Genomic DNA, 1153433 nt, shown 5'->3' on the forward strand with positions numbered 1-1153433 from the left:
CGATCGAAGATACTCGCTCATCTCTAATCCACATTCATATGAGACATAGATCATCAGCCATTCCTGTTGAAATCATTGGGGTTGTCCGGCATTAATCAAGGTCTTATATTTTAACATTCCTGACTAGGGTTGAGTGATTGGGATCTTAAAAGATCGGATCCCGATTGGCGATCGAGTAAATTTCAAGATCGTGATCAGGTTCCGATCCCGCCTAAAAAAAGATTGGGAACAGAACTCCAATCCCGATTGCTCAACCCTTACCTGCAACTTAATTTAACTGTAACTTACCTGCACAGAACTGCTGCCGCTCCCCGGAGCTCCAGGCCGTTGTTCTCTGTCCTCTCCTCTCTCATTCACATGCCTGCCTAGGCTAGTGTTGCTGATGCTGGGAGTCGGCGGGTCTTGTTGTAGCTTAGGAGAGTGTGGGCGGTGAGACGTGAGTGATTCACTAGAGGCGGGAGCGCATACGGCGCTCTGCCAGCATCTGAATGAGAGAGGAGAGCAACAGGCCAGAGTTCTGTGGAGGGGTGTACAAACCGGAGGGGAGGCAGCAGTGGTTCTGTGCAGGTAACTGGACAGCAGGGGGGAATAAGTAGCTAGCAGATTTTTTAATCACTACACAGCGTGGAGTCCAAAAATTGAAGCTTTCAATTTTTGGACTCCACGCTGTGTAGTGAATAGGATCGTTTTTAAGGTCCAATTTTTAATCACTAAAAAATCCCATTGACTTACATTAGGATTGGAATTGGGATCAGGATCGGGTTTGGATGGAAAATGATCAGAAATTGGATTTTAAAAATGATCCTGAAATCTCAAGATCAGCTCAACCTCATTCCTGACCCTTTTCTTAGGAGAAATGATGAAGGTGTCTAGCAGTGCTACAACCTTCTGACCATTCAGAACACAGGCATGTTTCGCTAAACTGAGTATGCTTATATATGGGTGGGTTGGAAGGAATAGCTGTTGGCTTAATTCTCACAGCCCACAGGTCATTGCTTGAGATCTCCATAATATGACACAGCATGTCCACTTTGCCAGCATGATTTAGTGATCAATGGAACAGAAAGGAGAAATCCTTTCATACATATAAAGCTCAGAACTACTGTGTAACGTAATGAGGCACACAACAAAGAAATAATGGCTTCTTATCTAAAATGTGTTTACTTGCGTGTTAGTGAAGATATACATTTAGTGCTGCTGCAGGTGTAGGGTTTTATAGCACAAGGAGCCTGCTGCTTGTTATACATAAATACATCGGAGAGGTCTAACAAGTGAACTCATTGACTGTACCTCATTTATATGTGAGAAATCCAATTAACAAGTGTTTGTCTTCTTATTTTTCTGACAGGGGTGGAAGGAAATGAGTAAGAAGAGTTTGATGTACAAATCAGAATGTGACAGTTTATGAATTGGGGCTCACACAGCGCACGGCAGCAGTAAACAAAATTAAAGGAAAAATTCACTTTTGTAAAACTGAAATTCAATATTTTAAAGCAACTTCTCTTTTTTCATGTATATATATGTATATATATATATATATATATATATATATATATATATATATATATATAGTGAGAGAGTGAAGGGTGTGGTCTGGGAGGACAAGTATATTCCAGCCAGGCACCTAAAGGGTATTTGGTAAAGACCCACACCAGGGAGGTCAGCTGGGTATTCAAGGCCTGATAATAGTCTGTGTGTGAGCACTGGGAAGTGTGGCAACACACTGACAGAGCTGACCTGTCCAAACTGACTCTACAGAGCAGGTACTGTGCCACCGTTGTTGTTGCCAAGGTGGGAGTCTGGTAGCCAGGCTCCTGTATAGTCAGGGAACAGTTTGCTTGTGTTTAGTTTAGTTCTCAGCCGAGAAGGGTTTTGTTTTGATTATTTGTGCCTTTGCAAAGGCAATTAATGCACTGCAAGTGAATAAAGCCTGAACTTGTGTGCAACCCACTGTCTGTGTCCCTGTTTCCTGCACTGCTACCGAGCATCTACCTGAGCAGTTCTCCACTATATATATATATATATATATATATGTAATTCAGTGAGTACTACCCTAATTCGTTCTGAAAATTCAATATACTCTTTAGACTAGGTTCACACCTGCGCTCTGGTTTTAGTTCTTTGGGTCTGCTTGGGGACCCAAAAACGCAAACCTAATCTGCCTGAAGAGCTGTTACCTGCGGAAACCCACAGAACCCATAGACTATAATGGAGTCTGTTCAGTTTCCACCCAGTTTCCACCTGAATATTTTTCAAGCGGAATGGAGATGAGATCCATCAATGGAAACCGAGTGCAGGTGTGAATAAAGCCTTAGTTGAGTCATGTGATCTCATTCTACCCTGCTCAGAAGTACATGCCTCTAAAAGTCACAATCTCAGTTCCTGTATGCTTGGGCTCATCCACATAGGATTTCCAATCAGGTGGGGGGTGCAGAGATGAAAAATGTGTTTTTACTGGACTGATTCTTTTAGAATTTCAGTTTCACTAGCAGTCAGCTTACCACAGCAGGGAACCGTCCACATGCTCGATGGACTAGAGACAGTAGCAAAACTGAGCTTGTGTATCTGCCTTGACATGGTAAAGGATATTCATGAAAACAGCAGGTAGTTCTTTTCTAACATTGTTCCTAGAATATCTGGGGATAGAAAATTTTTTAAAAAATAGGTGTAAATGCAAAATTGTTCAGAATTATGGGCTGGATTTAAGTGCAAACAATATTGTTCATGGGGCAAACCCTTTAAACGGTACTTATCACTTTACAATATATTCACCATCTTTGATGTTTTATGTAGTGGGAATCTGATTGATAAAACTCTCACTGACCAGTAAAATAAAGAGGCAGAAATACTCAGCCTAGTACTGTGCCCCATTGTTTTCAATCACATCTGATCAGCTGCCTTTGAGGAATCAAGCAAGCCGTTTGCTGACCCAGTTATATGTCCTACAAGGTACCACTTTTCATGAGCTAGAACAGAGAGCCACATTGTAGGAGTAGTTCCCATTTTGTAAGACTCATCTAAATGGCCAGTGTGAGATACAGTTTAAAATGCCCGAATGACTGAGGCCTCAGGCTATCAGCTGCAAATCTACCAATGTGTCGTATTTTACCTTTCCTGTTGGCAGGACGTGACCAGATGTGTGTGTCACAGGATGACCAGTTGTTCAAAGCAACATGATCTTGCTAGATTCTGTGTATGTACATCTTTGTGGCTACCCAGTGGCTGTATTGTGAGTTGCAGCCTGTCAAAGGTTTTGCTACTCTGTTACAATATTGTATTGAATTGGTTTCATGTGAAACTGGTGTCTTTAACCAAATTCAATCCAAGGAAAAAGTGGACACATGTTTATGAAGATTTGAAGTCTGTTTTAGGAGTCCAGAGTTAAAGGGATTGTCCCATCACAAGGATCCTATCTATACTGCTTGTTAATGTGGATGTAAGACTTTTCCTAAATACACTGCTTCAGCAAAACTGCTTTGTTTGTCCACTATCTTACTTTATTCAATTCATTGTTGACAAAGCCCTGACTTATCTGCTCAAAAGTCAAGTGATGTATCTGCTGCTCTCAGGGGGAGGGAGGAGGGGCTAAGTGCAGGGGAGTGAGCCTGTGTTTCTAGCTATTCCTGTGTCTCCACCATGTGACCTAGCTTCCTGCCCTCAGATAGGGGAGAGGAGCTGCTTTCATTTCTTCTGTTCTCCCAGTTATCAGGCTAGCTAATTCAGTTGTGTTCATTATGGCAGAGACAGGCAGTCTCTGTATGTAACACAGAATGGAGTTGCTCCTGCATGTACTTCATAGTCCAATATTGTGCATATAGTGTTTAAGGACCTTTGATGACATCGCAGGCCCTTCAGCTGCCCCATAGGATCACACTATGCGGTGGGCGGAGCTAAATGGCAGGTTGCATGTGAAACCCTGCCCACCAAATGATGCAAGAAACCAGGAAGAAAGAAGATTTTACAGCAGTGAAGACTGGTGAGTATGCGACGTGGGAATTCCCCTTTAAGACCTCTATAAAAGACATTAAGAAATCTATTGATGGAGAATGTTCGGCCTCACAACAACAAAATGTTAAAAAGTGAACATTTACTTTAAGGAAGCACCCTTGAAGCTATTCTACCCCACTGTGCCAGTCAGTCATTGTTAGTATTATATCTACCTGTATATTCTGTGTACTGTATGTAACCCCCAAATGTAAAGCACCATGGAATTAATGGTGCTATATAAATAAATAATAATAATAATAATACTTATTATATAACATGTTGCTTAGTAGCTGCTTGGCTTCCATCTGACTGCCATCTTGTATTCTTCTTCTTCTGTTCTGTGCAGTATACAACACATGACTCATGACTCAGATTCCAATGGATGGAGTTTCATGGTGCTACGTCTACTGTACTGGTGACGTCAGACCTTGTAATCCAGTAGATGCGAGGTAGTTGGATAAGGCATGTACTACCAGGTGGTCGCTTAAGACCTGGCTGTCTTTATGTCTAGGCTAGGACTATTTCTAACCTTACTATTATAGGATTATTTACTATTACTGCTAATAAAAATATATGCAGATTTACAAATGTGTACATATATCTATACACAAGATCTTGTCGGACATGCTATGGGTGGAAGTGCACCTTTACATTTTACTGTCCTTGACTTGCTGGTTTTTTACAATGCTGTTTTTTAGAAACCTTTCCAGGTTCCATAATGTACTGTACACGGCACATTTATTCTAAAGAAAGGGGATAGCTTTAGCTGACATTTTGCGCTCTGATCACAAAGGATGGATGTAATCAATAAATACATAGAATGTTGTAAATTGAAATTGTGTATTGCCTATTGTAAGTCTAAAGGAAAAGGAAAAAATAGAAGCTTATCGTAATAATTTATGATGTTCAGGAGTGTTGCAATCTCAGTAAACGGCCCATAATGCCATGATAGATGGCTCCTGCAGGGCTAAAATATGACTGCGAGAGCTTTGCATTCAGGGGGAAGAAGTGACAGTATCCTTTGAAAACAGATGGTTTCGGTCAGTCATTGAGGTGACACTCTGACACTGTCATCCTTCGTGACAATGAATTTTATATACTAGACAGTCTGTTCAGTGCTGCAAAATTAGCTTTTGACTTAGCCAAGTACTTTTTGTCCTAAGTTTAGATTCTTAGCAATATATTTGGACAGACACAGAAAAATAATTGGTAATTGAGCAATAAATTATTTTCTTTCTAATTAAGGTTTGGAAGACAAAACAGAAAACAGTTAAAAAATTGGCTGGGAAACAAAAATCTATGATGTAAGTCCACTAGAGCCGAGCAGTGTAAGGTATTGTAACCCCTCATAATTAGCTGCTGTTAGGGAGAAGATCACAAATTGTAATGTTTCTATTTATTATATTTTATGCATTTATTTATAGCATTGCTATAGAAAAGGGGAAGTATTACAGCATATCCATTAAAATCAATGAATATCCAAATTTTCCTGTGAATTCTTGTAGTCTTGCACATAGCGCTAACATTCAGGTAAAAGATAAAAGGGGTTGTACATCCGGTCCTTGTCTTGTAAAAAGAGTTAGAATGGCATAAAACCACAGAACCATTCATACTCACCTTTACTTAACATTACTATTCCCTAGGTCTGGGCTAGTCTTTGCTGCCTATACCCTTTCAACCAGCTCATAAATGACCCTCTTCAGCCAACAGGGAATAGATGGAGGGAAGTTTGACTCCTTTTTTTGTTGCAGATTGTGAGCCCCATATAAGGATCACAATGTACATTTTTTTTCTTATCAGTATGTCTTTGTAGAATGGGAGGAAATCTACGCAAACATGGGGAGAATGTACAAACTGTTTTCAGATGTTGTTCCTGGCGGGATTCAAACCCAGGACTTCCAGGTTTGTTGCCCTCAAGTTTGACTTCTTTTGGGTTATTCTGCCCCTTACATCTTCAGCCAGACAACTGAAGGCAACAAACTTGTACACATTTATTACTACAAATGTATAGAAACGTGTAGGCCTCCAGGAGAGCAGGAATCCATTGTGCAAGAACCTCTGAAACTATTTGGTTATAAAAAGTAAAAATATATCTGGCTGCTTTTATTTTTGGCTTTGCTGCCCTACTCTTACTGTACAGACTCTGCTGATGGGAATTATTGTAAATCTATGAATTACCGTAGCACTAATTTTTGGCAACAAATCTATTTTGGACTTCCACAAAAACAAATGATACACAGCTCACCGTTTCCCGATATAAGGTGCACGATCTAAATCTTCGGACTCAAAGAAGACAGTCTGTATCCATATGCAAGAAAAAAGAATTTAACTTTTAATTCCTCATATTAAAAAATGGTAAAAATGGTCTTCTGTATCATTTTTTTAATATGAGGAATTAAAAGTTAAATCTATTTTGGAACCTAAAATTTTGCAGTTTGTTTGCCATTAGAGATGAGCGAGTAGTACTCGATTGAGTAGGTATTCGATCGAATATTACGGTATTCGAAATACTCGTACTCAATCGAGTACCACTCACTATTCGAATGTAAAAGTTCGATGCAGAACCAGCATTGATTGGTCGAATACTATACAGTCAGCCAATCAACGCTGGTTCTTCTCCTACCTTTAGAAGTCTTCTCCGTGCAGCTTCCCGCGGCGTCTGAATTCACTCTGCCAGGCATCGTAGTGCGGGCATGCGCAGTCGGCTCTGCCCAGGCCCGATGCCTGGCAGAGTGAATTCAGAGCCGGAAGATGCCGCAGGGACGCTGCACGGAGAAGACTTCTCGGAGGATCCAGCCCGACCCTCACTCGTGGACTTGGTAAGTATAATTTGATTGAACGTTGCCTACCCCTGAAACGAGCATTTTCCCCCCATAGACTATAATAGGGTTCGATATTCGATTTGAGTAGTCGAATATTTTGGGGCTACTCAAAACGAATATCGAACCTCAAACATTTTACTGTTCGCTCATCTCTATTTGCCATTCTATTCTGTGTAAGACAAGACATTGATATAAAGAAGATCTGTATATTTACCTTTTGTTAGTATGTCTCTAGGATATGACTTCAGTGTATGAATAATGGGAGTCTGGCTGCTGTGACCCCCACTGATCATAAGAAGAGCATCAAAAATGTTTTACTTATACTGTTAGTAAACAGAGTTTGTATAGGATTTTGTTTTGCTACAAGGGTCTCCGGCACATAAGATGGCCACTGGATGATATACCGCTGGTTAATCACCAATGACTTCTGAGTATATCTTGGGCCATGCAACAGTTTCAACTTTCCACATGCTCAGGATTTGGCTAAAGTTAAGATGTGTTGTGGAGCTCAGGAATGTTCTTCTTCTCCGTTCTGGCAGTGTAATTCCATCATGCTGGCAACCTCGAAAGACACAACCAACAAGACATCACAGGGAAGGTGAGTGGCACTCCGCTTTACCATGTTTGCCTCCTGCTCCATTCTCTGTGTTTCAGATGATTTGATATTGATGACCTCTGCTTAGGATAAGTCATCGTTATTTTTAGCCCAGAAAACTCCTTTATCTGAGAAATAATATGCTAATATGCTGTTGAACCCCAACGGGTGGTTTATTTTGTGGGGAAACATTAGGAACATTAATCTATCTATGTGTTTGGGGTAACACTACAAATGTTTGCTTGAGTTCTTCTGAGATCGGAGAAAATTCAGATAAGTGACCCAAGCTCTCTACTCTGGTTCGTCCTTTATACCAATAAGGACCACTTTATAACCACTTTATAAACTATTAATGCCATTTTACTTTACCAACTCTTAACTTAAACTCCTGTCTTAAAAGCTGTTGATGTGTATTGAGAAAAGTAATTATCTTGAATTATGACACATGCATTACACAAATAGTTCCAGCACAAACAAGGTTAATTTTTATAAGTGTGAGTCTGAAGAGTGCGCCTACAGAATCTCACTGTATAAAAAGTCAATGATGCAGAGACAGAGGATGAATTAGCTCCAGATTAAAAACCATCACTGCTCTATTGAACCGTCAATTATTAAACACAATGAATCTCTGGCCTTCTGAGCTCGCCTGAAGCGCCGAATCAGCACAGCTGAGAGATTAATCTTTTAAAAGATGTATAAATATGGCCAGGCAATCGCATTTCTCCATCTTTTTATTCCATTTTTTTGGTCACTGATTGACCCCTCAATGCTGATTTTGCTTCTGCTCAGTATTCTCACTGCTGTCCCACTGACACCATTCCTCAAGGCTGTCTCTTTCATGTTTTAGTGTATGTTCTATCTCCTTGCTCTGCAGAATCTTGTACAAAGTGTCAATAGATATTTCTGCAGTTTAAAATCTTATCAATTTTAAAATATACTGATATATATCTCGATATACCTTAAAGGGATTTTCATCCCACTGTATAAATGTACTTTTTATTTGTTCTCGCAGATGTGAACGAGGCCTTATATAGCAGACCTGCTTCTTAGAGCAACATGCATCATAAAGCACACTTTGGCAAGAAACTACAGTCACCCCGGAATTGACACATGAGCCGCTGTGTATCACTTCTGTTCCTCCATACTGCAATACTGCACTCACAAACTGGGTTCTTCTGGTTGGAGTAAATCCTTTCTGGGATGGTATGGAACGACTAACCAAACAAACAAGCCCATTGATGTCTCCTGAGAAGTTGCAAAAGATCTATTTATAATGAATCATTGTCCGAGTATGATGAAACATTGTGCTGCAACTTGATCATGGTCATAGCACAGGCCATGCCCAAATAACTCCTCATGTGGTGTAACACCTCTAAGGGTTGCATACTGCTACCCAGGGATTGCTAAACTGTCTTGGGCAGGGACACCGTAATGAGCTATCCACAGTCAACCACTTTTGCCTCCTTCTAAGCTTCCTTGGTAGCTTTAACTTGATAGACTCTATAAAAGACAAAGAAAAAAGAAGTAAGTTGAGGTTGGGGTGTAGAATTTTTTTTAATAATAAATTGATCACAATTGGCTGTAATCTGTGAAGAAAACTGGAAGTAATTATTCAATTTTAATTCAAATGAAATGGAGCATTACAGGCTGCCCATTCCAAACAATAAGTTGTCAGGACAGAAAAGATCCTCCAGATTGAGAGACTAAATCCACTCACCTGGTCATGACAAAAAGATCCTAAACAGAAAACCAGACCTCTTTTAACTCAATTACCTAGTATCTTTTATGATATGACTTCATCAGAACCATTTCCCATAGCAAACTCAGTGTGAAAGCTTGTGTTGCTATGGCTTACACTTAAGGTCCATTTACATGGAGGAAAATGGTGAGGAATTTGGTGTGGGTTCCTTTTTCTACTAAGGAACCCATTGAAGTTAAAGGGGTATTCCCACCTCACATACTCAGCAGTCTTCACTCTTGTAAAATCTTCTTTCTTCCTGGTTGCTTGCATCATTTGGTGGGCGGGGTTTCACAGGCAACCTGCCGTTTAGCTCCGCCCACCCACATTGGACTATGAAGTACAGGCAGCAGCAACTCCATTCTGTGTTACATACAGAGACTGCCTGTCTCTGCCATAATGAACACAATTGAATTAGCTAGCCTGATAACTGGGAGAACAGAAGAAATGAAAGCAGCTCCTCTCCTCTATCTGAGTGCAGGACCTAGGTCATGTGGTGTAGACACAGGAATAGCTAGATACACAGGCTCGCTCCCTGCACTTAGCCCCTACTCCCTCCCCCCTGAGAGCAGCAGATACATCATTTGACTCAGGAGCAGATAAGTCAGGGCTGTGGTCACAAAGAATTGAATAAAGTAAGATAGTGGACAAACAAAGCAGTTTTGCTGAAGCAATGTATTTAGGAAAAGTCTTACATCCACATTAACCAGCAGTATAGATAGGATCCTTGTGATGGGACAACCCCTTTAATGGGAGGCTTTTTTTTCAGTGATGAAATTCCAGACCAAATTCATCACCATTTTCCTCCGTGTGAATGGACCCTTACTGTACCTAATTCTGTGTCTGTGGTTTGCTCTTGTGGAAATATGACCCTATTGCTGGCCATACACATAACATTATTGTCGACTGAATACTTAATGTGTACAGAGGGCCTCCTGTCTGTCCTTCAACACCAGATGTCAGGAGAGTTAGGGTCCATTGACTTGAAGTCAATTCATTCCGTTTTCCGCATGGAACCCATTGAAATCAATGGGAGTCTTTTTTTTCAGCGCTGATTCTGACCGCGGATTCCGCAACCAATTTCCTCCGTGTGAATGGACCGTCAAGGATCAAACCGTTGGATTTTAAGTACCCAATCCTTTAGTTCTAGGGAAGATAACACACTGTCTTGCAATGTCTTCCTCTTATTGCCAAGCCAAGCACACATATTGATGGAGAGAACAGGTGAGATAGCTATCTTATGGGTATTGCTATTACAGACTATCAACCCAATTACAACTAATTTCTCACCCAGATTTATTACTGAATTTCCCGGACATTACCAAAAGAAGTAATGAAATGTAATCCATATCCAGGACTGCACTGCATGTTACATCAGAGATTGATTTAGATGCAGCAGAGCTATACTTGGCATGGTAGAACGTGAAAAATCTGAAATATTAATATCAAAACCTCATATTTCTTTGTTACATTTGTCATGGCTATGACTTTGTAATCTGTCCAGGGGAAAACATCAATTCCCAACAGCCTTCCATTTAACAATAGGTGTAAAGAAATTAAAAGGTCAGCTCAAGTAATTCTCATTTAATAGAAAAGGATAACAATCATGTCGCGAAAAGCTCAGAACCTCATGTGCCAGGCTTTGTGAATGAATGGAAGATAATAAACAGAAGCTTTTCATGTTCCAGGGTTAGAGGTGTTCATTTAGCCTGTAAATGACGGGTGTATTCTCAGGGGGACAAGTCAAATTGTTCTCTCCTACCGAGAGGAGGTAGCTACATGTGAAAAGACCCAACACTCAAAATGCACATATCATGTTGTACAAAGCCAAATGACACTACAATCAATAAAAGCCTATAAATGAGAATGGGATTGGAATCAAGGTAATGTTTGCAGTTCCTCTGTCCATTCGCTCTCAAGCAGCATTTCCAAGAATGCCCCATCAGCAAGTTATAGATCACTAGCAACTTGAGAATCACATATTACTTGCCCTGGAGCTTAAAAAATGACTGTGCAGCTATGGAAACTTTTTCTTTTTTTTTCCTCAAAAACCTGTATTGTTCAGAAATCTCCTACTGAGAGAACAACAGTTTTTGGCATCCTGAACAACTTGATATTAAAAACCGTAATAAGTTTCTGTTCTGTTTATTCTGTAAGTTACCAAACTGCTTCTACGCCTCAGGATCCTGTTCTATAAACAACAATGAAAAACAGCACATTCCCCCTACGCCCAAACAGCAGCACAAGATGGGGTATTCCTGCCCCTGTGTACTGTTAGGACAGGTGGAACTTTTATTAAACTAACAAGTTGCTCTCCCATAAAGGCCCAGGAGACCTCCCCCTCCCTGTGTTTTTTTCTGTCCTGTTACCAGGACAGGTGGAGGGAGAGGTCTCCTCTCCCATCTGAATTGGGTGGGCCTCCGCTCCCCTTTGGACTTACCTGGGGGTAGTGGGGGTCAACTTCTTAAGCAGCCTCTGGTCCCGCGTCGTCGGCGCCATTCTGCTCTCCGGCGCCGCTCCCAGCCGCCTAGGAACATAGTTTCCTTTGGGAGGAGGGGGGAACCTGCCGGCGCCTCTGTTGTTCCGGCCGCGGACACTGTGTGTGCGCCGCGGCCTTCCGGCTCTACCGCGCATCCGCGGGAGCCGCTTTGCGCATGCGCGTGGGTCCCGTTTCGTGGCCCGTACCGCGCATGGGCGCCCCTCCGTCCGGCGTACCAGTGAGCCGAGGCGCCGGACGGAGATTTCTTTAATTACAGGTAGGGGCTTGTGAGGGGAAAGGTTTTCCCCACCTAGGGAAGCCAGAAAGGCTTTCCTTTTTGGTTAGGGTTGCCCAGTGTGCCCCCTGAGTTATATAATTAGGCTGAGGTGGTTGGGGGCGTGGTCAAGATTAGCCCCACCCCCTCCGCCCTATTTAAAGCTGCTGGCCCAATTTAGTTTGCCTGTCAACTCTTGCTAACAGGTTGCTACTGCTTGGGCAACCAGAAGGCAGCTAAGCAAAACCTTTGTGAAAGGATTTCTGAAAGATTAAGGTGATGTATTCCCCCTAGTGGGGCCTCAGGGTAAAGCTCAAGGTAAGAGATTAATTGATTATATATCTCTCCTTAGATGTCGTCTTCCTCCTCTGTACCTGAAAACCCTAAGAGGAAGGCTCCCGCCAAACGACGCCACCTAGCCTGCATCAAGTGCGAGGTGCCTCTTCCGGACGGCTATGCATACCAGTGCTGCCGTGGGTGCCGTGGGCCCCCGTCAGAGGACACGTCCGTCCGAGATGTTGTTGGCTGGGTGAGGGAGTTTGTGGAGGAGTCAATGAGGGAGATGAAAGTTTCTATCTCCCAATTATCAAAAAGACCTCGTTTGGAGTCATCCCCTCCTTCTCTCCCCCCTATGGAAACTCTACAGATCCTAGATGAGATCTCCTCTGAAGAGGACATCTTGGAACCAGTTAAACCGGTCTTTGCTGTAGATAGGATGCCCAAATTGCTAAAAATTGTACGGGCCAAGGAAGTGGGAGAGCCTACTGAGGAGACTCCATCTACCTCCCTTAAGTCTTTCCAGGCCAACTCGGAAATGGTTAAGAGGATGGAAGCAGAATGGAGGTTTCCGGAACGTCCATTTAACGCTTCCAGGCGTTTCAGGGCGCTGTTTCCCCTAGCAGAAGCCCAGTCCAGCTCTTGGGGCCCTCCGCCTAAGGTAGATATAGCGGTCTCTAAGCTATCTAAGCGCACCGTGGTACCAGCGGAGGATGGTTCGAACCTCCAGGATGTGATGGACCGCAGGGCGGAGGGGTCCCTTAGGCGCATCTATGCCTCCTCTGCAGCGCAGGCCTCAGTAGGCATTGTGGCCAGTGAGGTAGTCACCAGGCTACGGGCTGAGGTCTCAAACCTTGAGAGAGACATCGACTCAGGTGTCCACAGAGACGATCTGCTGACAGCCATGACAAGTATTACTCTAATGTCTGACTACCTCTCTGAGGCGGCTTTCTACCAGGTCAAGCTGGCAGCTAGGGCTATGGCTTTGTCAACTGCCGCGAGGCGTCCCCTCTGGCTCAAACCCTGGAGGGCAGACAATGCCTCAAAGTTTAATTTGTGCGCCTTACCATTTGAGCCGGGCAGATTATTCGGTAGTGAGCTTGACCGCATAATGGAGGGGCTGGCCGACTCGAAGGGCAAAAGCCTCCCCCAGTCTGCAGGGTCTAGGCAACGGTCCTTTCGGGGCTATGCGGCCTCCAGAGGCATGTCAAGAGGCCAATTTCGGAGGCGCCCAGGCGGCCAATCAAGAGGCGGTCGAGGTTCCGCCCGTGGTGGTGAAAAAAGGATCCACCTTCTGACTATCACCATCCCCTCGCCTGCAGAGCCGCAGTGGGGGGTCGCCTCTCTTTACATCTAGCCGCCTGGCATCAATACATCCAAGACCCATGGGTTCTCCAGCTTATACAGGATGGCTACAGAATAAGCTTTCTTTCCCCCCCTCCAGACAAATACAGGAGGACCCGCCCTCTTCAGGGCACCAAGCAGCTTCATCTTCAGAGATCCGTGTGGGAGTATGTGGACAAGGCTGCATTGGAACCAGTCCCTCTAGACGAGCAGGGTCAAGGCGTCTACTCGCCCGTATTTCTGGTGCCAAAGTCGACCGGAGGGTGGCGCATGATTATCGACCTAAGGTATGTAAATCAATTAATCCGCAAGGTCCGGTTCCGGATGGAGACCATAAGGTCGGTTCTCCCGTTTTTGCAGCCAGGAGACCTATTCGTCACCTTGGATCTGAGGGACGCATACCTCCACATTCCCATTTATGCTCCACACAGGAAGTATTTAAGAATTTCTATACATCTAGATGGAAGATTACATCACTTCCAGTTTACGGCTCTCCCGTTCGGTATATCTTCGGCCCCCCACACCTTCACAAAGGTAGTGGCTCCGGTCGTAGCCGCCCTGCGCCTCCAGGGGATATTTATTGTCCCGTATTTAGACGACTGGCTATTAAAAGCCCAGTCAAGGGAGGCTCTCGCCACACAGTTGGGTACCACAGTGGCATTCATAAGCAAGCTGGGCTGGCTAGTAAACTGGCAGAAGTCAGTAGTGGTTCCATCAACCCGGATTCAGTTCCTGGGCTTCAATTTGAATTCTCTCAGTATGACGATCTCCCTGCCCTCTCCTCGAAAGGAGAAGATTGGTCGAGCGGTCCACCACCTATCCCGAACCAGGAAGGTTACAATCACGACAGCTATGAAGGTCCTAGGACTTATGTCCGCGGCCATCGAGGCAGTTCCCTGGGCACTGTGGCATATGTGCCCTTTACAGCTCGAGATCCTGAGAGAATGGAACCACAGTCCTTCTGGACTTCAGAAGCCTATCCAGTTATCCATCAGTACCCGTCGATCACTGGAATGGTGGTCCCAACTCAGAGACGGGAGGTCCACGGTCCAGACTTCCTGGACCCTGTTGACCACAGATGCCTCCCTCACAGGTTGGGGAGCGCATCTGGGGGAGACCCTGATACGAGGAACCTGGAGCCAAGAGGAGAGGACTCGCTCCTCCAACTGGCGAGAGCTTACCGCAATATATCTGGCACTTCGGAAGCTGACTCCCCATGTGCAGGGGAAGGCGGTCAGAGTGAGAACAGACAATATAACGGCCGTGCAGTATGTCAACAAACAGGGAGGCACCAGGTCTGCCTCCCTGATGCGGGTGACCAACCAGATCTTTTCCTGGGCAGAAAGGAACTTATCCAGGTTGTCAGCGGTGCATATCAAGGGCCATCTCAATGTCCTGGCGGATCAGCTAAGCAGGGGCCTAGTAACAACAGCCGAGTGGTTTCTGAGCCAGAAAATCTTCCAACAACTCACCAAGATGTGGGGTCTCCCCGAGGTGGATCTGATGGCCACCCAACACAACGCCAAGGTGGGAGTCTTTTGCTCCCTGTAGCGGGACGGCAATCCCTTGGCGATCGATGCCCTGTCAATACCCTGGAGCTTCAAACTAGCATACGTTTTTCCTCCGATTCCGATGATTCCCAGGGTATTGGCAAAACTCAGGCAGGACCAGACGTCGGCCATTGTCATCATGCCGTTCTGGCCGAAAAGGGCATGGTTTACCCACCTCATGTTAATGAGTCGAGGGACCTACTGGAGGCTTCCACGTGTCCAAAACCTGGTAACTCTAAACAGTCAGCTCTGCCAGGATCTGGACAGGTTCAACCTCACTGCCTGGAGGTTGACCGCACCGTACGTGGAGACAGAGGATTGTCCCAGGCCGTCTTAAGGACATTGGCCCACTCTAGAGCGGATTCAACCAATCGCAGTTACCAGAGGATTGCTCAGGTATTTAAGGACTGGGGGGCCAGAAGGCAATGCGATACATCATCCATTGAGGCAGTCCTGGAATTCTTACAGGAAGGATTGGACAAGGGTTTGTCCCCAGCCACTCTAAGGGTGCATGTCTCGGCACTATCCGCTCTATTAGGGACCAGATTGTCGCAGAATCCTCTCATAAGGCAATTCCAAAGAGGGGCCTCCAGGCTCCGACCCCCGGTATGGCCCCCGGCTCCCCAATGGGACCTAGCTGCGGTCCTACAAGGGCTATGTGCCCCGCCATTTGAACCCTTGACAGAGGTAGAGTTCAAATACCTCTCATGGAAGGTAACCTTTCTGCTGGCAATCACATCGGCCAAGCGAGTAGGGGAGCTTCAGGCCCTGGCGGCCTCGGAACCATATACAACCTTCTTTCCGGACAGAGTCCAGCTCAGATTTATCCAAGGATTTCTGCCGAAGGTTCCCACGATGGAAAATATTAACCAAACAATAACCTTACCAGCATTTTTCCCCTCTCCCTCCTCCGAATGGGAGGAGAGAATGCACAGCCTGGACCTTGTGCGAACACTGCGGATTTATCTAGATCGGACACGCCCATTCTGCAGAGCAGATAACTTGCTCATTAATTTTTTGGGTCACAATAGGGGAAGTAAGGCATCTAAGACCACACTATCGAGGTGGATTAAAGAAGCTATTTCAGGGGCCCTGCAGGCACAAGGTCTGCCGGTCCCGGAATTTTTGCGGGCCCATGCTACTAGGGCAGTAGCCGCGTCTTGGGCAGAGAGACAATCTCTCTCGGTGGACCAAATCTGTGCGGCTGCATCTTGGTCCTCACATTTAACCTTTGCAAGGCACTACAGACTGGACTTGCACACCACCAAAGCAAAGTCCTTTGGTTACTCTATCCTGTCTTCAGCTTGCCAGGATCGCCCTACCTAGAAGGGGTATTACTTGTTAGATCCCCATCTTGTGCTGCTGTTTGGGCGTAGGGGGAATGGAAGATTATGTAGATAATCTGTTTTCCCTTAGCCCAAACAGCAGCACAAAGCTCCCTCCCTTTTGACTTATGTTGGTTATACACGGCTATATTCTGTATGATGCTTGGAGTCTAACACAGGGAAGGGGAGGTCTCCTGGGCCTTTATGGGAGGGCAACTTGTTAGTTTAATAAAAGTTCCACCTGTCCTAACAGTACACAGGGGCAGGAATACCCCATCTTGTGCTGCTGTTTGGGCTAAGGGAAAACAGATTATCTACATAATCTTCCATTACTCATGTGTTAGCATTTTGGCACTGACTGCAGAGGTGTTCAGTAACTTGACGTTTATGGGTCCCCATGCAAAATCTGTATTAGGGACCTGAATTTTAAAATACTGGTATCCTCTTATGTTGCAGAGAAACCAGTTTCCAAAAATATTTGCAACCTCTTCACTTATATATACTTATGTCAAATGAAGATGCAGAACATGATGTCACTGCACAGGATACTGTTATCTCATAAGAGATGGGCAATGTACACTATGATGTCCCACCACTGGACTAATAGAGTGATGTCACAGTCCAAGAATAATAAAAACAATTACGTCATAGTACAGGGGTAATAAAAACAGCGGCGCGTTACTCCGTGGAAACAGAGCCTTAGGCTGAGGCGCCACGTTACAGAAAATCAGCTTTTTTTGTTGCAGAATTTGTTGTGTTTTTTGAGCCAAAGACAAGAATGGATTGGGCAGAAAGGAGAGGTATGACAGACTCCTATATATTTCCCATTGCTTTTGAAGCCATTCTTGGCTGTGGCTCAAAAAAAAAAAAAAAAAAAGCAACGCAAATCTGCAACAAAAAAAAAAGCTGTGTTTCCGCTATGTGGAGCCTTAGGGCTCATTCACACAGGAGGGCGGTGGGGCGGATTTTGACCATATTTTGACTCGGGGAGCCAAGTCAAAATATGGTCAAAACCCGCCTGCCACAATGTTCTTCCCTCACCCCGGAGTCGGCTCAAATCAATGGGCCAACGCCGGAGATTGTGACTAGCAGGTGGAAGCCGCGGCTCAGCAAGCCATGGAATCCGCCTGAAGAAAGGGCAGCTCGCATCTTTTTTTTCCGCTATCGGCAAAAAAGAACACAAGTGGTCTCCATAGACCACCATTGTAAAGGGGCGGATTATGACATGGATTCCGCTGTCAAAATCTGCCCCTTTGGCCCCCTGTGAACTAGCCCTTAAGAAGTTTTATTCATTAACTAATAACCAATGGATGTGACTTATCTGGTGAAATTCTAAAACCATTCGAAAAGGAAGTAGAAGTGGGCAGCATGATGGCTCAGTGGTTAGCACCGTGGCCTTACAATGCTGAACTCATAGGTTTAATCCTATCAAGGACAACATTTGTATGGGGTTTGTATGTTCTCCATGGGTTTACATACTGACAGGGAATGTAGATTGTGATCCCTATATGGGACAGTGAATGACAATGGCTGTGGAATGCATTTACTGGTGAAAGAACAGGGCACTTCACATCTGCATTTTTTTTTAACTATTCTTCAGGTTTATCAATAAAGACAAACACATCTAATGGCTGCTACCAAAAAGGATCTTGAGGGACCCCATTGAGTATAATCAGGTCTATCAGGTATCTGTTGCTTTCAGTCACCTTATTAATCCACAATTTTAGATGGATGGATTTTTCTCTAGGTCTAGGACATAAAAACTGCATACCTGACATGGTTTAGCAAGAATCCCACTCAGTGGTGTAACTACGGCCATAGCAGCAGAGGCAGTTGCCACAGAGCACGGGACATTGGGGGCCCAGCGACAGCCACTACCACTGCTATAATGTATATTTAAGTATATTTTAAGTATAATGATCGGCGGCCCGAGAGAGGTAAGAAACATAAAAAACACTGTTACTTACCTCTCCACGATCCGGGCAGGCTTCGGCCTAGTCGTCTGACGTCTCATGACCCTGGCCTGTGACCTGGGTCATGTGACGTCTGACGTCATTGAAGATGGATTACTTCGGAGGCCGACATTGTAGGAGCGGGCAATAGGTGAGTAAAAGAGTTTTTTTGAATGTTTTTCTCCCCCTAGGTCTCCGATTATTATACTCAGGGGTCTAAAAAGACCCCAGAGTATAATAATTGTTTATGGGTGTCCACAGTGGGACATAATACTGTGTGGAGGGGCCACTATGGGGGATAATACTGTGTGCAGGGGCCACTATGGGGCATAATACTGTGTGGAGGGGCCACTATGGGGGATAATACTGTGTGGAGTGGCCACTATGGGGGATAATACTGTGTGGAGGGGCCACTGAGGGACATAATAGTGTGTGCAGGGGACACTAAGGGACATAATACTGTGCGCAGGGGCCACTATGGGGTACAATACTGTGTGCAGGGGCCACTATGGGGGATAATACTGTGTGGAGGGGCCACTATGGGGGATAATACTGTGTGCAGGGGCCACTACAGGACATAATAGTGTGTGCAGGGGCCACTATGGGGTACAATACTGTGTGGAGGGGCCACTATGGGGGATAATACTGTGTGGAGGGGCCACTGAGGGACATAATAGTGTGTGCAGGGGCCACTAAGGAACATAATACTGTGTGTAGGGGCCACTATGAGGTATAATACTGTGTGCAGGGACCACTATGGGGCATAATAGAGCGTGCAGGAATGCATAGGAGGGGGTTGGTTGAGGTCTTCGGCGTCGGTGTCGGTCAGGGAGGGGGGCATGTAAAAGTTCGCCATGGGGCCCCGCCATTCCTAGTTACGCCACTGATCCCACTGTATATAACAATATTTTTTCCCAAGTCTTTCTTCCTAACCTGATATATGGTCTCTGGTTATTTTGGTGCCCTATATCTTAATTTATTGTAGTTATCCAATAGAGCGTAAACTACAGCCATTCTATTGAGGTGGACCTGAATCAGCCCCCACCTTGTGAGAATAGATGTAGTGTACACTCAGTTTGACTATAACAAAATAGCTTATAGAACTGCAAAGCAAGCAGCAATGGGTAAGGGTGGATTTCAAGAGCAAAACCACAACATTATACACATTGGGATTTTTGTCAGGTATGTTGGGTTCATGTCTTGACCTATTGACTGGTTACTAGGTTATAAAAAGAAAAAATAGCTTGGTATTCAATAACCAGATGCAAATATGCCACACTTTGTATTACTACTTCATTACTACTGTGGCTGAGCTTAACCCTAGGATCTCTTGTTGGTATAGTCTACTTTAGTCCTGTTTGCCCCAAGGTGGCAATTTAACCATTTATGCCTCTGATTACTATTAAGGTTTGGACCATCAGTCTGTGATCCTGGGTCTGAGCTTCCATTACTCTGAAGGATAAACTGATTGGATTATTTTCGCAAAACTAACTATAATTTCAGATAAAATGTTAACTGAGGCAGGGAAGAAGTTGCTAGAGATTTGCTATTAGACATAGTAAAAAATAAGCTGCAATGAAAGAGTTATCTTCATTACTACCACTGAGCATTGCAATGCATTGTCAGTGTTTCCACTTGTCTACACAATGCCTCCCTCTGTTGGCAATCTGTCATGCATTCGGTATGACGTCTCAACCATCATGGAAGCACTGAAGGAGCTGAACACTTTTAACGCTTGTCCGACTCCAATGACAAGTGTGCCTAAGCTCTGAAAACTCACATGGCACTTGTAATGTTTATCATCATCTTTTCTGGGTCTATTTAAAATAGACGCATTGGGTGATTGGCATTTCCATCAAAATCTTTCTTTTACCCTTTTCTCAAAAACTGTCCCATAAGTGACAGTGCTATTTTCATGTAGTGGTTAGAGTGCCATGATTATAGACTAATGGAAGGTACCAAGAATACTTATGGACTATGTGCGACAGAGATGGCAGCAACGAATGTATAAAGTTGACAAAGGATATTCATTTCTCTATATCATTCATTTTAATTGGTCATGTGTCACTTGTGTCATGATGTGATGGATACATGGAGAAGGGTAGGAGAAACAAAAACTAAAAGTTTTAACTTGGATAGATAAAGTACGTGGACTGTCAAGGCCATGCATTTTTACCCAAAAACTTCTCATACAAGATACATGGTTTATCCTCAATCTCTGTACGTATTAACAGATTAAATTAAACTGGCCATATACATAAGGTAATTCTCAGCAACTACCAACAATCCCATGTGTATCAGGGTAGTGTGACCTGTCTCCTAATATCTGTTGTCATACGAGACAAAGACCAAACATGGTAGATTTTCACACACATGATCCATTGTTCCCCTCTGTCTAGGGTAATAGATCTTGAGAATAATGGCACACATATCGGCCACTTGCACAGATGTAACCCTACCCACCTGCAGTTGCCAATGACTGCACCATGTTGAGAATTGTATATTGTATGACCCTTAGCTGCTGTGGGAGGTTGGGGCTTTGGCCACATGTAGGTAGCTGCACTGCAGCTACTATATGTGCTATTTCTCTAAAAGGACCGTTCATAAACAAATGTACTCTAATAAACCCACATTTCTACAAAATGATGTGACAGGCTGTTTAAACACTGAAAATTTTTACTTGATGTTGTTGCTTAAAATGTTTTTGGACCTAACTAAATTGTAGAGTATACTTAAAAGAGCATCTAATGAGGACAACCCTGTCTCATACACCCCAGGGGACACAGAGGGTTCAGTAGCTTTGCCTAGCCAGCCATTTAAATTACTGTAATTTCCATGTACATTTCTGCAGCCACAGCTCCCACGTAATATACTGTATTCGACATTCACTGAGCTACCTTTAAATGACTATGGACACCCTTAGATCACATTTATATCCAATTGTAGATAGTATGGGTTAAAATAATGTTTTAATAGGTTATTAGTCATTTTTAGGCTTCTCGGTTGCATGCTTCACAGTGACTTACATACAGTATTATATGCCCAGTGGCCCCCCACACAGTATTATATGCTCCACAGTGGGCCCCACAGTGTTAAATGCTCCACAGTGGCCCCCACACAGTATTATATGCTCCACAGTGGCCCCCACACAGTAGTATACGCTCCACAGTATGCCCCCACACAGTATTTTATACTCCACAGTAAGCCCCATACACATTATTATATGCTCCAAAGTAGGACTGAACACAGTAATATAAGCTACTTACCATGTATGCAGTCCTACGAAGAGCATCATCCTTCTTTTTCTTTTTACTGCATGCGCCGATGACTTACGTCATCATGCCTGCATCGGTGCAGAGTTCATACTCTACAATCAGTGTAGTCCATGGTCACGTGGACCTACGGCCTAGCTTACAGCTATGTGTGCATTTGCACATACAGCTGAAAGCAGCGATCACTCACTTACAGGGAATTCTGTACCGGATTAGTTAGTTAGCGATCAGGCACATGTGCCTTAGGTTCATCATCATAATCCTAGCTGCGAGAGTCACTGGTGGAAAGGACCTGGGTGTACTTGTAATTGTAGATCATAGGTTAAATTACAGCCTGCAATGTCAATCGGCTGATTCTAAGGCAAGCAGAATATTTCACAGATGCGAAAGAAAAGAAGAAAGTCTCGATCTCACCATATAAGTATGCTCCAAGATAACCCTCCGGGTGCACGGCCTTTAACCTCCGGACTGAATAAGGCAACTTCACAGCTGAATCTTTAACCAAAAATAGTAGGTCCGCACTCCTCGGGTTCCATAAAATATAACTTTTAATAAGCCATTAAAAACTCACACAACATAGAACACTTTGTGAAAAAAGTAGGAAAAAGACACATAGTGCTTAAAACCGCCGACGCGTTTCGAAGCTTTACAGCTCCTTAGCCATGACTATAAGTCATTTGTGCGGCCTCATCTGGGATATTCAGTTCCATTCTGGGCACCAGAACATAGAAAGGATGTGCTAGAGTTGGAAAAGGTTCAACGGAGGACCACAAAACTTATAAGGGGCATAGAGTACCTCAGTTATGAGGAGAGACTAAAAGAGCTAATTTTATTTAGTCTGGAGAAGAGGCACGCAAGGGGAGATATGATAAACTAGTATAAAAATTAAAAAATCTCATACATGAAATATGGGGAAAAGCTGTTCCATGTAAAATCCTTTCCAAAGACAAGAAAGCACTCCCTATTGGGAATTAAAAAGGTTTAGCCTTGAGAGCTGACAAGGTTTCTTCACTGTAAGGACTGTGAATCTGTGGAATAGCCTACCCAGCAGCTGGTCACAACAGTCACAGATGACACCTTCAAAAAAGATTAGATGCCTTTTTAGGGCAAAATAGCATTGATGGTTATGTAAATGTATAGCATGTCATGACATTTCCGATCCCCGGGGTGAACTCGTCTAATTTTTTCAATCATACTAATTATGTAACTATAACAAGGAACAAAACTAGCTAGTTTTAAGTCTGACTGGGAACTTCAGCATAAGAAAACGAATGATCCCACATAAGATGTGGCTCCAAAGAATCTGATAACTCATCTTATTTATGGCCTCCCTGACCTTCAAGCTGCTTACTGCAACCTCCCACCTGTGATGTCATTTTTTCTTTGATTAACATATACACTTTATGATCAGCCAGGTTCGCTACCACAATGTCTGCAATGGTCAATACCCCTGGCCTGCTAATTACATTGAATTAGGGCTCATTCACACTACGTATACGGCAGCTTATTCTGAACGTAAAACACGTTCAGAATAAGCGGTGTATAAAGCAGTTCCATTCATTTCTATGGGAGCCGGCATACAAGCGCTCCCCATAGAAATGAATGGGCTGCTTTTTTTCACTACGAGCAGTCCCATTGAAATGAATGGGAAGTGCTCGCGTTTACGGCTAGCTCTGCTCATGTACACGTATGCCGGCTCCCATAGAAATGAATGGAACTGCTTTATACACCGCTTATTCTGAACGTGTTTTATGTTCAGAATAAGCTGCCATATACGTAGTGTGAATGAGGCCTTAGGGTATGTTCACACAGTTTTTTGGAGTGTATTTTGACGTGGAATCCAGCTCAAAATCCGACTCCAAAATGGGAGCCTCTCGCTTCTTTTTTCCCGCTGTCTAGCAGTGGAAAAAAGAAGTGAGCTGCCTTATTTGCTGCGGATTCTGCAGCTGAATCAGCCGTGACGTCCACGGTTGCGAGGCTTCCTCCTAATTAGGCCCATTCTTCGGGCCTAATCCGGAGTGGAATGCTGCGACTGGATGCTGGTGCAGTGCACCGGCATCCTGTCACGGCTAACCGAGTGGAAGTGTTCACACGTGGAATGAAAATTCCGCCATGTGAACATACCCTTACGATGCCAATTACATGGACAACCTTGATGGTGCATTTTAATTACATAGAACTCTAGCACAGCAATACATAAAGGCCATCTCTAAGTACGCCCAGGAATGGAAAAAAAACCCCTATAAATATAAGAAAATTCCTTCATAGATACATAACTTATGACACAGTATAATACAGGTATATCCATATTTCAAAGTATATCTCCTATTCTGCGGATGGGGGATTATTGTTTGTGGGACAACCTCTTTAAGCTTTATTAACCGAAGAGTAAAAAGGCCCTTTAAGGCCATACCATTGTACAATATGACATATCTCAATAAAATTCATTCCTCGTTGGGATACTCAGACTACAGTATATCAGATTAGTACTGACAGTGCATTTTTTTTAGGTGAACACCATTGTAGAGTTTCCTTCTAGACATTTCTTCATGGGTCATTTCATCCAGAGTTAGGAATCTCAGCATCTGATCCAGATTTGCCCAACAGTGATTCTCATCTTTAATGTGAGAATCTGGATAATTACTCATTGGAGAGTTTTTAACACTCCCTGATGAATATTCTTTTACAAACATGTGCTTGCTTGGCAGTACTTGAAAAACTGAGGGCTGTAGTTTAGTAGCAGATTATATCACCAGATGTATATTGATAAGTGCCACCAGGGGGAGAAGGCTGCCAACCTCCATCGATGGACCATGAATTATTAGGAATTTTTATGCAACATATTATAGAGATGGGAGTGCTGACCACCAGGAGAAACAGCGCCTAGTTGTCATTTTTTTTAAAATTATAAGTATCTGCCAGTTATACAAATGTATCAGTTCAGGATTATCAGAAGCCATTAAATATAAAACCTGTGAACTATCCTTACTTTCAGTAATACTACTTGTATAAGACTCACTTAAAGAAGTTGTCCAAGCTAAACATAATTTTCTAATTTGGCCAGGGGAGGTGAAAAACAAACAAACAAAACAACTCCCCCCCCCCACATTGACCTATCCCCAATGCTCCAGTGTCCTCCTAGGGCAGTTCGGTCCTGCAACTCAGTTGCCTTCTTACTGTTGACGTCCCGATTCCCTTCTGCTGAGGACAGTCATTGGTCACGTGATGACTCAGTTTCCCTTCTTGAGTCTGCTGATTGGCCTCAGTGGTCACATGATGAAAGGATTGAGGGAACGGGAAATCACAGCCCACTTACTTTGCCTGTTGTAATGGTATGATGAATCTTCACCTGTGCAGTGTTAGAAAAAATCACGGATGCTCGGTTTCAAAACTCCATCGGTGTAGGTTAGCAGCCAATATATGAACAGTATCCAGCACCAAAACGTGACGTTTTCTTTAAAACTTAGCTTTTATTTCAAGCATTTAAAAAGCCATACATCATCGCATCTTTACGTTAGTACAAATCATATCAGGAACTATTCACTGACGCGTTTCGAGGATGTATGATCCTCTTAGTCGTTTTGGTGCTGGATACTGTTCATATATCAGTGGTGACATGACTGTTGAGACCAATCAGTGGCCTCAGGAAGAGAACCAGGAACATCACAGGTAGTGACGCCCCCAGTTCCCTTCTTGAGGTCACTCCTTGGCCTCAGCGGTCATGTGCAGCAGGTACTTCCATCGGAAGATGACAAGGGAGCTGCAGGACCAGACCGTGTGGTTAGGTGCCAGAGCACTGTGGACAGGTGAGTATGTTCTCTATTTTTTTTATTTCGACCCTGCTTAATTAATAAGTAAATTTTAAGCCTTGTCAGCCGCATTTAAGATACATTTAATCTATATTTAAATCTGGGGATACCTGGGAAAATCTTGCAGTGGATCTTCTAGTGGATTAGCCACCATACACTTGCCAGCAAACCACCCTAAAGCATGTGCTAATGGTAAAGACATTCATGGGCCACTTGGAGCACAGGAGTCAGGATGCTAAGCAGGGCCATTGGTGTCCTTAAAGTGGACGGGTTGCTGTATGTCAGGCAGCTGAGGGATCTATAAATTCCGAATGTGATTGTTGTATTCATGTGGTTTTAAATAAAGCTGTAGCAATTTAACACCCAAAATAGTGTCTTGTGTATTTATTTGGATCATATATTTTCTGTAGTTTGGGACACTTGAGAGAGTCTATCCTATATCCATAAATAAGTGTGCGTGCTATCTCCATAAATTATATAGTAATGTTTTTGTAAGCACAACCTTCAGCCATGAAATAACATTAGCTTCTATTCTGCAGCTGAAGATAAAATGCAGTTCAATAAGTTGTCAGCTCAGAAACTGCCTCTGTGAACAAGAAATGCTTCGGCAGATGCTGGGAGTTTCCATACGGTACTGTATATGAATTGCAAAGGGTGGTGTCCACCAGATAACCCTTTCACTAGATCATGACTTGTGTTTTTGTTCTCCTTGTCCATGAACAGTACAGTAGGGACAGATTGCTGTATATCTGCAGTAAATTGTGTAGTATGAAAGACCAGTAAACAATTGTAGTGCTTTTGGTAAAAAGATCAACTTTACTGTCAATTTTCTGTTTTCTAAGAAAATAACTCTACCAATTACAATATATTTTGGATCATTTTGCCCAGGATTAATTATTAACCACTAAAGAAAATTTGCCCCAATGTACCCTGCTGGATGTCAGCGATATTAACTTGTAGGATACAACCAATACGTCCAATATTTTTCTGAGGAATAATAGGTTTGAGTAATGCAGCATAATAAATCGCAAGGTTTCGTAAAAACATTGGTATCAATCAGCCCAGGTCAACTAATGTTCATTAACATCCACATACATACTTCATAGTGAGAAATTGCTCAGAATTGCTGTTTGTGAGACACATAAGGATACAATTCACTCCAGATTGCAGAACAGTCTCATGAAATTAGGTATACTGTATACTGTAATCCTGCCAGGATTTCTATATATTGGTCTTTACTCATCTATCCTTGTGCACCACAAATACTGTACAGAGTATACGAAACTATAATATTCTGAGCTATCTCATGAACGTTGGAATTTGTGGGAAAATTGGCCCATTTTTGAAGCACAGTGAAGCATCTTATGCTCAGCCCTTTTCAATAAACTAAACACTTTACCATTATACACCACTAGAGATGAGCGAGTAGTATTCGATCGAGTAGGTATTGGAACGAATACTACGGTATTCGAAATACTCGTTCGAATAATATCGCTATGTGCAGTAAAGATTCGATTCAGAACCAGCGTTGATTTGCCGAATGCTATAGCATTTGGCAAATCAACGCTGGTTCTGCAGCAGGCTTGTCCTTGCTAGTCGGGAGAGCTGGCAGCTTGCATTTATGCGGGAGCTGAATTTTTCTCATAGGAATGCATTGACCAGCGTTGATTGGCCCGTGTACAGCATTCGGCCAATCAATGTTGGTTCTGCCGGAGTCTCATCTGTGAGGAGGCGGAGTCTAAAATTGGACCACAATGGAGACTGCTGTGGTTTGATCTTAGACTCCGCCTCCTCACAGACAAGCCTCTGGCAGAACCAGTGTTGACTGGCCGAATGCTGTACACGGGCCAATCAACGCTGGTCAATGCATTCCTATGAGAAAAATTCAGCTCCCGCAAAAACGCAAGCTGCCAGCTCTGCCAACTAGCAAGATCGAACCTGTGTATAGCATTCGGCTAATCAATGCTGGTCCTGCAGGACGAATAAGGTCCGGTTCACATTAGCGCTTGCTTCCCATCCAGAAGGAGTCCGCAGGAGGACCCCCCCTGAATGGAATATCAGCGCAACTGCAAGCGCTGTGCAGTTAAATTGCACAGACCTCATAGACTATAATGGGGTTCGTGCGCTTTAACTGCACAGCGCTGCTCTTAAACACTCTCCTCCTGCTACTCGTGGACTTGGTGACTCTCCTTTAGTTGAACAGTGGTTTCCCCTGAAACGAGCATTTTTTCCCATAGACTATAATGGGATTCGATATTCGATCGAGTAGTCGAATATTGAGGCTCTACTCGAAACGAATATCGAATCTCAAATATTTCACTACTCGCTCATCTCTATACACCACCCTTTGCCAGACATGGTTCAGAAAATATCAAAAAGTGTCTAAATGTCATGTATGCCAGTTGCTTTAGTACATGTTGTACCAGAATTCTGGTGTATTTTTAACAGTTAAATTTCAAGAATATCTTGGATATAATAAAAGAACTGCCAAAATACATTCATGTTTAAAGGGTATGTAAAACTTTTTTAAAAAAGTTTCTTATAGCCAGATATGTTTACATTTTTGATTTCTGACTGCAATAATTTATTCAATATTCCGTACATAATTATGGAGGATGCATTTTTGCCAAAGATTTTTCTTAGTTCTGTTGATAGAATTTAGTGATGTGCTTTATAGCAATCCTATGGTCATAGCCAATGATATACTGGAACTGACTCTTGCAGTTCAAATCTCGTGCATGCGCATTACTGCTCCGTTCAGAGCAGTACTGCGCATTTCCAAACACCATTTTGGTGTAGTTTTTTTGAGAACTCTCCAGCGAACTACACCAAAATGGCCATCGGACATGTACAGTACCACTCTGACCGGAGTGGCACTGTGCATGCCCGAGATTTGAACTGCAAGAGTGCGATCTGGGAGGCGGAATATCCAGGGAGGAGGAGGGCAGACAGCACAAGCAGTGGAGGGGCGGGATGAAAGGTATGACGTGGAGAGGGTGGGGAAGATACTCCGAGCCCCTGGGGAATACTCAGGGTGTTATGTGGGGTTCATTTGCATAAACTATTACTGCAAATTCTAAAGAAACAAAGGGATCATTTGAAAGTGTAAAGGCAGCGGAAGAATAGTCTTTTTAAAGGCTATTCAGACATCCGTTTGTCTAAAAACCACTTTCACCAATGATAGACTCCCTTTAAGTGTTATCTTCCATTATAATCCAGTCTGTGATGTAAATGAGGTCACTGTTGCAAAGAAAACCCCTAGAGAATTATGAAGTGTCTATTTTTAGGTTTAGTGACCAAGTGTAAATTGCTGGAATTAGGAATTATTAATATTATAATAGATAGTGACATAATTTTATTTTTAATCATCAAAAATTCCAAAAATGTGTTTAACACAAAAACTTGGTTAAAAAAAAATAGGTCAGTTTTCTGTAGACACATTCCTATTAAAGAGGTTGTTGACTTTCAGTAATCACATTTTTGTTAATATGGTCTCTTGAAACCTTGCTTGGGATCCCCAGAGATCAGACAAAATTTGCAGGGGACCCTGGCAACTGGCGTTCAGTTTCCTTGCAGCACCACCACAGGGGAAAAAATGCATTACAAGGCTCCTAATAAAATCGACAGAATAATATGCAGTGCATGTCAGAGCTGGGTCCTCGTGCGAGAGAGTCCTTTGAACACCGGTTAATGGATACATGATTCATTTAGTCTTCATTCTTCCATACCAATATAGTAAATGAATAGTTTTGGGGGCTAAAAGTTTCTACTACAATGTTTTCTACTTGACAAGCGCACCGTTATGTATTTTATCATAGAATATCTCGGAGCCCACTTTGCCTTGGGTGTCACCCGTGATTTTTCTATTTTCTCGCTTGTCAGAATTTGCTTGAAGCCTAGGAAGATTGACCTTGCTCGGGAGAAAAGAATCCATTTCTATTTTCATATAACATGAGCAAACATTTGATTTCCAGACATCCATATGATTAGAATTTAGCGCAGGGCATGGGAAATATACATTTCCTAATTAGTAGAAATATAGAGCTCATAAGCATTAATAGTATTGATTCGTGTTGTGTCCCTTCTATTATGCCTAGACTGAAATTGTATTGATTGGCAGTAATTTTATTGCACAAATTATAAAAAGTAATTCCAATAATTAGCCATAATTTCATTGACTGCCACAAATGTCTTCTCATTGTTTAATCAGTAATTTTATTCCATGATAATAATTTCCAGCGTCTTAGAGCATAATGGAAATACCAGAGACACAATGTTAATATTGTTTAATCACCAAGTCTGGAATATATATATATATATATATATATATATATATAATCATATATTTTTTACTTGTAAATTGCAATTAGGTCACTTGTGTGTTCCAATGTGAACACTAGAGGGAGCTTCTCCCTTATTTCAATGCTTATCCACTTTACCCTAACAAAACCAAACAAGATGGGTTCAGTATGTTACATTAGCAAGTCTAATTTCCATCTGTCTCCATAGTCTCGTGGCTTCTAATGGATACAAATGCTTCTTTATCTCTAGTGTTTTATAGATTTATGTTAATTTGCTGATCAAGAACTGTATTTCTTTTACGCATTGGTTTCCAATTGAGCAATAAAAACAAGTAAATGACCTAGAATATGTAAACAAAGCAGTAACTTCTAAGTAAAATACTAAAAGTGCCATTCACTTTTAATTGGGAAGAAGATCATTATTTAAACAAGGACATTTAAACCGTATAAACTTTAAATTGGGAGGTAGAAAAATTGGGAACCATTGGTCAACATCTTTTATGTACGATGAATAAGGATGACACAAATAAACAAGTAAAATAAAGCTTCCATCAGTATTCTAGTTTCAGCAAATAAATTGCTAAGGTTTGTATAATGAAAAGTTATGTAATGTCCAAATAAACTTTCTATACCGATAACAAATTGTAACTCAAACTAAAAACGGGAAAAGGAATATAAAAGTGGGACACAGAAATTTCGATCTACATAGTTATGGACAGATGTACACTTGTTCTTTTATTTAGGGAAGGAGCACATGAACACTATCAAATGGTCACATACTTTTCAGACAAGTTTTATAGAGCATGTTATACTGAACCAAAATGTAATACACTGTATTCAAACATGTTGCTGTTTTCTGCATGAAAAACCTTCCTTAAGTTCATGCCTCTAGGTGACGCCTTCCTTCCTAGTTTGCTGTTCAGTTCTTGTTACTAGGAAATCTCCATGTATAGAAACCAACACACTCAAGACCGAATACAAGAAATGGAGTGGGAGGATTAGGTCTCTCTTTACAGCCTCTCAATATAAACACACACAGCTCCTCTATGCCTTGCCTGCACAATGCTCAGAGAGGACTAAGCTGCTTCTCACAGATTACAGCATAAGGAGAGTCTACTGACTAGCTGTTAGTGTTTTTGTTAATGAGATGTTAGCCATAAAGCAGTTAGTTAGTCACAGAGCTTTTGTAATTGTGCTCAGATTTCTCTTTCTGTGTCAGGGTACTTTTTAGCTACATCATAACCTGGATTTGGAGTCCAGTGTCCCTGGATATTACGTTCACTTGAGCTTTTTTTCACCAATTTGATTGTTATTTTATAGTTATTTCTGGAAGAATTATGTGTAAAGAAACCAGTAATATTAATAATGGATAGGGGCAGATTGCTCTGTATTGTACATGTCCCCTGCCTCAGAGAGAAATGCGAAATGTGAAGCCATAATGGGTAGAGATGAGCGAGTAGTGTTCGATCGAGTAGGTGTTCGATCAAATACTACGGTATTTGAAATACTCGTACTCAATTGAACACTACTAGCTGTTCGAAGTTTAAGGTTTGATGCAGAACCAGCAATGATTGGCAGAATGCTGTACATTCTGCCAATCAACGCTGGTTCTTCTCTTACCTTTAGAAGTCTTCTCCGTGCAGCATCCCCGCGGCGTCTTCACTCTGCCTAGGCATCTGGCCTAGGGAGAGCCGACCGCGCATGCGCGGGCATGCCCTCGCATGCACAGTCCGCTCTGCTCAGGCGTCGGGCCGGGCAGAGCTGACTGCGCATGTCCGCGCATGACCATGCATGCACAGTCGGCTCTGCCTAGGCCCCAATGCCTAGGCAGAGTGAATTCCAGTCGGAAGAAGACGCGGGGACGCTACGCCGGGAGAAGACTTCAAGGAGAATCCAGCCCGACCGTCACTCGTGGACTTGGTAAGTATAATTTTATAGAATTTTGCATACCCCTGAAACAAGCATTTTCCCCCCATAGACTATAATGGGGTTCGAAATCCGTTCGTACAGTCGAACAGTGTGCGGCTGTTCGAATCGGATTTTGAACCTCGGACATTTTAGTGTTCGCTCATCTCTAATAATGGGGCTATTAGCAGAAGAAAACCTGATAGGATACCAAATATGAAGACTGATACAGACAGAGGGGTTTTCCGATAATAAGATATGCTTAGGACACCTATCACCCCACCAATCCGCTATTTTAAGGGATGGCAAAATTCAGATGAATACTGAATCCTCTTCAATACTTACACAGCACCATATTCTGTGTAGTGGATGTGCTTGGTATTGCAGCTCGGTCCCATTCACTAGCAACCTCGTTCATGCAAACATGCCATGTGACCGTTCAATGTAACATGACATAGCGTGTGTAACCTTGATGTGTGTGGCACTTCAATCAACTGATTTGTAGGGGTCAAAGGTATCGGATCTTATCAATCTAATATTGATAACCTATCCACACATATTTTAGCCCTATAATAGATTTATCGTGCCTAATATAATGCTGTAGTTTGCCTCACATTTTTCAGGTCTGGATCAGCATTATCACCATATGGATCTGGGCACTAGTTCATCTATTGACAGAACTACCCATACTTGTGCAACCTCATTATTCAGGCTAATCTTGATCAAAACCATAAATCTTAGGTAAAGATAAGGTGAACGTTATTGATTGTCTTTTGGCAGTAGACCTGATATTCACAGTTTAAATTTTAATGTTAGTTAAGAAAATGCGGAGTCTATTCACACTGGAGTTAATGGCTTCTACAGAGGCTCTTTATTATGGCAAAAATATCACATTATTCTTGCCTGTTGTGGGATGGGTTCCGCATGGCCAATTCATGAGAACTGTCCTGTTTCTATGACGGCCCCCAGGCCTGTCATAGGAATATAGCTAATCAATAACTATGGGGTGAAACTCCTCTAGACTGCAATACAGTTGTCAATCAAAAGTTTATATATAAAAAAAAATAAAATATATATATATATACACACACAAAACAAACCTCAAAATTCAAATCTCGCCCCTTTCCCTAGAATTGAAATAAAAATGAATACACAAAAACAAACAAATTGTACATCCCTGTGTCCAAAAATTCCCAATCTACAAACATATAAAATATTTTTTCCCATATGGAAAACGCTATAGTGAAAAAAAAAAAACAATAAATCACCTCCAATAAAAAGTGATCAAAACATCAGAAATTCTCCTAAATGGTATAACTAAAAAGTACATCTACAAATAAAGATGCCTTATACGTTCACATGCATGTAATCATAAACTTATATCAACTTAGTTGCCTTAACTTTAATATTAGCATAAACCATGACATTAATGTGAACAGAGCCTATCACACCTATCGCAGGCACATAGGTCAATATAAGAGGGAAATTAATTAATTAAAGGGGATGTCCAGTTTGAGAGACTAATGTCAATGTTTGTAGAATGAAAAGCTATACAATTTTCCAATATACTTTCTGTATAAATTCCACTTAGTTTTCTAGATCTGTGCTTGCTGTCATTCATTCTGCTTTATTCTGTGGATAAAATTCAGACCATTGGAATGTGATATACAGTCCATGGTCATGTGATATACAATCCATGGTTATGTGATATACAGTCCATTGTCATGAGATATACAGTCCATTGTCATGTGATATACAGTCCATTGTCATGTGATATACAGTCCATTGTCATGTGATATACTGTACAGTCCATTGTCATGTGATATACAGTCCATTGTCATGTGATATACTGTACAGTCCATTGTCATGTGATATACAGTCCATTGTCATGTGATATACTGTACAGTCCATTGTCATGTGATATACAATCCATGGTTATGTGATATACAGTCCATTGTCATGAGATATACAGTCCATTGTCATGTGATACACAGTCCATTGTCATGTGATATACAGTCCATGGTCATGTGATATACAGTCCATGGGCATGTGTTGAATACACAGATGCATGACTCATTACAGTCAATATCCACTGGTAAGTAAACAATGAATGACAGCAGAGATCTAGAGAAGCGGGAGGAATTGTGTATTCGAAAATTGTGCAACTTTTCATTTTACAACAATATTTATTTGCTGATACTGGATAATCCCTTTAAGGTCAAACATGCACTTTAGATCTCTGATGACCATCATACATAATACTCATCATACTAAATTAGCAACTTAACAGCTAAACTACCCAATTAGGAAAACAGTTTAGTTGTTAAAAATTGCAGTGAGTCTGTGCAGATTGACTGATGACAGATCATGTCGAACGCTGATATTTTAGTCTGACAGCTAGCCAAAAATATCCACCATGACCAATCTGTTTTTGGAAGATTGCCAACCACTCATTGGTCAAAATTGCCAAAATCGGCAATTTCAGCCAATGAAAATGTAAAGTGTAAGCTTTAGTGAGCCATATGCCTGTGTCACCTGAACATATTCACGATATTCTTCTGGGAGTAAAGGTGTATCCACTCACTGACAGCAAGGGGAGGTCTTATAGAAACTCTGCCCCAGAATGCAGCATAATGGCCCAGACTGCATAGTTAGGGTCACCTGAACCAAATCGTGTTTTACCCTGTGAATTTTTTGACAATATGCAAATGGAATCTTTGGAGCAATGCGGGGTGACAGACTTCCTTTAAATTGATGTGAATTTTACATTATAAAACAGATATTTGCACTGAAAATCCGTCAAAAAGTATAATACAATAGTTTGATTTTTTTTTTTTTTTTCATAACTGCGGCATGCTTTATCTGTAATGGCTTTCTTCCATGTTTGCCATGTGCTATTGTAATGTAAAATAGCAAGGCTGAAAAAGATGATAGGAATAAGAAGAATAATATAAAAGTATACATTTGTTTGCAGGATGTTACTAGTCTAGACTAAAACCGAACACTCCAGGTTTACAGCAGGTTAGCCATCACGGAATCACTTGGGTTAACCTGCCGCAAAGTATAGTATATATGTGTAGCGGATGGGATTGAAGCAATGTGCCAAGTGTCATGCACTGAAGGTTTTTTATTAACCTTTGCAATACGATGAATTTGGCTAAAGCAGTTTCTTTGAAAATTTCCCTAGACCTGTGCTGTTCAACCAATGAAGGACATTACCCTGAAATCCTGACAGTGTTATCTGCTAATAGTATAACTTTTTATTATTGAGATGACAGCCCATATAGATGATTTATGCCACCTTTGTTATCTAATGGCAGAGTATAAAATCTGTGAATCATCTTGTCATTTTTCCTACTGCTTAATGAATTCATTATTAATTCCCCAGGTGTAACATAGCACAGAATTTCATCAATGTCTGCGGCTTGTACTCTTACATAAGTAACAAGAACTATAGCTTTCAGTATGTGACAATTTCATGTAAATTATATTGCCCTAATCGGTGACATTGTAGTGACATTATCCTACTGTAATAGTTAATGTTTGTTAAAAATAATGAAAATTGACTCGATAATAGCAATATCTCGATACCTCTACAAAATCTAGGCTCCTTATACTCCAATGTTTGATATCCACATATCATAATATGTCCATATTATATACCATTACTACAGACCATATTACAGCCGCAAATCCTATCCTGACCATGGATCTAACAATGACCAAACTTATAACATCATAGATACTTAGTTTTAATATGTTCCATATAATGTTGATATGTAAATCCATTATTAGGGGGAATTCACACTACCATTGGTGATGTCTGCTGCTGTCTTTCGTCATAGTAGAGACAAAGCGCAGCATTGGTTGCTCTTGCTACTCATTGCCAAGAACCTGATATTAATTCCCCTCCAGAGGAAATGAGTTTGGAGAATTTGCCCAGGGGTTATGTAAAGGGAGATAGAGAGGTATCAAACACTACTAGACACTTTTTTGTACATTACAAAGTCTGGAGCTGTATTGAGGGGGTTATTCTGATTCATGTCACAGGATCCTCTCCCCCTCTACATACACTATTGTTTGGGAACATTATAAAAGGGAACCCATCACTCAGGACCTTCTTATCTACCATAGAAAAGCTACTGTAAAGAGCAACATCCATGCTTTGAGTGTGCCAACACAATGGTGGATCGACAACCATTCCTTAAAATTCTATCCAAAATTGTCAGATACAGAAATTACCATTAAAACAATCTTAGCTTCTTTTGGTTCAGTTTACAATACGATAGGGTTTGAGAATTTCACATGAACCTGTAGAGCCGCACAATATATTTAATTGAGTTTAAAGTTTATGCAACCTTATAGATTTCCAATCAATACTGATGTAACAACTCCTCTCGTACAAGACTTTTTACAAAACATTTTGGGGTATGCATACATTAATGTTTAACTACTTCCCAGCTGGCAAGCGACTTTAGATATCCAAAGTGTTCACGTAAAATGTTTAGGGAATCCTTGCAAAGTTTGCAGCTGAACAATTTTCGTGCAAGAGGGGAGCCAAATGTCGATTCTGTACTGGCTTTCCTTATTGCTGTATATATATATGTATACAATGCAGGAAGTAGCCATAATACTGAGTGCCAAATAGCTACAGGAGCATATAAGCTCTGCTGTATAGTTCTTGAGGATAAATTTTCCCTTTAAGGCTAGGGCCCACGGGACGATACGCAGCACTAAAGCGAGAATGCACCACGGTTCTTCCTATTCTTACTGTGAGGAAGGACGTTCATGACTGTCAGAAACGCCCTTCTGACAGTGAAGAGCTACGGTACCGGCACCGATAGCTCTTCACCAGGGCACAGATCGTGAAAGTTGATTCAGTGCACTGTCAGCTTTCTAGCGGTGTATTAAATCACATGTGCCCCAGGAGGTGAAAAGTCCTCTGTAAATAAATATAGCTACAATTGCATTGTAAAACCTTAGTGTGCTGTCTTGTACCTACCATGTATCTTGAATATCTGACACCTATTTGGACAGGGAAGGTATATTGAAGACATACACCCCTGAATAAACCCATAGAAGCTAGTACTGTTGTCACTGGGAAGCTTACATTGCTGTCTGTAGCACGTCCCCTTTTTCACACAAGCTCAACAAATAAGCATTTTTAGAATCGGTCGCAAGTATTTTTTGGCTGATCAGTGTCACGTTTACACAAGGTAACCTTCAAAAATTATTCATACAAACTTTCATACAAACTTTCTTTCAGATAGTCCCTGGACCATCAAGTTCCTTATGATACAAATAGTATCTATCCTATGGATAGAGAAGAAATAGCTGATCTGTGGGAGACTAACTAATGAAATCCTCACTGGTGCCCGATCTTGAGAACTATCTCTGTTTATTCCATGGGATGGAATGGTAACACACAGTCAGGCTTAAATTCAGCCCAGCTGCAGACACAAAAGAGGGAAATCACTCCCTGTTCTCAAGAATGGTGGGGGTCCCAGTGGTCAGACCCCCACAATCAGCTAATTATCCTCTATTCTATGGATAGAGAATAAATACTCTTTGTGTCTTTGCCCTTAACACAAAGGAAGAAAGTAAAAAGCTAAAACAAAACTAATGATGGATAAGAATAAAAAATACTTTTGGTCGGATGTCCGTTGCATCATTGGCATCGCTGTAGATGACCCTGCCCCCATTCTCCTTTCTATTTTCCCACATTTAAGAAGCACACCCATAAACTACTAGGCTTTCTATTGATAGCCACAGGGTCCGTTATCCCTAGATTGTGGAAATCCCCAACATGCTCCCCCCTGGATTCAAAAGGTCTAACATATATGTAGCATCATGAATCTGCTGGCAGAATTGAAACAAGGCAATAGAGCCCATCAACAAACATGGCTCCTGTGGAACCACTTTTACTATTCTGCAGAGTTCCAGTCTGCCTTCCCCCTCAATGTCTTCTTGATCTTTCACTATACCTCTACCTACTTTTAGATTTTTCTTCTTATTTACCTGATGTGTATTTGCCTTTGTTTTTGTTTTTAGAATTTGACTGTGCTGCAACAGAACTGTTGTTACCCTCCCCCACCCTTGTTTCTGATACCCATTGCCGCCTTCTTGATGTTTTTTCTCTCCCCAACCCTCCCCATTGCTCCCCCCTTATTTGCCGCCTCTGTAGGTACCTTGTTCAATTTGTTTTCTGCTTTTAAAAACGATCTTAACACAATTACTAATTCTAAAAGAATATAAAATACAGAACACAAGAGTCTCATTTAGCACTTGCACTTCCATCAATGCATCATCTTGTAGGATTACAAGGATCCTTTATTAATTGCTATAATCTGTCGCCATTCGTCATTATCTCGCAGGGTTAGTGTCTGTGAAATGAAGGCAGTCTGGAGCTTCCAGGTACTGATAGGTGATGATTGAATGTATTATGTTGTCATTGTCAGACAACTGCCTTATGATGATGTTGATGAAAACAATTGTATTCCGTAATTCATTTTTCACTGGATGAAAAAGGATTCTCTTGTAGTGATTGAAAACAACTAGGCAAAAGGAAATTTAATATATAAATTCTGTAAACAATTTCTTACCAGGGAGTGGCTGCTTGCAATCGTCTTCTGGGTACATGCTGCCTACTCATGTTCCCCATAAGTATGTCTTTGGTGTGTGGGAGGAAACTAATGCAAACATGGGTAGAGCATACAAACACCTTACAGATGTGGTCATTGGTTGGATTTGAACCCAGGACTCCAACATTGAAATACTAACCACTTAGACACTGTGCTGCCCAAATATTAGTCATAGGGTATGTTCACATGTTCTGAATCTGCCTCCTGTTGCATAGTCGCCTCAGTGAAAGTGGAGATCTCATATGATTTCTATGGGAATTCCGAAAATAGCTGAGCAGACAGCTTAAAAAGCATATGTGAGCCGAGCAAAATATGGTGCTATGTGAATGAGAGAGATAGCTCCAATATACTGAGTCCTGTATCTCTGCCAGTTGGACACAATTAGGATACATTATTATTATTATTATTATTATTATTAACAATAATAATAATGATTGGTGTTATTATTATTTATAATAATAATAATAATAATAGTAATAATTAATAATAATAATAATAATAATAATAATAATAATTTAATACGAATTCTATTTATATAGTGCAGACATATTTACATAGTTACATACAGGGTTAGGAGGGGAGGTATGGCTGATTTGAACGCGGCACCACGCATGGTGGGGATAACCTTGGTGGATAAAGAGGGGGGGGGGGTAATCTGCTAGTCAGGAGCCGCCATTTCACTAGCAATCGAGATGTGGTCGATAGAGCATCGGGTGTTCGTGTAAACACCTTTATTGAAAGGGGCCATTCTGTCATTCAAACACAGACGTTTCCAGAATCATTTCAACGTTGGCCGTCATTGTCGTGTTCTGAAGTTTGACACGATAATGAAGTGGGTGAATCACTTTCAACGAACAGGTTCTTTGAGACCCGAAACGGCACGAGGAGGTGACCGAACGGTATGGACCCCGAAAAACATTAGAAGGGTGCGTCAAGCAGTTGAAGCCAGCCCTCGACGTTCGGCTGTAATCAATGTTTTAATTTCTTTTTTCTTTTGTTTTTCTTTGATTTTTGTAATGGCAACATCCAAGTTACATAGAAAAAATAAAATTTGAGTTTTGTTGAAAAATTTGTCCGTAACTGTTATTTCAAATCATCCATACCTCCCTGCCTAACCCTGTAGTTACATAGTAGTCCAACCTATAACCCTACAATCCTCTACAGTGTTGATCCAGGGGAAGGCAAAAAACCCCATGAGGCTCATGCAAATTGCCCCATTTCAGGGGGAAAAATTCCTTCCCGACTCCATTCTTGCAGTCCGTATAAAAACCCAGGATATTCCGCAGCACTTTACAAGTCAGAGACTACGTGAACAGACAATCCAATGTTTCCATTCACTGATAGCAAACAGATGTTTTGAAAATATGAAGTTACATCTCTCTGGGGATCATTGGTCACTGAATATCCATTCCACATCTAATGTCCTTTCAGTATTAAGAGTGAAGCAGTCTGCAAAGTGCCGAATTCTATATAAATACATCAGTATCTCGTGTTATGCTTGGAAAAGGAACATTTCTCCTCTTAGCTAACCTCCTTGTTATATTTCTTCATCTCCGTTCTTTGTATTCTGAAATCTTCTCTTCTCACTAACCCAGAAATCTGAAATTCTGTTAGAAGCCGATATTATGAATCTATCATTCATTCTGTGCTAAGGCATTTTCTGATATTGCCATTGCTTTCCTCAGTCTAGAACCCGCTTGTAAGACTCCTGGCTATTCTCTCTTATGCGTGGCATTATACAGTATAGTGCCGTCAATTATATTCTGTGACACAGAAGATTTTGTCAGACTATTTCACTAGTGCATAAAATATTAGCTAGACCATAAGCAAGAATGAAGAATATTTTACTCTATATTCATCATGTATGAAGAAAGGATGAAAACGGCCATATATTCTGTCCAGAAAAATAGGGATATCACTATAGTAATATGAGTTGACTGTACATTAGTTTTACCCAATAGCTAGAAGCAAGAGTAGACTATCCATGAGAATGTGAGATCTTCTTCTAAGGTGTCACTCCTCCTTGACTCTGATGTATTGCTAGATCCATCCCCACACTTTCATAAGCTCTGGTGGGAAGAAGGGCTCGGGGCTCTATTGTAGAACAAACAGAGTGCAGTAGATTTAGATTTATCCATTTTATTTCGAGAGTAGAATAATAGAGCGTTATACGCAAATCAGCCATAACATTAAAAACACTGACAGTGAATAACATTGATATTTCTATGGTATCTATATGTCAAGAACAGATGTAGCACCCTGTAACTTGAATCTCCTTGATACCTTGCTACAATGGGATTTGTCATCAAAATTGATTGAAAAAGTCAAGTTAAAGATTGATGCAACAATAAAAAATGTTTTAGGCTAAGGCCCCATGTTTTAGCGGGTGACATAAAAAAAAGCACCGCGGGAAAAACCGTGGCGACAATGCATCATGGTTTTTCCAAAGCGCTTTTTACAGAAAATCCACAGAGGTTTCCTTTCTGCTTTCATTATAACTGCTTAGTTGGAATGTGCCGATTTCCAAAATCACGATGGTTTTGGAAATCTCAGTGTGTCCACTGTGCATATTTTTCCGCAATGTGTGGATGGGATTCGCTAGAATCCATCTTGTGGAGTCTGTAAAATGCCACTGTTTCATGTCACGTGGGGCCCTGGCCTAAAAGATTGGATTGTAAAAGTTTTAAAACATAACATGAACTAGGTAAATTTGGTATCGTAGCATACTGTAGAATATAAGTAGCATGTAACTTTTCCACATAGTCACAATATAAAAACAAAGACCAAATGAAAATTTGGTAGGTTTTTTGTAATTCCACTCCATTCTGAGATTTTTTCCAGGGATCATTAAAGGGGATCTGTCATTGACAAAATGTTTTGAGCTAATCATATGCCTGAAAGCCTTTAAAAATGTCCCAGTTTTTCCAAAGACCCCTCCATCTTTCATAAAAATCAGTAAAACCAATATGCTAATGATGCTCACCGAGCACCCTGGGTATTCCCCAGGGCCAGCGAGCACCCCCCTGCGTTCATCATACTTCTTTCACACCTCTCCGTGGCTTGTGCTGTGTTATGCCCTCCTCCTTTACACTTGTTGTAACCGCCTCCATCCTCTGTAGTCTCACTTAGTATGCTCAGTTCCCCTGAGAACTACACGAGCATGCTGCCCATGCGCAGTACAGCCGGGCAGTTCTCCATAAGAAAATGGCACTAGGGTATGCACAGAAGCGCTCAGAACGGAGTGTTATTGCACATGCATGGTATTTGAAGCACAGGAACGAGAATACAGAGGATGGAGGCTTAGCAGAGGCTTCCCTTTACTATATGAGCTTTAATATCAATATATACCCCGTCTCCTGGAGCAATACAGTTACTTGTGTGGTAGGGAACTGAAGAGGCCAGAACTCTCATTCCTCTGTCTCCCAAGTGATGTCAGTGCCCATTGACTTCAGTGGAGATGGTCACATGACCAAGAGTCATAGCGTCAGCAGGGGAGGCTGAGGATTGCACAGGTAACTTCAGGGCTTCTGGGGACCATTGTGTGTATTTGTAATAATGGTTAGCCAGTGCAGGAAATACTCTTGTAAGCTTTATTACTCCTCAGATAACTTCTCTAAATGTTCACAAAAAAAGTTCTGAATCTAAATTTTTCATACCATTTTTACATGTTTTTATTGGCCTTTTTTATTTGTTAATTTTGTAAAAATGTGTAAAAATATGTTGCCATATTTCAAGGAAAAAAACAACATAAAATGCCACAAATCAAAAGACTTTATACGTAGATTTTTCAGTAATTTGCTGTAGGCTTTATAGTAACATCTGGCCAGTGTCTTTAACGTAGAAAAACGCTGTGAAAATCAACAGGAAAAACAGATCTCCTAACTGAAATGGCACCTCTGAAGCTTCAGTATTCCCACTTCCTATGTAAACATAATGGAGCAAATTTACAGCAAAATGTGCAAGAATTCAGGCACAAATTGCCCTATAAAAGCTAATGTCTTTGTATGCTGCAAATAGGTTCACTAAGCATTAGACCCTAGACAAAGGGCGCACAACAATCGTAGCACAACCAAGAATTGCTGCAAGGAAGGAAAAGTGTGTAACATGTCTAGCGAGATTTACCAAATCCATCACACAGCAAGAGCCAATGTGATAAATTTGGCACAAGCTCTCTCTGCCTGTTCTAGTTTTCAGATAGTATCTATATATAAGTATATATTATTAATATAGAATAAATCCTGTGTTTTGACCATTGCATAAATATGTTTTAAAGAGGACTTTTCATGTCCTCATTGATGTGCAGTATTATATAACACTAGAAAGCCAACAGTCCATTGAATTCAGAGTTATTGGTAGTATAGTTTTGGCACCGATATCTCCCCACTGTCAGAAGGGAGGACATTACAGCTAAGAGTCATCTAAGTCTATAACAGAGTACCACCAAAATGGAGGGGGGGTATTCCTCACATCCCAGCGATGATAGTAGGTTGTAGGGCTCACTCTTCTGACAGTGGGGAGATATCAGTGCTGATTCTTACTGTGAAGAATCCCCTTCTATGTTTCTTGTGAAACGTTCTCTCCTCCAGAAGTAGAGGATGTCCAATTGTCACTGTCACTGGCTTAGGAGTAAAAGGATCCTTAGAAAGTTCTTTGTATTGTCCCTTCATGTATTTGTATATTGCTATAAGATCTCCCTGCAAGACGTCTGTTCTCTAAACTGAATAACCCCAAGTTTGTTAATTATAGCGGTATGTAATACTGCACATCAATGAGGACATGAAAGGACCTCTTTAAAATAACATCATTTCTGGGTCTTTAAAACAAAAGTTTTTCCATTTGCTATGTCACTTCACATTCTGCAAAATGAGAGGAAAGGAGAGTTTTATCAAGGTCATCATGACTTCTTAGAAATAGGAATAAAAGACATAGAAAAATAAGTTAGTTGGAGTGGCCCATTGCACCGTCTATTCATACATGTATAGGTTTACATCATATCTGTACCAGTAATATTAGGCTCTATTCACATCACCTTTCAGTTTTCTGTTTAGCCCATTAAACTCAAGAGACCAGGTATTTGCATCTCCTTATATCTTGGCTATTTTACAGACATACAGCATTAGCCTACATTTACCAGGCAGCTTGTACTGGGATAACAATTGCTAATCTTAGTATATGTGTGCCAATATGTGTGTGTATTTTTATTATTATTATTATTATTATTATTATTATTATTATTTTACAGTTAGTGGTGTCACATATGTTTGGTGAATTTACTAGTGGAACTAATTCTACAATAGTTTTGGTCTGCTATATAATAATCCCTAGTTGTGTTTCTTTGCTCTACACCCCCTGGTTTTATCAAGTAATTTGTCTTTGAGATTGTTATTGATTTCAGTGACTGTAGTGACATTTTAAGGATTGTCATTGTTGTGTTATGTTGCTACTAGAAAAGGATGTATTATGCCTCAACTGTATTATGAGCAAGTGCCAGATCTCTATTGGCTTAGGATGTTATTGTGATCAAGATAGTGAAGTCATCTTGAAGATAACAAACTCCTCTGCAATAACCTCCAAAAGTGATGCATTCAGAACGTGGAATTGTCCATATATTCCCAATGTTCATTGGCTATAGGATGTCCAACCAATAGAATTATCCATTCATTTATTTATATATTGAAACATTTTGTTGTTTATATAGTTTCTTTTATTTTGCTGTGTTACAGCAGAATCTATCATCAGCGTCTGACATCCTCAATGTGCTAACACCACCAGATAGGTGATGAGAAATAAGTGTAAAGAAACTCGTGTCGCCTATTACACTCCTTGAATAACTGAGAGGGTATCACTTCAATATTTTTACCTATTTTATAGACAAACGTATAGTTGTTATTATTTCTAAGTTTTGCTCATACCACTGGATAAGTGACAAGAATACAGATGTAAAAATTCTACTCCTCACATAGCTGAGAAGGTATCCATTAAATATTGTATTTAAATGTTTTCTTGAGTCTGTGTTAAAACAAAATCTATCATCAACGATGTGTTAACGCCACTTGATAGGTGACGAGAATACAAGAGTAAAGATACCTGTGTTACTGATTACTACAGATGAGCGAGTAGTATTCGATCGCGTAGATATTCGATAGAATACTACGGTATTCGAAATACTCGTATTCATTCAAATACTACTCACTATTCGCAGTAAAGATTCAATTCAGAACCCGCGATGATTGGCCGAATGCTATACAGTGTATAGCATTTGGCAAATCAGCGCTGGTTCTGCAGCAGGCTCATCTTTACTAGTCGGGAGAGCTGGCAGCTTGCAGTTATGCTGGAGCTGACTTTTTCTCATAGGAATGCATTGACCAGCGTTGATTGGCCGAATGCTATATAGTGTACAGCAATCGGCCGATCAACGCTGGTTCTGCTGGAGGCTCGTCTGTGTGGAGGAGGAGTCTAAGATCGGACCACAGCAGTCTCCATTGTGGTCCGATCTTATACTCTGCCTCGTCACAGACGAGCCTCCGGTAGAACCAGCGTTGATTGGCCATATGCTGTACACTGTCTTGCATTCGGCCAATCAATGTTGGTCAATGATAGCAGCGGTGGCGGCTGTCACTGGGCCCCTAATGTCCCGGGCACTGTGGCAGCTGTCTCTAGTGCTATGGTGGTAGTTACGCCACTGGTCCCATCTACTGATATATGTTTTTTTGCAATGTCAGGAAATGTTGAGCACCTCAAATAGATAAATCTGCAAGCATCTTTTTAGGTGGTGCTGTAAAGACTGACATGTTTCTGTATTGATCATATCATAAATGGTCAAACATATGAAAAAGCATCATTGCAGATTATTCCTACTAACACTATAAAGCATGTAGTAAGAATACAGCTCCCTATATACAGAGTGCTCTGCAGAGAGTTTACTGTCTGCCATGTCTTTTCCTATTTTACTGCTGTAAAGAAGGATAACGTTAAATGCAATTGCCAAAAGCACCTGCAAATCCATTGATTCACATTTATCTCCACAGCGTGATCGAAGATGCAGATGAACTAGATTCATAGTACACTATTATTGCTTTCATTTACATTCACTCCAGGGCTGAGCTGCAATAGTAAAATATATTGATCCGAGGAATGTCCAAATCTCACAACAGGGCCTAGATCAAATATATTTATTAACTGGTGAAACACAGTCAATCTTGTCACGAAGACAAATTGCATGGGTTAGAACTAAGTGGCGTAAAGTCAGAGCAGGTCATTTGTTACTTACACGGATGTTCGTGTGTGTGGCAGTGGCTGGGAACGCCAATATCATGTTACCTTGTACTTGCATTTTGTATTGATCTTACTATAGCTGATCAGTTTACCTGATAGGGCGTCACTAACCTGATACATACTTATGAGCCAAGGCTTATATTGGCCACCACCACCATTACAGTTGGCACAAATAACGTTGTATTCTGAGCTGTTGTGTCTTGGCATGTGAGCAGTGATAGCGGATGGCGACGTGTTTTTAGAGTTCAAGCATAATTATAACAAATGAACTATAAGGGAAATGCAGGGGTGGAAGTTCCTCCCTATCATTTTTCAAAATGTTACCAAATCCTGTATACAGTCAATACGCCATTAAAGCTTTCAGTGATCTGGACAAAAACCAACCTGTCAAACAGCGTATGATAGATTTACTATAGCCAAAAAGACCATTGTCTTTATAATGCTCTAGGCTGCCTATAAGCTACACTGCACCGACTTTTATAATAGACCTGTGTAAAGTTCTCTTATATTGATGTCAAAATTATACCATATTGCCCAGCATGTCTAGCTACCGGCTAAAATTTTACGTAAAGGCTAATTCAGAGGTAGCAAAGTTTAACTTTAAACTTGTTGTAAAGTCAAGTTAAAGTTTGCTGCAATAATATATTCAACGTTTTAACCCCAAAGGCATTTTTCGATTTTTGTCTTCGACTCCCCCCCCTTTCCAAACGCTATAACTTTTATATTTTTCCGTTCACAGAGCCATATGAGTGTTTAATGTTTGTGAGACAAATTGTTCTTCATAATGGCTCCATTTATTATTTTGTACAATGGAAGCTGGAAAAAATTCAGAATGGGGTGGAATAGGAGAAAAAGTGCATTTGTGTAACGTTCTTACGGGCTTCGTTTTTATGATATTCACTGTGCAGCAAAAATGACCTGTCACCTGTATTCTATGTTTCAGTATTATTTATTTTGGGGATACCAAATTTATCTTGTTTTATTTACATTTCAACCCCTTAACAAAAATCCAAAACTTTGCAAATTTTTTTTTTATTAAGGTTGCCATGTTCTGATATACATAGGTCAACTTTTTTTTGCGGGGCCAGGCTCATCGGACTGTGCCTTAGGTAAGGATAAAGGTTTTTTGGTTTTAATGTGACTGCAGATTGTTTTAATACAGGGTGATTTGGGACACTAAACCACAGGTCTATCAGGAACTGGGTGGTTTAGTGTCCCAAATAGACCTGCCAGGTTCCCTTTAACATATGGTACATCTTGGTTTTAGTATACAGCTAGTACAGATACTAAGACTATAAAAAACCCTGATAATGATAGGTACTAGCAGGGGCGTAACTACCGTAGAGGCAGCGGAGGGCCCGGGCCATTAGGGAGCCTGGTGACAGCCGCTACTGCTGCGTTTTTGTTTTTTTTTTAAATAGGCCGTTACGGCCCCTATTCACTTGCCGATCCTGGCGGGGACAGGTAAGAAACAGTAATTTTTTATGTTTTTATTCCCCCGGGTCTCCGATTATTATACTCTGGGGTCTGAAAAGACCCCAGAGTATAATAACTGTTTATGGGTGTCCACTATGGGATTTAATACTGTGTGCAGGGGACACTATTGGGGATGATACTGTGTGCAGGGGCCAGTAAGGGAAAAAATACTGTGTGCAGGGGCCACTAAGGGACATAATACTGTGTGCAGGGGCCACTATGGGGGATAATACTGTGTGCAGGGGCCACTATTGGGGATAATACTGTGTGCAGGGGCCACTATGGGACATAATACTGTGTGCAGGGGCCATTATGGGACATAATACTGTGTGCAGGGGCCACTATGTGGGGATAATACTGTGTGCAAGGGCCACTATGGGGGATAATACTGTGTGCAGGGGCCACTATGGGGCGTAATACTGTGTGCGGGGCTTACTAAGGGACATAATAGAGTGCGGAGGAGGGGGTCGGTCGAGGTCTTCGACGTCAGTTGGGGGGGGGGGGGGGCATGTCAAAAGTTCTCCACGGGGCCCCCGCCATTCCTAGTTACGCCACTGGGTACTAGAGTCATTTAGTATATGGGAAGTAAATATAGCATATCAGCCATTTGCAAGCAATCTTAGTGCAGAACTCCCCTCCATTTGGTAACCCATTACGGCAGTACATGAGAAGTACTAATGACCCTCACAGAGAATCATCACAATTTGGCACCTTAATTGAACTTCTCAGTTTTATATATTTCTGCCAGATTTTGCACAAAAGTTTGCAATAATTAATGAGAGGAAAAGAGAGAAAAACATGAGTTGGCATTTTTTTTGTCATCTTGCTTTTTGATTAGGAAAAAAATGACCACACAGATTGTCATAGGAATTGGCAGCGTTTTACAATATTATTCCTCATTATGTCAGTGTTGAAAAGAGTTGCAGCTCTGTGTTACCAAAAAAATAAAATATTCAGAGTATCATAATTCATAATAACGTTTCATGTCAACTCATTTGTAGTTTGTTAGAATTTTAATCCAATCGGTTTTGTAAAACTAGTTGCTGACTTGAATGGGTTTTTGGTGGCAACTAAGTCAAATTCACAAATTTTTTTTTCTAATATTTAGACTAGAGATGAGCGAGTAGTATTCGATCGAATACTACGGTATTCGAAATACTCGTACTCGATCGAATACCACTCGCTGTTCGCAGTAAAGATTCGATTCAGAACCAGTGTTGATTGGCCAAATGCTATACAGATGTACCGTACAGGGTTAATGGTGTCAGCAGGTGTGGGGTCCTGCTTACGTTCGCCGCTGACAGGCGCTGAGTGATTTTCTTGTATTGTGAGAGGTACAGCTGGGCGCACTGCTGGGAAACAATCTGTCTATAGTATTTTACCTTTGAGTAGCAATCCCCAGCATCCCTCCTGCAGAACCATCATTCTGAATGCTATACAGTATACAGCATTCGGCCAATCAACACTGGTTCTGCAGTAGGGTCGTCTTTTAGTCTAAGATCGGACTACAATGGAGACTGCATATTTAACATTAGAACATTCTTCATTTTGGTCCGATATTAGACTCCGCCTCGTCAAAGACGAGCCTCCTGCAGAGCCAGCGTTGATTGGCCGAATGCTATACACTGTATGGGATTAAGCCAATCAACGCTGGTTCTGCAGGAGGGATACTGCAATACTATCCCGCGGGTCTATCATTCTCCCCGCGCCGTGTCTATCATTCTCCCCGCGCCGTGTCTATCATTCTCCCCGCGCCGTGTCCTGCTCTGTACGGTTCTTTCTCTGTATGTGGGCCCGGACTCCTTCCCCTTTGCTTTTACTCGCCCTAGATAGTTCCCGGTGCTGACTGCTCAAGTACCGCACTCTCCTTCGCTCCTCCTCAACACTCTCCTCCTGCTGCTCGTGGACTTGGTGACTCTCCTCAGTCAAATAGAGGTTTCCCCTGAAACGAGCATTTAATTCCCATCGACTATAATGGGATTCGATATTCGATTGAGTAGTTGAATATTGAGGGGCTACTTGAAACGAATATCGAATCTTGCTCATCTCTAATTTAGACAGCTCAAAATTAGACCGGGCAGTCTAGAGAAGCAGCCAAGTTGTCCTAGTGGCTCATGCTGGATGATAAATTTTTCATCTATAAGCACTTTTGTTTGTACCAACTTTTACTTTTTAGCAAAAGTTTGCTGTACATTTGGCATGTCAGTGCATCTGAAAACCAGACCACATTTTCAAAAATAAAAGACTGTTTCCTCCACGTAAACCACAGTCCATGAGCAATAAGGTGCAAAATAACATAAATGTGGTGTAAAGCAAGTAGCCATGTGCAAATTAAGGTTAAGGCTCCACGCAGCATCCCACAGCAAAAAGACACTGAGGCTTCAATGCATCGTGGACTTTTCCACTTTCAGGCCGGGACTTAACAGATCAGAAATGCCACCATTTTCCAGCGGCAGAAATGCTGTGGGAACAATTGAAGCGGTTTACAGTAGCTGCAAAGTCATTGGGATTCTTGCACCAGCAGTTTCCCCATAGATATAATTTTATCACAAAGTCCGCAGAGGAAAACTCCACAAACTTTCTGTTTAAAGCGCTGCGGGAAGAACCGTGCTGCGTTGCCGCTGCAGTGTTTCCTGCAGTTCTTTATTGCTGTGGGTCATCCTATAGGGCCTTAGCCTCAGGCTAGGGCCCCACAGTGTGGAAACACAGCTTTTTTTGTTGCAGATTTTGCTGTGTTTTTTTGAGCCATGCCATAAGTGGCTACAAAATGAATAGGAGGCATAGTAGGAAGTTCTTATACTTCTCCCTTCTGCTTAATCCACTCCTGGATTTGGCTCAAAAATCGCAGCAAAATCTGACACAATAACAGCTGCGTTTCTGCAACATGGGCATAGAAACACTGCGGTTTACCCGCTGGAAACACCGCAGGAAAAATCGTAGCGTTATACAGTATGGACAAAGTAGATTGGATTTTAGAAAATCCCATGCCCACTTTGTGGTAAACACTGTGCAGACACGCCGCGTTTTCCAAAATTCAATACCAAAGTCAATTATACCTACAGAAACGCCGGTGGTTTTCCCATAGGTACAATATAATTGTAACAGAAAGTCTGCAGAGAAAAGCTCTATAAACTTTCTGTTTAAAGCACTTCAGGAAGAACCACGATGCATTGCCACTTTTTTGCTGAGGGACATTGTGTGGGGCCTTAGTCTGATTCAGTTATACCTATAGGGAACCGCCAGCGTTTCCATAGGTATAATTGACATGCTGTGATTTCCAAAACCACAAAGGTTTTGGAAATTGCAGCGTGTCCGCTGAACATACTTTCACTCAATGTGGTGATGGGATTCGCTATAACAAGAAATGTAAAACGCTTAGGTATAGGCCATGTGGGTCCCAGGGCTCAAGTGGTTATAAAGGCTAAACATATTGATTTCTATCCTGAAAATATCAGGTTGGTGGGGGTCTGACACCCAGCACCCCTATCAAACAGCAATTATTATCAACTAATACACAAAGAATGCAGCAGAAGGCAGCTGTCTGCATTTATTGTAGTTTATTAAAGAAGACCTTTCACCACTTGGGGCACATGCAGTTTTATATACCGCTAGAAAGCCGACAGTCGGTTTCACGTTCTGTGCTCCCGGTGAAGAGCTGTCGGTGTCGGTACCGTAACTCTTCACCATCAGAAGGGAGTTTCTGACAGTCAGTCAGGAACGCCCTTCCTCACAGTAGCGTCTATTGCGCTGTACTGTAAGAGGGGGCAGAACATGCATTCAGCACACTCACTGTTGGCTTTCTAGCAGTTTATTACACCGCATGTCCCCAGAGGACGTGAAAGGTCCTCTTTAAATTTTCCCTAATGTTTTCCATCCACTGTCGCATTTTGAGTAGTCTATACAATAACTAGACAGAAAATAAATGTACCAATAAAAATCGACTAACATTAAGCTAAGTTTTTTGAAAGGACAACATCACATAAACACGCATTACATAAATTCTGGTAACCACACCAATAGTAGTTCCACTGAAATTGCTCTGAAACCTTGAGACATTTTTGTCGTATCGTCTTATCTTCCTCTACATTTGCCAGATTTTTTGATATTCAGTGCTTTCTTTTAAATAGAACATTTTCTGTTAGTTATGCCAAAAAAAGCTATAATAGTAGCTGTTTCCCTTAGTAGAAGATTGCAGTCACTATTTTAAGCATCCTCTGGAGTTCAAGAGTAGCTATTGAGCTTCAGGATATGTAAAGTAATAGATTTTTAGGATGAGGTGTGCCAGACGTCTCATATACAGTAACAATCTATGGCATGTTTTAATATACTATAGTAATATAGCATGCTGAAAGCAATAAGAAGAATCTTTTGGCCTTAGTCATGTGGTTAATCCATACTTAGATAGTAATATTATAAGTGTTAGCTACATATTTGGGATCCTCTGAGAATAGATGTCAAAATTCATAAACAATAACCAATATAAACAGAAATGGATGTTGTAAAATGTAATATAATTTATAGGAAAAATAATTCAATATACACTGAAGTTAAAAGCTCTTCTGCAGAGGTTAAATCTGGCCATATATGCTGGATCTTCTTAGCCAAACGTAGTAATTTTAGCATCCAATCACCTAATGTGTATCGGGGGAGATAAGTACTGGGTATTGGATTTTAATGCTTGATTCCTTTCCTCTTGGGGATAAAAGCTGATGCTTGATATGTCTTGCAGCGATTCTATATATAAAGGAGTTGGGTGAGCTGTGTTTTATGTATAGGCAGTGTTGGGAGCATTAGTCCACATCTAAGGCTGGAGATTTTTTAAAGCCATGTATGTAATAGAAGAAGCTGGAGTGACTTGTGACAAATGCATCCATTGAAAATTGACATTTGTCGGATAGGAAATGAAATATGTATGTTTTATGAATCGGTGTAAATGGGCACCAAATTGATTACATTTTCACATACTCTGCCTAATAAGTCTCTTTAAACTTCTAAGTCATCTTGGAGACCATGCCCACTAACTGTAACATCCTTGCCTGATCAGGCTTTAGCACCATCCTCAAGCCACATGCTATGATTCCTTGTGTTAGGTTCTTCTTGTACTGTCTGAGTACTGTCCTATTCCTTTAACTCTGTAATTGATTTTCCACCATACCCATCTCCTTCACCTTGGTTTCCCTCTGCTCCTCTAATTTTAGCCTTCCCTGAGTGATTGACAGCCTGTCTTCCAATCATGTCTGGGGCGAGTTCTTCCTTCCTATTTTTTGTTTGCTCACATTCACCTTGGCGCTTGCTATTGCCTTTTGTGCATGCTGGCTTTCTCTGTTTGTGATCTCTATACATATTTCTGATCTCTAGCTATTCGTGTGACTACTCTCTTGGATTTTGATTCTGTACTGTGCTGCTAAACTGGTATCGACCCATTGGCTAGTTGACTTGTCTGCGTTCTGTGTCATCACTTATATCTAAGAAGGGATTGTCATCCAGTTGTCCTCTGTCGCCTAGGGCAGTGAGGCAAGTAGGCAGGGACAGAGTAAGGTTCATATTAGGGCTCACTGTCTCATCGTACTCCTCCTCCCAGGTTTCACCAGCAGCTACTGGAGAATCACTCTTCTAGCAATTCTCTTACATTAGCCTTTGGCATGCAAATAAAAGAAGTGGCAAAATATCACTTCAACATGTTGGAGCTGCAGCTGCAGTTATATATGTGGCCCATTGCTTGCAGCACCAATGTTAATACAAGGTAATTTGGGTCAAAGTCTTGATATTGTAGCAATACCTCCATTAGGCAAATCATAGTCACTGACCAATAATTTGGATTCTCAAAGACAAAATTTGTAGGGTGCTGGCAAGATGTGTGCAATCTAATGAATCCCCTGGTTTTTGCAACCTAAACCCCCCAAAGAGATATACTTTTCTCTTTTTGAGTGATTGTCTATAAATGGAATAGGCATACATGTACAGCTTATGATTCCCAACATCTTCTCAGTGAATTTTCCTACTGCAGATGGTTATTGTGGTTTTATACTTGTATATATTTATATGAATGAAACACAAATGTTAATCTCCACTCCAACCCGGAATACTTGGTAATTTATGCAAAATTTAGCAGCCCCCGATGTAACTGAATTGTATTTCTGAAGTATCTATACTCAAAAAATATATCTGCAGAGAACCAGCAACAAGTCATAGAAATAAACCTGCCGTCAGTAACCAGTAGAAATGCATGTAGAACTATAGGTTTAGATTGTTTCATTTGAGGCATTAATCCAACTTGACAACATGGCGCTCTGAATCCATCTGGCTCTTTGTTCAGTCGATTACAGACAGAAGCCAACAACGGAGCTGAATGAAGTCATTTTTACACCTCAACCCCATATGCTCTAGGTCATAAAGCCAACTAGACACAAAATACACAGTGAGTTTTTATACAGTAAATTTTACCACTTGTTCTATACTGTACAGCTACGGTACTATGTGTATACTATACTGTGTGTCTTATGTCCACAAATAGCCATCTCTGCTGAAGACAGACACGAATAAGCAAATATCCTATACTCTTTGGTAAAATTTACTAAAATTTTACTAACTTTCATTGATTTTTCTATTCTTAGCATAATAGAAGTTTGGAATCTAGATTAACAGATTCTTATATATATATATGTAAGCATGGTGTCCAAGAATATAAAGCATCAATGTATTTCAGAAAGTTATTGATTTCATGGGGTACAAAAAAATCAGACATTACAGAGGAAGAAACAAATTAACAAGTGAAACAGTAGGAGTGAGCACCCTATAATCTGAAAGGAAAATGCATAGTGCACAGAAACCTACATGAGCCAGTCACCCAGGGGTGAACCATTGGTTTCTGCCGCCTGAGGCAGACGTCAGAAATCCACCCCCCCCCCACCGGATCTTTATGATAGAATGCAGAGAGCATATGGAAGTAACAAAGGTATGTTTGAAAGACTACACAACCTTACTATTGCTTTTGACTTTGGGAGCTGATAGGCCCTCTTTACAACTGTACATGCTGGGAATTATTCTTAATGTCCAAAGTAGAACATTCTAGATAATTGGTGCAGCATGAGAAAAGCCTAGGAGATAGTAGGGGAGTGTATGGATTATGACGGAGGCTAATGATAAATTAGTTTGTTAGTATATTAGTTATGGTAGAATTACACATTAGTAACGGTAGGTTCACATCTGTGCTGGGGTTTCCATTCTTCGGATCTGCTTGGGGACCCAAAAACGGAAACCCAATCCACTTAAAAAGTGGTTACCCACAGAAACCTGTGGACCCTGTTGACTATAACGGGGTCTGCTGGGGTTCTGCCCTGAAAGATGCAAAGAGAAAAGTCCTGCTTGCAAATTTTCAAGTGAAATAGGGGACAGAATCCCCAAACGGAAACAGTGAGTGGTGTGAACCCAACTTAAATCAGGTTTAGGCTAAGGCCCCATGGGCCGTATCCGCAGCACTAAAGCACTGTGTGAACGCATTGCGGTTCTTTCTGCAGCGCTTTGAAGAGAAAGTTCACAGAGTTTTCCTTCGCAGACTTTCTCTTCTCATTATATCTACGGGAAAACCGCCAGCATTTCCATAGATATAATTGACATGCTGCGATTTGCAAAGCGCAACGGCTTTGCAAATCGCAGCATGTCTGCACTGCATTTTTTTCTGCAAAGTGGGCATGGGATTCGCATGAATCCCATACCCTTTGCTTGCACTGTAAAACGCCACAATTTATCCCGCAGCGTCTCCGCTGCGGGCAAATCACGGCGTTTACGTCCCGTTGGGCCCCGGTCTTAAGTAGTTTTGTGGAAGATATTTATGTTTACGATGTTTAAAATACTGTTTTGATATTTCCTGTTTGTATTGGTATGTGATTTATTAAGCATGCACAATACAGTGACTGATCATGCTACCTTTTGAATACAATGCTAAATTTTTTAGAAGAGCTGTGCTCATAATTTACATACTTACCTGTTCCTACTTCCTGTGGGGTTCAACGTTTACGTTATCTAAAGCCAGTATACACGCTAGCTTAAATAAAGAGCAAAAGGACAATTAACCTAGTTATGTTTTTGGATTAAGATGTTGTTGGTTTTAACCCCATAGCCCCAGTGTTGACTCCAGAGCCACAGTGCCATTTGGGAAGATCCCGGCACTAATTCTGTTAGACTTATCATACAGGATTTAATGTCTTTCACTCAGGAAAGGGGGGCAATTCTACTTCTGTACAAATCACAGGACAAAGAAGCCGGGCAACATTTTCTCTGGTGTCACGGAACGCCTGGCATATTTAGAAGAATCTCTCATCCAAAAACATTCAAATGGCTCTGTAACAGTAAATCAGAAGGTAAAATAAGAACCAAACTTTGGTAACTATGTTGGTTTTACTTACAGATATTAGAATTTCACTTTGGTTGCCGTCAACATTTTTGACATTTTTGAAAAAAGGAACAACAGCAAGTGGTGCGAGTTTTTCTAGAATTTATTAGTGAGGATGCCATGTCATGTATATTAGTATGTGCGCTCATGGTTTCATCGGGCATACAGTGCATCTGATTTAAGGTCCATGGCTGGCATTCTGTCCAATTGTAAACACATAATAACTATTTCACCCATCCACCGGCTCTAATCAGAGGAAGATTTATGGCCTCCGGAACGAGAAAATGGAACTCTGAGTTCTGGACCTTTTAGCTGACAAGCAGATGTGGGGAAAATAACTCAAAGTGCATGAAATTCTGAAACAAATCTCCAAAGTCCTATTGCATATATTGAATATATGATGGAGGGCCATGGTGCAGACAATTTAATCTTCTCTTGTCTCAGCTGACCTCTGGTAAACCACTCATGGCTCTGCCGCACATCACCACACATGATTCATCTGAGGTCAGTGAGTGCTCGCAAAGACAAATTGTTTCTGCAATAGTCCAATTGTATGTTCTCTCTTAATGCAATTGGAGCAGTGATAAATTCTTTCTGATATAATCTGTGCTTCTATAAGAAGAGATTAGATTTATGCACAGTCTAGATATGTAACAATACTTTACATTTACATTACCTATTACCAAGCTTCAATCGATACTCCTAAGAAATGCATTTACTTCAGAGCGGGACCGCTAGCAGGCTGAACTATTGGTTAAACAATGTCATTTCCAGTTAATTTGGATTTTGCCCTTTCTGACCAGTGAGAGCTGTAGATTCGTGTGACATGTATAACATATCCTGGTTGCTCTTCTTGTAATAGCTGCAGTGGAGTAGATACAGTTACAGCAAATCATACAATGCTAGCTAGCAGCAGAAGTGTTCTCAAGAGGAAGCTGGAGGAACACGTTCTCTTCTTAGATCACACTTTAAGGTCGGGTTTACACGTTCAGGTTTTTTGATGCAAAGTCAGGAGTGGGTTGAATAAAAGAGGAGATGTATTAAGGACACATCTGTCCTTTATACTTTCTTACCCTTTATGATCCACACCTTGTTTTGGATTTAAAAACTGCATAAAAAACACGAACCTGAAATGTGGGTTTATCTAAATAATTTTGGTTTACAAATGATCGCTTGATGATCTCACTGGTAGTAATGTAACTGGAGCAGATCTTGTGATATGGTGTTACATACATGTTGTTTGTTTGCAACATATACTGTACATCATGAATGCGTTATTTGTAGAAAGAGCTCAATTTATTAACCTCTTCATATCGCAGGTATCTTTCGATTTCCGATTTTCATTTTTGACTCCCCCCTTTCCAAACCCCATAACCATTTTATATTTCTGCTCTCAGAGCTATATGACGTTTTGATGTTTGCAGGACAACTTTTTCTTCATGATGCTGCCATTAATTATTCTGTACAATGTACTGGGAGGCTGGAAAAAAGTTCCTAATGGGGTGGATTGGAAGAAAAAGTGCATTTGTGGGACTTTCTTACGGGCATCGTTTTTACGGCATTTACTCTCCAGCCAAAATGACATATCATCTGTATTCTATGTTTTGGTACAACTCCGAGGATACCAAATGAAGGCCGGGGCCCCAAGGGCCGGAAATGCCACATTTTGGCCGGCGCAGTTTTGGAAATTGCAGCATGTCAATTATATTGGAAACCGGAAACGTTGGTGTCTTTGCCCTAGATATAATGGTAACAGAAAGTCTGTGGAGGAAAACTCTGAAGTTTCTGTTCAAAGCACTGCCGGAAGAACTGTGATGCATTCCCGATGCAGTTTTTCCTGCAGCGCTTTAGCGTTACATATTCTCCCGTCACATTGCAGAAACACAGCAGCTTTTTTTGTTGAGATTTTGATGTGGTTTTTTGAGTCAAAGTCTGGAGTGGATTGAAAAGGAATGGGAGATATAGAGGAAGCTCTTAGATTTTTCCCTTCTTTTAAATCCACTCCTGTCTTTGGCTCAAAAAACTGCAGCAAAATCTGCAACAAAAAGAGCTGCATTACCGCAAAGTGGGTTTTATTTACATTTTAACCCCTTAACAAAAATCCAAAACTGTGCAAATTTTTTTTTTTTTTTTTTTTTTTTAAGTATTCTGACACCCATAACTTTTTTTTATACTTCCATGTACAGAGATGCACAGGGCGTCTTTTTCTGCAGGACCAGGTGTACTTTTTAGTTATATCTAGAGATGAGCGAGTACTGTTCGGATCAGCCAATCCGAACAGCACGCTCCATAGAAATGAATGGATGCACCTGGTACTTCCGCTTTGATGGCGGCCGGCCGCTTAACCCCCCGTGTGCCAGCTACGTCCATTCATTTCTATGCGAGCGTGCTGTTCGGATCGGTTGATCCGAACAGTACTCGCTCATCTCTAGTTATATTCTTTTGGGGAATTGCTATTGCTTTGATCCCTTTTGATTCAAATTTTTATCATTTACATTTCCAGAAATGGGAAACGGAATGTCACCAAAAAATTGGAAAATGTGATTGGGATGGTCACATGACTGCCCCAGCGATCTAGGTAAATATAGATTTTTGGAAAACAGTAATTTAGAAGGTAGGTGAGAAGGGGGGTGTTTATCTTAGGTTAGAGAGATCAAATTACCCTGGACAACCCCTTTTAGTTAGGGCACTTCATGGGTCATAATCTATTTGTATGCTTGTATGAGATATGCCAGAATTATTAAGTGGCTCTGGCTTGTTAATAAATCCTGCAAATGACCCATGTAACAGAACAGAAATCTATGCCAACCAGGATTTGTGTTACAGTAAATAGGTTGGTCCAAGGCGTTCTCATCCTGGTCCTCTATCCCTGCCCTGCAGGGCCTGTAATACTAAAAGTCACAATTTTTTGTCCAAAAGCAATACTCAGTGCCAAAAATTGTGAAAAGTCTTGTATACCTAAAAGCTGTCAAGCATGCATGAGAAATGAACCTTGTTCTGTGTATATACTCTCTCTCCTTAGATACTTTGAACATAACCAGACAGGACTATCCCTATTCCAAGTGCAAATAGCTGCAACACATGTATTGCAAACTTAGAGCTTCATGTGTTCATTTCAGCTGTTTTTATAATACTTGAGACGCCCCTTTAACCATAGACATTTCTTGTATGCTTTACGTAAATGCAGACAATAAGCTATTGCCCGGATCTGTACATGGTTGCAGTTCTGTCTGTCTTTTTACAAGGGAACTAGGGAGGCATTCTAAACGTTGGTTTCTCGTGAGGAATGAGCCTGAGGAAGTCTCCAGAGGACGCTGTTCTATCCTGAATAGACCTTGAATATGAACCTGCCTCCCTGTAGACACACTGAAGAAAAGGACGTGTAAAGATGAGCCTTGTAACAGTTGATCTGATTCTCACAGTGTGTTCCTTCCAGAGTTGCCTCCCAGGATAACAGGAATTCAAGGCAGTTTTTGTTTGTTTTTCATTTATCTAGGCAGATTCTGCTGAGCCGACACTTTAAGTTTTAGTCTTAAATGAGACACTGTGGAATTATTTCACATTGCACTACGGAGAGACAAAAAATGACTCTTACAAGATCAAAAAAGGAACAGGAGCTCACAGAATGTTGGTCACAATAGCCTAATGGAAATATCTGGATGGTACTAATGACTTAATGGAAACTAAAAGGCATAGAGGTGACTGATGTATCAGTGGGAATAGATATGTGTGTTGTTTGCAAGAGGTGAGATTCCCAGTAGAATACCTTGAGAGTTCTGACAGATTGCTTGTCTGCAGGGAGCCGCTGGTGAATCAGCACTGGTCACAGAAATATCTGAAGAAACCGCAGCTTCACCTTCTCCAGGCAAATTCCTAATACATATTGAGAGATAGTTGGCCTTGAAGGTGTTGTCTAAGATTTTTTTAAAAAAATGATCCTTGTATATAAACAGAAATAGACTATACTCACCTTTTATATGGCCTCAGTGGTCACACTCAGCGCACATATTTCAGTATTTGCACGTATTAAACCTCAAAATATAAAATAACTTTTTAGAAATGAATAGTACATGTTAATATAACAAAGTTTAATATATATTCGTAATATAGCTTATGAAGAAAATCAGTTTCCTTCTCCACTTATTAAGCTGCTTTCCTTCTCCTTCACTTAAATTAACCTATCTAACTTTGTTTTATTAGAAAAAATTCTGTAAAGTTCCCACTAGCAATGCCCTAAGGGTCCATTCACATGGAGGGAAATGGTGAGGAAATTGGTGTGGAATTTCAGCGCTGAAAAAAAAAGCCTCCCATTGGCTTCAATGGGTTCCTTTTTCTGCTAAGAACCCATTGAAGTCAATAGGAGGCTTTTTTTTTTCAGCGCTGAAATTCCACACCAAATTCCTCAGCATTTTCCTCCGGGTGAATGGCCCCTAAGCATTGCCAAGGTGCGTCTGTTCTGTACACCTGTACTCAATGCAGTATGCAGAACTGTACAGGGATGGTCAATTCAAATAGCTGCATCTCTGGGGTTATACAACTGGTTCTGTTATCGCATGAAAGTTGAGACTGAAGGTCTAGCTAGAAGAAAAATGGAGATATTACTAGTTAACTGCTGCATTAACAGATCAAGTTCCCGACTATGTTTTTTAACCAATACCTTCGGTCCATTTCACCTCTAGAGACTTCTCATACTGTTTTCTCCACCAGAGTTAATGGGTTGGTGGGTGACTTCATGGGGTATTCATTTATTGTTAGAAACTATACACTGTAAATAGCCTTTAATATGACTCTTAATCCCCTAGCAAGTAATAATCGACAGAATGTCCAAACTTTTATTTTTTTCTAAAATGTTTTGGTTTTTATGAGAGGACTATAGCATATGCTGTAATGCAGTGGAGGAAGTGTATTTTATTTAAGTCTCTTCCATACAGAGGCTGTAAACATCTTGTCATACACATCTATCTTGTTATTTGGGAAGAGGTGCACACTCTTTATGTATCAAGAACATATGCCAAAAAGTGAACTTCACTGTAAAAAGTATGTTGTAAAGTATATACTGCAGGTAAACTCGACTAGATTTGGAAGTTGTGAGGTAGACTATAAACCAGGGAAATAAGTAGCAAAGACTGGGCCCCATAGCAAACTTTTGACTTGGGCCCCATGCAGCATTGTGCCTATATAGCAAAACGCTCCCTTTACTGGCCTCTACGTTGTAAAATGCTCACTTTGCTGGCCCCCACATTGTAAAATGCACCTTTTACATACAGAACAATATCCAACAGAATAATGTCCCATAGTGGCCTCTCAACACAGAATAATGTCCCATAGTAGCATACATTATGCCTCACATAATTTCATTGAAGAGTCCCAAGGACCCGAAACAGACCCCAGGAGAGGTGAGTAACACTGTTTTCTATGTTTACTCAACTACTCTGGGCCTCTGCTTATTATGCTCTGGGGTATGAAGAGACCCCAGTATATAATAATAGCATTTTTGTTTTGGTCGTGTTTGGTCCAAATGAAACCCCTGGGCAAACCATGTTAGGGAGGGTTCACACGGTGTAACGTGCCGCGTGATGTGGCACGTCTACGCCGCGGGACCCTTTGCGGGCCGTACACGCTCCCATTGATTTCAATGGGAGCGGGGATCGTATGCGCCGTGCTAGTTTGCGGCCGTGATTTTGTGGCCGCAACATCACGGCCGCAAACTAGCGCGGCGCATACGATCCCTGCTCCCACTGAAATCAATGGGAGCGTGTGCGGCCCGCAAAGGGTCCCGCGGCGTAGACGTGCCACATCACGCGGCATGTTACACCGTGTGAACCCTCCCTTAGGTGAAATTTGTGAACAAATACTCTAAGTGCTGTGGGCCTACTTATCGATCCCTGCACCTGTCCAGAGCCATCTACATTTCTCCCTTCAGCCTCCAAGTTTTGAGCACTGTGCTGAATAGTGCCAGCAACATGATGTGGGAAACATGTGGAGGGTTGAAGGGGTAGAAAAGGTGACCGTGTGCAGGACTAGGGATCAGTAGCTAAACAGCATATGTTACTGGCTGCTATAGCTGCTATGGTGGTAGTTCTACCACTGCTATTAATATTATGGGGCTGTTCAAGTACAGTAAATCATGATTGCTTTCTTCTAAAACAATGCCACACCAGCCCACAGGTTATGTATGGATATACACCTCAGCCCTATTCAATTTAATTGGGCAAAAGGTGCAATATCAGACATAAACCTTGGATAGGTGTGGCACCATTATTGGAAGAAAGCTGACACGTATTACTGATCCTGTACAACTCTTTTAAAGGGGTTTCCAAGATTTGTAGCAACCTCGGGGGCAGATGGGGATAAGTGTAAAAAATAAAAAAAATTACATATTTACCTGTGTTGGGTACTCTATTGTCTGATCTGTGAGCTCTGAGGCTCAGACGACTGCTCAGCGGCCTCAGTGGTCACTGGAGAGACTGGTGATGTCACTCACATATGCCATTGAATGGTCTCAGCAGTCTGATGGCTTTCGGTGCTGCATGCCCTGGCCCATGAGGAAAAGAGAACCAAAGAACAGAGTACTGGGAACATGTATGTCTTTTTTTCTTTGACTTCCCAAGGTCACCCCTGAGGTTGCTCTAATTCCTGGATAATTCCTTTAAGGCGAGGTCGCATCTTGTGGAATAGAACCTGAATTCTGCTACAAAAACACTGCTTTTCTGCAAGGTGTGACCTCAGCCTAAATGTTTATTTTCTAATGACATTTTACCAGGTGGCGGTTATATTTTAATCTTATTTTACTCACCAACAGAAACATTTAACTCAGCCTCAAACCAACATTACTTCGAGGACTCAAGCTAAGAGCTACAAAGACTAAAGCATTTCTGTGCATGTAGAAAATGCTCGCTACGTTGTCGTCTTGGTTAGCCTGACATTTCTGCTATATGTGTCACAGCTGGCTTTTTCCATTAGCACGAAAGCCTTATTAGAAGAATGTCGCCATTTATACTAAGTAATTTCACTCATCTCTAACACAAATCATTGTTATACCCCTCGTGCGCCATACATTACAAGAATAAGCCATCAATACTAATAACTTAAACCTCTTGTTTTTCGGAGTCACGCGGTGATGAATTTAATCCGTTGCTTCTCTCTTCCAGTAAAATGTAACACAGCAAGTTATTGATTGATAAAGGAAAAGATATAGCAACAGGATTTCATTGGGAAGACATCCTTCATTTATCTGCTTCCTCTAAAATAATACTTTGACATACTGTGTACACCTTCACCAGAAATGGAAAAATGTAGCTGAGTCAGACATTCAGATTTCAGGGCCCGGTAAGTGCAAATTAATTGTGATATAGACTTAGAATTCTTCAGCATATATTTTAGCATTTAATGCATTTGGGAAGTATTTATCAACCTCTCAAAATCAGTTTTGTTCATCCAGAATTCTCAGTAGAGCATTAAACTAGGTCAGCATTGTATGTGTTTTTCTGCATGCAAAAATAGCACAATAATGCATAAAAGTTGCTTGTAGGAACTATATTATTTTAACTTTTTTTGCTTTACATAGTGCAATTTAACCCCTTAAGGACCACCCACTATGTTTTGACTGCCGACAGTGCAAGTACTAAAACTTACCCCAGCGTATTTCAACTAGGAGGACAGTGAGCGCTCCTGCACTAAGCAACTATATCACCAGTTCCTACTGCAATCTCCTGCTCTTTAGTTGTAGTCGGAATAAGCTCCAATCCTGTATGCTAACCCTTTGTGGCATAATCAAAACGGATCTGTCAATGGGGTTCTAGGTAACCCGACTGGGCACCATGCAACCCATCTGCAGTCAGTCCTGTAGACCTACAAAGGAGAACATAATGTAGTAGCATGCAGGAGAATGCTAATACATTAGAAATCTAATCCATTATTGGGATTTTTTATGTAAAAAGTAATATAAAAAAAAGTATAAAAAAAGAACATTCACAAAAATGAACAGATAAATTCATAATATTTTTATGCATTTATTACATATAGACAACATATACATGTTAGATATGACTGTAATAACCTGAAGAATTCTGGATATTCCTTGTAAAATGTGAACACTATTAAAACAAGGGCGTAACTACCGTGGTAGCCATGTTAGTGGCTGCCACAGGGCCCGGGCCACTACTACTGCTACTGCTGCTAACCCTTGTAGCTAATGGACCCTATTTACCTACCAATCCTGACTCCTGCTCACAGACACTGGCACTTTCCCTTCTGCAGAGGCGGCTGTGAGCAGGAGATGCATTCAGTAAGTAAGGCTGCGGATGCACGAACCCCACAAGCACCTCTATCATTATACTCAGGGGTCTTTTCAGACCCCCGAATGTAATGAATGGTGGGCTAGGAGAGGTGAGGGAACATAAAAAACACTGTTACTTACCTTTCCTGGCTCCGGAAGGCTTCAGGCCTACTTGGTGATGCCCCAGATGTCATGTGGGCCAGGGCTTGTGTCCTTATGCGTCGCAACACAAGCCCCTGCTCACGTGACGTCCCGTACATCATTTAAGATGGCCGACATCTGCGGGGAGTGTGCCGTAGCCCAGGAGAGGTAAGTAACAATGTTTTTTATGTTTGTATCTTCCCCTGGGTCTCTCACTGTTATACTCTGGTGTCTGAAAATCATTTCACTTTTTTTGCAGATTCATTAGTTAAATCTTACACTTTGACCTCTAGAACATTTGCAGAAGACAAAACTCCTGTTTTAGGACGAGGGACACACAGAGCAGAAAAAACATAGCACTTTACTTTCTCAGGAAAGAGGATGAGAATTTATAAAACCTCACCCACAGGAGCCTCTTAATATTTCTGACGCATTTTCCACCAGCATGGGAATTGGATAAGACTGGTGTAGGAAGTCTTAATAAATCCCACCAATATGTCTTTTCTGTGATGCACCATTTACATTGATTCTCTCCCTGTATCATGAATAGTTGACTCTCGATTCCATGTGTTGTTGCTATTCATTATTAACCCATTCCTGTGCATTTTATATTTTTAAAACTTATAGTGTGCATTGTAGTACGTGACCAGAATGGAAAAATAAGTTGATTATATGCATTAGCATTCTGATTTTTTTTCCATTGTAGGAGGAAAGGTAATGTTAAATGACTTGTAGAGAAGTATATCCCTGGGCATAGAATTATAACCTTTCTGCAAAATCCCACAGAGACATAGCTATTAACTTCCAAAGCTCATCCCTTAGTCCTCCGTAGCACCTACATACACTTCAGCGTTACAATACAAATCCCCGCTGCACAAGGATTCTCAGCTCTCTTGCTAGCAATGGTGTCAATGTCTCTCTGATGGACTATAAAGCACTATACCTGTTGTCAGGCTATACTAAACCTCTATAGCATTACATCATTGAACACTAAAGGAAACTAGGATAGAATTTAACTCTCTCTACTACCAGAGCAGATGGAATAGAGAAATTCAGTATTTGTCTTGGATGTATTGCTTCTACGGGAGAAAATGGCTGCTTAGGGAGGCCCCAAACGACATGGCTGTGTGTCTATAGGACTGTAAAATAGATTGTCTGTACTATACCTAAGTGCCAATCTGTATGAGGGCCCCCACTTACCATACAATCTCTATAATACTGGTGCGTTCTCATTCTATAGTGAAGCCTATGGGCCCCTCAAGACTTCAGGGTCCAGTAGCAACAGCTACCATTGTACCCCCTATAGCTACCCCTGCTAACCGCATCTTGTATACAACTCAGCTCCCATTCAAGTGTGCTAATACCAGATGATTGAGGGGTCACGGGGTCAGATCTTTGCTGATCTGATATATATGACCCATCCTAAGCAAAGGCCAACAATAAGTGTTCTTGGAAAACCCCATTTGGTACTTCAGAACATAAAACCTGACCCTATTCTTTTATATTAGGTTAAGTTATATTAGGATTTTGTCTGAAAAAAACAAAGAATTTTTGTTGCTATTCCATTTAAAAAATATATGACCCCAATATATGATCCCTTAATAACCAGGCTTGAATTGCCTGCATGGCCAATTTTTAGTGGTTTTGGAGCATGTGGTGTCTTAAAGGTGATATATTGTTCCCTTATGATATATTCCATGTATAGGCCATCAGAATATGACTAGTGAGGGTCCAACACCCATATCTCACAGGTGTCCCAACTGCTTCGAGGCGTTGAATGCTATACCGGTATATTGACCATGCTGGGATACTGCAGGTCTTATTCTTTTCATTGTAATTGGAGTAGATTTGCAGTATCTTGGTGCGCTTGCTATACCGCCTCTGGCATATCCCCGTATAGCTTCTGGTGCCTATGGCAGCCGTAATAGCTGACTGCTATGGGGTACGGGATCAGATAATGAAGATAGGTCATTAGTATGAAATTATCCAGGGGTTGAGACAATCCCTTTAATAGCCCAAACTTTTTCTTTTCTAAGGCTACCAAAAAACATTTTGCTCCCAATAATGACATCAGTCACTGATACAGATGACCTGGGTCTGTGAGGGCTCAGCTGCTCTGCCAATAGAAGAAGCTTCTATACCAGCACGGTACTTGGTCACTAATGGGTTAAATGAAAGATTGAATAATGAACTGGATTAATATGTATTATTGTTTGCCTTTACTTGGAACTGGTTTGCTTTTACAAGCACAAAGGTATTAAACATACTATATGTAGTGGATATTAAAATGGATGGTGTTAAATAATAACACTTTTATTTTACATATTTCTTTTATTTCAATATTTTATGTAACATATGTATTTACAACTTTAACTTCGATTTCCCCTTTAAAGGCCATAAACTAATTTATGGCAAATTGGACTTAATTGTTTGTAAATGTATTAACATGGATCTGTAATGTACAGCATGTCACATAGAATTATTATGGAGCTCTGCTGGATACTTAACATGTACTGCATCCAACCTTTTGGATAGCTTTACAAGATAATCTGCCGTGTGTGTACATGAGGAACTACACCTGGCTATCATATTCCTTGAGCTTGTGGGAGGAGCTAACTGCTTTGTTGTCACCCATAGCACAAGGAAAAAAACAGGAAATTCTGCTCCTTATAGGGAGTCTATCCTCAGAGCCCAGCATATCAATCCAGCCAACAGATAGACAGGTTAGGGTAACTTGAATCAAACTGTGTTCTTTGCTCCGTTGCCAAGATATTAATATTTTTTTTTTTGTTCATATTACTTAAAAAGTGAATATTTAAAGGGGTTGTCCAGGTCCAAATCGATACACCTGGATCCCAAACAGATCAGTTGTATCGGAGGCCTCTGGGGGCCAGAAGTGGATTGGGAGCACATCTATCACTGTCCCTATTCAAGTAATAGGAGTGGTGCAACAAACCCGACACCTGTATAGTTCTAGTTTCAGGGAATTGCAGAGCTTGAATAGAGGTGGTGTGGGATTTGTATGGGGTTTGAGTGTCAGATCTCAATACATCACATATCGATGACCTATCCTGTGGATAGGTCATTAACATGAAGAATCACTTTAAGTAGGGTTGAGTCGATCTTGAGATTTCAGGATCGTTTTTAAAATCCGATTTCCGATCATTTTGCATCCAAACCCGATCCGATCCCAATTCCGATCCTAATGCAAGTCAATGGAATTTTTTAATGATCGAAAATCAGATTTTAAAAACGATCCTATTCACTACACAGCGTGGAGTTCAAAAATTGAAGGCTTCAATTTTTGGACTCCACGATGTGTAGTGTTTAAAAAATCCACTGGCTACTTAGTCCCCCCTGCTGTCCGGTTACCTGCACAGAACCGCTTCCGCTCCCCGGAGCTCTGGGCCTTTGTTCTCTGTCCTCTCCTCTCTCATTCAGATGCCGGCAGAGCGCCGTGCACGCCCCCGCCTCCCTAGGTTAGTGTAACTGATGCTGGGAGTAGGTGGGGCTTGTTGTGGCTTAGGAGAGTATGGGTGGGTACAGGGTGGGGACACGTGAGTGCCCCCGCGTTCCCTAGGCTAGTGTTACTAATGCTGGGAGTAGCGTACTCCCAGGATCTGTAACACTAGCCTAGGGAGGCGGGGGTGAGCACGCCACTCTGCCAGCATCTGAATGAGAGAGGAGAGGACAGAGATCAACGGGCTGGAACTCCGAGGAGTGGCAGCGGTTCTGTGCAGGTAACTAGGGTTGAGCAATTGGGATCAGAATTCCGTTCCCGATCTTTTTCTGGTGGGATTGGAACCCGATCGATAGTGACCGATAGTGAGATTTACTTGATTGATGATCCCGATTCCTCAACCCTAACTTTAAGTCCTGACAACCACTTTAAGGCAACAAAAGCTCCTTCCTAACCTGTTATTTAGATGATGCCTTCTCTGACTTTGAGTATCATCTAGCTTTCCAGGCAAAAAATATAGGGGCAATTTATGGATCTTGTAGATTGTCTGTCACTAGTAAACGCAATATCAAACTAGTGACACAGCATTGCAAGGAACATTATAATGGGCGCCATCATACTTTTATACGCACCATTTCCTTGAAAAAGCAGTTTTTAAAAATATGTAAATCTCCAGGTATGAAATAAAAAGATTCTGATACCCCCCCATTGCACATAATCCTCACTTGTATAGTTCTAATGTTGCATTTGTTGGACCACCTGAAGGTATGATGGTGCCAGCATAATGTTCCCTATAATGCACTATGGCTGGTTTGACATTGAGTAACATTAGAGAGATGTCTTAGATGAGATTTTTTTTAAGTGTTTCCATCTTTCACAGTTTTCCTATGCATCCCAGCCACATATGACCCATGGCCAAGCTGTATAGAAGTATATACAGAAGTATAGGAGCCCAACGCCATCAAGTTAATACTTCTTATGACCTTACCGCTATATTTGTTAAAATTAGAATTCAAGTCTAGTCATTTGTCATTGATACTGTACATTAGAGAGCTGTAAGCTTACATGGGTAGTTCAGCATTTTTCTTCATTGCTTTTGCTTTTGGAAGGTGTTAGTGGGATTATCACAGCATATATAAGGATTATTGAGGTTGGGTGTTATGTAATGAAGATGTAATCTTTTAAGAGTATGCATCTAGCAAACAATGTCCTCTCTCACGTCAAAATTTACAAGTCAGACTTCCCTCCTATGGTGATTCATAACATTTCTAGTGTGTAAGTATACTGTAGTGATTTATAGCAGCTTGTCTAGTGTGTGAGTATACTGTATATAGAAAACACTGTAAATTGCTCTGCATAGGGGATGGAATTGTAATTCTGAGAACCCAAAAACATACATAGAACTGAACTTTTAAATATAATATTAATTATCAAATACAGAGATATCCTCTTTAAAGCTAAAGCCCCACATTGTGGAAACACAGTTTTTTGTTTTTTTTTGCAGGTTTTGTTGTGGTTTTTTGAGCCAAAGCCAGGAGTGGATTGGGCAGAAGGTAGAAGTATAAGAGCTTCCTATATATTTCTCGTATACAAATTTAGTCAAATTTGCAATGACTTTTATTGCATTAAGTAAACAGTTGCTAATTCCTTTAACTCAACTTTTTCCATTGCTCTCAATGCCTTTTGTTGTGGATTATTTCACTGCTGTGAGTTGTCGGATTCAAATTGAAGATGGCCACATTTATAGACCTATATGGTAGACTTTGTGTTCTATCATTTTGTCATAGCGTATGGCAAAAGGCTGCTCATTCCATGACACACATATCCGAACATGTTCAGCCAAGGTATGTAAGGACACTTCTGTAAATACAGGAGCCATCTGCCCCTCTTTTTAATTAAACGGAGTCTTGAATATTTCAGGGCTAGAAAGAGACTTTGTCATGAAACAAAATCACTTTTAACAAGACATTTATTGCTTGTTCTTAGATGAGTGTAACATGAAAATCGTTTGGAAATCTCTTGTAAACTTACCAATGTCACAGCTATTTACTTCTACCAACTGAATCACTCCAGCACAGTCTAAGCCACTCACCTGACTGCAGAGATTTTAAAGAGATCTTATAGGAGGTATAGGAGTAAGGGAGGCTTCACACGGAGTTTATGTTCCGCTCATTCTGAACGTAAACTCGTTCAGAGTGAACGGCGTAAAAAACAGACCCCATTGACTTCAATGGGTGCCAGCATACGCATGCTACCCGTTGAAATCAATGGGAGGCTTTTGGGATCAATGGGATCTGTTTTTTATGCCGCTCACTCTGAACGAGTTTACATTCAGAATGAGCGGAGAGTAAACTCCGTGTGAAGGCTCCCTAAGGGTTGGTTCATATCTGTGTTTGTATTCCGTCTGGACACTGTGCAGTAAAAGCACACAGATCCCCATAGACTATAATAGTAGAAAGTAGTTCACAATATGGTATGGCGGAATCCACCTCAAAATCCTCATCCAAAAAACGCCTCACCATACAGTCATATGTAATCCACTTGTAATTGTTTTCTGCTAGTGCTAAAACAAATCGACATGTCCATTCTTCAGGTGGATTTCGCCTGAAAAAAAATCAATGCAAGTCAACGGGAAACTGAAAATCCGCCTTGCAGTTTTTGGATGTGGAGTTTGATGCATTTTTTGATGCAGAATTGACAAAAACTGCCTCAAAAACCGTGAGGCGTTTTTAAGAAGACAATGCATCGCCACATTAAAAAAAAGCCTCTAAAAAACACCTCAAAAAACGTGCCAAAAAATGCCACATGAATTTTACTAAGCTGAATTTTGCTGACCAAAAGCCTGACCAAAAACTCTGTGTGAACTCAGCTTTACTATAGCCTTAAAGGGAGTCTGTCAACAGAACCAAGTATATCAGCCCAGCCCTGCCGATAGATTGGTTACGTAAAACAAAAGAATTTGCCGGTTGTGAATCAGTGCCTTCATTGCTGAGATATTGCCTTTTTTGTAATATGCAAATTAGCATATTACTCTTAATAACTGATACATTCTTCATGAATAACCCTCTATGTGAAAATATTATTGTTTGTACTGGTAAATGTAGTGGAAAATGTATATCCAGTATGGAATGTGACACTTCACGCTGTTTGTATATATTATCAACTTATATTTCAAGCAGCTTTTATCATAAATCTACCTGAAATATATGCTCTGGAGCTGGAAAAAAAACCTGCTACTTGTCCACAAACGTCTGAGGTGCAATACCAGATATAGCCTTATGGGCAAGGGTGGCACTCTTCTTCAAAAACAAAAATCTGGTACAATTATTTAAACCTATTTGACATCAAATAAAGCACAGATGAGGTTAAAAGTAATAGTGGATTTTGTGTTTTTTTTTTTTTTTTTTTTTGGTGCATTAAGTATGACTTCAAGAAAATCAGAATTTGTTGTATTACATTGGTTACATCAGATTAGATATGATGAACTCTAAAGTGAAGACATTGGGCTCATTGTTGTGAATCTAATGCCATGACATCCTACTTGTAGGTAGCCTACAGCATATTTTTATATAGCTTTCTCTTAATGGCTGTGTGGCTCACTGCGTGCTATCCAATTTCACATAATGGCGCATTGAACTTGCATTGTACAGACCTACGACCAGGAATTGAAGTTATCATAGAAGTAATGTAACAATGGTTAAAAGATTACACAATATTTCACCTCTATTGTTACTGTCGGTGTCGTGCTCGCTGATTTTTGTGAACTTTCTGCCGGTGTCATATATTGTATAACTTAATATTAGTAATAAGAGTCCTCTATCTTGCCTAGCAGTTGTCTGGAAATAGCTGTAGTCTTAGAGAAAACTTGTATTTACCTACATGTGTATATGTATCTAGTACCCTGGCTGAGGACGCTGATAAGATCCATGCCACTTAAGACATCTGACGTGTCATTTCCGAAGGTCATGTGACTATATCATCTATATATACCTTTCCTTTGTCCATTGTCACATTCAGTTCCAGGTCGGTGTAGTTGATCTTTCACCATCTTCTGGTAATTGGGATGGCTACATATTTACATTGACTCTATGGATTGGGCAGTAGCTGTTGCTCTTATAGCTACTTTATGTAGTAGCTGTATTATGTATATATTGGACTGCACTTTATTATGCCTTTAAGTGTTAATTGTGGTTTTTTGCAATATATTATGTGGGAAATGTGCTGTGTAATGGAAAGCTCTACTCCTTTAAGGCTAGGTTAACATTTTGTTTTTGCCTTTCGTTGAAGGTATGCATTGGCATGAATCCCAAGATATACCCTCGATGGAAGGCATTGCACATTTAGTGGGATGCACCCCCAAATACAACCCCCTCCTTCCCTAGTCCTCCCTAACCTCGGTGGCATGTTCATTGATTTTTGGAAGTATTTCTACATCAAACACAGGGCTGAAAGGGAGTCTATCATTTGAAAAACTAATTTTCAACTAAAGGCACATTGGAATAGTCTTTAAAAAGGCTATTCTACTCCTACCTTCACCTTTGATCCCCTGCTGTTTCTTCAAAATTTGGTTTCTTCTGGTATGCTAATGAGGATCACGGAGCAACGGGGGCATTCACCCAGTGCTCCGAGCACCCCCCACGTCATACATGTCCACCGCCCCTTTCATGCTTGTGCCCCATTCCCTCCTCCTCTTCTCTGGAACAGGCCTCTGATGCTGTGCTGTACCTATCTAAAATCTTGCGCATGCACAATCGGCTCTGCCACTGCAGGTTTGGGCAGAGCCAACTGTGCATGCCCGAGCGGCCATTTTGTTGTGGTCTGCTAGACGGCCGCACATATATTTGGCCATGCAACTACTCTCAGTAAAGCCAGTATGGCTTCACTTCGAGCTTTAGCGAGGTACTGAGCTACTGAGCATGCTCAGTATGCTTAATTCTCCAGAGAACTACACAAGTGTACTGCGTAGGCTTAGCATACTTGTATAGCAGACCACCACAAAATGGCCTGTCGAGCATGTGTAGTTGGCTCTGCCCATACCTGGAGTAGTAGAGCCGATTGCGCATGCAGGAGAATTTAGATAGGTACAGCGCGGCATCAGAGCCCTGTGCAAAGTCCAAGTTCCAGAGAAGAGAAGGAGGGAATGGAGTGCAAGCATGAAAGGGTCAGTGGTCGTGTATGACATGTATGACGTGGGTGCTCTGAATGCTAGGGGAATGCCTCCAGTGCTTCGTGATCCTCATTAGCATACCAGAAGAAATCGAATTTTAAAGAAATAGCGGGAAGAATCAAAGAAGTAAAGGTAGGAGTAGAATAGTCTTTTTAAAGGCTATTCCAATGTTCCTTTAGTTGAAAATGAATTTTTCAAATAATAGACTGCCTTTAAACTGTTGTCGGTGGCCACACAGGTTAGCTCCAATAGAGATATACAATACAGAATATAGGCTGCTGTAAATAAGGCTCGCATTCTATTGTATCTGTATTGTATAGAATTCAGCCCCCTCATGCCTATAATACTTTATGGGGCTCCAAACAGGCGTCTCATAATAAATCTTGAGAAAGAAAGGATAACTGAACCATATGAGCAATGAACAAACATTTTCCTTCTTCTCCACATTCTCTCATCTTGTCACATAGATGTAGAAGTTTCTGTACCAAACATATAAGTAATTAAATGTCTCTGGGAAATGAGACTAAGGGCTCGTTCACATCTGTGCCTGGGGTCTCCGCTTTCAGGTTTCCGTTTCCTGCACGAAACTGGGCAGGAGACGGAAACCTGCAGGCATTTTTCAAACCCATTCAAATTAATGGGTTTGAAAACTGTCCGGCCGTGAGCACCTGTGAGCGTTTTGGCTCTTCGAGGCGAAACAGTTTTTTTTTTTAACCAGACACAGAGTTGGACATACAGGACTTTGTGTCCAGTTTAAAAAAAACTGGTTTCGCCGCGGAGAGCCAAAAACGCTCACCGGTGCTCACAGCTGGACTCGGTCTGGCAGGTTTCCGTCTTCTGCATGCAGAAGACGGAAACCGAACGCTGCTGTGAACCCAGCGTTACAGTGATGGATGGGATGATGAGATTGTACTGCTCCACACTTACATATGGAAGTCAGCTCTCAATCAATGTGTGATTTTTACCTAAGGCCACACGTAGCGAAACAAAGCAAAAAAAAAAACAAAAAAAAAACCGATGTGGAAGAAACCCAGCAGAAAAAAAAACTGAGCAAAAAACTTGCATTTTATCTGTTTTCTGCTGTCTTTCACTTAAAACTTGTCCAATATACAGTATGTATATGGGGAAAAACTCAGCGTTTCCACTGGTAAAATGTATGTGCTATGTTTTTCAAAATTGTGCATATTTTGGAAAAAACAGCAAAGTGTGGCCTCAGTTATTGCAGTCTGGAATCTAGCTTTTGACGTTTTGCTTAGGACACATCAGACACCACCAATACATCGGCTGCCTTGAACACTTCCTTCACAGAGTGCATGAGCTTGGTTCTCTTATGCTTAGGACAGGCCATCATTGTGTGACTAGTGGAAGTCAGACCCCTAAAATAGAAGTGTTAATAGTTTATTTTTGTCAATTAACAAACTGAAGTTAATAAGCAAAAGAGAAATCTAAATCCCATTGATATTTGGAGTGGCCGCTCTTTGCCTTCACAGCATCAGGTCACCTCCTCTAAAGGGCGGTCACATGAAATATTGATGTGATTTAGATTCCTCTTTTGTTCATTTACTTCATTGTGATAATTGACAAAAAAAACCTATCAACACTTCTATTTCTGAAAACATTCTTAGGCAGGGGCCCCATGGGCCGGAAACGCCGTGGTTTGGCAGTAAAAATCGCAGCGTTTTACAGTACTTGTAAAGTGGATGGGATTCATGCGAATCCCATGCTCACTTTGCGGAAAAAATCGCACTGCGATTTCCAAAACAGGTTCGGTTTTGGAAATCACAGCATGTTAATTATATCTACAGAAACACCAGTGGCTTTCCCGTAGGTATAATTGTAACAGAAAATCCACGGAGAAAAACTCTGCAAACTTTCTGTTCAAAGTGCTGCGGGAAGAGGCGCAATGTTTTCACTCCATGGTTGTTTCCGCAGTGCTTTAGCGTGGCATTTCTGGCCCGTGAGGCCTTAGCATTACTTTGCAGCATTTTTTCACACCTGCTTACAACTTTTGCACAGCACAATACTTAGAAACGTATGGCACAGATCACTCGATAATGATATCCATACTGTGTATGGGTGTATTAGGTATTCCAGCTCAGCCCCATTACAATGAATAGGGTTACGGCTCGTTCACATCTGCGCCCGGTCTCCATCTGTTGGGTTTCCGTCTTCTGCAGACAGAAGACGGAAACCCGACAGACAGTGTCTGGCATGAGCGCCGGTGAGCGTTTTGTGCTCTCTGCGGCAAAAAAGTAAAGGACACCTTTGTACCCCCACAGGTCACATATTCACACTTGGTATAAGCTCTGCTTGTGTCTATCATGATGTATTACGGTTTGTTAATGAATATTTCATGCTACCACTACCTCTTTATTATTCACCGCCATAAGATGTTCCACATGAAACTTCTATTTGATGCCTTTTAATAAATTGATCTTTATGTACAATAACTATAACATCTACCTGTATATCAATAAAGTGACTGCAGCAATATGTAAATCTAACAACTCAGTCCATTTCAATTTCAATTTTCATCACCATCATCATAAAAAAAAAAGTTCAAGACAAGTCCAGGAAAATGGTGTTGAAAGTGGCGATGAGGAGAAGATACACAATATAAGATTTCACAGGCTGTTTATATCCCCAGGATCTCTCTAAAGGCTATCATAAAGCAAACGGGATAATACAGTAAATGTTTTGCTTCTCACTTTTATACCACTATATATATATGACACAAAACATTACTGTCCTTCCTCCAATAGTATAAGTCTCACCGCACAACATAAATCTGTCAGGAAATTTCTCAGACATTAAACAGCTTGTCAAATGGATGGACGAGATAAAGGGAACCTGAGAAATTTCAGAAAAATAGATCTAGGGAAAAGCCTTATCTATAAGGAGATAGTGAATATATAAAAGTCACAATTACGCGGCTTAAATTAAACCTTTGCAATTTGTAGAGATGTTTTTTATTTTTTCATCCAAACCACCCCTATCAGAAGAGAGTGAATCGAGTTCCCCGCTTGCTGGTGCTAATATTACAAAGGATCTGTCATGTCTCCTGACGTGTTTGCTTTAACACAATGTGTTTCTGCTGAGTTTTTTTCTGTGACGTTTTTTAGCCGTGTTCCGCAACTTGAGGCTTTAGTCTTATATTGTCAATGATGCCAGTGTGACACTGGGTAGGAACACACCCAGTTGTCATTTTCTTAAAAAATAGAAATACAGGAGACATGGCATAGAATTTTAAGAAATGATACCTTAGTATTGTTATGTCATGGTAATTGCAGGTATATACTACAGATGGTCAAGCCTTGCAAGATTTGTTTTGTGAATATTCATTAGGTTCACCCACAAGTTTTGTTTTGATCTGTCCCAAAAGTGCTTTTATTATATTCCTGGTTCTCTTCACACGCCAGAGTATAAGCACAGGGCCAGGGGAGGTGCAGTAAAATAATAATTACTGATGCTTCTCTTCCTTTACTCCTTTGCTCTGTTGCGGCATCCGGACTCTTCTGGATTTTTGCTTTCTCCTGAGTGACAACATGGACCCCAGGGAATGCTGAGGTGCACCACTTTGATGTAAGCATCATGAAGTTGGCAGGCCTATGATGTCACCCAGAGGCTAGAAGAAGCTGGAAGACAACAGCAGAGAACTGCGATGGATACCCTAGAGTAAGGGTTGGTTCACATCTGTGATGTTATTTCGTCCGGGGGAGTCCGCATGGGGACCCCCCCAAACGAAATACCAAATGCAATTGCAAGCGCTGGGCAGTAAAAGCACATGGACCCCATAGACTATAATGGTGTCCATGTGCTTGCCACGCGCTGCCCGCATGAATCATGTGGACAGGAAAGTAGATTGTGAACTACTTTCCTGTCCGCATGTCCTGTGCGGAGATCTGGCGGCAAGTACACGGACCCCATTATAGTCTATGGGGTCCCTGTGCTTTCACTGGCACACCGCTTGCAGTTGCGTTCGGTATTCTGTTTGGGGGGGATCCTCATGCGGACTCCCCCGGACGAAATACCAACGCAGATGTGAACTGGGGTAAAATAGTGGTTCATGGGTAGCTGAACCTCAAAAATTTTGTACCTGAGATTTTTGGAAAATAAGTAATGAAGCTGGCTCATTACAAATTGGTTTTCTTGTCTCTTTTATTTACTAAAACAGTATTGGTGTCAGGATCTCTTAAAGAAGGAAGAGAACGAAACATAATTGTGATAACTTTGAGCTTATCTATTCTTGATGTCAAGCTTCCACCTCAACTAAAGCTTTCTACACATATCAAATACCTGTTGGCTGAATGCTCGTTCTCTCTTGATCCTCTATATACAGTACTTGCATGATCAGCTCACCCAAGTGAGCATATCTTCTACAGAGGATGACTAGAGAACGTCTCTGTCGGCTTCTCTCCCCATGAATCTAACCATCTAACATGCCCCACAAATCTGACATCGACCATTCGGAGAGAGTGAGGAGACTCCATACACATTTAATGTTCAGCCAATGTACATCTAATGAATACAGCTATCCTAACTCTATTGATTTAAAATCTTAGATAGAAATTTGGAAATCTACAGTAACACTATAGAATTTATAGTAACTGGAGCCCAATAGTAATAGTTCAATGCTGTAGACAAAACTGTCAGTATTATACTAAGGACTAGCATGTGAACTGCTGAGCCTCCAACCGCTATGTAGGGTATTCTTTCAGGAATTCTAGCAACCATCTGATTTCACATCTGGGTGGCCATTGTCGTAGTTAGAGATTGGCCAACGTCTCAGAATTCATTTCTTTGGATGACTCATGTCCCAGATTGTTGAAGTTGAACAGTAGTAGCCACATAGTGTAGGACACTCTCAGGACTACTAGACTACTAGAACTTATCAATTCAATTTCTAGCCCTCTAAGGCAAGCACAGCTAAAGTTATGTCAAAGTGAAAATGTCATTATTATGCTATGGGGTCTTTGCAGATCCATACTATAGTAGTTGGAGGCCTAGGGAAGTGTGGAAAAAAAAACCCGTAACTCACCTCCTCCTCGCTATCTCTCTCTCTCTCTGCACCCTTTTGGTGATGTCATGTGCCCAGGATCACGCTTGAGGCTCAATGCTAATTTCACTCAGCAGTGTTAATAGGATGTGTGCAATACTATGTATGGTTATTTTAAATATACACTGTTATTTCATATGATGCAAATGAGGCAGTTGGTGCACTGGGGGCGGTCCTTTAGCCCCTGGGGAGCACTTCCCTTACCACTCAGACCCCTACATAAAACTTCAAAGTTGTTTTTCTCCAAATCTACAAAAGTGACAAACATAAAAGGTATGTTACTTCTCACTGTAATGTGCTCTTTCATGCGGTGGTAGCAGCTGAATATGCTTTGGTTGAGGTGGGTGACTGTGTTTTACCTTTGTTTTCATCATTTATATTTTCTTATTTTCTGCTGTGTTCTGGGGTTACTGAGTGTAAAATCATTTATATTGGAATGGTGGATTAGCTAATGTTCATAACCACAATTTCATGCAAGTTACATTTGAGTTTTCTAAATAACTGTGTACTGCATTCAGTCTGGTGGTTCCTCTAATCATTCCCATTGTGCGATGCTTGGTGCAGCCTGTACTAGTTTTCATACAAAAAGTAATCATTTTCATTTTCTTTTTGACACTTTATCATTCAGTTCCATTTGCTCAGGGAAACCGTATTCATTGGACAGCTTTTCTCAACTAAGAGGATGTCAATACAGTCACAGGTTCTATGGGTTTCCTTATACTTGTGCAACAGAAATACAGTTTTTACAAAAAATATTCTGTTATTTAACCCCTTGAAGATGCAGTCTAGTTTGAGCCTAAAGGACGTAGCTTTTTTTTTGTTTTTCGTGAGACTATAACTTTAATAATTTACCATGTATTATAAATAGCATTATAACTTTATTTAGTATATCATTACAATTACAGCATTGCTAAAAAAAATTTATGCTATACATAATATATATTTGGACAATAAAAACATTTCTTTTTACAAAAATGATTAGAGATGAGCGAACAGTGAAATATTCGAGATTCGATATTAGTTTTGAGTAGAGCCTCCATATTTGACCACTCGATCGAATATAAAATCCCATTATAGTCTATGGGAAAAAATGCTTGTTTCAGGGGAAACCACTATTCAACTAAAGGAGAGTCACCAAGTCTACGAGTAGAAAGAGGAGAGTGTTTAGGAGGATCGCTGTGCAGTTAAAGCGCACAGACCCCATTATAGTCTTTGGGGTCCGTGCACTTTAACTGCACAGCGCTTGCAGTTGCGCTGATAAAAAGTCAGCTCCCTCGTAACCGCAAGCTGTCAGCTCTCCCGACTAACAAAGACGAGCCTGAGGCAAATCAACGCTGGTTCTGCAGCAGGCTCGTCCTTGCTAGTCAGGAGAGCTGTCAGCTTGCTGTTATGAGGGAGCTGACTTTTTTGTCATAGGAATGAATTGACCAGCGTTGATTGGCCAGTGTACAGCAATCTTGTAAAAGATAGATAAACACCGAGCACACTTTATAGTGTAGATAGTCTATTCACCTTTTTAGATAATTGTAATGAATGTATCAGACCTGGTGGCCTCTCACCTGGTTTGGTTGTGACAGCGTTCACAACTCCGTACTAAGGTGTATATGATATCAGGTATGGGGAGCAGCACGTCTCAAAGGCACCGGTTGTGTCAACCGGGGAAAAAGCAGAGGAATAGGGCAGGACAGCGCTCACAGGTCCAATAGATTTTATTAATAAGAAGAAGTGCAATTCTTCTTATTAATAAAATCTATTGGACCTGTGAGCGCCGTCCTGCCCTATTCCTCTAGTGTGCAGCATTTGGCCAATCAACGCTGGTTCTGCCGGAGGCTCGTCTGTGAGGAGGCGAGGTCTAAGATCGGACAATAGTGGAGACTGCTGTGGTCCGATCTTAGACTCCGCCTCCTCACAGACGAGCCTCCGGCAGAACCAGCTTTGTTTGGCTGAATGCTGTACACTGGCCAATCAACGCTGGTCAATTCATTCCTATGAGAAAAAGTCAGCTCCCTCGTAACAGCAAGCTGCCAGCTCTCCTGACTAGCAAGGACGAGCCTGCTGCAGAACCAGCGTTGATTTGCTTACGCTGGTTCTGAATTGAATCTTTACTGCGAATAGCTAGTAGTATTCGATCGAGTACGAATATTTCGAATACCGTAGTATTCGATCAAATACCTACTCGATCGAATACTACTCGCTCGTCTCTAAAAATTATTTATTTTGCGTTGTCACATTCCAAGGCCTTTAATATTTTTATATTTCCTTCTGTGTATTTTATTTTGGCTCTCTTTTTTTAATTTGGTACATTTTTTGATACTACTTTGCAGTATATTGCTTGCATTTTTTTTAAATTACTTTGACATTATTTACCTTTTTTAGGACATGAAATGAACAAAAAAAAAAACAAACAGAAATTCTATATTTTTTTCTACAATAACTAACATGCAGTGATAGTGATAATTGCAGTAATTATAGTGGTGACATCAAGTTTTTTTGGGAGTGATTTATTTTATTTTTTTACAATATGTTATTGAATTTACTTTAGGATAGATTTAAGTTTTGTTGTAAAGTTTTATGCAAACAGAAAAACATGTAAAGGACATCTTACATCACAGTAAGAGTACATCCATTGAAACACAATGTTCACAGTGTTAAACAATGACATTCGCAAAGTTCAGATGAAGTGTAAGGTATTACCAAGATAATGATACCACGATTAAGCTCCTTCATTACAGTAACTCATCAAAAAGATCCAGAGAGCCATGTCGCAATTACACCTACATTAGGTAACATAATGTCTGAGACAAGGCAGTAGAGTGATTAAAGCAAGAAAGTAAGAGGGAAAAAGAAGAGCAAGAGATAAAAGAGAAATAAAGAATAAAAATAATAATAATGATAGTTATTTACCGTCAACTTCACTCCACAACAGGAGAAGGGGATGGATAAATAGGTTAGTGGAGGTTCACATCTGTGCTCGGTGTCCGGTGTGTGCTTTCCACTGGATTTTCGTCTGCAGCCCCAGCGAAAACTGGACAGGGGACGGAAACCCAGCGGCCAGCTTTATAACCCGTGCACTTGAATGGGTTTGTAAAGGTGACCGTTGATGTCCACTTGCTGCTTGTCCATGGGGAAACTGATTTTTTTTGGCCGGACACAAAGTCGGACATGTAGGACTTTGCGTCCGGCTAAAAAAAAGGTTTCCCTGTGGACAGGCAGCAGGTTTACACCAATGGTCACCTTTACAAACCCATTGAAGTGAATGGATTTTAAAGGGGCGCTATGATTGGGAAAAGTCATTTTTAACTAATCACATCCTTGCATAGCCTTTTGTATGTAAATTGCCTCAGTGGTTTTTGAATAAGCCTGTTTTTATCCATATGCTAATGAGCTTCCAGCCTGCACAGGAAGTTCCCAGCAGCACTTCTCTCTTCTATTCTTTCCTATCTGTATGTGCAAGCAGGAAGTCATCATAATCATCAGCCTGTGCTGTACACATACATAGGAAAGAATAGCACAGAGGGTGCATGATGAGACTTCCGGGGTGCACCAAGAGGCTAAATAGCGTATGAATAAATGTGGGCTCATTCAAAAACCATTGAATCGGTTCACATACAAAAGGTACATGTGGAATAGCCTTTCTAAAGGCTATGCAAGGATGTGCTTAGGTAAAAATGACTTTTCCCAATGATAGAACCCCTTTAAAGCTGACCGCTGGGTTTCCGTCTCCTGTCCAGTTTTGCCGAGATGAAGACAGAAACCGGGCGGAATGCACACACCGTACACCGAGCGCAAATGTGAATGCCCCTAATAAGTGTAAAAGAAGAGTAAACATTACAAAAAATGACTTAAGGTCTCAGAAAATCCAATAGTGAGAAGGGGGCAGACTTAAATCTAACTATATTTAAATTTGTACACAATTAAAAGGTAAGCATGGTTACAAAAATAAGTTATTAGTAGAGATGAGTGAGTAGTATTCGATTGAGTATGTATTCAATAGAATACTACGATATTCGAAATACTCGTATTCGCTCGAATACTACTCGCTATTCGCAGTAAAGATTCAATTCAGAACCAGCGTTGATTGGCCGAATGCTATACAGTGTATAGCATTCGGCCAATCAATGCTGGTTCTGCAGGACGAGTAAGTGCTGGTTCACATTAGCACTTGCCTTCCGTCCAGAAGGAGTCCGCAGGAGGACCCTCCCCGAATGGAATTATTATTATTATTATTATTAATTTATATAGCACTATTAATTCCATGGTGCTTTACATTTGGGGGTTACATACGATACACAAAATATACAGGTAGATATAATGCTAACAATGACCGACTGGCACAGTGGGGTAGAGGGCCCTGCCCAGGAGGGCTTACAAACTATGAGGGGAGGGGGGTAAAGACAGAAGGAGAGGGGAGAGACTGTTTAGATGGCAGTGCGGTGATATCAGCGCAACTGCAAGTGTTGTGCAGTTAAAGCATTTGTGCAGGCAGTGCGCTGCAAGCACACGGACCCGTTGTAGTCTATGAGGTCTGTGTGCTTTAACTGCACTTTGCTCCTCCTAAACACTCTCCTCCTGCTACTCGTGGACTCGTTGACTCTCCTTTAGTCGAATAGTGGTTTCCCCTGAAATGAGCATTTTTCCCATAGACTATAATGGGATTCAATATTCGATCGAGTAGTCAAATATTGAGGCTCTACTTGAAACGAATATCGGATCTCGAATATTTCACTGTTCGCTCATCTCTAGTAATTATAACTTGCAGAGTTTTAAAAGATTTTATCTAACCATCTTTTGCCGTGATAGCTTGCCAATGGATACAGCTATAAATGAAGAAACTTTCTATGGTCTAGCACTTGTCAGAAACCTAGTCGTGATTTCCTTAGGGAGCTAGGAGGCTCCTGAAATGCATTTCGCAATCTGCCAATATTGCACAACAAACATTGCAGATGCCAGTGCAGAGTACAACACAGTAGAGGAGACCGGGAAGTGAGAGTAAAGATGACACTGGCTGTGACACCTGCTAGGCCGGAGATGCTCCACTCTCTCCCCCACTCTCTCCCTTCCTGCAGCACCCCCGGATGCTGTAGATAGTGTCTTGTTTCCCCCGGGGCACCTCTAGTTGGGCTGGTGTGGTGTTCAGAAGGGCCCTTGGTGTTGATGCAGGTAACCACTCAGGAGACCAGTGTTGCAGGGTAAACCAAAGAACCCTTCCCGACCCATGTGGTACTATTACCACATGGATGTCTAGTGCTTCACGACCGATGTGGTAATAGTACCACATGGATGTAAACAATCCCCGCAGCGCAGTGCGGGCGTTCTTGGAGCAGGTGTTAGTTGTATCTGACAACTAACTGCCTCCTCCATCCCCCTCCATCAGACATGAGTGCTGATTTTGGGGTTTAACCCGTTGATTGCCGTGATCAAACATGATCACGGCAAACAACGGGTTGCCCGATCTTGTAGGGATCCCCGGCACCCCCCGCTGCGAGATCGGGGGGTGCTGGTATCCCTACCATGTAGCCAGGGGTCTGATTAGTCACCCCTGGCAGTCCTGAGTCCCACTTACCTTTCTTATCCTAGCCGGGATCTCCTGAAGCTGTGCTGTCCCGTCCGCACGAGCCGAGAGCTTCACTTCCTGGTTACAGAGTGAGACGTGCAGGCTCTTACTGCAGCCTGTGACTCACTCTGTAACAGAGGAGTAGATGATGCAATCATCACTCATCTAAGTGTCCCATAGGGACACATGAAAAAGTTAAAAAAAAAAAGTGGAAAAAAAAAAAAAGTGTTTTGAAACAATTAATAAAGTTATCAAACCCCAAAAACCCTTTTTTTCTATAGAAAATGAATTATATAAAAAAAACCCTAAAAATTAATAAAAACAATACATATTTGGTATCGCCGTGTCCGTAACAATCTGTACAATAAAACTGAAACAATATTTAATGTACACGGTGAATGACGGAAAAAAAAAACGGAAAAAACCCGCCGGAAGTAGTGATTTTTCGCCATCTCACCTGACAGAATGTGCTATAAAAAGTGATCAAAAAGTCAAATGCACCTCACAACAGTACCAATAAAAAGCACACATTGTCCCGCAAAAAATAAGCCCCCAACCAACACTGTCAACCAAAAAATAAAAATGTTACGCCTCTCAGAAGATGGCGATGCAAAAAACATTGATTTATGTCTCCAAATGTGTTTTTGTTCTGCAGAATTAGTTACGCATAAAAAAATAATATAAATGAGGTATCGCCGTAACCGTACCGACCCACAGAATACAGATAATATGTTACTTATACTGTACGCTGCATGGCGAAAAATTTACAAGGTAAAACGCAATACCGGAATTGATTTTTTTTATTTAAATCCAGCAAAAAAAGAGTTAATGAAATGTATTCAGTAAGTTGTAGGCACCCAAAAATGGTGTCATTACAAAATACATCTCATCCCGCAAACAACAAGCCCTTATATGGCTGCGTCACCAGAAAAATAAAGAAAATATAGCATCTAGTAATGCAAGAACAAAAACCCGCAAAAATCGCCAAATCATTAGAATACAACTGGCGGCGTCAGGAAGGGAATATATAAGCTGTGCGAGCGAATATCAGGGGACACCCCAGATTTAGAGCTTACGAGGGAAAATATACCAGAAGTGACCCCAAAGTGACCCCCAGAGTGACTCCCCCAATTATAGGAGCTACTGGGACATAGTAGGAAATTCGGTGTTTGCAATGTCCTCCGCACCGCTTATATATTCACTCTTCGCCATCCGCTGTGCAGTCACGTCTGGGATACTAATACTCACTACACCCCCTGATAAATTCTTTGAGGGGTGCAGTTTTCAAACTGGGGTCACACCTTTGGGGAATCCACTTTTCCGGTACCTTACAGGCTCTACAAACATGACATGGCGTCCAGATACCAAACATCTGACTCTGTGCTCCAAAAGCCACATAGCGCTCCTTTCCTTCTGCGCCCTGCTGTGTGCCCAAACTGCATTTTATGCCACATATATGACACATGTATGATACTGGTGTACCCCGGATAATGCACGTAATGTCATATGTGGGTATAAATTGATATTAGGGCACAGCCAGACACAGAAGGGAAGAAGGGTTATTGGGTTTTTGTAGCACAGACTTAGACGGTTTGGGTTTTTTTTTTTTTTGGATGCCATGACACTTTTGCAGAGACCCTAAAATTGCCCTTACAGAATGGGGTCACTTCTTGGGGAATTCCAGTTCACTGGCACCTCCAGGGCTCTGCAAAAACATCATGGCACCCAGAAAGTCCCTCTAAATCTGTACCCCAAAAGCTAAAAAGCTCAGTGCTCCTTCCCTTCTGAGCCCTGCTGTGTGCCCAAGCAGCAGTTTATAGCCACATATATACTTTTTTGCCCCTCAGGATGGCCCACTTAATAGTTTTAGGAGTGCAGGTCTCTGACAACACGAAGTGGGTGCAACGTATTGGGCACCGAAATGGCAGATTTCTTTAAAAATTAAAATTTTCATTTTGTACATTAATTTTTGGGAAGCATTTTTAGGCTCAAAATGATAATACCCCTTTATTCATTCCTTGACAGGTGTAGTTTCTAAAATGGGGTCACTGTTGAGGGGTTTCCATTGTATTGGTACTTTAGGGGCTCTGCAAACGCGACATGGCACCAGAAAACTGCCCTCAAAAGCCAAATAGCCCTCTTTCCATTCTGAGCCCCGCCATGTTCCCATACAGCAGATTATGGCCACATATGGGGTATTGCCGTGTTCAGGAGACATTGTGTGACAAACTGGGGGGCTTTTAATTCTCTAACTACTTGTAAAAATTAAAAATATGGCGCTAAATGGACGATTTATTGGAAAAAAAGTAATTTTTCATTTTCACATCTCAATGGTAAAAAAAAATCTGTGAAACACCTGTAGGGTCCAAGTGCTCACTAAACCCCTTGATAAATTCCTTGAGGGGTCTAGTTTTCAAAATGGGGTCATTTGGGGAGGGGGGGGGTTCCACTGTTCTAGCACTTCAGGGGCTCTCCAAATGCAACATGGTGCCTGAAACAGATTTCAGCTAAATTTGCCCTCTAAAATCCCAATAGCGATCCTTCAGCTCTGGACCTTACAGTGTGCCCATATATCACTTTACATCCACATAAGGGGCATTTCTGTAGTTGGGAGAAAATGCTTGACAATTTTTGGGGTGCATTTTCTCTTTTAACCCCTTGTGGAAATGCAAAATTTGGGGTTAAAGCAACATTTTATAGCAAAAAATGTCACTTTTCCTTTTGTTGGGCCAATTCTGTTACACTCCTGTAGGGTCAAAGTGCTCACTATACCCCTTAGTAAATTCTTTGAGGGGTATAGTTTCCAAAATGGGGTCACATTTGGGGGTTTCCACTGTTTTGGCACCTTGGGAGCTCTGCAAACGGGACATGGTGCCTGAAAAGTATTGTAGCAAAATCTGGCCTACGAAATCCAATTAGCGCTCCATCCGCTCTGAGAGCGACCGTGTGCCCGTACATTAGGGTACCAGCACATACGGGGTATTGTCGTGTTCGGGAGAAATTTTGTAACAAAATGTGGGGTGCAATTTTTCCTTTAACCCCTTGTGAAGATGAAAAATTTGGGGCTACAGTGACATTTTATTATAAAAAAAAGTAATTTTTCATTTTCACATCTCAATGGTAAAAAAATCTGTGAAACACCTGTAGGGTCCAAGGGCTCATTATACCCCTTGATAAATTCCTTGAGGGGTCTAGTTTCCAAAATGGGGTGACATTTTGGGGGTTTCCACTGTTTTGGCACCTTGGGGGCTTTGCAAACGGGACATGGCGCCTGAAAAGTATTGTAGCAAAATCTGGCCTACAAAATCCAATTAGCGCTCCATCCGTTCTGAGAGCGATCGTGTGCCCGTACATTAGGGTACCAGCACATATGGGGTATTGTCGTGTTCGGGAGAAATTGTGTAACAAAATGTGGGGTGCAGTTTCTCCTTTAACCCTTAGTAAATGTGTAAATTCTAGGGCTAAATGAATATATTAGTGACAGAAATTGAAAAATGTAAATTTGACCTCCATTTTGTTGTAATTGTTGTGAAATGCTGAAAGGGTTAAGAAACTTTCTAACTGCTGTTTTGGATTCTTTCAAGAGTGCAGTTTTTAGAATGGAGTGATTTTCGGGGGGTTTTATTAGAGAGGCCTTTCAAGTACCCTTCAGAACTGAACTGGTCCCTTGAAAAATGTGTTTTGGAAATTTTCTTGAAAATTTGGAAAATTACTGCTTGACTTGTAAGCCTTATAATATCTGAAAAAAAATGAAAGGGTGATTAAAATTTGATTGCTACATAAATCAGAGACATGGTTAATTACATTTATGAAAAAATTTGGGTAGTATGGATTTCTATTTGAAAGGCTTGCAATTTCAAAGTTTGAAAACTGCATTTTTTTTCAAAATTTTCACCAAATTTCCTATTTTTTCATAATGAAAGACAAAACATATTGACTAAAATTTACTACTGACATGAAGTACAATGTGTTACGAAAAAACAATCTCAGAATCACTTGTGTAAGTTAAAGCGTCTCAAAGTTATTGCCATTTAAAGTGACACATGTCAGTTTTGAAAAAAGAGGCCTGGTCCTCAAGTCACTTTTGAGCTGTGTCTCTAATCTCTTAAACAGATTCACAGATTCACCATCAGCTTGCAGATGGGTACAGATACAGTTTGCATTCCCCAAAGCCTTGATCTTAGGTGGTTTTGCCAGGGATGACACAGTTATAATGTTATAAGACACAGACTCTGTGGTAATACACTTCGCCTACTTCTCCACTTGTACCACTTACTATATCAACAGATAGGGGATGAACAGGGCAAAGGGTCCTGATAGAGGCCTGAGTACCTGAAAAACTAGGCTCGGCTGAAGTACTTCTGTCACGTACCTCTGTTGCTCCTACTGACATGGAAGCAGATGTCACACCAAACAATCTCCCTATCTCAGGGGCTGTCTTCGGATGAAAGTGGAAAAACTCAGAGAAGCACCAAACTTTCTCACTATCTCAGGGGCTGTTTCTGGAATGAACCTGGAATAAGAATACTCTCTCCTTGAGGCTGGACTGGTGAATGGATTCCTAACTGAGTTCTTCCTCTGCTCCGCACGGCAGGGATCTTGTATAGAAAGGCTGCAACAGCTACTCTGAACTAGACTGGACTAAGGGCCCCTTCACACGGAGTTTACGCTCCGTGTATTCTGTATACGCTGTGCTCATTTTGTTCATTTTACACGTTTAAAAATACACGTGTAAAAAGTAGTTAGCGATTGAGTTCAATGGCATGTTCATATAACGTGCGTCTTTTTGCGCGCGCGTAGACACGCGTTATACGAACATGCCACTGAACTCAATGGCTAACTACATTTTACATGTGTATTTTTACACGTGTAAAATGGACAGAATACACCGAGCGTAGTCAGAATACACAGAGCATAAACTCTGTGTGAAGGGGCCCTTAATCTGTGACTCCCAACAGGGGACTATAAACCCTCTTTTCAAACCCCGCCCAGTGGTCTGTGATTGGCCATGACGTAGTATGCGTTATTCAAACAGTAGAAAATGCAAATATTCAGAAAATGGCAGATTTTTCACATTTCACATAGAACACAGAAGACAGGCCAAACAAGACAACCCCCGGGTACAAGTGACAAACACAAAACACATACAGCAGCTCGCTCTGGGATGCTGCACCAGAAACAAATCTACTTTGAAATTGTTGATTCGACCACCCATTTACCCAGGCCTTATTCTTCCTTGTGGACTGAATACTACATGTGTGCCGGATGCAGAACAACCTAAAACAGCTCCACTGGAGAGACCATCACGTAAATTGATTTCTGACTGCCTGCTGGATTAATGAATAGTGAGAATGGGACCTGTTGTGTAAGCAGATCTTGTCACCCACTTTGCTGGAGGAATAAATAAGTGAGGCCGAAGTTCCTACTATAACAGCTTAGATTACAATATTGAAGTGTTGTCATCTTTTTTGGATATATCTGGTGAAGATTTGGAATTATCATGAATTGATTAATTGTTTGTCAGCGTCTTATCAATTTATTGATCAACATATTTATCACCTGGTGACTTTCTATTAACATTCGAGGCTTTTGTTGCAAAATCGGAATACTTTTTGGCAATTTAAAGCTGGTCTCTGTGACATATTACAATCATATTATTTACCCCCATGGACCTGTATGGGTTATTACTCACAGTTGTTACCAGACCACATTTCAATATGAATCAAGATGGACCACTTAACCCTATTTACAATTATTCCCAAAAGTACACTGATGTGTCTAAAGACACCAAAAATGTAGGAACATCCATTTAGGCCCCATGGGACTACAGTTCTCAACCTAGAGATCCTTCTGGTTTCTTTCTCTGGAATTCTTTTACCCCAGGAGTCTTGATTATGGGGATAACGTCTATCCTTAGGGAGAGACCACCTTCTCAGGTGTGTGGAGACTTATACAGCCATAGTTGCTCCACTGCAAGGAAACATGGGAAGAATATGCAAATCTGTCTCCCTGGTCTAGAGGGTGTTATTGCTCTTCATCCATTATGTCTCAGTGGAGCTGGGCTGAGCTGGATGGTAGATAAAGTTCCCACATGAGAAGTCAAATAAAGTGCAGATAATATTGTGTGTCTGTGCTTCTTAAAAATATATCCTACAGCTCCAACCCCTTTTGTGTGCATTTTTTTTTAGCTGTAGAGGGCCTCCACATAAAGACTCACATGGACAGGACCCCTGCATTCCTACCCCTTGGACAATGATTTAAAGGGATAACATATTCGGGACTAGGAATATAAGAAGGACCATGATAAGGACCACTAGTCTGACACTACAGAATCCATAGATCAGTTTGTTTGAGAGGCCATAGTATTCAGGTGAACGCAGCAGTCAGTTCACTGATTACCAAGGACAGCTCTGTACTTATTGTAGGGGCCATGTTTAGAATTAGAACAGAAAATGTATAAAACATGTGAGAACTGTTTCATGTGTCAAAGACCCCCCTCTATACACACCCTGCATCAATAGTAATGGAAGGATGAAAGTGTCACATACTCCTAGAGCAAGAATTCTAACCTGAAGTATAAAAACTCCTCCTCCTAGCATGTCCTGACAGATTGAACTTCACATTGGTATCAAGTTCTTTCATGAAAGTCTCACTGGCAACAGCACCTAAAACACAATAAGTATTAGTGAGCCCGTGCTGCCAGGTATCCACTGTATTACACAACATAGACCTGCTGATACTATTCTATTCTAAAGAACCTTGAAGCTTCATGGGGACCTCCTATTTGAGTTCCAGCTGCCCCCGATGCAGATCTCGCTGTGTGTGAGCCGAACTGTTACTATGACGAGAGCCTTATGAAGATTTCTAGAACTGTCATATAATTATATCTCTCAGGCCTCAATAGCTATGTAGCAAATCTCTATAGATCACTGGTTCAAGCCCCCTAGTAATAAAACCGTTAAAAATATTTAAAAAACTTTAAGAATATATAAAATAAAAAAACAAAAAATAAACGTTCAAATCACTGTGCTTTCCCTAGATCTCAAATAAAAATAAATAAGTTAAACCTAACATAATCAAAGTATACATCCTTGCATGCATCCCTATACATGGAAATGCAAAAAAGTTACAGGTGTCAGAATATAACAACTTTTTTTTCAAAGTTTTGGAATTTTTTAAGGCAATAAAACATAATAAAAACGATGTAAATTTGGTATTGCTGTAATCATTCTTACCCGCGGAATATAGGAAACATATCATTTTGGCTACATGGTTGAACGCCGTAAAAATAAAGTTCTTAAGAAAATCACACAAATGCAGTTTTTCTCTAATTCCACTTCATTCTCATTTTTTCCCCCCAGTATGTTGTATGGAATATTACATGGTACCATTATGAAATACAATTTTTCCCACAAAAATTAAACTATCAAGTGGCTCTGTGAATGGAAAATGTAAAAAGTTGGGGCTTATAGAAGGTGGGGGGAGGGGGGGGTTTAAAAAACAGAAATTGCTGTGGTGGGAAGAGGGCTAAAGGAGTAATCCAGTATCTACCTTGGGATAGACTATCAATATAAGATAAGCTTTGCCTAGGCATTGTTTACGTACCATGAACCATGCTTACTAGAGATGAGCAAACACTATTCGGATCAGCCGATCCGAACAGCACGTTCCCATAGAAATGAATGGAAGCACCTGGCATGCAGACTTTGCCGGCGGCCGGCCGCTTAACCCCCCGCGTGCCGGCCGCTTCCATTCATTTCTATGGGAGCGTGCTGTGAGCGTGCTGTTCGGAACGGCTGTTCCGAACAGTGTTCGCTCATCTCTAATGCTTACCCATTGTATTTTGGTATTACAGCACTGCCCCCATTAAAGTCTACAACCCCTTTAAGGACACAACCAGTTTTAGCCTTCTGGATACATCTATTTTTTCTTCCATTTCACATTATAGCATTCTGAAAACGCTAATATATATATTTTTTTTAACAGTGTAGTTGTTTAAAGGCTTGTTTTTGTGTAATAAATCATATTTTCCAATGTCACCATTCTAGATTGCCTTTTTTTAAATTTAATAACATGTTTTGGTGAAATCCACCTTTTTTTAATATTTTAAATTCTGCAATGTTCACCATACGGCATAAATAACATGTTAACTTTAGTCAACCAATGTTACCTTGGTAACTGTTGTGAGATATCTTTTAGACTGCTACTGACTGAGATTCTAAGGGATTAGAGTTAACGCAGATCTGACAGCTGACGGCGCTGTCTTCACTTGCGTGATGCATTAAGGACCTTTAGACTATGACACAAATTAAAGAGATTTTCTGAGACTTGCTTATTGATGACCTGTCCTTATGATAGGGTATCCTTACAGTGAAACCTCTATAAAAGACCACTCCTTTGAGAAGACCCACCATCTTAACTCCTTGCAGTCAGGGACATTTTTCGATTTTTGTTTTTGACTCCCCTCCTCCCAACTATACAGTAACTATACTATTAGTCCCAGTCTAAAATTAATTATGTGTAATATACTGATGTGATCCCTGGTTCTGTATAATATACTGATGTGATACCCGGTTCTGTGTAATATACTGATGTGATACCTGTTTCTGTGTAATATACTGATGTGATACTTGGTTCTGTGTAATATACTGATGTGATACCTGGTTCTGTGTAATATACTGATGTGATACTTGGTTCTGTGTAATATACTGATGTGATACTTGGGTCTGTGTAATATACTGATGTGATCCTTGGTTCTGTGTAATATACTGATGTGATCCTTGGTTCTGTGTAATATACTGATGTGATCCTTGGTTCTGTGTAATATACTGATGTGATCCCTGGTTCTGTGTAATATACTGATGTGATACCTGGTTCAGTGTAATATACTGATGTGATACCTGGTACTGTATAATATACTGATGTGATCCCTGGTTCTGTGTAATATACTGATGTGATACCTGGTTCTGTGTAATATACTGATGTGATCCCTGGTTCTGTGTAATATACTGATGTGATACCTGGTTCTGTGTAATATACTGATGTGATACCTGGTTCTGTGTAATATACTGATGTGATACCTGGTTCTGTGTAATATACTGATGTGATACCTGGTTCTGTGTAATATACTGATGTGATACCTGGTTCTGTGTAATATACTGATGTGATACCTGGTTCTGTGTAATATACTGATGTGATCCTTGGTTCTGTGTAATATACTGATGTGATCCTTGGTTCTGTGTAATATACTGATGTGATCCCTGGTTCTGTGTAATATACTGATGTGATACTTGGTTCTGTGTAATATACTGATGTGATCCTTGGTTCTTTGTAATATACTGATGTGATACCTGGTTCTGTGTAATATACTGATGTGATACCTGGTTCTGTGTAATATACTGATGTGATACCTGGTTCTGTGTAATATACTGATGTGATACCTGGTTCTGTGTAATATACTGATGTGATACCTGGTTCTGTGTAATATACTGATGTGATCCTTGGTTCTGTGTAATATACTGATGTGATACCTGGTTCTGTGTAATATACTGATGTGATACCTGGTTCTGTGTAATATACTGATGTGATATCTGGTTCTGTGTAATATACTGAGGTGATACCTGGTTCTGTGTAATATACTGATGTGATACCTGGTTCTGTGTAATATACTGATGTGATACCTGGTTCTGTGTAATATACTGATGTGATACCTGGTTCTGTGTAATATACTGATGTGTTCCTTGGTTCTGTGTAATATACTGATGTGATCCCTGGTTCTGTGTAATATACTGATGTGATCCCTGGTTCTGTGTAATATACTGATGTGATCCCTGGTTCTGTGTAATATACTGATGTGATACCTGGTTCTGTGTAATATACTGATGTGATACCTGGTTCTGTGTAATATACTGATGTGATACCTGGTTCTGTGTAATATACTGATGTGATACCTGGTTCTGTGTAATATACTGATGTGATCCCTGGTTCTGTGTAATATACTGATGTGATCCCTGGTTCTGTGTAATATACTGATGTGATCCCTGGTTCTGTGTAATATACTGATGTGATCCCTGGTTCTGTGTAATATACTGATGTGATACCTGGTTCTGTGTAATATACTGATGTGATACCTGGTTCTGTGTAATATACTGATGTGATACCTGGTTCTGTGTAATATACTGATGTGATACCTGGTTCTGTGTAATATACTGATGTGATACCTGGTTCTGTGTAATATACTGATGTGATACCTGGTTCTGTGTAATATACTGATGTGATACCTGGTTCTGTGTAATATACTGATGTGATACCTGGTTCTGTGTAATATACTGATGTGATACCTGGTTCTGTGTAATATACTGATGTGATCCCTGGTTCTGAGTAATATACTGATGTGATACCTGTTTTTGAGTAATATGCTGATATCTAGTGCTGATCATGCTCATTGCAGCAGGGTGTCAGCTATATGAACTAATGCCATCAATTTATGTAACTGTCCAGGAATTACCACCTGCTGGGATGCTTAGACAAATTCACAGTTATTTGTAGCTAGGGGTATAGCTAGTATCTGTAGGGTTCCATAGCACAAACTGATATGGGGCTTTACTTTGGATTACCAAAACCAGTACTAGTGATTAAATGGCTGTTACTATCACAGTCTTAGTTCAGCCCAATGTGTCCTTTACCCCAATAAATTTTGCAATTTGAGGTGTATGATTTAGTATTTACTAAAACCATCATAAATAATAAGAGAAATCTAAAAAAGCTATGAGCACAGACACATAACCATGCAGAGGTTGCACCTACATTGAAAACTCTGGTCTTCATAAATCTCCCAAGTAAAATTTATTAACTACTAGAGATGAGCGAACAGTAAAATGTTCGAGGTTCGATATTCGTTTCGAGTAGCCCCTCAATATTCGACTACTCAAATCGAATATCGAACGCTATTATAGTCTATGGGGGGAAAATGCTCGTCCAGGGGTAGGCAATGTTCGATCAAATTATACTTACCAAGTCCACGAGTGAGGGTCGGGCTGGATTCTCCGAGAAGTCTTCTCCGTGCAGTGTCCCCGCGGCATCTTCCGGCTCTGAATTCACTCTGCCAGGCATCGGGCCTGGGCAGAGCCGACTGCGCATGTCCGCACTACAAGCGGGCATGCGCAGTCGGCTCTGCCCAGGCCCGATGCCTGGCAGAGTGAATTCAGAGCCGGAAGATGCCGCGGGGAAGCTGCACGGAGAAGACTTCTAAAGGTAGGAGAAGAACCAGCGTTGATTGGCCGACTGTATAGTATTCGGCCAATCAATGCTGGTTCTGCATCAAACTTTTCCATTCGAATAGCGAGTGGTACTCGTAGTATTCGAATACCTACTCGATCGAATACTGCTCGCTCATCTCTATTAACTACCAATCAGATGTATTGGGTTTTTTTTATCTACCATATACAGATCCTTTTCTATTTTTACCACGTCCAGCTTTGACATCAGGTCCTGCTTCCTTTGTGAAACTGCTCATTGAGTTTATCAAATATATGGACGTTGAAGTGCTGCTTACTCTTTCTTTAGGTATAGATTGCAGTAGGGGTGGAGAGAAGAAAAGAAGCCGAATGAGAACTGTCAGTTAAAAGAAACATGCTTCTATGTTTCCAATCAGGGAGCTGTCACATGTAATATAGACGTCAATTACATCCATAATGGCTGTTGTTGTAGCTACATCTATCTCCAGGAGAATGTTACTGAACACACTTAAGGAGATTACCACTGTGTTACCCACTGTGTAAAAAGCCTTAATGATGGAATATTTTGACGCTATTGAATCCGTATGACAGTAATCTCTGAAATATATGCTAGCAAATATGTTTATTTTTGATGTGTTGCTTTCTTTATAAATTTATACAATTTTAAAATTATAAAGAAAATTAACACAGTTGTTTTATGACAAAGTAAAACTTCTAAAACAGTTATTTTCCTACAGACAAAGCATTGTGTATTCAGAGACTTCCGCAAATAATTTGAAAAGTGAATAGTTTGTAGCAATTCCCTAAATGATTGTGTTTCCTCCGTTGCCTGTTTTGAAAGCTCAGCCTCATTCAAAACAACTCTTAGATCATGGAGGTCCACAGCGGGAAACCAAATTATTAGTTTTCCATCAGTCACAAGAGGCAGTGTTAGACACAGCAGTGTATTGTTTATCCAAGAATGGATTCTGGCTTCAGATGTCTGAATTTCAATGTAATGGTAACTGGCTTGTACGCATACACTATATATTGTGGTTCGGTCTTATGTAAAGGTTTATGTCTCATCCCTAAATTCAATCTATAGATTGTTACTTAATGAGTCACCTGTTGCAAAATAATATTTATTCTCAAATGTAGCAATTCATTTAAAGATTCTATAATATCACCAAGTAACAAGCTTTCTTTGATATTGTTTCTTGTTATGGCAATGATACAAAGATACTGGCTTGCTCTACTACCTCGGGGAATTGGTGGTAAAATAATAATACACATAGACAAAATACTGAGCAGAAGAAAAATAACATTTTCCACTAATAATAATTTTTCCAATGTACATATAATTGCAGTGGTGTTGCCATATGCAGAGCAGCTTTAACATTAGAGCACAGGGGTGTAGTGGTGGCACAGAAAGGAGGGCATGTGCTGATTGTTGGGGTACAAGATAAGATAAGAAAAGATACTCCTATAATAATCCCACCATGGAGAAATCCAGTGTGTGACAGTAGCATGGATAATACAGTAATATATTACAAGAAAATGAAAACATACAAGCTGATAGCAGATAGAAAAGATACTAGGAGTCATAACAACTAAAGGAAAAATAAAGACTTTAGGACAATTTGGTTCTCTGTATGGAGTGATCTTTGCTTAGCCTGATGTTGATTATACAGACTGACTGCGGGTGAGAGGAAGAATCTCCGATAGTGCTACTTCTAATACTTGGGATGAAGTAGTTCATCACTGACAGTACTGCCCAGTGCTGTCACAGTCTCATAGATGGGATGTGAGTTGTATTCTTCTGTCACTCACTACCTGCACTGGGTCCAGAGGGCTTCCCAGGACAGAGCTGGCCCTTCTAACCAGCCTGTCAAGTCTATTTCTTTCTTTTTTTTTTAATGTAGATTGTGAGCCCCATATAGGAATCACAGTGTACATTTTTTTTTCCCCTATCAGTATGTCTTTGCAGATTGGGAAGAAATCCACGCAAACATGGGGAGAACATACAAACTCCTTTCAGATGATGTTCCTGGCGGGATTTGAATGCAGAACTCAAGTGCTGAAATGCTGCAGTGCTAACTACTGAGCCACCGTGTTGCCCCTGTCATGTCTATTTCTGTCCCTAGCTAGTATAGTATGCTACTCCCCCAGCAGGCCACTCTGAAGAAGGTGGCTGATGCTACCAAAGAGTTGAAAAAGGCCCTAAGAAGTGCCCGCTGGACTCCAAAGGCCCTCAGCCTCCTGAACAAGTACAGTCTGTTGTGACCCTTATTGTCCAGCACGTCCAGGTAATCAGCAAAGTTCAGTTTATTATTGAGGAGCACACCCAGATACTTATAGGTCTTGACCTTCTCAATGTCTGTCCCCTGGATGTCTACTGCATTTGGAGCACCTCTCCGCTTACTTAAGTCCACCACCATCTCCTTGGTCTTCATAGCATTAATCCTGAGTTGGTTCTGGTGTCACCATTTCACAAAGTCCCAGTTTAAGTCTCTTTACTCCCTGTTGTCTGTCTGTGTTGTGGCCTACTATTGCGGAGTCATTGGAGTACTTTTACAAGTAACAGATAGATAAGTTGCGTCAGAGAAAGTGTAAAAGATATAATGAGCTATAATAGCTACAGCGCCATGGAGAAAGTAATAACAATGCTATTGCACATGACTATACATGTCAGAAGTCACACTTCACCAGGGCAAACACAAAGCTAGACCAACATAATAAATGATGACATTTTGAATACCTGCAGTCATATTGCTTAAGGGTAAAGGATAGTCAGCCGAACGTCCACAGAAAGGATTACTGACAAGTAGAAGGACCACCCCTGGTCCTTCTGGGGTGGTCCTTCTACTTGTCAGTAATCCTTTCTGTGGACGTTCGGCTGACTATCCTTTACCCTTAAGCAATATGACTGCAGGTATTTAAAATGTCATCATTTATTATGTTGGTCTAGCTTTGTGTTTGCCCTGGTGAAGTGTGACTTCTGACATGTATAGTCATGTGCAATAGCATTGTTATTACTTTCTCCATGGCGCTGTAGCTATTATAGCTCATCATATCTTTCACACTTTCTCTGAGACATCTCTTGTACTGTTCCCTGTAAGTTATAGGGTTAATTAACATTAGTATATACTGCTGTGATTGTGTGAAAAGATTTATTTGGGGTGGATGTTTACATTCTTATACATGCCACTCAGTGGGTATTTTCCACTATTGATATAACAAAGCTTTGACATCATTATTATTGATATTTTGATTATAGTCTATCTGAACGTCTTTATCTTGTATTCTTTTGTGTCTTTTTTCGTATGTGTTTGGCAATATCCATCTGCCCTGCTGTACCTTTTGTGTTTATGGTATTTACCTACCAAATATTTCAATAAAAATTTTTTTGATATTTTTATATATATATCTGATTCGATTGGTTGTCTGATTTAGTTGACTTGTGCTTTTTCCGTATTATGTGCTGAATCATTCTATCAAGTCAAAATTCATTATGTGAGGCAATTGCTTATGGTACAGCTAGATAAGTTGCACCTAAGGTCAGCAGTGTACAGTGTGAAGAGGAAAGGTGCAAGAACTGTACGTTGTGGTGCCCCTGTACTACAGATCACAGTATCAGACACACAGCCCCGGGATCTCACATATTGAGGTCGGTTTGTGAGACAGTCTAGCATCCAGTTGGACAGGTGGTGGTTCACTTCAACAAGGTCCAGCTTATCTCTCAGTAGCCCTGGCTGGATGGTGTTGAACACACTGGAGAAATCAAAGAAAAATATTCTGACAGTGTTCGCTGGTTTCTCCAGGTGACAAAGAGTTCCGTGAAGAAGGTGTATGATGGCATCATCCACCCCAATGCCCAGCTGATACACAAACTGGGAAGGGTCCATAGCAAAACTCATATGAGGGCGGAGATATGTCAAGACCAGTATTTCTAGGACCTTCATCAAGTGGAATGTCAGTGCTACAGGTCTGTAGCCATTGAGGTCCGTTGGATGAAGTGTCTTTGAAACTGGTGCCACACAAGATGTTTTCCACGGTTGTAGTACCACTCCCAGCTTCAGGCTCATATTGTACATGTGTGTAATAACACCACAACAGCTGGTTTCTGCACATTTTAAGAACGTGCTTATTTTTTATCTCGCGCTTATCCCATTGGGTCCTCTGGCCTTGTCTGCTTTTATCTTCCTGATTTCCCTACACACATGGGACTCTGTGAAGATAAGATTGTAACCAGATGGCAGTTTACAGTTCAGTGCAAGAGGAACTGGATTAGTTTGAGCAAGCAGGTGGGGGTGGGGCCCTGGTGTAGGGGGAAGGGTTGAATGACATGCTGGGGTGGAGGAGCTGGTGTGTGATCAAATCTGTTAAAGAATAGGGGACAAATGCAGATGTTGATTTGGATACAGAGTAAGGTCAGTGAATTAACTACTGCCCCAGTTAAGCAAAGACTATTGACAGCTCTGATATGGTAATGGTGCACCAGCATCCAAGCAACTGGGCCTCTTCTCCAAGCACTTTCAACTGTATCTGTGTCCTTGGGCTGCAGACATAATGAAAACTGCCCTTCCATTCCCAGTAGTAGGAGGGCACAGATAGATTTATCACCAAAAGTAGTTCAGGGAACATAGGGGGCATGGTGGCAGGACTTCAGCAGAGAGAATGAATGAACGAGCAGCAGCCTCAGCTTTTTTGCCAATGGTGTGTAATTCTGCTGCCAAAGGACCTGAGCTCCCAGAACTACTACTGGTAATAAGTCTATTTATGATGAAGATTTTTTTCTAAACAGGTGGATGAGATTTCTGTAGATTTATCCCACTGCACTAGTACTGTAAATACTACAGAACTGCCTCACTATTGTGGCAAGAACCCAATATTAATGTCCCATTCAAACATGACCTTAATATGTAGAGCATAATCTTAAGTACTTTTATTATGTGGGGCCTGGTTACAATATGGGTCAGTATTACTGTAATTTTCAGGAGGGGGCCCATTCATGAAACATTTAGGTTGAACCCACATAAGTGTGAAAACAGCCATATAAATTAGTCTTACTGTCATATTGTAACATTCTAGTTGGCTAGTAAAAATTAAAGGGGTTTTCCCAAGTTGCCCGGTCACCAACTTGCAGGCTGTAAACTCTGTTCTCTTCCTGGTTTTCTCTGTAAATTGGTGGGCGGGGTTTCACTTGCTGCCTCACATGTAAAGCGAGCGGCGAGTCGCTTCTATGCCACTGTCCTTGCATGCCTGGTGCTCCCTTATCAGCAAAATTCAATTAGCAGAGCTGATAACTGGAAGAGCAGAGAGATAAACAGCTCAGAAATACAAGCTGCCTCTGAGAACTCAGTTCCCCCTCCCTCCTTTCCTGTGGAGCAGGGAGCTATGTCACTTGTCCTGGGCAGAAATATAAGACCATCCCCAGGACTGTGGTTATGGAAACCGAGTGTAAAAAATGAAGTAAATAAATTAAGATAACAGCCAAACAAAGCAGTTTTGCTGAAGCAATGTATTTAGGAAAAGTCTTGAATCCACATAAGCTAGCAGTATAGATAGGATCCTTGAGATGGAACAACCCCTTTCATATACTGATGACTAAGTAGATACATTATGTAAAATATATTGACCAATTCTAATAAGATTTCATCAAGAATGCATAAAAAGAACATTGTAGTGAAGCACGTGTATTTCTTTATTTTTATTTATTTTTTTAATTTTGGGGTGATTGCCCCTTTAAACCTTTTTTGTTATGTGGAAAGAAGTCTCGGAGTTCTCAAAGAAAACTAACACTAATAAATAGAGAACCTTCATACACCTTGCCAGAACTTTTTTGGTTGAATCCAGGACCCCATTGTGCCACCATATTGCCCTGTATTTCTTTTCAACATATAAATACAAGTACTTTACTTGACTATAACAGATACCCCATTGTTAGAGATGAGTGAATACCGTTCGATCGAGTAGATATTCGATCGAATATTAAGGTATTCGACATATTCGATTCCAATCGAATACCACACGGTAAACGCAGTAAAAATTCGTATGCCCTCCCACCTTCTCTGGGGCTTTTTTTGCACCAATAACTGTGCAGGGAAAGTGGCACAGGAAGCAGGAAAACAGACATAAAAAAAAAAAAATAGGAAAAAGTCATTGGCTGGCTAAATCAGGTGACCTTGGATTTATAAGAATAGTGTAAGCCATATTTGTGTCAGATGCGTTTTGGTGAGATAGGGAGAGACACTATATTGAGGGTGAGATAGAGTTTAGACACTGCTAGGCAGGAAAACATTACAACAATTTCAACAGGTCTTTTCAGAGCTACACTGCAGGAACAGTGTACACATACACTGAACCTCCCAAAGATGTGTCAGGGTAGCATCAAGGGATGGGGGCGGGCACGTGGACGTGGAAATCCAGTCCACAATCCAGCTACTGGAGAGGGACTGCCAGCAGTGTCCCTTGTCAGTAGCACAAGCGGACAAGGACGAGGACGTGGAAATCCAGTCCACAATCCAGCTACTGGAGAGGGACTGCCAGCAGTGTCCCTTGTCAGTAGCACAAGCGGACAAGGACGAGGACGTGGAAATCCAGTCCACAGTCCAGCTACTGGAGAGGGACTGCCAGCAGTGTCCCTTGTCAGTAGCACAAGCGGACAAGGACGAGGACGTGGAAATCCAGTCCACAGTCCAGCTACTGGAGAGGGCAGCCATCAGTGCCACAACATCAAGCGGGGTGCAGGGTGTAGTGCTCTACTCACCCCAAGGGCCAAAAAGTAAAACATTGCTGCTGCAAGGCTCTACTCACCCCAAGGGCCAAAAAGTAAAACACTGCTGGTGCAAGGCTCTAGTCACCCCAAGGGTCAAAAAAATAAAACACTGCTTGTTAAAAGCTCTACTCACCCCAAGGTCCAAAAAATAAAACACTGCTGGTGCAAGGCTGAACTAAATTAAAGGGCTAAATTAAACTATGCTGGTTAGAGGCTCAGTTCAGCCAAAGGGCCAGAAACTCTGCTGGTTAGAGGCTCAGTTCACTCCAAGGGCCAACAACACTGCTAGTTGGTGGCTCAACTCATCCCAAGGGCAAAAAACTCTGCTGGTGCAAGGCTGAACTAACTTAAAGGGCCTAAAACTCTGCTGGTAAAAGTCTGAAGTCATCTCAAAGGCCTCAATCTCTGCTGGTAGCTCAGCTTAAGGGCCTGTAACTTAATTTGGAAGGGCTCACGTGAAGGGCCAGAAAAGTAATTTTTGAAGGTCTTACCACATCACACACACATAAACAATGACAGTTAAGGGTGGGGGCTTTTGGATTTCCCATTGCCTATGCCATCTGTGGTTGTCATGGGCAATGTGATTTAAAGGGGTGCATGCTAATGTTTCTTTAGCTTAAAATTTGGCTTTCTGTCCATACTATTGTGGAGGAAAGAAGGTTTCCAAGTATTTTTCATTTTTCCACTTTCTATATTGAGTTTGGAGTGTTTAGTTGATAGGCTGTGATATTGAGGTAATACTGGGACTTGGGCGTGTTAGATGCGGCAGGATAGGTTAGGTAAGGCAGGATAACAACACTATACAAGCATATAAGGCAGGGGTCGGCAACCCCTGGCACGCGTGCCAAGACTGGCACGCGAGGCATACTTTGCTGGCACGGCAGACAGCCTTAGACTTCACACTAAAATTGAAAGAGAGAGAGAGCGTCCTTTCAGTGCTCTGGTAGATCTGCGGTGTAGGACACGCCCCCTTCTCTCACTGCCCACCAATCAGAGATGAGCCTCTCACTGCACAGGATAAGGGCTCCCTGGACCTGCTGCTACACGTGAGGAGCTCCTGCCGTCTGCAGCCCTGAGGAGGAGAGGAAGCTGAACAAAGTGAAAGCAAACACAACACCAGGTACATGTGTGTTACTAACTATTCTCATTACTGTCAGGCATTTGGTTTTATTAATTTAGTTTTAGTAACTCCATGTGCCTCACATTAATAGCAGTTAACCCCATCATGTCCCTCACATTAACCCTGTGTGGCTCACATAAGGGTTACTGAGGTGTGAGACATATGGGGGTACTAATGAAGGACCTTTATAATGAAGATGTTCACTTATTACCTCCATATGTCTCACATATCAGTGTCAATTATGTAAAGCACACAGGGGGTTAATGTGAGGGACATGATGGGGTTAACTGCTATTAATATGAGGCACATTGAGTTGTTAACCTGCAATGCACATGACCAACTGTGGATAAAAATACAGACTTATATATTTCAATTGACCCATATATACAGCCATTCTTTTTGTGGCTGTGTATCTGGGCCAAATTGAAGAACTGAAAACTATTGAGCAGGTCCTATATGTGTCCTATACATCCCCTATACCTGTCCTATACATCCCCTATATCTGTCCTATACATCCCCTATATCTGTCTGTATTTGCAGCCTTGTCAATTCATTTCTAATGTATAGGTCAGTGAAAACCACATCCGTGCCATTTGTATGCAGGAGGCCTAAGGCTGAGGCCCCACGTTGCAGAAATGCAGCATTTTTGTTGCAGATTTTGATGCGGTTTATTTCAACCAAAGCTAAAAATGGCTACAGAAGGAATGGGAAATATATAGGGAGCTTCTTATACGTTTCCCTTCTGCTCAATCCACTCCTGGCTTAGGCTTAGAAAAACACAGCAAAATATGTAACAAAAAAAGCTGTGTTCCAACAACGTGGGGGCCTTAGGCTAAAGCCCCACGTTGCAGAAACAGCTTTTTTTCGTTGCAGATTTTGCTGTTTTTTTTTTGAGCCGAAGCCAGGAGTAGATTGAGCAGGAGAGAGACATATAAGAAGCTTCCTATATATTTCCCATTCGTTTTCTAGCCATTCTTGGCTTTGACGGAAAGAAAAACGCAGCTAAATCTGCAATAAAAAAGCTGCATTTTTGTAATGTGGGGCCTCAGCCTTAGTGTGATTCTATTGGGTGGTGACACTGTAACTAGATGCAATTATAGCCAAATCCAGTTCCTGGGCACCAGTGCATTCTCTTTGTTGAAAGTGTGACACCCATTAATTCCTGGCTGGGGTTTTGCTGTTACTGCACCGCCAGGAACTAAACGTGACAAATTAATCTGCATTTCACTTAGGGAGCGTTCACACTACCATTGGTGTCCGACAGCTACTGTCCACTGCTAATGTCTGTTCAAAATCTTGTGTGGCCATTAGCAGCGGACACTAGCTGTGTCTGTGACATTTTGCATTGATTTAAATGGACATCGGGTGCGTTCGTTTACTGTTTGTGGGTGTCCTTAAGTGTCCGTTCCCAAAAATGTCCGACTTTTCAAGCGGACAGAAAAACCTACATGTCGGGTTTTGCTGTCCGCTTGAAAAGTCGGACATCTTTGTGAACGGACAGGTAAGGACAGGCACGGACAGTAAAGGACACCGGGTGCCTTCTGTTTAAATCAATGCAAAATGTCACGGACACAGCTAGTGTCTGATACTAATATCCGCACAAGATTTTGAACGGACACTAGCTGTCGGACACCGACGGTAGTGTGAACGCTCCCTCACAGAATACTGAAGTTACTAACAGCCGAGCACTGGATGGAGTATACAGGTACTTTGTGTGTCAGCTCTTTACTGGTATGACCTCACTCTGCTCCCAGTCACATACATTACCACTAATTGTGGGTTACGCATGTACTTACATTGCTTCTAAAGGAAAAGAACATGTGTATCCAGGCAAATAGTGGTAAGCGCATGTGGCTTGGATCACAGTATGACAGCAGCCCTGTGCTATATGACTTTAGTGTAGGTGTCGTCAGCTTTACAATTATTGCCCGGCACTCCGAGGACCTCATCTTTGATTTTTTAATTTAAATCGGCACGCCGAACAAAAAAGGTTGCCTACCCCTGATATAAGGGTAAGTTCACACAAAGTTTTTTAGTCAGGGTTTTGAGGCCGTAATCGCCTCAAAACCCTGATCATAAAGACGGCTCCTATTAAAATCAATGGGAGCCGCTCAGGAGCTTTTTCCGGGAGCTGTTTCTTCCGGTTCCTGGAAAAAAGAAGCGAGGAATTCATTCCTCAGGCCGAGTCGCCTCGCAATTCAGCCTGAAGAAACTCCCTCCTCCAGACTAGGCCCATTTATTGGGCCTAATCCAGAGCGGAGCGCTCAGCTGGATGCCGGTGGAGTGCACTGGCTTTCAGTCGCGGCGACCTGGCTTTTAGATCGGAACCTGAGGTGGATGCCGCCTCAGGTTCCAATCCAAAAAACTACGTGTGAACTTGCCCTAAGGCTCATGTTGGCCTCCTTTGGAGGGGGAGCGTACATATCCTGTTTCTTTCAGCTCACTTGTCAACGTTCTTGTGTAGACTGGAAAAATATAAGCAGAGTCATCTCATCATAAGCGGAGGGGGGGGGGGAGTTTAATGACTAAGCCCTTGATATTGCAGGATAACAAGACTATACAAGCATATAAGGTTCATGTCACTTGCTGGCCTCTTTAGGAAGGGGGGGGGGGTGTACATCATGGAGATTCTTTAAGATCTATTACATTTCTACTATTATAGGCATTTCAGGAGGGACGTATGTGTCACCAATATGGCCACCCCCATTTAAAATGAATATTACATAGCTACAAAATTAGAAAAATAAACTACATATGTATTACATCAAACTGAATAAGTAACTTTAATAAGAGAAGAGCAATAGCAGAAATGGTAAAATGAAAAGAAAATGCTGCGAACATGAAAACACAAGCCACAAGTACTTACATATAACATACAGCCGAGTCTGCTCCATAAATAATCCCCATTGTCTCATAACCATTAACCATCCTCACCACAGTAAATCTTGTACTGCATAATGCACAGCAGATCATTTCCAAAATACTCGGTGCATTTCCTCATGTCTCTAATGAGGCAGAATGATGGCAAATAAAAATTGTGAAGAAGAAAATAAATATATTAATAATATTGTGTTAAAGAAAAGCTGCTGGTAATTATTTATGCGTCAAATTTAAACACCCAGTGCATAAAAAGCATTAAAAATCAATTAAAATTTCATTAGAAGCAATTAGGAAATAAAATATGCTATGAAGAATCGGGAGAGATATTGCAATGCCAAAAGGTGTTTGCACATAGAAGCGTTTAAGATTGTGCAATTAAATAGAACGGAGTTGTGGGCGTGTAGTGAAAATCCATTTAGCTTTGAAAGCGCACCGAGGTACGCAAAGAGCTCCATGTGTGCCAGCTGTTGGATCCAAGACGTGATGCTCTTGCTTCTGATAAAGGGGTTAACTGTGTCTTCATTTTTGGAAAATTCATCCGTTCCCCTAGGTTTCCCAGTTTGGGCTGTACAGTTGGAGACTACAATAATGCAATGATTCTGCATTATATGTGTTAAGTTAATTTAGTGGTAGCAGATGGCTTGGAGACACCAGGGATTGGCTGAGGAAGTCCTGGTTACCTGAGCTCATCTTACAAACGAAATCAGGACTTCAAGCCCCTGAATCCATACCTTGTGCTTCTCCTTAATGACCAGCGACCATCTGTTAAGACAGCTATAATTATTACAGGTGTCAAAAGAGTATTGGAGCAAGGTGGAAAAAATATGGTCCTTGGCTTCTCATTCAAGAAATAACCCGCAGCTACCTGCAAAGTATTTACACCAGACTATTTTTATTTATACTGTACTAAAACACATATACGGCACTTCACAGAACACCTATTAAATTGCACAAGACTGAAATACTACATTGGAATAAGTTTAGCAGCCCTGAAAGAAAACAAGTGATAAATTTGGCCCTGAATGACGTACTGCCCGACATCGCCTATACTGTTTTGTAATTTCATTTTAGATGGCTAAGGGGTGGCGATGGCGTCTCAGACATTCATTCACACTTATTGATGTTTAAGTGAAAGTCAGATTCATTTTAGTAGTATCTTCAATACATATAATAGAGTTTATGGAATATTTGTAATTGAAAATTTATAGATTTATGAAAAGAGAACTTGTACCTGAAGGAATCGGAACAGTGCGGGATTCTTAAATGGTATAACAGAGTATCTGTAAGCCACCTAGAGTAGATGTCTGTTTTTGTACATTGGATATATATCAGCAGGAAAATCGAATAATATAAGGTAGTTTTTTCATTCCATAAATGTTTATATAATATTTTATTATTTTTATCGAGTGATGAAAGGGCTAGAGAAAGCGTTATCAAAAATGTACCCTGGGCCTACATTCTCTATCAAAAAATGGCTGTGCTGACAGATCTATCAAAAACAAATTTATACTGACTGCCAGATTGGAGTTGGGAAGGAATTTTTCCCCCCCGTAATGGGGCAATTGGCATGAGCCTCATGTTTTTTTTTGCCTTCCTCTGGATCAACACTGTAGGGGATTGTAGGGTTATAGGTTAGACTTGATGAACTGATGTCTTCATCCAACATCATCTACTATGTAACTATGTAAAATAGATCTGTGTTTGACATAAGCCTTCTATTGGCATGCACCAAACCCAGAGACCTATGCTTGATTTTCCAAGGCAAGGGCTGAGGGGTACCCTGGGTGCAAGTGATGAGTATTCTTCTTAATGATCACTACTCTTCAAACTTCCCTTCCTTCCTTGCTTTGGCGGCACACTACGTCAGAGCAATACCAGCACAAGGAGCAGGGAAAAAATATTAACACTACTCAGCCTTTAAGCCCCATGGTAAGCAATAAGCACTTCCATCTGCAATGATGAAGGTGCTCATGGGGCCTGGTAACCACTGAGCCAACCCCCCGATGATCACCATCATTATTCAGCACTGCCGGCCAGATACAGCACAGAAACAGTTTTCCTTGTGAAACAACACCCTTGTGTATGCCCCTGGCACCATTAAAGTCAATAGTGGAGTAAAAGAATAGAAAGCTGCTTTCTATCTGATATTCATGTTTGGCAGGAAATAAAAGTTCTACATCAGGCACAAAAGTTCTGTTTTGATGCTCTTTGAAAATAAAAAAAGCTGCCCAAAAATGTGAAAGCTGTCAGCTAAATGTGTGCTTGACTGACAGCGTCTTCCTTCCATATACATGCTTGTTTGGCTCAGCGACATATCTTCGTGCAGGAGAGAATGGTAAATCGCTGCCAGAAACCTCTGGAGGCTTCTTATCTTCAATGAGAGCAAAGGATTAGGCATATTTAAATTCAGCAGGACCAATCCTTCTTTCCTTTATAGTATCTGTCAGGGGAATGTCAGGAAGTCGCCATTGTGAGAAGGTGACATGCAGAGTGCTGGAGTCCAGATATATCTCCCCCAAGTTTCTGACATGTGTGGTCCAGGACGGATCTGGAGTAGGCCTCAGCCCAGGTGTAGATCCTTGGCTCATTACTGGGTGAGAAAAAGGCTGCAGAGCCTGCATTGTTCTATGAGGTGAAAGAAGGTGCATGGTTCTGTCCTGTAATCCTGAGTCCGGTGAGACTATATTGCTCGTGTTTTGTTGGTGTGGCTGAAAGTAAGCCACACGTATAGTTAGGTTATCTGTTCTGTTTATCTACTGGCTCAAACGAGCAGTAATTTATTTTGTTTTTGCCTGAAGTTAAGGCCATATTTTGTTTTGCTCATTTTGTGCCTGAAGCCAAGGTTTATTTATTTTCATGGTTTTTTTTTTAAACAAACCATTTGGCTGCATATTTTCTGTCCCTGTCATGTCTGTGTCCGCACCACTGCTTCTACCAAGCTACCTTCCTCACACCATACATGAATTGCCCAGTCCTGTCTATCACCGGGTTTAGATGACTTTGCTATAATGTATATGGGCACATATGGTGGGACTATTGGCTGAGAAGCTGCGAGCTGATGTCCGGTGGTGCCTGTGCAATACATATGGTTAAAACCAAACAATTTAGGATGTTCAGGTTGAACCCGGTTTGGTTCTCTATTTCTAAAGCAGCAATGATATTGATAATTGTGCATTGTATATAGAATAGTCTAGACTATAGAATAGATTATTGAATTTGCCAATACCTGGTTTTGGAAATATAGCCAGTAAGCAGAAGAATATTAAAATATTACATGAGTAATGGCTTTTATAAACTTTGCAGATGATCACTTTTTAGTATCTTTAAAGCATTGCACTGCAATCCACTATAACAGTACATGGATATTAAGTCTATATTTGAGAATATTAGTATATAATCTCGGATTATGATTTCAAAGATGACTTTTTAAATCAACCTGGAATCAATAAAGACATCAACTCTGAGATACTGAGATCCCCGGTCTTATGAGCATAATCTCCATGCATGAGGGATAAGGTATTACCTTCACTGTACACCTTACCTAGTGGATTTGTAGTTAAGCCAAAATGCTTTACATTGTAAAGAAATTCATGTTCAAAGAAAAACTGTAATCTGGAAAAACATGGAGTAAGTATGAGTAGTAACCTTTCTATGGAAATCTTATTTCACAGCTCTGTGGAGCTGAATTTGTCAGGCCCAGTATGCGTACTGAACTCCGGAAAGCAAAGTGTTTGACCGTTTTTTCAACATTACTTAAGATATGTCATCAGCAGCCTCACAGGCAATGGTTTTTTAGCCAGCGCTACACAATCCTTCAATGTGACAGCATCATTTTGCCAGGCTACAAAAATGAAACTTACCAGGGAGGGGAAATAGAAGGCAAAAGAAACAAGTGATGAAAAACACATGGCAAAGGCTTAGTAAGAAAGTATATATGTCTTTGTTAGCTCATAATAGGAAACATCTTTAAAAGAGGATTGTACAGAAAAAGAAATATATGTCTTTTCCTTAAAGTAAAATAGTGCCACCACTGTTAACTGGTTGTGTGTGGTATTGCAGCTAAGCCCCTTCACACAACCCATGGACAGGGGTTTGCACTGTGGTCTTGCAGCAAAATGGTCAAGGATTTAAATGGGGTTACATCCCTTGGGTTGGCCTGTGAGGAAGTAAAAGAACAAAATCATATTCACTTGTCCTGGCACTGCATGCTGCTGTTACCCTTTCCGATGTGTGCTGGGGCCATGGCGCACAAAGTTCTGAGCCACATGTGACTGCTGAGACTAGTCAGTGACCTCGACAGTTTCTGTATAAGGACTGGTCACATGACTTACATAAATGACTGTTGATAAAAACTGATTGATCTCAACAATCACATGGGGCACAGGACCTTTGGTGTAATGCCTGGACAAAGGGGCACTGCGTACAGTTGAGTATGCTTTTTTTGTGTCAATGTCCAGCAGGTAATGGCCTATTAAACAAACAAATAAAAAAAAAATCAGGGGCCCACCAGGCCCCCTATTATCCCAGGCCCCTTGACAGCCGCTACTGCAGTAGTTACACCCCGGATTCCTGATATTTTAACACAAAAGGCTATGCTAACTACCCTATATGTGTTTATGAGTAGCCACGAGTGGCTAGGAGTGGATGGTTGGGGGAGAGGAGCTGTTTGTTACAGCCTTTCAATACTTTTATTAGCAAATTGTGAAATTGTGTTAAATTGGCTTCACAAGAAATTGCATTAGGCAACTGAACTGGAGATTCGGTAAGTCTGAAGTTTCATAGTTCAGTGAACTAACACTACAAGATGAAATTGGAAAGTATTTCATTGTTATTGAAGAGTTTAAAAGGGATGGGTAGGAGAAAAGTTACCTGACGTGGAAAAATAAGCATTTTTTTCTGATAAGATATATTGCAAAGTTTTTTTTTTATATTTTCTTGCAATATTTATTCATGCAAAGCTTGACCATATCAGTAATACAAGTCTCACCATATATTGGTTAGATAATGCCAACAAATAGCACTATGGACATCTAATAACTACAGTGCTTAGATAAATGGCATAAATGAACCAAAGCATAGTACAGAAGTTGTGACAATAGTATGCTGCGTAAAAAACCCAAAAATATTGTTTAGATAAATAAATCCCAATAGGGGCAATATATTAAGACTGGCATTTGTTACTTAAAGGGGTATTCCCAACTGGCTTGTTCACCAACCTGCATGCTGTGTGCTCTGTTGACTTCCTGGTTTTCTCGGTACACTGGTGGGAGGGGTTTCACTTGCTGTCTCCCAGGCAAAGCCAGCTCTGCTATCTCTCTTCATAGCAGTATGTTTGCAGTCAGTAATGAAGGATGGTTGTACATAAATTAGCACAGTATCACTGGAAGATGCAAAATATGAAGCTGATGTAGCAGAGCTGGATTTGATAGTTGATTGATTAGAATCTCAAATTTACATGCTACAGGAACAAGAGTCAGCTTGCAGTACACTCTGTTTAAGGTCTGTGCATACATACAGAGGAAACAGACTCCCTGTCTCAGCCCTTATCAGCAAAATTCAATTAGCCGACCTGATAAATGGGAGATATACAATCAGAAATACAAGCTGTTGCTGAGTCCCGAGCACTCAGCTCCTCCTCCCTCCTGAGAGCAGGGAGCTATGTCACATGTCCTGGGTGGAGAGGTAAGACCATCCGCAGGTCCGTGGTTATGGAAACGAGTGTAAACAATGAAGTGAATAATTTCATATAATAGTCAAACAAAGCAGTTTTGCTTAAGCAATGTATTTAGGAAAAATCTTAAATCCACATAAGCTATCAGTATAGATAGGATCATTGAGATGGGACAACCCCTTTAATTGATTCTCTGACAGTCGCCGGATTTAATAAGAGGCTCCTACCTAAACTCAGGGACTGTCATAAATTTCTGATGTAATTCCCACCTCTTATACCAAAGTAAGCCTCAAGCACACTTTCACAGTGTGCTAGCTGTGGTTTTAACAGCTAGCACTTCATACACAGGAACGTGTATTATCATGAGTCTGTGTTAAGGGGTCATGAGCCTTGGGGCAAAACTCAGTACAGGTCCCATTTCTGTCTGTTTGTATCCCTGGCTCATTAATTAAATGTATGGGTCTGTGGTGGCCATGGAGAGTTCATGGATATCATGCATGTGCAATCCATTAAATATTCTGATGGATCCCTGTAGGCTATATCTGATGGACTGGACTGCCCCTGTCGTGGCCCATCTTACTCTGTCCACTGTCTATAAAAGTGGCAAGTGGTGTGCAGGAACTTAGATGAACCATTGTGCACCAAAAACGTGCCAAGTTGAAGCACATGTTTGGCCACTTTCTAGGCACAGCACAGTCCGTGAATCTGGGTGATAGTGTTTAGATAAAAGGATTAATTAGAACCTAACAGTGACCAGATATACAAACATATTGTACAAAATCTAATACAAATCCTGAGTTAGTAATAATCTGCTGAACAAACATTATTAGACAAACTTTTTCCCATACCAAATGTTCATGCATACGTTAGAGGTCTGGGATAAATATGCATGTGACCTCTTTTTGGAATGAAACCCCTTTATCAGTTTCACGCTCATCAGGTTTGTTTATGTCAATTACAAAGTAATAAATTCCACGCTGTAATTTTGATCAGAATATTCATGGCAAATGATAACAGGTTTATTCACAGCAAACTGAGATACTAAGATCTGAGATCCATCCAGAAAGAGATATTTCAGAAGTCTTTGCAGTGTATTCATTTTGTCACTTATTATTTAAATGGGGCAAAGCACTTGTAATATATGGGGGATTATTTATTATTACATTATAGTCATTTCTGATTTATTGCAGGGTTTCTAGTGATATCATCTCGTCTGTCAGAAGAATACAATCACAAACATTTTAATAAAAGGATAACTGTTTGTTCCACTCAGTGAATTTAATATTCCAGCAATGAGCAGATGAAGAATTACAAAGTAGAAAATAATTTAAATAGAGACAATCACAGTGGGAAGAGATTTCGCCAGCTGTGTGTATTTGAGATAATAACATACAAAAGATTAACAAATTAAGTTGGAGGGTTTTTAGTTTGTGGAACTGAAGATTCTCACTAGTTGTATTTGATATCCAAAAACCACAATTAAAACCAACTGTTCAGGGTATTATAAAATATGAAGTGGAGGATAACTTGTGTTGTAGTTATGTTGGGGTTGTCATGATTTAGGCAAAAATACGAAAATACGCCACAAGACAAAAACCATAAGACAAGATGTGAAAGCAGCCTTAGAATCCCACAGTATGGGCTCGTTTCTGGATGTAAAATTGTTGGGGAATGCACAGAAGAGTCATTCTTTACCTCTTGGCTTGACATGGTCAGATATGGGTATCACAACAAGTTAACCAAGTTTTTAAATAGAACATGATTCTGAGACAAGTTATCAAAAGTGATATTCTTTTCTATTTATCTATAGGTATGATCATCCAGTTGGAAGGAATGGAAATTGCAGTCTTTAAAGGATTTTATAATCCTGTACATAATTAATTAAGCTTACTTATATAGCGCCATCATATTCCACAGCGCTTTACATATTTTGTCAGTCACTGTCCCATATAGGGCTCACAATCTACATTCCCTATCAGTCTTTGGTGTGTGGGAGGAAACCGAAACCGGAGTACACGGAGGAAACCCACATAAACACAGGGAGAACATACAAACTCCTTGCAGATGTTTCCCTTGGTAGGATTTGAACCTAGGACTCCAGCGCTACAAGGTTGCAGTGCTAACCACTGAGCCACCGTGCTGCCCTGTTTTGATATTGTATTGAATTACACAACAACTTTAATCACGGTGCCTGTTGTGCTACCAATGATCGCTGGTTAGCGTTATAACTCCTTGCTACCTCTAGTGTGCCTTGACCGCACTTCAGTTGCATGACTGAAGTTCTTACGAATAACCCCTGGGTGATCTCACATAGACACATATAATCTATTACTTTGTTACACCATATCGAAAAAGATTATTGTCTTGAAAAGTTGGTAATCTCATGGCACACATATCTAGATATGTCAAATCAAGAGAAAAGGTAAAGAAGAGTACATCTGTATATCATTTGCAGTAGATTGGTGTGTACAGACACTGCTACATGACAAGTGTTTACATTCCTTTTTTTTAATTTTTTTATTTTTTAAAGAAATAAGATTGAATCCTGGTGGTCCTCACTTACTTAAATAGGGCCCATTGAGGTTCTATCGGAATCTAGTACATTTGTAGGCAATAACGCTGCAGGCTACAATTTTTTTTGAAAGTACAGTACTGGCAAGGCCAGCAAAAAGCAAGATTGATTAATGGAGATGTGAACAGAATTTGGTATTGATTATCTCAGGAAAAATATTAATACTTACCCTATAGACATTGAAATGTTATAGGATGAAAATATATGATGAGGAATGATGGATTTAGAAGGAGCTAAAGTTTTTTTTTTTTTTTAAACAGCTACAGTTATAACATTGGTTGGCACAGTGAAGTATATCCACCACTTCTCTACAAAAAGGCATCAGACCATGTAAACATTCTAGATATCACATTAGAAAGAACAAATATAGAGTTTTCAAGGATGACTTATTGTATGATAAGCTTGCTCCTATTAACACTTTCAAGGCCACACTGATAGTACTCCATAGAGTACCAAACAGTCCGTAGGCAAGCTACAGACCTCCAGTTTATTTAGACAAGTTCAGGGAAGTTTGTGTACTAGCACAATGTGGACCTTTCCACAATTGTATCAAGAAACAGAAAAACTAGAAGCATCCCGAAAGATCCATAAAGCCATAAGAGGTTGCTCCCTTCTTCCAGAGTGATATATAGGACCTATTTCTGGTACCTTCACCTATTCCTAAAACAAAGGGGTCACAGTGCTAATTTAGAGCTGCTACCCCTTAACTTACTTCATGTGCAATTCACAGTAGTTTGGCAAAAGAACTACACCACAACTCCATCCAAGTAAATAGGAATAGCTGCAGTCCTGTATGGCCTCAAGTTGGCCTCAAGATGGCCTCAAGTTGCATGCCGCAGGGAGAACAATGAACGGAGAAAGGTAGCACTGTATCAACACTGCATGCACTGCATTTTAAGTTTTCCATATTAACCATCTTTTTTGAGAAGACCACCCACCTAGAAGATCACTTTTTAATGCAATTGTGAGTGGTCGTCTTAAAGAAGTTTCACTGTATATTATTACTTTATGACACGGAAATACGCTTTAAATATCTAAAAGATAACAACGAATGAGAATATTTACACACAACTCAGAAATTTGTATTGAAATCTGAAGATGTTACATTTCTGAAATATACTTAACAATTCCTGAAACAAATTATGAATCCAGAATAGACAAAAAAGACTATATAGCGGTTTTATGCACTGGAGGCTTTATCTACATTCACAGGGCTATTGATATGGACGACAAGCATGGCTGAATTAAAGAATATTGGTTTTTACTTTGCAAATAGAATATGGCTGACTTAGCAGTTTTGACAAATTGATATTCTGTACTTAATTTGAAACTTATTATTTTTTTGCTTACGCAATACTTCAAAATCATTCAAGGGGAAATTTACTTTACAACTTCATTACCGGGTGTGAGTGGAATATTAGCTAGAGTATACACTTTCCTTTAACCCACAAATTAAACATGTATAGTATATACATACAGTATCACCTGGAATATTTAGAATATCCATAGGTAATGAAATGTATTCTAGATTGTATCCTGTGCCAGTTTATATCCTTGGACCTGACTTATATTATATTTATATATATATTATATATCCATCTCATCCTCCTCGGTCAGATTTGACATATATGCACGCATCTCACAAACATAAAGAAATTGCAAACATATACATGCACAGAAAGTATTTACTAAGCTATGCTGGATAAATATAACAGTGTACTACAAAATCTAAAAAAAAATTAAAAAAAATAAAATGTTTCCATGAAATGTAGATTGAATGTTTACACAGAGATTTGCAATGTGCATTAAAAAAGTTTATCAGGTCCAAAATGCCTCCTAGACAAATAATATTGCCATGTATGGGTCTTTAATAGGAGAAGAAACTTTTTTGTAGCGACAATCCGATGAAGTAATGCAGAGATAATATGTTTTTAAAATGGAATCGAAATCTATGTCATGGCCTCTTCATAAATCTCTTGGTCCCTGAACCACTTGGGCCATTTATTAAGACTGGTGTGCAATGCATAGTCTTAATAACTATGCCCCAGTATCTTCTAAGAAGAGGTGACATGGTTGTATATAGGTGAGGTAACAAAATTATAAGCTTGCTACAGCCATACACATCTCTCATCACTTGATTGCGGAGATATTACTGCTAGATATGAGCGAGTAGTTAAATGTTCGATATTTGATATTCGTTTCGAGTAGCCCCTCAATATTCGACTACTCGAATCAAATATTGAATCCTATTATACTCTATGGGGGAAAAATGCTAGTTTCAGGGGTAGGCAACATTCAATCAAATTGAACTTACCAAGTCCACGAGTGAGGGTCGGGCTGGATTCTCCGAGAAGTCTTCTCCGTGCAGCATCCCCGCGGCGTCTTCCAGCTCTGAATTCACTCTGCCAGGCATCGGGCCTGGGCAGAGCCGACTGCGCATGCCCACACTACAAGAAAATGGCCGCTTACAGTCAAAGCGGCCATTTTCTTGTAGCGCGGGCATGCGCAGTCGGCTCTGCCCAGGTCCGATGCCTGGCAGAGTGAATTCAGAGCCAGAAGATGTCGCGGGGACGCTGCGCAGAGAAGACTTCTAAAGGTAGGAGAAGAACCAGCGTTGATTGGCCGACTGTATCGCATTCGGCCAATCAACGCTGGTTCTGCATCAAATTTTTCCATTCGAATAGTCAGTGGTATGCGATCGAGTACAAGTATTTCGAATACCGTAGTATTCGATTGAATACCTACTCGATCGAATACTACTCGCTCATCTCTAATTACTGCTAATCATAAGCATGGAGGTCCCATGCCCCCCATTTGAATGGAATAGAGAAAGTCACAACTGTACTATTTAAAGGGATGTTATCATTAGAATCCCTTTTTAAACTAAATACATGTAGGAATAGCCTTAAGAACGGCTATTCTTCTCTTACCTTTAGTATTCTCATCCGCACCACCGTTCCTTTGAAATATCTCCTTTCTTCCTTATGTAAATGAGTTTTCTCGCAGCACTGGGGAGCATTTCCCTGCACTCAAAGAGCACTGGGGTCGTCCTCATTGCTGCTTGAAAACTCTCCAGCGAAAGCCTCTGACTTCTTCTCCATCTCCAGCCTCTTCTCTCGCACTTCTCTTCAGTTCTTCAAAAAGTACCGACTGCGCATGTCCTTCGGCCATTTTCCTTTGGCCTCTCCCATTCGGCCACAGGAAAAATGGCAGATGGACATGCACAGTTGGCCCTTTTTGAAGACGAGAGGAGGAGCGTGAGAGAAGAGGCTGGAGGCAGAGAAGAAGATAGAGGCCATTGCTGGAGAGTTTTCAAGTAGCATTGGGGACTCCCCCTGTGCTGTTTGAGAGTAAGGGAATGCTCTCGATGCTGCGAGAAAACTCATTTTCATATGGAAGAAAGGAGATATTTCTAAGGAACGGCGTGTTATGGTGGGCAGGGTTTATTAAAAAAAAAAACTAAACCCTACGGAGCCCTCTGGGCTACTGACTGCTAACACCTAAGTATGAATATGTCTGACAGTTGAAGTCACTGCCAGCTAAATTAAATCAGCAGGTGTACTCTGTTACCATTCATAGAGTCCTGTGCAGTCAGAGCAGCTGCACAAATAAACACTGGCTAGCCAGCACTCCTGGACTAGCCAGAGACCAACAAACCCTGTGTGCTTCTAGTTCCACCCAACCCCCCAAAGCAACTACAGCCAGCAACCTGTCAGTGTGAATACTGACTGACACAGCAAAGGCCTAATGAGCTTTCACACAACTCACACACACAACGCAGCATGCTGCCCAACTACCAATGGCATTGCTGTCTCTGGGGAATTTACTAACTAGGGCCACTAAATATTTTACAGGCTGGAACCCAAGCACCACACACATCAATTCAGGTTATCAGATTTGGTTTGAGATTTGATCTTAGAGCGCCGGGCGTCCAGACCAGCCCCCTTATATAGGCAAGGGGCGGTCACCAGCAAATAGCCCAGCTGCCCAATCCGAGCGTCCATTGATCGACACCTATGTCGGTAAAACAGTCGACCACGCCCGGCTGTTGCAAGGCAGGTTAACCCTTGCAACCCTGGACTGTGCAGAGAAACAGGCAGCGACACCCATCTCATGGCTGCAGCTTCTGCACAATCCTAACACGGCGGCACGGATAAAAATACTAAAGGTAAGAGAAGAATAGCCGTTCTTAAGGCTATTCCTACGTGTATTTAGTTTAAAAAGGGATTCTAATGATAGAATCCCTAAAGACTATATGACTGATGGAAAGAACAGAGTACATTACTTGGCTATCGTCATTAATGTCGTAGACTAATGGGAGTGGTAACATCAATGGGAACCCACTGTTCTATTCACATAGAGGACACAGGACCCTTGTACTGATTACATAGATGATACGTGTCTATCTTGGGTCATTCCTTTCAATACTTTCTATACCCTTATTTACATATTACATATTTACATAGCAGAGACATATTTTTGGTACTTTAGCTGCAGTCAGATATAGTACAGTATAGTATTTCATCATTATGGTATTTTACAATGCAGATGCTCTAGTTTGGGGAATGTGTTCAGATCAACTCTGTTACATGATTTATGCTACCTCGACCCCTGCTGAGATTTCTGATGTTAAAAGACCTGTGATATGTTGACAGCGAGTGAAACAAGATAAAAATAAGTCTCCAAAAATAATTATGGTGCTAAAACTGTTTTCATACTTCAGTGTTAATGTAGAAGGATCCAAGATGATCTATCAAATGACAGATTTCAAATTCAAGCTATCGTGGAAAACAGTATGTGGTTTATATATGTGTAGATTAGATTTGAGCGCCATACATACCTATCTAGGAGAACATGGAAAACATAGCAATGTGATTTGGAAACATTTTTAAAAACTGCTGTTGTGAGTAGATACTGCTGCTACAAACTCGATATTTCACCCCCTGGTCTTCTACTGATTCCCTTTCAGGATGTCCATTTAATGCGTCCAGTGCCAGAGGTCACACATACACAATATGGTAGACCCATTATTTAGATCCTCTCCAATATGGAAGATGAAGTCATTCCCACTAGTGTGCAGACCAGTGAATAGGAATCAGCAAAACTGAAGTAGCTTTTTTTTTTCACTCTTGGGTTGAGCTGATCTTGAGATTTCAGGATCGATTTTAAAATCTGATTTTCAATAATTTTCCAGCCAATCCTGATCCTGATTGCGATCGTGAAATTTGCTCGATCGACGATCAGGATCCGATCTTTCCCAATCGCTCAACCCTAGTCAATGCTTCTCTATGGGAAAAGTCACTTTTAGGGTTGAGCCAATCTTGAGATTTCAAAATCCGATTTCTAATCATTTTCCAGCCGATCCCGATCGTGAAATTTGCTTGATCGCCGATAGAAATCCGATCTTTTCTGATCCTGATCGCTCAACCCTATTCACTCTCATTAGACACAGTTGAGGGAATTTATTAATCTGATCATGTCAGTTTTGCGTTGCAAAAGTATTGGACTGAAAATATTCTGCTATTTTTAGGACTCCTGCACCACTTTTGAGACAAGATGGTGGTGTGGATCAAGGCAAACAGGGGACACATCAACCCATCGGATTCACCATAATTCACAACAAAATACTTTGGTGAATTATACTTGAAATCTATGCTAGTCCCTGACTGGCCTAAACTTCACTTCTGGCATATGGGACCGGCACTCAGACTCCCAGCAATGAGGCCACAGACTCTTAATAATTCAGATGCATTTGCACAATTCATTGGTCTTAGTAAATTCTCCTGAGTAAGTGGACTCTCTGAGAGGGAATGGAGAGAACCCAAGGGGTGACATAAGAAGTATGTAACAAGGTTTATTGCAGAAATGTAAGCTGTTAATGTGTTAAGTATTAGACTGGGAGCTTTAACTATTCTCCTCGGTTCTTTTGTTGAATATTTTACTGGAAAATAGTAGAACAGAGGTCTCTGTGAATGAGCAGACTAGGATTATGGGTACACATTTGTTATTGCAATTGCTTATAAAAGGCAAAGCAGATCTTGGCTGTAGAAAGATTGCTTTTTTGTATTTTCTAACCTGCACTGGGTAAAATGATAGCTAAATCTGTACATGCCTCAATTTTCTAATGGCTGTGGTGACACAGAACAACGGATTGGGGTCTGACTGGGTCAATACTCACTGGAGTGTCTTACAAGAAAGCTTTCCAGTAGCAGTCATTACCAATGTGCACTCTGATAACCATGATGGCTATACTATACTTCCTATACAGCAGATCTTGTAGCATTTTTACAATGAATATATTGTACAGATACTTGTGCAGATCACAGTTGTGACATCATGTCAAGAACGGGAGGAAATACTAACAACTTTGTATGATGTCATAACTAGAGATGAGCGAGTAGTACTCGATCGAGTAGGTATTCGATCAAATACTACGGTATTCAAAATACTCGTACTCGATTGAGTACCACTCGCTATTCGAATGTAAAAGTTCGATGCAGAACCAGCATTGATTGGCCGAATGCTATACAGTCGGTCAATCAACGCTGGTTCTTCTCCTACCTTTAGAAGTCTTCTCCGTGCAGCTTCCCCGCAGCATCTTCCGGCTCTTCATTCACTCTGCCAGGCATCGGGCCTGGGCAGAGCCGATTGCGCATGTCCGCTTGTAGTGCGGGCATGCGCAGTCGGCTCTGCTCAGGCCCGATGCCTGGCAGAGTGAATTCAGAGCCAGAAGACGCCGCGGGGACGCTGCAAGGAGAAGACTGCTCGGAGGATCCAGCCCGACACTCACTCATGGACTTGGTAAGTATAATTTGATCGAATGTTGCCTACCCCTGAAACAAGCATTTTCCCCCCATAGACTACAATAGGGTTCAATATTTGATTCGAGTAGTCGAATATTGAGGGGCTACTCGAAACGAATATCAAACCTCAAACATTTTACTGTTCGCTCATCTCTAGTCATATCCTCTGTGGCCTTAGGTGACTTAGGGTTCAAGAGACAACAGCTCACAACTGGTGAAGGTCTAAAGAGTGTAGAAGTTACTAGAAAGGTAAGGATGGAAAACTTTTATTGTAACTAATTCTTTTAGCACAGTATATAAAGGTTTATTAGCATTTTTGACATCCATTGCATATGCACAGAACATGCCACAAATGTATGACCATAAATGGAGCTCTTCACTGTTAGAAGGGCATTCCTGATAGTCTAACTGGGAAAGCCCCTCTTGACAGTACTGTGTGTAGCGCTATACAGTCAGAGGGGGCGTTCCTTACCGCCCTGCCATGACGCTGAGCGGTGAGGAAAGTCCCCTTCTTCCTCACAGTTTAGCATCTTGGCTGGGCGGTAAGGAATACCCCCTCACAGTATAGCGCTACAGACAGTACTGTCAGGAGGGGTGTTCTCAGCTAGACAGTCAGGATCGCCCTTCTGACACTGAAGAGGTATCAGTAATTGCACCGATATCTCTTCCTCCGGGGCACATAACGGGAAAGCCGATAGTGCTCTGAATTCACCGCACTGTCGACTTTCTAGTGGTATATATAACCGCATGTGCCCCAGGACATGAAAGGTCCTCTTTAATACAGAAACTTTGGGAGCTTTGAGACTATGTCTGTACAGAGCGGCAGATAGGGGCTCTCCTTTCTTTTATATACAAAATATACCCAATATATATTGCTCCAGTACATTCTGATGGTTGCACAAATTCATATCGCCTTCAACTGGACACGATCATGTTTCTCTCTGTCCGATGTTGTTCGGCAAGTTGACATGATAATGCTCCATGAAGTGTTTAAGCTACTTTCTTTGACACTCGCTCCCTCTTTCACAAGGTTTGGATGCCTTGGATTAATTCAACATCCCAAGCCTGCCATAGTGTCTTCAGCTATAGTTTGGTGATGGGATTAAGTGCTGTGCTCATACCCCCTTCCCTAGGTGAATTTCCCTCCCACCTTACCCTCTGATATATGCACGATGGCACAATAACTTTAGATTCGTAATTATTTTCATGTATTGTATTTACTTCACTCTGTTTTTCCAACTGATCTCATAAATGTTCTTAGATTTGTTATGTTCTGTTTTTGACTTCATTCAATAAATACCTTTAAAATTAAAGAGTTAATCTCATAATATATAGAAGCTTGAAATAAGTGCTGAGAACAGGACAAGTCAACCTGAGACATTGAGGACATGGCTGTTTCCTCCTCATTTGCAAAGGGTCATATCTTTTTCATAGTTCACTTAACATAGCTGTAATACGTTTTTTTTTGCTTTGTGGTCCACATCCATTACTTTTTTATTTTGTCGTTGATGGAGTTATGTGAGTGTATATTTTATATAGCTGAACTGTAGTTTTTATTGGTAACATTTTGGAGTACATATGACTTTTGGAGTACATAGGTCCTTTGGGGTACCGACGACTTTATCATAATGTTTCCTTCCGTTTATATGAAAGTTCATGTGACCCAATACAATAAATCTGGTATTATGATTTTTTTTACATTATTACCTTGGAAAAAAAAATGTTTCTGAATTGTAACACTTTAATATATATATATATATATACAGTCCTATGAAAAAGTTTGGGCACCCCTATTAATCTTAATCATTTTTAGTTCTAAATATTTTGGTGTTTATAACAGCCATTTCAGTTTGATATATCTAATAACTGATGGACACAGTAATATTTCAGGATTGAAATGAGGTTTATTGTACTAACAGAAAATGTGCAATATGCATTAAACCAAGATTTGACCGGTGCAAAAGTATGGGCACCTCAACAGAAAAGTGACATTAATATTTAGTAGATCCTCCTTTTGCAAAGATAACAGCCTCTAGTCGCTTCCTGTAGCTTTTAATCAGTTCCTGGATCCTGGATAAAGGTATTTTGGACAAACAATTCAAGTTCAGTTAAGTTAGATGGTCGCCGAGCATGGACAGCCCGCTTCAAATCATCCCACAGATGTTCAATGATATTCAGGTCTGGAGACTGGGATGGCCATTCCAGAACATTGTAATTGTTCCTCTGCATGAATTCCTGAGGATTTGGAGCGGTGTTTTGGATCATTGTCTTGCTGAAATATCCATCCCCGGCGTAACTTCAACTTCGTCACTGATTCTTGAACATTATTCTCAAGAATCTGCTGATACTGAGTGGAATCCATGCGACTCTCAACTTTAACAAGATTCCCGATGCCGGCATTGGCCACACAGCCCCAAAGCATGATGGAACCTCCACCAAATTTTACAATGGGTAGCATGTGTTTTTCTTGGAATGCTGTTTCTTTTTGGACGCCATGCATAACGCCTTTTTTTATAACCAAACAACTCAATTTTTGTTTCCAAAATGAAGCTGCCTTGTCCAAATGTGCTTTTTCATACCTCAGGCAACTCTATTTGTGGCGTACGTGCAGAAACGGCTTCTTTCTCATCACTCTCCCATACAGCTTCTATTTGTGCAAAGTGCGCTGTATAGTTGACCGATGCACAGTGACACCATCTGCAGCAAGATGATGCTGCAGCTCTTTGGAGGTGGTCTGTGGATTGTCCTTGACTGTTCTCACCATTCTTCTTCTCTGCCTTTCTGATATTTTTCTTGGCCTGCCACTTCTGGGCTTAACAAGAACTGTCCCTGTGGTCTTCCATTTCCTTACTATGTTCCTCACAGTGGAAACTGATAGATTAAATCTCTGAGACAACTTTTTGTATCCTTCCCCTGAACAACTATGTTGAACAATCTTTGTTTTCAGATCATTTGAGAGTTGTTTTGAGTAGCCCATGATGCCACTCTTCAGAGGAGATTCAAATAGGAGATCAACTTGCAATTGGCCACCTTAAATACCTTTTCTTATGATTGGATACATCTGGCTATGAAGTTCAAAGCTCACTGAGGTTACAAAACCAATTTTGTGCTTCAGTAAGTCAGTAAAAAGTAGTTAGGGGAATTCAAATCAATAAAATGATAAGGGTGTTTTGTGAAGAGGAATGGTCCAAAATACCTTCATCCAGGATCCAGGAACTGATTAAAAGCTCCAGGAAGCGACTAGAGGCTGTTATCTTTGCAAAAGGAGGATCTACTAAATATTAATGTCACGTTTCTGTTGAGGTGCCCATACTTTTGCACCGGTCAAATTTTGGTTTAATGCATATTGCACATTTTCTGTTAGTACAATAAACCTCATTTCAATCCTGAAATATTACTGTGTCCATCAGTTATTAGATATTTCAAACTGAAATGGCTGTTGCAAACACCAAAATATTTAGAACAAAAAATGATTAAGATTAATAGGGGTGCCCAAACTTTTTCATAGGACTGTATATATATATACAATACAATATATATAATGTTTTCCCTATCAGTATGTCTTTGGAAACGAAACCCACGCAAACACGGGGACAACATAGAATCTCCTTGCAGATGTTGTCCTTGGTTGGATTCTAACCCAGGACTCCAGCGCTGCAAGGCTAACCACTGAGCCACCGTACCATATATATATATATATATATATATATATATATATATATATATATATATATATATATATATATACAGTCCTATGAAAAAGTTTGGGCACCCCTATTAATCTTAATCATTTTTAGTTCTAAATATTTTGGTGTTTGCAACAGCCATTTCAGTTTGATATATCTAATAACTGATGGACACAGTAATATTTCAGGATTGAAATGAGGTTTATTGTACTAACAGAAAATGCGCAATATACATTAAACCAAAATTTGACCGGTGCAAAAGTATGGGCACCCTTATCATTTTATTGATTTGAATACTCCTAACTACTTTTTACTGACTTACTGAAGCACAAAATTGGTTTTGTAACCTCAGTGAGCTTTGACCTTCATAACCAGATGTATCCAATCATGAGAAAAGGTATTTAAGGTGGCCAATTGCAAGTTGTTCTACTATTTGAATCTCCTCTGAAGAGTGGCATCATGGGCTACTCAAAACAACTCTCAAATGATCTGAAAACAAAGATTGTTCAACATAGTTGTTCAGCGGAAGGATACAAAAAGCTGTCTCAGAGATTTAACCTGTCAGTTTTCACTGTGAGGAACATAGTAAGGAAATGGAAGACCACAGGGACAGTTCTTGTTAAGCCCAGAAGTGGCAGGCCAAGAAAAATATCAGAAAGGCAGAGAAGAAGAATGGTGAGAACAGTCAAGGACAATCCACAGACCACCTCCAAAGAGCTGCAGCATCATCTTGCTGCAGATGGTGTCACTGTGCATCGGTCAACTATACAGCGCACTTTGCACAAATAGAAGCTGTATGGGAGAGTGATGAGAAAGAAGCCGTTTCTGCACGTACGCCACAAATGGAGTTGCCTGAGGTATGAAAAAGCACATTTGGACAAGGCAGCTTCATTTTGGAAACAAAAATTGAGTTGTTTGGTTATAAAAAAAGGCATTATGCATGGCGTCCAAAAAGAAACAGCATTCCAAGAAAAACACATGCTACCCACTGTAAAATTTGGTGGAGGTTCCATCATGCTTTGGGGCTGTGTGGCCAATGCCGGCATCGGGAATCTTGTTAAAGTTGAGGGTCGCATGGATTCCACTCAATATCAGCAGATTCTTGAGAATAATGTTCAAGAATCAGTGACGAAGTTGAAGTTACGCTGGGGATGGATATTTCAGCAAGACAATGATCCAAAACACCGCTCCAAATCCTCAGGCATTCATGCAGAGGAACAATTACAATGTTCTGGAATGGCCATCCCAGTCCCCAGACCTGAATATCATTGAACATCTGTGGGATGATTTGAAGCGGGCTGTCCATGCTCGGCGACCATCTAACTTAACTGAACTTGAATTGTTTGTCCAAAATACCTTTATCCAGGATCCAGGAACTGATTAAAAGCTACAGGAAGCGACTAGAGGCTGTTATCTTTGCAAAAGGAGGATCTACTAAATATTAATGTCACTTTTCTGTTGAGGTGCCCATACTTTTGCACCGGTCAAATTTTGGTTTAATGCATATTGCGCATTTTCTGTTAGTACAATAAACCTCATTTCAATCCTGAAATATTACTGTGTCCATCAGTTATTAGATATATCAAACTGAAATGGCTGTTGCAAATACCAAAATATTTAGAACTAAAAATGATTAAGATTAATAGGGGTGCCCAAACTTTTTCATAGGACTGTATATATATATATAATTATTATTTTTTTTTAATAAAAAAAATTAGAAACTAACCTCCCTGGAAATAACCAGTGTCTGTACAATATGTTGTACTGAAGCATATTGCTCCAGTGACTTTTTTTCTCTTAAGCCCCACTAAGGGATTGATGTATCCTCCTTTTCTTCTCCCTTATCTCCTCAGTGTGGACTGGTTGAATGCCCAGGGCACCATCCCTAGAATAGTTTCCAATAGTCAGGTTACATGTAGCTAGCTGGGATATGGGCAAAGATTTCGCTCATTAAAGGGCCTCTATACTGAAAACCAAGAGAGACAAAGCTGAAGTCTGACTGGCTGAAATGAGTAATGTGTCCACTTTTTGCGATACTGAGGTCTTGATAAACTGGGGCTATGGTGCTGATGGGATCGTCATTGAAAGATCAGCATTCAGAAATACCCTAAAAGAACCCTATAGGAAGAAGTTCGTTATTTTTAAAGGGATTTTACCATTAAAACCTCTTTTTTTGTGTGGATAAGATGTCGGAATAGCCTCTCTGCCGCGCCGTTCCTTAGAAATACAGTTTTTTACTGGTATTTAAATTAGTTCTCTGGCAGCGATGGGTGCGGGCCCAAGCGCTGACAATGCGATGGGGGCATCCTCACTGCTGCTCAAGAACACGATCCTGCGACACCTGTATCTTTGGCTGGAACCTCCCCTTCTCTGTCGCCTTCCTCCTGCGTCACCTCCGACGCCTGCGCAGTTGGCTCTGCCAGTGAGAAACTAGCAGAGCCAACTGCACAAGCCGGCCGGCGGCCATTTTTGGGAGACCGCTCTTGCTCTTGTAGTTCAATGCAGGAGCGGCCTCCCAAAAATGACCGCCGTCTTCCTCCTGGAGGTGACGCAGGAGAAGGGGTGGATCCAGCCGAAGATAGAGGTGTCGCATGATCGTGTTCTCGAGCTGCAGTGGGGACGCCGCCATCGCATTTTCAGCGCTGGGGCGTGCCCCCATCGCTGAGAGAAATAATTTGCATACCGGTAAAAAACGGTATTTCTAAGGAACGGCGCGGTGGAGATCACATCTAAAGGTAAGAGATAAATAGCCTTTCTAAAGGCTATTCTGACGTCTTATCCACAAAAAAAGAGGTTTTAATGGTAGAATCCCTTTAACCACTTCCGGACCGCCCATAGACTATATACGTCCGGATAGTGGTTGTCTAGTTCTGCCAGGACGTACCTGTACGTCCAAGCCAGAACACAGCAGCTGCACAAGATCGTTCAGCTGCTTTCACTAGGAGTCGGCTGTAACTTCAGCCGGAGCTCCCAGAGAGATAACAGGGAAGGTTTATTACCTGCTCTGCTATCTCGATCGCTGTGTATACAGCGCTCAATGAGCGCTGTATGCACAGCTATAGACGCAGCCATAAATCAGCTGCCCTCTGACCCGGCAGACATGTGATCTGCCGGGAGCAGTGTCTTGCCAGAGCTTCTGGGTCCTACAGGACTCAGATCAGCTCTGTATACCATGTAGCAGTGTGCAAGAGGTTGGATTTCTCCTGTAACTGAGATTAAATGTAGCAGCCTCAGTTATAGGAGAAATCAGCCTCCGATACAAAAAAAAAGTGATCAGATGTCCCCAAAGGTCTCTTATCACCTTATGGCGACACAATCTGGGAAAAAAATAAAATAAAAATATAATAAAAAAGTTTTAAAAAAATGTAAATAAAATAATAATAATAATAAAAAAAAAATAATACGCTAATAAAACGCCGTTATTAAAGGTTATAGCCCCACCCCCGACGACACCATACAAAATAAAAATTACTGTAACGGAGAGGAAAAAATATATTATAAAGTTTTTCAGTGACACTTTGTGTTATTAAATTAAAAAAAAATTATAAATTGAAAACCAGACACAATTTCCCTCCTATTTTGTTTATATTTTCCTGGATATAAAAAAAATTAAAACACATTTGAAAATAAAAATAACATAAAAATAAAGCCCTATGTGTCCCCGAAAAAAGACGCAAAAATTAGTTGACTAAGACATACGAGAAAAATTTTACAGACCTCAAAACCGCACATACAAAATAAACCTAAAATGTGTCTGGTCCTGGACCACAAATTGGCCCGGTACTGAAGTGGTTAAGTTGCCTATACCAGTTTCAGTTGTGTTCTCTACTAACTCTTTTATATGCCATACAAATCTCTTTTATATAGCCTACAGATAATAGACTCTTGCTAATTATACAAAGTTTGGCTTCATGTTTGAGAAATACATTGATGCAGCATATTATATTTAGCACAATAGAAACTGGTATCTAACATTGCTTATGAATAAGATACCGAGACGTCTTGGCAGCTATATGAGCAGAAGTAGAACTGTTCAAGGGTCTGGGTCAACTGCAGCAACATGTAATTACTATCATATACAATGGCAGAGTTATTCTTTCAAGCCTCTTAGATGAATATTAAACAGATCTTCATTGTGTTGGATACTTTTTGGGCATCCCATCACAGACTTTATTGTTTCCCTACATTCATTCCTTAGAAACAGGTTAAGTAATGAGCACTTTGACGATTCTGTACTTGGATTATTACTCTGTCATTCAGTATAAGCACCGGAAATTTAAAACTTAAGAAAACCTATCAAAAAAGCTACTTTTGTCCCTTATGTAACCCCTTCACACTTTGCACCTTCTTTAAGGATGGCACCTGTTCAGGAGATAAGTGGACACCATAGCTGTGGATCTCCGCTGTGTTTTTTTAGCACAGAGACCCAGCAGGAATGATCATGATCAGAGACATCTATTATACAGGGCGCAGATGATGTGGGCAAATTTGACCTTGGCACCTTAGGGGTTCCGAACACTTTTGCTTTTACTTTGAAGTACCGAAAATCTCCCTTGTGATAAGATTGTGGGAGCCTTCAGATGCTATGGCATTGAAGAGCCTTCTAAAGACCCTGCCATAGCATAGCATTGCAATGTAGTAATTTTACCATAGGCTGCAGTACATTAGTGAACTGATCGGAGGTTCAAACCCTCTAGAGGCACTAAGAATTTATTGATTTTTAAAAAATGTTTAAAAAAGTTTAAAAAGTAAAAATAAAAAAAGTATAAACATTAGAGATGAGCGAGTAGTGAAATATTCGAAAATTAGAAATTTGATTTGAGTAGACCTCAATATTCGACTATTTGTTCAAATATCAAATCCCATTATAGTCCATAGGAAAAACATGCTCATTTCAGGGATACCAAAATTCGACCAATTGGAGTCACCAAGTCCACAATAACACCTCAGGAAATGATGCCAACACCTCTGGAATGCAACTGGGACAGCAGGGGAAGCATGCCTGGGGGTATCTAACACACCAAAGACCCATTATTATTATTATTATTATTATTACTGCTACTGATTTAGCCAGCCAATGACTGTATACGTTTTTTTCCAATGCCTACATTGTCCTAGTTCCTGTCCCATCTCCCCTGCATAGTTATTGGTGTAAAAAAAAAAGCACCAGGGAAGGTGGGAGGGGAATTGAATATTTACTGCATTTACCGCGTGGTATTCGATCGAGTATGAGTATCTTGAATATCGTAGTATTATTGAATATCGAATACCTACTCGATCGAATACTACTCGCTCATCTCTAATAAAGATACATTAAGAATCTCTGGACTATAAAATTGTAAGTAGTAGGAAAATAAATTAAAGTGGCTAAATTGCCATTTTTATTTTTTTATTTTTTTGCTATTTTGTCTTTCCAAAAATTATACAAAGTGATCAAAACATCACACATTCTTTAAAATGGTATAAATGGAAAATAAACTTAGTCCCACAAAAAAGAGCCCTCACACAGATCGCTACATGGATATGAAAAGTTATGGGTGTCAAGTTATGGCAATGTAATTTTTTGTTTTATTCAACGTTTGTTTTTTTTAAAAAGGAATTAAAGGTATTATTTTTACTACATGATCAAAAAAAAAACAAAAAAAAAAACATAAAAAATGGTGGAATTGCACTCCACTTAATCCCCCCCCCCCCATTATTTAATGTTGCTTTTATGATACTACAAAATGTCAAGCAAGAAACAGCAGTTATGTGAATATAAAAATAAAAAGGGATGGCTTTTAGAAGCTGGGGAGTAGTAAATGCAAAAGAAATAAGTATATTCTTAAGAGGGTCAGGAATGTAAATGGTAGCAGCAGAACACAGAAGAAAGAACATAAATGAAAAAGATCATTGGTTACAACATACTTGATATGATCAGACACATATATAGCGTATATAGCGAGCAGTGCTAAGAGCACGTGGTAGGGAATGACAGCTACAGTCCTATGAAAAAGTTTGGGCACCCCTATTAATCTTAATCATTACAGTCAAGAACAGTCAAGGACAATCCACAGACCACCTCCAAAGAGCTGCAGCATCATCTTGCTGCAGATGGTGTCACTGTGCATCGGTCAACAATACAGCGCACTTTGCACAAGGAGAAGCTGTATGGGAGAGTGATGAGAAAAGTTGGGTGCCCAAACTTTTTCATAGGACTGTATATGTAAGAGTAGATGTACAAATCATCTAACAAACATGTATTCACAGCAGGGGATGCAGAAGTGGGTTATAGAGCCCACCAATGATTTTAATACTAGCCATACTCTGCCTATGTAGTACATACATACTGTAGAGGCCGAGTATGTTCTTTCCATAGCAAAAATCATAGTTATTTATATATAGTTATTTAATAAATTTTGAGAGAAATTGGAGATTTTTAAAGGGTTGTCCAAAATTTCACATTAATTGCCTGTTCTTAGGATAAGTTATCAGTGGGTACATTGTATAGTGGTATGCGTCACTATTGTAGCTGAAAATCTAGATATCTAGCACAAATGCTACAGTCATGGCCACAAGTTTTGAGAATGACACAAATATTATATTTTCACATGATCTGCTGCCCTCTGGTTTTTATGTGTTTGTCAGATGTTTTTATCACATACAGAAATATAATTGCAATCATATTATGAGTAACAAAAACTTATATTGACAGAATGAGTTAATGCAGCAAGTCAATATTTGCAGTGTTGGCCCTTCTTCTTCAGGACCTCTGCAATTCTCCCTGGCATGCTCTCACTCAACTTCTGGACCAAATCCTGACTGATAGCAGTCCATTCTTGCACAATCAATGCTTGCATTTTGTCAGAATTTGTAGGTTTTTGTTTGTCCACCCGTCTCTTGATGATTGACCACAAGTTCTCAATGGGATTAAGATCGGGGAGTTTCCAGGCCATGGACCCAAAATCTCTATGTTTTGTTCCCTGAGCCACTTAGTTATCACCTTTGCTTTATGGCAAGGTGCTCCATCCTGCTGGAAAAGGCATTGTTGATCGCCAAACTGCTCTTGGATGGTTGGGAGAAGTTGATCTTGGAGGACATTCTAGGTACTATTCTTTATTCATAGCTGTGTTTTTAGGCAAGACTGTGAGAGAGCCGATTCCCTTGGCTGAGAAGCAACCCCACACATGAATGGTTTCAGGATGCTTTACAGTTGGCATGAAACAAGACTAGTGGTAGCGCTCACCTCGTCTTCTCCGAATAAGCTGTTTTCCAGATGTCCCAAACAATCAAAAAGGGGATTCATCAGAGAAAATGACTTTACCCCAGTCCTCAGCAGTCCACTCCCTGTACCTTTTGCAGAATATCAGTCTGTCTCTGATGTTTTTTCTGGAGAGAAGTGGCTTCTTTGCTGCCCTCCTTGAGACCAGGCCTTGCTCCAAGAGTCTCCGCCTCACAGTGCATGCAGATGCACTCACACCTGCCTGCTGCCATTCCTCAGTAAGCTCTGCACTGCTAGTAGCCCAATCCCGCAGTTGAAACACTTTTAAGAGACGCTCCTGGTGCTTCTGGTCTTTCTTGGGCGCCCTGGAGCTTTTTTGGCAACAATGGAACCTCTCTCCTTGAAGTTCTGATGCGATAGATTGTTGACTGAGGTGCAATCTTTCTAGCTGTGATACTCTTGGACAGTAGTATGCTTCTTGCCCTGACATTGCTCTGTCCTGGCTGGAATATAATAAACTCCTGGATTTTCTCTGGAAATTCTCCCTTCCCCCATTGCTTTCCTGCAGCCCTACTGAACTGGAAGGTTCCCTTTTGCAGTTGGAGACACCTATATGCTCTCTCTGTGCTTTACAGCATTCTCCTTCCTAGAGCAACAATGGGTATTCTACCTTATATCTATTTTTGCGAGAGTGGCTTCCGCCTGTACTCCTCCTCCTGCTGAATGGGATAATTTTTTTCTATTCTCTCACGTTTTCCATGCCATTAACCTCTTAGGAGAAGAACTTTAAGATACTGACTCAGTAGTACCACTGCCCAGACCTCCTCCACAAGTTCTATCCTGGAGTTTCTGCCTACTGTGGTGCTGTATTTCTGAAAAGGGGATTCTCTGGCATGTTGGGTGGGCAATGTTAAGCGATAAGACCCTTTTTGGACTCTGTGTTTGACCTTTACACTAAGGTCAATGGTCACTCGCTTTCACCATCTCTCCAACTTATCCTTCTCTCTGTTGTTCCTAGCAAGATATCCACGGTTAACAGGGATCTCCTGTGACACTTATGGACTTATGGTTGCCACATCAGTCATCCCTAGGCACTGGCGTAGCATAGTCACTCCCACTATATTGAGTTGATTCAGGAGCTTCTTAGCATATGGAGAATGGAGTCCTTGGTGGTGGAGGACCTCCCTGATTCCTCTAAATTTGAGGCTCTCTAGTGTCTGTGGTTGCTGAGTTCTCTAACCTCTCATCATTATGGGGCCTCATTCATGATTTTCCTCTAGAGTGTTTGCCCTCACTTGTTGCTCTGTCTTTCCTCCCCTTTTCCCTTCCATTTCCTCCCTGCCTTCTGTTGGTGATATTCTTATGTCTGTATGTCTTATGTCCTAATTTCCTTGTTTTCTGATTTACTATTTTCATGTTTCTCCATGAGCATTGCCGATAGCTGTTTTCGTCTGTCACAATATACATAAGTTTGTTGGTATTCTCCACAATTGTTTAGTTATGGACAATTAACTCAACAATGTGCCATGATGTTTTTTACATTTTTACTTGCATTGATGTGCCATAATCTTTGACAGCTATACGTCTTGTCTTACCTCTGTGCTTACTGCCTCACTTGTGCTATCTGTGGGGCTTGTTCACCTATATGTACTTTACATACTGTTCGTAATTCTTTGTTATATTTGAAAATGTCCTCAAATAATATTGATCACACATAAAAAAACACTAGTTATTCAACCAATCAGCATCCAAGTTTACTCTTCTAATGTATTATCTAATGAGATTTCCTCCACATGTTAGCCAATGGTCAAAAATAGTATAAGAAGGGAAGGAATGACTGTTGTGGGATCTAAGATATGAAATTACTCTAGGTATTCACAGACATTCATCCATGTTTACTTTACGCAAGATCTATCATAGTTGTTGGGCTTGAGAATCTATATTAAGGCTTCATCTCTTAAAAACAACCAAGGAAGTGTGTCCTGTATATTTACAGAGCCCTGATCTCAACATCATCCAGTCTGGGATTACATGAAGAGACAGACAGATTTGAGATCTATTCTTAGTTCTTCGAGTTTTTGGAAACAGTATCATTGCAAAGTTCTTTTAAAATCTGTCTACAAGTGTACCTAGAAGAATTGATGCTGTTTTAAAGGGAAAGGATGGTCGCACCAAACATTTATGTGATTTAGATTTTTCTTTTGTTCATTCACTTTGTTCTGTTTAACTTTTATTGTCTTATGTGACAACTTGTCATGGTTAAATTTTGCAACCTGTGTATATATTCCAACATGAACCTGTACCTTAGAAGAGAATCGTGGCAGACACTACAGTACAATTCCACTTTACTTAAACACATTAATATTAGTTAATGTTAGTGCTGGATGCAAATTACAGGTGTTCACAGGAAATCATGTGTCAACAGTGTTACTTATAGATCAACTGCTACATCATTAGGCATCACGCTGTGCCTGTAACACTTATTATAACGCATCTAAGGTTACTGATGCTGTGGCTGAAAACCATAGAATAAATGGCTACACCAAAACACTGAGAAATAAAAGAACAAGAACAAATAGTATTATGGTGGCAGGGAAAAGGGCTCCTCATTAAAATCATTCAGACAATTGTCCATTCAACATGGCTACACCTGCACTGTATCTTCCATCAAGCCTAAAATATAACACATAGGAATAGCCTTAAAAAAGACTATTCTTCTCCTACCTTTAGATGTCTTCTCCACGCCACCGTGGAGAAGACATTCAGTGCACTGTCTTCCTTCTACTGGTGTATTACCCGCATGTGCCCCAGAGGGTGAAACGTCCTCTTTATAAAGAGGATCTTTCACCCTCTGGGGCACATGCGGTTTGCACCCCTACCAATACATTAATAAAAAAAGACACTGAAATAAAAAATGAAAAATGAATGAATAGAAATGAAAAATTAACATTTTGAAAACACTTTATTTATTTTTTTAAAAAAGGGAAAAAAAAGGAAAAAAAAAAGGAACACCACGATGAGGAAGGTCTTCAGTCCTGGTCAAGCTGCTCATTAATGAGGTGAGAAAACTGCCAAGGCACGGCACCTTCAGGACTCATGAAATAGTCCGTGACGGAATCTCTCACCCCTACAGCTGAGTTGGCTGCCCGACTGTGGCCACTAGTGGTCAAAATTGGGTCACTCAAAGCTGCCTGTGGTTCCACTCCAATGTTGGGGCTTTCGTAGTCCAAAGTTGTGAAGCACACAGACAGCTTTGACGACCTCATCCACGGTGTCGGGAGACAACTGCAGTACGAAGGTGAGGACCCTCCACTTGCTAGTCATGATCCCGAAGGTGCACTCCACGAAGCATTGTGCCCGGCTCAGCCTCATGTTCAAGACCCTCTTCCGGGCATCCAGTCTCCTTCGTGGGTATGGGCTCAGCAGGTTTTCTTTTAGAGGAAATGCCTTATCCCCTACCATGACGAAGGGGACTGGATGGATGGTACCTGGAAGCGGTATTGGTGGAGGTAGAGTCACCTGATCTCCCAGTACTCTGCGACCCAAAAGTGATGTCAGTAGCACCCAGAATTCCCCAATACTACCATAGGCACCAACTTCGATGGCAATAAAACGGTGCATGGCATCAGCGACCGCCATCAGGACCACTGAAAAGTACTTCTTCTAGTTGAAGTACAGTGATCCTGAGTGCGGTGGCTTCTGCACACGTATATGTTTCCCGTTGATGGTGCCTATGCAGTTGGGGAAATTGGCCACAGACTGAAAGCCTGCTGCTGCCTGCAACCAAATCTCCTCGGTTGGACTGGGCATCACTATGGGTTGCAAGTGCTGCCACATCAGATGGCATGTGCTCCTCACAATTCCAGATATGGTGCATTTTCTCCCCATGAACTGGAGGTGCAGGGATGTGAAACTCTCCCCTGTTGCAAGAAACCTAGAAAAAAAGAGAAAAAAAAGGAAATTAGCACACAATAAAAACTGTACTCTACACTCTACTGCTATTCGCTAGCACACCCTAGTGTGACGTTCCTTTCTGCATGATTGCTATGGGTTGGGACCCTAGGTCTACACATAAGAATCCCTCTATACTACTCTATACATATTCCCTCTATACTACAATAAAAACTATAGTAACACATTTTATTTTATTTGGCCATACAAAATTAAAACAAAAAGAGAATTTAAATAAAAGTACACATTTGAGAACTTACTGCAACGTGATGAGCAGCCTTTCAGTGGGACATGATGTCGTAGGTGCCTGGCCTAAATGCGGAGCATCCTATCGAATGCATGGGTGGGCATTCTCACAAATGCAAATAATTTTTCCGGGCATCTATAATAATAATAATAATAATTTTAAAAAAATTAACCATAGTGTACACAGTATATTATTGTATAGGTGCCCCTCAAGACAATTGCTGCTCAACACAATATAATGTCCCATAGTGACCCCATCACACAGTCTAATCTCCCATATAAAGGCCTCTTCACAGTTTTATGTACAACAGTGGCACTTCATGTACACTGGTGCCCCCTATATAAAGTTCAATTACATTACAAGGTTAAATAAGACTACGACTACACGCTATGTTATGTACAATCTTGTCTACTATTTAATACGTATATAATATACTAGCCTATATTAATGGAGGGGGCTGTTAGGAACATATAATACTATGTGGAGGTTACGGTGGACCATATAACTTGATGGGGGACACTGTGAGGAGCATATAATACTGGGTTGGGGCCACTGTGATGCATATTATACTGTGTGGGGAGAGACACTGTGGAGCATGTAATGCTGTATGGGGGCTACTGTGGGGCCCCTTACCCCCCTCCTACAGCAAATTCTTTATAGTGATGGATTCCAGGGCCCCACACAGTATAATATGCTCACAGTGCCCCCTAGATAGTATTATATGCTTGACAGTATGGGGCCACTGTCAAACATATAATACTATCTAGGGGCAACTGTGAGCATATTATACTGTGTGGGGTCCTGTATCCATCACTATCAAGAATTTGCTGTAGGAAGGGTGTAAGGGGCCCCTGACAAAAGTTTGTATCGGGGCCCACAGGACTTTAGTTATGCCACTGATATGCCCATCTCCAAGACATGAAAGTTACTCTTTAAGTTAACCAACTTGTGACATATACAATATCTGTGTAAATATACCTTTCTCAATAGTATATAGTAATTAGCAGAAGTCCTCTTATAGCCAACTCCAAATTTATACAACAACCTTTAAAAGCAGCATTTGGAGACAGAGATAAAAAGGTCATAATAGAAAGTTGTATGAAAAAAATAATCATATAGGAACGGTCAAGTGTTTTGAGGTATAAAATTATAATGCATTATCCTTACATTTCCAGGTGAGTTCTAGGATAGAAATTGCTACCCTGGCAGAAGAGCATACGTAATGCTATTCTGCAGATGTCTACCGCTTGACCACAAGGTCACTCTCCTCGGCAAAAATCTTATTGGCACAAGCTGGATAGTTATGCAAGAGCTGATTCATATCTATTACAAAGTGGAGCAAATGTAGAATAAATGTCAAATTTTACATTTAGTGCAGAGATTTTACAAGTTATTCTAAGAACTGAATAATCTGTGTGGTAATTTAAATAAATGGCACATGCTCAGCAAAAACCTCGGCGTAAAATCTCATGTAGAGCCTGAACTTCTGCTTATAGCATTTAATCAGATGTAATGTAATATTGGAAAACAAAACTTCTAGCCTGCCTTCACTATGAGCAACATATTCCAGCATCTGGAAGTCTCAGACAGTGGGACCTTAATATTAATACAATTGGGGATGACTTTGTAAGTTGTAATTCTAGATGGGAAAGTTGTGATTGGTTCTGAAAGACTATAATGTCAACTCAGAAAATGAAAAATGAAAGAAAAATATAAGTAATACAGATAAATCAAGTCCTTACATATAAAAATCATAAATAGCTGCTGGAAGATCACTTGCTACAGATATGCCCACACTTCAGCCATCTTAAATTTGGTACAGTTTTCCAATAAACCAATACAATAATTAATTGCAATATGCTAAGAGAACTATTGAAATGCTGCAATTCCCGATAATACCACTGGGTGGCCACATAGATCCATATAAGATAAGATAAGATAATATATTCCTTTAATAGTCCCACAAATTTCAGTGATACAGTTTCATAGATGGTACAGTAGTATATAACAAGAGAGAAAAACACATACAAGCTCATGGCAGATAGAGAAATCCTAGGAATCATAGCAACTAAAAAGGAAAGAAACACAGACACACTGCAGGATCATTTAGTTCTCTGTGCGGATTGATGTTAATAATAATAATAATAATAATACAGCCGACTGTGGTTGTAGGACACGAGGAGGGGTCACAGCATGTGGATATAACAAGCAGAAATTTTGCAGAGGTGGGAGACATAGTCAGCTATCATGATACATGTGGTAGTTCTTGGTAGGTGGTGAGATCTCCTGCTCACAGCTGATAGTTCGGTATCTTGCATCAGCACTATTGTCCTTTTAACCACAAAAAATGCCCCAAATGTCCTTCATCACAAGCCCTCCTCCTTCCTTCTTACCAATGTGTTCTACTGCCCCAAAGAAGTCAGAAACCATCCAGGTGTACATGGTGCTGCTTTCTTGCCAACCTTCCATAACTCCTGGGGTAGGTGGGTGATGGTAGGTTCCCAGGCTGTAGCAGAGTTCAACGTGTCCACAGTAGAAGAAAGAAATACCAGTCAGCTGTAGCATCTTCACACATCAGTAATAGATGCCAAAAAATCATCTCCTTGAAGAAGAAGTCCACACTTCCATGTAGGTTTTCCTCCATGCCGCATGGTGTCCTGGGGGGATGGTAACAGGCACATGTGCAAACAGGAAACCAACTGAACCAGGTCTTGTCATTGTCCATGCTTTACAATAGAAACAAAAGGAACAAAATACTCCACAGGGTCTTCCATTCAATTTATAGTTGCTAATTCATAGTGCTAGTTTTCTTGGTTACAGGATTCTTGAAGATACAGAGAAAAAGAGTGAGAAAGGAAAGATAAAATTTGCTCCCAGCTTGGAGCACTGCATCAAGGCAGCCAGCCACTCAGGGGGCGGCGCCTAAAAAAAAAATATATATTATGTCTCTTTGAGTCTTTGCAAAGCAACATTGTTTTGAAAAGCTAGTCATCTTGTGACACACATCCTGGAAGAGGATCATATGGGGAATTGGGGAAAGGGAAATTCTTTTGGGGGAATGTGTCTGAGAAGATCATATGGGGCCTGGAGTAAGGGGCTTTTGGGAGTCAAGGTGTGCAAAGGAATGTGTGGAACCTGTGTTCGCGTGTGTGTAGCCCTATGATCTGTATGTTAATATTTTTATCTGGACACCCATGAAAGAAGTGGAATATACCTTTTATCTGATGTCTATAAGTTTGTTCATTGTTACTTCTTTTAAATTACATATGGAGAATCAAGTAGTGAATTTAGGGGTTAACATGAAATTGAGGCGTCTATGTCACCATAGTACTGACACAAGTTTTCAGGTGTGCCGGTTTGTCTTGCCAAAATGACATCACAAAAGGGTTGTAGCTGTTGACATCTTTATTTTTGATGGAAGAGAATGATACTTGGACAAGTGATATTCTAACAACGCTGTATGGCAGATGTGCAGGTGCCCTCTCCTTTACTACCAATAATAGCTGCCCTAAGAATGGTACAGTTAGTATTGTATGATTATGCCATGTAATAAGTTATGTGATGAAAGATCTGTACTAGATATACTGTACACTATACAACATCCTAAAATTTCAATCCACAGGAAGCAACTTTTTAGAGTATACCCTACTCAAGTTTTCGACTTCCAAAACCTTGAGAGTCTTGTATAAGTAGGAAGAGGCAATGGTGGAGATACAATGTATGAGAGCATGTACTGGTCTCCATCTCTCATCCATTAAGTTGTGTGTTTATTATATATGCTTACATGTATACAGCAGTCCCATTACATGACTCACAAATCTTAGGTATTTTGGTGCCAATTGATGCATCATAATGCTCTTGAGGTCAAACTATGGTGTCAATTGTTCTTAGATAATGTAATGTACACCACTAAGACAATAAATTAATACAGTGTTATCTTTCACAACCTTTCAACCTATTTACGGTAGCAGGTATAGATTTACCTGTAAAATAATAAGACTGATATAAACATATTCACATTATGGTAAAACATTCCATATCTCACATATATTTCTCTACAATGAGACAGTACAAGGAGGAGAAGAGACCAGTTGCAAAACTTAGGCTAGTCAGCTTTATCCTGGAGCTGGTTCAATGTTTCACACCATCAATTGCCAAACGTCAGAGTAGGAGGGCCAGAATTTGCTTTCATTCTGTTTCTATTTACCACTTGTGAGAGAGTGAAGGGTGTAGTCTGGGAAGACAGGTATGTCCCAGCCAGGCAGCTAAAGGGTGTTTGGTAAAGACCCACACCAGGGAGGTCAGCTGACTAATCAAGGCCTGATAATAGTCTGTGTGTGAGGACTAGGAGTGTGGCACCACACAGACAGAGCTGACCTGTCCAGACCAAATCTACAGAGCAGGTACTGTGACACCCGTTGTTGTTGCCAAGGTGGGAGTCTGGTAGTCAGTCTCCTGTATAGTCAGGGAAAAGTTTCCTTATGTTTAAGTTAGTTCTCAGCTGAGAAGGGTTTTGTTTTGGTTATTAGTGCCTTTGCATAGGCAGTGTACGTGCTACAAGTGTATAAAGCCTGAACTTTTGTGCAACCCAGTGTCTGTGTTCCTGTTTCCTGCACTGCTACAAGCATCTACCTGAGCAATTCCCCACACTTGCTTGTTAAAGAGTTGGGGTCACAGAGACACTTAATTACCCCCTATCATGTTCTCTCAGATTGTTGTTGGTCCACCAACAATCAGGAGAATTGGGAACGGAATTTTCTCTTGTATGATCCATGTGAACAAAGTGCCAGTATTGTTGTGTGACTAGCACGCAGAACTCTCTTATATTTTATATAGAATGGAAAATTGAATGTATACACACAGTATTTGTTACTATTGAAATAATTTATAAGGGGAAGAACATCTTGACCATAACAGATATCTAGCAATATATGCACCTTTAATGGTAAGCTTTAATGATAAGTCTTTATTATCTATGTGTCCATCTTTGTTATATGTTATTTAATATACTGTAAATAAAGCACAACCAATATTTGTTTCAGTTCTCATTTTATTTCAGTATTCTATCTATCTATCTATCTATCTATCTATCTAATGTTAAACATAGTTTAAACATAACCCTCTATATGTATCTTATGACCACACTACTGTAAATGTAATTTTTTTGCAGATGAAGTCTATTTTACTAATAGAATTACAATAATATGGACACATTTAAGAAATTCCGTTTATTTAAACAGAAGTAGGATGACTTTTTCATTAAGAATCATATTTAACTTGGATAAATCATTTTTCTTGCAATTTTAGATGGCTTCTCCTGGGAGATACACTATCTTTCCTCCAGGATTTTAATAGAACTCATAATTTTATCCCCTGTTGCTGACACATGTGATATTACATCCAACTCCATGACAACTTGGGCAGTTTCCCAAATAAATATTAGTGAAATATTGGGTCTCTGTTTTTTTGTGTTGCTGCTGCCGGTTCTCTAACACTTAACACTTAAGTCCCTGGAACATTTGAAGTTTGTTTCTTGAAGCTGGGAAATAAAAAATGTGGTTTAGAAAGAAAGTTCTTTATATTGTAACAGATGGTGTTTGTGGATTAGATATATACACTCAGGGGTGACTTTATTAGGTGCACCTGCTCCTTAAAGAGCCTACTCATTTTTATATAATACGATCACAACATCTTATATCAACTTTTCTGACTGAAGGTGGTGGTGGACAAACTTTCTTACTTTTCTTAGCCATACATTACTCTCCTGGGAACCAACTGGGTATTTGTACCTATTGAGTATTAATCACGTGAATTACAACATAGCACAGCCTACCCATAACCCATTGGCTAATGATAGCGTAATAACATGGGATCATTATTTCAATGTTACCATAATAAACCCCCAATTATAAATTATAGCTAATATTCAATGAGACCAGACATCTCTCAAGGTGCTATGACTGAAGGGGATCTGTGACAGGACTAAATCATAAATCTGAAAGGGTTTGGACACGTTTGGAACAGTTTTAAGTGCACAGGCTATATTATGACATAAAATAAAGTATTGCAGTTTACTTTTCAATTTAAAATTTGCAATGTTGGTCTTTGACAACCTCTATGTATTATCACACATTGCTAGCGGCTTAGTCCCCTTCATTGTAAAATTTGTAAAGTTGGCACCTTGGATTATGTATACACACAAGCTGTAGATGACAAATGTAGCAAATTGTGAATATGTTTTCTATCCCATATCACAACCCTTTAGTTCACTGGACAGCAATGGTAACATAGACTCCATGCATGTTATATGTTTAAGTCATATTATCTGAGTTATTAATAAAGTTATTTACAGTATCTAGCAATATTCTGGCCAGCTCCTGAAAAATGAATGGGGTCCTTGTGCTTTTCGCGTGGTGTCCGCACAGAACATGCGGACAGAAAAGTACTTCACAATGTACTTTCCTGTGCCAATGACTCATGCGGAGACCACGTGGAAAGCACATGGACCCGATTATAGTCTATAGGGTCCATGTGCTTTCACTGCTCACCACTTGCGAACATGGTCGGTAGTCCATTCGGAGGGTCCTTATGCGGACAGAGTACTGAATGCAGATGTGAGCCAGTGTCAGCCAGACATGTCCTCCATCCTGGTCCATTGCATTCCACTATACAATACTTTTGGTTCCCCACTGTTGACATAAAAAAACTAAAACCATTTTGATTTCACATCTGCTTCCAGGATGGATAATTTTTGACTGCTTTTGTTTTGGAAAGCCAATTCATCATTTTACAATTATGTTCATGGCCACCAATTTGCCTTCCGAATAACAAGTCTGTAGCACTTACAAGTCATCAAAATGGGCAATTTTTTTCTAGAAAGCCATTGCTTTTTGGAATTGTATTCCATATTTGTTTAAAAAAAAACCATGGGCAAGCAATGTGTAAAAGTGAGTGTCATCACAGTGTATAGTTAAGCTCAGATCCACTGTTGACCATCTGCTTTTCCACTTTTACTTTGACTTAACTTCGTCTTTCTTTAGAAAGCTAGACAATGGATAGATCGATCTCTAGGGAACTTGACTATGTTTTAAACCAATTTAATCTGTAATTTGTACCAAATTTGTTTGACCCAAAACTAATCTTATTTCCCAACTTGAAATGCAAAAATCATGAGAGGTTCTCCCATCTCTACTTTTATAGTTTTATATTTATTATTTTTTTTAGATTGAAATGAAGAGTTAAGGTGTAGTGTAAAATGTGCCCTTTACTGCTGGCCAAAATTTGATAATAACCCTATTTTTAATAGAAAATTAAAAGCCTTTCAGAGCAGGAGAAGTAATTCCTGCCTCCTCTGAGAGAGTCAGTATGTACAGGCTAATAAGACACACTTCATATACAAGACACGGCTTCAGCCATTTTTCTCAGTGCACCACTTAAGGAGCAACATATGGCAACTCCTTGAATTAAACACCAAATGAATAACATTACTGCTGAAATACACAAAATCTGGATCGGAGCAGGCCATAACCATTAGTTTACAAAATGAAGTCTGCCAGCTCATGATATGCCTGGATTATGCCTGCTGTTCTGTAACAACATAAAACCCTACATTGTGTTCCTCACTTCTAAATGCATATCATTTTCCGAAACTAGTTCTTTCTTTGACTTGGGTCATTTTATAGAAATGTATCTAATGCGATACGTTCTTGGGTTTGTAAAACACATTAAGCTGTCCTTGGTTTAGAAAATATAATTATAAATGGCCCCATAGAATTATATGGCTGGCACTATAGTAACAATAATCATAAAAATATATAACATGAATAACAGAGATTTATTCTATTCTATATTTCACTGTTATTGTAAATAGCAGAATTTCTATTCAAGAAGTTATTCCATATATTGCATCATTTCTATAACAATCTATCGAGAAGTCAGTTAATTTACGTTTACTTTTATAATAAAACTTGTTCAGTAGTCTCCAAGGCTAGCTTATATTGGCTCATACTTACAGTACAATGGCACAATTTACATCATTACTAAATAATAGTGGTACAACGGCCTTAAGGACACTCTTATTGGCCAACATGGCCACTTCACTATTAGACTTTTGCCAAGTTAACATATTTAATAACTAGATTAGATTCCATACGAACACTGTGTTGAAAATGCACTTACAGTTCGATTCCCCTCCCACCTTCCCTGGCGCTTTTTCTGCACCAATAACAGCGCAGGGGAGGTGGGTCAGGAACTATGACAATAGAGGCATTGAATAAACTAGGAAAAAGCCATTGGCTGCCGAGGACATGTGACCTCTGATTCAAACGAACAGGCGGCATCATCTCCGATTCATTTGCGGCTCGCTCTTAGTTAGAGAGAGACATCTGCTGAGGGCTAGTTAGGTTTTAGATTCTGCTAGGCAGGAATAGCAAAGAAGAAGAACCACAACAGCTCTTTTAAGAGCTACACTAAAGGGAGAAGCTGAAACAAGCTTGGCACAGTGTCTACCCACAAACGCTAAAGTGGGATTCACAGCAATTAAGCCAGGCTGTATCTGCGCAACCCAGCTTTCCTTAGTGGGGATTAAGTGGGATACACTGAAATTGTATGCCCATATACCCCATATACGCTTCTTAATCCAGGGTTCAACAGTGTGTCCCCCCCCCCCCCCGAATCTAAGGGATATACACTGAAATTCTCAGCCCATATACACTATATACGCTTCATCCAGCTTGTCACGGTGTGTACCCCCCAAAAAAGCAGTGGGATATACATTCTAATTCTCAGGCTATATACGCTTCATCCGGGTTGTCACGGTGTGTACCCACAAAAAAGCAGTGGGATATACATTCTAATTCTCAAAGACAAAAAGTGGGTCAACCAGCATCTTCAGTTAAAACATCTCTTTAATGAAAAAATTAATTAAAAAGTTCCAAAGCACTAGAAACCAGTAAAATTTTTTAAACAAACATAGCACTTACAGCATGACGAAAATGTGTACAGTGGACACTTTTCGTCATGCTGTAAGTGCTATGTTTGTTTCAAATTTTTTACTGGTTTCTAGTGCTTTGGAACTTTTTAATTAATTTTTTTTATTAAAGAGATGTTTTCACTGAAAACTACTAGTACTGTGGATGCTGATTGATCCACTTTTTGTCTTTGAATTGTATTTGACCTATAGCGGGAGGTTTGGGAGTCTTTTCGAAAATGCACTGGGTTGGTGGTACCAAAATTCAACTATTATCACAAAGGGTACCCCTTACTTGAGTCAGACTCACTACCAGCACTGCAGCCCACCACCAGGGCTGCAGGAATTGTGGTTTTTACCGCAGCTCTTTATTATTTTATGTACTACTCCACTCTGCTATTAAGTATTGCTCTCCTGATGAACCTTTTTGAGGCGAAACGTGTCGAGAGATAGGGAGATAAATGAGAAATATGATGTATTGATAGACAACTGTAGCACTGTTAGACTGGCCAGGAATTAGCTGGGCTGCATGAATATGGTTTTTTTTTTGTCTAGTCCTGCATATAAACAGGCCACTTGTGTTACTGACCCACAAGAGACACTATGGGTGTTGCCCCCATTGCAGTTAACCCTTAGCAATTAACCCTTTGTTGGCCATACAGTGCTGTTTGTCTGGTTTTACATGGTGTGGTATTAGGAAGGGGTCACATGGAAAGGGGTTTCTTGACAGTTAAAATAATTAGCCTGCGCCTGCCTAGTGTGTGGCTGCATGTGTTTACAGCTGCTGAAACTAAACTGATCTTTCTCTATCCCGTCCTTTTTTCTTCACTTTTTTCTATTACTATAAGGAGTATTAGTATAAGAACTTACCATGGGCTGGAATTTGATGCAGAAACTCTTATAAAGAAATCCTTTTTGAGCCTTTTTGTCTGAAGCATGCCTCCACACAGACAAGGAAGACTGGTTTACACTAAGGAGACACCATTACACCTTAGAAGCATGCTGCAGGACAAGCTGGACAAGCTACAGGACAAGCATGCTCTTACCATCCCCCACGAACTAATAAGGAGACTTAGAAAACGCAGAAAACGCGGAAAACGAGCCGGCATACTGAGACGCGAAGGAAGAAAACGCAAAAAGCATGTGATCCCGTCCATCATTATGGGGAATGTGAGATCAATTGTGAATAAGATGGATGAACTGACAGCACTGACCAGACATCAACAGGAGTTTCGTGAGTGCAGTATGATGCTGTTTACAGAGACTTGGCTTACTGAAATCACTCCGGACATACTTGCCTCCGTGGAGGGCTTCAAACTTCTTCGGGTGGACAGAACACTGGAGAGCGGTAAGCGAATAGGCGGAGGAATTGCAATATTTGTCAATGAGAGATGGTGTAATCCAGGACATATTGTGGTTAAGAAACAATTGTGTGGAAAGGATATTGAACTGCTAGCCGTGGGCATGAGACCTTTTTACCTGCCAAGGGAACTATCACATGTTATCGTACTAGCTGCATATGTCCCCCCCTCTGCTAAAGCTAACGCTGCCTGTGAAGTCCTCCATGCTGTTGTGAGTGAGCTGCAATCATCTCACCCCCATGCTCTGCTCCTAGTGTCTGGAGACTTCAACCATGTCTCAGCATCCACTCTACCAGGCTTCACACAGTATGTAACCTGCCATACAAGAGACAACAAGACGCTGGACTTGCTCTTTGCCAATGTAAGGGATGCATATAACTCATCTGCCCTACCACCCCTAGGCAGATCAGATCACAACCTGGTACATCTGCGACCCACATACATTCCACTGGTGCGCAGAGAACCGGCGGTTACCCGTACCGTGAAGATTTGGTCAGAGGGAAGTGTCGAGTCTCTAAGGGACTGCTTTGATATAACTTTATGGGAAGTGTTTCAAGACTCATTTCCAGAGGACATTGAGGGACTCACACATTGCATAACGGACTACATTAATTTCTGTGTGGACAGCACGGTACCAACTAGGAAGATGAGGTGTTTCTCCAATAACAAACCATGGATTAACTCTGAGATTAAAACTCTCCTCAAGCAAAAAAAGAGAATTTTTAGGTCTGGGGACAAAGATGGCCTGGGGGCGGTTCAGAAACAGCTGAGACAATTGATCAGGGAAGGGAAAGCCAACTACAGACGGAAGATGGAGCTACAGATGGGGGAGGGTAGAATCTCTGAGGTGTGGGACAGCCTTAAGGCAATTTCAGGACACAAGGAAAAGACAGGGCACCGAACAGTAGGGGACAGGAAGTGGCTTAACGAGCTTAATCTATTCTTCAATAGATTCGACTCCAAGCAAATGCTCCCTCCACCAGCATGTCAGCCAACCGCCCTCCCCTCACACACCAAGACCCAACCCCCACCGACCTGCGGTCAACTGCAATCTGACTATCTGATCCTGCAGGAGTCTCAGGTGTGTAAGGAAATGAAGAACATTAGAGCGAACAAAGCGGGGGGACCAGATGGTATAAGCGCAAGAGTTCTTAAAATGTGCAGTGACCAGCTGTGTGGTATTATAACGCACATGTACAATATGAGCCTGAAGCTGGGGGTGGTACCTCAACTGTGGAAAACATCTTGCGTGGTACCAGTCCCAAAGAAACCCAACCCGATGGGCTACAATGACTACCGACCTGTAGCACTGACATCCCACCTGATGAAGGTCCTAGAGAGACTGGTCCTGACACACCTACGCCCCCTAGTGAGCTTCGCTCTGGACCCCCTCCAGTTTGCCTACCGGCCAGGCATTGGGGTAGATGATGCCATCATCCACCTTCTTCATAGAGCTCTCTCTCACCTGGAGAAACCCGGGAACACTGTGAGAATAATGTTCTTTGATTTCTCCAGTGCGTTCAACACCATTCAGCCAGGGCTACTGAGGGAGAAGCTGAACCTTGGTGGTGTGGACCATCACCTGTCCAACTGGATCCTAGACTACCTGACAAACCGCCCTCAGTATGTGAGAGCCCAGGACTGTGTGTCTGACACTGTGATCTGTAGTACGGGGGCACCTCAAGGTACAGTTCTTGCCCCATTCCTCTTCACACTGTACACTGCTGACTTCAGGCACAACTCATCCAGCTGTTACTTACAGAAGTACTCCGATGACTCTGCTATAGTCGGTCTTATCACTGATGGCGATGATAGGGAATACAGAGACTTAAACCGGGATTTTGTTGAATGGTGCCAGCAGTACCAGCTCAGGATTAATGCTGGGAAGACCAAGGAGATGGTGGTGGACTTTAGTAAACGGAGAGGTGCTCCGACCCCGGTGGAGATCCAAGGAACATGTATTGAGATAGTCAGGACCTATAAGTACCTGGGCGTGCTCCTCAATAATAAACTAGACTGGGCTGATCACCTGGAGGCGCTGCACAGAAAGGGCCACAGCAGACTCTACCTGCTCAGGAGGCTGAGGGCCTTCGGAGTCCGGGGGACACTTCTTAGGGCCTTCTTCAACTCTGTGGTTGCCTCAGCCATCTTTTTCGGTGTGGCCTGCTGGGGAAGCAGTATATCAACCAGGGACAGAAATAGACTTGACAGGCTGATCAGGAGGGCCAGCTCTGTCCTGGGGAGCCCCCTGGACCCAGTACAGGTGGTGGGTGACAGAAGGATACTGTCTGTGGTGACCTCCATGCGGGAGAACAAATCCCACCCCATGTATGGGACCCTGATGGGACTTGGCAGCACTGTAAGCGACCGTCTGCTTCACCCCAAGTGTGAGAAGGAGCGCTATCGCAGGTCCTTCCTTCCAACCGCGACCAGGCTGTATAATCTACATCAGACCAAACGAAGAGCTCTCCGCACAGAGAACTAATGATTATGAGGATGACCATGAGGTCTTCCTCTTTCTCTTCTGTTTTTCCTTAGCTGCAGCTGCCATGGACTCCTAGTATATCTTCTCTTCTCAGCTTATCTGTGTCTACGTCTGTAACATATTACTCTGTATTATCCTGTATCTGTATTACTATGCTGCTGTAACACGCTGAAATTTCCCCAAGGTGGGACTATTAAAGGATTATCTTATCTTATCTTAATCCAATGAAACCACCAACTGGATTCTAAACCCTTGAACTGACAGGAACCAACCCCCTCCTAAGTTATTTTCACTTATAGGGACCAGGTGGAATATAGGGTCCTGGGTGTGTATGTGTTTGTGTAGTGGGAATATTAAGAATGAATTTTAGCAAATTATTTAATAAAAGTTAGGTTTCAGCAATCAAGTAAGGGGTACCCTTTGTGATAAGAGTCTTTTCGAAAACCAGTACCAAATTAAGGTTTTCCACACTATATCCACAAATATCATTGCAGGCTGTGGAACAAGTTTGCCTCTAATCTGAATTCTAATTCTCAGGCTATACACGCTTCATTCAGGTTGTCACGGTGTGTACCCACAAAAAAGCAGTGGGATATACATTCTAATTCTCAGGCTATATACGCTTCATCCAGGTTGTCACGGTGTGTACCCACAAAAAATCAGTGGGATATACATTGTAATTCTCAGGCTATATACGCTTCATCCAGGTTGTCACGGTGTGTACCCACAAAAAAGCAGTGGAACATACATTCTAATGCTCAGGCTGTATACGATTCATCCAGGTTGTCACGGTGTGTACCCACAAAAAAGCAGTCGGATATACATTCTAATTCTCAGGCTATATAAGCTTCAACCAGGTTGTCACGGTGTGTACCCACAAAAAAGCAGTGGGATATACATTCTATTGCTCAGGCTATAAACGCTTCATCCAGGTTGTCATGGTGTGTACCCACCAGACCATCAAAACCATCTAAAAACCATCGCGAACTGACATTTGCTAAAAAAAAATGGCCTGGGCGCCTGCGCAGTAGCCGTAGTAGAAGCTGCATGCTACTGCGCAGGCGCCCAGGCCATTTTTTTTATATCAGTGTCAGTTCACGAGCGCCGGAGGAGGATGGGACCGGAGGACATCGGAGGAAGAGGAGGCGTGGAAGAAGAGGACGGCGCACCCTGAATGCCCACCCAGCATGCACCTTCGGTAAGTTTATCACATTCTCTTTTAGGGTTTTATTTTAAAACGGGGGAGGGGGGGGTAGTTTAATATAACATTTACGGTGCCTGAATAGCCCCCTTAAGGTTTCATTAGGGTAAAATTTGGGTTTCTGTCCATCGAAAAGGTTTCCAGGTATTTTTCCACTTTCATAGTGGTTTTTTTGAGTGTGGAAAGTGTGTAGTTGATTGGCTGTGATGTTAATATTGGTTTCCCCCTAAACGAGTATTTTTTCCCCAAATACTATAATGGGGTTCGATGTTCGATCAAACAGTCAAGTATTGAGCAGCTACTCGAATCGTACTTCGAACATTTCACTGTTCACTCATCTCTATTAATAACGCTCATTAGAATTTTTTTTCTTATTGATACATGACTGCATGTCTATTTTTTCACTTCATCCCAGCTTGATCCAGAAAGGGCCTCCATGCAAAATTCAGTCTCTTATTTTCTTATGCTTGTACAATACATGCATTAAAACAGTCCTTCAGAGACTATGAGGGTTGTCACTTCAGAGGCCACCCCCAGGTCATGTACAGCCGAGAAAGACACAATACCGTACAGTTCAAACAATACATTTCACTACTATACATATTTTATTGTTATACTAGATTTTACATGAAGGATACATGAGGTTCAGGTTTCACTGTGTTCTGGTAAGTAAATCTCCAGCAGAAAATAAAACTATTCCTACTTTAGAAATAATCTTCATTATAATAAATATTATTGAAGTATTTATTATAATAAATTTTATGTCTACCTTATACTTTTTATACCTTCCTCCATTCTGCTGAGACTGTTACACTATTGGAAAACATGACAATTGACTTTGGGCAATACTCACAGTAGCTATGCTCACTATGAAATATCTTTATAAAACTTGATCTTTTTATTATTATCCAGAAGTTTATGATAATGCCAATCCTGCTTCCATATAGAAAAGAACAAACACTTTGTTATCATCTTTTTTTTCCTATTGTTAACACAATTATTGTTTTTCTTTTTTTTTGTTTTTAATGTAGATTGTGAGCCCCACATAGAGCTCACAATGTACATTTTTCCCTATCAGTGTGTCTTTTTTTGGAATATGGGATGGAAATCCATGCAAACACGGGGAGAACATACAAACTCCTTGCAGATGTTTTTTTTTTTGCCCTTGGCGGGATTTCAACACCAGGACCCAGCGCTGCAAGGCTGCAGTGCTAACCACTGAGCCACCGTGTGGCCCCTACACAATTGTTGTTTTTCATCAACATTGAGTTCTTCTAAGATTCTTCTTCTCATATTCTGGTGTTTATTCTATGATATTCTATTCTGAATAAATTGTAGTCTGAACTGTGGAAGGTTTAAAAGGGAGGAGCAATACAATTTCTTACTAGAGATGAGCGAACACTAAAATGTTCGAGGTTCGAAATTCGATTCGAACAGCCGCTCAATGTTCGTGTGTTCGAACGGGTTTCGAACCCCATTATAGTCTATGGGGAACAGATACTCGTTAAGGGGGAAACCCAAATCCGTGTCTGGAGGGTCACCAAGTCCACTAAGACAACCCAGGAAATGATACCAACACCTCTGGAATGACACTGGGACAGCAGGGGAAGCATGTCTGGGGGCATCTAACACACCAAAGACCCTCTATTACCCCAACATCACAGCCTAACAACTACACACTTTACACACTCAATACCACCTCTCTGACAGTAGGAAAACACCTTGAAACATGTGTATTTGGCACTTGCAGTGAGGAGAGCTTGTCATCAGCAGTGAATTTGGCCCTTGTAGTAAGTTGAGGTTGGCACCAACATTTGTTTTGAAAATCAGGGTGGATTGAGCCTCTAACCAGCAGAGTTTGGGCAAATTCATGGTGGAGGGAGCCTCTAACCAGCAGAGTTTGGGCAAATTCATGGTGGAGGGAGCCTCTAAAAACCCCAGTTTGGACCAATTCATGGTGGAGGGAGCCTCTAAAAACCCCAGTTTGGACCAATTCATGGTGGAGGGAGCCTCTAAAAAACCCAGTTTGGACCAATTCATGGTGGAGGGAGCCTCTAAACAGCCCAGTTTGGACCAATTCATGGTGGAGGGAGCCTCTAAACAGCCCAGTTTGGGCAAATTCATGGTGGAGGGAGCCTCTAACCAGCCCAGTTTGGGCAAATTCATGGTGGAGGGAGCCTCTAAAAACCCCCGTTTGGACCAATTCATGGTGGAGGGAGCCTCTAAACAGCCCAGTTTGGGCAAATTCATGGTGGAGGGAGCCTCTAACCAGCCCAGTTTGGACCAATTCATGGTGGAGGGAGCCTCTAAAAACCCCAGTTTGGACCAATTCATGGTGGAGGGAGCCTCTAAAAACCCCAGTTTGGACCAATTCATGATGGAGGGAGCCTCTAAACAGCCCAGTTTGGGCAAATTCATGGTGGAGGGAGCCTCTAAACAGCCCAGTTTGGACCAATTCATGGTGGAGGGAGCCTCTAAAAACCCCAGTTTGGACCAATTCATGGTGGAGGGAGCCTCTAAACAGCCCAGTTTGGACCAATTCATGGTGGAGGGAGCCTCTAAAAACCCCAGTTTGGACCAATTCATGGTGGAGGGAGCCTCTAAACAGCCCAGTTTGGACCAATTCATGGTGGAGGGAGCCTCTAAAAACCCCAGTTTGGACCAATTCATGGTGGAGGGAGCCTCTAAACAGCCCAGTTTGGACCAATTCATGGTGGAGGGAGCCTCTAAAAACCCCAGTTTGGACCAATTAATGGTGGAGGGAGCCTCTAAAAAACCCAGTTTGGACCAATTCATGGTGGAGGGAGCCTCTAAACAGCCCAGTTTGGACCAATTCATGGTGGAGGGAGCCTCTAAAAACCCCAGTTTGGACCAATTCATGGTGGAGGGAGCCTCTAAACAGCCCAGTTTGGGCAAATTCATGGTGGAGGGAGCCTCTAACCAGCCCAGTTTGGACCAATTCATGGTGGAGGGAGCCTCTAAAAACCCCAGTTTGGACCAATTCATGGTGGAGGGAGCCTCTAAACAGCCCAGTTTGGGCAAATTCATGGTGGAGGGAGCCTCTAAAAACCCCAGTTTGGACCAATTCATGGTGGAGGGAGCCTCTAAAAACCCCAGTTTGGACCAATTCATGGTGGAGGGAGCCTCTAAACAGCTCAGTTTGGGCAAATTCATGGTGGAGGGAGCCTCTAAAAACCCCAGTTTGGACCAATTCATGGTGGAGGGAGCCTCTAAAAACCCCAGTTTGGACCAATTCATGGTGGAGGGAGCCTCTAAAAACCCCAGTTTGGACCAATTCATGGTGGAGGGAGCCTCTAAACAGCCCAGTTTGGGTAAATTCATGGTGGAGGGAGCCTCTAAACAGCCCAGTTTGGGCAAATTCATGGTGGAGGGAGCCTCTAAAAACCCCAGTTTGGACCAATTCATGGTGGAGGGAGCCTCTAAAAACCCCAGTTTGGACCAATTCATGGTGGAGGGAGCCTCTAAAAACTCCAGTTTGGACCAATTCATGATGGAGGGAGCCTCTAAACAGCCCAGTTTGGACCAATTCATGGTGGAGGGAGCCTCTAAAAACCCCAGTTTGGACCAATTCATGGTGGAGGGAGCCTCTAAACAGCCCAGTTTGGACCAATTCATGGTGGAGGGAGCCTCTAAAAACCCCAGTTTGGACCAATTCATGGTGGAGGGAGCCTCTAAAAAACCCAGTTTGGACCAATTCATGGTGGAGGGAGCCTCTAAACAGCCCAGTTTGGGCAAATTCATGTTGGAGGGAGCCTCTAACCAGCCCAGTTTGGACCAATTCATGGTGGAGGGAGCCTCTAAAAACCCCAGTTTGGACCAATTCATGGTGGAGGGAGCCTCTAAACAGCCCAGTTTGGGCAAATTCATGGTGGATGGAGCCTCTAAAAAACCCCAGTTTGGACCAATTCATGGTGGAGGGAGCCTCTAAAACCCCCAGTTTGGACCAATTCATGGTGGAGGGAGCCTCTAAACAGCTCAGTTTGGGCAAATTCATGGTGGAGGGAGCCTCTAAAAACCCCAGTTTGGACCAATTCATGGTGGAGGGAGCCTCTAAAAACCCCAGTTTGGACCAATTCATGGTGAAGGGAGCCTCTAAAAACCCCAGTTTGGACCAATTCATGGTGGAGGGAGCCTCTAAACAGCCCAGTTTGGGCAAATTCATGGTGGAGGGAGCCTCTAAAAACCCCCAGTTTGGGCAAATTCATGGTGGAGGGAGCCTCTAAACAGCCCAGTTTGGGCAAATTCATGGTGGAGGGAGCCTCTAAAAACCCCAGTTTGGACCAATTCATGGTGGAGGGAGCCTCTAAAAACCCCAGTTTGGACCAATTCATGGTGGAGGGAGCCTCTAAAAACCCCAGTTTGGACCAATTCATGGTGGAGGGAGCCTCTAAAAACCCCAGTTTGGACCAATTCATGATGGAGGGAGCCTCTAAACAGCCCAGTTTGGGCAAATTCATGGTGGAGGGAGCCTCTAAACAGCCCAGTTTGGACCAATTCATGGTGGAGGGAGCCTCTAAAAACCCCAGTTTGGACCAATTCATGGTGGAGGGAGCCTCTAAACAGCCCAGTTTGGACCAATTCATGGTGGAGGGAGCCTCTAAAAACCCCAGTTTGGACCAATTCATGTTGGAGGGAGCCTCTAAACAGCCCAGTTTGGACCAATTCATGGTGGAGGGAGCCTCTAAAAACCCCAGTTTGGACCAATTCATGGTGGAGGGAGCCTCTAAACAGCCCAGTTTGGACCAATTCATGGTGGAGGGAGCCTCTAAACAGCCCAGTTTGGACCAATTCATGGTGGAGAGAGCCTCTAAAAACGCCAGTTTGGACCAATTCATGGTGGAGGGAGCCTCTAAACAGCCCAGTTTGGACCAATTCATGGTGGAGGGAGCCTCTAAAAACCCCAGTTTGGACCAATTCATGGTGGAGGGAGCCGCTAAACAGCCCAGTTTGGACCAATTCATGGTGGAGGGAGCCTCTAACCAGCAGAGTTGGTGGAAATCAGGGTGGAGGGAGCCTCTAACCAGCAGAGTTGTGGGAAAGCAGGGTGGAGGGAGCCTCTAACCAGCAGAGTTGGGGGAAATCAGGGTGGAGGGAGCCTAGTATTAGCAGAATTGTGCAACGCTTATGGTGGATGAGTATGAGGATGCGGAGGAATTGGAGAGGTTGAGTACAGACATGGAGTTTCATGTTGGGGTGCTTTACACAGGTGGGCCCAAAAATGAAGGCTCTATCCAGTGGTGGTTCATTTTTATCAAAGTGAGCCGGTCGGCACTCTCAGCTGACAGACGGGTGCGCTTGTCAGTGATGATGCCACCGGCTGCACTGAACACCCTCTCAGATAGGACGCTGGCGGCAGGACAGGACAGCACCTCCAAGGCATATAGGGCAAGTTCAAGACACAGGTCCAACTTCGACACCCAATACGTGTAGGGCGCAGAGGGGTCGGAGAGGACAGGGCTGTGGTCGGAAAGGTATTCCCGCAACATGCGCCTATACTTCTCACGCCTGGTGACACTAGGACCCTCCGTGGCGGCACTTTGGCGAGGGGGTGCCATCAAGGTGTCCCAGACCTTAGACAGTGTGCCCCTCGTTTGTGTGGACCCGTGAGAACTTGGTTGCCTACTGGAGGAACTGCCCTCCCTGCCGCCAACGTCACATGCTGGAAACATCTCCATCATATTCTGCACCAATTGCCTGTGGCAAGCATTGATGCGATTGGCCCTCCCCTCTACCGGAATAAAAGACGAGATGTTGTTTTTATACCGGGGGTCAAGGATAGCAAAGATCCAGTACTGGTTGTCCTCCATGATTTTGACAATACGCTTGTCGGTTGTAAAGCACCCCAACATGAACTCAGCCATGTCTGCCACAGTGTTAGTTGGCATGACTCCTCTGGCCCCACCGGAAAGTTCAATCTCCATTTCCTCCTCATCCTCCATGTCTACCCATCCGCGCTGCAACAATGGGACGATTCGAAGTTGCCCGGAAGCCTCCTGTATCACCATCACATCATCGGACAACTCTTCTTCCTCCTCCTCCTCCTCCTCCTCCTCCATTAAACGCAGTGAAGCGGACAGATGTGTGGACCTACTCTCCAGCTGTGACGGATCGGATGCTATCCCTAACTCCTCTGTGTGATCTGAGTTATCCCTGATGTCAATCAGGGATTCTCTCAGAACACACAAGAGCGGGATTGTAAGGCTCACCATCGCATCCTCAGAGCTCACCCTCCTTGTGGACTCCTCAAACACCCGTAGGATGTCACAAAGGTCTCTCATCCATGGCCACTCATGGATGTGAAACTGAGGCAGCTGACTTAGTGGCACCCTAGGGTTTTGTAGCTGGTATTCCATCAAAGGTCTCTGCTGCTCAACCACTCTATTCAACATCTGAAACGTTGAGTTCCAGCGTGTGGGGACGTCGCACAAAAGCCGGTGTTGTGGCACATGCAGGCGTTGCTGGAGAGATTTTAAGCTAGCAGCGGCTACTGTCGACTTGCGAAAGTGGGCGCACATGCGCCGCACTTTCACCAGTAGCTCTGGAACATTGGGGTAACTCTTTAGGAAACGTTGCACCACTAGGTTGAAGACGTGGGCCAGGCATGGAACATGTTGGAGTCCGGCAAGCTCCAGAGCTGCTACCAGGTTCCGGCCGTTATCACAAACGACCATGCCTGGGCCCAGGTGCAGCGGCTCAAACCATATTGCCGTCTCATCGAGGAGGGCATCCCTCACCTCGGAGGCAGTGTGCTGTCTGTCCCCCAAGCTGATCAGCTTCAGCACAGCCTGCTGACGTCTACCAACGCCAGTGCTGCAACGTTTCCAACTCGTAGCTGGGGTCAATCTAACAGCGGAGGAGGAGGCGGTGGCGGAGGAGGAGGCGGTGGCGGAGGAGGAGGCGGTAGAGGAGGAGGAGGAGGGGGGTGTTCTTCTCGTGTCCCTGCCAGGAATGTTAGGCGGGGAGACGAGGTACACCGGGCCAGTTTGGGAAGCAGTCCCAGCCTCAACTACATTCACCCAGTGTGCCGTCAGTGAAATGTAGCGTCCCTGTCCACATGCACTTGTCCACGCGTCGGTGGTCAAGTGGACCTTTGTGCAAAGCGCGGAACTAAGGGCCCGCCTGATGTTGAGTGACACGTGCTGGTGCAAGGCGGGGACGGCACACCGGGAGAAGTAGTGACGGCTAGGGACGGCATAGCGAGGTGCCGCAGTTGCCATCAGGTCCAGGAAGGTGGGAGTTTCAACAAGCCGGAACGCCAACATCTCCTGGGCCAGCAGTTTAGCGATGTTGGCGTTCAAGGCTTGCGCGTGTGGGTGGTTAGCAGTGTATTTCTGCCGCCGCTCCAATGTCTGAGAGATGGTGGGTTGTTGTAAAGAAGCGCCTGATGGTGCCTTTGATGGTGCAGGAGAAGGAGATAAGACAGGGGAGGATGAGGGAGAAGTCAACAAAGTGGCGGAGGCAGATGAAGTGGTGTCCTGGCTCGTCCTCTGGAGTGCATCGCCAGCACAGTCAGCAGTGGCAGAGGCAGTGGCAGAGGCAGTGGCAGTGGCGTGAACGGCAGGCGGCCTTTGTCCTGCCGTTGCTGCCTGCCACTGATTCCAGTGCTTGGATTCCAAATGACGGCACATTGAAGTGGTGGACAGGTTGCTCTTCTCAGAGCCCCTAATCAATTTCGAGAGGCAAATTGTGCAGACAACACTATATCTGTCCTCGGCGCATTCCTTGAAAAAACTCCACACCTTCGAGAAACGTGCCCTCGAGGTGGGAGTTTTTCGGGGCTGGGTACGAACTGGAACATCTTGGGAGATTCCGGGTGTGGCCTGGCTTCGCCTAAGCTGCTGACCTCTGCCTCTGCCTCTAGCTACCCTTTTTGGTGCTGCACTTGCCTCAACATCCACACTACTTTCCCCGCTTGACATCCCCCCTGTCCAGGTCGGGTCAGTGTCCTCATCATCCACCACTTCCTCTTCCAACTCCTGTCTCATCTCCTCCTCCCGCACAATGCGCCGGTCAACTGGATGCCCTGACGGCAACTGCGTCACATCATCGTCGATGAGGGTGGGTTGCTGGTCATCCACCACCAAATCGAACGGAGATGGAGGAGACTCTAGTGTTTGAGCATCTGGACACAGATGCTCCTCTGTTAGGTTCGTGGAATCGTGACGTGGAGAGGCAGGTTGAGGGACAATGAAAGGAGCGGAGAACAGCTCTGGGGAGCAGGGACAGTTGGGGTTATTGTTCTGTGAAGCTTGGGAATTTTGGGAGGAAGGAGGACAAGACTGTTGGGTAATAGGAGGAGAGGAGGCAGAGTCTGACTGGCTGCTGGACAATGTGCTGTAAGCGTTCTCTGACAGCCATTGCAAGACCTGTTCCTGGTTCTCGGGCCTACTAAGGTTTGTACCCTGCAGTTTAGTTAATGTGGCAAGCAACCCTGGCACTGTGGAGTGGCGCAATGCTTGCTGCCCCACAGGAGTAGGCACGGGACGCCCTGTGGCTTCACTGCTACCTTGCTCCCCAGAACCATTCCCCCGACCTCGCCCACGGCCTCGTCCACGTCCCTTTCCGGGAGCCTTGCGCATTTTGAATTCCCAGTTAGAAATTGGCACTATATACCAGTAGCAAAAATTGTGGGTGCACGTAACCCCAATATATTCTTTGAATTCCCAGTCAGACAATGGCACTATATACCAGTAGTAAAAATTGTGGGTGCACGTAACCCCAATATATTCTTTGAATTACCAGTCAGAAACTGGCACTATATGGCAGTAGCAAGAAATGAGGGTATTTGTAACCCCAATATATTCTTTGAATTCCCAGTCAGAAACTGGCACTGTATACCAGTAGTAAAAATTGTGGGTGCACGTAACCCCAATATATTCTTTGAATTCCCAGTCAGACAATGGCACTATATACCAGTAGCAAGAAATGAGGGTATTTATAACCCCAATATATTCTTTGAATTCCCAGTCAGACAATGGCACTGTATACCAGTAGTAAAAATTGTGGGTGCACGTAACCCCAATATATTCTTTGAATTACCAGTCAGAAACTGGCACTATATGGCAGTAGCAAGAAATGAGGGTATTTGTAACCCCAATATATTCTTTGAATTCCCAGTCAGAAACTGGCACTGTATACCAGTAGTAAAAATTGTGGGTGCACGTAACCCCAATATATTCTTTGAATTCCCAGTCAGACAATGGCACTATATACCAGTAGTAAAAATTGTGGGTGCACGTAACCCCAATATATTCTTTGAATTCCCAGTCAGAAACTGGCACTGTATACCAGTAGTAAAAATTGTGGGTGCACGTAACCCCAATATATTCTTTGAATTCCCAGTCAGACAATGGCACTATATACCAGTAGCAAGAAATGAGGGTATTTATAACCCCAATATATTCTTTGAATTCCCAGTCAGACAATGGCACTGTATACCAGTAGTAAAAATTGTGGGTGCACGTAACCCCAATATATTCTTTGAATTCCCAATCAGACAATGGCACTGTATACCAGTAGTAAAAATTGTGGGTGCACGTAACCCCAATATATTCTTTGAATTCCCAATCAGACAATGGCACTGTATACCAGTAGTAAAAATTGTGGGTGCACGTAACCCCAATATATTCTTTGAATTCCCAGTCAGACAATGGCACTATATATCAGTAGCAAAAATTGTGGGTGTATATAGCCCCAATTCTATTGCTAGGGGACTTGCAGGGTATTTCTGAGGTGAAGGTGGGGGGGCACACCGTTGGAACGGTGATTTGGGGTGTATATATGGGGTATACGGGAATACACTGTCAGTGTGTTCCATTCAGGATCCTGGGAAAGCTGGGTTGCGGCGATTGAGCCCGTCAGTGCCACGTTACACTGACAAGCTTCTCCCTGGAATTGAAGTTATATGTAAGCCCAATATATTCTTTGAATTCCCAGTGAGACAATGGCACTATATGGCAGTAGCAAAAATAGTGGGTGTATATAGCCCCAATTCTATTGCTAGGGGACTTGCAGGGTATTTCTGGGGTGAAGGTGGGGGGGCACACCGTTGGAACGGGTATCGGGGGTATATATCGGGTATACGGGAATACACTGACAGTGTATTCCATTCAGGATCCTGGGAAAGCTGGGTTGCGGCGATTGAGCCCGTCAGTGCCACGTTACACTGACAAGCTTCTCCCTGGAATTTAGCTCTTATAAGAGCTGTTGGTTGTCTTCTCCTTCCTATCCTAGCCTGTCCCTGCCTACCCAGAATCTAAGCCCTAGCTAGCTGGACGGAAACCTCCGTCCTCGGTGAATTGCAAGCTCAGAATGACGCGAACCTGGGCGGCGCTGTTCTTTTAAATTAGAGGTCACATGTTTTCGGCAGCCAATGGGTTTTGCCTACTTTTCTCAACGTCACCGGTGTCGTAGTTCCTGTCCCACCTACCCTGCGCTGTTATTGGAGCAAAAAAGGCGCCAGGGAAGGTGGGAGGGGAATCGAGTAATGGCGCACTTTACCACGCGGTGTTCGATTCGATTCGAACATGCCGAACAGCCTAATATCCGATCGAACATGAGTTCGATAGAACACTGTTCGCTCATCTCTATTTCTTACATGTGTAGGTAATGATTTACCCAATTGATCTTCCTATTGAGATGTCCTCATTCATTTTCCACAGTGTAATGGAATGGAATGGAAAACCATTTGGAGATTAAAATATGTTATGTAGTATTAGATGTTAGTTAGACAACTCCATAGTACTTTTAATATTAAGATATACAACATACAAGGTGCAAATGTATTGCAATTATGTATTATATTATCATTGATATTATATTGTATATAATATATTGCTTTCTCTGTCTCTATCTCTTAATTTTCCAATCACTTGAGATTTAGTTTGCAACTGCTCCTAGATTCTGACTTCCATTCTGTGGTTGTATACCTCCCACTAATGCATACTCAATGCCTAGAGGTCTGTGTACTCAGGATGTACACAGACCTCCAGATTTACTCAGGATGTTGCTGCCTATACTAGCTCCCTAACTTACTAACTGTCCACATAATATTACCCCTTGCAATACTAAAATTGCTGCCCATGACACCTGGGACCCTGTACATAAAACAAAAGAAATATAAAAGGTCAACCATTTATTTATGACATATTTATAATAGCAAAATAACTAAGGCCTGGTTCACATCGGCATTCGGTATTCCGTTCAGGGAGTCTGCTAAAAAGCGGTGAGCTATGAAAGCACACAGGTCCAAAAAAAAAAAAAGAAAAAGACATGGCCCACACATCTCAATCTTATACATTGATCTAGTGCTTCTCAACAAATTCTACAATACTGAACATGAGGTTCTTAGTATACATTTTGATCAAGGTGTATAAGCCCACTAGCCACTTCACAGAAACCTCTGTATAGTGGGTCTGTAAGCTATTGGGTGCGGCGCCGCACAGCAACCACCACAACCACAACACGGCACCCGCAGGGGGAGAGGCCCAGTGGTTCCGGCAACACCCTGCCACCAGACCAAGCCCCCATGCTCTGGGTCACACCACCCCACGGGCACAGCACCAGAGGAGCAGCAGACACCATGCAGCATTGCACCATGTGAACAGATCTCAAAAATTCTCCTTACCATATTGCCCCAGTCAGAGGACTGAGTGCTAGTAGGTGGATCCCTTTTTGCAGTCTCCTGCTAATTAAAAAACACCTGGGCCAAATGGGCGGAGTGCTGGTACCAAGGCAAAACAAAAAAAAATTTGAGGGGACAGATTTACCATATGTATCCAAATAAAAGAAAAAGACATTGCCCGCACATCCCATACATTGATCTACAGCAAATTCTACAATACTGAACATGAGGTTCTTAGTATACATATTGATCAAGGTGTAAAATCCCATCAGCCACTTCATGGCGACCTCTTTATAGTGGGTACCTAGTCTACTGGGTGCGGCGCTGCACAGCGACCGCCAAAACCGCAACACGGCGCTCATAGACTATAATGGGGTCCGTGTGTTTTCTGCGCGGTGCTCACACGAATCATGCAGAGAGGAAGGTAGTTCATGAAGCAGTTTTCTCCTGAACAGAATACCGAATGCAGATGTGAATCAGGCCTAACTTTTATTTTTCAAATATCTTGAACTTCAAATATAATGATACATATTATACTAAAACATTTTAAATACCCATAACACTATTCTAACAACACTTCACTCACTAGACTGCTACCTGGCACTCAGTTAGTGACAGGTGTATGGTCTGATTAATCGAAAGCCGCCCCTTAAAGACAAATTATACCAACATTTAAGAAAGTTGGAAAGTTGCTAACTGGCCTTGACCCTTTGTAGATTTAGATAGTGACCCCCTACTACCCAATCCTTGCAAGTATGGGAGAAAACAAATCAGCCCCTTATAGTTTTATCTTCTGCCACTTGTCAATCTGAAGCATTTTAACGTGGCCCACATAATGCTAGCCATCATGGCCCCTTACATTAGGTACATTATTTTTTAAATAATCAGAGATTGGATTTTTTCAAACTATTCTATTCACTACACAGCATGTAGTCCAAAAATTGTTTCAATTTTTGGACCCCACACTGTGTAGTGATTAAGCCCCTCCCCCCACCGGTGTCCGCTTACCTGCACATCTGCAGCTCCCAGTTCTTCTTGGTCTGGTCCAGTCCTCTGTCCTTCATGTCTTCAGAGCGCCCTGCGCCCCCCCGCCTCCCTAGACTAGTATTGTAGAGATGCAGGGGAGTACGCGGGGCTTGGTGCAACTGGAGAGTGTGAGCGGGGAGACGTGAGTGCATCACTCACGTCTCCCCTCCCAGTACCTGCCCACACTCTCCTAAGCCACGCCTTCTCTATAATACTAGTCTAGGGAGGCGGAGGCGGGGGCGGGGCGCTCTGAAGCCACAAAAAGGACAGAGGACCGGACCAGCAGAGGGCAGCGGCAGCAGCAGCACTTCTGAGTAAGGTAAGTTGAGCGAAGTTCACGATAGTAGATAGATATTACTGTACATTGACTTGTCTAGTAGATAGACAAGTCAGCCTGCCACTCTTCTGCTTCGTCCCTGTTTTACTGTATATTCAGCTGACTATATGGTAAAACAGGTAAATCCATAGGAATGAATGGACGCAGCTAGGGGGGTTAAGCGGCTGGCCGCTTCCATTCATTTCTATTGGTGCTAAGCTTTTCCTACAATGATTGGCCAGTAGCCAAGCATTGTGGCAAATAAGTCCCCATCTTGATCTCGCCTGAAAAGATGTGGATCGGAATTCCGATTGCGATCTTTTCCTAGACAGGACTAATGATACAGCTACTTCTCTTTAGTAAAGTATATTGCAGAGTTTGTTCCCGTCACCTGCACTATTGATTTATGAAAAAAATCAAAGTATACTTTACTGTAAGGCAGGCACTGAGGTCATAGAGCCTTTTTAGATTTCATTTTACCATAAATGTTCTTTTTCTTGATGCAAAACTGAGAACCATTGAATAGCACAAAGACATTCTAAATCTAAAACCTCTTGAATTAAAAAGCAGCGCTTCAAGTGGTTGGAAATGATTTTGTAATAATTGTAACTAAAGTTGACAAAACATTTATTATTGCCATCAATGCTTCATTGCCTCTTGTTAAATTTTTTTACGGTTTCTAATCTCAGTTCATTTTCACCAATTCCTACACCGGTCTCATTGCCTAGAGAGTCTTACATTTTACATTTCCTACTTAGTGTAAATTATCGAGCTTTATCTCAGTGGTGACTATCGAACTCTTTTATTATATACCCCATACAACATATAAGAGACTTTGTGTATCAAATGAAAAGTGACCCATGTCTAAAATTAAAATCAGAATAAATGTGAAGATTGTTGGGTATGCCACATGCACTACTGAATCTCTCCACAACTGTGTCCAACTTATTACATCACTTCTATTACAAAATGACATCATTGTGAAAGTTACAGTATCATGATATTCCTCCATGATGGTCATCTTCTGCAAAAACTAATGATTAGAGATGAGCAAACACCATTCGATCAAATAGGTATTCGATCGAATATCAGGCCGTTCGATGTATTCGTTCCCAATCGAATACCACGTGGCATATGCAGTAAAAATTCATATCCCCTCCCACCTTCCCTGGAGCGTTTTTTTGCACCAATAACTGTGCAAGGGAGGTGGGACAGGAACTACGACAACAGAGGCAGTGAAAAAAATTTAAAAAACCCATTGACTGCCGAAAACATGTGACCTCCCATTTATAAGAACAGCCGCCACCATATTCGCCAGATTTGTGGTCAGAGATAGGGAGAGAAACATATCTGCTGAGGGCTAGATAGGCATTAGCTTCAGATAGACAGGGAAAAACCAAAGAACAACAACAGCTCTTCTCAGAGCTATATACTGCAGGGACAGGAGCCCAGCTTTCCACGGATGGTGGAAAACAGGGATACAGAACAGTTACTTGTTGCTATATACGTGCACACCAGCTTTTCTTTGGGGTGTCCCACCACACAAATTTGCAGGAATACAGAGCAGTTACCTCCCGCTATATACCTGCAATCCAGCTTTTATTAGGGCTGTCCTCCACAAAATAGCAGGAATCCACAGCAGTTACTTCTTGCTATATACGTGCAAACCAGCTTTTCTTTGGGGTGTCCCCCCACAAATTTGCAGGAATACAGAGCAGTTACCTCCTGCTATATACGTGCAAACCAGCTTTTATTAGGGGTGTCCCCCATAAAATAGCAAGAATCCACAGCAGTTACTTCTTGCTATATATGTGCAAACCAGCTTTTAGTAGGGGTGTCCCCCATAAAATAGCAAGAATCCACAGCAGTTACTTCTTGCTATATACGTGCAAACCAGCTTTTATTAGGGATGTCCCCCACAAAATAGCAGGAATCCACAGCAGTTACTTCTTGCTATATACGTGCAAACCAGCTTTTCAGGCAGTGTATAACCCCAAAACAGGGATACAGAGCAATTAGGCCCGGCTATGTACGCTCAATCCAAATATCCAGGGTGTGTACCCTCAAAACCTAGGTGGGAGACACCGAAATTCAGTCCGGCTATGTACGCTCAATCCATTTTTTCACAGTGTGTACCCCCAAAACCTAGGTGGAAGAGACAGAAATTCAGTCAGGCTATGTACGCTCAATCCAGTTTTTCACAGTGTGTAACCCCAAAACCTAGGTGGAAGAGACAGAAACTCAGTCAGGCTATGTATGCTGAATCCAATTTTTAAGGGTCTACCCCCCAAAGCTAAGTGGGAGACACAGCAATTCAATCAGGCTATATCAGCTCAATCCAATTTTTAAGGGTCTACCCCCCGAAGCTAAGTGGTAGACAGCCGTTCATTCAGTCAGGCCATGTATGGTCAATCCAATTTTTAAGGGTCTACCCCCCAAAGCTAAGTGGGAGGCAGCCATTCATTCAGTCAGGCCATGTATGGTCAATCCAATTTTTAAGGGTCTACCCCCCAAAGCTAAGTGGGAGGCAGCCGTTCATTCAGTCAGGCCAAGTATGGTCAATCCAATTTTTAAAGGTCTACCCCCCAAAAGCTAAGTGTGATACAAAGCAATTCAGTCACGCTATATCAGCTCAATCCAATTTTTTGTTCAATCCAGTATTGTTTGCTCTCCATGATGTGAACTATGCCTTTGTCTCTTGAAAAGCAACCCAACATGAAGTCAGCCATGTGTGCCAGTGTGTTACTTGGCATGACTTTGCTGCCCCCAACTGTAAAGGTCACTCTCCATTTCCTCCATTTTCCACTCGCCTTCACACCATCCGTGCTGAAGCAATGGGATGCACTGAACTTCACCCTCAAGCCTCATGTGGGACAATGACATGAAATGCCACTTCATCCCCCTCGTCTTCCTCCACCAGCCAACGGTGCGAAGATGACAGGAGTGTGCTCTGAATGTTTTCAGCCTAGCAGAGGCTACTTCTCACTTACAAAAATGGCCGCACTTTGGTGTAGGTTTCAAAGAATCTTTGCACCAACAAATTGAAAACGTGGGCCATGTGTGGATCGTGTTTGAGTCTGGCAAGCTCCAGATCTGCTACCAGGTTCCAGCCATTATCACATACACAAACATGCCTGGGCCCAGGTCCAGCGTGGAAAACCATATTGTTATATCATCCTAGATGGCATCCCTCACCTTGGAGGCAGTGTACTGTCTGTCGCCCAAGCTGATGAGCTTCAGCATGGCCTTCTGACATCTCCCCACGCCAGTGGTACAGTGTTTCCAGCTCATAGTTGGGGTCGAGGTTGCAGCGCAGGAGTAGGCTTTCATAGAAACCCTGCCATGAATTTTGGGCTGAGAGAGGAGATAGGCCACCCCAGTTTGCACCCCGGGCTCAGACTCCACTACATTCACCTGGCCTATCATTAAATATAAGCAGTATCCTTGACGCAGGCGCTTGTCGATGAATCAGTGGTCAAGTGGACCTTGCAGCAAAGCGCAGAACTCTAGCCCCGACTGATGTTATGGGACACATACAGGCACAAGGCAGGGACCAACAGAAGTAGTAACGGCTAGGCCCAGCATAGGGAGATGACCCAGCTGCGATCTGGTGACGGAAGGCCTGGGTATCCAGAAGCATAAACGCTAACATCTCCAGGGCCAGCAGTTTTTAGATGAGGCCATTAAAGGCTTGGGCATGTGGGTGGCTTGCGCTGTACTTCTGCCTGCAATGAAACGCCTGGAAGATGTGGAGTAGCTGGGAAGAGGCGCATGATGGTGCAGGCCAAAAGGGCAGATGAGGGTGAACTCCCCAGTGTGTCAGAGACAGATATGTAGATGTCCAGGCTGGTGTAAACAATGGAAGAGGCAGTGTCGGCCACGCCGGACGACGATTGTCCTGCATTTGCTCTCTCCCACTGAGCCCAGGGCTTGCCTTCCAAATGACAGCGCATGCAAGAGGTGGTAAGGTTGCTCTTTTCAGAGCCCCTACTCAGTTTAGACTTGCAAAGTGTGCAAAACGCACTAAATTTGTCATGTAACTGGTGACACTAGGCACCTCAGTGGTGGTAGTTTGGCCAGGGGATGCAGCTAGCCTCCTCCTCCAGTGTGCACTGACTACCCTTCTGGAATGGTTCTGCTCCTATGCCCGACTCCTCAGCGTACAATGCGTTATCCCTGATGGTGATGAGGGATTCTTGCATCAAACACAGGAGCGGGATTGTTAAAATCAGTAATGCATCGTCAAAGCTGACCCTCTTGGTGGACTCCTCAAAGATACTGAGAGATTTCGCATAAGTCTGGCAACATGGGCGAGTTTTGCATGAATGGCTAGTACATGGAAAATCTTTGGCCTTGCTGCCTCTGGACATGACTCTGCCTCTAGCCACCTTTTTTCCTGCTTAGCTCGCCTCCACATCTGCACTGCTTTTCCCGCTATACATCACCCCTGTCCATGCCTCTGCCTGTAGCCACCTTTTTTGCTGCTTAGCCTGCCTCCATACATATCATTTGTGCAATTTTTTTTGCTCTCCTGTACCAGAACAAAGGATGAGATTTTTAACTTATACTGGGGGTCGAGGATTGAAAAAAATCCATTATTGTTTTTTCTCCATGATGTGAACTATGCCTTTGTCTCTTGAAAAGCAACCTAACATGAAGTCAGCCATGTGTGCCAGTGTGTTACTTGGCATGTCTTATAATGAGCTTCTAACCAGCACAGTTGGGGGAATCAGGGTGGATTGAGCATCTAACCAGAAGAGTTTGGGGGCATTAGTATGAATTGAACCTAGTAGGAGCAGAATTGTGCAACGCTGATGGAGGAGTATGAGGAGGAGGAAGAATTGTAGAGGGTGAGCACACACATCAAACTTCATGTCAGGGTGCTTGACACTGCTGGAAATGAAAATGATGGGTCTATCCAGTGGCTGTTCATTTTGATCAGCACCAGAAGGTCAGCACTGACAGCTGGCTGTGCTTATCCGAGATGATGCCAGCGGCTGCACTGAAGACATTTTCCAATAGCACGCTGGCGTCAAGGCAGGAAAGGACCTCCAATGCATAGAGCGCAAGTTCCAGCCACAAATCCAACTTGGAGACCCACTAAATATAGGGCGCAGAGGACAGGGCTGGTGTCGGCCAGGTACTCCCGCAACATGAGCCTATACTTGTCCCTCACTCCTTGGCTCAGTCGCAACTCCAGAACATGCCTTTGAAGGCAAGGTTTCCTTTAGTGACTCCATCTCAGCAGGATGATGATGGTGAAGTTTGGTTAAATCTGGTGTCGGAAGGGAAAGTGGTTTCTGATCTACATCTAAAGTCCTGGAGCATGTTGTTTGGACTATTAACACCTGATCAGAACCCTGTAGAGGTAATGTAGAGTTCGATATTAGAGGACCATTACCGGTAGTAGTAGTTGCAGCCAATTCTCCACCTTTAAAGTTAAAGGGCCTAAAACTCTGCTGTTAAGAGGCTGAAGTCACCTAAAGGGCCTCAATCTCTGCTGGTAGCTCAGCTTAAGGGCCTGTAACTTTATTTTGAAGGGCTCACGTTAAGGTCCATAAAAGTGAATTTGGAAGGTCTTACCACATCACACACACATCCACAATGACAGTTCAGGGTGGGTACTGTTGGATTTCCCATTGCCTATTCCATCTGTGGTTGTCATGGGCAACGTGATTTAAAGGGGTGCTTGTTAATGTTTCTTTAGCTTAAATTTGGGTTTCTGTCCATCCATTTGGGGAAAAAAGAAGGTTTCCAGGTATTTTCCCACTTTGATAAAGGTTTTTTTGATTGTGGAAAGTTTGTAGTTGATAGGCTGTGATGGTGGGGTAAAACTGTGACTTGGGCTTGTTACATGCCCCCAGGCATGCTTCCCTTGCTGGCGCAGTTGCATTACAGAGGTGATGGCATCATTTTCTGAGGTGTCATAGTGGACTTCGTGACCCTCCTGAGTCAAATGGTGGGTTCCCCTGAAATGTAGCATTTTTCCCCATAGACTATAATGGGGTTCGATATTCGATCAAATAGTCAAATATTGAGCGGCTATTCGAAACGAATAACGAATATCGAATATTTTACTGTTCGCTCATCTCTACTAATGATGAAAAGTTGGTACCCATTTCTTCTTTATCTTTTTGACCAATTCCTTTATTTCACCGCTACCTACTTTTCCCATCAACAACATTTATCACCGATTCACAGGATAGATGAAGCAATGTAGCAATGCTGTTAACATTGGGGGGAGGGGTCACTCTTACTATCATAGTAGCCTAATAGTGCCCCCCACAGCTAATAGTGTTCTCCCCCACATAAGTAATGCTATTATGTGTGTTTGTGTGTTGGGGGGGTTACTATTACTGTAATAGTGTGCTAATAGTGCCCCCCACAGGTAATAGTTCCTCCCCCACATAAGTAATGTTATTATGTGTGTGTGGGTTACTATTACTGTATTAGTGTGCTAATAGTGCCCCCCCCCCCCACAGGTAACAGCTCCCCCCACACATAAGTAATGCTTACCTGTTGGAGGGCACTATTACAGTAATAATGCCCACCACTGGTAATAGTCCCCCTCCCCCACATACCGTTCAATGCTCTACAGCACTGTATAATTATATTGTGCCCATAGTATAGAGATGTGGCGGATGGGACCTCCTCTGGCACATCACTGCTCTGTATGTATAATAATGGTACAGTTGAGCGCACCGTGGAAAGGGCAACCAAAGGCGTCCCTAACACTGTGGAGCAGTGGGATGCAGGGGTAAAATTTACAGGCTCCATCTCAGGGGCAGACAGTAGGACAGCTTTGTGCTTACTGTCTGTACCCAAATAGCGGATCTTGTGCTTGACACCTGGCATTGCGCTTTTTCCTAATGAAAAGCTATTATGGCACAAATAGCATTAATACATTATAATATCTGAAGGAACCTTCAGCTCACAAATGATGCCATGTTCAATCCAATAGGCAGACAGCGAGTACTGTTGGCTAGAAACCACATAACCCTATTCTCTTCCTATAAATATTCATATTATAATCTAAAAGAAATAATATTAATCAACAAATGAAAATACAAAATCAACCAAATCACTTTAGGAAACCTCCTCGGCTGTAGATTCATACAGATAATATAGTATTATTTCACCGGCATCTTGTTCTGCATTCAGCCCGCAAAAACCACTCTGTAGCGGAAATTACCAACTGCAATCACAATCTGCGCTGCCCCTCCATTTGCCTTCAGTATCTGATGTCCGTAATACTAGTGGAAATGATTACAGATATAAGAGGCAAGGCATCCGAGGTTAATAAAAGTGATCCATTCACATGGGCATAGAGTGGAATGAAATGGATAATATCGGTATGTATGATAGTGTGTGCATTCCCAAGTGCATACAGTGTAACCTTGTCCGCAGAGACCCCAGCTGCTCATGACATGCATTGTGGAAGTTAATATTACATATCCATTCCACTTTAGGTCAATGGCAGCAATTGTATTATCACAAAGGATATATGCAGAAGTTAACTCCTGAATGCCATACTTGTCAAAAAAGTATATTGTTCCCTGTCTACACAGAGAACTAAATGGCAACTGCCCACGTTTGAACAATACGGAATGTGATCATTGTGTTATGTGAAAGTGAAAAGTTACGAAAAATCTTAAGATTGTTTCTTTTCTTTAACAGCCTATATGTTGCCCCAGCTTGAGTTGAGAACTTGGCCTTTTTTCTAGGCCACTAACACAAAATATGCAGCCATAAAACGCAGACCAGACACATCACAAGAACAAATAATCCTTTCACTGTTCTCTCGGCAGGAGAGTTAAGCTTTAGCTGCCATTACAATTTAACAGGAGGGAGAAAAGTAGCAAATTGCAAAGTGTGAAGAGGAAAGAATACAAATTATACTCATATTCCTATTACACAATGTGAGCTAGGAGCTGAAAGGCACAGTATTGGGTGGATCGCCCCGGCGTCCTTATAGGTGAAATGACCCGATTTAATTTAGAAAAGCTTAATAACACCTATAGCTGTGCTCTATATTCTTCATCATACTAAGGCTAATACATTTCTGTGAATGCAAACTGCATATGAAAGTTATAACCCTGAGTTCCTTAATGGCTAACATATTGGTTTTAATATGATTCACGTGGAGATAAGTCTGTTTCTATAGAAGTGTTGTTAGCGCTCTGTCCACTTTAAATAGAATTTTGAGTAAGAATGTATAACATTTTATGTAACCTTAAAGGGGTTGTCCCATTATAGACACTTATCCCCTACCTATGAGATAGGGAATAAGTGTCATATTGCTGGGGTGACGGTCACTGGTTCTCCCAACAATCAGGAGAATAGGGGGTTAAAAGTCCCCCCTGCCTTCTGTCTGTGAATGAAGACCCTGGTTTCATTCCTATGAGGATGTCACCCATTGCCTTGATCACTGTGGATAGAGGATACGTATCTGTAATAGGATAACCCCTTTAACAGATGCTGTCATGGTAATGCTATAGCACAGGGGGAACTGAGCAGACTGATATATAGTTTTGTTATAAACTATTCAGTGTAACTTTTCACTTAACTCTTTGTTCCTTATGGGGTTCCAATGGGTGGTCCTATCAGTGATTGACAGCTTACAGATCATGCAGTTGTCAATTATTATGAAGATCCATCTACTGGACTCCTAAGACTAATAATAATAATAATAATAATAATAATAATAATAAATATCTTCTTAGCTTCCTCTATCTCATGACATTGGACAATTGACATAATTCTTGGCTTTATCTATTACATTGGTAGGTGTTGATTTTTGAAATCCCTTCCATAATGTTATGGGTGGAACCAGACCCTCACTTCGCTGCGCTCCCAAGTCCCCGTTTCAGGTTTTAAGAGGCAGACCGGAACCTGTGCAGTGATGTGCCGGGGTTGCCAGACTCCTCCTGAGTCAGACGGGGGACTTCCGGTTTTGGCCTAGTGGCAGGCCGGAGCCTATTTAAGGAGGGCTTTGGCTCTGACTGCCGCTAGCTATTCAGCTGTACTTGTGTCCTGGTAGTAAGTGCTTCTCTTTTATCTGTGCGCCTGTGTTTCTGACCCCTTGCCTTCACCTCTGACCTTGCCTTTGCTTCCTGATCTTGTACTGTACCTGCTCCTGTTTATGACCCTGGATTGCTTCTAGACCTCTGCTTCCTGAACACCATTTTGTACTGCACTACCGCTCCTGTTACTTATTCGGCCTGCCTAATGTTCCCTTTAGATTTCCCACTGAACTGCGTTTCCCTCTTGTTGACGACCCGAACTGTATGACTACGCTTTACTCTCTGCCGCCACCTGCTGACCACCTGCCTCAGCCTTCTGAATCCTTTGACCTGCACCGCTACCAGAGACACCTGCTGGTAAGAGATCTCAATGTCTGGTTTACTTTGATTTGTGGTGCGCTGAGTGTTTGGTGTTCCCCGACCCGTACCGCTGTGCCCAGCAGTGCTGCTAAGTCCATCCCCACCATCTGGGGTTCTGGTGAACACCATTGTGGGGTTGGAGTGGGTGCGGCCCCGGGGGGTGTTGGACACATGACACTGTGCTAACCATTTTGATCAGTGTATCTAGTGCTGGTTCTCACTATTTGCTCAGATCTGGATCTGCTATCCTAACACATAATCTCAGCTTGTATTAAGGGCATATAAGCATTTAGATTGTGAGCCCTACTTGGGGCAGTGAGCGCTGTGGAATATGTTGGCGCAGTATATAAGAAAGTATAAGAAATAAAAATAACCAGGGCTGTTATATCAGGTAAATGATTCCATTTTCTAGATCTTATTCCATCTTGTATGATTATATATAAACTTGTAAAAAAATTTACAGTAGCTGCTTGGTATGAAATATAATCGATAAATAGAAATAGATATGACACAAGCCCCATTTTTCTGAAATATCTCGCAAACAGCGTTTGGATTATGTGTATATATCAAGCGGCTTCTCTTAATAGTTTGACCCTTAGTGGCAGTCTGTACTTTGGTACTATTCAGATATGCACTGGGTGGTTTGCTTTATTCACATGCAGTAGCAGTGAATACTCAGGGTTTGATGTATACCAGATCCCATTATGATACTGTCCTGGAGATGAAGAAATAGCTGTCTGCAATGAAGTGGGGGAAATAGTACTGTAATACAACAGCAAGGAAAGCGCAGATAAACAGTAAACAATGAATTTTATTTTACGCAGTTTTATCAGTCGTGTCAGTCACATATCAGGTTCACCAAGAGGGTGTTTAGTGGATGTAGCAGAAACGTTGTAAACCCTCCTGGTTCCTTTATTATCTGCTTCTATATTAATTGCCAAAATTATTAGTAAATATTGCACCCAAAGTCTCATGGGACTAAATAATCATCAAAGAACAGAAAGGTCAATAAAAAAAATGTTGAAAACAGCAATAATGCATATTCTAAATCTGGGAAAACTGGAATATCTAAGGACCGGCGGCGCGGAGAAGACATCTAAAGTTAGGGGAAGAATAGCCTTTCATAAGGCTATTCCTAAGTGGGTTTAGCTAAAAACTGATGCCTACTTTACACTATTATATTCTGTAAAATATGCACTGTAAATAGTTCAGTCTAGTCCCGTCTTAGCCACAGAGTGACCTCTTCAGCCAAAATATGTTTCTTTCTCTCTTTTCTTTTCGTCTTTTTCTTCTTCACAGTTAAAGGGTTTCCCAGGATCATGAAAGGCTGCAGGAGAGGCTAGAAATACATTCATACTTACCTGCATCCCCTTCTCTGTGGCTTCGCTGATCTTTACCGCCACCACCGCTCTGTCTTTTTATAGAGTGGCTGCAGCAGTGCTTTTTTATAACTAGTCAGATGGGAGGATTTTCTTTGTCTGTCTTTTTGGATGTTTTCTTTTGCAGTACACAGTGTATGTTTTTAGTGCTTTTGAAGAAAATTGATTTTCAGCTACTACTTTTCTGGACACTGCCACATTCACAATATTTTGCTATATTTCACCTGGGGACAGCCTGGGTATTGTTCCATGCATGGGCCTTTGAAAACATACTACTACCATAGGTAGAGACTTGGTAAGTTGATTATTTTTTTCTTTTTTTGTACCTGAGGTACTTGGTAGAGATGAGGGAACAGTAAAATGTCTGAGGTTCGATATTCGTTTTGAGTAGCCCCTCAATATTCGACTACTCGAATCGAATATCCAACCCTATTATAGTCTATGGGGGGAAAATGCTCGTTTCAGGGGTAGGCAACGTTCAATCAAATTATACTTACCAAGTCCACGAGTGAGGGTCGGACTGGATCCTCCGTGCAGTCTTCTCCTTGCAGCGTCCCCACGACATCTTCCGGCTCCTCATTCACTCTGCCAGGCATCGGGCCTGGGCAGAGCCGACTGCGCATGCCCGCACTACAAGCGGACATGCGCAGTCGGCTCTGCCCAGACCCGATGCCTGGCAGAGTGAATGAAGAGCCGGAAGACACCACGGGGAAGCTGCACGGAGAAGACTTCTAAAGGTAGGAGAAGAACCAGCGTTGATTGGCCGACTGTATAGCATTCGGCCAATCAATGCTGGTTCTGCATCGAACTTTTCCATTCGAACAGCGAGTGGTACTCGATCGAGAACGAGTATTTCGAATACTGTAGTATTCGATCAAATACCTACTCGATCGAGTACTACTCGCTCATCTCTAGTACTTGGGGTTTGCCACCATGAATCATTAGTATACTCCGGATGCCAGGATATAATAAGTGGAGGCCCAGGGGAGGTGTGTAAAAGCAATAAACACTCACATGACTACTGAGGCTCAATCTCCGGAGACCACTGATGTCACCCAGGAGGTTGTATAGAGCATGAATTACTCTTTGCGTTATAATATTAGCGTAATATACATGCGTATTAGAAAAGTCATAAAGCATAAATAGTCTACCCATAAAAAAGAATAGTGATCCTGTATTTATTGTTTTTAGGTTACAAACATCTTACCAATATATAATCTGGAAATGATAAACCTCTTATATGTTAACAGATGTTGGGTATTAGATTAATCCTCAGCTATGTTGAATATTCAAAGTGAAAATAATTTCCGTCCCTGAGCTGCGTCCACTTATAGTCTTTGACTTATGGTTGTAAAATATTAGTAATGCCGCACATGACAATTGTCCCTTCTTGTATTTGTGCAGGTCTCTATTCAAGTAATAGACTGCAGCCACAATTATGTTTTCTTCCATGCAATGCCTGATTCTTGTTAGTGGAAAACATACTTTTACTTTTATCAAATAGGCATTAAGGAGGAAATGTACATTAAAGGGATCTTGTCACATTCATGTAGTATACTATGTAATGTTATTGTTTTATTTCCTGCTAATTCTGGGCTTAGTAGTCCAATTGGCCATGTTACTCATGACTTGACAACTACACAGTCCAGTCATATTAATGTGATCATGTGACCTACTTTTGACATCAACGTTAAATAACCAATTGCAGAAGGCGCGTGTCATCAGCCATTTGGGTGCACTCATCATTGTAGAAGGCACGATGGATCAACACAAGTATGCATCTATCCTTGCAGACCATCTTCACCCCTACATGCAAAATGTTTTTTCTTCAGATGATGGCATCTACCAGCAGGACAATGCGACATGTCATAAAGCTCGCAGTGTACGTGTACGGTTCAAGGAGCACCAGGATGAATTTACCATACTCCCTTGGCCAGAAAATTCCCCGGACTTAAATCTGTGGAACCACCTCGATCGGGTTTTTTGGGCTATGGATGCCCAACCACGGCACTGGAGTTGGCATGGCTCAACATCCCAGGGAACCTCATCACAACATCCTCTCTCTTCCTGCACGTCTCACAGCGGTCCGCTCTGCCAAAGGTGGTTATTCTGGATTTTGACAGGTGGTCACATTAATGTGACTGGACTGTGTATCTCTGTATATACACTTTATAAGGAAGGCTGTCAATCACTAATAAAACTGCGGCAAGCCAGGTATAGTGCAGGACTCGAGTTACTTCGGCCCACTAGAAAAAATGTTTGAAGGACCAACATCTATATATAGAGTATGTGCTATCACATATACGACATCAACAATAAGGTTTAGTAAGTTATTAGCATATTAACCCATAAGAAATAGACCGAAAGGCAAATAATGGGCTCCAAATTCACCTGCAAATATTGTCTTCCTCTGGACTCAACTCTGTACAAACCAGTCTTCTATACTTGGGGAATACTATTTTACCTTATTTCTATTTTCATTGCCTGTACACAAGTTATCTATCTGTACCATTTTTCTTGAGATGTAATGCGTAGAACGGCAATGTAAGGGATGTGTAATGGGCTTAGCTGCTTCTGCTTTATGTCCTGCCCTTTATGATTGTGATTCTACGTATGAGTGTCCTAATAAAGTTATTCTTATTATGTAATTGCTTTTGATCTGTCTGCCAATTTTTGTGGCTTATGTAATACAGTACGGCCATTTGGCTGAACAGTATATTCCCCGGCTTAGAGGTAGATCCCAATGGCTATAGGTTTATAGAATAAGACGGCTGAATTACTACTGGGATTGTAAGTCTGTTACAGTCTATTTTGTTATGTCAGTCCAGGTAGCTGCAACGGGGCTAAGGGATAGCAGTAGGGAATCTCGCCCTGCACTACTCCCACTAGCTAACCCGGTCCCTGCCTCACGGGTGTGGGTCGGCTGTACTCAGGCTAAGCCTGACCCCGACAGCTCCTCTCTCACTGATACCGTAGGCCTAGAGGGAAGTGGGAGAAGGAATGCCCTATAAGATCTCTAGGGACTGGAGACTAAAGGGGGTCACCCCTAACGAACAAGTGAAGCTGCTACTGACAGGGACTGACAAGGGTGTGCGCTGACTAACAACACAAGCAGCACACAGGAAACATGTAGGAAAGGAATTCCCCAAACCAATATGGGAAGGAACCGTACACTAGGAAACAAACACAGGGAAACTGAGTAGAAATCAAAGGATAAGGCAATTCACTCACACAGTCAATTATACACGGAGGGAGGATTGGTGAACACAGAAGGGAAAACACACAAACCAACTTGTTCACCCAAAACCTCCCAAAAACCAACCACGGAACTTCCTCTATCCAAGATAACCACCTACTCCTCCTGCTAAGGCCTAGCTCTGTAAAAGCGACACTCAGCACAGAACCATGGGAGGCATGGGTTTAAATACAGAGTAGACCACTCCTCCCAGGTGCAAATGGGAGGACAGACTAATGAACCAGGAAATCAAGCTGCCTACCAACAGTGCGTGCGAGCAAGTCAGAAGGTGTGCACCAATACCCACGACACAAAATACTCCTAACAGGATCCTCCCCTCAAGGAGAAGACTCCGGATTCTCTAGGAGCATCCTTCTTCGGGAACTCCTTGTGGAATTTCTCCACGAGTCTGGGGGCTGACATATCCGACTCCAGAACCCAAGAATTATCTTCAGGACCGTATCCCTTCCATGCCACCAGATACCGTAGCTTCCCCCGAACATATTTGCTATCCAGAACTCGGGATATCTCATACTCCCCGGACTCAGAAACTGGTGGAACTTTAACTGGAGACGTTCCCTTCTTGGCCTTCTTTAACAAGGAGACATGAAACACCCGGTTTATCTTCCACCTTTTAGGTAGTTGCAGCTGCGCCGCCACTTCATTTACCATCTTGATGATCTTAAAAGGACCCACAAACCTGGGACTCAGCTTCTTGCTAGGAACCTTCAACCTGATATTCTTGGTGGACAACCAAACCATCTCACCAGGGAAGAACTGCAACTCCCCTCTCTTCCTATCCGCCTGGACCTTAGCCTGGTGCGACGCCCGCACCAGATTCTCTCGGATACGGGACCATACCCCTTGCAGCTTTTTAGAAAATAGCTCCTCCTCCGGAACTGGGGACGAAATGGAAGAAAATACTCCGAAAACAGGATGTCTACCACCAGAGCAAAAAAAAGGTGTGGTACCTGTGGCGTTGGAATCATGGTTGTTTAAGGAAAATTCTGCCAGGGGAAGAAAGTCAGCCCAATTATTCTGATTCTCTCGAACAAAACACCTCAAAAACTGTTCCACATCCTGATTCTTCCTCTCTGTTTGCCCGTTAGACTCCGGGTGAAACCCGGAGGAAAACGACAGTGTAACTCCCAACCTGCTGCAAAAAGCCCGCCAGAATTTAGCCACAAATTGCGGACCCCTGTCCGAAACGATCTCCTCAGGAAGACCATGCAACCTTACAATTTCTTTAATAAATGACCCTGATAGTGTCTTGGCACATGGCAGCCTGGAAAACGGGATCAAATGGCACATTTTCGTGAAGCGGTCAACGACTACCCAAATGACCGTGAAACCCTTAGACACTGGAAGGCCCGTGATGAAATCCATAGACAGATGAGTCCAAGGTGCCTTAGGAGGTTCTAACGGATGTAGAAGACCGTGGGGACGGGTATGCGACGCCTTGGCTCTTGCACAGACCGAACAATTTTGAACAAACTGCAAGACATCCTTACTCCACCCTGGCCACCAAAAATTCCTAGACACCAATCTCATGGTCTCTGAAACCCCCGGGTGACCAGCAAGAACCGACTCGTGACACTCCCTCAGTAGACTTTGTCGGAGAGTAGTTGGGACAAACAGCTTGTTTCTAGGTATCTTGGAAGGTGCAGCGTGTTGCGCTTCGATCAAGGCTTTCTCCAATTTCGTGCCCAATACTGCTACCACCACTCCATCCCCAAGAATAGTGGCCGGCGCCTCTCGTTCCTCCTCAGTCGACATATACCGGGATAAAGCATCAGCCTTAACATTCTTTGAACCCGGCACATAAGTCACGGTAAAATGGAACCGCGCAAAAAATAGAGCCCATCTGGCCTGCCGTGCATTTAATCTCTTCGCCGACCCAAGATAAACCAAATTCTTGTGATCGGTAAATACCTGGACTGGCCTTCTGGCCCCCTCCAGGAAATGACGCCAATGTTCGAACGCTAGTTTTATTGCCAGTAGTTCTCTATCTCCGATGTCATAATTCCGTTCAGAGGCAGAGAATTTCTTAGAAAAGAAGGCACAGGGATGTGTACCCTCCTCGAACTCCTGAGAAAGTACTGCACCCACCCCCACCGAGGAGGCATCCACCTCCACTCGGAAGGACAACCTCTCATCCGGCTGTCTCAAAATGGGAGCGGAGGAGAATCGCTTCTTCAACTCTTCAAACGCGGCTAGCGCCTCTGGCGACCACTTAGCACAGTCAGCCCCCTTCTTAGTCAAGTCCGAGATGGGTTTCACAACCTCAGAAAATCCCTTAATAAACTGGCGATAATAGTTGGAGAAACCCAAGAACCGTTGGACCGCCTTTAGGTTCTCAGGTCGCGGCCACTCCAAGACTACCCTGACCTTCTCAGGATCCATCTCGAACCCCTTGTCCGATAGGATATAGCCAAGGAAACATAATTTATTGACCGCGAACACACATTTCTCCAGCTTAGCACTTAATTGGTTAACCCTCAGGAGATTTAAAACCTCTCTCACTCTCTCCCAATGAGTCTCCAAATCCGGGGTGTAAATGAGTATATCGTCCAGATAGACCACAACCCCCCTCCCTATGACGGCACTTAGTACATCATTAATAAAATTCTGAAAAAACGCGGGCGCATTGGTTAGACCGAAAGGCATCACCAGATTCTCAAAGTGTCCTAGGGGTGTGTTAAACGCTGTTTTCCACTCATCCCCCTTCTTGATTCTCAGCAAGTTATACGCCCCACGTAAATCTATTTTACTAAACCAGCGAGCTCCCGTAATCTGGCTGAAAAGATCCGAGATCAACGGGATGGGATAGGGATTCCGCACCGTGATTTTATTAATCTCCCTAAAATCCAAACAAGGGCGCAACCCTCCATCTTTCTTCTTTACAAAGAAAAACCCCACTGCTACTGGGGACTTAGATGGGCGAATATGCCCCACCTCTAGACTCCCCTCAATATACTCTTTGAGCGCCTCCCTCTCCGGAATAGTGAGATTGTACAACCTTGTCTTGGGTAACACTGCATTAGGTATAAATTTAATCGAGCAATCATAGGTGCGATGTGGTGGTAATGTCTTGGCTGCCCTTTCCTCAAAGACCTCCCTGAACTCACATATTTCTTGAGGCAAATTGTCTATAGACAAAGACATCACGGATATGGGCAGACATCGACCATTACACCCATGCCCCCAAGAAACTACTGTCTCGGTCTCCCAGTTGATAATAGGGTTATGCTGCTTCAGCCAGGGCCACCCCAACACTACTTGTGCTGGTAATTTAGACAACAAGAACAAGTCAATCTCTTCCCTGTGGCCACCCACAATAAACTCCAGACCCTCCACCTGTTTGGAGATGACAGATTGCTGTAGAGGGGTCTTATCAATAGCCCACACCGGTATCTGAGACTTCAAGACCAAAGGACTCACCCTTAGTTGCTCGCAAAACTCTGAGTCAATAAGGTTGACTGCCGAACCACAATCAACCAAAATCCGGCACTTCTGCCCATTTACCCATCCATCAAGGGTCAACCCGGCAGTCTGAGTACAGGAAATATGCACACCTCCCTCCTTAGTAGGTTTTCTCCCCTTACTCTCAATAGACCTGGGGTTATTACCCTCCTTGGCGAACCATTCTCTGGAGGGGCACACCCTTGCTAAATGTCCCATTCCTCCACACACAAAACAGCGTACTGTGCGGGACCCTTCACTCTTGGGTCTAGCACTTCGCACAGTGGCCCCAATCTGCATGGGTTGGTCCCCCGGGTCCTCTCCAAAAACAGAGAATTGAGGAGGGCTAACCCCCCCAGGACTCTTGTCTCCACGCTCCCGGAGGCGCCGTCCAACTCTAATTGCCAGCTGCATGGCCTCATCTAGATCTCCAGGAACAGGGTGAGAAACTAGATGATCTTTAACCTGATCCGAGAGCCCTGTCTCAAACTGACTAAGTAGAGCGGGGTCATTCCAGTGTACTTCTGCTGCCCACCTACGAAACTCTGTGCAATATTTCTCTATAGCGTGATCCCCTTGCACCACACGTCGTAGGTTATACTCAGCCGTGCGTACCCTGTCTGGGTCGTCATACAGTAACCCCATTGTGGAGAAAAACGCCTCTACAGTTAGTAAGCAAACTGAGTCGGCTGGTAACGAATGTGCCCAGATGAGGGGATCATCTCTCAATAAAGTAATAATAATCCCAACTCTCTGTACCTCAGAACCGGAGGAAAACGGCCGTAGCCGGAAATACAAAAGACAGTCCTTTTGAAATCGGAAAAAATCTGACCTCTTACCTCGGAAGGGTTCAGGTAAGCTGACTTTTGGCTCCAGAGGCCGACCCACAGGGGCGCTACTCACCTGCCTCTGTATGCCCTCCACCTGAGAGGCTGTGTGTTGAGCCAACTGCTGTACTTGAGATACGCCAGAAGCTTGGATGGCATCCATTCGTAGCTTGATCCCCTCCATCTCAGTGGAGATCTGCTGCACCGCCTGGTACAACTGTTTCAGGTCCGTCATAATGCAAACGAACCTTTCCCTTTTTTTTTTTTTTTTTTTTTTTTTACCGGCTGAGTGTACTGTTATGTCAGTCCAGGTAGCTGCAACGGGGCTAAGGGATAGCAGTAGGGAATCTCGCCCTGCACTACTCCCACTAGCTAACCCGGTCCCTGCCTCACGGGTGTGGGTCGGCTGTACTCAGGCTAAGCCTGACCCCGACAGCTCCTCTCTCACTGATACCGTAGGCCTAGAGGGAAGTGGGAGAAGGAATGCCCTATAAGATCTCTAGGGACTGGAGACTAAAGGGGGTCACCCCTAACGAACAAGTGAAGCTGCTACTGACAGGGACTGACAAGGGTGTGCGCTGACTAACAACACAAGCAGCACACAGGAAACATGTAGGAAAGGAATTCCCCAAACCAATATGGGAAGGAACCGTACACTAGGAAACAAACACAGGGAAACTGAGCAGAAATCAAAGGATAAGGCAATTCACTCACACAGTCAATTATACACGGAGGGAGGATTGGTGAACACAGAAGGGAAAACACACAAACCAACTTGTTCACCCAAAACCTCCCAAAAACCAACCACGGAACTTCCTCTATCCAAGATAACCACCTACTCCTCCTGCTAAGGCCTAGCTCTGTAAAAGCGACACTCAGCACAGAACCATGGGAGGCATGGGTTTAAATACAGAGTAGACCACTCCTCCCAGGTGCAAATGGGAGGACAGACTAATGAACCAGGAAATCAAGCTGCCTACCAACAGTGCGTGCGAGCAAGTCAGAAGGTGTGCACCAATACCCACGACACAAAATACTCCTAACATATTTATTATAAGTGAATTCTATTTTTATATTAATATTCTTATTTTTAATAAGCTAAGAGGACACTTACTTTTCCATATGAATAGCTTTGTTTCTTAAATAAAATGATTTCTTCTCTGTACAATGTACTGGGAAATTTAAAAAAAATTCTGAAAGAATGAAAAACTGCAATTGTGGCATTTTCATATGGATTTAGTTTTAACACGTTCACAGCGATACCAAATTTACATAATTTTTGATATGTTTAATATTAGAGATGAGCAATTAGTATTTGAATGAATACTACAGTATTCAAAATACCCGTAATCGTTCGAATACTATCGCTATTCGCAGAAAAGATTCGATGCATGTAAAGTATTTGGCAAATCAACGCTGATTTTGCAGCAGGCTCATCCTTACTAGTCGGGAGAGCTGGCAGCTTGTGTTTATGCAGGAGCTGACTTTTTCTCATAGGAATGCATTGACCAGCGTTGATTGGCCGAATGCTATACAGTGTACAGAATTCGGCCAATCAACACTGGTTCTGCTGGAGGCTCGTCTGTAAAGAGGCAGAGTCTAAGATCGGACCACAGCAGTCTCCATTGTGGTCCGATCTTAGACTCCACATCGTCACAGACGAGCTTCCGGCAGAACCAGCGTTGATTGGCCGAATGCTGTACGCTGTATAGCATTCCGCCAATCAACGATGGTCAATATAACGATCAAGTAGTCGAATACTGAGGCTCTACTCGAAACGAATCTCGAATCTTGAATATTTCACTACTCGCTCATCTCTATTTACTATCCTACAAAAAACCTAAACTTTGTAAGTGCAAAAAAGACACCTGTATTCTTTTAATATTTCTGTGTATGGAGTTGGATAAGTTTTTTTTTTCTAGCAATTTTGGTGAATATCCAACATCGTGATCACTTTTTATTTTGCCTTTTAGGCAAAACTCATTCATCTATGTTTTTTGCCACTATGTTGTTCACCATATGGGGTAAATATTTTATGTTTTTATAGTTTGTGCATTTTCAGACTTAGGGATACCTAATATGCTTATGTTAAAGAGAAGGGAAACCGTGTCTGTTTTTCACATTTCATTTTTTTTTTTATATATATTGAATAGCACAAAGTGCTACTAAAAAACTTTATAAAATAGTTTCTCCTCTGCGTTACAGTAACTTTTATTTTGCATTGTGTCATGGAGGGTGGGGATAGAACCTGTAATGAGGGCATGTGATTGGCATATTATTTTATTTATTTTTGAAATTATTTTTCTTCCTTTCTTTTTTTTTATGTAGATTGTGAGCCCCACATAGAGCTCACAACATACATTTTTTCCCTATCAGTATGTCTTTTTTTGAAGTATGGGATGGAAATCCACGCAAACATGGGGAGAACATACAAACTCCTTGCAGATGGTTTTTTGCCCTTGGCGGGATTCGGACTAAGGACTCCAGCACTGCAAGGCTGCAGTGCTAACCACTGAGCCACCGTATGGTCTTTCTTTCTTTCTTTCTTTCTTTCTTTCTTTCTTTCTTTCTTTCTTTCTTTCTTTCTTTCTTTCTTTCTTTCTTTCTCTCTCTCTCTCTCTTTCTTTCTTTCTTTCTTTCTTTCTTTCTTTCTTTCTTTCTTTCTTTCGGAATACAGCCTCCTGACCATAACTACAGAGCTGATCTGGCTCCTGTAGGTCCCAGCAGCTCAAACAGCCTCTGATCCCTGCAGATCATGTGATTGCCGGGTCAGTTGTGAGCCGCATCATGGCGGCTCTTATAGCTGTATATACAACGATCAGGAAGGCAGGGATGGTAATAAATCTTCCCTAAGGGGTAGTCCACACAAAGTTTTTTGCAGACAGACTTTGATGTGGAATCCACCTGCAAAAATGGCTCCTATTGACTTCAATGGGAGATGCTTGCTTTTTTTTCCCCACTAGCTAGTAGTGGAAAAGAGAAGCAAAATGCCCTATCTTGCCGTGGATCCCTCAACTGATTCAGACGCGGTGTCTCCGGCTCGAGGCATGCTCCTGTTTAGGCCCAATCATATGTTACCATTTGATCTCCGATATGTAAAACATTGAAGACCCAATAGTTATTGCGCCTTCTCAGCAGCATCCAGCTGATTTTTAGAGAGGGTTACTGTTAATTAGAGATGAGCGAACAGTAAAATGTTCGAGGTTCGATATTCGTTTCGAGTAGCCCCTCAATATTTGACTACTCGAATCGAGTATCGAACCCTATTATAGTCTATGGGGGGAAAATGCTAGTTTCCGGGGTAGGCAACATTCGATCAAATTATACTTACCAAGTCCACGAGTGAGGGTCGGGCTGGATCCTCCGAGCAGTCTTCTCCTTGCAGTGTCCCCGCGGCGTCTTCCGGCTCTTCATTCACTCTGCCAGGCATCGGGCCTGGGCAGAGCCGACTGCGCATGCCCACACTACAAGCGTACATGCGCAGTCGGCTCTGCCCAGACCCGATGCCTGGCAGAGTGAATGAAGAGCCAGAAGACGCCGTGGGGAAGCTGCGCGGAGAAGACTTCTAAAGGTAGGAGAAGAACCAGCGTTGATTGGCCGACTGTATAGCATTCGGCCAATCAATGCTGGTTCTGCATCGAACTTTTCCATTCGAACAGCGAGTGGTACTCGATCGAGTACGAGTATTTTGAATACCGTAGTATTCGATCGAATACCTACTCGATCGAGTACTACTCGCTCATCTCCACTGTTAATGTTTGTATTAGTTTGTTTCAAAATTTGCTACTTATTCTTATATATCGTCTAACTGACATCACTTCTGGCTGTTAAGTCATATAGCTAAATTCTCTTCTAATGTTAGTATCTCCTATAGAGTATAAATTCTTTTCGTTCTATGAAATGATCTTTTATTTATTATACTATGTATTATTTTTATTATTATACATTCAGCAGAAAACATTGCGCTTGGAAATGAAAAATGGCAAACAATGTAATGAAAACTTGACAAATACTGCGGTAAACAATGAAGTTAATGGACATTGGATCCTACTCATTAGAGCTTACAGTCTAAAGTGAATGAGGGAAATGAATCAAAAGGCAGAACCGGGCATCTTGTACACTGGAACTGCCACATATGAGATTAAAGCAGATTTTTCTACATTCTGCTGCATGACCAAGTCATCCAATATGTACATGTAAGGACAGGGATAAAAAGGGCAATGAGCAGCAGATACTGAGCAAGATGAATAGGGCTAAGGTGATGTACTGCTACTAATACTAAGCTGTGCAAGGAGCAAGATTGAGGTCATTGCCTGATAAATCATAGCATATGCATCCAATGTACTCCATGATGGACATTTGATAAAGAACATGATGGGGTTTGTAGTCAAGCATTGCACTATAGCACCAATGATGTTAAAAATAAAGAATTCAGGGACTGCCGTTCACATTAATAAGTCATCAATACTTAATCCTTTAATAGTTCTTAAATTCAATATTTAACAGAATATGTAGACAGTGCCCTGTGGGATAAAAAACACGGATGCGAGACTGATACATTGTAGCAAAGTAATAGTAGAGAGATCTGTTCAGCTACTCATATGCATTTCTTTCACAAAGCATTGCTTGGAGATTTGCATATACATCTTATCTACAAGCAGGACTAGTTATGATCCAGATTTTTCACCTCATCTCCAGAGCTTTATTTATCTAAATTCAGAAAACCCCTTTTTATTTTTATTTTTTATTTTTTTAGGTTTTACTAGATTCAATCCAGGTTAAGTCCAGGGCTGATAGTAAATCTCTTGGTTATGATTTCAGGTTTCTTCAGCACCAGTTTTCATATTACAAATGAAATTAATTTACAATGGGAAGATTAGCCTTTAGCAACTTTGGTTTTAGGGTATTTTACCCAACTGTACCTATGTCTCTTTGTGATGATTCAGTCAATGTATAACTGGGGTACTTTGCAGCAAGCAAAGGGAATGACCCCGGGTAGAATCCTCTATTTAAACAAGTCATATGCTCGTACATGTGTGTTTTTTATTTGCATGGTAAACATGGTCTTGTATAAAAAAAAATCAAAGGCTATTTGTGACTCAACATATGAAACATAGATCTGCTGGACTTATTCTAAATTGTTTGTCCAGAGAAGAAAATGTGAGCTCAGGTATGAGTCCTGTGTCAGGCAAACATTAAAGAATCCTGGGACCATTCATTTGTGGAATTGCTTTTCATCCAAGGCAGTGGGCTCAGTCTCAATTTAGCCAAAGATAAGACAAATTCATCCTTTATTAGTCCCACCATGGGGAAATTCAGTATGTTACAGCAGCATGGATAATGCAGTAATATATTACAAGAAAGAACACATACAAGCTCATAGCAGATAGAAAAGATACGAGGAGTCATAGCAACTAAAAAGCAAAAGACTCAGGATTAGAGATGAGCATCTCTGATTCAGCAGAGCTGAGTGTGCAGCAGGGTTCACATCTCCGCTGTAGCAGTGCTGGCCGTGCGCTCAGCTCGGCAGCATCTTCGGTGTAGCCAAGCTGAGCGCACAGCCAGCACTGCTGCATCTCGGCACAGGAATGCATTGACCAGCATTGATTGGCCGAATGCCATACAGAGTACAGCATTCGGCCAATCAATGCTGGTTCTGCTAAAGGAGGCGGAGTCTAAGATCGGTCCACAGCAGTCTCCATTCTGGTGCAATATTAGACTCCGCCTCCTCCCAGACGAGCCTCCGGCAGAACCAGCGTGATTGGCCAAATGCTGTTCTCTGTATGGAATTCGGTCAATCAACGCTAGTCAATGCATTCCTGTGGGAAAAAGTCAGTTCCCGCATATCGTAAGCTGATAGGGATCCCGACATAATACAGTGACTTGGGCATGTTACATGCTCCCAGACATGCTTCCCATGCTGTCCCAGTTGCATTCCAGGGTGTTGGCATCATTTGCTGAGGTGTCATAGTGGACTTGGAGACTCTCCTGAGTCGAATAGTGGTTTCCCCCTAAACAAGTATTTATTCCCCTTAGACTATAATGGGGTTCGATTGAACAGTCGAGTATTGAGCGGCTACTTGAATCGAACTTCGAATATTTCACTGTTCGCTCATCTCTACTCAGGATCATTTAGTTCTCTGTGCGGAGTGATCTTCGCCTAGCCTGATGTTGATTATACAGCCTGACCATGGTTGTGAGGAAGGATCTCCGAAAGCGCTCCTTCTCACACTTGGGGTGAAGAACCCTGCTTTGAATATAGAATGGTATCTAAACATCTTTCAAGATTAACTTCTTTCAACCAAGAATCCTGGAGCAGTTTGGTGAAGAACAATAGTTTTTCCAGCATGATGTTGCACTATGTCACAAGGCAAAAGTGATAACTAAGTGGCTCAGTAAACTAAACATTGAAATTTTGTGTCCATGGCCAGGAAACTCCCCAGATCTCTATCCTATGGAGAACCTGTGCTCAATCTTCAACAATGGGCGGCCGTCAGTCAGGATTTGGCACAGAAGCTGAAATCCAGCATGCCAAGGTAAATTGCAGAAGTCTTGAAAAATAAGGGTGAACCCTATAAATAGTGAATATTTGCATAAATTTGATGTATTTGTCCATAAAAGTGTAAAAACGTATGAAATACTTAGAAGCATACTCCAGTATACCATAGGCACAACTGACTAAAAGAGCTAAAAAAAACCTAAAACTTTGTGAATACCAATATTTTTGTTCATCTCAAAACATTTGGCCATGATTCTTATATGTAAAAGTATACAAAACAGAAATACAGACTACATCCTAAATTTCTAGAACCCAACGAGGTTGCTATTCTTATCAATTCATCCAAAAACGAGTTTTGCTACTTGTTCTAAGCACAGTTGTTCCAGTAGAGAAGACATTTTAATGTTATGTACTTTAATATTGTTATTATGTCTTCTTGTATTGTTTGCCTTTAAAAGTATATTGCACTATTTAATCTAATATTCATACAACAGATGGCATATGAATAGAAAGAAACTTAAAATTTGTGTAAACAATTAGGAACTCAAAACATGGTAGACCATGAATCTATAATAGGGGAAAATGGTATCTGCAAGTTTTCTTATTTCTCCAGTACTTATTTGCTCTTCGCTTCCAACAGCGCTGGCCATTATGGTCAATACATCATTGCATTAGGAATGCATTTTCGCTTCCTTTCATCTATATGCTAATATTTCTTTGAGTTAATGTACTTTTCGGTTCTTTGCAGTACTTCCAAGTTTAGTAATTGAAACTCTCCTTAATCCTTAATTTAGACACAATGAAAAGAATCAATGTTTGCATCCAATAAAGATATATCTTGTAATTTTGAAATGTGAGTATTATTGGAAATGTAATTAACATGTGCTGATTGGACTCATAGTAAATATGATTGTAGATGTATTTCTTACAAGTTGATTATTAGGTTCCCGAGTCTTCCAATAATGTCATACGGATATCTGAAAGAAGAACTGGCTAGAAAATATCTGTCATTACTTTATTGAAACCCCCAACTGATAACACTATTGTCAGGGTTTGCAGATTGAAGATGAATATATTAACAGGACTGGCCTTAGGAATGTGGGACTATGGTGGGCATGCATGGCTTATTCTGCTTTCCTACTCAATGGGGTGGCACAGTCCCTAGAGTCCGCCACATGGACTTCTTCAAAGAAAGACAGTTTTATTACTATCTTCTGTGGCTGCTTTGCACAGCACCCCTATACTGGATTGTGGACCTTGTGATGGAGTGGAGTGAAAGAAGTTCAAGAGATGGTAGTGTTGTGTTGATACAATGGAAGCAGAAGGTGGGCATATTATATTCAATTCCTGCCTTTCCCCAGCACCAAGTACCAAACCTTGCTGTGTGAGTCCTGTGCCTATTCATTATTCAGAAGTAAGGGTGAATTGTTACATGCTGCTGGGGAGTAGGTATGTATTAATATCGGACTATAGAGAAAGTGTATAGGATCTTTATAGGACATGAATGATGTCATGGTCACACGGACTGTGATTCCTGTGTACCACCTAACAGATACTGGAAGGAGCCACTGCAAGATCAAGCTAAATATGAATGTATATATGAGTATATATTTTCATATTGTATTGTGCGTGTATGTATAAAATACTGTAGGGTTAGATTGGAGTGCCAAAGGTCAACCAGTAAGATTCTTGTTGGCTGCCCACCATAGAGCTACATGTAAATATTAGCTAACATTCATTTGCAATTTCCTAAAATGTCACCAAAATGATTTCTCTGAGTTTGCATCTGATTGTGTCTGTCCTTGGGCCCTATCCTGCCACCCGGGTCTTGCCTTGAACTCTTAGCTCTGTAAGCCAGGAGTAACTTTGGCTGTGTTTTCCTTTCAGATCTAGAAATGATCTAGATAGAGTCCTATGAGCCCTGGCAGTGTCATACACTAGGTTTTAAACCAAGCTTTGGTTCTTATCAAACTTTATTGGACCCAAAACAAATCTTTGGATTGAACCACCTGAGACTGAACAAATCTTCAGGAGTTCGCCAGCTCTAGTATGTATGTATGTATGTATGTACTGTATGTATACATGTGTGTATAAGTGTTTTGCATGTACATTATGTTGGCATTACTATATAATATATGTGTATCAAGGGAAAGTGCGATATAGTACATATACTAAATATTGTATTTTGCAGTTGATGTTATCATGGGACATCATGCCTCTGTTGTTTGCTGTCATTATGTTGTCAATTTCAAAATTCACTTTGTTAAAAATTGATCTTTAAGGGATATAACCATTTAACCATCCACAGGATATGCCATAATATGTTATAGGTGTTATAGGTATGTCTTATGGGACCAGCACCTGCTTTGAGAATGCTATGAATATATAAGTGGCTGTGCTTAAGTGTCTCTCTCTATTCACTACTATGGGAGTTCCCAAAAAAGCCAAACATACTTAACTAGCCATTATGAGAACTCCCAGAATACATGTTATCTCTCATGGTACACAAATCCTCAACCCCTGGGACCACCATCTATAAGATATTTGTAGTACATCCTGTGGTTGTCATCGATGTCGGAGATGGTAAATCCTTTTACTCTTATTATTATAACCATACTACTGATATAAAAATGGATGCTACACCATTCTGTGATCAGAGAATATTTTTCTTTTAATGACAGTACATTATAGGAACAGGTTTACACTACTACTAGACCCCACAACACTGGAATGATTGTCTCATTTGGTTAATGGCAGCTAAGTAACGATATAGAGATCTCAAGAATAAGTCTGCTGTCTTCAAGTGTCTGTCTCTCTCTCACCCCATCCTGCCCTCTCACTATTGACAGCTACAATACACACAGGCAGATATATATAGTCAGTCATTGGTGAGGTGGGCAGGAAGATACTGGGGAGTGCCATGCTCATGAATACAACAGACTCATAAACTATACATCCTCTTTATTGTTCTCAGACTCTTTTCAGGCTGTGTAGCTCCCACCCCATGTTTAATACCTTTGCCGGGAATGTATTGTATAAGTGTATATGTTAAATGGATTCCCATAGAGATCCATGTTAAAAACATATTATTTTGTTGTACTGAATGCCTTTGTATGAAACAGCACAGTCTGTTGAATTATTTCATACAGTTAAGAAAGCAGAACCCCCGGTAAACACTGCTGTACAGAGGCCAAAAAATACTCTTGACCTCTGTGGATATAATGAGGGCCTTTGGGTCCATTTAATGTTGAAAAACAGGCATGCTCGCCTCCCCTTTTTTTAACATTTTTTTTATATTTAAAATAAATAAATAAATGACATAAATAAAGCTCTATGTATTGTCAAAAAAAGCAAAAAATATTTGAATAACCCAAATACGCAAAAAGATACTGCTTTCAGCAGTGTCCAGAGTTTTTGTGTCCTTGCACATTGTGTGAATTTTTAATTGGATTTTTTGTATTTGCATGTGTACATTATGTTGAATGTTATACTTACCTATTTTGTGGTTTTCAGCTTTCAATAGTGCATGGACTAACATATTCTAAAATGTCTTCAATCATGAACCACGGAAAATTGCCCAGTCATGATGTGGTTAACTTGTGATTCACTAAGTGTATTTGGCCAGCCAAGGGGATAGGTAAGAAATGACACATCTGCATAATAAAAGATTATTTTATGAAAAATTAAAGGATTTACTAAAACAGGCATATTAAGGAAGCCGATAGGTGCCTTCCAATGGTGTATGAGGAGTGAGGGCTAAGTACCAGGAACGATTACACCAGTTATGGTCTACAGCGCCATTTTGTAGTATAGATTTGGTGAATGATCAGGTAATAACCCCAGTGCATAGACTGACCATGTCTTTAGAACCCACTAGACTTAGTGACAACCACAAAACTGGTATACACCAATTTATATGTTTTCTTGTTTTATGGAGGAGTGTGGCTTGCAGTCGGCACCACTGTATACCTTATTTCAATGTTGGCCTTTGGTTAACTAATGACATTGTATAGTAAATAGTTGCATATGCCAGAGTCATCCATTGGCATAATACATTCAGATCATACAGATGACTTAGACATAGAGAGGATAACCATGACCTAACAAGAGTAAAAAAAAATAATCACCATCAAATTAATTGATAGAATGATGTGTTCTAGAAGCCACCACTAGGGGCAGTATTGAACACCTAGCAATTATCACACAGCTAGCAATTACTTTAGCTACCAATAAGTTAGAGGCCCCACTGTCCCACTGATCTATGAACTGTACACCACACATTTTGTTTGTTTAGCAGAGACATTGCTGTTGTCTATGTTTGTGCTGAGACATTGACTCTGCGTAGAATCTGTCCATGGTGCTGAAATGCATCTTCATTTGCTATTCAAGGTTAATGGGACAAGCATGCAAATTAAACCCATATATTTTCCCCCTGGGAAGTTGGCTGTTGTGAACTATTATACATGCATATGTACATTTACTAAACTATTGTTTATAAGAAAAAAAAAAAAAAACAGCGCACAATTTAATGTTGTGGTCCAATGTCTCTAAAACAAATAGAATATCATTAGCAATGAGCTAACTCCTTCATGTCTGGTGTGTTTATAGTTCTTTGCATGCAAAGCTAAACTTGATCATTGAAAATGTAAGCATTAAAGGTCACATTAAAGGTGGTGATTATAGAGGCACAAATACAGTTAGGGCCAGAAATATTTGGACAGTGACACAAGTTTTGTTATTTTAGCTGTTTACTAAAACATGTTCAGAAATACAATTATATATATAATATGGGCTGAAAGTGCACACTCCCAGCTGCAATATGAGAGTTTCCACATCCAAATCGGAGAAAGTGTTTAGGAATCATAGCTCTGTAATTCATAGCCTCCTCTTTTTCAAGGGACCAAAAGTAATTGGACAATGGACTCTAAGGGCTGCAATTAACTCTGAAGGCGTCTCCCTCGTAAACCTGTAATCAATGAAGTAGTTAAAACGTCTGGGGTTGATTCCAGGTGTGTGGTTTTGCATTTGGAAGCTGTTGCTGTGACCAGACAACATGCGGTCAAAGGAACCCTCAATTGAGGTGAAGCAGAACATCCTGAGGCTGAAAAAAAAAGAAAAAATCCATCAGAGAGATAGCAGACATGCTTGGAGTAGCAAAATCAACAGTCGGGTACATTCTAAGAAAAAAGGAATTGACTGGTGAGCTTGGGAACTCAAAAAGGCCTGGGCGTCCACGGATAACAACAGTGGTGGATGATCGCCGCATACTTTCTTTGGTCAAGAAGAACCCGTTCACAACATCAACTGAAGTCCAGAACACTCTCAGTGAAGTAGGTGTATCTGTCTCTAAGTCAACGGTAAAGGGAAGACTCCATGAAAGTAAATACAAAGGGTTCACATCTAGATGCAAACCATTCATCAATTCCAAAAATAGACAGGCCAGAGTTAAATTTGCTGAAAAACACCTCAAGAAGCCAGCTCAGTTCTGGAAAAGTATTCTATGGACAGATGAGACAAAGATCAACCTGTACCAGAATGATGGGAAGAAAAAAGTTTGGAGAAGAAAGGGAACGGCACATGATCCAAGGCACCCCACATCCTCTGTAAAACATGGTGGAGGCAACGTGATGGCATGGGCATGCATGGCTTTCAATGGCACTGGGTCACTTGTGTTTATTGATGACATAACAGCAGACAAGAGTAGCCGGATGAATTCTGAAGTGTACCGGGATATACTTTCAGCCCAGATTCAGCCAAATGCTGCCAAGTTGATCGGACAGCGCTTCATAGTACAGATAGACAATGACCCCAAGCATACAGCCAAAGCTACCCAGGAGTTCATGAGTGCAAAAAAGTGGAACATTCTGCAATGGCCAAGTCAATCACCAGATCTTAACCCAATTGAGCATGCATTTCACTTGCTCAAATCCAGACTCACAAAGACCCACAAACAAGCAAGACCTGAAGGCTGCGGCTGTAAAGGCCTGGCAAAGCATTAAGAAGGAGGAAACCCAGCGTTTGGTGATGTCCATGGGTTCCAGACTTAAGGCAGTGATTGCCTCCAAAGGATTCGCAACAAAATATTGAAAATAAAAATATTTTGTTTGGGTTATGTTTATTTGTCCAATTACTTTTGAGCTCCTAAAATGTGGAGTGCTTGTAAAGAAATGTGTACAATTCCAACATTTTCTATCAGATATTTTTGTTCAACCCTTCAAATTAAACGTTACAATCTGCACTTGAATTCTGTTGTAGAAGTTTCATTTCAAATCCAATGTGGTGGCATGCAGAGCCCAACTCGCGAAAATTGTGTCACTGTCCAAATATTTCTGGCCCTAACTGTATATGAACAATGCAGTCTTCTGCATTTGTTATATAATGAACAAGGTTACTCAAAAAACTTTAATGTAACAATTATTTAGACTCAATATACTAAAAAAGATACTGGAGAAATAAAGAAATAAAGAGGTTTGAAGGAGGTCAAGTAGAATCTTAAATGGGATGCAAGGTCTCTTATGATGAGAGGCTTGAAAAATTGGGCTTGTTCAGTTAGGATAAAAGATGTCTTAGAGGTGATCTGTACATGTAAAAATATATACACAGTCAGTATAAAGACGTAGCACAAAGGTTAGGACAGGTTACAGTGTCTGATCAGTAGGGATATGACCATGGGACATGGGCACTGCTGATACTTTATCTTGGGATAGATTGTCTGCCTTAGCAGGATGTACCAGCAGTTTACAAGTGCAATGATCACCTTCAAGAGCAGTCATAGAGGTGCTAATTTGTGTTATGGACACCCAGGGAAACAAGCAATGAGCTGGATTCATTATTCACTGCTCTGTTACTCCCTCTCTGCCTCAAGTGCTATGCCTCAAGCGGAGAGCAGAGGGGTGAGTAACAAATCCAGCTCACCCCTCGCTCCCTGGACATTAGTGTGTGTGATGGCACTAGGGAGGCCAGTTTACTGTATGTGGAACCATTAAGAGGGACATTGTATAGTGTATGGGGGACATTTTACTGTGTGTGGGATATTACACTGTGTGGGGCACTAAGGAGGCTGTGTTAGGACATTTTTGGGGGCAGTATAAGGGCGTTAATAATCAGACATGGTCAACAGCAAGATAAAATTCACTCTCTTTTTGTCTTATTTTGTCTCATATTGCAATACAATGTGTATGCAACATATAAAGACATTTTCTGTATGTGTCTCATGAATTTAGTCATCCCCCCTCCTCCTTCTCACAATTGTATGCCTATAAGGTACAGTTAAGGAATGGTTAAGGTACTGTTCTCTCTGCAATTGGAAGTACCATAGCACTCCACATCAATATACAGTGAAGAATTCTTTATAAATCTGTTATATGAGAGGCAACACCAGCCAATGTTTCGTCTCCCCTTGGACCTTGATCTTGACAGTTCCCACCACAGAGCATCATCCTCAGTGCTAGATGCAGTGTTTAACATACTGTCCACAGAGCCCAACCCCTCCAACATCTACTTCTTGAAATCAGTATGGATCTGGAGGAGAGAAATCACTTTTACCACTGTTAACCGCTATTTTGTATTTTTTGCAGGATTTCTACAAGGCTGTTAGTTTTAGAAACATGCAGAATATCATTCAGACTGAGTAGCAATGGGGTCAGTGTATCTACTGTTTACTCGTGTAAGTCATCTCCTACAGGGTTCACGCTCCATTCACTAACATGTACAATTCTATGTGATTGTCTCCTGGTGTTTCCTGCTGGCATTGTTCTATGTTTGGTAAGCCATAGCAAAGATGTTATTACACTTCCCCTGCAGTGAACTTGCTATATCTCATCATTATAGTATTCCATATAAATTGATGGAGAACCTTTCAGATATTTTTAAAATCATAAAGGAACATTACGGATGTGTGGAGGCTTCCTATCTATATTATATATTAAATTGTATATAAGGGCATCTGCACATAAGGACAATAACATTACGTCTATTGCTGTTGCTCAAGGCCAAGTGATTTTGCTGCAGTGGTTGAAGTAAATGACCCCTGCAATATGGAAGATTAAAATTCTAAAGATAAATGGACAATTGTTGACATGAAAAGTATTGATACTATAGATCTGGAACCTAATGTGACTGTTCATGTTGAGATCCTTACTGAAAGTGGTGGCAGGCATAGCTAAAGTAGAGGAGTACCATACATGCACCAACAAATAACATGGAGTAAAAGCAGCAGAAAATATGCACACCCAAAATAAATGGGTCATTAAAATTTTCGACTTTATTACACCTACCACAAAACATCACATCAAAAAGATGGAAAACTGAAACCAATTAAAGCAGAATCATAGGAATACCATAACCTTACTGCAGTGTAGACTGGAAATAAGGTGTGGTATGACCAGGTAAATAGAAATATAAGCGAGAAGAAGCAAAGAATGGGCTAAAAACTATGTTAAATGGAAAATAAATTTTAAACAAACTTAGCAGAAATCAAAAGTACAAGAGAACATTGCAAAACTTTGTAATATGTCTAGCCTTCTCCCTCACCTTCTCCTCCCTCACCTCCTACCTCGTGACCAATGACTCACTCACTTTCTTAAAGGACCAGGGCATGGATAAGTAATTGTGTACTTAGTCTATCCCTGCTGGTCTTAACCTTTAGGTGTCTGCATGCTACGCCAGCTGTGTTCCTGTATCTGTTCCCAAATGACCTGTGTTCTTATCTTTGTCTTGTTAGTAATTTTGCACCTGTCTGCTGTTCTTGTCCTGCCTGTTACATGTGCTCAAGCTTTGGCTAGTAACTACACCTCTGAACCTTGCCACCTGCCCTGACTACCTGCTTGTACCTAACTGCTCTACTGCCTGATCCTTCGTGCTTTGTATCTGAACATCTGAATATCTTGGCACCCAGAGTTTACAAAATATACTTTAATGCCAAATAACTTGTAGACATGTAGAATATAGCCAAAACAAATATCATTGCTGGGGTAACAAAATGGATTTTCTCTTAATGGTTCTAGTTCCCCAGACGTGTTTATGGACTGTGTGTTCTGGCATCTGGCCATGGGTTTATAACTTAATAGCCTGAGGATGTCAAAAGAATTGTCCATGATTACTTTAAAGACTTTTTATAGGATGGACCTAGCAAACAACCATGACTGATGTACAAATTTTCTTGGGCTTAGTCAAGATGCTTTGCCTTTTGGAGCATTAGCTATTTGGAATACAGGAGGAAGTTCACAGCTGACTCTCATAATGCCCCAAATGGCAGTGATACATAAGCCCAATTCTTTTAATTACATTTTCAAAGATAACACTGCAATGGAGAGCTACATGGGGTCTAGGACAGTCCTACTGATAAAACAAATAAGGTCCAGATTTGCCAAACTTCCTACTGTCCCATTTACCACAATTATAAAATATTATGCAAAATACTAACCATTCCCAGAATGACTTTACACAGGGAAGGAGTCCTTAAAAAAGTCAGGTCTGTGGTGACAGCTATGGTGATGTTCCTCAAAGACTTGGTCATGATCATGCTGATGAATTTAGAAGCAGCAAAGGCTGAAAGTTCTGGCCAACATGGTCAGGTTATCTGATTTCTCTTGCATATAATATTTATTCTGTATGTTACCTCTTTATTTAACCTCAAGAGATGGAAAGCATACAAAATTTGCAAAGACTACAATATATTACAGAAACGTAGAAGAAAATGGAGGCATTAACTTTCCTAATATTAGTTTCTATATCTTGGCCTCACTACAATGTATAATTAATGGTGGACTGCACAGCACTTCATGTTACACCACCACAGTGTGAGAACAGAGGTTTTGTCCCTGTCCACATCACTCTACCATGTGATACCTTCTCCAATAACCAGCAGTCAACCTATTGTTGATTTTTACCTGGAAGGCATATGTCGCGGGATGTTTAGAGTCTATACTATAGGCCATGTGTAATATATATTTTATGTGGAATGTATTCTCTAACCTGTTGTATACATCAATGTGTACTTGGCTGATTAGGGTCTAGTGTGTTAGCACATTGTATGCAAATGCCTCTAACTAGTGAGGACAAAGGGTGGAGATAATCTGCTCGGTGTCTCCAAGAAGATGTTGGATGGTGCATTGTCCACAGGAGACAGGGAGTCTGCTCTCTTTGGCATAGGTGAGGGAGGAAGGATCTGTGACTCAGCCCTCCCCACCCACAGATATAGGATGTAACAGTCTTAGTATATAGTATGTAGCTAGCAGTTAGTATGGGTTAGCCGGCCTGTGCACAGCTCTGCAGAGAGCCAGGATTTAGTTACAGGACCAAGGAACCAAAGCTATCATTGGATTGTGACTTCCATGGACTTGTTATTACGGTTGATGTGACCGCCGCCAGAAACTAACTTTGTGGATTACAATAAATTGCTGTTGTCTCCCGACCTCTTGCGTCCCTGTTGATTCAAGATATCCTCCGGAGGAAGGACGTATACCTTTGCTCCGTGACAACTGGTTGGCAGCGGTGGGATCAACAGAGGACAGCGAGATGGACTACAACAGCCCAGCGATTAATGGAGCCACAACCTCAGAATACAGGAACTGGACTATGGCAAGTCTACAAGTAAGGGCCCAGGAACTAAACCTGAGTTACCAGGGAAGAACGAAAGATCAACTGATCGAGGCACTGGAGGAGATGAACCTGCAAAGCGACCATGATGAGGGCTGCCCCCAGGAGACAGTAGAGATACGGGAGTGGCAGGTACAGACCCAAAAGAGCAGATGGGTTGTTTTTTATGAGGAGGAGTTGGCAGTGCTGGGGCTAGAAGCAACTGCAGAGCAAAGGAGTAGAGCATTACAGAGGGCTCAGGAAACGGAGAAGGAGGAACAGAGAATGGCGCATGAAAAGGAAAGAATGGCGCATGAAATGCGAATGGCTGAGATAACTACGAGGAATTATAATCAAACGTCGACCCCCAGCCCAACAGTGAGAGAACCACCATATGTGTCCCATAAACACTTCAAGACCTTTGATGAAGCGGCTGGGGATGTTGATGGATATTTTCAGGACTTCGAACACCAGTGCTGCCTGATGGAAGTCCCAGAGAAGGATTGGGTCCGGTATCTGGTGGGGCACCTACGAGATGGGGCTGCGGAAGCTCTCAGAGCCATGGACCCTAGTGGTCAGCGGGACTATGAGGCCATTAAAAGAGCAGTGCAGAAGTATTATGCAGTCACTCCAGAGACCTACCGAGTTCAGTTCCGCTCTTTGTCTTACAATGGGGGAAGCTCCTTCCACATGTTCGCCCACAAGTTGAAGCAAGCATGCAAGCGCTGGCTAGAAGGAGAGGGGGCTGTCACAGTCGATAAGGTCTTCCAAGTCATACTTAAGAAACAGTTCTTTTCCCAGTGCCCCGCTGAGATCCGTGAGTGGGTGCTGGAACGGAACCCAGCCACAGTTGAGCAAGCTGCTTCTCTTGCAGATGAGGGCCTGACCATCAAGCCGCAGTGGAAGAGGTTGTTTGCAGAGGAGCGGAAAACTACCACAGTCCCCCAGACACCCTTCAGCCAGCCACCCACCTTTCATGTCCGGCCTCAGGATTACACTTCACAATCTACCCCTGCCCCAGCCCATTGGCCTCCAGCTATGAACAACCCTGTTCCTAGACAACGACCTACTGGAAGAACGCTAGAGCGCAGGTGTTTTGGGTGCGGGCGGCCTGGACATTTGCAAGCTAGCTGCCCTGCTAACATGGGGGCACGGGCCACCGTGGCATCCCGGCCTATTCACTACCTGGGAACCACCCCTAGGACAGAAAGTTTGGCCCCATTTCCAGATGACTCCTTGAATGACCCATCTGTTCCACCTCCAGGGGTCTATGGGATTCAGCCCTCTGCCACACATCCCGCAAACCTTCAGCGGAAGCACTTGCAGGAGATCCTACTGGATGGCCGAACAGTTGTTGGATTCCGGGACTCGGGAGCTTTCCTAACGGTAGCGGACCCCCGAGTTGTGCGACCCGAGGCCCTAGAGGAGAGCCCTGGCATTTCTATTGAGTTGGCAGGGGGTACTCGGAGACGTATTCCTAAAGCTACCGTGGAACTCGACTATGGTTATGGACCAAAACGATGCACAATTGGTGTGATGAGCGGGCTGCCGGCCGATGTTCTGTTAGGCAACGATGTTGGAAATCTACAGTGCCACTTTGTATGCAAATGCCTCTAACTAGTGAGGACAATGGGTGGAGATAATCTGCTCGGTGTCCCCAAGAAGATGTTGGATGGTGCATTGTCCACAGGAGACAGGGAGTCTGCTCTCTTTGGCATAGGTGAGGGGGGAAGGATCTGTGACTCAGCCCTCCCCACCCACAGATATAGGATGTAACAGTCTTAGTATATAGTATGTAGCTAGCAGTTACTATGGGTTAGCCAGCCTGTGCACAGCTCTGCAGAGAGACAGGATTTAGTTACAGGACCAAGGAACCAAAGCTATCATTGGATTGTGACTTCCGTGGACTTGTTATTACGGTTGATGTGACCGCCGCCGGCTACTAACTTTGTGGATTACAATAAATTGCTGTTGTCTCCCGACCTCTTGCATCCCTGTTGATTCAAGATATCCTCCGGAGGAAGGACGTATACCTTTGCTCCGTGACAGCATAGAACAAAATAAAATTCTTCTCTGAGGTCTAACCTCATGTTTTTCCATCCTGGAAAGTCTAGGGCAGACCTGGGCAATGTATGACCCGCGGGCCATATCCGACCCTCTGACTGATTCAGTCTGGCCCGCATAGCTTGACTAGGGAGGCGTTTCTAGGGAGGCGTGTCTTAGTGCTGGCAGGACAGTGCAAGAATATGGAGATGTGTGGTGTGTGTCCTAAGGTACTGAGAGAGGAGGGAGCGGGGATGTGAGATGCAGGGTGGAGACTGTGTGTGTGTGTGTGTGTGTGTCTGTCTGTGTCTTAGTAACCTAGGGGCAGAGATAGAAGGGGAGTGTTATACTGGGGGCAGAGATAGAAGGGGAGTGTTATACTGGGGCAGAGATGGAGGGGGAATGTTATACTGGGGCAGAGATGGAGGGAGAATGTTATACTGGGGCAGAGATGGAGGGAGAACATGAAACTGGGGGAGAAATGGAGGGGGCCATGAAAATGGGGGTAGATGAAGGCACTTAAACTGGGGGGACATTAAACTGGGGGCAACTGGAGGGAGCATTAAACCGTGGAGGTAGCTTGATGGGACCTGTCTGCCTCTAGTTGCCCCCAGTTTATTGTCACCCTCCAGCTACCCCTACGGTTTAATGTCTGCTTCCAGCTGCCCAGTTTAAACTGGGGCACCAGGAGAGGGACTTAATACTGTGGGGCAGTTGGAAGGGAACATTATAATGCGGGGGCATATAATTTACGGGTGACTGTAAGAGGATTATACTTTGTGGGGGTACATGAAAATATGATTGAGAATGGGTGGTGTCAACATAGAAGTGGGTGGAGCTAAATTTGCTGCAGCGCACATGGCCCTCTAGAATAGTTTAAATTTCTTACGTTGCCCCATGGGAAAATTAATTGCCCACCCCTGCTCTAGGGGGTTACATATAGGGTAAAATAAAAAAAAGTTACACACCTACCCCCACTTCACCATTCTCATAGCATGTGTCTCAGTTGACCCCTGGCCTCATCGGTCACATGTTTGGTACTGGTGGTGACGTATCTGCTTTGATGTTAGTGGTACCCAATGTGTGACTGATGAGGACAGTGATTGGCTGCGCCAGTCACCTCAGCCTTTGTACTTCCAGCCTGACTATTACCGAGACCAGAACAAATAGGAGATGCCATACAAATGGAGGACTGGAGGTAGATAAGCATCAATTTTTCTTAATTTTAATCCACCCCTGCCCCCCACGGTTTTCCAGATATCTAGTTATCGTTTGAATAAAAATCCCCCTTTTCATGGAGGACATGCTATTGTTTATCAATAGTATACAGGAGGGATCAACAATGTGGATAAATTAGTTTTAAAACCTGCTTTGCCTTTTCATACTTTGGGGGAATTAACCCTTACGTAACACACATATTTTTCATTTCTGTGTTAGTGATTTTTTACTCCCTGCTCATTTATCCATAGTCATATGAGGGCTTGATTTTTGCAAGACAAGTTGTACTTCAAAATGGCACCATTTATTATTATATACAATGTACTGGGAGGCAGGAAAAAAATTTAGATTGAGTTAGAATTAAAAAAAATGCAGGACCATCATATTCATACAGGTTTTTACTGTTCCCACTGTGGTAAAAAACAAACAAACTATATTTAGTTAATTATATTCTTTGGGTTTGTGTGATCACATTGATATATTTATGTAGTTTTTTCTCAAGTTTTAAAAAGAAGAATTCATAGTTTTGAAGAAAAAAAAATATTTGAATCACCATGTTCTGACATCTGAAACTTTTTTATATTTCAGTATACGGAGCTCTATAAGGTGTTTTTGTGTGTGGGACAATACGTAGTTTTTATTGACACCATGTTGGGGAATGTATGATGTTTTGATCACTTTTTATTCCAATTTGTTAGGAAGGTATTAGGGCGAACCACCACCACCACCACCACCAATTTAGATTTTTATTTTTTTTTGCTATGGCATTTACCATATGGGATAATTGTTTTTATATTTTAATATTTTAATCATTTGGGCGTTTTTAGGCTTAGGGAAGCCTAATGTGTTTATGTTTACATTTTTTTTTCATGTGATCTATTTCCTTTTTGTTTTTTTAGTTCATATTTTTAAAAACTTTTTAGCCTAACCCCACACTTTTTGAGAGGCTTTGTAAGGCAGGTATCAGCATGCAGGGGTTGATCTTGGATATTTATTGTCTCCTTTCAGACCCCGCTCCTGATGTCTTCCCTAAATACCCTTACATGCTATGTTAGGACACGTACTTAGGGCAGTCTATTTCAATCTCTGACTGGTCCCTTATATGGAATAGGGTGTCTAAAACCTCAGGTTGTGTGGTCCATAAGGAGAATTTCTTTAAGATTCTAATGCACTGGTACGACACACCAGCCCTTCTCCACTCTTTTGACATTTCTGTCCCGGATTGTTGCTGGTGCTGTGGTGACCGTCCTGCACGTATTTTCCATCTCTTTTGGTCCTGTCCTTCCCTTCAGCCTTATTGGAATAAGGTTCAGTGCCTTCTGGAAAGGGTCCTAGGGGTTAGTGTGTAACAAACTAGAATACATTAATGACTTATTCCTTAGTAAATCCCTCGGCCTGCTCGCCTTTACTGAAACTTGGATCCAGCAGGCAGACACGGCCTCCCCTGCTGCTCTGTGTCATGGTGGCCTACAATTCGCACACACCTCTAGGCCTGATAATAGGCAGGGTGGTGGGGTAGGATTACTGCTGTCACCGCAGTGCATTTTTCAGTCCATTCCCCCGGTCCCCTCACTCACATTCTCCTCATTTGAAGTCCATGCTATCAGACTTTTCCGGCCACTCTCCTTACGTGTAGCTGTGATCTACCGCCCACCTGGCTCACCCTACCAATTTTTGGACCACTTTGCTTCTTGGCTTCCCCACTTTTTATCCAGTGACATTCCTACCCTCATCATGGGTGACTTTAACATCCCTATTGCCCCCCCTCACTCCCCGGCTGCCTCACAGTTTCTCTCATTAACCACTTCTCTTGGTCTCTCACAATGTTCTTCCTCCGTCACACATATAGACGGTAACACGATTGATCTAGTCTTCCATTGACTCCTCACAGTCTCTAAATTTTCTAACTCTTCTCTGCCGCTTTCTGACCACAATCTTCTATCTCTCACCATCAGTGCTCTCTCCCCATCACAAGACGCCCCTACCCATCACACATATAGGAACTTGCGTGCTATTGACACCCAGCACCTCTCAGATACTCTACAGTCCTCCCTGTCCCCCATCTCTTCAATCTCCTGTCCCAATCTGGCCACCAGTCACTATAATGAAACCCTCAAAAATGCATTGGATGAGGTTGCTCCCCCCTCCACTCGTAAAGTCCCACATAGGAGGCAGCAGCCCTGGCACACGCCACAGACACGATTTCTTCAGCGCTGCTCTAGGTGTGCCGAACGTCTCTGGAGAAAATCACGCTCACCTGCAGATTTCCTCCACTTCAAGTTTATGCTTAAAACATATAGCTCTGCCCTTTACCTCGCCAAACAAGACTATTTCACCGCCCTCATCTCTTCTCTCTCCAGCAACCCTAAAAGGCTTTTTGAAACCTTTCACTCCTTACTCACACCCAAGGTGCAGACGCCATTCACAGACCTTAGTGCTGATGACCTGGCCATGTATTTCCATGATAAAATTGATAAGATCCGTCAGGAAATTACTGCCCAAGCCCCAGGTGGCATTGACTCCCACACCTACGATAGTACTGATCCCCTCACCAGCCGCACTTTAGACTGTCCATTCTCATCTTTTGAACCTGTCACAGAAGAGGAAGTCTCCCAGCTACTTTCTTCATCTCGCCCCACAACCTGCAGTAGTGACCCCTTCCCCTCACACCTTCTCCAATCTCTGTCCCCTGCTGTCACTACTTACCTTACTAAAATATTTAACCTCTCTCTCTCTTCTGGAATCTTCCCATCCTCCTTCAAGCATGCTGTTATAATCCCGCTACTGAAAAAACCCTCCCTGGACCCATCCTGTGCTGCTAACTATCGACCCGTCTCTAACCTCCCCTTCATCTCTAAACTTTTGGAACGCCTGGTTTATTCTCGGTTAATCCGTTATCTCTCTGCTAACTCTCTGCTTGACCCCTTACAATCTGGTTTCCGCGCTCTGCACTCTACTGAAACAGCTCTCACAAAAGTCTCTAATGATCTACTAAAGGCTAAATCCAATGGTGACTTCTCTCTTCTTATTCTTCTGGACCTCTCTGCAGCTTTTGACACTGTTGACCATCAACTTCTCCTCACTATGCTCCGCTCAGTCGGCCTCAATGACACTGCGCTCTCCTGGTTCTCCTCTTATCTCTCAGACCGCACTTTCAGTGTATCATTTGCGGGCTCTGTTTCCTCCCCTCTTTCCCTTGCTGTTGGGGTTCCTCAGGGCTCGGTCCTCGGCCCCCTGCTCTTTTCTCTCTACACAGCCCCCATTGGACAAACCATCGCCAGATTTGGCTTCAGGTACCATCTTTATGCTGATGACACCCAATTATACACATCTTCCCGTGACATCACTCCTGCACTCATACAGAACACCAGTGACTGTCTCTCTGCTGTCTCTAATATCATGTCCTCGCTCTATCTGAAACTAAATCTCTCTAAGGGTGCATTCAGACTACGTAACGCCGGGCGTGTATGAGAGCCGTACACGCCGGCATTACGGCAGACTGCCGAACACTTCCCATTCACTTCAATGGGAGCGCTCGTAAACGCCGCTGTTACGAGCGCTCCCATTGAAGTGAATGGGAAGTGTTCGGCAGTCTGCCGTAATGCCGGCGTGTACGGCTCTCATACACGCCCGGCGTTACGTAGTCTGAATGCACCCTAAGACTGAACTACTACTGTTTCCACCATCTAACAGATCTGTCCCTGATATATCCATTGCAGTCTCAGGCCTTACTATAACTCCTAGGCAGCATGCCCGCTGCCTTGGGGTCATATTTGACGCAGACCTTTCCTTCACCCCTCATATTGAATCACTCGCACGTTCATGTCACCTCCACCTCAAAAACATCTCCAGAATACGCCCTTTCCTTACCAGAGATACACTAAAGACACTTATTGTCTCTCTGATTCATTCTCGCCTTGACTACTGTAACTCCTTACTAATCGGTCTTCCCCTCACTAAACTCTCTCCTCTACAATCTATTCTGAATGCAGCAGCCAGGCTCATCTATCATGCTAGACGCTACAGCGATGCCTCCGGTCTGTGCCAGTCACTACATTGGCTGCCTATTCATTATAGAATAAAATATAAAGTTATCACTCTCATCCACAAGGCTCTCCATAATGCCGCACCTCCCTACATTTCTTCCCTCATCTCTGTCTACCGCCCAACCCGTGCTCTCCGCTCACTCAATGACCTAACACTTACATCCTCTATTATCAGAACCTCCCACGCTCGTATACAAGACTTTTCCCGAGCTGCACCACTTCTCTGGAATGCTCTACCCCGGACAATAAGATTAACTCCCAACTTCTACAGTTTCAAACGCAATCTAAAGACGCATCTTTTCAGACTAGCCTATCACAATTCCTAATGCACAAAATTGTCTGAACACTGTATAAGCAATGCCGCCCCTGCTACCTCTTGTGTCACCCCCTCTACCTCATAGATTGTAAGCTCTTTTGAGCAGGGCCCTCAGTCCCATTGTGTGAAATGACGTTCTTTGTTATGTATGTCTGTATCTGAACCCTATAAATTGTACAGCGCTGCGGAATATGTTGGCGCTATATAAATAAAATTTATTATTATTATTATTATTATTATTAGTTTGCCCTTGTCTGCTAGGACCTATCTTCTTCACCCCCCCCCCCCCCCATCATTCAATTGCGTAAGCATTCCATGCGTCTGTTCTTATTGCTCTTTACTGCTGCTAGATGCTTGATTGGCAAACACTGGCGACAGGTGGCTCTTCCGGTCCTTGAGGAATTGTATGCCAGGATCAGGAGTGCGTGGTAACTGGAGTACCTGACGGCTGTGCTAAACAATGTGGAGGAGAAATTCCATGCTAATTAAAACTTGTGGGATGTGTTTTGGGCTAGCTGTCCTCTTTGACTTGGTGATAAATGGAACCTCCCTTTTCCCGTTGATGTTTCTCCCTTGTCTTCTTTGTCCTTATGTTCTCTTGTCTAGTCTTGTTCCCCCCTGTTATTTACTGTTTGGATAGTTTCCCTATGACTTTTGGTGTCTGCATTGATTTATCGGGACAGTGTACTTTTGTTTCTCTTTTTGCTTATTTTTTTTTTCTTCTGGAATGATAGTGATTTGTCATTTTTGTTCTCTTCTCCTTATTGATAAAATCATTTAAATAAACAGTTTTTTAAATAAACTTTTTAAAAATATCTTTTCCCCCCTCTAGGGAACGTGGATATTTGATATTCAGATTGTTTGTGCTATAGACTGCAAAACTATGGCTATATGCTGTGGTCTCATTTGACCACAGTATCTGAGTGGTTACATGCTCAAGATCAGAGTCATCTCTGATCATGGGCAATGCTATCGTGTTTCTGCTGTGTCTAGTACAGATCCAGCGGCTAGTGTGACCACTCTGCTTCAGGGCGTTTGCCATCTTTAGTCACATGCACCAGGATGAACATGTATGTCCTGGTGCACGCAGGAGTTAAGGTACTTAAATATAACAGGGACGTTCTTTGCATATTTACAAGCTCAAAGCTGAGTCCAACAGGTAATTTCTCAGGACAATGAGTGGAAATAAACAGTTTTTGCATAGACTAAAGTCCTGGACAGATATCAAAAAAGTACTTATTTCTCTCTGTTCCCAATGTGTAAACCATTACTGCTATATCCTTGACCAAGTGGGCTCAGCGTAACCCCACTATGACTGCCCCAGTCTGTTCACTAATGGTGGAAGAGGCACTCATTTGTCTGCAAATGAGAATGAAAATCTTCCACTGTATCTCCTCTATGACAATATTCATGTCATCCAAGTGCTTTAACTGTGGTGTATTGGATGTAAACCTAGTTTACTGTCTGTAGACCTGTCTGTGGACTCCAAATATTTTGTGATAGAATTCTGAAATATAATATTTGGAAATATGGATCCTGATGGCGATCACTGCTTATTTGGAACATGGGGAGTACTGTATATTGTTGCAGCAGCTATGGTGAAATAAATTCTTCATGTTGCATGGCTGGGACTCAATAGCCTACCTTTTAGATGTTTTTTTTTTTTTTTTTTATCTTTTAGGATGAATTGGGAGCAATTTCCCTCCAATGAAGAAAAAGTGGAGAAATTCTTTGATGCTTGGAAAGATTTCCCACAACACTCCCACAAAAGAAACACTCCAACTCCAAGAAATGTTTGCAACCATCTGTATGGTTCCAGAAGTAACGGCTTTTGGGGAACCCTCCAGTTTGAGCTTGTTTGGACTTTTTGTCTTATATGAATGGGAGGGATCTCTTTACTCTTTTCTACTAGTGGCGAGCGGACAGACCCTTTATATAGAAGAGAGAGGAATCCTATGATACAGGTGATCTGTAGCCCATGCAATGATATTTTTTTGTTAATTCTCTTTTTATTAAGTTTTACAACATGTACAGGAAATGCGGTAAATCCAAAGAAAAGGCATATACATAGGTTCACCGGTTAAAGCAAATAAAAGGAAACTTGAGTATATATGATTAATAAAACATTGCTGAGTTACAAAGCTGTAAAACAGTACAAGCGTCATATAACAGTAAGTGAGTATGAGGACGTGTAGGATTGTTGTGTCAATGGGAAGGAACAATATAGAGCAGATCTACACAATAAGAGAGACATGTCAAATACAAAGAAGTTATACTATATGCTGTGGCTCAGTATTAAGCATAAAAGTGAGGGAGAGAGGAAAGTTTGCAGGGAGGGGGGAGATCAGGAATAACGACTTCCACCGTCTGGACCAGTTTTTTACATATTTATCATGCGTCTTCTCCTTCCAACTAACCAGTTCTTCAAAGCGTGCAATTTGATGAACTTTCTCTATCCATAGAGCAAGTGATGGGGAGGTGGGATTTAGCCAATATAGGGAAATTAACGACTTTGCTGCACCAATCAGATGGAACCATAGTTCTTGCTTATGTGCACTGAGAGCGCCGTACGGATCTGAGAGCAGAACACTATCAAAGAATAGCGGTTGTGTACTTTTGAGAACTTTCCCTCCAGAACTATCCCTCCAGAAAGGCTGAATCAAGTCGCAGCACCAAATATGTAACATCGAGCCACTGTCCTTGTTGCATCGCCAGCACTTATCGGAGTCATTAAGGCCGTGTCTAAAGAGCCAGTCGGGCGTATGGTACCATCTGGTAAGTACCGTATAGTGAAGTTCTTGCAATCTAACACATCTGGAGTGACCCAGACAGTGTTTCAAGCTATAATCTGTATCCTCCTCAGAAAAAGTTAAGGACAGTTCCATGCAATGATATTTGAGATTGCACACATGGTTGTTTACACCAATTCTTATCTCGGTGTACCCTTGTTACTTCCTCTATTGACCCTCGCCCCTGTCCCTTGTCTGTTCCAACATCACAGACTATATTGTTGAATCACTTTTAATGTGTCCATAGGGCATAGCTTCCCTCTAGGACCAGGGCAAGACTCTCATGGACTATGAAGTTTGAGGAAAACTATAGTTAAATATTTGCCGTTAATGTTTTATGTTGTAAATTTTCAGTGAAAACAGTAATACAAAATAAAAAAAAAAGTTATCAGAAGGTTTTGGTATGCAGTAAGAACGATACTAAAAAAACCTCATTTTAAGGTGATAACTGAAAATGAATAAATAAGTGAAACTATATAGCCTGTGTATAGATCATAGCAATAAAATAAAGAGCATTTAATAAATCATGCCATTTATAATTCATACCAAAAATATAGATACAGATTGGTGAGAAATGTATCCAAAAAGCAGTGCATAAATAACGTGACACTGAATAAATGGGGAGTGAAAATCAGACCATCATGTGAAAAAAAAAAAAATCAATACTACAATTCATACTAAGAAATGAATGGAGAAGAAGGTAATGCCCAATTGCATTTCTTAGTATGAATTGTGGTATTGATTTTTTCATCCTATGTGAGGGGCTGATTTTTGCCTTCCATATATTCATTGGAGGTCTTCTAATTTATGCATTATTTTTTGGTTACATTTCTTACCATTTGTATTTAAATAAGTAAAATATGTACTAAAATAAAATGTAAAAAAAAGTGAAAGTGTTTCAATGTGGATATTTATTAGAATTAGCAAAACAGTCATTAGTGGAACAAATAAGGTTATACATTCCCCCTAATTTTGTGAATGAAATATTGTAATTTATTGCATGTTTTTTTATCATGTAGAAATTATTTCTATATATACAATTTATAAAATATCAGTATATGCATTAATACATATATTTATACAGTCATGGCCGTATTTTCTCAGAAAATTGTTGCAATTACGTATGTTTTGCTATAAACATGTTTATATTCTTTGTGTGTATTGGAACAACACTGAAAAAACACAGAGAAAAAAGCCCAAATAATATAATTTCATACAAATCTGCCAAAAATGGGACAAAATTACTGGTGTCCTCAACCTAATATTTGGTTGCATACCCTTTGAATTATAACTGAAATCAATTGCTTCCCATTACCATCAATTCTTACACTTCTCAACTGGAAATTTGGGCCACTGTTCTCTTCTAAACTGCTCCAGATCTCTCATATTTGAAGGGTGCCTTCTCTTCTCCTAACAGCAATTTTAGGATCTCTTCACCGGTGTTCAATGGGATTAGATTCAGACTCATTGCTGGCCACTTAAGAACTCAGCTTTCTGACACTGGGCCCTACATTGCAACCCCAAATCCATTGGCAATCTTCAAATTTCGTGATGCCATGCATTCAAGGCGCCCAGTACCAGAGGCAGCAAAATAACCCCAAAATATCTTTGACCCCCCACCACCACTATATTTGACGGTTTGTACTGTGTTCTTTTCTTTGTAGGCACATCACTACTGTTTCGGTAAATGGTAGTGATGTGCTTTACCAAAAAGCTCTATCTTGGGCTTATCTGTCAAGGCGTTTTCTCAGAAGGATTTTTGCATTGACACAAACATTTTGGCAAACTACAATCTGTCTTTTTTATGTTTCTGTGTCAGCAGTGGGTTCCTCCTGGGTCTCCTGCCATATAGTTTCACATCATTCAAATGGCGACAGATAGTTGGAAAGTTGATGTACCCTGAGCCTGAAGGAAAGCTCACATTTCTTTGGAGCATGATTGGGGGTTCTTATCCACCATCTGGGCTATCCTGTGTTGCCACCTTTCATCAGTTTTCCTCTTCTATCTATGTCCATGGAGATTAGTTATTGTGCCATGGTTTGTAAACTTCTTCAATATGTTACACATCATGGATAAATAAACATCAGGATCTCTGGGGATGGACTTGTTTTCCACAACTTTGTTTCTCAAGTCCTCAGAGCGCTCTCTTCTCCTCTCTCTATTCACCATACTTAGTGTGGCACATACAGACACACAATGCAAAGACTGGGTCAACTTCTCTCCTTTTTATCTGGTTTCTGGTGTGATTTTTAATTTGCCCACACCTGTTACTTGCCAAAGGAAATGAACATGTATATAACAAAACATCTGAAATTATAATAGATTTCTGGGAGACACACTTCATTTTATGGAAAAATTTCAAGGGTGCCAACACTTAAGGCCATGTCTGTATATTTAAAGGTTACTCAGAAAAAAGATCCCCTTTCTCTCTGCTCCTTTCTAATGCTGCTTAAGCCCCTGATGTCATTTGCTTCCTTGCCCTGTTTGACATTAGGGAAATGCCTGTAAAGGGCTAGGAAGCAAAGAGCAGTGGCGGTGGCTAGCATTGTTTTGTCATGGTATTATGCCATCCAGATAACTGTTGTGAAAAGAAACCTTTTTGTTGGATATTATTCTATTTAAAGTATACATACAGTATTGTGCAAAAGTATTAGACATATATGGAAAAATACTGCAAAGTAAGAATGCTTACAAAAATAAATGTGTTATTTTTGTCAATCAACGAAATGAAGTGAATAAACAAAAGAAAAATGTGAATAAATGAAATATTTTGTGCAACCGCCCTTTGGAGGAGGAGACCTTGAGGTGATGATATGGCCCCATCCGAGTCCTGATCTAAACATCATCCAGTCTGTCTAAGATTACATGAAAAGACAGAAGGATTGGAGCAAGCCTATTTTGGCTTCGAGACGTACCAATACTCTGCCAAGTTCTTTCAAAAACTGTCTACAAGTGTACTTAGAAAAATCGATGTTTTGAAGGCAAGGGGCGGTCACACCAAATATTAACGCAAATTAGATTTTTCTTTTGTTCATTTACTTCATTTTGTTAATTGACGAAGGTAAATGAATATTCTTATGTTACAGATTTTTTTCACACCCGTCTAAAACTTTTGAATAGCACTGTATATTATCCTACTCTTATATACTGTACTTTGTATGTTAGATTTTTACTTTACATACAAAACTTTTCAACTTATTTTTTTCTATTGAACATTTCCAGTCTAAAATTAACATAACAATTGGTCTATAAAGTAGTTATTTTGTAGCAAAAGAAACACCAACTTAAGTAAGTCATTAAGGTGATACACTTCTATTTATCTATGGTAACCTTAATACCAAGACTTCATTTTCTTTCATTCTATTTTGTATTTAATGCATCAATTGGCCATAATTAACCTCAAATCTGAACATTACTCAGCCTACCCATTCACAGTCACTGTCTGTAATTAACATTTCAACAAAACTCTTCTAATTCTACCGCAAGTTAACACCCACATAATATATTCTGTCTTTTCCTTGTGAATAGTCTTAAAAATACCAAAACTCATCTTCACTTTCTCCGAGGCTTCTGTTATAATTTCAGCTTGAACCTCTTTTATTCTTCCTGGTTGACATTTGAAAAGTTCTTTTCACTGAACGCAGTTATTCCTCGCTGTGTTATTTTCACCAGGCGACAATATATGTAAGAGTAATAAAACAAGATCTGAACAAAGACAGAAAAATCCATGCTAAGCTCGTCATTCATCTCCACATTGTACTGCAAATGGTTAGTAATCAAAAAAAAAAAAAAAAAATCAAATGTGGAAATTTACATTGATCAAATTACTGCTGCGACAAAGTGTCGAGTATCTTCCCCCTCCTTCCTGGCAATGTGATGCTGATGGATGTTTCATTTTTTGGATGGCATGGTGATAATTGGCTGCTCAGAGAAACGCCATTGTCTGTGCAATGTTTCCTGCTGCACCACCATCGACCTCATAATGAATTACATCTCTATTTATAAGTGAGTGTTGGCTGGTACTCTGACACTTCCTCATGTAACACTTACTATATAAAGGACGGATTCAAGTTTAAGTTGAACATTCTGAAATATCACATTGAAATGAGCATTTGTAGGCAGCAAGATGCCACATTGCGTTACAGTGCTGCATCTAAACTTTCCGTGTCTTGAGTCTGATTCCCAACTTTTTACTGTCTGTATTTTGGGGTTTAATCTTTTATTAAAGGTGTTTTCCAAGTAAACTTGTCAAGAAGATATGCGCAGAAGAAAGTAAACAAGTGGGAAGACATTGATCTAGAAGCTACTATCTACTATCCTTTAATGAAGAGCCCATAAACTGGGCTCATTAACCCCTTCCTGTCGTTGGCATTTTTCAATTTTTGAATTTATTTAAAATTCCTTTCAAGCCCCATAATTTTTTTATTTTTTATGTTCACAGAGCTATATGTGGGTTTAATGTTTCTGGGACGAATTGTTCTTCACAATGGTGCCATTTATTATTCTGTACAATGTACTGGGAAGCTGGAAAAAAATATTGAATAGGGAAGAATTGGAGAAAAAGTGAATTTGTGTGACTCTCTTACAGGCGTTCACTCTGCAGCCAAAATGACATGTCACCTGTTTTCTATGTTTCTTTTTTTTTTTTTAAATTCTCATTTTTATTGAATTTTTGTAAGTTTTTTACAGAGATTTACAAAGGTTCACCATTGAAATACAATATAAAGAAATTGTATCTTGTCGATGACTATGTTTCAAAACAGTAATGAAAAACAAGGTTTGTTTCCAAGATAATAACCAATAAACAAACACCGCATTAGGTGAGAAACATCGTAACAACCATGCAATTTACGGGTGTTCCGATTTTGAAACGTGTCTCAACTGTCTGAGGGTAGAGAGAGTAAAGTTGAGATAACTATGATAAATTGGGTGGGGGGGGGAATGGGGGGTATGGTGAGTGTAGGGGGGAGGAGGGTTGGAAAGGGGAGGAATAGGTGGGAAATAGGGGAAGTAAGGATTGAAAGGGCTAAGTATGAAAACTATGTGACTAGTTTCAGGAGTGCAATAAAGAATTCAATTTATCGGTATAAGAGTCTTATGTTTTCTATGTTTCAGTACAATTCCTGGGGTACCAAATGTATATATTATTATTTACATTTTAACCCTTTAACAAAAATCTAAAACTTTGCAAAAAATTTTCTCCAAGTCGACACTTGTAACTTTTTTTTTTACTTTTCTGTGTAAGGGGATGCATAGGGCGTCTTTATTCTGGGGCCAGATGTACATTTTAGTTGTACCATTTTGGTGAATGTCTATTGCTTTGATCACTTTTTTTCAAATTTTGATCAGTGGTGAAACAGCAAAAAAACGCAGTTCGTACTTTTGATTTTTTTTTTTTCCCGCTCCGGTGTTCACTCTATAAAAAAAAAAAATGTTTTTGGGGCCACACGGTGGCTCAGTGGTTAGCACTGCAGCCTTGCAGCGCTGGAGTCCTGGTGTTCAAATCCTGCCAAGGGCAAAAAACCATCTGCAAGGAGTTTGTATGTTCTGCCCATGTTTGCATGGATTTCCATCCCGTATTCCAAAAAAAGACATACTGATAGGGAAAAACGTACATTGTGAGCTCTATGTGGGGCTCACAATCTACATTTAAAAAAAAAAAAAAAATTCATACGTTTTTGGACACAGGGATACCTAATGTGTAGGTGTTTCATGGTAATTTTTTTTAGTATCAAATGTATTTTAGCGAAATGGGGGTGATTGAACTGTTTTGTGTTTTTTTTTTTTTTGTTTTTTTTTTAAATATTTTTAAACTTTTTTTTATTACTGTTTTGTTAGCACCCCTAGAGGTCTTGAACCTGCAATTGCTTGATTGCACATTTCATAGACTGTAATACAATTGTATTGTGGTCTATGGAACTTTTGGAATGTTACTATTGCAGGCCTGGAAGCCTTCAGAAGGCTTCTTGCTGCCATGGGAACAGATGGTATCTTACAATCTTGCTGCTTGGGAGCCAGCCTACAATGGGAAAGGTACGGGGCCAGTGTGGACTGGCTCTGGGGAAGATTTTTTTTTACGTTGGTGGGTGTGGGGGGTACTGGACTGCAATGCCTGCGATCAGAGTGGACTCTGATCATGGGCATTAACTCTGGGTCTCTGCTGTACATTACAGTGGAGACCCAGTATTTATGACAGCCACGCTGCAGCAGAACAGCCGTCACCTTTAAAGACCCGGCATCTATTGTGGTATCATGGTAGATGTCGGGAAGGGGTTAAACTTATTGAATACAATATTGTGACATGCTAATAAAACCCCTGACAGGTAAACAAATAAAACACTTAATATATTTGATGTTTAGGTAAGCAATGATTCAATGCAAGATGCAGACAGGCCAAAATGGTGAAAGCCACACATGGAAAAAACATTGATGTAGCATCCGCTCACAAACGTACTATCCTTGAGTGGGTTGGCTATTTAGTATTTCAAATGCTCATAGGTCTTTTATAACATGCCTTGACAGGCTGCAACTCATAACACAATCACTCCATGGCCATACATACCCACATAGGATAGACATCTTGTGACAAAATACTTTGAAATCATTTAGATTTGAAAATCAGTCTCATCATGCGCATATCTGGACAATGCCAGCCAAGATGAAAGGTAAGCATAAACACATATGTGGGAAAGATCAAACCTGCCTCTGACATAGAAGTACTGTGCCACAGATGACTTGCCATTCTTGACATTATTTTGATGCCATTGTGTTCAGTTATCAGATATTCAAAATGCACAGACCGAGCCATTAAATGACTTTAAACTGAATGAGTAATGCAATAAAGGTCAAGTTGAGATTTGCAGAGATTGCAAAGAGAAATTAATATTTGCTATATCTCTATGTAAGTTCAAAGCTGTTTTCCATCCCCTTAAATTACTTAAATGGTGGTTCTCTCCCTATGGATTGACGATATCCCCCCAACCCTGTCTAAGCCTCTCACCTCTGCCAGGTCAGTCCTCTCTGCGGCAAGCTGATGAGATGTAACACACATCGAAACAGCTGTCCTTGGCTGAGAGACTGTACCTGGTATAATCCCAACATCATTGCAAACAAAGGCCTTTGAGAAGGTCGGCATGATGTTAAAGGGAGCGCCCTCTATTGGTTTGCTTGACTGAGACTCTGTCTTCCTAATTACATCATGGAAGATAGACTTGCAAATTCTCAGTGAGCGCCCTCTATTGGTGTGCATGCATGAGGCACTGGCTTCCTAATTACATCATGGAAGTCAGATTTGCATATTCTTCCCATGTTCTTTTAAATGCATGAAAACAATGTCATACACATCCATTAGATTCCCATACTATAACGTGTTTAAGTCCTCAGTGTGACAATGTGTTAGCATCTAGATATGAACATCGACAATTGCTTGATGTATCTATATAAGGTCCAATATACTGATCTCCAGCAAAAGGCTAGCAGTGGCATGTGATGAGGACTACATGTCAGTCTACTAAAAAATTAGAATAAATACCTCTGGGGACACACAACTTATTTGATGCCTTTATGGGGATACTTTTAGATGGTGGAAAATGTCTTTGATATTCAATAAGTAATAAGTTCAGGTTGTACAAAAGCTACAAATGGAAAAAAGGGAAAAGCGAGTTTATATATTTAATGAGATTAAAAAAATATATTTCGAGATATTATAAGACATAGACAGGGGTGTAACTTGAAGGGGTGCAGAGGGTGCAGTCGCACAGGGGCCCAGGAGCCTTAGGGGGCCCATAAGCACTGGCATCAGTATTGAGATTGCAGCTTCCATCTGGCCCATAAGTCAAGGAGACCCACAGATTACCTGAACCACACTAAGGGTGATTAAACTCCTTAGCACCCATAACCATCACTGTTAAGAATTCGCTGTAGGGATGAGGTAAGGGGCCCTGGACAAAAGATTGCACTGGGGCCCACAAGACTTTAGTTATGCCACTAAACCTTACAGAATAAAAGCAAGTTTCAAAATTTACTGAAGAAAGTGGTGGAAACAGAAGAAGACATAATTCCAGCTTTCCCTGGGTCTGTATATGGAGCCAGACACAGCTATTTTATTTATCAGAATATGGTAATTTGATTGGAAATGACCATTCTTTTCCCAAAGGAACCAATGAGTCATAAATCATTCCCCACACTGCAGATCAATCTGGCATATGGTAAATGAAGTCGGTCTAATTATAGACCAATGTGAGTCTATATGAGGATTTACATATATCCAGTACTTGCTCTTTAGTACCATTATATATGGTCAAGGTTTTTCCTTTTCTATGGTTAATGCAGATATATCAAAGTTAAACTGTTCCTACTCCACAGCACAAAGCTACAGTAAATGCCCTAAATACAACAATGGATTCTTTGTATACCATTCACATAACCATTGTAACAGCTCACTAAAGGTGTCACTGTTATTGATGAGTCCTGCCAAAAAGCCAAGGTTATGAAGTGGCTGAGAAAAAAAATGGCATCTTTCTTCCAAGCCTGCATGTTCCTGGGTTACAAATTATTTGAATAGTATTGGCAGATACTGGAAACTAAGATTTCTGCTACTTCTGATGAATGAATTGAAAGGAGGAATTAACATGTCTATCATCAGAGCGCTAGCATTCCCCGGCCAAGTGCTGAACTTCATCAGATATAAATTAAAACTGTCTCTCTCGCCGTCTTCTTTTCTTTTCCTATTGTGCACTGCTGAATTCTTCTCGGGCTTGGCTCCCCATTGAAAGCACTGTATAGTGTTTCTGATCATGAATGCAACTTCTATCAGTCTGATCCAAACAGTAAACTGATTGAATTGGTCGTGTCAGGTGATTTACTGTGCTATGCCTGGAGATCTCGATCAGAATAGGAGAAACTAAATGGGATATAGTGGACATGTACAGCATTGGAAATACTATTCTAAATACAACACTATACAGCTGCATCAATAAACACTGAATGGCAAAGGACTTAGATTCCAGTACTTCACTCATGTCCGATTCTGCACAGCATGAAGTTTATTGAACATGTCTGCAATGATTTTTTGTGTGTAGTCCTCAGAGTGCAAACATGATGTCAAAATGATAAGCTATTTATATGCAATGCCCATAACTGAGCTGTAGATGCGCCCACCCTTGAATTTGGATATAGTATACATGTGGTTTCAATTGATTTTTGAGGACAAGTTGTCACCTGTGTGCACATGAGGAGTAACATTATTTCTGGTCATATGTTTTTGCAATTTATAACACTTTTAAAGTCTTTGCACTTTATCTGTAATTTGCATTTGTTTTGTTGAGTACATACTAGATGCTGCACACTGTAAGTAAAGGAAAATCTGCTGCAGATTAGAAGCAGAATAGAAGACGCACGTCATGTGTAGCAGGACAGATCCCAGGTGTACTGTAAGTACCATATATTTATAGGTCAGAGTATGCAGAACGGTATGAAGGGGAGGGGGAACTAATACCTTCAGGGTATTAGGTCACTATAAAAGTAATAGTGCCCCCCAGGTATCAGCATTACTGTTGTTGTAACAGTGCCCCCTCCTTCTAGTTAATAACATTACTTATGTGGGAGGGAGGAAACTATTACAGTAATAGTGCCTCCATGGATACTAGAATTACTTATGTTGGGGAGCACAATTATTGTAATTGTGCCACCCCCACAAGTAATAACATTATATATGTGGATAGAGAGTATTGGCTGTGGGTAGGTCATATTAGGACACTAGTACAGTAATAGTGTCTCAACACAAGTAATAGCATTACCTATAGTGGGGGGTACTATTACAGCAATAGTGCCCCCCACATGATATAGCATTAGTTATGTGGGAGGGCACTATTAGGACACTCTTATTGTAATAGTGCCCTCCACCCCACAGTTAATAGGGAAAAGGGAACTATTACTATAATAGTAGTAAGAGGGGGCTATTACATATGGGGGGTGACATTAGGGCTATTATCATACTATTACTGTAATAATACCCCTTCACAAGTAATAGTCCCCACAGGTAAGTTATCGTGACCCTATTACCTGTAGGGGAACTAGTATCCAATGTGAGCAGGGACCATAATATTAGGGACCATACACACAGCGAACAATAATGAGGAGATAAGGCAGACTTTCTACTCAAATTCCTCTCCATTTTTTGCCTCCCCTTCTGCCATTAGGTTTGGCAGAGTGTCTCATGCTGTGGTTTCTGTGGCTGATCAGTGGCAGAATCATCAGGAAGATGTTGTTCTTGTTTTTCTTCGTGGAGGGAAAGTTCCAATTGGGGGAGAGCCATTTTAGTTTTTGCCACAGGCAGCAGATATGCTAGAATCTGTCGACAGACTGTCATGAACAAACTCTCTACACATTAACACATATAGGATAAACATCTCATTGTAGAGTATTATAAAGTCTAGTTAAGGTAAGGTGAGAGCGCACATCTGTAGGTCTGTAGAGAGGGACATCATTTAAAATAAAAAGGAACATCAAACAGACAATGACTTCCATAAGATTCCATGGGCAATTGTATTTGTTTTCGATGTAGAAACGTTTAACTTGATACTTGCTGTGTTACCTGCAATGTCAAGTTTAAATCTGCTATATCCATACAGAAATGGGATTCTCCACTAATGCCATTAGTTTCCTATCCACAGGATAGGGGATACATATCTATTCAATTGGGGTTCAACCATTGTCACCCCCTTAATCACAGATCCCAGAGACTTAGAAGTGCCCTTGAGAGCCCCATATGATTGGGGTACATATGATTGGAGAATATATGATGACTACACATACTGGGCCCCAGCTCCATTAACTTTTACATAACTCCCAGCTATAACTGTCCTAGGAAGTTCCATACAAGTGAATGAAGTGCTGGATGGACATGCACATCAGGACTACAGTTTATTGGAGAACTTGGGGGAACTTGCACTCTTGTGGATAGAGAATAAATTCCCATTTAAGTCCCATGTTATTTGTTAATTACCTTCTGAGTTTTTAAGTATTTCAACTGCACCCATGTACTTGAACAAGCCAGCTACTCTATCCTGTATAGTGCTTAAACATCAATTCTCCACAAGCAAAACATGTAAAACTCAATAACTGGAATATAACTGTGCAAAATTTTTAGCCATTTGCTGTGGTACACTACTTCTAGAAGGCAGCAATAAAGCTAAATTGACCATATATTCTCCATTGCAACATTGAATGGCCCAGTTCTCAGTAACTCACGTTTCTTATTGTTCTAAAAAGCTGAAAGTTCAAGAAAGCATTTCTTAAAGCATTCTTCTCAGACTTGATTGAACAGAAATAGCATAGTTTTCTGCTTAGCTATTCTTACAGTAACTGGAATCAAAAGAAAGAAGTAGCATCAGCATAGTGCCAGTCTTACAATGCAGAACAAAATTACTGTAAGAGATAAGAAAGCATTATGCATTGTGTGATATTATCCTTCTTTCCGTAAGGGCTTAAACAGCAAAATCTCATTCTTCTGTTAATCAGTATAGTGTGGTGGTCTGTGTACCAATGTAGAAATGCCAAAATGCAACATATCTGCAATTGTTCATACAGATGTACCGTAACAAGAACCACCTTTACAGATGGTGTGATACTCTATGTAAGTATCGTGCTATAGCCATCTACACTATTTCTATAGTGCACCATTCCAATAGCATGTATATTAGAATGACACACTATGTAAATAGAATTCCATGCCATAATAAAGTAGAGCACCATCTGTACAGATGCACTTGTCACATCTTTATACTGCCATCACATTATTTAGTGTTGTACAGAGATTATCACCATGCAACTTAGTTCCATTCAAGTCAACAATGGTCTCTACATGTTCTGTGTCCAAACCCTAAAGACTCTTCAAACAGCTGATCCCTGGGGGTCATGGGTGCCAGACCCCATTGGTCTTCCATTGATGACCTATCCAAAAGTTAAGTCAGCAATATCATAGGGCCAGACAACCACCGCTACATTTTATATATCTGCAAAGTGGATGGGATAATGGCTATTACCATGAACACATCGCAGAAAAAATCTGCATCGATAATGCTGCGATTTCCAAAATGTGAGCAAATTGCAGCATATAAATTATACCCACGTTACATTAATGTTACAAAATAACAAATGTTTGCCGTCCATGATAAGTTCCGGAGAAGATGTGACGGGTTTGGTTTAAAGAGACTAACAAACACTAATGACGACAGATAAAATCCCATTGAAATCGATGAGATTCTTAATGTATGATGGTTCTGTTAGTGTCCGTTGTAACATTTTGTAGCGGATGTGAGCAACGGACACTACTTAGTAAGGCTCATTACTTACTTGAACATGACTATAGCCTTGCAGTGACAACTTACATAATCCATTTGGAGTGTCCACTGTAACATGTGGAGCTGATTTCAGATAAAATTATTTCCCCTACTAAAGGTCTAAAGCTTTATGCCATCTGAATACAGCCACAGCAAAGAACACTCCAAATCAGTGTGTATGCTGCAACTCTGAAACCTTACATTACACTGCAGCAGGATAATGTAGTGGTTACCATGCTATGAATATATTCCGTGTGGACTGAGCCTTATATAGAAAGAAATATTCAGAATTCATCCAACAGTCTTTATTTCATATAGATTTTTGGCGCCGAAAACAGTTCTTTTTCATTGCAAAGTTATTGAACCAGGTGAAGCTCTCGAGGTTTTGACTACACACACATCCATAGTCTGTATGCAGTTAGGGAAGGTGCTAAATTACTCTGTTCATCTGTTCAGTAGATTCTGGTGAGAAATGTGAAGTGGTGCTTATGAGCAAGACTTTGCCTATGACTCTGAAATAACGGATGAAGAATCTTGCCTTTTACCCGCAGATTTCTGCACCAGAGGTTGTTGGCCCATGTACATTATGGTCTGCAATTAGAAATATAAAGTTTGCTGATATTAAAGCTGTAATATCTACAAACCTCTAGTCATATTCAGAAAAATACATATATCTGTAGGCAGCAGAGGTTACCTAGAGAAAATGTGCGCACAGTGCCGCACCTCCCATGAGGCAACCTGAAGCGACCGCTTCAGGCGGCGCTATGCCAGGGCCTCGGGAGGGCAGCATTTTTGCTGACCTAAGCCAGTCCAGGACAAGCTGTCTTGGACTGGCTTAGTGTCACCGTGTCTGCAGCCCGACACGGGAAGCGAGCGGTGTATTGGGGCGGCCCTGCTGGACGCAGCGCTGCTCCAGCGGCTGCCCCACACACTCAGGCAGAGAGCAGGTCCTCTCCCTGCCTGCTCTCTGCTTGCAAACGCCTCTCTCTCCGCTCGGCCCCGCCCCCCGCCCCTCAGCCCTGCCCCCTCCTCCGGGGTGGGGGGGGGGGCGGCTTTCTGACGCTGCTTCAGGCGGCAGAAAGCCCAGGTTCACCCCTGCGTGCGCAGATTCAGGAAATATGATTAGAGTGTACTGGATTACACCAGGTAAAGGCTAATAGTATATGGTGTACACAATGGGGCAGATTTATGTATAAACTTAGATCAGGCAGTCTGAAAATGTGCTGAATTTATCATCGTGGGTGATACTAATGATAAATTTGGTGCCTCTTTAGACACTTTTGTCTACCTTTACATCACCTGTTGATTTTGGTACATGGTGATGCATTTAAAGCCACACCCTCCCCATTTAACCGTACCCATTCCATTAAGCTACACCATTGCTGATGAGGCACAAAAAGAACCTAAGGCTGAGGCCTCACGTTGCGGAAATGCAGCTTTTTTGTTACAGATTTTGCTGAATTATTTGGGCCAAACCAGATGAAGATTGAACATAATAAGGAAGTATAAGTATAAGTGTAAGTATAAGTGATTTCTATATATTTCTCATTTCTTTTCTATTTCTTAATTTAGCTTCAAAAACTGCAGCAAAAACTGCAATGGGGCCTAAAATGCATAATCATTTGAGTGTAACATCTCTACCCGTTCGGGTCTCTGCTACAACTGTCAGACAGTTCATGCAAAAAGCTAGTTGTTGAATTCATATGAAAGCAAATTTGCAACAAATTATGAATCTAGTTAATTATACAATATTAATAATTTTATAAAATAATGTATCATTTTATTTGAATTTATATTTTATTGTAGGTGAAGTTGGAGTTGGTGCCTTTTTTTGACTCTGACTCCATAAGTCCAAATGCTTAGTGTTGGTTGAGATTAGATACAATTGTAACAAACCCTGTATTTGATATAGCAATATAAATAAGTATATTGAACAGTTACAAGGGCTGTAGTGCTCCTCAATAGAATACTAAAATGTTATCTTAACCTAAAGAGCATTATTACATTAATCTATTTCCAGCTGCTTATATAGCACCAACATATTCCATAGCAGTGTATAGAAATTGACATCACAATCTATCTTAAATATATACAACACTGAACACTAAAGCCTGTTTCATAGAAAGCCATTTAAGGTGAGGTTCTCATGAGTTCTGGCCTCTCCATCATTCGGGTCTGCCAGGGGACCCAAGCGGTGGAGAGCTAAACCATTGTAACAGTCATTACCTGTGGACATCAATAGACCCCACTGACTATTATTGACACTGTTCATAATGGGTTTTACCAGGGGTCTGCTGTTTTCACCCTGAAAGTAATAGAGATAAGAGTACTCTGTTCAGTCCTATCTGCCGAATTCTGCTGAGTCTCCAACGGCAATGTGAACATAGCCTTAGCTGACAATACTATATAGTATGTCTATATATAACCTGAGTGCTAACAACCTCCACAAAGATATATACACATACTGTATGGGTGAGAGATAATAACTGGTCTTTTTATAATCTGCACTTTTGGGAAAGGAACATTTGAACAAGTTTTCATTGACAGTGAGAGAAAAACTCATTCTAGAACAACCTTTTCTCCCTATATATCAATGACTGGTTTTCTAAGAAGCTGGGAGACTTCATAGGGAGACTGTCTTTGCAGGTCAGTTTACGTGTGTAGCGTCTAATAGACGATGTACGCTCTACTAGGAATTCTGAAAGTGGAATATTTAAAAAAGTTTCCTTGACAGTAAAAAGAAAACTCACTCTAGTACCGTCTTTGGACTAGTAATTCCATAATATGAGGAGCAATAACCTTGAAACAACTATCTGAGGATGGGGCTCTCTTTCTTTTGAAAAAGTGGTTCTGGTTTGGCTTTAATCCCAAACAGTATAGGGAAAAGATAACCCTTACATATATGTCAATCTAGACACAGAGGCCAGCTTGGCCATAATGCACCCCATGCAGTAAACGGTTGTGTTAAAGCCTTTTATTATTATTATTATTATTATTATTATTATTATTATTATTATTATTATTTTTCAATTGGTTACTACCTATTGGATTATTCCAACAGATGGGGCCGACACTTTACTCACCCATCCAATCTTCTGTCCAGGATGGCTCAACTTCGGCTTCTATGGGGCCATACATCCAGAAATACTGCACAAGTCCAATGCAGAAGTAGCCCAGAACAGGGGTGGGAAAGGGTGAATGAATATCAACAAGTAAAAGCCTAGTGTGGGGATGTTATACTGTATCAGGACCATAAAAGGGGCGATGTACATTGTGGAGGCCATTAAAGTATGGGCCAGTATAGGTGGTAACTTAAAGTGTGGGGGCCATTAAAGGGGACAATGTCTCAAGTGGGGACCTGTACACTTCATTGTGGGGGCCTTGTACAGGAGGCAATGTAGTGTTTGTTTTTTATGTAGATTGTGAGCCCCACATAGAGCTCACAATGTACATTTTTCCCTACCATTATGTCTTTTTTGGAATGTGGGATGGAAATCCATGCAAACACAGGGAGAACATACAAACTCCTTGCAGATGGTTTTATGCCCTTGGTGGGATTTGAACACCAGGCCTCCAGCGCTGCAGGGCTGCAGTGCTAACCACTGAGCCACCGTGTGGCCCCGGCAATGTAGTGTTTGATGGTGAGAAAATGGATTAATGTAGTGTGGGGTCCAGTAAAGGGGTTGTTATACTGTGTAAGGCCAATAAAGGGACAATTTTTGACCTGCAAATGGGTGGGCAGCTTTAGTAGATAGGGCATGGCCTAACCTAATTTTGATTAGGTTAGGGGCCCCTCAAATCACACATCTGTCCATGTCTATGCAGATCAACAAACATACACACATCTATTTTGGCAGCAGATTTGTTGCAGAGATCTCTACAACAGGAGACCAATTTCATAGATCCACATCCATGCATTACTGCAAGCTGCTTTAAAATCTATAGAACAAAATTTACCAAAATCTACAATGTTGTACTGAAAGCTCTGTGTCTTCCTGGTGTGGTGTTCCCAACCATTCAGTGTGCAGGAAGCTGTTACATATCCAGATTATTTGCATCAAGTTGTGATGCAGTTTCCTGCACTGCTTGTGGCAAGGGAAGCCAGGTTCACCCGGGTTTTGGTGGGCCGGATTTTGATGCAGAATCCGCGTCAGAATCCAGATAAAAAAAACACCTCCTATTGAATTCAATGGGTTTCTTGTTGCGTGTTTCTTGCCAGACATGCCCTTTCATGCCACGGATTCCACGGTGGAATCTGCCGCAGAGTCCTTGGTGCGACACTCCCTCCTGACTAGGCTCATTCATTTGGGCCTAATCCAGAGCAGAATGCCGCGACTAGATGCCGGTGCACAGTATGCACTGCATCGGCATCTAGTCACGGCTAGCCGTTTTTTGGTCCAGATTCTGAGGCAGCCTCCACTTCAGAATCTGGTCCAAAAAACCCTGTGTGAACCCGGCCGGACATCACTGTACAGCAAAAGTAGTGACAAGTCCCTTTGTGAATGGTAGGTGTCACCATGATCATACTTTTATGGTATATCCTAATAATATAAGTAACATTATCAAATAAGCCTCCTTAATGTATCTCAAATGTTAGAAAAAATACCCAGCAAGATGTATCAATGTGTAACATGGTAATAGCCACTTTAATAACTTTATAGTATGGATTTACATTTTTATAGTGTGGAGTACAAATACAATTATTTGTTAGAGAATTACATTAGTTAAAATTTTTTATAAAAACTTTTTCAATAATTAATCTTTTCTTTCATAGACACAAATATTATACAACATGATGCCTGATAAGGTAGCTAAAAGAGCTTATAGGGTTAAAATTAGAGATGAGCGAACACTGTTCGGATCAGCCATTCCGAACAGCACGCTCCCATAGAAATGAATGGAAGCACCTGGCACGTACACGTTGCCGGCGGCCGGTCGCCGTGCCAGGTGCTATCATTCATTTCTATGGGAGCGTGCTGTTCGGAACGGCTGATCCGAACAGTGTTCGCTCATCTCTAGTTAAAATATAATATCACTGTACTAATCAATGTCTAATTGATTCCAGATCCCCTTGTGCACGTGTGTCCCTCTTTTCTCTCCTCCCTATGCATATTGTCGACTTCTGCGGTCTGCAGTAGGTGTAATATGATTTGAACCAAAGTGAAGTAGGTGTGAGGGAGTTCCAGAGTAATCTCAGTAGGAGAAGGGTCCCACTCTTTAACCGTTAAGTTGACAAGATGATCCTACTGAGTCATAGATGTTTGGTCAAAGTGAATTTTATTCAACATGTGGTAACAGTAAACGCTTTGGGCTCTATCCTGTCTTTCTTTATGTACTATCAGAATATATTACTAGAATACACTATCTTAATATCTAAAGCCTTCCTTATCTAGTCACTCAGAGACCTTGTCATGGATCAACCGACTAAGACTCAACCCTAGTAAACATAGAAGGACTTTGGTTTCATGTGTAATGACTCGTATAACGAGTGTATAAAAATATGACATCTGGTGTTCATTATGATCTTGTTTATTGTTTACCTGGCTAACAACCCATATCTAAGAACCCCTGCATTGAGATTTTGTGACATATGTGTATATATGTATATAATTTGTATTTTGTGGCACTTTTACAATGTGGTAGTGGGAACTCACAAATTTTGTATATTTCTGTATACCATTGTAGAGTCTGATGAAGGCTTAAGAAGAGCTGAAAACGTTTACTGTTACCACATGTTGAATAAAATTCACTTTGACCAAGCATCTATGACTCAGTAGGATCATCTTGTCAACTTAATGATTTGAACCAAAGTTCTTTGTCTGGTTTAAGTATTCTACATGAAGCACTGTATATTTAATGTATGAATGGCTGATATTGCAATTCTGGTTAGAAGTGACACACTAAAGATATCATTTCCATTGGCTGAAACCTATTTTTAAATTGGAAAGCATTTTACTATGTGATGAATGGATTGGACAAAATTTGAACAAAATGGACAAAAATGACAATATTTTTTCAAAGTGCTTGGAAAGGGGATGATAATAATAATGATGATGATGATGATGATGATAAAAATAATAATATTAATTGGATGTAGGCATCTTTACAATAGTGTGTACTAAGTGACCCTCCTGTACAAGTAAATATTATCTGCTAAATTATTTCTTTTATGATTGTAGCAGCATTTAATAGCAAAGGAAATTATTTCTAAATTATTTGTTTTATTGTTTTATTATTTGTGTTTTATTCTTTTTGGAAGAAGCCATCTTCACGGTTACTGAACTGTTTTGTTACACATAGTACGTATACCCATAATGACTTGATAAGTTGATCCTGTTCCTTCTTATTCCTTAATACCTAGCTCTAAGGATTTACACAAATCTCATTTTCGGATCATGCTGACCAATTAAGCCTTTTATTGTGAAGCAGATGCCAAAAATAATGAACTGTGATGAAGGTTCTGGAAAGTAATTGTCTAAAATACAATATATTTTCCCTTTTGTTTAAGATCCCTATAACTCATTGCATAAGTGATCACAATGAGGCATGACAAACTTTGCGCTGCTGTACGTGTGTGTGTAGATATATATATATATATATATATATATATATATATATATTTATATATATCTGCAGAAGGAAACATATTAAAGAGCTCTTCTACATTTTAATTGCAATTCTTTTTGGATGCCGTATAACCAGGATATCACTGGAAGACCCCAAGATGCATACTGGATTGTTAGATCATGACACAAGATAAAGAGCTGTAGTTATCTGAATATATTTAGTGAATTTACAAACTTGGCTCACCTTTTGATATTGAATTAAAGAGAAAGTGACGGTGACTGCTGGCCTAAACAGTCAATACTAAATAAATGCTTCTCCAGGATTTAAAGGGGCTCTATCATTGGGAAAAGTCATTTTAACTAATCACATCCTTGCATAGCCTTTAGAAAGGCTATTCCACATATACCTTTCGTATGCTAATCACCTCAGTGGTTTTTGAATGAGCCCATTTTTATTCACATGCTAATCAGCTTCCAGCGACACCCAGAAGTCTCAGGGAGAATCCTCTGTTATTCTCTCCTATGTGTGTGTGCGAGCAGGGAGCTGAGTTATCATCAGCAGCAGCCTGTGTTGTAAAGACACATGGGAGAGAATTGCAGAGGGTGCACAATGAGTCTTCCGGGGTGCACGGTGGAGGCTAATTAGCATATGAGTAAAAATGGGCTCTTTCAAAAACTACTGAGGCAATTTACATACAAAATGTATGTGTGGAATAACCTTTCTAAATGCTATGCAAGGATGTGCTTAGTTAAAAATGACTTTTCCCAATGATAGAGCCCTTTTAACACCATCTGTTCAGAATAAAATATACATATAAGTTCACTGTTGGCCTTATGGTCAGCTTGGAAAGACCTCCTCAGTATACAGCTGGTTTACAGCAATATGATGCTCTCAATGTACAATAACACAATATAGTCTCATTTATAAAGACCACCACAGACGAATATTACACATTACTTATTGCAGCCAATAAGGTCACTCCTTTTATTTTCATACCTCTCTACAAAAACAAAAGCAGTGATCTGATTGGTCACCAGTGGAATATGTCTCCTGATCTCCACTATGGTAGTTCTCATACAAGGCCCTATACCAGTATTGATGAATCCCGCACAGTGTGTCTTAGTGGAGGAGGCTGAATGACATATTCAGTCACATGTCCCTCCATCCACAGCCATCTTATGGATGGCAGAACAGAGGAAGGGTAAATTGGCTTCAGTACTGAATATGATAGGAAACCGCTGAAATAAAAGATATATTACTAAGTGAAATAAATACCGTACACTATTTGCTCATTCCTATAAATAAACTAGTTGCCAGCCTTTTTCATTTCTTTTTTTGAGGACTGTTTTTACTTTAAAATCGAAGTTCACTTACATTATAAACACTTTTGCGCACGCAGTTACAGTACATTGCACAAATAAAAGATTCTGAAATCCGAAGATCAACAAGTGGGAAAATAAGGGGCGTCCACACTTGCGCCCATGTCTGCCCGCTGGGTCTCCGTCCTATTCCCCAGAGAAACTGGACAGGAGACTGCTTCCCAGTGGTCAGTTTTAAAACCCATTCATTTGAATGGGTTTTAAAAGCAAGCCACCAGTGTCCTTATGCAGCCTCTCTGCGGGGAAACCGTTTTTTTTTTTTTTGTGCCTAACACCAAGTCGGATATGCAGGACTTTGTGTCTGGCTAAAAAAAGGGTTTCCTTGCGTGGAGGCCACATAAGGACACCGGCGGTTTGCTTTTAAAACCCATTAAAATGAACGGTTCTTAAAACTGACCACTGGGAAGACATCCCCTATCCTATTTCTCTGGGGAACAAGATGGAGACCCGGCGGGTGGACATGTGCCCAAGTGTGAACGCTCCCTAATGGGGCACAACTTGGTAGGTGTTTTGGTCCACAAAGACTTAGCCTGTTACCAATGAGATCCCGTAACATGCCAGAGGAGGTGCAGCCATAAGAAATGTTGAGGTTGATGTCACATCCAGGTCCTGGTGCCCATTTGTCAAATAAGAAGGCACCGGAATTATAAATGCCATATGTATGCGGCTTATTGCTCTGGGGCTTTAGGATATGTCTCTGAACTCCACTTAGTTTATAAAGATCTGTACCGCTGTAGTTTAGTTAAATATGTTCCAGCATCACAAAGTTGTTAGAGTGCCAACATTGGTCTGAACTATAGTAAGACACAAACACTGATGCATTACTGAATCTTCATAGTGTAAGTACAGTGAATGGCTATTGATTTGTCCACTTATATATCACATTAGATGACAACAGAAAGGCTGAAATGACAATACATTTAACAATGATGTATCTTAGTAGCACCAAACACCTTACCCATTTTACTTTATAGATCACCTCTTCTGCTCTTTTGTTTATAGAAGCTGAATTATTAACTATTCCTGTAATCTCACCTCCACCATATACACAGACATTGGTGCCAGCTGCACATCCCACTGCCAAGCAAATGCCTTGGAACTCATTTTTTCATTAAGCTAGCACTAGGTGTTGCAGACGTTACTACGACAGTCATGCTTGGGGACCAAAATACCCCTCTACAACATAAGATACGTGTCAAGTAACAACCAGTAAAGCAGTGATACTGGTTACATAGGTATGACATCAGGATAGACAAAGACTTCAGTGATTGGGGTAACACGGTGGCTCAGTTGACAGCCTTGCAGCGCTCAAGTCCTGGGTTCAAATCCTGTCAGAGACAACACCTACAAGGAGTATTATGTTCTCACTGTGTTGGCGTGGATTTCCTCCCATACTCCAAAGACATACTGATAGTAAAAATTGTACATGGGGCTCACAATCTACATAAAAAAATGTCAATGATCCGCCCTTAGCTTATCTAACATTTAGTTAAGACTACAATTTCTTATTAAAACAATTCAATCCAAAATTATGATATGCAAAAACTCATATAAAGTTACAATTCATAACAAAACAACTTGGGGATGGGAGGGGTGGAAGTATGCAATGACACAAAGGAAAAACATGCATCACTAAATAATGCACGATTTATAGGAAAAATTCCAGGACTCTCATTGATCCCCATTGAAGCATTTTCTCCATGGATGTATGCTACTTTTATGACCCAGATAGTGCAAGGTGCCTATAATCCTCCCATGGCACTCCTGTTTGCCATTTTATATATCCTGTGTATATTTTACACTGTACACAACTTCTACAATGAATATATCTAATATACTATATCTGTCTTCTCTGTATCCCCATTGCTTAAAGGAGCTCCATCAGCAAAATCATGCTGATAGAGCCCCACATATGCGTGAATAGCCTTTAAAAAGGCTATTCATGCACCGTAAATGTTATATTAAACTACCCCAGAGTTTTAAAATAAAACTCTAAAAAAGAATGTTATCTACTTACGCATCGTGCACGCTAGGCGGGCATTCAGGGTGTGTCTTCTTCTTCATCCACGCCTCTTCTTCCTCCGATGTCCTCGGGTCCCATCCTCCTCCGGCGCTCGCGAGCGGACACTGATATAAAAAAATGGCCTGGGCGCATGCGCAGTAGCATGCGGCTTCTACTATGGCTACTGCGCAGGCGCCCAGGCCATTTTTTTATATCAGTGTCCACTCGCGAGCGCCGGAGGAGGACGTTGGAGGAAGAAGAGGCGTGGATGAAGAAGACGGTGCACCCTGAATGCCCGCCCACAGTGCATGATGCGTAAGTAGATCATATTCTTTTTTAGGGTTTTATTTTAAAACGGGGGGCTGGGGTAGTTTAATATAACTTTTACTGTGCCTGAATAGCCTTTTTAAAGGCTATGCACGCATATGTGGGGCTCTATCAGCATGATTTTGCTGATAGAGCCCCTTTAAATATTTGAACAGAAACACACAAAGTTGGGGAAACATGATGGCTCAGTGGTTAGCCTTGCAGCGCTGGAGTCCTGGGTTCATATCCTGCCAGGGACAACATCTGCAAGGAGTTTGTATGTTCTCCCCGTGTTTGCATGGATTTCGTCCCATTCCACAAAGACATATTGATAGGAAAAATAAAGTACATTGTGATCCCTATATAGGGCTCACAATATACATTTAAAGAAAACAAAAAGAAACAAACAAAGTTAGGACAGTCTTTCCCATTAATTCACCCTGTTATCAAGCTATTAACCAGTTAGATGAAGCATCCACTAAATCTTAAATCTTAATATAGATCATTAAAATATTGTCCAATTTAAAACACATTGACCAAATGATAAAGCCGCAACCAAGAAGGCCTAGTTCAGAGTGTCAGTGTGAGCTCTAAGAGCCAGAAAATTCACACCACCATCTTATAGGCAAGCAAAATGCATTCCTGTAACTATAGCACTTCCATTTCCTCAAATATTTACTGAAAATTCTATATTCATGTGAGGTTTGTAGCAAAATAAAAGGGATGAACCAGAAGGGATGAAATTATTCAGAAATGTGGGAGATAGAATGGTCCTGGTCTCTAGTCATCCACAAGGACCTGATTTTAGACTGCTTTTCACTACATCCAACAAGTCGCATTCTTTACATCAATTAATATCTGCTGCTGCATTGATTCTGGAAGAGTGCACCATTCCCGAGCAATCAATGCTGTTAGTTTGGGTGCCTGATATCCTATTTAGTCTCTGTACTGTCAGGAGGGCAGTGTCAGGCAGGAGCAGACAAGGGGTGTGATTCTGAGCCCTGACACTGGCTGCCTCTGATTGGAGCTCTGAATCACACCCCCTGCCTGACACTGCCCTTCTGATATTACAGAGCTTAACTAGCACATCAGGCACCAAAACTAACTGTGCTTGTTGCTCAGGAAGGGTGGAGGATAGAGAAATAATTCCAACCGCGCTGTAATCAGAGGAGCAGAGGCTATTAACAAATACTAAGAACTGGAATTGGTGGAGATGGCTCTCTTTAAGCAACTAGTTCATATAAAAAATGTCACAATAAACAATCCATATTAAAATACCCATTTTATAACTGCTGTAAAGCCGTTCTGACATGGTTTCTCCAATTCCCAATTGTCCCATCATTTCTGTAACATGGCCATCACCTTCCCAGACTACACTCTATACACTGAGGGAGATATACTAATACTGTCTAAGCTTTGCAAGCTGTGCAAACTTAGACTAGATAGTTTTATAAGTGATGAATTTTCTTCAATTTATCTGCTCACTTTTGTACTGTAGTCTTACCATTGCTTGTGGATATCTCAGCTAAGGGCAGGGAGGAGTGTCTCAGACTCATGTATCCAAAACATAATGGTACAACTTAGAAACACTTGTACTACAGAACACTGGTGTACAAGATGCACATCTTTGGCACATGGTTGCAATTTGCGTCAATTTAGTCTTTCTGTGCCCCATTTGACTTTTTTTTTTTTTTTTAAAAAGTAGTCAATGTGAGGTGGGAAGGTAAAAAACTGTAGTGAGTTATAGCTGAAATGTACACTGACCCCTGACTAGTGTAGATTTCAATTATGAAATATGGGAAATCCAGAGATGTACCAAAATTATTAAGTTCCTCTTCTTCTCCTGACAGCAGTGTAATTGAATAAGACTAATGTACAGGGATGTAGCTGTAGATGGTGCAGAAGTAGCAGTCACTACAGGACCCTCAGGGGACCCCAAAGACCCTCTGCCACATCATATACCTCTATTCTAAATGGCATAAGGTAGGTAGGGGCCCTATCACAGATTTTACTTTGGGGTCCAGAAGCTTCAAGTTGCACCTTTTATATGAAACACCAATCTTATTCAGGGCCGCCGATAGGGCAGTACTACCGCTACTGGCGTCAGGGGCCCGGCCAAATTGAAAAATTGGGGGGGGCCCGGCCCCTGGCGCCAGCCAGGGCCGCCGATAGGGCAGTACTACCGCTACTGGCGTCAGGGGCCCGGCCAAATTGAAAAATTGGGGGGGCCCGGCCCCTGGCGCCAGCAGTCCAAGGGCTGGATTGGGGGACGGGGACCGATCGGGGCCCTGACATTTCGATCGGGCCCCCTGCAGTGCCCACTGCCCAGGCCCCAGGTCAGAGGAGGTTGTTTAAGCCAGTGTGCCGCGGGGAAAGTTCCCCAAACGCGTGCCAAGATTGGCACGGGAGACCTACTGTACATTGCTGGCACAGCAGCCAGTCCCCGTGTAAATGTAGACGGAGCGTCCTTACACTGCTCTGCTAGAGCTCAGGTGTAGGACACGCCCCCTTCTCTCCCTGCCCACCAATCAGAGATGAGCCTCTCACTGCACAGGATAAGGGCTCCCTGGACCTGCTGCTACATGTGAGGAGCTCCTGCCGTCTGCAGCCCTGAATAGGAGAGGAGGAGAGGAAGCTGAACAAAGTGAAAGTAAAAGAAAACACCAGGTTAGTAACTATTCTTATTAATGTCAGGCATTTGGGGTTATTAATTTAGTTTTAGTAACTCCATGTGCCTCACATTAATAGTAATTAACCCCATCATGTCCCTCATATTAACCCCTGTGGCTCACATAAGAGTTAATAACATGTGTGACATATGGGGGTACTATATAATGAAGATATTTACTTAATTATTACCTCCATATGTCTCACATATCAGTGTCCCTTATGTAAATCACACAGGGGGTTAATGTGAGGGACATGATGGGGTTCACTGCTATTAATATGAGGCACATTGAGTTGTAACCTGTAATATACATGACCAAACTTTTTATACACAACTGTGGATAAAAGTACAGACCTATACATTTCTAAGGACCCGTATATACAGCCATTCTTTTTGTGGCTGTGTATCTGGGCCAAATTGAAGAGCTGAAAATTATAGAGCAGGTCCTATATCTGTCCTATACATTCCCTATATCTGTCCTATACCTACCCTATATCTGTCCTATACATACCCTATATCTGTCTGCATTTGTGGCCCTGTCAATTAATTTTTAATGTTTATATCAGTGAAAACCACATGCGTGCCACTTGTATGCAGGAGGCGTAAGGCTGAGGCCCCACGTTGCATAAACACGTTGCAGCGTTTTTGTTGCAGATTTTGCTGCAGTTTATTTCAACCAAAGATTCAACCATTTAGAATCTATATTATTAACTATATGTATAATATGTACTGTTTTAGTGTCATTTTGTGCCATTTTGGTTGGTGGTGTGCCCCGGGATTTTTGAAGTGTAAAAAGTGTGCCGCGGCTCAAAAAAGGTTGAAAATCACTGGTTTAATTGTCGCAAAATGAAGTAGTCTTAAAATGGTGTGTGTGTGTGTGTGGGGGGGGGGGGGGGGGGGGGGGGCAGACACTTAGGCTGTATGGGGCCCCAAAATTCCTGATGGCGGCCCTGATCTTATTAACCTGGCTTGTGTCCATTTCACAGACATGAAGAGGGTACTGGAAATATGAGGAACCATGCCTGAAAGATGGAAACGGACAGTGCAGGGTGTTTTAACAAAACATTCTTTAATTCTTGTGAAATTGTATATTCCATATTCACATGATTTTTCCATCAGTTATTTGTATGTAGCTTTATTGTCTAGTATTTCTAATAAAATAAGAGAAACTTATTAGATAACAGAGGCGCCATAAATAGTAACATCTACATACATGAGACTGGAGAGCTGTAAGCAGCTCCTATATGAAATATTAGGGTGATGCATCATAAGGGAACACAGCATATCTGATAATACACTATTCAATAAGACATCATTAGTGTATACACATCCTAGTTCAGTGCATATTGGCCAGCAGAGGATTCAGCACATGCTAAACACATGCTAAACTGACTGAAAGCCAATCTATTTGGGCCAGTTTACAGCATTCTTTGAGTATATAGAGAGTATATATGTACTCCTCTGTTACCTAGCCATCTATGCTATCCTATCATAGCACTATTTATTGTGCCATTACCCTGCAGCCTTAATCAGCAGACGTCTCTGTTAATTTCCAGGCTGACAGCAATCTACTGTATAGCACAATGTGTTCCACAACTGTGCAGTCACCTTGTGCTCCGGTAGGTGGCAGTAAAGAGCCTTTCCAGGGGATTTAAATTGCCATCAGACAGATCTGAACAAGAAATAGCAGCAGAGAGCTGAGAATTACTGGGCATCACTAGCAAGGGGGACTGGGAGAGACACTGATCCTCTGTCACTCCCTGCACAAGCATATAATATAGCAGCAGCTGAAGGAGGAGCACTATCCTACATTGTGATTTAAGGAGCTCAGCTACATCCACATCCCCAGCCTGCCTGCCTTTGTGATCTTGCATGACCAGGAGCAGATTTCCAGAAAGGGATTGTGTCTACACTTTCAGCCTTTCGTGTCGGAAGGATGTCAGTTCAGTGGGTGACAGCAGTGTTCTTCCTGGGTGTTGGCTGCAGTGTCCTCACCACAAAAGGTAAGAAGGCTCAGCACTGAGCAGGAGCTCTGGGAGTTTCTTGTTGACCAGTTCTCCTGTATAAAATGCTTGTAAGATCATATGAACCATGTCCAATATCCTATTCATTCAGTTACTCTGCATGCTGTGCTACTTTTGGAGGATTGCAATGTGTTATCTGGCAGCTTATGGGATCCAGGTTGTTCTAGAAATCTCATTTATTGTGGCTCTCAAGGTTATTATAGGGAGCAGCAGAGAAGTCAGCTATAGTAGCCTTTTCTAGTTTTATTGGAATAAAGTCCTGACTGTTTGTAAACTGGACTCCTGTCTGTTGTGTAATCGAGAATGATGGATGAGTATAGCAATGTGGCTTCACCTGGATTCCGCACAACACCTGGAATAGTGGAGTGGCCACTTCAGCACCAAGCTCGCAGCCTCCAGCAGGCGCTGCAAATACTCCACAAGACTCAAATCTGGAATCAGGGGCTGTCAAATTTAAGAAAGTCAACCCTTACCCTTGAAGAAGTGCAGAGATCACCCTGTTATTATTACATTAAGGTGTGGGCTGGTAAAAGTGTGATGTTTGGAGGCAAAGTTAGAAAAAGTGGCACCTTATTGATGGCACTAGCTATTGGATGTATGGATAATGTTTATTGTCAATGTTTAACCAGTTAATCACCATTCTAAGCTCAATATTTCTATGCCACAGGGATGTATAAGGCTTTATATTGTCTTTTTGCACATTGATTTATTAAAAACCTATAGTGGATGTATGTTGTTTTTTTATCATTAGATAGGGAGTTAAAGGGGTTTGATTGACTTTTAATGGTTTACTAGGGCTGAATCCTCTAAAGTAACACAAGATAATGTCTGTGCTTTATGTACTGGTATCTAGAAAGGTTTCAGATTGAAAGGTGGCAGATTAGCAAATATTCTGGATTATCAGATGGTCACAGAAAAGTATATAAGACTTACTTTTTAACTGATGATAAAATAGAATGGTTTTTTTTTACAGTTTTTATAAATCTATTTTAATTCTTAAAATGTAATATATTGGTTCATCACTCTAATGACTGGCAAGAATGACTTAGTGTATAGACAGATTATATTCTTGGCTTTTCATAGTCCATAGGGTACAATTACTCTATAAGCGTCAGTCATGATAAAGTGCCGCTCATAGTAAGGCTTCTTACATAAGTAACTCATACAGTAATGCATAGTAGTGATGATGGGACATACAGTCTAATCTATTATACTCAGCCTTAGATAGCAACTTCTAGGGAACAGATTACATGCAGACGCACAACAAGTGGAGATTTGTTAGACTGTAGTGTCAGGGTCCCATTGAAATGGGCTGATGTCGTACACAGACGTACGGTGAACATGGAACTTTGTCTCTATTATATGCTTGGTTTGCTTATATTGTATGGTTTGAGTTTGCAGACTGAAGTACAGTGCACTGAGTCATAATAAAATCCCAAGAATAATGAAATTATTAATAGCAAGATAAATTCCACCCTTTACAACTTGTGTCTTGACCTTTAAGAATGTTGGTTTATGCTTTCCCACTTGCCGGACCATTTTAATGCTCTTACGTATATGATATGTTCATGAATCTACTTTATTGCCTAGTCAGTCCTGCCTAGCATTACTTACCGCTATAAGGATATGACAGCCCACATGAGTTTTAATAAGAGAGAGATTAGACATCTGAGTGCTCGGTGCCAAGTGTTGCTCTCTGTTAATATGATGGGATTAAATATTATTAGAGAATATTCTAAATACCACAGGTACAGGGAATATTATATAGTTGATTGATGGTGACGGGCTATAACATCAAATACCTGGACACAGTCTAGTTTTCACTAGTCTGTATCCTTCCAGAATCTATTATGCAAAATAATACAATGATGTGTCATCCGATTAACCTTTATAACGTACCAAAATGAAGTATTTGTACATGGAATTATGGATATATGTGATATATTACATGCATAGACATGATTTTTCACACGATGCATAGGTCAAACCCCTTGTAACAATGGCTACAAAGTCAACAAATTCCAAGTTTTCATATGTAACACACATACCTTTTTACTCACATTTACTATGTACAACTTAGAAACCATCAGCAAGTTGCTGTCGACGGATCTTAATGAAATTCTATTTGATTATTAATTGTTAAACTGATACTCCAGTCATGAGAAGTGTATCACCTATCCACTGTGCAGGTAAACTGTAAGATCGGTGGGATCACCAGAATGGGGGCCTCAATATAACTGGAACACCAATCCAGCCTGACAGTAGTAGTTCTGCTCAAAGGCTATGGAGCTGATGGAGGCAGCCAAGGAAAATGCTAGGGGTGCAGTTGATCCACCAGTTAATATCGGTACAGTGGGTATATGATACTTGCTCTTACCTGGAATATCCCTTTAAGTGTCAGATAAGTCACAGCATCACTTTGTTGCCAAATGTGACATTCGCCCATTCCTACAGGGCTGTTGAGTGTGATCACAAAACTACAACTCTTAGTATGTCCTGACTACTGCTAGGAGTTGTAGTTTTGCAACAGTTATCGTGTCATACTGAACCTTTGTCTGGAAAACGACTCTTATTGTCCTGTCAAAATGATAGACACCTGGTCAGAACCCTGTGGATCCCATGCTAAGTCAGAAGGGTCCATTGGGCACCATTGGTGTTTATCATGCAGTAGGGCTGTAGTTTACATTCACAATAGTTTCCGGATGTGAGCAGAGCCTTAATATGTTCCCATTTGACTGTAGCCTGATACACATTATGCTGTTGGGAATATTATGTTATAAGAGAAATTATCTCCCACCCCATTTACCTGAGACCACCGAATATGGTAAATGTAATATCTCTGGCTTTTAATGTATAAGTGGATATTCTGCCTCATATGCATATATTGATGACAGCTCGGAGAGTCGATCCTGGAAAGTCGCTCTGCTTCAGTTTTAATTTGATGTGCCGGCTGTGTCGGTGATGGAGATTTATCCTATAATGCTTGATTAAAGTCTTATAAGCCTCCAATATTTGCTTTGTGCTTATTTTATTTGCTTGTATCAATGGCTGGTAGTAACATGATAATGTATTTTGTTTGTGAATGTCTATAAAGAGACAATTTAGGTTCTACATAGTAAAGAACGCTAAATGTGACAGGCTGTGTCTATCTACTGTACAATACTGTATGGATTTTTAGGCACTTATACAGGAATTTTACCTTGGGGACCCCTTAATAAACTGCTAAAGTAGTAGTTTCATTGCCTTTAAATCTGAATATGATGCCAAAAAGGATATGGATCAGTGCAGCTATTTTTTTGTGGTGTGGACTGCGCCTGTCCCCGTCGTGAGAGTGTTAACTTAGCATTGTTCATTTTGTTACATTTTATCATGTGTTATGATGTACTTGCACCATGTTATATGCTTTACACTTTAGTTGGTACAGGTCTTTCTGTGGCCGGTGTTCTAGACCTTTCTGGAGCTGGCTATGGGAATGGCTACCTATTTAAAGGGCCCTTCTTGTGCTCTCAGTGAGTGGGCCAACATGGAGGTCAGCTAGGATGGAGGACTGCCTGTTGACACTGTTTATAGGGTGTACTCTGGCTGATATTGGTTATAGGAGGGCAGCCTTGGGGCGTAACAAGCTTGAGAGTACATTGGACAGCTTGGATAGCCTAAGAGATAAAGTCTCCTCCTTGCCATAACATTGGCATCTGGTTCAGAGAACTTGACAACCTAAGACACTGACGGGTAAGAGGACGAGTCCTCCATTTACAAACGTGCGTTTGTGCGTTCTGTTGTGACATACAGTCTTTCATACTTGACCTAAGTATTGTCCCAATGTCCTGTACAGATGTAACCAGGCACTGGCTACTACTTGCTAGTGTCAGGATGGTAGAAATATGACTGCTCCACTGTAGCTTGCAGCACACTCCTCTATGCGCCGCCTGCTGCTGTCCCTGACCTTTCTTTGGCCAAGCTACTACCAAGACACCCACACCTACAGGTCGTTTGAAACCCCTGAAGGATGCAGACACTCTCTTCTTCATTGAAATCCTCATAATTTTCACTCTGACCTATAAGCCTAATAATAACCTAACACTCACCAATTCTGTAGGGGCTTTCTTTACAGTACTCACCTGATATAATAGAAGGTATCACATCTTTAGATAACCACTGACCCATCATTGCATACACTACTGAATGTAGATGATACCACAGCTTATCTGCTGCTCCACCCTGCACGGAGCAGACCTCAGTGAGCCGGATCTAGTATATTGCTGCCCATGGTCATGACTGTGTGGGCTGTCTTGGCCCTGGAAGCTTAGACACACACTCACAGTCCCATCATGTCACTGGTATGCTAAACTGACTGAAAATATTGAAACCCACAGTGTCGGACAATTTTCTCTTCTTTCATGTCACTATACTTGGATATACCTTATTGTCTGGCTTCTTTTGATGATATTGAAACAAACAGAAGAATTAGTCCAAGAAGGAGAGTGCGTTAAAGTGTAATTTTATAGTATGCTATAAAGCATATCACTAAATGCTGTTAACATAGCAGACAAGAAGCTCGGGCAAGATGGCCGCCCCTATAATCATGTACAAAGTATAGAATACAAAATCAACCATAAAAAAACAAACAAAAAAAAAAAAACAGATTAGAAAAAAGTGATATTCAGTGCGTCTTTCACGATCTGTGCCCCAGGTGAAGAGCTATCGGTGCCAGTACCGTAGCGTTTCACCTTCCTCACAGCAGCACCTATAGCACTGTACTGTGAGAACAGGGAGGAACTGTGAGGAGAGGGAGGGGGCGTTCCTCCCCGCTCTCACAGTACAGCGCTATAGGCGCTGCTGCGAGGAAGGGCGTTCCTGACTGACTGTCAGGAAAGCCTTTCTGATGGTGAAGAGCTACGGTACTGGCACCAATGGCTCTTCACCTGGGGCACAGATCATGAAAGCTGACAGTGAGCTGAATTCAGCGCACTGTCTGCATTCTAGCGGTGTATTAAACCGCATGTGCCCCAAGTGATGAAAGGTCCTCTTTAAGGGTATGTTCACATGGTGGAAAGTGGTTTCCGACATGCAAACTTCCGTGTGGCTAGCAGTGCATCGGCATTCTGTTATGGCATTCCATTCTGCTTCTGTTTAGGCCTGAATAAATGGGCCTAAACAGGACTATGTTTTGAGCCGTGGATGCCGGAATCCGTGGCAAGATAGTTAATGTCGCTTAGTTTTTCCACTACTAGCTAGCGGAATAAAAAGTGAACGGCTCCCATTGAGGTCAATGGGAACCGTTTTTGTAGGCGGATTTTGAGGCAGATTCCGCGTCAAAATCCACTGCCAAAAACACTCCATGTGAACATACCCTAAGGGTCCATTCACACAGAGGAAAATGGTGAAGAATTTGGTGTGGAATTTCAGTGCTGAAAAAAAAGCCTCCCATTGACTTCAATGGGTTCCTTTTTCTGCTAGCGGAATAAAGAGCTAGCAGAACCCATTGAAGTCAATGGAAGGCTTTTTTTTCAGCGATGAAATTCCACACCAAATTCATTACCATTTTCCTCCGTGTGAATGGACCCTAAGGGTTGTCCACAGGTGGTGTCTGACATTGCCATTACAGACACAGCACACGGTGGTTGGATCTCCAGTAAAGCAGAACTTATCCCCTATCCTGCGAATAGAGGATACATATCTGTGATGGGACAACCCCTGTAAGTGAACAATGTTGCGGCTGAGCAATCACTATCAGCCTGTAGACAGATATGGTGTTGTTTATGGAGGGAAGCTGATGTGTTTTTCCGAACCTGATTTGAGATTATCATTGCATATGGACTCAAAACCCTTGATATTATTATACAAGGGCAGCCAAAATACAGTACAGCAATGTCTTATTGGTATTGTACTTTTTCTTGCTATTTGTTTCTGGTTCTGTGCACTAGTAATTCATGTATGAGTCCTAAACAGACGTTTGGTGTGTGTCAGTTTTATGTATCCTCAGGCTATTGACATTGTGGCTGGGTATATTTCCTGAGGCCTCGGAATATCAGTATATTCCAATATCCAGCACCCCAAAGAGAATCTTAAAGCTTACAGTATTTGTAGTTGTTCTGCTTCTATTAATGAACTGCCCACAGGCTACCACTAAATAAGTGCCAGCAAAAGCCACTTCTATTCCAAACAGGGTGCTTTAAATATAGGGGGTGAAGAGGTACCACGGTATGAGGCACCAGTAGGCACTGCGGTATAATATACTCTATAGCTTTGCAATCATTTATCCAAAATCTGTACAGATAGACTATTGAGGTATATGGAGGTAAAGAATCTTTCTATATATATCCCCAGATTTCTATGTGAATAGTGTAGGTGCTGCTATGGATAGTGTAGAAATCCTTGCAGAGCTTTGTGCATATCAATCTATTGATCTATTGCAAGCCATTAGACATTTGCCAGTCAAGTAAGGTATCGTGGGATCTACATGCAGTAATAAGTCAATACAGAGCAGAGGAGAAGGATTTGATGCATGACACCATTTTTCACTCTCACTTGTTTCAGAAGAAGAAATAGTAACTCATATCTGGGACAGATTATTAAAATCCAGAGGGTTATGTCAGCATAAACTATTAAATAGAAAGTGACAGACAGGCAAAGTTTCTGTGTCTGGTTAGGATGGAAACTACCATAGAAGATGATACATATCTTACATGAAGAACGTATAGTATTTACTAAACCTTTAATCAGATGTTTGCATGGGTCAGATGTACAATGGTAGCAGCGAGTTTGTTATTCGGTGCAACGTATTATGGGTTTTTAGAACCCTACTATAGTACGGTATATTATGTGAACCGCCTACATTATTCTCTTCCTATCACCAGAATAATCTGCAAACTTTGGCTATTGATGATACCGTTTTGCCTTCACCCGCACAGCATGGAGTTGCATGTGCTTTTGTAGTCATTGAAAGTTCCTTGCCTGAAATGCTCATTTTAGCGGTTTTGAAGTACCTTCCATTGTTTCTAGCACATAAAATAGGCTTTTCATCATTTTTGCTTCCATGTGTCAGTTTTGGTGCAGCCATTAATCTGTGCTGCCAGGGTGGGCTCTGCACAATATCACGTTTCTTCCCTCTCTGACAGGTAACACTATAGTCCCTTCTTATTCCTCTGTAGAAGGCGTCTCAGCTTTACTGCCTTGCTACTGGAAAGTCTCCAGACAAGCACAGTAAAAAAAAAAACTATTAATATTACTATGCAAAGACCTGGCAGTGAGGGAGTGACTGGGCATGTGCGACCACCAGCACTCAGCTCTTTAGGCAGACTCTAAACACTAGGTGGTGCCATGTTCTGTAAATATATATCACAACTTTTTTTGCTGGATTTTTTTCTTTTTAATAATATTCATTTTTTATGATCTCTACAATGCATGTTATCATACATAGGGGTATAAAGTCTGGATATATAGTTTTTTTTCCTGGAGGCTGGGGAAGGCGAAAAATAAAAAAAGTTTCTCAGGTCGCTGCCTGGTCCTGCAACGCCCCAGGGCTGTTCTGCTGCAAATCCTCACTGCATGTGACATGAGGAAATAACAGGGCCTAAGGAATGGACCAGGGACAACACAGGTGACATCCCAAGTCAGTTCTTTAAACCGCAGTGGCGAGGACTTATATCAGAACAAGCCTTGGGGTGCCACTGGACTGAACGGTGGTCAGGGACGCTGGAGCACCAGGGACACGTAAAAAAATAATAATAAATAAATATATATATATATATATATATATATATATATATATATACACATTATATAATTATCCTTTTACATCTTCCCTGGCCTTCAGAAATTTTTTTTATTTCCTGGACAACCCATTTAAGTGTCAAGTTCAGCCAGTTATATCAGTAATCTTAAAGAGGTTTACCATGAATATGACCATATTTACATTTGAAGACAAACGTTTATCATAAATAATTACAAATATTTCTTATTTTTAAAGATTTTCTTTAGTTATCTTATTGCTACAACTAAGATAGATAAAGAAAATCTTTAAAAAAAATTACTTATAGTTGCAAAGATATTTTGCTTTTAATTGTCAAGAAATTTAAATATGGTTATAAACCCTATATACCATTAAAATGAGAGCATAAGTGACTTTATTTAACAAGGTTCATTTCATAGGTTGTAATAAAGCTCTTCTTCGCTCTCCATCGCTCTCCACCTCAGTTCTGCTATGGTTAATATTATAGGAATTCTCCATTGCTGTATTCCCTAGCCAATCAGAGTGTCCGCTGTCACTGGCAGGCGGCAGCTAATTAGTGACAGGGTCACGGCCTCCTGTACATAACATACGTTACAAGGCTCTGCTGGGTTTTATTCACCTTATGCAAGTATATAGTCAGTCTGAGATGTCATCTTTTCATCTGAGTCTATAACATGTGTGATCAGCAATGCAGAATTACAGTCTGTTACTAATTCTCCAGGCAGAAATGTTTCTAAAGATCTTTAATGTCTGCAAATCATTTTTAGAATATTTCAAAATATTTTGAACAGAAAAAATATAACACATAAGCAGATGTGAAAGAACTAATTCCCTGCACTATTTATCATACATCATAGATGTTTGCTCTATATAGTATGGATCATAGTCATAATCAAATTGCAACTAAGTGAGCTATGAATAATTGATAGAAAGCTGGCCATAGACATAATATCTGTCAGCAAGGCTGCCAAGTAAATAGAGCCCGCTGCAGTTCCCTGCACAGCCAGGTGTTGAGGAGCATCACTGTGCATGACACCCTTTATTCTTCGGATTGTAGGGGTCCAAAGGGTCACATTTGGTCAGGTATCCTACCCTAGTGATATGTCATCACTTTATAAGATGGGTTATATCAGCCTAATGGAGAGATAGGCTCAAACTATTCCAAGTCTGGATGGTTTAAATCATAGATTGTAAGCTCTTGCGAGCAGGGCCCTCAGTCCCATTGTATGAAATGACTTTCTTTGTAATGCATCTTTCTGTCTGTATTTGAAGCCTACAAATTGTACAGCGCTGCGGAATATGTTGGCGCTATATAAATAAAATTTATTATTATTTATTATTAAATGATTGGAAATTTAAAAATGCTAAGATATGATATGGGCTAAGATAAATAGCAATAGTCTATAAAAACTTAGCACATTATAATAATAAATTAAATTTTGATTTTTAATGTAAAAATATTCCTAACCATCCACAACAGTGAGATCACATTCATTGTGTAGGTTCTCACCAACCATAAAAAATAAAAAAATGAGAATAAGAGTTACCTGGAATGGAGCCCCCTCTTTCCCTGGCTCCATAGCAAGTGCATGAGCAAGCTTGGGGAATGTAATAGGGATTTAGTAACCTGACTGCATAAGATTGGGGAACCATAACAGCATGTGGGTGAGGGGCTATAGGGAGCAGATTATGTAAGAGCCAGAAGAGGTAGTTTAACAGAAGAAGTAGACCAGAAGAATGGGGATGGAGTTTTAACAAATCTTTGACATTGTAGTTTTCAATAATATCTACAGGCAGTAGAGAGACCCTTGTTTGCTAAACCACTCCTGTTTGCACAGGTAAAAACAGGTCACACTGTGATCACATGACTTGTTGAAGATAGGGAGAAGCAGGACAAGGAAAAAAATATTGAGGGGTGGTCTTTTAGACAATATAATGAGTCAAAAAAGTCACTGGTGTAACACCTCTGCCTGTTCGTAAAAAGGTTGTAAAAACTAAAGATACATAAGAATTACCATTCAGTATTTGCTTCTCTGGCAAATATTTATAGTCTAGTGTAAGTTTCCATTGTCTTACTGTTATTAGTAAGGGTTGGTTCACATCTGCATCCGGGGAGAGTTTGCATGGAAACCCCCCGAACAGAACACAAATGCAATTGCAAGCGCTGTGCTGTAAAAGCGCATGGACCTTATAGACTATAATGTGGTCCGTGTGCTTGCCGTGCGCTGCCTGCACGAATCATGCGGACCGGAAAGTAGATTGGGAAGTACTTTCCTGTCCGCAAGATCCCTGCAGACATCTGCCAATAAGCACACGGACCCCATTATAGTCTATGGGGTCTGTGTGCTTTTACAGCAAAGCGCTTTGCACTTGCATTTGGTATTCCGTACGGGACGCGGGGGGGGGGGGGGGGCATGTGGACTCCCCCGGACATAATCCAAACACTGATGTGAACAGGGCATGAATCACTATCTCATTACAAGTGGAAATTCAGAATGAGACGTAAGTTCTGAAATCTGTGGATCCTTTTATTCTTCACGAAACATAAGTAGTCCATTAAATGGATAATACAGTACATTATACTGTAAGTATTCATATAGGGTGGATTTATGCTGATAAATGATATTTCATGAATAATTGCAGTGCATTACTGGTTAAACCACTGACACCAATAATAACAACTATAGTAAACATAATATATTGAATATAACAACATAGTAAAAAAATTATAATAATATTTTAGGATGTCCTATTGGGTTAAAATGTTATGGATGATGCCTACGCAAAGCAGTCGTAGATCAGTACATATGTATTTCTGTTCTTGCTTTAAAAATGTTCACGCTGACTGCAAACAAATTGTTAGTTCTAAACTCCAGTTCCTCCTACACTGTTTAAGTACATAGTGCTATATACATGTAATATACTGTGCGTGATTTCTATGTATTATGTAAAATGTATATAATAAAGTCATTCTTTTCAGCGCCCGTGTCTGTAGAACAGAATATAATACGCAATAGCTGTATATGCCAGTTGGCTCATTTCAGCAATGGGTTTGCCGTGTCACATGTCGTTTAATATTGTCCAAGGGTGACAATCATAAACCCCATCTTCACAGCTTTGAAGGAGACTATCCCTTCAAACATATGTTGATTTCTTCTCTTTTGTAAGTAAACAAATTATTAGAGCAGCAAGGAAGGAGAAGACGTGAAGACTGTGATAATAATTAGGTCCCATGGGAAGCTGTGATGTATCAGGGCTCATATGGTAAATTGGTTGTGCCTTCCTCCTGTTTTCTTCTCGCTCCTAGGTTGGCATAGAGCTGTGTAGACATATCATGAACTGCATAGTCAGTAGCATAGTTACAGCAAGAGCTGTCCAAGGTTTCTAATCATGCAGCCTGTGATGGGAAACACATTGTGAGAAAAACACAGGACATATGAGGGGTTGTCGAAAAATTGAACAGAAAGATATGACACATGCAGAGAAAATGGTAACAGTCACATGTCATCTCATATCACAAACACATCTATTAGACATAAACTGCTTCATTCTGCCTAGTGACACTCTATATACCATGGTAGTTGCTGGAGAGGGGACTAAAATACCTGCAAAATATATAAAATTATAGACAGACAGACAGATAGATAGATAGAGTGGCCGTACATACAGTAGATACATGTAGCATATCCTTTGTGACACAATATCACAAAGTATTTATTAGGAAAGCTAATAAATGTGTGACACACATAACTGGACATATCAAGAGGAAAGTTAAGGATGAACACCTTTGTATGTGAAACAGATGTCCCCAAAGTATGGCATAGTACAGTGGCATCTGCCACCTAAAAGCACATACATATCGTTACTGGCTACTATTGTACAGAATACCTACTATGCAAATTCCATCTTCTGTTTTGTGTTATACTAATGTATACAGATCAGATGGGGTAAAAGGGACAGTTTTTTGCCCTCCGGCAGATTTATTGATCTATTTACTATGTACTACTTTGTGGGTATGTTGATTATACAGCCTGACCTCCAATAGCGGTAATAGGTAATTGAATGCATATCAGTGAGAGACCAGGTTAGGACATTATCCCTGTCTTGTGGCATCAGTACTGTACAATATATACATTACTATGGTGCTGTGACCTTACTCTGTGCACATTGTCTGTAATGTATCATCCCTGTGGGTATTATCTTTGTACTGTGACATCAGTTTCTACCTAAATCCATTTCCATGACAGCATTTTGTACCTTGTAATATGTGAATTATTTGAGTAGTGTGACATGCGTGTAATTTTTTTTTTATAATATAACACGACTATGTGCATTATCCTACTCTGTGACTTCACTGTTTGCATTGTCCCTAAGCTGTATCTTTGCTGAATGAAATATCCATGTATTGTGAAATAACTGTATACATTATCCCTGGACTATATCACTTTTTGCACAAATTGAAGACTGTCTTTTAATTTTTATTTTATTTTTTTTTATTTTTTCATTTCTGGCCTTGTTCCTGAAGTTAATCAAATTGGAGTGGGGTCACTTTCCATAATATGCAGTGGGACATTGTTATGCCTTACTATGATCACCAACTGGAATATCCGTATCTATATAGTATGAGTCATTGGTCGGAAGCCTATATTTCCTTCGCTCCTGTGTCTCCATGATAACACATCCTCACCTTGTGTCATCTTCACCCTTTGGCCATCCACATCGCTGCCTGCATATATGCAACAATTATAGCTAGTTAGAATGGAAAAACTGCTATAACTATATATCGGGGGCATAAAGTGAGAAAGCTTAACCAATACTGTCTAATAGGTCGTGTACACTTAGACTAGGTCGTCTAAGACTACATAAGAGTGGCTCATAGTAGAAGATAAATATGGCTCAACTTTAGAACTTAACGTGCCTAATAAAATGTGGTATAAAACATGTACACCAGGCTTTTGGCACAAATTTAGGCACACGTTTGCATTTTTATTAGTAAATCTGCCCCATTTTATCTAATCATATAGCTGAAGTCTTTGCAGCCTGTCACTGTCCTCGTTCAAGCCGGTGCATTACCAATGCCAATTGTGCTCCACCATAAAGCCTATATCTAGTCCAGCTACAATTTGGCACCTACTAACTAACATTATCTATTGTAATAGATGATCATTTCCTTTAGAATTCCCTGTAAGAAATGCATTGTTTTGCTAAGGAGCAACTGACAGAATGTTGGATGTAGCAATGCTCGGCAAGGCTGAATCTCCATTGTTTCTAGCAGTAGATGCGATCATATCCATTTCACTTATCCTATTGTCTCGAATACTATCCACACAATGGCTGTCCTCGCTTTAAGCCTATGACAGCTATGCTATAATTTGTTATATCTGACACGTTTGTTTTACACTAGACAGAATTGTAGGATCTGATGCTATCGCCTGCTACAGTGTTTGTTGAATTTAAGCCTTAAACTGTTAAGAATATGGATGATAGTTCATTATTTTGTGTAGCCGTCCTCCGAATGTTATTCTTCGTTCAGCATGGAGATATATCTCAGGTGGAATCTAGCAATGTTTCTTTTTAACGGCTGGCAGTAAAGATTTGTCTATGTTCCAGCCCTGGAAAATGACACAGTAAACTTGTGTGGAGGACTCGGTTACTGTAAATATTAGGTGCATTGATGCCAAAGTGATATATTTAATGCACAGCACAAGAAATAATTGAAGTCGTTTTTAATAACTATAAATGTGGATTGTGGAACAGGTTGCTCCTTTGTATTAGACTTGTTATATCTGGTTATTTTGTATCCATTACAAGGAACATTCTTACCTAGAACATTGGTACACTGATGCCATAGCGATCCATTTAATGCGTAGCAACACATACGGCTGTAGTTAGGTTCAATAACTGCAAGTGTGTATGATGAATTACGTTATCGCGTGCACGACTTTTTCTAAACCCACAATACTTTGCTTCCACTATAATGACTCTACATTGTTTCTTATCTATTTGTTTGTATGCTTCTTTCTTTACTTTTTATTTGATGCATAAAATTGTAAACTTCTGGTAAAAGTTGCTGTTCACATATGGGAAATGGCCTAAGAGCAGTGTCAGTTTATGTGTCGATAACTTGTACATCCGCCTTTGTTGGCATTCTTCAGAATATATTGGAGAACTGCTGAAGCAGCAAGTTCATAACATAGTAATATTGCAGGAAAATATCTAAGAGGAGGAATCCAATAAGAGAGCATAGACGCTACAGGGATTTCAAGAACTCTGAGGAGTTACACCAAATCTGGAAGATATATTTAGGCCTATATAGCAAAACTTGGAAATTGTAGTAAATTTCACAAATACTGTATCAGCAGCTTTCCTGCCGTTGTTTTGGGATTTGCTACTGACGACTGGGGAAGAAAATGCATATTAGTTTGCCTCGTAGGAAAGGTAAGGTTGTGCCGCGGTTATATCTGTGACGGATTGTTGCTAGAGTAGCTCAAGGCCAAGTCAAGGTCAGACTGGCCTTACCATAGTACCAGAGAATTTTTCGATGGGCTTAGGATCTGACAAAGTAATAGTCCCCTAAGGTTACTGGAGGTGAAACTGAATTTAATCATTTGTCACTCATGTCTATGAGATGATTCAAAAATAATCTGCTGTACGTGACCTTGGATGATGTGTCCTGTGTGCTCAATAATGAGAAAAAAGTAAAATTAAAGGGAACATGTCACTAGGATTTTCACCACTAAATCTACAACACTGTTAGGTAGGGTATGAAATAGCATTTTAACTTTCCCTCTGCTATGTGTAAGAGAATTGCAATAGTAACAATTCCCCAGTAGCTGCTGGTGAATCCTGGGGAGGGGCACAATAGACAGTGAGCCCTAAGGTGAATTCCCATGACTGTCCCTTGCTGCTTACCAGTCCTATCCTAAGCAATAGGCGGCAACTGGTTGATGGGCCCTTCTTATATAAGTGACAACACAGAACGGAGACAAGACAAACAATAACAAAGGGAAGTCAGCTAGCCAAGGGTCCAGGACCAGTCGAGCAACACAGTACAGAATCGAAACCCAAGAGAGTGGTCAAAGGGTAAACCAGAGGTTAGAGGTCAGTAATACAATAGTATCAAAAGAGGAGCTTAGCAGGGACAAAGTCAATAGCCAGCAAGTCTGTGTGGGCTGATGACCTGTATATAGGAAGCCAAAGACCAGCCCTAGGCTTGATTGGAAGACAGTCTGTCAATCACACAGGCAAGACTAGAATTAACCATTTCATGAACAGAGGGAAACAAGGTGCAGGAGATGGGTGTGGTAGAAATTCAATTACAGAGATAGAGCAGTGTTCACACAGTACAACGAAAAACACTAAGCAAAGAATCAAACTGAACTCACCTCCTGCGCCGGATGCCCAGACCCCACACCGATCAGCTGTTTTGGGCCCTGAAGTTGCATACAAGATATAGAGAAAGAAGTCACTCTTCCCCTATTCAAATAAATGGGAACAGGGCTGTGGTTCCCCAGAATCGCCATTACAGTGTACGTCTCTGTACACTGCTTACAGTCTGTATACTGTAGCTGTGGCGCTGGGGAATTGCAACTCTGCTCCCATTCACTTGAATGGGAGAAGAACTGCTTCCAGCCATATATGGTTTCTGGTGGCCTAAATAGCTGATTGGTACAGGATCCAGGATTAGGATCCCAAGTAATCTATTAATGATGACTTACTTATCCTGTAGTGGGTCATCAATATCCAATTGAGAATGGGAGGTACAGATACAACTCCCAGTATCCCAACTTCTGTAGGATATAGATGTAGCCCTAGTGAATTTGTAAAGCTGAGATTCTCATTTTCAAAATAACACCAGAACAAAGGTTCTAGGTAGTGCAGAATACAACATATTGACACCAAAAGTGTACCCCCCCTTCCCCCAGCCTCTCAGTGTGACTCTTCTCATCACAGTACAGGCCGGTCTGACACATCGCAACTAACTTACATATACACCTCTGAGGTGATATTTATAGGTAAACGGGGGTTTTAACTTGCTAGAGGGAGACTAAAAAAGAATATTTTTACCCTCCTGACAGTGCTGTGGGTGTATTGGTTTAGATGTTCTTGAAAGCACAACATACACAGCTTATGTATATCGATGGATTGAATTGATATGTTGTCGCCATGTTTTTGTGGTACTCTGGTTTCTACTCTCATTCCAGTTGACACTAATATGTTATCTAGCTTCCTATGAAGTTGACTCTAGTGTTTGCCTGAGATATGGACTAATGTTAGTGGGGAGATTAAGCAATTCTGGTGTAATTTCTAACAAAAAATGTTAACCATGACTTGCACAACATTTATCAAGTATTTTAGACACTTTTTGGACACAATTATGACTTAAACAAAAAGGGTGTGGCTTATCACAACGTGGGTGTGGCCTAAGTTGGTTCACTGTGCACCAAATATGCACCACAATTCTAGCGTATATTTTGCCCTAATGTAAGGTAACTAATAAGTGGTGTAAAGTAAGATTAAACATTGACTTATCAAACAACCTTAGACTCTTTGATAAATCTAGTGGAGTTCAAAACTGTCTAGAATTGTCTAAAGTTTAAGAAGTATTAGTAAACCTGCCCCAATCTGTGTAAATGCTGTAGCCCTGAATATGTTGTTGTATCCATCACTACCTCAGCTTGAATTTGGGTAAGGACTTCAATTTGTCATTAAACCAACTGACCCTTTGTTCACATCTGCGTTTGGTAATCTGTTTAGGGAGTCCGCATGGGGACCCCCCAAACGGAATACAAAACGCATCTGCAAGCGCTGTGCTGTAAAAGCACACAGACCCCATAGACTATAATGGGGTCCGTCTGCTTGCTACACACTGTCTGCACGAATCATGCAGAGAGGAAAGTAGATTGTGAATTATTTTCCTGTCCGCATGTTCTGTGCGGACACAGTGCGGACACAGCGTGGAGAGCACACAGACCCAATTATAGCCTATGGGGATCCGTGTGCTTTTACTGCACAGCGCTTGCAAATGCATTTGGTATTCCATTCAGGGAGATCCCCATGCAGACTCCCCTGAAAGGAATACCAATGCAGATGTGAACCAACCCTTACAATATCACGTTTCATGTTAGCAAAACCCTTGACAGGATTAAATGCACAACAAAATAACTGTGTCACTACACATAGACACATAGGGTATAGTCATCTTGTGATAAAGTGTCAGGAAATCATGTTGTTTCCAAAAGCAGGTTATCTTGTATCACTCATCTCAGAAGATGAGGAAGAGCATATAGTATGTTGCCTAGTCACCCAAAATGATGTTCTGGCATACAATTCCCATAAACCAAAAAACTGGTTTGAGTTATAAATTCCAGTCTAAGTCCTCCCCGCTCTCCAGCTTGTCCGCAGTCAAAGAAAACGGTACAAAAGCTACAGAATGTGGCATTGTGGCACATTTTTGGCCATACAAAGGGCCTTACACCAAAGCTACACCACATTATCATACATCTAGACCAGAAAACTGGCATAGATACATTACTAAATTCCCCCCATACATGAATACATATTTTATATACACATGTGATATTATACAGTCTTGTTTTGATCCCATCTTATAGCTTTGCTTTGTTCATTGTATGATTCTCAGCTCAGTATATAGCTATATCCATAAATAATCTATCCATGTGCCAGAATGTTTCACCTATAGGGTCACAGAGTGCTAAGAGCTCCCTTGTTTGGGGATTTGTTCATTCATTTACAGTAATATGGCAGGGGTATAAAATCAGATTGTCTACCCAGTTACGACTGGGTATATTTTTATCTCATAGGAAAATATGGGTCACATATGTGAGAGCATGTTCTCCATCATATACTGTACAATCTCTACATTCCCCTATATCTACAGCTGCTCTTTATGATTTTCATGTTAGTTGTTCCTTTAGCTTCGCCAAGTAGTTTTCTCATGGGCTGATTTGCCACATTTGCTTTTGTAGGTTATCTTCATTGAAATGATAATAAAATAATGTTTAACTTTCAGTTCCTTGCCCTAAATATACTGTATTAGCAAGCTCTTGGGTCTGGCACTGTGTATTCTCATTGACCACTAGAGGGCAGTTGAGAACAGTCAACAGCTCCTTCTTTTGCTTCAGCGTTTTCAGTTCACAGACCCAGTTTATGTTGCTTTTAAAAACTTATTAAAATTGGGCTGTGAACAAATTCGGTTGAAAAAAAAAACACATTTAAAAGATTGCAATCATGGAGCGGTTCACTAGTATTTTACTCATTACATTAAATCAATGTGTATAGTGACAAGTACTTAATGCTTGCTGAAGTCAGACCTTACTCAGGGATATTATTATAGGAAACATCAAAATGGCTTTATTTCTGTATTGAACATCTCCACAGTGATAGATGAGGATACATGGACCGTAGGTGCCTGTCACTAAACATACAGATCAATACGCATTTCAATTACTTTGCTTTGTGCTGTATACATTACACAATTCAGTCTAGTTAGTGTAAAATGAAATTGTATCCTGCACATGGTAGAATAAGACATGTTTCCGATCAACTGCAGATAGGGACACCATTAATACATTTTATACTTAGAAATAGCAATGGTTTTTGGGTTACTCTATTAAAGGGGGTAGAAAGTGATTCTATTGTACACTAGTGGGAATCCAAATCTGTAACATCCTGTATATATGATATCTTATAAGAGAAATATTGACCAACACAGACACATCAGGAGGTAGCATTGATAGTGCTCCAAAATTAGAGAGTTTCAACTTCACAAATTCCCATACATTCTGATGCCACTTTATATACAAAGCCCTTTACAAGTCACTGAGACATTATTTGGAATGATGTTGTTGTAAGGGAATTGCTAAAGGAGCAATTCCTCAGTAGCTACTGGTGAACCCTTGGATGAGGGGCAGGACAAGACAGTGAGTTTTAAGCTGAAGTCCCCCTGCCCCTTCCTACTTGTCTGTCCTATCGTAAGCGCTAGGTGACAACTGGTCAACAAGCTCTTCCTAGATATATGTGATGACATAGAATGCAGAAAAAAACAAACAACAACAAAATGAGGTCAGCTAACCAAAGGGACGGTAATAATTGAGTACAAATCGGAATCCAAGAGTAGTCAAATATAAAGCCAGAGGTCAGGAATAAGAGTACAGGTAAGAAACAGCAAGAGTAAAAGCCAGCAAGCACAAGGCAATAGCAAGCACCAATGTGAATGTGAACAAACAATAAATAGGAAAGAAGAACCCGCACCACACCTGATAGGACAGAGGGAAACCAAGCTGAAGGAGATGGGTGTGGTGGAAAATCAATTACCAAAGTGAGAGAATAGGACAGTGTTCAGACAACACAAGATTTATTGATTTCCCCAATAAATACACGGTAATTACTTTTGAGATTGCGTATAGTTTTTCTGGATTCTAGCTCAATAATCCATGTCATGTTTGGGTCTGTAGTCTATTATTAGATGATAAGATTAACCAGATCAGGGCTCGTTCACATCTGCGCCCAGTTTCCGTTCTGCAAGGTTTCCGTTTCCTGCACAAAACAGAGCAGAAGACGGAAAGCTGCAGGACTCTTTCAAACCCACTCATTTGAATGGGTTTGAAAGGTGTCTGGCCGTGAGCGCCGATAAGCGTTTTATGCTCTCCGGCGTGAAACCGTTTTTTTTTAAACAGACACAGAGTCGGACATGCAGTATTTTGTGTCCGGTTTTAAAAAAAACTGTTTCGTGGCGGAGAGCATAAAACGCCAATGGCCGGACCCGGTCTGACAGCTTTCCGTCTTCTGCATGTAGAAGACGGAAAGCTCAGAATGGAGTCCAGGCGCTAGTGTGAACCCAGCGTCAGACATTATGTCCTATTATTGGTCACTGTGCCTGTTGTTAGGCAGTCTTTTTATTACACCCTCATAAGACATGTTTAGTCCATGAAATACAGTTCAGATGTTGAGTATATGTCCCAACCCAAACCCTGTGCAGGGACCTAGATTCCCACATCATAATGATCTGATGCTAGAGTTTCTGCCTCCCCATGGGATTGCTGTGCTGTTCATGTTTTCAGTATGGGATAGGAGAACCTGGGTAGGCAGGAACTCCTAGTATCCTAGTGTTCAGTCCAGGATACATGGCCTACGTACAGTCTGTAGTTCACAACCCAAGCAAGGCCACCTAAAATGACCTATAGAAGGTTCTTTCAAAATCTCTTGCTTAGCTTCTTGCAACTTAGTCTACTCTTAGGGTAAGTTCACACTGGGATTTTTTGGTCCGGAACCTGAGGCGGAGGCATCCGCTCTAGATTAGACCCAATGAATGATCCCAGTCCGGAGGAGGGAGTGTCTTCAGGTCAGATCACGCTTCTTTTTCCGTTGTCAAGCAGTAACTGGCAAGCACCCAGTCTGTCCAGCATGCTTCTTGTGACTAGCCCAACACATTCACACAAGTAACTTGGCAGTAGTGGGTGCCTTTCTTCATCCCAGTCTTTGTTAGCCATCATATTATTTTTGTATTTAGTTCTGTATTTTTACATGCTATAGTTTATTACAGTTATAATAATGTATACTTATGCTGTATCCTCCATGTAATATATTGAAATGCTATTTCATTGTAGTGTCTATAGGAAACCAGTAACAGTATTGTATACGTAACCTTGACAGGAAGCGACTTGATGGAATAGTTTGATTCTCAGGTGTCAGATGAAGTAGAAATTGATTTTTTATTCTTTCTGTATTTTTGCTAAAGGATGAGGTCTTTCACCCAGGGACCTACCACTTAGCACAAATAACATAGCACCTTTAAGATGGCAATAGATCAGTGTGAAAGCAGACGTACCCCTTGCCACAGCGGCATGCAGTCTTCAGAAAGCTTTTCCATGTTTTAGCTTAGCAGTTACGGTATATCCGCAGGCAGGGTTTGTGAATTAAATGGCTGGACCTGCGCTAACACAAGGGAACCAAGTGAAGTGGAAAATAATTAAAGTGACAAGTTGTGTTATTCTGATCAAAAGTGCTGAAGGCAAATAACCCTGACAGCTCCTCTGTTTATTCAAGGCCTTCTTAATGAAGGACAAGGGCATCGGGAGGAACTGTATTTTCTGCATGATGGTTCTCTTTTTGGGCTTCCTAGGGCTTTTTTGACCTAATTCTGCTAAAATATCAAAGGTTAAAACTACAGATAGTGTAGTCAGAAAGGCAGAGGAATTGATTTATCTGCTCTCCGCTCTGTATAGTGCTTGCATTTCACTGACCTCTACCCTTTAATAAACAGAATATATTTGCCATGAAATCTGCATGATGGAACGCCAGGAGATTTATATGGTAGGCATTTACTACAGATTAGCAAACTATAAAGTAACTCTACAGTGTCAGTGGAGATGAAAATATGTTCATGATAATTTTTTCATAAATGATCAGTCCTTTTGTAAGGATTAGAGATGAGCGAACACTAAAATGTCCGAGGTTCGAAATCCGATTCGAACAGCTGCACACTGTTCGACTGTTCGAACAGATTTCTAACCCCATTATAGTCTATGGGGGGAAATGCTCGTTTCAGGGGTACGCAAAATTCGATAAAATTATACTTACCAAGTCCACGAGTGACGGTCGGGCTGGATTCTCCTTGAAGTCTTCTCCCGCCGCAGCGCCCCCACGGCGTCTCCCGGCTGGAATTCACTCTGCCTAGGCATCGGGGACTAGGCAGAGCCGACTGCGCAGGTGCGGTCGGCTCTGCCCGGCCCGACGCCTGAGCAGAGCCGACGGCGCATGCGCCGTCGGCTTTGCCTAGGCAGAGTGAATTCCAGCCGGAAGACGCCGCGGGGACGCTGCACGGAGAAGACTTCTAAACGTAAGAGAAGAACCAGCGTTGATTGGCAGAATGTATAGCATTCTGCCAATCAACGCTGGTTCTGCATCGAACCTTAAACTTCGAACAGATAGTAGTGTTCGATCGAGTACGAGTATTTCGAATACCGATATTTCACCTTAAAGGGGTTGACCAGATTCTGCAAATAAATGGTATTGCTTTAAGGATGAAATGTTGTGCAGTATTCTAGTATATTTTTCTCCTAGATCTCTTTTTGCCTTCATCCATTGTTTACATCCAGTGGATAAAAATCAGTCCTTGATCATGTGATACACAGTCCATGGTCATGTGATATACAGTCCATGGTCATGTGATATACAGTCCATGGTCGTGTGATAAACAGTCAATGGTCATGTGATATACAGTTCATGGTCATCTGATATACACTCCTTTTTCATGTGATATATGGTCCATGGTCATGTGATATACAGTCCACGGTCATATGCTATACAGTCCATGGTCATATGCTATACAGTCCATGGTCATGTGATATATTGTCCACGGTCATGTGATAGTCACATAGGTGCATAGCTTGTTACAAGGTTGATGTCTGATTATTGTGTTGTGCTTGTTCGACCATCGCATAACCATGGAATGATTATTATCCATAGGAAAAAACAATGGATGAAAGCAAGCAGAGATCTAGGAAACTGTAAGAACTTAATAAATGAAGAAGCAAGCACTTAAGCCATTAATATTAATGGATAAATGATACATGTTACATCTGACTATGGGGACTTCTATGGAACACCCCCACCCCCCACTCCCTCCTCAGCAAAGAAGAGCTATATGGTTTACTCTATGCAAGATATGGAAATGTGTTAAAGAATGGAATGCCCCTTTAAAATTTGCAAATTAACAGTCTATGTTTGCATGTTGTAGATTTTCCATGCCTGAGTCCTCAGAGAATACATAGTCTTTCCATTAGCAAAGGTTGTGAACATATATTTGTAGACAAGAATTTATAGAGAAATGCAGAGCGTGCTCATTATTGACACAAATTCCACGATGAAAAGCCAGATATTAGCTGTACTGAACTTATAGTTAATTCAAGGATCCATAAGCTATTTTGCAGCAGAATTTCAGGTTGCTGGCATAGATGTGGATTAGCTTTACAATTTACTGTGGATTTGTCCTTTGCCAACCTTAACTGTATGCACATATGGTATCCTAAGCCCTTTTTATATACAGGGTTTACACACAGGGCCGGCGTCAGCGCACGGCATAGTCGGGCAAGTGCCGGGGCCCACAGAGCCTCTGGGGACCCCCCGGCACTTGCCTGTCACAATTTCAGCTCATCGGCGTCCGTCCGCCGATGAGCTGGAATACATACGCGATGCAGGAGCTGTGAGATCAGCTCCTGCTTTAAAGCTCCGGCCCCGGCTTGCGTGTGTAGGCGCGATGACGTCATCGCATCACGCCTACACACGAAAGCCGGTCCGGAGCTAAGCAGGAGCTGATCTCACAGCTCCTGCATCGCGTATGTGATTGGAGGGAGAGAGAGAGGAGCGTCGGGGGAACGATGGAAGGTGAGTGATAAAAGGTGAGTGTAAGTGTTTATTTTGTATTACATATTAAGGTGAAACATAATGAAGGGGGCCCATGAAACTGGGGGGCAAATGAAGGGGAGGGGGGGGGAACGGCATGACACTGGAGAAGATGAAGGGGGTGGGGAGAGAACGGCATGAAACTGGGGACAGAGATGGAGGGGGCCCAAAGAAACTGGGGGGCAAATGAAGGGGAGGGGGGAACAGCATGACACTGGGGCAGATGGAGGGGGGGAGAACAGCATGACACTGAGGCAGATGGAGGGGGGGAGAAGAGCATGACACTGGGGCAGATGGAGGGGGGGAGAACAGCATGGAACTGGGGACAGAGATGGAGGGGGCCCAATGAAACTGAAGGGGCAAATGAAGGGGAGGGGGGGAACGGCATGACACTGGGGCAGAGACGGGGGACATTAAACTGTGGGCAGATGAAGGGGGAGAACGTGATGAAACTGGGGACAGAGATGGAGGGGGGACATGAAACTGGGGGCAGAGGAAGGGTGTATATGAAACTGGGGGGAGAGATGGAGGGGGGGCATATAATTTACAGGTGACTGTAGGAGGATTATACTGTGTGGGAGCACATAATAAATGAATGAGAATGGGTGGAATCAACATAAAAGTGGGTGGAGTTAAATTTGCCGCGGCGCGCGGAGCGCGCCGCACATTTTGCCCCTCTTTCTACTCTTTAAAAGATTGGGAGGTATGACGTTGGTGACGCCACACTCCTGCATGACGTCACTCGCTTCATCTGCAACGCACAGTGTCTCGACTCCCCCACCTCCTTTACAAGGGGGCCCACTGAGGCTCTGTCGCCCAAGGGCCCATAAAAACCTGGAGCCGGCCCTGTTTACACACCATGTAAAACCGCTTAAAATACTAGAAAATGTGTTTGGTAGGGTTTTTAGGTTAAAAATTGAGCATCTTACATTTTGAAAAAGTGACATAAAAAGCCACAAAGTATTCTGTTATTTACAAGCAGCAAATAACTAGGAATAAAAGAAAGAAATGTAACTGCTGTAGTCATAACTTCCTATAGAATACATACTGTACTCAGCATGGCCGATCTATTCCCTGCATAGAAATTAGACACAGAGTGCATCATAAAATCAATAGAGAAAATTTTCTGTCGATCAGTTTTAGTCTTGATCCATATTAGGCTAAGACCCCACGCAGCGAGTCGCAGGCAAAAAGCACTGCTGGAAAAAGCATGGTGAAATGCATCATTCCCACAGAGCTTTTCACAGAAAGTCCACAAAGTTTTTCTTTGCAGACTTCCTGCTTCAATTATACCTGTAAGGAAAATGCCAGCGTTTCCGTAGCTAGAATTGACATGCTGCGATTTACAAAAATGTGAAGATTTCTGAAATCACAACATGTTCGCTGCTGATATTTTTCTGCAATGTGTGCATCCATTCACTTTGCAGATACTGTAAAACGCTGTGGCAAAATCACATAAATAGACAAAGAGAAATATTAAAAAAAAATAAAAAAAATACTAGACTGCATATAAATTACCAGTGAAATCCTTTAATAGTCAACAAATGTTGACTTGGCAATGCAAATAAATAAATAAGTGAACCCACTTGAGTGTATGGTCATGCATGATTAATCCACGAGACAATAACCAAATATTTATGCTACCAATAAAATGTTTGACTTGAATCTCATTATGGCTCCGACCACAGCCAAACTGCACCATCTGCAAATAATATCAAATTAAATCTCCCAGAAACAACCGAGTGCGATTTGCTGGAGAAAAGAGCAGATTTGTAGAACGCACAAAAGGCTTGAAATAATTGATTTTCCCGTACAGAATCATATCCCAGCAAATAATTTTCCTGACAAAATGGCTGTATTTGCATGACAAAACCTTCATAAATATTGCTCCGAGCGAGAGGTGGAATATTTAGTAAAACCATTAGCGATTGTTTGAAAGGCGAAGGGTTAAGAGCTTAACTATTTCATTAACCAGAGCTATTATGACAGGAAGAGCTGAAGACATGGCAGTTCAAGGATTGCTTTTTTTTATACATAAACATACATAGCTATTATATTGTGCTTTTGTACAGTAACATAAAAGAGCATTGTTTTGTCTCTGTGAGATGGTTTTCAAAGAAATTGGCTTTCTTGAAGCTGATACATAAAAAGTGATGCAGTGAGGTTGGATTTATTCCGTAAGTGCTACATTTCGGTCCACTATCAAATAGACATCCTTTCCCAAAGCTTTCTCGAACCCAAGTTATTTGGACTTTTTTCACTTTCATCCTTGGCCAGGTCTCAGCAGTGGTGACCTCTACACAAACATGTCACTGCTGTCACGTAGTGTTGTGGTCACCGCTTACGCCTGTGATTGTTACAGTGGTGATCAGCCCTCAAACACGTCAGGACAACAGATTCACCAGAGATACACAAACAATTATTGGAGTACCTGTACGGGAATGGACGGGTGAGTAAATCTTTTTTTTTACTTAAAGGGAGTCTATCACCTCCGACAAGTATATTCAATTATCTCCACCATGTTATAGAGCACATTACAGTGATAAACAACATACTTGTGTCATGTATGTCACTTTTGTAGAGTTGGAGAAAAACAACTTTGACATCTTATACAAATGAGGCAGTTGGTGAACTGGGGGAGGACCTTTAGCTCCTGGTGCACTGCTACTCAGATCCCTACCACCTCCTGCAGCGTGAACTATATCTCCCTGTACATCAGCTATCCTACTTAAAGGGATTCTACCATTAAAATCTAATTTTTTTTCTCGCTAACACGTCGGAATATTCTTAAGAAAGGCTATTTGTCTCCTACCTTTAGATGTCTTCACCGCACCGCCGTTCCATAGAAATCCTGGTTTTCGCCAGTATGCAAACGAGTTCTCTCGCGGCACTGGGGGCGGTCCCCAGCACTCAAACATCACTGGAGGCATCCCCAATGCTGTAAGAGAACTCTCCATCGCCGGCTCCATCTTCTTCAGGAATGGGCTCTTCATACATCTTCTTCCGGCACAATATTGTAAGCGACCATTTTCTTGTAGCCAGCAGGCATGCACAGTCTGCTCTGCCCTAGGCCCGAGACCTAGAAGTTCGATCCCCAGCTCCAGAAGAAGATGTGTGAAGAGCCCGTTCCTGAAGAAGATGGAAGTGGCACTGGAGATTTCTCTCGGAGTATTGGGGATGCCCCCAGTGCTGTTTGAGCGCTGGGGACCGCCCCCAGTGCTGCAAGAGAGTTCATTTCCATTCCGGCAAAAAACGGGATTTCTACGGAACAGCGGGGTGAAGAAGACATCTAAAGGTAGGGGACTTAAGGCTATTCCTACGTGTTAGTGATTTTAATAGTAGAATCCCTTTAAGCAGTGGAGTGGTCCCAGGGCTGAAGGCCCGTCGCCAGTGCACCGTCTCATTTGCATAATACTTTAAAATAGTTTCTCTCCAAATCTACAAATATGACATTCATGACAGAGGTCTGTTGTTTATGATAGTAGTGTCCACTGTAATGTGGTGGTGGCAGTAGAATATTTGGGGGAGGTGATAGACTCCCTTTAAACACATTATTGCACTTAAACCACACATTATTTACGGTTGGTAACCCTCTAAGATAAAGATGAATAAATCTTACAAATCTTCTTCACTGAATCTACAGAAGGAAAATAACTAAAATTCTCTAACCCTCGAAGCAGTGATTTTAGCAGCTCTTGTTATGTCTGCTCGGTATGATCACTTCAATCACTAATACATATACGCAGAATAAATATCGCACCTGATTTGTGTTAGACAGTCCTTGTCAGACTGTGCTGTAGCAGATGCAGCCATCTTTCTGGAGTGCAGGAAATTGACCCACTAGTTAAGTGCTCTTCTACACATACGAGAGGTCTTGGATCACATCATTACTCTGTAATTTCTCCATGGAGAAGAGCTCTTCAACAGCAGACAATCAAGTCAAGGAACCTTGTGTGGTTGTGTATTTGCCAGTGGATGTATAGACCCTTAATATATTTACTATTGTGACAACTAATAATTACAGGTCAATTCCTTTCAGGTAAACATATTGGAATCTCTTGTACTAGCTTCTATAAAAGCACATGAAGAACAAGAAAAATATAACACCTGTATATCAGTTTGAAAAACTAAAAAGTTCTGCATGCGGGACTTTATTATCCTTCAGAGCCTCGGACATATGAACATATACGTATATACAGAATATCTGCATTGCTACAGTGCAGTATCCATATATACAGGATAAAGAATTGGTGCCATGTACAGTGTCCATATATACAGAATTAGAGAAGTGGCACCATGTATAGTGTCTGTATATACAGAATAGGGGAAAGGGTACTATGCAGTGTCCATATAATGTATACAGAATAAAGGAAGTGATACTGTGTGCAGTGTTAATATATGCAGAAGATTAGCAGTGCTACTGTGCAGTGTCCATATATACAGTATGGGAGAGGAGCTACTGTGCAGTATCCATATGTACACTATGGGAGAGGTGCTACTGTGCAGTACCCATATGTACAGTATAGGAGAAGTGCTACTGTGCAGTGTCCATATATACAGTATGGGAGAGGCGCGACTGTGCAGTATCCATATGTACAGTATAGGAGAAGTGCTACTGTGCAGTGTCCATATGTACACTATGGGAGAGGCGCAACTGTGCAGTATCCATATGTACCGTGTAGGACAAGTGCTATTGAGTATAGAGTATGGGAGAGGCACTACTATGCAGTATCCATATGTACAAAATAGTGGAAGTGCTACTGTACAGTGTCTATATAAAAAGGATAAGAGAAAAGTGACATATAGTGTCTATATTTTCAGAATAGTGGAAGTGGTACTGTGCAGTTTCTTTATACCTTATATACAGGATAACATAAGTATTCTGTATACCATACATACAGAATAGGAGCAGTGCTATTGTCCATATGTAGAGAACAGGAGACATGCTACTGCTCAATGTCTATATAAATACTGTACATGAGAAGTGTTACAGTGCACTCTTTACATATACAGTGTCTTCTTTCTGTGGGGACCTTTTGGATATGTCATGTGCTCATGTTATATGGCCTTGACCTATGTTAAGGTACTTAAATGGTTTGTCCAGGTAAAAATGGACATCTCGTTTAAGTTTTCAGTAGGCCAGGGGAAGTGAAAAAAAAAACAAACCTCAATTTTCTAATAATAATAATAATACTACTACGGTGCTTTGACACCTTCCTTCAAAGTCTGGTATTCGTGGTCTCTTGCTGACATATGGTGGAAGTCCCAGCCACATGTGACTGCTGAGGCCAATCAGCGGCCTCAGCAAAGGGCATGCAATGTCATTACCCGTGACATCACCGGTCTCTTCCTGAGACCTGCTGAGGTTGTCAATTGGCCTCAGCGGTAGGGCTTCAACAGAAGGAATCTGTGATGTCGCAGCCATTGAACAGTTTCACTATGAGAAGATGCCGGAGCAGAAGGACTAGAATGCACAGTAGAACCTCATTAACTTACATGAAGATAAAGACTCCAAATAGAAGGTTCCTGTTTACTTTGGTGTCTGTAGAGATCAATGCATTCCACACAGACACCAATGAACGCAATGCAGTCCTGGAGGCTTTTCTGCAGACTCGGATAGTATACTCCTGCTTGCAATTGATGGAGCAAAGTTCATTCAGTTCTGACCTCACAGACATTGGAAGTTACCTCCTGCAGAAACAAAGGACTGGACATGTTGAAATCCAACCTGCCTGATCTTTCTATGGCATATGTAAAAAGAATCACCCACTATCATAAAACTTTAACCTGAATATGTGTCAGAACAGTAATGTATAGATCATATAATATGACACTGGAGTGTTGGAGTGTTTCTATAGGTGGAATAAGAAAAAATGTCTTTGTACCGTGTTAGCCAGTGGATATGAAATGAAAGACATTTTTTGAGAGAAGTTTTTTAATGGCTAACTTAAATATTTTTTTTGATGACATATCGAGCTTTCGAGACTCTATAGTGGTCTCTTCATCAGGATGGTATAACACAATTTCTGAAGGTAGGCATATATATATATATATATATATATATATATATATATATATATATATATATAGTCCTATGAAAAAGTTTGGGCACCCCTATTAATTTTAATAATTTTTAGTTCTAGATATTTTGGTGTTTGCAGCAGCCATTTCAGTTTGATATATCTAATAACTGATGGACACAGTAATATTTCTGGATTGAAATGAGGTTTATTGTACTAACATAAAATGTGCAATATGCATTAAACCAAAATTTGACCGGTGAAAAAGTATGGGCACCTCAACAGAAAAGTGACATTAATATTTAGTAGATCCTCCTTTTGCAGAGATAACAGCCTCTAGTCGCTTCCTGTAGCTTTTAATCAGTTCCTGGATCCTGGATGAAGGTATTTTGGACCATTCCTCTTTACAAAACAATTCAAGTTCAGTTAAGTTTGATGGTCACCGAGCATGGGCAGCCCGCTCTCAAATGATCTGAAAACAAAGATTGTTCAACATAGTTGTTCATGGGCAGAATACAAAAAGTTGTCTCAGAGATTTAACCTGTCAGTTTCAACTGTGAGGAACATAGAAAGGAAATGGAAGACCACAGGGACAGTTCTTGTTAAGCCCAGAAGTGGCAGGCCAAGAAAAATATCAGAAAGGCAGAGAAGAAGAATGGTGAGAACAGTCAAGGACAATCCACAGACCACCTCCAAAGAGCTGCAGCATCATCTTGCTGCAGATGGTGTCACTGTGCATCGGTCAACAATACAGCACACTTTGCACAAGGAGAAGCTGTATGGGAGATTGATGAGAAAGAAGCTGTTTCTGCAACCACGCCACAAACAGAGCCCCCTTAGGTATGTAAAAGCACATTTGGACAAGCCTGTGGACTGTTGAAACAAAGTCTGAGTTGTTTGGTCATACAAAAAGGCGTTATGCATGGCGTCCAAAAAAAAACAGCATTCCAAGAAAAACACTTGCTACCCACTGTAAAATTTGGTGGAAGCTCCATCATGCTTTGGGGCTGTGTGGCCAATGCCGGCACCGGGAATCTTGTTAAAGTTGAGGGCCGCATGGATTCCACTCAGTATCAGCAGATTCTTGAGAATAATGTTCAAGAATCAGTGACGAAGTTGAAGTTACGCCGGGGATGGATATTTCAGCAAGACAATGATCCAAAACACCGCTCCAAATCCTCAGGCATTCATGCAGAGGAACAATTACAATGTTCTGGAATGGCCATCCCAGTCCCCAGACCTGAATATCATTGAACATCTGTGGGATGATTTGAAGCGGGCTGTCCATGCTCAGCGACCATCAAACTTAACTGAACTTGAATTGTTTTGTAAAGAGGAATGGTCCAAAATCCCTTCATCCAGGATCCAGGAACTGATTAAAAGCTACAGGAAGCGACTAGAGGCTGTTATCTTTGCAAAAGGAGGATCTACTAAATATTAATGTCACTTTTCTGTTGAGGTGCCCATACTTTTGCACTGGTCAAATTTTGGTTTAATGCATATTGCACATTTTCTGTTAGTACAATAAACCTCATTTCAATCCTGAAATATTACTGTGTCCATCAGTTATTAGATATATCAAACTGAAATGGCTGCTGCAAACACCAAAATATTTAGAACTAAAAATGATTAAGATTAATAGGGGTGCCCAAACTTTTTCATAGGACTATATATATATATATATATATATATATATATATATATATATATATATATATACACACACACAAGAATGGAGTGTTAGATGCAAAATAGATGGAAAACAGAACATGTAAATAAACAGTTTTAAAAAAACATATATATCAGTTCACAGGAAAGCTTTCTGGGTATATTGCTTCAGTGAAGTGGTGTATAGTGGTTATAAAACGTCATAATACCCTGAGCCTGATTTAACCCCTTTTGGAGAGTGTTGAAGGTCATCATGAGTTTAATCTCCCATATGCGGCGATCCTTTCTGTTTCTGAAGTTTTCTCTTAGTACCAGGATCTTCATATCCTGGGTCATAGTATGATTTTCATTGCAGAAGTGTTTTGGCAACGGGAGGTCCATTCTCTGTTCTCTAGTCGTATGTCTTTGTGAGTTCATCCTCATCCTAAGTGACTGTCCTGAGTCACTGACGGGTAATTTACTCAAGGTACTTAACTAGATCACTGTAGGAGTAAATACTAAAACATAACTTTTACTAATATTTGTTTAAAATTGGCCTAAATAAAATGATAACACAATTGCAGTATGACTTCACTATTATCAGGCAACAATTAGTATTTGTATTGCCTTCCCTATACAGTCATCTACAAAATAACTTTTTCCCATATGTAGCTCTCAGATAGTTTGTTGAGAACCACACAGTTTACCCCTTGATATCTGGGTACTAACAAATGCAGAGACCAGAGACCCAGTTGATCAGGTAGCAATCAACATCTCCCACCAGGTGAATGAAAGCTCTGTGGTCTATATACTACATATGCAAGGCTGGCTGTGGCACAACAGGTCCCAGCCAGACCTTAAATAGCTCCATTCATCACAACGTTTTGCAGTGATGTTCACATATGCTGCTAGGTATTTCTATATTGTGAAGCCTGGATTTAGCATTGCATCCACAGTATAGCAATAATAAGGTCTGGAGCACTTCCTAGCACTGCAGCCTAGCCACAAGCCGTAGTTTCATCTCTCCCTGTGTAGTGTTAGTCAAACTGTCTACCTTACAGCCTCATAGGAGCCCAGATTCAGCACGGCCCCAGAGTTATTTAGTCTCCAATTTCTCTGCTATACTAAGTTACCAGGTCCTCCCCATTTGCTGTAGAGGTCCCTGGTTTCCCCTCTACGCAGCGTTTCGCTAGGGTAACTAGCTCATCAGGAGGATATTGATATGGGAAACGATGTCTCTGCAGTTAAAACTGCAATTCCCGTGCCCCTGATGGTGGGACACGGTACCTCTGATTCATGTGCTTTACTTATTTCAGATCAATAAGAGAAAACAAACTTCAGATTCATCTAAAAATACTGCATATACAGTAGTATAAAGTCAATACATCTATCTGGCATTCATGTGAATATGTCATCCATGCAATTTCAGCTTCTATAATCTACCATAGTCCATTCTTTCTATATAAGTGACATCGAGGTGCATTCATTAAAGCAGCACATGTGATCGGGACCATGTGAGATGAAGCAGGTATTCACGCACGATGTAAGAATGAATGTTTACCACCAAATAACATGTCAGAGTTCAGGCGAGAAAGCAGTGTCATGAAGATGCTTTTATTGCTAATGCTCAGTGTTGTCAGAAAATGCTTCTCATGTTAAATAAGGGATAATACAGAATTTCCCGGTAAACACTAACATTGTGGGTGACTTCAACTCGCTACGGAAGTGCCCTATGAGAATAGCATTGCCATTGTGTGGCTTTAGTTAGTTGCCATGGAAGCAGCCTGGGCAACAAATCATGGATGTTGCAGTCAGGCTCGTTCCAAGTGTCTGGCAATTGAATCCCTTGGCCTTCCTCCTACATCAGTTACAATAATTGAATTACAAGGAGCAAAAAATATGTGGGAAGAAGCCATGAGTGGGCAGTGGTGGACGAGCTGTCAGAAGTAGCACGGTTACTTTATTTCAGATGAGAGGAGAATAAAATCACATAAATTAGGAGCATATCTGCACATATTGTACACTTCATTTTGTAGCATTTTACTTCATGCTTTACTTGAAATAACAATTTATATACTAGGAAATAACTATTACCTAAAAGATCTTGTTTTACGAAGACATATCTGTCTAACCATATGTCTACACTAGTGTCATGGACTCCATATATATTGATCCAAATTCCAGTGATAAAACCAAGTAGATCAAATGATTTCAGTATAAAACTCTGGATCCACGTGTCCTTAAAACCTAGAATCCATAACCGTTAATATTTTTCTGTTCGAGTAAGGCATCCAGTCCCTTGCACAATGAATCCACCATCACCACTTCCTGGGGCAGAGAGTTGCAGAGCCTCGCTGTTCTTACTGTGAAGAATCCCCTTCTATGTTTCTGGTGAAACCTTCTCTCCTCCAGACGTAGGGGATGTCCTCTTGTTACTGTCACTGGCCTAGGAGTAAAAAGATCCTTAGAAAGTTCTTTGTATTGTCTCTTCATGTATTTGTACATTGTTATTAGATCTCCCCATAGACGATTTTTTTTCTAAACTGAATAATCCCAACTTTATCAACCTATCGTTATACTCCAGTTCACGCATTTTCCTAATATTTTTGGTCACCCTACTTTGCACTCTTTCTAGTTCAGTTTCGTCCTACTTGTAAACTGGCTAGTAGTGCATGTGTACACTTTTAATAGAAATAATTGAAATGGTTATCCAAGGAGTCTATCATCAGTTCCACTGGGGTTTTAGAGGGAAGTAATCATCACTTACCCCCTTTGGTGTATTGTATTCAATTAATTTAGGGGTTCTGGGCTGGTTCTAACCCTAGGTCATGTGATCAGAGCAGGTGCTTCTCCCCTAAAGTGATGATTAGTTCCATAGAGAACCTCTGTCTACTGAGTTCTGACACTGCCATTTGGACGTATATGAAGAAAAGGATTGGAATCCAGCTGCCTGATCCTTAGGTCCCGAAATATCTGCTGTTAGGGGACATATGGAAGACCCTATACACATTAGATGTATTTTTTAAAAACATTATGAGACTATATAATATAAATTGACACCTCCATATAGTCTAGAAAAATGTGCCATCATTCAGTGCAGTTTTAACATACGGTGTCACAATTTAGGCCACACCCACTTTCTAAAAAGCCTGCCGCTTTCTGCAAAGTCAGAAATGTTTTTTGAACAGTTATAAAAATGGCTTATAAAACACTTGATAAACGTGTTGCATGTTAAGCAGTTTTTGGGTGCACATTACTCCAGGATTTTGCCTGATTTTGCTTAGTATTTCTCCCTCGAAGTCATGAAATGAGATAAACCTTGCATGTAAGATATTCAAGAACAGTAGAATAATAAAAAACAAGAACAATTGCTCATCTACATGGTACAGTAGATATCAGTCATTGAAATTTCTAATAGGATTATCAGATGAACAGTAAATAGTTAATCATGGTTGAGCATTTTAGTTGATTGGTTAAGGGGCCGGATCGGGAAGTGGGGGGAGGAAAGAATTGTGTGTGGAGTTCCAGAGTCTTTGAAACTCGCTAAACATTACCTCTGTCAAGGCTGTCAGCTTCTTATTGACCATATAATGTTCCATCTTTCTCTTTAGTTCAGAAATTAAGAGCGGACCGATTCTTTTGTTTAGTCACTAGAAAAAAAGGATATTGTTTCATGTAAGGTTGTAAACAGAATTGTCACTGGTATGTTTAGAATTTGCTGATGAAATGGAAATGAGTGGGAAGGACCATCAATACAAAGGTCAGAACATTGTCCTGGCCATCACTATTTCTGACCAACCTTTGTCTTTCAAGGCCAGAGATATATGCAACATTCCTTATAGGTGAAACACAGCCATGTGGGTGGTATGTTAAGGTCCAGTTACTTCCGTCTACTACAGAATCAGTTTTTATCAACTCACGTTTCCCACTGTACTGTAAGTCCATTGATACTTCACCAGGCAACATGGTGGCTCAGTGGTTAGCCTTGCAGTGCTGGAGTCCTGGGTTCAAATCCTGCCAAAGACAATATCTGCAAGAAGTTTGTATGTTCTGCCCATATTTGCTTGTGTTTCCTCCCACACTTCATAGACATACCATAGGGATTGTTTTATTTTGTCTTACTGTTTTTTTGCTTCTAGCATACAGTACCATTGAGCATAAATCCAAAATGGAGGAAATGTACAGATTTTCAGACAAATGGTGTGCAATCTAAATAAAAAATCATTTACTTTTTCTGTGCTGTGACCTCCTCAAAACCATCACTATCTCCTTAATAATTGTCGTTTGCATGGCCCAATCTTCCCTGATTTTGAGATGGATTCGACCCCAAAAATCAGCTGAAGATTCCGCTGTGATTGTGTCTTCAATAGGAGGCAGAGATTGGACCAGGATGCTGAAAAAATAAGTACCCTGCTAGTTTTTGCTTCACAGTGTCTATAGCTTAAAGGGACTCAAAATCATGCTGATAGAGCCCCACATATGCGTGAATAGCCTTTAAAAAGGCTATTTAGGTACCGTAAATGTTATATTAAACTACCCCCCCCCCCCCGTTTTAAAATAATATCCTAAAAAAGAATGTGATCTACTTACGCATCGTGCACGATGGGCGGGCATTCAGGGTGCGCCGTCTTCTTCATCCACGCCTCCTCTTCCTCCGATGTCCTCGGGTCCCGTCCTCCTCCGGCACTCACGAACTGACATTGATAAAAAGAAAAAATGGCCTGGGATGCATGTGCAGTAGCATGCGGCTTCTACTATGGCTACTGCGCATGCGCCCAGGCCATGTTTTTTTTTATCAATGTCAGTTCACGAGCACCGGAGGAGGACGGGACCGGAGGACATCGGAGGAAGAGGAGGCGTGGATGAAGAAGACGGCGCACCCTGAATGCCCGCCCATCTTGCACGATGCGTAAGTAGATCAAATTCTTTTTTAGAGTATTATTTTAAAACAGGGGGGGGGGGGGTTTGTTTAATATAACATTTACGGTGCCTGAATAGCTTTTTTATAGGCTATTCACGCATATGTGAGGCTCTATCAGCATGATTTTGCTGATAGAGCCCCTTTAAGACTGCTGCTGATAAGGCCCATTCATCCGGTTAAAGTCAGTGGCAGAAAGCTGTGGCGGGATACTAATGCTCTGCTTCAGCATTCTGCCAAGGGGAGCTGGAGCAGAAACAGGTGTGGATGTTCCCTCATCTTTAAGTATATAACATTATCATGTCTGACCAATTTCTTTTCTTCACCCTTTCCGAATGTCTTTGGAGTGTGGGAGGAAACCCACACAAACATGGAGAGAACATACAAACGCCTTGCTGATGCCATCCCAGCACTTCAAGGCTGCAGTGCTAACCACTGAGCCACCATGCTGCCTGTCCAAACAACTTTGAGCACTGTAACATTCCATCAGTACTTCTCACATCCTATATACTATATAACTAATATTATTAACTTATGCTTTATAAATAGTATTGCTAACATTATTTCCTATTGGAATGCTTGATTTCAGCATACCAGACTCATGCTCATCTGTTCATTACTGTTCATGAATGATCTGTATCAGGGAAAACTTCGGAATTACATTTTTTTATATTTTCAAAAACGTTTGTCTGAAGTACATGGACAATCTATGATGATTGGATCTCTGAATTTGACTCAATTGACCTTTCTCAGGAAAGACAGATAAGCGAATGTCAAGTTATCCTTGAGCATAATAATTTGTTTGCTTTCCACAAATCCCATTACTGTTTTTCTATACATGGTAGAGAGCCGGAGGTCATAACAAGAGCCTTCTTCCACCCATTGTTTTACTAACCAATTTGTGCACAACCGATAGAACTTTGATATATACGGTAATTATAAGCCTGGGTTAAGTTAACATTTGATACAATAATAAATACATCAGTTTAAGTTTAGAGATGAGCGAACAGTAAAATGTTTGAGATTCGATATTCGTTTTGAGTAGCCTCTCAATATTTGACTACTCGAATCGAATATCGAACCCTATTATAGTCTATGGGGGGGAAATGCTCATTTCAGGGGTAGGCAGCGTTCGATTAAATTATACTTACCAAGTCCACGAGTGAGGGTCGGGCTGGATCCTCCGAGAAGTCTTCTCTGTGCAGCGTCCCCGCGGCATCTTCCGGCTCTGAATTCACTCTGCCAGGCATCGGGCTTGGGCAGAGCCGACTGCGCATGCCCGCACTACAAGCCAATCAATGCTGGTTCTGCATCGAACTTTTCCATTCGAATAGCGAGTGGTACTCGATCGAGCACGAGTATTTCAAATACCTTAGTATTCGATCGAATACCTACTCGATCGAATACTTCTCACTCATCTCTATTTAAGTTGTTTTTTTGTAAAGTAGTTGTGTAATTTAGTTGCAGCCGGGTTGGCGTATTGCAAGGATATGAGGGGATTGTGGGCAACAGTTAAAGTGCCAGGGACAATTTATTAACAAAAAGTAATGTTAAAGGGGTGTTTCACCCCTTTAATCCTATCCTAGGATAGGATAGGGATAGTTAATCCTATCCTAGGGAGATTCGAAATAACAAAGAATATATATTGAGCACAGTTTGGTCAGGAATCCAGCAGAGAGTTTCCATTCGGGTCCATAGTCTTGCTGACCTTTGACCCATACAGTAGTGCGTCAGCCAATCAGTAGCTGAATTTAGACTTCTCACTGGATTCCTGGCCATATGGACAGGTGAGTATATACTGTTTCTCTATAGGAGCGTTAAAAAAGAAGTGGAATGCCCCTTTAAGCATTCTCGATACTGTACGAGTATCAGTTATTTGAAAGTAATGTTAAAGATTAAAAATTTAAAAGGGATTGTCCGACTCTAAAAAAAATTAAATAATGCTAGGAAATTGTCTGAATAAAAAATAAGATAACTTGCATTTTACAAGTTTTTCCTTTTTGCACTAACAGCCCAATCCTTGATGTATTCAGTTCTTGCCACACCAAAAAAGATGACATTTTGTTTTCTATTCTGATCAGTTACTGGGCTCAGTGGTGATCTATGTGGACATGGCCGGTGAGTGACTAGCCTCAGCAGTCACATGCTGTTCATGTGCAGGTCACTGATGAGGCCAGTGACTGGCATGAACAGAATACAAATGAAACATCACCACTTTTTGCAAGAACCCAACACATCAGGGACTATTGTGGTATTGGGGACCAGACGATTAGTGCTGGAAGGCCAGACCTCTAAAAGGTGAGTTAGCTTTATTATTTTGCTCTGACAATTTCTGAGCATTATGTCATTTCTGGCAAGTATTGGAAAACCTTCAGAGAAATAAAGATATCATCTACATTTATCATGATACCCTTATCTTCAGTTTTTAATCCTATTTCTCAGTAGTATTTTAGATTTCAGTCCAATAGATGAAACACATACTGCTGTCTTCTGTATTATACAGGAGGTATTCATTGTATCCTCCCTTCTTCTCCTGCTGCTGATACTGTACTATTTTGTTATCATGTTAAACTTTTGAAATGTCATAGTGATGTCAGAATTTTTCTTTGGTGTGTGATTTATGCAATATTTATTTATTTATCATCAGGCCAGACAAAGCAGGAACTCCAAGCTGAAATCCCATTTTTTTAAAAAAAATTTCATCCCGCTAATAGCATTGTCTTCACTCCTCAGCCAGGGCCAAGGTTGGGAGTTTGTAGGTTCAGTAACTTTTATTTTTAACTCCTACTTCATTTAGCCCCACTAGCATGTGTCCCCAATGAACCTTGATGTTCTTCAAGTGAAATACGTATAGAGACAGCGTTACATTAGGGTATTGCTACAGGGTGAGATTAGAAAGGGGGAAGAGCTAAACATGGGAGCAAAGCAAATGGTTTAGGGTACAGTAGGGAGAGTACTTTCCTGACAAGCCTCTGCTGGCGTCACCTCTTTATCTGAGTGTCCTGTCCTTTTGCATTCCACAGGCTGCAGTTAATCACCTGATAAGATCTATCTATCTATCTATCTATCTATCTATCTATCTATGGTTGATCAGCTGAATTACATCCATTTTGGGATTTCAGCTCGAAGCTCCTACTTTGCCTGGCCTGGTGATGCTTGTGTTGACCACTGGGGAGCTATTCTTATGTTTGTAATTGAACGTTAAGTTTTACTTGTTCTCTACAAAGTGCATCATTTGTGCTGTTATACATGTATACTACACACCAAAAACTAGTGAGTGTTGAAGATGGGGACTTCGGTACTACGGTATTCAAAATACTTGTACTCGATCGAGTACCACTCGCTATTCGAATGGAAAAGTTCGAATGCTATACAGTCGGCCAATCAACGCTGGTTCTTCTCCTACCTTTAGAAGTCTTCTCCGTGCAGCTTCCCCACAGCGTCTTCCGGCTCTGAATTCACTCTGCCAGGCATCGGGCCTGGGCAGAGCCGACTACGCATGTCCGCTTGTAGTGTGGGCATGCGCAGTCGGCTCTGCCCAGGCCCGATGCCTGGCAGAGTGAATTCAGAGCCGGAAGATGCCGCGGGGACGCTGCAAGGAGAAGACTGCTCGGAGGATCCAGCCCGACCCTCACTCATGGACTTGGTAAGTGTAATTTGATTGAATGTTGCCTACCCCTGAAACGAGCATTTTCCCCCCATAGACTATAATAGGGTTCAATATTCGATTCGAGTAGTCGAATATTGAGGGGCTACTCAAAACGAATATCGAACCTCGAACATTTTACTCATCTCTAATAGGTAAGCCACTGGCTCCCGTGCTCCACAACTCTGTGCTTTGAGTCCTTTGTATATGGGAAGCACATTATAAATGTTTGTCATGCTTGGATGTCATACAGATCAGATCCCCGAAGAAGCCACAGAGCATGGCAATACACAAGGGAATCTAGTGGACCATGCCTTCACCTAGTTTGCATTGCCTTATTTCTATATTTCTCTTGTATGTTATGGTATTATAGTTGTTTGCTATATTGCATTGGTCATTATAGTTGTATTATTCTAAATGAAGTAGTGATATTTATCTTGATACATTATAAAGTGACTATTTCCAGGAGGGGCATCTTATCCGGCTGAGTTGCGCTGTTATACACTTGAAATGGTTTTAGATTTCTGTTCTGATCTATATGATCTTATGTGTTTAAATCAAACATTTCTATTTTTGTGATACTCACATGCCATCTTTGTGTCTATCAGTTCTCATGTCGTGCTTGGGTATGTAGCATGTACTACCCAGTCTGTATGATGGTGGTGCCAGCCCTTTGTATATTTCCAGCGAACTCTGCGGGTACGGATATACAGTCCTATGAAAAAGTTTGGGCACCCCTATTAATCTTAATCATTTTTAGTTCTAAATATTTTGGTGTTTGCAACAGCCATTTCAGTTTGATATATCTAATAACTGATGGACACAGTAATATTTCAGGATTGAAATGAGGTTTATTGTACTAACAGAAAATGTGCAATATGCATTAAACCAAAATTTGACCGGTGCAAAAGTATGGGCACCTCAACAGAAAAGTGACATTAATATTTAGTAGATCCTCCTTTTGCAAAGATAACAGCCTCTAGTCGCTTCCTGTAGCTTTTAGTCAGTTCCTGGATCCTGGATAAAGGTATTTTGGACAAACAATTCAAGTTCAGTTAAGTTAGATGGTCGCCGAGCATGGACAGCCCGCTTCAAATCATCCCACAGATGTTCAATGATATTCAGGTCTGGGGACTGGGATGGCCATTCCAGAACATTGTAATTGTTCCTCTGCATGAATGCCTGAGGATTTGGAGCGGTGTTTTGGATCATTGTCTTGCTGAAATATCCATCCCCGGCGTAACTTCAACTTCGTCACTGATTCTTGAACATTATTCTCAAGAATCTGCTGATACTGAGTGGAATCCATGCGACTCTCAACTTTAACAAGATTCCCGATGCCGGCATTGGCCACACAGCCCCAAAGCATGATGGAACCTCCACCAAATTTTACAGTGGGTAGCATGTGTTTTTCTTGGAATGCTGTTTCTTTTTGGACGCCATGCATAACGCCTTTTTTTATAACCAAACAACTCAATTTTTGTTTCCAAAATGAAGCTGCCTTGTCCAAATGTGCTTTTTCATACCTCAGGCAACTCTATTTGTGGCGTACGTGCAGAAACGGCTTCTTTCTCATCACTCTCCCATACAGCTTCTATTTGTGCAAAGTGCTCTGTATAGTTGACCGATGCACAGTGACACCATCTGCAGCAAGATGATGCTGCAGCTCTTTGGAGGTGGTCTGTGGATTGTCCTTGACTGTTCTCACCATTCTTCTTCTCTGCCTTTCTGATATTTTTCTTGGCCTGCCACTTCTGGGCTTAACAAGAACTGTCCCTGTGGTCTTCCATTTCCTTACTATGTTCCTCACAGTGGAAACTGACAGGTTAAATCTCTGAGACAACTTTTTGTATCCTTCCCCTGAACAACTATGTTGAACAATCTTTGTTTTCAGATCATTTGAGAGTTGTTTTGAGTAGCCCATGATGCCACTCTTCAGAGGAGATTCAAATAGGAGATCAACTTGCAATTGGCCACCTTAAATACCTTTTCTTATGATTGGATACATCTGGCTATGAAGTTCAAAGCTCACTGAGGTTACAAAACCAATTTTGTGCTTCAGTAAGTCAGTAAAAAGTAGTTAGGGGAATTCAAATCAATAAAATGATAAGGGTGCCCATACTTTTGCACCGGTCAAATTTTGGTTTAATGCATATTGCACATTTTCTGTTAGTACAATAAACCTCATTTCAATCCTGAAATATTACTGTGTCCATCTGTTATTAGATATATCAAACTGAAATGGCTGTTGCAAACACCAAAATATTTAGAACAAAAAATGATTAAGATTAATAGGGGTGCCCAAACTTTTTCATAGGACTGTATAGAAACTTTACAGATACATCAACTAAAAGGAAGAAAACATAAGTATCTACTTTCAGGTTATATTTTAGTTTATAGCTCTTTTACAGGTATTGCAGGACTGGTAAGCCAGAATAGATGAAATTACAGTTTTGCCATCTTGAAACAGAAAAATATTCTTATTTTTAGTATCACATTATAAGCAAAGGAACTCCTACACATGCAGAAACAATAGTACATACAAGTACGAGCTTCACTGTGCAGGTACTGAAAGGTGACCTTGGTAAAAGCATTACTAATCCTTTAATCCTTTTTTGTACTAAACGTCAAGTTTTCATGGGCTCTGCTTCTTTGTATACAGTATATTTTTCCCCTGAGACTCTTAAATGTATATTGAATATACAGTATACGGTGTATATAACCCTCAATGTGTACATAACCATGGCATATAATAAAAAGCATTATATAAAAAGTGAAGCACATGAACATTTCCCAAATCTGCTATTATATACATTATGCACCTTAAGACAAACCTAGATGAATGTCATCTTAGACGAATGGATTTAATATTTTAATTTTGTTCATAGGTTTTATTAGGGTTTTATTAGGGTTTCTCATACTTGGAATTGAATTGTCTTTATTATAGGACTTGAAATCCTTTCACTTGTTTGCTTTTTATGCCCATTCTTTGTGTAAAAGAAGGGTAATGTGACCCTTAGGCCCAGTAAGTAAAGTCTTGTGGGCCCCGGTTCAATTTTTTTTATCCGGGACCCCCTACATTATTCCTACAGTGAATTCTTGATAATAATGGTTACAGGTGCTAAGGAGTTTAATCCACTTTAGTGTGGTTAGGGTAATCTGTGGGTCTCCTTGGCTTATGAGCCAGTTGGAAGCTGCAATCTCAATACTGATGCAAGTGAAAATGGGCCCCCTAAGGCTACTGGACCCCGGTGAGACTGCACCCTCTGCACCCCCTCAAGTTACGCCCCTGCTTAGGCCACTGAACAAGTACATGTCTTTGCTACCCATTGGGTTGTATGTGCAGTTCCAATTCCCCAGAACCACCACCATGCAGTGGACAGAGCTCCTTCTATTACTTGAATAGGAATAGCCTGCATGTGCTTCACATCCACTATAGGAACTTCCAACTCCTAGAGGCTGCAGGAACAGCTGGTCTGTGCAGGGTCCATGTGTTATTCCCCCACAGATCACATACTGATGATCTATTCTGTGGACAAGTCATCAGTATTAAAAATCCATTTGGGGTCAGACTCTCCAAGACTGCGATATTGATGACTAAGAATAGGTCATCAATATCATAGTGCTGAAAAATATCTTTAAAGTCTGTCCCCAAATGGATTTTTAATGACTTATCCACAGAATACATCAGCAATAGGTGATCCATGGGTCTGGGGCCATTTGGGCGACTCACCTAATCCCCTGTGAGCCAGTCCAATCCTGTTGCTGTACTTGGTATGTAAAGAAGGCACAACCTTGTCTGAATGTCATTAACATCATGGTCCTGGAAAAACTTTATTGCTTGGGTATAGAAAGCTATTTGTTGGCTCCTCCTGATGCAATTTAGAAGATATTTACTGTAAGTTTACATTTGATATCTACCATTACAGAACATTGTAATGTTCTGTGTATTGTATATGAAGAATATAGTTTGCAATAACTGGTGATATGTACAATATATGCCACCTGCAGAGGTCAAACAGGTAGCGTATATAGAGTATATTACAGTTATTGTATGTCTGTGTAAAGGATTTAGACAATGATGAGCCTTCAGCCTCAGTTCAATAGCAAATGAAGGGCCTATATCAAGTGCTATTGTATAAACACATAGGGAGAGATTTTTCAAACCGGCATCAAAAAACTGGTGTACAAGGCATGATAAACTTCTCCATTATGTTCATTCACAGACAAGTTACAACTTGGCTTAATTGGCATGAAAGGTTGCAGAGTACATCCCAATTAGGGCTTAGTATATGCATATTATCTGCCGCCTAGGAATTGTCAGGTGAAATGAGATCATTTACAACTGGAGGTGGAAAAATCCTTTATCTGCCCAGGTAATATATGGCACAGTAGCTTTAGGAAAGAGTTTGTTACTTAAAGGTCTTTGGAAGGATCAAAAACTTAAGGCAAAACTGTGAGGGTGCGATAAAATAACAAACAAAAAAACATTACTCGTGATAAATCCCAAGTAGTCCCATCCAGTTTTTTGTTGATTTTCCTAAAGCGATGATGCACCATGCACCCGTGTATCTGCTGCAGCCAGTCACTGGCTTTAGTGCTGGCATGTACTATAAAGCATGTGGTCTACCATTGGAAAATCAACAAGGACCATCAGGGACCACCAGATTGGCAGCAATTTAGCAGCAGGGGGTTTATCAGATGGATATTTTGCTCTTTTATGGCAGTTCCTCCTTTTGGTTTAATTTTTCTTCTTTCTCAAAAAAAACCTCTTCACCTAAAATGTCATTAGGAAAGGATTCTCGGTGCAGGCGGAGCTCATTTATTTATAATCCAAAAAAAGAACAGTATTTCAGGAGATGGCCATATTGGGTGCCCAGTCTTGGTCACAGAATGAGATTTCTTGTTTAGGTGTCACATTTGAGCAGGGTAACTTTGTGTGTTTTGTAACTCGGAGCTCCTCTCACATCCCTCAAAATCAATTCTTCAGGTTTCTTCAGATTAGTCACATCCTTCTATCTCAGTTTCCATATGATGGACCCCAGATCTCATTACTCTCTCATAGGAGTGCTTCAATACTAGGGTCCTAAAGACCTGATCTCCAGTATGTATTCTCACATGATCCAAGACATAGTGCACAATTGGATCCTCCAGCCTTGGTGAAGTGGTTTACCCTTGTCCTCAGTTAGGCTGTATTCACACTGAGTAACGCTGGCGTTTTTTGTGCTTATTTTTGCACATAGCGCCGCGTTAACGCCGCGTTAACGCCGCGCTATTTTGCGGTGGCGTTGCCCAGCGTTAACGCGGCGTATACGCGGCGTATACGCGGCGCTATGTGCAAAAATAAGCACAAAAAACGCCAGCGTTACTCAGTGTGAATACAGCCTAACAGAAGAATCCTTCCAAGATGCACTCAGATCAGCCATATATGTTTCTCCCCCTTTCAACATAATCTAATCCAGATATATATATACAGATATATATATATATATACAGTTAGGGCCAGAAATATTTGGACAGTGACACAATTTTCGCGAGTTGGGCTCTGCATGCCACCACATTGGATTTGAAATGAAACCTCTACAACAGAATTCAAGTGAAGATTGTAACGTTTAATTTGAAGGGTTGAACAAAAATATCTGTTAGAAAATGTAGGAATTGTACACATTTCTTTACAAACACTCCACATTTTAGGAGCTCAAAAGTAATTGGACAAATAAACATAACCCAAACAAAATATTTTTATTTTCAATATTTTGTTGCGAATCCTTTGGAGGCAATCACTGCCTTAAGTCTGGAACCCATTGACATCACCAAACGCTGGGTTTCCTCCTTCTTAATGCTTTGCCAGGCCTTTACAGCCGCAGTCTTCAGGTTTTGCTTGTTTGTGGGTCTTTCCGCCTTAAGTCTGGATTTGTGCAAGTGAAATGCATGCTCAATTGGGTTAAGATCTGGTGATTGACTTGGCCATTGCAGAATGTTCCACTTTTTTGCACCCATGAACTCCTGGGTAGCTTTGGCTGTATGCTTGGGGTCATTGTCCATCTGTACTATGAAGCGCCGTCCGATCAACTTGGCAGCATTTGGCTGAATCTGGGCTGAAAGTATATCCCGGTACACTTCAGAATTCATCCGGCTACTCTTGTCTGCTGTTATGTCATCAATAAACACAAGTGACCCAGTGCCGCCATTGAAAGCCATGCATGCCCATGCCATCACGTTGCCTCCACCATGTTTTACAGAGGATGTGGTGTGCCTTGGATCATGTGCCGTTCCCTTTCTTCTCCAAACTTTTTTCTTCCCATCATTCTGGTACAGGTTGATCTTTGTCTCATCTGTCCATAGAATACTTTTCCAGAACTGAGCTGGCTTCTTGAGGTGTTTTTCAGCAAATGTAACTCTGGCCTGTCTATTTTTGGAATTGATGAATGGTTTGCATCTAGATGTGAACCCTTTGTATTTACTTTCATGGAGTCTTCTCTTTACTGTTGACTTAGAGACAGATACACCTACTTCACTGAGAGTGTTCTGGACTTCAGTTGATGTTGTGAATGGGTTCTTCTTGACCAAAGAAAGTATGCGGCGATCATCCACCGCTGTTGTCATCCGTGGACGCCCAGACCTTTTTGAGTTCCCAAGCTCACCAGTCAATTCCTTTTTTCTTAGAATGTACCCGACTGTTGATTTTGCTACTCCAAGCATGTCTGCTATCTCTCTGATGGATTTTTTCTTTTTTTTCAGCCTCAGGATGTTCTGCTTCACCTCAATTGAGAGTTCCTTTGACCGCATGTTGTCTGGTCACAGCAACAGCTTCCAAATGCAAAACCACACACCTGGAATCAACCCCAGACCTTATAACTACTTCATTGATTACAGGTTTACAAGGGAGACGCCTTCAGAGTTAATTGCAGCCCTTAGAGTCCATTGTCCAATTACTTTTGGTCCCTTGAAAAAGAGGAGGCTATGCATTACAGAGCTATGATTCCTAAACCCTTTCTCCGATCTGGATGTGGAAACTCTCATATTGCAGCTGGGAGTGTGCACTTTCAGCCCATATTATATATATAATTGTATTTCTGAACATGTTTTTGTAAACAGCTAAAATAACAAAACTTGTGTCACTGTCCAAATATTTCTGGCCCTAACTGTATATATATATATATATATATATATATATATATATATATATATATATATATATATATCAATGTTAATTGATCCACCTGCCTATATAAAATGAGAAAGGGTATCCTGCTTAGGGTGTCTCTGATGTTCATGTAGCAACTCAGATTTGTGGCATATCAGATTGCTTGGTTATGCAGAACAATTGGAATGAGTTTGTGGATCTCTTATAGGAAGACCTGAAGATTTGTATATTTGGAATATTAGATGAGGAAGTCTGGCAACATCACATTAAAATCTTTCTCCAAGAATCTCTATTCTTGGCCAGAAAAGCAATATCTTTGAGATGAATGGCTCGATGTCCCTTTCCGTTTCCATGTGTAAAAAAGTCTGGGGACAATGTTGTAACTCTGTAGTCACACTGTACACTGCCTTCTCTTATATCAACCTTACTAACATTGGTTGGCTAAGTTGGATGAGACAGAAAGGAGCATCCATGACCACTATTAATATCTCTGTTATTGTTAGGGTGTTTCTAAAATGTCACCCATGCTATGCTTCTTACTTAGGTTTTTACTGATGTTGTTTGTCAAAACCCTGTTCCTTTTGCCACCATGATACCTAGATGCTTTTATATAGATTTCATTGATGGAGTGGAACTGTAGCTGTCATTCTTGTTAACTGTCTTTGATGTGTTTTGCATGTTTTTCAGTAAACTGAATTTAAAACATATTCCAGGAAATGGCCTCAATACAGCTCTGAGACTAGGTGGTCATCAAACTAATCTCCTAACAGATCCCCATGTTCAGTTATCTTCACCATGGCCTGAAGATCGATCTATCTATCTATCTATCTATCTATCTATCTATCTATCTATCTATCTATCTATTGCACCGTTTTAGGTAGGTGTGGATAAAGTAAGAATTCTTTCAAAAGTTTAAGTGTTCATGTTTTATATTGATCAATTAACAAAATGCAAAGTGAGTGAACAAAAGAGAAATCTAAATCAAAACACTATTTGGTGTGACCACTAGAGATGAGCGAGTAGTATTCGATCGAGTAGGTGTTCGATCGAATACTACGGCATTCGAAATACTCGTACTCGATCGAACACTACTAGCTGTTCGAAGTTAGGATTCGATGCAGAACCAGCGTTGATTGGCAAAATGCTATACATAGCCAATCAACGCTGGTTCTTCTCTTACCTTTAGAAGTCTTCTCCCTGCGCAGCGTTCCCGCGTCCTCTTCCGGCTCTGAATTCACTCTGCTTAGGCATCGGGCCTAGGCAGAGCCGACTGCGCATGCCTGCGCATGTGCAGTCGGCTCTGCCTAGGCCCGATGCCTAGCAGAGTGAATTCAAGGCCGGAAGAGGACGCGGGGACGCTGCGCAGGGAGAAGAATCCAGCCCGACCCTCACTCATGGACTTGGTAAGTAGAATTTGATCGAATGTTGCGTACCCCTGAAACGAGCATTTCCCCCCATACACTATAATGGGGTTCGAAACCCGTTCGAACAGTCGAACAGTGTGCGGCTGTTCAAATCAGATTTCGAACCTCGAACATTTTAGTGTTCGCTCATCTCTAGTGACCACCTTTTGGAGGAGACATCCTGGAAGTGATGATATGGACCTCACAGAGCCCTGATCTCAACATCATCAAATCTGTCTGGGATTACACAAAGAGACAGAAGGATTTGAGCAAGCCTACATCCACAGAAGATCTGTGCTTAGTTTTCTGAGATGTTTGGAACAACCTCCCTGCTGACTTCCTTCAAAAACTGTCTACAATTGTACCTAGAAGACCTGATGCTGTTTTGCAGGCAAGTGGAGTTTATGCCAGATTGATGGGATTTAGATTTATCTTTTGTTCTTTCGCTTCATTGTGTTAATTGACAAAAATAAATTAAATCTTTTATTTTTAAAAGCATTCATTTTTTTCAATACCTGACCAAAGCTTTTACAATTTTTTTTTTATACTATAAAAGCTTAATATATATTAGGCTTTTCTCACTACAATATACCTTCATCCCACCAAGTAACCTATAAAATTGAAGCTAGGTTTTTTTAACATTTAGCCATAAAGGTTCCTGCACGAAGTCAAACTATAAAGCGGCGTTTTGAATGTTCAATGTAGTGCAATGTTATCCCATGAGCCTGGTGCCCATCAAGTCAGTCCTAATGGTAGTGATGAGTGGAGAAGCTGTCAATAGTAGCTTCAAGCTACTTCAAGCTATTCAGTCTTGCTATCTCTAAATCACAAATTTCATACACAAATTACCCAGCACCAGAGCAAGTGACATGAGACATTGATGCTAAGTGACACATTTGTGTACTACTGCTATCTGAGCTGTTTCAGGGATGTGACATGGTTGATTTATTTTTCACCTGTGCTACTGAAGCCTTTACGCTTGCAATGTATACACAAGGCGGTTTATATTTTCTGCTTATGAGCAGATATGAACATTATAGGGGATGACAATCTGTGATTGTACTTTTTATTGCAGCATGTACTATTATGATGACACAATATAGTTTATCTCAAGTGCTTGTTTCTGGTTTAGAATTATAAGAGAGTTCAGTGTCCTTTAGAAGGGTACAATGTAGAAGGCAGAAGTGAGGGCCAAGCTGTCAGGAGCAGCTTTCTCTGCAGTTGTCAGGTTCAGCATGCCCACATAGCATCTGCTTGTCTTCAGGAAATCCTGCCTTGCCAAAGCTCTTGGATGCAGAGTGTAAAGGTTCTTAATGATACAAATCCTTGGAGTACAGTCTAAGTCATATTTGATATTAAGTATCATCTCACTCTATGAGCATTGCAAAGAACAGGAAACACAGTTTGACATGTTCTCTTGTACATATGGGAAGACGTTTCATGACCTTTTTTAAAGTCTTCCCACCTACTGAAGTTGGCAGGCCAAGCATCTTGTAAAATATCATGCCTGATGAGTTAGCATTTGTTTCATTACAAAACTATCTGTGCTCTGTGGAAAGCAGAGTGACAACCCATATGGCCTCTATACTGGCTGCTATCATTGGTGGTTGTCTTTCATCCACTATCTACTAGGCTAAAAGCTCTGTTACACTGGACTATTATCTTTCCACTTTCTATCTTTGACTATGGCTTGAACTTTGACACATCTCTGGTTACCTTATAGCAATTTCACACTCTCCTAATTTGACCTCAATGGTTTACCAGTTTGGTTCTCTTTATTTGTAGGTGCACTTATATCCCAACACCAAGTTTTTAGTTTGCAACATGAGCCTTGATTTGGCAGAGCCCAACCTGCTTTGCCACGTCCTGGTGAATGCATCAGGGGTGCCTTAGACTTTGCAAACCAAAACCGTATCGGATTATAGGTAGATGCTTACTTGCCGATAGTAGACCTTATCGGTTTCTTTCAGCAGAGTCTGCCATATAAAATTCTTTCTCTTCTTCCTCTAGTAAATAACAGAATTTTCTACTTGGTGATATTAAGCTTATACGTTAAAGCTACTAGTAACGTCTGTAAAGCTGTCAATAGATAACTTGTGAGAAGCGCACCACAGAATGTTGCTCTTACAATATTACGGAGAAAACGTGATTGGATATGTTGGAAATATTTTTAGTTCTCGATGATTGTTATTATAGAATCGACTTGTGTTAATGGATACTGCAGCATCAATACTCGTTTATGGGCACTTCTATGATTGTTTTCTACATGACCAACTTTACACAATATCGATCCTACTGAAACATAGCTGCAAGCACAGAGCACTTTTGCTTTTCAGTGATCAACACAACTTATCTTTTGGTTTGTGGAAATTGCTGAAACAAATTCAAGTGCAGTACAAATAAACTGCACTCATTCTGTACGGTATGCTATAGAGAATATTTCCCTTTGCATTTAGCAAGAAAATAAGGTAAGGTAAGGTAGAAAGTATGATTTAAGATAGTGGCAGCCGCATAGGAATGCCGGTCACGCACGACCACTGGCGCTTCTTTCACATGGAGGAGGCATGGGGACTGTCATTCCCCCCTTCTACACATCACTGGGGAACCTGTCAATTGGAGACCCAGCAATATGACACAGACTGTGGGATAAGGGATAAGGGTCTTTAATGGGATAACCAGTTTAATTATAGTTGTCTCTAAAAGGAAAAAATGACTTTTTAATACTCAAACTATTGAGGTTTAAGTTTCGTACCTTATCTAGTTACATAGTTACATAGTAGATGAGGTTGGATAAAGACATCAGTCCATCAAGGCCTACCTATAACCCTACAATCCCTACAGTGTTGATCCAGGGGAAGGCAAAAAACCCCATGAGGCTCATGCCGATTGCCCCATTTCAGGGGAAAATTCCTTCCCGACTCCAATCTGGCAGTCAGTATATAAACCCTGGATCAATGTTTCCTTAAAATCTAGAATCCATAACCTGTTATTTTTCTCTTCAAGAAAGGCATCCAGGCCCTCTTTGAACTTGCTCAATGAATCCACCATCACCACTTCCTGGGGCAGAGAGTTCCAGAGCCTCGCTGTTTTTACTGTGAAGAATCCCCTTCTATGTTTCTAGTTCTCCAGCAGTACAATAGAGCTGTCATTAACTTGTCCATTCTCATAATAATGAGATGACTCTGCTCATTCTGTACATGTCTACACAGCTAAGCTAACAAGTGAGCTACAGAAAACAGGAATGATCGGGATATTGTGACTACTTTATTGGACAATAAACAATAATATGTTAAAGTCACATAAAAACATCTAAAACACAAAAAAAGTTTAATAACTACTAGATTTTTGATTATTATGGTTTCAAAGCTTTCTGTTTATGGTTTTACCCAGACATTTGATGGTGTCCAAATTTTGTTATGTTCTAGCAATGTGTACTTGCATTACGACTTTTAAGATCTTATATGAAAGGTCCCTTAAACAAAGAGACTAATGGAGTATGAGTAGCTGTAGAGTCCCCGAGGTGGAGAGAACTGTAATTTGCTGCGGTTCTTGATGTGGCCTGGCCTACATGGCTACTGGCACTACTGTGGTATCAGTGTATTGTTGCTGCTCAGAAGCCACACTGGAATGGTGACACATAGAGCCAGCCACAAATCAGAGTAGCAACCCAGGAAAATAGTCATCCTTATACCGAAACAATAACCAAATTAGTAACAAGAGACCAGGTGAACCGTAAGACTGTTCCAGCAACAAGGGCACAAAAGTTGTATTGAACTGTTAATGAGAAGTACAGAGACTGTTGGAAAAGTGCCATATAATTCAGTTGTATATGTGGTCAATGGTCAAATTATTAGGGCGGCCTGCATATATATAGAGAGACAGAGAGTACAGGTGAGAGAGAAACAGAGAGGAAGAGGGAATTCTCTGCATACACTTATATGCCAAGATTTGCTGTTTGTTGGTCTGTTGTTTCCTGAGTGTTCCATACATTGTGAATCTATAGCTACATCTAAAGCTTGGATCACATTTGTGTTTTTATAATTTGTTCTTCTGTTCAGAACAGAAGAATGGACTACACATTAAGATAGATCCATATGATGGTGGACAGCAACAGGTCATGGGGGATCCCACTGACTATAATGTAGTCTGTCAGGTTGTTGTGATCTCAACAGTCATGAATTTTAGATGAACTCTGCAACGGAGACTCCCAACAGAGCCTCTCGCGCAGATGTGAATATAGCCGTACAGGTTTTCTATACCCATGAGTCTCATCACTCCCAGTGGTAACAGGTTGAGTAGTGAGTAGATATTGGTACACAGTAGCCTGTCAATCACCACTGAGCAGGGCATGTGAAGCCCTATCACATATACAGTGGCATTATGTCTACAATATGTGTCTGCTGTATTTGAGTATTACTGCTTGTACCATTTGGGCTAATAGAAGAGGGAATCTGCCCTACAGAGGGCAATATATTAATATGACCAGTCTGTTTAAGCATTGCTATGTTGAGTTAGTATTTGAAGAATCATATGCATATGCAACAACCATCAATAGAAATAAATAATACAATACAATGTATCATTACTGTATTTCACATTGGTCAGATTGTTATATTGTGATATTAGTCTATAGGTCTTTAGTCTACAGGTCCAGGACATCTATAATGCCATACTTTTGAAGATACTTAAACGTCCTGTCTGGCTGGGTCCTAAGTCCTACATCATCTAGTTTACGACTTGCTTGGGGACAGGGATTTCTAAACATCGTATTTGCCGATATTGGTGTTATTTATGGAGTTCTATGTCTTTCAAGCATCCTCCAATGTGTAAAAATATATGGTAATGTCTTCCCAGCTGACATTTATTGATCTTGTATTGTTTTACATTCAGTGGAAGGGGTTATGTGCTTGTTCTGTGCAGAAATAAATTATAGTTTGGGATTTTCCTTTAGTAATTGAGCTGGCTGGAGATTCAAGCCTAGTAGGACATAGTATACATGCTTAGAGTTGTCTGTCCTCAACACGATGTGATTTGCACTTTACTGCATGTTGTAGGTTTACTAGTGCTTGCTGTCACTTGGAATGATATCTATAGATAATCTTTGTAATGTGTAATATGTAGTTGGGGTGTTATAGAGAAAACACATCAGTGGCTGCAGAAAGTCCTCAGAGTTGTCACCTATTGATAAAGTAATGGTCACTATAGATCAATGTATTAGAGTCATAACACACCATTGATGCATATCAAGGTCAGCCATAATAAAACACACAAATTAACATGAGGATTGTTCATTTTAAGCACCATTGTGATGTAAAACAGAAGCTCCGCTCAGTGTGAACCTATTCACCCACATGAGTTATAGAAATATATCCCATTCTTTCCTATACATAGTCATTTCACAAGCATTGCATTAGCATTGGTTCCTAAAGAAACCATGGAAGGCAATTATATAAAAGATTGTATTCAATTCTTTTGCATTTTCTGTTTCATCCTGTTTACCGCTGCACAGTCCTATTAAAAGATTCTTCTAATAACCCATTAACTGAACTTATTGGAAAAAAATCCAATGTATGGTAACCCTTCCTTGAACTAGTGAACCGGCATCTATCTCTCTAGTTCCTCTCTATAAAGAAAAAATACACTTCATGCCCTAATAAAAACATACCATTGGGTGCCATTGCATCAATTAAATGCACCCAAAGTAGTGATTGGGGAAGACTTGATGTATACATGAATGATCATACATGCTGTTTTTCCTCCTCTCTCCGAGCCCTGAATAAAACCAATCTGACAAAGTAATCTTTACAGAGAATCTATCCCCAGGACTGACCTCATTTAAACTGGGCCATCCCTAGCAAAACTAACAATATCTGGAAGCTCTAATGTAAGTAGGTCTGCCAGGTAGAAGAGTTCCTATAATGCTATGTAGTTTTTCCTTTTAAACTTTACAATTTATTAAAAGGACACTATATTTGGAAAATGATATATTTATTTTTTTGTGATATTTCTTTTACCATTTATGAATTCTGTCTGTGAACAGAAACTGCATCTAGTGGCCAAACTGGTTACTCTAATTCTAGAAATGAATGCAAGCAGGACTTTTCTCTCTGCAGAAACCGAGCCGAAACTCAGCAGACCCCATTATAGTTTATGGGATCTGTGGGTTTCCGCAGGTAACCGCTTATTAAGTGGGTAGGGTTTTCGTGTTTTAGGTCCTCAAATGCAGCTGATGGACAGAAACCCGAATGCTAGTATGAACCTAGCATAACAGCCAAACACAGGATAAATTGTAGAGAACACAGCAGAACAATAAAAAAATGGAGGATAGTGAGAACACTGTAGTGAAAATAGTAGGGATATTTTCATTTCCTTATCACTAGCAGGCAGAAGATTAGTATCAAATCTAAGACAGGGAAGAATGTAGACACATATAGAGGCCAATAATTCATAGCTAATATAGATGAGCGAACAGTAAATTGTTCGAGATTCAATATTCATTTCGAGTAGCCCCTCAATATTCGACTCCTTTAATCGAATATCGAACCCTATTATAGTCTATGGGGGGAAAATGCTCGTTTCAGGGGTAGGCAACGTTCGATCAAATTACACTTACCAAGTCCACGAGTGAGGGTCGGGCTGGATCCTCCAAGAAGTCTTCTCCGTGCAGCATCCCCACGGCGTCTTCCGGCTCTGAATTCACTCTGCCAGGCATCGGGCCTGGGCAAAGCCGACTGCGCATGTCCACACTACAAGCGGATATGCGCAGTCGGCTCTGCCCAGGCCTGATGCCTGACAGAGTGAATGAAGAGCCGGAAGACGCCGCGGGGAAGCTGCACGGAGAAGACTTCTAAAGGTAGGAGAAGAACCAGCGTTGATTGGCCGACTGTATAGCATTCGGCCAATCAATGCTGGTTCTGCATCAAACTTTTCCATTTGAATAGCGAGTGGTACTCGATCGAGTATGAGTATTCGATCGAATACTACTCGCTCATCTCTAATAGCTAAGTGTGGGACCAAAATGAAAGTTACCAAAAACAACAACCCCACCCAAATTATATTAAAGGTACCAACATTTTATTAGTATCCAAGAATAATGAATGAATGAAATGAAGGACATGCAAATACAATAAATAGTACATGAAAATAAATAGGAGAAACTGTGAGGTTCTAATGCCAGCAAGGTCCCATAGATGAGTGGTGATATAACAATAGTAAAACCCAATGTTACCTATGGACTAGAAGTTCACTAATGGTTTGTCAATTAAAGGGCTAGGCAGTTAATCTAGTAAGACATGGTAGAAATTTCCATGAGTATAATAGAATAGGACCCAAACCCCTACATAGGTATAAGCTTCAGTCCAATGGTAATAACAGTATTAAAAGTGGATCATATGCACATCAATATCTTACCACATCATCAAAGACAAAATTCTGTATGAAAGGTCCATCAATATGTAAGAAGAATCCCAATGGCAAATAGTTAGAATCTCTAAAGCAGGGGTAGGGAACCTTCGGCTCTCCAGCTGCTGTGAAACTACAACTCCCATCATGCTCCATTCACTTCCATGGGAGATCCAAGAACAGCAGAGCAAGTATGCATGCTGGGAGTTGTAGTTTTGTAACAGCTGGATAGCCATACATTCCCTACCCTTGCTCTAAAGACTTCTCTTCGTCTCTTAAAGGAAGTCTGCAGGGTTTGTATTTCTAACATTATTCCTTTTACTTCACCTTTATCTAATTCCTCTTTTACACTGTAACCTTTTATGTCAGATAAACCTTTAGCTGCTTTGATATACTCTGATATCAGTCCTTGATCTGTATGTTACAGTTAGTGGAGGATGCAGTTATTGATCCCAATACCTATAATATGTTGGTGATGCTGGCAATGACACCGCCTTAAGTTTCGGGGCTACTGTTGCATACCCCTTAATGTTTGCACAATTACTGTCTCATAGGCTAATGGTAAAGCACTTACATTATCCAAGACTATTGAAATAAAGAAAAGTAATCCACTGCAGTAGTTTTTTTGTTTCCTTTTAATGTCTTGTACTTTACTTAGAAGACTGAGAGATTTGCCTGGTATTGTCAGATAACTGCTTTAGTAATATTATAGAGATACAGAGAAACATGTAATTGACTTTTAGTTTGTCCACAATTTCCTATAAGTTTATGGCATGTTTATATGACCAGAACAAGAAGCCATATGACATATATATGTATTTTTCCCTTTGGCTGGCAACCAGGGCATTGCATTTACAATTTTCCTCTTAGCAGATGAATAAAATAGTGTGGTTTTTATAGCCATAGTCCAAAGTTAGATGCTAAGAACTGTCAGTATTTGCAGCAAGCATCATAGAGAAATCTCCTGTGCAGTGAAGCATGGGTGCAGCAGATGGATTTTCTAAGTCAGCAGGCTAAATGTACCCGCTGTGCAGTTTACATCTAAAATGTCTTACTTTACAGCACAGAACACTTATTATATGGACCTTGTCCCTTAATGGTTCTGAGTCAGTGATTAACCTAACAGAACTGTGCAAGGACACGGGACATCTCCTTGTAACAGAGCAGATAGGACAGTCCATGCTAATGCTAAAACTAACAGTGTATGGGCTTTTCAAAACCACTTCAATTGTGTGTTTACTGTCCTATAGTGATGGCTTGCCATACATGTACATATGACCATTGCTAACCAGTGATTGGCTGTAGCTGTCATATGTACATGTATAACAAGTCAATACTGTAGGCCAGAAAACAACACCTTTAAATTGCATTATTGGTAATGCAACATAGTGTATACAGTCATCTGAAAACAAGGTGCTCTCTGTTTTAATTCTATGAGTTTACATATCAGGACTTGATTTGAAAAAAAAAATGGTCCTTAGAAGGTCTTAAAATTTAGGTAAATGCAACCTTCATCATTTATTTAGTAGTTGTAGCTTAAGCTAACTGAATTGTTACATTTGTTTGTCAGATATTTCTGAATGTCTCCTCACCATTTACAGCTCATTGCCTAAGATTCAGATCTCCTCTCCACTGCTATCCATTAGCAGTCCCTGTTCACATCCAGCTCTATTCACTTTTGTTTACTGCAATTGATGACTAATAGTGCCCTCTGGAAAGTGCACCTAGTTGCTGAGCCCTGACAAGGGCTAGGACAGTACTTGATTAGTGTCTCTGTTATCGCTATATGTAAGTCCACAGACTGGGTACCATTTAGAACAAGCACATTGTTTACAGCCAGTTGACTATGTTTCATACCACCTCTTCCATCTATTACCAGTGGTCAGGATGGCAACCTCAGCCCCTGTTCCGTCTATTTACTTGTCTTCACTGTAATTGATGACTTATGGAACAGTCTAGCAGACAGAACAGTGCTTGGTCAGTGCTACTGTTATCTCTATATTTAGACACACAGATAATAGTGTGCAATTATTTAGAATAAGCAAGACTCAGTGCATGCCTCTGGCCCGGCCTGTACGTCACATTGGCCAAGTGCTCCCACCAACTGGTCAGTGAAACCAGGAAGTGAAGGGGAGAGGAGACAGAAGTGTAAGTGAAACTCCACTGAATAATGGCATACTCCTCTTCACAATATTCAGTACATTGAGGTGTGTTGGAATTCATTTATTTAAAAATTTTGTTAATGTCCTTCTACAGCATCTCAAATGGAATAAGGTGTAGAATTTAACTGGGTTATTGTAACACCTCAATTCTTTTGTTTTTTTTCTAGAAATTCTGTTATAGATTTGCTGTTGTGTTTGGGATCTGTCAGGACACGGAGTCGCCGCGGTCTCCTTGCTGCGCGGTGCCTCCCCTGGAGACGTGTTAAGAGTTCTGTTGGTTGCGCTTAGGTGATTAAGGGTTAATCTTTCCTTACTCTCAGTGCCCTATGCCTTTAGCCATCACAGGTGTTTTGGGTGTGTTTTTCTCTGCTGCTATTTAAACCCCACCCAGGCATGGATCCTTGCCAGCCATTCACTTTGTGTTTCCTGGTCTTCAGCTCTGTCAGATATCCTGTCTGTTCTGTGCCTTAGTTATAGTATACCCGGCTTGTAATTGACTTTTCTTTGTCTCCTGATTTTGTACTTTGTTTTGATATCCTGGTTTCACCCATTGCTTGTCCGGCCTCGCCTCCTCTGTTGTGTTTTCGCTGGGACTTGTTGTCCTCCCTGGTTCCATGCTATTTGGTCTTTTGTTTTGCATTGCATTTTGCACTGTGCTTTCTGCTTAGGTGTGACCCCCGTACTCCAGCCCCTAGCACTTTCAGGGCTTCCTCTTCCTTCAACTTAGCCGCCTGGACAGAGGTGTAGGAGTCGTGGCAGGTGCGCTTCGGTTGGGAAGTGCATTGGTCTGCCTCATCTCAGATATTACAGCATAGTTATAGCCGCAGGGCCTACAACCCCTTTTGTCATTAGTTGCACAGTGTTGCATCCCAGCTGTGTCATCTCGCACCGCCTGACCCTGACTCCAATCCTTACAGGATCACTGTGTTATTGTATGCCCTAGTTTTTGCCAAGCTTTATCTATGGAAAGATGGCCTAATATTTGTCTGTAGAATACTTTGGTATATGGAGAAGTTCCTGATTGGCTCATTGACTGTAAGGTGCTCAGGTACTAACTCCGCCACCACCACTGTATTCCTCCGATTTCATAAGTCTTTCATATGGGATTCAAAAGATCAAAACCTGTGCCATGTTACATTGGACAATATATTATAGTGGTGCTCTCCTCTAGAAGATGTCTCTAATCTTCAGTATAGAATGTAAAAATATAGTAGGGTGGAGGTATAAGGTTTTTGCCTAAACCGTAAGCTGCAAAGATTACCTCATTCTTTCAGAATGGTAATCCAAAAAAATAATCCTAATAAAAAGGATGCATTTTTATACAGAGAGGCCCTAGGCTAAATTCTGTGTCTATTAGCCTCCAGTAGTAGATACTGAAAATTACTTGACAAATATAAATGATCCCCTTCTCGGTTGTGAAATATGTGCTTTTACTTACATCTAGTCTAAGACATCTATGTGTCTTACTCAGCTCAAACTGCCAGTTTGGGAACAGACGACGGACAGACTAGTCGAAGTGATAAGTTTAAATAAAGTTGCCGGAGGTCCACTTCTTTTGAGGTCATTCTTTCTGTTCCCAAAGATAGTCTGTCACCAGATTGTCAATATTTTTTGTGTTAGTTCCCCTGGGCACTTTGCTTTCTTTTGAGCTGTGTCCTCTTATATGGTCTGGATACATACAGAGCTGGTTGTCCAGGATTATGAGTCTATAATGAGACAACATCTTCAGTGTTACTTAGTTTCAAGGTCTTGAGGTCTTTATAACCGTGCTCAAGAAGGTGCTACTTATACGGGGAACTTGCCTGGGAGAGAAAAATTGATGAAACTGCTCAGTCTTTCGTTAATAAGGTTCTTATCAGTTGTACACGCTGACATATAACAAGGCAGGAGAGGTAAGTGAGGCTAGTCTGTATTAATGTATATATAGGAGCCGTAAACATGCTTTTGTGTTTCTAGGACCCATCCTTTGGCCATTATATAGCAAAAAATATTGAATCTTCTATGTATACCTTCTAGAAACGTTACATAGTACCACCCCATTTGGAGGTGAAATGGAATTTATCAGATATGCATGGTACATTGTTGTCAATTTTTGCATTACTTTTTTTTAAAAATGTAGACAGTGAGCACCATATAGGGCTCACAATCTACACTTTTCCCTAGCAGTATGTTTTTAGAGTATGGGAGGAAATCCACGCAAACATGGGAAAGAACATACAAAGTCCTTACAGATGTTGTCCTTGGCAGGATTCAAACCCTGGACTCCAGCGCTGCAAGTAGTGCTAAGCACTGAGATACCATATTGACCCCCCACTTGCTTGTTTTTCTTGTACCCAATGTCTAACAATAAGTGGCCCATTTTCTGTCTCTGTTTCTGCGTCTCTTTATTGTCTTTGCCTCAAGTGCCCACTTTAGTGTCAGCCCCAGGTATTATTCAATGTCTTTTTCCAACATGCAAATGCTTATAGAAAGTCACCCTGGGCTCACATACTTGAAAATAGGAACAATAAAGTGTCAAAGTCATCTGAACCCACAAAGTCTGCCATTACAGAGTCATTACTCAATGTCTTGTTCTGCTTATAAAACAAAGCTGTAATGTGCTGGAGTTTTGTGCTGACCTCTGCTCATCCACAGAAATAAAGCTACAGCAATAGATCTCTGCTCTATATATATCTTAAATCATGCCTCCACTTTTACAAAAAAAAAGTTAGCATAAATGAATAGTGCAGGTGAATATAAGAAACTTTGCAATTTATCTTATTAAAGAATAATGTTTCTTTCTCCACCTATTGGGCTGTTTTCTCCTCCTTTCCTTCAATCAGACTGTTATCTCTAGTATCCTTCATATCTGTATCCAGCCTCACACACAGAAGTTGATGGAAAGGGGGGAGGGAGGAGGAGGCTGCTGCTGCTGGAGAGTCATGACTTATTTCCATTGACTTCTATGTAAGAAAAAGCTCGATAAATGGGAAATGAACTATTTTTACTCAATCATGTAAATTACAAAGTTTCTTATATTTGCACTATTCATTTCTAAGTAAAAAAAAAAAATCTTTAAAAAAGTTATCTGTCAATATTAAGGGTCCTGTAGCTACAGGATACTATATTTTTAATTAAATTAACTTAAAAAGTTCCACCAAATAAAATTATAAAACTATTAAAATATCTCACAAAGTGGCAAGTTCTCTTTGATCAAACAATTGTCATTTTCTCAGTGGGAAAGCCAAGACAGCACTAACACACAATCTTACAGAATGACTTTTTCCTCTCCATATACACATATTAAAATATACCACTTCTGTAATGAATGTAATAAACACACTTGGGATGAAAATTATTCTTGAAGCTATGATTGGAAGATGACTGATTATAGCTGATGAAGAATGCTGTCATATAATGAGAGCACGGCAGGATAGCACTTTCTGTGCACAGACTGGCTTTAAGAGGCACAAATAGGTACTTAAAACAAGAATAGCATAGAAGCATTATATTCTATCTCTATAGTAACCCTAGAAGCAGTCTAGTTTAATTCATGGAGGGACACAGAAATCCAATATAATCCTATTGGATTTGCACAGTGGGAAAAGCATAAAATTTAATTTTCAATGTGGCAATGAATACCCTCTCAAAAAGTGCTGCTCCACATCGTACGTGACGCAGTCCTAGACAAGTTCACATTCACATTCGCAACAATACTAAGTTGTTTTTAAGTTATATAACACTTCATAACTTTCTATGAATTAATAATACAATTGACTTTAAAGGGGTTTTCTAATCTGGATTTCACCTGCTCTCCTGTCTCCTCTCCCCTCCACTTCCTGCTTTTCAGCTCTGTCCAGAATTATACTCCATATTTGTTTCAAAATTACAGTTATCTCTGGGTTTACATATAGAGATGATAGAAGCACATATCAAGTACTGTCCTATCCCTTATCAAGGCCCAACAATTTAAAGCACTTTGCAGAGAGAGAGAAAGAGAATTTAGGTGGTCAGAAACAGTTGCCGCTATCAGGCAAAGGGCAGAGGTGGGTCAGTGGCAATATGGCTGCTCCCCATTGGGCTCCACTGCAGCCGACACAGCCAGAATAAGCTGCATTGTTGGTTTGGAAATATAATGTGATTTTTTTTTATAGTAATGACTGAATTAGACTTGAGGAAATCTTTAAGAAAAATGACTGAATGTATATACAATACTAAAAAGACTCAGTGTTAACACTGCCACACAAAAATTTTGAGAGGGATGGCAATGACACACACACATAGGATTGCTCCAAGCTATTTCTCTTTTCTAATTTTGGAAAGACGCTTACTAATGTACAAGTAATTGGGGGCTTTAATTAAAGCAGAAAAATAGGCTCAGATAGATAGATTTTGCTTCATATTCAGTAGTGTATTGTGTTAGGAGCACATCGGTGGCTCATTTACTTGACAATATATTTTTCACTTGTAAGTGTTATATGTACCGTAGATTGCAGGGTAGTTGTACAGTTTGATCTCAACGAGGGTTGTATAATATAGTCCAGCTGATTCTATTGGTGAAGCTATCACCATAGACCACTATCTATGATGGCTATTAATGGTTATTGTCCTGATTATATCCAATTACTGTATGCATACCGTAGGATATATACAAAGCTCTGCACCACCTTACATGTGCACATGGGATTGTTAATGCCAGTGATTGATTGCAGTAGTCACGATAAGATGAACAAATCGTCAAAGGTTGGTGGAGACCCCAACCAGAAAATTTGGTGAACAATGTATATTGAACACTAACATTATCTAATTATTAGCAGATTTATGGCTACCGGATCTGAAAGCTATTTGATGTGTATGAGAGCTTGTGGCGGCCTAACTGCCCCATAGTATCTGATGTAGGGGAGAACAAACATACACATCAGATCAGGAAATTTGAGCTACAGCATATCATCACATAACATCATTTCTGCCACATATTAATATGTTGGATGTTCAAATTTTTCCAACATACATATCTGTCTATTGGGAGTATCTGTAAGACTGGGGGGCACTATGTGTTAGAGGTCCCTGGCCAATTGTAGCCATTTGCCCTCTGTATAATCTGCCCTGCATATAAACTCTAGCAATGAGGACTGCTGGTATATAGGTAATTCAACCGGCGAGTACATGATATGGATACCTTGGTGTCTGGGGTAATACAATAAACATGTAGACAGAAAAAAATCACCAGTTATATTATAATTAGGGATATTTTGCTTAGCTACTGCCCAGGGGTTGACTGAGCCCTAGGGCAAATATAAAGTGTCTATAGAATAGGAAGACGAGACTACCCTCATGCCTTATTCTACTCCATTCATGTATTACGAGACGAGGGAGACGGTCAAAATCAGTTTATCAGATGATCACTTTCTCCTCTCCTGACAATTTTCCAGTTGATCATGTTCTGACCTTGCAATACATCACTACTTTTTCACTAATTCTCTCTCAGGGGTTAGAAACTCATCATCAGAATGCCTCTGATGCTGTCTGACCTTTGTCTTATTAAATTTTCATTGGCTTAATTGTTATATCTAATTCATAAGCGCTCATATACATGGCAGAAACGTGTGCATGGAAACTGTACTGCAGCGTATGGAGGTCATATGGAAGGATTATTCTAGGAGAGCATATCCCCATACAAGTGGCATGTGATGGAGTAAACCATGATGCCATGATTTATTATTGTCATATGTGTATGTTGATGGTATATGGAGCATCTCTTTGGGGACCTATGTATATAATCTACATGGCACGATTGTGTATAGTAGTTCTTGCATAAGATATTTTTTATTTTATTTTCATGTTTTTCTTCATGTATAGGAGACCCCGTGTGTGAGATCAAAATCCAGTTTCTGGTGACTTCTATGTGAAAGAGAGAGCGATTTGTTGTTTTATGCCGACACATTAATCTAGTTCATAGAGGAGTATAATGTATAATTAAAAGGTCAATACTGTCTGTGTTTGTACGAGCATTGCGCCTCTTCCGTCTTGTAAAGTTCTCGCTTACTTCATTGCTTTCATTTCACCCTCCCTTTTATGTGAAATCATTTACTGCTCATTCCATTTTATTTGTATTGGAGGACATTACCGGGTCCAATAGCTTAAATCCCTTTAACGAAAAATGAGAGCCTAGAGATATCAATTGTGTTGGTTTGGAAATGTAATGTGATTTTTTTATAGCTCCTAAGTAATGACTGAATTAGACTTGAGGGTATCTTTAAGAAAAAATAACTGAATGTATGTACAGTGCTAGGAAATCCAACAAGACTCTGTTTTAACATTGCCACGCAGAAATGTTGAGAGGGGTGGCAATGACACACTCATATAGATGGTATATTACATTGGGATGGCTCCAAGCTATTTTTCTCTTTAATTTTGGAAAGACGCTTACTAATGTACAAGTAATTGGGGGCTTTAATTAAAGCAGAAAATTGGTTAAATAGGCTGATTTTGCTATGCTTCATATACAGTAGTGTATTATGTTAGGAGCAATGGGATCATTGGTGGCTCAATTACTTGGCAATATATTTTTCACTTGTAAGTGTTATATGTACAGTAGATTGTAGGATGGTTGAACAATTTAGTCTCAACTTGGGTTTATATAATATAGTCCAGCTTATTCTATTGGTGTTGATACCACCATAGACTACTATCTACTATGACTATTAATGGTTATATCCAATGTTATATTCCTGATTATATCCAATTACTGTATGCATGCCATAGGATATATACAAAGGACTACCTACTGTATTTCAGTTTGGATAAAGTAATATTTTATGAAAATTGAATATTCTTTACTTACTGTAAATGTAGTAAAACTTTGTCTACTTCTAGTATTAGTCTAAACTGTAAAGGTTTGCAACGTGATAACCCAATATTTGGTAATGTATAATAGTGTCTACAGTATGATGAAAGGATTAGATATTCCTCTTGTAGTACTTATTATGCTGAGTTACCAGTATTAATATAGATTGTAGTTCTAGGGATCTCGCTGATCTAGGAATATATCGCAGCGAGGGTTTAGTAGGATTTTTTCCACTTTGTGTGCCTTTTAAAAAGTGTTTTTTTTACTTTATCTGAATCAGTTGAGGTTTGTAAGTATAAGAAGCTTGAAATCAATGACTTAGATCTTCATAAGCACACTCACTATGTAGCTATATCAGGATTTATAGTTAACAGGTACCTAAACTTTCAAACAACTTTTGATTTTATGGCAAAATTTTTGAAATTAACAAAATTATGTAATATACTGTATATACTTGAGTATAAGCCTAATTTTTCAGCACAGTCTTTGTGCTGAAAAAGCCCCCCTCGGCTTATACTCGAGTCAAGCAAAAAAAAAAAAAAAATCTTTTTTTTTTTTTTTTTTTTTTTGGGGGGGGGGGGTCTATGACCAGCTGCAATAGTAATGTATAGAATCTCCCATAAAATAGTGAAAAAACAGCTTTTTTAAAAAAATACTAAAAAAATAAAGTAAATAAAGTTCTAAATCCCTCCTTTCCCTAGAATACATATAAATGTAGAAAATGACTGTGAAACACATACACATTAGGTATCCCTGTGTCTGAAAGTGCCTGGTCTACTGAATATCGGCTATCTGAAGTGCTCCTGTTCCGTCGAGAAGGGGTTAATAGGAGCACCGCAGACACCCTATATTCAGCCAGGCTGAATTCCAAGTGGGGGAAAAAAACTGAGTCCTCAATCTTAGGGAAGGGGCAGACAGACAACCAAAACACCCCCTCCCCTTCCCCAGCACCCAGCATCTACTGCACCTAAAAACTCCGACCATTTTAATTTTTGAAATTTTCCAGTAGCTGCTGCATTTCCCCACTAGGCTTATACTCGAGTCAATAAGTTTTCCCAATTTTTGTGGTAAAATTAGGGGGGTCGGCTTATATTCGGTTTGGCTTATACTCGAGTATATACGGTACTCAATTAATGGATTTTCTCTCCTTTCTGTGAAATTCTATGCTGAAATCTAACTTTATCCTTTATTCATTCTTTCCGTGTTGCTCTGTTGCCAGAAAATAGTTGGGTGAGCTGTCGTACAATAGTAATATCTCAACTTGTGTTATATGAAAGAGCAGATACTCCACTTTCAAAGACATATGGGATCTATCACCAAGTAAAAACACACTTGTGATATGGAAGCTGGATGTATGTATATATATATATATATATATATATATATATATATATATATCCTTTTCAAATTCTCAAAAAATAACTGTGTGAAGTTACTCCCCCCCACCTTATCTTCTTTGTATTATACAGGACCCCACCAACCCTTACAGTGACAAGTTATTAGAGGATTTCTGTTGATAATATAGAAACAGGATAGAATAAAGAGGAGACAGAAAGTGGAATTTGGCACAGGGTTTCATGAAGAGGAGCCAAAATATGTTAATAAAGTATATTACAATATTTATTCATGGCACAAATTCTGCTACAAAAATTGGAACAGAAGTTGTTTGAAAGTTTACATACAATTAAACTGAAATAATGACATAGTTACACAGTGGGTTGTTTGGCTGAAGACTGAAGTTCATCTAGTTCAATCTTTTTATATTTGCACACCCCAGTTGATTCAGATCAAGACAAAAACCACAGTTTAAATAACCCACCATAAAGTTGGAGTGCTGTATGTTGAGTTATTTTGTCCAGTGAAATGCTGGGCCCTAAGGTTGAAATCCGACAACCCTACTGTAGTCATTGGACGCTGTTGATACTTGTTACGTATGGGATCTGGCTGTATTATTGTTCTCACTATTCTGCTGCCATGAAAGAGCAGAACAATACAAATAGTCAAAAGAGATGTGAGCATATTATGTAATAATTCGTATTATATTACTATGTGTTATATATAGAAATACGAAATGTTCTGCATTATACGTCCTGCATGCTAATTCTTCCAAATAACATTTGTGTTTGTTATAATAGCATAAAGTACAAGGTGCTTAAGACAACTAAGGATGCAAAAAATGAAAATAAAATGTTATCCTTACTAGTCTCATATTGTGTGCCCTTGACAGCTTTATCCGAGGAATATAATCCCTCTACCGCAGAGTTTTATTCAGGATTTACCTGTACAAGTACCTTTTTGTAGTTTCTCTTTTGTGTTAATTTATTTCATGCAACACAAATCACATTCCATTCTGTTATTATAGTACGGCTCTGTACAAGCTTTGATGCTTCCATTGCCTCTATTTCATACAGAAAGTACATAGATTTTTTTGTTAGACCATGTGCATTTAGCCAGGCTATGATTAAACAGCGCGAACGGCACATCCGTATAGCGCCCAATGCCTTCAGTTATCCCGGGCTATAAAACGGACAGGTATAGGTCTGTGATAATACACAATTGTGAGTATGCAACCATAGAAATGAATGGGTCAGCAAAACACCCAATCAAGTCCATGAGGTCTTATATTGAATCCAACATAAAAGAAATTGAAACTGAAAATTTGCTTCCCTAGAATAATTGAAATGCAGTGCTATATGTAAACCACATGGAGTGCCTACAACGTCGTAGAACAGCCACAAGAACTTTGTGTGCCTCTAGATTCTGACATGTGCTTGAAGTCTAAGGGGGTGTTCACACTGCCGTCGGTGTTTGACAGCTAGTGTCCGCTGCTAATGTCCGTGAAAAATCTTGTGCGGACATTAGCATTGGACACTAGCTGTGTCCGTGACATTTTGCATTTATTTAAATGGACATCGGGTGCGTTCTTTTACTGTCCGTGGGTGTCCTTAACTGTCCGTTCCCAAAGATGCCCGACTTTTCAAGCGGACAGCAAAACCCGACATGTAGGTTTTTGCTGTCGGCTTGAAAAGTCGGACATCTTTGGGAACGGACAGGTAAGGATAGACATGGACAGTAAAAGAACGCACCCGATCTCCATTTAAATCAATGCAAAATGTCACAGACACAGCTAGTGTCCGATGCTAATGTTCGCACAAGATTTTTCACGGACATTAGCAGCGGACACTAGCTGTCAGACACCGACGGTAGTGTGAACGCTCCCTTAGTCTTTACATAAATTTTATTATTATGATTATTATTAATATTCTATAAACTTGCTATAAAGTATTAGGTTTTTCCACTGAAAAAAACAAAAGCGATTAAAACCTCACGAGATATTGGATGTCTGCAAAAGATACTAAGAAAATTACAACAAACATAAAAAGGTTCAACAGAACCGCTTGCAGCTATTTCAATAAGGTGCATACTTCATAATGATGTATTTGCATTTATCTCTGTGTTGTAGACTCATGAATCAGAGAAGAGCAATGCAGAGCGTCTCTTCGTTTCGCTCAGCAGTAGTATATATAACTGTAGCTATAAAGTCATACACTTTGATTTGTTCCTGTAGGAAAGGTTATTACTGTTCATAGATCCATCCTTCTCTAATGTGAACACACTCCCTTGAGGTGAATTGATACAATGTGAGCATTTGGTACAGCCTGGTTGTTTAAGAGAAATGTCATTGATTTGTAAGGTCTAACTTGCGAGCGCAGGACAAAGCTCTTGTGTTATAAAAGGACATATTTCAAGACCATGCTGCTGATAGCAGGGGGTGACAAGCTATGTCATTGCTTTACAAAAAAGGAAATGGAGAAAAAAGAAGGAAAAATGGATTGTAGCCCCTGGGCAATCCGGTGAGAATCTCAAGCTTTTGATCTATTGAAGTCTATCGTACTTTAATAAATGACATCATACATCTCTACCATTGTCTCCTCTCTGTTATTTATCAAAACGTTTATTGTATATGTCAGGGAACATTTTGCCAGGCCACCAAGGCTTTTTGCCATTGATGGTGTCACAAGTCAGAATTACTTTAAAGGGGTTTTCCCAGGAACATAACAACTCGATTTACAATTGTAGACAATTAAAAAAAAAAAGAATTTTTGCAAATATAAATAATTTTGTAGGTTTTTAAAGATTTTCTCGAACCATCTTAAGACTGTCAGTCTGTTGTCTCGTTCAGTTGCCAATAGATATAAACCTGAATGTGCTGAACTTTCTATACTCTGAAACCCAGCTATGTTTTGCTTGTTGTTGCGGCGTTATCTTGCCATGAATGCACTGACCCTGCCTGATAACCTGTCCATAATAAGGAAATCATACCTGGGTCAAAGTACTATTAAATTTAATAATTTAATACCTAGAGGGTTCAGTGCTAGATATAGAAAAAAGACAAACAAGAGGACAGACAAATATAACAGTTTTAAAAATAAACGGAGAAAAAGCAAAACCTTATATTTAGAGCCCTTATGTTTCCAGGAAGATTGGAGGAGAAGTGTGGCTTGTTCGCTGGCTTCCACAGTGTGAACAAGTGCCCAACGTATTCACAGTCTCTTGTAAAGTGAAGCTCCTGGGACGATGAGCTAATTCAGCCTCATATGAAAAAGTTGGGATATGAATTGTTCTATTTTTGCCTTGGTAGTGTTAAATCCCACTTGAATTGCACTACATTTTGGAACGCTCCACAACACCTACAATTTTGAAGATGTACTGACTTAGTGGTCTGGCCATCACAATGTGGCCCTTGTAGCTCAGACCTTTACGCTTGCCAGTTGTTCTTCATCTTCAAGAACGTTATGGATGAGCAGTGTGGTATACATACTGTACAGTAAAAGATCTCTTTGAGACAATTACCAACACATTTTTCGGTGACAGATTTTTCTATTCCCTTATATCATACCTGTTGCTTTCTGTTTTAAGAAAATCTTTTAAGACCATTGCTACTGTAATATGGAGAGGTTGGTCATCTCCAAAATGATTCACTATACTTTACCTGTCAATGATATCTGTATTTCTTTTTCACTTGGTTCAGTGTCATGGCTTACTTTAGTTTTTCTGCTTGATGGTAACTCCATAATGTGCTCCAATAATGTAAGTGTGCCAGGTGTAGCTATATATATCATCTCTATATTTTACTTGTATTATAATAAATCCCGCTTAATAAGGTACAGTACATCAAAACACATCTGCTGCTCCATTATGGCATGTTTTACTACATGTAATTAGAAGCACCGCCATATGTCAGTTTTATAAATCATTTGTAACTTGCTTGTTTCTTTGTGGATAAGATATGACTTTATACCTTATTCAGTGGTTGAATTGGGTGTAAAGCTGTATTTGTAACCGATTCACTTATTAAATTGGTATTGATCTCCGATTCCTTTTCTCAGGACGGTGACATCACTTCTGTGATGGCTGTGCATTCCAAAGAATCAGGCTGAGCTGCAATTCCAGGAGCAGCCACTATACAGTGTATGGCACTGTACTGACTATTGAAGAGTATTGAAGCCTTGAAGAGGCCACAGCAATCAGTATCATAGTCTCAGATAACTCCTTTCAGATGGAATTAAAACCCTGAAGCAATGTAAATGAATCAAACAGTCCAAAGTATCTACATTATTAAGACTAGGTTCACATTTATGGCACAGATCTTCTACATGACAGACACTGATGGAGCCCAATAGATCAATGAGTATAATTGGGTTCATTAGGTTTCCTTTATGGTGTCCATCCTTTTCCCAAACTAAAAAGTAGAGCATACACAACTTTTGCATCTTTGAGGGCATTTGTGCCTAAGGTTATACACAAATGTTAATGTGAATTCTACTATTCTTTTCAGAGCCTCTGGGTCCCAAAATAAAATATGTACCAGATGTCCCCATATATCATGTGTCATTTATATTTTAAAGCAATCTTGCCATTTTAGGTGACTTTTTGGGATAAAACAGCCTTCTGTGCGTACATGTGGAGTAACGCTATTTCTGCTATGGTAACTATTATTATGTGGCCTATATTCTGCAGTTTCAGTTGGCGCCATCAGAAGCTTGTATTTCTCCTAAACCGGATGGTAGAGACTATGTGTCGTGTATTGCACGTAAGGGTGAACAAGAAAGTTTACTCTATAACTATCTTTGTCTCGCTCAGAATCAGTCCCAGGACAATGCAGGATATATAGAGAGAAGTACTGACTAGTACTTATGTGCAGAAGGTGCTTTGGTTTTGATCGATAGCTCATCTTCAAGTTTTTGTTCTATTATTTCCTGAATTTCCGCTAACTCCTTCACTTTCCCCTCTTTATAGTCTTCTACAGACATGTGTCCAACAGTCCATTTCGAGATGTATATAGCAGAGATTTTCTGATTGAAATGTAGTTTAGCAGAAGGGAGCGAGTGCTGGAAAACATCCTGATAAGATCAGAAAGAGGAACGTGCCTTTGGTAAGATATATTGCAAAGACTCTTATAATCGCGTGTGTTATTTATTTATGCAGGGTTTGTTGAAACAACATCAAACCCAAAGCAATCTCAATACTAGATAAAAAAAACAAAGATACCCGCAAAAACTCAAAGCACCAACTAAGCATCAATGTATAGATAACACAAAGAATTCTTTTGATTTTAAATCTAAATTTACTACTACAAAAATGTTTTTATTGTAAAAAATATTGGTATCAGAAAAACAAACACATAAAAACATTTAAAAACACACAACAAGAGTGGAGGTCGCACTGGACTGAGCAGCTCCAGCAGGTGTATAATCTGCTAGTGATGTAGGGGATGAGAACAGCCGCAATAAATGTGTGTATAGAGAGGCCCAGTATTTAGTATATATAAATGGAAATAGGCTCCTATTGCCCACAGTATCACAAGATCAGGGCACTTAATTGAAAAAATATATCTGTAGCATTGCAAAAATCATACCCCTATCACCACTATATAGTAAGAGCATATAAGGTAACAGAACCAATGTAAAGTTACACACACATGCCAGTATTACATAAGCCAACATACATAGGACAAAATGTGGAGCATATACATGAATCACTGCTCACCAGCTGCGACCTCCACTCTGAGCCCCGACGGACCGTTTCGCCCCTGCTTCTTCAGGGGGCTACAGAGTGGAGGCAGGAGGGGAAGCTTTTATAGGGTACACAATAGTAATTAATGGCGCCATTAATTCATTCAGGTGCGGCTCCCACATCACAATGGTGCGAGAGCATCACATGACAATGCTTGAGCTAATCAAAACAGTAGGAGTGTCCAAAGGGGGGACACATACAGAGTGTATAGAAGGGAAAACCACAGTCACCGCACATATAAACCAAGAGCAATATCTTATATACGCCTGTGTATAGCCACCAGAGGGGGGGGAAAAAAAAAAAAAAAAAAAAAAAAAAAAAAGTGAACTGTGAGTGATGTTAATATACACAAAAGGTTTTCAAAAAGATATGAACTATTGTTACAATACTACATATAAGATAAAGAGGTAACCCAGCAAGGTTTTTTTTCAAGATAAATGTGATAAAGGTGCAAGAAAAAAAAAATTTTTGTGAAAAGTCAAGTGAAATATGCACTCGAATAAAACAAATGTGAAAACGTGAATTGAAGATGCCAATGAAATTCAATAAGACGATGGCAATAAAGTGAAAAATAAGTGACAATATAATAGTGAAAGTGTGCAAAAAATAAAAGTATGTCTGTATAAGTTAACAAAATATTTTTAAAAAAATAAAAAATAAATTTGGAAATTTTTAAAAAAAAAAAAAAAAATAAAATAAATAAAAATTTCTTTTTATTGCAAATCTACAAATATGGAGTCCATATGTAGAAGGCTCCAATGGTAGAGAACGATGGCTGCAACTCTCCACATATGTGATCCCTTCCGTCTCATGGCAAAAACACTGAAAAGAATGTTTTATTTATTTACATGAGAAAAAAAACATAATATTTACACTTTACTGCGTCAAAATAAGCTCCAAACAGACCCCAATAAAAGGCCCCCCTCCCCAAAAGGTACGATACAAAACATCACATAAATCATTCAAAAACAACAGTGTTGAAACAACAGTGTCTATTTTAGTATCTTCTCATGTGGCAGAGGTGCCATTGAGTTGACTCATGTATTAGACCCCGCTTGTGACTGCCACGGCTGCACCCTCTATGGCAGCTCTGCTAAGGCATTTTAATTAGCACAGAAACTGCTTTAATTGCCTTTAAATGCATTTTATTAACTGTAATTTTAGGACCAAGCTGCTTTGTAAGAGAGGACCTTTTATAACTTGCAATCTTCAGCCGATATAGCCTACCAGAGCGGATGCTAGCATTATCTGGACGGCCACTTCATGGTTTTTAGTCGCATTATGTTTTTTATTTATACCAATAAAGGTTAAGTTTTAGGAGTTAAGTTCACTTAGTTTTGACCTTTTATAACCACAGCAAAATGGTGCTCAGAATGGCTACCATATTTCATTTACACTATAGTCATCTGTATCATTCATTGCAAAACTATACATCAGCCTGCTTTCATATTAGACAAACCCTTCCAAAAATTTTACTTTTTCCTATAACTCAGGGGCATTCAAGGGGTTGTGCCGTTATAAACAGTTATCCTCTATCCACAGGACAGGGGATGATCGGTATGGGCCTGATTGCTGGGTCCCCTAGTGATCATGAAGATGGGAGACTGATGGGAGACCTTGGGAATGAAACACCAGTGATCTGTGCTCCATTCTCCATGGGGCTGCCGGTGCTGTAGTTTTCGGCAGTGCTCACAGTCCCATAGAGGTGATTGGAGCACCCATCATGCAAGCACACTGGCACTTAATTCACAAGGAGGTCCTAGGGGGACTTTCAGTCCCGGGTCCTGCCGATCACTGGGGGTCCTGTGATCGGATACTTATCCCCTGTCCTGATCAACCCTACTCTGATGATTCTTATTATTTTCTAGCCTCGTAGTACAAAGCAAGGCATACTAATGTGAACGATACAGTGAATACAGCGAGTGAGCACATCACTCACTTTATGCAGTTTCAGAACAGATCCCCTGGCAGGTCCTGTGAGACCGCACTGACCTACAATTCACACACCAGTTGGAAGAGCCTGTTTCTATAAAAGTCTATGGCAGTATTAGAGCCAGACTCTCATAAACTTTTATAGAAACTATGACTTCCAGCTGGTGTGTGACTTGCAGGTCAGTCTACTGATCACATGACCAGTCAGAGGACCCATTTTGGAGGTGAATAAAGTAAACAATACACCTAGTGAGTATCTTAATCAGTGACTACACATTAGTATGCTCTGTACTACAAGGCTAAAAGGACCACCAGAGCGATACTTTAACCCCTTCCCGACATTCGCCGTAATAGTACGGCGCTGCCGGGAAGGGCTTCCCGCAAACCGCAGTACTATTACGGCGGATGCATGGTGCGCACACAGAAACTGTGTGCGCACCATGCGCTGCGGGTGACAGCCGTATGTTACGGCTGACATTGCCCTGTAACACCCGCGGTCAGAACCGGGTCCGATCGCGGGTGTTAACCCCTGATATACCGGCGGTCAACATGACCACCGGCATCTCCGGGATTTCAGTGTAACATGGCGGCGATCGGCACCCCCCGCTCCGGTTTCGGGGGGTGCCGGTGTTCGTAGGGGGCAGCCCGGGGTCTGATCAGTGACCCCGGGTCTGCCCCATCACTTACTCCGTCCTCGCGCCTGGCCGATCCTGCCGTAAATGAAGCTGTCAGCCTGTGCGTCTACACAGGCTGACAGCTTCCTATACAATGCAATACACGTGTAACACGTGTATTGCAGCGTATCTCTATTGAAGCAGTGATCAGCCGATCACTGCTTCAATCCCCCATGGGGACAGAAAAAAAAAGTTTGAAAAAAGTAAAAATAAAAAAGTTTAAATAAGTTTAAAATAAAATAGAAATAAATAAAGACCCAAAAATCCCTTTTTCCCCATATAAAATGTTTTATTATGTAAAATAAAGAAAAATAGAAAAAAACATTACATACTTGGTATCACCGCGTCCGTAATAACCTGAACAATAAAATTAAAACATTATTTAACCCGAACGGCGAACGGCGTAAAAAAAAAACTTAGAAAACCGCACAAAATAATGATTATTCACCACCTTTCCCTTACAAAATGTTCAATAAAAAGTAATCAAATGGTCAGATGAAAACCAAAATGGTGCCAATAAAAAGAAGAGGTCTTCCCGCAAAAAATAAGCCCTCAACCAGCTCTGTCTAGCGAAAAATAAAAACATTATGCCTTTCAGAAGATGGCGATGCAAAAATAATTGATTTTTTTTCCCTAAATTTAATTTTATTCTGCACAAATAGCAACGCATTAAAAAATAATATAAATGAGGTATCGCTGTAACCGTACCGACCCTCAGAATAAAGGTCACACGTTACTTATGCTGTACGCTGCACGGGAAAAAAAAATGCTAAAAAGCAATGTCAGAATTGATGTTTTCTTTTACATCCCACCCAGAAAGAGTTAATAAAATGTAGTGAATAAGTTACAGGCCCCAAAATGGTGGCATTGAAAAGCTCATCTAATACCGCAAACACCAAGCCCTCATATGGCCACATTGCCAGAAGATAAAAATAAAAATCTAGCTTGTACAATGTGAAGACAAAAACCCCCAAAGTCGCCAAATCATTAGGACATAAGTGGCTGCGACTAGAAGGAAATGTGTAAGCTGTGCGAGCGTTTTCAGAGGACACCCCATATTTAGAGCTTATAAGAGATAATACACCAGCGCTGACCCCCCAGAATGACCCTCTTCCCCATCCGTGTCCTAGGAGCTAGTGGGAAAATAGAATGGGATTTGGTGTACCCAATTTACTCCGCACAGCTTACATATTCACTTCGGGGTTACTAATGCTCACTACATCACTTGATAAATTCTTTGAGGGGTGCAGGGTTTTCAAAATGGGGTCACTTTCTAGAGGTTTCCACTGTTTTGACACCTCAAGGGCTTTGTAAATGCGACATGGTTCCTGAAACTGATCACAGCCAGATCTGCCCTCTAAAAGCTCCTTGGCGCGCCTTCCCTTCTGCGTCTCGCTGTGCGTCTATATATTAGTTTACACCCACAAGTGGGGTACTGTGGTAGTCGGGAGAACTTGCCTAACAAATTGTGGGATGCGTTTTCTCCTTTAACCCCTTGTGAATGTGCAAATTCTAGGGCTAAATGAAAATATTAGTAAAATAAAATCAAATTTGAAAATTTCACCTCCATTTTGTATTAATTCCTGTTAAGCACTTATAGGGTTAAATTACTAGGTATATGTTGTTTTGGCTTATTTAAGGGGTGCACTTTTGAAAATGGGGTGATTTATGGGGGGCTTTAATACAAGGGTCTTTCAAAACCCCTTCATAACTGGATTAGTCCCTTTAAAAAATGGGTTTTGGAAATTTCTTGAAAATTTTGAATATTGATGTTTCACTTGTAAATCTTATAATGTCCGTAAAAATTAAAAGGGTGACTAAAGTTTGATGCGGACATAAAGCAGAGATCTGGGACATGAGATTTAGGATATAATTTTGGCGGTCCGACTATCTGTATGTAATGCACATCATTTCAAACTTTATAAAATGCATATTTTTCAAAATTTCCACCAAATTTCCTATTTTTTCAGAATTAAACACAAAACATATCAACCAAAATTTACCACTAACATGAAGTATAATGTGTTATGAAAAAACAATCTCAAAATCACTTTGGTAAGTTAAAGCGTTCCAAAGTTATTGCCACATAAAGTGACACATGTCCGTTTTGAAAAATCGAGCTTGGTCAGGAAGTCAAAAAGTACCATCGGCGGGAAGGGGTTAAGGACCAGTAAAAATGTTTCCATCTCTGTGTTCCAGCAGTATAAAGATGGCTGTATGAGACCTATTTCAATCCATCTTGCATTAGGTAACTTTGGTAACTTTTTGAGTAATGGAAAAAACAGCAATTCTGCTACAGTTGTTTGGGTTTTGTTTTTATGACGTTCACTTAGTATGACTCAGTATAATTACCAAAGTAATATAAAATCAATTGTTTTTTCTCACCATATGCCAAGATCCATAATATTCTTATTTTTCCGCTTGATGGAACTATGTGAGTGCCTGTTTTTTGTAGAATAAATGTATTTTTAACCTTAGAAATATCACTTATTTTTCACATTTTTCTAAACACTTTATTTGACCTTTAACTGTAAAACCAATTAGATGCTGCAGTCAACATTGACCACAGCATGAGAGATTAGAAAGGTTATTTTAACCTTGTAAACTGGTTAGAATTGTGAGAAAGAGGTGAACGACAGACCAGAGGACAGTAATAATATGCACTGCAGTTAAATTTTACCTGTTTTTTCATTGGACTTTTCAGGATAAGCTAATATGTGTGTACATGCGGAGTATACTATTTCTGGTCATTATGTGACTTATGATTTGCAGGTTTCAGCACTTTCCCCCTGTATATGCTGTACCTGCAGTTTTCCTTCCTCTATGAACAAGTGAGTGGGGAATAGCTGCCATATACCGAATGACGTGGGAAGATTAGGAATATACTCCATAACTCACTCACTCATACAGAAACATACTGACCTGCACTGATGTACAGAAAGTACTTTGGTTGTGATAGACAGTCTCTATATAGCTCATACCCTAAGCTTGTCTTTTTTCTTATATTCTGTATTGACTTCACACTCCTCTCCCTCCCCCTCTTCATAGACTTCTACAGGCATTAATTTTCTGAGACATGTGGCTTGCAGTCTGTCTGCAGGGATTTCCAGAATGAAAGCTAGGTTAGCAGAAGGGAGGGTTAACAGGGTAAACAGTTAAACAGCACAATAAGGACAGAAAAAGGCATTTGGCAAAATATATTGCTAAGTGTCTTATAATCACATGTAATATGCTATATAAAGCAAACAACAGAGCTAAGGGTTAACTCCCTTACACATGTGAACTACAGTAAGAAGAAGCCAGATTAAAGAATATTTTATTACTGAAACAGCAGGGGAAGAAGAGGGGTAGGAGGAGGAGGAGGAGAAGGAGGAGGAGGAGGAGGAGGAGGAGGTACTGGGATCTAGCACACAAAGATGAAGAGACACTGGGAATGAGTAAATATATTATTAAAGGTAGTGTACTGAAAGAAGAAGATGACTGGACTGGAGTATACATTTTTACCGAACAAGAGAAATAGTGGTGAAGAGAGGAGGCAGGGTTGTGCAGAATAGATTTTGGTCCTTAAGGGCACATAGACTATAGGTGACAGGGGTATTTCATTGGGCAGAGTATTACTCCGGGATTCTTCACCCAAGCTTTGTATTACGTGATTTTGCCTTGTATCAGCCTGAGCTGGAGACGTTACAAAAAGAGGAAGCTACTTCTGAAACCACCGCCGAGCCATTCTTGGGTGAGGGTCCATTCAGATCATATTTTTTACATCAGTTTGATGAATGCAAAAAAAAAACTGAATAAAAAATAGACGGAAATGGGTGCAAACAAATGACTATCCATTTCCATAGACATCATTGTTAAAAAAAAAAAAAAAAAATTTTTGCAGAAATGTTGTACACCATACTTTTGTGTCCATCCAAAAAAACATCAACAGATTTTTTATTTTTTTTTTCAACTCTGATGTCTATGGAAACAGATGGCCATCTGTTTGCAATTGTTTATGTCCATTTTTGCATCTGCTTTTTAAATATGTTTTTTGCATCCGTTAAACTGAACAGACCCAAAAACTGTAAGGTCCTTTCCTCAAAGAATGAGCACACCTTAGGAAAAAGTGAAAAGGTGTTAAAAGGGAATTGGTGTACTAAGAAGTTCTGCACAATTCTAATATTCTTTTTTATCCACCTGTTTTTGCCATTTTCAAAATCTCTGTTTGCTGTTGATAAATGGAAGGATTCAAGTTTTCATCGAGTGGTTTAAATCCCTTGTTTTTTTTTTTAACATGTTTGATAAACCTTATGGAATTTAGATAATCCTCCTTGAGCTACAGTAGATACTGCAGCAAAAATCTTTCTATAGTCCATATAGTTTCTATGATATTTCATATATTATGTAGATAAATATGCTTTAAAATTACAGTAGGAGTCCCGGCTTACCCTCAATGACTATTGCAGTAAAACATGTCGTACCATGACATTTCATGTGCTGAATACAATTGACTTTGGGCACAGATTTTAATAACCAGATGTGATATGTACATGCTGTATGCTGTACAGTACACCCCATTGTGCTACTATAAAGAGAACACTTTGGATCAATGACATTTTATTACTACTTTTGCGCTTGCATTAGGGTTGACGTGCAATGAGACAGATTTACTAATCCTGTCTAAGTGCCAGATAAAAATGTGCCAGATTTATCACAGTGGCTGATGCTGGGTGATAAATCTGGCACATTTTTACACCGTCTAGACTAAGTTTATACCACTTATTAGTTGGCTTACTTTGCAGAAGAATTTTAGTGCATTTTTGAACAGACTTGAAAGCAGTCACTTTCATCTGTGACATGAATATTTCATGTGCTGGTCACTTCTAACAAGGGGACATGGTCAGTGCCCACATGACATGAAAGGGGTATGCTGTACTCTCAGGTGGAAACACAAAAATAAAAAGTTGCAACAGCACTCTGCTAGAACCAAGAGCATTACTACAAATACCTACTGTATATAAGGACACATGAATGTAAGGTACTTGGTGTTTACATTTTGATCAAACTGTAACTCTAGTCCCACCTACCTTTCAAGGCGACCTCTGTTAAGTGGGTCCCTACATTAAATGAGTCACCTCTCTTAGGACCTGGGTCCCCCATCAGTTAAGGGCAAATGTGTTTTTCAGCCATATCCTGTCCTGTATATATTGCAAACAGTGACCTATGGCCTCTGAATGAATAGGGGAGTATGGTTCACCCATATAATGCTCTAATTATAATGCATTTTCTATTAGGAAACCTGAGCCAATGGCCTCAGAGGTCACCTCATGGAATAAACTGAGGGCACAGAATTTTTTTTTTAATTAGCCGCTACTTATTGTGTTATTGCAGTAGATAGTGGCCAAGAACTTTTACTCACATGTCCATACTCCTGTCCAGGCCACCCTTCACTACCGCCTCTATGACATATACCATGTGGTGGGCTAAAAAAGGGGACATATATGTGTGTGATGGGCCAGAGAAATAGGATCATATACCTTGTGGGGGGCCAGAAAAAGGGGGTCTTGTATCGTGTACAGGCCCAAAAAAAGGGCGTTGCATATGGTGTGGGAGCCAAAAAAAAGTGGGTGTTATACTTGGATGGGGCTAAATAAGGGGATTTTTTTGATCTTACAATGGGGAGGTGTCCTAATACCACTACCAGAGATCACCTTGACAAGGCAAGTAGGCTTACAGTTACAGATTAATCAAAAGCTGAACCTCATATTCATGTAACCATGTATACAGTAGGTATTTAAAGTAATACTCTTGGTGCTAGTAGAGTGCTGTTGCAACTTTTTGTATTTGCCGTTGTGTTGCATCCACGTCAAGATGCACTTGTATTTCTTCTTTGGAGTGTTTGGCAGTGCTGACCGTCTTGTCTGTTTGTTGCATTGTGCTCTCAGGTGGGACTTTCAAATCTTGGTACGTATACTCCTGCCAAAAACTGATGCTCGGTTCCCTTTGAAGTGCATATATTGTTTTCTAGCACCCAATATATGTAGCATGATCAAATAATGGAGACTAGAGTGAAAGTAATGCATTGTTATACAGTACGGTGCTTTCCTTGTTAATCCATAATTCCATAAAAATAAACTAGAGACCGAGCTCTGTATGTAAGTAAGGCAGAATAAGAATATTTCTCTTATCCTTGTTGAGAATATCAGAGGAGTCATAATCTTCTCCTGGCAATTTATAAAGCCCGTCCTGCTCTTGGTCAGGCAGCTAATCCCTTAATCTGTGGAATGGACATTAAAGCTGAAAAACCTGTTAAATAAAACTGATCTTGAATACACAAGCCGCTTCTTAGCGAAAGGAAAATAAATATATAAGGTTTGGCTTTTGTGTATGTGAGGTGTTGTTCCAAGATGCTGCCGCATTCATTTACAATACTTTGGTTAATCCTATCATACGGAAACATCTGAGCTCAGTGACTAAAAACGTAAAAAAAAACGGGAATGAAAACAGGCTTGAATTCATTACACACAAATCTTATTATGATAGCGGGGCATTATAAACATGGCTACCACTGGGTTATCGAAAGAAAAAAATACCATTGGATAGATCTCTGCTTTGGTGTAGGCTAAAACTAGCCGAGCAGAAGTCTGTATCGAGATGCTTATGAATTATTCAGTTTTAATTTATGGCTATTACTATGTATGTACTTTGTGCTTCCTAGGCCGAAACCAGCACCGCAGGCGGTCATAACAACATTTGGTGTTCTTGAATGATTTCATTTTAATAATTGTATATTAATGTATTTCTGAGTCTTTTTTTTTAACTAAACTAAAAGTTGTACAGCAGGAACTAATAAAAATAGATGGTTATTGGTGCTCATGGATTATAGTCAGCTGTTTAGTACTGTATATTTTATAGGTTTTTACATATTGTATCACATTGGTTATGGCCAAGATCATGTATCAAGCTCATCAAACCATAGCCAGATACTGAGTGCGGCCTAGTATACCCTCTACAGACAGGAGTCTTGGATTCAGTAAGGCTCTATACAGATCACGTTTTTAACATCCGTTTAACTGGCGCAGAAAAATAGATGCAAAAAATGGACACAAACAGATGGCCATCCTTTACATAGACAGCAATGTTAAATAAAATAAAAAATGGATCCGTTTGGCCTCAGCGTTACTGCTTAGGACAAAGGTATTCCTGGTGTATGAGTGACGCGTGTCCCCGGTATGACTAACTGATATTATGAAAGCCTTAGCAATGGCTGGTTACTGCTGGTAATGCCCTGAGAGGGACTCTGCTCACTAAGGCCCAGTTCACATCTGCGTTTGGGGATTCCGTTCCCCTCTCCGCATGAAAAATGTGGAATAAAAAGTGCTGCAAGCAACACTTTTCTCTCTCTGCATTTTTCATGCGGAAACCGAGTGGAAACCACAAGGACCCCATTATAAGTATATGGGGTCTGCGGGTTTCCTATGGTAACCACTTTTTATGCCTGAACACAGAGGTGAATCAAGCCTAAGATTGGACATTACTGGAAGCATTGTCTGATCCACACATCTAGTGTGTTAGCGCAGATACAGGGAAGGAGAGTAGTATGGCAGGTGTCATCTGCTTGCCCACATTTTTTTTTTTTCAAATTTAAATTTTTATTTGCAAAAAGCAAACAGATTTTACAACATGTATATAAGAAGAGAATTTTTTTTTTTTTTTAGAACAAACATAGGTGAAAAGACCCATGCAGGGAAGAAAATATGGAGTAGAAATTTTGCCGTAAGTCTGGAGTAGTGCTATGAATAGCAATACATGAGAATTCCTTAGAAATCACCTAGATTGAAAAGGTAATAATACCAACAGAGAAAGAGAAGTATAATAAAAGAACAAACAGAAATAAAAATTTCAGAACATAGCTCAGTATCGTGTGCTCATCAAAGAAGGGGGGTTACGGCAGGGACCTTATCACCGGGAGAGGAGAGAGGGTCTTGGGGGGGTAACGAAGTTACCTGAGAGGGGAATTGGCACGAGCTAGTTAATCAAGCCAAATCGCCCACTTGACAGTAAATTTTGAGTAAGTGTGGTTCGTAGAGGCTAGTGCCCTCTCTAGGGTGAAGTGCTTGCCCACGTTTTTTGTTTTCTTGCCATATGTGATTTTTCTATTTACTGATGGTTTCTGAAACTGTGGAGAGAAAGTGTCATATTGTTTTCTTTTTCCTTCAGGCATTTCTATGTCATAAAAGAATTGGTAAAGAATGAGGACTAAGCTGAGGGAGTAGACTAAAAAGAAAAGCCAGTTGACCTTTTCAAAAGGAGTCCCCACCATGTTGCAGAGCACGTCACAGTAGTAAACATTATACCTTTGTTATCTATGTTACTTTTGTAGTTTAAGAGAAGAACTAACTTTGAAGTCTTAAGAAAATGAGACAGTGGGTGCACTGGGGGGGTGCACTGGGGGTCGGCCTTTAGCTACCTGGCACACTTCTAATACCCTACCATCTGCCACCTGTGCCTTCCTGTGCAATGAGCAATGATCCTTTCTCTGGTATGACATTACTACTTGAGCAGAACATGCAGTGTTCCCCAGGGCTGAAGACCTGCCCCCGACTGACTTCAAACTTGTTTTTTTTCCCCCAAAATCTACAAAAGTGAGTTACATAACAAAGATATGTAATGTTCCTAGTTGGTAGTTGGTAGACTCCCTTTAAGATCTCTATTTATTTACTATATAACAATCACATGGCTCACCATTGTCTTTATTCTGCCTCCAAAAATTCCCTTCCCATGTAATGTATGTACACTTTTGCAGCCAGTTCAGGTTCTTTGCTCTAAGTCATTCAATTAAAAAAATAAACATGACTCATGGGGAGATCTCGCAGCAAGCACACTGACCCCATTATAGTCTATGTGGTCCATGTGCTTTCACTGTACATCGCTTGCAAATGTGTTTGGTAGTACGCTTGGGGGGATCCCCATCAGGGGTGAACCTACCCCTTTCACCGCCCGAGGCGAACAATAGAAAGCCGCCCCCCCCCCCCCCCGGAGGAGGGGGCGGGGCTGACCGAAGGGGGCAGGGTGAAACGAGGGGGCCGGGGCTTAGCACCGTTAGCAGGCACGGAGAGTACTTGCTCTCTGCCTGAGCGTGAGGGGAGTCCGCTGGAGCAGCACTGCTTCAGTGGCCTCCCCAATCCACCGCTCGGTGCTAATCCAGTCCAGGACAGCTTGTCCTGGACTGGCTTAGGAAAGGAAAAATGCCGCCGTCCCTGGGGCCCTGACATAGCGCTGCCTGAAGCGCTCGCTTCAGGTCGCCTCATGGGAGGTGCGGCGCTGGTCCCCATGTGGACTCCCCGAACGGATTACCAAACGCAGATGTGAACCAAGGGTAAGAGAGGATTTTGTGTACAGCTCCTTTGCAAACATATGTGTAACCATGGTTACAGACTCCAAACAAACAGTGTGCCGTCTGATCCTGCAGTCATGTGATACTGCCTTCTAGTTACTGCAGGCTGTCAATTGTTTACTTACATGCAACAATATTATATTGAATTATATTTGCGTAGTAAGAAACTGGAATGCTTAAAAGAATTTGCGGAACGCTAAGTTAGATACGTCATTATGGCGACTTCTGTTAACAACTTATCATGCATTTCTACTATGGTAGAAAAGATGTAAAATTTTGCTCATTTAAGGCAAAGATCACATTGTTTAGTCATTAAAAGTTCCCAAACAACCCCCAAGACATGGCACACTCACATTTTATTGTACCAGCTGTTGACGGTCTATGATTTGGACGACCACATGGAAGCAATATTCATTCCAGTGACCTGAACATGTTGCTCGTATCTTTGATTAGCACTTAGAAGTGACATCTGCTGCCAGAGGATGGAGGGTGTTATAGCAAGTGTTTATGAAAAGCCTTCAGATTCTTCTCATGAGCAGAGTTTTATGTGTTATTGCTGCAGAATTCGCCATCACTTGCTGTGAGTAACCAATATTGCTGCGTCTAGTGATCTCAAATGACAATTATGGAAAATGCTAGTTGAAAAAATTGGAAATGTGGGAATTATCTAGTCTCATCATTTAAGCCAATGTGCTCGATCAGAAATCTAACCTGAATATTGTATGACCAAAGTAGGAATAATACATAGACTACAAGGAATTATCTTCATAGCCGGATTTATGTTGTCTAAATGAATTTGTTGCTTGATTTAGTTTTTTTCTTTTAATTTGCAGGCCTAATATAAATCCATTTTAGACATGTCTGCAGAGAACATACTCGTCAGATAAATGTGATGTGTAGGAAGTGATGCGAATGCATCTGCTCAGTCCTGTCTGAGCGCCTGTTTTTGTGCAAGCCTTGATGTTACAGAGAAATGATGGTACAGTTATGTTGTTATCTGTATCACATACTGTATACCTTCCAGTAATGTTACATTAAAAAAATTGTATACCCTGCTGTTAACGAATCCCCCTCCTTCCCCTGACATACAGGGTACTTTCTGACTTCAACGTAGAGAAAAGAATAGTGACATCACATGACTGCACAGTGATTCATCGAACGACAGATACCCCCAATTGGGTGCTCTAAGCTGCTGATAATGGTGTATATAGATTGAAGAGAAAAAGCTCTTTGACTGTAACCGTCATATACTGCATACTGTACGTGGTCCATTCAACATCATGGTGGTCCTTCAGATATGCTATGAGATAATACATTAGTGGAATTATATGACAAACTGTGTGCATTCTGAGCGATAACCTGTATTTAGAGAAATTTAGAAAGACCCTTTTAACCTTAAAGGAAATTTGTCACCAGAATCCAGAATATCTCTCGCACCCCACAGATAGATAGGTTATGGTCACTTGAATCAAACAGTGTTTCCCCCTTGTGAATTGGTTCCTTATTGCTAATATATTATTGTTTTTGTCAATATGTAAATGTGTGCTTTCAGGCATTGAGGGCATTGCCATTTACCTCTTAGGAGCAACAGCAACACCTTCATTGCTCCAAAGAGCTCATTGGCATATTGACAAAAATGTGTTTAATTCAGATCCTAACCTATCTATCTGCAGGGCTGGATTGATATACTGAGAAAATAAGCTCAGCGGTCAAAAAATTAGCCACCCCTAAAGAAATCATGAAAATCATCATTTAATATTGTGTAACTATACCTCTGGCCTTGATAACCACTTGGATTCGGTTAGGAAGTGAGTCCACAAGGTTTTGCAGGTACGTCGCATCCAGTTTAAGTCACTCACTTGAGGAGTTGATCGCGCAAATCCACCGAATTGCAGGGATGCTTATGTCAGTGTTTTACCCGCTGTTTCAACATGTCCCACAGATTTTCGATGGGGTTCAAGCCCAGTGATTTGGAATAAAGGCAAAAACATGATTTGTCAGACCACAATACAGTTCGCCAGTCAGTTACTGTCCACCTTCAGTGATTTCTAGCCCATTGAAGTGAAGACGTGCAGCTTTATGTGCCTGTGTGAGTAATGGCCTCTTGTGAGGTGAACAACTCCAAATGTTCATTCCATGTAGTTCCCATCACCATGTTCACTCGCTAACAGGTTGGGAAGGACCTTCCTTCACTGACTACAGCAAGTCTTGTAGGATTTGGAAGTGATTTTGATCCACAAGTTGTGAAACTCATCTCAGTCCCTCTCAGGACCCTTTTCTCGACCGCGATTCTGACGTTGTGCTTCGTGGCAATGTGTATTACACCACTATTTATAGACACGTTGAACAGTCCACTGTGAAACACCAACAAATCCAGCAACTTCACTCACCATATGGCCATGGGCATGGCCAAACACAATTGCCCCATTTTGCCACTCTGTCACATCCTTACATTTACCTATGTTTACGTACAATTAGACACAAACTGTCTAACGAATCGCTACTGCCTTATGATCACATAGACGCAGTGCGCACGTAGTTAAACACGTGACTTAACCGCTGTTCCCATCTGTACACGCTTAACCATTCTTCTGTGCTTGCACACTAGGATGACTAATTTTTTGACCGGTGAGCTTACTTATGTCCGTAAAAGTGCTGTCCATAAAAGACTACTCATATACTACCAATCCTAGTTAGTCTTTCTCCGGAGACATCTGTGCAGCAGACAGATAATGAGCACAGTATGGCATGTTTACTTCTGTTTCTGCTTGCCTATAATTCATTATCAGTATGTCTTTTTCTTTGCAAAGAGTAATGCCAGACTCTCATATGACATCCTTCTGCTCCTCAGCTAACTTCGTCTTGAGCCATGACATCAAGGCAAGTGAAAGGAGTAATTAAATGAAGCTCCTATTTCAGGTCAAACACAAAATGAATTACATTACCGCTTCCTTAATTAAATATCATGTAAAATGGAATCAGGTTAGAGTTTAGAGCAGCCATACAGACAGAAAGAGGTTTTGACTTGGATGCAGAAGTAGCAGATGGTGGGGCTGTGATGTAACCTACATACCCTGATGTTAGGACAGTCTGTTCTGGAGGAGGGGACTTGAGCCTTCATGTAGACTTCTGGTTGTTTTAAGTGAATTCATCTTAAAGAAGCAATCCATGGAATACACTATTTTCCATGTCTGCATCCCTCCTCTGTTTTTCTTTCACACTCTGCACTTTTTTGAAGTCTATCAGACTCATATCCCTGCAGGTCAGCATCCAATCTGGCTGTGCTCAGACATCATCTTGAGTTTTATATATATCTGTGCTATGCTATCAACTCCAAGATTCCTCAGCATAGCATCTCATGAACCAAAACCAATCTGCCGCATAGGGGAAAAAATATAATTACCGTTTTTTCTGTATCAGGGGGGCAACTACAAACACAGCAGTTGTACCAGCTGTAATGGTGCCTACCACACTAAGGGTGCCAACTGTGTGCTCTTGATTCCAGCGGGTAACAGCCAATTTTTACTTATCTCCGTTTCTGACCACTACCTCCTTGGGATGCTGCATATTATATCTTGGGCATTGTTTCCTGATGACTCTTCAGCCCTTATTGTATGGGAGCCTGTAACAGGATCAGTTATTGTATGGGAGCCTGTAACAGGGATAGCATACTGTGTGGGGACCTTTAATAGGAACTGTATACTCTGTGGGGACCTATAATAGGGACAGTATACTCTGTGGGGACCTATAATAGGAACAGTATACTCTGTGGGGACCTATACTAGGGACAGTATACTCTGTGGGGACCTATAATAGGGACAGTATACTCTGTGGGGACCTATAATAGGGACAGTATACTGTATGAGAGCCAACATAGGAGGCAAGATATCCCTTTGGGGGCCAATAAAGGCGCAATATACCATGTGGGATAGCTCAGTAAAGAGGGCATTATACCTTGTAAGGCCTGGGGGTGTCCAGTCAAAAACGTGTTATGGGGCCCTGGCTTTCGTTACAGCCCTGCTCTGGTTATATCCTATTAGATAATCTAAGAGACAATAAATATAGAGCTGCCTGCCGAATTTTCCTCTTCTTCATTACAACTGTAATGGTTTAGACAATTGCAACCAGAGATAAATAGGTTATTTTCCTTTAAGGAGGGGTGGTCTTTAAATGTTTACCCAGAAGTACAAGACAATACTTGCTGTTTCCAATCATTTTACCTATGTAATTGCCTAAAACAGGAAAAAACAAACTATTGATGGGATTATATTAGGTTAAATATACATGTATGAATTTTGCATTACATCTAAATTAAATGTGTCAACTACTTTGTGAATTACTTTCTACCATCATTCAGGAGAAGCTATTTTTAAGTACAGCATTGCACTTGGAAAAATAGATTATTTTTGCATTTCACTTCCATTAGCAATCTTAAAAACAAGAGGTTCATTCCTGAAGACGTGCAAATGCTTCCTGTTAGCCCCTGTGGCCATGTATACATCCAGAATAGCAGGTGCATAGCGCAGATACTGTAAATATTTTATGTACAGAGTCATTTATTCCATTTTACATAAGGTACAAGCCTATTCATGGCTTTTTGAAGCAGGACTTGGGGAGCAACGACACATTATAACTAGAGATGAGCGAACACTAAAATGTTCGAGGTTCGAAATTCGTTTCGAACAGCCGCTCACTGTTCGAGTGTTCGAATGGGTTTCGAACCCCATTATAGTCTATGGGGAACATAAACTCGTTAAGGGGGAAACCCAAATTCGTGTCTGGAGGGTCACCAAGTCCACTATGACACCCCAGGAAATGATACCAACACCCTGGAATGACACTGGGACAGCAGGGGAAGCATGTCTGGGGGCATAAAAGTCACTTTATTTCATGGAAATCCCTGTCAGTTTGCGATTTTCGCAAGCTAACTTTTCCCCATAGAAATGCATTGGCCAGTGCTGATTGGCCAGAGTACGGAACTCGACCAATCAGCGCTGGCTCTGCTGGAGGAGGCGGAGTCTAAGATAGCTCCACACCAGTCTCCATTCAGGTCCGACCTTAGACTCCGCCTCCTCCGGCAGAGCCAGCGCTGATTGGCCGAAGGCTGGCCAATGCATTCCTATGCGAATGCAGACTTAGCAGTGCTGAGTCAGTTTTGCTCAACTACACATCTGATGCACACTCGGCACTGCTACATCAGATGTAGCAATCTGATGTAGCAGAGCCGAGGGTGCACTAGAACCCCTGTGCAAACTCAGTTCACGCTAATAGAATGCATTGGCCAGCGCTGATTGGCCAATGCATTCTATTAGCCCGATGAAGTAGAGCTGAATGTGTGTGCTAAGCACACACATTCAGCACTGCTTCATCAAGCCAATACAATGCATTAGCCAGTGCTGATTGGCCAGAGTACGGAATTCGGCCAATCAGCGCTGGCCAATGCATTCTATTAGCCCGATGAAGTAGAGCTGAATGTGTGTGCTAAGCACACACATTCAGCACTGCTTCATCAAGCCAATACAATGCATTAGCCAGTGCTGATTGGCCAGAGTACGGAATTCGGCCAATCAGCGCTGGCTCTGCTGGATGAGGCGGAGTCTAAGATCGCTCCACACCAGTCTCCATTCAGGTCCGACCTTAGACTCCGCCTCCTCCGGCAGAGCCAGCGCTGATTGGCCGAAGGCTGGCCAATGCATTCCTATGCGAATGCAGACTTAGCAGTGCTGAGTCAGTTTTGCTCAACTACACATCTGATGCACACTCGGCACTGCTACATCAGATGTAGCAATCTGATGTAGCAGAGCCGAGGGTGCACTAGAACCCCTGTGCAAACTCAGTTCACGCTAATAGAATGCATTGGCCAGCGCTGATTGGCCAATGCATTCTATTAGCCCGATGAAGTAGAGCTGAATGTGTGTGCTAAGCACACACATTCAGCACTGCTTCATCAAGCCAATACAATGCATTAGCCAGTGCTGATTGGCCAGAGTACGGAATTCGGCCAATCAGCGCTGGCCAATGCATTCTATTAGCCCGATGAAGTAGAGCTGAATGTGTGTGCTAAGCACACACATTCAGCACTGCTTCATCAAGCCAATACAATGCATTAGCCAGTGCTGATTGGCCAGAGTACGGAATTCGGCCAATCAGCGCTGGCTCTGCTGGAGGAGGCGGAGTCTAAGATCGCTCCACACCAGTCTCCATTCAGGTCCGACCTTAGACTCCGCCTCCTCCGGCAGAGCCAGCGCTGATTGGCCGAAGGCTGGCCAATGCATTCCTATGCGAATGCAGACTTAGCAGTGCTGAGTCAGTTTTGCTCAACTACACATCTGATGCACACTCGGCACTGCTACATCAGATGTAGCAATCTGATGTAGCAGAGCCGAGGGTGCACTAGAACCCCTGTGCAAACTCAGTTCACGCTAATAGAATGCATTGGCCAGCGCTGATTGGCCAATGCATTCTATTAGCCCGATGAAGTAGAGCTGAATGTGTGTGCTAAGCACACACATTCAGCACTGCTTCATCAAGCCAATACAATGCATTAGCCAGTGCTGATTGGCCAGAGTACGGAATTCGGCCAATCAGCGCTGGCCAATGCATTCTATTAGCCCGATGAAGTAGAGCTGAATGTGTGTGCTAAGCACACACATTCAGCACTGCTTCATCAAGCCAATACAATGCATTAGCCAGTGCTGATTGGCCAGAGTACGGAATTCGGCCAATCAGCGCTGGCTCTGCTGGAGGAGGCGGAGTCTAAGGTCGGACCTGAATGGAGACTGGTGTGGAGCGATCTTAGACTCCGCCTCCTCCAGCAGAGCCAGCGCTGATTGGCCGAATTCCGTACTCTGGCCAATCAGCACTGGCTAATGCATTGTATTGGCGTGATGAAGCAGTGCTGAATGTGTGTGCTTAGCACACACATTCAGCTCTACTTCATCGGGCTAATAGAATGCATTGGCCAATCAGCGCTGGCCAATGCATTCTATTAGCGTGAACTGAGTTTGCACAGGGGTTCTAGTGCACCCTCGGCTCTGCTACATCAGATTGCTACATCTGATGTAGCAGTGCCGAGTGTGCATCAGATGTGTAGTTGAGCAAAACTGACTCAGCACTGCTAAGTCTCTGCATTCGCATAGGAATGCATTGGCCAGCCTTCGGCCAATCAGCGCTGGCTCTGCCGGAGGAGGCGGAGTCTAAGGTCGGACCTGAATGGAGACTGGTGTGGAGCGATCTTAGACTCCGCCTCCTCCAGCAGAGCCAGCGCTGATTGGTCGAGTTCCGTACTCTGGCCAATCAGCGCTGGCCAATGCATTCTATTAGCCCGATGAAGTAGAGCTGAATGTGTGTGCTTAGCACACACATTCAGCTCTACTTCATCAGGCTAATAGAATACATTGGCCAATCAGCGCTGGCCAATGCATTCTATTAGCTTGATGAAGCAGAGTGTGCACAAGGGTTCAAGCGCACCCTCGGCTCTGATGTAGCAGAGCTGAGGGTGCACAAGGGTTCAAGTGCACCCTCGGCTCTCCTACATCAGAGCCGAGGGTGCGCTTGAACCCTTGTGCAGCCTCGGCTCTGCTACATCAGAGCCGAGGGTGCGCTTGAACCCTTGTGCACACTCTGCTTCATCAAGCTAATAGAATGCATTGGCCAGCACTGATTGGCCAGAGTACGGAATTCGGCCAATCAGCGCTGGCCAATGCATCCCTATGGGAAAAAGTTTATCTCACAAAAATCACAATTACACACCCGATAGAGCCCCAAAAAGTTATTTTTAATAACATTCCCCCCTAAATAAAGGTTATCCCTAGCTATCCCTGCCTGTACAGCTATCCCTGTCTCATAGTCACAAAGTTCACATTCTCATATGACCCGGATTTGAAATCCACTATTCGTCTAAAATGGAGGTCACCTGATTTCGGCAGCCAATGACTTTTTCCAATTTTTTCAATGCCCCCAGTGTCGTAGTTCCTGTCCCACCTCCCCTGCGCTGTTATTGGTGCAAAAAAGGCGCCAGGGAAGGTGGGAGGGGAATCGAATTTTGGCGCACTTTACCACGTGGTGTTCGATTCGATTCGAACATGGCGAACACCCTGATATCCGATCGAACATGTGTTCGATAGAACACTGTTCGCTCATCTCTAATTATAACCATTAAGTTTATGATGTGTTCACTTCTTATACAGATCTCCTAGCTTTATGTCTTGCACTGAAGAGGTCTAATAAGCCAGGAACTCTTTACAACTTGGAATTATTGGTTGATGTTTTTTTTCTGTTCTATTTATTCTAAATACTTAATAGTATAATACATTGAGATGGAAACTTATGATTTACATTGCTCTTAAATTAAGAAATATATCCTTGTTTTTGGCCATTATGTTGGAGAGACGAACTGAAGAGGGCAATGCTTTGCTTCATAATTAGAGATGAGCGAACAGTAAAATGTTCAAGATTCGATATTCGTTTTGAGTAGCCCCTCAATATTCGACTACTCGAATTGAATATCAAACCCTATTATAATCTATGGGGGAAAATGCTCGTTTCAGGGGTAGGCAACATTCGATCAAATTATACTTACCAAGTCCACGAGTGAGGGTCGGGCTGGATACTCCGAGAAGTCTTCTCCGTGCAGCATCCCCACGGCGTCTTCCAGCTCTGAATTCACTCTGCCAGGCATCGGGCCTGGGCAGAGCTGACTGCGCATGCCCGCACTACAAGCGGACATGCGCAGTCGGCTCTGTCCAGGCCCAATGCCTGGCAGAGTGAATTCAGAGCCGGAAGACGCCGCGGGGAAGCTGCACGGAAAAGACTTCTAAAGGTAGGAGAAGAACCAGCGTTGATTGGCTGACTGTATAGCATTCGGCCAATCAATGCTGGTTCTGCATCAAAATTTTCCATTTGAACAACGAGTGGTACTCGATCGAGTACGAGTATTTCGAATACCGTAGTATTCAATCGAATACCTACTCGCTCATCTCTATTCATATTATTTAACGTAACAGTTTTCTTCTTTCCTTTCATTTCACCACATCCTTAAAGGGGTTTTCCCAACTCAGTGTTTCTTACAACATGTAAGTCTCCTTTTCTCACTTCCTGTCCCCTCCCCCAGTTTGCTGAATGGGCCTGAGAGAAGCATCACAATACTTGTGCAGATTAAGTAATATGCACATGTTTGTGTAGAAGGGACCCAGTGTTATCTGTGTGTTTACATGGAGAGATAGACTGGGCTTTATCAGAAAACTGCAATTAGCTGAGCTGAGTGTCCTGCCGGCAAGAGCAGTGAGTGACATCACTTGTGCTACAGGTCCGGGGTTATAGCAACAATGTGTAAGCAATGGGAGGAATAAGTTCACATAGTAGGCAAACAAAGCAACACTTCTAAAGCAATATATTTATGAAACATCTTCAATTAATATAGGCTACTGGTATAGATAGGATCCTTGAGATGGGACAACCCCTTTAATACTTATACTGTCTAGAAGTTGCTTTTCTAAGCTGGCAGAAGTATGATAATCTTAATGGTCTGACTTTTGGTCCTCAATGGTGAGTCTTTACAAAAGAAGGAAATATAATTGCAGGCTACACATCTGGAGAAATGAAGTTCAGTAAGGCCTCTGTTGTATTGTGTCATTTTCTGCCATGTATTCAGTCCCTGGGGTATTGAACAAAGGTCTAGGCTTCACAATGCTTGGAGGGGTCTTAGATTGGATTACTATTTACATATGAATCATATAAAGCTGCTAATAAATAGAATTACTAACATCTGCTCAAGGGAATTCCTTTCATCATGCAAATTCTATTTCAATTATCGTTTATGATGACAACAACAGGAAAGGGGTTCAGACCTTCTTAATAGTGGAAATTGTTGAGTGATGGTGTATTGTTTGTGTTTATGGTCTGGCTGATATGTCAGTGCCTGTGGTTCAAGTGCCAACAATGGAGTAACCTAGTGAAATTGGTTTTGTAGCTAAAGCTATTGGAAGAGTAACATTTTACATGTTAATTGTATATTGTCTTATGAATAGATGTTAACATACAGATGTGTCCACATTACCTTTCATAAATTTCATTAAGGACTTTAATTTCTCCCCATACAAATTCAATAAAATATTACAACCTAGTAGAAAAACCCTTGGTACGCTGGAAACCCCCTAAACACTGGGTAATTACACAAAGACACATATAGCATAGATATCTGAAAAATATTAAGAAATTAGGATTTTTTCTCAAAAAAAAAAAGTATCATCTTGTGCCACACATCTTGAAATACAGTCACTAGAGATGAGCGAACACTGTAGAAATGAATGGAAACACCTGTGACGCCGGCCGGCCGCCGGCAAAGTCAGCGTCACAGGTGCTTCCATTCATTTCTATGGGTGCGTGCTGTTTGGATCGGCTGATCCGAAAAGTGTTCGCTCATCTCTAACAGTCACTGTATATGTTTGTCCAACTTCTCACCACAAAGCTGTAGACACACCGAGATGACCCCATCTTTGCTTCTATAAAATATAGATGTAGCAGTTGTTAAATGAACATTCATATCATATTTACAAATATTTTACATGAAAGAATGTTCACTCATTCTCTTTGTAACATGCAACAACTGCCTATTTAATGGTTGCCATATCTACAGAAATCACTCTTCTTTGGAGACTTTCTCCTGATTTAGGAACATGGCTGCAATGATTTTTGAGCAGCAGAATGTTGGTCACACATTAATATTGAGTACATTTTCTGACCCTCATGAACAGTAGAATTTTAGAAGTTCAACCATATGGTGTTTAGCAAAAAATGGATGTCCAGCACTCCATAACTTATTTGTATAAAAAAGTATAAATTTTATTTCGGAGACATGCTCCCTTTAAAATTCCGAGTATATACATATCATATAGCGATGCAGACAGAGTGCTGGACATCCATTTTTTGCCATTGTCTCCTCACCCACCGGAAGGTTCTCCGTGCATCTCCAGGACACTTCTTGGGTCTCATCGCATCGGAAAAGTAAGATAATAAGCTATCTATGATTTTTTTGCACTAACGCGAGGCTGTGACTATACTCTGCATTGTAAGACATATGGTGTTTACTTGGGCTGACATTATGGTTTCAGCAGACCAGTCAGCATAATTTATATGACAAGCTGAGATGCTCTGGAGCTTGCGTTGTGTATGGGGGCATTATTTTATTGGGCCTTTCCAACACCCTACCGAAATAATAGTTGGCCCATTTTGTAGAACAGATAAAATTATCCAAATTCAGGTGCTGCATGACAACCCACTCTGAATCACATACAAAAGGGAGTCCTAGTGGCCTTTTCCATTTTCTACTTCCTTGCCTGGCAGTCATTACAACAGACTGTTACAGTCAGCAGGATAGGATATATTAAAAAAAACTAAATAAACTAATATCTTGCGGAGCTCACTGGGCTCTGAACTGCAGGGCGTGCAGGTGAGAACAAGGCCCGACAGTTAAGCTCACTGCCGGGCTATACCTCAAACTAAAGTCCTTCTCTGATAACTCCTCAGAGAAGCTGCCACTGCAGGACAAAGCAGCCGCCTAAATGAATACAAAGTCTTAGTGGTTACTTCACCACTAGACACACTAATAATGACCGTGTACTCCCAGTAGCTTACTGGACAGCACCCCACCATAGCAACTTGCAGTTGTAGTACCACAAGTAGCAGACTGCCTAAGGTAGGAGTTACACAATAGTAACTAAGGGAAGGGAACCCACAATTTTAACCCTTAAGGGAATTTCTGCCTAACTAGGCAGCTTACTGCCAACTAATGTCTTGTACAGACACACAGCATGTGGATATTGAGAACCACACAGGAACACATACACACACATATATATATATATATACACACACTTCACAAGTAATATTAGAGCGCTGATCATCCAAACTAGCCTCCTTAAATAGAAAGAAGGCAGGACCGATCAGCAGTCCAGGTGCTTCAAGCCAGATTCCTATAGGCTGACAACAGCGTCAGTCATCATGCCGACCACGCCTATCGGCTGCAAGGGGATTAACCCCATAGATGCTGGACTATGCAGAGACAGTAGAACAGGCTGTGACCCTAATATCATGGCCACACCTGTCGCACAGTCCTAACACAGACCCTGTATTCTTAGCACCAAATAGTGACAAAATGAAACTAGAATGGACCTCTCCAGTGTCCCTATAGTAGTTGCATGCTACATATACTGTTAGAACTTTGTAAAACTGTGTGAAAAAAATATTAAATACACAATTTATGTTTTTTTTTTTTCATTAATATTTAGAGGTTACTGCTTACTAAAATACAGGGATTTAAAAACATAAGGTGAAAATGTTGATCTATTTTTATTCCCAGTGTTTTCCTACACTAATATTGTACTGTGTATTTTGCTACAAGAACCCTTATCCATAAGTTAGCTGATACATTTGCGGTCAGTATTTCATGGACTAAACATTGATATTTATTGAGCTACAAAATGGCTGCCTCAGTTCTTTGCAAGTAGCTAATATGCTTAAACGTTCTGTCAATAACCATATAATTTCTGTAATACCAGCTGAATTTCTGACATTTTTCAGCAAAGAAAGTGGAAAGCAAAGTAGACATTGAAGTCTCAACCTGTTCTTTTGTGTTAAAAACCATGTCCGTCTAAGGGCAGAACATGTCTTTGAAACAAATGATGCTTAGACTCTTTTGCTTCCAGTCTGCTATGTTCATGGCTCTCTGTTCAGACATGGAGAAAACAAGTTATCAATCTGACTGCAGAAACCTGACATTTTGGAAACATTAACTTAGTGATCCGTAACCCTGGAGGTCTGCAGGACATGAAATTCCAAGTCTCCATATGATAGAGGAATCTCTTCACAATGAGAAATGGAATGGATTTAGTCAGCATGTGGAAACTGGGGCCATTTTTAAAGGGCAAGTGTAAATTACTTGTTGTAGTTCCTCTGGGTAAACACTTGAGACTATACACTGGCAGTCTAAAAATAGCAAGCTATGGTATGTACTAACCACAGGGATACTAGAGTCAGATATTTACGGAACAAGATGTGCTGTATTATAGATTTGGTTTCTGGAAAGGAGAATGTTATTCTTCTTGAGAAAGGGATTTCTTAGGGAAAAATTGGCATCTTATAAGGTAGTCATTGAACAGCCAGTCATACAGTGAACCACGTCTGGTGAGGACATTGTAAGCTATCAAATGGGTCCCTTCCTCCTTCTGGCTAAAGCCACATGTAGCAGGCCGCAAAAAAAAAGTGCTGCAGGAAAAAATGCATCGCAAATGCATCACAGTTTTTCCTGCAGTGCTTTTCACAGAAACCTCTGCAAACTTTGTTTCAATTATACCACCTGCGTTTCCATTGGTATAATTGACATGCTGCAATTTCCGCAATGGTTCAAGAAATCACAGTGTATCGACTGCATGTATTTTTCTGTAAGGTGTGGAGAGGATTTTCTGGAATCCAATCCACCTAGCAGGGAATGTAAAACAATATGTTTTTTTTTTTTTTGTCTGTGGCGCTTCCCCCATGATCAAACCACAGTGTCCATGCCATGTGGGGCCACTGTGGAAAGGGTTATCTTCCCAGTTGTAATCCTCTGCTCTTGGACTGGAGGGTTTGACACAAACATTTGCTGATTGAGGATGGTGATGCCTTGGTTTGGTTCACAACCTCTCCTTAATTTGAGGACACACACTCTGAAATTTTTGCAGAATTTCTGCTGGGAAATTGTAGAGAATTGCCCTACAAGCCAGAGTTTCAAGTAAGGCTTCGTTCACATCTTCGTCAGTAATCTGTTTGGTGAAGTCCACATTGGGACCCCCCGAATGGACTACTGAACACATTGGCAAGCAGTGTGCAGTGAAAGCACACGGACTCCATAGACTACAATGGGGTCTGTGTGCTTTCCACGCGGTCTCTGCATGAAACATGTGGACAAAAAAGTAGTTCACAGTCTACTTTACTGTCCCTATGAGTCATATGAAGACCGTGCACAAAGCACACGGACCCCATTGTAGTCTATGGGGTCCGGTGGCTTTCACTGCTCAACGCTTGCCAATGCGTTCGGTAGTCCATTCGGGACTCCCCTGAACGGATTACTGATGCAGATCTGAACAAGGCCTAGCATCTAAAATCAGGTGTTTTTATTTATTTATTTTTTTTATTTGTTTCACTTGCAGCTTTCTTTGTAGGCTTTGACCTTTGCATTGCAAATGTTGAAATTTGCAGGTAAGACCCATATCGGTAATTGACATGCCGCATGTTTTAACATCTGCAGAAAAAGAGGTTTTGTGCTACAGGTTTTGCTGCAGCATTTGTTTAAAGCTCATCCACCATGCTGATATTGTAGATCACAGGAGCAAGCTGCCGGATTTGCAGTGGCTAACCTGCTGCAATATTTGCCTGTGTGGAATTTCTAAAACAATTTTGATCATGAGAAATTCTTCTATAAATTTGGGCAAATTAAAGGAAATGAAATTGCCTCTTGCCAATTTATATAAACAGCTAAGAGCAATGAGTACCTTAGCTTTAGTGCATCTTAAATATATATTGTACAATATACAGACATGACTGGTCTCAGTGGGATCATGTAACTTGGTATAAAATCTGAGAAGAAATTGCATATCTTTCCAAGATACTAATTAAGATGCAGTTAAAGACTCATGAATTCCTGAAGTGCATATATTTCTTACTCATGTAAATGTATAGACAGAGTCATCACTATATGGAATTTTTGGGATGGCGAGATATTACATGTAAATATCCAGAGCAATTCATATCTTCTGTGAAAATTAGCTGTCATAATGTAGATTACATGCAGCAGCTTTTATGGTACATTTCATTGCATTTAATATACATTTTGTAATATTCACCCATATCATTACTTACAGATGCAAATAGAATCTAATATTACACTAATGGTTAGAAAATATTTATTTCTATCATCATTTTCTCCCAAGCGGCTGAAGTTAAAAGTAAAACAAATTTTTCTGAGTTGTTGAAAAAATATTTTCATTGGTCACAGTATAAGGATTACTTTTTTGAATTTTTTTTTTAACAATGTTTCATCTCTACCATTTCCAGCATCTCTGCTTTCTATTTGTGTATATTCACAGACTGAAAACTTAGATGTAAGGCCTGGTTCACATATGCATTTGGTATTCCATTCAGGGAGTCCGCTTGGGGACCCCACGAACGGAATACTGAACGCATTGACAAGCAATGTGCTTATGAAAGCACATGGACCCCATAGACTATAATGCAGTCTGTGTGTTTTCCGCACAGTGTCCGAACAGAACATGCGGAGAGAAAGTACTTCATGAACTACTTTCCTCTCCGCACGACTCGTGCGGACACCACGCAGAAACACACAGATCCCATTATAGTCTATGGGGTCCATGTGCTTTCATAAGATCACTGCTTGTCAATGCATCTGGTATTCTGTTCATGGTTTCCCCAAGCGGACTCCCCAAACGGAATACCAAACACAGATGTAAACCGGGCCTAATACTGATAATTCTCATAGAAATTTGTTATAATTGTATCAATGTTAAGCAAACCAGTGTACCAATAGCAGAATAAATCTACCGTAACTATGATTGTTACAATGTATCGGTGTAGGGAAAGTATTTCAGCTTGGAGATCAGGCTCTGTAGCTCACAGAGGACTGACTAGAAGAAATACACTTGTTGCAGACTCTCAGTTGTAAGAAGCATTGGGTCTGGAGTAAACATGGATATTATTATTTACTAGAGATGAGCGAACAGTGTTCTATCGAACACATGTTCGATCGGATATCAGGGTGTTCGCCATGTTCGAATCGAACACCGCATGGTAAAGTGCGCCAAAATTTGATTCCCCTCCCACCTTCCCTGGCACCTTTTTTGCACCAATAACAGCGCAGGGGAGGTGGTACAGGAACTACGACACCGGGGGCATTGAAAAAAATTGGAAAAAGTCATTGGCTGCCGAAATCAGGTGACCTCCATTTTAGACGAATAGTGGATTTCAAATCCGGGTCATATGAGAATGTGAACTTTGTGACTATGAGACAGGGATAGCTGTACAGGCAGGGATAGCTAGGGATAACCTTTATTTAGGGGGGAATGTTATTAAAAATAACTTTTTGGGGCTCTATCGGGTGTGTAATTGTGATTTTTGTGAGATAAACTTTTTCCCATAGGGATGCATTGGCCAGCGCTGATTGGCCGAATTCCGTACTCTGGCCAATCAGTGCTGGCCAATGCATTCTATTAGCTTGATGAAGCAGAGTGTGCACAAGGGTTCAAGCGCACCCTCGGCTCTGATGTAGCAGAGCTGAGGCTGCACAAGGGTTCAAGCGCACCCTCGGCTCTGATGTAGCAGAGCCGAGGCTGCACAAGGGTTCAAGCGCACCCTCGGCTCTGATGTAGGAGAGCCGAGGGTGCACTTGAACCCTTGTGCACCCTCGGCTCTGCTACATCAGAACCGAGGGTGCGCTTGAACCCTTGTGCACACACTGCTTCATCAAGCTAAAAGAATGCATTGGCCAGCGCTGATTGGCCAGAGTACGGAATTCGGCCAATCAGCGCTGGCTCTGCTGGAGGAGGCAGAGTCTAAGATCGCTCCACACCAGTCTCCATTCAGGTCCGACCTTAGACTCCGCCTCCTCCAGCAGAGCCAGCGCTGATTGGCCGAATTCCGTACTCTGGCCAATCAGCACTGGCTAATGCATTGTATTGGCGTGATGAAGCAGTGCTGAATGTGTGTGCTTAGCACACACATTCAGCTCTACTTCATTGGGCTAATAGAATGCATTGGCCAATCAGAGCTGGCCAATGCATTCTATTAGCGTGAACTGAGTTTGCACAGGGGTTCTAGTGCACCCTCGGCTCTGCTACATCAGATTGCTACATCTGATGTAGCAGTGCCGAGTGTGCATCAGATGTGTAGTTGAGCAAAACTGACTCAGCACTGCTAAGTCTCTGCATTCGCATAGGAATGCATTGGCCAGCCTTCGGCCAATCAGCGCTGGCTCTGCCGGAGGAGGCGGAGTCTAAGGTCGGACCTGAATGGAGACTGGTGTGGAGCGATCTTAGACTCCGCCTCCTCCAGCAGAGCCAGCGCTGATTGGTCGAGTTCCGTACTCTGGCCAATCAGCACTGGCCAATGCATTTCTATGGGGAAAAGTTAGCTTGCGAAAATCGCAAACTGACAGGGATTTCCATGAAATAAAGTGACTTTTATGCCCCCAGACATGCTTCCCCTGCTGTCCCAGTGTCATTCCAGGGTGTTGGTATCATTTCCTGGGGTGTCATAGTGGACTTGGTGACCCTCCAGACACGAATTTGGGTTTCCCCCTTAACGAGTTTATGTTCCCCATAGACTATAATGGGGTTCGAAACCCATTCGAACACTCGAACAGTGAGCGGCTGTTCGAATCGAATTTCGAACCTCGAACATTTTAGTGTTCGCTCATCTCTATTATTTACTAAGAACATCCAGAACTCTTGAGAAATAGATTTTCATATTTCTAAATAACTGTGCTTAATAAATTGGTTTCAGTGGACCTAAAACATAAAAAGAATTAAAAATAAGTTTCTCCATATAGTAATACAGTAAAATGGTCCTGACTCATTTTTGCTTCCTCACTGCTGCTGGCTCGCTCCTTCATGTACACTGGTATATGATGATGTAAGAACTGATGCAAAGCCATGTGACCAATCTCTTGTCCAACTAGACATCACATCAAGGTGGTACAAACTGGAATCCACAGCTACAATGCATTGGGATGTATTAGCATGAAAAGAAGAAATGACAACCAAGATAGTAATAGTTGGGAAAATATAAGTAATCACTTGATATAAAGTATATTGTCATATTGTTTTTATGTTTTGATCTCCCTGACACCATTTTAATAAACCCAGAAAACACAATTGAAAGTATAATGATATCTATATACATACAAACATAACCAGGATCATAGTGAAAAATGCCGTCACTATAAGTTTGGTGTTCTATGGTACCTCAGAAAATGCCTCTTAATTCTGTCTTCCCAGAATGTCCAGCAAGTAAAAATCTATTTCATAGATTGGACTATAAATACAGTGACATGTAGATTCAGTTAAGTGACATCCTTGAACTGCTCATGGCACCAGATGCACATTTGGCTGACAGACTGTCAAAATCAAAGTACCTATAAATACAATTTTCTGCCACACAAGAATTTCTGAAAATCCTACATTCTGATAAAGATATTCTATCTATAGAGAATATAAAACTTTTTGGCTCTTGAAATACAGTGAAGCTATAAACTGAGGAATTAGAATATTGGAAGCATTTGACAGTAAGAAAGATTGAAGGTCAGACCAGGTTATTCTCACTGTGTAATACATGGCAATGGCGGACTACAGTACCCAGACATATTCCCAAATGATGGTTATATGGTTAGAAAATGATCATAGTAACCATATAAAATATATCAAACTATTTCAAGCCCATAGGAATAAATAACATGGTAACATAATTAGATAAAATGAGAAGTTCATTGAAAATACTATAAATACATGTGTGCAAAGTGACAATATAAATATATGTAATAAGAATTGCCGGTAATTAGAGATGAGCGAACACTATTCGGAACGGCCGTTCCGAATAGCACGCTCCCATAGAAATGAATGGGGGGGCATTCGGGGGGTTAAGCGACCGGCCGCTGGCAAAGTCAACGTGCTAGCCGCTTCCATTCATTTTTATGGGAGCGTGCTATTCGGAGCGGCTGATCCGAATAGTGTTCACTCATCTCTACCGGTAATATCCCAAGCAGATACAGATCTATTATAACAACTGAAGAACAGGCATGTGGGCACAACCCCCACCTTGAGCCCCAAACAGATGTTTCATCCCAGTTTCTTCTAGGGGCCCCCTAAGATAAATCCTTAAAGGGGTTGGCCACTTTTAGACCAATATTGAGTAACAAATGTTATTGTTTGTACAATAAAAAGATATACAATTTTCCAATATACTTTCTGTATCAATTCCTCACAGTTTTCTAGATTTCAGCTTGCTGTCATTCACTCTGTTACTTCTAGAGGATAAAAGTCTGACCATGGTCATGTGATTTACGGTCCATGGTCATGTGATTTACAGTCCATGGTCATGTGATTTACAGTCCATGGTCATGTGATGAGCACACAGGTGCCGCTCGTTACAGGCACAGCACAATAATCAGACATCTGCCTGGTAATCAGCTGTGCACCTGTGTGCTCATCACATGACCATGGACCGTAAATCACATGACCATGATCAGACTTTTATCCTCTAGAAGTAACAGAATGAATGACAGCAAGCAGAGATCAAGAAAACCGTGAGGAATTGAGAGAGAAAATATATTGGAAAATTGTGCAAATTTTTATTTTACAAACCATAAGATTTGTCTCTCAATAGTGGTCTAAAAGTGGACAACCCCTTTAAGATAGGTCATCAATTAAAGACCGACCCCTGCCGATCAGCTATTTGAGTGAGTGCTGCGGCCTAATCACTACAGTGCTGTACATTTTTATAGCAACGGTGAACAGGTCAGGTGACTGATGAAGTGACGTCACATGACCTGTGAAGCAAAAGTTGTGCTTAGTAAGTGCCGCTGCATCAAATAGCTGATCTGCGGGAGTCATTGTCACTCGACCGATTTTGAGGCAAAGCTTCATGGGAAACAAAACATATGCTAATAAGATATTCTTCATAAAGAAGAAAACTCTAAAATGACCCATCTGCAGACACGTACTTTGGATTTTTTTGTACTTTATCAGTACGGAACAGGGTACTGATTGGCCGGATATGCTCTCATATAGAGGAGGGGGACAGATTTCGCAGTGCAATAATACATACTTTCCTTGGAGTGACAAGCTCTCTTCAAATAGTCAAGGAATGAAAAGTAAATTAACTATGCTGTCAAAAGCTCGGCAGTTCCCTATCTTCTAATTCCACAATGATTTCGGAATATCAAAGAGCCTAGCTAATATGATCTCCGCTTTGTAGCATGAAACAGATTTGAACCGGTTGGACCTTTCTACATAATAATAAATCCGCTTTGCATCTACATGCGTCTGATGCCCACTAATAATCAGCCATGTGCAGACACTAACGTCAAACTGGCACCGTGGGTGAAACCGCAGCTTTGTAGTGCACAGGTTCAGCCTACCCCAGCCCTCCAATTTCAGTAGGATTCTGTTTTCTAATTAGACAATTCTAGTTTTCTTTGAATGAAATAAAAATGTCACAATAGGTGCCAGATTTTAATAGCAGGGATTTAATTAAACTTGGCAGTCAGCACTTTAGTCACAGTGTAAAAAAAGTAAGAAAGTTAATCAGTTTTTGGAATATAATATTGGATTATGTTGGAGGAAAATAGCTAATTAATTTGCATTAAATAATCATTAACTATCCCAAATTTAACATTGACTCGAATGTAATGAACTGTAAGTCACTGCAGTTTCCATGCTTTAATGAGTAGCCATAAGGAACATTAATGGAAATGATTATAGTAATATTTAAATAGCCCTTGAATTAAATGAAAAACTTTGAATACACGCAAGATATATAAGATATAAAAGTAATCTCTGGCCGTCCCAACTCCCAAGTCTTCATCGTGTATTTGTCTACATAAAACCTAATGGCCCATATGCATGTGTATTATGCTTGTGTAGGTTTATTCTGTGTTAGTTTGTTGCAAGGGAGGTTCTGGTTTCTTTTGCAAAAACATGTATCTAATGTATGAAACGTTGCAAGCCATTTGTTACATCTGCGCTGTCATGTCTCATGTCAATGAGGCTCATCGGCATCCATTTGTGTCATATAAAGGATTTGCACCCATTGGTATTTCAGTTTTTCTGTTCCTGAAAATGGAAATTCCAAAGAAATGATATTGTGTGGCCAATAACTGCTTTGCAAAACCGCTGTAATAGACTATAAACCGTGTTAGAGTTTTTTCAGCATTTATGTAGCTTGTGGCATGCCAGCTTCATTTCAGGGCATCTCTGGATGTTACCATTCATTGACAGCAAGGAGAGATCTTGGAAACAGGGACAGAAGAACGACCGAACGAAAGGCACTGCAGTTACTCCAAATTGATTATAAAATCACACGTGTGTAGAGTGCCCAGCTGCTGTTTACTTCACCATACTACCACTACTCATGTTATCCAGTGCTCTGCAAGATCTTCTGAGAGGATAACAAGATGTTTGCTTGGTACCCCACATCACTGGGCATCTTGGGAAGAGGTAGACATGGAAACAGAAGAAGGAAAATGTATTAATACTGGCACACTATCCATCTATGTTTTAGCTTCTATGTCAGGGGAATCTGCCTTGTTACAAACAATATGGTGTGGGCATACAGTAAAGCAACGTCAGGACCAACCTGGATATGTTTGTAAGTAGATTGGAATGTGGTAGAACTTTTCATTGTGGTCTATTTTGTTAGTTTCCCAAGATTAAAGCGACCTTCCAGTATTTTCTCTAGCTATGTAAGGTAGCCATCAAAGTAGATTCAAAATCTGATGACGCTGTCACCCATTTCTAGTACCTGTACCCATGTCTAGTTCCTGTTTCTGCAAAACACTGCTGTGCTGAGAGTAAAATATGCCTTAGACTGTGAGAAAGATGTCACCAAAGGTCCTGAAACTGCAACAATTGGTTGCAAGATCAATGGGGAAGGCAGAGGAGGCATGGTGACCTGACTGAGAGAGAGGGGAGGAACTATAGACAGTATGTTAGAAAAGATTGGTTATGTGAGAAGCAGATGAACAGCAGGGAGTCATATGACAGAAGAGTCAGGGGGGTGGGAATTTGATGTGTCTGAGGTCACATGGTAGTTATCAATAGTCCTTGCAGCAGCAGAGAGAGACCTCCTGTTTACACAGCAATCAAAGCTAGAAAAAAGAGGTCACACGTAGAGATGAGCGAACAGTGTTCTATCGAACACATGTTCGATCGGATATCAGGGTGTTCGCCATGTTCGAATCGAATCGAACACCACGTGGTAAAGTGCGCCAAAATTCGATTCCCCTCCCACCTTCCCTGGCGCCTTTTTTGCACCAATAACAGCGCAGGGGAGGTGGGACAGGAACTACGACACCGGGGGCATTGAAAAAAATTGGAAAAAGTCATTGGCTGCCGAAATCAGGTGACCTCCATTTTAGACGAATAGTGGATTTCAAATCCGGGTCATATGAGAATGTGAACTTTGTGACTATGAGACAGGGATAGCTGTACAGGCAGGGATAGCTAGGGATAACCTTTATTTAGGGGGGAATGTTATTAAAAATAACTTTTTGGGGCTCTATCGGGTGTGTAATTGTGATTTTTGTGAGATAAACTTTTTCCCATAGGGATGCATTGGCCAGCGCTGATTGGCCGAATTCCGTACTCTGGCCAATCAGTGCTGGCCAATGCATTCTATTAGCTTGATGAAGCAGAGTGTGCACAAGGGTTCAAGCGCACCCTCGGCTCTGATGTAGCAGAGCCGAGGCTGCACAAGGGTTCAAGCGCACCCTCGGCTCTGATGTAGGAGAGCCGAGGGTGCACTTGAACCCTTGTGCACCCTCAGCTCTGCTACATCAGAGCCGAGGGTGCGCTTGAACCCTTGTGCACACTCTGCTTCATCAAGCTAATAGAATGCATTGGCCAGCGCTGATTGGCCAATGTATTCTATTAGCCTGATGAAGTAGAGCTGAATGTGTGTGCTAAGCACACACATTCAGCTCTACTTCATCGGGCTAATAGAATGCATTGGCCAGCGCTGATTGGCCAGAGTACGGAACTCGACCAATCAGCGCTGGCTCTGCTGGAGGAGGCGGAGTCTAAGATCGCTCCACACCAGTCTCCATTCAGGTCCGACCTTAGACTCCGCCTCCTCCGGCAGAGCCAGCGCTGATTGGCCGAAGGCTGGCCAATGCATTCCTATGCGAATGCAGAGACTTAGCAGTGCTGAGTCAGTTTTGCTCAACTACACATCTGATGCACACTCGGCACTGCTACATCAGATGTAGCAATCTGATGTAGCAGAGCCGAGGGTGCACTAGAACCCCTGTGCAAACTCAGTTCACGCTAATAGAATGCATTGGCCAGCGCTGATTGGCCAATGCATTCTATTAGCCCGATGAAGTAGAGCTGAATGTGTGTGCTAAGCACACACATTCAGCACTGCTTCATCACGCCAATACAATGCATTAGCCAGTGCTGATTGGCCAGAGTACGGAATTCGGCCAATCAGCGCTGGCTCTGCTGGAGGAGGCGGAGTCTAAGATCGCTCCACACCAGTCTCCATTCAGGTCCGACCTTAGACTCCGCCTCCTCCAGCAGAGCCAGCGCTGATTGGCCGAATTCCGTACTCTGGCCAATCAGCACTGGCTAATGCATTGTATTGGCTTGATGAAGCAGTGCTGAATGTGTGTGCTTAGCACACACATTCAGCTCTACTTCATCGGGCTAATAGAATGCATTGGCCAGCGCTGATTGGCCGAATTCCGTACTCTGGCCAATCAGCACTGGCTAATGCATTGTATTGGCTTGATGAAGCAGTGCTGAATGTGTGTGCTTAGCACACACATTCAGCTCTACTTCATCGGGCTAATAGAATGCATTGGCCAGCGCTGATTGGCCGAATTCCGTACTCTGGCCAATCAGCACTGGCTAATGCATTGTATTGGCTTGATGAAGCAGTGCTGAATGTGTGTGCTTAGCACACACATTCAGCTCTACTTCATCGGGCTAATAGAATGCATTGGCCAATCAGCGCTGGCCAATGCATTCTATTAGCGTGAACTGAGTTTGCACAGGGGTTCTAGTGCACCCTCGGCTCTGCTACATCAGATTGCTACATCTGATGTAGCAGTGCCGAGTGTGCATCAGATGTGTAGTTGAGCAAAACTGACTCAGCACTGCTAAGTCTGCATTCGCATAGGAATGCATTGGCCAGCCTTCGGCCAATCAGCGCTGGCTCTGCCGGAGGAGGCGGAGTCTAAGGTCGGACCTGAATGGAGACTGGTGTGGAGCTATCTTAGACTCCGCCTCCTCCAGCAGAGCCAGCGCTGATTGGTCGAGTTCCGTACTCTGGCCAATCAGCACTGGCCAATGCATTTCTATGGGGAAAAGTTAGCTTGCAAAAATCGCAAACTGACAGGGATTTCCATGAAATAAAGTGACTTTTATGCCCCCAGACATGCTTCCCCTGCTGTCCCAGTGTCATTCCAGGGTGTTGGTATCATTTCCTGGGGTGTCATAGTGGACTTGGTGACCCTCCAGACACGAATTTGGGTTTCCCCCTTAACGAGTTTATGTTCCCCATAGACTATAATGGGGTTCGAAACCCATTCGAACACTCGAACAGTGAGCGGCTGTTCGAATCGAATTTCGAACCTCGAACATTTTAGTGTTCGCTCATCTCTAGTCACACGTCATGTGACTTACTGAAGAAGATAAAAGCAGGAAAGACAGTGTACATAGACAACTAGTAGTATTAAGGGGGTGGTCTTTCAGACAATATAATGAGTGTCCCATTAATACTAGTGAATATATTCTAGTAAATTATGTAAATAGCAGATCCCCAAAATAATTGTATTATGTAGATTGTTCCCTTCCCTAAGACCAGTTCTACCTGTTTGGTTACACAGGACTTGCCCCTGCTCAAGGGTGAGTGACAGATGTATGACGGTACTTTTTGGACACTATATGCTATGTAGCAGTGCTACCTGTACAGTAGACAGTATATTATTTTTACAGTGTATAGTGCTGGCTTCAGTCTATAGGATTGTTATTTAGGTAACTGAGCCTGGAATAGTTATTTTCTCATTCTGAACACCCCCTTTTAGAAGCTTTTTTGTTTCCATGTCAGCCTCTAGAGGTCACGGGCTATATTAAGGTAGGCTGTAACTATTGTGTAGTTTCCTATAAACTCTCCACAGCTCTGCAAATGTATTGTAAATGGAGTTGCTTCTATATCAGGAATTCATACAAGTGCTCTTTGTCTAAGTCTATCATACATTTGTGTAGTTCATTCATTGCTGTTTCCGAGTTTACGGCTGAAATAAACAACTGTATCTTTCAAGGATGTGCGCTCTTCACTTATATCTATACTCGCTGTAGCGGTAAATAGGTGACATAGAATTTTTATTATATAGATGAACATTTCGAGAAGTTGTCCAGTTTGCAGTAAGAATAGACAATATGGGATGTTCTTTAATACATAATATCACCATGAATTCTATTGTACGACTTTCATATCATACAATATTTCTCCCCTTGATCTCTGGACAGTTTTTCAGATAATGTACCATAATGTGTCTTTTATTTTTATGCACATGAATATTTACAGCTCGCCGACAGTGCAGTACAGTGGCTTTCAACAAAAGTGCATGTGAAGTGAATGAAAATGCGCATGTAAATGTGTTCACGCCCTCTCATGACTTTGATCAGAAGACTTGTTAAAGTGCTCTTTCATATATTCATTCTGGATCTTGACATCTGTAATTTAACAGTATGATTTCCCATATGACAGAAAGACTGTAAAGACTTGTGTTGTCTTTCATGCTTCCACATGCTGTACTTTCATCTAAGGCAATTTGTACTTGGGAGATTTATTCATACTTGGTGTTGCTGCATAATCCATGCAGATTTAGCTACAGATATTATAACCTATCCTGTGTATTTTGCTACACAAAGAAACTGCACAATGAGATGTCTATTTAATTCCAAAGAAAATGCGATAAATATATTATTTTTAGGACTTCTACTGTGGGGTACATTTATTAAAACATATATGCAAGTAATTCAGTACAAGATTGGGTTGTTCAGGAACTGGAGAAATCATAGAGGAGGCAGGGAAAGGTGAAACATTAAGAAAAATATCATACATACCTGTCCTGGGCGCTCCAGTATCTACTCATTTGGCTTTCCCACTGGAAGATCTGCACTTCACGTGACTGCTGAGGTCAATCAGTGGCCTCAATGGTGGTTGGAAAGGACCTGGTGACTTCACCATCAAATACGTCACAGGTCCTTTCCTGTGGTCAGAAGCAGCACAGGACTTCTGGTGGTGAGGGCACAGCACACTGCCGAAAGGTCGGCGGTGGAAGAGATCGGAGCAATGGGGACAAGAGAGAATAATTTTTTTTGTTTTTCTCCTTCCCCACCTTTCTGTATGAATTGTCCAATTTAAGTAATGTGTGCAGAATTTATGGACATTTTGTTAATGCAATGATAATATAGAGAACGCTGCTTACAATGGCCATGTTAGATGAGATGTAAGAATAATTGAGTGTCAGTTAAGTTGATCATTTTCTAGCCCGCACTGGTAGTTGTTTGGTTGATGTGGATGACTATTTCAGTTTTGCCTGCATTACATGGTACATCTCATGTATGGAAACCTTAACCTTATGTACTAGTAATTTGTATAAAGCAAGGAAATTGAGTAAATATGTCATATAATATGAATAGGGGCAAAAGTCTTGGAGAGCAGACCATAGCAGCTAATTAAAGGTTATTTTTTTTCCAACGAACTGCGCATTAATATACTGTATGTGGAAATAAGAAACTTTGTAATATATCTTATTGGAAAAAAAGCCTCTTTCTTTACTTATCAGGCACATTTCTACCACCTTTCCTTTGTTAAACTGTTCATTCTCTCTAAATCCTCAGCTAGACCAGTCCTGGGGTTCTACCAAAATGGACTGTCAGCTCACATAGGAATAAGAACATAGGCAGCCCATAGAAGCCCTGACATAACTAGCAAAGACTGGGCCCCATAGCACACTTGGTCACCCCCACTCCAATATGGCATAGTGCTCTCTTCACTGGCCCCCACTGGTCCTCCACACAGTATAATGTCCCATAGTGGCCCCTCCACACAGTATAATGTCCCATAGTGGCCCTTGCACACAGTATAATGTCCCATAGTGGCCCCTCCACACAGTATAATGTCCCATAGTGGCCCCTCCACACAGTATAATGCCCTATAGTGGCCCCTCCACACAGTATAATGTCCCATAGTGGCCCCTCCACACAGTATAATGTCCCATAGTGGCTCCTCCACACAGTATAATGTTCCATAGTGACACATATATAAATTACTGCTTATTCTGTAAAGTTACCTGAAACAACATACAGTATGTCTCACTTTCTGTAGACATATTTGATATGACAAGCTAGACTTCATCTTTTCTCTTGTTAAATCTGCATTTATCACATTATCATAAATATGTTAAAGATTAACAAGAATCAGACTGAAAAGAAACACTTTGTACAGCCTATTAGTATATATCTGCTATTGGTAATTGATGCTATTGTGTTCTTCCTTTGTCTAGCACTTCACATTATTACTGACTGACAAACACTGGTGTTTGTTGCTATGTAAATACTAATTATGTGAAATCTTAGTATGCAAATGAAGCTGGAGATGCGTGACCTCAGCGTTTCTAAAATATCCTTGTGTAAATTATTGCATTTATTTAATTAGCTTACAGTTGTTGGATTTAGCGTGTTTTCTTTCTGTCTGTTAATATATTAGGTCCAAATTTTACTTGTATCCCTTATCAGTATTCCACATTTACAAGCTATTGCGAGTGAGTATTATTAACTGTGTGTTTTATAGTGCTATTATTCCAAATAATTTATAGCGACGTCATCCGCAAGGGGTTGTACATCGTGGTACACACGGGGTGGTCCGACATTCCACAAATGGGACGACCACCACAATTATACTGTTATAACATAAATTGGGGGGCACAGCACAACACTAGAAATGGAGTGCTACATGTGTATTGAGAAGTAACCCACAATACATACCAATGTGCACATACATTTCCTTTCCTGTCTCTACCCCCTTCCCCATAGATTGTGAGCCCTCACGGGCAGGGCCCTCTACCCCACTGTGCCAGTCAGTCATTGTTAGTATTATATCTACCTGTATATTCTGTGTATGGTATGTAACCCCCAAATGTAAAGCCCCATGGAGTTAATGGTGCTATATAAATAAACAATAATAATAATAGTAAATTATATAACAGTATACAAATGTATTATTTATTTTGCTTACTTATATACCGCCACCATATTCTGCAACGCTTTACAGAGATATTGTCAAGACTGTCCAAAACAAATTCCCTATCAGTGTGTTGCAAATACAGAGAGAACTCCTTGCAGATGGTGTCCTTGACATAGAATGTTAAAAGCAATTAAAACACAATTCCATAGCTTTCACCCATGTATTTGTAGGCAAGTACAACAAAATGCAAAAAAAAAAAAAAAAAAAAAAAAAAAATGGATGTACATAATTCATATAATATTCATAGTACAATTTGATGCCGCAATTCAATTGTCACTAAGCCACAATATTAATAGATAAGATCTTATAAACCAATAAATAATCAATAATAATAATAATAATAATAATAATAATAATAATAATAAATATATAACAATGAATTCATTCAACTGTTAAATCCCATTACATCTAAACCACCCCAAATATTCTGAACCTCAAAAGACAACCTGCTGTGTAACGCAACCATATGCCTAAGGCGACCTACTTGGCAGATTCCTCAAGTATTCGTATTGGGTCTTAGTGCTAAATGAACCATGTCATCAAATTGTATTCTGAATATTTTATGAATCATTCATGATGTATATCCATTTTTTAGATTTTTTTTTCTACATTTTGTTATAGTTGGATACCCTATTGGGGGTCACCTGCTGTGTATGGGTCTCTATCAGTAAGAGCTTTGGGATCATATTTTTTTTATTGCTTTAATGGTTTATGCATTCTATTGTCTTCTGAATAAATAACTTTTGTAATTTATTGCTGAATGTTCACATTGGCCTGTATTGTCTTCTCTCTTTGGTTGTGCCATGATTATACTATAACAATAGTAAGATATAACAGAATAGAAAACCTTGCCCACAGCAGCTGAATCGCAGTTAAGCAAAATTTTGATCACTAGTAATATATGGAAATATGCATACCCTGCTATGATACAGTAGAATATCAGAAGCCATTGAAAAGCTCAATGACTTTGTAATTCCCAGGTAAAACTCCAAGGGGTTTGCTGTATTTTCTTCTTACTACAGAATACATTATTATTTTAACTGACGAGATTCTGATCTTGTGGTTCAGTTACATGATATCATCTCCTCTATTCACATCATGATGCATTCAGTCTTAGCTGTTTTCGTTTTATTTCTCTGCCTGCATGACCTCTCGTCCCCCTGAAGGTCCCAGCTGGTCTGCGCGGAGTGTACTACATGATGTGGGAAGTAGTCTTGGCACCAAGTGCTGTTATATGTGATTATATGTCAGAAAAGCTGTCACCCATAATGCACCACACTACAGCGCATTGTAAAAATTGAACGCAGCTTTGTATTTGACACATCTATCCAAAAACCAAGATGATTCTCATTTACCTGTCCTTCTGACTGGTTATTGTCACATATGCTGCTTTTCCAAAAAACAACATGTTTTTGTGATGACATATCTATCCTATGTGTGTTTGGTGGCATGTGAATTGTAGAGTTTTAATGGTGTTCACACGGAGGAATTTGCTGCAGATTTGAGGGGCAGATTTCATCCCTGAATCCGGAGCAGATTTCTGCTGGAATCCGCCTCGGACTCCATCAGAACGCGGAAAAAAGAAGCGCCCTGCCGTGGATTCCACAACTGATTCAGCCACAGGGTCCATGGCTTGAGACTCCCTCTTGTTTAGGCCCATTCATCCGGGCCTAATCAGGAGCGGGATGCCGCAACAGAATGGTAATGCACTGCATCGGCATCCAGTTGCAGCTAGACAGCAGCGAAAATGCCGGTGTTGGAAAATGAGGAATGCCTCTTCATTTTCCGCCGTGTGAACATATCCTTAAGCTTTTGTTAGCATGTTGGTCGACCTGGTTCAATGAGAAATTGGAATTCTTAACTGATTTGGAGCTAAGTTAAGCGTGGTTACACCTATAGACAACAGTAGCTGTGCCTGGGGCCGTATGGCTCCTTAATATGCTGATGCGCAACCTCCATGCACTGCAGTACTGACTCCATCAAGGACTTTTTTTTCTCAAATTTGGGCAAATAGTCTCTATATAAAAACAGATAAATGTAGTTCTAAAAAGTCCTAGCAAGGCACCCCCCTTACATAGCTGTAATAGGACAGTGTGCATGGGTCCTAAAGCAAACCATAATGTGTAGTTGGAAACTCTGATATATGATTTTCTGCATTTGATCTATCTACAATTCGCATAGCACGCTCCCATAGGAATGAATAGATGCAGCTGGCACGTAACCCACTGCACGCCAGCCGCTCCCATTCATTCCTATGGGAGCGTCCTATCTGAAACTGCCATTTCAAATAGTACTCGCTCATCTCTAGTAATAATTCTATTAGATCTCAATGGCAGCATCAGACATATTGTACATTGTTTTATAGCAAGATGGTATGTGAGCACCAAGTGAGTTATTTGTCTGTAACAAATGTTCTAATATAGTGGGCAGCTTCCTAAATGTTACTCTGGAGATACCATTGTATTACACACTGAAAACACACTGAACCCTCTTTAAGACAATGACACACAATTGCAATTAAACATGGTCTCCTAGGTGGCGGTCTTTTCAAAGAAAATGACGAGAGTACGTCATATATGGAGGAAATAAAAATTTGAAATCTAGCCTGGGTGGAGGAACAGTCAGAAAGGTGATGTGTTAAAGTAACTTCATTGTAGTTATTTAATAAAACATAGAAAATGGTCAAATGTTCTGTAATATATACCCACAACAGATATACATACAGTAGCTAAGAGGAAGGAGTTATACTTACAGTTTATAGTTAAAAAGACACAAACAATGTAATGGGTGTAAGCAGTAGAATTTACACACAGGCAGTCAGGCACCATAAAACTACCCAAAAGCATTACCTAATGGAATACTGACAATGAACTTTGATCATAACGTGACCTATAGACTAGACAGTGCCCAAATATAACAGTCCTAAATGGTCAGATAAGAAGCTATCTAGGAACATAGAGAGTAACATTTAGCATTACATATACAGTGTAAAAGGATGACCAGATCAATCAACCTTACTGTGGTGCTTGCTTGTCTTATTTGTTCCTATATGAATGTCTATCACTAATGTAATATTATTATCTTTTTATTATTTTACAATATCTCAGCTTTCTGTCAGTGGCTTATAGGTAGACTGTGTCCTGACCAGGGATATAAATACAATCTTCTGCTCCTTTAGGGAAATTTTGATGGCCTGGAAATTTTGAAAAAAACTTACATTTTTTTTTTATTGATGGTGTCTAAACGTCCGACCACCACAGGCACATAAATATTATTTCATAGGGCTTTAACTCAATGGTTTTCTAAAGATGTTTCTGATGTCTTTAAGTGCAATCTTCTGTACCTCAAGGACATAGTGATGAAACTCTCAAAGACGTTTGATGGAGCCTAGGGCTCTGACCACTCCAGGGAAAATATTAGAATTATTTTTTTTGTGTTAGTATATAAGTGTTTTCTAGAAATAAATTTTATTCATCTCTGCTTGCTGTCATTCATTCTGTTTACTTTTAGTGGATAAAAATCAGTCCATGGTCATGTAATGGACAGTCTATGGTCATGCATTGGACAGTTCATGGTCATGTGATAGACAGTCCATGGTCATGTGATGGACAGTCCATGGTCATGTGATGGACAGTCCATGGTCATGTGATGGACAGTTCATGGTCATGTGATGGACAGTCCATGGTCATGTAATGGACACAGCTTATTACAAGACAATGTCACACTATTGTGCTGTGACATTAACTGGGCCCCTGTGTGTCCATAGTAAGCCGAATTATTGCCAGCAAGCAGAGATCTAGAAAATTGTTCCTTGATAAAGAAAGTCTATTGGAAAATTGTAGAACTTTTATCTATATAAGCAGTAACATTTGCTGAATCTGAACAACCCATTTAATATTTTTTTTTTCTTGTTGCCTTTTTTCTATGCTCTAAAATTTCTTGCAGTGAGTCCTGAGAGTATTCCCATTCCACCTTAATATAGTTTAGAGGTGACTGAGGACTTTACTTGGCTTAAGCATTTAAATGCTACTATATCAGTGTGTAGATTGCTCTCTCCATATATATCCCTCTGTCAGACACTCTGTCACAGGCTCCATGGGACAGCACAGAAGCTCAATTTACTCATCATATCCCTTTATGGCCTGGTCACATATTTGAATTTCAATTTTATTTCTTCCCCGCTGGTGATGTTCTCCGGAGATCTGTTTATCTGGTTGATTTTCACCATATCCATCAATCATATGTCTGTGCTTTTGGGTCATTATAACATCCTTTATACACGGACACAGCTGTAATTCAATCCTGAAGCCTCCTATACATTGAACCAGGCACTGGGGCGTCATCCTATGCGTGAAAAATACATTTCCTTACAAACATAGATTGCTACTTTAAGATGGATTTACTCCCTCATGGACATATAGTCGAAGCTGAGTAAATAAATGAAATAGAGGAAGTCAGTAGGGATCACCCAGTGTGTATCATAATGATGATAAATGAAGCCTGCAATGACCATAGGACTATAGAGTCCAGGAAGTGTATGCTAATGAAGACATATTCCGAGGAGCTGGGACAAACATCAGCTGACTTTCGGAAACATTTTCCTTTGTAAAATGTTTTTTTCCACTTTCCGAATGAAGAGTTGTTCTGACACTTAGTGGATTCACTGGCGCTTTTACAGAAGAGTACATAAGGTGATGAGTTCAAGTCCCTCTCTCTCAATGCCAGGCATCAAACCTAAGTGCTTTTTATATGTCTTTACATAGCCAGCTAACAACAGAATGAGTCTTCCATGGGGGCATATCTGTAAACTAAGTGGGTTTTAAGAAAACGCTTTAAACATGAAGTCAGAAACTGAAATAACAAGATCTTTATTGCATCTATAGTGTGGTCGGTAAGGATGTTAGGGACACCGTGCGAGGATAAATGAGTGGGTTTGTAAGAATTATAAGGAGTGAAATGACTTAAAAAGCACTTCAAAGATTTGTTTTACAGTAGGCAGAAGAAAGCTTGGTCAGTGAATGGCTCATTGAGAGTGTTGTGGGGATAGTCTGTGTTACCTAAAAAGTGATTTCTGCAAAACTGGAAATTAAGGCCGAAGGCTAGGAACACTGTGTAAAATGGAAGCTTTCAGGATATATTTTATTATAACACCATGAAGACCTGAAAACATACAAAGACATAAAAACTATGCTTATTTGAAAATATGAAATAAAACAACAAGCCATTTGGTCAGATGATAACTTTCTTTTAAAGGGGTTATCCAGAATTTAGAATTCTGTGTGCTATCCTAAATATATACTGTAGGACCCCTACCAATCAGATGTTTGTGGCCTAACCTGTAAGTCATACAATCCTAAATCCTGGACAACCCGCTGCTTCCCTCTAAAAGACAATTCCCAAAGTAGTAAATCAACAGACTGAATGTTAACAGCAAATTTCTCTTTACAATGTTCTTGCTGCCGAGGGTTGCTGGTTGTGAAAGCCTCCACTCTATGACTGTGGATACAGAGGTAGCTGTCAGTCACTCATGGGACCTTGACTTCTCAGCAGAGATTTAAATGGATAAATAACAGACTATACAGATTTTTTTTTTCACAAAACTATATTTGACTCTGCTCAGTTCCCCTCGCTCTTTAACATGCTGTCTGCAAACTGAACTGCATTTTCTATGTTAAAGGGGTTGTTGGTGGGATAGTTTTATTTCACAATGACTGATCCTTAAAAAATAATAAAGAACACACTGATTCTCAGTGATCTGTCGCAGTACATTTTTGGACGCAGCCCTACTGGTATCCACTTCTTAGTCTTTCTCGACATATAGGAAATCCTGCTGAGCCAATCATTGACTTTTCGAGACCTGGATTTCCTCAGTACAGGAGGAGCCATGGTGGATCAGTGAGGTGAGAGCTGCATCTTTCACATTTTTATGCCTTTCTGAGCTATTTCTGTAGAACCCTAGGGTGACCCCTTTAATCTAATGGTTATGTTGCAGCATGGCATGTGTTGTGTCTGTTAACCTTTACTTCACATGTACTATACTATTGAGGACAAAGAGAAGTTAAAAAGGAATAGTTAAATATTACAGATGAGTGAACACTGTTCGATCGAATAGATATTCGATCGAATATCAGGCCGTTCGAGGTATTCGATTCCAATCAAAGACCACGAGGCAAATGCACTAAAAATTAGTATCCCCTCCCACCTTCCTTTGCGCATTTTTTGCACCAATAACTGTGCAGGGGAGGTGGGACAGGAACTACGACAACTGAGGCATGGAAAAAAAATCGGAAAAAGTAATTGGCTGGCTAAATCAGGTGACCTCCAATTTATACGAATGGTGGATTTAACATTCGGGTAATTTGAGACTGTGAACTATGTGACTGTGAGACAGGGATAGATGTACAGACAGGATTAGCTATTACCTTTATTTAGGTGGGAATGTCACTCACCCAGCTCTTTGGGGCTGTATCTGGTCGGGATCCCTGTCAGCTTGCGATATGCAAGAGCTGACTTTTTCTCATAGGAATGCATTGACCAGCGTTGATTGGCCAAATTCCATACAGAGTACAGCATTCAGCCAATCAATGCTGGTTCTGCCGGAGGAGGCGGAGTCTAAGATCAGTCCACAGCAGTTTCCATTATGGTTCGATCTCAGATGTAGCAGTGCTGACACAGCTCTGCTACACCAGAGAAGCAGCATAGCTCAGCACATACACCAGAGATGCAGCAGAGCTAAGTGTTCAGCAGGGTTCAGCGCACTCACAGCTCTGCTACATCTCAGGTGTAGCAGAGCTGGCCGTGCGCTGAGCTCGATCTCCGGTGTAGCCGAGGTGAGTGCACGGCCAGCTCTGCTTCATCTCTGGTGTAGCAGTGCTGTCTGTGCGCTGAGCTCGGCTGCATTTCCAGTGTAGTCGAGCTGAGCGCATGGCCAGTTCTGCTTCATCTCCGATGTAGCAGTGCTGGCCCTGTGCTGAGCTCGGCTGCATCTCCGGTGTAGATGAGCTGAGAGCACAGCCAGCTCTGCTATATCTTGGCATAGGAATGCATTGACCAGCGTTGATTGGCCAAATGCCATACAGAGTACAGCATTCGGCCAATCAACGTTGGTTCTGCCGGAGGAGGCGCAGTCTAAGATTGGTCCACAGCAGTCTCCATTCTGGTCCTATCTTAGACTCCGCCTCCTCATAGACGAGCCTCCTGCAGAACCAGCGTTGATTGGCCGAATGCTGTACTCTGTATGGCATTCGGCCAATCAACGCTGGTCAATGCATTCCTATGGGAAAAAGTCAGCTCCCGCATATCGCAAGCTGACAGGGATCCCAATGTAATACAGTGACTTGGGCTTGTTAGATGCCCCCAGACATGCTTCCCCTGCTGTCCCAGTTGCATTCCAGGGTGTTGGCATCATTTCCTTGGATGTCATAGTGGACTTGGTGACTCTCCTGAGTCGAAGAGTGGGATCCCCTGAAATGAAAATGTTTTCCCCATAGACTATAATGAGGTTCGATATTCGTTCGAATAGTCGAATATTGAGGGGCTATTCTAAACAAATATCGAATATTTTACTGTTCGCTCATCTCTATTAAATATGTTTCTTACTAATGTATGAGTGTTATCTAGATGGTAAATGTAACATTATACATATTAATGTGTTATCCTTAACATAGGTTTTTCACTTTATAACTTTCTATGCCCCAGGCTCTAGGCTAATTTTTCGTTTTGACACCAACAATCTTTTCTTTCCCTCTGGAAACGTCTCTTCCCACTACCTCTTGCAGTGCCCTTGCTACTGTATTATTTATTGCAAAAACGGTGTTAAAATCTGACGGGCTGAGTCCATTTGCAGTTTTCAGCAATGCAAATGTCAAACCGGCCTCAGCTTTTTTCAGATATTTACTCTTAACAAAAAGGGAAGATCAGACTAGTACATTTAAATCCTCCTTGCCTTTATAAGGGCTTGTGAAGTGCTTGCAAGCCGTATACACAGCCTTGAAAAATGTCAGAAAATGCTTTGAAATCAAGTCAACGAATAGGTGCAAAAAGACGCCTGAATGTGCTAAGAACAGCTTGTATCGGGGTACTAAGGTACTTCACCATCCCAAATGTATTAAAGATGACTCATTTAATCTCAATGCTAGTAACAATGCTGAGGGTCTGATAAGCAGAATTTTCTACTAAGTGCTGAAGTAAAACGTACAAGTTGTGTTTTCAATGAAATATAAATTGTTGAGTTTTCTATTAAGAATTCTCTTACTTATCTAGTTCCATCATTTCTAGGAAACAGACATAAGTGAACAACAATAATATGTTCTGGTACAAAGTATCCCTGAAGCAAAAAGGTTACAGAAGGTAATGAGTGAATAATGAAGTATATTGGTACTATTTGTATAGATCTATAGGTACTTATATGCTACCATCTGTTGCCCCTGTGCATGATTTTTATGGGCTGGCTTTTGTCTTCAGACCTTAGTTTTCATGAAAAGTTGAACTATAGTCAGGGTCTTGCTAGGCAGTATGTTCCATGACTGTATAAGCTTTCATTCATGATGTCCCATCAGTTTTTCATGGCTACAGCACATTTTGCTTTTGTCTCTTAGGTAAGGGACATGTACAATAAGGAGCAATCTGGCCCCCCTCCCCTATCCAATACTGGTACTTTTGGTTTCTTTATATGTAATCCTGCCTGAAGTAACTGTACAATAACAAACTTGAGATAAGACCAAGTGACCATAATATAGGAGACCCAGGAACACTAATTACAAATAAAAATAAAAACATACAGCCATGCAGCTAAAACACAGTAAACAACTATCTATGAGCACAGTCAGGAAATCTCCTTGCTAGTAGATACAAGTAAATTTTCTTACATTGTAAGCAGTGAGATTTGCAGAATGTTCGGTCCTTTGCACATAGCAAGAAGTTTGCATGTGGAGGCTGTGGAGAGAATGAATCCATTCCCTTCCTATTAACTGTGTAAAGGCAAAGCAGAACATCTCCCTCTACTCACTATAAAGACATCTTGTTTTTGGATGTTATCTATGAATAAACCATTGCTAGCAACAAAGAAGGAACTGCAAATTAGCTAGAAGTGAGACACCTAATGGCAGGAATTCTATAGAGGCTTCTCAAGCAGAAAACAGCCACATTTTTAATTAAACTAAAAAATGTAATTGAACACTTTGGTCCAGAATTAGATCCTCTATGAAATGAGACTAAAGCATCTGAGAATTTAGTGACCATTTAAATGTTTTTCAAAAGGAAACTATGTAATCTAATGAACTAATTGAGCTAAAGGGTGGGATTTAAAATTTTAACAAGAGGTTCTGTTGGGGACAGGGGTTTGACATGGGTTTGGGTGGTGCATTTAGCATGCTGATAACATTTTTTGATGGTGGAGGCAGTGGGCTGCATCACAATACTGAGTCACATCCCTTTTCTGAGCCCCCTCCTGACTAGTGTAACGATGTTGTGCCATATACAAGGTGCTCAGGCCTGGCAATGTAAAAACATAAGGGAAAAATCATTATTCACACCACCTGCCAAGTAAAGAGATCATTATACACGTGTGCTGTGATCTGAATTCATTGTAGGGACTAATCTGGATTATGATTCCTTAAATGGACCAATCTAAGTTTAGTTCATTTTAGGGTCTTTTCCTAGGAATGAATTTTTTTAGGGGTCATTGGTGGCTGAATGATTTCAGGGCTCTGATCTGGGGTGTTATAAGTTTAGAAGTCCTTATTAAGTTTGATATTTGTTATAAATTAATTTAAGGATCTGATTTTTACTGTGGAAACTTTACCCAACGACTGATCTTTACTAAAAAAGTTGCGAATGGGTGGGGTGGGTCTTAAGTGTTCTTACTGCTTCTTCCACCCTGTGCAGTGACAATTGATCCATCACCCATCCTACTTGAGGAGCGCCGGCAGTGCTCCCAGGGCTTAAGTCCCACCGCCAGTGCACCGACTGCCTTATTTGCATATTACTTTAAAGTTGTATTTCTCCAGATCTACAAAAGTTCCATCGATAACATAAGATATATTGTTTATCACTGTAATGTGCTCTGTAATGAAGTGGTACATTATAGGGAGGTGTTAGACCTCCTTTAATTCCTTGTTTACATAGTTTAACATGAACTCCTGAGCCCCACCTAGTGGTAACAGAATTTTGCCCTTTGTCTGTTTTATTATTATTTGGAGCTCTGTTACTGAATAAACAGCTCCAACTCATATAAACATATAGAAAAAGAAATATATTAGCACAAAATAATGGCCTTCAAATATAGACATTCAATGACCGGTATAGATTCGCTCCATCAGATGAGTTACTGCTTGACTTTATTCACGTTAGGTTTCTCATGTGTTGTTCCAGAGACGTCACTGCCGTAAAAGCAATCAAACGTTAACTATGTGACATTTCGCAAAAGATCCCAAACCTGTATAATAAATGGTTTATGTATGATGCAAACCCTCCTATGAAATGGAAGTACAATCCATCGCTTCTCTCTTTTCATTAGATGGACACAAATATGTCATACCGGTAGAAATATCTTAGTCGCCCCTTAAATACAAGAATCCCACTTTCCTTTCCAGTGTTCTCTAAATTAAAACTTGAGCCCAGCAGAGAGAACACCAGCTGAGCAAATGAACAAGTCGCGGTGATGGGAGCGGAGGGATTTCTCCAAGAGAAAATGTGATAAGTGATTTTATTATTTTTTATGCTGTGTTTTATATTACTCTTTGGTTTGTAATAAATAATACTACCTTAGACTCTGTGCGCTCTTTTATTACAGAATCCCTGTGTTTTAATGAAATCACAGCACAGCACAAGAAAGACACTTTTGTTAAGGAGCAGAGCCATAAAAATGCAGGCTGCAAGCAGTTTATGGGTTAGAAAATGTTTTTATAAAAATTAGCCTGGATAATATGTTTAATAGTAGGACAAGGAAAGCAAGTTATCTCGCTTTTATCACAAAGTACCTAGACTACAGATTTTAAGCTGTAATACAAAGCTATATAAAGAAGCATGTAAAGCTTAGCAGTTAGGAACACAATATGTGAAGTCCCATATTTTACTCTCCATAATGTTCTATGCAAGGAATTCTGATAATAGCCTGGTTAGCACCGCTATTACAGTGTATATAATACTGTATATTATACAATTACACCTTACAGTGCTGTGTTGTAAAGGATAGGCAAGGACCAGGACAGAGCCCTGGTTACTTATATTAAGATAAGATAAGATAAGATAATCCTTTAATAGTCCCACAGTGGGGAAATTTTCAGCATGTTACAGCAGCATAGTAATACAGGTACAGGATAATACACAGTAATATAATACGGAAGTAGACACACATAAGCTGAGAAGAGAAGATATATTAGGAGTTCATAGCAGCTAAGGAACAGAAGAAGAAAGAAGGAAGACTTCATAATCATAATCATTAGTTCTCTGTGCGGAGTGATCTTCGCTTGGACTGATGTAGATTATACAGCCTGATCGCGGTTGGAAGGAAGGACCTGCGATAGCGCTCCTTGTCACACTTGGGGTGAAGCAGTTGGTCACTTACATTGCTGCCAAGTCCTATCGAGGTCCCATACATGGGGTGGGATTTGTTCTCCCGCATGGAGCTCACCACAGACAGTATCCTTCTGTCACCCACCACCTATGCTGGGTCCAGGGGGCTCCCCAGGACAGAGCTGGCCCTTCTGATCAGCCTGTCAAGTCTATTTCTGTCCCTGGTTGATATACAGCTCCCCCAGCAGGCCACACCAAAAAAGATGGCTGAAGCAACCACAGAGTTGAAAAAGGCCCTAAGAAGTGTCCCCTGGACTCCGAAGGCCCTCAGCCTCCTGAGCAGGTAGAGTCTGCTGTGGCCCTTTCTGTGCAGCGCCTCCAGGTGATCAGTCCAGTCTAGTTTATTATTGAGGAGCACACCCAGATACTTATAGGTCCTGACTATCTCAATACATGTCCCTTTGATCTCCACCGGGGTCGGGGCACTTCTCCGTTTACTAAAGTCCACCACCACCATAATACAGGTTACTCAATGAATTTGACTTTATAATAACTCTTATGTATTAAAATTGGTAAGAAATGGAATATCTGCCCTATCAGATTATGCTATGGACAACCAACTATTTTGTGATATTTACTGTACCTACAGGAAAATAACATTTACATTTGTGACTTTCCCAAGAAATATTTGCCACACCTGTGAGGGTCCGACAGCCAGAACCGCCACAGATCAGCTGTTCTGGGAGAACACGACTTCCATAATGCTCATTTGCTGTATGATATGTAGCAACAGCTTTAGATACTGTAGTGCTGCCCTATAGATAGGGGATCAAAGATAGGATAGGCCATCAATATTTAGATAACCCCCTTAAAGAGGACTTTTTACCTCCTGGGGCACATGCAGCGTAATACACAGCTAGAAAGCTGAGCGTGCGCTGAATTCAGTGCACTGTTGGCTTTCTAGTGGTATATAAACCCGCATGTGCCCCAGGAGGTGAAAGGTCCTCTTTAAGGGAGACGAGGCCTCTTCACCACTTATAAGTCACATTACTATACATTGTATAGTGGCTGTGCACAGTCCCTCTCACTCGAATGGGACTGAGCTTCAAACAGGCTATACGTCTCATGAATATGACATCACAAGTCTTCTAATTGAAAGCACCGCATGTCTGAGCACCATGGGCACTCATCAATGAAGTGCTGGTTGTCATATTGACATCCTGTCCTAAAGTCTTTGATATTCTAGTCCTGAAAAATTACTTGAACTACTTTCCTGGGATGTTTGAAAAACAGAAGAGCACACAAGTTTCCAACAAAAACTAGTGGCAGCTACAACTAGGAGAGTTTCATGTATATTTGCATTGTTGACGTCTATAAGAGCCATGTGACTTATATGCAATAAGCTCCTGGCAAGTTGCAACTTTTTACCTCCAAACACCAAAAAGATATAAACTCTATTATAAGTGTAAGTATAATCAATATGATGGTAGTGTTTCTGAGGGTTCAGCCTGCTGCACTGTTTATATGAGACACTATTAAAGAGGTTATCGCATGGCAATCATTCATAATCTTTCTGCAGAATAGATAATACATGCTTGGTTACTGGTCTTGAGCCCCCCATCTCAGAGCCATTTGGAGCAGTGGTCACACATGCCGCCTGTCACTCCATTCAATTAATGGAGATAGCCAGCTGCCGTCACATTGACTTTAGGTGGACTGGCAGTGCAAATTGTATTATCAATGCATCACTCCAATGCCTAATGATCTGAAGACAGTGATCTGTAGGGGTCTTTGTGGTCAGACCTCCAATGATAATACATGTTTTCACATATTCTGTAGGTCATAAATGTTTATTGTGGGTTATCCCTTTAATCTGATCCCTCTGATAGCAATGTTAATGGATCACATAGTCTGTTATGCACGGTGAATATTCTCGTGGATAGGATCTACATAGGATATCATATATATAGCACAATAAATGAAATTTTTATTGTAAAGTAAGCATGTATAAAAGCTATTACTGCACTGGGTACTCTAAAGTACCATAGATTTTCTTTTTTAATGTATATTACAAGCCCGCAACAAAAACGCCATGGGAAAAATCGTGGCTTTGTACAGTATAGGCAAAGTGCATTGGATTCATGCGAATCCCATGCCTACTTTACGGTTAAAACCGCAGCACGGACACGATGCGTGTCAATTATATCTACGGAAACGCCGGTAGCTTCCCAATAGATATAATGGTAAGAGAAAGTACATGGAAAGTCCTCTGTGAACTTTCTGTTCTAAGCGCTGTGGGAAGAACCGCGATGCGTTCCCGCCACAGTTGCTCCCGCAGGGTTCCCGCCTTAGGGTAGGTTCACACATGCCAGATTTGCTTCCGAAGCTGATGAAAATCATTTCCAATCAATTGAATGGGGTAGTTTTGGTGACAAACACTGTGACCAGGGTGAACAATACATGGCCACATTAAAATCGCTCATGTGCAAGGAAAAAATGAAAAATCTGAAAAAGAATTGAAAATTATGTAAAGCAATAAAATACTGAAAAATATGGGTTTTTTTAATGAATGTTCACGTACAAGGTTTTCCACTTTTTATTCTGCACGGTTGGATATTCTGGAATTATCCAATTAACTTATAATTGACCAATTAACCCAGCTTCGGTTATAAGCAAGTCAGTGAACTATGGAGTAATGAACTGCTGAGGTCTGACCCCAAACTGGTCTTATATGACTTACTTTCCATTATGTGCGGGAGCCCCATCAGATGTTTGAGACAAGTGCCTTAAGTACTTTCTTAATTACAATTACGTTAAATCATAATTCGGTTGTGTATTACCCACTGCTGCGAAAGCAGAAAAACAACATTATAATGGATTGCTGTTTTGAGTGCAAATTAATGGAAAAACAGGGTCATGTTAATTATGTGCATAAAAATATTTCCATTCAGATATGACTAAACAAGTTTCAAGGCATAGCAGGTAGGGAATTCAAGACATTAAGGAATAAACTGGAAAGTAATTGGGCAATTGGATGTTATTGAACGCCTACCTATGTAAATAATCACAAAGCCAGCATGGTTTCTGCTTGTGTTTAACATACATGTATAGAAAATGCATAGAAAAGTCAGAATGAGCAGCTGGAAGCCAGTGAATCACTTTCCATGATGGAAGGGGAGCTTCTTCAGGTTCATGGTACTGCTGTAAATCCCACATGGTCACCTTCTTAAATTTAATTCACTATTACTGCTATATAATTGAACTGTGACAGTCACAGGAGAGACATCTGTATATGGTGGAAGCCATAATATAAGTCCACAGTGTTTTCGAAAAATCTCTCGGACTAAAAGGGGTTTTCTGAATGGGAGCTGAGTTGCAGTAACATGGTATTGCTCCTGAGAACAGCTGATCTGTGGGAGTGCTAGGTGTTGATCCCCACTGATCTGATATTGATATTGTAAGGTAGTCAATATTAGTTGTCCTGAACATCTCTTTAAGGTTTGCTGCAACAGTTTATTTAATGAATTAAGTGTCAAGTTAATATTTACTGCATCTGTACAACAGTTTGTACTACACAAAACCTTAGTACCTTAGATTAATTAGATAGATAGATATGAAAGAGCGATATATAAATAGATATATATGAACAAATGATAGATAGATATGAAAGAGTAATGATAGATAGATAGATAGATAGATAGATAGATAGATGATAGATAGATATGAACGATGGATGGATGGATAGATAGGTGGATAGATACAGTGGCGTAACTATTGTAGAGGCAGCGGAGGCGGCTGCCACAGGGCTCGGGCCATTAGGCCATTTTTAATAGGCCGTTACGGGCCCTATTCACTTGCCGATCCTGTCTGGGCCGGGATCGGCAAGTGACACCGCTGGCCCCACAAACATTATCATTATACTCGGGGGTCTTTGCAGACCCCTGAGTATAATGATCGGCAGGCCGGGAGAGGTAAGGGAACCTAAAAATACTGTTACTTACCTCTCCACAATCCTGCCAGGTCTCCGTCATTCGTGTCTGACGTCTCTGACGTCACATGAACCCGGCCTGCTTCCCGGGTCATGTGACGTCCGACGTCACTAATGCAGGACAAGAGCGGCGTCCGACACAGCCTAGGAGCCGGGGGACAGGTAAGCAACTGTTTATGTTTTTTTTTATGTTTTTATTCCCCCGGGTCTCCGATTATACTCTGGGGTCTGAAAAGTATAATAATTGTTTATGGGTGTCCACAGTGGGACATAATACTGTGTACAGGGGCAACTATGGGGGATAATACTGTGTGCAGGGGCCACTATTGGGGATAATACTGTGTGTAGGGGCCACTATGGGGATAATACTGTGTGCAGGGGACACTATGGGGGATAATACTGTGTGTAGGGGCCACTATGGGGGATAATACTGTGTGTAGGGGCCACTATGGGGGATAATACTGTTTGCAGGGACACTATTGGGGATAATACTGTGTGCAGGGGCCACTATGGGGGATAATACTGTGTGCAGGGGTCACTATGGGACATAATACTGTGTGCAGGGGCCACTATTGGGGATAATACTGTGGGGCAGGAGCCACTATGGGGATAATACTGTGTGCAGGGGCCACTATTGGGGATAATACTGTGTGCAGGGGCCACTAAGGGACATAATACTGTGTGCAGGGGCCACTAATGGACATAATACTGTGTGCAGGGCTTACTAAGGGACATAATAGAGTGCGGAGGAGGGGGGTCGGTCGAGGTCTTCGGCGTCGGTTTGGGGGGGGGGGGCATGTCAAAAGTTCGCCATGGGGCCCCGCCATTCCTAGTTACGCCACTGCTTCAAGGTAAGTTTTTGTCTACAGATTTTGACTACACGTTTTGCACCAAATATTTGTCTCATGGTCAAATAGGGGCGTAACTACCATAGAGGCAGCGGAGGCAGCTGCCACAGGGCCCGGGCCATTAGGGGGCCCGGTGACAGCTGCTACCGCTGCATTTTTTTAAAAAAAATAGGCCGTTGCAGCCCCTATTCACTTGCCGATCCTAGCTGGGCCGGGATCGGCAAGTGACACCACGGGCCCCACAAATGCTATCATTATACTCAGGGGTCTTTGCAGACCCCTGAGTATAATGATCGGCAGATCGGGAAAGGTAAGGGAACATAACAAACAGCGTTACTTACCTATCCACGATCCTGCCAGGCCTCCTTTCTGACGTCTCTGACGTCACATGAACCCGGCCTGCGTCCCGGGTCATGTGACGTCTGACGTCATTTCATAAGGACGCCAGCGAAGAAGACAGTGTACGTAACAGTATTTTTTTATGTTTTTATTCCCCCGGGTCTAAGATTATTATACTCTGGGGTCTTAAAGGACCCCAGAGTATAATAATTGTTTATGGGTGTCCACTATGGGGTATAATACTGTGTGCAGGGCCACTATGGGGACATAATACTGTGTGCAGGGGCCACTATGGGGGATAATACTGTGTGCAGGGGCCAGTAAGGGACATAATACTGTGTGCAGGGGCCAGTAAGGGACATAATACTGTGTGCAGGGGCCAGTAAGGGACATAATACTGTGTGCAGGGGCCAGTAAGGGACATAATACTATGTGCAGGGGACACTAATGGACATAATACTGTGTGCAGGAGCCACTATGGGACATAATACTGTGTTCAGGGCTTACTAAGGGACATAATAGAGTGTGGAGGAGGGAGTCGGGCGAGGTCTTCGACGTCGGTGTCGGTTGGGGAGGGGGGCCCATGTCAAAAGTTCGCCACGGGGCCCTGCCATTCCTAGTTACGCCACTGGATAGATAGATAGATAGGTGGATAGATAGGTGGATAGATAGACATCTTTTGGTTTATAATGTAATTTTCGTTATATAATGTTTTGATATTTCGCTATTCCCAAAATGCTGATGCATTTTTTAGACTTTTGCATTATCCGTACTTTTGTGGATTTTCTTGAATCAACTGCTAAGTCAACCTTGAACACTGGCATTTGTGAATGACTACAACATTCCAGAACAATAGCCCAGTGCCATAAAACATGCAGGAACTATTGTTCATCACGTAAGCCATGTCTGGCATTGTGCAGTTACCAGTGATAAGCTATAAAAATGTAACTTCAAACATGATTTCCAAGTCTGCTCTAATTTGCTTTCTGCTTGATGAAACATTGTATTATTCTTCAACAGTTTTTGCATTAAAAGGTAAGGTTAGGAAAGAGGAAAATCTGTCTGTTAGGAAAATAGGTGAACAATATACTGCAACGCGCCATCATAACCTCTACTCAGATGGTGACATCACCTCACCTGTAACATACTGCCACAATATAGTCCACTTTCAGACACCATTTTATTCCAGTTTAGAGTTAATTTCATCTCCATAGCAAGCTGAAGAATATGTCATAAATAGATGATTGATGTATGGTCCACCTTAGGGACCACTCCTATGTCAAGAACAAAGTGACTCCTTATAGGGCTCTCTCCATTGACTTCTACGGAAGTTCCAAGAATAGCTAAGCAGGCTTTTATTTTCCCACCAGTGGAGATGTGTGAAGGGTCTTTTTTTTTTTTTTAATGTAGATTGTGAGCCCCACATAGAGCTCACAATGTACATTTTTTTTCTCCCTATCAGTATGTCTTTGGAATATGCGGCGTTTTTTTTACTATGAGCGTATATACCGCGTATACGCTCATAGTAACAAAAGCCGCGTAAACGCTACGTAAACACTGCCCTCGCATTTCTACGGCAGTAAAAATAAGCACACATTGAGCCTGGTGTTACTCCATGTGAAGGCTCCCTAAAGCATTTTGTAGTGGAAATAGAGGAGTTATGTTTTTTTCTTATTTTTAGTTAATTTCTTTTTTACTCCCATTTGGGCACTTGACCATGCAACCACTTGAATGCTGGTATAATACACTGCAATACTTTTGGACTGCAGTGTATTATGTTTGTCAGTGTAACACTAAGAGTAAGTTCACACGGAGTTTTGTGGTCAGAATTTTGAGGCTGTATCCGCCTCAAAATCCTGAACAAAAAGACGGCTCCCTTTGAAATCAATGGGAGTCGCTTAGTTCTTTTTTTCGGGAGCCGGCCTGTTCTGGCTCCCAGAAAAAGAAGCGAGAAGCTCATTCTTGAGGCCGTTTCACCTTGCAATTCGGCCTGAAGACACTCCCTCCTCCCTACTAGGCTCATTCATTGGGCCTAATCCATAGCGGAGTGCGTGGTTGGATGCCGGTGCAGTGCAGTGGCATTCAGCTACCTGTTTTTTGGGCCAGAACCTGACGCGCCTCAGGTTCCGGTTCAAAAAACCCTGTGTGAACTTACCCTAACAGTCATGCCATTAGACCATGGTTTTGACAAGGCATAATAGGAGTACAGAGGTAGCCCCCAGATAGTATGGAAATGCTACAGCACCCCAGAATCATAGAGACCCCTCCCTATGTCTAATAGTCTAAATGCTTCAGTCACCTTTGACTGTGGCACCTATGGAGTTATATGACTGGGATCAGAGTTATTTCTGATCCTTACTTTCCATTGCTCTCAATGGCTTTTGTTGTGTGTTATGAAGGTGCAGCAAGTTATCAGCTTCAAGATGAAGATGGTTATATCTATAAATACACAAATGTAATTGCTATTGAGTTTTATTCTTACACATCATTTCTACAGCCGCCATCCTTCTATAACCAGGAGTGAGGGGCAATTCTGACTTTGGTTATAAGGCCTCACAATTCCTACATAATTCCCCGTATAACGGCACCATAAGTGTGCAGCAGATGGTACCATAATGTTCAAGAATTGAATAGTAATATTTTTGACTGTAATTTAATGAAGCTCCAGTCATTTCTGCAGTCTTGGATATATGGTAAACCTGAAATCACTATTTGGTTACCTCACTGCTGCTATTTTTCACCTCTATGATAAAGCTTCCTGCAGTTTGTGCCTCGCTTGATAGCTACATTTATATATTACTGCAGCACAGAAAAAGACAGGCTAAATTAGTCATCACATACAATTAAAATTATGAAATTGGGTCTTACAGCAAGTTGCCACTTAAGGGAAAGACAAATTACGGTAATTTGTTATGTGTGTTGGGCACCAAGCTAACTGCAGATCTAACAAGCAGGTTATGAGATTGATGATCACAGATACGCAGTATAATGACATACGTTGCTAAGATCTGCTTATGGAGCTTATGGAGAATGTGCATTCCAGCACCAAAACATATGCTGCAAATCTGCCTCATTACGTCTAGGCACATATTTGATATCATTTGCTTATACATCTACTATATATGACAGTCTACGCATAAAAAGCTAACAAAACAGAATCCACAGCAGTGTCAGACTTATGAGATTTACATTCTGAAGAGTTGGAGCATTGCACTTTGGCTACCTTTCACAGCAAGGAATTGTGACATACGGTATAGGATGGATGATGTTTAAGATATATAGGCGGTTTAAGACACGTAGGGGCAGAGCTGTAGGTTTCCTTCATTTAGGGGAAAGAATCAGTCCTCTGCTCTTGTCAATCGTCTACAGGGCCGGCTCCAGGTTTTTATGGGCCCTTGGGTGACAGAGCCTCAGTGGGCCCCCTTGTAAAGGAGGTGGGGGAGTCGAGACACTGTGCGTTGCAGATGAAGCGAGTGACGTCATGCAGGAGTGTGGCGTCACCAACGCCATACCTCCCAATCTTTTAAAGAGTAGAAAGAGGGGCAAAATGTGCGGCGCGCTCTGCGCGTCGCTGCAAATTTTGCTCCACCCACTTTTATGTTGATTCCACCCATTCTCATTCATTTATTATGTGCTCCCACACAGTATAATCCTCCTACAGTCACCTGTAAATTATATGCCCCCCCTCCATCTCTCCCCCAGTTTCATATACACCCTTCCTCTGCCCCCAGTTTCATGTCCCCCCTCCATCTCTGTCCCCAGTTTCATCACGTTCTCCCCCTTCATCTGCCCACAGTTTCATGTCCCCCGTCTCTGCCCCAGTGTCATGCCGTTCCCCCCCCCCTTCATTTGCCCCTTCAGTTTCATTGGGCCCCCTCCATCTCTGTCCCCAGTTCCATGCCGTTCTCTCCCCACCCCCTCCATCTGCCCCAGTGTCATGCTGTTCCCCCCTCCCCTTCATTTGCCCCCCAGTTTCATTGGGCCCCCTCCATCTTTGTCCCCAGTTTCATGCCGTTCTCTCCCCACCCCCTTCATCTTCTCCAGTGTCATGCCATTCCCCCCCTCCCCTTCATTTGCCCCCCAGTTTCATGGGCCCCCTTCATTATGTTTCACCTTAATATGTAATACAAAATAAACACTTACACTCACCTTCTATCACTCACCTTCCATCGTTCCCCCGACGCTCCTCTCTCCATTCACATACGCGATGCAGGAGCTGTGAGTTCAGCTCCTGCTTAGCTACGGCCCGGCTTGCGTGTGTAGGCGTGATGCGATGACATCATCGCGCCTACACACGCAAGCCGGGCCGGAGCTTTAAAGCAGGAGCTGATCTCACAGCTCCTGCATCGCGTATGTATTCCAGCTCATCGGCGGACGGACGCCGATGAGCTGAAATTGTGACAGGCAAGTGCCGGGGGGCCCCCAGAGGCTCTGTGGGCCCCGACACTTGCCCGACTATGCCGTGCGCTGACGCCGGCCCTGATCGTCTATATACTGTACACTGGCCATGACATAGGTGTGTAGGTATACCTTCGGCTATATGGCACATCAGATCTCTTCTGCCTCGTGCCTACATGCCTTAAACTATGGAAGCTATACATAGCACTGTAGGATTAAAAAGACACACAGAAGGGACTAGTTAAAGAGAAATAAAAGCGACATTGTATTTTAAAAAAGCTTTACTAGTTTTACTATTAAAGCTTGAACAGCATATTTATCAGACACCTACATCTCTTATTCTGACATATATATATATATATATATATATATATATATATATATATATATATATATATATATATATTTAACATTATATACATACAACATTTCCAGAGATGGGTATGTGACTGTCATACTTCAGTAACTGTACTATGACTTAGGGAATGAGCTATGTTAATTTCAATACATTGTGGCCATAGAAAACACTAGTCGGGAGTAAGGGCCACACTGATCTCATTGGTGATGTCTGTAACCCATATAGCCAAGTCATTAATAGAGATGAGCGAGTAGTACTCAATTGAGTAGGTATTCGATCGAATACTACGGTATTCGAAATACTCATACTCGATCGAGTACCACTCGCTATTCGAATGTAAAAGTTTGATGCAGAACCAACATTGATTGGCCAAATGCTATACAGTCGGCCAATCAACACTGGTTCTTCTCCTACCTTTATAAGTCTTCTCCACGCTGCGTCCCCGCGGCGTCTTCCGGCTCTTCATTCACTCTGCCAGGCATCGGGCCTGGGCAGAGCCGACTGCGCATGTTCGCTTGTAGTGCTGGCATGCCCAGTCGGCTCTGCCCAGGCCCGATGCCTGGCAGAGTGAATTCAGAGCCGGAAGACGCCGCGGGGACGCTGTACAGAGAAGACTTCTCGGAAGATCCAGCCCGACCCTCACTCGTGGACTTGGTAAGTATAATTTGATCGAACGTTGCCTACCCTGAAACGAGCATTTCCCCCCCCCCATAGACTATAATAGGGTTCGATATTCAATTCAAGTAGTCGAATATTGAGGGGCTACTCGAAACAAATATCGAACCTCGAACATTTTACTGTTCGCTCATCTCTAGTCATTAACAATATAGTTTGGAGAGCACGAAATGGCTGTTGCCTCTTTGCCTGCGATGCTATCACTCGCTCCCAGGAGATGTTTTTAATGCACTTCAATTGAAGGACTGTGTTTTTAAGAAGATATTTTGCCATGTGGTGAGTGCCCTCCCGTTTTTGTTCTTTTTTCCTGCTATGTTTACTTTTACCTTGGGTTGCTGAGCACCACCACACTAGTGGCAAAGACAATTGTCAAGTCCCATATTAAGGTTTGTCGTTTGATATATTACAGACAATGGTTCTAGAATTAGCAGTGCCACCTATTTCTACTTTTTTGCACTCAATACAACAATGTATTTCTGGACAGAAGACACATCAATGTGAAAATTTTGGACTCAGTGTTTAAGGCCTCATTCACATCTGCATTGGTAATCCGTTCAGGGGAGTCTGCATGGGGACCACTGAACTGACTACTGAACGCACTGGCAAGCGGTGTGCAGTGAAATCACATGGACCCCATAAACTATAATGGGGTCCGTGTGCTTTGGGCGGGCAGCGCGCAGAAGGCTCATGCACCCCATTATAGTCTATGGGGTCTGTGTGCTTTCACTGCACACCGCTTGCCAGTGTATTTGGTAGTACATTCAGGGGTCCCCATGCCAACTCCCCAAATGGATTACCAAACGTAGATGTGAACAAAGGGTCAGACTGCTAGTGATTTTTTCCAATCTCGACTCCATGGTGCCCTTTAAAGCAATAGTGCCAGATAGATAATGACCTAAAGTTGTTATCCAGGACTATGATATTGAGCCCCACTTCCTCTTCCCAGGCAATGATATCACATCTATTGGTACGTGATCACGTTACAGCTCAGTGTCAATCAAATGTATTAGGATGAACTGCAATACCAAGCACAGCCATTGTATAATGTATGGTGCTGCACATGATAAGTAGTGAGGTTGTCACAGAAGTCAATACTGTACAGTAGTCCTAGGTAACCCCCGGGTCAACACAGTGGCTCAGTGGTTAGCTTTGCAGCACTGGAGTCCTGGGTTTGGATCTCGCCAGGAACAACATCTGCAAGGAGTTTGTATGTCCTCCCCGTGTTTACTTGGATTTCCACCCATACTACGAAGACATACTAATAGATAAAAGAAAAAAAATGTACATTGTGATCCCTATATGGGGCTCACAATCTACATTAAAAAAAAAATGTAGTCCTAGGTAACCCCATTACACAGTAGCAGTGGCCCAGATGTTAATAGTGTCCCACAAAATTAAAGTATGCCCACTTCTCATATATGCGCTAACAGTAACCCCATTGGCCCCTCACTGTAATACTGTAATCTTTGTATCAGTGTCTCCTTTATGTTCAGAGACCAACAAGTACCTCTTATACAGAATAAATGTCCCTTTGACGACCCACCACAGTAAATGAATTGTAATTGAAAATGAGTTAAAAAATTATACTTGCATATCTCTTTTCCATGCTGAGCAGAGTGATTGTGGCCTCTTAAGGCTTGTGTGGTTTCCAGGGAGCACAAGAAGTTGTCAGGCCTTCTTCAGGAATAACATTACTGTCTCATCATACTTGTATGTCGCTGCTGGGAACTCGCGTCCTCACCCTTTATGCAAATAGGGAAAGACTTGTCAATAAACCTGAGTCCGGTGGGTGATAATAGGCGGGGCGCCTCCTAGTGGACACTTTGCTCCTATTCCTGCTAGTTTTTACACTATATGTTTTAATGAAATATTTTAAAGTCAAACATAGTTATTCTTCACATGATCGTTTTCTTGTAAGCAAACCGATAAACATGCTGTGCTCAAGAGAATATACAGAGCAAGTACTTGTAACATTTCCAGGAGAAAGCAGTTGGTCCGCCACTTGCTCTCTGGGAAATATATTTACTACATGGCCATATCAAGTGTTGTTCTGTGCAACAAGCACATAAATCTATAAAATACTGTTTTATTGCTGCATTACATTCAACAATAATACACGAAAGGAAATAATAGCATCCTCAGTAGCTGTGCAGTTTATGGCAATAGTATTGTTTTGAGGACTTTCAAAGCAGTCTTTCATGCAATGAAGAGCCAGAAGAAAGTTAAGGCAGAAAGATAGACAGCGTGGCAGGTCACCAACCTTTATAGGAAGAGGCTTTGATGTGACAGCAAGGGGAAGAAAATGCAATCTTTCCTTCAGCTTTCAATTTCTCAGCCTGATGTGTCACAGTACACAACGTCAACATTCAACAAGGCAAATAATCTTTAGACATGATAGAAATGTAAATCTTTCTTTGGTTGTAAAACATTGTAACAAGAAAATCTACCACTTTCCCTTCTATTTTTTTTTTTTGCATGCAATTGCTTTATTATTTATGAATATTGAGTTATAATAATATTTAACGTTATAAAAGCCTGTTACCATCGATCAATCAATCTATCTATCTATCTATCTATCTATCTATCTATCTATCTATCTATCTGTCTATCTATCTGGGGTGGCATAGACACACAAGTCCAGTTTCTTCAGTCCAAATCAAAGGCAGAGTTTATTTTCACTCAAAAAGGAAACAATACAAAAATAAATACCTGCCCGGCTAGGCTCTAACTAAACATAGAATAGGTTACCTCACCTAGAATAACAGAAATCCAAAAAGCCAATAGAATCATTCAAGACACAGCTCCAAAAATATGACCTCTCTCTTTGGCTCTCTAGCCAAACTCTGCCAAAGTTTTGCTGCTGGAACTGACTTCTTAAGCCTCCTTGACGAGGAGACTCTCTGCAGCTGAGTCACTGCCGGAACATCCCCAAAGTGTGGACTGGAGAGGGGTGGAATGACAGGTCCCACTACCAACCTACCTGACATTCCTAAAAAATCCAGCCCAGTACTGAGCATTTACCAAAATGCTCAGCAGACGAAAGTTGTCTGCTAAGAACAAACATTCCTGGAGTTTTCTCATCTCGCCCACCTAAGTAGTCTGGGTGAGATGTACACCCCCTCCATTACCTGACCAGCCATCGGCTTACACTATCTATCTATCTATCTATCTATCTATCTATCTATCTATCTATCTATCTATCTATCTATCTATCATCTCTCTCTCTCTCTTTCTCTGTACACTAATTATTCATCTACTAATCACATATCTACTTATTAATGTTCTATTTATGTAAAATACGCCCAAATGTAAAGCACCATGGAATTAATGGTGCTATATAAATAAATAAATAAATAATAATAATAATAATATTTATCTCTTCATCCATACATTTTCTATTAATAATTTTATTTTTAATTATGTACATAATATTGTAATTCATTTTGATTATACATTGACTAATCAGTTATCTGTCTTTCTATTTATCAATTCTGTGTCTAGGAATCAATTTTCTATCTTATCACAAGGCTTTATTTATTTATCCATCCGTCTTTCTATTTATAACATACAACATACCAACTAATCAATTCTCTTCCCTTTTATATATGATCTATCCATCTATTCAATTATCTACTAATAAAATATCTCATTATGTATAGATCTATCAATTATGTATGTGCTAATCAATTATCTGTTTACTATCTATCTATCTATCTATCTATCTATCTATCTACCTATCTATCTCTATATCTATATATTCTGCTCTGTCCTTTTCATATCTGTTTCAAATCTAATCCCTCTACAAATAAAATAAATCTCCAGTGCAGCACTATTTTCTAAAAAAAGCAATAAGTGGGTTCCCACCAAAGGAAATTGGCTATAAATCCTCTATCAATACAAATTATAAGGGCAGCACTCCAGGATTTTCAAGTGAAAAAAAAAAACCTGTGTAGGACTTTTTACTCCATGAACAACAAAGGACTAAAACATGGTTGTGCATCGATTAAGACGTTACATGATAGGACATGCATGTATGTTATATACTGTTTGTTTCCATCAATGGCATAATTTTACGTTTTTTCTCTGGTTTGATGAAAAAGTGGAGCAGGTGTAACATAAATGTCTTATAAAAGAATATATAAAGTAAGACTAAGTGAAGGACAGCAAAGTCTTGCTTTAAGGGTAGTTTTTAAAGAACTAAAGAAACATTTTAGAAATTTCAGCATTAAAAGACTGACCTTATATTTGCTATTGACTTAAGTGACTTTGCCAGAAATTAAAGCAACTCACTTGGGCAATGTCAAGAACGGAGTTTAAAGAGGGTCTATATTTCAAATGGATTGTGAATGACAGACTAAACTTGTTGGTGAACCGCGGGTCACATATCCCTTGATTGCTATCAGGGCCTCCTTGTAACTGCTCTGACACTCTCCATTGCTGCACACGTAGAGAAATAATAGCTGTTGGCCTGTGACGGTAAAATGAATGAGTGGATGTAGATCGTGCGGAGTCTGTACCATGGCGGTGTGCACACAAGAACTTGGGTAAAATAGACTTTGTGTTCCTAAACTTTGTATTTTTTGAAAATCAGCATGTGATAAACGCTTACAAAAATTATATATATATATATATATATATATATATATATATATATATTTCAACATAAATACTTCACTGCTACCATGCATAAGATAGGCTCTACTTGGGTTTAGCCTTCAAAATTAATGAAAGAAAAATCTGAAAACTGCAAAATGCAATAAAAATACCTGATGCAAAGTGCACCACATCAATCTAGCTACCTATGTAGAAGTCCAGTAATTCAATTGAATATTAAAAGACCTAAGAATCTATGAAAACTTTTATTTACTTACAAGCAACTACCTAAAGGTATGTTATTACTAGGGGCGTAACATGAGGGGGTGCAGCGGGTGCTGTCGCACTGGGGCCCAGGAGCCTTAAGGGGCCCATAAACACTGACATCAGTATTGAGATTGCAGCTTCCATCTGGCCCATAAGCCAAGGAGACCCACAGATTACGCTAACCACACTAAGGTGGATTAAACTCCTTAGCACCCGTAACCATCACTATCAAGAATTTGCTGTAGGGATGAGGTAGGAGGCCCCGGACAAAAGATTGCACCGGACACACAAGACTTTAGTTATGCCACTGGTTCTTATGGTGCAAATGGAAGAGGAATTTGAGGTGGATATCTGACACAAGTTCCTCTCCCTCTTCCTTCAACCCTCTGGCATCCCAAAGCTTTGGCTTTCCACCACAAATTTTACTAGCTGACTAGGCTCATAAAATGGCCCAATCAATAGAGTGGCTTGGGCCGTGGGTTCAGTCATAGAATCCATGGCAAGACCTATTTTTTTCTGCATCCTTCTTCAATCTCTATCTCCCATTGTATACAAGGGGAGGCCCAATGAGAGCACAACTTGTGTGATCTGGCCCTAAAAGAGGATCTACCACTTCTCCTGACAGGTCTGTTTTTGGAAATATTTGTATCCCCATAAAACGAAAATTCTAGAAGATATATATTTTTTTTTTTTTTCAAAATTCAGTATTGCGCCTCTGTTATTCCTCCTGGTACTGGATGCATAAATTGACACCTGGGCACGAGCACTGACAGATCCTCTTTAATAACGGTACGCAGCCACACTTCTATATGAGCATCTAAGTTAATTTTGTCACATTTGTATATGTGAACAATTATGACCTTCTTATTTATTAGATTATTAGACTGTTTGTTACATGCGCAATCATTAAAATGGAAAGTGTTGCTGATAGTCAGCACCCTTGTGAACTGCGAACGTAAAAGTCTGACAATGTGAAAATAAGGTTTAGAAGCTGACAAAGGTGACGGAGCATTTTGCAATCGCCATGTCTCCTTACAAGCTAATATTTTCTTCTAGGCATCCAGGGAAACAGAATACAGATTATGGCAGTGTTTGGGTCATGATCTTTATAAAAAATTCTCTGGAACGGAACATTTTTCTTTTCCAGTAGATAATAGATGAAAAAACTTCATTTGTTGTCTATACTTTGGACTTAGGAAACAAATTAGACTAGTAGATGTTAATGTGAAGTGTAAAGATTTTTATTGCTGTCCCAGAGGAAAGGTTTCTATCTTATCTAAGTTTAGAATGGCTAATCGAGTTAGAAAAGGTAAGTGTGTAAATTTGTAGAGGATTAATAAACACATTAGGTATTTTACAGGGCCATTTACTTGGGTAGGTTCTAATGATTCCTAATGGTAGGCACGGCGTTGTAAATTACTCTTCAGATCATTACCTATACAGCTTTTACGCATTTCTGCATAGCTATAAAAAGCCTATTTTTAAGGGTTTTAAGGATTTTCTCTCACTTTAAAGACTGCATGTACATGTAAGATTCCATGTGAAGTCCATCTAGGTATATAAAATAGGAATGGCACCCATGTTTTCATGGATTGATATACTTGTATGATCCTGGACCACAAAATGGACAGGAATAACCCCTACTCTATATATTGTGGTCTGGGTTCACAGTCTGGACACAGTCCCATGAAAACATTGTCAAATGCATGGGACCATAGAAGCTAATGGGTCCATATACTACTCATAATTATGGATCTGTAACTACAGACAGAAAATGGAAAATACATAAAACCTAAATCTTTTAGCATCGATATCTTTTTGGGGGTATGGTATTACATGCCTGTACAGAGAGAGCATGCAAACTCCATATTGTCCCTGGTTAAATTTTAGCAACATTGCTTCAGATAGCAAACAACAAGGGGTTGCAGAACAAACGAAAGTTATCTGGTATCCCCAGAAATGGTCCTGTATACTTCCATTTGAATAGAGAAGCTATTTACAGCCAGCACTTCTAGAGACAAAATATACACATGGAAATATGAAAGTATTAATAACTTGTGCTCCATTGAGATGTACAGTAGGACATCAGTGGCGGTCCCAGTGACCGCACCTCACAGATCCGTCCCTCCCTTCCCAATTGCTGTGCACACAGCGCTCATTGTCACAGAGGGGTTAAGCAACTTTGTAGATGGTCTTCAGTAACACTTATTATTTTGCTGTTGTTGCTACTTTACCAAGCCATGCGTCTAGATTTTTATTTATTTTAATGTAGATTGTGAGCCCCATATAGCGATTACAATGTACATTTCTTTTTTCCTATCAGTATGCCTTTATAGAATGGCAGGAAATGCACGCAAACACGGTGAGAACATACAAACTCCTTGCAGATGTTGCTCCTGGCGGGATTCAAACCCACAGGACCCCAGCGCTGCAAGGCTGCAGTGCTAACCACTGAGCCACTGTGTTGTCCCTATGCTTCTAGATTTGTACCACTATTGCTGTGTTTCACAGAAATATTCAGCAACATTATTCTAAATTATGAAATCATGATCTCAGTAGTGACACTTGAGTTATTTTCTAACCAACCTTGCACTAACAAAGAGTTAACTGATTTCATATCACATACTGGTAGCCCATGATAGACAATGACACAGAAATAACACAAGCCAGGATTGCCAATATAATAACATCCTAGATAAGAAAGTGCTTGTTCAGGAGAGTTTAATATGACATGTTGTCAGCAAAAATTGTTGGGTACAGCTTAATGTTTTATTGGTGAATAAATGTGTAAAACAGCCGGCTTTAGAGAGTTTACCTCTCCGTACTCCAGGTATGCTTCACACTAATAGTATAGTATACTGACTAAGACTGTGATTATTTAGTGTTTAGGATGTCTTGGAAGAAAGCTTTCTAGCCAGACATCACTAATGCTTGTAAATCATATTGTAAAGATGTCTAGTAAACGTTGAATGGAACATTACAAAAATGTATAGTATTATATCAAATACTGCCAGAGAAAATCCAGTGTGCTTGCAAATGAAATATATATATATATATATATATATATATATATATATATATATATATATATATATATATCATTGGAGCACATGTGGTAGAGTTTTTTTTTTTTTTTTTTTAAGCTAAAACAGCTTCCCATAGATATTACTTTGACTGCCTGCGTACACAGGGTAAGATTTATCAAGCCTGGTGTTTCATAAGCCTTCTTAATAAATAAGACGCTGTTCTGGCCCTCATTCTGCCAGAAAGTCAAAGCTAGGAGAGCTATAACTTATTGGAGTTTTTGGACTAAATTCTCCTCGGCAGTGAAAGGAGACGTTCCTAAACTCCACACTCCATCTATGCTTTGTCCACTTTCTGGAAAATGTGGTGCAAAATCAAATAAAAATATTTCAGTGTCCTAAAAAAAAGTTTTTGGCATGTAGCCATGAGGTAAAACTGTCTGCGGAAGCTTCGTCCCCCCACTGCTGTGTCTGGAGCCAAAGGAGAGTAAGGCCCGTTTCACATGTGTGTTCGGATTTGTGTTCGGGAAGTCCACTTGGGGGCCCCCAGAACGGCAACCTATCTGTATAAAAAAGCGGTTACCTAAGAAAACACGTGAACCCCATAGACTAGAATGAGGTCCGTGTGGTTTCCGCTCAGTTTCTGCACAAAAAATGCAGAGAGAAAGTGATGCTTGAATGGCCAGAATGCGTGAACCCGGCCTAGGCCTTTCCTATTATCTAAAGCCCGCACCATGGATAGAGTAAATTAACACCTGTGGAGAAAAGACATAAGATTGTCAAACATTGTCAAGACATTTCCTGTTTTGTGTCATCTATTATTTCAAGGTTTACTTTTTTGGGCTGATATATAAAAAAGGTTCTGCTTCACAGGATATAGATTTTTGTCTTTGATGTTTCACATATCTGCTGTTCTTATTATTCTCACCTGCCGTTGCCATTGTAACCACCTGTAGAAATGTGTGCGTAAATGCACGTGTGTACTGTAAATGTGTGTGTAAATGCACGTGTGTACTGTAAATGTGTGTGTAAATGCACGTGTGTACTGTAAATGTGTGTGTAAATGTGTAAGGGCCCCTTCACACAGCGTAAGCGCTCGGCTCATTCCAAGCCGTACACGCAAGTGCTTTTAAACACTTCCCATTCACTTCAATGGGAGCGCTCGTAAAGCCGGCTTTACGTGCGCTCCCATTAAAGTGAATGGGAAGTGTTTAGAAGCGCTCATGTGTACGGCTCGGAATGAACCGAGCGCTTACGCCGTGTGAAGAGGCCCTAATTAAATTTGTGTGTAAATACACGTGTGTACTGCAGTCAGTGGCTCCCAGTGACCTCCATGAGATTCCTTTGTTTGTTGCTCCAGATACTAGGGTGTCCAGATTGCAGGTACTGTACCAGGGATGTCATAGCAATTTGCTCCTGCTGTGGCCATTGTAACCACACCATTGTAAAGATGCATTACCTTCTGTAAATGGGCTTATGCTACAACAGTGCTTCTCAATCTGTGGGTCTCAGCCCCATGCATGAGACCCCCTCAGATATTAATATCATCAGATACTATGGTGCCCCGTTGGTAGATACTGTACCAGAGATGTCATAACAATGATTTGCTCCTGATGTGGCCATTGTAACCATAGCATTATAAAATGCATTACCTTCTGTAACTACGTTCATTGTACAACAGTATTTCTCAGCCTATGGTTCTCAGCCCTCTGCATGAGACTCAGTTATAAGTTGCTCCATGTACGATGTTGCATGGGTACTGTACCATGGAAGTCATAACATTACTAAGACTTGGCATTATGATCCAAATCGTGTTACTGACCGCTGACACTTGGGTATCATTAGGTTATACCTAGACCCTGTCCCTTTTAATGCTCCGTGTTCAGGTGACATACAGTAGATTGAAGTTCTTTGTTTTAGGAATATGTGTCTTGTCTTTATGGTGAAATATCCCGTTTTATTCATTTGAGTCACTGCTTTTTCTCTCTGCAGGGATTTTCTCCTAGCTCTGTATAATGAGCAGAGGAAATACCTGTAAGAATATAAAGGCATGGCTTTTCCCGGGAACCTGTCAAGAAATGTATGTGACCAGGGAGAGCGAAGCTTCTCTTTAACCAGATCTATCTTTGTTGCATGAGGAGATCTCACTCCCAGTCATTTAGTTATGCAGCTCACAAAATGAGCAAAACACATGATTCCCTTGGCTACTGTTCACTTTTATGTTGCAAGACTCCCGGCCTCTCTTCTTCTTTATTCAACCAGTGTTTGGACACACAGTCATTAAAGTGATAAGTTTTACAATTACACCTCATTAATTCTCCTTGAATCAAAACGGGAGTGCTGCATGTGTTTCAATTGCAGAGCCCATTGCTGAGTCTGAAGGCTCCTGCCCAGAATTTATGGCTTCAATCCAATTAGGGAACCCCAAGAGGCCTATACATCAACAAGAAAATGCTCAAGCTTTGGTCTCTAAGAGTGAAAGCGAACAATATCACATACGAACATATATCTCTTCAAAACACAGCCTGGCACAGTTGCTGCCAGACGGCAAAGAAGCTTTTATAAAGTATCACTTAGAAGCAATAAGGGTCAGGTCTGCTTTGCAGATGCTGAACATTCAATTAGTTGTCCTTGAAGTTTTATAGCGTTAGTTATTTATTTCTGGTATCCGCTATTTACTGGCTAAATGTAGGTTATATAGTGCTGTTTACCTATGATGAGCTTTACTATGCGACATGTGTAGTATTGTAAACAGAATTAGGGGGCTTTCACACTTGCGCCCGTGTCTGCCCGCCGGGTCTTCATCCTATTCCCCGGAGAATCTGCATAGGGCACGGCTTGCTGGTGGTCAGTTTTAAAACCCATTCATTTGAATGGGTTTTTAAAGCAGACCACTGATTTCCTTATGTAGCCTCTCCGCGGGGAAACCATTTTTTTTTGCACAGACACAAAGTCAGTCAGTCCCCAGGAAATAGTACAGACACCTATTTTTTTTTACATCTGTTTAACAAATCTGTTTTAGCCTGGGGCCCCATGTTGTAGAATTGCAGCTTTTTTTGGTGCTTTGGTGGTTTTTTGAGCCAAAGCCAAGAATGGCTACAAGAGGATTGAGAGATATATAAAACACTTATTGTAAGGATTGGAGTCAGGGTCAGGCAGTGCAAAGTGATACAGCTGGGAAAGCAACACTGTGCAACTAATGACAAAGAGGTCGCAGGCCCTGCAGCTATAACTATGCTGTAATATCTGAGATGAGGCAGACCAATGCACTTCCTAATTGAAGTGCGCCTACCACGGCTCCTAACCTTCTATCCGGCGGCTAGGATAAGGGGAGAGGAGGCCCTGAAAGTCCTAGGGACTGGAGTCATGGGGTCACACCTAAACAGAAAGCACAGTGTAAATGCAATGCAAAACCAAAAGACTAAACAGCATGGAACCAGGGAGGACCACAAGTCCCAGCAAGACACAGAAGAGAAGGCGAGGTCAGACGAGCAAGAGGTCAAGCCAGGAGATATAATAAAAGGTACCAAATCAAAAGACAAGGGATAGTCAAAAATACAAGCCGGGTCTAAAAACCAAGAAACATATGGAATACAACAGACAGGGAATCAGACTGAGCAGGGGAACCAGGAAACACAAAGTAAATGGCTGGCAAGGATCCATGCCTAGGTGGGGATTAAATAGCAGCAGAGAACACACCTGATGGCTAATGGCATGGAGACTGAAGGCAAGGAAAAGATTAACCCTTAATGACCTAAGCACACCCAATAGAACTCCTAACACGTCTCCCAGGGAGACTCCGCGCAGCAAGGAGACCGCGGCGACTCCGTATCCTGACACTTATATTTCTACTTCTGCTCAATCTACTCCTGGATTTGGCTCCAACAAAATCTGCAATGAAATAAAATGGATGGCAACAGATGGCCAATGGTTCACATACAGTATGGTGTCCTTTCAAGATTGCCCATTTGAGAGTGAACATTTCTCAGGACTCCCATTATAGTGATCAGTAAGAGATAGTTGGATAGATGGTAAATATTTAGTAAAAAGAAGTCTTCTGTATAAAATGTCTGCTCCAATGGTTAAAAAAAAGTCATTTATTTTCTTCTCACCTTTAGAGCCCAAGTTATAAAAGTAGTAGATTTGGAAAAGGGCAGGCTTTAGAAGGATTTGACTCCGGCTAGGCAATAAAATCACTTACTACTAACCTGCTGGAAGGTTAAGCCAAGAAAGACTAAACCTTGGCCCTTTACTGTAGACTATAAAAGTAGTGTGGTAGATCTCAGAAAAACTAGCCAGAAAGTACAATTTCTTCTTCAACTGTGTTTTCATTTCATGCCAAGAAAGAATAAACCATATAAACCCTTTAAGTATTAATATACTATTTGAGCATACAAAAAAACAAAGTGGAATAAAATGAGTAAGGAAAGAGCTTTAGAAGATGGCAACTAAATCATAGTAGAAAATATGAAACTATACTATATTAATAGGGCACCATTTCTTGTATAGGAGTAAAAAGTCATTCCTTTTCATATATAGGACAATATCTTGTTGGCTTTGGATTCAGCAGACTGGCATTACATGTTATAATTGTGTTTATTATCAACTTTAATACGCAATATATATGGAAAGATTGAGATATAAACCAGAATAGTTACTAAAATATCTCAGCTTTATATTAAAACCAAAAAGTTCAGGCCCTATTAGGATATGTTCACATGATGGAAAGCTTTTCCGCTGTGTGAACTCTCTGCGTGGCTAGTCACGACGGAATGCTGATGAAAGGAAATTGGCATTCCATCGCGGCATCCTGCTCCTGATTAGGCCCGAATGAATGAGCTTAATCGGGAGTGAGTCTCGAGCCGCGGACGCCATGGCTGACTCAGCTGCAGAATCCGCGGCAAGATAGGGCATGTCGCTTCTTTTTGCCGCCAGCTAGCTAGTAGGAAAAAACGAGCGAGCGACTCCCATTGAAGTCAATGGGAGCCTCTTTTGCAGCGGATTTTGAGGTAGATTCTGTGTCAAAATCCGCCTGCAAAAAACTCAGTGTGAACTATTTAACAGTCAAATTATTGGGAACAAACACTCGTATGGGCACTCATTTCCGAATCAGTCTGTATAATAGTGCTTGCTTTTATCATTGGTCACCAGCTGCATCTCGCCATGTAATATGGGCTTTGCTGCCGTCATACAATGAATGTGCATGCTGGGGATACCTGTGGATAGATCATCAGTATGAAAACTTTATTTGGGGATAGAAAGCCCCTTCAACCAAATTGAAGTGAACACTTAGATGTACTTTTAGTGTTTTTGTATCTACATGCTCATAATGACAGCCAGTTAGTGGAGAAGTTTTGCTTTGTCATCAAGGTTACAATAAGACTGAGACTAAAAGTAATTATTGCTTGCTAGAAAATATATGGCAATGTTCCAAAGAGCTGATGAATGGTATCTACTTAATAGTTTTTGGTTTTTAAGGTAACTTTGTATTCATCCCATTGTTTGCTCAATATGAACCAGTTTTTATAATCAACAAAAAAGATTGTACACTCCAGACCACTAATGTAAAATCATAACTCTTGTGTTCCTTTGTTGACATAATCCATCTAAAATGTCAATTTGGAAAACGTCAAAGTGCATAGAGGTTGATTCATATTAGAAAGGTGAAAGGTTGTGTTCACATTTTCTGTGCATTTAGTACATTTTTTCTTGACTATTGTTGACATAAAGGGCATATATGCCCTCAAGCATCTTTTGACCTGAATAGGGACATGTATAAAGGTGTTATCAGGGGGGTCTCTGTAAGCCAAGACTCCCATTGATAGCTTAAATGAAGGCTTTTTGGCTCTCTGGTGAGCACCATGGACCTTTAGTTCCTGACAACTACACTCAACTATTTTAGTGAGTGAAGCTCGAGGGACAGTACACGCCAAGTCCAATCTTTTTATGTAGCTCACCAGTATATTCTTGCTAAAATATCTTGAATTTTCTTCTTTTTGCTTCAAGTTTTCTATAAATTATAGATAAAAGTATTTTATAAAGTAACTGGCAGGCTCAAAGCTTGTTTATAACAAAGTCAATGAGTGTAGATTTTAATCCAGAAGCTATGAATTTTGATCACCGTTGCATGTCATTCTTTATCTAAAAACCATGTCAACAAAACTTGCATTTACATTACAGTTAGGGCCAGTGAAATAGAATCATGAATATTAGATGTTTCCTTCAATCACCCTGCAAATTGTACAGCGCTAATGTCTTAGTTTGTACTTTCCACAAACAAGATTAAAATAATTGTTCAGGTTGGCTATAATTCTTTAAAGTCAGAGGATATACAGATGTGTCTACACTTTCGTGATCTTCACTTTGGTTAAGCAATGCTATCAATAAACCAATTCATCACAATATCAAATCATGGAAGGCTCTAATACACACCTCTCCCAACCCCACAAAGTGGCCACAGACACAACTAGCATAGTTACCATATCCCAAAATCATGTCAGCTGTAGAAAACCTCCTTAAGGCTAAGGCCACAAGCTGTAGTGGAGTGAATGTAGTGGAAGGATGAAGTACGGTATTACTGCATCCTTTATCTTTTCCATCCATTTTGAACTCATTCTTGTCTTTGGCTCAAAAAACCCAAGGAATATCTACAACAAGAAAGTAGCTTTTCTGTAATGTGTTGCCTCAGCCTAACATTTGGTACATACAGTATATCTGCTATTGTCTAGCCAAGAGTAAGTAAGGACATTTTTTATTGGAAAACAATAATGACCCAATATCTCCACCAAACCCTCACCCAATGGATTAATGCTAGATGATATTTTTCATATAGGATGTCTATGGTACACCAGAACTAAGTGTATAAGTTATTTGTGGACTCACATTTTCATGTTCGGCTTCAAAGATCTAATAACACAACATTATAGGAACATTAAGTATAGAAAAGTCATAAAAAAAATAAAGATTTTTATTGGTGCCGGGTCCCCAAGTGGGTTATAAGACGTGATAAGTCTTCCCCATTGATTTCCTATGAGTTTGTCCTCAATTAGAAAGCATAAGTAGCAGTTATAGTATATGAGTGCTTCTACTGCTTTACTTCAGCAATTGGTTGGGGTCTTAGTAACTGAACGTCTACTAGTCATAACCTGTAACATGTCAGAAGTTTTTAACGTAAAGTTATAATTAAGTCTCTTCCTTTTTTTTGGTGATATTTTAAGTAAAAGAGAAACATATACAAAATAATCTTCTCTCTTTCCCAGCAGCTCATTTATGTCTCCTCTCACCCCTCCACAATAAAAAATAAAAAATAGCCGTGCATAGCGTAATACTGTCTCAATTAGACAACCATAATTGTGATAAAATAAGTGGAGGGTCTCTCACCTTTAGGGGTTGTGTGAAATATACCACAACCATACAAACATGTCACCTTTGATTTGGGGTTAAAAGACCTGGAAGCAGTCGATGCCAAAAATGGTGTCACTTGGGCAACATAAATAGCAATAGATAGAAAGACCAAAAGCAGATCCAGATCACTGAACCAATCACACAGATGGACAAGAAGATCTAGAAGATCAACCCTCCACAATGTCCTATATATGATTATAAGACAACTGGCTGTAGCAGGAAGCTCCCCTCTGCAGTAGGTAGCAAGGATAACTATCCCCCCTCCGTCCAATTCCTTGGAATTTACTTCTATTACTCATTTCTAGGTATAGTGTTTCTTTAAAGCGCATTATGGAATATTCATTGTAAACAATTGCAATCTGTACTATTGCATAGGCCTACAGTTTTGGAGGAAATATCAATTTTGGAATACTCCATATGAACGTGCAAAAAGTGATAAAAATATCAAATAATTAAACTTTTAATTTTACTATTTTAATTTATTGTTTTATAGCATAGTCCTGAATTTATAGGAATATCCAACATACTTTAAGAGGCTAGGAATGCTATATCAGCTCACCGGATCCAACCTATAGTACCTACATAAAAGAAACCATGCAGAAAGCTAAAAACCATGCAGAAAGCTAAAAAACCCAACCATGGACCCATAGAAAGTATGGGTGCATGGTTGGAATCTCTTGGCTTCCTACAAGATATTACCCTTCCTTCTACACTGTTGCTATCTAGATATTGCTCATTGTACAAGCTACCATATGGAATTTGTCCCCTGTATTTACGGTATTGAACACCTTAAGTGTGCTATATATAAACTCCCTGTTATTCTGGTTGTTCATCGATCCTCATACATACCGGTATCAGTCCCTCAGAGACTTCTTTGAAGTTGACATTATGCCTTCCAACAAGGATGCCCAGTGAGGCGCCTCCAGTCTTTATGCTTACAAGACTCTGTTGGATGACTCTTTGGGGACCAAGTCTGGACTACTATATGATAACTGACATGAGATCTCCCTTATGTTTTTATATTGCTTTACTGCTTTTTTCAATGTTTGGAAAATGGCCGTAGTCGCTCAATAAAAACCACCAGATTTATTTAGAAATAGTGTTTTAAGCAAGTTGCTGTTTATTTAGGGAGCAGTTTAATAGCAATTTGTTTACCTAGGGCTCCGAGATGATACGGCATTCTAAGCATCGCTTTACGGTATTGCTATGTTGTTTCTTAAGATGCCACTTTATGATTGCAAACATAAAAAAGAGAAAAATTACCATACATGGCACCTTGTCAATGTGTTACTTCAAAATTAATTATAAAAGTAAAAAAAACATAGGGTAGCACATCCAAAATCTAGCAATGAATAATACATGCTGGCTGAGCCTGGGTGTAGTCCCAGCAGCCAGACTACAGCTGGTTCCCACATTTTACGCATTTCTAAAGCCAATCTGCGAGGTTCCTGAAGGTGTAATAAGGGTACAACAGATGTTGTTATTATTAAATGCCGAGAGCAGTTTGGGGGGATTTTTAGACATTTCTGGGAAGCCGTGTATATTGTGAGTATTAATAGTAGCCCTTGTATTTTGCTCCAGTATATAACTAACTACATCAAGGTATGTATATATAGTTATATATTACACATACAAGGAGTAATCCCAAGTACAACACATAGAGAAACACTAGTTTCATAGATCACAATGTGCAATATCTAATTTATAAAGTTCTAAGGCTGGTCTTACACGGCCATAATGTAAGTCCGCAAATGGTCCGCAATTGAGGGTTTTCAATTGCGGACCATTTGTAAACACATTATATTCAATATGGCCTCTTACACCACCGGATATTTTATCCTTAGTGTGGCCGGGCCGCAACCGTGGTCCGCAATTTATAGAACATGTCCGTAATGGCCGTGAATTGCGTCACTGCACGGACTTGCCCATAGAACTCTATGGGTGAGTGTGGCAGGACACGGACATTTGCGCAGTCTATTCTGATAAGAAACTTGCGGACCGTACATTCAATATGGTTGTGTAAGACCAGCCTAACTCTCACTAGGATTATAGCCAATATTACCTGTGTGAATGTTGTGTTCTGTTCATAGAACATACTTTACAGGTGTAATATCACTGAACTTCCATAAACCATAGCCAAACGTTTGAGCAACTTTTCATTTTCTGGCAGCATTTGCATCATTAAAAGTTTTGTAATATACATTATTAAAAAAAAATTGGGCTCCTTTGTGTGAAATCCTGTGCTTCTTTATTCTTTGTCTTGTTTCTTTATTGCGCATTGCTTTTGTTATGGCAGCAGACTCTTGCAATAATCCAATATAGATAATCTAGATGGAAAATGTGAATACACCGAACTTAAAAATATCAACCATGAATTCCATCTTTTAAGGTACTTAAAGGGTTTTCAGAGATTACAAAAAAATGGTGAAAAGGCAGACAGTGGAGCAGTGGTCTTTTCATCAGGTGTATAAACTTACTCTCTGTCCACATATGCAGAAATTTTTTCTTTCATTACAAGAGGAAAAAAAAACTGAAAATATTGAGTGCTGAATCCATCATATGTAGGTCTCCAGCACAAACCTCTTAGATCCTAATGAGTCAGGTTCTGCCACAGTGCTTGACATTTTGATGGGAAGAATAGTGTTGTATGTTATGCTATGTACTCCATCAAATATGATGGAATTCCTTGATAGAGGCTAAGAAGAGAACTTTGACCGGATTCTTATTGCTATATCACACCATGGCCTGCATTTACTTCAGTTTTTGTTCATTTTGGGCAATCACTAGAGATGAGCGAACACTAAAGTGTCCGAGGTTCGAAATCCGATTCGAACAGCCACACACTGTTCGACTGTTCGAACGGATTTCGAACCCCATTATAGTCTTTGGGGGGAAATGCTCGTTTCAGGGGTAGGCAACATTCGATAAAATCATACTTACCAAGTCCACGAGTGACAGTCGGGCTGGATTCTGCTTGAAGTCTTCTCCCGGCGCAGGGTCCCCGCGTCCTCTTCCGGGTGGAATTCACTCTGCCTAGGCAACCGGCCCGATGCCTGAGCAGAGCCGACTGCGCATGCGCGTGTATGCGCGTGCATGCTCGCGCATGCGCAGTCAGCTCTGCCTAGGCCGGATGCCTAGGCAGAGTGAATTCCACCCAGAAGAAGACGCGGGGACGCAGTGCGGAGAAGACTTCGGAAAGGTAAGAGAAGAACCAGCGTTGATTGGCAGAATGTATAGCATTCTGACAATCAACGCTGGTTCTGCATCGAACCTTAAACTTCGAACAGCTAGTAGTGTTCGATCGAGTACGAGTATTTCGAATACCGTAGTATTCGATCGAACACCTACTCGATCGAACACTACTCGCTCATCTCTAGCAATCACTTTTGGGTTTTTCTAATTCCATAACATATCACTAGGATATTGATGGGTTCAGCTGCTGATAACTCGGTTGATATTCTGAGAATATAGGAATTTGAGCTGTATTTCTGCCCCTAGCATTATATCAGTGCTGCAGTATCTTCCATTCCCAAGGGAATCAGGGCGTGATGATATAAATTAGTGATGGACTATCAAATTGTAAGATGATAAAGCCTCAGTAGAATGTAAGAAAAACAGTTTATAGTTTTATAATAAGCTGAGTAACTTTGTCAATGAATTGCCTAAATAGATTTGATTTCTCGGCACTCCTTGTGAGTTCAATCGCTTCACATAGAGATTTTTCTTGAAGAATAGTTGCATTCTGGAGTATAGTTTTTATACCAGATACTGTACACAAATGTAAATGTAGAAAAAGCAAACTGACTACTTTTATAGGATCTACAGTAAGTTGTTACTTATTATTGCATGTAATAATATAAAGACCTAGAAGTCTTTGTGGCCCATCTATGCTGGTTGAGTTAAATGGTGTGTGCGCCAAGAAATCACAAAAAATCCCATGAAGCCGCTGATTTTTAGATTATGCTGCCAGCTTTTATTGTCAGCAACATTTAATAGCTGCCTGAAATGAAAACTTGTGATGATTGAGTTTGCTGAGAGTCTTTTATTGCATCAGTTTACAATTCTATTGAGCTTCCATCCCTTTCAATCTGGTTCTCTCAAGAAATAGCATAATTATTTTATCAGGGAATTTAGATTTGATTCTGGACACCATATGTTTTAAATCCAGTTTAGAAGGGAATAAGGTCTCCACTTTCCATAGTAAATAGGCTTGAGAGAAGCTTGTTAGTGTAACCAGGCATGGAATGTGCTTCGCCATTGTGTAAAATCGATGTGTGTTGAGAAATAGGAACCATGTGAAGGGAATTGCATGGAGGCAAGGGAAATCCTCATAAGGACAGTCAATTAGGCCTAGTTCCTCGAAAAAGACAAACTGTGCCCTTTCACCATCTTTTGAAAGGTAGTAACCCTATAAGTCAGTGTCCAACTTATAAAGATTAGAGATGAGCGAGTAGTACTCGATCGAGTAGGTGTTCGATCGAATACTATGGTATTTGAAATACTCATACTCGATCAAATACTACTAGCTGTGCGAAGTTAAGATTCGATGCAGAACCAGAATGCTATACATTGCCAATCAACGCTGGTTCTTCTCCTACCTTTAGAAGTCTTCTCCCTGCGCAGCGTCCCGTGTCCTCTTCCATTTCTGTATTCACTCTGCTTAGGCATTGGGCCTGGGCAGAGCCGACTGCGCATGTCCACGCGGGCGCGGGCATGCGCAGTCGGCTCTGCCTAGGCCCGATGCCTAGCAGAGTGAATTCAAGGCCGGAAGAGGACGTGGGGATGCTGAGCAGGGAGAAGAATCCAGCCCGACCCTCACTCATGGACTTGGTAAGTAGAATTTGATCGAATGTTGCGTACCCCTGAAACGAGCATTTCCCCCCATAGACTATAATGGGGTTCGAAACCCGTTCGAATAGTCGAACAGTGTGTGGCTGTTCGAATTGGATTTCGAACCTCGAACATTTTAGTGTTCACTCATCTGTAATAAAGATGTGTTGCAACATGACTTCTATATAAGCCAAACCAAACAACTGTAATATATCCGAACTATAAAAATATACGAAAAGACACCCATATGCAGACAGCTGTTTTGTGATTTTTATCCCTGGTCAGTGCAGAGTACAGTATTGGTTGGCTAGATGAGATACCATTGATGCAGACCACCATGTTGGAGTAACCTTTACATCTCTTTACACCCACATGGTGGTCTACATAAGAAAACACCGTAACCTTCCGGACTTGAGTGGATTTCTAGCCCCTCACACAGACTATCTTAGGGTGCATTCACATGGAGGAATATGGCACTGAATTTGGTGTGGAATGCGAGTCAGATTCAGAGCTGAAAAAAAAGCCTCCCAAAGACTTCAATGGGTTCCCTTTTCTACTAGTAGAAAAAGGAATCCATTGAAGTCAATGGGAGGCTTTTTTTCAGTGCTGAATCTGACTCGCATTCCACACCAAATTCAGTGCTATTCATTGCGACTTTGCTTGCTGATCTGCATGAGATACTATGAGACTTATAAGTCTGAGCCTTGTGCCATGGGTTCTATAGCTAAATCAGCTGCTGAATTCATAGGAAGATAAACCAATACGCTTGTTTTTTATGCACAATGGGAAGCCAATTTTGGCCTGAGTTTGGAACAAATATCAAGACAGAATTGGCTTCAAAATCATCTGCATATTCTGGGGTTTGAACCTGGCCTAAAGATTTTTTAATTACATAAATGAGGAAAATATAAAACTGTGCATAGCCACTATGAATTTTCACAACTGAATAAGTCCTGAGGCCTCCCAACAACCTAATACTGAGGGCTAGGGTTGAGCGATCGGGATCGGGAAAGATCGGATCCCGATCGGCAATCAAGCAAATTTCACGGTCACAATCGGAATCGGGATTGGTTGGAAAATTATCTGAAATCGGATTTTAAAATCGATCCCGAAATCTCAAGATCAGTTCAACCCTACTGAGGATCTATCCTGAGGATAGTCCATCAGTTTTATCTTTATAGAAATCCCCTTTAGGCTGAGGCCTCTCGTTGAAGAAATACCATATATATATCCCATTCCTCTTGTAGCCATTCTTGGCTTTGGCTAAAAAAAAAACGCACCAAAATCTGCAACAAAAAAAACGTGTTTCCTAGTTGAGCGAGTAGTGTTCGATCGAGTAGGTGTTCGATCAAATACTATGGTATTCGAAATACTCGTACTCGATCGAACACTACTAGCTGTTCGAAGTTTAAGGTTCGATGCAGAACCAGCTGTAACCTTCCGGACTTGAGTGGATTTCTAGCCCCTCACACAGACTATCTTAGGGTGCATTCACACGCGCATGCGCAGTCACATGCGCAGTCGACTCTGCCTAGACCCCGATGCTTAGGCAGAGTGAATTCCAGCCGGAAGACGCCGCGGGGGCGCTGCGCTGGGAGAAGACTTCAAGGAGAATCCAGTCCAACCGTCACTCGCGGACTTGGTAAGTATAATTTGATCGAATTTTGCGTACCCCTGAAATAAGCATTTCCCCCCATAGACTATAATGGGGTTCGAAATCCGTTCGAACAGTCGAACAGTGTGTGGCTGTTCGAATTGGACTTCGAACCTCGGACATTTAAGTGTTCGCTCATCTCTATCCTAGATCTGGGGCCTCAGCCTTAAGATCAGTGATATACTATATAACGGTATTACTATTCCTATACAGTAGATTACTCTTTTTTTTTTCTTTTTTTATCTCATTTGTTACTGTCTGCAGCGTTAAGAGACCATGGTATGCAGAACACCTTGGACACCTTTATTTGGAGCACCTTGGAAACTACAGTGAGAGAATTGATAGCTGTAGTATGTTACATTACCAGCTTTTCCAGGTTTTTTTTTTTTTAATTTTGTGAAATTTCTCCAATATTGCACTTTAATTAAATGGGCATGAACATATATGGTCTAAAATAGTCTATGTGCTGTGTAATTTCTTAATTAAGAAGACTGTAAAACAGAGGTTTGCAATCCAAAGCTCTCAGACTGTCATGCTTTGCTTCAAGCCACATGTTGGCGACCAATGTGCCTTAAAATCACCAAGCTGCTATTTCTGTAAAGTAAACACAGTTACTGTTTGTCTCCTTCAGAATACTGTACATTGCTCTAAATCCTAGTTTAGCAAAGAGCTTTTTTAAAGTGATGATACAAAAGTTGAATGATCGGTTTCTAGAAGAACATCACTGGCAATAATATAGTAAAGTACCAAAAATTCAGCCTTAATACAAATCTTCTCTTTTGGTGGCTGAAGTGTCCTCTTCAGTTCCTATCAAACCACCCAGAGCTTCAGCTTGTATTGTTGTAAATCGGTCAATACTAGTTCCAATGGGTTGTGCCTAGTATCGCTCACTTCAATTCAACCACTTTTCCCCTGGAGACATTCCCAGGACCATGACTTATTTTTATTTTTTTTTCTGTCAATGCAGCTTTAATGCAGCTTGTTTTTCTGAGACGAGTTGTAATTTTTATTGGCACCATTTTTCGGTGCATTTATCTCACTGATGAAAATTTTTTAATACTTTCTCGTGGTGATAAAGTTTTAATTTTGCATGGCTCACTTTAATCTCAGAGTTGATACGATTACATGGATATTAAACATAAAATATCATAATAATATATATACAGATATAATATATATATAATGTAAGCCGATGGCTGGTCAGGTAATGAAGGGGGTGTACATCTCACCCAGACTACTCAGGTGGGTGAGATGAGAAAACTCCAGAAATGTTTGTTCTCAGCAGACAACTTTCACCTGCTGAGCATTTTGGTAAATGCTCAGTACTGGGCTGGATTTTTAGGAATGACAGGTAGGATTGGTAGTGGGACCTGTCAAGGTAGTTTCCTCGTCAAGGAGGCTTAAGAAGTTGCTCCAGCAGCAACACTTGGGCAGAGTTTGGCTAGAGAGCTGACAGAGAGGTGATATTTTTGGAGCTGTGTCCTGAGTGATTCTACTGGCTTTTTTGGATTTCTGTTATTCTAGGTGAGGTAACCAATTCTATATTTAGTTAGAGCCTAGCCGGGCAGGTATTTACTTTTGTATTGTTTCCTTTTGTTCCTGCACTACCTTCTTGAGTGAAAATAAACTCTACCTTTGTTTTGGACTAAAAGAAACTGGAATTGTGTGTGTATGCCACCCCACCTAGCAACCCCAGACCCTGACAATATATATATTTCATTATAAGTAAGACTATTTTTGCACACAAAACACTATATTGTTATTTTTGCTTTGCCACAGAACTTTTATTTTCTGTAATCAACAAAAACAGATTTTTTTTTTTTTTTTGTAGAAAGATCTCTAATTTTAATTTGCACATTTTGAAACACATAATACTTTTTGATAACTTTGTATATTTATTTTGGCTGATGGATAAACAAAAACAGTATTTTTTACCTTTTTTTATTGGATTTACTGCATTTATGGTTTGGGTTAAATAACAAGTTATATAGTTTTGGTCATTTTGTATGCAGAAATACCAATTATGAGTATTTTGTCTTTTATTTTTTTTTTATTTACAGAATTTTTTTACATTTTTTTAATGTTTAAGGTTTTTATTTTTATAAGGAAAAGTTATTGCCATTTTTTACACTAAGTAGTGCTGTTAGTGAAAAACAGGAAATAATGGCTTTTAGTCTTCATTCTGACATTACATTCTAGTTAGTATTGCCCAAGATTTGTAAATCTAAATCAGGAGTGGAACACAAGGAGTGAAAAAGCATAACAAAAAGATTTGCTCCTCTTTTACATTTAGGTGCTACTCTGGTCATTCTCCACTCCTTTTTTATGGGACCACTATTGACCATGACATCTAAGGGGTTGAACCACCCACTCTCAATGTAAGTTGAGATGTAGCAACAGTGCATCAGCCACTAAACAGTGCACAGAGCTTTCTGCTTCTGGTTCTGTGCAATGTGTTGTACAGGTACTGGAATCAACCCTGAACAGCAGATCCATGCAGTGGTGGCTATTGACCCCCTAACAGTCAGATCTTTATTGCATATCCTAATGATAGACCAGAAAAAAGAATCTTGGACAACTCCTTTTAATTAAGATGAAAATTGGACAATATCTTACAAGACGTACAATTGTATTATATGCAGCAGAGTAAAGCTAATAACATTATTTGTCATAATTACACCACATAAATAGGCTTATCTAACAAGTATTCATTATTCCAACAGCACTGCTACACTAATATTATAGGAACATATTAACTGGGAAATGCATGGAAGAATCATATAATGGCCATATTACTTTGCTCTGAATTCTAGCTTATTAGTGTTCATTAAATCTACTGTATTTTACAATTTTACAATAAATTAATTGCAGATATGTTTTGTTTAAGGGTCTGTTCACATCACAACCTCAGTATATCTGCCCGTAAACTCAAGTAAATATATGACGAAAGAGGATTCCTTTTGAGATATATTTTACCATTATATGCAGTATAATTTCATAAATTATATTCAAAATGTACCTATAATAATAAAATAATTTTTCACAAATGAATAGTACAGGTGAATATAAGAAACTTTGTAATGCATATTATTAAGGAAATAAGTTTCCTTCTCCACCTAATAGGTTGTTTGCCTCCTCCTTATCTTCACTCTAGCTGTTTACTTAGATAGAGTCTCCATGTTCATCTCACTGTACATGTCTATGGATTAGGGGAAGAGGCTGTTAATTGTGGTGGTAGAGTCTTATCTTGAAATGTGGTGTTAGGCTAAGGCCCCACGTTGCAAAAACGCAGCTTTTTTGTTGCAGATTTTGCTGCGGTTTTTTGAGACAAAGTCAAGAATGGCTACAAAAGGAATGGGAAATATAAAGGAAGCTCTTATACTTCTCTCTTCTGCCCAATCCACTCCTGGCTTTCTGCACCGTGGGGGCTTAGCCTTAAAAGAGCTCCTTGACTCACATGGTAGCAGAGTTTTGCAGCTGCAATTATTTGTGTGCCTTTTCTAGCAGCCTACTCCTTCCCTTTCCAAAGATTTCGATATAAAAAATTAGCTCAGTCTGATAAGTAGAAAATGAAACATTTCTTTAAAGGGATTCTACCATTAAAATCACATTTTTTTTGTCGTTCACACATAGGAATAGCCTTAAGAAAGGCTATTCTTCTCCGACCTTTAGATGTCTTCTCCACGCCGCCATTTGATAGAAATCCAATTTTTGTCTGTATGCAAATGAGTTTTCTCGCAGCACTGGAGGCGGTTCCCTGCACTCAAACAGCACTGGGGCATCCCCAATGCTGCAAGAGAAATCTCCAGTTCTGCCTCCATCTTCTTCAAGGGCTCGGTCAGAGCAGACTGCGCATGCCCGCGGCCACAAGAAAAATGACCACTTACACAATTCCTCCTCATATTCCTCCACCATCTGTGTTGCACAATTCTGATCCTTCTAGGCGTAATCCACCCGGATTTCCCCAAACTCTGCTGGTTAGAGGCTGAATCCACCCTGATTTCACCAAACCCTGCTGGTTAGAGGCTCAACTCACTCCAAGGGCCAAAAACACTGCTAGTGCAAGGCTCAACTAACCCCAATGGCCAAAAACACTGCTGGTGCAAGGCTCAACAAAGCTAAAGGACCTAAAACTCTGCAGTTAAGAGGTTGAAGTCACCTAAAGGCCCTCAATCTCTGCTGGTAAAAGGCTTAATTCACCTAAAGGGCATGAATCTTTGCTGGTAACTCCGCTTATGGGCCTCTAACTTAATTTGGAAGGGCTCACGTTAAGGGCCAGGAAAGTGAATTTTGGAAGATCTTACCACATCACACACACACACACAATGACAGTTAAGGGTAGGTACTGTTGGATTTCCAATTGCCTATTCCATCTCTGGTTGTCATGGGCAACGTGATTTAAAGGGGTGCTTGTTAAGGTTTCATTAGAGTAAAATTTGGGTTTCTGTCCATGCAATTGGGGAGGAAAAAAGGTTTCCAGGTATTTTTCCACTTTCATAGTGGGTTTTTGAGTGTGGAAAGTGTGTACTGTAGTTGATAGGCTGTGATGTTGGGGTAAAACTGTGACTTGGGCATGTTAGTTGCCCCCAGGCATGCTTCCCCTGCTGTCCCAGTTGCATTCCAGAGGTGTTGTCATCATTTGCTGAGGTGTCATAGTGGACTTGGTGACCCTTCTGAGTCGAACTTTGGTTTCCCCCTAAATGAGTATTTTTCCCATAAACTATAATGGAGATTGATGTTCGATCGAACAGTCGAGTATTGAGCGGCTACTTGAATTAAACTTCGAACTTCAAACATTTCACTGTTCGCTCATCTCTAGTTGGTATGTATGAAAGCACTAATAGCACAAATAGGGTAAAATAAGCGCGAGTATTATATTTCTTATTTTCTCATGAATTTTGCTGCAGCAAATCAACTTTTTTTGATGTTGGTTTCCAAATATTACAATAATTTACGCCATTATATTATTTTCCAACCAGCAACCTTATCATACTGAGGTGTTATTAAATAGATTTATAGCGGCAGTAGAGAAAATCCCACTTATAAAGATAACTCACTACTCCTTGATTTGTCATCTTCGTCAGCCAGGTATGCCTCTTGCTTTGGGGCTCAAGCCTGCCACAATTTTACTTGGGTCCTCAGATCATAATTAAAATCCTTGAAGTCCGTGTATCAAGAGGATTAGTGAGATGGTGTTTGTGCCTCCAATATCCCAGAGGTAGACACACTTCTATGCATCTGAAATGAGCTTTCTATTTACTAGTATGCAGCCTAGTAAAGATCTCGGCAAAAATGGCCATTAGCGTTGACTTAACTATCCAGGTTATCGAGTGGTTATATAAAAATTTCATTATAATTAATCTTATGTCGTCTGTGTTTTATTTCTTTACTTTGTGAATAATCTCCTCAAGGTGCCTTTGCTGTGAGTTCTTGTAGACGGAAGAATAAAGTAATGGTGTGGAGACATAAATCTGTTGTGCTTCTTTCTGCCATAATGGTTGGAAAAATTAGGCATTTTGTGTACTGTCCAGAATCTATAGCTGTATAGAAAAATGTTGCACGCAGTATGCCTTTATCTTTTTTAGGAAGACATTAATGGTGACAACTGATGGATATTTTATTTACGTACACTAAGTCAGAGGTTTGCACACACCTTTGTCACATTCATTAAAACTCTGTAATTTATAAAATATAATTAATGCTGGTGCAAATTCCATCTATTCTTCCCGATAGTATCACTACTATATTTCAGGAATGTGAAATACTGGAGACAAGGATATATTTCACCATTTATTTCTTTTATCTAGGGTTGAGCCGATCTTGAGATTTCAGGATCGATTTCAAAATCCGATTTCTGATCATTTTCCAGCCGATCCTTGCTCGATCGCCGATCGGTATCTGATCTTTTCCGATCCTGATCCTCAACCTTAATCAATGCTTCTCTATGGAAAAAGTCAGGGTTGAAAAAGTCAGGGTTGAGCCCATTTTGAAATAATCTCCGACCTCGATCTCGCTGGAGAAGATCGGGTCGGAATTACGGTCGCGATTGTGAAATTTACTCAATCACCGATAGGAATCCGATCTTTACCGATCCCGATTGCTCAAACCTACTTTTAACACATTCCCAGTGGCTAAGAAGTTTACATACAAGTGGTTAGTATTGGGTAACATTGCCTTAAGGTATGTTCACACAGAGGTTTTTGCAGGCGGATTTTGACACGGAATCTGCCTGAACAACCGCCTCTCATTCATTTCAATAGGAGTCACTAGCAGTTTTTTATTGCTAGCGATTTTTTTCAGCTAGAGGGAAAAAAAGCAACATGCTCTATCTTCAGATGGATTCTGCTGAGTCAGCCGCGGTGTCCTCGGCTCTAGACTCCCTCCTGATTAGACCCATTCATCCGGGCCTAATCAGGAGTGAGATACCTCGATGGAATAACGTTGCACTGCATTGGCATCCTGTTGCGGCTAGCCGCGTGAAAAAGCCGGCAGCACAAAACGTTTCAGTTGTGTGAACTAGCCCTCAATGTGTCAATCTTAGGTAAACAATTTAAAAGCAATGTTACCCAATATGCTAACAAATGCCTTGAATGACTATAATTCAGTTTTACAGTGGGTGGACACATAGACACAAATAGGATAATAGGACAATTTGCCATGAAATCATGGTGTGTTTAGATAGGATACTTTTGATACACATATCCAGCCAAACATGTCTACAAAATCATGTTCCCAAGGCTTCTTTGTGAAATAGAACATGTCTCTTTCCTAAATAGCCTGATGGTATGATGGTCCCACTGTGCAGATGATCCCTTGAACCAGTGAACATGGACAATACTTGTTGTGATGTCTTGACTGATTTCTGTTGATTTTCCCCTGGTGTCAAACAAGAGACAAGTAGACCTGTAGATAAGTATTAAAATTTTGCCACAGGTACACCTCCAGGTATCTCCAATGATGTCAGAAGCCTCTAAAGATGTGACATAACATCCTGGGATTTTCCATTCTATTTAAAGGCAAAATCAACTTGGTATATCTAAATTTCTGACCCACTTACAACATAATGAAAGAAATAAAAGCTGAAATAAATCATTGTCTCTCGTGTTATTCTGACATTTCACATTATTGAAATATAGTAGTGATCCTCACTGACCCAAGAGAGTGAATGTGAACCAGTATGAAATGTCAGAAAGTGTGGAAAACTTAGCGTATGACTTCAACTGTATAATATACAAACCGCTACCATATACAATAAGGGCATCATGGAATACGTCAGCACAGAACCTACAAGCTAGACCAATGGTTTCCAACAGGGGTGTCTTCAAAACCTCCCAGGTGGCAGTGATATGCTTCTTGGGAAGATGATTGCAAGCCTTCATGTAATATTATACTTACGATACTTTCTTTGGTAAAAATTGTTTGATAGGAGTGTGCCTAGAATTTTTTTCTTTCCAGAGGAGCCATGAGCCTAAAACAGCTGGGAAACACTGACCTCGACAGTAATACAGCAGCGGAAATTTTGTGACTTTGCCCAACTGTATTTGTAACTTTCACATTACAAACCCCATGAGCTATTTTATTTTTGTGAGTGTGTAGAACCTCAGAGATCTGTGCCTAAGAGCACTTAGGAAGCTTTTTAGGCTCCCACTGCCATTACGACTTTATTGTAAGCCACAGTAAAGGTTACTTTCTGAATTTGAAGTTCCTACATAATACCTTGTAAGTGATTGTGCCCCAATGACTGTGATTTTTTTTCCTACCTGTTCGTACTTTTCAAGCTGCAGACTTTTTTTTTTCCATTACAAATACATTACAAGTTGTTACACTGAATGGGCACAATACTAAATTGCTGTCACTATTAACATGGTGTTCCCATTCTCTCATTAGCATCTTCCACAATTGCTATATCTGAACCTCACGCACCGTATATTTTACTTCATGTACTGTAAACCCTAAGCTAGAACAGACAGACATCATAGTTTCTGCTATTTGCTTGTGTTGCCAGAAAACCCTAAATAATTTAACAATACATTATCAAGAATAGCAAAAAGGGCTCCACTTCAATGAAAAATGTGCTTTTATCTGACATCCATACCATACATCTCAATACAGATGTAGTAAAACAATCCCAATAGGTTCAAACCTGTATATTCTCAGTTTGTTCCCAGATGCACATTGAGTACATTATTAATCAAAAACAAAAAGTCAAAAGACACTAAGTAATACAGGGAGGTTACATAGAATATTCTATCCCATACACAGCAAAGAAGAACAAACTAGATCTCTTCACAGGGCAATATTTATAGAAAAGTGGACTCCAGAGCAAAACTCAAAATGGAGGTCTTCTCCTTATGCTGCACAACACATCAATCTAGCCAGTCATCTCGAGACAGAAGGATCACAGAAGGGAATGTTGACTTTCAACTCCTCTTTCCTGTGAAATGGATAATGGTAAAGGTTCACATGGCCAAAATGAAAGGTTGATGGAGACAATATAAGATGCACTCTCTTTCCATTAAATATGGACTTTGCCTGTCAGTGTTCATCAGTAAAATTATAGGACAATGGAAACATCCAAGACATAAAAATTTTAGATACTGAAACTTTATTCCAGAGTCTAGAGTTATTTCCATTCTTCTTAGTTCTAATAGTTTTCTTTTTGTTGCACCCGTCTTAGAAAGAGAATGTCTCGAGTTTTCTGAAAATCCTTTCAAATAAAAAGCTTGTTCCTAGATTTTTAGATGGGCTTGAGGGCCAACCATGGGGAGTTTGTTTCCCGTTAGCTGATTTTCGAGCTGAACATTGATTTAGGAAATGTAAGTAAATAAGGGATTTGTGTGTAATATATAAAGTTCTAAGACTTCTAAACTGGAGCTATACTTAAAGTAATGTTCAGGCTGTAGCTACAACTATATAGCTATAACTGTTGTTATATCAGAAAATAATGGAAATACAAGAAATACAGAGACCAAGAGAAGTGTCCTTGGTTAGTCTCAGTAGACAGTAGCTGGTTCCTTATATGCATAGTAGTGGTAGTGCTGTTTGATAGTACCGTGGAACCTAGAGAACAATACCTGGTATGAAATGAAGATTCATCATGAAGCTACTAATACACTCCAAACCAGCAGTCCAGGGCTGCAGTACCACAGCCCACCACTATACAGTGGACAAGGCTGTAACTGTGGGTCTATTATGTGAATAGGAACAAAGCTGCATCCAGTTTCATCTGTCTCTATAGCCTCAGGTCCCTGGAGGAAGCCAAATCAGCTCCATGATGCAGGGTATGGAGGTTAGCCCTTCATCAAATAGATAGATATCCTGTGGGTAGGTTATCAGTATGAACAATTCTGGGGCCACAGGATTGGGGATAAGTGCCAGATTTCTGGGGTCTAACCACTGGGACCCCAACTATGATGTAAGTGAGTGCTCGATTCACTTGAGTAGGACTACCAGAGATTCCAGTCCCCACAGCCTTATAGAAGTAAATGAATCTCCAGCACAGGCAAGTACACTGATGCTTCATTTAATGTGATTTCAGAAGACCCCTGTGAGTAGGTATCAGGCAAAGTGCTGGAGTCCAGGTATATCAGCCCCAGGTTTTAGACATATATGTGGTCCAGGGAGGATCTGGAGTAGGCATCAGCACAGGGGTAGATCCAGGGCTCATGACTGACCCATAAAAGGTTGCAGAGCCTGCGGTACATGGAAGTTCCATAAGGTGAAAGGAGGTGTATGGTTCTGTCCTGTAACCCTGAGTCCAGTGAGACTATAATGCACCTGTTTTGTTTGTTTGGCTGGAAGTAAGCCACACGTATAGTTAGCAATTATGTTTAGTTAGTTGTTCAGATGAACAGGTTTTTAGTTTGTTGTTTCCTTAAGTTAAGGCTGTATTTTGTTTTATTTATTTTGTGCCTGAAGTCAAGGTTTATTTATTTTCCTGTTTTTGTTTTGTTTTTTAAACCAGTTTGCTGCATATTTTGTGTTCCTGTTTCCTGTCTTGACTGTTTGCGTCCACACCACCGCTTCTACTGAGCAAACTTCCCACACCCCTTTAAGGTTACTTTTAACTTTCAAGTTGTGTGGCACTGCAATACACTAGTCATTGTTGGGCACAATAGTTGTGTGATTCATACAAAGGCGTTCAGATTTTTTTCTTTTGGTGTATATTGGATGAAAAAAAAAAATGGTGTACTTCATTGAATGTTGTAAAATGCAGTCAAAGTATTGTTTCTAGGGGAAAATAGCCATGAGGTACGATGCTGTACAGAAGCATTTGGAACAGAGCCAGACGTAGTATATATAACAATATACAGTCATGTTCAGCAAGCATAGCAGCAATTATGAATGCTACTATTTTTAGGATGCTTATTATATAGTACTGAATGCTACTCTTACTATACTGCTTTTTATTAGAGATGAGCGAACACTAAAATGTTCGAGGTTCGAAATTCGATTCTAACAGCCGCTCAATGATCGTGTGTTCGAACGGGTTTCGAACCCCATTATAGTCTATGGGGAACAGATACTCGTTAAGGGGGAAACCCAAATCCGTGTCTGGAGGGTCACCAAGTCCACTATGACACCCCAGGAAATGATGCCAACACCTCTGGAATGACACTGGGACAGCAGGGGAAGCATGTCTGGGGGCATCTAACACACCAAAGACCCTCTATTACCCCAACATCACAGCCTAACAACTACACACTTTACACACTCAATACCACCTCTCTGACAGTAGGAAAACACCTTGAAACATGTGTATTTGGCACTTGCAGTGAGGAGAGCTTGTCACCAGCAGTGAATTTGGCCCTTGTAGTAAGTTGAGGTTGGCACCAATATTTGTTTTGAAAATCAGGGTGGATTGAGCCTCTAACCAGCAGAGTTGGGGCAAATTCATGGTGGAGGGAGCCTCTAAAAACCCCAGTTTGGACCAATTCATGGTGGAGGGAGCCTCTAAAAACCCTAGTTTGGACCAATTCATGGTGGAGGGAGCCTCTAAACACCCCAGTTTGGGCAAATTCATGGTGGAGGGAGCCTCTAACCAGCCCAGTTTGGGCAAATTCATGGTGGAGGGAGCCTCTAAAAAACCCAGTTTGGACCAATTCATGGTGGAGGGAGCCTCTAACCAGCCCAGTTTGGGCAAATTCATGGTGGTGGGAGCCTCTAAAAAACCCAGTTTGGACCAATTCATGGTGGAGGGAGCCTCTAACCAGCCCAGTTTGGACCAATTCATGGTGGAGGGAGCCTCTAAAAAACCCAGTTTGGACCAATTCATGGTGGAGGGAGCCTCTAACCAGCCCAGTTTGGGCAAATTCATGGTGGAGGGAGCCTCTAAAAAACCCAGTTTGGACCAATTCATGGTGGAGGGAGCCTCTAACCAGCCCAGTTTGGGCAAATTCATGGTGGAGGGAGCCTCTAAAAAACCCAGTTTGGACCAATTCATGGTGGAGGGAGCCTCTAACCAGCCCAGTTTGGGCAAATTCATGGTGGAGGGAGCCTCTAACCAGCCCAGTTTGGACCAATTCATGGTGGAGGGAGCCTCTAACCAGCCCAGTTTGGACCAATTCATGGTGGAGGGAGCCTCTATAAAACCCAGTTTGGACCAATTCATGGTGGAGGGAGCCTCTAACCAGCCCAGTTTGGGCAAATTCATGGTGGAGGGAGCCTCTAACCAGCCCAGTTTGGACCAATTCATGGTGGAGGGATCCTCTAAAAAACCCAGTTTGGACCAATTCATGGTGGAGGGAGCCTCTAACCAGCCCAGTTTGGGCAAATTCATGGTGGAGGGAGCCTCTAAAAAACCCAGTTTGGACCAATTCATGGTGGAGGGAGCCTCTAACCAGCCCAGTTTGGACCAATTCATGGTGGAGGGAGCCTCTAACCAGCCCAGTTTGGACCAATTAATGGTGGAGGGAGCCTCTAAACAGCCAAGTTTTGGGAAATTCATGGTGGAGGGAGCCTCTAAAAAACCCAGTTTGGACCAATTCATGGTGGAGGGAGCCTCTAACCAGCACACTTTGGGCAAATTCATGGTGGAGGGAGCCTCTAACCAGCCCAGTTTGGACCAATTCATGGTGGAGGGAGCCTCTAAAAACCCCAGTTGGGACCAATTCATGGTGGAGGGAGCCTCTAAAAAACCCAGTTTGGACCAATTCATGGTGGAGGGAGCCTCTAAAAAACCCAGTTTGGACCAATTCATGGTGGAGGGAGCCTCTAAACAGCCCAGTTTGGGCAAATTCATGGTGGAGGGAGCCTCTAAAAAACCCAGTTTGGACCAATTCATGGTGGAGGGAGCCTCTAAACAGCCCAGTTTGGGCAAATTCATGGTGGAGGGAGCCTCTAAAAAACCCAGTTTGGACCAATTCATGGTGGAGGGAGCCTCTAACCAGCCCAGTTTGGACCAATTCATGGTGGAGGGAGCCTCTAAACAGCCCAGTTTGGGCAAATTCATGGTGGAGGGAGCCTCTAAAAAACCCAGTTTGGACCAATTCATGGTGGAGGGAGCCTCTAAACAGCCCAGTTTGGGCAAATTCATGGTGGAGGGAGCCTCTAACCAGCCCAGTTTGGACCAATTCATGGTGGAGGGAGCCTCTAAACAGCCCAGTTTGGGCAAATTCATGGTGGAGGGAGCCTCTAAAAACCCCAGTTTGGACCAATTCATGGTGGAGGGAGCCTCTAAACAGCCCAGTTTGGACCAATTCATGGTGGAGGGAGCCTCTAAACAGCCCAGTTTGGACCAATTCATGGTGGAGGGAGCCTCTAACCAGCAGAGTTGTGGGAAAGCAGGGTGGAGGGAGCCTCTAACCAGCAGAGTTGGTGGAAATCAGGGTGGAGGGAGCCTCTAACCAGCAGAGTTGTGGGAAAGCAGGGTGGAGGGAGCCTCTAACCAGCAGAGTTGTGGGAAAGCAGGGTGGAGGGAGCCTCTAACCAGCAGAGTTGTGGGAAAGCAGGGTGGAGGGAGCCTCTAACCAGCAGAGTTGTGGGAAAGCAGGGTGGAGGGAGCCTCTAACCAGCAGAGTTGGTGGAAATCAGGGTGGAGGGAGCCTCTAACCAGCAGAGTTGGGGGAAATCAGTGTGGAGGGAGCCTAGTATTAGCAGAATTGTGCAACGCTTATGGTGGATGAGTATGAGGATGCGGAGGAATTGGAGAGGTTGAGTACAGACATGGAGTTTCATGTTGGGGTGCTTTACACAGGTGGGCACAAAAATGAAGGCTCTATCCAGTGGTGGTTCATTTTTATCAAAGTGAGCCGGTCGGCACTCTCAGCTGACAGACGGGTGCGCTTGTCAGTGATGATGCCACCGGCTGCACTGAACACCCTCTCAGATAGGACGCTGGCGGCAGGACAGGACAGCACCTCCAAGGCATATAGGGCAAGTTCAAGCCACAGGTCCAACTTCGACACCCAATACGTGTCGGGCGCAGAGGGGTCGGAGAGGACAGGGCTGTGGTCGGAAAGGTATTCCCGAAACATGCGCCTATACTTCTCACGCCTGATGACACTAGGACCCTCCGTGGCGGCACTTTGGCGAGGGGGTGCCATCAAGGTGTCCCAGACCTTAGACAGTGTGCCCCTCGTTTGTGTGGACCGGTGAGAACTTGGTCGCCTACTGGAGGAACTGCCCTCCCTGCCGCCAACGTCACATGCTGGAAACATCTCCATCATATTCTGCACCAATTGCCTGTGGCAAGCATTGATGCGATTGGCCCTCCCCTCTACCGGAATCAAAGACGAGATGTTGTTTTTATACCGGGGGTCAAGGATAGCAAAGATCCAGTACTGGTTGTCCTCCATGATTTTGACAATACGCTTGTCGGTTGTAAAGCACCCTAACATGAACTCAGCCATGTCTGCCACAGTGTTAGTTGGCATGACTCCTCTGGCCCCACCGGAAAGTTCAATCTCCATTTCCTCCTCATCCTCCATGTCTACCCATCCGCGCTGCAACAATGGGACGATTCGAAGTTGCCCGGAAGCCTCCTGTATCACCATCACATCATCGGACAACTCTTCTTCCTCCTCCTCCTCCATTAAACGCGATGAAGCGGACAGATGTGTGGACCTACTCTCCAGCTGTGACGGATCGGATGCTATCCCTGACTCCTCTGTGTGATCTGAGTTATCCCTGATGTCAATCAGGGATTCTCTCAGAACACACAAGAGCGGGATTGTAAGGCTCACCATCGCATCCTCAGAGCTCACCCTCCTTGTGGACTCCTCAAAGACCCGTAGGATGTCACAAAGGTCTCTCATCCATGGCCACTCATGGATGTGAAACTGAGGCAGCTGACTTTGTGGCACCCTAGGGTTTTGTAGCTGGTATTCCATCAAAGGTCTCTGCTGCTCAACCACTCTATTCAACATCTGAAACGTTGAGTTCCAGCGTGTGGGGACGTCGCACAAAAGCCGGTGTTGTGGCACATGCAGGCGTTGCTGGAGAGATTTTAAGCTAGCAGCGGCTACTGTCGACTTGCGAAAGTGGGCGCACATGCGCCGCACTTTCACCAGTAGCTCTGGAACATTGGGGTAGCTCTTTAGGAAACGTTGCACCACTAGGTTGAAGACGTGGGCCAGGCATGGAACATGTTGGAGTCCGGCAAGCTCCAGAGCTGCTACCAGGTTCCGGCCGTTATCACAAACGACCATGCCTGGGCCCAGGTGCAGCGGCTCAAACCATATTGCCGTCTCATCGAGGAGGGCATCCCTCACCTCGGAGGCAGTGTGCTGTCTGTCCCCCAAGCTGATCAGCTTCAGCACAGCCTGCTGACGTCTACCAACGCCAGTGCTGAAACGTTTCCAACTCGTAGCTGGGGTCAATCTAACAGCGGAGGAGGAGGCGGTGGCGGAGGAGGAGGCGGTGGAGGAGGAGGAGGAGGGGGGTGTTCTTCTCGTGTCCCTGCCAGGAATGTTAGGCGGGGAGACGAGGTACACCGGGCCAGTTTGGGAAGCAGTCCCAGCCTCAACTACATTCACCCAGTGTGCCGTCAGTGAAATGTAGCGTCCCTGTCCGCATGCACTTGTCCACGCGTCGGTGGTCAAGTGGACCTTTGTGCAAAGCGCGGAACTAAGGGCCCGCCTGATGTTGAGTGACACGTGCTGGTGCAAGGCGGGGATGGCACACAGGGAGAAGTAGTGACGGCTAGGGACGGCATAGCGAGGTGCCGCAGTTGCCATCAGGTCCAGGAAGGCGGGAGTTTCAACAAGCCGGAACGCCAACATCTCCTGGGCCAGCAGTTTAGCGATGTTGGCGTTCAAGGCTTGCGCGTGTGGGTGATTAGCAGTGTATTTCTGCCGCCGCTCCAATGTCTGAGAGATGGTGGGTTGTTGTAAAGAAGCGCCTGATGGTGCCTTTGAGGGTGCAGGAGAAGGAGATAAGACAGGAACAGGGGAGGATGAGGAAGAAGTCAACAAAGTGGCGGAGGCAGATGAAGTGGTGTCCTGGCTCGTCCTCTGGAGTGCATCGCCAGCACAGTCAGCAGTGGCAGTGGCAGAGGCAGTGGCAGTGGCGTGAACGGCAGGCGGCCTTTGTCCTGCCGTTGCTGCCTGCCACTGATTCCAGTGCTTGGATTCCAAATGACGGCGCATTGAAGTGGTGGACAGGTTGCTCTTCTCAGAGCCCCTAATCAATTTCGAGAGGCAAATTGTGCAGACAAAACTATATCTGTCCTCGGCGCATTCCTTGAAAAAACTCCACACCTTCGAGAAACGTGCCCTCGAGGTGGGAGTTTTTCGGGGCTGGGTACGAACTGGAACATCTTGGGAGATTCCGGGTGTGGCCTGGCTTCGCCTAAGCTGCTGACCTCTGCCTCTGCCTCTAGCTACCCTTTTTGGTGCTGCACCTGCCTCAACATCCACACTACTTTCCCCGCTTGACATCCCCCCTGTCCAGGTCGGGTCAGTGTCCTCATCATCCACCACTTCCTCTTCCAACTCCTGTCTCATCTCCTCCTCCCGCACAATGTGCCGGTCAACTGGATGCCCTGACGGCAACTGCGTCACATCATCGTCGATGAGGGTGGGTTGCTGGTCATCCACCACCAAATCGAACGGAGATGGAGGAGACTCTAGTGTTTGAGCATCTGGACACAGATGCTCCTCTGTTAGGTTCGTGGAATCGTGACGTGGAGGGGCAGGTTGAGGGACAATGAAAGGAGCGGAGAACAGCTCTGGGGAGCAGGAACAGTTGGGGTTATTGTTCTGTGAAGCTTGGGAATTTTGGGAGGAAGGAGGACAAGACTGTTGGGTAATAGGAGGAGAGGAGGCAGAGTCTGACTGGCTGCTGGACAATGTGCTGTAAGCGTTCTCTGACAGCCATTGCAAGACCTGTTCCTGGTTCTCGGGCCTACTAAGGTTTGTACCCTGCAGTTTAGTTAATGTGGCAAGCAACCCTGGCACTGTGGAGTGGCGCAATGCTTGCTGCCCCACAGGAGTAGGCACGGGACGCCCTGTGGCTTCACTGCTACCTTGCTCCCCAGAACCATTCCCCAGACCTCGCCCATGGCCTCGTCCACGTCCCTTTCCGGGAGCCTTGCGCATTTTGAATTCCCAGTTAGAAATTGGCACTATATACCAGTAGCAAAAATTGTGGGTGCACGTAACCCCAATATATTCTTTGAATTACCAGTCAGAAACTGGCACTATATGGCAGTAGCAAGAAATGAGGGTATTTGTAACCCCAACATATTCTTTGAATTCCCAGTCAGACAATGGCACTATATACCAGTAGCAAGAAATGAGGGTATTTATAACCCCAATATATTCTTTGAATTCCCAGTCAGAAACTGGCACTATATACCAGTAGCAAGAAATGAGGGTATTTGAAACCCCAATATATTCTTTGAATTCCCAGTCAGACAATGGCACTATATACCAGTAGCAAAAATTTTGGGTGCACGTAACCCCAATATATTCTTTGAATTACCAGTCAGAAACTGGCACTATATGGCAGTAGCAAGAAATGAGGGTATTTATAACCCTAATATATTCTTTGAATTACCAGTCAGAAACTGGCACTATATACCAGTAGCAAGAAATAAGGGTATTTGTAACCCCAATATATTCTTTGAATTCCCAGTCAGACAATGGCACTATATACCAGTAGCAAGAAATGAGGGTATTTATAACCCCAATATATTCTTTGAATTCCCAGTCAAACAATGGCACTATATACCAGTAGCAAGAAATGAGGGTATTTATAACCCCAATATATTCTTTGAATTACCAGTCAGAAACTGGCACTATATGGCAGTAGCAAGAAATGAGGGTATTTATAACCCCAATATATTCTTTGAATTCCCAGTCAGACAATGGCACTATATACCAGTAGCAAGAAATGAGGGTATTTGTAACTCCAATATATTCTTTGAATTCCCAGTCAGACAATGGCACTATATACCAGTAGCAAGAAATGAGGGTATTTATGACCCCAATATATTCTTTGAATTGCCAGTCAGAAACTGGCACTATATGGCAGTAGCAAGAAATGAGGGTATTTGTAACCCCAATATATTCTTTGAATTCCCAGTCAGACAATGGCACTATATACCAGTAGCAAAAATTGTGGGTGCACGTAACCCCAATATATTCTTTGAATTACCAGTCAGAAACTGGCACTATATGGCAGTAGCAAGAAATGAGGGTATTTGTAACCCCAATATATTCTTTGAATTCCCAGTCAGACAATGGCACTATATACCAGTAGCAAGAAATGAGGGTATTTATAACCCCAATATATTCTTTGAATTACCAGTCAGAAACTGGCACTATATGGCAGTAGCAAGAAATGAGGGTATTTGTAACCCCAATATATTCTTTGAATTCCCAGTCAGACAATGGCACTATATACCAGTAGCAATAAATTAGGGTATTTATAACCCCAATATATTCTTTGAATTCCCATTCAGACAATGGCACTATATACCAGTAGCAAGAAATGAGGGTATTTATAACCCCAATATATTCTTTGAATTACCAGTCAGAAACTGGCACTATATGGCAGTAGCAAGAAATGAGGGTATTTGTAACCCCAATATATTCTTTGAATTCCCAGTCAGAAACTGGCACTATATACCAGTAGCAAGAAATGAGGGTATTTGAAACCCCAATATATTCTTTGAATTCCCAGTCAGACAATGGCACTATATACCAGTAGCAAAAATTTTGGGTGCACGTAACCCCAATATATTCTTTGAATTACCAGTCAGAAACTGGGACTATATGGCAGTAGCAAGAAATGGGGGTATTTATAACCCCAATATATTCTTTGCATTCCCAGTCAGACAATGGCACTATATACCAGTAGCAAGAAATGAGGGTATTTATAACCCTAATATATTCTTTGAATTACCAGTCAGAAACTGGCACTATATGGCAGTAGCAAGAAATGAGGGTATTTGTAACCCCAATATATTCTTTGAATTCCCAGTCAGACAATGGCACTATATACCAGTAGCAAGAAATGAGGGTATTTATAACCCCAATATATTCTTTGAATTACCAGTCAGAAACTGGCACTATATGGCAGTAGCAAGAAATGAGGGTATTTATAACCCCAATATATTCTTTGAATTCCCAGTCAGACAATGGCACTATATACCAGTAGCAAGAAATGAGGGTATTTGTAACCCCAATATATTCTTTGAATTCCCAGTCAGACAATGGCACTATATACCAGTAGCAAGAAATGAGGGTATTTGTAACCCCAATATATTCTTTGAATTCCCAGTCAGACAATGGCACTATATACCAGTAGCAAAAATTGTGGGTGCACGTAACCCCAATATATTCTTTGAATTACCAGTCAGAAACTGGCACTATATGGCAGTAGCAAGAAATGAGGGTATTTGTAACCCCAATATATTCTTTGAATTCCCAGTCAGACAATGGCACTATATACCAGTAGCAAGAAATGAGGGTATTTATAACCCCAATATATTCTTTGAATTACCAGTCAGAAACTGGCACTATATGGCAGTAGCAAGAAATGAGGGTATTTGTAACCCCAATATATTCTTTGAATTCCCAGTCAGACAATGGCACTATATACCAGTAGCAAGAAATGAGGGTATTTATAACCCCAATATATTCTTTGAATTACCAGTCAGAAACTGGCACTATATGGCAGTAGCAAGAAATGAGGGTATTTATAACCCCAATATATTCTTTGAATTCCCAGTCAGACAATGGCACTATATACCAGTAGCAAGAAATGAGGGTATTTGTAACCCCAATATATTCTTTGAATTCCCAGTCAGACAATGGCACTATATACCAGTAGCAAGAAATGAGGGTATTTGTAACCCCAATATATTCTTTGAATTCCCAGTCAGACAATGGCACTATATACCAGTAGCAAAAATTGTGGGTGCACGTAACCCCAATATATTCTTTGAATTCCAAGTCAGACAATGGCACTATATGGCAGTAGCAAAAATAGTGGGTGTATATAGCCCCAATTCTATTGCTAGGGGACTTGCAGTGTATTTCTGGGGTGAAGGTGGGGGGGCACACCGTTGGAACGGGTATCGGGGGTATATATCGGGTATACGGGAATACACTGTCAGTGTATTCCATTCAGGATCCTGGGAAAGCTGGGTTGCGGCGATTGAGCCCGTCAGTGCCACGTTACACTGACAAGCTTCTCCCTGGAATTGAAGTTATATGTAAGCCCAATATATTCTTTGAATTCCCAGTCAGACAATGGCACTATATGGCAGTAGCAAAAATAGTGGGTGTATATAGCCCCAATTCTATTGCTAGGGGACTTGCAGGGTATTTCTGGGGTGAAGGTGGGGGGGGGGGCACTCCGTTGGAACGGGTATCGGGGGTATATATCGGGTATACGGGAATACACTGACAGTGTATTCCATTCAGGATCCTGGGAAAGCTGGGTTGCGGCGATTGAGCCCGTCAGTGCCACGTTACACTGACAAGCTTCTCCCTGGAATTTAGCTCTTATAAGAGCTGTTGGTTGTCTTCTCCTTCCTATCCTAGCCTGTCCCTGCCTACCCAGAATCTAAGCCCTAGCTAACTGGACGGAAACCTCCGTCCCCGGTGAATTGCAAGCTCAGAATGACGCGAACCTGGGCGTCGCTGTTCTTTTAAATTAGAGGTCACATGTTTTCGGCAGCCAATGGGTTTTGCCTACTTTTTTCAACCTCACCGGTGTCGTAGTTCCTGTCCTGTCCTGGGGAATCGAGTAATGGCGCACTTTACCACGCGGTGTTCGATTCGATTCGAACATGCCGAACAGCCTAATATCCGATCGAACATGAGTTCGATAGAACACTGTTCGCTCATCTCTACTTTTTATATAGTACTGAACACTACTCTTATTACACTGCTTGTTATATAGTACTGCATACTACTCTTACTATACTGCTTATTATATATTACTGAATGCTACTCTTACTATACTGCTTTTTATATAGTACTGAATGTTACTCTTACTATACTGCCTATTATATAGTACTGAATGCTACTCTTACTATACTGCTTTTTATATAGTACTGAATGTTACTCTTACTATACTGCTTTTTATATAGTACTGAATGTTACTCTTACTATACTGCTTATTATATAGTACTGAATGCTACTCTTACTATACTGCTTTTTATATAGTACTGAATGTTACTCTTACTATACTGCTTATTATATAGTACTGAATGTTACTCTTTCTATACTGCTTATTATATAGTACTGAATGTTACTCTTACTATACTGCGTATTATATAGTACTGAATGTTACTCTTACTATACTGCTTATTATATAGTACTGCATGCTACTCTTATACTGCTGTTATATAGTACTGAATGCTACTCTTATTACACTGCTTGTTATATAGTACTGAATGCTACTCTTACTAAACTGCTTATGATATAGTACTAAATGCTACTCTTACTATACTGCTTATTATAGAGTACTGAATGCTACTCTTACTATACTGCTTGTTATATAGTACTGCATGCTACTCTTACTATACTGCTTATTATAGAGTACTGAATGCTACTCTTACTATACTGCTTATTATATAGTACTGAATGCTACTCTTACTATACTGCTTATTATATAGTACTGAATGCTACTCTTATTATACTGCTGTTATATAGTACTGAATGCTACTCTTACTATACTGCTTATTATATAGTACTGAATGCTACTCTTATTATACTGCTGTTATATAGTACTGCATGCTACTCTTACTATACTGCTTATTATATAGTACTGAATGCTACTCTTACTATACTGCTTATTATATAGTACTGAATGCTACTCTTACTATACTGCTTATTATATAGTACTAAATGCTACTCTTACTATACTGCGTATTATATAGTACTGAATGCTACTCTTATTATACTGCTGTTATATAGTACTGCATGCTACTCTTACTATACTGCTTATTATATAGTACTGAATGCTACTCTTACTATACTGCTTATTATATAGTACTGAATGCTACTCTTACTATACTGCGTATTATATAGTACTGAATGCTACTCTTATTATACTGCTGTTATATAGTACTGAATGCTACTCTTACTATACTGCTTATTATATAGTACTGAATGCTACTCTTACTATACTGCTTGTTATATAGTACTGAATGCTACTCTCACTATACTGCTTATTATATAGTACTGAACACTACTCTTACTATACTGCTTGTTATATAGTACTGAATGCTACTCTCACTATACTGCTTATTATATAGTACTGAACACTACTCTTACTATACTGCTTGTTATATAGTACTGAATACTACTCTTACTATACTGCTTGTATAATATTGAATTCTACTCTTACTGTACTGCTTATTATATAGTACGGAACACTACTCTTACTATACTGCTTGTTATACAGTATAGTACTGAATGCTACTCTTACTATACTGCTTGTATAATATTGAATGCTACTCTTACTATACTGCTTGTTTTATAGTACTGAACACTACTCTTACTATACTGCTTATTATACAGTATAGTATTGAATGCTACTCTTACTATACCGCTTGTTATATAGTACTGAATGCTACTCTTACCATACTGCTTACTATATAGTACTGAATGCTACTCTTACTATACTGCTTATTATATAGTACTGAATGCTACTCTTATTATACTGCTGTTATATAGTACTGAATGCTACTCTTACTATACTGCTTATTATATAGTACTAAATGCTACTTTTACTATACTGCTTATTATATAGTACTAAATGCTACTCTTACTATACTGCGTATTAAATAGTACTGAATGCTACTCTTATTATACTGCTGTTATTTAGTACTGCATGCTACTCTTACTATACTGCTTATTATATAGTACTGAGTGCTACTCTTACTATACTGCTTATTATATAGTACTGAATGCTACTCTTACTATACTGCTTATTATATAGTACTAAATGCTACTCTTACTATACTGCGTATTATATAGTACTGAATGCTACTCTTATTATACTGCTGTTATATAGTACTGCATGCTACTCTTACTATACTGCTTATTATATAGTACTGAATGCTACTCTTACTATACTGCTTATTATATAGTACTGAATGCTACTCTTACCATACTGCTTATTATATAGTACTAAATGCTACTCTTACTATACTGCGTATTATATAGTACTGAATGCTACTCTTATTATACTGCTGTTATATAGTACTGAACGCTACTCTTACTATACTGCTTATTATATAGTACTGAATGCTACTCTTACTATACTGCTTGTTATATAGTACTGAATGCTACTCTCACTATACTGCTTATTATATAGTACTGAACACTACTCTTACTATACTGCTTGTTATATAGTACTGAATACTACTCTTACTATACTGCTTGTATAATATTGAATTCTACTCTTACTGTACTGCTTATTATATAGTACGGAACACTACTCTTACTATACTGCTTGTTATACAGTATAATACTGAATGCTACTCTTACTATACTGCTTGTATAATATTGAATGCTACTCTTACTATACTGCTTGTTTTATAGTACTGAACACTACTCTTACTATACTGCTTATTATACAGTATAGTATTGAATGCTACTCTTACTATACTGCTTGTTATATAGTACTGAATGCTACTCTTACCATACTGCTTACTATATAGTACTGAATGCTACTCTCACTATACTGCTTATTATATAGTATGGAATGCTACTCTTACTATACTGCTTGTATAATATTGAATTCTACTCTTACTGTACTGCTTATTATATAGTATGGAACACTACTCTTACTATACTGCTTGTTATACAGTATAGTACTGAATGCTACTCTTACTATACTGCTTGTATAATATTGAATGCTACTCTTACTATACTGCTTGTTTTATAGTACTGAACACTACTCTTACTATACTGCTTATTATACAGTATAGTATTGAATGCTACTCTTACTATACTGCTTACTATATAGTACTGAATGCTACTCTTACTATACTGCTTATTATATAGTACTGAATGCTACTCTTATTATACTGCTGTTATATAGTACTGAATGCTACTCTTACTATACTGCTTATTATATAGTACTAAATGCTACTTTTACTATACTGCTTATTATATAGTACTAAATGCTACTCGTACTATACTGCGTATTATATAGTACTGAATGCTACTCTTATTATACTGCTGTTATTTAGTACTGCATGCTACTCTTACTATACTGCTTATTATATAGTACTGAATGTTACTCTTACTATACTGCTTATTATATAGTACTGAGTGCTACTCTTGCTATATTGCTTATTATATAGTACTAAATGCTACTCTTACTATACTGCGTATTATATAGTACTGAATGCTACTCTTATTATACTGCTGTTATATAGTACTGCATGCTACTCTTACTATACTGCTTATTATATAGTACTTAATGCTACTCTTACTATACTGCTTATTATATAGTACTGAATGCTACTCTTACTATACTGCTTATTATATAGTACTAAATGCTACTCTTACTATACTGCGTATTATATAGTACTGAATGCTACTCTTATTATACTGCTGTTATATAGTACTGAATGCTACTCTTACTATACTGCTTATTATATAGTACTGAATGCTACTCTTACTATACTGCTTGTTATATAGTACTGAATGCTACTCTTTCTATACTGCTTGTTATATAGTACTGAATACTACTCTTACTATACTGCTTGTATAATATTGAATTCTACTCTTACTGTACTGCTTATTATATAGTACGGAACACTACTCTTACTATACTGCTTGTTATACAGTATAGTACTGAATGCTACTCTTACTATACTGCTTGTATAATATTGAACACTACTCTTACTATACTGCTTGTTTTATAGTACTGAACACTACTCTTACTATACTGCTTATTATACAGTATAGTATTGAATGCTACTCTTACTATACTGCTTGTTATATAGTACTGAATGCTACTCTTACCATACTGCTTACTATATAGTACTGAATGCTACTCTCACTATACTGCTTATTATATAGTACTGAATGCTACTCTTACTATACTGCTTGTTGTATAGTACTGAATGCTACTCTTACTATACTGCTTGTTGTATAGTACTGAACACTACTCTTACTATACTGCTTATTATATAGTACTGAATGCTACTCTCACTATACTGCTTATTATATAGTACTGAATGCTACTCTTACTATACTGCTTGTTGTATAGTACTGAACACTACTCTTACTATACTGCTTATTATATAGTACTGAATGCTACTCTTACTATACTGCTTGTTGTATAGTACTGAACACTACTCTTACTATACTGCTTATTATATAGTACTGAATGCTACTCTTACTATACTGCTTGTTGTATAGTACTGAACACTACTCTTACTATACTGCTTATTATATAGTACTGAATGCTACTCTTACTATACTGCTTATTATATAGTACTGAATGCTACTCTTACTATACTGCCTATTATATAGTACTGAATGCTACTCTTACTATACTGCGTATTATATAGTACTGAATGCTACTCTTACTATACTACTTATTATATAGTACTGAATGCTACTCTTATTATACTGCTGTTATATAGTACTGCATGCTACTCTTACTATACTACTTATTATATAGTACTGAATGCTAATCTTACTATACTGCTTGTATAATATTGAATGCTACTCTTATTATACTGCTTATTGTATAGTACTGAATACCCGGCTGCTGCACATCTTAACCAGACCACCACCTTAGAACTACTGTGATTATCTAATAAAAGAATATATACTTATAAAATCAATTTCTAACTTTTTGTTTGGTAAAATCCTCCTAGTCCTCTCCTGTCCTCATTCATTGGCAGCCTATACTTGGTTTTGCCAGGAATTAGTCGCTTGTCGTTTATCACCTTGTAGGGAAAACATCAAAATCACATAATTGTAGAAAATGCCGCCGACTTTTGTTCCGAAAATGCTTTACCTGTGTATGTCTCAGATCAGATAAACAAAAACTGACACAACAGGGAAAAATGGGATTGTTCCGCTCTTCACAGCACTCTGACTGATGCGACATTGATCTACTCTGCCTAGCATTTAACAAGTTCAATATTCTCCCAAATGCATTGTTTCCATAAACCAAAGCAGCATCTTGAGAGAGCAGCAGCTGTCTGCACCTAACACTGAAGATCATAGAGAGGGACTTGTTTGTTTGCACGAGAGGCCCTAGTGACTGCCACTCCCCGAGTGAGATCTGAAATAAAAGAAGAAAGCCGTAGGGAAGCTTACTGACAAAAAGCAGTAATGTGTTCTGTTAACAGGTGTTTTTATTTAGTTATGCTTCCAAGTTGTATTGTGATGAATCTGTCAATGCATACCATTCACTGCTATAGGATTAAGTGATGTCATAATGTATCAGTTACATCAGCAAAATATTATTACCTTATATCATACATATTGCTTCATCTCATGAGCCTTAGCAATGTAAGACTGGGTTCACACTCAACTTTTGGGTACGTTTTTGTGGTATCATTGAGACGAGTATGCGCACGTGGCCACTTTTACAAAACCTTAGCTGGAATTTAGTTAAGGACATCGATCTGTCATGGAACCAATTTAATACAATATCTGTCATGTTAGCAACTCACAAAACAGTCACAGGGTTGCCACGTATAGACATACATGATCGATATCTCATAACAGAATATCGCACGTTCTTGTCTTGTTTTGTAAATCTGATCACCATGTGTTAAAAATCTTAGGAAATGGATATATCCAATTTTCACTTATACTGAAGTAGGTTAAACACAATTTCTCATGAATCCAATTCAATACATATTGTGTCATGCCAACAAAACCCTTGAATGGCTTCCATTGACATCCCTGTATGGCCCTTTCTCGAAAATGGACCACTCTGCACTTCGTGGCATCTTGAAATCAACTAATGCCAATGCTGTGGAAGGCGTGACGTACATCACGAACGCAGATGTCTTCATTTGCATGGGTGTCCAAATACGTATTGGTAGACAGTGTACATGACACATGGTAGATGAAGGAGCTGTTAGAGATTTTACTTACTGGATCCCGAGTAGTTAGTTACAGTTCAGATTTTAGTCCATTTAGTTAAATTATAAGAAAAAATAATTATATCCTTTTTTTTTTTTCTATCAGGAGTTGAATAATATCCCTCATTTGCCATGTGTCAGTGACTCTTCAAATAATTTTTTGTGCCAAAATATCTTTAGAGTATTACTGCAGTTGGAAATGTCTATTGATTCATCCTGATACAAACTGCATGTACAGTAACTTACATAAAATGGGATTCCTAAGCTTCCTCACGTCTTCCTCCCCACTGGCATCCACAGCTGCATTTAGAATTCTGCTGCCTCCTGCTTGGAATTCATCAGCACGGCGCTCACTGACACTCTCACCAGCTGAGCTGAAGAACTAGAATGCAGTGCGATCTATAGCTGCGATACTATATATGCTTCAACTTAAGTACTAGAGAAGAGACACCAAGGATTTACTCAGTGCTTTGTAAATATATGAAATAACATTTTCAGCATTTTATTATCGTAAAATTGTGAAAAGATGTTCCAGGGAAAAGCACACTTTTAATCATTTAGATAAAACCTTTTCACTGTACTCTGATTTTTATTTGTCTTTAAGGCTAAGGTGCTACGGGACGCCCCATAGCAATAAAGCACATTGTGGTTCTTCCCACAGCGCTTTAAACAGAAAGTTTTCAGAGTTTTCCTCCGTGGACTTATTGTTACAATTATACCTATAGGGAAACCACCGGCATTTCCATAGTTATAATTGACATGCTGCGATTTCCAAAACCGTGCTGGTTTTGGAAATCGCAGCGTGTCCGCACCACAAAGTTGAAAAGGGATTTGCTATAATCCCATCCACTTTGTCTATACTGTAAAACACTGTGATTTTTCTCGTGGCGTTTCCGTAGCGGCCAAATCAGAGCGTTTCCATCCGTGGGGGCCCGGCGTTAGAGATGTTCTTAAGGCAGAAATTTCATTGGGCAGGGTAGAAATGGCAGAGCAGGCCTATCTGTACTATAGAGTGGGCCAGACTTCTCCCGAAGATGGATGCACATCACATGTCCTCCATTTTTTGTTATTTGGATAGCCTTAGTGGAAACTTACTGTATATTCAAGACTTAGCATTTTTCCTACTGTGCAAAAGCTTCTGAACTTCACCTTTCTGCACAAATCACCTCAGTAATGAAATAATCATTAAATTAAAGGGATTGTCCAGTTCTTTAGATTGATGACCTGTCCTCAGAATTAAGGGTTCAACATGCAAGACCCCTGCTGATCAGCTGTGTGAAGTGCGTGCTATGCTTATGTGAGCGCCATGACCCCTTCACGGTTTACATCACATGATGTTTGTATCATATTGACAGTGCAATGTAATTACAATCTTGTCCCATGGAAGTGAATTGGACGAGGTTGCATTTGCATTGAACTATTATAAATAATAAAACAACTGGACAATGCCTTTAAAAGCAACAGTCTACCTTATTCATTTCATCCATGATACAGTAGGTTTATGTTCGGAATAGATCTCAACATGAGCAGTTGGCTTTTTGGTATGCCTAATCTACATGTCATGTGTTCAAATTTCCATACTATTATGGTCACATAGAGAGGAGTGAGGAACTTTCATATGCTGGTGTAACATCTCTCTAATGTGCCTGTTCGGGTCTCTGCGCCACCCGCCGCTTGCACTCTGAGGCGGAGGAGGTGAGTTCAGTATGATTCCATACTTACTGTTTTTTGTTGCACTGTGTGACCACTGCTCTATTGTCTGTCCTCTGTGGTTTAATTTCTACCACACCCATCTCCTGCACCTTGCTCCCTATGTCCATCAAATAGTTAATTCTTGGTGATTGACAGCCTGTCTTCCAATCAAGCCTAAGGCGAGTCTTGGGCTTCCTTTATACTGGAGGTCAGCCCTCACAGGTTTGCTGGCTATTGTGACTTTGTCCCTGCTAAGCCCCTCTTCTGCTACTATTGTATTTCTGACCTCTGGCTTATCCTTTGACTATTCTCTTGGGTTTTGATGCTGTACTGTGTTGCTCGACTGTTACTGGGCCCTTGGCTAGCTGACCTCCCTTTGTTGTTGTTTGTCTTGTCTTCGTTCTGTGTTGTCACTTATTTAGGAAGTGGCCGTCGAGTAGTTGCCGCCTATTGCTTAGGGTAGGACTGGCAAGCAGGAAGGGACAGTGGGGGAAATTCAGCTTAGGGCTCACTGTCTATTGTGCCACCCCCCAGGTTTCACCAGCAGCTCCTGGGGAATTGCTCCTATTGCAATTCCCTTACAGCTGGCTGAATGCTAGGTTCAATGCCGAAAAAAGGAAACACAATTCGCTTAAAAATCAGTTACCTGTGGAAAACACCCTGAACCCCACAGACTATAATGGGGTCCACTGGGTTTCCAGCAGAAAAATGCAGAGAGAAAAGTCCTACTTGGGGGACGGAATCCTCTAACGGTCACTGAGTGCATGTGTGAACATAGCCTTAGTCAACTTATCCAATCTGCAGGAATGGGTTAATATGCTGGGTTCTGGTGACAGACTCCCTTTAAATGAATAAAAGGCTAAATGTCATTGTGCTCACCTCCTTCTGTGCTATAACAAGCTGTCTGCAGAAAGGAGTGCATTGTTAATTAAACAATTTCCCTTTCACGTATCCCTTAACCCTATCTATACTGCATGGTGAATGCTGGTATAACAAATCCCCCAAATAATGCTAAAATTGCTGTTTTATCTACATTACACTTCAAAAATAGTTTTTGTTAGTTAATATGTTTTATGCAAATTATGTAAAAATAGTATCAGCTAGTAACTTTACTGGTACATTTTGTTTCTACTCACTCCTAAAGCCCCAGGAAAGACCACTTAAACCTGAGAACGATTTTCATAGCATGTGTTCTTAATGTGCGGCTAATTCAAGTATCTTTCTGTCAATAAGCCCACAATCACCTCTGATGGTGAACTCCCCTGTGGTGGGAGCTTTTTATTAACATGGAGAAAGCTTGAATGTTTATTACAGACTTTTAATCTTAACAAGTTCACATCCAATTAGCATCACTTTCTATGGCTACGTACTCCTTTCATGTGAAGATACTTTAGCTTAAAGGGGTATTCCCAGGCATCTACCATATTTAAAAGTGTAGACAGTTAAAAGTGAAACATTTTTGGAATTATAAATCAAAATAATTTTAAAAAATTCTGTATTCACCTCATAGGTGACAGCCTGTTGTCTCGATAAACATCCATGAATACGGGAGACTCCCCCACCCTATAAAGCTGTCCATTGCAAATACAATATTCAACTAAACAGGACCATTTAAAGGGACACTGTCAATAAAATGAGAAAATGAACATTTTTTTTTATTTTTACATTACGTTTTATTTTCCTAGATTTATAAGCTGTTTTCATTAAATCTGTGTTCATTTTTGCTCAGATGTAGGACATGTCATTGTAACAAATGGTATGTACTTTTATCACCCACAGTGTAGCAGCAGTGTCATAGCCGCCCGTGTCTTACCTGATAGTAAATGACTGTACTGCTAATGTGGAAGTTTGTTCTAAAAATACTGAATACAAAATCTTAGATGTGCCGCTATATAGCACATCTAAGGCAACATCCTACATGTACTTATTACCTAGTGTAGAAATATTAATGAATATTGAATGTGTTGTTGTAGATTTTGTGTTAGTAACTTATTTATTAGCACAGAATGGTTGTCAGCATGTTCTTAGGGGGACTGTTCTAATACAACCTAGTTACTGCATTATTTATAATACTTTATATTCCAGGCAATGATCCAGTCCCCATGAGCAAAGTTTAGGCAAACAGCTCCTGTGTTTTTGCATGGAATGTATCCATCCTCAAGGAATATATAGGCATATATAGGAATATATAGGCATGGGTATATATACTCTCGTAATTTTACAGAATGCGTTTATAAATGACTAATGTGTTTAGGAAAGTATGTTTTCTTTCTTTGTTAACCGATATAGAAGTTTCTGTAACCGTAAACTCTATGTCCTATTTTCAGAAACCAGATTATTATGTGGAAGACATTGTTAGTGGTGACACCAATGCATCTGAAGTCTTGTCCACCCACAGTTGTCAATGGCACATGCTGTGGCCAGTAAAGCTTTAGTTTTAGCCAAACATTGTGCAGCCAATGGCCATGACAAATAAATGACCCTTAGGCTACGGCCCCACGAGACGTCTCGCAGCAATAAAGCCTGGCAGGGAAAACCGCAGTCACGCATCACGGTTCTTCCTGAAATGCTTTAGACAGAACGTTTGCAGAGTTTTCCTTCGTGGACTTTCTGTTACAATTATACTTATAGGGAAACCGCCAGCATTTCTGTTCATATAATTGACATGTCGCCATTTCAAAAAATGTGCCGGTTTGGAAATAGCGGCGTGTGTGCATGGTGGTTTTTACCACAAAGTGAGCATGGGATTCAGTAGAATCCTATCCACTTTGCTCGTACTGTAAAACGCTGCAATATTTCCCACGGCATTTCCGCCACAAGTGAATCGCAGATTTTCCCTCCCATGAGACCACAGCCTTCGTTGCATTGCTGACAGCATCATGTGCCTTCAAGGCTCCATGTATTTTAATGTGCACTTTGTGAATGTGCTAGCCATGTTTTCAATGGCTAGCACTCGGACCTATTTTTTCCTATGGCCCCATAAACACGCCTGGGTATCATCATGGGTGCATTTTGCAACCTGTACTCACTACAAAAATGAATTCATTCATGGAGAGCATTTTACTGTGGACCCTGAACTTTTTTTTCCTATCAGTATGTCTTTGTAGAATGGGAGGAAATCCACACAAACATGGGAGAACATACAAACTCCTTGCAGATGTTGTTCCTGGTGGGATTTGAACCAAGGACTCCAGCGCTGCAATGCTAACCACTGAGCCACCATGTTGCCCCTTCAGTGGACCTTGAATTTGTGAACAGTGTTTTGCCCTTGTGAATGGTCCCTCTATTGCTGAAATCACTGTTTTTATCAATATTCAGATGATTCTTTGGTGCACAAATGCCATTATTGCTCCAAACCGTTCATTTGCATACTGACCAAGATGGTGACATCTCTGCACAAGGGCAAAACACTATTTGATTCAGATGACCTAACCTACCTGTACGCCAAGGTTGAATATGCTATACTTTGGTGACAGACATATATTATATTGTTTGGGATGCTTTGTGCGACCCAACGTAAGCCATGTGTGACACATGCAATGCAATGTACCATAAGGTGTGTGGGAATTTTTTAGGTGAACGCTTCATATTCCTATTCACATATATTAATATAGAGAACAGATTTATTTCATAATTATCCATATCCCGCTGATTTATGGAGCTGGAAATATTGCACTATTAGCATGCATGTATTTTCTGTTTCATTTGAAACAGAGATCCCCAACCGTGAAATAAGAGCATTAAACGGCAATATCATGAGCGCCAACAACAAATAGGACATTTTTATTATTCAGATGGAGATTTTCGGAATAGCACTTAGAAGCACCGTTATGTCTGACGCTTACCACGAGGGCACATTTGGTGGATTCCATATAAATGTTCTCTGAAAATTAAAAGCAACAATATGTTTGTAAATTAGGCCATAAAACAGCAGTGGCCATTAGGGATAACTCTGAAATAGTTCTATATTAATGAATTAATTTGCTTTCCAAGCGGAAAGGTCACAAAGTCATTTTCCTTCTCCAGTTTTTTTCTTTTCTTTCAAGTTAGAATGATTCAGAATTCTTCAGAGGAATAAAAGAAACCTTGCGGATGGCAAAGTAAACTATCAGATGAATGAAACCCTGCTGAAACACTTGTTAGCCTGGAATAAACAGAAGTTATATCAATATAGTTAGCTTTGTGACTTTTCCTGAACCTGTACAATGATTCCTACCATTGGTGCCAGCAATCATGACCTACTTTTCCATTAAGAATGGTAACGAAACTAAAAATTATGTCAATTCCAGTTCAAGAATTTACAGCATGTTTAAACCATTGAGCTATCCCATTGGGGATATATATTGTACAAATGAGTCATCGCTGACCTGTCCTCCTGATAGACATGTCCAGATTTTTAGATTTTTTTTTTTTCTTTTTTTACACACCCTGCAGAGATCCGCTGACCTAGCCACAGCAGTGCATGGGGAGGAGAAGTGGTTTGCTCAATTCGAGTAATAGGAACAGGGTTGCCTTTCAGACCACTAAGTGGTGCCAGGGAATTGCAAGTCTTCAGATACTGGTGACTTATCCTATGGATATGTTGTCACTCCAAAAAAATCATTTAGAATGAAAACCCTTTTAGGCTGAAGACAATCATTGCAATAAAGGTTTTTATAGTTGCCGATTTTGTTGAAGGTTTATTTATTTATTTATTTATTTTTTTAAGAAATAGGGTGTCAAATCCACTCCTGTCTTTGGTTTAAAAAAAAAAACACTGAAACATTGGCAACAAAAGCCTCAACTTTTCTGTAACATGTGGCTTTTCTCAGCACCACTTGATTTTATGACGAACTATCAAAGTAATATGCTAACTATCTCATGTGACAGTGTGAGACCACCCAGTGGGGGAAGGTGAATTGCAGCCCTTGAAGACTTTTGTTAACATATTATTTTAGTGTGTTATATTGGTTTTGGAAGACTCCAAACTAGAGATGACTTAAGTGTGAACACATCCGTATATTGCAATTATTTGAATCGCGGTGTATTAGAGCATACAAATGTCTGTCGAACTCTTACCATCTCTTTCCCAAAAGTTAGAGACTTTATACAAAATTTACAATTACCCTGTATGCCAGCAACCTGACCCCTTATCATAAATTCCTGTTTAATTGGCAAGACTTGAGAAAGTGCCTTACTTATTCATATGACCTGTTACTGAACTATCCAGCATATGGTAAAGCTCTGAACCTGATGAAATGAGAAGGGAAGCTGGAAGTATCTTACACAATCGACAAACAGAATAAAGCATGCACAGTGCCCACGTCTATTCAAAAGTTTAATGTATAAATTATACTGAACTGATGATACATCATTCGAGATGGCATATATCCACTCATGTCTACCTTATATAGCACCTACTTATTCTAACCTGTATGGAACAGATTGTCTCAATTAGAAGTGTATGAGGTGGGCATGCTCAGTACTTTCAAATACATAGAAAGATGTTTCACTTACAGAAATTTCTGGCCTATGCAAACTAATATTGAATTTTCAATATTAGAGATGCATTTGGAGAGATTGGTAGAAAGAAGGTATGCAGTAGAAGTGGTGTGAACTGGAGCCTTTCACTGCTTTTGATAGTATAGTATATTACAATATTGCTCGGGGTTGGTTTCATGAGAAATTGTAACTAGACTGGAGACTACCTAGACTGGTCACATCTGTAGTACATGAGTCTATGTAAGGCTAAATGATGGCTCTATTTAAGCTATTTAAATTATGAGGTCCATTAGAATATGCAAAAAGAATAAGCAGGACACTCACCAAGGTACTTTGTTAAAAATCATAGTCCTTTATTTCATCCTTCTTAAAACAGATTGCACGGGAAGAGAGGAAAAGCAACACTTCTAAGCTACGTCCGTTTTGTGCACACAGCACTTCGTCAGGCTTGCCTGACGAAGTGCTGTGTGCACGAAATGGACATAGCTTGGAAGTTTGGCTTTTCCTCTCTTCCCGTGCAATCTGTTTTAAGAAGGATGAAATAAAGGACTATGATTTTTAACAAAGTACCTTGGTGAGTGCCCTGCTTATTCTTTTTTGCATATTTGTATTCCTATATATATATTTTTGAGGCAGAGAGCACCATCTGGTTGGCGATATCCAAGAATAATGAAATTATATGGTACACCCAGCACTTGACTTTTCCGTTTGGACACAATTTATAACGGGCGGTGTAGGCTGTAATTCAGACTTGGTGCCGCTCATGAGTTTTTTCTTCTTATGGACAGTTCTATGAGGTCCATTAGAATATAACATATATGTTGACGTACCAACCACATGCATATTATTTTCTACCTTTTTGGTTAAAAACTGGGTAAATAATGTCAAATAGACAAGAAGACTACACATACTGAGCCTGACTTAGAAGTAAGATGTGGGATATAGAAAACCTTTGGTTATTGAAATTAAAATCTCCTGGACATAATGTGATAAAAGTAACTATAGAGAAGAACCGATATTGCTTCTGTAATATAACAAAGTGCAACATCCCAACACTGGACATTGTAAAGTGATTCATGTGGTGTTGCAGGGGAGCACATTATACAATAATATTCTATGAGACAGGCTTGGCAAAGAAGTGAAAGCTTTTTTTTCCGGCATCTGATGATAAATTCAAGATTGTTTTTCATTGAAGGCCATAATGGTATCTGCCTGCAATAGACAATGTGTCCCCATCCTGATATCCCATTAGAATACCACACACCTGTCCACTTCTGCTGATTAATGATCTCAATTAACTTTTGTATCCTCTATATCCTTAGAAATGTATGTCCTTGCCAATATCAACTCTTATCCTTGCAGCTTCTATTGTGTGCCGTGTACTTTATCAACTCTAATCCATGTCCTCTTGTGGGTTAATAGGAATTCATATCCGTTATTATTGGATTTCACTTTTTAAGGCCATGTGAATCTATTGTTTTGCAACATCTACCAAGTTGAAAACAAAATTTTCTTACATAATGAAATACAATCGTTTGATTGTAGGAAATTGCTGTCTTAGTGTCAATGAATTATGATGCATCAAGCCAAATCAAGCATCAAGCTAAAGAGCCATACTGAAGGCGAGAGATACATGACTAGTGATGGGGTGGTCAGTTATGATAGTTGGGATGTTGGCTGTGTTGAATTGTCGTTCTGGACTATGCTATACTTTGTTATAATGATACATATATTTAATGTGGTAGGATGGTGATGTCTATAGTGGAGGATATGCTATATGGGCAAATGTACAGATAGGATGGCAATGTCTAAAGTAGATGATATGCTATATGAACAAATGAACTGATAGTATGGAAATATCTATAGTGGAAGATATACTATATGGAAAAAAGTACTGATAGGAAGACGATGTCTATAGAGAAAGATATACTATAAGGACAAAAGTACTGATAGGATAGAGATGGCTATAGTGGATGATATACTATATGGACAAACGTACTGATAGGATGGCAATGTCTATAGTGGAAGATATGCTATATGGACAAAAGTACTGATAGGATGGCAATGTCTATAGTGGAAGATATGCTATATGGACAAAAGTACTGATAGGATGGCAATGTCTATAGTGGAAGATATACTATATGGATAAAAGTACTGGACGCCTTCATTTAACCATTACATCTGCAGAAATGTTTAATCTAAATACATAAGCATGGAGTTGTCAACCCCTTCGCAGCTAAAACATCTTGTATTCTTCAGGAAAGACTTTCTACAAGATTTTGGGGTATATCTGTGAGCATTTTTGCCCATACATCCAGAAGAGCATTATGAGGTCAGACACTGATGTTGGATTAGAGGACTTTACTTACAGTTTTAGTTCATCCTAAAGGTGTTTCATGGGTTTAAGATCAGTGTAGGTTAGTCAAGTTCCTCCACACCAAACTCTGGAACACAGATAGGCCAGAAGTCAGTGAGATCTCTAGAATGAGCCATTCTTTCTTAAATGTATGTACAGGCAAACTGCATGGTTAGGGCAGAATACACCTATGGCAATGTGACTGAATGAAACACTGGCGTGCAATGATTAAGAGATACTTTTCGCTAAATACTATTTGTGTGCTAGAAAAAGGCTCAGAAAGCCTTATCTTACACCGTAGAGGATGTCCCATAAAACCAGCTCCAATCAGTACGTACCCTTTAAGTGGCTGATTTTATTATTACACCATGTTAATAAAAGATCTCCTGTGATCAGCCCCAGTTGCAAGCAATGGGACTGTGACTTCTAGATTCTCCTACCCGGTATATGTCAGTATCATACATGCTGGCTTTCAGGCTCCTTTGAATAGTTAAACTAGCCACTTTCTCCATCATAGCTGATGCCAAAATAGAGAAGGGCCGGCTTAGCTATTATAACGATCCAGTCAGCCCTTTGCAAGCATGTCCCTGATACAGACAGGAGAGAAGAAGCTTACGAATGTGATGAAACCACGCTGGAGATGACACGTTTCCTTTTATGATCTATATTACACATGTTAACCAATAACAAGTTTGATTATATCTTAATGACTTTTTCACGACTTTTCCTACAGCATTTAAGATAGGGATGTATTTCTGCAAATGAAGCATTGCTTTCCCTGTCACAACTCACAATTTAGGAACAACAGCAGTGTAGGGACAGTTGTCTAATATATTTCCTAGCTGTGCGGACAGCTTTACGTTCTACTTATATGAGGTTGTTAAATATACTTTATCTTTGGTTTCTCTCGTATGTTCTCATTTGGAATATTGTCCTACTATAGAACTCTATTCCGAGAGCTACGGCTTTCAGCAATGCCTGATTTATATGTGGAGAACAGTCTCCGGCAATATAAAAATAAACTTTCAGTTTGTATTTGCATTTTTTCAATTATAGAAAATGGAGTTAAAAGGTAGTTTGGAATCATTAGTTTTTTGATTGTTTTGATGTTTGTTTTAAGCATTGCAAATACGGCACAACACGTAATAAGTAAGAAAGGAAGCAGAGCATTTATTCCGAAGGCGTAAATGAATCAATTTAAGTAACAATGTTTACTGCCCATTTGGCAAAACATATTACAGACATAACACACACTGCGGTTGGCAAGGTGGAGAAAATAAATTAGAATTGTGCTGGCTTGATAATTAAAATGAAGTTAAATTAAACTTGTAATCTGTCGACTTTTGTCACCATTTATAAAGACAGATAACAGACAATGAATATCTCTACTACTGAAGTGCAATGTGTGGGTACGGTGTTGGATGAGAGTTCCAGGGTGTATCCGTGGAAAGTAATACGTAACTGACTCAAATACTGTGACTTCTCTTTAGGCTCAGCCTGGTCCTCACATGCACAGGTGAATCCCCAGGTGAAGCCCCCAGCTCAGGCTAGGTTCACATCTGCGCCTGCTCACCGTTCAGGGATTCCTTCTACGAATCCGCTTGAAAAATGCAGACAGAAAAGTCCTGCAAGCAGGACTTTTCTCTTAGCATTGTTCTGCATTTTTCAAGCAGAAACCAGGTGGTCACCCAGCGGTGTTTCAGATTGTGTCCCCATAAGGTGATAAGAGACCTTTGGGGACATCTGATCACTTTTTTTTTTGTACTTGAGGCTGATTTCTCCTATAACTGGGATTGTTACATTTAGCCCCATTTGCAGGAGAAATACAGCCTCCTGCACACTGTATACACAGCTTACTGAGCTGATCTGGGTCCTGTAGGACCCAGCAGCTCTTGTAAGACGCTGCTCCTGGCGGATCATGTGACCGCCGGGTCAGAGGGCGGCTGAATTATGGCAACGTCCATAGCTGTGTATACAGAGATCATCGGGTCAGAGGGCGGCTGAATTATGGCAACGTCCATAGCTGTGTATACAGAGCTCATTGAGAGCTGTATACACAGCAATCGAGAAGGCAGGGGAGGTAATAAATCTTCCCTGCCGTCTCTCTGGGAGCTCCAGCTGAAGTTACAGCCGGCTCCCAGCTTCAGTAGCTGCACGATCCCCGTGCAGCTACTGTGTTTTGACTGGACATACCGGTACATCCTGTCAGAACTAGGCAACCACTACCCGGACATATATAGTCTATGGGCGGTCTGGAAGTGGTTAAGCAGATCAGATTTCCATTTCTCAGATCTCATATCCGAGGAACGGAAAGCCGAATGCTAGTGTGAACCTAGCGTCACTCTGGAATGGCACAGTACACTTGTACTTCATCCAGAAACTCATACACATCTCAATCAGACTATGCATCAGTCTAATATGTAGGTACATTATTTAGGAAACCACCCAGTTTATTTGTATATACTGTAGACACATTGGGCAGCTGAGATAAAATCTAAGTGCAGAGTCAGGCCAACCAGCATCCTTCCTCCCTGGGCTCCATCTTCTCAATCACACCGCAGGGTCCCAGTCACTAACCATCTTGTAGCATCTTTCTCCTGCCTGAGGCCTGCTGTTGTATGGGCAGCATATCCCCAGGAGGGCCCTAGTTCAACGCAACAGACCAGCAACAGACTACTGAGCCCTAGGACAGAAATTGGCAAGCTTCTACTGAAAAAAAATGATGTTAATAACATTTTGGAATTTGTGTACAAGTGTCAGGTAATATTTGCTTGTATCTGTACAGCTCCCCCCCCCCTCCAGAATGAATTTTACTGATGGGCCCTGGACACCCCAGTATGACACTACTTCTCCTCTATGTTATGGCATTTCACCATTAAAAGGGTTGTCCTAAGGGATCTTTCTTTTAGGAACAATGTCCTGGAGTTGTGTCTGGTTTATGAAAGGGCTGATCTACAGCAGCACATACAACAAGGACAGATATAGAATTCTTTTTGGAAGAAATTGGCTGTTTTTCTAATGCTGTACAACGTCTCTAAGATTGTTTCTTTCTAATACATTTAACAATAATTAGTATTGTAACAGAGTCCAATATAGGTTTCTATAATGGTATTTAGTCACATCCTAGTAGCAATGAAATGGCAGCAAAACCAATATCGATCTTTCCATTTAGCCAAAAAAATAATGACTTGTAAAGCACTTAAAGGGAATATGTCATCAGAAAATGACTTATTGTTCAATTCATGTTAATTATGTTAAACATTAACTGCCCGCTGGATATTTAACAAAATACTTGAAATATTGCAATTTTCCTGCTGACCACCAAGCCTAAAAATAGACTAATATTTCCTTTCTGAATATAATCACATCACAGGAAGGACTACAATAAAAGATAAAACATAGACCTGTCAGGAGAGCTAATAAGTCCTCTTTGAGGTTGCTTACAATTTTTTTTTCTTGCAAGAAATATTATAATAATCCTCCAACTTTACCAACATTATGTTGTAGCCTAGGTATTAACCTCATATTAAGGGTCTGTGCAAATATATAAATAAATATGTAATATAGACCTATAAACAGATTCTAAAGTCTACGTGCTCCTCTTTACATTCCCATAGCTAAATAATTTCTATGACTTATACAGAAAAACAGAATATCTCGAGAGGGTCTACAATTTACCTGAAGTAATCCATCTCCTTTGTGAAAATAAAAACAAGGAGACCTTTATCACAAAGGAAGAAGAGCTATAAAGGAAATAAAAAAATAAAAAAAATGTCCCAGAGGCAACATTTTCTATTAACAGAAGAAGATTTAACAGATGTCGGCCACAATGAAATGGCGTTTGTTCTGATAATAGCCAGACAAAGTCTTTAGAATCAGTTGATAATCTAGGGTCCCTTCTACAAGCTCATCTCTCTCTTCTTGCTGAACAGATACATCAGCATTGACTTTTATGTGACATCTTTACAAGTCCTGCCTTGTCCTTCATGCCATTTATGACACTTTCACTAAGACTTGCCCCAATGACATTGGCGAATGAAACTTTTTCATACATATTGCGGGAATGTGTCTCAATAAAACAATTATTGCCCAAACTAGAATCCTTTTTCACGGACTGTGACTATTTACTCACAATGTATTTTCATTCCATTTTCAGGTATGTTACAGTCGTGTATAACAGAAGTAATCTTTCTTTCTTTCTTTCTTTTTTATTTTTAGAATTTTCTTCACTAAATTCTAGATGTGTCTACTCATCTGAAATTTGCTTCAAAACGGAATTATTAATTAAGGTTTATTAATACAATATTGCAACAAGTTAACAAGACCTTCATGTTATAATGACTGCACATTGACATTTATAAGATCGGTAGCATATCACTTTGTGACAGCATATCTCAAAAATCTGCTTGTATCATGAATCAAATATCTGGATTTGTGCCAATAAGTTAAAGGGGTTGTCCAGATCCTACCAGCACTGCTACACCAAGGGTGTGAATGCTTGCTGCTCTAGCTCATATGACTGTGAATTCTGAATATTATGCCACCCAATTTTCCACAATCCTGATAGAACATATGTGCAAAATTGTTGAAGATGGTAATATGAGGAATATGCAAATTTGTTTCCCAGGATGTAATTAGGAAAACAATGCCTCTGTATGCTCCCTCTTAGGACAGCACTCTTAACATCATGCATGACTTTTTCAATAAGCCTAATAACATAATGTGGGATTATTGCCAAACCAGTATATCCATTCCAAAAGGAACAGAATCCCAGCTGTGGACAGCGCTGTTTCGATCTGATTGGATCTCATCAGCACAGCGTAGGGAAACTGGTTTGGCTGGCTGAGAGACTTTAGCCAAGGGTCAGGGGATAATAACACTCCTTGAGGAGTGGGCACCTTTGCAGGTGTATGGAGACTTACAAACCCATTTCCGCTCCACTAGGGGATTATGGGGAATATGCAAATCTGTTTCCCAGGATGTAATTAGGAAAACAGTGCATCTGTACGCTGCTTCTTAGGACAAGGATGATGGTAATATGGACATCTTATTGTAGTTAGTGCATTTGTTCACACCTCATGATATAGCTCAACTCCCTAGATAATTAGATACACGTGGCTTCCTACAAAAAATAGTCAAATGAAGTGACAGATTACAATTTGTAATGCACTTTTCTCACAAAAGAGACTGAAAGCGTTGTGGATTAGGGAACTTAGTGGCTCATCCTAAATTGTTTTACAGCTATCCCAGTTGTTTTACAGGCTGTCTATTTCCCTATTAGTATATTTTGGCATGTGGGATGAAGCAGTACAGACCAGTTCTGCTGGATGTAGTTCTCTCTTGTAGAGGGTACATTCACAGGAACTGGTCTGTATTACTCTGTATTGGTTGGCTATGTATATGATTTTAGTTATGTTTCCTTCCTTCTTATAGTATAGCTGTTTTCCTTTGCTATTTATTGTTGTATGTATGAGTCTTTCATATCACTTACCCTATGTATATCCTTATACATAGTGCCATTCACATATGATTGTTTCCACCACATACTATATAGTATTCACACAACTATTCTATTAGCTGGGTAATTTCTGGGTAATTTCTGTTTTTACATCAGATCGCCAATTTTTTTTTATATATTTGCTGTATACCAGTCCTTTTGATTATTATTGTGATTTGGTCTCTGTATTTAAATTTTTTTACATTTATTTTTCTAAATGTTAATATTTAATAAAATGGATTTTATCATAAATTTCTGTTGTGTGAGTCTTCGCTATAAATCCATAAGGTACTCACCAACAAAGCGCTTGTTCCTACGTAAATATTTCCAGAAAGTAAATGAAATACATTACGTGAAATACTCTTTGTGTGTTAAGCCTTCATGATTTTCAAACTCTCTCCCGGTATACATTGAATAGACATCTTTATTGTTTAGCTCCAGAAGATAATGCCTGTCGAGACGATCACACGTCTACACAAATATCTATACGGTTCCCTTGATGTCAGTAATGAGTGTTGTTACTCAATGACTGAAGGTGGACCAAGAAAACTTGATACCCAAGGTATAATAGGAAACTATATAAATTTTCATGATACATTGGACCGTTTTTTATGCCGATTACTGTTTTAATGACGCATAGAAGCAAGAAAAGGGAATGAATGGCTCGATGGTAAGACTTCTGGGAGCTATGTATTCTGTATTAGGAGGTTGGTTAGTATTATAGGGGCTAATATCTGTCAAAGTGTTTGAACAAGAATGAATGTTGGCTTAGGGCCCAACAAAATAAAATAATGATGGATAAAGGAAGCGTAGTACAAGGAATGGAGAGTACTTGGTGCTTTGTAGACTCAATGGATCACAGAAACAGTATACATGAAACATGAAGTCTGCCATTCTCCTAGAGCCCTGCTTGAAGCATAACAACATCCAGTATGTGGGGACACCCTTGTGGTGGAATAGAGATGTCAGAGCAGTTTCCACCTCGTTAAATGTTAACGTTTCACTTTCTCTCATTTTTTTATTTTTTTTTGGCTACCAAGACTGCATTACTTTTAATGATTTCTCACCAGCTGTCACACTTAAACGGCTTGACATTAAAAGCAGGAGAGAGACAGTGAGAGGGAGAGAGGAAAGAGGACATCTTACAACACGTTAATCACCAGAAATATATATTTTCGCACAAACTGAAATACATACAATTTAAAATGTGAGGTTTTCAATTAGATCAATAATGCCTTTTAAAACTGTCACCACATAAATGCCTGCATAAAATATAAAGCGTTGAAATAAACACGAGAGACATAAAAAGTCACGTGGCCTGACAGAAGAGGAATCTGACATCAGTCAAATCTCTATTGAGCTGGAGAGGGGGCCATATTGGCATGCTTCCAAAGAGTATGCCTATACTAAATATGGCGTACTCTATTGAGCTGGAGAGGGTACTGCTGTACCCAATAAATGGCACCTCATATTGGTATGCTTCCAAAGAGTATGCCTATACTAAATATGGAACTCTCTATTGAGCTGGATAGGGGGCTGCTGTACCCAATAAATGGCACCTCATACCGCCATATTGGCATGCTTCCAAAGAGTATGCCTATACTAAATATGGCGTACTCTATTGAGCTGGAGAGGATACTGCTGTACCCAATAAATGGCACCTCATATTGGTATGCTTCCAAAGAGTATGCCTATACTAAATATGGAACTCTCTATTGAGCTGGATAGGGTGCTGCTGTACCCAATAAATGGCACCTCATACAGCCATATTGGCATGCTTCCAAAGAGTATGCCTATATTCAATATGGCACACTCTATTGAGCTGGAGTAGATGCTGCTGTACCCAATAAATGGTACCTCATACTGCCATATTGCATGCTTCCAAAGAGTATGCCTATACTAAATATGGCACACTCTATTGAGCTGGAGTAGATGCTGCTGTACCCAATAAATGGCACCTCCCTATTGGCACTCCCTATTGAGCTGGAGAGTGTTTTGCTACACCCAATAAATGGCAGCCCATACTGCCATATTGGCATGTTTCCTATCCTAAATAGGGCAACTAAAAAGGGAAATTTCCACCATATTTAACCAAAGGCATTAACATGGTTGCAGCTGAGAGCCAATAATGCCCCCCACTAGCTAGTGTATCTTTCATAATGCTTATACACTTTATAGGCACATCAATAGTTTTTTCTCTCCTTTTTAGGGTACCCCATTATAGAGGCTATTAGAGCTGTTAGAGAGGACCTTTCACCACCTCCCCAACTCCAATTGTTTGCATCATTTAATAGGTGCAGTTCCATCTTTCAAGCACAGTTTTTCTTTAACCCCTTCCATTCCCTAGCATGTATAGCCAGGTGGGCGGCCCAGTGTCAGGTGCGTTGGCTAGGGATGGAGCAAACAACCTGGAACCACCCACTTGACAGGTGAGCCTAATTAGCAAATTAGGTAGAGACAGTAACAGCATTCATTGCTCAGGAATATAGGGGCTAGAGAAAAAAATCCAACTGCACCAATATAATTGGAGCTGCACCTACTGAATAATAGAAAGAGTTGGAGTTGGTGGAGGTAGTAAAAGGTCCTCTTTAAACAACATCATTCTAATTATTCTGTCATTTTGTATACTTGGTATTACTGTCGTGTCCTTTACCCAAGATTAATAGTGATTTATTTTCTATGTCCCTTTCCCAACATCTGCAGCACCCCTTCATGCTAAACCAATTTTTCTATTGATTGTACAGTAGATGTGTCCACTCTATTTATCTTGTTATGCTATGACTATACCAGTCAGTAGACTATGGCTATAGACTGTGGCTATACATACAATATACATACATACAGTGGCTATACATACAGTATCAAATGTACTGATCCTAGATAAGGAACATCTCCCACTCCTGACTGTATATCCAAACTAGAAGATATTCCAAAGCACCACCAAAGGCTTCAACCCTGCAAAGATATAACTGAGAAAAGCTCCCTTAACTAAGACTTTGCTGGCTTTGCTTGTACCACGTATTAAAGGAAGGGTTCACTGCATGCAAGTCTCTTATAGTATCTTGGAATTTCATTTATTTCCACTAAAACAGATATACGGAAATAATGAATACTAAATTATTATTCACATTTTACTTGACCAATTTTTACCTTGAACTAAGTATATAATTCTACACACACATTACAAGTCTAGCTAGATACCGCACAGGAAAATATTGTCAACATTTTAAAACTTCATTACGTATGTAATAACTTTCAGATAAATGTGTAATTGATGAGACGAAGTTTCACAACTCAGTGATTTTATTCATTCTAATTTTCTTGCCTATCAGCAGGGCAATAAGCTTCTTGATTCCAATTTCCACATGTGAAAATGCCTCCCAGATCAAAACTGAGAATATAGAGGCCAGGCGTATAGACGATATAAAATCTTTTTTTTTTTCCCATTTCTTCTTTTGAGAAAGTGGTAGCGGCTGCAGGTGTCAGAATGAATCTTGCTCTCGAATTTGACAGTTTTACCATATTGCTTGCCCTAAGTGTACAGGAATTTTAATCACTGAGTGAATACATATTGCATTTAGCATAAGATAAACCAGTGTCTTATCTCCAGGCCTTAAAGATCCTACACTGATTTCTTCATAGGAATATTTTTGATATAATTATTGATATAATTATTGATATAATTATTAACACTGTTCGCTCGAATAGATATTGGATCGAATATCAAGCCGTTCGAGTTATTCAATTACAATTGAATACCACGAGGCAAACACACTAAAAATTTGTATCCCCTCCCACCTTCCCTGGCGCTTTTTTTGCACCAATAACTGCACAGGGGAGGTGGGACAGGAACTATGACAATGGAGGCATCGAAAAAAAATTGGAAAAAGTAATTGGCTGTCTAAATCAGGTGACCTCCAATTTATACGAATGGTGGATTTAACATTCGGTTAATTTGAGACTGTGAACTATGTGACTGTGAGACAGGGATAGATGTACAGGCAGGGTTAGCTAGGGATTATCTTTATTTAGGTGGGAATGTTACTCACCCAGCTCTTTGGGGCTCTATCTGGTCAGGATCCCTGTCAGCTTGCGATATGCGCAAGCTCACTTTTTCCCATAGGAATGCATTGACCAGCATTGATTGGCTGAATGCCATACAATGTACAGCATTCGGCCAATCAATGCTGGTTCTGCCGGAGGTTCGTCTGTGAGGAGGTGGAGTCTAAGATTGAACCAGAATGGAGACTACTGTGGACCGATCTTAGACTCCGCCTCCTCCGGCAGAACCAGCGTTGATTGGCCAAATGCTGTACTCTGTATGGCATTCGGCCAATCAACGTTGGTCAATGCATTCCTATGCCGAGATATAGCAGAGCTGGCCGTGCGCTCAGCTCGCCTACATCTCCGGAGAAGACTGCTTCATCAGTATTATTTTATGTACTGGTGCAAATAATTTCCTGAAAATTAAAATGGCTCAGTACATGCTATATTGGTGCAGATTACCTTGTGTTGAAGTGGCCTTAGAAATTATATTAATGTCAACAATTTTAGATGGAATGGCCAATATACTGTATATGAATTTGAACATAGCAACGTGATGGCAGATTTAAGGGGAAAGAAGGATTTGGTTCTAGAATCTTACCATGAGTGATCATTTTGATCTGTGGGATATAACCACTGCCAGAAGTGTCCAACAGCTGCTTGCTGCTTTCTTCCCATTCAGTATACATGCATACATGGATAAAACTAGCATTCATGTATATGGAGAAGGGGAAAAACTTAGCAGATAGGATGTATGGGCAGCTTTGGATATGTGACCTAGGATATACACTCATTGGCAAAATATTTTCTCCAAAACTTGTCATGCAAGTATGTCTCAGGCCTGGTTCACATCTGCATTTGGCATTCCGTTCGGGGAGTCCGCTTGTGGACCCCTGAACGGAATACCAAACACATCAAAAAGCAATGAAACCACATGAATCATGCAGAGAGAAAAGTGCTGCAAGAGGTACTCTTCTCTCCACATGATTCGTGCGGACACCGCACGGAAAACACATGGACCCCATTATAGTCTATGGGGTCCATGTGGTTTCATTGCTAACCGCTTTTTAGTGCATTTGGTATTCATTTCAAAGGGTCCCCAAGCAGACTCCCCGAACGGAATACCGAATGCAGATGTGAACCAGGCCTAAGATCAATATGTAAATGGTTACAGTGTGATATGATAGACAGATATGATGTCACTTCCTAACAAGAAGAAAGCAGCCATTTTATAACCCTGGATAACCTCTCCATTAGGGATGAAGATCTGATCCATGAAGCTCCAAAAAGAGTTCTTGATATTCCTTCAAGAAGTAGTTAGGTATTGGGAGTAACAGTTCCTATCCAGGGTCAATTATTTTTTCAACCTATGACCTTTAGAAGTAAGCGATCCAACCCAGATTGAGCTCAAACGCTTTTTTTTAAACAATTTTGTACCGGTGTAACTGCTACTATTGGTGTGTAGTGTATACAATAGGCTTATAATACAGGACTGCCCATGCTTGTCATATGTATTACCATCATGTGTATGTACTTACAGTCAGGGCTGTACAATAATATTGGTTCTGGCAGCTGTTTGGTGTTCACAAATCAGTTCCTGTAAGATACAGTTTATTTCTCTATTTACTGCAATCCGATTACTTTGTTCTTCCCATGTATCCTATATTTGAATTCCTTTCACGTCCATTCGGTTTTCTATCTTTTAAGTCGAGCATCTCAAATTGATTTCTGATTTTGCACTACACAGTTCATAAACTATATATCAATCAAACTCTGTTCAGTGTCTGTTACCAATGATACAACATTCGGCTGTGCGTTCCCCATCATATCACTGTGAACAACTGCAATAAAGTAATACAAGGCAATGTATACTCGTTAGAAAATAATTACCGAAATGCAAGGATTAGAAAACGGACTACTTATTTTCTGCCTTAGAGGTTGCTATTCAAATCTTATTAGGAGATATTCTCAAAGAAATTCCCTCTTTGGACCCTCATCCCTGAACCCTATTGCTACAAAGTGACTTTGACGGACCCAGTATGTCCATGTATTACGTGGATTGAATGAATTAGAAATTGTGTAAATCTGTATTTCTCCTGTGGTGGTTGCTTCAGGGCAAATGAACACTTGCTGCCAGTTTTCCCTACAAATAAAGACTGATCAGTGGGTGTCATGGTCGACACCAGAGCACCCTGTCATTAGCTTATTGTTGAGGAACCCTTCCAACAAAAAAGGAATATATAAAACAAATACATAATAGTATTTTTCCAAAATTTATCATGAACTGTACATAATATAGTTTTCATGTTATGTAGTTATATGCATATGTCACATCCATACGGCAATAATGTATTCTCTTCACACAAATAATGGGTTAACCTGTCTAGAGCAGATGCCATAAAATCAATAATTCTATTTTCTCCCAATTTTCATAGTATACATTGTCTCAAACACTTTGGGTGTTTATCGCCACTTTAAATCCTTACAGGGTTAAAGGGGAATTCTCATTAACATATAAATAGCCTTTATATTATTCTAAAGCCTGTACTCCACAATTCCCTGGGGATAGGGACAAAATTACTAACACCTCTGTTTGCTCAGAAAATAAAAAAAATTCAAGCCCTCCTGTTTCATGACTTTTTTATAAGCACATCAGTAGAAAGGCTTGCTTAAAACCAACATGCAATGCATAAATAGCAGAACAATTCAATATTTTATTCTGCATCTTACAAAGATTTTGTTTATTCATGTAAAAACTCTTTGGTTTAGTACAAGTACCTTAAATTACCTATGGCCTAGAACAATGATGCTCACCTGGGAGCCCTCATGTACTTGATGTGTGGCCCCCGGTAAAACAATGTCCTATGGAGCATCTGCCTTTCCCAGGATATCGATTAGGCCCATGCACTCCTGACCATAAAGAACAGAACTTCAAGGGGTCTCGTTCAAATAAAAAATGTTGCTGAGAGAAAAAAAGGAAATAGTTCAAATAAATATAATAATAAAAAAAATAAAAATAATGTAAAAACCCCCCAAATAAGTAATTTACTATTACCATGTCCATCATTCTAGTGCTGATAATTGGGCAATCCCCTCATGAACATAGTGGAGTTATAATCATGGAATTGGTGTATTTGTGCCTCTTAGCCAAAGTATACAATATTTTTGTGCTTTTTGTCAAATAGGATAGCCGATCAACTCTCTGCTTATGTTGGGCAGCATGTTCAAGTGACAGACCCATCTTAATTTATAGGTGCTGTTCACATATGATGTTTGCTTGAAGAGTCTTGAGGAATCTGTTTATGATGGCAGGTATAGTAGTCTATAGAGATGAGCGAACAGTAAAATGTTCAAGGTTCGATATTCGTTTCGCGTAGCCCCTCAATATTCGACTACTCAAATCGAAAATGCTCGTTTCAGGGGTAGGCAACGTTCGATCAAATTATACTTACCAAGTCCACGAGTGAGGGTCAGGCTGGATCCTCAGTCCAGTCTTCTCCTTGCAGCGTCCCCGTGGCGTCTTCCCGGTCTTCATTCACTCTGCCAGGCATCGGGCCTGGGCAGAGCCGACTGCGCATGCCCGCACTACAAGCGGACATGCGCAGTCGGCTCTGCCCAGGCCCGATGCCTGGCAGAGTGAATGAAGAGCCAGAAGACGCCGCGAGGAGGCTGCAAGGAGAAGACTTCTAAAGGTAGGAGAAGAACTAGCATTGATTGGCTGACTGTATAGCATTCGGCCAATCAATGCTGGTTCTGCATCAAACTTTTACATTCGAACAGCGAGTTGTACTCGATCGAATACAAGTATTTCGAATACCATAGTATTCGATTGAATACCTACTCGATCAAGTACTACTCACTCATCTCTATTAGTCTACAGTTCTACTCTTGCCTTGAAAAAACATTGGGAGTATCAAAAGCTGATGGGCTCATTGTAAGTCAAGGGAACATTCAGCATTCTATCATAAACAGGTCTATCGTGAAAAGAATGTCATAAGTCTAGAATAGTATACATTTACATAGTACGGTATATACAATGACTATGTATGTGTGGTATTGAGAATAAATAATAATCGTACTGTCTTGTTTTTTTGTTGTTTCAGGTAAGACCTTCTTCTTGTATATGTATGAAAAGCTTGTGACCTCCACTTCCATGTCCACCACAACTATTCCGCACTGCAGGTAGAAGGACTACTTTATTGTAAGCACTTGTTCAGACTGGTCATAGATGAAGAGGAAGATATAATGGTCGAAGAGACCATCATGTACCAGTAGAGACATTGCTGGATGGTCGCAGGTCAAAGGCTGTAGTTCCACTAAACTTGTGATGACATGCCACTGCCTTTAATAAAGTCATGCTATACTGTAATTGTATTCATTGTAAAATATATTTATTGGCATGGTGAGATAGCGGCATCTAACAGGCTTATATTGCTGTATAAACCCTTATTAACATCTGTGTTTGTATTCCGTTGGGGGGGTCCCCATGCGGAACACAAACGCAGATGTGAAGAAGGGGTTTAACCCTACTATATGATTGGTGGACAATAGTTAAACTATTATGGACCTCACCTGTTGTAATAGGGTTTAAAAGGGTTACCTATCCAAGAAAAAATATTTCTAAAGCAGCACAAAATGGCGTATTCTTATTATTATTTTGTTTGATTTTTTTTAAGTGTTATCCTTACCAGTTTTCAATGCCTCTTGGGTCTTCCACAAGTCTTTACTTTCTGCTGCAGTGATTCTCGAAACATGGCCAGTCACTAGCGATTGGCTGTAGCAGTCACATGTTGGCATATCGGCAGCAGTAAGTAGAGTAGTAAGTAGAGACCAGCTGGAAAACCAGCAAGCATTGAAATTTGATCAACAGACCTCGGAGGTGAATATGGCTTTTGGATAATACTTATACACTATTCAGAATTTTTCTGTTTCAAAATATTGGCTGGACAATCCTGTAAAGTGAACATATGTTTATGTAACTGCCATAGATTTCACTGTGAACAGTAAGATTATTTCTGGGTTCCCCTTTAATAGATACTGTTGGTGAGTGCGACATATGAGAAAATCAACCCATGGTTCTGTGCATACTGCAACAGTATATGATGTATATCTAATATCTCCATGTGCCTCCAATTTGATGTAGAAACACATAGAGTATACTGTAGGTTTTTCATTGTAGTAAATTCTAGTACTTTCCTACAAAAACCTTATTAAGGTAGTATTCTTCTAGGGGAAAATGTGGCACCTATGGATAGTTCACACGGGCACAGAGTGGGCGGATTATGGCACGAAATCCATGTCATAATCCACCCCCTCACAATGGTGGTCTATGGAGACTGCTAGCGTTCTTTTTTCCACTAGCGGCATGTTGCCACAAGCGGAAAAAAGTAGCGAGCTGCCCTTTCTTCAGACGGATTCCGCGGCATCATCCTCCGAACTAGGCCCATTCATTTGGGCCTAATCTGGAGCGGAAAGCCGTGACGGGATTCCATGCACTGCACCGGCATGCCATCGCAGCTGCCGCAACGGAATATACACACGCGGATTTGCATGTGAACTAAGCCTTACAGGAACATGCAAAGTACCTACAGGTTTGCAATATGGATCCACAGACATACAAGCACTTGCTTATAGGGTGTATAGGGTTTCTTGTTTAATCTAACTTTTTTCCAGTAAAAGAAAAACTAAATTTTGATAGACCCATTACATGCCATAGAATAAAAATAACAAAATAATATCACAGATCACAATGGATCCATCAATGTATTATAAGAGCGCTATTACATGGATCAATCATAATGTCAGTCATAGTCATCATGTATCTTATAGGAAACAGAACCCAAGATAATGGTAGAACAGGGTCTTATAATTATGTACATTTAGGGGGCGTTCACACTACCATCAGTGTCCGACAGGTAGTGTTCGCTCCTAGTGCCCGACATGTAGGTTTTTTCTGTCGGCTTGAAAAGCGAACATCTTTACAAGCGGACAGTGAAGGACAGGCGCGGAGTGCAAAAGAACGCACCCGATCGCCATTTAAGTGAATGAAAAGTGTCACGGACACAGCTAGTGTCCGCTCCTAATGTCCGTGCAAGATTTTGAACGGACACTAGGAGCGGACACTACCTGTCGGATACTGACGGTAGTGTGAACGCCCCCTTAGCTATTTATCCAAATATAAGACATTATATAAAGTAGAAAATATTATTTTATCATTTAGGCATTTGTTTGCATAAATGTTAAAAAAATATTGTTGCACTCTTATTAGTCTTATTTTCAGTCTTTGAAACAAGTTCCTAAAGGAATTTCACGCAGAGATAATCGGAACCCTATTTGTGGGCAATTTACATGCATAATCGCCATATACAGTCCTATGAAAAAGTTTGGGCACCCCTATTAATCTTAATCATTTTTTGTTCTAAATATTTTGGTGTTTGCAACAGCCATTTCAGTTTGATATATCTAATAACTGATGGACACAGTAATATTTCAGGATTGAAATGAGGTTTATTGTACTAACAGAAAATGTGCAATATGCATTAAACCAAAATTTGACCGGTGCAAAAGTATGGGCACCCTTATCATTTTATTGATTTGAATTCCCCTAACTACTTTTTACTGACTTACTGAAGCACAAAATTGGTTTTGTAACCTCAGTGAGCTTTGAACTTCATAGCCAGATGTATCCAATCATAAGAAAAGGTATTTAAGGTGGCCAATTGCAAGTTGATCTCCTATTTGAATCTCCTCTGAAGAGTGGCATCATGGGCTACTCAAAACAACTCTCAAATGATCTGAAAACAAAGATTGTTCAACATAGTTGTTCAGGGGAAGGATACAAAAAGTTGTCTCAGAGATTTAACCTGTCAGTTTCCACTGTGAGGAACATAGTAAGGAAATGGAAGACCACAGGGACAGTTCTTGTTAAGCCCAGAAGTGGCAGGCCAAGAAAAATATCAGAAAGGCAGAGAAGAAAAATGGTGAGAACAGTCAAGGACAATCCACAGACCACCTCCAAAGAGCTGCAGCATCATCTTGCTGCAGATGGTGTCACTGTGCATCGGTCAACTATACAGCGCACTTTGCACAAATAGAAGCTGTATGGGAGAGTGATGAGAAAGAAGCCGTTTCTGCACGTACGCCACAAATAGAGTTGCCTGAGGTATGAAAAAGCACATTTGGACAAGGCAGCTTCATTTTGGAAACAAAAATTGAGTTGTTTGGTTATAAAAAAAGGCGTTATGCATGGCGTCCAAAAAGAAACAGCATTCCAAGAAAAACACTTGCTACCCACTGTAAAATTTGGTGGAGGTTCCATCATGCTTTGGGGCTGTGTGGCCAATGCCGGCATCGGGAATCTTGTTAAAGTTGAGAGTCGCATGGATTCCACTCAGTATCAGCAGATTCTTGAGAATAATGTTCAAGAATCAGTGACGAAGTTGAAGTTACGCTGGGGATGGATATTTCAGCAAGACAATGATCCAAAACACCGCTCCAAATCCTCAGGCATTCATGCAGAGGAACAATTACAATGTTCTGGAATGGCCATCCCAGTCCCCAGACCTGAATATCATTGAACATCTGTGGGATGATTTGAAGCGGGCTGTCCATGCTCGGCGACCATCTAACTTAACTGAACTTGAATTGTTTGTCCAAAATACCTTTATCCAGGATCCAGGAACTGATTAAAAGCTACAGGAAGCGACTAGAGGCTGTTATCTTTGCAAAAGGAGGATCTACTAAATATTAATGTCACTTTTCTGTTGAGGTGCCCATACTTTTGCACCACTCAAATTTTGGTTTAATGCATATTGCACATTTTCTGTTAGTACAATAAACCTCATTTCAATCCTGATATATTACTGTGTCCATCAGTTATTAGATATATCAAACTGAAATGGCTGTTATAAACACCAAAATATTTAGAACTAAAAATGATTAAGATTAATAGGGGTGCCCAAACTTTTTCATAGGACTGTATGTAGGTCACATGCTAACAAGCACTTGCGGCAGTTTAGGTTGTCACTCCAGAAATAGGCTTAGTGTCACACTTAATGTGTTACATAAGGTAATAAATATCCCGGGGTTGCACATTAAGATTAAGTTATGGTGAAATTTCTTTAGAAATCTTAAAGTAAACCAGATCCTTCTTCACAGCACAGAGATTTCTGTACATAAAGTATATGTAGAAATTTAAGAAGTAGAAATGAATTATAGACATGAGAAGGATCCTTGCAGTGGAGGGGTCAGAACTACTTGTGTTGATATTTTGCACATCAGAAAATGTATCTAAAAGACTGATCAATAGTGAATGTAATTTTACCTTCACTTTTCCCTTCTAATATTTAGTATGTGTATTACACCCCTTAGCAGGTTGGTTGTCCACACAATATCTTCAATATGGATTAATTGTGATTTTATTATATTTAATCTGATAAGAAGATTATCTACAGGAGGTGGCATGGCAGGCCCAGGAAAATTTACAGCATACTCTGTGTTCACACTATCACCGGCTCTCCATCCTTTGGGTCCATTGGGAAACCTGAACGATGGAGAGGTGGACTGCTAAAACAGTGGTTACACATGGAGCTCCTTCAACCCTATTGACTTTAATAAGGTCCATCGGATGTCTAATAGAGATGAGCGAACACTAAAATGTTCGAGGTTCGAAATTCGATTCGAACAGCCGCTCACTGTTCGAGTGTTCGAATGGGTTTCGAACCCCATTATAGTCTATGGGGAACATAAACTCGTTAAGGGGGAAACCCAAATTCGTGTCTGGAGGGTCACCAAGTCCACTATGACACCCCAGGAAATGATACCAACACCCTGGAATGACACTGGGACAGCAGGGGAAGCATGTCTGGGGGCATAAAAGTCACTTTATTTCATGGAAATCCCTGTCAGTTTGCGATTTTCGCAAGCTAACTTTTCCCCATAGAAATGCATTGGCCAGTGCTGATTGGCCAGAGTACGGAACTCGACCAATCAGCGCTGGCTCTGCTGGAGGAGGCGGAGTCTAAGATAACTCCACACCAGTCTCCATTCAGGTCCGACCTTAGACTCCGCCTCCTCCGGCAGAGCCAGCGCTGATTGGCCGAAGGCTGGCCAATGCATTCCTATGCGAATGCAGACTTAGCAGTGCTGAGTCAGTTTTGCTCAACTACACATCTGATGCACACTCGGCACTGCTACATCAGATGTAGCAATCTGATGTAGCAGAGCCGAGGGTGCACTAGAACCCCTGTGCAAACTCAGTTCACGCTAATAGAATGCATTGGCCAGCGCTGATTGGCCAATGCATTCTATTAGCCCGATGAAGTAGAGCTGAATGTGTGTGCTAAGCACACACATTCAGCACTGCTTCATCAAGCCAATACAATGCATTAGCCAGTGCTGATTGGCCAGAGTACGGAATTCGGCCAATCAGCGCTGGCTCTGCTGGAGGAGGCGGAGTCTAAGATCGCTCCACACCAGTCTCCATTCAGGTCCGACCTTAGACTCCGCCTCCTCCGGCAGAGCCAGCGCTGATTGGCCGAAGGCTGGCCAATGCATTCCTATGCGAATGCAGACTTAGCAGTGCTGAGTCAGTTTTGCTCAACTACACATCTGATGCACACTCGGCACTGCTACATCAGATGTAGCAATCTGATGTAGCAGAGCCGAGGGTGCACTAGAACCCCTGTGCAAACTCAGTTCACGCTAATAGAATGCATTGGCCAGCGCTGATTGGCCAATGCATTCTATTAGCCCGATGAAGTAGAGCTGAATGTGTGTGCTAAGCACACACATTCAGCACCGCTTCATCAAGCCAATACAATGCATTAGCCAGTGCTGATTGGCCAGAGTACGGAATTCGGCCAATCAGCGCTGGCTCTGCTGGAGGAGGCGGAGTCTAAGGTCGGACCTGAATGGAGACTGGTGTGGAGCGATCTTAGACTCCGCCTCCTCCAGCAGAGCCAGCGCTGATTGGCCGAATTCCGTACTCTGGCCAATCAGCACTGGCTAATGCATTGTATTGGCTTGATGAAGCAGTGCTGAATGTGTGTGCTTAGCACACACATTCAGCTCTACTTCATCGGGCTAATAGAATGCATTGGCCAGCGCTGATTGGCCGAATTCCGTACTCTGGCCAATCAGCACTGGCTAATGCATTGTATTGGCTTGATGAAGCAGTGCTGAATGTGTGTGCTTAGCACACACATTCAGCTCTACTTCATCGGGCTAATAGAATGCATTGGCCAGCGCTGATTGGCCGAATTCCGTACTCTGGCCAATCAGCACTGGCTAATGCATTGTATTGGCTTGATGAAGCAGTGCTGAATGTGTGTGCTTAGCACACACATTCAGCTCTACTTCATCGGGCTAATAGAATGCATTGGCCAATCAGCGCTGGCCAATGCATTCTATTAGCGTGAACTGAGTTTGCACAGGGGTTCTAGTGCACCCTCGGCTCTGCTACATCAGATTGCTACATCTGATGTAGCAGTGCCGAGTGTGCATCAGATGTGTAGTTGAGCAAAACTGACTCAGCACTGCTAAGTCTCTGCATTCGCATAGGAATGCATTGGCCAGCCTTCGGCCAATCAGCGCTGGCTCTGCCGAAGGAGGCGGAGTCTAAGGTCGGACCTGAATGGAGACTGGTGTGGAGCGATCTTAGACTCCGCCTCCTCCAGCAGAGCCAGCGCTGATTGGTCGAGTTCCGTACTCTGGCCAATCAGCGCTGGCCAATGCATTCTATTAGCCCGATGAAGTAGAGCTGAATGTGTGTGCTTAGCACACACATTCAGCTCTACTTCATCAGGCTAATAGAATACATTGGCCAATCAGCGCTGGCCAATGCATTCTATTAGCTTGATGAAGCAGAGTGTGCACAAGGGTTCAAGCGCACCCTCGGCTCTGATGTAGCAGAGCTGAGGGTGCACAAGGGTTCAAGTGCACCCTCGGCTCTCCTACATCAGAGCCGAGGGTGCGCTTGAACCCTTGTGCAGCCTCGGCTCTGCTACATCAGAGCCGAGGGTGCGCTTGAACCCTTGTGCACACTCTGCTTCATCAAGCTAATAGAATGCATTGGCCAGCGCTGATTGGCCAGAGTACGGAATTCGGCCAATCAGCGCTGGCCAATGCATCCCTATGGGAAAAAGTTTATCTCACAAAAATCACAATTACACACCCGATAGAGCCCCAAAAAGTTATTTTTAATAACATTCCCCCCTAAATAAAGGTTATCCCTAGCTATCCCTGCCTGTACAGCTATCCCTGTCTCATAGTCACAAAGTTCACATTCTCATATGACCCGGATTTGAAATCCACTATTCGTCTAAAATGGAGGTCACCTGATTTCGGCAGCCAATGACTTTTTCCAATTTTTTTCAATGCCCCCGGTGTCGTAGTTCCTGTCCCACCTCCCCTGCGCTGTTATTGGTGCAAAAAAGGCGCCAGGGAAGGTGGGAGGGGAATCGAATTTTGGCGCACTTTACCACGTGGTGTTCGATTCGATTCGAACATGGCGAACACCCTGATATCCGATCGAACATGTGTTCGATAGAACACTGTTCGCTCATCTCTAATGTCTAACATTTTGAAACTGAAAGTGGTTGAGAAAATGTCCTCATATAGTACGTTTTTTTCCAGATTTTAGTCAGTCTCTGTGATGGAGTCTCCAACAGAGTGTCCTATGCAGATGTCTCATTCTGAGCCATAAAGGATTACCATATTTCTATTTGACATTAACAGATGCATGCATGGTCATTCCTATGCAAGAACAGGGACTTCAGGCACAGAATAAGAAATATAAAATACAGCCTTAACTTCCGGCAAAACAGCAAACAAAACCCTGCTTGTCTGAGCTGTAACTAAACAGTAAAAAACAAAATATACGTATGGCTTACTACCAACCACACAAACAAAACAAAGTAGCATAGCACAGTCTCACCAAACTCTAAGTATTTCAGGACAGACCCAGGTGCTTCCTCTTGCTCCCAGGATCTGCCCTGAAGTGCAGGCTCTGCAGCCTTTTATGGCCCAGTAATGAACCTGGGACATACACCTGGGGCTGAGGCCTATTCGAAACCCGCCCTGGACCCATATGTCAGAAAGCTGGGGCTGATATACTGGGACTCCAACACTCTGCATGTCACCTTCTCACATATATATATATATATATATATATATATATATATATATCTGTTATGTTAGTTTCTAAATAGGTAATTTGCAATTCAATAACATGTCTTCTACTCTTTACACATTGAACACACATTTCTTACACATCTTCTATTTTCTTGTTTTTCTGGTCTACAATTTTTTTCAATTTTTTTCTGCATCTTTCCATCCATTTGCCTTTTATATGATTGGAAGTCCACTTACCAGATTGTCAAATTGTGTTTAAGCCCTTTACATAATAATAATATAATTTTGCACTTGATTTTGCATTGTATCCGTGATTTATAACAAGTAAGCTCTGAAGGGACTCGCTACATCTTGCTGAGACCATGCAGAAATCAATTTTTATTCTTCATTATAATAAGACTTCAGCACCAAACAAGCACAAGTACGTGCTTAATGCAGTGTCTCCTCTAGAAGCAGCACTTGGCGAGAGGCCTGATGAAGTGATGTCACATTAGATGTATAGGCTTCAGCTTGTTGGGGCGACGCTGCTCTGCATTATAGAATGTTGGACTAAACAAGCGCAGCTGGAAGGGATTCTTTGTAGGTCACTGACAAATGAAAAAGCATAGCTCTAGTACAAGCATGACCTTTTAATGTAACATACAGTTTTATGAAGAACATGAATCTTCTACGAAATGCAGATTCAGCAATTTTCGGTAGTTTTTCTGTTCAGTATAAATAAGTGTAATTTTTATACCAAATAGATCAGCTATGTAATACAATGTAATGTAATTGTACCTTAGAAGTAGCAAGTACTAGCATGATGTATGGATCTGATATACTGCATTCACTGATGCCGCTGCTGATGTCAAACTGGAATGAAAGAGAGAGTAAAAATAACATTTGGTGATACTGAATTTGGAAATACAGATGTGTCCTTCCTTACTTTTTCTCTTGTTTGGATATGCAAATATATATCATAAAATTAGCTTTTCAAGATAATATTGTTTAGCGGTCACAAAGTTATATGTTATATCTGTCTACAGTGTATGCAGTCACTCATTGTTGTGAGTCATTGTTGTGAATTTCAGCCTTTTAAGGATTTTTTTCACTTGTCATGATATTGTATGGAATTGTGTTCATGAGAAATTGGGATCCTTAACCAAAATCGAGCTATGTTAAAGGTGAACACATCTGTATTTCAGTATTTAAGTAGCAAATGGATGTATATTTGCATTTTATTTTTCCCACTGACATGACTATAAATTCAGTTACTGAGGTCAGATATTGGGATAGTTGTGTTACTGACTGGTTCATGCAAGACAACATTGGTAGATCAAACCACAGAAGGAAAAAAAAACAATCATTGGGTGCCCCCAATGCTACGAGAAAACTCTCCAGCGCCACCTCCATCTTCTTCAAGAACGGGCTCTTCACGTGTCTTCTTCCAGCGGTGACTTCAAACTTCTAGGCCTCAGGCCCAGGGCAAAGCCGACTGCACATGCCTGCTGGCCACAATGCAATACTTTGTAAACGGCCATTTTCTTGTGGCCGGCGGGCATGCGCAGTCGGCTTTGCCGGAGGCCTAGAAGTTTGAAGCCACCATCAGAAGAAGACGCGTGAAGAGCCTGTTCCTGAAAAAGATGGAGGCTGTGCTGGAGAGTTCTCTCGCAGCATTAGGGATGCCCCCAGTGCTGTTTGAGCGCAGGGGCCCGCCCTCAGAGCTGTGAGAGAACTCATTTGTATACCGATGAAAATCGGATTATATACCAAAAGGCGGCATGGAAAAGACATTTAAAGGGATTCTACCATTAAACTACTTTTTTTTTCTAATTACCACGTCGGAATAGCCTTAAGAAAGGCTATTCGTCTCCTACCTTTAGACATGGTCTCCGCCGCGCCGTTCCGTAGAAATACCGGTTTTAACCGGTGTGCAAATGAGCTCTCCACAGCAATGAGGGCGGGCCCCAGCGCTGAAAGGCCGATGAGCGCATCCCCATTGCTGCCCGAGAGCAATAAAATAGAAATAAAAAAAAAAAAAATCAGAAATTAATAATTCTGTTGATGATCCAGTATTAGGGATTTAACTTATATTTGATCTATAAACAGAATTACTGAAGGTTTACCCTGCACTAAAGTATATGTAAGGTATATTTAGCCAGTAGTAAGTCAATATATGCTAAACTGTTGGATCCTGACATCTATAGAACAAAATTACCAAAAAAGTAATTAAAAAACTAATGGTAACTAAAGAATAAAAGATATAATTAAAACAATCTTCCCATTTTTTGATTGTGTTCCAATTTTTTCATCAGAAAAAAACGTCAAGCCCTTGTTAGATCCTTGTTGGATCCTTTCACCTGACTTGAAAAGAATGTAAAGGAACATTTTCAGATTTTACGCAGTAATCACAGGGAATTAGGAATCACAGTCTAAAGATATTAAAGTGTCTAGAAATCAGAATTCCTGTAGTGACACTATTAATCTACGCTCATAAATTCTTCAAAAGACATAATAAATGTAGAAGGTACAAAAAGGGAAACAGAGAAGAAATCTTGAAAAGAGCTTTGATGGCAAAATTCCAAAAATAGAAGTTTTATTCTTTAGCAGAATTCGTAAATTAGCAAACTTGAACTTTCATAGTTAAAATATTACAAAGCAGGATAAATTTTGCATTACGTCACCTGATAATAATAGGATTGATTTTTTTCCATAAAATTTACTAGACGGGGATCAGTTAAAGGGGCAGCTGACCTATCACTGGTCCAGAAAAAAAGATAACGAATAGTGTTTATATAACTAATGGAGGTAGAGTATGGAACTGTATACATGGTAGTGTACATAGAAAGTTATATACAGACTACTGTCTAATACACAGAGAATGGCAAATCAACAAACGTCTATAATAATATACTGTAGAGTCTAGAGAGGCATTTTTACCATGACGCACAGTGTCAAATAACCCTAAAAATATCCTCCAGTTTAACACCAGTTATATAAACTGAATGTGTTATGTTGCACATTTGGCTCTATAGGCAGCATTATCCTCACTTCTCATTTTGGAGAATAGCTGAGTATACTGTAATTGATGCGCACATTGAATGAGAGACATATGAAAAGTATCATTACAGACATACCCTGCAGCAAGCACTGATCTGGACAGTATAGTGCAGATTGTGATCAATCTGTATGCATGGTTCTACTTTACTCTTCACTACAGCCATCCCAGCTTCAGGCATTCTGACAAACTCATGTCTCTTATGAAGCGGCAAAAGCCCGACCCATCGCCTGAAGCTCACAAAGCTTTAGGCGCATCCAGCAGATCATAGCAAATTCTTTACTAATAGTAATCACATGAAGCATTAACTAAACAGAACTGAGACATGAAACATTATAATATGTCCACTATGGCAATGTAGGGGACGACTCCGACTATGTCAAGGATTTGCTATTCTTGGCTTTGCTCATATTTGGCATAATGTGGCGACTCTATGTTGGTCTAAATATGTTCATGTTGTTTGACATGTGGAAGTAAATTCTGGGATAATGGGGTGTGACTTGAGCCCAAAATGCAGCACGAATGTGTTGTAAAATTCTGGCTCAAGTTAAGCGAACTACTAGGGAGCCTGCACACGGAGTTTACGCTCGCTCATTCTGAATCTAAAACTCGTTCAGAGTGAGCAGCGTAAAAAACAGATCCCATTGACTTGAATGGGTGCCGGCATACGCGCGTATCCCACTGAAAAAAAAAGGTAAAAAAGTCTTCCATTGATTTCAATGGGGAGCGCGCGTATGCCGGCACCCATTCAAATCAATGGGATCTGTTTTTTACGACGCTCACTTTGAACGAGTTTACGTTAAGAATGAGCGGAGTGTAAACTCCATGTGAAAGCTCCCTTAGGTGGTATAAACATATGGACTATATTACCCAGGCTATGCGTAGCCATTTGAATTGGCTATTAGGAAAATCAGAACTTAAAGGGGTATTCCCATCTCAAGGATTCTATCTATACTGGTAGATTATGTAAATTTAAGACTTTTTCTAAATCTAATGCTTTTGCAATGCTGCTTTGTTTGCCTGCTATGTGAAATTCTTCCTCCCATTGTTTACACCGCGTTTCCATAGTGCCGTACCTGTGTGATAGGACAAGTCACATCACTCACTGCTCTCACTGTTAGTTACACCTTTTCTAGAAGGACAATCAGTTCAGCTAATTGCACTTTGCAGATAAACCCATCTCTTATCTCTCTATGTAAGCACACAGATATAACTGAGCTCTTTTCTAGAAGCATGTGCAGTTGATCTGCATTTATATTAGATTTGTAGTAATTACAATAAGTGTCCTTAGTGTCCTGTACAGCAAGCTGGAGGGAACGGAGATATAGGACATGAGAAGAGGAGAATGCAGGCAAAGCTGCTGAAATCAGGACATATCTGAGGACAAACCTTTCTTGTAGCACACTTAAGTGCTTCAAGAAAGGTTTGTCCTCAGATATGCAAAATGCAGAAATAAGATACCATAGCATGTTATTTGCTTACTATATGTAATTTTTATTTTATTTGACTATATAGCCATATAACATACAAAAGTGTCCTCCTTACCTGTCTTCTCACTTGGACATATCCAGATATTTCTGTCACAAGTATCTTTTCTGAAAGCAGCATGATCTCCTGATAACACAAAGGAATATGCCTATTATCCTTTATCTACCTATAAGCTTTCACCAACTCCACCAATTCAAGTTCATAGAATATGTTAATAGGCAACACTCCACTGACTACAGCACAGTTGGAATTATTTCTCTAGCCCCCACCATTCCAGAGCAACAAGCGTAGTTAGTTTTGGTGTTTGATTTGCTATTTCTGCTCTATAATGTCTGAAGGGAGGTGTCAGGCAGGGGGTGTGATTTACGAGCTCTAATCAGAGACAGTGTCAGAGCTCGGAATACAATGCTTTAGCTGCTTCTGCCCTCCTGACAGTACAGAGTATATCAGGTACCCCAACTAATAGCAGTAATTGCTCAGGAATGGTGGGGGCTAGAGGAAAGATACCATCTGTGCCAGAATCAGTGGAGCAGCACCTATTTAATGATGCAAATAACTAGACTTGGTCTTCTTTAAGATGCCATTCATGTAGAGGGAGATTGAATTTTTGTAGTGGTCCTGCACTGTAGCTAACAGAGGGGAGTTTGGAGCTAGAGACCCCATATATTATATATGTACACTCTAATAGGTCTAAAGTTGACAGCACCTTTAATATTCATCATTACAGTATGTTGTAAAATAATCAATAGCAACAGCAATGCAATACACTTTTTTTTCCAGGTACTTGTGTATGCTGTGCAGTTCTGTGTCCCATGTCCTAGTCTAGACAGGACCTTAACATCCCCAGCTTTTCTTTCAGGCTCCTCATTAGGTTTTGCATTGATTAGTTGGCTCCACATAGATAAGAACACGATCAATGATCCCTCCACACCAGGGAGGTCCTGGGATTTTATTCAAAGCTCTCTCGGCTGCTTTAAAAAACAATAGTCTAAGCCCGAATGGGATGAGAATGTGTGCGGCAGTATTAATTCAGTTGACAGTTTAAACCCATTGACTTCAGAAAGGCAAATGTTAGGTTAACGTGCTGTTATACCAAAGAAGATATACCCAGAGGATTTCACTAGCCAAAGGTTGTGTATCATCTTCTCTTGCTGAAACGCTGTGTTTAGTTAATTAATGAGATCTAATCATCAGGGATGGCATGTCAGTGGCAATAGGGCTGCTTTCTATTTAACTCCTGATTTAATGGTCTTGTCTAGCGATAAGTAGCTTTCCACAATATCTTCTGTCCAGCTAGAGGTATGTGCTTCCCTAACAATTAGAGTCTTAAGAAACCACAGACATCTTACACAATGAAGTTATGGCTGCACAGCATCTGTAGTGTCCGCTAGCTGTACCGAGGGGTAAAGTGGCTGCTCTGTGAACAAGATATGGATTGTCATACCCCAAGTAACATGAAATGTCTGCACCTTCTACTTAAAGAGGACCTTTCCTTATACAAATGTAGCACAGTTTAACTTGAGAAATAAAGAGTTAAGAAAACAGTTGAAGCCTTCTTTAACTTGACTTTTTTTAAAAATATTTTTTGTTGTGCGATATTATGTTGCAGGGTATTATTAGTCAAGTTAAAAACTATTACATCCCTATATCTTTATAGTGAATTATTGTATGCCCTATAAAATAACAAATCTTTATTAAAACGGTGTTGCACTGTTCCTCTGTTATTCCTCCTAGAAATGTATAAAGTCGTTAACAGCACATTACCTTTACTCCTGTTAAAGGGTGCATCCCTACACACTGTGGCTATGTCAGTGGACCAATGGTAGACCCTCCATCAGTGCAGCCACCAATCCCTTGGGATGTGGTGACGATACAATGCTCATGGAGTCAGTACAGCTCCTCTCGTCCAGTGTGTCTCTAGTGTCTCAGACATTCCATCCTATGAAGATCATCTGCAGCAAATAATGAACACAGTAGATGCCTGGATTACACTTAAGGAGGGAATTGGATCAGGTCCTCAGTTGATGATGCACCCACCTGAGAAGAGTCAGCCAAGTGCCAACCCATGCACATATATACGTGGATCACACTGTAGTCTCCTCTTTACAGATGGTGAAGTACATCAGATGTAAGGGGAACTCACACAGTGAAGAATAGTAACTTGTGTGGGTCTCTGGACTGCAGCGGTGCACAAAACGCTTCCACTATTTAAGGGGATGCACCGCCTCCCACTACAGTTCCCCAGTTCTGGTCGCCAGGTGATTCAGTAACATTGTTGATTCAGGAACCTACTGATGTCCTAGTATAGGTGAATCTACATCACAGCGAGTAGGCTTTGCACGTATCCCAGATCACTTGGCCTTGTTGACTACAACTCTCTCCAGTAGGAGTTGGCTTCTGCTCCTGAGAGCCTTTTATCTGTCTTGCCTCAGGCCATCTGCTTCCCTTGCAGAACATAGGAGCATCCTTTAAATTGGGAGAAACTTTGTCCCCTGGATCGCTGAGCTGGTGCATGATTCACTTTCTGAAAGTACCAAAACACTGACTGTATAATGACTTGCACCAATGGAAGCAACATCATCATGTACAGTATGACGTACACCTTCTAGCACATTGCAAGTACATCCTAGCACCTGATATAATGTAACCAATAAACTCTGCTACGCTACCTTGCGACACACTAATTTGGCCACCACTATGCATGCCAACAGGCACAGTCTGGAGCTCCAACCCTTCCCAGTATAATAAACTTTTCAAGGTATACATCCACACCACCTTACATCAGCAGTGATTGGGCAATGTCCATAGGACAACCCTCTAGTTGCATGTTACATGTCTTTTTCCCATATAGTATCACCTGCAATTTTCAATGATAAACAGTAGGGGGGAGGAGGTAAAAAAAAAAAATCCAAAACTTCACACTATTGCACTGAACCATGCAACGTTTCTCAGTTGCAGTTCTAAAGATTTATGACTGAAAGAAGAAGAAGACTAATATGACACCATATGCCATGCCTTCAAAGTTTCTAGACTCGTTCTCATCTGCCCAACTTTTTACCATAGGACATAAGTAGTAGATGAACTTTTTATCAGTATAGGGCAAACATACTGTATATACCCAAGGTGAAGTTATCCGAGTCCTGACATTTGTGCGTGATCTGGTGAGTCACATTAGAACTGTCTATTTCCAGCTTGATGCCATTTCTCTCCACTCAGTTATCATAGTAATTATCTTCTTTTTTTTTAGACCATGCTTTATGCTACCACTTTTAGATCTGCTAATTGGGTTTTTCTATCTAATCTGTCTCTTCCATTTCCCTTGACCTTTATTTTCTTAACCGCCTTAACTCCCTCCTTTTATCCACACCACTTACAATTTCCAAGACATGAATAATTCTGTGTTTGACCTTGATTAGATTTTCTTGCAGTGCTGACCGGGGCATTGGTTACAATGCAGCCACTATTACCATAGCTATGAAATAAACAATAGGGGGAGTTCATTAAATCTGTTTTGTGGAGTAAAATAGGTGGAAATCAGTCATTTCATGTATTTAATGCCACTTGGGACTAACAATCTCAAGTGGCATTTTTGCACCAGCCTTGTCACTTTTTCGAAAAATGGCATAAACGATGGCAGAATCTACTGCAGTGCCGGGGCACATCCTAAATTAAGTGCTCTATGATGCCAATCTTCATGACTCCCCCATTGTCTTTGTATTGATCTTGTATGTATTAATCTTTGTCTTTGTCTCTTTATATATTTCTAAGATCTATCTATCTACTATCTATCTATCTATCTATCTATCTATCTATCTATCTATCTATCTATCTATCTAATGTATCCCATGCAGATATGTGTATACGTAACAGATTTCCATTAAGGGTATTTTCCAATTTGTCATGAAACCAATTCAAGACAATACCATATCAAAACCTTGAAAAGCTGTAAGCTACAGTGAAACCAATATAGGGTCACTCATAGACACAAATAGCTAACATATTACTTTGTGGTAATTTATTGAGAAATTGTTATTTTTAGATAAGCTGTATAGAGGAGTTGCCTGATTTCATTAAAAAACAGGCACAGTCAAAGAAGGGGTTAAAAACCAAAACAGCATTACTTACCTCCTGAATCCCCCACCCTCACCAAACCATGACCACTGTGGCCAGCAACTTGCGACAATGGTGTACTGCTGAGGCCAATGTAGGGCTGGAACAGTCACTTACCATATCAAATAGATGTGGCTGCAAAATCCTAAAAAAATGGAGTCTTTAACCATATTAAAATCTATCTATCTATCTATCTATCATCTATCTATCTATCTATCTATCTATCTATTCTATCATCTATCTAGCTATCTAATCTATCATCTATCTATCCATCTATGTCCTATCCCTCTCTATATAAATCTGTTTCTATAGTATTAAATAAAAAAAAGTCAGGACTCCAGGATTTTCCATTAAAAAAAATGAACAGTGAAAATTTATTTCAATGTGATTGAGCATTTCACTGACAAAAACAAGGTGTACTAACAAAATATTGATAGAGGTCAGTAGTAAACTGGTTAAATGCATAGACAGGTCATATACCATATCATGCACTAGTGACTGACACCATAGTAGCTCAGTGGGGTCAGCCATCGGCGGTATGTGTCTTGCACCAGTCCTGCTCATCCATGGCGGTCTCCATTATAAACAGAGCTAAATATTTATATTTTCATTTTTGCTGACGACAATATAAAAAAGTCTCATTATATGACTGATAAGAACTGGATACCATTGCTTTAGACATCATTGACTTATTTGTCTTGCCACGCAGCTTCTATGCTTTGGATTATTTATGTACTGTTTGACAAAATCATTGGTAAAGTAAAATTCTTTTGTTATCTGGAGAAAGCACACAAATTAGATCTGTTATTTCTTCAAAAGGAAAGACAGGTAGTGATCTGATAAGTTGCCTTTGGCTACAAAAGTTGTAATCCTTTAGAATGTCTCTTCCGTACATTGAATGGGTCGTCCCATGGATAAATAATATTTCACTCAGCCACACAAAATGTAAGATCTTTCTTTCTAATGGAATAATTAAAGATACAATGTTTTGTGCCTAGATATTGTCTTCACCTGCGATACTAGTCATGGCAGCTCTTGGCTTTTCTTTGATTCTCTCTTTTCCAGCTAATATGTCCAGCGTCAGTGGTCGCACATGCTCAGTAGCAGTCTGATCACCTTGATCCTCTGGTACATGGGCTGCAGAGTGGATTCTGCTATTGTGCGGGTCAGATAATAGGAATTGGGGAACTAGAAGCATCTTCTTCTCACCATTACTCAATAGAATAGGGGAGGATTCTGAGAGGGAATCAAAAGAATAGTGGGGGCACCATAATACATATATAACAGCAGTATAAAGACACAGAAACATTCTTTAATACACCTAATATATTTCTAAATAAAAAGTATATACTAGGTGACCCAAAAGGGTAATGATCATAGTACAACCACCATGGTGTGACATCTGTCTGGTAGTGTACAGGATATTGTATGTTTGTATTATGTGTCTGGATATTACTCCAAATGTAATGCATGGCAATCATTTTGTTAAAATCTTGTTGGTTACATGTTACTCATTGTTTTTTTTTATGTTGCACTTCTTCTTCTCGCTGTCCTTTGAATGTACAATGTACAACGTGCCATGGGGCATATCTAGTACATGGTATAATAGTGGCTGCTCATAGAGTCAGCATACTGTAACTGTTTTTGGATGGAAGCTAATAAAGGGTTAATGTTAGAGGCAAGACTGAGCATTTCTGAGCGTTCACACAGTTCACCCAATCCCTACTTCCTGCAGTCTGTCTCAATGTCTCTGCTGCTAGAGATGGACTTTGCACTACAATAGGGAACGGGCAGCAAGTTAGAGGATAGGAAGACACTAATGGCACTTTGAAGCACATTTTCAGCACAAAAATAGAATATTAGGTAAACTGATTTGAACTTTGAAGTTAACATTGACTATTATATGAGCAAGTTACAGATGTAGCAGTCTGTAAAATGGTGGCTAAAGAGATAAGTAAACAGTTACAGGAAACTTTTAGACCGAGGACACACATTTAGTCTTTTTTTTGCTTGTTTAGGCTGAGGCCCTACGTTGCGGAAAGGCAGCTTTTTTTGTTGCAGTTTTTTGAGCCAAAGCCAGGAGTGGATTGAGCAGAAGGGAGAAATAAGAACTTTCTTTCTATTTGGCTTTGGCCTTAAAAAAACGCAACAAAATCTGCAACAAAAAAAGCTGCTTTTCTGCTACGTAGGGCCTTAGCCTCAGACACATTTTGCTGTGGCTTTATTAAGCCAAAGTAAGGAGAGGAATGAGCAGGAAGAAGTAGTTCCTTTACATTTCCCATTCCTTTTAACCCATTGATGACATCAACTGCAATAGGATAGTGGATGATGGCTCTTTAAATATGGCGTCTTCTCAGAAACAAAGTGGGCACCATAATGTCAGTGGTTATGGATGATTTTTTTTTTAAAGCTTTGAATTTTGGTCAAGGTACTTAAACATAGCAAAAACTATAAATTTAGAGTTGACATAATCATAACCTACAGAATATACGTGACGTGGTTTTGGCTGTGTATGAGGTGTTGTGGACCGTGGCCATAATACGGACTGAAATACAGCTGTATTATGGCAATGTGAAACAGCGTTATTAAGCCTAATGCAAACAAAAAGAAGAGGTTATTTTTAGAGATGAGCGAACAGTAAAATGTTCGATATTCGTTTCGAGTAACCGCTCAATATTCGACTACTCAAATCAAATATCGAACCCTATTATAGTCTATGGGGGGAAAATGCTCGTTTTAGGGGTAGGCAACATTCAATCAAATTACACTTACCAAGTCCACGAGTGAGGGTCGGGCTGGATCCTCTGAGAAGTCTTCTCCTTGCAGCGTCCCCGCGGCATCTTCCGGCTCTGAATTCACTCTGCCAGGCATCGGGCCTGGGCAGAGCCGACTGCGCATGCCCGCACTACAAGAAAATGGCCGCTTACAGTCAAAGTGGCCCGATGCCTGGCAGAGTGAATTCAGAGCCGGAAGACGCCGTGGGGAAGCTGCACAGAGAAGACTTCTAAAGGTAGGAGAAGAATCAGCGTTGATTGGCCGACTGTATAGCATTCGGCCAATCAATGCTGGTTCTGCATCAAACTTTTACATTCGAATTGCGAGTGGTACTCGATCGAGTACGAGTATTTCGAATACCATATTATCCTATACAGAACACAAACATCATTTCCATCTATGACAGGTGTCTGGCTAGAGGTGGAGGGGCTTAGCACAGGGGCAGAGATGCCTCTGCTCCTTCCAGTTGTCTTACATTCGGACACAGGCCAGGGAGAGAGGGGATGGGGGACATGGCTGAGCTCCTGTGCATGGGTAGAATATTTCTTCATATATTTTTCAGTTTTGATTGCAAAATCTGAAAAAATAACATCAAAGAAAGAACATAAAGAAAGGAAATGCTGGGAAATGGGTTTTTTACTACTTTTTGTACATTTGTTGTGTTTGATGTTGCCATAATAGCCTTGGAAACATCATTGATATCAGCTAAAAAGAACAAGTTGCTGACCAGAACATTTTCAGCATTAAAGGTGGAAGATGTTCACTAACTCCATTACATACAATAGACAGCCTCGGATTTTCCATGATTATTTCTGATAATTCTTATGTGTCCGTTCATGACCATCAGATGGATTATCCCAGATTGAATGTTAACTAATAACAAGCTGCACAAAGACTTTTTCAAGGTCATAGTGGAAAGTGCTGCAATTTCACGCATCATTGCACTATTTTCATCAAAATAAATGCTGTACTAAATAGAATTACCACAGCATTTATTTCAATGGAATCCCATTAAGTATTGTCTGATCTGGTTCTCCGTACTTAAGTTCATTTGCTAAATAAATTAATAGCTAAACATAAGTAAATTGGTTTCAATAGCTTTTTCCAAGTTTTGTTTAATTTTCTGATTTATGCACATTTCATGCTGCAATATCCTAGTTGTACAGAGCCATACAGATTTATGGAGCTTTACTTTTCCTCTGTATACTTCCAAATTTATTAAGATTATGTATAAATCTGGTAGAAAAACATTTGCCATGTTCTATTGGTGCATTGTTAATCAACAATATTATCAAAGATGTTAGGGAAGTTTATCTTGACAAAATATGACACCATTTGATGGCGCTATATAGCAGCACAGTTACTTCTTAGTATAGAGCCATAGTGTTTCTTTACAGGGTCTCACTATATACACAGTCTTACTCCTGGAGGTGCAACCTCTGGGACCTCAGCAGTCACAAGTTTGTCAAAATGTGATTCCCTGAGTGCTCCATTGACTTCTTTAAGACTATGACAGGAATCAGCGGCAGCCTAGCTATCAGACCTCTAGCAATCACACACTTATCCATAGGAGAGGGGATAAGTGTATACAGTGGGAAAATCAAAAACCCCTTTGATTGGATAACCCCTCACTGTACATATACATGGGTTATACTTAAAAGGGGTATCCCCATCTCAAGGACCCTATCCATACTGCTAGCTTATGTATCTTCAAGAGTCTTCCTAAACACCTTGCTTTTGCAATGTACTTGAATACTCCCATATTGTTTCTATGGAGCTCTATCTATCTGATAAGAAAGAATGGAGCAATGAGTCACTGTTCTCTGGGGGGGCTGAGTGCTCTCACTGATATTTACAGCTCTGCCTGGTGGACAATCCATTCAGCTAATTGCAGTATGCTGATAAATGCTCTAAGAGCCATGTCTGTTATCTCTCTATGTAAACGCAAAGATAACACTGAGTTTGTTCTCTATAGAAGCAGGTAAGTGGTCTGTACAAACCTTTGTAATGTAATATATATTTACTGTACTTTTTTAAAATCTTCATTTATATTTGATTTCTAGTAGTAATCATAATAATAAATCTCGCATGGTAAAGGCAAAGTCTATATTGTTGTTACTTCATAGTGTCTTCTTGTTAAAGAATATAGGAAGTGAGAAGAAGAGACAGCAAGCAAAGCGGCTGAGACAGGGGAAATGGGAAAACGCTTTTAAATGTTCCGCTTGGCTGGCAATACCTATCACATAGACAAATGAAACTACCTGTTGTTATATGCCATCACTTTGTAGCACCTATAGTTTATAAGAGGAGTATCACTTAGACTTGGTTTCCCACTTATTACATCCTCTTTGCAAAAAATCTTTTATGATACAATGTTCTAATGCCGATAAATCATACCAGCATACATATAAATCTACTGTTTTATTTTAGACCACCACTTTGTTGTCCCTGTAGTTTACAACGTGAGGAGCCAAATGTGGGAGGGGCTTGGTAGAGAAGTCAGGTCATAACCTTTAGAATTGGTAAATGTTCTGTATAGGAATGTTAAAGCCTTACGTTAATGCGGACTATATAACTGCATATTCTTATCTAGACAGTGTACAGTGTGTGTAATTCATATCTCCAGCTTATGGATATAGCTTAAAGCTGATATCAGGGAATTGCATATATTGCAATACCCGAATATAATTATATATTTATATATCTTTTATTAGAATAGCTCTCTTTCATCATACTGGCGGCTCAATAATAACCTGTAGGGCTGCAGAGAATTTAGAATTTATTGCCGTTGCCCTGCAGGAGCTGTCAGCTGTAAATGACAGACTTTATTCTCTCAATGTGATGTGCTGATGGAAAAATTGTAACTCCCCAAAGGTCTGCAGGAAGTTATTAGGTCTTCTCTGTCATTAAAGGGAATTGCTATTTAGGTAGTTTTCTAAAAGTTCTCTATCTGGATCTTATCCTTCTTGAGATATGTTAACATTAATAGGAATGATTAAGAATGACTGAATATACTTCATAATGTCCTTTTAAGTCTCAAGCATAGCAATCCATACAATGTTTGATCCCATCTTAGTACAAGCGTATACAGCCTGTGAACGGGTATAACTACTGTATGTAATGGCAAATTCCGTATTGGTAAGGTTCATCTATTGTGTTTTCATTATCTTACAGTATTATATTGCTTATAAACAGGGCTTTACGCTAGATAATGTAAAGAAGTTACATGGATATAGTAGGGCTGAGTTTGCTATATGGCACAACTCTTTATGACGCTACAGTGAGTATCTTTAAAGTTACACATTTTCAATTCTCTCATTACAGCCAGTTAGTGTACCCATATGCATTTAGATACATTCTAGCCAAGCCCCCCTAATTTTGGAGGTACAGTCTGACCATTTAATATATATGAAGTGACCTGACTCTTTCCTGATAAATAGAGATGAGCGAGTACTGTTCGGATCAGCCGATCCGAACAGCACGCTCGCATACAAATGAATGGACGTAGCCGGCACGCGGGGGGTTAAGCGGCCGTCCGTCGTCAAAGTGGAAGTACCAGGTGCATCCATTCATTTCTATGGAGCGTGCTGTTCGGATCGGCTGATCCGAACAGTACTCGCTCATCTCTGCTGATAAATCATGGGTTAAGCTAGGATTGGTCATATTGAATCTCAGCATCTTAAAGGGATTGTTCAGGCAAAATGGACAACCCTTTTAAAGTTTAAATAAACTGGGGGCAGTGAAAAAAAAAATAATGCATACTTACCTGTCCCTGTTGCTCCAGTGTCCTCCCGTGCTTTCCATGTCATCAGCTCCCGTGACGTCTTCTGGCGTTGTGGGGAAGCCACTCATGTGACTGTTGAGACCAATCAGAGAAAGGCCTGAATGTCACTACCTGTAACATCACGGGTCCTCTTCCTGAAGCCTGCACAACGCCAGAAGAGACCTAGGAGAACAAGGAAATCGAGACCCCCAGGACAACAGAGGAGCAACTAGGCCAGGTGAGTATGTATTTTTTATTTTTTATTTTCACTACCCCAAGGTATTTAAAGTTTAGAAGTTTAGCCTGGACAACCCCTTTAAGTCATCTCCAGAGGAATCTAGTGTCATATTATCACCCTCTTCCCGCTGAAAGCACATGCATACTCAGCACTACCAAGCATTCATGTGTATGAGAGAGTCAAGGGGAATGGCTGTGTAGCTCCATAATTAAATGTATAAATCAGCTCTGTTATATCTGTGGGTTGGTTCAGTATTGGATAAAATGACAGTAGACTAGTAGATATAGGGGCAGCTAATCAATGTATTTACTCCAATTTTTTATGTAGATTGTGAGCTCCATATAGGGCTCATGATGTACATTTTTTCCTTATCAGTATGTCTTTGGATTATGGGAGGAAATCCATGCAAACACAAGGAGAACATACAAACTCCTTGCAGATGTTGTTCCTTGTGGCAGTTGAACACAGGACTCCAGCGCTGCAGTGCTAACCACTGAGCCACCATATTGCCCCATACTTACTCCAATTTACTGGTGTAAATGCTTTAAGAAAAATAATATAGTGTTTGACTAAAATGTCATATTTTTAAAGCCCCTAGGTCACTGTGTTCTACACATATGAATGAGTCAGAAAAGTGAGTGAAACTCATTAATCAGGATTTTCGGACATTTTTCTGCTTGTAAAACAACTCTAGCTCTGACCTGTAGCGTGCTACAAATTCATCAATGGGCATGCGTTAATGAATCTGTCACATGTAGCACGGGGAGAGATACTGACACAGTATTTGAGTATTAATAAATCTCTGTCGCTGTCTTTACTGTTTACTTGCTCCTTCCAAATCGCTGCAAGAACATGAAACTAGCAGAATGCAGGATAGTTGCAAAATTCAGCAATAAAAATGCTGCCAGAAAATTATAGTCTAGTTATCCTGACATTAGCTGTACAGAAAATCAATCACGTCTACCCAGTCCGATTAGGAGCTTGATTTCTTTTTATTAACAAAGAAATGATTGAATTCAAGCTACAGTAAATGTCAATAAAATATGTTGAGCATTAAAGGGAACCTATTGAGTCCAAAATGCCTCCCAAACCAACAATAGTGTCTTGTGGGGCAGAAACATATCTTTATGGCCACAAACAGATGAAGCAATGCAGAGATAAACAACTTGCTATTAATATGTAAATCAGCTTGTAGGTGCTCTGGGGCGGGGCGGAATTGGCAGACTTGAATACAGAAGAGCACAAGTGTGCGGCTTTACTCATGAATTGTCATCCAATGGGGCCCCTGTGAATGATATTTTGAGCCTCTGCCTCTGTCACAGACGTCTGCTAGCAAATCAGGTCCCACCCACAGTGCACTTACCTGTCGTTCACTTCTGCGTTTGGTAATCCATTCGGGGAATCCACATAGGGACCCCCCTGATTACCAGACGCATTTGTAAGCACTGTGCAGTAAAAGCACATGGACCCCATAGATTATAGTCCATGTGCTTGCCACGCGATCTCCACACTGAACATTAGGAGAGGAAAGTAGATTGTGAACTACTTTCCTGTCCACAGGTTCTGTGCGGAGATCTGGCGACAAGCACATAGACCCCATTATAGTCTATGGGGATCCGTGTGCTTTTACTGCACAGCACTTGCAATTGCGTTAGGTATTCCGTTTGGGGGTCCCCGTGCGGACTCCTTCGGAGGGAATACCAACACAGATGTGAACCAACCCTTATAGGCTGATTTGCATATCAATAAAAAGGTGATTGTCTCAATATTACTTTATCAGTTTCTATCCAGAAAGATATGTTTCTGTTCCTATTAAAGTCCACTACATTGCACTGTTAGGGTCCATTCACACGGAGTAACGTGCCACGTGATGTGGCACGTATACGGCGTGTGAGACTTTGCGCGCCGTAAAAGCTCCCATTGACTTCAATGGGAGCCTGGATCGTATACGCCGCGTTATTTTGCCCTTACTGATGCTATGCTTACTATAGAAATATTGCATATGTGAAAACACTTAAAACTTTCTGGAATAATCACATTCAATAGATATTGGATCTGAAGGAAATATCTGCTTACATTATAAGATGAAAGCAAATAGTAAGATGATTGGTAAAATTCAGTGCTAAGATGTCGTTGCCAATGCTTAATATTCTTGCCATATGTGCAAATAGGGTTCTGTATATAAATTCTGTATGTAGATTTTTTTCATGAATTTTAGCTAGATCTAGTAAATGTGTGATTTGTATTTCATCTATATTAACCGTACTGTACAATCTCCATTTCTATACAGTGTATTCTTGGAGTACAGTTTTTTGTTTACATGGATTATTTTGGGTATGTGCTCACAAAGGCCAGAAGTATGGCATTAACCCGCCATCTTAACAATTCTGACGCATCTCGAGAGGTTTTTGGTGTGAGCTATAGTAAATTTGACAGGGTAAGGTGTGAAGTGGAGTGGAAAAGGGAAATTTAGTGGATTGTCAGGAGCAGTAACTGTTGGCCAAATGGGTTCATCTGGGCATATTACAACTCTGTATCCACTGATGTCTGCGAAATAAAGCTGTACCTGTAAAAAGGGTCCTCCATGTGGCCCAGACTCACTAAATTAGGCTAAATCACAGACTTCAGCAGTGAAACTGGGCTGTTGACATCACAGAGGAGGCCAAGAGATGCCTGTGAAAAAAAAATGGACACCATAATGGAGCCCAGGAGAGGTGAGGATGGTGAATATGATTGTTCCTCCCTTGATTATTGTACTCATGGGTGGCGAACCTGAAATATTTTTAGAAAATTTATAACATACCTGACTCATTATGAACCAGTTTAAGATAAAATAATCCTTTAATAGTCCAACCATGGGGAAATTCAGTATGCTACAGCAGCATGGATAATACAGTAATATATTACAGGAAAGACCACATACAAGCTCATAGCAAATAGAAAAGATACTAGGAGTCATAGCAACTAAAAGAAAAAGAAAGACTCAGGATCATTTAGTTCTCTGTGTGGAGTGATCTTTGCTTGGTCTGATATAGATTATGTAGCCTGACCACGGTTGGAAGGAAGAACCTCCGATAACGCCCCTTCTCAGACTTGGGGTGAAGTGGTCGGTCATTGACAGTACTGCCAAGTGCCATCAAGGTCTCATACATGGAATGGGAGTTATCCTCCAGAGCTCACCATGGACAATATCCTTCTGTCACCCACCACCTGTACTGGGTCCAGGGGACTCTCCAGGACAGAGCTGGCCCTTCTAATCTGCCCCATCTCTATGTAGAAACAATGCTTCCAGGTAAGAAGATACCCAACCTGATAGCACAATTTTATTTCAGATGTCAGATTAGACAGTAGACACTTTCTGGGTACCTAGATGGGTACAAAATTAAACCATAGTATGACTACATACAAGGAATCTAAGGTAACGGCATGTGCGCTATGCATAGCCCTGAACTCTTTTGCTGAAATTTCTAAACTTTAAGAATGCCGTAGGAAAATTATATGTTTTCATTGGAGTTGTCTTAATTTCCTCTGCTGTACATTGCTATTCATTTAGCCCTTTGAATAGCGTTGAACTTTCATGTAAGAAAATAAATCTTTATCCTTTTGTTTTGCAACAAGTCTTTTTTAAAAGCAATATTTAGCACCCCCTGTTACATCTGTATTCTTCTGTTCTAAAGTACTTATATTAAACCCCCGCTGCTTCCTTTACTTGAATCTTGGCAGGACTCTTCTGCGGTGCAGTTGGGCTACAGAATACTTTATTTTACTCTCCGAGCCTTTATGTCTGTTCTCACTAATTAAGCTCACGTATTGAAGACCAAACAGCTTCGCAGGTGTCCTAAGCTTAGCCATTCAGCTGTGCTACAACCACAGAAGTTAATGATAAATGTTCCTCCTCATTTCTGAAGTAGCACAGCGTGGTTGACACTTACATATCGACTTTTTTTTCTTATAATTAAAGAACTCTTGAATGTGGATTTTGCATAATTTGCTCCCTCTCTCATTAAGATTAATCATAATTGCTGCAGAGAAACTTTAGTAAAGTATGGCGTTCAGATAGTGAAGTGTGCTGTGCGCAGTGCTTTGTATAATGTGGACAGTAAGGGAGATGAGAGAACAAGAGGTGGTTAAGCTTCTTATCATCTCACAGGGCAGAGCCACACGTAAAATATACCGTAGTTAGAGATGAGCGAACAGTAAAATATTAAATATTCATTATTCGTTTTGAATAGCCGCTCAATATTTTACTATTCGATTGAATATTGAACCCTTTTATAGTCTATGGGGTCACCAAGTCCACTATGACACCTCAGCAAATGATGCCAACACCTCTGGAATGCAACTGGGACAGCAGGGGAAGCATGTCTGGGGGCATCTAACATGCCATCACAGCCTATCAACTACACACTTTCCACACTCAAAAAAACCTCTATAAAAGTGGGAAAATACCTGGAAACCTTCTTTCTTTCCCAAATGGATGGACAGAAACCCAAATTTAAGCTAAAAAACAAGCACTCCTTTAAATCACGTTGCCAATGGCAACCACAGATGGACTATGTAATGGGAAATCCAAAAGCCCCACCCTTAACTGTCATTGTGTATGTGTGTGTGTGATGTGGTAAGACCTTCCAAAATTCACTTTTCTGGCCCTTAACGTGAGCCCTTCCAAATTAAGTTAGAGGCCCCTAAGCTGAGCTACCAGCAGAGATTGAGGCCTTTAGGTGACTTCAGCCTCTTACCAGCAGAGTTTTAGGCCTTTTAACTTAGTTGAGCCTTGTACCAGCAGAGATTTTTGCCCTTATGGTGAGTAGAGCCTTGCACCAGCAGAGTGTTAGCCCATTTAAAATTCTTAGCCCCTAAAACGGTGGTTCCAGAACCATCACGCTCATTGTGTTGGATTGATGCAGTGGATTGGACTGAGGACCCAGACATTGACCTTGATTTTGATTGGGAGATTGATAACATTTTGGCATCAAGTCCTGGGGGTAACTTATATTTAGAGGACCGCAAAGGTGGAGAATTGGCTGCAACCACTACTACCGGTAATGGCCTCTAATATGGGACTCTACATTACCTCTACAGGGTTCTGATCAGGTGTTGATAGTCCAAACAACATGCTCCAGTACTTTACATGTAGATCAGAAACCACTTTCCCTTCCGACACCAGATTTAACCAAGCTTCACCATCATCATCTTGCTGAGATGGAGCCACTAAAGGAAACCTTGCCTTCAAAGGCATGTTCTGGAGCTGTGACTGAGCCAAATGTAAACACAGAGTCCTTTGGAACTGAACAGAATTCACCAGCAGTGTTTTTGGCCCTTTGGGTGAGTTGAGCCTTGCACCAGCACGTGTCCCATAACATCAGGCGGGCCCTAAGTTCTGCGCTAAGGTGCACAAAGTTCCACTTGACCACGTGACATGTGAACAAGTGCATGCGGCCAGAGACGTTGCATCTCAATCGCGGCACACTGGCTGAATGTGGTTGAGGCTTGGTCGCAAACTGCCTTGTCTGAAATCGTGACAATTGTGAGGAGAAGACGCTACAAAAGAAAAGAACGACTTTGGGCCCCACAGCGCTTCTACAGACAGTAAGCGGTCCACCTGGACCACTGGGAAAAGGGGGGGGGTGCGCACCCAAATGTAAAGTCAGGGTCAGTTAGGGATAGTGTTGTGCGTATTGTTCATTCAGAGTCCGTACTGCAGAAGCGAACATAGTCATAGTGGAAAACATTGCTAAATCTACTGTGAATTGTTCATACTACACTGTGTATTTTGCTTGTCTTTCCTCTTGTTATTTTACTGTTAATTTGCCTTTATTAACGGAGTCCAAACCACCTGCCTTGTTCACACAACTCTGCACTTTCTGGCATCTTGCATGCAATTAATGCCAATGCTGTTTCCTATTTAACGGCAGAAGGTGTAACGAACATCACGACCGCAGAGATCTTAATTTGCATGGGTGTCCAAATACTTATTGGTAGACAGTGTATAGCAATTTAATTGACCAATAATTGTGATGTGGCATCTGCTTGCCTTACAGAAATACACAATTCACAGTTGCATATGTCACTAAACACCTAGCATTCCAGCATGCTTATGTCACTAAAACCTGCCTGTGATGTCACAGCTGTTAATCTCACTTAAATACTTGGTTACACAACCCATGTGAATGATGTCACAGAAGTTTAGATATTTACTTAACAGATACCTGTTTGTGTCATGTAATAGAGCCCACATGTACAATGTCACAGACACTTTTCTGTTTACTTAACAGTAAGCCATTTGTGAATGTAATCTCATGGATATATATACAGTGACTAGCAGTCTGAAATACTGTTGTGATATCACAGTAGCTCACCTGGGGGAGACAATAACACTCTATGCACGTATACAAGCTTTTTATTTCCATCTACTAATGTGATGACACTATGGTGGTACTCATAGGTTACCTCGTTCATGGCTTTCTAGAAAATGTGTTACTGCTATGCTAAACACCCAGTGATCGGAATACAAGGATAGGGAGGAACATATTTAATAGGAACAAATGTTTTTAAGGTACTGTAGCAGTGCCCCCCTTGCCTGTAGAGCCAAATACATTAGAGGCACTCTCAGTAATCCAAAGTCCAGAAAACGCAAAGTCCCCTTAAACGCAAATATGTCATGTATGCAAATGTTACCTGTATACTTATGCCAATCTAATAACACACTACACATTGATGTATGTTCCGCCATGAAATCATTTACAGCATCTAGTGATAAAACCTTCATTCCTCTTTATTACCTTAGTAGTCTTGTTTGACTAATCACATTAAATGGCGCTGATAAGTATCACCTGCAATTCGTGAAATCTGTCCAAATGTGGCTGGATGTCTAAACTGCTGTTGTTTGCTTCTTGCTAATTGCACTAATTGCATACATGATTAGCGTTATGGATCGGACACTAACTAAAAAAGACAAACATTTCAGCTAACCTGAAAAGCCACTTGAGCGGAACTGGAGAGCAGTATCCCAATGGTAAAGTTTGCTGCACTGATGTAATGATTTGGACTGTGATCCATTTTTTAGGTTCGGAGAGAACTGTTCAATCTATGTAAGCAAGGACGCAGTGCAGAAACGTCATGTACAGAAGCTTTTGTGATTCATCTCCGTGTGTATGATTGATGAATGTGCAAACCTGTGTACATCATTATGTAGTCTATGCACGATGGTGTCTATGCTGACATTAAAAATAGCCTTTAAAAAATCTATTTTCGATAACTTGAGCTCTTTCCTTGAATTTTATAGTCTTTTAAAAGTTCCTGCAAATCACCATCCTCCAGTGACTTTTCCTTTTACAGTGGAGTGCTGCAGAGGAAAATGTGGAGATATATATTTGGCATTGTACTAGGGTAAAGTTTTACTAAGCTTTGAAAACGTACAGAATGGGCCAACTGAATGTTCCTTCATCGGAATGGACCACCTAGCACCAATCTCTCAGGACCATTACCATTACCCATTGTTTTGTGATGATATAGGAGAATATCTGCTTTAAGGAGCACTACAAACAGACCTACTACATGGAAGCAAATATGCTAATGCTCTAATGTAAACTTCGACAAGGCAGCAGAAGTTATTCGACACTTTTCCCTTTCTTATGCTACCTCTCAATTGTCTTGATTAATGGACATTTTTAGCTCCAAATTTTTGGGTACAATTTTGTAACACTTTGAGCTTCACTTCTTTTTGTTAAAGGGATCTATCAGGTCCAAAATGCCTCCCAATCCAATAATAGAGCTGTTTAGATGCCTTTAATAGGAGCAGAGACATACATACATATATATTTATGGCCACAAACTGATGAAGCAATTCAGCGATAACCATTATTTTAAGGAAATGCAAATCTGCCTGTAGGTACATCAGGACCAATTTGCCATTATTCTAATATGTTGTTGAAATGCTTGTTTCAGGTCCTTCCAATTTCTATTGGATTACCGTCGGGACTTTGGCTGGAAGTTGAACCTAGGCCTAGGCTATGACTATGGAGACGAGTTTCTCCGAAACGCGTCAGTCAGACGCTTTATATGAATGATAGGGATTATATTTTTTTTTGCATACAGCATCGCCTGTTTTTATTGTAATATCTAATCCAGAGGTTCTCAAACTTATTTTGTCTACCGCCCACTTCGAGAATTAATTATTTTCTAGCGCCCCCCCAAATTTTTTTACTTTACTACATCTTAAGAATCGCAATCGCAGTCATTATGTTAATAATTAAATTATGTGTGTCATGTGAAAATAAAACTTGGATTTACCTTGTACGGAGTTTCCTAAAGGACCTGGCTCCTCTGCCCACTAGCAGCCTGCTCTATATAATAAAGCTTTATCCTAGTGAACAGAGAGACCAGGTAGGATTTAGACTGCTTTATATAAGAAAGCAGCACTTATTCCACACACACCCCTCTATCTCACAGCAGGGAGCTAGGTGATGTGTATGTGTGGTGCAGACACAGGCTGGCTCCGTACACTCAGCTCCCCCCCCCTCTCCCCCCACACAGCAGGGAGCTACGTCATGTGGCTCCCTCAGCAATGAATAAAGTAAGATAGTGGACAAACAAAGTAGTTTTGCTGAAGCAGTGTATTTAGGAAAAGTCTTAAATCCACATTAACAAGCAGTATAGATAGAATCATTGTTATGATACCACCCCTTTAAATTAGCCATCGCTCCCCTAAACCGCTTCAACGCCCCCCAATCTTCTCTGTGCCCTTTACTGCCCCCCTATAGGCCTCCAGCGCCCACAAGGGGGCGTTATCGCCCACTTTGAGAAAGACTGATCTAATCCAACCCATGACTAATAGTACAATATTCATTTACATATAAATAAAATGACTTTTATACAAATTACAATAAATACTAGTTAAAAACTTTGACTAGAAATGATTTTCCTAATAGTATTTATTACGCCGCATCCTGAGATATTTGGTATCTCACTATAACCTGTTATCTACAGGACGCTAAATGTAATTTCTAATTTATTGCCGCCTCTTCTTTTTCCATAACTGAACAATTTCAATTACACTGCGTCAGTTAAATATTTTCCTAGCCCTGGAGAATGTACTTGGCCGACAGTCGTTCTGCTGTTTGGTCTGAATTGCTGATACTGAACATTCACATTTCTTGAAAGGTTTGCAGATGAGATCTTAATTTGTGCAAGAATATAGCATTGCCGAAGCCAAAATGCTGGCTATGTTTAGAAGTGATCACCTTAGGGTGAAATTAGATGGAGGCCAAATTACTTGTGTAACTCATTCCCAGTATCGAGACGCTATCTCGTTACTTCAGTGTCAGTTGTTTTCTTGAGGCATCAGAGAGTTAACTGCTCAAATGTCAGCAGAAGGAAATGAAATTGGGGCCATGTACTTATGAAGAAAAAGGTCACAGCCAAATGGGGAGACTCTCCAATCTATTTGCCCTGCAGAAACAATATTTTTATATAGCAATTCATACAAATAAAGTTATTTTCAGCATGGAAAAGGGAGGTAATTTAATGCACAAATACACATTGAACAGTCTTTCCTTCACTTTTAGGTTTTGGAGTGATGAGATAGTCTTTGGGAACCTGTCATTTTACATTTCATAGCTTTACTCATTAAATAAGGCTCAATTTTTATTAATATACATATATATATATATATATATATATATATATATATATATATATATATATATTATTGGGGGGGGAATGCAGCAGCTACAAAAATTAAAATGGTCGGAGTTTTTGGGTGCAGTAGATGCTGGGTGCTGGGGAAGGGGAGGGGGTGTTTTGGTTGTCTGTCTGCCCCTTCCCTGAGCTTGAGGACTGGGATTTTTTCCCCTCACTTGGAATACAGTCTGGCTGAATATAGGGTATCTGCAGTGCTCTTATTAACCCCTTCCCGACGGAACAGGAGCACTGCAGACCTACCCTATATTCAGTAGACACTGTCAGACACAGGGATTCCTAATGTGTATGTGTGTCACAGTCATTTTCTACTTTTGTATGTATTCTAGGGAAAGGAATGATTTAGAACTTTTATTTTTTTTTTAAATCTCCTTTTTTTTTTCTTTTGCACTATTTTATGGGAGATTCTATACATTAACATTGTGGCTGGTCATAGATCCCCTCCTAAAAAAAAAATATATATATATATCTTTTTTTTTTTTTTTTTTTTGCTGACTCGAGTATAAGCCAAGGAGGGCTTTTTCAGCACAAAAACTAGGCTGAAAAATTCGGCTTATACTCGAGTATATGGGCCTGGGTCACATGATTGACTCCATTCTACCGAGTGCAGTTGCAGCTTGAGTCGAAGTAATATACATAGCTCTAGCTGACTAGGAGATACATTAGTAATATAGTTTAACTAGTGCAAGGAATGCAAGGTAAGCTTTATTACTCTCTGGATAACCCCTTTAAGATATTATAGAATATTAGTGCACACTGTGAAGATAGGAATCGGCAGCAACTGGAGTTATATCGCTTGGGCCCTATCCACATGATCATCATGAAATCCACTTATAATCAATACCTTAGCTACAAATGACATACTGCCTTGACTTATATTGGAGCCATTAGGGGTTCCATTGAGGTTTCTCTGACACTGACAGCATGAATAATGCTGCATGTTACACAAAGATAGCTTCGCTTATGGTTGCTTTTACGTTTGGAAGGAGTCCAAGGTTGGTTATACCTGGATTGGTTTGTTAGCCTTGTATGACAGTTGGTTGTAAAATGAGAATGGTCAGACACCATTTAATAATTTTGCTGAATTTTCGCAAAATGTTTTACGTGTCTAATAAGTAATGTTATAATATAATTACACTTTGGATGGGTATGTGTATGTTATTTATAACTAGAGATGAGAGAACACCAAAATGTTCGAAGTTCGAAATCCGATTCGAACAGTCGCTCACTGTTCGAACAGGTTTCGAACCCCATTATAGTCTATGGGGAACATATACTCGTTAAGGGGGAAACCCAAATCCTTCTCTGGAGGGTCACCAAGTCCACTATGATACCCCAGGAAATGATGCCAACACCCTGGAATGACACTGGGACAGCAGGGGAAGCATGTCTGGGGGCATATAAGTCACTTTATTACATGGAAATCCCTGTCAGCTTGCGATTTTCACAAGCTAACTTTTTCCAATAGGAATGCATTGGCCAGCGCTGATTGGCCAGTTTACAGAATTCGGCCAATTAGCGCTGGCTCTGCCGGAGGAGGCGGAGTCTAAGATCGCTCCACACCAGTCTCCATTCAGGTCCGACCTTAGACTCCGCCTCCTCCGACAGAGCCAGCGTTGATTGGCCGAATTCTGTAAACTGGCCAATCAGCGCTGGCCAATGCATTCTATTGGCGTGATGAAGCAGAGCTGAATGTGTGTGCTGAGCTCAACTATGCCGGTGGTGTAGCCAGGAGTTCAGTGCACGGCCAGCTCTGCTATGCCGGAGATTGAGCAGAGTTGGCCGTGTGCTCCGGTGGTGTAGCAATGCCAAGGGTGCAGAAGGGTTCAAGTGCACCCTCGGCTCTGATGTAGCAGAGCTGAGTGTGCACAAGGGTTAGAGCGCACACTATATCGGAACACAATGGAGACCGCTGTGGACTCCACAGCAGTCTCCATTGTGGTCCGATCTGAGATGTAGCAGTGTTGACAGCATCAGCACGGCTCCATCTCTGGATGGAGTGTGCGCTTGAACCCTTGTGCACACTCGGCTCTGCTATGTCAGAGCCGAGTGTGCGCTTGAACCCTTCTGCACCCTCGGCTCTGCTACATCAGAGCCAAGGGTGCACTTGAATCCTTCTGCACCCTCAGCTCTGCTACATCAGAGCCGAGTGTGCGCTTGAATCCTTCTGCACCCTCGGCTCTGCTACATCAGAGCCGAGTGTGCGCTTGAATCCTTCTGCACCCTCGGCTCTGCTACACCACCGGAGCGCACGGCCAACTCTGCTCAATCTCCAGCATAGCAGAGCTGGCCGTGCACTGAACTCTCGGCTACGCCACCGGCGTAGTTGAGCTCAGCACACACATTCAGCTCTGCTTCATCACGCCAATAGAATGCATTGGCCAGTGCTGATTGGCCAGAGTACATAATTCGGCCAATCAGCGCTGGCTCTGCTGGAGGAGGCAGAGTCTAAGGTCGGGCCAGAATGGAGACTGGTGTGGAGCGATCTTAGACTCCGCCTCCTCCGGCAGAGCCAGCGCTGATTGGCCGAATTATGAACTCTGGCCAATCAGCGCTGGCCAATGCATTCCTATGGGAAAAAGTTTATCTCACAAAAAACACAATTACACACCCGATAGAGCCCCAAAAAGTTATTTTTAATAACATTCCCACATAAATAAAGGTTATCCCTAGCTATCCCTGCCTGTACAGCTATCCCTGTCTCTTAGTCACAAAGTTCACATTCTCATATGACCCGGATCTGAAATCCACTATTCGTCTAAAATGGAGGTCACCTGATTTTGGCAGCCAATGACTTTTTTCCGATTTTTTTCAATGCCTCCGGTGTCGTAGTTCCTGTCCCACCTCCCCTGCGCTGTTATTGGTGCAAAAAAAGCGCCAGGGAAGGTGGGAGGGGAATCAAATTTTTTTGGAGTTTGCCACGTGATGTTCGATTCGAATCGAACACATCGAACAGCCTGATATCCGATCGAACATGTGTTCGATAGAACACTGTTCGCTCATCTCTATTTATAACCAATACTGTCCTTACCCATTAGGTGGATGTAGGCACAGATTACAGATATATCCTTCCTTAGCTTGAATCCTCGCTTTAGATATCTTGAGATAAGTCACATGGGATGACCACATTTGAAAAAGAAATATAAAAGTAGTATAAACCTGCCCCAAACCAAACCTTTAACAATGTAAATGTTTTTTTCTGTACTTTTTTACTTTGATTAATATATACTAAGAAGACTCGAGCGAAATGACCTACTGGGAATAAAATGTGATTTTCCAGTTTTGACATTTGTGTCTATAAATGACCTTCCAATGGCTGTGATGGTTTTGCTAAAATTTCGCATTAATGTATTTAATATATTGTATTTGTTTTGTAAGAAATTGAAGTCCTTTATGAAATCTTCACAAAGGTATGGGTGAACAGATCTGTGTGCCGTATCTTAAAAATAAAAGCATTGTGGTTATGAAGGCTATGCTGGATGTTTTCCACCAGATACAGAGAAACCCTAAATACTTAGAATGTTTTTATCTGGTATTATTGACTGGAAGAATAAAGATGCTGCAGACTGTGCTGTCCTTGTGTTCTGATGGAAACCTAAGAACAATATGTTTAACAAACCTAATAACCTTTATGTGTTTGTGTACAAACTCATCCTAAATAGTAGCGATAGGACTAAATGATCCTGACAATAAAAAATTCACAGAGCCAGTCATTACCTTTCCTGTTGGCTCAACATATCCGAGATCAATAGCACAAGAAGACTAGCTTAAAAAAAATATATGATTTTGTGATACTCTGTCACAGTTGTCCATGTTTTCTTATATGGCCAACCAGTGGCTGTGACATGAATTACAGCCTTTACCGTTTAGAGGAAATGTATCCACAGGTGTTATTTAACAATGACCAATCATACTGTGGCTCAGTGGTTAGCATTGCAGCCAGTGGCGTAAATACCGCCATAGCAGCAGAGGCAGCTGCCATAGGGCCCGGGACATTAGGGGCCCGGTGACAGCCGCTACCGCTGCTATCATTATACTCGGGGGTCTTTTTGGACCACTGAGTATAATGATTGGCGGACCGGGAGAGGTAAAAAACATAAAAAACACTGTTACTTACCTCTCCACGATCCTGACAGGCCTTCTTCCTGACGTCCTTTCTGAAGTCTCTGTCGTCACATGAACCCGACCTGCGTCCTGGGTCATGTGATGTCCGACGTCATAGAAGAAGGATGGCAGCAGAGGCCAACAGCGTAGGAGCCGGGGGACAGGTAAGAAATAGTAGTTTTTTATGTTTTTATTCCCCGGGGTCTCCGATTATTATACTCTGGGGTCTGAAAAGACCCCAGACTATAATAATTGTTTATGGGTGTCCACAGTGGGACATAATACTGTGTGCAGGAGCCACTATGGGGGATAATACTGTTTGCAGGGGCCACTATTGGGGATAATACTGTGTGCAGGGGCCACTATTGGGGATAATACTGTGTGGAGGGGCCACTATTGGGGATAATACTGTGTGCAGAGGCCACTAAGGGACATAATACTGTGTGCAGGGGCCACTAAGGGACATAATAGAATGCGCAGGAATGCGTAGGAGGGGGTCGGTCGAGGTCTTCCGCGTCAGTGTCGGGGGGGGGGGGGGAGGCATGTCAAAAGTTCAACACGGGGCCCCGCCATTCCTAGTTACACTACTGATTGCAGCCTTGCAACCCTGTAGTCCTGGGTTCACATCCTATCAAGGACAACATCTGCAAGGAGTTTGTATGTTCTCCCCGTGTTTGCGTGGGTTTCCTCCCCCACGCCAAAGACATCCTGATAAATAACTTATATTTATACACATACTACTGTATGCTTTTGTTTCAGTGTACAACATTTGTATATATAGTTTGCATGTAATTATATTTGCTACAAATACCTTAATAATGTACTAGGATCACCAAATAGCTAGAACTGTTAAAGTGGCAGTAAATATACAAAATACACTGTCAACCTGATTTTCAGTCAGTTCTCTCACTGTTTATAGACTGTACTATAGAGGAAGGATCTGCTCCCCGTAGCGTTGTAGGAATCTCCAGCAGTTAGCCATTTTAATGAGGTCAGCCTGGCCAACCGACCTTCGTGGCAATGTACCTATCATTAAGCAGCTAGGCTGGGATGAACTGACCATTGATTTGCTAGGACCCTTTCAGATTTTGCTTCACCTCTGAGATAAGCAACCCTTTAATTGAAACGAATTGTCATGACTCCCACAAAGAAGTGGCGCAGATTCTGATTAATGTCTCATTAGCATTGCTAACCTGCTCACAGTAAAAGGTGACTGCTTAAAGGTTAACCTGAATTGCAATCTTGTATTCTCATGCATTTGCATAATGGGATTTTCTATTTAGAAGCCAACATGAGGGCGTACAGTATTGTAAACATGGATAGCAGTATGTTTTGTTAGGTTTGGAAGTTAATATGTGACTGCAAGCAATTGCCTTGCAAACGCCATGCTGTATCAGAAATGTGACATGTTTATGATATTGCTAAATGTAATAATCAAGCAGTATGCAGATCTGTCACGTATATGAAGATACGCGGGAAACCACTACTCTCTTAGGCAGAAGAGAAGCTTGAAGATGTGCCCTCGGTGGAAAATGACTATTAGGTTGCCATCTTTTAAGCTATAGTATCTCTGACATAATGCTGTCCTGCTTTTATTGTATCCGGTAACATGCACACTATATGTAGTCTATATAAAAGCTACCTCTATGGCCGCAAACTACTATAGGCAGTTATCACACTCCAAATAGGATGATATTACACTATATAGTATAAAACTACCTATAACACTCCTAAGGCCAGGTTCACACTAGCGATCGAGTCTCCGTAGCATTATATAATAATTATGTTTTTTTTACTGAAACTGGGTGGAAATTAAAGGATTATCTTATCTTATCTTATTTTAAATCCAGCCGACCCTATTATAGTCTATGTAACCACTTTTGAAGCGCATAGGGTTTCCATCTTTTGGGTGCTCATGCAGACCCGATGAATACAAACTGAACACTAGTGTGAACCTAGCATAAACCCCTACTATAAACTGTGCTATGTAAGGACCACCACTGTACTGGAAGCTACAATGATCCTCTTGTGGAGAAAATAATGTCTTCTGGTGTACCACTCAAGATGATTGGTATCTGTGGTATCCATTGACTTGAATTAGAATCCTGGACTCTTTTTTAACCTAAAAGTCATCAATTTTGACACATCGTTCTTAAGAGTAAAGAGGTTTTCCAAAATTTCGATATTCATGACCATTACATAAGACAAGTCACCAATATCAGATTTATAGAGGTCTAACATTTGCCACCCCCTCCCTCTCCCCAATCGCAGGATAGTATTAGGTTTCAATGGAGCCAGAAGTACACAGTTTGGTCCACTGTGAATGCGAACTGATAACCTCGCCAAAGGAGAAGCCATCACTATCTAAATCCTGGAAAACCCTTTAAAACCATCAATGAAAGCAGAGCTGCAGTAATGCTGTCTGGCCTTTATACATTAGAGGAGCCATCTGCCTCTGGCTCTGTACACTGTATAGTATGGGGATTTCATGCAGCCCTGCATAGTTTATCCGAGCAGGGGTTGGCAGCTGGACCTCCACAATTCAGGTACAGTCCTATGAAAAAGTTTGGGCACCCCTATTAATCTTAATCATTTTTAGTTCTAAATATTTTGGTATTTGCAACAGTCATTTCAGTTTGATATATCTAATAACTGATGGACACAGTAATATTTCAGGATTGAAATGAGGTTTATTGTACTAACAGAAAATGTGCAATATGCATTAAACCAAAATTTGACTGGTGCAAAAGTATGGGCACCTCAACAGAAAAGTGACATTAATATTTAGTAGATCCTCCTTTTGCAAAGATAACAGCCTCTAGTCGCTTCCTGTAGCTTTTAATCAGTTCCTGGATCCTGGATAAAGGTATTTTGGACAAACAATTCAAGTTCAGTTAAGTTAGATGGTCGCCGAGCATGGACAGCCCGCTTCAGATCATCCCACAGATGTTCAATGATATTCAGGTCTGGGGACTGGGATGGCCATTCCAGAACATTGTAATTGTTCCTCTGCATGAATTCCTGAGTCGATTTGGAGCGGTGTTTTGGATCATTGTCTTGCTGAAATATCCATCCCCGGGGTAACTTCAACTTCGTCACTGATTCTTGAACATTATTCTCAAGAATCTGCTGATACTGAGTGGAATCCATGCGACCCTCAACTGTAACAAGATTCCCGGTGCCGGCATTGGCCACACAGCCCCAAAGCATGATGGAACCTCCACCAAATTTTACAGTGGGTAGCATGTGTTTTTCTTGTAATGCTGTTTTTTTTTGGACGCCATGCATAATGCCTTTTTGTATGACCAAACAACTCAATCTTTGTTTCATCAGTCCACAGGAACTTCTTCCAAAATGAAGCTGGCTTGTCCAAATGTGCTTCTGCATACCTCAGGCGACTCTGTTTGCGGCGTGCTTGCAGAAACGGCTTCTTTCTCATCACTCTCCCATACAGCTTCTCCTTGTGCAAAGTGCGCTGTATAGTTGACCGATGCACAGTGACACCATCTGCAGCAAGATGATGCTGCAGCTCTTTGGAGGTGGTCTGTGGATTGTCCTTGACTGTTCTCACCATTCTTCTTCTCTGCCTTTCTGATATTTTTCTTGGCCTGCCACTTCTGGGCTTAACAAGAACTGTCCCTGTGGTCTTCCATTTCCTTACTATGTTCCTCACAGTGGAAACTGACAAGTTAAATCTCTGAGACAACTTTTTGTATCCTTCCCCTGAACAACTATGTTGGACAATCTTTGTTTTCAGATCATTTGAGAGTTGTTTTGAGTAGCCCATGATGCCACTCTTCAGAGGAGATTCAAATAGGAGAACAACTTGCAATTGGCCACCTTAAATACCTTTTCTCATGATTGGATACACCTGGCTATGAAATTCAAAGCTCAGTGAGGTTACAAAACCAATTTTGTGCTTCAGTAAGTCAGTAAAAAGTAGTTAGGAGTATTCAAATCAATAAAATGATAAGGGTGCCCATACTTTTGCACCAGTCAAATTTTGGTTTAATGCATATTGCACATTTTCTGTTAGTACAATAAACCTCATTTCAATCCTGAAATATTACTGTGTCCATCAGTTATTAGATATATCAAACTGAAATGGCTGTTGCAAACACCAAAATATTTAGAACTAAAAATGATTAAGATTAATAGGGGTGCCCAAACTTTTTCATAGGACTGTATTTATGGTCTATCCTAAGGATAGGCCATAAAATTATCCCATCCCATAATTTAAGCTATAAATACCGAAACAAGACCTTGCCGTAGCTCCCTTTATAAGCAGGTTTACGCTAGGTTCACACTAGCGCCCGGAGTCCGTTCTGAGTTTTCGTCTTCTGCATGCAGAAGACGGAAAGCTGTCAGGCCGGGTCCGGTCGTGTGCGCCAGTGAGCGTTTTATACTCTCTGCCGCGAAACCAGTCTTTTTTTAAACCGGACACAGAGTACTGCATGTCTGACTCTGTGTCCAATTTTTAAAAAAGGGTTTCGCAGCGGACAGCATAAAATGCTCAGCGGCGCTCACGGCTGGACATCTTTCAAACACATTCAAATGAATGAGTATGAATGAGTCCTGCAGGTTTCCGTCTCCTGCTCAGTTTTGTGCAGGAAACGGAAACCTGCAGAATGGAGACCGGACGCAGATGTGAATGAGCCCTTAGCTGTATAGTGTAACATAATGGCTATATTATAGAAATGAAGTATAAGACCTGTAATGTAAGAAATGCTGACTACCTTACAAAATTATTCTAAAAATACAAGTATCTACAGCATACTTTATATTAATGAAAATGCAAGCATGGCTACTTACTTAACGAGAAAGAAAAAGTGCTATGGGCTAAATCATGTACAATTCCATAAGGGAAATGATAAAGGAAAGCATTAATTAACTCAGTAAATTTAATTAGCATCATTAAAATACGCTGACAAGTGGCCAGTGTGCCGTGAAGAGCACAACCATATATATTTGAAAAGTGTATTTAAAGGGAGTTTTCTCCCCTCCCCCAAACATACTCAATTGTCACTATTGTGTTCTCAAAATCTACAAAAGTGCCATATATAACAAAGGTATGTTATTATTAAATGTAATGTCCTGAAATACAGAGGTAGTGGTTGAATATGCTTGGGGGTGGGGGTAGAATACTTTTAAATACTAGTGCCCTCCCCCCCAAAAAATCACCTTACATTGTATTCTCTTACATCATACAGAAAGACTATGAACAATGAAGGCTTGTGCAATACTTAATTTCTCCTGTGGCAGCGCTGTAAAGATATTGAACATAATTAAAATTTTCTTGAAAATCTAAAGATGATTGCTCATGATGACAGCAGGGTGACATTTAGTATTTTCTTCATATAAAGGAATGCTTCTAACAATAAGGGTTGTAAAAGGTGGAGAACCCCTTTAATAACCATTCCCTCAGTAGTAATATTCTATCAGATGATCAAAGAATGATCTATGGGTAGTTTCTTTCCTTATCACAGTTATTCAGACTCATCTCCCATACTTATCTTTTATATTTGCATCTTGTATGCTTGTGTTGTGGTACAGCTGTAACTAGCGGGGTGTTCACATTACCATTAGAGATGAGCGAACACTAAAATGTTCGAGGTTCGAAATTCGATTCGAACAGCCGCTCAATGTTCGTGTGTTCGAACGGGTTTCGAACCCCATTATAGTCTATGGGGAACAGATACTCGTTAAGGGGGAAACCCAAATCCGTGTCTGGAGGGTCACCAAGTCCACTATGACACCCCAGGAAATGATGCCAACACCTCTGGAATGACACTGGGACAGCAGGGGAAGCATGTCTGGGGGCATCTAACACACCAAAGACCCTCTATTACCCCAACATCACAGCCTAACAACTACACACTTTACACACTCAATACCACCTCTCTGACAGTAGGAAAACACCTTGAAACATGTGTATTTGGCACTTGCAGTGAGGAGAGCTTGTCACCAGCAGTGAATTTGGCCCTTGTAGTAAGTTGAGGTTGGCACCAACATTTGTTTTGAAAATCAGGGTGGATTGAGCCTCTAACCAGCAGAGTTTGGGCAAATTCATGGTGGAGGGAGCCTCTAAAAACCCCAGTTTGGACCAATTCATGGTGGAGGGAGACTCTAAAAACCCCAGTTTGGACCAATTCATGGTGGAGGGAGCCTCTAAAAACCCCAGTTTGGACCAATTCATGGTGGAGGGAGCCTCTAACCAGCCCAGTTTGGGCAAATTCATGGTGGAGGGAGCCTCTAACCAGCCCAGTTTGGACCAATTAATGGTGGAGGGAGCCTCTAACCAGCCCAGTTTGGACCAATTAATGGTGGAGGGAGCCTCTAACCACCCCAGTTTGGACCAATTCATGGTGGAGGGAGCCTCTAACCAGCCCAGTTTGGACCAATTCATGGTGGAGGGAGCCTCTAAAAAACCCAGTTTGGACCAATTCATGGTGGAGGGAGCCTCTAAACAGCCCAGTTTGGGCAAATTCATGGTGGAGGGAGCCTCTAAAAAACCCAGTTTGGACCAATTCATGGTGGAGGGAGCCTCTAACCAGCCCAGTTTGGACCAATTAATGGTGGAGGGAGCCTCTAAACAGCCAAGTTTGGACCAATTCATGGTGGAGGGAGCCTCTAAACAGCCAAGTTTTGGGAAATTCATGGTGGAGGGAGCCTCTAACCAGCCCAGTTTGGACCAATTCATGGTGGAGGGAGCCTCTAAACAGCCCAGTTTGGGCAAATTCATGGTGGAGGGAGCCTCTAAAAAACCCAGTTTGGACCAATTCATGGTGGAGGGAGCCTCTAATTAGCCCAGTTTGGACCAATTAATTGTGGAGGGAGCCTCTAACCAGCCCAGTTTGGACCAATTAATGGTGGAGGGAGCCTCTAACCACCCCAGTTTGGACCAATTCATGGTGGAGGGAGCCTCTAAACAGCCAAGTTTGGACCAATTCATGGTGGAGGGAGCCTCTAAAAACCCCAGTTTGGACCAATTCATGGTGGAGGGAGCCTCTAACCAGCCCAGTTTGGGCAAATTCATGGTGGAGGGAGCCTCTAACCAGCCCAGTTTGGACCAATTAATGGTGGAGGGAGCCTCTAACCAGCCCAGTTTGGACCAATTAATGGTGGAGGGAGCCTCTAACCACCCCAGTTTGGACCAATTCATGGTGGAGGGAGCCTCTAAACAGCCAAGTTTGGACCAATTCATGGTGGAGGGAGCCTCTAAAAACCCCAGTTTGGACCAATTCATGGTGGAGGGAGCCTCTAACCAGCCCAGTTTGGGCAAATTCATGGTGGAGGGAGCCTCTAAACAGCCCAGTTTGGGCAAATTCATGGTGGAGGGAGCCTCTAACCAGCCCAGTTTGGACCAATTAATGGTGGAGGGAGCCTCTAACCAGCCCAGTTTGGACCAATTAATGGTGGAGGGAGCCTCTAACCACCCCAGTTTGGACCAATTCATGGTGGAGGGAGCCTCTAAACAGCCAAGTTTGGACCAATTCATGGTGGAGGGAGCCTCTAAAAACCCCAGTTTGGACCAATTCATGGTGGAGGGAGCCTCTAACCAGCCCAGTTTGGGCAAATTCATGGTGGAGGGAGCCTCTAAACAGCCCAGTTTGGGCAAATTCATGGTGGAGGGAGCCTCTAACCAGCCCAGTTTGGACCAATTAATGGTGGAGGGAGCCTCTAAACAGCCAAGTTTGGACCAATTCATGGTGGAGGGAGCCTCTAAAAACCCCAGTTTGGACCAATTCATGGTGGAGGGAGCCTCTAACCAGCCCAGTTTGGACCAATTAATGGTGGAGGGAGCCTCTAACCAGCCCAGTTTGGACCAATTAATGGTGGAGGGAGCCTCTAACCACCCCAGTTTGGACCAATTCATGGTGGAGGGAGCCTCTAAACAGCCAAGTTTGGACCAATTCATGGTGAAGGGAGCCTCTAAAAACCCGTTTGGACCAATTCATGGTGGAGGGAGCCTCTAACCAGCCCAGTTTGGGCAAATTCATGGTGGAGGGAGCCTCTAAACAGCCCAGTTTGGGCAAATTCATGGTGGAGGGAGCCTCTAACCAGCCCAGTTTGGACCAATTAATGGTGGAGGGAGCCTCTAACCAGCCCAGTTTGGACCAATTAATGGTGGAGGGAGCCTCTAACCACCCCAGTTTGGACCAATTCATGGTGGAGGGAGCCTCTAAACAGCCAAGTTTGGACCAATTCATGGTGGAGGGAGCCTCTAAAAACCCCAGTTTGGACCAATTCATGGTGGAGGGAGCCTCTAACCAGCCCAGTTTGGACCAATTAATGGTGGAGGGAGCCTCTAAACAGCCAAGTTTTGGGAAATTCATGGTGGAGGGAGCCTCTAACCAGCCCAGTTTGGACCAATTCATGGTGGAGGGAGCCTCTAAACAGCCCAGTTTGGGCAAATTCATGGTGGAGGGAGCCTCTAAAAAACCCAGTTTGGACCAATTCATGGTGGAGGGAGCCTCTAATTAGCCCAGTTTGGACCAATTAATTGTGGAGGGAGCCTCTAACCAGCCCAGTTTGGACCAATTAATGGTGGAGGGAGCCTCTAACCACCCCAGTTTGGACCAATTCATGGTGGAGGGAGCCTCTAAACAGCCAAGTTTGGACCAATTCATGGTGGAGGGAGCCTCTAAAAACCCCAGTTTGGACCAATTCATGGTGGAGGGAGCCTCTAACCAGCCCAGTTTGGGCAAATTCATGGTGGAGGGAGCCTCTAAACAGCCCAGTTTGGGCAAATTCATGGTGGAGGGAGCCTCTAACCAGCCCAGTTTGGACCAATTAATGGTGGAGGGAGCCTCTAACCAGCCCAGTTTGGACCAATTAATGGTGGAGGGAGCCTCTAACCACCCCAGTTTGGACCAATTCATGGTGGAGGGAGCCTCTAAACAGCCAAGTTTGGACCAATTCATGGTGGAGGGAGCCTCTAAAAACCCCAGTTTGGACCAATTCATGGTGGAGGGAGCCTCTAACCAGCCCAGTTTGGGCAAATTCATGGTGGAGGGAGCCTCTAAACAGCCCAGTTTGGGCAAATTCATGGTGGAGGGAGCCTCTAACCAGCCCAGTTTGGACCAATTAATGGTGGAGGGAGCCTCTAACCAGCCCAGTTTGGACCAATTAATGGTGGAGGGAGCCTCTAACCACCCCAGTTTGGACCAATTCATGGTGGAGGGAGCCTCTAAACAGCCAAGTTTGGACCAATTCATGGTGGAGGGAGCCTCTAAAAACCCCAGTTTGGACCAATTCATGGTGGAGGGAGCCTCTAACCAGCCCAGTTTGGGCAAATTCATGGTGGAGGGAGCCTCTAAACAGCCCAGTTTGGGCAAATTCATGGTGGAGGGAGCCTCTAACCAGCCCAGTTTGGACCAATTAATGGTGGAGGGAGCCTCTAAACAGCCAAGTTTTGGGAAATTCATGGTGGAGGGAGCCTCTAACCAGCCCAGTTTGGACCAATTCATGGTGGAGGGAGCCTCTAAACAGCCCAGTTTGGGCAAATTCATGGTGGAGGGAGCCTCTAAAAAACCCAGTTTGGACCAATTCATGGTGGAGGGAGCCTCTAATTAGCCCAGTTTGGACCAATTAATTGTGGAGGGAGCCTCTAACCAGCCCAGTTTGGACCAATTAATGGTGGAGGGAGCCTCTAACCACCCCAGTTTGGACCAATTCATGGTGGAGGGAGCCTCTAAACAGCCAAGTTTGGACCAATTCATGGTGGAGGGAGCCTCTAAAAACCCCAGTTTGGACCAATTCATGGTGGAGGGAGCCTCTAACCAGCCCAGTTTGGGCAAATTCATGGTGGAGGGAGCCTCTAAACAGCCCAGTTTGGGCAAATTCATGGTGGAGGGAGCCTCTAACCAGCCCAGTTTGGACCAATTAATGGTGGAGGGAGCCTCTAACCAGCCCAGTTTGGACCAATTAATGGTGGAGGGAGCCTCTAACCTGCCCAGTTTGGACCAATTAATGGTGGAGGGAGCCTCTAACCACCCCAGTTTGGACCAATTCATGGTGGAGGGAGCCTCTAACCAGCCCAGTTTGGACCAATTCATGGTGGAGGGAGCCTCTAACCAGCCCAGTTTGGACCAATTCATGGTGGAGGGAGCCTCTAAAAAACCCAGTTTGGACCAATTCATGGTGGAGGGAGCCTCTAAACAGCCCAGTTTGGGCAAATTCATGGTGGAAGGAGCCTCTAACCAGCAGAGTTGTGGGAAAGCAGGGTGGAGGGAGCCTCTAACCAGCAGAGTTGGTGGAAATCAGGGTGGAGGGAGCCTCTAACCAGCAGAGTTGGGGGAAATCATGTTGGAGGGAGCCTAGTATTAGCAGAATTGTGCAACGCTTATGGTGGATGAGTATGAGGATGCGGAGGAATTGGAGAGGTTGAGTACAGACATGGAGTTTCATGTTGGGGTGCTTTACACAGGTGGGCACAAAAATGAAGGCTCTATCCAGTGGTGGTTCATTTTTATCAAAGTGAGCCGGTCGGCACTCTCAGCTGACAGACGGGTGCGCTTGTCAGTGATGATGCCACCGGCTGCACTGAACACCCTCTCAGATAGGACGCTGGCGGCAGGACAGGACAGCACCTCCAAGGCATATAGGGCAAGTTCAAGCCACAGGTCCAACTTCGACACCCAATACGTGTAGGGCGCAGAGGGGTCGGAGAGGACAGGGCTGTGGTCGGAAAGGTATTCCCGCAACATGCGCCTATACTTCTCACGCCTGGTGACACTAGGACCCTCCGTGGCGGCACTTTGGCGAGGGGGTGCCATCAAGGTGTCCCAGACCTTAGACAGTGTGCCCCTCGTTTGTGTGGACCGGTGAGAACTTGGTTGCCTACTGGAGGAACTGCCCTCCCTGCTGCCAACGTCACATGCTGGAAACATCTCCATCATATTCTGCACCAATTGCCTGTGGCAAGCATTGATGCGATTGGCCCTCCCCTCTACCGGAATAAAAGACGAGATGTTGTTTTTATACCGGGGGTCAAGGATAGCAAAGATCCAGTACTGGTTGTCCTCCATGATTTTGACAATACGCTTGTCGGTTGTAAAGCACCCCAACATGAACTCAGCCATGTCTGCCACAGTGTTAGTTGGCATGACTCCTCTGGCCCCACCGGAAAGTTCAATCTCCATTTCCTCCTCATCCTCCATGTCTACCCATCCGCGCTGCAACAATGGGACGATTCGAAGTTGCCCGGAAGCCTCCTGTATCACCATCACATCATCGGACAACTCTTCTTCCTCCTCCTCCTCCTCCTCCTCCTCCATTAAACGCAGTGAAGCGGACAGATGTGTGGACCTACTCTCCAGCTGTGACGGATCGGATGCTATCCCTAACTCCTCTGTGTGATCTGAGTTATCCCTGATGTCAATCAGGGATTCTCTCAGAACACACAAGAGCGGGATTGTAAGGCTCACCATCGCATCCTCAGAGCTCACCCTCCTTGTGGACTCCTCAAAGACCCGTAGGATGTCACAAAGGTCTCTCATCCATGGCCACTCATGGATGTGAAACTGAGGCAGCTGACTTTGTGGCACCCTAGGGTTTTGTAGCTGGTATTCCATCAAAGGTCTCTGCTGCTCAACCACTCTATTCAACATCTGAAACGTTGAGTTCCAGCGTGTGGGGACGTCGCACAAAAGCCGGTGTTGTGGCACATGCAGGCGTTGCTGGAGAGATTTTAAGCTAGCAGCGGCTACTGTCGACTTGCGAAAGTGGGCGCACATGCGCCGCACTTTCACCAGTAGCTCTGGAACATTGGGGTAGCTCTTTAGGAAACGTTGCACCACTAGGTTGAAGACGTGGGCCAGGCATGGAACATGTTGGAGTCCGGCAAGCTCCAGAGCTGCTACCAGGTTCCGGCCGTTATCACAAACGACCATGCCTGGGCCCAGGTGCAGCGGCTCAAACCATATTGCCGTCTCATCGAGGAGGGCATCCCTCACCTCGGAGGCAGTGTGCTGTCTGTCCCCCAAGCTGATCAGCTTCAGCACAGCCTGCTGACGTCTACCAACGCCAGTGCTGCAACGTTTCCAACTCGTAGCTGGGGTCAATCTAACAGCGGAGGAGGAGGCGGTGGCGGAGGAGGAGGCGGTGGCGGAGGAGGAGGCGGTAGAGGAGGAGGAGGAGGGGGGTGTTCTTCTCGTGTCCCTGCCAGGAATGTTAGGCGGGGAGACGAGGTACACCGGGCCAGTTTGGGAAGCAGTCCCAGCCTCAACTACATTCACCCAGTGTGCCGTCAGTGAAATGTAGCGTCCCTGTCCGCATGCACTTGTCCACGCGTCGGTGGTCAAGTGGACCTTTGTGCAAAGCGCGGAACTAAGGGCCCGCCTGATGTTGAGTGACACGTGCTGGTGCAAGGCGGGGACGGCACACCGGGAGAAGTAGTGACGGCTAGGGACGGCATAGCGAGGTGCCGCAGTTGCCATCAGGTCCAGGAAGGCGGGAGTTTCAACAAGCCGGAACGCAAACATCTCCTGGGCCAGCAGTTTAGCGATGTTGGCGTTCAAGGCTTGCGCGTGTGGGTGGTTAGCAGTGTATTTCTGCCGCCGCTCCAATGTCTGAGAGATGGTGGGTTGTTGTAAAGAAACGCCTGATGGTGCCTTTGATGGTGCAGGAGAAGGAGATAAGACAGGACCAGGGGAGGATGAGGTAGAAGTCAACAAAGTGGCGGAGGCAGATGAAGTGGTGTCCTGGCTCGTCCTCTGGAGTGCATCGCCAGCACAGTCAGCAGTGGCAGTGGCAGAGGCAGAGGCAGTGGCAGTGGCGTGAACGGCAGGCGGCCTTTGTCCTGCCGTTGCTGCCTGCCACTGATTCCAGTGCTTGGATTCCAAATGACGGCGCATTGAAGTGGTGGACAGGTTGCTCTTCTCAGAGCCCCTAATCAATTTCGAGAGGCAAATTGTGCAGACAACACTATATCTGTCCTCGGCGCATTCCTTGAAAAAACTCCACACCTTCGAGAAACGTGCCCTCGAGGTGGGAGTTTTTCGGGGCTGGGTACGAACTGGAACATCTTGGGAGATTCCGGGTGTGGCCTGGCTTCGCCTAAGCTGCTGACCTCTGCCTCTGCCTCTAGCTACCCTTTTTGGTGCTGCACCTGCCTCAACATCCACACTACTTTCCCCGCTTGACATCCCCCCTGTCCAGGTCGGGTCAGTGTCCTCATCATCCACCACTTCCTCTTCCAACTCCTGTCTCATCTCCTCCTCCCGCACAATGCGCCGGTCAACTGGATGCCCTGACGGCAACTGCGTCACATCATCGTCGATGAGGGTGGGTTGCTGGTCATCCACCACCAAATCGAACGGAGATGGAGGAGACTCTAGTGTTTGAGCATCTGGACACAGATGCTCCTCTGTTAGGTTCGTGGAATCGTGACGTGGAGAGGCAGGTTGAGGGACAATGAAAGGAGCGGAGAACAGCTCTGGGGAGCAGGGACAGTTTGGGTTATTGTTCTGTAAAGCTTCGGAATTTTGGGAGGAAGGAAGACAAGACTGTTGGGTAATAGGAGGAGAGGAGGCAGAGTCTGACTGGCTGCTGGACAATGTGCTGTAAGCGTTCTCTGACAGCCATTGCAAGACCTGTTCCTGGTTCTCGGGCCTACTAAGGTTTGTACCCTGCAGTTTAGTTAATGTGGCAAGCAACCCTGGCACTGTGGAGTGGCGCAATGCTTGCTGCCCCACAGGAGTAGGCACGGGACGCCCTGTGGCTTCACTGCTACCTTGCTCCCCAGAACCATTCCCCCGACCTCGCCCACGGCCTCGTCCACGTCCCTTTCCGGGAGCCTTGCGCATTTTGAATTCCTAGTTAGAAATTGGCACTGTATACCAGTAGTAAAAATTGTGGGTGCACGTAACCCCAATATATTCTTTGAATTCCCAGTCAGACACTGGCACTATATGGCAGTAGCAAGAAATGAGGGTATTTGTATTCCCAATATACTCTTTGAATTCCCAGTCAGACAATGGCACTGTATACCAGTAGTAAAAATTGTGGGTGCACGTAACCCCAATATATTCTTTGAATTACCAGTCAGAAACTGGCACTATATGGCAGTAGCAAGAAATGAGGGTATTTGTATTCCCAATATACTCTTTGAATTCCCAGTCAGACAATGGCACTGTATACCAGTAGTAAAAATTGTGGGTGCACGTAACCCCAATATATTCTTTGAATTACCAGTCAGAAACTGGCACTATATGGCAGTAGCAAGAAATGAGGGTATTTATAACCCCAATATATTCTTTGAATTCCCAGTCAGACAATGGCACTGTATACCAGTAGTAAAAATTGTGGGTGCACGTAACCCCAATATATTCTTTGAATTCCCAGTCAGAAACTGGCACTATATGGCAGTAGCAAGAAATGAGGGTATTTGTATTCCCAATATACTCTTTGAATTCCCAGTCAGACAATGGCACTGTATACCAGTAGTAAAAATTGTGGGTGCACGTAACCCCAATATATTCTTTGAATTACCAGTCAGAAACTGGCACTATATGGCAGTAGCAAGAAATGAGGGTATTTATAACCCCAATATATTCTTTGAATTCCCAGTCAGACAATGGCACTGTATACCAGTAGTAAAAATTGTGGGTGCACGTAACCCCAATATATTCTTTGAATTCCCAGTCAGAAACTGGCACTATATGGCAGTAGCAAGAAATGAGGGTATTTGTATTCCCAATATACTCTTTGAATTCCCAGTCAGACAATGGCACTGTATACCAGTAGTAAAAATTGTGGGTGCACGTAACCCCAATATATTCTTTGAATTACCAGTCAGAAACTGGCACTATATGGCAGTAGCAAGAAATGAGGGTATTTATAACCCCAATATATTCTTTGAATTCCCAGTCAGACAATGGCACTGTATACCAGTAGTAAAAATTGTGGGTGCACGTAACCCCAATATATTCTTTGAATTCCCAGTCAGAAACTGGCACTATATGGCAGTAGCAAGAAATGAGGGTATTTGTATTCCCAATATACTCTTTGAATTCCCAGTCAGACAATGGCACTGTATACCAGTAGTAAAAATTGTGGGTGCACGTAACCCCAATATATTCTTTGAATTCCCAGTCAGACACTGGCACTATATGGCAGTAGCAAGAAATGAGGGTATTTGTATTCCCAATATATTCTTTGAATTCCCAGTCAGACAATGGCACTGTATACCAGTAGTAAAAATTGTGGGTGCACGTAACCCCAATATATTCTTTGAATTCCCAGTCAGAAACTGGCACTATATGGCAGTAGCAAGAAATGAGGGTATTTGTATTCCCAATATACTCTTTGAATTCCCAGTCAGACAATGGCACTGTATACCAGTAGTAAAAATTGTGGGTGCACGTAACCCCAATATATTCTTTGAATTACCAGTCAGAAACTGGCACTATATGGCAGTAGCAAGAAATGAGGGTATTTATAACCCCAATATATTCTTTGAATTCCCAGTCAGACAATGGCACTGTATACCAGTAGTAAAAATTGTGGGTGCACGTAACCCCAATATATTCTTTGAATTCCCAGTCAGAAACTGGCACTATATGGCAGTAGCAAGAAATGAGGGTATTTGTATTCCCAATATACTCTTTGAATTCCCAGTCAGACAATGGCACTGTATACCAGTAGTAAAAATTGTGGGTGCACGTAACCCCAATATATTCTTTGAATTACCAGTCAGAAACTGGCACTATATGGCAGTAGCAAGAAATGAGGGTATTTATAACCCCAATATATTCTTTGAATTCCCAGTCAGACAATGGCACTGTATACCAGTAGTAAAAATTGTGGGTGCACGTAACCCCAATATATTCTTTGAATTCCCAGTCAGAAACTGGCACTATATGGCAGTAGCAAGAAATGAGGGTATTTGTATTCCCAATATACTCTTTGAATTCCCAGTCAGACAATGGCACTGTATACCAGTAGTAAAAATTGTGGGTGCACGTAACCCCAATATATTCTTTGAATTCCCAGTCAGAAACTGGCACTATATGGCAGTAGCAAGAAATGAGGGTATTTGTATTCCCAATATACTCTTTGAATTCCCAGTCAGACAATGGCACTGTATACCAGTAGTAAAAATTGTGGGTGCACGTAACCCCAATATATTCTTTGAATTACCAGTCAGAAACTGGCACTATATGGCAGTAGCAAGAAATGAGGGTATTTATAACCCCAATATATTCTTTGAATTCCCAGTCAGACAATGGCACTGTATACCAGTAGTAAAAATTGTGGGTGCACGTAACCCCAATATATTCTTTGAATTCCCAGTCAGAAACTGGCACTATATGGCAGTAGCAAGAAATGAGGGTATTTGTATTCCCAATATACTCTTTGAATTCCCAGTCAGACAATGGCACTGTATACCAGTAGTAAAAATTGTGGGTGCACGTAACCCCAATATATTCTTTGAATTACCAGTCAGAAACTGGCACTATATGGCAGTAGCAAGAAATGAGGGTATTTATAACCCCAATATATTCTTTGAATTCCCAGTCAGACAATGGCACTGTATACCAGTAGTAAAAATTGTGGGTGCACGTAACCCCAATATATTCTTTGAATTCCCAGTCAGAAACTGGCACTATATGGCAGTAGCAAGAAATGAGGGTATTTGTATTCCCAATATACTCTTTGAATTCCCAGTCAGACAATGGCACTGTATACCAGTAGTAAAAATTGTGGGTGCACGTAACCCCAATATATTCTTTGAATTCCCAGTCAGACACTGGCACTATATGGCAGTAGCAAGAAATGAGGGTATTTGTATTCCCAATATATTCTTTGAATTCCCAGTCAGACAATGGCACTGTATACCAGTAGTAAAAATTGTGGGTGCACGTAACCCCAATATATTCTTTGAATTCCCAGTCAGAAACTGGCACTATATGGCAGTAGCAAGAAATGAGGGTATTTGTATTCCCAATATACTCTTTGAATTCCCAGTCAGACAATGGCACTGTATACCAGTAGTAAAAATTGTGGGTGCACGTAACCCCAATATATTCTTTGAATTACCAGTCAGAAACTGGCACTATATGGCAGTAGCAAGAAATGAGGGTATTTATAACCCCAATATATTCTTTGAATTCCCAGTCAGACAATGGCACTGTATACCAGTAGTAAAAATTGTGGGTGCACGTAACCCCAATATATTCTTTGAATTCCCAGTCAGAAACTGGCACTATATGGCAGTAGCAAGAAATGAGGGTATTTGTATTCCCAATATACTCTTTGAATTCCCAGTCAGACAATGGCACTGTATACCAGTAGTAAAAATTGTGGGTGCACGTAACCCCAATATATTCTTTGAATTACCAGTCAGAAACTGGCACTATATGGCAGTAGCAAGAAATGAGGGTATTTATAACCCCAATATATTCTTTGAATTCCCAGTCAGACAATGGCACTGTATACCAGTAGTAAAAATTGTGGGTGCACGTAACCCCAATATATTCTTTGAATTCCCAGTCAGAAACTGGCACTATATGGCAGTAGCAAGAAATGAGGGTATTTGTATTCCCAATATACTCTTTGAATTCCCAGTCAGACAATGGCACTGTATACCAGTAGTAAAAATTGTGGGTGCACGTAACCCCAATATATTCTTTGAATTACCAGTCAGAAACTGGCACTATATGGCAGTAGCAAGAAATGAGGGTATTTATAACCCCAATATATTCTTTGAATTCCCAGTCAGACAATGGCACTGTATACCAGTAGTAAAAATTGTGGGTGCACGTAACCCCAATATATTCTTTGAATTCCCAGTCAGAAACTGGCACTATATGGCAGTAGCAAGAAATGAGGGTATTTGTATTCCCAATATACTCTTTGAATTCCCAGTCAGACAATGGCACTGTATACCAGTAGTAAAAATTGTGGGTGCACGTAACCCCAATATATTCTTTGAATTACCAGTCAGAAACTGGCACTATATGGCAGTAGCAAGAAATGAGGGTATTTATAACCCCAATATATTCTTTGAATTCCCAGTCAGACAATGGCACTGTATACCAGTAGTAAAAATTGTGGGTGCACGTAACCCCAATATATTCTTTGAATTCCCAGTCAGAAACTGGCACTATATGGCAGTAGCAAGAAATGAGGGTATTTGTATTCCCAATATACTCTTTGAATTCCCAGTCAGACAATGGCACTGTATACCAGTAGTAAAAATTGTGGGTGCACGTAACCCCAATATATTCTTTGAATTACCAGTCAGAAACTGGCACTATATGGCAGTAGCAAGAAATGAGGGTATTTATAACCCCAATATATTCTTTGAATTCCCAGTCAGACAATGGCACTGTATACCAGTAGTAAAAATTGTGGGTGCACGTAACCCCAATATATTCTTTGAATTCCCAGTCAGAAACTGGCACTATATGGCAGTAGCAAGAAATGAGGGTATTTGTATTCCCAATATACTCTTTGAATTCCCAGTCAGACAATGGCACTGTATACCAGTAGTAAAAATTGTGGGTGCACGTAACCCCAATATATTCTTTGAATTCCCAGTCAGACACTGGCACTATATGGCAGTAGCAAGAAATGAGGGTATTTGTATTCCCAATATATTCTTTGAATTCCCAGTCAGACAATGGCACTGTATACCAGTAGTAAAAATTGTGGGTGCACGTAACCCCAATATATTCTTTGAATTCCCAGTCAGACACTGGCACTATATGGCAGTAGCAAGAAATGAGGGTATTTGTATTCCCAATATATTCTTTGAATTCCCAGTCAGACAATGGCACTGTATACCAGTAGTAAAAATTGTGGGTGCACGTAACCCCAATATATTCTTTGAATTACCAGTCAGAAACTGGCACTATATGGCAGTAGCAAGAAATGAGGGTATTTGTATTCCCAATATATTCTTTGAATTCCCAGTCAGACAATGGCACTGTATACCAGTAGTAAAAATTGTGGGTGTATATAGCCCCAATTCTATTGCTAGGGGACTTGCAGGGTATTTCTGGGGTGAAGGTGGGGGGGCACACCGTTGGAACGGGTATCGGGGTATATATCGGGTATACGGGAATACACTGACAGTGTATTCCATTCAGGATCCTGGGAAAGCTGGGTTGCGGCGATTGAGCCCGTCAGTGCCACGTTACACTGACAAGCTTCTCCCTGGAATTTAGCTCTTACAAGAGCTGTTGGTTGTCTTCTCCTTCCTATCCTAGCCTGTCCCTGCCTACCCAGAATCTAAGCCCTAGCTAGCTGGACGGAAACCTCCGTCCTCGGTGAATTGCAAGCTCAGAATGACGCGAACCTGGGCGGCGCTGTTCTTTTAAATTAGAGGTCACATGTTTTCGGCAGCCAATGGGTTTTGCCTACTTTTTTCAACGTCACCGGTGTCGTAGTTCCTGTCCCACCTACCCTGCGCTGTTATTGGAGCAAAAAAGGCGCCAGGGAAGGTGGGAGGGGAATCGAGTAATGGCGCACTTTACCACGCGGTGTTCGATTCGATTCGAACATGCCGAACAGCCTAATATCCGATCGAACATGAGTTCGATAGAACACTGTTCGCTCATCTCTAATTACCATTGGTGTCCGGTCTGCAGTGTCCGTGGCTATTGGCCGTACAAGATTTTAGCAACAGACACTAGCTGGTCTGTTTGCAATTTCCTTTTATTTCAATGGGATTTTATCTTCTGTCCTTTAGTGTCTATTTACAACCACATCCGTTTTTCAAGCGGACAAAAAAATCCTGCATGCATGACTTTTCTATCCGTTTGAAAAAATGGACAGCAAGTGTCTATTTTTTTTTTTTTTTTTTTTTTTAACTGTTTTGTCTATGGACAAAGGACATATAACGAACAGGGGGGTTTTCTGAGACCAATCGAAAATTGCTAAAATATACTCATAGCTACAATAATACAATTATTTAACATTTTGTGAAACTGTCATTTTATTGTGACCCTGATGCTTATTTGCATTTGTCACTTACGGTCTCTAAGATTCTACAGTACCTGTAGTCTGTTGTATATGGCACACCAACTACTGCCTGCTCAGTAGAAAAAGTGGCAATTCCAGACCAGTGTTTGTCAGTTATGAGGTTCTGTACATTCATATGTATTGTTAGTGGAAGTGGAAAGGAACCGGAATCATGTTGAAATGGCAGTTTTGGAACAATGTAAGTAACATTAGACATGTATTTACTTTTTGCAATATTTGTATTGGTTGGACATCCTGGACATCATGGATAGTCCCATTAATTCCATATTTCTATGGTGCATATGTAGAAGAGAAGATCCTAAGAGACTTTCCACTGTGGCTCTTCGCTACGCATTGTTCTCTCTCTCTCTCTCTTGCTCTCTCTCGCTCTATCTCTCTCTCTCTCTCTCCAGTACAGACCAAAAGTTTGGACACACCTTCTTATTCAAAGAGTTTTAGATTCACACTGAAGGCATCAAAATTATGAATTAACACATGTGGAAGTATATACTTAACAAAAAAGTGTGACACAACTGAAAATCTGTCTTATATTCTAGGTTCTTCAAAGTAGCCATCCTTTGGCTTTGATTCCTGCTTTGCACACTCTTGGCATTCTCTTGATGAGCTTCAAGAGGTAGTCACCTGAAATGGTTTTCACTTCCCAGGTGTGCCCTGTCAGGTTTAATAAGTGGGATTTCTTGCCTTATAAATGGGGTTGGGACCATCAGTTGTGTTGTGCAGAAGTCAGGTGGATACACAGCTGATAGTCCTACTGTATAGACTATATAGAAAACTCTTTGAATGAGAAGGTGTGTCCAAACCTTTGGTCTGTACTGTATATATATCTGTTGGCTCAGCCTTGTTCCAGCATAGTCTTCATTTCTACATTTCTACATTTCAGTAATTGCTCCTGTAAAGGAACCAGTGTTGTATCTCTAATGCCGCACACATCACACCTCATCTCCTTTACATTGTAAACTTTTATAGACCCTTCATTTATTTCAGATGTTTATTAGCTCCGGTTTAATTGTTTACCGCTTTCCACGATTGTAAAACTCAAAATTATAGTGTTGTAATACAAATGAAGTTAATTTTTATTATTTTATTATGGCTTCTTTCAGTCCTACGGAAAACTACAGATATCTCATCCTGGCATCTCAATGAATTATGCCAAGGGACAAAGTAACCTTGGCTTCATTGATAAACTCAGCCTGGTGTATTATTCTGGAATTAGCCAAGGTGACGAAATGCTAGGACAAGTGTTACTACAGTACAGTATATAGATACATTGTTATATACACTCTGTAAGTCAGTAGGGGCCCCAAAACTAGCTCCGAGAGCCCTTACTTTTAACATGTAGTATATTGAATGAAGTAAAAGATAAGATTTAGATGGCCTGACTGCGTAACAGACGGTCTATACTATGTGTAAGAATAAATGCCATCTACAGATGCGTTCATTCGTAACTTTACTGCAGATTGGTTGTGGACGGAGATTTCTCTCAATGCAATTTCAATGGAATACTGAGACATAGCAGGAAAACCATTGACAGGCTGCAATCCATGCTTTAACCATTGGGTAGCTGCATTTAGACAAGTATAGCATTTACAGATACAGTAATCCTTAAAAAACGACTGGTATGACATGTAATTCTGCTATTGTATAGTGTAGCATTGTGGGAAACAGCGCACATTTATTTAAAAGGGTGTTCAGGACTTGTTTAATTGATGATCTCTCCTTAGCATAGACCATGAGTTGATCCCTATGGATCAGCTGATTTAAGTGACACAGGCCATGTGACGTCACATTTATTGACCCATGCCTCTTCACAGCTCAGTCCCATTCAAATAGTACCAAGAATAGCCACTGTACAAACATATGGGGCTGTGCTTGATAAGTCCTGAAGAGGCCACAGCACACACAGAAATGCTACCAATACTTCAAACAACTGATCAATTGGACTGTTGGACCCCTGACTCTCTTTGATCGATGTTGTATCCTACAATTATCTACACCTCTCATGACAGAGTATCACAAAATCATATTTGTTATCAAAGCTGGTAATCTTTTCACAAACATTTCAAGATACATTGAGTCAACAGGAACGATAATGAAGGAGCCTACTGTAAGGTCAACTGTTTGATGGAGGGCAGGCTTTGTGACTTTTGTAACAATATTTTTGAGGTCACCCTTGGAATGTATAGTAGTTAACTGTTTCCAACATCTTGATATATTAATGTAAACATAATTTCACCAGTGCACATAATTCTGCAAATCCCATGCCTTTGGTTCACAGCTTATATCCATCATGCTAAATGTTTATGACATAGTGTATGTATGAACGTCTTGTATTAATAATCTTTATCTGCTATGTTATCCTAATACTGAGTAGAGGTAGCGGTCCCCTGCCATGGATGTGCAGTCATTACGGAGCAGGATCTGCTTTACATTCTGTGTGTGCAGGAGCCGCAGCCCAGGTGATTAGATGTCAATTAAAGGATTGTTCTCAGTAGCAGACAATAAAATCATATTTGCTTCAACATCGCTTTCCACAAGGAACACACCACGGTGCTGTTTGCATTTGTTTATTCTCAGATCACATCTAGCAAACATCTTAATTATACATTGCGGTTTCAGCAAAACATGCCAAGGTGCTAGGGATTTGGAGGCAGATAAAGAAGACTACTACTAGGAGAACTGATATTCTCTCTCTTTGTCTCAAACCTTGTGGCAGCAGGATGAATTCCAAGAAGCTTGAGCATTTTCATAGCTAATTGGTCATGTGCTGACACATTTTGTTGTACCCAATATGCCATAATGTGGTGTATTAACAAAATAAAATGGATAGGGAATAGAAATGTGCACCCAATTCTCAGTACAGGATTATCTTCCAAATCAAATGTATCATGAAAGGGATTTTCAACCATTGTGTACTTGTGCCAAAGGGGCACCAGTTGTACTGAAGAGCATCTTATGCTCGGGAGATGTTTGTCTTAGATTTAATTTAAGATTATATGGAGCTTTTTGTTTTCTTTGAATATACTGTACTCACATCATTTCTTCTATTATGTATGCTGTGTCCTATCAAAGTTGCACACCCCCAGTGGAATATGGGTTTAGCAGAGAATAAAAGCTTTATCATGTAGGAGACATCATTATATGGCGTTAGAACAGCACAGTGTGTTATTGTTTTATTCATTTGTGTGGAGTCAGATCAGCAAGTCCTGGACATGTGTAATGTGACTCAGGGCTCGTTCACATCTGCGCCCGGTCTCCGTTCTGCAGGTTTCCGTTTCCTGGACAAAACAGAGGCAGGAGACGGAAACCTGCAGGACTCTTTCAAACCGGACACAGAGTTGGACATGCAGTACTCTGTGTTCGATTTAAAAAAAACGGTTTCGCGGCAGAGAGCATAAAACGCTCACCGCCGCTCACGGCCGGACCTGATGTGACAGGTTTCTGTCTTCTGCATGCAGAAGACGGAAACCACAGAACGGAGATCGAACGCTATTGTGAACCTAGCGTCACAAAAACATGTGTCCAGTAATACTCTCTCTGTAACTTTAACTTAAAGGGTATCCAGTTTTCATCAAAAATTTAAATATGTGAAATAGTGTCTAGATGGGAAATCTGTTCTCTGTCTGTATAAACCTTTAAAGGGGCTCTACCATTGAGAAACGTAATTTTTAGCTGAGCACATCCTTGCATATCCTTTAGAAAGGCTATTTCACACGTACCTTTTGTACGTAAATCACCTCTGTAGTCCGTTTTTATTCATATGCTAATTAACCTTCTCCGTGCACCCTGGAAGTCTCACTGTGCACTTGTCTCTGCTATTCTCTGTGTATATACAGCAGAGGCTACTGTGCTGATGTCTCATCTCTGCTGTATATACACATACCTCCCAACTTTTGAAGAACTGAAAGAGGGACAAAATTTAGCCCCACCCACTTTTGTGTTGACTCCGCCCACTCGTTAATTTTTCATGTGCCCGCACACAGTATAATCCTCCTACAGTCACCCGTAAATTATATGTCCCCCATCTATCTCTCCCCCAGTTTCAGATACACCCTTCATCTGCCCCCAGTTTCATGTCCCTCTTCCATCTCTGCCCCCAGATTCATGTCCCTCCATCTCTGCCCCCAGATTCATGTCCCTCCATCTCTGCCCCCAGATTCATGTCCCCTCCATCTCTGCCCCCAGATTCATGTCCCTCCATCTCTGCCCCCAAATTCATGTCCCTCCATCTCTGCCCCCAAATTCATGTCCTCTCCATCTCTGCCCCCAGATTCATGTCCCCCATCTCTGCCCCCAGATTCATGTCCCCCATCTCTGCCCTCAGATTCATGTCCTCTCCATCTCTGCCCTCAGATTCATGTCCTCTCCATCTCTGCCCCTAGATTCATGTCCCCCATCTCTGCCCCCAGTTTCATGTCCACTCCAGCTCTGCCCCAGATTCATGTCCACTCCATCTCTGCCCCCAGATTCATGTCCCACATCTCTGCCCCCAGATTCCTGTACTCTCCATCTCTGCCCCCAGTGTCATGCCGTCCTCTCCTTCATCTGCCCCCAGATTCACGTTCCACCTCCACATTAAACTTACCTTCTCCTCCGCTCCCTCGCCGCTCTCTGCCCGCCTCTCTCGCTGACACATGCGGCTGAAGGAAGGAGCTGACACAGGTCATCTCCTCGCTTCGCCGCTGCCCGCCTCTCTTCCTGACACATGCGGCTGAAGCTGCTCGCGTGCTCGCTTCGCCGCTGCGTCTCTCTCTCGCTGACACATGCGGCTGAAGCGAGAAGCTGACCTGTGTCAGCTCTTCGCTTCGCTGCTGCCACCGGCTCCTGGCTTGTACATCGCATCTACAAGCCAGGAGCCGGCGGCAGCAGTGAAGCGAGGAGCTGACACAGGTCAGCTCCTCGCTTCAGCCGCATGTGTCAGGAAGAGAGGCGGGCAGCGGCGAAGCGAGGAGCTGACCTGTGTCAGCTCCTTGCTTCAGCCGCATATGTGTTCAACTCAGATCTGCGTCCTCTGGACGCAGATCTGAGTTGAAATCGGGACATGTATACACATAGAGCAGACAGTGGACAGAGACACTTCCGGGGTGCACGGAGAAACCTAATTAACATGTGAATAAAAATGGTCTTATGCAAAATCTACTGAGGCAATTTTCATACAAATGGTAGGTGTGGAATAGCCTTTCTAAAGGCTATGCAAGAATGTGATTATCTAAAAATGACTTTTCCCAATTATTGAGCCCCTTTAAATGTGGTGTCCTATCAGTTTTTCTGCTGCTAAAAGCTTCATTATGGATATAGTGCATTTGCATTTCAGCCAGCAGTGTATTCAATACATAGCAGTCTGCCTCCCCATCAGAAAGGGCGGACCTCACAAGATTTGTTTCCACAAATGTTTATAAGGCTCACATCATGTGAACACAGGCTCACATCATGTGAACACAGGTCTCATTGATGACCCTGAGGTGCCTGAGGTCAGCCAGGAGGCTGGAAGTGGATACCGTGGTACTGCCGGATGCCATGAGGGAAAAGTGAGGTGAATATACTGTATACTATATTTCTACACCTCCCCTCAGCCTCCACTTATTATACTCTATGGTCTGAAGAGACCCCAGAGAATAATAATAGCGCTTACAGTTCGGACGCACTGTCTGTAAGGTTCGTCTGTCCAAACTGTAAGTGCTATTATTATTCTCTGGGGTCTCTTCAGATCGTAGAGTATAATAGCACATAATAACTTTCTCCATGATAGACTATAGGTAGACTTTATTATATTCAGGCTAGGGATAAATATGTAATGTCACAGCATTGGAATAATGAAAAACATCACATTGTAGATAACATGTTGTATGTAGTATGGAACTCCATACAAAACTAAGGATGTGGCCATGTTGAAATATGCTGAGCACTAGCCTTTATGGATAGACATCCATATATATATATATATATATATATATATATATATATATATATATATATATATGGTCCTTACATTGAGCAGATTTCCCAGCATGAACCAAGTCAGGAGACAAAATGAATCCCATATTGAGCTTCTCTACATGCAGTGGCATGTCACAAATTCAGTTCTGTCTTCTGCATGTGGTTCACATAGATCTTTGCAGGATTTCATTTCTGGAAAGATATTTACAAATGCAGTAGCGAGGGAATAAAATAATTGCATTACAGGTGAATTATGGCACATTTCATAACTCTGACTAAAACAGATTACTGGATAAAGAAAATGAAGTGTCTGCATACACACACAAAGAAAATGAATGCTCCCGAAACCCAGATTTGTAGTTTAATTATTGCTTCATTATCTGAAACGTAGAATCATGGCACAAAAGATTCATACCGCCTCTTGTAGAATGATGACTCGCACGTACAGCTTGATATCATCTCCCGAACAGGTTGTAAATAATACTTTACCCATTCATGTTGTAGATAATAAAATCATGTTTTATGTGGCTTTGTGTCTAATATAGATATCACATATGCAGTTTTTAGTAGGAATGTACAATGGTGTAATTTATGACCATATCTATACCAATTCTCAGGGATCAAAAATCTTTGCGCAAACCCATTTTTGTGGAAAAATATATGCTTTTTGCTATTATGGTACCAATACTAGAAATGAGTAGATGTTCGTGTTCTTATTTTTTAATCGTGTGGGCCTTATGTTCATTTGTTCTGCTGCTAGGTTTCTATAGCAGTGCTGAATGGTAGACAATTTACCATTTATCCTAAAACTGTCAGGGCTGTCCATACATTTTTTTTTTTTTTACTAATGTAAAGGGAGTCTGTCAACATGAACTTCGACATTAACCACATAAGGACCGCCGTACGTAAATTTACGGCCTCATGTGCTGGTACCTAAAGACTGGACTATTGCCGAAATACGTCCGGCCTTTAGGTACCTTTCTGGCGGGGGGAGGGGTGCGGGGGGGACAGGGGTTAGGTGTTACTAACACCTAACCCCTTCCTCCATAACGTCCAGTCGGAACTGAGTCCGACTGGACGTGTTAACCCTTTCGATCGCGCCGTCAAACATCACGCGGCGAGATCGGGGGGTGCCGATGTCAGTACAAGGTAGTCTGGGGTCTGGCCAGTGACCCCAGACTACCGGAGCCCCCACATATCCTGGTGATCCAGGCGGTGGAGGAAGTGAGCGATGTGTCTCACTTCCTCTGCAGCTTACAGGACACGAGCAGGCTCATGTCCTGCTCGTGTCCTGTCTGCTATTGTGCAGAATCAGTTGATGCTTTCATCAAAGCATCAACTGATTCAAGTGTCCTAAAGGGACACATGAAAAAGTAAAAAAAAAGTTTAAAAAAAAAAAAAAGTGTATGAAAAAAGTAATAAAGTTCTAAAGTCCAAAAATCCCTTTTTTCTATACAAAATGAATTATATAAAAAAAAGCACTAAAAATTAAAAAAAGCAATGCATATTTGGTATTGTCGCGTCCGTAACAACCTGTACAATAAAACTGAAATAATATTTAATGTACACGGTGAACGTCGGAAAAAAAAAACGGAAAAAACTCGCCGGAAGTAATGATTTTTTGCCATCTCATCCTACAAAATATGCTATAAAAAGTGATCAAAAAGTCATATTCACCCCACAACAGTGCCAATAAAAAGCGCACATTTTCCTGCAAAAAATAAGCCCTCAACCAACACTGTCAACCGAAAAATAAAAATGTTACACCTCTCAGAAGATGGCGATGCAAAAAACATTGATTTATGTCCCCATATGTGTTTTTGTTCTGCAGACTTAGTATCGCATAAAAAAATAACATAAATGAGGTATCGCCGTAACCGTACCGACCCGCAGAATAAAGGACATATGTTACTTATGCTGTACGCTGCATGGCGAAAAATTTAAAATGTAAAACTCAATGCAGGATTGATTTTTTTTTTAATCCAGCAAGAAAGAGTTAATAAAATGTAATCAGTAAGTTGTAGGCACCCAAAGATGGTGTCAATACAAAATGCATCTCATCCTGCAAACAACAAGCCCTTATATGGCCACGTCACCAGAAAAATAAAGAAAATATAGCATCTAGCAATGTGAAGACAAAACCCCCCAAAAATCGCCAAATTATTAGAACACAACTGGCTGCGGCAGGAAGGGAATATATAAGCTGTGCGAGCGAATATCAGGGGACACCCCAGATTTACAGCTTATGAGCGAAAAAACACCAGAAGTGACCCCCAATGTGACCCCCAGAGTGACTCCCCCAATCATAGGAGCTACTGGGACATAGTAGGGAATTTGGTGTCTGCAATGTTCTCCGCACAGCTTACATATTCCCTCTTTGCCATCTGCTGTGCAGTCACGTCTGGGATACTAATACTCACTATACCCCCTGATAAATTCTTTGAGGGGTGCAGTTTTCAAAATGGGGTCACTCCTTTGGGGAATCCGCTTTTCTGGTACCTTACAAGCTCTACAAACATGACATGGCGTTCAAATACCAAACATCCAAATCTGTGCTCCAAAAGCCGCATCGCGCTCCTTCGCTTCTGCGCCCCGCTGTGCGCCCAAACTGCAGTTTATGCCACATGTATGACACATGTATGACACTGGTGTACCCGTTATATCGGATGTAATGTCATATGTGGTATAAACTGATATTAGGGCACAGCTGGACGCAAAAGGGAAGAAGGGTCATTTGGTTTTTGGAGCACAGACGGTTTGGTTTTTGGATGCCATGACACTTTTGTAGAGCTGAAACGCCAGTAAAGTGGAATCCCCTGATATGAGACCCTATTTTGGAAACTACACCCCTGAAGGATTTATCCAGGGGTACAGAGAGCATTTTTAACCCCCAAGTGTTGCTATAACTTATTATCTATAAATGAATATGAAGCTGATTGTGAGAGGTGAAAATGACAATTTTTCCAGGAATCCGTCATTTCTGTGCGTAACATGTTGTGCCCGCCTTGTATCAGAGATGAACGCTCTGAAAGCTGTTGTGCCCGGGATACCCGCTTACCAGTTTTTGGAGTGTCTCTGCTGACATAAGTCGGGCACAACATGTTGCACACTGAAATGGCAAATCTCTGGAAAAATTTCATTTTTAACTTCTCATTATCAGCTCTGATTTCATTTCTGGAAACTAAATAAATGCAACACTCAAGGGTTAAAAATGCTCACTACACCACTTGATAAATCCCATGAGTGGGGTAGTGTCCAAAATGGGGTGACATGTCTGCAGATTCCACTTTATTGGCAATTCAGGGGCTTTGCATAAGTGGCATGACTTCCAAAAACCAAACTGTGCTCCAAAAACCAAAATAGCGCTCCTTCCCTTCTGTGCCCGGCTGTGCCCAAACAGCCATTTATACCCACATATGGCATTAAGTACGTTATCCGGGGTACACCAGTGTCATACATGTGGGCATACACTGCTATTTGGGTACCCAGCAGAACGCAGATGTGAAGGAGCGATATGTGCTTTTGGAGTGCAGATTTATATTCTTTGTTTTTGGACACCACGTCACATTTGCAGAGGCCCTAAAATTGTCCCTACAAAATGGGGTCACTTCTTGGTGAATTCCAGTTTACTGTCACCTGTGTAGTTTCTAAAATGGGGTCACAATGGGGGGTTTCCATTGTATTGATGCTTTAGGGGCTCAGCTAATGCGACATGGCACCTGAGAACTATTCCAGCCACATCTGCTTTCTAAAAGCCAAATAGCGCTCTTTCCATTCTGAGCCCCACCATGTACCCATACAGCAGATTATGGCCACATATGGGGTATTGCCGTGTTAAGAAGAAATTGTGTAACATACTCTGGGGGGCTTTTAATTCTTCAGCTACTTGCAAAATTAAAAATATGGCGCTAAATGGACGATTAATTGGAAAAAAAAGTAATTTTTCATTTTTACGTCCCATTGTTAATAAAATCTGTGAATCAGCTGTGAGGCCAAAATGCTCACCAAACCCCTAGATAAATTCTATGAGTGGTGTAGTTTCCAAAATGGGGTCACTTTTAGGGGGTTTCCACTCTATTGGTACACTAGGGGCTCTGCAAATGCGACATGGCACCTGAAAAATATTCCAGCAAAATCTGCCCTTCAAAAGCCAAATAGCGCTCTTTCCATTCTGAGCCCCGCCATGTTCCCATACAGCAGATTATGGCCACATATGGGGCATTTCTGTGTTCAGGAGAAATTGTGTAACGAACTTTAGGGAACTTTTTCTCCTTTATCCTCTTGTGAAAATGAAAAATTTGGGGCTAAATTGACAGTTTGTTGGAAAAAAAGTAAATTTTCATTTTCATGTCCCAATGTTAATAAAATCTGTGAAACAGCTGTAGGGTCAAAATGCTCACTCTACCCTTTGATATGTTCTGTGGGGGGTGTAGTTTCCAAAATGGGGTCACTTTTAGGGGGTTTCCACTGTATTGGTTCTCTAGGGGCTCTGCTAATGCGACATGGTACCTAAAAATTATTCCAGCAAAATCTGCCATCCAAAAGCAAAATAGCGCTCCTTCCATTCTGAGCCCCGCCATGTTCCCATACAGCAGAATATGGCCACATATGGGGTATTGCCGTGTTCAGGATAAATTGTTTAACAAACTTTGGGGGGCTTTTACTCCTTTAACCCCTTGTGAAAATGAAAACTTTGGGGATAAAGTGACATTTTAGTAATTTTTCTTTTACACATTCCAATGTTAGTAAAATCTGTGAAACAACTGTAGGGTCTAAATACTGACTATACCCCTTGATGAATTCTGTGAGGGGTGTAGATTCTAAAATGGGGTCACTTTTGGGGGGTTTCCATTGTTTTGGTACGCTAAGGGCTCTGCAAATGCGACATGGTGCCTGAAAATTATTCCAGCAAAATATGCTGTTCAAACACCCAGTGTCGCTCCTTCCCTTTCGTGCACTGCCGTGTGCCCAAAAATCAGTTTACACCCACATGTGGGGTATTTCTGTGCACGGGAGAAATTGCATAACAAAATGTGAGATGCATTTTCTCCTTTAACCCTTTGTGAATGTGTTAATTTTAGGTCTAAATGAATGTATTAGTGAAAAAAAATGAAATGTCTAAATTTGACCTCCATATTATTTTTATTCTTATGAAATGCTTAAAGGGTTAACAAACATCCCAAATGCTGTTTTGAATAATTTGAGGGGTGTAGTTTTGAAAATGGGGTGATTTATGGGGGTTTCTATTATATAGGCCTTTATAATTCCTTTCAGAACTGAAGTGTTCCCTAAAAAATTAGTTTGAGGAATTTTCTTGTAAATCTGGAAAATCGTTGTTACACTTGTAAGCCTTGTAACATCCAAAATGAATTAAAATACAATCAAAAGATGATGCCGATATAAAGCAGAGATATGGGAGATAATATTTATTCATGTATTTGGATGGTATGACTATCTGCCTGAAAAGCAGAGAATTTCACATTTTGAAAATTGCAATTTTTTCCAAATTTCCATCAAATTTGCTAGTTTTTTTTATAAATAAATACAAAAATATTGATTAGTGTTTACCACTAACATGAAGTATAATGTGTTACGAAAAAACAATCTCAAAATCACTTGTGTAAGTTAAAGCGTCTCAAAGTTATTGCCATTTAAAGTGACACATGTCAGTTTTGAAAAAAGAGGCCCGGTCCTTAATGTACTTCTGGGCCTGGTCCTTAACCGGTTAATCTACTCATGTCACCTTGTATGGTTTCTGAGACGGTTTCTAATTATGTCTGTGTTATAATTGAGTTTAGCTCCGTTCCTGAGAATGTTGTTGTCTTATTATTGCTAATGAGTTGAAAATGGCTTTAGGAGCATTTACTTTTTCTGCTGACAGACTTCCTTTAAGGTCAATCAAGAAATACGAGGTACCGAACCCACCAGTCTCATATGCACATTCACTGAACCCTTCTTTAGTGATAAATCAAATATGATCTATTTCCAAATTCAAGACATAGGCATATGTTTTTATACTGGTACACAAAATGAACCGTGCATAGGGCCTAGGGTTTGATCGAACCCTGGTTAAGAACCACTGCCCTAGAGTAATTTTTTCATGAGCATATATTACAGTAAGGTGGTGGTAGAATTCTGTGTTACATTATGACTTTGTTTCAAGCTTCTTCCTGCCTCTGTCCTTTTAAAGGGAGTCTGTCACTTCACCAAAGCATATTCAACTGTCACAACCATGTTACAGAGCACCTTAAAGTAATATAAAATATACCTTTCTGTCCCAGTTGCATAGTTAGGGGCTCGTTCACACAGAGTTTCTTGGCAGTGGATTTTGAGGCAGAATCCACCTCAAAATCCCCTGCCAAAAAGGGCTCCCATTGACTTCAATGGGAGCCGCTCGCTTCTTTTTTCCGCTAACTAGTAGCGAAAAAAAGAAGCGTCATGTCCCTTCTTCCCGCGGCTGACTCACCCACAGCGTCTACAGCATGAGACTCCCTTCCGATTAGGCCCATTCTTTCAGGCCTAATCTAGAGCGGAATGCCGCAATGGGATGCCGGTGCACTGCATTGGCATCCCGCCACAGCTAGCCGAACAGAATGTTCAGACGTGGAATATAAATTCCACCATGTGAACATACCCTTATCCTCTGGTTCCGAAGTTTGCCTTGTTTAACATGTACAGAGACCTATTTCCCTTCATGCTCAGCACAGCATCATCTGCTTCCTTGATATGTTGTATCTTGAGCAGCCTCTGCCCCCTGAGCATGAGACTAGAAGTCTTTCAGATGCCGAGATGCTTCTCCTCCTTATATGTCTGAATGTGCGCATGCATGTCTGTATATCTCCTGCGCTCAGACCCTGCTTGAGGTGTTGCTCCTCCCATTTTGTGCTTCCTTCCTCTGGACCCCATCCTCTATGTCTATTTTTTCTGCAGACCTTCTTGAGCAAATCAGGAAAATCCTACAAGACTCTGGATACACAGGAAAGAAATGTTGAATTTTCATTAGGGAGATTCAGCATTGTGTTTGTCCTGAAGCCGAGAGTAATTTTCGCTGTAGCATACCCGCAGGAATCTCTGTTGGGCTCCTGCAGCTTTCAACCTTTGCAATGCAAAAGCTGAAACCTGCAGTTAAAGCACATAGCAAAAATGGACATGCTGTGTGCTGACCTGCAGCCCGGGTCACTTGGTGCTGGTGTTTTTAGTTATACTGTAGCATATGAGTCAGGTTTGAATAACTCTTATCCACCATGTTGATACTGTCCATCACAGCGGTTTAGCTTCCGGCAAGTGTAGAGCATAACAGGCCGCAAGATTGTCCCATGTGTCCTCAGTCTAAGAGTATATGAAGTGGTGAGAAAAGTCTAGTCATAAACTTTAACAGATTTGTGCAGATAATGTGGCGCTGTCTAAAACGGAGACACAATCTTAGCATAGACAGTCTTAGATGGTGGAAGAATTCTGGCACTTTTCCCCCAGTGTGTTTTTGTATGTTTTGAAGCTGTGAACTTTCTACAACTTTTTTTTTTAATATAATGAAGAGTAAATTTATTGGGGTTTTTAATACTCCGAGTAAGGGGCGTAACTAGGAATGGCGGGTCCCCGTGGCGAACATTTGACATGCCCCCCCCCCCCCCCCGACTGACACTGATGCCGAAGACCTCGACCGACCGACCCCCTCCTACGCATTCCTACACGTTCTATTATGCCCCATAGTGCCCCCTGAACACAGTATTATGCCCCATAGTGCCCCCTGAACACAGTATTATCCCCCATAGTGGCCCCTGCACACAGTATTATCCCCAATAGTGGCCCCTGCACACAGTATTTTCCCCCATAGTGGCCCCTGCACACAGTATTAATCCCAATAGTGACCCCTGCACACAGTATTATCCCCCATAGTGGCCCCTGCACACAGTATTATCCCCCATAGTGGCCCCTGCGCACAGTATTATGTCCCTTAGTGGCCCCTGCACACAGTATTATTTCCCATAGTGGCCCCTGCTCACAGTATTATTCCTCATAGTGGCCCCTGCTCACAGTATTATGTCCCTTAGTGGCCCCTGCACACAGTATTATGTCCCTTAGTGGCCCCTGCACACAGTATTATGTCCCACTGTGGACACCCATAAACAATTATTATACTCTGTGGTCTTTTCAGAGTAAAAACATAAACAACCACTGTTACTTACTTACGGGACGCAGGCCGGGTTCATGTGACGTCAGAGATGTCAGAAAGGACGTCAGGAAGGAGGCCTGGCAGGATCGTGGAGAGGTAAGTATGGTATGTATGGAGAGGTAAGTGTTTTTTATGTTTCTTACCTCTCCCGGTCAGCCAATCATTATATTGATATATAATGATAATGATAGCAGCGGTAGCGGCTGTCACCGAGCCCCTAATGTCCTGGGCCCTGTGGCAGCTGCCTCTGCTGCTATGGCGGTAGTTACGCCACTGCCCTGAGTACTTCTAGAAACATCAATTCTGTGTATTATCAAGGGTGACTCCTTTAAGCAAGTGCTGTGAGTAATATGTATGTATACGGATGATGATGATGATAGGTTGATTAATAAAGGGTCTCACCTCTGATTACCATAGCGACAGCTCATGTATCTTGCGCGTTGTATAAATGGCGCCGCTTCTGTTCACAGCTCTGATATGAACAATTTATAGCTCAGCGCTGGCTCTGCTGAGTCTGAAGAATTCTATAATGAGAGATCTCAGCCAGCGCTCTGTTATCTTTTACACTGGTGGAAGTGGATGCCATTTGATAACTATCTGCTCAGGAAGAAACTGATGAAAAGGCTCAATATCTACATAGATAGTGTCTCTATGGAAACCCATGTGTGCATAGTAATAACTGGCGGGATTAACAAACGTCTCGACTTAATGCAACTACTTTGGTAATTGTTCTAATTCATATATGGGAAGCGCAGTCAATTTCAGTATTCATTACATTTTAGATAACGGGATTGTACCCTGCATTTATATAGTACAATACAAATATACTTTATTAGACAAGCCATGCTTGGCAACGTTTACAGACTGTTTCCTAGAAGAAATGGGTCACCGCATGCTATCCAAGCTACACGTTTTTCAGGCCTCAACCCTTATATTATATGACCTGCCACTTCTTACATGTCACATTCCCTATATTATATGACTTTATATTATATGACCTGCCACTTCTTACATGTCACATTCCCTATATTATATGACTTTATATTATATGACCTGCCACTTCTTACATGTCACATTCCCTATATTATATGACTTTATATTATATGACCTGCCACTTCTTACATGTCACATTCCCAATTTGCAGGTCAAACAATCTGGATAAAATAGTGAACCATGCTGTGTTACATAGTAACATAGTAGATGAGATTGGATGAAGACATCAGTCCATCAAGTCCAACCTATAACCCTGCAGTCCCCTACAGTGTTGATCCAGGGGAAGGCAATAAACCCAGTAAAATGCCAGATTCCCTGTGCTGCACCTCTCCAAATTTTGCATCAAACTGCTTTACATAGTATAATGCCCCCTTGTGGTCCCACCATATATGCCCCATTGTGGTCCCCATGCAGTACAATACCCCTTTGTAACCTCCACACTGTATAGTCACATTCTTTCCTCCACACAGTATAATGAGTATAATGTCTTTTTATGGACCTCACTCAGTATAATGATCCCATATTGCCTCCAAACTGTTTTTATTGTCCCATTGTGACCTTTGTTAGTAAAGTGCCCACACACAGGGGCCCAATTTTGGCTCCCACACAGTCTAACCTCATAGTTACCCCCTCACAGTGTAATGCCCAATTGCACCCAAATAGTAAAATGATGTTATAGGGGCTCCCACATAGTTTATTGACCACATAGTTATCCCTGCATGGTATAATACCCAATTGTGCCCCACACACAGTAAAATGACTTCATAGGGGCCCCCCACACAGTATAATAACCTTATGTAATGTTTGATGCTGAATACATCTTTACTGTTCCTGCCGGACCGCTGCTCCTGGCATCAGAAGAGACATCATAAATAATGAGACTGAGAGCTGCTCTGTACTGTAGACCCGATAACCTGTGTAATCCACACTGAGGATGGGGTTATCTCCAGGACAGAGCAGCTCTCCATCTCAGAATTTATGATGTCTTTTCTGATGCTGAGAGCAGTGGTCCGGACAGTGATGCATGTATGAGGTGCTCTGCAATGCGCTCCCAGCAAAAGAGTATTTATGCACTTCCATTGATGCAGCATCCCAGGATTCAGGTAGGTACTGGCCACACAGAAGATTTGACAGAACTTTATTTTAATTGCTTGATTTTCAAAGCTTTAGGACACAGCAGATTTTCCTATATCCAGTTCCCCAAATTCATTGATGTTTTAACATTAAGGCCAGGGCCCTACGGGACAGTAACGCTGTGATTTGCCCACCGCGGAAATGCTGGTAATAAACCTTCTCTCTGGGAGCTCCGGTTGAAGTTACAGCCGGCTCCCAGTTACAGCAGCTGCATGATTTTGTGCAGCTGCTGAGTTCTGCTTGGATGTACCGGTACATCCTTGCAGAACTAGAGAACTTCCGGACATATGTAGTCTATGGGTGGTCCGGAAGTGATTAAAGTTGTAGCTTAAGTGTTTTACCCAATACATTACTTTAGCTATCATGCCTTGCTGAATATATGCAAAGAAAGGACCGAGTTGTCTCAAGACAAGGAGGACCCGCGCTGATAGGTTTAGGTGAAAGAAAACGACTTTATTGGAACAACACACAACGCGTTTCGGGCATGCACTCTGCCCTTCTTCAGGTGTAATGGTTCTAAACAAATAACAATGAATAAAAAAATATAACAAAACTTGTCCTAAGATTCTTTGTGATCACATTAAAAAACGACAAAATGTCTTTAACCATTATAAAACATCATAAGAAAAAAGGAAAATTCGTTCCCTACATAGTAGGCAGAAATATTCTGTGACTAAAAATACAGATATAAATATTTTTTAGTAAAATGCTATTAAAAAGAATGTCCTAATTTGAAAACCAGGGTCTGTTATATTAAACACAATCCTATGTACAGCAGTAATCACTGGCAGAAGCTAAACATCTCAACTCTAAATGAGCAAACTCCAGGTTTTTTTCAAAAATTATCACAGTGATCAGATAGTTCTCATGGTAGCTTATCATATGTCCCAAAGGGCAATGTTGTGATTTAGGGTTTGGATTATAGGAGCATAATTGCTTACCTTTGGCCGTCCAGCCGAGAAGCTTGCTTCCACTGTGGAGGGCTGGCTATAAATAGTGTGCATTAGGGAGACGTCATGTTACTTCCCGCACAAAAGTTCCCACGCGTGCGTACTGTGGCGCACGTGTGCCGAAGGCACAAAGACATTCAGCGTCTTGTATAAACTAGTGCGCGTGCGTCTAAAAAAACCCGGGTTACGGGAAGACGCATGCGCATAAGGGGCTCTCATTTATCAATCATATGCGCACGCGCTCGGCTCGTCAGTCCGGCGCTCACTTTTTCTACTATAGAAGATTAGTCTTACATAACGAGCCGCGCGTGTGTATGCCTAGACATAGCGACACACTCGTGCAGGCTCACACATGCCGTCAAGCATCCGCATAGACTATCTAAAATGCATATTAGTTATTAAGAACTCATAGAAATGTCTTTTACGCTAATTGGAGGAAAAAACTAGTTTTTTCTGTGTTTACAGAGAACAATTAAAAAAAACATATTTTTTACAACATGAATTTAAAAGAACAATAAAGGACTACCTTTGGCACAGTGCATGACTGGCTAGAATTTTAAGAATTAGACAAATACATTATTGTGTTAGTTGTTACAAAACTCATATAGATGTTTTTTACATTATTGGATAAATAATAATATTATGAAACTGAATTGGATACAATATAAAACTGACAAAGGGAATTATATGGAATTATAATGATCCCATATTGCCTCCAAACAAATGTATTACAGTGTTTACAGCTCATTGCCTAGGTTTCAGATCTGTTGCAGTGGTAAGGCTGGTGATATCAGTCCTTGTTCTCTTCCATCTCCGTCAGCTCTGTAAAGTGCAGTTAGCTGCTGATCCATCATAAGGGATAGAACAGTGCCTTGAGCAACGCTTCTGTTAGACTCACTTTGCAATTACAAAGCAGAATTTTTCCACCATCCATAGCTGAATCTTTCGCAGAATCTTCAAAGTTGCATCAGTGAGTCAATTTTAACTGGTTGTTCTCAGACAGACTGATTGATCCTTGAAATAAATGGAGGCTAATATGAGACAGAATTGGGAGCTGATGTTAAGATGGAATCTCAAAACCAGCTCCAAATTCCTCCATGTGCACATACACTTCTGCAGTTTGTTTTAGAGAGGAGTAAAATTGTAGAGCTACTACTTCCCTCCTTCTTTAATTCACTCCTACCTTAGGCTTCAACAGTTGCACCAAAATGCATTGGCATCTGTGAAAGACCCCAAGTCCCTGTATTTCCTCAGCTGTAAGATCGTGCTAGGATGAGATTGAATGGAGTAGTGGTCTATTGCTGTGTTCTCTCCAGCACCAGAGTCAGGTCATATGTTTATGTTTACCACTGTTCCGTTCAAATGCCTCTTACCATTGGCTTTACAGGTGGAGAGAATAGGAGACCGGGGTCCTTCTGACCTCAGTAGGAATAGTAAAGATGAGAATACCATTGATGTAGTATTCTTTAGACCAAAATAATCCTTAAATTGATTTTTTATATAAAGGAAGTATGGACCTCTTCAACAGATTTCAGAATCCATCAGAATTGTGAGTTCTGCTCTGAATCTGTTCTGTTCTGCTCTGCTCTGTTTATAACCCAGGCTCTGTACCTTTTTATATTTATTCTATACATGAACTGTAAAACGATCCTCCGAAATATTCATACACGTTAATATTTTAAGTGACATTCATCCCAAAACTGCACAAAGATTATAACAAGGGGACAGATGCCAAGTTTCATTGAAATTTGGTGTGTATTGGCTGTATGACCTATGTGGATATTTTAATTTAAAAAAAACTGGATGCCTTGCATCGAAGATATAGCAATTCTTAGGCCAAAAATCCACTAGAAACCCAGTTAAGCAAGAGTTTTTCCATTTCTTTGGTTTGTCACGAGGAACTATACAGATTCCGCAGAGATGTACCTAGCATCTTGCCATCTGTACATGATTGTCAACTCATTTTCTAGTAATCACGCATGAAGTATCGAAGTTGTCTAATGGCTGCCGGTGCGTGATTGTGCCTGATGAGGATTTGTAAGAGTAGTTTATGATCTTTATCATGTTAAACGATCTCATGATATACTGCAGGTAGGTAGAACTGCGCAGATTGTTTTTTCTGACTTGAAAATCCTAATCATGGATTCTATGTATAATCACATTGAATACTGTTATATACATCAGAATTGAGTTTTTATTGAGTGTCCTCAGACAGCAAGTAATGACAAATAAAACTTACAGTGCAGTGCAAATGTTTTAGGCAGGTGCAGAAAAATTCTTCAATGTAAGAATACTTTTAGAAATAGAAGTGTAAATAGTTTATTTGTGGTAAAAATATGCAAATCTGCTTCCCAGGGTGTAAATAGGAAAACAATGCCTCTGTTTGCTGCCCTCTATGGGTAACTCCCTTGGACATTATGCCCGACTTTTTAACAAGCCTTTGTTGCTTTTTCTGCGGGATTTAGGCAAATCAATAATCCCAGCCGTGGACAGCGCTGTTTTGATTTGGTTGGATCTCTTCAGCACAGCATACAGAACATTAACTTGGCAGAGGTGAGAGACTTCTAGACCAGGTTCTGGGGATAATATCACTCACTAAGGAGAGATCACCTTCTCGGGTGTGTGGAGTCTTACAAAAAGCCTTTTTAGCTCCACTGGGGTGATTCTGGGAAAAATATACAAATCTGCTTCCCAAGGTAGGTCCCTTAAACCCATAGAGGGCAGCAAACAGAGGCACTGTTTTCCTATTTACAGCTTGGGAAGCAGATTTGCATATTTTCCCACAATCCCCCCAGTGGAGCTAAAAAGGCTAAAAAGGCTTTTTGTTAGACTCCACACACCTGAGAAGGTGATCTCTCCTTAGTGAGTGATATTATTCTCAGAACCTAGTTTATGTGTCACTTCACGGAAGTAAGTGAAAGACAAACATAAATCCCATGAATGTTTAGTGTGACCGCCCTTTGGAGGAAGAGTCCTGGAAGTGCTGATATGGCCCCTGCAGACCCTGATCTCATCATCATCCAGTCTGTCTGGAATTACATGAAGAGACACACGGATTTCAGCAAGCCTACATCTACAGAAGGTCTAAGATGTTTGGAACAACCTCCCTGCTGAGTTCCTTCAGAAACTGTCTGCAAGTGTTCCTAGAAGAATTGATTCTATTATTTAGGCAAATATTGATCATACCAAATATTGATCTCATGTAGCTTTTCCATTTGCTAATGTAGTTAAATATGTTAACTGATAAACTATTGACACTTCTATTTTTGAAGCATTCTTAATATGCAACATTTTCCCCACACCTGCTTAAAGCTTTTTCAGAATACTGTATAGACACAGTGAAAGAGCATACCCACATACATAACTCACAATAGATTACATGTATGTATAACATTTGTTAGGTACAAGGTTGGTTCCTCAGTCATATACTATTGCCAGACACTTTAGCTGAAGTCAAACCCTCTGAATATTTCTTGTAGCTAGCTAACACTGGGTTCACACCAGCGCCCGATGTCCGTTATCAGGTTTCCGTCTTCTGCAGACAGAAGACGGAAACCTGACAGTCGGTGTCCGGCTATGAGCGCCGGTGAGCGTTTTATGCTCTCCGCAGCTAAACCATTTTTATTAAACCGGATACAAAGTCCTGCATGTCCGACTTTATGTCCGGTTAAAAAAAAAAAATGTTTCGCCGCGGAGCACACAAAATGCTCAGCGGCACTCATGGCCGGACACTTTCCAAACCCATTCAAATGAATAAGTTTGAAAAATGCCTGCAGGTTTCTATCTCCTGTCCAGTTTCAGGCAGGAAACAGAAACCTGCATAACAGAGACCGGGTGCAGGTGTGAATGAGCCCTGACAGTCTTTGGATTGTTATATACTGTAGATATTCTTCCATGCAGAACTGTTCAGATTCAAAAAAATCCTTCAGTCATCTTCCATGCACAGTATGTTTAATAGCCTTGTAATACTATTCCAGTCCGAGAACTGTGAAACTAATCCAATACTCCCTTATTTTGTTTCTTAGACTAGTTTGAGGTTGGTTTTGAAGTACGTTCTTGATCATTGTCTCATTGTAATATCCAGTCTCTTTGTAGAGTCAGTTTCTTCACTGACTGTAAGACATTGGGCTTCAAGATTTGTTGCTATTTAGTAGACTTCTTTCTTCCCTCTGTCCATAAAATATTATCAATGTCGCTGTTAGCTACACAACCCAAGGCCTATCAGAACCCTCTCCCCCCATGTTTAACAGTCTATTATTTTCTTGAAATGCATTGTTTCCCTGTTTTTCTTTATAGAAGTTACTTCCTTGCTTGTTGCCATTTGTAGCCAAATCTTTGTTTTATCATATCACATCAATTGATTCTAGCATGCCTCTGGCTTATCTAAGTGATGTATGGTATACTTGACACATTGAGATCAGGTTTCCTCCAGATAAACTTTTCATATAAATCAACCTTGCAAGGTAAGATTTGCATTACATGCACATTTTATGTAGATTATGGCAAAAAAATTTCTTTCATCACAATGGAACAAACGGGACTGGTTTGGTATTGTTGTTTTTGCTTTTCCATAATTAGAAATGAGCTAATTTTTCAAAAATTCAAGTTGGCAGCTTTGATGAATTTTCCAATACAATTCAATCCGAATTAATTTGCTGCAAATCAGGTTAAAAAAAAACAGTTATTTCCTGGCTTCAGAGAGCCTGTATAGTGGTGTAAAATTGCAGGTTCAGCACTAAAGACTGCAATACATGTGTGAAGTCAGGCTTTGCAGACGCATAGACTGATTTCCTCACTTCCTGGCAGGATGAACTAGGTAGTGTGGGGTCCAGGCAGAACCCGGGCTGCATAAAATGCATATTGGCACTCCCCGATCTTGCCACGGGTGTGCCAAGGAGAAGGTGGTGAAAGGGGAAGGGGACATTTGGTATAGTGGAACCCTTTGGATGCCACAGTCATGTTTGGGTGCGGCATCCAAGGGGTTAAAACCTCAATCAGACCTGTGCAAAGCGGCAGTTATGAAGCAGGTTATTAGGTGTCAATTACAGCTAACACCCACTCCTGTGGGCAGTGGCAAAGGGATTAGAGGGTAGTGACATCACAGGGCTGGCTGGCTGGTGACTGCAGGCTCGTCCTTGCTAGTCGGGAGAGTTGGAAGCTTGCGGTTATGCGGGAGCTGACTTTTTCTCATAGGAATAGATTAACCAGCATTGATTGGACGAATTCTATACACTGTACAGCATTCGGCCAATCAACGCTGGTTCTGAATCGAATCTTTACTGCAAATAGCGAGTAGTATTCGAACGAGTATGAGTATTTCGAATACCGTAGTATTTTATTAAATACTACTCGCTCATCTCTAGTCCCTATTTTTTATTTTTTATCCACATCCTCTCCCCATCCCTACCCTAAGAAACATACAGTAGTAAGGACAAAGATGTAAGGAGTTTTATAGGTCATGTAGTGAATCTCTGGGAAAAATTATATGCAAATTAGCTGTCTTTCCATAAAATTAAATAAAAAAATGATATATATGTATATATCTTTGCCTTTAGCACTACCTATGGAAATGTATCATAAGTTAATTTCTTAACTTTATCAAGCAGGCAATGGCTTATAGGATTATTTTCTAATGTGTGGTACATCTTTCTTTCTTTGGAATAGAAAATGACTTATGGGACAATATACTGTATGGAGGCCACTATGGGACACAATATGGGGACTGCTATTGGACATTATGCCATGTGGGGGCCATTATATTACATGTGGGGATACTGATGGGAACATTCCACTGAGTGTGAAGGCACTGAGGAGGCCACTATACTACATGTTGGGTCACTGAGGGGGAAAATTACATAACTGATAACAAAAAATCCAAATGAAGCATTACTTTATTAATATTGATACTTGATCACTACTGTAGGGGGTACTTGGTTGGGACGTTTTCACACTAGGGGGCTACTTTCCAGCCAGTGGGGCACTAATGGCATAGTTTTCTCTCTTTGGAATAGCAAGCGAACATATTTTTTGAACTATAAAATGTACTTTTTAGCAAAGGAAAAACCTTGCTAAAATGTCTTTGTATCTTATAGTCCAAAGTCAATGTGGTCCAGCAGTTACAAACCCCGCACGCCGCTTGCTTAATGATTGGGAAAAGTGCTGATGAATGAAAGAGCTGTGTGTCTGCTTTCCGCTTTTCCTCCCTGCTCCATACTCATCAATCAGATTAGTTCATGGAGAGGATTGTTCATTTGAAGGACTGCAGTCCGGACCCCAGACTCCATGATGACAATGGGTAGGAGAAACCACTCCTGTATCTCCTGTCTGCTGGATGTCCTAATGGGGACTTATTCTGTGGGGGAACTGATTCCCATTAATTCCCCCACACAGTATAATTCTCTGTTATTGCCCTGGTCCAGTGTAATGCTATCTAGTGCCCCCATACAGTATAGTGCCACATTAATGCCCCCCATTAGTGTCCTCACACCGTGGTCTTATAGTGAGACATATCATCTGAAAATGTGGCTAATTTTCTGAAAACTAAGGTAATTTTGCATGATGACTCCATGGAAACAAGCTAAAATAAACTTTCCATTCTCACACTAAAGATCTCTCAATCTCATTTATTTTATGGATCAAAACAGATAAGAAAATAGGTGAATATGGTGTATTTTATGCCCATTACCTGTGGGCTGAGTATTGACCTCCTGACCTTTTACAGCGTGTAGTCCATTCTGTGTATCTATAGTCAGGGATATTGCCATATGGGATGTTGTCTACTGTATCTTCTAACAGAACAATGCAAAAAAAGAAAAAAAAAGTACAATATGGTGATTGATGTAATAGACATCTCTAGTGATACAGTCTTGTACGATTACAGTGGGTTAAGCATACAGTATTTTAATGAAAATATCACCCTTCCCTATGTGATAGGAGTTCATAGTCTCTTCTTTTGGCGTAACATTCATACTTTTCTCATTGCATTTCTTTACGTCTATCCACCACTCTCAACTACAAAGCCACAAAGCCTCGGGCTGCATTCACATTATATCTCGTCTGTTCATTTACTGTTAAATAACCACATAAAACAGATGTCACTGAGTGACATCTATACCCATAGGCACTCATGTAAGAAGACGTATGCCACACTGTATACATATTTTTACTGGATGCCACTGCATAAAATAGCATAAAGCCCTGATGTGTGAATGGGGGTCTATGGGAGTGTAGGTATCTCAGATATGTTAAATGGACAGGCAGGACATAATGTGAAAGCAGCCTTAGGCCTCATACATGCTATGGACAAATGTGCACAGATCGAGTAAGGTGACCCAGGAAGATCCAGTAAGGGGACACAGAATGCCCCATTCATTGCTGGGTACCTCCTTATTATATTATAACATTTTTTTCCATAAAACTCAGAACTTGAACATATTACAGGCATATACACTGAAATGGTTATATCTGACATTAGTATAAACGCTCTGAAGGGATTTTCTTACTCTGGAACTCCAATTCTGACTTTTTCACAAAGTTTTTTTAGTAACTATTAAATAAAAAAGAAATTAATTTTCTTGACCCAACTATTGGAGAGAGAGCGATATTATAACATAGACTTCAAAGGAAGGAGTTGTACTACGGCTTGCGGGAGATTTTGGCTGCATTGATGTAGCCACCGTGACAAAAAACTAGTGCCTATTTGAGGATGAACACTGGTATCCATCATTGATGCCACTCTGATGTCCCCAGTGTATTGCAATAAGCATACATTCACATCTGTATTGGGGTGCAGGGTCAGTCTGGTAATGAGAATATAACAGATGCCCAATGGAGCCCATTAGATTTTATCGGATTCCTCAGGATCTGTTGTCCATCACTAGCCAGACTGTCATTATTGTTGAATCCATTTTCATAGACCAGAAGAATGGATTACATGACGCAGATGTGAACTCGCCCTGAGAAAATTGCTAGCGCCTTTTGCCTGAGGTAGTTTAGCAACAAGACAAGCCCGGAGTGCTTCTGTGAATATTGTAATATGCATTCATTGGTAGCTCGTTGTTAGGACTGTGTGGCAACTGCGGCCGAGGGGTCGGGTCGCAGCTCGTCTCTCTGCAGTAGCGTATTGCCGCCTGTCACTTCCCCCTTGTGCCGGCAGTCAGGTTTAGCAAGGGTTAAATCCTCTTGCAGCCGGAGGGTGTGGTCAGGCTGTGACTGACAGTCGTATCGACCAATAACCTCCGCCTTGGGCAGCTGGCTTGGCCAAAAGTGGACCGCCCTTTCCCTTTATAAAGAGGGAGGTGCCTCAGCCTGCTCCCCTAATGTCAATTCACAAATGCACTGCGTGTGCTTAGGATAGCTAGCTAGGTAGAAACTTTGTTAGGCAGTTTGGTAGTTCAGGTAGAACTCTATTTCAAAGAAAGACTTATTTCAAGAAAAACTTTAAGTTGGTAGCTGCTAGGTGTGCCTCAGGAAGCCACTGTGTGCACACTAGCTAATTGTGGGCAGTCTAGCACAGGAGTGCTGTCTAGACTGAGTCCTTGTGCGGCTGCTCTGACCTGCACAGGCCGCTGTGATTTAACAGAACGAACTAGGGTGTGTAGAGGGCTGGCAGTGACGTCTAACTGTCAGACCCTGTTCACACCAGTGAGCTTCTGTGGTCCAGAGCCCAGCGGGCTCCTTTGGTTTTCCTGTTTGTTTGTTTGTTTTTTTAATAAACCCAGCAAACCATAACAGTACATTAGGGCCAGAGCCCCGCCGCATAATGGATTCCCATGCTCATTTGGTGAATCTGGTGAGCAGCCTGAATACTCGCCTGGCCACAGTGGAGCGTCTGCTGCAGCAGCCTCCAACTGCAGCCTCCACTGACATTTCCACACTGTCACAAACTTTAGTTCAGGCTATGGCTCAACTAGCGTGTAATCTGCAGACTCCTGCGGCGTTACCGTGTCCTCTCTTACCGCCGGAACGGTATGCAGGTGATCCGAGCGGTTGTAGGGGGTTTATTCACCAGTGCACCACATATATTGAGGCATGTCCCAGCCTCTTCTCTGAAGAGAAAGCTAAGGTGGCCTTTGTAGTGTCGCTGCTTACCGGAAGAGCTTTGGCCTGGGTCACCCCCTTGAAGGAACGGGGTGCGGCAGAGTTGGCTACATTAACCTCTCAACTTGAAGCGCTTCGTTTGGTGTTTCATGGCCCTGTGCCCCAGTCCACCTATGCATCTCAGCTCTTGCGGTTGCGACAAGGCCAAAACTCGGTCGCTAATTTTGCCATCGAGTTTCGAACCTTAGCTTCTGAACTGGATTGGCCAGACAAAGTTTTATTGGCTATTTTTCGGGAAGGTTTGTCCTCACACATAAAGGACGAATTAGCAGGCCGGGAACCGTGTGCCTCTCTCGCCTCCCTTATCAACACGGCAACACGTGTTGATATACAATTATCTGATAGAAGAGTGGAACGGGAGGTGGAATATAACCTAGTGCCACAAGGGGGAGTCTCTAAGCCCTTTGTTGCCCTGCCAGTTGAGGGGTCCACGGAACCCATGGACACCTCTCAAGTTTCCCCTTCTGGTGGCAGCAGAAGAAGGAAAGCTAAGGGGGTGGTCTGTTTCCGTTGTAACCAAACAGGGCACATTGCGCCTCAATGCTCTAAACCACCGGGAAATGAGTCTGTCCAGTACCCATCAAGGGGGGTTTACTGGGCACGCTAAAACCCCTTACTCGTATCCGGTTCCCAGTAGCCCTTAGGCTTGAGAATGGGTGGGTCAATACTAGGGCATTTGTCGATTCTGGGGCCATGAGGAACTTTATTTCAGAAAAATTTGCCCAGGAACATGCCATTCCTATGAGGGCGCTTGAGACCCCCATTGACATAACGGTGGTCGACGGGTCACAAATCCACTCACGGATCCGTTTTGAGACTCCGCCTATATTTCTACAAAGCGGAGCACTACATACCGAGCAGCTCTCCTTTTACATTATGGAGGGTTTAACTGATGCTGTATTGTAAGGTCTCCCCTGGCTTCGCTGGCACTCTCCAGTTATAGACTGGAGGCAGGGGGAGATCATTAGTTGGAGTCCGGAGTGCCAGGAGAGATGTATGATACCAGTACAGCCAGCCGTCTCTCCAGTGTTGCCTCCGGAACTGGAAGGCTTGCCCCCTCAATATGCAGGGTTTGCAGATGTTTTTTCTAAAAAAGCAGCTGAAACTCTGCCAGAACACAGGTCGTATGACTGTGCCATAGATCTGTTGCCAGGGGCTATGCCACCTCGGGGCAGGGTTTACCCTCTCTCCCTTCCCGAGACTCAGGCGATGTCTGATTATATTAAGGAGAATCTTGAAAGGGGATTCATACGGAAATCCTCGTCTCCCGCAGGCGCGGGCTTCTTCTTTGTGGAGAAGAAAGATGGCTCCCTTCGCCCGTGCATAGATTACCGTGGTCTAAATGCCATCCCAGTGAAGAATAGGTACCCCCTGCCCCTCATCGCTGAACTATTTGATCGGTTCAAGGGGCCACCATTTTCACCAAATTAGACCTACGGGGGGCGTATAATCTGATACGTATACGCAAGGGAGATGAATGGAAGACTGCGTTCAACACCAGGGACAGTCATTACGAATACCTAGTCATGCCTTTCGGCCTGGCTAATGCCCCAGCAGTTTTCCAGTCATTTGTAAATGACATCTTCCGTGACCTCCTGCAGACCTCAGTGGTGGTATACTTGGATGATACTTATTTTTTCATCTAATATGACTGACCACCGGCGAACAGTGCGCATGGTCCTCTCGCGCCTGCGTGACAATCGGCTTTACGCAAAATTAGAAAAATGTTTGTTTGAGCAGGAGAGACTGCCATTTCTGGGGTACATTGTGTCAGGCGAAGGCCTCCAAATGGATCCTCAGAAGCATGAGGCAATCCTCAAATGACTGAAGCCTCAAACTCTAAAGGCAGTTCAGAGGTTCTTGGGGTTTGCCAACTATTACAGACAGTTCATTCCACACTTCTCCACACTAGTAGCCCCCCTTTCGGCTCTCACCAAAAAGGGAGCTAACCCTAATAATTGGACTCCCACAGCAGAACAGGCATTCTCCATGCTAAAGCAGCGATTTGTAGAAGCGCCCGTTTTACACCGACCAGACGTGTCTAGACCTTTCTGTCTGGAGGTGGATGCGTTTTCCGTGGGAGCGGGGGCTATGCTGTTCCAGAGGAACAGCGTTGGGAAAAAGGTCACATGTGCCTTCTTTTCCAGACTCTTCCTCAGCAGAGAGGAATTACTCAATTGGTGACCGTGAACTCCTAGCAATAAAATTGGCGTTAGAGGAGTGGCGCCATCTTCTGGAGGGGGCTGCATTTCCTGTGCACATTTTCACGGTCCACAAAAACCTTACCTATACTCAGTCTGCACAGAGACTGAATGCTCGCCAAGCGCGATGGGCACTTTTCTTTTCTCGCTTTAATTTTGTGTTACATTATGTACCTGGGGAGAAAAATTTGCGGGCAGATGCTCTGTCCCGCTCCTTTGCCAAACCGGATGAGGAGGAATCTGAGGCCAGACTAATCATTCCCTCTGAAAAACAACTGGTGGTCAACCCAGTGAATCTAACTCGGGTTCCACCTGGGAAGACTCTGGTTCCTCTCTCACAGCGACAAGAAGTGTTGTCGTGGGGACATGCGTCCCGTGTCGGTGGACATTTTGGTCTCCGGCGCACCAGGGAGTTGATCTCCCGGCACTACTATTGGCCCTCTCTTTCTAAAGATGTGCAGGCCTTTGTGCGAGCTTGTGACATTTGCGCTCGCAACAAGCCCTCACGCCAGCATCCAGCTGGCTTACTGCACCCTCTCCCTATACCAGAATCACCCTGGCAAATCGTGGGTATGGATTTTGTCACAGACCTGCCAACGTCATCGGGCAGGAAGGTAATTTGGGTGGTGACTGATCATTTTACCAAAATAACTATCTTAGTGGCGTTACCAGGGCTGCCTTCTGCCAAGGAGTTGGCACGTCTTTTTATTAGGCATGTCTTTCGGATTCACGGTATGCCAGAAAAGATAGTTTCTGATCGAGGGTCGCAGTTCACGGCACATTTTTGGAGGGCACTGTGCCAGTTGATGGGCGTGGAGTTATGCCTGTCGTCGTCCTACCATCCCCAGTCTAATGGTCTGGTGGAGAGGATGAACCAGACTATGGAGACCTACTTGCGCCACTTTGTCTCCTCCCGCCACGACGATTGGGTGGAGCTGTTGCCATGGGCAGAGTTTGCACTTAACAATGCGGTGGCTGACTCCACGGAGAAGACGCCATTCTTTATGCTGTATGGTCGTCATCCGCGCATCCCTCTGCCCATCCCGGTGATCTCTGACGTGCCGGCTGTGGCCGATTGGGCCGCGCGCGCCAGAGAGGTGTGGGATCAGGCGCAGGCCTCCATGAGTCGGGCCAAGGACAGAATGAGGGCGACAGCTAACGTTAGACGCAGGCCTGGGACGGAATTGTCCTCGGGGGATTGTGTCTGGCTTTCTTCCCGCCATCTCCGTCTCCGGGTTCCTTCACTACAGTTTGCTCCGCGGTTTGTGGGTCAATTTAAAGTCTTGTCCCAAGTAAATCAGGTGACATACAAACTGCAGCTACCCAGGTCTTGGCGAATCAATAACTCCTTCCATATCTCTCTCCTGAAACCTCTGGTCCTAACACAGTATTCTAGGCACCTTCCGGAGGAGTCGGAATCGCCTCAGGATGACTTTGAGGTCAAAGAGATAATGGATGCCAAGACTATTCGTGGTAGACTGTTTTACCTTATTGACTGGGCAGGTTATGGTCCAGAGGACCGCACTTGGGAACCTGCGGATCAGGTTCACGCTCCACGACTTGTGGCGCAATTTGAACGGAACCGGAGACGCATGGCGTCGATGCGCCGTGGAGGGGGGGGTAGTGTTAGGACTGTGCGGCAACTGCGGCCGAGGGGTCGGGTCGCAGCTCGTCTCTCTGCGGTAGCGTATTGCCGCCTGTCACTTCCCCCTTGTGCCAGCAGTCAGGTTTAGCAAGGGTTAAACCCTCTTGCAGCCGGAGGGTGTGGTCAGGCTGTGACTGACAGTCGTATCGACCAATAACCTCCGCCTTGGGCAGCTGGCTTGGCCGAAAGTGGACCGCCCTTTCCCTTTATAATGAGGGAGGTTCCTCAGCCCGCTGCCCTAATGTCAATTCACAAATGCACTGTGTGTGCTTAGGATAGCGAGCTAGCTAGGTAGAAACTTTGTTAGGCAGTTTGGTAGTTCAGGTAGAACTCTATTTCAAAGAAAGACTTATTTCAAGAAAAACTTTAAGTTGGTAGCTGCTAGGTGTGCCTCAGGAAGCCACTGTGTGCACACTAGCTAATTGTGGGCAGTCTAGCACAGGAGTGCTGTCTAGACTGAGTCCTTGTGCGGCTGCTCTGACCTGCACAGGCCGCTGTGATTTAACAGAACGAACTAGGGTGTGTAGAGGGCTGGCAGTGACGTCTAACTGTCAGACCCTGTTCACACCAGTGAGCTTCTGTGGTCCAGAGCCCAGCGGGCTCCTTTGGGTTTCCTTTGTTTTTGTTTTTTTTAATAAAACGAGGAAAAAGAAATATAGGATGGCACTGCTAGAAATGTAAATGAAAGTCCCAATAAATTGAAGGTAAGTATGAGGATTATAACCTTAAATGTGAAGAGCTGTGGGGGTGCTCAACGACCAAAAAAAGGCAGTATGAACAAATAGAGCATATGTAGAAAAAATTAGGAAGGGCACTCACCCACATCCAAGCTCGTCTTCATAAAATACTTCTTTTATTAAGGTAACAGATTTCTTTAAAATCAAGTAGTGCAGGGAGGGAATAGAGCATATCAGGCAAGTAGGCAACAGCCGTTTTGCGCAACTGTGTGCGCTTTCTCAAGCCTCAGAATGCAACTGAGGCTTGAGAAAGCGCACACAGTTGCGCGAAACGGCTGTTGCCTACTTGCCTGATATGCTCTATTCCCTCCCTGCACTACTTGATTTTAAAGAAATCTGTTACCTTAATAAAAGAAGTATTTTATGAAGACGAGCTTGGATGTGGGTGAGTGCCCTTCCTAATTTTTTCTACATATGCTCTTTTTTTTTAATAAACCCAGCAAACCATAACACTTGTATATGTTCATAAAAAAAATCTTACACAAGTAAAAAAATAGCATGTTAAAAAAATAGTTTTCTGAAATGTGATGGTGGGGTACTCCAATAGATCAGCTATTTGCAGATTTGTATGAGAGATGTCCTCTTCACTGATACCATGCACAGCGCTATACATTGTGTAGTGGCTGTACTTGGTATTGCAGCCCAGCCCATTTTCTTTAATGGGACTAAGTTGCTGTACAATGTGACCAATGCATGTGATGTCATCTGCGCCGGGAACAGGCTACAGAACTTGTGTGGGAGTCCCAGGTGTTGGATCCCTGGCATACACATATTGAAGACCTATGTATGTGTAATTCCCAGAAAATGGTTAATAATACATCAGGCTGCAGACAGTAGAGAATACATCATCAGACGATGGTGATGTCTCAATACTGTCAGAATCTATAGAAGTACAAGACGTTACTCCTGTATTCTGCCACACGCCTGCGACATATGCAGGATCTGATTATGATTGTCATGTGCTGCTCAATGTACAGCGTGCTGAATTAATTATTAGAGCAAGGAACCAAGGAATTGATAATATATGCTCTAGCAATTCCCAATCCATCCATGGTTGGGCAAACACATTCAATGCCTGCATACTTAGATCCAGCAGCAAAATTCAGCATTAATCTGCAGTTCTTTCACACAAGCTGTGAAGGCAGATCCTGCCAGGCACGGCGATTATCCACTGGGTTTGTTTTACAAGCTAGACTGGAGAAAGTCAGGCATCTACATGAAAGGCTTTTCTGTTCAGTTACCTGAAGCCACTATTTAATACAAGAAACATGTATAAATAGGTGGGATTAGTTACAATATGTCTGCTAGGCTGATCTGAGGCATATTGGCACATATGTATGAGAAATCTGGGGCATCTTTAGACTGTCTGTTGAAACATTTCCTCCAGAGTGCGACCAAATTTTTCACAAAAATTTTGCAGTAATTTTGTAATCTTTGTTCCAGGCAGGTTGTCTCTTTTCTAGTCAAGGCACTCCCTTTCCCACAATCACTTTTTGGACTCAAACTAGATGCAGAAAATACACTATGACACCCTTTGGCATGTTTTATTCAACCATATATATAATCAACCAAAATGGTAAATCTCAGATAAAATAAAGATAAAATAAAGCTGAGGCAACATGGTGGCTCAGCGGTTAGCACTGCAACCTTGCAGTGCTGGAGTCCTTGGTTCAAATCCCACCAGGAACAACATCTGCAAGGAGTTTGCCTGTTCTCTCTGTGCTTGTGTGTATTTCCTCCCATTCTGCAAAGACATACTGATAGGAAAAAATGTACATAGTGAGCCCTATATGGGACTAACAATCTCCATTTAAGAAAAAAAATGTATCATTACCCAACAGGTTTCTCATAACCACGGAGCAGGCACTGGTAAAAGAACTTTACGCTACAGTCCATAAATCAATATTCGAGTACTTCATCACTGAGTGTCGACTACTGTAATCACTAGGGGCCAGTATGTAACAGAGAGGCAGGGATAGCCATGTATTTATCTAAGGCATGTTTAAATTCACTAAGGGGGTGTTCACACTGCCTTCTATCATAGGATGAGAGTAATGGGCATTAATAGCAGTAGAGTAACGCATGCAGATGGAGCTACCCTCACATCGTTTGAGTATGTTCCCAATAATGCTTAGGTAAAAAAAAAAACACGAAGGGAACTTTTTTATGGCCATGTTTGTTTTCTTTTGTAACAGAAAAAATATTCCTGCAGGAATGACTTTTTCATTGGTTAGAAACGAAAAATTAAAAAGATGGAATAAAGCTTATCAGGAGGACATGCTGCTATGAGAAACGGATTCATTGGTAATAAACATACTTGGACATGTCCAGCCAAGACGTAATAAAGGACACATCTCTATGAGAAGTGTCCTATGATGACCAATTTTTGAAAAAAATAAAAGCTCATTTTTGACACTGCAAAACTATATACTTATGTCTTTCAAAGCTTGTCACATTGTGCCATTGTTAGGATTGGGTCCCGCAGGTTGTCATTATAGCACACAGCACCACCTGCGGGTCAGTCTAACCATCCAGCTTTCACTTTACTGAGCATGCTCAGACTTTTGTAGCTGCTCACAAGCTTAGTGCCATTTCTCCCCTACTGAGCATGAGCGGTGAGGTCATCACCACCGCCCCTATTGAGCGGGGACTTCCCTTTAAATAGTGTGAGCCGATGCCCGCTGTTGGCCTCTGTGTGGGGTTTCTCTGCTTCTCTTGGGTGTTGTTAGATAGGACCTGTAAACCCTGAACTGTTAGATCTACACCAGGGCTAGGAGCGGTAGATGCCATTCCAGCTTGTAGATCTGCGGCAGGCATGGTCTCTGAGATAGCCTATGTGTACTGTCTGACTTCATGTATGGCTCCTAGCTGTGTGCGGGAGCATTGGTGTTTGATGGCTCCAAGCTGTGTGCAGGAGCATGCAAACTCCCCTGGTAACTCCAAGCTGTGTGCAGGAGAATGTTCTAAAACGTTCATGGTGGCCTCTAGCTGTCGCAGGGGTAAGTGTGTGTGTGTGTGTGTTTGCTGGCCTGGGGTGAGTGTTATCCCTTGCCAGCCGTGTGTGTTTCACTTGTACTGGTGCACCTGGCCAGTTTGCTAAACTGGCAGGACTTTAGTTGCACCTTGTGCACATGGAGTGTTGCACAGTACACACTGTTCACAATGAGTTCAGGCTGCAGTGTCTTGCAGTAGTTCACATTTAGTCCAGGCTGCAGTGTCTTGCAGTAGTTCACATTGTTTTTCATGCTGCAGTGTCTTTGCAGTAGCTCACATCTGAGTTCAGACATACAGCCGCCCACCGTTGGGCCTGTGGATATATATATATATATATATATATATATATATATATATATATATATATACACACACACACACACAGAACTGTAACAGCCATATAACACAGTACATCTGGAAACAGTAGAAAAGATAAGTGCTCACACATAGGATATATATATTTTTTTTTTGTTATATAGAAGCCTAAAGAGGGTCTTTCACCACCTTTAAAAAGTCCAGTGCTTTACATCATTTAATAAGCGCTACTCCTCTGATTTTTACTTGGGATTTTTTCTCTAACCCTCACTGTTCCCGAGCAATCTACTGTCAGAAAGGCAGTGTCAGGAAGGAGCAAACAAGGGGTGTGATTCTGAGCTGTGACAATGGCTGCCTCTGATTGGAGCTCTGAATCATGTCCCCAGCATGACACTTCCCTTCTGACATTACAGAGTTTAAATAGCACACCAGGCACCAAAACTAACTGAACTTGTTGCTCAGGAATGGTGGGGTCAAATTGAGAAATCGGTGTAGAGGCACCTATTGATGGATACTAAGAGCTGGAATTGGTAGAGGTGGTGAATGATCCTATTTAATGTGGGGCTTTCCTTGTGGTCCATATTCTGAGAGAGAAATAAATAGTAGCAGTGAATGTGTTACCCATGACTCTATTATACTACTAATGTGCTGCTTTTATTGTAGCTTTGTAATTGTTTGTGTCAAATTTCAATTAGCTTTTTTAATTTCCAGTAAAATATCAATAGTACACGCAATGTACTGAAATGTGTGCCCACAAATGACCATTCAGCTGGTCCTTCTCTTTTAAGCACTGCCATCGGAAATCTGGTTTTTATCCCTAGCTGTTGCTCATTCACAGTTTCTGATTTGCATACACATGGCCACCCATTGTAATTTACTTACTGCAATACATTCAATACATGACGTTTTACATATTCTTGTAATTAATTTAATTAGTTGCAGTTATATACAAAGGCCACCACTAATCATATGTTTTCAGTAGATGATTCTCACATTGCCGCCACCTCTGATATACAATGGTTCAACTCTTGGGATTCACTGTATTAATGTGGAACTATATAAAATAAAAGAAAGAAGCTTCTCTCTAACAAATCTCATTCATTATTTTCATCTACAGGGAAAACATATATTCACTTTATGGGTAAATTCAACGGTACTGAGATACTGCCAATTCTTAATGTTGGTCGAGTGTGACCGTCTCTTGTATGAGGGCCCCCTGGACACGCTGAATTTTTTAAGGAAGATAATCAAATGCCAGAGATATCCATAGAATAATTTCATATTAGAATGGCAATAGTTTGATACAACCAATCGCTCTTGTTTACAACTTTTGAATTCCAGGCTCCATATCTCACCATCTGCTATGGCTTTGAATGTGGGACTACCATCATTTTATAGACAATCATCTTGGCTATCTCTTAGATAGATGTGACTTGCAACTATTTAGCAGATGATTAGTTATGTAGATTTTTGTCATGTCACTGCATTGTTACTGTTTTGCTCCTTGTGGGGGAAATAAAATCTCACATTCTCTAATAGATCAGTGTGCTATTAGGTTGATTCCCAAGCGAAAGGTCACTGGTTCAATTCGAGAATCAGCCATGAAGAATTCCCAAGAAAAGAGAAACGGCGTCATCCAGCTCATCGATAGGGAGCTCTCAGCTGAGAAAATTACCAAATTTCATCATGTGAGTGCCATAAAAGTTGGAAGCCAAGAGGTGACTGCCCAGGTAAAATATCAAAGTCAAACAGTTGCTTTTTCACAAGGTCTATTAGTTCAGGAGGGACAAAGAAAGCAGTAGAGGTGGTTCATATGCTTAGTAATAGTGAGATCACAGACATCCATGAATGCACATAATGCACAAGTTTGCAATGGTGGCCAAAAAAAGGTGACAAAGCCTTGACTTCAATTTAATCATACTGGGAGGAGAGGTGGACAGCCTCTCCTGTTCACAAAGGGTAGTTGTTACAAGCTTTCTTTATTAGATACGGGACACGCTATGTGTTTTGGAACTGAACGCTCCTTTATCAAGTGCACTAATTACCTATCTGGTAGCTTGTATGCAGCTCCGAAACACATAATGTGTCCTGTATCTACTATAAAGAAAGATTTTACCAGCTACCCTTTGTAACTGGGAACGTGTTTTAACGTTCAGAATCAGTCACCGTATCCGTAGTGTGAATGCACCCTAACAGATCAAAAAGGAACCGTCAAGTGTGATGAAGGAAGCTTGATGATATGGGGTTATATCACAGCAAAAGGCATTGGATAATTAAAATCCTTGCATAAATAAAATACTTACCTTTTTAAATCATTACTTGAGTGAGCGCGTTCACTTACCTATATTGGTACTACCAATATCCTAGCATATAATAATAAATGTTATTTATGTAGTGTCAACATATTCCACAGCGCTGTAGAATTTGTAGGGTTCAAAAACAGAAAAAAAGATAAATTACAAAGAAATAGTTATTTCACACAATGGGACTGAGGTTCCTGCTCGCAAGAGCTTACAATCTATGAGGTAGAGGGGGTGACACAAGAGGTAGCATTGCTTATACAATGGTCAGACAATTTTGTAATAGAGATTATTGTCATTACACAAACATCAAACTGTATGAGCCGTCACCAGTCATGTCCTTTAACGTGCAGATGGTGCCTCGACATATAAAGTTAGCCTGAAACAGAATCATATCATGTGGGGTACTGTGGGAGCGGGAACAGAGGAGGATTCATTTTAGGGATTCAAATTACGGTACGGAAGGGTTTAAATTAGGAATTGTGATAATTGACCAGGATCAATGATGGTCTGAATTCTGAGTTATATGCGAGTATTCTACAAGGGGAGTTACGTCATACATTTGAGTATTATGGGTATGAATAGGACATTGTTCCAGCAGGGCAACAACCCCTATGCATACAGTCCTCCAACTTCAATCCAATGAACACTTGTGGGTAAAGTTCAAAAAAAAGCTATATTCATACCTAGGTTAGTCGACCAGTATGCACCAACTTAGGGAACGTGAAGAAGAGATGTGGGATCAGTTTTCGATCAGGACATGCTTGAATCTGATTTAGAGCATGCCCAGGAGGATTCACGCAGTGTTAAAAGCCAAAGATGGATTTACAAAATACAGTAACAGGCACAATTTTTTAAAATGCACTGAAAATAGAGTGCTGTCCTTTGTTGTCACAATGTCTACACTGGAACCTGTGTGGAACCTCGAGTAGATGGCCACACACAGAGCTAAATAGTGAGCTGACCAAAGAGTAAAACATGGCAGAAATCCAAAGCTCCATATCTGATTTGTGCTGCAGGCTCCATAGCAAAAATACACTTTACATTTTTCAGAAGTGTGTTTTTTCCATATAGACATCCCCTAAAGGAGCACTCCACTGCAGGAGTTATTTGTATGCTACAAACTCCAGCATACTCCGGTTAAGATATAAAATCACTTCACCTTTATTGCTTCATCTTTAAAAATAGTTCAATGCACATGAAGTACTTTGTCGCGGTAGAATTAACGCATCACAGGTGGAACTATGGCCTACGCGTTTCGGATTACTCCTTCATGGCATCCGTGCCATGATGAAGGTTGGTTTCCATTGCCGAGTCCAAGGCATCCGTGCCATTGCTGAGTCCGTCGGCTTCCTTGCATTCCGGATTATGAATTTTGGAGAGAGAAGTGGGTGAGCTGGACATTGAGCTATTTATCTTGTTATTTGTATGCGTAGTGCAGGGCCCGAGGCAACAATATATAGCTTTTCTTGTTCTTTGCATTCATGTGTCATGTTCTATACCCTCATGCCCTGTATTAGACAGAGCCAGTGTGTCAGTTTTCACTGAAGCGTTCCTTTAAGAAAGGATGACTACTTTTTCAATAATCATTTAGTTATTACTTACATTTCACAGCAAATATCCCGACTAAGCCACAAAACGTTCCTTTGGGATCTTACAGAAAAAGAATATACATCTGTATAAATAAATACATAAAACTGCAAAGTAACGGCATAAGTGTTCCATATAAACCAGGAGAATGGGATTCCTCCGAATAAAATGTGTTAAGGGTTACAAAACAGAAGCCATTTGTAATAATGCAACCTACAGAAATAACCTAGTAAATCCTATAGAAACTGCAGGGTAAATCCAGACGGTTCTTGTATGTGATGAATGCACGCATCCTACATTCCTATGTTCTATCCTATGGATTTGTTTTCAATGCTTGGCCTGGTAAACAGTCTTATTTCATTTCTGGATTTATTGTAATGGACAGTGTTACAGTAGTGCTGGCTGCTTCACCTCATTTTTCAGATAAGTCAAGACACTCCACAGCCCAGAATAAATAAAGCGGATTTATCATTATTACCCTGGTAACCTTCAATAGACTCTTCCCTAGTGCACTAAATTGAGACGGGCAAATAATACCAATATTTATTTGCCTGCGTATTTGTATTCTCGCCCTTGGGTTTTTTCTCATGGGCTTGTAGTGATTTGCAGTCGTTTTTTCAAAGCCTCTGGTTGGTAGGTAAAATATAAAGAGAAGTAACTAGGGTGTAAATAAATCTTCCACTAGATCTAGTTATGCATTCTAATTTATACCGCCATGGTGCTTATAAGCTACCCATCAACACTTTCTAGTAAGCTGACATTTATGTTCTGAATTTACATGCCTGCAAAGCAAACAGCGAGTTGTAACATGGGAGAGACTAAGCTGCATGATCTTCTGGGCAAAATTGCAAAGATTTTCATGAAACGGCACTCTTATGATACCTTGAAAACCGCCGTTGCATATTCAGGAGTTATACATGATGGAGGCTGCCAGTTATTTGAGGGTAGGCTTTTATTTTCTTGGTTTTACGTCTTTAGTTACCTTGTGCTTCAAACTGAATAATGTTAGGATATTGCTTAAAGCCCAACCCCGGAAAGATTTATTACATCTTAGATCTGTAGTACAGGATGCAAATGTAAAGTGAATGATACAGTTGCTAACCAGGTGCATTGTGTATTCAGTCTTTATACAGTGTGACGGCTGGTCAAGTGATCGGCACACTAACCAGATCGGAAGTCTCTGATATCTATGTAAGTCTATAAGAGCATAGCATCCAGTCTATAGAAAAAATCCCTTCCAGATGGCATATGAGTTGGCAGGTCAGACTGCTCCGGTGAGTGAGTGAGTGCATCCAGTTTACATTAGACCAATTTTATAAAATCCTTAACAGCCCTTTTAAGAGAAGTGAAAAGAACTGAGATCTATTTGAACAAACATTAGTGTTTGTCCATTCTAACAATTGGATTACTATTGCATTTAATAAGACATACTACATCCATAATTTATATTAACTCCTCGATCAATCCACACACTATATATGCATTGTAATGTATGTTGTAACTACTAAGAATATAATCTATACAAATACCCACAGGGGCCTAGATTTTACAATTGTTAGACAGTATCAATTTAAGCAGTCTGAAAATGTACCGGATTTATACTTACTTTACTTTGAGCAAGAACTTTACAACACAATTTTTGCTCATGTTTGGCACATCTTGAGATTTCAGGATCGATTTTAAAATCCGATTTCCGATCATTTTCCAGCTGTTCCCGATCGCTCAACCCTAATGTTGACACCCTGGGCAATTTGGTTGCTGAGTTATTAGAATTGTTGTCTTGCAACGCTGGGATTCTCAATTTGAATCTGAGCAAGGGTAACATCTGCAAGGAGTTTGTATGCTCTCCCCATGTTTATATGGGTTTCCTCTGGGTACTTTGGTTTCTTCTCACATGTCTAAAAATGATGTCAATTGCCTTCTCATGGGTGTTGGGGATGAGCGCCGGTACAGAGTCGCTAACTGCTGCGATTTCAGTCCTTTGTGTGAGAAATACACATTACAAATGTTTGTCATTGCCATGGGTGTGCTAAGATATGCCACATTTACATCATAGACTAGTCATAATTAGAGATGAGCGAACACTGTTCGGATCAGTCGTTCCGAACAGCACGCTCCCATAGAAATGAATGGAAGCACGTGGCACGGCGACCGGCCGCCGGCAAAGTATACGTGCCAGGTGCTTCCATTCATTTCTATGGGAGTGTGCTGTTCAGAACGGCTGATCCGAACAGTGTTCGCTCATCTCTAGTCATAATCACCACTGTAAATTTGGGTCAGGGTGTGTTGGGGGTGTCCATTCTCATATTGCTTGATGGTATATATGATACTCATCTTCAAAGTAATCTTGATTTCTCCATGCATGTATGTGACATTTATGGCTTTTTATGAACATAAACTTTTCAAGCCTGGTGAAGTTTAACAAGGCCATTACTATAATAAACCAATGTGACTATGTAAAGTCAGGAAAGTGATTACATTTCTGCGTAAATCTATCTATACAATGAAACTTCATCTGTTTTTCTGCTTTTTGAATTTGGGTTGGTTGATGACCTATATACCCTCCACAGTGTTGTTGTATACTAGAAAAGGCCCCTGCGGCTTCTATCCGAAATGCTATTACCTCCTCTGCACACGTTCACGCTGTTTACCATTCACAGGCATACAAGGTAGCACCGTACTTCTCAAAGAGCTGCATAATCACACTTATACAACCAAGAAAACTAATCCGCAGTACTATACCGCACGTCCATAATCTCATAAGAGAAATGACAACTGAAAATACATTTTATGTTTCATGCAAGAACACAATTTCTTGTTGTAATGCATATAGGCGGCCTAATGGAAAACAGCCTAATGGAAACTCTCATTTTTTTCCTAATCTGGATCCAGTAGAATGTTCCACCTGCTTTTTATTGCCTCTCATTTCCCAGAGGTCTAATTGGCCTGCTTTAAAAGGATCAGCTTAAGTGGAAGAAGTTGTTATTTAATGCTAGCATTACTGTCTTTAATGCAGATTAGATGAATTTAAATGCAATTTCAACTTCTTGAGTTAATTTTCAAGAGTCCTTTGGGTCTTATTTTGTAAAATTTTATAATCCATGGCAGGCTCAGTCAAATGACTTGATTAAAAGGTGATTAATACAACCAGAATACAATATGTACAGTCTTTTCCACCTGTATGAGTTGTCTTTAGGAACATAAATATTCCTTGGTACCAATGTGTTCTGGGTTACCTGTGATACTGTGAACATACAAAACTGAACATACAAAACTGACTATACAAAACTCAACACGTTATACAATTATCATTATAAATCACTGTTGGCTGTAAATATTCCACTTTCATCTGAAATAGATGACTCTTGTAAAAAAAAAAAAATAAGGCCATGTCTCCACCCCTAACTTAGCTCAAGGGTGAGAACTGTAATTTCTCATGAAAACAATTCAATACAATATTGTAACAGGACAACAAAACCATTAAAGGGATTCTGTCATTAAAAGTCAATTTTTGTCCCTAACACGTAGGAATAGCCTTAAGAAAGGCTATTCTTCTCCTACCTTTAGATGTCTTCTCCAGGCAGCTGTTCGGTATATAATCTGGTTTTCGTCACTATGCAAGTGAGTTCTCTCGCAGCACTGGGGGTAGGCCCCAACACTCAAGCAGCACTGGGGGCGTCCCTAATGCTGCGAGAGAACTCTCCACTGACGCCTCTATCTTTTTCAGGAACGGGCCTTCTTCTTGTCTTCTTCCGGGGGTTGGCTTCAAACTTCTAGGCCTTGGGCCTAGGGCAAAGCCAACTGCTTATGCCTGCTGGCCACAAGAAAATGGCCGCTTACAATACTGTGCAAGCGGCCATTTTCTTGTGGCCGGCGGGCATGCACAGTCGGCTTTGCCCTAGTTTGAAGCCAACCCCCGGAAGAAGACGTGAAGAAGACCCGTTCCTGAAGAAGATGGAGGTGGCGCTGGAGAGTTCCAGCGCTGTTTGAGCACTGAGGATCCCAGCTCCAAGTGCTGTGAGAGAACTCATTTGCATACTGACGAAAACCAGATTACATACCGAACGGCGGCCTGGAGAAGACGTCTAAACGTAGGATAAGAATAGTCTTTCTTAAGGCTATTCCTATGTGTTAGGGACAAAAAAATTACTTTTAATGATAGGATCCCTTTAAAAGGTAACAATCCACATAACAACCACTGGGAGACTACTACATATAGACACATGTAGCAGATCACTTTGTGACACAATATCACAAAAGTAATGTTGTCTTGTAAAGTCAATCATGTCATAGTTCAGATACCTGAATATGTCTAGCAAAGGGGTAAAGTAAGGAGAGGCATATATTATGGCTTCTATAGTGGAAGATAAATGAAACTGCAATACTGTGTTCATGATTCCATATAGTGATTTGTCTAAAAGTTGGGAAACTTATGCCTGACAGAACTGATTATAACTTCAGTGGTTGATCATAGTGCATGGTGTTCTGTTGATGGGGTAGCAGAGGTCAGGAATATTTTAAGGATACTATTCTGTCTATCTGTGTAATATTTGTCCATGTGTGGACACTCTCAGGCTATGTTCACATGTAGACATGGTGAGGGTTACAGAAACAGCTGAACTTGATGTGCTACATTGTTTCTACTGTGTGAGTTATGAAGGCAGCATGGCCACCGCACATTGAGCGGGCTGTTTCTGTAATACCGCATACCTCACAACCTGGCAAGTGGATGGACTTGTGGGACATATAATTCAAGATAGGTGCTAGTCAATGTGGTTGAACATGCAAGAGACACTTATAACATATCCTTTGTATGAGATAAAAAATTAGATAGGAATACTATATCCCTTTAAGATAATGAGCCAGAAATAGTTGATATGCTTTACTAGCGCTGTGTCTATTAGTGCATTTCTGCAAGGGCTTAATTCGTTCATATTGGTTCAGTGGCCATGGCAGTATTTTACTAAGCATTTAGCATCCATCTTTTTAATTTAATTTTTATATGGGTAATGTAGAATGCACAGTGTTCAGACTGGAAACATTTCTGAATGGCATAAAAACAGTGGTTCTTAAATTGCCGAGCTATGAAAATGACATAGTGCAATGTGAATCTCCCCAAAAGGCAAAAATGTAACCATAAAAGTAATTACTTTAAGTGCCTACTTTACCATTAAGAGGGAAGATGCGGGTTCTTCACAGGTGTGCTTTTATTTGTTGACTTACCAATTTCTCTACATGGCATCACTTTACTGTTATCACCAGAGCTAAATGTTAACAATCATTGGTGGAAATATCCCAGAAACAACTTATTTTCTTCCCAGTGGCATTCTAAGCAAGGCATTTCATTTCCAAATATCCTGAATGCAAGGACTGTAGAATTATCTATTGCATCCCTTATTTAGTCAAAATCTACATTGAACGTTATTAGTTTTTCACTTCGTTGGCTTCTCAAATTACATTGCAAACATTTTACTCCCAGGGTTCTCTGCAGAACATTTGCATTTTATGAGCGCATTCCATTAGAATCATAGAGTACCACCTATATTTATTCATAGGAGTTAGAAACTAGAAAGTTTTTAACTCACTGGGTCTGACTATTGAGGCAAATCTCTGCATACTGAATAAACAGCAAGATTTACTTGAGTTATTAGGAATGAGCTTTGGGGACATGAAAGTGTAATGTGTCACTGTTTACGGAGAAAAAGGTCAAGGAATGCGGATGACTTTTTCCAAGGCGTACCTATTATTTACACACGTTGATGGCGGCCATTACATTTCTTTAATGTAATAATGCTTTTCCATTTACTAAACGTCTCTATGTCATTACCTTGGGGTGACTTAACAGTATCACTGCCTTTTAATACATTAAAACTGCATTAGTCTAGCGTTACAGGATTAACTTATTTTCTATAGTATATGCTATACGATTTATTTCTTTTAAGGTTGAATGAGGATAACTAGCTGATGTATAGTATAAAGCCTTTCATAAAAGGCTTCATGGGTAAAAAGTATGCAAATAAGCTCTCCTCAAGATGGAAGGAAGATGTCCCTCTAGTGCCACCTATAGGTAAATAACCTGTCACTGAAAGAAGTCTGACACCAAGACATATGAATAAACTGTTTTTTCTGCTTCTCGATTGAAGCCTCCATTTTTTTCTGATAATCTCATGAACTGTTTGTTGCAATGAGGGCATCACCATTGCTCTCATTGCACCAAAGAAATATTGTTTCAAGCACCCAGTCGCTCCCTCTCTCCCTGCTATGATTGATGAGACATCTCAACAATGGAGGCACCGGTTGGGAAACTGCAAAAGCATTTTATTCATGTGAACCCCAGCTATCTGACCTTGCTTATACACAGTCCAGTCATATTAATGTGACGTCAATGTTAAATAACCAATCACAGATGGCACGTGTCATTAGCCATCAGCCAAGTATGCATCTATCCTTGTGGACTATGTTCACCCTTACATGCAAAATGTTTTTCCTCGGGATGATGGCATCTACCAGCAGGACAATGCGATGTGTCTTAAAGCTCGCAGTGTACATGCATGGTATCAGGATGAGTTTACTGTACTCCCTTGGCCAGCAAATTCCCCAGATTTGAACCCAATCGAGAATCTGTGGGATCTCCTCAATCGGGTTGTTTGCGCCATGGATGCTCAACCACGTAACCTAGCGCAGCTGGCCACGGCACTGGAGTTGGCATGGCTTAATATCCCAGTGAACATCATCACAGCATCCCCTCTCTTCCTGCACATCTCCGTCCGCTCTGTCAAAGGTGGTTATTCTGGATTTTGACAGGTGGTCACATTAATGTGACTGGACTGCGTAGTTCAATGCGCACTATTTTGGAGACAGACTCCTTTTAATGTCATACCCATATAGGATCCTTGACACATGACTGATAGAGAGCAATGTATTAGTTAAGATACAATAGTAACCTATTGTATAAATGAGTGCCAAGGACCCTGAATCCCTTGTCTGGAGATGGGTGTCTGCTTTGAGTTGTTGCCCCATGTCAAGTTTCACAGCTCTTTTATAGATTGTCTTACTGGATGGTTACAGATGTAGCAGAGCTTATATAATATGCTTTAAACAATGTCATTTTAATTCAGTTACATTTAACATGACTTTTAAGAATCAAGTTACACATTGCCACATGTGTACATCTACAGTGTGTTACAGTTTTTATTTTAAAATTTTACACCATCAGCTACATGGGTTGATCCAAATCCTGGACAATCACATCCTTCTAACATTGATCTCCTTATTGCCTTAGGAAAGATCATCGGTATTACATCTGCAGGGGTCCAACATCCGGGACATCTGCAGATCAGATTTTCCAGGACAGATGATGGTAACAATTCCAGGCACCATGCTGCACACTTGCCATACAGAGGGTTGCGGTGGATTTAGGTAGTGCAGTAGTACACATTGTATGGCAGTGAGCAGCAAGACATTGTTATTACCTGTAGCCACACTGTCTCAGGGGAGCTGTTTTGCAGAGGTCCTGGACAATAAAGGAGGGTATATACTGTGGGGGCCAGATAAGATTTTTTAATCTGCAAATGGAGGTGTGGCCTAAAATTTTAATTTGGGGGAACCCAACATGTGACCAATGATTGCCAGTTTGTCCTGCGACTCTTTCACTAATATTGGTAAACTGAGTCATATTGTGACCCCTAGCATATTGCACCTAGCTAGGTATACCCCTGTATCTTAACATGGAAGGTACCAATTTACAAGGGGAAAACGTTGATTCAGGTAACCGTATCTGCCTGTATGTATTATTACTTGATGCTGTGTCTATAGTACACATGGACAGCATAGTTTTATTATTTATTGAGTGGAGATCAGAGGGACTGGCCACTTATCGTGGTGACTCGTGCAGTTTTCATCAGTTTTATTATCTCAATTGAGTGTTATGTTTTTTACCATATTGGTTGCAGCGGAACTGTTGATAACTACGGGGTTAATACATCCCACTTTTGATGTTTTGCCGCACTGGACATATGTATAATCATAAAGCGCTGTGGAATATGCTGGCGCTCTATAAGAAAATGGGGATTGATAAATATTCAGTTAGGTGAATGCTTCAATCCCATTCTGTGCTGGGGAGGGCTCCTGTATAGAGTTGGACAAGGTGTTGATTGTTCCTGCAGCTACATTGCAGTCATGCTGTACTGTATATCTGCCTCATGAAGAATAATGACAGCAATAACCACAAATAAACACACTCTATATGAAACTGCAGTCCCTAAACAGTTACTAAATGTGACTGGTGTTATTGCGGCATTAATAAATTCAACTTCAATTGAAAGAACAGTCAATTAGCTGCACACTCCCTATAGAGCCGTTATAGCCATATTTCGTTCAGCGAATCACCTTATTTTTTTCCTCAAACCTGTTTATTTTATTTCCCCATATGTTTCCCCAGGCTATGTCAATGCAGAACTATACAGGTAGACAGCACGTCTTTGCCTTACTAAATGAAAAAAAGTGGATAAGGTGTTGATACGAGACAAACCTCCAATAGTATTGCTACATCACAATTTTATCGTAGCAGCATTACAATGTAGATGGACTTTAAAGAGGACCTTTCACCACCTCCAACAAGTCTAGCTCTTTATATCATTTAATAATTACTCCATTGATTCTGGCACAGTTTCTCTAGCCCCCACCATTCCTGAGAAATCAATGCTGTTGGTTTTGGTGTCTTGCACAGATAGCACAATCAGGCACCAAATCTAACTACAGTATGCCTGTGGCTTGGGAACTGTGTAGGCTAGAGAGATAAATCCAAATGTGCTGGAATCAGTGAAGCAGCTTCTATTAACAGATGCCAAGAAGTGGGGTTGGCTATGACATGATAATGGCTGCTCAATAACATGGTGTTGGTTGCTACCACCTTCCACAAGTATGGCCTTAAGAGGAAGACTGAAACTGGGTTCTAATAATGGGCTTAGTCAGCAGATGAGCCTTGTCTACTGCTTGAGGTAATACATTATGTATACTGTACACTCATATGCTTCAACCCCTTCCCACCGCAGGCATCTTTTACAGATTACAGGCGGCCACCATATTTAAATACATGACATTATGGCAGATTTCCAAAAGGGGTTAAACTATTCTTTGCTTTGCTAAGTATTTTGGATCATTGTCAAGTATTTTTTGCTGAGTCATTGTACCTACTTGATCTGGCATTTTCTGGAAAGACAATGGCTCACTGATTCTTCCAAATGGGCAGAACCCTATTACACCCATAGGGTTCTGCACTGTTTTAAGTACAACCTTGTCGTGGCTTGGTGCCTCCTTGTAGTTTGGTGGGAAAACATCCTATAAAAGGGTTGTTTTGGTACAATTCTTGGGTCTTCTGTCCTGAGGTCCAGTTTTGAACAACAATGGGGACCCAGGTCCCCTACCAGAGGATCCGCGCTCAATGGCTGTATAGGTGAAACGAAAAGTCCAAACGTTGGTAGAAGAACATTTTATTGAAGTAAAAATACATTAGGCACAATCCGTTTTGGGCTTTAAGATAGCCCTTGCTCAAGTGCAAATTTACGGTACTGCGTTACTGCAGGGTTGGCTTTGGCAGAGCAAGGAAATTTGACCACCTTATCTTCTCGGACAGGCTGAGGCTCAACCATGAGATTCACCAATGGAGGATGTTGGATGTTGATGGTTACTGTTGTGTCCTTTCCTCCTGGGACAGCCTTGTTCGTGGCACAGAATGTAATCTGTCCATTTTCAATGTCAGATGGCGACACAAAGAGTGTACTGATTATACTCTCTGGCTTTTCATCCCATAACTAAATCTCACAACCGCAAGCATGCGACTTCTGTGGTCAGATTTTTGAGTTTGACTTCCATGTTGGTTAGTTCACATTTCATGCTGCATGCTGTAATGAGGTCCAGTTCTGTCCGTTGTAGTCAGCTATTAGTACAGAGTATCTATGTCAGTCTAGGGCTAAAGCCCAACCTTTACCGAAAAGGTAGCAGTATGAGCCGTAACGTATTATTAGAGAATTGTAAGCTGAGCACTACACCTGTATGATAAGGGAGACTCCCGTGCGTTACTTTGTGGCTTCTTCTCTCTTGTCATTAGGAGGTTGCTGAAAGAATCACTAGCGTGAGAGAATCTTCTGCTAAACTTCTGCTGTGTACAAGTAAGGATCATTAACTCCTGCTGTGTCTGAGCAATTGCTGTTGACTTATATTGTACCACTTTACTACCTCAAGTGCTGGGAACCTGTGGTTACTTTTGGTCAATCTTAAGAAGGACCTATTTGTATTTACTATGTATGACCAACCAGTGAGGTGGGAAAATTGTGAATGTCCACTTTTATGCGAAGAAAAGCTTCATACAGTCTATGTATAGAATACATGTACATGTTTCATGTCCCTGGACATAATGACGGTCAGGAAGAAAACATCACTGGCTGCACTAAGATAACTGGAATACCGTGTGCAGTAGAAAGAACTGTTTTAGTATATTTCAGTGTGAAATATTTAACAATCTCTAAGTATGTCTTATTCATGAAAATGGTAGGGACAGCCCTGGCACTCAGTAGAGTAGTGTTTTGGCCAAGTGGAGGACCTGAGTAAAATTACAGTGCCATGTCAAGGGACGCACAGAAAATGCCAGCAAATGGCAGGTCCTTGCTGAAAGACGGTGATCGGCTTAGGCTAGGTTCACACCTACATCCAGTCTCCATCTGGGGTTCCATTTCCCATTCCACTTTAAAAATGCGGAGAAAAAAGTCTTGACTTTTCTCTCCGCATTTTTCCATATTTTTTTGGCAGAAATCGTGCAGAAACCATGCAAACCTATTACAGTATATGGAGTACACAGTTTTCCGATGGTAACCACTTTTTAAAAGGATTCTATCATTAGAATCCAGTTTTAAGCTAAACCCACGTCAGAATAGCCTTAAGAAAGGCTATTCTTCCCCTACCTTTAGATGTCTCCTCTGCGCCACCATTCCTTAGATAACCCAGTTTTTGTCCATATGCTAATTGGCTTTCTCGCAGCGCTGGGGTCAGTTCCCAGTGCTCAAACAGCACTGGTGGTGTCCCCAGTGCTGCGAGAAAACTATCCAGTGCCGCCTTCTTCTTGGTCTCTGCCTCTTCTTCCCTATTGCGTCATGTCTTTTTCAATAAGCGCTGACTGCGCATGTCCATCGCCATTTTCCTGTGGTCGAACGAGAGAGGCCACAGGAAAATGGCTGACGGACATGCGCAGTTGGTCATTTTTCTGTTGCCAATAAGGAAAGAAGAGGCAGAGGTGGCAAACAGAAAAAGGTGGCTCTGGAAAGCTACTTAGAATATGGATGAAAACCGGGATATCTAAGGATCGGCGGTGTGGAGAAGACATCTAAAGGTAGGGGAAGAATAACCTTTCTTAAGACTATTCCGACGTGGGTTTAGCTAAAAACGGGATGATAATGATAGAATCCCTTTAAGCGGATTAGATTTCCCAAGTACAACGAAAAATTGGGGCTGGCCTGATACAATGCTCAGCCTGAAGAACAGCGCTCACCCAGAAGATGACAGAAACTTCTTTAATATCAAATAGAACAGCACAACGCGTTTCGGACATATGGTAGTCCTTCCTCAAGTGCACAGTCACTGGCCTGGATGGCTCCAAACATTAGATTTCCCAAGTGGCAACAATGGAAACCCGAATGCAGGTGTGAACGTAGCATAAACTGACACTTCCTGGAATGATCTTTGTATCAAGTCCAGGAGGAAGAGACCAACGGGAACCAGGTAAGCTTTGTAATGGATAGGGAATAGGCAAGGTACCTGTTGCTTCTTTTATGTTGTTATCCATTTTGAGCATGTTTTACTGGTTTCCCCTCCAGAGAACCCCTTTCATTCATGTAGGGTATGCTTAGATTTGTAGTGACATAGTATTTACAAGCTGATTGACTAAGTCATCTTTTATGGCCAAGACTGATTTAAATATTAATTTTTTTTTCTGGCTGCTGTGACTAAAGCAATAATAAAAAAAGACCGAAAAGAACATTCAAATTCAATATATATATCTAAATAAAAAATATTCAAGTTATTGCCACGCTGTAATCCTCTTAAATTAAGATATCTGAATGCATTAGTTAGAGAGCCGACAGATGCATAAAAACTGATTTGCTGGATGGAAGGAGGCAGCGGCACATTTACTGTATACCACCATTCCTCTAGTTATCGTTTCTCATTTTCAATTTCACCTTCGGCATTGCACGTCAGTAGTTTCATTTCACTCAGATAAAGTGTGATTTCTTCATCTAACACAAATAAAAAAATTCATTGGTTCAGCAGTGACTACCAGCTGAAGTTTATGTTGAGAGGGAAAAGATGTGAAGTGCGATGGCAAGATTGAACATTTCTCTAATACCGTACAAGAATGGGCAACCGTTAGCACTCCAACTGTGGCCGTAATATGTCTCCTATATCGCCCAGCACGCACATGCAGTAACAGCAGGTTCCCAATCCTACACAAGTGTACTGCGCAATAATCGTGTAATCTCACTGTATTTCTTATATGAATTTGTCCATTTCTTATAGGTGTTATGTGCTACAAGTGTTTTTTTCTCCCTTAGATGTAATGCCAGTTACATTATCACAGAGTGGAAATCCATTACTACAAAGCACAGACAGGACCCAAGTGATTGGGCAGCCAAATGTAGGCAGCCCTGCAGTTCAAGATTGTCGGGGACTCGGGAGGGAAGACAGAAGCAATCTTTACGGTTTCTGTATTCTCTGTTTTTCACAATAAGAAGTGATATCATGTGATCTGGTCATGTAAACCCTGGCAATGAAAATTATGTTCACACAATTTATATTATATTATATGCTACATGAATCTTCAGTACATCATCTTCATCTTTAAAAGTACGGATTTAAAGGAGCATAGCTTCATTTGCTATTATTTAAGAGAGGGGAAAAAAAGCACAGTATGGGCCAACAGATTTCTGTCTGTGTTGTATTTACCAACTGATGTGATTCCTTTAAAGGGATCCTATCATTTAAACTCAATTTTATCTGCCTATCACGTAGGAATAGCCTTAAGAAGCCTTTAGATGTCTTCTCCAGGCCGCCATTCTGTTAAAATCCTGCTTTTAGCTGGTATGCAAATGAGTTCTCTCGTTGCACTGGGGGCAGGACCCAGCGCTCAAACAGCACTGGGGGTGTCCCCAATGCTGCAAGAGAACTCTCCAGTGCCGCCTCCATCTTCTTCAGGAACGAGGTCTTGATGCGTCTTCTTCCGGGGGTTGCAAATGAGCTTCTTCCGGGGGTTGGCTTCAAATTTCTAGGTCTCGGGCCTAGGGCAAAGCCGACTGCGCATGCCCGTCTGCCACAAGAAAATGGCCACAGTATTGAAAGTATTGTAAGTGGCAAATTTCTTGTGGCTGGCGGGCACGCGTAGTCGGCTTTGCCCTAGGCCCGTGCCCTAGAAGTTTGATGCCAACCACTGGAAGAAGACGCATCAAGACCCCATTCCTGAAGAAGATGGAGGCAGCGCTGGAGAGTTCTCTTGCAGCATTGGGGACGCCCCAAGTGCTGTTTTAGTGCTGGTCCAGCCCCAGTGCAGCGAGAGAACTCATTTGCATACCAGCGAAAAGCGGGATTTTAACTGAACAACTAAAGGTAGGAGAAGAATAGCCTTTCTTAAGGCTATTCCTACATGATAGGCAGAAAAAATTCAGTTTAATTGATAGGATACCTTTAAAATTACTTTAAGGTCCAGGCAAATTTTTGGGATTTTTTTTGTACATGCAGTTTTGAGAGCTAAAACTTTTTTTTTGTTTGAGTTATTCAAATAATATTTATAACTTTTTTGTGGACATAGGGCTTTATTTACATGTTATTTTTAATTTGTCATATTATTTCTTTTTGTCAACAAAAAGGAGTGAAAATGTGTCTGTTTTTCACGTTTCAGACTAGGTTCACATCTGCGTTCCATGACTGTTTGGGGATTCTGACTCCCATTCAGCTTGAAAAATTCAAGTAGGATTTCTCTCTCAACCTTTTTTGGGGTGGAAACCCAGCAAACTCCATTATAGTCTAACCACTTTTCCAGTGGATTGGGCTTCCGTTTTTCAGGTCCCCAAGGAGACCCGAAGAGCGGAAACCCCAATGCAGGTGTGAACTGATACTAGAGATGAGGCTAGAACCTGTGTTGTGCCACCAGGGGTGGGACTAGAACCTGTGATGTAGGCATGGTATTGGCTGCTTTTTGTACTTTAATTTTATCTTTATTTTTTTACATTGTGCTCCCCCCCCCCCCCCATAAGGTCATGATAGACAATTGGGAACAATTTTTATTATTACTCTTTTTTTTTTTTTTTTTTTTTGGGGGGGGGGTGGTATGTTTAACCCCAGTTACAGGTGGAAAGCAGCCTCCTAACCTGAAATGTAGAGCTGATATGGGTCCTCTAGAATCCAGCAGCTCCTATAGTTCCTTGACCCTGGCATTTATATAATTATGTAAGATGTTATATATCTCTATTGATTAGAAGGAAGTAGACTTGGTACAAGTTTTGGCAATTATTCTTCACGGAAGGAAAAACTAATACCCTACTAATACAGAGCAATTAGTTGTTGCTAGCAATCAATAGCGTATGTATGATTAATCTGTGGTAGTTTCCTATAACTAGCTGAAAAATGTGAACAAGTATATTTTATTGAATTACAGCTGTCACTCAATGTATCTAAATAAACCTTGGATTATAATGAATTGCATGCTTTACTTACAAATATACAGAAATAAATGTAGATACAGATGCACCCACACTTAACTGATCTCCAGCATGGTTAAATGAGTTTTCTGGCTCTCTGCTTGCTGACATTCATTATTTTTTAGTAGATAAAAATCAGTCTAAGGTCATGTGATGGATGGTCTATGGTCATGTGATGGGCGGTGTATGGTCATATGATGGACAGTCCATAGTCATGTTATTCACACACAGCTGCACAGCTTGTTATACTCATAACACAGTAATCAGGGCTGTGTCTTGTAATGAGTTGTGCATCTGTGTATGCATCACATGACCATGAACTGTCCATAACATGACCATGGACTATATGTCACATGACCAAGGACTAGTTACATGACTATGGATGGATTTTTATCCACAGGAAATAAACAAACAAAATATCAAAAGGAATGTGTGATGCTGAAACAACATATAAAACATCACGTATCAAAATTGTCCATAATTAGAAAAATAACATAGAAAATACATTTTTATATAGGAGGAGGGATTAGAAAAGGTAAGAAAGTTAACATACATGATTGATTTACTCAAAGAGCATGAGCTTGTTAACTCAGTGCAAAACGTTGGAAGACGCAAGAGCCAGTGCCCCCATATCTGAACTACATGGATTTGGGCAGCTATCAAAACATATTGCAGTAACTGGTAGCAAGCGTAACATAAACCTGGTGGTCGGAGCCCTAAACAGAAGATTGGCACTGACATTGGAGCAGGTTATTTCACTATTCATTTTAATATGCAGTGTGTGAATGCCCAAAAATGGGCTGGTCCTCCTTATGTGAGATGTAGTGCCTTCTGCCTGACATCCCCTGCAACAGAGAATGCCATTATTTCATGTAGGACATGATTTGATTATAGTGAAATAGTGTTCATAAGCTTCATATTTATATGACAATTGTATATAGATTTTTAATACTTCTTTTTTTAGGCTGCAATGACCTAAAGCAGTAACCTTACGATAGGTCATGAATAGAGATGAGCGACTAGTACTCGATCGAGTAGGTATTCGATCGAATACTACGGTATTCGAAATACTCGTACTCGATCGATTACCACTCGCTGTTCGAATGTAAAAGTTTGATGCAGAACCAGCATTGATTGGCTGAATGCTATACAGTCATTAAATCAATGCTGGTTCTTCTCTGTGCAGCTTCCCCACGGCATCTTCCAGCTCTTCATTCACTCTGCCAGGCATCGGGCATGGGCAGAGCCGACTGCGCATGTCTGCTTGTAGTGCATGGAGGATCCAGCCCGACCCTCACTCGTGGACTTGGTAAGTATAATTTGATCGAATGTTGCCTACCCCTGAAATGAGCATTTTCCCCCCGTAGACTATAATAGGGTTTGATATTCGATTCAAGTAGTCGAATATTGAGGGGCTACTCGAAACGAATATCGAACCTTAGACATTTTACTGTTTGCTCATCTCTAGTCATGAATATGATATCATGACTGTCCAAAACTTGGCACTCTATATGATCAGCTAATATGTGCAGAGTACAGTGGTGTAACTAAAGTCTTGTGGGCCCCGGTGCAATCTTTTGTCTGGGGCCCCCTACTTCATCCCTACAGTTAATTCTTTATAGTGGTGGTTATGGGAGCTAAGGAGTTTAATCAAACTTAGTGTGGTTAGTGTAATCTGTGGGTCTCCTTGGTTTATGGGCCAGAAGGAAGCTACAATCTCAACACTTATGCCAGTGTTTATGGGCCACCTAAGTCTCCTGGGCCCTGATGTGACTGCACCCGCTGCACCACCTCGTGTTACACCCCTGGCAGAGTATGAATTCTCAAGTAGACAGCTCTATACAATGTGAAATGGCTGTGCTGTGCTATTACATTCAAGTGTGTATAGCATACAGCATTTCCACTTTTTTATATTGGTATAATATCTTATGATATCTGTAAACCCATGAAAAACAAGTCTGTAGTTGTCTCAACATCCCTAAATAGAAGAAATCACATATGGAAGATTTACAAAGCAATATGTTCCAAAATTCTGGCCTAATTTGTGCCAAAAAAACCCTCTCCACCACGCTTTGCACTACATTTATCCAGCATTTAGACATATTTTAGTAGTGTCCAATGAATGGGTGATTCAATGGAAGATTGTGTTGGAGATGTAGAGTAGTGCAGGGTCTTAAAGCAAACAAATGTGTTATGTATACTGTACTATAAGAGCATGGTAACTACTCTGGCTGATACAGTGGGCCATTCTGTATTGAGGACACAATGGTATCTGTATTTATTTATGGATACTATTACTATGATGAAATGATGCTTTATCCTATAGAAGTGTATGGACACTTATGTGTGCAATTTCTTCTTAAAGGTATCACTGTGTATAGTAAGTGCATACAGTATGAGTCTTTTACTGTGAATACTATGATGTAAAACCAATTTAGGGGCATTACTGGAACACCTTGGTCTCAGAAAGTACACAGTTGTATTAAGAATGAAACCAATGCTAGTTTTGAAGGTGAATGAAGGTTAAGAAGAGACGAGACCCTGTTTTTGCATGGGTTCTGGGCTTCATCCTACCTTTGCTTTTTGTGGCTAGAATATTACAGTCTACAGCACTATTCTTGCCATAAATGAGGAATGGATATCTAACAAACCTTGTGTAAATCAATGTGATCTATCAATAAACAGATCCATCAAAGCGGTCATATTCCCATTAAGAATAGAAGACATAACACTAATGACAGCAAAGCTTTACATCTCCAATTTTTTCTGCAGCCCATGCTCCAAGCTTTTACATTTCTCCTTTTTTAGAGAGCGTTGGGACCTTTTGAGCTCCTTTGTGCAAATATTTAGACTTTTTGACTTTTCATTTTCATTCATCTCTCTCCATTTATGAACACTGGACGGGAAAATGTGCCTGTTCTGCAAATTATCAAAGAGACTTTTTTTGAGTAGTTGCAAAAACTGACCTTAAAAATGACCCTCATTGACTGTAGCAAAAAGGGGTTGGTAGAAGTGGTGAAAGGTTCTCTTTAAAATAAGACACTTTGCACCAAATATGCACCATTGTCATATAGAAGACAGATTTACTAATTTAGTCTGCTTTTCCCAAGCTGGAAAGACAGCCTCTTTTTTCTCATGCTGATTTTTTTTTTTTAATTATTATTTTAGAAAGGTTTTTTGACACATACTGCTGTTTTTTTTCAGTCTCCCATTGAATTCAGTAAGTTTATCAGGACAAGGCCTCCCATTGACATCAGTGACAGAAGAGTTCAGGCATCGTAGGACAAGTTTTTGGAACTGTTTTAGAGAGAAAAGCCATAACCCCTTCACACTCTGTACCGTACTATCATGTTGAGTGAGCACATAGTTAATACTCTGTATTAACAGTACTGTGCTGTAATGCCGCATGCACAGAAGCTATACGTGCCACATGATGCCTGGGATTAATCACCGGAGTCAGCAAACATTTCAACCCCTTGGATATTGTAATCAATAGTCATTTCGACATCCGGGGGACCAATGGCAAGATCATCTCCAGCCACACCTTGGATCCCCTGTAATCAGATTGTGGGGTTTGAGGGGTTGCCATTGTAGCTCCCTAGGAAGCCTATGTGCAATGTGCCAAAATACAATGTATTGTGGTACATTGCTCTGGGGAACATACAGTATCTCTTGTAGGACAGGTATAAAGTGAAAAAGAAATAAAGTGTAAGAAATAAACAAATAATTAAAAGGTTAAAAAACTAGATTTTTAATTAAAAAAAATACATAAACAAAAGAAATAAACAAATATGTTACTTATGCCCATATGTGTATTAGTCCGCTACATACAAAAATAGCCTCATTTATCCCCTACAGTGAACTCTAAAAAAAAATAAAAATACCACCATGCTCAAATTAATAGAGTTTAGTCACTTCACTTCCCCCAAGTAATATCAATAAAAAGTGATCCAAAATAATACAAACCAAAAATTGTCACCCATAAAAACTATAACTTGCCTCACAAATAATGAGCATCTCCATCAACAAAACAGTAATAAGTTACAGATATCAGAACACATTGACTGCAGAAAAATTGTTCCCTTTTTAAGAGGTGGTGTTTCATTTGTAAAAGCGGTAAAACAAGAGAAAATCAATATCAATATGGTATTGCCGTAACCATAATGACTTGCCGGGCAAAGTTGCCTTCTCATTTTTAAAGTAGAGTAAATGCCGTAAAAACAAAATGCAAAGACTGCAAAATGTGTTGGTTTTTTCACAATGGCCTCACAAAAACATGGCTAAAAGCTCGTCAAAATATTACATGTAGAGATGAGCGAACACTAAAATGTCCGAGGTTCGAAATCCGATTCGAACAGCCGCACACTGTTCGACTGTTCGAACGGATTTCGAACCCCATTATAGTCTATGGGGGGAAATGCTCGTTTCAGGGGTATGCAAAATTCGATAAAATTATACTTACCAAGTCCACGAGTGACGGTCGGGCTCGATTCTCCTTCAAGTCTTCTCCCGGCGCGGCGTCTTCCGGCTGGAATTCACTCTGCCTAGCAATCGGGGCTTAGGCAGAGCCGACTGCGCATGTGAGGGCCGGATGCCTAGGCAGAGTGAATTCCAGCTGGAAGACGCGCCGCGGGGACACTGCACGGAGAAGACTTCTAAAGGTAAGAGAAGAACCAGCGTTGATTGGCAATGTATAGCATTCTGCCAATCAACGCTGGTTCTGCATCGAACCTTATACTTCAAACAGCTAGTATTGTTCGATCGAGTACGAGTATTTCGAATACCGTAGTATTCGATCGAACACCTACTCAATCGAACACTACTCGCTCATCTCTAATTACATGTACTCCAAAAAGGTTCTAACTGCAACTACAACTGGTCACACAAGCCCTGGCATAGCTATGTCAACAGAAAAATAAAAAAGTTATGCATTTTGGAAGGCTGGGAAGTAAAATATGAAAAAAATTGCTGAGAGTTAACATACAAATTACCCTAAGGCCGGGGCCTAACGGGATGGAAACCTCACCGGAAAAATGGCGGCATATTACAGTCAGGGCAAAGTGAATGGGATTCTAGTGAAACTGCAGGAAGAACTGTGATGCGTTGCCACGATGGTTTTTTCCACATCGCTTTTTTTGCTGCGAGACATCACATGGAGCCTTAGGGGACGTTCACACTACCGTTGGTAACCAATAGCAGTGTCCAGAGTTACTGTCTGTTCAAGATTTTAGCTACGAACACTAGCTGTGTCCGTTACAATTTCCATTCAAGTCAATGGGATTATATCTGTTGTCCGTTAGTGTCCGTTTACAACCATGTCCATATTTTCAAGCGGAAAAAAAAAATCCTACATGCAGGACTTTTCTGACCATTTGAAAAATCGAACAGCAAGTGTCCATTTTTTTTTATATCATTGAGATCTATGGGCAATGGACAGTAACTGATAGCCATCAGTTACTGTACATTTGTGTCTGTTATAATAGGTGTCTGGGTTTTTTTTTTTTTTTTTAATGTAGATTGTGAGCCCCACATAGAGCTCACAATGTACATTTTTCCCTATCAGTATGTCTTTGGAATATGGAATGAAACTCCATGCAAACATGGGGAGAACATACAAACTCCTTGCAGATGGTTTTATGCCCTTGGTGGGATTTGAACACCAGGACTCTAGCGCTGCAAGGCTGCAGTGCTAACCACTGAGCCACCGTGTGGCCCCTAAACGGACATCTTCTGTGCAGACACCGACGTTAGAGTGAACTCTACCTTAGCCTTAAAGACTTAACATGGGCACCAACAGTGTGAACATACTTATACTTTCATAGATCTCTGTCAATGTATTCCGCACACATAGGTGAAATATATTGTTAAAAAATCCACCTTATACCGCCATGTATCTTGTGAGCAGTCTTCCGGAACCAAATTGTAGGACAGTATATCACTTAGGTGAGGTTAGAGCAACTTCACTTTCTGGTAATTGAGCTTTATGTAGTCCATAAATGAAGTGTAGTTTAGTAATTGTCGACATGCAGCGTGACTTACTGGTGGCTTATATTGTTGCAGTACGACATCTCCTATAAGAATAGATAAATGTGCAGAACATGATAATACATTTATTTCTAAATTGCATCTCTTTTTGCAGACGGAAGACAATAGAATTGATGTAGTTCAGCAACAACTGGGGCACCAAAATGTCTCCTACCTCTTTAGCACAGAATGACTGCTTGGTGAAAGACAGTCCTTGCTTTTTTCCCGTAGATAAATGGCCTTTATTATGTCCTACTGTACAAGTTATATGGTTAAACTTCAAGCCAGAAAATGGAGAAACATGCAGGCGAGCAATTTTCAGCCCATTCACTCTCCCTATTTGAAGAATGATTAAATTAAATGCTGTGAGAGAAATGCACTTTCCCAGCTGTAATGTGCTTTAAAAATGATCCAAAATAGATAGAAAACATTTCTCTTCCTCTCGTCTCTTACTGTAAATTGTGCGGTCATTACATTGCTTTAAAAACTAAGCGTCTAATGCACAGAATATTGAATGTGTTGACAAGGTACAAGATTTATCAAGCAATGCTTTTAAAGGGCTTACAATATATTAACACCAGCTGTGCTCAATCTTGCTATTTGACCACAAAGCCACTGGCCTGATTTAACACTGTATATTGTGTTATTAAAGCTGCGCTAAGCCTTTTAACACTTTCAGTACTGCATTCTGACCTTTCTACGACACATGATGTCCGTGAAGTCTTATTTTACAATATGGGAAGAAGAACACAGCAGTTTGGACACATTGGAACACATTTATCCATACTCTTAAACTACGAAAATGCTGTTAGTGGTGCATTGAACATCAGTACTGCGTCCTACCACCAAGGACGTAGGAAATGCGGTTTTAACTGCAACTTTTATGTTTTCTAGCAGGGCAATACAAAAAGAACTTCTTGATGAGTAATACTTCACAGAGTAACAGCGAAACGCGTTGAGGGACTATATTTGGGTGAGGGATAGTTTGAGCATCCGCTGTATCAGGGCGTGATAGGCTACAAAGGGAACGAACTTAACCATATGCCCAGCGTTCCCCTATCCCAATTGTAGATCCACCTTCTGAAATTATCGAGGTGATGGACGTTTGTTGCTGAACTACTGCTACATAGGGTTGGCTATATACTAGGAAACATATATACAACAATGGGAATGTGACTAATATAACTATTTAGATTGGTTATTATACCCTTTTGAATAAGTTAGTTATAGGGTTGCCCCATTAGAATGGTTTTTTAAATCTCACTGGACACAATTGAGTGTTCATAGGTTTTAATGCATCTTTGATTAAAGGTTATATTTTACATTTACTCCTTCAGTGATTCACTAATTTTGAGTAAATACCCGTCAGTGAATTTACGAATGCTGTTAGTAGTTTTAGACATATTCATAAATCTGTCTCTTTCTGACACCCCAAAATTCTGGCTCAATTTCCCACGCACCAAAATTCTGGCTTACTTTTCCAGTATGCAATAAAATCTAAAAATCTCGCAATGATGCCAAAAAAATGTGTTTCCATTGCACAGAAAACACTAGTGTTTGAGTCTCAGTACAAGACTCCATCCCCCATTCCAGCTGTTTTTGGCAAAAACTCGGCAAACCCTATTATAGTCTATAGTGTAAGCAGATAGGGTTTTTGTTCTTCAGTTTCCCAAGTGGCAGACCAAAAGAACGGAAACTCAAATGCTAATGTGAGCCTAGAATTAGTTGAATCTTCAACTAAGTTTAGATCATTTTAAAATTGATCAACTTTACACTTTACAACTTTATGCGCCATATTAGTTTTCTTCTGTCTTGTAAAGCCGGGGCCCCATGGGCCGGAAACGCCTCAATTTGCACGCAGCAGAAACGCCACAGGAAAAAATGCAGCAATATACAGTATGTGCAAAGTGGATGGGATTCAGGCAAATCCCATGCCTACTTAGTGTTTGAAACTGCAGCATGGACACGCTGCGATTTCCAACACCGGTTTTGGAAATTGCAGCATGTCAATAATATATACGGAAACACTGGCAGCTTCCCCGTAGATATAATGGTAACAGAAAGTCCGCGGGGGAAAACTCTGTGAACTTTCTGTTCAAAGCGCTGCGGGAAGAACTACAATGTTTTCCTGCCACGGTTGTCCCTACAGTACTTTAGCATGGCGTTTCTGGCCCATGGGGCCTTAGCCTATAAAGCTATAAAATGCTATAAAGTTAGATACTTTTAAATCACACCCATTCTTGTGCTCTTTCAGACACACACTATTCATAAATATGGCGTAAATGCGTGTACAATAATTTTTATGTAAATATAGACAGAAAGGTGTTAGACTTCTATTGATAAATATGTCCCATTTTATTTAATAATAGATGCAAAAAATTAGAATGTGCAATATGTAGCGGTATTGGAGCTGAAATGTGAATGTGAAGCCGTACACACAGCGCTTCCCATTCACTTCAATGAAAAAAGCAGCCCATTCATTTCTATGGGGAGCGCTCGTATGCCGGCTCCCATAGAAATAAATGGAACTGCTTTATACGACGCTTATTCTGAACGTGTTTTACGTTCAGAATAAGCTGCCGTTTACGTAGTGTGAATGCACCCTTGTTTTGTAGAGTAAAATTACACTTGTAAATTTTGCTATCCCATTGACTTCAATGATATTTTTTACACGTGTAAAAATATGCCTGTAAAAATACGCCAGTAAAAATACGCCTGTAAAATGTCATTGAAGTAAATGGGAGTATATTTTTACACGTATATTTTGCAAAAATACACGCGCGTTTACTCAGTGTGAATGCACCCTAAACACTCCAAAAAATGCTCCGTAAACGCTACTGAAATGCCACGTGCAAAAAAACGCTCCAAAATACGCACGTAAATTTTTTACACCTGTAAAATTACACTCCATTTTACTCCGTGTGAATGCACCCTTAGGCTGGGCTCACACTGAGTTTTTTGGTCAGGATTTTGACGCAGAATCTAGCGGGATTGTTTCCGCTAGTGGAAAAAGAAGCAACATGATCTTTCTTCCGTCGAATTCCGCCTGAAAAGAACAATGGGAGTCAATGGGAAGCGGAAAAACCGCTAGCAGGAAAAAGAAGTGAACAGCTCCCATTGAAGTCAATGGGAGGCGTTTTGTTGTACTAGATTCTGAGACAGATTCCATGTCAAAACCCGGACCAAAAATCCCTGTGTGAACCCGGCCTAAAATAAAAGACTGGGCATGTCAAAATCTTTGTGTGAAACTTAATTGCCCAGTTCTTGTCTTTCCTGATATCTGCCACCAAGGGAATTCAGGAGGTCCCCATAAACTTTAGCTGGTGAGGCGAATCTGTCCAACTCTACAGACTTGGCCAAAATGAATCTAATGTGTATGACCCGCTTATGAACTGCTGCCTCATCTCTATATATAACTAATCTCAAGGTAAAATCTGAATCTGCATGTATTTATATAGAACGTCCTATAGCAAATGGAAATAGTTCTTTGCAAACTTTTTTGTACAAATCTTTAATCCATTTTTGAGCTCCAGCATGGAGAATATAACAAAACTTGAAGCATCATTACACATAGTATTTGTACACTGTGCAGGGCTAGAACCCATTGTGTGAAAGTAAAGACGTGCACTGGCCCATGACTACACATATCATTTAGAAGCTGTAAGGTCTCTTACAAGAATATCTGCTTATTGATATTGCCGAGCATGAAACCAGAGACAAAGTGCACATTAAAATACAGGTCAGAGAAACTTATTTTACTCTTTCCAAAATGAAAAGCTTTAATTATCCCACCGTGCTGGTTGAAAAATCCTGACCCCAGTAATGGTTTTTGCTGCAGCATTTGCTAATACGCTCAAGGTAGGATGATGGTTATAATCCACAGCTCTTTATAAATGCTGACGATGATTAGAAGTTTTATTTTTTATAATGATCTGGTAATATAGTTAATAGGCCATAACTAATGGTCGCTGAATGGGAATATTGCAATTTATTTCGCTTTTTTTGTACCTAGGGAAAACGACGTCCCTTTGAAATGGTTTTAGACTAATCTGGAAAAATTGTATGTTATTATTACTTGCGAATCTAAAGTGTTTGATTCCTTTTCTCGGAAAATAAGAAAAAAGTCTCTTAAGGATAGAATTATACAGTCCAGTAGTGTACATGAAAAAATGCTACCTAACCATAGAGGCCAATGGGCGCACATATTTTGAAAACAATTATCCACAAAATGATGTAGGCACTGGCCCCCATAGGATAGATGGGATTTTGGCCCCATGCAATATCATCACCATATGGCCAGGGTATTGTTTCCTCCGTATTGCTAAAAGGGGTTTCCCATGGACAAAAACATATTTAAATTAATAAATAACCATTTTTGAAAATGTAAATAATTAAAAATTTTTACATAGTTTTAAAGATTTTCTCTAGCCTAGTGGTGACAGTCTTTTGTCTTTATCAGTTGGTAACAAAAGTTTTATGGTCTGAAACTTGTTAGAAACCAAGCCATGTTTTCCTTATTATGGCTGAGTTTTCTTCACTTTTCCTGGCTTCTCTGTATAAGGGTCCATTCACACGGAGGAAAATGGTGAGAAATTTGATGTGGAATTTCAACGCTGAAAAAAAAGCCTCCCATTGATTTGCTAGCAGAATTGAAGTCAATGGGATACTTTTTTTTCAGCACTGAAATTCCACATCAAATTCCACACCATTTTCTTCTGTGTGAATGGACCGTAAGGCTACATTTCCACTGACGTTATTAAAGGGGTTGTCCCATCACAAGGATCCTATCTATACTGCTTGTTAATGTGGATGTAAGACTTTTCCTAAATACATTGCTTCAGCAAAACTGCTTTGTTTGTCCACTATCTTACTTTATTCAATTCATTGTTGACACAACCCTTGACTTATCTGCTTAAAAGTCAAGTGATGTATCTGCTGCTCTCAGGGGGGAGGGAGGAGGGGCTAAGTGCAGGGAGCGAGCCTGTGTTTCTAGCTATTCCTGTGTCTACACCATGTGACCTAGCTCCCTGCTCTCAGATAGGGGAGAGGAGCTGCTTTCATTTCTGAACGTCTTCTGTTCTCCCAGTTATCAGGCTAACTAATTCAATTGTGTTCATAATGGCAGAGACAGGCAGTCTCTGTATGTAACACAGAATGGAGTTGCTCCTGCCTGTACTTCATAGTCCAATATTGTGCATATAGTGTTTAAGGACCTTTGATGACATCGCAGGCCCTTCAGCCGCCCCATAGGATCATGCTATGTGGTGGGCGGAGCTACAAATGAATTTGGGGGTGGAGCTAAACGGCAGGTTGCATGTGAAACCCCACCCACCAAATAATGCAAGAAACCAGGAAGAAAGAAGAATTTACAGCAGTGAAGACTGGTGAGTATGCGACGTGGGAATATCCCTTTAATGTCTGTTGCTGTCATCTGTTATAGAATGAGAGTAACGGACATTAACAGTAGCAGAGTAACAGACACAGAAGGAACACGCTCTGTCTTTGTCCGTGCCTATTGACACTAACCTAAACAAACATGATGGATGCTTTCTTCCACCATATTTGTTCACTTTTGTCACAGAAGAAAATGCTTTTCACTTATGTCACAAAATTAAAAACACATGGCTATAGAAATCTTTCATGTTTTTTACATTGTAGTGAATGTAGTCAGATACTCGAGAAAGGGCCTCTGTTTACATCTGTCATTTAATGTCTGTTGTTCTCATCTTGTGAAGGAAATTGAATAATTTGTTCATGGGAAAATATCTTCAGATTGGCACTGTCTGCCAAATAATTCAGTATGGGTAACATGTAGGGCAACACCATAGGCAGAGAATAAAGAACATAATGCATATTCACACCAGTGATCTGTGTGAATTAATTCCGCATTTATTATTTGCATCTAATGAGCTTGTCCATAAGATAACACTGAATCTTGTATCTTCTCACTTCATTGCATTTTTTCTTTTGCCAGCCACCCCTGCCACTAATGGATTGTGTTCCCTTATGTGGGCTACAATTCCCATTATGCATCTGGCTTGCCAGAGACAGTTTAGTATCACTTCACACTGCAGTTGCTGTGCATCTTTTTAAGGGAAACAAGTGATACGCTTCTATGCGAGCGTGCTGTTCGGATCGACTGATCCGAACAGTACTCACTCATCTCTACTTCTGACCCCTAATTCACACTGTAAAGTCTTTATGTATTTCTTTGCTATTCAGTTTTAGCCTATTTTCTGTGTCTTTTGTGTGTGATTGCTTTCTTAGGGCTCGTTCACACGTGAGCAAAGGGGAGGTTTTTGACAGCGGATTTCACGTCAAAAACCTCCCCTTTACTTCCAGGCTTCTTTTCTCCGCTAGCGGCGGGCTGCTGCTAGCGGAGAAAAGAAGCGGCATGTCCTTTCTTCAGGCGGAAGCTGCGCGGGCAGCACCCTCCTATGTCGGCTCATTCATTTGAGCCGACAGCGGAGGGGAAAGCCGTGACCGCGATGGTTACAGCAGGCAGGTTTTGACCAGAGAGAGATGCGGCTCACCGCGGCTCTCTCGGTGTCAAAACCCGCGCAGGCAGTTCACATGTGAACTAGCCCTTACGGTCAGCTCTACTAAACAGGAGTAAGGGGAGAGAAGTGTGAAGCTATATCTCATTGAAATACACTGGAGATTATGCACACAGCACTCACAGATAGGTGTGAGGTTTATACCTCTACGGCTAATTATTTCAGGGGCTTGACTATTATATCACTGCACTTATGGTCTCTTAGATAAAGGAAAAATAATATGTTAAGAGGCACTGAAGGGACATAAAGAAGAGTGTGGAGATGGATGAGGAGGGGATGGATCTACATGCTGTCAGGAAGGATTTCATGAAGTCCTGTTCATACAGGACTCATGTCTACACAGAAAGACAATGCATAGATTAATAGGCAAGGAACATATGGCCCCAATGTCAATAATGAAAGGATTCCAAATGGACAGATGCAATTGATGTGGGGCCGAAACAAATTTCACAGCTAAAATATTGCTGATACAGTAAGTTAGGCTTTATTTAAAAAACAATCTTGGATTGTTTCTTTAACTATAGAAACCATCCATTGTGCACTTGTACATAGTTCTTGCTTATTACCCATTGTAAAGTCAGAGGACATGGAGCAGCTTCTGAAACAACACTGAAAGCACAGTATACATATTTACAGTCCGGGGGGAAGCATAGATGCTTGGCTTTGATGATGAGCTGCCAAGATAAATGTAGATATGTAGACAAAAGACTAGACACTCTTCAAAAGGAAAGTTCAAAGACAACCGATGAGGCGGTAATAAATAACATATAATATAAAGCAAACACGCTCACATCTCCTCAAATATAAAACCAATTATTTATGTAGCTGTCTGGGATAATATGACAGCATACTTAGATCATGCTACTGGCACAAAAAGCCATTTTACCTTGGTACATACAGTAGCTACGAAAGCCATAATTGGGAAACGTTAACAGCATTAGGTTTGGCGTCCCCCGAGTACAGACACAGTGCACGTTTTACCTGTCTAGGCTGTCTAGTTGTTTTTCTTTCTGGACAAGTTTCCCAATTATCTGAGCAGGTTTATCACCTTTGCAATTCGCAGCATAGCAACTGTTGCAGTTGTTGTGTTGCAAGATAAATAGTTTACTTACTGTACTTCCCTTTTGTTTCCAAATAAAACTGTTATATTGGAAGAGAAATAGAAATGGAGAAACACTTAGCATTTTCATGAATTCAGCACTGCAGCGTACTCCACGAATACTAGAAAATGAACTTGAGGTTAAGTGAAGAACGTTCTTAATAGTTCAGGTCTAAGCAATTACAATAAACAATTCAGGATAACCGCAGGTAACGCTCAACATCTTAACATGAATCAATAGGTATTTTGAGTTTCAAGTTATATTTAGGCTGTGTTCACATCACTGTTGGGATTTCCATTTTTCTGTTATATTACAGGAACAGAAAAAAAGGAAATCTCAAGAGGGATGGATATATCATATGATGCAAAGAAATGGATCCCAATAGAACCAATTGACTATAATGGGGTGTGCTGGTTAGCCTTTATACTGTCCATCACTTTGGACAAATGGAAAAGTCCTTCCTGCATGACTTATTTTTTTAACAGTTACTGTACCATAAAGAATGCTAATGCATCCTGATACCGGGGGGTTCGATCTTCCATCTCCTGCCATCAGACGAAATATGGATTGAGTGTGTCTGGATGTCAGTAGGTCTGATCATTTTTTCCTGGGAATAAAAGCATGGTCTTAAGGTAGTGGTTTATCCTCTACCCATGCCAAAATAAATATACAGACTCAGTTGGTTTGATGGAAGAATCCAGCAAACATTTAGCCATGCATACCTATACCTAACTGCTATACAATATCAATATCCCCCCTCTGATGACAATCTATAGCTACCTAGGAGATTAGTGATTGAGATTTGGAAATATAAGAGCAGATACTTCTTTAAGTTCCTTCTATTGAGTTGAAACTGAATACTCTACCAAATTCTACTTTTGCTCGGGTATTCATGTGTCTTCCTTAAGAGCTTTCCTGTCTTAGCTTCTCCCAACATCATCTTTACAGGGGGATTTGGTAGTCCCAAATACTACATTCTGTTATGTTTATGGGGGACTACACTGTCTACCAATAAGTATTTGGACCCCTGTGGTAGAATAGAAAAACCACATTTATTCCTATACAATAGTTGGTAGATCCCATCAGATGCTTCCTTACGGATGGTAGTGATTGACACAATACTCTCGGATGCCCGTTGAAACTCCTGGTGTATGTGAGCCATTGGTTGGGTGCGGTTCTTCCAAATTTCTCTGGCCAGCACTCGTCGGTCTCTATCTCCCAGTTTCGGGGGTCTGCCAACTCAGGGCACATTCCGACAATCACCATTCACCTTCCACTTCATAATCACATAGGCCACTGTCGATTTTGGGTAATTCAGCTCAATTGCTATGTCCATTAAGGATCATCCATTTCTGTGGTACCCAACAATTACCCCTTTCTCGAAATCGGACAATTCTCTGCACTTCGTGGCATCTTGTATGCGACTAATGCCAATGCACTAATGCCAATGCTGCTTCCTATTTAATAGCGGAAGGCATGACGTACATTACAACCGCAGATACTGTATCTTCATTTGTATGGGTGTCCAAATACTTATTGGTAAACAGTGTATATAGAATGCTGTGTTAAAATTACTGGGGTAAAATCAGAGATAAATGTGACTATGTCCACCATAATATCGACGTCATTTCAGATTTTTAGGTACTATTTTAAATCCTCATTTTCCATAGTTAAGAAATTTCAGGATAATGGAATAGTATAGAAATATTGACCCCACTTTACCCTGTGAATTTCCTCCCAGGGATATATTTAAATTACTCTGAGATTGTATTATGACTCGGTGTTATCTGCAGATATTATTGTTGCCCATATTGGCCTATCTTTAGTTTTTTTGCACAAGGTCTAGTCTCATATAACCCAAAAACACAATGAAGAATGCCATAGTCCCTATTTTCTGTATGTAGGAATGCCTGGACCATTTGACGCTGTTGTACTTCTGTCTATCATAAATGATATACCTTATTATTGAGTAGGTAAAACCTTTATCTCAAATAAAGAGGAATTAAATGCCAGGACTTGGTATCCAATTTTCATTTTGGACAAATTGTGCATAAAATATGTCTATTATGTCTATTATGCTCAAAGATCTGAAACGTTTTGGATTTTTAGATAAAAATATTGGTGCTTTTACTTTCAAGTGCCAGTCACTGCACAAAGAAAAATTTGAAGATGGTCTCTTAATGCACACAAGGGAATTGCAAGAATCCTTCTACCAGAAATGTATAGCTGACAGCAAGCATTTTTTTTTGCTAGACTTATGAAAAACAAATGGTCTGTTTGCAGTGAATGAAGTGTAAAATATGTAATTACCATTCATTGTTCCAAACATTTTGCAATAAAAAGCATGAAATTAAACTTTATTGCAAATCTCTCTCATTTGAAGCACTTTTACTAGAAAAGCAGATATGCTTTAGGTCAGGATGAATTTTATTTAGAAGATTTACAGCCAGTAGAGGATAATTGGAGGCAAAATTCAGTGTTTGGAGAATCGGATCCGGTAGTTAAACACCAAACTGAACAAATTAGCGAAAATAATTAGAGCTAAAACAAAAGGATTTTGCAATTAGATCCGTGTGGAAATGAGGTATAATTTAACAAGATAAAAGTCAAAGTTGGTGAATTAAGAAAATAAGAAACGTTGGAAATTGGCCAAAGGTGGCTAAGAATCTTACTGGGACTTTAGAGATGAAGCTACTCGGCTTACCCTTCAACACCCAAGGGATAACTTTTGTCCAGTTGTATTTGCAGCAAATCTAACATCCTTTGAAATGTGGATCTTCTGTATATACTATAAAGTGCTGATGAACCTACAAAATAGTCAAAAATTATTATAGAAATATCCCCCTACAGACACATTCTGATACTATAGAGACGTATTCTTCCTTAACTCTGCCAAAATTTAATTACAGAATATAATTTTTCATGAAATAAATTAATTTTAGTATCAAGACATGTTAGCAAAACCATTGACAAACAGTAAACAACATCACAACCACTGGGTGGCCACACAAGCACATACAGGATAGAAATGTTGTCAAAAAGTATTGCAAAATCATGTTTTTTTCCAAAGCTGGTCATCTCATGCCAAGCATCTTGAGATAGGTTCAACCAAAAAATGTTCCCAGTTTCGGGCAGAATTTCATGGCAATTGTGATTCCCTCTAATAGTAAAGTAATATACATGTGTGGGTAAACAGTGTTCCTCTGAAATTTTCAGCAAGACAGCAGTCTCAGGAAGGGGACATGACAATCTTTCTTTTTGAAACTTTTTGAAATTTGAACTTCTTGAGTATTTTGGATATCAGGGAACCTTCATAATGCAGATCAATGTACGGATCTATCTTTCTTAGCTTTCATCTTGACTCAACACACAGATGTGTCCACATTTAACATATCTCCAATTTGGGTGAAGAGTTCCTCACTGGGTGCTCACACATAGAAAGAAATAGAATGTTGTACTTAGAAAATCTCTTTATGATAACTTGTCACAAATCCATATTGTATTTAGAAAAGCAGGTTTAGGGCCCATTCACACGGGCACAAAGGGGGCAGATTATGATGCGTAATCCACATCATAATCCACCCCCTCAGAATGGTGGTCTATGGAGAAGCGGGCTGCCCTTTCTTCAGGCGGATTCTGTGGCTCAGCGAGCCGCGGCTTCCGCCTGGTGGCAGAAACCTCCAGAGGCAGCCCGTTCATTTTAGCCGACTCCAAGGGGGAGGAGTCGCAACCGGGACAGTTGTGGCAGTCGGATTTTGACCCTAGAGTGATGCGGCTCCCCGCGTCACTCTCGGTGCCAAAATCAGCCCCACCACCCCCGTGTAAACTTAGCCTAAAGGATAGAGAATAAGTGTCACATTGCTGATGGTCTGAATGCTGGATCCCCTCTGTGATCAGGCGAATGGATACTTAAGTCCCCTTACATCCTCCATGTAAATGAAACACCGGTGGACTTGCATGACCGATGCATCATTCACTTTTATGAGACTGACAGAGATTGCAGTGATGACAGCCCCATGGCAGTGAATTGAGTGCCAGCACTGCATTGACAAGTCCCCATTCTAATGAGGGCCTGCTGCTTGTACCTCCATCAATTTCTTAATTATCTACAGAACTGGTAATAAGAATCTTAAAAGGAACAACCCCTTTAACTTGTGATACGTGTAAAGGGACATGTCCTGCTAAAGAGTCAGGTTAGGGAGAACACATTTGTAGTTTGAGTGTTTGCATGATAAGAATAATAGTTTAGTGAAAGGACAACACAACACTTCTTTGTTGAAGACTTAATATTGTAATAGTTCATGTTAACTACAAAGCTTTGTATACAGCCATTGTGTACTGTCATTCCTATCCTTTCAGACTCATTGGCTTTTATTGTGTCCCTTCTGTTGTAGCCCATCAATGTCATAGGTGCATTCACTATCATAACATCTCAGCTCTTTCTCTTCCAGCAAAGGTGTCACAATAAAGAGTCATTTAGGACCTCGGCAGCAGGATTATTATCTGCATGGCCAATCACCTGTCACTGCTTTGAAAGGGTTCATAGTAATGTCACAAGTAAATATGTTCAATACAGAGCTGATGGAATCCATCTAGATGTACAATACTTCATACAGTGATGATCTAAAGTTGCCCAATAGTGATGTATTGTACACAACATAGGAGAAAGTGTGACATGATGGTATATTGATCCTGTCAGACTGTTCAGGAAAATGCAATTAGGCATCTGAAAAATCATCTTACTGAGCTGTTTGAAGAGGCTGTAACACTGATTAGCATTGTGCCAATTAGGTCATGTTTATGGATCACATGGTACAGCAGCAGCTCAGTCCTATTCAAGTGAATGAGGCTCAGCTGTAATACCAAGCACAGCCTCTATACAATGTGCAACACTGTACGTGTTTCCAGTGCTCATCTGAAAGCTTCGACTACGACAGATCAACTACAAACAGCTGATCTGTGGGGGTCCCGGGTGTTGGACACTCATCAATTCATATTGATTATCTTTTTTAAAGATGATTTATCAAAATGTGTATAAGTCCCAGAAAACTCCTTTAGGGTGCATTCACACGGAGTAATGTACCGCGTGACCTGGCACGTATACGCCGTGTGAGATCTTGAGCGCCATATACGATTTCAATGGGAGTTAGCCTCGTATACGCCGCACTATTTTGCGGCCGTGATTTTGCGGCCTCAAAATCACGGCCGCAAAATAACGCAGTGTATACAGTGCAAGCTCCCATTGAAATCAATGGGAGCGTATACGGCGCTCAAAATCTCACACGGCGTATACGTGCCAGGTCATGTGGCACATTACTCCATGTGAATGCACCCTTAGGCTAAGGCCCCACGGGACGTTGTGTAGCAATAAAGCGCTGCAGGAAATCACGGTGACAACGCATCACTGTTCTTCCCACAGCGCTTTAAACAAGGTTTGCAAAGTTTTCCTCCGTGGACTTTCTGTTACAATTATACCTATGGAGAAACTGCTGGCATTTCTGTAGGAATAATTGCTCGTCCACACTGCTGTTTTTACCGCAAAGTGGGCATGGGATTCGGTAAAATCCCAAGCACTTTGCCATTACTGTAAAACGCCACAATTTTTCCTGCAGCCTTAAGGGTGAATTAAAGGGAGTCTGTCAGCAGTAAATTGGTAGTACCTTCTAGAGATGATTTCACGGTTTCCAAGTGTGCTTCTGTTATTTAGATTCATAGCCAATTTCATATAAATTGACATTTTATTCATGCAAATGAGGAGAAAAGTGCTTTGCTCAGGGATCTAAAGATGAGACCACAGCCCTGACAAGCAAAGACATACTACCAAAGCGCCATTCCCCTCATTTACATATGAATAGAGCATTACATACAAATGGGGCTCATCAATTGAATATTTGGAAATCTCAATCACCCCTACAAGATACTGTAAGTAGGTTTCTCATGAATTTACTGTTAAAAGACTCCGTTTAACGTGCCACAAATCAGTTTAACTCATCTGAATGGGATTTGTATGGAACAGAATTTTAACTGCAGAAATTTCTGAAGAAAAGAATGAGTGGAATCCATCCTAAGTATTTCCTCTACCAGCAGAGGCTACTGTGAAGAGATCATATTGATTGCTAGGTTTTTTTTATACTCGTAAGCTAATGATACAAGTGCATTATATCCCATATCATATATATATATATATATATATATATATATATATATATATATACTATGGATTGTGAAGTCGTTGTCCCCGATAGTCTATATAGGCTGCCATGTGCTCATTTATTAGTATTCCTTTTCTATCATTCTGTAGGTCTTCTAGTTTAGTCTTTATATTATGTTATTGGATTTTTCACTGAACAGCTCTAACGTCCTTCTCAAAAAGTGCTCCTTCAAATCTCTCTAGATTTCAGAAGAATAATAGAGAGAATAAAAATGAAAACATTCATGTACAGCTCACATTTCACTTCTTAGATCGATGTGTGAGTAAGTATGGTTCAATCTCAGGCTTTTAGATAGAAACACTAGGAATAGATACCATTCCCTACTTATTAAAGGCCCTCAGCTCTGTGTCAGTGATATACTATTTGATTTACATTACACTCAAACCCATTGAGCTTTCCACCCTGAGGTGCTGATGGTTTTAGGTTGTGTGATTGAAAAAACAAAGCCTTAGTTTCTTTGGGTCCAGGTACTTGTGAAATAAGGAAACTGCTTTGCCAACCATGCAGAAGACGGTGTGCAATGTTATACTGGACGTTTTTAGACATTTTTATATTTTTCTGAATACAATTATCTTGTTATGGATTATCTCTGCTCTGATAAAAACTATGTAGAACTCATAGGGTTAAGTTGTTCTTAGAGTAGAAATATTAATTATATTGCAACTTGTCTTGGGTCAATGTGGTGGAGGGAAGCATTTTTAAGACCACACCATGGTAGTCTCCACCTTAGACAATGCCTGCTAGAAGGTTCCCATAATAATAAGATAATTACAAGGTATTGTCCTGCTCGGACCCCCAGTTATCAGTGGGAAGGAAGTCTGGCTATATATACAGGGTGTCCCAAAAAAATGTATACACATTTTAGCAGCTGATAACTCAATTATTTATTCTTTCTTTACAGTCTGAACCAATTAAACCGAGTGATGGCATACAGGCTTGTCATTGAAGAAAGGAAATTTATTCTAAATAATAAAGAATAAAATAAAAAATAAAGAAAGAATAAATAATTGAGTTATGAGCTGCTAAAATGTGTATACATTTTTTTGGGACACACTGTATACAAGTCCTCCAAAGACCTGTATTACACAGTGTCCATGCAAATAAATAGATGTCTATGTTATGGAGGGCAAGAAAGGTCTCCAGGGAGAGAGTTACTATTTATACCTGCCCTTCAGTGTGGCCAAGGGATAAGGATGCTGAACAGATGACACCCCAACCCCCACTTCAAGTCTGAATTCCCTATCAGGGCATATTAATAGCTTTAAACATGACTATTAAAAGGAGTACTACAATTATATACATATATATGTATAGACATTAGAGATGAGCGAACACTAAAATGTTCGAGGTTCGAAATTCGATTCGAACAGCCGCTCGCTGTTCGAGTGTTCGAACGGGTTTCGAACCCCATTAAAGTCTATGGGGAACATATACTCGTTAAGGGGGAAACCCAAATTCGTGTCTGGAGGGTCACCAAGTCCACTATGACACCCCAGGAAATGATACCAACACCCTGGAATGACACTGGGACAGCAGGGGAAGCATGTCTGGGGGCATAAAAGTCACTTTATTTCATGGAAATCCCTGTCAGCTTGCGATTTTCGCAAGCTAACTTTTCCCCATAGGAATGCATTGGCCAGCACTGATTGGCCAGAGTACGGAATTCGACCAGTCAGCGCTGGCTCTGCTGGAGGAGGCGGAGTCTAAGATCACTCCACACTAGTCTCCATTCAGGTCTGACCTTAGACTCCGCCTCCTCCGGCAGAGCCAGCGCTGATTGGCCGAAGGCTGGCCAATGCATTCCTATTGGTAGCAGTGCTGAGCCAGTTCTGCTCAACTACACCATGTGCCGGTCAGCCCATCTCATATAGCAGACCCGAGTGTGCACACTCGGCTCTGCTACATCTGATGTGCCGGTCAGCCCATCTGATATAGCAGAGCCGAGTGTGCACACTCGGCTCTGCTACATCTGATGTGCCGGTCAGCCCATCTGATATAGCAGAGCCGAGTGTGCACACTCGTCTCTGCTATATCAGATGGGCTGACCGGCACACTCGGCTCTGCTACATCTGATGTAGGAGAGCCGAGTGTGCACACTCGGCTCTGCTATATCAGATGGGCTGACCGGCACACTCAGCTCTGCTACATCTGATGTAGCAGAGCCGAGTGTGCACACTCGGCTCTGCTATATCAGATGGGCTGACCGGCACACGGTGTAGTTGAGCAGAACTGGCTCAGGACTGCTAAGTCTCTGCATTCGCATAGGAAAGCATTGGCCAGCCTTCGGCCAATTAGCGCTGGCTCTGCCGGAGGAGGCGGAGTCTAAGGTCGGACCTGAATGGAGACTGGTGTGGAGCGATCTTAGACTCCGCCTCCTCCAGCAGAGCCAGCGCTGATTGGTCGAGTTCCGTACTCTGGCCAATCAGCGCTGTCCAATGCATTCCTATTGGAAAAAGTTTATGTCACAAAAATCACAATTACACACCCGATAGAGCCCCAAAAATGTATTTTTAATAACATTCCTACCTAAATAAAGGTTATCCCTAGCTATCCCTGCCTGTACAGCTATCCCTGTCTCTTAGTCACAAAGTTCACATTCTCATATGACCCGGATTTGAAATCCACTATTCGTCTAAAATGGAGGTCACCTGATTTCGGCAGCCAATGACTTTTTCCGATTTTTTTCGATGCCTCCGGTGTCGCAGTTCCTGTCCCACCTCCCCTGCGCTGTTATTAGTGCAAAAAAAGCGCCAGGGAAGGTGGGAGGTGAATCAAATTTTTTTGGAGTTTGCCACGTGATGTTCGATTCGAATCGAACACATCGAACAGCCTAATATCCGATCGAACATGTGTTCGATAGAACACTGTTCGCTCATCTCTAATAGACATACATGCTTCCATAAAGTCCTATTGAGACCAAGTGTCTGTATAGCATTTTGTAAGGACAAATCTGAAGCCTCTTTTACAGCAATTTTTTCAAAACATATATTAAGAGTATATTCACATCATGTTGTTACTTCTATTTAGGTGATAGATGCCAAAAATATGGATACAAATAGCTGGCCATCTGTTTAGCAATGTAAAAAAAAGATCTATTTTGAAGGACATAAAAACTTTTGTGACCTGCAAAAACAAAAACAACAAAATTAATTCATCAGATTTTCTGATCTCTCTGTAAACAGGCTCATGTTTTGCATCTGCTAAATAGCTGAGAAAATGTATATACACTATTATACACTGACAAGCAAAAGGGTAACAATGTTTAGAACTTTTGACTATCTGACTCCATATCTCACCATCTACTACAGCTTCGAGCATGAGACTGCCATCATTTTATAGACAATCATCTTGGCTATCTCATACATAAATGTGACTTTCAACTATTTGGCATATGATTAGTTATGTAGATTCTTGTCATGTAACTGCATTGTTACTGTTTTGCTCCTAAAAATCTAAATCTAAAAAAATCTAAATGAACAAACTGCACAGCGTGTTTCTTTAGTAAGTAAGGGTGATGCAGCTCAGTGATCTGAGTGTGGTCATGACTGCATCGTGCTCTGAAGCTGCAAATGCTTTAACTTACAGAAATTTGTGCACTTGAAGGAGAGCTCCATACAGCTCGAAACACATTGTGCAGTTTGTTCATCAATAAAGTATTCAAGTGCATCCATTTAGTTAGTCTTCTGTTCATAGACCAGCGAGTGCAGATGGACACCGGCAGTCACCTTTACAAACCCATTCAATTGAATGGGATTTAAAGCTGATTTCCAGGTTTCCGCTCCCTGTCCAGTTTCACCGGGGCTGAGGATGGAAACCTGGTGGAATGGTAAACACTGGACAGGGGTGCAAGTGTGAACGAACCCTGACATAACAATAACACACTGAGCTATTAGGGAATGTGTGAATAGGTTTTAATTTGTAGTAAGATAAAGAGTAACAATGCAGTTACATGACAAGAATCTGCGTAACTACATTTAAAATTTAAAATATTTAAATAATTACTAATGTATGAGATAACCAAGATGATTGTCTATAAAATAATGGTAGTCTCACTTTTGAAGCTATAGCAGATGGTGAGATACGGAGCCTGAAAGACAAAAACTTCAAAACATTGTTACCCTTTTGCTTGTCAGTGTACATATGAATTTTGATGGTATAGAAAAACAAAAATCCTTGGAATATCCCATTAAATAGACCATTTTATAAGTTAGTAGAATGCGTAAAGGAGTATGAGTGCAGGATCAGACTACACATTTTTTTTATTGTCTATTACCAACAAGCTGTATACACAAAATTGTATGAATATTTGCAAAGTCAGTTTATTTTTAGATAGATAGCTGGGAGTAAAATAAGAACTGGTTGTGGAGATGTCTCAACACTTAACTAATCTCCAGTTTGATTAAGGAGTCTAATCTGAAGACAATTCAAAAGTATGTCATAAAATGCTAGCAAATGCCTTGAAAGACCCTCCCCCACAGGGTGACAACACATAGAGACAAATAGGCTACTTAGCATAACTTGTTATGAAACTATGTTGTGTTTAGAAAAAACTGTTTGTCATACATATTAAGGAACATGTCCAACCAAGAGGGCAAGTATAGGAACACATACCTTTAGTCTCTAAGGATATGGATTGCTTTTTTTCCAATAAAATGAATTGATACTATTTGTGTTTCTTCATCTGCTGTTCATTTCACAGCCTTGATACGTTACTTAATGTTTGTCTCTCATTTTGTAGTGAACAAGCACAAGCCATGGATTGAAACATCATATCATGGAGTTATCACTGAAAATAATGACACGGTTATACTGGATCCGCCTCTGGTCGCATTAGACAAAGATGCCCCGATTCCGTTTGCAGGTAGGACAAAATAAGCTATATTTGTCTATTAATGGCTTTTATAGGTCTTGCATAGATTTGCTACTTCAATGTTAACGCATTTAGCGATATCCTAAGAGTTAAAGTAACTATTCACTCACATGTGCATTACATCATGTCGGAATTTTCTTGCACAAGACGTACTTATTACTAAAGGCTGCAAAGTGAAGATGGATTTTTACCGTTAGCGAAACACCATATTCAGTGAATGTTCTCTAGCGGCAATCTCAATTGTATACATTTCAGGCAATGACCCGAAATGACTGCAATGATGCATTTAATCTTTTATGGGTTGTAAGTACAGACCTGTCACTGGTCATTACCTGTGACATATCTTATTTCTGTGAAATCCAAGGAAAGGTAAAGCAGGCTATAGATGTGAAGGTCTTCCTGTTCTGACAGTCCAACATTCTCCAACATTCATTTCAATATTTTACTGGTGAAAATGGAGATCTTATACTATGTAAATCTATAAACCGTACAATAGAACCATTATATTGTCCATATTGTAATAGCACACTATCATACACATCACATATAATAAGCAACCAAATGGCAATATTGTTGCCACTTCCAATTATTTATCCAACTAGATACTCTATACTTATGCTATAACAATAGTGTTACCATATATACTCGAGTATATACGGTATATATCCTCGTACTCCCAGTAGCAAAATGAATGGAATCAACCAGGACTGGGCTCCCTTTCTACAAGACTCACATAGCAGCTGTATTGTCTGCTTGTATGACATTTAGACCCTAGCTTTCTATCTATCTCGCTATGTAACGCCACGGACTAATGGGAATAAATTGGTGTGTGTAAATGGACAAGCAAGATAACTGAAACACATCTTATCTCCAAGAAAATGTATCTGACCTGCTGTCTAGCAATCACCATTATCTCTTCCGATATGGAGTGTGATTGGTGATCTGTAAGAAGAACCATTAGGGGAAATTAAAGTGAAATGCAGAAAATTCTACGAATTATTGTATATTGATTTCTAAAAGATCATTGCCCTACTGCATTTAATAGAACATCTGAACTATTCTCTGTGCTTCATAATTGTATGCTATACAATGTCATATAGTATTGGATCTACACGACGTACAGCAGAAGAATATGATCAGACTGATATATAGTTTTGTAGGAATATAATTTTGCTCACTTTTGGCTTAGAAGTCCAGTGGGCAGTCTTATTACTGATCCACAGCCTTCTTTATATGACTGTGCATGCAGAGATAGGCATCAAACAGTGAGTAGGACCGCCCAATGGACTCCAACAGGAATTAAAATGAAAAGTTATATTAAATCTTTTCCAAAAAAACATTATGTTGCTCTTCTTCTACAACCTACTGGCCACAGATGGTACTGTGACTGTAAAACGTTCCCTTTAAGTACCCCAAGACAATATAGTGCAAAACTCAGGAGTTGACATGGAAAGTTTAAGTTTTGTCAGTTGAAAATGAAGCAAATGAACTGAAGAGATATTCTGATCACAGCAATATTTGATGTGATTCCCCAGTGGAAAAGGAATCTTGGTTGTCCTGGAAAAGTTTTGCCAGTACTGTACATAAGACTTGTACTTATCACCTGAGGCTTAAAAAGTTCTTACAGTACAATTTAAATTAGTATTCTGTAGGGTTGAACGATTGGGATTGGAAAAGATCCGATCCTGATCGGTGATCGAACAAATTTCATGATCTCAATTGGGATCGGCTGGAAAATAATCGGAAATCAGATTTTGAAATCTCAAGAACGGCTCAACCCTAAAAGTGACTTTTCCCATAGAGAAGCATTGACTAGGGTTGAGTGATTGGGATTGGCAAGGATCGAAGCCTGATTGGCGATCCAGCGAATTTCACGATTGGGATCAGCTGGAAAATGATTGGAAATCGGATTTTAAAATCAATCCTGAAATCTCAAGATCGGCTCAACCCTAGTATTCTGTGCTTTCCCACAATGATCAAAGCTCATCATGGCTTATACAGTTATTATTCCTTATTTATACCTCGGTACCTGGGAAGTTTCATGTGCATTGCTCAATATAACCCGCCTACCCAACACCATCTCTAGGAGAGGATCTAAAAACATACTGGCTTTATTTCTAGACTTATCCTCTTTATTGCAATCCACAGATTGTCTGTACAGACTGCAGCCCCATCATTGTCACATGAAGGGCAGACGTCCTACCAGGGCTCTGACAGTGGATATAGTATTTTACCTCTCTCCCTGCAGCTCTGACAGCCTCCATATTAAAAGAACTTGTTCAACACTCAGCACATTTTGGAATCTATCCGTACAAAATACACACCAGCTGTTAACCTCATAAAATGGCATAATGTGACGCCTGCTCTTTCAGACTGCACAAGCAGGGCACTAATGCAGATGGGTTATGGTAATGGACTTCAGGATACATTTATTTTTGCATTGGTAGTTATACGTGTAATGGATCGAAGAAAAAAAGAAAGCTGTGCTCATAATTGAAGTGAAAGTTCTTTTGTCGAGAATGAGGTTTTAAAATATTCAACTTTTAACCATTGCCCTTTTAACCTCCCATCTGCTGAAGGGTGTTAGAATATTTATGAAATGAAATGGTTTAATGCAGCTACCATTTAGGACGTTAGATCAGGAATACTGTATAGGTTCTGCGAAAATTATCTACTCCTCCATTCCGAGTCCACATCTCTCCATTATGCGACATTAAAATGTACAGATGGTTTAGAGCTGGATGTGTCATTTAAATGGGAGTCTTTAATAAATTGGATTCACGCTGAAAGTGTGTAATATTAATAGGATTGCTGCAGGGGTTAGTCCTGAGAAAGGTACAGCTGTGTCCTTTTTTACCTTTGCTGAGATGACCAGGTAAAAAGCTTGTCATTTCAAAGAAGTCTATCCAATGTCTACGTCTGTCTATGTGTGGCATGGTGTGGTTGTGTTGGAAATGACAGCCAGTCAAATGTTTTGCTAGCAAGTTTCAATTTTATATTGAGTTTACTTAAAAAAAAAAGTCCTACAAGATATTATGCAGAAATATATAAAACTTACCAGTGCATTCTCTGTTGTCTGTCACCCCCAATTTGACTTTACAGAGTGGGGTGCTGGAAGTTTATGTGCTTGGCCTTTTCTGCTGAAGCTCTAGTTAAAGAGCTCTCATGTCCTGGGACACATGTGGTTTTATTTACCATTAGAAAGCCAACAGTGTGCTGAATTCATCGAACTGACGGCTTTCCCGTTATGTGCCCTGGGAGAAGACCTATCGGTGCAGTTACTGATAACTCTTCATTGTCAGAAGGGTGTTTCTGACAGTCTAGCTGGGAATGCCCCTCCTGACAGTACTTGTCCATAGCTCTATACTGCAAAGGGGGCGCTCCATACTGCCCAGCCATGATGCTGAGCGCTGAGGAACGCCAATGTGCCTATAAATTACCTTAAAAATATTGGTACAAGGTAAGCCAAGAGGTGGCAGGAGGAAGTGTCCAGCATGTTAGATATATCAAATAATGTGCACCACTGGGATACATTTGGTGCATTTTCTACCTGTCCGGTCTAGTTTTATCCTGTCTGGCTTTAAGACAGTAATAATAAATCTTCCCGTTGTCTTTAATAAATATTATAAGAATGTTGTCTTGCCTGAAAAAGTGCCGAGTCCCATATAAAAATTCTGTACTTGAAAGGCTTTCATAAAGGCTTCCACGCTGGGTAGCCATGTTCTCCTCAATGTTTGTGTTTTGTGATAACAATGACATCACACATCGAGAATGAATAATTCATTGACTTCAATCTTCAAAGTAACATGCCATGAAGCATACCGTATATATTTTACCATGTCTCTTATCAGAAAATGAACCAATCTGCTAGATACTGGGAGGATTTAACATGAAAGGGTGAAGGTCTAGTATAAGTCGAATGTAAGCCGATAGTAAATCCCTTGAGGAAATTATTAAAAGAATATTACTAGTTCTGGCTCATTTTTTTTTAAATGAAACACTAAGTCTAGATTCACACAGGCGGTATTTGTGGCAGTTTTTGATGTAGTTTTTTTAAATCACAGAAATAAGTGGATTTGAAAGGAATGGGAAATATAACTAAAGACATATGCATCTCCTTCTGCTGGGTCTACTTCTGACTTCAAAAATGTGTGTGTTTTTGTCTAAATCTATTAAAGGGATGACATAAAATAATCCTAGTATTATTCAGGAATACAGCGTGTAAAAATAAAATATGTATAAAATCCTATTAATATTATAAAGGTGAAAGTTTGTGAGTTTGGATGTTTATGGGTTTGTGTGTTTGGATGTTTGTTCCTCAATCACGCAAAACCCGCTCCACCGATTTGGCTGAAATTTTCCACAAACATAGTCACTACACTCGATTGCGCAATAGGCTACTTTTCGTCACAATAGCGCACATACGTTTTTCCCAGGACCCCCACAAAACCCAAACTCACATCACTATTTCTGCAATCTCACACACTTTCGACCATACGATTTGGCTGAAATTTTCCACAAACATAGTCATTACCTTCGATTGCGCAATAGGCTACTTTTCGTCACAATAGCGCACATACGTTTTTCCCAGGACCCCCACAAAACCCAAACTCACATCACTATCTCTGCAATCTCACACACTTTGGACCATAGCAAGCCACAAAATTCATATTACCCTCTACAGCTGAGGTCAGCAACCCCTGGCACACATGCCAAGAGTGGCACTCCTGCCATATTTCACTGGCACACCAGCAGCCCAGGACCTGCAAGAGTTAAATGAAGTCCGAGTCTCTTCAGTGGGATGCTACAGCTCAAGCATAAGGACACTCCCCTTTGAGAGGGGTGCAGGAAACCCAGGGGGTGGAGCTTAATCGCTCAGGTCTCTGCCTGCTATAGTGGTCTGCATCCTGCCAACATTCCCCGAGGAGAAGAGGAAGCTGCTAGCAAAGTGAAACTGAAAAACACACAGGTACATAGGATTACTGTTCTCATTAATGTCAGGCATTTGGGGTTATTAGTTTAGTGTTAGTAACTCCATGTGCCTCACATTATTAGGAATAAACCCCATCATGTCCCTCATATTAACCCCTGTGTGCCTCATATTAATAGGAATAAACCCCATCATGTCCCTCATATTAACCCCTGTGTGCCTCACATTATTAGGAATAAACCCCATCATGTCCCTCATATTAACCCCTGTGTGCCTCATATTAATAGGAATAAACCCCATCATGTCCCTCATATTAACCCCTGTGGGCCCCATATAAGGGTTACTAATATGTGAGACATATGGAGGTACTAATAAAAGACCTCAGTAATGAAGATACTTAATTATTACCTCCAAGTCTCTCACATATCAGTAACTCTTACACAAGGGTTAATGTGAGGGACATGATGGCGTTAATTGCTATTAATAAGAGGCGCATGGAGTTGCTAAACTGTCATGCACAGGGCCAGACTTTATGTGGCTGCTCGAGAGTATCCTGTGCCCAAAACTGACATGTACTGGCGGAAAATAACAAATCATACAATGTCGTATATTGAAGTATATTAACCTGAAATACCTCTGTCCCAAAGACACTATGTACAGTTTATACCAACACCATATAGCGGCTGAAATACAAATTACATTCAACACAAAAGTCTCATGTGCTCTCAGAATTAAAGCAAAAACAAGATACACAGTTACATTTCATATCCCATACCATACCATAATTAGAGATGAGAACAGTGATCGATCGAATTGATATTCGATCGAATGTCAGGTTGTTCGAGGTATTCAATTCCAATCAAAAACCACGCGGCAAACGCACTAAAAATTTGTATCCCCTCCCACCTTCCCTGGTGCTTTTTTGTACCAATCACTGTGCAGGGGAGGTGGGACAGGAACTATGACATCGAAAAAAAATTGGAAAAAGTAATTGGCTGGCTAAATCAGGTGACCTCCACTTTATACGAATGGTGGATTTCAGATCAGGGTCATATGAGACTGTATTATTTAGGTGGGAATGTTACTCACACAGCTCTTTGGGGCTCTATCTCGTCGGGATCCCTTTCAGCTTGGGTTAAGCGGGAGCTGACTTTTTCTCATACGAATGCATTGACCAGCGTTGATTGGCCGAATGCCATGCAATGTACAGCATTCGGCCAATCATTGCTGGTTCTGCCAGAGGAGGCGGAGTCTAAGATCGGTCCACAGCAGTCTCCATTGTGGTCCGATCTCAGATGTAGCAATGTTGAGAGCACAGCTCTGCTACACCTGAGATGTAGCAACGTTGAGCGTATGCTGAGCTCTGCTACACCCTCTGATGCAGCAGAGCTGACTGTGTGCTGAACCCTGCTACACCTGAGATGTAGAAGAGCTGACTGCAGGGTTCAGCACACAGTCAGCTCTGTTGCATCTCAGGTGTAGTAGGGTTCAGCACACACTCAGCTCTGCTACATCAGAGGGTGTAGCAGAGCTCATCATGCGCTCAATGCTGCTACACCTGAGATGTAGCTGTGTTGAGAGCACACTGAGCTCTGCTACACCCTCAGATGCAGCAGAGCTGTCCCATTTGCATTCCAGAGGTGTTGTCCTCATTTGCTGAGGTGTCATAGTGGACTTCCCCTGAAACGAAGCATTTTTCCCCACAGACTATAATGGGGTTCGATATTCGTTCGAATAGTCGAATATTGAGGGGCTATTTGAAACGAATATCGAATCTCGAATATTTCACTCTTCGCTCATCTCTATTGATAATCTCTTGATGCAGATATAACCGAGCTGAATTTGCTGCGTTAGAGAAATGACTGTGATATTAGTCCAGATGTAACAGTTGTCTTTCATACCTTCTTCTGGCATCATCTTTCCAGCCGTGTTTACTCTCTGGTCTGGTTCACATCTGTGTTCGGGATTCTATTTGGGGAGTCCACTTGGGGACCCCTTGAATGTAAACCTATATGCATAGCAAAGCATTTACCGGGGAAAACACATAGACCCCATAGAATATAATGGGGGTTTCCGCACGAAACATGCAGAGAAAGAAGTCCTGCTTGTAGGACTTTTCTCTCTGCATAAATTGTACGTTGACTGAACCCACCAATCTTTGCAGATGTCAAGGAAGAAACGCACCAGACATATCACATTTCAGCAAACCCAATTTTGTTTGTTTTCAGGGAGATAATGTACCGCCAGAGATATCCGGAATTGGCTGCTCCCTAACTGGATGTTATGTATGCTCGGTAGAGTGTGTATGGGAGAATTGTGAGAGATTACTGTCAGCTAAACACTCATGTGTATGACTAGCCTTAAACTTGTTGTCTCAAGAAGTCACCAGACAAACAGACATTATAGACATATTATTTGGAACAGAAGGGAGTATTACACAAGAATATCACTGTAGTCATACATGTTACACACCATGCTTTACCTTCTATAGATGCAGGAAACATCATGAAACATACCATGCAGCATGATAACTTATGACATGACATACTAAAAGCAAATAAAAAGCTGTTGCTAAAGTCAAGTTAGGCCTTGTTCACATCAGCGTTTGTATTCCGTTCAGGGGAGTCCGCATGAGGACCCCCCCAAATGGAATACCGAAGGCAACTGCAAGCGGTGTGTCCGTGAAAGCACACAGACCCCATAGAATATAATGGGGTCTGTGTGCTTGCTGCGCGCTACCCGTACGAATCATACAGATAGGAAGGCAGATTGTGAACTACTTTCCTGTCCACATGATCCCTACGAAGATCTGGCAGCAAGCACACGGACCCCATTTAGTCTATGGGGTCCATGTGCTTTCACTGCACACCGCTTGCAGTTGCATTCGGTATTCTGTACAGGGGGTCCTCATACGGACTCCCCAGATGGAATACCAACGCAGATGTGAACAAGGCCTTTGTTTTTTGGCACAGTGCATACTTTGTATTTAGTGTTAAGATAAAGTTGACTACATTTGTAGAGATTACTCTGACAACCTGCTGCAGCATATTAACAGCCATTAAAAATCAAATTACATTTATGTTGACATATTGTGTTTACTATGTTAAGTGCAAGGTAAAGTTTGCTACATCTTTTCATACGTAGCAAAGCTTAACTTGAATCTGATAACATGCTGCAGCATGATATCACACATTAAAAGTCAAGTTGGCGTTTGTTATTTAATCATTGATACGCCTGTACAGAAGTCACCTGAATTTAGATATAGTATATTTAGTAAAACTACAGTAAACCGTTAAACAGCAATGTGCGCCTTGCCACTTCTATATCGAGGACTTTTCTTACTGAGAAATAACAAATCACACAAATAATAACTTGAATTTTTCCTTGCAAAATTTCCAAGCTGCTGCCATATATAGTTAACAAGCTATTCTCTGAACGATAAAACATGAGGGTTATAAATACATACATAGAGCGATAGTGGTAATCTAACAAATTGATGATTAGTATCTTTGCAAAAAGATAAACCAAAGTAATCTCAAAGTAATTATCTTTCAGTCGCAGATAGTATCGGCTTCTTTAACAAGCTTGATAAGTAACTCAGACTTCATGGACTATACATACTAACAAGGAGATCATATCTTTGTCAATGACCAAGGAGTTGCAGTAGACTGTGTACACTAGCTGAATTTTTTTTTTACAGAAAGGATAAGCACTACACTATAGAGACTATTTCATTAATCTTCTGACATCTCAATATATTGTTACCAGGAAACAAGTCTCTATATATCCCCTTAAAGTGAATCCAGAAAATGTCAGAGCAATTTGTTTATAGAATATTGAGAAAATAAGATTTTCTTCTGTTATTTCAAGAAGTTTCAATGATTGTATTGGCTCAATAATTGTAATGAATTAGTACTGGTTTATTCCTGGGAGGCAGACCCCGCAATGCCACCAGGAAGGAGACTTATTGGTATATAGGAGCGGGCAGGCAAGAGTAAGAGCCCTGTGCACCCCTCTCACTTGATGCTGAAAATGTCCTTGACAAGGTGCACTGGTTTCCTCTGCATGCTACTGTCCAAGTATGGATTTTTGGGACCTACTGGGGATCTAATTTGGGGGCGGTACTCTGTTCCTAGTGCTGTTTCTAGCATGTTCTCATCAGATGCTTTCAAAATAATAACCTGAAAAGGGTGACCTTTGTTCCCTACAATTTTTAATTTGGTAACAGAACCTTTGGCTGCACCCTTAAGAGCTATCAGATTTTGGTATTCAGGGGGGAGTTAGACCTCAAATGGTTACGTTATATACAGATGATATTATTGCAGCCTGCACCAATCTGGATACATCTCTGCAGGAAATAAAGAAGGCATTTTTTAGTTTTGCATGGGGGAAATTGGGTGGCAAAGGAAAAAAATTAAGGAAGTGCAGGAAGATTTTGAGCTTGGCCATGTGTCAAGGTAAAGTAGGGCTTTTCAATCTATATACTTATTTATTATTATTATTATTATTATTAATTTATATAGCACCATTAATTCCATGGTGCTGTACATTATTATATTAATCACATGGTGCTGTACATTATTATATTAATTCCATGGTACTGTACATTATTATATTAATTCCATGGTACTGTACATTATTATATTATTTCCATGGTGCTGTACATTATTGTATTAATTCCATGGTACTGTACATTATTATATTATTTCCATGGTGCTGTACATTATTGTATTAATTCCATTGAGCTGTACATTATTATATTAATTCCATGGTGCTGTACATTATTATATTAATTCTATGCTGCTATACATTATTATATTAATTCCATGGCACTATACATTATTATATATGAATTCCATGGTGTTTTATATTTGATGATTTACATATGGTACACAACATATACAAAGAAATAAAATACTAAGAATGACCGACTGGTATAGTGGGATAGAGGGCCCTGTCCGCAAGGGCTTACAGTCTATTTAGTAGTCTCTAAGTTAAAAGCACCTGGGTCCTGGTGGGTAGAAGATTATAACAATCCATGGGTGCAAGTTGAAGAGTCGTCCCAAGTACCTTCAGTCAAGAAAGTGATGTTTAAATATTAATATTCACGGAAGGCAAAGTTTAACTTAAGATGTTTTTCATGGAGGACGATTTCTTAGCTTTAAGGGGGTTGACTTGCGTTTCCCAGAGTTACCTGACCTTGATATTTATTCAGTATTTTTTTTTCTTTTGTAAATTTTTCTTCGATCTACTATTCTGCTGCCTGACTACCTGTGGCAGTAAATGGAAGCTACTTATTATAAGAGCTAGTTGATATATAATTGTGACTATGATTGTTCTCTTTGCTGTCGTTTTGCTTTTATTTCTATTATTCTTAAGTGTATATCCACCTTTTAGGTCCAAATTTTTATTTGTATTTTTATCATTTAAATCTGCTTTTAAGATTTTAAAAAAAGAAAATTCTGGTGATCTAGTAAGGAATTTTGAATGTATAGATCTTCCATTCCTTTTGGATGCACGTCTCGACATTTGTGACATGAGATGGCCATTTTTTTTATATAACATGATTTCGAAATAGTTACAAGTTGTCTATCCTATATGTGTGGATGTGCAGACACCCAATTGTTATTTTATGCTTTGAAAACTGTCAAAGTTCTTGCTTGCATTTTATAATATGGTGTTAACCTGATTTACTGAGAAACTGGACCTGGTGAAATTCCCGCTATGGTTGGGCTGGACATATCTCTTGATAAGAAGGCAATGGACATTCACTTGTTGTGTGGTGTCTGCCTCTATTGTATGGTGTCTGCCTCTGAATTACAGTGAATGTTTTTGTGTCAAAGATTTGTTGGACGATATTGGAATGAAATACCATATTGTATTACACACAGCACAGAAGTAGAACAACCTAATGAATTTTCATGACCAGTCATTTTGCTTAAGAAACACAGATAAAACTCAGTCTAAATATTCCTCACAGTGAAGAAGATATTTTCTTACATTATTAAAAATGTTTGGACTGAGAAAGTATAAAAATAAAAATGTATTTTATTCTAAAAATGATTTAGATCATTATCTGATTGTATAACTTGCCTAGCATATCTTAGATTTAATTAAAAAAGAATATATTACCTATATTGTTTTTACTAATTAAATATTTAAACCTGCTATTGAAACTTATCATTTTCTAGGCTGTTTTTTACTTTACGATTGAGAATTTTTAAAATTCTACTTTAAATAAATAATTGGGGTTGCCATTAAGCCTGAGATGCAGCATCCAGACATATGCTTTACAGCAGCCACATGACCATAGAAACCTGAAGTCTAGAGATGACTTTTTTAGGGGAATTTACTATATCATCTACAATGGAAAACTGGCATAGATGTGGTGCATATTCGGTGCACTGCCTAAATTTGCTCCACTTTTTTAAAAAGTTGGTGGAACAGTTCAGGGAACAAGGAGAGCCAAGGCAACTAGCAAAAGTTATACCTTGGTTCAAATTTGGATAAAGGGGTTGTCCCGTTTCAGACAAATATTGAGAGACAAATGTTATTGTTTATATAATGGAAAGTTGTACAATGTTCCTATATACGTTCTGTATCCATTCATCATGGTTTTGTAGAGTTATACTTGTTGTCATTCTTTCTGCATACTTCTAGCGGATAACAATAAGTTCATGTTCATGTGATATACAGTCCGTGGTCATGTGATGGACGTGTAGGTGCACAATTCGATAGATGTATTATTACTGTGCTGTGACTATGACCATGGACTGATTTATATCTACTGGAAATAAGTAGAATGAATGATAACAAGCAGAGATTTAGAAAACTGCAAGAAATTGATAAAGAAAGAATATTGAAGAAATTGTATAACTTATTAACTATTATCTCTCAATATTTACCTGAAACTGGACAATTTATTTAAGGATGGCTCCAGTTTCTCATCAAAATAATTCAGTACAACAATGCTACATGAGAGTAGCCACACATAGACATTAGAGTGGATATTTGGCAATGGCATATTGCAAAAGCATATTGTTTTGAAAGGCTGATCATCTAAATATGTGCATAGATAAGATAAGGAAGGACCCACTTGCTAGTCCCGTATTACAGTCTTTGCTCTCTCTCTTTCTCTCTCTCTTCTCTCTCTCTCTCTCTCTCTCTCTCTCTCTCTCTCTCTCTCTATATATATATATATATATATATATATATCTATCATCTATTAGTCTATTAGAAGAATCAATGTTTCCAAATATAAATAATGATATAATACTTGTCTATTTTGCACAGCATTTTATTGCTATTCATGTAACATTTGTTACCATTTGTATGAATCTTTTGTAAATGTGTATCCTTTTTTTCCCAAACTTGAAAATAAAATGGTTTAGCACTTTTTGCAGAACATTATCATTTCAAGCTAATGACTTCTATCTTTTTACATAACACGTTGTTTGTCCAATGAAGTATGTGAAAATCCCATTAGCTTTCCCATGTACTGGTGCATTTGTGTCAATTAATGACGAGAGCAACAGAGCATTGCTTTACTATCTATGCAAGAAAATGAACAAAAGCTATCAGAAACTCTTTACAAGAGAAATTGCTTCTTCACTGTAAGAATACTGGTTGTGAACTCTGCAGCGCAGTAGCAATAGCCCTTATTTTTACCTATATATATATTTCTAAGTTTGAGAGTTGAACATATTGTAGATTTTCTGATCAACAAATGTTACATATATGCCATGTTCAGAGTAATGGATTTATAGCGTATATTTTAGAATAAATACTTTAGTACATTATGAAGGTAATTATTTTTTTTCTGTTATGAGGGAGGTTGTAACTCCTATTGGGGTAGGTAATACCTATTGTTTCCCATATTAACCTTATTGGGGTGAGTTATACCTGCAAGGAAGACTTTGCCAGTTTCAGTATAAAATATACAGAACCAGGTGGAAACCCGACAAACCCCATTATAGTCTATGGGGTCCATGAGTTTCCACATTTAACCACTTTTTAAGTAGACTTTTGTGTCCACATTTGGACCTGAAGGACAGAAACCCTAACCCTAGTGTGAACTTAGCGTGAAAATGTCAGGGGTCTGTTGTGAAAACCCCCTTTTATTAAGTGCACATTCCAGGGTCAGATCAACATGAAGGCGTGGAGTCAGGCCACAAGATGAAGCTCATGGTATAACAAGTCCCCACCTATCATGTGCCATCTCTTTGCCACGTACACTGATGATATATACAGATAATTAGAGATGAGCGAACACTCTTTGAAACAGCCGTTTCAAATAGCACGCTCCCATAGAAATGAATGGAAGCAGCCGGCATGCAGAATTGGCCGGCGGCCGGCCGCTTAGCCCCCCGCGTGCCGGCCACGTCCATTCATTTCTATGGGAGTGTGCTATTTGAAACTGCTGTTTCGAATAGTGTTCGCTCAGCTCTACAGATAATCTTTTTTTTTTTTCAAAGATCTTAGGTAATTGAATTATTTTGTTAAGCTATCCTATTAAAAATGCCCGTGTTAACATCAAGCAAATCAAGTGCAGTTTGACAGGCTATATAATTAAAGGTTTTTTTTACTTTTTTTTTTTTTAACAAGGAATATTTTCTTATGCAATGTTAATAGCAAATTCAGTTTTGTAATAGAATCTGATCCACAGACAATTAATAATTTTTGTCCTGTTTTATCTTTTTTTTTTTTTACTGTAATGAAAAGATGTCTAATTTCTGAAGTATGAGCGGTATATATTTCCATTTGAGTGGCAATATATTTATTTTTTACAAAGAGATGGCCCTCTACAAGGTTGAGCAGAGGCACGCCTTAAAGAGGACCTTTCACCAATTTGGGCACATGCAGTTCTATATACTGCTAGCGTTCCTCCCCACTCACACAGTACAGTGCGATAGGCGCTGCCGTGGAGAAGGACGTACCTGACTGACTGTGAAAAATACCCTTCGGACTGTAAAGAGCTACGGTACTGGGACTGATAGATCTTTACCCGGGGCACAGATCGGGAAAGCTGACAGTGCGCTGAATTCAGCACACTGTCAGCTTTCCAGCAGTATATAGAACTGCCTGTGCCCAAATCGGTGGAAGGTCCTCTTTAACTGTTGATGATCGGGTCACTGTGCACCGTTGAGCATAGGCCATGTTGTGCACTCTCCCACCTACGCATGAGGCCAGACAGCAGTGTGCACTGGTTACACTTCCGTATGGCATGTTGAGTGGGAGCCAAAGGTGGATCTAATTTATTACCTAAAGCAGGGTTGCAAAGATAGAAATTGCAAATGGGTCCTGTCAAGAGACTTACTGTAGCACTAACAGTTTAGTTATTCTCCAAAAGTAATTCTGTATATTGCATTCTGTAAGTGCTTTGAATTGAACCCAGCAAAGACTGACTATTGCTCTACATGCTCCTGCACCAGTTGCTGCAATAAAAAAAGCAAAGCATAATGCACTGATCTAACTTTTGCGTGCAGAATTGTACTAATATGTACAGCTTAGACTGGCTTCACTTCTGCAAAATAATGGCAGTGCAAGATCTATCACATGACAAATACTAACAGCACCCCGAGCATTGCTATAATGATGTCCATCACTTTACTGGATAAATACCATGAAATGTTCTGCTATTTTGCTACCATTTTGGACAGAATCTGTGATGGATATGTCCTGAACTATTTTTCATACATAACATACATAAGTTAGCATATACTTTACAGTCATTATTTTATTAACTTGGCAGTCACAATATCTCATTATTGTATCTGCTTCCCTATAGTAGACCTAAGAGATTGCAGATGTTTTTCGCCTGAGACAATTGACACTTTTCAAGCAGGGAATTCTCACTGGATTTTGCTCTTTAAGAAAATACTCATTGAAAGTCTGAAAAACTGTACAGAGTTAGGGAGATTGACATGTTAGACAGTATGGCATGTTTAGTAAATTCACAGGGCAAAATGTCTGTTTCTCATTAAAACCTGGATCTTGGGACTATTCCATACCTTCCAGGCAGCTATAATGTGTGGAGTTATATCACATATAAGATGGACAGAAGGTAAGCAAACAAATAAAATGCTGCTCATTACTCAGAATCCGTAAGTTGTTCCTTAGTAACTACAAATTACCACTTTGGGGAAGGAATAGATTAATTTGTGATAATATGCTATGTTTCTTCTGGGAGTTATGCGGTTTATAAAATTGAAGAATAGTCCCAATTAGAGATGAGCGAGTAGTGTTCGATCGAGTAGGTGTTCGATCGAATACTACAGTACTCGAAATACTCGTACTCGATTGAACACTACTAGCTGTTCGAAGTTTAAGGTTCGATGCAGAACCAGTGTTGATTGGAAGAATGCTATACATTCTGCCAATCAACGCTGGTTCTTCTCTTACCTTTAGAAGTCTTCTCTGTGCAGCGTCCCCGCGGTGTCTTCCGGCTGGAATTCACTCTGCCTAGGCATCTGGCCTAGGCAGAGCTGACTGCGCATGCGCGGGCATGCCCACGCATGCGCAGTCGGCTCTGCTCAGGCATCGGGCCGGGCATCTGCTCAGGCATCGGGCCGGGCATCTTAAAGCATCTTAAGGTCTAAAAAGGATTGGAAATGTTACAGTTAACATGCCCCATCCTATATTCTCAAGGGAGGTAAGTTGCCTCTTTGGGTGTCTGGTAATTTCCCATTGAGAATACAAATATCCTTGGCCAAGGCAAATGTGCCTGTATGGGAGGTGGTCAGAGGATTAGCTGTCAGGTGAAGAGCTCTTGAAGTAGTATGGATACCTTTAGGGCCCGTTCACACAAAATAAACGCGCGTCTATTTTGGCAAAATACACGTGTAAAAAATACACGTGTAAAAATAAAACTCCCATTGGCTTCAATGACATTTTACACGTGTATTTTGACGTGTTTTTTTTTTACACGTGTAAAAAAAAATGCCATTGAAGTCAAAAATGCCAAAATACATGCGCGTTTACTCTGTGTGAACATGCCCTCCGATCAGATTCGGTAGTGTAAAGTGTTTTTTGTTGCAGATTTTGCTGTGGTTTTTTGAGCCAAAGCCAGGAGTGGATTGAGTGAAAGGTAGACGTAATGGAACTTTCTTTATATTTAACACTCCTTTTGTACCCAGTCCTAGGTTTGGCTAAAAAAATAATTCAGCAAAATCTGCAACAAAAGAAGCTATGTATACGCAACATGGGGTCTTCGCCTTAAAGCATACCTACAGCAGCCATTCAACAAAATCTGCCGTTATCCATTATATGATGGTAGGAAATCCCAAACACCCAACTTCATAAGCTTATTGATGGCACTAAAGTAAACATTTTTGGCTTGGTGGGATGAGGTGTAATGAGGTTAGTAACTGTATATTTATACTGGCCTATAGGAAGTCATGACTGGCAATGCCTTGTTCAGGAGTAACTGAGAGAATTGTTAATAGAATAGGAGAAATTGCAGTAAAAGTAGCCCTTTATTTTACCATAGTATGAGAAGATTATTTAAGACTTATTAATATGTAAAAAATGAACTTTTTAACAATTTGACACAACTATACAGAAGGGTCATCCTATGCTAAAAGTTCAGCTAAATTGTTTGACCAAGTGTGACCCCTGGCCGTACTACCCAAACATATCAGATCTAAAGAACCGCAGCTAAGGAATGGAGAACTTCTTACCTTCCGCTGAGTTCAGCTTGTTATCGACAAATTAAAATAATATGTACAGCAGTTTCTTTGGAAAGAAGATATAGACAGTATTGAGGCCGTATACAGTACAGTACAAAATGAGTTCGTATTATGTTTGCTCAACAAAACTATAAATCCGTGCCCTATATTTATATATTCTTTTTACTCGATCTCTTTGGTATCTTATACAAATAACTACATTCAGAAGAGATTCACGAACCAGCCGTACTACTGTCTGCACTATACAGTCCATGTTTTTGCAACATTGTATCTTTTTTTTTTTCCATTCTTTTTAACACAACATTTTGTTTTCAGAATAAAATGCAATGGGCCAATCTTTTTCGCTTTCTTGTCTTAGGAGCTGGAAGATAACGCTTCTTATGAGGCATTAAATCTACAAGAGAGTAAAAATAAGGCTTTTTCATCAGACATGGAAGGCAATTCACAATCTTGAGCTTTAGACTCGTAACAATTTAAAATACTGTAATAATGAAAGTGGTGGAGATTAACATAAAATACGCTAACTGGGTTTGTATACGGTTTTATAGCAGCAATAACTTGTAAAACAAACTGGCTTTTGAAATATACTTTAAAGCTATTTCCAAAGGACAGGCGTTATTGTATTAGGACACAAATAAACCCCGCGGAATAGATTGTAGTCTCCATTATTACTGCTAATAAAGAACATAATTAAATATTATTTATCTGATGATAGCAACTTACTTATAGACTGGCTCTTCTTCCTAAGAAATTTAATTAAAAAGTAATACTTAGTTGCCCAAAGTAAGAAATGTTTTCAACCTTGTAGACTCGGTGGATTGTAAATTTACAGGAGTTGAAAGTTGAAGACAATGTAATTTTATTTTTTAACCCCTTCCATTTCATTCTTCTTGTTTTGGCCAGTTGTTTTATATGTATGAGAGATTGCTGATTCTTTCCTGACAGGTGATGTTGGACGAAAGAAGAATCAAACATACTGAATGTCTACGAGAGTAGTCTGAAAAGTTTCCGACCTCCACATGCAGATGGCAACACTGGTCAACCAAACTTGGAGAATGTTTTCGACTATGCATTGGAATGTACTCACTAAAATTTCAGCCATTTTACACCAGCACTTGTTGTAGTGAGTCACTGCGAGTGATTTTGTAAAAATGGACAAAATCGCATATTGATCTGTCATAAGATTTTTGTTTTTGAAAGGCAATATGCCATCGCAAATTAAAGATGAGTTGGACTCTGTGTACGGGGACTATGCTCCATCATGTACCACTGTCAAATTTTGAACAGCTGAACTAAACGTGGCCCTACCAGTTTGGTTGACAATGAACGTTCGGGATGGCCAAAAACTACAACCACGAACGAAAACATTGCTCAAGTTCACCAAATGGTGCTAGGGAACCATCAAATGAAGGTTAGAGAGATAGCAGAGGCTCTCTAGCACCATTTGGTGAACTTGAGCAATGTTTTGTTCGTGGTTGCAGTTTTTGGCTGTCCCAAATGTTCATCGTCAACCAAGCTGGTACGGCCACTCGCATCGACACACTACAATGACTGTCAAAGAAAAACTGCTGGTGCAAAATGGCTGAAATTTTTGTGAGTACATTCCCCAAGTTTGGTTGATGAGTATTGCTATCTAGATGTGGAGTTCAGAAACTTTTCAGACTGCCCTCGTATATGCCCTGTACTTTATTCTCATAGGCTAATCTCCTGAACTCCAGTAAAAGTTCTAGTAAAAGTTCTGGACTCCCTAAAGCTCCTTGGCCCAGGTACAAGCACACTCATTACACACCCTCAAGGTATGCCCCTGCTCACAGGAGTAATCTGGCAGTAGCATACGCCCTTCTTTTAAATGAGAACACTTGCATACTTGGTCAAGCTGGGTAAACATCTTCTAAATAGTAAGGTGCCAAATGGCCAATACTTATAGAAGGTATATGGAACTCTTCAGCTCAGAACTTTTAGGCTTCATGCACACGGAGTTACGCCGGGCTTGTAAAAATACTCATTCACAGCCGTACACGTGAGCGCAGCAGACGGCTCTCGAACACTTCCCATTCACTTCAATGGGAGCGCTCGTAACTAGAGATGAGCGAACACTGTTCGGATCAGCCGATCCGAACAGCACGCACCCATAGAAATGAATGGAAGCACCTGTGACGCTGATTTTGCCGGCGGCCGGCGGCACAGGTGCTTCCATTCATTTCTATGGGTGCGTGCTGTTCGGATCGACTGATCCAAACAGTGTTCGCTCATCTCTACTCGTAACGCAAAAAGGTTATATAAAATAATTCAAGCACTGAGTCGACCAAATCAAATAATGATGAAAAATAGTTAAATCTTTACTGCGCCTGAACCATAACAATACATTATAATGGTATTGTATCAATAGAAATATATCTACTTTTCAACATTAAAGATTTTTTGGAAATAAGGAATCATTCACACTGATGGAACCAAGAAGCAAAAATGAATAGAGTCCCTCCATAATCTGTAAGTAACTTCCAATTAAAGGCTGTCGCTGCAAAAATCAGGCGGTAATTAGGAATGAATAACACAGAGTCCTCACTTATCAGCCTGTTCAGACTAATGAGAAAAAAGCAATATGAAGAGAAAGGGTAGTAAAGCTGTTCACACAGTTCTTATACCTCAATATTTTTTTAGCTGGAGAGAGTAATATAAACCTAAGCAATACTCTTCTCATGTGATCATCCCTCTATTGCTTCTGACATGGTGGTAAGGTCAGACATTCTGTTGTGCATTGCTAATTCCCGTATATTGTCTTTCCACATTATCTTGTTCTGGTCATTGATTGGTTGAAATACGAAGCCATTCTATTCACATTAAGTTCCTTCAGTACAATAGTGGCCAATATGAGCAATGTTACTCCCTGCAAAGGTATCTTACAAGCACATATGGCATGTTGGCCATGGTTGACCAAGCATATATGGTAACCATTAGAGATGAGCATTCGATCAAGTACATGTTCGATCGGATATCAGGCTGTTTGAGATGTTCGATTCCAGTTGAACACCAGGTGGCAAACCCACTAAAAATTTGATTCCTCTCCCACCTTCCCTGGCACTTTTTTACACCAATAACTTCACAGGGGAGGTGGGACAGGAACTACGACAACGTAGGCATCGAAAAAAAAATGGAAAAAGTAATTGGCTGGCTAATTCAGGTGACCTCCAATTTATATGAACAGTGGATTTAATATCTGGTTCATATGAGACTGTGAACTATGTGATTGTGAGACAGGGATAGATGTACTGGCAGGGTTAGCTAGGGATTACCTTTATTTAGGTGGGAATGTTACTCACCCAGCTCTTTGGGGCTCTATCTGGTCGGGATCCCTGTCAGCTTTTTTCCCATAGGAATGCATTGACCAGCGTTGATTGGCCGAATGCCATACAGAGTACAGCATTCGGCCAATCAACACTGGTTCTGCCGGAGGTTCATCTGTGAGGAGGCGGAGTCTAAAATTGGACCAGAATGAAGACTGCTGTGGACCGATCTTAGACTCTGCCTCCTCCGGCAGAACCAGCATTGATTGGCCGAATGCTGTACTCTGTATAGCATTCAGCCAATCAACACTGGTCAATGCATTCCTATGCCGAGATGTAGCAGCCTAATACTTCGAACGGCCTGATATTCGATTGAATATCAATTTGATCGAACGCCATTCACTCATCTCTAGAAATAAAGTATTTTATTGGACAATGCTATCTACCCAGAAACAACTATTGTAATTCTGAATATTTTAATAACTTTCTAAATATTTTTTAGCCAAGCACGTACTTTATTGCTTGTGGCCCCTAAAAAAAAATCTGTTAACATCAAGCTGCTCCCATTGTACTTTATCACTCATAGAGTCCAAAATCACATTTTAAGAAATTGAAAATAGAAATGTGCTGGATTTACGTAATGTACATTGGCAGGATCACATGTTACTGCTGAGAGATAAAGCAGCTTTCAAGACCCACAATAGAAAAGATATTTTTTGCACCCAAATCTGGAGCTACAATAATTTAAGTCATGAGTAATATGTCCCCGCATACTTTTCTCTTTGATGATCCATTTTTGCTGTTTTCTAAAAGCCTTATCAGTGGGATTGTGCCACCGACTACAAGGAGCTTTATGATGGAATGCATGAAGTATTGTGTGACAATGGCATTCCATTCTGAATTACCAGCGGCAGAAATCTCCTCTGTATGAGTAGGATTAGCCTCGGTACAGTCACAACGCCATCAAATGTAAAACCTTTTTATTTGAAAAGTAAATTTAATGTGTGTTTAGTCACACTTCCTCAAACCCAAATCCCTATCCCAGTGAGGGGCAAATGAATAAAGATATGGAGGTTGTCAAAGGGATTGAAAGGAGAAATCTGCTTTGCAGAATTTATCATCTGGTTTCCCTATACATAGATTTCAAAGGGCTCTTATTGCACTGGAAAACATATGAGATTTTAATACGCAGTATCATATGTGATTATGTATCAAAGCATTGAACAATAGCCAGAAGTCATTGGAACCTTACTGGAACCTGGCATTTTACTTATGAGTAGCCATTGGAGCATAAAGTATATTGTATAGAACTTAAAATGAAATTCAGACTTCATATGAAGTTACTGTAGCACACTAGTAACAATGAGGCATACACATATATGCTAGGTATAAATATTATTTGGTATTTGTTCACGTAGGTGCCTTAATTTTTCTCTGTGAAGGACGGAATCAAACATATATGGAAAATATATGATATTGAGTTACATTACCAGGTACTATTTGCTATTGTGTGCACAATAAATGTACTGACACATGGCATTTACTCTGTAACTACTTTTTTATTACTGAAGTTTTTCCTTGGATTTAAGAGGTTGACTGAAGGCTTAAAATGTTTTCACAAAGGGGAAAAAACAAGTTAAAAAATAAACTGAGCATTACTCACTTCATCTGATGGTCAGTTTCTAGCTGGTTTCGACTTCCGTGTACCATCTCAGCACACATCAAATAGTAGGAAGCCCCCACTCAGGTAATCCTAGGGCGATACTGGTCACCTCTAATATCAGTGAATTTCTTTGTATATCCTATGTGTCAAGATGGGTCTAGGAATGAAAGACCAGTAAAGACCAAGTGAATTGGTACAGCAGAAGTGGGTGAGGTTGTTCCAAACATCTTGGAGAAATCTAATCATCTGTGGATGTAGACTTGTGCACATCCTTTTGACTCTTCATGCAATCCGAGGCAGACTGGATGATGTTGAGTTTAGGGGTATGATATGGGGACCATATCAAAATTTTCAGAACAATGGTCACACCAAATATTGATGGGAATTAGATTTCTATTTTGTTCATTCATATCATTTTCTTAATTAAAATAAACTATTAATGCTTCCATATTCTTTACTTTGCAGAATTTTTCTCCACCTGCATAAAATGTTGCCATTGTACTATACATAAATTGTCTGACAGTTTGGGATATTCCCTGATTTATTGCATAATAGATATATAAAATAGCATAAATCATAAACTTTTTCTTCATCTTTTAATTGTTTTGATCTGCCAAATGTAATTGACAAGTGTAGGATGTACAATGTGAGTCACCACACCCCTAGACATCACTTTTTTCTTCTTTCAGGGAGCCTATTCCTCTTCCTCACTAATACTTAAAAAATACATTAAAAAAATAGAAGTGTTTTAGCCATTATAAGTTTTATATTACAATTCTTTGCTATTGTATCTTACGATTCTGTGCAAGTATTCTTAGCCTTAATCTGTACCATAAAAACAGTTTTTTGCAATGTTTCAGTGTTGCCCACAGGAACCAAATTGCAGATTTTTTTTTTAATCAGATTTGAAATGGAAGTGTTGGATAAGGCTTTACTAGAGTTCCTATAGAGATACATGACTTTTCTACTGTGTATCACTATGACTTCGATTTCATGTGGCGGCATGCCACAATTCTGTACAAATACAACATCAATACCAAAAACAATGTGGTGAAAAATGTGTCTGAAGGAACCGATCCAGCAGTTTATGGCTTTACAGCTCCATACTAAGAATTCATGCAGGGTCTCTGCAGAAAGATCTGCAGTGTGAATAACAACCTGGAGTTCAGGGGGCAAATAATATGATACTGGGATAGATGCAAATCTTCACATTATTTTAGATAATAGTTATTTAAAGAGTGTTGCTACTTTTACTGATAATTGCCACATTGTTATGTTACCATGTTGGTGGCATTTTGCATCCTGAATCAGAACTTGTGCAATGCATGATGGGAAGTCAGGGACTGGAAATCCCTTACATTAATGCCACACTGTGAGCAGGCCCATAGGAAAGGTGAGGTCAAATAGAAGAAGTGCAAAATATCTATGGATTACGTAAAGTGAAATAAATACTACACTACAACATACTTCTTAAACCTGGTTCACATCTGTGTCGGTAATCAGTTCGGGGGAGTCTGCATGGGGACTACCGAAAGCATTTGCAAGTGGTGTGCAGTGAAAGCACATGGACACCATAGACTATAATGGGGTCCGATGTGCTTTCTGCATGGTCTCCGCATGAATCACGAGGACAGGAAAGTAGATCGTGAACTACTATTCTGTCCACATGTTCTGTGTGGAGACCATGCAGAAAGCACGTCGGACCCTATTATACTCTATGGTGTCTGTGTGCTTTCACTGCTCACCACTTTTCAATGTGTTCAGTAGTCCATTCGGGCGTGATCCCTATGCGGACTCTCCTGAATGGATCACCGATGCAGATGTGAGACAGGCTTTTGGATTTTCTTGTCACTAAAGTCAAAGAGTAGGATCCTATTTGGCTACCAATATGGTAGGAGTGTCATACAAGTTTCACATTACGTATTATTGTTATAGTAAAATATGTGGTTGCTCCAAAGAATCTTATTATTGTCAAAGAAAACTGGTTTAAGAACTTGTCTATAATTTTGCCAGGTCAAGCTAGGTTCACCCAATATACCTCCAGAATATTTTAAATGGATTTGTGCCATAGACATATCCAACATTAAGCCAATGCAGTAGTATAGACTACTGATATTATTAAGCAGCCCCTAATAAAGTGGTATATAAACCACGTGGTTACTGCCATAAGTAGAGCACTATCAGACTCACTCTACCACTCCTGCACGCTATCATTGATGGTATTTTTAGAGCCCGCTTTTTCTAATTTTTTGTCCACCAGCCCCTAATCCCAGCATTAGACCTGCCATTAGACAGTTAAGACTATATGCTCAATAGGACTTGTATGGGGAGTGCTATTGGTTTCTGGCAGCTAGTGGGTTGTGTAATAGTCGGTCATTGACTGCAGACCTAGTATTGAAACAAAGTAACAGTTGCATCCTGTGTAGACTAAAGGGAGGAATGTCAATTACACGAAATTGGATATTTATCTTTACTCACCCAACACAGTAGCAATCTATATGGGTTACTTGATTACTTGTGTAAAAACCACACACAATGGACTCTGTATAGGTTTATATACCACTTTATTAGGGGCTGCTTAATAATATCAGGTGGATTTATTGTTCACATTGGGTTTTCTTGGAGGCTAACAACCGTCCTTTTAACAAAGTGGGTTTATTTTAATTTATCTAATAAAGGTTATTTTTTATCTTTGTTTTCGGGGGGCATCCACTTTTGGAGTCTAAATTAATCTTGGTTGCTCTAGATCCATTGAGTTATTTACAATGCAGTAGTATACATTTACCATTGACTACTTTAAATCCAATAAAAAGCATTAATTAAAAAACAACAACCCCCCCGCCTCTAAAATATATATATATATATATATATATATATATATATATATATATATATATATATACACAAGTCGAGGGTACAGGAATGTAAGAGACCAGCCAAACACACTTAAAATGTTGTGATACTTAGGCTTTTAGATTTTTACATTGTGTATGCCAATTGTATCCCACAGATGAGCTGTGACTTTAGCCTATGAAAGTGGATAATGAAATATTGTAGGGTTCAATTCATTTGATATTATCCTATTTAGTATGAAAGGTTTCTAAAAATAAACCAAAATACATTTGCAGCAAAATGAATCAAAAAGATGATTTATTATTCAATAATTAAGGGAAAATTTCATGTTTGGAATAATGTATTCACTTTTATTCACATTTTTCTACATGATTTTCTATGTGTGGTGGAAAGATGCAAATATTTTAACAAATATATAACTATGCTGTAGCTGTCGGCCAATATTGATAAAATTTATTACCAGAAATAGCATAATAACAGAATTACAAATATGGAGCATGTGCTTGATACAATATGTCTGCAACAAGCATATCTTATACATTACATCTTCCTCCCTTTATTCTATAAAGTACATATTCATTGTAGTAGGAAAAAGTTGTCTGCTTTTCCCACGCCGTACATTGTGTTTTTGGAAACATATGTGCAATGTTTATTTGCAGACATGCTGACACTAGTTGTTATCTTACAGTTTATAGTAAGATATTGAAAAGTGTACACGGTGTTTTGTTCTTTTTCTAACATTTATATTGATAGCTCTCACTATTGCATTTTTCTAGTGTTTCTCTTCGTGGAACTTCTGAAATATATATAAAAAAAAAACCATACAACATGTCATAAAATAAAATACCATCTAAGACAATTGTAAAAAAAAAAAAATAATCCATGAAGGACACTTTACAACACAGGAAAAAAGTGGTCTAAGACTTATGCTCCCACTGTCTGAAGAAGCATAGTATTGGATTGTATAGCAGGATGAGTTTTAGATTCATCTTTCTTTTTTCTACTAAATGATTTTCGTATTGTATGTAATTACATTTTCCATAATGAGATGTAAGCTTTAACTAGTGTTTGCTTCACTCTCCCTCTTAAACTGATATTCACACTGAAAACTCTGCATAGAAAGATATTGTAGTAGGAAAAATGTTAATAGCAGGGAATGCTTTAAAATTACAAAATTGGAACATTACCTCTTTTTCCTTCCATCGACCATGACAATCTGTATGGTTGAAATGACTGTGTCCTATTGCTGGAACAGTATGGGAAAGAAGAGATGAGTAACACACCGTTTTCTGTCTCAGCCCAAGTCTCAGTGACCATATACATGGGCAACACAGGTAGTCACTGGCCTGAGCGGTCACATGCACTAGTCAGGGATGTTATTACTGCAGTGGTGCCACCTTTGCAGCAATGATGTAGATAACAATCACATAGAGATTGGCTACAGATGACATTTGGATGGTCACTGAAGTCATTATTGGACTGCGGCAAGCTGAGACTGCTGGAGGAGACAGAAGCCCTGCCACCGCAACTCTAGGATGAGCAGCAGTTGACTGTATTTCCCCTATAGCCCCCTTAAATCTTTTGTGGTCTAGCAAAACCCTCCAGTGGATAGGGAATAAGTGGCTGTAGTCGAATTACCCATTTCCATTTTATTTTTATTTTTTAAAAGTGATTTATTTATTTTTTTGTCATTACTGACTAATTTATTGCCACTTTTTTAAAATGCCTTTTTACTTTATCTTAATCCCTAAGACTCCATGTACATGGCCAAGTGTGCATCTAATCTGGAGTTGAGTTTCCAGTGGAATGCAGTCAGATGCATTCTGTGATACATTCATGTCTAGGGGGCTTCTATCCATTCCAGTGACATGGAACTGACTAGAGTAGGTCCTATCCTGCTCCATGTCATCAGAATGACAGGCCCGGTTCACATCTGCGTTCAGGTTTCTGTACAGGGAGTCCATTTGGGGACCCCCGAACAGAAACCTATACACATCAAAAAGCAATTACCTGGGAAACCCACGGACCCCATAGACTATAATGCGGTCTGTTTGGTTTGTGCTCGGTTTCCGCACAAAAAATGCAGTGAGAAAAGTTCTGCAAACAGCACTTTTCTCTCCGCATGTTTCATGTGGAAACCGAGCGAAAACCACACAGACCCCATTATAGTGTATAGGGTCCGTGAATTTCCTTAGGTAACCTCTCCAAGTGTCATCTGACGGATTTCACTACAAACTTGGACCCACAATGGAAACTCACTTGGCCATGTATATGAGGTCTATGGGATGTTTTTTCATGCCAGTACAGTACATTGGTACACAAGCAACTATCAAGGCATACATAGGGCATAAGTGTAATGTAACAACAAGAAACATGGTCTTCTTGCTTTGAAGTTCCTTAATGGATTTACAGTATGGGCTCCAATCATGTCACAAGAATCCTGTCGAAGCCCCCTCTCATCTATCAGCATTGATTATGGCAGAGGTTCTTCAGCAGAAATGTCTTTGCCTTAAGCATGATGAGTGTACTTGTCATGATAATATCGCCACTACCTGCGCTCATGACATGTATACTCATCATACTGTATGCCAGCAAGTGGTTAATGGCAGTTTCAACTCTGCTACATTTGTTTATCCCAGGTGAAAAGAAGCCGAGCAGCAAAATCAAAACTGACACATTCATTTCAATGTGAATTGATTTCCATGCTGCCATGCTGGAGATCCTGATCTATGTCATACAGTTATCCCACTACATATCTATGTAGGGTTGTGGATATTTTATTAACAGAACTAAAAAAAACTAACTTTCTTCACTTCAAGGGTAAAGCTCTGGAAGGATATTTGTTTGTTTCATAAATGAGCATATTTATTAAAGTTCATTACACATCATATGGTTGGCATGTACGCTGCCCAGAAGCTGAAAACTAGGGCACAGACGCATTAATAATGCAGAGTTCAGCACTCAGACCCTTCCAGGCAGCCGAGCTGACGGTGACTTAGAAAGGTCACAAAACATTTAAACCTTCAACCTGGCTATTTCTGCTATTATTATTATTATTATTATTATTATTATTATTATTATTATTATTATCGTTGTTATCGTTATTATTATTATTATTATTATTATTATTATTATTATTATTATTATTATGTTGTTATTTTTTATAAATTACCTTTTATTTCCTCATATTCCATATTATATGTGTCCCTAGAGAGAACGGTTATTGACATTGTGAAATTCCCCACGATTATCTCCTTAGAATAATGAATATATTCAAGGTTTACTGATCACAGTCACTCATATAAAATCGGATGACTATATCTTCATTGCTGAAATACAATTTTGTTTAACCTTAGACAAGATTAATAATGATTTAGTGAAACAATATTATTTCCAGAATACGAGCACCATTATTTTCCACAGTGGGACACACATGTATAAATGAAGGGCATTTAGTAAAATCGGACATTATCTTTTTGGTTGGTCAATGGGGTCTAGAGAAAAGACACGACCAAGACACGAGCAAACAGTCTGCCCACCTCTATATACGTACTGTACTGGAAGAGTGCAAACAAATCTCAAAAGATTAGGGAGTATGAACCATGAAAAAAAATGATGCACAGAACAATCCTCCAACATCATAAAAAATTTAAATATAACTTTTAATTCATATTTGTAAAAAAAAACAACAATAAATATTCCAAATGACAAGGATCCAAATAACAAGGATAAGACAATAATTTAGCTGGAAGCCACTGTGTTATTCCTCTATGTGATACTATATTCTCCTCTTCCAGTAAAGCTTCATTGGGAAATACCTTTATTATAAAACATGCCATGACTTTTTCCTGATGTTTTCTATATTAGGTGGAATAGCAGCTTTTCAGGGCTTTTGTTAACATGCCGCAATGTTGTGCTGAGTTGGTTAAAGGTGAATTCCAGGCACATGATATTGATGTCCTATCTTTAGGATGGTTTATCCTGTGGGAGACAGATACCCAGGACTCCTGCTGATCAGCTTTTCTCAATAGCTGTAATACAGAGTACAGATACATTTCTCCTCCGTGTAGTGGCTATGTTGAGTTATTGCAGCTCAGGTTCTATACAGTTTAATGGGAGGTGAGCTACAGTAACTCAGCACAGCCACTACACAGACAGCAGAGTTATCTTTTTCTGTCTCCATTCGCTGTATAAGGGCTGTTGAGAATAGCTGATCAAAGGGGATCCCAGATCTAATATTGATAAACTATCTTAAAGATAGTCATCAGTATCAATTGTCTGGAAAACTCTTTCAAGTCTAGTGACATCATTACAGTGGCAGTATACATGTGTCCTCCATTATCTGTCCCTTTAATTGGACATCGTCCCACATTTGTTGGCAAGGTAAGCAACTTGTCTCCATTCGCACACTGAGGTGCAGTAGGCGAGTTCAGTTTGATTCCTTGCTTACTGTTTTTCATGGCACTGTGTGAACACTGCTCTCTCTATCTCTGTAATTGACTTTCCATCATGCTCATCTCCTGCACCTTGTTCCCTATATCCATCAAATAGTTAATTCTAGCCTTCCCTGTCTGATTGACTGCAGTTTTCCAATCAAACCTAGGGGTTTGGGCTTCCTATATACTGGAGATCGGCCCTCAAAAGTGCTGGTTATTCTGACTTTATACCTGCCAATCTCCTCTTCTTCTACTATTGTATTGCTGAACTCTGGCCTCTGGATTCCCTTTGACTACTCTTGTATTTTGATTCTGTACTGCATTTCTCGATTGTTACTGGATTGTTACTGTTGTTTGTTTTGTCTTGATTCTGTGTTGTCACTTATATAGGAAGGGCCTGTCAACCAGTTGCCACCTATTGCTTAGGATAGGACCAGCAAGCAGGAAGCGACAGTGGGGGGAATTCAACTTAGGGCTCACTGTCTATTGTGCCCTCCTCCTATGATTCACCAGCAGCTACTGGGGAATTGCTCCTATTGCAATTCCCTTACATTCTGTCCTCATAATAAATCAAGCACAGAATGAGAAACTATACCAGTGAGGAAAAGGACGGGGCATTATCTGCCATGAGTTATAAATCTCTCATGGCCTATATTAAGTCTGCATATGAAACACCAGTTTATGAAAGTATTTTATTCTACACTTTCTATGTTTAATTGATTGTCCAAAATGGTTTCTCTTTACCAAAAGCATAAGATATTATCAAACAGATAAGATATGTGTTTCCAATAGAATCTAGGTGGTTATCATATCAGGCATTGTAAAAATGTGATTCTGAGCCGAGATAGAACATACTTGCACAAATTAGGTATACACTATATTGCGGCTGTAACAGCTTGTTTTCTTTTGACCTTTCAAAGTATGCAGGCTTAATCGAAAACCAAATATTAGCATAACTATGATAAAGCACTCACCAGCGTGGATATGAATGCAGTATATATGCATAATGCAGGGAATGTTCCTTGCCAGCGTTTAGCCAGCGAGATGTGCTCATCTTTTCTCATTATGCCACTGACAGAGCCACTGCAGCCTCACAATAGTGTCCCCATTTGGCAGTCATTAGGGGCTATATTTATACAGTCCTTATTAAAACACTGAGGAAAACAGTTACACTAAAATATGAAGGAAAAATTTGTAAATGTTTATTCAATCGTATCTGAAGCAAAAATAAACAATATTAAAGGGATTTTAGGGGGTAAAAATATAGCTGACATATCCTAAATAGATAGATCAGATTGTTGGTGTCCGGAATCTGGGATCCCCAGTATCTCAACTGTTTTGAGAAGGTGATGCACAGAGAATGGAGCAGGAAGCAGAAAGCATTGTTCTCTGTCTAGTGGCCAGACCACCTTACTGCAGATCAGCTCCCATTGATGTTATGTTCACACGGCGGAATTTGTGTGTGAACATTCCGCGCGGTTAGCCCCGACGGGATGTCGATGTAGTACAGCGGCATCCTGTCGCAGCATTCTGCTCTGGATTAGGCCCAAATGAATGGGCCTAATCGGGAGGGAGTCTTGAGCCGTGGAATCTGCAGCAAGAAGTGAGTGGCTCCCATTGAAATCAATCGGAGCCGTTTTTGGCAGCGGATTTTGAGACGGATTCTGCGTCAAAATCCATTGCCAAAAACTCTATTTGAACAGACCCTTACTTGAATAGGAACTAAGCTGCAGTACCAGATTTTACCACTGCATAGAGAAAATAACAGTCTACGTCCTGCTCCATTCTCTGTGTATCAGCTGCTGAGCAGAGTGGATTGATATGGGTGTCTGATCTCAGACCCCACCAACTGATATTGCAGACCTACTCTTAGGATACGTCATCAATATTGTTAGCCTGGAAAACACATTAAAGGAATATTTAATACAAAGTCAACAGTTAATATAAGTGAAGCCTAAAGGTGTTGTTCCTGGCGAGATTCAAACCCAGGACTCCAGCACTGCAAAGCTAACCACTGAGCCACCGTGTTGCCCCACCATTGTAAATACTTTTGCCAGTGGACAGAGGTCGCCATGTTACAATCTAAACCATCTAAAACAATCTCTTTGCCAAAGCAAAGAGAGTGGTTGGTATGACGGGAGGAGGGGGTTGGGTGATTAGTGGTGGAACGTACGAGGGTGGATGGGTGATTAGAGGGGGCAGTAATGGGGTATAACAGTCCATGGGGTTTCAACTTCCCCTCAGTTGGTTGCAAGTGGACATGTATTGGGCAGTGATCTCCACAGTGAACTCCTCTTCTCCCAGTAGGATGTAGAGTTTTCTCTTCTCGTCTACAGAAGTGAAATCTGTGATGTGGGCAGAGAGTCTTTGGAAGTAGACGGCCCTCACAGCTGAGTATTGGGTGCAGTGTAGCAGGAAGTGGGCCTCGTCTTCTAGGGTCCTCTAGAGATTTTTAGAGTTGTCCAGTTTCCTACTTATAACACATCAACTTCAATAATTTATTGTTCACTTGCTGCCCAATACACGTGTCCTTCTTTACTTTTCCTCTTGTTTAGACATATGGATGACAAAAATATCAGCTTTTCAAAACAACACAGTGTTGCAATATTAATATATCCTGCTTCTTGACAGATGTCATTGTAACGAGATAATCAATGTTATTCACATCACTTCACCTGTCTGTAGTTATATCTGCTGTATATTGAACTGTAATTTCTTGTAGACTTTTAGTGCAGATTATGAACTGAAAACTGACAAATCTGCTATGTTTGAACATGACTTCATTCTGTTCTCTGCGTTGGACCAAAGAATACTGTTCATGTTAAAAATTTCAGAACTTGTCCAGTGATTCTATGTCTGATTATATAGCTACTCTGTTCCTATTTTTGCATTATATATTACACATGTCTGTATTGTTTATATATAGATAGTAGTCAGAATATTATCAAGATATAGAAGAAGCAAAATAGTCAATTATCAAAGATCAACCTCAATACTTAATCCTATTATATGCCTGTATCCAAAAGATCCTCTGGCACACAAATAATGCAGGTGCATTTCTTGGACGTTGCCATAGTAAGCCATGGCCCTTCCATACGTTATCCATTGAATCACTACCGTATATAAGGAAATATTCTGAATGCAAATACCATGTCAGAGATATAATGACTTGACTAATCAGCGGTAATTTGTCAGTGACTATACCGGCCATTGTGTGTCGGCTGTAAGATGTAGCATTCTTCTTCCACTGAATAATAAATGTTATCTTTGCAATTCTTTTTCTTCTCCTTCACCTTTTCCAATGAGCAATGCTCTTAATGTGAACTATTTCAATAATATTTTGTTCACCCAGAAAATAATGGAATTAAAATTACACGTCTGTCTGTTCTTAAATCTGACTATAATTGTGTACCTTCTCGAAACCTTCCATAGTAAACATCCCCGATCGGTACTATTGTAATACTTTGTCTTCAAAATTACATGATCCTTGGGGAAAAAAGCTTTTAACAAACTTGGCATTATTTAAAAGAAAATAAAAGTGGTGAATAAATCCACTACAAGTGACCATGGGTTACCGCTAAGTGATTTCTAACTTATTGTAGAATGAACCTATGGACTCACGTACAAAAATTTTATTACAGACTGTTATTTCCTTTTAATGGGCTAACACAAAAGTCCTCAATATGAATGAAAAAAATGTCGAGAAAGCTTCAAATATTTCTGATGTGACATTTTCAGTTACATGGTATGCCGGAACGTGACAGTATAATAAGCAATCCGCAGATGTTCTGTTTTGCAAATTAATTTAAGCCATTGGCCAGGAGGGCTATTCAGCCATCGGATCTATTTAGCTCTCTTCTATGTCAAGCATTTTGTTTTCTCTTCTTTTTTTTTATTATATTCCATTTTACTCTTTTATTCGCTTTAAAAATTTTCTGAATATTTTTGCGCATGAATAGTTTGACATTTACCAGGGAATTAATTGAATAGGTAAAGAATCCAACAAGAAAGGAAGGGAAAAGTGGGCCATATCTTAGGAATGATGATGAATCTTTAGAGAAGCTCTAAATATTGGGATAAATGTAAAGAAGTCTAAACCACTTTTTTTAAAAATTGTTTTAATATGACAAGAAAATCCTAAAACTTTTGATAAAATATGTTTTATTTAAGGTTTGTTTCCATGCTTATGGGACAGTCATTTTACCTGGCCTGAAGCATTTGCAGACATTTGTTTTGCAACAGTCACAAAAAAACAGTTAAGGGCGGGTTCACACTTGCACCCGGTTTCCGCTTTGGACAGGAGACGGAAACCCAGCAGTCACTTTTCAAACCCCTTCACTTGAATGTATTTGCAAAGTGACAACCCATGAGCATCTTGTGCCTCTCTGCAGTGAAACCAGGTTTTTTAACTGGACTTTGTGTCCGATTTAAAAAAAAACGGTTTCGCCGTGGGGAGGAACAAGACGGTCACGGACAGTCACTTTGCAAACCCATTCAAGTGAAGGGGTTTGAAAACTAACTGCTGTGTCTCCGTCTCCTGTCCAGTTTCTTGGGCAGAAGACTGAAACCTTCAAAGCGGAGACCGGGCGCAGGTGTGAACCCGCCCTGAAGAATAATTTAATAAAGGGATTCGCTCTTATACATTTATATAGGAAATACTTGTAATGTATTCACTTTTGTTTTGCCTCATAGATCCCTAAAATTAGATTTTGGTCAACTGACTTAATTTCTTCCCTTCCAAAATCGCATGTACATTCGGCACATATTGTAATTTTTTATGGCTAGTATTCAAATAACATACTGTGCATGGGCTGACTGAAACAGAGAGAAAATGTGGCTGCCCATCCACGGGGTCAATAAAACATGTACTCCTGTCCATAAATGGGATGAATATGTCACGTATAGGAAATCTGTCACTCCACGAGTAGCATGTGTGAGATGAGAACAATACCAATCCATTGCATGTAAATGCAAAAATAAATCAAGCAATTCATGAGAGTTGGGTACAGTAGATAAAAAATAATAATAATAATTTTTGAGTAAAATATCTATTTCATTAGTACATTGTTCTTTCTTGCTTGGTTGGAATTTCTGAACTTTCAATTTCTGTGGGAGAGTTTTAGTAGCATTTTCTGAGATGTGTTGAACAAAGTTGTTTTTTATGCAGGTTGCGAGCCCCATATATGGCTCCCAATTTACATTTTTTTCCCCTATCAGCATGTCTTTATAGTATGGGAAGAAATCCACGCAAACACGGGGAGAACATCCTAACTCCTTGCAGATGTTGTTCCTGGCAGGATTTAACCCAAGGACTCAAGCGCTGCAAGGCTGCAGTGTTAACCACTGAGCCACCATGTTGCCCCTGGAACAAGGAAGTTGTGTCCATCACCTGCTCTCAGTGGTGTGATCCTGTAGTAATAATAATAATAATAATAATAATAATAATAATAATAATAATAATAAATTTTATTTATATAGCGCCAACATATTCCGCAGCGCTGTACAATTTGTAGGGTTCAAATACAGACAAAGATACATTACAAAGAAAGTCATTTCACACAATGGGACTGAGAGCCCTGCTCGCAAGAGCTTACAATGAGGTAGAGGGGGTGACACAAGAGGTAACAGGGGCAGCATTGCTTATGCAGAGGTCAGACACTTTGTAATAGTGGTGACTGTCATTACGCAAACATAAAACTTTATGAGCCGTCGACAGTCGTGTCCTTTAACATGTGGATGGAGCTTGGACCTATAAAGTTAGCATGGGATAAGGAGGGTTAAGGGTTTATGTTAGACATTGTGATAGGCTTGTCTGAAAAGATGTGTCTTTAGTTTGCGTTTGAAACTGTAGAAATTGGGAGTTAATCTGATTGTCCGGGGTAGAGCATTCCAGAGAAGTGGTGCAGCTCGGGAGAAGTCTTGTATACGAGCGTGGGAGGTTCTGATAATAGAGGATGTAAGTGTTAGGTCATTGAGTGAATGGAGAGCACGGGTTGGGCGGTAGACAGAGATGAGGGAGGAAATGTATGGAGGTGCGGCATTATGTAGAGCCTTGTGGATGAGAGTGATAACTTTATATTTTATTCTATAATGAATAGGCAGCCAATGTAGTGACTGGCATTTTCCTCCAGTATAGTAGAGATGTCATCTTTCACTGTACATGTGTCCTTTGTTATGTGTCCTCTTTTAACCGGCATTCCCAGATATGTCTATCACAAGTTAAACAAGTTTTCCCTAAACACCAGAGTGCCCACAATATGTTGTACATTATATAAATTACATTATGTTAAGTTGAACATTCAGCTTAAGGAAGGACTCAATACTTTATTTTTCAAGTGCCCCTTGTTTGCAAATGAGCCTGTGTGCACTGAATAATATGCTGACAGTATTACTGAGAAGTTATATGCTCCCCTTCAGAGCACTGGCCTTCTCCTCTGCTCCTGTGAGGAACAAAGTGTTTCCTTTTATCCACAGGGGATCAAAATCACAATGCCCGTCTACTAGTGCCTCAATTTGACTCCTATAGACTTACATTGTGAGTTTGACCTCCTGTTCACAAAGGAAAAACAAAGTCAATAAATTATACAGTAACAGAGGGGACAATAAAAAAAATATTTATTGTATACAATTGTGGCCTAAAAACGGATTCGTAAGAATTTAAAGTGCTAACAAAAATCTGAAAATTATGTTCCCATTAAAATCTTATTGAAATAAATCAACTTATAAATAATTGGTTATTTTGAATACACCTTTATGAAAACAATCTCAAATTTAAGTTTCTAAAACTGATTTAAGAGTTTAGAGATCAAAAAGACCGTTGAGAAACAGGGGGCATCCATTCATTTACCTTTTCACGGGTGGTAGAAAGTTCAATATCTGCCCACAGCATAAACAGTTTAGTGAAAAGGAATAACAATCCAGCAAGTCCTTGTTTTCTTGCATGGTAACATTAAGAAGTCCACTGGGAGCTCATTAAGTGTTGTTCAGCTACATACAATGTCATGTTGTTATGTTTATGTAATTTCTTATCATATCAAGTCTGCTATTTATGCTTGTTCGCTTTTGCAATTTAAGATTTATTGGAACCATTTTTAGTTTTTGTTGAACTAAATTCTTATATTGTCCAAGGAAGAGTTTCTTTTTTTTATTTTCAAATACAGCTTCACATCTTCTGTCTTATTGACTATGATGTCATTTATACAGCTCAGCAGTCTAAGGGTCTATCCACATGGCACTGTCATAGATATATACTGTATATACACTATATATGTGTATACAGAGACCCAGTGGGAACATATTACAGACCCCTAGGCTTTCTCTGTAGAGACTCTGTAGTTCCTTTATAGTAATACATATTCTTTCGCTAACACAGCTTGTGATTAAGCCTCTTACCATAGCCGGCTCCCATGTGATGAAAGTCTTATTGGAAAATAAATGACTAATTCATATTAGTTTCCATCTGTATTTCTATCCTAGTAAAAAAAAAAATATGATAATAAGCTGATGAAAAGTGATGCAAATAAATGCACTTTGGAATCAGAGTCATATTGTGGTCTAGGGGTCCATTCACATGGAGGAAAATGGTGAGGAATTTGGTGTGGAATTTCAGCGCTGAAAAAAAGCCTCCCATTGATGTCAATGGGTTCCTTTTATTACTAGCAGAAACAGGAACCCATTGAAGTCAATGGGAGGTGTTTCTTTCAACGCTGAAATTCCACACCAAGTTCATCACCATTTTCCTCCGTGTGAATGGACCCTAAGGTTAGGTTCACATGTGCTCTGGTACAGCACATCCTCTTTTCTGTTTTATTACACAAATAGAGAAACACAACAGAAATTCCAAATCTGTCCCATCATTGACGGTAATGGTATCATCCATGGTATCATCCACTGGTGTCTGTTGGGTTTTCTTCCATGGGGTCTGTTATTCTGCCATATGAAATAACACCACATGGCTCAATAGAAAATTTGAAGAAGGTTTATAAGAAGGTTGTGGGCCATTTGTAATTTTTGTCTAGATCAGGATCTTTTTGAATGTGTGTAACAAAATGCTGAAGATGTGTTCTGAGTTTGTGCCACAAGTGTATTTTTATGGTGCTGTTTGTTGGATTTTGGGATCAGAAGAATGACTGCTGACAAGCCAGATGCATTTATTAGGAAAAGGGGTTTTGAGTGTGTTTTGAAGACTAGGATTTTATCCAGATTCTGGATGATTATGGATAACAATCTCTAGTCCAGAGGTTTATTCCACTTTAGTGTTCTAAAGAGCATTATAGGCAATCCTTAATACCTAAGGCAATCAGGTTATATAATAACCCATAGTTTTTAGCATATTAATTTAGTGTTATATATTATGTATATGTGTATCATCTACTGTCTATTTGTTGCATATGGATGTTTATTGTTATGTTGGCATTTATTGTAAATTTTATTGGCTGATGAAGTGTAAATCTCTGTTATGGGATAAACAAAGCTTTTATTATTATTTCACTGAAAGAATACTTGAGACTTGGAACGAACTTCCAGAAGTGAATTTAAACATGTCTGGCATAAACACATATCTATCCTAAGATACAGTGGTAATAATATAAGTGCAGAGTAGATGGACCACATGTTTTTTTTCTGACATCAATCTTTTATGTATCTATAGTAACATAATTTGCCACATTGTTTGTAGGACAGTAAGAAAACATGTCTGCTTTCTTCTAGAAACAATGTAACATTGTCTATTGATTGTAATCTATAATTCCCTCATAACAATTGGTAGATGAATTTAGAAGCCAAAACAGGGCTTAGAATGGCCAACCTATATATGTCTGGGGGTACAGTATCTCCTTCTGCATTATGAAGGTGTAAGGAGTCTTAATATAAGGCTCCTTTGGACAAAAGTATGCTAATTATTTCTTCCCCCAAAAAACCCTGTGCTTCTAGCACCACTGGATGGCAGCAATTCTATATGTCATTGTGGCAGATTTATGAAAACTGGAATTTTTAAGACCAGTCTTCATAACCCCTGAGCCAGTAGAGGGTGGGCCGCATTTATGACAAGGTAACATAAATAATGGTAAACCTGGCAGACAATCGCCCATCCACTGAACACCATCACAACACCCCTTTTCAGGAAAGTGACAAAGGCAGTGCAGAATTTAAAAAGGCTATTTTTTTAAGTAAACCCCCGATTGGCATAACAAAATTGGCTTACAAGGTATAATAAATCTTGTTTTCTACTGCGATATGTTTCAACTTAGTTGAGCTTATGTAGTTTGAGTTATCCTCAAAATGACATCAAATTGATAAAAATTCCTCGTACTAAGTGGACACTGCTGTCCATGGAGTTAATGACACTTATTAATGTTTTCGCTTCTCATTTCAAGGACCAAATAACAATTATATAACAATAACTGAATATGTAACAGCTCATTAGGAAACATGGAATCAGCTTTTGCTGCGGGACAGTTTTTACATCATACAAGTCCAAGGCCGCACAGTGACCATGTGGCTCATTTTTAAAGAAGAAAAGCCTCCAGGTTTTTAATGAATAAAAGGTGAAGAAAACAAGTTTATATTTTTGCTGTGACTTGTAATGAATTTTATGAATGAGTCTGTGTTAGATGTTTGTCTTTAACGGGGCTATCTAAAGGATGGGTGGCAATAAATAAATACACATAGGTGTAACTTGAGGGGGTGCAGAGGGTGCAGTCGCTCCGGGGTCCAGGAGCTTAGGGGGCAAATAAGCACTGGCACTAGTATTGAGCTTCCATCTGACCCATCAAGCAAGATTACCCTAACCCCACTAAGGTTGATTAAACTCCTTAGCACCCGAGGTAAGGGTCCCCGGACAAAAGATATCATCTGGGCCAACAAGATTTTAGTTACATGGTGCAACACAGTGGCTCAGTGGTTAGCACTGCAGCCTTGTAACGCTGGAATCCAGGGTTCGAATCTCACCAGGCACAACATCTCCAAGGAATTTGTATGTCCTTCCTGTGGTTGTGTGGATTGTCTCCCATTCTACAAAGACATACAGATAGGAAAAGGAAAAAAAAACTACATTGTGATCCCTATATAGGGCTTACAATCTACATTTATAATAATATGAATTAAGAATAAAAATACAAAAAACATTGTGCACTTTAACATAGAACTTGTGACATTTCACAATGACTTGTCAAAAATGTTATTAAATGACTTAAAATATAAGCTCATCGTCTTTGTTTATAGTACATTTGCAGAAAGGTTGCCAGTTATCTCTGAGCCCGTGTGAAGATATCTTCAGCCTGTGTCAATAAATTGTATACAAGCCACAACAAGTGCAGCTTACCTATTAGCAGCCACAATTTACCACCTTCCTTCCATATCTTAAGTTATAGCAGGCTACAGAATGGAATAATCTTATTAACACTCATTCAGCAAGAAATAAATGAGGCAATTAAGGAGTTAAAAGGAGAACAAATAAGGGAGGTTAAAAAAGTCAATATTAAATTGATAGAGGTGAGACCAAGGCATAACACTTAGCGTTCATCATACAATCCAGCACTTCTCTATTGAAATGTGACAACTGTATTATAATTGAACTTAATTGAACTTTAAAATTCATTTGTATTTAAGTGCTTCTTGTCACAGCTGCCATCTGGCACATAGATGGTTAAGTGGAGTTGCATTAATTGGCATTAAGTATGTCCGTTCATGCGTATGCGCTGCCTCTCCATGCCTAATTGGGTAATAGCTTTTCTTACAGTAAAATGCTCGGTGAGTGGCAGTACTCTGTAAATAGCAGCAGTCGCTTCAGGCCATAGCAAAGCAGGGTTTTTTCCTTATAAAAGTACTGTAAGGTAAGTAATTTATAAGTACAAGCAACAGGTATATTTTGTATTTTATTAGAATAAAAGGCTGTGCAGATGTAACAAAGTTAACTTTGACTTTCTGCAGTATGATATCCTAACAATAAGGACATTGACACACCTGAATTAGTATTCTGAGCACTGTTGTATTATAAATGTAGTGTAGTATAGTGTATATGATAAGTATATAGTGTATATATAAGTGTATAGTGTATAATATAGTGTAGTATAAGTGTAATATAGTGTATAGTATAAGTATATACTGTATAGTGTAGTATAAGTGTAGTATAGTGTATATATAAGTGTATAGAGTATAGTGTAGTATAAATGTAGTATAGTGTATAGTCTAACTATATAATGTATATATAAATATATAGTGTATAGTGCAGTATAAGTGTGAAATGAAACTCTGCTATCTGTAAATCTGGCTACATTTCAAGTCAAGTTCTTTAGTTTGCTAATGTCAGAAGGGTGGTGTCAGGCAGGGTGTGTGGCTCAGAACGCCAATTGGAGGCAGCCAGGTCAGAGATCAGAATAACACCCCTTGTCTGCTCCTGCCTGACACCACCCTCCTGACAGTACAGAGACTAAATAGCCTATCATACACCAAATCTAACAGCATTGATTGCTCAGGAATAGTGGAAAAATAGCGCTATGTCAGAATCAGATGAGCAGAATCTATTCAATTATGCAAGAGCTTGGCTTGTTGGAGGAGGTGAAAGGTCTTCTTTAACAACAACAACCTTATATGTAGAAGAAAAACTGATTAATAATGAAAGTCAAGTCAAATTAAGTCCTTTGATAACCCAATGAATTGATATCCACTGTGGTCAAGCATACTTCAGAACAAGCACACCACAAGAGAGAAAATATATACTTCTTTTGTTGCCCTTTTAATTTGATGTATATTGGTATCACAAAGTGATTAACCAACTGTCTGTCACGTTCGTGTCAGAGTCCAGACACAGATTCCAGGCTGCAGATTGCACCGCTAAGGAGACAGGGGAAGGAGACTATCCCTGGCACTACGGTGGCTAGCTAGGCCCTGCCTACGGGTGGTGGTCAGCTGTCTCCAAGCTAACCTTGGCCCCGACGACTCCTGGCTCTCTAGCACGAAGACCTGACAGACAGACAGGGCAAGAGCTGCAAGAAAGCTAGGGACTGGGGATTCTAGGGTGGTGACCCCTACAGAAATAAAGGTGCAGCTGCAGACAAACAAACAGGACGGGAGGTGCTGGACAACTGACACGCAGCACAACACAATACAAAACAAGAGAAATGAGGAGAGGGGCAGTGGAGAGGTGAAGAAAGGGTAAACACGAGACTGGGGTAAAATAAACTGGAACCCACCTCAAACAACCAGATAGTGTCAAACAAACAGACGTGAAGGGCAGGGCAGAGTAGAAGTGTGGCGGGAAAAACCAACTCACACACAAACTATCACTCAAACTCCTTTCTAGTCAGTAAGCACAAGCAGAACACTCCTCCTCCTCCTCCTCTTCCTCTTCCTCCTAAGGCCAAGAATTCTAAATTGGGACCACAAAAACCGGCAACTGGTGGAGCCAGCCCTCTTCCTAATAAAGGCCCCCAGATCCTCCCATAGGATGATGGCGATACATAACACCTGAGGTTAGACTTCTATAACCTCAAGTGTGTTCAGAAGACCAGAACACTATGTGCACACTGATGGCTCAATGGTAGGGAACCCACCAGCAGATCACAGAAGCCCAGATCAAATCCCCAACAGAACAATACACCAACACAAACAATCAGGTCATGACACTGTCCTATTTATGTCTATGTGTACCCACCCAGTAGGGAAGGTTGAATTTCAGCCTTTTAAGGCATTGTTATTATGTCATAATATAGTGTTGAATTAGTTTCTAGAGAAATTGGAATCCTTAATCAAATTGGAGATCAGTTAAGTGAGGAAGCACCGGTATGTACTCTATGTAGGATCAATAAGTTTATCTTACACCTAAAACTGTCATTGCATAGTAGATTAAAGGAGATATTGATGGACTACTTTAGAGATAGGCCATCAATATTAGATCTGTGAGGGTTCGACACCAGGGACTCTGCTGATCAGCTGTTCCCATTAAATCAGCCACTACACTATCAAAATGAGCAGCACAGCTTCTGGCATTTAGACATTACTGGGGTTGTGCCATCCCGGTTGTTAGACCCTCACCAAACTAACATTGAGGGTCTAACATCATAAATAAGACCATTAATAGTAGAAAGGGGATAACATCTTTAATTATATCTGAACCTACTAATTTAATTGCAGCTAACCTACCATTTAACATATATTGGGATATCCTGGATCTCTATTGATGGAAAGTGTCGGAGAAAATAAAAATGGAATTAAACATTTTTGCTCATTTTTTTCTTAGGGGAGATAAGCTGATGTTTGGCAGTGGATTATTCTCTTAGTACACTTGCACATGTGGCTGAAAGGGTTTTGAGAGGGTTGGGAGCTATAGTTGTTGGTCAGCTAAGCATTTGGTCATAGTTATCTGATGTGTATGGTCAATTTTAGGTTGGCTTCATATGGCCATATTCAATTGGCAAAGTATGGGCTGTATGTACCTAGACTCCAAGCCCTTGTCTTCCTGTTGGACTGCTGTACTCAAAGTTTCAGTACGGGAGAGTAGTCCAGTGGAGAAGCAAGAACTACTGTCCATTAGGGACCTGTTACATAACTATGATGCTTGGAGTCTGGCACCCTGCTCAGTCTTTGGAAAATATAGTAGACATAATCTCATATTTTATGGACCGAATTTCTCCATGAAAAAGCTGGCCCTACTCAGACATTGACAAGACTCTTCCCTACTAGCCTGGACAGACTTTTATTCCTTGACACCAACAGTTGGCAGACCATGTTCCTTTCCAACTAGTTTAAAGTGCACAATATTATAATTGTATAACATTATTTTTCAGTAGTATTGTATATTTATATTTGGTATCAACATGTTGTCAGGGTCTGGGGTTGCTAGGTGGTGTGACATAGACACCAAAAGTCCAGATTCTTTAGTCCAAAAACAAAGGTAGAGTTTAGTTTCACTCAAAAAGGTAGTGCAGCAACAAAAGGAAACAATACAAAAATAAATACCTGCCCGGCTAGGCTCTAACTAAACATAGAATAGGTTACCTCACCTAGAATAACAGAAATCCAACAGCCAGTAGAATCATTCAGGACACAGCTCCAAAAATATGACCTCTCTGTCAGCTCTCCAGCCAAGTTCTGTCCAAAGTCTGCTGCTGGCGCTGGCTTCTTAAGCTCCCTTGATGAGCAGACTCTTCAGCTGAGTCACTGCCGGAACATCCCCAAAGTGTGGACTGGAGGGGGGTGGAATGACAGGTCCCACTGCCAACCTACCTGCCATTCCTACAAATCCAGGCCAGCAACCGAAACTATATAATATAATAATCCTCAGCAGACAATAGTTATCTGCTGAGAAACATTCTTTCTGGAGTTTTCTCATCTCACCCACCTTTGTAGTCTGGGTGAGATGTATAACCCCTCCATTATCTGGCCAACCATCGGCTTACAATGTTCATATTGTAATTCTTTCTTGGAAATCAAGAGTATAGTAGCCATCTTGGTAGTGTTGTCTGCCTTCATAATAGTGTTACAAAAATCATAACTAACTATTAAAACGTAATATGGCCATAGACATTAAAGTTTAGTTGGAGGAGCCTACCAATTTTAACAAGCATCACCAGTTATATAATATTTATGAAGACAGCTGGACATAACAAAGGAAGCAGCAATTGGACAGGATGTATTCTCTGATTTCAGCTAAACAAGTAGTGCTAGGGTTAGTCTCCCTGCAAACACCTCCATCCCTCATAAATAGTACATACCAATTCAGATGAGTGAAGATAAGTGTTTTTTCCTTATATCTTTGACCAGCTTGAAGACCTTAAATAATATCACAGACGTTGGTTCCATTGCCTATGAGGAACCTACTGTATAAGTTATGTCCTATTCTAATACGATTTTTTTTGGTTTACATGCTATTATACAACAATCTTCAAATTTCAGATTTCTGTTATCATTTTGTTTCTGTAAAGTCAAATATTTTTTTACAATTTTTTTTGAAGAGATGAAAACTCTTTAGGCTTTACCCATATGTCTGTAGAGGATTAATAATGTTTGCCACTGAAAGAAATTGCTAGTATCTCAGGAGATTTAATTCTAGCCATATGTAATTCATTACACTGTTTTATACAGATGAATGTCGACTCATATCTCATATTGTGTATATAATAAAAATATGTTTACCCTTGTGGAAAGAGTCTTTCCTATTATACTTTCATTTTTCTCATTTAATCTAAAGTCGTGATTTCGGTATACACTAAATGAATAGTTCAATGGAAGTCCTGCGGGTCTCTGGAATTTTTTTTATGTTTCAGCAATGCAGGTGCAAAAAGAAAGAAGTGGTCTGTAGAGGCACCTGTTTCCTCGTCTGTGATTTTGTTTTCCATCGGCCCTACGCTTTATGAGACAAGCTGCTCGTCTGTCCACTGAAATGAGCTGATTGCTGAATGGGCACGGTGCCAATGCCGCTGAACAAATGTGCAAACAAGGAGAATACTGGTAGCAGTAACAGATAACATATAATCAGCTCCTTCCTTCTACACTATGGCTTTTTATTTTTTATACTCATTCATACAGATGTGTGGACATGTGTATATCACAGGTTAAAATGCAAGGAAACTTTCATTTATTTTTCATAAAGCCAAAATGCAGGTGAAGGGAACAAACGTTCTGATATACTTCACTCAAGAAAGATTTGTCTTTATCCAGTGCACTTTACTTCTTACCTGAGTTATTTTGGATTGTAGTCTGATCACAAGCAGATGTTTGCAACAAAGTCTATGGAGGGGGAAAGGAAGAAGGATAAAGGCCGTTGTGAGAAGGTGACAGGCAAGGTGCTGGAGTCACACCATATCTCCCCCCAGGTTTTTAACTTATGTGTGCTCCAGGGTGGGTCTTGGATAGACCTCAGCTCCAGGTGTGAGTCCTTGGCTCATTACTTGGCCAGTAAAAGGCTGCAGATTCTGCACTCCAATACATATCCATGGAGTGAAAGGAGGTGTGTGGGTCTGTCCTGTAACCCTGAGACTGCTGAGACAAAATTGTGCTTGTTGTGTTTGTGTGGCTGATAGTAAGCCACTTGTATAGTTAGATTAACATTACTGTTTAGTTAGTGCTCAGACGAGCAGGTTTTTTAGTTTGTTTTTGTCTGAAGTTAAGGCTGTATTTTGTTCTGCTCAGTTTGTACCTGAAGTGGTTATTTATTATCCAGTTTTTTTTTCTATATAAACCAGTTTACGACATATTTTTCTACTGAGCTAACTTCCCCACACTAGAATTACCATCAATAAGTCATTTCTGCCAAGAAAAGAAGGGATATTCATTCCTGATAACCCAGTTGTGTTGTGAAAGGAAACTGTCTCCCTACATTGGAGCTGTCTCTCTGCTTTGTGAAGATTTTGTCTTCATCCTCCTTCACTTCTAAATAGATGTCTATTATACATATTTGATCAGTGAACCCCCAAACAGCGGATCATCTGCTTCCTCATGTCGATGTGAGTAGCAGTTCTTCCTTACTATACTTTGAATGGTTGAGGTAGTGAGAATTACAGTGTTTGTCCATATACTTGCATAGACTTGCCTCTCCTCTAAAATTAATACCCAACCCATAGGATAATCCATCAATTTTCAAAAATCTGGATAACCCCCTTCAACTGTCACAGATTTAATACTGTCATAACATGTTAGAATCCGACTGTATGTGTGTCTGGGGGCATTGTAAGATTCATGGTTTTTATAATATAGATGGTACATGGATATACTGAATTAAATATTAGAAACCTATATACTATATTCCCAAGTTCATTTTTAGTGCCTGCGGTATTTCCATTGTTCAACTTTGGTATGGGAGCAGAACAACAAAAATATCAGAAATGTCAGATCCATTTGCAAACAGACACAAATCAACAATAAAAGGGTCCATCAGGTTTCTTTCAGGGAGTCTAGCATTTTACCTGACAAAATAGCACAGCATGCTGCACTATTTTATCTGGCATTTTTGTGCAATATGCATGAAGACTCCAAAGATGAGAACATAAGTCAAGCTGAGTTCTGTTTTTCCTTACCTCAAGTCCAGCATGTTCTGAGTCTTGCTATTATGTATTGCTTGTGGAGACAATGGAGGTTCACATTACACACTATGATAAAGTATGGGGCGACCTAACAACAGGCCGTCCTTTCATAGCTGTCCATTTTGTTTTCTCTGTGGTACAGACATCCATGCTCAAAGCTATTGACCAGGACTAGCTACACCCACGTCTGAATCATGTAAAGATTCCTTTTCTTAAAACAGAATTCAATATTTGTATCAAAAATAAGCCTTTTAAATGAATATGCATGAACACAAAATTGCTACTATAAGCGGCTCTGCATGAAACAAAATATTTTTAGCTGCTCTGTCAGCACTCGTAGAAGAAAGGAGGATTTTAATATATATTTAGCAATTATATATCTGAACTGTATATTGCAGAAGGATACAAGAGCTCACTTAAACAATTAGAGGCTGCAAGTTCCTAATGTGTTCAGATTCTATCTCTCCGGTAGAGAAATCTTTAAATGTATTTCTCTATTTTCACAAGTGTCGCAGATAACCATACTCCAAGTACAGAGCCAAACGACATATTTCAGGTTAACATCTCTGTGCAAATGTTAATACTGCTTTTAGCAAATTCTTCCCATAACCAGTAAACTGAGCTCATCTGTTTGGATAATGTGTTTACGAGAAAACAACAAGAAGAGTAAGTTTTGTTGTTCCATTATTTCTTTGTTATCTATAATTTAGCTGCAGAATATTGCTCTTGCCTTAGATTTTTGAGGGCATGCTATATGCCAGTTGGCACTAAAACTGCAAATGTAAATAGAAAATCTCCTAGGTAGAACAGAAGATACATATTCAAGCTGTGCTTCTAGAAAATTGGAATTTTTGTTTTGTTTTTTGTTCCTTACAACTTAATTCCATCTCCTTGAAGAAGCATTCCAAGAAACTTGAAACATGCAAGACAGTGTTTAATTCTTGTTCTGCCTCTTAAATTTATAACTTGAAGCACTAATATGTATCTGCACTGCAAAATCTGTACCAAGTCTCCAACTTATCATGTGCCCTGTGTTAAGGGTGGACACATCAGTTATTCTCGGAGTCTGTACCGTCTCTGCCTGTTCAGGTCTCTGCGCCACCCTCCGCTCGCACGCTGTGGTGCAGGAGGCAGGCTCATTTTGATTCTTTGCTTAGAGTTTTTCATTGCACTGTGTGAATACTGCTCTATTACCTCTCCTCTGTAATTGAATTTCCACCACACCCATCTCCAGTGCCTTGTTTCTATCTGATCATCAAATGGTTAATTCTAGTCTTGCCTATGTGATTGACAGCCTGTCTACCAATCAAGCCTAGGACGGGTCTTTGGCTTCCTATATACAAGCCATTAGCCCACACAGCCATGTTGGCTATTGAGACTCTGTCCTTAGACCTTGTCTCTGCTAAGTTCCTCTGTCTGTTACTATTATGTCACTGACCTTTGGCTTCCCTTTTGACCGTTCTCTTGTATTTTGATTCTGTACTGTGTTGCTCAACTGTTACTGGACCCTTGGCTAGATGACCTCCTTTTGTTGTTTTTGTCTTGTCTTTAATCTGTGTTGTCACCTATACAGGAAGGGGTTTGTCGATCAGTTGTCCTTTGCCACCTAGGTCAGTGAGGCAAGCAGGTAGGGGCAGCTTAGGGCTCACTGTTTTGTTGTGCACCTTCCTCCAGGGTTTTCCAGCAGCTACTGGGGAATTGCTCCTCTAGCAATTCCCTTACAGAGTCTTTTTTTTTTTTTTTTTTTAAACTCCATCCACATCGGGCTTTTACTAACAACACAAAGCCCCTAAGTTCTATACTTTATACCTGTTTATTTTTTATTATTAGAGATGAGCGAACAGTGTTCTATCGAACACATGTTCGATCGGATATCAGGGTGTTCGCCATGTTCGAATCGAATCGAACACCACGTGGTAAAGTGCGCCAAAATTCGATTCCCCTCCCACCTTCCCTGGCGCCTTTTTTGCACCAATAACAGCGCAGGGGAGGTGGGACAGGAACTACGACACTGGGGGCATTGAAAAAAATTGGAAAAAGTCATTGGCTGCCGAAATCAGGTGACCTCCATTTTAGACGAATAGTGGATTTCAAATCCGGGTCATATGAGAATGTGAACTTTGTGACTATGAGACAGGGATAGCTGTACAGGCAGGGATAGCTAGGGATAACCTTTATTTAGGGGGGAATGTTATTAAAAATAACTTTTTGGGGCTCTATCGGGTGTGTAATTGTGATTTTTGTGAGATAAACTTTTTCCCATAGGGATGCATTGGCCAGCGCTGATTGGCCGAATTCCGTACTCTGGCCAATCAGTGCTGGCCAATGCATTCTATTAGCTTGATGAAGCAGAGTGTGCACAAGGGTTCAAGCGCACCCTCGGCTCTGATGTAGCAGAGCCGAGGCTGCACAAGGGTTCAAGCGCACCCTCGGCTCTGATGTAGGAGAGCACACACATTCAGCTCTACTTCATCGGGCTAATAGAATGCATTGGCCAATCAGCGCTGGCCAATGCATTCTATTAGCGTGAACTGAGTTTGCACAGGGGTTCTAGTGCACCCTCGGCTCTGCTACATCAGATTGCTACATCTGATGTAGCAGTGCCGAGTGTGCATCAGATGTGTAGTTGAGCAAAACTGACTCAGCACTGCTAAGTCTGCATTCGCATAGGAATGCATTGGCCAGCCTTCGGCCAATCAGCGCTGGCTCTGCCGGAGGAGGCGGAGTCTAAGATCGCTCCACACCAGTCTCCATTCAGGTCCGACCTTAGACTCCGCCTCCTCCAGCAGAGCCAGCGCTGATTGGCCGAATTCCGTACTCTGGCCAATCAGCACTGGCTAATGCATTGTATTGGCTTGATGAAGCAGTGCTGAATGTGTGTGCTTAGCACACACATTCAACTCTACTTCATCGGGCTAATAGAATGCATTGGCCAATCAGCGCTGGCCAATGCATTCTATTAGCGTGAACTGAGTTTGCACAGGGGTTCTAGTGCACCCTCGGCTCTGCTACATCAGATTGCTACATCTGATGTAGCAGTGCCGAGTGTGCATCAGATGTGTAGTTGAGCAAAACTGACTCAGCACTGCTAAGTCTGCATTCGCATAGGAATGCATTGGCCAGCCTTCGGCCAATCAGCGCTGGCTCTGCCGGAGGAGGCGGAGTCTAAGGTCGGACCTGAATGGAGACTGGTGTGGAGCGATCTTAGACTCCGCCTCCTCCAGCAGAGCCAGCGCTGATTGGCCGAATTCCGTACTCTGGCCAATCAGCACTGGCTAATGCATTGTATTGGCTTGATGAAGCAGTGCTGAATGTGTGTGCTTAGCACACACATTCAGCTCTACTTCATCGGGCTAATAGAATGCATTGGCCAGCGCTGATTGGCCGAATTCCGTACTCTGGCCAATCAGCACTGGCTAATGCATTGTATTGGCTTGATGAAGCAGTGCTGAATGTGTGTGCTTAGCACACACATTCAGCTCTACTTCATCGGGCTAATAGAATGCATTGGCCAATCAGCGCTGGCCAATGCATTCTATTAGCGTGAACTGAGTTTGCACAGGGGTTCTAGTGCACCCTCGGCTCTGCTACATCAGATTGCTACATCTGATGTAGCAGTGCCGAGTGTGCATCAGATGTGTAGTTGAGCAAAACTGACTCAGCACTGCTAAGTCTGCATTCGCATAGGAATGCATTGGCCAGCCTTCGGCCAATCAGCGCTGGCTCTGCCGGAGGAGGCGGAGTCTAAGGTCGGACCTGAATGGAGACTGGTGTGGAGCTATCTTAGACTCCGCCTCCTCCAGCAGAGCCAGCGCTGATTGGTCGAGTTCCGTACTCTGGCCAATCAGCACTGGCCAATGCATTTCTATGGGGAAAAGTTAGCTTGCGAAAATCGCAAACTGACAGGGATTTCCATGAAATAAAGTGACTTTTATGCCCCCAGACATGCTTCCCCTGCTGTCCCAGTGTCATTCCAGGGTGTTGGTATCATTTCCTGGGGTGTCATAGTGGACTTGGTGACCCTCCAGACACGAATTTGGGTTTCCCCCTTAACGAGTTTATGTTCCCCATAGACTATAATGGGGTTCGAAACCCATTCGAACACTCGAACAGTGAGCGGCTGTTCGAATCGAATTTCGAACCTCGAACATTTTAGTGTTCGCTCATCTCTATTTATTATCTTTTTCATGTATTTTGCTAATGCAATGACTGGCAATATTTTTGCTTCTTGCTATTTGCATCAGTAGTGGGTCCACTGTGCTTCCCAGAATAACTACAGGGGACCACAGGTTAGTAAAATAACACAGCAAAATGTTGTAGAATTTGAAACTGGTTTTGTAAGTGGATTTAGGCTTTAAAGTATAGAAAACGGAAAATGTTGTGGCAGTTAGCACCTAAAAATGTTGAGTTCTCCATAGGTACCAAGACTTCTATAGCCTAGTAAAATATATTGGTCTTACTTGCTATTATCAACAGGAGTAATGTATACTGCTTGTGTCAAGATAAGTTGTATATTATAATTTTCATTTAGCTGAACTACCTAGGTGTTCACTATGAGTCTGGGTTACAATAATGTATTTTGTGCTACATTTCTAGTACACAATGTCGACCCTCACAAGATTTGTTTCTATAATTATTCATGTGGCTCTGCCCTCCGGTTAATTTCAGGCCAAACTTATGTGGCACGAATCACAAGCCCTATCATTATACTCTGGGATCTCCACAGACCCCTGAGTATAACAAGTGGAGACCCAGGGGAGGTGAGTAAAAATAACCATCTGTTATACTCACTTGGACTCACCTCTCCTGGGCATCTTTGCAGCATCTGAACATGATGCAGCCATGTTCCCTAGGGTCACCACTATATGAGTACAGCTCCCACTGCGGTTGGTACTTTCTCTAAACTTAAATTTTTTGTAATATATTTTTGGTAAAATAGCAGTTTCTTTCACATTGCTATATATAGAGCTTTTCCTGATGGTTAATATATTATTTCTCTACCACCAATGATAAGAATATACTTCCCAGTCAGTGATGCTCATGTTCCTGTATTCTTATTATGGTAAATACATCATTATAACATCCCTCCTTATTATGAACACAGACGGTCCTCTTAAAACAAAGCTAAACACATTGTAATGGTGAGATTTGACAGCATATGCTGTTTTGTCATCAGACACTTGTCAGAGAAGACATGGGCATATATAATAAGGACTCGCCGACGATGCTTGTAAAAGCACAGACAACAAATGATTATCTTACAATAAATGCCACATCCCATAGAAAGCTGAAATCAACACAGATCACATTCATGGTGACCTTTCAAATTCATCTTCATCTGTTTTTATAATTCTGAATAAACGTGCCCAGCTTGGGTATATGTGTCTAAGAAACAGTAACGAAAAGTATTATGTTAAGCGATGCTTCCTACTGTATATAGCTGTGTAATGTATACTATTTATTTATTAATGTATATACTTGTCTATGGATTGCATTAGTTCTAGACATGTCAGGTGAAGGCATTGTTAGGGTATGGTCACACTATACGGTATGTACGATATCCACACTGAAATCTACATACAAACTGACGTATATGGCAACTCTCAAAAGAAGTCAAGTTAAAGATGGCTGCAAGTGTTTCCTTAACAGGGTCCAGAGTTGATCCAGGGTTTTATACTGACTGCCAGACTGGAGTCGGGAAGGAATTTTTTTTCCCTTGAATTGGGGCAATTGGCATCAGCCTCATGTTTTTTGTTTTTTTGGATGAACACTGTAGGGGATTGTAGGGTTATAGGTTGGACTTGATGGACTGATGTCTTCATCCAACATCATCTACTATGTAATTATGGATGCTATCTCTTGCAAGATTATATTACATAATCTTATTCTTTTGGCTCCAGAACAGTTAGATTTCCGTCACATACACTTTATTTTTTGCTTTAAAATGCATGTATTTTAGGCATATTTTTTGACTACAAATGGAAAAAACTTCCGGCTCTGAGTTCACTCTGCCAGGCATCGGGCCTGGGCAGAGCCGACTGCGCATGCCCGCTTGTAGTGCGGACATGCGCAGTCGGCTCTGCTCAGGCCCGATGCCTGGCAGAGTGAATTCAGAGCCGGAAGACGCCGCGGGGACGCTGCAAGGAGAAGACTTCTCGGAGGATCCAGCCCGACCCTCACTCGTGGACTTGGTAAGTATAATTTGATTGAATGTTGCCTTCCCCTGAAACGAGCATTTTCCCTCATAGACTATAATAGGGTTCGATATTCGATTCGAGTAGTTGAATATTGAGGGGCTACTCGAAACGAATATCGAATCGAAAATTTTACTGTTCGCTTATCTCTAATTCTTAACAAACCAAAACTGACCCAATATTTGCAAAAACAAATTTAGGCTGTATTCACACAGAGTAACGCCAGGCGTTTTTTGTGTGTTTTTTGCACATAGCGCCGCGTTTACGCCGCGTAGCGCCGCGTTAACGCCGCGTTAACGCCGCGCTATTTAGCGGTGGCGTTGCCCGGCGTTAACGCGGCGTATACGCGGCGTTAACGCGGCGCTACGCGGCGTAAACGCGGCGCTATGTGCAAAAAACACACAAAAAACGCCTGGCGTTACTCTGTGTGAATACAGCCTTAGATTAAAATTTAATTTACATCCTTCCAGGAGAGAATTGGCACAGGAAAAAAAAATTCTCTACATATTCACACAGAGGATTATTCCATAGGGAAAAAAGAGGGAATAACATTATTTTCTGAAACTTCAGGAGAATCCTGCAAGGTTTAGCAATTTCTGGAGCATATAACACACTTCAAAATTAGCACGTTGGTGTCAAGTCATAATTCTCTGAAATTCTAATGACTTTATTTGCCTTTCAGCAAGAATGTATATAGCTGCAGCTCTATGTGTATCCTCAAGTCATCCGGGACAAAAGCCATAAACTCTGGCATAAGCCCCTTATGGTCTAAAGTGTCAGGAAATCACATGTGCAAAATAAGATCTCACTGAAATATCAGCACTTCATAAATGCAGCAGCTGGATAATGAAATATTTTGAGAAAATAACATAACACTTTCCAATTAATCCTGTTATTTTGTTAATTTATTATGCAGCTTCTATAATAATATATTAACTGTGTCATTCTTTTTTAATTACATTGTTAACAATGAAATGTTGTTAACTGTAATCTCGCAATTATTTTCTGTCGCAGTTATAATAATGAGTAATTTAGCAATTCTATTTTTATTTTTTGGGCTAATAAAAGATACCTGTAATATTAAATTGAAAACAGACAACGCATAGTAAGAAAACATCACTTTAGTAAGTTTTCTTCCACCTGGTCTCGTCAGCATAAAAACCTCAAAGAGCTTCCAGGTTTCCCAGTCTGTAATAAGGAATATTTAAGAAATGCAGTCACTTTGACAGTAAGATAGATGGATTGTTGTATTTATGTGCTGAGCTATCTATCTATCTATCTATCTATCTATCTATCTATCTATCTATCTATCTTTCAATTATCTATCTATCTATCTATCTAGTAGAAAAAAATGCTGAAGCAGTACAGGATGCCAACCGGGTGCAGAGCCAAACTAGAAGATGGCAAAACTTCAACTTTACATAAGAAGTGGAAAAAAATGGCAGCACTCCAACAATTAGAAAAAGTGTGGGTTTATTTCAAGCAGAGCGACGTTTCGGTTCTTATCAGAATGGACATTGGCCATTTTCCTATGGTCAAATAGGAGAGGCCATAGGAAAATGGCCAATGGACATGCACAGTTGGCACTTTTGGATAAAGACACTATGGTAACGTGGGAGAAGAGGTGGTCTGGGGAAGAAGATGGAAGCATCGCTGGAGAGTTTCCAGACAGCACAAGGGACGCCCCCAGTGCTGTCTGAAAATGTATTAACATATGGAACAAAGAATTACATTTCTGAGAAACGGCGTCACAGATGAGAATAATAGAAGGTAAGGGAAGAGAAGAATAGCCTTTCTTAAGGCTATTCCGATGTGTACTTAGCTATAAAAGAGAATTCTAATGACACGTTTGTGGTGCGTGGTCACTTCTTAAGCTCCTCCTCCTTTTCAGAAAGCCATGTCCCTTTTTGTATAAGAGATAATCTGTCAAAGAAGTGTTTAAATTTCTTGAAAATTGTGAAACAAGTATGTTAGACAATTGTCAGACACAAATTATGCCACAGTTCTAACCCATTTTACTTGGTAAATCTCACATGGCTCCCCTTTATCATTCCAGAAATCCCTAACATGCTACTTAAGATAAGGTTTTGTAAACCAGAAAGTCCCTTTTTACGCTCAGACTGTGTAAATTTTCTGGGATTTTTATTTTTATTTTTTTATTTTTGCTCTAACATTATTTTTTTCCCTCATCCCCTCAGACTGACCTTATTTGTGACATTGATGTCTTTATTCTCTTTATTTGCATGTAGAATTTCTGAAGTACATGTGTGCTGTGATAAAAGATCAGTTTATAATGGATCTGTTTGTCTACAGTTCTTACAGTGTCAGTGAGGACATGTAAAACTTTGTCCAAAAGATCATTTATATGAATTCCACACATACACAATCATTCTGTTACGAACATTTTGTCTTACCTTTCACAATACCACCTTTATGTCAAGGGCATTCTTGTATGCTGAAAATGTTCTAAAATCCATTTAATGTTCTTTATTTTGTTATGTCATACAATGGCCGTCTCTGAAACACACTGCGTTTTATGCTTGAGATCATCACCATTTTCTGGCCTTCAGTTACAGTAATTCTGCTCTGTGGCGATATTTTTTTTCTTGTTAGAAGAACAGATAGACACTGAGTGAATACATTTCAAGGTTATGCACACCCACAAACAAATAATGGTGTATCTGAACGGGAGCTGGGAACGGAAATCACTGCCCTCTGGGATAGGAACCTTTTTTGCTACTTTTACAATAGAGAAAAAGTACATTGCAATCCATTTATTTTAGATGGGTCACAATTTAGAGATGAGCGAGTACTGTTCGGATCAGCCGATCCGAACAGCATGCACGCATTGAAATGAATGGAAGCACCTCGTACTTCCGCTTTGATGCCGGCCGGCCGCTTAACCCCCCACGTGCCGGCTACGTCCATTCATTTTAATGCGTGCGTGCTCTTCGGATCGGCTGATCCGAACAGTACTCGCTCATCTCTAGTCAAAATAAGCTGATCATGGAGTGTCCTTATACTTGGAAGACCTACAATCAGCTCTAGTCTGTGGGAATCCGCAGAAGCAAATATTCAATGGACCTGCAGCACCCTTCAGAGCTTTACTTTCTAAAATATTTTTTTTTAAAAAAAATTTTAGTTGTCACAATGATAACACAGATAGTAAATTATGTTCTTTTTTTTTTTTTTACTGTACTTTAAGGTAATGCTGATATTTTAGGAAAAAATATGCTGTATCAGTCATATTGGTGTATATTCCAAAAGAGAAGACAACTCCAACTAGCACTCCCTGGAAGTCTTCTAATGGAATGATGAACTCCAGGTGATAGGATACTGGTAATCCAGTGGCAAACCACCTTGGTGGAATACTGGACCTCGCAGCCACTGCACCGGCAGAGAATGTTCTTAGGTTAGGTCGAGGTGCAGGCTTACTCAGGTGCATCCTTAGGCAGTCCATGTGCAAAACCTCCAATAACACTACTGTCACCACATCCCCATCTGAACAGCCTCTCCCCTCACCTACTATCTCTATCCCTCTTCCCTCATAGATTGTAAGCCCTTGTGAACAGGACCCTCTATCTCACTGTGCCAGTAGGTCACTGTTAGTATTATATTTGTTTTGTGTAATTTGTGTATAGTATGTAAACCCCTGAATGTACAGCACCATGGAATTAATATAATAATGTACAGCAACATGGGATTAATATAATAATGTACAACACCATGGGATTAATATAATAATATACAGCAGCATGGGATTAATATAATAATATACAGCAGCATGGAATTAATATAATAATGTACAGCACCATGGAATTCATATAATAATGTACAGCACCATGGGATTAATATAATATACAGTACCATGGAATTAATATACTAATGTACAGCACCATGAAACTAATGGTACTATATAAAATAATAACAACAACAACAATAATAATAATAATACTAAAGCTCCTTGCTGGTTTATATTTCAATTATCATTTTAAAAGAATTGGTCCCACCCTCACATGCCCCTTTTTCAGAAATTGACAAAGGCAACAAAAAAGGCACTTATAGCAAGTTATGTCAAAACAAGGTTTGTGACTTTATTTTACAGCAGAAAACTAGTGTAGAGGCTTATAAAATCTGCCCCATTGTGCTGTTCCATAAAAAAAAATAAAAATTATACCACTAGCCTGTCTTGAGGTTCTTTATCCCTTTGGGGCCAATAGAAGTAGTGCACGGTCATCAATGCCTTCACAATAATCACTTGGATGGTCTACAGTAGAGATGAGCGAGTACTGTTTGGATCAGCCGATCCGAACAGCACGCTCCATAGAAATGAATGGATGCACCTGGTACTTCTGCTTTGACGTCGGCCGGCCGCTTAACCCCCCGCGTGCCGGCTACGTCCATTCATTTCTATGCGAGCGTGCTGTTCGGATCGGCTGATCCGAACAGTACTCGCTCATCTCTAGTCTACAGATACCAAGGTCAGTAATTCAAGAGCAGAGCACATTTTGGTTAATTAGGGTCTCTACTGTGAAGTGGGCGGTCTCAGGTAGGGACAAGGAAGGAGGTGTGATCCTGGATTTTCTGACATTATCAAATCAGAGGTAAACAGTCTCAGAAAACTCGTCTTCTCTGGCCCAAGACCATTCCCTTAACAATAGAGAACCTTATTAGTATATGAGGAGCCAAAAATGTGCAGATCCCTTACGCTAGGTTCACACCTGCGTTCAGGGTCTCCGTTTTATGGTTTCCGTCTTCTGCATGCCAGAAGACGGAAAGCATAGACCGGGTCCAGCCGTGAGCGGTGGTGAGCGTTTTATGCTCTCCGCCGCGAAACCGGATTTTTTAATCCGGACACAGAGTACTGCATGTCCGACTCTGTGTCCGGATTATAAAACCCGGTTTCGCGGCGGAGCGCGCAAAACGCTCACTGCCGCTCACGACCGGACAGCTTTCTCACCCATTCAAATGAATGGGTGAGAGAGACTCCTGCAGGTTTCCGTCTCCTGCCTCTGTTTTAGGCAGGAAACGGAACCCTCAAGTACGGAGACCGTGCGCAGATGTGAACGAGCCCTTAGGAATAATGGGGACATCGTGGTCCTCTTTAAAGGAAAATAGTTGATAAATTCACCTTCTTTTACTAAATCTTGTTATCTATAAGAAGATGTAATACAAGAATAATCATTCTTATTTATATAGTGTCAAGAACAACACTTTACAAACAGACATTATCACCATTTTTAAAACACTTATGTTGGCATAAAATATTGGCATTACAAAACTATAGAATCTTATATACATTTTCACAAATAGGTAAAGGGTGTGTAAAAAAAATGAAAATATATGCAAATATCTGCACAAAATGAAGGTTAATTGTATACAGTGTGTAAGCTGATAATAAAATGTGTGAATAATTTACCGCGTGTTTGCTATAAGCAGTTTTCAACAATGCGGAGTTTATTTTATGTTGTTTACATATCAGTTTTAAAGAAATCCATAAAAATAATTAGACCATTTATTATGATTTTTTCTAGCCAATGTATGTGTTAGGACCCGGTCTTCACTATCTTGGCCTGTTAGGCTGGGTTCACACGGAGTATTGTGGCTCGTCATTTGGTACGTACACGCCGCGGGATTTTTGCGGGCCGTATACGCTCCCATTGTTTTCATATTTTGAGGCCTGACAATCATTGGCATTGTCCTGGTCACAGTTATATACAATATAATAATGGAAATATACTCTTAGGGTTATTGTACTGATTTCAACAAGAAGTCATTGATCCTCATAATCTTAATCGTAACATGTTCATTAGATCCAACAGAATTTATCCTTGTACTTTTTATTTAAGCTTTCATTAACAGAAAGATCTACTAACTTAAGCAAATGATTTTCATGTAGAGAGGATTAGATGCTTGTAAAGCTAAGATTGCACTAGTATTAATATTATATTTAATGCAGAAAATGTATTTTACTTTAGGCTTTCAGCACTCAATTATCATCACCCTACTGAGAATGAACAGAGGATTAACAATGACTCACAAATCATCTACTATTCACATCGATTATTTAACATTGTGTTGATTAATGGCTAAGATGGTAATTTCAAGATCTGAGTAAATATTCAATGATTTTTCTTGTTAACACAATGTGGTATGGAGTGTAACTAGTTCTAGTCACTGCTTTTCATCCATTCTACAATATTCTACAGTCTAGTGAAGTATATAATCCCTGGACCTTATTGTATAACATTTGTAATGATCAACTCTAGCCTGTAGAATATTAGGGTAGGGACATGTAGGACGGAAAACTGGAGACAAAAGGGATTCAGAAGAAACACATTCTTGAAGTACAGCATTAAAGGGGCTCTATCATTGGGAAAAGTCATTTTTAACTAATCACATCCTTGCATAGCCTTTAGAAAGCCTACCTTTCAAACCTACCTTTTGTATGTAAATTGCCTTAGTAGTTTTTGAATGAGACCGTTTTTATTCATATGCTAATTAGCCTCTTGGTGCAACCCGGAAGTCTCTTTGTGCACTCCTCTCTGCTATTCTTTCCTATGTATGTGTACAGCACAGGCTTCTGCTGATGGTGATGACTTCTTGCTTGCAAACACAGATAGGAGAAAATAACAGACAGGACTGCTGCTGGGAACTTCCTGTGCTGGCTGGAAGCTAATTAGCATATGAATAAAAATGGGCTATTTCAAAACTACTGAGGCAATTTACATACAAAAGGTAGGTGTGGAATAGCCTTTGTAAAGTCTATGCAAGGATGTGATTAGTTAAAAATGACTTTTCCCAATGATAGAGCCCCTTTAAGCTCTATACACACAACCATAGTCTTGGTCAGTATGTTATACGTTTTCTTAATGGACTGACCCTATCTTGTAAATAACATTTTTCTTGCATCCATGTGAGGATGCAAAAGTCAAGACTGGTCCAATTACGGTCCATTTTGTGGTCCAGGTTCATTAAACCCAAACTTTATTCTACTTGAATTTTGACAATAAAAAAGCAATACAAATCTATGCCAGATTTCATGTTTGAGATTGTCTTGTATCTTATGTTATTGGTGAAAAAGTGACCCCCTATCCATGGGATAATGGACAAATTGGAGAGCGGTGATCAGGCAGCACACTCATCTCTCCATTCATTTCAGTGTACTTCAGCCATCTCTGCTGCTTCCATTGAAATGAATGGATCGGTACACATGTTGCCCAACTACTGTTTGATTATTGATGTTCACTATTAAAACTAGAAAGCAATTTTGTACTGTAGAGATACAGTATGGGTTAAATAGATGAAAAATGACTTAAAGGGTATTCCAATCTCCAGGATCATATTACTCTTGTAGTGTAAGCTAACTGAATTATTTTACCCAATGCATTGTTTTATCTATATTGCTCTATTTGTCACATAAAGAATATGTCTCATCAGTTCTTACATCTCATTGCCTACATTTCAAACCACCTCTGCTATCTTTCAGCAGTGCTTAGGCTAATGACATCATTCCCTGTTTCTGGTCACCTATATTCTCTTCTCTTTACTGTGCTTCTGTCAACCCTTCAAAGTGCATTTAGCTGTTGAGGCCTGATAAGTACTGATAAATATGTACAGTAAATTTAGAAATGACTGAGTACAGTATGTAAATACGTCCTCCTTGGTGGAATTAAGTGCAAAGCCAAAAGAGAGATTCTAGACATTGGTCTTATGTCTCATTAAGTTGGCCCAAAGAGGCCCTTCACATTGCAGAAGGATTTATTAGACCATGCATTACCTGCTAAGAATTCTAGGAAAGGAATAAGCAAATAAATCCAGCTTGGAGTAAAAGGGGAACCTTCTTTAGGCTAAGCCCCATGTTGTGGAAACACAGCTTTTTTTTTGTTGCTGGATTGAGCAGAAAGTAGAAGTATAAGAACTTCCTATATTTTCTCCATTCCATTCTTGGCTTTGGCTCCAAAAACTGCAACAAAAAATCCTTTTGGAAGGTGTTTGATTTCTTACCTGAGCTGTACATTACACAGTCCATCTGGAAGTAGAGGGGAGAGGAGAAAGGAGCACAGGTGAAACCCTTAGGTGGAAGAGCCCCCTTAATAAGGGGAATTTATGTTTAATTATATATGTGTTTAGTGTCAAATTATTGGTTATTGGTAGATGACATGTCTCTTTACAATAACCAGTTTTGCTGTTTTTCTATGGATACACAACAGTACTCCATTGTTGTGTATAATCTAAATGTGTGTACATAGGGAGGATATGGACCATTAGTTGACATTAGAAGACTTAACGTTATCCATTAGAAATAAATGTACAAATTTTAATTGCTCAGCACCATGAAAGTGATTATAGTATTGCCTATTAATGACTTCTTGGCTATACATCCCTGATATACTTCAGTGGGATTATGCTGTAGGTATACGTAAATTTAGATTATAAATCATGTACTGAATATTATAGTGCAGTTTGTAAATTAATGTGCATACCTTGTGAAATAAGATGTCATTTTCTGTCTCTGTGTTTGTTAATATCTTCGAGTGCACCTACTGTTTGCAAGTAGTGACAACTGCCTCAGAATAATGTAGACTTCAGCACATCTCTGAGACACATCTATACTGTGTTCAAGATCTCTGCATTTAGCTATTCAATAAGAACCTGCATGGTTTACTTCAGTGGATAAAAACTATCTCGGTAGTGTGATGGATACACAGGTGCGCAGTTCACACATCACAGAGTTTCCTGTGGTAATTCGAATGTTTAGTAACAAGAGGATTTGTGGCAAAAATCCAAGACTGACATTCAGATTTGTGACATGGATGTGCAGTTCTTGTGTGTTTGCATAATAATTCAGTGGGATTATTCTGTGTGGGATAATCCATGGTTTCTTGCTCAGAATCTGCACACTGGGGCAAGTTCATCATTCCCTCTACATCAGAAAACTGGCATATAGGAATGATATTCAGGCGCAAGATTGGGACACGGCCATTTTTTGTTGCAAAAGTGCACTCCAAGCACCTTTTTGCACCTTGCTGACCACGTTCTCTGAATATAAGTAGTGCAGGGAGTTCTGAGGTATCCAACAAATTTATTATAACACATAGCAGTTTTCTGGTGTGAGTTACAATGCAAATCTAGGTCAGTTCCTAACTGGCATCCTCTTCATAAATTTCTCGGTCCATGGGCCAGTCAAGCTGTTTATCAAGACTGGCATATGATATGCCAGTCTAATTAATTTGCCCCAATGTGATAATTTTTGTGGATGATTTTTTTTTTTTTCAATTAGATTTTTTATGGAACATGTTAACAAGAGAACAAAGAATCATGAATCGAATGGGGGAATGTTATAGATTTAGGCTAAGGCCCCATGTAGCAAAACTCAGCTAAGAAATTTAATTCCGCAGCTAAAATTAACATGCTGTGTTTCAACAATTATTAAGAATCCTGCTCAGTCTTGATTATTCTATAATAATAGTAACTGGCAGAACATTTTCATATGCAAGGATTTTTTCAGACGTCTTTAAACAATGTATAAAGAATGATCATCTATAGGCTTACTGCTAAGAACAATTATTGTTTTAGATGTTATTGGGCTATATAATCTATAAGTAGTCTGTCACATGTCTGCATCTGCTGGTCATGTGCCATCCACCAATACCTTATATATGTGTTGCATGTTTGCTCTGCTTCTATATAGTTTACAGTCTAAATTATATAATGGTAAATAATAATTCTTAACATTTTTAAGGTGGAACAAATAATTTAGCTTAAGATAAGATAAGATAATTCTTTAATAGTCCCACAGTGGGGAAATTTCAGTATGTTACAGCTGCAAAGTAATACAGATACAGGATAATACACAGTAATATATTACAGAAGTAGACACACATATGCTGAGAAAGATATACTAGGAGTCCATAGCAGCTAAGGAACAGAGAAGAAAGAAGGAGGACATTCATAGTCATTTAGTTGTCTGTGCGGAGTGTCTTCGCTTGGTCTGATGTAGATTATACAGCCTGATCGTGGTTGGAAGGAAGGACTTGCGATAGCGCTCCTTCTCACACTTGGGGTGAAGCAGACGGTCACTTACAGTGCTGCCAAGTCCCATCAGGGTCCCATACATGGGGTGGGATTTGTTCTCCCGCATGTAGGTCACCACAGACAGTATCCGTCTGTCACCCACCACCTGTACTTGGTCCAGGGGGCTCCCCAGGACAGAGCTGGCCCTTCTGATCAGCCTGTCAAGTCTATTTCTTTTTATTTTTTTTTCTTTAAATGTAGATTGTGAGCCCCACATAGAGCTCACAATGTACATTTTTCCCTATCAGTATGTCTTTGGAATATGGGATGGAAATCCATGCAAACACGGGGAGAACATACAAACTCCTTGCAGATGGTTTTATGCCCTTGGTGGGATTTGAACACCAGGACTCCAGCGCTGCAAGACTGCAGTGCTAACCACTGAGCCACCGTGTGGCCCCCCTGTCAAGTCTATTTCTGTCCCTGGTTGATATACTGCTCCCCCAGCAGGCTACACCGAAAAAGATAGCTGAAGCAACCACCGAGTTGAAAAAGGCCCTAAGAAGTGTCCCCTGGACTCCGAAGGCCCTCAGCCTCCTGAGCAGGTAGAGTCTGCTGTGGCCCTCTCTGTGCAGCGCCTCCAGGTGATCAGCCCAGTCTAGTTTATTATTGAGGAGCACACCCAGATACTTATAGGTCGTGACTATCTCAATGCATGTCCCCTGGATCTCCACCGGGGTCGGAGCACTCCTCCGTTTCCCAAAGTCCACCACCATCTCCTTGGTCTTCCCAGCATTAATCCTGAGATGGTTCTGCTGGCACCATTCAACAAAATCCCAGTTTATGTCTCTGTACTCTGTATTCCCTATCGTCGCCATCAGTGATCAGGCCTACTATAGCTGAGTCATCAGAGTACTTCTGTAAGTAATAGCTGGATGAGTTGTGCCTAAAGTCAGCAGTGTACAGTGTGAAGAGGAATGGGGCAAGAACTGTACCTTGTGGTGCCCCCGTACTACAGATCACAGTGTCAGACACACAGTCCCGGGCTCTCACATACTGAGGGCGGTTTGTCAGGTAGTCTAGGATTCAGTTGGACAGGTGATGGTCCACACCACCAAGGTTCAGCTTCTCCCTCAGTAGCTCTGGCTGAATGGTGTTGAAAGCACTGGAGAAATCAAAGAACATTATTCTCACAGTGTTCCCGGGTTTCTCCAGGTGAGAGAGAGCTTTGTGAAGAAAGTGGATGATGGCGTCATCTCCCCAATGGGCCTTTCACCATCTGGGGCACATGTGGTTTAATACACTTCTAGAAATTCTGCATACTATCGGCTTTCCCATTCTGTGAAGAGATATTGGTGCCAGTACCGTAGTTTTTCACTGTCAGAAGGGAGTTTCTGACAGTCAGTCAGGAACACCCTTCCTCACAGCAGTGCCGATTGTGCTGTACTGTGACAGTAAAGAGCTCCGGTACCGGCACTGATAGCTCTTCACCGGGGGCACAGAACGGGAAAGCAGATAATGCGCTGAATTCAGCGCACTGTTGGCTTTCTAGCAGTGTATTAAACCACATGTGCCCCAAATGGTGAAAGGACCTCTTTATTTATAATGGTTCAGAAATGGAAATTGTCATATTTTGGGCAAGTTCACACGTGAGTTTTTGGACCGGAATTTCACACGGAGACCACCTCAGATTCCGGTCCAAAAAACGGCTAGCCGCGACTGGATGCTTGTGCAGTGCATACAGTGCATCGGCATCCAGTTGTGGCATTCTGCTCCGGATTAGGTCCAAATGAATGGGCCTAATCGGGAGGGGGGTGTCGCGAGATGACATCTACAGTTGAATCAGCTGCAGAATCTGCCTGAAGAAAGGGCAGCTCAATTCTTTTTTCTGTGAGCAGGAACAAACCGTTCACGGGAAAAGGACATGACTTGCACCCATTGATTTCAATGGGAGGCATTTTTTTTTTTTTAATCCGGATTCTGCTATCGCTGAACTTTTTGCTAACTTTTTTTTTTATATCAATACAGTTTATATAGGACTATCTTTTGGAAAAGCTGGGGGACAAGTAATATGGCCACTATTATGTCCATTAGAAAAGCAGATTTATGCAGTGATACCCTTCCCTCTTTAGCTCTGCCTGCCTTCATTGATCACAGGTTCCTTGTTAAAATAGTTGCTGTTCCTTCCTACTTTCCAGGAAATCATTGCTGTTATAGCATATAGTCATGTGAAACATGGGGGGGAAAAAACGAAATTATAATTGGAGAAAAATATGATGTGGCTTAAGTAAAAAAGAAAAGTAAAGGATTTTTACATCTTTACTTTACAATTTTTAAGTTTGATCATCTTGCGGCCTCCTACCGCGAAGTTATCAATGTAAAATTATGTAATGACTAGAATTTCTCCTCAATAAAATATTACTCTTTTGAAGAGAAAACTGAATTTACATAGTGATCTTTTATCTGTAGTGCTTTATAATTGCAACATTATATCAATAAGGAAGATACTTCTCAATGTTCTAGGATCATCCGTGTAAAAAATTAAGTTTGGAGGTGAAGAATGGAGCACATACCTCTATAGTCGCTGAATACATCAGTTTAGTACATTTCTCACAACCTTTCCCTAGTTTAAACACATTCTGAAATTTCGGTTCATTAAACTGTTAGTTCTTCCAATCCCTGTCAGATCTTACATGTTTTACTATCTTAATGAAATGTGTAGGGAAATGTCTGTAAAATAAAGAGTCGTCGTATTCAATAAATAATGAACTTGGGATAGCTGATTTATGGTGAGACATCTGACTCTTGTCATCGCATTGATATTTAATGCTGACATTGTAGAAGTATATTATTTGCATAAATATGTATTGACATAGAGAACAATCACAGTTGTATCCAACGCTCTGTAACATATATTCTCTATATACGAATGGAATTCTGTATTCATTTTTGTCAACCTATTAGTTTTCCTAACCAAAACTAGGAGTAGAATTTATAGGGAACGTGTCAACAGAAAATGATTTGCCTTTTAAAGAGGACCTTTCACCATTTGGGGCACATGCGGTTTTATACACTGCTAGAAAGCCGACAGTGAACTGAATTCAGCGCACTATCGGCTTTCATTTTCTGTGCCCCCGGTGAAGAGCTATCGGTGGCGGTACCACAGCTCTTCACCGTCAGAAGGGTGTTCTGTATGTGAAACATATTTCTCTAATTTCTAGAGGTTTTTTTTAATTTAATTTCTCTTTATTTTTTATTTCCTATAAAAAATGTAGTTTAATCGGAGATAGAACTGCATATGACTGTACTGTAGTGGTGCCGGAGTAGTATTCCACCCTGTTGGATATCCTTCATATAAACTTGGCACTCAAGTGAATATATTGCACACGTGTCCATTTACTTATTCATAGAGAAGTGGCAATTCAGATATGGTAAACATATGTAAAGTTTTGATCTTATAAAATAGAAAGATAATTACAACAATCTTCTTATTGTCATAACAGGCAGTATGACTATATAAACTATCACCGATATACAGTTAAGGCTCCATCATACTCCTCTTCCTCCTCCTCCTCCATCCCTACAGCGCTGCACAGGTCACAGAACACGTCTATAGACTAGTCCCCCCAATAAGTCAGTCACCAGACATCTGTTACCTTTTGCCAACGTGACTGCTAAAGAGCATATCTAAGAATGTTGTTGACAATCGCTCAGGCAATATGGCTATGGCAGAATCATCTACAGAAAATACCACTAAAAAAATCCAAACATAAAAACACATTGGCAAAAAAAATTATATTTATGACTAATTGGTTTTATTTCAAAATACAAAAATATAAAAAAAATATATATCCATAAAAAGGTTTTCAAGATCTTTTCTTGAAGTCATTTAATAAGTACATTCAATTGTAAGTTTGTATTTTGTAATTAAAGTTTGCAAAGGTTTTCCTTAATTCCTTAATTACAGAAAAAACCTACATGTCGGGTTTTGATGTCCGCTTGAAAAGTTGGACATCTTTAGGAATGGACACCTAAGGACAGGCACGGAGTGCAAAGCAACACACCCGATCGCCATTTAAATGAATGAAAAATGGACATTAGCAGCGGACATTAGCAGCGGAAAACACCTTTCGGACACTGACGGTAGTGTGAACGCCCCTTACAGTTTACTTTACTAGCGGCAGGAACTGGAATACCAAGAGAAAAGATGAAATGGCAAGGAACTCAGAATACATGATGTAGTCTCTACATCTTACCCCTGTCCCTTTCTTGTAAGACTTTTCAAGGTACCTTGTCGCAGTTGGCCTCTCAGAAAGCTACTCTGTTGGCTTCTCCACTGCCTTTGTGCCAACTCCAGTGCTACTGGGTCTTATAAACGTTCCACTGACTCTACTTTTGGTGACTTTGAGTGTCGTTCCCTCCGCCAGCAGGAATACAGCTGATGCCATCTACTGCTATGTACTATCTTGGTAAAGTTATGGTACGTTCGCCACTCTGTCTATAGGATGATAAGTATACAGTTGAGTTGCAAGTGAAACAGACACTTACAGATATTACTCAAATTCAGTTAAGAATTCCAATTTTCTTTAAAATTAATTTAATATCGCAACATGGTAGCAAAACTCTTGGAAGGCTAAAACCATAAAACAATGGGTACCAAAACTTAGCCATATATAAGACATCACTTTGAGATGTGTATCCAGCCACGAGGAAAGCAATTTGCTAAGTAATAATATAGACAATTGCGTTGACAGGAACAGTGTGATATCGCTCTGCATGTTTTAATCATCCTAACATGTTACCAGTAAATAAAATCTGATAATACATTGTAAGAGGAATAATAAAGTATAATGTAGTGAATATAAATGTATTGAGGAGGCAGCGAACAGGAGCCTTGCAAATCATAAATGTGTAGTTTATGAGGAGACATAAATCAAGGTTGGCATCATTTATCACATTCGAGAGGACCTTGACTGTATTAGATGTACACAAGACGTCTTATTATTTAAAACCGTCTACAAACCATGTGTAGTTAGTCTTTATGTTGCTTTTATGGGAAATTACACCGTAACACATTGATTTTTCAAAGTTGAATAACGCATTAGAAAAAGAGTTAAAGAAAATATGTAGTTATTTTTGAAAAACAGTCTTTATGTAATAGAAAAGAAACGGTACACACACATATGAGTCATCCAATGTTATTATAGTGGTAAATATCAGGGTTATGGAGTCAGAGTCAGAAAAAGTTACCAGCTCTGCTTCAAAACAGAATCGATAATTATATCAAATTATATTATACAATTAGCAATATTGCATAATTATTTATATGCAAAGTATGTCGCATATATATGTTCATTGCAATTCAGTCAATAGCTTTTCCATGAATCAGAGCTTGGCCTCTTCTGCCTAACCATGGCTATCAACCATTTGTAAGATAAGATAAGATATAAGACAAGTTAATCCTTTATTAGACCCACCATAGGGAAATTCAGTTTGTTACAGCAGCATGGATTATACAATAATACAATATACAAATACAAAAAAAATACAGTGACAGTAGGTACAGATAAAAAGGTAAAGGTAAAAAAGTAGTTGAAGGGATATCACAACTTAAAGGTCTTTCAGTTCTCTGTATGGAATGAGCTGTGCTTAGCTCGGTGTTGGTTGTACAGCCTAGCCGCAGTGGGGAGGAAAGACCTCCGATAGTGCTCCTTTCGTCACTGACCGTACTGCCCAGTGCTGTCATGGTCTCATACATGGGATGGGAGTTATTCTCCAGCATGGAGCTTACCACGGACAGTATCCTACTGTCACCCACCACCTGTACTGGAGTCAGGTTATAATTCAGAGTCTAGACAGGAGTCAGATTAGGGTTGTGGAACAATAGAGGAACTGAAGTTGGCAGATTGACCTACGGATTCCACAGCCCTGGTAAATACTGTCCAGATCCTATTTATAGAGAATGTTTTATGCTTTATCTCCAAAACTAAATCTAATATCACCCTGAAAAAAAAAAAGAAAACTCTTAAGCTCCACATTGCAGACATGCATCGTTTTACAGTACCAGCAAAATGAATGAAATTTTGGTTAAAAAAAAAAATGCTACAAAATCAAAATAGTTTTCCCTAGATATTTAGTAGGAGAACAAAAGCAGAGAAAAACACGACAAGAGCTCAATTTAAAAAACTGTAGAAAAACTACAACCCATGTTCACGTTTTTTTTCTCCTGCAGCATTTTTAGCTGCATTTCATTACTTGACTTTAAAATTAAAAAGGTTTTCCAGGACTTTTACTTTGATGACCTATTCTTAGGATTGATCATCAATTTGTGACCATGGGAATTCAATACTCAGGAGCTCCTTCAAGAAGCTGTTTGAAGAGGTGCAATACTCTTGTGTTGTAGCCTCTTCCCTGTTCTGATGTCACGTTGTCGGGTCACATGGTACCACAAGTCCAGCTCCATTGGCTTTGTCTTTTTCCTATGGAAATGATGTGATGTACATTTTCATGTCAGTGCTGTGATGCTAGTATCTATGCTACTCAACTGCTAAGAACGATGATTGATATCAGTGGTCACATGTGCTTGTATAACACATCCTCAGTGCAGTACAAGTACATTGATACTTAGCATATCCACTTTGTGATAACTTGGTACAAAACCATGTTGTGTTGAGAAAAGCTGCTTATTGTGATACACGTCTGAACATGTTCATCCAAGAGAACAGCAGGGCTCCACATAGGTTATTTTTTTGTATAGTCAATCCTTTATTGGTAAGGAATAGATTTTTTGTTTGTTGTTTGTTTTAATTTTGGAAATGGTCTCCTTCTCTGTACTCTACCAATGCAGAGCCCATCTTTTGTGTTACATGGTTTTGTGCTGGTTTTATTCATTGTGCTTTAAAGAGTCCTATTTAGCGATGCAAAGCTTCAGATCCAATTTCTCAATTGTAAAGTGCTCTTAGAGATGGTTTTATAATGTTGGCAAATATGCTTCTGATTGAAGCATTGCTGAGCCCAATTTTCCCTGTCAAACCTGTATAGAATGAAAGTGAACGTTGTTATGAAAGCATACGTTACAATTATTCAAATGCTAGCTAGTAAAACAATTCTGTAAAATTACAATGTTTCCTTGTTGCTGACTGCACATTTATAGTGCTGCTTTCTTAGCCATGTATACAGATAATAATAGCCCTATGTTGTGTACTCTATCATTACCTTCCATCAGATATAAAGGTGAGACAACCTTTTCTGTGTGAAGGTTTACATTAGAAAGGTTCCATGTTTTTATTGATATGTAAGGGGAGAAACGTATTCAGTGACCTGCACTAGTTTATTCTCGGGGGTTTTTTTTGTTTTTTTTTCACCTTTCACGGCTTTTCTGCAGGTTCTCTCCTATGCCCGGTCTCCGCTTTGCAGGTTTCCGTCTTCTGCCCAAGAAACTGGATAGGAGACGGAAACCGGCAGTCAGTTTTAAAACCCATTCACTTGAATGGGTTTACAAAGTGACTGCCTGTTAGCTTTTTGTGCCTGTCCACTGCAAAACTTTTTTTTTTTTTTTTAACCAGACACAAAGTCAGACATACAGGACTTTGTGTCCGGTTTAAAAAAACGGTTTTGCTGTGGAGAGGCAGAAGACACTCACGGGTGGACACTGACTGCCAGGTTTCCGTCTCCTGTCCAGTTCTCGGGCAGAAGACGGAAACCCACAAAGCAGAGACCAGGCGGAGGTGTGAACCCGCCCTAAAGCCCTGGGTTATTACTTCAAAGAGTTGTATCTCCAGTTTTATACTGCCTAGAACAGATGTTTTGGTGTCAAATAAAAGAAGAGATTCTTGACCTGTATTGTAGATCGATCTTTGACAAAACCTGAAACATCACCAGTTGAGGATACTATTGGGAGTTGATGCTGCAATGAAAGTTAACATTTCTGATTGTGTTTTCAACTGATGTATACAATTTTGTTTTTTTTGTATGAAGAAGAACTCTTCATTTTTTTTTCTTGTAGATTGTGAGCCCTATATAGGGATCACAATGTACATTTGTTCCCTATCAGTATGTCTGTGGAGTATGGGAGGAAATCCACGCAAACACGGGGAGAACATACAAACTCCTTGCAGATGTTGTCCCTGCGGGGATTTGAACCCAGGACTCCAGGGCTGCAGTGCTAACCACTGGGCCACTGTGATATACAATTTTGTCATAGCTAGAACTGCAATATTGTTTCCATAGTAAAGCCTTTTATTTCACACCAGAATCACTGGTTGTTCGTGGTATAGAACTGTAACCTCAGCCTCTTTCTATACTATAAGAAAAACGTGAAATTAATGTTTGGTAATGCAAACACTCTTTTGGAGACTTCTAAATTACTTTTCCTGAAGTGTTCTTGAACACTTTGTCTTATCAATATATTTTATTACTACATTGACCGGCAGTATGTTTGCTACTATTTGCATCAGAATCGATAATCTCTTGAAGATTGGTGAGGATCTGTCATTCAGGCCTCAGATCAACTTTCTCACACAAAACTATGCTCTTAACTGTATATTTTGCAGCTCAGCCATATAATGTCACATACCCTATAAAGTAGAATCAATGAGCACTGGTATTGCTTCAAGAAACTGATCTGTAGAGGACCTGGGTGTCAAACCGCTGCTGATCTCAAGGAAAGGTTAAACTTCATTGTACAAGATCTATACAGTATCCACCTTAAAGAGGACCTTTCATCACTTGTGGCACATGCAGTTTTAGCGGTGAGGAACTCCTCCCCCAGTACACATCTATGGACGAGTACTGTGAGGTGAGGGAGGGGCATTCCTCCCCGCTCTCACAGTATAGCACTATTGGCGCTACTGTGTGAGGAAGGTCGTCTCTGACTGTGCTGACTGTCAGGAACTCCCTTCTGACGGTGAAGAGCTACGGTACCGGCACAGATCTTGAAAGCTTGAATTCAGCGCACTGTCGGCTTTCTAGCGGTATATAAATCCACATGTGCTCCAAGTGATGAAAGGTCCTCTTTAACTGCAATCGACTGGCTCATAGGATCTCCCATATGAAGAATATAATGTAGTAGTTAGATATTATCTTTAATCCATACGAAGAATTGCCTGGTGATTTTTTTTGATTATTCATTGTCTATTAATACAATACCTTTTACATTTAGATACATTTTAAATGGAACAACCAAAGATGAATGTTTTGTATTATAAGCAAATATAAAAGTAATCATATTCAGCCTCGTAATCATTCGATTATTCCGAGAAAACTTCAATTGAAGCACAAATTTTGGAGTTAATGCCTCTTATATATTTATCCTAAGTTAGGCAAAGTCTCTATGGATTTTCTCCACAGGTATTAATGGATAGAAAAGCGAGTCCAGACGTTCTTTCTCTCTGTGTCTCATCAGGCACAAGCACAAATGGTTTATCTGCAAGTGACACATTAGTTGTGTAAGAGATATCACAACGTAACTTGGTGGCTGTTTATCAAACAGACTGTATTAATGTCAAGCGTGCTGTAATTCTTTGCTTTAGCAACCAAGTGAAATGTAAAAAATCTTTTTATCCATGCATGACATGTTTAACGCCAGATATAATACTAGAGCTATCTCCACACGGGCAAATTGATTGATTCTTAAAATGTTCAAGAAATAGCATTAGAATTTATTACAATTGAAATTTATGGTTAACATCTCATTCTGCATTCTGGTTCAGTATGTTGAAGTATACTGCCTGGAAATATGAAGAGTATGTAGCGCCATGTCACTGTTAAAGCATCCATGAATGGCAATAGGAGGTGGAACCAATATTTAACGTAGTGATCAATGTGGGAGAAGATACTTTAGGTCCAATACATGATTTTTATGACAATATTTGGGTGGGTTTTTAAAATAATGCCAAATTTTGTAAAAAATATTCTCATTCATAAAGCCTTTTAGGGTATTAGAGGGAATATTTGGGAAGCTTTTCTTCTGGTTGTTCTGGCTAGAATGGTTATCAAAAACATCTCTCTTTAGAGGAACACTTGTGTCCAGCATTATACACCAGTCCTTTGATATGAATGAAGAATTTCCCCCGTAGTGGTATTGCCCTATAGATCAGCTTTTATCTGTAAGGCAATACCACTACAGGGGAAATTCTTTATTCATATCAAAGGACTGGTGTATAATGCTGAACACGAGATTATCTAAAGAAAGAGATGTTTTTGATAACCATACTGATCTGTGCGGGTCCAAGGGAGTCATTGTGTGATCTGCTTATTGTGAAGGGAGTCTAAAGTAGAGAACTCTGTAACAACAGGTTGCCTCATTCAGAAACCCATTTTTTGAAAATATAGATAAGGTCTGCTGTCTATGAGCTAGTGCAGAATGTCTTTGCAATGGGTGGCTGTTAACAAGAGCCGAGTTCCCTGTGTCATTACAATTAGGTGCCATGTCCCCTGCTGGTTATAGCTGATCACATGAGGTTGAGGCAAAAGTACTGGATCCCATTGGATTAGTAAGAGAAAGGTGTTTGTTTGAATGGGCAGTGTTTTTTCAGAAAATGTTCCTAGAAATATATATATATTTTTTTCATGGAAAACTGCATACATGGCAGGGTATTTACATCAACATCATACTATGGAATGAGTGGACCTCTTTAAATTTCCATTACTCAAATTCTACATACAAATGTGTCCTATTTTCTTCTTCTATTAACAAATCCCAAGATAAGAAAACCAACATGACCAGCTTGAAAACATGAATTTGAGATACTCTGTTAGGAGTTGTTTTTGTTATGTTTGTCGTTACATAGCCATCCTGTGTAGCTGTTGAAAACTGCAAGGACATAACGATATGTCTTTACAGAACAAGGCAAACATTTCCAGGATAAATACTCTATGGGTGGTCCAGAAGTGGTTAAAAGGAGTCGTTGGTAGGAATAGAATTAGACTAATGAAAGTGCTTTGCATGGTTGCTTCTACACTTTCCAGAGATGCCTTTCTTATTTTGAATTCCAGCTCCATTTTCATGAAAATCATGATTTTATTCTTATGTAAATTAGCCAAAAAGAACTTAAGGGTTGTTTCTTCCCTTGCTGGGGTTTCACTCTCTGCTCTATATAATTTCCCTTAACTGTGGCCAACTCTTCTTCCCATGACTTGAGTGACATCGTCCACTTTGACACCATTTTTTCTGAAGTTAGGGTCAGTTATCTAGATTGGAAAACAAAGTCTTGGCAGCTAATTTGAATAACAATAAAATGTTGATTTTCATGAACATGGAGCCAGGGGTGAACCTGGCCTTTCACCGCCCGAGGCGAACTACAGAAAGCCGCCCCCCCCCGCAGGAGTAGGGGGCGTGGCTGAGTGGAGGGGGCATGGCAAATCGAATGGGGTGGGGCTTAGCACCGTTCACCGACAGAGAGCAGGCACGGAGAGGGCCTACTCTCTGCCTGAGCGTGAGGGGAGGCTGCTGGAGCAGCGCTGCTTCAGTGGCCTCCCTAAACCACCGCTCGGTGCTAAGCCAGTCCAGGACAGCTTGTCCTGGACTGGCTTAGGTTAGCAAAAATGCCGCCCTCCCTGGGGCCCTGGCATAGTGCCGCCTGAAGCGCTCGCTTCAGTTCGCCTCATGGGAGGTGCGGCGCTGCATGGAGCTGCAAAGCAGAATAAGTAAGGAATTTTTGGAAAGTGTAAAAGCCGCCCTACATGGTAATGTCATTAGTTTGATGCCAATTTTCTTGCTGAGTCTCTTTAATGAAATTTGCTGTAAAGTAAGGATCTGCTGCTGGAAAAAAAATGTTTTGTCGCAGCCTAACATTATATTTTATAGCACTATATAAATTGGTGGACTTCAGTATTATTATTTGACAGCATTAATATTATCGGGTACATTTCATTCTCAGAAATATGTCTACTACTAACAAAATGTCTGTCTTCACTGCATGTGAATGACAGGTCCATGTCAATGCATATGGTAGTTGTAAGAAAATCCACTGGAGTTTCTTGAGTACTTGATCATGGCATTTACGTTGTCTGCATATATTTCCATACATTTGCTCTAATAATAATTGCAGTGACCTTATATTTGGATGTAGGCCACAAGGACCTTTTGTAATTACGTTGAAAGTGACAATCCCTCGCACTGCATAGTACAAGTACAAAATGTCCCTTTTAATTGGTTATTCAGAATTTCAGAGCAAGTTAAAGAAACTGTATGTATATTACATGAACATATCCGTCAATAGGAAAGTGATTTATTGCATCTATGTACAGAAAGGTGCACAGGCCATAGCACAGTGGAAGGAGTACTGAGCAAAAAGCGCTATTAAGATTGCACAGTATGGTGCGGTAACATTAAGATGACGAACATGGCTATGATGTTAATTAGCATTTTCAGAAATCTTGTGTGAAGAACATTTCAGGTATGTTTCCCAGAATAAGGACATGGCCAGAATTAATAAGAAATTCAAGCATAATGTGATAGAATTTCTTCAGTTTTACAAACTCATTTAAACAGATTCTAGAAATATTACCATATATCATTCAGGGCAGAGAATGACTTTCACTCAGTCAGTAATGTTCTTAAAGGTGCAAGGTATTACAAGAATATGTTTCTGATATACTGTGTTTGCCAAAGACATCACATTACAAGTATAAAAGGCATCCTCCTGAATCATTCATTAGTGTTATCTATCGATCCGTACACATCTGGTTTAACGGTAAAATTCGGTATAAATACAACGGATAGATATGTAAAGTATTAAGGGCAGAAATTTGACTACTTCTTCAGATGCCAAACATATAAGCTGCTCATTGTATATATAGAGTTAATCCCTGGCAGCTCACATATAACTTTAAAACATGGTTTCACAATGGGTCCCTCTGCTGCATTCATTTAAGTGGCCTTTTCAGGGTCAAAGTATCCCCAAACCTGTCCATAGGCTGTATTTAGTATTGCAGCTTAGCCCTGTGTAAAAGAATGCTGCTGAGTCTCCATACCAGACATAGACAGTCTATGAATAAAAACTGTGCTAGTCCGTTTCCTGATCCAGATATAGTTTTTTATATTATTATAACGCTTTTCTACATCAAGATCTATAAAAAATGGCCTAAACTTTTGGATACTTTTTTCTACTTGTGGTCCTGAAAGAGACGTATAGTCCTACACAGTGCAAAATGTGAAGTTGAAAAAGCTGTTCCAGTTGTAATTCATAGTACAAAAAGTGTGAATTGAAAAAAATGATATTCAAGATGATTGATATTACATAACATAAGTAAAGTGATCCAGGGATCTGTCCAACTAACAAAATTGGAACAGGAACCAACTTTCTCATTGTATGTAAATTTGTCAATGGTGTTCAGTTCTTTTTCTTGGGAGGGGTACTGACTTACTTTGGATCAATTCTATGGGGTCGATTTATGAAGACTATTTTCAGTGCCAGTCTTCGTATCCCCCTCATCAAGGAGGGTTCATCTCATTTATGAGGAGGTGCATGCTACAGGGCCAGGCAGTTTCTAGATGGTGTCGATTTGAGAGATCATTTATGCCAGGAAATGTATCATAAATATGCCATGTCCTGCCCATACTATGCCCGTCATCATACCCCTTCGTAAGGGCGACACATTTTTGTGCAAACATTCAATTTGTGTAAAAATTAGCCAGAAAACTGGTGTACAAGGCATGATAAATCTCCACCTTTTCTCTAAGCAACTAACTCTGTAACTCTGCAGTATAATATAAATGAACTATCTTGTGACTAAGGAGCCTTCCATCCATTAATACCTATATTATTACACTACATTGATAAGATGAAATCACTACTTTACCACTAGGGTATCATTGATGCTTCACATGTTCATCTAATGCAGTCATCTTTTCATTGTATATCAACATATGTTAATAATGTGATGACTAAATTAAAAAGGATGGCAATGAACTAGGAACTGTCAGGCGAGCTGTTTGACATTCCTTCATGAATTTTTAAAGTCTGACACCAATAGATCAAATATCATTTCTCAAAGACATGTAATACATTGTTGCATCAAACTGATTACAGCCTTGGGCTTATCATCGGAGCCACAAGATACTGAGGTTTATGATAAGCAGATGGTGTCTGCCTATATATCAGTCCGCATTCTCATTCATTTCCTGGACACTGACTCCATCATTGCATTTTCTTCTTTATATCTGTTTTCTAATATTTTATAATGATGCGTCATTGTTGCTAGTTTTAGGCAGTCATCAAATATTTCTGATTTAATATCTTCACTACAGCAGCACATGAAACTATTGCAAAATATCACGCAACAGAAATCATTCATTAACAATATCATCTACAGCTTCAATGGATCAGTCATTATTATTATTATTATTATTATTATTATTATTTTATTTATATAGCACCATTAATTCCATGGTGCTTTACATTTGGGGGTTACATACAATACACAGAATATACAGGTAGATATAATACTAACAATGACTGACTGGCACAGTGGGGTAGAGGGCCCTGCCCGCGAGGGCTTACAATCTATGAGGGAAGGGGGTAGAGACAGAGGGAGAGGGGGGAGACTGTACAGATGGCGGTGCAGTGATAGTGTTATTGGAGGTTGTAGGCCTTCCTGAATAGGTGAGTCTTCAGGGCCTTCTTGAATCCTGTGATTGTGGGGGTCAGTCTTATGTGTCGTGGTAAGGAGTTCCAGAGTATGGGGGATGCACAAGAGAAATCTTGGAGACGGTTGTGTGAGGAGCGGATGAGAGCAGAGCGGAGTAGGAGGTCATTGGAGAATCTGAGGTTACGTGTGGGCAGGTAGCGGGAGATTAGGTCAGAGATATATGGAGGGGACAGCTTGTGGATGGCTTTGTATGTTCGTGTTAGTAGCTTGAACTCAATTCGCTGGGCTATAGGTAGCCAGTGGAGGGACTGGCAGAGGGGAGCAGCCGATGAAGATTGGGGGGTGAGGTGGATTAAGCGAGCAGCGCAGTTTAGGGTGGACTGGAGGGGGCGAGGGTGTTAGCTGGGAGTCCATGGAGAAGGGTGTTGCAGTAGTCTAGGCAGGAGATTATGAGGGCCTGGACGAGCATCTTGGTAGTTTCCTGGGTGAGGAAGGGGCGAATTCAGTGGATGTTCTTGAGCTGGAGGCGGCAGGAGGTGTTGAGGGCTTGAATATGAGGCTTGAAGGATAGTTCAGAGTCCAGGGTTACCCCAAGGCATCGGGCCTGTTGGACAGGGGTAATTGTGGTTCCATTAACTTTGATGGATGGGTCAGGTGGTGGGGCCATACAGGATGGGCTGAAGATGATAAACTCTGTTTTCTCCATGTTGAGTTTGAGAAAGCGGGAGGAGAGGAAGGAGGCTACGGCTGCTAAACAATCTGGAATTCTGGCCAGCAGGGAGTCATTGTCTGCTTGTATTTTTTTTTTCTTGTTTTTCTGTACATTGGAAGAATGTCTATGCCCTTTAATAAAGTTTTGGCAAGGATATGTTAATTGTCTAATATTATGTAATCTTACTTTGTACCAACAAAAAAGCTTCGACACTCAAAAGTTTTGGACTCCATAAGACGTCTGAATGTGTCCTGTGGTGTCTGGAACCTAGAAGATGCAGTAGATCTTTTGAGATTTATTAAAGTTAGCCCAACAGTTATGTTTCTTGGAACTGGAGGTGTTATCATTATACCACGTGGTCTTTTGCATCAAAGTAACACGAGATTGCTACACCCTATGTGACCACTAGTGGTCTGTGACTGGGGCTACTGATATTACCCAAAGACTGAAAGAGGTGAGAACCGAACCAAAGATGTCTGTAAAGGAACACCAAATATTACAAGGAAGTATTTGTGTTTATTAATTTTCTACGTACCCACACCCTCGAGCCTCCATTTATTATGCTCTGAAGTGACACCAGAGTATAATATTGATTTGTGAGTGGCAAACTCCTACCTGGTAGAGTCGGCAAACCTGATAATTCTCATTACAAACTGATTCACTCACTCCTTTTTATTTTTTTTTTCTTTTCTAAATGTAGATTGTGAGCCCCATATAGGGATCGCAATGTACTTTTTTTTTCTTTAAGTATGTTTTTTTGTACAATGGGAGGAAATCCACGCAAACATGGGGAGAACATATACAGTGGGGCAAAAAAGTATTTAGTCAGTCACCAATAGTGCAAGTTCCACCACTTAAAAAGATGAGAGGCGTCTGTAATTTACATCATAGGTAGACCTCAACTATGAGAGACAAAATGAGAAAACAAATCCAGAAAATCACATTGTCTGATTTTGTAAGAATTTTTTTCAAATTATGGTGGAAAATAAGTATTTGGTCACCTACAAACAATCCAGATTTCTGGCTCTCACAGACCTGTAACTTCTTCTATAAGAGTCTCCTCTTTCCACCACTCATTACCTGTAGTAATGGCACCTGTTTAAACTTGTTATCAGTATAAAAAGACACCTGTGCACACCCTCAAACAGTCAGACTCCAAACTCCACTATGGTGAAGACCAAAGAGCTGTCAAAGGACACCAGAAACAAAATTGTAGCCCTGCACCAGGCTGGGAAGACTGAATCTGCAATAGGCAACCAGCTTGGATTGAAGAAATCAACTGTGGGAGCAATAATTAGAAAATGGAAGACATACAAGACCACTGATAATCTCCCTCGATCTGGGGCTCCATGCAAAGTCTCACCCCGTGGGGTCAAAATGATCACAAGAACGGTGAGCAGAAATCCCAGAACCATGCGGGGGGATCTAGTGAATGAACTGCAGAGAGCTGGGACCAATGTAACAAAGCCTACCATCAGTAACACACTACGCCGCCAGGGACTCAGATCCTGCAGTGCCAGACGTGTCCCACTGCTTAAGCCAGTACATGTCCGGGCCCGTCTGAAGTTTGCTAGAGAGCATTTGGATGATCCAGAAGAGTATTGGGAGAATGTCCTATGGTCTGATGAAACCAAACTGGAACTGTTTGGTAGAAACACAACTTTTCGTGTTTGGACGGAAAAGAATACTGAGTTGCATCCATCAAACACCATACCTACTGTAAAGCATGGGGGTGCAAACATCATGCTTTGGGGCTGTTTCTCTGCAAAGGGGCCAGGACGACTGATCCGGGTACATGAAAGAATGAATGGGGCCATGTATCGTGAGATTTTGAGTGCAAACCTCCTTCCATCAGCAAGGGCATTGAAGATGAAACATGGCTGGGTCTTTCAACATGACAATGATCCAAAGCACATTGCCAGGGCAACGAAGGAGTGGCTTTGTAAGAAGTATTTAAAGGTCCTGGAGTGGCCTAGTCAGTCTCCAGATCTCAACCCTATAGAAAACCTTTGGAGGGAGTTAAAAGTCCGTGTTGCCAAGCGACAGCCCCAAAACATCACTGCTCTAGAGGAGATCTGCATGGAGGAATGGGCCAACATACCAACAACAGTGTGTGCCAACCTTGTGAAGACTTACAGAAAACGTTTGACCTCTGTCATTGCCAACAAAGGAAATATAACAAAGTATTGAGATGAAATTTTGTTACTGACCAAATACTTATTTTCCACCATAATTTGCAAATAAATTCTTACAAAATCAGACAATGTGATTTTCTGGATTTGTTTTCTCAATTTGTCTGTCATAGTTGAGGTCTACCTATGATGTAAATTACAGACGCCTCTCATCTTTTTAAGTGGTGGAACTTGCACTATTGGTGACTGACTAAATACTTTTTTGCCCCACTGTAAACTCCTTGCAGATGTTGTTCCTGGCAGGATTTGAACACCCAGGAATCCAGCGCTGCAAGGCTGCAGTGCTATCCACTGAGCCACCATATTGACCCGCTCATTCCTTTTAATTGTCATGGCAAAACTAGGCTTTATTCATCCATGGTGCCCCAACTTCACCGTTGATAAATGAGAATCTCTACAGTCTTTGCTGGGTCCCACTTTCCTCTGCCATGTTAAGCAAGTCTGTCACTCAATGCGATTATGTATAAACATTAGAGATGAGCGAACACTAAAATGTTCGAGGTTCGAAATTCGATTCGAACAGCCGCTCACTGTTCGAGTGTTCGAATGGGTTTCGAACCCCATTATAGTCTATGGGGAACATAAACTCGTTAAGGGGGAAACCCAAATTCGTGTCTGGAGGGTCACCAAGTCCACTATGACACCCCAGGAAATGATACCAATACCCTGGAATGACACTGGGACAGCAGGGGAAGCATGTCTGGGGGCATAAAAGTCACTTTATTTCATGGAAATCCCTGTCAGTTTGTGATTTTCGCAAGCTAACTTTTCCCCATAGAAATGCATTGGCCAGTGCTGATTGGCCAGAGTACGGAACTCGACCAATCAGCGCTGGCTCTGCTGGAGGAGGCGGAGTCTAAGATAGCTCCACACCAGTCTCCATTCAGGTCCGACCTTAGACTCCGCCTCCTCCGGCAGAGCCAGCGCTGATTGGCCGAAGGCTGGCCAATGCATTCCTATGCGAATGCAGACTTAGCAGTGCTGAGTCAGTTTTGCTCAACTACACATCTGATGCACACTCGGCACTGCTACATCAGATGTAGCAATCTGATGTAGCAGAGCCGAGGGTGCACTAGAACCCCTGTGCAAACTCAGTTCACGCTAATAGAATGCATTGGCCAGCGCTGATTGGCCAATGCATTCTATTAGCCCGATGAAGTAGAGCTGAATGTGTGTGCTAAGCACACACATTCAGCACTGCTTCATCAAGCCAATACAATGCATTAGCCAGTGCTGATTGGCCAGAGTACGGAATTCGGCCAATCAGCGCTGGCCAATGCATTCTATTAGCCCGATGAAGTAGAGCTGAATGTGTGTGCTAAGCACACACATTCAGCACTGCTTCATCAAGCCAATACAATGCATTAGCCAGTGCTGATTGGCCAGAGTACGGAATTCGGCCAATCAGCGCTGGCTCTGCTGGAGGAGGCGGAGTCTAAGGTCGGACCTGAATGGAGACTGGTGTGGAGCGATCTTAGACTCCGCCTCCTCCAGCAGAGCCAGCGCTGATTGGCCGAATTCCGTACTCTGGCCAATCAGCACTGGCTAATGCATTGTATTGGCGTGATGAAGCAGTGCTGAATGTGTGTGCTTAGCACACACATTCAGCTCTACTTCATCGGGCTAATAGAATGCATTGGCCAGCGCTGATTGGCCGAATTCCGTACTCTGGCCAATCAGTGCTGGCCAATGCATTCTATTAGCTTGATGAAGCAGAGTGTGCACAAGGGTTCAAGCGCACCCTCGGCTCTGATGTAGCAGAGCCGAGGCTGCACAAGGGTTCAAGCGCACCCTCGGCTCTGATGTAGGAGAGCCGAGGGTGCACTTGAACCCTTTTGCAGCCTCGGCTCTGCTACATCAGAGCCGAGGGTGCGCTTGAACCCTTGTGCACACTCTGCTTCATCAAGCTAATAGAATGCATTGGCCAGCGCTGATTGGCCAATGTATTCTATTAGCCTGATGAAGTAGAGCTGAATGTGTGTGCTAAGCATCGGGCTAATAGAATGCATTGGCCAGCGCTGATTGGCCGAATTCCGTACTCTGGCCAATCAGTGCTGGCCAATGCATTCTATTAGCTTGATGAAGCAGAGTGTGCACAAGGGTTCAAGCGCACCCTCGGCTCTGATGTAGCAGAGCCGAGGCTGCACAAGGGTTCAAGCGCACCCTCGGCTCTGATGTAGGAGAGCCGAGGGTGCACTTGAACCCTTGTGCAGCCTCGGCTCTGCTACATCAGAGCCGAGGGTGCGCTTGAACCCTTGTGCACACTCTGCTTCATCAAGCTAATAGAATGCATTGGCCAGCGCTGATTGGCCAATGTATTCTATTAGCCTGATGAAGTAGAGCTGAATGTGTGTGCTAAGCACACACATTCAGCTCTACTTCATCGGGCTAATAGAATGCATTGGCCAGCGCTGATTGGCCAGAGTACGGAACTCGACCAATCAGCGCTGGCTCTGCTGGAGGAGGCGGAGTCTAAGATCGCTCCACACCAGTCTCCATTCAGGTCCGACCTTAGACTCCGCCTCCTCCAGCAGAGCCAGCGCTGATTGGCCGAATTCCGTACTCTGGCCAATCAGCACTGGCTAATGCATTGTATTGGCGTGATGAAGCAGTGCTGAATGTGTGTGCTTAGCATTCAGCTCTACTTCATCGGGCTAATAGAATGCATTGGCCAATCAGCGCTGGCCAATGCATTCTATTAGCGTGAACTGAGTTTGCACAGGGGTTCTAGTGCACCCTCGGCTCTGCTACATCAGATTGCTACATCTGATGTAGCAGTGCCGAGTGTGCATCAGATGTGTAGTTGAGCAAAACTGACTCAGCACTGCTAAGTCTCTGCATTCGCATAGGAATGCATTGGCCAGCCTTCGGCCAATCAGCGCTGGCTCTGCCGGAGGAGGCGGAGTCTAAGGTCGGACCTGAATGGAGACTGGTGTGGAGCGATCTTAGACTCCGCCTCCTCCAGCAGAGCCAGCGCTGATTGGTCGAGTTCCGTACTCTGGCCAATCAGCGCTGGCCAATGCATTCTATTAGCTTGATGAAGCAGAGTGTGCACAAGGGTTCAAGCGCACCCTCGGCTCTGATGTAGCAGAGCTGAGGGTGCACAAGGGTTCAAGTGCACCCTCGGCTCTCCTACATCAGAGCCGAGGGTGCGCTTGAACCCTTGTGCAGCCTCGGCTCTGCTACATCAGAGCCGAGGGTGCGCTTGAACCCTTGTGCACACTCTGCTTCATCAAGCTAATAGAATGCATTGGCCAGCACTGATTGGCCAGAGTACGGAATTCGGCCAATCAGCGCTGGCCAATGCATCCCTATGGGAAAAAGTTTATCTCACAAAAATCACAATTACACACCCGATAGAGCCCCAAAAAGTTATTTTTAATAACATTCCCCCCTAAATAAAGGTTATCCCTAGCTATCCCTGCCTGTACAGCTATCCCTGTCTCATAGTCACAAAGTTCACATTCTCATATGACCCGGATTTGAAATCCACTATTCGTCTAAAATGGAGGTCACCTGATTTCGGCAGCCAATGACTTTTTCCAATTTTTTTCAATGCCCCCAGTGTCGTAGTTCCTGTCCCACCTCCCCTGCGCTGTTATTGGTGCAAAAAAGGCGCCAGGGAAGGTGGGAGGGGAATCGAATTTTGGCGCACTTTACCACGTGGTGTTCGATTCGATTCGAACATGGCGAACACCCTGATATCCGATCGAACATGTGTTCGATAGAACACTGTTCGCTCATCTCTAATAAACATTATCATTAAATATTTCCAATTCTTGTAGTCTATGCCAGTGGTGCTCCTACTCAACACACAGCACCTGGGGCAGAGTCCCTGCTAAACCCACTTTCAGCTACATTGCTGTTGTAATCTTCCTCCACCATCTCCATAAAAAGGAAAATCTTAAAATTGACTTGATCCATTCACTTAAATCTTGAATCTGTAAAAGATTCTCACAGTAATTTGGAGAAATATTTAGAACCTGTGATCTTATACAATAAAGCTACTGAAAATCCGCTACTATGCATACAACGTTTTATTACCGTATACTCCATTTCTGCGTGTGCTGCCTACCACTGAACTCTTGGTGGGCTACTTGCCACTTGTCCTTGCCCTGCATGCACTGTGCTTGGCAAAAAGGGCAAAATATTTGGAAGCAATTTTAACCTGTCATAGCTTGCTCTCCTTGTCAGATACAATATAGAAAGCTGACATTTTATGCCATTTCCTATCACTTCCATAAAGTGCTGTCTGCTTCACGGCTGGGAATGGTTGATGCATCTTTCGAAAGCTTTGCCTCATTTTGTTGCTTGCAGGATCCAGCAGAATTATGTGCTGTGACTACAACCTGCTGTTTACACAGCGGACCTCGCCAAGTAACAGGAATGTCAAGCAGGAATAATTGTGCGCTCTTAAACTAAGAGCAGGAAATGGAAGCGGCTTCAGGAATATTCTTCTGTTTGGCTTCAAAATCAAATGGAAAAAAAGAGGCATATTGCACATGGGAGCCGGTATACTTAGAAGAAAAACACCTGTTCTTTCATTTTTTTTTCACACGCATATGCGCCAAGGTGAACTGATCACAGCTGCTGAGAATGACACAGGGTGCAGGCTGGCAGCTGGAAACAGGAGCCCAGTCAGAATGTGAAAATTCGGGAGGGAAAAGTAGGAAGAGTATCTGCAGCTGCCACGCTAATAATCCAGGAAGGATGGATATGTGGAAGAAGTGAACTGTTTGCATAGAGTAGGCTCATCTGCTTAATAAATGAATGCAATTAGTTTAACACATTCTCCGCAAGGTTAAACTTACTATTCGCACAACAAAAATACTGGACAATTTTTAGGAACAGATTTGGCATAATGTATTAAAACTAGCAGCTCCATCTGGTCAACATTCCCAGTAAACTTTAAACAAGAATTTGCATGGTTTTGAGCGTGTTCATATTAAAGTAGAAATGTAAAAGCGACATAAATGTAGAAATATGTCAAATTCTCCTTATCTGTTAGTGGGTATCAAGGGGGCTCTATCAGCAAAATTATGCTGTATGAGCCCCACATATGTGTGAATAGCCTTTAAAAAGGCTATTCAGGCACCGCTAATCTAATTTTAAACCCCTGTCCTGTTTTAAAATAAAACTATAAAAACATATATGTAAATCATACCTTTGCTTGCACGGGGGGGGGGGGGGGGCGTGCACGATACAACGTTATCTTCTGGCACGCCTACCTCTTCTTTCTTCTTCGTTCGGCGAAGCCCTCCGGTACTGTCTGTTCACGGCTTCATCTTTATTTTCTTTCGGCGTTTCAAATACGATTGGTTGAAATCCAGCACGTGCTAAGTAGCGCTCCCTCCGGAGCTACTGCATACACTCCGGCACCATTTCTCTCAATGTCAGTGCCTCAGGAGTGTGCGCAGTACCTCCAGAGGGAGCGTTACTGCACACACGCCGGATTTCAACCAATTGTATTTGAACGGTGGACGTTTAAAGGCTATTCACACATATGTGGGGCTCATACAGTAAAATTTTGCTAATAGAGTCCCTTTAAGGGGCGACTAGCAACCATGCAGGTATAGCGACATACTGCACATTTCAGCAAATTGTATATCATATATAAAGGGATTCTATCATTAGAATAAATTTTTTAATTAAATATACATCAGAATAGCCTTAAGAAAAGCTATTCTTCTTTTACTTTTATTATTCTAATCCGCGCCGCCGTTCCTGAGGAATTTTTTCTTTCTTTGATATGTAAATCAGTTTTCAAGAATTCTCAAGTGACGCCCCTTCTTCTCCAGCCCACCTTTTCGCTGGGTCATCGGCCACATCTTCAGCCAGAAGGGCCAACTGCGCATGTCCATTGGTCTTTTTCCTGTGACCTTATACACAAGCGCCAGTTTGGCCACAGGAAAATGTCCGACGGATATGAGCAGTTGGCACTTCTGGATGAAGATGAAGGTGCGGCTGATGATCCAGCGAAGAGGTTGTCTTGAGAAGACAGAAGTGTTGCTGGAGAGTTGTTGGACAGAGCAGGGGACGCCCCCTGATATTTATAGCAAGTCCTAAGGATAGGCCATAAAAAATAGCTGGACAACCACTTTAAGTGCCTAAAATATCACATACAGAATATAATGTAACTTAGTTCAACTTTTTTATCTGCCCAGTTGCTCATAGATTATATTCGGACCTCTTAGTTTAGAAAGGGGGGGTTCACACCTGTGTCCCGATCTCCGTTATGCAGGTTTCTGTTTCCTGCCCGAAACAGGGCAGGAGACGGAAAACTGCAGTCATTTTTTAAACCCATTCATTTTAATGGGTTTGGAAAGTGTCCGGCCATGAGCGCCCGTGAGCATTTTGTGTCTCTGTGGCAAAATAGTTTTTTTTTTTAACCAGACACAAAGTCGGACATGCAGGACTTTATGTCCAGTTTAAAAAAATAAAACTGTGTTGCTGCGGACAGCAGAAGATGCTCACCAGCGCTCATGGCGTGATCAATGGTGAGCGTTTGTGCTCTCTGTGGTGAAACCGTTTTTTTTTTTTTTAAACCAGACACACAGTCAGACATGACTTTGTGTCACGTTAAAAAAAAAAAAAAAACGGTTTAGCTTTGAAGAGCACAAAACGCTCACCGGCGCTCACGGCCGGACACTGTCAGGGTTCCGTCTTCTATTGGCAGAAGACAGAAACTGAAAGCAGAGACCGGGGCACAGGTGTGAACCCAGCGTAAGATGGCATTGCTATAAAAAAGTCTTTTTTCTAAGTAGACAAGTATAATAGACAGGAGGTAGCTCAAATAGTCAGGTGGTGCACACATCCAAAAAAATGAAGAGCGTTCATATGAATGATATTATTTTACGTACAATGTGTGTTCTCTTCACATCATTCAGCTCAGGAGTATAGCTGGAGGGGTGACTTATGGGGTAAGCTCCCTGGATTCTGAGTGAGGTGCCATTCTGTCAGTCTAACTCGGTCAGGTTTTTTAATAAAGGTTTGGAGAATCAAAATGAATGAATGAAAGCCTTAAACTATGGGACTACTTTCAAAAGCATTTGAAGAGTAAAAGTGGAAATGTTGTCAATTATAACTATATAGGTTACTAGAAAAATAACAGTTGGAAAATGATGGGTTGGTTCTTTCTTATTCCACAAGCCTCCTTGCGGGACAGAACTATACCAGATGTTTTGTGCTTGCGTCTGTACCATAAAAACATCCTATGTCTTTCTTTTCAGAAATCTTTTGATCACACTTGAGCAGGCTAAGGCTTTGAAAACTACACAATTTATGAGAAACTTCCAACCCACATCCACTCTGGGCTATTAATGTGCCTTTTACTTCTGAGGTCTTTAAGACTATGAATGCACTTCTCAGACAGCTAATTATGTCTTAATTATATTACACATATTTTGATCCTACTAAGAAGCACTTAGGGAATCCTCCAATATCGGTTTCATTCCTGTAATTAAAGCTACTGGAAGATGCCTTCTCTTCTCCGTTCCATTTATTAAAAAGCCGTATACCCAAACAAAGCACCTGTGCAACCTGAAAGCAGCAAATTCATTTATTGAAAAAGTTTTAAAGTATTTAAGTAATGTAACAAAGTATTTACAGTGAGACGGCTTATAGAAATAGGTCATCAAAGCAATAATCTGAAGCACGGAATATTCCCTGAACATAAAGAAGTCTACTTATCATAAGGACGATTGCAAAAATAGAATCATCGAAAGTTTTATACAGGGAACTCTGAAATGTATCTAAATAGAAGTGCATTAAAGAATAGAAGATATTGTGCAGAGCTAACTAATGGTATGTGAACAAGTGGCTGCGGATTTTACATCCAGATATGCAGAAAATCCGTGTGTGTTCCAATATAAGAAATCTATCAATTTAAGGCTGAGACTCCATGTTGCGGAAATGCAGCTTATTTTGTTGTGTTTTTTTTAACCAAAGCCAACAATGGCTGCATAGGAATGGGATATACAAAGCAAGTTCTTACACTTCTCCCTTCTGTTCAATCCACTCCTGGCTTTGGCTCAAAAAAACGCAACAAAATCTGCAACAAAAAAAAGTTGCTTTTCTGCAATGTGGGGCCTTAGCCTAAGGCTTGCACCCACGTTGCGGAAATGTTGCGATTTTTGTTGCAGTATTTTACAGTACCTGCAAAGTAGATGGAGTTCTCGCTAATCCCATCCACACATTGCAGAAAAAAAATCTGCAGCATGACAATTATACCGATGGAAATGCTAGCGTTTTCCGTGTAGGTATGATAGAGACAGAAAGTCTACAGAAGAGAACTCTCAGATCTCCCGGCCTTGCAGATCTTCCGGCCTCCAGTTGTGAAAGGAACATTATCACATCTGCATCATGTGAATGGATCAGTGTTGCTGTATCACGCACGGCAACCATATTGACTATAGTGGCGACAAATGAATAAGGTATCCCTTGTTTGATCTACATTCATATCCACCAATGGTTTTTGGCCTTATTCACATGACTTTGAAAAATGGCCACGCGATAGCTGGGTAGTTTTTTTTAGTTGCCATAAACCTGTTGTTTTTAAAACAATGAAAATAACTTTTTTTTGGAGGATCGTTTTACACATCGGTCCAAAATACAGACAAGCTGCATCTTTGTTTGTTTGATGATACAAAACTAGACAAGTGAATACACCCAGGGACTTTCAAGGGACTTATAATGGCCTTGACTATTTTTCATTGTAATATGAATAAGGTCAAAAACAGATGGAAACGTGCATACATGGATGTGCTCCACGACTGTCCAGTACTAGAAATAAATTGACTAGGTAATAAAGACACAACACAAATGATAAAAAAAACTAGTATTAAATGGCAATAAACAGCACAGTTACCATATTTGTATTTTGTATCATTTAAAGGGGTTGTCAAGGAATTTTGCAAATCCCAGAGGAGGGAAGGTGTAGCATAAAAAAATAAATCATACTCCCCTGTCCCCATGCTCCAGTGTCCACCACCACCGTCCGTTTGGGCACGCAATGCCTTTTCCATTGGAAGTCATGTTCTGTCCCTGACCACTGAGGCCAACACTAGAGTGCTGGGGACAGGTGAGTGTATGTGTGTGTGTGTATATACAGTGGGGCAAAAAAGTATTTAGTCAGTCACCAATAGTTCAAGTTCCACCACTTAAAAAGATGAGATGCGTCTGTAATTTACATCATAGGTAGACCTCAACTATGAGAGACAAAATGAGAAAACAAATCCAGAAAATCACATTGTCTGATTTTGTAAGAATTTATTTGCAAATTATGGTGGAAAATAAGTATTTGGTCAGTAACAAAATTTCATCTCAATACTTTGTTATATATCCTTTGTTGGCAATGACAGAGGTCAAACGTTTTCTGTAAGTCTTCACAAGGTTGGCACACACTGTTGTTGGTATGTTGGGCCATTCCTCCATGCAGATCTCCTCTAGAACAGTGATGTTTGGGGCTGTCGCTTGGCAACACGGACTTTCAACTCCCTCCAAAGGTTTTCTATAGGGTTGAGATCTGGAGACTGGCTAGGCCACTCCAGGACCTTGAAATGCTTCTTACAAAGCCACTCCTTCGTTGCCCTGGCGGTGTGCTTTGCATCATTGTCATGTTGAAAGACCCAGCCACGTTTCATCTTCAATGCCCTTGCTGATGGAAGGAGGTTTGCACTCAAAATCTCATGATACATGGCCCCATTCATTCTTTCATGTACCCGGATCAGTCGTCCTGGCCCCTTTGCAGAGAAACAGCCCCAAAGCATGATGTTTCCACCCCCATGCTTTACAGTAGGTATGGTGTTTGATGGATGCAACTCAGTATTCTTTTTCCTCCAAACACGAAAAGTTTTGTTTCTACCAAACAGTTCCAGTTTGGTTTCATCAGACCATAGGACATTCTCCCAATACTCTTCTGGATCATCCAAATGCTCTCTAGCAAACTTCAGACGGGCCCGGACATGTACTGGCTTAAGCAGTGGGACACGTCTGGCACTGCAGGATCTGAGTCCCTGGCGGCGTAGTGTGTTACTGATGGTAGGCTTTGTTACATTGGTCCCAGCTCTCTGCAGTTCATTCACTAGGTCCCCCCGCGTGGTTCTGGGATTTTTGCTCACCGTTCTTGTGATCATTTTGACCCCACGGGGTGACATTTTGCGTGGAGCCCCAGATCGAGGGAGATTATCAGTGGTCTTGTATGTCTTCCATTTTCTAATTATTGCTCCCACAGTTGATTTCTTCAATCCAAGCTGATTGCCTATTGCAGATTCAGTCTTCCCAGCCTGGTGCAGGGCTACAATTTTGTTTCTGGTGTCCTTTGACAGCTCTTTGGTCTTCACCATAGTGGAGTTTGGAGTCTGACTGTTTGAGGGTGTGCACAGGTGTCTTTTTATAGTGATAACAAGTTTAAACAGGTGCCATTACTACAGGTAATGAGTGGAGGAAAGAGAAGACTCTTAAAGAAGAAGTTACAGGTCTGTGAGAGCCAGAAATCTTGATTGCTTGTAGGTGACCAAATACTTATTTTCCACCATAATTTGCAAATAAATTCTTACAAAATCAGACAATGTGATTTTCTGGATTTGTTTTCTCATTTTGTCTCTCATAGTTGAGGTCTACCTATGATGTAAATTACAGACGCCTCTCATCTTTTTAAGTGGTGGAACTTGCACTATTGGTGACTGACTAAATACTTTTTTGCCCCACTATATATATATATATATATATATATATATATATATATATATATATATATGTTATACCTGCTCAGGCCTCCTCTGGAATTTGTCTAATTCTGGACATCCCCTTTAAAGTGAATAACTTAATAAATAATCATGTATTTGTTTTTCTTACTTGTATAGCGCCATCATTTTCTGCAGCACTCTATAGATATTGCCAGTCACTGTCCCATATAGGGCTCACAATCTATATTCCTTATCAATATGTCATTGGAGGAAACCCAGCCAAACAAATGGAGAACATACAAACTCCTTGTAGATGTCCTTGATCACATTCAAACCTAGAACTTCAGTACTACAAGTCACGGTGTAAACCACTGAGCCACTATACTTCTCAAAAAGTATATAGCAATTAAAAAATGTTGCAATAACTTTATTATACAATTTATTTTATAAAAACTTAATGTAAAAACCAAGTGTGTATTTACTATTTACACTTCTGTGGTAAAGTAATCTAGAATAAAATATGACTAATGCAATACAGGGAGGCAAAATAAACTCAAATCCCAATGGTCCATAAGGCCAAAATTGCTCAGCCTTTAAGGGGTTAAATTCTGATACAAGTAATACTGTCAACTGTTCTGGTCTTCGTGAAGACAACCGGCTCTTCTTTTGCTGATGCTGCCAATCCATTCTTATTCCTAAGACTTTTAATCACATTTTTAGCATCAAATGCCCAGGGAGTGAGGACGATTTCTAAAAATCAAGACCTTGCACTGTGTACTGATGTCCTCTGTCTGGAGGCCACTGCGCTCCCTCCTCCTCCACGGTTCCTTATACAATAAGTCATTTTGTTCTGTGGACTATGATCAGCGATGCATCATGTTTCATCTAGCAGAGAGCGATGCTCAGGGTTATCTGTTAATGACAGCACACTCTGCCAACTATTTTGTATTCTGTAATGAGCAAAAGGATAAATTATTTCAGTCCTTTGCCAGAACAGTAACAATACTACTATGTTACCGACTTCCCACCGCTCTCTGCATTACAGAGCCAAGTCATTTCCACATTTCTAGTGGAGATAATTTTTAATGATACCAAAAGCTGGGAACACTAATATCAGGTCTCAGCTGGAGGCATCCTCAGCGCCTGGTCTTCCTGCGCAGTACTGTACATACTGTAACGTAGTGACAAACGTCATGCTGGGGATTGTATTTGCGCTTGGTATAAAACAGCACACAAGCACATAAAACAATACAAAATCCTCATTTCAGAGCTTTTCTTTTATTTTAAGAGTTGTCTTAGGCGGAATCTCCTGCTGGCGAGATATATTTAGCTCCATGTCTGTCTGTTTCTCTCCGTCTCAGTTTCTAAAACAGCGCTCTGTCAAAAGCTGCAGCATATTTGTCTAGTGGAGCAAACAAATTATATTAATATTGGAATCTTAACTACAGATATAGCAAAGTTTAACAGACGCTGAGACTAATAATGTGCTGCAGCAGCGTGATATTTTATCGCCGAACACAACAAAAGCCATTAGAAGAGTTGGGATAAGATTCTGTATCACAGTGCGGTTAAGGTGTTAACTGTCAGTTAGGCATCATTCACACAACGTTGTGTGCAGGCCGAAGGGTTTTTTCTGATGCTCAACTGAGCTGTTGGTATCCTGGGTGTTATATTCTCAATGATCAGATATTCGTCAATATTTCAGTCCTGGAAAGCCTCTGTAGGCTAAGGTCCCACATAATGGGCCGCAGGAAAAACTGTAGCAGCAATGCATTGCGTTTTTTCCCGCAGAGTTTTTCATAGAAAGTCCACAGACGTTTCCTCTGCATAATTTCTGCTTCAATTATACCAATAGGAAAACCGTCAGAATTTCCATAGGTATAGGGCATGTGTAAATCAGTGTTTCCTCTGCCCTGGATTTTTATGCAATGTGGGCATATGATTTGTTTGAATCCCCTCCACTTTGCATGGACTGTAAAACTTTTTTTTATTTTTTTTTTTACATTTACGCCACTTGGGGCGCCGGCCTTAACAAGCACACTTTGACTTGACTTTTCTCATTGACTTTCAAATTACAGAAGACTACATTTTGTTATTCCATCATAATGGTAGCAATATTAACTCCAATTTGTCTACAAAAAAATCTGCTGTACTGATGTGCTGAATAAATTTAACATGTCATTTATAATAAATACCATGCAAGCAAAACTCAGAAACCAATGGTGGAATTGCCACTTCTTTAACCACTTTAAAAATGTAAAAATAAACATAAACATTTTATATACACAGAAATAATGCCATTAAAAAATACAACCTGTTCAGCAAAAACCAAGCCCCTTGTTCAGGCTATGTTGATACAAAATTAATATGTTATGGGTTTCAAAATGCAGGGTGAAAAACAAATGATCTCTCAAGTCAATGGCTGTCCAAGAGACCTTCCAGAGAAAGGGGTTATTTAGAACTATGATATTAATTGCTATGTCCATTGTATAGTGACTGTGCTTGATATTGTATTCATCTGAATGGGACTGATATGCAGAAAGACCATGTAACCAATGGACATGATGTCACTGCCTGCCAAGAAGAATCGGAGCTCAATGTCATAGCCCTGGATAACCCCTTTATGCACAACCAAAAGCAGATAATATGGCCCAACAAATTCCTGCCTCTTCCTTCTATAATTGTCAAGGGTCACGACAATCAGACCCCTATCAGTGACATGGTTCATCCTAATGATCAGCCACTAATATCTATAGTGAAATAGGGGTAACATGGTAGCTCAGTGGTTAGCCTTGCGTCCTGGGTTCGAATCCCACCAGGAACAACATTTGCAAGGAGTTTATATGTTCTCGTGTTTGCATGGATTTCCTCCCATTGTGCAAAGACATACTGATAGGAAAAAAAATGTACATCGTGATCCCTATATGGTGCTCACAATCTACATTTAAAAAAATATATATCTATACTGAAACAATCTCTTTGAATCTATACACAACAGAGATAACAATTATCGTGAATTATACCGCATTAATTTTATGTAGTTCTATTACAAGCCTATTAACGTGAATGGTCATTTCATGAAAAAGGTCGTGCAAAAGTTAATTCCCTTTCATCCAGTAATAACTGAAAATAAAATTATTGCAATTCTGTTTTTAATAACCATGATTGGAGATATTAACATTGTCACACTGTTATATCCTAACATATCCAAGTTTGTTTGCATAGGCATGTCTCCAGTTTCTACCGTAAGATGAATATTATAGCGCTAATCCAATATTTTAATTCTGCATGGCATCTGTCACTATTTCTTGACTATGTTTAAAGTTTACTCAGTACCACCCAAAAGCAATATCAGCATTCTGCAAACAAAGGCTTGTTCAGATGTGTCAAACACAAATGTGATTAAATTCTTTATCCTGCTCTATATTCTTTAATCTATGTCTTGATTTCCATTTTTAAAAATGTTATTAAATGATCACAACCTTTTTGGGCAACTTTGTCTCTTGTTATAAAGCATGGTTTCTGGACCAAAATATAATGAACTTTTACAATGTTGCTGTTTTCTGCCTGAAAACCTCTCTAAAGTTCCTGCCACTAAGTGTCTCCCTCCTACCTCATTTGCTGCTTGCTACCTGTTATTAGGGAAGGTACATCTTTAGAAACCAAAAAGCTCAAGGTAACAACTAGAGATGAGCGAGTAGTATTCGATTGAAAACCTCGCTCCCATAGGAATGCGTGTAAGTGGCCGCCGAACAACAAGGGGTTAAGCGCAGTGAATATTTGATGTGCTTAACCCCTTGGTGTCCTGCCACTTACACGCATTCCTATGGTAGTGAATCGAATACTACTCGCTCATCTCTAGTAACAACACAGGTAGTGGAAGTGGCATGGGCAGTTCTCTCTTCACAGTCTCTGCATGTTTACATGCTCCAAGTTTGTACACTGCTCAGAGAGAAGCCAGCATTTCTGGATTCCCTATGTTATATTAACTTGGGCTTTCTTTTTTTTTGTAGATTGTGAGCCCCACATAGAGCTCACAATGTATATTTTTCCCTATCAGTATGTCTTTAGAATATGGGATAGAAATCCATGCAAACACGGGGAGAACATACAAACTACTTGCAGATGGTTTTATGCCCTTGGCGGGATTTGAACACCAGGACTCCAGCGTTGCAAGGCTACAGTGCTAACCACTGAGCCACCGTGTGGCCCCTATTAACTTGGGCTTTTGTCACCTATTTATTTGCAATTTTACCGTCCTGCAGAATAGCATGTCAAGAAAAGAGTGGTGATTGTTTTTGCACATGTCACCTACCTCACACTGAAAGGTGAAATGTGCTTCAGCTATATTGGGACTATTAGCAGCAGACAAACGTGATAGGACATCAGGCCTTTTGTTAAAAAGTAAGCTACCCTTTAAAGGGGATCTATTAATCCGATTTTGATATTCCTTCCTTCAGAATTTTCAGTTAGTAGATTAGATTTCTATAGGACCCATAGCTCTCTGTCGGACCCATTACAATGTAATAAACCGATAGCCTATTGATTAAATGTAAACTAAAGTAATGCTCAATTTCTCCTGTGGTGGAACAGCAGAATAATTATATTAAATTATGCCAGTTGACACATTTTACCCTACCAAACCTTTTGCACGACTAGATTGGTGACAAGACCTATAATAGCGATTAAAGAAAGAACACTAGAGAAGAGGGTTTTGGAAGGGTTTCTTGGTCAAACCTCAGGACACTTCCGGGCTTGAACAATATCCAATGGACACTTACCAACAATTAATAAATCTGTTTGTTCATCTAAATTGTTTTTCTGGGATTGGCAACTGACAACCACTTTTAACCATGTAGAAAATGACTGTCAACGTTATGTCACATTCATCAGTCACATTGCATGTTTGCAGCACAATCCTATTGAATCAGGTTGAGCCAAGCACAACATATGGAATTGTGCTCGGTAAGCAACGAAGAGACTTCAGCATTGGTGAGAACATCAGATGTCAACTGATCCGATATTGATGACCTATCATAAAACTAGGTCATCAATATCACAGAACTGAAAACTACTTCAAACTAACATGGAAGAGATTTATGAAGACAGCTGACTTCAACATTGGTCTTCATATCTCCTGCACCGGCAGAGAGTACACGTGATTCATGAGGAGCCACAGCCTTAGGTATACCCTCCGCCAGGCTGTGTGTCTGCATTGAATATACGCCAGCTCATAGCTGGAGAAAATCTCAGGAATCGTTTCGGTCAGTTTTCTTGTATAAATGATAATACATATGACAGAACTATGGCACCACCCATGTCATTCTCCTTGCTATGACGCTTTTCAGAAAAGTGGCTAGGGGAGCATAAAAGAAAAAAAAAAAAGACTTGTGCAAAAACAATGTGACATACACATACCTTGTATGCCAAAAACTGATAAATCTGTCCCTTATGTTGTAGTGTGAGTGGTTTGGTATAGTAAAAGTTGCTAGTGACACTCTCAAGGGACCCTTCTAATAAAATTGAGTCCTCCATAGTAGACAGCTCCATCTAAATAAATGTGATTGCTTCAACCGCTATCAATAGAAATATGGTAGGGGGGCCACACGGTGGCTCAGTGGTTAGCACTGCAGCCTTGCAGCGCTGGGCCCTGGTGTTCAAATCCCACCATGGGCCAAAAAACCATCTTCAAGGAGTTTGTATGTTCTCCCCGTGTTTGCATGGATTTCCATCCCATATTCCAAAAAAAGACATACTGATAGGGAAAAATGTACATTGTGAGCTCTATGTGGGGCTCACAATCTACATTTAAAAAAAAAAAAAAAAAAAATAGAAATATGGTAGTAATATTTTCTAAAAACATGAAGGGGACTACGCTGTAGTAGCGGACACAGCCTATGAGCGGTGCTCTTGTAATATAAGCAGACATCTTTGTCTAAGCTCATACAATCTTGTTAAAGCTAATGACCTTATAAGTATGTATGAGCAAATATTTATCAAAATGTCTTTGCTATCGATTCTCCAACATGTGAATTGAATCTACTATCACTACTATAAGCCAAGAACATGTTAGTTACAGAGGCAGCTTCTTCTATCTGATATGTCATATATGTTTGGTGATTGATTATATCTTCTGAAAATCTACTGAATTGGCTAGATAAAACACATGAATCTGGAAGATTTCTTATGTTTAATAGTCGGTGACCTTGGGAAATGTGTTGTGTATATTGACAGAAGACCAAATTACTGAAATGATGCCCCTATGGATTTTTTTCAATAAATTCATATGGAATATGTAAAGTAAATTTTCAACATTCCGAATAACCATGTGATGAGCTTTGCCCACAGATTCTTCCAAGCATATCCTTCTTTGAAGTGATCAGGTCACAGGACTTGGCTGGAGGGCATCTTCACACATGAAGACACATCAAAAGCAGTTGTACCTAGGACTTGACTTTACGTTAGGCTCTGATACAGAGTAAAAGATAATCTGTTGAACGCACTTAAAAATTGACACCATTTTCCAATTGCGAATGTTATAATGTACACCAAAGTCTAAATTGGGTTACTGCTAGAGATGAGCGAGTACTATTCGAAATGGCTGTTTCGAATAGCACGCACCCATAGGAATTAATGGAAGCGGCCGGCACACCAACTTTGCCAGCAGCCGGCTGCTTAACCCCCTGCATGCCAGCAACGTCCATTCATTCCTATGGGTGCGTACTATCCGAAACTGGAGTTTCGAATAATACTTGCTCATCTCTAGTTACTACCCAAATTTTTTATCTAAACCATAAATAGCTCAATTATTTTACAGAAATTATAGAAAAATGAGACAAAATTTTTTCTCAATATTAAAAATTATAGATTTTTTAAATAAAAGTATAAATTTTCTCTCCATAAATGACTATTGTGAAAGCAAAAATAGGTGGTATGAAAATGTATTCTTAAATTTCTAGGATCCGCATATTGCAGTTTCATTTAAGTAATATTATATATAAAAACATGGAACCATTTCACATTTTCCCAAACTCATCGCTCACCAAAGATAGGACTTAAGATTAGAAAATTGTGATGAAACATATACAAAGGGATACAAAACATATTTTTTACTCCGTGGAAATGACATTTGGAAACATTTAAAAAGTGTATGAAAGATTTCTCTCTTTTGTGCTGTAATGGGTTGTGATGTGTTTTTTTGGCAGTGCAATTTGTCAAGCGGAGGTTATATTTTATGTATGAGACCTCCCTTACTATCTGGAGACAAAAGTCATCTTCGGAGGCAATTTCACTTGCTTTTTCTTGCCCACACGTTTCTACATTTTGTTCAGTGTTTCTGTTTTGTAGCAGCAGAAAACCCACTTAACCCCCCATTGGGAGAGGACAGCAAAATGATAGCAGTTATTGGCTTATTAAAAGGGAATTTGGCATTTTGTAATATTCCTTACAGATCACATTGGCATTTAGTGCATTAAAAATGGAGCTTGAAAGCCGTTTCCCCACAAAGTAACCATAGCAACTCCAAAAATGTACCTTTCTTTCTTCATGAATTATTGCGATTTCTGAACAGTTTCAATTTTTAACATCCCCTATATTAAGAAAAAGTACAATAAATATACAAAATGCAATGTATTTAACCATTCGTCTAACAACATCTAACAATGTGACCTGAGAGAACACAGATTTTGCCGTCTTAGATTTCCAAGTATTGAAAATTCCTTGGAAAAATACCTCCAAGGCCAATGTGACCTGTAATTCTCTTTGCAAGTGTATGATGGGAATGGAAGTCTACTACAATGGCCGTGTTCATCCAATCTGAAATGGCTGAAATATATTAGAAACATACTGTATCCTTCTGGAAATACTAAAATTTCTACTTGTCAATTTTTCCTACTGTTAATTTACTAGAAGAAATGCAAATAGATACTTTATTTTGTAAAATCATACTTCTACAATGGCATGTTTTCTAAGCCATTGAGTTTTCATGTGAATTTTTGGATTGGGTCCATGTTGTTGCTAAAAATAAACTTCAGTACAAGTTTCTATAGTTTGGTAAAGCCTGTCATTCTGTACTGTATGTCTGATCGAAAACATTCACAGATATAGGGCGGGGATGCTTGGTTTGGTCTAGTGTATTTGTATTATGTTAGTTCTTAAAGGGGTTGTCCCATCTCAATTATCCTATCTATACTGGTAGATTATGTAAACTGAAGCCTTTTCCTAAATATATTGCTTTAGAAATCCTGCTTTGTTTGCCTGGTATGTGAATTTATCCCCCCATTGTTTGCACTGCATTACCATAACTACGGACCTATAGGACAAGTGACATCACTCACTCACCGTTCTTGCCGGCAGGACAATCCGTTTAGATAACTGAGTTATCTGATAAATCCAAGTCAGTTATCCCTCCATGTAAACCCACTTTGTTCTGTACAAGAATCTACATATTATTTGACCTGCAGAATGGTTCTGTGTCCGTTCACGGGGAGGGAGGAGGGGGGGGAATACAGGAAGTGAGAGGCAGACCCTGAAAGCCTGACATGGGAGAACCCCTTTAAATGGAATTAGTCTTCATAGTGATATATAAAATATTGTTGTGTTTTAATTTTCAGTAGGGAACCATGTGCTGTACAGTCATGGACTCTTGGGTGAATAAACCATCCACAGGTCCTTATGGACTGGAGATTTAGTGTTCCAGAAAGACCTCTAATAATGTTGCCTGGGGCCTCAATTAAAAATAAAACCGTTCTATATTAAAAAATAATCCCTTTTATATCTATAGAAAGTCCAGTAAGCCTCATCGGACTCCTCTCTGGTGCACCCAGCATGTGTGGAGTTTTTCAGTAAAGCTATGGCAGTACACATCATGGTACATGGGAACATGTACAGTGCTGTACAGTGCATGTACAGTGCTGAGTTAGGGCACATGCATATTGAAGTCAGCTTTTACTACTTTGGCTTCAATAAAAAAACAAACAAACTGCATATGCATTGGAGGAAGCCAGAGCCATGTAATTATAGCATAGGGCTATTTGGGACAAAAAGTCACCGGTCCATAAGGACCTGTGTGTGGTTTAATGTCTCAAATGTCCATGACAGATCCCCTTTAGGCTAATGCTCCATGTTTCAGAAACACAGATTTTTTGTTGCAGATTTTTCTGCGTTTTTTTGAGCCAAAGCCAGGAGTGGCTACCAAAGGAATCGGAAATATATAAGAAGTTGTTATACTTCTATATTCTGCTCAATCCACTCCTGGCTTTGGCTCAAAAAGCCGCCACAAAATCTGCAACAAAAAAAAAGCTGTGTTTCAGCAACGAGCAAAGGTTTGTCCAGAGAGAATATTTTTTAAAAAATGTTTCAAATACTACAAAACAATAAAGAATTAATACCTGACCGACCACCTACCTTTCCCTTTCCAGTGCTTCTAAGGGTAAGTTCACACTGAGTTTTTTTGGTCCGGATTTTGACGCAGAATCCGCCTCAGAATCTATCTAAAAAAATGCCTTTCATTGACTTCAATGGGAGCTGTTTACTTCTTTTTTCCACTATAATTTTTTTCCCGATTGCGGGAAAAAAGAAGAGCTGCCCTATTTTGATGTGGATTCCGCGGTCGAATCCGCAGTGGCGTCTGTGACGCAACACTCCCTCCTGACTAGGCCCGTTCAGTTGGGCCTAATCCGGAGCGGAATACCTTGACTGGATGCCAGTGCACTGCATCAGCATCTAGTCGCGGCTAGCCGTGGGAGGTGTGAACTTACTTAGTGTGAACTTACCCTTAGTCTCCTATCAGTCTCTATTCTTCTTGCTCCAGCAATAAATAAATGAGATGGACATGTGACCACCGCCGTCCATTACTAGTCTTTGAGCAGGCCTCAGTCAGAAGCATTGTTTGGGCCCTAGTGCAAAATCTGTAATGTAGACCCTACTTACCTTGTGCTATTTAGCATAGTTGTATATGTTATGTGTTATGGGCCCCCTCTTAGGCTCCAGTAATCGGTTGGAACGCTCACATGTCTGTAACTACACGATATTGCTTGAACATAAGAATAGAGGCCAGGTGGAACCTAGTAACCATCAGAGCAGGAGCATTGAAGGTGACTGGACAATACCTTTAAACAATGGTACCACAATTTTATGTAATATGGCACAGACCACAACTAGTTTTGATGTAGGTTGTGCAAGTGTATTCAAACATTACATTTTTTAGCGATAATTTTCATAAAGCCACATCAAAACCACAATTCGACTATAATATGTAATTCTAGTACACCTTCAAGGAGCCATTGAGTTATCATGTCAAGTTTTAAAGTGGTTCATACACTGTATACAATATTGAGAGGCCAGGGCTGAATATAAATATAAAACTCTTCAGATGACTGCAACATGGCAGCGCCACTCAATACAGATAAGTTTAACATTATTTGCTGAATTCCTTATATTTGCCCTTGGCCTTCAATCGACGGACATACTTAGATGACATAGATTAAGCACACATATACTGTAGTTAGCAGAAAGTGAGGTCAATATGTGACAGCTATCTGGTAAAAAAAATGCTTGCTCATGTAGAAACATAATGAAATATAATTTCAGCTGCTTTCAATTTTTATCTTATAGGATTTCACTGATATGCACTTTAATTAGAAATGTTAATGAGTAAAATTAGACCAACAATATTACTGTGTGACATTTATTCTTATTTTACTGTAATATAGGAAAACAGGAATTGCAGGAATAATTTCAATATTTTGTAATGCGGAGTAGGGTTGTGCTGATCTTGAGAGTTCAGGATCGATTTTAAAATCTGATCATTTTCCAGCCGATCGCGATTGTGAAATTTGCTCGATCGCCGATCAGGATCCAATCTTTCCCGATCCCGATTGCTCAACCCTATTAATGAAATATTTATGTGTAGGGTTGAGCCGATCTTAAGATTCCAGGATCGATTTTAAAATCTGATTTCGGATCATTTTCCTGCCGCTCCCGATCACGATCGCGATCGTGAAATTTGCTCAAACACGGATCGGGATCCGATCTTTCCCGATCATAATCACTCAACCCTAATACAGAGACTTCAAGTAGGCTGCAAATATTTTATAATTTACTTGTATGATGCAGACATAGGTGGCCTTACATGAACCCCAAGGTGACCAAATAGATCATTGCTTCCCTTCTGAAACAGTTAATCAAATGATCACTTTTAAGCCACGTGGAGTAAACGCCACTGCAAAAAATGTTGTGTTTTACAATCCCTGCTCCGTAGATTGGATTGCCAATAAATATTTACTAATTTCTTCCTATAGATCAATGCCTGGTTTTCATGAATCATAGATGACATGATCTGGAAATAAATCCAAACCAGGCTATCTACTCCACAAAGAAGAAAATTCCATCACCACTGTCTGGAGTTATCGCCTTTAATCCCAGATCATGTCATTTAGGTTTGTTGAAATCTTGGCAATGATCTACAGGGGCTTGAGAATTACCTTCCAAAAATTTAGGAAGTTTTCTCTTGTCCATCAAGGAGAACTTATTTGCATTTTCTTTCTCAAGGATTCTTAGCATAGAATGTAAGTTCTGGAAGACCCTGCACACTGAAAGGTGGCATGCAAAGGCATTCTCCTTATGAAGAAATAGTATCCCTTCTGACTCATTATTTCCTAGTAGGGTTTTTTGAATTAAGAACTATGGCTGGCAATACATTTTAGTTGTTGGCTGAATGATCTTTGGGCTGCAAGTTATTCCTTTCAAGCCAAGCGTGCATATGTTCTCATTAGAAAGAGGGAAATATACTGCTGCCAGAAAGTTGTGGAAATGGCTTATCTTCCCTAAAGGGGTTTTCTTATTTGTCTGAGGCAGTCTGCAACTAAAGAAAACGGATGAGCTGGACATTCTATATTGTTTCTCTAACTCCATAGAAATCCATTAGATGAGTGTTACAGAAACAGAGTTGCACATTGCTGAGCTACATTGTTATAAACAGCAAAAGCTACAGGTGACAAGGAAACACAATATCCACAGTAGCAAATCCACAATTGTATAAGGACTCACAGCAGAGTGGATAAAACTTAACTTTTAATTCAGTTACTGAGAATAAAACCATGCGAACGAAATAATTAATAAAACACATGTATGTATATGGTACTATCTGCCGCATGGACAACGTATCACATGCAAACACCCGAGAAAATCATTCATGAACTCAGATAAAATGTAGCAAGTTCAAAACACTAAGAGGTGTTACCATATAGTTGTCTACTGACCATATAAAAATGGATACAAGCCCAGACAGATATATCCACAGTCAAGGTATAACAAGCTACACAGACAATCATACCTCATATATAAATACAAGGACCATAGTACCATATACACCCATGTGTTTTTATTAATTATTTTGTTCATTTGCTTTTATTCTCAGTAATAGAATTAAAAGTTAAGTTTTATCCACTCTGCCGTGAGGCCAAGCTACATTGTTACTATAGGTCCCTTTCACCTCCCTGTTGACTCTTTCTGTAGTCTCACTGTCTTAGACAGATTGGTATTCCGTTCTAAGGCTTACAGGGTGACTTTGCATTGCCCTGCAGTTCCTTCACCAATGTAAGCTGATGGAGTCACATTGCAACCCCCGAAGGAGCTGCAACTGTGACTTCTAATTGCAAAAGGAATGAAAACCACTGGAATTTTACAAGTCGCAACCTCAGCACCCTCAGGGTTACATTGGTCAAGGAGTACAGGGCAACATAGCCAAAGTTGCCATGTAGTCCCTAGCTTTAGTTATAAAAACTGAGGTGGGAATAGCAGCAATCTCCTTTTCCCAGCGCCAGTCGGGCCCTCCATTAAGATTGGCATACGATATTCCCGTCTTAATAAACCTGCTCTGTTATATATACAAACTTAGTAAAATTGGGTTTGCAAATTTACTTCCTTATTATGTAGATTTAAACTGTGAAAAAGGTGTTAGGACTGGAATAACGCTTTATCGAACAAGGTGTTCATTGAGACGTCATACTGTACAAGACGCGCTTACTAATGAGTTATCACATATCTGACTATAGCTAGGAAATGGTCTGCTGTAGAATACAGGACAAGGTATATAAGAGCTAGGAGTGAGATCCATTGGAAAGCATTTTTACAACACGCCATCAAATCGTTCCGGAAAACTACATGTCTCGCAATGCGTCGGTAATTTAAATATTATTGTAATTAGCATCCTGTATTTTCAATGTACCAGCAAATTATAGCACACAGTGTCTGCACTTTTTGTTCTGTCAGGCTGAGGTGTGATACCTCTGACTGAATCCATAGCAGATGTCTGTGTGGTGAGTGGTGGATATGTAGAACGTGTTTATTGCAATATCTCATTTACTGAGCTTCTGCAGGGGGTGGAATGGCGAGATAACAAGCCATGTCAAAGCCTTTAATAGAAATATATTCTAATATGTATAACATGGGAGCATAAATAGAGAAGGGTTCAGACACTGACAGATTTTTTTTTTTTTTCCCAGTGATGTTAAAATATCTGTCGTATAATTTCTGGCACTCCATTACTGTCCTATGTGATTAATGCAAGTATGGCAGGATGCAAATGAAGGACCTTCATATGTTGAGGCATCAAGTCGAGTGACATATAACTGTAATAGTCTCTATCTCCTTTGCATAATACAACAGGCAGTCAAGATATGTAAATCTCTGTTGTTAGGATTATGTTCCCATGATGTTGGACATGCATTGACGTGAATATATGTTACGGAGGTCTTTTGTTTCATTTCCTCTTATATTAGAACAAAGGCATTCACATATAAGTCCGAACAAGTACTATAATACGACAGACTCCAGATCAGAGACCTCCTATAACAAAACCATATATTTTCACCAGAACTTTTAATATTTTATGACACTTAAGTCTCAAGAGTTACAATCACTCCTTTTTCTTCTCCAAATAATACCCGATTTCCAAATTTAGCTAAGCCAAGTGCTATAGTCTAGCAGAAAGGCATTTGTATAATCCCAGTTAATAGAAGCCTAGAATTTTGGAGCTCATAGTATATGCTTTTAGGTACATAATAATATGTAGTAGGTAGGTATAATCTTAGAACCTAGACAGTAGTTGGATAACTAGATTTTCTCAAATGACAATTACAAAATTAATAAATATTAAAAATACAACATGATCATTTTTTAAGCATTTAGCTTACAGAAAGATATGGTGTAGTTGGGTGATAGTTAGTCCTAAAAGGGCAGGCAGGTAGTATCATTGAGCTATGAAGGTATTGTCCAAGAAAACCATATCCTGCGACAAGCTAATTGCTTCAAAAAGTTGCATGTTGAATTTTTGAGATTTATTGTTTTTACATTTGTGATTGAAATAAATCTAGTTAGCCGCCATTGTCTAGGCTCTAAGTTTATTGTAGTACTTGAATAATACTTGGTTACTACATACTACTATGTATCTAAAGGCATATTGTAATGTCTCTGCCTCTGCCTCTGCACTGCGCCACCCTCTGCTCACATGCTGCGGTGCAGGAGGCATGCGCTGTTTGGTTCCTTGCTTAGAGTTTTTGGTTGCACTGTGTGAAAACAGCTCTATCTCTGTAACTGAATTTCCACCACACCCGTCTTCAGCCCTTGTTTGCCTTTGTTCATGAAGTGGTTAATTCTAGTCTTGCCATGTGATTGACAGCCTGTCCACCTTTCAACTCCAGGGCGGGTTCTTCCTCCCTATTTATTCTTGGCTCACATTCACACTGGTGCTTGCTATTGCCTCATGCTTGCTGGCTTTCTCTTGCTGTTTAGTTACTTGTATTCTTAATCCTGATCTTGGATTTCCCTATTGATTATTTTTTGGACTTCGATTTGGCACTGCATTGCTCGCCTGTTACTGAACCCTGGCTAGCTGACCTCCCTTTGTTGTTTGTCTTGTCTGTGTTTTGTGTTTTCATGTATATAGGAAGGGCCCGTTGCCCAGTTGCCATCTATTACGTAGGATAGGACCAGACAAGCAGGAAGGGACAGTGGAGGGCTTAAGCTTAGGGCCCACTGTCTCTTGTACCCCTTCCCAGGGTTTCCAGCAGCTACTGGAATTGCTATCCTAGCAATTTTCCCTACACATATACTATAGGTTCTAAGATTGTAGGCTTTTACTAATTGGGATTATATAAATGCCTTTTTGCTGGAATATACAATTGTCTACATTTGGAAATCAGTTATCATTTGGAGCAGGAAAAAGGAGTAATTGTTACTCTTGAAACTTTAATGTGATAACATATTTAAAGTGAGTTCTGATGGAAATAAATGGTTCTTTTGATGTTGATGAAGAACCCTGGGCCAACAATTTGGTGGGAATCTACACCCTATTACCATTTATCACAATGACACTTTTTCATGGAAATCTAGGGAAATTAGAAACTGCCAAGCTAGCCATTCCCTTAATGAGGACCTTTCATGTCCTCCTGCACATATTGACTTATATACTGCTAGAAAGCTGACAGTGCCCTGAAGGTCAGAAGGGCATTCCTGACAATCTAGCTGGGCTGTGAGGAACACTCCTCCTGACAGTACTCATCCATAGACTGGTACTGGGGGGGGAGCATTCTTCACAGCACAATGTCATCACTAGGCAGTAAGGAACGTCCCCTCTGACAGTACAGGGCTATGGATGAGTACAGTCAGGAAGGGAGTTCCTCACAGCATAGCTAGATTATTAGGAACGCCCTTCTGACAGTAAGTATAAGTGTTTGTTATTGCTCCTCACTTCCCCTGGGCCTCTACTTATTGATGAGACCCCACAGTAACATAATAGCACTTGTGGTTCTATCTGAATAATCCAAATGAATATTTGTGAAACAAATCTCGAGAGCTTCGCCCATCTCCAATCTTAACACCATTCCCATGACATCCAACACCAACTAGGCTAAATCTTTTATTTCCTTCTGTATTTCTTGTGTTATAATATAATATTATTTTAATGGGACACAAAATTTCCCTCTTCAAATTTGTACTTAAAGACGGAGCATTGACAGAGCGCAGATAAATACGGCTCTTATTTTCCATTATATTTAATGAGATACAAACTCCCACCTGTTTACTCTTTATCCCTGACTACCATATGAAGTCTTGATGTCTAACAAGATTGATCGGTTTACAGTGCTGAATCGTTCACTAATGCGGTATTTTTAAGTCCTTGCGTTGATATCATTAGGGGAACTAATGTACTGGAAAGACTTTGAAATGAGAATCCTTTGTAGACCTAAAATCACATTATCCCCTTGACAGTATAGGATGCTACAGTGACCTAACAATAGATTCATAAACATTAGACATTTTTTATGATTTCAAACTTTATATAGTTTTTCCCACCTCTTATTTGCTCCTGACACAACTTCAGAGGATCAGCCATTTCATAGGGTAAGAAAATTCAGTAAGCTACAGAATAAAATACAATTTCTGTTACTTCTGTGCAGATAATTTGGTTCTTATTTGGCTTGGCTTTAACAAATTACACACAGAACTGCTGACTCTTTTTACAGACCACCGCCTAGATCCTCTGTAAAGAGTTTGGAGTAGTTTCACAGGGACATTGATAAACTGCACAAGGTTAATCCAAGACACAGATTTATTCATCTATATATCAAGAAAACTGGTGAATTTTGATCAGCAAATTAAAGACATTTCAATTTCATGATAAATCTGGTCAAATACACATTGGCGTAACTAAAGTCTTGTGGGCCCCGTTGCAATTTTTTGTCTGGGGTCCCCTACTTCATTCCTACAGCAAATTCTTGATAGTGATGATTACGGGGGCTGAGTTTAATCATTCTTAGTGTGGTTAGGGTAATCTGTGGGTCTCCTTGGTTTATGGGAGAGATGGAAGCTGCAATCTCAATATTGATGCCAGTGCTTATGGACCCCCTAAGGCTCCTAGGCCCTGGTGCGAATGCAAACTTTGCCCCCCATTGAGTTTGACTAGCTAGAATATGGGTGGGATTGTTCATGGGGATGATCCCACCAGCAACAAGCCAGACTTACAGATGTAGTCATCTTCATCTTGAATATGATAACTCTCTGCAATGTAATAACTCACAACAAAAGCTATTGGAAAGTAATGAAACAAAATTGAGTAGAGTTAAAGTTATTAGCAACTTAATGAATAAAAGTCTTGTTAAACTCGACTACATCTTAATTAGCAGATCGATTACCTTTGATAGACAGAAGAGAGACATCAGCCACTGGCAACAATACTGAAGTTTCCAAGTGATTTGAAGTATAAGGTTACCAAAATTGGCCATTTGCTCACACATTTCTTTTATGTTCATGGATATCTGGTGACTAAAGGGAAGGCTACACTAGAATGACACTACTACGATGTGATAAAGTTAAACAAAGACTTGGTCTTCATAAGACAAAGGTAGCCGTACAACTTGGATTTTTCTCTGCCAAATGACCAGTTTGAACATTCACCCAATGGTTGTTCACTGACAATCCTAAATAATAGCTACCTACAGCTGACAGTAAACTTAAACTTACCTTAAATAGAATCTACAGGAGGATCTGTAACTCATTATTTTAACCATACTTAGCCTTTGGTTTATTGATTTTTAACCATGTTTGGTTTAATTTATGCAGATTTTATTTGCCTTTATTTTATTTTATTTATTTTTCTTATTGATGTGTTTTTTTTTTATACTTAATAGTAATTATTATACTTGATAATGGAGCATTCAGCTCTGAAACATGTAGTGTACCCAGTATCTAATAAAGAAAGCATGTACCAACTACCCTTTGTGACTGGGATATATCTGTGAAAGAACGCTGGGTATTCACCTCTTCTCTTGGCTTGATACCCAGTTCCTCCTGTATGCCTTGACGTTCCAATACATTTGGTGACGTAGGACGTATCCAGCCACCATTTTCACTTTGGGTTTAATACCAGGCTGTCTGTGTTGTTGTGACTATATCACAACACCACAAGGTGAGAGGCCAACTGGTCTTTTTCTATCTTAAGAATTTATATTTCCATACACAGATTTACACGATTTGTCACTCGGCGTCTGCCTTTTTCTTTTGAGTGTTTAAAGGGGCTCTATCACTGGGAAAAGTCATTTTTATCTAAACACATGCTTGCATAGGCTTTAGAAAGTCTATTCCACACTTACCTATAGTATGTAGATTGCCTCAGTGGTGTCTGAATAAGTCTGTTTTTATTAATATGCTAATGAGCCTCCAGCCAGCTCAGGAAGTTCCCAGCAGCCTCCTCTCTCCTATTATTATTCTATGTGTGTGAAGCAAACAGGAAGCTGAGTCATCATCATCATCAGCAGCAGTCTCCCATAGAAAACAATAGGAGAGGTGTGCACGAACTATTGTGCACCAGTCTAATTAGCATATGAATACAAACGGACTTATTCAGAAACCACTGAGGCAATCTACATACTAAAGGTAGGTGTGAAATAGACTTTCTAAAGGCTATGCAAAGGTGTGATTAGTTAAAAATGACTTTTCCTAGTGATAGAGCCCCTTTAAATAGAATCTGTCCTGGTGTATTATTTTGGACATAGCACAATTGCCATTGAATGTGTGAGTGTGCATGTGACAGTCTGGAAGGCAGTTGGCAATGGATCTCATGTAGTATATGGGGCATGGCAGTATACAAATTCAGGGTTTAGGAAGGGGAGTATGGTTTCTTTTATGGTATTTTTATACTTTAGCTATAACTGTATGTTTCTTGTAGAGAGCCGTTCCTTGCTTGTGCGTTCACAAATAATTTCATTTGCCACAATTATTTCATGGACATTTGTTAATGACCTGTACACACCCAGAGAAGCCAGGGTTAGGTTACACCATTTCTTTTTTTAATACTTCCTTTTGATAGTCCAAATTTCATCTTTAAACATTGTACATTGAGTTACTTTGACAACCTTCTTGAAGATTTTGTTCCTGTGTTTGGGCATGGAAACAAATGTTTCAGACAACCAATGCCCAAAAAATATCTCATGTATGGCCAGCTTAGTGTACATGTTTGGATCTTAATTGTTAGTTGGTTAGTTGTCTTATTATTTACTTGGTAGAACCTGTGGGTGGTTCGTGTATTTTCAGCACATAGGCTAAAGCCCCACATTGCAGAAAAGCTGCTTTTTGTGGAAGATTTTTCGGCTGTTTTTTTGAGCCAGTCAGGAGTGGCTTGAAAAGGAATGAGAAATATAAAGGAAGCTCTTATACTTCTAGCTTCTGCTGACTTTGGTTAAAAAAACCTGTAGAAAAATCTGCAACAAAAAGCATCTGTCCTGCTATGTGGGGCCTCAGACTATGAACTGTTTTGCACAAAGTTTTTTTTATGCCTTGCTATCTCATATTTACTTGTGACCTGACTGTGTGTAAAAAGTCAGTATTTTAAGTCTCTGGGATGTATAACCTTTTCAAAATGTCAGTCGTATCTATCTATTCTTTTTTTTTTTTTTTTAGTTAACTTAAGAATATAGAATACAGTCCTGGAGAAATGGCTCAAACCTTAAAGGGAGTCTGTCAGGTTCAAATTACCTCCAAAACCAATAACAGGGCCATGATTTTGCCTTTGTAGGGGCAGAAACCTAACCTTTGCAGCCTCAACCTGTCAAAGCAATGCAGAGATAATCATCTTTGTTTGGATATACAAGTCAGCCTGCAAGTTCACTAGGACTTGATTTGTTAGATTTTGTTGAGGTCAGCCATGACGCTTTCATGGAGGTAGAGACTGAGTATGTCATTTACTGCTAAAGAGCTACTATTTCAGAGGGGAGCCTGGGCACTTATGACTGTCTATAAGCAAATCTGGGTAAAAAATATGCAAATCTATTCTCCAAGATCTAATTAGGAGAACAGTGCCTCTGTATGCTGCCCTCTAGAGGACAGCCTCCTTAACATCATGCATGACTCAGTTAATAAGCCTACTAGTATGATGCGGATTTCATTGCCAAATTAGTATCTCTGATGCAGCAGAGCTGAGTGTGCAGCAGGGTTCACATCTCTGGTGTAGCAGTGCTGACCGGCTGCATCTCCGGTGTAGACGAGCTGAGCGCACGGCCAGCACTGCTACATCTCGGCATAGGAATGCATTGACCAGCATTGATTGGCCAAATGCCATACAGAGTATAGCATTCGGCCAATCAACGCTTGTTCTGCCAGAAGAGGCGGAGTCTAAGATTGGTCCACAGCAGTCTCCATTCTGGTTTGATCTTAGACTCCGCCTCCTCACAGACGAGCTTCTGGCAGAACCAGCATTGATTGGCCGAATGCTGTACTCTGTATGGCATTTGGCCAATCAACGCTGGTCAATGCATTCCTATGGGTAAAAGTCAGCTCGTGCATATTGCAAGCTGACAGGGATCCCGACCAGATAGAGCCCCAAAGAGCTGGGTGAGTGACATTTCCACCTTAATAAAGGTAATCCCTAGCTAATCCTGCCTGTATATCTATCCCTGTCTCAGCCACATAGTTCACAGTCTCAAATTAATCAAATGTTAAATCCACCATTCGTCTAAATTGGAGGACACCTGATTTAGCCAGCCAATTACTTTTTCAATGCCTCCGTTATCGTAGTTCCTCTCCCACCTCCCCTGCGCAGTTATTGGAGCAAAAAAACGCCAGGGAAGGTGGGAGGGGATACAAATTTTTAGTGTGTTTGCCTCATGGTATTCAATTAGAATCGAATAGCTCGAACGGCCTGATATTCCATCGAATATCTATTCGATCGAACAGTGTTCGCTCATCTCTAGTTGAAATGTTTTTCATTATTCTGATCTCTGAGGATTAGAAAAATGGAAAAAAAGCCTCTTGCAATGATACATACAAATAGAGGACATTTCTGTTGTATCCATTTTGTGAATTTAATGTAAAATTAAAACAGATGATCCTTTCTGCCAGGTCTTATTTCAAATGAATGGACTTTTTTCTGTCACTTTTTCAGTATTTCTGAACCTCTGATGGATCAAAATAACAGAAACCTTTCATACTGATGTGAACTCAGCCTAATACAGCATGCTCCAATTGTGTCTTTTTGTGCTCAGTGTAAAGCAATGTGTCACTGAAATCTGGGATTCCAAATGCCTGGACCTTCAAGGAACTTGTAGCCTTGTGGTCATTGTGACAAAAAGAGAGGATAGATAAGGTATAGAGAACATGGACATGTCAAAATGGAGTAGGCGGGTATAACCAATGTAGTTAATAAATTAGGTAAATACTAGAGATGAGCGAACACTAAAATGTCCAAGGTTCAAAATCCGATATGAACAGCCGCACACTGTTCAACTGTTCGAACGGATTTCGAACCCCATTATAGTCTATGGGGGGAAATGCTCGCTTCAGGGGTACGCAAAATTTGATAAAATTACACTTACCAAGTCCATGAGTGACAGTCGGGCTGGATTCTCCTTGAAGTCTTCTCCCGGCGAAGCGCCCCCGCGGCGTCTTCCGGCTGGAATTCACTCTGCCTAGGCATTGGGGCCTAGGCAGAGACGACTGCGCATGCGAGGGCATGCCCGCGCATGCGCAGTCGGCTCTGCCTAGGCCGGATGCCTAGGCAGAGTGAATTCCAGCCGGAAGACGCCGCGTGGATGCTGCACGGAGAAGACTTCTAAAGGTAAGAGAAGAACCAGCGTTGATTGGCAGAATGTATAGTATTCTGCCAATCAACGCTGGTTCTGGATCGAACCTTAAACTTTGAACAGCTAGTAGTGTTCAATCGAGGACGAGTATTTCGAATACCGTAGTATTCGATCGAACACCTACTCATTTGAACGCTACTCGCTCATCTCTAGTAAATACTATTAGAATATAGGGGGGCATCCAAGATCTCCTGAGTTTTTCATGAATGCCAGACTGAATGGAATATTGTTTTATCTTCATGTTCCATCTTCACCGAGCAACCCAAAGTCATTTTTAATTATGGCAATTTAAAGAGGGGACATGAGCCATTCATTTCTAATGCCATATGGGTAGCCCCACTGGCTCAGTGGTCAAATACTAGGTTTGCATCTGACCAAAGACATAATCTGCAAGGAGTTTGTATGTTCTCCCCTTGTTTTTGTGGGTTTCCTATCTCATACCCAAGTCATACTGAAAGAGAATGTAGACTGTGCGTCCTATATGCCTGTAAAGCACTACGAATATGATGCCGCTATACAAGTAAGTTAAACAAATAAACCAACAAAAATACTGTTTTAATTAATGGATTGTTGGATCTTAAGAATGGGCGAGGAGTAAGGAACGCCAAGCATAGCTACATCTCTGTCCTAGTCATCCCTGTGTAGTGTAAAACAAAAGTTTAGCTAAGTCGACAAAACTCTTTAAAGCTGAATTATAGTCTGGTCCTAAGATGAAAATAGTTATCCAACACAGTAGGATATATATTGGAACACATCAACCACTACAGATATTCTTCTTGTTTTTTTCCCTTTATTTAGCACTTTTTCTGATTTAAGCAGAGAACATTTTCCACCTCGGGAGATGCTTTTAAAGGTGTTGTGCGGAGATTTTGGAATCTGAACAGATGCCTGTTACCCTTTTCTATTTAACGGGATCTGGTATTGTTCTGTTATCAATGGTATCCCGGTAAAGTCAAACAAATAAAACATATATCTAACAAAAGCCAGACCCTCCAGCAACCCAAGGGTGGAAGGTCACGATGAGAATACATATTGCTTACTGCTTCATAACCTGAATTTACAGTCTCCAGCAATTCCTGGTAAATAAAGTGAGAGCCGCTCTCATTATTTACACTCTGCTAAACAAGGTTATTGTCTTTCTCCTTTGGACTTGCTCATTGGTGCCATTTCTTTTAGCTGGAACACTAAACCAAATTAAAGCCCCCTCATAAATCCGTCCTCATAAAATGTGTTTTTCACCCACATATCCTACTCTAGAGATTTGAATTGAGTTTTCATCTAGAGACATATAATAGTCAGCCTGGATTATATTCTGAGCAATAATTTCCAATATCCTTGGCTGTGGTAAAAGAGCAATGTCAATAAAACACTTAACACATAAATACATTTATCATTGATATCAGTTAACACAAACGCATGCGAAACAACATGTCATAATGGGTCAAAATAATAATAGAAGATACATTCACCTTACTGATCTCCCACTTATCCATTACTATGATATTGGGCTCCATTGCTCTCTGCATTTCCTACTGCAACAATGATGTGACCCTTTTAAATCACTTAAAGGAATTCTTCTGTAAATACTTACTGTGGGGTTTTTAGGCACCAATCCTAAGGGTTCAGGTTAGGGATAAGCAAATCGATTTGGTTTAAACTGGAAATTTTTGGGGTTCACCATCCATGAAACACTTCAGACCCCAGAGTATAATAGGTGGAGACAAATAGTTCTAATCACCTTGCATCACCTCTGCTTGGCATCCGGCAATTCTCAGACATTAACTTCAGACCGACTTTACATGCCCTGGGGTCACCACTGAGGCCTGTGATTGGGCCTCAGCATTTACGTGGGGTGCTCTGACATCTTGACACTATGATTCAGGCTTTCCAAAATGCCAAAAAAGCAGTGTAGAGGACGCTGCAAGAGTGCCCAGGAAAGGTGAGGTAAGGTGACTGTAACTCTGTTATTTTTACTCACCTCCTCTGGGTCTCCACTTTTTACACTCTGGAATCTGAGAAGGTTAGTTGAATCCCGTTTAGTTGAAGCATATGAAGTAATACTATGTTGGTAAACCATGAGAGATACAATATGTCATGAAACATATTTCTAAGGGATAATTCCTTTTCTTTAATAAAATAATGTGTACCTGTTAGTCTTTATTCTATTATAATTACATTGCTATGTATCATTCTAATTAGAGATGAGTGAACACTGTTCGATCAAATACATATTCAATTAAATATCAGGCCGTTCAAGGTATTCGATTTGGAATCGAACACCACGAGGCAAACGCAGTAAAAATTTGTATCCCTTCCCACCTTCCCTGGTGCTTTTTTTGCACCAATAACTGTGCAGGGGAGGTGGGACAGGAACTACGACAACGGAGGCATCGAAAAAAATCGGAAAAAGTAATTGGCTGGCTAAATCAGGTGACTTCCAATTTAGACGAATGGTGGATTTAACATTCGATTAATTTGAGACTGTGCACTATGTGACTGTGAGACAGGGATAGATCTACAGGCAGGGTTAGCTACGGATTAGCTTTATTTAGGTGTGAATGTTACTCACCCAGCTCTTTGGGGCTCTATCTAGTCGGGATCCCTGTCAGCTTGCGATATGCGCGAGCTGACTTTTTTTCCCATAGGAATGCATTGACCAGCGTTGATTGGTTGAATTCTGTACTCTATATGGCATTCGGCCAATCAATGCTGATTCTGCCAGAGGAGGCAGAGTCTAAGATCGGTCCACAGCAGTTTCCATTGTGGTCTGATCTCAGATGTAGCAGTGCTGACACAGCTCTGCTACATGGAGAAACAGCAGAGCTCAGCACACACACCAGAGATGCAGAAGAGCTGAGTGTGCAGCAGGGTTCAGCGCACACTCAGCCCTGCTGCATCTCTGATGCAGCAGAGCTGAGTGTGCAGCAGGGTATAAAGCACACTCAGCACTGCTACATCCTGTAGCAGTGCTGAGTGTGCGTTGAACCCTGCTGCACACTCTGCTCTGCTGCATCTTGGGTGTAGCAGAGCTCAGCGCACACTTGGCACTGCTACATCTCCACTGTTGAAACTCCTGGTGTATGTGAGCCATCGGTTGGGTGCGGTTTCTCTGGTCAGCACCCGTCAGTCTCTATCTCCCAGTTTCGGGGGTCTGAAGACTCGGGGCACATTCCAACAATCACCGTTCACCTTCCACTTTGTAATCACATAAGCCACTGTCTATTTTGGGTAATTCAGTTCGCTTGCTATGTCCCTTAAGGATCGACCATTTCTGTGGTACCCCACAATTACCCCTTTCTCGAAATCGGACAGCTCTGCCCTTCGTGGCATCTTGCATGCGACTAATGCCAATACACTAATGCCAATGCCAATTTCCTATTTAATGGTGGAAGGCATGATTTACATCACAACCGCAGATATCTTCGTTTGCATGGGTGTTCAAATACTTATTTGTAGACAGTGTATAATGGTAACAATTACTCTGGTTTCTATGTAACATATAAGCTATGTTCACACGGCTGAGTTTGAAGCGGAATTTGAGGTGGATCTTATTTGCTTGCGTTGTTAGTTGATACTGAGTACTGCTGTTTAGGTTTCTTGTAACCAGAATAAATCCCAAGTCCTTTGTTGCTTTTGGTCCCCAGTGTTGTTACTGTATATTTAGTGTACATGCAGCAATATAATTACAGTAGGAAAATTGCATTATTTTACATTTGTTGACATTAAAGGGATTTTCTGACTTTTTTTATTGTTAGGTAGCACTGCTAAAGGAGCCATAAAACATAAAAAAAACTTTACTCACCTCTCCCAAGGCCTCCAGATCTCAGGTTCTTTGTGCCCGGTGGTTAGTGATGTCCCGTTTGTACTAAGTGACCACAGTGACTTCTTCACAAATGGTATGTCACAGCAGTCATGTGCTATTTGTGTATAGGTAATGACACCCAAGGAGAGGTGAGTAAAGCTTTTTTTTAATGTTTATGGCCCCTTCTGTAGTACTATTAAACAAAAAAAAAAAAAAAAGATTCATAGCACTCCTTTAACCACTTCAGTACCGGGCCAATTTGTGGTCCAGGACCAGACACATTTTAGGTTTATTTTGTATGTGCGGTTTTGAGGTCTGTAAAATTTTTCTCGTATATCTTAGTCAACTAATTTTTGCGTCTTTTTTCGGGGACACATAGAGCTTTATTTTTATCTTATTTTTATTTTCAAATGTGTTCTAATTTTTTTTATATCCAGGAAAATATAAACAAAATAGGAGGGAAATTGTGTCTGGTTTTCAATTTATAATTTTTTTTTTATTTAATAAAACAAAGTGTCACTGAAAAACTTTATAAAATAGTTTTTCCTCTCCGTTACGGTAATTTTTATTTTGTATGGTGTCGTCGGGGGCGGGGCTATAACCTTTAATAACGGCGTTTTATTAGCGTATTATTTATTTATTTTTTATTATTATTTTATTTACATTTTTTTAAAACTTTTTTATTATATATATATATATTTTTTTTTTTCCAGATTGTGTCCCCATAAGGTGATAAGAGACCTTTGGGGGCATCTGATCACTTTTTTTTTGTACTTGAGGCTGATTTCTCCTATAACTGGGGCTGCTGCATTTAGCCTCAGTTGCAGGAGAAATCCAGCCTTCTGCACACTGTATATACAGCTTACTGAGCTGATCTGGGGTCCTGTAGGACCCAGCAGCTCTGGCAGGACACTGAGCCCGGCGGATCACATGTCTGCCGGGTCAGAGGGCAGCTGATTTATGGCTGCGTCCATAGCCGTGTATACAGCGCTCATTGAGCGCTGTATACACAGCAATCGAGAAGGCAGGGGAGGTAATAAATCTGCCCTGTCTTCTCTCTGGGAGCTCCGGCTGAAGTTACAGCCGGCTCCTAGTGAAAGCAGCTACACGATCTCCGTGCAGCTGCTGTGTTCTGGTGGACGTACAGGTACGTCCGGTCAGAACTAGACAACCACTATCCGGACGTATATAGTCTATGGGTGGTCCGGAAGTGGTTAAATGCCATCTGCCATGTTTATGCCCATGTTTCAACCTTATAAAGGTTATGTAATATTTTACAGCCAAGGGAAAAGATAAGACAGGAACCATCCTAATATCATGTGTATAAAAAAGAGGGGCTGATCTTACACAGCAGCCCCCCATTCTTGCTCGTAAATGGAAGTCCGAAGCACGGGACCTTCTATGACACCTTAATAGGACATACAGATAGAAGCTGTCTTTATAGCATGGATCCTTTACAGTCTTTTACTAATTATTAGCACTTTTTCTGGTGTTAGTTTTGGTCCTTTAATAAGGATTCCTTAAATCTGAAAGTACAGAGAAGAAAACATTTAAATAATGACTTGGTTACTTTTTAGAGAAAGTTTAAGAATGACAGTTCTATAGTGACTTGGAATCATAAGTATGGCTCCAGATATAACTTTGTAATAAAGGAAATGTACTAATTAATGTTATACTGCTGGCTCCTGCTTGTATTACAGTTCTGAAATGCTCAGTTTGACACTGCCATTATGAAAAAGAACAGTTCCTACAAGACTTCACGTCTACTTCTATAACTATAAATTACAATAATACCGTATTTTGTACTTTCCAAATCCCGTCACAATTATGATATGGCGATCACTAAAATACAGACAGTCTATCTATCAACGATCTATCTATGGATCTCTCTAGTGTTTTCTTACTTTACATACATATATCTATATTTTAAAGGGATTCTGTTACTAGAACCCATTTTATCAATCTAACCCTGCAGATAGATAGGTTAGGGTCACTGGAATCAGTGTTTTCCCCCTTGTGAATCGATGCCTCCATTGCTGGTTTTCTTACAAAGCAAGGGCTTTATTATTGCTCCAAAGAGTTGGAAATATCTTATCTGCTCTGAAGAGCTCATTTGCTTGTTGAAATCAGGAGTAATATCTTTTCAACAAAGACACCGATTAAAGGGATTCTATCATTAAAAAAAAAAAAAAAGTTTTAAATGAAAACCACATAGGAATATTCTTTATAAATGCCTCATCTCTTACCCTTGTAGGTCCGCGCCACCATTTTTGAATTTTTCTTCATTCTTCATTGTGCTCAGAAAGTACAGGAGGCATTCCCCCTGTGCCCTGAGCACAGTGTTGACATCCATTTCAGTGCCACCTTTCTTCTGCTCCATCTCCTCGTGCAAGAGACACCACAAAATGGCCAACAGTTAGGCTGTTCTATTGGCTATTTTGCCATTGTCTCCTGTAAGAAGAGGAGTGAAGAATGAAGAAAGGCAATGGAATGGATGACAATGCTGTGCTCAGAGCACAGAGGGAACATCCCCTGTGTTTTCTGAGCACAATGAAAAATTAAGAAAAATTTTAAAAAGGTGGCAAGGTCCTTCAAGATAAAGATAAGAGATGAATAGCCTTTATAAAGGATATTCCTATGTGTTTTTAGTTTAGAACATGTTTTTTGATGATAGAATCCCTTTAACAAGGGGAAACGCTGGTGACTCTAACCTGTAGACCTTGCTAATATGTTAGATTCCAGTGATAGCCACCTTTTAACATCTTTGTGGTTATCCAAAATGTGATTGAGAAGCTAGATTGACCTAGCAAGAAAAAAAATAACTAACACCAAGTACATACATTTCAATTGCCTTTGCACCTGTGTTCTCTGTTGGTCTTGAAGTGATCATAGAAATATATCATTCACATGACCACTGCCATCAGTCACAGGCCTCAACAGTGACACTTACATGTACAGTATGACGTGACAGCTGGGACTAGCGGTTGCTTACATTATTATTATTATTATTATTATTATTATTAATAATAATAATAATAATAATAATAATAATAATAATAAATGTTATTTATATAACGCCAACATATTCCGCAGCGCTGTACAATTTGTAGGGTTCAAATACAGACAGATACATAACAAAGAATGTCATTTCACACAATGGGACTGAGGGCCCTGCTCGCAAGAGCTTACAATCTATGAGGTAGAAGGGGTGACACAAGAGGTAGCAACTAGAGATGAGCGAACACTAAAATGTTCGAGGTTCGAAATTCGATTCGAACAGCCGCTCAATGTTCGTGTGTTCGAATGGGTTTCGAACCCCATTATAGTCTATGGGGAACAGATACTCGTTAAGGGGGAAACCCAAATCCGTGTCTGGAGGGTCACCAAGTCTACTATGACACCCCAGGAAATGATGCCAACACCTCTGGAATGACACTGGGACAGCAGGGGAAGCATGTCTGAGGGCATCTAACACACCAAAGACCCTCTATTACCCCAACATCACAGCCTAACAACTACACACTTTACACACTCAATACCACCTCTCTGACAGTAGGAAAACACCTTGAAACATGTGTATTTGGCACTTGCAGTGAGGAGAGCTTGTCACCAGCAGTGAATTTGGACCTTGTAGTAAGTTGAGGTTGGCACCAACATTTGTTTTGAAAATCAGGGTGGATTGAGCCTCTAACCAGCAGAGTTTGGGCAAATTCATGGTGGAGGGAGCCTCTAAACACCCCAGTTTGGGCAAATTCATGGTGGAGGGAGCCTCTAAAAACCCCAGTTTGGACCAATTCATGGTGGAGGGAGCCTCTAACCAGCCCAGTTTGGGCAAATTCATGGTGGAGGGAGCCTCTAAAAAACCCAGTTTGGACCAATTCATGGTGGAGGGAGCCTCTAACCAGCCCAGTTTGGGCAAATTCATGGTGGAGGGAGCCTCTAAAAAACCCAGTTTGGACCAATTCATGGTGGAGGGAGCCTCTAACCAGCCCAGTTTGGGCAAATTCATGGTGGAGGGAGCCTCTAACCAGCCCAGTTTGGACCAATTAATGGTGGAGGGAGCCTCTAACCAGCCCAGTTTGGACCAATTAATGGTGGAGGGAGCCTCTAACCAGCCCAGTTTGGACCAATTAATGGTGGAGGGAGCCTCTAACCAGCCCAGTGTGGACCAATTAATGGTGGAGGGAGCCTCTAACCACCCCAGTTTGGACCAATTCATGGTGGAGGGAGCCTCTAAACAGCCAAGTTTGGACCAATTCATGGTGGAGGGAGCCTCTAAAAACCCCAGTTTGGACCAATTCATGGTGGAGGGAGCCTCTAACCAGCCCAGTTTGGGCAAATTCATGGTGGAGGGAGCCTCTAAACAGCCCAGTTTGGGCAAATTCATGGTGGAGGGAGCCTCTAACCAGCCCAGTTTGGACAAATTAATGGTGGAGGGAGCCGCTAAACAGCCCAGTTTGGGCAAATTCATGGTGGAGGGAGCCTCTAAACAGCCCAGTTTGGACCAATTCATGGTGGAGGGAGCCTCTAAAAAACCCAGTTTGGACCAATTCATGGTGGAGGGAGCCTCTAAACAGCCCAGTTTGGGCAAATTCATGGTGGAGGGAGCCTCTAAACAGCCCAGTTTGGGCAAATTCATGGTGGAGGGAGCCTCTAACCAGCCCAGTTTGGACCAATTAATGGTGGAGGGAGCCTCTAAACAGCCCAGTTTGGACCAATTCATGGTGGAGGGAGCCTCTAAACAGCCCAGTTTGGGCAAATTCATGGTGGAGGGAGCCTCTAAAAAACCCAGTTTGGACCAATTCATGGTGGAGGGAGCCTCTAACCAGCCCAGTTTGGACCAATTAATGGTGGAGGGAGCCTCTAAACAGCCAAGTTTGGACCAATTCGTGGTGGAGGGAGCCTCTAAAAACCCCAGTTTGGACCAATTCATGGTGGAGGGAGCCTCTAACCAGCCCAGTTTGGGCAAATTCATGGTGGAGGGAGCCTCTAAACAGCCCAGTTTGGGCAAATTCATGGTGGAGGGAGCCTCTAACCAGCCCAGTTTGGACCAATTAATGGTGGAGGGAGCCGCTAAACAGCCCAGTTTGGACCAATTCATGGTGGAGGGAGCCTCTAAAAACCCCAGTTTGGACCAATTCATGGTGGAGGGAGCCTCTAAAAAACCCAGTTTGGACCAATTCATGGTGGAGGGAGCCTCTAACCAGCCCAGTTTGGACCAATTAATGGTGGAGGAAGCCTCTAAACAGCCAAGTTTGGACCAATTCATGGTGGAGGGAGCCTCTAAAAACCCCAGTTTGGACCAATTCATGGTGGAGGGAGCCTCTAACCAGCCCAGTTTGGACCAATTAATGGTGGAGGGAGCCTCTAACCAGCCCAGTTTGGACCAATTAATGGTGGAGGGAGCCTCTAACCACCCCAGTTTGGACCAATTCATGGTGGAGGGAGCCTCTAAACAGCCAAGTTTGGACCAATTCATGGTGGAGGGAGCCTCTAAAAACCCCAGTTTGGACCAATTCATGGTGGAGGGAGCCTCTAACCAGCCCAGTTTGGGCAAATTCATGGTGGAGGGAGCCTCTAAACAGCCCAGTTTGGGCAAATTCATGGTGGAGGGAGCCTCTAACCAGCCCAGTTTGGACCAATTAATGGTGGAGGGAGCCGCTAAACAGCCCAGTTTGGGCAAATTCATGGTGGAGGGAGCCTCTAAACAGCCCAGTTTGGACCAATTCATGGTGGAGGGAGCCTCTAAAAAACCCAGTTTGGACCAATTCATGGTGGAGGGAGCCTCTAAACAGCCCAGTTTGGGCAAATTCATGGTGGAGGGAGCCTCTAACCAGCCCAGTTTGGACCAATTAATGGTGGAGGGAGCCTCTAAACAGCCAAGTTTTGGGAAATTCATGGTGGAGGGAGCCTCTAACCAGCCCAGTTTGGACCAATTCATGGTGGAGGGAGCCTCTAAACAGCCCAGTTTGGGCAAATTCATGGTGGAGGGAGCCTCTAAAAAACCCAGTTTGGACCAATTCATGGTGGAGGGAGCCTCTAACCAGCCCAGTTTGGACCAATTAATGGTGGAGGGAGCCTCTAAACAGCCAAGTTTGGACCAATTCATGGTGGAGGGAGCCTCTAAAAACCCCAGTTTGGACCAATTCATGGTGGAGGGAGCCTCTAACCAGCCCAGTTTGGGCAAATTCATGGTGGAGGGAGCCTCTAAACAGCCCAGTTTGGGCAAATTCATGGTGGAGGGAGCCTCTAACCAGCCCAGTTTGGACCAATTAATGGTGGAGGGAGCCGCTAAACAGCCCAGTTTGGACCAATTCATGGTGGAGGGAGCCTCTAAAAACCCCAGTTTGGACCAATTCATGGTGGAGGGAGCCTCTAAAAAACCCAGTTTGGACCAATTCATGGTGGAGGGAGCCTCTAACCAGCCCAGTTTGGACCAATTAATGGTGGAGGGAGCCTCTAAACAGCCAAGTTTGGACCAATTCATGGTGGAGGGAGCCTCTAAAAACCCCAGTTTGGACCAATTCATGGTGGAGGGAGCCTCTAACCAGCCCAGTTTGGACCAATTAATGGTGGAGGGAGCCTCTAACCAGCCCAGTTTGGACCAATTAATGGTGGAGGGAGCCTCTAACCACCCCAGTTTGGACCAATTCATGGTGGAGGGAGCCTCTAAACAGCCAAGTTTGGACCAATTCATGGTGGAGGGAGCCTCTAAAAACCCCAGTTTGGACCAATTCATGGTGGAGGGAGCCTCTAACCAGCCCAGTTTGGGCAAATTCATGGTGGAGGGAGCCTCTAAACAGCCCAGTTTGGGCAAATTCATGGTGGAGGGAGCCTCTAACCAGCCCAGTTTGGACCAATTAATGGTGGAGGGAGCCGCTAAACAGCCCAGTTTGGGCAAATTCATGGTGGAGGGAGCCTCTAAACAGCCCAGTTTGGACCAATTCATGGTGGAGGGAGCCTCTAAAAAACCCAGTTTGGACCAATTCATGGTGGAGGGAGCCTCTAAACAGCCCAGTTTGGGCAAATTCATGGTGGAGGGAGCCTCTAACCAGCCCAGTTTGGACCAATTAATGGTGGAGGGAGCCTCTAAACAGCCAAGTTTTGGGAAATTCATGGTGGAGGGAGCCTCTAACCAGCCGTTTGGACCAATTAATGGTGGAGGGAGCCTCTAAACAGCCCAGTTTGGACCAATTCATGGTGGAGGGAGCCTCTAAACAGCCCAGTTTGGGCAAATTCATGGTGGAGGGAGCCTCTAAAAAACCCAGTTTGGACCAATTCATGGTGGAGGGAGCCTCTAACCAGCCCAGTTTGGGCAAATTCATGGTGGAGGGAGCCTCTAAAAACCCCAGTTTGGACCAATTCATGGTGGAGGGAGCCTCTAACCAGCCCAGTTTGGACCAATTAATGGTGGAGGGAGCCTCTAACCAGCCCAGTTTGGACCAATTAATGGTGGAGGGAGCCTCTAACCACCCCAGTTTGGACCAATTCATGGTGGAGGGAGCCTCTAAACAGCCAAGTTTGGACCAATTCATGGTGGAGGGAGCCTCTAAAAACCCCAGTTTGGACCAATTCATGGTGGAGGGAGCCTCTAACCAGCCCAGTTTGGGCAAATTCATGGTGGAGGGAGCCTCTAAACAGCCCAGTTTGGGCAAATTCATGGTGGAGGGAGCCTCTAACCAGCCCAGTTTGGACCAATTAATGGTGGAGGGAGCCGCTAAACAGCCCAGTTTGGGCAAATTCATGGTGGAGGGAGCCTCTAAACAGCCCAGTTTGGACCAATTCATGGTGGAGGGAGCCTCTAAAAAACCCAGTTTGGACCAATTCATGGTGGAGGGAGCCTCTAAACAGCCCAGTTTGGGCAAATTCATGGTGGAGGGAGCCTCTAACCAGCCCAGTTTGGACCAATTAATGGTGGAGGGAGCCTCTAAACAGCCAAGTTTTGGGAAATTCATGGTGGAGGGAGCCTCTAACCAGCCCAGTTTGGACCAATTCATGGTGGAGGGAGCCTCTAAACAGCCCAGTTTGGGCAAATTCATGGTGGAGGGAGCCTCTAAAAAACCCAGTTTGGACCAATTCATGGTGGAGGGAGCCTCTAACCAGCCCAGTTTGGACCAATTAATGGTGGAGGGAGCCTCTAAACAGCCAAGTTTGGACCAATTCATGGTGGAGGGAGCCTCTAAAAACCCCAGTTTGGACCAATTCATGGTGGAGGGAGCCTCTAACCAGCCCAGTTTGGGCAAATTCATGGTGGAGGGAGCCTCTAAACAGCCCAGTTTGGGCAAATTCATGGTGGAGGGAGCCTCTAACCAGCCCAGTTTGGACCAATTAATGGTGGAGGGAGCCGCTAAACAGCCCAGTTTGGACCAATTCATGGTGGAGGGAGCCTCTAAAAACCCCAGTTTGGACCAATTCATGGTGGAGGGAGCCTCTAAAAAACCCAGTTTGGACCAATTCATGGTGGAGGGAGCCTCTAACCAGCCCAGTTTGGACCAATTAATGGTGGAGGGAGCCTCTAAACAGCCAAGTTTGGACCAATTCATGGTGGAGGGAGCCTCTAAAAACCCCAGTTTGGACCAATTCATGGTGGAGGGAGCCTCTAACCAGCCCAGTTTGGACCAATTAATGGTGGAGGGAGCCTCTAACCAGCCCAGTTTGGACCAATTAATGGTGGAGGGAGCCTCTAACCACCCCAGTTTGGACCAATTCATGGTGGAGGGAGCCTCTAAACAGCCAAGTTTGGACCAATTCATGGTGGAGGGAGCCTCTAAAAACCCCAGTTTGGACCAATTCATGGTGGAGGGAGCCTCTAACCAGCCCAGTTTGGGCAAATTCATGGTGGAGGGAGCCTCTAAACAGCCCAGTTTGGGCAAATTCATGGTGGAGGGAGCCTCTAACCAGCCCAGTTTGGACCAATTAATGGTGGAGGGAGCCGCTAAACAGCCCAGTTTGGGCAAATTCATGGTGGAGGGAGCCTCTAAACAGCCCAGTTTGGACCAATTCATGGTGGAGGGAGCCTCTAAAAAACCCAGTTTGGACCAATTCATGGTGGAGGGAGCCTCTAAACAGCCCAGTTTGGGCAAATTCATGGTGGAGGGAGCCTCTAACCAGCCCAGTTTGGACCAATTAATGGTGGAGGGAGCCTCTAAACAGCCAAGTTTTGGGAAATTCATGGTGGAGGGAGCCTCTAACCAGCCGTTTGGACCAATTAATGGTGGAGGGAGCCTCTAAACAGCCCAGTTTGGACCAATTCATGGTGGAGGGAGCCTCTAAACAGCCCAGTTTGGGCAAATTCATGGTGGAGGGAGCCTCTAAAAAACCCAGTTTGGACCAATTCATGGTGGAGGGAGCCTCTAACCAGCCCAGTTTGGGCAAATTCATGGTGGAGGGAGCCTCTAACCAGCCCAGTTTGGGCAAATTCATGGTGGAGGGAGCCTCTAACCAGCCCAGTTTGGACCAATTCATGGTGGAGGGAGCCTCTAAAAACCCCAGTTTGGACCAATTCATGGTGGAGGGAGCCTCTAAAAAACCCAGTTTGGACCAATTCATGGTGGAGGGAGCCTCTAACCAGCCCAGTTTGGGCAAATTCATGGTGGAGGGAGCCTCTAACCAGCAGAGTTGTGGGAAAGCAGGGTGGAGGGAGCCTCTAACCAGCAGAGTTGGTGGAAATCAGGGTGGAGGGAGCCTCTAACCAGCAGAGTTGGGGGAAATCATGTTGGAGGGAGCCTAGTATTAGCAGAATTGTGCAACGCTTATGGTGGATGAGTATGAGGATGCGGAGGAATTGGAGAGGTTGAGTACAGACATGGAGTTTCATGTTGGGGTGCTTTACACAGGTGGGCACAAAAATGAAGGCTCTATCCAGTGGTGGTTCATTTTTATCAAAGTGAGCCGGTCGGCACTCTCAGCTGACAGACGGGTGCGCTTGTCAGTGATGATGCCACCGGCTGCACTGAACACCCTCTCAGATAGGACGCTGGCGGCAGGACAGGACAGCACCTCCAAGGCATATAGGGCAAGTTCAAGCCACAGGTCCAACTTCGACACCCAATACGTGTAGGGCGCAGAGGGGTCGGAGAGGACAGGGCTGTGGTCGGAAAGGTATTCCCGCAACATGCGCCTATACTTCTCACGCCTGGTGACACTAGGACCCTCCGTGGCGGCACTTTGGCGAGGGGGTGCCATCAAGGTGTCCCAGACCTTAGACAGTGTGCCCCTCGTTTGTGTGGACCGGTGAGAACTTGGTTGCCTACTGGAGGAACTGCCCTCCCTGCCGCCAACGTCACATGCTGGAAACATCTCCATCATATTCTGCACCAATTGCCTGTGGCAAGCATTGATGCGATTGGCCCTCCCCTCTACCGGAATAAAAGACGAGATGTTGTTTTTATACCGGGGGTCAAGGATAGCAAAGATCCAGTACTGGTTGTCCTCCATGATTTTGACAATACGCTTGTCGGTTGTAAAGCACCCCAACATGAACTCAGCCATGTCTGCCACAGTGTTAGTTGGCATGACTCCTCTGGCCCCACCGGAAAGTTCAATCTCCATTTCCTCCTCATCCTCCATGTCTACCCATCCGCGCTGCAACAATGGGACGATTCGAAGTTGCCCGGAAGCCTCCTGTATCACCATCACATCATCGGACAACTCTTCTTCCTCCTCCTCCTCCTCCTCCTCCTCCATTAAACGCAGTGAAGCGGACAGATGTGTGGACCTACTCTCCAGCTGTGACGGATCGGATGCTATCCCTAACTCCTCTGTGTGATCTGAGTTATCCCTGATGTCAATCAGGGATTCTCTCAGAACACACAAGAGCGGGATTGTAAGGCTCACCATCGCATCCTCAGAGCTCACCCTCCTTGTGGACTCCTCAAAGACCCGTAGGATGTCACAAAGGTCTCTCATCCATGGCCACTCATGGATGTGAAACTGAGGCAGCTGACTTTGTGGCACCCTAGGGTTTTGTAGCTGGTATTCCATCAAAGGTCTCTGCTGCTCAACCACTCTATTCAACATCTGAAACGTTGAGTTCCAGCGTGTGGGGACGTCGCACAAAAGCCGGTGTTGTGGCACATGCAGGCGTTGCTGGAGAGATTTTAAGCTAGCAGCGGCTACTGTCGACTTGCGAAAGTGGGCGCACATGCGCCGCACTTTCACCAGTAGCTCTGGAACATTGGGGTAGCTCTTTAGGAAACGTTGCACCACTAGGTTGAAGACGTGGGCCAGGCATGGAACATGTTGGAGTCCGGCAAGCTCCAGAGCTGCTACCAGGTTCCGGCCGTTATCACAAACGACCATGCCTGGGCCCAGGTGCAGCGGCTCAAACCATATTGCCGTCTCATCGAGGAGGGCATCCCTCACCTCGGAGGCAGTGTGCTGTCTGTCCCCCAAGCTGATCAGCTTCAGCACAGCCTGCTGACGTCTACCAACGCCAGTGCTGCAACGTTTCCAACTCGTAGCTGGGGTCAATCTAACAGCGGAGGAGGAGGCGGTGGCGGAGGAGGAGGCGGTAGAGGAGGAGGAGGAGGGGGGTGTTCTTCTCGTGTCCCTGCCAGGAATGTTAGGCGGGGAGACGAGGTACACCGGGCCAGTTTGGAAAGCAGTCCCAGCCTCAACTACATTCACCCAGTGTGCCGTCAGTGAAATGTAGCGTCCCTGTCCGCATGCACTTGTCCACGCGTCGGTGGTCAAGTGGACCTTTGTGCAAAGCGCGGAACTAAGGGCCCGCCTGATGTTGAGTGACACGTGCTGGTGCAAGGCGGGGACGGCACACCGGGAGAAGTAGTGACGGCTAGGGACGGCATAGCGAGGTGCCGCAGTTGCCATCAGGTCCAGGAAGGCGGGAGTTTCAACAAGCCGGAACGCCAACATCTCCTGGGCCAGCAGTTTAGCGATGTTGGCGTTCAAGGCTTGCGCGTGTGGGTGGTTAGCAGTGTATTTCTGCCGCCGCTCCAATGTCTGAGAGATGGTGGGTTGTTGTAAAGAAACGCCTGATGGTGCCTTTGATGGTGCAGAAGGAGATAAGACAGGACCAGGGGAGGATGAGGTAGAAGTCAACAAAGTGGCGGAGGCAGATGAAGTGGTGTCCTGGCTCGTCCTCTGGAGTGCATCACCAGCACAGTCAGCAGTGGCAGTGGCAGAGGCAGAGGCAGTGGCAGAGGCAGTGGCAGTGGCGTGAACGGCAGGCGGCCTTTGTCCTGCCGTTGCTGCCTGCCACTGATTCCAGTGCTTGGATTCCAAATGACGGCGCATTGAAGTGGTGGACAGGTTGCTCTTCTCAGAGCCCCTAATCAATTTCGAGAGGCAAATTGTGCAGACAACACTATATCTGTCCTCGGCGCATTCCTTGAAAAAACTCCACACCTTCGAGAAACGTGCCCTCGAGGTGGGAGTTTTTCGGGGCTGGGTACGAACTGGAACATCTTGGGAGATTCCGGGTGTGGCCTGGCTTCGCCTAAGCTGCTGACCTCTGCCTCTGCCTCTAGCTACCCTTTTTGGTGCTGCACCTGCCTCAACATCCACACTACTTTCCCCGCTTGACATCCCCCCTGTCCAGGTCGGGTCAGTGTCCTCATCATCCACCACTTCCTCTTCCAACTCCTGTCTCATCTCCTCCTCCCGCACAATGCGCCGGTCAACTGGATGCCCTGACGGCAACTGCGTCACATCATCGTCGATGAGGGTGGGTTGCTGGTCATCCACCACCAAATCGAACGGAGATGGAGGAGACTCTAGTGTTTGAGCATCTGGACACAGATGCTCCTCTGTTAGGTTCGTGGAATCGTGACGTGGAGAGGCAGGTTGAGGGACAATGAAAGGAGCGGAGAACAGCTCTGGGGAGCAGGGACAGTTTGGGTTATTGTTCTGTAAAGCTTCGGAATTTTGGGAGGAAGGAAGACAAGACTGTTGGGTAATAGGAGGAGAGGAGGCAGAGTCTGACTGGCTGCTGGACAATGTGCTGTAAGCGTTCTCTGACAGCCATTGCAAGACCTGTTCCTGGTTCTCGGGCCTACTAAGGTTTGTACCCTGCAGTTTAGTTAATGTGGCAAGCAACCCTGGCACTGTGGAGTGGCGCAATGCTTGCTGCCCCACAGGAGTAGGCACGGGACGCCCTGTGGCTTCACTGCTACCTTGCTCCCCAGAACCATTCCCCCGACCTCGCCCACGGCCTCGTCCACGTCCCTTTCCGGGAGCCTTGCGCATTTTGAATTCCTAGTTAGAAATTGGCACTGTATACCAGTAGTAAAAATTGTGGGTGCACGTAACCCCAATATATTCTTTGAATTCCCAGTCAGACACTGGCACTATATGGCAGTAGCAAGAAATGAGGGTATTTGTATTCCCAATATACTCTTTGAATTCCCAGTCAGACAATGGCACTGTATACCAGTAGTAAAAATTGTGGGTGCACGTAACCCCAATATATTCTTTGAATTACCAGTCAGAAACTGGCACTATATGGCAGTAGCAAGAAATGAGGGTATTTGTATTCCCAATATACTCTTTGAATTCCCAGTCAGACAATGGCACTGTATACCAGTAGTAAAAATTGTGGGTGCACGTAACCCCAATATATTCTTTGAATTACCAGTCAGAAACTGGCACTATATGGCAGTAGCAAGAAATGAGGGTATTTATAACCCCAATATATTCTTTGAATTCCCAGTCAGACAATGGCACTGTATACCAGTAGTAAAAATTGTGGGTGCACGTAACCCCAATATATTCTTTGAATTCCCAGTCAGACACTGGCACTATATGGCAGTAGCAAGAAATGAGGGTATTTGTATTCCCAATATATTCTTTGAATTCCCAGTCAGACAATGGCACTGTATACCAGTAGTAAAAATTGTGGGTGCACGTAACCCCAATATATTCTTTGAATTCCCAGTCAGACACTGGCACTATATGGCAGTAGCAAGAAATGAGGGTATTTGTATTCCCAATATATTCTTTGAATTCCCAGTCAGACAATGGCACTGTATACCAGTAGTAAAAATTGTGGGTGCACGTAACCCCAATATATTCTTTGAATTCCCAGTCAGACACTGGCACTATATGGCAGTAGCAAGAAATGAGGGTATTTGTATTCCCAATATATTCTTTGAATTCCCAGTCAGACAATGGCACTGTATACCAGTAGTAAAAATTGTGGGTGCACGTAACCCCAATATATTCTTTGAATTACCAGTCAGAAACTGGCACTATATGGCAGTAGCAAGAAATGAGGGTATTTATAACCCCAATATATTCTTTGAATTCCCAGTCAGACAATGGCACTGTATACCAGTAGTAAAAATTGTGGGTGCACGTAACCCCAATATATTCTTTGAATTCCCAGTCAGACACTGGCACTATATGGCAGTAGCAAGAAATGAGGGTATTTGTATTCCCAATATATTCTTTGAATTCCCAGTCAGACAATGGCACTGTATACCAGTAGTAAAAATTGTGGGTGCACGTAACCCCAATATATTCTTTGAATTCCCAGTCAGACACTGGCACTATATGGCAGTAGCAAGAAATGAGGGTATTTGTATTCCCAATATATTCTTTGAATTCCCAGTCAGACAATGGCACTGTATACCAGTAGTAAAAATTGTGGGTGCACGTAACCCCAATATATTCTTTGAATTCCCAGTCAGACACTGGCACTATATGGCAGTAGCAAGAAATGAGGGTATTTGTATTCCCAATATATTCTTTGAATTCCCAGTCAGACAATGGCACTGTATACCAGTAGTAAAAATTGTGGGTGCACGTAACCCCAATATATTCTTTGAATTCCCAGTCAGACACTGGCACTATATGGCAGTAGCAAGAAATGAGGGTATTTGTATTCCCAATATATTCTTTGAATTCCCAGTCAGACAATGGCACTGTATACCAGTAGTAAAAATTGTGGGTGCACGTAACCCCAATATATTCTTTGAATTCCCAGTCAGACACTGGCACTATATGGCAGTAGCAAGAAATGAGGGTATTTGTATTCCCAATATATTCTTTGAATTCCCAGTCAGACAATGGCACTGTATACCAGTAGTAAAAATTGTGGGTGCACGTAACCCCAATATATTCTTTGAATTCCCAGTCAGACACTGGCACTATATGGCAGTAGCAAGAAATGAGGGTATTTGTATTCCCAATATATTCTTTGAATTCCCAGTCAGACAATGGCACTGTATACCAGTAGTAAAAATTGTGGGTGCACGTAACCCCAATATATTCTTTGAATTACCAGTCAGACACTGGCACTATATGGCAGTAGCAAGAAATGAGGGTATTTGTATTCCCAATATATTCTTTGAATTCCCAGTCAGACAATGGCACTGTATACCAGTAGTAAAAATTGTGGGTGTATATAGCCCCAATTCTATTGCTAGGGGACTTGCAGGGTATTTCTGGGGTGAAGGTGGGGGGGCACACCGTTGGAACGGGTATCGGGGTATATATCGGGTATACGGGAATACACTGACAGTGTATTCCATTCAGGATCCTGGGAAAGCTGGGTTGCGGCGATTGAGCCCGTCAGTGCCACGTTACACTGACAAGCTTCTCCCTGGAATTTAGCTCTTACAAGAGCTGTTGTGGTTGTCTTCTCCTTCCTATCCTAGCCTGTCCCTGCCTACCCAGAATCTAAGCCCTAGCTAGCTGGACGGAAACCTCCGTCCTCGGTGAATTGCAAGCTCAGAATGACGCGAACCTGGGCGGCGCTGTTCTTTTAAATTAGAGGTCACATGTTTTCGGCAGCCAATGGGTTTTGCCTACTTTTCTCAACGTCACCGGTGTCGTAGTTCCTGTCCCACCTACCCTGCGCTGTTATTGGAGCAAAAAAGGCGCCAGGGAAGGTGGGAGGGGAATCGAGTAATGGCGCACTTTACCACGTGGTGTTCGATTCGATTCGAACATGCCGAACAGCCTAATATCCGATCGAACATGAGTTCGATAGAACACTGTTCGCTCATCTCTAGTAGCAACATTGATGTACATGACATGGCTGCAGGAGTAGTGGGACCACCAACTAAAGTCGCTAGAGCAGCAAGAGACTAAACTGTTGAGCATTATTTTTTTTATTTTACTGTATTTTATCACAATGCCTATACTTTTTGAAAACACATTTTTTAATCTCCCTAAGACCCCCTATAGCCAGTCCTCCTACACTGGATACCATTTTCTAATCTCACTAACCTGAATTACTGAAGGGAAGCCATCTATATCTTGAAGGTTTGTTCACAAATAGCATATTTGACCTTTGTGATCCAATGTCCTCTGCGTGCAATAAGAGCAACAAAATTTATGATGCAATTAAATGAAGAAATGTAAAGTTATATATAGATGAAGGATGGACCCTCAGCAGGTGGACCCAAAGAAACTTCTTTATCAAACGTACCTCTCAATAATAAATTGATTCTCCGTCCCTCTTTGCTCACACCTACTGGAGAAAACCATTTCCAGCCTTGTTGCTGAATTTCTTAGCTATTTATGTAGTCTTAATTAGTTTTCTCATGTTCCATTGAGCAAACCTGCCAGGTTTCACAGCCATAACTGCATTTAATATCAGAGCAAGGGAAGCATATAAAGAAAATACTTAGTAAGCATTTCCCCTTGTAATCAATAATGAGGAGAAATCCATGGCCGATGTGGGAAATACAGGGTCATTTATAAATTCACTTGAATAAATTCTAGATAATAGAAATTATATTTAATTTATTCCAAATAATGGAACTATTCTTTAATATATTCCATGTAATGGAATAGATTCTAGGAGACATTCGGCTACCGAGCTCCAAGTAAAAAGAAGCTGTAATTAGACTTTAGTAATATTTATTGTGCTAAGTTTTACTTACCTTTCAGTTGTCACTAAGCTGGAAGGTGAAAAGTGATCTTCACAGAAGTTGTTACCCTGTTGGAGCTCGTATAATTGTGCTATATATACTTTCTATTTTCACATGTAATTGGTTTGTTCGGTCTCTCTTCGTTTTGTTTTACATTGTTCGGTTCATTTTCTAATGGACGTGCTATGATAAAGACATTGGTTGGGGCTGTTAAGAAACCTGAGGATGTTTATTCTTAGCTGGGTTAGCTTCCAGCAGATGTCATTAATGCCTGTGGATGATAAGTGTCACCGTGTGAATTTTATAAACCTAAAATAACATCTTCTGGGGGAGGAGAGGTTATTGACATTTGGCAGGAGGATACACCCAGCAGCCAGAGCCGCAAAATATAACTGTCCCTGCTTGATGCTTACAAGTTCTCTTTCATCCCGTGAATCATTTCCAGGTAAACAGAACAGATTAAGAGAGGGTTGTAGGAAAATATCTTGAGCGAAATACCAGTTAGGGAGAAATTTATTATGCATTTCTCTGAAAGAGATGTCTGTGTTATCTATCGGAGGCTGTCGGATTGGTTATATATCCTGCTCATGTGTCTGTAAGACGACTGATGCACAGGGAAAAGTTAAAGTGAAGATCCATTTTATCCACAAATAAGAATAAATCTCACTACTAAAAAGGTTTTATGAACAGGAGCGATAGCGCCTACTATTGGAGCTTTATGATTCTACAATACAGTATGCCAGTGTCTCTCAAATTCAGTCCAGTTCTTCCATTGAGTCAGGTATTTCAGGGTTGTCCAGGATCAGAAAAAAAAAAAATATTTTTCCACTTCTTTAGATACAGTTCCTCCGGCAGATAGATAGGATATGTTCACTTGAATCAAACTGTATTTTCCCCTTATAGCCTTTATAAATTAAGGCCTCTGTTACTTAGATATCACAGTTTTTGTCAATATGCAATATTGTTCTTTGGAGGAATCGGGGTGTTGCTGCTTACCTATTTGGAGTGATGACAACACCCTTAGTCTTCCAGAGAGCTAATTTACTGTGATGAAAGAAGCCCCACTTGTGTCTATATCATTACTGAATTATATTTTTCATGTATATAGAGATAAGATAAGATAAGATAATCCTTTAATAGTCCCACAATGGGGAAATTTCAGTGATACAGTTTCATAGATGGTACAGTAGTATATAACAAGAGAGAAACACATAGAAGCTCATGGCAGATAGAGCAATCATAGCAACTAAAACGAAAGAAACACAGACACACTGCAGGATCATTTAGTCCTCTGTGTGAAGTGATGTTAATAATACAGCCGAATGTGGTTGGAGGACATGAGGAGGGGGGTCACAGCATGTAGATATAACAGGCAGAAAAACATTTTTGCAGAGGTGGGGGGGACATATGCAGCTATCATGATAACATGTGGTAGTTCTTTGGTACGTAGTGAGATCTCATGCTCACAGCTGATAGTTCGGTATCTTGCATCAGCACTATTGTCCATTAACCACAAAAAAATGCCCCAAATGTCCTTCATCACAAACCCTCCTCCTCCTTACCACTGTGTTCTACTTCCCCAAAGAAGTCTGAAGCCATCCAGGTATACATGGTGATGTTCTCTTGCCAAGCTTCCATAACTCCTGGGGTAGGTGGGTGATGGTAGGTTTCCAGGCTGTAGCAGAGTCCCATGTGTACACAGTAATAGAAAGAAATACCAGTCAGCTGTAGCATCCTCACACATCAGCAATAGACGCCAAAAATCATCTCCTTGAACGAAGAAGTCCACACTTCCATGTAGGTTTCTCCTCCATGCCGCATGGTGTCCTGGGGGGATGGTAATAGGCACATGTGTAGACACAGGAAACCAGCTGAACCAGGTCTTGAGTCCGTGCTTTACAATAGAAACAAAAGGAACAAAAAAAACTCCACAGGGTCTTCCATTCGATTTATAGTTGCTAATTCATAGTGCTAGTTTTCTTGGTTACAGGATTTTTGAAGATATAAAGAAAAAGAGTGGAAAAGGAAAGATAAGGTTGCTCCCAGCTTGGAGCCCTGTGTCGAGGCAGCCACTAAGGGCGCCAGGAAGAGACATTATTGTGTCATCTAATATATTACGCTGGTATTTGAGTATTCAAGTAATGTCATGTGATGGGGTGAAACTGTTTGTTCCTGCAATCACAAGAATAGATACAGAGCTGAGGTAGGTTCATTGCTTCACAACTTCTTGGCCCCCATCATAAAGGAGTCAGGTATAGTAGAGGGGGAGTTGTAACCAGACAGTTGCCTCATCTATTTGTAGGGCATTCCTCTTTCCAAGATGCAAGTTAAACCAGTCATTTCCCAGCTTTCCAAGGGGGATACAGTTGCCACTCTGGCATGAGGTATGGCTAAGAACAAGCTAGGAGCTTCACATTACAAAAGACTGAAAATACCTCAGAACTTTGTCAAACCTTGGTAGCCTACCTAGAAGTTTGTAGTGCCCAACCCGTCTGAGAGATCCTGCGAGCTCCATAGAAACAATAGAACTCTAGTGATCAGGTTTTTTCATATTTTTTTCTCCTTTTTTTAAAAACAGTTTTGTTTGTCATGACATCTTTTATTTGTTTGTCATATATAGAACTGAACCCCTTGGATATTAAATAATTACATTTAGTGGTACTCTGTATTATGCTTTATGAACCCTTTGCCATTTTTAGTGTTTGTTCTTTACTGTTAGTGGTATGTGTGTACATGTGGATGAGGTTGCTACTGAGCTTAATAAGTCAATAGTGGTGGCAGTGTGTATTTGGGGTGCGCGGACTGTGTTGGGGTATGATTCAACCTCAATTTTCAGCCTGAGCAGAATGCAACATTGAGTGGGGTGAATTGAGCTCTGAAACACGCACCCACTTCATATGCTAAGACAATCCGTACATGACATTTAGATATTGACAAAAACAGCAACAGCTCAGCAACAGAGGCACCAATTCACAAGGGGAAAACACCATGTGATTCAGCTGATCGTAATCTGAAGAGCTGGGTTGATATGCTAGGTTCTGGTGACAGTCTCTTTTTAATAAGAAAACCATTTGAAAGTTACAGATTTGTCCACCCTTAATTTAAAATTGGTTAAAGGCTTCCATTTGTCATGAAATCAGTCCAATTCAATATAACATTGTGAATATGCTAGCAAAACTCTTGACATGTTGCAATTCCCAACACAACTACTGAATGGCTGCACTAAGACACATATCACATAATGATCTTGTGATACTATATTGTAGAATCTTGTTGTTCTGAAAAGCTGTTCATCTTGTGACACATATGTCCAATGAAGAGCAAAGGACGCATTTGTATCTTATAGAGTACATGTGATAATGGATAATGTTTGGACACTAGTTATATCACCTATGAAACAATTTGCTAATTGCTGGGATAGTTGACAGTACTTGAGAATCAAAGTTAAAAAAAAAAAAAGAAAAACTATTCTACGAAACCAATTTTGGAATACAGTGCTACTATTTATTACTTTTTGTAATTGTACATGCCTAATTAACTTATGTAAAGGTGACGTGTGCCTAAAAATAAAGGGAATTCTTATTCTGCTGACTGATATGAAAGTTATTAAATAGCATAGAGTAATGAAATGACTTTTAAAAATCTCAGTGTATCTATTGTTGCTGTAACATTGCTATGCCAACATGGAAAGCTTCTGCAGTGTTTAGGCTTACCCATTTAGCAACTGAGGAGGGATATTTAAACCCTCGTCATCCACAGTCAGGTGCTTATTATTTGGTTATACCTAGTGTGGCTGTTATATCCTGATCATGGGTATTGGACTGCTCTAAATTGACTTTTGGAGTGTTAATGGAAAGCTGCTTATCTCTTGATTTTGGCTTTGTTGTTACCTCGCTATTTGACTCTTGGCTTGGATGTTTACTCTCTTGATTTATTCTCCTGCTTTTGATCTGCCTTGTAAGGTATCGTGGGTTCTGGTTTGACTTCAGTTTGTGGAACATCTATTTCTTGTAGAAGTTTCTTTTAGGATAGTTTGGGGCCCAAATTCCGTTCAAAACCATCTGGCTTTGTGACTGGCTCTGGTGAAGGTGTTTGCGTTTCTGGGATCTGACTCCTAGTGCTGTATAGGATTTAAACAGCTATTTCTACTGCTTTCTATTGTCAGCCAGTTCTGGCACTATGTAATGATTGGGGTACTAGCATAACAATATGGAGTCAGGTATAAGGAATGATCAGGTACTCCTGGGGTGTACTAAAAACATACTTAGTACATATATGAGAAGAATATGCAAATCTGTCTCCCAAGATGTAAACAGGGTGGTCTCTCCCTAAGGATAGACGTTATCCCCATAATTTAGTACATATAGGCAGTTATGTTGAGTTACACCAATTACACCAAAACTGTCCATACAGAGTGCTTACATTTGCCTGGTCCAGATCCACAGGGATTTCTTATACTATTATATTAGTCCAGCAGAGATGATCAATTAGATAACTGGGATTTGGCATTTCCTTCAAGCACCTATCATACTGATGTCTTTATGTGCAATAATTACAAAATAAAACTTTCCACATTGCAATTAATTCTCCTTCCAACCTTACAAAATTTACAAAGAAAACTGGAAACTATCCACTTTGATCCTCAAAAACAGACGGGAAACAAGTTCCCCTGTAATTAAAAGCCTGTAAAATAATTTGATCAAACATGTTGCTAAAAGGGATTGTATGCTTTAAACTTAGATGCCAGAAAATATTACTCCTTAAAGCTCTGATAACTCCTTTCCACAAATAATTTATGCTTTCCTCTTCAAAGACGCAATCTGTAAACCAAAATTTGTTCGAGCGTCTCTGCCTAATAAAATCAGATTAACAGCGACGGCTAAGGCAACTACCCATAAAGTATTTTCACTGAAAAAGCATTTGCTCAGCCTATGTGCCTGTCATCTGAAGTGAAATTAATGGATCACCCCCATCTACACGCCTTTTGAAGTACGATTTAATCAATGTGTGCATTAACGGATTAATTAATTTTTTGCAATAATTGACAGGCCCTGATTTAGCTGTCATTACAGCTTTCACTTCTACGATATGAAACAGAAGTGTTCATTATGGGCCAGAGGCATGGAGGTTTTTTTTTTTAATAACATATACTACACAAAGTTTTAATGTACAAAATCTAGTCTTATTGTACATTTCTCATCCTCAGCTAGAAACACTCCGGGATTAGCCTAATTGAGAGTCCAGAAGTCTTTGCATCACTAAGATATTCACATAGTGTAAAGAACAAGGTCATGACCTTCAGGTCGTCAATTTTCTGTCCTCTCATTATAATAGAGGATGTAAAATTTATACAGGTAAATTGGTGCCTAAAACTACGAGTTGTAGTTAAACTAACATATTGGATGGCTCTTACAATGGCATGACTGTGGTGTTGCTCACACTCGTCCATAATATGTAGCTGCCGGTTTCTAAGTATGCACACTGTTCTTTTGGAAGATTATGCAAAGATGTGTATTGAAAAATATACTTGCAATACACATTTCTTAATAGGGAAAATGAAGCAGCAGTTCCATGGCAACACAGAGTTGCCTATATTGCAATTTCAATGTATCTCTCTGTAGGAAAAAAAGTTGTAAAGAACCCACATAAGGTCACTTATATTTTACTCTTGCAAGAAAACATGTAAGCCGGGTCCCCATGTTGCTAATATGCAGTGTTTTGGTCGTGGCAGAAACGCCCCTGGAAAAAATGCGTTAGGGTGCATTCACACTACTGATATGCTGCCTGATTCTGAACATTAAAACACGTTCAGAATCAGCGCGTATAAAGCAGTTCCCATTCATTTCAATGGGAGCCGGCATACGAGCGCTCCCCATTAAAATGAATGGGCTGCTTTTTTTCACTACGAGCGCTCCCATTGAAGTGAATGGGAAGTGCTCGTGTGTACGGCTTGGCATGAGCAGAGCTAGCCGTACACGCGAGCACTTCCCATTCACTTCAATGGGAGCGCTCGTAGTGAAAAAGCAGCCCATTCATTTCAATGGGGAGCGCTCGTATGCCGGCTCCCATTGAAATGAATGGGATCTGCTTTATACGCGCTGATTCTGAACGTGTTTTAATGTTCAGAATCAGGCAGCGTATCAGTAGTGTGAATGCACTCTAATTCAGTACCTGCAAAGTGATTGGGATTCTGGTTATTTCCATCTACACATTGCAAGATTAAATCTGCAGTGGAAAAAATTGAGTTCAAAATCACTTGAAAATTATACCTACGGAAACACTGGCGTATTATGCTTAGGTATAGCAGGGACAGAAAGTCGGCAGAGGGAAAACTGCAAACTTTCTGTGAAAAACACTGCAGAAAAAAATTTGCTCCATGGTCTTTTCTGTGGTGTTTTTTTTTCTTCAGCTTGCCATTTTTGATATTGTACACGATTCTCCTAGTTAGGATAGACCTGTCGCGCTGTCTTTTCCAAGATTACTACATTATGAATATCTAGTAAATAAGTTCTGTTGCACTTACTATAGGTGCAAATGTGGCAAATATTTTCTACAAAATCTGTGGCAAACTTTCATTAAAAAGTCATTGTTGGGTCGGCATACATGCAGATTTTAACCCTTTCACTCCCATAGGTAATCGGATAATTTGCACCTCTGGTAGCCTGAGCAATTTCACAGTTTTGAGATGGACAAAATCTAAATTGCAATGTTAAAAATTATACTAACCCCCTATTCCTCTATATTTTTTGAAAGTAGGTACCTGCAGCATTGTCAAAATGCCACTTGGTACTGAATATGGACAAGCACCATTATCCAATTTTGATTTAAAAAAAAATGTTTTATAAAAATTATATTAGTTTCTAAAAGTGGAAACCTAACAAAAATGTATATGCACTACAACTCCTAAAATAAGAATTCAACATGTGCAGAGTTCATTCACATCGGTAAGGCCTACATATGCATGCACATATCACCAGAACTGGAAGGAACAAAAATCTGCTTTGAAGCAGGAAATGTAAAAAAAAAAAAAAAAAAAAAAAGTATAATCCTATAAAATATAGGGATTGCACAGCCTGAAAAGCAAGTGCACCCCTAAACCCTATATATTTATTGATAGTACACAAAGATTACATGTGTCAATGGGTTATCAATAGACATGTCCACCTTCCTGTAAATTTGTGATCATGTCCTTTGAGCTGCATAGTAAACACTGTCATAAGAAAATTATACAAATGCTGTTTCTTTCCACCTTATTTTGATTTTTTTACAAGATATCCAGAACATTGTGTGGGATATTAAATGGTATAAGTATGAAGTAGAATTTGTCCAGCAAAACATTAGCCCTCATACAGCTCTGTGAACAAAATAATTTGGCTTAAAGAAAGAAAAAAGTTGAATATAAAAATGCAAAAGTGAAAAAAAAAGTGGTGCAAAGGTGTTAAATTTGATTCAATATATGTTCTACTTGCCCATTATTTAGAGAATGACGATGTGCTAGGTACAGTTGGCTTAATCATTCCAAATTTACTTAATTTTTACTAAAAAAAAAATCATGTTACCATGTTTCTCTGAAAGTAAGACAGGGTCTTATATATATATATATATATATATATATATATATATATATATATATATATATATATATTTTTACGAAAAAAGGGCTAGGGTTTATTTTTGAGGTAGGTCTTATTTTTCAGGCACAGAAACAAATTGGAATCTATTTTTTTTTTTTTTTTTTGCTCCAGACGTGTTCTGTAAAATGGTTAGGGTTAGTAACCCTAATTTACATTCACATTTGATGTTGCTGGGTCAGTGGGTCTTAAACTTACTAGCACTCTCTCTTTCTAAAGGTTTGTGTGGCAGTGGCCCTGTACCCTCTCTATCTCCTCTCCTTTATGCTAAAAGGGATGTGCTATAGTGGAGTGGCTGCATCTGTGGGAGTGAGCAGGAGTGGCACCTGACATCTGGTCATTTAGATAATGAAGCCCACAGCATAGTAGCGGCCCTGGCGGGGGGCCCTGGAAGATGGCATTCAGAAGGCAAGATGCAGTACTTGGGAATGGGTGAACAGATTTTGCCCTGCCATGGCAGGAGGTTTCAGGGCACTTGTCCTGGAAGGTTGGGAGCTACAGTGAGTTTAGTCTCTTTCTCTATGACATCAATGACATAACCTAGCGCTGGAGGCACTGACTGTAATAACTAGGGCTTATTTTTGGAGTAGGGCTTATATTTCATGTCTACTTTAAAAAATCCTGCAAAATCAAGCTAGGGTTTAGTTTCGGGATATGGCATACTTTTGGAGAAAATATGCCACTAATACAAAGCTCTTCTGGAACTCACGTGACCCTCCTTACATGCTCTCACTCTAAATCCATGGGAATGAATATAGACTTGGCCCCTTTTGCAACTTAAACAGCTTCCACTTTTCTAGGAAAGCTATCTATTCTGCAAAATGTTTTACTATTGCTATAAAGGTCTATGAAGAATTATAAAGAGTTTCTGATGCAATGCTATTTTATTCACTGACGTCTATATTAACTTCACTCAAGGTGAGCACTCAAGGTGGGGAAGTATGTTGTCAGATACCCTGAATAAAATGTAAGTCTTATCACTGTTTTATGGTATTTTCTAGTTACCGTAATGAAGTCTGCCTTCAAATGTTAGTACACGGCTTGGACTGTAGTAAACTGGCCTGAGATGTGTGGACTATAAGGCTAAGGTCCCACAGGGCATCCCGCACCTTCATAGCGCTGTGGGAAAAACCGTAGCAGCGAGGCATCGGAGTTTTCCTCCACAGACTTTCTGTTACAATTATACCTATAGGGAAACCACCGGCGTTTGCATAGGTATAATTGAAATGCTGCGATTTCCAAAACTGCACCAGTTTTGGAAATTGCGGCATGTTTACACTGCGGTTTTTACCCAAAGTGGCCATGGGGTTCACTAGAGTCCCATCCACTTTGCCATTATTGTAAAACACTGTGAAATCGAAGCATTTCTGTCACATGGAGCCCCGGACTAAGACTCAAAGACCACACCTTAAGCCTCTAGCGTTACACCTGTTCACAGTTTGTGTGGCATTACACCTCAGCCCCATTCCAATTAATGAAAGTGACCTGCTGTCCCACATCCCTTCCTATAGACAGGTGTGGTGCCATTTCTAAAAGAAAGCAGCCAGGTTATTGTAATCCAGGAAAACCCTTATAATAAATTGTCTATTCATCCTTTGATCTATTAAGTTCTGTAAAGAGTTATAGAGAGACTCAGGGACACTAATATTTTTTTTTGACTGACTGACTTCTTTATTAACGTCAGTCAAGATTTTTGTGGGAGGAAACCGGAGTACCCGGAGAAAACCCACGCAAGCACGGGGAGAACATACAAACTTACTGCAGGTGTTGCCCTTGGATGGATTCTCACCCACCCAGGACTCCAGCTCTGCAAGCAAGCAGTAAGCACTGAGCCACCGTGCTTGCCCATGTCGCAGATCAAATCCTCATATGGTGGCCTTCATGTCTTGCAGGAGAGTTTTCACCTCTAGTGGCAGTCATGATGGTGGAGCTAGTCTAAGGGATGAAGAGAAGAGGATTAACATTATCACAGAGGCAGTGTGTTATTCATAGCAGAAGTGAGCCATGCAAATCTTGCAAGACACAGACTGTTCTGCAGATATTACAAAGACGCTGGATTTCACATTTGTGACTATAGAACCAATGATAATCCAAGGCAGGGCTCTACTGTAATTCTGCAGGAGAATTTAGAGGACAATGGTGATATTCTGTACTCACCTTCAGACTCCGTTTCTGCCTCCTTGCGGTCCCTCTCAATAAAGTGGGCGTTGGCCAAAAAGAAGGCTCCTCCAATAGCTTCCATAAATGCGCATGTCAGGAGGGCGTATTTCAGGCTGCGGTACCTTGATAGAGTTGTTTCTGCCGCTGCTCCATGGATTAGGTCAGATATCTGAGGATGAGAGGTGATACATACTTGATTAATAATACATGTATAGTTAGTAAAGAGCAAAAATACAAAAAAGAAAAATGGTTGGAAAACAACAGTAACCGCTATGTGCTTGTTAGGAACTCTGGTGGCCAGACAAACATGTGGTAGCAGAAGCGCTGCACCGTATATAGAGGAGGAGCTTCCATCCTACAGACTATGAGCAGCCCCAGTATTACACAATGGCTGGAGCTGGAGACGTGCGGCATCTACATGGAGCAGATAATCTAATACAGTAGTTCTTAATCTTGTTTGAGGTACCGAGCCCACCAGTTTCATATGCACATTCACCAAACCCTTCTATAGTGATAAATCAAATATGATACAATCTCATTGATTGTAAGCCATTGCGAGCAGGGCCTTCAGACCCATTGTGTGAAATGACTTTTCTTGTAATGTATCTTTCTGTCTGTATTTTAACCCTACTAATTGTACAGCGCTGCAGAATATGTTGGCGCTATATAAATAAAATGTATTATTATTATTATTATTTCCAAATTCAAGACATATGTATATGTTTTTTTTACTGCTACACAAAATGAACGGTGCACACGGCCTAGGGTTCGATCGAACCCTGGTTAAGAACCATTGATCTAATATATAACACCAGAAGGTTTTGTCTTTGGTATTCTACTGTCAGACTTGCAAGTTACAACTAGTTTGTTTCAATATAATTTCTATGTGTGTATATTCTGTGTGGGTGTTGTATGTGGGCTGTACAGATGCTGTGTGTATACTGTTGTTTCAATGCTGTACATGTACTATATGTGTACTTTGTGAGTGCTCACTGTAAACATGGAGGGAGGTAGAAAAACTCAGCTTTAGGATAAGGCGCACATTACAGAAACACAAAGCCAGGAGTGGATTGAGCAAAAGTACAAAGTACAATTACTTCCTATATATTTCCAATTCCTTTCATTGCCAGTCTTGGCTTTGGCAAAAAAAAAAAAAAAAAAAGCAGCAAAATCTGCAATAAAAATAGCTGCATTTCTGCATTCCTGGGCCTCATACTTACACAGAGAACCAGTGAGGTAAAAGTGATGTGTATATACAACATTCAGGAAATAATATGTAACAACTACTTACAAATCCAATGAGGTAGGGGCTCCCGACATCGCCCAGCAAGTGGGCCACAGTAACTTGCACAGCCCCTGCTGTAGCTCTTCTTGTAGGAGGAACCACTGACTGAAATAAAAGAATATTGTGAGTAGGCCGAAGGGAATCATTGAAACCAAAACAAGAGCCATTGTAGAAAGTGACCGCATAGTATAATGACAAAATATTAAAAACATAAAAAGTAAACCTCCCAATCTACCAGGAAGGAGCATCTGATGGGTAACGGAGGGAAGACAGAAGAACGGCTAAAATATCATTTCATGGCTTGTTAGAACTCACCAGGAGGATTTCTGCCACAAGGGCCCAGTTGAATGTGAGGAATGTCTCTCCAATGAATATGAAGACCTGCAGAAGTGAAACATTTGGGGAATTAATATAGGCCACAATACAAGTGCTGGAACGTGTAAGTACAAAACTACACCTGTCCACAGCCAGTATACTGTACAAAGGAATACACAGATCCAGAATCCAATAAGTGGATGACAACAATCTATACCTCAGGTACTTACATAAGTGGCCACAAGACTAATGTCTGCCAGAACCAGGGCCAAGAACAGGAAAGGGGCGGAGCATAGCAGGCCACACGCACAGACCAACGGGTCTGCACGGGGATTGTTTTTTCTATATTTTTTGCTGATCTCCACCCCTGCTAGAACTCCCAGGATGCCGGAGATGACTGTAAGCACGCCAAATATCAGACTGCAAAGAAAAGTGTTTATAAAGGTTAGTAAAGAAGATTCAAGAAATTGCAAGACAACCTTGTTTAATAAGGCGCAGTATGATGAAAGCTTCATCTAATGTATCTTCAAGGAAGACACTAAACAGAAGTCATTCCACAGCGCCGGAAGAAGAACTGCATACCTGTCATTATAGGTGCACGTTCCAGTCTGACAAGGCTCCTTCTCTAGTAAGAGGCTTCGTGCACGTGTCAAAAAAGAAGGAGCCCAGAGACCTATGGCGCCGGCTACAAACGCTACAGTCGCACATCCGAGAGTGGAAAACAAGAAACTCCGACTGTAGAGAGGGAAAAAAAGAAGGATTTAATAATCATAAAAAACACAAGGAGGATCGCTGCCGACATCCACTACACAGAAAACACCTACTTTTTGAATAGTTTCTTCACATCCGAAATCCAGTTATTGGAGCTGACGGATTTGTTTTTGTTCTTCCCGTCTGCGGCTCCTCTTGGCGGTTCTTTCACAAAGATAAGTAGTAGCAGGACAGCAATGACGCCCAGACCAGGGGTAACCTGCGTGGTGGAGGAAGAAGACATCGTATGTTACATAGATAGATAGATAGATAGATAGATAGATAGATAGATAGATAGATAGATAGATAGATAGATATGGGATATACATAGTGGGATCATCACAAAGTGGAAGTAACCAGAGACAAGTTTAGGAAATAGATTATAGTCTTTTACTTACCCGGAAGGCCCAGTGCCAGTCACCACCTGCTGCACTGACTACTTTGGAGCCGATAATGTATCCAAGGCCACTGTAAGAGAAATGAAGTCGTTATAATTTCTAGATCGTCTGGTCATAAGTTCTCCACAAAGTCTGTATATTTACACAGGATACTCACCAGCCTACAGGTATAGTCAGGTAGAAAATTGAAAACATGCGACTACGCTGGTCTGCCACAAAGAGGTCAGCAATAACGGAGGGGGCAACGGTGGAGAAACTTGCCTCTCCGACCCCTACCAATGCTCTCATTGCCAGGAGGAGCAGGAAATACTGTAAAAAATGAAAATTAAAATGGGACAGAAAAAGAATTTAGTAAATTTTTGTGAATTTTTTTTTTTTTTTTGTCTGCATGGCAAGTATATCTTGTCATAGAGAGATATAGTAGCTGAGATTTATATCTTTACCTGATTGGGAACGAATGAGATGCTCAGGGTCATAATGGACCAGAATAAGGTTCCTGCGCACATTATGTATTTCCTATTCCAGCGGTCGCCCATGTAGCCAAAGACCGGACCAAACAGCATATAGCTGGCGATGAATACTAAAGGGGAGAGAAGGAGAAGAAGTGTCAGGACAATGTGTCAGCGGAACAAGTTATTGCTTAAGGACATTGTTACTACATTAACTCCTGTATTTAATCCCTCCTGTCCAGATAACAAGAAAGATTTTCAGGCAGCCATTTTCTGAACTACACCAATAGGGATCCATATTCACATTCTTATTCTTCTGTGATGTCATAAGAATTCCGTGAATAGATTGACCGACAACTCTGGAATATTGGTTTAGTCCTGACAATGGCGGTTTCCAAGGGATATACAGAATATGATTCTATGGTAAAATATACCTGTATGTAACAAGCCGGATACACTGTCGCTCATATTGAAGGCTTTTTGAAGGTCCGGTAGCACCCCTGTCACATGGAAAGAGAGAGGACAATCATTATACACTATGACTGATCTGTGCTAATAGGTGGGCACAGTAAACAGGCACAAAGATCATTACATTTGGTAAGAATCCCAGGCCAGGGGTGACCTATTCTAGACACCACATTGCTATGGGCCTGATAAATCTCACCACCAGAAGTAATACCGTTTACCCCTCCCCCACATACCTGAGGCGCTGAAGCGTTCAATGTAATGAATAAGGCTTACGAAGGACATAATCGCTACGGTGATGACGGAGCGCATGTAGGAGACTCCAGTCAGCGCATGAGTGTCCTGCGGTTCAGAGCAATAGCCTTTTTCTTCATCCATTTGAGGTGAATGAGTGCCAATTTGTTTTTCCTCATCCACATTCTCCATCAGTAATGGAGTTGTTGGTTCGCCATCATGGAGAGATGCCATATTTACAGGCCTGAGTCTATAAATACTAGAGAGACACAACATGGAAAAAGATTAGACGACATTTCATTCCTATTAATCTAGTTTATTTCACATAATGCAGATTCTGATAGTCCAGAGCAGAACCACGACATAACCTGGGCTATCGGAAAATCAGAAGGCGTTGCTTTATGTTACAGTTTTTGATGGAGCTGTCTTCCCAAAGGATTCCTGAAGCTACCAGGTCCTATGAATTTCACTACCTTATGATATATTTGTACCTATGCCATTATTCATATCATGGCCCTGAGCTGCAGGAGATGACCACACAGCAGCGCTCAGAAATCTGTGGCCATTCAGTCAATATTAGGGTCCTTTCACATGGAGTAAACGCGCGCTCATTTTGCCAAAATACACGTGTAAAAGAATACACGTGTAAAAATAAGACTCCCGTTGACTTCAATGACATTTTTTACATGTGTAAAAAAAACACATGAAAAAACACATTGCGTTTTTTGGCACATTTTTTTACACGTGTAAAAAATGTCTTTGAAGTTAATAGGAGTCTTATTTTTACACATGTATTTTGCCAAAATGAGCGCGCGTTTACTCTGTGTGAATGGACCCTAAGACTACTGGTTCCAGTATCCCCACCCCAGCTAGATACCCTAAAACTTTTAGTTGTTCAGCATTTGGACCCCCCCCCCAATCCCATCACTGTCTTCTGATCACTGAGATGTATCAATAGTATAGGTTGAAACTTACCGTGTTCTCCAGTAAAGGGCGTTCGAATTCTCGCGCGTGTAGCTTTCTAGCAGAGTTTTGCAACACAACTAGCATTCACGATACACAAGAGAAAAGAGAATGTGGTCAGGTCCTTCTCCTGTTTTACAGGCAGGAGCTGATTGTGACATCATCAGCGTGTCATTCTGGGTTCTAAGCAGTTGTGATGTCATCATTTTTTTTTTTTTTAATCAATTCTTTATTTATAACAGAGCAGTTACAGAATACAGTGACAATTCTTAATAGGCTAGTTCTATGGAACCATTGCATAATGATGTCATAGCTCCACTTGTGTAACCTGTCTCTCCATTAGAAGTGGCCTTAAGAAGAAAAAAAGTCCAAATTAAAATGATACATTGGCACATATTCATAAATATATACATTAGAAACAGTGAACCCCTTGGTGATCCTGTAATCTAGTGCTTACATCTCTGTGATCACAGGGCACATCCGTGGAGATTGATATAATCAACACCTATATAACCATTTCACCCATGTGAAGCCATGACAGAGTTCAAGCGGATGGTTTTAATTCAGTGGGTTGAACAAAATGATTGCATAAACATGTGAGGCACTAAGCCCTATAGATAAACACAATCTCTTCATTTCAGGGATTCAAAAGTAATTGGACAAATTAAATAATTGCAAAAAAATGCTAATTTCTAATACTTGGTGGAAAACCCTTTGTTGGCAATGACTATCTGAAGTCCTGAACTCACGGACATCACCAGACACTGCCGTGTTTCCTTCTTTTTAATGTTCTGCCAGGCCTTTACTGCAGCGGTTTTCAGTTGCTGTTTGAGTTGAGAACAGGCGACTGACTTGGTCATTCAAGAATATTTCACTTCTTTGCTTTAATAAACTCCTGGGTTGCTTTGGCTTTATGTTTTGGATCATTGTCCATCTGTATTATCAAACGCTGACCAATCAATTCAGCTGGATTTGGGCACATAGTGTGTCTCTGAATATCTCAGAGTTCATCCGGCTGCTTCTATCCTGTGTCACATCATCAATAAACACTAGTGACCTAGTGCCACTGGCGGCCATGTATACCCAAGCCATCACACCGCCTCTGCCATGTTTAACAGATGATGTGGAATGCTTTGGATTATGAACTGTACCACACTGTCTCCATACTTTTTTTCTTTCCATCATTCTAGTAGAGATTGAATTTGGTTTCATCTGTCCAGAGGATGTTCTTCCAGATCTGTGCTGGCTTTTTTAGGGTCCATTCACATTGGAGCCTGGATCGTATACGCCACGTTATTTTGCGGCTGTGATTTTGCGGCCACAAAATCACGGCCGCAAAATAGCATCGGGTATACGATCCAGGCTCCTATTCAAATCAATGGGAGCTTTTACGGCGCTCAAAATCTCACACGCCGTATATGTGCCAGGTCACGCGGCATGTTACTCTGTGTGAATGGACCCTTAGATATCTTTTTAGTACAGTCCAATCTAGCCTTCTTATTCTTGAGGCTTATGAGTGGCTTATACCATGCAGTGAACTCCCTGTATTTCATGCAGTCTTCTCTTTATGGTAGATTTGGATATTAATATTCCTACATCTTGGAGAGTGTTGTTTTTTGGTAGGCTGTTGTGAAGGGGTTTCTCCTCACCGTGGAAATTATTCTGCGATCATCCATCATTGTTATCTTCTGCGGACGTTCAGGTCTTTTGCATTGATGAGTTCACCAGAGCTTTCTTTCTTTGTCAGGATATACCAAACTTTAGATTTTGCCACTCCTAATATTGTAGCAAATCTCAGATGGGTTTCCTCTGTTTTTGCAGCTTAAGGATGACTCCTTTAACCGCAGGTTTTCTTCACAGCAAAATCTTCCAAATGCAAGCACCACATCTCACACCAACTCCAGGTGTTTTATCTGCTTAATTGAGAATGACATAATGGAGGAATTGCCCACAAGTGCCCACTTTTGGTCCCTTTAAAAACAGAGTGGCACATGATAAGAAACTGAAACTCCTAAACCCTTCAACTAGGAATGGCGGGGCCCCGTGGCGTACTTTTGACATGCCCTTCCCCCCCCCCCCGACCGACACCGGTGTCGAAGACCTCGACCGACCCCCTCCTACGCATTTCTGCGCGTTCTATTATGCTTCATAGTGGCCCCTCCACACAGTATTATGCCCCTTAGTGGCCCCTGCACACAGTATTATCCACCATAGTGGCCCCTGCACACAGTATTATCCCCCATAGGGCCCCTGCACACAGTATTATGCCCCATAGTGGCCCCTTAACACAGTATTATGCCCCATAGTGGCCCCTTAACACAGTATTATCCCCCATAGTGGCCCCTGCACACAGTATTATGCCCCATAGTGGCCCCTGCACACAGTATTATCCCCCATAGTGGCCCCTGCACACAGTATTATCCCCCATAGTGGCCCCTGCACACAGTATTATCCCCCATAGTGGCCCCTGCACACAGTATTATCCCCCATAGTGGCCCCTGCACACAGTATTATGCCCCATAGTGGCCCCTTAACACAGTATTATCCCCCATAGTGGCCCCTGCACACAGTATTATGCCCCATAGTGGCCCCTGCACACAGTATTATCCCCCATAGTGGCCCCTTAACACAGTATTATCCCCCATAGTGGCCCCTGCACACAGTATTATGCCCCATAGTGGCCCCTGCACACAGTATTATCCCCCATAGTGGCCCCTGCACACAGTATTATCCCCCATAGTGGCCCCTGCACACAATATTGTCCCCCATAGTGGCCCCTGCACACAGTATTATCCCCCATAGTGTCCCGTGCACACAGTATTATCCCCCATAGTGGACACCCATAAACAATTATTATACTCTGGGGTCTTTTCAGACCCCAGAGTATAATAATAGGAGACCCAGGGGGGAGAAAAACATAAAAAAGTACTGTTACTTACCTGTCTCCGGCTCCTACGCGGTCTTCACTGCCTTTCCTCTGCCATTCTTGTTTAATGACGTCTGACGTCACATAACCCGAGACGCAGGCCGGGTTCATGTGACGTCAGAGACGTCAGAAAGGACGTCAGGCAGGATCATGGAGAGGTAAGTAACATGTTTTTCATGTTCCCTTACCTCTCCCGGTCTGCCAATCATTATACTCGGGGGTCTGCAAAGACCCCCGAGTATAATGATAGCAGCAGTAGCGGCTGTCACCGGGCCCCTAATGTCCCAGGCCCTGTAGCAGCCGCCTCCGCTGCTATAGCGGTAGTTACGCCACTGCCCTTCATCTAATTTTAATGTAGATACCTCCAAATAAAAGCTGAAAGTCGGGATTGAGCACAGAGGGGTGAACGTGTTCAAGTGGGGCCCCAACTTACATACACTGATATTATCGCTATACGTTGACTGTATCGCAGTAGATACAGGTATGGATAGACAAATCATGTATTAATAAAGGGTACTTCCAGGGATAGAACATGATTTAGATAACATATAGTGCAACTGTTATACATCAACAGGTAGCAATGGAGATATATAGCAAACTTTCTGCCCCTGTTTATAACCTCAAGGATATGGCACCATTTATACTGCGAACAGAACAAAAATTAATGAAGACATCTAAAAACTTCATAATAATGTGAATTGTAAAAAGATTGATCTTGTTCCCTACCCTGACTTTATAATGTAACTGAACTCTTATGAGAAACTCAAAAAGTAAGTAAAATAGATTAGAATTGACCAAAAAGAGATGAAGAAGAGTAAAAAGAAAGCTGGTCTGTAATTTAAGAACCGATTGGCAGCCAGGCATAGAAAATGTATACTAAAAAATGTTGCCAGGGAAATGTATTTCAGTATACGGCATATAGAGAAATTCATGAAGGAAAATGCTGTAGTACAAACTATGTAAATTATGTATCTTTAATCTTCCAGTCCTTTAATAAAACTCTTCTGGCTGCCTTGAATTTTGCAATAATACATGAAAACATATTTTCAGAGAGTATTTCATTACTTTGATGAATCTAATATGTGTCCTCGTATGCTCTGCCTAGTCACTTGTCACTCTGCTGGAAAAGTGCATCATGCTGGATGAAAAACACCAGCCATTACAGTATGGGGAAGTTAGTCAGGGGTTTTATAGACCGTTATATGGTTTACTGGACCAGTGACATAAGCTATGCTTTTTGCTGAAGCCACAGAGACATTTTGAGTATGGATAAATGCTATTTGGCCCATGTAGTTTATCCAGAGATCAGATATAATTTAAAGTACCGGTATAAATTACAAAAGTGAGCAAAACTTAATTATATCTCCCAGACATCATATTACAGTTTGCAGAATTAGTCTACAAAATGAATTACATGATATTGCCAATAGTCGGTGTAGCCATATTTATCTTGTACTGATCCTGAATGCCAGATTTTAGTATAGTGCATTGGTAAGATCCGGTGCTCTTCTGTGATGTCATGGACTCAGCTCTGAGGCCTGTGATTGGGCTTCAGCCATGGCCTGGGCATGTCCATGTGACCTCTGGTGGTCCTCAGCTGTGACGCCTAAACTGATGACGTTACAGGATAGCACCAGACGTCACCAGGAGAGCGCCGGATGCCACAAGGAGGCCCAAAGAGCTAACGGGAGATGAGTTTGAAGAGTCTCCAAAGTATAATAATATTACTTTTCACTTTGACATAACTTCGGCAGTGTTTGCCTTAGAATTTAGATGGATAGGTTTCTAGGAGCTCTAAGACTATTCTACAGTATGTTTTAAGAAGTCAGTTTATAGTGTGGTTTATACTGAACTTGGTTAAAATAAAAAGAACCAGGGAGCTGTGAACCCAAACACAAAGCAAATCTCGAGAAGGTAATCCATCTCTTCTCAGCAGTAGAAATTAAAATCATAGTATCGTAATATATATTAACAGTATTACAGTACAAACATACAGGTCATGGGCATTAATGGACCATATATATATATATATATATATATATATATATATATATATATATATACACCACAAACGTCTTTGTTACAAGGCAGAGACCATAAAGACATATACCTCTAGCTAACAGTGGCGAACTTTTGCCCCATAGTGCTCCTTGCACACAGTATTATGGCCATTGTGGACACCCATGAACAATTATAATACTCTGGGGTCTTTTCTGACCCCAGAGTATAATAGTCAGAGATCCAGGGGAGGATAGCACCATAAAAAACACAGTTACTTACCTCTCCCTGGGGTCCGATGCACTCCCCACTGATGTCGGCTATCTTCAATGATGTACGGGACATCACTTGAGCTGTGCCTGCGCTGCGGCGCATAATTACATAAGCCCAGCCCATGTGACTTCAGAGACATCACACAAATAGGCCTGAAGCTTGCCAGAGCCAGGAGAGATAAGTAACATCGTTTATGTTCCCTCACCTCCCCTGGGCTTCTGATCATTATACTCGCGGGGTCTGAAATGACCCCCCCAGAGTATAATAGTGTTTGTAGAGGCCATTGCCTCACTTACCATTCCCGGATCCTGCTCACAGCCACCTCCACAGAAGGGGAAGTGATGGTGGCCGTGAGCAGGAGCCAGGATCGGTAAATAATTAGTGCACGTTACCTGCTGGAGTTACTCCAGCAGGTAACGGCCTATTTTTTGAAAAAAACACAGCGGTAGTGGCTGTCGCCCCATAATGTACCAGGCCCTGTGGCAGCCGCTACCGCTGCTACCCTGGTGGGTACGCTCCCGACAGCTAACATGTCTGACAACAAGTTTTTTGACTGTGCTTAGTGACAACCCGTAGAATTGTGATTGCCATGTCATTGCAGATGGATATAAAATAGGTAATGTATGATATCTATCAGGGATTTCTATATTTTATACTTATAAATTTAAGGGTTTCATAAAAGTGTAGCGGATGCTATAGAATGAGTCATAGTACATGCACTGCATTGGCATCTCTGAGATTGTGTCATGTAAATTTGCTGGCTTAATTAGAAATGACAACTTGAAATATATTATCTCGCATTGCCAGAAAGCATATCCAGGAACAAATCTTTCAGCACAAGCACAGATCTCTCTTATACTCCTCAGCTGCAACAGAAGGAATTTTTACTGTTCTCTAATGTATATGTGTGTTAAACACAAAGAGGACGCCATGTGCCCAGATCTAAGTGCAGCCGTATTTCACAGGACTGGTTATGAATAAATGATTCTGCATATCCCATCTGAGGCATTGCTGTTCATGCAATGCAATGTTCTGCTTATTCTTCTTCCCAGGCTTTGGCTTTGGAGACACTTCTTCCAATTTAACAATCTTATCGCTATGAGAAGAAGGCAAAGTCTTTTGTTACTTGTTAAATGGAACTATTACACTTACGTTATTAAAGGATATGTCTGGCCAAATGGAACAAAATAGTCTTCAATAAGGCTGAGTGGTTATAAGAAAAATAGCAAAATATTACTGCTGGTCTGACAAGTCTCTGTTCACACATATCTGTCCTCAAAGGACTTTCGAGACTGAGAAAGATATAAACAATTTGGATGGAAATTATGAGCAGAATGAAGTGAATGGGTCTGGGATCATAAAAACATCACCGTACTGTTCAGTGATGCTGGTAATCGGGGCAGCCTCTTATTTATTTATTGATTTCATCTCCCATATATCACCCATTAGTAAAGGGATGTATATGATGGGAAATAAAGACCTTAGTTGAAGATCGTTATTTGTAGAAAGAGTGTTATTGTATCTGACAAAAGATTAGGAACTAGATTAGAAACAATGGCAGTAATGTACAGTATGTCTTGTAGAAGACTAGAAGTCTATTCCCTGGTGTTACGATAGCCAAGATACGAGATTTATAGTGTGAATGGTGGTTATGCATACTGCATTTATGCCAGCAGAATATCTGTCACAGTAATACGTGAGAATCCTTTAAGTGGTTGTATCATAAGAGCGAATTGCCTCAGGTCCTGCTCCTGGCATAGAACTGATTTTGCCAGCCGAACCGTCAACCAACCAGACACTTTCTCTACAGTGGACATAACGTACAATTACTTGGCAGCCGTTCATTTTAATGGCTGTCCATGCAATACAGGGATGTATCTGATCACCAGAACAAGATCACCATATATACTCGAGTATAAGCCGAATTTTTCAGCACAGTTTTTGTGCTGAAAAAGCCCCCCTCGGCTTATACTCGAGTAAAGCAAAAAAAATTATATATATATATATATATTTGAATTTTTTTATTTTTTTTGAGGGGGGGGGTGGGTCTATGACCAGCTGCAACAGTAATGTAAAGAACCGCCCATAAAATAGTGAAAAAAATATAATAATAAAATAAAGTAAATAAAAGTTCCAAATCCCTCCTTTCCCTAGAATACATATAAAAGTAGAAAATGACTGTGAAACACATACACATTAGGTATCCCTGTGTCTGAAAGTGCCCGGTCTTCTGAATATAGGGTATCTGCAGTGCTTCTGTTCCGTTGGGAAGAGGTTTATAGGAGCATTGCAGATACCCTATGTTCAGCTAGGCTGAATTCCAAGTCTGGGGGGGGGAAACTCAGTCCTCAAGCTCAGGGAAGAGGCAGACAAACAACCAAAACACCCCCTCCCCTTCCCCAGCACCCAGCATCTACTGCACCCAAAAACTCCAACCATTTTAATTTTTGAAATTTTCCAGTTGCTGATGCATTTCCCCCCTAGGCTTATACTCGAGTCAACAAGTTTTCCCAGTTTTTTGTAAAATTAGAGGCATATATTCGGGTCAGCTTGTACTCGTGTATTTATGATACTTGTAGAGAGCAGCTGTCCTTGCTGGACAGAGTTTGATATGATATCTATGTGAAAATCCAATTTGGATACCCTAGAACGGCTTATTCATAACCATCTTAGGTCCAGCCTGTTTTCCTTCCTTCAGGACCAGACACAATTTCAGTTTTTTCTTTCTTTGTGAGAACTATAACTTTTTTTAAAACGTTATTTCAATATACAACTTTTGAGTATTTTTTTCCAATATACAGGGCTTTATTTTTATCATGTTTTTTTTTCCATGTTTTTTTCTTCATTTTTATATCCGGGAAAATATACACAGAAAAGGAGGGGAAAGGTTTATTTTTCAAATTTTTTTATTTTTTCAATAACACAAAATAGTACCAATTTTTTTAAAATAGTGTTTCCTCTTTATTACAGTCATTTTTATGTAATTGACTCTTATTGTTGTGTCGTCGGGGGTGGGATTTGAACCTGTGATATCATGTCTCCCCAATAGGTCATAACAGGGCGGAATTTAATCTTTACTTATATTTTTTTCTGCTGATTTCCCTGTAACTGATCTGCTATCACTAACTGCAGAGTTGACCTGGGTCCTCTATGATCCAACAGTTCATGCAGATTCTGGCCCACGGCTGTCACGTGATGGTCTGGTAGTAGAGCTGCATTTTGATGGCTTCCATAGTTGTATACACAACATTCATTAAGATGATCAGGAATGCAAGGACAGTAAAAAAAAAAGAGGTCCAGCCAGGGATATAACTATCGGGGCAGCTGCGGTAGTGGCTGCCACAGGCCCTGGGCCATTAAAAGCCTGGCGGCAGCCGCTGCTGCTGTGAGTTTTTTTTTTTAATAGTCCATTACCTGTTGGAGAAACTTTTCAGACCCCCGAGTATAATGATCGGAGGGTCAGGGGAGGTGAGGGAACATAAAATAAAACACTCTTACCTAACTCTCCTGGCTCTGGAAGTCTTCAGGCCTACTTGGTGACGTCACAGATGTCATGTGGGCCAGGGCTTGCATCCTTATGTGTCACGATTCAAGCCCCGGCTCAAGTGACGTCTCTTCCATCATTGAAGATGGCCGACATTAGCTGGAGTGTGCCAGAACCCAGGAGAGGTAAGTAACATTCTTTTTTATGTTTGTATCTTTCCCTGTGTCTCCAATTATTATATTCAGGGGTCAGAAGTCAGTCAGGGTCTTTGGGGGTTATAGGGGCAGTTGGGGAGGGGGGTGCATGTCAAAAGTTCACAAAGGGCCCCACGATTCCTAGTTATGCCACTGGATCCAGCTGTAGTCACATCTGGCTCCCCAGTACTCCAGCTTCTTAACATTCCATGCCGTATACACCGGATTCAACCTCTATGTTTTCCTAATATACTAGTGATGCCTTAATATATATTGTACATTTTAATTTGGTTTCCAGTAATTGCATTTTCAGCTGGGGTCTTAAATGGCATACACCTCAGACCTATCAGGTTCTTTTATATACTACAGTTCACACTTTACCAAGGAGTTATAGGATAAAGAGTTGGGATTGTAGAAAGCAGACATAACTCCTGCAAAGCAGATAACCTTCAAATGGAGGAGCACATATTGTGATCTTTATGGGCTGTGCTGCCTATAGCAGTAAATCCAGAGTTTAACTATTCGCTGGGAGGGATTTAAATATATGACCATGACTTTGATGCTCTCTTCACAAAATGAAAAATTCTGCAATGATTTGGTACTATTGTAGATTCTGTCAGCCTTTTATTGTTTTATTGTACTTTTACTTACCAGAAAAGCTTTTCTGTATTTGTTCAATAAAGCCTGACTCCGTCCTTGGCAGTCGGTTTTAAGCGAATTTATTTAGAAAAAGTGCAAGCCACAGCATGGCTAAAAATATTTGTATGGTTTAGGCTATACTCTACCGTGATAAAAAAAAAAAAAAAAAAAAAAAATGGCTGTGGAAAACTGCCAATTTGCATCTTGGGGCACTTGTATTCATGGACAAAGTTTATGAAGGTCTGTGAAAACTTGAAAAAACAGGACATATCCTATTTTTTGACTGCACTGGAAAAAGTAAAAAAAAAAACGATTGTGTGAATAGCCATATTGAAATCAATTGTCTTTAAATGCAGCGTGTGATGGTCATTACTGTCATGTAAACAAAGCCTTATCCACTTTTTGCATATCCATGAGATGAGACAAGATAAAATAACATAAGATACTCCTTTAATAGTCCCACCATGGGGAAATTGTGTGTTACAGCAGCATAGATAATACAGTAATATAATTCAAGAAAGCAGATAGAAAAGATATTAGGAGTCATAGTAACTAAGAAAAAAGACAGACTCTGGATCATTTAGTTCTCTGTGTGGAGTGATCTTCGCTTGGTCTGATGTACATTATGTAGCCTGACCGTGGTTGGGAGGAAGGACTATTTATTTAACACCAGTACAAAGAGATGTTCAAACTGGGCAGGAATTTGAAGTAGATTTCATCCCATGTTCTGTGATTTCTTTAAAATTTAAGACTAGCAATGGATACCCTATTTCACAAGGTACAGCTCACCCTTACCATTCAGCAAATTTTTTGAAGGACTCAAATTATTCAAAAGGCTGAAAAACCACAAACCCCTGTTTTTTCTCAAAGCTGATGATCTCATGTCGGGATATATCGAGTCAAGAGGAAGGATAAGGAAGGAAAAACTTCTGTAATATATCTAATTTTAAAAAGTGCAATATAATTTCTTCTTGACTTTTCAAGTGAAACTAAGTCTAATGTAGGCTAGACCCCAATAGGGCGATTCACAGCTACAAAGTGCTGCGGGAAAAAATGCGGTGGGAATGCATTGCGGTTCTTCCCACAGCACTTTAAACAGACAGTTTGCAGAGTTTTCCTCCACGGACTTTCTGTTACAATTATATTTATGGAGAAACAACCAGCATTTACGTAGATATAATTCACATGCTGCGATTTTCAAAGCCATGCCAGTGTTGGAAATTGCCGCTGCGGTTTTTACTGAAAAGTGGGCATGGGATTCGCAAATATCCCATCCACTTTACATTTACTGTAAAACACCACGATATTTCCCATGTGGGCCCCTGCCTCAAAGTCATTATCAAATAGACTAACCTACATTTCCAAATGGTTGCTGTTGTTACTGTCACACTGGTCCCTTTATCATATAAACAATCTCGGGTTTAACGGAATTATTTTTGTCTAACATGGAAGCAGCCACATAAAAAGGAATAATGAATTGTCCTTTAAACATGAGGTATAAAGCAGAACGTCTATAACAGTGTAGTTAGCTGAACCGAGTCCTCCCATCTCCATTTGTGAAATAAAATTACCGTTCTTGCTGGCTGCCCTTGCCTGTCACTGCAATTTCTCCTGGAAAAGTTTAAATGTAAATATAATGGACCAGACCTGCAAATATAATTTGATTCTTTGCAATGCTGGCAGATGCTTAATTAAAAGAGCCATCGATATAGCAATACAAATATACGTTTTCCCCTTTGTGAATGACTGGAACAATTTATTATGGAGATTTTTACAGCATTACTTTTCTTTATTACTTTCTGCTGAACAAGATGGCCATTTATACTTACATACTTCATTCTGTTCATTTTAAATTAAGTCAGAAAATTGCAAATAACGTAAAAAAGTTAATAGTCACAAAGGTGTCAAAATGCATAAAACATGGGTATTCAAGTCTAAAGAAAAGAACAAGCTAATAGATTCCCAACGCATAGAGAAACACTGATCTCTGATATTGAAAATGGGCACATAAACAGTGAAATCCTCAGACTACATCACACTGAATTAGTAAAGCCTGTTTCCTACAATTCTAGTACTAGTGTATAAGGTCTTATCCTCAAGAACTCAAGCAATTGTAGGACTTAAAGTGCAAGCCTTGGTTTGCTCCAAGAAGATTATAATAGTCTATGGTCTCTTCAAACAGAGAATAATAATCGTAGACCCAAGTTGGTGTTGAAAAATAATAAACAGCTTATACTGATCCTTCACCTCTCTGGGGCTCCTCTATAGGGGAGTTTTCTATCCCAGCATCGTACAGCCTCCTTGGTATCATGAGTGGCCTCCATTCAGCAAGGAACATAACATTAATACGCCCCCTGTAACCACTGAGGCCCAATTACAAGTCCCAGGGGTGACCTAGGGCCGCTAACCTCACCCAGCAGGGCAGAAATTTCCAGAAGATGGTGTGAAACATGTTGTTGTGGCAGAGTCCAGGAGAGGTGAGCGGACGCCACAGTGGATTCTGAACCTAAAAGTTTTTGAAACTTGTAACTAACCTGGATCATTACAACACGATAATGTTGACCTATCCTTAGAATAATTGATAAATATTAGATTATAATATTAGCTGTTTATGGAGACTGTATAGTTCTGTGCTTGGTATTCCATGAATAGGCTGCAGACTTCATTCAAGCTATGTATATTGGTGAGGTGTTAGTCCTCACTAGAGATGAGCGAGTAGTACTCGATCGAGTAGGTATTCGATCGAATACTACGGTATTCGAAATACTCGTACTCGATCGAGTACCACTCACTGTTCGAATGTAAAAGTTTGATGCAGAACCAGCATTGATTGGCCGAATGCTATACAGTCGGCCAATCAACGCTGGTTCTTCTACTACCTTTAGAAGTCTTCTCCGTGCAGTTTCCCCGTGGCATCTTCCGGCTCTTCATTCACTCTACCAGGCATCGGGCCTGGGCAGAGCTGACTGCGCATGTCCGCTTGTAGTGCAGGCATGCGCAGTCGGCTCTGCCCAGGCCCGATGCCTGGCAGAGTGAATTCAGAGCCGGAAGATGCCGCGGGGACGCTGCACGGAGAAGACTGCACGGAGGATCCAGCCCGACCCTCACTCGTGGACTTGGTAAGTATAATTTGATTGAACGTTGCCTACCCCTGAAACGAGCATTTTCCCCTCATAGACTATAATAGGGTTCGATATTCAATTTGAGTGGTCGAAACGAATATCGAACCTTGGACATTTTACTGTTCGCTCATCTCTAGTCCTCACCAATATACAGCATGGCCCATAAGTATGGATACACCCAAATAAAATGGAAGTGGTTGTTGATATCACCTTATTGACATGTCACAAATGTGTCAATAACTCAATAATGAATAAAGCTATGTTAAAAATGAGCACACCATTGTTTTTCTTGTGCAAATCTCCAGGTGTTTGATGTGCCACATGACCCCCTTCCCACAATGGCGGCTTTGCAGATGGCTGCCATAGGCGTCACCTGGCTTTAAATGTTTGCCCCTCCCATGTGCTAATATGCCACAAATGGTAAGGTGATATCAGCAAGCACTTCCATTCCATCTGGGTGTATCCATACGTATGAACCACCCTGTACCTATGTATATGTATAAATTGAGTGTTGGCACATGTACACTGTACATACCTTTGTGGACCTGTACAAATCAGTGTAGTGCAGCAGGCAGTCCTAAGCCAGGCACGTGCTCCGACTCTTCTCACTGAACCACATACAACACTTTCCCTGTGGTGTTGACTGAAAGCTCCAGTGTTGTGCGACTCTATTGTGTGCAGCACAGAATCCCTGGCGCCATCCATCAACATCTAGAGGGAAAGCCTAATTCTATCAAAGTCCACAAAGGTATGTTTCTACATGTGTTTCTGTCCCCTGACCGCTGCCATAATTGCTTTATTAGGTATGATTAATCTGACAGACTCCCTTTCATTCTAAATATTGAACTGTTTTGTCCAGTTTTACAATAAACCTGAATTGGCAGGGCTTGTTCATTGTTCCAGTCACCTGTGAGTCACATTTACCCTTCATATGCTACTATGTTATGGTGACAGGTGATGCACATAACATACAGAAGGAAAGGAATTCAGAAATAAAGTTAATTGTTCATCATTGTACAATTTCACTTTAATGTGACAATCTAATGCCCATTATTAACTTGCTTCCAGCTCTGCAGATTGGTTCATATTTCATTGAATACGAGTTTTAATGGATAAAATATGAATTTGGGCAATAATATAATAATGATATTGGCTGTCTCAAACAGCGGATTTCGTGTTTTAGATGATTCTCAGAGAGTTTTGTCTAAGTTAGGCCTAATGCACTTCCATGTGTAGGAGGTTGCACTGAGGCACGCAAACCACCACTCTATGTGATAATGTAATCTTTGTATGGCATCATACTTGCTTTACAATATATAGCAGAATATATTATTAGACCCCCTAAGGGTCTTGAAAACCCTGATCACTAATGCTAATGCTTTGCAAAAAAAAAAAAACCTATTCTATTGTAGGCTACATAGAGTAAACTGTCTAACAATAAGTATTTGGACCCCTGTGGTAGAATAGAAAAAACACATTTATTCCTATACAATAGTTGGTAGAACCCAGCAGATGCTTCCTTATGGATGGTATTGATCGACGCAATACTCCCGGATGCCTGGTGAAACTCCTGTTGTATGTGAGCCATCGGTTGGGTGCGGTTTCTCTGACCAGCACTCGTCGGTCTCTATCTCTCAGTTTCGGGGGTCTGCCGACTCGGGGCACATTTCGACAGTCACCATTCACCTTCCACTTCATAATCACATAGGCCACTGTCGATTTTGGGTACCTCAGTTTGCTTGCTATGTCCCTTAAGGATCGACCATTTCTGTGGTACCCCACAATTACCCCTTTCTCAAAATCGGACAACTGCACTTTGTGGCATATTGCATATGACTAATGCCAATGCGCTAATGCCAATGCTGTTTCCTGTTTATGGCTGTATTCACACAGAGTAACGCCAGGCGTTTTTTGTGTGCTTTTTGCACATAGCGCCGCGTTAACGCCGTGTATACACCGCGTTAACGCGGCGCTATTTTGCAGTGGCGTTGCCCGGCGTTAACGCGGCGTATACGCGGTGTTAACACGGTGCTACGCGGCGTTAACGCGGCGCTATGTGCAAAAAACACACAAAAAACGCCTGGCATTGCTCTGTGTGAATACAGCCTAACGGCGGAAGGCGTGACGTACACCACGACCGCAGATATCTTCATTTGCATGGGTTCCAAATACTTACAGTGTAGCTTGCAATAGAATTCATTGAATGACAGGCTGGGGAGCCTTAACAAGGCTCCCCGCTGTCATGCCAACAGCATCCAAGCCCTAGAGCTTGCTCCGGGTGCCATGACCACCAGAAAATGGTGGCGCCCATGCACCACTGGGAAAATGGCGTTTCGGTCAGCTTTGACCAAGGCGCCAGAGGGGTTAATTCCCGCGATTGGTGCAGGGACCAATCGTGGGCATTAGTGCTGGATGTCTGTTGTATGAAACAGCAGACACCCGGTGGCTATGGCGGCTGCCCGGCTACCGAGCGGCCACCGTGTTTAAACACCCAATATCCACCGTACTAGTATGGCGGATGTTGGGAGGGGATTAAAAAGACTTCATAATGAAAACTTATATATATATCTTGAATATTTTTTCTGCTAATAATCTTAGTCAAGGACATAAGGACTCAGCAGTTGATTCTCTGGTCTATTTCCTTATCTTATAGAACTTCCATTTCTCCTTTCCTTGTGTTTGATGTTGTTGTCTAGTATGCATCTTGCTTAAACATTCAGTTTTCAGCTTTCAAGTTGCAAATGACATTTTAGATTTAGCTTAATGACTTTCTACAAGATTCCATTCCAAATGCAAATTTCTCTTTTTTTGTTTTACTTTCAACCTAATACCAGCTTTAATACCTCGATTATACTAATTGCTGCACCTGTGAAGTTTTGCAGATAATCACTTGTCAATGTCTTATGCTGGAGATTTGCAGATCATTAACCTACGCTGTTATGATACAAAACTATACATAAGGGATGTAATGTATCTGTGTGTATAGTTATTTTTTCTAGGCCAAAGCCTAAAGGTAGGAAGTTGGAACACATCCTACTGACTACATGAGGTCAAAGCCAATGTGCACATGCCGGACATTGTTTTCAAGTTAACTTTTCAAGTTAATAGTTGCACGGTTTTATCAAGGGATACCTTGTTTTAACCCTTAAACTGATACAGCTATTAAAGATGATGATACTGACAATAATTTGTAATGTGCAAGGAGTGTTGTGGAGTTAGTGGCTGCTATACAGGTGCTCATCCCCAACACCTAGTTGCTTTGATGGGAAACCAATTTTTCCATCTGCATATTGTTGGCATGTGGAAACTAGAGATGATCCAATAGTATTCGAAACTCTAGTTTTGAATACCTCGCTCCCATAGGAATGCATGGTAGCGGTCAAACACCAAGGGGTTAAGCGCTGGCCGCTAACATGCATTCCTGTGGAGCGAGGTATTCAAACCCATTAAAACACACAAACTCCATGCAGATGATGTTCTTGGATGGATTTGAACACTGGTCCCCAGCACTGTACAGCAACCACTGTGATATACGAGAGACATAAGGTGACTGTTACCTATTATTTTTATTTAAAAATTTGATAAACACACATGGACATGTTTTTTAGCCTCATGTCATCACCCTTCATGTTTACAGCAACTATACTCCGTAACCTATAAAGCAGAATTCTACATGTTCATAGCAGAAGAATGTGGAGATCCCAGGCTCCATAAATACTCCTTTTTCCACCATGAGCTACTCCATACAGCACTATAACTTTCTCTTTAATGAAAAGGGCATGCCTTCCCGACAGCCATTTTCCAATTGATTTCTTAGTGATTCCTTAGGGTACAGTAATAACCTATTGAAGTCTATAGTATGACACCATACAACTTAAAGCTCAGTTTTACATGACTTAAAGGCATACACATTTTATTGGCGGCCAAAGGTGTGTGGTTCAGGAAGTCTCCAAAATGATTGTCCTTAGAAGTTCAGTTTTAGTCTTACTCCTCTAGAACACACGCTCGGACCACCATTGTTGTGATTGCTGGATATATCATTGATCAGACCCCAACAATAATACATTCATCAGCAGTCCTGTGATAGGCGATAAAAATTTTTTGGCTGAGCTCTTTAATATAACCCCTTTAATGTACATCTCTCAATGGCAAATGACAAAAAGATCATAAAAACAGCAATACTAAACATTAGAGATGAGCGAACAGTGTTCTATCGAACACATGTTCGATCGGATATCAGGGTGTTCGCCATGTTCGAATCGAATCGAACACCACGTGGTAAAGTGCGCCAAAATTCGATTCCCCTCCCACCTTCCCTGGCGCCTTTTTTGCACCAATAACAGCGCAGGGGAGGTGGGACAGGAACTACGACACTGGGGGCATTGAAAAAAATTGGAAAAAGTCATTGGCTGCCGAAATCAGGTGACCTCCATTTTAGACGAATAGTGGATTTCAAATCCGGGTCATATGAGAATGTGAACTTTGTGACTATGAGACAGGGATAGCTGTACAGGCAGGGATAGCTAGGGATAACCTTTATTTAGGGGGGAATGTTATTAAAAATAACTTTTTGGAGCTCTATCGGGTGTGTAATTGTGATTTTTGTGAGATAAACTTTTTCCCATAGGGATGCATTGGCCAGCGCTGATTGGCCGAATTCCGTACTCTGGCCAATCAGTGCTGGCCAATGCATTCTATTAGCTTGATGAAGCAGAGTGTGCACAAGGGTTCAAGCGCACCCTCGGCTCTGATGTAGCAGAGCCGAGGCTGCACAAGGGTTCAAGCGCACCCTCGGCTCTGATGTAGGAGAGCCGAGGGTGCACTTGAACCCTTGTGCACCCTCAGCTCTGCTACATCAGAGCCGAGGGTGCGCTTGAACCCTTGTGCACACTCTGCTTCATCAAGCTAATAGAATGCATTGGCCAGCGCTGATTGGCCAATGTATTCTATTAGCCTGATGAAGTAGAGCTGAATGTGTGTGCTAAGCACACACATTCAGCTCTACTTCATCGGGCTAATAGAATGCATTGGCCAGCGCTGATTGGCCAGAGTACGGAACTCGACCAATCAGCGCTGGCTCTGCTGGAGGAGGCGGAGTCTAAGATCGCTCCACACCAGTCTCCATTCAGGTCCGACCTTAGACTCCGCCTCCTCCGGCAGAGCCAGCGCTGATTGGCCGAAGGCTGGCCAATGCATTCCTATGCGAATGCAGAGACTTAGCAGTGCTGAGTCAGTTTTGCTCAACTACACATCTGATGCACACTCGGCACTGCTACATCAGATGTAGCAATCTGATGTAGCAGAGCCGAGGGTGCACTAGAACCCCTGTGCAAACTCAGTTCACGCTAATAGAATGCATTGGCCAGCGCTGATTGGCCAATGCATTCTATTAGCCCGATGAAGTAGAGCTGAATGTGTGTGCTAAGCACACACATTCAGCACTGCTTCATCACGCCAATACAATGCATTAGCCAGTGCTGATTGGCCAGAGTACGGAATTCGGCCAATCAGCGCTGGCTCTGCTGGAGGAGGCGGAGTCTAAGGTCGGACCTGAATGGAGACTGGTGTGGAGCGATCTTAGACTCCGCCTCCTCCAGCAGAGCCAGCGCTGATTGGTCGAGTTCCGTACTCTGGCCAATCAGCGCTGGCCAATGCATTCTATTAGCCCGATGAAGTAGAGCTGAATGTGTGTGCTTAGCACACACATTCAGCTCTACTTCATCAGGCTAATAGAATACATTGGCCAATCAGCGCTGGCCAATGCATTCTATTAGCTTGATGAAGCAGAGTGTGCACAAGGGTTCAAGCGCACCCTCGGCTCTGATGTAGCAGAGCTGAGGGTGCACAAGGGTTCAAGTGCACCCTCGGCTCTCCTACATCAGAGCCGAGGGTGCGCTTGAACCCTTGTGCAGCCTCGGCTCTGCTACATCAGAGCCGAGGGTGCGCTTGAACCCTTGTGCACACTCTGCTTCATCAAGCTAATAGAATGCATTGGCCAGCACTGATTGGCCAGAGTACGGAATTCGGCCAATCAGCGCTGGCCAATGCATTCTATTAGCCCGATGAAGTAGAGCTGAATGTGTGTGCTAAGCACACACATTCAGCACTGCTTCATCACGCCAATACAATGCATTAGCCAGTGCTGATTGGCCAGAGTACGGAATTCGGCCAATCAGCGCTGGCTCTGCTGGAGGAGGCGGAGTCTAAGATCGCTCCACACCAGTCTCCATTCAGGTCCGACCTTAGACTCCGCCTCCTCCAGCAGAGCCAGCGCTGATTGGCCGAATTCCGTACTCTGGCCAATCAGCACTGGCTAATGCATTGTATTGGCTTGATGAAGCAGTGCTGAATGTGTGTGCTTAGCACACACATTCAGCTCTACTTCATCGGGCTAATAGAATGCATTGGCCAGCGCTGATTGGCCGAATTCCGTACTCTGGCCAATCAGCACTGGCTAATGCATTGTATTGGCTTGATGAAGCAGTGCTGAATGTGTGTGCTTAGCACACACATTCAGCTCTACTTCATCGGGCTAATAGAATGCATTGGCCAATCAGCGCTGGCCAATGCATTCTATTAGCGTGAACTGAGTTTGCACAGGGGTTCTAGTGCACCCTCGGCTCTGCTACATCAGATTGCTACATCTGATGTAGCAGTGCCGAGTGTGCATCAGATGTGTAGTTGAGCAAAACTGACTCAGCACTGCTAAGTCTGCATTCGCATAGGAATGCATTGGCCAGCCTTCGGCCAATCAGCGCTGGCTCTGCCGGAGGAGGCGGAGTCTAAGGTCGGACCTGAATGGAGACTGGTGTGGAGCGATCTTAGACTCCGCCTCCTCCAGCAGAGCCAGCGCTGATTGGCCGAATTCCGTACTCTGGCCAATCAGCACTGGCTAATGCATTGTATTGGCTTGATGAAGCAGTGCTGAATGTGTGTGCTTAGCACACACATTCAGCTCTACTTCATCGGGCTAATAGAATTCATTGGCCAGCGCTGATTGGCCGAATTCCGTACTCTGGCCAATCAGCACTGGCTAATGCATTGTATTGGCTTGATGAAGCAGTGCTGAATGTGTGTGCTTAGCACACACATTCAGCTCTACTTCATCGGGCTAATAGAATGCATTGGCCAATCAGCGCTGGCCAATGCATTCTATTAGCGTGAACTGAGTTTGCACAGGGGTTCTAGTGCACCCTCGGCTCTGCTACATCAGATTGCTACATCTGATGTAGCAGTGCCGAGTGTGCATCAGATGTGTAGTTGAGCAAAACTGACTCAGCACTGCTAAGTCTGCATTCGCATAGGAATGCATTGGCCAGCCTTCGGCCAATCAGCGCTGGCTCTGCCGGAGGAGGCGGAGTCTAAGGTCGGACCTGAATGGAGACTGGTGTGGAGCGATCTTAGACTCCGCCTCCTCCAGCAGAGCCAGCGCTGATTGGTCGAGTTCCGTACTCTGGCCAATCAGCACTGGCCAATGCATTTCTATGGGGAAAAGTTAGCTTGCGAAAATCGCAAACTGACAGGGATTTCCATGAAATAAAGTGACTTTTATGTCCCCAGACATGCTTCCCCTGCTGTCTCAGTGTCATTCCAGGGTGTTGGTATCATTTCCTGGGGTGTCATAGTGGACTTGGTGACCCTCCAGACACGAATTTGGGTTTCCCCCTTAACGAGTTTATGTTCCCCATAGACTATAATGGGGTTCGAAACCCATTCGAACACTCGAACAGTGAGCGGCTGTTCGAATCGAATTTCGAACCTCGAACATTTTAGTGTTCGCTCATCTCTACTAAACATGAATGATTGCAGATACTGTGCAATATATTGCTGCCGCCTTTCAATACTCTAGACATATTACAGTAACACTGTGGAGCTGGAAGCATTTTGCAATGCTGCGATACCAATCTGCTGGTTACATTTAGCACTTTCTGTTCTGTCATTTTATTCGCGTTTCAGAACAGTAAAACAGATGGGAGATTGACATTATGATACATTAAGTAATAAAACAACATTCCAGTATAGCAGCACCAGTGTTTCATAACATTAAAGCTACTATTGCCAGTGAACTATTGTTGTGCAGATGTACAGATTCTCCTGTCCTGAGCTACACCTGTGAATTTTCTTTTAATGAGATCCAGCTGCAGTTTTACGGTCAGAACTGTTGCGCTCTTGTAGGAAATCAGAGATGAATATTACTTTTTTTTTTTTTACCCTCTACAGTACCTTATGGTTGTAGTTTTATAGCTCAAGTCCTTTATACTAAGAAGTTTAATACACATTCATATGTAGAAGAAGCTGCCCATTAATTCTATTGAATTGCCAGGCAGCACTATGAATGCAACAGTCCTTTACATCTCAAACCAGCCATTTTCAAATGAAGGCCAAAGACAGCAAGCAAGTCCCAAACCATTTTCTAGCAAATGAATCACCTGAGATGTGAAACATTTTTAATAATTGTGTTGCATTCAGGGTGATCTATGTGTCAGAAAATGGTCTGGGATGGGATATCTACTTTATTGTTGTCCAATCTGAATCAAAATAGTATTTGTATGGCTTTCCCAGGGATTTTCCTGGATTATATAGTGAGGGCAATGCATTCTTAGTAGGGGTATAACTAGCAAAGAATGGGCTCCATAGCAAGCTTTTGACTTGTTCCCTTCCTACGCTTGTGTATCCCATATCATGGCACTGAAGGTGCACAGGGAACCCTCAAGGGCAGAAGGGGAAGTGGAGGTGGCCGTGACCAGGAACAAGGATTGGTGAGTAAATAGGACCATTACTTACAGAGGTTACTATAACAGGGAACTGCCTATTTTTTTTAAAAAAAAGTAGCAGGGGCTGACTGAGCCCCATAAGGTTGCAGGCTGCAATGGTGTCTATGGAAGTAGCTACGGCACTGATTCTTAGGATAGACCATCAACGTGATTTGCACCCCTGGAAAACAGAAAAAAGGCAGCAAATATAGCATTAATTTAAAGTTCCATTTCCCATCCAAAACCCTTTAAATGGGACCTGTAAAATTTTATTACATTTCTATTTTAGAAAATATACGTGCAACACTTTCAGAGGTGGGCTACAGGGTAGTTGTGGTGATGACGGTAGTATGCCCCAAGGTGACCACTGGCTTTATGTCACAATCTAGTCATGGTGGCTCTCCAACTAAACCTCCCACAGGCTCTAGGAAGGTGCTGTGGTGTGGGCATTACATTGTATATGTTGGTGTAATAGTCTTTCTCCCATGGCATAACCTAAAGGCTGATTCCTGCTTGATGGACGTTAAGGTGCCACTGACATTAGGTGGAAATAAAGCAGTGTTGCAGTAAAACAGACTTAACATACAGTATTCTTTACTTGACTTTCCAGTATGGTGGAAAAGACTCATACAAAAAAATGGAGGTACAGTCTCTTATCAATAAAATCTATCTTCTCAATGGTGTGGTACTGGATACAGGAGTGGCTTTCTCCCTTGCGTCTACCCTTGGCATAGCTGACCCTATACAGTTTACAAACCTTCAGCCGAGTACTTGGTCTGGTCCTGCTTCCAGCTGGTGTCGTACCAGTTTCTCTCATAGGATTCCTCTTTGAAAGCTTCACTTGGACACAATAGTGTGACGCAACCTGTAAGAATTAACTGTTACAGGCTGGTTAGAACTCCAGCTCTATGCTTCTGCTCATGTCTATACTGGAACTGCAAACAACGCATTTTCCTTGCCTGATTGGAGTGTGAGACTGTGAAAGAGACAAACTCCAAACCATAACATCAAGTTGTCAATTTATTTAGAACTTGTAGAAACACACTATGTAGAGTTATGAGAGTTGCTCCAGAAATTTATGAGGAATACAAGTATTTACTAAAACAGACATGTTAGGAAAGACAATTGTGCAGTCTTAGACTCAGTAAATTGGATGACACATTACATATGCTTCAGATATGTAATATTCCTATTTTAATGAGAATTTTTGATACCTTGAGAAGCATCTTCCAGAAGGATTCGCTGTACAGAACACAATATTATTCACTGAATACAGGCTATTCTTAGGCTTCGTAGGTTGCATTCTTTATGTCCTGTAAGTGTTTTGTTCCATTTTTCAATTCTTCATAAAATGGATAGTGTAAATGTTCTTTCCAAAGACAGAAGTTATATTGAAACACGGGGATGTGCACATGAGCTAAGTAACTGCCTATGAAGACAAGACGACAGCTTATATATTTGTTCCCCTGTAAGATTTTGGCATCAGTATCGGTGCTATGCACCTTGTTTTACAAATTGTTGGCAGAATTCACTTTGCAGAAATTAAATGTCAATTGTGTCATTCAAAACTGATTTTATCTTCACATGATATATTTCTTAAACCTACAAAATTTGCTTTCCCAATTTTCTTTTTTCAAAATAAATTTTGCAATGATATATTATAAATCAGCATGAACTAGATTTCAGGTCGCCATACAGTTAGGATAATTCTTAGCTACAGTAGTCAAGACCAAGAGCTGTTATTCCCGACTCACCCCATACACATGTACACTTGCTGGCTTATCTCTGTTGACGTCTCCTGATGTCTGCTGTCAGACATCCTCATACACATTAGACGGTTGGCTAATCCAGGCTAATCTAAGGGAGTTTGGCGAATATTCATATTGCTGTATTGTAGGTACATGCCCTGTAAACTAGTAATTTGCAGGGCATGCACATTTTATATCCTTGTAATTATTAGACTGAAAATCGCCAGAATAATTTTGCAGTGAAACAACAGAAAGAAGTAGAAGTGGAATAACTTGGAACAGAGCCTCGATTGGCACCGACAAAGGAACAACTTTGTACATTTTCCACTCTGCCTGCAACGTTTTCAGACAGTAGGTGGTGAGGGCTGGATATCTATTCAGGCTGGGGCAGGAACACCTTAGTCATCAGATTTACAGTACTAAGGCTGAGGCCCCACATTGCGGAACGCAGCTTCTTTGGTTGTAGATTTTGTTGCAGTTTTTTGAGCCAAAGTCAGGAGTGAACTGAGCAGAAGGGAGAAGTATAAGAACTTCCTTTATATTTCTCATAGACTCTGTAGCCATTCTTGACTTTGGCTCAAAAAACTGCAGCAAAATCTGCAAAAAAAAAAAAAAAAGCTGTGTATCCGCACCGTTGTGGGTGTATAGCACCCCTGAATCTGGAGCAGATTCCTCCCGAATCTGCCTCGCATTGTTTTAAATGGGAGACTAAGATCACAGCAGGATGCGGAAGCCTGGAGCCTCTTCATTGGTAAGTACTGTATAATAGCGTGTATGTGTGCGTGTGTGAGTGTGCGTGTGAATGTGAGTGTATGTGTATGTGAAGAACATATAATAGTGGGGGGGATACGTACTGAGAAGCATATAATACTGGCGGTGGGATGCGTACTGTGGAACATATAATACTGAGGAGTATATAATACTGGGGATGGGGGCATACTGAGGAGCATATAATACTGTGTCTGGGAGGGGGCGTACTGAGGAGTATATAATACTGGGGATGGGGGCGTACTGAGGAGCATGCAGTTTTTTCTGCCTCTCAGTGGCGTTTCAGTTAGCCTTTTTCCCCTTTAGCGGAAAAAAACCTTGCAACCTGATTCCCATTGAAGTGAACAGGAGAGTTAGGAGGCATATTCTTAGGCGGATTCCACCTCACCAATCCATCTGCAAACATCTCTGTGTGAACTTACCCTTAAGAAGCCTAAACCACTTAGTAATTCTAACATGTTACGGCAGTGGAGGAGGATTGATTAAGATTGGAAAAGCAATTGCCAGCCTTAACAAATTCCTCCCACTGTAATATCTTTGTCATGCTACTGGTAGGGTCTACGACTAGGATGGTTCTACTGATATTAGCAATCATGCTGATTAAATGGAGGATTCCTTTGTCTTTAAACCTATGGGGTGTTTCCTATAAATCCAATTTATTGAGATATTTTATTTTTATGGACAGACTTTTCAGCAATTTAGAGATTTATAGAGCTTTTTCCCTCCAAGATCATGAGGTACAGCAGTTTATCACCTTTTAGTATGAGCGCTATTTGGGATCATGGCTTCCTGGTTGGCATATTGAATTTAACAGTAGCTCATAGATAAAGTGTATTGTGGTGAAGTTAAAGATCACAGCGTGTCTAACAATACGGCATCAAGGTGAATGCTGGGAATCATAATGCAAGATTTGGGACACTGACCAAAAAGGAAGGAACATATAGATTTGGCTTGCATTATGAATCTTGACCTTTGTGCTCTGAACATTTCCTTTCATGTGCTGAATTTCTACTGAATTACTGAGATTAAGGCTGAGAGATGGATGCATGCCAAGATGAAATTAGAGGCTTAAGCTTTTGGACTTTAAGCAGCTTTCTTGGAAAAAAAAAAAACACTGTAGGGGAAAGAATAGTTGATTAAACCCGGTGGGGATCTCTCAATATTTTTAGGTATTATTTAGCCTTTGAGATCTACTATACTTTTAAATAATAAAACATTGTTGGAGCTTGTACTCTTTAAGTTTGATTCATCACATACAGAGTAAAAAGTGACATGTAATCCAGTCCTATCTTGTAAAATACAGTAAGCAGGCTAAGGCTTTAGGCTATGGCCGCTCATAGCGTTCCGCAATGAAAAAACACTGCAGGAAAAACACAGTGGAAATGCATCACAATTTTACCCATAGTACTTTTCACAGAAAGTCTGCAGAGATTTCCTCTATGGACTTTCTAATTCAGTTATAACTGCAGGGAAACTGTGGCATTTCTCTATGCAAAACCGCAATGGTTTAGGAAATTGCATCGTTTCCGCTGCACATATTTTTCTGCAATGTGTGGATGGGATTCACTCGAGCATTGCTTCATCGGTTTGTGGCAACAAGGGTAAGTTTCTGCCCCTATTAAAGGCTCCTACTTGACACTGTTATTGGTTATTGAGATATTTTGGATCTGACAAACACCCTTTACTGGGGTTGAGCCGATCTTGAGATTTCAGGTTCAATTTTAAAATCTGATTTCCGAACATTTTCCAGCCGATCCTGATCATGAAATTAGCTCGATCGCCGATCGGGATCCGTTCTTTACTGATCCTGATCACTCAACCGTTATTGTATATTATTTATACAATACGGTTGAACTGATCTTGAGATTTCAAAATCCGATTTTTGATCATTTTCCAGCTGATACCGATCCCGATCGTGAAATTTTCTCAATCGCCGATCGGGATCCAATCTTTCCAGATCACTCAACCCTACCATTTACCTTGAACTGCAACTGCAGTGTAAATATATCACAAAGAAAACAGATGACTCAGTTGATTAATAAAACATAGCTTTTAATTAAACAAGCATCACAAAAAAATGGTTAAAACTAGAGATGAGGGAGAACTATTCGAAACGGCCATTTCGAATAACACGCACCCATAGGAATGAATGGAAGTGGTCGGCACGCTCACTTTGCCGGCGGCCGGCCGCTTAATCCCCTGCATGTCGGCTGAGTCCTTCATTCCTATGGGTATGTGCTATTGGAAACGGGAGTTTCGAATAGTACTTGCTCATCTCTAGTTAAAACCACTGAGAAAAAATTTCCCATATACAGATGGCTGATGATGATGATGATGATGATGATAGCAGGCTGACAGATTTCGGAGGCTATGACTAAGGAGGAAAGTCCTCCGAAATGCGTCACCCATCGATCATCATCCTGCTGTATGTAATCATTTTTTTGTGATACTTGTTTAATTAAAAATTATGTTTTATTGATCAACGGAGTCTTCTGCTTGCTGGACACTACATTTTTTCTTTGGGATGTTCCTCCACCCTCAGCTGGAAAGGTTTTTGTCGTATCAGAGACCTCAGTAGGACGGCACCTCCTTGATACACGCTAATGTAAGTTGGGCTGTGTGTTTTATTTCTTTTTGGCAGTGTAAATATATTCTAAATTTGTGTGTATACCAATGTATGACAATATGTAGAACATCTTATTATTCTTGGTAACTAAAACCATATAAATTATGAATATGATAAGATACTTACAATACTCCGGCACCATTTACTTTCTCAGCTGTGTACCGAATTCTGGGCCAGAAAGAAAAGTTTCTGTTCCTAATGGCTGCATAATACATAAGGCAATAAACTACACTGACATGTAAGACTGCCTTTGGGTTCTAAGCATTTTATATAAATTGTAATGCATACTGTATAAAGAGTACCAGACATCGCCATCATAATAAAACCGGGATTGTAATAATGGATCTCGCCCTCTGATCAATCATTCTGTCTCCAGGTAGTGTGCTTACTATAGCAGTCTGCAGAGTCCCAGAAGTTGGACGGAGAACCTGGTGGAAGACATTCAATCTTTCCCTCTCCCTCCCTTTTCCAGGCAATTAATTTTTCTTGCCGAATTGTCAGGATTCAGCAGCCCCTATTTCATGGGCTAGAAAGATAATGTATTCATGTTCCACAAAATACCTGAAACAACATCTGGCACAATATTGCCTACATAAAATCCAGCTCATTAAAGCACTTGCTGTTCTTTGCTGACACCTTTGGCACACAATCTTTAACTCTGTCATGAGTGGACAATTCACTCGCTGCCAAAGCAGCGATATCTTATAGCTTGCGGCCCCGTATATGACCATAAATATGTATTGCAAAGAGATCCCGTCCAGGATCACAAGGGTTAATTGACCAAAGGGAATTAGTCTTTTAAGCATCAATAGAGCAGTGTTCAATGAAATTGACATACATTTTAATTAAAATAGGGAAGAAGACTTGTGTGCGGCCCACCAATTAGATGCTGTCATTGACCCATGAAAGGTACAATATTAGCTTAAGCACCGTATATTACAGACCGTGAAATAGACTACTGCAGGGACCTTATTTCCAAGCCACACTGTGGCCTTGAAGATTCAATTAATCATCACTGGCTTTTAACTTAAAGCTACATGAAATATAAAACTAGATCTTCATTGGGATGGTTCATGAAAACCTCAAACAGGATTATTCAGATAGTCTCAGATGTCATCTGTTGTAAGCCTCCGGGGACAACCACAGATTATAAAGTGACTGACTGAACTGAATCTTGTGTACCCCATTTATGATTCCTAAATTTATTTTTTATGCTCCGGTTTCAATATTTGCAATATGTATGCAATATATGTATTTTCATATACAGTGGTCCCTCAAGCTGTAAGTTGAAATTATTGTATTTTGAGACCAAAATTCCGTTTTCTTAAAGGAGACAAATTGACAGAGTTGTCTGATAGAAAAGTACTTGTTTTTTCCTCCTGAGAACACATGTAAACTCAGATTGGAGAAGGGCAGAATAAATAACAGCCAAACATTTCCTGATTTATTTTTTGGGGAAGGGGGTCTGCACCAGTCATACCTTTGTTAGAATAATGTGAATATCTCAGTTGCTATAGTACAGTGATGGTGAACCTTTTAGAGACCGAGTGCCGAAACTTCAACCCAAAACCCACTAAATTATCAAAAAGTGCCAACATGTCAGTTTAACCTTAACACTGTGCGGATCCACAAGTGCGGACAATTATTGACCCACAAAATACAGCCGTTTAAATGGAGCTTTACAGAGCTTTCAATTATAAAAAACAACAACTTTGTATTGCATTTGGTATAATTTTGAACAATTAATATTAACTATTTACATCACACAGAGCTGTTTTATAATGACTGTGCAATGTTATAATGACCTGTAGTAATATCACATGTCTGCTATAAAACAGATACTGTGTGATATAAGTAGTGAAGGGCCCCCACTCAGTACAATCTGGTTCACAGTTGCCCACACACAGTACAATCTGCTCCACAGTGGCCCCCACACAGTACAATTTGCTTCATAGTGGTCCACACACAGTACAATCTGCTCCACAGTGGCCCCCACATATAGTACAATTTGCTCCAGAGTGGACCCCACACACTATGATCTGTTCCACAGATAGGTGCCCACAGAGCGGGCTCTGAGTGCTACTTCTGGCACCCGTGCCATAGGTTCACCATCACGGCTATAGTATATACTTAAGCAGGATCTCTTTATTGTAAATGTAGATCCTAATGGGTTTTAACTAATCCTGAAAAATGTTGTTTTGAAGAGTACGACTGTAAAATTGTCTATACTTTGAAAAATTCTACTTAGCCCGTATTCTAGCGTTTCATCCAGCTTGAGTCTCTAGGAATAATCAATATGAAATAATATTTAATAGATGACATATAGGAAATTGATAGGTAAGTTGACGTAAAGAGACTCTACTGATCATGAGCAGATCATACACAACGTCAATGTTGATTTTAAGCTTGTCTCGCATTAGTGGAATTGTAATGAAGTAAAAGCGCTCAGTTACTTTTTAACATGTGTTTCTAAATTTGCCATATGCTCACTATCTGCAAATTCAGTCCCAAAAGCTTGGCTGAGAGAAGTATGATAACAAGCCGATTACAATGTGTACTCTTCATGCCTGCGAAAAGTTGTTGTACAGAACACAAGATAAAAAGTGCAGCAATTAAACTGTTAAGAAATCGTGACATTGTTACCATTGTTGTCATTATTATTATTGTTGGTCCTCGTTGTCTTCAGCAAGGGTTTGGTTAAGTCCTCCAAGCAGGAAAACAGCTTATCTTAGTAACAAGAAACAAAGGTGTGAACAGTGCTGTGCTCAGAATGTCTAAGAGGAAAGAGCCAGCTTCTGTGTAAAGCCGCTTAATTTATAATTTATTGCATCAAAGGATTTTTACATTGGAGAAACAATTGAGAAATGTCTGGCAATTTGTTACAACCCGAATGGCTTTGAGTATGAGGTAGTGTCTGTCTCTATGTGCGTTGACCTCATTTCTAAAAGTTTGGCAAAATAAGTAATATAGTAATATTTTTGCGCAACATTCACAGTTTATCTCAATGTTTAGGTTACCTGGTAATTGCAGACTGTTCTGTATCTATGTGATCCATTATGTACCTTGTGGACCTGCCATTGCCTTTAAAGGGAACCTACCACCTCTCCAAAAATATTCACCACCATGTTACAGATCACACTGCAGTGATAAACATGCCAAATTTTGTAGATTTGGAGCAAAACAATTTTGAAGATTTAAGAAAATCAGATAATTGGTGCACTGGGGGCGGGTACATTGTACAAAAACCGCCAATACTACTGTACATGACCCCTGTCTGACTATTACTGTACATGTTATATCACTGGAATAAGAAATGTTAAGAAGGGAGTGGAGTTCTGTTCCTTTGGATATCAAGTAGGAGATGGTACAGAACATGTTTCTTATGGATTGCCCCATCTGTGTTTTTCTATAAGGGATCCATTCACACGGAGAAAAATGGTGAGGAATTTGCTAGCAGAAAAAGGGATCCATTGAAGTCTATGGGAGACTTTTTTTTCAGTGCTGAAATTCCACACCAAATTCCTCATCATTTTCCTCCGTGTGAATGGACCCTAAATATGGAACTTTGCTTCCAAAATTCTAAACTAATCCAGATTAACTATGTAAAGTTAGCTCATACAATCTCTCCTTGTTATTACCATGAACCTTTGCTACAAAATCATAATAACAATTATATTAGTAAAATCCATGCCATAAATCGTATCGTCATAAAATAAGGTCATTCTGAGAATTATTCTGTTAACAAGCAGAAACAATGCGATAACCATCAAAATAGTACAAACCCAATGCAGTGACAGCCAATGTCAGCTGATAAACGAAAAATTTGAGAATGGAACTCCCAAAATCTTCTAAAATTGTATATTGTGTTATTCAGAAACAATGCTCCTAGTCTAGGCCCCAATGTAAAATCTGTGACAGGTCCCCCATAATCATTATCCCCCATTATTATTATTAACCCCATGGCTTCTGATAATGCTGATGACTTCTTCTGTGGCAGAGAGACATGGTCTCCACACCAAAGCGGGAACAAACCCAATTTTCATAAGCGGCAGTAGACTCAGTTGTCAGATCCCCAACAGTCACATATTTAGTTATTCCTTATCCTTTGGAGAGGGGATAACTTTTAAAGGTGGCACAACCCTTTAAGAGTCATTATGTTCATTAGATGTCAGCTGATCCCATTCAGATGTCAATGGGAAAGAAGGGTCAGGCATGTTGAATTTATACCAGAGCCATATCTTTCTCCATTCTTCTATTAGAAACCCATGCACACTGAGCTGAACCCAACACATGTGTTTGAGGAAGTTAGGAAGCTCGGCAAGCAAACTTCTTCGTCTGATAACTAGTTGAATTGTAAGGCCAGCTTAACTTTAAAGGGATGAAAGACACAAGAGTCACATGAACAATATGTACATCCAACATTTGCTTATTGATTTTTTATATAAGATCACAAATCAGTCATAGGTAATATTGGTGATAAATTATCCATATATTACGTGTACTGTCTGCAGCAGGCGGTTTGTAATAAGTGTAATAGCTCCATAGATCTTGCAAGGCTTTCTTCTTTGAGATAAACATTCTACCATCTTGGATTTCACAGCACAGCTGTCCAAAAGTCACATAGGAGCCTCATAAGATCAAGCTTTCCATAGACCATGGCTTTGCTATTAGCAGTAGGAGACTGTACCTTTGTCATGTCTCTGCTTTCTTAAGTGGTCTTGACAGCAAGTCCCTGAACTAAATTATCTCTTGTTTTATCTTGGTGGACCTCAGTCATAGACTTTAACCTGATCTATCTTCCTGACAGTCATGGAATTAGGGCAATGCACTTGCATCTCAGGTGGATACTGATGTGTATCCTTCTGGTGGAAATGAATGCCCTATCTAATGTATTTTCATTCCACTTTAGGTAGAAATACATTGTATACATGTGTATTCTTAGGGACAGAACATGAATGCCATCACCCATCATAGATAATGGAATATTATCATCTGTATTACCATCTGTATTCTTACCTTGCTTTATATGATATAGTATTACTTAAGATGCAATATGTATTAAATATTGTAAAACATTAGGCCATGTTCTTATGCAACAGGCAAAACGCAACTGAATTTTTTTGCGAAACTTTACCCTAAACTTAGATACATGCCATTCATTTTCTTGTGCTACTTGCACACATCTTAATTCAATTGAAGATCAGTGGGGCTAATCTGCATTTTTTTTTTTAGCTCAGACTCTATATACATAAGAAACATTCTACAGATCATAAGATTACAGCACCAGCATTCTTTGCACATATTTTTTTCTGCACATGTGCAAGAAACGTAAAAACTCTATTTATGAGAATTGCTGCAGATTTACTCTAGACATAATATCCCGAATCTACAAGAACATATCGTGCACCACAGTCAACCATATAGAGGTGCTTATTTAAGATAGAAACATTCATGGTTTGGTTACCGCTAAACTTTTAGCCATAGTGTCCAATGAGACTTGAAATATGTCAGTACTTTTCCTTACAGTTCTTCCCAGCATTTGCCCACCGAACCTCCCAGTAGTGTTTCATTCATGCCCAGTAATCATCTGATGATGTGCAGTACTCTACTAGTCTTGCTACTATAATATATATATATATATATATATATATATATATATATATATATATGTTTGGGTATGTGTACCTGTCCCTGCTGCTGCCACTTATCACTGCTATGGTCACATACAGGGGTGAACCTACCTTTTTTGCCGCCCGAGGCAGACGACAGAAAGAGAAGGGGGTGGAGCGAAGGGGGCGTGGCAGAGCGGCATTAGCAGGCAGAGAGCAAGCAGGGAGAGGACCTGCTCTCTGCCTGAGCATGAGGGGAGGCCGCTGGAGCAGCGCTGCGTCCACAGGGCCTCCCCAATCCACCGCTCGCATCCGATGTCGGGCTGCTGAGACGGTGACACTAAGCCAGTCTGGGACAGCTTGTCCTGGACTTGCTTAGGTAAGCAAAAATGCACGCCCCCCCCCCCCCTTCCCCCCCGGGGCCCTGGCATAGCCCTGGGAGGTGCGGCACTGGTCACATAGATGTGTGGGCTTTTCAGGTGATCCTCACCTCCTGGCTGTCCTGGCAATCCATAAAGTTTACTGGCTGTCCTGGCAGTCAATAAGGTTTACTGCTTTTATTAGTAATGCCATCACACCCATGGTGGGTCTGACTTACAAGATCAGGGCCAGTGAGGAAGTAATTGTAACAGACACTGTGTTGCTCACAGAATTCTGCAAAACAGTAGGACATTTTTATGTAGTTTCAATTAAAAGAAAATTAATTTCAGCACATTTTTTCGGAAAAAAAAATATCCCTCTTGGAAAACCCCTTTAACAAGCCCTTACACATCAAAGCACGCTGTACCATCTGTGAATGTAAATCTGATATGTTCTAGATAACAGAAAATATATTATTATTCTTTTAGCCAATTCTAGATATATATAGATATATACCTCTGAGTACATAATATAATCATTTAACGCTGAACTGGCAGAAGATAATGCATGTTGTCAGGAAAACTATCTTAATACAGACCATGGAGATTTAGAAATGAATATGAAAATCACCTGAAGTTTAAATATGATAGATGTAAAAGATAAAAATAAACTATTTCTGCAGGCATCTTACTGTATAAGGTAGTATTTATTGTATGGTTGCCAAAAGCAGCATGACTAGTACTGTACTTGCAAATGAGTTGGTTTAAGGGCTTATACAAACAAGCTTAGTACAACTTAGCAAGCAAAATGGGGGAGCTTGAGGCCCTGGTACTGGAGGAACACACTGATATACTTGGCATTGCTGAAACATGGATAGTCTCCTCATACAGGGGAAGGGGGATATGATGATATATTTATGATAGAAGTGATGTAAAAGCAAGTGTGAATGAGACAATGGTGGGTAAAGACTGTAAAGATACTGATGGGGCTTAGGTATAGGGGATGCTGTCGCAGCATTTGCTACTAGGCCTTGGACCCTGAGGAAACCCCAAATTGCCCCCCTGCAACATAAAATATAACACTATTTTAAGTGGAGCTCCCGTACAGATTTTGCATTGGGGCCCGGATGCCTATGAATGCTGAGACCGTATGGATGGAATTGAACAGGGAAGTAAATACTAAAAAAATATGGGTCAGGTAATATATCAGAGGATAATTTTATATGGCGCTTTGTAAAGGAATTACTGGAATAAGATGTTTTAAATCTGTCAAACAAAGTAACTTGTGGAAGATGTTCCCTGTTGTGTAAACCAATGATGAGAACAAGCTCAGGCTGGGAGGGCAGAAAGTGTTAAGTTTAACATTTCAATTTTCCTACGTTAAGGAATGTTCTTCAGGACAGTTGTTGTCAAATAGTAATACAGATACCAAATAGGAATGCTTTATGTCTTACTTTAAGTAACTGTTGCTTGTAAGTTTCATTTCAGAAAAAAACTGGAAATCTTGTTTTCATACTCTTGGTCTCTTCATATCCAAGACTACAATAATAGGAGGCCTAGTGGAGGTGTGGAAATATAATAAACATTTATAGTCTCTTTCTTTCACCTCTGCTGGGCTTCTTATGGCATCTGGTGATCTTTCTGGGCAACTTCCAGCCTCTTTGGTAATGTCAGCCCTGAGTAATCACTGAGGCCTGTAATTGGGCCTCAGTAGTCACATTAGTCACATTGGGTGCGTCAATGTCATGAAGCTTTGACACATACCTAAGTAGTGACCTGATGCTATTGGTGTCACCCTGGAGGCCAACACATAAGAAAGAAGATTGGATGTCACAAGGGAGCCCGGGAGAGGTGAGTGTTAAAGAGATCCCAGGCTAGCCTTCAAACAGACCCTTAGGCCAGTTTCACACAGGGTTTTCTGGGCCAGATTTTGACGCGGAATCTGCGTCAAAATCCATCTAAAAAAACTTCCACCCATTGAAATCAATGGGAGTCGGTCATTTCCTTTTTCCGCGAGAAGTTTGTTCCTTCTCGTCGAGAAAAGAACCAACATGCCCTTTCTTCAAGCAGATTCCGTGGCCGATTCAGCTGCGGACGTCCTCCTTGCGACACTCCCTCACGACTAGGCCCCTTCATTTGGGCCTAATCCGAAGCAGCATCCAGTCACAGCTAGCCATTTTTTGGATTCTGAGGCGGCCACCGCATCAAAATCTGGTCCAAAAAACTCCCATGTGAATCCCACCGAATTACTCCTTCACCTGCCTTACCTCTTCTATCCGATCAGCTGTTTTATCAGACACCACACATATAGCATTCCACCCAACTAGTATTCCCTCAATATATACAACCTAAGAAACCTCTGAATAAAGTAAATATGAACAAGGCTCCAGTTCCAGAGGAATTATACTCGAGTACTTTTTTTTTTTTTTTTTTAAATGTAGATTGTGAGCCCCACATAGAGCTCACAATGTACATTTTTCCCTATCAGTATGTCTTTTTTTGGAATATGGGATGGAAATCCATGCAAACACGGGGAGAACATACAAACTCCTTGCAGATGGTTTTATGCTCTTGGCGGGATTTGAACACCAGGACTCCAGCGCTGTAAGGCTGCAGTGCTAACCACTGAGCCACCGTGTGGCCCCATACTCCAGTACTTTAAGACAAAAAAAGTCTATAAGTTTACGCAATCTAATCTTATACCTGTAAAATGTCCTATTTATGCTAAGTTGGCTGATATATCCTATGGCACATTACTACTCCAATTTTGAATAACTTTTCATAAATGATTAGTACAAGTGAGATACCTCAGTGTAGATTATAGAGATTTACCGATAAAAATGAAGTTGCCTTGCAGTATAAATATGTTAGGTGTAAAAAACAAAAACACAATATTCTTCCCAGACTCCATGAGAGGTAAAGCTACTGTAAAGTGTGCTTGCCAAAAACATCAAGAGCGCTTGCGAATGAGTTTGTTTTCATTGACATCAGACATTTATTAAGTCTTGTATTATTTTTCCTACGTGGAAGCGGTAACACCTGTAGTGTGTTAAGCCGAAAATTGCCTTTTTTTTGTGTGTAGTTAATGCATGAAGTTTAAGACTAGATTTACTGTGGTGCCTATATATAATAAATGCATTGCACTCCATTCTATTATATATGTTACATAATAGATCGTTTGGTTATACACTTTTTTATTAGAGATGTGTGTCGCTATACAGTCTGCCAAGTGTTAACAAGACTGATAAAGACTGATAAATAACAATATACAGTGAATCCTCTACAAAAGACCTCCTCAGTGAGAAGTAGACTACCTCAGCATAATAAGCCAACCCCTCAGATACATAGGTAAGGGTCATCAGTGTGTTTTCTCTTTGTGAATCGATGTCTCCATTGCTGAGATATGTTCTGTCAAGGAGCTGTTCTAAGCAACAAGGGTATTGTCGATTACCTCTTTGGAGCATTGGCAATACCCTCATTGCTCCAAAGAGCTCACATAAAAGCAATATATTAGCACTGGAGGAACCGCTTTACAAGGGGGAAACACCATTTGATTTGGGGGATCCTAACCTATCTGCAGGCTAGATTTATCTGCTTAGTTCTGATACTGACTACACATAGCCAGAACAGATATTTTATGTTTGGCCATATGTTATGCATTCTGGCCCTCTAGTTTGAGAAGACAAGCCCTATACGTTTACTTTGAAACACAATTTTGAGTGCTTGTCTTAAGCTAAGGCCCTACGGGACGTCTCGCAGCAATAAAGTGCTGCGGGAAAAACTGTGGCGTCAACACATTGTGATTCTTCCTGCAGCGCTTTAAACAGAAAATCTGCAGCGTTTTCGTCCGTGGACTTTCTGTTACAATTATACCTATGAGGAATCTGCTGACATTTCCATAGGCATAATTGACATGCTGCGGTTTCCAAAACCACTCCAGTTTTGGAAATCAGCTCGTGTCCGCACAGCGGTTTTTACCGCAAAGTGGGCATGGGATTCGCTAGAATCCCATCCACTTTGCCTGTACTGTAAAACACTGCGATTTTTCCCTCAGCGTTTACACCACGGGCAAATAGCAGCATTTCCGTCCCCCGGGGCCCTAGCCTTAAAGAGGTTTCATTCTAGCGGAAAAGATCACAAGACAGAGAAAATAAGCCAAGGACTAGTTTTTACTCAGCGTATAAGGTCACAAAAAGTGCAAGTGCAGCTATTGTTATTTTTAGCACATAAAAGAGTTTATAGCCCTATTATTATTGTACATGAACTATCCAGTCCATAGCGTGATAATGATAATTAAGCCCTTTGTTACAGTAATTATCACTAAGCTACTGTATGTGACCAAAAAATTAATGAGAACGCAAAGTAATTCCAATGCTATACAAGACCTGTCTATAGACATTCACCAAGTGATGAAGCTATGAGTAGTGCTGGAATAGGCAGCTTCCAAATAAACACTTGCAATAAAAGTGAGTGATATGCAAAAAAGAGAGCAATGAATAATTAATATTAGGGAATCAATGAGATACTGTGAGAACCAAGCAGTTTATAAACTGAGATAATACGATATATTTTATACAATACTCTATATTAGGTTATATATTCATGTACTTTAGATTTGAAAGAAAGCTATTATTTTTTACTAATTTGTACATTACTAACGTGGCAATAATAGGAGGTTAGACATACTCATTTTCTGATACGTACTTCTAGCAACTGAATTAAAGTATTATGAGTTTTAACACAGCAGATCTAAAGTTTTACACTGTAGAATACTTTTAAGTTGCCCATAAAGCAAAGTCTGCCAAATTCAGAACTTTTGGTGGGAGTGGTCTACTACTAAGTATGTAGATTTGCCAACTTGAACTGATCACCATTTCAGGGTGGTAATGAAGGTATAGAAGCTGTCTGCTTTGGCTTCTTCAAAACTCCACTGCATATTTTTTGATACCAACACTCTTGCATCAACAGGGTGCTGTAGTAGAATATGATGGACCAGGCCACAGGACATGTTTGATGGTGGCAGGGGTGGTACCTGTGGAAATATGAGTGGCATACAGTAAAGTATGGATTAATATGTTATACCAAGGTTCAGGACATGTCTAGCTGAGTGGTGGTAGATGTGGCAGTACACCATGGAATAATATGATGGACCAGGCCATAGGACATGTCTGGCTCAGTGGTGGCAGGGGTGGTACCCATGGAACTATGAGTGGCAGGCAGCAAAGTATGGATTAATATGATATACCAAGGTGCTGGACATTTCTGGATGAGTGTTGGTAGCTGTGGCAACATGAGTGGCAGTACAGCGTGGAATAATATGATGGACCAGGCCATAGGACATGTCTGGCTGAGTGGTAGCAGTAGTGGTAATTGTAGGACAATGAGTGTCAGGCAGTAAAGTATGGATTAATAATATGGAACTAGACCAAAAAAAGATTATTGGCAATCAAAGGATTAACTGTCCTTTCCCTGTCTGAATTACTGCTGCAGTCAGGCTGATGTACCGCAGATATTCTCCCTCATTCTTATCTATGATTTCAGTAATCGTCCTGTAATTGATGAAATTAGACTAAACCATGTTCTGATTTTCTCACTCCTAAGACTTTCTAGCTTTAGTGCAAACTTTGCAGCACTCAGTACTCTATATCATGCTGTGTTGGAGAACATATCCATCTCCTGCTTCCACCATCACTGAAATGCCTTGTGTTCCAGCCCATACAACCTTATAGTATATGACATCAGTACTCTAAGATGTCCACCTTCCACTGACTATTGGCTGAGAGGTTGCCAGGTGGCGGCAGAACATTACAATCTCTCACCAGACTGGTATTTTTACTGTGCAATACGAATTGCCATTTATTCGGTTTGGAGCAATTTGACTCACGACGAATTGCTTCGCCCATCTCTAGGTAAAATGTTACATAATCATGTATTTTTGGATCTTTATTCCGTTTTTTGCACATTTCAATTTAGATGTTTTTGAATAAACTGTATGTTATTTGTGTATGTGAAATCAAATACAACTGCACGTGTTAGAGGGCACTCTACAAGCTTACTTTTGTGGGCAGCTTTGTTAAAACCCCCTTGTAATAAGCCCCAGATAAGCATGGAGATATACAATAGAATATGAGAAACGAAGAAAACATCATCTTGTAATGTGTTCTGTAAGAGCTTAAATTCCATCTTTTTATGTACATTGTTATAACGTGAGGATTGTTATAACGTGAGGAACGCCATATGTTGGAAAAAAAGAGCATCTGACAAAAAATACAGTGAAAACATGTAAAATGTGTGAATTCTAAAAGGAATCCAACTCATCATCAGTTTTCTATTATTTGACAGGAGAAATCTGTGCATTTAAAATCCATGGTCAGGATACTCCTTTTGAGGCAGTCGTTCTAAACAGAACATCTGGGGAAGGTCGACTAAGAGCTAAAGGACCAATTGACTGTGAACTACAAAAAGAGTATACTTTCATCATCCAGGCATACGACTGTGGCGCTGGTCCAAGTGGGGCCAACTGGAAGAAATCTCACAAGTAAGCCATTTAATGTCTTTATTCCAAGTTGTTTCACATAAGCTCATGTTTGACAGTGGATTAAAGGATTCCGAGAACAAGCAGGTTCACACAGTGAATTAATATATAGAGATAAGCGAGTAGTATTCGATCGAGTAGGTATTCGATCGAATACTTTGGTATTCGTAATACTCATACTCGATCGAGTACCACTCGCTATTCGAATTGAAAAATTTGATGCAGAACCAGCGTTGATTGGCCAAATGCTATACAGTCGGCCAATCAACACTGGTTTTTCTCCTAGCTTTAGAAGTCTTCTCCACGCTGCGTCCCCGCGGCGTCTTCCGGCTCTGAATTCACTCTGCCAGGCATCGGGCCTGGGCAGAGCCGACTGCGCATGCCTGCACTACGAGAAAATGTCCGCTTTGACTGTAAGTGGCCATTTTCTTGCAGTGCGGGCATGCGCAGTCATCTCTACCCAGGCCCGATGCCTAGCACAGTGAATTCATTACCGGATGACACCGCAGGGGACACAGCGTGGAGAAGACTTCTCGGAGAATCCAGCCGACCCTCACTCGTGGACTTGGTAAGTTAAATTTGATCGAATGTTGCCTACCCCTGAAACGAGCATTTTTCCCCCATAGAGTATAATAGGATTCAATATTCGATTCGAGTAGTCGAATATTGAGGGGCTACTTGAAACGAATATTGAATATCAAGTATTTAACTACTCGCTCATCTCTATTAATATAGACTATTTAAGAGACAAAACATTAAAAATATCATAAGATATATTAAAAATATACACGGCAAAACATTAAAAATATCATAAGATATATTAAAAATATACACAGCATAGAAGGTACAACCAAAGACAAAACTGATGGCTATCAAAAGGATTCTTACAAGATATATAAAGAATTATTCATAGTGGCCAGTGATACTAGATACTGTGTATTTTGGCAGATTTATCTGATTATGGTGGGATATTTAGTGTATTTAGATCAACTGATTTATATCTCACCATATAAAGACAAATCTGCCAAAACATTTAACAGTTCCAGACAATTTCTCTTGTATCTAATACTTTACTTTAGTAGATAAATTGTCTGGACCTCAAATTTCACTTTTATGGCCACTTTTAATATGGTGGGATATTAGTAAATTTAGATCAGGATCCGATCCAAAATAGATTCTCTGGACCTGTAAAAAAAATACTTTTTATGGCCACCTTTACTTTATAAGTTTTTAGGGATCTAGTCCAGTGATTTACTATAGATATGTCCTGTCCTACCTGTACTCTTGGTTGGGCATGTCCAGATTCATGTTTCAGAAATTAAACACTGTCTCAAGTCTTTTGTTTAGAAATTTTTGTATAGTGTTGAATTGTTTTTATTAGAAATAATCCCTTAGCCAAACTCAAGATCTGTTATGTGTATATACATCTGTATTGTTAATCTACCACAGATCTTGCATGCTACCATAATACCTACTAAAGAATACAGCAAATAAGTTGTGCTCAATGTTCCCTGTAAGCCGTGCACTCTGAAAATTAAAGGATTAACACATACTTGAAGGCTGGTATACCTGTAATTGGGCTTGTTCATTTCATTAGTATGTCTCTGCCTACTGTACAGGGAGCACTGCTCCATACAATAAAACTCTATTTTATGCAGATACACAAGTTATATATCATATATCCCTTATCATGAATATTGATGTGCGATGACCAGATTTAGTGACATGTAAATGAATGTGACCAGCAATATAGTCAGCCGCACAAGTATAATACATAAAAGCTAATGGAAAAATGCCCATCAGTCATGTCAAGTCCCATCAATCTGATTATCACATGTCATGCTATCTGTCTTTATAGAGATTCCGGATACCTAAGAATAGTTCTCTGAACATATGCTATAGACTACTGACTGTGTTAGTCCAGTTATTTTGGTATTAACAGTTTAATGCTGTGTAATGTAACTATGAAGTTTGTTAGGCAAAGATATTGCCCTTTACTGTGCATATAAAATGTTATGTCCAGCAACGTGGTTTTCTGCAGTACATGTGAATAACATACACTACACCAGGTTTATGGCTATTAATGTTACCATCAGCCTGCAGTATTTCTCACACTATGTCCATATGCTGTTTCGTGCCAATAAGTCATTATATGCCCAGTAATAGTGCTAACATTGCAGGGTTACATTCATAAATTATAGCATGCATGTGAAGTATGTGGAAATGACCTTCTTCCACCTCCCAACCCATTCTGACAATCTTTGGGTAGTATGGACTCCCATTGGAGAAATATGTAGTGGTTCATAGTTGCAAGTGATTTATTTCAATCCCCTCTTACATATAGATGTAGCAAAGTTAAGAACATTTTGTTCCAGAGGGTTAATCCAATGTTTAAGCCTGTGGACTTCAAGCTGTATATTGTTACTTATCTGCCTCCCGCTTCTCCCTGCTTTGGGTGCACTTGATCAGGACTATGACCCCTTCATTGGTCCCCTCTTACAGTGGCCCCTTTTACTGATCCCCAGTAGTATATGGGGACTAGTGATGGGGCCATTATATTGTATGAAGACAATGATGGGGCTAATATCCTGTGGGGGTAAAAGATATTAAAGTATGGGACATTAGGGGAGAATGTTAAAAGGGGTTAATCCTCCGGATAAGCCATAAATAACTAATCAGTAGGGGACCGATACACGACCCCTGGAACAATCAGCTGTACAGAGTTGCTTCCAGCGCCTGTCCTGTCCAAAAAACAGGGCATAAGCAGAAATCTCTATCTACTGTATAGTGGCCAGGTGTCTTCACTGCATCTGAGCCTTATTGAAGTCAGTAGGAGCTGAAGTGAAGGTGCTGCTATGCAGGACGGTTTCCAGAGACAACTCCATACAGCTGATCGGTACAGCTGATAGGGCCGAGGGTCAGTCCCTACTGATCAGATGTTTATGGCCTATCCTGAGGACAGACCATTAAAAAAATTAGCTCAGAAACCCCTTTAATAATCCTCCCTTATGCCCTACACACATTAATGTTCCACCACAGGATATTATCCCCCATCACTGCCCCCATACAATATAATAGCCACATCACTGGGGGACTAGTATACCCCTGTACCACTGTATGGGGGAGGGAGGGGGGATCAGTGGCCATAAATGATTTTGCCCACACAACTCATTTAAAGAGGCTGTCCATAAACTGGTGCAACCCCTGTAGCAGCCAGGGAGGTGTAAAATTATATTATATATATATATATATATATATATAGTGCTGGCACTAAACTGAATGGACAACTTAACGCTGGGGACAGGTGAATATGCTTTTTAAAATTAAAAAAAAATATATTGTACACTTCCCTGCCCGCCACATGGGTTGCTCCAATTCCAGGACAATTCCTTTAAAGGGTTTATCCATCTTTCTAATATTGATGGTCTGTACTTAGGATAGGCCATCAATACTACATCTGCGGGGTCCAACAGCCAGGACCTCTGTAGATCAGCTTTTTCAGGATAGGGTGGCTACAGGGTAACAATTCCAGGAGCCTTGATGCTAGATTGCCATACAGAGTGTGTCAGTAGGTTTAGGTAGTACAATGGTGCACATTTCATTGCGATGGTGAGCAGCATGGCTCCCGACATATTATTACCTATCTCGGGACAGTTGATCTGCAGAGGTCCTGACAGTGGTCTCCAATAGTGGGACCTAGGCATCCCAGTCGGACCATGGCACTGAGCCTTGTGCCCCCTGTTGGAGTGAAGACAAATTCAGGCTTGCATCCCTGCTTCTTCACTTCTCCATGGGGCCCTGTAATAAGTCATGGACCAAGGACCACATGGAGTCAAGGACCACAAACTGAACTGACTCTCTTACAAATAATTTGCATAAATACACATTTCTAATTTTAAGCAAACACTTGATGTACTTTACAAAAAATGGTATGTAATCTAGATATTTTTTTGTATATTATTTTATAGTCAAGTCTCTGTGTATAACACATGAACGATAAAGAAAACCTAGTCAATGTGCATACTTACATCTAAGGGTTATGATAATTTTCTTGCCATTTTGCCTTTAAAAGCGTAAGGTTATTGCATCCATTAATGCAAAACACTGCATGAAATATGTATAGCTATATTAATGCAGCATTCTTTCAACACAGCAGCAGCTTGAACATAATTTTCATAATTAATATGGGATATTTTTAACTCAGTTTTCACATAAAGCAGCAACACAGTAGAAGCCACATTAGCCACACACAAACACACACACAGGCTTTCTTCACCATCATTAAGGATATCTACTGTCTATAGATATGTACCTGCAATACAAGATATGGGTAACTATAGCTGCGTGACACCTACAATGTGACAGAACAGACTGAAATGAATTACAATGTTGCTTCTGAGGCAAAGCCAGTTTGATAGAAAAGTAGGTCCATGGCAAGAAGCCAAGTAGACCTGCTTTGTTATCTGTAGACGGTCTTTACAGCTTAGTTGCTTGTTTTTTTTAAATGCAAATATAAATGGTGTTCAGATGTATAGTAGCTATCCTTATCTGTACAGCGTGTGCGCTGCTCTTATACTGTAGTCCGCCATGATAATAGGAAGTGTATTGGAACAGGATGCTAGACGAGCAGCCTTGATAAAATGATATGCTGGCTATATCTGTAATTAATGGTTTGCTATGAATAATTCATTTTTATTTAAATGTTTTTTAAGGATATTAGTTAATGTTGTTTTATAGAGATGAGCGAACACTAAAATGTTCGAGGTTCGAAATTCGATTCGAACAGCCGCTCACTGTTCGAGTGTTCGAATGGGTTTCGAACCCCATTATAGTCTATGGGGAACATAAACTCGTTAAGGGGGAAACCCAAATTCATGTCTGGAGGGTCACCAAGTCCACTATGACACCCCAGGAAATGATACCAACACCCTGGAATGACACTGGGACAGCAGGGGAAGCATGTCTGGGGGCATAAAAGTCACTTTATTTCATGGAAATCCCTGTCAGTTTGCGATTTTCGCAAGCTAACTTTTCCCCATAGAAATGCATTGGCCAGTGCTGATTGGCCAGAGTACGGAACTCGACCAATCAGCGCTGGCTCTGCTGGAGGAGGCGGAGTCTAAGATCGCTCCACACCAGTCTCCATTCAGGTCCGACCTTAGACTCCGTCTCCTCCGGCAGAGCCAGCGCTGATTGGCCGAAGGCTGGCCAATGCATTCCTATGCGAATGCAGAGACTTAGCAGTGCTGAGTCAGTTTTGCTCAACTATACATCTGATGCACACTCGGCACTGCTACATCAGATGTAGCAATCTGATGTAGCAGAGCCGAGGGTGCACTAGAACCCCTGTGCAAACTCAGTTCACGCTAATAGAATGCATTGGCCAGCGCTGATTGGCCAATGCATTCTATTAGCCCAATGAAGTAGAGCTGAATGTGTGTGCTAAGCACACACATTCAGCTCTACTTCATCGGGCTAATAGAATGCATTGGCCAGCGCTGATTGGCCAATGCATTCTATTAGCCCGATGAAGTAGAGCTGAATGTGTGTGCTAAGCACTGGCTAAGCACTGGCTGAATGTGTGTGCTAGGCACTGGCTTCCTAATTACATCATGGAAGTCAGATTTGCATATTCTTCCTATGTTCCTTTGCAGTGGAGCGCTCATGGCTTAAAGACTCCACACACCTACAGTATATAGTGGTCTCTCCTTATGGAGTGACGATATCCCCTCAACCCTGTTTAAGCCTCTCACCTCTGCCAGATCAGTCCTCTCTACGCCAAGCTGATGAGATGCAAATACATTGAAACAGCTGTCCTTGGCTGAGAAGACTGTATCTGGTATAATCCCAACATCATTGCAAACAAAGGCCTCTGAGAAGGTCAGCATGATGTTAAAGGGAGCGCCCTCTATTGGATGTCTTGACTGAGACTCTGTCTTCCTAATTACATCATGGAAGACAGACTTACACATTCTCAGTCAGTGCCCTCTATTGGTGTGCATGAATGAGGCACTGGCTTCCTAATTACATCATGGAAGTCAGATTTGCATATTCTTCCACAGTATACTGGTACTAGTCCCGCTCCCAGCACTAAGTTCAAGCCAATAAATCTGGCTGACACATGGACCATGTTTGACAGATTAAACACGGTCATGTGCTGCTCCCCTAAGGGGCTTGGTTGATATGCTGGGTTCTGGTGACAGGCTCAATTTAACCAGTATAGCTATGACATCATTCTGTACCATCATCTTATTTCATAGGGTATACAGTCAATTGGGTTATCATTGTGTTTCAACGTGACCCAAAAAGCACTTCAAAGTTGTGTAGGAACTACATGACAAAAAAATAATATAGATCTGTATCAAATGACCTGGCCTCCATTGTTACCTGCAGAGGCATGACTTGAAGCTCCTGGGCCCCACTGCACTATTTGTAATACCTTGTGCCATAGTGATGTATTTTATTTAGCAGGGGGCTGCACTCACTATAGATAGGCCCCTGGTTACCTGGTTATATATCCTTGTCGAAAATTTGAGGTCAGCTCACCTGGTTACCTGAGCTAAATCCAATAGAGATGGATTGGTATAAGCTAGACTGGAAAGTCTTGGAAAGTAGCTGCCAAATGTTCAAAACACATAGTAACTCCTTTGAAAGTGTTGGAAAACCATCCATGGTGATCCAAATTATTCAATGAACTTGGTTTACAGCATGCCAAGCAGAGTCCACAGAGTCCGCAGAAAATTGGAAAAAATCCTGCACCGAGGACTTTTTCCTCTGTCGCTTTCAATTTAAAAATGACACTCAACAGACCCCATTGTAGTTAATGGGCTCTGCCGGGCTCCATGTGCAACCACTGTTTTAGCAGTCCGCCTCTCCATTGTTCGGGTTCCCAATGGACCCAAGCAAATGAGATTCATCGCTAGTGCGAACCTAGTACCATCTGATTCAAAAATTCTTTCAGGGGTCATATATCTTCCCCAATGTCTGAAATTTCCCCAATGTGGGACTATTAAAGGATTATCTTATCTTATCTTTTAGGGTGGTCATATATTAGTGAAAAAAATGACACTCTGTTCCACATTAGCAATCTTACAATGCATAGCATCTAGCATTTTGTACTTGTTGACTTGTCCTCTTTAATAATATGTTACATGTTGCTACATCCGTATATAGTCCACTAGAGATGAGCGAACAGTGTTCTATCGAACTCATGTTCGATCGGATATTAGGCTGTTCGGCATGTTCGAATCGAATCGAACACCGCGTGGTAAAGTGCGCCATTACTCGATTCCCCTCCCACCTTCCCTGGCGCCTTTTTTGCTCCAATAACAGCGCAGGGTAGGTGGGACAGGAACTACGACACCGGTGACGTTGAAAAAAGTAGGCAAAACCCATTGGCTGCCGAAAACATGTGACCTCTAATTTAAAAGAACAGCGACGCCCAGCTTCGCGTCATTCTGAGCTTGCAATTCACCGGGGACGGAGGTTTCCGTCCAGTTAGCTAGGGGTTAGATTCTGGGTAGGCAGGGACAGGCTAGATAGGAAGGAGAAGACAACCAACAGCTCTTATAAGAGCTAAATTCCAGGGAGAAGCTTGTCAGTGTAACGTGGCACTAACGGGCTCAATCGCCGCAACCCAGCTTTCCCAGGATCCTGAATGGAATACACTGTCAGTGTATTCCCGTATACCCGATATATACCCCGATACCCGTTCCAACGGTGTGCCCCCCCACCTTCACCCCAGAAATACCCTGCAAGTCCCCTAGCAATAGAATTGGGGCTATATACACCCACAATTTTTACTACTGGTATACAGTGCCATTGTCTGACTGGGAATTCAAAGAATATATTGGGAATACAAATACCCTCATTTCTTGCTACTGCCATATAGTGCCAGTTTCTGACTGGTAATTCAAAGAATATATTGGGGTTACGTGCACCCACAATTTTTACTACTGGTATACAGTGCCATTGTCTGACTGGGAATTCAAAGAATATATTGGGAATACAAATACCCTCATTTCTTGCTACTGCCATATAGTGCCAGTGTCTGACTGGGAATTCAAAGAATATATTGGGGTTACGTGCACCCACAATTTTTACTACTGGTATACAGTGCCATTGTCTGACTGGGAATTCAAAGAATATATTGGGGTTATAAATACCCTCATTTCTTGCTACTGCCATATAGTGCCAGTTTCTGACTGGTAATTCAAAGAATATATTGTGGTTACGTGCACCCACAATTTTTACTACTGGTATACAGTGCCATTGTCTGACTGGGAATTCAAAGAATATATTGGGAATACAAATACCCTCATTTCTTGCTACTGCCATATAGTGCCAGTGTCTGACTGGGAATTCAAAGAATATATTGGGGTTACGTGCACCCACAATTTTTACTACTGGTATACAGTGCCATTGTCTGACTGGGAATTCAAAGAATATATTGGGAATACAAATACCCTCATTTCTTGCTACTGCCATATAGTGCCAGTGTCTGACTGGGAATTCAAAGAATATATTGGGGTTACGTGCACCCACAATTTTTACTACTGGTATACAGTGCCATTGTCTGACTGGGAATTCAAAGAATATATTGGGAATACAAATACCCTCATTTCTTGCTACTGCCATATAGTGCCAGTTTCTGACTGGTAATTCAAAGAATATATTGGGGTTACGTGCACCCACAATTTTTACTACTGGTATACAGTGCCATTGTCTGACTGGGAATTCAAAGAATATATTGGGAATACAAATACCCTCATTTCTTGCTACTGCCATATAGTGCCAGTGTCTGACTGGGAATTCAAAGAATATATTGGGGTTACGTGCACCCACAATTTTTACTACTGGTATACAGTGCCATTGTCTGACTGGGAATTCAAAGAATATATTGGGAATACAAATACCCTCATTTCTTGCTACTGCCATATAGTGCCAGTGTCTGACTGGGAATTCAAAGAATATATTGGGGTTACGTGCACCCACAATTTTTACTACTGGTATACAGTGCCATTGTCTGACTGGGAATTCAAAGAATATATTGGGGTTATAAATACCCTCATTTCTTGCTACTGCCATATAGTGCCAGTGTCTGACTGGGAATTCAAAGAATATATTGTGGTTACGTGCACCCACAATTTTTACTACTGGTATACAGTGCCATTGTCTGACTGGGAATTCAAAGAATATATTGGGGTTATAAATACCCTCATTTCTTGCTACTGCCATATAGTGCCAGTGTCTGACTGGTAATTCAAAGAATATATTGGGGTTACGTGCACCCACAATTTTTACTACTGGTATACAGTGCCATTGTCTGACTGGGAATTCAAAGAATATATTGGGAATACAAATACCCTCATTTCTTGCTACTGCCATATAGTGCCAGTGTCTGACTGGGAATTCAAAGAATATATTGGGGTTACGTGCACCCACAATTTTTACTACTGGTATACAGTGCCATTGTCTGACTGGGAATTCAAAGAATATATTGGGAATACAAATACCCTCATTTCTTGCTACTGCCATATAGTGCCAGTGTCTGACTGGGAATTCAAAGAATATATTGGGGTTACGTGCACCCACAATTTTTACTACTGGTATACAGTGCCATTGTCTGACTGGGAATTCAAAGAATATATTGGGAATACAAATACCCTCATTTCTTGCTACTGCCATATAGTGCCAGTGTCTGACTGGGAATTCAAAGAATATATTGGGGTTACGTGCACCCACAATTTTTACTACTGGTATACAGTGCCATTGTCTGACTGGGAATTCAAAGAATATATTGGGAATACAAATACCCTCATTTCTTGCTACTGCCATATAGTGCCAGTTTCTGACTGGTAATTCAAAGAATATATTGGGGTTACGTGCACCCACAATTTTTACTACTGGTATACAGTGCCATTGTCTGACTGGGAATTCAAAGAATATATTGGGGTTATAAATACCCTCATTTCTTGCTACTGCCATATAGTGCCAGTTTCTGACTGGTAATTCAAAGAATATATTGTGGTTACGTGCACCCACAATTTTTACTACTGGTATACAGTGCCATTGTCTGACTGGGAATTCAAAGAATATATTGGGAATACAAATACCCTCATTTCTTGCTACTGCCATATAGTGCCAGTGTCTGACTGGGAATTCAAAGAATATATTGGGGTTACGTGCACGCACAATTTTTACTACTGGTATACAGTGCCATTGTCTGACTGGGAATTCAAAGAATATATTGGGAATACAAATACCCTCATTTCTTGCTACTGCCATATAGTGCCAGTGTCTGACTGGGAATTCAAAGAATATATTGGGGTTACGTGCACCCACAATTTTTACTACTGGTATACAGTGCCATTGTCTGACTGGGAATTCAAAGAATATATTGGGGTTATAAATACCCTCATTTCTTGCTACTGCCATATAGTGCCAGTGTCTGACTGGTAATTCAAAGAATATATTGGGGTTACGTGCACCCACAATTTTTACTACTGGTATACAGTGCCATTGTCTGACTGGGAATTCAAAGAATATATTGGGAATACAAATACCCTCATTTCTTGCTACTGCCATATAGTGCCAGTGTCTGACTGGGAATTCAAAGAATATATTGGGGTTACGTGCACCCACAATTTTTACTACTGGTATACAGTGCCATTGTCTGACTGGGAATTCAAAGAATATATTGGGAATACAAATACCCTCATTTCTTGCTACTGCCATATAGTGCCAGTTTCTGACTGGTAATTCAAAGAATATATTGGGGTTACGTGCACCCACAATTTTTACTACTGGTATACAGTGCCATTGTCTGACTGGGAATTCAAAGAATATATTGGGAATACAAATACCCTCATTTCTTGCTACTGCCATATAGTGCCAGTGTCTGACTGGGAATTCAAAGACTATATTGGGGTTACGTGCACCCACAATTTTTACTACTGGTATACAGTGCCATTGTCTGACTGGGAATTCAAAGAATATATTGGGAATACAAATACCCTCATTTCTTGCTACTGCCATATAGTGCCAGTGTCTGACTGGGAATTCAAAGAATATATTGGGGTTACGTGCACCCACAATTTTTACTACTGGTATACAGTGCCATTGTCTGACTGGGAATTCAAAGAATATATTGGGAATACAAATACCCTCATTTCTTGCTACTGCCATATAGTGCCAGTTTCTGACTGGTAATTCAAAGAATATATTGGGGTTACGTGCACCCACAATTTTTACTACTGGTATACAGTGCCATTGTCTGACTGGGAATTCAAAGAATATATTGGGAATACAAATACCCTCATTTCTTGCTACTGCCATATAGTGCCAGTTTCTGACTGGTAATTCAAAGAATATATTGGGGTTACGTGCACCCACAATTTTTACTACTGGTATACAGTGCCATTGTCTGACTGGGAATTCAAAGAATATATTGGGGTTATAAATACCCTCATTTCTTGCTACTGCCATATAGTGCCAGTTTCTGACTGGTAATTCAAAGAATATATTGTGGTTACGTGCACCCACAATTTTTACTACTGGTATACAGTGCCATTGTCTGACTGGGAATTCAAAGAATATATTGGGGTTATAAATACCCTCATTTCTTGCTACTGCCATATAGTGCCAGTTTCTGACTGGGAATTCAAAGAATATATTGGGGTTACGTGCACCCACAATTTTTACTACTGGTATACAGTGCCAATTTCTAACTAGGAATTAAAAATGCGCAAGGCTCCCGGAAAGGGACGTGGACGAGGCCGTGGGCGAGGTCGGGGGAATGGTTCTGGGGAGCAAGGTAGCAGTGAAGCCACAGGGCGTCCCGTGCCTACTCCTGTGGGGCAGCAAGCATTGCGCCACTCCACAGTGTCAGGGTTGCTTGCCACATTAACTAAACTGCAGGGTACAAACCTTAGTAGGCCCGAGAACCAGGAACAGGTCTTGCAATGGCTGTCAGAGAACGCTTACAGCACATTGTCCAGCAGCCAGTCAGACTCTGCCTCCTCTCCTCCTATTACCCAACAGTCTTGTCTTCCTTCCTCCCAAAATTCCGAAGCTTTACAGAACAATAACCCAAACTGTCCCTGCTCCCCAGAGCTGTTCTCCGCTCCTTTCATTGTCCCTCAACCTGCCTCTCCACGTCACGATTCCACGAACCTAACAGAGGAGCATCTGTGTCCAGATGCTCAAACACTAGAGTCTCCTCCATCTCCGTTCGATTTGGTGGTGGATGACCAGCAACCCACCCTCATCGACGATGATGTGACGCAGTTGCCGTCAGGGCATCCAGTTGACCGGCGCATTGTGCGGGAGGAGGAGATGAGACAGGAGTTGGAAGAGGAAGTGGTGGATGATGAGGACACTGACCCGACCTGGACAGGGGGGATGTCAAGCGGGGAAAGTAGTGTGGATGTTGAGGCAGGTGCAGCACCAAAAAGGGTAGCTAGAGGCAGAGGCAGAGGTCAGCAGCTTAGGCGAAGCCAGGCCACACCCGGAATCTCCCAAGATGTTCCAGTTCGTACCCAGCCCCGAAAAACTCCCACCTCTAGGGCACGTTTCTCGAAGGTGTGGAGTTTTTTCAAGGAATGCGCCGAGGACAGATATAGTGTTGTCTGCACAATTTGCCTCTCGAAATTGATTAGGGGCTCTGAGAAGAGCAACCTGTCCACCACTTCAATGCGCCGTCATTTGGAATCCAAGCACTGGAATCAGTGGCAGGCAGCAACGGCAGGACAAAGGCCGCCTGCCGTTCACGCCACTGCCACTGCCTCTGCCACTGCCTCTGCCACTGCCACTGCTGACTGTGCTGGCGATGCACTCCAGAGGACGAGCCAGGACACCACTTCATCTGCCTCCGCCACTTTGTTGACTTCTACCTCATCCTCCCCTGGTCCTGTCTTATCTCCTTCTGCACCATCAAAGGCACCATCAGGCGTTTCTTTACAACAACCCACCATCTCTCAGACATTGGAGCGGCGGCAGAAATACACTGCTAACCACCCACACGCGCAAGCCTTGAACGCCAACATCGCTAAACTGCTGGCCCAGGAGATGTTGGCGTTCCGGCTTGTTGAAACTCCCGCCTTCCTGGACCTGATGGCAACTGCGGCACCTCGCTATGCCGTCCCTAGCCGTCACTACTTCTCCCGGTGTGCCGTCCCCGCCTTGCACCAGCACGTGTCACTCAACATCAGGCGGGCCCTTAGTTCCGCGCTTTGCACAAAGGTCCACTTGACCACCGACGCGTGGACAAGTGCATGCGGACAGGGACGCTACATTTCACTGACGGCACACTGGGTGAATGTAGTTGAGGCTGGGACTGCTTCCCAAACTGGCCCGGTGTACCTCGTCTCCCCGCCTAACATTCCTGGCAGGGACACGAGAAGAACACCCCCCTCCTCCTCCTCCTCTACCGCCTCCTCCTCCGCCACCGCCTCCTCCTCCGCTGTTAGATTGACCCCAGCTACGAGTTGGAAACGTTGCAGCACTGGCGTTGGTAGACGTCAGCAGGCTGTGCTGAAGCTGATCAGCTTGGGGGACAGACAGCACACTGCCTCCGAGGTGAGGGATGCCCTCCTCGATGAGACGGCAATATGGTTTGAGCCGCTGCACCTGGGCCCAGGCATGGTCGTTTGTGATAACGGCCGGAACCTGGTAGCAGCTCTGGAGCTTGCCGGACTCCAACATGTTCCATGCCTGGCCCACGTCTTCAACCTAGTGGTGCAACGTTTCCTAAAGAGCTACCCCAATGTTCCAGAGCTACTGGTGAAAGTGCGGCGCATGTGCGCCCACTTTCGCAAGTCGACAGTAGCCGCTGCTAGCTTAAAATCTCTCCAGCAACGCCTGCATGTGCCACAACACCGGCTTTTGTGCGACGTCCCCACACGCTGGAACTCAACGTTTCAGATGTTGAATAGAGTGGTTGAGCAGCAGAGACCTTTGATGGAATACCAGCTACAAAACCCTAGGGTGCCACAAAGTCAGCTGCCTCAGTTTCACATCCATGAGTGGCCATGGATGAGAGACCTTTGTGACATCCTACGGGTCTTTGAGGAGTCCACAAGGAGGGTGAGCTCTGAGGATGCGATGGTGAGCCTTACAATCCCGCTCTTGTGTGTTCTGAGAGAATCCCTGATTGATATCAGGGATAACTCAGATCACACAGAGGAGTTAGGGATAGCATCCGATCCGTCACAGCTGGAGAGTAGGTCCACACATCTGTCCGCTTCACTGCGTTTAATGGAGGAGGAGGAGGAGGAGGAGGAGGAGGAAGAAGAGTTGTCCGATGATGTGATGGTGATACAGGAGGCTTCCGGGCAACTTCGAATCGTCCCATTGTTGCAGCGCGGATGGGTAGACATGGAGGATGAGGAGGAAACGGAGATTGAACTTTCCGGTGGGGCCAGAGGAGTCATGCCAACTAACACTGTGGCAGACATGGCTGAGTTCATGTTGGGGTGCTTTACAACCGACAAGCGTATTGTCAAAATCATGGAGGACAACCAGTACTGGATCTTTGCTATCCTTGACCCCCGGTATAAAAACAACATCTCGTCTTTTATTCCGGTAGAGGGGAGGGCCAATCGCATCAATGCTTGCCACAGGCAATTGGTGCAGAATATGATGGAGATGTTTCCAGCATGTGACGTTGGCGGCAGGGAGGGCAGTTCCTCCAGTAGGCAACCAAGTTCTCACCGGTCCACACAAACGAGGGGCACACTGTCTAAGGTCTGGGACACCTTGATGGCACCCCCTCGCCAAAGTGCCGCCACGGAGGGTCCTAGTGTCACCAGGCGTGAGAAGTATAGGCGCATGTTGCGGGAATACCTTTCTGACCACAGCCCTGTCCTCTCCGACCCCTCTGCGCCCTACACGTATTGGGTGTCGAAGTTGGACCTGTGGCTTGAACTTGCCCTATATGCCTTGGAGGTGCTGTCCTGTCCTGCCGCCAGCGTCCTATCTGAGAGGGTGTTCAGTGCAGCCGGTGGCATCATCACTGACAAGCGCACCCGTCTGTCAGCTGAGAGTGCCGACCGGCTCACTTTGATAAAAATGAACCACCACTGGGTAGAGCCGTCATTTTTGTGCCCACCTGTGTAAAGCACCCCAACATGAAACTCCATGTCTGTACTCAACCTCTCCAATTCCTCCGCATCCTCATACTCATCCACCATAAGCGTTGCACAATTCTGCTAATACTAGGCTCCCTCCACCCTGATTTCCACCAACTCTGCTGGTTAGAGGCTCCCTCCACCATGAATTTGCCCAAACTGGGCTGTTTAGAGGCTCCCTCCACCATGAATTGGTCCAAACTGGGGTTTTTAGAGGCTCCCTCCACCATGAATTGGTCCAAACTGGGCTGTTTAGCGGCTCCCTCCACCATTAATTGGTCCAAACTGGGCTGGTTAGAGGCTCCCTCCACCATGAATTGGTCCAAACTGGGTTTTTTAGAGGCTCCCTCCACCATGAATTTGCCCAAACTGGGCTGTTTAGAGGCTCCCTCCACCATGAATTGGTCCAAACTGGGCTGGTTAGAGGCTCCCTCCACCATGAATTTCCCAAAACTTGGCTGTTTAGAGGCTCCCTCCACCATTAATTGGTCCAAACTGGGCTGTTTAGAGGCTCCCTCCACCATGAATTGGTCCAAACTTGGCTGTTTAGAGGCTCCCTCCACCATTAATTGGTCCAAACTGGGCTGGTTAGAGGCTCCCTCCACCATGAATTTGCCCAAACTGGGCTGTTTAGAGGCTCCCTCCACCATGAATTGGTCCAAACTGGGCTGGTTAGAGGCTCCCTCCACCATGAATTGGTCCGAACTTGGCTGTTTAGAGGCTCCCTCTACCATTAATTGGTCCAAACTGGGCTGGTTAGAGGCTCCCTCCACCATGAATTTGCCCAATCTGGGCTGTTTAGAGGCTCCCTCCACCATGAATTGGTCCAAACTGGGGTTTTTAGAGGCTCCCTCCACCATGAATTGGTCCAAACTTGGCTGTTTAGAGGCTCCCTCCACCATTAATTGGTCCAAACTGGGCTGGTTAGAGGCTCCCTCCACCATGAATTGGTCCAAACTGGGTTTTTTAGAGGCTCCCTCCACCATGAATTGGTCCAAACTGGGGTTTTTAGAGGCTCCCTCCACCATGAATTGGTCCAAACTGGGCTGTTTAGCGGCTCCCTCCACCATTAATTGGTCCAAACTGGGCTGGTTAGAGGCTCCCTCCACCATGAATGTGCCCAAACTGGGCTGTTTAGAGGCTCCCTCCACCATGAATTTGCCCAAACTGGGCTGGTTAGAGGCTCCCTCCACCATGAATTGGTCCAAACTGGGGTTTTTAGAGGCTCCCTCCACCATGAATTGGTCCAAACTTGGCTGTTTAGAGGCTCCCTCCACCATTAATTGGTCCAAACTGGGCTGGTTAGAGGCTCCCTCCACCATGAATTGGTCCAAACTTGGCTGTTTAGAGGCTCCCTCCACCATTAATTGGTCCAAACTGGGCTGGTTAGAGGCTCCCTCCACCATGAATTTGCCCAAACTGGGCTGTTTAGAGGCTCCCTCCACCATGAATTGGTCCAAACTGGGTTTTTTAGAGGCTCCCTCCACCATGAATTTGCCCACACTGGGCTGGTTAGAGGCTCCCTCCACCATGAATTGGTCCAAACTGGGGTTTTTAGAGGCTCCCTCCACCATGAATTTGCCCAAACTGGGGTGTTTAGAGGCTCCCTCCACCATGAATTTGCCCAAACTCTGCTGGTTAGAGGCTCAATCCACCCTGATTTTCAAAACAAATGTTGGTGCCAACCTCAACTTACTACAAGGGCCAAATTCACTGCTGGTGACAAGCTCTCCTCACTGCAAGTGCCAAATACACATGTTTCAAGGTGTTTTCCTACTGTCAGAGAGGTGGTATTGAGTGTGTAAAGTGTGTAGTTGTTAGGCAGTGATGTTGGGGTAATAGAGGGTCTTTGGTGTGTTAGATGCCCCCAGACATGCTTCCCCTGCTGTCCCAGTGTCATTCCAGAGGTGTTGGCATCATTTCCTGGGGTGTCATAGTGGACTTGGTGACCCTCCAGACACGGATTTGGGTTTCCCCCTTAACGAGTATCTGTTCCCCATAGACTATAATGGGGTTCGAAACCCGTTCGAACACACGAACATTGAGCGGCTGTTCGAATCGAATTTCGAACCTCGAACATTTTAGTGTTCGCTCATCTCTATAGTCCACTTTACAGCACCTCAAATTGCTCAAATGTAACACTGCTAATAATATCCTAAATGCTACACTCCTTATAATTGCAATGTGGGTAAATTTCTGGTATTGGCAAAGTGATTAATGATTTACTTAAATTCACTTAAATGGGAAATATGTGCAATGACCTGCACGGCCGCTACTGTACTATGAGGATGACTTGCAGTAGACGAAAGGAAGCAGCACATAAGCACCACAGTGGAGAGCTGCGTCCACAACATCCTCCACCATTAATAGTATTAAACCGGTAAAACACTATAATTTGTTTTCTGTACGTTATTCTTCATTCTTCAGATTTCTAACAGCGATATATATTTTTTTTTTACTTTTTTGTTAAAAATTAATGTGATTGAAAATAAAAATGGAATGCTAGTTGTGCTTTTACTCCCATTTAAGAAGCTTCCCATGGGTTTTGAATACTTTGCTCTGAATGAAGGATCATTCAACAAACATTAAACCCTCGGAATAGAAAAACATGTTTTCAGAAACTATTGAACGTCATATTGGGTTTTGTACTATGTCAGTTATACATATTCTATTCCTCTTCCAGTGCCCATTATTGTACTTAACTAAGCTTTCACTTGCCTTTCGTACTGATGTAATTGCCAAGAAGCCCGTGTTTAAAACTCTATATTTCTCATCTCTCGCTGCCTTTGTCCCTTCGTCATGGACTGTGTTTCCTTTGAGACTGGAATAGAATTGCTTTTACCATTGCTCATTTACGAAAACCAACATTGTGGCTATGTTATTAAGCCTAGCACTGCACATTGCCTCCCACAGCTACGGCTTGTGAATGTAGACCTGAAGACTAAAATCTTACTTTCTTTGTTTCCTGCAAGTGACCAGTTGCCAGCTAAGTAGAGAGATCATTGCAAAATAGAATTTTAACCCATTTTGTTCTATGACACATGGACAACAAAATATATTTTATAGTGCAGTTGTTTGCCTAATAATAATCAGGTTAAATAATATTAAAATTAGTATAACTTTTTTGATTATATTTTTTTTTAAATTTAGCTAAATTACACATATGTCTCAAAAAATTAGGTTAAGATTAGATTCATATAGAATATTACTTTGTGACATAATATCACTTAACGTAGAGCTTTCACCACCTCCATCAACTCCAGTCCCCACTCATTCCAGTAGAGTTGGATTTTTTTTCTCTAGCTCTCACCGCTCCCTAGGAATAAGTTTATGTCAGTTGGGCAGTGTCAGGATGGAGCAGGTAAAGGGGCATGATTCAGAGTTCCAATCAGAGACAGCCAGAGTCAGTGCTGAGAATCACACCCCTTTCCTGCTCCTGCCTGACATTGTCCCTCTGACAATACAGAGTCTATGAAATATATCAGGCACTAAAACTAAGAGAACTTATTGCTAGGGAATGGTAGGAGCTGGAGAAAAATTTCCAATTGTACTGAAATCAGGGGAGCAGTGCCTATTACCGACAGTTGGACTGTGAAATGTCCTCTTTAAGAATATTGTCTTGAACAGATGTTGATTTCAGGACACACGTATATGAACATATCTGGATATTATTATAATTAATATTATTTATTTAGGATATCAAGAAAAAGAAGTATGGTCCGCAACACTCCAATATTCAATAAAACTTCATATTTTAATTCATCTTCTTAAAAGCGATAGACATAATACGGACAATGTGGCAGCAAGAAAACATATAAGTGCAATAAAAAACGCTAACGCGTTTCGAGGTAAACTGACCTCTTAGTCAACGCTATGACTAAGAGGTCAGTTTACCTCGAAACGCGTTAGCGTTTTTTATTGCACTTATATGTTTTCTTGCTGCCACATTGTCCGTATTATGTCTATCGCTTTTAAGAAGATGAATTAAAATATGAAGTTTTATTGAATATTGGAGTGTTGCGGACCATACTTCTTTTTCTTGATATCCTGCATGGCTGTGTGTCCTCCTTTGTCCAGAGGCAAGGTCCAGCACCTCAACTAAATCGCCTGTAGCGGTAAGTCACAATCCACATCTTTTTCTTTTTTTGGAATTATTTATTTAGAAAGAACCATTAATTCCATGGTACTGTACATTATTATATTAATTCTATGGTGCTGTACATTATATTAATTCCATGGTGCTGTATATTATTATATTAAATCCATGGTACTGTACATTATATTACTTCCATGGTGCTGTACATTATTATATTACTTCCATGGTGCTGTACATTATTATATTAATTCCATGGTGCTGTACATTATTATATTAATTCCATTGTGTTGTACATTTGAGGGTTTACATACGGTACACAAAATATACAAAACAAATATAATGCTGACAATAACCGACTGGCACAGTGGGGTAGAGGGCCCTGCCTGCAAGGGCTTACAGTCTATGAGGGAAGAGGGATAGAGATAGTAGGTGAGGGGAGAGGCTGTAGATGGTGGTAATGGTAGTTTTATTGGAGGTTGTAGGTCTTCCTGAATAGGTGAATCTTCAGGGCCTTCTTGAAGCCTGTGATTATAGGGGTCTTATGTGTCATGGTAGTGAGTTCCCGAGAATGGGGATGCACGGGAGAAATCTTGGAGATGGTTGTATGAAGAATGGACAAGAGAAGATGGAAGTAGGAAGTCTTGGGAGGATCAGAGGTTATATGTGGGACATATAACATATATGCACAGGTTGTGGATTAACATTAACATTTTAACATACATTAACATTTTGAACTCTATTTGCTGGGTAACAGGTAGCCAGTGAAGGGATTGGCAGAGGGGAGTGGCCGATGAAGAATGGGGGGAGAGGTGTATTAAGTGAGTGGCACAGTCTAAAGTGGACTGATGGAGGGGGGGACTGTATTTGCTGGACATGGCAAATGGCAACTTTGTAGCCTATGAGGGTAATATTAATTGATGTCTGCTATTGGTGCTGTTACAGAGGTCTCCTGTAGTACCATATAAGTATGTTTTGTGTACTGTACCATTTCTAATTAAACCAATTAAATACAATATTGGGACATGCTTGCAAAACCCTCAACAGACAGCAGCTCATAGCACAAATACTGGATGGCCATATATAGACTCATATACAATAGATATCTCATATCCAGGTGGTCACTAAATCATGTTTGCTATAAAGCTGACCATCTTGCTCCACACCTCTAGTGATATTCTGATCCAAGAGAAAATGTAAGAAAGAGCATAATAAATGTGGATATGTAACTTACAGATATATTTGTAAATACAGCAGCACTATTTATATTATCCACATAAGAAACATTATTTGTTTTTATGGTATGACAGTTACTTATATGTACTGTGTGGTGGCAATGACTATGTTCACAAATTAAATAGTTATAGCTCAGACATTTTATAACATACAATAATGACTCTGTTCTATGAAAGATGCAATTCTCAGCCTTCATATGACATAAAGGTCACAGTTTTACCGTTATTATTTCTAGAAATATCACCAGTTGAAGACCCAGTTGGGATTGGCACATATATGCAGTTGCTCACAATCCTGACTGTGTTTGCAACTGGTGATATCACTGGAATAGGCAGAATTGTGTTATTATCCTTATGTGATATGAAAGCTGAGAATCTCATCATTCATGTAAAACCAGTTATTGACTTACTGTTCCATATTATAAAATGTCGAAAATATAATTTTTTGAAGTGACCCCAGCCTCAGCTTCCCTGCATTATACTAGAGCCTTCCATGCATTACACTAGAGCCTCAGCTTCCCTGCATTATACTAGAGCCTACTCTCTGACACACAGTGAGAAGCAGTGTACAGATCACATCGCAATAGAGAAATAATTTACAAATAAATTGTCATTGGGTGTTACCCAATCTGTCTACAGGATTATTGTCCAGTTAGTGCTGACCTTTCTAGATTGTGACAAAGAGAACAATTACATCCACTGGTCATTCAATTCAAAAACTTCTAGAAAGGATAACAGAGGAGCCGTATAACAAAAAGTCTTAAAAAAGGATCGAGATTTTTTTTTTTTTTTTTATTTCATGGCAAATATGAGAATTTACTAAATAGAGTTGTCATGAGAACAGACAGGTTCTCTTTGACACACAAATTGCTTTATACAACATGCGCTGTACATAATTCATATTGCTAGCAAATCTATGCCCAAACTATAACATTTCTTTTATGGTGCAAACTAGCTGCTTCTATTGTCCCCTTATAAATATTGTAATGAATCATAAACAGCAGTTTCAGGAACATCTACAAATGGAATTGCCTTAAAAAAACCATCAAATGTACCATCCATACAATGAAATGTGATGAATACAAAGAACAAACCAAGCAGAAGCATTCAGCAAACCAGAAATGCTATTTGTCTTACAAAATGCTACAATGTTTTCCAAATCATAAATTCCTGTTAGAGATGAGCAAACAGGTCTGTATCAAACCAGATTTTTCCAAAAGTTTTGTGTTTGTTCTAACAGAAAACCTTTTTTTTTTTAACAATGTTCTTAATTAGAGATGAGCGAACACTGTTTGGATCAGCCAATCCGAACAGCACGTACCCATAGAAATGAATGGAAGCACCTATGACGCTGACTTTGCCGGCAGCCGGCCGGCGTCACAGGTGCTTCCATTCATTTCTATGGGAGCGTGCTGTTCGGATCGGCTGATCCGAACAGTGTTCGCTCATCTCTATTCTTAATTCATTTCCCGATTAGCACAAAACATGCCAGAATTACTAAGAAGCTCTGCCATTGGGAGCACCAAAAATGCACCAAGTGGACATAAGTTTTTGCCCACTTTCTAAGCAAAGCACTGGTCACTGTCTTGAAAAGCTGGTGATCTCATAAAGCATGGAAATCTGGAAAAAAAAAATGTATATAAGGTCCCTTATATTAATGATTGTCTTGATCGTGCAATCCAAAGAATCTTTCTGCCAAGCTTTTTCAAGGATTGGTTATTACAAATTAACATTTCCAGCAGAGTTCATTTTTATACACTGCTCAATGGTTAAATACAGCATGAGGATGATTTACACTGCCCTGAACATGTCCTTATCTTTTTTTGCCCTTTGTTGAGAAAATGTCACCTTCATTGTCTGTTTTTTTTTTTTTCAAAGTTACAAATCCAAAACAGAATTCTGAAAACTGGACAGGACATTCTAGTACTTGCTTGTCAGGCCAAATGCATGACAGTTGGCAGGCTTGTTACCGAAAGCTATGTATTCTGTAAATGGGTCATGTAAGACAAGCAGAAAAAAACCTTTCATTCTAAATACAAGTAGATGTCCAGAAATAATTACAAAATGTGTCTCCAAACCTCTGAATGTCTTTAATTAACCTTCCAATCTCTGAATCTAATTGCCAAATAACTGTATGTGTAAACAAGTGTTAACATATTCAGGCCAAGTGCTAATTAGCTCAATTTTAAGCCAAAAATATTGCACTAACCTTAGGATATATGAGGCGTTGTTAGACTACCTATTGTGTAATGCTATGTGTTACATCATTTCTTAAGTATTATACAACTTTGTGCTGCAGTCAAGAATAATAATGACTTATGTAAAATTCCGTATTGTATCATTGGTGAAAATATTGGAATGTAAGTATCTGCTGGCATTAATAGCAGTGGACATGTGTACAGTGCTAAACTAGGGCACCTTGAAGCCACCAGAGGGAATATTTGTTTTCCCTTGTTTTATAGACTTTGCATGCACACTGGAAGTTTATATTACATTCAATTATATTAATATAGTCTTAAGAATATGTGTGACTAAACTCATAGAATAGATCTAGGAGCAAGTTATTGTCTTTTGGTCTGTGTTATTCTATGGGCCTATTATTGCGTGTAACTCTAAACATGCTGGAGGAAAGGCTCCTCTGGTTCTTGTATCCTACACTAAGCGAGTCCAGGTCTAAATTCACACCACTCGGATATGTCTATACACTTTTAAGAGGATCTTCAGTATAAATCCGAGGATGACAGATGGGCCAAAAGATCTGCAACGGTATTAGCTCCTTTCAAAGGGGATAATTTGCATGGAACTAATCTATGGCTTCTCTACGCGGAATCTGGGGGAATATCGTCCATGCTCATTTTTTTCCACAGCGCATACAAAGTCTGCTCAGTTTATTTTTTTTCTGTGTAATTTGAATATTAGGATATTGCATTACAATATGTGCCTAAACCCTCAATTATGAACAGAGCCTTAGACACTGTGACATACAACTAATGTTAGACCCCCCCCCTTCCCAAGAAAACACCCATGAATTGTACCACTGCATTACATTTACAATGCATAATACACATTGGCAATGCAAGTTGTACATCATGGACTGTGTTCTTTCCTATGGGTCTGTTATCTATATTGTAGCCCACAACCTTTTTTTTATGTGCTGTGACAATCTTTTTCTCTTCCCTAGGGCTGTGGTGCACATCCAGGTTAATGATGTCAATGAATTTGCTCCAGTATTTAAGGAAAATACATACCGAGGTACTGTTACCGAAGGCAAAATATATGATAGCATTCTGCAAGTGGAAGCAATGGATGAAGATTGCTCGCCCCAGTACAGCCAGATCTGCAATTACGAGATTGTTACTAGCGATGTACCATTTGCTATAGACAGGAATGGTGAGTAGCATTATGTATATTTTTAAGGTTTATATTATGGCAACTTATTTTTATAAATAATGAGTTCTAAAATAATTAAATGCTAAATCTGCAAAGAAATGAGAAAAACATCAAACTGTAAAAACGGAACTGGCCCACAAGTCTAGTGTAGTGTACTGTGTAAGGCAAAGGCCTCACTTTGTGGAAACACAGCTTTTTTTGTTGCGTTTTTTTTTTTTTTTGAGCCAAAGCCAGGACTAGATTGAGCAGAAGTTAGAATAATAAGGCCGGGGATGCTGCGGGAAAAATTGTGGTGTTTTACAGTATCTGCAAAGTGGATGGGATTCATGAGAAACCCATGTCCACTTGGCATTTCAAACTGCAGCATGGACATGCTGCGATTTCCAAAACCAGCACGGCTTTGGAAATTGCAGTATGTCAATTATATCTACAGAAACGCCGGCGGCTTTCCCGTAAATATAATGGAAACAGAAAGTCCACAGAGGAAAACTCCATGTACTCTCTGTTCAAAGCACTCTGGCAAGAACCGTGATGCGCTTTAGCGCTGTGTATATGTATAAGAGCTTTCTATATATTTCCGATTCCATTTGTAGTCATTCTTGGCTAAGATCTGCAACAAAAAAAAGCTGCAAAGTGGGGCCCTATCGTATGTGTGGAAAAAATATATATATTTTTTGTAGATTGTGAGCCCCATATAGGGATCACAATGTACTTTTTTTTTCTTCCCTATCAGTATGTATTTGTAGTATGGGAAGAAATCCACACAAACACAGAGAGAACATACAAACTTCTTGTAGATGTTCCTGGCGGGATTTGAACCCAGGACTCCAGCCCTGCAAGTCTACAGTGCTAACCACTGAGCCACCATGTCGCCCTGTAAAATTTCCTCTTATTGGAAAAAGCAGTACCATTGCTGTGGTTGTCATGGGCAACGTGATTTAAAAGGGTGCTTGTTAATGTTTCTTTAGCTTAAATTTGGGTTTCTGTCCATCCATTTGGCGAAGAAAGAAGGCTTCCAGGCAGTGGCGTAACTACCACCATAGCAGCGGTAGCAGCTGCCACAGGGCCCGGGACATTAGGGGCCCGGTGACAGCTGCTACCGCTGCTATCATTATTCTCGGAGGTCTTTTCGGACCCCCGAGTATAATGATCTCTGTGGAAAGTATTCCACCAACAGGGGGCCCCGAAGCTGCAGCAACGGCTGAGACACAGGAGCTGCATGCAGGTCTGGCTCCTGTCAGGGCTTCAGCACGCTCCCCCTCTCTCCCCCCTCCCTTTCTCTGCTGTCCTCTGCCCACCAATGAGAGGAGGAGGCGGGGCTTATCCCTGCCGAGCTCCTGCCGTCTGCACTGGAGGAAGAAAGGAAGAAGGAAAATGAAACTAAAGCTACACAGGTACGTACTGGGGTTACTTATTAATGTCAGGCATATGGGGGGATTACTTGTGTTTTAGTAACTCTATGTGCCTCATATTAATAGCAGTTAACCCCATCATCTCCCTCACATTAACCCCTGTTTGCCTCACCATAAGAGTTACTGATATGTGAGACATATGGGGGTAATAGTAATGAAGATACTTTATTATTACCTCCATGTCTCTCACATATCAGTAACTCTTATGGTGAGGCAGACAGGGGTTAATGTGAGGGAGATGATGGGGTTAACTGCTATTAATATGAGGCACATGGAGTTACTAAATTGTAATGCACAGGGCCAGATTTTTTATCCACAATTTGTCCTGGTATAGCGGTCAGCAGTGACGTGACAGTATTTAGTCCTGTAGGGGCCACTAAGGGACATAATACGTGTGCAGTGGCCACTATTGGGTATAATACTGTGTGCAGGGGTCACTATGGGACATAATACTGTGTGCAGGGGCCACTATGGGACATAATACTGTGTGCAGGGGACACTATGGGACATAATAGAGCGCGCAGGAATGCGTAGGAGGGACTCGGTCGAGATCTTCGGTGTCGGGGGAGTCCCATGTCAAAAGTTCGCCACGGGGCCCCGCCATTCCTAGTTACGCCACTACTTCCAGGTATTTTCCCACTTTGATAGGTTTTTTGAAGTGTGGAAATTGTGTAGCTGATAGGCTATGATGGTGGGGTGAAACTGTGACTTGGGCTTGTTAGATGCCCCCAGACATGCTCCCATGGTGTCCCAATTGCATTGCAGAGGTGTTGGCATCATTTGCTGAGGTGTCATAGTAGACTTGGTGACCCTCCTGAGTGGAATGGTGGGTTTCCCTGAAACAAAGCATTTTTCCCCATAGACTATAATAGGGTTCAATATTCATTCGAATAGTTGAATATTGAGTGGCTACTTGAAACGAATAACGAATATCGAATATTATACTGTTCACTCATCTCTATTTAAAACTAGACCGGATTTTCACATTTATATGCGCCAACATGTAAAATAACATTCCTGACTTGCTTTTGGTTATCAGTGAAAAGATTACCCTTTTGTCCATGGGTTCACATGAAAGGTGAGTGATCTACAATACTATGTACAGTCCAGAGAATAAGATATACCAATCTCTATTCTGTGTTTTATGCAAATTTGGATATCGGCATACATTTTTATTTTTTATTTTTTCAGTGAAAGAAGTTAATTGGTACAGGGTATTTATAAATGTATGAATATGTTATGGTCAGTGATTTTTTTTTTAATGTAAAATTAGAATACTTTGACATCTTTCCTTCGAGGAGCTGTTAAAGCCCATGTGTATTCTGTGAACTCATATCCTCCATAAAAACAATAATGTATTTCTTCTCTCCTAGTACCATGGTTATCACTGCAATACACAATAGTCGACAATTATACATAGAAAGAGCCAAATAGAGCAAATCCCTGTGTGCCGAACAGATATTATTGTACGGTATACAGGAAGGAAATAGATATTACTGAAAAAAACATCAAAATGGGTTGTATAGATAAAACTGGAACACAGAAGACTGAAGCCCACCAGCTTGTTGCATTAGACTCATACACAAGCTATCACCAGGGTCTGCTAAGTAGAAGTGGCGGCTATGTGAGATACAGGGAGAATTTTCTCTCAAATGAGAATTGAATTGTCTTTATAAACGAGCGTCTGTCATAAAGAGCGGCTGGGGAGCGAAAGATAATATTCTGGCAGAAACCAAATGGAACAAAACCCTGGGAATCGGCTTGTCTTCTAGACAACAGCAGTTTTTTTGGCGTTTAGTAATTTGGATATTAGAGAAAGAACGTTATGTTGATGAATTTGTTTGGGCTCTAGTTCGAAAGCTATTCTGCCAACCAAATCCATCCCTGGCTAATGCACTTATCGCGAGTACGCCAGATCTGTAACCTTTCACAAAATGAAAGGGTTTTCAGTATTTGCATAATGAATGGTTTTGAATTTGGACTGTGCAGAATACTCAGAAAATACCAAGAAATGCTAATTCCTCAAATTGTGTTTGAGGAGGATGAATAAGATTGATAGCAAACCAATGTACTTCCAGTGGTGTGGAAGAAACTTGCAAATTGCCTCTTTAGACTTCACTTATAATACCTTTGCTCAACTAGAAAAAAAGTTATCCAGGCAAAAAGGATGTAAGGGTTTAATAAGAGCGGAGCTTGTTGTAATCACAAAGAAGATCTCCGCTCTTGTCTCACATTCCAACACATACATTTACAGGCAGAGATTAGATGTTTCCCATGTCTTGTGTTATTGGGGCATTGAAAATACCTTTTTGTGAGCTGCAATTAGCAAGAACAGATTAAATAAGCTTTACATAATTATTAGTGATTCCGTAGTAGACTTGCACAGATTTATTAGGATTCATTTTGTCATGTAATTGGATAGCAGAGAAATGAAAATGGCAATAAACACTAAAAATAAACTGTACAATGCACAGAGAATATTAAAGGATAAGTCATGTAATGTTCTACTAATTGATTTCATTGCTGTTGTAAGTTGTATTGCTGTAAAAAAAAACTAATACATAACAAGGAAAACATTTTTTTTTCTATTTTTAATGTTAATCTTAATACACACACACACACACACACACACACACACACACACACACACACACACACACACACACACACACCATATACTGTATACTATTGGGAAACCTACCATTACACCTACACGAGCTTTTATAACATCCTATCCTAAATTCATAGGCATTAATATGGAGTTCCTCCCCTTTGTAACGATAACAGCTTCCACTCATCTGGGTAGGCTTTTTGAGTTTGGAGTGTGCCCATTTATCCACAAGAACATTTGTGAAGTCAGACACTGATGTTGGGAGAGAAGGTCTGGCTCGAAATCTTCATTCAAGTTTATCACAAAGGGTCCTCAAAGGGTATAATGTCAGGGCTTTATAGGGGTCAGTCAAGTTCTTTCACACCAAACTCACCTAACCAGTAGAGATGAGCGAACACTAAAATGTCCGAGGATCAAAATCCAATTCGAACAGCCGCACACTGTTCAACTGTTCGAACGGATTTCGAACCCCATTATAATATTATAGTCTATGGGGGGAAATGCTCGTTTCAGGGGTACGCAAAATTCGATAAAGTTATACTTACCAAGTCCATGAGTGACGGTCGGGCTGTATTCTCCTTGAAGTCTTCTCCTGGCGCAGTGTCCCCGTGTCTTCTTCTGGCTGGAATTCACTCTGCCTAGGCATCGGCGCCTAGGCAGAGCCGACTGCACATGCGCGGACATGTGCAGTCGGCTCTGCCCGGCCTAATCCTGAGCAGAGCCGACTGCGCATGCAAGGGCATGCCCGCGCATGCGCAGTCGGCTCTGCCTAGGCCGGATGCCTAGGCAGAGTGAATTCCAGCCGGAAGACACCGCGGGGACGCTGCACGGAGAAGACTTCTAAATGTAAGAGAAGAACCAGCGTTGATTGGCAGAATGTATAGCATTCGGCCAATCAACGCTGGTTCTGCATCGAACCTTAAACTTTGAACAGCTAGTAGTGTTCGATCGAGTACGAGTATTTCATATACCGTAGTATTCGATCGAACACTTACTCGATCGAACACTACTCGCTCATCTCTACTAACCAAGCCTTTTTAGATATTAATTTTGGTGCTTGTGCACTATCATGCTTGAGCCGAAGGGTACCTTCCGTAAATGGTTCCTGCAAAGTTTCGCTAAGTCCAGACTATCCCATCACACTGCCAAATAGTGAAGCATGAGTCATCACTCTGCAGAACATGTTATCACTGCTTCACTCTATCCAATGCTTGGTATTGTACTTGGTGGTGCAAGTCTTGCATGCACCAGCTTGGCCATGCAAATCCACACCAACTTTTAGTGACCCTTTATGTGGATTTCTGGCTCTGGTTCCTAAATGCTTCTGCTTTTCAATAATATCACTCACAGGTGATTGTAGAATAGCTAGAAGGGAAGAAACTTATCAATGCCGTGAGCTCTATAGAATGACTCATTTCACACATTTTTATAAAGGCAGGCTATATGGCCAGGCAATGGATTTTTTACACCTGTGGCAATTATATAGGTATATATTGTGCATAATGAGAATAAAGCCATAGGTGCCTGTGAAATCTCCAACCAACAGTTTGGTGGTCTAACGTAGGTCTATGTGTATATTGCAGCTGTGCTAGAGTGGCAGGTGAATCACTATATGGTGAAATTAATTTGTATAGTATGTGACTGCTACAACCTATAAGTAGCCTCAGCTGTGACGTCAGTATGTACATGTGCCCACTGTTTCCAGTGATGACTGCTACAGTCATGTACTGGTAAAGTACCTAGACCCTTTTAACTGACACCTATTATAATTAAGGTAAGTATATACAAAGCTTAAATACTCCATGGTGGAAACCAGTCAGACAATCTCCAGATTTTGCTATGAATATCCGCTTTTGGGTGAAATGGTGACCCAGTGGTTGTGTGTGTGAAGAAAGAAAATTAGATTAGGATATTGTACAGGTATTACCTGTATGGTGCAATAGAAATAGATAATGGTATATGAATATTAATAACTATTAGTATGTTATATTATATTATATTAGCAGAATTATTTAGATTGATTTGTTTTAGCGGTTTAGGCAAGGCTAGTTGGCACCATATCATATAGCTGATATCGACACCCGTCTGTAAACATTTGCTCAGCCGTTCATCTTCTCGAGTGTTAAACTGTAAATATCAAGGCATTGCTGCTCTCTAACAAAACAGCACAACAACCTCTCATTGACTCGGCTAATCTGAGAATCAGCAATGGCACATTAGCTTGAAGCACTGTGCTCCAGTGAAGCTATTCAAGGATGAGTCTCATTCTCATGGGCTCTGACCCTTACAGCCTCGGAAAAATTGTGCTTTCAATAGCTAGTTGTGACGGCAAAATAGTCAGAATTTTCTCTATTTGTTCTCTACTATTTTTATGCAAAGCAGCAATATTAATGAGGGTCACCTCTATTATATGCATGACTTATCAGGTTAAACAATACAAAGGCTAATAGAAAATATGAAGTTTTTTGGCGTATACTGTATGATAACATATTACAGTCCTTAGTCACTATAATTCTTTATCAATTCATAGTAGTATGTATCAACCCTTTGCAGGTTTTTTTTTTTTTTTTCATCATACCATAAGTCACCTCAAAGCTACAAAAACTAAACTTCTTAGGTTATTTGCTTCTGAAGATCAAACCTGAATGTGTCCTCTGAGTTGGATGGGTTCAGAGCTGTGTGACTAGCTCATTTATAAAGACAATATTGTTTCTCAATATTGTGTCACAAAGTGATATGCTACAGTGTTTGTGTGTGACCGCCCAGTGGATGTATTGTGAACTGCAGTATTTCAGAAGTTTTGAAAGTGTGTTACAATATTGTATGGAACTGGGTTCATGAAAAATTGGAGTCCAAATAATTCAAGCTTGGTTAAGTGAGAAGAGACTTAAAATTCATAGAATTGCAGTATGGCAGCATAGATTTGCTCTGCAAGTTGTATTCCAGACTATAACATAATATTCTGGTGAGGGACATGACTGCTGAAACCCCAGATTTTTAGTGTAATTGACCAACTGTCTGTGTGTAGTATATGGGAAAGGCCCAACATCTGCCATTAGATTTCAACTTTCCAAACCATTTGATTGAGATTTCTCAAAATCTCAGGTTGGACCAAACTGAAGATTTGAGGGGTCATTATTACACTGTGTATCAATAACTACTGTATTTGAACACCTGTGGTAGAATAGAAAAAACATAATTTCTTCATATTCAATAGTTGGTAGATCCCAGCAGATGCTTCCTTACAGATGGTATTGATCGACACAATACTCCCGGATGCCTGTTGAAATTCCTGGTGTATGTGAGCCATCAGTTGGTTTCCTCTGGCCAGCACTCATCGGGCTCTATCTCCCAGTTTCGGGGGTCTGCTGACTCGGGCACATTCCGACAATCACTGTTCACCTTCCTCTTCATAATCACATAGGCCACTGTCGATTTTGGGTAATTCAGTTTGCTTGCTATGTCCCTTAAGGATCGACCATTTCTGTGGTACCCCACAGAATATACAGGCAATGCAGGCAGAGTGCTGAGACACTGAGAAGAGAAAACCTCTCTAATCCAAATTGGCAGTTTCCCAATTTTAAACATGCCAGGAAAACAAAAATATAATTTGTTGCAAAATTTTCGAAAAATGAGCTACGAAAGTAGCCAGAAGCTAGGCGTCAAGTGGCTATTAGAGCACCTGAAATGCTGGAGCAGACGGATGATCAACGCCAACAATACGCTCATTATATGGCGTCCCAGTGAGATGAGATGCCGTAACAATCACGGGCACCACACGAAGAACAAGTTCAGCTTTAGAGCTGCCGAAACACCGGAGCAGGTGGTTCATCAATACCAACAACACACAGACGAAGTCACAGACAGAACTTATATTATAAAGATATTATAAAGTTTTTTCCTCACCTCTGCTATAAATTTATGAAAAAATCTATAATAGTATACTAATACTTTAAATAGTGATTAGCCATGTGGAGCCCCCCTTATGCTAGCCTATGCTAAGCCAGAAATAGAAGTATAAGAGTGAGTGGTTTCATGCAATGTAGAAAATCTGCTGATACAAATTATTTCACGGAACTCACATCAATCATTTTGACATCACTTTATTCCAGCCTGAAATGGCTAATGCTTCGAGAATTGGATAGTTATAATTTCACCATAATCTTTCCTCCAAAAGGAGTTTCACAGAACATAAAAGGTCATTTATTTGGGGACAAAAAGGTGTTTTAACTGTGCATTGTGAAACTTGCAACCATGCTTAAGTAAGTTAACACCAAGACGCATGAATGCATGAAGTATATGGTCCACATTTAATATTGCGGTTAAAACTAGACACTGTCATATACAATGACCAGGCGGAATGTGGTACAACAACAAAAGGGGAACCTCCTCCCACGGCTGTTAACCCCAACATACAATAAAAACTCTGACACGCACTTGGATGGTTAAATAGTGGGGGTCGGCCACAGCTTTATTAAACTATAAACATATCGGCAGGCCCTGCTATCCCCCTCCCCTTTACTCTTGGACCAAGCGCGTCACCAGAATGCCCCGCCACCGCCTGCGGTGTGCATGTGTATGATGTTCAACGGGTGACGCGCTCCATCTTCTACCACCGATGACCAGAAGGGGAAGGGAGGGGAAAGGCGCAAGGTCCCGCCAACATGCAAGCTGTGACACCTGAAAAAAAAATAAACCAGAATAAATAACAAGGCAAAGAAACAACGAAACCAATAAATAATAAACAACCGTAATAATACACAGAGAACCAACAACAGTGGGGAGGGCGGGAGGGAAACACGTCCTGCTCCGACGCTGGCGGGGATCCGAAAGGAAGTCCCCGCCCAGCGCCGGAAGTTACATAGGGCTCGTAACCCCGCCTCCTCCGAAAACCCCGCCCCGGACAGCAACAGCCGCCGGGAGGGGAAAAGAGAGGAGGGAGGGGGAGCCACACGCCCGGTCAAGACCCGGACAGCTTAGGCAGCCGTCCGGGTCACAGACCAGGCGGAATGTGGTACAACAACAAAAGGGGAACCTCCTCCCACGGCTGTTAACCCCAACATACAATAAAAACTCTGACACGCACTTGGATGGTTAAATAGTGGGGGTCGGCCACAGCTTTATTAAACTATAAACATATCGGCAGGCCCTGCTATCCCCCTCCCCTTTACTCTTGGACCAAGCGCGTCACCAGAATGCCCCGCCACCGCCTGCGGTGTGCATGTGTATGATGTTCAACGGGTGACGCGCTCCATCTTCTACCACCGATGACCAGAAGGGGAAGGGAGGGGAAAGGCGCAAGGTCCCGCCACCGGACCCCGACGTAAACCTACAAAGGGGTCCGACCCCCCTCCAAGAGCATGAAGAGCGCACGCTCAATGCCATCCTGAAGCCCAGACAAGAAAATGTCTAGGCCGATGTCAGACAGATGGACACCATCCCTCCGGAGCAGCGCCCTGTTATCACCCTCAAGCTGCCTGTGCCGAACCACGACTCCCGATCGGGAGCGCACGTGGCGCGAAACACGCAAATTGAGCAGGCGCCTTGCACGCTCCAAAGCTGCTGGGTCTCGAGCATCACGCCATCTGGCCCGGGGAACAATTTCGGACCATACAATAACAACATCCTGAAAAAAGGCAGGAAAGCGGTCAATATCAGATCTAATCAACGAAATCAATTCGGACAAGCGTATCACGCCCAAATCGTTGCCCCCGGCATGAAACACCAGCACCACTGGGGCCTGGGAGGTCCTTCCAATTTCGACAACTTGAGGCAACATTTCCGACCAACTCATCCCTCTGACTCCATGCCAGCGCAGCTCCGCCTCTTGAAAACCAAGCTGCAAACCTCCAGGCCGGATGGCAGCGCGCCGCGCCGCCCAATAGATGTACGAGTGGCCTAGAATCCAAACCACCGGATATGGACCATGCGCTGACCACGTCGCCGGCGTAACAGAATCGTGTAATAACGGGCTCAAGACCGCAGAACCAGGTCCCACAGCAAAGGAGGGCACGGGCAGCCCACCAAATCCGCTCTCGGGTGCAGGTCTCTGAAGCGCTCCCACTGAAAACGAGAAAGAGAATCAGCAACAGTATTATCAACACCCGGGACATGGCGAGCCCTGAAAACCAAATTAAACTGTAAACATTTCAAGACTAAACGACGAAGCAAAGCTAAAACAGGTAAAGAGCTGGAAGAGAGGCTATTAATCACAGATACCACACTCTCATTGTCACACCAAAACAAAACCCGCTGGTTCGCCATGTCCGCGCCCCATAACTCCAAAGCCACTACAATAGGAAACAGCTCCAACAAAGTGAGATTACGGGTAAAACCCTCGGACAACCAGCTTTGAGGCCATGGAGCAGCGGACCAGCGGGAACCAAAAACGGCTCCATAACCAGACGAACCCGCAGCATCAGTGAAAAGCTGAAAGTCGGAATTGCACAACTCCCTCTCGGGGAAACAAGAAACGCCAGTATAATCTAAGAGAAAGGACTTCCAAACCTTCAAGTCCTCCCGCAAGACGCTCGTTATCCGCACATAATGATGCGGCATGCGGACTCCAGCCGTGGCCATAGACAGGCGGCGAGAAAAAACACGCCCCATAGGAAAAATCCTACACGCAAAGGCCAGCTGCCCCAGCAACGACTGCAAACGGGACAGCTGGACCTTACGAGCCGGCAGGCAAAAATCCACATCCGCACGGAGGCGAGACAACTTGTCCTGCGGGAGCTGAAGGATCATACGGTCTGAGTCAATGAGTATCCCCAAGAAGGAGAGTGACGACACCGGACCCTCAGTCTTGTCAAGCGCGAGGGGAACACCAAAATAACCTGTGAAAAAACGAAACGTATTAAGCAAGTATTCACACAGACGAGAAGAAGCAGGACCAACAAAAAGAAAGTCGTCCAAATAGTGAATTACCGATTGAGACCCCGTCTCCTGCCGAACCACCCACTCTAAAAATGTGCTAAACAACTCAAAATACCGGCAAGAGATGGAGCACCCCATCGGTAAACACATATCATAGTAAAAAGAACCCCCGAACTGACAACCCAAAAGATGATAACAATCGGGATGTACCGGCAACAGGCGAAACGCAGATTCGATATCCGATTTCGCCATGAGGGCACCCCTGCCAGCATTGACCACCAAAGAGACCGCTTTATCAAAAGAAACATAGGACACCACCGTCTCCTCCTTCGGGATACCATCATTCACGGATTCACCCGGAGGAAAGGACAAGTGATGTATCAATCTGTATTTGCCGGCCTCCTTCTTCGGGACCAAACCCAGCGGGGACACCCTGAAATTCGGAAAAGGGGGTTGCGCAAATGGGCCGGCTAAACGGCCCAACTCCACTTCTTTATCAATTTTGGCCTGAGCCACAACTAAATCTTTCTGAACAGAACGTAGATTATCAGTAAACATAACAGAACAACTAGGAACGTGAGGTATATAGAAACCGAACATAAAACCATTAAACAGTAGGTCTGCTTCCTGTCTCTTGGGGTACCTGTCGAGCCAGGGGCGCATCCTTACTGCGCTCACCGGCGTCCTCGGGTTTACCCGCACCAGATTTGGCTGCTCTGCCGCGCTTGGCGCAACGCAGAGCGGAATGTGCTCCTCCGCAAATCGAACATTCATGCTTGAAACGGCATGAGGTGAAGAAACGACAGTGTCCTTCATTAAACATCCAGCAGGCACCTGGCCTGCGAACGGCCGCGGAGGGAGAACCAGCTCCCCCAGCGGCCGCGGATGGAAAGGGAGAAGAAACCGGCTTCGGCGAGAGCATCAACTGAATCCAAATGTCGGTAGCCTTAGAGGCCCAACCAACTTCCGGCTGAAGCGCCAACCTACGCCGGAACTCCTCGTCGTATCTCCACCATGCCGTTCCACCATAGAGCTTGTGAGCAGTAAAGATAGTTTCCAAATACACGAAAAGATCAGCCGCCAAAGATGGTGCTGACTGACACAATATACAAGCATAAATAGCAAAAGCTTGTAACCAATTAGAAAATGTCCTAGCAACTTTGGGCTTCTTATCTTCACCCCGACCAAACCCTCTCTCCTTATCTACCGTCATCTGATCGGGGGACAACAAGAGCCAGATGTCAATATACTCATTAGCCGTGATCTTGTGGCGAAGCTCAGCTGGGACATGGGTACCCAACGGAGCCACCGCGCAAAAATAAGAATCACGGAACCTCAAACCGGAAGGAGGGGGAACCGGCTCAGGCTGTGCACTAGTTGCCCCTGGAGAAGCAAGTGACTGCCCCCTACCTTCCAACTGACTAACCATTGCTTTTAACACATCCAATACATCACCACCAGCCGGTGGTGTTTGCGAAGACCAAGCCTGCGAACAGGACAACTCACCAGCCGGAATCACTGGGATCTGCGACGAAGCGACCAGGGGTGGAGGCAACGGAGCCACAACAGGAGGAGGTTCAGGAACCACAACAGCAGGCACGACTGGAACGCCCTGGGCGGAACCGTATTCTCTCCTCCCACTCCGCCTCCTGGAACTCCTGCTATAATGCGAACGCCAGGACCTACGGGAATCACGTGAGGAGGAGGACGAACGAGACTCCGACCGACGCCGGCTATAGCGAGACCCACGACGCCTCCCGCGACTTCGCGACCTAGAACGACTACGATACCGCCGAGACCGCCCAGAACGCATCGACACATCATCCTCCGGCCCAAAACTCCTGTAGGAGCGGGCCCCAGACCCCGGCGCATGACTAGACAGGGAACGGGAGTGACCAGGTGGCAAAACATGAGGAGTTCCAGGCACATACTCTACATCAAAGAACTCCTCTTCGCACTCCTGAAACAACACTGGGGAGGCTGCGGCCGGCAACGGAGCCAACGCAGACACATGATCTAAAGTGCCAGCCGCCGTATCCTGGGCTGGTGCAGCACTGTCAACCCCCGCAGGGGTGGTAGATGCCCTCCCAAACCACCGCGCCAATCTACCCGGCGGCGGTGGGGGTGCCCCAGGAGGAACCGCAGCCGCAGCTGCACTAGGCCCCACAGGGGGCGCTACAACTAAGGCCTCTTGGGAGGCTTCCCTAGGGGGAGCACTCCTTGAAACATGCTGGGAGGAGGGCGGGGGGCCCATCGCCGGCCTAACCAAAGGGGCACTGCCACTGGAGACCGGTGGGGGGGATAGGGGAGGAGGGGGGGCGCCCCCCCCCGCACTGGCTGCCATAACGGAGACCGGGGGGCGGCGCCCGCGAGCCCGGGTGCCCGCACCCCCAGACAGGGAAGCTGCGCGCCGCCCGGTGCGCGCAGGAGCCCGGGCGGCACGCGATACTGAGCGGGCGACCCCCCGCGCCGGAGCCCTGCTCCGGCTAGAGGGGGCCGCATCAGGGGACAGCCGCACGGGAGGCCTCGCCGTCCTGCTAGGCCGGGTAGAGGCCTCACGCTGCGGCATCGGTGGAGCGGGAGGCAGGCTGGAGCCGCCGCTCGCAGTGAGCAGCGTCTCCAACCACGCCGTCCCCTCGTCCCTTACCCTCTGTTGCAGCAGCTCCATGAGCTGCTGTTGACGAGCCGTCGGGTCCATCGGCGCTGCAGGAAACACGTCCTGCTCCGACGCTGGCGGGGATCCGAAAGGAAGTCCCCGCCCAGCGCCGGAAGTTACATAGGGCTCGTAACCCCGCCTCCTCCGAAAACCCCGCCCCGGACAGCAACAGCCGCCGGGAGGGGAAAAGAGAGGAGGGAGGGGGAGCCACACGCCCGGTCAAGACCCGGACAGCTTAGGCAGCCGTCCGGGTCACAATCTTGCCAAACGATAAATGAAGCCAGCTACATCCAGAATGTATATGGAAGATTCCGCGGCAAACGTAGATAAAATATAACTTTTATTCCATACTTCCAATAAAAAGGTTACAAAGCAACCATGGTGTCAAGTCTATGAATAAAGCTTTATTCATAGACTTGACACCATGGTTGCTTTGTAACCTTTTTATTGGAAGTATGGAATAAAAGTTATATTTTATCTACGTTTGCCGCGGAATCTTCCATATACATTCTGGATGTAGCTGGCTTCATTTATCGTTTGGCAAGATATTCTAGTACGACGGGTAGAGTCCACCCGCTTGCCGTTGCTCTCCAGGATTGCATTAGACTTCATATGGTGAGCTGAATATTGACTTTTTGCATTTCTACTACTGTCATATACATGCTGTAGTGTGGTATATTGTAGGCTTAACATGAAAGTGTAGGTTTTCTGGGAGCATGTCTTAAATGTGCTATGATTTGTCAAAATGTGCCAAGATTGTATTGTTAAATTCTGGTTAAAAACCAACTGAAAGGTTATATGAACTTAGGCTAGACAATCTATAGATACAACATATTTATCACCTAGCGTCAGCCATTTTATTATTATTATTATTATTTATTATTTTATATAGCACCATTAATTCCATGGTGCTGTACATTTGAGGGTTCACATACGGTACACAAAATATACAAAACAAATAAAATACTAACAGTGACCGACTGTCACAGTAGGATAGAGGGTCCTACCCGCAAGGGCTTACAATCTATGAGGGAAGAGGGGTAGAGATAATATGTGAGAGGAGATGCTGTACAGATGGTGGTGTGGTGATAGTGTTATTGGAGGTTGTAGGCCTTCCCAAATAAGTGAGTCTTCAGGGACTTCTTGAAGCCTGTGATTGTGGGGCTCAGTCTTATGTGTCTTGGTAATGAGTACCAGAGTATGGGGGATGCACAGGAGAAATCTTGGAGATGGTTGTGTGAGGAGAGCAGAGCGGAGTAGGAGGTCTTTGGAGGACTGGAGGTAACGTGTGGCAGGTAGCAGGAGATTAGGTCGGAGATATATGGAGGGGACAGATTGTGGATGGCTTTGTATGTCAGCGTTAGTAAGTTGAACTCTATTCACTGGACAATGGGTAGCTAGTGAAGGGATTTACAGAGAGGAGCAGCCGATGACTGGGGGGTTAGGTGAATTAAGCGAGCAACACAGTTTAAGGTGGACTGGAGGGGGGCGAGAGTATTTGCAGAGAGGCCATGGAGAAGGGTGTTACAGTAATCTAAGCGGGAGATTATGAGGGCCTTAGATTTTATTATTACATTTAAATTTAATTTGAACTAATTAAGAAGGGTGCATTTCTTAATGGCGTTTCCTACAGCAACCTTCCAATGTATTTATTGTGCAACAAATATTTCTTAGTGTTATAGTATAGCCACATATGTTATTTTTAGTTTCAGATTATTATTTAAAGCTTTACTAAATTAATGGATTTACTTTCAGCTAATTAGTTTAATTAGGTCGATTTATTGGATTTCTACAAATGTATCCATCTTCAACTTCATTGTGATGATTGCTATACAGCGATAGCTCACAACAAGGAAAAAAGTTGAGTTATTACTTAGTAACGGTTTAATTAATGCGTTAAAAGTCATGTTAAATTTGGCTAGAGCTATGTATACTTTTTATAGATAAATACACTTATGCACCCATAAATATTGCATCTGCTATCTCTTTGACAGTTTTAATAATTCAGGCCACTGGGTTTGCCATGTACAGAAGTCTATTATGCCTTCTTTAAAAAAATGATGTTTTAAAAGTAAAACATAAAAATTTTATGGGCCTTGGGTAGTAGCAACATAAAAAACAAATAGTTTTTATTGTATAAAATAAATTTATTGTGCAAAAAAAAAAAAAAAAAAAGATGCAAGTTTTAGTTCAGTATGCATCACAAAACAACCTAGCACACAGAGAAATTAAAAAAAATCTGAGTCTTGAGATGTGGCAATACAAAAACTATTTGTGGGGGACCGGCCAACCATCTAATGTGTATGAGAACTTCCCAGCTCTCCCTCAAAGGAAAATGTTGAGGTAGGGATTTGGAGTTGTGCAGACCTTGCTTGGCTTTATGAATCATGGGAAATGTACTTTGTCCACAGATTCAGAGCATGAAAATGACATTCATATAAGGAGCTTCAAGTAAAATAAAGCTAAGCAAAGTCTTCACAAGGGAACCCCTTTAATCCATTTGTCCATGCTATGACAATGAAATATAGGACATAAAAAAGGAGGGGCCACACGGTGGCTCAGTGGTTAGCACTGCAGCCTTGCAGCGCTGGAGTCCTGGTGTTCAAATCCCGCCAAGGGCATAAAACCATCTGCAAGGAGTTTGTATGTTCTCCCCGTGTTTGCATGGATTTCCATCCCATATTCCAAAAAAAAAGACATACTGATAGGAAAAATGTACATTGTGAGGTCTATGTGGGGCTCACAATCTACATTTAAAAAAAAAAAAAAAAAGGGACACGTACAATATTCCTCTGTATGAATACTATATCTGTATGTATCTCCTGGATAGTATATCATATTTTTGCTATTTAGCCCCACTGCAATCACATGTTGATAGTTTCCAACATCATATAGAAAAATTGTCATGGGAAACTAGAAATGGTACTGTTGTTGTCCAGGAGTAAATTCTTGATGAGTCCTCAATAACAGATTGGTAGGGGTCTGATTTTTGGCAGTACAGTTGAACCCGATAAACAAAAACTGCAGTATAGTGGCTAGAGATGGAAGAACCTTTTAGAATTCGGTAACGGTTCAGGCAAAGTTTGATTCCGTCTGACCCATTTTGTTCCAAAGCAGGGTAAAAAACAGACAAACAGACAAAGTGACTCAGGCTCAGACAGAGTGACTCAGTCCAGCTTGCAAGGCATTATGATAATGTAAGCCTGTATGAGTTCTGAGGTCATGTAATTCTTCTTCTTTGATATCTCCATGCTATTACATTATAATTTGTGCAAATTGAACCACAAAGGTTCAGATACGATCAAATCCAAAGTTTTTAAGAAGTTAATTCCACATTACACAGTTATTCATCTATAACAGCAGAACAAGCACTGCTCTGTACACTGTGTAAATATTTATACTGGGTCGGACCCCCACCATAGCATCCAGTGCATTTAACTGAGTGCTGCCTGACTCTTTCACCTTGCACAGATATTATATCACATGTTAGGGTGCCCGTCTGAAATAAACATGATTTCATGATAAGTTATCAAAATGTGATAAGCTAACTATCTTATATGTGTATATGAGCGACCACTCAATATGGGAGCAGAGGTCCACTTTTTTTGGATCATGTTAGAGCAGTGGTTCTTAACCAGGGTTTGATAGAACCCTAGGCCATATGCACGGTTCATTTTGTGTACCAGTAAAAAAACATATACCTATGTCTTGAATTTGGAAAAAAACACATATTTGATTTACCACTAAAGAAGGGTTCGGTGAATGTGCATATGAGACTCGTGGGTTCGGTACCTCAAACAAGGTTAAGAACCACTGTGTTAGAGCTAAAAGTTTCAAGAATAGATCTTTCCAACTTGGTCAATTTTCTCAATCTATTTCTATCTTTGATTTAAAAAAATTGCATCAAAAACGGAAACTGAGTGTGAAAGCAGTCTTAAAATGTCCTAAAAGTCAGCCAGGTCTTTATATACTGTAATTGTATCTGTTGTGTAGCTATTGTTTAACACATTAAGTGAGGAAATGTGAAATTCAGAAATATGGTTAATCTAGCCAAACATATCCTGGCGCAAAGTGCACACTGAAAATACGGCGAGAATGACCTGATAATGTCTGATGTTTATTTTAATTATTCAATAACCTTTTCACAACAGATAAATTCTGCTGTATGAATAAGATGGTTGCTACAGCTTTATATTTCATAAGGGCTCTGTTCTGTGAGTGCGTGTTTACTAGATTCTTGTGTATGGGGTACAAGGCTATAAAATGGCAGTAAAATAGAAAAAATAACACACTCAATAACAGAAAAATGGAGGTGGAATTTATTATTATATATATATATATATATATATATATATATATATATATATATATATATATATTTCAGATTAACATTTTGTTGCAGTTTTAACCAATTACTTTAAAAGAAAAAATGATTCCAGTATGAAAATTTCAACCATAGGAATTCTTCACATATGAGAATAAGTACTGTATATTAGAGATGAGCGAACAGTGTTCTATCGAACACATGTTCGATCGGATATCAGGGTGTTCGCCATGTTCAAATCGAATCGAACACCGCGTGGTAAAGTGCGCCAAAATTCGATTCCCCTCCCACCTTCCCTGGCGCCTTTTTTGCACCAATAACAGCGCAGGGGAGGTGGGACAGGAACTACGACACCGGGGGCATTGAAAAAAATTGGAAAAAGTCATTGGCTGCCGAAATCAGGTGACCTCCATTTTAGACGAATAGTGGATTTCAAATCCGGGTCATATGAGAATGTGAACTTTGTGACTATGAGACAGGGATAGCTGTACAGGCAGGGATAGCTAGGGATAACCTTTATTTAGGGGGGAATGTTATTAAAAATAACTTTTTGGGGCTCTATCGGGTGTGTAATTGTGATTTTTGTGAGATAAACTTTTTCCCATAGGGATGCATTGGCCAGCGCTGATTGGCTGAATTCCGTACTCTGGCCAATCAGTGCTGGCCAATGCATTCTATTAGCTTGATGAAGCAGAGTGTGCACAAGGGTTCAAGCGCACCCTCGGCTCTGATGTAGCAGAGCCGAGGCTGCACAAGGGTTCAAGCGCACCCTCGGCTCTGATGTAGGAGAGCCGAGGGTGCACTTGAACCCTTGTGCACCCTTGGCTCTGCTACATCAGAGCCGAGGGTGCGCTTGAACCCTTGTGCACACTCTGCTTCATCAAGCTAATAGAATGCATTGGCCAGCGCTGATTGGCCAATGCATTCTATTAGCCCGATGAAGTAGAGCTGAATGTGTGTGCTAAGCACACACATTCAGCTCTACTTCATCGGGCTAATAGAATGCATTGGCCAGAGTACGGAATTCGGCCAATCAGCGCTGGCTCTGCTGGAGGAGGCGGAGTCTAAGATCGCTCCACACCAGTCTCCATTCAGGTCCGACCTTAGACTCCGCCTCCTCCAGCAGAGCCAGCGCTGATTGGCCGAATTCCGTACTCTGGCCAATCAGCACTGGCTAATGCATTGTATTGGCGTGATGAAGCAGTGCTGAATGTGTGTGCTTAGCACACACATTCAGCTCTACTTCATCGGGCTAATAGAATGCATTGGCCAGCGCTGATTGGCCAGAGTACGGAATTCGGCCAATCAGCGCTGGCTCTGCTGGAGGAGGCGGAGTCTAAGATCGCTCCACACCAGTCTCCATTCAGGTCCGACCTTAGACTCCGCCTCCTCCAGCAGAGCCAGCGCTGATTGGCCGAATTCCGTACTCTGGCCAATCAGCACTGGCTAATGCATTGTATTGGCGTGATGAAGCAGTGCTGAATGTGTGTGCTTAACACACACATTCAGCTCTACTTCATCGGGCTAATAGAATGCTTTGGCCAATCAGCGCTGGCCAATGCATTCTATTAGCGTGAACTGAGTTTGCACAGGGGTTCTAGTGCACCCTCGGCTCTGCTACATCAGATTGCTACATCTGATGTAGCAGTGCCGAGTGTGCATCAGATGTGTAGTTGAGCAAAACTGACTCAGCACTGCTAAGTCTCTGCATTCGCATAGGAATGCATTGGCCAGCCTTCGGCCAATCAGCGCTGGCTCTGCCGGAGGAGGCGGAGTCTAAGGTCGGACCTGAATGGAGACTGGTGTGGAGCGATCTTAGACTCCGCCTCCTCCAGCAGAGCCAGCGCTGATTGGTCGAGTTCCGTACTCTGGCCAATCAGCACTGGCCAATGCATTTCTATGGGGAAAAGTTAGCTTGCGAAAATCGCAAACTGACAGGGATTTCCATGAAATAAAGTGACTTTTATGCCCCCAGACATGCTTCCCCTGCTGTCCTAGTGTCATTCCAGGGTGTTGGTATCATTTCCTGGGGTGTCATAGTGGACTTGGTGACCCTCCAGACACGAATTTGGGTTTCCCCCTTAACGAGTTTATGTTCCCCATAGACTATAATGGGGTTCGAAACCCATTCGAACACTCGAACAGTGAGCGGCTGTTCGAATCGAATTTCGAACCTCGAACATTTTAGTGTTCGCTCATCTCTACTGTGTGTGTATATATATATATATATATATATATATATATATATATATATATATGACATAGATACATACCCCTTTATATGAATCCACTCCAATTCTGTGTTCTTGTACTTTGTTTTTACCGATACATTACCTTAGGCTCTGTGATACAGCCCATGTCTTTTAATTTGGATTCATAGCAGGGCTGGTAGAGTCTAACCTTCTAGACAACTTCCCTTGCCCTGGGTGGCTACATCATCATCTAGAACAGCCCCTCAGATCAGTTAAGAGCGGGGTGTCACCAATAACGTTATCCATGGGTGTGTTCTGTGACCTATTTAAGCCAGAGACATAGCGTCTTTCGGTGCCTGTGCTCAGATCTATTGGAATCCACCATCAGTAATCTGGGAACTCCGTTTTTTACTGCAATGTATATCTTCTCATCTATGCTGCCTGCTCATATATCTATTTCCTAACCATCTTCTGATTACCTTAGATAGGGAAATGCATTAGAGATATACAGTAGGTATATATGTGACACGAGACCATCCTTTCCTCTTCAGATAGCTATATAGCTAGTTGTTGGGAAGCCCTATATTTAATATCTGCCTAAAGCTGGGCTATTGAGTTCTTACATCTCTCACCAGATTAGAACATGAGATTGATTGCAGATATCCGAGGAGGTGTTATCCATTCCCCTTGGGTATTTATTCAATGACAGCTAGGTACAACTTTCAGTAAGGGGGTCCCCTTCCCGGTCTGGTAAGAATCACCACGGTTGGCCGGATGAATGGGCAGTGTTTTTTTGCAAAGACACAGCCTTGATCAATTCAATAAGCTATTTCTTTAGCTTTGTGCTGTTTATCCCCGTTACCTAGATTTTGTTAATTTAGCCTCTTCTACATTAATGTATCTCTTTGTATGAGCTGTATATGGATGTGCAGTTATAGAACAGCACCTCAAAGATCTAATTCTAATACAGTGCCTACAAGTAGTATTCAACCCCCTGCAGATTTAGCAGGTTTATACATTCTGAATTAACTTGGCATTGTGACATTTGGACTGTAGATCAGCCTGGAAGTGTGAAATGCACTACAGCAAAAAAGAATGTTATTTCTTTGTTTAATTTTTTTTTAAATTGTGAAAAGTTTATTCAGAGGGTAATTTATTATTCAACCCCTCAAACCACCAGAATTCTGTTTGGTTCCCCTAAAGTATTAAGAAGTAGTTCAGGCACAAAGGACAATGAGCTTCACATGTTTGGATTAATTATCTCTTTTTCCAGCCTTTTCTGACTATTTAAGACCCTCCCGAAACTTGTGAACAGCACTCATACATGGTCAACATGGGAAAGACAAAGGAGCATTCCAAGGCCATCAGAGACAAGATCGTGGAGGGTCACAAGGCTGGCAAGGGGTACAAAACCCTTTCCAAGGAGTTGGGCCTACCTGTCTCCACTGTTGGGAGCATCATCCGGAAGTGGAAGGCTTATGGAACTACTGTTAGCCTTCCACGGCCTGGACAGCCTTTGAAAGTTTCCTCCCGTGCCGAGGCCAGGCTTGTCCGAAGAGTCAAGGCTAACCCAAGGACAACAAGGAAGGAGCTCCGGGAAGATCTCATGGCAGTGGGGACATTGGTTTCAGTCAATACCATAAGTAACGTACTCCACCGCAATGGTCTCCGTTCCAGACGAGCCCGTAAGGTACCTTTACTTTCAAAGCGTCATGTCAAGGCTCGTCTACAGTTTGCTCATGATCACTTGGAGGACTCTGAGACAGACTGGTTCAAGGTTCTCTGGTCTGATGAGACCAAGATCGAGATCTTTGGTGCCAACCACACACGTGATGTTTGGAGACTGGATGGCACTGCATACGACCCCAAGAATACCATCCCTACAGTCAAGCATGGTGGTGGCAGCATCATGCTGTGGGGCTGCTTCTCAGCCAAGGGGCCTGGCCATCTGGTCTGCATCCATGGGAAGATGGATAGCACGGCCTAACTGGAGATTTTGGCCAAGAACCTCCGCTCCTCCATCAAGGATCTTAAGATGGGTCATCATTTCATCTTCCAACAAGACAACGACCCAAAGCACACAGCCAAGAAAACCAAGGCCTGGTTCAAGAGGGAAAAAATCAAGGTGTTGCAGTGGCCTAGTCAGTCTCCTGACCTTAACCCAATTGAAAACTTGTGGAAGGAGCTCAAGATTAAAGTCCACATGAGATACCCAAAGAACCTAGATAACTTGGAGAAGATCTGCATGGAGGAGTGGGCCAAGATAACTCCAGAGACCTGTGCTGGCCTGATCAGGTCTTATAAAAGACGATTATTAGCTGTAATTGCAAACAAGGGTTATTCCACAAAATATTAAACCTAGGGGTTGAATAATAATTGACCCACACTTTTATGTTTAAAATTTATTAAAATTTAACTGAGCAACATAACTTTTTGGTTTGTAAGATTTATGCATATGTTAATAAATCCTGCTCTTGTTTGAAGTTTGAAGGCTCTAACTTATTTGCATCTTATCAAACCTGCTAAATCGGCAGGGGGTTGAATACTACTTGTAGGCACTGTATGCCTCACAAGTGTTTATTGGGTAGCCACATTTCTTTATTTGTATACATTGTTGCACCTTCATACAATGTTCATGTATTCATATTTCATATATTTTTCTTTTACATCTAAATCACTCTGTAATAAGAACATATGTCTAAATTGGATTGGGTTAGCCCTTCGGTGAAATATTGGACTGAACTGGTTTTATAAGAAATCAGAATCTTTTACCAAATTAGACCTAAGTTAAGAATAGACACATCTGTAGCAATAGGAGTCATAGCAACAAAGAGTTTGCAAATGTTAAGTCAATGCAATGTGCCATAATGCAATATTCTAAAAGGTCTTTATACATCATGAAATGGTTATTATGCAGCTGTAGCATCTTCTATTTCTGCTTTAGCGGTTTTCTAGTGATTATTTGTCTACAGATTTTGCCATCATGTGTTTGCACATATTGGTATTATTTTCCCACTTGGCCAAAATATATGGTAAATGTTATTTTAATGTTATGGTAAATGTTATATTCTAATCATATTGGACACATTTGATTTTATGTGGAGTTATAATAGTGTTACTGGCCTACATGCTTAGAAACAAGTGTTTGGCTGGAAGGTATGTATGTCTACATCAAATCATAATGCAAATTGGATCTTCATTATTTCTATTACGCTAATTATATGCAAATGTAGTTCATACATATGCAGTATCCATTACCTTCAACTTGTGTCCCTGGGCACTTTGCTGCACCCCAATCACATTTATTTTTAGCAAGAAATTATCTAATACCTGCAAATGCAATTACACAATTCTTATGAGAAAATTTTGAATAAACATGCACAAGAGTATATGTAAACTTATTTTATGATGTAAAATATAATGTACAAATGGAGGATGAATCCGATAAAATAATATTAAGAACCAAAAAGCAAGCTCATAATGAAATGCACTTTGAACTGGTCTATTTATAGTCTTAACATATTATAGTATATAATATAACACATTCTGAAATTAGCAGTTTGTACATAAAACCTACCAGTGGGGGGTGAGTATTTTTTCTTCTGATCTACATACTATATGTGCATTTCTCAGAACAGAAAGTGTCAACCTATTATGAGATCAAAGAACAGAGTATAGATTTTTTTAAATTGCAACCCAAAATGCAACAAAATATAGCAATGTTCTAATAAGCTAACAACCGAGCAGATCCTCGTGTATTATCTCTGGGAGATCAGTATAAAATTAAGGACAGATAAGTGCCTGTTCACCTGGAAGGGTTGTGATGAAGTCACAACAACCCAAAAGACTCAACACATGTAAAACCTTGGAAGGAAGGACCAGAAGAAAAGGCAGCTGCTGATGGTACGTCTCGGGAACGTGAAGTTAACCAACAGGATAAGGACCAACCCATTAGGAATCTGGCCAAAGAACAGCGCTGTTCCTTGGCCAGATTCCTATTGGGTTGGTCTTTATCCAGTAGGTTGAAAGGTTGTAGTTCACACCTTCCCCACAACACTAGGTGTCTGAATATAGACACATATACAGATGTATCCTCCTTTACTGTCTTATTGGCTAAACATGTTTAGATATGTGTTTCACAAGATAAGCAGCTTTTCTAAGCTCACCATAATTTTGTAACACTTTATCTAAAGTGATATGCTATCTTCGATATATCTGTGTGTGAACACCCAGTGAGGGAGGGTGAATTGTAGCTGATTCAGGAGCCTTAGACTGTTCCTACCAATGTTAACTCCTGACCTTTCAGGTGTAGAAATTCCCAGATTATACTTGTACAACTGTTATATTGCATTTGTGAAGTTCTAATATTTGTTATGTCTTGTAAACCTCTTTTCATTTAAAAAAAAAAATAGAAAAAAATATTCAAAAGAAAAGATTCCATGTAGGCCAAAGTTACACCACAGCAGGTATAGCACAAATGTATCTTTTTAATAAATGATGTTACATCACATGGTCTCCATTGGATTCCTCAAATAAGTAAAACATTTTTTCACATTGTGATTGTGGTTTCTGTTTTAAACCTAAATAATGAGGTAATATTAGATCAGACGCACAAAGGACACCACTGGTGCCCAAAATATACAATAAAGCCTGCAGCTATCTAGTGAGGTGTCCAACAGAGATTTAAATATGACCTTAGTGTATATGTAGCTGTGTCTTACCCTACCTTTCCTCCTCACTTGACACATCCAGATATATGTGACAATATCATTTCATGATATCCCATGTGGTGTCTATGTGTAAATTGCTCACATGTCACAATATGGTATATGGTATAAAATATGTATTTATACCAGTAGACAGTGTACTACATGTTTACGGACAGATAGTTTTCTTTGTTTGTTTAAATGTAGATTGTGAGCCCTATATAGGGATCACAATGTACATTTTTTTTATTTTCCTATCCGTATATTTTTGTTAGAATGGAAGGAAATCCATGCAAACACAGGGAGAACATGCAAACTCCTTGCAGATGTTCCTGGTGGGACTCAAACCCAGGACTCCAGCGCTGCAAGGCTGCAGTGCTAACCACTGAGCCACTGTGTTGCCCCCAGATAGAGTATTTCTGTACTTCTGTAGAGAACAATTTATATTATCAGAATTATCAAGTATTAAAGACGTTGTGCACTTTGATTCTTCTTTTTACGTTTAGAAAGGGTCCTGATAAGATGATCACAAAGTGTCTCACTGCTGGAAACCCTTTTAGGCCTTAGTCCCATAAACATGCCTGATTTTTACCTCAGTCACTGTGACCATTGTCAGGTCTGTATTGCATCCATGTTGCCTTTGTGTACATTTGGAGTGTAACTTAAATCTACATGTGGCAATAAAGGTCCTTAAAAATGGACCAGAATATAGTGTATAATAACTTGAAACTCCTATGGCCCAATGCAAAATATGTAATGGGGCTTTAATTACCAGTAACACAGGGGTTATATTATTTTGTGTACAGAGGCTTTTGTGCCCACTCAGGCTCCATCTGTTAAAAAAAATGAATAGTACATGGACAAGAAATAAGTTTGTATGAATAATGTCATAAGTCATAATTCACTTTCGGCACCAGCACTAAAAACTAAAGCATTACATGGTGCTCATCAAAATCAATGTGATGTCATGTAATATATGGACATGTTCAGTCCTACAGAATATGAGACCCTCTTAGCAGCCATTTGCTAAGCTCATAGGCAAGAATATTTGTCAGTGTGTTTTTTTTTTTACTCCAAGCCATACAACCAATTTAACGGTTTACTAAATTGTAATCCTTGCAATACTAAATTTATTCTGAAAGTCCTTAATGGGGTTGTCCAGACAAAAATGGACAACCCGATTAATTTTGAAATCAGTCGGGAGCAGTAAAAAAAATTAAAAAAATTCACACTTACCTATCCACGGTGGTCTGATGCCTCCCAGTGTAGTCTGGTCTCCTCGGTCCAGTGTTGATATGTGGTGGAAGTCCCAGCCACACATGACTAGTGGCCTCAGCGAAGGGCATACAGTGTCACTACCTGTGACATCATGGGTCTCTTCCAGAGGCCTGCTGGGACCATTGATTGTCTTCAGTGGTCACATGACTGCTAAGGCCAATCAGAGGCTTCAGTGGAACTGAGTAAGTGACCTGTGAAATGACAACGGAGTAGAAGAAATGGATCGCACTGGGAGGACACTGGAATACTGGAGACAAGTGAGTGTGATTTTTTAAAATATTTGTTTCACCTCCCTGTCATATTTAAAATAAAAAAAATGCCTAGAAAACCTCTTTAAGGTTTTCAGATAGAGGCAAGATTTTTAAAAAGTAAAAATAGGCCCCGATAATGGTCATGGTTAATGTTGGATTTTTTTAACTCAGCACAGACATAAACTTCTTTGCAAAAAAAGTACTTATTTTATCAACCCTCCTGTAAATTTCAGATCTATTGTTACAAGTCACTGTGAAATGCTCTAGCCCTTTTCTATTGTCAAGAGATATCCAGGAATAAGGATTTTTGGCAGCTTTTAAAATTGACTTTCCCGTGAAAGCTTGTAAAATCTGTTGTATAACTAGGACCAAATTTAAAGTTGCTGCACCAATGATTTTTGTAGCTAGATGTGCCTTTACCTACTAACTCCTGATTAAAACATATTGTGCCTGCTTTCTGTGCAGCCATTTCTCCTTCTGCTCCCTAACCTATTCATTAGACCTACCTAAGAAAAAGAAACATAAAAGTAATAAGAAAGGTGTTTAACCATCAGACCTAGTTAGCATATGCTTCTAAGTAACACTGAAGCTTTTATGAGGTCTTGGCTTTTTTTGAAAGCAGAAAATTCAGCACACGCCAGGAACATAGTCTACTAGATAAGGACGAAAAACATCTGTGCACTCCGGAGGATAACACTTCTTTGGGGAAAGAATTAGTAGAAAAGTAGAAATCTGTACCAGCCATTTACAAAGCATGGAATAATATTTAATAATTATCATATACTGAAAATTAATTAAAGGGAAGGTTCACTCCTTGTTTCTATAATGTCGCTGAGACATGCCGGAAGCCTCCATTATTAAAGGCCTGTGTGACTGGTGGAAAACATCTTCTGATATAGTGTATGATCATGACATGCATATGTATTCCCACTACATGCAATGAGGGATTTCAACAAAAGCCAAAGGTGAAGGGGCTGGATACTGTGAAGACATCCATCAATCGCAGCAAGTGATATGTCACAAGATGTTTCAAGGTGAAGCATGCTGGCTTTCATGAAGGTTCCTCAGAGGATTCACCCCTTCCCTTCCCTTGGTCAGGTCTCCTTGTCAATCATAGTAAGAATCCCTTTCCTTGCCATTAGTCTTACTGTGTAGAGACATGCAGAATACCATGCTAGCAAGCACAATGCAGTGTTTAGCTGAATAGTAGACAGTTTTAGGAGACAATTTCCGTTCCTGTCACATTGATGGAATCATTCTGCTGCTTGTTTTCCGCACTATCTATAATAATATTTAATTACGATATATAATACTTAGTACATATTTATTGAAAGACTATGTATATCTTTGGAATATTTTTTTTTTTTTTTTTAGGACACATTTTTGGTAAAAAATTATTTTATTGATTGTTTTTTATTAATTCTGAACCATTTTAGTTCTATAACCTGTATGTATTGCAACTCATAGCAAACAGCAAAATGTAATTTGCTGTGCAATTAGTAATAAAGCTCATCTGACTCCTCAATATTGGATTATGATGATATAAGAGTTGATCAAGTTTGATTTGATTGTAATAATCCATTATTTGTTAACACCGACCCCAGATTATTATAGGCGGAGACCTGTCAGAAGAGTAAATATCTATTGGTCTACTCTATGGTCACATCTATAAGCAAGGATTCTATCACAGCTGCTTTTGGTGTGATATATATATATATATATATATATATATATATATATATATATATATATATATATATATATATATATATACACACACAAAGTCCAGTCACATTAATGTGACCACCTGTCAAAATCCAGAATAACCACCTTTGGCAGAGCGGACCGCTGTGAGACGTGCAGGAAGAGAGGGGATGTTGTGATGATGTTCACTGGGATGTTGAGCCATGCCAACTCCAGTGCCGTGGCCAGCTGCGCTAGGTTACGCGGTTGAGCATCCATGGTGCGAACAACCTGATTGATGAAGTCCCACAGATTCTCATTTGGGTTCAAGTCCAGGGAATTTTCTGGCCAAGGGTGTACGGTAAACTCATCTTGGTGCTCCTCCAACCACACAAGTATACTGCGAACTTTATGACACATCACATTGTCCTGCTGGTAGATGCCATCATCCTGAGGAAAAAGAATTTGCATGTAGGGGTGAACTTGGTCCGCAAGGATAGATGCATACTTGTGTTGATCCATCGTACCTTCCACAATGATGAGCGCTCCCAGATGACTGATGACACATGCCGTCTGCGATTGCTTATTTAATGTTGACATCAAAAGCAGGCAGTAGTCACAATAATATGACTGGACTGTATATATACATATATATATATATATATATATATATATATATATATATATATAGTACAACTTCTCAATTTAGTGTGGATAGTTAATCAAAGAAGTGCAGATTTTTCTAGTCTTTTTTTACTTCTGAAGTCATAAGTGAAGTATAGCGAGCCCAAATATACATATGGTTGACTTGAACAACAAGTCTTGGATTTTGTATTTTTTTATTGATTTTAATGTACTTCCTATTATGCTACTTCACTAGGATTTTATATTATGCACTTGCCGTCCCACGTAAAAAAATAAACAACATACAGAAAACACAGAGATAAATCAATTTGCATTTCTTTGTATCAACATTTTAACTTTCAGCCTATTTGTACACAGTGAAATACTTTTTTGCCTCCAGCATTACATTTACTGCATTATTCAGACACCAAGCAAGATAAATTAGTGTCTTCTTATATTTGTCATCTGGGATTCATCTTCTGTTGCAGAGCCATACTACTGTATCTAAAATGAGTTTAAAGTATGTAAACTGACTTTTTTAAAGGATCACATCCTGTCAGTAAATTTAGGACAGATTTGATTGCTAAGAAGCCTGAGAGGTGCACACACATGGCACGCAATTTTACTGGGTGCTTAGAAGTCTGTTAAATCAGCTAAATTGTATAAATGGGAATAAACGCTATAAACGTAAAAAGTAAAAGTTTCCATAAATTGATACAACCCTATGGGAGAATTTATTAAGACTCTTTAGCTAGTTGTTGGCCTATTAAAGTTAAATTTTTTGGCGCACATGGGATTTTTTTAATCTTGTTGTTCAGGCCACTTTGACTAAAATTGGCAATGCAGGGCAGCGAGTGACCAGAGCAGGGTGGAATCTCCATGGCTCTATAAATGTATTAAAATTTGCACCAGAAAAGTGGCAGAAATTATAAGATCTGCACTAGTTCCTGGCTGATTTCAATTTCGGGCACACAAGATGATGTAAAACAGCTACAACTATTGAGAGGTGTGTGACTGTTAATAATGGTGGTGAATCTGATGTCAGCAGAAATAAATGAAGACAGGCGTATGAAACACAAGTCCTAATAATAAGTGTGAGTCACAACTCTTACCTTGCAAAACTAAAATACGTTAGAAGTGTGAGATGTATAATGTCGATAAACATTTCTTCTCGTGTTACCATCACATTGCAGATACTTTTCAGTTCTGCCAGATTAGTTTAAAAGATATAATATCAGAATAATAATGCATGTCCATGGGTGTAGGTTTATGAGTCGCAGATGAGAAAACCTATTTAACATCTTATTGCCTATAACAGGGGTCAGCAACCTTCGGCACTCCAGCTGCTGTGAAACTACAACTCCCAACATGCTCCATTCACTTCTATGGGAGTTCCAAGAATAAGGCAAGTATGCCTTCAGGGAGTTGTAGTTTTACAACAGCTGGAGTGCTGAAGGTTGCATATCCATGATCTATAAGGATTCACTCCCCAAACTCACCATCAAAACACTAAACTTGAGAGTCTTTAGTAGTTGATACCTTTTTTAATGGCCTAAGGGGGTGTTCACACTACCATCACTGTCTGACAGCTAGTGTCCGCTGCTAATGTCCGTGAAAAATCTTGTGTGGACATTAGCTGTGTCCGTGAAATTTTGCATTGATTTAATGAGACATCGGCTGCGTTCTTTTACTGTCCATGGGCGTCCTTAACTGTCTGTTCTCAAAGATGTCCAACTTTTCAAGTGGACAGCAAAACCCAACATGTAGGTTTTTGCTGTCCACTTGAAAAGTCAGACATCTTTGGGAACGGACAGTTAAGGACACCCACGGACAGTAAAAGAATGCACCCGATGTCCCATTAAATCAATGCAAAATGTCACGGACACAGCTAGTGTCCACTGCTAATGTCCGTACAAGATTTTTCAAGGACATTAGCAGCGGACACTAGCTGTCGGATGCTCCCTAACTAGTAATGATGACAGATTACAACGTTTCAAAGCTCTCAGCTTCTTCTTCAGGTATATCTAAAAACAATTTCTGAAGGATGCATATTTATGTACGGAGGGACACATAGGAATAGAATTCTAGGAAGGAGGGTGGAAGAAGGTATTGGTTATTGGTACATACAAATAAACAATTCATCAGTTTGCAATGTTCTTATCAGTTCACAGAGTGTCTTTTATGGCTGTTTCAGTTCCGTGATTTCTGTAGGATGCCATGAACCCATGTGACAGATTCATCCCTTCTTGCAATGTTTGAAGCAGGGTCATAAACTTGCACTCATAAATCTGTCTCTCTTTCCTGGATTTAAAATTCCCTCTTAAAACAAAAATTTTCAAGTCATTGGTGATATTATGATCTTCATTGCTGAAAACATTTTCCTCATCAAAACACTGGCTGAGTCGCAGTACATTGGACAGCTCCTCCTGATATCTAAATGCATCTTATCACAGTCAATGCTTTTGTTTTTTTCTGTTCAATTTCTTTTCAAGGAGTTTTCTGGGACTAATTAATCAATATCTTTATAAGGAAAAATATCTTTGTAGCGTATTAGCCAGTGGATATGAAATAAAAAATTTTGTGGAGAAGTCTTCAGTAGTTGATACCTTTATTAATGGCTAACTTAAAAAAATGATGACATTGAGAGCTTTCGGGAACTACTAGAATGATCCCTTCCCTACCAGCCTGATGAAGGGACCATTCTAGTAGTTCCCAAAAGCACGTAATATGTCATCATTTTTTTAAGTTAGCCATTAATAAAGGTATCAACTACTGAAGACTTCTCCAATTATTTTTTTTATTTCAATATCTTTATGATATCAATTACAGATTGCAAGGATTCTGACACCTAGGACCCCAGCTGATCACACTGTTTGAAGAGGCAAACCCCTTTAAATTTCTTGTGTTTTGTAATATTAGACATCTGACTCGACATAATATTTTGTAATGAATTTTATTATTCAAAAATTATAGTAGAATTCAAATAGATTTATGAAATTTCCTTTGCTGCTCATAGCAACCAATCATAACTCATCTTACATTACTAATATGCTCTTAAAAATTTAAATCTGCACTGTGATTGTTGTTATGGTGTAGATAGTTTTTCTTTTAGACAATTTCATATGTCTACCCAAATGCATTGCGAATCAAACTCAGTCTATAATGTGTCCACGTGTCTTACTTCGTGAGAACCTTATTCTAAAATTCACATGAAAGAAGAAATAGAAGTGGCACTCTTCTTCGGAATTCAAACTTTATTGTGAGTCAATAAAACCCAACATAGCCATATCCAGTGCATACAGCAATGGTCCATTTCACATACACCATATTTCTACAGGCTGAGTCAGCCTTTAACCTTTTCGCTGCCAAGGGTCTCTGGAAATTTTGCACCTCCAGTAGCCAGAGCAATTTTCACAGTTTTGAGATGGACAAATCAAACCTAAATTGCAACATTAAAAAAGCATCCTAAAATAGCATACCTATATATTTTCTTAAAGTAGACACCTGCAGCATTGTCAGAATGCCACTTGGTACTGTATACGAACAGGCACCTTCATGCAATTTTGATTTAAAGTGAATGTTTTATGAAAAAATGCAAATCAATGTATTTTAGTTGTTAAAAGCGGAAACCAAACAAAAAATTAAATGCACCAAACCTCCTAAAAATAAGAGTTCAACATGTGCAGAGTTCATACATATCACTATGGCCTGAACCCGCATGCACGTGTCTTCAGAAAATCGCTAGAACTGGAAGGAACAAAAATCTGCTTTGAAGCTGGAAATGTTAAAAAAGTATCATCCTATAAAATGTAGGGATTACACACCATGAAAAGTAAGTGAACCCCTAAACCCTATATATTTTTTTGAAAGTAGACAACCTGAAGATTACAAATGTCTTAATGGGTCATCGATAGCCACATCCACCTTCATGCAACTTTGCGACCAACACAAATAATTTTTTGAAAAAATACGCTAAAACACATATTTGCACCTAAAACTCATGTTCAATCTCACATTCATATACAAAATACTTTTAAAATAATAGCTTATGGTGTATACAATGTGTATATATACTATATGTACCGCAAACATCAACTACAACAAGAGCTCGGACTCCCAAAAACACGAATACAGAAGACAAGCAGGATTTTGCTGTTGTTCACTAATATGTTAAAAAGCTATACTGCACCTACCAAACTGTGACTGTGATACCAAAATCTAACTTTTTTCAGAGTACACAGCATACCGTATATAAAAACACAATTTAATAGTTTATATATACAACCACCTTCATTCAACTTTGCCGCAAACAGAGATTGCTATGGATAGAACTAAGCTTGGTGAATAAAGTCTGGTCATGTGATTGGGTGATCACATGACCGTTAGGAATTAAGCTTAGTGAATAGAGTCCGGTCATGTGATTAGATGATCACATGATCGCTGGGCTTATGCTATAGAGACTGCTGGAGGATCATGATTACAAGTAGGAGTCTTTTCAGATATATATGTCTTTATTGTTATAACAGTGAAACACTGGAAGTTTTTTCATGTATATTTATTTATTTATTGTTTGTATAAGAATATATGATGTATGTAAATTGATTATACGTCGTGGTGGAATTGACGTTATCACAGGAGGTGTGTAAGCTGGTTTTAGGGGTTAATTAAGGGGAGGTAACACCCAATTAGGTATGTTTTTAAGGAAAGTCTCAGTTAGTAAAATTCGTGCCATGATGAAGGAGTAATCCGAAACGCGTAGGCCATAGTTCCACCTGTGATGCGTTAATTCTACCGCGACAAAGTACTTCATGTGCATTGAACTTTTTTAAAGATGAAGCAATAAAGGTGAAGTGATTTTATATTAACTGGAGTATGCTGGAATTTATAGTATTTTGATAACATAAGAATACCCTACTAGTAAAGCTCAGGGGGGAATTACATTATAACTGTATGTGACAATCAGAGACGAATGTATAGTATACGCTCTGATTGGCAGGAGAAGGGTTAATAGGGACAGTAGAGTCCCTGCCACCCCCCTCCTGCTGTCACATACAAGTTATGCAGAGAGTCAGATCGTTTCACTGTGTTTCTCTCTCTGCTGCACTGCTCCGTGTCCCTCTTCCTTTCTTGTTAGATCGCAAATTGCTTGCTTAGACAGGAGGGGGGGGGGCAATTTGGAGCTCTATATCTTTGGACTGCATCAACATATCTTGATGCTTTCAATTGCATTTTAAAGATGAGAATCTCATCTTTAAAATGATATCAAGAACTCGATGATTGGATGTACAGTTTTGGAGAAATTCACTGTTGAAACGCTGTCGGGAATTGAGATCTGCAGTTGGATCTCAATGCTAAATAGTGTTTTCAACAGTGAATTGCTCCAAGACTGTACATCCAATCATCAAGTTCTTTTAAAGATGAGAGTCTCTTCTTTAAAATGCATTTTAAAGCATCAAGATATGTTGATGCAGTCCAGAGATATCGGCATTAGTATGGAGGATGTACTAAGTACGTCCTCCGCTACTGAAGTGCCACCTTGGGAGCACGTACAGTGTACGTGCCTGGCAGCGAAAGGTTTAAAGTGTGTTGTACGCAAAATGGCCAGTCGTTGCATGCTCTGGGTTTCTTGTGAATTTCCTGCCGTGTTCCATAGCTGGCTCCGGACTCTTACCAGCAGACACTACCTGTCAGATAAGAACCTCTTACTTGGACTATTGCAGCTATATTTGCTTGGAGATAGTAGTGCCCACCATTGTTTTCTCTTTTTTCCTTTTTATTCTAAAATTACATGACCACACTTTGGAACCTCTAACAGAGATCCTAAGGAGGTTGTCCAGCATGCAAAATACATGGTTTAAGAGGAAAGCAGCCATGTTTTTCTATTCCTCAACAACCCTTTTAAGTATGTTATGTGCTATAAATATACTGTTACAAGAAAACTGACCAAAAAATGTGTAATAAGGTCCAAAAGACCAAAACAGGTTTTTCCAACAGCTGCAAGTGCTGCTGCCTAAGAGTGCACTTGCAGCCAAGCTATGCACCTGGGGTACTGGGCTACATTCCCCACAGGTGCAGCAAAAGGTCTGCCAAACAGTTCAACAACCATGTGAACAAATCAGAGTTTATCACTCCACGCAATAAGTCTGCACAGTAGAAAACCTTATGTGATCTCTGATTAAAATACATTGGCCAAATTAAAATAGTACTCCATATGTTGTTTTTTGCCCGTTTCTTGTATTTTAGCCCGTAATCTCAATGGTTACCTTTCTTTGCAGCTGTCTTCTGCCAAAATGTGATTCTTTATGCATACATTGTAATAAATCCAACTTGTTAATGACTTTGGCTCTTTCACGCCTTGCTTCATATCAATGTACCAAATCCAACTTTCCCTTAAGGTTGGCAATCTATGTCCTGTTTTTTTCAGCAAGCTCTGAAAATCTGACCAAAATTCAGTTTATATTAATGGAGACAAAGCTGAAGAACTATTAAGTTCTATTATACCCCAGTCTCAAAAAGAAAAAATCATTGGATTAGAATGTGGCAAATTTATTATGAGATTTTGGCTAAAATTGGTGCATTTTGGGATATTTTGAAAACAGAACATGAAATATATATGAGAAGATGTAGATTTGCCAATAATTTGCACTATTTTCGGTCTTATGCTAGGTTCACACTAGCGTTTGGCTGTCTGTCTTTGGATCCATTTGGGGACCCAAAGAATGGAAGCTTAATCTATTTAAAAAGTCAATAGACTATAATGGAGTTCACTGGGTTTCCATCAAAAAATGCTGAATTCTTGCAGTACTTTTTGTCTCTGTATTTTTCAAGCAGATTAAGAGGCTGAAACCCCGAACATAGAGCAGGCACAGGTGTGAACCGAGTCTTAAGTAGTCATAAATCTGTTAGAAAGATACTAGACACAACCCTTCCCATTAACCATTTTTCTTTTTTTGTGTTCGTTGAGTACACAGATGTTTTAGAATTCACTAACCACAAATATTTTTGTTTGGTCGTATCTAGAGATAAGCGAATAGAAGCTGCTGAAGTGTAATTCGATCTGAATTTCAGGAAATATTTATTTGTTATGCATATTATGCATTTCATATACATTATGTATTCACATTGAATCCGGATTTCCTCACACTTCATTGTAATGAATCATATTTTTTCTAAAAATGGCTGCTGCACATTAGGACATGTGGCAAGGAACTCTGGGAACATGGGATCACCCACAATGCCATGCATGTAGCCAATCAGCAGCCAGCCATCCCTAGGATGTCACAGCCCACAGCATCGGGAGCGGGTGTTAGCTGTAACTGACAGCTAACACCTTGCTCCTTAGCCCCTGGTCAAAGCACAGCTACAATTCCGGGTTTTAACCCCTTGGATGCCATGGTCAAACATGACTACAGCGTCTAAGGGGTTCCACTTTCTCTACACCTCCCCGTTGGCACCCTCCTTGGCAAGATCATGGGGTATAGATATGCATCTTCTGCAGTCCGAGGTTTAGCCAGTGACTCTGGGCTGCTTGTAGCTGGTGGATGCTGCCCAGAAGTAAGGAAGTCATCCTATGTGTCTGCATAGGCTGACTTCCTCTATAGACTGCAGTACATGTGTATTGCAGTCTATAGCGCTGAACCAGTAATCAGTGCATCGCTGGTTCAGGTCTCCTAATGGGACATCACTAAAAACCACTGCAAGGCACAGTGATCTCCACCACTATACAAGTTCTCTGCAGCCAGGAAATAGCTGGGTTTTTTTTTACGTGATTCACCATGAATTAATTCGGATCGAATCAAATGGTATCAGAAAATTCAGCGAAGCTGACAAATTGAATTTTTGAGAACTTTGCTCATCTCTAGTTTTATCCTAAAGTATCTGTTTGACAATGAGAATTCTTGAGTAAAGTTTCCAATAAAGACTATGCTCTCTAAACCTCACACTCGCAAGTATTTAAAAGCATATTTGCTGAACATATTAGACAACAATTCTAATAGTCGTTCAGTATCATGAAACTAAATTTACATAAAGTAAGTATACTGTGACATAGGACAAAACGAGGCCATGCTACATATTCACTGCCTAAGAAGCTGAATATCTCATACTGCTAAATGTCAATTTCTCTGTGGGAGAAAGATGCTTTATTTTAATCCTCCTTCCTTTAAAGTGAGCTTTTGCATAAGAAATATTGACATCAAATGCTAATATCCCTTGGTTCCTAATGTCAATCAATGTGAAATGATCAGTCTTCATCTCATTGCACAGGGTGCTTCTATTACCGGCAGTATGATTGAAATCTTTGAATATGTTTCATTCTAACTTTTACTCTTTGATTGGAAAGTAGCTGAGCAGTTTCAGATCTGGCGCATGTGAAAGATTTCTCTTTGTAATGTGCTACATTGTAAGCCATTCAAATTGAGCAATTTATCTAAGTAGAGCGTTGTGCCTATGCGGAATAAATCCAGTGTTACTAAAATTGGCTGCTTAGATCTTGTGGTTATAAGAGGTTATTAGAGATAGTAAATGATTGTAATATCTAATTGCTGTTATGACTAATTCAATAGGCACATATTATCTTCTTCAGTTATGTATATTAATGTACATGTGGATTTATCATGTAATTGTTAAATTCACATTAACAATTAAGTTATTACAGTGGATACAAAGTATGTAACTTGGAATAAATGTTAATGTACTTATCAGGCTGTATCTGTGCTCTTACCATCAGTTTGGATTCACAGTCAGTCATCGAGATGAAAGGGAGCAGTCTGCTTGTGGTATTTATAAGGCTGGGGTCACATTTGTGTCACAGTAATCACAGTGGCTGCCAGAAGATCCCCACCAAAAACATGGTGCAAGTCCGACTTTTTTGTCTGGCGGTTTCGCCTTAAAACAACAGACACCTGAGTATATTATATATTCTAAATTATATATCAAAATAAGAGTTAGTGGGGTCTATTGGGTACAGGTGGTGTCTGGTTTTTCCATGGTTCTTTGACCATTTTTCTGGACCTCTGACGGAGCAGAACAATGGACAATTGGGCACAGATGTGAACATAGCATAAATAGTGTTTTATGTTTACAATGTCTGTTCTATCTTTACACCACTTATTAGTTGGATTAGATTACAATAAAAATATGCCAACATTTTGGTATATGTTTCGGTACTTGCTGTCACATCTTAAGTCTGGACACACTTGATGCATAAGACACAGAAACTATTATAATGTATCTAAAACTCTTAATACATGTGGTGTAAAGCGTTTACATCAGGTTCTTGGCACACGTTATTCACAGTATTCTGGCACATTTTTAGTAGCAAAATTTCCCCAAAAAGGTTCCAATTGTCTCAAGACTTGGCTTAAATATTACGAATGGAAAGCAAAGAACTGGTGCGGATTTCCTGCATTACTAATGCCAGTTATCTGATGACAGTTATAAAAAAATATATTGAGCTCAGAGGTAACCAACATACTACACCAGCTTTCTTGGAAAGTGATGAACAAGGTGCAGTGTGGTGGATGTGGTGACTCTTTGGCAAAAGAAAGGACTTTGCACCAAAGATAGGCCACATTATTATCCATGTACGCTAGAAAACTGTTATTGGTGGGAGTTTATTATCCCATCTACGTGTCCAAGGATCAGATAATGCTGAATGCGCTTGGGCAGAGCAGTACTCTTAGACCTTATTCACACATCTGCATTTTGTGTATGTAATAATCGTAGACTTCATATGGATCAATTCACTAATCGTGGATGCGCGATTAAGTCCTTGAGGGCATTGCAGTAGGAATACAATTTTACTCATCTATGATACTAAGTCGTCTGCTCAATCACTAATTTATTCCCAGAAAAAATAGAAGATCTCAGATGTCTAAAACTTCACCTTTAATAAAGCAATTAAGAATATACATCAATAATCTAAGAATGTAGAATTAAGGGCCCAAATAAAACAATCGCTAGTACTTTAGTGTAATCCTCCCTTATTTGCTTATTTCAGCTTGTAATACCGATGCACATATTGTCATGTATAATGTATAACACTTTTGTAACATGCTAAATGTTTGCAAGTTTAATGGAACGAGTTCTTTTAATGGATATGTGGAGACGTGGATGGAAATGTGAAAAGACGAATGCGAGATCACAGAATAGTAAATACAGCACAACGGCTTCAATACTCCAACAAGTACTACTATATGCAGCCTATAACATACCCTATGTGCGAAGATTAGAGATGTCAGAATCTGTTTAGTAAGTCTGAGGTTCACAGTGAATTTGTTCACTGGTTTACTTGTAGAATTGATCTTCTGATGCATTAAAGTATTTTTTTCATACTAGAGGTTAATTTGCCTCAGCAAGTGTAGTATGGCAATTATAGGACTGAATAAGGTCGGAGCCCCACATGGCGTAAATTCTGTGGAAAAAAACACAGTCCCTGAAAAGTGAATGGGTTTCTAGAGAATCTCATACACACATTGTGTAAAAATACGTGCAGCAAAAATGTTGCGATTTCAAAAACCGATGCTTCACTGCAGCATGTTTATTACGTCTATGGAAATTCCGGCGGTTTCCCTGTAGTTATAATGGAAACAGTTGCTGCCTCGATTTTTCCTGCAGCACTCTTTTGCTGTGGCCGCCTGCTACGTGAGGCCTTAACCTTAAAGTTTTTTTGGGACTTATAAATTGATTACCTATCCATTGGGGTCAGCAACCTCTGGCACTCCAGCTGTTGTGAAACTACAACTCCCAAGAGGCTCCATTCACTTCCATGGAAGTTCCAAGAACTGTAAATCAAGTATGCATATTGGGAGTTGTAGTTTTACAACAACTGGAGTGCCGAACCCCTTCAAATCAGCTGTTTGAAGAGGCCACAGTATTCGGGTGAGCACTACGACCTCTTTACTGAATGCCAAAAATAATCCTATTAGGGGCTGTGTTTGGTATTGCAGTTCAGCCCAATTCATTTGAATGGGACAGAGCTGTTTCTATACCATGTGACTTTCTTTTGCTCTAATTGGCAGTGCTCCTGCTTTCAGGAACGTGGAGTGCTGGTGGGACACAAGCTTTGTTTATTCTTGATACTTTACTAGAGGGCTGCATTATAACTGGGGAACACCTTCCCCCTAAAGTCGCAGTCTGGCCCCCCTTGTCTACATTCCTCACATCATGGACTTGTCCCCACTTCCATGACAGCATTCCCCTTTTTTACAATGTTTAACCCAAGTGTGATGAGTACCATTGTTACACACTTTGACCCTTTGTTTTCTTGGATTTTAAGGGGTGCTGCATCACCTACACTGAAGTTATTGTTGTTATTTTATAGACAATGTTAATGAAATATTTAAACATAAAAATATCGAATGAAATTGCTACATCCAAGGCATCAGTACTGGATAAAGTGAGCACTGATACTGTAGACTATGAGAATTCAGGACTGACAGCATTTCTAAAACCGATAAACCGTAGCTATGTTTTTAGTCATCACAGTTTGTCTGATCTTTTTATCTTCAAGGTAACATAAGGAATACAGAGAAGCTAAGCTATGATAAGCAGCGCCAGTATGAGATAAAAGTCACCGCATATGACTGTGGACAGAAGCACGCAGCTCAAGAGGTCACAGTAAAAGTGGATGTGAAGCCAGTGTGCAAACCAGGATGGCAAGGTAAGAAACCTCCTACACCTTTAGATCAAGTGTAATAAAGTTCTGGTTCTTCATTGCTGTTTTCCTGAGCCTCAAATCCACTTGAGAAAGCTCTTCCCTGAAACCCCAGGCTCCGGTGTTCCTACAGGAAGATATGTGATGATGTTGCTTTATGACCTTATAACAAATTCTGACTCATGCCAGCCCTGAGCCCTTCCTAATATTCTTACTATGCTATGAAAGTAAGTAATGTCTCATCATGAGAATGGAAAGAGGAAAGGCAGGTAAATATAGTTCAGCGAATAACAATGATCACAATGGCAATTAAAGGGGGTATTCCCATCAGGACCTCCATGGCTATACCTGCAGGATCTACATCTATCTAAAAACAGGGTCCCCTGACCCTCCCTTATAGCCTCAATGATGAAAAAGAGGTCTACACATGGACATGTCTCTCCATTCTATGTGGACATAGTCCTAACTGTCCCCCTTAATGCTTATAGCAGAACCACAGACATATTGAGGGTGCATATGCTATCATTTGCTGATCATACCCCCTGGGACTCTTGCAGTTTTTGGCAAGAAGGGGCAGTGGCATTCTGGTGATTGTTCTGGCCTCTTCACTAGTTAATTTGCACTGCACATTGCATAGGGACTGTACTTGGTATTGCAGCTCAGCCCATTCATTTGATTGGGCCGGAGCTGCAGCATGGCCATGTGACCAATGGACATTATTTTAGTAGACAAAAAGATAAATTGGGGTACTACTACAGTAATAGTGACCTAATAGTGCCCCCCTACAGGTAATAACCCCCTATATAAGTATTGTTCCTCCCTGTAAGGGGGCATAATTTTTGTAATAGTGCCCCCCACAGGTAGTAGTTCCCTCCCCCAATAAGTAATGGTATTAGCTCACTATTACACTAATAGTGCCCCCCACACACAGGTAATAGTATTACTTATATGTGGGGCAATTATCTGTAGGGGGCACTATTAGGCCATTATGACTGCAATAGTCCCCCCCCTCACACAGGTAACAGTATTACTTATGTGTAGGGAATTAACTGTGGGGGGCACTATTAGGCCATTATAAATGTAATAATGTCCCCCACACATAAGTAATGATAAGTAATGTTGTTACCTGTGTATAACTAGAATAGTTAGCTAACAGCACCCCCTCATAGGTAATAGTCCCCCTACCCACATACCATTTAATATTCTGTTGCTCTGTTTAGATATATTGTACAGTACTTAAAGAGCAGTGTTGGCTGAGCGGGGCCACCTCTATCACACAGCCTGTGCGCATCTTCTATTTTCTTCCCACTGGAAACATAGACTAAAGGTCAAGGTTCTGGGTGGGATCTCCTCTTGCACACAGCCTTTGTACATCTTCAACTTTCCTCTTGGAACCTTGACTTGCTATGGTACCACTGGGAAGAAAATAGAAGATGCGTGCAAGCTATGTGCAAAATGAGGGCCCGCTCACTCCATCACTGCTCTGTAAGTACAATAACTGTACATCTCTGAGTTCAGGGGAGATCGTCTGAGGGAACCTGTGGCCATGGCCCAGTACTGGGCCGAGGCCTGGTGCTTGGGGACCCCTGTTTTGTAAAATCATTGTAGTTGTGCATAGGACTTTAGGTGAACCTACTGAGCAGTCATAACAAAATAAGTATGTGACAAATTCAGTTCTGCTCCTTTTGCTTAGCGTGTTTCATCCAACCAGCTATGTAACAAATATTCATTTTATAATTGAGGAAAATGTAATATAACAAAAAGTTACAAACAGACCTTTGAGCATGTCTGATGTCTGTATTTCCAACAATGCCTCTGTGTAAGCACTTTGACCATTCAGTACCGATCCCCTCTGTAAATTACATCCTCAGAAGATAATATGTGCGTAGCGAATTTTCATTTTACGGCCAAAAGAATCAACTTAACTGGCTCATCAGTTTCAATTTGAGTTTTCCATATATCAGTGAGTCACACAGACTTAACAGGAATCTGAGCCAAGATAAGCAACGCTATTGCAAAGAACACATGATCTGGAAACAAAATGCTTAGGGAAAGAGAATGAGATTTGCAACAGTGAAAGCCTTATTCTTAGTTGTCGTTAAAAATGAAGTTAACTTTGGTGAATCTCATAATTCATTAGTATTGGATGCAAAGTCCTGAGAAAAATGTGGTGTAACCAATGTAAAAAGTATTATTATTATTATTATTATTATTCATTTATTTATTTATAGAGCAGTATTAATTCCATGGTGCTGTGCATTATTATATTAATTCCATGGTGCTCTACATTATTATATTAATTCCATTTTGCTCTACATTATTATATTAATTCCATGGTGCTGTACATTATAATATTAATTCCATGGTGCTGTACATTATTATATTAATTCCATTTTGCTCTACATTATTATATTAATTCCATGGTGCTGTACGTTATTATATTAATTCCATGGTGCTGTACATTATTATATTAATTCCATGGTGCTGTACATTTGAGGGTTTGCATACAATACATAAAATATGCAAAACAAATATAATACTAATAGTGACCGACTGGCACAGAGGGATAGAGGGCCCTGTCCACAAGGGCTTACAATCTATGAGGGAAGAGGGGTACAGACAGAAGGTGAGAGGAGAGACCGTTCAGATGGTGGTGACAGTAGTGTTAGTGGAGGTTGTAAGCCTTCCTGAATAGGTGAGTCTTCGGAGTCTTCTTGAAACTTGTGAAGCTTTGGAGACAGACTTATGTGTCGTGGTAGTAAGTTCCAGAGTATGGGGGAGGCACGGGAGAAGTCTTGGAGATGGTTGTGTGAGAAGAGCGGATAACAGCAGAGCGGAGTAAGAAGCCTTTAGAGGATCTGAGGTTACGTGTGGGCAGGTACTTATCATTATTATAACTAATAATTCAATATCAACTGATGAAGAAAGTCTTAGCTTAAATAATGTAATAATTCCTTGATAACCTATCATATGAGGATCTCCAGATAAATATAGGAATGTTAGGTAAATAATCTTTATGAAGGTCTGACTCCTCAACCGAAATAAAGATATAATAGTACTTGTCTAGGTCAGATAAATCTGATTAATACTGTAGTCGGAGGTAGGAAATGTAATGACTGTCACTAAGCTGCTTTTCCCTTATCTATTGTAAGCACAGTGCTAAACTACATTGGAGCAGAACAGCTTAGTCTAGTAAGATTACATTGTCTAACAACAGGATCTTAAGTTTTTTCAACAGGATCTTCAGTGCTTTTCTAGCCTGTCCCAGGACACAAATGTCTTCTGCTCAATTAAAAGCATAACAAATACATTTTGTTAGGAGATCCAAGTGAGTTGGGGTATCACCATACCTAATAGATGGATAGTTGGTCCTGACAAAATTTACAGCATGGACTAACCTTATTTCTACGTGTCTGCCATCTCACCTCACACATCACCTTTTTTTTTTTTTTTCCTGTTAGTGAACACTTGAATAATTGTTGAGGCTGTTTGTGATCACAAAATGTATTAACTAGTAGGTGTTGGCACCTATCTATCTGTCTGTCTATCTATCTATCTATCTATCTATCTCCTATCTATCTATCATCTATCTATTATCTATCTATCTATCTATCTATCATCTATCTATCTATCTATCTATCTATCTATCTCCTATCTATCTATCTATCTATCTATCTATCTATCTATCTATCTATCGATCTATCGATCTATCTATCTATCTATCTATCTATCTATCTATCTATCTCCTATCTATCTATCATCTATCTATTATCTATCTATCTATCTATCTATCTATCTATCTATCTATCTATCTATCTATCATCTATCTATCTATCTATCTATCTATCTATCTATCTATCTCCTATCTATCTATCATCTATCTATTATCTATCTATCTATCTATCTATCTATCTATCTATCTATCTATCTATCTATCTATCATCAATCTACTGATTCCCGTGCAGTTGAAATTGTTTCTCTTCCTCCCACCATTCCTGAACATTCAATGCAGTTAGTTTTGGTCAGGTGAAAAGTGTCAGGCAGGGGCAGGCAAGAAGATGTGATCCAGACCACCAATTGGGTGCAGCTAGTGTGAAAGCTTGGTATAACACCTTTTTCCTGCTCTTGCTTCAAACCACCCACCTGACATTACTGAGTCTAAATAGCAAATAAGACACAAAATTAACAGCACTTATTTCTCAGGAATGGTGAGGGCTAGAGTAAATATACACTAAATACACTGAAATCACGGGGGCAACCCCTTGTTTGCTATTTTTAAGCATCCAGATGGGCAGCTATTATTTCTGTGTCCAGCCATTCATTGAAATAAATGGCCAACCATGTAATTCTTGGTAGGACTAATTCAAGAATATTGGGAGATGAGACCCACTATCTATCCATGTGTCCTAATAGGGTATATAATACAAGGGTTATTGTAATTATATAACAAAAGTAAAGAAACTACAAGAATATCATCAGTTTGTTTCAATACAATAAAGGATACTGCATCCTAAGGGCCTTTGTTAGCTGAGCTATGTTTTGCACATTTTGAAGCTTTCCAGTTGTCTTTCCTGCTGAGACTGAATCAATTGCCTTTTACAGCAAGAACAGAAATGACGCTTTAACTTGGCACGTATGACCTGATCATATTAAAAGTTTCCTTGATACCTCCTTACTTTGGCATGGCTTGTCACTGGGGATTTTCTGCGTTTTATTTATAAGCTTTCTTTTTTTCTACATGTGCTTTTTAAATAAGAGGGGGTTGACGGAATAAGCAGCAAAAATCCGATTTACCGGTAGTTGGTGTAATGATGTATTTTTCTTAAATTGACACCTATTTGAGAATACTCCTAGATGTGCATTTTGTAAATGGCTTTTCATGTTCAGAGATGCATAGCATTCCTTTGTATTATTGTGTCTCCTTGCAATGCAGTAACATATCAGCTGTGTCTTCCAATATTACATCTCTAGGATGGAGCCCTGTGAATCTCATTCCACTATGTAAGAACACAATTTGGACATTTGGCACATGCTGTACAATAAATTATGAAGCATGAGATGGAATACATATCTGAATCCTCATAAATACAGAAATAGAAATTCATTAGGTCAAATATTTTTGGCTCCGAGTTCAGTTGTTGAGAACAAATAGTAAAAGGCCATCTGCCAATTGAAATGAAATACATTATTAAGGACATGTAAATGTGTACGGCTTTAAGTGTCGACTGTGCACTTTAGAGGCCACTCTAGTATTCTTCCGTGTGCCTTTGGTTTTAATGGCCCAGTAGTTGGTGGCTGTCAAGCAAAAAGACTGGGAATGAATAGATTTCCGTAACGTTTATGACAAAAATATGTCATAAGAGCCCCGGAAGGCGCAATAATTACATAGATACCTCTTATATTGCTTAAACTTGTACTTATTATTGATTTAATATTTATATTAAGCGCACTATTGGGGTATAAATATAGTATTCCTCTCAGATCTCCAAATCAAAAGTAAAAGCAAGGATCCTCATTGTTGACAAAAATAATAATAATAATAATAAATATTATTACTATTATTATAATTATTATTAATAATGATAATAATGTTATTATTACTAGAGATGAGCGAATAGTGTTCAATCGAGTAGGTGTTCGATCGAATACTACGGAATTCGAGATACTCGTACTCGATCAAACACTACTAGCTGTTCGAAGTTTAAGTTTCGATGCAGAACCAGCATTGATTGGCAGAATGCTATACATTCTGCCAATCAACGCTGGTTCTTCTCTTACCTTTAGAAGTCTTCTCTGTGCCGCGTCCCCGCGGCGTCTTCCGGCTGGAATTCACTCTGCCTAGGCATCCGGCCTAGGCAGAGTCGACTGCTCATGCGTGGACATGCCCTCGCATGCGCAGTCAGCTCTGCTCAGGCGTCGGGCCGGGTAGAGCCGACCGTGCATGCGCAGTCAGCTCTGCCTAGGCCCCGATGCCTAGGCAGAGTGAATTCCAGCCAGAAGACGCCGTGGAGACGCTGCGCCGGGAGAAAGACTTCAAGGGAAATCTGGCCCGACCATCACTCGTGGACTTGGTAAGTATAATTTTATCGAATCTTGCCTACCCCTGAAACGAGCATTTCTCCCCCATAGACTATAATGGGGTTCGAAATCCGTTCAAACATCTGTGCGGCTGTTCGAATCAAATTTCGAACCTCAGACATTTTAGTGTTTGCTCATCTCTAATTATTACTAATAATAACGATAAAGTTTTAATCATTACTATAATAATTATAATGAATAAAACTTAACATTTAATTGTCAAATTAAAATATCCAAACCTTAAAAAGTTTATAAATAGGGTTGTTGGTGACAATAACATGAAGTTTGTGACATCCGCCTTAGGGTGCATTCACACGGAGGAAAATGGCGCTGAATTTGGTGTGGAATCCACGTCACATTCAGCACTGAAAAAAAAAGCCTCCCATTGAAGTCAATGGGAGGCTTTTTTTTTCAGTGTTGAATCTCACGTGGATTCCACACCAAATTCAGCGCCATTTTCCTCCGTGTGAATGTACCTTTAAAGTTCTCAGCAACAGGAAAAAAATATGGGTGTAGGGGGCTAACCCTATGTTAAACCTAACACCCCAGAAAAGACTAAAAGATTACTAGCCAAACAAGAGTGGTCCCACTGCTAACCCTAATGCTTGCCCTAAGTGCATCTCTTCCCGATGAGTTTCCCAACCCTGTTACAGGTGATCCTTAGGGGATAATATGGAGAAAACTCAGTTATTTGTATGTCAAGACAGCAACATCCCCTGAGTGGGGGGGAGCTATGTTCAGCCTCACAGTGATGAGGCTAACTAAATGATGATAGTTGCATACACATATTCCTTTTCTTGGCTGGACGAGTCAAAGTATGTTTTTAATGAGATGACCAGCTTTCCAAAACAACATGTTTTTTCCACACTATGCCACAGAATGGCTATACTAAATATACCTATGTGTGGCCACTGCACATTGTAAATTGCAGCCTGCCAGGGGTTTTGTTTGCATTTCACAATATATTGCTTTGAATTAGGAATCCTTAACCAAGCATGAGTTATACTTTGTAAGAGTGTTTTTTTTTATTATATAGTCATAAAGTACTGTTGTCATATGCATATATTTTATATAGATTTTTTTTGTCCATTGGGCTGGCCTTTAAAAGTTTCTACACAGAGCTCAGATGTTAGGGACTGGGAACCAGACTCAGCCAAATATTGCTTATACTATTTCTTTTATTTAGAGATTTAGGTTTGCATTTTATTGCCAGTTTTTATCTTCTATAACTACGAAATTGAATTGACATGGGAAAGTCTGTAGAATGACAAGAATGAAACATTGAATTTGTATCCCAAGTACAATAGCATAAATCAATTCACTTTTTACCTTAACAAAATTGAGTTTTCGACATACATGAGCGCATGTGTCTCTCAGGTTCAAATTAAGTTATAGAGACGTGCCTGGAGAAAAAAAAAATCCTATAGGATGTATAAATTTAGAAGCTTTGCTGGCATAAGACTGGTTCAATGCATTACAGTTTTGATGTCTGAGTAGGGGCATGTATGCTCTAAAGAGTATGCAATTTATTTCCATACCTGAACTTATAATCACATTCACTTGTCTATAGATGGTTTTCAGCCAGAATCCACTTAAAGATAACACTTCACCCAAAGAGAAGTGCAAAATCACATGTATATACTTTTTGCATATGTAATGTAAACTGGATTGTCTGTCTATTGTAGCAGGTGTCAACAAAGACTTGGAATTTATAAGATTTTAGAAATGTGAAAGCATTTCTTACAATTTGATTTCTGTCTTCACGAAAACCAAGTCAAGTTTTTCTTAAGAACAATTACATTCCACATTCAATAGAAAGATCTGACATTTTTAGATTGTCTGCATGTATTGTGCAGTTCCTGTTATTCTTCCTAAAAAATGTATGATTAAATTGACAATCGGGTGTTTCAGGGTCTCATACAGAGATAGCAATAATATACAGCTAATACAGGGGAAGTGCAATATTAATTGATTTAATTGGTAGAAACACTGTTAGAGATGAGCGAGTAGTGTTCGATCGAGTAGGTGTTCGATCGAATACTACGGTATTCGAGATACTCGTACTCGATCGAACACTACTAGCTGTTCGAAGTTTAAGGTTCGATGCAGAACCAGCGTTCATTGGCAGAATGCTATACATTGCCAATCAACGCTGGTTCTTCTCTTACCTTTAGAAGTCTTCTCCGTGCAGCGTCCCCGCATGCGCAGTCGGCTCTGCCTAGGCCCCGATGCCTAGGCAGAGTGAATTCCAGCCGGAAGACGCCGCGGGGGCGCTGCGCTGGGAGAAGACTTCAAGGGGAATCCAGCCCGACCATCACTCGTGGACTTGGTAAGTATAATGTTATCGAATTTTGCATATCCCTGAAACGAGCATTTCTCCCCATAGACTATAATGGGGTCCGTTCGAACAGCCGAACAGTGTGCGGCTGTTCGAATTGGATTTCGAACCTCAGACATTTTAGTGTTTGCTCATCTCTACTGTCTGTCAGTTATTCTGTTTGTCAGTGAACTGATATACCAGTGCTACTGTCCTGCAGCAAATGCATCAATCTCAGTCACAATTGCCAAAACATTCAGATTTAATTTAATCTGGACTATGTAGAAGAACCAAGAACAGACAATTCAGTCACCACACAGGGCATTTTTTTTGTATATATCTGGTGTAATTTCACAATTTTTTTCATTACCGAATCCTAGTGAAGTTATACACACTACCTCTTTAAGTGATATTTTTTCCCAAAATTTGTCCTGTTTTTTCTTTTTATTATCACTATCATTCTTTTATCAATAGGCATACAGAGGTAGCAAGCTTTGACTTGAGTTTTATATCCTGCTGCAGCGTGATAACTCACAAATGCCAAAAATGTTAATCTAAAGTTTGCTGCAACTGTTTATGTAATATTTTGTAATTTTATTTTGTAATATTATGTTAAAACTTGACATGTGTATCTGTTGCTGTCATTACAAAAAGAGGTCTATTCACTATCTAGGGCACATGCGGTTTTATATACCGCTAGAAAGCCAACAGTGCGCTGAATTCAGCACACTATTGGCTTTCACGTTCTGAGCCCCTCGGTGAAGAGCTATTGGTGCTGGTTCCGTAGCTCTTCACTGTCAGAAGGGCGTTTCTGACAGTCAGTCAGGAACGCCCTTCCTCACAGCAGCGTCTATAGCGCTGTACTGTGAGAGCGGGGAGGAACGTCCCCTCAATACTCGTCTATGAATGAGTACTATCAGGAGGGGAGGGGGGCGTTCCTCACTGCTCTCACAGTACAGCGCAATAGACGCTGCTGTGAGGAAGGATGTTCCTGACTGACTGTCAGGAATGCTCTTCTGGCGGTGAAGATCTGCGGTACTGGCACCGATAGCTCTTCACTGAGGGCACAGAACGGGAAAGCCGATAGTGGGCTGAATTCAGCGCACTGTCGGCTTTCTAGCGGTATACAAAAACGTATGTGCCCCAGGTGGTGAAAGGTCCTCTTTAAGGCTGTCTTTCCATTAGATAACTATATTGAGTTACATTGAGTCCTAGAAGCCAGAGAGTTTCATACACACCATTTTTAAAACAATTTATTTGTGGTAGATACCTGAAATTTTGGTCCAAGTTGATTAACTTAGGCCGGGGCTCCACAGGCTGGAAACGCCACAAATTGCCCACAGTGGAAAAATTGCTGCATTTTACAGTAACTGCAAAGTGGATGGGATTCTTGCGAATCCCATGCCCACTTTGTGTCTAAAACCACAGCATGGAAACCCTGTGATTTCCAAAACCGGCGTGGTTTTGGAAATCACAGCATGCCAATTATATCTATGGAAACGCTGGCAGTTTATGTTTAAAGAGCTACGGGAAGAATAGCGATGCGTTTCTGCTGCGGTTTTTCCCGCAGCACTTTATAACTGTGGGTCGTCCCGTGGGCCTTAGTTAAAACTGATTCTTGTAACATTTTCTCAACTCTAGTCTTTATATACACAGTATGAGGCAGAGGCAGCTCTCTAAAGATTTAGCTGTGAAAATAATGGAGCTTTACTCAAACCACAATTGACAAAAAGTAGGGGGTGTTTTGCTCCCCTTCAAGCAATACAAGGATATTTGGTACACCTCTACCATAGAGACTGGACACTGTACCTGAATAAGGGTATTTATACAGTAACTATGTGGCTAAAGTACCATTGATTCCACAATTGATTCCCTGAAGTGCTGTCTCTACATTGTGTCCATTGTATTGAAGCAGCAAGACGTTTTGGGAAATTTGCAGCTCCGAATCTCAGAATTGTGATATTTTGTTACATAGTATGCGATAACTGGAGATGCAACATTTTTGGGTATGGGAGCATATCGATTTGCAAATTATTGACAGTGTTCAGAATTTGCCCTTGATGTATGGAACTTGTAGTGTGAATGTTTCTATTTGTATCACTGATCATATGAATGAAATAGTTAAAGCAGCTACAATGGAATTGAAGTGGTTACTTTGGTTACAGTAAGGCAGCAAAGTACGGTAATATATTGTGTATGGTATATGCAATTGTGTCTGGGTACAATGTAAGTGCTTGAGCGTAAAGCTCCGTATGATGAATTCCATTTCCAAGCTCCTTTGTCTAGTTCTTGGAGACATTTTTCTAAATGAGAACCTTGATGTAAGTAGTGACTTGGCATTTGACTTCATATCCTTCTATTATATTTGCAAATTAGTTTTGATTACAGTATAAAATAAAAAGAAACAACCTTAGGGAAAGTCATCAACCTTCAGAAATTACAAGAGAGAGAAAAAGCACAAAATGAAATATATACACCCTATGGCTGATGGGTGACTCGATAAATGAGCTCTAATAAGATTAGCCAGTCTGTCACTGGGGACAACACAAACTCATTTTGCCTCCCACGCTCAGTTGGCAAGTGAGGAAGCCGTTGACATTAAGCAATTAGAAAAAGCGATATAAAATAACTGAGATTTGCTTTCAAAATAGCTGTTAATATGATTTACCCTATACGTAGTCTAGGCGGTAACACAGAACGCAATGTATACCAGACAGTCCTTATAAATGGAAACTAGAGACTATTGCATCACACTGTGAGTAGGCATTTGTCAGTACATTAGCCTATTGGGAAATGTTACCGATTGCCAACTATGAATCTATATTAAAAACCTCCATTAATATAAAATTATGAATTATTTTCTTCTGGCAAATGTCGGGAATTGCATCCAGAATGTATAAGAATAGATCCAGTTACTGACAACAAGCATAGATCTTGAAAGTGAGACATAAAATATATTAGATGGTAGCATGGCTCTTTATTATACAATGGATAATTTAAGGATTAACAATTGCATTTAAAAATAGGAAACCTAATTCAATGAAATAATAATAATAATAATAATAATACAATGAACATGAGAAAAATGTAGACATATAATTTATTGTTTGTTAGACCTTTTTCACACATCTGTGTATCACACAGTTCTCGACTTTAAAAATGGATCAGCCATTAGCAAAACACGTCTTAAACCTGGACTATTGCAAATGCAAAATGCAGATGCCTAGCGGTCCATGTTTTTGCATCCACAAAAATTGCCATAGACTTATAAATGGGGCCTTAGTCTATGCTGTTATTATTGCCCTTCTCATTGGCAGGCTATACATAAATGCATATAGAATGCACAACATATAACAAATCACAAAGGCCTAAAGGGGTTGTGTGATATAACTGGAAATCCCTACTCTACTCTAAATACCCACTTCCCCCTTCTACTTTCTAAAACATAGTCAATAAAAAAATGTATATTTACCCATATTCCTAGGACAGCCATGTGACCGCCCCAGGGACATTTTCTGATTATCCAGTGATGATTCATTTCCCCATTTATGGAAACAGATCATCCACCCCATTACACTTCTTCCTGTGAGATGGTTCCTCCTTCTTTATGGATTCTGCCTGTGAGCGCTCTACTCCAAGGGCTGCTCTGCGCGCTGCTGCCGATAATCTACCTCTACTATGCAACCACGCATGCGCAGTAGAGGTGGATCATCCCTTCATAAAACTGAGCAGCACTGGAGAAGAGCAGTCACAAACGGAATCAGTAAAGAAGGAGGAGCTGTCTCACAAGACGAAGTGTGGAGGGTAAATATATAAAATGGGCTGAGTAGATAGGGAAGCGTGGATAGCTATGGAGACAGGGTCAGGGTGTATGGGAGAGGGGGAGTGAGGAAGGAGGGGTAGTAAAGCGAGAGTAGTTAGTGTTTCCCCTTTAACTTGTGATGCACATATCTGGACATATCCAGCTAAGAGAACAGGTACAGAAGGACACATCTGTATTTCTTCCTGCAAATCTTACTCTTCAGACATCTGGGACCACTTAAGGAATCTCTTCTTGGCCAATTCAGTCCTACTTCTGTCGAAGACAACTAAAAATACAGTATATGTAATGTACATTTTATACAAATAAAAGTGAATAGTTCCTTTACAAGGCTTTTTACACCCTGATGTGTCACAGTTGTGTTCATTTTTTAAACTGATAATTGAATGTATTTGTGTTTTTTCTTCCAGACTGGGATAAGCGTATAGAGTACAGCCTTGGCTCTGCAAGCGTAGCACTGTTTCCAAATATTCACTTGGAGACCTGTGATGGACCCGTGTCTTCTGTCCGAACCAGCATTGAACTCCAGACCAATCATATTGGTAAAGGCTGTGACCGTGAAACCTACTCTGATACATCCTTGCAGAAGTTATGCGGTAAGTGGAAAGTTATTTTATTAAAAATCCTCTGAAATTACTATTTTTGGTCGTATACATCATCTTTTTAAGATATATTTTCAAGCTGTAAAATAAATTCTACAACAAAAATAAAATATATTTATTGTTCAATATTAATTCAAATAACCTTTACCCATTACAGAATCAGTGCTGTAGATTTACAAATAAGATAATGCTTTAATAGTCCCACCATGGGGAAATTCAGTGTGTTACAGCAGCATGGATAATGCAGTAATATATTACAAGAAAGAACACATACAAGCTCAGAATAGCAGATAGAAAAAGATACTAGGAGTAATAGCAACTAAAAGAAAAAGAACGATTTCAGGATCATTTAGTGATCTTCGCTTAGCCTGATGTTGATTATATAGCCTGGCTTCGGTTGGGAGGAGAAACCTCTGATAGCGCTCCTTCTCATACTGTCTAGAGAGGGATGAACTGATTCATAATGAACCAAATTCAATACAAATTCCTCAAAAGTTTCAGTTACTATTGTTGAGGAACAGGCTCTGCATGGTGCCAGAGCGTTTGGAGGTCTCCTACGCTTCCCTGAGTCTCTAAAATATGTTCCTTAGGGTGATCCCTGACATTACTAGGCAGGGCTGCACCTGCCATGAGGTGGCATAAGGTGAAAGCCTCAGCTGGAGGATCCCGGCACAAACTGAGGGGCAGCATTTTTTTTTTAACCGGCCACTACCTGTTCCAAGAGATAGCTGCCTATTTTTTACTCACTAATCCTTGCTCCTCTCCAGTCCAGCCTCTGTTTCTTCCTCCAAAGGGAGCTGCAGTGTTTTTCAGCGTCCACACCCTGTGGGCAGAAGTGGAGACCAGACACTGCAGGAGGAAGGGTTGGTGAGTAAAACATCAGCCATCACCTGTTGGAATCATGTAATAGATAGCAGCCAGAGGAGGTGAGTAAAAACAACAAACAGTTATACTCACCTCTCCTGGGCCTCCAGCTATTCCAGAATCTCTTCCGTCCTGCATCTGTCACACATCCTGGGGTCAATGCTAAGGACTGTGACATAAGAAAGGAAACCAGTGTTATGAAAAGAAACTGTCTTGCCTGTGACTGATACATAGGAAAGATGGTAATGCTCTCCTTAAGTTGCCCTAAAAATGGAAAAGTTACTTTTAGGGCAACCTAGGGAGAGCATTTGGGACCATTCTTGTAAGGGAGCAAGATATAAGAGATCGTAGGGTTACTAATATTGCTAGATACCTCCCACCCATACTAACCAAGATTCGGTGATCCCTCTATAATTCTTTACCCTCTTTCCTATGTACAGGTCACTTGAAAGACAATTCCTTTTGTTATCTGAAAGATGTGTATTCAATATATCCATTCATATATTAGATGTTATGAATTTTTACCGGGCTCATTTTTAATGAATAATATTAAATGTTATGTTTTATAATTATTGAGCCTTGCTTAGTTATCATATTAGTGAAGGAGTTGCAGGGCGACATGGTGACCTTTGCTCATGAGACAGGAGTCACAGTAAAAACTGGCGTGTACCCCAAGCCTCAATGTGATTGGCAATGGCATTTATGCCACCTGTTAAGTGTGAACATAATCAATATACAATACCAAGATGCCTTTCCAGTAGTTATACCAGAGTTCAACATAGTTCTTACTATGTTATAAGTAAACTATAGAGCATAGAGTCAGCATTACTTTATCAGTTACAAGTATGTTTACAGATAATATGTTTAGATCTAGGTCTCTGTTAAACTGGTAAACTTTTGGTTACTGTTTTTCTAAATAACTATTTAAAGAAGACCTTTCACATCCTCATTGGCGTGCGATATTACTACTAAAAACCCTACAATGCGCTGAATTCAGTGTACTGTTGGCTTTCACAGTATGTGCGAAAGCCAACAGTGCTCCTGCTGCTGGAGATATTGATAATATAGTTTTGGCACCGATATCTCCCCACTGTCAGAAGAGCAGGCCTTACAGCCTAGCGTCAATGCTGTGCTGACAGTACAAGTCAGTGATGACACTAAGATATAAGGCCTGCCCTTTTGACAGTGAAGAGTGTTACGGTCAGCAGGATATATTTAAAAAAAATTAAAATAAACAAATATCCCACTGAGCTCTGAACTGCAGGGCGCACTGGTGTGAACAAGGCCAGACAATTAACCTCACTGCCGGGCTACACCTCAAACTAGGTGCTTTACTGTTAGCTACACAGGGAATCTGCCACTGCAGAACAAAGCAACCGCCTAAATGAACACTAGTCTTAGTGGTTACTTCACCACTAGACAACACAACTAACAATGACTGTGTGCTCCCAGTAGCTTCCTGGGCCCCACCCGCTACAACCACCTACTGTAGTAGGACCACAGGTCTCAGACTAGTTAAGGCAGGAGTTTCCTGGGCAATTACTAGGGACAATTCTAACTAAAGCCCTACCTAGCTAAGGCAGCTTACTGCCAAACTAATGTACGCACTGACATGCACGATTTTGGTTTGGGACTAGAGCACCCGGCGTCCAAACCAGCCTCCTTAAATGGAGGGAAGGCGGGGCCGATCAACCAGCCCAGATGCTTCAAGCCAAATGCCGATACGCCGACACCAGTGTCAGTCAACAGACCAACCATGCCTATAGTCTGCAAGGGGATTAACCCATTTATTCTGGACTGAGCAGAACCAGTGGAACAGGCTGCGACCCTAATACCATGGCCGCACCTGTCACACAATCCTAACAGAGATATCAGTACTGAAATTACTGGGGTACATACCCAGAAAGCCAACAATGTGCAGAATTTGGCGCACCTTTAACTTTCTAGCAGTATATAATACCACACATCGATGAGGACGTTCAAGGTCCTCTTTAAGTTTATGGTTTGTCAGTTTGGCCATGCCCCGGTGAACATTCTGCATAGACCTAAGATTTTATATTCTGGGACTGACTACATCTGTTCTACTGAACTCTATTAACTTTGGTTATCAGTTGGTTTTTTAAGAAGAACTGATCATATTCTGCAGGTAAATTTCTATCAGTATTGTCTTATAAGAGTGGACAGGTTCTCTGTTTGAATTTATCGGAACAGACAGGATTTCCATTTAAATTACATTCTGTTTCAATTATGGTTTTATTTGCTGAGGAATGTGTGAAAACTAGATTGGAGCAGGCATATTTCCTGTAAAACGTGGCCTAATGTCATAAATAGCTGAACGCTTTCCAACAAGGACATAATTGAGACTTCAAGTGACAACTTTCTGATCTCTGCTGACAGTTCACAATTTACCAATAAGCACCTTCTGCTCTTGAACAGCACTTTTCTCTTCTCCGGACTTAAAGGAACAATGAGGAAAGTTATCAGTCTGATCGTCAGCATTCAAGTCATGTAGTGAGCTCTTTAAAGAGGCTGTATGGATAGCATAGTGTCTACATGCCCCTTTAAATTAAGGCATACACCTGTATCAGTGCTATATACTATATGTGAATTTGACGTCTTTGCTCAAAACATCTCATGCACTCCCTTACCAGCTGATTAGACTTTACCTGAACGAGTCTGCACCAGGCCAGACATGTAAGGCCTCATCCACATCTGTGTTGGTAATCCGTTCTGGGGGTTCCGCAAGGGGATCCTTCCGAATGGAATACCAAACGCACTGGCAAGCGGTGTGCAGTGAAAGCACATGAACCTCATAGACTATAATGGGGTCTGTGTGCTCTCCGCGCACTGCTTGCATGAATCATGCAGACAGGAAAATACTTTGTGTTCTACTTTCATGTCCGCATGATTCGTGTGGGCAGCGCGCAGAAAGCACAAGGACCCCATTATAGTCTATGAGATCCATGTGCTTTCACTGCACACTGCTTACCAGTGCATTCGGTAGTCCATTCGGGGGTCCCCATGCAGACTCCCTGAACAGATTACCAAATGCCGATGTGAACCAAGGGTAAGATAGTTGTTGCCAAATCTTATTAAATATTTTGCTTGGCCAAATGTTCCAAACCAATTGAAGTTCAGTCAAGCCCCTGCAAATTCTAACAGCCGAGCAAAGGATCAGGCATAGTAAAATTAAAGAGGACCTTTCTTCAGATTGGGCACAGGCAGTTCCACATACTGCTGGAAAGCCGACAGTGCGCTGAATTCAGCGCACTGTCAGCTTTCCCGATCTGTGCCCTGGGTAAGGCGCTATTGGTCCCGGTACCGTAGCGCTTTACAGTCAGAAGGGCGTGTCTGACAGTCAGTCAGGAACGTCCTTCTCCACAGCAGCGCCTATCACGGTGTAGAGTTTGAGAGGGGAGGAACGCCCCCTCCCCTCCTGATAATACTCGTCTACAGTGAGCAGAGGGAGGAGGCGTTCCTCCCCGCTCACACTCTACAGCGCGATAGGTGCTGCTGTGGAGGATGATCCTGACTGACAGTCAGAAACGCTCTTCTGACTGTAAAGCGCTACAGTACCAGGACCGATAGCGCTTTACCCGGGGCACAGATCGGGAAAGCCAGGCCTAGTGTGTTGGCTGGTCAGCATATATGCATGCTGTATCTATGGGTATGTAGAAAAAACTTTTCAGCTATTATGTTTCCTGCTCCATGCAGTCTATCCCTTACTGGTGTTTTGATTGACCATATGCATTTGCATTGTGATTATTCCATCCTTGCTGGCTGGATTAGCCAGCTATGAGTATATAGATATGACTGTGGATACATCTGATATCTGACATATTCCATACTAATTGGATTGTCCCTTTTTGCACTAGCTATGAATTTGTCACTTTATGACATATGTTAGGGATTATCTAATCACTTTTTACTTTGTCAAACTTTTTCAGATGCATTGGAGCATTTAACATTGTTTGATGTATACATACACTTTACTTACTGAACCTGCCCTCATACCTACCTGTTGGTAGAATATGTCCTGTCACTTTTTAACCCCTTCCGACATGCGCTGTAATAGTAGGGTGCATGTCGGGTGTGTAACTATGGCGACCGCCCGGGAGCCGAGCGGCCGCCATAGCCGCTGGGTGTCTACTGCTTTAAGCAGTAGACAATCGGCTCCAATGCCTCCGATCGGTCCCCGATCGGTTCCTGCTTCCCAGTACATTATATAGAATAATTAATGGTAGCATCATGAAGAAAAATTTGTCCCGCAAAAATTAAGACCTCATATGGCTCTGGGAGCGGAGAAATAAAAAAGTTATGGGGTTTAGAAGGAGGGGAGTCAAAAACGAAAAACGAAAATCAAAAAATGCCATCGGCGGGAAGGGGTTAATATGTTGTCCCTTGTCTTTTGTAATTAATAAATAATAAATTTAATGCTGCTAACTACACTACTTAAAGACATTGTAATATTCCCTCCCCACCAAACTGAGTGATATCATTTTTACCTGCTTACAATAACATAACTAATTGTTAGAGATTAGCGAGTAGTATTCGATCGAATGATAGTATTCGATCGAATATCCCCCCTGCATAGTTATTGGTGTACTCGGTCGAATACCAAGCGGTAAACGCGGGAAAAATTTGATTCCCCTCCCACCTTCCCTTTCGCTTTTTTTCACACCTATAACTATGCAGGGGGAGGTATTCGATCGAATACTACTCACTCATCTATACTAATTGTTTTTCCAAAAGTCACATTCAAATTTATTTAATACTGTTCTAAACATGGTTTCCACAGAGGAAGAAAAAGGGCGACAAACTTACAGCTACTGCTGATGAATAGACAGGCTCCCATCACACAGTTATACTGAAATAAAAATGGGAGTTATAACGGAGGTCACAGCTCATTCTCAAGTATTATAGTATATAAGTTATAGTTTTTTAGATTACTTAGGAGATTATAGAAAGAAGAATATTTACATTTCCCCTGATCTGGCAGAGATGATACAATATGTCTGTGTATGTGCTACCGTGCGGAGCCATCATGAGATTGATAGCAAAACATAGAGAAAGAGATATCTAAATATTAAGATGGCGTCTGATCAGACCAAAGGAAGCCAAGCTGCAGGAATATGAGTGCAAAAAAGTAGTAGTAGAGCGCAGAGATGAACAAGTCTTTTCTCACCAAACTGCTTCTATAATTTGTTATTGAGCTCTTTATGAAATAAATACTTATTGCAGTTCAGAAACGTCACGGATCTTATTAGACTCGATGCCAGCTAGAGTTAGTTGTGACAGGCTAGGTATTGTCATCATGTTCTAAACTTAGAGACGTAAGAATTTTTAGAACAATTTTTTGCTTTTCCTGACTAACAATAGAAGTTATGCTATGAATACTATACCAGCAAATCTTAAAGTATATAAAACTCCTATATACTGTACGAGAATATATTGTCAGCTTGAGCTAACTGAACACGACAGCTGTCATAGATAATTAGAACACTAAGATGATTTGGAACAACAAAATTTGGAACTGTTAGAAGAAGCAAGAACATGTCTTCTGAAAAATGCTTGGATTTGCTGTTTGTTTGCTCACGGGCCTTGGGGCAGTGTCACTGGGAATGCTTTACATGGTCAGAAGTGTGTGGACAATAAGACATCACATTCTTGTCGAATGTCTTATTCCAAACTCTTGTCCGTCAATATGATTTGAGCCTCTCTTTGCTGTTATATGTGCAGAATCACAGAGGCAATGTTTGGTGTCAGATAGAAACAAAAATACTATTGTGCTCAACCAGTCTTCACATTTGTAACATCAAACAGAAGCTCCAGTCCTCCTCAAGCTCCAGGGATGAAAGGCCCTCCAGCTTGTTCGTACCAAAGACATCTGCCTTTTATTCCAAGAGTCTGTGAGGAGTGAATACTGGTCAAGCATAACTGTATTTTTGCTTACATTTGTGATTTAAAGAAAGTGGACACTTTTCCTAATATTTTGCTGCATCCAGGGGACATGGTTAAATGCCGCAGGTTGGGTGATTTCTCTGATATTAGGTTAAAGTTTGGCGTCCCACAAACTTTAAACGGGTATTGCAGTCTGAAAAATGTATAAGATAAAAGGGTAAATGTGCTGATAGATAATAAATGTTACCCAACGGGACCCCCACTGATCACTGAGTGGAGGACCCTAGACACATGTGTTCGTACAACCGCAACACCATGTCTAGTAGGAATTTTAATTGAATGCCAATTGAGCATATAGACTGATGTACACAGCCAAGAACACTAGTCCTGCAGCTGGGGGAAAGAGTCCAGAAACCCCCATTCTGGTGATTGGGGACATAAAGGCATAACTTGGAAATCATGGGCTCCAGCGTAAAATATGTAATGGGGCCCCTACTTATCATGTGCTATGTATAACACTGGTGTCTTCTTGTTGTGAAGAGGCTTTCGGCCACCCTGAGGTTCCAGGTTCCAGTAGTAATTTCTGCCTCTATGTTCCCTATAGCTATGCTGCATATATTACCTATCAAAAAGTGGAGTTTTATTGAGCATGGACCTTTGCATCTGTGATAGGTATTAGAATTTGGTGTCTTATCTACCCTGGAGGGGTGTTTTTCTTCTTCCATCATTGATCGTATACTTTGCTGTTGCAACAGTATCTACATTATAGAAAATATAGTTGTACAAATTGTAGAAATATAAATCTATTCAATCACTATATACTGTGATTTCACATATATTATAGGCCAATTTTACACTTAGTAAACTGGAAGTATCTTTTCTAGAATATAATTGTGTATGTACTACTAACATTTCTTATGATAATAGTAGAAAATCCAGCACCCAGGAGTCCGGTGTAAATTAGGTTTAAAACTTCATTTTTATTTAAATGGAGTCGTACTCCGAAGGTAAAAACAAAACATCCAAGTGTGAGTCCGAGTGCAGAGGTGGATTACCACATAGCCAACGCGTTTCGGTGCTATAGCAACTTATTTATGGCATGAAGATTCACGGATAGTGTTGAACTTATATACTTAAAAACAGCTTAAGAGCAAAGGAGGTACCTCCCATCTGCACCCGGAGAGGAAGTGAACATTAGTGGAAGGGTTAAACATCACATGAAAAAAGGACATATATTCAATATTCCCAAACCATGTGATACAATATACAAAATGACCATGCAGAACAATTTTATAAAGATACAAGTTGCTGAGTGTGAGTATACAAACAATTAAAATTGGCAATCTTGGCAATAAAAATATATTTAAATATGTGTACTGAGTTTCTTTCATTATATTTTATTTTAAATGTCTGAGCCTATATATATATGGCCTTTTTTTATTTATTATATACTGTTGCCGATAAAATGTAAATGCATAGAATATGATGATGTTATGAAAGAACATACTAAACTGGATATTAAACATTTGATAAATCTGTCGACTGTTGAAAAATGCCAACCAATCTAAAACAGGAGGAATCGGCTAGGTGACCAATCATATGGGTCCCTGCTGGTATTAGTGTTAGTATCTAACCATAAGCTCCTCCCCCTTATAGTGGTGGACCTGAAGGAAAACATGTAAGTATCCAAAATAGTCTGCCAGTTACCATACAGTGCATAGAAGTTCAAAGGCAGCAGCCAATAAGGGAAGCGCCAACTGTCTCACGTGCCGCCTCCCCCATAGCCACCAATCGTGGAGAAGCCTACTATTGTTAGAACTTAATAACATTTCTCTTCACTGGAATCCTATCTGAGGCCAGGGCGCTAGTGGAAAAAGGAACCCATTGAAGTTAATGGGAGGCTTTTTTTCCACATGGATTCTGACGCGGATTCAGCGTCAAAATCAGCGCCAAAAAACTCTGTGTGACTGGACCCTAAATGTTCCTTCACGGACTTTATCTAATTCATAGTTTTGAGAGTGAGGGTTCTCCTTTTTTTGGCTCAGTTTACTAAAGACAATGATGTAGCTAAATAAATATTATAATTTGACTACTATTATTATTTTTACTATTCTTATTACATCTATGATTTTCCTTACAATTTTCTTCATTTAGTGGTCAATATTGTTTCTAAATGTGCCATTTTTATTAATATTATTTTTTCTTTTTAGGACCCTCTTCTGGTGCCATTGACTTACTCCCAACTCCAACTGCTGCCACCAACTGGACAGCTGGCCTGCCTATGGACAACAGTGGCATGATCTTCAAATTTGATGGCAAGCAAGGAGTAAAGATTCCAGATGCCATAGTACCAAAAAATTTAACCGACCAGTTTACTATTACTATGTGGATGAAGCATGGCCCTAGTCCTGGACTGAGAGCAGAGAAGGAAACAATACTATGCAATTCCGACAAGACAGGTAACAGTAGAACTATAGTAGACTCATCTATTCAGGAAGGCCTACAACCTCCAATAACACTATCACCGCACTGCCATCTGTACAGTCTCGCCCTCTCCTTCTGTCTCTACCCCCCTTCCCTCATAGATTGTAAGCCCTCGCGGGCAGGGCCCTCTACCCCACTGTGCCAGCCGATCACTGTTAGTATGATATGTACCTGTATATTTTGTGTATTGTATGTAACCCCCAAATGTAAAGCACCATGGAATTAATGGTGCTATATAAATAAACAATAATAATAATAATAATAATAATAATGCCATAATGGTACAATCCAGGTCCGATTCAAAGTTTGTGCGTTTCTTGTGGGGCCTTGGGCGACAGAGCCCCAGTGGGCCGCTTTGTGGCACAATTCATACAGCAGCAGCGTATACATCGAAACCACTGCAGCAAAAAAGACCTTTGCTGAGGCTGCTAGAATGGACTGTAATACAGAGGATAAGAAGTTTAGAACTGTATAAGTGTAATACAGAGGCAGTATGTTAGTGTTAGGCCCTGTTCAGACATCACATAATGAAGAATTCCTCTTCATTTTCTGCAAGTCGGCTTTCCACTATTGATTAGATCCAAATGAATAGGCCTGATCAGTAGGAAGACTCATACTGTGGACTCTGCTGCTGAATCAGCTGCAAGACTGAGCAAATTCAGCGCCAGAGTCAGTCATGTGTAAACAAGGCCTAATACCATTAACCGTGCAATGAACACTTTCATCTGTATTGATGGAAGTGCTCATGGCAGAAACTATGTGGGCCCCACAGATGCTGTATACAAATTCAGTAGACAGAACATGTAGCTAGAGGTGAATATATATATATATATATATATATATATATATATATATATATATATATATATATGGGCGTAACTAGGAAAGATGGGCCCCATAGCAAGCCTTTTACTGGGCAACCCGCTCCCAGGTCCCCACATGGTATAACACCTTTTCTGGGCTCCACATGGTATAACGCCCCTTTTACTGATCCTTTTTCCCTCTCCATACAACATATTGCTTGTTTTTTTGGACCCATACTTTCTCTATTACAGTATACTGTCACTAATACAGCCCCTAAGAAAGGGCCTTACTGTATTTGGGACCTGCAATAGTGGCCTAACTGTATGGGGGCCTGTAACAAGGGACTATACTAACAATGGACTTTACTCTATGGACAAGTAGGTTGCCATTTCTAAAATAAAACAGTTGTGCTTTAAACACTTCTACAAATCTTTTACCATTAGACTTTAGTTTAATTTAGAAAAAAAATCTAATAACGCCATAAATCAAGCATGCGTAATGCAAATGCTATCCTGACATTTTATTCAATATTGTAAAAAGATTGTGAAAAAAGCATTGATTTGACATAATGAATTTCACCTTTACCTTTGAGTTTTGAGCATTATTGAATATATTGTATACCATTCCATAAATGCATGATACTATGCACTTACTGAACAAGACATATAGTTAGGTTCCAACAAGGCATGCAGTAGAAATAATGCAATCTGAGCCTTCTGATAAGCACTGATATTTTCACAGCCAGTTATAAGACAACTAGAGTCCGCTGGATTTAAAGAGCTTCTCCGGGAATGCATAAATACATCTACATTAACAGCACATTCGTCATGGACTCTATCTTAGAATGTGGTCATTGAATACAGATCTCAGGGACTCCTGCAAGGAGGGACAAACTCTAGTTTCACCATAGGAAGGCAACCTTTGTCTTTGATATAATGTACGACACTCAGTGTACTAAGCAATAAAGGTACCGTATATACTCGAGTATAAGCCAAATTTTTCAGCACAGTTTTTGTGCCGAAAAAGGCCCCCCCCCCCCCCCCTCGGCTTATACTCGAGTCAAGCAAAAAAAAAAAATATATATTTTTTTTTGGAAGGGGGGTCTATGACCAGCTACAATATTAATGTATAGAATCTCCCATAAAATATTGAAAAAAAAAGAAGCTTTTGAAAAAATATAATAATATAATAAAATAATAAAGTAAATAAAAGTTCTAAATCCCTCCTTTCCCTAGAGTACATATAAAAGTAGAAAATGACTGTGACACACATACACATTAGGTATCCCTGTGTCTGAAAGTGCCCGGTCTACTGAATATAGGGGATCTGCAGAGCTCCTGTTCCGTTGGAAAGTAGTTAATAGGAGCACTGCAGATCCCCTATAGTCAGCCAGGCTGAATTACAAATGGGGGAAAAAACTCAGTCCTCAAGCTCAGGGAAGGGGCAGATAAGTTTTCTCAGTTTTTTTGTGGTAAAATTAGGGGCCTCAGCTTATATTCGAGTATATACGGTATTTCACAAACTGGTAACATGGGCATGACCAATGCTGCCTACCAATAGCAATGCTATATATTAATGCAGATTGATGTATAGTTTAGTGGGAAAATATTCTGTATAACTTTTTAATCATTTATTTCTCTCTTCTTTCTATGTGTGGAAAAAGTAATTGAGTCCAGTGGGTGTTCCTATTAGTGACTGACAGCTATCTTTGTAGACACACTGACTATTAGGACTATTAGCCTCTCCTGCTCTATAACATGCTACTTACAGATTACACAGCATTTTCATAGTAACAGGTTCCTTCTAGAGAGGACCTTTCATCATCTCCAACTCTTTGCCTGTGGCATTACTCCCGCCACGTTGCCATGTCTTTCTTAATGTAGAGTGAATGCCATAAATCAAATGCAAAAAAAGTATAATAGAATTGTGGGTCTTTTCACATGCAGCCCCAAAAAATATTAATTAAAAGCTTATCAAAACATTATATGTGCCCCCAAATGGTGCCAAATTAAAGTAAAACTCAACATGCAAAGAATAAGCCCTCATTTAGCTATGCTAATAGAAAAATTACAAAGTTATGAATTTTGGAAGGCGAGGAAGGAAAATATGCATCCTTAAGGGGTTAAATATGCATCCTTAAGGGGTTAAACTTACTTTTCAGTGTCACCTTTGACTTTCTTTGCAAAAATAATCCACTTATGGTGTGCAGATCTGCTGATTACTGCCATCACACATGACATGGCACAGGCCACACTCCCCCTAGTACCTCCTCCCCTCCTTAATCTGATGGTGCCTATGTTTGCCTCCTACTTGAACCAGTACTGCTGTACAGTATGGCGTTCTGTCCAGTTTCCCCTTACCTCACATAGAATGAACTTCTATACTCTACATGAAAGAGTACCCACCGTCATGACTCCTAATGCTATTATGCAATGTTGCCATGATGGGGATGCCCTATCAGCTCATGAGTCAGTTCACCAAATACCGTGTTTCTCTGAAAATAAGCCCTAGTATGATTTTTCAAGATTTTCGGAGTATGCTTGAAATATAAGCACTAGAGATGAGCGATCACTGTTCGGAACAGCCGTTCCGAACAGCACGCTCCCATAGAAATGAATGGACGTAGCCGGCATGTGGGGGTTAAACAACCAGCCGCCGGCAAAGTGTACGTGCCAGCTGCTTCATTTCTATGGGAGCGTGCTGTTCGGAACGGCTGATCCAAACAGTGTTCGCTCATCTCTAATAAGCACTATTCCAAAAATAAGCCCTACTCCGAAAATAAGCCCTAGTTACAGTTCATTTAAAAAAAAAGTGTCCAGGCAGCTACACATGTAAAAAAATAAGTAGAATACAACAGAACAGGTACAGAAGACCATTCTTCAAGGAAAGTGGGCACCCCCAAAAGAAGTGCAAAAGAACTGAGCCCCCAAAAGAATCGGACATTGACTTTAAGTGAGCTATCTGTACAAGATGCCACTAGTCAGATAGTTCTCCACAACAATAAGGGTTGACTCCATTGTGGCTGTCTCTGGTCACCAGGGGCAGCCAACTGCTACACTTGGTTGCAGTGGAACACTGCTGCAATGGCAAGTGACCTGACAGTGACATGCCTTTGCCAGGCCAGTGACTCAGATCTGTGTGTGAGAGCCCATCTTCCATTGGCACTTGCAGGCTCTATTTTGGGTGTAAGGGGGTTTGGTGAGTGGAATGTTGTTCATGGAAAAAATAAGACATCCCGTGAAAAGAAGTCCATCTTTTGGGGCAAAAAAAAAAAATATAAGACCCATTCTTATTTTTGGAGAAACACGGTAGCAGTCTCCCTTCCCTTCACCATTCAGATACAGAACGGATACACAGACACGTTCATTTTCCAGCTTCTCAGTTTATCGCATAAAATATTAAATGGTGCCATTGTATATTACAATTTGTCCCACAAAAAAAATAAGCCCTCTGACTACTCTTTGAGTGTAAAATGTAAAAATGTATGGTTTTTGAAAGGTGGGGAGTAAAAAATGAAAATGCTATGGAAGGAGTTAAATCTCTTGCTGCGACATCTATGTCATTATGGTCTGGTAAACAGGGACTGATTGGGGATCACGGAATCAAAGTCTTTCTTAAATTCTAAGAATAAAACAATAATCTACAAAGAAGCAATTACAATGTTACAGTCCATTCAATCATGTTCTTTTCTTTCAGAAATGAACCGCCATCACTATGCATTGTATGTACACAACTGCCGCCTTGTCTTCCTGTTACGCCGCGATTTCGACCAAGCTGACACTTTCCGACCTGCTGAGTTTCATTGGAAATTAGATCAGGTAGTAAACTTTCCTTTCTCTTTCTTCCGTCTGCAGCATTTCAGGATCATTTTTGTTCAGTTTTCTTGCTTAGCGGTATAAATGAATGTAACTGTGTCCCCTACAGCTTTGTACAACCTCTGCTAACTGAGAGGTCGCTTGGCATGTCTTTCAGAGGAGAACTGACAGGTGGTCCTTTTAGAAGTCGCACAGAAACCTGGGAGACCATGTTCTGTGTTTGTTGTGCAGCACTTGATGGTTATAATGCCGCACTTTATTGACTGTAGCGCTGACTAATCAATATATCATTTGTTATGGGGCAGCTCTTATTTAGAAACGTTCTTTCAATTGAACCTAACACATTTGCTTCTATAGCCTCATCTGTAATGTACCCCATCTACCCTTTATATTGATATTAATTACCGAGGAGACAATAAACCATTTCTCATTAGGGCATTTCCATTATTATATTTAAAAGTCAAATTTTATATTTTAACCTTTTCATTTGTCAGTCTGCGTCTCCATTTTTTGACATGTTTTGTGATGTGATGGATTAATCCAGCTGCGTGTTTATTATCTACAGCCACCCCATAAATTTTAATTAGTCCTGCTTTATACACTGTAATATAGCCATAAAACAAGATCATATAGAAAGTATAACTTCATGTCAGTCGTATTGTAAAGAAGATAATATTAATGAGCCTGAGAAGAGAAAAGCGAGGAAGAAGGAAAATACAACGGTAACTCTATTGAATGATAAGGCTGTCACATAGAATTAAAGGAAAATATTACTGAAACATTTGTTAAAGGTACAGTATCCCCAATATGGAGTTTTTTGCACCAATTCAGAAATCATAGGGGCGACAGTAAAAGTCCAAGTGATTTTTGAACCAGATTGAGACAATTTCCACCATATGTCATGCAAAAATAAATACCGTAATTGTTAGAGATGAGAAAATTTGTTTGCATTGAGAAGGAGATTTCAGGTTTAACTTGAATTCAAAACTTTTGGGGTATACCACCCATAAATCGCTATTATACTCTGTGGTCTCTCAAGATCCCAGAGTATAATAAGTGGAAGCCCATGTTAAGACTAGAAACACTTAAACATACCTTGCCTCACCTCTCCTAGGTGTCCTCTTTTGGACCCCTGAGGGAAGTCACAGTCCTTGGGGACCCTACGGTATCATAATAATAGCAGTTCCTTGTTTGAGCCAAAACAGGGTACAAACCTTGGAAACCTTCACAAAATAGATCTCACGAGTTTAGCATATGACAGGATTATGTCATTTTGAGAGGATCAATTCTGTTCGTGGTCTTTGAGTCTAATAATGGACCCCACTAGATGATGGTGGAGTGAAAGGTAATATTCCACGAACAACCCTGCCTCTGAAACACTTATACCCTACACACAGAGGGTTCTAGTCGCATACTGAATATACCTTTTTTGTAAAATCTTGATGCCAAGAAAATCAAATATTTTTTTTTATGTAAAAGAATTTTTTTTTTTGTGCCCTCATAGTGTGACTGCATTTACTGGACACATTTTCGCCTTTGGTCACCACACATTGGAACATGTCTGCTTTTATCTTAGGAGACAATGCTGAGTGACCACTCAATTGTACTCCGACATGCCCTGCCACATTCTGGGGGAACCAAACAAATCATTGGCAAATGGATGAAAAAAAAGATTTTCTTTGTACCAATACTGCAGTTTGACATACAGTTGTTATGTTTACTATGTCACTACCAGTCAGTCCCTACAACACCCCATGCAATAAGCTCTTTAGAAAGTATTGTGATGGCAGACATCGCTTAAAGAGGCAGGCACTAACCCATCTATAACATTTTCCTTGCCAATATGAAGCATTTTTGGCATATGGCTCCTTCTTGTGCCAAAGATGTTACATTGTTCCTTCTGTTTACTGATCATCAACTTTTTCAAAATTTGGGCGAAGCAGAGTGGAAACCAAAGAATACAAGGCACTTTGCCCAACAAATTTACTATGAGGATAAGGCCCCAAATGGCGAGCTGCATCCAAGAAACGCTATGGAAAGACCACAGTGAAAACGCATTGCATTTTTTTCTACAGTGTTTTCCTCTGCAGACTTTCTGCCCCTAATATACCCAGAAGGAAAATGCCAGCATTTCCATAGGTAATTGACATTCTGTGATTTTCAAAAACACTCAAAATGTGTGGATGGGATTAGCCAGAATCAATGTATAAAAATTAGAGATGAGCGAGTAGTATTCAATCGAGTAGGTATTTGATCAAATACTACGGTATTCAAAATATTCATACTCGATCGAATACTACTAGCTATTCGCAGTAAATATTCGATTCAGAACCAGCGTTGATTGGCCAAATGCTATACAGTGTATAGCATTCGGAAAACCAACACTGGTTCTGCAGCAGGCTTGTCCTTGCTAGTCAGGAGAGCAGGCAGCTTGATGTTACGAGGGAGCTGACTTTTTCTCATAGGAATGAATTGACCAGCGTTGATTGGCCAGTGTACAGCATTCAGCCAATCAACGCTGGTTTTGCCGGAGGCTCATCTGTGAGGAGGCGGAGTTTAAGATCGGACCACAGCAGTCTCCATTGTGGTCCGATCTTAGACTCCGCCTCCTCACAGATGAGCCTCCGGCAGAACCAGCATTGATTGGCTGAATGTTGTACACTGGCCAATCAACGCTGGTCAATGCATTCCTATGACAAAAAAGTCAGCTGCCTCGTAACAGCAAGCTGCCAGCTCTCCTGACTAGCAAGGACAAGCCTGCTGCAGAGCCAGCGTTGATTCGCTGCAGGCTCATCTTTGCTAGTCGAGAGAGCTGGCAGCTTGTGGTTACGAGGGAGCTTACTTTTTATCAGCACAAGTGCAAGCGCTGTGCTGTTAAAGTGCACGGACCCCATAGACTATAATGGGGTCCATGCGCTTTAACTGCACAGTGCTTCTCCTAAACACTCTCCTCCTCCTATTTATGGACTTGGTGACTCTCCTTTAGTCGAATAGTGGTTTTCCCTGAAACGAGCATTTTCCCCCTAGACTATAATGGGATTCGATATTCAATCGAGTAGTCGAATATTGAGGCTCTACTCGAAACGAATATCGAATCTCGAATATTTCACTGTTCGCTCATCTCTAATAAAAATCCAAAAATATAGGATATATTTGAACTCTATTGTGTAAGGACAAAAAAGATAAGGAATATAACAGGTCCCTATAAATGGAAATTTAGTGCCCCCTAAGGACTAAGCATTTATTAGATATTAATAAAACTAAAGCAAAAACACTTGACCAAAACTGTGCAAATGTGAATTAAAATATGTAAATAGTCAGTGGACCATATCCCTAAACAAAGGAGCAGCTCAAAATTGAATAAGTCCGTAATAGAGATAAATGAGACCCCCACCTAAGCAGAACCTCTAATTGTGAGGGGATTATTATATATCTCCACTCAAAAGCACCAAAAACTGAGACGACCTCTGATGGTGAGGAAGTCAAAGATGGAATACTAAAGTGCCTTCACTCTAAGAGTCATCTCTATAGTTCTAGGATAATATTTCCATTCATTTTCCATTGGAACCCGATCCCAATTCCAATCCCAATTCAAGTCAATGGGATTTTTTAAATAAATAAAAACGATCCTGTTCATTACACAGCGTGGAGCCAAAAATTGAAGCCTCTATGCCGTGTAGTGATAAAAAAAAATCCTCTGGCTACATAGTCCCCCCCTGGTATCCACTTACCTGCACAGAAGCGCTGCCGCTGGTCCGGTCCCCTTGTTCTCACCCCGCTGCCCCCACCTCCCAGGCTAGTGTTTCGCAGACCTAGGAAGAAGGCGGGGTTTGTAGCTTAGGAGAGTGTGAGCAGGTACAGGGTGGGGGCAGCGGCGCGAGAACAGGGGGACAGGACCAGCGGCAGCGCTTCTGTGCAGGTAAGTGTTATGCCTGGTTCACATATGCTGATGTGTTCCGTCCGTAAGAGTCCGCATGAGGAGACCTATGGACAGAACACAAGCGCAACTTCAAGCGCTGTGCAGTTCAAGCACACAGACTCCATTATAATCTATGAAGCCTGTGCGCTTGAACTGCACAGCGCTTGCAGTTGTGCTTGTATTCCGTCCGTAGGGGTCCTCACGGACTCTTACGGATGGAAAACATCAGTATTTGTGAACCAAGCCTTAAGCCACTAGAGATGTTAGCTAGTCTCCCATTAGAATGAATGGACGCAGCTGTGTGAAGGGGGTTAAGTGGCTGGACGCCGACACAGGCTGTGTGCCGGCTGCACCTATTCCTTCCTATGGGACCTAGCTAACATTGTTAGCTTTTCCCACAATGCTTGGCAAGTAGCAAAGCATTGTGGGAAATAACCTCAAACCTCGATCCTGCTTAAAAAGATCGGGATCGGAATTCTGATCGTGATCGTGAAACTTACTCGATCGCTGGTCGCAACCCTAGTCTTAACGTCTCAATGTATTTACCATAGGGGTTATGTTATATATGTAGATAGATAGATAGATAGATAGATAGATAGATAGATAGACAGATAAATAGATATTGTATATTGCATTATATGTATGTATACAGTCCTATGAAAAAGTTTGGGCACCCCTATTAATCTTAATCATTTTTAGTTCTAAATATTTTGGTATTTGCAACAGCCATTTCAGTTTGATATATCTAATAACTGATGGACACAGTAATATTTCAGGATTGAAATAAGGTTTATTGTACTAACATAAAATGTGCAATATGCATTAAACCAAAATTTGACCGGTGCAAAAGTATGGGCACCTCAACAGAAAAGTGACATTAATATTTAGTAGATCCTCCTTTTGCAAAGATAACAGCCTCTAGTCGCTTCCTGTAGCTTTTAATCAGTTCCTGGATCCTGGATAAAGGTATTTTGGACAAACAATTCAAGTTCAGTTAAGTTTGATGGTCGCCGAGCATGGACAGCCCGCTTCAAATCATCCCACAGATGTTCAATGATATTCAGGTCTGGGGACTGGGATGGCCATTCCAGAACATTGTAATTGTTCCTCTGCATGAATGCCTGAGTCAATTTGGAGCAGTGTTTTGGATCATTGTCTTGCTGAAATATCCATCCCCGGCGTAACTTCAACTTCGTCACTGATTCTTGAACATTATTCTCAAGAATCTGCTGATACTGAGTGGAATCCATGCGACCCTCAACTTTAACAAGATTCCCAGTGCCGGCATTGGCCACACAGCCCCAAAGCATGATGGAACCTCCACCAAATTTTACAGTGGGTAGCAAGTGTTTTTCTTGGAATGCTGTTTCTTTTTGGACGCCATGCATAACGCCTTTTTTTATAACCAAACAACTCAATCTTTGTTTCCAAAATGAAGTTGGCTTCTCCAAATGTGCTTTTGCATACCTCAGGCAACTCTATTTGTGGCGTACGTGCAGAAACGGCTTCTTTCTCATCACTCTCCCATACAGCTTCTCCTTGTGCAAAGTGTGCTGTATTGTTGACCGATGCACAGTGACACCATCTGCAGCAAGATGATGCTGCAGCTCTTTGGAGGTGGTCTGTGGATTGTCCTTGACTGTTCTCACCATTCTTCTTCTCTGCCTTTCTGATATTTTTCTTGGCCTGCCACTTCTGGGCTTAACAAGAACTGTCCCTGTGGTCTTCCATTTCCTTACTATGTTCCTCACAGTGGAAACTGACAGGTTAAATCTCTGAGACAACGTTTTGTATCCTTCCCCTGAACAACTATGTTGAACAATCTTTGTTTTCAGATCATTTGAGAGCGGGCTGTCCATGTTCGGCGACCATCAAACTGAACTGAACTTGAATTGTTTTGTAGAAAGAAATGGTCCAAAATACCTTCATCCAGGATCCAGGAACTGATTAAAAGCTACAGGAAGCGACTAGAGGCTGTTATCTTTGCAAAAGGAGGATGTACTAAATATTAATGTCACTTTTCTGTTGAGGTGCCCATATTTTTGTCAAATTTTGGTTTAATGCATATTGCGCATTTTCTGTTAGTACAATAAACCTCATTTCAATCCTGAAATATTACTGTGTCCATCAGTTATTAGATATATCAAACTGAAATGGCTGTTGCAAACACCAAAATATTTAGAACTAAAAATGATTAAGATTAATAGGGGTGCCCAAACTTTTTCATAGGACTGTATATATATATATATCCTCTTTGTAAAAGGAGACACAGTTTATAACTAGCTGCTTGGGATTGATGTCTCCTCTGCTCATGCTCAGAAACTCTTTATTCTTGAGACAGTATCTTAGGGAAAAGTATTTCAATAGCAGCATGAGTTGAATTCATTACAGACAGGCAGTGCTTGTCGCTAATGCTTTGTGAATATACCTTTTAACCTGTTCTGTGCCAGTACGAGTCTTTAACATAGGATATAGCAAGTCTGTACATACTGTAGCTACAGGCTCTTCTATCATTCATGTGGTTAAGGTTATATACCGGGAGCTCTAGAGCATCACATTTACCTAAGCAGCTGGCGAGATAAATGATAAATGAGTCATGTTAATCCTACCAGAGAGAATTATTCCAAGTCAATTCCACTGTATCCAGTAGGGTCTAAGTCCATTAGCTTTCTATCCCTTAAAGTCTTTTCTGACATAGTTTATTTGCAAAGCTTCTACGGGTCTGATCCGTTCTCTGCCCACCTCAATGGCAATCATTTCTTACAGATTAGGACGATTGCTTCAGGGCTGACCTACATGTCAGGTGAATCCAGAAGAATCAAATACGCTTTTCCTTATTGTATATAGTATCCAGCAGAAATGTGGGCCAATGTTAAGAGAAATAGCTATAGACTGCTATTCATAACTATAGCTATAAGAGGTTTTTGTAGGATGAAAGGGTCACCTTCCTGCTCCCTGCTCATCTTATATGAGATTTGGCAGAGAGACAGGAAAATGTTGATCTCTGGGCAGGATTAGTGTGAGAACATAACTGCGGCAGTCAATACTTACTTTAATCTTTTTTTTCACGTCATTTTAATATGCAGGGCTGTAAACATTTATTGCAAATGAAAATTTGTCAAATATTTTATGTGTAGTGTAAGCCATATATGTACAAACATTTCTGCTCTGATTTATCATATAAGACCTGGAGACATCTGTGTTTACTGCTCTTTCGGCTGCCCTGGCTTAGGTGGCTTAATGACTACAAAAATCACATTTCCTGAATGTAAAAGCATAGTAAAGCAGGTCACAGGGAGCCAGCAAGGTATGTATGACTTTGGAAAGTGAAATTCTGCTAGTTTAAAGGCAACAAGAATGGACAAATGTAGCAAAGTTTAACATTATATTTAATGTTAATTAAACTGTGGCACAGAAGGTAAACTTAATGTTTTCAATGGATTTTAGATCAATTCTTCAATAAGATTGAAATAATTTTGGTAATACACTAAATATACTTTTATTTAATTATTTTGGTTGCAGTGAATGTTATTTTATCTAGTGTATGAAGGAAGGAATGATCTACATGGTAGGCTCAAATCATCTACTTTTCACAAAAAACTATATTGGATACATCCTCTAGATCTCCTCCAGAAGGAAGAACACTGCCTATCTAGTGCCACCTAGAGGAAGCTAACTTTATTAAAAAGTGTACAGAAAAAAAAAAAAAAATTCTGCTGTGTTTCCTCTATCTCTTCCCAGTATCTCACTCCTGTGTTCTGCTCCTCTGGTCTAGTCTTTTAGGGCCTGTATATGGTGTCAGACTGTGGTGCTTAGGTCCAACCAGCAACATGCAAATATAATCTGACCCTCCTTCACAAAATGTCACAGATTTTAATATCACACAAGTTTATTTTCTGGTAGTAGCAGCTTCCCTGATTGTTTCTGTCCCGGGGTCCTAGCAGTATCTAGCTATCTGGCTATTTCCTTGATCAACGACCCATTTAGCTTTGGAAGCCATGAATATGTGTCCACGTAGCAGAGGAACGCAGACGTAGCAGAATGATTGTTGACTGAGGTCCCTGTAGTAGGATTGAGAAGATCGGGCCCAGAGAGGAGGGATAGTTATTGGCCTGACTTCTCGCCTAGATGTCATCTCAACCACCCAGTGCATCTACAGTATATAAAAGGACATGCTGATTATCATAAGTATCTTTATGAAGTACAATAAGTGTACAGCGCTATACCATAGTGAGCTATGGGCCCAGGTGGCTCAGTGGTGGACTGGCACAGGCGATTCATCTGTTCACCTATACACCAGTCCAAGCTTGCCCATATCCCACTCATCTCCAGTGTTATTTCCTGGCCCTGGACCTCTCTGCTCATGGGCACTGCTTTTTGGGGAATGCAGGTAGGATAGACTTCAAAGCTAGCAAAATGGGGACGACCTGTGGGAATGTCCATACCTTTTTAGATGGGTTTCTGGGTAAAGAACAGATGTGTGACACGTGCAAAAAGCAGGGGTCATTCTTCATATGAATATACCAAAAATTGTGCATTCATAATTTAAAAAATATATATATATATATATATATATATATATATATATATATATATATATATATACACACACACTAGAGGTGTATGAATGGGTGAATGACACTCAGGAAGAGACAATAAGAAAGCTACGGAGAGGGCAAGATTTTGTGAGACAAACATTTTAATTTATGTAAGACTTAAGATAGGGGTGACTTACTTCATGAGTGCCTAAAGAGAATCTTAAATGACACACAATTTTCAAAAATGATATTCTATGACCTCATCATCTCTTGCCTCGAGACTATTGTAATCTCTTCGCAGAGGCTTCTCATCTAATGCTCTTGCTCTCCTTCAGTCCACCCCAAACTCACTGCAGGTTAATCCAACTCTTCCCTTGGTTCTAATGTGCCAATCCCTTCACTGGGTACCCATTGTCCAGTAAATTTTAAGTATCCTCCCGATACTTTCCAACATATAATCTCTGATCCTCTTAAGGAGCTCCTTCTTTGTTCTCCTCTTCACATGACCATCTTCAAGATTTCATACAAGCATTGCCATACTTTGGCACTTGCTACCCTTATATAAAGGGCTGTTGTCCGCACTCGCATCTTTCAAGAGCAACCTAACAACCCATATTAGCTGCCACTACAATACCATGTGGACTGTACTGTTTTCTTCGTCTTCCTTTGTAGAGTGTAAGCTCTTGGGTTCTATCTCCTGCTGTCACAGTTGGTTGTTTATTGCACTTGTTTTTGCATTATGTAAGTATACCTTTATCATATGGTATGGAGTTCTAGAAATAATAATCATAATAATATCGATGTATGCAATATAATGGTTTCACAGTGTCTTCTTAAGTTTTTTGGAGTGTGACAAAGATAAGAAAAAAACTGGCTTTTATTTTACAGATTACTTTTAATGAATGTTTTAGTGCATGAGAGAATATGCAGCCTTTAAATAATAAGTGGGCTTTAATATCTCCTCATTTACTCTGACACACAAGATTGCATTTAGTTATTCTGTAATGATGTATCATATCCCATTAATTCTTTTCCAACATCCAAGTGATCTTTGGTGCTTCTCAGTGAGCAGACCAATTAATCTCAAAGCACGGCGAGACATCCCAAAAATGCTGTCACATTTCACTAAATAAGTTATGGCATTGTTAACAGTCATGATGAATTATTAGATAATAGAGGCGACATTGTAATAGTTTCTGGAGCTGAATCTAATGTTAAAATATTCTACAGTAAAACACTGGATTCTGTTAAAATACTTGCATAATAAATCTTATGTTATTACACTTAAAATGACTCCATGGAGTTTTAAAGCATACGGATAACGCTTGTATACTGACAGGTTGGCCATTGCTATTTACCTAAATGGCTTAATATGATATTATTTAACTGCTGAATTACTCTGATTTTTATTTATTTTTTTACTATTATCAGAAGCACCTCAAATACGATGGTAAAAAACACATTTACTTACTTTAGACAGTCTAGCCTTAGACGAGGCATTCATGAGACATGCAAAATCTATCAAGGCTGTTGAGGAAATATTACTTGTCTTAAAAGAGATCAAGAACATAATCATATTATTTAACTCTATGGAGATATTTAACAGACCTCTATGGAGATGGTAGGGGGGAGGAGGAGGTTGTTAACTGATTTATTGTGTCATTCTTTGTATTGGTGGACTTACTTACAGAGTAACAGATTATAGCAGCTGCAGATATTTTGAGGCCTTGTCCAGCAGCCTCCTCCTCCTCCCCCTTCTCTCTCCATAGACTAATTTGTAAAACTGTAACCCAGCTTGAAAGATGAAGAAGGAAAAAAGATATGTTACAAAGTTTCTTATTTTCACCTGTTCTATTCATGTATGAAAAATTGTTTTATAATTGGAGGTACATGTTAAACATTTTAATATGTCTAAATAATTAACAATTTCCAAATCTTTTGAAGATTTCCTAACATTTCCTACTAATGAGAAACTGCTTTTAACTAATACTGTACCTGAGCAACTCTGGGTAACCCCGGTTGTACTGGAAGACCAACTTAGTAAAATAAAGATAATAATGTGACCTATGAGATACCGTATGTGTTAATGGGGAGCAGGGAGATGGTTACCCTGTTTATCCCTTGGGTAGACTGACCTAATGGGTGGTTGAAGCCACAGCGCCATGGATCATTATAATCATAATAATGAACGCCAGTCTTGATAAATCTCCCACAGAGATCCCATTGGGAAGCAAGAGCATCAAGCTGGACTTCTGTCTTTGTTCCATTTACTATTCTCAACAGGAGTCATTTGAATTCTGGGTTTACCCTATGGGGTCACAAAATGCTCTTTGTGAATTTGGATTATTATTGGTCATTAAAAGTTTAGATTTAATTTCCCCTATCCTGCTCAAAATATTGTGTTAGAGATTATGGCAATTTTTCCTTACAATAAAAGTCACATCTGTAGGTGATAAACTAATTTGAAGATAAGTGTTAAGGAAAGGGGCTAACCATGCAAAGACGGCTACGGTAATTAGGTGGCTTTCAGCTGTGTGAATCCTAGGGGGCTCCCAGATCCTGTTCATCTTTTTGAGTCTCCTGTCATTCTGCTTTGATAGTCAGGCACCCCAGAGATTTCCTTTCGCTGTGATAATAAATTAGCCATGTTTTCAGATGTGGTTTGGATGCGACAGATGTGGTTAGGCAAACCATAATTCTCTAAGGGCATGCATCCAACTACCTGGTAACACAGATTAAATAACTCACAAATATGCAGCTTACTCAATCCTTTTTCCACATTGAGCTCAGTATGCTTCTTCATGTTCATTAAACAGTTGCAAACTTTATTTGGAGAAGGTGACGTATTTCTCTTAATATCGTGAAAGTAAGGAAATCGGTAAAGGATTTAGCTCTACTGGATACTAAATATCTGTTGTGCCAGAAAAAATATGTACTGTTAATTTATTAATAGTCTTGTCTCCTGTGGTTGCATCTAACCTTTAGTTTATCGATTACATTGTCTCACATATATTGTTATTGTACCTCAGAAAGTTGTAAATTCTTACGGATTTGAGAACTTGTGTGCCTGAAGATAGCAATTCTGATGTGTCCACACTTAACTCACTTTGGTTTTGGTTAAGGACTCCAACTTCTTATAAAATATATTTAATACAAGATCACAGTGTTCTAGCAAAATTCTTGATAGACAGAAACAAAGGCACTGTAGGAACAGATATAAAAACATTTGGAATAGATATCTCATCTTAAAGAGGAGCTTTCATGTCTTTGGGCACACAAATGCTGCTAGAAAGCCGACAGTGCGCTGAATTCGGCTCTCCCATTATGTGCCCTGAGAAGAGCTATCGGGGCCGTTACTGTAGCTCTTCACTGTCAGAAGGGCGTTCTTAACAGTCTAGCTAGGAACACCCCTCCTGACAGTACTGTCCTTAACTCTGTACTGTAAGAGGAGTTCTGTTTTGAAGTGTCGCGCTCGGACACGGGTATACGTGTCTAAATGAGCGGTGTGCTTATGCCGTGTGAAGGGGCCCTAAGACTGAAGTCACACTAGCATTTTTGGGATGCCGTCCCCTATTCTGCTTCAAATATGCAGAAAGAAAAGTTCTGCAAGCAAGACCTTTCTCTCTGGAAACCCAGCAGAAATCTGGTGGACCCTATTATAGTATATGGGGTCAACAGGTTTCTGCTTTTTAAGCGGATAGGGTTTCCATTTTTGTGTCCCCAAGTGGACCCGAAGAATGGAAAACTAAACTCTAATGTGAATTTATCATAATACAATACTGAAACATGCTATAAAACTCATGAGAGTCTGCAGTTCACAATACAATCACCAGGTGGCTACACATACACACATACAGTATATCACTTTTACGAGACAATGTCACAAAATTATCCGGAAGACCTTATGACCTTGTAACATGTATATCTGGATATGTCCAGCCAAAAGAAAAACTAGGGAAGTATTTGTGCTGAATTATTTGTGACATACAGATCACCTTTGGAAGGGATTAGGACACTTTCCTTCTCTGTATTTGGCAGTTGATGAGATTATAGTGTAATCTAGTAAACCTAGATTACACTATAATCTACATATATATTGTATGTATAAGTATGTATATACCAGATGAGATACGTAGCAGATAAGAAACTTCTCTATAGAGTGCAGATTAATCATTTGGTTCTTCAAAATTACTATTTTTTCTTTCTTCTGTTTTTCACAACTTCATTCCAAAATCTTTGCTTTTCACATTATTTGAGTTCCAAAATATAAAGAAGAAAGACTTGCTTGGTTTTAGAATAGCAAAGTACCCGTGTTGGCCATTTCACATTTTACTATTTTAAATTAAAAAAAAAACAACAACAAAAAAAAAACATACTATTCCTTTAAGGATGTAAAATGTCTCTGCATGATGTATCCCCGTTAGGTCATGAATCCATCTCTTATTTATATGTAAACAGGTGCTATCTGGATGGCATATCTTTAGATCTTCCAGCTGCAACTGTGAAGCTTACATCTATCATAAGCACAAAAACCGCATCTTGTAATGAGGAAAATATGAACCATAAATAAAGACACCAAAAAGAACTGATTTTGTGTCTAGATCACAAAGTCTTTACTATGATAAGTAACAGTAAATACAATGTTGAGGATTTATGAAGACTGGTAATTTCAGTGCCGATCTTCATATCTTCTGTGCCAATACAGGATGCGCCTCATTTATGACAAAAACATGCCTCATGATAAATCAGGATCACCCTCTGCCAGGACATACTCCTGCTCAAGGCATCATTCATTCAAGTATTCTGATATAAATGATCATAAATCGAGGAGGGCCAATAGACTGGCCCATGTCATTTCTCGATCACATGTAGGAATATCATTAAGAAAGGCTATTCTTCTCCTACCTTTAGATGTCTTCTCCGCATCGCCATTCGGTAAAAATCCCGGTTTTCATCTGTATGCAAATGAGTTCTCTCGTAGCACTGGGGACGGTCCCCAGCACTCAAACAGCACTGGGGGCATCCACAATGCTGCGAGAGAAATCTCCAGCACTGCCTCCATCTTCTTCAGGAACGGCCTCTCTGCATGTCTTCGTCCGGAGCTGGGTTCAAACTTCTAGGCCTTGGGCACAGCAGACTGCGCATAAGAAAATATAGAAACAAAGACACCGAGCGCTCTAAGTGTATTACCACCAAATGAATGATATAACTTATAGAATAGATATATGACCAGTAGGCCCCTCACCTGGCAGGGTTGTGATAAAGTCACAACACCAATAACAGCATTGGTCAAATGAGTTAACTAGGTTGAGGGTGGCTGCGGTTCCGTCTGTAAACACCGGGATCCCGGGTAATAAATGTGAAAGTATCGGAGGTCAGGGATCCGCGCTCCAAAGGTCGTAGAAAAGGAAAATACCCAAAAGATCATTTCTTTGTTAAACAAAAGGAGATTTAATGAAGATAAAAACAGTAGGTACAACGCGTTTCGGATTATCCAGAATCCTTTTTCAAGTGCACAATTCACGGATCCCTGACCTCCGATATTTAAAATGGCCGCTTACTTACAATATACATTTATTATTGACTGAATCATACCCATAGAATACAGGTGTTATGTCATTTTGTCTGCACAGTGAATGATGTAAAAACAAAATCCATTAGACAGTCGTAATTTTTCTTCAATTCCACCTCATTGGGAGTTGTTTCCCTACTTTCCAGTACATAGTTCAGAATATTAATTGGAACCATTATGAAATACAATTTGTCCTGCAAAAATTAAGCTCCCATACAGCTCTATGAATGGAAAAATAAAAAGCTATAGCTTTTGGAAATCGGACAGTCAAAAATGATAATAGAAAAATGATGATGGGAAGGGATTAAGCTATAAAACTTGCTGTATTATTATATTGCTTACTTATATAGCACCATCATATTCCGCAGTGCTTTACAGATATTGTTGACACTGTCCCGTATAGGGCTCATAATCTTAATTCCCTGTCTATATGTCTTTGGAGTATGGGAGGAACCAGAGTACTTGCAGGAAACCCATGCAAACAAGGGGGAACGTACAAAAGCCTTGCTAACCACTGAGCCAACTAGAGCTGTTCAGACATGTAAGAGGTCATTCACATCACGTGCTAATAGAAAATATATTTATGTACTGTTAAATGTCATAAAAAGGGGATCCGTTTGTGAAAAATTGTCTAATTTGTAGGAACAGATGACTATTAATTGTCTACTAAGGTCTTCTTGATCTGTTGGAGGAGAAGAGAATCAATCATTTTACATACATGCTTGATAACAATAAAGTCTGTATGTGTGGGGATATCAGGAGCAGCTGAGGGTGCATGTACACCTTAAGGTAAGGTGGTTATCCAGGGATTTTTAGATGCTGTACCTAGGGGTTCCAGGTTAGGTCAGACCAGTCATGTGATGAATATCAGTATCCGGCCCGCATGGTTGCTCCATCTTCCATAATAAAGCCAGACCCTATAACACAGGTGACTACCTGAAAGAGAAAAAAAAAAAAAAACAGAGAGAATCAGAGCAACCAGGGGCTGGGTGCTGGTTCGGATCATATGACTTGGGGTTGGAAGTAGCTCAAGCCACAGAGGAAGTAAGTAAAAGACTCCTTGGACAACCTCATTAAATTGTTTAGTGGAAGGATTTAATCTAAGACTATCATGTTATAATAAAAATCTGATTTCCTTGTATATGTCTCTAGATAACCAGTTTTCCCTTGCCATGTGATGCAAATTGTCATGTCACTGTTACTCACATGATGTAACAGATTGCTCCTCTGTAGAATGTATCTAGAGCGAAAGGGTTCCATGCACTACAGTATGTGTTCCTGGTTCGTGCACTCATCTCTTACCATTACCGGGAAGAATAAACCCTAGATTTGTTTGTCTTCTCCAACCTCCTCAAATCTATTTTAGAAGAGAAGAATTACTTCTCACACTGTACGTTTGATAGTGTTGCTACGGATCAGTGCTGCCATAATCCCTTTTCATTGACCCCATTGGCCTACCTCTGACTTCCTAAATTAGGACATATCTAATAAAGGGAACATAAAAAGGATGGGTCAATTACATTATCCTTTTCTTATGTGCTATCAACTCACAAGAGAACCACTAACTTTACTGTACAGTAGGGTATAAGGATACTGTTCATTATTAAACAACCGATCTTCCCATTTACAATAGCTCTGACAATTATATTATAGCAGATAATAACTGGGACCGGGCATTTATTCATTTACCCTGTGAAAATCCCCTATTTTCCATTGTTACTGAATAGAAAAGAACATCATCCTTGTGACTTTTTGCTCCCACTGAGAGAAAGGTTCATTAGCAGATTATAAATGGAGGGGCTGTGAGCAGAAATATGATGTAGATAAGCCCTTGTAAATATACCCACACATCTGAGGTCTTAATTGAAAGAGGATTATCAACGTGCTTTTCTGCACCGTATTTTACTGATAGAACATTAGAGTAATTAGGTGTTATTGGAAAGCCAAGATAAGACTTGTGTTGCTACAAATGGAGGACGCTGATTGTAATGGATTTTAAATGAGAACATGTATCATTACAGTACAATTTTATCAATTGCATTGAAATGGCTTATTTTGCATTTTGAAATGACTATTACCGCAGCGTCTGCTTTTACATTGTATACCTTCACAGATGTCATTGTTTTAGTAGATAGATTCTGCTGTGAGGAGTCGGAATGTGATCAGTTTTTCAATGAATCTAGAAAGTGTCAATGGTGAGAGATTAAAGTGTCATAAGAATGCAATTCACCTAATGGAGAGGACATGGTCTTCCATGGAGATGTACTGAATTTTACACCAGAGTTAGAATTTACAGTAGAATAGACAGATCTGTGCCTGCTTATACAGTAATAGATATATAACTAGTTTGAACCGGGTTCTGATTAGAAATATCCTACATTTTCTTGATAGTTTTCTAGAGCTACAGATGTAGCTTTCTCTAAAAGAAACCTCATGTCTCATTTGCATCTTCCATTCACTTTATATAGCATGTGACAGTGTCAAACCATTGCTTAGGATGACAAATGTCTACTTGGTGAAGGTTACATCTGCCCTACAGTACATCTTCCAGTTCTATGCAGTTGTCTTAGTTGCTCTTCCTCCATATTTACTTTCCAGATCTGAGATTGTTAATAACTTCAGTGATATCCTGAAAGCTATAATTCCAGGCATGCCACAACTCTTCCTTATATCAATGTATCCTTTGCCTCCTGTCCCACTGTCTTTGTAGCCCAGCATAGCCTTCTTTCTCCTACTTCACTCCTTTCCTCCTACTCTGTTGTGTGCACGGACTATACCATGAACAGCACATCATTGCTGACATATATGGTTGCATTGATTTCATGCTCTTCTATAACTTCCCAAGTGTATGCCATCCAGTATACATCCAGTTATCCTCTGTTTTATTCTGTAATGTCCCATTTAGTTGGTGCACGAACTCTACGATTTCTAAAATTGATCACATTGTGTGTTCTGAATTAAAATATAGGAGGTCCACTTTTTTAATTGAATTATTGATATAACTTTCCAAAGATATGCTAATTTGTTGAGATGCACCTGTAAATCTAACTATAGAATATCTAATTCCCACTTTGTGATTAAAAACATAGCAGGAGATCGGTAAATTACAAGGAAAAATAATGATAAATAATTAAATCACAAATCATTTAGCTCTCATACAAATCCACTCTGAATCCCACTAAATTCTGTAATCTAAAGTAGATAATTCAAGAAAGAATCGCTACATGCACATGAACTAAAAGCAGATCTTGATCACAACATGATCACAACATGTTATGTTATTTCGAAGCCTTACAGTACAGTCTATGAGCCTAAAGAGCCACATAAATAGTTTGACGATGTATTTCCAATAAAATCCATACTAGTGGTTATTGGTTCAGTTGGCTCCTATCGCTTGCACCAATCATCTTCCATGTTCTTTAAACATTGTAGACAGTTTTCTTTTACATACACACTACATCAATGCTCGCCATGGACATTAGACTGAGGTCAGCAGGTTTAGATGGGATGAGCTAACCACCTAAAGTGTATTTGATTTTGGGGAAAAAAATAGTATAGGATATGCTGAATTTCAACATACCTGACCATTTGTCCTGAAAATAGATATGTCGCCATAGGTTTATTATTTCATAGGCTTACATGGCAACCAGGGACTTCCAGCTGGTCCGTGGATCAGCAGGTCAGTCTGTCGATCACATAACCAGCAGGGGTACCACTTTGGAGACTGAATAATGTGATGGGTGAGAGATCTGACCCTTTAGTGTACTGTAGTATTTCCTGTACTAAAGATTCAGAGATGGGTTTTAATAATCTAACTACCTGCAGGGGCATCATTGTCATGAGAGTTCTGCACCTGGCAGCAATAGCGTTAGTAAATCTTGCGCCGTTTACATTTACTGGAAATTTCACTAGAAATGATGGTTTTATTGGAACCACGATCAATGAAGGTCAGCAATAAACCATTCACACTGACCAAAGATCCTTACAACCACCTGGAAATGAGTGAATCATGATGACAATTATCCAGTATAAATGGAGCCTACAGTAACTCTTGGTGCCTGCTCTCTACAAAGGCAATACAAACTGCAAATGGAAAGTATAAGAATATTAGGGGGGGGTTATTAACCCATGTACACCAGTTTCCAGTCGTAGACGGGTGTTAAAGTAGCACATCTTTGACGTATAGACTTTTTGTGCCAAAGACAGGAAGAGGGCTGGGTAAATTTTAGAAAGAGGATAGAAGGAAGAGCATCAGGCAGGTTCATCCTGACCTGGAACACCTCAATAAGTTTGCCAAGTTAGCGGATGAGGGGGTTGTCACCTCAGGGGTAGGGCAGCTGGAGCAGGATATGTCCTCTGGCATCCAGGCTAATGTATTCTTCAGTAAGAAGGGAATTGGAATTATAGGAAAGGCCATGAAGGTGCTGGTGGTGGGAGACCATATTAATCTGGGTTAATATAGGCTAATCTGTCACACAGACCAGGAATGATGAAAAGTATATCGCCATATGGGTGATCAAGTTCAGCATAACACACAGATTGGGCCAACAGATTACTGGGAGGGGCTGGTGAAGACACTAATGACAAAGTTAGGGGTAGATGGAGGGTCCTAAAGAATGATATAAGGGAATCAAGCAGAAAGGCAAGGACCTCAATACTCTATCTATAGAGAAACAAAATTATCTTGGAAAACCCCTTTAACAATACATGTACAAATATGTCTTACTAGTCTTACTATACAGAAACTCAAATTCTGGTAAGAACTCAAATTCCACATAAACCCAATTTAATTAAATATGACAACATGCTTAAAACCCCCTGAGAAGCTGCAATTCACATTACGATCACACAGACACACATAGCGTAGACATTGTGTCACAGTGAGTATTGCGTAGAATTTTGCAAAGTTGGTCATGTTGCATCCAGTGCCGCACCTCCCATGAGGCGACCTGAAGCGAGCGCTTCAGGCAGCACTATGCCAGGGCCTCAGGGAGGGCGGCATTTATGCAAACCTAAGCCATTCCAGGACAAGCTGTCCTGGACTGGCTTAGCACGGAGCGGTGGTTTGGGGAGGCCACTGGAGCAGCGCTGCTCCAGCAGCCTCCCCTCACGCTCAGGCAGAGCGCAGGCAGTCTCCGGGCCTGCTCCCTGCCGGCGAACGGCTCTAAGCCCCGCCCCCTTTCGAGGCACCACACCCCTCTGCTAAGCCACGCCCCACTCCGCCCCCTCCTCCGGTGGGGGGGGGGCGGCTTTCTGTACTTCGCCTCGGGCGGCAAAAGGAGCAGGTTCACCCCTGGTTGCATCACACATCTCGGGATCTGTTGAGTAGAGAGGAAACAGAAGGAATGATCTTTAAGCTAAAGCCCCACATAGTGGACACAGTGAAAAAGTGCTGCAGGAAAAACCACGGCAGAAATGTATCACAGTTTTTCCCACAGTGCTTTTCACAGAAACTTCTGCTGACTTTCTGCTTCTGTTATAGCTATAGGGAAACTACCAGCATTTCCATAGGTATAACTGGTATGCTGCAATTTCCAAAACCTCAACAGTTTTGGAAATTGCAGCATTTCCGCTGCGTGTAATCTTCTACAGTGTGTGGATGGGATTCCTTAGAAGCCCATCCGCTTTGCAGTTACTGTAAAACGCAACCGCAGCGGCCAAACCACAGTGTTTACCCAGCTTTATAGACAAAATATCATTGACAAACCGTAGCTAAAGTAACTTGGTTAGCTGATGTATGCATACAGAATAGTCAGCTTTGTATTTTTCAGGCATCTTACCGACTCCAAATTAAGAGGAGGCATGATTTCAAGGACGGTCATTGAACATTTGCAAATCTCACAATACCTATAGGGCAGCATTCCAGTTCTCTCTAATCAGAGCGGGATTATATCTGGCTAGCGCTACTACCAGCAACTGAAATCCATTGTTATTACCTCCACTGCTGAGATGTCAAGCTGACAATGATGTTAAATATGAAGGAAATTATATGTTTTCAGTTGTTATGGTAAATGAATAGCTTCGCACAATTGCCTGCAATGATGATTAAAATACCAATGGTTTGAAGCAGGCAAACTTATATTAAGGGAAGAAAGCTCTCATCTGTAATATAACCCTTATGCTGTTCAATGGCCATTTCTTTTCATTGCAAACAATCCCTCCCTGTCACAAACATTCCTATAGAGATACATCAGAAATCTGTGACACAACGTACAGCGGGGTCACTTAATCTTCCCATTCACTTTCCAGTGCATTGCAGCCCCCTCAAGCATTGTCTGGTAATGAATTTAATGTAACTGTTTGGTATTCATCAGACTCATTCTGTAAGTAGATTACTATGTGCTTAAAACTACCATTTTTAAAGCCTCTCAATCATGAACAAGACAATACAGATTAGAAGCCAGGGGTTATTTTACTGAAGTTACAAAGCATTTTGTACAGGGAATTGAATGCATTTTGCACCTAATTCTTAGACGATAGTGTCATATCTTAAGACAGTGTGTACTAATATGGTTACTATATTGTATATAGAAAAGATCAGTTAAAAATTGATATTATATACAGTAGCAATCAATATATGTTATACAGATAGGTCCTCCTTTACCTTAGTGTTTACCTTAAATTTTGCTAAATGGAGTCTGTTTGTCCTACCTGAATTAAACAGTGCTTTCTCTTTTTTTTTGATTTGCTGCCTTCTTGAAAGATATATTGGGTTTTTGTCAATATACAAATAAGCGCTTCGGGACAATCATGGCATTGCCCTTGGGTTGATATTCTGGGTTCTGGTGAGACATCCTTTCTAAAGGCTGTGCAAGTATGTGCTTAACTAAAAATGACTTTTTCCCAATGATAGAGCCGATTTCCAGTTACTGACAGTATCTCTGAGTGCTCAGATGCCACCAGGTCTTGGGGAAGGACTGAATGCTATAACAGATGAACTGTTGCAAGAGAAATATTTTAAAGCATGCATCTTCAAATCAGAAAACAAGAGATGTAAGACAATGGGAACTCCCTAATAGACAATCCACATAGTTATGGAAATAAAAAGGATGGAGATTCAAATGTACAATGGTGGAGGAAAGCGGGCAGTAGTGCCAAAGGGTGATGACAATAAACAAATAGACAACAACTGACCTAACTAACTATTTGTGAACATTCCCTATATATATCTCGAACACCAGACACCAATGACCCTCACTAAAGATATACCTATGGTGCAGAGATAGAAGTTGCTTCTGAGTCCTGGACCCTGAGAGGGACCCAACGGTCCCTCTGCCAAATACTATATACCACTATTCTAAATGGTGCAAGGTAGATATGACCTTGTACAGATTTTGCATTGGGGCTCAGGAGTTTCAAGTTATACTTGTGATTAGCAAATCCATAACAGACATTTGGGAAAGGGTTAACTGCTTTATTCTGATAGGTTGCAGTCATGTTCCCTAGACAAAATACATTGTGTATCGTTTGTGGCAAATGAAGAGACTCAGAGTCAACTTACTTCTATACATGTATGACAAGAATGTCCAGAGGGATCACAAAAAATGAGTTGGTCTCAGAGACTCCTGGAAGAGTTGTAAAATCTCCTAGACCCATCATTGTATGTGTGATTTGGGCTCTTTATGTGCCCGACACATCTATAAAGGGAGGGACGGGCACATTTCATGGTCAGTGACCATACCCATAGGGGGATTGGCGATGTCTTGATCTTTATTGCGGATTCTAACACAACCATAAGAGAAAAACTGAAGCAAGACTGGAGTAAGGCAAAAGCAGATACAAACAGGAGAGAATACATAAGAACTACAAAACTCACTGTGAATTGAAAATAAGAGGTACTATGTGTCTTTAAAGAGACATCGCCTCTATGATGCCACTGTGTAGTGTTCCAGAATTTATTAGACCATGCATGCCTGCTTAGAATTCTGGGAAAATTATATGCAAAATTTCTAAAAATGGCTAATTAGTATTATTATTTTTCGATAGCGAAAAAATTGAGAACATTTTTTTTTTTCATCAAGAGAAAGGGGGTCAAAGTGAATGTAATGGCATGTTGGTGTTGCAGCTCCATTGAGACCCCCACCATTCAGAGTGTAGCAGTGGATGCAGACACTCCCTTGTGCCATTTATTTCAATGGGAATTCTGGAAATAGTCGATGTACAGTGCTCAGCTATCTCTGATGATACCACTGAAATGATTGGAGCGAGGGTGTATTTGCATTCACTGCTATATGCTAAACAAGAGTAAAAGACCCCCTTATTCTCAGGACAGTGGGGGACTCAGCGGTCGAACTCTCATCATTCAGCAATTTATCCTCTATCCTATGTATAGAGGATAAATAATTTGTGTGTGATGATCCCTTTAAATGTATACCATGTCATCATAACAGTAGGACTGCATGAATATTTATTCTTCTTATTTTATTACAAATGAATAGACCACTGTTAAATCTCTTCCTCATTCACAAAATACAGGGCTTTGGGTAATTATCTTCCTTGGGATATATCTTTAAAGATACGGCCACATGCATGTATCCCTTTGATTGCAATCCCCATGTACCCTGACATTCTTAGTGTTTACAGAAATTGAGCATGTTACTGCAGGGGAAACCAAGCAGTGGCAGTGACCCCGCTCTGTGCAGATTTGCATAACTAATACCAGGATGATTTCTCCCCACATGCCTGAATGAGTGAAAACACTTTCAACAAATGCAGCGAAATGAAATCAGCTTCCCACCAGAGAGAAATATATTACTGGAATTATTCCATGCAAGCTCCAGCACCAGGGCACTGATCTCAGCTACACCAAGCACATCCTAATCATGTTACCAGCAGCTTTAACTTCTAGATGAAATGCTTTAAATATAGAATAGAAATTCACCGTATGCTTGACATAATCTCCATGCAAAACATGTAGCGGTAATGTGGAAGACATAAGCGTTAGATAAACATCCCGCGTTCCTTCTATATATTCAGCCTGCGGAAGTGCCGGGTCTATTGAAGTTTTTACAAATACTGTCATACAAATTACTTTTAAAAAAAGACACACGCGAGATACAAATCTTTTTAATCTTATGCACTAAAGCAAATTTAACCAGTCCCTATAGCCAAGAACCACAATTATCTTTAGCGTCATTGCTATCACAGGTGAAAGGCATATTTGTATTCTAATGTCTATAAGTTAAAGGGGTTCTACAGGAACAGAAAAATGGGGCTGCTTTCCAGAAACAGTGCCATACCTTTCCACAGGTTGTATGTGGTATTGCAGCTTAGCTGGATTTACTACTGTGAAGCTAAGATGCAATACCATGCACAATCCATGTAGAGGTGTAGTATTGTTCTGCCACAAAGTATCATCTATATAATTTTTTTTTCTCAAAGGGACATACACTAATATTAATTATATTATATTTTATTTTGCTTACTTATATAGCGCCATCATATGTTTCAGCACTTTTCAGACATTGGTTGGTTTCTATCCAATCTACAGTCCCTATCAGTATGTCTTTAAACCATGGGAGGAAATCGGAGAACCCAGAGCAGACCCACACAAACACGGGGAGAACATACAAACTCCTTGCAGGTGGAGGAGCCCAGATATATTATTTGCACAAAGGTCCTCTTTAGTCTGTGTCCACCCCTGCTTGAAGGAGGGACTTACAAGGGGGTGAGACCTTACTCTGGAAAGCAGGGGCTTAACTATGACCTATAGGTGTACCTTTGTAGCCTCTGGCATGATCTAAATAATGTAACCAATTCAGTGATCACAGCTTCTTTGCTCTTGGGATACAGAAAACAATGTTATGTTAATGTTAAATAAAGTTTACTAAAATAAAAAATCCATGCCCCCCAGAAATAAACAAATATATCTTTATATACTGTTTCATATAAAAAAAAAAAAAACAAACAAGGTAGTTTATACAGAAAAATGAAAAAAATATATATAAAAATTGTGGGGAATCGCTCAGGTACATGCTTGAAGCAGTGCAGGAAACAGGAACACAGACACTGGATTGCACACAGGTTCAGGCTTTATTCACATGTAACGCGTACACTGCTTTTGCAAAGCCACAGGATAAACAAAACAAAACCCTTCTCGGCTAACTTAACGTAAGGAAACTTTTCCCCTGACTATACAGGAGCCTGGCTACCAGTCTCCCACCTTGGCAATAACAACGGGTGGCACAGTACCTTCTTTGGAGGTTCGGTCTGGACAGTTCAACTCTGTCGGTGTGGTGCCACACTGCTAGTCTTCACACTCAGACTGTTATTAGGGCCTGATTAGACAGCTGACCTCCCTGGTGTGAGCTTTTACCAAACACCCTTTAGCTGCCTGGCTGGGACATACCTGTCTTCCCAGACCACACACTTCACTCTCTCACAAAATAGTGTAGAAAAAAATATAGTACAATAAACTAGATATGTGGTGCTATCATAATTGTAACAATACATAGAAAAAATGATAATGTTTAACAAAAAAATCCAAAAACACTAGTGCCCTCTGTTTTTTATTATCACTATCTAACACTATGTGAATAAAAACAATTATAATTTTCCCATAAAACATGCGTTGTTCATAAAAAGTACATAACATATGTATGACTCTAAGAATAAAGTTCACATATATTATTTATACTACATTGTCCATAGTGTAAGGAATAAAAAAACACAAAAAAAGTTTGTTTTAAAAATAAAAGTTATTATAGAAGTTCTATGTACCATGGAATAATGGCACAAGTGCAACTTGTCCCACAAAAAAATGAGCCCTCATTACATGTTGCAATAGAAAAGTTATAGCTCTTGGGAATTTAGAATAAAAAAAACTGAAAAAAAAATATTGGACCAAAATAGGGTGTTGAAAGTGCATTGAAGTGTTTAGTACAAATATATTAACTAGTTAAAATGCATATAGCATATGCCAAGATATAAACTGTAAAATGGTGTTCCAAAAGTAAAATGCACTTGAAAGATTTTCTTTTCTAAATATCATCCTTATTCTTAATGACAAGAACATTTCAGTTCCCTTCAGCAAACTGCGCCTTTTAACTGGCTTTTGTATCGCCGTTCAGGCAGAGAGTTAATTGAGGGTTGACTTTTATCAGCTAATTGCAATTTTTTCAGAAGACCCTCTTTAACTTCAGAAATTAAAAAAATAGGAAGAAATAGAGTTCTTAGAAAAAGACTGTGCGCCATGTTGTTGATAAGATGCATCAAAAATAAAATGTTCTCAGCCCATATGTTTTTCTCCATTCAACTTTAATTGAAATCCTTTTAAAAAAGCAAGCATATAACAAGAGCTTCGATACTTGGAGCAATATGAATAGAAGCATACATCAACATTTATAGTCGGAAAAGCAACTTTTCATCAACCCATTTTCCTCTGCTGCATTAAATCTGACAAAAGTGTGGGCAGTCAATCACAATAAAAACAAAATCTAGGAAGACGGCAGACGACAGGCCTAGTCTAAACGCTGCATTTACTTAAACCCTACAATGTAAATTGTATACCAAGGCCACAAGTAAATAAACATAAGTGGAAGAATGGCAGTGTACTGCTTATGCCAGGCACATAGTTGAATAGAATGCTATAACATGTATGGAAGAAGTTGTTTCTTTCAGATCTACCTTTATTGTCAGGATTAAGGAAGCACAGATGTAACCATACTTAACTGATCCCCAGTTTGGTTAAAAGTAGAGATGAGCAAACAGTAAAATGTTCGAGGTTCGATATTCATTTTGAGTAGCCCCTCAATATTCGACTACTCGAATCGAATATCGAACCCTATTATAGTCTATGGGGGGAAAATGCTCGTTTCAGGGGTAGGCAACATTCGATCAAATCATACTTAACCAGTCCACGAGTGAGGATCGGGCTGGATCCTCCAAGAAGTCTTCTCCTTGCAGCGTCCCCGCGGCATCTTCCGGCTCTGAATTCACTCTGCCAGGCATCGGGCCTGGGCAGAGCCGACTGCGCATGCCCGCACTATAAGCGGACATGCACGGTCAGCTCTGCCCAGGCCCAATGCCTGGCAGAGTGAATGAAGAGCCGGAAGTCGCCGGGGGGGGGGGGGGGAGCTGCACGGACAAGACTTCTAAAGGTAGTAGAAGAACCAGCGTTGATTGGCCGACTATATAGCATTCGGCCAATCAATGCTGGTTTTGCATCGAACTTTTCCATTCGAATAGCGAGTGGTACTCGATCAAGTACGAGTATTTCGAATACCGTAGTATTCGATCGAATACCTACTCGATCGAGTACTACTCGCTCATCTCTAGTTAAAAGGAATCTATCACCAGAACCGACCGGCATACCAAATCATTCCCTTACATAGAATGGTTAGAGTCACCTGGTGTTTTATCCTTACCAATTGGTGCCTCTATTGCAATAAGGGCATTGTCACTTACCTGTTTAGCAATGGCAAGGCCTTCACTGCTCCCAAGAGCTCATTTGCATATTAACAAAAACAGCAATATCTCAGTAAAAGAGGCACAAATTTACAAACACTGCTAGATTCGGATGACACTAAGGCTAATGCCTCCTGTTGCAGAAATTCTGTTTTTCTGGGTTGGATTGAGCAAAAGGGAGAAGTATAAGAGATTTCTAGATTCCTTCTATAGCCTCTATTAGGTTTGGCTCAAAACAAGCAACAAAATCTGCAACAAAAAAAGCAGCTTTTTTGCAAAGTGAGGCCCTTAGACTAAGGCCAGGGCCCCATATGATGGAAACACCGCTGGAAAAATCTCAGTATTTTACAGTACATGCAAAGTGGATGGAATTCTAGCGAATCCCATGCCCACTTTGTGGTAAAAACCACAGTGCAGACACGTCATGATTTCCAAAACCAGAAATCGAAACATGACAATTATATCTATGGAAACGCCGGCGGTTTCACATTGATATAATTGTAACAGAAAGTCCGTGAAGGAAAACTCTGCAAACTTTCTGTTTAAAGAGCTGCAGGAAGAACCATGATATGTTGCAATGTTTTTCCCGCAGTGCTTTTTGGACGTCTGGTGAGGCTTTAGCCTAAAGGAGTTTTCCCATGCACCTAACCATATATAAATTTGTAGACAGATAAAAATTAAACATATTTTCAAATATAAATTATTAATAATTATATGATTTTTCAATCAACCTTAGTGACTGTCTTTTGTCTTGATCAGTTCCCAGTGGATACAACCATGAAAGCAGGAACGTTCTATGATCTGGCACTTATCAGAAGCCCGGCTACGATTTATTTATTGTGGCTGGTGATCCTCTCATACAGGCGCCATCCCTGCCTGATAGCCTGTCCTCAATAAGAAAATCATGGCTGGGTTTCTGACAAGTGCCCGTCCATAGAAGGTTCCTGCATTTCTGAACATATGCCCATTAAACACTATCACTTGCTCTCATATAGCTACATTGGCAGAAAAATAAAAAAGCTCTAGGGCTTGATATGTGATAATAGAAAAATCCCCTCAAAAATAGTTTGTTCATCAGGCCTAAAACAGGCCGGTCACTAAAGAGTGACCTATTCTTGTTCTTAAAATCTTGGTCAGCCCCTTTAGGCAGATTAGTTTTCCTTGTCAGGTTATTTATAAATCTAATAAGAAAAAACCTGTTGTAACGGTTGAGCTGTATTGAAATCTATTGGTAATCTATATACAGAATTGATATAAAACCATGGGCATGAGACCTAAACTCATATGCCTTGTGCAATGTATGGTGCATTTGTACTATCTAGTGTTCTACCTAAGTCAAGATTATTATGCTTATTGAATTTTTACTATTTTAGTATTTTATTGACAATTTTTTTTTTTAAACAAAAACAAATTAAAATCATATTAAAATAAATTCCCTGACACCTCCATACACAAATTTTAAAATCTGCTTCTTCTTTACTTAGATGCCATGGTGCAGTGAGGCACAAAAATTGTAGCTCATGAATGAATCTCAAGTCACCTTATTTCTACATTATTCACATTATTAACATTTAGTCAAACTTGAAAATGACCTCCTGTCACTTTAGCTGAACTTTACTTAATGATATGTATCTGTGCATCCAATGTACATTAATATCCCACAACAAAATGTCTACTTTGCTATAGTCATATATCATGTTATCATAGTCACAGAGTTTGTTATAGTCTAACTTTTATTTGTACTTAAAAAAATAAAGTAAAAGAGTCTTCTGCTTTAGAAACCCGTCTTATTTAGAAGAGCCCCCCAGTGATCAGCTGATCCCAAGGGGTCCATGATGGGACCTTCAGATATCAATTGCAAAACATAAAGGAACTCATTGACAAATGTTGAATTCCCCTGCAATATTGCACTGATGCGTGGGTTCCTGCCAGAGACATACATGTATAAGTTATCTTACAGGGTAATATGGTTGCATGAATCAGTACTGGATGGGGAGGAGAAAATTATTGAGATTGTTTTCTATTGTGCCTCCTCCTGGTGGCATATTATAGATGTAAATCATAGCTGTTGGTGTACATGGACATATATCCTACATACATGGCTACTGGAGTGCCAGCCTGCAAGGATTTATGAGATAATCCAGAATTAGGTAGGACACAGAACAGCAGGTTATACATACCTTTACTCATGCCTTTAAAGGGATTGTCCAGGAATATGGATTTTATAGCTTATGCTTAGGATAGAGGTGACCAGGCATCTATATAGACATAGGAGCTTTCTAATTCAGTACAGCTTATCAGTGCAGGGGCTGCCAGGAGGCCCCCATCAATCCGATACTCATGATCTATTTTAAGTATAGGCTACAAAATCCATATTCCTTGACGATAAAATGGCCACTGTAAAATATAACTCTTGAAGTGCCTTGGAGGCAGGTAGTCATAGTGAAATACTATGTGCATAGTGCCGCTCCACAGCTGTATGATGGTTGTAGCGGTGTCCTGAATGGCGGAGCTGCACTCATAGAGATCAAAGTCCTTATCAACAGATCCCTACCTAGGGCTGCCAGCAGTTTCAATAATGAATAAATAATGGTGATGATGGTAATGATCATGAATTATTATTATTATTATTATTATTATTATTATTATTATTAATAATAATAATAATAATAATAATAATAATGTTACTTGTAACTTCATCTTTAACTATACAGCATTTAATAAACTGTTACAATAACACTCAGTATTCGCTGGTATATTGATGTGGATAAAAAGAACACTGTGACATTGTCATAGGTGAACGAGGGATACAGAAAATGGCCTATCTATAGGGAAAGGCGTGTGATTGATTTTTGTTTGGCTACTGAACAGCCTTGAGGCATCATATTAAGCAGAAATCCTTCTCACAGGATAATGTACTCTAAAATGTTCATCTTCTCCTAAGCCAAAAATACATCTAAGAATCCCCATGGTCTAAAGCGCTGCACGTTTTACGGTGGGTAGAATATTTTATTACCTGGCTTTTCTTTGGCCAGTAATGAAATTAACTCCTTCCCTGAAATGAATTACAAGGACGCAAAGAAATATTATTTAAGAAATAATTAACATTAATGTGCGGCATAAATCATGAGGCTACATTAAAAGGGAGGAGGAGGAGGGGACACAGGATAGCACATTTCCTTCTGCAACAAAAGCGTGCATCATTGTAGCATTATTATGTATGTTTTGCATATTGCAACCTTGTACTTTGGGTGTAAAAAGGAAAGTGATTTATATTCATAAGAGTTGAAAGGAATCTTAATGCTGATGTGGAACCTGAATAATAATTTTTACACTGTTAATATTAACCCCTTCCCGCCGATGGCATTTTTTGATTTTCGTTTTTCGTTTTTGACTCCCCTCCTTCTAAACCCCATAACTTTTTTATTTCTCCGCTCCCAGAGTCATATGAGGTCTTAATTTTTGCGGGACAATTTTTTCTTCATGATGCCACCATTAATTATTCTATATAATGTACTGGGAAGCAGGAAAAAAATTCAGAATGGGGTGGATTTGAAGAAAAAATGCATTTCTGCGACTTTCTTACGGGCTTTGGTTTTACGGCGTTCACTGTGCAGCCAAAATGACATGTCCCCTGTATTCTGTGTTTCGGTACGGTTCCAGGGATACCAAATTTATATGGTTTTATTTACATTTTGACCCCTAAAAAAAATTCCAAAACGGTGTTAAAAATTTTTTTTTCTAAAAGTCGCCATATTCCGACGGCCGTAACTTTTTTATACATAGGTGTACGGGGATGCATAGGGCGTCTTTTTTTGCGGGGCCGGGTGTACTTTTTAGTTCTACCATTTTCGGGAAATTCTATTGCTTTGATCACTTTTTATTCAAATTTTTATCAGAATTAAAACAGTGAAAAAACAGCGGTTTGGCACTTTTGACTATTTTTCCTGCTACGGCGTTTACCGAACAGGAAAAATATTTTTATAGATTTGTAGAGCGGGCGATTTCGGACGCGGGGATACCTAACATGTATATGTTTCACAGTTTTTAACTACTTTTATATTTGTTCTAGGGAAAGGGGGGTGATTTGAACTTTTAATACTTTTTATATTTTTTTTATATTTTTTTTTACTTTTTTTTTTTCTTTTTTTTTTGCATTTATTAGACCCCCTAGGGGTGTTGAACCCCAGGGGGTCTGATCACTAATGCAATGCATTACAATGCTAATGCATTGCAATGCATTGCAAAAAATCATCATCTCTTTTGCAGGCTGTATACACCAGCCTGCAAAAGAGAGAATTTGCAGACCGGCTGGGAGCCTTTAACAAGGCTCCCGGCTGTCATGGCAATGGGGGGTCGGCCCTGGAGCATGCTCCAGGAGCCGGCGATCCCTGCCAAAATGGCGGCGCCCATGCGCCGCCGGGAAGATGGCGCCTCCGGCGCCTTTGACAGCAGCGCCGGAGGGGTTAATGCCTCCGATCGGTCCGGGGACCGATCGAAGGCATTAGAGCCGGTTGTCTACTGCTTAAAGCAGGGTTAAAATGTAACAAAATCCATGTTGATGAATTAAGATTTTACACATGATGCGTGTAATGTTTGTGCGAGATTTGGGCAGATTTCTTTTACAAGCTACACTCATGTTTCAGTAAGATTTTCTTAAAGCGAAAAAATGGGGACTTAAAGTATGGATTACTGTTAGTTTACATATAGATATCTTGAGTAGGGTTGAGTGATCGTGGGATCGGTGATCTTTTCCCACAATGCTTTGCTTAACCTTCACACTGAGTATACGCTGTATACTAAGTGTGAAGGCTCCGCTGCAGTTCCATAGGAATGAATGGAAGCAGCCGGCACACAGCCTTAGCCCTGCGCGCCGGCTGCCTCCATTCATTCGAATGGGAGGCTAAACTAAACATCTCTAGCAGCTACTTACCTCTAGAGATGGCTGCTCCGGTGCCCTCCTTCTTCTTGTCCTTGTGCTTGTGGCTTAGGAGAGTGTGGGCTGGTACAGGGCGGGGAGACGTGACATCTCCCCTCCCAGTATCCGCCCACATTCTCCTAACCCACCCACACTCTCCTAACCTGGCATGGAGGGGGCAGCGAAGGGAGAAGACTGCAGCGTGGAGTGGCAGCGAGGCAAAGAAGAAGGAAGGCACCGGGCACCGCGAGGCCATCTCTAGAGGTAAGTGGACACCAGGGGGGACTAAGTAGCCAGAGGATTTTAAAAAAATCCTCTCGCTACTTTAGTGATTCACTACACAGCGTGGATTCTAACAATTGTTAGATTCCATGCTCTATAGTGAATAGGATTGCTTTTAAAATCCGATCTCCGATTAATAAAAAAAAAATCTCATTGACTTGCATTGGGATCGGAATTGGGATCGAGATCAGGTTTGAATGAAAAATGATCGGAAATCGGATTTTAAAATCGATCCTGAAAAGTCAAGATCGGCTCAACCCTAATCTTGAGATATCGATACAGTTACGTATGGAAAGAAGAGAAACTTAGACATATGGTACTGTGCAAAAAATAGTAGACGGCTGGCAGAGAAAATGCGACAATGCTTTCAAAAACAGATGTGTTAATAACTGAGTTTATATTAGTCCTGGATGATTTCACCCCCACATAACCCTGATTTCACCATCACCCAGTCTGTCTAGAACGGCATAAAGAGACAGACGGATTTGAGAAGGCCGATATTCACAGAAGATCTGTGCTTAGTTTTTCAAGATGTTTAGAACAACCTTCCCACCAAGTTCTCTACTGATGTAGATCGCTCTGTTGTTTATTCACTTCCTTTTAATTGCAATAAAATAAAAAAATTAACTATACTGTCTCTGCCTGTTCGCCACCCTCCGCATGCATGCTGCGGCGCAGAAGGCGGGCTCATTTTGAATCTTTGCTTACAGTTTTTCATTGCACTGTGTGAATATCGCTCTATTACTTCTTCCCGGTAATTAAATTTCCACTACACCCATCTCCTGCACCTTGTTCTTTCTGATCATTAAATGGCTAATTCTAGTCTGGCCTGTGTGATTGACAGCCTGTCTACCAATCAAGCCTAGGGCAGGTCTTTGGCTTTCTATATACAAGCCATTAGCCCACACAGCCATGCTGGCTATTGAGACTCTGTCCTTAGACCTTGTTCTTGGTAAGTTTCTCTGTCTGCTGCTATTATATTACTGACCTTTGGCTTCCCTTTTGACCATTCTCTTGCATTTTGATTCTGTACTGCGTTGCTCTACTGTTACTGGACCCTTGGCTAGCTGACCTCCATTGTTGTTATTTGGCTTGTCTTTGTTCTGTGTTGTCACCTATACAGGAAGGGCTTTGTAGATCAGTTGCCCTCTACTGCCTAGGGTGGCAAGCAGGTAGGGGCAGCGGTGGGTTCAGCTTAAGGCTCACTATTTTGTTGTGCTCCTTCCTCCAGGGTTTTCCAGCAGCTACTGGGGAAATGCTCCTCTAGCAATTCCTTTACATTAACACTTCTATTTTTTTTTTAAACATTCTTACTTTACAGCACTTTTCCACACCTGCCTAAAATATTTGCATGGTACTATATATGTTCAGTTATTTAACATTATATTATATGTATAAATAAATTGTAAACTGGTGTTAAATATATGTGGAGCACAATATTTCTCTAGTGCAAGTTATATATTTGGATACCAAAGACAAACAATCAAATGAATTAAGCTATAATTTGCTTAGAAATATCTAATTATACAGACAATTAGTTTTGTTCATTTGCAGTATGGCTCTATGAATCACTGTAGGGTACTTTATTAAAATGCTCTGCATGCTACTTAGAATCATTTTATGGGCCCGCAGTTTACTATAAACATTATTGCCTTCATATTTGTGTAGAGACATATAGTAGTTGTATAGAGAGAAGATTACATAGCACTATGACCCTCTAGTGTCTGGAGAACTCAGGATAGATCAGTGAAATCATTATTATTGTTATTATTATTATTTATTAATATTTCTCTTCTGACCCATATCTAGACCTCTCACACAGCCCTACTCTGCACTGATGAGAGGCAAAAATCTCCAAAAAGCTGTATGCGGATGGAAACCTCTTCCATCTGGAGGAGTTATACTGGCTTGGCTATTATTCCAAGATTATAACTTTATTTTTTTTTAGAGTGTATATCTGTTGCACTTCAGATAGAGTATGGCAACATTAAGACAAGTCAATCATACTGCTACAGGGAAAGGGTCAAGTGTAGGGTTGAGCGATCGTGTTCGTAAAAGATCGGATTCCGATCGGCGATCGAGAAAATTTCATGATGGCCATCGGAATTCCGAACACGATCTTTTTATGTGGGATCAAGATCGGTGATTTTTCCCACAATGCATTGCTTAGCCTTTACACTGAGTATACGATGTATACTCAGTGTGAAGGCTCCGCTGCAGTTCCATAGGAATGAATGGAAGCAGCCGACACACAGCCTTAACCCCCTGCGCGCCGGCTGCCTCCATTCATTCGAATGGAAGGCTAAACTAAATGTCTAGCAGCTACTTACCTCTAGAGATGGCTGCTCCAGTGCCCTCCTTCTTATTGCCTCGCTGCCCCGCCTCCCAGGTTAGTGTTTAAAGCGCTAGGTAGGCAGGGCTTGTGGCTTAGAGTGTGGGCGGGTACAGGGCGGGGAGATGTGACGTCTCCCCTCCCAGTACCCGCCCACACTCTCCTAACCTGCCCACACTCTCCTAACCTGGCAGGGAGGGGGCAGCGAAGGAAGAAAAGCAGCGTGGAGCAGCAGCGAGGCGAAGAATGAAGGCACGGGGCACAGGACCAGCCATCTCTGGAGGTAAGTGGACACCAGGGGGTAGGATTGCTTTTACAATCTGATCTCCGATTAATAAAAAAATCCCATTGACTTGAATTGGGATCGGAATTGGGATCGAGATCGGGTTCGAATGAAAAATGATCGGAAATTGGATTTTAAAATCAATCCTGAAAAGTCAAGATAGGCTCAACCCCAGTCAAGTGTAGAAAGGTCTTGTAGTAACCAGAGAATTTATGAGTTTAAATGGATATTCTCAGCTGAGACATTTATGTCATATCCACAGAATATGGCATACATTTCTGATAGATACCGGACCCACCAATAGGACTTTATCTACCTGTAGAACAAGGATCCCCATCCCCTGTCTTGCTCTTGCTCCCTCCATTCACGTCTATGTCACTTCTGAGAATAGCCAAGCAGGAAACACTTTTCTTCCCCCATATATTTCTTTGCATCGGGCACTCCATTATTAGCAAAGGAAAGATTACAATGACATATATCATCTATATATAAATAATATAAGAACCCCCATTTACAATAGGGGATACATAAAGCTCATTTATACCACAATCACCTCTGCTCTGCACTGGTCATACAGCAATTCTAGAAGAGTCTTCCCTAGACATCAGTGAACATCTGCAGAGCAATACAGGACCCATTTATATTAGGTTAATATAGTCTAAGCTGGCCTATTATAGTGCAATTGGTGGACAATTCAGGTGTTCTACTCTCCACCTATAGATGATATCAGGGAAAAGAAGATATACAGCAGATAAAGATATAGAATGTTGAATCCTACATGCCTAATTCACATGCCTAATTTTCCTGGAGAAATATAAGGTGCCTGGCTCACTTTTTCATATTCAGAACACATGCATGTTTTATCGGAATGAGCATGCTTGGTGAGGGGGGGGGGGTTGTGAGAACTAAATAGGTATAGAAGGTGTATAGTTATTAGAGATGAGTGAATAATGAAATATTCGAGATTCGATATTCGTTTTGAGTAGAGCCTCAATATTCGACTACTCGATCGAATATCGAATCCCATTATAGTCTATGGGAAAAAATGCTTGTTTCAGGGGAAACCACTATTCGACTAAAGGAGAGTCACCAAGTCCACGAGTAGCAGGAGGAGACTGTTTAGGAGGAGCACTGTGCAGTTAAAGCGCATGGACCCCATTATAGACGAGCCTATGGCAAATCAACACTGATTCTGCAGCAGGCTCATCCTTGCTAGTCGGGAGAGCTGGCAGCTTGCTGTTTCGAGGGAGCTTACTTTTTCTCATAGGAATGAATTGACCAGCGTTGATTGGCCAGTGTACAGCATTCAGCCAATCAACTCTGGTTCTGCCGGAGGCTCGTCTGTGAGGAGGCAGAGTCTAAAATCAGACCACAATGGAGACTGCTGTGGTGCGATTTTAGACTCCGCCTCCTCACAGACAAGCCTCCGGCAGGACCAGCGTTGATTGGCTGAATGCTGTACACTTGCCAATCAACGCTGGTCAATTCATTCCTATGAGAAAAAGTCAGCTCCCTCGTAACAGCAAGCTGCCAGCTCACCTGACTAGCAAGGACGAGCCTGCTGCAGAACCAGCGTTGATTAGCCGAATGCTATACACTGTATAGCATTCGGACAATCAATGCTGGCTCTGAATCGAATATTTACTGCGAATAGCTAGTAGTATTCGATCGAGTACGAATATTTCGAATACTGTAGTATTCGATCGAATACCTACTCGATCGAATACTACTCGCTCATCTCTATTAGACGAATTTACCACCAAAGTACGTGGTAAAACGCCCAGCATACTTACCTTACAGCATACTTACCTGGATGTTTTACCACTTACCTTGGCAGTAAATCCACCTACCTTTCTTCTGACGCTCTGCTTTGATTTTCCTGTTTCATCAAAATGGCAGTCCGGGTCTGACCAAGGGCCAGGGTGTGGACCGAAAAATGGTTAACCTTTTTTAATGGATTGCATGTTCTACAAATAAAATGAATTTCATTTGCACAACTAATTTGAGTGCCTGATATATACTAAAGTAGTCTGATACATGACTGCAGAGACCACTGCCCAGCTGCAGCAGACACGTATTAGCCACTTGTGAAAGAATGCCAACAAGACTGCTGGGGCTTCTGCACTAGATCTGCAGGGGAATGGAGAGGTAAATGTTGGTTTTTAGAACATTTGCTGCTATTTTAATTTTTTCTCCAACTGTCATATAACACCTAAAGCCTTATTTATGCATAATTGGAGACAGTAATCGAGGAGAGATTCAATTTCTATGTAAAACTGGATGGATTTACTTAAGCCTACATGCACACAGTAAGTGGTAAGTAAAAAAAAAAAAATAACATGGATGGCACATGAATAATATCTGTATGCTGTATGTGACCTCCACAGACTCGTATATTTCATTAATGAACCCAGGCTGCAAACAGACAGGAATAAGACCCCTTAAATGGGCCATAATAATATATGATCATGTGTGGGGGCAGAACCTTGCAGTCTTCAAAAAAAAAATCACATTACGTGCATAAGGCATGGTTAAAATATGATATCCTCCTTTCAAATTTTTCTGAAAGATTTGCCTTGATTCCCGGCCCATTATTAATTTCAGAAAATTTCTGGCCAAAAGTTTTTGGGACTGCTTTATGCACACTGTGCTTTGGTAGTTTGGAACTCTCCTCCTGCTTTGGGCTGCTCAATCAAAGGGGACATTCACACGGAGTAACGCCGGGCGTGTATCACAGCCGTACACGCCGGCGTTACGGCAGACTGCCGAACACTTCCCATTCACTTCAATGGGAGCGCTCGTAACAGCAGGGTTTAAAAGTGCTCCCATTGAAGTGAATGGGAAGTGTTCGGCAGTCTGCCGTAACGCCGGCGTGTACGGCTGTGATACACGCTCGGCGTTACTCCGTGTGAATGCCCCCTAAGAGTCATAGGCCCAGTTCACATCTGCATTCGGTAATCCATTCAGGGAGTCCACTTGTAGACCCCCTAAATGCAATACCGAATGCATTGACAAGCGGTGAGCAGTGAAAGCACACAGACCCCATAGACTATAATGGGGTCCGTGTGCTTTCTGTGCGGTGTCCGCACGAATCATGCATAGAGGAAAGTAGATCATGAAGTACTTTTCTGTCCAAGTGTTCCATGCGGACACCTCGCGGTAAGCACACGGACCCCATTTTGGTCTATGGGGTCCATGTTCTTTCATAAGCTCTCCGTATGACAATGCATTCAGTATTCCATTTGAGACTCCCCATGCGGACACCCTGAATAGATTACCGAATTCAGATGCGAATCAGGCCTTAGACAACTCTGTGCATACAGTAGTTAGACAATCTGGTGGCCAATATAACTAGAAGAAAGAGAAGACTGAGAATTAGAGGATCAGCGACAGAAAGATTAAAACGGAAAACATCAGGGATTTTAACGCTTTAGGTATTTATTGTGACTTTTTAATTGTGAACCAGAGGGTCACATTAATGCAGATTAAATATAGCGGAAACACTGCCTTGAAGTGCACTACAGTAAATGATATCTCATTTCTGAAGCATAATTGAAATTCATGTCACATATAGGTAATGATATTCATTTTACTGTTTATATGCACTCTTGTGTATTAGTTTTCCTATTTTATTCAAGTTGGTGTCCCACTGTTTATGGAATCCACAGGAGTGGTAATTATTCACATATCTGTCATTCTTGGCCTTTTGATAAGTAATTGAATTAATAGCTAGTCTAACAGGACTGACATGTGCATAAAACAATTACTGTACGCAGGACTGTGTGTGGTGACATTATAAAATAAAAACACATATACAAATGTTTATCCTCAAGCACTGCAAAATAGGAGCAAAATGCCAGCGTGTTTTATTCCAGCGGCAGATACATATATTAGTCAAACAATAGCGTTAGAGTATTTCATGAACATCTAGATAAGCGTTCTTGGTTTATCAAAGCAGAATGCCTATACACAGAGATTACAGGCACAAATAAGAACTAATGGATAAGCAGGGTAAAATTCACAAGAAAAGAGATACACGTGTCAAGAATGTACCAAAATAAGCAAATACCATCACAAATGTCTTAAAAAAAGCTGTTCATACTGTATAACCACCTCATGTATGTGCTGGGGAGTTTCAGCGGTGTTTTTTGAACGCGGTGGTTTTTATATCACAGCATTTACGCTATGGATCTTTTTCTGCAATGTGAGGTCCACGGCCTAATCCACATTTGACTAATGTAATTTGACTTTTCTGTGCAGAAACCAAGGAGATCATGTGAATACTCAATATTTCTCTAGATAAGTTTTTTCTGCATCATAGGTGAATGCACAACATGTAAATGGGGTTACAAAAACTGCTATTATATAATAGGCACAGTTCTGTTTGCTTTGTAAATCACTTCCGCAATGTATATGTAGTGTCTGTCTAGGACTGTCATGTAGGATAAAGCCCCATGTTGCGGAGACGCAGCTTTTTTTGTTGCAGATTTTGTTGCGGTTTTTTGAGTCAAAGCCAGGAGTGGATTCAGTAAAATGTAGAAGTATGAGAACTTCCTATATATTCCTTATTTCTTTTATTGCCACTTCTGACTTTAGCTAAAAAAAAAAATCTGCAGCAAAAAAAAAGCTTCATTTCCGCAATGTGGGGCCTCAGCCTAAGGGTGCATTCACACGGAGTAAAATGTAGTATATTTTGGAGTGTAATTTTACACGTGTAAAAAATTTACACGCATATTTTGGAGCGTTTTTTTACACGTGGCTTTTACGGAGCGTTTTTTGAAGCGTTTACGGATGAGTGTTTTTTTTTCTACACGTGTAAACGCTCCAAAAAACGCTCCATAAACACCACGTGTAAAAAACACGCTCCAAAATACGCGCATAATTTTTTTTACATGTGTAAAATTACACTCCAAAATACGCTCTATTTTACTCCGTGTGAATGCACCCACCGGGGTTCTCCAAGATTTATATATTGATGACCTATCCTTAGGATAACTATCAATATGTAATGATTGGGGGGGGGGGGGGGAGTCTTACACCCAGGAATCCCATCAATCAGTTGTTTGAAGAGGCCTATATAGGAAAAAGCTTCTTCTGTTTCATAGGTCACATTGTACAGCAGTAGCTCACTCTCATTCAAGTGAATGGGGCTGACCTACAATACCAAGCACAGTCCATGCAGTGTGTATGGTACTATGCTTGGCATTCAGTGAAGAGGCCGCAGTGCTCACCTGAATGCCATGGTCTCTTCAATCAGCTAATCTGTGGGGATCCTGGCTGTTGGACTCCCACCAATCACATATTGATGATCAATCCTAAGTATAGGTCATCAATGTATAAGCCCCAGAAAATGCCTTTAGGCTGAGGCCCCACATTGCGGAAACACAGCCTTTTTTGTTGCAGATTTTCCTGCGTTTTTTTGAGCCAAAGCCTGGAGTGGATTGTGCAGAAGATAGAAGTATAAGACCTTCCTATATATTGCTCATTCCTTTTATAGACATTCTTGGGACATAGTGAGTATTCACATGATTTCCTTGGTTTCTGCACAGAAAAGCCAAATTAGATTAGTCAAATGTGGATTATGAATTCCTTTTCATTTTCCACAGTGTGAACATGACCCTAAGAGGCTGGATATGTCACATCTGAGATCTAGTAAGACCCAGTTCACATCTGCGTTCGGGCCATTCTGTTCTTCTATCTGCATGAAATATGTGGAGAGAAAAGTCCTGCAAGTAGAACTTTTCTCTGCGCATTTTTCATGTGGAAACAAACCGGTAACCACACAGACCCCATCATAGTCTATGGGATCCGCAGGTTTCCTTAGGTAACCACTTTATGTATATAGGTTTCTGTTCGGGGTGGTCCCCAAGCGGACTCCCCGAATGGAAACCCAAACGCATATGTTAATTGAGCCTGAAATGACAGATATTTTTTTATTTTTTACTAAGTAAGGTGTAAGGTATATATAAATGCACACTAATTCTTTGGGAACTGGAGCGGGGAAGTCCAATTAGACTATCGGGTTTTCCTGTGGCCGTCCTGATAAGGACAGAAGTTACCAATCTGCGGACTGGGGTGAGTTTAAGGAGTTTAAATATTCTTTCCTCTCTCATATCTATTTTCTTATGGTGTATCTCACTTATATCTATTTTTGTGATACCTGGATATTTGATGGTTATATTTTACAGGTGTCATTAAAGGTTATGTTGTTTTTTTTTTTTTTTTTTTTTTTTTTTTTTTTATTCCTGAAGATGCTAAGCTTCTTTCTCAAAAATCTAAGCCCTCCATCAATTAAGCAGCACCCACAAGCCTCTATAACTTTGTGATCACATAGTGATACTACCAGGTATACAGCTTTATACAGTATATCTCAGTACTGGGCCTGACCAGCATAACATTGAAAGGTCAGCACTTTTCCGACAGACCGTCAATAGATCAATTAGTTGGTATTTCATTACCGTCTAAAAAGGGTCCCGCACCATGGAGCACAGCGCTGGTTAATGTAACATAGGCATGTAAGAGAAAGAGATGGTCAGGAAAACGAGACACAATTGTCTCTCTCTGTCTATAGGAAAGAAGGAAACAGCTAAGAAAACTGTTCTACCAATATGTGGGGGTCTTAGAGGTGGGATCCCTAAGCATCAGACATTTACAGTATGTTTGACTTTAGTTAAAATGACCTTTTAGTAGTTCCATATGAAATTAGTCTATTGGGAATCTATCAAAAGGGGGCAAAAAAATAGTCATGTTTGTTGCTCGAATCCCCATTAACCTTATTAATATTAGAATAGGTTAAGGTTAAAACACAATACAGAAAATTTCCAACATGTCCTTTATACACATAATAGCTTCCTATGGCCATTCCAATGTATCAGTGATTGATAACTTTATAAAAATAACTTTATTTTTAAGAATATACATATATGCATAGTTATATAATACACTAAATAATGATTAAATAAAAATGCCTGAAAATAAATGTATTTCATCCTATTTTTGATACATTTTGATAGCTTTTTCTTCTGATCCTTGTTGCATTCTACAAAACTATATAAACATGACTATAATGTTTTATCAGTACCAGAAATGTCACCCTGACATCTAAGCAGTGGATGTACGACTTCCTGGAAAGGGTTAAATTAACATTATTCTAGTACAGTAAGTGGTTTGTGTACAGTGCTCGGCTATAAAGAGAATTTTGTTTGTAGACAGAAGAATTGACATTTTGGTCTAAGCTGGGATTAATATACTACCGCCCAATGTCTTTATGCCGAGCCACCAAGGGTACCGGGTGACAAGTTCTGAGGCCGCTTGCTCAAGCTCAGCTACTACCTTCACAGCAGAATCTGGTGTTTGATCTGGATGTGAAGGTTGAATGGAAAATGCTAATGCCCCGAGCAATGGATCAAAGTAAACTTTCACTGATCTCTCTTATCCGCTTTCTATGATGTTGTTAAACCTTTGGCTTCAGTCTGCTACATTTTATACCGAACATTATATTAAAGAAAGCTGTAGTAAAATTACCCAAACAGCTCTAGCGTAGACCTTGCATCATGACCCTTTACCAAGAGGTGCTCCCGTCCTTCCCACTTCATTTCCTAGAGAATTTTTGTTCTGAAATAACCTTTCATCTTTACACATAAGTTAAGTCAACTGGCATAAATGTAATGAAGCAAGAAATTAAAGGTGAAATAATGCTGTTCCTGGAAAAAAAAAAATGCTGGAACACGCAGTAAAATATCTAGGACATTAATAAACTGGTATGTGTGAAAAATAATTTTATCAAAATAAGGGGTGTTGTAATCTCATAAGTAGAGATGAGCGAGTAGTATTCGATCGAGTAGGTATTCAATAGAATACTACGGTATTCGAAATACTCGTACTCGTTTGAATACTACTCGCTATTCGCAGTAAAGATTCGATTCAGAACAGCATTGATTGGTCGAATGCTATACAGTGTACAGCATTCGGCCAATCAACGCTGGTTCTGCAGTAGGCTCATCTGTGACGAGGCAGAGTCTAAGATCGGACCACAATGGACCTCTACTCGTGGACTTGGTGACGCTCCTTTAGTCGAATAGTGGTTTCCCCTGAAACGAGCATTTTTTCCCATAGACTGTAATGGGATTCTATATTCGATCGAGTAGTCGAATATTGAGGTTCTACTCGAAACGAATATCGAATATCGAATATTTCACTACTCGCTCATCTATACTCATAAGTGCTAAATCAGTGGGGTACAAACACCAAGAACCCATCTGTTCTAGATAGTCAGAAGCTTTGCAGGGGAATACACTGAAGAGGCTACAATGTAGTCGCTTTATTCTCAGGATCAATCCAGATATGTATGATACGACATGGAAATATCTCTAATTTTTTTTTTTTGATCGAAATAAGCGAAACCTCACACCGCTGGCACTTCACAAAGGACAAATGAGAGATCATTATAAAAGTATTTCGTCCTCTATTGTCTGATAGGTGGAAAATATCACTATATAATGGGAAAACCACTTGTCACTGAAAGGCTACTTGATATACTATGACAGCTCTGACTAACAGTGATGGTTTATTAGACTGAGCATCAACATTACCAGCTAACTATACAATAGAAGACAAAGAATGAAATACAGTACTGCGGCAACGCTTAAACACAGCTAGGGTTATGGAAATTGATAATAAAATGTCCTTGTGTAATTATTGCCATCCATCTGTTCATATTGTCGGATATTTACAGAGGTTTTCCCACACAAAACATCAAATTGACCAGTATGAAGAACACTCAGCAGTCAAGGCTTACACAGATATTAATAGATTTAGAATCATTTGCAATGGCCATTTTTAAAAATTTGCAACAGGACGGATGTTGCGATTGGTTGCGATTTTGTAATCAATATGGCTACATTTCTTAAAGAGCCATATTGTAGCCATATTGATTGGGGAGTGAAATTTTCCACTGTACATTCTCTGTTCTGGATAAACACCCTTAAACATGATATACCCATTGCCCCCGAATAAGATTTGCAGATCACATAGGGTTGTTGGAAGGCTTGTTCATCTTCCTCCCTGCTAATGCTAAGATTTTTTATAAAATAACCAATAGAGATGAGCGAGTACTGTTCGGATCAGCCGATCCGAACAGCATGCACGCACGCATTGAAATGAATGGAAGCACCTGGTACTTCCGCTTTGACGCCGGCCGGCCGCTTAACCCCCCGCGTGCCGGCTACGTCTATTCATTTCAATGCGTGCGTGCTGTTCGGATCAGCTGATCCGAACAGTACTCGCTCATCTCTAATAACCAACTCTGTTCTGCAAAGCAACATTGGAGTCAGTGATGTCACCAAGACTTAGAGAAACCACTATGGAGGCTGAGAGATTTCTGACACCCCACTGCGCTCTGCAAAGCTGATAATACAAGCTTTGGGGGACCCTCATCTGTAGAGTAAAGATGTTCATCCAATGCTGGGAATGGACCGTGACAAGTTCTCTCTCTCCGAATAACCCATTTAAGCTAAGGCCAACGTTGCCTAAAAGCAACATTTTTGTTGCAGATTTTGCCACAGTTTTTTGAGCCAAAGCTAATGGACTGAGCAGAATGGAGAAATATAAGAATCTTCCAATATATTTCCCAATCCCTTAATAGTCACTTAGCTTTAGGCTTTTAATCACTTAGCTTTGGCTCAAAAGATGCAGCAAAATCTGCAACAAATAAAGCTCATTTTCCACACCGTGGCGCCTTAATGTCACTATTTTGGCACATGAACAGTGTACGTCTCTTCTTCTGACATCTATGTATTCCAGTTCCTCTAAGAAATCAATTAATAAATTGGCAAATAGTGTTACCAGTTGGCAGATGGATGTTCATACATATATTGACAGTGCCGAATCAGTGCCGACAGTATCAAGGGGTTCACTCTTTTGACATGGGTAATGGTAAAGCCCAGTTGTCAATTTATTCTTACATTTCTGAGAGGATTAACAGAGAAATGGCACAATGCAGAGCTCTAAGAAAACATAGTCCAGAATTATTATTTTATGAGAAAACAAGTATTTGCTAAAATAGACATGTCTGAAGTGGTGACAATGATTTATAATAGTCCATAGCCATCCATAAGGAAGAAAAAAAACATATAATAAGATGAAGATATTTTAAACATATTTGATTTATATTTTGTGTATGATGATTTATGTAATGGCTAACATATGCAAGGTATAGATAAGAAGCCTGGTGGGCTGGGTATGGTTACAGTGCAGCTTGTTACTTTTTTGGCATTGACATATCAAGCGATAAGCCAAGAAAAGGGTTGACAAAAATACACTTTTTTATGTACTATGCCAAAGGACTTCAAGTTAAGTAAGAGGTAATAAAGCCATATAGGTTTAATCCAAATCTTCATAAAATGTACTATTACAGCCTTTTCCTTTTTTTCTAATGGAAATATAGAAAGTGTTTGAAGCATAATTTTATTGCTAATAAAAAATATAAAGTGCTGGGGATATATGTGTTGAGGTATAATGTACCCTTGGAAAAAGAAGGTTAGCCCATAACCCATAACCCATATATTTTCTTTTTTCACTCTATACATTCATTTTTTTCAAGGCCATTCTTTGAAAGGTATTTCTAAGTATATTGCATGACACTCCCACTTCATCCTGTACTTTCAATGCCTTAGCATACAGTAAATGCGATTAGAGAAACTGCAATTATGGTATTTATGGACTATTTCCATGGCTACCTCCAACAATCACTGGTTCATTATGTTCACTCCATGCTAAGTCTCTTTGAAAGTTTCATTTATTGCTGGTGATGCTAAATTGAAAAAATATATTCAAGACGAACGGCGCTTCTTATAGATCTTTATGAGAATTCGGTGATGTTTTCGTCATAAGAGTATATGCACTCCAATTTGTATACTGAGTATCTTGGCAGCATATCAGCTGTTCCGACACACCGTCGGTGGGATATAATAGAAGATCTTTTTGGAATTAATACCAAAAACAGTCGCTGATCGCGCTCACTCAGAAAGGACAAGTGACTTGATATAAGGTAAGTATTTATTCAGAAAATGACGCGTTTCGGGGTATCGGAACTATAAAATTATTCCACCCCTTCTTCAGATCCTGGGCCTTCGCTGCTTATACTTTGGGGCTTCAAGAAACCGCAGAATATAATAACCGTTTCAGTTGAGATGTGTCTCGTCCGAACGAAACTGCTGGGCCAATCTTGCAGGATGAATCTCGCCTGAATCTCGGCGAGATTCATCCTGCAAGATTGGCCCAGCAGTTTCGTTCGGACCAGACACATCTCAACTGAAACGGTTATTATATTCTGCGGTTTCTTGAAGCCCCAAAGTATAAGCAGCGAAGGCCCAGGATCTGAAGAAGGGGTGGAATAATTGTATAGTTCCGATACCCCGAAACGCGTCATTTTCTGAATAAATACTTACCTTATATCAAGTCACTTGTCCTTTCTGAGTGAGCGCGATCAGCGACTGTTTTTGGTATTAATTCCAAAAAGATCTTCTATTTATTGCTGGTGGAATGCTGGTCATTACTCCTCTGATGCTATTAAAGACGTGACTTATGTGCCACTGGGATACAAGTACATGATCATTGAAAAGTATGTATTGGAAAAATGTATCCTCAACTTGTAGGGAAGAGTATAATGATTCTTAATAATAAAACGCAATAACAGAGTTCATAGTTTCTTTTGCTCCGGAGTACCTTAGAAGTCTACAATAATGTGTAGGAGAACCTAACCTCACTGTAGATTTTTAGGTTTTAGCGCATGGTATCATGCACACTGCCATGTTGCTGATACTTTTTGTATAGATCTGTATAGTACCTGTTGACTTCTATATTCCCATACTTTACCATTTTGTGCCCCGATTGACTTCTTCACATACAGATGGAATAATCTTCTTGGAAGCAATGGTGGTTAGGACAATGGACACCAAGCATTTTTTTTAAAAGTCAGTCTGTCACCAGAAACCAGTCTATGATCCCAACCCGCAGATAGCTTAGCATCACCTGAATCAACAAGGTGCTTTCTCTTTGAGAAGGGGCCTCTGTTGCTGAGATATCATATGTTTTGCAAGTAAGATATTTGACCTTCATGCTGCTCCAAATTGGTAAGCAGTAACGCCAGCAATTCTCAAAAACAGCTGATTTGTGCATTGGTTAAAATATATTGGCAGTGGATGCACCAATTCACAAGAGTAAATCACTTATTGATTCAGAGGACCTAACCAATCTATCTGTGGGGATGGGTTGATGTACTGGGTTATGTTGACCCACTCCCTTTCCTGACATCCGACATACAATTATGATGGATGTTAGTTATTTAAATATAGCAGCTACCATAGCCGGTGGCAGTGAAGAACTCTCCTAAAGCCTCAGTCAAACATGACTGGGGAACCATTTTCCCAGTGGTACATGAGCACTGCCATTTTTGAGTGGATTACTGGCCCCTAGAGCCAATGTATTGTATTGGTGATCAGACCCCCTGTGGCTCAAAATCCCTAGCGGGTTAAAAAGAGAAGTACAGGGTTTTCATAAATTCTCCCTGATGGGAGATGTGAGATTCATGGTCAAGCACTGCTCCATGCAAAGTCCTCTCTATTTCATTTCTCAAACAAAAAAAACATTGTGCCCTGTTCCATTGGAAGCTCTATAAGGCTGAGGCCCCATGATGAGGAAATGAAGCTTTTTCTGTTGGAGATTGTCTTGTTTTTTGAGCCAAAGTCAAGAACATCTATAAAAGGAATGGGAACTATATAGGAAGTTGTTATACTTCTACCTTCTGCTCCTTGCACTTCTGGCTTTGGCTCAAAAAACAAAATCTGTGACAAAAAAAGCTGCATTTCCACAATGTGGGGCTTTAGTCTTACAGATATATTCCCTACTAGAAGTATTACTTCTAGAAGGCAACACCACAATAACATGGTTCAGTGCCAGCACACAGAGTGTGTGCAACTTCATAATATATTGTAGAAACATAGGGACTCCGTGCACAAATTTTCTCAGCCTGTAAAAATATTTTATCAGTTCCTCAGCTTGCCTTTTTTAGTTGTCTTTATTGAACTCTCCAAGACAGATTGAAACTTGTTAAACTTGGGTATTTCTGAAATACAATTTGCATCATTTGAAACTAATGAGTGTTAATTCTTAACGCTTCTGTAGAAATGAAGGCCACTAATTACAATGTCTCAGCGGGAGATCTTCGCAGTCACTGTATGGAAGTTGCCATTTTGATTACATATGACATGTCAGCAAAAACTTTCACATTAACAAAAATGGCAATCGCAGATTTTTTTTCCCTTTTCATAGCTAACTTAAAGAGAAGATCAAAAACCATTTATACAAATAGCCCATTGCAAAAGATGCCGAAATATTTCAGAAAAGCAAATGCTGTATTAATTAAAATTTCGAAATATATTGCTTTAGCAATACTTCTTTGTTTTCCTGCTATGTGAAATTATTCCTCCCATTGTTTACACAAGTTTTGGTTTCCCATAGAGCTGGACCTATGTGATAAGACAGGATAAGTGACATCACTCACTGCTCTCACTGTTATCTACAGCTCTGCTGCTCAGCTAATTGCTATGGAGACAAACAGATAACACTGAGTCCTTTCTCTAGAAACCTGCACATATTATTTGATCTGCATTTTTATTAGATTCTATTAATCATAATAAGTATTGTGAAACTGATATTGTCCTCTTCAGCAAGCTTGGAGGGAGGAAGCTTTGACTGTTTGATAAGGAACACCGAAGTGAGAAGAAGAGACAGCAGGCAAAGCTGTTGAAACAAAGAGATGGCAAAACCCCTTTAATGATCTGTAAAACCCCTTTAATAATTAAGAACAGTTTACGGATCCCTGAATTATTTAAGGCATAACCAAATTGGACACCTATTTTTACTATGAAGTCTTTTGAGTATTATTGTGACTTTTAACAGGTCATTTTACAAATAAAAATAGTTCCGATAAAAATTATTTGTAATCGGAACATCAACAACTGACAGATAATGGACAGGGTAGGACGAGACTAAATTAAAACAGTTTAAAGTTTTGGTTGAGTGGCAAAAGTCATTGGAACTATATTCATTTTAGCAGACTACTTGCTCAATAGATTATTTTTATGCTTCAAGAGTGACACATGATGAATTAGCTTCCTCTATGTTCGGAATAATAGAGATATGATCAGAGTCAGAGCATGGCAACATATCTTCTAAGCCACTACGTTGATTCACATTATTTTGTATTTCAACTAAGTTTTCAATTTTGCCAATCTATTTACTTTCAATTTCCACCAGAGACCATTTCACCTTCAGAAAACACTTTTTCCTCCTGTTTCAGGTATGGATTAAAGGTCATTCCTTATTGCTGCATTTATCTCTCGTTCCTGTTTGGCCATGTTGCTGGTGATAATAGATATATCTATTTGAAATGGAAAGCGATTACATCCATTTGATGGGCCGTCTGGAACAAAACATTAGTAGTATGGAAAAAAATTTAACCCGGCCAAGGACAAAATGTCACATTTACTACATTGCTAAAAAAAGGTCTTCTTAAGAAAGATAATCTAGGTTTCTGTGTTGAAAGCCTTTGCTCATGTATTTGCCTTTCACTGCATCTATACATTTACAATTACAGTAACTGAAGAAAATGTCACCTGCACAAGAGATATTGATTCACATTTATTAAATAGTTTGTGCCAGTTTTTGGAATGAACTGTGATAAAAATTTTGTGAATTCATGATGTGTCAGCATTTTGACCCCAAAATCCACCATTCCATTTGTCTCTACTCTGATTTGTGTCTCTGTCAGTCCCTCTACTGACAGGGCTGCATGTGCCATGAGGCGAGATGAGTATCTTGACTCAAGCGGCAGTTTGCCGAGTTCCTGAGGGGACAGTATTGAGAGTATTCATTAAGCAACCCAAGATGGATCTTAGTAGTCATGTGGGTTACATCAGCGTCAATATGCCTCATGTAGTGACTGCCGTGACCCAATCACAGGGTCATCTGTCTATGACATCATTTGTGACATCTCAGACCGAAAGAGGCACTAGAACCAAGGGAAGGTAACACTCACTGTTTAATATGTTTAATCACCTCCCCTGAGAATGTGCTCATTATACTCTGGGGTCTGAAGAGACCCAAGAGTATAATAACGTCCAGTAAGTCTGAAGAGACCCAAGAGTATAATAACGTCCAGTGAGTGGCGAATTCAAGAAATATGTAACAGAGAACATAGGGTTCACTATGGGACATTATACTGTGTGGAGTGACGACTATGGGACACTATACTGTGTGTAGGGGCTAAGGTAAAACATTATACTGTATAGAGGGGCTACTGTGAGACATTATATAATGTGGAGAGGACACTATGGCATCATTATGCTATGTGGAGGGTTGGTATGAAACATTGCACTGTACGGAGGCCACTATGTGACATTATACTGTATGAAAGGAAAGATATGGCACATTATATTGTGAGGAGGACTGCTATGGGACATTTTACTGTATGGAGGCCACCATGGGACATTATACTGTGTACACTATCCTTAAAGACATTATTCTTAAAGCGGTTGTCCAGGAATTGGACAAACTCTGGAGGTGCTAGGGCCTGTGTAACATAAAAAAAAAAAAAAAAAATACTCACCTGCCTTCAGCGTTTACCTGAAAACCTACCTCTTCCATACAGTTAACAACTCACAGTTACCATACTGCCACTACATAACCATATGAATAGCTTTTACCATTGTGTTTGCGAAGGCCAACATTAGATTATGATATGTTAAAAATGTGATCTATTGGGTTGAATTTCACAAATAGTGGGCTGGTAATATAAGTGTATTGTATTATTTTCCAATTTGTGCAAACCCACTGAACAAGTTACTGGTAGGAACATTAGCACAGCAATTCCATGGACTACTGATCAGTTGTGTTGTAGCAGATGAAAATTTCCTGTTTATGGCCAACCCTTAGCATACATATAAACTCTAGTTGCAAACATATAGGAAAATAATCACAGCCCATGTGAACGTGCTTTTATGTGGTGCTTGAAGAAATACTCCTATTGGGTGCTCAAGACTTCCTAACCTCCCGGTCCAGGCAACGCACATGGAAAAACAGTAAATGGGAAGTCGGCACTCCAAATGGTATTCAATGGTATTCACTTCGCCATGAGGAAGGGGTCAAGACCCCAAAACGTGTAGGCAACTACATCTATGCCTTAGCACGTCTATTTTTCATCATGCTGTAAGTGTTTTTTAACAAATTTGGAAGTTTTTGAATTGGTCTTCTGTTGTTGTGGAAAAATATTTTAATAATGGACATTAAAGCAATGTTTTAATCTTGAATACCATTTGGAGTGCCGACTTCCCAATTACTGTTTTTCCATAAACTCTAGTTAGTCGAAAATTCCTCTTTGCAAGTCTAGCAGTTATATATGAGAGTTACTGAATGTGTTTTGGCTTCAATGATGTGTGTAGTTCCTTACATGAAAGATAGTTCTCAAACATAGTTTCACACAAGCAGTTTACATTGCACTACTGTAGTATCACAGACGATGTCAGGCTAAACTACAAAAGAACTTACAGTACAGTCTGTACAGCCAAGCACTGCTCAACTTCAAAAACAAAAGATGGATATAAAGTATATATATGGCCGATCTAATAAGAAATACATTCTGTTATAATAAACAGTTGATGTCCTCGTGAAAATACCATCGGGTAAAACATTTGTCCAATGTTTTATAGAACAGTAAAACCACTATGGCTACACTTTGACAATCTAGCTTGTCCATAAAATCTTTGTTATGCTCAATGGAAAAGCACAGCACATATGCAAGATGATAAGACAATAAGAGAGTACTGGAACATAAAGAAGATAAGGCAGAACATGTTACTAAGATTTTTTTTTCCCCCTATAATAAGCAAAAAAATCATAAATCAATAGGTACAATGAGAAATGCTGGCCGAACCACCAACAAAACAAAAACTATAAAGGTGAACCGAACTGCGACAGACAATAATGTAATAAGGTATATAAATAAGTTTTATTAAATCCTTCTAGGGGGAGAGAAAAAACTACTATTCCAATATTGTCTTTTTTTAATTTGACATTGTGTGCTGTTTACTGTGCGGCATAAATAACATTACCTTTATTCTGCGGGTCAGTGCCTAAGTTATAAAAAGAAAATATGTTTTGTTTTTTTGAGATCTTCCCGCTGTGCCATAAATGAACAGCACTTCAGGAAAGGGTTAAAGAATATTTTTTAGGTGTTTATTTAGATTTTTATTACTCTGTATATTGTAGAAAGCATCTGTTGTCATTGAAAACAGTGAACACGCAGTTCTGCTGCTTAAGGAGAACTTTTAACGTCTTCTGGCACCCACAGATTTATATACCACTGAAGAGCTGACACTGCGCTGATGCTAGGTGGTAAAACCCCTCCCTTCTAACAGTGGAGAGATATCGGTGCCAAAACTAACAGCACCAATACCTCCTGCACCTGGGTGCGCCTTTGGAAAGCTGACAGTGTTCTGAATTCAGCGCACTAGTGTTATATAATCCTGTGAGTGCCAGGGGACGTGAAAGACCCTCTTTAATCCTTGTAGAACTTTATTGCTATGTTATTCTTAACATGTCTCAACAAACCCTTATTATTGTAGTGGTATAACTGCAACAGCTCAAAAAGCTGGCAAGTATTACACTTCCCTACAGCACCCCCACAGGAGAAATTAAGCATTACATAGAATATCAGAAATCAGTGTGTTATCCCTCTAATGTATAGATGTGTTTGGTGCTTCAGAGGGAAAGATTCTCTCTTTGGCTGCTTTCTGTTCTGGCTAATAGATGAGGTCTTAAGGCTAAGGGTTGGTTCACACTAGCATTTGTATTCCGTCCGCAAGGAGTCCGCATGAAGACCCCCCTCCACCCCGAACGGAATACCAACGCTAATACATGCACTATGCAGTTAAGCACACGGAGCCCATAGACTATAATGGGCTCCGTGTGCTTGCCACGCACTGCCCGCACAGTTCATTCGTGCGGGCAGTGCGCGGCAAGCACACGGAGCCCATTATAGTCTATGGGCTCCATGTGCTTTGCAAGCACATCGCTTGCAATTGCGATTGCATTCCATCTGGGGGGGTCTCCATGCGGACTCCTTGCGGACGCAATACAAGCGCTAGTGTGAACCAACCCTTAGGACCCATGGGACAATACGCAGTGCTAATGTGCTGCAGGAAAAACCGCGGTGGGAACGCTTTGCAGTTCTTTGCTGCAGCACTTTGAACAGAAAGTTCATGGAGTTTTCCTCTGCAGACTTTCTGTTACCATTATACACTCACCGGCCACTTTATTAGGTACACCTGTCCAACTGCTCGTTAACACTTAATTTCTAATCAGCCAATCACATGGCGGCAACTCAGTGCATTTAGGCATGTAGACATGGTCAAGGCAATCTCCTGCAGTTCAAACCGAGCATCAGTATGGGGAAGAAAGGTGATTTGAGTGCCTTTGAACGTGGCATGGTTGTTGGTGCCAGAAGGGCTGGTCTGAGTATTTCAGAAACTGCTGATCTACTGGGATTTTCACGCACAACCATCTCTAGGGTTTACAGAGAATGGTCCGAAAAAGAAAAAACATCCAGTGAGCGGCAAATAGCCACCTGTTACAACCAAGGTAGCCAGAAGAGCATCTCTGAACGCACAGTATGTCGAACTTTGAGGCAGATGGGCTACAGCAGCAGAAGACCACACCGGGTGCCACTCCTTTCAGCTAAGAACAGGAAACTGAGGCTACAATTTGCACAAGCTCATCGAAATTGGACAATTGAAGATTGGAAAAACGTTGCCTGGTCTGATGAGTCTCGATTTCTGCTGCGACATTCGGATGGTAGGGTCAGAATTTGGCATCAACAACATGAAAGCATGGATCCATCCTGCCTTGTATCAACGGTTCAGGCTGGTGGTGGTGGTGTCATGGTGTGGGGAATATTTTCTTGGCACTCTTTGGGCCCCTTGGTACCAATTGAGAATCGTTGCAACGCCAAAGCCTACCTGAGTATTGTTGCTGACCATGTCCATCCCTTTATGACCACAATGTACCCAACATCTGATGGCTACTTTCAGCAGGATAATGCGCCATGTCATAAAGCTGGAATCATCTCAGACTGGTTTCTTGAACATGACAATGAGTTCACTGTACTCCAATGGCCTCCACAGTCACCAGATCTCAATCCAATAGAGCATCTTTGGGATGTGGTGGAACGGGAGATTCGCATCATGGATGTGCAGCCGACAAATCTGCGGCAACTGTGTGATGCCATCATGTCAATATGGACCAAAATCTCTGAGGAATGCTTCCAGCACCTTGTTGAATCTATGCCACGAAGAATTGAGGCAGTTCTGAAGGCAAAAGGGGGTCCAACCCGTTACTAGCATGGTGTACCTAATAAAGTGGCCGGTGAGTGTATATATATGGGGAAGCTGAAAATAGATTCTTTAAACCAGACAGGCCCTTTAATTAAGCATTTACATTGTGAGTATGAGGCTGAAGGATATAAGATTTCGGAGATTTAGGCTTAGCATGTTTTCCTCCTCTGTGATATTACCCGCCCAATCACTTTGTCTGTTTAGTTATTATTAATTGGACTTGCATTTTACCCATTTACCGAGCATCTATTATTAATGGACTGCACAACTGCAGAGACTTTCTATTCTTTAAGTGCCCATCTCAGGGCTGATTATAGGTCTAATTATATTTACATATAGAATATTACGTTTTACTATTTCTTATTCTCAGTGCTGCTATTTATTACAATAACACAGAGGCTGAGGCTTTTTCAAGGTTTACCACTGCAGTGTAAAATACAAAGACTGTTTCCCTAGGCCAGATGTGCAGGAAAAATTAATAAAAAAAAACTGAACAAACTGTGTAATTATTGAACAACAAATCTAATTGTATAGATACTCATTAACTTACTGTATTCTGCTATGGTGAAATACATGCAAAAATAGAATAGGAAGTATTTATCAATGAACCTTGAAAGCCGTAGATCCATTCTATTACATTAATATAGGAGTCCTCTTATGAGTTTTATTGATGCATCTATAAGGTACTTTATATACTGTATACTGAAACCAATGAGCTATAGTAACAAAGTGTGGAGGGTTATTAGATGGATAATGGATTATTACTGTACATTGTAAAACTATGCATATATTGATCAGCATTAACTTATCAATAATGACTATATTTAATATGCAGAAGAGGTGGTATCCCTCAATGGCAACATGCAGGTACTGAGTGACTAAGGCTAGATTCACACCTGCATCTGCTATCCATTCGGGATTCTGTCCCTGAATCCTTTTGAAAAACGTGGAGGGAAAAGTCCTGCAAGCAGGGCTATTCTCTCCGCATTTTTCGGGTGGAAACCCAGCAGACCCCATTATAGTTTGTAAGGTCCATGGGTTTCTGCGGGCAACCACTTTTTAAGTGGATTAGGTTTCCATTTCTTGGGTCCCCAAACAGACCCGAGGAACAGAAACTGAACACTAGTGTGAACCTAGCGTAAATGAATTAACACTTTGCAAGTCATGATATTGTGTCAAATTGGTCTCTGGACAAACTGAGATCAAACTCGATTTTTTGCTGTTATTGAAATACACTGTCAGATCTTAAACCCTGCCTGCCATGGCAAATTTTTCATTCTTTATTTTTGTTTTACAATTCGTTGGTTCATTTTCATTTTACTGGTTTTCTAAACAATAAAAATGACAGGTTCACTTTAACTGTTCAATAAATTACGACAATACCAAATATAGACCAGGGCCCCATGTTGCGAACACACAGCGTTTTGGCCATTGTGGAAAAGCCACATGAAAAAATGCTGCATTTTACATTACCTGCAATCTGGCTAATCCCATCTTCATATTGTAGAAAAAAAATCTGCAGCAGTAATGCTGCAAATCACAGACTGTCAATTATACCGATGGAAAGGTTGGCATTTTCCATACAGGTATAATAAAAGCAGAAAGTCCACAGAGGAAAACTCAGACTTTGGCTGCTTTCACATGGAGTAACGTGCTGCTAATTCTGTCACTTAAAAATGTGTCAGAGTGAGTACAGTAAAACAAAATCCCATTGACTTCGATGGGTTCGGTCTTATGTGCGCTACCCGTTGAACTCAATGGGAGGCTTTTTTACCTATTGCTTTCAATGTGATACGCGGGTATGTCGGCACCCATAGAAATCAATGGGATCTGTTTTACTGTGCTCACTTTGACACGTGTTTACGTGTCAGAATGAGCAGCGCGTTACTCCATGTGAAAGCAGCCTTTCTGTGAAATACTATGTGGAAAATAGCCCCGATGCATTTTTCGTCGTGGTCTTTTCTGCAGTGTTTTTTGACTGCAGCTCACTACGTGGGTCCCTAACCTTATTCAGTTTTTGGTATGTTTAATTCCTTGAAAAATACGTAAAACCTTTTTTAAAAGAAAAATGTTATTTATATCATCATATACTGATCTCCTTAACTTTGTATGTTGGTGATTATAGTCATGTAAAGATTATTCTTATGCAAGACAAGCTGGCATTTTTTATTGGTACCATTATGGCGCCCATAAACATTTTGATTACTTTTTATTCAGGGTTTTTTTTTTAGAAAAAAAGGCAAAGGGCAGAAAAATGATGATATTTTGGGCATTTTTTGGCCCCAGGGATAATTGATATAATTAATTGTTTAATTTTTATATATTGTCTGTGGAAAAGAGAGGGTATTTGAATTTTTATTTATATTATTTTATACACATGATATTTATTTATTTAGTTTTTTTATTATTGCCTCTACCCCCAATATTATAATGTCTTATGTTGGGATGAGGTTCAACAATACAATAAAGAATAAAGAGGGAAAAAAGGGATAAATGTAGAAAAAAAATCAGATGCATTGGCACTAAGAAAGTTATATTACATGTATGTACTATATGTTTGCATAATGAGTTTGATAAATTTATTGTTAATATTACATTTTTTATAATGGATTGTTCATGTATTTTCCAGATCTGTGACAAAGAATGGCACTACTATGTGATCAACATAGACTTTCCAGTGGTGACTCTGTACATGGATGGAGGAACGTACGAGCCATACCTAGTAACGAATGATTGGCCAATCCATCCTTCACACATCGCCATGCAGTTGACAGTTGGTGCTTGTTGGCAAGGTAAGTAATTCAATTTAGCACACAACAACCATGCAAGTCAAAAGCAAACAGTAAGTAGTAATATGGGCCTTGATGGAGAGCTCAATGGGGGAGGTTAATCGTTCCTTGTATGCCAGTTTTCTGGTGTACAATGCTTGAAAAAGTAGAAATCTTTTGTACAAGTTAAGTAAGTTTATAACAAAAATGTTGTACTTTTTTACTTTTGAGCCACCGTTGTCTCCTAAAATTGGAGATTGAAGAGACAATTTTATGATGAGAAGCATGATGGCTCTGTGAATAGCACTGTTGTCTTGCAGTGCTGAAATCCTAGCTAAAATCCAACCGAGGACATGTTTGAGTGAGTTTCTTCCAAGTACCCTGCTGTCCGTCCGTACTTCCAAGACGTTACCATAACCACGGACCTATAGGACAAGTGACGTCACTCACCTCTCTTGCCGGCAGGACAATCCGTTCAGATAATTGAGTTATCTGATAAATCCAAGTCAGTTTTCTCTCCATGTAAACCCACAGATAATACTTTGTTGTGTACAAGAATCTACATATTATCTGACCTGCAGAATGGTTCTGTGTCCGTTCACGGGGAGGGAGGAGGGGGGAAGAGAAATACAGCAAGTGAGAAGCAGACACTGCACGCAGCCTGGCTGAAAGGCTGACATGGGAGAACCCATTTAAGATTGTTGGAGGAAATGCCAGTCTTAAAACATTTCTCCATATATATTAGTCCCTCCTGGTCTATATCCTACTCCCTGCAGACTGGGCTGTGACAAGTTTCATCCTTTTAATGAATCTACAATAATTTGTCTTCAGCATCAGAGAATTAATAATTGAGAAATACAGTTATAATAAAATGAATAAGCCCACATTGCCTGCCGGTATAATGCACATATTGAATTCTGTTCCTGATGTTTGGCATGATTTTTATTGCGACCTGAGTCCCATAGTACGGAGAGTATGAAAGGAGTTTATTTGAACACTCTGACCTTTTGATTTATCATTCTTCATGGAGAAAAGTTTCTCAAAAATACATATATTGTATACTTGCAAGTACTGCATGAGCTCAAGAGGCAAACTTTCCCTCTGTGCATATTGTGGAAGCAAATATCTAACTAGAACTTTCCAAGCTTTCATTTCAGTATTGAGCCTCTATGTATGCTTATCACTTGTTTTTACACATTCTCCTATAAAAAGAAGAGAGAAAACACAATATGGTGCTCCTTTGTGCGGGACCGTAAAGCGAATAGAAATAAATAGTTCATGATACTACTACCATTTGGGTGGAACTGAACCTTATGCTGTTGTGTCAGCCACAAGAGCTATATGGGTTTGATCAGTAGGGGATCTCCACAGGGTGCCGCGGTCCTTGGAATCTTGCCATGGTAAAACCAGGTCCGTACTGTGCAGCTCTAACCAGTATTGTAATGCAAAGGAAAGCCGAGGTATTCACACTGCATTCATTCTTCTAGAAGAATGTAGATGGAGCCAGACTTATCGAGATTGGAATCTTTATTTCATTTTTATTGGTGGGTCCCAGGCATCTCAGCCAAACAATGCAAATGGCTGTTTTATGCAGTTTCCATAACTTCCATAGAGGAAAATAAGAAAAAACAGTGAGCTACACTATTTCGATAACTCCTGAAGTTAAGCTCCCTGTGATATGCCGCTACCATAACTACTATTAATCTCTATGAGAGATACAGATGCATTCATCTGTTTTTGTAACTCCTGATATAAGAGTTGGGATAAGGAGTCACATATTACCATCTTAGACATGTATTACTAAGATGGAATATGCCTTTAATAGGACTGAACCATAAACATCTGGAAAAATCAGGTTTTAGGGCATATTTACATTATTGCATTTAAAGGGGTATTCCCATGTCACTCGCTCACCAGCTTGTCGGCTGTAAACGCAGTTATCATCTTGGTTTTCTGCGTTAATTGGTGGGTAGGGTTTCACATGCAAGCTGGTTTCCCAAGCTCTCAGCTCCCACTCCCCTCCTGGAGCAGGGAGCTACGTCACTTGTCTTGGCCGAGGACATAAACAGATCAGAAATACAAGCATGAATCACTCAGCTTCCCCTCCCCTACCTGAGAGCAGAGAGCTACATCATTTATCTGTGGCAGAGAGATAAAGAGCTCAGAAATACAAGCTCGCTCCCATGCACTCAGCTCCCCCTCCTCTCCTGGAGCAGGGAGCTACTGTCGCTTGTCTTGGCCGAGGAGATAAGACCATCCCCAGGTCTATGGTTATGGAAACACAGTGTAAACAATAAAATGAATAAGATAGCGGCCAAACAAAGCAGTTTTGATAAATCAATGTATTTAGGAAAAGTCTTAAATCCACATAATCTAGCAGTACAGATAGGATACTTGTGAGGGGACAACCCCTTTAAGCATTTGTATTATTTATACAGATCCAGGATTTTCACAAATTCTGTATCCCTAAATAAAACATTATTTTTACAGAATGTCTTATGGTTGCATCATGCAAAAGCTTACTGGTATGAAAAATATATGAACCACAGACAGGGAATGTGTACTTTGTGTGATTATCCTGCACATGTGAATAAACCCTTAAACTTTGAAATTGTAGGTATAGGGAACAACTCAAACTGTGGGGGTCGGCAATGACACAGTTCACACAGGCAGCAGGTTTCAAACTCCAAGGGTGCTTTTATTTAGATGCGTTAGCACAAAAGACAACGTGCAAACAAAACCTTATCCTGTCTGGCTCTAACTATACAGTAGCTAGTGCAGGCCAAAAACGTGTCACCAAACATAGTGACAAACCGTGCATAACATCCACTCCAGTGGTGTTCTCTTTCCCAGGCTGCAAACCTGTCAGCCCTCCTCTTAAGGGCCAGTTCACATGAAGTAAATGTGTGCGTATTTTGGCAAAATACACGTGTAAAAAATACACGTGTAAAAATAAGACTCCCATTGACTTCAATGACATTTTTACATGTGTATTTTGACGTGTTTTTTTTTACACGTATTTTGCCAAAATACACGCGTGTTTACTCCATGTGAACGGGCCCTAACAGGCTTCCTTCCCCAATAATGAATATCAGCAAGCCTTACTCGAGAACACTGGGGACTAGGGAAAAACTCTTAGGAGGCATTCACACAGTGAATCAGTGCTGATAAAAAGACTCCCTTTGACTTCAATAGGTTCCGTTTTCCACACAGAACACATTGAAATCAATGAGTTAAAAGCCTCCCATCAATTTCAATGTGTTCCGCGCGGAAAACGGAACCCATTGAAGTCAATGGGAGTCTTTTTATCAGCGCTGATTCTGCCGCAAGTTATTGTGATAGAATCAGCGCCACTTTACTCCGTGTGAATGTCCCCTAAGTGGAATAGGGGTGTGGACTGGAAGACCCCCACTGCCAACCTGTCCTCCAGTCCAGGAAATCCAGCCCATATAAAATAAATAAAGAGCCCTAGCAGACTACATTCTCCTAAAGAAACATATATCTTTCTGGATTTCCGCTACCATGCCTGGCTGACGAAACCAGGTGAATATACACCCCGTCCACAACTTTAGCACATAGGCTAGATTGTTATGTAAAATAAACAAGTCAGATTTTTCTATAATAAATGACAGAAATTTTACATTTTTATGTACATTAAAAGACAGCTGAACCTACAAGTGAAATCATCCAAGGCACATTGTGTCAGGTTAAACAAAGGCTATGTGTCACAAGCAATATCTGTCTCATAGTGCAGAAAGTCAAGCTATGTCCACCTCACTGATATTCTTATAGGATTCTGCAGGTCCTTTATTTTCTCATCCTATTGTGCTTTATTAATTAATAATGACAAATGAGTAACATATCCAGATTCTTAAGGGGGCATTCACACAGAATAATGCGGCACTGATTCTGGCACGATAACTCGCGTAAGGATCAGTGCTGCAAAACAGAATCCCATTGACTTCAATGGGTTCCGTTTAACACGTGTAACACATTAAAATCAATGGGTTAAAAAGCCTCCCATTGAGTTCAATGTGTTACGCGCGTTAAACGGAACCCATTGAAGTCAATGGGATTCTGTTCTGCAGCACTGATTCTTACGGGAGTTATTGTGCCAGAATCAGTGCCGTGTTACTCCATATGTCCCCTTACACACAGAAACAAAGCGATGTACCAGTGACAAGTAGACCATTTGGTAGAGATCATTGACGTATCAAAATGCATTATATAGATTTTCATATGTGTTAAATAATTATTACTATCATAGACATTTAGGGCGCGTTTCAAGGATTTTTTCATCTGCATTCCAAGCAGATGTCCCAGGTTTGATGCCCAGTCAATGTCCGCAGATTACCCCTTATATCCTGGAATCTGGGATGGTGATCTACAATAGTATTACTGTTTTACTTCACAGTTTTGGTAGTATATTATGCCATGTATTTTTCAGCCATAACTCCGGTACTGTAGGTGCAGATCTGTTTTACTGACGGGATTAATATATTTGTCATAGGATTAATGTGATCCTAGTTACCTTTTCACATTGCATCATTGGAGGTTTTGCTGTCATATCTTTGTGATGAGCACCCAACTTTTCCAGGTGTGGATCATAAGGATTTCACTCTATGCCTGCATACCTCCCAACTTTTGAAGAACCGAAAGAGGGACAAAATGTGCGGCGCGTGTAGCGCGCCGTGGCAAATTTAGCCCCACCCACTTTTGTGTTGACTCCGCCCACTCGGTAATTTTTCATCGGGACGGTTGGGAGGTATGTGCCTGGGGTTTATCGGTGCTCTATTATATTTTGTGTACTCATCACTCTGTCTCATAAGTGCCCTTATTATCTCTGGTTTTTTGGGGGTTTTTTGGCCGTGGCAAATTTAGCCCCACCCACTTTTGTGTTGACTCCGCCCACTCGTTAATTTTTCATGTGCCCGCACACAGTATAATCCTCCTACAGTCACCCGTAAATTATATGTCCCCCCTCTATCTCTCCCCCAGTTTCATATACACCCTTCATCTGCCCCCAGTTTCATGTCCCTCCATCTCTGCCCTCAGATTCATGTCCTCTCCATCTCTGCCCCCAGATTCATGTCCCTCCATCTCTGCCCCCAGATTCATGTCCCACATCTCTGCCCCCATATTCATGTCCCTCCATCTCTGCCCCCAGATTCATGTCCTCTCCATCCCTGCCCCCAGATTCATGTCCCCACATCTCTGCCCCCAGATTCCTGTCCCACATCTCTGCCCCCAGATTCCTGTCCCTCCATCTCTGTCCCCAGATTCATGTCCCCCATCTCTGCCCCCAGATTCATGTCCCTCCATCTCTGCCCCCAGATTAATGTCCTCTCCATCTCTGCCTCCAGATTCATGTCCCCACATCTCTGCCCCCAGATTCATGTCCCACATCTCTGCCCCCAGATTCATGTCCCACATCTCTGCCCCCAGATTCATGTCCCTCCATCTCTGCCCCCAGATTCATGTCCCTCCATCTCTGCCCCCAGATTCATGTCCCTCCATCTCTGCCCCCAGATTCATGTCCTCTCCATCTCTGCCCCCAGATTCATGTCTCCCATCTCTGCCCCCAGATTCATGTCCCCCATCTCTGCCCTCAGATTCATGTCCTCTCCATCTCTGCCCCCAGATTCATGTCCCCCATCTCTGCCCCAAGTTTCATGCCCACTCCATCTCTGCCCCCAGATTCATGCCCCCTCCATCTCTGCCCCCAGATTCATGTCCACTCCATCTCTGCCCCCAGATTCATGTCCCCACATCTCTGCCCCCAGATTCCTGTCCCTCCATCTCTGCCCCCAGATTCATGTCCCCATCTCTGCCCGCAGATTCATGTCCTCTCCATCTCTGCCCCCAGTGTCATGCCGTCCTCTCCTTCATCTGCCCCCAGATTCACGTTCCACCTCCACATTAAACTTACCTTCTCCTCCGCACCCTCGCCGCTCTCTGCCCGCCTCTCTCGCTGACACATGCGGCTGAAGGAAGGAGCTAACACAGGTCAGCTCCTCGCTTCGCCGCTGCCCGCCTCTCTCCCTGACACATGCGGCTGAAGCTGCTCACGTGCTCGCTTCGCCGCTGCGTCTCTCTCTCTCGCTGACACATGCAGCTGAAGCGAGGAGCTGACCTGTGTCAGCTCCTCGCTTCGCTGCTGCCGCCGGCTCCTGGCTTGTAGACGCGATGTACAAGCCAGGAGCCGGCGGCAGCAGCGAAGCGAGGAGCTGACACAGGTCAGCTCCTCGCTTCAGCCGCATGTGTCAGCGAGAGAGAGACGCAGCAGCGAAGCGAGCACGTGAGCAGCTTCAGCCGCATGTGTCAGGGAGAGAGGCGGGCAGCGGCGAAGCAAGGAGCTGACCTGTGTCAGCTCCTTGCTTCAGCCGCATATGTGTTCAACTCAGATCTGCGTCCTCTGGACGCAGATCTGAGTTGAAATCGGGACAATACCTCCCTCCAACCGGGACCGCGGGACATGTCACCCAAATCGTGACTGTCCCGCGAAAATCGGGACGGTTGGGAGGTATGTGCCTGGGGTTTATCGGTGCTCTATTATATTTTGTGTACTCATCACTCTGTCTCATAAGTGCCCTTATTATCTCTGGTTTTTTGGGGGTCTTCACTATATTGTTAATGGTGTAATCATGCTGTATATTTTATCAGTGTGTGATCTACCTCTCAGACTGACTAAGTTGTATCTTTATGCTGGTGGCCTCTTTGTGGTCACACACACACACTGCAGCCATATCTTATTACAGATCATCTTCTGCCTCTTGTCCATACTTTACCTGTCTCCAATCATGGAGTGATTGTATTTGCACAATTATAGCATCGGGAGCACTCTTGGCTGTATGCTGGTTAGCACATACTCATATAATAGCACATACTAGGCTGCCCATGTGCTATCATATGAGGGTCCAGCTGTGCTATATCATAGGGCTGGTCTCCTCTGGTAGTTTGTACCATTTTTGGTTGATTCTGACACTTTTCTTTTGAGCACATATCATATTCATGTTTTTATTTAATAACTGTTAGGTTTTATTATTTTTCAATAATTACTATTCAGTGTATTTTTGTATTGACGACTAGATCAAATTCACTTTGAATCAGTGAAATTATTTCATGTCCTGTAAGTGACATGAAACAGGAACAGTATTTATTGCTTGTTCCCTGACCCTACAGTGAGTGCTTCCATCAAACAGCTCTATAAAGGGATTACACACTATAGTAACTTGATTATAAGTAACCCTCAGTGCAGGGACCCCTTCAGTATCAGAAATACTCCCTATAATAGAAGGGACTCATTGTGGTCATAAATTTGGTCATCAGTTCTGGTTTTTCATAACAAACCAGATCCAATAAAATGGAAGCAGCCTGGCATTACCAGGGTTGGAAAACCAACATTTTGGGGGTCTTTCCAAACCTAAATCACCATCCTACAGCTGCCCTATTATCTGACCATCAGTCAATGATCAGGTACTGAACAAAAACCAGCTCTTCCTGGGGATGGATACTGGGATAATAATGGAGGGTTAGAAGTAGCGTATTAAGCAGCTAATACTAAGCCCTGCAGTGTGGAATTGTTCTTCTACAGAATGAGTCCCTGCACTTAATGGGGCACTATCATTTTTAACTAAGCACATACTTGCATAGCCTTTAGAAAGGCTACTCCACACATACCTTTTGTATGTAAATAACCTCAGTAGTTTTTGAATGAGCCCGTTTTTATTCACATTCTAATTAACCTCCTGCGCCCCCTCCCCCCCCCCCCTGTAAATTCTCAGCGAGCACACTCTCTCCTATGTGTACAGCACAGGCTGCTGATGATGACTCAGTTTCCTGCTCCCACACAAACAGCAGAGAGTGCTCATTAGCACATAAATAATAAAAGTAGGCTCATCCAAAAACTACTGAGGGGATTAGCATACAAAAGGTATGCATGGAATAGCCTTTCTAAAGGCTATGCAAGTATATGTTTAGCTAAAAATTACTTTTCCCAATGATAGAGCCCCTTTTAAAAGGCTACAATTTACATAAGCTAGTAGTATAGATAGGATCCTTGAGATGGGACAAACCCTTTAAGGTTAGTCAGAATCAAGTTATTACCACAATTAAACCTTTCTAGTGCGGAGATTTTTTCAGGTAATTTTTTTCAAAATTTAGTGTCTTGCACCACATATACTATATGTTGCGCCAAAAGAAAAAATAAGGAAGGGCGAAACTGTAGTGGCAGACAATATAGATAAGAACAAATTGTAAAAGGATAAAATACCGAAACGAAAAACTGCTGAGTGACACTGTACCCGTGTACAGAAAACAGCAAGAAGTGATAACTGTCCCAATGATATAATACTGGGTACAGTGTCAATTCTTTAACAGTATATATAAATGAAATCCTACTGCTGTGTATCCATCTACATCTCCCATAAATACCGTATATACTCGAGTATAAATCTAGAAGAAATGAAGCTGTTCTTGAACACACAGAATACCATAAAACATGAACACTAAGCCTCTATGCACACAAATGTCAGTGTTGTAGCCTTTATTTTAACAAAGGGGACGACACTGATGACAGACCCATTATTTTCTATGGCGCCGTACACACTTCTGTAAGCCAGGGGCAAAACGCTGGTTTAGTGACTGGTAGTTGATGCGCTATTAGTTCAAAATGAACTAATCTTCATAATGAACTCATTTAGATCACATGCCTGGCAAGGATCAGTTCATCATGAACGGGGAGGAGTGGAGTCATGAGAGATATACAACAGCAGCCCCTCCTGCAGACTTGCTTTTTAATTCATTATCCTAGAAAAACAAAGTGTTAAACCTAATGTGTGAATAAAGGAGTCTGTATCTGTAAATACATTTAATCCTACTGCTTTTGTAATAAAATCACGATATTGTTAATCCAGAGGTCCAGACTATACTATTGTATATATGCTAGGTGCTGGTGCTCTGCTTTACAGCTCTGTATTCACACTCATCTTGAGTCAGTACCATTAAACTGCCAGAGGTGTCACTGCTGAGCTTTGCCATGTGCATATGATTGAATTAGACCTTCACCATTGTTTCTAGTTCAGCAGTTAATTCAGTTACTTCACAAGTCATATGATTCATTCCTTATCATCCTCCATAGGATGCGGTGCGGAGTGCTGCATTGCACGCTATAGGCTATACTGTAGATTTGTTTACCCCACCACGTATCATCTTGTTCTTATTAAATCTCCTGGTTTAGTATACTGTATCACCATACTGCTAGACAGTAATTCCAAGTTATAACACTGACAATAAAAATAACACCTGACACTGCTAGTGTGTGATATAGGCGCTTGTCCTCAGCGAACATATATAATGGATCAGACATATTAAATACATCTGATCGTTTTAGCAGAACTATCATGCATTCAAGGAACTAGTAGTGACTTTCTATAATAGACTAGGTAGAGAACAGAAATAGTGAACTAATCTTATGGATGAACTAGATCCTAAGGAACTAATCTCCAATTAACTAGATTTCCCAGAGACAAAAAATATCCATATGCTACACATTCAACAAAATTGCACTAAGCTTAAAGAAGACCTTTCGTGTCCTCAGGCATATGCGGTTTTAGGGTGAATTCACACTGAGTAAACGCTAGCTTATTCTGAACGTAAAACACGTTCAGAATAAGCGGCGTCTAAAGCAGCTCCATTCATTTCTATGGGAGCGGGGATACGAGCGCTCCCCATAGAAATGAATGGGCTGCTTCTTTCACTCCGTGCAGTCCCATTGAAGTGAATGGGGAGTGCCGGCGTGTACGCTCCGGCATGAGCAGAGCTTGCCGTATACGCCGGCACTCCCCATTCACTTCAATGGGACTGCACGGAGTGAAAGAAGCAGCCCATTCATTTCTATGGGGAGCGCTCGTATCCCCGCTCCCATAGAAATGAATGGAGCTGCTTTAGACGCCGCTTATTCTGAACGTGTTTTACGTTCAGAATAAGCTAGCGTTTACTCAGTGTGAATGCACCCTTATACATCACTAGAAATTCGACAGTGCGCTGAATTCAGCACACTATGGGCTTTCCCATTATGTGCCCCAGGGGAAGAGCTATCTGGTGCGTTTACCAATAGCTCGTCACTGTCAGAAGGCCGTTCGTGACAGTCATGACTGGGCGGTAAGGAACACCCCCTCTGACAGTATAGAGCTATGGACTCTTCTGTCAGGAGGTGGCGTTCTCAGCTAAAATGTCAAGAACGCCATTCTGACAGTGAAGAGCTATCGGTAAATGCACCAGATAGCTCTTCCACCGGGGCTCATAACGGGAAAGCTGAATTCAGTTATTGACAGCTGAGGATCAGCGATAGGTATTTTATTAAATAAAGTACAAGTTAATCATACTTTTCCTCCATAAACCTATATAACAGTCTGCTCAGCTCCTCCTGCTCTATAAGGGTGAGTTCACACGGAGTAAAGTGCCGCGTATTGGTGTGATTTTGCGGCCACAAAATAGCGCCGCGTATACGATCCCGGCTCAGCGTATACGGCCCGCAAAATCTCACGCGGCATATACGTGCCACGTCACGCAGCATTTTAGTCCATGTGAACTCACCCTAACAGATCACCTACTAAGTTACCTACTAGTTTCCTGCGGACGGGTTCCCTTTAACTAATGTCCTCCAGCAGCTGCTGTTATGGATCTCAGTAAAGACGGCTGTCAATTGTAATACTGTTTTGTATAGACTATAGATTGTTAAGCATGAACAAAAACATTTTCTTCTGTTTTGTGTGTGTGTAATTTATTTTGTTCGGGCGGCCATTGTGGGAATTCTATGGGTTTGGTAGTTCCAGCTGTCCTGAGTCTTGCATAGTCCCGAGCAGATAAAAAATGCATGCCCACAAATTAATGCTTTCAGTGCTGTGAATTATAGAATAATACAAGCAAACGCATTAAATAATGTATGCTTGACTGTTTGTATGTCTTAAGAATTGTAATATGTGCGGTACCATAATGAATTATCATCCTTACCTCATTTCACTTGAAATCTTCCCTGAGCTGCACTTAATTCACAGTGATTTTCTATTTGTTACGAAGCACTTCCAGACATAAACCATTTATTCACAATCTGAATATGCACAAAAGCTTTACAAAATCTGCTTTTGTGATGCTCTTATGAGCACACAACACAGTGGTTCATAATCTTTATGAATTAAATGTTCCTATGGAGCAAGGAGATACCAAATATGTAGAGGTTATTTTATTCTAAAAATGGGTCATTTAAAAAAAAGGAAAAAAAAAAAAAAGGGATTTTTGTAACAATAGTTATATTGTTCACATAACCCAACTATCAGCTCGTAGGCACCTAGCCATACAGTATGTTTAGGTTTTAGGATTCAGTGCGCCCATGACTATCCCATCCTCCCGTTCAGGGATTGCAATTCCATGGAGGATCGGCCGGACTCCTCCCACAGTAGAATTTACAGAACAATAAACATTGGACAGTACTCTTAAGTCCCACATTGTGGAAATGCAGCTTTTTTTTTTTTTGTTGTAGATTTTGTTGTGTTTTTTTTTAGACAAAGCCAAGAATGGCTGCAAGAGAAATGGGAAATATATAGGAAGCTCTTATATTTCTATCTTCTGCTCAATCCACTCTTAGCTTTGGCTCAAAAAAACAGCAACAAAATCTGCAACAAAAAAAGCTGCATTTCCGCAACATGGGGCTTTAGTCTGAGGCTGAGGCCCCACAATGTGGAAACGCAGCTTTTTTTGTTGCAGTTTTTGTTGTGGTTTTTTGAGCCAAAGCCAAGAATGTCTACAAAAGGAAAGGGAAATATATAAGAAGTTCATAGACTTCTACCTTCTGCTCAATCCACTCCTGGCTTTGGCTCAAAAACAACATAATCTGCAACAAGGAAAGCTACATTTCCACAATGTGGGGCCTCAGCCTTAGGCTAAGGCCCCACAGGCCGGAAATGCTGCGCTAAAGCGCTGCGGGAACAACCGCGGTGTGAACGCATTGCGGTTCTTCCCACAGCGCTTTAAACAGAAGAGTTTTCCTCCGGGGAATTTCTGTTACAATTATATTGACGGGGGAGCCACTGGCGTTTCCGTAGATATAATTGACATGCTGCGATTTTCAAAACCGCAACAGTTTTTTCTGCAAAGTGGGTATGGGATTTGCATGAATCCCATCTACTTTGCAAGTACTGTAAAATCGTAGCGTTTCCGGCCCATGGGGCCCCAGCCTTAAGGGGTCTCTCAAGAGCTTACTTTTTTATTATGTTATAAAGTTAGAATCCATAGAATTTATAAAGCCGCTTACCAGAATACATGAATACGTGAATCAGAGGACTTGGATATAGAAGCCGGGGATTTGAATCAGAGGACTTGGATGTAGAATCTTTTGGTCCAGAGGAATACAATAGCAACTTTTATGCCTTTCATCAGAAAAAATTGTAAATTCAGTGAGGCTTAGATTTGGATGAAGTGGCGGATCCAAGTATGAGCCTGGTGTAAGGGCCAAAATTTAGCCACGAACGGCATATACTACATTGACTTTAAAAAAAGTAAAATTCAATGAAAACAAAAGTAACAATGGTTTACTCCTATATGGGTAAATTATTATTACAGTAACACAGTACTAGTCCTTTGTTTATGGATTCATTATCATTATTATTGTGTATTATAGAATGTGAATGCTTATAAAGTGTACGCACATCTGGCATACACCACAATGGCACTTGATTTCCAATAAATGTCATTTATTGAATGGTATGTTATATTCAATGACAATAATAGCAGAGTGTTTTTATAGGATCTATATAATGTATATTTTGTACACATGTATCAATATACTTAGAGCTAGAATCCTGCACCAATGATAGAATGTATACTGTTTGCTGAAAGTAGAAAGTTATTGGTAAAAGCTCTGCTTTAGATGAAGGTCATACTTAGTGTATGTTAAAGTGACATTGTTCTGCAGAGCACATTGCTAATGTTTGCGCTGCCAGCTATACAGGGAAGTACTAAATTATGACCAGATTTAGTGGCCCCTTAGGGTGAGATTATATGATGCCAAACCAACTTCTAACATGCTTTATCACCATGAAATTGAAGAGAGGAAAGAAGAGCTTTATTAGGAATTTTAGGACAAAGCTGTTTCCTTTTACAACTAGATTTAACCGTTGCTCAATATTTATTATTACACTGGTTTATAAAACTACTGGTATATTTCTATAAACTGTATACTGAATTGCTCTCATGGAAGGTATCCAGAGAAAAACAGTATAATGACCAGAGGCAAAACTTAAAACACCTGTGCCCCAATGTAAAATCTATCAGCAACCCCACCATCATCTACCATACTGTATCCAAAACTTCTTATGTCGCAGAGGAGCCTTGCAGTCCCCTCTAGCACCAAAGTCACCTGTGCATCTCCTACAAAATTGTGTAAAATTGTGTCTATAAAGATATGTCCTTCCTTACCTTTTTCTCTTGATGGACATCTCCAGATATGTGTGTCTTGAAATGAGTAGCCTTTTGTGATATAATGTCACAAAATAATATGCTGTCTGTTGTCTTTGTGTTTATGTGAGGCCACCCAGTGACTGGGTTTTGTTGCTTATGAATTTTCAAAATATCCTGTTGAGGCTTGTGATTGGGGGTGGCCATGTCACCGCTGAGGTCTGTGAATGAGGGCAGCCATGTCACCACTGAGGCTTGTGATTGGGGGTGGCCATGTTACCGCTGAGGCCTGTGATTGGGGGTGGCCATGTTACCGCTGAGGCCTGTGATTGGGGGTGACCATGTCACTGCTGAGGCTTGTGATTGGGGGTGGCCATGTCACTGCTGAGGCCTGTGATTGGGGGTGGCCATGTCACTGCTGAGGCTTGTGATTGAGGGTGGCCATGTCACTGCTGAGGCCTGTGATTGAGGGTGGCCAAGTCACTGCTGAGGCTTGTGATTGGGGTTGGCCATGTCAGTGCTGAGGTCTGTGAGTGAGGGCAGCCATGTCACCACTGAGGCTTGTGATTGGGGGTGGCCATGTCACTGCTGAGGCCTGTGATTGGGGGTGGCCATGTCACTGCTGAAGTCTGTTATTGGGGGTGACCATGTCACTGCTGAAGTCTGTGATTGGGGGTGGCCATGTCACTACTGAGGACTGTGATTGAGGGTGGCCATGTCACCACTGAGGCTTGTGATTGGGGGTGGCCATGTCACTGCTGAGGACTATGAATGGGGGTGGCCATGTCACTGCTGATGACTCTAAATGAGGGTGGCCAAATCACTGCTGAGGCCTGTGATTGGAGGTGGCCATGTCACTGCTGAGGACTGGTGACTTGGCCACCCCCAATCACAGGCCTCATTAAGAAAAGTCAAGTTGTTTGGTTTCAGTAAAAATCGAGCAATTTGGAAGATCCAGGACTAATCCATATCCTTGTGAACCAGTTTGTGCAACACTCTAAATTCCCCCTTTAATATCTTGTTCCAGCACCTTCCGTGATGACATGCTGTAAATGCGCACATCGCCACTGCAGCTTATCAGTGACATTTGCATGATTTCCACAAGATCACTGAGGCCAATGACTGACTGCCATAGTCACCTGCATACATATGACATATCACCACAGTAGGACAAGTTATCAAGATCAGCGAGTCCACTTGAGCGGTAATGGTACAGTGGTAGAGAGTTACCTATGTGTGTACCAGTTTTACCAGCCAAAAGATCATACTCATAGCATTATAGTTATCTATGGTGCTAATTCCATAAAGACATTGGTATTAGGAAACAATACTTTATCATGAGGTTATGTGGCATGCATTTATAATTGTATTACTGAATTATGTTACAAGCACTTCCCAAATAAACATCAGCCAAATTATTACTGCTTGATCTGAACATATTTCTTGTGCTCACTCTTAGAACTCATCAATAAAGTATAGATTGCTATTAGCCTATGAAATACAGGTGTATACTAACATAAAGTACTGGAGTCTGGAGCTGATGACAGATTTATCATTTCAGTTGTTGTCCTGCTCTTATGTTCAGATTCATATTCTGGAAGTAGCACAATCACATTGCCAAATATAATAATTACTATTATTAATGTTTGAACTTTATAAAATTCTCCTATTTATTGAAAATTTTGTTCCTTTTAATAACAACAACCAATAGTCAAGAGGAATGGGGAGGTGCAGAATGTCTCTTCAAAGGGAACATCAGATAGGCGTAAGAGGAAAAGTACATCATAGTATTACAATACATAGGCATGCAAGCACAGAACTCATATTTTCTAATCTCAGTATGATTTATTAGAGACAGTTACAAGTTCAGTAGGGGAAGAGGAACAAATATAATATATATTACAAAGCGGCCATACAGTCAAAGCGGCCATTTTCTTGTAGCGCGGGCATGCGCAGTCGGCTCTGCCCAGGCCCGATGCCTGGCAGAGTGAATTTAGAGCCGGAAGATGCAGCAGGGAAGCTGCACGGAGAAGACTTCTAAAGGTAGGAGAAGAACCAGCGTTGATTGGCCGACTGTATAGCATTCGGCCAATCAATGCTGGTTCTGCATCGAACTTTTCCATTCGAATAGTGAGTGGTACTCGATCGAGTACGAGTATTTTGAATACCGTAGTATTCGATCAAATACCTACTCAATCGAATACTACTCGCTCATCTCTACTCCAGACCACTAATTTGCAAATTTTAACATAAATAAATAAATAAATATCTTTGCAATGAAGGTACAATTTTTCATTTAGAAAAAGCATTACAACCAGGTGGGTCTGACCTATGTACCTGTGCTGCTGGTTTGATATGCTTCACCCTGGTGAAAGACTCCCTTTCAACCATACATGAAGGTACAGTCTTTCTAATGGGTAGAGTCGAAAATAGAGTATAAATGTAGTACTGTTCAGTATAATCCTCATCTTACTGGCTATAACAAAAGATTAATCTTTGCTATGAGTCGTGTTGGGGAGATAAAATTTTGTATAGTCATCCATACATGAATAGTCCAGTATTACAGATATATGCAAAAAAAAAATGTTACATGAGCCATAATTTTGATGAAAGACAGAAGGGAGAATACAGGGTTACCATCTCCATCTGGAATCCTTGTATTACTGAACAGGGCATGAAACCTGACTAAATCACAGCAATTACATTTAAAGTATATTTGAAGGATTTTCCACATTCCATTTTAAGTGGCAACCTACAAACTCCAGATACAATTCAAGACTCTTATATGCTATTTTCTGTCAGCTATTTCCACAGATTATTATACTTATTTCTATGCGTCTTACTTTTATTGATGATTTATGTAGAATTTTTTTATTGGATCAGCCACATTTTTCATGCACACTGTGTATTGATCATGTTGTCATGCCGCTTTACACTGTAAGAGCACTTGTAAGGTAATGTGGTTAAGTAATTGTTTTCTTGTATCTAAACTGCTGTTTGGTCACAATAAAAGTCAAGGACTAAATATGAAAGGGAATATTCCATTATTGACTATAACAAGTCTCCTTAAAGAATCAGTTATGTAGCTGTAAAAGCATTGCATAGAGTAACATTTCATAACTATTATGCCTGACAATGCCAAGCTAGCGCTGCTTTTGTTCGTAAAGGCGTTTAAGGTCGCCATACTTTTTGTAGAACTGTGCTAGCTCTTATGATAACAGAATGCACAAACATGAGCATTAGCAACAAGACTTATTTCAAGTAGTTAATTCCCACATTCCCGATGCCATGGCTAATGAAGGTTCGGAGCAGTCATCCATCGTCCTATTGTTTTTATTTTTAACTGCCGAGCTACCAAGGACATTTTAACAATTACACAATTCAGTTTTAGACAATCATACAAGATGGATTAAGTTGCAAAGGAACATTATACATGCATTTTCTTACCAGGGAACTGGCCAGTTTTTCCCATTACATTGAGAAACAAGGTGGACATTTAATTAAAAGTTTTATTTTATATTATTTCAGTGTTGTTACTTTTAGGTAATGAGATGGAAGAACTGCACTAAAAACTTTCAAATAGAAAAAAAAGAGAAACATCTAAATGTTATTCGCTTTGTAGTCTTTAGGTCTTACACCAGAATGAGTAGTTAAAGGGGTTGTCCCATCACAAGGATACTATCTATACTGCTAGTTTATGTGGATTTAAGACTTTTCCTAAATGTACTGCTTTATCAAAACTGCTTTGTTTGGCTGCTATCTTAATTTATTCACTTCATTGTTTACACTCCGTTTCTATGGCGCATGGGATTACATGCTCATTTGTCAAGTGATGTAGCTGCCTGCTCTCAGGGGGGAAGGGAGGAGGGGCTGGGAGCAGCTCTGAGCTGTTTGAGAAGCTCCGCTACTTAAATGACACAGATAGGGGAGGTGAGAGCTCTGGGATTTCTGAGCTCTTATCAGTCGGTTTAATTGAATTTGGCTGATAAGGGCTGAGATAGGGAGTCCGTTACCTCTGTATGTAATGCAAACTGACTCAAATCCAGCTCTGCTACATCAGTTTCACACTGTGGTAATTCATTTACAACCAATCCCGTGCAAGTGAAACCCCACCCACCTATGTGCCGAGAGAAGCAGGAAGTGAAGAGAGCACAACAGCCTGCAGGTTAGTGAACAAGCGTCATGGGAATATCCCTTTAAATATTGGTTAGAAGTTAACTATAGACATAAATGTGTCCACGCCCAACTGATCTCCAGTTTGGTTAAGGACTCCAATTAATCTTGAATCCAATTAAATACAATATCACAACATATTTCCTCACTACAAGGTGGCGGCTAAAGATGGGCAAACCCCAGAAGATACGTCTCGCCCTGTGTTCTGACTAAGCGAACCCCTGATTCGGTCTGACCGTGTTTGGATAGAGCCAGAAGGGACATTATTATATTCTTGGGTCTCAGAGCTCCATAGTATAATAACTGGAGTCCAAAAGGAGGTGACAAAAATAAAGAAAAACCCTTTATACTCATTTTCCGTTACCATTTCACAGGACTCTGTAATAATTCCAGGCACATGACGTCAGAGAAGAGCGCCAGACACTGACTCTGGCACTGTTCTGTGACATCATCCTCTCGGAGGAGGAAGACATGGTTTAATGAACATCACGAGGAGACCTAGAAGAAGTAACAGAAGGTGAGTATAAAGGTTTTTTATATTTGTCACCTCTCTTCAGCTTCCAGCTATTATATTTTGTGGTCTGAAGAGACCCTAGAGTATAAAATTTACCAGCGATGGCCATTTTAATTGATTGTATACGGATTCAAAATTGTTTGGTTTCATTAAAAACTAAACAATTTGGAATATTCTGGTTGAACCCAGCTAAGTACGAGTTGATTCGTCCATCTCGTGACTAGTTATGGGTGAACCTCATAAGATTTGTCTTGCAAATATGGACAATGTTTGCTATTATTATACTATTGAGTCTCCTCAGGTCCCAGAATATAATATTTGGAGTACCCAACAAGGTGCAGTGAAAATAGCAAACTGATCATATTCACATTTCCTTACCGGGCTCCACCACAGCTTCCAGTTTTCTTTCTCAGTACCTTTCAGCCTCTTGTGTAATAGCAGTGGACTTGGGGGAATGCTGAGGCCTGCAGATGATTGAGGGACTGCTGAGAACTGCAGATCTAGACGTGTCCAATTAAGAAGACCGTTAAGATGGGACATATCTGCATCTATTAGAGGACAGATGTAGTTCAATTTTTTAAACTAGTTTTTCTGTTCTAGTCCCAAGATAGCTATGCAAATTACATCAAGCACACTGCTAGTCTAGGGAGCACGTTGCTAGCCCGAACTTTCCATCACTCAGGCTAAATTAAATGAAATAATGTTAGAAATGTAAATAATTAAAAATTTGATTGTTAACGGTTTTTTTCTAACATCTTAGTGGTGATAGTCTTGTGTCTTGTTCATCAGTTGCCAATTGATTCCACCAGGAATGCAGGAACTTTGGATTAGTCTGGCACTTATCAGAAACCCAGGCATGATATCCCAGATACAATAAAGAAAACATGACTGGATTTCAAGAGAAAATTCTTGCATTCATGATCGATGATGAGTCCATTGGCAGCCTATCAACACAACACAGTGTCATGACTAATGTCATGGTTAATGAAAATCTTTAAAACTCTGCAAAATGTTTAAGAATTTATATTTGCAAAAATATTTATCTTCTAAATCTCTACTGATTTCAATATGGATATGTTTATGGTAAAACCCCTTTAAGTTAGATTTATTTGTTCTTAAGATTGTCTTTGGTTTTATGACACTAGCTGTGCTTAGTTTCATGAATATATTAATCGTACAAAACTCTCTCAGACTGCTTATGTAGTACTAATATAAAGCAACAATAACCAGTTTATTAAACCTCTTCTATTACTTATGACATTGCAGTGATGCCTTGATCGAGCTTTTGTAGTCTGAGAGTACACATAAATAAATAACCCATCTGCAGGGTATTAAAAGTAAATGTACCCTTCAAGCAGCTGTTCATCTCTGCTTACCATCCCTAGGTGGCTACTATAACATTGACTTTAAATGGTTATTTATGTCTTAAATAAGTAGAGAGCAAAGATTGCTAAAATGTATCCTCAGATAATTAGGCCGTTCTGTCTCCTGGTTAGCAAAGAACTGCCGCGTCTCTATATTGTATAAAGTTATGTACAGCGTCCAGAGGATAAGCAAAAACACTATATTCCTTATACTCGTTGATGAAGTTGAAAAGTGGGGAGGGAGATGGCGGTGGAATTTGCTTAATAATTAGCTCTGTTGCTAAAGCTGACCTTGAGAAACTAGACTAATGCACCTTGAAAGTCTTGGTGGCTGCATAAATAGGGAAGACCTGTCATCATTTCCAAGTACTGGAGACAAAGGATATTCTGCTGCTCTATTCAATACACTGTTAGCAGGTAAAATGCAGACTACAATAGCATAAATCATTGAATGAGAATCATGCAACTGTGTACAGGTTATAAGAGAATGGTGATAATACATTTTTTTACATTTATATCACTGGAAATATTCCTATTATATAAAGAAAGGTACAGTAATTACTCAGCTTTGCAGTATATGGGAACTTGGCTATGTTACTCATCGAGCCCTGCAATAGATATGGCTCTATTCTAGCATAGCACTGAAATACTACAACCCCTCTTATGTCATGGTCGCATCTGGCCAAGGCATCTGATAGGCCGAATACCTATGGTTGGAGCTGTCACTGATTACAGGGACACCGGGTCCCTGATGTGTAAAACAGCAGACTAGCAATGGCTATGGCTAGGTAATCCCAATACTTGGTATTGTTGAAATTTTTGCACAGTACTGTATATTTGTAGAATACACTTTTACAGTATTGGCTGTTACACATGGCAGAGCTGTAGGTTCAGATTCTGTATGGTGACACATTAATCCCTATTGCTTCATATGGTAGAACTTTAGTCCTCTCCTATGTTGTCATATGGTGGGGTCAATACCATGTCCATTAACACACTATGGTAAAACAGTGTGCAAGCACATGTGGTGTTAACCAAGATTTTGCCTTATTCTTCTGTTTCATACTTAAAAGTACACAAAGAAACAGATTTTGTCAATCTCGGAGAGAGCTAATCTGCATACCTTTTTTCCCATGGAGCATTGCCAGGATTTTAACAGCTAGCAGTCTCCACAAGGAGAAACAAAAACTCCAAGACCAATTTACTCATATGTGACAATAATATATTCCAAATCTAATAAACTGAAATTAGTAGAAAATACTAAACATATGCATATGTATATGCAACGTTGCATATGTTTGAAATTCACGGACAAGCCTCCTGTATTCCCTTGTTCCTAGAAAGAGAAATTACTCTATATTTATATTGTCAGTGATGTATATAGCCTAATTTTAAGAAGGACCTTTCAAGTCCTTGGGCACATGCGGTTTAATATACTGCTAGAAAGCCAACTGTGCGCTGAATTCATCGGCTTTCCCGTTATGTGTCCCAGGGAAGAGATATCGGTGCTATTACTGATAGCTCTTCACTGTCAGAAGGGCATTCCTGACAGTCTAACTGAGAACACACCTCCTGACAGTACTGTATTTAGTGCTATACTGTCAGAGGGGGTGCTCCTTACTGCCCAGTCATGACTCTGAGCCGTGAGGAATGCCCCTTCTAACAGTACTCATCCATATATAGCATCATGGCGGGGTGGTAAGATCAGGAGTGGCGTTCCCAGTTAGACTGTCGGAAACTTCCGTCTGACACTGAAGAGCTATCGGTAACGGCACCGATAGCTCTTCACCTGGGGAACATAACGGGAAAGCCGAATTCAGCACACTCTCGGCTTTCTAGCGGTATATAAAACCGCATGTGCCCGAGGACATGAAAGATCCTCTTTAAAGAGGATCAGTCAACAAGTAGATGCTAAATAACATTCACCATTTCATTCTTGCTTTTCCCCCTGAACAATTTGGTGTTTTGCTTTCTGTCCCCCCATTCAACAAATATAGCTCCTGGAAGATTATATGAAACCTCGCTTTGATTCTCCAGGTGGGTTTTTCTCCGAGAATAACACTAGGTGGCCGCCCACTTGGAGAATCATGGCTATAACCTTCCAGAGGCCGTATCTCTTAAATGGGTGGACGGATTATAAAAAGAAAAACACCAGTTGATCAGGGGCACAGCAAGAATAGAATGATGTATGGCATTTATTATTTTGTAGTTGGTGATAGATCCTCTTTTAAAGGAATACCACATGGTAGGGGGTAACATGCCAATTGGTGATAGGACTTCCCTATCACCTTCCTATGCTCGGCCCTGCACGGTGTAAATTTCCTAACTTGTGCTGAGCAGAATGCCAACAGCAACTGTGAAGGGGAAGGAAGTGCCAATAAAACATGCATTGGTATAATAATGATTCCATATTTTGGCACAATGCTATGACTAGTGTTAGCAGTTAGCAATACACATAGCTGTCTTTATACATCATGTACTACTACTAGATTTGACATTGTCTGAATAAATCAGCTGGATATTGTATGCATGACATCTGGTCAAACACCTGCTGATAAAGGGATTTTCTCCCCCTTTGGACTGCTAATAAAGATTACTAGGAAATAAAATCAAGGACTTGCCCTCTCACTTCTGCTCTTCTATAGATATTCTTATGATATATTGCATTTTATACCACCTTGTGTATATGGAGAGTTACTTTGGCTGCTCTAGACTTATCTAAAGAATGTTCTACTCATCCGAAAGGAAAACACACACATCTGCGACTTGCTTAATAAAATCTTAATATTTGATAGTTTTTGCTTAATAAAATTTCCAATATTCAAACTGACAAGAACCTGCATATATTTAGTTAATCTTCAGTAAAATCTGAGTTTTTCATTTGTGTATTAAAAGAACTAATAAGTATATTCCAAATGCACAAAAATCCCTGATTAAGACAGAAATCCTACATACTACACTACAGTATACAATAGTATCGATACTAACATTTTCTTATTTTTTACAATATTTGTCATAATGACAGCAACCATTTATAATGACAAAGTTCCTGCCATCCCATAACTATTATTTTAAGGCAGACAGATGTTTGCATTAATGTGGGGTTGTAGAGTAAATCTCCTGTCATCTCTGCTTAATATAAATTATGATCTACTTAATACAAGTTTATTATTTATAGCAATAAAAAGTACAAAGCATCAGTCATGGAAGGCACAAAATGAGTACAAATGAGTAGAGATGAGCAAATAGTAAAATGTTCGAGGTTCGATATTCGTTTCGAGTAGCCCCTCAATATTCGACTACTCTAATCGAATATCGAACCCCATTATAGTCTATGGGGGGGAAAATGCTCATTTCAGGGGTAGGCAACGTTCCATCAAATTATACTTACCAAGTCCACGAGTGAGGGTCGGGCTGGATCCTGCAAGCAGTCTTCTCTTTGCAGTGTCCCCGCGGCGTCTTTCGGCTCTTCATTCACTCTGCCAGGCATCGGGCCTGGGCAGAGCCAACTGCGCATGCCCGCACTACAAGCGGACATGCGCAGTCGGCTCTGCCCAGGCCCGATGCCTGGCAGAGTGAATGAAGAGCCGGAAGATTCCGCGGGGAAGCTGCACGGAGAAGACTTCTAAAGGTAGGAGAAGAACTAACGTTGATTGGCCGACTGTATAGCATTCGGCCAATCAATGCTGATTCTGCATCGAACTTTTCCATTCGAATACCGAGTGGTACTCGATTGAGTACGAGTATTTCGAATACTGTAATATTCGATCGAATACCTACTCGATCGAGTATTACTCGTTCATCTCTGCAAATGAGTAAATGAGGAGTTAATGAGAACACACCAAATTTTGTTAGGAGATGCTGTCTACTCAGATTGTACAGATGTAGCAAACTTGGGCACATGTGGTTTTATATACCACTAGAAAGCTGACAGTGAGCTGAATTCAGTACTGTCCCCCTGTTATGTGCCCGGGGGAAGAGATATCGGTACAATTACCGATACCTCTTCACTGTCAGAAGGGCATTTCTGACAGTCTATCTGGAAATGCCCCTCCTGATAGTACTGTGTTTAATGCTATACTGTGAGGGGTGTTTCTTACCACCCAGTGATGACGCTAAGCGGTGAGGGACGTTCTTCATAGCTCAGCATCATGGTTGGGTGCCGTCTCTGCCAGTGAAGGAATGCCCTTCTGACACTGAAGAGCTATTGGCAATCGCACCAATGTCTCTTCTCCCAGGGCACATAACAGGAAAGCCGAGAGTGCGCTGAATTCACTGCACTCTCTGCTTTCTAGCAGTATATAAAACCAAATGTGCATGAGAGTATGAAAAGTCCTCTTTAACTTGAGACTTAACACATTATAGGTGTGACCAGACATAACATATCTACAATTAGGTTACAGTAACTAAGGCAATCTTGAATGAAACTGGTTCACAGTACAATATCATACCATGGTTATTGCTATCAAAAGCCTTGAAAGGCTGCAATTCACACCTTCCTCCCAACCACCACAGGGTGGCCACACATAGACACAAAAACAATAGTTAGCGTACTCCTTTGTGTTAACTTATCAGGAGATCATGTTGCTTTGAGAAAAGGTGCTTAACGTGTGACACCAAAATCTGACATGTTCAGCCAAGAGAAAAGTCAAATGAGGACACGTCTTGTAAATGAGCAGTTGCAACAAACTTTTACTTGCCTTTTCTTTGGGTTATCAATGACTTGCTAAAGTTGTACATTTACTTAAATGTCAAGTTAAGCTTTGCTACATCTGTTATTACATCATTAGTAAGTTTTAATATTTGAGGGCATTGAAAAATCTGGCTGAAATCTCAGGCTGGACATTTGGAGATAGCACCGCTGAATGTACGTTTAGACTGTCCAACCTTATATCTATACAAGTTAAATCTATACAAATAAAAAAATGTACTATATAAAATATGGTTTGCCTTATATTAAGGTTAGGGTGCTACAATTGTTGATCTACAATTTTCAGCGTTGCCCCATAGACTTCATTGGGATAGCGCTGCAGTACTGATACCCTCTACAGTTTGTATGGCGATTGAGCAGCGCGGTTTGCAGTATGTAAACATTACAGAAGACCCTATCATTAATAAAGATAGGCCATCAATAGTAAAAACCGTATAACCCCACTTGTTGTTAGACTCTATACTGTAAATAAATAAAGAAATGTAACCCTTTGTAACGCTGTCTTTTATCTGGCAGGAGGAGAAATCACAAAGCCTAAATTTGCCCAGTACTTTCGAGGCAGCATTGCCAGACTTACTCTACGCCCTGGAAAGATAGAAAGTCGCAAAGTGATCTCGTGCTTGCAGGCCTGTAAAGAAGGACTGGACATCAATTCACTGGACAACCTTGGACAAGGTGTAAAGGTAATGAGAAAATGCCTGGTATATGTCAGCAAGCTGAGTGGTTTAGATACAGAGGCAGTATTACCAAACTACAAATCTAATATACTGTTATATAATGTTATTGTCGCTCTATACACATTAAGAAGCATTGCTTTGAAGAATATTTTTATGGTGACATAGTTACGTAGTAGATGAGGTTGGACGAAGACATCAGTCCATCAAGTCCAACCTATGACCCCATAGTCCACTACAGTGTTGATCCAGAGTAAAGCAAAACAAAACATGAGGCTCATGCCAATTGCCCCATCAGCCCCAATGGTTCCCTCAGCTTGCATTCTATAACAATTTTGGAGACACGGGTTGTTATGACCTACTGTGACAATCTGTGACACCCGGGTCTGTAACTATACGGGTGTAAAGGTCACAATCTCACCAAGCCATATAGACTGATGGGTTCAAAAAAATTCCTCCTGGCCATATTAGTAGACCAGTACTATTAAAAGGGTTCTCAATACTTTATAAGAAAAAATGGACCATTACCTGCATATGCATCATTGTGTAAAAATAACTTTTACCTTCTAATCTCCTTCATGGCCTTATGAGGGTCTTCATAAATATTACTATATGTGAATATTCCAGCCAATCCACCGTATACAGCAGTAATCTCAGTAAGTAAGGTAAATAGATGCGGCACGTTGCAGCTCTAAACAATGTAAATAGACATTTAGAGAACATTAGAATGGCAAGGGGTTAGAGAATGGATAGGAGTTATTTTTTACTAAATTATGCCATATGAAATTACTGGTACATTTTTATAAGGCCTAGGTAACCCTTTTAATGGGAATCTCGGACGACATTGCTAATGCAGTGGGAAAAGATTCTAAAGTGTGCCTGTATAATGCTGGCAGCTTCCGCAGTAAAAGCACAAGGAAATATACGACATATTTTCTGCAAACCCGGAGGTTATAATTTACAGTAATTCAAAAACTGCGAAGATTACTTTAGGAAATTCTGCGGTTTATTAATCTAATGTTATCTAAACTGAAATTCTAGTACCTTCCTGCACTATGTGATACATACTATAACACATTTTAATTGATCCACCTTGGAAGGTCTTGCTCAGATATGTATTAATACTTAACACGCTCCTTGGCGTCAGAAAGATCAGTAAGGCTCAAAAGTAAACACACTTAAAATAGAAGATTTCTACATGAAAGTGTTGAATATTTAACATCTTCTGTAGCAATGTTAATCAAACTGAGCAGGTTGGTACACCTTATATGGATCACTGTCCAGTTATATAAAACTGACCTTCAAGTTTTACAATCTCAAGGAATAAGAAAAAGAACATCCTCAAAAAAAAGGCAACAAATTTTGCAAGATGCATACTAATAAAGGATGTGAAAGGAATATATTCACTGACAAAAAATAACTAGAGTACTATGGTGTATATATATATAGTATACTCATGAGAAAACCCTCTTACATACCATATTAATTTCATATTGTTTTACAGTTAAAAAACAATCAGCTTGCTCCAGGTGCCGGTGAACCCCAGCAAAATGGCTTCGCCCACATGGCACCAGTAAAATGGCACCTTGGTCAGCTTTGACCAAGGTGTCAGAAGAGTTAATGCCCACGATCAGTGCGTGAACTGATTGTGGGCATTATCACCAGATGTCTGCTGTATAAAACAGCAGACTCCCGGTGGCTACGTAGTACTCGATCAAGTAGGTATTCGATCGAATACTACGGTATTCGAAATACTCGTACTCGATCGAGCACCACTCGCTGTTCGAATGTAAAAGTTCGATGCAGAACCAGCATTGATTGGCTGAGTGCTATACAGTCGGCAAATCAACGCTGGTTCTTCTCCTACCTTTAGAAGTCTTCTCCGTGCAGCTTCCCCGCGGCGTCTTCCGGCTCTTCATTCACTCTGCCAGGCATTGGGCCTGGGCAGAGCAGACTGCGCATGTCCGCTTGTAGTGCGGGCATGCACAGTCGGCTCTGCCCAGGCCCGATGCCTGGCAGAGTGAATTCAGAGCCGGAAGATGCCGCGGGGACGCTGCACAGAGAAGACTACTCAGAGGATCCAGCCCAACCCTCACTCGTGGACTTGGTAAGTGTAATTTGATCGAAAGTTGCCTACTCCTGAAACGAGCATTTTCCCCCCATAGACTATAATAGGGTTCGATATTCAATTCGAGTAGTCGAATATTGAGGGGCTACTCAAAACGAATATCGAACCTCGAACATTTTACTGTCCGCTCATCTCTAGTACTGCAACTTACTGTTTCCACAGGAATTAAGAAGGTAAGTAGCAGCTAAGTGTTACTTATTAAATGTCTATGATTAATTGATAGGATAGAAGCAGGTTAGAAGCAGATGTATGTGTTAACAGAATACCAAGGAGGAAAGATATTAGCAATAATCTTAGAGAAGCACTTGCCAATCTGGGAAGGATTAGAAGGCCATTTCAAAGCAATTTGAAGTCCATCATTTTACAGTGAGAAAGATTATGCACTAGTGCAAAATATTCTCGACAGACATCCGGGAGTTAACATCACAAGCAAATTCACCCCAGGGTCAGACTGTGCAATGCTCACAAAAATTGAACCACATTTGGGGGGCCACACGGTGGCTCAGTGGCCAGCACTGCAGCCCTGCAGCGCTGGAGTCCTGGTGTTCAAATCCCGCCATGGGCAAAAAACCATCCGTAAGGAGTTTGTATGTTCTCCCCATGTTTGCATGGATTTCCATCCCATATTCCAAAAAAGACATACTGATAGGGAAAAATGTACATTGTGAGCTCTATGTGGGGCTCACAATCTACATTTATAAAAAAAAAAAAAAAAAAAAAAAAATTGAACCACATTTAACTATCTATAAGCCTCACTTAGCTAGTGTTAATGTCCAACTTCCGGGTTCCCCAGTTTTCTTCCAAAAACTTATTATTAGGGAATTTAAATTGTGAGTCCTCTTTGGGACTGTAAGTGATGATAATATCCGCTAGGGGATATTCCAACTACCATTATTACAGTCCGTTGCTGTCATCAGTAAATGGACATAAAATAAAAGTAGTGTGAACCCATCTAAAGCTCTGTGGAACATGTTGGCACTATAAATAAGTAAAATAAATAAATAAATGGTTGGAACAGTTGTCAGGAAAAAGTCTCGTCTTTCTAACAAGAACAACTCAGGACAGCTTCAGTTTGTAAAACGATTTCTTAACAAACCACAGATTTCTGGAGCAATGTCCAAAGGACGGTTGAGACCAGAATAGAGATGTTTGGCCATAATGCATAGTACCCCATTTGGTGAAAACCAAACAGAGCAAATTAGAACAAACACGGTCCTGGCAAGGTGATGATATGGGCTTGTCTGGCAGCCACAGCACCTGGACACCTTACAGTCAGTGAGTTGACCATAAATTCCTGAATTCCTCTGTACACCAAAGCATCCATTTTTACTTCATTTTGACCTAATTTTTGTGAAATAAATGATGACACAGAGTCATTTGTCAAGTGTTGTTGTCTATCTCAGGTTGTAATTACCTAATTTGAAGACCTCCATATTTTTTTTTGTATATCCTGATACATTAAACCTACAGAAATTAATTGAGTATGCATTTTTTGCTGATCAATTTATGAAATCTGTTGCTAAACGCAGCCAACATATTGTACTCTACATATCGTTTCTCTTACTTCCTGCAGTATCACTTCAATCCTTCACAATCCATGCTTATAATGGAAGGTGAAGATATTGACAGCATCAATCAAGCTCTCCGAAAGGTTTCTTATATTAATTCCCGACAATTCCCAAACACTGGCAAAAGAAGGATTAGGGTGTCATCCAAAGTCCAGTAAGTATAACAGTACCAATAAATATCTCTGCATGAATATTACTATTTCCATGTCCATCTTTTTTTATGAATGAACACAGTATTTCATTTTATAGGGACATGGTTCCATCTATTGTGTAGACATCACGCTGAGTTACTGCAGTTCAATTCCCATTCACACTCCTTTTCCTATAATTCACTAGAAATTTGTAACATCATTTTGAGTAGTGAATTTGTTCCACTATATTATGCCTTGTACATGTTCTAAAAGTAAAGTGCATGGCACAGGGGCTCAGAGAACAGCAAAGATATACAGTAATTCTTGTGTCATATAACACTCACCTAGTACCAAAGTAGACTCCACAAAGGATCAGGTTTGCTTGGAATGTTACTTTAAATGTCAGACGTGAAATGAATTGATGGTGGGTACACAAACTGGATGCAATGGATTTACCCAAATTAGACTGGTACCAAAAACAGAAAGAGAATAGGATGAAACACACAATTGATTTGCAGAGGCTGGGTCGCATAGACTCAATGTCAGGTCTGGTTCACATCTGCATTCATTATTCCATTTGGGGAGTCCACTTGGGGACCCCCCGAATGGAATACCAAAAGCCTTGACAAGCGATGAGCTTATGAAAGCACATGGACCCCATAGACTATAATGGGGTCCATGTGTTTTCCGCACGGTGTTGCACAAATCATGTGTAGAGAAACATACTTCATGAACTACTTTCCTCTCCGCATGACTTGTGCGGACACTGCGGGGAAAACAAACAGACCCCATTGTAGTCTATGGAGTCCATGTGCTTTCATTGCTCACTGCTTGTCAGTGCGTTCAGTATTCCATTTGGGGGGTCTCCAAGCGAACTCCCCAAACAGACTTCAATGATATCCTAAGTAATAGCATATAAGTAAATAAGTTAAATGGTGGAATGTCGCTTTAATATCTCCGGCTGTGCAACAATTGTGTGTTTTGCTCAATTGCTTTCCACCTTTAATGATTTGCATCCATGTGTTAGAGTTCCGCCACAGTTTGTATGCTTTTTTTAATACTAGACACATTATTCCAGCAGTGACCTCACAAATCTGACTTTGTACTTGTGCCTGATTGACTTTTAACAGGATATCTCTATTACTGTAAGCTGGTTATTGTAGATATATTTTACTGTGGAGAACCATATGTTAGTGGTGATAACAATTAAACGTGGAGCCATCTAATTAACTTGCAGTAGGCTCGCTGCTGAAATATTAATTAAATGCCCGTTAGCTATTTACATATTGATTGTGCTAAAGATTAACCCTGGCAGCGATCAGCTTTGAAGTTACAATGTTAAACAATTATGAATACTGATGGTCAAATATCAATGGGAGTTTAGAGAGATCACCTTAATATAGTTTTACACACTGCTCAGGAGCACTTCCCTATCATTCAACATTGACCTTTTGTGACATTGACAGGTTAACAAATAAATCTCTCAACTTAGGAAAATCTAATATGGAAAAAAATTAAATTAAGAGAGTACAAATTAGAAAAAGTTAAGTCAGGGTTCATTGAGAATCTGCCATACATGATTTGTGTTCTCATTACAAACTAGATTCTGCAGGACTTTAATATTGATGGCCTATCCTTATAAAAAGGCATCAATGTTTGATAAGCAGCCCAGACTCCAGGTTCCCCACTAATCACCAAAATGAAGGGACTGCAGCCCTTATGGTGTCCTATACAAGTAAATGTGATGAACTTCAGAACTAGGCACAATGAGCCACAACATGAGCCGATCTGCCTGTGAACCCAGTAGGAGTGATTGGGTGATTGATAGGGATCCTGTAGAACTACACCGAAAAACATTATTGCTTTACTGCAAACATTGACAGCCCAGCCCGAGGATATGAACACAGTGTAAAATCCCATATATGTAAAGGAAATAGACTCACTTTCCCAGAACACATCATACAGTCACCATTATGCCTTAATATTGTATATCTGACTTTAAATTGCCTACATAGGCATAAACGTATGGGTTAAAGGACTATAAAAATCAATGATCTACTGTATCCCTCTCCGAATTCTATTCAGAACCACCACCATTAAGTTGGTGGAGGGACTTGAAGATGGGAGACTCTTGGAAATCCGGGTGATTTGGCATGTCTGAAGCTGCTTAACTTGCTATATACATATCTGGATACATCCAACTATTCATATCTGTACATGTTCAACTAAAGGGATAGATACATTTAGTAGCCAAACCGGGTGAATTATTTGGCATATGAGACAAAGTTAAAGACTAAACCTCAAGTAAGCAGTGCCTTACAGCTATAGATTGATAAGAGAGATAATCCTTTAGTAGTCCCACCATGGGGAAATTCAGTGTGTTACAGAAGCATGGATAATACAGGAATATAGTTCAAGAAAGAACACATACAAGCTCATAGCAGATAGAAAAGATACTAGGAGTCATAGCAACTAAAAAGAAAAAGGACTTCAGGATGATTTAGTTCTCTGTGTGGAGTGATCTTCACTGAGCCTGATGTTGATTATACAGCCTGACCACAGTTGGTAGGAAGGATCTCTGATAGCGCTCCTTCTCACATTTGGGGTGAAACAGTCGGTCACTGACAGTACTATTCAGATAGATACATTTGCTAAAGTTTGCCCTCAATACAATTTCACTTGTTGACAACATATTTTTTCTGTATTCCAGATGCTTTGGAGAAGATGTCTGTATTACCATTCCAGACATAGAGGCATATGTTGTCATTCTCCAGGCGAATGAACCCAAGATCACGGTCACTGGAATGGATCACTTTGCTCGTCCAGCATCAGAGTTTGAAAATACAAATGGCGTGATATTATTTCCAGATATCAGGATCATCAGCACTGTCACCAAAATAGAAAAACGGCTGGATAAAAACTCTGGTAAAAGTACGAGTTTTATTTTTTAGCATAAGATATGATATATCAATATCAATATATTGATATGAATCAATATGATTGATTTACTTAAAGAGGACCTTTCAGGGATTTGGGCACGTGTGGTGTTATATACCGCTGGAAAGCCGACAGTGCGCTGAATTCAGTACACTGTCGGCTTTCCCGATCTGTGCCCCGGGTAAAGAGCTATCAGTACCAGTACCGTAGCTCTTTACAGTCAGAAGGGCATTTCTGACACTCTGTCAGGAATGTCCTTTTCCACAGCAGCGCCTATAGTGCTGTACTGTGTGACACCACATGTGCCCAATCCCATGAAAGGTCCTCTTTAAAGAAGGTGCACACAGCAGACACAAGTTATAAAGCCCTAGATCAGAGTGGTCTTTTCAAAGTGGTGGTCTCTTTACTGGTTTCACTTAACAGAGTAGCCTATCAAATGTGCATTTTTGTCTATGTGTCACTAAACAATAACATGTTGTGTCTTTAGCTTCTGGTTCTGTGGTAATGGCAGAAACTCTACATCATCTGGATTTTTGTGATGTCTTGGTCATGGGTGACGAACTGAACACCAAACAGGAGTGTCTGGAACTAGATCGGAGTGCCCTGCAAGGAAAACATCTGGATGCCGCCAACTCAACTAAAGGCTATTCCATCTATGGTACGTATGCATGAAAACACTTATTGTCTTATTTGCAGAAGGAAACAGACAACTACAACATATAATGATTTGAAAAAGAGGGAAAAGAGTACACAGAATCAAAAGCACATTAAAAATATATCAAAACCATAAAAAAGAGAATATGCAAAACCCCATTATAGTACAATAAGGAAAAAATGCAATGATACTAGGGCGTCAAGGTAACAATATAACTTACACAACCTATAGTAGCCCTTATCTGCCAATAAATATGTATAATGTGTCATATAAAAAATGCACAAAGCCTACAAGTAAATCAAAGGTGTCAAAGAACTAAGCAAATATGGAATGGGGAAATAATGGAATATTAAAATATTAGGAAGAGGTTTGTTATCTGGGGCACCATTTGGTAATCTGTACTCCTTTAGGCATGTATTATGTGCACACCTTTCATGTTATGTTACATATTTGATGACTTGTTTGATACTTTTGATTTACTTATAGGCTTTGTAAATTTTGTTCATGTTTTTCACATTCATATTTATTGTTAGCTTAGGGATAGTATAGGTTGTAGAAGTTATATGGTTATATTGATGCCCTAATGTCATTGCATTCTCTTAGATCTTAGCCTTATTGTGCTGCAACACAGTTTTGTATATTGGCTTGTTTTTGGGGTCATTTAATTTGTTTTTAACAATTTTGTATCAATAAAATGCTTGTCTAGATAAATATTGATGGACTCTCTGGGTGTTTGCCTATATACTTGTACACTCTTTGTCCTCCTTTGCACTTACTTATTGTACACATGGGCAGCACCCTAATGATTTATATTGTGGTGCCCTTCCTCTATGAACTTGTCTATAAAAAGTGCAGCCATCACAAAGTTAACCCAAACTTCTCGAAAAGGTAAAACTGCTTAAGTGTGATAGTTTATCACAAAACACAACAAAAAAACAATGGAAAGTCATTGGAAAAACATCTTTTAATGACTTTTCATTGATTTCTGTTGGCTTCTGCGATAAGATATCACACTGCAGCAATTTAGCCAATTTCAGAAGTTCAGGTAGGTTAACTACTAAATATATAGAATTTATTTCATATTCTAGTAACATGGAGGACCAGCCAGAGGATACATTTAGTTAAAATCTATATTCTAATCTATATTCAAATGAAACCCTATGTGTTGTAACACCAAGCACACATATTTCTATGCTGTAGTACTGTATCCTGTGTTATGCTATGCCATGACATGAAGAATTACCCCGCATCCAACTAGTATTAAATATTTCAGGTGTAGACACAATGAAAAACTATGAAGATGTTTTACGACAAGTGCGTTATCGTCATTGGGATTCTGCTTCTACCTTTGGTCGAAAGTTCAAAGTCAAGTGTTCAGAATTAAATGGACGTTACACAAGTAATGACTTCAATCTTGAGGTATGACACGTCTTACTGTTTATAGATTGTGAAGACTCTTTTCTTTCCATAGCATCTTGGACAATTGCAGGTCTAGGCCAGGGTCAATTTTTTCTTAGAAGTAAAATATTATACTGGAGACATGAGTTGGGTCGATAAAAAGTAAAAAAAAAATAGTATTTTTTGTTGTTAGAAGTTAATGGTATGGATCATGTTTTTGCCGCAGAGCCCATCCATATAAAGTGCACCGCAAGTTAAAGATTAAATGCCTACATGCACTTAATCTTTAACCAGTGGTATGATGAGTGCCCTTGTTGCATATGCATCTGAACTCATGGTTTGAATGGGATACAATACATTGACAAGCGGGGAGCTTATGACAGTACACGGACCCCATAGTGCCGCCAAGTGCCATCAAGGTCCTATACATGGGGTGGGATTTGTTCTCCCGCATGGAGGTCACCATGGACAGTATCTTTTTGTCACCCACCACCTATATTGGGTCCAGGGGGCTCCCTGGGACAGAGCTGGCCCTTCTGATCAGCCTGTCAAGTCTATTTCTGTCCCTGGTTGATATACAGCTCCCCCAGCAGGCCACACCAAAAAAGATGGCTGAAGCAACCACAGAGTTGAAAAAGGCCCTAAGAAGTGACCCCTGGACTCTGAAGGCCCTCAACCTCTTGAGCAGGTAGAGCCTGCTGTGGCCCTTTCTGTGCAGCGCCTCCAGGTGATCAGCCCAGTCTAATTTATTATTGAGGAGCACACCCTGGTACTTATAGGTCTTGACAATCTCAATGCATGTCCCCTGGATCTCCACCGGGGTCAGAGCACTTCTCCGTTTACTAATTGGGTTTTACAGGAGAATAAAAATAGCCAATTCCAGCAATAACGTTAATGGCTATTTATTTGGCCTTTGAAGCCAATCCCCAGGAGGTCATTGCTGTAGTAATGATGTAGCCAACTATCCCAAATGATTCCTGAGGCAAGTGATTGGCTGCAGCAGCCACATGTAATGATGGCTGATGTCATTGCTTAAGTGCTTGCATTTGGGAAACAGAAATTGGGGGAAAGCACCCCAAACACAATTTTACAATATTTCCTGGCATTTTTTTTTTTACTTGGAAAAGTCCTTTAAAATTTACTGCCTTAACAAATTTAACGCATAAGTACCAAATTAAAGTAAATTACGAACAAAAATCTGAATATTTTACTGTATTTCCCCCTTCTGCACTATTTCTGAAATGTCACAGTTACTATATACGGTAGGTTTCACCAATGTCATCTTGATAAAGAATGTCCTTAGAGGAGTTTATATTATAATATGGAAATAAATAATTAGAATAAAATGTAGAATGTATAACGTGAATAGTAATGAAGGCTGTGATTAGAAAATTGATATGCCAGTGTATGTGTTTCTTCTTGTAAACTAATAATTCTATAATTGGGTATTACATAAATTACATGCAATCTTCTTTTTCATTACATAGGTCAACATTTTACATAATTCTAATTATATGGAGCATGTAAACCACATGGTGGTTCAACCTCAGTTTATGCCATCTCTGCAGAATCCAAGCACTGAAGTAATAGGGCATGAAAGTCGTGGTATGTATCACATATCTACTCTTAACTTTGTGGTCTTATATAGCAATGAATAATAATATGTTATACTTCCAGTCTGTCCTTAAGTAGCGGGAATATGTAATGCAACAGCTGGTTATTAAATACAGATGGGAAGGAAGTTCCTCTGACCATTATCTGCTTCTGCATGTAAATAAAGCAAAGCTTAAGTACTGAAATAAAAAAAAAATCCTTACTTACTCAGCACACAAGGCATGGCATGTGCCACCCCAAATCTGGCAGATGGCAGAAGATGATCTCCTTTAATGGACTGGTATAATCATCATTATTGATGAACTGTAACATTTGTTAATTACTGCATTTTTATGGCATCAAAAGTTACATTATAATTAGGATTTTTCTTACAGGTTTTACATAATTAAATTACATTTGTTTTATATTTAATATCATTTTTTGCAAAGCTCATCTGCTATACAAATAAGCTATTTAGTGTCAGCCTTGCTGGAGAGCCGATGAGACTATGGGGCTGTGGCGGAAAACAGAAATAAATATTATTCTTATTTATTATATAAGTTATTCAGCTTTCTAATGTAAGGATTCTTTGTGACTGTTTTCGTGATATCTGGGTTAAATGATTATTATATACTGTAGATGCCTGTCTTGTTACAATTAGGGTTGAGCCAATATTTAGATTTCAGGATCAATTTTAAAATCCAATTTCCAATCATTTTTCAGCCGTTCCCGATCGCGATTGTGAAATTTTCTCGATCACCGATTGTAATCCGATCTTTTCTGATCCCGATCGCTCAACCCTAGTCAATGCTTCTCTATGGGAAAAATCACTTTTTAGGGTTGAGCCGATCTTGAGATTTAAAAATTCGATTTCCTATCATTTTCCAGCCGATCCCGATCGTGAAATTTGCTTGATCACCGATCCGGTCCGATCTTTTCTGATCCCTATCGCTCAACCCTAGTTACAATACATTTATTAGAAGTACAATAGGTTTAATGGCACTGACACTTTCTAAGTATTGTTGTCCCCAACTGCATACTATGTAAAAAAGGAACTCTCCAAATTCACAATTCAGATTATGTTTTAAGATGATCCTATTGTGTAATGATTTCCGGTCCTATGGACCTTCCTCAAAAACAATTATCACACTGGTAAAATGAGAAGTTTGATGATAGGGCACAGTGTTCACCTTGTATGGTAGGAAACCCTACAAGAAAAATGTAATACATACACCCTAGCTCTTTTTTATAACAACTTTTTCACTTGTGCTCGTCAAATAAGCAGGACATATTTTTATCTTCTGGATGTAAATAATAAAAGTTCCCAAAAATATACTGATATGTAAATTGACTACCTGCACAAATAACTGACCCTTGTAGGTGTTGGGGATAAGCACCTGTAAGACAGTCACTAACTCCTCTTCTCCACAATGCTCCTTGAGTCTCCATGGGAAAACAATGACAAGTAGAGATTTTGGAAATCACAAGAAATTTATTTCATTACGTTAGTTTATAGCTATGCTATACATATACAGTCAGATCTACATATAACAATAGTGTGTTAAACAGTAAAATACACATTTTCTATCTCAGAGCTGCAAATTCATCCATTAATCCATATGGATGTGAATGGATGTGAAGGAAGCCTTCCATTATTAACCAGAGTAGAGAGCTGATCAACATAAACAGTAGATTGTATTCTGGTGGACCTGATAGCTGAATATCCAGTATGTATTAATAAAGGCCATTGGAACAACCAACGGCAAAGTCAGCCATTTTTCAGGTTCACAAGAGGTGGCTTCTATCTAAAATGGGGTTGTTTTTGTAAGGTTTCTATATTATTGGTTAGAATAGCTGAACCCTAAATGTGTTAGATGTCTACTGGTCTTGCTTAAGTTAAAATATTTCAATGTCTTCAATTGGTCTTCAGTTTCTCCAGGTGCTACAACCATTGTCCTGGTAGCGTGTATCAGCATACTGGTTATCATTGTTGTGCTGGGAATCATTAGATTACGGGCCGTCCACCAACAAGACTTTCCAGATAAAGAGGCAACAAAAGATCCTGACTTGAATTGGGATGATTCTGCTTTGACTATAACCGTAAATCCTATGGAGGTATGTATGCTGTTCCATTTTCTTTACAGCTATAGCAAGGTTAAACTTGACACGAATAACCTTCTGCAGTATGATATCTTATCAGAGTACCCAAAAAAATCCACTGACAAAGTTGAGTTATTTGTTTCAGAATCCACGTCAAGAATGAGTAGGTGTTACGGTTCTGTGTATATGAATAAAATAATAATTTTAAACAACAGAACCTCTGGACTGCAAGGCACTGCAGCGAGGTCCACAGGCCCTATGATGGGCGGCCGTCTGCCTGAGCGCAACAATATGGCAGTACAGCACAGTGTGCACAAGGAGCAACACACAAACACCAGTTAAGTTCACTGAGCGGAAGCGACGGTGCAGCTCCGAATGTGTACAGGGTGCAACTAAAACCTGCCAGTTAAACTCACTGGCCAGGTGCACCTGTACTGCAGAAGTAACAAGGCCGCCAAGGGTTAACGCCACCCCTGGTCAGCAACACAAATGTTCCTGCAACAGCTAGGAGTTTAAACACTGAACTGTGACAGTGCAGTAAGGCTATCTCCTGAGACCAACCTGCTGCAACTCTACAGGCTGGAACAGTCTCTACTGCTCCTAGCCTAGGTGTAGAGTTGACAGAAATTCAGGATTTACCAGTCCTAACTACCCAGTACCCAGATAACAGCAGAGGAAACCCACACTGAGGCCTAGTCTGGAATCCTGCCTGGACACTGGAGCCTTTCCCTGCAACAACTGTCATTCAGTCTTTCAGATACAAAGTGTGAGCCCGGGCGGGCGTCGGCTCACACTTTTTAAAGGGGAGTCCCCGCCCAACAGGGCGGTGGCTATGACCTCACTGCTCATGCTCAGTAGGCAAGAAGTGGCACTTAAAAGATGCGAGTCCGCAACACTGAGGTACGTATAAAATAAGTTTTTATTCCATCAGATTAAAAATAGGTCGGAGTGACCATCCAGACAGAGCGCTGGTTACATAAACAAGTGCAAAAAGACTAGAAAAAGTGAAAAAACAACATGCTGCCACAGGTCTGACGCGTTTCGGGGTTAAATATGCCCCTTAATCATAGCCCTACCAGTCAGTGTTCATTCCAAGTATAAATAGCTACAAAGTCATACATAGCTCACCACCCACTTCAATCTTATTGGATCTAAGTTCAATTATATGTGATAATCCACACCTGATGCTATACATCACGTCCTATTCAGAGATGCAAGATTTGTCTAGGACAATAAAGATTTATTCAAACTTTAACTATTGCCGATATGTTGTATATACATATTCTTAACAAAATATAATGTTCTTAATCGAATGTTGATATTTAAAACCGATACACTAAAGTAATGCTACTGAAATACTAGGTCGCAGAACTAATGTACCAGTATCATCTCATGCCGTTGCACAGTCACGTGGCACACAATCTTACCATACTTTTATATATGGTCACGTGACCCGCCATATCCAATCAGAAGCGTCACGTGACCACAACTGTCCAATAAGGATTTGATGTTTTATTGATCATATATACCAGCAAGATACCATGTAAAGTACAAATCGACACGAACCGACCCCCATCTACCACTGAACAGTGGACGAAGAGGAACAGGTAAGTAAAATTAATGGTTTAGTTGTTAAAACCAATATTTAATGATGTATAGCCCCAACCTAAAGAAAACTGTTGATACGTTGACAAATTGTTACGCACAATGTCATGTTAATATCCCAAAACTATTTCACCGACTATACAAATTGGAGATGTATAAAATACCCCACAAATGTTGTGAAAACAACCATATGAAACCAAATGTGAAATAGATGAATATCGATGATGGCTAGTGGGTATTATCGCATCCTTAAAACCGCATGTAAACCGCAAGGGATCTGAACTAACACCAAGATCTTAAAACATATTTAAAAGAAACAAAACAAAAAAGAAAAAAGAAGAAATTATGACTCTTAAAGTATTACCGATATGTACTTAGAAATCAATAAATTAGGGCAAGGTCCGTTTTGATGTTCATCCCAGAAGGGAAACGGCATCCAAACCTGAGTATCCAAAGAGCCTCTTTTTTAAGTAATATTTTTTTCCTATTACCACCCCTAGGGTTCTCAGGTATTCGTTCTATACCCCAAAATTGTAGAGATTTGACGGAGCCTTTATGTACTCTGGCAAAATGCCTTGAGGCCCCTGATATATTATCAGAATCCACTTTTTTACAATCTCTGACATGCTCTAACAGTCTAACTTTTACCGGACGTGATGTACTACCAACATAGTCTAAATTACAATCTAGACATTTAATACAATAAATCAAATAGTCAGAGTTGCAGTCCATAACAGATTTATAACGGACTTGAAAATCAGTGACAAAACTACAGAGGGTTTTTGTGTTCGTCGTGTACTGGCAACTCCTACATTTTAAACGCCCACACTTGAAAAAACCATAGTCTGAGGTGGGAGTAATATGTTCAGGGGAAATAACATCCAAGAAACTGGGTGAAAGTTCGTTACCCAATGTTATACCCCTCCTAGGAACAAAATGTACTCCAGACTTTAGTATATTTTTGACTATCGGGTCTGTTTCTAAAATGGTTAAATTTTTTTGAATGATTCTCCTAATTTCACCAAATTCAGGACTGACTCTGACTATTTGATTTATTGTATTAAATGTCTAGATTGTAATTTAGACTATGTTGGTAGTACATCACGTCCGGTAAAAGTTAGACTGTTAGAGCATGTCAGAGATTGTAAAAAAGTGGATTCTGATAATATATCAGGGGCCTCAAGGCATTTTGCCAGAGTACATAAAGGCTCCGTCAAATCTCTACAATTTTGGGGTATAGAACGAATACCTGAGAACCCTAGGGGTGGTAATAGGAAAAAAATATTACTTAAAAAAGAGGCTCTTTGGATACTCAGGTTTGGATGCCGTTTCCCTTCTGGGATGAACATCAAAACGGACCTTGCCCTAATTTATTGATTTCTAAGTACATATCGGTAATACTTTCAGAGTCATAATTTCTTCTTTTTTCTTTTTTGTTTTGTTTCTTTTAAATATGTTTTAAGATCTTGGTGTTAGTTCAGATCCCTTGCGGTTTACATGCGGTTTTAAGGATGCGATAATACCCACTAGCCATCATCGATATTCATCTATTTCACATTTAGTTTCATATGGTTGTTTTCACAACATTTGTGGGGTATTTTATACATCTCCAATTTGTATAGTCGGTGAAATAGTTTTGGGATATTAACATGACATTGTGCGTAACAATTTGTCAACGTATCAACAGTTTTCTTTAGGTTGGGGCTATACATCATTAAATATTGGTTTTAACAACTAAACCATTAATTTTACTTACCTGTTCCTCTTCGTCCACTGTTCAGTGGTAGATGGGGGTCGGTTCGTGTCGATTTGTACTTTACATGGTATCTTGCTGGTATATATGATCAATAAAACATCAAATCCTTATTGGACAGTTGTGGTCACGTGACGCTTCTGATTGGATATGGCGGGTCACGTGACCATATATAAAAGTATGGTAAGATTGTGTGCCACGTGACTGTGCAATGGCATGAGATGATACTGGTACATTAGTTCTGAGACCTAGTATTTCAGTAGCATTACTTTAGTGTATCGGTTTTAAATATCAACATTCGATTAAGAACATTATATTTTGTTAAGAATATGTATATACAACATATCGGCAATAGTTAAAGTTTGAACAAATCTTTATTGTCCTAGACAAATCTTGCATCTCTGAATAGGACGTGATGTATAGCATCAGGTGTGGATTATCGCATATAATTGAACTTAGATCCAATAAGATTGAAGTGGGTGGTGAGCTATGTATGACTTTGTAGCTATTTATACTTGGAATGAACACTGACTGGTAGGGCTATGATTAAGGGGCATATTTAACCCCGAAACGCGTCAGACCTGTGGCAGCATGTTGTTTTTTCACTTTTTCTAGTCTTTTTGCACTTGTTTATGTAACCAGCGCTCTGTCTGGATGGTCACTCCGACCTATTTTTAATCTGATGGAATAAAAACTTATTTTATACGTACCTCAGTGTTGCGGACTCGCATCTTTTTTGTATGTCATTGGAAACACTGCTCCGTGGAGTCGGGAGGAAGAGTCGTGCACCTAGGTAACGTTATATGGACTTAACGGACATTTCTTCTGAAGGGTGAGCTTACCTTGACAATTTTTTGTTTCAAGAAGTGGCACTTAGCCTGTGAGCGACTCCAATAGGCCTGAGCATGCTCAGTGGGCCGAAATCTGGATTTACACTCCAGACACCTCACTACATGAGACCGAGGGCGAGGGTTAGATTGACCCGCAGGTGGCGCTGTGCGCTGAGAGTGGACCCTGTGGGACCCAATCCTAACAGTAGGACATTTCTTTTTTCTGCCAGCTAAAGAAATCAGAAGAAAAAAGTCTTCCTTTCATTGAATGGCAGATTTCCGGCATTTTATAAGCAGATTTTGAGACAGTATTCGCCTCAATATCTGCTAAAAACTCCTGTTTGTGAACATTCCCTTAAAGTTCTGTGCAACAGTGTAGCTAAAGTGACAAGAGCTATATTTATAGGTATCATCATCACCACTTGTTTTTCAATACTATATTTGAACATCAATGACTCCATAATAAATATATATATATATATATATATATGCTAGCAAAAGCTTTGACAGGTTTCAAATCACACCATAATCACCATTGCATACACATATAGAGTTTTATAAAATTATGTTTTTTTTAAAAGCTAGTGATCTTGCCTTATAACATCTCAAGTTATGTAGAGCCTAAATTAAATGTAAGGAAGAACACATCTGTACCTTAGTATGCCTAAAGCTACACCCATAAATCTTAGGCCAAAATTTAGCAAATATATATTTTAATGAAAATTTGACAATTTATTGCATTTCTGGCGCTGCCTTTTTATATATAACCGGCAATAAAATATACTTATTGTTAAAAAATATTTTTTAAATATTTTTTTGGCGAAATCAATTTCAGATATTATGATAATTGGAAAGCACTTTACTTGTCAAAATATTCATTTGAACATAAATTATGACTTTATCTTTTATATAAGTCAAGACTAATGTTTTAGTTGCCAGGCAATGTACCAAGCGTATTTATGAAATATGTGCAATGCATATTTACTAGAGATGAGCGAACACTAAAATGTTCGAGGTTCGAAATTCGATTCGAACAGCCGCTCACTGTTCGAGTGTTCGAATGGGTTTCGAACCCCATTATAGTCTATGGGGAACATAAACTCGTTAAGGGGGAAACCCAAATTCGTGTCTGGAGGGTCACCAAGTCCACTATGACACCCCAGGAAATGATACCAACACCCTGGAATGACACTGGGACAGCAGGGGAAGCATGTCTGGGGGCATAAAAGTCACTTTATTTCATGGAAATCCCTGTCAGTTTGCGATTTTCGCAAGCTAACTTTTCCCCATAGAAATGCATTGGCCAGTGCTGATTGGCCAGAGTACGGAACTCGACCAATCAGCGCTGGCTCTGCTGGAGGAGGCGGAGTCTAAGATAGCTCCACACCAGTCTCCATTCAGGTCCGACCTTAGACTCCGCCTCCTCCGGCAGAGCCAGCGCTGATTGGCCGAAGGCTGGCCAATGCATTCCTATGCGAATGCAGACTTAGCAGTGCTGAGTCAGTTTTGCTCAACTACACATCTGATGCACACTCGGCACTGCTACATCAGATGTAGCAATCTGATGTAGCAGAGCCGAGGGTGCACTAGAACCCCTGTGCAAACTCAGTTCACGCTAATAGAATGCATTGGCCAGCGCTGATTGGCCAATGCATTCTATTAGCCCGATGAAGTAGAGCTGAATGTGTGTGCTAAGCACACACATTCAGCACTGCTTCATCAAGCCAATACAATGCATTAGCCAGTGCTGATTGGCCAGAGTACGGAATTCGGCCAATCAGCGCTGGCCAATGCATTCTATTAGCCCGATGAAGTAGAGCTGAATGTGTGTGCTAAGCACACACATTCAGCACTGCTTCATCAAGCCAATACAATGCATTAGCCAGTGCTGATTGGCCAGAGTACGGAATTCGGCCAATCAGCGCTGGCTCTGCTGGAGGAGGCGGAGTCTAAGATCGCTCCACACCAGTCTCCATTCAGGTCCGACCTTAGACTCCGCCTCCTCCGGCAGAGCCAGCGCTGATTGGCCGAAGGCTGGCCAATGCATTCCTATGCGAATGCAGACTTAGCAGTGCTGAGTCAGTTTTGCTCAACTACACATCTGATGCACACTCGGCACTGCTACATCAGATGTAGCAATCTGATGTAGCAGAGCCGAGGGTGCACTAGAACCCCTGTGCAAACTCAGTTCACGCTAATAGAATGCATTGGCCAGCACTGATTGGCCAATGCATTCTATTAGCCCGATGAAGTAGAGCTGAATGTGTGTGCTAAGCACACACATTCAGCACTGCTTCATCAAGCCAATACAATGCATTAGCCAGTGCTGATTGGCCAGAGTACGGAATTCGGCCAATCAGCGCTGGCTCTGCTGGAGGAGGCGGAGTCTAAGGTCGGACCTGAATGGAGACTGGTGTGGAGCGATCTTAGACTCCGCCTCCTCCAGCAGAGCCAGCGCTGATTGGCCGAATTCCGTACTCTGGCCAATCAGCGCTGGCTAATGCATTGTATTGGCGTGATGAAGCAGTGCTGAATGTGTGTGCTTAGCACACACATTCAGCTCTACTTCATCGGGCTAATAGAATGCATTGGCCAGCGCTGATTGGCCGAATTCCGTACTCTGGCCAATCAGTGCTGGCCAATGCATTCTATTAGCTTGATGAAGCAGAGTGTGCACAAGGGTTCAAGCGCACCCTCGGCTCTGATGTAGCAGAGCCGAGGCTGCACAAGGGTTCAAGCGCACCCTCGGCTCTGATGTAGGAGAGCCGAGGGTGCACTTGAACCCTTGTGCAGCCTCGGCTCTGCTACATCAGAGCCGAGGGTGCGCTTGAACCCTTGTGCACACTCTGCTTCATCAAGCTAATAGAATGCATTGGCCAGCGCTGATTGGCCAATGTATTCTATTAGCCTGATGAAGTAGAGCTGAATGTGTGTGCTAAGCACACACATTCAGCTCTACTTCATCGGGCTAATAGAATGCATTGGCCAGCGCTGATTGGCCAGAGTACGGAACTCGACCAATCAGCGCTGGCTCTGCTGGAGGAGGCGGAGTCTAAGATCGCTCCACACCAGTCTCCATTCAGGTCCGACCTTAGACTCCGCCTCCTCCAGCAGAGCCAGCGCTGATTGGCCGAATTCCGTACTCTGGCCAATCAGCACTGGCTAATGCATTGTATTGGCTTGATGAAGCAGTGCTGAATGTGTGTGCTTAGCACACACATTCAGCTCTACTTCATCGGGCTAATAGAATGCATTGGCCAATCAGCGCTGGCCAATGCATTCTATTAGCGTGAACTGAGTTTGCACAGGGGTTCTAGTGCACCCTCGGCTCTGCTACATCAGATTGCTACATCTGATGTAGCAGTGCCGAGTGTGCATCAGATGTGTAGTTGAGCAAAACTGACTCAGCACTGCTAAGTCTCTGCATTCGCATAGGAATGCATTGGCCAGCCTTCGGCCAATCAGCGCTGGCTCTGCCGGAGGAGGCGGAGTCTAAGGTCGGACCTGAATGGAGACTGGTGTGGAGCGATCTTAGACTCCGCCTCCTCCAGCAGAGCCAGCGCTGATTGGTCGAGTTCCGTACTCTGGCCAATCAGCGCTGGCCAATGCATTCTATTAGCCCGATGAAGTAGAGCTGAATGTGTGTGCTTAGCACACACATTCAGCTCTACTTCATCAGGCTAATAGAATACATTGGCCAATCAGCGCTGGCCAATGCATTCTATTAGCTTGATGAAGCAGAGTGTGCACAAGGGTTCAAGCGCACCCTCGGCTCTGATGTAGCAGAGCTGAGGGTGCACAAGGGTTCAAGTGCACCCTCGGCTCTCCTACATCAGAGCCGAGGGTGCGCTTGAACCCTTGTGCAGCCTCGGCTCTGCTACATCAGAGCCGAGGGTGCGCTTGAACCCTTGTGCACACTCTGCTTCATCAAGCTAATAGAATGCATTGGCCAGCACTGATTGGCCAGAGTACGGAATTCGGCCAATCAGCGCTGGCCAATGCATCCCTATGGGAAAAAGTTTATCTCACAAAAATCACAATTACACACCCGATAGAGCCCCAAAAAGTTATTTTTAATAACATTCCCCCCTAAATAAAGGTTATCCCTAGCTATCCCTGCCTGTACAGCTATCCCTGTCTCATAGTCACAAAGTTCACATTCTCATATGACCCGGATTTGAAATCCACTATTCGTCTAAAATGGAGGTCACCTGATTTCGGCAGCCAATGACTTTTTCCAATTTTTTTCAATGCCCCCAGTGTCGTAGTTCCTGTCCCACCTCCCCTGCGCTGTTATTGGTGCAAAAAAGGCGCCAGGGAAGGTGGGAGGGGAATCGAATTTTGGCGCACTTTACCACGTGGTGTTCGATTCGATTCGAACATGGCGAACACCCTGATATCCGATCGAACATGTGTTCGATAGAACACTGTTCGCTCATCTCTAATATTTACCACTTTAAAAAAATATTTCTGCTGTGAGGTTATCTATTTATAACAGTGATTTTAAGGAACAAGAATTTTATTGTGAAATATAATGTAGCTGAAGACCTGGGGTTAAGTTTAAAGAATAAAAAAATAAGATTGTACAATTTTGAGATACATAAACAAATTTCTTATTTTTGAGGCTAGTGTGTACAGTATGTCTATAACACAGATGTCTTGTACATTCTGAATATAACAAAAATTTGAATATCCAATAACCAAGCTCTTGGTTTTATTCCATATTTGATAATTGGTTTTGGTTCATTGCGTAAATCTAATACTATGTACATATTTAGTAGGCTCATGCATTATAATGAAAGTCTTCAAGGAATCACAATATTTGACATAAAAAACTATGGTGGCTCAGTGGTTAGTAGCGCTGGAGTCCTAGGTTTGAATCCAGCCATGGTCAACATATGCAAGGAGTTTGAAAGTGCTGCCCAGGATGCGTGGGTTTCCTTCCACACTGCAAAGGCGTACTGGTACGAAATTTAGATTAAGCGTCTATATGAGACAGTGTTGACAATATTTCTGTAAAGCACTGCAGAATATGATGCTGCTATGTAGTTAAATAAATAATACATCTCGGGCAACACGGTGGCTAAGTAGTTAGCACTGCAGTGCTGGAGTCCTGAGTTCAAATCCTGCCAAGGACAACATCTGCAAGGAGTTCGTATGTTCTCCCTGTGTTTGCGTGGATTTCCTTCCATACCCCAAAAACATACTGATAGGAAATACGTACATTGTGAACCCTATATGGGACTCACAATCTACATTAAAGCAAGAAGAAAAAATAATAAATAAATAATATATCTATCTTGTAATACCAAACCTAATCAGATGGCCTGTGTTCTTGTCTACACTCTAAATCATGTATAGCTTTAGACATTTTTTCAGCATTGTATTGTAGTTTTTGCACATAAAAGCACAAGTAACAGCGAAAAAAAAAACAAAAAAAAAAAACCCCACTATGGTAATTTTTAGCACTACAAATATGGATGCATTCTCTTTTAACTTTCTTCTTGGCTCAACATCCAGAGATAAGTGACATGAAATGACTACCTTTATAACATGATTTTGCAATACTCTTTGCTTTGACTATATGTGATCTGTGATATGAATTGCAGCCTGCTGCAAATTTCGATAGCATGTCGTCTATCATGTCTATTATGTTGTTCCCAAAAGTCAGGAATTTGCAAATTTATAGCCACTGCCAGGACTGCCAGAGGATTCAAATGTGATACACTTGTTGTATTGTGATCTTATATTATTATTTTTTATTTATTTAGTTTTGCTTACTTATACACTGTCTATCAATAAGTATTTGGACACCCAGTAAAGTTCTGCGGAAGTACAGTTATGGTCTGGGGGTGTTTCTCCAGGTATGGACTGGGACCCTTGGTCCCAGTGCATGGTAAACTCAACACCGACGCCTATTGCACTATTTAAGATAACAGTGTGCTTCCTACATTATGGCGGTTTTAGGGGTCGGATCAATGTTACTTCCAGGATGACAATGCCAACTGTCATGTATCAAGGACTACCATGTCTTGGTACATGACAGTCAGGTTAACTGACTGGACTGGCCTGCCCAGAGCCCAGACTTGAACCCTATCGAGCACCTCTGGGATGAGTTGGATCGCCAAACTAAGGGGTGCAGCAGCCGTCCAAAATTGGTGAAAGAACTTACCTGTCTTCTCCAAGCCAAATGGAATAAAATACCATTAGCCATCATACAAGGGCTTGTGGAAAGCATGCCCCGGAGGGTTGAGGCTGTAATTTCTGCTCAGACCACAGGTGTCCAAACACTTATTGGTAGACAGTGTATAGCGCCATCACATTCCTCAGCACTTTACATACATTGTTGGTTATTGTCCCACATAGGGTTCGCAATATACATTCCTTATTAGTATGAGTATTGTCTATTACTTGACATTTTGTGATTAAATTCAACATTATTTGCTAAAATTCACAATAAAAGTATTCATTATCTATTGGATCTGCAGGAAATCCTTGCAATGCAAATAGATCTGCCAATTTTTTTTCAAATCATCTCTAATTCATGTTTGTATTGAATATGTTTAAATATCTCTTTTCTTGCCCTTGATAGAAATATGAAACGAGTGTTCCCGAAGAAGGTGAAAGTGAGGAAGAAGAGGAGTTGGAAGATGATGAAGATGATGATGAAGAAGAGGATGACAGCACAAGTGGTGACTCTGATGACAGTGACGAGGAAGAAGTTGAAAACCAAGCAAGATCAAAGCAGCACAGTGCAACACGAAGAGGTCACCTGGAATGGAATCAATTAACACTGACGTACTAATACTTTCTTCTTATTATTCTTCCTTTTGTAAACACAAATCTTATTTATTTCAGAAGCAACTTAGTTAAAGACTTTGGATTCAGTGACAGGATTACCAATGACAACTAACATTCATTTGCTGACAAACCATTGCTTTAAACAATACCTGGTTTGTGTATGTAAAGTTTTGATGTTGTATTAAGGGTTCTTATAAAATTCTGGGTAGTAATAATATAGAGTACACCAGCTCCCTAGGGGTAATGCCAGCAAAGGGAGACTAGGATTTCCCAAGAGAGCTTTGTGTTTGTCAGCATTCTCAACCCATTTGCTCCAGAGAAGTCTATAGCTCATATATGACAATATATCGAGGCAAAAGAGAGACAAATGCAATTTTGAGCAAAGTAAACTGTATATTACAGCACGAGATAGCTATGTAACAGAGAAGCTAAGATAGCTGATATAAAACTCTCATTTTACTTCCACTTTCTACAAGAATAACCACTACACATGGAAATACAGAGTATAGTAGATAAAGGAGATATATATAATAACAGGAGATAGTCAAAAAATATTTGTACTTGGAAACAAGCTTTTTTAAATTGAATTTTCAAAAATATTCTGTATATCTTTATTATTACTTCATTCATTCACTTTTTTTTTACCTTTTTCCAATAAATTTTTATTGTTTATTATGTAGCCATAGAAGATCCAACCACTGGCCAGATGCGAGAGACATGAGTTTAAAACTTAAAATGCAAAATAGTGAAGAGTTTACGATAGAATTGTAAAAGTTTTGATAATAAATTATATTTAAATGTCCGTTTTCTATCATTTACTACTATTTAAAAAGGTTCCCATGAACAATACTTATTCACAATCAACAGCATAGGGGATAAGGCCTCGTTCACATCTGCGTTTGTATTCTGTTCGGGGGAGTCTGCATGGGGATCCCCCCCCCGAACGGAATACCAAACGCACTGGTAAGCGGTGTGCTATTATAGTCTATGGGGTCCGTGTGTTCGCCACGAAATCTACAAGGAACATGCGGACAGGAAAGTACTTCACAATCTACTAGATTTCACGGCAAGCACACAGATCCCATTATAGTCTATGGGCTCCGTGTGCTTTCACTGCACACCGCTTGCAAATGCGTTCGGTAGTCCGTTCAGGGGGTCTCCATGCGAACTCCCCGAACAGATTACCGAACGCTGATGTGAACCAAAGGTAGGTGTCTGTTAACTGCCCCACAATGAAGAGAATCGAGGTCCCAAAGTGAAAGGATCAGTAATCTGTATGCCTGATCATTGCTCTCTTCACTTCTATGGGAGTGAAATAACTAAGTAGAGCATTGCCTCAGTCCCATAGAAGTGAATGGAGTCCTGGTCATGCATGTACACAGCTCTCTATTCACGCTGGCGGTTCAGGGACCGTGTGATCATGGCATCCCATCAGCCTATCACTCGGCAATCAGATACTTAACCCCTATCCTATGAATGGGTATACCTGTTGTTTGTCAGGACCTCCCCCATTTAAGTTTACATGACACTTGACATCTATGCACCTAGTATTTGAGTCCTAGAGCTTTTAAATATTTTTCAGATGAAAAAAAACCTAATTTTATTATGTTCACAAATGTAATTTGGTCGGGTTTTTTTCAATATTATTTGTTGTCACCCACTTAGTCGACTCTGTTTTATCTCACAACACCAGATGTCAAAATCTCAATTGTGGAAAGGGCTAAGAAACATGTGATGTTCATGTGTCTTGTAAATTTTTGCACTCCTTCTCTTCACATGGTTCCTCCTGCAATGGGTGGAGCAAAACAGAGTGTAGTGAAATAGAACCGTAGAGATAAGATAGCAAAGTGAGGCGGGCAACTAAAATTATTATTTTTTAGCTGAATTATTTTTTCTTATGCAATTTACAAAGTATCAAATAATTTAAAAAAATAGCAAAACATTATTTATATTTAAGATATTCAAGATTTTAGATATTTTATTTATTAAAGTTAGATATAATTTAAGACGGATCTATATATAACCACTCCCATATTTCAGGAATGGAGCCGTTTACAATATACAGAGTATACCTACATTTTAGAAGTATCAAATAATAAAGTAGAACAACAAGAATATTAACAAAAGAACCCAAATTTGTGTAATAAACCTTGAAAATTCAGTTTGTAAATGTATAATGTGTAGTCCGCCTATATTGGCAAACTCTTCTCTGGGCAAAAGGGTTCATTTGACTCTAAAGGGTATGGATAAGCAATCCATTCCATTGGTTCTGCATGCAAACAAAACAATATCCCATAATATCCTGTCAATTAATCCACTACTTTTTTGTCAATGCTATTTTTTCATACAGGAGAGATTTTGGTTATGACTCTATACCTAAATAGTCTTAGTTAAGCCCCTTGGCTTTATTTAAAACAAATGTGGTTCCGTTTTAAGATGGGACTAGATGTGAGTTTACGCCCTTGTCGAATATCAGTTTCTTGGGAAGGATTGTTTAGAATTTTTCCAACCCCCGTTTATTGCATTTCAGCATGTAGAACTGTTAAAGAGTTTTAGTTTTAGTAAAACTTACATTGTCTGCTTATGTCTGCTAAGCTGGTGAAAGGGACCATCCAGTACCAAGTAATAATTGGGTGGAAAAGTCAGATGAATTCTTGTCATTTGTGTTTGCTCCTTAGCTAAAGGTAGTGTTTATCTACCAGTGTCACAAATGGGAATATTACTAATGTCTTACTATTTGTCTATGAAGCAAAAGATAACTGGTACTGAGAGCATCAAAGGCCGCATAATATATCATTTTTTTGTAACATCACATCATCTGAAGGCTACAAAAATAGATATGGTTATATTTTGGGTCTAAAGGCCACCATTAGCCACTAAGATATCATATTTACCTTGATTATTTTCGTTAATTTTTGTGGATTTTTTTTTAAAATGCTAGCCACACACAAAATACATTTTGGCACATTTGGATATTAATGTTTTTATTGTACATTTGGAGGGTTTTCAATGTTGTTTTCTTTCTCTCATTTTCCTTTTGCAAAGTTGTATGTATTCTGTAAGCAGTTGGTCACTAAGTATGGCATTACATGCTTGGATGTTACATAGGATTCACTGAATTCAACTTGTTTGACTATAGCTTGCAATGGTGTATGAATCATATAACATAGCTTTACATGTGATACTCTAAAGAGTGTAAAGCCATCCTAACCCTTTTAGTTATTAGGTGTCATGTATAAGATCTTTTATGTCTGGTACGACTGGTAAATTAGACATATTAAAGGGGTATTCCCATAACTCTTGTTCTGCAGCCTGCAGGCTTTGTGCTCTCTTCACTTCCTGGATTTCTCGGCACATTGGTGGGCCGAGTTTCATTTGCTCTGCTATCTGCTATGTTTGCAGTCAGTAATGAGGGATTGGATGTAAATGCATTACCACAGTATAAAGCTGATGTGGAAACTGATGTAGCAGAGCTGGGTTTCAGTGAGTTTGCATTACATACAGAGGTAAAGGATTCCTTATCCCAGCCCTTATCAGCCAAATTCAATTAAACTGGCTGATAAATGGAAAAGCTGAAGATAGACAGCACAGTAATCCTCCCCCTCTCACCTCTCACCTCTCACCTCCAGCTCTCACCTCCCCATTCCCTATCTGAGGAGCTCCATTACTTGTCAGCCCCCCCCCCCCCCCTTCCTCCTGAGAGCAGGCAGCTACATCACTTGGGAAATGAGCAGATAAGCCCAGTGGCCATAGAAATGCAGTGTCAACAATGAAGTGAATCAATTAAGATAGCGGCCAAACAAAGCAGTTTTGATAAAGCAATGTATTTAGGAAAAGTCTTAAATCCACATAAACTAGCAGTATAGTTAGGATCCTTGTTATGGGACAACCCCTTTAAGCTTAAACTTCTTTTTTGGTAAGCAATAACATTTCATCATTCTTTCCATTTTCATGTATACATATGTAACAATATCTGCATATCATGTAAGTTAGTATCATGTCAAAGACAAATAAGTTGTGTGGCTAGCATAACACTTTATGGCCTCATGCACACGACCATAGTCTTTATCCACAATTGTGAATAGAAGTATTGACCCATTCTTTTTATGGGCCCATTACCAAGGCCATAGTTTTTGTGTCTGTGTGTCTGTACCATATGCAAGGACCGCAAACTATGAAATATGTCCAATTTGTTCCCACATTTGCAGCACACACAAGTGTAGAGGATCATTCATGTCTTTTATCCAGATCCATGATTATGGATTACCTTTTTTGACCATTGCGATCCAATATTTGCGGACAATAAAAATCACTACGATCATGTGCAAGACGCCTTAGAGTGATAGCTTTGGAACTAAAAAATCATTGTGTAAAGTCGAGTCATTATACAGTGAGAAGGTACATTTGTATAACAAACCTAAGGATGTAACCTACCATAGAATGAGTAGTGAATAAGAATGAACAGAAAATGTGTCGGAGACTGGGGACTACTTACTGCATTGCAAGCATCTCTTTATGGTCATTTTCTAGAATACAGTAAGGAGGGTTGCACTGAACTATTTTGAAATGGTAAATAATAGAAGTTGTTAGATATAGTTTATCTTATATATAATAATCTGTTTAAACACTATATATTATGATTTGTAATGTCAAAGGTTACACTATAGAAAACAATGTTCTATGCTTGTTGTAGGAAAATTTTACTCTAGAATTGGCAATATTACCCTGGGGATATATGAACATAAACTCTAGTTTTCAGTATACAGTAACGCATTAGTAGATAATACTAAATATATTAGTTACTGTGTATACTTTCTACAGGTCACCTTGGCAACAGACTACAAAATACCCTGTGTAGTCTGATCCTACATTCAATGTGTCTTCTACCGATTTCTAGTCCCTACTTAAAAAGTTTCAATGTAAAAACTGTCATCATATACAGTACATCTATCTTAAAAAGCAAGGAGAAGAAGCCCTGTTCTTCTCAAACACAGTAAGGCCACAAGGCACTTATTACCTAGTAAGAAGGATGCACTTGCAAAAGTGCTAAATTGCTTATCACTTCCCGATGACATCATGGAACATAGGCGACATTAGATTCTAATTCTAGTTCTAGCTTTGAGCAGCGCTCTGTGGGTGCTTGTACACACCTTAAGTGTTACTAAAGATTTCTGGCAACAGAAGATCAATGCAGTGAAACGCAAACATCAGTTACAGTTTCATTTGGCCTGAAGGGACCCACACATCTTTCTACTTAGTAAAACAAAAAAATTCAATGTTTGCTCTGAAACTCTCATTAATTTAAAATAACCTGAAGCTGCAATTCTCAGACATAAGTCACTTTGTATGGCCGGTTACACAGGCTTACACTTTATGTGCAACGCGTTTTTGGTCATTATTGGCAGAACACATTTATAACAATCCACAGTTTGTAGTGGCAATCATTTTTTATGAAGCTACTGTCTGAATAGGTGTAAAGCTAGGAAGCCAGAACAAAGAAGACATTTGCAAAAAGTTTTATAGTCTAGAATTAGCTGCTTGTTAATAGGCTCAACACAATATTCACACAACTAAACCTCATTGACTAGGCTTCCTTAAAATGGATTTGTTACCAAGTACAAGACTACCAAATGGCTTACCTCATACCCACATAAATATGTGTATGTCACATGTATATAGAGTACCTTATCCCACTGAAGAACCAAGCGTCTCTCAATGGATTACACTTTATTGTCAGTTATTTGACGATATATATATATATATATATATATATATATATATATTATAACATAATTTACAGTATATCATTGATTAAAGTGGAGTGGTAAATAGCGATATGTTCTACGGCGTTATTTCTCAGGAGCTGCTTAGTGTAATCTGTATTTCTTGGAGTCCTGTGCAGGGACTATGCAGGAGTTATTACAAATCCAACCAGTTAGACGACACGACAAAAGATATACATTTATATACACAGGGCATTTATTAATATTCATTTTTTAGTATAATGAATGTCAAATGTATTAAATTCACTAACCTAAATTTTTTATATCTCACATAATCAAAAAACTGCTCTGTTCTAAAGTATTTATTTGGTTGTTGTAGACGGTAAACTAGGTTCACACCCGTGCCTGCTCTACATTCAAGCATTCTGTCCCTGAATCCGCCTGAAAAATGCAGAGAAAAAAAGTCCTCCAAGCTGTACTTTTCAATCCGCATTTTCAGGCGAAAACCCGGTGGACCCCATTATAGTCTATGGGGTCTGTGGGTTTCCATTGGTAACTGCTGTTTAAGTATATTAGGTTTCCATTTCATGGGTCCCTAAGTGGACACGAGGAATGGAAAGCATTAACATGTCAAATTGAAAACTTAATCTGGAGTTGGACCGATAGATATTGGTATTTTTTGGGGAAAAGATTCGGTCATTTAAAATGTAAATCTGAGTTTAGCAGTCCAGTGGGTAGTCCTGTTCAGCAACCAGCAGCTACTTCTATATGCATACACATACACGAAAGGCTGTTAATTACTGAGTAGGACTGCCCACCGGACTCCTAAGGTCATATAAAGCAGAGATTTCCATCAATAATTGACAAGTTATGCTGAATCTTTTCCCAAAAAATGGTATATCAAGTTATTCAGCGTTTCTTGGTTTACAACTTTCTGCCTGAAGATTGGACTGTGACAGGTTCCCTTTAAGATTACATAGCATCCATACTGAATACATTTGGTATACTGCCGCATAACAGTTATTATAGAAATGTTCAGGGAGAGAAGGCTACAAATCATTGCTCTGACAATTAGAAACTTTTGTTTTAGCTCCCATTTATCAGACAACTATAAAAGGACACTTCAGGCTCCATGCTATGAAAATCAATGACCTGTTCACATAGATAGAACAACACACTGCTGTGCCTGGGCCTCGGCAGAGAACCTGTTTTTCCCTAGTTTTCATTACTGAACAAAATGAGCGCAAATTATATCAAACTCCAAAGAGAACTAGAGAAATATTTTACTGAAATGACTGTGACAATCCCTTTTACATTGATTATGGCCCATTACTTTGTGTTCAAGTAGCAAGTGACTGAATTTTATTACTATAGGAGCTATGCTTCTTGTAATGCAAACTCGGAATACCCAATTCATTAAACAATTACTTCCAGTCCGGGTGCCAACCACAAAGCTTTTTATGGTCACTTCCAGGTGCAATTACTACACAGAATCCCACCACACAAAAAGATAATTTTTTGTTATTAGGAGCCAATTACTGTTAATTTATTTATTATCTTCTGCCATAAAACTTATCTGTAAAGAATTCATTTCCTGTGAATTGGAGTATTGCACAATCTAAAAGGCTCCACAGCGATTCCTCTGTCTGCAAGGTGCAATAAATCACCAATATGGTATGTAATGTAGCATAAAATGAAATGTTACCTACCAAAAACTTGAACGTGAGCAGATTGTGAAAAACACAGCAGACGCATGAATCATGTCTGCAAGTAAGGTATTGAAATGCATACTAGAAAGTACATAACCGAATAGGCAATGAGGTGATATATTCATTTATTATTCATAGTGATTAGATAAGAGATGGGAAGGATTGTTGGCTTGGTGCAGGAAATATTTCCATTCAGTACTATTAAACAAATACTGGTCAGAATATTTAGTAGCCACTTTATTACAGCCAGTCCCATTCATAATAGCTACATAGTAGATGAGATTGGATGAATACATCAGTCCATCAAGTCCAACCTATAACCCTACAATCCCTTCAGTGTTGATCCAGAGGAAGGTAAAAAAAAACAAAAAAACATGAGGCTTATGCCAATTGCCCCAGGGGCAAAAATTCTTTCCCGACTCCAAACTGTTAGTCCATATAAAAACCCTGGATCAAAGTTTCCTTAAAATCTAGAGTCCATAACCTATAATATTGTTCTCTTCGAGAAAGGCATCCAGGCCCACTTTGAACTTGTTCAGTGAATCCGCCATCACCACTTCCTGGGGCAGAGACTTCCAGAGCCTCGCTGTTCTTACTGTAAAGAATCCCCTTCTATGTTGCCGATGAAACTTCCTCTCCTCCAGACGTAGTGGATGTCCCCTTGCCACTGTCACTGGCCTAGGAGTGAAAAGATCCTTAGAAAATAATGAATGGGTTTTCCATTACTATGATATTGATGACCCATCCTTAGCCACTTTTAGATTTCCCCATTGACAACATATGTTTGGGAAGTCCATCTGTAATGTATCACCCCCAGTTATAGGGAAAAGCAGCAGAAAAAAAGTAATGATAAAATACAACCCAAAGGTCTAATATGACCTTCTCTATAACAAAAAATAATAAAAAGACAAAAAAATGAAATAAAAAACCTAACACAACTACCGTGCCCACATCTCAGGTTGTAGTCCTGCTCCAGGCATCTCAATAAGTCTAACCTATACAAAAATGACTGTAACAGAAAGGAAATGTTAAAAAAAAAAACATGAAAAATGTAAAATATTGACTATTGTGTGTCATTGTTACCTCTTACCTCTTATTTGACCTATGTAGTCCCAGTAGTCTTCTTCATCTTAGGCCATGAAAGGAAAATTCCTATGGAAAACTTCTGCGAAAAGTCTCCCACTCACTTTAATGGAAACCAAGAAATACATTGTAAAAGTCATGGTGTTTTGGGGGAGTTTTTGAACTGCATTTTGCCACTTCATAAAAGTCTCTGTGAACATATACTCTTCCGTGCTTGTCACCATGTGCTTTGTGTTTCCCATGGATAGGACATGGACTCATCTATTTCTATATGTCCCAAAGAAAAGACAGACGAATACTCGATATTTGTCAGTTTTTCAGTACAAATAAGCCCATACAAGGCGGCGTTATCCAAATGCTGCCATGTTCCCTTTTTCAGTGGGTTAGACCTTCTCCTGTTTCTCTTTAAAATAGATGTAAAAAAACAGATGACATAAAGATGAAAAATCATGCACATAGGGGTATAGAACTGATCAAGAATGGACATAGTCATTGATAAAAAAAATAAGACAAGGCGGATAAAGCCTTACTTAGATCTAGGAATGACACTATGCAGGACCGTGGGGGTATCTACTAGGGTAGCAGACATAGCAGCTGCTATGGGGCTCAGTAACTATGGGGGCCATTTCCACTGAGGGTGCAATAAGAGATAACTATGGTTGATGGAAGGGGATGTAGAAAACTGAATTTGCCTCCATTACTGTACAGTCTGCAAGTCAAATCATTATAATTACTTTCTTCATATGCTGCTATGTCACAGTGTACACAGTAGTCTTTTTGTGTATGTATTATCCATGTAGTGTGACATCACTGTGTGCATTATCCCTGCAGTGTGACATCACTGTGTGCGTTATCCCTTTACTGTGACATCACTGTGTGCAATATATCTGTAGTGTGACATCATTGTGTGTATTATCCCCTGTACTGTGACATCACTGTTTGTTATCTCTGCACTGTGACATCACTGTGTGAATTATCCCGATATTGCGACGTCACTGTGTGCATTATCCCTGTACTGTGACATCACTGTGTGGATTATCCTGATACTGCGACATCACAGTGTGCACTATTAGCATTGTAAAATCACTATCCCAGTGTGTAAAAGTGACCAAAATAATTGTACACTTTTCAAATTCTTAAGGTTCTACTTAACCCTTAAGTACCATCATGGTGTCTATCATACACCACTATCATACACATATCATTATGATAGACACCATGATAGTACTTAAGGGATAAGGTGCCATGGTACAGTGGTATAATTTTTTTTTATGGGGCCCCATGGTTACTTGTTATGTCACTGTGCCGTATATAAAATCCCCGGTTCCTCTTTGAGAATCCAGTCGCACAGATAGAATCCCATTTACTTTGTTGCATTTTTAACAACATTTTCTACATTGCAGCCATAGATTTGAAGACTAGCAGGGACAATGCTGAGAATATGTTTCTTTTAAACATAAACAGCTGTAGGAAGATTCAGAATTCTCCTTTCTGGATTCATAAGCAAATGCAAAAATATGTAAAATCACAGCGGTGGGATAAAGTTGTGATGAAATGAGGTGCTCAGCATTTTCCTCCTGCTTAATAATTAATCAGCCTCAGCATGGGGTTATTGCTGTGTTAATGAATGCATTTCAGCTGGGTTTAGCTTGCCATAGGCTTCTACATTTGTTACCGAACTTCCAGCAGTCCAGGGCAGGAGGAAAGCAGCTGTGACAAATCGTCGTTGTGTGGTGTCTGCCTATGAGGTGGATGTTGAAGGCGGCTGATAAGCAGAGATATGTGTTTTCGGGCTGTAGATAACGTGAAGCGTAATTAAACAAAAATCCCCTGGTTATTATTTACTCGTGTTGGAAAACAAACCTACTTTATTCAATCACATCAAGTAGAAATAACAAAGTGGAACCGGTATTAAGAGATGCCGCTAAATTCCTATGCAATGTATTATTTCACTTTTATAGTGATGGCACTCATGGATCCGGTAATTGATTTACTATCATGTGCTGTTTGTCTAGACATAATATGAGTACCACGTAGTAATCACAATAAGCAGACATTTTTTAATTATCAAGTATGTCTGTCAAGTATCAAGTAAGACTCTTTTACAAACAAGACTGTTGTTCTAGATTTCCACTGTATTCATTGGTATTGCCATCTCTATGTCTGCTAGGTTGTTTGTTCTCCCATGAGATGAGTGGGGACAGGAGTGTCTATGCTTTTTTCATAGAGGGATGAATTATTTGAGAATATAACAATTGGCTGATATTTGGTCTATATAATGGAACTCTCAATCTCACAGATGATAGTTTATTTAGTATCAGATGTAACTTAAGGCAAATAATGAAATAAATGTGTCCAAAAAGGCTTCCTGAGAGAGTATAAGATGCCTGGCTCATGTCCCCAAAATAGAGGTTCTTAAGCCAAATTTCTTGCTATTAGAGATGAGCGAGTAGTGTTCGATCAAGTAGGTGTTCGATCGAATACTACGGTATTCGAAATACTCGTACTTAATCGAACACTACTAGCTGTTCGAAGTTTAAGGTTCGATGCAGAACCAGCGTTGATTGGCAGAATGCTATACATTCTGCCAATCAACGCTGGTTCTTCTCTTACCTTTAGAAGTCTTCTCCGTGCAGCGACCCCGCGGCGTCTTCCGGCTGGAATTCACTCTGCCTAGGCATCCGGCCTAGGCAGAGCCGACTGCGCATGCGCGAGCATGCCCTCGCATGCGCAGTCGGCTCTGCTCAGGCGTCGGGCCAGGCAGAACCGACCGCGCATGCGCAGTCGGCTCTGCCTAGGCCCTGATGCCTAGGCAGAGTGAATTCCAGCTGGAAGATGCCGCGGGGACGCTGTGTCGGGAGAAGACTTCAGGGAGAATCCAGCCCAACCGTCACTCGTGGACTTGGTAAGTATAACTTTATCGAATTCTACCTACCCCTGAAACGAGCATTCCCCCCTATAGACTATAATGGGGTTCAAAATCCGTTCGAACAGTTGAACAGTGTGCGGCTGTTCGAATCGGATTTTGAACCTCGGACATTTTAGTGTTCGCTCATCTCTACTTGCTATCAACCAGCAGAATATTCCCTTACAAGTAACATCATTTTCACAGGAGAATCAGCATTATAATACACGTCACATAGTTAATTCTAAAAAAAGCACTATGTGAGCAAAACAACAGGCCTGTCTCTTTTCAATCACTTTCAATCAACATCAAATTCCTTACCATTTTCCTCCATGTGAATGGACCTTTAGTCTTAGTAGTTACTAAACAACCCTCAACCAAGATTTTTGGTAAGGGTAGGTAGAAGTGATTACAGGTGAACAGGAAACATAGGTGAAAGGAACATAGTAACAAGGTCATGAGTGAAAATGTCAGTAACATAACAACTAGCAGTGAACAGACATACAGTAAGAATACAATATATTGGATATAATTTGCTATAATGAATATAAGTAAAGACTATACTGATTATTTTTGCTTAGCACTTTGGTATACCAAAAGTGCCCTGCTGAATTTAGGGGATCTGCTGTAGTCAGTATTGGTCAGGCATCTGTCCAGATGTGGCTAAAATTTGGAATATATGGATGTTAGAGAACGCTAGTCCTTATCATCAGATACCAGGACTGGGGCTACAAGGACAGCGCTGCTTGGGAAGCATTGGCCTTAAAGCATTGTTCCTATAGAGTAAAAGCTCTACCCTTAAGTACTCATTCCATAAATGTCATGGCGGACTGCCCATCTAGTATGTGTGGTCATCGCATGACTCTACCATTATGTTCAACTGAATGATCCTTTATTCTTTGGAAATAAGCCACCTCCAGAGGGTCTGGTAGCCATGTTGTCCCTTCTCCGCATCCAGAATACATGAATGTTTTGCTGAATCAAGCAAGTATTTGTATATAGGGGTCGGTGGAGAGAGCTGATGATGACCAAACTAGTATATAATGTGTTGATTTATTTATTTTTAATTTACAGGTTGACTTCATCTATTTATAAAGATTTTGGACAATTGTAAAAATTTACCATAGCATATGCCCCCTGTAACCTGTGGACTACATAGTAGTATGACATATGTGTTTCAATATATTACAACTAGCTATGAGTCATTGAATTTCATAGGATTTAAGATCCTATAGACTTTAAAGATCAGAAGAGAAGGTAGGATAGTAAATAGAATAATTTCTCAAGGAACAAGAACAATCTGTATTATATGACCAAACCGAGCCACTAATATGCAAGTCAGGAAAATAGATTGTTACATGAATCCTGGATTTTTGCAAGTATGGAATGGAGGAAAGATGGATATAAAGGCTTATTAAAGTCACAAATTAATTTCATGTTAGGAAGAGTAACATTGCACATTGTTATATTGTGGGAGAAGCTTGCAATGCATGGTCAGTGGTTACCCCAAAGTCTGCCGCTGGCTCCATGTTACATATCCTGTACACACTTTGTCTATGTTATTTCTTTATATTAATACTGTTACTAGTTCTTTTAGAAATGAATTGGTGTGTAACCATAGACCGTGTAGTACCAATAACATCCTATGCTATGACGATTTCATTACTGTTTAACTCCTTATTGTTTCTGTATTCATGTGTCTCTATTATATTCTGAGTTGTAAAGATTCTGACGGTTTCCACAAGAATTTGAGAACATGATCTTATTAAAATTACTTAAAATGGACCTGCTGTTTCAAGCCTTGGCTTTTAAATGTATAAAAGGCGCCTTTTTTGTGGTTACGATGGCACTTTCTGTGGACTGGCCAATAAATATGATTTTAGAATTTCACAGAAAAAAATGAGTCCTGTCTTTTTCTTTATTTTCTTATACTTTGCACTTACTGTTGGGATACATACGGTGTAATGTTCTCACTTTGCAGTGATGATGCTATATAGGGGTAGATACTGAAAAAAAGATCTATTGTGCAAAAATTATGTATGTTCCCCTGATCATGTATGACAGACTACATTCAATATGTACTTGTGGTGTTAGGCTTACACAACCTACACAAGCAGAGCACAAAGTTGAGCACAAAGTGTAGCATGCGTGTTATCACATGCAGAGCTCATGTATCATACAACCACAACAAGAGCAACACATTTTATACAAGGGCAGCACATACATCACACAAGTCATGCGGGTGCAGTGAGATAAGCATAGAGTACATCTTGGCTATATACAGCTCATAAATCAGACAAGTGCCGCACATAAAACACACAAGCACCTTGCAATGTACAATATATAATCACACAAGTCACTATTGTTATGTACATTATTAGGCTAAAGCCCCACAGGACGTCCCGCAGCAAAAAACGGGAAAAAACGCAGCAGCAATACATCGCGTTATTTCCTGCAGCGCTTTAGACAGAAAGTACATGGAGATTTCCTCCGTGGACTTTCTGTTACAATTATACCTATGGGAAAACCACCTGCATTTCCATAGGTATAATTGACATGCTGCGATTTCCAAAACCACTCCAGTTTTGGAAATAGCGGTGTGTCCACATCATGGTTTTTACCGCAAAATGTGCATGCTATTCACTAGAATCCCATCCACTTTGCCCTTACTGTAAAACATTGCAATTTTTCCAACGGTGTTTCCGCCGCAGGCAAATCATGGCATTTCCATCCTGTAGGGCCCCGGCCTTAAGATCTGTTCATATGGCAGAATCAGCAGATCATTCGTATTAGTAATAAATTAGTTACCCACTTGTCTGGGCCTATGTGCAGTAGCACAGACCACACTCTCTATAATGTATGTCTGCTTCTGAAGGTATAAAGGTTTATTATACAGTATTACACTATTGAAGCGGCTGGATAAATATAATACACATGCACACATATATATATATATATATATATATATTGTATAAGATTGAATGTTTTTTTTTTAACTGGGCACAAAGTCGGACATGCAAGACTTTGTGTCCAGTTAAAAACAAGCCGATTTCACCACAGAGAGCAGAAGACGCTCACCGGCGGACACTGAATGCCAGGTTTCCGTCTACTGTCGGCATAAGCTGGAAACCTCAAAATGGAGATCGGGCGCTGGTGTGAACCCGCCCTAACTTTCGATCTTGGAGAACATTTTTCTTTTGCTACAGGTTGAGCCCAGAGGATAACTGGACTATCTTCTTGATGCGTCTGGCACAAGCCAGCCTCTATTTGCTTTATAGAGTCATTTTTCCCGAAACTTTTTGTATCTTTGAAGAGGTACTGCTCCACTGATTCTGGCACACTTTTTTCTCTAGCCCCTACACTCCCTGAGAAATCAGTGCTGATATTTTCAGCATCCAGTTGTGCACCATAGTCTGTCTACTGGGAGATCCTTGGCTATCTGCTTCAGTCCAGGAGCGTCCATCTAACAGTAGGGAACCTGATTAACATGTTGGCTGCTGAAACTAACAGCACGGATTACTCAGGAAGTGCAGGGGCTAAAAAAAGATTTCCAACTGTGTACAATCAGCGGAATGGTGCGCAATAATGGATGGAAAGAGTTGGAGATGGTGAAAGGTCCTCTTTAACTTCCAATACCAGATATACCCTGTAGATAACAATCTCATTGTTACTACAAAAAAAACAAGATCCTTTTTTTTTTTTTTTTTACATTATGGACAACCCATTTAATTTGATATTGCTTACTGTAAAAAATACATAGTCCCATAATCCCAAACCTTAAATTAGAAATCAAAAGCATTTAATATATTATTGAATACATATGTTGTAAGCTTTTCTATTTTGCTTTTAGTTCTGTAGTTGGTGAGCCATGAAAGTAGACATGAAATCCTTATAGGAACCAAACAGAGGTCACCTTCAATATTCTCAATAACTCTGCATCTATTAAATGTGGACTCCTTAGGGTTTGTTTCAACAATCAGGTTTTTTATTGCAGTTTGTGAAGCTAAAACCAGAAGTAAATTGAATAAATACAATTGAATAGTCTTCATTTTACTTTTTCTCTCCGATCATGACCATTTAATAGTTTTAACTTAAAAAACTAGATAAAAAACTGGAAACACAACCTCAAGGAGCAGTATATAAAAATGAAAAAAAAAAAAATAGACTGTAGCTCACCGTAAAATATGGAGAGTCTTCAGGGTGCATGACTAAACTTTCTGGACCTTGAAAGCGTTCAATGTAGACATCGAGGAAGAGGAGAAGTCGGCATCTCACTGGGCTGAAATGGATTATAACAATAATAATACATTTTATTTCTATAGCGCCAACATATTCTGCAGCGCTGTACAATTTGTAGGGTTCAAATACAGACAGAAAGATACATTACAAAGAAAGTCATTTCACACAATGGGACTGAGGGCCCTGCTCAAGAGAGCTTACAATCTATGAGGTAGAGGGGGTGACACAAGAGGTAGCAGGGGCGGCATTGCTTATACAGTGGTCAGACACTTTAAATTTTAGAAAGTCCAGTGAGATGCCGACTTTTCCTCTTCCTCGATGTCTGCAGTATATAAGGCCTATGAGCTTCATTTTCAAGTAGAATGGGGTACAGAATCCCCCAACACAAACTGAGTGTTGCTGTGAATCCAGCCTAACAAAGGGTTAGAAATAGACAGAAAGACAACCCTACCCACCACAGGCTGAAAAAAGCAGCAACCGATTCTGAGAGGTCTCAAAAAGTTCTATGGATGTAATCACAATATTTCGAGGCAGTTTTTATTCATCTGTATTGTAGTGACTAGAGTCGCAATTTCAGTAGTAAAAAAAAACTGTCAGGAAAAAGCAGCAAAAATATGTTGTTTTTCCCCACAGCACCTTGATTGCTTTTTAGCTGCATTATTCTCTGATTTTTAAAAAATGTAAAAGAATACATACAAAAGTACTTAAATACTGTGAAACACATACACATTAGGTATCCCTGTGTCCAAAAATGCCCGCTCTACAAATCTATAAAAATATCCCATATGGTAACACTGTAGCAGGAAAAAAATCAAAAGTGCCAAAATGCCATTTTTTCACAGTTTTGCTTCTGATAAAAATGTTAATAAAAAGTGATCAAAGAAATAATAATTCCCCAAAATGGTATGACTAAAAAGTACACCTGACCCCACAAAAAAAAAAAAAAAAATTCCTATGCATCCCTGTACACAGAAGTATAAAAAAGTTAAGGCACAGTTTTGGATTTTTGCCAAGGGGTTAAAATGTAAATTAACCATATAAATTTGGTCAGAATCGTACTGAAATATAGAATGTACAGCTGACAAGTTATTTTGGCTGCACAATGAATGCCGTAAAAACGAATCCCCTAAGAAAATCGCACAAGTGCACTTTTTCTTCAAATCCACCCCATTCTGAATTTTTTTTTCCAGTCTCCCAGTACTCTGTACAGTATAATTATTGGTAACATCATGAAGAACAATTTGTCCCACAAACATTAAGACCTCATATGGCTCTGAGAGCAGAAAAATAAAAAAGGAAAATCAAAAAATTCCTGCGGCAGGAAGGGGTTAACGAAATCTCATTCACTTTTCTGGTACTATAAAATGCAGTTTTTTTTATTTTGTGTTTCCACACCAGCCAAAAACACTGCTACTCTTTTTTATGGAGCCAGAAAGTTGTTATTTTTTTCCCAGGATATCCCACCAACCAAGAAATGGCACCAATTCAGGCCAAATGTCATGTACCCTGTTTCCCCGAAAATAAGAAAACCCCCCTCCCTCACCTTCTGGATCACATACAACCGGCAGTCATGCCGGCGCTCCGCTAATGAAGCATCAGCATGACGGCCGATTGTTCCCCGCTCCAGCCGCTGCATAAGACATCCCCCAAAAATAAGAAAGGTCATATATTTCGTTTGATAATTAATTATAAGAAACTGTCTTATTTTCGGGGAAACAGGGTAACCAAAGGTCCGATACGGACCCATAAATCTCAGATATTAGAAGAGTGTGAGCTACTGGCCTAGGAGTTTCGATTCCAGATTATTCCACATGACCTTTACGAGTAAGACACTCAGGTATCTAACCTTCTTATAGCCCTGTAGAAAGATTTACGGGGCTATATTGAACTTTAGGTTACATGTCACTTTTGTCATAAAGTTTTATTAAAATTTTCAAAATTAAAACAAGGGAAAAGAAAAAAAACGTATGGGGAAAGTATTAGATTCTGTATCAGGGAGGGGGAAAGGCTGGGAAGCGGAAGACAGGTCGTGGGATGGGGAAACAAAAAGGAGATGAAAGTGGATTAAACAAGGCATCACGCTCTGGCGCAGCCAAGCTTCCAATAACAAATAAGAAGCAAAATGCTAAACGTGAGAAACCAAGTAGAGCGTTCCAAAAAAGAGAAGTTAAAGATGAGGAAGAAAAGAACAAAACAAGAAAAACGCAAAAGAGGGAGAAGTTCCAGAGGTTGTCAAAATATTGAGGTAAGTCAGGAGGGGGGAAAGTGGTAGCAAATATGGGGAGGAGGGCCAGGATGAGGCAAGCGGAAAAAGCCAAACATCTATGAAGAGGAGGTGGAGTAGAAGAAAGTCTGAAGGACAGGAGAGTAATACAAAGTTCCATAGGAGCCACAATCTCTGATCAGAAGCATCTACATGTCACTTTTTGATTATCTAACTGATGGGCCAATTTCAGTAAAAAGTTCCATAGTCGATTTTTCTAGATTCCAACGTATAGTAAAATATGGTTTGCTGACGTGGGTTAAACAGATTTCTGTACTAAAGGTTTTAGTAGTCTCCCTTTGTCCAACAAACATATACTATACAGTAAGTCTAACAAAAGAGCAAGAATGAAACAGAAGGCCATATAAATAATGTACACAATACAGGTTCACGAGCTGGCCGCTTTGCATCAAATTCAATTGAGACAATGCATAACCTTCTTTCATTTCTAAACTGACAATTGACATAGATTGTCTCATCTCCCAAGCTTCTTGTACTTAAAATGATAACAAGCGTCGTCCTATTAAACAAAAGGCTGAACATTTCTCTGCCTTTGTTTGCCTTATCATTCAGTTAGGCCCTCAAGAATATTTTCATGACCAGGTTCAAGCTTTTGCCATGAGTTATAAGAAGCATAACACAATGTATTACGTAATAATAGCATAGTATATCTGGGGACGCACACTGCATGTCCTACTTAGAATGGATAAGGTTATAAAATGCGCACCCCGGCTCTCATTTGAAGCAGCAGCTACATTTATTTAGCTTAGTTGGAAGAATACATTGTGCAGCCAGATACCCTTGGCCCAGCATTCACTGCAGATGTCAAATTATAAGCCAAAGAAAATGGCATGCCAGCAACAAACAGAACTGGAATTTTATTACAGGTCTTTTAAGAAGGATGCTGAAATATCTGTTGCTGTATCCAGTGCGCTGAAGCTGATGTGCCTATTGAGGTCTTGTGTCTGTCGTGTTTAGGATGCTGTGACTATGGTGGAAATTAATGAAATAAGCTTCAGACACCGAGGTATTACACGCACACTATTTAGGAAGACAGCTCCAGCTTATAAATAGCTAGTCATCTCATCTGATCGCCCCCTTAATTATACATGAGGCACTGGAAAGTGACTAAGGTGACTGCCAAACTCACTTTCCTTCAGTTGACGATCACACTTACTACTGTATAAAAGCAATGGGAGCTGTTTTTACTGAAGATAAGAACCATTCTTTGCTTGCAGCATCCATCTGTCTATTTATTTATTCACTTAATTAGATGTCCTGGTTGCTTTGCAGATTCTCTACTTGTCGGCATGATGTTGCCTGTGTTATAGTTCTCTTTCCCAAAGAAGACTTAAAAACCCTGGGCCACGGACGTAAGGAAATGTAATCAAGTCATATTACATCTCAAGCAGATTAGGGTTGTTTACATAACCATTACAGATGACCTCAAGTAATATTACAATGCTGAAAGGGATTTTGAGGACAGTATTATTGATTGTTTTCTCTTATGTGCACAAATCTGTTACTCTTAACATGCACATGCGGTTTTATATATCGCTAGAAAGCCGATAGTACGCTGAATTCAGCGCACTGTCGGCTTTCCCGTTATGTGACGCAGGGGAAGAGCTATTGGTGCAGTTACTGATACCTCTTCACTGTCTGAAAGGCCTTCCTGATAGTCTAGCTGGGAACACCCCTCCGAACAGTACTATGTGTAGCACTATACAGTCAGAGGGGGCGTTTCTTACTGCCCAGCCATGACGCTGAGTGGTGAGGATTGCCCCCTGCTCCTTACTGCACTTGTCTATAGACTAGTACTGGGGGAGCATTTCTCACCACTCAGTGTCATGACTGGGTAGTAAGGAACGACCCCCTCCTCCTTACTGCACTTGTCCATAGACTAGTACTTGGAGGGGCGTTCCTCACCACTCAGTGCCATGCTAAGGAACACCCACTCTGACAGTACAGAGCTACAGAAAGATTGTCAGAAGGGGCGTTCCTCACATTCTGGCTAGATTGTCAGAAATGCCTTTCTGACAGTGAAGAGGTATTGGTAAATGCACCGCTATCTCTTTCCCCGGGGTACATAATGAGAAAGCCGACAGTGCACTGAATTCAGTGCACTGTTGGCTTTCTAGCGGTATATAAAACCGCAGGTGCCAAAGGACATGAAAGTTCCTCTTTAAAGGGTACCTGAGTTTTCATGAAAAGTTTAAATAAATGGAGGGTCTCACTGGGCAGTGTGTTCTATGACTGTATAAGCCTTCATGGTGTCCTTTCAGGTTTTCTGCTGCTTATAATCATATTATAGCTGAAACACATTATACATTTATCTCTCGGGCTATGGTCATGTTTCAATAAAGATCAGTCTGTCCCCCTCTCCTATCCATTATTGATACTGGTCTGCTATAGCAGGCCTTATCACTGATGGCGACGATTGGGAATACAGAGACTTAGACCGGGATTTTGTTGAATGGTGCCAGCAGAACCAGCTCAGAATTAATGCTGGGAAGACCAAGGAGATGGTGGTGGACTTTAGTAAATGGAGAGGTGCTCCGACCCGGCTGGAGATCCAAGGAACATGTATTGAGACAGTCAGGACCTATAAGTATCTAGGCGTGATCCTCAATAATAAACTAGACTGGGCTGATCACCTGGAGGCGCTGCACAGAAAGGGCCACAGCAGACTCTACCTGCTCAGGAGGCTGAGGGCCTTCGGAGTCCAGGGGACACTTCTTAGGGCCTTCTTCAACTCTGTGGTTGCTTCAGCCATCTTTTTCGGTGTGGCCTGCTGGGGGATCAGTATATCAACCAGGTACAGAAATAGACTTGACAGGCTGATCAGGAGGGCCAGCTCTGTCCTGGGGAGCCCCTTGGACCCAGTACAGGTGGTGGGTGAAAGAAGGATACTGTCTGTGGTGACCTCCATGCAGGAGAACAAATCCCACCCCATGTATGGGACCTTGATGGGACTTGGCAGCACTGTAAGTGACCGTCTGCTTCACCCCAAGTGTGAGAAGGAGCACTATCGCAGGTCCTTCCTTCCAACCGCGACCAGGCTGTATAATCTACATCAAACCAAGCGAAGATCACTCCGCAGAGAGAACTAATGATTATGACTAGAGATGAGCGAACAGTAAAATGTTTGAGGTTTGATATTTGTTTCGAGTAGCCCCTCAATATTCAACTACTGGAATTGAATATCGAACCCCATTATAGTCTATGGGGGGAAAATGCTCGTTTCAGGGGTAGCTGAAAAATATGTGGTCTTCCGCGGAACGCTTCTTATGGACGTCCTGAACAGTTCCATCAGCTTCAAACTTATCTCTAATTCGAGTGATGGTAACTCGTGTAGGTGGTTCTTTGTTAAACTCCCTCCTAAATTGTCTTTGCACTTCTACTGCATTTTCATACTTCCAGTAGCATTTTAGAATAAATTTCCTTTCTTCAAAGTCAAGTCTGTATGCCATCACTCGGTTTAATGGGTTCAGTCTGTAAAGAAAGAATAACTAATTGAGTTATCAGCTGCTAAAATGTGTATACATTTTTTGGGGACACCCTGTATATGAAGGTCTTGGGGGCCTTATTTATTACATTTGCAGGATGCAGCTGAGGAGGCTTGAAGTCTAATTCCTCTGCCTCCTCTGCTGTTGCTTTTACTATGGGTCACATGAACGACTGTGTTCCACTTTATGGACTTGTAGCCAGAGTAGGGCAGAGTTGGTAATATTTCAGAGAGCCAGAGCAGGATAGGTTTACAGTTCGTACATTGTAAACTGAGATTTACAGAATCTTCAGAACCTTTGCCCAGAGCTATTACAGACAATTCTAACTTTAATGTGAAATTTTGCTGACCAACATCAGTGGTACGAACAGTTGGTGTAGAATAATCAAGAATAGGTATCTCCAAAATGGGTAAGATATTTGGAATTATCAAATAAAAAGCTCTACTTTTACCTTAAATGATGAAGATCAAAATATAATCTTTCATTTTTTTTCTATTTTTTTTTATTCTGCAATTAATAGACCACCTGGGGCGCTTGGAACCAAGGGGGAGTACCCACTATTACAATACATTACAATGCTAATGTATTGCACCACATTGCAAAATACCTGCACTTCTATGACAGGCTGCACAGAGCAGCCAGTGATAGAAGAAATGCCGAGACAAAAAGATGAGATTTCAGGGCATGTCTGAAGCTGCTGTAGTTGAGTATTAATCTAATTTTTCGAGGTCGAGCATTTCAGAGAAGCTTGAGAAAATTCTTGGAGACGGAAGTAGGATTTTCAGATCACAGAGGATAAAAGTTTAAGAGCATTGGCAGAACAGAGAGAATGGTTAGGGTGGTAGACAGTGACGATGGTGGAGATGTATGGAGGTGCTGCCCTTTGGATGGATTTATGGGTGAGTGTGATATGTTTATTTTGTATTCAGTGGTGGACTGGCACAAGGTAGATGCATCTGTGTACCAGTTTGACAAAATTATAAGTCTTGCAGCTTTCTTGTCCTTTAGGAAGAGAAAGACCAATTAGTAGAAAATTGCAATAGCCAAGATGAGAGTGAATCAAAGCAACGATGTGGGTTTTTCATGTTTAAACAGTTTAAAATGGCAGATTTTGGAGATGTTTTTGAGGTGTAGATGACAAAAGCATGCAATTGTCTGAATATGTAGAATGAAGATAAGATACAAGTGAAATGCAACCCTGAGACAGTGGGCATTCTTCCTTGGTTTTATAGTAAAGCCACAGACCGAAATGGAGATATTAGGGTTAAGTTGGCTAGTAGATGGAGGGAACACAAGAAGTTCGGTTTTTCAAAAATTCAGTTTCAGATGAAGAGAAGACATGATGTTAGAGACATTATAGAGACAATCACTGCTGTTCTGTAGTAGTTCAGGAGTGATGTCACAGGAACCAGTATATAGTTTGGTGTCATCAGCATAAAGATGGTACTAAAATCCAAATATATAGATTCACGAATTTACGTTTCTTGACAAATGTAAAGATTAACTTAAGAGAAAAATTAAGCAATAAAAAAATCTACTACTATCCCCCACAATGGATAGCACATATGTGCGTAACTCCATTATATCCCATATAAATGCATCATGGCTTCACTTAATCATTCCTTGACGTTTAAATAATGATCTGAGAAATTGATGCCAAAGCATTTCATTTATATACATTTTTAATGCACTATGCCAATGAATACTTCATGTGTATTATAGCTTAAAGGGATGCAGAAATGAAAATTCAAGCCGAGTTCTACACTGTGTATGTAAATATAAGAAAAGAGATTGTCTCCTATATTAGAGAAGCCTTGTTACCATGACATTCCTAATAAGATGGGGGTCTTGTTTGACCATCATATAGCACATTGATGATGCACAAATCAAAATATTCTCATTTACAGTTACATGCTCTGCATGAATGTATCATTTCTATGTATCTTAATACTTGTGTGATTGTTAGCAAATTGATCTAATATACTTCATATCTTTGAAAATGAAAATACCAAATACAAATGATAAGGAAGTAATAAGATTAGCTAGAGAATGACTCACCTGCCTGTATGTCTCAGGTCCATGTACTAAAGGAAACAAAGTACAGAGTATAAGTGTGAAGTTAGGGTCACCTTCTGCAAAACTTTCACAATATCTAAAGTGAATCTTTATTTCAAGTTACTTTTCATGATAATAAGTTATGTGCCTACATGAATAATATCATGATTTCTATGTATGTGATGATATGAAACATTGGTCTATGCAATCTATTCCATACTTTCTTCATACAGGCTAATGTTGTCCTTCCCTTCTACTATGATCCATGATAGTGTTCATATTAGCCATCAGGAAATGTGTGAGACTAAACTAATGGTTGAAACTCAAAGTTCCTACTAGAGAACCTCTCAAGATTACTTTAGTTTCAGGTTTTAGTTTCAGGTTTGTTTGCTTTGAGTCAAACAAGTTCAGAACAAATCGGAAGTGAAATTATTATACTCTGAAGTCTCTTCAATTTGCAGAGCATAACAGGAGGAGACCCTGTGGTGGTGCAAGAAAAAAAATACATTCATACTCACCTTCCCTCTCCTCACCTTTTTTAAGTATACCAGCAGCATCCTGCTCTCTCTTAGTTTTCTTGTTGACGTCTTGCACCCGGGATCACTGCTGAGGCCTGTAATTGCGCCTCAGCGGTGACTCCAGGTGCATGATGTCACCATATGAGCACCAGACACTACTAGGAGGCCCAAAAGTGGTGAGGGAAGATGAGTAGAATTTTTTTAAAAATGTTTCAGCTCCCCTGGATTTCCACTTTTTATACCCCGGCGACTCTTTAGACGCCCAAAGTAAATAATTTACCTCAGCACATTAATAGTTCAGCCAAAAAAAATCCCAAAATGTTTGGTTTCTTTAAAAACTGAACAATTTGGGATATGTGGGTTGGGGTCTGAGAGCTTGTACCGAATCGGTTTGCCCATCTCTAGTTCCCATATGATTCACCAATATGTCTTCCAATAGAAAAGGATGAAACCGCAATCCCAGAAAGACTGAAGACAAACCTGAGGAAATAGTTTCCATTTTTTCACAGAAGCCTGCAGGAGAACAAATGGATAAAGGTAGTATAAACTCCCCTATTTGGCCACCACAGTTCTATATTGTTATGGCTACTTTTGGATTCATTCAGTTCTTGATTAAATAATTGAAAAGTCGCTTTTAGTAAAACCAAGCCTTCCCTATGATATAATTTGGGAACCTGTTTCTTTAGAATTCTATATTGTGATGTTCTTCAGTTTTTCATCCAAGAAGTAATGATGAGTGAACCCTACAAGATTCATTTAGTGAATATCTGCAAAGTTCACTAGGGAAACCTATTTTGGAGCAAACTTGATTACCATGGGTGGAAACCCCTCAAAAAAGAAAATTGGATTTGCGGCAACCAAATTTTTTGGGGAAAATTCGTAATGAACCCAGCTCCTTACAGACCAGATCATCTCAAGTTGCATCTCTACACAGTCAAATGCTATCAGCACTGATCAGTGTTAGACCTTGCAAAGATACACACCCGACTGGTAATAATAGTAGGAAAACCAAAAAAAAAAGGCAAAATATTGGGGGGAAATTCATCATTCCCTGTATACCAACTGTTATAGATGGATGACATTGAGGCATACATTTGGCGCAAGGCTCTTTCTTGTGACAAACGTGTGTCAAATGCCCGAATCCGTACCTCACGGGTAACATCCAGTGGTGTTTTGGTGTGAGAACAGAAATGTACACCAATTCCTGGTAGAGATATCCATTCTGTCACTGGGACATCCAACAGCTTGTGAAGATGGAAGAGGAGAAGAGTTTCTTAATATCCTTCATTGATGTGCCAGAAAAGAGATATACATTTGAAAGCATATTGACTGAATTGAATTGAATACATAAAGCTGGCTTCACATGGGAATTTTTAGACTGGATTTTGACGCGGATGCTGCCTCAGAATTTGGTCAAAAAAACGGCTAGTCATGACTGGATGCCAGTGCAGTGCATATAGTGCACCGGCATCCAGTCGTGGCATTCCGCTCTGGATTAGGTCCAAATATATGGAGGGAGGTGTCGCACTGTGGATGCTGCTGTGGAATCCGCGTCAAGGAAGGGTAGGTTGCTTCTTGTTTCTACGAGCGGCACAAAACCGCTAGCGGAAAAAAAGAAGTGAACGGCTCCCACTGAAGTCAATGGGAGGCGTTTTTTGAACTGGATTCTGAGGCAGATTCCGCATCAAAATCCGGTCCAAAAATCCTGTGTGAACCCAGCTTAAGTCTCCAGTTCCCCGTGCCAGTCATAGCATTTATTAAGAATGGCGTACAATAAATTTGCCCCATTGAGTTATAGGAAAAGATGTTCCAAAACTGCTATATTATGGCGTAGACAACTATTGACTAAAGCAGACATGTCCAGATACTGTAGTTAACACATCCTCCTTAATTACAATCTATTGATCGATTACATGGATTAGGGCTGTTTTGACATAAATTGTAATCAGGAATACTTGACTACTTGACTACTTGTTAATGAGTACACGTGGATTATTTTTCTTTCATCCATGAACTTTCTGAAGAAAAACATTTGTTTCTATTTGGAAGAAACTTAAAGCTTTACCAGACTGAAAAATAAATAATTACAGTAACGAGTGGCAGACGGAGCATTGTTCTTACAAGCATCTATGGGGGATAAAGGCATTGTTTATGGCGCGCTGTTCTATTTCATTCTGAGTACAATTTTTCCCATAAACACACAATAAATACACAAAGGGAAGACAATTACTGTCCTCAAGGGAAATGTTTATACCAATGAAATGATTAGCACTGTTCGAGAACATAAATCAGTTTGCGTAGCCATAGAAAATGTGTCCTAATGGAACAGGCGCATTGATGCAATAGGAAGGTAAGAAAAAAAAACTAGTGTAGTTAAAAAAATGATTACCCTCTGTAGGACAAGGAATACATTTACCGGCGAATAAAATGATCTTTTTTTACCATTTCCATAGCAACTTCAAAAAGAAAAATATTTATTACCATCCCTTTGAGGACAAGAAAAAAATATTCAATAGACCATTTTCCTAATGTAACTTTTAAAGTTTATTGGACGGATATATTTTATAGCTTACCTATGCATAACAGTAATTGCAGAAGCGAGACACAAACTATAGCCTTTTATATAGGAATCCTTCATACAAATCAACATTAACTATACATTTTATGAGCAGGAATCACTCTTAGCAGATGTAAAAGTGCTGATTATTTTTATATGTTGTATAATGTTTAAGCACAGTGTTATGGTTTGCAGTTTTTTCCGCATTTGTATCTAGAACCGCCAATCACCATGGAGACAGTTATTGTTGTAAGAGCATCTTATAGAAAGTGTAATGGATTAGTGACGACTTTCTGTAGTGAAACTAAAGAGCAGAACACTTGTAATAGCTGCATATGTATTAGAGACTATATATAGAATGGTACATTGAGAAAAGCTGACACAATCAAAACATGAATTCTCATTCTCATTCATCTATGTTGCCATAAAGTCACAAAAATTGGCACATAAAGTCAATGGTTTAATATAAAAGCTCATCTACATCATCACATATTCATACTTTTATACAATGCAACTCTATTGTACACCTAAGCAATTACTCTATACATAACTAATGGGGAATATTTATCAATAAAAGTCCAACAATTTTCTGTCTACTTTTGCAGCAAAATTTATGGTGCACGGGATTTACAATATATTTATGAAGAGTGTGCATCAGACAGAACAGAAAAATACAACACTTTTGAGAAATGTGCCCCAGAATGGGCGAGGTTTAGAAGTGTCTCACTTTACAAAACCTTTATAAAGCTAAAAAGCACAAATATGGTGCAGAATTCCTGTGTACAGTAGACCAAGTTTAAAATGGTGGCATGAATTTATTATAATTTACTTTGTGCGCAATTAATTCCCATTGTGCTCCACATATTTGTCCCCCCAATAAGAAAGTGGTAATTTATGTTTCCTTATGTTGTGCTAAGAATTGTAAAAATTTTGTTGCTTGCCAAATATTTGTCAAATATTTCTTCCAAGTTCATTTCTAGGTAAGGGAGCGTTCACACTACCGTCGGTGTCCGACATGTAGTGTCCGCTCCTAGTGTCCGCTCAAAATCTGTCACGGACACTAGGAGCGGACACTAGATGTGTCCGTGACACCTGTCATTCACTTGAATGGGCATCGGGTGCGTTCTTTTGCACTCCGTACCCGTCCTTTCCTGTCCGCAAGAGAAGATGTCCGACTTCTCAAGCGGACAGAAGAACCCTGCATGCAAAAGAACGCACCCGATGCCCATTCAAGTGAATGACAGGTGTCACGGACACATCTAGTGTCCGCTCCTAGTGTCCGTGACAGATTTTGAGCGGATGCTAGGAGCGGACACTACATGTCGGACACCGACGGTAGTGTGAACACCCCCTTAGGCTGCATTCACACGGAGTAAACGCTGGCGTTTTTTGTGTGTTTTTTGCACATAGCGCCGCGTTTACGCCGCGTAGCGTCGCGTTAACGCCGCGTATACGCCGCGTTAACGCCGGGCAACGCCACCGCTAAATAGCGCGGCGTTAACGCGGCGTATACGCGGCGTAAACGCGGCGCTATGTGCAAAAAACACACAAAAAACGCCAGCGTTTACTCCGTGTGAATGCAGCCTTAGGGTTTTATCTACAGATGGTGTCTACATGTTTTGTGCAAATGTTTGTCTCATGGTGAAGCTTTACACTTTTAGTCAGATGGTATTTAAGTCAGAATTTTAGAGCTTCTCTGTCAACACAGTGGCTCAGTGGTTAGCACAGCAGCCTTGCACTACTGGAGTCCTAGGTTTGACTCCCGTCAGGAACATCTGCAAGGAGTTTGTATGTTCTCCCCATGTTTGCGTGGATTTTCTCCAATTCTACAAAGATAGGATAGGAGAAAAACTGTACATTGTGATCCCTATATGGGCCTGACCATCTACATTATTTAAAAAAAAGAGAATTTTAGAGATTCTCGAAGCACTCCATATTTATGAAGGCCCGTACGACAAATTGATAAATATGTCTAAAACTACAAATGGGATTCCTTGTTTAATACAAAGTTCAACAGAATTGATAAATGTGTCCCAATATTTCCATTTGGTAACCTAAAAGAAATAACATACAGTAAATTACATTAAACCATATATTTCTGAAACAAAAATGGTACATCAACATGGAGCCCACTATTTACATGCTTTATTCATTATTTAGCTTTTTAAGCTTACACAGGGGCCACATGCCACAGAAAATCATAAGAGATCCATTGTTTATCTGCTCTATTTTCAGGTCATTGACGGTAGCTATGTTGTTTTGTTTTCAAGCTCAGTACCCCTCCCTATGAGCAGTTCACTCAGCAATAGAAATGCCACAACAGGCCCTTCTTGCTGCTTAAAGAGGACCTTTCATGGTTTGGGGCACAGGCGGTTTTATATACCGCTGTAAAGCCGACATTGCGCTGAATTCAGCGCATTGTCTGCTTTCACAATCTGTGCCCTGGGTGAAGAGTTAGCACCGATACCGCAGCTCTTCACAGTCAGAAACGCATTTCTGACAGTCTGTCAGGAATGTCCTTCTGCACAGCAGCGCCTATAGCGCTGTACAGTGTGAGCGAGGAGGAACGCCCCCTCCCCTCCTGATAATACTCGTCTATGGACAAGCACTGTGAGCAGAGGGGGGAAGGTATAAACATACTCTCCTACTGCCTTGTACTAAACCAAGATTTGCAACCTGTATAGAGACCTTGACTGTTCTGACTGACTAGATACCTCAATATGCCACAGGATTGCTCTGTGGATATTCCTTATTGCATCTTCTCTCTCATATTATACCATTTGCTGTGTTGCTTCTTCATTCATTTTAAATACTTGGCAGTCCATATCGTATCACCTATAATGCTAATTCTTGGCTTTTTTTGTAATATATTGTAAATATTATACACTGCATTATTCACTGATTGTTTTTTCACCTTTATTTCGATGTAGAGTCTGATGAAGGTATTTGTATATACCGAAAAACGTTTAACTCTGTCTCTACTGACATCACGAGTGTTAAATAAAAAACTAAACATTTTGGCACAACTCAAGTGTGACGTTACATCATTCATATTGACCATTATTACCTGGTCAGATATGCAGACGGAAGCAAAAATCTGACAGATCCCAAGGAGGGGTTTTCATACAGTCAGTGTGTGTGTGTGTCCTGAAATTTTAATCTAGAAGAGAGTGGAGAAGGGAGAAATACATGCAGAATGAGAGCAGGAAGATGAATCATGGGGAATTTAATTTTTTGACAGATTCACAGCATGTAAATAACAGTGATAGAAGGAGCAACAAGTACAATAAAGCCAAGCAAAGGGTGTAAAAGGTAACAGGTAACTGCTGTGGATGTATTTTCAGATAATTTTTGGAAGTTGTACAACCTCTTTAATGATTCTAGTATAGAAGGAATATATGTAAAAAAAAAGAAATATTCTTCAGAAACCAACTGACTTCAGGAGCCATTTATACCAGAAAATTGGAAAAAGTAATTTTGAAAGTATCGGGTCAGCAAAGCTGTGCCATTCACTGGTATGGACAGGGGAATGAGGAGGAAAAAGTTGCAATTTGTGGTGCAAATCTGCCATGTACCAACAATTGTGCCTTTTACATCACTGATTTAGTTTCATAAATGTGCTCCATTGGTGAATCTGAAAATTACTGGACTAATAGAATATATGGTTTGACAGGAGAAGCCATTAACACAAAGCTGCGCCCACTTTTGTGAAAAAGGGCAAGAGAGGAACAAAAACAGCCAAAAGACACAGATTATTGTGCAAATTAGTTTTGCTTCGAAAAATGCCACCCATTGAATTGAAGCCTTTGTCAAATAAATGAGATACTTATAGAAATATCTGCAACCACTCTGCCTTGTGAATACACCGTGTGCTTTTTTTCTGACCGGAATATGTTGGAAGCATTTGAATATACTTGCCCAAACTTTTATTTGATAACCGCATTGAATTGCCTGACTTTAGTGCAGAACTCCCCGTCATACATCTCGATGAATGATTTTTGGGTTGCCATAACCACTATAAAGTACAGCTCTTGAACATCCATAGACCATTTTATATTGCAAAATGATTTTTAATACGTACAATTTTTGCATTGTCATCTGAATAAAAGTCTTCTGGCCCTAAAAGTCACAATCCTCTTGTTCATAGGCAAATCATGAAAGGTTACAAAAAAGAAATCCTTTTAAAAACTAAGGTTCTTCAAAAGCAATATGCAGTACTTGGCTTCTTTTCCATCCAACACATGTTTGGACATCAAACAAGGATGTCTTTCCATTGTTCTGAACATGTCGAAAAGCAGAACGGTAACATCAAGAATAGCTCTTTGGAAGTTGAAAAAAGCAGACAGAACATAAAAAACTCCACACTTATCTCCGAGTGTCTACTGAAAATACAGAGCACATGCCTTCTGTTTGCTCTGCTTGCAAGATATAAGCACCAATATGGTACCATTCATTTCTTATTTCATAATAATAATGATAGAAAGGTTGCCATTTGTCTCGTGTTCCTTTTGAAGCCATGGCAACGAGTGGAATAATGTACAATTATCCTAGTACAACATAATATTACCCAAGCTTAGAAAGCAAGAGCACATCCAAGCGTATGCAGGTCTACATTAAAATAATTTCAGCTTTTGCTTACACTAGATAAAGTCAGGTCAGATAGACTGAATGTCAATGTGGTGTTTCACCAAGCTGAACTGACTTGTTTAATACCTTAGCTTTCCTTATGAAATCACCGTCTTAGTTTCTTACATGGATCGGTTGCTAGCTCCACATACAGGGTTATACCTCTAGCTGGTTTCTATATCACCCATAGGTAAGTTAAATCTTACATTGCTGGTCCTTTTGTTGTCATAAGAGAAAAGCTGCTGCCAAAGGTGTCTGTCGGTAGATGTATGCCTATGCATCCTAATTACATCATGGAAGTCAGATTTGCATTTTCTTCCTATGTGTATAGAATGAAGGGGGTCTTAGGAATAACTGTCGGCCAATAGTTATGGCTGGTGTATGGTCACTTTTAGCACAAATTTACATGCAGCAGATATGTGGTCTCCAACCACAGTATTCCAGAGAAACACATATACATAAACTACTTTTCAGGTGGCCCAACATGCCATGTGAAATCCTTCAATTGTACCAAAATCTAAACTCACCAACCCTTGGATTAACCATGACTATTACCTACAGATTCTAGAAAACCAACCAACCTCCGAAAATACAAAATAAACTCCAGGGTGAACTAATTCGTCCCTTTAGAACAAACTCCATGCTGCCATTGGTTCAGCCATTGAATCTAATAAAAATGGACTAGATGTATAGGACAGGAGAACTTCACCTTTAACAGCTGGGAATGTCTTGATCTTTTTGCCAAAGGGGAAGACATGAAGAAAAGACCACCACAAACTATGCATGTGTCGGTTTACTATCCATTCCCATATTTGCATCTTTATCTTCATGTAAATGTTTCTTAGATCTAGGGTACCCAAAATGCAACATAAAAAAAAAAAATATCCCAGAATCAACAATTCTCTCTGGCCTGGATTTGAAGACTTGGTTATATTTTCCTATACTGTATGTTGAATTCATGGAACAATTTTTTTTGTTGATTTATTTTGTATTTTAGGCTAAGGCCCCACGAGACATCCCACAGCAAAAAAAGTGGTGCGGGAATCACTGCAGTAGCAAGACATCATGGTTCTTCCCACAGCGCTTTAAATAGAAAGTTCCCGGAGTTTCCTTTGCTGACTTTTTGTTACAATTATACCTATGGAGAAACCACTGACATTTCCGTAGATATAATGGACATGCTGCAATTTCCAAAACTGTGCTGGTTTTGGAAATCGTGGTGTGTCCGCATGGCAGTTCTTACCGCAAAGTGGCCATGGGATTCGTTTCCTCTGCGGGCAAATCACGGCTTTTCCATCCCGTGGGGTCCCAGTCTTAGGGAGGGTTCACAACTGTGCCTGGTCTCCATTTTCAGGTTTCCGTCTTCTGCCGAGAGAAACTGACAGTAGACGGAAACTCGGCGGTCAGTTTTCAAACGCATTCACTTGAATGGGTTTACAAAGTGACCGCCCGTGAGAGTCCTGTGCCTCTCCACGGCGAAACTGTTTTTTTTTTAACCGGACACAAAGTTCTGTATGTCCAATGTTGTGTCCAGTTAAAAAAATGGTTTCGCCATGGAGAGACACAACACACTTACGGGTGGTAACTTTGCAAACCTATTCAAGTGAATGGGTTTGAAAACTGACTGCTGGGTTTCTGTCTCCTGTCCAGTTTCTCTCGGCAGAAGACGGAAAACCCGAAAGCAAAGAACGGGCGCAGGTGTGAACCCGCCCTTATAGTGGGTTTTTTTTTGTTTTTTTTTTGCAATTAGATAGTTTTTTCTCACATTATATATAGCATGCCATGACATTTTTAATTAAATGTTAAAAAGTGAGGGCCAGAAGGCGTGTTATTGTTCCTAAAGTTTTTCTTAAAGATGTTATATCATCAACCATTTTCATGTCAAAAGTCCAGGAATAAAACTTCTTAAAGTGAACCCGTCACCATGAAACTGTAATGTAATTTGTAGGCAATGTACTTTAGGGGAAGAAGTCTAACTAAGTTATTGGGTAGGTTAAAATATGTGGAGACTCATCCAGCCAAGAGCGACACTTAGTTGGTTCACTCAGAGTCAGCCCCCGGCCCCTATTCATCAAATCTGAAAGTTTTTGTTCTGTTTTTTAAATAGGCTTTTAAGAATGTATTCCTGTGTCTGCTTTTGCTTCTGTCTTCTCATATAATATACTTTGTACTTACATGCATTAAAATAACAGCTATAAATATAATGCTTTCAGTTAAATAGGTCAGTAATTAGTCACAATAAACATAAAAATAATTCATCTTTAGAAATAATAAGTTTTTTTTTTTTATTCTAATGAGCTTTTTACAGTAACCTTTAAGTCGCAGGAAATAAATGGAACATCTCACTATTTCCTCAAGCAATTCTTAATTAGAAGGTTTATGTTAAAATACATTAAGAAGGAGCAGAATATTCTATGCGAGGTTTATCCTGTTTACTCTATCCCAGCCCCCATATTGCAATTTATTGCATACTGAGGATTTCCCCAACAAACATGAAGTAAAGCTGTAATAGAAGCCATTAATACACATTACGCTTCATTAGGCAGGAATTTCAGATAGATGTTTTCCATGAAGACTCTGGTTTAATGCAGAGCTGAAGGACAAACTGAATGGCTATTTATAATCCCGCAATTGACAGCAGCATGAAAGGAGTAAGGCTTTATTCACACAGTTCCATATATCTGTCAGGACGTTAGCCTATCATCCCTGAATGATTTCTCAGTCTAATATATAATTTGCAAATTTTATCTCATATCATGAATTAAATATTCAGGAATATATCTGAAATCCTTTATGTGTCTGCGCAATAAGAAGGGGAATATTATTACTGTGCACGTTACACAACTTACGTTAAGTATCAAATATAGCAAACTGTGAGAAAAAGAAATTTAATGGATTATTATATAATGTGAATTTTTCATTACTTAGGTATCTTTCTTAAATCTGGATAAAAATTTCAATTTCTCAATAAGCAAATACAAAACATAAGCAAATGCAAGATGTTCACAATTTTTTAACAGGCTACAACTAACATCACAAGGTTTCTTGTCTATAGCTGGGAATCTGTTCCTTTTGGAATAGAAATACTAATTTGGCAATTAAATCCACATCATGATTAAATAGACTTTTTAACTGAGTCATGCATGATGTTAAGGATGCTGCCCTCTAGAGGGCGGCGTACAGAGTGCACTGTTCTCCTAATTACATCCTGGAGAATAGATTTGCATATTTTTTTTTACCCAGAATCCTTAGCGGAGCAGGAATGACTTGTAAGTCTCCGTACTGCCTATGTAGGCACACACTCTCCCTGATGTGTATGATTATCCCCTGACCAAGGTTTCTTGTGACAGAGTATCACAAAAACATGTTTTATTTCAAAGCTGGTCATCTCAAACACATCAGGATATGTTATGCCAAGAGCAAAGGTAAGAAAGGAGATATATGTAAATACAATGTATTCTGTATTATCCATAATGTGCAAGTGCTAACAAATTGCTGTTTGCAACATTGTTTAATACATCAAGTCTTACAAACTGGTCCCAGCGAGGCTTGCAAGCTAATGAAAATATAGTTGTAATGCATGCTACCTCATTTTTACATGTTGTCATATGTTATTTTTGGCTTTCACAAAAATTTATAACCTGCGCCATTGGGATTTATATCTTATACTTTTTCCCCTGTTAAAGCATTGCCTTATCAATGTCTTATTTCGCAGTTTCAGACATGACTACCTAAGTCATTATAATCAGCCAACACAACCCACACACCATGTGTTCTGCTTAATGCTGTGTGAATGGATGATATTGAGAGCATAGCTCATAGACACAGCTCCTAACAATGTGACTACTGGCACAGAAAGGCTGATAACATTGCTATCACATAGCTGTTCCTATTCATTACCTCAAGCCATGGTAAGAACATTGTAGCTGCTTTAATAATGATATCTATAAAGAGCATAAGAGAAGGGAATAGATGCACCAGATCTATAACAATAGTGAATATTGTGCAATAGAGTTGGAGTATTTTAGACTTGGTTTTTTGCTTTAACCCACTTTTCGATTCGTATACTTTACATCATTATTTCCCATATAAATATAGTAACACAGTCTGTAAGGTTGAAAAAGACATCTATCCATCAAGTTCAGCCTATCATCATACAATGTTGATCCAGAGGAAGGCAAACACCTTATGGGGCAGAAAGCAATTGTCCACAACTTAGTTGAATATGTCCTTTAATTTCCAAATCCTTGGATCAACTGGCTATATCTAGAAATCCAAGAACTATAAGCCGTAATATTGCTGTACCCATAAAAAGAGCTCTGACTGGCATTGCCCCCACTCTGTTTTTCCAAGTTAACCTTGATGGTTATAGATTACAAGTGTAAGAGGGGGCCTGCTGGAGTAATGTGGTGCACATCAATTTAGACAGAAGAAAACACAGATAGGACCTACCAGACTCCAGTTAATCCTTTATTCAACAGTGCAGGTATAACTTAGAGGAAAGAAGGTTCTTCTACATGATCACTGAGGCACAATCACAGGCCTCCATGGTGATCCTGGGCACATGATGTCAACCAGAGGCTGGAAGAGGCCTGAAGAGGGTTAAGTTATTCAAGAGTCTGATAACTTCAACAGGCACGCTCTCCAGGCCTCATCCAGCCTCTGGTTGACATCATGTGCCCAGGATCACCATGGAGGCCTGTGATTGTGCCTCAGTGATCATGTGGAAGAACCTTCTTTCCTCTAAATGTAGTACAAGGTCCTTGGGCAGAGTTACAGCCTTGGCTAAAGAATAGACTTTAGGAGAGACATTTATATTTTGTATTAAACTGATTTGCTCCAGTAATAAATCTAGTGAATTTTTAACTCAACAGAGAAGCACAGTCTTTACTTGACACGTTCGAAAAAAGTGGTAGCAAGGAGCAAACATATGATGTTTTTGGTGCACATCAAAAATAAATTGAATTGCTCCAGAATTTTGACACAGATAGAATTCTGTCTCAACAAAATAAAAAAAAAAACTGCTCCATTGTGTTGGAACCAGTGTTCTAGAAATGTTAGCCTTTCCAATAGCTGAATATGTTCCTCATCAATATCCAGTGGGCAGAGACGCAAAATTATTCTGCTACAAAAATTGCATTACAATTTTTTCCCTTCTTCCTCTATGTAAAATTTAAATAGAAAAGGTTGAATGAATTACATATTGATATTACACTTGGGGATAAAGTAACTTATCAATATTCTCAATGTTTTCTACAAAAGGAACTTTAGCATTAACCTCTGAAAAACCCTTAAAATGAATCCAATGAATTATGAATGTGAATAAATTGCTCTATGCTTCTCATTTTGGATGTCAGATGTGTATATGTATTTTATTACAAATTTCTGACATCTACTGCTTTTCGTTTTATATGTCATGAACTAAAATGGGTTATACCTGAGTCCTCCAGTAACACCCCTTTGCTAGTTCATAATACATAAAATTAAAAATAGCAAATGTCTCGAAATTGTCTTCCAAAAGCAGTGCCACATCTGTCCACAGATTATGTGTGATATTACAGCTCAGCCTGATTCACGTCAATGGTGATGAACTACATTACCTGATACAAGCCATGGACAATTGGGTGACACTGTTTAAAGGAAGAAGCCATGTTTTTCTAATCCTGTAACAATATCCTTGAAAGGTAAGTGTTATTCACATTTAACTATTATGTAAGGGGTGTTTGGTGAATACTTTGGTACGATGTTTTGTTAACCACTTCTAGACCACTCATAGACTATATACGTCCGGGAAGTGGTTGCCTAGTTCTGACAGGACATACTGGTATGTCCAGTCAGAGCACAGTAGCTGCACAGAGATCGTGCAGTTGCTGATACTGGGAGCCGGCTGTAACTTCAGCCGGAGCTCCCAGAGAGAAGACAGGGAAGATTTATTACCTCCCCTGCCTTTTCGATCGCTGTGTATACAGCACTCAATGAGCGCTGTATACACAGCTATGGACACTGCCATGATTCGGCCGCCCTCTGACCCGGCGGTCACGTGATCCGCTGAGCTCAGTGTCTTGCAAGAGCTGCTGGATCCTACAGGACCCCAGATCAGCTCTGTATACTGTGTATACAGCGTGCAGGAGGCGGTATTCCTCCTGTAACTGAGGCTAAATGTAAAAGCTCCAGTTATAGGAGAAATCAGCCTCCAGTACAAAAAAAAAGTGATCAGATGTCCCTAAAGGTCTCTTATCACCTTATGTAGACACAATCTGAAAAAAATAATAAAAATAAAGATATATTAAAAAAGTTTTTTAAAAAATGTAAATAAAATAATGAAACAAAATAAATAATACGCTAATAAAACGCCGTTATTAAAGGTTATAGCCCCACCCCCGACGACACCATACAAAATAAAAATTACCATAAAGGAGAGGAAAAACTATATTATAAAGTTTTTCAGTGACACTTTGTGTTATTAAATTTAAAAAAAAAAAACATTGAAAACCAGACACAATTTCCCTCCTATTTTGTTTATATTTTCCCGGATATAAAAAAAATTAAAACACATTTGAAAATAAAAACAACATAAAAATAAAGCCCTGTGTCCCCCCGAAAAAAGACGCAAAAATTAGTTGACTGAGACATACGAGAAAAATGTTACAGACCTCAAAACCGCACATACAAAATAAACCTAAAATGTGTCTGTCCTGGACCACAAATTAGCCTGGTACTGAAGTGGTTAACCTATTTTACCTCCTTTTTTTTTAGGTAGGGTTCACACTACTGTTGAACTCCATTAAGAAGGTGTTTGTTTAAAAGAAAAATAAAAAATGGGGGTAATAGTAATGAAGATACTTTATTATTACCTCCATGTCTCTCACATATCAGTAACTCTTATGTGAGGTACACAAGGGTTAATGTGAGGGACATGATGGGGTTAACTGCTATTAATATGAGGCACATGGAGTTACTAAATTGTAATGCACATGACCAGATTTTTTATCCACAATTGTCCTGGTATAGCGGTCAGCGGGTGACGTGACAGTATTTAGTCCTGTAGGGGCCACTATGGGACATAATACTGTGTGCAGGGGCCGCTATAGGGTAGAATACTGTGTGTAGGGGCCACTATGGGTTAGAATACTGTGTGCAGGGGCCACTATTGGGTATAATACGGTGTGCAGGGGCTTCTAAGGGACATAATACTGTGTGTAGGGGCCACTAAGGGACATAATACTGAGCGGGGGCCATTATTGGGTATAATACTGTGTGCAGGGCCTCTAAGGGACATAATACTGTGTGCAGGGGCCACTATGGGGTAGAATACTGTGTGCAGGGGCCACTATGGGACATAATACTGTGTGCAGGGGCCACTATGGGGCATAATACTGTGTGCAGGGGACACTATTGGTCATAATAGAGCGCACAGGAATGCGTAGGAGGGACTCGGTCGAGATCTTCGGTGTCGGGGGGGCCCCATGTCAAAAGATCGCCATGGGGCCCCGCCATTCCTAGTTACGCCACTGGACTGGGTCATATGAATCTACTGCAGGTTAACTCAGTCAGCAGCAATTGGACTGTGTTGGGACATACCCCCCATTGCTGACAACTTACTGTATATATTAGATTTATAGTCACAATACATTGGAATGGCACAAAACAAATGTTCTACAAAATTGTCCTTCAATTATTGAACGGAATATCTAATGATTTACTAAAACAGACATGTTTTGAGCTGACAGATACAGTAACCTTAATATATGCTGTCACCCAATGATCAAAACAATTAAATGTAAATAATATAACTTATGAAAATTTGCACTCAGGCTAATAAAAGATGACAAGTAAGTAAATTAAAACAAACAAAAATACTACACCAAAATACAGAAGTTATCCAACTGAAAACATAATCTCCTGGTCAAACAAGATAGCAGACGGAAGGCTTAGCCAATACAAAGCCTCATTAAACATGAATGGCAGAATTGTTTGTCTGTGTCTGTTGTCCATAATGTGCAAGATGTTGTCCCATAAAGTTCATAAAGATGCAAAGTCATCAGGAATAATCTTTGAAAGGTAATTAACACCAACAATAAAGACGTCTTAAAAATGGAATCACCAGACAGACAGATGATGTGGTGCTCGACACTGTTCTGTCTGAATTCTGATGTGTATGTTCATACTGAAATATTGTTCAGTTTAAACACAGAAGTTGAGTTGCATGGTAATAAAAGTTTAGTTTAGTGGGGCCAAGTGGAGGGAATTCTGGACTTGCTTTTGTAATAAGGACTTGCTTATTAAACTTTACTTTGTATATACAATACATTAATTACCTTGTACAGACTGTATTATACACGATCGCTACTTCAGGCTTCAGAACTGAAATCATTCAGGTTTCACAGTTAGATCGACATCTGAACAGAGCTTAGCCTTATATGTTTTACTTATAGTTTTAAAGCAATGATTTAAAGGGGCTATCCAGATTCCAAAAATGTTACATTCATAGCAGTGCCAATTGCTCACTGTTCCCTTGTGCAGTCTTTGCTTCTCTTTATTTTACTTGCAGCTCCTTGTATCACTGTTATTTCTATTCAGTGAATCTGTGGACAAACTACATTTCCCATGATTCATCTGCCTGCTCTCACTCTCTCTGTACCCCTCGCTTCTCCACTCTTCCCTGAAATGAAGTCATAGGTAATAAATCACTCCCACATCAGAGATCACGTGATGCTGCCATGTTTCACAAGCTCCCTCCCTCCACCTGAGCAATAAAAACAGGGAGTGAAAGTAGGCATAAGAATCATGGGAAATGTAGTTTGTCCATAGATTCACTGAATCTAAATAACAGTGATACAAGGCGTAGCAAGTAATATAAAGCCAAGCAAAGGCTGAACAATCGAACAGCGAGTATTTAGCACTGCTGTGGGTTTATTTGCAGATTATTTTTGGAAGCTGGATAACCTATTTAATAATAATAATAATAATAATAATAATAATAATAATAATAATAATATATCTCTACCTCCATGCTATCTGCACTAGAACAAAAAATCTATTTTTCAAAAAGTTTGGATTTTGGATTTTAAAAAAAAGCATTTCTGGGGGACACACGGTGGCTCAGTGGTTAGCACTGCCGCCTTGCAGCGCCGGAGTCCTGGTGTTCAAATCCCGCCAAGGGCGAAAAACCATATGCATTGAGTGTGTATGTTTTCCCCGTGTTTGCATGGATTTCCATCCCATATTCCAAAGACATACTGATAGGGAAGAAATGTACATTGTGAGCTCTATGTGGGGCTCACAATCCACATTAAAAAAAAAAAAAAAAAAAAAAAAAAGTTTCCCTCATATAAAGCTTTAATTCAACTGTGTCTTAATTTTTGATTTATGGTGTTAGGAAAAAAAAACATGTTTATTTATAATTATACATTTGAAAAATGTTCTTCCTCTTTATATTGGATCTTCAATGTGTAATGAGAAATATCATGTTTATTTTGGAGCTTTCTTAAGGCTCTAACAATATAAACATTTCTGGCAGAGAACCAGCTGTTTACTTCCAGGTGATATTGTTGTAGTATTATGTAGTAATTATGTGGCAGTTTTAATTGTCTTCTGTAAGGAAGTATTTTTTAGAATCTACATTTTATTTGTGCACTATATGTTGCTCTAATGTGAGATATACTGTATATGCAGTATTATTGTGGTACTATGTGGTGATATGCTGCTATATTTAGGGCCTGGTATGTTACTTACAGTACTGTAAAAAGAAAAAATGCTGCAAAGTAATAATACTTTCAAAAAGTAGAAGTAATAGTTTATTTTTGTCAATTAACAAAATAGAAAAGTGAAAGAGCAAAAGAGAAATCTCAATCACATCAATATTTGGTATGACTGCCTTTGCCTTCCAACAATTCTTCTAGGTAAACTTGCAGACACTTTTTGAAGGAATGTGGCAGAGAGGTTGTTCCCGCCATCTTGGAGAACTAAGCACAGATCTTCTGTTGATGTAGGCCTGCTCCAATCCTTCTGTCTCTTCATATAATCCCAGACAGACTGTGGGATCAGGGCTATGAGGAGGCCATATCATCACTTCCAGGACTCTTCCTCCAAAGGATGGTCACATCAAATATTGATTTCTCTTTTGTTCATTCACTTCATTTTGTTAGCTGGCAAAAACTATTAAGACTTCTATTTTTGAAAGCATTAGTATGCAGATGCCTAAAACTTTAGAACAGTATTGTTTTATTATAAAAATTATATATTTAACCTTCAGGGTTAGCTTAAAATTAATGGCTAGCCAACACATGACAATTCATTGCAAGATTTATTCTGCTTTTAAACATGATATAACTGAATGATGAGAGTGTGGAAGCTATGGAGAAAGGTCAGACAAGGGCAATAGAAGTACTGACATAAAAGAACGTTCTTAGAAGCCCAGGAAAGCTTTGGGAAACTATTGAAGGCTAACTACCTTTAAAATGGGTTTTGGTTTGAGTTAAAGCTTCTTGGTTCTCCGTATTTCCTCCTCTGAGAGTGGGATAGACCTCTCTGCAGTACACTCGGCGCACACAGATTGAATGATAATGACAATCCTCCATTATACCTATTGTCTGTAAAGATGGTGTACAGTTTACTTGACAAGTGTGAAACAAGCAGAAATGCAGAGCAAGACAAAAAAATGTACAATCCACAAATTGAATGAATGAATGAATGAATATGATAATTAAAATCACTATGTAAAGAAAGATTATGCATGGATCCATGATAAGATTGGATAACAAGTTACAACGCACACAGTATTATCGAATACTATAACAATAAATATACCATACATAGTAGAACATCATATATGAAAAGCTCATGTAGAATTACCCATAATGCACCTTAAATATCATAGAGTCCCAAGTATAAAAAAAACTGTGGTTCTCCCTTTTTTATTAAAATGCCAGAATATATTTAGAGCGTAGAAACAATTTGTTCTTACCTCTAATAAGTTATTTTACATGACAAATCAATCGTACAATTACAATTATTACTCACATACAAATTTTAATAAGGAGAATGTGTTAACATATTTACTGTTTTATGTTCCTGTTGAGAAAATCAGCTTTAATCCCAATGCAAATTAGCTGTTCAGAGTATCTGAAGGCGAGTTCAGCAAACATGTGGCTGACTCTGCATCTGCCAGAGAACCCGTATTATTCACCTGTGGTCGTTGCACACTGGAACTGTCAATCTTAGAGTACAGGAACCACAATAAAAATGTGTGGTCTGGCAGGAGCAATCTATGTGCATTGGTGAGATACACCCTATGGCACTAACTGCTTCTACAACAGCATATAAGTGGTTTAGAATAGATTTTGGTGACGGAGGACTCCCTTTACAAATGATTATTTTTGAAAATGTTTGATGTGGCCAGAATATAAGGATTAGAGATTAGATTAGATTAAAGTCCAGATTATTCAATTATTCTGGGGAGAAATTTGTGGCGGAAGAGTTTATTTGATCGCAGGGAGCAGCTTGTATGTGTGTGTAAAAGAGTAGAGGGGAGAGAAAAGTACAAGCCCCATCAATGGGATAAATCATCACACAGAAGGAAGATTTACATGACAGAAAGTGAAAAGGAAATTGACTCTCAGCCCGCACTGTGAACAAGCAGACACCGGGGATCCCTATCTGCATCCCGCGATCGACCCATACATCCTTTGCGATCGACCGGTAGATCACGATCGATGTATTGGGCACTCCTGATCTAAAGTATGTGAGGCTATGTGCAGAGCATGAACAAAGGTTTGGTGTCCTAGAACTTCACAAATGTAGAAGATGAGAAATTACTAAATAATCTGTAAGTATAAAATGAACAGAATACCGATCATTATATGTAGATGATGTTCCAAAGTGAAAAGACTTCAACTTATTGTAAAATATTCAGTATGAACAGTTTTGTAATGCTCTTGAGTAATTCCATAATCCTGCTCATAAATATACTTTCTAACAAGCTGCAGAGCAATATATTAAACCTAATACTAATCTGCGCATTGTGTGATATGTTTAATCTGTTTCTCATTTAAGGTTTATTAGACTATAAGTGATTTGTGTAAACAAGTTTGAAGTAGAAATGATATTGCCTATTTGTAATTTATATGAAAATAACTTTTCATAAGACACCAATTTTCTTGAATTATTATGTAGAGAGCAACTTCGCTGATGTCTGTGATTTTTCTTGACCTATTTGAATAATTTGCCCTTTTCGGAATGGTATGATAAGCATATTTATAATGACGCTGGACATGAGGAGCATTGCTGAATAGGAAAGTGTTTTTCTATTCACAAAGACAATGCAGAACAAAAGAAATACCTAAACCCTGTATTAGTTTCATTGCTATGTGTTGTAATTGTATTATAAGGGCAAAGTGAATAGTGATGTTCAATACAAGAAGTTACTAAGTGACAAGTATGCCGCCTACACGTTGCAGGAACGCAGCTTTTGTTGTTGCAGATTTTGTTGTGTTTTTTTGAGCCAAACTCAAGCATGGCTACAAAAGGAATGGGAAATATATAGGAAATTCTTATACTTCTACCTTCTGCTCAATCCATTCCTAGCTTTGGTTCAAGAAACCGCAGTAAAATCTGCAACAAAAAAAGCTGCATTTCTGCAATGTGGGGCATTAGCCTTAGAGGGATATGCCATCTATCAGTGAGGTCATGTCTCCCACCATAAATTTATATCAGGAGCCACAATTGGAAAAGAAGTTTGTAGGTTTATTAGCCCCTACCTGACATTCTTCGTATTAGTATGTATGTGGATGTCGGCAATTTAAATATGACAGCAGTGGGAGCGCCACAACGTATCATTTTCCACTCTTTTACACAGTGGAGAATCAGCGGTAATGCCCATGATCAGCGTCTCCTCTGATTGTGGACATTAACCCTATGTGCAGTAATTCCTGGAACTCCTGTGCTACCACCACCAATCCTTTCAGTTATAGGACATCTGCCACATGGCAAGATTGCAGGAGCTGTCCCATTCTATAACTATCAGGAGACCGGTGAAGGCTTCCAGGCCTTTCATGGTAATATATCTATTCAAGGCTTAGGTCATAGTATGACACAATATATTTGCCCTGTGTGGGAAGCCTACTTATAGTTCTGCATTCCACTGTAAAAAAAAAAAAAAAAAGACTATACCATATGGAAACCTATACAGTAGTAAATTGATAGCAAACATGTCAATAGTACTATATTTGGCAAACAGTATACCCAGGCTTTTTAAGGCTATGGATAAATATGACAGATCTACTGGGAGCATTATTTGGCATATGTTTGTACACTAACCATATGCAACAATTGTGCCAAGAATGAAATGCTGTACCTCTTGCCACCTTAAAGGGGCTCTATCATTGGGAAAAGTCATTTTTAACTGAACATATACTTGCATAGCCTTTTGAAAGGCTATTCCACACCTACCTTTTGTATGTTAATCCCCTCAGTAGCTTTTGAATGAGCCCGTTTTTATTCATATGCTAATTAGCATCCAGCAAGCACTGTCTGCTGTATGTGTGAGAGCAGCGAGATGAATCGCAGCAGCAACAGCCTGCACTGTACACACACATAGCCGACAGTGCTCGATGACACTTCCGGTGCTCGCTGGAGGCTAATTAGCATATGAATAAAAACGGGCTTATTCAAAAACTACTGAGGGGATTAACATATAAAAGGTAGGTGCGGAATAGCCTTTCAAAAGGCTATGCAAGTATATGTTTAGTTAAAAATGACTTTTCCCAATGATAGAGCCCCTTTAACCACCATGTATCTGAAAGCTCTGCTTTGGCTACATTGTAATTGTATATTGCAGTTGATCATTGTGTTATGTTTTTTTGTGTTATATCTGTTATGACTATTTTCCTATAACAGAGGCGTCCCATGTTACAGACAGCTAAGGCTTCAGTTATGGCATAGTAAAGACCAATGGAGGAATAAGAGGAGGTCATTTACCTACAGGACTAGACCTGTGTAAATTTATCTTAGGCTGGGGCTCCATGTGGTGTAAACACTGTGGTTTGGCTGCTGCGGAAACAGCGCAAAGGAAACTCTGTGGCAAAAACTGCAGTATTATACAGTACAGTCACGCATCCCATCCACACATTGCAGAAAAATACCAGCAGCAGACATTCTACAATTTCCAGTTTTGGAAATCGCAGCATGTCAATTATACTTACGGAAATTCTGACAATTTCCTCTGCAGAATCCTTTGAAGACTTTCTGTGAAAACTTAATGTGTGCAGCCCACTTCATTGGGGTCTTAGCCTTAAAGCTGAATTTTATTTTATTTTTACCTATTCTAAAACCGATTGCAACATTAAACAGTTCAGATAAATCAGTTGGTTTACTTGTGGTTGCTTGGAAAAATATATTACAACATAGCAACAGTGTATTACAAATGACTCAGCTCAGCAATATCAGCAAACTCCTATCTACTTCTTCAGAGCCAGAATGTAAATTGAGTGAATTTTGTTGGAAAATTGCTTCTCTGTGTTAGTTTTGCCTTCATTTTAGACATTTTTCTCTAGATTTTCTATTACTTCACTGAAAACTATTCTCATTAGCTGAGTCCCTGCTAAAGTGTGCTGTGGTGTGTTCTTCCTAGAAGTTTCCTGCCCAAGGGGATGGTTGGCAATATGATACATGGCTACAGCAAATGAAATATCCCAAACCACAAGACCATTGCTAAGACGTTTCCATTCATAGATTACCTATGTAAGGTAATGACTCATGTAATGGCATTAAACAGGTTGTTCAACATGTTTCAAAATTTACTAATTCCAATTATAATTATAAATCCAATAGACTTGGAATTGTATTTTTTTTAAGTTAAACTACTTTAAAAAAAAAAAAATGACACTATTTCCCAACAAATGTATTAGGCTAAGTCCCCACATTGTAGAAACGCAACTTTTTTTGTTGCAGCTTTTGTTACGTTTTTTTGAGCCAAAGCCAAGAATGGCTACAAAAGAAATGAGAAATATAGATGAAGTTCTTATACTTCTCCCTTCTGCTCAATCACCACTGGCTCTGGCTCTTATATGATCCAATGCTTTTACTCCATACTGTGAAGAACTGATATGTCAAGTCAATATGTACTTTCAGACAAATATTACTATTATCTATGTAAGGTCAATGAAGTGCTTGTCAGACATGCAGGGCCCTCAATCCTACTGTACCAGTAAGTCTATTGTATTTGTTTTTGTATTTCTGCATTTTGTGTTTTGTATGTAAAACCTCTTCAAATACCATTGGGTTAATGGTGCTCTAAAAATAAAAACATATAATAATAATAATGGAAATGTTACTCAAAGCATTTTAACCAAATAGTCCTCATGGCTTTAGCTTTCCTATGAATTAAACATCAATGTCCAACAAAAATAAAACTTGATAAAAATTTGTCTTTTTTTAAACTTATGTTATATCATTTGTCCATTTGGAGCAGACACTTCCTATAACGGTATGCCCACACATTTTCGTCATCTAGCTCCAGCTTCTTAATCTAAATTCATTGCCAATCCGGTCTGATGAAGGTCCTTTGTAGATGGAAAACATTAACAACATTTTATTGAATGGTACTTCTTTGATGTACGATTACATAACACTGGTGTGAGAATAAAGTATTCACCCACAGCTACGTTATCGAGTGCCTGAATTGATTAATGACTTGATTTGCTTTATCACCCATCCACTTAATAAAACTTAACTTTTTTTTAATATACTAATATGGATCATGGATGAGTCTCCAAACAGTAAAATCACTAGGAAGCACCTAAACACTTATATAGATAACTGCCTGTCTGGTTTGTAAGGGGAGATAAGAAATGCAAACCTTTATAAAATTGTCTGATTTTCTCTATAATTTCATTTATACCATTCAGGGTATTTATTATGGGAATGATTAGGAAGCAAAACATTAGTGCTAAAAGGATATGTGATAAAACAAATGAATACTATCTGTGAGCCTTGACCACTGGGTTCCTTGATAAATGTTTATCTCAACTAGTGCTTCTACAATGTATTTGTAAAATTGCTATAGTTTGTCTTCATACAGAAGTGAAAGTTTTCATATGTTTAGTTTCTACCTATATTGTATCAGCAACAGTGACATAGCTATATGGGAGGGGCAGAGGTAGCTACTGAAGTGGCCCAAAGATCTTAGTAACATAAGAAGATGGCGTAATTATAGATGACACATGGTAAATTGGGGGCCATATGACAGATATTGCACTGGGGCCCAGGAGCTTCACCTGTGATCAGCAAATCCACAACCGTTTATGCCCCAAGCTAAACATTTGGGAAAAGGTTAACTGTTTTATTCTTACAGAATGGAATCTTATTCCAGGGACACAATGCATCATATACTATTTGTGGCATCTAAAGAGACTCATACAATCAGCCTACTTACATACATGTAGGGCAAGAATGTCCAGAGGGTATACAAAAAAAAAAGAGTTGACCTCCCAGGCTCCTGAAAGAGTTATAAAACCTCCCAGGCCCATCATTTTATGAGTCTGACACATCTGAAAAAGGGAGTGACTGACACATTTCATGCTCAATTAAAAAAGGGGGTGCGATCATATCAATAGGGGGCTTGGCAATGTCCAGAATGGGGCGTCCAAACCCAAAAATTTTCACAGCATGCTATGTACACCATAGTACTTGGCAAATGTTGGCAAGCATACTTACCCCGCATGCAATCAATATCAGACAGTGTGTCACTGGGAGGTAGGAACTCCTACAAACATATATAGCTATAATGACAGGAGCTCTCTCTCTGCATACTGTTCAAGGCGGTAAATCTGGTCCAGCAATGTATGAAGGCAGCACACAGGTGTATTTTCTATTTAATGGATGCCAGCTCAAAATGGGGCTGACAATCTCCCCGTGTTACAATACAAGCCCCACAAAATATAGAATTGAATGGCACACTGGATAAGGTTATGCTTCACAAAAAACTCTTTATTGATACAATGCATCCTTCATAAGGCACATCATGAATGATAGATTTCACTGTGAAGTCCAAATGGATCATTAAATCACCGGATCCTACAGATACATGTGATGGAGAGTTTCAAGATTGGTCCGAATGGCGCTTAAATCTCAAAAGACAAAAAGCGTACAAGCAATGTCAATGGGGAATGCTGTAACATAGGTAAGGACACAACTCCAAGGACCTTGATGTGGGCGCAAATCTGGCCAACACACATGAAAATGAAAATATAATGAAAATAAAATGAAATGAAAATAAAATGAAAATAAAAAAATTGATGGATTAACATGAAATAATCTTACTTTAGAATTGTTTGTACTACTATTTCAGTGTTATATTAAGAAAATGATATGGTATTTATTTATAGCCATACAAAAAACTACCCTCCACTTTATATATAGTTCATAGCCAGTAGAGATGAGCGGGTAGTACTCGATCAAGTAAAGAAAACCTTTGGAGGGAGTTGAAAGTCCGTGTTGCCCAGCGACAGCCCCAAAACATCACTGCTCTAGAGGAGATCTGCATGGAGGAATGGGCCAACATACCAACAACAGTGTGTGCCAACCTTGTGAAGACTTACAGAAAACGTTTGACCTCTGTCATTGCCAACAAAGGATATATAACAAAGTATTGAGATGAAATTTTGTTACTGACCAAATACTTATTTTCCACCATAATTTGCAAATAAATTCTTACAAAATCAGACAATGTGATTTTCTGGATTTTTTTTCTCATTTTGTCTCTCATAGTTGAGGTCTACCTATGATGTAAATTACAGACGCATCTCATCTTTTTAAGTGGTGGAACTTGCACTATTGGTGACTGACTAAATACTTTTTTGCCCCACTGTGCAGGTATTCGAAATACTCGTACTTGATCGAGTACCACTCGCTGTTCGAATGTAAAAGTTTGATGCAGAACCAGCATTGATTGGCCGAATGCTATACAGTCAGCCAATCAATGCTGGTTCTTCTCCTACCTTTAGAAGTCTTCTCCGTGCAGCTTCCCTGCGGCATCTTCCGGCTCTTCCAGCTCTTCATTCACTCTTCATTCACATGTCCGCTTGTAGTGCGGGCATGTGCAGTGGGGCTCTGCCCAGGCCCGATGCCTGGCAGAGTGAATGAAGAGCCGGAAGAACCGGAAGACGCCGCGGGGACGCTGCAAGGAGAAGACTGCACAGAGGATCCAGCCCAACCCTCACTCGTGGACTTGGTAAGTATAATTTGATCGAACGTTGCCTACCCCTGAAACGAGCATTTTTCCCCCATAGACTATAATAGGGTTCGATATTCGATTTGATTAGTTGAATATTGAAGGGCTACTCGAAACGAATATCAAACCTCGGACATTTTACTGTTTGCTCATCTCTAATAGCCAGCAAAGCAACCCCCCAAGTTTTTGACATAGATGTATATCTGGATGTACCTGGTACAGAATGTCCAGTGACAATAGATATAAATTTTCATGTTCTTTTCATGAGAAGAAAAAATGAATTTAGAAACACAAATATAATATTATTTGTAATAAGATATCAAAGACAACTGCAAGCAATGCTATAATCAGGTACAGCAAATGCACAGAATCAATCATTGTGTCACTTGGAGCTGATAGGAAAAGTATACAACAGGCAAATCAAATAATACACAGCCCTTGACCAATGATAATGAATGGATAATTCTGGGCTGATATAAACATGAAATGTCATTGTAATCAATCTAAGCACTAGGGACTAACAGATCTAGAGGCATAGAAAATAACATAATTGTTACCTTGTATCAATGGCGAAGGCATAACAGGCTCAATAAAATGCCATAGCAAGATAAATCAGTGTGATCAGTCCTGTACAGTCGTTGTGCAAACAGAGCGAGAGAAGGTGTAGTTATAACCCTATGTCAATAATGGGAATATAGAGGGCAGATTAACCAACCATTTAACACTGTAATAAATCACAGTAATTATTTCTGTTGAATCTTGTCTGGTCAATTCTAATGAAAGAGGAGAATAATGCAAAGATTAATATCCTGTTATATGTCTCCTATAAACACAAGCTCACTAATGGCTTATATAATTATTATCAAGCAGATAGAAATTGTGCAGAATATTACTGCTGCCAGCGCTTAAAAATACCCATTACCACAACTAGGATGATGTTTTGTCATTTAAATTTGCGAGATATATAGAAAACATTTACATTTTTTATTTGGTCTGGTCTTTAATCTACGAGAATAATTATAAAGTGATTACTGCCACCATGATCATCAGGAAAGAGAAAAATCTCTTTATAACTGTGTGTCACTTGTTGGAAAGGACTCATTATAAAATATTACATTAATAAAACTTCCTGATAGTTACAGTGATAGGGCAATGGCAAATTTAATGAAGAAAATGGATGCCTATATAAGAAAATGGCTGTCTATGTAAGAAAATGGCTGTTTATGTAAAAAAAAAAAATGGCCTCCTATGTAAGAAGATATTGAATATTGGTATATCTGACAGTGCCCGTTCTACTGAATATAGGGGATCTGCAGTGCTCCTGTTCAGTCGGGAAGGGGTTAATAGGAGCACTGTAGATATCCTATATTCAGCCAGGCTGAATTCCAAGTGGGGAAAAAAAAAACAGTCCTCAAGCTCGGGGAAGGGGCAGACAGACAACCAAAACACCCTCTCCCCTTCCCCAGCACCCAGCATCTACTGCACCCAAAAATTCCAGCCATTTTAATTTTTGAAATTTTCCAGTAGCTGCTGAATTTCCCCCCTAGGCTTATACTCGAGTCAATAAGTTTTCCCAGTTTTTTCTGGTAAAATTAGGGGTCTCGGCTTATATTCGGGTTGGCTTATACTCGAGTATATACGGCAAGTATAACTGTTTATTTAGTTTTTGCACCTTCTCAGGACCTTCACTTATTATACTCTTGGGTCTGAAGAGACATCAGAGTTTCACTTCTGGTTTGTGGGTGACAAATGTGCAAAGTTTCCAGCTGAACCAAAAATAGTAGGAAAATTTTAGTTGAATCTAGTTATTTCCAAACCAGCTCACTTACCTCTATTCACAGGGCGTTTTACACTCCTAATTCTGTCTTGAAAAAACAATAAGCAAATTTTTGGAAGATTTAGAAAATGTCTTTCTAATATTTTATTTCAGGGGTCTTGGGAATCTGTAAAGGAATTATTGTTATTTCTATTGTGTGTAAGTTCACATTTGGTATACGTACTTTTCAGTAACATAAATACACTTTTCTTTAGCATAAACAGTACTATCAATATATAGTCACTGGTCACTTTATTAGGTGACTCTATACACTTACTGCATAGCGCTTATTAGTGTGAAAGCGACTCAATGTGCTATATAAAAGGAAGAAGACAAGGTCAGGATGGTCAAACAATCTCTAGAGTTTACTGAAAGTGTGCTACAAACATGTAGTGAGCAACAGTCCTATGGACAAAATTCCTTGTTAATAACAGAGGTCAGGAGAAAATGACCAGACTGTTTCCAGCTGAAAGGAAGGGCACATTAACCGAAATACCAAAGTGTTATACTTGTAATTGACTGAATAGTGGTTAAGCTACAGCAGTCACAATAGATTGCAATTCTTTTATATCAAGATGTTGAGGCTACAGCTGGACACTCAACATTCAAAAAAATCTCAATTCCTGTCCATGAAAACTCTTGACTATTAAATATATATTTTGAATCTAACGCACTATTTATATAGATCAATTATTGGGCCAAATATCTGGAACAAGCGCTCATAGGAAAACCTATTTCTGGTTTATTACTGATAGTTGCCCAGTTTAAGGCTGGAGATCCACATGTCAAGGAATATGCCCTTTATGGAATTATACTAAAAATCACTGCAGTGATACAGAAATTTTTGCACTAACACTTTTGGGTCATAGTGTAGTTTTGAACTTTACCCCCCCCCCCCCCCTTACCCTCACCATCAATACATGTGCAGGAAGTCTCCCAATTGAATAAAAAGTTATATAACTTTACTTGTCAACTTGATCTGGTCAACTGTGCCAAAGGCATGACTGTCATTGAAGAATGAGAAAGCATCAATTTTTTTCAAAAAGACACTTTCATGTTCATTCATGCCTATAGTATATATTTTGCAGCTCTGCAGTGTCTGATTTATGTTACCCAAATAGCAGCAAAACTGAAAATATTTTTTTTTAAATGTAGATTGTGAGCCCCACATAGAGCTCACAATGTACATTCCCCACCCATCAGTATGTATTTTTTGAAATATGGGATGGAAATCCATGCCAACACGGGGAGAACATACAAACTCCTTGCAGATGTTTTTTTTGCCCTTGGCAGGATTTGAATACCAGGACTCCAGTGTTGCAAGGCTGCAGTGCTAACCACTGAGCCACCGTGTGGCCCCAAACTGAAAATATTTTTGAGCAATACTTAGCAGAACCACATCTAGAGTGTCAGGATTCAGCTGCTATTTCTTTAAAGTGTCAACATGAGAAGCTTCTGCACTTTCAGAAGTTCTCTGGGCTTGTCCAATTAGCAGGTGAGGAGCCATATATAAGATCCTTGTTAGGACAGTGCGGCAGCTGCGGCTAAGGGGTCGGGTCACAGCCCGTTCCTCTGTTGTAGCATCTTGCCGGATGTCACCCTCTCCTTGTTGCTGGCAGTCCTGCTTAGCAGGGGTTAAGTCCTTTGCAACTGGTGGGCGTGGTCGGTCTTTTCACTGACAGTGGTGTCAACCAATGAGCACCCGGCTTAGGCTGGGTGATCGGGACCGCCCTTCCTCCATTTAAGGAGGCAGGTGTGTCAGCCCGCTGCCCTAGCCTCATTTCTAAAATACATTATGTATGTGCAGATGTTAGTTTGGGCAGAAAGCTGCCTTTAGTATAGGTAGGACTGTGTCTCATGGGGATTAGCCCCAGTCAGTGTTACAGGACCTCTGTACACCAAGGTGTTCTAGTCTAGCATACCAGTGCGCTGTGTCCGGTGTCTGCATGCTGCTTTACCACAGCTGGGTGTGGGAAATTCCCTTCCACAGCCTGTCAGCTACCTGGCTAGTAAAGCAACAGCAGGTAGCTGCAGTTAGGTGCGGCTCAGTGAAGGTACTGGGAGTACACAGTCTTAGTTTGTCTCTGGCTAGCACAGGTGTATCGGCTAGACTCTAATTCCTCTAGCGGCTGCTCTGTGCGGCAGAGGCCGCCTCTGTGAAGTTATACAGAGAACACCCAGATGGTGGTGTAGCCCGGCAGTGACGCTAACTGTCAGGTCTAGTTCACACCAGGGTAGCTCTACGTTTCAGAGTCCAGTAGGGCTCCACAGTTGTTTATTAGTTTTTTTTGTTATCCTGCTGACCGTAACAACCTATGTCTCCTAACCCAGGTTGCCTACTAATTTAGTTCTACAGTTTGGCTCTGAACCAAATTGTGTGTATTGGATTGCCTTTATGACTCTCAGCTTGTTTTCTGGCTATTCGCTTGCTTATTGAGTCTACCCATTTGGATTTGACCCTTGGCTTTATATTGGATATCAGTTTTGTCTCCTTAATCTTGGAGGACTTCTCCTGGTTTTGAGCTTTCCACCGGACTATTATTGTTCTGTTTCTGATCTGCTTAGTGGGGCTTTTATTTCCCGTACAGTTTCTTGTGGTGATAATTTGGATGTCCAAATTCAGCAAAGCCAATCTAGCCTTGCGGCAGGTGCTGGTGAAGGTGTTAGGGGCTGTATCTCTATCTCGCAGTGCTGTACTAGTTTTAAATAGCTTGCGCATGCGCAGTCGGCTCTGCCTAGGCCGGATGCCTAGGCAGAGTGAATTCCACCCAGAAAAAGACGCGGGGACGCAGCGTGGAGAAGACTTCGGAAAGGTAAGAGAAGAACCAGCGTTGATTGGCAGAATGTATAGCATTCTGCCAATCAACGCTGGTTCTGCATGGAACCTTAAACTTCGAACAGCTAGTAGTGTTCGATCGAGTACGAGTATTTCGATTACCGTAGTATTCGATCGAACACCTACTCGATCGAGTACTACTCGCTCATCTCTAGTGCAGAACCTTTCATGACATCATGGTTACATGACTAAGGTCCTGCACCCAAAACCTCAAGAAGCGAAGGCTTGTGGATATTTTGTGAGACAAACTGTATTCTATTAACCTCGTATGTATCATTTGTAAATGCACAATCAGCTCTTACTAAATAAATTAATAAATACGTAAAAAAAACTGACAGGCAGTAGAAAACACCTTTAATAAATGAATCTATTACAGGGTAATTTGTTTTCATACACCCCGGGTGATTTTCCATTATTCTGGCTCTGATTTCCTATTATTTCACTTTATCTCTTCTGCATTACATTTATTAGAGAGCATGTAATAAGTATAATGTATGTAAAGTTGGTTAGTGAAAGTCAGAGATGTCATTCATTTTCGATATATTAAACCCCAAAGCTCTGTTTGTCCAAACTAGTTTTGGAAGATGTTCTTCTACCTCCAGCGATAATAAACAAGAACAAGAAAAAAAAATATTATATTCTCTGAAAAATCAGAATAAGCATATTTCTTGGCAAAATATTTTCATAACAAAAGCCCCGAGCAGATATGTTAAACATTTAATGGTAACAAACATAACAAGTGAGTGAATATCATTAGTGAGAAATGTGCTTGTCTAGCAGATTCAGACATTTGAGTAATGATCATTTCAATAGACATGTTGTCTTACATCCAGGTTCTGGAAACTATGGCGGCAGTTCTGTATAGATGTAAATTTTACTCATTGATTCCAAGTCCAGGTCAAGCAATTATGAGACACACACATTTTGTAGATTTTATTGGTAAACTTTCAGTGAGAATCATTGGTGGAACAACACAAATGAAACCAAACAAATTAGAAAAATATTGACCCTCATCTAAATTTATATGCATAGCAGAGAGATACATTTTATAAATGAAGTCAAGAACTGTAAGTTTTTTTTAAGACATTCTATGTTCTTTTTTATGTTATACTTCAACATTAGAGATGAGCGAACAGTGTTCTATCAAACACATGTTCGATCGGATATCAGGGTGTTCGCCATGTTCGAATCGAATCGAACACCGCGTGGTAAAGTGCGCCAAAATTCGATTCCCCTCCCACCTTCCCTGGCGCCTTTTTTGCACCAATAACAGCGCAGGGGAGGTGGGACAGGAACTACGACACCGGGGGCATTGAAAAAAATTGGAAAAAGTCATTGGCTGCCGAAATCAGGTGACCTCCATTTTAGACGAATAGTGGATTTCAAATCCGGGTCATATGAGAATGTGAACTTTGTGACTATGAGACAGGGATAGCTGTACAGGCAGGGATAGCTAGGGATAACCTTTATTTAGGGGGGAATGTTATTAAAAATAACTTTTTGGGGCTCTATCGGGTGTGTAATTGTGATTTTTGTGAGATAAACTTTTTCCCATAGGGATGCATTGGCCAGCGCTGATTGGCCGAATTCCGTACTCTGGCCAATCAGTGCTGGCCAATGCATTCTATTAGCTTGATGAAGCAGAGTGTGCACAAGGGTTCAAGCGCACCCTCGGCTCTGATGTAGCAGAGCTGAGGCTGCACAAGGGTTCAAGCGCACCCTCGGCTCTGATGTAGGAGAGCCGAGGGTGCACTTAAACCCTTGTGCACCCTCGGCTCTGCTACATCAGAGCCGAGGGTGCGCTTGAACCCTTGTGCACACTCTGCTTCATCAAGCTAATAGAATGCATTGGCCAGCGCTGATTGGCCAATGCATTCTATTAGCCCGATGAAGTAGAGCTGAATGTGTGTGCTAAGCACACACATTCAGCTCTACTTCATCGGGCTAATAGAATGCATTGGCCAGCGCTGATTGGCCAGAGTACGGAATTCGGCCAATCAGCGCTGGCTCTGCTGGAGGAGGCGGAGTCTAGGATCGCTCCACACCAGTCTCCATTCAGGTCCGACCTTAGACTCCGCCTCCTCCAGCAGAGCCAGCGCTGATTGGCCGAATTCCGTACTCTGGCCAATTAGCACTGGCTAATGCATTGTATTGGCGTGATGAAGCAGTGCTGAATGTGTGTGCTTAGCACACACATTCAGCTCTACTTCATCGGGCTAATAGAATGCATTGGCCAGCGCTGATTGGCCAGAGTACGGAATTCGGCCAATCAGCGCTGGCTCTGCTGGAGGAGGCGGAGTCTAAGATCGCTCCACACCAGTCTCCATTCAGGTCCGACCTTAGACTCCGCCTCCTCCAGCAGAGCCAGCGCTGATTGGCCGAATTCCGTACTCTGGCCAATCAGCACTGGCTAATGCATTGTATTGGCGTGATGAAGCAGTGCTGAATGTGTGTGCTTAGCACACACATTCAGCTCTACTTCATCGGGCTAATAGAATGCATTGGCCAATCAGCGCTGGCCAATGCATTCTATTAGCGTGAACTGAGTTTGCACAGGGGTTCTAGTGCACCCTCGGCTCTGCTACATCAGATTGCTACATCTGATGTAGCAGTGCCGAGTGTGCATCAGATGTGTAGTTGAGCAAAACTGACTCAGCACTGCTAAGTCTCTGCATTCGCATAGGAATGCATTGGCTAGCCTTCGGCCAATCAGCGCTGGCTCTGCCGGAGGAGGCGGAGTCTAAGGTCGGACCTGAATGGAGACTGGTGTGGAGCGATCTTAGACTCCGCCTCCTCCAGCAGAGCCAGCGCTGATTGGTCGAGTTCCGTACTCTGGCCAATCAGCACTGGCCAATGCATTTCTATGGGGAAAAGTTAGCTTGCGAAAATCGCAAACTGACAGGGATTTCCATGAAATAAAGTGACTTTTATGCCCCCAGACATGCTTCCCCTGCTGTCCCAGTGTCATTCCAGGGTGTTGGTATCATTTCCTGGGGTGTCATAGTGGACTTGGTGACCCTCCAGACACGAATTTGGGTTTCCCCCTTAACGAGTTTATGTTCCCCATAGACTATAATGGGGTTCGAAACCCATTCGAACACTCGAACAGTGAGCGGCTGTTCGAATCGAATTTCGAACCTCGAACATTTTAGTGTTCGCTCATCTCTATTCAACATGTCTTATCTTTTTTTCTGGCATTTATTGGTTGTTATTTTTTTTTTCTTTGACCTCATTTGAGAAACAGCCTACTCTCAAGGTCTACACAAGAGTATTTGGAACATTATTTGTGGTGCTTTATATAAACAAAAAAAATGTGATCAGGAGTGACCCTTGCTGAACCGCTACGGAGACATTGGTTGAAACATGCAGTTTAATAAACCTTTTATGACCTAGGGAATAATAATGTAGCTACAGTTTGGTAGTGAAGAGTCTATAATTGGACACCAGTGGTGAAACTACCATTACAGTAGTTATTCCACCAGGTAAAGTCCCATGTTTACTCACCTATCCTTGCTCTACCTCTGCTCTCCCTTCAGCACTCCAGGGGCCCTGTGTTTCCCATATCATAGTGCTAATGCCAGCATGGTGCACAGGCCCACCTAGAGTCTGAAGGGAGAAGTGGAGATGGTGATGGACATGAGTGGGATTTATAAGGGGCAACACGGTGGCTCAGTGCTTAGCACTGTAGCCTTGCAGTGCTGGAGTCTTGGGTCGAGTCCTTCCAAGAACAACATCTGCAAGGAGTTTGTATGTACTCCCCGTGTTTGCATGGATTTCCTCCCATTCTTCAAAAATTATACAGATAGGGAAAAATATATATGGGACTCACAATCTACATTAAAAAAAAAAAAAAAAAAAGGAATTGGAAGTAGGGCCACGAATGTATGCATCTGTGCCTGGTACTAAGGCTTAGCTCCATTCAAGTGAAAAGATTGACATGACTATAGCAGGTCTGCTGCTGTGGTCTATTGGAGTTCATCCCCATAAGTACCTGCTCTTATGTTATTAATGGTTTAACTCAATTCTACAACTATAATTGTTGTGTTTAAGTAATAAAAATAGATGTGATGAATGCAAATCAGCTTCATTGTTGGGAACACTTATCCTGACTCAAAATAGTTCTTAGTAATACATTTGTAAATGGTATCTTAACTATTTTCCAAAAAAAGAAAGAAGTAAAAGCATTATAATTTATACAATATGATTTTTTTTTCATGAAATAATACTTTGCATAAAGTATCTTTGTATGTATTACACCTTTTCAATTAGCTTTTTTCCTTTGAAAAATTACTGTATCAAAAAGTTACTGCACAATGTACAAATCTCTATAAACAATGAAGAATTAAAGAAAGCTTCAAGCGCTTTTATTGGCTATATTTGTCATATAATAAGAAATTTTGTGAAAAAGTAGGTCAATGTGCTGTTTACAGAGCATTTAATGGGAATATTAAAACTCTGGGAGCAATACTAAGTGACTATAAAATATACAGCTGCTATTTTACCTGTTTTCCATTGTTTCAAAACTCGGTCACTTTTGCTCAGTAAAGTGTTCTCAATGGGTGCTATTTAAAGAGATTGTTCAAGAAAATTGGTTGCTTTGCACATTTTGTTTCCAAAAGCAAAATGCTGTTACTATACTAAAAAGAAAAAAAAATCTAGATTTGACTCTTTCACACACTGCTTTCAGTTTATTTGATGTTTAGCTTTTTACTATATACTCAGCCCATTGCCATTGGCACATATTTATAATATTCTACATTTTTATTCCAAATCGGCAAATTAAAGATACGTAGAAATAAATAACAAAACGTAAAGTAAGAAAGAATAGAGGCAACCCAAAAATAGAAAATGCTGTGCACAAAATACCAAAACATTTGGGGGTGATGTCTGTATAACACATTGTGCAGTTCTTTAAATTGTTACAAAGATGAGGTTTGCGATTTCTGCTTTACCAAAGTCCCAAGAGTTAAAAAATAAAACTTAAATTTTACTGGTATCGTTAAATAGAATAATAAAACACATGTGACCCCTACAAAATGGCACCATATAAAAATACAGGCATGCACGAACACCCAGATCCAGATCACCAATGGGAGACCCACCAAAAAGGTAGACTAAATCCATGGTCTGATTTACCTAATAATCCTGGGGAAGAGCTTTTGTTCTCCCAGTGATAAGTTGTATGGTGAGACTGAATCAATGGTAAAAACTGTAGCCCAATATTAGAATTTGTTTCCAACTAGCAACAAAAAGAATAGATGGGATAAGCAAAAGACCAGGGCCCCAAGGGACGGAAATGTCGTAAAACACCACAGGAAAAATCATGGCATTTTACAGTAAGGGCAAATTGGATGGGATTCTAGTGAAACCCATGCCCACTTTGAGGAAAAAAATGCCGTGCATTTCCAAAACCGGCGCAATTTTGGAAATCGCAGCATGTCAATTATTCCTACAGAAACAACAATGGTTTCCCTATAGGTTTCTGTCTAAAGTGGTGCGGGAAGAACCGCGATGCGTTGTCGACGCATTTTTTTTTTGCAGCGCTTAGCTTTCTGCAGCATTAGCCTTACTCTCCCTATACTGCCCTAGCAATGGAAGCTAGTAAACCCTAAAAATTCCTAACCTTGGAACAACAGTCCTAACAGATGCCTGCCCTGTCTGGAACTTTACTTTATATGTGTCTCTGGAAGGCCCTGACTGTGTCCATAAAGTCCTTTTAAGCATCTATCCCTTATTTTTCACTTTTTGGTCTTATCTCAAGGATTTAAACAAAAAACTACTGCGGCGGAAAGTGGTTAAAGGAATTTTCAAGGGAGTCTGTTTACACTAACTTGCTCTAGGGTTTTTTAGGCACTCTATCTAGGGGTTATGGGTTGGTTACCAACTCGGGTCATGTGATGCGGCCCAGCATGCATCCCCCCATGTCACGCTTCTCTTCCCTAGTCTCTTATGTGTACAGGTAGGGGCTGGCAGACTATAATAAAACCACCATAGTGCAGTTAACTACCTGAACACAGGATAGGAGTGAGTAGGTGAAGAGACTTGGGAGCCAGGTGCTGGTACCAGCTTCTTGACCTGGGGTCACAACCAGCCAGGAATGCCCAAGTAAGAGGCCTGAATATCACATTGCGAATATGCTTTTTTTTTTTTTTTTTTAACCGGACACAAAGTCCTGCATGTCCGACACTGTGTCCAGTTAAAAAAAAACGGTTTTGCCGCGGAGAGTAGAAGACGCTCACGGGCGCTCACGGACAGACATTTATCAAACCTATTCAAATGAATGGGTTTGAAAACTGCCTGCCAGGAAACAGAAACCTGCAAAATGGACATTGGGTGCTGGTGTGAACCCTTAGGGCAGGTTAATACTTGCACCCGAAATCTGTTACGCAGGTTTCCATTTTCTGCTGGCAGAAGACGAAAACCTGCATTCACTGCCCGCCAGTGAGCGCCTGTGAGCATTTTGTGCTCTCCATGGTAACACTGTTTCTTTTTTTTTAATCGAACACAAAGTCCTGCATGTCCGACTTTGTATCTGATTTTAAAAAAAATGGTGTCGCCGCGAAGAGCACAAAAAGCTCACCGGCGCTCATGGCCAGACACTTTTCAAACCCATTCAATTGCCTGCTGTTTTCTGTCTCCTGCCCAGTTTCTCGGGCAGGAAATGGAAACCTGCATAACGGAGTTCGAGCGCTAGCGTGAACCCGCCCTCACTCTGATTGTAAGATGAAAAGATAGCTCCTTGGGTAAATTGCTTAATGTTCTCAAGAGACAAATAAACATTACAATAAGCATAATAAAGATGGTACACATGGTAAAAGTATATACAGTATATCCTACATTTGCATATATGTTTCAGGCATCAGGGTGACATTGAACTCTATTGAATGTTCTGTTATGTTCTTAAAATCATTGCTTATTTCAAGGATCAAACATTCTTTTGACATTTTTTTCTCTTCCATCTCATGTAATGCAAATGCAATGTATTAAGTGGAATCACTTACAAAATAGAAGTGTCTGAGGCCATATTTCTACTATGCAAAGGGGAAGAGCAATAATTGGATAATGTTAAATAGTTTCGCTGCAGGGTAAAATGTATAAATGATTTGCCAGTAAAGGTAGCATAGAACAGTCAAGTAGCAATGACATTTAATTTAACCCTAAATTATGAAAGTAACTACCAGAGTAGTTGGCATAGCAGCAGCTATGGAGCCTAGCAAATAAGGAGATCCACCACGACTCAGATATGGGAAGCCATTAGTGATGAGTATGGATGACATAAGGCGAACATAGAAAACTCACTGCAGATCACTAGGAAAGGCATTATTCCTTGAGAGTTTTATCAGACTTATCAATATATGGTTTCCTTACTGTTTTCATTATTACTATACTGTAATTCTTCTATTGTATGCACGTTATTCATGTAATAAACCGTGTACATTATCTATGTGCTACATAAATTCTTCCTAACTTTTCCTCTAAGTTGTGTATGTCCAGTTATGTGTTTCACAAGATATTTTATTTTCAGAACAACATTCTGTCGCAAAGTAATATTCTATGTGTCTCTATGGCCAACGGGTGGTGGTATAGTGAACGAAACCCTGTCAAGAGTTTTGCTCGTATGCTGCAATATTGTAAGTGTGAAGGTTATAATCATGTAATATATGAAAAACATTGTTATCCTTGAAAGCTGAATGATAGATATAGTTCCTTATGCTTGAAACTGGTATAATGTTATATAATAAGATGGTGCCTGCATCCAGGATGGGTGCAAAAAAACAAATGCTTGGCTTGCTGCCAGAAGACAGCTCCCCAAGGTCACCATGCAGGACCGGGAGTAGCTGGCTATATATGGAACTGCTTAAACTTTTTCTGTTTCATTGAGATGTACCATACCAATCAGGAATGAATATGAAAACTTATGTTGTTATTATCTCTCTTCCTTTCTCTTCTACTATTTAACCCCCATGTTGTTTTAATAAAGGTGTGTCAGTATTTCCTCCTTGGTTGAGAAAGGAACTAATACCAACATAGTGTGTCTGGTGTAATTTCCTTACTGCTGGCACTCAGCCTAATTAATTAAGAAAACGACAGTTACCCATGATTATTGGTCAATTAGTCTTAAACATGGCTTAGACCTTATCATAATGATTTGGTTTTGTAATAAATCGAAGCTTAAAAGGGTTTTTCCACCTTAACAACCTATTCCATAAGATAGAGGATACGTTTCAGATCATAGACTCTACTGCTGAAACCACCATCACAGGTATGAGGGTGTCTTTGTCCCCAGTCTAAATGGATTGGAGGTCGGAAAGACAACATAGCTGAATCTTAGTGTTCCTATTGAAATGAAAGAAGTGGTGTGCACCTTTCATAATACTGCTCCATTCATATTGTAGAGGAATACACCATTCTCTTAATTTTGGGGGGTCCTTTGAATCCCGTACAGGTTAAGGGTGGACATATCTGGTTTTTTTCTTATTGTGCCCATGTTTGCTTTTAGGCAAACTTCCAAAGAAATATGGTCATCTGTTAAAATGTATTGGCTTCAGATGTCATAAATAATGATTAGAAACATCAATAAACAATCCCTGATAAATATGTTGAAATTTGACATTCTATAATCGATTTCCTCATGTTTCATCATATCTCCATAAATACTGTACATTCTTTTTGACAGCAAAATTAGAAGTATCAAGAAGTTTATTCTTGCTGAGGAAAACAATGTATTCACCTAGATAATTATGAGTTATTCTTTCTTAGGAACATACTAGTTTAGGCTCAAAAGAATTTGTCGCAGAATTTACAGAATAAAAATGTCAAAATAGCAATAAAGAAACCTCTAAAAACAATATTTACATCATGAATATTTCATGAATATAATTTCACGAATATAAAGCTAATCATTGCTTCTTGTTATTTTATAGTATTTAGAATACTTAAGAATTCTCCATACATTGTAACAATATTTTACTTCTACTCTGTTCTGTTTCTGCTTTGTATACATTACTCAAGTGCTTTTCTTCAGTCGTATACCATAGCGTATATTTTTTACCAATCCGGGTGAATATTTATAGCCTCATTTATAAAAGTTTTATACACTGGAATTCATCTTTTGTCTATTAGATATTGGAGTGGTATATTTAATGATATCTGATGAAGTCTGTAACAAAGATATATTCCATTTATACAGAATGACAGAGATAGGTCTTTGTCCTGGCACATTGGCAGTCCATGGCACATATATACTTAAAATAGTATTTGTAAAATTTGGGTAAGAGGCCTGGGTAGTTGTGAAATCTTCTGAATCTGAGGACTAGAGAACTCTAAATGATACGACCCACAGTTTTTTTTGGATCAATGAACCATGACTGTACCATGGATCTCAATTTGTTTGACTGAGCACTTCTTGCTGGAAAAATGATCTAATGCATAGCCGTCCCCATCGCCCTTGCTGCCAGCTAACCTACTACCGGTGCTTTTTGATGGCCCTGGGAGACACCCTCTTCCACCTTGCTACCTGGGTAGTTACTCCACTGTACTCACACATATACATTTATGTAAATTCATATACCATATATGTCATATATACTATGAATGTATGAATACTATATATACACACATATACACATACACTCACACATACACATTATTATAGTATACTGTATATACATGCCTGTATACAAACATACAGTACTCACACAATATACAAGACACATACATTACACACATGTAAATATATATATATATACATAAAACATACATATTTTACCAAAAGTATATACTCACATATTCCATCAGTGAACCATTGCAGCAGACTACTCCCTGTCTTCCCCACACCCTATGATGTGAGAGATGACTCAATGTGAGGGGGAGGGGGAGGGAGGAAGTCTGGGCAGCAGGGTCTAGACTTCATAGGAAAGCAGCCATAGCTGCTGCAGATAAGTGAATGGATTACAAGCAGCCATTAGCAGATTCTGAAGCTGCACATGGTGTCCTCCGATATGTACTTTCCCTATATATTGGGAGGACACCATGTACAGCTTCAGCATTAGCTAATGGGGACCCCTGTGTGTTGAGGCAAATGCATTGGTCAGGTGCATGATCGGGCCCCTGACCAGTGCATCTGCTTTGGCAAAATGAGGACAGTCTGACCCTGCGCAGGGGTAACGGCTGTCGCTGGTCCCCTAATGTCCTGGGCTCTGTGGCAGCCTCTACCCCGGTAGTTACGCCACTGCCCACCACTATATGCAGCATTAGGCATTAGCAGCCAGCACCATTGCTACAATATTAAAAGATGACCCTCAATACATATGTTTTGCCATCTGACTTTCCGGCAAAAAAAATTAAAAAATCTACAAAACCAGTTTTTTAACCCATGGTTACAAAGTTTAGATACTTAGCTATAATGTCCTAGCTCTTTGTATGATAGTATATGTTGTAAGCCAATGGCTGGTCAGGTAATGGAGGGGATGTACATCTCACCCAGACTACTAAGGTGGGTAAGATGAGAAAACTCCAGAAGGAATGTTTGTTCTCAGCAGACAAATTTCGTCTGCTGAGCATTTTGGTATTGGGCTAGATTTTTAGGAATGGCAGGTAGGTTGGTAGTGGGACCTGTCATTCCAACCCCCTCCAGTCCACACTTTGCGCTTGTTCCTGCAGCGACTCAGCTGTTGAGAGTTTCCTCATCAAGGAGGTTTAAGAAGTCAGCTCCAGCAGCAGACTTTGGGGCAGAGCTTGGCTGGAGAGCCAAATAGAGAGGTCATAATTTTGGAGCTGTTTCCTGAATGACTCAACTGGATTTCGATTTCTATGATTCTAGGTGAGGTAACCTATTCTATGTTTAGTTAGAGCCTAGCCGGACAGAGATTTATTTTTGTATTGTTTCCTTTTGTTACTGCACTACCTTTTTAAGTGAAAATAAAACTCTACCTTTGTTATGGACTAAAGAAACTGGACTTGTGTGTCTATGCCACCCCACCTAGCAAACCCAGATCCTGATAATGTCTAAATAGAGCAGTCATTAAATAATAGAAAGATTTCTGGGCAATACAAAGTGAATACAATATAGTTACATTCAGTCTCACTAATGACATCTTTGTAGTTTGACCAAGACCACCAATAAGTCTTCTTCCAGCCACAATTCATCTCTGCAAAGAACATTCCTGTGCTGCGACCTTCAGTGCCTCTTTTAGGCTGAGTTCACACTGAGTTTTTTTGAGCCAATTTTGATGTGGAATTCGCCTCAGAATCCGGCTCCAAAAAACGTCTCTCATTGACTTCTGCAGCTGAATCTGCCAAGGTGTCAGCAGCGCGAGACTCTCCTGACTAGGCCCATTCATTTGGGCCTAATCCGGAGCATAATGATGAGACTGGATGTCGGTGCACTGCATTGGCATCCAGTCGCAGCTAGCCACGGAAGTCGTTTTTTGAAGCCTGATTCTGAGGTGTCTCCACATTCCACATCTTACTACTACCAACATTCCCCCACAAAGTAATAGTGCCAGGGCAAGGGAATAATACCCCTTGTGCCCCCACAATGTGATAGCTCTTTCTACGTCTACACAGCCTCCTTTGTGCTTTCAAAAACCAATAAGGCCCAAGCAAGATAAGGGTGTTCCTTCTGTACCTTCTCCTAAAGTAATTATACCTTCTGCATTTTTTCACTGTTCTCCTACTGGTTTAATGCTTTCCTGTCTCCTTACTGCCACCATGCAAAATGTGTCAACAGCGGCATAGCTAACGGAATATGGCCGTTGGTGAAAAAATTCAGCTTGGGCATCTTTAACCCCAAGCCCTTTACACTCCTCCCTCCACACAAACACTCATATTTATTGTTACTGAATTTTAATGCCCAGGCTAGTTTTAATTTTCCATAAATCAAGCTATGTGAGGACTTGTTCCTTGTGGGATGACACTATTTATTTTATTGTCATTTTGGAGTACAAGCAGCTTTTTGATTGGTGACTGGTGTTTTTCCTGGTGCCGCCTTGTGTGTGGCTGCCTGATACAGTGCTTTAAGCTGAGAGCAACCTTTATCTTTCCTTTTTCACTCTTTTTCTCTGTATCTTCAAGAATCCTGTAACCAAGCAAACTAGCACTATGAATTAGCAACTATAAATCGAATGGAAGATCCTGTGGAGTATTTTATTCCTTTTGTTTCTATTGTTAAGCATGGACAATGACTCTGTCCTGTGCACATGTGCCTGTTACCATCCCCCCAGGAGATAAGGACAACATGGACACCATGTGGCATGGAGGAGAAACCTACATGGAAGTGTGGACTTCTTCTTTTCAAGGAGATGATTTTTGGAGTCTATTGCTGATGTGTGAAGATGCTACAGCTGACTGGTATTTCTTTCTTTTACTGTGGACACATGGGACTCTGTTACAACCTGGGAACCTACCATCACCCACCTACCCATGTGTTTATGGAAGCTTGGCAAGAGAGCAGCACCCTGTCTACCTGAATGGCTTCAGACCTCTCTGGGCAGTAGAACACAGTGGTAAGAAGAAAGGAAGAGGAGGACTTGTGATGAAGGATATTTGGAGCATTTTTTTGTGGTTAATGGACAATAGCGCTGATGCAAGATACCGAACTATCAGCTGTGAGCATGAGATCTCACCACCTACCAAAGGAACTGCCACATGTTATCATGATAGCTGCATATGTCCCCCACCTCTGCAAAAAAAAAAACAAAACAACGGTTTTTGCCTGTTATATCTACATGCTGTGACCCCCCTTCTCGTGTCCTCCAACCACATTCAGCTGTATTATTAAAATCACTCCGCACAGAGAACTAAATAATCCTGCAGTGTGTCTGTGTTGCTTTCTTTTTAGTTGCTATGATTCCTAGGATTTCTCTATCTGCCATGAGCTTGTATGTGTTTTTCTCTCTTTTTATATACTACTGTACCATCCATGAAACTGTATCACTGAAATTTCCCCATTGTGGGACTATTAAAAAAGGATTATCTTTTTTAGGAAGTGAAATAAATAACATTATTTTATAAAGAGCAGTTTGTATATAGGTTTTTTATGATATTCACTTATGGGATACCTATTGTGATAATTTTATTATATGCGCTATTACAGACTTGATGATACCAAATATGTGCATATTTTTATTTCTCCCCATTTTTCCTAATAAAACATGATTTCTGTGCAATAAAAGGTGATATTTTTCAAACTTTTGTCCATTTTAATTCTTTCAAGGATGAGACTTGAACATGTAATTTTCTGATCACACATATTACACTGCATTACTGCTGTATTACACCGTATTATGCCTGTCAATTTTCTGAAGGTTTGCTTATTACAGCTGCCCTAGACAGGCCCTAATAGACATAAATTGACAGCTGCATCTAAGAGGTTAAATGTTCACAATCAGAGTTAAATTCAATTGTAGCCATTAGAGAAGAGTATGACTTATATTAAACAGGATGTATTCACAAGTGATGGCATTGACAGCTCTTGAACTGGTGCCATTACTTTGCTGTAATAGTACATCGCAGAGGGCTAACTAACGCTGAGCTGTGAAATACTATTAAATTACTGAACAGTATGGGTTCTTAAGAGCTGAATATTGGGGGTCTGAATTGCTGGATTTGGACATCAGTCCACTGTTGAGGACCCCTGGTAAGTGTATCGTAAGGGAGACCTTGGGCTCCTGTGATTTAGGGGCCCCGTTGCAGCTATGACCTCTGAGACCCTTATAGCTATGCCTCTGATGGTGTCCTCTACAAGAAATAGTACCCCCTTTGTGTCCCCCACAAGTCATAGTGACCTCTTTGTGGTTCCACAAGTAATTATGTACCCTACAAGTACTTTCTTACACAGGGAGACCCTGGCATATGACACTGTGTATATCCTGATTAATCCTTCTATCACCCTCACTGCGGTTCCTCAGGGAACCTATGGCACCAGATAGCAGAAGACAGGACAGGAATAATCAAGATACACACACTGCTAGATGTCATGGTCTTGCTGTGTAAGAAAGCACTTGTTAAAGAATAATTCAGTATGTCTTATTATGGTATAGGAGCCCTATGGGCTAAGGGGCCTATTTGCAAGTGAGACCGTTGCACCCATATAGCTATGGCACTGTGTATCCGGAATCCTCTTCTCCAATCACCTTTATTCTGATGCCTCAGAAAACCAGAAGCGTCAATGAATAGTAGCCAGGAGTGGAGATGTAAGGATATTTGCACTGCCAGATGCTGCACAGTAGCATGAAGGAGACAGAAGAGCATTGATAAGAGTACAGTCAATATTTGCAAGAAGGTTCGGTGAGAAGGTTTGGTGAGAAGGTTTGGTGAGAAGGTTTGGTGAGAAGGTTTGGTGAGAAGGTTCGTTCAGTCCTTTTGACTTACATTCTGGTAACACCTGCTCTCAATGTGAGCCCCATAACTTCACTACTGCAGAAAAGCTTCAAACAGTCTGGAATACATTATAAAAAGTTTTCTAGCCTCATGTACTCTTAAGTCCAGTACTCCGATATTACTTCTGTGTACATCTTGATGGATGTAATAATAAGAAAACATATGTTTGACATGCCATTTGCAGATCCATAAGTGTCAACTCTACTATTGAAGTGCATTTAGCTTCACGTCCAAGTAAATGTGTCATTTCTCTTTGTAATAACATACTAAACTTTCTTTCCACTTTCGTTCTTTTATAGGCATCATTTATTGACAGCATTTTTAATATTAATGTGTTGATCACATCGTAGCTGTCCTGAGAACATTCTGTAAAAGGGCTGCATGCAATGACTACTATAAAAGATGACATGTACATAAATGTCAAAACGACTGCAGCCAAATTATTCAGAATCTGAAATGAGTTTGAAAAGGAACACTTCCTGAAAAAACTCTAGCCAGATCTCCATTGTGGATTGGCACATAATCACACGTAGCGGGGTCTATCACTGTGCAATAAAACAATCAAAGTTCTCAAGCATGAAAAAAACACATCAGAGGCAAACTTGTCATATCATACACTTCCCTAGCATCAATAGATTCCGCCTATAAAGGAGCTGCACTCTTTGAAGATAAAGGTTTTCTTCTGAAATGTCCCAATTTGACCATAAATCCTGAAATGTTACATTATGGTTTCTATTGCTTTTAATCTTGACAGCAGCATAAAAAGAAACATATGTCTTATTAAGTGTATTTCAGTCTTAAGCAGAGACACAATTAATTACATCCACTTAATAGGCGCGTACAGGTATATTACTGTGTAATTTTCTACATCCCAATTAGGATATTTAGGCTTGGGATTAGCAGTCCACTAATTGGCTTTTTTGTATAATAAGGTTGTTAAAACAAATATAAAAATATAAAAAAAAAATAAAAAAAAACATAAAATCCTGAAGAATAAAGGAGTATGTGACAAATTGTGCCGCTGCTTCTAGCATATTGGGCATTGCACTTGTAGTAAGGATGTAGGAGAGTCGAAAGAAGTTCAAAGGAAGTTCTGGGCTGAAAAATTGAGCTTAGGCTTTTAGGTAAAAAAAAATAAAAAATTCTTTATGTGAAATCTCTTAATGCTGTACTTAATGCGTAAATGTATCCAGAACCAAATAATCATCTGGCAACTTAACTAACTGGATTTATTGCGCAACGAGAAAAGTTATACATTTTCCCACAAAATTTCTTGAGACTCATTACTTGGAACAGTTCATTCTAAAAACTGGCATAAACTTCATAAACTTCTGTAAATGTAGATCTACCATAGTTTTGAAACAATAAATGCTTTTTTAAAAACTTTTGCTATAAACTTGGAACTACCCAATACATTAACCCGTCATATACTGTAAATTTAAGATTTCCTTTTAAAAGGAGTGTGTCACCATAAAATCACCTATTTTTTATCGAGTTTTATGTTCAACATATTTTTAAAGAATTTTTGATGAGGTTTTTAAAAAATGGCCATATTGTAACATCTCTGCCTGTTGTCTGTGCCACCCTCTGCTCGCACGCTGCGGCGCAGGAAGCGTGTTCAGTTTGATTCTTTGCTTAGTGTTTTTTGTTGGACTGTGTGAACACTGCTCTATCTCTGTAATTGAATTTCCACCATACTCATCTTGTGCACCTTGTTTCCCTCTCTTCATCAAATGGTTAATTCTAGTCTTGCCTGTGTGATTGACAGCCTGTATTCCAATCAAGTCTAGGGCGGCTTCCCATATACAGGCCATCAGCCCACATAGGCTTGCTAGCTATTGAGACTCTGTACTTAGACGTTGTCCCTGCTAAACTGCTCTTGCTGCTATTATTGTATTACTGATCTCTGGCTTACCCTTGTGACTATTCTCTTAGATTACAATTCTGTACTGCGTTGCTCGACTGTTACCGGACCTTTGACTAGCTGACCTCCCTTTGTTGTTGTTTGTCTTGTCTGCGTTCTGTGTTGTCACTCATGTAGGTAAGGCTTGTCAACGAGTTGTCGCTTATTGCGTTGGTTAGGACCGGCAAGCAGAAAGGGACAGCGGGGGGAAGTTCAGCTTACAGTTCACTGTCTTGTTGTGCCCCATGCCCCATGGTTAAACAGCAGCTCTGGGAAATTGCTCCTCTAGGAATTCTCTTACACATATTTTTATTTCTGTTTTTTTGTTTTAATTCTAAAAATCTTTTTTATTTTCTGTGGGAGATTTCTTTGCTGCAACCATTTCATTCATCCACACACCACTGTTTACAGCTATCATGTAGATAAATGTAGATATGAAAGACTCCACCAGTCTCAATAGTTGATTTTACAGCTTAGACTAGGTTCACATCTGCGATCGATTACTGTTCACATATGCTCAAATTTTTCAGGCAGATACCGGGCTCAAACATGGTAGATCTAGTCTATGGGGGTCCGCGGGTTTCTGTGGGTAACCACTTTTTAAGTGGATTGGATTTCCATTTTTTGGGCCCCCAAGTAGACACAAAAAAACGGAAACCCCAATGCAGGTGCAAATCATGCTTCATACAGTATACTCCCACCTATCTGCAATGACCTCTTCCTAGGTCACAGAGCATGCCTAAGGGCTAGTTCACACGTGGGCAAAGGGGAGGTTTTTGACAGCGGATTTCGCTTCAAAAACCGCCCCTTTACAATAGTGGTCTATGTAGACCGTTAGCTTCTTTTTTCCTCCTAGCGGTTTATTGCCGCTAGCGGAAAGAAGAAGCGACATGACCTTTCTTCAGGCGGAAAACGCCTGAAGAAATCCATAGAAGTGAATGGGAGGCGAAAACCGCACGTTTTTTTTGCACACAAAACCGTGCGGTTTTTTTGCAAAAAAACGCGCAGTTTTCACCACGCGGTTTTTATAGGACATATTTTTTTAATAGGAAAAAAATGCTAGCGAAAACCGCGACGAAAACCGCAACGCATTTTTTTAACCCTGCTGTTCTGTTCGGGTCAATATGACTCGAAATGATTTTTGAGACCCTGCAGATTTTTTTTAATGAGGATTTGAAACTAGTGGTTCCTTGACTTTTCCTAATTTGTGGAGCTCTACATTTTTTTATTGTTTTTATTTGTTTTTTTTGTTTACTTTTTGCTACACGCTGATTGTTACACTTGTACTGTTCGGGTCAATATGACCCAATAGCATTTTATACTGTTCTACAGGTCTCTGATTATTTCTGACAGCAAAAGTTATGTTTTTTTATGTGTACTTCATCCCCAAATGGTGGTGGTTTCACTGTTCTTATCAATAAGCAAGTAATTACTAGTCTGTTTGTGAGAGAGGAGACTGGTTGTCTATCATTCAAAGGGTAAAAGTTTGTGGAATTGCGAAACCGGTCGCCACATATTTAGAGCTACAATGTGTCTTGAAAGGTTTCATGACATTTCTAGAGTACTGCGGTTTGATTCTAAAACAGATAGAATGGAAAGAAGAGCTAAAGATAAACTAGCCCCTATTAGAAATGTTTGGAATCAATGGGTAGAGATTCTACCAAAATTGTATAACAGTGGTGAAAATGTAACTGTTGATGAGCAACTGGTGGCATTCCGAGGTAGGTGCCCATTCAGACAATATATACCAAGTAAGCCAGCAAAATATGGCATCAAGATCTGGACACTTTGCGACAGCAAAAGCTCATATGCTCTAAATGTTCAAGTATATACAGGAGAAGCCCCTGATGAAAGACCTGAAAAAAAATCAGGGTATGCATGTTGTTCTAGATTTGACTCATGGACTAAATGGACAAAATGTCACATGTGACAACTTTTTTACATCCTATCAACTAGGCCAGATGTTGAAGAAAAAACAACTTACCATGCTGGGTACTATGAGAAAAAACAAACCTGAACTACCGCAAGGTATCCTTAGCAAGAGAGAGGTGTACAGTTCAACCTTTTTATTTTTCTGGAAATACAACTGTTGTTTCTTATGTTCCAAAAAACAAACAGACAGGTAATTCTCATGAGCACAATGAACCATGACAATGCCGTAAGTGATAGAGAAGACAGAAGCCTGACATTTTTTTGGATTATAATGCCACAAAGGGAGCAGTTGATACTTTAGACCAAGTAATATCAACATATACATGCAAACGCAAAACCAATCGGTGGCCAATGATTTTATTTTATAACATACTGCACGTTTCTGCATACAATGCATTTGTCTTATGGAGAGAAATTGACCCCGATTGGAACCGGAATAACCTGCATAAAAGAAGATTATTTCTTGAGGAATTGGGAAAATCCCTGGTGAGGCCATATATTGAGAGCAGAAAAGTGACGCCCAGAAGTGAGGGAGCAGCAGCCATTGTAAAAAGTGTCCGGCATGCTCAAGAATGAGACTCCACATCCACGGCCTCCACCAGCACAGCTACCAGCAAAAAAGGAAGAGATGGAACTTCTGTCCATCTTCTGTGACAATAAGACTAATCTGACATGTGCTGGATGTTCAAAATATCTGTGTAAAGGACATGGGCCCTATTGTGCTCAATGTAAAAACGCATGAACATGTTCAGTTTTTTCTTTTTTCTTTCTAAAATGGTTGAATTTTTTATGATTTTTCATTTGTTGATTTATAAAATTTGTTTTCAAAAAGTTAAATTTCATGTTTTAGTAATAGTAATGTAAAGCTTCTTTATTATTTGTGTGCAGAATGTCAAGAATCGAAGATAATTGCAAAAAGCCTGTGTAACCTTTTTATGAAAAAAATAATAATAATTAAGTTTGAATTTAAATTTTTCTTTTGTTTATGATCAAACATGTTCACACACAGTATTTCAATGAAAAAAGTATTCAAATAAAACAATTACAGTAGCTAAAAATCAAGAATGAATAGGTCGGGTCATATTGACCCAGGAACAGTACAAGTGTATAGCAAATGCGAACAGAACAGCAGGGTTAAAAAACAGCGTCAAAAACTGCGCGGGATGCAAAAAACCATGTCGAAAAAACTCGCCGCGGTTTTTAACCTTGCACAAATAAACTAGGCGGTTTTCACGTGTGAACTGACCCTAAAAAACTCTCCCACAGATATCATTAGGGTCTGCTTGCATGAAGTCACAAACTATTTTAGATTTAGTGTCAAAATATTATAAGCTATAATAAATTTAAAATATAGTTTACAAACAATTTAAAAAAACAGATTTATTGTATTAAAAGGCAGACATTAAATTTAATGTAGGAGGGAATGTGATTGCTGGAACCCCAACCTAACCCCTACTATTCATGTGTACAATGATTGCTGTATTTGGCTTCTCTTGGACACTTTCTTAGAGGATATGAGAGACAGTATGCATGCATGTCACACTGTTGAAGAATCTCTTTGACCCTCATTCATGTGATCATTGGGGTCCCAGCAATCAGCAATCTTTGATCACTTATCTCCTATTAAGTGAATAGAGGATGAGTGTAGTTCATGGTATAATTCTTTTTAAGAATAAGTGGCTATATAAACTGTTGCATGATAATCCCCATATTAACTTCAGCCAAATATTCTATTAGTTAAAAGTTCCTAATAGCACAAAGCAGAATGGAGGGCTGATATAAAATGTAATATAACAAATTACCCCTACCCTCTTATCATTACTACTCATATCATACACTTTCTAGAACAGTTATACAGTATGACCCCAAGTAATTACTTTTACTATAATATCAGGGTGAATAGCTCTGTAACCTCCTGGTGCCATTTCCATAATGTGTCATTCAGCGTATTCCCCAATCTGCTCTCTAATCTTTTATCTCATTTGCACTAATTTATATCGCTGGCCCTTTTAAATGAAGTGGCTAAAATAAGTCTTGGAAACTCATTACCCAAAACAACCAAACGCGATGAGTTAATTAAAAGGCAATATCCCATTAGATGAACTGGAACATGCCGCCTCTTTTCTCTACCCTGCAATAAACATGTGCAGAAGTTGGGATTTATGTGTAAGGGTCTAAGTAGTGACATATTGGTTGGTGATATGTGAGAGCAAAGCTACAACATGCAACAAAGTATACATAAACTTATCATACAAACAAGTATACATACATAAGAGATTATATATAGGATATGTGTGGATAGATTGGTAGATGGTTAGATAGATAGATAGATAGATAGATAGATAGATAGATAGATAGATAGATAGATAGATTGATACATTTAGGGTGCGTTCACACGATGTAACGTGCTGCTTGATGTGGCATGTATACGGCGTGTGAGAGTTTTCGCGCCGTATACGCTTCCATTGATTTCAATGGGCGTTAGGATCGTATACGCCGCGTTATTTTGCGGCCGTTATCTTGCACCCGCAAAATCACGTCCGCAAAATAACACTGCGTATATGATCCTAACTCCCATTGAAATCAATGGGAGAGTATACGGCACGCAAACTCTCACACGCCGTATACGTGCCACATCACATGGCACGTTACATCATGTGAACGCACCCTTATACTGTATATATTACTTAGCACCAATTCCTACTGGAGCAAATCCCAAGAAATACAGGAAATGGCAGATGCCAGAGAATAGTTGAACAAGCAACCAAAATCTCACACTGTGCTGGGAGATAGATCTAAGGCACCCCAAATGTTCATCACCAGAGCTCCCCATGAAGCCAGTTGGATTTATTCTGATTTTATACCCAGGTTGTCCTCCCAGGAGCTGAGAGAAAGAACTAGATGCTCTGCATTCTAAATACAAACCAAAACCCTCAGTACTACTCACTTGGCGAACCAAAACAGGAGAGCTGAATCAAAAGAGTAAACATATCCAGGTCAGGGTCAATCCAAGAGATCTAAGTCAATGCCAAAATCAGAAGACAATAGAATATCTGGTAAACAAGCCAAGGTCAATATAACAGCAATGAACAGATATGATCAGAGTTCTGGAGCCAAACTTAGCAATAATTTACTAACAGCTGGCGCAAGGAACATTGAGAACTGGCCTTTACTATCCCTCCTCAACTGCTGATAGCAGAGCAGAAAGCTTCATTTGGCAGCATGGCAAGCAGCAGCATTGATCAGAGCTAATAGCCCCATAATCCACTTAAATGGCAGATATCCCCAGACTCTTTTGCAAATCATCAAAATCCACTAGGTTTTCTTGTGCATATATTGATATCTTTCATGGACATCAATGGAACGTATATAAATAAGTAAGCAATGAGTTTCCCCTTTGTAGCTGCTTAAAGTAGCCATAATTTTACCATGTGATTTACTGTTCTTTTACATATTTTTTCATATAGCTTCTTGCTGTGTTCTTTACTAGAGATGAGCAAACAGTGTTCTATCGAACACATGTTCGATCGGATATCAGGGTGTTCGCCATGTTCGAATCGAATCGAACACCGCGTGGTAAAGTGCGCCAAAATTCGATTCCCCTCCCACCTTCCCTGGCGCCTTTTTTGCACCAATAACAGCGCAGGGGAGGTGGGACAGGAACTACGACAGCGGGGGCATTGAAAAAAATTGGAAAAAGTCATTGGCTGCCGAAATCAGGTGACCTCCATTTTAGACGAATAGTGGATTTCAAATCCGGGTCATATGAGAATGTGAACTTTGTGACTATGAGACAGGGATAGCTGTACAGGCAGGGATAGCTAGGGATAACCTTTATTTAGGGGGGAATGTTATTAAAAATAACTTTTTGGGGCTCTATCGGGTGTGTAATTGTGATTTTTGTGAGATAAACTTTTTCCCATAGGGATGCATTGGCCAGCGCTGATTGGCCGAATTCCGTACTCTGGCCAATCAGTGCTGGCCAATGCATTCTATTAGCGTGATGAAGCAGAGTGTGCACAAGGGTTCAAGCGCACCCTCGGCTCTGATGTAGCAGAGCCGAGGCTGCACAAGGGTTCAAGCGCACCCTCGGCTCTGATGTAGGAGAGCCGAGGGTGCACTTGAACCCTTGTGCACCCTCAGCTCTGCTACATCAGAGCCGAGGGTGCGCTTGAACCCTTGTGCACACTCTGCTTCATCAAGCTAATAGAATGCATTGGCCAGCGCTGATTGGCCAATGTATTCTATTAGCCTGATGAAGTAGAGCTGAATGTGTGTGCTAAGCACACACATTCAGCTCTACTTCATCGGGCTAATAGAATGCATTGGCCAGCGCTGATTGGCCAGAGTACGGAACTCGACCAATCAGCGCTGGCTCTGCTGGAGGAGGAGGAGTCTAAGATCGCTCCACACCAGTCTCCATTCAGGTCCGACCTTAGACTCCGCCTCCTCCGGCAGAGCCAGCGCTGATTGGCCGAAGGCTGGCCAATGCATTCCTATGCGAATGCAGAGACTTAGCAGTGCTGAGTCAGTTTTGCTCAACTACACATCTGATGCACACTCGGCACTGCTACATCAGATGTAGCAATCTGATGTAGCAGAGCCGAGGGTGCACTAGAACCCCTGTGCAAACTCAGTTCACGCTAATAGAATGCATTGGCCAGCGCTGATTGGCCAATGCATTCTATTAGCCCGATGAAGTAGAGCTGAATGTGTGTGCTAAGCACACACATTCAGCACTGCTTCATCACGCCAATACAATGCATTAGCCAGTGCTGATTGGCCAGAGTACGGAATTCGGCCAATCAGCGCTGGCTCTGCTGGAGGAGGCGGAGTCTAAGGTCGGACCTGAATGGAGACTGGTGTGGAGCGATCTTAGACTCCGCCTCCTCCAGCAGAGCCAGCGCTGATTGGCCGAATTCCGTACTCTGGCCAATCAGCGCTGGCCAATGCATTCTATTAGCCCGATGAAGTAGAGCTGAATGTGTGTGCTAAGCACACACATTCAGCACTGCTTCATCACGCCAATACAATGCATTAGCCAGTGCTGATTGGCCAGAGTACGGAATTCGGCCAATCAGCGCTGGCTCTGCTGGAGGAGGCGGAGTCTAAGGTCGGACCTGAATGGAGACTGGTGTGGAGCGATCTTAGACTCCGCCTCCTCCAGCAGAGCCAGCGCTGATTGGCCGAATTCCGTACTCTGGCCAATCAGCGCTGGCCAATGCATTCTATTAGCCCGATGAAGTAGAGCTGAATGTGTGTGCTAAGCACACACATTCAGCACTGCTTCATCACGCCAATACAATGCATTAGCCAGTGCTGATTGGCCAGAGTACGGAATTCAGCCAATCAGCGCTGGCTCTGCTGGAGGAGGCGGAGTCTAAGATCGCTCCACACCAGTCTCCATTCAGGTCCGACCTTAGACTCCGCCTCCTCCAGCAGAGCCAGCGCTGATTGGCCGAATTCCGTACTCTGGCCAATCAGCACTGGCTAATGCATTGTATTGGCGTGATGAAGCAGTGCTGAATGTGTGTGCTTAACACACACATTCAGCTCTACTTCATCGGGCTAATAGAATGCATTGGCCAATCAGCGCTGGCCAATGCATTCTATTAGCGTGAACTGAGTTTGCACAGGGGTTCTAGTGCACCCTCGGCTCTGCTACATCAGATTGCTACATCTGATGTAGCAGTGCCGAGTGTGCATCAGATGTGTAGTTGAGCAAAACTGACTCAGCACTGCTAAGTCTCTGCATTCGCATAGGAATGCATTGGCCAGCCTTCGGCCAATCAGCGCTGGCTCTGCCGGAGGAGGCGGAGTCTAAGGTCGGACCTGAATGGAGACTGGTGTGGAGCGATCTTAGACTCCGCCTCCTCCAGCAGAGCCAGCGCTGATTGGTCGAGTTCCGTACTCTGGCCAATCAGCACTGGCCAATGCATTTCTATGGGGAAAAGTTAGCTTGCGAAAATCGCAAACTGACAGGGATTTCCATGAAATAAAGTGACTTTTATGCCCCCAGACATGCTTCCCCTGCTGTCCCAGTGTCATTCCAGGGTGTTGGTATCATTTCCTGGGGTGTCATAGTGGACTTGGTGACCCTCCAGACACGAATTTGGGTTTCCCCCTTAACGAGTATCTGTTCCCCATAGACTATAATGGGGTTCGAAACCCATTCGAACACTCGAACAGTGAGCGGCTGTTCGAATCGAATTTCGAACCTCGAACATTTTAGTGTTCGCTCATCTCTATTCTTTACTATGTAAAAAATGTGGCAAACATGCCAGATGAAAGTAAAGTAGTAATTTCTCCCGTCATATAGACTAATAGTTATAGGAAATTGCCCTATAAAGCAGAAAAAAATTATTGTATAAATTCATTAATTAATCTTTATAAATAGATAGGTCTGGTTTATTTGCCAAAGTGGAATGCAAATGTTTTTTTGTGATTGAAGCACATGTACTTGAAGGTAATTTGTTGTAAAACTAAGACAATTTATTTAAATTGGTAGAAAATTACAGTTTAGCTAAAAAGCTGCTTTTCATAAATTCAATTTGCATGCATTGTCTTTCTATAAGAGAATTTTTATCCACCAAGAACAGCTGCATTAGAATATTACAAACTGCTAAAATCAATTTAAATATTACAGCACATGCATTCTTCCCTGTTAATTGAATGTCTTAGAGGTAATGAGCGGTTAGGATGAGATGATAAAACATAACCCAAAATCATGATGGACTACAATGCATTGCGGTAAATTCTACTTTAACTACTTTTGCTGCAGCCATTTTTACTTTTTGAATTTTCTTTCTTTACTGTCCACTTTTCACATTTTTTTTGTTCAAAGAGGCTTATTTGTGCTTAATTTTTATAGGAAAAACTGGGCACAGCAGGTGACTTTTTGCTCATGTGTATGGTGAGTTCTAGGAGTAGGATCATGGTGAGGAAAACTGTGAAGGGATAAAAAGTTTCGGCAATGAATCCAAGAAAATAGACCACTCACTGATCAAAGAAACTATACACAGTCAGTCCACCTGGGTAGCAAAATGAGTGGTGGACTAGAATTGAATCCCGCTACTAAATAACCCCTACAGTGAAAGGCACCTTCCAAGAGATCTTCCCATTTCCCTCTCTCAGCATTCTTCTTTCTTTCTTTCCTCTCCTCCTACTTCTCCTCCTCTTCCTCCTCCTCCTCCTCCTCTTCCTCCTCCTCCTCCTCCTCTTCCTCCTCCTCTTCCATGAGAGATTATTTATTATGATGATTAAAATCAATAATAGTACATTAAATGTATATTACATTACACAGGTTTGGAGAAGACTTATATGCTCCATGCTGACAACATACTTGTAGTAAACTCAATGTTATCTTTGTATTTAGATAGAGAGATAACTGACACTGTCTGGGCCTTTATCAGCAAAAACAATTAGCAGACCTGAGTGCCTGGCTGGAAGAGCAGTAAATAACAGCACAGGCAGCAGTGACTGAGGCACATCAACTGACCTAGGATCAGATAACAAACTGTGTAAAAACTGGGAGGAACAATTTCACATAGCTGGGAAACTAATCAGTATTGCTAGAGCAATGTATTTAGGAAATTTCTTGAATTTACATAAACTAACAATATAGATAGAATTCTTAAGATGGAATTATCCCTTTAAGAAAGAAATCTCTGCAAAAATTTAACAATGTCAAGCTATACTTTATTACTCTACATCTGTGTTTACATTAGTGTACCAAGTGACTATCAATGTGTATGAGAAGAATGTTAGTTCATATACATGCATAGAAATAACTTTCTGCATGGTAAAAGCTTTTAACCTTGGCTGTTCCTCAGTGAATAGAGGATCACTATGTAAGATCACCTGGCTTTGAGGTGAGTGACTTGCAAATATGTTCCTATACTTTGTGACTAGAGATGAGCGAGTAGTATTCGATCGAGTTGGTATTCGATCGAATACTAAGGTATTCAAAATACTCGTACTCGATCAAGTACCACTCGCTATTCAAATGGAAAAGTTTGATGCAGAACCAGCATTGATTGGCCAAATGCTATACAGTCGGCCAATCAACGCTGGTTCTTCTCCTACCTTTAGAAGTCTTCTCCGTGCAGCTTCCCCGCGGCGTCTTCCGGCTCTGAATTCACTCTGCCAGGCATTGGGCCTGGGCAGAGACTACTGCGCATGTACGCTTGTAGTGCGGGCATGTGCAGTCGACTCTGCCCAGGCCCAATGCCTGGCAGAGTGAATTCAGAGCCGAAAGACGCCGCAGGGACGCTGCAAAGAGAAGACTTCTCGGAAGATCCAGCCCGACCCTCACTCATGGACTTGGTAAGTATAATTTGATCGAATGTTGCCTACCCCAGAAACGAGCATTTTCCCCCCATAGACTATAATAGGATTCGATATTCAATTCGAGTAGTCGAATATTGAGGGGCTACTCGAAACGAATATCGAATCTCGAACATTTTACTGTTCGCTCATCTCTATTTGTGACCAAAAAGTTTGAAAGGGCAAAAATAGTGAAATGATAGTCTAATATATACGAGCTCTTCTATAAATCTGCTAAACTTCCACAGCTTGTAAACTTGCAATATGTGATTATTTTTCCTCAAGCTATTGATATAAAGCTGTGGATATCTATTTATGTGAAACGCACCTTTTAATGCTTTATCTAACATCTGAGCTTGAGTTGAAAAATATTCCCTTAGCAGCCAAGTGTTAATCACCATCCCATTAGCGTACAGATAATGAATTGAGCACAATGTTTGGCATTTGAATTAATGGGAATTCATTTGCGAGGATCCAGCAATAAATATCAAATGCATAAAAATATATTTCAAAATCTTTTTAATCTATGTAATGTGAATGCAGATCTAGATGTACCTGTTGCAAATCAAGCAAAAACCTTTTTTCTAGTATTTAGGTACACAATTGCTATGGATAATACGCTAGGAGGTTTCATCATTAGTAGTGTACCGAATGCCGTGCCCTGCGCCAATGAAGGGAATGCTTTCAGAAATCCCCTCAATGGCTCATAAAGTTATCATTTTAAGGCATATTAACATTATTTTTATATTAACTCACATTACTAGGGCTCATTTACATCACAATTATCACAAAACTGTGGAAGTACCGTGTTCACTCCTATAAGGGTGCATTCATACAATGTCTTTTGACACGTAATGTGCCACATAGATGCCGCGGGATCTTTTGCGGGCCGTATACGCTCCCATTGTTTTCAATGGGAGCCGGTACCGTATACGTGGCGCTATTTTGCGGCCGTGATTTTGTGGCGGCCGCAAAATAGTGCCGCGTATACGGTATCGGCTCCCATTGAAAACAATGGGAGCGTATACGGCCCGCAAAAGATCCCGCGGCGTCTACATGGCACATTACTTGCCAAAAGACATCGTGTGAATGCACCCTAAAACCAGGGGCGGATCCAGGGCTGGGCGAGCCGGGCAACCGCCCGGGGCCCCGCGGCGCGGTCGGGACCTAATAAAATCCCGGTCGGCATGTCCCGACTGCAAATGAGCTCAGCATTAAAGCAGGAGCTGACAGCTCCTGCTTTAAACGCCTATGTATTTCAGCTCATCGGCGGTAGGACGCCGATGAGCTGAATGCATAGGCGTTTAAAGCCGGAGCTGTCACAGCTCAGCTCCTGCTTTAACGCTGAGCTCCGGGCCTCCGGCATTTGTAGCCGCGATGTGATGACGTCATCACATCGCGGCTACAATATGTGTATGAGGGAGAGAGCTGCGAGGGAACGAGGAATGGTGAGTGCGTGTGTGAGTGTGTGTGAGTGAGTGAGAACGGCATGACACTGGGGCAGATGGAGGAGGGAGAACAGCATGGCACTGGGGCAGATGGAGGGGGAGAACGGCATGACACTGGGGCAGAAGGGAGGGGGGAAGAACGGCATGACACTGGGACAGATGAAGGGGGAAGAACAGCATGACACTAGGGCAGATGGAGGGGGAGAACAGCATGACACTGGGGCAGATGAAGGGGGAGAGAATGGCATGACACTGGGGCAGATGAAGGGGGGAAGAACAGCATGACACTGGGGCAGATGGAGGGGGGAGAATGGCATGACACTGGGGCAGATGGAGGGTGGAGAATGGCATGACACTGGGGCAGATGGAGGGGGGAGAATGGCATGACACTGGGGTAGATGGAGGGGGGAGAACGGCATGACACTGGGGCAGATGGAGGGGGGGAGAACAGCATGATACTGGGGCAGATGAAGGGGGGGAGAACAGCATGACACTGGGGCAGATGGAGGGGGAGAACGTCATGACACTGGGGCAGATGGAGGGGGGAGAACTGCATGACACTGGGGCAGATGGAGGGGGGGAGAACAGCATGACACTGGGGCAGATGGAGGGGGAGAACGGCATGACACTGGGACAGATGAAGGGGGGAATGGCATGACATTGGGGCAGATGAAGGGGGGAGAACGGCATGACACTGGGGCAGATGAAGGGGGGAGAACGGCATGACACTGGGGCAGAGACGGGGGGAAATGAAACTGTGGGCAGATAAAGGGGGAGAATGGCATGAAACTGGGGACAGAGATAGAGGGGGGGACATGAAACTAGGGGTAGATGAAGGGTGTATATGAAAATGGGGGGGAGATATAATTTACGGGTGACTGTAGGAGGATTATACTGTGTGGAATAACATGAAAATTGAATGAGAATGGGTGGAGTCAACATAAAAGTGGGTGGGGCCTAATTTTCTGCGGCGCCTGCCAAAGTCAATTGCCCAGGGCCCCGCAAACCCTGGATCCGCCACTGCCTAAAACTGATGTAGATCCTGTTACTTCAGTAGAGGAGATTCCTTCAAAGGGTGATCTCAAATGCATCTTGTGGCAAAAGCAGGAAAGGCCTTTCTTACTTACCCCATTTAGGGCGGGTTCACATCTGTGCCCGTGTGCGCTTTAAGCAATCCTCCTGGGTTTCCGTCTCCTGCCCCAAGAAACTGGACAGGGGATGGAAACCCGGCAGTCAATTTTCAAACCCCCTCAAGTGAATGGGTTTGAAAAGTGAACGCTCATGTCCTGCATGTCCGACTTTGTGTCCGGTTAAAAAAAACGGATTTTGCCGTGGACAGGTACAAAACGCTCATGGGCGCTCACTTTTCAAACCTTTTCACTTGAATGTTTTTAAAAACTGACTGTGGGGTTTCCTTCCCCTGTCCAGTTTCTCGGGGCAGAAGACGGAGACCCAGAAGGATTGGTTAAAGCGCGCACGGGCGCAGATGTAAACCCGCCCTTAGTGATCATACCAAATATTGTGTTGATTTTACTGTGTCATTTGTAATGGTTATGGTATTATCAAATATTTCTGCTACTTCCTATGTTTTGTGGCAGTCATTTAATAAAATGTATTGTTAGGCTAAGGCCCCACGTTGCAGTAACCCAGCTTTTTTTGTTACAGATTTTGTCATGTTTTTTTGAGCCAAATCCAAGAATGGGTACAAGAGGAATGGGAGATATATATGAAGTTCTTATACTTCTACCTTCTGCTCAATCCACTCTTGGCTTTGGCTCAAAAAAACACAGCAAAATCTGCAACAAAAAAGCTGCATCTCTGCAACATGGGGCCTTAGCCTTAAATAGGTATATATACCCCAGAGTATAATAGGTGAAGGTGTGAAAAAATAGCAAAAAACCAAACAGTTATATTCACCTTCCATCAGTTATACTCACCTAGCCAGGGGCACATGATGTCACCCAGGAGGCCGAAATAGATGAAGAAGCAGAAACTGAACATGGCAAAGAGGCCCAGAAGAGGTGAAGGAAGGGGAGTATAATTGTTTGGTGTTTTTTCACACCACCTAATATACTCTGGAGTCTGAAGAGACCTCATTTCACAAAAAATCATGCATTCCTTATATAAGAAGCACCGCGTGCGCCCAACCTGAATGCCAAGGTGTTAAATTATTAATTGTTACTTACTTTTTGGAGGGTTCAGAATTAGTGGCTCCCCTTAATAAGCTCCTTTAGGAAAATATCCGTGAATTCTGCTGCTTTAATCATCTTACTAAGTACAAACCATCAACTGAGTATTTATAAGAAATGTGTCAGAACGAGGCAGCACAAACATTTATGGAGAAAGACATGACTTCCTTACAACAGAATTTATGGATTCAAGACATGCCTTTACCTTATCATGGACTATGTTGTCATGTGTGCATGATCTAAATATTAGACACTGCCCAAGGACATCTCTTGTCATGGAAAATAAGACATAAGAAACCAACAGTAATAAATCAGATGGTTATATAGAGGCATATATTTGTAGTAGTAGCAGCATGTCGAGCTATAGGTAAGGAATTTAGACCTGGGATGCATAAAATGATATAGACAATTATTTAAGCTCTTGTTTTTTGCATCATAAAATGTTGGAATGGCATTCCTTGCGGGTTATTGTCAATCACTGTCTTAAACCTTTCAAATACTTGCAATGTCCATTAGGATATATATCGGTGTATACTGACAAGGTGTTATTTTATAGGGTTAGCTCTATTGTTAAGAAAGGGGCATGTTAAGAGAGGGGTCTTGCAGCTGCTCATCCCACTCTCCATATTGTAATAAGCATTCTCTCTCAGTGGATCCAAGAATGTGGCAATCATTGAAAGGAAATGGCAACCTGTTTTGGCTGGCCTTGCTAACTTTGAACTGCAGATATTCAACAATGCTTTGAAAGTGATGAATTTTGTGCCATAAAAATGTAAAATATTTTCAACAAAAATGTTAATATAAAATCTATACTTAGATTTAGTTGCAAATGTATTTAATGAAATATTGCAACAACGTAAGACAAAGTGAGGTATGCATAATACAAATACAAAGGTTAATACGAATGTACAGTAAGTACATAACATCAGAATTGCTGAAAAGGTAAAATTGGCAAAGGGAAAAAATGAGGGTAGGGGGTAAGAATATATAAAAACCTAAAACCAGCTCTGGGATGAACAAGGGGAAGGTGTAGAGAGCTAAGGTGTATATGGGTATAGAGTGGGAGATTAATCGGGGGCAATGAGCGTATCATTGATCTGTAAGGCTACAGAGGTCCTATAGAAGATCGCTACATCTCTATTCTTAGACTGGTTCGAGGTATGGCTTATAAGCATCTGGTGGGAATGAAATTATTTAGGGAATGAGATGGGGGTGAAGTGGTTTATTGGATACACAGAATATTGGGTTTCAGCTTTTGAAATTGAAGAAACACCTTTCAACGCCTCTGAGGGAAGTTGAATTCCCCTTACTTTGCATGATACTATCTTATACAGTCCTATGAAAAAGTTTGGGCACCCCTATTAATCTTAATCATTTTTAGTTCTAAATATTTTGGTATTTGCAACAGCCATTTCAGTTTGATATATCTAATAACTGATGGACACAGTAATATTTCAGGATTGAAATGAGGTTTATTGTACTAACAGAAAATGTGCAATATGCATTAAACCAAAATTTGACCGGTGCAAAAGTATGGGCACCTCAACAGAAAAGTGACATTAATATTTAGTAGATCCTGCTTTTGCAAAGATAACAGCCTCTAGTCGCTTCCTGTAGCTTTTAATCAGTTCCTGGATCCTGGATAAAGGTATTTTGGACAAACAATTCAAGTTCAGTTAAGTTAGATGGTCGCCGAACATGGACAGCCCGCTTCAAATCATCCCACAGATGTTCAATGATATTCAGGTCTGGGGACTGGGATGGCCATTCCAGAACATTGTAATTGTTCCTCTGCATGAATGCCTGAGTTGATTTGGAGCAGTGTTTTGGATCATTGTCTTGCTGAAATATCCATCCTCGGCGTAACTTCAACTTCGTCACTGATTCTTGAACATTATTCTCAAGAATCTGCTGATACTGAGTGGAATCCATGCGACCCTCAACTTTAACAAGATTCCCGATGCCGGCATTGGCCACACAGCCCCAAAGCATGATGGAACCTCCACCAAATTTTACAGTGGGTAGCAAGTGTTTTTCTTGGAATGCTGTTTCTTTTTGGACGCCATGCATAACGCCTTTTTATATAACCAAACAACTCAATCTTTGTTTCCAAAATGAAGTTGGCTTCTCCAAATGTGCTTTTGCATACCTCAGGCAACTCTATTTGTGGCGTACGTGCAGAAACAGCTTCTTTCTCATCAATCTCCCATACAGCTTCTATTTGTGCAAAGTGCGCTGTATAGTTGACCGATGCACAGTGACACCATCTGCAGCAAGATGATGCTGCAGCTCTTTGGAGGTGGTCTGTGGATTGTCCTTGACTGTTCTCACCATTCTTCTTCTCTGCCTTTCTGATATTTTTCTTGGCCTGCCACTTCTGGGCTTAACAAGAACTGTCCCTGTGGTCTTCCATTTCCTTACTATGTTCCTCACAGTGGAAACTGACAGGTTAAATCTCTGAGACAACGTTTTGTATCCTTCCCCTGAACAACTATGTTGAACAATCTTTGTTTTCAGATCATTTGAGAGCAGGCTGTCCATGTTCGGCGACCATCAAACTTAACTGAACTTGAATTGTTTTGTAGAAAGAAATGGTCCAAAATACCTTCATCCAGGATCCAGGAACTGATTAAAAGCTACAGGAAGCGACTAGAGGCTGTTATCTCTGCAAAAGGAGGATGTACTAAATATTAATGTCACTTTTCTGTTGAGGTGCCCATATTTTTGCACCGGTCAAATTTTGGTTTAATGCATATTGCGCATTTTCTGTTAGTACAATAAACCTCATTTCAATCCTGAAATATTACTGTGTCCATCAGTTATTAGATATATCAAACTGAAATGGCTGTTGCAAACACCAAAATATTTAGAACTAAAAATGATTAAGATTAATAGGGGTGCCCAAACTTTTTCATAGGACTGTATATGAGGGGTAAATGAATGAGCTATACAATACATATGTAGAAGGGTCCGCACAGGTTAGGTAGGCAGAAATAGCGTCAGGTAGCAACCAAGAATATTCCCAGACATAAGTAATATGAGAATAGCGCTGGGAGGGAGAAAAAAGCAGGAGATAACAGTTTCAGAAAACTTGGATTAAGTGGAGTGGGGCAGATCCTGTACCGCCTAAGACACAGAGGGTCATGGGAACTGCTGTCACGGCTAATCCCCAAAAATAATGAGGGGTTCAAATAAGTGCAATAGCTTAAATAGATAAAGGGAAAAAAAGTAAGTAACTCCAGGGGCCGTCCTGGAAAATTTTACTAAAAACAGTAGCAGTAATACCTGCATGTTAAGTAAGCAGTACACAACTACAAGGTGGTGGTTGGCAGATAAGTAAGTGATAAAGGGAGTCAGTATTAGGAAATCTAAATAGAAAGTCTACACCCTGCATTAGTAGCGATCATGTCAGTGGTCCCGGCTTCTGCCAAGGGTTCGTTGTCAGAGGCTGCCAATCATTTAACGCTGCCATGTGGTGATATCCTCAGCTGAGCCAGAGGGATCGATGGTTATAAAATGTTCGGGTAAAGTATGCAAAGCTGCAAAGTTATCTTTAACTTTATGGGTTTTTGGTTTGTGAGACCCGATGAACATAATAGCGAGGTAGTAGGTAATAGGATTCGTGCTGGTGGGGTAGCCATTACGGAGAGCTGAATCATTAGCCAGACATCAGACGTGCAGTAGGCGCACTCTGAGAAGAAGAAGTGGATACCATAGAGGATAGCGGAGTAGCACGGACAGTTCAGATCAGCAATCCCTGGGGAAAGGAGAAGGGTGTATCAAAGTATAAAAGCAAAGGTTCAAGATGGTCTCCAGTCACGGTATTCAATGAAATCAGCAAGAATCCATTAATAAACAATGCAGATGGCACTACGCAGCAGGGATAATGATGGAGTTCCAGATATCCAGATAAGTTGCAGAGCCCACTGATCTCCTTAGTAATACAGGTAGTTTCCTCAGATCGCCGATGCCATGAGGTGTTGAAGGAGGATAGCAGAAGAGAAGGTCTGGCTGGCAGCAGGTGAGTAAAGATGGCAGATACTCCAAAAGAGGGCCAGAAATGTAGGTTCTTGAGATTGGCAGTAGCAGGCTGACAGACCTTGCTTGGAGCAACCCTCAGGATTCACATTATATAGAAGACAGAGAGAAGCTGGCAGTTCATGGTGGGACAGGACGTGAAAACTCCACTCCAACAGCTCGATACAGGCACTTTCAAAAGCATAGATGCTCAGGCCAGGCTCCAAATGAGGTTGAGGGAAGATGATGAGGGTGAGGATTCTTATCTCTTCCAACAATTGCTTTTAGGATGAATTAAGAACCCCTATACAGTGCAAGTTCGATTGTTAGCAAGTCCCGCCAAATTTGTCAGGTTTGGCTCACAATAGTCTAATGTGTTAGACCAGTTTAGAACATGATACGATTTCACTTGGACGGGTTTGATAAGGTTTCACTTGCATAAAAAGTGTAATATTTTTCTGTAGTTTTTATCTTTGCTGTAGCACATGTTAAATGTGTTTTATAGGGCTGTTAGATGGTACCCTACTTTTAATAAGAACAAGAACAAAACAGTATTTCATTTATTTATTTATTTATTTTTTTGAAGGAACCTTTAGACACAAAGAAAAAACAATTTTCAATATAAATGTGGATATGATAACTACAAGGTGAATATTCATAATTTAATTAAGAAAAATATGGGAATCTGTTTAATTTATTTTTGGAAATACTCTCCAGATGTTATCAAATAATAAATGTAGTCAATTAATTTCAGCAGATTGATGTAGTACCATATTCTTCCTTTTTAGCTTTAATTAGAGCCAAACCAAACAGTTTTTGCATTGATAGGCAGAAGAAGCATAAAACCTGGTCATTTTCCATTTCTACAAAGTGCAAAAGCATCAATTCCTTTAAGTTGGTCATTAGGTGGTATAAAACACCCATTGTAATCCACAAATTCTATCCTGAGGCTTCCCCTTTGTGTTGGCACTGCTGAAAAGCCCCAGGCACCTATATGCATATTTGCTGGGAATGCGAAAAGATATCCACTTCTGAACCAGGTTTGTGGACTGTCCGTACCTCTGACCCCAGTTGGTATATTTTTGAATTTATGACCCACCCTCCCTCCTAGATCTCCCAAGCAACTTTGGCTCCAACGTCTATCTATTGCCAAATCTTTGATCTTTGATTTTTGATATACTGGTATTCCGAATCCCCTCCACCACCCCCCCACCCCCACACACGCACACACAATATCTCACTTTCTTTGTAAAGTCTCTCAGGTAGCCCGTATGCAGGAACACTCCCACTTTGAACTTCACAGTCACCAAAAGTTCAGCTCTATGTGGGCGCCATTGTATACCTTCTCAAAGGATCCAACCTGGGTGCACCTGTGGGAACCCCCTGGTTAATTACGATATTTTTCCTTCTTCTTTTTGAGACCCTTTGGCTCTTACCCCTAGCACTCTTTGTCTTTCCCTTCCTATTCAAATGTTCCATTTCCTGTTGTGTCTTTTGTTACTCAATCTACAGATATTTACAAACACTTTTGAATGTTTTATCTGTGTCTATACTACCCCATTTATTGTTTGCAACAATATATATATATACAATATATATGATTTTTGTTTTTTGGTTTTTTTGTTGTTGTCATATTAAAAATTCAACAAAACATTATTTACTAAAAAAAAAAAAAAGCATCAATTCCTAAAAGTAAAGTCAGGACCTTCTAAACCAGGGGTAGGGAACGTACGGCTCTCCAGCTGTTGCAAAACTACAACTCTCAGCATGCCTACTTGCTCTGCTATTCTTGGAACTCCCATGGAAGTGAATGGAGCATGATGGGAGTTGTAGTTTCACAGCAGCTGGAGAGCCGAAGGTTCCCTACCCCTGTTCTAAACTGTTCCATTGACAGGACCGTCATCCACCCATAAGTTCACATACCATCCATTTTGGAAGCTGAGGGCCTCTGCATATCTACAATCTCCACAGGCTGGTTTGGAGGGACCTTGTTGCTTGTCCTGCAGTATCTGGTGACTATTTCACAACACAGGAATATATAAGGTCCATAGAATAATACCAAATATTAGGAGTATAGCTACATGGATAATTCTAAAGGTTCAGGCTAACAGGTCCCATTGCATTTGCCGCACTATTTGGATACAAAGCCTGAACAAGTAATCAAAAGTTTACCCCAGTGAAGTTAAGCTTAGCTATGAGCTACTGTCTCTAGTTTTATGGGAGCTACAGTTGTTGATATATTTTGTATTTTTGGGGCACTATTATTTTTACTAATACTCTAGTTCTATACAGAGTAGTTGATTTGTCCATATTATTTCCATGTAATACTTCTCATGTGTTGATATAAGAGCTCCATATATATATATATATATATATATATATATATATATATATATAGATATATATATATATATATATATATATATATATATAGATATAGATATATATATATTTTATTATTATTTTTTTTTGTTTGTTTGTTTACTTCCTAATCTGCTCGCAATCCTGTTCTCAAAAGGGTTTTTCCTCTCTGCACACTATCAGTGGCCTACTTTTGTGACCAGACACTACTGATCTCCAGTTTAGTTAACTAAGGCTTGCCATACATGTCAGATAACCATCAACGATCCTGCCATCGACAAACAACTTTATAGCCTGAGGTAAGCAATAAAAAAGTACTCATCTTCCAAATTTAGCGTATTATGTCATAGCATTTTATTTTCGGCTCACTAACTGAAAAATTTTTTGAACATGTCAGATATTATTAGCAGACAAATGACTGATATTGTTCATCACAATTACGATTTTCTTAAAGAGGACCTTTCACCACTTTTGGGCACAGGCAGTGTTATATACTGCCAGAAAGCTGACAGTGCGCTGAATTCAGCGCACTGTCGGCTTTCCCGATCTGTGCCCGGTGTGAAGAGCTTACGGCCCGGTACCATAGCTCTTCTATGGTCAGAAGGGCGTTTCTGACCATTAGCCAGGAACGTCCTTCTGCCTCGCGGCGCCAATCGCGCTGTGCCGTGGAGCCGGGAGGAACTCCCCCCTCCCTCTGCTCACACAGCTTGTCCGTAGACTAGCATTATCAGGAGAGGGAGGGGGCGTTCCTCCCGGCTCCACAGCACAGCGCGATTGGCGCCGCGAGGCAGAAGGACATTCCTGGCTAATGGTCAGAAACGCCCTTCTGACTGTAAAGCGCTACGGTACCGGGACCGATAGCGCTTTACACCGGGCACGGATCGGGAAAGCCGACAGTGCGCTGAATTCAGCGCACTGTCAGCTTTCTGGCAGTATATAACACTGCATGTGCCCAGATATGGTGAAAGGTCCTCTTTAAATCCAATCATCAGAAAGTAGACAATATGGTTTCTAATGTGTATGACCACCTTGCAACTGCAATGCAATCTTTCATAAAACCAACTGAACACAATACATCAACATGTGAATAAAGTCTAGATTGGCTGCAGTCACACTTTAGCCTGGGTGGTCACACGTAGACACATATAGAATTGTTGCATATCCCTTTGTGTTAACTTAGTTTACCAGGTGGACAGGCCATCAATGTTGGATGGTAATGGTTTGATTTTACAATTGTTATTTCCTCTTTATTGTTAACACTCCATGTTGCCTACATAGTAGTAGCTGTGTCTGGTATTGCTGCTTTGTCCAATTCACTTGAATGTGCTACTATGTGTAGTCAGAGTCAATCCTCCACTTGCTATGACACCATCCATCCCACTTGAACAGCAAGAGCAGTGTTCACAGGGCTGAAACCCGCCCCCAGTGCACCAGCTGCCTAATTTGCATAAGACTTAAAACTAAATCTATAAAAAAAATAGACATCCATAATAAGGTATGCTATTTATTACTGTAATGTGCTCTGTAACACAGGGGGTATTTGAATAAGCTTGGTGAGATGGTAGATTCCCTGTAAAAATGGGATTGTCAAAATATATAAATTTAAGCCAGCTAGGCTTTTTATTAAAAGCGAGGAACATTGAACATGGTGTTCCTATAACACAGTACAAGTATAAACACTGTAAATCACACTATTACGACCCAGGAGCTTTGTTTTGGTCTTTACATGAGAATTTCATACTGCTGTGAGGATATCTCATATTCCTAATATACTTTTCATACTTTATTAAATATGGAAACAGATGTTGCTCCTTCTCCTCGCACTGTAGTTTGTGAATATTTGTGCACTAAAATAACTAGTTGTAAATATATAAACTTTTTATTAGCCAATAAAGAGATATAAGAAGCAAATAATTACAATTAATTTAAGTAATGAACATATTTAATACATCAAGTTCAGTAGTTACAGTCGTAGAGCTTTACTGTAATAACTTCAAAGATGTACAGATATATTGTAAGACTCGTCCCATTTCCAGTTATTAGAAATGAGCGAACGGCGTTTGATCGAATTGGTATTTGATCGAATATCAGGCTGCTCGAGATATTAGATTCCAATCGAATACCACGTCACAAACACACTAACAATTTGTACCCCCTCTCACCTTCCCTGGCGCTTTTTGCACCAATAACTGTGCAGGGGAGGTGGGACAGGAACTATGACAATGTAGGCATCGAAAAAAAATCGGAAAAGTAATTGGCTGGCTAAATCAGGTGACCTCCACTTTATATGAATGGTGGATTTCAGATTCGGTTCATATGAGACTGTGAACTACTGTATGTGACTGTGAGACAGGGATAGATGTACTGGCAGAGTTAGCTAGGAATTAGCTTTATTTAGGTAGGAATGTTACTCAAACAGCTCTTTGGGGCTCTATCTCGTGGCAGCCCATTATATGCTAGTCAGGACCCCTGTCAGCTTGCGTTATGCGGGAGCTGACTTTTCCTCATAGGAATGCATTGACCAGCATTGATTGACCAAATGCCAAACAATGTACAACTTTCGGCCAATCAACGCAGGTTCTGTCAGAGGAGGTGGAGTATAAGATCGTCCCACAGCAGTCTCCATTGTGATCCGATCTCAGGTATAGCAGAGTTGAGACAGCTCTGCTACACCTGAGATGCAGCAGAGCTGGCCATGCGCTGAACTCTGCTACACCTGAGATGCAGCAGAGCTGGCCATGCGCTGAGCTCTACTACACCTGAGATGCAGAAGAGCTGGCCATGCGCTGAGCTCTGCGACACCTGAGATGCAGCAGAGCTGGCCGTGCGCTGAGCTCTGCTACACCTGAGATGCAGCAGAGCTGGCCATGCGCTGAGCTCTACTACACCTGAGATGCAGCAGATCTGGCCGTGCACTGAGCTCTGCTACACCTGAGATGCAGCAGAGCTGGCCATGCGCTGAGCTCTGCTACACCTGAGATGCACCAGAGCTGGCCGTGCACTGAGCTCTGCTACACCTGAGATGCAGCAGAGCTGGCCATGCGCTGAGCTCTACTACACCCTACAATGCAGCAGAGCCCCTGACAAGCATTATAAGTATCTTTACTGATCTTGGTCAACTATTGCAGGAACACCAGTGAAATGCAGCCAGTTGTCTTACAAATAGGAAGAACTATAGTGGTTGTAAGACTGGCAACCACATCTGGGGTTTTGCGGTATCCATCTGCCACAAGTATAATAAACATCACATGATAGGGGACCCATAGTGACTAGAATCTGTGCGGCTTCACTGATCACATAAATGGGTCCTATGTGACATTTGTGTATTTTTATAAGACTGCAGAACATAAGTGAGATACAATGTTCAGATATTGTGCAGGTATTTCTGATGTCTCATAGAATTAAATAAATCAGCAGCATTCGTGCACAACCTACCACTTCATTCATATGGAGCTCATGAGTAGCTAGGGAACCAGTAGTCTACCATTGATCAGTTATCTCCTATTCTGTGGATAGGTGATAATTTATAATAACTAGAATACCCCTTTAAAAGAAGACCTGCCAAGTTTACTCCTTCTTTTGTTATTTTTTATTTTGCGTTCTTATACTTAGTATTTAGTAGACTTCATGCATTGTACAAAGGCTATATATTTTAGAAAGAGGAACTATGAAATGGTTAGCTTTTAAAACCTGGGTTGGAAGACAGCTAACTTGAGATTTTATCTCTAAACAAATTGTAGTTTAGCAGTTTTGCAGTTGAAAACTTTTGCCAAGATATAATCCATGTACAGAGAATGTCCTGTAAAATACATACAAACAAGACGACAATATCTTATACAAAGCATACTAAATGCAACAGAGCATTTAGTCACTTGTCACATTGCCATATTATATGGATTCCACAATCTGATGCCAGTGATCATTTGTTTTCCGCAGCTGGACTAGATGTGAGAGTTTCCTTTCCAAGGTACTTGGCAAATACAGTATTTTTGTATGTACCATTTCCTGGTGGCAAGAAAGAAGCACACAGAGATAAAAAAAAGACATGTTCCGCTCCTGCTCATTGTTGGTAAATTCAGAATATCATAGGTAATAAGAAGTACCGTCATGCTTTGTATATAAACCACTATAACAATCAGCTATTTACAGTGCAGAATGCAGCCAGATGGTAGACATAAAGAACTTTATTAACTTCTTTTATAGATCAGGCTTATTATGAATATGTAAAAATCCGATTCCAAACCTTGACATCAGAGATATTTTGTTCATGCCAATGCTTGGGGCTACAGGGCTTGGGCGCGTAGCTGAAGTCTACTCTATGAGACATTGCTCTTTGATTTAATTTTAAAAACAGAATATATATCAAAATCGGAAACATCAAACCATAGAAAAAAAGCTTCAAAACGAAGAAAAAAAAATCCTTATATAAATTTAAAGAGAATTTCACTGGTAACTATGGCTGGTTCTATGACTGGTTAAAAAAAAGGGTTGGTCAGTAAATGGTCTGATGGCTGCACATGCTTTTTCACTCTGGCTAGTTGTTAAGGATAGGGAAGCAAAAGTAGAATTGTTGGGGGTCCAATTAACCCTATATGTCTTCTAGCTTGATTATCCATAGTTGGTAGCAGCATTCTAGATGTAGACCAGATGTATCTCAGTTATTGCTTCCTTCTACTTCTCTGTGGTCTCAGAGAAGCAGAAAAGCACACACAACTCCCTCATCCCTCTCTTCAAATCTACAGTATAACTAGTTATATTCCAGTTAATATAATTTTTTTCAGATAGGAAAAAAGTTGCTATGAGTTGCAATTCAATGAGGTAGGTGTAATAACTTTGCCAGATGGCGTGTAGTCGCCAATGTAGTCATGACCATAGCTCTGTAGTTGGGCACTAGTTGGTCAGGAAATACACTTGTTGCAATGGGAATAGTAGTTTAAACCAAACAGCAACGTAAGAGTCAGTGCACATGGGATTTTGTGGTGCTGATTTTCACGCTGAATCTGCCCATAAATCAACCTCCAAAAAAAGCCTCCCAGTAGAATTCAGTGTGCACTGACCCTTAGTGCCCCTTCACACGGAGTATACGCTCACTGATTCTGAACGTGTAACACGTTCCGAATAGAGATGAGCGAGTAGTACTCGATCGAGTAGGTATTCGAATGTAAAAGTTTGATGCAGAACCAGCATTGATTGGCCGAATGCTATACAGTCGGCCAATTAACACTGGTTCTTCTCCTACCTTTAGAAGTCTTCTCCGTGCAGCTTCCCCGCAGCGTCTTCCGGCTCTTCATTCACTCTGCCAGGCATCGGGCCTGGGCAGAGCCGACTGCGCATGTCCGCTTGTAGTGCAGGCATGCGCAGTCGGCTCTGCCCAGGCCCGATGCCTGGCATAGTGAATTCAGAGCCGGAAGATGCCGCGGGGACGCTGCAAGAAGAAGACTGCTCGGAGGATCCAGCCCGACCCTCACTCGTGGACTTGGTAAGTATAATTTGATCGAATGTTGCCTACCCCTGAAACAGAATTTTCCCCCCATAGACTATAATAGGGTTTGATATTCGATTCGAGTAGTCGAATATTGAGGGGCTACTCGAAACGAATATCGAACATTTTACTGTTCGCTCATCTCTAGTTCCGAATCAGCGGCATTAAAACAGATCCCATTGCTTTCTAAGGGAGCCGACATATGTGCACTCCCCATAGAAATGAATTGGCTGCTTTTTTTCCCTGTTGCTTTCAATGTGATACGCACGTATGAATGTATATATATAACCACATTTAATCTAAGATAAAAAAAACAAATAAGTTAATAATGAATAAAAAATAAACAAATAAATAAGTTAATAATAAAAACTTCAAAAAACAGTAGTTCCACTTTACAGTATAAACATCAAATACTACCAACTACAACAATGATAAACATAAAGTTCAATTATAGAAAAAAGCCAAATTAACGGTCATGTATACATACTCACTTGATGGAGATAATACACTACACATCAAGGATGAAATTACACGTCTTATTGTATCTCAATAAATACAGAATGCAGAATATAATTGGGCGAGGGGACACATAGACGTTCAGTGGGACGAACATGGCAAAAAAAGCTACCAACAGCCCCCAACCCCCGATGTCGTTACAGTGGGGCAGCCGATGGCAGTTGCATTTTGCCCACCTGGCAATAGGAGGGAGGAGCCGAAGAATATGTAAAACTAAGGTAAGTGGCACCGGATCACAACTTTGTTTACTAGTATAGTGAAGGGACCCTCTGGCAGAATTCACTGTAATGACTGCTTTATATGCCCATACAGGACTTTAAGTTGCAATCCCAGTTTCTCAGTTAGTAGTCCACTGAAGAGTCCCAGCTGCCCACTGGATGGAATACATGTAGGGACATAATACGGCTGATTTTAGGGCTAATTTGGAACTGCTCTTGTATGAGTAGGAACTATTGCAGAGTGTAGAGACATTTGTTTGAGGGCCCAACAGTGGAGATTTTTTAGGTACAACTGCCTGGGTGGTCTCACTGGACATCTATGTGGCCTTTTACCCCTGTGTGATTTCAGGATTTGGTAGGATTGTTCCAGCTCTATTCTGTATTCTGTATTTATTAAGATATAATAAGACGTCATTTCATCCTTGATGTGTAGTATATTATCTCCACTGAGTATGTGTATATGACAGTTGTTTTCGTTTTTTACTATAGCCCGACTATACTATTATTTATCATTATAGGGAATGGTAGTTTATATAACTCAGGAGCACAAGATTTCATAACTGTCGATCTGATCTGTAACAAACAGAATAACACAATACAGTTACTTTGGTATACTTGAAAAGTGCTGGACATACGCACGTCAAAGTTATTTGATCAGATGCTTACTGATGTTAACATTTTTTTTTATATTTCCAACAATTATATTATCAAATACAACAACATACGTGCATTAAATTATCAATGGGGAGAAACAGTTTATTGGGTCGGATTAGTGACAGATGAGACAAACTCACTGAGATAGATCAGCATTACAGTTCACGGAAATATGGCACCCAGATGATACAGTAGGTACACCACAATATGGCATGGAGGTTATTATATATATGCCAACAGATGCAAACACTTATTGGCCAAAGTGGAATACAGAAACCTCATATATAGGGTATGGCTGTGCCGCAGTGTGAGGCTGTAGCCAATGCAAGGTTGCATACAGAGCATATTACCAAACTCCTTCCACGTTACAATACCCAGCTAGTACAAAGGTGCTGGCTCTCCAGCAGATGACCAACATGAAAGAGAGTTTAACACATCTCAGACACGCATCAGTGGTAATACAAAAAAAAGAAATAGTGCACCAAATTATATAGTTTCAGTTAAAATTTTTAGAACACCTCAATTTTTTGTACTTATTTTGGCATTAAAACAGTTCTAGTACAGAAAATTGCATGAAATAGTTCAAAGGTTCAAAAGTAAGCGGGAAAACATAAATAAATACACGTTTTTAACCTCAAACCCAACAATATTTGGAATTTCTGATTTTAACCAAAGGTCTTTTTTCAGGGAAGACATTAAGAATAAGCGCAGAAAGCACATTATGGTTTGACATTGGATGTAAACCATTCCTGCAACATTTGGACGTTACTTTAACACCCTCTGGTTCTATTTAACCGGTGTTAGAAAAGACTATGTTACCCTACACTCTTTAGGGCAGAATTTGGACAGTTTTGCTATATAGGAGAGAACACGCTGGTGTCATAATGGCAAGACAAGTAATTAATGAAAGAAGACATGCAGATATTTAGAATCCATAGAAGGATAGGTCTGTCCTACAGTGAGATTCCCAAGAAAGCCAAGGTAGCAGTCAGTGCAGTTTTCTATACCAGCAAAAGGCAATTGGAAACTGTAGGAAACAGTTTGCACAATGGGCACCTCACAGCACAAAATCTTCAAGCACAGCCTTGGGGTCAAGTATCAGTAAGAAAGCTACTGCTAAGATTGGAACATAAAAAAAAAGTCTTGCCTGTGCCAAGCAGCTCCTCCAGTGAACTACAAAAGAGTGGAAGACCAATGAATCAAAAACGTATATTTCTGGTACATCAATCAGGACTTTTGTATGTCATTGAGTAGGTGAAAGGATGGTTCCTCACTGTGTGATCTCAACTGTCAAACATATCTCATGAAGTGTGGGGCAGCACAGTGGCTCAGTGGTTAGCACTGCAGCCTTGCAGCACTGGAGTCCTAGGTTCAAATCCTGCCAAGGGCAACATCTGCAAGGAGTTTGCGTGGGTTTCCTCCGGGTACTCCAGTTTTCTCCCACACACCAAAGACATACTGATAGGGAATGTAGAATGTGAGCCCTATATGGGACAGTGATTGACAATATCTGTAAAGCGCTGCGGAATATGATGGTGCTATATAAGTAAGCATAATAAATAAATACTAATAATAGCCTGGAGCTCTCTTGCAGGATGCAAAGTTGGCAATTTGAGCAGGGTGACTGGCACACTGAACAAAAAGGGCTAACATAGCATTTTGTTGCACCGTTCCAGGGGCATAACTACCGTGGTAACAGCGGTAGCAACTGCCACAGGGCCTGGGACATTAGGGGGCCCAGTGACAGCCGCTACCGCTGCTTTTTTTTTTTAATAGGCCGTTACCTTGCATCCTCATGTGTCGCAATGCAAGCCCCTGCTCACGTGACAGCCTGAACATGATTGAAGATGGTCAACGTCTGCGGGGAGTGCAGCAAAGCCAGGGAGAGGTAAGTTACAGTGTTTTTTTTTTGTTTGTATCCTTCCCTGGATCTCGAATTATTATACTCTGGGGTCTGAAACCCCCCCAGAGTATAATAATTGTTCAGTGGTTTCTACAATGGGGCATAATACTGTGTGCAGAGGCCACTATGGGGCATAATACTATGTGCAGGGGCCACTATTTGGCATAATACTGTGAGCAGGGGCCACTATTGGGCATAATGGTGTGTGCCAAGGCCACTATGGAACATAAAACTGTGTGCAGGAGCCACTGTGGAGCATAATACTGTGTGCAGGAATGCTGGGAGTGGGGTCATCAGTCGGCCGGTGAGGGTCTTCGGAGGGATGTGGTTCATTGGGGGGTGTCATGTTAAATGTTTGCCTTGGGGCCCTGCCATTGCTACTTACGATACTGCACTATGCAATACCCTCCGATGTATGCCTAGTTTGTAAAGGGATCATGCTATAGCAAGACGATGATCTAAAACATACTTCTGTTAACACAGCGATTTACAGTTATGGCAAAGTGGATGGGATTGTGGTGAATCCCGTACACACATTACAGAAAAATATGTAAATCGAAAATGCTGCTATTTCCAGAACCATTGCAGTTTTGGAAATCACAACATGTCAATTATACTTACAGAAACAACTGTGGTTTCCCTATAGGTAAGGTGGAAGAATTAGCACGTGAAAAACGAAGGGGAAAAAATGTGTTGCTGCCGCAGTTTTCCCTGCAGTGTTTTTTTTGCTTTGCCTCTCCGCGGCGAAACCATTTTTTTTAACCAGACACAAAGTCAGACATGCCAGAGAGGCAGAAGACGCAAATGGGTAAACTGACCGCCAGGTTTCTGTCCCCTGTCTAACTACTCGGGGCAGAAGACGGAAACCCAACATAATGGCTAAAACAGAGACCAGGCGCAGTTGTGAACCCACCCTTAAGCTGTTTCTAGAGTAAACTTGCCATGGTAATCTAGTCTCTCCATAAATATATGTTTCATACTTGTACTTTCTATTAAATAACAATACTGGAGCACCATTTTATTTAAATTTAGGAGTTTTGCATCTATTACTCCTCTTGAAAATATATAAATAAAGTGTTACCCTTCCGTTTCTCAATGGATTCTCTCCCTACAAATCCTGAGACTATCATAAGCAACTGGACTGTATCAGAACACAACTAGAGATGAGCAAGTAGTACTGGATCGAGTAGGTATTCAATCGAATACTATGGTATTTGAAATACTCGTACTCGATCGAGTACCACTCGCTGTTCGAATGTAAAAGTTTGATGCAGAACCAGCATTGATTGGCCGAATGCTATACAGTCGGCCAATCAATGCTGGTTCTTCTCCTACCTTTAGAAGTCTTCTCCGTGCAGCATCCCCGCGGCGTCTTCCGGCCCTGAATTCACTCTGCCAGGCATCGGGCCTGGGCAGAGCCGACTGCGCATGTCCGCTTGTAGTGCGGGCATGCGCAGTCGGCTTTGCGCAGGCCCGATGCCTGGCAGAGTGAATGAAGAGCCGGAAGACGCTGCGGGGACGCTGCACGGAGAAGACTTCTCGGAGGATCCAGCCCGACCCTCACTCGTGGACTTGGTAAGTATAATTTGATCGAATGTTGCCTACCCCTGAAACGAGCATTTTCCCCCCATAGACTATAATAAGGTTCGATATTCGATTTGAGTAGTCGAATATTGAGGGGCTACTCGAAACGAATATCGAACCTCGAACATTTTACTGTTCGCTCATCACTAAACACAACGCATTTCCAGATGGAATATCTGAAGAGTAACTGAACAAAAATCCCTGTATTCCAGGATTGGTATTCTCTAAGAAATACAATATATGAATTGTGTTATGTGTGAATGATGATGACAACAAAGAACACAATTTTCTAGATTAGATGAAATAATCAATGGCAATTGCTATTTCACTATAATAATGCTATAATGCCCAGTAATATCATAGCCATGTACTGAATGGGGGAGATAAGAATGTTAAACAACCCTCTACAAGAAGACATCTACCAACTATAATAATAGACTATATAAATGATAGGACATTACAGTCACTTCCATCTATATTAAACAATAAAAATGTCACCCAATTTAATAATGTATACAAAAATAAATTGAGCCATAAAGCTTCACTTTAACATAAATAAATATTTATAGTGGCTAAAAAAGAATATAGTAAATCGGATAATTACTTCCTCCACGTTATAGTATTGAATAATCATGGCAAAAGGCAATATCTCCATTTTATAGGTTTGGAAAATGTATTCATACTGTGCAAATGATTCTATTTTACATACTGTACCAAACATACACAAACCTAATCAGGAACGCGGCAGATTAAAGTAGTGATCAGTGGGCGCGTAATGTAAAGCGCAACATAATTATGCTAATTATTTAGAAAGTTTCCCCTGGAAAGCTTTCAAACAAGTTAGAAATATGTAATATTCATGTACAACTACTCCGAAAGCTCAGATTGTAAAAACGACATTATTGCTGTAATTATTTCCTCTCAAATACCATCAACAATTCAGTCAATGCCGCTTCAACATATGCACTAGGAATGCAAAATGTCAACTTTACCAGGGGTTGGCGGACTTTTTGTAAAGCGGCGTGTAAAGGTAAGGACATAAAATGATGTATTACATTATTTCATAATTACAGATTTGCACTGTTATTTATGACAAGCTAAGCATTACACATGTACAAAAAGTGCAAATTCTACATTCTGTTGTATTCCCATCCATTATCATTAAAGGGGTTGTACAGGTCAGCTCAATATGAATACTACCATATTTTATACAAAGCAGCTATGTTTTCAAAACCTGACAAACCTGTTAATAAAAGGAATGCAAAAACGTAGTACTGTAGTATTGTCAAGTCGAAGACGCTAGCGTATATTTATTCTCAGATTAATTCAATTAGGCAAAAGCAAATAAAAATATCTGCGCACACATTTAGTTAGATATCGTGCTAATATTAGAAATGTGAAAGTTTGTATGTTTGGATGTTTGGATATTTGGATGTTTGTTCCTCAATCATGGTCAAACTGGCGAACGGATTGCAATGAAATTTGACACATAGCTAGAATGTGACCCAGAATAGAACATAGGCACCTTAGTATCCCCGTATATTACCGGGCTTGGTGACCATGAGCATCGAAATTGCGTTCTGTGTAGGCTGAAGGACCTGAGATGACGTCATCTCAGGCCCTTCTGCCGTTACCCGATTGGATTGCGTGACAGAGGGGGTGGAGCTATAGAGGCTGCAGCCAGGCACAGAGTGAAATGAAGAACATGGCGAGTGCCGAACATGCCGCCATCATTTTGGGCCGGGTGCGGGGAGGACCGGTGAGTGCGCCGGGTGCACAGGGGTAGGCAGGGGGAGGTGGCATTGGACCAATCTTTGCAAAACATCCATGTGCCCGTGACACCCACAGCGGCTGTTGGACACAGCGGCCAACAGCGATATTCACAGATGTCCCCGTGCAAGGCGAAAGCTGCAGTGCAGAACCCTATGCCCTCCTTACGCACACATCTACACTAGGCACATGGGGGGGGGTCACGCAAAGGGGGGAGGCAGGCCAGGGGCGCAGGGGTGTGGGTGTCAGGCCAAAGGCACGGGGGGAGGAGGAGTGCTGGGGGTGCGATGGTGGAGGTGCAGCGCACAGGGGGGCAAGGGAAGAGGTGGGAGGGAGGCCGGGAACTGCACTGGAGGTGGGCCGTACAGGGAAGGGCACTGCGAACGAAGTCGCGGGAAATGCTAGTTGAATTATAGGTCTACTTTTACGTGTCTGATGCATGTTTTTGTGTGATTTTGTTTTTTCTGACCTCTTTTTCAGTTTTGTTTTGTTTTTTGCCAGAAAAAAAGCCATACCTAGAAGTTACATGTTAATCAATAGAAATTTATGAAAGCACTACGTAAAAATAGACGTAAAATTGATATCATGACATCCATAAAAAACCCAGAAATATAATTAGTACAATATTTATTCTATATGATATATCCCATAATCCTTACCATTCACATATACAATATGTTTTCTGATCATCTCACCTCTCAAAAATAGAAAGCAATAAAAATTGAAAAAATTCATATGTACCCACAAAAAAGCTACATGGAAAAAACTATTAAAAGTTATGAAAGCAGTATGCTATATGCTAACAGGTATAACTAAAAAAACCCCAGTGACATAATGTGTCCAAAAAAGAGAGTTAACTCATAATAATACAATCAAGTGGATACACGAAGCTATATAAGGTTGCAATATCATAATGAATCATCACCATTCTGTCCTTAGAAATATAACATAAGTCTGACCACGGGCACCTTTACATATGGTGAGACTCGTGTTATATATCTAAGGACAGAATGGTGGTGTTTCATTATGATATTCCAACCTTGTATGGCTTTATGTATCCACTTGATTGTATTATTATGAGTTCATTCTCTTTTTTTGTACACATTATTTCATTGGGGTTCTTTTAGCTATACCTGTTAGCATCTAGATACATTTATACCACCACCTGTGTCCATGTATTATACTATTGTTGCCATTTCTCCATATGTGATGCATTAAGGCAACATTGGCCTCCCCCATTCTTTTGTTCCATTTTTTTTAAGTGTCACAGTAAACAGTACACAATTCATACTGTACAAAGACAGTGGCAGAATTATTCCAGTTTTTTCTTTTTCCCTTAAAGAAAGAGGTAATAAAAGTTAACCAATAAAATATGTGGACCGCAAAATAGTGTCATTAAGCACTACAAATTGTCCTGCAAAAAACAGGCCCTTATGGGGTTACTTTAACCCTTTAACCCTCCTTCAGGCCTACTGTGCCCAACTAATCAAGCAAGGAAATGAACATAAAACTGGAAATGTGTCTTAGTTTAGTTTAGATACCTTGCACGCCATTTTATGTCTGACTTAAAGTCTCATTTTTATGGCTCTTGATCACTGACATTTATGGACAAAGCAGCACAGAAGCTTGGGCTAGAGATATGGTTCTTCTAAATCATATCAGAGCAGAGCATTTAATACAAGGAATACGTTAAAGGTCATGTGGTGTGAAATCAATAGAAAGCACTGGATTTCATATTGTTAGGATAACATCAAAAGTCAAAGAGTAAATTCAACAAGCATTTCCATAGAGAAACAGTAGTATTGAGTTTTTGTTGACAAGTAATTGAAGATTAGAGTTGATTAAGATGACACACTATTGGAGAAAATCTTCTAGAATGATACACTTTATTTTCAGAATCCAGATGGAGATGAGGATTGTCGTGTGTGGCATTTACAGAGTTCATGTTCCAGTTATCTTCAGAGGTGCATGAAAAGTTTATTGGTTCTGAGTGAAAAAATGTCAACCAAAGCCTTATCCCTTCCCAAGCTCCAATTAGTTACAGTATATAGTGTATTAGAACCCTATATATCATACGCACAACTGAAAAGGTCTATATTGTACCTTGATCTTTAAGACTTCTCCCACACACATTGCAATATACATACAGTAATCAAACTTTACCAATTTCAGCAAAATGATGATCCAAGTATCAGATATCCATATATACCATATCTTAGATATGCTCATTTAAAAGTGATTTCCAGTTTCTAAATTGATAGCCTCCTTTGACATTGGAAAATGACTGCTGAATTACCCTAGTACCCATCCTTCTGAAGCCAGTGATTGGCTATGAATGCAACATTACAAGAAGTGATCAAAGATCAATGGGGACCACCATAGTGACAACACTGAAGCAGCAGGGGATTAAAGAGGTAAGTATAAGTTTTTCTTTCATTTTATCCCATTCCCTGCTACATTTTTGTAAATCCCAGAAAAAACCTTTTAGGTTGGGGCAACATGGTGGCTCAGTGGATAGCACTGCAGCCTTGCAGTGCTAGAGCTCTGGGTTTGAATTCCACCAGGAACAACACCATCAAGAAGTTTATATGTTCTCCCTGTGTTTGTATGGATTTCCTCCCATTCTACAAAGACATACTGATAGGGGGAAAAAATGTACATTGTGATCCCGATTAGAGATGAGCGAACAGTGTTCTATCGAACTCATGTTCGATCGGATATTAGGCTGTTCGGCATGTTCGAATCGAATCGAACACCGCGTGGTAAAGTGCGCCATTACTCGATTCCCCTCCCACCTTCCCTGGCACCTTTTTTGCTCCAATAACAGCGCAGGGTAGGTGGGACAGGAACTACGACACCGGTGACGTTGAAAAAAGTAGGAAAAACCCATTGGCTGCCGAAAACATGTGACCTCTAATTTAAAAGAACAGCGCGTCATTCTGAGCTTGCAATTCACCGGGGACGGAGGTTTCCGTCTAGTTAGCTAGGGCTTAGATTCTGGGTAGATAAGATAAGATAAGATATTCCTTTAATAGTCCCACAATGGGGAAATTTCAGTGATACAGTTTCATAGATGGTACAGTAGTATATAACAAGAGAGAAACACATAGAAGCTCATGGCAGATAGAGAAATCCTAGGAATCCTAGGCAGGGACAGGCTAGGATAGGAAGGAGAAGACAACCAACAGCTCTTGCAAGAGCTAAATTCCAGGGAGAAGCTTGTCAGTGTAACGTGGCACTGATGGGCTCAATCGCCGCAACCCAGCTTTCCCAGGATCCTGAATGGAATACACTGACAGTGTATTCCCGTATACCCTATATATACACCCCCGATCCCCGTTCCAACGGTGTGCCCCCCCCACCTTCACCCCAGAAATACCCTGCAAGTCCCCTAGCAATAGAATTGGGGCTATATACACCCACTATTTTTGCTACTGCCATATAGTGCCATTGTCTGACTGAGAATTCCAAGAATATATTGGGGTTACAAATACCCTCATTTTTTGCTACTGCCATATAGTGCCATTGTCTGACTGGGAATTCCAAGAATATATTGGGGTTACAAATACCTTCAAGTTCTGCCACTGACATATAGTGCCAGTTTCTGACTGGGAATTCAAAGAATATATTGGGGTTACAAATACCCTCATTTCTTGCTACTGCCATATAGTGCCAGTTTCTGACTGGGAATTCCAAGAATATATTGGGGTTACAAATACCCTCATTTCTTGCTACTGCCATATAGTGCCATTGTCTGACTGGGAATTCCAAGAATATATTGGGGTTACAAATACCCTCATTTCTTGCTACTGCCATATAGTGCCATTGTCTGACTGGGAATTCCAAGAATATATTGGGGTTACAAATACCTTCAAGTTCTGCCACTGCCATATAGTGCCAGTTTCTGACTGGGAATTCAAAGAATATATTGGGGTTACAAATACAATCATTTCTTGCTACTGCCATATAGTGCCATTGTCTGACTGGGAATTCCAAGAATATATTGGGGTTACAAATACCCTCATTTCTTGCTACTGCCATATAGTGCCATTGTCTGACTGGGAATTACAATAATATATTGGGGTTACAAACACCTTCAAGTCCTGACACTGCCATATAGTGCCATTGTCTGACTGGGAATTCCAAGAATATATTGGGGTTACAAATACCCTCATTTCTTGCTACTGCCATATAGTGCCATTGTCTGACTGGGAATTCCAAGAATATATTGGGGTTACAAACACCTTCAAGTCCTGCCACTGCCATATAGTGCCATTGTCTGACTGGGAATTCCAAGAATATATTGGGGTTACAAATACCCTCATTTCTTGCTACTGCCATATAGTGCCATTGTCTGACTGGGAATTCCAAGAATATATTGGGGTTACAAACACCTTCAAGTCCTGCCACTGCCATATAGTGCCATTGTCTGACTGGGAATTCCAAGAATATATTGGGGTTACAAATACCCTCATTTCTTGCTACTGCCATATAGTGCCATTGTCTGACTGGGAATTCCAAGAATATATTGGGGTTACAAATACCCTCATTTCTTGCTACTGCCATATAGTGCCATTGTCTGACTGGGAATTCCAAGAATATATTGGGGTTACAAATACCCTCATTTCTTGCTACTGCCATATAGTGCCATTGTCTGACTGGGAATTCCAAGAATATATTGGGGTTACAAATACCCTCATTTCTTGCTACTGCCATATAGTGCCATTGTCTGACTGGGAATTCCAAGAATATATTGGGGTTACAAATACCCTCATTTCTTGCTACTGCCATATAGTGCCATTGTCTGACTGGGAATTCCAAGAATATATTGGGGTTACAAATACCCTCATTTCTTGCTACTGCCATATAGTGCCATTGTCTGACTGGGAATTCCAAGAATATATTGGGGTTACAAACACCTTCAAGTCCTGCCACTGCCATATAGTGCCATTGTCTGACTGGGAATTACAATAATATATTGGGGTTACAAATACCTTCAAGTCCTGCCACTGACATATAGTGCCAGTTTCTGACTGGGAATTCCAAGAATATATTGGGGTTACAAATACCCTCATTTCTTGCTACTGCCATATAGTGCCATTGTCTGACTGGGAATTCCAAGAATATATTGGGGTTACAAACACCTTCAAGTCCTGCCACTGCCATATAGTGCCATTGTCTGACTGGGAATTACAATAATATATTGGGGTTACAAATACCTTCAAGTCCTGCCACTGACATATAGTGCCAGTTTCTGACTGGGAATTACAAGAATATATTGGGGTTACAAACACCTTCAAGTCCTGCCACTGCCATATAGTGCCATTGTCTGACTGGGAATTCCAAGAATATATTGGGGTTACAAATACCCTCATTTCTTGCTACTGCCATATAGTGCCATTGTCTGACTGGGAATTCCAAGAATATATTGGGGTTACAAATACCCTCATTTCTTGCTACTGCCATATAGTGCCATTGTCTGACTGGGAATTCCAAGAATATATTGGGGTTACAAACACCTTCAAGTCCTGCCACTGCCATATAGTGCCATTGTCTGACTGGGAATTCCAAGAATATATTGGGGTTACAAATACCCTCATTTCTTGCTACTGCCGTATAGTGCCATTGTCTGACTGGGAATTCCAAGAATATATTGGGGTTACAAATACCCTCATTTCTTGCTACTGCCATATAGTGCCATTGTCTGACTGGGAATTCCAAGAATATATTGGGGTTACAAACACCTTCAAGTCCTGCCACTGCCATATAGTGCCATTGTCTGACTGGGAATTCCAAGAATATATTGGGGTTACAAATACCCTCATTTCTTGCTACTGCCATATAGTGCCATTGTCTGACTGGGAATTCCAAGAATATATTGGGGTTACAAACACCTTCAAGTCCTGCCACTGCCATATAGTGCCATTGTCTGACTGGGAATTACAATAATATATTGGGGTTACAAATACCTTCAAGTCCTGCCACTGACATATAGTGCCAGTTTCTGACTGGGAATTACAAGAATATATTGGGGTTACAAACACCTTCAAGTCCTGCCACTGCCATATAGTGCCATTGTCTGACTGGGAATTCCAAGAATATATTGGGGTTACAAATACCCTCATTTCTTGCTACTGCCATATAGTGCCATTGTCTGACTGGGAATTCCAAGAATATATTGGGGTTACAAATACCCTCATTTCTTGCTACTGCCATATAGTGCCATTGTCTGACTGGGAATTCCAAGAATATATTGGGGTTACAAATACCCTCATTTCTTGCTACTGCCATATAGTGCCATTGTCTGACTGGGAATTCCAATAATATATTGGGGTTACAAATACCTTCAAGTCCTGCCACTGACATATAGTGCCATTGTCTGACTGGGAATTCCAAGAATATATTGGGGTTACAAATACCTTCAAGTCCTGCCACTGCCATATAGTGCCATTGTCTGACTGGGAATTCCAAGAATATATTGGGGTTACAAATACCTTCAAGTCCTGCCACTGCCATATAGTGCCATTGTCTGACTGGGAATTACAATAATATATTGGGGTTACAAATACCTTCAAGTCCTGCCACTGCCATATAGTGCCATTGTCTGACTGGGAATTCCAAGAATATATTGGGGTTACAAATACCTTCAAGTCCTGCCACTGCCATATAGTGCCATTGTCTGACTGGGAATTACAATAATATATTGGGGTTACAAATACCCTCATTTCTTGCTACTGCCATATAGTGCCATTGTCTGACTGGGAATTCCAAGAATATATTGGGGTTACAAATACCTTCAAGTCCTGCCACTGCCATATAGTGCCATTATCTGACTGGGAATTCCAAGAATATATTGGGGTTACAAATACCCTCATTTCTTGCTACTGCCATATAGTGCCATTGTCTGACTGGGAATTCCAAGATTATATTGGGGTTTCATATAACTTCAAGTTCTGCCACTGACATATAGTGCCAGTTTCTGACTGGGAATTCAAAGAATATATTGGGGTTACAAATACCCTCATTTCTTGCTACTGCCAAATAGTGCCAGTTTCTGACTGGGAATTCAAAGAATATATTGGGGTTACAAATACCCTCATTTCTTGCTACTGCCATATAGTGCCAGTTTCTGACTGGGAATTGAAAGAATATATTGGGGTTACAAATACCCTCATTTCTTGCTACTGCCATATAGTGCCAGTTTCTGACTGGGAATTCAAAATGCGCAAGGCTCCCGGAAAGGGATGTGGACGAGGCCGTGGGCGAGGTCGGGGGAATGGTTCTGGGGAGCAAGGTAGCAGTGAAGCCACAGGGCGTCCCGTGCCTACTCCTGTGGGGCAGCAAGCATTGCGCCACTCCACAGTGCCAGGGTTGCTTGCCACATTAACTAAACTGCAGGGTACAAACCTTAGTAGGCCCGAGAACCAGGAACAGGTCTTGCAATGGCTGTCGGATAACGCTTACAGCACATTGTCCAGCAGCCAGTCAGGCTCTGCCTCCTCTCCTCCTATTACCCAACAGTCTTGTCCTCCTTCCTCCCAAAATTCCCAAGCTTCACAGAACAATAACCCCAACTGTCCCTGCTCCCCAGAGCTGTTCTCCACTCCTTTCATTGTCCCTCAACCTGCCCCTCCATGTCGCGATTCCACGGACCTAACAGAGGAGCATCTGTGTCCAGATGCTCAAACACTAGAGTCTCCTCCATCTCCGTTCGATTTGGTGGTGGATGACCAGCAACCCACCCTCATCGACGACGATGTGACGCAGTTGCCGTTAGGGCATCCAGTTGACCTGCGCATTGTGCGGGAGGAGGAGATGAGACAGGAGTTGGAAGAGGAAGTGGTGGATGATGAGGACACTGACCCGACCTGGACAGGGGGGATGTCAAGCGAGGAAAGTAGTGTGGATTTGAGGCAGGTGCAGCACCAAAAAGGGTAGCTAGAGGCAGAGGCAGAGGTCAGCAGCTTAGGCGAAGCCAGGCCACACCCGGAATCTCCCAAGATGTTCCAGTTCGTACCCAGCCCCGAAAAACTCCCACCTCGAGGGCACGTTTCTCGAAGGTGTGGAGTTTTTTCAAGGAATGCGCCGAGGACAGATATAGTGTTGTCTGCACAATTTGCCTCTCGAAATTGATTAGGGGCTCTGAGAAGAGCAACCTGTCCACCACTTCAATGCGCCGTCATTTGGAATCCAAGCACTGGAATCAGTGGCAGGCAGCAACGGCAGGACAAAGGCCGCCTGCCGTTCACGCCACTGCCACTGCCTCTGCCTCTGCCTCTGCCACTGCCACTGCTGACTGTGCTGGCGATGCACTCCAGAGGACGAGCCAGGACACCACTTCATCTGCCTCCGCCACTTTGTTGACTTCTTCCTCATCCTCCCCTGTTCCTGTCTTATCTCCTTCTCCTGCACCATCAAAGGCACCATCAGGCGCTTCTTTACAACAACCCACCATCTCTCAGACATTGGAGCGACGGCAGAAATACACTGCTAACCACCCACACGCGCAAGCCTTGAACGCCAACATCGCTAAACTGCTGGCCCAGGAGATGTTGGCGTTCCGGCTTGTTGAAACTCCCGCCTTCCTGGACCTGATGGCAACTGCGGCACCTCGCTATGCCGTCCCTAGCCGTCACTACTTCTCCCGGTGTGCCGTCCCCGCCTTGCACCAGCACGTGTCACTTAACATCAGGCGGGCCCTTAGTTCCGCGCTTTGCACAAAGGTCCACTTGACCACCGACGCGTGGACAAGTGCATGCGGACAGAAACGCTACATTTCACTGACGGCACACTGGGTGAATGTAGTTGAGGCTGGGACTGCTTCCCAAACTGGCCCGGTGTACCTCGTCTCCCCGCCTAACTTCCTGGCAGGGACACGAGAAGAACACCCCCCTCCTCCTCCACCGCCTCCTCCTCCTCCGCCACCGGCTCCTCCTCCGCCACCGCCTCCTTCTCCGCCACCGCCTCCTCCTCCGCTGTTAGATTGACCCCAGCTACGAGTTGGAAACGTTGCAGCACTGGCATTGGTAGACGTCAGCAGGCCGTGCTGAAGCTGATCAGCTTGGGGGACAGACATCACACTGCCTCCGAGGTGAGGGATGCCCTCCTCGATGAGACGGCAATATGGTTTGAGCCGCTGCACCTGGGCCCAGGCATGGTCGTTTGTGATAACGGCCGGAACCTGGTAGCAGCTCTGGAGCTTGCCGGACTCCAACATGTTACACGCCTGGCCCACGTCTTCAACCTAGTGGTGCAACATTTCCTAAAGAGCTACCCCAATGTTCCAGAGCTACTGGTGAAAGTGCGGCGCATGTGCGTCCACTTTCGCAAGTCGACAGTAGCCGCTGCTAGCTTAAAATCTCTCCAGCAACGCCTGCATGTGCCACAACACCGGCTTTTGTGCGACGTCCCCACACGCTGGAACTCAACGTTTCAGATGTTGAATAGAGTGGTTGAGCAGCAGAGACCTTTGATGGAATACCAGCTACAAAACCCTAGGGTGCCACAAAGTCAGCTGCCTCAGTTTCTCATCCATGAGTGGCTATGGATGAGAGACCTTTGTGACATCCTACAGGTGTTTGAGGAGTCCACAAGGAGGGTGAGCTCTGAGGATGCGATAGTGAGCCTTGCAATCCCGCTCTTGTGTGTTCTGAGAGAATCCCTGATTGACATCAGGGATAACTCAGATCACACAGAGGAGTCAGGGATAGCATCCGATCCGTCACAGCTGGAGAGTAGGTCCACACATCTGTCCGCTTCATCGCGTTTAATGGAGGAGGAGGAGGAGGAAGAAGAGTTGTCCGATGATGTGATGGTGATACAGGACGCTTCCGGGCAACTTCGAATCGTCCCATTGTTGCAGCGCGGATGGGTAGACATGGAGGATGAGGAGGAAATGGAGATTGAACTTTCCGGTGGGGCCAGAGGAGTCATGCCAACTAACACTGTGGCAGACATGGCTGAGTTCATGTTTGGGTGCTTTACAACCGACAAGCGTATTGTCAAAATCATGGAGGACAACCAGTACTGGATCTTTGCTATCCTTGACCCCCGGTATAAAAACAACATCTCGTCTTTTATTCCGGTAGAGGGGAGGGCCAATCGCATCAATGCTTGCCACAGGCAATTGGTGCAGAATATGATGGAGATGTTTCCAGCATGTGACGTTGGCGGCAGGGAGGGCAGTTCCTCCAGTAGGCAACCAAGTTCTCACCGGTCCACACAAACGAGGGGCACACTGTCTAAGGTCTGGGACACCTTGATGGCACCCCCTCGCCAAAGTGCCGCCACGGAGGGTTCTAGTGTCACCAGGCGTGAGAAGTATAGGCGCATGTTGCGGGAATACCTTTCCGACCACAGCCCTGTCCTCTCCGACCCCTCTGCGCCCTACACGTATTGGGTGTTGGACCTGTGGCTTGAACTTGCCCTATATGCCTTGGAGGTGCTGTCCTGTCCTGCCGCCAGCGTCCTATCTGAGAGGGTGTTCAGTGCAGCCAGTGGCATCATCACTGACAAGCGCACCCATCTGTCTGCTGAGAGTGCCGACCGGCTCACTTTGATAAAAATGAACCACCACTGGATAGAGCCTTCATTTTCGTGCCCACCTGTGTAAAGCACCCCAACATGAAACTCCATGTCTGTGCTCAACCTCTCCAATTCCTCCGCATCCTCATACTCATCCACCATAAGCGTTGCACAATTCTGCTAATACTAGGCTCCCTCCACCCTGATTTCCCACAACTCTGCTGGTTAGAGGCTCCCTCCACCCTGATTTCCCCCAACTCTGCTGGTTAGAGGCTCCCTCCACCCTGATTTCCCCCAACTCTGCTGGTTAGAGGCTCCCTCCACCCTGATTTCCCACAACTCTGCTGGTTAGAGGCTCCCTCCACCCTGATTTCCCATAACTCTGCTGGTTAGAGGCTCCCTCCACCCTGATTTCCCACAACTCTGCTGGTTAGAGGCTCCCTCCGCCATGAATTGGTCCAAACTGGGGTTTTTAGAGGCTCCCTCCACCATGAATTGGTCCAAACTGGGCTGTTTAGAGGCTCCCTCCACCATGAATTGGTCCAAACTGGGGGTTTTAGAGGCTCCCTCCACCATGAATTGGTCCAAACTGGGCTGGTTAGAGGCTCCCTCCACCATGAATTTCCCAAAACTTGGCTGTTTAGAGGCTCCCTCCACCATGAATTGGTCCAAACTGGGGTTTTTAGAGGCTCCCTCCACCATGAAATTCCCATAGCTTGGCTGGTTAGAGGCTCCCTCCACCATGAATTTCCCAAAACTTGGCTGTTTAGAGGCTCCCTCCACCATGAATTGGTCCAAACTGGGGGTTTTAGAGGCTCCCTCCACCATGAATTGGTCCAAACTGGGGGTTTTAGAGGCTCCCTCCACCATGAACTTCCCATAGCTTGGCTGTTTAGAGGCTCCCTCCACCATGAATTGGTCCAAACTGGGGGTTTTAGAGGCTCCCTCCACCATGAATTGGTCCAAACTGGGGGTTTTAGAGGCTCCCTCCACCATGAACTTCCCATAGCTTGGCTGTTTAGAGGCTCCCTCCACCATGAATTGGTCCAAACTGGGCTGTTTAGAGGCTCCCTCCACCATGAATTGGTCCAAACTGGGCTGTTTAGAGGCTCCCTCCACCATGAATTTGCCCAAACTCTGCTGGTTAGAGGCTCAATCCACCCTGATTTTCAAAACAAATGTTGGTGCCAACCTCAACTTATTACAAGGGCCAAATTCACTGCTGGTGACAAGCTCTCCTCACTCCAAGTGCCAAATACACATGTTTCCCTACTGTCAGAGAGGTGGTATTGAGTGTGTAAAGTGTGTAGTTGTTAGGCTGTGATGTTGGGGTAATAGAGGGTCTTTGGTGTGTTAGATGCCCCAGACATGCTTCCCCTGCTGTCCCAGTGTCATTCCAGAGGTGTTGGCATCATTTCCTGGGGTGTCATAGTGGACTTGGTGACCCTCCAGACACGGATTTGGGTTTCCCCCTTAACGAGTATATGCTCCCCATAGACTATAATGGGGTTCGAAACCCGTTCGAACACACGAACAGTGAGCGGCTGTTCGAATCGAATTTCGAACCTCGAACATTTTAGTGTTCGCTCATCTCTAATCCCTATATATATGGCTCACAATCTACAAAACAAAAAACATTTTAGGTCGTGGCCCCATGTGACATAGCGAATCCCATCCATACCTTATGGAAAAAATACTCGCTGTGAACATGCTGTGATTTCTGTTGTGGTTTTGGAACTCGCAGTTTCCTTATAGTTATAATGAAAGCAGAAAGGAAACCTCTGTGGAGTTTCTGTGAAAAGCACTGCGGGAAAAACCACAATGCATTGCCGCCGTGGTTTTTCCTGCAGTGCTTTATTGCTGTGGCCTGCTACGTGGAGCCTTATCCTTAAAGGGATTCTATCATTAGAATCCCTGTTTCCAGTACTACCATGTCAGAATAGCCTTAAGAGAGGATATTCTTCCCCTACCTTTACAATCCTTCTCCATGCCGCTGTTCTAGTGACATTCCTGTTTTTCTCCGTATGCAAATGAGTCTCCAGACAGCACAGGGGCCGGTCCCCTTGCGCTCAAACAGCACAGAGGGAGTCTCCTGTGCTTCCTGGTGACTCTCCAGTGATGCCCTTCTTCTACAGCCGTGCAACACCTCCTACGTCTTCTTCTGGCGAGACTACCTTCGCTCGTGTAGTAGCCACAGTAAAATGGCCAACAAGACATGCATGTATAGTTGACTATTTTTCTGTGTCTGCAACATGAGCTCGGTACCAGCATCACTTACACAGAAGAAGAAACAGGAGTCTGCACGTTGCTGTAGAAGAAGGGCGTTGCTGGAGAGTCTTCAGGCAGCACAGGGGACATCCCCAGTTCTGTTTGAGCGCAGGGGGACCACCCCCTGTGCTGTTTGGAGACATATGCATACGGTGAAAAACGGGAATATCATCGGAACGACGGCACAGAGAAGAATTCTAAAGTTAGGGGAAGAATATCCGTTCTTAAGGCTATTCCAATGTAGTAGTACTGAAAAAAATGATTCTAATGATAGAACCCCTTTAAGTGTAAAAGGGTATTCAGAAGTGGACCTCGGAGTCAAGAAGAGTGAAGATACACATAATGTACTCCCAGGAAAACTGTTGAGTAGAATGGACAAAATAGTAGGTTTACCTATAATGATTCCACGTTTTATATGTCCATCACAGTTAAATCCGGATTTATTTGAGATAACGATACCTAAGAGGAGCAATCTCCAGGTCCCTGGAGTTGTCACTGCGTGGGGAATCAACTCTCAGTATTACTCTGTAATCAACTAATTGAATTGACATTGCACACGCTCATGTTCCATCCTGGACGACGTTCTAGAGTTAACTAAGTTTCTGCCTCATTAAATGGGATGTACAAGTATTTTCCCAACTGATAAAGTATAACTGCAATTATTTCTTAAAATTAGATAGTGAATTTGCGCATAATACATGATAAAAATGTGTTCAGGTTTAAGTGTCATTCTATGTCATTGTACAGAAATGATTATATTGAAGCATGAGATTCTCTAGGGAAAAGCAATTTATAGATATCTCTCATTTTCTCCTTCTTAATCATTCCGACCAATCAGAACATTTAACTCAGAGGAAACATAACAATCATTATTATCTCTTTTCATTAAACGCAAGAGTAACATAGCATAATGCTTTACAGAACAAATCAGGGCAGGCAGAGGGGACGGGGAATTGACTGAGCACAATAACTCCACATTCACAGCATACACAGTAATTGCTTTCAATAGAGCTAAACTTTTCTCTGACAGACGCATTAACTTTTTAAATAACAAGCTTTATTAAACTATTGTCCCTTACATCAATATAAGTCCAACAGGATACAAATGACAAAACATCCTTAATACATAAGAAAGGATCTATCCACCTTTATTGCCAATGATTTTGAAAAAAAAAAAAAAAACATTAAAGAGATGTTCAGACTAAAGAAAAAATTTCAGTTTCGCCTGGAATAACCCTTTAACGGGAAAAGTAGAAGAAACCGGAGAATAGTCTTCTGATGTGTAATAAAAGGTAAAAAGCTTTATTCCCCATACAATACATTCACCAAAATTGGAATTGTCGGGGTTCATCTGGGCCTGAACCGGTCACGTTTATTTATGGATGAAGGGTTTTTTCCTAAGATTCAGGCTTTGCTGAGTAGAGATGAGCGAACACTAAAATGTTCGAGGTTCGAAATTCGATTCGAACAGCCGCTCACTGTTCGAGTGTTCGAATGGGTTTCGAACCCCATTATAGTCTATGGGGAACATAAACTCGTTAAGGGGGAAACCCAAATTCGTGTCTGGAGGGTCACCAAGTCCACTATGACACCCCAGGAAATGATACCAACACCCTGGAATGACACTGGGACAGCAGGGGAAGCATGTCTGGGGGCATAAAAGTCACTTTATTTCATGGAAATCCCTGTCAGTTTGCGATTTTCGCAAGCTAACTTTTCCCCATAGAAATGCATTGGCCAGTGCTGATTGGCCAGAGTACGGAACTCGACCAATCAGCGCTGGCTCTGCTGGAGGAGGCGGAGTCTAAGATCGCTCCACACCAGTCTCCATTCAGGTCCGACCTTAGACTCCGCCTCCTCCGGCAGAGCCAGCGCTGATTGGCCGAAGGCTGGCCAATGCATTCCTATGCGAATGCAGACTTAGCAGTGCTGAGTCAGTTTTGCTCAACTACACATCTGATGCACACTCGGCACTGCTACATCAGATGTAGCAATCTGATGTAGCAGAGCCGAGGGTGCACTAGAACCCCTGTGCAAACTCAGTTCACGCTAATAGAATGCATTGGCCAGCGCTGATTGGCCAATGCATTCTATTAGCCCGATGAAGTAGAGCTGAATGTGTGTGCTAAGCACACTCATTCAGCACTGCTTCATCACGCCAATACAATGCATTAGCCAGTGCTGATTGGCCAGAGTACGGAATTCGGCCAATCAGCGCTGGCTCTGCTGGAGGAGGCGGAGTCTAAGATCGCTCCACACCAGTCTCCATTCAGGTCCGACCTTAGACTCCGCCTCCTCCGGCAGAGCCAGCGCTGATTGGCCGAAGGCTGGCCAATGCATTCCTATGCGAATGCAGACTTAGCAGTGCTGAGTCAGTTTTGCTCAACTACACATCTGATGCACACTCGGCACTGCTACATCAGATGTAGCAATCTGATGTAGCAGAGCCGAGGGTGCACTAGAACCCCTGTGCAAACTCAGTTCACGCTAATAGAATGCATTGGCCAGCGCTGATTGGCCAATGCATTCTATTAGCCCGATGAAGTAGAGCTGAATGTGTGTGCTAAGCACACTCATTCAGCACTGCTTCATCACGCCAATACAATGCATTAGCCAGTGCTGATTGGCCAGAGTACGGAATTCGGCCAATCAGCGCTGGCTCTGCTGGAGGAGGCGGAGTCTAAGATCGCTCCACACCAGTCTCCATTCAGGTCCGACCTTAGACTCCGCCTCCTCCGGCAGAGCCAGCGCTGATTGGCCGAAGGCTGGCCAATGCATTCCTATGCGAATGCAGACTTAGCAGTGCTGAGTCAGTTTTGCTCAACTACACATCTGATGCACACTCGGCACTGCTACATCAGATGTAGCAATCTGATGTAGCAGAGCCGAGGGTGCACTAGAACCCCTGTGCAAACTCAGTTCACGCTAATAGAATGCATTGGCCAGCGCTGATTGGCCAATGCATTCTATTAGCCCGATGAAGTAGAGCTGAATGTGTGTGCTAAGCACACACATTCAGCACTGCTTCATCACGCCAATACAATGCATTAGCCAGTGCTGATTGGCCAGAGTACGGAATTCGGCCAATCAGCGCTGGCTCTGCTGGAGGAGGCGGAGTCTAAGGTCGGACCTGAATGGAGACTGGTGTGGAGCGATCTTAGACTCCGCCTCCTCCAGCAGAGCCAGCGCTGATTGGCCGAATTCCGTACTCTGGCCAATCAGCGCTGGCCAATGCATTCTATTAGCTTGATGAAGCAGAGTGTGCACAAGGGTTCAAGCGCACTCTCGGCTCTGATGTAGCAGAGCTGAGGCTGCACAAGGGTTCAAGCGCACCCTCGGCTCTGATGTAGGAGAGCCGAGGGTGCACTTGAACCCTTGTGCACCCTCAGCTCTGCTACATCAGAGCCGAGGGTGCGCTTGAACCCTTGTGCACACTCTGCTTCATCAAGCTAATAGAATGCATTGGCCAGCGCTGATTGGCCAATGTATTCTATTAGCCTGATGAAGTAGAGCTGAATGTGTGTGCTAAGCACACACATTCAGCTCTACTTCATCGGGCTAATAGAATGCATTGGCCAGCGCTGATTGGCCAGAGTACGGAACTCGACCAATCAGCGCTGGCTCTGCTGGAGGAGGCGGAGTCTAAGATCGCTCCACACCAGTCTCCATTCAGGTCCGACCTTAGACTCCGCCTCCTCCAGCAGAGCCAGCGCTGATTGGCCGAATTCCGTACTCTGGCCAATCAGCACTGGCTAATGCATTGTATTGGCGTGATGAAGCAGTGCTGAATGTGTGTGCTTAGCACACACATTCAGCTCTACTTCATCGGGCTAATAGAATGCATTGGCCAATCAGCGCTGGCCAATGCATTCTATTAGCGTGAACTGAGTTTGCACAGGGGTTCTAGTGCACCCTCGGCTCTGCTACATCAGATTGCTACATCTGATGTAGCAGTGCCGAGTGTGCATCAGATGTGTAGTTGAGCAAAACTGACTCAGCACTGCTAAGTCTGCATTCGCATAGGAATGCATTGGCCAGCCTTCGGCCAATCAGCGCTGGCTCTGCCGGAGGAGGCGGAGTCTAAGGTCGGACCTGAATGGAGACTGGTGTGGAGCGATCTTAGACTCCGCCTCCTCCAGCAGAGCCAGCGCTGATTGGTCGAGTTCCGTACTCTGGCCAATCAGCGCTGGCCAATGCATTCTATTAGCCCGATGAAGTAGAGCTGAATGTGTGTGCTTAGCACACACATTCAGCTCTACTTCATCAGGCTAATAGAATACATTGGCCAATCAGCGCTGGCCAATGCATTCTATTAGCTTGATGAAGCAGAGTGTGCACAAGGGTTCAAGCGCACCCTCGGCTCTGATGTAGCAGAGCTGAGGGTGCACAAGGGTTCAAGTGCACCCTCGGCTCTCCTACATCAGAGCCGAGGGTGCGCTTGAACCCTTGTGCAGCCTCGGCTCTGCTACATCAGAGCCGAGGGTGCGCTTGAACCCTTCTGCACACTCTGCTTCATCAAGCTAATAGAATGGATTGGCCAGCACTGATTGGCCAGAGTACGGAATTCGGCCAATCAGCGCTGGCCAATGCATCCCTATGGGAAAAAGTTTATCTCACAAAAATCACAATTACACACCCGATAGAGCCCCAAAAAGTTATTTTTAATAACATTCCCCCCTAAATAAAGGTTATCCCTAGCTATCCCTGCCTGTACAGCTATCCCTGTCTCATAGTCACAAAGTTCACATTCTCATATGACCCGGATTTGAAATCCACTATTCGTCTAAAATGGAGGTCACCTGATTTCGGCAGCCAATGACTTTTTCCAATTTTTTTCAATGCCCCCGGTGTCGTAGTTCCTGTCCCACCTCCCCTGCGCTGTTATTGGTGCAAAAAAGGCGCCAGGGAAGGTGGGAGGGGAATCGAATTTTGGCGCACTTTACCACGTGGTGTTCGATTCGATTCGAACATGGCGAACACCCTGATATCCGATCGAACATGTGTTCGATAGAACACTGTTCGCTCATCTCTATTGCTGAGCTGCTGATCTTTGATATCCTTAACTGCTCATGTACATTGCTGTATTACTATCTCACACATGAGCCATATGTAGATTTTAATCTATTTCAAGCTAAACTTTTTCTACATTTGTATTTATTGCCACAGATGAGATATTGGAACATATATATATATATATATATATATATATATATATATATATATATATATACTCTATACCCACACATAGAGAGAGAGGGAGCTTATGCATGGAGCCATACCATTCTTTTACCTCCATGCTTTTAGTTTAAATGCAATGAACACCCGAAAGACCCCATTATAGTCAATATGTTCCGCCAGGCTCTGTGTATAACTGCTGTTTTAGCAGTCCGCTTCTCAGTTGTTCGGTTACCATTATCTGAGATTATTCACTTCATTGTTTACACTGCGTTTCCATAACTACAGACCTGGGGATGATCTTATCTCTGCCCAGGACAAGTGAGGGAGCTCACTGCTCTCAGGAGGGGAGGGGGAGGTGAGTACTTGGGACTCGGGAGCAGCTTGTATTTCTGAGCTGTTTATCTTCCAGTTATCAGGTCTGCTAATTTAATTTTGCTGATAAGGGCTGAGATAGGGAGTCTGTTACCTCTGTATGTAAATACAGACCTAAAACGGAGTTTATTGCAAGCTGACTCTTGTTCCTGTAGCATGCAAATTTTGGATTCTCATCACCTATCAAATCCAGCTCTGCTACATCAGCCTCATATTGTGAATTTTCCAGTCATATTGTGCTAATTTATTAACAACCATCCCTCATTACTGACTGCAAACATGAAGAGAGATAGCAGAGCTGGCTTTGTCTGTGAGACAGCAAGTGAAACCCCACCCACCAATTCACGGAGAAAACTAGGAAGTGAACAGAGCACACAGCATGCAAGTTGGTTAAACAAGCGAGTTTGGAATACCCCTTTAAATGATAAAGGGGGAGGTTCTTATTATTATTATTTTGTCTCCGGAGAGGGGATATGTTTGAATACCCTAAAATAGTATACAAAATAGCATTCAGACATAGAGTATTCATTCTATTCACATTAATGAGGCAAATGGAGCCTAAAGGTTTTAGACACTGTGTGATCTGCTCTCTCACTATGCTTTTTTTGTAGGACACAATATTGTGATATAGTATAGCAGCTTATTGTATCTTCTGAGAAAAGCAGTAACAATAAGGATGTCAATTGAAGTCCAAAGTTTAAACAGGTTTTCTGGACTAATCAATTGATGACTCATTCTTCAGATTGAACAATGGTGGGGGTCCAACACCCAGGGCCCCCTCTGATCAGCTGTTCGAATGCTGCTGACTCGTCAAAACCAAACACAAAGCCATATTTGTCTCTGCTTGCTATAGTAGCCCAGTCTCGATCACTTGAATTGGATTGAACTGTGAGTAGTTTATCTGACTGATAAACGTGACATCACATAATCTGTGAAAAGGAATTGGGGCTTAGGGAGTGCCACTACCATGTCAAACATCTAATCTGCGGGGGTCCTGGGTGTTGGACCACCACTGATCTTTTATTGATGACTTATTATGATAAGCCTGGAAAATGCCTTTTATTTCTCGGTCTCTGTGAATGGATTCATTAAGAAAGTCATTTCTAGGTATACAGATGTATCCCTCTGATGGAATAACCAACAGAGAGTAAATCAGGATGTGAAAGTACTCTAACTCTGGCACTGCTTTAATTGCTTACTCTACCTTAAGATGTGTTTTGTGCTATCATGTGCAGATATTTGAAGGACCACATAAGAGATTTGATATACTATATAGATGATTAGGCAGATGATTAAGGTTAAGAAAGCTTCCATCATGTTCGTTACACTAAAGTGAATGCAGACTGAGGGGGCGCTATCTGCATCAGTCATTCCAGCTCCTTTTATGTTTGTTCCCCTCATCCTATGATGGATGAAAGCAACTGCTTTTTTAATGACAATGTGAACTTACTCTAATAGAACCAGCTCTGCCACTAACAACCAAGAATGGTGTCTGTACTGTTCAAAGGTTTTAATCCTTTAGATGCTGTGATCAATTGTGACTGCAGAATTTACACTGATGAGCAAAAAGGGTAACAACGTTTAGAACTTTTGACTTTCAAGCTCCATATCTCCATACCTACCACTACAGCTCTGAACGTGAGACTATCATCATTTTATAAATAATTATCTTGACTATCTCATACATAAATGTGACTTGCAACTATTTAGCATATGATTAGTTTTACAGATTCTTGTCATATAACTGCATTGTTACTGTTTTGCTCCTAAAAGTCTAAATTTTTATTTTTATTATTTTGTTAATATTTTGACTTTCAACACTACCTCAAACCTTCTGGGCATGCTCTTGATCAGATTCAAGCATGGCTAGACCAAAATCTGACCCCAGGTTTCTTCTACACGTTCCCAGATTTGGTGCATACTGGTCAACTCCCTTGGGTACGAATACAGCTTTTTCTTCAACTCTACCCACAAGTGTTTCATTGGGTTGAGATCTGGGGACTGTGGTGGCTAAAACAATTTCTCTACTTCATTGTCATTGAACCATTTCTTCGCTAGTTGTGACATATGCTTCAGGTCGTTGTCCTGCTGGAACATCATGTCATCCTTTTCATACCCATAGTACTCAAGTGTATAAAGTAACTAATCTTGAAGAATACTCACATATAGCTCAGCATTGAGACCAGCATTTAGCCTGGTCAAATATCCAATTGACTGTGAAACAACTCCATGTCATTAGGCTTCCTCCACCAAAATTGACAGTTTCTTCAATTTCTCAATCTGTTAGCCCCCTTTTCCCTTGTTTCTTACGGATCCATTTGCACCCATCCTAAGCCAGTCTATTGACTGGAGATCAGTCAGAACCACAGTTTACTGACTGGGGTTCTGACTGCATTGATCAGGAGAACTGGGGACTGAAAGTCCCCTGAATCCAAGGAAATGAATTGCTCTTGCTTGACCTGCCTTCCATTCACTGGTATTTGACTTCCAGGACTTCAATCTCTGGCAGTCCCATAGCAGTGAACGGAATGCTGTCATTCACAAGAAGAATACAGAGAGACTTTCAGCACCCAGTTCTCCTGACTTCTAGGAGACTAAAGGATTGGACCCCCAGCATAGGGAATAAGTGTTTGTAATCAAACAATCCCTTTCATTTTTCTATTCTCATTACCAAAATAAATATAACACATCAGTGAAAGTAAAAAGAATTACATTCCTTATACATTTAAAAATATATTGTCCATACTATTTATATACTAGACTGGGCTGATCACCTGGAGGCGCTGCACAGAAAGGGCCACAGCAGACTCTACCTGCTCAGGAGGCTGATGGCCTTTGGAGTCCAGGGGCCACTTCTTAGGGCCTTTTTCAACTCTGTGGTTACTTCAGCCATCTTTTTCGGTGTGGCCTGCTGGGGGAGCAGTATATCAACCAGGGACAGAAATAGACTTGACAGGCTGATCAGAAGGGCCAGCTCTGTCCTGGGGAGCTCCCTGGACCCAGTACAGGTGGTGGGTGACAGAAAGATACTGTCCGTGGTGACCTCCATGCTGGAGAACAAATCCCACCCCATGTATGGGACGTGGATGGCACTTGGCACCGTCTGCTTCACCCCACGAAGGGGGGGGAGAATGGCATGACACTGGGGCAGATGAAGGGGGAGAGAATGGCATGACCCTGGGGCAGATGAAGGGGGGAGAATGGCATGACACTGGGGCAGATGAAGGGGGGAGAATGGCATGACACTGGGGCAGATGAAGGGGGGAGAATGGCATGACACTGGGGCAGATGAAGGGGGGAGAACAGCATGACACTGGGGCAGATGAAGGGGGGGAAACGGCATGAAACTGGGGACAGAGATGGAGGGGGGATATTAAACTGAGGGCAGAGGAAGGGTGTATATGAAACTGGGGGAGAGATGGAGGGGGCATATAATTTATGGGTGACTGAATGAATGAATGAATGAGACTGAGAATGGGTGGAGTCAACATAAAAGTGGGCAGAGACATCTTTCTACTCTTCAAAAGTTGGGAGGTGTGGCGTAGGTGACGCCGTGCTCCTGCATGACGTCATTCGCTTCATCCGCCCGCAGTGGCGCGCAGTGTCCCGACTCCCGCCTCCTCCACATGGGGGCCCACTGAGGCTCTGTTGCCAAAGGGCCCATAAATACCTGGAGCTGACCCTGCTTCTCAGCATATGTGTGTCTACTTCTGTAATATATCACTGTGTATTATCCTGTATCTGTATTACTATGCTGCTGTAACATGCTGAAATTTCCCCACTGTGGGACTATTAAAGGATTATCTTATCTTATTTTACACACATTGTGGCAACATAGTCTACAGCACTTTACAGATATTGTCACCCTCCACCACACTGTCCCAAATAGAGCTCACAATCTAAATTACCAATCAATATGCCTTTGGAGTGTGGGAGGAAAGCCCTGCACCTAAGGTGCAGAACATAGAAACTCCATGCAAGTGTTGTCTTTGGCTGGTTGGTTCAAACCCCCATCTACGCAAGCAATGTTGATAACCACTGAGACATAGTTTCCCCTTCCCAAGCCATTCATGTTCCAAGTGAAAAATAAACCCATTTGACTTGACCCTTTCTGCCAAGAACTCTAGCAGACACATAGGACTAGGCAAATCTTGGTATTAGTGAGTACTGGTTTTGCCACCCATTTGTCCTTTGTAAAGTTTGAGAGTATTATTTTTTGTAGGATCTCTTAGCACAGAAAGAGTTAAACTGTATGTCATTTCCACTTCTGCTTAAGTTAATTGGACACTAGTCTTCTGCCCATAATAGACTTTCCCCTTATACTGTATATTAGTCGTAGAATTTTCTGTCTGCACTATCATTGTCTATTCTATATCTCCCTCTGGCATGTTCTGTTACAGTAAACTGCAAATACGCATTGTAATGTTATAGGATACATCCAAGTAGTGATTTACAACAGGATATTCTTTCTCTTTTCTTACATTTCAATCTAAAATAATTTTGTTCTCTATCAAAGTACATCGTAAAACTGAAGTAAAAGTTAGAAAAACTACGAATAAAAAAGATAAATTGCGCAGCCCCCAAAGCGATTTGGAAATTGATGGACCTACAAGTTACTTTCTGTCAGACAACCGAAGACATATGCCCGAGTCTTATGTATTCACTGTCATTGTTTATAATTATCTTTCAGATAAGTTACGCTTCTATTTCTCACACTAAAGTTTTCTTCATTTGGACATTTCTCTTTCCTTTTCTCAAGTGTCTCACTTAATATACTTTATTTTTTGCATATCCCATATCCGTATTGAACAGTTTTTCTTCTGTAAAGCAATATTCTTTATTATGTATGTATGTTACATATTTAATGGACACTGCAGTGCAAATAAAAGTGCAAAAAAGTTTTAGAGATTAGAACCAGCAAAATCACTTCTGAACCACTTACTGTGTTTGTAGCGATGGTAAGTGGCATAATGGACTTGTCTACTTTTAATTTCTATGAAAATCAGGTGTTCAGTGCAATTGGGGAATAGTCTATTGAAGCTTCCATGTTCTGGCTCCAGGAGAACAGGTACCGGTACATCTTTCTGTTTAGGAGGTAGCACTGAGCGGTGGCTGCCAAAGAAAATTAATGCTCCAGCCGTTTTCCCCAAGGATTTCATTCCCGGGGCCCATTCTCTATACTGGTACTACACAGAGGGAGTTAATAAAGTTTCGGGCTAAGGTCCCACAAACTGTGGCGTCAGTGTATCACAGTTCTATTCAAGAAAGTCCGCAGAGGTTTCTTCTATGGACTTTCTATTTCAATTATACCTTTGGGGAAAGCGCTGGCATTTCTGTAGTTGTTTCTGTAGTTGCGTTGTCTGTAGTTCTGTAATTGACATACTGCAATTTCAAATTTTCGTTAGGTAGGGGCCACATGGTGGCTTAGTGGTTAGCACTGGAGCCCTGCAGCACTGGAGTCCTGGTGTTCAAATCCCACCAAGGGCAAAAAAAACAAAACAAAAACATCTGCAAGGCGTTTGTATGTTCTCCCTGTGTTTGCATGGATTTCAATCCCATATTCCAAAGACATGCTGATAGGGAATAATATACATTGTGAGCTCTATGTGGGGCTCACAATCTACAAAAAAAAAAAAAAATTTCTTAAGGTGTGAATGGGATTCGCAGTGACTGTAAAATGCTTAATTATTTTTCCAACGCGTATACACATTACCAGGTTAAGGGGGCATTCACGCAGAGTAAAGTGGCGCTGATTCTGCCACAGTAACTAACAGCAGAATCAGCGCTGATAAAAAAGACTCCATTGACTTCAATGGGTTCCGTTTTCTGCGCGGAACGCATTGAAATCAATGGGTTAAAAAGCCAAGTTCTAGTTACTGATGAATAAAACATAACACACCTTGATGCAAAATGGAGAAATACACACCTTCAACAAGAGGAAGGGTAATGTCCTACTATCAATTAATTTATAATACTAAGTAGGACTAACCAACGTACGGTGCAATGCAATAAATTCCCTTTTTTCCTTGTGGGAAACCATCAAGTGTTCTGAATAAATGTGGACAAATATAGTGGGCACAGCAGAATAAATATGGATTGCTATACATGCATTGTACAACAACAAGTATCCAAGAAAAAAGACAACTCATGCACATCCAAAGTTGCAAAAATGTATTACAAAAAAAACCCCAACAATAATACACATTCAACAATGAAACACAATTAAAAGACACAACCAGGGGCTATATGGGATTCATTTATTTAAAACAGTATTTGTATTTTTTTTTTGTGCTCTTTTTATGGCCATCTGATATGTTTGTAATTTGATATGTTGTAATAGTGCTCAGTAAATTATTCACATAAAAATGAATTATTTAGCAAAATGCGTGAAAGATATATGTATATGCCAGGTTATGTAATTTTCACTTCTACAGTGATAGAACCATAACGACCCTATTTGCTGACCCATGACAATCTCAGTGAACGCTAATACATAGTATTTTAAGCTGCCTGGTTCTTTGGAAACACAAATAGAGCAGATCTGTGGCCATTCTGTGTACATTTGGACAGCATTGTTGCTTGGCTCTAAACACAGAGGGTTAAGTGCAAATGTTCATATATAATTCAGTCAGTGGACAATCAACCATTATATTGTTGTAGAATTGATGAGTCAAAACTCTACTGAGGAAAATTGGTTCTGCTGCTTAAAATATGTGACCCAGACATCATAAATTCAGGCTTCAATGAGAAAGCTTGTAAAATGCTACATAGTTGTTATACAGTGCCAGAAATAATTTCTAAAATATTTCGTAACCTTCTAGGAGATTGTTTTAGAGATGCTATAAAATGTCAGTCCCAAGAATGAATATAGATGCTAAAAGACTACTAGGATGAAAGTGTGATAAATCTACTTACTAAGTAGCTGTTACACTTGACTTCCTGAGAGGTGAAAGCTCATACCTTTAGAGGTAAAGCACATTATCAATACTTGCTGACACAATGGAACTAGAGAGCGCAGGTTATTCCTTGCTCTTACTATGAAAAGTTCAAATGTTTAATATCTGAATATTTTATACCTGAAATAAAGGTCTGTCATGACATTATAAAGAAAGAAGAGAAGATGGGAGCAAATATTACATCAGAATCCTCAAAGTATTTTATCCAACAACAACATTCTACCGGGAAAAAGATGCAGAATGTTGGTCATTCAGTTCTGGCAAAAAGTAGGTTGTGGGGTGGTGGGAGATAGCCCCTTCAGAATTGTCCCTGATAGGGTATTTCCGGTGAATATGACAATATTTAAAGGGGTTATACCATTAATAACACGTATACCCTATCCACAGAAGAGGGGATAAATGTTTGAATGCTAGGAGCCACAGTGAACAGGAAAACAGGGGACCGAAAGTCCCCCTAAGGGCCCCTTCACACGGCGTATACGCTCACTGCTTTGGAGCGTGTAAACGTTCCGTAGCAGCGGCGTCTAAAGCAGTTCCCATTGTTTTCTATGGGAGCCGGCAGACGCGCGCTCCCCATAGAAATGAATGGAAAAAGCAGCCCATTCATTTCTATGGCGAGCGCGCGTCTGCCGGCTCCCACAGAAAACAATGCGATCTGCTTTTAGACGCCGCTGCTACGGAACGTTTACACACTCCAAAGCAGTGAGCGTATACGCCGTGTGAAGGGCCCCTTAGGGTGCATTCACACTACTGATACGCTGCCTGATTCTGAACGTTAAAACACGTTCAGAATCAGCGGCGTATAAAGCAGTTCCCATTCATTTCAATGGGAGCCGGCATACGAGCGCTCCCCATTGAAATGAATGGGCTGCTTTTTTCACTACGAGCGCTCACATTGAAGTGAATGGGAAGTGCTCGCGTGTACGGCTAGCTCTGCTCATTCTGAGCCGTACACTCGGGCACTTCCCATTCATTTCAATGGGAGCGCTCGTAGTGAAAAAAAACAGCCCATTCATTTCAATGGGGAGCGCTCGTATGCCGGCTCCCATTGAAATGAATGGGAACTGCTTTATACGCGCTGATTCTGAACGTGTTTTAATGTCCAGAATCAGGCAGCGTAGCAGTAGTGTGAATGCCCCCCCCCCCCCCCCCCGAATGGAATATCAGCACAACTGCATGAGCTGTAATGGGGTCCATGTGCTTTAACTGCACTTCACTCCTCCTAAACACTCTCCTCCTGCTATTCGTGGACTTGGTGACTCTGCTTTAGTCAAACAGTGGTTTCCCCTGAAACGAGCATTTTTTCCCATAGACTATAATGGGATTCGATATTCGATCGAGTAGTCGAATATTGAGGCTCTACTCGAAACGAATCTCGAATATTTCACTACTCGCTCATCTCTAGTGGCTACTGTTACTGCTCTCACCAAGGCAACCACAAATAAAATGCTATCCCACAGTCCAACTACAACTACTTTGTATATAAAAGTTAGCAACATTTTAGCTGAAATCAAAGCAGATTGAGACCTCGCCATGAAGACTTCCATCTATAATTGCTGCCAAAGGTGTCTCTACTTAATATTTGAAGGAAATGAATAATAATGCATTCAATTATTTTGTGCTTAAAATTGTATTAACTTTAGATTACTTTGCAGAAATATGTTTTTACTTTTACTTTTGATCAAAATACTAAATTAATTCCTCTACGATTCAGTGTTGATAGAAAATAAAACATGAAGAGTCCAAGGAAGGTGAATCATTTTAGTCTCTGTATTTTGGCAATAATAATTCTAGAATTTTATGTATTTATATAGTTTTTTTTTCATGGGGCTGGTTTTACTCTTTGGCCATATGAGACGAAGTAACCGAGCTGCACGCCATATTAGCATTCATGTTTTATTGAAATAAATAAATAAAGTATGAAAAATTCAAGCTGGGAAAAAAGTAGGGTATCTTTTTTTGTTTTAACTTTCCTCTTAGTAGATTCTGCAAAAGTGAATATTTGCTCCCGCTGTGACTGTTATTAAGTGGAGTATTCTCCCTCTGGAAAAGTAGATTACAGCTCAGAAACATATGGAATGCAACAAAAAGATGAAAGAACAGCACTTACCAGTGTATTCTTTATATAACAGGTACAACTGTATCTGAGCAGCAATTCCCAGCAGAATAAGCCATGTTTACAATGAAATGGAACAGAGAATTTTGACAGTGGAGATCACGCTGGATACTCTAAAGAAAACCTAACAAGAAAATATGTTTTTATTGTGTGGCATACTTTGAATGTGTGCTAGCTCACAAAGCCGGAGAGACAGATTTCTTCTTTTTCAAAGGATAATTATGCCTAGAAAATGTGCTACGTAAAGAGCTAATAACACATTGAAATATATTGTTTGGATAACTTTGGAGAACTTTGCAAAAAGTAAAGAACGTCGAATTTGAGAAAATGATTCTTTTGGAGGATTATCGTTTTTTTTACCTGAATTGGGTAGAAGGAATCTTGTTGTCAGTGAACCACAAAAAATCTTATTGCCAGTTATTTTCGATACAATAGACATATGATAGGCATATATCTAAAACTTCATGAAACGAATGCAGTTTCTTTGGTGTATTGTTGTCTTTTTATTATTACTGTTATTACATTGTATTGTTGTATTGTATTTTGATGCCTTGTATTTTTTTCTGCCAAGGTTCTCATTGTCTGACATATACGTCTAAAAATATAAAAAAAAGATATTGTACCAAGACTTAAAAAAATAAAATGCTCATTCTGAATAAATGTGTAAAAATGTCGGAGAGTAAAACCTGTCTACACTGAGTTTTGTACCTGGTTGTATAACCCTGAATGCTTGTTACTATACATGTCACTCAAGCTTGGAGGCAGCGCCGCACCTCCCATAAGGCGACCTGAAGTGACCGCTTCAGGCGGCGCTATGCCAGGGCTTCGGGAGTGCGGCATTTTTGCTGACCTAAGCCAGTCCAGGACAAGCTGTCCTGGACTGGCTTAGCGTCACCGTGTCTGCAGCCCGACACGAGAAGCGAGCGGTGTATTGGGGCAGCCCTGCTGGACGCAGTGCTGCTCCAGCGGCCGCCCCTCACACTCAGGCAGAGAGTGGGTCCTCTCCCTGCCTGCGAACGCCGCTCGCTCCGCTCGGCCACTCCCCCTTTCTGCTCGGCCCTGCCCCCTTCCACTCGGCCCCACCCCTTTCTTGTGCCCCCCCCCCCATAGCTCCGCCCCTCCTCCGGGGGGGGCGGCTTTCTGACGCCGCTTCAGGTGGCAGAAAGCCCAGGTTCACCCCTGCTTGGAGGCTCAGTAGATTTATACAACTATTAGGGTTGAGCCGATCTGGACTTTTCAGGATCGATTTTGAAATCCGATTTCCGATCATTTTTCATTCGAACCCGATCTCGATCCCAATTCCGATCCCAATGTAAGTCAATGGGATTTTTTTACTAATCAGAGATCGGATTTTAAAAACAAGCCTATTCACTATACAGCATGGAATCTAACAATTGAACGCTTTAATTGTTAGAATCCACGCTGTGTAGTGATTTTTTTAATCACCAAGTAGCCAGAGGATTTTTTTTTTAATCCTCTGGCTACTTAGTCCCTCCTTGTGTCCACTTACCTGCAGAGATGGCTGGTCCGGTGCCCGGTGTTCTCAGTCTTCTTCGCCTTGCTGCCCCCTGCCTCCTAAGTAACAAGCCTCGCCTTCTTCCTAGCTCTTTAAACACTAACCGGGGAGGGGGGGGGCAGCGAGGTGAAAAAGAACAAGAACATCGGGCACTGGACCATCTATCTCTGCAGGTAAGTAGATACAAGAGATGTTAGCTATTCTCCCATTAGAATGAATGGACGCAGCCAGCGCGCAGGGGGTTAAGCCTGTGTGCAAGCTGCTTCCATTCATTCCTATGGAACCGCGACAGAGCCTTCACACTGAGTATACACTCAGTGTGAAGGCTAACATTGTTAGATTTTCCCACAATGCTTGGCCAGTAGCAAAGCATTGTGGGAAATAATCACCAATCTTGAGACCACCTAAAAAGATCGTGTTCGGAATTCCAATCGCGATCGTGAAATTTTCTTGATCACCGATCGGAATCTGATCTTTTCCGAACACGATCGCTCAACCCTAACAACTATGCATGGCAGGTTTTTGGTTTTTTTTCATTATTTTAGTACAAGTAATGGAAAGTGCTCGCATGTACGGCTCGGCATGAGCATAGCACTTTCCATTCACTTCAATGGGAGTGCTCGTAGTGAAAAAAGCAGCCCATTCATTTCTATGGGGAGTGCTCGTATACCGGCTCCCATAGAAATGAATGGGAACTGCTTTATACGCCGCTGATTCTGAACGTGTTTTACCTTCAGAATAAGCTGGCGTATACTCAGTGTGAACTCACCCTAGGTGTTTTTTATACTCTATTGTTTGTTTATTTTCTTATTTATTTATTTTTTTATTTGAAATTTTTTTTTTACATTTTTTATATATCCCTCAAGGTGACTGGAACCTGGGATCTTAGATTCCAGTACAATGTACTGCAATACATTGTGCTACAGTACATCACAGCTTACGTTCTTTATGGGAACTGTGCACAGGAGACTGTTGCTCCTGGCTGCAATGGCAACCCCTCGGACCCTGCGATCTTATTGTGGAGGTTCTAAGGAGTGGAAGAGGTAGGTGATCTTGCCCCCAGATACCCTGGATGCCATGATCGCTATTGATGACAACATCCAGGGGGTGAATCCACCATAGTAGGAGTATCTTCAAAGTAAAAGAGCGGGAAGGGGATAATTGTACTAGTGGTGGCATGTTTTATTATTATTATCATTATTATTACTATTTAGTTTTATTTATGTGTTTGTTTTGTTTTGTCTTTATTTGTTTCTCAATGTGATCCTCATAAGAGAAGGTGTAAAAGCAAAATTCTCTTAATTGCCGATAGCAACCAATGACAGCTGAAATCTAAGATTGTTTGCTGTGGGCAATTGAGACACTGTTGCTTTTAGACCATTGTAATAAATACAGTAATAAACAATCTCTCTCTTTTCCATCTTTTTCAGTTGTTTGGCAGCTGATGAGACGTTAAATACACATTATTCTACCTTATAGATTGATGTTCTACATGTTGCTTTGAGAAGTGCAGTTGTATACCTAATATAAAGCCTTTGCAGGCTATAATGATTTTAAGTTACATTGTATAGATCAATGTAAAAGCACTTCCTAATTCTGTGTAACGATCCATGAGTTTAACAAGTTTTTTGTTCTGCTGAGTATACAAGCCATGTTTTGTTGGTATTAAATACCATTCCCTGCACCAGGGGCGATTCCTTACAGTGCACAATGCAGAGAATGATTGGACGTGACATGTTTCAATAAGAGAAGCTTGTACCCTTCTACTGACTGGTAGCAGATGTTCCAGCAGAGATCTTTCAGCTACATAGGATATTTTAATAAGACTGGATAATGTCAGCATATAAATTAATTACTGTTTGTAAAACAAAAAGAGAACAGAAACGTATAAATTTAATCAGAATGAAAGGTTATAAATCAAGATGTGTTCAGCCATTAGTGCATAACAATATAGCCGAGAAAGAAATTGTATTATTTAAGGGAATCTTTTCAATTGAAAACCATTAGAAATTGCTCCAGTATACAGAATCAGATAGCCAGAACTTAGAGCAAAAGCTACATTATGTAGTATTAACAATTAAGTGTTCCTTGTTAACAAGCCAACCTTCCGTCAGGCTAGCTGATTTATTTCAGGTATGAAGTTTTATATAAAAATCTAGCATGTACAGATTTAGGCCTCCATTCTTGTGGAGAACTGTAAAATAGTACCTTAAAAAGTGTGTGCACCCTTTCTTTACCACTTTAAAGAGGCACATACAATGGGGGGAAAAAAAGTATTTAGTCAGCCACCAATTCTGCAAGTTCTCCCACCTACAACGATGAGGTCGGCCTGTAATTGACATCATGGGTAGACCTCAACTCTGAGAGACAAAATGAGAAAACAAATACAGAAAATTACATTGTTTGATTTGGAAAGAATTTATTTGCAAATTATGGTGGAAAATAATATTTGGTCACCTACAAACCAGCAAATGTTCGGGCTCTCGCAGACCTGTAACTTCTTCTTTAAGAGGCTCCTATGTCCTCCACTCATTACCTGTAGTAATGGCACAAATTTGTATTTGTTATCAGTATAAAAGACACCTGTCCACAACCTCAAACCGTCAGACTCCAAACTCCACTATGGTGAAGACCAAAGAGCTGTCGAAGGACACCAGAAACAAAATTGTAGCCCTGCACCAGGCTGGGAAGACTGAATCTGCAATAGGCAAGCAGCTTGGTGTGAGGAAATCAACTGTGGGAGCAATAATTAGAAAATGGAAGACATACAAGCCCGCTGATAATCTCCCTCGATCTGGGTCTCCACACAAGATCTCACCCCCTGGGGTCAAAATGATCACAAGAACAGTGAGCAAAAACTCCCAGAACCACACGGTGGGGTGATCTAGTGACTCAGGGACTCTAGGGACTCAGATCCTGCAGCGTAGGGTAGTTCATGCATTTCTTGATGCAAATAATATTTGTGTTGTTTTATTTTATATATGATTTTGGGAAAGTAAGATCATTCAAATTATTATTATTTAGCTTTTTTCACATTTATTTTTAGAATAGATTCATCACTTATACAATACACTGCAATTTTTCTGTATTGCAGTATATTTTAGGTATGATGTACCTCTATTACACCTTGCCTTTGGCATGGTGTATTACAAGCTTCATAATGACAAGCCAGGGGACCTCTGATAGCCTCACAGTTATCATAACACTAGATCACTGTCACCTATGATTTTCTGGAGTTAGTGACCCATTCATACATGGAAATGTCCATGTAGTGCAATTACTTAGATACCAAAGACACAATGGACTAAGTCATCTAAGTGCTTAACAATTACGGTATATACTCGAGTATAAGCTGACCCGAATATAAGCCAAGGCAAACTTATTGACTCGAGTATAAGCCTAGGGGGGGAAATCCACCATTGCAGATAAAAAGTCTGGTCATGTGCATTGCAGCTTAGTAACTCCATGGGGATCATAGTAATAGAAGTTAACCCCATCATGTCCCTCACATTAACCCCCTGTGTGCCTCACATAAGAGTTACTGATATGTTGGACATATGGAGGTAATAATTAGGTATCTTCATAATTACGGTCCTTTATTAGTACCCTCATGTGTCTCACATATTAGTAACCCTTATATGTGGCACACACGGGTTAATATGAGGGACAGGATGGGGTTAACTGTTATTAATGTGAGGCACATGGAGTTACTGAAACTACATTAATAACCCCAAATGCCTGACATTAATAGGCAGAGTAATAAGCACAGCAGGTCATTGTGTGTATTACTTTCCCTTTACTGTAGCTTCCTCTCCTCCTGTCACGTTCGTGTCAGAGTCCAGACACAGATTGCAGGCTGCAGATAGCACCACTAAGGAGACAGGGGAAGGAGACTATCCCTGGCACTACGGTGGCTAGCTAGGCCCTGCCTACGGGTGGTGGTCAGCTGTCTCCAAGCTAACCTTGGCCCCGACGACTCCTGGCTCTCTAGCACGAAGACCTGACAGACAGACAGGGCAAGAGCTGCAAGAAAGCTAGGGACTGGGGATTCTAGGGTGGTGACCCCTACAGAAATAAAGGTGCCGCTGCAGACAAACAAACAGGACGGGAGGTGCTGGACAACTGACACGCAGCACAACACAATACAAAACAAGAGGAATGAGGAGAGGGACAGTGGAGAGGTGAGGAAAGGGCAAACACGAGACTGGGGAAAAATAAACTGGAACCCACCTCAAACAACCGGATAGTGCCAAGCAAACAGACGTGAAGGGAAGGGCAGAGTAGAAGTGTGGAGGGGAAACCAACTCACACACAAACAACACTCAAACTCCTTTTAGTCAGTAAGCACAAGCAAATCACTCCTCTTCCTCCTAAGGCCAAGAATTCTAGGTTGGGACCACAAAAACCGGCAACTGGTGGAGCCAGCCCTCTTCCTAATAAAGGCCCCCAGATCCTCCCATAGGATGATGGCGACCCATAACACCTGAGGTTAGACTCGTATAACCTCAAGTGTGTTCAGAAGTCCAGAACACTATGTGCACACTGATGGCTCAATGGTAGGGAACCCAGCAGCCGATCACAGAAGCCCGGATCAAATCCCCGACAGAACAGTACACCAACAAACAATCAGGTCATGACACCTCCATACGACAGACATCTTCTATAAGACATAATGAATCCTGCACATAATGTCCACTGACTTATGTGCAGATGTTACATTCTAGTGGCTACAGGACCCTTGATGACATCACAGTCACGTGACCTTACATGACAAGCCAATCACAGAGCCGTAGCACAAAAGGACCTCCCCCTTTGTTTAATTATGCAGGTCCTTCCAGTTTTCTGTGCTCCATGGATCTTCACTTGAGTATAAGCCGAGTGGGCTTTTTCATCATTAAAACTGTGCTGAAAAAGTCGGCTTATACTCGAGTATATACGGTACTTGTAGCTGTTAGTGGAGGATGCCTTGCATGCCATGTATCTGGAGGACTCAGCTCCTAAACCCTCTCCATACCCTTCACCCAATAGCTCAAATACTGGGAAGAAGTTAAAGTTGTTTTTCTAGTTCTATAAAAGTTTATTTCCTGTTTAATGAAATTTCTTTTCTCATCTGCTTTGTGTTTAGATTCCTTCAGGTATTGTAGATCTCTGTTGGTTTTCATTGACTGATTTTCATTATTTACATCCAGAGGAAGAAAATCTGTCTAAGTCATGTGAGGATTTCCCTGTTTCACAGTCCATCATGGGGATAGAAAGTTATCCCCTGAAGTTAAACAATAAGGTTCCCATTGGTTAAGGGAAATCATGGATTTTGCAGATTGTGAAAAATTGTTCCATAAAAATATTAGAAAATTGTATGTTTTAAGCTCCTTTATAGAGATCCTCATAGTAAATACAGTTGAGGTCAAAAGTTTTTAGATTGACACGGATTTAGGGTTCCACAAAGTCTACGGCAGTATTATTAGTAGATATTTTAGTTAGATGTGTCTTTAATATACTTTTGTACAATTATAAAAATTTCATAAGGTTTTTCTTTTAACTTTTATTGGCAAGTATATCAAATCTAAGTAAAGACTCAGTATTTACTGTTTTGACCCTTATTTTTCAAGACTGCGATGGCAACCCATTCTTGCCTAAGTGCTTGGAGTTTATCACAAATTCTGTGTTTTTGTTTGTTCACCCAGTTTTTGGAAGATTGCCCACAGGTTTTCAATAAGATTGCGATCTGGAGAGTTTCCTGGCTATGGACCCAACATTTGAATGTTTTATTCAATGAGTCACTTAGTTATCACTTTTGCTTTGTGACATAGTCCTCTATCACGCTGGAATAGACATTGTTCATCAGTAAATTGCTTCTGTAACATTGGGGGAAGTTGTTCTTGGAGAATATTTAGATATTTTTCTTTGTGCATAGGAGTGTTCTTAAGCGAAGTTGTGTGAGCCCAACCCTTGGATGAAAAACAACCCCATATATGAATAGTCTCAAGATGCTTTACTGTTGACATGACCCATTGGTAGCACTCACCCAGCTTCGCGTCATTCTGAGCTTGCAATTCACCGGGAACGGAGGTTTCCGTCCAGTTAGCTAGGACTTAGATTCTGGGTAGGCAGGGACAGTCTAGGATAGGAAGGAGAAGACAACCAACAGCTCTTATAAGAGCTAATTTCCAGGGAGAAGCTTGTCAGTGTAACGTGGCACCGACAGGCTCAATCGCCGCAACCCAGCTTTCCCAGGATCCTGAATGGAATACACTGACAGTGTATTCCCGTATACCCCATATATACACCCCAAATCCCCGTTCCAACGGTGTGCCCCCCCACCTTCACCCCAGAAATACCCTGCAAGTCCCCTAGCAATAGAATTGGGGCTATATACACCCACTATTTTTGCTACTGCCATATAGTGCCATTGTCTGACTGGGAATTCAAAGAATATATTGGGGTTACAAATACCCTAATTTCTTGCTACTGGTATATAGTGCCATTGTCTGACTGGGAATTCAAAGAATATATTGGGGTTACAAATACCCTCATTTCTTGCTACTGGTATATAGTGCCATTGTCTGACTGGGAATTCAAAGAATATATTGGGGTTACAAATACCCTCATTTCTTGCTACTGCCATATAGTGCCAGTTTCTGACTGGTAATTCAAAGAATATATTGGGGTTACGTGCACCCACAATTTTTGCTACTGGTATATAGAGCCATTGTCTGACTGGGAATTCAAAGAATATATTGGGGTTATAAATACCCTCATTTCTTGCTACTGGTATATAGTGCCATTGTCTGACTGGGAATTCAAAGAATATATTGGGGTTATAAATACCCTCATTTCTTGCTACTGGTATATAGTGCCATTGTCTGACTGGGAATTCAAAGAATATATTGGGGTTACAAATAACCTCATTTCTTGCTACTGGTATATAGTGCCATTGTCTGACTGGGAATTCAAAGAATATATTGGGGTTACAAATACCCTCATTTCTTGCTACTGCCATATAGTGCCAGTTTCTGACTGGTAATTCAAAGAATATATTGGGGTTACGTGCACCCACAATTTTTGCTACTGGTATATAGTGCCATTGTCTGACTGGGAATTCAAAGAATATATTGGGGTTACAAATACCCTCATTTCTTGCTACTGGTATATAGTGCCATTGTCTGACTGGGAATTCAAAGAATATATTGGGGTTACAAATACCCTCATTTCTTGCTACTGGTATATAGTGCCATTGTCTCACTGGTAATTCAAAGACTATATTGGGGTTATAAATACCCTCATTTCTTGCTACTGGTATATAGTGCCATTGTCTGACTGGGAATTCAAAGAATATATTGGGGTTATAAATACCCTCATTTCTTGCTACTGGTATATAGTGCCATTGTCTGACTGGGAATTCAAAGAATATATTGGGGTTACAAATACCCTCATTTCTTGCTACTGGTATATAGTGCCAGTTTCTGACTGGTAATTCAAAGAATATATTGGGGTTATAAATACCCTCATTTCTTGCTACTGGTATATAGTGCCATTGTCTGACTGGGAATTCAAAGAATATATTGGGGTTATAAATACCCTCATTTCTTGCTACTGGTATATAGTGCCATTGTCTGACTGGGAATTCAAAGAATATATTGGGGTTATAAATACCCTCATTTCTTGCTACTGGTATATAGTGCCATTGTCTGACTGGTAATTCAAAGAATATATTGGGGTTACAAATACCCTCATTTCTTGCTACTGGTATATAGTGCCAGTTTCTGACTGGTAATTCAAAGAATATATTGGGGTTACAAATACCCTCATTTCTTGCTACTGCCATATAGTGCCAGTTTCTGACTGGTAATTCAAAGAATATATTGGGGTTACGTGCACCCACAATTTTTGCTACTGGTATATAGTGCCATTGTCTGACTGGGAATTCAAAGAATATATTGGGGTTACAAATACCCTCATTATTTGCTACTGGTATATAGTGCCATTGTCTGACTGGTAATTCAAAGAATATATTGGGGTTACAAATACCCTCATTTCTTGCTACTGGTATATAGTGCCATTGTCTCACTGGTAATTCAAAGACTATATTGGGGTTACAAATACCCTCATTTCTTGCTACTGGTATATAGTGCCATTGTCTGACTGGTAATTCAAAGAATATATTGGGGTTACAAATACCCTCATTTCTTGCTACTGGTATATAGTGCCATTGTCTGACTGGGAATTCAAAGAATATATTGGGGTTATAAATACCCTCATTTCTTGCTACTGGTATAAAGTGCCATTGTCTGACTGGGAATTCAAAGAATATATTGGGGTTACAAATACCCTCATTTCTTGCTACTGGTATATAGTGCCAGTTTCTGACTGGTAATTCAAAGAATATATTGGGGTTATAAATACCCTCATTTCTTGCTACTGGTATATAGTGCCATTGTCTGACTGGGAATTCAAAGAATATATTGGGGTTATAAATACCCTCATTTCTTGCTACTGGTATATAGTGCCATTGTCTGACTGGGAATTCAAAGAATATATTGGGGTTATAAATACCCTCATTTCTTGCTACTGGTATATAGTGCCATTGTCTGACTGGTAATTCAAAGAATATATTGGGGTTACAAATACCCTCATTTCTTGCTACTGGTATATAGTGCCAGTTTCTGACTGGTAATTCAAAGAATATATTGGGGTTATAAATACCCTCATTTCTTGCTACTGGTATATAGTGCCATTGTCTGACTGGGAATTCAAAGAATATATTGGGGTTACAAATACCCTCATTTCTTGCTACTGGTATATAGTGCCATTGTCTCACTGGTAATTCAAAGACTATATTGGGGTTATAAATACCCTCATTTCTTGCTACTGGTATATAGTGCCATTGTCTGACTGGGAATTCAAAGAATATATTGGGGTTATAAATACCCTCATTTCTTGCTACTGGTATATAGTGCCATTGTCTGACTGGGAATTCAAAGAATATATTGGGGTTACAAATACCCTCATTTCTTGCTACTGGTATATAGTGCCAGTTTCTGACTGGTAATTCAAAGAATATATTGGGGTTATAAATACCCTCATTTCTTGCTACTGGTATATAGTGCCATTGTCTGACTGGGAATTCAAAGAATATATTGGGGTTATAAATACCCTCATTTCTTGCTACTGGTATATAGTGCCATTGTCTGACTGGGAATTCAAAGAATATATTGGGGTTATAAATACCCTCATTTCTTGCTACTGGTATATAGTGCCATTGTCTGACTGGTAATTCAAAGAATATATTGGGGCTACAAATACCCTCATTTCTTGCTACTGGTATATAGTGCCAGTTTCTGACTGGTAATTCAAAGAATATATTGGGGTTATAAATACCCTCATTTCTTGCTACTGGTATATAGTGCCATTGTCTGACTGGGAATTCAAAGAATATATTGGGGTTATAAATACCCTCATTTCTTGCTACTGGTATATAGTGCCATTGTCTGACTGGGAATTCAAAGAATATATTGGGGTTATAAATACACTCATTTCTTGCTACTGGTATATAGTGCCATTGTCTGACTGGTAATTCAAAGAATATATTGGGGTTACAAATACCCTCATTTCTTGCTACTGGTATATAGTGCCAGTTTCTGACTGGTAATTCAAAGAATATATTGGGTTACAAATACCCTCATTTCTTGCTACTGCCATATAGTGCCAGTTTCTGACTGGTAATTCAAAGAATATATTGGGGTTACGTGCACCCACAATTTTTGCTACTGGTATATAGTGCCATTGTCTGACTGGGAATTCAAAGAATATATTGGGGTTACAAATACCCTCATTTCTTGCTACTGGTATATAGTGCCATTGTCTGACTGGGAATTCAAAGAATATATTGGGGTTACAAATACCCTCATTTCTTGCTACTGGTATATAGTGCCATTGTCTCACTGGTAATTCAAAGACTATATTGGGGTTATAAATACCCTCATTTCTTGCTACTGGTATATAGTGCCATTGTCTGACTGGGAATTCAAAGAATATATTGGGGTTATAAATACCCTCATTTCTTGCTACTGGTATATAGTGCCAGTTTCTGACTGGTAATTCAAAGAATATATTGGGGTTACAAATACCCTCATTTCTTGCTACTGGTATATAGTGCCATTGTCTGACTGGGAATTCAAAGAATATATTGGGGTTACAAATACCCTCATTTCTTGCTACTGGTATATAGTGCCATTGTCTCACTGGTAATTCAAAGACTATATTGGGGTTATAAATACCCTCATTTCTTGCTACTGGTATATAGTGCCATTGTCTGACTGGGAATTCAAAGAATATATTGGGGTTATAAATACCCTCATTTCTTGCTACTGGTATATAGTGCCATTTTCAGACTGGTAATTCAAAGAATATATTGGGGTTACAAATACCCTCATTTCTTGCTACTGGTATATAGTGCCAGTTTCTGACTGGTAATTCAAAGAATATATTGGGGTTATAAATACCCTCATTTCTTGCTACTGGTATATAGTGCCATTGTCTGACTGGGAATTCAAAGAATATATTGGGGTTACAAATACCCTCATTTCTTGCTACTGGTATATAGTGCCATTGTCTGACTGGGAATTCAAAGAATATATTGGGGTTACAAATACCCTCATTTCTTGCTACTGGTATATAGTGCCATTGTCTCACTGGTAATTCAAAGACTATATTGGGGTTACAAATACCCTCATTTCTTGCTACTGGTATATAGTGCCATTGTCTGACTGGGAATTCAAAGAATATATTGGGGTTATAAATACCCTCATTTCTTGCTACTGGTATATAGTGCCATTGTCTGACTGGGAATTCAAAGAATATATTGGGGTTACAAATACCCTCATTTCTTGCTACTGGTATATAGTGCCAGTTTCTGACTGGTAATTCAAAGAATATATTGGGGTTATAAATACCCTCATTTCTTGCTACTGGTATATAGTGCCATTGTCTGACTGGGAATTCAAAGAATATATTGGGGTTATAAATACCCTCATTTCTTGCTACTGGTATATAGTGCCATTGTCTGACTGGGAATTCAAAGAATATATTGGGGTTATAAATACCCTCATTTCTTGCTACTGGTATATAGTGCCATTGTCTGACTGGTAATTCAAAGAATATATTGGGGTTACAAATACCCTCATTTCTTGCTACTGGTATATAGTGCCAGTTTCTGACTGGTAATTCAAAGAATATATTGGGGTTACAAATACCCTCATTTCTTGCTACTGCCATATAGTGCCAGTTTCTGACTGGTAATTCAAAGAATATATTGGGGTTACGTGCACCCACAATTTTTGCTACTGGTATATAGTGCCATTGTCTGACTGGGAATTCAAAGAATATATTGGGGTTACAAATACCCTCATTTCTTGCTACTGGTATATAGTGCCATTGTCTGACTGGTAATTCAAAGAATATATTGGGGTTACAAATACCCTCATTTCTTGCTACTGGTATATAGTGCCATTGTCTCACTGGTAATTCAAAGACTATATTGGGGTTACAAATACCCTCATTTCTTGCTACTGGTATATAGTGCCATTGTCTGACTGGGAATTCAAAGAATATATTGGGGTTATAAATACCCTCATTTCTTGCTACTGGTATATAGTGCCATTGTCTGACTGGGAATTCAAAGAATATATTGGGGTTATAAATACCCTCAGTTCTTGCTACTGGTATATAGTGCCATTGTCTGACTGGGAATTCAAAGAATATATTGGGGTTATAAATACCCTCATTTCTTGCTACTGGTATATAGTGCCATTGTCTGACTGGGAATTCAAAGAATATATTGGGGTTATAAATACCCTCATTTCTTGCTACTGGTATATAGTGCCATTGTCTGACTGGGAATTCAAAGAATATATTGGGGTTACAAATACCCTCATTTCTTGCTACTGGTATATAGTGCCAGTTTCTGACTGGTAATTCAAAGAATATATTGGGGTTATAAATACCCTCATTTCTTGCTACTGGTATATAGTGCCATTGTCTGACTGGGAATTCAAAGAATATATTGGGGTTACAAATACCCTCATTTCTTGCTACTGGTATATAGTGCCATTGTCTGACTGGTAATTCAAAGACTATATTGGGGTTATAAATACCCTCATTTCTTGCTACTGGTATATAGTGCCATTGTCTGACTGGGAATTCAAAGAATATATTGGGGTTATAAATACCCTCATTTCTTGCTACTGGTATATAGTGCCATTGTCTGACTGGGAATTCAAAGAATATATTGGGGTTACAAATACCCTCATTTCTTGCTACTGGTATATAGTGCCAGTTTCTGACTGGTAATTCAAAGAATATATTGGGGTTATAAATACCCTCATTTCTTGCTACTGGTATATAGTGCCATTGTCTGACTGGGAATTCAAAGAATATATTGGGGTTATAAATACCCTCATTTCTTGCTACTGGTATATAGTGCCATTGTCTGACTGGGAATTCAAAGAATATATTGGGGTTATAAATACCCTCATTTCTTGCTACTGGTATATAGTGCCATTGTCTGACTGGTAATTCAAAGAATATATTGGGGCTACAAATACCCTCATTTCTTGCTACTGGTATATAGTGCCAGTTTCTGACTGGTAATTCAAAGAATATATTGGGGTTATAAATACCCTCATTTCTTGCTACTGGTATATAGTGCCATTGTCTGACTGGGAATTCAAAGAATATATTGGGGTTATAAATACCCTCATTTCTTGCTACTGGTATATAGTGCCATTGTCTGACTGGGAATTCAAAGAATATATTGGGGTTATAAATACCCTCATTTCTTGCTACTGGTATATAGTGCCATTGTCTGACTGGGAATTCAAAGAATATATTGGGGTTACAAATACCCTCATTTCTTGCTACTGGTATATAGTGCCATTGTCTCACTGGTAATTCAAAGACTATATTGGGGTTATAAATACCCTCATTTCTTGCTACTGGTATATAGTGCCATTGTCTGACTGGGAATTCAAAGAATATATTGGGGTTATAAATACCCTCATTTCTTGCTACTGGTATATAGTGCCATTGTCTGACTGGGAATTCAAAGAATATATTGGGGTTACAAATACCCTCATTTCTTGCTACTGGTATATAGTGCCAGTTTCTGACTGGTAATTCAAAGAATATATTGGGGTTATAAATACCCTCATTTCTTGCTACTGGTATATAGTGCCATTGTCTGACTGGGAATTCAAAGAATATATTGGGGTTATAAATACCCTCATTTCTTGCTACTGGTATATAGTGCCATTGTCTGACTGGGAATTCAAAGAATATATTGGGGTTATAAATACCCTCATTTCTTGCTACTGGTATATAGTGCCATTTTCTGACTGGTAATTCAAAGAATATATTGGGGTTACAAATACCCTCATTTCTTGCTACTGGTATATAGTGCCAGTTTCTGACTGGTAATTCAAAGAATATATTGGGGTTATAAATACCCTCATTTCTTGCTACTGGTATATAGTGCCATTGTCTGACTGGGAATTCAAAGAATATATTGGGGTTACAAATACCCTCATTTCTTGCTACTGGTATATAGTGCCAGTTTCTGACTGGTAATTCAAAGAATATATTGGGGTTATAAATACCCTCATTTCTTGCTACTGGTATATAGTGCCATTGTCTGACTGGGAATTCAAAGAATATATTGGGGTTATAAATACCCTCATTTCTTGCTACTGGTATATAGTGCCATTGTCTGACTGGGAATTCAAAGAATATGTTGGGGTTATAAATACCCTCATTTCTTGCTACTGGTATATAGTGCCATTGTCTGAATGGGAATTCAAAGAATATATTGGGGTTACAAATACCCTCATTTCTTGCTACTGGTATATAGTGCCATTGTCTCACTGGTAATTCAAAGACTATATTGGGGTTATAAATACCCTCATTTCTTGCTACTGGTATATAGTGCCATTGTCTGACTGGGAATTCAAAGAATATATTGGGGTTACAAATACCCTCATTTCTTGCTACTGGTATATAGTGCCATTGTCTCACTGGTAATTCAAAGACTATATTGGGGTTATAAATACCCTCATTTCTTGCTACTGGTATATAGTGCCATTGTCTGACTGGGAATTCAAAGAATATATTGGGGTTATAAATACCCTCATTTCTTGCTACTGGTATATAGTGCCATTTTCAGACTGGTAATTCAAAGAATATATTGGGGTTACAAATACCCTCATTTCTTGCTACTGGTATATAGTGCCAGTTTCTGACTGGTAATTCAAAGAATATATTGGGGTTATAAATACCCTCATTTCTTGCTACTGGTATATAGTGCCATTGTCTGACTGGGAATTCAAAGAATATATTGGGGTTACAAATACCCTCATTTCTTGCTACTGGTATATAGTGCCATTGTCTGACTGGGAATTCAAAGAATATATTGGGGTTACAAATACCCTCATTTCTTGCTACTGGTATATAGTGCCATTGTCTCACTGGTAATTCAAAGACTATATTGGGGTTACAAATACCCTCATTTCTTGCTACTGGTATATAGTGCCATTGTCTGACTGGGAATTCAAAGAATATATTGGGGTTATAAATACCCTCATTTCTTGCTACTGGTATATAGTGCCATTGTCTGACTGGGAATTCAAAGAATATATTGGGGTTACAAATACCCTCATTTCTTGCTACTGGTATATAGTGCCAGTTTCTGACTGGTAATTCAAAGAATATATTGGGGTTATAAATACCCTCATTTCTTGCTACTGGTATATAGTGCCATTGTCTGACTGGGAATTCAAAGAATATATTGGGGTTATAAATACCCTCATTTCTTGCTACTGGTATATAGTGCCATTGTCTGACTGGGAATTCAAAGAATATATTGGGGTTATAAATACCCTCATTTCTTGCTACTGGTATATAGTGCCATTGTCTGACTGGTAATTCAAAGAATATATTGGGGTTACAAATACCCTCATTTCTTGCTACTGGTATATAGTGCCAGTTTCTGACTGGTAATTCAAAGAATATATTGGGGTTACAAATACCCTCATTTCTTGCTACTACCATATAGTGCCAGTTTCTGACTGGTAATTCAAAGAATATATTGGGGTTACGTGCACCCACAATTTTTGCTACTGGTATATAGTGCCATTGTCTGACTGGGAATTCAAAGAATATATTGGGGTTACAAATACCCTCATTTCTTGCTACTGGTATATAGTGCCATTGTCTGACTGGTAATTCAAAGAATATATTGGGGTTACAAATACCCTCATTTCTTGCTACTGGTATATAGTGCCATTGTCTCACTGGTAATTCAAAGACTATATTGGGGTTACAAATACCCTCATTTCTTGCTACTGGTATATAGTGCCATTGTCTGACTGGGAATTCAAAGAATATATTGGGGTTATAAATACCCTCATTTCTTGCTACTGGTATATAGTGCCATTGTCTGACTGGGAATTCAAAGAATATATTGGGGTTATAAATACCCTCAGTTCTTGCTACTGGTATATAGTGCCATTGTCTGACTGGGAATTCAAAGAATATATTGGGGTTATAAATACCCTCATTTCTTGCTACTGGTATATAGTGCCATTGTCTGACTGGGAATTCAAAGAATATATTGGGGTTATAAATACCCTCATTTCTTGCTACTGGTATATAGTGCCATTGTCTGACTGGTAATTCAAAGAATATATTGGGGTTACAAATACCCTCATTTCTTGCTACTGGTATATAGTGCCAGTTTCTGACTGGTAATTCAAAGAATATATTGGGGTTATAAATACCCTCATTTCTTGCTACTGGTATATAGTGCCATTGTCTGACTGGGAATTCAAAGAATATATTGGGGTTACAAATACCCTTATTTCTTGCTACTGGTATATAGTGCCATTGTCTGACTGGTAATTCAAAGACTATATTGGGGTTATAAATACCCTCATTTCTTGCTACTGGTATATAGTGCCATTGTCTGACTGGGAATTCAAAGAATATATTGGGGTTATAAATACCCTCATTTCTTGCTACTGGTATATAGTGCCATTGTCTGACTGGGAATTCAAAGAATATATTGGGGTTACAAATACCCTCATTTCTTGCTACTGGTATATAGTGCCAGTTTCTGACTGGTAATTCAAAGAATATATTGGGGTTATAAATACCCTCATTTCTTGCTACTGGTATATAGTGCCATTGTCTGACTGGGAATTCAAAGAATATATTGGGGTTATAAATACCCTCATTTCTTGCTACTGGTATATAGTGCCATTGTCTGACTGGGAATTCAAAGAATATATTGGGGTTATAAATACCCTCATTTCTTGCTACTGGTATATAGTGCCATTGTCTGACTGGTAATTCAAAGAATATATTGGGGCTACAAATACCCTCATTTCTTGCTACTGGTATATAGTGCCAGTTTCTGACTGGTAATTCAAAGAATATATTGGGGTTATAAATACCCTCATTTCTTGCTACTGGTATATAGTGCCATTGTCTGACTGGGAATTCAAAGAATATATTGGGGTTATAAATACCCTCATTTCTTGCTACTGGTATATAGTGCCATTGTCTGACTGGGAATTCAAAGAATATATTGGGGTTATAAATACCCTCATTTCTTGCTACTGGTATATAGTGCCATTGTCTGACTGGGAATTCAAAGAAAATATTGGGGTTACAAATACCCTCATTTCTTGCTACTGGTATATAGTGCCAGTTTCTGACTGGTAATTCAAAGAATATATTGGGGTTATAAATACCCTCATTTCTTGCTACTGGTATATAGTGCCATTGTCTGACTGGGAATTCAAAGAATATATTGGGGTTATAAATACCCTCATTTCTTGCTACTGGTATATAGTGCCATTGTCTGACTGGGAATTCAAAGAATATATTGGGGTTATAAATACCCTCATTTCTTGCTACTGGTATATAGTGCCATTGTCTGACTGGGAATTCAAAGAATATATTGGGGTTACAAATACCCTCATTTCTTGCTACTGGTATATAGTGCCATTGTCTCACTGGTAATTCAAAGACTATATTGGGGTTATAAATACCCTCATTTCTTGCTACTGGTATATAGTGCCATTGTCTGACTGGGAATTCAAAGAATATATTGGGGTTATAAATACCCTCATTTCTTGCTACTGGTATATAGTGCCATTGTCTGACTGGGAATTCAAAGAATATATTGGGGTTACAAATACCCTCATTTCTTGCTACTGGTATATAGTGCCATTGTCTCACTGGTAATTCAAAGACTATATTGGGGTTATAAATACCCTCATTTCTTGCTACTGGTATATAGTGCCATTGTCTGACTGGGAATTCAAAGAATATATTGGGGTTATAAATACCCTCATTTCTTGCTACTGGTATATAGTGCCATTGTCTGACTGGGAATTCAAAGAATATATTGGGGTTACAAATACCCTCATTTCTTGCTACTGGTATATAGTGCCAGTTTCTGACTGGTAATTCAAAGAATATATTGGGGTTATAAATACCCTCATTTCTTGCTACTGGTATATAGTGCCATTGTCTGACTGGGAATTCAAAGAATATATTGGGGTTATAAATACCCTCATTTCTTGCTACTGGTATATAGTGCCATTGTCTGACTGGGAATTCAAAGAATATATTGGGGTTATAAATACCCTCATTTCTTGCTACTGGTATATAGTGCCATTTTCTGACTGGTAATTCAAAGAATATATTGGGGTTACAAATACCCTCATTTCTTGCTACTGGTATATAGTGCCAGTTTCTGACTGGTAATTCAAAGAATATATTGGGGTTATAAATACCCTCATTTCTTGCTACTGGTATATAGTGCCATTGTCTGACTGGGAATTCAAAGAATATATTGGGGTTACAAATACCCTCATTTCTTGCTACTGGTATATAGTGCCAGTTTCTGACTGGTAATTCAAAGAATATATTGGGGTTATAAATACCCTCATTTCTTGCTACTGGTATATAGTGCCATTGTCTGACTGGAATTCAAAGAATATATTGGGGTTATAAATACCCTCATTTCTTGCTACTGGTATATAGTGCCATTGTCTGACTGGGAATTCAAAGAATATGTTGGGGTTATAAATACCCTCATTTCTTGCTACTGGTATATAGTGCCATTGTCTGAATGGGAATTCAAAGAATATATTGGGGTTACAAATACCCTCATTTCTTGCTACTGGTATATAGTGCCATTGTCTCACTGGTAATTCAAAGACTATATTGGGGTTATAAATACCCTCATTTCTTGCTACTGGTATATAGTGCCATTGTCTGACTGGGAATTCAAAGAATATATTGGGGTTACAAATACCCTCATTTCTTGCTACTGGTATATAGTGCCATTGTCTCACTGGTAATTCAAAGACTATATTGGGGTTATAAATACCCTCATTTCTTGCTACTGGTATATAGTGCCATTGTCTGACTGGGAATTCAAAGAATATATTGGGGTTATAAATACCCTCATTTCTTGCTACTGGTATATAGTGCCATTTTCAGACTGGTAATTCAAAGAATATATTGGGGTTACAAATACCCTCATTTCTTGCTACTGGTATATAGTGCCAGTTTCTGACTGGTAATTCAAAGAATATATTGGGGTTATAAATACCCTCATTTCTTGCTACTGGTATATAGTGCCATTGTCTGACTGGGAATTCAAAGAATATATTGGGGTTACAAATATCCTCATTTCTTGCTACTGGTATATAGTGCCATTGTCTGACTGGGAATTCAAAGAATATATTGGGGTTACAAATACCCTCATTTCTTGCTACTGGTATATAGTGCCATTGTCTCACTGGTAATTCAAAGACTATATTGGGGTTACAAATACCCTCATTTCTTGCTACTGGTATATAGTGCCATTGTCTGACTGGGAATTCAAAGAATATATTGGGGTTATAAATACCCTCATTTCTTGCTACTGGTATATAGTGCCATTGTCTGACTGGGAATTCAAAGAATATATTGGGGTTACAAATACCCTCATTTCTTGCTACTGGTATATAGTGCCAGTTTCTGACTGGTAATTCAAAGAATATATTGGGGTTATAAATACCCTCATTTCTTGCTACTGGTATATAGTGCCATTGTCTGACTGGGAATTCAAAGAATATATTGGGGTTATAAATACCCTCATTTCTTGCTACTGGTATATAGTGCCATTGTCTGACTGGGAATTCAAAGAATATATTGGGGTTATAAATACCCTCATTTCTTGCTACTGGTATATAGTGCCATTGTCTGACTGGTAATTCAAAGAATATATTGGGGTTACAAATACCCTCATTTCTTGCTACTGGTATATAGTGCCAGTTTCTGACTGGTAATTCAAAGAATATATTGGGGTTACAAATACCCTCATTTCTTGCTACTGCCATATAGTGCCAGTTTCTGACTGGTAATTCAAAGAATATATTGGGGTTACGTGCACCCACAATTTTTGCTACTGGTATATAGTGCCATTGTCTGACTGGGAATTCAAAGAATATATTGGGGTTACAAATACCCTCATTTCTTGCTACTGGTATATAGTGCCATTGTCTGACTGGTAATTCAAAGAATATATTGGGGTTACAAATACCCTCATTTCTTGCTACTGGTATATAGTGCCATTGTCTCACTGGTAATTCAAAGACTATATTGGGGTTACAAATACCCTCATTTCTTGCTACTGGTATATAGTGCCATTGTCTGACTGGGAATTCAAAGAATATATTGGGGTTATAAATACCCTCATTTCTTGCTACTGGTATATAGTGCCATTGTCTGACTGGGAATTCAAAGAATATATTGGGGTTATAAATACCCTCAGTTCTTGCTACTGGTATATAGTGCCATTGTCTGACTGGGAATTCAAAGAATATATTGGGGTTATAAATACCCTCATTTCTTGCTACTGGTATATAGTGCCATTGTCTGACTGGGAATTCAAAGAATATATTGGGGTTATAAATACCCTCATTTCTTGCTACTGGTATATAGTGCCATTGTCTGACTGGTAATTCAAAGAATATATTGGGGTTACAAATACCCTCATTTCTTGCTACTGGTATATAGTGCCAGTTTCTGACTGGTAATTCAAAGAATATATTGGGGTTATAAATACCCTCATTTCTTGCTACTGGTATATAGTGCCATTGTCTGACTGGGAATTCAAAGAATATATTGGGGTTACAAATACCCTCATTTCTTGCTACTGGTATATAGTGCCATTGTCTGACTGGTAATTCAAAGACTATATTGGGGTTATAAATACCCTCATTTCTTGCTACTGGTATATAGTGCCATTGTCTGACTGGGAATTCAAAGAATATATTGGGGTTATAAATACCCTCATTTCTTGCTACTGGTATATAGTGCCATTGTCTGACTGGGAATTCAAAGAATATATTGGGGTTACAAATACCCTCATTTCTTGCTACTGGTATATAGTGCCAGTTTCTGACTGGTAATTCAAAGAATATATTGGGGTTATAAATACCCTCATTTCTTGCTACTGGTATATAGTGCCATTGTCTGACTGGGAATTCAAAGAATATATTGGGGTTATAAATACCCTCATTTCTTGCTACTGGTATATAGTGCCATTGTCTGACTGGGAATTCAAAGAATATATTGGGGTTATAAATACCCTCATTTCTTGCTACTGGTATATAGTGCCATTGTCTGACTGGTAATTCAAAGAATATATTGGGGCTACAAATACCCTCATTTCTTGCTACTGGTATATAGTGCCAGTTTCTGACTGGTAATTCAAAGAATATATTGGGGTTATAAATACCCTCATTTCTTGCTACTGGTATATAGTGCCATTGTCTGACTGGGAATTCAAAGAATATATTGGGGTTATAAATACCCTCATTTCTTGCTACTGGTATATAGTGCCATTGTCTGACTGGGAATTCAAAGAATATATTGGGGTTATAAATACCCTCATTTCTTGCTACTGGTATATAGTGCCATTGTCTGACTGGGAATTCAAAGAAAATATTGGGGTTACAAATACCCTCATTTCTTGCTACTGGTATATAGTGCCAGTTTCTGACTGGTAATTCAAAGAATATATTGGGGTTATAAATACCCTCATTTCTTGCTACTGGTATATAGTGCCATTGTCTGACTGGGAATTCAAAGAATATATTGGGGTTATAAATACCCTCATTTCTTGCTACTGGTATATAGTGCCATTGTCTGACTGGGAATTCAAAGAATATATTGGGGTTATAAATACCCTCATTTCTTGCTACTGGTATATAGTGCCATTTTCTGACTGGTAATTCAAAGAATATATTGGGGTTACAAATACCCTCATTTCTTGCTACTGGTATATAGTGCCAGTTTCTGACTGGTAATTCAAAGAATATATTGGGGTTATAAATACCCTCATTTCTTGCTACTGGTATATAGTGCCATTGTCTGACTGGGAATTCAAAGAATATATTGGGGTTACAAAAACCCTCATTTCTTGCTACTGGTATATAGTGCCAGTTTCTGACTGGTAATTCAAAGAATATATTGGGGTTATAAATACCCTCATTTCTTGCTACTGGTATATAGTGCCATTGTCTGACTGGGAATTCAAAGAATATATTGGGGTTATAAATACCCTCATTTCTTGCTACTGGTATATAGTGCCATTGTCTGACTGGGAATTCAAAGAATATGTTGGGGTTATAAATACCCTCATTTCTTGCTACTGGTATATAGTGCCATTGTCTGAATGGGAATTCAAAGAATATATTGGGGTTACAAATACCCTCATTTCTTGCTACTGGTATATAGTGCCATTGTCTCACTGGTAATTCAAAGACTATATTGGGGTTATAAATACCCTCATTTCTTGCTACTGGTATATAGTGCCATTGTCTGACTGGGAATTCAAAGAATATATTGGGGTTATAAATACCCTCATTTCTAGCTACTGGTATATAGTGCCATTGTCTGACTGGGAATTCAAAGAATATATTGGGGTTACAAATACCCTCATTTCTTGCTACTGGTATATAGTGCCAGTTTCTGACTGGTAATTCAAAGAATATATTGGGGTTATAAATACCCTCATTTCTTGCTACTGGTATATAGTGCCATTGTCTGACTGGGAATTCAAAGAATATATTGGGGTTATAAATACCCTCATTTCTTGCTACTGGTATATAGTGCCATTGTCTGACTGGGAATTCAAAGAATATATTGGGGTTATAAATATCCTCATTTCTTGCTACTGGTATATAGTGCCATTGTCTGACTGGTAATTCAAAGAATATATTGGGGCTACAAATACCCTCATTTCTTGCTACCGGTATATAGTGCCAGTTTCTGACTGGTAATTCAAAGAATATATTGGGGTTATAAATACCCTCATTTCTTGCTACTGGTATATAGTGCCATTGTCTGACTGGGAATTCAAAGAATATATTGGGGTTATAAATACCCTCATTTCTTGCTACTGGTATATAGTGCCATTGTCTGACTGGGAATTCAAAGAATTTATTGGGGTTATAAATACCCTCATTTCTTGCTACTGGTATATAGTGCCATTGTCTGACTGGGAATTCAAAGAATATATTGGGGTTATAAATACCCTCATTTCTTGCTACTAGTATATAGTGCCATTGTCTGACTGGGAATTCAAAGAATATATTGGGGTTATAAATACCCTCATTTCTTGCTACTGGTATATAGTGCCATTGTCTGACTGGGAATTCAAAGAATATATTTGGGTTACAAATACCCTCATTTCTTGCTACTGGTATATAGTGCCATTGTCTGACTGGTAATTCAAAGAATATATTGGGGTTTTAAATACCCTCATCTCTTGCTACTGGTATATAGTGCCATTGTCTGACTGGGAATTCAAAGAATATATTGGGGTTATAAATACCCTCATTTCTTGTTAATGGTATATAGTGCCATTGTCTGACTGGGAATTCAAAGAATATATTGGGGTTACAAATACCCTCATTTCTTGCTACTGGTATATAGTGCCATTGTCTGACTGGTAATTCAAAGAATATATTGGGGTTATAAATACCCTCATCTCTTGCTACTGGTATATAGTGCCATTGTCTGACTGGGAACTCAAAGAATATATTGGGGTTACAAATACCCTCATTTCTTGCTACTGCCATATAGTGTCAGTTTCTGACTGGTAATTCAAAGAATATATTGGGGTTACGTGCACCCACAATTTTTGCTACTGGTATATAGTGCCATTGTCTGACTGGGAATTCAAAGAATATATTGGGGTTATAAATACCCTCATTTCTTGCTACTGGTATATAGTGCCATTGTCTGACTGGGAATTCAAAGAATATATTGGGGTTATAAATACCCTCATTTCTTGCTACTGGTATATAGTGCCATTGTCTGACTGGTAATTCAAAGAATATATTGGGGTTATAAATACCCTCATCTCTTGCTACTGGTATATAGTGCCATTGTCTGACTGGGAATTCAAAGAATATATTGGGGTTACAAATACCCTCATTTCTTGCTACTGCCATATAGTGCCAGTTTCTGACTGGTAATTCAAAGAATATATTGGGGTTACGTGCACCCACAATTTTTGCTACTGGTATATAGTGCCATTGTCTGACTGGGAATTCAAAGAATATATTGGGGTTACAAATACCCTCATTTCTTGCTACTGGTATATAGTGCCATTGTCTGACTGGGAATTCAAAGAATATATTGGGGTTACAAATACCCTCATTTCTTGCTACTGCCATATAGTGCCAGTTTCTGACTGGGAATTCAAAGAATATATTGGGGCTTTAAATACCCTCATTTCTTGCTACTGCCATATAGTGCCAGTTTCTGACTGGTAATTCAAAGAATATGTTGGGGTTACGTGCACCCACAATTTTTGCTACTGGTATATAGTGCCATTGTCTGACTGGGAATTCAAAGAATATATTGGGGTTATAAATACCCTCATTTCTTGCTACTGGTATATAGTGCCATTGTCTGACTGGGAATTCAAAGAATATATTGGGGTTACAAATACCCTCATTTCTTGCTACTGGTATATAGTGCCATTGTCTGACTGGGAATTCAAAGAATATATTGGGGTTATAAATACCCTCATTTCGTGCTACTGGTATATAGGGCCATTGTCTGACTGGTAATTCAAAGAATATATTGGGGCTACAAATACCCTCATTTCTTGCTACTGGTATATAGTGCCAGTTTCTGACTGGTAATTCAAAGAATATATTGGGGTTATAAATACCCTCATTTCTTGCTACTGGTATATAGTGCCATTGTCTGACTGGGAATTCAAAGAATATATTGGGGTTATAAATACCCTCATTTCTTGCTACTGGTATATAGTGCCATTGTCTGACTGGGAATTCAAAGAATATATTGGGGTTACAAATACCCTCATTTCTTGCTACTGGTATATAGTGCCATTGTCTGACTGGAAATTCAAAGAATATATTGGGGTTACAAATACCCTCATTTCTTGCTACTGGTATATAGTGCCATTGTCTGACTGGTAATTCAAAGAATATATTGGGGTTATAAATACCCTCATCTCTTGCTACTGGTATATAGTGCCATTGTCTGACTGGGAATTCAAAGAATATATTGGGGTTATAAATACCCTCATTTCTTGCTACTGGTATATAGTGCCATTGTCTGACTGGGAATTCAAAGAATATATTGGGGTTACAAATACCCTCATTTCTTGCTACTGCCATATAGTGCCAGTTTCTGACTGGTAATTCAAAGAATATATTGGGGTTACGTGCACCCACAATTTTTGCTACTGGTATATAGTGCCATTGTCTGACTGGGAATTCAAAGAATATATTGGGGTTACAAATACCCTCATTTCTTGCTACTGCCATATAGTGCCAGTTTCTGACTGGGAATTCAAATAATATATTGGGGTTTTAAATACCCTCATTTCTTGCTACTTCCATATAGTGCCAGTTTCTGACTGGTAATTCAAAGAACATATTGGGGTTACGTGCACCCACAATTTTTGCTACTGGTATATAGTGCCATTGTCTGACTGAAAATTCAAAGAATATATTGGGGTTATAAATACCCTCATTTCTTGCTACTGGTATATAGTGCCATTGTCTGACTGGGAATTCAAAGAATATATTGGGGTTACAAATACCCTCATTTCTTGCTACTGCCATATAGTGCCAGTTTCTGACTGGGAATTCAAAGAATATATTGGGGTTATAAATACCCTCATTTCTTGCTACTGGTATATAGTGCCATTGTCTGACTGGGAATTCAAAGAATATATTGGGGTTATAAATACCCTCATTTCTTGCTACTGGTATATAGTGCCATTGTCTGACTGGGAATTTAAAGAATATATTGGGGTTACAAATACCCTCATTTCTTGCTACTGCCATATAGTGCCAGTTTCTGACTGGTAATTAAAAGAATATATTGGGGTTATAAATACCCTCATCTCTTGCTACTGGTATATAGTGCCATTGTCTGACTGGGAATTCAAAGAATATATTGGGGTTATAAATACCCTCATTTCTTGTTACTGGTATATAGTGCCATTGTCTGACTGGGAATTCAAAGAATATATTGGGGTTACAAATACCCTCATTTCTTGCTACTGGTATATAGTGCCATTGTCTGACTGGTAATTCAAAGAATATATTGGGGTTATAAATACCCTCATCTCTTGCTACTGGTATATAGTGCCATTGTCTGACTGGGAACTCAAAGAATATATTGGGGTTACAAATACCCTCATTTCTTGCTACTGCCATATAGTGCCAGTTTCTGACTGGTAATTCAAAGAATATATTGGGGTTACGTGCACCCACAATTTTTGCTACTGGTATATAGTGCCATTGTCTGACTGGGAATTCAGAGAATATATTGGGGTTATAAATACCCTCATTTCTTGCTACTGGTATATAGTGCCATTGTCTGACTGGGAATTCAAAGAATATATTGGGGTTATAAATACCCTCATTTCTTGCTACTGGTATATAGTGCCATTGTCTCACTGGTAATTCAAAGACTATATTGGGGTTATAAATACCCTCATTTCTTGCTACTGGTATATAGTGCCATTGTCTGACTGGGAATTCAAAGAATATATTGGGGTTACAAATACCCTCATTTCTTGCTACTGCCATATAGTGCCAGTTTCTGACTGGTAATTCAAAGAATATATTGGGGTTACGTGCACCCACAATTTTTGCTACTGGTATATAGTGCCATTGTCTGACTGGGAATTCAAAGAATATATTGGGGTTATAAATACCCTCATTTCTTGCTACTGGTATATAGTGCCATTGTCTCACTGGTAATTCAAAGACTATATTGGGATTATAAATACCCTCATTTCTTGCTACTGGTATATAGTGCCATTGTCTGACTGGGAATTCAAAGAATATATTGGGGTTACAAATACCCTCATTTCTTGCTACTGGTATATAGTGCCAGTTTCTGACTGGTAATTCAAAGAATATAATGGGGTTATAAATACCCTCATTTCTTGCTACTGGTATATAGTGCCATTGTCTGACTGGGAATTCAAAGAATATATTGGGGTTATAAATACCCTCATTTCTTGCTACTGGTATATAGTGCCATTGTCTCACTGGTAATTCAAAGACTATATTGGGGTTATAAATACCCTCATTTCTTGCTACTGGTATATAGTGCCATTGTCTGACTGGGAATTCAAAGAATATATTGGGGTTACAAATACCCTCATTTCTTGCTACTGGTATATAGTGCCAGTTTCTGACTGGTAATTCAAAGAATATAATGGGGTTATAAATACCCTCATTTCTTGCTACTGGTATATAGTGCCATTGTCTGACTGGGAATTCAAAGAATATATTGGGGTTATAAATACCCTTATTTCTTGCTACTGGTATATAGTGCCATTGTCTCACTGGTAATTCAAAGACTATATTGGGGTTATAAATACCCTCATTTCTTGCTACTGGTATATAGTGCCATTGTCTGACTGGGAATTCAAAGAATATATTGGGGTTACAAATACCCTCATTTCTTGCTACTGCCATATAGTGCCAGTTTCTGACTGGTAATTCAAAGAATATATTGGGGTTACGTGCACCCACAATTTTTGCTATTGGTATATAGTGCCATTGTCTGACTGGGAATTCAAAGAATATATTGGGGTTACAAATACCCTCATTTCTTGCTACTGCCATATAGTGCCAGTTTCTGACTGGTAATTCAAAGAATATATTGGGGTTACGTGCACCCACAATTTTTGCTACTGGTATATAGTGCCATTGTCTGACTGGGAATTCAAAGAATATATTGGGGCTATAAATACCCTCATTTCTTGCTAATGGTATATAGTGCCATTGTCTGACTGGGAATTCAAAGAATATATTGGGGTTACAAATACCGTCATTTCTTGCTACTGCCATATAGTGCCAGTTTCTGACTGGGAATTCAAAGAATATATTGGGGTTATAAATACCCTCATTTCTTGATACTGCCATATAGTGCCAGTTTCTGACTGGTAATTCAAAGAATATATTGGGGTTACGTGCACCCACAATTTTTGCTACTGGTATATAGTGCCATTGTCTGACTGGGAATTCAAAGAATATATTGGGGTTATAAATACCCTCATTTCTTGCTACTGGTATATAGTGCCATTGTCTCACTGGTAATTCAAAGACTATATTGGGGTTATAAATACCCTCATTTCTTGCTACTGGTATATAGTGCCATTGTCTGACTGGGAATTCAAAGAATATATTGGGGTTACAAATACCCTCATTTCTTGCTACTGCCATATAGTGCCAGTTTCTGACTGGTAATTCAAAGAATATATTGGGGTTACGTGCACCCACAATTTTTGCTATTGGTATATAGTGCCATTGTCTGACTGGGAATTCAAAGAATATATTGGGGTTACAAATACCCTCATTTCTTGCTACTGCCATATAGTGCCAGTTTCTGACTGGTAATTCAAAGAATATATTGGGGTTACGTGCACCCACAATTTTTGCTACTGGTATATAGTGCCATTGTCTGACTGGGAATTCAAAGAATATATTGGGGCTATAAATACCCTCATTTCTTGCTAATGGTATATAGTGCCATTGTCTGACTGGGAATTCAAAGAATATATTGGGGTTACAAATACCGTCATTTCTTGCTACTGCCATATAGTGCCAGTTTCTGACTGGGAATTCAAAGAATATATTGGGGTTATAAATACCCTCATTTCTTGATACTGCCATATAGTGCCAGTTTCTGACTGGTAATTCAAAGAATATATTGGGGTTACGTGCACCCACAATTTTTGCTACTGGTATATAGTGCCATTGTCTGACTGGGAATTCAAAGAATATATTGGGGTTATAAATACCCTCATTTCTTGCTACTGGTATATAGTGCCATTGTCTGACTGGGAATTCAAAGAATATATTAGGGTTATAAATACCCTCATTTCTTGCTACTGGTATATAGTGCCATTGTCTCACTGGTAATTCAAAGACTATATTGGGGTTATAAATACCCTCATTTCTTGCTACTGGTATATAGTGCCATTGTCTGACTGGGAATTCAAAGAATATATTGGGGTAACAAATACCCTCATTTCTTGCTACTGCCATATAGTGCCAGTTTCTGACTGGTAATTCAAAGAATATATTGGGGTTACGTGCACCCACAATTTTTGCTACTGGTATATAGTGCCATTGTCTGACTGGGAATTCAAAGAATATATTGGGGTTACAAATACCCTCATTTCTTGCTACTGCCATATAGTGCCAGTTTCTGACTGGTAATTCAAAGAATATATTGGGGTTACGTGCACCCACAATTTTTGTTACTGGTATATAGTGCCATTGTCTGACTGGGAATTCAAAGAATATATTGGGGTTATAAATACCCTCATTTCTTGCTACTGGTATATAGTGCCATTGTCTGACTGGGAATTCAAAGAATATATTGGGGTTACAAATACCCTCATTTCTTGCTACTGCCATATAGTGCCAGTTTCTGACTGGGAATTCAAAGAATATATTGGGGTTATAAATACCCTCATTTCTTGATACTGCCATATAGTGCCAGTTTCTGACTGGTAATTCAAAGAATATATTGGGTTTACGTGCACCCACAATTTTTGCTACTGGTATATAGTGCCATTGTCTGACTGGGAATTCAAAGAATATATTGGGGTTATAAATACCCTCATTTCTTGCTACTGGTATATAGTGCCATTGTCTCACTGGTAATTCAAAGACTATATTGGGGTTATAAATACCCTCATTTCTTGCTATTGGTATATAGTGCCATTGTCTGACTGGGAATTCAAAGAATATATTGGGGTTACAAATACCCTCATTTCTTGCTACTGCCATATAGTGCCAGTTTCTGACTGGTAATTCAAAGAATATATTGGGGTTACGTGCACCCACAATTTTTGCTACTGGTATATAGTGCCATTGTCTGACTGGGAATTCAAAGAATATATTGGGGTTACAAATACCCTCATTTCTTGCTACTGGTATATAGTGCCAGTTTCTGACTGGTAATTCAAAGAATATATTGGGGTTATAAATACCCTCATTTCTTGCTCCTGGTATATAGTGCCATTGTCTGACTGGGAATTCAAAGAATATATTGGGGTTATAAATACCCTCATTTCTTGCTACTGGTATATAGTGCCATTGTCTCACTGGTAATTCAAAGACTATATTGGGGTTATAAATACCCTCATTTCTTGCTACTGGTATATAGTGCCATTGTCTGACTGGGAATTCAAAGAATATATTGGGGTTACAAATACCCTCATTTCTTGCTACTGCCATATAGTGCCAGTTTCTGACTGGTAATTCAAAGAATATATTGGGGTTACGTGCACCCACAATTTTTGCTACTGGTATATAGTGCCATTGTCTAACTGGGAATTCAAAGAATATATTGGGGTTATAAATACCCTCATTTCTTGCTACTGGTATATAGTGCCATTGTCTGACTGGGAATTCAAAGAATATATTGGGGTTACAAATACCCTCATTTCTTGCTACTGCCATATAGTGCCAGTTTCTGACTGGGAATTCAAAGAATATATTGGGGTTATAAATACCCTCATTTCTTGATACTGCCATATAGTGCCAGTTTCTGACTGGTAATTCAAAGAATATATTGGGTTTACGTGCACCCACAATTTTTGCTACTGGTATATAGTGCCATTGTCTGACTGGGAATTCAAAGAATATATTGGGGTTATAAATACCCTCATTTCTTGCTACTGGTATATAGTGCCATTGTCTGACTGGGAATTCAAAGAATATATTGGGGTTATAAATACCCTCATTTCTTGCTACTGGTATATAGTGCCATTGTCTGACTGGGAATTCAAAGAATATATTGGGGTTACAAATACCCTCATTTCTTGATACTGCCATATAGTGCCAGTTTCTGACTGGTAATTCAAAGAATATATTGGGGTTATGTGTACCCACAATTTTTGCTACTGGTATATAGTGCCATTGTCTGACTGGGAATTCAAAGAATATATTGGGGTTATAAATACCCTCATTTCTTGCTACTGGTATATAGTGCCATTGTCTGACTGGGAATTCAAAGAATATATTGGGGTTACAAATACCCTCATTTCTTGCTACTGCCATATAGTGCCATTGTCTGACTGGGAATTCAAAGAATATATTGGGGTTACAAATACCCTCATTTCTTGCTACTGGTATATAGTGCCATTGTCTGACTGGGAATTCAAAGAATATATTGGGGTTACAAATACCCTCATTTCTTGCTACTGCCATATAGTGCCAGTTTCTGACTGGTAATTCAAAGAATATATTGGGGTTACGTGCACCCACAATTTTTGCTACTGGTATATAGTGCCAATTTCTAACTGGGAATTCAAAATGCGCAAGGCTCCCGGAAAGGGACGTGGACGAGGCCGTGGGCGAGGTCGGGGGAATGGTTCTGGGGAGCAAGGTAGCAGTGAAGCCACAGGGCATCCCGTGCCTACTCCTGTGGGGCAGCAAGCATTGCGCCACTCCACAGTGCCAGGGTTGCTTGCCACATTAACTAAACTGCAGGGTACAAACCTTAGTAGGCCCGAGAACCAGGAACAGGTCTTGCAATGGCTGTCAGAGAACGCTTACAGCACATTGTCCAGCAGCCAGTCAGACTCTGCCTCCTCTCCTCCTATTACCCAACAGTCTTGTCCTCCTTCCTCCCAAAATTCCCAAGCTTCACAGAACAATAACCCCAACTGTCCCTGCTCCCCAGAGCTGTTTTCCGCTCCTTTCATTGTCCCTCAACCTGCCCCTCCACGTCACGATTCCACGAACCTAACAGAGGAGCATCTGTGTCCAGATGCTCAAACACTAGAGTCTCCTCCATCTCCGTTCGATTTGGTGGTGGATGACCAGCAACCCACCCTCATCGACGATGATGTGTCGCAGTTGCCGTCAGGGCATCCAGTTGACCGGCGCATTGTGCGGGAGGAGGAGATGAGACAGGAGTTGGAAGAGGAAGTGGTGGATGATGAGGACACTGACCCGACCTGGACAGGGGGGATGTCAAGCGGGGAAAGTAGTGTGGATGTTGAGGCAGGTGCAGCATCAAAAAGGGTAGCTAGAGGCAGAGGCAGAGGTCAGCAGCTTAGGTGAAGCCAGGCCACACCCGGAATCTCCCAAGATGTTCCAGTTCGTACCCAGCCCCGAAAAACTCCCACCTCGAGGGCACGTTTCTCGAAGGTGTGGAGTTTTTTCAAGGAATGCGCCGAGGACAGATATAGTGTTGTCTGCACAATTTGCCTCTCGAAATTGATTAGGGGCTCTGAGAAGAGCAACCTGTCCACCACTTCAATGCGCCATCATTTGGAATCCAAGCACTGGAATCAGTGTCAGGCAGCAACGGCAGGACAAAGGCCGCCTGCCGTTCACGCCACTGCCACTGCCTCTGCCACTGCCACTGCTGACTGTGCTGGCGATGCACTCCAGAGGACGAGCCAGGACACCACTTCATCTGCCTCCGCCACTTTGTTGACTTCTTCCTCATCCTCCCCTGTTCCTGTCTTATCTCCTTCTCCTGCACCATCAAAGGCACCATCAGGCGCTTCTTTACAACAACCCACCATCTCTCAGACATTGGAGCGGCGGCAGAAATACACTGCTAACCACCCACACGCGCAAGCCTTGAACGCCAACATCGCTAAACTGCTGGCCCAGGAGATGTTGGCGTTCCGGCTTGTTGAAACTCCCGCCTTCCTGGACCTGATGGCAACTGCGGCACCTCGCTATGCCGTCCCTAGCCGTCACTACTTCTCCCGGTGTGCCGTCCCCGCCTTGCACCAGCACGTGTCACTCAACATCAGGCGGGCCCTTAGTTCCGCGCTTTGCACAAAGGTCCACTTGACCACCGACGCGTGGACAAGTGCATGCGGACAGGGACGCTACATTTCACTGACGGCACACTGGGTGAATGTAGTTGAGGCTGGGACTGCTTCCCAAACTGGCCCGGTGTACCTCGTCTCCCCGCCTAACATTCCTGGCAGGGACACGAGAAGAACACCCCCCTCCTCCTCCTCCTCCACCGCCTCCTCCTCCGCCACCGCCTCCTCCTCCGCCACCGCCTCCTCCTCCGCTGTTAGATTGACCCCAGCTACGAGTTGGAAACGTTGCAGCACTGGCGTTGGTAGACGTCAGCAGGCTGTGCTGAAGCTGATCAGCTTGGGGGACAGACAGCACACTGCCTCCGAGGTGAGGGATGCCCTCCTCGATGAGACGGCAATATGGTTTGAGCCGCTGCACCTGGGCCCAGGCATGGTCGTTTGTGATAACGGCCGGAACCTGGTAGCAGCTCTGGAGCTTGCCGGACTCCAACATGTTCCATGCCTGGCCCACGTCTTCAACCTAGTGGTGCAACGTTTCCTAAAGAGCTACCCCAATGTTCCAGAGCTACTGGTGAAAGTGCGGCGCATGTGCGCCCACTTTCGCAAGTCGACAGTAGCCGCTGCTAGCTTAAAATCTCTCCAGCAACGCCTGCATGTGCCACAACACCGGCTTTTGTGCGACGTCCCCACACGCTGGAACTCAACGTTTCAGATGTTGAATAGAGTGGTTGAGCAGCAGAGACCTTTGATGGAATACCAGCTACAAAACCCTAGGGTGCCACAAAGTCAGCTGCCTCAGTTTCACATCCATGAGTGGCCATGGATGAGAGACCTTTGTGACATCCTACGGGTCTTTGAGGAGTCCACAAGGAGGGTGAGCTCTGAGGATGCGATGGTGAGCCTTAAAATACCGCTCTTGTGTGTTCTGAGAGAATCCCTGATTGACATCAGGGATAACTCAGATCACACAGAGGAGTCAGGGATAGCATCCGATCCGCCACAGCTGGAGAGTAGGTCCACACATCTGTCCGCTTCATCGCGTTTAATGGAGGAGGAGGAGGAGGAGGAAGAAGAGTTGTCCGATGATGTGATGGTGATACAGGAGGCTTCCGGGCAACTTCGAATCATCCCATTGTTGCAGCGCGGATGGGTAGACATGGAGGATGAGGAGGAAATGGAGATTGAACTTTCCGGTGGGGCCAGAGGAGTCATGCCAACTAACACTGTGGCAGACATGGCTGAGTTCATGTTTGGGTGCTTTACAACCGACAAGCGTATTGTCAAAATCATGGAGGACAACCAGTACTGGATCTTTGCTATCCTTGACCCCCGGTATAAAAACAACATCTCGTCTTTTATTCCGGTAGAGGGGAGGGCCAATCGCATCAATGCTTGCCACAGGCAATTGGTGCAGAATATGATGGAGATGTTTCCAGCATGTGACGTTGGCGGCAGGGAGGGCAGTTCCTCCAGTAGGCAACCAAGTTCTCACCGGTCCACACAAACGAGGGGCACACTGTCTAAGGTCTGGGACACCTTGATGGCACCCCCTCGCCAAAGTGCCGCCACGGAGGGTTCTAGTGTCACCAGGCGTGAGAAGTATAGGCGCATGTTGCAGGAATACCTTTCCGACCACAGCCCTGTCCTCTCCGACCCTTCTGCGCCCTACACGTATTGGGTGTCGAAGTTGGACCTGTGGCTTGAACTTGCCCTATATGCCTTGGAGGTGCTGTCCTGTCCTGCCGCCAGCGTCCTATCTGAGAGGGTGTTCAGTGCAGCCGGTGGCATCATCACTGACAAGCGCACCCGTCTGTCAGCTGAGAGTGCCGACCGGCTCACTTTGATAAAAATGAACCACCACTGGATAGAGCCTTCATTTTTGTGCCCACCTGTGTAAAGCACCCCATCATGAAACTCCATTTCTGTACTCAACCTCTCCAATTCCTCCGCATCCTCATACTCATCCACCATAAGCGTTGCACAATTCTGCTAATACTAGGCTCCCTCCACCCTGATTTCCCCCAACTCTGCTGGTTAGAGGCTCCCTCCACCCTGATTTCCCCCAACTCTGCTGGTTAGAGGCTCCCTCCACCCTGCTTTCCCACAACTCTGCTGGTTAGAGGCTCCCTCCACCCTGCTTTCCCACAACTCTGCTGGTTAGAGGCTCCCTCCACCCTGCTTTCCCACAACTCTGCTGGTTAGAGGCTCCCTCCACCCTGATTTCCACCAACTCTGCTGGTTAGAGGCTCCCTCCACCCTGCTTTCCCACAACTCTGCTGGTTAGAGGCTCCCTCCACCCTGATTTCCACCAACTCTGCTGGTTAGAGGCTCCCTCCACCCTGCTTTCCCACAACTCTGCTGGTTAGAGGCTCCCTCCACCATGAATTGGTCCAAACTGGGCTGTTTAGAGGCTCCCTCCACCATGAATTGGTCCAAACTGGGGTTTTTAGAGGCTCCCTCCACCATGAATTTGCCCAAACTGGGCTGTTTAGAGGCTCCCTCCATCATGAATTGGTCCAAACTGGGCTGGTTAGAGGCTCCCTCCACCATGAATTGGTCCAAACTGGGTTTTTTAGAGGCTCCCTCCACCATGAATTGGTCCAAACTGGGCTGGTTAGAGGCTCCCTCCACCATGAATTGGTCCAAACTGGGGTTTTTAGAGGCTCCCTCCACCATGAATTGGTCCAAACTGGGCTGGTTAGAGACTCCCTCCACCATGAATTGGTCCAAACTGGGGTTTATAGAGGCTCCCTTCACCATGAATTGGTCCAAACTGGGGTTTTTAGAGGCTCCCTACACCATGAATTGGTCCAAACTGGGGTTTTTAGAGGCTCCCTCCACCATGAATTTGCCCAAACTCTGCTGGTTAGAGGCTCAATCCACCCTGATTTTCAAAACAAATGTTGGTGCCAACCTCAACTTACTACAAGGGCCAAATTCACTGCTGGTGACAAGCTCTCCTCACTGCAAGTGCCAAATACACATGTTTCAAGGTGTTTTCCTACTGTCAGAGAGGTGGTATTGAGTGTGTAAAGTGTGTAGTTGTTAGGCTGTGATGTTGGGGTAATAGAGGGTCTTTGGTGTGTTAGATGCCCCCAGACATGCTTCCCCTGCTGTCCCAGTGTCATTCCAGAGGTGTTGGCATCATTTCCTGGGGTGTCATAGTGGACTTGGTGACCCTCCAGACATGGATTTGGGTTTCCCCCTTAACGAGTATCTGTTCCCCATAGACTATAATGGGGTTCGAAACCCGTTCGAACACACGAACATTGAGCGGCTGTTCGAATCGAATTTCGAACCTCGAACATTTTAGTGTTCGCTCATCTCTACTCTGCACCCTGTATTTCCTGAAGAATGTTAATTTGATATATTTCTTAGAGAGAAGTGTCATCTGGAAGAATAATTTCCACTGTGCCATTCCTACCAGTCAAATGCTGAATGGGTTTACTCAATCAGTCAGAGGTCTGAGACGCAGAACAAATCAGAATGTGCCTATTTTCTCAGCCTGTGATTGTGTTTCTGCAGCTGGAGTCCCTGTGTTACTAGGGCTCAACCCGTTATGCCTTACCCTATTTGCTAAATTCCTGGTCTACTGACCTTGGGTTGCTCTCTTGGATTACTTTCCTCTTTCTGATTTGGCTGTATCTGTGACCTTGAATAATGCTGGGACTCGAGATGCTTTTGCTTTCATTTTGGCAATATAAGACCTCTCTTGATTTTGATCTTAGTTTATGTATTACTGTCTCTGCTGACTATAGTGTTTTTGGTTTGAGCCCAAGTCTTCAAGTGCACCTACTTTCTAGCCCATTCTTTTGGGGATCGAACCTAGGTCCAGAGCAGCCAAGTCTATCCTGCATTGTGGCATGCTCTGATACATACCTTGCTGCGACATTAGACTCTAGTACGAGAGGGATACTGGATTATTGGTAACTTGCTTATTTGCTTCTACTTGTCCTGTCAGTGACTTGATGCATATGAGAAAATTAAATACATAGCAATTCCAGTATCTTTTAGGAATTGCTTAAAGGGGGAATAATCCCATATGCATGATACAGTTCGTCTGCAGAATTAACTGCTGATATACTGTATTTCATCTCTGGTTATGTCTGCGGGATTAACTGCTAAGATACTGGTTTAGCAGGTCAGTATTATTTTTGGAGGCAGATATTACTTCCTGCCTCCCTGTAATGCTATTGATGGCTTGAAGCACAAGTATAACATCAAATGAAGTTTGAGTGGTGAGGGATATTGTGGAGGGGGCAAGATTTAACCTTGTATTGACTATAATGTTGTAATGGAGTGTATTTGAGTATAATGGAAAAGTGCAGCTCCAGGGCATAAATTACACCACTAAGAGCTGAGGAGTGTATGTGTTAATGAAGGGTTATACAATAGTGTTATGTGAAGGACCAATTGTTTGCATTTATCTCTCGAACAAGACTGAGACGCTGGTTTTTTCACTTGTAGAGTTTGGACTACCTTGGAATTTGGTCCATATATATTGTGTTCATTGTGTTGTTTTATCTATTAAATGGTATATGAGGCTGCAACCTGCTACAATAAAATGAAAAATTTATACATAACATGCATGTCTGTCTCACAGCTCGTGATCTATGTTTGTGTTATTCATTAGGATTTCACAGAAGGTATTCAGCGGCATTTGGTCTGCACCTCAAATTGCTTCATTTGCAGGTTCCTTTCACCTACACTGTGCATATCACCTAGTTTCCAAGATTCCTAGCTAGCTGTGTCATTACATAAAAATAGGTTTATGTAGGTAGATTTTGTTTCAGCATTCCCTATTGCAGCACTAACCTGGTATGTTACTCAGCTTTCCATGGATCCTGCAAAATACATCTGTCAAGTTAAGGCCCAATTTTGGAGCAAGGAGGAAGGTCTACATAGGTATATTTAGTTGCCCTACTACAGCAGTACCTAACTTTCCAGGGACCCACATGCTTTCCTATAACATAACTACCTAGTATGCTACCTAGTTTTCCTATGACCCTGAAAAACAAATCTGGCACGATATGTCAAACTATTTAATAAATATACACTCACCGGCCACTTTATTAGGTACACCTGTCCAACTGCTCGTTAACACTTAATTTCTAATCAGCCAATCACGTGGCGGCAACTCAGTGCATTTAGGCATGTAGACATGGTCAAGGCAATCTCCTGCAGTTCAAACCGAGCATCAGTATGGGGAAGAAAGGTGATTTGAGTGCCTTTGAACGTGGCATGGTTGTTGGTGCCAGAAGGGCTGGTCTGAGTATTTCAGAAACTGCTGATCTACTGGGATTTTCACTCACAACCATCTCTAGGGTTTACAGAGAATGGTCCGAAAAAGAAAAAACATCCAGTGAGCGGCAGTTCTGTGGGCGGAAATGCGTTGTTGATGCCAGAGGAGAATGGCCAGACTGTTTTGAGCTGATAGAAAGGCAACAGTGACTCAAATAGCCACCCGTTACAACCAAGGTAGCCAGAAGAGCATCTCTGAACGCACAGTACATCGAACTTTGAGGCAGATGGGCTACAGCAGCAGAAGACCACACCGGGTGCCACTCCTTTCAGCTAAGAACAGGAAACTGAGGCTACAATTTGCACAAGCTCATCGAAATTGGACAATTGAAGATTGGAAAAACTTTGCCTGGTCTGATGAGTCTCGATTTCTGCTGCGACATTCGGATGGTAGGGTCAGAATTTGGCGTCAACAACATGAAAGCATGGATCCATCCTGCCTTGTATCAACGGTTCAGGCTGGTGGTGGTGGTGTCATGGTGTGGGGAATATTTTCTTGGCACTCTTTGGGCCCCTTGGTACCAATTGAGAATCGTTGCAACGCCAAAGCCTACCTGAGTATTGTTGCTGACCATGTCCATCCCTTTATGACCACAATGTACCCAACATCTGATGGCTACTTTCAGCAGGATAATGCGCCATGTCATAAAGCTGGAATCATCTCAGACTGGTTTCTTGAACATGACAATGAGTTCACTGTACTCCAATGGCCTCCACAGTCACCAGATCTCAATCCAATAGAGCATCTTTGGGATGTGGTGGAACGGGAGATTCGCATCATGGATGTGCAGCCGACAAATCTGCGGCAACTGTGTGATGCCATCATGTCAATATGGACCAAAATCTCTGAGGAATGCTTCCAGCACCTTGTTGAATCTATGCCACGAAGAATTGAGGCAGTTCTGAAGGCAAAAGGGGGTCCAACCCGTTACTAGCATGGTGTACCTAATAAAGTGGCCGGTGAGTGTAGTATCAGGACAATAGTGAGGTCTGTTTTTTATCCAGCTTTCCAAAGCTACTGGAAGGTAGCCATACATAATATAGGAAAGGAATTATCTAACTACACATATTTGCCATATGTATCAGTTTGGGAAAATTGGATGTAAAAATGGATGAACCCTAAGATGACGTGAACCCCAGTGTCATGATGCTCTACATGTCCATGTCACCACTAGGGCCCAATCACAGGCTTCTGCAGTGACCCTGGGTGCATGACATCAGAGAAGAGTGCCAGATACCGTGAAAATGAAGACACAGAGCGCTGGACACAGCAAGGAGGCCCAGAAGAGGTAAAGGAGGGTGAGTACAAATAATTTTTTTTATTTTTGTTACCTTGCATGGGCCTCCAGCTATTATACTCTAGGATCTGAAAAGACCCCAAAGTATAATAATTTGCCGGCGGCAGCCATTTTAGTTCGCTCATGACGAATTCTATATTGTACAGTTAAAAATTGTTAAAAACTAACAATTTAGAATATTTGGGGCGAATCTGATTCCTTGTAAACTGATTGGCCAATCTATAATTGGGTGACTTTCCTTGTGGAGCTGTACTGGGTTGGTATTGTTTTCAATGCAAGTTAGTGCAATACAGCCGGCCGGTGTCACTGTGCACATGCTATTGCTGGTACTGCCTCCACTAGTGGTACTATATATTACATACTGTCAGTTACTTAGCCACACTCACTCTATAGACAAAATGTGTTTAGCCTAAAACCTGCCCTCTCCTATATAGAAGAATATACTGCTGTTCTCATTTATTTTTCATGCTCTCTAATTATATGACAAAATCAGGAGATGATGTGAAGAGTTATATAGGGAGTTATTTCCTTGGTTTTGGGTTCAGTTCTCATTTAGGTGACAATTCCATAAAATTGTGGTCCTGTCTGCTTAATTAAAGATAGATATCCCTCCTTATCCCAAATTTCAGACTTATTCATAACAATTATTCTATACAACTCCAAAAAAGCAGGCGGCACACCAAAATTGTGAAAAAAGTGAAGGAGGTTTATTGCCTCATACTGCGACGTTTTGGCTCCAAGAGCCTGTTTCAAGCATTACAATAGCCGAAACATCGCAGTATGAGGCAATAAACCTCCTTCACTTTTTTCACAATTTTGGTGTGCCGCCTGCTTTTTGGAGTTATATTGAACGGAACAAATCCTTTTCCCATTGGTGAGCACCCTATGCCTAGACTGGTGCGGTCATATATGTTTTTTTGTGTAATTATTCTATACAGTTATAAAGGAGTTACATTTATTTTGCTGTAAGAAGATATCTAAGGCTAGATTCACACAAGCGAGGTGCAAAAAATCTGTGGAGAAAGTAAATTTTTTTACAGCCATTATGCATTCAAAGGGCACCCGTTTTCATGGATCCCCCATACATTGTAGTATATTGATAGATCCGTGAAAACAAGCAAGAATAGGACACAACCTACATTTTAATGGTCTGTGACAAAATATTGGTCATGTGAATAGCTCCCATTCACTAACATAGAAATTAATGCTGATGTGTGAACTGCGATAAAAAACAGATCACATGGCCATTATCCAATGTCATGTGAATGTAGCCTAAATATAGTATTGTGCCATTGGTATATTCTAAAAAATGACCCCGTACTGGGGAAACTTTTACCTAGTGAACCAGCTATTACATATCGTAGGGCTAGAAATATTAAAAACATTCTAGCACCCAGTAAATTACGCTCCCCCAGAAAATCAAAAAAAGCTGCTTCAGTTATTAAGTATCCTATAGGTGTATTCAAATTTGGAAAGACACGTTGTAAATGTTGTTGGTCGATTGATCATAACAATCAAAAAATAACTAGTAACTGCACAAAAGAAGTTTTTCCGATTAAACAGAATTTAACCTGTGAATCTAATTACCGTATTTTTCGGACTATAAGACGCACCCAGGTTTTAGAGGAGAAAAATAGGGAAAAAAAATTTCAGGCAAAAAATGGTAAAATATTTAATATATGGGAGTTGTAGTTTTGGAACAGCTGCAAGGCCACATTGACAGGTGACCCTGCAGCTGTACGGGGATGTATAGGGCGTTTTTTTTGTGGGGTCAGGTGTACTTTTTAGATATACCATTTTGGGAAATGTTTATTGCTTAGATCACCTTTTATTTAATTCAGAGGCAAAACAGAGAGAAAAACCCGGCAGTTTAGCACTTTTGATTTTGACGTTCACTGTACATAAAAATATTAGTAGACAGGGCATTTTCAGACACAGGGATACCTAATGTGTATGTTTCACAGTAATGTTATACTTTTATATGTATTCTAGGGAAAGGAGGTGAACTTTTATTTATTTTATTTTTTATTAAATTTTTTTAAGTGTTTTTTTTTTTTTTTTACTATTTTAATATCACCCGCCTAGGGGGCTTGAACCTGCAATCATTTGATTGCAAGTCCCATAGACGGCAATACAAGTGTATTGCCGTCTATGGGAGATTCTATACATTACTATCGCGGAGGGTCATAGACCAGCCGCGATAGTAATATATCTCTATGACAGGCCTGGGAGCCTTCATTAGGCTCCCAGCTGTCATCGGAACAGGTCGGCTCCTGCGGCCTCGCCGTGCAGGAGCCGGCCTGCATCACTAAAGGTATGGGGCCGGTGGGGACCGGCCCCGGGGCTAACTGACTGCCAGGACCTGCGGAGGAGGAGCGGATGTGCAGCATGGCCGCGCTACTGTCACCGCTGGTTTTCTTCAGCGGCAGTACCGCGGCAATCTGCAGGCCCCGGCAGCTAAGACAGTCCCCGGCATCTGCTGTGATAGACCGGCGGATGCCGGGGAGTGTCTTAGCTGCCGGGGCCTGCAGTATAGTCACGCTCCTGCCGCTGAAGAAAACCAGCGGTGGCAGTATCGCGGCAATCTGCAGGCCCCGGCAGCTAAGACACTCCCCGGCATCCGCCGGTCTATTACAGCAGATGCCGGGGACTGTCTTAGCTGCCGGGGCCTGCAGATTGCCGCGATACTGCCGCTGAAGAAAACCAGCGGTGACAGTAGCGCGGCCATGCGCTACACATTCGGACTATAAGACGCACCCTCATTTTCCTCCGAAATTTTGGGGGAAAAAAGTGCGTCTTATAGTCCAAAAAATACGGTATGTAATCTATTTAATCACCTGTGATTGTGGCCTTCAATATGTCGGACGGACCACATTACCACTAAGAACGAGAATAAATGGGCCTAGGCACAATGTACAGAAGGGATACCAAAAACATAGTCTGTCAAAACATGCATATGAAGTACATAATTGTAACTTTGAAAAATTTCAGGTTTCCGTTATTGAGCAGATCCCAAGCACTGAGTTTAATCGTTTTGAAAAACTCAGAAGGAGGGAAATGTTTTGGATCTTTAAATTAAATACATTATCCCCTAGAGGGCTAAACGAGGCAAGGGAATTAGTATAAACTGTGAAATAGTTGTCATATGTAATAGGATTTGTTTTAAGTAGGAGGAAATTAGTTTTATTAAATTTTTCTAATATCTAATTTCTAGTGAACGGGTAGGTGATAGTAACATAGTTTAGAAATAGAACATAAATAAACATTAATAATCCTCTTTATTTTTGACCAATTTGAGGTTTATATATAATTGAAATGTACCAGCAAGTTGATATGTTTCGAGCATCTTTCAATCTAATAGAGGCACAATGTCTTCGGTTGTTCTCGGCAACTCTCGGAGTTTGTCGGGTCCCTCGAAGTACATCGCAATGTAACAACAAATAGATGTTTCCTAGCAGCGCCCATTGAATTGAGTTGCGACGCCTTCGGAGATTTCCGACAGCTCTGTTGAGTCCGTCATGTCTCCGAAGTGCATCGCAAGGGCGCGTGCGCGTGGAGTACATACCAGCCGAGAGATTCTCTCAGCTGCCCTGTGCTCCCGAAGCGCATGCGCGTTGGAAAACACAAGAGCGCATGCGCAAGAGACGCGTGATGAGCGCGAGTATTTGTAAATAACAACACTCAGCCAGGAAATCACATCGGGAAGTTCCGTAAATCATTCGGAACATCGATGTGTGTCTCTTTGAGTATAGAAATCACTAGTATCCTTGCGCTGCTCTAAAAGAACGCATGCGCTAACTGCCAGCCTCGCGATGGGAGCGAGGGCCGGCACGAAGCCCACGGTAATTTCGCGGGTTTTTTAACATTTAAAAAGACGCCTTGCTGTGTGCAGTCATCACTGCATGCTGCTCAGCCAAGAAATCAAGGTAATAACCACTTTTTATCACTATCAGATAGATTGTATTTATTGTGTGGACAGATGAACAGTTTTTCCTTTTTCCTGTAACAAGACAGGAGGTTATCACATTATACCCATGTTTGTTTTATTTTTGTTCCTCTTAAAAAAATGAAAGATATGATTTGTGTCAAATTTATTTTTAACCAATTTGCATATATATTTATTAATGTGAATTATGATTTTTTATTTTTAAAAATTACCAAAAAAAAAAAAATACAGTTTTTAGTGAATATGGTTTTTTTGTATATACTTTTAGATCTGAAGAAGGGGTGTAATAATTGTATAGTTCCGATACCCCGAAATGCGTCATTTTCTGAATAAATACTTACCTTATATCAAGTCACTTGTCCTTTCTGAGTGAGCGCGATCAGCGGCTGTTTTTGGTATTAATTCCAAAAAGATCTTCTTGCATTCACTAACATAGAAATTAATGCTGATGTGTGAATTGCGATAAAAAACAGATCACATGGCCATTATCCAATGTCATGTGAATGTAGCCTAAATATAGTATTGTGCCATGTAGAATCAGTTACAACCACAGCAATGTTCCCGTATACAGTGGGAGGTGAGACTGTGGAAACCCAGCATAATAATAGAGAATTGTGGAAGTGAAGCAGAGCAGACTCTCAGCAACCTCCTCTGCCATTAAGCAAAAATAAGCAATAGTGAAGAACCAACTGCGGAGAAGAAAAGTGACGCACAATATGGAATCTACACGAGTGAACTAAAATGGCCACTGCCGGTAAATTATTATACTTTGGGGTCTTTTCAGACACCAGAGTGTAATATCTAAAGGCCCAGGTAAGTTGACAAAAAATAATTTATACTCACCTTCCTTTACCTCTTCTGGGCTGCCTTGCTGTGTCCATGCTTTGATAATTCCTTTCCTATATTAAGTATAGGGTCAGGGGACACTCGTCCACATCAGGGAGAGTGTGTGCCTACATAGGCAGTACGGAGACTTACAAGTCATTCCTGCTCCGCTAGGGATTATGGGTAAAAAATATGCAAATCTATTCTCCTGGATGGAATTAAGAGAACAGAGTGCACTCTGTACACCACCCTATAGAGGGCGGCATCCTTAACATCATGAACGACTCAGTTATAAAGTCTTTTAATCATGATGTGGATTTAACTGCCAAATCAGTATTTCTTTCCCAAAAGGAACAGATTCCCAGCTATGGACAGCGCTGTTTCGGCCTATTGGGCCATCCTCAGCATAGCGTAGGGATTAGAGATGAGCGAACAGTGTTCTATCGAACACATGTTCGATCGGATATCAGGGTGTTCGCCATGTTCGAATCGAATCGAACACCGCGTGGTAAAGTGCGCCAAAATTCGATTCCCCTCCCACCTTCCCTGGCGCCTTTTTTGCACCAATAACAGCGCAGGGGAGGTGGGACAGGAACTACAACACCGGGGGCATTGAAAAAAAATGGAAAAAGTCATTGGCTGCCGAAATCAGGTGACCTCCATTTTAGACGAATAGTGGATTTCAAATCCGGGTCATATGAGAATGTGAACTTTGTGACTATGAGACAGGGATAGCTGTACAGGCAGGGATAGCTAGGGATAACCTTTATTTAGGGGGGAATGTTATTAAAAATAACTTTTTGGGGCTCTATCGGGTGTGTAATTGTGATTTTTGTGAGATAAACTTTTTCCCATAGGGATGCATTGGCCAGCGCTGATTGGCCGAATTCCGTACTTTGGCCAATCAGCGCTGGCTCTGCTGGAGGAGGCGGAGTCTAAGATCACTCCACACCAGTCTCCATTCTGGTCCGACCTTAGACTCCGCCTCCTCCAGCAGAGCCAGCGCTGATTGGCCGAATTCCGTACTCTGGCCAATCAGCGCTGGCCAGTGCATTCTATTGGCGTGATGAAGCAGTGCTGAATGTGTGTGTTTAGCTCAACTACTCCAGTGGCGTAGTTGAGCTAAACACACACATTCAGCACTGCTTCATCACGCCAATAGAATGCATTGGCCAGTGCTGATTGAAGCAGAGCTGAATCTGTGTGCTTAGCTCAACTACTCCACCGGCGTAGTTGAGCTAAACACACACATTCAGCACTGCTTCATCACGCCAATAGAATGCACTGGCCAGCGCTGATTGGCCAGAGTACGGAATTCGGCCAATCAGCGCTGGCTCTGCTGGAGGAGGCGGAGTCTAAGATTGCTCCACACCAGTCTCCATTCTGGTCCGACCTTAGACTCCGCCTCCTCCAGCCGAGCCAGCGCTGATTGGCCGAATTCCGTACTCTGGCCAATCAGCACTGGCTAATGCATTGTATTGGCGTGATGAAGCAGTGCTGAATGTGTGTGTTTAGCTCAACTACATCGGTGGAGTAGTTGAGCTAAGAACACAGATTCAGCTCTGCTTCAAACAGCGCTGGCCAATGCATTCTATTAGCTTGATGAAGCAGAGTGTGCACAAGGGTTCAAGCGCACCATCAACTCTGATGTAGCAGAGCCAAGTGTGCACAAGGGTTCAAGCGCACCCTTGGCTCTGATGTAGCAGAGCCGAGGGTGCACAAGGGTTCAAATGCACCCTCGGCTCTGCTACATCAGAGCCGAGGGTGCGCTTGAACCCTTGTGCAGCCTCGGCTCTGCTACATCAGAGCCGAGGGTGCGCTTGAACCCTTGTGCACACTCTGCTTCATCAAGCTGACTTAGTGTAGTTGAGCTAAACACACACATTCAGCACTGCTTCATCACGCCAATAGAATGCATTGGCCAGCACTGATTGGCCAGAGTACGGAATTCGGCCAATCAGCGCTGGCTCTGCTGGAGGAGGCGGAGTCTAAGGTCAGACCAGAATGGAGACTGGTGTGGAGCGATCTTAGACTCCGCCTCCTCCAGCAGAGCCAGCGCTGATTGGTCGAGTTCCGTACTCTGGCCAATCAGCGCTGGCCAATGCATTCTATTAGCCCGATGAAGTAGAGCTGAATGTGTGTGCTTAGCACACACATTCAGCTCTACTTCATCGGGCTAATAGAATGCATTGGCCAATCAGCGCTGGCCAATGCATTCTATTAGCGTGAACTGAGTTTGCACAGGGGTTCTAGTGCACCCTCGGCTCTGCTACATCAGATTGCTACATCTGATGTAGCAGTGCCGAGTGTGCATCAGATGTGTAGTTGAGCAGAACTGGCTCAGCACTGCTAAGTCTCTGCATTCGCATAGGAATGCATTGGCCAGCCTTCGGCCAATCAGCGCTGGCTCTGCCGGAGGAGGCGGAGTCTAAGGTCGGACCTGAATGGAGACTGGTGTGGAGCGATCTTAGACTCCGCCTCCTCCAGCAGAGCCAGCGCTGATTGGTTGAGTTCCGTACTCTGGCCAATCAGCACTGGCCAATGCATTTCTATGGGGAAAAGTTAGCTTGCGAAAATCGCAAACTGACAGGGATTTCCATGAAATAAAGTGACTTTTATGCCCCCAGACATGCTTCCCCTGCTGTCCCAGTGTCATTCCAGGGTGTTGGTATCATTTCCTGGGGTGTCATAGTGGACTTGGTGACCCTCCAGACACGGATTTGGGTTTCCCCCTTAACGAGTATATGTTCCCCATAGACTATAATGGGGTTCGAAACCCATTCGAACACTCGAACAGTGAGCGGCTGTTCGAATCGAATTTCGAACCTCGAACATTTTAGTGTTCGCTCATCTCTAGTAGGGATACTGATTTGGCAATTTGGGACAGAAATACTGATTTGGCAATTAAATCCACATCATGATTAAAAGACTTTATAACTGAGTCGTTCATGATGTTAAGGATGCTGCCCTCTATAGGGTGGTGTACAGAGTGCACTCTGTTCTCCTAATTCCATCCAGAATAGATTTGCATATTTTTTACCCATAATCCCTAGCGGAGCAGGAATGACTTGTAAGTCTCCATACTGCCTATGTAGGCAAACACTCTCCCTGATGTGGACGAGTGTCCCCTGACCCTGGTCTATAGTCTCTCACTCTGCCAAATCAGTATCCCTACGCTATGCTGAGGATGGCCCAATAGGCCGAAACAGCGCTGTCCATAGCTGGGAATCTGTTCCTTTTGGGACAGAAATACTGATTTGGCAATTAAATCCACATCATGATTAAAAGACTTTATAACTGAGTCGTTCATGATGTTAAGGATGCTGCCCTCTATAGGGTGGTGTACAGAGTGCACTGTTCTCCTAATTCCATCCTAGAGAATAGATTTGCATAATTTTTTACCTATATTAAGTATAGTAACCTTTCAGGAGCTTTGGAAAGCTGGATGAAAAAACAGAGAAGGAAAAGGTGAAGCTAGGTGACCCAGTAGAAGCTCACCTATTAGCGTTTACATAATTGTAGCTCCATCACCTTGGCTGCCTGCTCAGGTCCCAAGAAGCAGTTTTTCTGAGATGCCTGAGAACCTGAAGTCTTTGTACATATATCACCGCCATAGGACAACTGCAGCAGTAACTAATTAATTTAGCCAGAGCAATTATCAAAATGTTAATTCTGTAGGAGTTGTTAAAGTAATCAGCTGCCGCACTTTCCAAACCAATGATGCATATGTATTCTGTGGCCATGTTTACTAGTGATGAATTATTGATGATGTGGATGCCAATTCCCTGTGAACGGAAGAAACTATAAAGTCTTATCAAACAACAGAGATGAAATAGGAAAAATACAAAATATCACCTGTGTCCTCCTGTTTGACCTATGCTTGATCCTTACTACTCCCTAGTCTATTCTCCCTTGTGTACAGTCGACATATGGTTGTACATAACACAGAAACACCGGAATTATTCTTATGCTTATCCAGCAAGAATTAAATTATTCAGTGCTAGAAAAGGCAATAATATCATATCTGTTACATTTAGCAGAAAATTTCACTGAAACATTCACATGATTTTCAAGAACGCAAAAGTCAAGTAACTAACAGTAATAAAAATATATTTGCGTTGATCACAAAAAGTTGGCAAACCTCCAAAATTCAATGAAAAGGGGATTTCTTGGTTCTTAAAGAAGTATCTCAGTATTATTTTTGCCCCCCCCCCCATTTATAAATCTTGAAAATGAATCAATGTATAATGCGATGTTACTGAATAAGTTACTGAGTTTTATTGACCATCTCTCTGTTCCTCCGATACACACAATGGAGCAGATTTATTCAGAATTTCTACATACAGTTAGGTCCATATAGATTTGGACACTGACACAAATTTTAGGTTTTTTTACCCGTTCAAGTTATAGTTATGTAATGGACATGGCCATAAAGTCCAAACCTTCAGCTTTCATTTGGGGTATCCACATTAAAATTGGATGAAGGTTCCCGGAGCTTCAACTCCAGCTTCAACGAGCTTCAACGCTCAATGAGCGCTGTATACACAGCTATGGACGCAGCCATAATTCAGCCACCCTCTGACCCGGCGGACACGTGATCCACCGGGAGCAGAGTCTTACCAGAGCTGCTGGGTCCTACAGGACCCCAGATCAGCTCAATAAGCTGTGTATACAGCGTGCAGGAGCCTGTATTTCTCCTGCAACTGAGGCTAAATGTACCAGCCTCAGTTATAGGAGAAATCAGCCTCCAGTACAAAAAAATAAGTGATCAGATGTCCCCAAAGGTTTCTTATCACCTTATGGGGACACAATCTGGAATAAAAATAAAATAAAAATATAATAAAAAAGTTTTTAAAAAATGTAAATAAAATAATAATAAAAAATAAATAAATAATACGCTAATAAAACGCTGTTATTAAAGGTTATAGCCCCACCCCCGACGACACCATACAAAATAAAAATTACTGTAACGGAGAGGAAAAACTATATTATAAAGTTTTTCAGTGACACTTTGTGTTAATAAATTTAAAAAAATAAAATAAATTGAAAACCAGACACAATTTCCCTCCTATTTTGTTTATATTTTCCTGGATATAAAAAAAATTAAAACACATTTGAAAATAAAGATAGCATAAAAATAGAGCCCTATGTGTCCCCGAAAAAGATGCAAAAATTAGTTGACTGAGACATACGGGTAAAATGTTACAGACCTCAAAACCGCACATACATAATAAACCTAAAATGTGTCTGGTCCTGGACCACAAATTGGCCCGGTACTGAAGTGGTTAAGAAAGGTTATTCTTCTCCTACCTTCAGATGTCTTTTCTGTATCACCATTCGGTGGAAATCTCGGTTTTCTTCGGTATACAAATGAGTTCTCTCGCAGCACTGGAGGCAGTCCTCAGTGCTCAAACAGCATGCTCACATAGGTGGCCACAAAAAATGGCTATGCGAATGTGCAGTCGGCTCTGCCCGAGGCCTGATGACAGACCTGACTTCGCATACGTACAAGTTTGACCCCCAGCGCCGGTAGAAGATACGAGGAGAGGGCATTCCAGAAAAAGATAGAGGCGTCACTGGAGATTTCTCTCGCAGCATTGGGGACGGCTCCAGGGCTGTTTGAGTGCTGGGGCCCGCCCCAGGTGCTGCCAGAGAACTCATTTGCATACTGAAGAAAACCAGGATTTCCACCTAACAGCGGTGCGGAGAAGACATCTAAAGGTAGGAGAAGAAAAGCCTTTATTCTTACGTGTTAGTCAGGAAAAAAAAAAAAAAAACATTTTAATGATAGGATCCCTTTAAAGTATTTATATACAGTATGTAAATACAAATATGAAGCCTTATGTTTCCTGGAAAAACATAATTTATGTTGCAAATCTTACTTAGGGAACACATTTCCATTCTATTTCAAGGTAGTTGCTTCAATTTACAATATTTTATCCTCTGATGCTCTCATGCATAACAATCCATATATTTACATTTATATATACATATATTTGTGTAACTTTTTGCATCTCTATATTTACATTGTAAACAAAGACTCCAATTTAGTTTTGCATGTTTCCTCAGAACTTTAGCTTGGCTTCATCAAATGGATAATATTCATCCAGTTTGTGAAATTTGTTTACAAAGCAGTAGAACAGGCAAAAACTATTTCTCCGTGGTATACTTGTGCCGTGTGAAAAAAGTATTCATGTCAGTGGGTTCAGAATATTGAGCACTTTTTTGAGGAAAGGGGGTTTATTGACACATTTAGATATTGATGGCACATTGTACTTTGTACGTTACTAAACATATGAACAATGTTTTTTTTCTAGCAGCATTTGAGTTAGTAATACATTTTGTAAAATATTTCATTAGCAAATTTAGTCTCCTTTGTGTGAAATTCTGGTCTTCTTTATTCTGTTCCTTGTTTCACTATTGAGAGCTGAAATCTGTACTGTGCTTGTCACTGGTGTACGGCTTTTGTATAATACAGAGTAACTGAGGCTGGGGAGGGTCCATGAACCAATTATATTTGGAGAGTTATGAACCTAGAACGTTGGTTTTGGTGTCTTATAAAACAGACATATCACCAATTGAAACACAGTCAGGACCGAGAGCAGCTACATATAAGTCTGCCAATCTCAACTGTATCTCCAACATACTCTGATTTCTCTGGTAATTTTACAGCTAGAACTCCTACAATCTCATCTTTCACATCAGACACCAGAAGACCTCAAATACCGGAGATATATCTGTTTGAAGTGAACCTTCCAGTTATTTGATCACTCTATTTAATACATGCAAATAAAATTCATGTACATGTTCATTATTAGGGTAAGTTCACACGGCAGAGAATCACTTTCTGCCTCTGGCTTTTCCTTGTGGCTAGCCGCAACAGGTGCATCAGCTTCCCGTCATGGCATCTCACTCCTGATTAGGCCGGTATGAACGGGTCGAAGCAGGAGGGAGTCTCAAGCCATAGATGCCATGGATGACTCCACGTGAAGAGCATGTCTCAATTTTTTTTCCGCAGAAAACAGAGGCACTGTTTTCCTAATTACATCCTGGAAAACAGATTTTCATATATTTCCCATAATGGCTTGTAAGTCTCCATATGCCTGCAAAGGTGCCCACTCCCTGGTCTATAGTCTCTCACCCTGCCAAACTAGTATCCCTACGCTGTGCTGATGAGATCCAACAGATTGAAACAGCGCTGTCCACAGCTGGGAATCTGTTCCTTTTGGAATAGAAATACTACTTTAGCAATAATCCCTGCACATGTTATTAGGCTTATTGAAAAAAGTCATGCATGTTGTTAAGGGGGCTGTCCTAAGAGGCAGTGTACAGAGGCACTGTTTTGCTAATTACATCCTGGAAAACAGATCTGCATATATTTCCCATAATCCCCCAGTGGAGCAAAAATGGCTTGTAAGTCTCCATATGCCTGCAAAGGTGCCCACTCCCTAAGGAGTGTTATTATCCCCTGACACTAAAACTATATGGTATAATGTTTCATAAATGCTAGTGACACTGTATCATTATAGCAATGTTTAAGGTAAACAGCAGAGTTTGTATAAGATCTGTGTACCGATGTCCTACCTACCACATTCATGGAATAAATGACAACATCCTTGTCTTACAGCTGATAATTTCCTTGCATGGTTTTGCACAACTATTTCACTTCCAGTTATTATATACTGAATAAATAATAACTCGAACAAGCTCTAAATTGCCTCATCTTGCATTAATTATTAGAATGGGTTATTACTTGTCTAACAGTATCAGTTGTCTACATTAATATTTCAAAAGATTATTTCTGGCATGAATTTATAATATCCTCGAAAGAGCGTTAAAGGTTTTATTAAATCACAATTTGTCTAAATGAGTAATTATTTTGTAGATTATTAATGTGAATCCCTAAACATAAGGATTTAATGGGCTTCACATCATCATGGGGCAGTATGGGGTTTTCATATATAATATAAATACATTCTGTAGGAAATGAGAAGGTTGGAAAATGTGCAGTAATGAAATGTGAAAATGTTACTCAAAGTTATGAAACATGGCATTAAAACGAGCCTGTTATTCAGCTGAACATTGGTTTTCCCTTTTAGTTTCTTCTTGCCAAGCTCTGTATACAGACATTGGTATATAGCCACACTACAGCACAGATAAAACTGCGGTATTACCTTAACAATGATGCGGAATTGATATCACATGTGTGTGTGTGAGGGGGCAGGTTTCTGCTGCATATTGTTACCCTAGGAAGCATCCAGTGAAGATATGTCGCCAATTTTATTGGCGAGGCCCTGTGGCGAACTGACATCCCCCCCCCCCACCAACCGACACTGAAGACCTCGACCGGCCCCCTCCTCCGCACTCTATTACGTCCCTTAGTGGCCTCTGCACATAGTATTATGTCCCTTAGTGGCCCCCGCACACAATATTATTCCCCATAGTGGCCTCTGCACACAGTATTATGTCCCTTACTGGCCCCTGCACACAGTATCATCCCCCATAGTGGCCCCTGCACACAGTATCATCCCCAATAATGTCCCCTGCACACAGTATTATCCCCGATAGTGGCCCCTGCACACACTATTATCCCCCATAGTGGCCCCTGCACACAGTATTATGTCCCTTACTGGCCCCTGCACACAGTATTATCCCCCATAGTGGCCCCTGCACACAGTATTATCCCCCATAGTGGCCACTGCACACAGTATTATCCCCAATAGTGTCCCCTGCACACAGTATTATCCCCCATAGTGGACACCCATAAACAATTATTATACTCTGGGGTCTTTTCAGACCCCAGAGTATAATAATCGGAGACCCGGGGGAATAAAAACATAAAAAATTACTGTTTCTACGCTGTCTTCTACGCTGCCGTCCTTCTGAAATGACGTTAGATGTCACATGACCCGGACGCAGGCCGGGTTCATGTGACGTCAGAGACGTCAGAAAGGACATCAGGAAGGAGGCCTGGCAGGATCATGGAGAGGTAATAGTGTTTGTTACGTTCCCTTACCTCTCCCGGGCCTCCCATCATTATCCTCGGGGGTCTGCAAAGACCCCCGAGTATAATGATAGTATTTGTGGGGCCCGCGGTGTCACTTACCGATCCCGGCCCAGCCAAGATCGGCAAGTGAATAGGGCCCATAACGGCATATTAAAAAAAAAAACGCAGCGGTAGCGGTTGTCACCGGGCCCCCTAATGGCCTGGGCCCTGTGGCAGCCACCTCCGCTGCCTCTACGGTAGTTATGCCCCTGGGTTTCTTAATGGAGATAACCCCTTTAAGAACAAAACCATTAAGGCTGGGGCTTCATGTGGAGTAAATGCAGCAGCATTTTGCAGTCACGCATTGCAGAAAAATACATGCAGCGGAAACACTGTTGCAGTTTTGGAAATCACAGCATGTCAATTATACCTACGGACACGCTGGCAATTTCACTTTAGGTAAATGGAAGCAGAAGGTCTGCAGAAGAAACCTGTGTTGCGAGAATAAAATGTGTTGCGTGCTGTCATGGTTTATCGTGTATGATTTTTTTGTTGTGGCCCGCTATGTGGGGCTTTAGCCTAAAGTTTATTTCATGGTCTTAAAAATTACATCTAAAACATGGCTGTTTTTTTTCCAGAAGTAGCTGAACATCTGTCAAAAAGTTACATTTGATATTGCAACCTATGATGCTGGCAACTTGTGGCCACAGCACCCTACATCGCCCAATGGTCATGGCCACCAATTTACTCTGTCTACTGCACTCTGCTCCCTCCATGTTACCTACCTGTCTCTTTTCTCTGCCTGTAGGGCACATAGTTGATGACTATTAGTGTGGATCACAGATAGAGTAGATAACGTGAATGACTAAATGAGTAAATCTTCGAGTCATTCGATGCAACTGGACACTATTTGCTTTTTTATTCTCTAGGACTGGGGCCCCACATGGCGTAAACCCCACAGAAAAAACTGCAGCGTTTTACAGTACCTGTATTTTTCTGCAATGTGTGGATATAAGTAGGCAGAATCCCATCCACTTTGCATCCCGGCCCTAGCAAAAAAGTGTCAATTATACCTACGGAAACGTTGGCAGTTTCCCTATAGGTATAATTGAATCAGCCCTGCTTCTATTCAAGTAAATGGGAAGAGGGCTTCAGTTCCTGTTACTACCACTACAGCGAATAGAGCTTGAATAGGAGTAGGACTTGCCATGTACTTAGTATATGGCTTTTGGTGACTGCATCAGCTGATCGGTACAGGGATTGAAAAGTGGACCCAGACCAATTTGATACTGATGATCTCCCCCTTTAACTTTCCTCTTGGCCCAATATCTGGAAATACATGTTACAAGAAGGAAATCTGTGCAGAATTTTTGTGAAAAGCAGTACAGGATGCATTTCTGCCACGTTTTTTCCCGTAGCGCTATTTCGCGGTGGCTTGCCTTGTGGGGCCTTAGCCTAGAACTCATTACTAACCATTATTTTGTGGCTGCATTGCTAGAGCATATTATTATATATAGATCTTAGTTTCTCTATTAAAAAAGTTGTCATAGAGATACCATATGGCATATGAATATTTGTGGGTGGTGATTGTGGAGCAGAACATGTCTTAATGGAATAGCTAAAGAGCCATTAATGGAGTTCCTGTCCCTACCAACTTTCTTCGTCACCCTGGATTATTATGAAATGCTACACTTACATGATAACGGGACAAATTTATAATGTATTTGTGCCATTATTTCCAAATAAAATAACTAGTTAATAACGTTTTTAAAATGTAACATTATACTGATAACAGGCTGCACCATTATATAGTTTCACAAAAGTCAACAAAACCCATTAAACTCTATTTAAAGGGGTATTCTCATGATGCTTGTTCACTAGCCTGCAGGCTGTTTTGCTCTCTTCACTTCCTGCTTCTCTCGGCACATAGGTGGGCGGGGTTTCACTTGCACAGGATTGGCAGTAAATGAATTACCACAGTGTGAAGCTGATGTAGCAGAGCTGGATTTGAGTCAGTTTACATTATATACAGAGGTAACGGACTCCCTATATCTACTTCCCTGTCTGCATGATTTGTGCAGGCAGCACACGGCAAGCACACAGACCCCATTATAGTCTATGGGGTCCGTGTGCTTTTACTGCACAGTGTTTGCAGTTGCATTCGATATTTCGTTCGGGGGGGGGGGGGCATGTGGATTCTCCAAACGGAATACCGAATGCAAATGTGAACAAAGGGTAAGATATTAATGTTTTCTTTGTACTGGTTATAGTTACATTACAGTTTTACTTCCATTTATGGATTTAGTAAAGCTGTTTATATGGAAGGTTTCCGCTAACTCCTCTAACTTGCCACCTCATTCCAAGGGCAAAAATGAAATGTGCCAGAATAGTACAGATTCTACACCCAAATGTGATAGAATCTGCGGACATTCGGCAAGCAATACACATAATTCAGAGTTTACAGTATGTTCACATGCTCCAGATCATAATATCCTGCATGGAATAAAGAGTGTTCTTCAGATTTTAAAGTTTTTTGGGAAGAAAATAATCAGTGTAATTGTGGAAAAAAATGATGTGTGCATACATATTATAAAACTATAAAATCTCTCCTGCCAATGACGTAAAATAGGACTGGCATAAGAATTGCAAAAAAATCTTATCACCCTTGTAAGTCTTTAGGAGCTGCAATTATTCCCTTGAGCTTCCTATCTTTGGTAATAGACTAGTTGTTAGAAAATTTGATGAAGGTGACATGATAATAACAGATGTAGGACAAGTGACACTTATCCTCTACAATTGTTCTAGGAGATGGAAGATTTGCAACCCTTTTAATGTTTGCATTGGAATAGCTCCTAGTAGAGATGAGCGAACAGTGTTCTATCGAACTCATGTTCGATCGGATATTAGGCTGTTCGGCATGTTCTAATCGAATCGAACACCGCGTGGTAAAGTGCGCCATTACTCGATTCCCCTCCCACCTTCGCTGGCGCCTTTTTTGCTCCAATAACAGCGCAGGGTAGGTGGGACAGGAACTACGACACCGGTGACGTTGAAAAAAGTAGGAAAAACCCATTGGCTGCCGAAAACATGTGACCTCTAATTTAAAAGAACAGCGACGCCCAGCTTCGCGTCATTCTGAGCTTGCAATTCACCGGGGACGGAGGTTTCCGTCCAGTTAGCTAGGGGTTAGATTCTGGGTAGGCAGGGACAGGCTAGGATAGGAAGGAGAAGACAACCAACAGCTCTTGTAAGAGCTAAATTCCAGGGAGAAGCTTGTCAGTGTAACGTGGCACTGACGGGCTCAATCGCCGCAACCCAGCTTTCCGCGGATCCTGAATGGAATACACTGACAGTGTATTCCCGTATACCCGATATATACCCCCGATACCCGTTCCAACGGTGTGCCCCCCCACCTTCACCCCAGAAATACCCTGCAAGTCCCCTAGCAATAGAATTGGGGCTATATACACCCACTATTTTTGCTACTGCTATATAGTGCCATTGTCTCACTGGGAATTCAAAGAATATATTGGGCTTACATATAACTTCAATTCCAGGGAGAAGCTTGTCAGTGTAACGTGGCACTGACGGGCTCAATCGCCGCAACCCAGCTTTCCCAGGATCCTGAATGGAACACACTGACAGTGTATTCCCGTATACCCCATATATACACCCCAAATCCCCGTTCCAACGGTGTGCCCCCCCCCCCACCTTCACCTCAGAAATACCCTGCAAGTCCCCTAACAATAGAATTGGGGCTATATACACCCACAATTTTTGCTACTGGTATATAGTGCCATTGTCTGACTGGGAATTCAAAGAATATATTGGGGTTACGTGCACCCACAATTTTTGCTACTGGTATATAGTGCCATTGTCTGACTGGGAATTCAAAGAATATATTGGGGTTACGTGCACCCACAATTTTTGCTACTGGTATATAGTGCCATTGTCTGACTGGGAATTCAAAGAATATATTGGGGTTACGTGCACCCACAATTTTTGCTACTAGTATATAGTGCCATTGTCTGACTGGGAATTCAAAGAATATATTGGGGTTACAAATACCCTCATTTCTTGCTACTGGTATATAGTGCCATTGTCTGACTGGGAATTCAAAGAATATATTGGGGTTATAAATACCCTCATTTCTTGCTACTGGTATATAGTGCCATTGTCTGACTGGGAATTCAAAGAATATATTGGGGTTACAAATACCCTCATTTCTTGCTACTGCCATATAGTGCCAGTTTCTGACTGGTAATTCAAAGAATATATTGGGGTTACGTGCACCCACAATTTTTGCTACTGGTATATAGTGCCATTGTCTGACTGGGAATTCAAAGAATATATTGGGGTTACAAATACCCTCATTTCTTGCTACTGCCATATAGTGCCAGTTTCTGACTGGTAATTCAAAGAATATATTGGGGTTACGTGCACCCACAATTTTTGCTACTGGTATATAGTGCCATTGTCTGACTGGGAATTCAAAGAATATATTGGGGTTACGTGCACCCACAATTTTTGCTACTGGTATATAGTGCCATTGTCTCACTGGGAATTCAAAGAATATATTGGGGTTACGTGAACCCACAATTTTTGCTACTGGTATATAGTGCCATTGTCTGACTGGGAATTCAAAGAATATATTGGGGTTACGTGCACCCACAATTTTTGCTACTGGTATATAATGCCATTGTCTGACTGGGAATTCAAAGAATATATTGGGGTTACAAATACCCTCATTTCTTGCTACTGGTATATAGTGCCATTGTCTGACTGGGAATTCAAAGAATATATTGGGGTTATAAATACCCTCATTTCTTGCTACTGGTATATAGTGCCATTGTCTGACTGGGAATTCAAAGAATATATTGGGGTTACAAATACCCTCATTTCTTGCTACTGCCATATAGTACCAGTTTCTGACTGGTAATTCAAAGAATATATTGGGGTTACGTGCACCCACAATTTTTGCTACTGGTATATAGTGCCATTGTCTGACTGGGAATTCAAAGAATATATTGGGGTTACAAATACCCTCATTTCTTGCTACTGGTATATAGTTCCATTGTCTGACTGGGAATTCAAAGAATATATTGGGGTTATAAATACCCTCATTTCTTGCTACTGGTATATAGTGCCATTGTCTGACTGGGAATTCAAAGAATATATTGGGGTTACAAATACCCTCATTTCTTGCTACTGCCATATAGTGCCAGTTTCTGACTGGTAATTCAAAGAATATATTGGGGTTACGTGCACCCACAATTTTTGCTACTGGTATATAGTGCCATTGTCTGACTGGGAATTCAAAGAATATATTGGGGTTACAAATACCCTCATTTCTTGCTACTGGTATATAGTGCCATTGTCTGACTGGGAATTCAAAGAATATATTGGGGTTATAAATACCCTCATTTCTTGCTACTGGTATATAGTGCCATTGTCTGACTGGGAATTCAAAGAATATATTGGGGTTACAAATACCCTCATTTCTTGCTACTGCCATATAGTGCCAGTTTCTGACTGGTAATTCAAAGAATATATTGGGGTTACGTGCACCCACAATTTTTGCTACTGGTATATAGTGCCATTGTCTGACTGGGAATTCAAAGAATATATTGGGGTTACAAATACCCTCATTTCTTGCTACTGCCATATAGTGCCAGTTTCTGACTGGTAATTCAAAGAATATATTGGGGTTACGTGCACCCACAATTTTTGCTACTGGTATATAGTGCCATTGTCTGACTGGGAATTCAAAGAATATATTGGGGTTACAAATACCCTCATTTCTTGCTACTGCCATATAGTGCCAGTTTCTGACTGGTAATTCAAAGAATATATTGGGGTTATAAATACCCTCATTTCTTGCTACTGGTATATAGTGCCATTGTCTGACTGGGAATTCAAAGAATATATTGGGGTTATAAATACCCTCATTTCTTGCTACTGGTATATAGTGCCATTGTCTGACTGGAAATTCAAAGAATATATTGGGGTTACGTGCACCCACAATTTTTGCTACTGGTATATAGTGCCAATTTCTAACTGGGAATTCAAAATGCGCAAGGCTCCCGGAAAGGGACGTGGACGAGGCCGTGGGCGAGGTCGGGGGAATGGTTCTGGCGAGCAAGGTAGCAGTGAAGCCACAGGGCGTCCCGTGCCTACTCCTGTGGGGCAGCAAGCATTGCGCCACTCCACAGTGCCAGGGTTGCTTGCCACATTAATTAAACTGCAGGGTACAAACCTTAGTAGGCCCGAGAACCAGGAACAGGTCTTGCAATGGCTGTCAGAGAACGCTTACAGCACATTGTCCAGCAGCCAGTCAGACTCTGCCTCCTCTCCTCCTATTACCCAACAGTCTTGTCCTCCTTCCTCCCAAAATTCCCAAGCTTCACAGAACAATAACCCCAACTGTCCCTGCTCCCCAGAGCTGTTCTCCGCTCCTTTCATTGTCCCTCAACCTGCCTCTCCACGTCACGATTCCACGAACCTAACAGAGGAGCATCTGTGTCCAGATGCTCAAACACTAGAGTCTCCTCCATCTCCGTTCGATTTGGTGGTGGATGACCAGCAACCCACCCTCATCGACGATGATGTGACGCAGTTGCCGTCAGGGCATCCAGTTGACCGGCGCATTGTGCGGGAGGAGGAGATGAGACAGGAGTTGGAAGAGGAAGTGGTGGATGATGAGGACACTGACCCGACCTGGACAGGGGGGATGTCAAGCGGGGAAAGTAGTGTGGATGTTGAGGCAGGTGCAGCACCAAAAAGGGTAGCTAGAGGCAGAGGCAGAGGTCAGCAGCTTAGGCGAAGCCAGGCCACACCCGGAATCTCCCAAGATGTTCCAGTTCGTACCCAGCCCCGAAAAACTCCCACCTCGAGGGCACGTTTCTCGAAGGTGTGGAGTTTTTTCAAGGAATGCGCCGAGGACAGATATAGTGTTGTCTGCACAATTTGCCTCTCGAAATTGATTAGGGGCTCTGAGAAGAGCAACCTGTCCACCACTTCAATGCGCCGTCATTTGGAATCCAAGCACTGGAATCAGTGGCAGGCAGCAACGGCAGGACAAAGGCCGCCTGCCGTTCACGCCACTGCCACTGCCTCTGCCACTGCCTCTGCCTCTGCCACTGCCACTGCTGACTGTGCTGGCGATGCACTCCAGAGGACGAGCCAGGACACCACTTCATCTGCCTCCGCCACTTTGTTGACTTCTCCCTCATCCTCCCCTGTTCCTGTCTTATCTCCTTCTCCTGCACCATCAAAGGCACCATCAGGCGCTTCTTTACAACAACCCACCATCTCTCAGACATTGGAGCGGCGGCAGAAATACACTGCTAACCACCCACACGCGCAAGCCTTGAACGCCAACATCGCTAAACTGCTGGCCCAGGAGATGTTGGCGTTCCGGCTTGTTGAAACTCCCGCCTTCCTGGACCTGATGGCAACTGCGGCACCTCGCTATGCCGTCCCTAGCCGTCACTACTTCTCCCGGTGTGCCGTCCCCGCCTTGCACCAGCACGTGTCACTCAACATCAGGCAGGCCCTTAGTTCCGCGCTTTGCACAAAGGTCCACTTGACCACCGACGCGTGGACAAGTGCATGCGGACAGGGACGCTACATTTCACTGACGGCACACTGGGTGAATGTAGTTGAGGCTGGGACTGCTTCCCAAACTGGCCCGGTGTACCTCGTCTCCCCGCCTAACATTCCTGGCAGGGACACGAGAAGAACACCCCCCTCCTCCTCCTCCTCTACCGCCTCCTCCTCCGCCACCGCCTCCTCCTCCGCTGTTAGATTGACCCCAGCTACGAGTTGGAAACATTGCAGCACTGGCGTTGGTAGACGTCAGCAGGCTGTGCTGAAGCTGATCAGCTTGGGGGACAGACAGCACACTGCCTCCGAGGTGAGGGATGCCCTCCTCGATGAGACGGCAATATGGTTTGAGCCGCTGCACCTGGGCCCAGGCATGGTCGTTTGTGATAACGGCCGGAACCTGGTAGCAGCTCTGGAGCTTGCCGGACTCCAACATGTTCCATGCCTGGCCCACGTCTTCAACCTAGTGGTGCAACGTTTCCTAAAGAGCTACCCCAATGTTCCAGAGCTACTGGTGAAAGTGTGGCGCATGTGCGCCCACTTTCGCAAGTCGACAGTAGCCGCTGCTAGCTTAAAATCTCTCCAGCAACGCCTGCATGTGCCACAACACCGGCTTTTGTGCGACGTCCCCACACGCTGGAACTCAACGTTTCAGATGTTGAATAGAGTGGTTGAGCAGCAGAGACCTTTGATGGAATACCAGCTACAAAACCCTAGGGTGCCACAAAGTCAGCTGCCTCAGTTTCACATCCATGAGTGGCCATGGATGAGAGACCTTTGTGACATCCTACGGGTCTTTGAGGAGTCCACAAGGAGGGTGAGCTCTGAGGATGTGATGGTGAGCCTTACAATCCCTCTCTTGTGTGTTCTGAGAGAATCCCTGATTGACATCAGGGATAACTCAGATCACACAGAGGAGTTAGGGATAGCATCCGATCTGTCACAGCTGGAGAGTAGGTCCACACATCTGTCCGCTTCACTGCGTTTAATGGAGGAGGAGGAGGAGGAGGAAGAAGAGTTGTCCGATGATGTGATGGTGATACATGAGGCTTCCGGGCAACTTCGAATCGTCCCATTGTTGCAGCGCGGATGGGTAGACATGGAGGATGAGGAGGAAATGGAGATTGAACCTTCCGGTGGGGCCAGAGGAGTCATGCCAACTAACACTGTGGCAGACATGGCTGAGTTCATGTTGGGGTGCTTTACAACCGACAAGCGTATTGTCAAAATCATGGAGGACAACCAGTACTGGATCTTTGCTATCCTTGACCCCCGGTATAAAAACAACATCTCGTCTTTTATTCCGGTAGAGGGGAGGGCCAATCGCATCAATGCTTGCCACAGGCAATTGGTGCAGAATATGATGGAGATGTTTCCAGCATGTGACGTTGGCGGCAGGGAGGGCAGTTCCTCCAGTAGGCAACCAAGTTCTCACCGGTCCACACAAACGAGGGGCACACTGTCTAAGGTCTGGGACACCTTGATGGCACCCCCTCGCCAAAGTGCCGCCACGGAGGGTCCTAGTGTCACCAGGCGTGAGAAGTATAGGCGCATGTTGCGGGTATACCTTTCCGACCACAGCCCTGTCCTCTCCGACCCCTCTGCGCCCTACACGTATTGGGTGTCGAAGTTGGACCTGTGGCTTGAACTTGCCCTATATGCCTTGGAGGTGCTGTCCTGTCCTGCCGCCAGCGTCCTATCTGAGAGGGTGTTCAGTGCAGCCGGTGGCATCATCACTGACAAGCGCACCCGTCTGTCAGCTGAGAGTGCCGACCGGCTCACTTTGATAAAAATGAACCACCACTGGATAGAGCCTTCATTTTTGTGCCCACCTGTGTAAAGCACCCCAACATGAAACTCCATGTCTGTACTCAACCTCTCCAATTCCTCCGCATCCTCATACTCATCCACCATAAGCGTTGCACAATTCTGCTAATACTAGGCTCCCTCCACCCTGATTTCCACCAACTCTGCTGGTTAGAGGCTCCCTCCACCCTGATTTCCACCAACTCTGCTGGTTAGAGGCTCCCTCCACCATGAATTGGTCCAAACTGGGCTGTTTAGAGGCTCCTTCCACCATGAATTGATCCAAACTGGGGTTTTTAGAGGCTCCCTCCACCATGAATTGGTCCAAACTGGGGTTTTTAGAGGCTCCCTCCACCATGAATTGGTCCAAACTGGGCTGGTTAGAGGCTCCCTCCACCATGAATTTGCCCAAACTGGGCTGTTTCGAGGCTCCCTCCACCATGAATTTGCCCAAACTGGGCTGTTTAGAGGCTCCCTCCACCATGAATTGGTCCAAACTGGGGTTTTTAGAGGCTCCCTCCACCATGAATTTGCCCAAACTGGGCTGTTTAGAGGCTCCCTCCACCATGAATTTGCCCAAACTGAGCTGTTTAGAGGCTCCCTCCACCATGAATTGGTCCAAACTGGGGTTTTTAGAGGCTCCCTCCACCATGAATTGGTCCAAACTGGGGGTTTTTAGAGGCTCCCTCCACCATGAATTTGCCCAAACTGGGCTGTTTAGAGGCTCCCTCCACCATGAATTTGCCCAAACTGGGCTGTTTAGAGGCTCCCTCCACCATGAATTGGTCCAAACTGGGGTTTTTAGAGGCTCCCTCCACCATGAATTGGTCCAAACTGGGGGTTTTTAGAGGCTCCCTCCACCATGAATTTGCCCAAACTGGGCTGTTTCGAGGCTCCCTCCACCATGAATTTGCCCAAACTGGGCTGTTTAGAGGCTCCCTCCACCATGAATTGGTCCAAACTGGGGTTTTTAGAGGCTCCCTTCACCATGAATTGGTCCAAACTGGGCTGTTTATAGGCTCCCTCCACCATGAATTGGTCCAAACTGGGGTTTTTAGAGGCTCCCTCCACCATGAATTGGTCCAAACTGGGCTGGTTAGAGGCTCCCTCCACCATGAATTTGCCCAAACTGGGCTGTTTAGAGGCTCCCTCCACCATGAATTTGCCCAAACTGGGCTGTTTAGAGGCTCCCTCCACCATGAATTGGTCCAAACTGGGGTTTTTAGAGGCTCCCTCCATCATGAATTGGTCCAAACTGGGCTGTTTAGAGGCTCCCTCCACCATGAATTGGTCCAAACTGGGGTTTATAGAGGCTCCCTCCACCATGAATTTGCCCAAACTGGGCTGTTTAGAGGCTCCCTCCACCATGAATTGGTCCAAACTGGGGTTTTTAGAGGCTCCCTCCACCATGAATTTGCCCAAACTCTGCTGGTTAGAGGCTCAATCCACCCTGATTTTCAAAACAAATGTTGGTGCCAACCTCAACTTACTACAAGGGCCAAATTCACTGCTGGTGACAAGCTCTCCTCACTGCAAGTGCCAAATACACATGTTTCAAGGTGTTTTCCTACTGTCAGAGAGGTGGTATTGAGTGTGTAAAGTGTGTAGTTGTTAGGCTGTGATGTTGGGGTAATAGAGGGTCTTTGGTGTGTTAGATGCCCCCAGACATGCTTCCCCTGCTGTCCCAGTGTCATTCCAGAGGTGTTAGCATCATTTCCTGGGGTGTCATAGTGGACTTGGTGACCCTCCAGACACGGATTTGGGTTTCCCCCTTAACGAGTATCTGTTCCCCATAGACTATAATGGGGTTCGAAACCCGTTCGAACACATGAACATTGAGCGGCTGTTCGAATCGAATTTTGAACCTCGAACATTTTAGTGTTCGCTCATCTCTAGCTCCTAGCAAATCATATTCATGTAGGCTTCATAGGGTGCCAAAGCACTGAGGCCATTTATAGTTTTCTTTAAAAAAGGTCAGAATATTTGAAGTTAATTAACATCTTGGAATGTAAATGAGATAGTTATACTATGCAGACTCTAGAACTGGGGTCACCAATACTTTACAAAATGTACTTCAAAAACAATATGTGACTGATGAAAGATACATCCCATGCATTATTCTTATCCCCTTAAGATCATAAAAGGGCTTTTCTTTACATTTGTGAACCAAATTGCATCACTTTCTGTCTCGGTGTCATAAAAGTCTCATCTTCTAACACCTGTATAGTCACAGACTATAATAACTATAGCAATTTGGGAGAGAACAGGGCAAGAAGGTTCCTCCTTCTATGAAACCAGTCATTGTACCATATTAGAAGGTGGCTTCTAGTCCAGGCAATGTGCATACTATATGGGGTTTGGGGGAAAAGAGATTTCTTAAGGGGATATTGTTGCATAGGTGGATTGTAAGCAGTTAAAGCATATGTTTAGAAACGGTCTTACTAGTTGCATTACCAAAAAAAGAAGGTTACATTTGCCTTGTGCCACAATACAAAGGGTCTTTGGATTGCCCCTAAGTTTGAAGTTCCTTGGATTCTCTGCACTGAACTCTCCTCAAACC

General features: G+C 41.0%; 2 protein-coding genes across 3 annotated transcripts; one reads left to right on the forward strand and one right to left on the reverse strand.

Annotated features, from left to right (window-relative positions):
• The first annotated feature begins 234938 nt into the window (after positions 1-234938).
• Positions 234939-957419, forward strand: CLSTN2 (calsyntenin 2). 2 transcript variants are annotated; one of them, XM_075268865.1, is made up of 17 exons: positions 234939-235236; positions 574991-575113; positions 761152-761347; positions 784982-785190; positions 825316-825465; positions 838085-838270; positions 847252-847500; positions 852026-852147; positions 908471-908633; positions 933340-933506; positions 937199-937347; positions 940035-940255; positions 940749-940919; positions 942190-942335; positions 943802-943919; positions 945838-946022; positions 956788-957419. In XM_075268865.1, exons 1-17 carry the CDS (start codon positions 235170-235172, stop codon positions 956998-957000), a joined length of 2835 nt encoding a protein of 944 aa, XP_075124966.1. In that variant the 5' UTR covers positions 234939-235169; the 3' UTR covers positions 957001-957419. The 2 variants fall into 2 exon arrangements, with proteins under 2 accessions (XP_075124966.1, XP_075124968.1); XM_075268867.1 differs by having other exon boundaries at positions 940035-940249.
• Positions 693332-721736, reverse strand: LOC142196914 (protein spinster homolog 1-like). Its single transcript, XM_075266894.1, has 13 exons — positions 721350-721736; positions 721083-721148; positions 720643-720779; positions 720357-720508; positions 720200-720269; positions 719876-720021; positions 719634-719786; positions 719282-719471; positions 719052-719117; positions 718743-718841; positions 717449-717620; positions 707014-707094; positions 693332-693363 (listed from the first exon to the last, which is right to left on the reverse strand). The coding sequence occupies exons 1-13, from the start codon at positions 721621-721623 to the stop codon at positions 693332-693334; spliced, it is 1638 nt and encodes a 545-aa protein (XP_075122995.1). The 5' UTR covers positions 721624-721736.
• Positions 957420-1153433: the final 196014 nt, after the last annotated feature.

The sequence above is a fragment of the Leptodactylus fuscus genome, chromosome 3, assembly GCF_031893055.1.
Source record: "Leptodactylus fuscus isolate aLepFus1 chromosome 3, aLepFus1.hap2, whole genome shotgun sequence".
Classification (NCBI taxonomy): Eukaryota; Metazoa; Chordata; class Amphibia; order Anura; family Leptodactylidae; genus Leptodactylus; species Leptodactylus fuscus.

Coding starts and splice junctions, on each gene's coding strand:
- CLSTN2 (XM_075268865.1), top strand. CDS start 235,170: ATGTCAGTTCAGTGGGTGACAGCAGTGTTCTTCCTGGGTGTTGGCTGC. Junction 825,466..838,084: donor GTGCAAACCAGGATGGCAAG/GTAAGAAACCTC, acceptor TTTTTCTTCCAG/ACTGGGATAAGCGTATAGAG. Junction 852,148..908,470: donor TTCATTGGAAATTAGATCAG/GTAGTAAACTTT, acceptor TGTATTTTCCAG/ATCTGTGACAAAGAATGGCA.
- LOC142196914 (XM_075266894.1), bottom strand. CDS start 721,623: ATGTTGTGTCTCTCTAGTATTTATAGACTCAGGCCTGTAAATATGGCA. Junction 719,787..719,875: donor GTGAAGAAACTATTCAAAAA/GTAGGTGTTTTC, acceptor CCCTCTCTACAG/TCGGAGTTTCTTGTTTTCCA. Junction 719,118..719,281: donor TTAGTCTTGTGGCCACTTAT/GTAAGTACCTGA, acceptor TCACTTCTGCAG/GTCTTCATATTCATTGGAGA.